This window comes from Dama dama, chromosome 4, assembly GCF_033118175.1.
Source record: "Dama dama isolate Ldn47 chromosome 4, ASM3311817v1, whole genome shotgun sequence".
NCBI lineage: Eukaryota > Metazoa > Chordata > Mammalia > Artiodactyla > Cervidae > Dama > Dama dama.
In genome coordinates this window covers 21,327,472-22,480,904 of record NC_083684.1, presented here as the reverse complement: position 1 = coordinate 22,480,904, position 1,153,433 = coordinate 21,327,472, and the positions used below count along the sequence as shown (strand labels likewise).

General features: G+C 39.7%; 5 protein-coding genes, 1 non-coding gene and 3 pseudogenes across 9 annotated transcripts; 3 read left to right on the top strand and 6 right to left on the bottom strand.

Annotated features, from left to right (window-relative positions):
- Positions 1-77,629: 77,629 nt before the first annotated feature.
- Positions 77,630-77,857, bottom strand: LOC133055368 (U2 spliceosomal RNA; annotated as a pseudogene).
- Positions 77,858-277,426: 199,569 nt separating this feature from the next.
- LOC133055370 (U4 spliceosomal RNA) lies at positions 277,427-277,567 on the bottom strand. Its single transcript, XR_009692652.1, has one exon. It is a non-coding gene; the product is annotated as a U4 spliceosomal RNA (small nuclear RNA).
- A 79,561-nt stretch (positions 277,568-357,128) lies between these two features.
- PHKB (phosphorylase kinase regulatory subunit beta) lies at positions 357,129-575,380 on the bottom strand. 4 transcript variants are annotated; one of them, XM_061138445.1, is made up of 32 exons: positions 575,266-575,380; positions 572,973-573,086; positions 544,961-545,047; positions 540,188-540,326; positions 535,254-535,353; positions 530,291-530,398; positions 527,361-527,441; positions 505,763-505,878; positions 485,807-485,870; positions 470,104-470,199; positions 468,743-468,940; positions 466,852-466,909; positions 466,000-466,077; positions 463,960-464,118; positions 443,807-443,901; positions 412,871-412,926; positions 412,260-412,353; positions 407,119-407,202; positions 406,543-406,647; positions 405,316-405,398; positions 404,744-404,834; positions 399,614-399,675; positions 399,366-399,528; positions 398,167-398,248; positions 396,090-396,147; positions 393,835-393,925; positions 390,768-390,970; positions 374,729-374,863; positions 364,267-364,396; positions 360,902-361,009; positions 358,799-358,939; positions 357,129-358,172 (listed from the first exon to the last, which is right to left on the bottom strand). In XM_061138445.1, exons 2-32 carry the CDS (start codon positions 573,025-573,027, stop codon positions 358,035-358,037), a joined length of 3,258 nt encoding a protein of 1,085 aa, XP_060994428.1. In that variant the 5' UTR covers positions 573,028-573,086; positions 575,266-575,380; the 3' UTR covers positions 357,129-358,034. The 4 variants fall into 4 exon arrangements, with proteins under 4 accessions (XP_060994428.1, XP_060994430.1, XP_060994427.1 ...); XM_061138447.1 differs by lacking the exons at positions 393,835-393,925; positions 572,973-573,086 and adding an exon at positions 394,857-394,947 and having other exon boundaries at positions 575,266-575,373; XM_061138444.1 differs by lacking the exon at positions 572,973-573,086 and having other exon boundaries at positions 575,266-575,373.
- A 75-nt stretch (positions 575,381-575,455) lies between these two features.
- ITFG1 (integrin alpha FG-GAP repeat containing 1) lies at positions 575,456-882,278 on the top strand. Its single transcript, XM_061138443.1, has 18 exons — positions 575,456-575,848; positions 577,532-577,604; positions 589,981-590,126; positions 591,537-591,594; positions 592,806-592,880; positions 613,366-613,460; positions 652,985-653,046; positions 663,438-663,519; positions 737,453-737,547; positions 741,402-741,574; positions 803,296-803,446; positions 805,954-806,062; positions 825,779-825,822; positions 833,034-833,112; positions 873,916-874,040; positions 874,600-874,682; positions 879,030-879,147; positions 881,880-882,278. Exons 1-18 carry the CDS (start codon positions 575,641-575,643, stop codon positions 881,937-881,939), a joined length of 1,836 nt encoding a protein of 611 aa, XP_060994426.1. The 5' UTR covers positions 575,456-575,640; the 3' UTR covers positions 881,940-882,278.
- A 15,340-nt stretch (positions 882,279-897,618) lies between these two features.
- On the top strand, positions 897,619-971,709 carry NETO2 (neuropilin and tolloid like 2). The gene is made up of 9 exons (XM_061134390.1): positions 897,619-897,658; positions 907,940-907,996; positions 910,878-911,018; positions 911,640-911,888; positions 916,954-916,977; positions 917,086-917,213; positions 936,658-936,886; positions 968,477-968,590; positions 969,879-971,709. The coding sequence occupies exons 1-9, from the start codon at positions 897,625-897,627 to the stop codon at positions 970,457-970,459; spliced, it is 1,557 nt and encodes a 518-aa protein (XP_060990373.1). The 5' UTR covers positions 897,619-897,624; the 3' UTR covers positions 970,460-971,709.
- Positions 957,822-958,792, bottom strand: LOC133052302 (PDZ and LIM domain protein 1-like; annotated as a pseudogene).
- LOC133050193 (eukaryotic initiation factor 4A-II-like) lies at positions 961,696-962,824 on the bottom strand (annotated as a pseudogene).
- A 90,356-nt stretch (positions 971,710-1,062,065) lies between the features above and the next one.
- On the top strand, positions 1,062,066-1,074,588 carry DNAJA2 (DnaJ heat shock protein family (Hsp40) member A2). Its single transcript, XM_061138442.1, has 9 exons — positions 1,062,066-1,062,259; positions 1,063,691-1,063,750; positions 1,064,045-1,064,268; positions 1,066,594-1,066,674; positions 1,066,915-1,067,048; positions 1,068,591-1,068,787; positions 1,072,802-1,072,946; positions 1,073,082-1,073,209; positions 1,073,742-1,074,588. Exons 1-9 carry the CDS (start codon positions 1,062,182-1,062,184, stop codon positions 1,073,931-1,073,933), a joined length of 1,239 nt encoding a protein of 412 aa, XP_060994425.1. The 5' UTR covers positions 1,062,066-1,062,181; the 3' UTR covers positions 1,073,934-1,074,588.
- A 30,024-nt stretch (positions 1,074,589-1,104,612) lies between these two features.
- On the bottom strand, positions 1,104,613-1,138,769 carry GPT2 (glutamic--pyruvic transaminase 2). The gene is made up of 12 exons (XM_061138441.1): positions 1,138,638-1,138,769; positions 1,138,141-1,138,404; positions 1,131,045-1,131,134; positions 1,128,861-1,128,969; positions 1,124,651-1,124,784; positions 1,122,266-1,122,509; positions 1,117,573-1,117,652; positions 1,115,754-1,115,890; positions 1,110,933-1,111,107; positions 1,109,306-1,109,461; positions 1,108,198-1,108,310; positions 1,104,613-1,107,045 (listed from the first exon to the last, which is right to left on the bottom strand). The coding sequence occupies exons 2-12, from the start codon at positions 1,138,381-1,138,383 to the stop codon at positions 1,106,955-1,106,957; spliced, it is 1,572 nt and encodes a 523-aa protein (XP_060994424.1). The 5' UTR covers positions 1,138,384-1,138,404; positions 1,138,638-1,138,769; the 3' UTR covers positions 1,104,613-1,106,954.
- Positions 1,138,770-1,153,433: the final 14,664 nt, after the last annotated feature.

Genomic DNA, 1,153,433 nt, shown 5'->3' with positions numbered 1-1,153,433 from the left:
GTGGGGGACGGGGGTCAGAGCTCCTGTGTGTAACAGGGCTGAGGGCTCTGGTCTTTCTCTACCCAGACCGTGCATGTCTGGGAGAGCGAACAGGGAGAAGGTGGGAGTGGAGGGCTTGACCAGCCAGGCAGGCAGGCCTGTGGGCTGTCACTAATGCAGAGAAGATACAGAAGGAGGCTGCAGCTGAGAGGAGCTCATAGTTGGGAAGAGAAACCCATGTACGTGAAAACTATCACCTGCACTAGGGATGTCATAAAGAAAGCAGATCAGCAGAGGCAACGCAAACTCCAACCGCTAAGCTGAGCCTCTCCTCTCTCCCTTCTGCAAAGCTACCATGTGTGGATTGATGTATGTCTACTGGGTCGAAGTCAGCAGCACAAAAAAATTAATGAGGGCAGTAGAATGGAAATGGCTTGTATTAATAGACTCAAGCAGAAAACAAATTAAAATGACTTTCATGAATGAGTCCAAGTGAGGAACAACAACAACAAAAAAAGATGCAGAGCACAGTCAGAGGTGTTGGGGGGCAGGGATGTGGGAAGACACAGAAAATGATTACCAAAAGCTACTTGTTGGAAGCCCTTGGTGACAGCAGCCCCAGAGATGAGCTATCTGATTAAAGTGAAACATGAAAGCATGGCAGGATTCAAGAGATTGGCACCAGAAAGGAGGATGAGGGCGAGAGCAGAAGAAAAGCTGGAAGTCAAGAACGTGAAGAGCATGATGCTACAAAATTAGATTTTGCAACTGTGTGCAGAGTGGAGTCCCTGGGGGCAGGGTTCCACCAGAGGAAGGCAGGGGTGTTGAGGGGTACAGCAGAGAACCATTGCTCCATGGGGTCCTGGCACCTGCCTGAAGATGCGGCTCTCTTGGAGGTGTTGGTACCAGAATGGGGAAGAAGGCCAGGGACCAGTCAGATCTGGGCAGCTTTTCCAAGGAAAGATGGATGTAGCAGGAGTGTTTCAAAGGCTTCAGGCTTCACAGTTTCCTGTGTGTTACCGGGAGCCGGGCAATGGGATCTCCGGCTGTGCCGTGTGGGTTGGTGACTTTCCCACAATGGTGTCCCTCTCCTTCATCTGATGAAGGAAAAGCAGTGGGAATTTTAGCTTCTACCTGTAGAGGTGAGGTTGGGTAGCCCTCCTCTACATGTGAAATATACCAGCCCCATCACAATAGCACTTTCAAAAAACTTCAATTTCTTGACTGTCTTCCTCAATGTGTTGGGACCACTTAATGTCAGGACTACCACTGTATTCCCAGAGCCCAGCAGAGGGCTTGTCCCATAGTAGATATGGAAGAAAAATAAAATGTGAAGAAGTAAATAAAAACAGGAAAAAAATACAGTCTAATTAAAAAACAACTCAAGATTCCATCACAGACCTACAGGAATCTATCAGATTCCAGATTCTAGGTCTAATGAGGAGGAGGAGGGGGGCAGAGAGGGCTACACAAGGCAGGGTTCTAGGGGCCTGGGAAAAGTGCAGCCCAGCTGGGAGAAATCAGCTGAGCCAGGAGAGGACTGATCTTTATAAGCAAAGAAGGACCATGACTCAGTGTGGGAAAGTCCTGGAGGCGCTGTAAACTGCTATTGTTAAATCATCGGTGCTTGGCTATTGGCCAGAAAATAGCATCCCTGTTTCCTGTGATTTCTAGTTTATCCAGGAGCCTCTGCGGTGTTCTGGAACTTCTGTTAACTCATGTGTCACCACGGTAAATTCCAAATACCGTTGTTCTTATATTGATGTTTCTCCCAGGCTGAGACCTGAAGCTGGTTCTGTGACTGGGAATCAGCAAACACTTGGTAAGCCCTTGCTCTGGAAGAGATGTAGGCCTGGCAAGTGGGGAGGACACCATGTAGATAGGACATAAATGGGAAGGTACAGTTTAAGGGGAAATGGACATGTTCTACATCATCAAAAGTGGTGGTGGGGTGCGGAGCCAGCCCAGTTAACATCAGGCATCAGGGTGGTCTAGGGACTGGAGGGAGGCTGGACTGTGCTCAGGCTGGAGGCTTAGGATAGGAGAGAACCAGAAAGAGAAAAAACTGTTTCCTAAGGACAGCAAGGATCCATACCAGGGATGTCAACTTCTGTACTCAAGTTCAAGGAGGACACACAGGGCCAAAAATGGGAGAACTACTGGAAAGTCAGAAGTAGGAAAAAAAAACTGGTAAACAGTGAGGAACAGGATTGGAAGAAAAGATTTCCTGACACTTTGCTGAGAACTGGGCTGGAAGTCCCAAAGCCCGTTTTTATTGATTGTTAGCCATACATTTTGTGGGTGAGTGGATTTGTTTAAAGTCTCTGGGTCTGGATGTGCATCTGTGCAGTGCTTTATGCTGCGACCCACAAAACCCTGTCCCAAGGTGGGTTTAGAGTTCAAGAGGCTCCACAATCAAGAATAATGTCAAAGCAAGCACTCCTATGCATGGTTTATATTTTTCAGACACCAAAGAGGACACAGAAAACCACAGCCATTCTTAACACATTCCTGTTTTCTCTCTCATCCATTTTGCTCATGCGCTGCAGCAGCTCTGATCTTATTTTTCCCAAGCCACCCCGGAAAACTCCCCCTCTAAACTCTGCCTCCCAGACCTCTTGTACTTCTCTCTCTCTTCCTTTCTCCAGATTCTGTGCTTCCAATTCTGAAGAGCTGGTCTGCTAAGCAGTGCCCTTCTTGGAGGGTGGGGAGCAGGTCCAGCCAGAATGTTCATGAGTGGGTAGGGGATCAGGAAAGATTCAGAACATTCTCTTCTAAAATTATATCCCATCACATATATAACAGACGACCACCAAATGCCAAACGTGAAGCAAATGCCAAGCAGAGGGCTAAGGATCTGTGTGCAGGTTCAGACAGAATTTCCTGTCTGCTGTGGACCATCACAGAGATTTCCTGGGACAGTGCTGTGGGGTGTCCCAGAGAGGACATCCCATGTCCTCCTAGGGCAAAATAAAATTTCCTTGTCCTTGCCAAAACTTGGAGGGTCTCCCTGTGCCTCTGTGATGCTCTGGACTCCAAACATAGGTTTGACCCAGCATTTCATGGTTGATTTCCCTCCTCCCACTTTCTGCATTTTCCACTCACATTGTTAAATGCCTATGCTTTGCTGGTAGGGCACACCTTAGATTTTCCAACTATAAAATGATCCTATTTGATAACACTGCAGGTTCTGCATCGCTTGAATGCCTCTCAGTCCCAGACTCAATCCTGCTCAAGCCAAGTTGTTGGAAAAATTCCTCCCCAGCTATTTTCCATTCATCTCAAATGTTGAGTTTCCTGACATAATTGCCCAGTCCTGGGGTGTCTCTGCCTCTCCACCTCACAGCTGGAAGGAGATTGGTACCATTTCCTTACAGGTAGGAACAGGGCAGGACGGTTTGTTCCCTCCCAGGCAGCAAAATATTCTTTGTGAAGTGTGAATCCTCTAGGAATTAGCCTAATCCACACCCTGTCCTTGATATAGGAGAGCAGGAATTCAAAGCAGGCCCTGTAACAGCAGATGAACCTGTTTAACGCCCATGTCAGAACTTCCGGGCAGCCTGGGCCTTTGGGAGGGTTCTGTCCCTGAGGAGTCCTAAGCCCAGGTATTTCTGGGAGGTCAAATATTCCCTCACTAACATCTCTCCTGCCTCACATACGGATCATCCAACCCATCCCTGACTTCTTTCTTCGACACAATTCTGTGACAGGTGAGCATCCTGCCCAGGAGCTACCACAGTGCTTCCCAAAGACTGTTCTCTAGAACCCTCACTCTCCAAGATAAACTGTCAGAGAAGGGTTCCTCAGTCAAAGAGAAGGCTTTGGACTATGGGCCTTGGTTGGAGAGTTAACACGCATCTTGGCTGTGTCTTTGTCGCCGTTTCCCAAGAGCCCTGACTGAGATAAAGTTTCCTGATTCCAGAGACTTCCCTGGTGTTCCAGTGTTCAGAATGTGCCTTCCAATGCAGGGTACGTGGGTTCCATCCCTGGGCAGTGAACTAAGGTCCCACATGTTGTGGGGGCAGGCAGCTAAGCCTCTGAGCCACAGCTGCTGGGCCTGAGCACTCTGGAGCCCATGGGCCACAGCTAGAGAGCTGGCGTGCTGCGGCTACTGAAGCCCATGAGCCACAACGGAAGACGCTACAGGATGCAACAAAGGTCCTCCACGTCACAAGACCCAACACAACCAAAAAAAAAGGGAAAAGGGAAAAGAACAAGGTTTTTTGTTGTTGTTGTTGTTTTTTAAAGTGCTCAAAAATAAAAGTTTCCTGATTCCTAATAGATAGGGAATGAAGGCAGGGAAGTGAGACAGCTAAGGATGAGTTGCAGGGCCAGCGACCCTGTGACTGAAGCTTGATCCTACTGGGGAGCTTTGCAGCCGTGAGGGCACGGGTCTGCTGCCCCCATGAAAGGGCGGGGTGGGAGATCTGGGTGGTCACACACCACCTCCATGGAGGCTGCTCCTCAGGTGTGCCCATGCCTTGGCACGTCTTGCTTGGCTTGGGTGAGCAGAGTGGACTCTGAGGGTCATACAAAGCCTCTAGGAACAGAAATGCAGGTTCCGACCATGGAACTTGAGCCACGTTCACTGGAGAGTCAGGGACGTGGCACCAACAGTGACCCCCAAGTCGATTAATCCAGCGTTTTCAAGCTTATTTGGCCACAGACTTCTATTTTCCTTCAGGGAATACCAGTTCCTACACTGTGACACATTTTGGATAAACCTGGCTCAGAGAGTTAGCAGGCAAACATAAAACCAAAAGCTGAAAGTAGTGCTTTGGTATGAGAAGAACAGGCTCTCTATCCAGAAGAGGCAATACTTGAGAGATGGGGGAGGCCTGAGGGGCTGTCAGGGAAGCAGACTGAGTCCTTCTTCCCTTGGGCGTCGGGGCACAGATCTGGCTCAGAGGCAGGAAGAAGAGGAGCATTCGGGCCGGAGACTGTGGGGATGGAAGGACCGCGAGCTTCCTGGCACCGGGCAGATCCTAACAGCATCTGGGGTCTGTGAGAGGTGAGGGGAGGGGGCGGGATGTGTAAGGGAGGAGACATTTGTCAGGAGTCTGACATTCTAGCTCTGAGACTGTGTCATTTTTCACATCTTCATTTTGATGCTAGCTCCAAAATTGGAGGAGGCTTCCCAGGTAGCTCAGTGGTAAAGAATCTGCCTGCCAATTCAGGAGACACAGGGAACATGGACTGGATCCCTGGGTTGGGAAGATTCCCCTGGAGGAGGAAATGACAACCTACTCCAGTATTCCTGCCCGGGAAATCCCATGGACAGAGGAGACTGGCGGGTCACAGTCTATGGGGTTGCAAAGAGTCAGGCATGACTGAACATGGACACAAGCAAGCCAGGATTGGAGGGCAGGAAGAGGGGAAAGCCAGGGCACTACTCCCCAATCTCTCTGCTTATTTGGCATCTCTAGCACTAGCTAGATGCCAATGCAGGAGATGCAAGAGACACGGGTTCGATCCTTATTCTGGAAGATCCCCTGGAGTAGGAAATGGCTACCCACTCCAGTATTCCTGCCTGGAAAATTCCATGGACAGAGGAGCTTGGCAGACTGCAGTCCATGAGGTTGCAAAGACTCAGGCACGACTGAGCACAAATCCTGGTGTAGCCTAGCACTAGCTGGGTCTCTCAGCGCGCCCGGGCAGCCTCTGCCATGGCTTCATTTCTGCCAGAAACCCCAGCTTGTGAACTTTGTATTAAAGATGGAAGGCTCACTTCTGCTTGCAGCAGAATCCTCTCCCTCATTAGGCATTTACCCTTGGGTTGAGGGGAAACTGCCCTTTTCACATGACTGGAGTGGGAGGCAGTGAAGGGAGAGCATTGCCCAAGGTCCTCAAGCCTTTGCCTGGTGTAGCGAAAGCCATCCTCTTTCTTCCTTCCTTTCCAACTATGTTAAAAATCCCACAAGACACTCTGTGCTGAGATCCTCAACCAAGTCTCAAGCCTTCAGATTGCCAAGGAGGCAGGGAGCTTCTTGGGGTTTTCACTCAAACAGCTGTGCTTTTCTGTTGATAAGAAATAATAATTGTCCTTTGTTCAGTCAGAGAAGTGGATTAGCCCCTTGGGAACTGACAGATTTGGTTTAAATTAATCTTCCAAAGATGTATGGAGAACATGAAAGAAAAATTTCAAACTAATAATAAAAAGAACGGAAGCACCTGTCAGAAAAAATTTAAAGAAAACAGGGAAACTTAATTCCCTCAACCCCAGCCTCATTTTCCTTCCTACTCTCTACAGCATTCCATCCCAACAGAACTGCTCTGGGGGTGGTGTGTGGACCTCTGGGGGTGGTGGTTCCAGGACCCTCTGATACTTCTCAGGTGAGAAATGCCCCTTTGCATTTTAATTCACTCAAGAGACAAAATTCAGTGCTGGCTCCAGGGGAGACAAGTGCCTTAGGAACTCAATACTCCTGTTGACTACCCATCTCTCTCATCCATGGCCTGCATTCTGTATCCCAAATTGGTGTAGGAAACTACATTTCCCAGACTCCCTTGCTCGCTGGATGGAATGGGAGGAGTAGAAAAGCCAGAGTATTTCTTCCCATCTCTCTCTGCTTACTGTGCTGTTTTATAGCACGCACATCAGTGGCTCTGTCTCTCCCAAGGCTGTGCTGTTTCTCAGTCTCGAAATCATGTTTGGCTCTTTTGTGACCCCATGGACTGTAGTCCTCCAGGCTCCTCTGTCCATGGGATTTCCCAGACAAGAATATTGGAGTGGGTTGCCATTTCCTTCTCCAGGAGATCTTCCTGACCTAGGGATTGAACCAGCATCTCTTGCATTGGCAGGCATCCATGGCTTTAGCTTCCATCAGACTGTCCCTCACTCCGGTGTCCCAGGTACATCCTATCAGCACCGTATGGTTTTAGCTCCTACCTGGAAGCCTGGCCTCTGGGATCTGCAGAGCCATATTTTCTCATGTCCTTTCAGTCGTCAGATAGCAGTGATTTCTTGCCGATGCTAATTTCTGGCTCACCTCACTGCCCTTTGCTTGGCTTCTTGGCTCTTGCATTACTGGTGTCACCAGTTCCCCATATTAAACCTGCTTCTGTTTGGAAGACCTTGTGTGAATTCTGCACCTTTGGCTGGATCCTGGTTAAAATGGTCTATCTTATGGGTTGGGGACTGGTAAGACCTCCACTGGCCAATGAGGTGGGAAGCTGATTCCCCTCATTGAGGACTATGCTGAACAGAGGCCAGCCTGCAAGGAGCAAGGATCTGGGTCAGCATCATTATCACACAACAGTCACAGAGGCTCCCTCAATGCTCTAGTTCTCACAATTCATCTCTACCTGATCTAGAACATTCCAAGATTGTTACCATTACTATTACTGTCCTATTTTACAAATATGGAAATTGAAGCCTAGAGAAGTGAAGTCAAATGAAAAAGGTCAGTGTGGGGTTTGAACACAGGTAGGCTGACTCCAGAGTTCATGCTCCTGACCACCATGCTACTCTGATCCCCTGACCTGCTGTCCCGTGGTCTCCCAAATAATTGTTACCCAAGGCCCCCTGTTTCTGATCTGCTCAGACCTGCTTTGGTTTCTTTTGACTTTAAGTGGAAATTGGACTAAATAAAAAGAAAGCGTATGCCTGATTTTTGCATCTTAAATCTTACTTGACTTCTAACCAAGATAAAAGTCCTTAATCAATTATGCTATAAAATAGTCAAAGCAGCCCCCAGGTCCTGAGTGCTTAGCTATAACTGTGGGGCTGCCTCACAGATAGAGAACAGTATGGAGGTTCCTTAAAAAAACTCAGAGTAAAACTACCATATGACCCAACAACCTCACTGCTATGCAAATACCCTGAAAAAACCATAATTCAAAAGACACATGTACCCCAATGTTCATTGCAGCACTATTTACAATAGCCAGGACATGGAAGAAACCTAGATGTCTGCTGACAGATGAATGGATAAAGAGGTTGTGGTACACATATGCAGTGAAATATTATCCAGCCATAAAAAGGAATGAATGTGAGTTAGTTGAACTGAGGTGTATGAACCTAGAGCTTGTTATACAGAGTGAAGTAAGTCAGAAAGAGAAAAGCAAATATTGCATATTAATGCATATATATGGAAGCTAGAAAAATGGTACTGATAAACCTATTTGCAGGGCAGGAATAGAGATGCAGGTGTAGAGAACGTGGACACGGCAGGGGAAGAAGCGGGTGGGATGGGTTGGGAGAGTAGCATTGATGTACATACACTATCATGTGTAAAATAGCTAGCTAGTGGGAAACTACTGTATACAAGAGGCAGCCCAGCCCTGTGCTCTGGGACGACCTAGAGGGGTGGGATAGGGGTGGGATGGGAGAGAGGCTCAAGAAGGAGGGGACATATATATACTTACAGCTGATTCCTGTTGTTGTATGGTAGAAACCAACACAACATTGTAAAGCAATTATCCTTCAGTTAAAAAAAAGATGCTCCCTCCAATCCAGCAATAATGAACCATCCTCCACACCCTCTTACCATCTGTATGAATGCTCCAAGGACAGTTGACAGATGCTGGGTGAGGTTAGGAGAGGACTTTGCAGAACAAGCAAACTTTGTTACTCTGTATGGGGGTGGAGCCCTGACACTAGCCTCATTAGCAAATACCTCTGAACAACTGGTGACAACCATTGATGCAAATGCTTTTTCTTCCAAACACATTTTAGGTCATAGACTAAAAGTATGTGTCCCTGTCCATTCCCTAGGAACCAGGCCTTATTAAGAAAAGAACTAGTTGTACCCAAAAGTTCCTCAAAATGACAAATTAACTAAGCTTTTTATAAAATGTGGCCTTGGAGATGAGAAGGAACTGGGTTATTCCCAGTGAGTCTGCTCCACTGATGTTGTTTTGCAAAGAGTCCTGTATGGAGTGACCAGGAAGCCACAAGGCACCTATTAGAGAAGAAAAGAATTTGCAGAGATCAAAATGGGGCTGACCTGATTTCTTATGAGGGAACTGTCCTGCTGCTGAGATTAGAGACACAGAAGTGAATATGTTTCAGGTTTTTATCACCATCATCATCGTTATCATCATTAATGACATTATCATTCTCATCCTTAGACAGTGTTTATTAAGTCTGCAGGATTAGGTGTGATGATAACCAAATAAATGGGGTAATTAATTAAGAAATTTGGGTCCTTGTCTGGTCTAAATTCAATCAATCAAATAATCATTGAATATTTTCTGAGTATCTGTGATGTGCTGAACGGTTATTGATCCTGTCTGCACAGGAGAATCACCTGGAAAGCTCTGCAATAAGATGTGAGATCAGTTAAATTCAAATCTCTGATCATGGGACCTGGTGTTTATATATTTTTTTGCAAAGCTCTGTTGGAGATTCTAAAGAAAAGCTAACATTGAGAAGAATTATAATAAGAAATGTGTTTGGAATCATGGCCAGATTAAAAGAAATTTGGCCTCTAAATATTTGATACTTACTGCCTAGTTAGGGAAATGAGATGTAGTTAAAAAATAATGTACATGTTAGCAAATGAACTAAAACAAGACTCAAAAAATGTTTCAAAGTAGAAAGAGAGAGAGAGAGAACTTTCCAGATGAGAGGAAAGAAAAAATAAAGTTCAGGAGGTGTGGAGATGAGAGTAAGTTCAAGTGTTCAGGAGGACTTTGCAAGAGAATTGGAGCTTGAGAAGGGATTTAGGAGAATTAGATAACAGATGTATCATTCCAAGTTGAAGTGGTCTCAATAGTTCTAGAAAAGCAGATTAAACTTGTTATTTCCTGAAAGTAGTCTTTAGATCAAGAATATATTAAATGGTGGGTCAGAAAGAAGATTGAAAATGTAAGTCATGGGCTGGATTGAAATGTCCTTGTGTTGTTCAGTCACCAAGTTGTGTTTGACTCTTTGTGACCCCATGGTCTGTAGCACTCCAGGCCTCCCTGTCTCACACTGTCTTCTGGAGTCTGCCCAAGTTCATGTCCATTGAATCGGTAATGCCATCCAACCATCTCATCCTCTGTTGCTCTCTTCTCCTTCTGCCTTCAATCTTTCCCAGCACCAAAGTCTTTGCCAGTGAGTTGGCTCTTCCCATCAGGTGGCCAAAGTATTGGCACTTCAGCTTCAGCATCAGCCCTTCCAATGCGTATTCAGGATTGATTCCCTTTAGGATTAACTGGTTTTATCTCCTTGTCGTCCCAGGGACTCTCAAGTGCCTTCTCCAGCACCACAGTTCAACAGCATCATTTCTTCAGCACTCTTCTTCTTTTATGGTCCAACTCTCATGTCCGTACATGACTACTGGAAAAACCACAGCCTTAATTATGTTACACAACAGATTTCTAGAACTTATTCATTGTGTTTAACTGAAACTTTCTACCAATTGAACATAGTTAACAATAGTGTATTGTGCGCTTAAATTTTTTAAATTTGTTAAGAGCGTAGTTGTTTGTTGTTGTTGCTATATCCAGTCATGTCTGACTCTTTGGGACCCCATAGACTATAGCCCACCAGGCTGCTCTGTCCATGGGATTTCCCAGGCAAGAATACTGGAGTGGGTTGCCATTTCCTTCTCCAGGGGATCTTCAAGACCCAGGGATCAAGCCCACATCTCCTGCCTTGCAGGCAGATTGTTTACCACTGAGCCACAGAGTACGAGGGTAGACCTCACATTAAATATTTTTACCTCAGACATACAAAAGGACACAAGAAAACTTTTGGAGGTGACACCTTGATTGTGGTGATGGTTTCATGTGTGTATGCTTATGTCCAAACTTACCAAGTTGTGTATGTACAATGTATATGTGTATGTGTATATGTGTATGTAAATGATTATGTGTAAAATTATACACAATAATTGTATGTAATTTTTTGTGTACAATTTATATCAATGAAACTATTAAAAGAAAACAAAAAAAGAAGAGAAAAGTCACTTGGCTTCAAGCTAAGGTGCTTGGTTTTTATTCTGAGCAGAGGAGTCTCAAGAGGTAGAGACTTGTTATTTTTGTTCATTTAGATTTGGCTTTATGATGTAATGAAATGTACACTGGAGTGGAATAGAAAGAGGGAGTATTTAGAAGACTGTGTTTCCTCAGGAATAAAAACTTGGACCAAGATACAGGCTGTGTAGAGAGAGGAAGACAGAGAGATGCCTAGAAGAGTCAGCGGGCCCTAATGACCAAAGGGATATGAGTTACTGACTTGTGTGACTGATTGAATGGTGGGTGCTCTTATCCAAACAAGAAGACATCAAGCCTGACTTAGAAGAGTTGAAGGCAGGCAGCAACGATTGGGCCTGAAGTTAAATTGTGATTCAGTCACTTGCTAATCAAATGAGCTTAGACTCTTTGAGCTTTAGTTACCTCATCTGATAGTGGGGGTTTTACTATCTGCCTTGCATGTTAGTTGGGAAGACTACAAATGATTATATATTGCCTACTAGAGGGCCTTGCACAGTGATAGCTCATTTGGTGCTTTTGTTTTTAGTACTATTATGAAACATAGGAGAAAACATTTGGAGGGGTGAGGCTATATAATGAGTTGAGTTTTAGTTGTTATATTTGCAAGATTTCTCAGTAGGAACATTCAGTAGGCAGTAGATAATATGAATCCAGTGGTAAAATTAGGGCCTGAAATAAAGATAGGAAGGTCATCTACATAAAGGTGATAGCAGAACCTCATGGACGTAGATAAGACTGCCCAGAGAAAGTATGTAGAATAAAGAGAAAGAGTGTTCAAGAATGGGTTTGGGTTTTGTATCAGTCAAGACTCTGGTTCCAAAAGACAGAACCCCAATTCAGTTCGATTAAGAAAAAATGGCGAAGGGAGGAATGTTTATTGACTCCAGTAACCAAAGGTACGAGGGAAGGCACATGTGGCCTCATTCTTGGCTGCATGGTTGATCCTGGGTGCTCAAAGATCACGAGGATTCTTCCTTCTGCCTTCCTTCCAGATTGTGTCATTCTCATGCATGTTCTCCCTGTGTTGTGGCAAAGATGACCCTGAAGATTTACTCTATTTGCTTAGAAATCCCAACAGAAAAGGAGTATATCTTTCTCATCACTCACAGAAAAAGGACCAAGATTACTTCTCATCTGTTCACAGGCTTTGGACCATTCCTGAGACAATCACTATGACGTTGTCTGAACCTGAGTCACACGACCACCCCTAGCCCTGAGGAGTGGACTCAGACCTATCCAAACATGAAATGAAAGAAGAGCAGCGTGTATTTCCAAAGAAAAATTGGAGGTGGTGTTAATCCACTAAAACTGAAGACCACAGGTCAAATCCCTCCCTCCTGCAACCCATTTTGTAAATAAAGTTTTATTGGAACACAGCCATGCATGTTTATGCATTGCCTATGGCTGCTTTTGAGCTATAAAAACAGAGATGAAAAACTGGTCAACCCTTGCATTAAAATCTACGTCCCAGGGACTTTTGTCTGCTATATTCACTGTTGCAGCCTCAGGGTTGGAAGAGTGCCTGACAGATGGTGTAGGCATTTAATGAACATGACAGAATAAATGGATGAAAGGGAAGAGGTGACTGGCTTTGTACAAAGAGTGGATGCCCACCACCAAACCACAGATAGCATCAACAAAACGATGCTTGTCAACAAGACAGCATCACCAAGGGTGACTTGAGGAGCGTGAGGATGAACAGCTGATGTCTCAGGAGCTCCATGAGGAGAGCAGCTCAGAGAGGCAGGTGAGCTGCAGGAAGGGCTGGGAGGAGAGTCTTGGATCTGCATGGGGAGAGAGTGCTCAACATGGTACTCTTGCCGTTGTTTAGTGGCTAGATCGCACCTGACTCTTTGGGACCCTATGGACTATAACCTGCCAGGTTCCTCCGTCCGTGGGATTTCCCAGGCAAGAATACTGGAGTAGGTTGCCTTTTCCTTCTCCAGGGGTTCTTGCCAACCCAGGAACTGAACCCACACCTCCTGCCTTGCAGGCAGATTCTTTACCTCTGAGCCACCAGGGAAGCCCACTCCACATGGTGCCCTTCCCCAAAGCTGCTTTAGCGAGGCAGCCAGCTGTAGGAGGACGGACGGGTGGAAACGGTTGACATGTGTCACATTTTGAGATTTGGGAGGAGCTTAGAAATGCTCAGTAACCCCAAGTCACCCACAGAAAGCTGAGAGCAGGCCTTGCAAGGAGGCGGCTCAGGTTCTTAAACTGCCTGGATCCCTTGGGAAGGTTTCCTTCTCTCCTGGTTTTGGCTTAGAAGTTAACCCCTGAATGCCCAGCCTTCCTGCTCTGACATCCATCCTCCAAACAACTGAGAAGCAAGCCATACGAAGTCCAAGACCACATGTGGCTGGAAGGATCTGCCATCCACTTACTGTCTAGCTCATATTTGTCTCCAAGATCCAGAGCTCCAGGCTTTTCCTCATGGGTTAAACATCTTCTGAGACTTTGAAATAAGCCCTGGGGGAATTGCCCTGTGTGCACTGTTTTAATTTCAAGCAGAAAATATAAGGGCTGTTTATCTTTATCTTTTTTTTTTTTTTTTTTTGCTTAATTCAAAGACCCCTTCTGCTAACTTCATTGGAGTATACTAATTGATGTCAAAATCACCCAACTCAGTTTCAGTTGCATTTGAATCCATTTAAACAACTTCAGGGTCCATTAAAGGCAGGATCAAGAGTTCCATTCCCCCAAGCATCAGTTCCCTCCCAGAAGAATTCTCCTCATGCTGGGCTCTCTGGCAGAGTCTGAAGTGAGCTAAATTTAGTGAAGGAAGCATTCAGTCTACCTCAGCCCCCAGTAGGCATCCACAAATCCATTTCTCCTCCCTTCCCAGCCCCTCCAAAATGGGCCTGGGAGCAGCCTAGTATTTCCACAGCCTCTGATTTCAGGAAGGGGGATTGTGAAGGGATTGACTACTTACATTCCCTTAAGAAAAAGTAGTCTTTGCATCAGTTCATCACCTGGGTTAGGGATCCAAAGACTCCCCTGGGATGCTGTTTGAATAAGCATCTGCATTTAGGTTTTCTTTAAGAAAAGTTGCTTAAACTGTCATCCAAGGTAGAAGTTTGAGGTTTTATGAAGTCATTTCCTGGGAAGAGAAAAGGCATTCTGTTGCTTAATGAGGGGCTCTCTCTTTCAAGGGTGCTTTTCTCACCTCGGCTGCTGGCAGCTGCCTGTGGGGGTGTGAGGATAAAAGCAGACATTGTGAGCCCCTGGGTGAGGCCTGCCCCGCCCAGCCCTCACTTCAACAGCAGATTCTGCCGGCCAAAGATCAAGTCAGAGCCAGGCCCCAGTTTCCCAGGCCACGCTGGACCAGTGAACGCTGGGTTTTGTTAAGACACCTTCCCTCCTCACTGATCTCCAGCTCTGCACCCCCTCTACCCGCAAGGCTCCTTGATCTGGGTGCCCCCACCCCACACGGAGTCAGTGTGAGCGAACATTTATTTGTGTGCATTTGCATGCGTTGAAAAACCAAAAGGTTAGCCTCTGCCCGCAAGAAATAAAAAGTAGATTGATGAAGGTGAGCAGGGAGGGTGTGGTTGGAACCGTCTGGATGCCTGGGCTCCGGTGCAGGCCTGCAGGGCCCCGCTGGCCGCCACTAGGGGCTGCTGTGGGCAGGGAGTAGACAGAACAGAGAGCTGTTTACTCAGAGGGAGAAAGGAGAAAGACAAAGCCAGGGTTATTTCAGCTTGTGAATATTCTTGTGATTTCTGAGGATCTGGGTGCTTGCCCTCTGCCCCCATTTAGCAAGTACGTGGGCCCTTTCTCACAGCGTGGCCCTGCGGGGGCAGTCCCATCTGAAGGTCTCCTCTGGCTGATCAGGAGCTTGTGTGGACAGGTGCAGGCAGCTGTGGCCGACACGGACTGGGTTGGGCTTGGGCTTCATCGGCATCACATGGCTTAGGGAGGAAGAGCTTCTCCGAGGGGGCTGAGCAGAGCTGGACTTTCAGTGACAAACCTCAAGTAATAAACATGGAAGAGGGCAAACTAGCTGAGGGAGGCAAGGGATCTTTTCCCCAGATTCTGTAGTTCCCCATCAGGCTGAGGCCAAGATAAAGAACTATTGGTGCTTCAGTGTCATCCAGGGCAGCCTTTATTAAGCATCCACTACATGCAAGATACCTTACTCTAGTTGAACAATATTTACATAAACTCTATTCAGAAGAGCCATGTTAGAAATTTGGAGTGAGGGGGTGGGGGAGAGTTCAGAGGCTTTTGAAAACAGAGCTCACAGGAGCAAGGAAAGTAAGAAAAGCCTATAAACTGCACCTATTTATTTACCAGGAAATAGACACTGGACGGGAGAAACAGTGAATTAAAGAGTAACATGCACTGCTCTCTTTATTTCCTGCGGTTTTGAAAATGATTCCCTGCTGAAGAGAGATTTCCTCCACATGCTAAAAAAGCATGGTGACATTGTCATTGCTGTTATTATTATCGTCCTTCTTACCTGGAACATTTTTTGCCTGTGTGAGCAATTGTCCATAGAGGATACCTATCGTTGCTTATTAATTTAGTCCTTATCAATTTGAAAAAAAAGACAAACCCACTCCTCCCCTATTGACAATAGATCTGAAACCAGCAGCATTGATAGCAAGGTGTTTGTGCAACAACGTTTTGGTCTGGGCTGTGGCACTCTGTGGATTGGCATTTCAGGCTCCAGCAGAGGATCTGTAATTTTGGTGAGGGTAGAATCTGGGCAGGACTTCTGCATTTGCTCTCTGCAGCCACCCCTGGGAGCAGACAGCCCGAGGAGGAAATAGTTTGGAGGCAGCCTCGCTCGATTCTCATTGTGCAGTCAGGCAGCCTTGATCTGGGCACACTCTGGTGTCTGTTGTGGCCCCCCAGAGACAGTGGAAGGTTTCTGGATATAGTCAAAGTTGGAACCTGTGTGGAGGGACAGGAGAGCAGTCTGAGAACTGCTAACTCACCCCTGACACTAACGCATAGTCAGGAAGCTTCTTGTTCTATCTGTATCCTTCACTGCCCTCTAAACATAGTGCAATGTGCATTAGGGAAAAATGTGTGAATAAGCCTGGTCCATTGTCTGGCATGTAACTGGTGCACAGCGATGTGATTCCTCCTCCTCCTCTTCCTTTCCTATCAACTTGCTACCCCCACTCCAAAGGGAAGCTGTCAATTCAGTGATCTCTGCTGAGGCAGGAATGGCCAGTGGTTTACGAATGGTCAGTGTGCTCAGCTCAAGGGCCTAGAGGGTAATTTCCTGGTCTCTCCAGGGCCAAGTGGAGGAAGAGCATCAGGGTGAAAATCTGGATGAAAAGTTGGTAACCCAGAGAAACAGACTCAATGGAGGCACTGTGGGAGTATGAGAGACCCCATTTTGCTGAGAGTAACAGCAAAGGGCCTTAACTGTCTCATGGGTTCTGCATGTATTACGTATTTTCTGCTTGTAAAGCATTTGACAGGTTTTAAATGCATCAAACCAAGCAGATTCGTTGTGAAGTGTGGTACACATATGCTGAGTATTTTAGAATCATAGCCACCAGGAATGCTTTTCTCCTGGTGTGAAAACAAAGACAAATACCTCCTCCATCCTTTGATCACAGTTCCCAGCATAAAGATCTCTGGATTTACATAAATATAAAGATGCATTTGTATGTCTGGAAATCACACCATACCAGATTTCTCAACTTTGTCTTTTTTTTGTAGAAGGTTCACCACTCAGGGACTCTTAGAGAAGGAAGTGATCTAAAGTGATGATTAACGCTAACACCGCTGAGGAATTTCACCTATATCCTTCCTGCCCAAAGGGTGGTCCACAATTAGCAGCATCACCTGGAAGCTTGTTGACAATGCGGAATCGCAGCTCCACCCCAGACCTAATGAGTCAGGATATGTATTTCAGAAAGAGCTCCAGGTGATTCTGGAGAATGCTGAAATTTGAGAAGCACAGTTCTTCAGCTCTGACAGATGCCACCCACTTCCCCCAAAGTCAGACAGCTCTTCGAAAATTTTTACTTATTAGCTATCATCCAGCTTTCTGAAGCAGCATGCAGTACGTCATCCCCTTCTTTTCTAAGTAAAGCAATTAAATCACTCACCCAACAAATATTTATTGTGAGCCCACTCTGTGCTAAGTGTTTGCAGGGTAGGAAAGATGTGTATGTGACGATAACAGGTCTTTATCCCATGGCTTTTTCTTCCCCAGACTCCCAATGTATTCAAACAATATGGCTCTCAGACCCCTTTCCCATCCTTCTTCGGTTCATCCAAGTTGTCAAAGTAATTCTTTCCAAAGATTTATCCCTCTTAAAAATTGGCACTTAACTAAGACCATATTTTTTTCCTTTTTAAATCATATGATCCAGTAATCTTGATTTGGGGTGTTCATGGACTAACTACTTGTTAAGATGAAATGAAGATGACACATGATATTTCCTATCTTACTAATTCAATATAATATTCTGTATTTGGGCTCATGCGTGCATGCTAAGTCGCTTCTGTTGTGTCTGCCTCTTTATGACCCTATGGACTATAGCCCACCAGGCTCCTCTGTCCATGGGATTCTCCAGGCAAGAATACTGCAGTAGGTTGCCATTTCCTCCTCTAGGGGATCTTCCCAATCCAGGGATCCAATCCAAGAGTCTTATGTCTCCTGCATTGGCAGGCAGGTTCTTTACCTCTAGCGCCAACTGGGAGGCCCATATTTAGGCTTAGAGAAGTATCTTACCACAGTTGGAAGCAGATACAAAATGTAAATTTTTCCAAAAAAGTTTATTTACCCAAAAGAACTGAAATTAGGATCTTGAAGAGTACTATCACAGTAATGTTCATTACAGCACTATTCACAACAGCCAGGATGTGGAAGCAACTTAAATATCCATTAGTGGGTGAATGGATAAAGAAAACATAGTATATACATATAACAGAATATTACTCAATCTTATAAAGAAGGGAAGTTCTACAACATGCAAAGACATGGATGAACCTTGAGCACATTACATGAGTGAAATAAACTAGTCTCGGTCAAATACTGCATGATTCCACTTACATGAAGTATTTAAATAGTCAGATTCGTAGAATCAAAGAGTGAAATGGCAGTTTTCAGAGGCTGGTGAAAGAGAGAACTGGGCAGTTACAAATCAAAAGGCCTAAGATTTCAGTTAAGCCAGGTGAATAAGTTACAGAAATCTGTGTACAACATTGTACCTATCATTAACAAAACTTAAAAATTTACGAGGGTAGATCTCATGTTCAATGTTCTTACCACAATACAATTATATTTAAAAAATCATACAATGAGGTACCATTACATGCCAGTCAGAATGGCTGCTATCCAAAAGTCTACAAGCAATAAATGTTGGAGAGGGTGTGGAGAAAAGGGAACCCTCTTACACTGTTGGTGGGAATGCAAACTAGTACAGCCACTATGGAGAACAGTTTGGAGATTCCTTAAAAAACTGGAAATAGAACTGCCATATGACCCAGCAATCCCACTCCTGGGCATACACACCGAGGAAACCAGATCTGAAAGAGACACGTGCACCCCAATGTTCATCGCAGCACTGTTTATGATAGCCAGGACATGGAAGCAACCTAGATGCCCATCAGCAGACGAATGGATAAGAAAGCTGTGGTACATATACACAATGGAATATTATTCAGCCATTAAAAAGAATTCATTTGAATCAGTTCTAATGAGATGGATGAAACTGGAGCCCATTATACAGAGTGAAGTAAGCCAGAAAGATAAAGACGAATACAGTATAATAATGCATATATATATGGAATTTAGAAAGATGGTAACGATAACCCTATATGCAAGACAGAAAAAGAGACACAGATGCACAGAACAGACTTTTGGACTCTATGGGAGAAGGCGGGGGTGGGATGATCTGAGAGAACAGCATTGAAACATGTATATTATCAAGTGTGAAAAAGATCGCCAGTCCAGGTTTGATGCATGTGATAAGTGCTCAGGGCTGGTGCACTGGGACGACCCAGAGGGATGGGATGGGGAGGGAGGTGGGAGGGGGGATCGGGATGGGGAACACATGTAAATCCATGGCTGATTCATGTCAATGTATGGCAAAAACCACTACAATACTGTAAAGTAATTAGCCTCCAACTAATAAAAATAAATGAAAAAAAAAAAAAATCATGTATTTCCAACGTAGCCTGAAGAAACAGTAATTTAGAGGGACTTACACTTTTCTGGTCTGGACAGAATTGTCAGGGAGTCCTTTCAGGGAGGGGGTAAATCCTTTCACTTCTTTGGGCATCTTCATCTAAAATCAGGCCATTGGCATAGATACGTTTAGGTAAGAGTAGTGCTAATAAGAAAGGCACTGAATTGTATTTAGGCATTAATTGCTTTAACACATCGCTTTAAAAACGTCTTTAAAAATAAAGTGTTTTAGAGTTAAAAGAATTCGGGGGAATGTGGAGTGACTCAATGCATACAGGGTTTCTCTTTGGCCTTGGTGAAAATATTCTAAAATTGAGTGTGGCGATGGTTGTACAACTCTGTAAATACATTAAAACCACTGAATTGTACATGTTTAAATGGGTGAACTGTGTGGTATTTGAATTATATCTCAGTAAAGCTGTTAATTAAAAGTAATTTCTTTTAAACAAAATGAGGCCATTGGGACACATCACCAGTTCCCCGCGTGTTCTATCTTATTCTTCTGGGCTCTGACTGGAAGGAAAAAGACTCCCCGCCACCACTGGGGCACCCTACTTCTTGTCCACCGCACCCTCCAGGCATGTTCCTAGGCCCTGGCGATGCAGCAGAGTGCGGAGCCTCAGCCTTCACGGAGCTCCCTTTCTGAGAAGGAACAGCAGAACGGAGGAGCCAGCAGAGAGGCCCCAGTCTAGCGGCTCTCCAGCCCACACTCTGCAACTCAGATGGGGGAGGCCAGAGAGAAGGATTTGTTGCTATAGCTGTAGGCCCATCAATTATTCCTTATCTCTGTTTTGTCAGCAGCCCTCTTAAGAATGAGGGAATGAATAAAGCAAAAGAAAAGGTTTTTTTTTTCGGGGCTAAACCCACTCTTATTTTCAACACTGACTCCCACAAGGAGCAACTACATCAGTTTTCCTCGGCAGCAAGAGGAGGAAACAGGAGAAGCAGAGGTCCCATGGCCCCAAGTAAGCAGCATTTTCCACCCCAAGGGCAGCAAGAAAGAGCCTGAAGGAAGTGGGCTCCAGGGTATGATTTACAGAGGCTCTTATGCCCATCCACTCCCCAAGTGAGTGCTCTGGAAACAGCTCTGCTATAAAATGGAAAATGTATGTTCAGGGGCAGCCAAGGGGGTGGATGACGCCAAAGTGCAGATTCAGAGATGAGCACTCCAGATGACTCACTGACATTTCCTGGGCAAGCTCTCTCAAGTATCTCTGCTGCAAACAGCAGTCAGAATCCAGAAAAGGCTTTCCATAGGATGTCTGCCATTCTGCTGGTGCAGGGAACCAGTTGTAGGAGGAAATAACACTTTGAAAAGGCTTTGTGATGGAGAGGCACCTCTGAGATGTTCCTTACAAAGCCTGTGTACAGGCAACCCCAGCTTAATGCAGCCTTTGGTCCCAGAGTCCCCCTTGAGACAGGAACTCCTCTGGCTGGCCAGGAATCCACCATCGTGGAGGCTCCAGGAGCTTCTCACTATGACCCAGTGATGCTGCTGACCATCTACCAAACTCTAGACCTGCTTATGTGTAGCTGCATGGCCCAATGAGGACTTAGTCCTCCCTGCTCCCTTCCTAGTTTCTTGGTTGTTCCGTGAGGGCCCCAGTGACCAAGGGCTGTAGTTTTGGAAAGATTTTTTCATCCTGCCAGCACTTCATCTTGGTTAGGGTTCTGGGCTGCCTGCAACAGGGAGCAAATTTGACCTCTTTGTACAAATGGAGATTTATGGAAAGATATAACAGGCAGGAGCTGCTCCATCTGCCATGGCCACAGTGAATGACCTCTGACCATTAACCCTTTTCTTTTCAGCAACTTTCAAGATTCAAGGTCTGGGGAGAGAACATGTGCTCTCATTATCCTGGGGTGGGGTTGACCCACCCCACCAGTTTTTGTAGCGAAAGGTGATCACCTGGAATTATTTTTCACCAACACCATCACCAGTGGAGAGGGGCAGAAGATGATCCTGCAATAGGAAAGTGGTGGTCCATCAGGGAAGGGACTGTGGTGGGTAGTCAAAGCTGATGGATATCCACTAGGTAGCTGGCCCAGCCTCCATCTTGCAAAAGGCAATGAAAAAAATTACAATGGAAAGTCTTCTCTTTTTATTGTCTTTTGAATATACCGGAGGCAGCACATAGGGACCTCAACCTGTATTAGCACGCGGGGCCCTAGTCCCAGATCCACATCTCCAGGCTTGGTATCCTTGCGATAGAATGGGGCGAGTTCTGTCAACTTTGCAGGGTGGCTATGGATGAGGAAATGAGTGAATATTCTCGAAGAGCAGAGCTCATCCAGTAATTGAGAGGTATTCAGCTTGCAGTGAATGGGCCAGCTGCGCCTGATCACCAGCTTTTCATTCCCTCCTATTCTCACTCCCCTTTCATTTGCCTTTGCTCTGATTGAGTTAGTTTCACTTTGCCTCAGAGGGCTCAGCTCTCAGGTGGCAGAACTCCTCCTTCGTTCCCTGGCAGGCTCGCATCCAGTCCTCTGGGATTTTGTGGGAGCTTCTGCCCTCCCTTTGGATTCCATGTGCAGCTGGTGGGAGAGCTGGAACAAGTGTGGGGGTCACCCTCTGATGAGGGGCCCCTCCTTGGCACCCGCAGAGGACCAGGGTGCCTTCCCCTCATCTAGGCTGAAGCAGAATCTAATCATTCCAGCCCCTGTCGCTCCTGCAAATTTTCCTCAGCCTCCTCCTCTTCCCCCAGTTTGTTCTTCTTCTAAGCATGACGATGTTGGGACCGCTGAGGCCCAACAGACTGAGTGCCAAGTTGCCTGCATCTCTGTCCGAGGCTCTGAATGCAACACAGTTTTCTAATCTATTCTTCTCCGACAAGGTGTCATTTGGCTTTAACAGTAGCAGACCCAGATTTTCATTGGAAAGAACCGTGGAAAAACAATATTGAGTCCTCTTGAAAAGAACACCCAACAGCACAGTAAAGAAGCATTGGGGAAAAGGCAGGTTCTGAGCAATAGCGTCACCTCAATATAAATCAAGATGAAATAAATTGGGAATCATAATTATAGACTAGCCTGTGAATGTCATAAACCTTAAAAATTTTTGTTAACAACTAACAAAAGGGAGAGTAATGCTGATTTTCATATCTTCCACAGAGTGGAGTAAATAAATATTATTTAAAATTGATATGTAAAGTTAAAAAGGACAAACATTTTCATGTTTTAATTATTATTATTCTCTTATTCTAAGAAAGCTTTATTAAGGAATTAATACCTTTAGTGGTACTATAGTTTTTACTTGAAATTTATAAATTCTTTTAGTTTAATGTCATTTTTCCTACTAAATTTAAGTAAAATTAAATTTATAGTATCATCCACTTCACAGAAATATAGTTTACATGATTTATGTGGCTTCCAATTCATATATATGTAAAAGAGAAAGAGGTATTTGGAATAACATTTTTATAACTTAAAAAATATTCACACTATTTTACTGGTATCTATTTCTAGGGGTTAGATTTGGGATAAGTCTTTAACTTCATTCTGTATAGATTTGGCATTGCCTAAATTCTTTATAATGAACACAAACTGTTAAAAACAAAACAGCCCTGTATAATAATTGCTCTCAAAAGAAAGCATCTTGAGGGAAAGAACCCTGGGTTAATTGGAAAAATCGCTGTAGAGATAAATAAAGTGGATTCTTAGGATAACATAGGTGATTTTTCATGTTTACCTGGACTATTTGAATATGTCTATAAATCCTGGTGATTTATAACTTAAGATGCATGCTTTTTAAGCATAAAGACTTCTGCCAATTAAAAAAACAGACAAAAGGAATCCGCTTTGCAACGTAAGGAATACAAGTTCAACCCCGGGTTGGGGAACTAAGATCCCACATGTTAGGGCAACTAAGCTTGTGATGTGACTACTGAGCCCATAAGTTCTAGAGCCTGTGTGCCACAATTAAGACCCAAGACAGCTAAATAAACAAATAAGTATTTTAAAAGAAATTCTAAAAAGACTTCCAATTTAGAAATTTCTCTGTATGTTAACAGTAATGGTGCTATTGAAGCATGACACTGCTTTCTTTATCCATGTGGGGGTGCACAGCTGGTGAGAAGTTTGGGGCAGAGGGTGAGAAATGAGCGCTTGTGTTGAAGGCAAATGAATTTATTTTGATCAATCCCACCAGAGTGAAGCAAAAAGTGAATATACAACAGAGTTATGATGTGAAGGAAGAGCTGAAAGACTCCTGTCTATGACAGCAAGCTTAGCCTTTAGGACCTAAAGCCCTGTTTTACATTTCTACCACCTCCAATTTGGGCTTGATTATCATGACAGCCCCATGCTTTTAGACTCTCTCTTCTTCAAGTTATTTTTTGGTGGGTGGCATCTTTTCTGCTCTCAGTTCAGGGAGAGTGAACTGAGAGCAAGTGGGTTGGTGGGAGAGTGCTAGCCTGGGAAAACAGGGCGCTGGGGGCCGCTCTTCCAATCCCCAGCACCTATTAAGGAAATGCCCTAGGCTAAGCTGATCACATAGTGTGTTCTGTAAAGTGGTTGGGTTTATTTTTCAATTGATCTGGGCAAAGTACATTTCTCCAAACTTACACCAGTCTTCTGACCCAAGCCCAGACATTGCTGCCACCCAAAGCACTGATGTTTAACCAGGGCCTTCCAAATGTATTCCCCAAAACAAGAAATAAATGGCTAAAGTCTATTTCTACTGAAACTATGGGAAACTTTGAAATTGCTTGCCATAAAGAAATAAGGGAGTATATGCATTTTTATTTAAACATGGAGAAATATGTGGCATTATTTTGTATGCATTTTAATATAAATATAACAAATATGAAATATAATGAAATATATATTAAATACACAGTATGCTACAGTAGTTATATAAATGCATCTAGAAAGTTATGCAAATCTCATAACAATGGTGGCCTTTAGGGAGAAGGGAGGGGACCAAGGTTGGCCATAGGGAGGAAAGAGAGCCGAACAAAGGGACATGTGTAACATTCTCTCCTATTCTCCTTTTTCTCTTTTTTTTTCTTTTTTAAGAAATAGTAACATACTTTACTTCCACAAGTGAAAATTACTTACAAGAATTTAGGAATAATACTCTTCAAAATCACTGCAGAGTGTGACTACAGCCTTGAAACTAAAAGATGCTTGCTCCTTGGAAGAAAAGCTATGACAAACCTAGATAGTGTATTCAAAAGCAGACATCACTTTGCCCATAAAGGTCTGTACAGTCGAAGCTATAGTTTTTCCAGTAGTCATGTACAGATGTGAAAGTTGGGCCATAAAAAAGGTTGGGCACCGAAGGAAGAGCTGATGCTTTTAAACTGTGGTTTTGGAGAAGATTCTTGAGAGTTCCTTGGACTGCAAGGAGATCAAACCAGTCAAACCAGTCAATCCTAAAGGAAATCAACCCTGAATATTCATTGAAAGGACTAATGCTGAAGTTGAAGCTCCAATACTTTGGTCACCTGATGTGAAGAGCCAACTCATTGGAAAAGACCCTAATGCTGGAAAAGATTGAAGGCAGGAGGAGATTGCGGTGACAGAGGATGAGATGGTTGGATGGCATCACCTATTCAATGGACATGAGTTTGAGCAAGTTCCAGGAGATGGTGAAGGACAGGGAAGCCTGGCATGCTGCAGTTCATGGGGTCACAAAGAGTCAGACACGATTGAGTGACTGAACAACAATGAACAACAACTCTCCAGGAAGTTCAATTATAAACTTAATTATTGCCTAGTCGAAGTGCTTTTTTGTTGTTTTAAAAACTGATATCTGTCGTTTAATTTTTTCTTTTTTTGATGGGTGGGACTATGTTCCTTCTTATTAGTTGTTTGGTGTATACCTGTGGTTGATTCATACTGATGTATGGCAGAAACCAATACAATATGGTAAAGCAATTATCCTCCAATTAAAAAATAAACAAATTGAAAAAAACTAATATCTACATGGTACCTACGTTTTTTGATACAGTTAATTACATAACATTACTGGGATAAATGAAAATATAAAAAGATGTTTGTTATCTGGTGTTTATATATGAATAATTATTATTTGCAACTGGGAAGAGCCATGAACTTGTTTGTGAATGGAACATAGTATTCACTCAACAAAATGCTTGTTAAATGGCTAGTTGGCTGGCTGGATGAGTGGATGGATGACTGGCTGGATGAATAAATGACTAATGCAGTGTGAAAGATAATCATTTGTTAGATTAAAGATGACCTTGAGCACAGTTTATAAATTTGAAACAAAAAATGTGGTTAAAACACATTCTCATTTACTTTGGTTAAGAGCTGAATTTGATAAGGACAGTGTTTCCTAACTTAAAAAAATCAGCAAAATGAGTGGTTGGACAAGATGATCTAAATCTAATAGTAAGGCTGAAGCTGAGACTTCTGGTGTGCAACCAGGGAGCAGCAAACCGTTTCTCCTCTCTCTGTGAAATGACAGGAAAACATTCAAATGAACACCAAAAGCATTTAGAAATGTGGCCGGGTGATTCCACAAGTTACAAGAGGACAACAGTGCCCAGAGGTGCTGCAAAGCAGTCAGGAAAACTGAATCCACTGCACAAATATGGGTTTTATTCCAAAAGGGACAATAGAAAGAGACAAACAGTCACTGGCAGCCAAGCTTCTGCTCCACCACAAATACGATAATGGAACCAACAATCCCATCAAAGGAAGCAAGAGATGCATCTTCTCACAGGCACTCAGGGAAGGGTGCGTGACCAGAGTGATGTCATGTCTTTTCCTAAATGATCTCCTTCTTCTTCTCTTTTCACTTCCCACCATGGGGTCACTGCTCTCCCCTCCCCACATTTTTACTGCTCCAAGATGTGGAAAATATGAAGACTGAATGTGTAGCATGAAACTTTCATCTTGCTCCCACTATCAGCCCACTCTGTCCCAGCCCACTGGGGCAAACACAATCTTTTCTCTAAGCTCTAGAAGGCTCTTGGCAGGCATCTGGCCAGAAAACATCTCCTGGTTTATGCAGCAAAGAATCTCCTAGACGACAGTTTGAAAAGCTCAGTATTATATGATGCCCTGGGGTCCATGGTTCTCCAGGAGCTTCTAAGTATCACCACAAAGGGAACACCGAAGCAGAGAGTGACTTGGAAGTTAGTGGGAATGAGAGGGAAGTGGTTTTACACAACCGTCTAAAGAGGGCAGACTGAGGCTCTGGGTGGAGAGAAGAAAAGAGAGAGAAATAAAGTCCCCCTCCCTCCCATCTTCCCCCCTCCTCACTGGCTGGCAGTGACTGACTTTGCAAGTGCCATGTACGAATCTCTACTTAAAACACATGCTGTCAAACTTGTTTTTCTGTGCCTTGAAAAATTCTGTCAAATGCCATAAGCCATTCTGTCAAGAGAACTCTTGTTTTTAACTGCCAGATCCTTTGCCTTGCCTCTTTCTTCTTCAGAGCATTAACCTTCTTCATGGGCTGTTGGCCAAATATGATGGAGGAGACGGATGCTCTCCTTGGTCATCCTGATGATTGAATGGACTATTTGGTGATACATTAAACCACTTGCTTCAAACTCTAATGCCTACAGGAGCCAGCCAGGCCACATAAATGAGCAAGCAGAACTGATGGCAGCTTTGACAAAGTGGACTGTCCCCTTCCCACCTGAGGACCTGGTCCTCAGCTCCAGCTGACTGTTGACCTGCAGATCTACTGTTGCCAGATCTACTGATCTGTTCCATCCACTTTAGGAACAACAATAAAACTCAGAGAAACATAAAGGTTAAGACAAGCTGTTTTTCCTGAAGCTGTTCAGCTTGCAGTAATTTTTTCCACTGGCAAAGCTGTGCTTTCTCCATCTTTCAGGGAATTGTTTTATTTTTCTCCTATTCTGTACTCTTTTTTAAATAACATAAAAACACGTTTTGTTATTTAAAACTGAAAAAAAAGATAGTGTAAAAATGTTATTCACCGAAGCCACTTTCTCTTTCCCTCTGCAATAACCTCTCCAAGGATGGGCGCCTAACCCAGCCTGAATGATCCTGGTACCTCAGCCTGCTGGCCACAGCCACAGTGATGGGTCCAGGTCATGGGCACAGGGCCCAACTTGGTCAATCAGTATCCCTTCCTGTTTCTTCTCCTCTCTCTTTTTTAAACAATTGGAGATTTGGGCCAAGAGCCTTCTTTTCATTGTGAAGCTAGGAGAGTGTCAGTTAAGAAAAAAGACTCCAGCCTTGTGAAAGAAGCCAGCTTGAAGGAACACCTGGAGATCAAAAGTGGAGAGTCCTGACGGCAGTCAAATTCTCAGTTTCCATTGTCTCAGAAAGCCACTCCCTTCCTGTTCTTTTCAAGGACTGGTTTTGTGAGGAAACAAGCCCTCCTTTTTGCCTCGCTAATTTGAGTTGAGCTTCTGTCACTTGTCACTCGAAAAACTCTGATGGGTATGTGGACTCTGGCACTAGAGTTTGATTCAGTCTCATCTGACATTTGCTAGCTGTGTGGCCTTGAGAAAGTTTATTAACCTGTTTCCCTCAGTTTCCTCATCTGTAAAATGGGAACCTGGGGTGATTGGAAAGATTAAAATAGTCAGTACCTATAAAGCACCCAGAACATGTGTTGTCATTGAAGTATGATCAAGTGGCAAAAAACCCCAGAGGGAAGAACCCAATCTGTCTTCAATAGGACCCAAGCTGTAATTCTCCAAGAATAATTTGAAAGTTGAAAGGTGATTCTTCTTCTAAGCAGCTTCTCACTCTTTAAAGAATGGTAGCTACATAAGAAAGACATTTCTCTTTTCCTTTCCCAAAGAGAAGGAAAAAAGAACTTTATGAAGTCAAATTCATGTTACATCAAGAAATTAGAAGACAAACTAGACAGGAACTCTAGAACAAGGTGGAATTTATTGCTTTTCTGGGAGAGATAGAAAGTTGAAGAGGGAGTAGAGTCACTGTAAGACATTTAAACACCCACCACAAAGAGAAGTTACTAATGGGTGAGTGTAGGTATAATTTAATGCTTGCTTTTATGAGAGAATCCAGGAAATGACAGGCCTGTAATTTTGACTTCAGTTGTAGAGGGAATGAAAATTCTGTTCAGGATTAGAGCAGCAGAGTGCTGTGAAAGTTATTATTTAATTAGGAGCTGTGAGCACAGATTCAAACAAGGGAAGAACTCTCACTTTGCAGGCAGTATGTTCGTTGGATCCTAAAGAAATGAAGAGACAGCAGAGAAGTGAGCTACCGACTTCTCCAAGACAGCCTATCTGAAATGCAGCCCAGAGTGAGAACCTGGGGTCACGAGCCCAGAGAAACCTCCCTGTGAACTGCTTTTACCCCCAAGAGCCCTTGGTGCCAGACTCATCAGAAATGATGTCATGTGAAGAATAAGAAGGGGAAGAACAAGTTGAGTGTCAATTTCTGTGTTTCAAACACCAAACTGAGAAAGGAAGAAGTTAAAGGGATGGTGAAGGGGTTGCAGTTTTGATCAGAGAATCAGCTTTGTGGAAGTCTAATGATAAAACATCAGGTAGAAGCTATGGAGTCAGGGCACAGCATGTCCCTCCTTGGAGATTTTCAGGAAACGATGTAATAGTTAGCTGAAGACAGTGCCAGGAGAGGGAGTGGGACAGGTCCTTTGCTTTCTGTGAATTTTTACTGGAGTAGAGCTGCTTTGCAATGTCATGTTAGCTTCTACTGTCCAGCAAAGTGAATCAGCTATTCATATACATATATCCCCTCTTTTGTTGGATTTCCTTCCTATTTATGGTATCACAGAGCATTGTGTAGAGTTCCCTGAGCTATAACATAGGTTCTTAATAGTTGAGGGTGATTTCACCCTATTTTGCTCACTTCACTTCCTCTACAACACCATGAGTAACATTGACATTTACAGACTGTTGTGGAAAGTTTCAACACTAAATCTCCTTTGAAGACAAATGAAAATTTCATGAGTTCATGATACCTGTGAAGCCCTCTCTGTTGAAATGATTGGAGAAGGGGGGTTAAATGACTAAGGAAACTCATGGTTATGTTTGAAATCACTATTTTTCCAAGGGTAGACAGCAGCCTTAAAAAATGGAGGACCAGAAAAAGGGTGTCTGATCAGTCTCCATATTTAGTTTACTCTAATTTTAACAGGTTAAAAAAGGAAGTAAGTAAGAGACTGACTTGAAGAATCCATGTGCATCCACAGTGCATCCCAAGTTCAGTCTAATCAACTGCAAGGCAACATGGTCTGGTTACAAATCCCAGCGACACATGACCAAAAGTATTTCTAGGTTGTCTCAGAGAGGATACCAATCTCAATTCAGACAGTGTTATGTCTCACACTTTGTCCATTTAATCTCCAAGCTATACCCCCAGGAAGTGACCAGGTACAGAGAAGAAAGCTTATCGGAACCAAATGACACAGATTCTTGTCCCTACTCTGGTTCTCATTCTGGTGACCTTAGGCAAGTCATTTTTCCCGCCTAAGCCAGTTTTCTGTACTATAAATTTGAGGCAATGAAGGGACAGATCAGACTTCTCTCAGGACCATCAGTGGTTCTTCATGGCCTAAAAAGGAGTCTAAAATCCACATCTAGTCTCCAAATTTTTTTTCCTCCCTATCTTTTCAGACCTCTCTCTATACTGTGTCTGGCAAAGGCTGGACACTTTATCCCCTCCAGAACGTTCCTGAATATTATCCCAGCATTTTCCTCTTTCTGGAAAGCCCTTCAGCTCCCTCTCTGCTGCTGGAACAGTCTCCCCTTTCAACATCTATGCCATCATTCCTGACCCCAAGAGGATTTATCCACCAGGCCCCATAGGGCATTCACGAGCCTGTGGCAAGGTTTGAGACCCACAGTAGAGGTTCCTCTCAGAAAGAAAGCATGAGTTCCAAAATATGAAAACTGAAAAATTCAAATGTTTTCAAGATAAATGTTGACAGAAAATATCAAATTTAACATGAGAACTGGGTGCATTTTAGTATGATTACCATATCTGGGGCGGGAACTTCAAAGGAAGAAGTGTGTGGGTTTTGCAGATGTCTCACGGGGAAGACTCCTGCTGAACCTCCTGCTTGGAGGGCTCTCCCCCTCCTTATTGCTTAGCTAGCTCTTTGTGGATACATCTATCCCACCACTAACCTCACTCTACTCTGTAGCAAGTGACCTGTGTCCACTGCTGCCTCCTGTTCTTGAGTACAGGAGTCCTGTCTCCAGTGGGGCATCCCAATTAGCAGCCATAGGCCAACAGACAGTTTTCAAATTAGAACATTTCACCAAATGCTCGAGTTCATGGCTTCTTTTAAAAATTTAGATGATCTGGCCACACCTCTTCTTCTCACGTGTGCATGAAGTGATAGAGTTGAGAAGTCAGGGATGTGTGGTCTCCCATTTGCTCAGTGCCCTGTGCCCACCCGGGCCATTTATGTCATCAGCCTGGCAATTGCAAGCCCTGAATCTGGGGCCCTCCTTTCTTACTTTTTTGTATTACTCCTCTTCTCCCTCTTTATACCCAGCATAGTGTCTAGCAAGGTGTGTCTTTATTAAGCAAATAAGTGATCATGAGTCTTGGAGCTTAACATCCCCCAAATTCACTACTGAAACCAGACTTTGAGTTGCACATAACAAACTTTATCCATTTACTAATGACATGACACTCTTTTCCCTTTTCCAGCTGGTTGAGGGAGGGAAACTAATAATAAGCTATGTGGAGTGTAATTGGATCATTTTACTGAAAATGATCACAGCAGTAGCAAATTATATCTGTATCATAGATCTTCAGCATTACTGAATTTTTGGTCAAATTTGCAGGCAAATTATTGTCTTAACTCCAAAATGATGCATCCAAGGATTTGTTAACGCAAGAGTGTCAGATGCAATGAAAATGCATAATGAAACATGAATCAAAAGCAAGATGAATGCCTACCATCTAGTGTTTCTATTTTTCTTTTATCAAATAAAATTAGTCTTCTTCCATCAGTTGATAAAAACACTCTTGATGAGATGAGAAATTCAGCTGAAAGAAATGTTGGAGAAGCCTAAGCATTGCTGGTAAGAGATTTGAAATCATCATTTCAGAAAATGGAATTTTTTTTTAAGTTTCATATTTGCTTCTGAGATTCAAGCTACAGAGGTCAGATTTGAGAACATGTGGGAAAATATGCTATTCCATGGCCTCAACTCTGGAATTTAAGGTGGTATTTTCAGTGACGGTTTGACCTGAACCACACATACACTGTAGTACTAACGTGGCTGGCTTGGGTTACCACAGGGAGCATATCATCTTCCCAACCAGACTCTAAGCTCCTTGAGGGTAGGCACTGTCTCTTTCCACACAGTCTCTCTTTGCTTTCCTACTGCAGTGCCCTGTGCATAATTGGTACCCACATAGCTATGATTACCTGGCTAATAAACACACCCAACCCATTTGCCTTTACACACAGCAAATCTTCATGGAAAGCTCTTAAGAAAGTAGCAAGCTCTAAAACCTGGAAAGGCCATGGAAAAGTGAGTAGATTTATGAGGGGAGTCTTTGTCATTAATAATTCATGCAGGGAGAAAACTACTATTGGAGAACAGTGCTCTCTTCCAATGCTATGGTAAGTTTCTATGTTATTGCAGTGGAAATGTCACCCCCTTGGTAATGGAAAATGAGATTTATATATTGGCCAATTACATCAAATCAGATGTAGTTCAGTTTCAGAGATGGGATTTAACCTGTGAAATATTGAAATCTAGGAAATAATGAATAAGAATGTAATAGAAATCTCTTGTAGCGTTGTTTTACAAATCAAGAATACACCTACTATTATCCTTGAAGAATGATGTGTATTCCTTGGCCAAATAGTCATTGGCACCAATAGTCATATGGCTCAGATCAATGAAGGGACATAGTAGATTAGATTATCCTCAGACAAACAAAATTTCCTCCCACCCGTCTCAGCCAGTCTCCATGGGAGAAGTGAGTTTCCCTGCCCTGACTTTGAGCTGGGCCACGTGACTTGCTTTGACCAATGAGACGTTAGCAGATGGGCATATAGGCCGAGACTCAAAGTGTACTAGAGGATTGCTATTAGACACTTGTGTTCTGCCCTTGACTTGAGAAGAACATTCCTTGAATAGTCATTGCCCCTTCAGTCTGTGCCCTGAGACAAGATCTGTGAAGCAAAGATGCCCCCAGAGATCTGCACACAGGTCAGTTAGCATCCATTTGGGGGTATTCTGTAACACAGCAGTAACTGACTGATACCGGGGCCCTACCTGCCCAAGGCCTCTTTTACGTGTATGTCCAGGAAACTTGAAGATTCACAGCATCTCAGAGGGAAGAGGGGCCTGGGGAACTGGGAAATACTATTTTTGAGGATTCAGAACACCGGTGGTCGGATGGAGAAAGAGGTAGCTATGGATGTTGATTCTAGAATTCTAGAGCTGGGCTCTTGTCACATAGCTGTGCTCTGAAGGAAAGCTCACCTGTATTGCTTTGAAAAATTCTATCATTGAAGACTTATTGAAGGAACTGAAAAATTGAAGAAATCGAAAAATTGAAAAACTTATCATTGAAAAATTCTATCATTGAAGGAACAAACCTATGAAATACAGACCCCTCAAACTCTTGTCTACCTCTCTCCTTCTTTTTCTCTCTCCCTCTCTTTCAATTTAGGGATGGAAGCAGTATGGTGCCGCTGACAGCACACTGGATAAAGAGGCGAGAAACTTCATTCTGCTGCTGACTCTGCCACTGCCTCTCTGAGACTTGGGCTAAGTTACTTCACTTCTTGGAGCTTCATTTTCCTCACCAGTAAAGCAGAGCTGGCAATACGACCTGCCTCACACAGGCATTGAAGGGATTTATGAAATAACAATTCTAAAGTGTTCACGACAGTGTCTGGCTCAAGCTCTGCCTCTGGGGAGAGGCCGATAGCTCTTCCTTTTACAACCTCCTGCAGCAGAAAAGGTTACATATTTCCCCCCTCTGTCAGGTAAAAATGTGCAGAGCCAGCACCCACAGGCATCTTCCTGTCAAGAAAACTGGCACATGGCAACCTCCCTGCAGAGCAAAACAGGTCTCCAGGGTCTTGAGCTCTTTCTGTGAGAGTCATATGTTTCCTAGAATCCCTGAGCGGGCCATTCTTGGTAGAAAGGTAGCACCTCATACACTCCAATCTGGTCTTTTGACTTTACTTCCTGTTTCACACATCAGTCCCTACCAGGTTTGGTTCCCGGAGCTGCAGTCAGCTTTCAATCTCTCCCCAACAACCTTCACTCAGCAAATGCGTGCCACTCTGTCTATTTGAGATTTGGGTACCCTCCTTATCTCCCAGGCAGATAGGCCCTGATTTATCCTCCAGAAGTTCACAATCCCTTTGAGGAAGACTTCTAGTGGGGAATGTTCCTGTATCCAACAGGTATTTATCTTTTTCTATCTTTTTTATTGAAATATAATTGATTTACAATGTTGTATTAGTTTCAGGCATACAGCAAAGTGCAGTTAGTTTCAGTTACACACACACACACACATTCATATGTATGTATATATATTATTTTTCAGATTCTTTTCCATTACAGGTTATTACAAGATATTGAATATAGGTCCCTCTGTTTGAGGTTCCCAGGTGGCACAGTGGTAAAGAATCCACCTGCCAACACAGCAGACACAAGAGTCTTGGGTTTGATCTCTGGATCAAATTGCCTGGAGTCCTCTTTGGTAATCACAAATTTTGTTTCTATGTCCCAACAGGTATTTATTATCTACTAAGATGCCACACTCTGTGCCAGGAACGCTGCAGCAAATGAAACGATGCCCTCATGGAAACCTTTCATCTGGGGCAGCTCTGTCCGATAGAAATAGAATAAGAGCCACATGCGTGTGTGCTCAGCCACTTTAGTCATGTCCGACTCTTTGCGACCCCATGGACTGTATCCCACCAGGTTCCTCTGTCCATGGGGATTCTCTGGGCAAGAATACTGGAGTGGGTTGCCATGCCCTCCTCCAGGGGATCTTCCCAACCCAGGGTTTGAACCCTGGTCTCCTGCATTGCAGGCAGATTCTTTACCACTGAGCCACCAGGGAAGCCCTGTGAGCTGCATGTGTAATTTCAAATTTCCTAGCAGCTAGAGTAAAAAAGTGAAATCAGGTGAAATTAATTTTCATAATATATTTTACCTAACCCAATATCCCCAATATGTTATCATTTACATGTAACTGAGATATCTACTTTCTCTTATTCATGCTAACTCTTTGGAGTCTGGCTTTACACTTAGAACATCTCAGTCTGCCTGCCACGGTCCAAGTACTGGGTAAACAAGGTTGGTGGCTGCTTCAGAGGACAGCGCAGGCCTAGAGAAACTGGCTGGCAGTGGAAGGCGATGGGCACAGGCCCTCAAAGAAGAATGGTGAGGTTAGGAGGGAGGTGGAGCTGGGCCTCAGAGAAGGAAGAGTGAGAGAGATGGCACGTCAATGCTGCACTGGAAGTCAGCTCTGCGTGCTGATGAGGACTGTGTGAGCAGAGGGTGGAGCAGACGTGTTGGAGGAATTCCAACACAGATCATCCCTGCAGCAGAAGCATTATGAGGGGAGAAAAGCCAGCTGGGAGAACCATGGGCCCAAATGTGAGGTTTGGCCTTTGAACATTGGTTCACTTTTTATTTGCGCACAACTATTTATGGAACTTATGTATGGGCTTCCCTGATAGCTAGCTCGGTTGGTAAAGAATCCACCTGCAATGCAGGAGGTCCCGGTTTGATTCTCGGGCCAGGAAGATCCCCTGGAAAAGGGATAGGCTACCCACTCCAGTATTCTTGGGCTTCCCTTGTGGCTCAGTTGGTAAAGAATCCACCTGCAATGCGGTTGACCTGGGTTCGATCCCTGGCTTGGGAAGATCCCCTGGAGAACAGAAAGGCTACCCACTCCAGTATTCTGGCCTGGAGAATTCCATGGACTGTATAGTCCATGGGGTCCTAAAGAATCGGACACGTCTGAGCGACTTTCACTTTCTTTCATTTATGGAACACCTACAATGTGCCAGAGATTGTGAATATGGTGGTGAACAAGATGGCCTTTTCTCTATGGAAATCACATTATGTTGGAGGTGGGGAGTAGAGGAAATAAGCAGTAAATACATAGAACAGTTTCTGATAGTGATGAATACATGAAAGGGTGGGGAACAAACAAGATGAAATGATGGGCACAGTCTGGTTGGGTGGTTAGAAAGGGTGGTATTCTTCATCATCCCCTGCAGACCCATTCTCTTCCCTGCCCTGTGTACCAGGAGGCTGAGTTCTGTGGGGTGCAGTTGCAGACATGTCCTCTCTTTGTTCTCCCTAATAGATCTGGAGGATGGAGGACACACAGGAGATTGAAGAGTGGGAGGCAAAGGTTAGTACACTCCAGGACCCACCTCTGACCCAGCCCAGACCACAGGTTAGGCAGTGGTTGAGTTCCTGAACATGTGGTCCCAGCTCTTGCCAAGCACTGTTAGCATTCTTTCCTCCTCTTGCCCCTCCAAGCCGGGGATCAGTAATGTCCCCCATCTGGCTCATCCCCGATGCTTCACTTTTCTTTCTTGGTTCCCAAAAGTCCATCCATACCTCTGTAAAATAAGCCTTTATAAAATTTTCTTCAGTCACTCCTCTAAGAATTCCTATCACTTCACTCATGGTCAGGGAGACCTCCTTGGGCTTCAGCTTGAATGACAAGGAGCTAGCCAATGTGGCAACTGGTCAAGGATGCTCCAGGCAGAGGGGCCCCAGGAGCAAAGGACTTGCAGATAACAAACTAGGTATGTCACAGGTATGAGAAGAAACCCAGAGGGAGCCAAGTGCAGCAAGAAACAAGAGAGCAAGAAAAGTGAGATCAGATTACACAGGGGCTCGTGCGCTGAGGGGAAACCCCTGGGTTTAGTCTGAGTACAATGGGAACCACTAGGAGGTTTGGAGCTGAAGACTAACATGTCTAATCGATGCTTTAAAAATACATGGCTCAGGACTTCCCCGGCGGTACAGTGGATAGGAGTCTACTGCCAATGAAGGGGACACATGTTCGATTCCTGGTTCGGGAAGATTCCACATGCCACCAGCAACTAAGCGGGTACACCACAGCTACTGCACCTGTGCATTGAAATGAAGAGTAGCCCTCGCCCACCACAACTAGAAAAGCCCATGCGCAGCAATGAAGACCCAGCAGCCGAAAATAAATTGAAGTTTTTAAAAAATAGAGAGTAAGCCCTAAAAAAGTTCTCATTGCAAGGAAAAAAAAATTTTTTTTAATATATGGCTCAACAATAATAATAGTGAAAGTGAAAGTCATTCAGTCATGTCCAACTCTTTGCAACGCATGGACTACACAGTCCATGGAATTCTCCAGGCCAGAATACTGGAGTGGGTAGCCTTTCCCTTCTCCAGGGGATCATCCCAACCCAGGGATTGAACAATAATAATAATAATAAGATTAATAGTAAAGATATTTCTGTTTGTGGGAAAAAAATAAAAACAAAACAGCAAAACCAAACCAAAAGCAACCCCCTAAAGGCTGGGATCATATTAAAAAGTCACAGACAGCAACCTGAAATAGCTCCTAATGAACAAACTAAAACACTTTCAGCAACAAAATAAATAATAATGGTCTTGCATTTTAACCCAAAAAGGAAAATACATAGTCATGAGCCCATCCTGTATAAATAAATGATTGACTAAATAAATGAATGGAAGGGAAAGGCTGACTCTCCCTTAAGAAGAATTCCAATTAATAATTGGAGAAGGAGTGAGGGGAATAGAAAATCACCATTAGAGCGCTGCAGTACTCATTGCTGCAGGCAAAATCCACCAATATATGCTAAAATTCATGGGGAAAATTTAAGAAGAAATAGGCTATTTGCCTCGAAGTATCTCATTTCAATTATTAATTAATTACTGTGGTGGATTTAATATATACCTATTAATACAAGCTTTCACTGCAGATGGTGACTGCAGCCATGAAATTAAAAGATGCTTGCTCATTGGAAGAGAAGTTATGACCAACCTAGACAGCATATTAAAAAGCAGAGACATTACTTTGCCAACAAAATGTCCATCTAGTAAATGCTATGGCTTTTCCAGTAGTCATGTATGGATGTGAGAGTTGGACTATAAAGAAAGCTGAGCACTGAAGAATTGCTGCTTTTGAACTGTGGTGTTGGAGAAGACTCTTGAGTGTCCCTTGGACTGCAAGGAGATCCAACCAGTCCATCCTAAAGGAGATCAGTCCTGGGTGTTCATTGGAAGGATTGATGTTGAAGTTGAAACTCTGATATTTTGGTCACCTGATGCCAAGAGTTGACTCATTGGAAAAGACCCTGATGCTGGGAAAGATTGAAGGTGGGAGGAGAAGGGGACGACAGAGGATGAGATGGTTGGATGGCATCACTGACTCAATGGACATGAGTTTGAGTAAACTCCAGGAGTTGGTGATGGATATGGAGGCCTGGTGTGCTGCAGTCCATGGGGTTCCAAAGAGTTGGACACGACTGAGTGATTGAACTGAACTGAATACAAGCTCTTTGACAGGCCTTCCTCCAGGAGGGTGAGCTTATCTCCTGTATCCTTGAGTGTGACCTGGGTTCTGTGAGAATCACATCTAATTCACAGAGTATGGAAAAGGGAAAACAGTAACAGAGAAACACAATTGATACCACAATTGATACCACTTTTACCAAGCGATGAAAGTTAATACCACCAGCAATAAGACAGGTTGGTCTCCCCCGACATGATGGGATGAGAAGAACTCCTCGTCTTTGTGGTATACTTCCCCAAATCTACAGCCTCATCTAATCACAAGAAATCTTCAGCCAAATTCAAATAGCCTATGAAATACTCAACTGGTATTCTTCAAAAGTCAAGGTCATGCAGGACTAGAAAAGACTGAGGAACTGTCACAGATCAGAGAAGACTAAGGAGATGATGACTGAATGCTATGTGATGGCCTGAATTGGATTCTGGAACTAAAAAGGGCATACAGATAGAGCCTATACTTTAGTTAACAGTATTACATCAATAAAAATTTCTTAGTTTTGACAACTGTACATGGTTATATAAGACATTAAAGTTGGGGGAGACTGGATGAAAGGTATATATATGGAAACATTATGCTATCTTTGCGATTCTTCTATAAGTCTAAAATTACTTCAAAATAAAAGTTTAAAAAAATACATGGTTATATAAATATCTACGTATACACACATATGTAGATTGGCTATATATGGCTCACATAATTATCAGGTTGAACCATCCTATGACCTGCTGTCTGTAAACCAGAAACCTAGGAAAGTTGTTGGTGTAATTCAGCTTGAGTTGGAAGGGCTGAGAATCGGGAACTGATGGTATAATTCTCATTCCAAAGTCAGGAGAAGACCAAAGACTCAGTTCAAGCAGTCAGTCAGAGAAGGAAAAAATTCTCCTTTCCTCTTCCTTTTGTTCTACTCATGCCCTCAGCGGATGGGATGTCGCCCACCCACGTTGGGGAGGGCCATCTACTTTACTGAGTCTACCAATTCAAATGCCAATCTAATCTGGAAACACTCAAACATATCCAGAAATAATGTTTAGCCAAATATCTGGGTTCCCTGTGATCCGCCCAAGCTGGCACATAAAATTAACCGTGACAGTGGTCCAAGATGAAAGTACATGTGACAGCAAGAAATTTACATCTAATCATATCCACAAGAGAAAAGCAGGGAAATTTTAGTACAAACCAAGTCATGGTACAAATCAAGTTAGCACACCCTCAGAGCTCTCCTTTCTCCCTACACACTCTTTAACACAGGGGCAGAGGGATGGGTCCATACTCTCAGTGAGTTTCAGGACCTGAGGTCTGGCCTCTCTGGGCCTCAGTGGTTCTATCTGTAAAGTGGGAGGTTGGGTTGTGTATCTCTAAGGCCTTCTGGGTTTGAGATATTCAACTCTGAGGGCAGATGTACTGGATGATAGTAATAGCTCAAGCCACTGCAGCCAAGTAAAAACTTGTTCTACCTCTTGCATAGTAAGATCACCACTATAAGAGGCAATCGTAACAACAACTATAAAGCTAACACTCACTGAACTCTCGCTGTGTGCTGGGCACTGTTCTAAGCACTTGACATGTATCAGCTTACGAAACCCTTACCACATTCATTATCAGAACCTCAGGACACTATCATTGTGCTCCTCTCCCCTTTAGTGATGAGAAAGCTGAGTCAGAGAGAGCTGGAGGGAGTTGCCTGGGGTTCTACTGCTCAGGAGCAGTACAGTTAGCACTTGAACTCTGCAGGGTTATACCAGCATTCTGGATTGTTCTGTGCAGGAAGGCCCAGGATGGGGGCCCTGGAGAAGATGATGAAGTCCAAGTGAAGGCAGGGACAGAGCCTGCCGCCTCTCCCAAAGAGGGAACAATGCATCCTGGCTGGTGTCTGCCCTTTCTATGTGCAGAACCACAAGCGGCCGCATTCTCAAGCCAGACCTGGGCTCTGGAACGGGAGCACTGGGGGGAGGAAACACTTCAATGACTTGCTGACTCTGAAGGCCATTTCCTTTCAGCTGCCCCCTTGGGAACAGGGGGAGACCACTCTCTCATACGGATTCTCCCTATTCCTGCTCTTTCTCCTTCCAGGCTGGCTCTTTGTGGATGACGTGGGCTCACAGGTACATGCACTTCATTTATTTTGCTTCTCTATTGGTTTTACAGAAGTTGCAAAGTGATAAATACTCATTGTAAAAATATTCAGATAACAAATAGCATAGACATAGGCAATGGAAGAAGTGAAAACACCACCCTCCTTCTTCCCCACCACCCCCCTCCCCCAGCTTCTGTGGCCTTCCCCAAATCCCACACTCTGGGGACAGTGGCCATTAGTAGGCATTTTCTGAGGATGTGACACCAACTTTTTCTATACCAAAAATAGGCCCTTGAGAACCAGTACTGTGTCTGTCTTGCTCCTTGTTGTTCTGTTGACCTAAAACAAAAAGACAACCAGATATTTCTCCAGTAAAGATGAGTTTATTTAGGATCAACAGAGAACTGCAATTTGGGGTCTGCAACTGTGGTGAGCCATACACAAGTCCCCAAAGGGCAAGGGCTTTTCTAGTGGGGAAAGGAAGGCAGGAGGGCTCTAGTAAACAGAGTCCATGGCTTTCCACTGAGCAAATCCTAGATGGGAAATAAGAGAGGGCTTTCTTCTTCCTGTTGGGCTCTGCTGTGGTTGCAGGGTGCGAGAACTTCCCTTTTTAGTCTCCCAACTCTATTTAAATGAGATTTCCATTTATTAGGTTTTTTTTTTTTTACAGTTCCCAGAAGAAGTCCTGGGTAGGTGGCCAATCATATGTGTTGACTGCTAGATGAATAAATAGTTTGTTCATCAACTTACTCTTTTTGTTCTCCAAGAAGCAGATCTAATGACCTACTTCACTTTTTTTAGAGACCACCAAGCATTCCACAACCTAAATGTACCTTAATGTGTTTAACCATCTCCTTAATAATAAACACTTGGATATTTCTGTAGTGTTTTTATCACAAATACGGTGCAACAAGCCTTCCTTTCCGGAGGTCTCAGTATGTGAGGATGACCACGTCATAAGGGTGAGTCTCTGACATGGAAGTGCATCGAAGAATACACTTAAATTCTGCCCTAAAGATGTTAAAGGACACCACGGCAGCTGGACAGAGGACAGGGGCCTGTGAGGGAGGGTGACAAGTGCTTCCTGACGGGGTTAACTCAGCGTCTCCTCTTCAGGGTTGGGTTGGGGCTTATAAGGAGCCTCCTTCAGGGCTGTGGACAATGAAACTCTGACAACCCTCAGGTGGCTGAGGGGACAGACAAGGATCTCTCTACCTGGGTGCTGATGACTCCTTCTTGGAACTCTTACTGTCGGTGCTTGTGATTTTCAAACGACTTCACTGGATAGGCTTCTCTGAATCTTCTGACCACCCCAATGCAGGCTGGAAAGCTAATGCCATCTGCATTTACCGGAGAAGTGAATGACACAGCCCTTAAACACAGCTGCTCCTGAAGCCAAACTCTTTTGGACTTTCCAAGGAAGAGAATCAATAAATTCCCCTCCTTTGTTTAATCTAGTTTGCTCTCCATCACTGAATGACTCCTCATTAAGACTGATCCTAGGACACAAAATGTTAAACACAGGTAGAATAATAATTAATGGTAATGATTTTACTTGTAATTTTTAATGAGGGTATAGTTTATATACAGTAAACTTCAGGTCTTAGATCTTCAGTTCAATGAGTTTTGATGACAAATATTTGAACACCCCTATTAAGACACAGGACAATTCCATTACCTTTGGAAAACCCCTTGCATCCATCCGTTCCTGGTCCATCTGTCCCCACCTCCCACCTCAGGGAGAACTGCTGTTTTAATATCTTTTACCATAGATTTCTCCTACCTGTTTTAGAACTTCCTCTCAAGGAAACCAGACAGTATGTGCTCTTTTGTGTCTGGCTTCTCTCACTCAACATGATGTGTTTTAAGATTCATCTACATTCTTTCAAATAACACCTAACATATTCCAACCCTCCTGGTGTGCCAGGAACTGTTCGGTGCTTTCCACTCCTTACGTCCTTGTAATAATCTCACGGCATGTGGTTATCATCCCCATTTTGCAGAGGACCCTGAGACTTGCAGAGTTTAAGTAACTTGCTCAGATCGCATTGCCAGTGACTCAATCAGTCAGAATTTGAACTTGAGGGTCTGACTTCAGAGCTGGGGGCCCAAGAACCTGGTGCAGGTCACATGCCACCAGAAGCAGGTCGTTAACCACCTCCCCCGGTCCCCTCTGGGCCTCCCGGCTGAGCCTCCTGCCCTGACCCTGCTGAGATCTCATCTCGGATTTCACTGTGGTGGGGGATCACCTTCACAGCCCCCTCCCACACGAGCCAGCCTGGGGAGAGAGAGCCGAGTGTGTGAAGGTGCCTTGGCTGCCGCGGTGAGTTACTGCTCTGTCTTCATCCTCTGAGTGATGATCGTCTGCGAAGCCTGACCCATAAATACAGTTACATTTCTGGGCCTGTCTGTGGAAAGAAAGATTATCTACGGCTATAAAAAGGGTAAGGTGAAGCTGAAAAAAACAACTGCCACCCAGATAACCCAAATTAAACAAAAGCCTTTCTGTCTAAGATGACACCCGATTCAAAGAGGAATCTGAGGGGACGATGCAGAGCTATTAGACTGACAGAGCAGCAGCCCGACAGCCCAGCCCACACCCTCCTCTCTGCCGTCAGCCGCCTAGGAGCCGGCGAGGCCGCAGCTGTTAGTTAGAAAACTCTCCGTTTGGAAGAGCAGGAGCCCTGCTCCTTGTCCTGCCAGCTTGGCTTCCTGCCACACCTTCCCATACCCATCAGCCTAGACTCCTTGAAATCAGGGGAGAGAAAGGATCCCTGGAGTTCTCTGCAAGGGGAGTGGGGAGGCAGCTGTGGGCAACTGGAATTGGGAGGCATTTGGGCCAAATAAACTGAGCAAAGGAAACAGGGAAGGACAGCAACTCCCTTGTCTGCTTTGATGGACGCAGAGCATTTCCTGGCTGTGTGATCTTGAGCAAGTGGCTTAACTTCTCTGTGCCGCTGTTTTCTCATGTGGATAATAATCAAACTGACATGATCAGGTTTTGGAGGTTTCCCTGGTGGCTCAGCAGTAAAGAATCTGCCTTCAATGCAAGAGACCTGGGTTCGATCCCTGGGTGGAGAAGATCCCCTGGAGGAGGGCATGGCCACCTACTCCAGTATTCTTGCCTGGAGAATCCCTTGGACAGAGGAGCCTAGTGGGCTACAGTCCATTGGGTTGCAAAGAGTAGGACACGACTGAAGTGACTTAGCACACACACATGCATCAGGTTGTTGTGAGGCGTGACCGAGTTTATACATGTAATTGGTATGGTGTCTGGTGGATAATAGACACTCAATAAATGTTTATTATATTGCTATTACCTCCATTGTGGTCACTGGGACTGTGGAAGCAGCATTCTGGACTGAGAGTCTGTCAGTGCCACTAACAGGTTATGTAGCCTTCAGCAAGTCACTTCCCCTTTCTGAGTCTCAATGTCCCTATTGTCAAGGTTAAAAGGCAACTCCAGAGCACATATTTTAGTCTATACTTCTTGGAAAGACAATATTCATGCAAAGCTTTGCAGCTCTTCTCCCTGCTCTCCCCATTCCTCCTCAACACCCCAGCTTGTCTGAGATGTCAGATGTCAGACATCTCCCCCGCATCTGAACCTGGAAAAGGGGGGACAGCTCCAAGCCCAGTTCAGAGACTATCCCCCCCTCCACAGAAGATGCACTCTGTTGGCTGCTTCCCTTAGGATGTTGCTTTAAGTCAAGCTGTCCAAGTCCCCACTCAGCCACTGGCCAGCAGGTTGACTTTGAGCTGGTTGCCTGACATCTCTGAGTCCAGACTCCTCTTGTGTAAAGTGAGGGTAATAGTAACAGCTATGTTGCACAGTTATTATGAAGAGTAAATGTGACTTTGCCAGTTAAAGAGCTCAACTGTTTACGAGATGTTAGTCATTTTTGTATTACTGTGATTATCATCATGGCTGTCTCTTCCTTTCCAATGCTGCATCTCAGGGACAAGCAGTACTCGGTTTGGGGAAACAGCGGCCTCGTTCACCACTCCTGAGAGCCATCTGGTTTTGCTGCCCTCCACGTGTGCACAGCGCCCCACCCCCCCGACCCCCGCAAGGCCTCTCGCTTGACCATCTGGCTCTGGGAGTGCCTGGACTGGCTGTCCTGCGGGGTGAGGGCAAAGGCAAGGAGCTGGCATGTAGCTTCTGGCCTGAAGACCATGATTTTCAGCCAAACTGGGCTAGTTTTGCAGGTTCACCAGCAATTTTAGCTGTTCAATAAACACAGCCTGTGAGTCAGGAGCCAGGTAAACTGTGTGCTCAGACACATATTTAACATCATCTTTGTGCCGTGATTGGCAGTCAGAAAACCAAGGGTGTAATTTTCTATTAGTGCATCACGAGCCTCCAGGTTCGCCTAAGCCACCATGCTCTCTTCTGCAACTGATTGTGATCTGAAAACAAGTCAGTCCTGGAATTTGCAAGGAAAAAAAATCCATGTGTGAGGATTTTTAAGGCTGTCTCCCACCCCAACACACACAGCAGCCTTCTTGAAGGAATTGTACCCCTTGCAACTCACCCTGGGATCTCCCCACTCTGTTCCCCACCCTCCCCTTCTTCTTACTATTCAGTACATCAAGGATCATCCTTCTCTTTTGCATCCTGGCTTCATTTCCACCACTGCTTTATCCAGCCTTGAACTCCTAAATGACCACACTTCAGTGCGCATTCCTCCTTCTGCATGATTTAAAAGCAGTAACAACCACAATAGCAACAGTGATGATGATAATACCATTTAGAGGCCGTTTTCTATGCTGTGTCAAACATGGTGTTAAGGGCCTTATAAGCACTGTTTCAGTTAATTTCAGGGCAGTCCTTGGGGCTTAGATACTATAAACATGACTCCCACCTTGTCAGGAAGGAAATGAAGATTAGAGAAGGTAAGTAACTTGGCTGAATTCTCTATAGCAGTGATCTTGAACTTGAACCAAGGGAGTCAGATTCCGGAGCCCAGGTTCTTAACATCTGTGCATCGGTGTTCTAAAGAGTCACATGTCATCTTCCACAGCTTTCCTCACATCTTGGCTCGTGACCCACAAAGTCGTTTTAGTGAATCATGCACTTGCAAAAATAGACTACATCAGGTTCAAATGGGAACATCAAAGAGCATTGTCTGTATTCAGGACTTTTATTATTTCTCAACGCTTGATTTCAATTCAACATATAGGTGTGTGCACGTCCCTGTTTAGTGTAAGGAGTCTCTCCTAAATTTGGTTACAACCAGAAACAGTCTGAAGGTCTCTGGGCTAGGGGACCCCTCTGGGGAAATGTTGGATGGGTCCTACCCCCTCTCTTTCCTACTTCTTCTAATTACGTAATCAGTGGCAGTGATTTTTCCTTGCTCTGATGGACGTGAAGTTGCTGAGCAAATCCTGAAACGTTGCATATCATCAGTATCCAGGTTGATTTTCATTTCCGCTGAGTGGTTTTGTTCGCAGATGTGTGTGAGGGGTGGTGTATATCACGAGAATGTCATCATGGGCTCTGAGTCTCCCATTTTACTACCCTATGGCTGTTGCCAACTGCCAGCCCTCGGGTGCTGTTTCTTTCAATTAGAAGCTCAACGCCTATAGGTTATCTGCTTAGGTGATGGGGATAGAAAAGCTTCCAGTCCTTTGGGAAATGTTTCCAGGAAGATTTAGCCCTGTCAGCTTTTTCCCATACACCTGAGGGCTAGTCGGGGCAGGAAATGCGTCCACCCCGGCAGCTGGGGAGACTGAGGCAGGATCTGCTGGTTCCTCCTTGGCCCCTGCCAGCTTCCCCGACCCCAGCCTTTGCTCTCCTGTTCCTTCACAGGTCAGAGAGGAGCTTTTGGGACTTGACTCCCAGGCAACTTCAGACTTCACCATCAGTGCAGGAATCACAACGATCCTATAGATTTACACGGTGTCTTGCTTCTTACAAGCTCAGAACAATTTTTTGGGTGTTGGACTCATTTCTTCCAAGGTCACTAGGAAGGTGTGCTTTCTCCTGCCTGTCCTTAATACATAGCTGGTATAAAAGGATGATAGTCAGGACATTCTGGCCGTGACAGCCTATAGGGAGTGCAGGCTGGCATTGGATTTGCCTCAATTTAGCTTCCCAAATCTTCCCATGTGCTAATTTCTCAACCCTGTTTCGTTATCACCTATCACCTTTCTCAAAAGTCTTTTTAGACATTTTTCCTCATTTGCCATCCACTCATCCATGAAATATAGTACCACAGATATACTGTATGTCTGTTTACATACTATATATATCTCTGCTTATGCCTAAAGAGAGAGAGATTTTTTTTTTTAACCCCTGTCTTCCCAGGAGCCAATTTTTACCCCCCCTGAGGGTGATTTTGCCCCATTGAGAATGCAGGCTCTAGACAGAGAGTACTGATTAGCGTGGTCTCTGCTTCTGGTCTGAAGAGGAAAAAACAGCACATCCTCACCGGGTTACTGAAGAACTAAAGGTCATACTGCAAGTAACAAGCTCAGCACATGTTTGGTGCCAGTTAAGCTCTCATAACTACTACCACATTATTACTAGTGTTAATCATAAGAGCTAATGTTTGCTGGGGAATTATTATATGATGGGATTAGAGCTTGCCACAAAACTCAGTGAGTTATTGCTCATAGAAACCCTGAAAATTACAGACTGTTATTATCATCTTACAGATTAGAAAATTGAGGCACAGACTCATCGTCTGAGGTCACAGAGCCCACACTTGACAAAGTCAGCATTTGATTCCATGGAGTCTGGCTCCTCACCTTACTCTTAACCCTGATGCTGTGTGCATTAGTCGTGTGAGTACAATGTTAGTGGAAACATTAGGATTAATTAACACTTAAACTTTTTCAACGACGCAAGCGGCCTCACTGGTACTTTGACTTCAAATGGTTCTGGCCCCTGTGGTCATCTCAGGACTCTGAAATGAACTTTCCCGATTTTTTCACTGCAGGCAGAGCTGCCTGAATTCCTGATAAGGATCAGTAATTTGAGTTCCCACTTCCTGGCCTGGGGAAACTACTCGGGCATCCCCATGACCATTTTTCCCTCTTTGGAATCAAGATGGCACCGAGTGTGGGCTGCTGCTGAGGAGATGCGTGTTGCCATGGCAGCAGCTCATGCCTCCTTCCTACCCTCTCAGAGGTGCTCTGACACAGGCAGCAGTTTCTATGGTAACAAGCTGAGTGGAGGGTCCATGAAAAAAGAACTCTGTGTTCTGACATGGGGGAGTTGAAAACGAATCCTGGGCATTTGGAGGGCTACCCCTCCACACATCCAAGGTAAACAGCATCATCACTGCAGCAAAGGTCCCAGCAAGCGGAGTACTAGAGACATCAGAGTTTTTTAGCTTATTGTCCCCTACAAGTTCACCTTTTGTCTTTTTTATATAGACAATTTAAGACTTCAGAAAATAAAGTGAAGAGGAGGAGACTGTAGTTAGAGTATATAATTCAGGGGTGTATAATTCAATTCCTATGCAGGCAGTAGACCCACAAATAAACTTTTAAATGGTTCCAAGCCCTTTGGAGAAGTTTCAGAGCATGGAGGGACTGATGTGCTGTCCTTTTTGAAGCTGTTCACTGCCCAGCTGCAGAAAGCCCTTCCTGCTGACCGCCAGCCCTGCAGCTGCTGTGCCTTTCGGAGCCCACGCCTTTCCCACTGCCATGAAGGCGGGATGCTCCCCTCACCACTCTGGGGCCATGGCTGGATGCACCTTGGAATCTTGCCCCATACATCAAGACTCCCTGTGCCCGTTGCAGGTTTTTAAGGTCACAGGAGGTGTGGGGAGAAAGCCCAGTACTCTAATAAGAGTAGGCCCAGCAGGGAGAGACCCTGTGGCAACTGTTTTGCAGCTCTTCCTGGGTCAGTAAATGGGATAAGAGACAGGGTGAGCTGGCTTATGCTTATCGAGAGCTTACTATGTGCGAGGCATCATTCTAAGCAACTGACATCTGTTGATGTATTAATTTTGCCAACAACCTGATGAGATAAATAATATGATTATTCCCATTTTACAGATGAGGGAATAAGCACAGAAAATTTGAGAAACTTACTCCAAGCCTCATACTTTGTAAATAGCAGGGCTAGCTTTCAAATCACACATCAGGATGCTGGATTTGGGCTGTGGCCATGGGAAGAAGCCAAATTAGTAGATGCAGGGAAAACTGGGCAGAAGGCTTTCAGCCAGAAGAGGCTTATTAATGTGATTGGTTTAGTCTGGGTCACATCTCAGCCTCCAGACCAATTATTTGGTTGATGCTTTCTTCATACTGGCCAAACCTGGCTTACCTGCCCACACTTGGCACAAAGTAACAGAGGGAAGATGTTAAGCATTGGTAAGGAAGGTCCCCATTTTCACATTTCCCCATTTTCAGGGTGCTGTCAGCAGAAGAGAGGGTGAGGACCAGTAGGCAAGAACAGCAGCTGTACTTAACCCTTGCTCTCCAGGATTGACAGAGAAACGGGGACCAGCCATTCATCAGCCCAATCCTGCACCCACTGCTTCTGCCCACTCTGAGTCTTCAGCTTTAAAAGGCACGACCCTAACCCTAAACCCTAACTTAACAGTGACAAACCAATCTCTCCTCTCCCCAAGGTGGGAGTGGCTGGCAGGTGGCCCTCTGCCAAGCTGGCCTCCGTGTGACTTGATGGGTCACACTGCACCACTTCTCTACTGCTTTCTGAGCTCTCCTTGAGGCCCCAGCTCAGACACATACCAGCCCAGAGGCTTTTCTCGGTAGCTCTTTGAGCATTTTGAAGCATGTGCTTCAGGGAACTGAGATTTGGGGAGATGAAGCATCTCTCACTGGGTTTTGGTTGCTGAGGGAGAGCAGAGGCTGAGAGGTGTGGGGCCAGGTTTGTCTCCTTCCTCTCAGACTCCTGAGCCTAGAGGAAGAGCCAAGCACTTCTGTCAATGGACATTTACTTCACCCTTGCAGATCTTGACTTTCTCTGCATTTCCACATGATCTTATGGGAACTGTGGCTCCTTGGACCTCTCTCTGTGGCTCTGGGGTCCTAAGGTAATAGAAATTAAGGTACATTTGTTTGGCTGCCAGATCTTTGGAGATTTTGTTGCCCACAGTGTCCTTCATTTCAGGGGAAGTGGAGAATGTTTAGATAGAAAAATGGCCCTGAAAGGCCACCCCATGACAGGCAAGGATTATGAAGGTCTGAATGTTTGTGTCCTTCCTCAGAGTTTCATGCTGAAGCCCCAACCACTAATATGATGGTATTTGGAGGCGGGACCTTTGGGAGGTCATCAAGTTTGAATGAGGTTTTGAGGACAAAGCACAACCTTGAGCTTTCCAGACTCCAAAACTGGGAGAAATAAGTTTCTGATGTTGATGCCATCCCATTCGTGGTGTTCTGTTTTAACAGCCTGGGCAGACTAAGATGGGGGTGTTAATAGCAGAAGCCAAGCTTGCTCCTTTGTCAGAGAGCTCAGCAAGACTATGCCTAAACTGCTTGGGCTCACTGACAAACTTTGAAAGTGTAAATTCTTGATTTCATGTACCAAATATGCAAGAAACATAAATTCATTATTCTTCCCATAAAATGTGTCATTAGAGCTATTCACTAAACATTTTTGATCTTCTGATACAATGCAGGATTGTACTACGTGAACCCTTAGAGTTAGATGCGCACATGTGACCCTTTTTGGGCAATAAAATGTATGTGGTCTCTTCCAGTTAAAGGCTGTAGGAGCCAGTGTGTGATTGCTCATTGTCTCTTCCTCTCCCTTCATTTGCCACAAAATTATGATGTAGGCTGGGGACTTCCCTGGTCATCCAGTGGCTAAGACTCCATGCTCCCAAAACAGGCAGTCAGGTTCAATTACTGGTCATGGAACTAGATCTCACATGCCACAACTAGGAGTTTGCATGCTGCAACTAAGACCCAACATAGCCAAGTGGAAAAAAAAAAAAAAAAGATCTAGGCTGTCCCATCAACCTGAGTCCCAGGGTGAGGAGACATGAAGAAACACACCCTCTCCTCAGTACACTATGGATGCATGCCATGAATGCCATGTTAGCCTTTATCACTCTAAACCACTGAGATTGGGAGTCACTTACTATTATAGCAGAACACAGCCTATCCTGACTGATGGTCAAGTCCTTTTACGAGTGGGCAAAGTGATCAAGGTCTGAAGGCACATTTGTTGAATGGATATTTCCTAACTCCATTAGCCTAAAAGAGCCTCTCCTCCACCCACCCACCAGATCTTCACACAGTCCAGTACTTACTTATCTTCAGGTCTCAGCTCAAGCATCACCTTTTCTTTTCAACTTTTTATTTTATATTGGCATATAGATGATGAACAATTTGATAGTTTCGGATGCACAGCAGAGTGACTCAGCCATATAGTAACCATTAACCATCCTCCCCCAAACTCACCTCCCATCCAGGCTGCCACATAACATTGAGCAGGGTTCCGTGTGCTACACCATAGGTCCTTGTTGGTTATCCATTTAAAATATAGCCATTTGTACATGTAAACATTACCTTTTCATTAATGTCCCTGTTACAAATCACCTAGTCCATTACACCTTCATCCTTCAAAGCACTTGTCAAAAGCTGATATGATCTTGTTTATTTGCACCAAAATAAAAGCTCCTTGAAGGCATAGTTTTCATCTTGTATGTTTCCTCAGTCCTTAGAACCCTGCCTGGAACCTGGGACTTCAGTAAAGTTTGTGGAATGAATCAAGAAGTAAATGGGGAAGGAAGCAACAAAGAAAAGGCTTTACGTATGAGGGCCCATGTCCTTCAGGGGCATTTTGGCTTAAGATGCATCTTGAAGCAAATGGGCCTTGCCAAAGTGAACTCTTTTTCAAACTAGTTGATAGTACCATCCAGTATCAGACCTCAGTATAATCAGAACACCTCCTGAGAATACCTCAGTAGCAGTCAATTGTCCCAAGGTCTCCCCAGTGAACTCACCCCTCTGTGTCATCCTCTCTGAAAGGCTGCACTGACCTCCAGTCGGCACATTATTTGCTTCACTGCACAACCACAACTCTCCACTGCTACAGCTTACATGTTATGTGTTGATGTCCCTTAGGCCAGGAGCCCCCTGTGGACAGGAACTGAATTATTACCCTGCATTTCCCACAGCACCAGCTCTGTGGAAGAAGTTTGGGAAAGCTGGTTGGGAATGGACTGTCTACTATTGTTTGTAATTATTACCCATGTGTTCGTTTGGTCACTCCAGTAAGACTGCAGTAAGCGGGCTGGAGAAGACTGCTTTGTTTTCTCCTTGTGTCTTCTTTGTGTTGAGCATGTAGAGAATGTTCAATAAATATTGACTGGATTTCTTTTTCCTTCATCACATCCTACTGTGTTTTGCCTTTCTCCCTCTATGCAGAGACAGGTGCTCACAGAAGGAGCTGGTAAGCTTCCTGTAAACTCCATGATCAGAGTGTCTGGGCTTCTTCAGAAGAAAGATTAAGTTGCGGAGGGGAGGCAACTACCAAGATGGATAATACAGTGGCTTTACCTCCAATATTTCTAAATCCCACATTACGACACTCTGGATAAAGATTTTTGTGTCATGTTCAGGTGCATGAGATGATTTGGGAGTTATTTTGCCTGGTAAATACTAGTCAAAGAAGAACAAATGGCGAAGCTAAGATAAGCTGCAAAATTAAAATCTTGTCTCATATGCAAATGACATCAGAAAATCAATTATACCCAGAAAGAAATCTCATTTTCTAAAACTCTTCCATAACACCAAAATATTCTTCAAATGAAATCTGAAACAAACTGATTTTCTCCTTTGGTTTGAGACCTGTGAAGCCCTTAGAAGTTCCAGTAAGATGCCAGAAAGATCCTGGTCACTCCGGTCACAATATTACAGTCAGGCCCGCAGTGCACATCATTGGCACCCTGCAGATGGCTGCCTGGGCAGTAGCTGCCCGTGTTAGCTTTTCTCAAGCTAAGTGTCTTCAGGCTCTGCACAGCACAGATTTGTGGCCACAGAAGCATCTCCTGCCTGGCACAACCCCTGCACTAATTGAGACAGCTGGGGAGAGAATCATGTAAATAAATACTGGTGGCAAAGCTTAATGTTCTATCAGAGGAGAATGTAAGGTAGAGTGGGAACCATGGTGGAAATGACTAACTGCCTGTGTATAGTCAAGGAAGGCTTTGAAAGAGATGCTTAAGCTAAGCCTGGAAAGAGGTCATGAAGAGGACCTTCCAGCTCATGAGACATGATTGCAGAAACAGAGGAATGGGGAACAACATGGTGCCTTGGAGCCTTTCCGGGAATAGCAGGTGCTCAGCATTGCTGGGGAACAGGGCAATTCCATGCCGCCTTCAATCTGCTTTTCATCAAATTTCTGTAGTCTTGCCAGGAGGCAACATCAATGACACACATCCGCATGCACACATGTACAAAGATGCATGCATGAGCACACCTCCTGGCTTTGATCTAAAATACACTTTGTGGGCTTCTCCTGGTCCATGAAGTCTGTTCTGAAGGCTTAGACATATACAAATATGTGCACACACAAGCCAAAGAAATAGACTTGGATCTTGGTCCAGGAAAATGCTGGGGAATTATCTCAATAAATAGAGCAGATATGTGATTCCCTGGATAATTATTTTGGATTTGTTGTTGTTTTGTTAAATTTAACAATCTGCTCTCCTCCACATCTTTGTTATTAGCAAGTACTGGGGCTACATCAGCTGTTGATCTCAGACCTTCCCAGCTACCAGGAAGCCAGACAGGAGCCAACTCCATCATCTTCTCCTTCTTGGAACTAGTCATCGCAAGAACCATCAGAGCACACACTTTACCTGGCCAATGATCAGGGTCATTTTGAATGACAGCTTTATGGTTTTCCACAGAAACTCACACCCTCTAAAAAGATACCAGTTGTCAGGGTCAGTGATAGAGATCTGTATGTCTCAGCATCAAAATAAGTTCTGAACCTCTTTTCCTCAGAGTTGTTCTGGTAGGCTAGCTCCCCGCCAGCAAAATCTAGTGGGGAGGTAGCAGTGGGGAGCCCCCACAAGCTGGAGGCCTTCTCGGTCAATAGGCCCCTCATTCCACTGCTGAGCTATCATTTTGGTTAGAGGTAATAATGCCTGCCTTTTAAAAATACCAGGCAGTTACTTTTGTTTTTAGCAATCTCACGAGCAGGAAAGTGAACCAGCTTGGTCTGGTGAGAAGGAAGTTAATCATCAAGATTTAAACCTCATGGCAGGCCAGGACCAGAGAGAGTGCCACCACCCCAACTGCCTCCCAATCGCCCTATCTCACCAGACACCTGCTATGTTTTAAATACCCTCCAATAACACCAATCGCACTGCAAGGACTTGCTAAAAATTTATGTCCTAACTAAAGTACAGATTTCTTCCCTTGAAAATTAACTGAGTAGAGTTTGTTATCTGGTGACTATCACTGTCACCGGTTATTCCCTAGAAAAAAAGAAGGATCTGAGGGATGGAATACATGTCCAGGATAAGGTTCAGAGGTCAAATGATGCCAGCATGGACTGTAGGAAAGTGAACCAGGCTGAACATAGAAGAGTGATGTCAATGGGAATTGTGGGCAACCGTGACTAAGACATCCCTTATCTATTTCATAACTTTGTCCAAGCCCATTTCTAAGGATTTTGTGTGGAGAAAAAAACAGACTATGTATTTTTATCAGTTTTTCTGAGTCTGAAGAAACTTCTTCCAGAGCAACTGGCTGTCTTGAAAAGGTGAATTACCTTTTCCCAGAGGTAGAAACAGATGAACTCCAGGGTGTGTATGTGTCCTTGAAAGAGGAAAGAGAAAAAAAAGAAGAGCAAGGCAGGGGTTAGGGCTAGTCTGGATGCACACAGCACTGAGAGGAGGGCTGAGCAAACCTGACATCAGCAGGATGGCTGGTTCCAGCAGAGAGAGCTGGTGGTCTTACTACAGCATCCCTGCCGGATGCTCAGAAGGGAACTGTTTTCATTTTTTTTTTTTTTTTTCACGCTGCACAGTCTCACGATTCTCGCCTTCCCTCAAAGTCCAGCAGCCAGCATTTGCAGGATGGTGATTTATTTCAATTCTGCTTTTATTAATAGCTTCCCAAATTTGGTAAAATCAAATCATCTTGCTGCGGCCCAGAATGTTAATATGTAGCATTGACAGTGGAACCACCTCAGCAGGGCATGCTCACGGACACACACGAGCATGGATTTAAAGCCGAAGGACTTTAAAATTTTGCACTTTGCACTTTTAAAACACATCCTGCATTTAACTCGAAGAGAAATGCTTGTCTATTATCCCCCACCCCCACCGCTTCTTCCGTGTCTCTTAAAACGCAAACTCACCTTCACCACACATTTTATAAAAATCTTTTTCCATTTTCACATCTTGGCGGGGGGTGGAGGGACAGATTTTCATCTTGACAAGTCAATTCCCTTTAAATGTTTTGAAGATTTTTATGCCTTTAATAGCACATTTTGCAAAGAAAGGGATTTCTCGGTTTGTGGATAAGATTATACACTCAAATACAAAATATTTAGGTGTCTGGGGGACAAAGCTATATAGTTGTGATTGATAGGTCTTTTCAGCACGGTAAAGGGAAATCAGCTTGGGAGTTTTCTTTGTTGAAATCCTTTCTTTGTTGATTGCTTTGCCTCTGGCTGAGCCCTTGGAGGAAAGCTTCCCAAAGTGGGAAGACTCACTGCCCTGTCTCCCTTATCACCGTCATTCAGCCGACTGGTGCTGAATGCGCTGGGGACCACACTGTGTCCATTAGAAGCCCCTCCCCACAATTTCAGCCCAGAATAGGATTTTAAGATTGAGCTGTGATCAGAGCGTCCTTCTCTTGCCCTCTGTGAGACCCCCATCCAGACTGAGGCCGTCTTCACACATGTGTGCATCTGCTCAGGCCACTGCCCATCATCTGGGTTGATGGAGGGTGGCCGCAAGGCTAAAGACCCACATCGTTTCTACAAGGATTTGTGGTTGTGTTAGTCGCTCAGCCATGTCCGACTCTTTGTGACCCTATGGGCTGTAGCTCACCAAGCTCCTCTGTCCCTGGGATTCTCCAGGCAAGAATACTGGAGTGGGCTTTGGAAGAAACCAAATGAACTTGGTTCTGAGGGAACCAATGTATTTTCTAAATTGCTTGTTAGAGCTTGGCCTCATAGACTCCTTGTTATTCAAATGAGGTCACACAAAACAAAGGTGACCAGGGATGGGATCTAGTCAGACTGGGGTGAAAAGAGCTTCAAGCTCAGTCACAAAACTGATACCAAGAAAATAATCAGTGGTCTGAATCCGCCACAAGGTTCACCCTTGACTTTGAGATTTGGGGGAGGTGTGTTTTGGTTGTGTTCTTTGCAGAGGCATTAAAAAATTGTGGTAAAATACAGTAACAAAATTTACGTTTCTAAGCACTTTTAAGCATAGCGTTCAGTGGTGGTAAGCACATTCACAACGTTGGGCAACCAATCTCTGGAACTCTCTTCATCTTAGAAACTGAAACTCTTTGCCTCTTAATTCCCCATCACTCCTCCTCTCAGCTCCTGGCAACACCTTTCTACTTTCTGTCTTCTTAGGACCGTTTTAAGGGCCTGTGCTATTAAGGCATTTTCAGCTGTAAGTAACTGAAACCACTGGAAATGGCCAAAGTAATAAAGGAAGTTCATAGGCCCAAGGGGATCCAAGGAAAAGTTGGGCAGTCAGCCACAGAAAGGCAAGAATGGGCCTCAGGGGCAGATGGAGGCTAGGCCTCAAGTGCTACCAAACGCCTGCATCCCTGCTGCCTTCTATACCTTGGCTTCATCTCTCACTCTCCATAGAGAGGCTTTCTCTATACTGCAGAGAACGTGGCTCCCTGAAGCTCCAAATTTACTTCATCCACCAGAGAGACATCGAATGGAGAAGATTTATGTTTCTAATACAAATTCCTAGTGAGTGAAAGTTGCTCAGTCGTGTCTGACCCTTTGCGACCCCATGAACTATATAGTCCATGGAATTCTCCAGGCCAGAATACCAGAGTGGGTAGCCTTTCCCTTCTCCAGGGGATCTTCCCAACCCAGGGATCAAACCCAGGTCTCCCACATTGCAGGCAGATTCTGAACCACCAGGGAAGCCCTAAATTCCTAGGGAAGAGGCTCATTGAATCAGGTGGATCAAAGGTTCATTCCTAGACCAATCAGTCATGGCCAGGATGGTAGAGATCCTATCATTGGCCCATCTTAGGTCAGGTTCCCAATTCTGACCAATCAACTATGGCTATAGGAGGAGCAAGTAAGATTAAGACAGACCCCAAGCATAAAGGGCTAAAGGAATTCCAGGCAGAAGGGACCAGTGATGCTAGGCAGGTAAAGCAGACGGTATTTACTAGCACGCCCTTCACTTCCTCTTCCTCCACCAGATGTCCATGAATTTCAGAGCCACTCAAGGACTGTTTTGCTCCCACCCACTTGCTGTGATGAGCCTTTCCAGGAGCTGCTCCCTTCTCCAGATCTTCCCTTTTTACCATCAACAAGAGATGACATCATCATCTGCAGGGTATCAGACACATGTGCTCATATACTCTCTCCCCATCTCTCCTTGTCTTTCTCTCTCTTTCCAACAAAAGATTACCTGTTAGGGTCTGATAAGGTGATTCTTCCCATCATTAGTCTTATATTTTAAAAAAGGGAGCAAAGACCAAAATTTTTTCAAGACCCCCTGCCTCAAATTCACACCTGCTGAAGGAATCCCAGGTCCCTGGTCACCTGCTCTCCTTCTCTGAGCCAGCCTGCAGCACTCCCTAGTTGGAACAGCCTCAGAACTGCTGGCGAGAAAACCGAGGGAGGTTTTCTCTTCATTCTTGTTATTATCCTAATTCCCTTATTTCGTGACATTTAACCAGGCGGACTCCATCTGTGTTATAATATTGGTCAGATTATCCTTGCCTTTAAAGAACTGCCTCGGCATTTGAGCTTGAGCAGACTGACAGGTAGGCAAACACTTCCTTTCCACAACATATTAACTGAAGAGCAAACCCCAACTGTGTCCTGGGAGCTCTGCATCCCAGGCTGATTGGGGGCCGCAAATCCATGGCAGCAGTGTCCCCACAGGGACGCTGGCACCCTACATGGTGTCCCCCATAAAGCCCTGTTCAAACTGACAGCGCTGGACCTGGTCCATATTTGACCATGTATTTATGGCCAGCCTTGAGTCATGTGATCCACATGGACTTATTAGTGGATGACTTATTAGTCCCATCTGAGTTTCCCAAGATACCTTGCAGCCTGCTGCTCAAAGCCTGAGGCTAAGGCTACTGAGCACCATTCGCAACTTTGAAAAAGTGAGAGAAAGGTTTTTCAAGTGTTATGCTATATTTCTGATCCTAGTATTTCTCTAGACTTTTCTGCCTAAAAAGCAGGATGGAGTCATAGTCTTGAGAATCAAGGAGTTTTCAATATTAGTCAGGCTTGGTGCTAGCAGGCTAAAGGGAAGATTATTTATTGAGCACCTACTGTGTGCTTGTAGAGTGCCTACTGTGTGCTCGGAAAAGCATGAGGCGCACAGACTACCACCAGAAAGCTGTGTCCATTTTTCTTTATGCTGCTCAAGAAAGTCTGACTTCCTTTGAGGAACCATGCAGCCTCCACTCTTAGACTGTGTGGCTTTTAAGCACTGCCTTTTCTCCAATTTCACCAATGGCCATTCGACGCAGAGCTACTCATTCAGACTATTTCTCCTGGTTGACTCATAAAAGGGCATATGACTCAAGGCTGGCCCTCCAGACTCACTGCTGGGACTTTTACTAGAATTATTAGGGAAAAGCCTTTTCTTTCTGTTTGTTCTTTAGCTGATAAGATGGTGGTCTGGAGTGTCTGGTAGTTATAGGCCTCTCCATTTTACAGACAAGTGAACTCGAGCACAGAGAAAGTAAATAAATTCTGTAAGTCTATATAGTCAGTTTTAGGGAGAGCTGGGGTTCAAATTCAGCCATAGATTCCAGAACCTATGCTCTGCAAGGATGCCTCTCACACAATCCCTGTGCCTCTCCTTATAGACAATAGGGGACTCATTACACTCCCCATAGCTTTTTCTTCCAGGAAGAAGCCCCTTCCAGAACTTTCTTTCTGAAGCAATAATCCCTGGTTTAGCATACCCTGGGTTAGTAGAGCTGATCTCTGGACAAAGAACCCAAAGACCAAAAAAAAAAAAAAAAAAAAAAAGACATGGACAAGATACGGCAAATAGCCTACTAGAGAGCATAGAAAAAGGATTCTTAATTTACCTTGGACCTCTGAACTCTTTGAGAATTTGGTTCCCCCAAAATTGTTTGTATACACTTGAAGGACTAAACATGACAAGGTTCTTCTGATTGCAAATGACAGAAACACAATTTGAATCAGCTTGGTTAAAAGAGGGGGAAGTGCTGGTTCATATAACTGTGGTAAGAGCAAGGACACAGCCAGGCCAAGGAACAAGGCTAAGAGCTTTGGTTTTTATTTTTTTCTGTGCCACTTTCTATGTGTTCGTTTCATTCTCTCTGATCCATGATAAACAACGTGGTTGAAATTGAGTCTCACTTCATACTGAGAAGCCACATCGTTGCCCCAACTCAATTTCAAAAATATCCTAGGAAAGAACTCCAATTGGCCTTGAGTTGTTGACACAACTCTGTGGCTGTGAAAGCAGAGAACTGGGATCAGCAGAGGGAATCACCACAGGAACAGGGGCACTATACTCAGAAGAGAGGGTGTGGTACAGACAGAACAATGATGACCTCGGAAAAGAGCCCAGTGGGACACTGTGCCTAGAGCCTAGAGCTGTTGTTGTTTAGTTGCCCAGTCGGGTCCAACTCTTGTGACCCCATGAACTGAAGCACGCCAGGCTTCCCTGTCCCTCACCATCAGCTGAAATTTGCCCAATTTTACGTCCATTGCATCAGTGATGCTAGCCAGCTATCTCATCCTCTGTTGTCCCCTTCTCCTCCTGCGTTCAATCTTTCCCAGCATCAGGGACTTTTGCAATGAATCAGCTCTTCACATCAGATGACCAGAATACTGGCGTTTCAACTTCAGCACCAGTCCTTTGAGTGAGTATTCAGGGTTGATTTCCCTTAAGATTAACTGGTCTGATCTCCTTGCTGTCTCAGGAGTCTTCTCCAGCACCACAGTTTGAAGGTATCAATTCTTTGGCATGCTATCTTCTTTATGGTTCTTCTCTCGCAACCGTACATGACCACTAGGAAGAAGACAATAGCCTTGACTGTATGGACCTTTGTCGCCAGAGCAATGTCTCTGCTTTTCAACACTGTCTAGGTTTGTCATAGTTTTCCTGCCAAGAAGCAGATATTTTCTGATTTCATGGCTGTAGGCACCATCCACAGTGATCTTAGAGCCCAAGAAAAGGAAATGTGTCTCTCAGTTCAGTTCAGTCTCTCAGTCATGTCTGACTCTTTGTGGCCCCATGGAAAGCAGCACTCCACCTTTTCCCCCTCTATTTGCCATGAAGTAATGGGGCCAAATGCCATGATCTTGGTGGTTTTTTTTTTTTAATATTTAGTTTTAAGCTGGTGCTTTCACTCTTCTCCTTCACCCTCATCAAGAGGCTCTTTAGTTACTCTTTGCTTTCTGCCATTAGAGTCGTATCATCTGTATATGAGGTTGTCGACATTTCTCCCACCTATCTTGATTCCATCTTGTAACTCATCCAACCTGGCATTTCACATGATGTGATCAGAGTATAGGTTAAACAAACGGGGTTAAAATAAACAGACTAAATAAACAGAGCCCAGAGCTATGTCTAAAAAATGAAGTGGAAAGCTGAGGATACTATATGAATAATTCAGAGAAACATTTGTCCCAGGCCCAATTATCTGAATCATCCAAGGGAAATGTTTTGACCAAGATTACCCAGAATGTGGCCTTCAGATTTTCCTTTCTTTGCTCAAGAATTCATAGTACAGGGAAAATTACTTTAGACAAAAAAAAAAAAAAAAAAAGATATGGGTTTCCTATTGGAAAATACAGCACTCTGAGATTTGAAGTTTCTTGTCTCTGCACCTTAAAAGAGAAATAAAACTCATGTGATCTAATTGGTCTAGTCCAGACTCTCTGTATCTAATATTAATTGTGCAGAATCCTTAGGAAATACTCAAACATGCTTTCATTTTTAATTAATTTTATTGTATTAGTTTCATGTGTACAACATAGTCATTCAATATTTTTATGGATTATACTCTCTTTAAAATTATTATAAAATATTGGCTACATTCCCAGTGTTTTACAATATAGCCTTGTAGCTTATTTATTTTATATAGTCACTTGTACCTCTTAATCCCCTGCTTCTATCTTGCTCCTCCCCCCTCCTTCTCTCCACTGGTAATGACTAGTTTGTTCTCTACATCTGTAAGTCTCTTTCTGTTAGTAATATTCATTTTATTTGTTTCAGTTCTTAGATTCCACATAAAAGTGGTAACATACAGTTTTTTGTCTTTGTCTGACTTATTTCACTTAGCATAATGCTATGCAAGTCCATCCCTGTAGCTGCACATGGCAAAATTTCATTCTTTTTTATGGCTTAGTGATAGTCTTATCCATTTACCTGTTGATAGCTACTTGGACACAATATGTTACTGGTGAAGAGCAGAGGAAAGAATGAAGTGGCTGGGCCAAAGTGGAAACAACACTTAGTTGTGGATGTGTCTGGTGAAGAAAGTAAAATCCAGTGCTGTAGAGAATAGTATTGCATATTATCCTGGAATGCTAGGTCCAAGAATCAAGGTAAATCAGACGTGGTCAAGCAGGAGATGGCAAGAGTAAACATTGACATCTTAGGAATCAGTGAACTAAAATGGATGAGAATGAATGAATTAAATTCAGATGATGTTATATCTATTACTGTGGGCAAAAATCCTATAGAAGAAATGGAGTAGCTCTCATAATCAACAGAAGAGTCCGAAATGCAGTACTTGCAATTTAAAAAATGACAGAATGATATCTGTTCATTTTCACGGCAAAACATTCAGTACCACAGTAATCCAAGTCCATGCTCCAACTGCTAATGCTGAAAAGCTGAAGTTGACCAATTCTATGAAGACTTACAAGACCTTCTAGAACTAACACCAAAAAAAGATGCCTCTACTTCATAGGGGGTTGGAATACAAAAGTAGGAAGTCAAGAGATACCTGGAGTAATAGGCAAGTTTGGCCTTGGAGTACAAAATGCAACAGGGCAAAGGCTAACAGAAGCCTGCCAAGAGGACACAGTAGTCATAGCAAACATACTTGTCCAATAGCACAAGAGACAACTCTACACATGGACACCACCAGGTGGTCAATACCAAAATCAGATGGATTATATTCTTTGCAGCCAAAGATGAAGAAATGGAGAAGCTCTATACAGTCAGCAAAGAAAAGACCTAGAGCTGACTGTGGCTCAGATCACCAGTTCCTCATAGCAAAATTCAGTTTTAAACTAAAGAAAGTGAGGGAAAACCACTAGGTCATTCAACTATGACCTAAATCAAATCCTCTGTGATTATACAGTGGAGGTGATGAACAGATTCAAAGGATTAGATCTGGTAGACAGAGTGCTTGAAGAACTATGCACAGAGGTTTATTACATTGTACAGGAGACAGTGGCCAAAACCATCCCAAAGAAAAAGAAATGCAAAAAGGCAAAGTGGTTGTCTAAGGAGGCTTTATAAATAGCTGAGAAAAGAAAGAAGTGAAAAGTAAGAGAGAAAGGGAAAGGTATACCCAACTGAATACAAAGTTCCAGAGAATAGCAAGGAGAGACAAGAAGGCCTTCTTCAATGAACAGTGCAAAAAAAAAAAAAAAAAAAAAAGAGGAAAATGACAGAAGGGGAAAGACTAGAGATCTCTTCAGGAAAATTGGAGATATCAAAGGAACACTTCATGCAAAGACAGGCACAATAAAGGACAGAAAGCGTAAAGACCTAAAAGAAGCAGAAGAGATCAAGAAGAGATGGCAAGAATACATAGAAGAACTGTACAAAAATGTCTTAATGACCCAGATGACCACGATGGTGTGGTCACTCACCTAGAGCCAGATGTCCTGGAGTGTGAAGTCAAGTGGGTCTTAGGAAGCATTGCTGCCAATAAAACTAGTGGTGGTGATGGAATTCTAGCTGAGCTATTTAAAATCCTAAAGGATGATGCTGTTAAAGTGCTGCACTCAATATGTCAGCAAATTTGGAAAACCCAACAGTGACCACAGGACTAGAACTTCATCCCAGTTCTCAAGAACTGGGTACTAAAGTATGTTTAAACTACCAGAAGTACTAAAGTATGTTTAAACTACCAGAAAATTGTGCTCGCTTCTCATGTTAGTAAGGTTATGCTGCAAGAAAAGGTTAAACTACCAGAAAAAGTAAGGTAGTAAGGTTAAACTACCAGAAAATTGTGCTCACTAAAGTATGTTTAAACTACCAGAAGTACTAAAGTATGTTTAAACTACCAGAAAATTGTGCTCGCTTCTCATGTTAGTAAGGTTATGCTACCAGAAAAGGTTAAACTACCAGAAAAGTAAGGTTAAACTACCAGAAAATTGTGTTCACTAAAGTATATTTAAACTACCAGAAGTACTAAAGTATGTTTAAACTACCAGAAAATTGTGCCCACTTCCCATGTTAGTCAGGTTATGCTCAAGATCCTTCAAGCTAGGTTTCAGCACTTCTTGAATCAAGAACTTCCACACATACAAGCTGGGTTTAGAAAAGGTAGAGGAACCAGAGATCAAATTGCAGCATTCGCTGGATCAAAGAGAAAGCAAGGAAATTCCAGAAAAAAAACATCTACTTCTGTTACATTGACTATGGTAAAGCCTTTAACTGTGTGCATCACAACAGACTGTGGAAAACTCTTAAAGAGATGGGAATACTAGACCATCTTACCTGCCTCCTGAGAAACCTGTGTGCAGGTCAAGAAGCAACAGTTAGAACCTTATATGGAACAACTGACTGGTTCAAACTTGAGGAAGGAGTACGACAAGGCTGTGTGTTGTCACACTGTTTATTTAATTTATATGCAGAGTACATCATGAGAAATGCCAGGGTGGATGAGTTGCAAGCTGGAATCACGATTGCCAGGAGAAATATCAACAAAGTTTTTATGCAGATGATGCCACTCTAATGGCAGTAAGCAAAGAGGAACTAAAGAGTCACTTGATGAGGGTGAAAGAGAAGAGTGAAAAAGCCAGCTTAGAACTCAGTATTAAAAAAAAAAACACCTAAGATTATGGCATCCAGTCCCATCACTTCATGGTAAACAGAGGGGGAAAATGTGGAAGCAGTGACAAATTTTCTCTTCTTGGGTTCTGAAATCACTGCAGGTTGTGAGGAAAGCTATAACAAACCTAGACAGTATTTTAAAAAATGAAGACATCACTTTGTCAATAAAGGTCCATATAGTCAAGGCTATGGTCTTTTCAGTAGTCATGTACAGATGTGAGAGTTGGACCATAAAGAAGGTCCAACTTCTTTATGTAGAAGAAGTTATCAGTGATGCTTTTGAACTGTGGTGCTGGAGAAGAATCTTGAGAGTCCCTTGGACAGCAAGGCGATCAAACCAGTCAATCCTAACGGAGATCAACCCTGAATACTCATTGGAAGGACTGATGCTGAAGCTGAAGTTCAATACTTTGGCCACCTGATGTGAAGAGCTGACTCATTGGAAAAGACCCTGATGCTCAGAAAGATTGACAGCAGAAGGTGAAGGGGGGAGACAGAGGATGAGATGGTTGAATGGCATCAGCAATTCAATGGACATGAACTTGGGCAAGCTCTGGGAGATAATGAGGGACAGGGAGGCATGGTATGCTGCAGTCCATGGGATCACAAAGAGTCAGACATGACTTAGCGACCAAACAACAAATAACCTTCTACTTTTCTGTCTATTCATTACATTAATTTTTAACAGTTTTAAAAATCAATCACTTTTTAAAATCCAGATGCACTTTAGAATTTTCTTGGATTTTTTTTTGTAAAATACAAATATCCAGGTACTGTTTTTTTCTCCAAAGATCCAGATGTGAATCTAATGAGCAACCATATTTAAAAACAACTGAACTATATGATGGTCTTTTACTTTTATCTAGTTTGTTTCACTTTTTCTATTTCACCTTCAGTGATCCCATTTCATTTAGTTTATGCTTTTCAATTTTTCCATCTTTTTTGTTATTCTTTCTCAAGACTTTTCCAAGTATAATAGATAGAAAAGCTGTTATATATGTATGTAAATATATATATACTTTTTAGAAAACAGGAAAAGAAATTGACTTGTTATGTACAAGTGGTCCTCTATAAGATTCTCAGTTGTTTTTTACCAGCAGAAACCTAACGTGCCAGAAGGCAGTGGAATAATATATTATGAATGCCGAAAGAAAAAAGAATCTATTCAAAGATGCTGTATCTGGCAAAACTATCCTTCAAAATGAAGAAGAAATTAAAACTTTCCCAGATGAACAAAAGCTGAGAGTGTTCACTACTAAACCTGTTCTACAAGAAATGCTAAAGGGAGTCCTTTTAGCTGAAACAAAAAGATGGTGGACAGCAACATGAAGCTGTACAAAAATAAATGCTTCTCCAGTAAAGGTAAAATACATGGACAAATGTGTAAACTATATTATTATATTATTATTGTAATTTTGTTGCATGGAATTAGAAATAAAATTATAAATCTATGTTGTTAGGTATGCAACATCTAAAGGTGTAATTTGTGACATCAGTAGCATAAAGTGGGGAGGTAGGGTGAATTTGTAAAGAATGGAGTTTTTGTATGTGATTGAAATTATCAGTTTAATATAGAATGCTATAACTTCAAGATGGTTTATGTCATTGCAGCAGTAACCACAATGAAAATGTTTAGAGAATATATGTAGAAGGAAATCAAAGCATATCACTATAAAATATAAAAGAAGACAGTAAGAGAGGAAAGGAGGGGTAAAATAATTTTTTTATCCCCCCAGATGTTATAAGATACACAAAAAAGTTAACAATATGGCAATAGTAAGCCTTTCCCTATCAGTAATTACTTTACATGTAAATGGATTAAACTCACCAATGAAAAGACAGAGGCTGACTGAATGTATTAAAATAGTATTCAACAATATACTATCTACAGGAGACTTGCTTTGTATTTAAGGACACAAAGGCTGAAAGTCAAAGAATGGAAAAAGATATTCCATGCTTTTAAATAGTAACCAGAAGAGAGCAGGAGTGGCTATACAAATATCAGACAAAGTAAAGTTTAAGTCAAAAACTCTTACAAGAAACAAATAAGGACATTATAAATGATAAAAGGGTCAACTCACCAAGAAGATATGACAATGATAAACATTTATATCCTAAACCTCAGAGCTCCTAAATATATAAAACAAACTTTGACAGAATTGAAGGGAGAAGCAGCAACACAATAATAGTAGGTGACTTCGATATCACACTTTCAATATCACACAAATGGACTGTAGCCCACCAGGTTCCTCTGTCCAAGGAATACTCCAGGCAAGAAAACTTCGAGTGGGTAGCCATTACCTTCTCCAGGGAATCTTCCCAACTGAGGGATCAAAGCTGGGTTTTCTGCATTGTAGGCAGATTCTTTATATCTGAGCCACCAGGGAAGCCCGATAGCAGGAGACTTCAATATCACACATTCAGTAATGGGTAGAAAACTAGACAGAATATCAGTAGGGAAAAGAGGGCATGAACAACACTATAGGCCAGTTAGACTTAATATATGTATACAAACACACCACCAAACGATAACAGAATATATATTTCTCTAAAATGCACATGGAATATTCTCCAGGACAGACTATTACACAAAACAAGTCTTAACAATTTCAAGAAACTAAGCATACAAAGTATCTTTTCTGATCACAATGGAATAAAATTAGAAGTTAATAGAACGAAAACTGGAAAATCCACAGATACGTGGAAATTAAACACACTCTTTAACAACAAAAAGGGTCAAAAAAGGAGTCAAAAGGAAATTAGAAAATATCCTTAGACAAATGAAAGTAAAAACACAAAATGTCAAAGTTATTGAATGCAATGAAAGCAGTGTTAAGAGGGAAGTTTATAGCTATAAATGTTTACATTAAAAAAGAAAAAAAGATCTCAAGTCAACAACTTTAAAGTTACTCAAGTAAAGTAAAGTTACTCTTCAAAGAACTAGAAAAAGAAAATCAGACTAAAGCCAAAGTTACCAAGGAGGGAGGGAATAATAAAAATTAGAGCAGAGGTAAATGGAATGAAAAATACAAAAACAGAAAAAAATCAACCAAACTAAGAGTTGATATTTTTAAAAGATCAACAAAACTGGCAAACTCTTATTTAACTTAAGAGAAAAAAAAAAATAGAAGTCTTGACGAAAATTAGAAATGAAATCTGGGCCATTATAACTGATGCCTCAGAAATAAAAAAATGTTTATAAGAGAATACTATGAATAATTTTATATTAACAAGTTAGATAACTTTAAAAAATGGATAAATTCCCAGAAACACACAACTTATAAAGACTGAATCATGAAGCTTTACTTGATCACCTGCTAAAAGTTTCTTTGAGGCAATATTTATGTTGAAATATTGATGAATGAAGTTTGAATGATAAGAAACAGTTTGGCAAATGTTTAGAACTGTAATGTCCAAAATGACCACTAGCTACCCAAATTTCATTAGTTAAAATAAATTTTAATAAGTTAAAAAATTTTAATTGAGCTTAGAATCCAGTTCCTCGGTTGCCCTATTCACAAGTCAAGTGCTCAAGAACTACATGTGGCTAGTGGCTAGTATATTGGACAGAACAGATACAGAATATTTCCATCATCACAGAAAGTTCTATTGGATAGCACTGGTATGAAGAAGCAATTTTCAGGCAGAAAAAATAAATAAGCAAAAGCTAAGATGCGTAATTACCTTGGCACTCTGCTGCTTGAAAGGAAAGGCAGCACCGCTGCAGGGGACTGACAGAAGGTAGAGATGTAAGTGGTGAGGTTGGAGAGTTAGGCAGGAACAGGTTATGCAGGCACTTGAAGGCCATGAAAGAAATCTGGATTTTTATTCAAGTTGCTATGGAAATAGACTGAGGTGTTTTAAACAGAGGGGTGACATGTTTTGATTCTATGTTAAAAACATCATTCTAAAGGTTTTAAGATAAATAATTTACATCTCTGGAGGCTCAAAAGGTAATGGCTCTGCCTGCAATACAGGAGACCTGAGTTCAGTCCCTGGATCGGGATGATCCCTTGGAGAAGGGAATGGCTACCCACTCCAGTATTCTTGCCTGGAGAATCACATGGACAGAGGAGACTGGGAGGCTACAGTCCACGGGGTGGCAAAAAGCTGGACACGACTGAGCAACTAACACTTTCACTTTCGATCACAAATAAATGTTCATTTCAGTTGTGATCTTTTTCTTTGAACAAAAAACTATTTTAAAGGCAGCTTTTTAAAATTTTCAAAGTAGGGCTTTTTGGGGGACGATTTTTATTTCATTGATTTGTCTTTTTACTGCACTGTGGTCCAAAAATGTTTATAGTTGAAGAATTTAAGGCTTTTGTTTATAACCAAGTAAAGGGCCAGTTTTTATAAATAATTTGTGAGCATATCCAAAAAATGTAGAAATGTGTGTTCTCTATCTGTAGTATACCAAATGTATTTCAAGTTTGTCAATTGTGGTATTCATGTCATTTATGCCCTTTTTATGTTGTGTATTTATTTATATCTGCACTGGATCTTCACTGCTCTGCGGGCTTTTTTCTAGTTGCGGTGAGTGGGGGCTACTCTTTGTTTTGGTTCAGAAGCTTCTCTTTGGGGAAGATTCTCCTGCTGCGGAGCATGGACTTTAGGGCAGGCAGGCTTCAGAAGCTGAGGTGCATGGGCTCAGCAGTTGCAGTTCCTGGGCTCTAGAGCACAGGCTCAGGGTTGTGGCAACAAGGCTTATTTGCTTCGCATCATGTGGGATCTTCCCAGACCAGGGATCGAACCCGGGCCTCCTGCATTGTCAGGCAGATTCTTTACCCCTGAGCCAACAGGGAAGCCTCCCTTTTTGTTTTGTTTAGTTGATCTATCATATTCCAAAAGACCTGGATCAAAGTCTCTCAGTACTAATATGGTTCTATCAAATACTTCATGCATTTCTAAGAATTTCTATTATACATATTTTCTTACTTAGTTTTTTATTTCATAAGGATTCATATCTATTATTTTCTTCTTTGTGTATTATAATTTTTGCTAACAAAAATTCTTCTATCCCTTTTAATGCTTTTGACCTACTGCACTCTTTAATAGCCACATATTCATACCATGGACTATTATTAATATATTTGTTTAACCAATTCTCTGTATACAGATATTTGAATTACTTCCAATATTTGCTATCTTCAAGGTGCTTTTTACCTTTAACCCATTAAGCACTTATTTTCAACTTTTTGTTGATATAGATTAAGAAAAATATAAACTAACATGTTTTAATGCATATATATGGAATTTAGAAAGATGGTAACAACAACCTTATATATGAGACAGCAAAAGAGACACAGATATAAAGAACAGACTCTGGGACTCTGTGGGAGAAGGTGAGGGTGGGATGATTTGAGAGAATAGCATTGAAACATGTATATTACCATATGTGAAATAGATGACCAGTCCAAGTTCGATGCATGAAACAGGGCACTCAAAGCCGGTGCACTGGGACAACCCAGAGGGATGGGATGGGGAGGGAGGTGGGAGGGGATTCAGGACTGGCGGACACGTGTACACCCGTGGCTGATTCATGTCAATGTATGGCAATAACCACTACAATATTGTAAAGTAATTAGCCTCCAATTAAAATAAATAAATTTATTTTTTTAAAAAAAGACATTATGAGACACTTGTATTAGTCACAACTGTAAGGGATATGCGTGATGTTTTTAAAAATCAAGCTTCCTCCCCTCTTGATCTACCTGTATAGTTCATGACACTTGGGAGTCAATTTTACTGCTATATCATTAAAGCTAGAGGCAAAATAAACTATGTTGAATAGCTTTAAGTTAAAAATTTAATACTAGTGACAAATGTATAGAATGATTCACCAGATAATTGAGAGCAAACTAAAAGTATTCAGAATAGAAGAAATCTTGCAGATGGTACAAGGACAACTTTGACATTTAATCTAACAGCATAAAGCTGAATGAGATCAGAGGGACTTTGAAATTATACTTCTGTATGGATGCTGTTATAGAAAATCACCAGGGAATGTTATTGAGTTTGTTGAGCACTACTTATAATAAAAAATTATTATCATCCAAGAAAGCAAGAAAATCACTGATTGCAAAGGTAGACATTCCATGGCTGTAATTCAAATGAAATCACTGGCATATTTGTCACACTGTGCAGAACACCATCTCCAGTCTTTTCCTGTCAAATTATTAATGGAGAACTGGAGATTATTTGATAAACGGCTGAAAGGAAGCTACTCTAAGCAAAACGAGTTTCAGTGACAGAGAAGCAGGTGCCGATGAATAAAACATCGAGGTGGTGGAGTACGATGAGGTGTATAGATGATCTGAATGTGCAGCTCATGTGGACTGATTCGTGTGACACAGTCCATTCTGGGTGAAGAAAAACAAAACAATCATAGGTTTTAAAAAAGAGTTTTCCTCCTGCCAGGGAGCCTATACATGATTTTTTTTTTTTTTTTGAAATATGACATTTCTTTTATAGTGATTCCTTGCCTTTGAGATGCAACTCAGGTCAATGAAGGATTCAAGAAAAGAATAGAAATGGTCCTGGAGAAAGTATCTTCCCACTTACATTCTGGGATAAATTCAATTAAATTCTCCCCTTGGATCAGAAATTGCCGTGGGTCTTCATGCTGAGATCCTATCCTGACTATAGCACATCCATCAGGTGGGAGGAGTGATCTCAGAGAACTAGTAGAAAAACACAGGGAAACTCACCCGCCAACCAAATTGTTCAATGTCCAGTGCCTTTGGTGGGAGCACTTCTTTGACTCAGTGAAATCCGTGTCATTTTGTCCTTAATGAAAGTAAATTGCCTCTTTTTCTTGTATAGTTGAGTTAGTAATTTACTGGCGAGGTTTATGTGGTTGTGATACAACTTGAAACCACACTGCAGGTACCACCCCAACACCGAGACAGCCCCATCATCCTCTGAGGCCAAAGCTCCCCATGTGAAAAGGATGGGTAAGCTGGATGGACTCTAAGGGCTCCTGTGGACTTTACATTCAGCAAAAATAAGAGGCTCCATGCTGCTTAAACATCCATATCCTCTTACACCCTGAACATGTGAGTATAAGCTTGTTTTCCTCTGTTCATTCTCAGTGTTGAAAAACCTTAAGATACTTTGGTCAAAAGGCCTTGGATTTAGTACCAAAAGCCCAGTTAACTAGTTCTTATCAGCAATGTTAACACTGTTACGTTTCCAAACAGAAACACTAAAAAGTGTGAACATGGGAATTCCCTGACCATCCAGTAGTTAGAACTCTGCCTTTTCACTGCCAGAGACCCAGCTTCAGTCCTTGGTCTGGGAACTAAGGTCCTGCAAGCCATTTGGTGCGGCCAAAAAAAAAAGTGTGAACAGTAGCTGACCACTCAGTTTCCTATATACATATCTCATTTGATCCTTATAAAACTATTATTACTCCATTTTTTTCACATTGACTACTTAACATTTTTGATTGTTTATTGTGGTAAGCACTCCTAACATGAGATCTTACCCTCTTAACAGACATTTAAGTGCACAATACAGTATTGTCATCTACAGGCACAAAGTCACATAGCAGATCTCTAGAACTTAAACATCTTGCATAACTGAACTTTTATGCTCATTAGTTAGCAACTTCCAATCCCCTCCCCACAGCCCCTGGCAATCATCATTCTATTCTTTGTTTCTAGATGCTTACTCCCATTTTATATATAAGGAAATGAAGGTTCTAAGATGTAAATAAATTGTCCATACCATACAACCAACAAGTAGAGAAGCCAGAGTTTGGGCCCATACTGACTCTAAAGGCCAGTGTTTCCAGGACACCTGTGAAAGGAGGTGGGCTTTTGTAAAAATACTAACGGCTAGCTATTAGTGAGGAGTTTCTATATGCCTGAAACTATGCTAAGAGTCCCAACATGGCAGCTTCTTATCAAAAACTTGTTAGGAATTTAGTATAATTGTCTCCATTTCACAGAGGAGGAAACACGCGTGTAGAGCTAGAATATCACACTGAGAATCAAATCAGGCAAATTGGATCCCGAAGTTCAGTCATGAAATCACTGAATGTGCTGCCTCATTCCCAAGATGGGAAGGAAGGAGGGAGCTTACCTGCTCCGTAAAGCTCCTGAAGGCATAGTTTTTTACACCAAATTATCCCCCAAAGAAAATAGGTTCCATGCTTTCTGACAGTGCCCTAAAGTGATGCTATTTTGGTAGTGACCCTAAGGATACAAGGATCCACTGTGGCTGAAATGCCTGCCTTGGATCACAGACGCTTGGCTCTCCCTTCTAAATACAATACCCAGCTGAATTCCTTGTACTTCAAGGGGAAAAATAGAGTTTGAGAAGTTCTAGGGCACAGTAGAGACAGAAACCCAAATGATCATAGGTTACTGAAGGAGCCCAGTGACCAAATCCTGCCATAAGACTTAGGGCATCCCACAGCCTTGAAAGGAAGTACAGTGTTGTCTGTTGTGATCTCTCCATTTTCATTTCTAATTTTGTTAATTTGGTTCTTCTCCCTTTGTTTCTCATCCCTTAATGAGTCTTGCTAATGGTTTGTCAATTTTGTTTATTTTTTCAAAAAACCAACTTTTAGCTTTGTTGATTTTTGCTATGGTCTCTTTAGTTTCTTTTGCATTTATTTCTGCCCTAGTTTTTAAGATTTCTTTCCTTCTACTAACCCTGGGGTTCTTCATTTCTTCCTTCTCTAATTGCTTTAGGTGTAGAGTTAGGTTATTTATTTGGCTTTTTTCTTGTTTCTTGAGGTAAGCCTGTAATGCTATGCTTCCCCTTAGCACTGCTTTTACAGTGTCCCATAGGTTTTGGGTTGTTGTGTTTTCATTTTCATTCATTTCTATGCATATTTTGATTTCTTCTATGATTTGTTGGTTATTCAGAAGCGTGTTATTTAGCCTCCATATGTTTGAATTTTAACAATTTTTTTCCTGTAATTGAGATCTAATCTTACTGCACTGTGGTCAGAAAAGATGACTGGAATGATTTCAGTTTTTTTGAATTTACCAAGACTAGATTTATGGCCCAGGATGTGATCTATTCTGGAGAAGGTTCCGTGTGCACTTGAGAAAAAAAGGCGAAGTTGATTGTTTTGGGGTGAAATGTCCTATAGATATCAATTAGGTCTAGCTGGTCCATTGTGTCATTTAAAGTTTGTGTTTCCTTGTTAATTTTCTGTTTAGTTGATCTATCCATAGTTGTGAGTGGGGTATTAAAGTCTCCCACTATTATTGTGTTACTATTAATTTCCTCTTTCATACTTGTTAGTGTTTGCCTTACATATTGCAGTGCTCCTATGTTGGGTGCATATATATTTATAATAGTTATATCTTCTTCTTGGAATCCCTCCACGTCGGAGGCATGCAGCTTCTCATTGCAATAGTCTCCACACCACTTTGCCACACTTTTAATTTCTCTGTCATTTCTATCCCCATTCATTGATGACTCTGATATTGTGCTCAAGTCAGCCATCCTTTCCCATGGTTCACTCTCTCAGATCAAAGGTTCAAAGTGCTCTCTAAAATGCCCATGAAATTCAATCATTTAAGCTATTTCACTCAACAAGCCCCCACCAGGTCTTTTTTCCAACTTCATGGAGACCTCCAGCCCTTGACTCTTACCTGCTTTCTCTCTCTCTGTCAGTTTTCTCTTCTTATCCTTACACCAGCTAGACACAAAGGACCATAACTAGTGCCTAAACTTCCTTTATCTTCTGCCGTTTCAAAGTACCTACCCTGACTCCCGCTCCAGATGAATCTAACTGCTTTCTCGTGGCTGCATCTGGACTACTGGGTACCAATGGAGGAAATAACACAAGTTGGCTCACTGGTACCGTTAGAAACTCATGGCCACCACCCTCAACTGTATAGGGAGTTCTACTAGGTTTTCCTAGTCAGTTGATATTCCTATTATTTTCAACACTTTCTCCTCTTCTTAAATCTCAGATTCCCTTGCCTCCTTACTTTCTATTTATCCTTAAATCCAAATATGTAAATGCTCCTGCACTACTCCTACACATCGGTTATTGAGACCCCACCCAGATACCCTTAACGGGGAGGCACACCCATCCCCCAACTGCTGTGGGGGTTGGCTGCTAATGGCTTACTCCTGCACCCTTCCTAAAAGATTGCCCTTGGTTTATGGAGGCTGCCTTACCCAGAGATGCAAGACAGCAGCTGATGGGTAATGGTGTAGGGTTATAAAGGTCCAGCCCCTTTGCCTCAAGGCTAGACAAACTCAGCTGGAGCAGTTCACAAGTCAGAGCTCCTTGAGGGGTTGGGCGGAGGCTGAATTTCTGAAACCACACCATTGCTTAGCTTTTTTCCCTTCAAATCCCTGCTTCCCATACTGCCTTCCATGTTTTTCTTGGGAACACTCCCGCAGTAAATCAGTAGCACAAAATCCCCATGTCAAGCTTTACTGCTAGGGAACTCGACATAAGATGGCCATTGACTTCTTTCCTTCCTTTCCTCTCGTTGGAACTGAGTGATCCCTGCTCTTACTCAAGGCCAGTGTTTCCCTCCTCCAGTGTTCTGGATCCTGTGCCGTTCTGTCTTCCCAGGAACCTTGAAAAATCAACAGTCCTTTCTCTTTTCTTGGCTCACTCCATCAGGACTGAAACAAGCTCACGCTTCTATCTTAAAAAACGAAATCTCCTCTCAGCCCTACCTTCTCTCCAGCCACTGCCCTCCTCTCTCTTCTCTCTCATAGCCAAGCTTCAGCAGTAGATTGTCAGAGATTTTACGCAATTTTTTTCATGGTTACATTTCTCCTTCATATGTACACTATAAAGTGTCCATCCACCTTATGGAAAGATCATGGACAACTCAAGACATGACCAGAAGTGAGCCCTTTCAGCATGTGCCTACCATTCTTATTGTTATTTTGAGCTTTCCTGACATATGAGCTGGTGAACGCTGCCCCGTGGTGCTGTTTACATGTGTCTCCTCCATTTCCTCTCCTCCTATCTTTTCTCAGCCCACTCCAATTTGAACTCTTCCCCGCCACTTTACCTCTGAACTCAAAATGCTACCAAATCTAATGGGTGACTTTCAGTTCCTATCCTGCTTGGTTCTCCCCCTCTTCAGTGCATTCCCTTTCCTTGGCTTCTCTCTGTTTGCTTTCCCCCTGCCTATCCAGCTGCTCCTTTCTGGCCCTTTTTGACTTCCTCTTCCTTCAGTGCCCATTAAATGATAATCTCTCTCTCTCTCTCTCTCTCTCTCTCTCTCTCTCTCTCTCTCGGATCTACCTGGAGCCTTAGTTTTTCTCACTCTGCATGTGCCCTAAGCTACTACATGTATTTCCAAGGCTTTAATTACCATCCTTATACAATGGATTCACAAAATATTCAACTCACGCCTTTCCTTTGAACTCCAGACTCATATAGTCAACAGATTTTGCTACATGTTCTTCTGGCTACTTTAAATATGCCTTAAACAGAATATGTCCAGAATCAAATGCCTAGTTTTTCTACCCAAACTGATCCAGTGCCAACTTGATGGACTTAAGAAATAGCATCACCACTCACAGAATTTCTCAAGTCAGTAATTTATGAGTCACTTGTCACTCCTCCCCAGCCTCATATTCAATCAATCACTGAGCCCTGTTCATTCAATTTCTTAAATATTTCTCAGATATAGCCCTCTACATATTTTCCCATGACAGCATGCTAGTTTAGTCATCGTTTCTCATCTAAAATATCACAGTCATCGCCATGTCTCTATCTATAATCTTTATATCAATCAGGGGTTAGTTGCAAGTAGAAACCACTTTAGCTTTTATGTATTGTTGTTTAGTCACTAAGTCATGTCTGGCTCTTTGCGATGAAGAAGGAACTCATAGGGCCTGGACTCCATCTCAGGCCTGTCCGTGCTGGCCGTGCTTGGCTGCCTCTCCAGCGGACTCTGAACTCTCTGCTTAGTGCCTGTGGGGACGACAATGGAAGGATAAGACCCCCTCCAGACAGGGGAATCTTGAAGATCACATCCAGGCTACTCATTGCCTAAGAGGAAGCATACCGTAATCACCCCTGTCTCCGGACAGGTCATAAACTTTTTTTCGTATCCATCAGGATGTAATCACAGGCTTATCGATTATTAACTGGTTGGAATGTAACTGCGGGCTTATTGACTATTGACTGTTTGGACTCGTACACATGGGGTAGGTGGTGGGTTTAGACACGTACGCATGGGGTATAAAAGATTTTCACAAATGCTGGACGGGGTCCTTGGCTAAGAGGAGACTCTGCCTTGGGCCCGCCGGTGTAATAAACTGCACTCCACTATCTGCATTGTCCTTCTGAGTGAGTCTGTTTCCCGGAAAGCATGGCTATAACAGCGACCCCATAGATTGTAGCCCACCAGGACCCTCTGTCCATGGGATTTCCCAGGCAAGAATACTGGAGTGGGTTGCCATTTAATACAGGAAACAAGGAGCTTGCACAATCCTGGAAGGACTGGAAGGCTCTGGGCTAGGCTTCCAGAAGTAACATCCAGAACAATACAACAAGATGGGCCCAGCAGGGCAATTGCTCCCCTACCACCATCAGGAAGGTGGAGAATCAGGGAGCCATCACTATAAACTCTGACACTAAGAATATCACATTAGATGTGATCTGAGGTCACAAAGGAAATAAAGTTGCCATTTTTCTGGTGCCTGACATTGGGCTGCTGCTGCCAGGAGAGCCAATGGCCATGACCAATCTTGCCGGCTTCTGGACCTCCCAGATGTGTGTAACTGATGGAACATTATCTGCTACACAACCTGAGCTGGAACCTGGTCTTCTGCAGCCTCTGTCATACAGGAAGGTTTGGGGAGGCTGAATTGGACACTGAACCAGTCAACAACCTCCCATCTGCCATCATCTTCCCATTGATACCCTCATATTTGCTCTTTCTCTCCAACCCCCTTTCCTCTCTGCTGCCAGAACAATGTTTTTTTTTGTTTTTTGGTTTTTTTTTTAGAACAATGCTTTTAAAGCTCAAGGCAGATCACAAAATCTTCCTAAAAGTTCACTGATGATTTCTCATTGCTTTAAAAATATAATCCAAATCCCTCATCATGGCCTATAAATCCATGCATAGTGTTTATCACTTGCTTACTATGGGACAGGCACTGTACTAAGTGATTTTCATGGATTAACTCACGTAATTCCCAAAATAAGTTTATGAGTCAGGTACATTATCTCAGTTTTACAGATGAGCCAACTTTCCGAGATCAACTTCTCAAGGTCAGCCTCATTTCAGAGACAGGCAATTAGACTTTCTGACTCCGTAGGCCGTGCACTTAGCTCTGTGCTGTACTGTCCCCATCAAGACAAGCCCCGGCAACGTCTGCAGCCTCATCTTTTACCTCCACCTCCCTCACATCCTATGCTCTGCTCAGGTGGACAACCTCAGTTCTAGAAGATGGTGTGCTCTCTTGTGCCTCCCAACTTTGAACTTATTACTTCCTCTTCTAGAATGTTTTCTTCCTCTTTTTCCCTAGCTCATGTCTGCTCATCCTGCAGGACGACTCGGCCAAACACCTTTCCTCTGAGAAGCCTCTCCTGATTCCTTGGAGGATGCTGAGTCCCTAGGATACCACATCTTTTCTACTTGAGCACTTCACATGCTTGGAATTATCCACAAAGTTATCTAATAAGTCTTTATTTAGGTGGATGGACCTAGAGACTGTCATACAGAGTGAAGTAAGTTAGAAAGAGAACAACAATGATCATATATTAATGCATGTATGTGTAATCTAGAAAAATAGTACAGACGAATCTATTTCCAGGGTAGGAATAGAGATGCAGACATAGAGGACAGATATGTGGATACAGAGGGGGAAGGGGAGAGTGGGATGAATTGGGAGGTTAGGATTGACATGTATCCACTTCTGTGTGTAGAATAAGTAACTAGTGGGGACCTATGGTATAGTGCAGGGAGCTCAGCCCAGAACTTTGTGATGACTTAGATGGGTGGGATGGGGGGTAGGTGGGAGAGAGGTCCGAGAGGAAGAAGATATATGTAAACATTTGGCTGATTCCCTTCACTGTACAGGAGAAACCAACACAACATTGTAAAGCAATCATGTATGTGTGTTAGCTGCTCAGTCGTGTCTGACTCTCTGCAGCCCCATGGACTATAGCCCCCAGGCTCCTCTGCCCATGGGATTCTCCAGGCAAGAATACTGGAGAGGGTTGCCATTCCCTTCTCCAGGGGTTCTTCCCAACCTTGGGATTGAACTCGGGTCTCCCGCATTGCAGGTAGATTTTTTACTATCTGAGCTACCAGGGAAGCCCTAATGTAATCATATTCCAATAAAAAATTGATCAGAAGAAAATTCTTTAATATCTGTCTTCCTCACAAAACTGCATGGTGACAATTACTCTGCCTGTCGTGTTCATCACCCTCCCAGGTGTCTAGAATTTTGCCTGCTACAAAAGGAGCACTCAGTAAATAGTGATAAACTGACTGACTAAAGGAATGAAAAATTTTAAACTCATCCAAAATAAGAGTGACAAAAATAAAAATAGCTCAACAAAAAGCATGGACAAATTCCTCCTGAAAAAAGAAAGAGGAGTGATTAAGGGAAACAGGGAAGTTTACAGAGGTTGTCAAGCTCCTGGGTTCATTTAGGAGCAGAAAGCAGTGGGAGAGAGAAACAGAGCTGCAGTGTGACTGGATCCCTGCGTATAGACTGGATCTCACCCCACGCCCACCTTGAAGTGAAGTGAAGTGAAAGTCACTCAGTTGTGTCCAACTCTTTGTGACCCCAGGGACTGTAGTCTGCTAGTCTCCTCTGTCCATGGAATTCTCCAGGCAAGAATACTGGAGTGAGTAGCTGTTCCCCTCTCCAGGGGATCTTCCCAACCCAGAGATAGAACCCAGGTCTCCCAAATTGCAGGCAGAATCTTTACCATCTGAGCCACCAGGAAAATCCAAGAATACTGGAGAGGGTAATCTATCTCTTCTCCACTGGATTTTCCCAATCCAGGAATCAAACCAGGGTCTCCTGCATTGCAGGCAGATTCTTCACTTGATCTTAGCCAAAAGGCCGAGAAGTGATGCAGGCAGATTCTTTACCAGCTACGAGGGAAGCCCATGCCCACCTTGAATTAGATCCAAATCCACAGTGTTATATATCTAGGAGTTTGGCGTCAACTGGGGAGTGTATATTTCACACCACGTGGCCAAACTTCATAAATACTCTCTTTAAACATCTCTGTTTCATCCCCAAAGTTCTCTTCAGATGCCAAACTACTGACCCCTTTCTCCTCTAGAGTAGCCCTTCCCACAGCTTCCCCAACCAGGCCAGACCCAGCTTCCTTCTCACCAGAGGCTATCCAGATTCTGTGTGTCCCTGTCTTTCTTTCTTTGGGTAGGACAGTGGAGTCATCCTCTTAGAAGCTCCAGGGAGCATCTCCACACCTAGTCCCTGCTCAATAGCAATGCCTCCTTCTTGGGATCCATCTCCCATGGAAGGCAGTGCTTAGTCGTTCAGTTGTGTCTGACTCTTTGCGACCACATGGACTGTAGACCACCAGGCTCCTCTGTCCATGGGGTTTCCCAGGAGAGAATACTGGAGTGGGTAGTCATTTCCTTCTCCAGGGAGGATCTTCCTAACCCAGGAAACAAACCTGGGTCTCGTGCATTGCAGGCAGATTCTTTACCAACTGAGCTAGGGTGGATTGTAAATATCGTGAGGATATTTAAGGGGATATTAAACCAGTGTAACTTTTGTCCCTGTCCCTTCCTTCCTGGTCACATGAGCTTCCACATCAAGAACTGCACCAGTAGGCTCAGATCATAGAGTATATTCTATGATGTAGCAAGAATGCTTTTCCTTCTTCTATTAAGTCTGAGCCCTGAAACTCAGCTCCCTGGGAAATAGGATAAGTGGTCTCCAAAACAAAGTGTGAAATGAAACATTACTTCCAACATAATGAAGTATAGGAAGAAGTAGGGTGAAGGTGTCAGACATGTGTCCCCTCTGTCTTCCTCATTGGGTACAAGTGTTGCTGGGGTTGGTAGAAATATCCTTTTAGGTAAGGGAGAGCCAAGATCATCATTAGTCTGGGAGTTGGAAAGGTTCATACTTCACTGGGCATTGCCTAGGGAAAGTGACATATACATGACCACACACAATGTGGCCCAGAGTCACTCAGAGTGAGGGCTCAGAGAGGTACCCTGCAGTGGCATTCCTGGATCTCTCAGGCCTGTGTATGGGCTTCCGGGGACCTGGAAGTTCCTATAAGTTCCTGTGAAGGAGACAATGTACAGAGTGGACTACTAGTATATCAGAAGCCTGTATCAGGAGGCCATCAAGGGTGGGACCTCAGTGGCTAGAGGCGTTGACAGTGGAACCTAAGCAAACACCAGTTCAGCCATCAGACAGCTCAGCCAACTGACAGTGAAGATGAAAGAACTCAAAACTTCCCTACACCCAGAAGGGAGGCAGGGGGAGGGGGTAGGAAGAAATGGCTTTGAATTGACCAAACATTTACCTACTAGAGACTGTTCTAAACCAAAAGAGACTCTTTACATGACTTAAGTTGTGGAAACCATTATTTGGCAAGTTTTGAGTGTACTGGCTGCCTCCTGTCCTCTGCCCACCCTCTAGCCCATTCCCAGCAGAGACGGCTGGAGAGCTATGGGGCCTGACAGCCCCTGGGCCGCTGACCTAAGACAGAACTCATCCTTCAGGACAGAGGCATCCGCATGATGTCAAGAGGGATTCTGAGGGGCGCCACGCGGGAGCACACCTCCTGACTTTACCTGAAGGCTCCGGTTGTTGTCTGTCCCTTAGATCTCTCAATGTAGTTGCTGCCTGTAGCTGGAAGGCTGGGGGGTAAAAAAAAAGCCCAGTTACATTTTGAAACCCATTTAATTGTTTCTTGCAGTGAGCCCCCCTCCCAGGAGATGACGAGGAAGGCAGCCAGCTGCTATTTCACATGGAAAGCGCAGCCAGAGAAAGGCACCCCGGGGGAACAGGGCAAACGTTTTGGAAGGCCACCAGGCTGCAGCCTGTCCACACTGATTAGAACATGACATCTAGTGAAGACAAGTTAAGCAAGAGCGAGGACCCCAAGTATGAGTTTAGTTTGAATGCTATTGCCACAGTCTTTTATTGTGGACTTTATAGAATGGTGGGTGATGGGATCGGAGGGCGAGGGTCCAGTGTGGAAAGGCTGAGCTTCTGGAAAAATGAAATTGCCAGGAGCAGCGGCTTTGGAAATGCCACTTCAGCTGTTTAAATGCTATGGTTGGTTGTACAAAATGATCGTTATCTCGAGGTCTAAATTCTGCTGATTCAATTGCTCTTATTTGGATTTTCGAATTATTCCTGACAAGATAATAAGTCTCTTTCAAAACATTAAATCGGATAAATCTCCCTGCTGGAGGTCTCCAGTTCGATTTAATTTTCTGCAGATAGTCTAAGGATCTAATGAGAAATCAAAATGAAAGGGCTTAATTGGAATTTCTCTAATTCCCCAACATGAGGTCTTTAGAAAGTGAAAAGGGTGGGCAACAAATGTTTATTTTCTCTCTCTCTCTCTCTCTCTCTCTCTCTGGGTTTCTCTCTCTCTCTAAGTCCCACTCCTGATCTTTAGACCATCTTGTTAAACTTCAGTCTATAGAAGGCTCAGCACTAGTCACAGAGCTTGATTTTTGTGACCAGTGTTAATACATTCCCCAGTTTTCTTGAGAACTAGTAAGGCTGCATGCTGTGTCCTCAGCTGAGTTACGTGGACACAGCACATCAAATGGAAATTTTCAGAGCTGCTGTTCTATAGAACTTGGAGACTTGAGAACTGAGCTTGTAAAGTCTCCTGGAAAATGGTAGGCCAAAATTCACTTCTTTGTTTCTCAGCAGCTTCCTTAGAGAAACGTCTTTGGGTGTTGTTACCATCTATGCTATGCTATCTATGCTAACCATTACCCTTTACTGAGCACCTACTATATGCCAGGTACTTGGTTAAGTCTTGTACAAGTGTGTTTTGTTTAGTCCATCTCCACACAATATCCCAATGAAGCAGGTGCTACAGTTATCCCCATATTATGGATGAGCAAGTAGGCTCAAAGAGAAGTGATTTATCCCAGGCCACACACTTAGTGAACAGTCTGTGTATGAGGAAGAGGGCAGACTTTTGAATCTCGATATGTCTGCCTCTCAAACACACACTCTCATTACCCCAAGAATAGACCATCAAAGTTACACAAAAATTGCCTTTAATGAGGTTCCAGGAGAGGATTATTGACTTCAAATAAAGTCATCTGTTATCTTGTCAACACATCCATCATAGAACTAACTCTTCAGTCACTTTCAGGACATTTTACAGAGATGGACAAGGAGGCAGGAGAGAGAATGAGACATAATTTCCTCACCAAAGAAGTTGCTGTCACCTAGGCAAAAGATTGACGTGACAGTAACTACCTCCATGTTCCAAGGATTCAGGAAGGACACAGAAGAGCCACATTGGCTTTGCTTGGCAGACATCCCACCTCATTAGAGGTGACATTGGTCACTTGAATGGTCCTGGGACAAATAAGGAGGATGTGCCTCACCAGAGAATCACGTCAACAGACAAAAGAACACCTCCGCATGGGCTTTAGTCTGGTCCCTGCTAGCTACCTGAGCTGACAGCTCCACCTCCATATGACAGATGCTCCTGTCGCCTGGTATTAATGGCCCTCCCAGATTAATAGAGCCACGAGGGTAAAGACCAGCCAGCAACTGCTTCGAATGGTAATTTTCCATGTGGACTTTGCTCTTGCCCTATCACTTCTTGACTTTTATCATCTGCCATGATGATACTGCAGAAAAGGATGCGCTGGCCAGGACACTCTTTCAGACTGGGCTTGCTCACAAAACTTCGCAATAAATACAAAATAGCCTGTGCCCTGGGCTTTTAAATCCACAGGAAAGGAGTTCAGTGACAAAGGATGGAAGGAGCTTGCTTTGAATTAATCAGCACAAAAACTTTCAAAATGAGGAAAGTTGTGTGGAAATTTCAATTAAGGTCATAGGAACTTCCATATATGGGTGACTAAGACCTCGGAGGGCTTAGCACCAGCATCTGGAACTGTTAGGGTAGAACTCTCACCTCCCGCCCACAGTACCTCCTATCTGTCCACAGTCCCTTCCCTCTCCTCTCCTGCCCTATACCCTGATTTTCACTCTCCAGTTGCTACAAAGGCATTTGAGATGCAAGTAAGTTAAGGGAAGTCCACTTGGAAAAGTTCAACTCCAGGGTCTAAGAGCAGTGGAGGATACTGTTCCTCCTCATTTTCAATGTATACCCAAACAGCAAGTAGAGAATGAATAATTCAAACAGTGAAAACACATAAAACAGGGAAGGGGCTCTGAGGGAAGGCCCTGTCACTTACATAGGGACTGTGACACTTTGCAGTGAGACTTGATGTCATTGGCACTCAGACCTTGGCTGGATCCAACTCATGAGCCATGTTACTTTTACTCCTGACTACTTTCCAAAAGATGTGAGGTGGTTTACACCAAAGACACATGTCCATTAAACCTGTAAAAACAAGACTCAGATGATAAGAAACAAATATTGAAAGAGACAAAGCAGAAAATATTATTGTAGAGACCTAGGCTGGAGAAGATTCTTGAGAGTGCCTTGGACAGCAAGGAGATCAAACCAGTCAATCCTGAAGGAAATCAACCCTGAATTTTCATTGGAAGGACTGGTGCTGAACTGAAACTCCAGTACTTTGGCCACCTAATGCGAAGAAGAGCCAACTCATTGGAAAAGACCCCCATGCTGGGAAAGATTGAAGACAGAAGGAGAAGGGGATGACAGAGGATGAGATGGCTGGATGGCATCACCGACTCAATGGACATGAGTCTGAGCAAACTCTGGGAGATGGTGACGGACAGGGAAGCCTGGCGAGCTGTAGCCCATGGGGTCTCGAAGAGTCAGACAAGACTGAGCGACTGAACAACAAAGACTTGAATAAGTATAAAATGTTACTTTGAAGCCTCCTGACACCCAAGATGAAAAAGAACCCTGTCAAGGTACATGCTTTTCAATATCTGAAATTTAAAAGGGCACTTAATTTGTCAGGGGGTGTGGATAATTCAGTTTGCTCTGTTTGGTGGTTGCCTGCTACATCCCAAGCAAAGGTCGGACAAAAAATGATACCATGGTGATGGGAGGGCAAACCCTCTGCCTTAAACAAATCATTGTGGCCATGGCAATATCCTTTCTCACATTAAAACACCCTCTGGTCATTCTCTTGGACATCTTCTACTCATTTCTTGACAAATACTTGGCAAGATTCTGCATGAGAATTAACTTTGTTAAAATACTCCCTGCAGGAGTGGATCAACAGCTGTCTTGCAGCAATAACCGGAGTTAGCTTCTGAGCATTGAGAGGAGTAAGGGGAGGCTAGTTACTATTCCCAAAGGTCTGGTTACAAGAGGGCATGATGGCATTCCAGAGAACACAGACATGGCAGAAGAACCCCTGGGTTCTCATCCCAACTAGACAACTAACCTAACTGTGTGTCACTATTGTTGTTGTTCAGTCGCCAAGTCGTGTCTGACTTTCTGTTAGCCCATGAACTGCAGCATGCCAGGCCTCCCTTTCCCTCGCCATCTCCCAGAGTTTGCCAAGTTCATGTCCATTGGATTGGTGATGCCATACCACCATCTCATCTCTGTCGCTCTCTTCTCCTTCTGCCTTCAATCTTTCCCAGCATCAGGGTCTTTTCCAATGTGTTGGCTGTGTGTCACTAGACGAACTCATTACTATCTCTGAGCTGCACTTTCCCCATCTGTACCACAAGTTCTCAACTCTGGCTGCACATTAGAATCACCTGGGGAGGTTTTAACATACCACTGGACGGCTTCCTCCACAGACAAACTAATAATCTGTTCTTTCCTAGTGCCCAGGTATCCGTGCTGTTAGGGGCCCTTCAGAAGATTCCCATGTGGAGCCAGGACTGACATCATTGGAAGGGGTGATCTCTAAGGGAACTTTCCAGATCCATGCTTCCATAGAGACATTCCTATTTTGAGGGATGCCTCAATTTATATTTCCTCTGGGTGTGGAGCTCTTTCTCACAGAGTCAGCTAGGTTAAAAAGAACAAACTAGAAAGGTCCTTATAAATCATGCAAAATGAGCTGCCTGCTTCTGCAGCTGCAGGACAAAAATACCTCGGTGCACATGGTCTATTTCTCCCTCCTTGCTGGTGGTAAACAGCAGCCCTCCAACACAGAGCATGCGCTACATCATCTGTGACCTCGATCTACCTTTCCAGTTTCTTCTTCCCCCTTTTACCTCACTTTACACTCCAGTCCTTCCCTAGTGTATAGTGACAAAGAGTTGATAGCAAATTCTAACTGTCAAGGATTGGCTGATTAAACATGGATAAAACACCGAAGTGTTACTTCAACTAGCCTTTCAAGTAGACATTGACTCAGCACCTATGTGGCAGAGGCTGGGTTAGGCATGTTAACTGCCTCTTTTTAAACATTTGATTGGCATTTGTACAAAAGGAGAGATCCCCCTCCCCTCTGACATCACCATTAAAGGAACAGCAAGCATAAGCCAAGCCATAGGGTTGGGAGAATGCTGGATGGGAGATGCTGGGGGCTGGCCTTGAAGACTTGCCTCTTCTGAGGGACTTGGTGGAGAGCTAGAGGGTGGAGTCTAACAGATGGTCCTCTCCAAGGAATTTGGCAGCCAATGGCTTCTCGTAAGAACCAAATTGTCACAGGCATGGTTGACCAGCAAGCCAGTGTTCTAGGCCTTTACCTGCATTTATCAAATAATCTGGTCAGATTACACCCTAACTCCCATCCATTGGCCCAAGACGGAAGTGTGTTAATATTTTGCGTCCCCTCGATGCAAATAAAATAACATAAATAGTGCTTATATCCTGACACTCTAAATAATCAGATATTTCCATTGCTGCTGCTGCTGCTTAATTGCTTCAGTTGTGTCTGACTTTCTGTGCAACCCTATGGACTGCAGCCCACCAGACTCCTCTGCCCATGGGATTCTCTAGGCAGGGATAGTGGAGCAGGTTGCCATGCCCTCCTCCAGGGGATCTTCCCAACTCAGTGATAGAAGTGGGGTCTCCTACACTACAGGCAGATTCTTTACTGCTGTGCCACCAGAGAAGCCCCACTATTCCCACCACCACCCACCAAATCGACTTCTAACAAAACAGAATAAATACTATAAAAACAATTTCTGACAAGTTCAGTTCAGTTCAGTCACTCAGACTCTTTGCGACCCCATGAATCACAGCACGTCAGGCCTCCCTGTTCATCACAAACTCCCAGAGTTTACTCAAACTCATGTCCATCGAGTTGGTGATGCCATCCAGCCATCTCATCCTCTGTTGTCCCCTTCTCCTCCTGCCCCCAATCCCTCCCAGCATCAGGGTCTTTTCCAGTGAGTCAACTCTTCTCATGAGGTGGCCAAAGTATTGGAGTTTCAGCTTCAGCATCAGTCCTTACAATGAACACCCAGGACTCATCTTCTTTAGGATGGACTGGTTGGATCTCCTTGCAGTCCAAGGGACTCTCAAGAGTCTTCTCCAATACCACAGTTCAAAAGCATCAATTTTTCTGCACTCAGCTTTCTTCACAGTCTAACTCTCACATCCATACATGACCAGTGGAAAAATCATAGCCTTGACTAGATGGATCTTTGTTGGCAAAGTAATGTCTCTGCTTTTTAATATGCTATCTAGGTTGGTCATAACTTTCCTTCCAAGGAGCAAGTATCTTCTAATTTCATGGCTGCAGTCACCATCTGCAGTGATTTTGGAGCCCCAAAAAATAAAGTCAGCCACTGTTTCCACTGTTTCCCCATCTATTTGCCATGAAGTGATGGGACCAGATGCCATGATCTTAGTTTTCTGAATGTTGAGCTTTAAGCCAACTTTTTCACTCTCCTCCTTCACTTTCATCAAGAGGCTCTTTAGTTCTTCTTCACTTTCTGCCATAAGGGTGGTGTCATCTGCATATCTGAGGTTATTGATATTTCTGCTGGCAATCTTGATTCCAGCTTGTGCTTCATCCAGCCCAGCATTTCTCATGATGTACTCTGCATGTAAGTTAAAGAAGCAGGGTGACAATATACAACCTTGACGTACTCCTTTTCCTATCTGGAACCAGTCTGTTGTTCTATGTCCAGTCCTAACTGTTGTTTCCTGATCTGCATACAGATTTCTCAAGAGATCAAATTGCCAACGTCCCCTGGATCATCAAAAAAGCAAGAGAATTCCAGAAAAACATCTATTTCTGCTTTATTGACTATGCCAAAGCCTTTGACTGTGTGGATCACTATAAACTTTGGAAAATTTCTGACAAGAGAGTTCACTAACACAGAATAAACATTACGTTACTGAGAGAATTATGGATTCAGTATAGAATATAAACATATAACACCCTGATAAACTAAAAATAATATAGTTACCAAAAACTGAGTCATCAGTGGAGGACGGAGGCAAAAACATAAGCAGTATAATAATCAACTCACCTATCACAATAAAGATCAAAAGTTACCTCTAAAACTGAAACAGAATTAAAACAGAGTAAACTGTTAAAGATTTTGTAACATATATTTACTTGACCACAGAGGAATCTTGGAATTTGGTGAATCTTTGGAGAATTAATGACACCTATAGTAACAAGTGTTAATAGAAGTTCGATAAGTCTTTCAATTTTTGTATTAGTTTCTTTCTCTTCTATTAAATTCAAGCAAAATGTAAATATTTTTATTTTCTCAAAACCATATGTTCTCACAGATTTCTCTCTCCCTGTACCACTACAGATATATTTGGAATCATGTTAACTGAGTGCTAATATTTGTTATTTCTAGGTACTGGTGCCTAGTTACTTTGTTGCTTCAGTATTTGTTCTTTTTTTGTCTTGTTTGCATTTTTTTGCCACAATTATATACTATGCTTAAAGAAAAACAAAATCATGGTTTGAAAAAGTCAGCAACTGATCATGAATGGCTTCAAGATGAACTCTGAAATTCTATGTATGATACATATGTGTGTACATTTTTTTGAAAAGTATGTTATTTGCTCATCCAACAATCAAAAATGTTTATACTCTGGCATGCAATTCTGTGCTTTCTGAGTTTCTTCTGCCTTTGGTTTTTAAGCTTCTGGCTAACAACATAGCTGTCCTTGACTGTCAGCCAGATACGAGGAACTAACCAAGAACTTTATATGTATTATTTTTTTGTTTCTGCACAACTCTATAAGATAGATATTATCACTTCCATATTGTGAAAGAGAAATGAAAAGTCAGAGATGCCCAGTCACTTGCCCAGGGTCACACAGCAATCAGAAGTAGACTTTGTCATCTCAACTCATCTCTGCCTGGGTCTGAAGTTTGATCCACCACATTCATCTACCTTATCAGATAAATCATCAGAAGTCATCTATTTGCTACTACTTGAGGGCCTACAATTAGCTGGCAACATCCCAGGTCCTGGGGACACAGAAATAAACATTGAACAAAAATCTCTGCTTCTTTGAAACTCATAGTCAGAAATAGCTAAACACAGGTTTTAAATATGCTTATGTTATTTTCTTTGATTGTTATGACAATCTTGTGAGGCAGGCAGGTAAAGCAACCTCTGCTCTATAGAGAAGCCGACTAAATCTGGGAGAGAGAGAGTTAAGTGAATTGTATAGCTATTATAGGGATACAGCCAGAATATCAAACCTGTTAAGACTCTGAGTCTCATCTTTAAGTTTTAAGATATCTATATATTCTAAAACTAGACCAGATTCTAGTAGTAAATGGGCTTCCCAGGTGGTATTAGTGGTTAAAAAAAAAACTCACCTGCTAATGCAGCAGACACAAGAGACATGGGTTCCATCTCTGGGTCAGGAAAATCCCCTGGAGAAGGGCATGGCAACCCACTCCAGTATTCTTGCCTGGAGAATCCCATGGACAGAGGAGCCTGGCGGGCCACAGTCCACGGGGTCACAAAGAGACGGACATGAATGAAGCCACTCAACACACACAGCATGCACGCTAGTAGCAAACAGTGACAGAATATAAAAATTAAGAGTAAGTTTTGTCCTCAGTCTCACTTGATAAAGATTATTGGGCATTGTGAAACAGATTGAGTTTTTCCTTACCTCACTCTCTGGTTCCCTTTCAGGGTGCTCTCCACTCCTGATGCTATTGATTTGTCACCCATTGTCCTCTTGCCCCAATGATTTAAACACAACTAACTCTCCATCTTCCCTCTCTGCTTCCACTCCCAACGCATAGGACTCTGCTGCTAACTTGCAACACAGCTTTTCCACGCAGTCGCTGATCACTGAGTACCCAGAGGATGCTGAGCATGCTGGCAAGTATGGGAAGGCATATATGTAAGGAATAGGACATAAGGTCTCTCCCAACAGGGGCTTGCATTTAAAATTTTTTTTTTAAGTTTTTAAATATTTATTTATTTATTTGACTGTCTGGAGTCTTAGTTGCAGCACTCAGGACCTTTCACTGCAGTGCAAGCGCAGGCTTCCATCCAGTTGTGCCTTTCGGGCTTAGTTGCTCTGTGGCATTTGGGATCTTAGTTCCCTGACCGGGGATTGAACTCACATTCTCTGCATTGGAAAGTGGACTCTCACCCACTGGAACACCAGGGAAATCCCTAAACTGGGATTTTTAAACCTCAAAAGACTTTAAGACCAAAAAAAAAAGGATCTCAAATGGGGATTTTCAGGTATACTTTAAATGGTATATTCCATTGGAGTCATTGATAAATTTTTCGAGAACTTGCTATAATTGCAAATTTCCACATTCCACCTTCAGAGAATCTCTAGTTCTGGGGTGACAGCCAGGAATCTGCACATTTAGCAAGCTTCTCAGGGACCATGCACCACATTTTTGGAAAGCGTTTGTGTATGGAGAGAGAGTGCATCGAGTAACCCCTCCAGGAATCCCTACATCATAGTTACACTCACAGTACCTCTGTCAAAGCACTTCCCCAACTCTGTTGCAATTGTCTGTCTGTGTCTATGTCTGCAACCAAACAGTGGAACTCATTCCTATTCATCTCTGCAGGCTGAGTCCCTGGTTCACGGTTCCCTACCCAGAGACACTCCATAAATATTTACCAAATGTATGAGGACAGGCTCAACTCTACATTAGTCATATACACACACGCAGGCACATCCCATTACCCACTGTATTTCCATGGAAAAAGCTGATCCTAACTCTGCATCACTACATGGCTCCTGGGGTGAACACTTGCTTTTACAATATGCTAAGAAGGAAAGTTTCATAAAGCCATAGTTGGCCTAGCAGCTGGAGAAAAGCAAAAAGGCATATTACAAGAAGAGAGTTAAACTCCTGATGTATTCCCACACCAATCTAGCAAATAAAGGTGGTATTAAACCTGCAAGAATGAAATTGAGCATCCTGTTGAAGATCACAGAGCAAGTTGCTTAGATCTAGAACCAGAACTATAAATTTTCCTTACATGCCCTTATTGCTCTGGTCAAACCTAAGAAATCCAAATATCTTTAATCTTGCACCACTATCAATCAAAATATAATAATGCATTAGTAAACCTAACTTTTCATATTGTAATACAATAAATATTGTCACTAGAATTTCTGGTTCTGTGTAGGAATGAATCCTCTTGCAAATACTTCACTCTGAGAACCCCTAGACTGTATCAGCCCTCTTCATTAAAATAGGAAAATCTAGTTTGGGGACCAAAGGGGAGGGAAGCCCAGCATAATATGTAGAAAGGAAAGAGAAAATATGGAAAAGAGAGAGGAGGGGAGGCAAAAAGCAGGAGAGAGGGAGAGAGAAAAGAGGTAAGGAAGGATGAATGGAAAAAAGGAAGGAGTGAAGGAGGAAGAAAAGAGGGGGAGAGGAGAGGAAGGGAGGGAGGGAGTTCTGAAGCCACACAGATTTTGTTTTTTTAGAAGCTGACTGCATTATATGTACAAGGATCATCTTATGATATTGTTATTCTAACTCACAGGCAACAAGCTTGGGTTAGTCAAAGGGACATCAAGATCAGGTTTGTGATTTCCGACACTTTCCTCACTCCAATTTACAGTTTAGTGGCTTTGATAAAAACAGAGAGTAACAATGTTCCTCCTCTGTGGCTTCCCTGATGCCTATGAGAGCCCATGAATGTGTTTATGGCCCGTATCTCTTTAGTCCAGAAAGCACAGAGCAGCACTGTTTGTTTTTCACCATTTAGTTTTCCAGGCGCTTGACTGAGCCCCCTGCACAGTGCAGCCCTGATAATAGAACAGATAAGATACTTATGATGCCTAGTTGAGACAATCCATTTATGAACATGCCAGAATTTGTCTTCATAGAACTAAATAAGGTCAATACTACTGTGAGTCCAGAGAATCTCTATGAGTGCTGAAACTTTAAAACACTTTGCTCTGTATTTCATACATTTGTAAAGCACTTTAAAGGTCATCTACTTCAATCTCCAAACTATAAATTAAGTACTAAAAACCAAGTTACTTTATATTTTGGGAGGCGGGGAGAGGGGCACTGGATTTCTTCACCTGTAACATGAAAGGAATGGACTAGCCAAAGTCTAAGATCATTGTGATTCCAACATCTCATAAATCAACCAGCATATCTATAGTCAGTAAGCAGTCACAGACTCCCTGGTGCATGGTCAAACATACTGAATAAGAAAATACGGCTATGGCTCTCTTCTGACCTTCTGAATATCAACTGACAAATGCTAACTTAAATTTGAAGTATTCAGTGAAAATGTGGTCTGGAAGATAAGTCTACTACATTGTGGGGAAATGAACAAGACGGTGCCAGTCAGGCTCTCTCGCCCCACGTTCTGTACATGATGACTTTGCATGATTATGTAACAGCTGAGATCACTTATAGCACTGTGCATGCACATCACGAGGTACTTGCTTGGACACAGTCTACTTTTGTTATATAAACTCCACCTGAAAAACCCTGGAGGTTGTGTGAAGTACACTTGTACAAGCGTCACCATGAAAGCCCTGACTGCACCGGGGCTACATTGGAGTGGCATCATGGTTATGCTATGAGAGATTATGTTATGGCTACTTTTTGGTTATGTTAGGACTGCTGCTGTGTCAGCCAGGAGAGAGGCTGTGTTATGGCCCCCATGCCAGCCAGGAGAGAATAAATGTGCCTGCAGATCCTGCAGATCCTACAGATCCTTGCATCTTCTTCCAGCCTCTTAGCTCAAGCCTTGCCTACCCTTGGTTCAGTGAACAGTGCAAACAGTGTGAACAGCAAGACAGTTGGCATCATGAACAGAATCAGCAACATATACATCTAAAAATGTAAACAACTTTATTTCAGGATAGTGAAGAGTTAATTACAGACATTGATGGATAACCTTTATTTCTATGATATTATCTCATCCCTTGCCAAATGTGTGACTTCAAATAGATGTGTCAGAAGGGTAGTAAAGTTTCCAAAGCTAAAAAAGAAAGGGCAGGTCTTCTTAGGCTTCCAGAAATGCTAATTACTCATAATGACAAGTCATTACCCAAATCCATTTCTGGAAAGTCACGAGGACTTGACAGGTCAAAGCAAAAATGACATTTCAGGCTCCAGCAAGAGACTCTGCCAAATTAACCCTCAGCACACACGTGTTTACCACCCTCTTTCTCCGAGTAGGGAAAAGCACAAATATAATGGGAGGTTTGGTACTGTAGAGAGAAAATCAATTCAAAGCCTACACAAGGGAAGCAATGGCCGCTGTTGGACTCCAGAGGTAGGGATTTGTACCACAGATTTCCTGTAGCACAACTTTAACTGCAGAACTGTGAGCTTTTTGGGAGACAGGACTCCAACAACAGACAGACATGCAGCTATCTGGACTTCGAAGGTGGGGATCAGAAAAGTCAGAGTTCTTTGGAGACAGAAGAGTGAGGCTGAGATGTGGCTGCCCATAACAGTGGGTCTTGTAAACCAATGCTGGTCCCACCCAGATTTCTAGCAACAAGCTTACTCCGTATTCCATTTATGCATTCAAGTATGTATTCAGTCAATATTTTCTAAGTATCTGCTTTTTGCCAATACTGTTCCAGATTCTAGGGACAGAAGGATGAATAAGAAAGACAGTGCTTGGTCTCACTGAACTTCCAAAGAGATAATGAACAGTGACTAAATAACCATACAAATAAATAAGTATAATTAAAGTTCACACTTTATTGAGTACAATGAAGAGAATGAACAGGGCAGGATCAGAGATTTGAACAGGACCACTTGATCTAGTCAGCTTGCTAGAGGCAGCGTCATATCCTAGCTTTAGGCGATCAAGAACAAGGACCAGTAGCATTCTAGGTGAAAGGTCCAGTCTGTGCAGAGGTTCTCAGATGGGCATACAGGAACTGGAAAAAAAGGGAAGTGTGGCTGGAACATAGCACACTGGTAAGAATGGGGACAGCAGAGCCCGGACAGGTGGGAGGGGCCTTTGAATTAGCCAGGCCAGTTAGGACCAGGAGTGAGGGGGCAGGAGAGTGTAAGAGAGAGCTCATCCTAAAATTCACAGGCAACAACAGACCAAGACTGGCACAGAGAAGCGGATCCCTAGAACAGAGCAGGCTGCCTGAGGACTGGAACACTTCAGGACTGTGAATAAACCATGGGGCCACTAAAGTAGTTCAGTTGGAGAGTAATATGATTTGATATTTTCTTTTTAAGATCACACTGGTATACAGAGGTAAAAATGATAGAACAAAAACCACTTGCATCAACATGGAGCATCTTAGAAAGATACTGTGAGATACCATCTTTACAATGTTCAAAAACAAGCAAAAGTAAGCAATATATTATTTGAGGATATGGACAGGGTGAAAGAATATTTTTTAAAGGGAACTATAAATGTAATCTTTTCATACTGTTAATGGGGTTCTCATGTATGAACAGTATGAAAAAGTCATGTTTATAATTCAAAGAAAGTTCAAATTACGCTACAGTTGAACTCATTTTACATGACAGTAAGGTAATGCTCAAAATCCTTCAAACTAGGCTTCAGCAGTATGTGAGCTGAAAATTTTCAGATGTACAAGCTGGATTTAGAAAAGGCAGAGGAACCAGAGATCAAATTGCCAATATATGCTGGATCATAGAAAAACCAAGGTAATTCCAAAAAAAAATCTACTTCTGCTTCATTGACTATGCTAAAGCCTTTGATTGTGTGGATCACAACAAATTGTGGAAAAATTCTTTAAAACACATAGACATATACATATATTGTATACATATTCTCTACAAAGTTTTCTGATTCTTTTTGCCAATCCTCAACAATTTCATAAGCTTATGGAGGGCAGTATGTAAGCTTTCTCTATTTTTGCAAGCTGTTAAGTTACTGGGAATGTAAGCATACTGCATCACTATTACCATCACTCCATGGATCACCAAAATCGACTCAGTTGCTCCGGCGGCTATGAGACTTCCCCCTTTTCCCCTCACAGCAATAGGCTGAATGCTCTTTAAATGATAAAGCCTTTCCATAGATGAGGAAACTGCTATTCACACAAAGCTAATCAAGACTAGCTGTACTCTCTTGCTAGAAACTTCCTAAATTCTAGGTCTTGACACCAGACCCACAGTAATTGATTAATAAAATTTCCTCTGCATTCTAGAGCAATAATTATAAATTTACCTGATGCCAAGACACCTGATTTCTTCCTCCAAGAGCCCAAATCCCTGCCACGATTGTGTTAATTATGATCTGAGATGCAGTTCACCATCAAGGATATCAGAAACATATTGCTGCACAGGGGAACAGCTAGGACTCAAGATCTGAGTCCAGAAGCAGAACCACAGAGATCAGGAAGTAGAATGTGGAAGTGGGTGAATGAAAGGATTAGGCAAGGTTAGAAGGTTGAGACATCAGAATCTGAATTGTCAAATCCAGGTAAGAGCCTAGAAGAGAAATTGCAGAAATAGTAGGGAAATACTGTATTCCAGAATTCACATGCTGAAACAAGCTAGATGGACAGAAAGAAGTCAATCCCGAAGGGAGAGAAGTCTTTCTGAAGATCTTAAATGCCTAGTTGATTTCTTTTTTCTAGAGTAAAAAGTTATTAATATCTCTTATTTCCCAGGCACCACTATAAACTCTTTACATACAAAACCTCATTTAATCTGCACAAAATGATCTACTATTTTCTGCACTTTGCAGATGAAGAAACTGAGAATTAAGAAAATAAAATGACTTGCTCAGGGTCACACAGCTATTGGGAGAGAGGAAAGCTACTGGGGAAGGGAGAAAGAGGAGACAGATAGAGAAGGCGAGCTGGACTCAAATTTGACAGCTTTACTCGTAAGCCAACATCTTAACCAACAATTGGTACTGTGCCCAGATAAAGCTTTGCCTTCAATTCCTTTTAAGATTTCCTGACAACATATGTATGTTATAAAAAGTAAAAGCAAGTTAGTTTATATTCATTTGACTTTGACAGTTGAGCATTTTTTTTTACATCCTTTTCAGTGACTTGAGAGAGCTTAGAATTGAGAACCACTGCTTTGGGCTTAAAAAGACCCCACAGATGGGGCCATCAGGATGCTCACCCTTGAGTTCCCCTTGGAGAATTCAGTGTCTCTATTATAACTCCACATGGTCCTTCCATCCTGCTGTCTATGACTGTCATGCCTTAGAGTATTAAAAAGGGGAGAGTGTGGGCAAATTAGAGGACACACAAAGACAAATCTAAGCATTGTAATTCTGATTAAAAAAAAATCAAGAGACCATAAAATTCTATTTCTGAAGATTTATACTCCACTTAAAGCCACGAGGACTTAAGGTAGCTAGAAAAATTTACTCGGAAAGCAAATAGAATTATTGGATTGTGAAATTGAGAGCCATAAAATTTAAAACAATTTTATATGAAACTCCAATTTTTTTGGTATTTCAAAGTGAAAGAGTTAGACAGTACCAAGTAAATTTGAATCTCAAAAGGCTTAAGGATACAGGAACGAGGAGAGGAATGAAAGGTTTCCCTTTGCTGCCGTCACCACAGGTGACAGGCTAATGCCTGCTCTGGGCAGGACCCTGACATTGACCTAGAGTCTCGCCATGTAAGGTTGTCTCCTGGATCTCTCTCAGTACTTGTAGGATCCTCCCTCTTTGTTGCCCCTGGGGACAATCTGTTAAAACTTCTGTGCCTCCTCCACCTTCCTGGGGAACTAGGCACCTGGACTTCACATTTCAACACACCCTGTAAGACATTATCTTCTCATATTCCCCCCTTGTATTAAATTCTTTTTACAGTTGAAGAGTAAGCTCTTTGGGTGGAAGGACACTCTCTGGTGCTTCTCTTGTTTTCCCTGATCTAGAACAGCAGGGTGGTGCAGGGTTTAAGATTTGAGTTTGAATCAAATAAAAAGTCTGTGTGATGTTGAATAAGCTACTTACCTTTTTCTTCTTCTGTAAAACAGGGCATGAATTCAATGGGCATGGAGTACTTAACCCGGTGCCTAGCATATATTCATCACCTGGCAAGCTTCACTTATGATCATTATCCATTATTGATCGAGAAGATTTGCTTCAGGGCCTGACACACAGCTGAACCCTCAAACAGAGGCTCTCTCCCTTCCTTCCTTTGCAAGATTTGGAGCTGACCCCTTGTTTCCCTATAACGAGGAACCCCCACCACTGAAACCACCACAGTGCCTCTCCATCTGATTTGAATGTCTATCATCATCTTATTGAGATGCTCTTAGACAAGGTCTTCAAATGTGAAGCTGAGGAGGGGGCTGGGTTAGGCTGGGGTAGATTGCTGCCCCATTAACATTCATTCCACAATAGAGACCATTATCTTGGCAGCAAAATACCCCAGCGGTAGTGATGTGAGGAAATGGGGGTGGGTTACCAAAGCAACAGAGAGACTTGAGCTGCACCGTTTCTATGGCAACAGAGAGCAAGCACGAGCATTTTCCTAGTTGGAATGATGGTTAGTTAGACTCTCACCAACAGTATGGTGATTGAATCACAGAGAGTGTAGTACAGGGTTTCTCTTAGAATTTTGACCAGAATGAAGCCCACAGAAGAGATCCTAACTCTTTAAGCTGAAACCCAGACTCTTTTCTTAGGAATCAGTGTTTTCTCTTTGGCTAAAGATCAATTATCTCCCAGTATTATTAACTCTTGTTTATGACATGCAATCTCCATGAGTGGCCAGCTTGAACAAAATCCATTTATGGAAATCCAACTCATAATATACATAAATTAAGTAGTAGACAAGTAAGTGCCTGAGCAAGCTTTCCCTTTTTCTCTTTAATTTTAAATCATCAAAGAAATACATTCACATCATTAAAAAGTCAATTAGTGCTTAAAAGCTTAAAAGGAAAAAACAGCAGCCCCCACACATATAACACACCCTCCTTTAACTCCTTTCCTAGAGGCAACCACTTTTAACCATTTTAGCTATGTGCCTTTTATTTACCACTCTTTCCAAATATTTCCATATTGAATACAATTTCCTATTCAAGTAAATAGATGTCTCTCTCACACCCTACCTCTCTTCAATGCAAACTTCTAAAATGATTATATCATGACATTTGAATAAATCTGTGTGAAGTGTTTTCAACATTACAACCTCAAAAATTTTGACTCACTGCTGAGTAAGTTAGGGAACCATTAATGGCATGATTTCACCTGGCCAGTGGGCTAGTGATCTCCGTATTCAAGGAACAGTCCTGCACCCAATCCCCCAGGTCTGGCCTGGCACACCTTCCCTCCTCTGTGCCCAGTGTCCCTGTATCTGGAGGCTCTCTATGCAGTTTCTGGAGAATGTTACTGTCTGCTTCTTAGCAAAAGGAATGGAAATCTGGAGACTCTGCCTGTCCCTTCCACAGACCTTCACATATCTCCCCATCCTCAGCTGCTGCCTTTGCTCACGCTCAGTAGTAGCTGGTGCCTTGGATTCCTGGGCCTTCCTTCAGGCACCCTGATTCACCTTCCTTCCACACGTTCTGCTTATACATGAGGGTTCTGAGTTACAGAAGCCTTGTGCTATTGTCCAAAATATAGCCATGTTTCTAGTTCCTATTACCTTGTTTGGGGATGATCATAATGTGTATAAAAGTTGCTCAGTTGTGTCCAACGCTTTGCCATACCATGGACTGAAGCCCACCAGTCTCTCCAGGCAAGAATACTGGAGTGGATAGCCATTCCCTTCTCCAGGAGATCTTCCCAACCCTGGGATTGAACCTAGGTCACCTGCATTGCAGGTGGATTCTTTACCATCTGACCAGAATCATAATAGAAGACTCCAGTTAATTCAGATGACATTATACCTATTACTGTGCACAGAATCCCTTAGAAGAAATGGAGTAGCCCTCATGGTCAACAAAAGAGTCTGAAATGCAGTTCTTGGGTACAATCTCAAAAATGATGGAATGATCTCGGTTCATTTCCAAGGCAAACAATTCAACATCACAGTTGTTGTTCAATCATTCAGTCGTGTCTGACTCTTTGTGATTCCATGAGCTGCAGCATGCCAGGCTTCCCTGTCCTTCACCATCTCTCAGAGTTTGCTCAAACTCATGTCCATTGAATCGGTGATGCCATCCAACAATATCATCCTCTGTCATCCCCTTCTCCTGCCTTCAACCTTTTCTAGCATCAGGGTCTTTTCCAATGAATTGGCTATTCACATCAGGTGACCAAAGTTCTGGAGCTTCAGCTTCAGCATCAGTCCTTCAAATGAATATTTCAGGGCTAATTTCCTTTAGGATTGACTGGTTTGATCTCTTTGCAGTCTAAGGGACTTTCAAGAGTACCTCCAGCACCACAATTCAAAAGCATCAATTCTTCTTCATAAACCTTCTTTATGGTCCAACTCTCACATCTCTACATAACTATTGGAAAAACCATAGCTTTGACTATAGGGACCTTTGTGGGCAAAATGATGTCTCTGTCTTTTAATACACTGTCTAGGTCACAGTAATCCAAGTCTATGCCCCAACTACCAATCCTAAAGATGCTGAAGTTGAATGGTTCTATGAAGACCTACAAGATCTTCTAGAACTAACACACATACACACAAATGGCCTTTTCATCATAGGGGATTGGCATGCAAAAGTAGGAAGTCAAGATATACCTGGAGTAACAGGCAAATTTGGCCTTGGAGTACAAAATGAAGCAGGACAAAGGCTAGCAGACTTGTGCCAAGAGAACACACTGGTCATACCAAATACCCTCTTCCAACAACACAAGACTACACTACACATGGACATCACCAGATGGTTAATACTGAAATCAGATGATTACTTTCTTTGCAGCTAAAGATGGAGAAGCTCTAAAGAGTCAGCAAAAACAAGACCTGGAGCTGACTGTGGCTCAGATCATTAGCTCCTTATTGCAAAATCCAGGCTTAAACTGAAGAACGTAGGGAAAACCACTAGGCCTTTCAGGTATAACCTTAATGAAATCCCTTACAATCAAACAATGGAAGAGATAAACAGGTTCAAGGGATTAGATCAGATAGAGTGCCTGAAGAACTGTGGACAGAGGTTCATAACATTGTACAGGAAGTGACCAAAATCATGCCCAAGAAAAAGAAATGCAACAAAGCATAATGGTTGTATAAGGATCCTTACAAATAGCTGAGAAAAGAAGATAAGTGACAGGCAAAGGAGAAAGGGAAAGACACATACTGAATGCAGAGTTCCAGAGAATAGCAAAGAGAGATCAGAAAGCCTTCCTAAGTGATCAATGCAAAGAAACAGCAGAAAACAACAGAATGAGAAAGACCACATATCTCTTCAAGAAAATTGTATAAAACAACAGAATATTTCATGCAAAGATGGGCACAGTAAAGGACAGAAACTGTAAGGCCCTAACAGAAGCAGAAGAGATTAAGAAGAGGTGGCAAGAATACACAAAAGATTATACAAAGAAGGTCTCAATGACCCAGATAACCATGATGGTGTGGTCACTCATCTAGAGTCAGACATCCTGGAGCATGAAGTCAAGAGGGCCTTAGGAAGAATTACTATGAAGAAAGCTAGTGAAGGTGGTGATATTCCAGCTGAGCAATTTCAAATCCTAAAAGATGCTGCTGCTAAAGTGCTGCACTCAATATGCCAGCTAATTTGGAAAACTCAGCAGTGTTTCTAGGACTGGAAAACATCAGTTTTCATTCCAATTGCAAAAAAGGGCAATGCCAAAGAATGTTCAAACTGCTATACAATTGTATTCATTTCACATGCTAGCAAGTTAATGCACAAAATCCTTCAAAACAGCCTTCAACAGTATATGAATGGAGAACTTTCAGATGTACAAGCTGGATTTGGAAAAGGCAGAGAAACCAGAGAGCAAATTGCCAGCATCCACTGGATTATAGATAAAGCAAAAGAGTTTCAGAAAAATATCTACTTCTGCTTCATTGACTATGCTAAAGCCTTTTTACTGTGTGGATCACAACAAACTGTGGGAAATACTTAAAGAGATGGGAATACCAGACCACCTGACCTGTCTCCTAAGAAACCTATATGCAGGTCTAGAAGAAACAGAACCAGATGTGGATAAATGGACTGGTTCAAAATTGGGGAAGGAGTACATCAAGGCTGTATACTGTCACCCTGCTTATTTAATGTCTATGCAGAGTACATCATGAGAAAAGCCAGGCTGGATGAGTCACAAGCTGGAATCAAGATTTCTGGGAGATATCAACAACCTCAGATATGCACTTGACATCACTCTAATGGCAGAAAGTGAACAGGAACTAACAAGCCTCTTGATGAGGGTGAAAGAGGAGAGTGACGAAGTTGGTTTAAAACTCAACATTCAAAAAACTAAGATTATGGCTTCTGGTCCCATCACTTCATGGGAAATAGAAAGGGAAAAAGTAGAAGCAGTGACAGACTTTCTTTTCTTGGGCTCCAAAATCACTGTGTATTTTGACTACAGCCATGTAATTAGAAGACACTTGCTTTTTGGAAGGAAAGTTATGACAAACCTAGACAGTGTATTAATAAGCAAAGACATCACTTTGCTGACAAAGGTCCATATAGTCAAAGCTATGGTTTTTCCAGTAGTCATGTATAGAATTGACAGTTGGACCACAGAAAAGGCTGAGTTCCAAAGAATTGATGCTTTTAATCGTGGTGCTAGAGAAGACCCTTGAGAGTCCCTTGGGCTTCAAGGAGATCAAACCATTCAATCCTAAAGGAAATGAACCCCAAATATTCATTGGAAGGACTGATGCTGAAGCTCCAGGGCTCTGGCCACCTGATGTGCAGAGCTGATTCATTGGAAAAGACACTGATGTTGAGAAAGATTGAAGGCAGGAGGAGAAGGGGGAGATAGAGGATGAGATGATTGGATGGCAGCATTGACTCAACGGATGTGAGTTTGAGTAACTCTGGAAGATAGTGAATGACAGGAAGGCTTATGTGCTGCAGCTCATGGTGTCACAACGACTTATCGACTGAACAACAACAATAATAGAAGAGGGCAGAAACATCTTTTTCTCATCATAAATCTGGACATTTTCTAGAAATGTTTGGCTGCTTGGGAGCTATCACTCATTGGAGTAATTTGAGGATGAGGCTCAATTATACGGAATACCTTCCTAAATATTTTCTTATATCACCAGTATTTGAAATGACTATCTAAACTCAGACAAATATCATATGATATCATGTATATGTGGAATCTAAAATATGACACAGATAAACTTATCCACGAAACAGAAACAGAATCGCAAACATAGAGAACAGATTTGTGGTTGCCAAGTGGGATGGGGAGCAGGGAGGGATGGATTTAAAGTTTGGAAGCAGCAAATGCAAACTATTATATACAGAATGGATTAACAACAAGATGCTACTATATAGCACAGGGAAATATATTCAATATCCTTTGATAAGCCATAAAGGTAAAAAATACATATATATATATACACACAAATATATGTGTGTGTGAAAAGTGTTAATTGCTCAGTCATGTCTGACTCTTTGCAACTCCATGAGTTGTAGCCCACCAGGCTCCTCTGTCCCTGGAATTCTCTAGGCAAGAATACTGGAGTGGGTTACCATTCCCTTCTGCAGGAGATCTTCCCCACCCAGGGATCGAACCCAGGTCTCCTGCATTGCAGGCAGTTTCTTTACTGTTTGAGCCATCAGGAAAGCCCCCCCACCCCACCCTACACACATATGTATGTACACGGGCTTCCCTGGTGGTGCTAGTGGTAAAGAATCCAGCTACCAATGCAGGAGACACAGGAGACACACATTCAATCCCTGGGTTGGGAATACCCTTGGAGGAGGGCATGGTAACTCACTTCAGTATTCCCACCTGGAGAATCCCATGGACAGAGGAGCCAGGCAGGCTAAAGCCCAAAGGGTTGCAAAGAGTCAGACACTTCTTAAGCAAATTAGCATTTTCCAGGCAAAAGTACTGGAGTCGGTTGCCATTTCCTTCTCCAGGGGATCTTCCCAACTCAGGGACTGAACCCAGGTCTCCCGCATTGCAGGCAGACGCTTTACCCTCTAAGCCACTAGGGAAGTCCATATATAGATATAGATACATATATATAACTAAATCACTTTGCCATTCAGCAAAAATTAATACAATACTGTGAGTTAACATTCAATAAAATAAATTTTAAAAAAAGAAATGAGGAAGGTTTGATGGGATGTTGTAAGCAAGCCAGCGGGACACAATTCTACCTTTGAGAAAACTCTCTTTATAAAGAGAGGTCTGAGTGCATTGGTCTCAGGAAAACGGAGCCAGACCAGAGTTCCAGATTCCATAGTTCTCTCTCCCTTTGAGATTTGCACTGTGTCTCATCAGGGTCTAGGAACATTCTACAGGAATCAGCTTTGGTTTTTGGAAAATTTTCTGAGTTTCATCTTGACTATTTGCTGACGAATTTCTATTAAAAAATGATGAAGAAATAAACATCCTGGTTTAATTTGATTCCCCTCATCCCAATTTTCTCTTTTTTCTTTTATTATGTTGAAGCTTTCATATTTTTACAATCATACTCAAATCTTTTATTTTAGGATTTTGCAGGATAAAAAAAGAAGACATAAATGCCAATCAGTCATTCTCTACATCTACTTCTTTTTTTATTGCATCCTCATTTATTCAATCAGTAGGCATTTATTCAGTTTTTTAAGACGTTTCTATTGAGAACTTATAGGTGCACTGTGAAAGCTACAAAAGAAGCACTGCAGTGCCCTTCTTTAGGAAATTTAGCACCATTGTTATTGGATGAAAAGAGAAACACCTGAAACAAATAAGGAAAAGTACGATAAATTACTGAGCTAAATATAATCAAATGTGAGCGAGCACTGCGGTGTGTTGAGCGCTTACTACAGACCAGGCAGTAGCCTGAGTGGGATTTTCCGTACACGACCCCACACATTCCTGGTGCAACCCTGTGAGGTGGTTATAAGGACAAACCTGCTTTCTGGGTCGGAGACTGAGCCCTGGAGCCTGCCTGGCTGATTTACTGAACCTCTCTGTCCCCCCAGGGAAGATGGGGGTGGTAACAGTCTTACCTCAATGAGTTATCCTGAGTATCATGCTCATTCGCTCAGTGGTGTCTGACTCTGCAACTCCCCCGCCTGCAGACAGGCCCCTCTGTCCATGGGATTCTCCAGGCAAGAACACTGGAGTGGGTTGCCGTTTGCTCTTCCAGGGGATCTTCCCAACCCAGGGGTTGAACCCTGTCTCCTATGTCTGCTGCATTGCAGGTGGATTCTTTACTGCTGAGCCACCGTATCAGATTCAGGTAAAGCACATAGCGCAGAATCTTAATTACTTAATGCACTTGAGCACCTGGCACATTGAAGCTATTTATCATTGCTGGGTGGCAGTTTAATTCCATTTTAAAAATATGAAAACTGAGGTTGAGAGACGTTAGTGGTATCACGTTATCTTGAAGCTGGACACCAACGCCTGTGTGCGTTCTTCCCTTTTACTTGTAAAATCAAGGGCTGAAATACGTAACTCAGAGCCCAAGCAATTTAGTTTTGTTTGCATTATAAAACTATCTAACAAACCCAATGTCAAACTCCATATGGTAAGTTTTACTTATTTTTTGATTTTTAATAAAGGAATTATGTCATAAGGAACATTAAGTTCCTCTTCTACTAACTAGCTCAGCCAGGTTCACCACGACACGAAACCTAAGCCGCAGTGGCTCTGTTCACTAGACCTCAAAGCTATTCCCCTCCCCCTCAAAGCAAACTCCCTTCTTGCCTCTATTCCTTTTCTCACCAAATCCCACCTCTCTTCTCTTCCTCTTGTCATTCACTTCCCCGTCCTCGAGCATGTATGCATGCTCAGTCATGGCCGACTTTGTGCAACCCCATGGACTGTACCCCCCAGGCTCCTCTGTCCATGGGATTTCCCAGGCAAGAATACTGGTGTGGGTTGCCATTTCCTTCTCCAGGGGATCTTCCTGACTCAGGGATTGAACCTGTGTCTCCCTTATTGGCAGGTGGATTCTGTATCACTGAGCCACCTAGGAAGCCCCAAACACCTGGTGTGCCGAAACTTGGGACTCTCCCCATATTCCAAAGCCCAGGCCAGGTCCCTTCCTATGCAATTCCATCCCCCTACCACCTCCTTCCCGTCTTCCCAGAACCCACACAGCCCCAGTCAGTCCTTGTAACCACAGCAAACCTTTGCTCACTATGCACAGCATCCACTCCACTCATATTATTATCTCCTTGAATCCTCAAACCCATCTTGATCTTGTGATTCTCACTTTACAGATGAAAGCACCTGGGCTCAGAAGGGTTAAGAAATGTTTTGGGGTTCCCACACCTGGGAATTGGAAGAGTTGACTCCAAAAGTGGTCTCTTGCCCTGCACTTCAACACTCACAGTTAGTGTTGATTTGTCCTGGCCCTCCTTCTGGACTGAGTTCCTCGAATTCTGTGAGCACATGAATGGACACAGTAGAACTAAACATCAAGCAACTAACAGAGTAGTCCTTCAGACAGAACTCTATTCTGATAGAATATTCCTTCCCATCACAAACCCAGCTTGTACAGCTGAGGAAACGCCACTAGGCATAGCCTGACCCTGGAGGAACAGCAAAGAATTTCATGATAAAAGCAGAGGCCACAGTCCCCCAGCCCCACGCCAGACTTTCAGAATAAATTGTCCTTTTTCTTCTTCTATCCAGTATCTGAGGTCCCATGGAGGCTTATCTGGTCGAATTCTTGAATGGCATGAGTTTCATCTGAACTTCACAGGTTATTTATTCATTAAAAAATATTTAGTGAGCACTTACTATGTGTGTGGTCACTGTACTCGGGGCTGCAACATAGTGATGAGTGAAAAGAGATACAGCCCTGGCTGTCATGGAATAGGGCCAAGTAATCAGAGAATCCCACAGAGCCATTATCATAAGTGCTGTGAGTGAGAGTCACGGGATGCTCCGAGAGCATTCAGGAGAGAGACTTGACCTGTCTGGGTGGTAAGGGGAAGCCTTCCTTGAGGGACTGTTAATTGAGCAGAAATCTGAGCCAGAGTAAACATTGTCTAAAATCCAGGGGAGGGGTACGGAATGTAGCGAAAACAGCCTGTGAGGAAGTCTTGCTGTGATTGTCACAAAGACAGCCACAGGCAGAGGGAAGGCTAGCAGGGAGGGAAGCCTGAAGAGGGTCAGACATGAATGACCCTGTCGATATGATCAGGGTTTGGGGTCTTATAATCAATCGGAAAACCCTGAAGGTTATTAGGCAGAGGGTACACAGTACAATGTATATTTTGGAAACCTTACTACATAAGAAACAGACTGGGGCTGTGCACAATAATCTCAGCCAGAAAGATGACGTGGGCCAGGCTTCTGGTACAAGGTGCCAAAGGGTGGAGCAGTGGGAGATATTTAAGAGACACGGTTGCAGTGATTAATGACAAAGTGATAGGAGAGAGTAGGAGGAAGACATGGCGAGGAAGACACCTGGGTTTTTTATTTGAAGGTTGATAGATGGGGCCACCATCTGCAGAGATGAAAATCTCAGAAGAAAACAAGCTTCTGAGGGGAAATATTGAGTTCAGACTTTAACAGACCAAGTTTGAGGAGCCTTGGACACATCCACATGGAAATGTCGGGAAGGCAGTGAGGTATCGGGGTTTGAGATTTAGAGGCTAGGCTTAGGCTCTTCCAACTGGAGTCATGCACATAGGAGGGAATTGAAGATGTGGGCACAGATGAAATCCAAGGAAGAGATAAAAGAATGAGAACAGAAAAGAAATTGGACTAAACCTGAGTTCCCTCAAAACATTTAACAGCCTAGAGAAACCTATTAAAAAAAAAAAAAAACAGACAGATATAATGGTCAGAGTGGGAGGAAAAACCCAGCATAGGAAGGGAGCATGTGAAGGATGACTTCATGTGGAGGTCATGGGGTCCTCACCTGAGCTTTGCAGGGAGTGATGCCAGAAGCAATAGAAATGGAATCTGCTGTTATTTGTGATTTCCATGGATATGAATGCCAGAAGCCCCACGTTGCACTCCCTGCCAAATACTAATAACCTTGGTCTTGACATTTGAGTCCAAGCCAAGCTGTTTGAAAGAAAGCTGGCTTCATCCAACCTATTTCTCGCATTCTAATCCAGCAGAAGAAGACAAAAGAATTTGAATTTGTTGATAATCTTTTATCTTAGGGTCAAGACAAGAAACAGAGTAATTATTTGCAGTTGAAATCAAATCTCTCGCTCAACCTAAGACAGTGAATTCCCAGGTGGATGCAATGTGCACACCTAATGAAGAGTCCATTTGTTACAAGATGAAATGTGGCAAAGCTTTGAGAGTGTCACAGCGGCCTATGACAAGACCATTTTGTCCCTTCAAGCATGTTACAAAGACTCGGGAAAGGCTTCATTTTGCACCTGACATCAAAGCACCGTTAAAGGATTCTGAATACAATCTCAAAGCCAGGCTATTCTGAGGGTGACAGAAGTCATGAACTCATCCCATTTCTCTTAGAGGGACAGAAAAATAAGACGAACAAAGGTCTGTTTAAAGAACAGAAAAGTCCAGGAATGAAAGAGGAGGGATGTAACTGCCCGTGGAATCGCAGCTTTAAATAGCACACAGTGTGCCTGGCTTCCTAGGATGGAGCTGCAGCTGAGACAGCATCTGCGCTCAAACAGGCTGTCATGTGGATGTGAGGCTTGAGCCCCGCCTTCCAAAACTATGGGTACAGACAACTGCCACTCTTCCTGGGGGTGGGCCGGGGCGCTCTGTCAGGGTGTTCCCATCCCAGGGTGTTCTGAGTTCCCACAGTCCTCATCCAGTTCACACAGTCATATGGATAGCTAGTGAGTTCATCACCAATCACGGAGGAGGGATGGAGGTCCCATGGGGGTGGTGGGAGGCAGAGGAGCAGGTTTGTGGCCACTCTATCTTGAAGAAAGATGCAATGGCTGCCACTTGAGGGTCTACTGTGGGCCAGCGACTGCACAGAACACTTTATAGAGGCTCATCTCTAATCTTCACAAGTATCCTGAAAATTAGGCACCAGGTACCTCCATTTTGGGTTTCCTGGTGGCTCAGTGGTAAAGAATCCACCTGCCAATGCAGGAGATGCAGGTTCAATCCCTGCGTCAAGAAGATCCCCTAGAGAAGGAACTGGCAACCAGCTCCAGTATTCTTGCCTGGGAAATCTCATGGAAAGAGGAGCCTGGCAGGTTACAGTCCATGGGGTCACCTAGAGTCAGACATGACTGAGTGATGGAACAGATCAGGAAACTAAGTCCTGGAAACATTAAATGATTGTCCACGTCTGGCTCCAAAGTCCACCCTCCCGGGACTACAGCCCAGATTCACATCTGGTTGTGTGCAATGTCAGGAGGAGGCATTAGAAAGTAAACCCCATGGAAGGATGTCCATTACTGCCTGCTAGTCCAGCATCTGTTGTTCCTTTGAAGATACTGCCTCCCCCACTGGGTTAAGTCATGCTGGAATGGAAATCTCAGCACCTGCCCTCCACCTGGAAGCTGAGAGCTTCCAGATCCCTAGAATCTCCTCCTCTATTCTGCAAAGACCAGTGTTTGGCTCCTGATGAAGGCTTGGCCAACCAGCATCTCTCTCCTGGAATATTGGCTCCCGAGCTGACGAACAAGAGTGGAATCAATCACAGAGTTCATTCTCTGGCAGCAGAACCCAGGACAGAGCACTCAGCCCTCCTCCCCACTCCAAACCCGGTTCCTTAGCCAGTCCTCATCCGGTGAGCTCTCTACTGCTTCACCCAGTCTCCACTGCTCAGAGTCCAAGAACCCTAACTCCATAAACTTAGAATGTAAAAGAGTTCTGATATTTTGTAAAACAACAAGGAGAATTATGGGAAAACATTACAGAGAAAATATTAAGGGAGTGGGGGGTGTATGGGCCCTTGGTGAGAGGGTGGACCCAACAACTGCTGTGACCAGTAGAATCTGGCAAAAGTGACCCTGGGCCAGTTCTGGGCATTGCCCTCAACTGGCTCGGACTTTTCCATTCATTGCCTGTTGGAACACTTACTCATGACACCTTCCCTCTTGAGATCCAGCCACCATGCTGTGAAAAGCCAATTCACATGAAGAGACCCCTTGATGTAACCCAGGTAACAACAGCCCCAGTAGAGCACTCAGGTCCCAGTCACAGGGGGACACTGTCCTGGATGTCCAGGTGAGCCTTCAGATGACCACAGCCCCTCCTCAATCTGGCTGCAACCACACGTATGTGTGTATGTTTGTTGCTCAGTCGTGTCCAACTCTTTGTGACCCCATGGACTATAGCCTGCCAAGCTCCTCTGTCCATGGAATTCTCCGGGCAAGATTACTGGAGTGGGTTGCCATTCCCTTCTCCAGGGAATCTTCCCGACTCAGGGATTGAACCCAGCTCTCCTGTATGGCAGGCAGATTCTTTACCATCTGAGCCATCAGGAAGCCTGCAGTCACATGAGAAACTCCAGCTGAGCTTCTCCTGGTCAGCTTGCACAAGCATAAGCAGTAATAATAAGCAGTTGCCTCAAGTCACTAAGTTCTTGGGTGGTTTGCTGTGCAAACCACCAGAACAGAATACTTAGACTTAGAACTGCTGGATGGAAGGAAAGTCGCTATACAATTTTGATAGATACTGTCAGTTTCCTCCCTGAAGGCTGCACCAATTCACATATCCACCAAGGGTAGATGACAGTACATGGGATTCTCCAGCCAAGCTCCTTACATTTCTCATTGCTGTAAGAAATAAAGGATACTCATGTATCACCTACTAGCACTCATTATTTCAAAACTCTTGTCAAGAAAAAAGAACAGGAGGAAAGATATTTAAAAAGAAGGTCAGGCTGTTCTGAATTCCTTTTAATACCTACAATGTATTTCTGGCCCATCACTCAATTTACTTTGGGCCCTGGCAGTAAATCAAGCCATCATTTGTGACCAGGGTAACTAAGCAGTGGCTTCTAATTACATTTCACTTGATCCGACAGATGCTGACTGAGACACTGGTCTGTGCAAAGCACTGAGGTTCTGTAGAGATGGCTGAGCTAGGGATGGAGCCCAGTCTGTAGTGCCTCAAGGAATAAATGAGGCCTGCTTCCTCTTTTCTGCAGAATTAGAGAAGCCTCACTTTGCTTCAGCACCTTGACCCTAAAGCAGGGCCATTCCCACATATGGGTTCCTTTACTCACCAGCCTTTGTCTGCTGCCTCCATGCTTGTTAGCTTCAATTCCCAACTCCTTTAGGAATCTGTTGCAAGTGGAGTTACCCCACTTCCTTCTCTACATCTCAGCACACATCCAAGATGGTTTCATTACCAGTGTGTGTGTATGTGTGGCAGAAAGATAGACAGAGAGACAGAGATTTCCAGATGCTGAGATTTCTAGATCTCTGAAAGAAAACTAGAAAGTAAGTAGTTGAGAACACGAAGATGGCAAAGTCAGGGGTGGAAGATGCAGAAGGGGAGTGAGCAGAAGAGACATGTCCTCATATCAGAGAGCTCATGTTCCTTCACCCAGACCATTGATGGTGGCAGGTCAGAAGAGAAGTCCGCCTCACACATAATAATTAGATAATGTTGCAGGACCTGGACTATGACAAAGGCTCTCCTTGACCAAACTTGAGACAGGCTCCTCTGAGCCCTCATCTTGTCTTTGGCCTCTCTAGACCAGTCTAAGCAAAGGATTCTTCTGAGTCATTTTCTTCCCTTGATATCTGATCAAATTCTTCATCCCCCATCTTTGATGTCTAAGTCTTGACCCTGTTTCATCAAGAACTTTGTTGGGTCAGTTAAAATGAGTCTCTCTACTCCTGGTGCCTCCTGTTAGCAATTTCCCATCTGCTGGCCCCCCTCACCCTGCTCCTTGGTTCTAAGTCCCCATTTGACTTTGCTGTAAGCAGAGTTAAGCCTTATTTCTCCCTGTTGCAACAGTCTAAAGTTGTGCTTATTGTTTTAAGAAGCGTCGGAATAATTTTTTCTTAACTACAGTTTAAGAATGTGGAAGGCCCTGCTCCCCTTGTGCATCTGACAAAACTTCACTCATCCTTCAATGTCACCTTGTTTTCCATCTTTCCCTGAGGATGCCTCGCCTCCCCAAACAGAAAGAAAGTTCCTCATTTTAGCACTTGTCACATGGCATTATGGTTGTTTATGGTCTGTCTCCTCTGCTGTGAGCAGCTGGAGAGAAGGCTGTGTCTCTGAGTCCCTAGGACCCAGCACAAGCCTGGCCCAGAGAGGAGGTTCACATCAAGACTGCTAACTGTAGGGACTTCCTTAATGGTCCAGTGGTTAAGACTCCTTGCTTCCACTGCAGTGGGCATGGGTTTAATCCCTGGTCAATGAACTAAGATCCCACATGCTGCACAGTATGGTAAAAAAAACAAAAAAGACTGTGAACTGGACTACTTCAGTGTGGATTCAAGTCCTAAGGCTTGCTATGAACTGAATATTTGTGTTCCCCTCACCCCAAATTCATATATTGCATCCAAATCCCCAATGTTATGGCATTTGGAGGTGAGGCCTTGGAGGCATAATTAGGTCATAAGGGTAAAGCCCCTATGAATGGGATTAGTGCCCTCATAAGAAGAGACTTGAGAGAGATGACCTCTCTCTGCCATGTGAAAACATAGCAAGAAGGCAGCTACCCACAAACCAGAAGGAGAGTCCTTCCTAGGAATAAAATTGACCAGCACCTGGATCTCAGTCTTTTTAAGTTTCAGAACTGTGAGGAATAAATTTCTGTTGTTTAAGTCATTTAGTCTATGGTGTTTCTATTATAGCAGCCCAGACATACTAAGACAGGCTCAAAGCACAGGAGCCCTTTCTAGGCTGCAAGAGTCAGGTAGGCTTCATGGAGAATGAGGGGGACTCGAGTAAGCAGAGGGAAGCAGGGAGGATGCCACCGAAGTGGAGGCAATATGAACAAATGTGGCAATGAAATAGTCATCATGTGGGGGGATGTATAGTCATGTACCAATAAGTATCTTTCAACAGCAAGCCACTCAACATATGAACAATTTACTACTTATAAATTATATCTTAATCAAAAGTAGACTTATTATAAGATTATTTCCTGAAATTCAAGTTAAGCAAACATGCACGGCTATCAAGATGAACAGGAGCAGGACCTGGATTGCTAGCAAAATCTTGCACCAATGGCATATTTTCTCTGTTGCTCTCTCCATGTCTGACTTCTCTTGGACCAGCTTCATTTATTACGCTTGCACATGGTCCAGGCTAGAAGCCCCACATCTCTCTATAGCCCTCCAAGTCCATGAGACCCTCTAGTCTAGCTTTGCAACCAGCTATAGCCTCTATGAGATTCCCCAGATCTGTTCCAAATCCAGTGAGCAGTGGTGTGGAAAAGGGGGCTTCTAGGGATGCAGGAATCTGCTTCCAGGGTGATGGGAGATTCCAGAGAAGGAGGCCCAGGAACTCCACAGGTGTGTCAACTCCAGAGCATCCTAACAAAATCAGCTGGACCAGAAAGGAGGGTTTAAGTGGAAGGAATTGGGGATGGAATTGGATCACTGACGTTCACCAGCTTAAGGCCCAGCAACATTATGTATAGCATCTTTTAGGCAAGAGAAAGTCTGTGCTGCAGAAATGCTGTAAGATTGGTCTTCCGGCTCCCAGGGGGCGTACCCTGCACCCCTGCTCGCAGTGGGTTCCCGAGGAAGAGGACCCGAGAGAGCAAGCCTGAGCAATCAGGGGCTTAGTGGCAGGACCATTTTCTATGCAAATAAATGCTTCTGTGAGCAGTTTAATGACCTGCCTCCTCTCATTACAGAGGCTGCCCTTCTTCACACCCAGAGGAGCAGAGACCGCCACACCTCCTGACTGCACGACAGGTGCATGTGGAGATCTCCAGGCCTCCAGATGGGCCTGTGCTGACTGACCCTAATTGCCATGTGGAGAAGATGGACCTGTCTCATCTTGAAGGGGTCACACTGGGAGATGGAGCGTGTGCCCCACTGCCTTTCCTGGCACCCAGGGAGGGCATGAAGGTGAGGAAGGGGCCCTGAGAAAGGTAAGTGCTTAGCAGTCACACAAGTCTTGGGGCACCCTGTGCAGGTTCCAACTCTTCCGGGTGCAATTACTGACCCTCACTGGAGCTGACATTGGCAAGAAGGAGAAATAATGGGAAGAACACAAAAGTGCCTTCTAGAGCCCACTGGGTTTTAAGGACAGCTCAGAGCCAGAGGCTGGAGTCCAGTAGTGTCTAAGGGGCCTCTCTGCATCTCATCTCCGCTTCTCTCCTCATGCCTACTCCTCTCTTTTCTCATCCAGCAGAGTGGCCACCTCTGCCTTCTTGTCCACAAGGCAGAATGGTGGTTTCCAACAGCTCCCAAATTCATACGTCCTACTTTCAACAGAGCACTCCAACTAAGCCAGCCATCCCTGGTTCCAGCTTATGTTTGTTGGGAAGCAATTTACTGGCCCAGCTAGCACTGGCCACTGCGGACCAGCCACCAGCTCTGGCCTGTGGGTTGTGACCAGCTTTAGGAACATGGTTTCTCTTATTGTAAAATGCTTGAAGTGAGGAGGGGACAGTTATCAGAGGAAGGGTAATTACAAGAGAGCTGGGAGACACCCCCCAGGCATGGAGGCACCCCTTCCTATGGAGGCATTTATACAGGAAATCGCATTCTCTAATATCATGGGATGATTATTCTGTGTTTGCATGTTTCAGGCATCTGTAAGCCATCTTGACAATTCTGGCCATCTCTGAGCACCACCTCTCCTGTTATCTACTTAATTTCGTAATCAACTAGCTTATTTTACTTAAGTAAATTTTGGCCTTGGCTTAAGCAATAATAATCATAAAATTGTAGGTTTGGTTTCTTTATAAAATATTTTTTTCTAGCACAGATTATAATAAATGCACACCCTAAAATCAAAAATGTTTGTCCATGAACACCTGAAACCATTTCACGTACCTCCAGTGGCATGAATGCTCACTTCGGGACAGGTGCTCATAGAAGTTCTCAGTAAAGAGAAAGCAAAGGACAGTGGTTCTTGGAGCCAGGCAAGCCCGAGTTCAAATTCCCTTCCTAGGCTATTCAATCCTTTAGCAAATCACAAAAACTCTATAAGCTTCAATTTTTACATTTTTTTAAAATTATTTTTTCAACGATTATTTCAATTAAGATATAATCGACATATAGCATTGTGTAAGTTTAAGGTGTACAACATGTTGGCTTGGTACATCTACATATTGCAATGTGATCACCACCATTGTGTTAGCTAACCCCTCTATCACGTTACCTACTCATGCTTTCTTTTGTTTATGTGGTGAGTACATGAAGTTGTAAGAAGGTAAGACAGAGAAAGACAAACTAGGTATGACTTCACTTATGTGCGGAAAAGCCAAACTCCTGGGAACAGAGAGCATGGTGATTCCCAGAATGGGGGACCTGGGAAGCTCTTGTTGAAGGGCACAAATCCGTAACTGGAAGATTAAACGTTCTGGAGTGCTAACGCACAGCATGGTGATTATAACGTTTGCATCTGCCAGGCAGCCACAAGCAACGTTCCTCTCAAAGGGGTGTCCTAAGGCTTAGCTGGGGTGACATTTAGGAAGGACCAGGCAGACTGCGGGTGCTGCAGGGGCGCAAACCCCCTGATACTCAAGGGTGCACATGGCTCCCGGAAGACCGCCACTGCTGGCTTCTCCCTGGCACCACCTCGGGCCCACACACCTCAGAAATCATCCCCCGTCCCTCACGTGAGCCACACCCCTGGGTCACGTCCTCCCATGGGAACACAGGAATGGCAGCTCGCACAGACGGTCAAAGTGTTGGGGGTTGGTGAAGCCAGATTTAAATACTGGTTCAGTCACTGACTTGGCTGAGTGACCTTGAGAAAGTAGCTGAGCTTCTCGGAGCTTCTGTTTCTTCATCTGTAAAAATGATAATCATAACTCCTCATAAAAGGTTTTCGTGAGGATCAAGGGAGAGAGAGAGCTGGTCCTCCACCGCCTTTTATCTGCTTTTATTCTGTGCCAGCAATGTAACCACAGCAGTCACCTGCCATTAGCCACCATGACTGTGACATCCCTACACACGCCTTGACAAGAGCCGCTATTTCAGGGAAGCGACGAGCTGAGCTGGTGGCTGGAGAGGGACTCCGTGGGAAAACAGGCCTGACCATCAGCTTCATGAGTTCTGACATTAATGTGTGTAGCAATGAAAACAGTCATCATTTTCCACAGCAAAAAAAGGAAGGGGGGGGGGGGGAAGCATCTCCCAAACCTTTGCAAATGAGAAATAATTCATGCATGAAGAAAGTCATTCCAGGGAGATATTATTAAAATTCTATCCTTTCTTGCTATTAGAAGAACAAAATAGGCAGAAAGAACTGGGGGAAGTGGCAGAGGTTGTTGAGGGGCGGGGAGTGGATCTTCTCCCACATCTGCAGTTTCAAAACAAACGTGAGATGGCTTCTCTTTAAATTTTGAAAATGTTCCTTCTCACTCAGGACCAGCTAGGAAGGGAAAGAAATGGGAAATCTCTGACCTACTCACAAGAACCCTTTAAAATTTTTTATTCTTACTTATAGACACAGGTCCAGGTGGGCAGGGGGTGGGCAGTGGAGGGAGGTGGGGGGAGAGGAATCTTTCTTGCTGAGATGCAAAGTTGACCCTAGGGGTTTGCCTTGATGGCTGTAGGGGTGGGAAGGAAGAAACTGTCAAAGGAAGGGGGCACTGCAGACTCCTTTAAAGAACTTAGGGTCAGGACCCCACATTAAATCAGGACTGCAAACGTGAATGCCAGCAGGGTCAGGCAGGTAATTTAAATAAACAGAAACTTTTAAGAACAGGAGCAACTGAAGAGTCCATTCTCCATCTACAAGGAGGCAGCCGCTGCTCAGCTCCGCCAACTTCCTGTGTTGCAAATGGGCCCAGAATTACCAGATCTTCCAATCTTTCCAGAAAAGCCAACATTTTGGATTTTTGTTTGCAATTTCCTTTTCATTCACAATTTAAATAGTTCTTTTAGGGACTTCCCTAGTGGTCCAGTAAGTAAGAATCTGCTTGCCAGTGTGTGGGACACGAGTTTGATCCCTAGTCTGAGAAGATCCCGCATGCCGCCAAGCAACTAAGGCCTGGCCCCACACCTACAGAGCCTGTGCTCTAGCACGTGCTTTGAAACAAGAGAAGCCACGGCAATGAAAGGCCAGTGCAACGCAATGAAGAGTAGGCTTGCTGGCTGCAACTAAACAAAGCCCACACGCAGACCCAAACACAGCCAAAAATTAATTAATTCATGAATGCAAATAAATAATTTTCTTTAATAGTCAACCAAAAAAGCCACATCTGTGGACCACATTTGATCCAAGCACAGCTGGTTTGCGACCTCTAATTTACACATTTTGTCCTTGGCCTATTCTCTCCCTCACTGGGGGTTTCCAGACTGTTCAGTGGGTGCAGCGTCAGAGGTGTCCTTTCAGAAGCCCTGTCTTGTGACCACTGAAGGCCGCCTGCCTGTGTCACTAATGGAGGGAAATTTGCATCCACACTGCCTACCAATCCTCTCCAGGACTTCTGTTCCCCAAACCACTCCATTTTTTTAAGGAGAAATATTTTTCAATCTCAGATGTATTTTCAGCCGGGGATGTTCTCTTTGACACCAGCATAATCTACTGTGACATCGCCTGTTTGCTTGACAAACGATGAGCCAGGGCTTTGACAATCTGGATGGATTCCCAGCCTCAGGCTGGGCCCACCACTACCTTCGGGGTCCCCAGAGGCCCCAGGGAGCGCCAGCGCCTCCTCACACCCCCGCAGATTGCCTGATACACGGGCTCTGCCCAAGATGAAAACTTCTGGCTTTCTGTCATCAATCCAAAAGCTGTATTTTTCTGTTTCAGTCATTTAAACATGCAATCTTGGGATGGCTGTGGCCTCCCCGGAGGGTAATGTGTTTTGACATCCATATTTAGGGCTGACATTGGAAGGCTCCTAGAGAAATAGCCTTGCCATGATATTCTTCAGAATGGATATCACAAACAGCTTCCCGGCTGTTTTTTATGACAAATATTCCACAGAGTGCAAGACTCAGGCATAGAGAATATAAGCCATCTGAGGGCCCAAACCATTCCAAGACTATAACAGCAAAATGGGGTTAATCATGCTTAGTCTTGGGGGCCCTCACTGCCATTAACTGAGAAAATCTGTGTAATAGAGGGTTTTACAAGAGGATATCGAACATTGGTTCCTTTCTGTTTCTTATCTAGCATATTTTACTCCCAAATCATTAGACAAATACTGAGGTAACAATTATATTTATTGCAATTTAAATTTAATTTTTTGGATGAGGGGGGCTGTACCAAATGGCATGTGGGATCTTAGTTCCCAACTAGGGACAGAACCCATGCCTCCTTCAGTGGAAGCACAGAGTCTTAACCACTGGACTGCCAGGGAAGTCTTTAAATGTTTTAAATTTAAACATTTTAAACTTTATTATTAGAGTTTACAAAAATATTTTTCATAAAATCAGAATGTCTTGGATTTATCCAACACCTTTCTTCAATAGGAACCCAAAATTCCTACATAGTGATTTCACTGGTCCTCACATGATAATATGCCCTTGGATGTGTCACTTTTTAAAATGTTCATTTATTTATTTCTTGGTGGCTCTGCTGGGTCTTTGCTGATACCTAAGGTGTCCCTGGTCGCTCAGAGAATAAAGAATCCGCCTGCAGTGCAGGAGACCCAGGTTCAACCCCTGGGTCAGGAAGATCCCCTGGAGAAGGGATGGCTACCCACTTCAGTATTCTTGCCTGAAGAATTCCATGGACAGAGGAGCCTGGTGGGCTACACATCCTGGGTCGCAGAGAGTCAGACGTGAGTAACTAACACTTTCACACACCAGGTCTTTCTCTAGTTGTAGCGAGTTGGGGTTACTCTCCAGTTGCAGTGCACGGGCTTCTTACTGAGGTGGCTTCTTTTGCTGCTGAGTCCAGGCTCTAGAGCTCAGACTCGGTAGTTCCGGTGTACCAACACAGCGGCCCTGCAGCACGTGGCGTCTTCCTGACCAGGGATCCAGTCCGTGTCCCCTGCACTGACAGACAGACTCCCAACCACTGGACCACCAGGGAAACCCTGATGTGCCACTTCTCCAGGGTTTAGTCTGCTTCTCTGTTAAATAAGATAGTATAATGCTTTTTCTAATGTGGGAAGAAAAGCATGGTAATTTATGTGAAAGCACTTTAAAGCACATGAAAAAACAATATGCAAGCTCAAGATATTAGTCAGCTGGATTCTTCCAGTCCATTTGAGATTCAACGGCAGTATCCTGTTTGTCCTCTTACACATCTGGTGTGATTTGGGACCTGCGAGGTGGCGCTAGTGGTCACGAACCTGCCTGCCAATGCAGGAGACATAAGAGATGCAGGTTCAATCCCTGGACTGGGAAGATCCCCTGGAGGAGGATATGGCAACCCACTCCAGTATTTTTGCCTGGAGAGCCTCATGAACAGAGGAGCCTAGCAGGCTACAGTCCATAGGGTTACAAAGAGTCGGACCCAACTGAAGCAACTTAGCACACACATCAGAAGGTGAGGTTGAATCCATCTCAATAAGAAAGCGGACAGTGGGGCAAACAGGGTGAGCACTGGACCAGCGGGGCAGAAAGGCTTGTTTCAGGGCTATGCTGGGGCCTGGCAGGGTGAGCCCGATTTATGCCCATCCACCCCTTATCTCACCTCTGGCTTCTCCTTTTCTCTCAAGTCCCCATCTCTCAGGAAACCTGTTGGCTTCCCCTCCAAGACAGATCCCAGCTATGACCACCTCCCTAGTCCAGGGTGGACCAGTATCTGTTACAACAGCCTCCTCAGGGGTCCTGCCCCTCCCTCTACCCTCCATGCAACAATCAGAGGCACATCTCACAGTGTCAGTCAGACCAGGCCCACTCTCTCTGTTCTGCTCACAGCCCTGCAGCGGTCCTCCTCACCAAGGATAAAGCTGAGGCCTACCATGGCCCTCACGGACTTGCGAGAGCTGAGCTCCCTCTCTAACCCTCTCTCCTCAGCTGCACAGGCCACCCAGGCACCTTGAACTTAACCTTCACAGCATCCCTACCAGGAGTGGACCCTGATATCAATTTACAGATGAGGAAACTGCAGCTTACAGGCAGGTCAAGGTGTTAGGAAGTGATAGAGTCAGGGTTTAAATTCAAGCAACCCTTTTTACACCAAGCTTATTTACTTTCACCCTGTTGTATATATTTTACGTTGTTGTTTAGTCGCTAAGTCATGTCCGACTCTTGCAACGCCATGGACTGTAGCCCACCAGGCTCTTCTGTCCATGGGACTTTCCAGGCAAGAATACTAGAGTGGGTTGCCATTAGCTATTCCAGGGGATCTTCCTGCCCCAGGGATTGAACCTGTGTCTTGTGCAGTTCTTGCATTGCCAGCAGATTCTTTACTGCTGAGCCAAGCCCCATATATTGTATAAGCCACTTCAAATTCATTTTGGAATAGTCAGGAAAGGAAAGGAGAAAAGCAATGAGGCACACACAATTCTGGGCCTAAGATCAGTGCTGCCCCTAGACCTAGAGTCTTTGGAAGCCAGAAAAATGATTAGTTTGGTAATATCAGTCTAAAGGTCATAGTCTGTTTGTCTGCTACTTCAGGAATTTCTGCAGACACAAAGAGAGAAGCTTTTTTCAACCAGCAGAGAAATCCTGCCTAACCAAGCTAACATTCAAGTTAACAGCACAGAAAATGTAGTTGAGCCATCAGAAAATTGTTTTAACGTCCAGAGTTTCTGCTATTGTGCTGCCACTGACATGATGCTAATGAAATGTAATAAAAAGTGTGGCTTGAGAAGGAAGCCCATCTGCTCTGAAACTTCAATTAATATGATTAAGATATAGTTTTTACACAATAAACTTGCTTCTGATGCATATTCTGCACCATGGATTATTATTATTACATGGCACTAACGCAGTCACATAAAGTTAAATTGTGTTCAATTAACACTCACAGTCAGCCCCAGAGTCAGAGCCTGGCCCACGGGGAGGGTGTGGAGTGCTTTGGATTTGACCACCTCCCTGAATTGTATGGCCCCTCTGGTCTCAGATCCTCGGGACCCACTCTCCCCCACCTTCTGCCTCCCTCCATTCCATCATGTGCAACCACACGGGTCAGGCAGGGAAGTGGCCAGAATGACAATATCATTCAAGAGAATGAGATAAGAATGTCCACCCTGCTCTGATTAGAAGGGACTGGAAGTTGGATGGCAGGGACTGCCTTTCTTTGCATTTTTTCTGTCAATATTCTACCATCAAATTCGTTTTTCTGAGCATCTACTATGCACAAGTCATGGGGGGTGAGGGGAAAAGGTACAGAGAGCGGAGACAGCTTTGATCCTTATTACGCTTAGAGAGGCTTGCAGAGTAAAGTGAAAAATCCTATATGGATCTTCTGACTTGCTTCTCTCTTTTTTCAGATTCTGGCAGAGTCCAGCAGGGCACAGGTAAGAGAGCTGAGCTGGGAGGCTGGTTGACGGGGGTCTGAGCAGAGGCTGTGGCCTCACATGGCCCAGGCCCTCCCTGGGTCCCTCCCCACCAATTCCCTCCTCTGCTCCAACTCTTTTCCATGGAAATGAAGCATCAACCCTCAAAACTGTTGCAAGTACCTTGCTCCAGTTGATTCATTCTGAATGATTCATTGTGAATGATTTTGACCTTTGTTCTCTCACCTGAGTCACATTTTCAAGAGGCTCATAAGCCTGTGAGCCTCCAAAATGCCAGCTGCCTACCGGGGTGGGTTTTGCCCAGGCTCATGGCCTAGAGTTCAGGAGCTATTTCATGGCAGGCAAGTAAGGAGGGCAGGGTTCTGCTCAGCAGATCAGAGATGCTACCCTCAGAGTTAGTAGAGGTGGTACCCATGGGATAGCAACTTCAAGGCTCTGCCCTGGATTCATGGTCCCCACACCTGCCTTTGGATTTACTTCCAAACCCACACTGATAGCCCTCAAAGCTGGGCTGGGCAGGAGGACGTAGGAATGAGGAAAGAGGAGCCTTAATAAAAGTTTCCAATCATGTCCTTGTGTCTCAGTTTCTGCATCAGCAAAGGACAATACTTTGATGGAGTTGTGAGGATTCCATGAGCTAAGATGTATATTGTGCATCTCAGGGCTTGACACATATGAAACTCTCTGTAAACTTAATTTTTACCCTCCAGGCACCAAGCTAGGAGTGTTGGCATATCCTCTCACTTAATAATCACAGAATCGCTATTGAGTAGACATTATTATCCTTGTTTTACAGGCAGGGGCTGTGCCAGTCAGACTGTTTGTTAAAAAAAAAAAAAAAAAGATCTGACAAAAAGGAATGTGATGAAACATATAGGGGTTTAAGAATCACTGGGAGGTTGGGGGACCAGGTTTGAGGGTGAGTGGGGACCAAGGTCATATCACAGGACCTGTCTGGCCCACACTCCCTACCAGCTTGGGCACCTCCAGATGGTCACTTCAACTTTTAACAATCAGCAAGTTCATAGGAGGGAGAGGCTGACTGACTGAACTTACATCAGCTACCTGTCCCCTGGCTATGATGGGGAATAGATGGAAGGTAGAGGAAGGATTTGAGTCCCTCAGCTTCCTTGGTGAGAAGTGGGCATAGAAACTGTCCTTCTTCAAAAGCATACAATAGGGTATTTCCCAAATGGAGATCAGGGTATCAATAAGGTAAAGGACATTTGATTCAGGATAGCCTATTCATCCAGGGGATCACTCAAGGAATGGATTTGGCAATATTTCTTTGCTTGCTCAAGCCTGTTCTCTTTCTCCCCTACACACACACACACACACACACTTTTAGTAGAAAATGAGAATTTGAACCCGTGTCTTTCGACTCTGTGTCTTCCTTTTCTTCCATCCTTCTAAGGACAAACTGCCTTCAAAGTAAGGGAGATGTTAGGAGCAAAGGCATCAAATGGGAAGTGAATAATGACAGGGTGCTCAGATGGGCCTCACAATTGTACAGACGGAGACCCAAGACAGATCAGACCAGCCCTGCTGACAAGGGATAGAAAAGCTATGTGAGATGGGCAGGGAGGAGAGGCTGTCTTCTCCAGGGAAAGGGGGAAATTCTGAAGGTGAAGTGGACACGGAGTGAGAAGCAGAACATTCCTGGGATTCCTGGTCTGCACAGTGACTGTATAGTCACATGTTCCCCCATGAGAGACCAGAACATCCGGTCAGGATACCCTTAGGGTGCTGAGTCAGCACAGGCTGGACTGGCCACTCCTCCAAACTCAGGAGCTCATAAATCACGGCTGACAGGGCAGGGGTTCTCTGCTGTGCACGCTTTTTGTTCCAGAGACAGATGGCCACTGGAGCATGCATGTAGATTTTGTGTGCTTAGGGCTCTGTGTATGCATCCTGGAGAGGTTATTAGGACCAAGAGCTGAAATAAACAAAAACAACAGTGCCGGTCCCCACCTGCCATGGACCACAGAAGTGTTTTCCAAACTCAAGCTATTATAATATCAATTGTACTATTTAAGTAATGTTGTCCTTATATTCAGACTTGATTTTAAAATGAAAACAAATATGCATATTTTTTAAATGAACTTTTATAGTTCTAGTTTCTTGTCCAGCATGTAAGGAACTTCAAAGTTGTCACTACATTCCAATGACAAAAAGCTGAACAAACTAAAAAACAGCAACTCTTCTTAGATCTCTCAGAGAACTGAAGTCAAAGGGCAAATCAAGGCCCCACAAATTAGAGAGAGAAGCAAATACAGGGAGTCAGCCTAATGAAGAAGAAACCTCCTCAGGAGACAGCACCTAGGTAGAAAAATTTAAACTGTAACTGACAAATTGCTGGAGTTCAGTGTGGACAAGTCTGAAAGTTAACAACTCCAGAGGAACCCAGTCACAGGGGTTTTCCCCAGTTTTGTGGCTTTTACCTCCAAAACTTGCCCAGATTTTCACAGTAAATATCAGGGATGTTGGAATTTACAGACTAAGAATCAGGAACAACTAAGATTAATTTGTTAAAGGCTCTAATGGAAAAGTAGACAACATACAAAAACAGATAGGCAATATAAGCAGAGATGGAAATTCCAAGAAAGAATTTTTAAAATGCTAGAGATCAAAAGCATTGTAACAGAAATGAAAAATGCTTTGATGGGCACATTAATAGACTAGACATGGCTGAGGGAAGAATCTCTGAGCTTGAGAATAAGTCAGTGGAAACTTTCAAATTTGAAAAGGAAAGGGAAAAAAAAGACAAGAAAATGGATTAGAATATCCAAGAACTCTGGAACAACTACAACAGATGTAATATATGCATCATGGGAGTACCAGAGGGAGAAGAAGAGAAAACAGAACATTCGGAACATAATGACTGAGAATTTCCCACTGAATCATCCCTTCATCAGACGTAAAGAGGGGAACTATATAATGATAAAGGGTCAATTTTCCAGGAAGACAACAATCTTTAATGTGTATTCATCTAACAACAGAGCTTCAAGTTACACAAAGCAAAAACTGATAGAGCTGCAAGGAGAGTTAGACATATCCATTATTATATATAGAGGTTTTGACATCCCTCTGTCAAAAGTGGACAGACTCAGCAAACAGAAAATATTAATAGTGAGGACATAGTTGAACCCAAAAACATCAAACAATTGGATATAACTGATATATACAGAATATCTAATCAAATAACAGCAGAATACATATTCTTCTCAAGTTCACCCAGAACATTTACCAAAATAGACTATATTCTGGCCATAAAGCAGAGCTTAACAAATAAAAAGAATAAAATCATATAATATCTGTTTTCAGACCTCAACAGAATTAAACTAGAAATCAAAGACAGACAAATCTAAAAGTCAGTTCAGTTCAGTTGCTCATTTGTGTCCTACTCTTTGTGACCCCATGGACTGCAGCACGCCAGGCTTCCCTGTCCATTACCAACTCCTGGGGCTTACTCAAATTCACGTCCATTGAGTCGGTGATGCCATACAACCATCTCATCCCCTGTTGTCCCCTTCTCCTCCAGCCTTCAATCTTTCCCAGCATCATGGTCTTTTCAAATGAGTCAGTTCTTCGCATCTGACGGTCAAAGTATTGCAGTTTCAGCTTCAGGATCAGTCCTTCCAATGAATATTCAGGACTGATTTCCTTTAGGATGGACTGTTTGGATCTCCTTGCTGTCCAAGGGACTCTCAAGAGTCTTCTCCAACGCCACAGTTCAAAAGCATCAATTCTTTGGTGCTCAGCTTTCTTTATAGTCCAACTCTCACATTCATACATGACTACTGGAAAAACCATAACCTTGACTAGATGGACCTTTGTTGGCAAAGTAATGTCTTTGCTTTTTAATAAATTGTCTAGGTTGGTCATAGCTTTTCTTCCAAGGAGCAAGCGTCTTTGAATTTCACGGCTGCAGGCACCAACTGCAGTGATTTTGGAGCCCAAGAAAATAAAGTCTGCCACTGTTTCCATTCTTTCCCCATCTATTTGCCATGAAGTGATGGGACTGGATGTATGATCTTAGTTTTCTGAATGTTGAGTTTTAAGTCAACTTTTTCCAAAATCTAAAAGTACTTGGAGATTAAATAACACACTTCTAAATATCACATCTCAAAGGAAAAAAAAAATCTAAAAAGGGGTTTAAATATAGTTTTAACTACATGAAAATGAAAATAAAACATAAAAAGTTGGAAGTGCAATAGCAGAAGTGCTGAAAAGAAAACTACAACATTTAATGCATATATTAATAAAAGAGAAAAACCTATGGTCAATAATCCAAGATTCTTATCTAAGAAAGTATAAAAAGAGCAAATTAAATTAAAAAAAAAGAAGAATAAAAACAATAAAAAATTAGAGCAGAAACCAATGGAATTAACAGGAAATCAATAGAGAAAAATCAACAAAACCAAAAGCTCAATAAAATCAATAAGCCTGTATCTAGGCTAACTGGAAAAAAAAAGACAACACACACATTACTAATATCAGAAATGAAAGAATAGCTCCCCACTGAAAACCACTGGTTACGATCTTTGAATCTGTTTCTGTCTTGTTATATTCATTTGTTTTATTTCGGGGATTCCACATATAGGTGGTAACATGCGGTATTTGTCTTTCTCTACTTGACTTATTTCAGTACTTATTTTATTTATATCAAATAATTTTCCTTCTTTCCTTTTTCCAATTTCTTAAAACAATTTGGTTTTAATCTCCTCTAATTCTGCTTTAAAATTTCTCTTCTTTAAAATTTCCATTTCTCTCTCTCCATTTTTCTTATTTTCACTGTAAGACTAAAAGTCAAATTATCCTTTTTTCTGCTATCACTATTATTACCTTTTAATATTTATTTTTTTACTTGCTATCTAAGATATTTGAAGTCTTCTAATAGAAAATAATAATAATAAAATTATAAATAGATATATGTGTTTCAAAATCACTTTCTGATGTTTTAGTGTTTCTTATGATGTCTGTAATTTTTGTACGTAGGAATATAAAGTATGTAAGACAAAATGAAAAGTGATACTGAATAAGGGAGCCAGATTAAATTTTTTTAATTTAGAAAAGAAATAAAATAAAAGACATTATTATAGGCCCTATTGATAAAGGGTAGTAAAGGAATATTATGAGCAATCCTATGCTCTTGAATTTGATAACCTAGATGAAATGGACTGATTCCTTGAAAGTCACAAGTTGTAAAAACTCACACAAGGAAAAATAGTCTGAAAAAATCTATATGTATTAAAGAAGTTAAATCAACAATTAATAAACTCCCAATGCAAAATGCACCAGGCCTAAATGAGTTCACTGGTAGATTCTACAAAACATTTAAGGCAGAAGTTATACCATTTTCTATGATTTCCTCCTGAAGATAGAAGTAGAAGAAATATTTCTTAACTCATTCTATGAAGCCAGCATTACCCTAACACAAAAATCAGGCAAAGATTATAAAAAGGAAAACTACAAACCAGTATCTCTTGGGAACATACATGCAAAAATCTTCAACAAAATATTAGCAAATTCAATCCAACAAAAATAAAAAGAATTACATACCCCAACCAAGTGGAATTATCCCTAATATGCAAGGTTGATCCAGCACTGGAAATCAATTAATGTAATCCATGCAACCAAAAGCCTAAAGAAGAAATGCTGCAGAATTTTATCAGTAGATGCAGAAAATGCATTTGACAAGATCCAATATCCATTCATAATGAAAACTCTCAGCAAACTAGAAAGAGAGAGGAGCTTCTTCAACTTGATAAAGAACATCAAAAACTTACAGCTAATATTATACTTAATGGTGAAAAACTAGAAATCTTCCACTAAAATGAAAACCAGGTATGTCCTCTCTCACCATTCCTTTTCAACATCATACTGGGAGTCTTAGCTTTATAAGAAAAGAGAAGCTAGCTTTATAAATCTAGCTTAACAAGGTAAGTCCTAGCTTAATAAGTCCTAGCAATAAGACAAGAAAAGGAGATAAAAATTATACTGATTGGGAAGGTGAAATAAAATTTTGTTCACAGATGACGTGATTGTCTATGATTGCTTACTAGGTAATTGATAAAAAAACTCTTGAATCTAATAAGCAATTATAGCAAGGTAACAGGACACAAGGTTAATATATAAAAGTCAGTCACTTTCATATATACTAGCAATGACCAAGAGGAGTTTGAAATTAAGGATACATTGCACTGACATTAACTCTCCCCCAAATGAATTATTCAGATGAATTATTTATTCAAGTGAATTATAATCTAACAAAATATGTTCAAGATCTATACAAGGAAAACCTCAAACTCTGATAGAAGAAATCAAAGGAAGAATAAATAAATGGAGAGATATTCCACGCTCATAGGATAGAAGCACTCAATATTATCAAGATGTCAGTTCTTGCCAACTTGATGTATAGATTAAATGTAATCACAATCAAAACTCCATCAGACTTTGAATATAGATATACTGATTCTAAAGTTTATATGAGAAGGCAAAAAACCCAGAATAACCAACACAGTTATCAAAGAGAAGAATAAAGTCAGATAACTGACACCACGGAACTTCAAGACTTACGACAAAGTGCATAGTCAAGACAGTGTGGTATTCATGAAAAAATGGACAAAAGATCAATGGAACAGAATGTACAGCCCAGAAATAGAAACACATTCAACTGATTTTTGACAAAGGCATATATACACTGAATAAAAGATACCCTTTACAATAAATGGTGCTGGAACATATGGATATCCACTTTAAAAAAATAATCTAGACATCTTACATCCTTTATTAGACCTTATACTTGCCTCAAAAATTAACCCAAAATGGATAAAAGCTTTAAATGTAAAATGCAAATGTAAAGAACTCTTCAAACCCAACAATAAGAAAATGAACAACTCAATTTAATTCCAAGGGAAGCAAAGCAAAGAGAAGGTTGGAGGCCATGGTTTACAGGCCAACAGGCTAGCGGAGATCTCCAGCCTCCCCCCAGAGCTTCACCCAAGGTCCACAAGGGTAAGCATCATTGTTTGGATTACTGTTGGATCCCAACAGTGTCACGGATGATGCCTTGTATATAGCAGACTTTCCAAGATGGCGAGGGAGTAGGACCTGGGAGTAGGAGAACATCTATCCACATAAATGCATCAAGAAGACATCTACAAATGGAATAATTCTCACAGACCCCCTGCTGAGCACTAGCAGAGGACCTCAGATACCCCAAAGCACTTGGGAGGAGAAGCACCAAAGCACAAAGAGGAGATGAAGCAGGATAGAACCTGCACCCCTGGCAGGGAGCTAAAGGTGAGGAGAGGTTCCTGCATCTAGATGAGTCCCCTCTCCAGCAGGGGGATGACCAAAGAGGAGCCTCAGGGACTCAGAAGCAAGTCCAGCAGCTGGTTTGTGGCAGACAGGACAGAGTGAGACCTACGCAGATGGTCCATGCCACAGACCTGCACACCCGTCTGAGATGGGTGTCGGTGCACGCCAGGCCTGGGTGCTGCAATGTGCAGTTTGGAGGGCAGACCCAGAGAGGGCACTGCTCTTGTCTGTGGAGAGCCAGCCTGAGAGAATGAGAGTGAGGCGCTCCGCAACCAGGAATGGTCGTGGGGGAAGCGCGGACCGCCACAGAAGGGAAGCACCATGTGGAATGACTTGCAAAGGGTGTGGCCACCATTGCAGCATCTCTCCTCACGCGCTCCACCGGCATTAGGGAGGGATCCCGCCAGAGCCAGCTCCCACGCCCCTGTCATCGCCTCCTCCATCTCCGCCCTCTCCCCCACCAAGCCTGGGTGACGTGCTCGCCCTGATGACCACCGACATGCCAGTCCCCTCCACAGTACCCTCCTGCCTGGGCCGGCTGCACGCCCCATTTGCCACCTTGGTTTCTTCCTGCCTGACGGGCTGGTGTGTCCTGGCGACCTCTGAAGCAGACTTCTGTTTCAGAGCTGTGTGGGAGGGACATGCCGCACACACCTCACAGGGGTGAGGCTGAAACCACAGCTGAGCCCAGGGGCCGTGTGACTAAGGAAGAAGAGCTTCAGGCTCTCCTCACAGAGAGGAGTTACACCTCTGCTGCTGGCGTCCCAAATTCAGCACCTGCGAAATATTCCAAAGGGCAAAAAGTGCTCCTGCGGGTGGGAAAGGCCTGGCTTTAGCCTCTGTGGGCTTGGCGGGCGTGTACGCATGGGAGGTGGGCCAGACTAGAGTCTGAGGTGCCTCCATAGCTCCCACAGTGGGCTCAAGTACACAATTACTGCAGTCCTGGGGCCTGACCCCAGTGATTCTGGTGAAAACAGCACCTGAGAGGCAGCAGGGCCGGTTTCCAGCATCCTCCAAGTCAAGGTGGAATCAAGAACAGTGCCTACAACAGTGTGCTTCGTAAGTCCACACAGAAAAGGGGCCACAGCAGAGCACACTCACGGGGGAACAGCTGTAGAAGAAGAATTCTCAGGGCTTCTCTCCCAATGCGAGTGCTCCAATCCAGCTTACCTCGTACCACAGATCAGAATCACAGCCTAGAAGCATATCCGGGGGCCTCTAATCCAACAGCTAGGGAGCAGACTCCATTCCTGAAAGGACAGTGACAATCGCAGAGCAAAAGGGAGGCCCTGCTCAGTAATCGGGGCAGGCTCTGATCACCACAACATCAATATCCCGCCTCGCATCACACGTACAAGCCTCTAAACCAACCTCACCTACTAGGGGGCAGAGGCCAGAAGCAGGAGAAACTAATCCAGCAGCCTATGGAGAAAAGAGACCACAAACACAGTAAGTCTGACAAAATGAGATGACAAAGAAATATGTTGCTGCTGAAGGAGCAAGATAAAAGCCTACAAGAACAACTAAATGAAGAGGAGATAGGCAATCTACCTGAAAAAGAATTCAGAGTAATGATAGTAATGATGATTCAAGATCTTGCAATAAGAATGGAGGCATGGATTGAGAAGATACAAGACATGTTTAACAAAGGTCTAGAAGAACTAAAGAACAAACAAACACAAATGAGCAATACAGTCACTGAAATAAAAAATACACTAGAGGATTAACAGCAAAAGAACTGAGGAAGAAGAACACAAAAGTGACCTGGAATATAGAATGGTGGAAATGTCTGCCATGGAACAGAATAAAGAAAAAATAATGAAAAGAAATGAGGACAGTCTTAGAGACCTCCGGTATACCATTAAGTGCACCAACATTTGAACTATAGGGGTTTCAGAAGAAAAAGAAAAAGGGTCTGAGAAAATATTTGAATAGATTATAGTTGAAAGCTTTCCTAACACAGGAAAGAAAATTATCACCAAGTCCAGGAAGCATAGAGAGACCCATACAGGTTAAATCCAAGGAGGAACATGCTGAGATACATGTTAATAGAACTAACAAAAATTAAATACAAAGAAAAAATATTAAAAGCAACAAGGGAAAAGCAAAAAATAACATGCTAGGGAATCCCTACAAGGTTATCGGCTGATTTTTTAGCAAAAATTCTGCAGGCCATGATATATTTAAAGTGATGAAAGGGAAAAATCCACAACCAAGAATACTCTTCCAGTAGCTATGTATGGATGAGAAGTGGACCATAAAGAAGGCTGAGGGAAGATTGATGCTTTCAAACTGTGGTGCTAGAGAAGACTCTTGAGAGTCTCTTGGACAGCTAGAGGATCAAACCCGTCAATCCCAAAGGAAATCAACCCTGAATATTCATTGGGAGGACTGGTACTGAAGCTGAAGCACCAATATTTTGCACACTTGGTGCAAAGAGCTGACTCCTTGGAAAAGACCCTGATGCTGGGAAAGATTGAGGGCAAGAGGAGAAGAGGGTGAGAGAAGATGAGATGGTGGGCTGGGGGTGCACAATAAATTGGATACTGGAATTGACATATATACACTACTATATATAAAATAGATAACTAAAAAGGGCCTTTGGTAGAGCATAGCAAACTCTACTCAATACTCTGTAATGGTCTATATGGGAAAAGAATCTTCAAAAAGAGCAGATACATGTAAATGTATAACTAATTTACTTTGCTATTCACCTGAAACAAACACAACATTGTAAATCGACTATACCCCAATAAAAATTTTTTTAAATAAATTTATTATAAAAATATGCCAAAGACTTGAACAAGCACTTCACCATAAAAGATACCCAGATGGTAAATAAGCATCTTACCATGAAAAGATGCTCCACACCATTAGGAAAATGCAAATTGAAATCATAAAACTTAGTTTTATAGTGGAATAGTCTAATGGTTCCACTACACAGCTATTAGAACAACCAAAATCTAGAACGCTGACAACACCAAATGGTGATAAGAATGTAGAGCAATAGGAACTCTGATTCATTACTGGCCGCTTTGTATAGCCACTTCAGTGGACAATTTGAAAGTTTCTCATACCACTAAACACTCTCTTACCATATGATACAGCAGTCACACTCCTTAGTTTTTACCCAAATGACTATAAAACTTATGTCCACACAACCCCTTGCACAAGGATGTTTATAGCAGTTTTATTCACAATTTCCAAGACTTGGAAGCAACTAAGATGTTCTTCAGTAGGTGAGTGGAAAAAGAAACTCTGGTACATGCAAGCAATTGAACATTATTCAATTCTAAAAAGAAATGGTCTATCAAGCCATCAAAAGACATGGAGGAAACTTAAATGCATTATCAGTAAGTGAGAGAAGCAAAAAGGCTACATACTATATGATTCCAACTATATGACCTTCTGAAAAAGGGAAAACTGTCTTCACAGACAGTAAAAAGATCAGTACTAGAGGATATGGATGAGACGGATAGGTAGAGCACAGAGGATTTTTAGGGCAGTGAAATCATTCTGGATGATACTATAATGGTGGATACATGACACATATTTATCAAACTCATAGAATGTACAACATCAAGAATGAACCCTAATATAAACTATAGTCTTTGGATAACAATATGTTAGTTCCAGTTAATCAGTTGTAACATATACCATTCTTTTGTAGGATTTTAATATTGGGAGAGGCTGCGCATATGTGGGAGCAGACTATATATGCGGAATCCGTATATGGAATGCCTTCCTCTAAATTGTGCCCTGAATCTAAAACCATTCTAAAAAAAAATCAATTTTAAAAAAGAAATTTTATTCTATATAATTTTTATTAAAGATGAACATATCATAACCACCCAAAGTCCATAGTTCACCTTAGGATTCACTCTTGGTGTTGTATATTGTATGGGCTTGAGCAAACATACTGTCATCGTGATATAGAGTATTCTCACTGCCCTAAAAATCCTCTGAGTTCTTCTTATTCATCTATTACCACCTGCCCCCACCCAGCACTGATCATTCTACTGTCTCCATAGTTTTGCCTTTTCCAGAATGTCTTATAGTTGGAATCATAAGCCATGTGGCCTTTTCAGATTGGCTTTTCCTTCACTTAGTAGTACACATTTAAGTTTCCTCCTTGTCTTTTCAAGGTTTGACAGCTCACTTTTATTTTTTAACATTGAATCATATTCATTTGTCTGAATGTACCAGTTCATTTATCCTCTCTTCCACTGAAGGGCTTCTTGGTTGATTCCAAGTGTTGGTTATTATGAATTAGTTCAGTTCAGTCACTCAGTCATGTCCAACTCTTTGCGACCCCATGGACTGCAGCACACCAGGCCTCCCTGTCCACCACCAACTCCTGAAGTTTACTCAAACTCATGTCCATTGAGTCGGTGATGCTATCCAGTCATCTCATCCTCTGTCATCCCCTTCTCCTCCCACCTTCAATCTTTCCCAGAATCAGGGTGTTTTCCAAAGAGTCAGTCCTTTGCATCAGGTGGCCAAAGTATTGTAGTTTCAGTTTCAGCATCAGTCCTTCCAATGAATATTCAGGACTGATTTCCTTTAGGATGGACTGTTTGGATCTCCTTGCTGTCCAAGGGACTCTCAAGTGTCTTCTCCAACACCACAGATCAAAAGCATCAGTTCTTCCGTGCTCAGCTTTCTTTATAGTCCAACGCTCACATCCATACAAGACTACTGGAAAAACCATAGCTTTGACTAGACAGACCTTTGTTGGCAAAGTAATGTCTCTGCTTTTTAATATGTTGTCTAAGTTGGTCATAGTTTTTCTTCCAAGGAGCAAGCGTCTTCTAATTTCATGGCTGCAGTCACCAACTGCAGTGATTTTGGAGTCCAAGAAAATAAAGTCTGCCACTGTTTCCATTGTTTCCCCATCTATTTGCCATGAAATAAATTTTCATATTTTGTTAAATTTTCATATTTCATATTTCACTTATTTCATGAAATATTATTAATAAAGCTTCAATAATCATCCATGTGCAGATTTATGTGTGGACATTATTTTTCAAGTATTGATGATAAACACCAAGCAGCAAAGTTTCTGGATGGCAAGGAAAGAGTGTGTTTAGTTTTATAAGAAATAGCCCAACTGTCCTCCAAAGTGACTGTACATACCCTGCTTTCCTTCTTCCATATCATTTGCCATATTCATAATGATGATATATTGATTTCTGTATTTACTTAATATCTATCTCCATAATTCTGCAAAGAGAGACACTATTTTTTGTTCACCATTCTACTTCAATTGGGTAGCACAGTGCCTGATAAAATCCACTCAAAAATTATTTGCTGAAAGAAAAAAAGTTATTTTATAGCTGTAAGACACTATAACCTACAGGTCTCTTTGGAAGTTAGTCTGGGTATGGAATGGGTAGCATAAATCAGGAAAACACAAACTTCTACCCATCTTTCTTTCTTATCATTCCATAACCATTGGTTTTTGTGTTCAAGACAGATCTTCTTTACTGAGGTAGTCCAAGAAAAACCACTTTATCCATACTCTTGGCTTCACAATGCAATATCAGTTCTTCGCCTGTGAAACGTGCATACATCTTCTCTGCCTTATACCTGGGGTCATGCTAGCAGATCTCTTAAGAGACATTCCTGGCCCAGACTATAATTGTGTGATTCTCTGTCCAGAAGGCTGGTTTTCCTACTGGCAAATTTTTAGCTAAGTAGATTAGTACAGAGGTTAATTGCACAGAAAATGTAATTTGCAGACAATCAACTATTTTTCCTCACATGTTTCTGCTATTAGGCCACCATGTGTGCTTGGATCAAAAATATCCTTCAAATATTAAGCAAGAAAGGAAAACAAGGAGAAATCTAATACCTGAAACATCCATAGTCTGCATCATCCACTGTGTAAATGGGAGAATTGATGTTGCCCTAGAGAGAGCATGCACCCTACTTGGAACCATCCCCACACAGGCTGATGAGTGAAACAAACCATCTCTCCTATAGCAATCCCCACCCCATAGCAGAAGAGAGATGGGTGACATACAGACAGACCTCCTCCTTAGATTCATAAACCAGCAGAGCTGGAGAGGACTTGGCACTCCTTGGCCCAAGCACAAATGTACACATTTGCAGAGGCAATACCACATGCTGAGAACTTGAACTCAAGTGTCCATACTGGCAATCCAGAGCCCCCTTAGGGCATCAATGCCACAACTCCAGATAATAAAGAGTTAGAACTGATTTTGCATAATGTTTCTTTCTTGCCTACCAAACCCAAGTTTGCCCCATCAGAAGTGACAGGCAGATATATCTGATCATGATGCTATCATCAGGATGTCAGGGGAAAGCTTCGACCCACGCATACCTGGAAAGCCTGACGTTTGAATCTTACTTTGAACCAAATCAGAGAGTCAGAGGCACTCCATTTTTAAACCACACACCTACATCATGCCTTGAATCAGCAAGACGTCTCATTCCTACTTCAGGATTAATTATTTCCACTCCAATGAGCAAAGGCTTATGACCTCGTTTGGTCGCAAATCTCCATCATGACATATTTTTGTGCAGGGACTGGGGCAAGAAAGTGTCTCTCTCCTATCACCATATCCATCCAAGAGGGGATTACAATTTACCTGGTCTCACATTTAGAAAGTAGCCAAAGAAAAAACATGTTTGTTGGTTTCTGCCAAACATCAATATGAATCAGCCATAGGTATACATATGTCCCCCCTCTCTTGAACCTCCCTCCAACAAAATTCTGTAAAGCCATTATCCTTCAATTAAAAAATAAATTTATTAGACAGGAAAGAGCAAAATTCTATAAAGAAATTATCCTTCAATAAAAAATTAATTAATTAAATTTAAAAATCAATAAATTAAAAAATTTTAAATGACATATTTTTCTTCTTTTCTTGGGCAAATTGAGTCAGGTATTGGGGTTAGGGAAATAAATATCAGAATAACATCTCTACTGAGATCTCAAAAAAAATTATTTTGCAAATAATTCTGACACAAAGTCATTTTAAATTATTTTAAAAGTATTGAAGTTAGAAAAATATAATTTGGGAACCATGGCCAGAAAGGTCCCCGACAGAAGGGCCATAGATCCAAGTGTCTAGAGGTGAAAAGTCACTGATGAATCATTCTCTCTTCTCTCCCTCCAATCCTCTCTCTCCTCTCTCCCTCCTCACCCTGCCACCCACACCAAGTTATTCTGACAGTATGTTAAAACCTAGGAAATGTCTGTTCCACTGAAAGAAATCTAACTTTTTTTCTCAAAAGAAATACATTAAGGTGTATGGACCACTCAGAAGGAATAAAGATATTCTAAATTAAGTAGAGTGTGTGTTTGAAAATGTTAGTCATTCAGACGTTTCTTACTCTTTGTAACCCCATGAACTGTAGCCCACCAGGCTCCTCTGTCCATGGGATTTCCCAGGAAAGAATACTGGAGTGGGTTGTCATTCATTTCTCCAGGGGATATTCCTGACCCAGGGATCAAACCTGCGTCTCCTGCATTTCAGGCAGATTCTTTACTGTCTGAGACATACCTGCCAGGGTCACTGTTTATAGACAAACAACTAGGTCCTTTATTCTGCTACAAAAACAGTGACTTCTCATTGGATTTCCTGCTGTTGATTTGTGAAAAACATTGTCTGAGCTACCAGCAGGGCTGCTAATTGAAGAGCTGAGCAGGTTTTTCCCTAGAAGTCAGGATGACATGGTGAAACTGGGCACATTGCCTCTGCTCCCGAAACATCCTTTGGAAAGCATGCTCTTCTTCACATAAATCAAACTTGCACAGCACAGCAGACAGAAGGCTGAAGGTCAAGTGATAAATTCCAAGTGCTGAGACTTGCTTTACTAACTAAATTTCTATGCTCCGCTGTGACTGCTTAAATGAGGCAAAACTCCAGGAGTAAAGAGCAGTGACTCACAAACTCAGGAAGAGCTAAAGAATTCAGGTCAGGATTGAGGGAAGGATACTCCCTGGCTGGGAACTAGGGACTACTTGTTGAACACTCACAATGTGCAAGATAGATAGACAGATGATAAATAGATGTTTAATTTCACACCGTAATGTATGTACATACATGTATATAAGAGTGTGTATGTATGTACATATGTTTCAGTGGAGCAGTTCAGTTTCTCAGTCGTGTCCAACTCTTTGTGACCCCACGGACTGCAGCACACCAGGCCTCCCTGTCCATCACCATTTCCTGGAGCTTGCTCAAACTCATGTCCATCAAGTTGGTAATACCATCCAATCATCTCATCCTCTGTCATCCCCTTCTCCTCCTGCCTTCAATCTTTCCCAGAATTAGGATCTTTTACTGATGAGAAAATCAAAGTTCAGAAAAGTTTAGCATATTGGTTTGCCCTCAAATTAGAACTTGAAGCAAAGACTTGAGTGCAGGTAATTTGTTTCTGTTATGCCCGATGTCCGAATCCCCGAGCGGGAAGAGAGAAGACCTCCAAGACAATGCAACTCGCAAAAAGGGAAGTTTATTGCTGACTCGAGTCAGGGCTCCTGACACATCCAACGCAGTGGTGCGGGGTCAGAGAGCCCCGAGCCCAAGCTGTTACACAAATTTATAGGGTGAGCACACGCCGTTAGTAGTTGGTTTAAGCAGATTGGTTACAAGTTTGCAAAGCAATTTCATTGCTCAAAACTTTTGCGCGCCCGGGACTTTCCCAGGGGTTTCCGCCCCGTTCCTAATTTCCTAATTGGCAAACAGCGGTCAGTGTTAAGGTTGTATCCAGGTGGCCTGATAATCTAACCACCCAGAAGTAAGAAGGCCTACTCCTAATCTAAGCTGCCTGCCATGGCATTACTTCTGCTTGCCTCACAGTTTCAAGGCGATGCTAGTAAATAGGAGTAAGGGAGAGGGCAGAGTGACCTCAAGAGTGATTCAAGGAAGGAAGGTAGCAGTAACAGAAAGCCTGTTATTGAGCTAGTTATTACTGTGGGCTAGTTATTGCCTCTACTCCCCAAGCATCCTTTGGAAAGCGTGCTCAATACCACTGGAAATTCTTGAAGGAACTGTATAGACTGTGCCTCAGAATTATCCCTTCAATGAATGGACATTAATTCCCTGCACTTCTGGGCTGTACCTGCATGTAAGCAGAGAGAGGACCTCTAGCTTTGGAGGACACTCAGGAGGCAGGAAGACTGGTAGACTGATTCAACTGGTTCTTCAGGGAAATGTTCAGTTCAGTCACTCAGTTGTGTCCGACTCTTTGCAACCCCATGGACTGCAGGACGCCAGGCATCCCTGTCCAGCACCAACTCCTGGAGTTTACTCAAACTCATGTCCATTGAGTCAGTGATACCATCCAGTCATCTCATCCTTTGTCATCCCCTTCTCCTCCCAACTTCAATCTTTCCCAGCATCAGGGTCTTTTCAAATGAATCAGCTCTTCACATCAGGTGGCCAAAGTACTGGAGTTTCTGTTTCAGCATCAATCCTTCCAATGAACACCCAGGACTGATCTCCTTCAGGATGGACTGGTTGGATCTCCTTGCAGTCCAAGCGACTCTCAAGAATCTTCTCCAACACCACAGTTCAAAAGCATCAGTTCTTCGGCGCTCAGCTTCCTTTATAGTCCGACTCTTACATCCATACACAACCACTGGAAAAACCATAACCTTGACTAGATGGACCTTTTGTTGGCAAAGTAATGTCTCTGCTTTTTTTTTTTTTAATATGCTGTCTAGGTTGGTTATAACTTTCCTTCCAAGGAGTAAGCATGTTTTAATTTCATGGCTGCAGTCACCATCTGCAGTGATTTTGGAGCCCCCCCAAAATAAAGTCTGTCACTGTTTTCACTGTTTCCCCATCTATTTATCATGAAGTGATGGGACCAGACGCCATGATCTTAGTTTTCTGACTGTTGAGCTTTAAGCCAACATTTTCACTCTCCTCTTTCACTTTCAAGAGGCTCTTTAGTTCTTCTTCACTTTCTGCCATAAGGATGGTGTCATCTGCATATCTGACGTTATTGATATTTCTACTGGCAATCTTGATTCCATCTTGTGCTTCATAACCAGCTCAGTATTTCTCATGATGTACTCTGCATGTAAGTTAAATAAACAGGGTGACAATATACAGCCTTGACATACTCCTTTTCCTATTTGGAACCAGTCTGTTGTTCCATGTCCAGTTCTGACTGTTGCTTCCTGACCTGCATACAGATTTCTCAGGAGGCAGGTCAGGTGATCTGGTATTCCCATCTCTTGAAGAATTTTCCACAGTTTGTGGAAAGGCTTTGGCATAGTCAATAAAGCAGAAGTATATGTTTTCTGGAGTTCTCTTGCTTTTTCGATGATCCAACAGATGCGGGTAATTTGATCTCTGGTTCCTCTGCCTTTTCTGAAGCCAGTTTGAACATCTGGAAGTTCACAGTTCACATATTGCTGAAGCCTGGCTTGGAGAATTTTGAGGATTACTCTGCTAGCATGTGAGACGAGTGCAGTTGTGCAGCTGTTTGAACATTCTCTGGCATTGCCTTTCTTTGGGATTGGAATGAAAACTGACCTTTTCAACTCCTATGGCCACTGCTGAGTTTTCCAATTTTGCTGGCATATTGAGTGTAGCACTTTCACAGAATCATCTTTTAGGATTTGAAATAGCTCAGCTGGAATTCCGATACCTCCACTCGCTTTGTTCATAGTGATGCTTCCCTAAGGTCCTCTTGACTTCTCACCCCAAGATGTCTGGCTCTAGGTGAGTGATCACACCATCATGGTTATCTGGGTCATGAAGATCTTTTTTGTACAGTTCTTCTGTGTATTCTTGCCACCTCTTCTTAATCTCTTCTGCTTTTGTTAAGTCCATACTGTTTCTGTCCTTTATTGTGCCCATCTTTGCATGAAATGTTCCCTTGGTATCTCTGATTTTCTTGAAAGTGTCTCTAGTTTTTCCCATTCTATTATTTTCCTCCATTTCTTTGCCTTGTTCACTTAGGAAGACTTTCTCATCTCGCCTTGCTATTCTTTGGAAATCTGCATTTGGGTGGATATATCTTTCCTTTTCTCCTTTGCCTTTAGCTTCTCTTCTTTTCCCAGTTATTTGTAAGCTCCTCAGAAAACCATTTTGCCTTTTTGCACTTCTTTTTCTTTGGGATGGTTTTGATCCCTGTCTCCTGTACAATGTCATGAACTTCCATTCATAGTTCCTCAGGCACTCTATCAGATCTAATCCCTTGATTCTATTTGTCATTTCTACTGTATAATCATAAGGCATTTGATTTAGGTCATTCCTGAATGGTCTAGTGGTTTTCCCTACTTTCTTTGCCTTTGCCCTGCTTCATTTTGTACTCCAAGGCCAAATTTGCCTATTACTCCAGGTATTTCTTGCCTTTCTACTTTTGCATTCCAGTCCCCTATAATCAAAAGGATGTCTTTTTTGGGTGCTAGTTCTAAAAGGTCTTGTAGGTCTTCATAGAACCGTTCAACTTCAGCTTCTTCAGCATTACTGGTCAGGGCATAGACTTGGATTACTGTGATATGGAATGGTTTGCCTTGGAAATGAACAGAGATCATCCTGTCATTTTTGAGATTCCATCTAAGTACTGCATTTTGGACTCTTTTGACTCTTGACTATGATGGCTACTTCATTTCTTCTAAGGGATTCTTGCCCACAGTAGTAGATATAATGGTCTTCTGAGTTAAATTCACCCATTCCAGTCCATTTTAGCTCACTGATTCCTAAAATGCCAACGTTCATTCTTGCCATCTCCTGTTTGACCACTTCCAATTTGCCTTGATTCATGGACCTAATATTCCAGGTTCCTATGCAATATTGTTCTTTATAGCATTGGACCTTGCTTCCATCACCAGTCACATCCACAACTGGGTGTTGTTCCGTCTCTTCATTTTTTCTGGAGTTATTTCTCCACTGATCTCCAGTAGCTTATTGGGCACCTATTGACCAGGGAAGATCATCTTTCAGTGTCCTATCTTTTTACCTTTTCATACTGTTCATAGGGTTCTCAAGGCAAGAATACTAAAGTGGTTTGCCATTCCCTTCTCCAGTGGACCACGTTTTGTCACAGCTCTCCGCCGTGACCCGTCTGTCTTGGATGGCCCTACACGGCATGGCTCATGGTTTCACTGAGTTAGATAAGGCTGTGGTCCATGTGATCAGATTGATTAGTTTTCCGATTGTGGTTTCCATTCTGTCTGCCCTCTGATGGAGAAGAATAAGAGGCTTATGGAAGCTATCTGATGGGAGAGACTGTCTGAGGAGGAAACTGGGTCTTGTTCTGATCGGGAGGGCCTGCTCAGTAAATCTTTAATCCAATTTTCTCTTGAAGAGAGGGGCTTTGTTCCCTCCCTGTTATTTAACCTGAGGCCAAACTATGGTGGAGGTAATGAAGATAATGTTGACCTCCTTCAAAAGGTCCAATGCACGCACTGCTTCACCCAGTGCCCCCAACCCTGCAGCAGGCCACCACCGACCCACGCCTCCTCCAGAGACTCCTGGACTCTCATGGGCAAGTCTGGGTCAGTCTCTTGTGGGGTCACTGCTCTTTTCTCCTGGGTCCTGGTGCACACAAGTTTCTGCTTATGCCCTCCAAGAGTCTGTTTCCCCAGTCCTGTGTAAGTTCTGGTCACTCTGTGGTGGGGTTAATGGTGACCTCCTCCAAGAAGGCTTATGCCATACCCAGGTCTACTGCACCCAGAACCCCTGCCCCTATAGAAGCCACAGAAAGATGGTAGGAGGGACAAAATCATGTTTAGACTCAAACCCCATACGTGCCAGAGACACTCAGAGGTCTCAAACATACCTTGTGTGCCCCAGAGACCCCACAGGGAAATGTTACCTGTGTGTATTGACCTATCCACCAGGATTACAGCTGAAATCAAAGGCAGAAGTGATGCTGGGCAAAAAATCTTGTTAGAGTGACTGATCTGCTGACTTTAAAACCCATGCTCTTTGCACTTCATGATGTTATTTTCCTAGGACTAGAGGATCAGCAGTATCAGGACACCTGTCCTTCTTAGGTATCCAGTGTTAGCCCACCCCTGCAGGTGCTTGCTCTTACGTAGATGTCAAGCCTTAGCTGAAGACAACATTTTACCCAGGCCAGGAGTTCCTACATTTTGAGAGAGAACTCTAGAACAGTTTTTTGAGGTATACTAAGTATGCAGCTCTTCATCATAAGATGTCCTGAGAGCCCAGGGTGAATGACAGAAAGTCATAAAAATGTATCTGCACCAGATGCTGAGTTAGATAGTAAAGGAAATTCCAGCTTTAAGAGTCTACTCCTTGTATGTGCATGTATGGATATTGACTTACCTGGGAGCAAATTACAATGTTCAGCTTGTTTTTTATCCAGTGATGTATCTTACAGATTGTCTTAGTCAGTTTGTTCTGCTGACTTATAACATAGAGTAAGTGGCTTAATGGCTTCCCTGGTGGCTTAGATGGTAAAGAATCTGCCTGCAGTGCAGGAGACTAAAGTTCAGTCCATGGGTCAGGCAGATCCTCTGGAGAAGGGAATGACTACCCACTCCAGTATTCTTGCCAGGAGAATCCATGGACAGAGGAGCCTGGCAGGCTACAGTCCATAGGGTCGCAAAGAGTCAGACACAGTACAACTGAGTACAGACTGAGTACAACATGGTTTAAACAACATTAATTTCTCACAGTTCTGGAGATTGGGAAGTTTAAGGTCAAATTGCCAGAAAATTCAGCTTCTGGTGAGAACTCACTTCCTGGTTTGAAGATGGCAATCTTCTCCTTGTATCCTCACATGACAGAGTTCAGTGAGAGGAAGCAAACCCTTGTGAATCTCTTCCTGTGAGGGCATTAATCCCATTGCGTGAGCTCTCCCCTCATGACCTAATTACCTTCCAAATACCTCATCTGCAAACCATCACAATGAGTTTTAGACTTCAAGACATGAATTCTAGGCAGACTTAAATATTCAGTTCATAATGCAGATTAATCATTTTATATTAGCATACATCTATTTCAACATTTGAATACTATTTTGCTATATAAGTAGTGCGTGATTTATTTAATCAAATCTTCTTAAATTTGCACTGTTTATAGTTTTATGCTTCATAAACATGCTTTCATATATATGAGAAGTTTATCTGTAGGATAAACTCCTAGTTATTGCTGAGAAAATTGGTCTATGTATTGAAATTGATGGATATTGCCAAATTATCTTCCCATGATGTTGAACCAATTGATAATCCCCACAAAATCCTATGAGTGTCCATTTTATCACCTTCTAATCAAAAATACTTCTCATCAATTTTTTGGTCTTTTGGGAGCCTTCTTTGCCATCTGACATTTTTCAATTTGCAATGATATTAGGAATTGCTTTTCTTTGCATTGAACATCATAGATAATGACCTTCACACAGTGTCTTCACACTATTTCTATTTGTCTCACATCCATCATTGTACCTATTAGCTTTTTCTGTGTAATAAACCACCCCTAACTCACTGGCTGAAAACAGCAACCACTTATTTAACTCATAGTTCTGTAGATTGGCCATGTAAGAGGGACTTGACTGGGTGGTTCTTCTATCCTGGTGAGCTCACTCTTGCAGGTAGGTTCACCTTTGCCCCATGTGATCTCTCCTGCTCCTGGGGACTAGTTTAGCCTTGTTCTCATGGAAAATAGCAGAGTTTCAAAGAAGGAACTGGATGCATGCAAGATCTCTTTAGACTTGGTCTTACAACTAGCACAATATCAATTCCATCACATTCTATTTGTTAAAGCAAAACTCAGGGTCAGGAAGACCAAGAGAAATGGGGAAAGAGCTTTACTATTGACCTTTTTATAGGAGAATTTTGAATTCTCCATTTTAGAATGAAGACAGGCATGTTATCTTGGGCAACTGTTTCATTTTACAAATGTAGAAATGAGATTCAAAGTAGATGAGTGACTTATCCAATGTCACACAGCTTGTTAATGAACATATTACATTCCCTGTGGTGAGCTGACCCAACTGGACAGTATGGTAAAGGAATAAAACCAATGAGACAACCCAGGGAGGAGGACAAGATGAGCCATTAATGCCAAAAGTAAGGAAAATTTTGGTTCATCTGCTAGCCCAGGACATGTATTGAAAAACTGCCCAGGCTACACATCAAGCCACATTACCACAACATTTCCTCAGTGAACCTGTTCTTTTTGAGAATTAAATGATTTATAGCACAAAGCCTGCAGTTATAGACATCTTTTAAAGACTCCTTCAAGACTGATGGCACAGGTATTGAAACACTCTGTTATGAGCCAATTTGGGCTTTTCAAAACAGAAAAAGAACACAAGGGACAGCAATTTTCAGTGAAATTGTCATTTTTCATTAATAAACCAAGAAGAATGTGGCAGTTCATTGCATGCAATTCCTCTTTGTTCTTTTGTATACATTTTGATGAGCTTTTTTAAATTCCCTTGGGTAAATAGCAGATATAATGGGTTTTTTGTTAAAACTGGGAAGCAACTATGCATAAAATGAAATATGATGAGTTTCCAACAAGCCCAACATCACTGTTAATAGGAGTGTTCACTAACACAGGTTGCACTTGTAGATTTTGCTGAGTTATATTTTTCTACTTCACAGTTCTGATTTGAGATTAAGAAAAAACAAGCTACCCATTAGAAGGAGTACATAGTTCATAACAAGAAAAAACAAAGATCCTTTATGTTAGTTATTCTGCAGAACCTCCAGCCTCAATCACTTTTGTACCTAACCTCAGGGTTGAAAAGGAGTGTGTGAGCAGTTTATCATACACTTTGCCTTTTTTAATTTAAAATTTCACCTAGCACCTGAATTCTTATGGTAAAAATTAGTACAAAGTAGAAATAAGAATAAATATTCAAAGTGAACTTCACCCTTACATCCCCTTTCTGTCCAGTTCAAACTCCATTCACTGCCTAAGAGGTCAACACTATTTGCAATTTAGTATGCCATTTTCAAGGTATTTTTCTTTGTCTTCACATTTGCAATATAAATATACAAAGGTCTTCCTAGTTTTGCAGAAACAGCATTCTCCTCTACATTTTGTACATAAATATTTTTTATATTAATCTTAGGTCCTACAGGTCTTTCCATACTATTATATGGTAGAAGTGCATTCTTTTTTCACTGATACATAGTATTTCACTGAAAGGAAATATAATTTTACTTTCTCCCTAGTGTTGGGCCTATGGATTATTTCTGATTATTTTTTACTATTACTAGTAATGCTACAGTGAATATGTGTGTGTGTGTGTGTGTGTGTGTGTGTGTATGACAGAGAGAGAGAGAATGCTTGAGTATCTCTGTAGTCTCAATCCTTGGAGTTTCTGGGTAAAGGGAATAGGCATGTTAAATTTAATAGATTTTTGTCAAATTGTGTTCCAAAAAGATTGCATAAATTATGTTCATGTTCAGTGCAGACAAGATGAGTCTCAGAAAGCCCTGGAATCAAGCATATTCCACCATGTGCTGGCTGGTGACCGTTTACCCACTGCTAACAAGTGGGTAATGCTAAATGTGCTAATGCACTTTTTAAAAATATCTTTGAGAGTTTTAAATCATAGTGAATTGAAAATTCCTGGTCTGTAACAGGTATGCAACTTTCCCTGAAAGCAGTAGTCTAGTTTTGAGTAAACGATCCCTGGGGAGCTTATTGACAATACAGATTGTAGGGCATCATACTCAGAGATGTGACTGGGGTGACCTGAAATGGGGTCGCAAAAGTCACACTTTTTAATAAGCTTGCTAGGAGATTTTAATGTGGTTCATGTTTGGACCACACTTTGAGAATCACCTCTTTACTAGGTACGTCCTATTTCCACTAATGACTTTATCCTACCAAATAGAATCCCACTTGATATAGATAAATAGATCGTTTCCTACCCTTCCTCTTAGCTGTCTGTCTCTATCATTTCCAGTAAGTAAGAGTGAATGAGCCAGGAGCAGGGAAGGGTGTATCTGTGCACATAATTTGTTAACCAGGACTTGGAACCCCACAGAATTTGAGAATTTGTTTGTTCTGAGATGGAGAAAATTTTGCATAATAAGTTTACAATAATAATAATTGCTGTTGAAGAGAAATAGCCCTGTGTTCAGCTGGAAGAAATGCCATTTTTTATCATCACATCTAAAATCCTAAGAAAGAAAAATGTTGCCATTTTGAATTGTAACATGTCTTCTATTGTAAGTAGCATTCCAATTTCAGAGATGTTAAAATAGGAGAAAATATTGGTCCTAGAGTTGATGAAATATAGAAATTTGCATAAGCTATTTGACATGAAAGTCGAGAAATACCAAAACATGTGCAACTACAAAACAGGGTCACCACTACATATTCTTGGAGGAGAAAGTCTTATTTGGTTATTTGGTTTGCTGAGCTCCTAAGTAAATCAGGATATACAAGCTGAGGTGTAGGCAGAATTGCTATGTTTGTTGGAGGAAAGAGAAATATGAAATTCTGAGAGGAACAGGAAGAGAAGGTGAGGAGGAGGAAGTGAGGATTCTGGCTACTGCTTGAAGAAAGAGCAAGAATCTTTAAATACACACACACAAGCACACACATATTCATTCAAACATACACCATCCCTTTGAAATATTCCTAAGGCACTAGAAGTGCAATGATATCCCTTTCTTCTTCTTACCATATCATCAGTGAAGCTGGTACTGCTCATACATACTCTATGTGAGTGAGTATTTTGGGGATACTTAAGTTTTATTTCTCCTTAGGTAGTCAGCAAAGATGAGAAATCTCAAAATGGGTAAACTGAAAGATGAAGAAATAGCTGCTACTGGTTATCAGCATTTTTTTAAATTAATTTATTTGTTTATTTTAATTGGAGGCTAATCACTTTACAGTATGTGGTAGTTTTTGCCATACATCGACATGTATCAGCCACAGGTGTACATGTGTCCACCCGTCCTGAACCCCCTCCCAACTCCCTGCCAACCCCATCCCTCTGGGTTGTCCCAGAGCACCAGTTTTGAGTGCCCTGCTTCATGCATTGAATTTGCACTGGACATCTATTTCACATACGGTAATATACATGTTTCAATGCTATTCTCTCATATCATCCCACCCTTGCCTTCTCCCACATAGTCCAAAAGTCTGTTCTTTACAACTGTGTCTCTTTTGCTGTCTTGCATATAGGGTCATCACTACTGTCTTTCTAAATTCCATATACATGCATTAATATACTATATTAGTGTTTCCCTTTCTGGCTTACTTCACTCAGTATAACAGGCTCCAGTTTCATCTGCCTCATCAGAACTGACTCAAATGCATTCTTTTTTATAGCTGAGTAATATTCCATTGTGTATATGTACCACAACTTCCTTATCCATTTGTCTGCCAATGGTCATCTAGGATGATTCCATCGGAAACAGTGCTGCAATGAACATTGGGGTACACGTGTCTCTTTCAGTTCTAGTTTCCTCAGTGTGTATGCCCAGCAGTGGGATTGCTAGGTCATATGGTAGTTCTAGATTTTTAAGGAATCTCCGCACTGTTCTCCATAGTGGCTGTACTAGTTTGCATTCCCACCAACAGTGTAAAAGGGTTCCCTTTTCTCCACACCCTGTCTTGCATTATTGTTTGTAGACTTTCTGATAGCAGCCATTCTGACCAGCCTGAGATGGTACCTCATTGTGGTTTTGATTTGCATTTCTCTGATAATGAGTGATGTTGAGCATCTTTTCATGTATTTGCTAGTCATCTGTATGTCTTCTTTGGAGAAATGTCTGTTTAGTTCTTTGGCCCATTTTTTGATTGGGTCTTTTATTTTTCTGGAATTGAGCTGCATGAGCTGCTTGTATATTTTGGAGATTAATTCTTTGTCAGTTGTTTTGTTTGCTATTATGTTCTCCCATTCTGAAGGTTGCCTTTTCACCTTGCCTACAGTTTCCTTCGCTGTGGAAAAACTTTTAAGTTTAATTTGGTCCCATTTATTTATTTTTGTTTTTATTTCCATTACTCTGGGAGGTGGGTCATTGGGTTTTAACTTGATTCATAAGTAAGGAAACCTCATCAGAAGAGTCGAGTGGATTGTCCAATATCATTCGGTGAATCTGAACCCCAATTAGGATACAGAGCCTACTGAGTCCTCTTTAAGCAGGTTGGGCTCCTTCCAGAATCAAGGAGTTGACCCTTCCGTAGCTACAAGTAATGTTTATTAAAATTAAATATCAGGTGAAAATTTCTGGACTCCAGGAGACTCAGGACATTCAATGCGTGAGTCTGCTGCCTCTTTTTCTACTCAAACCATGTTATACAACTTTCATTCACTGACAACAGCTATAGTCCTCCCCCTTTCCTCCATGTGTCCAAACAGCTGACCCTGGCATAAAGGCACGGGTGTCATGGAAACAGACTTTTGCTCACAGTCAAGTATCTGCTACAAAGACGGGATGGCACTCTGGGCTCTCTTGCGATCCGTTTCAGAGGGGAAATGACCGCTTATGATGAGGGTCCACCAGTCCTGCCATGAACCTCTGTGAAGGGACATATCACCATAACTTAGGAGTACTATAGCTCCTGGTACTCAGGGGGCCCCCAGTTTAAGACTCCAACTGTTTTAATCGAGAGGCCCAGATCCATAGGTAGTGTACTAACATTGAACGTGGCTCTCAGCATTCATCCCAAAGGAGCCAAGCCATCAAGAAAACCCGTTTTGTCTTTGCAAATTCAATGGAATGATTAATGGTTCACATGAGGAAAACAACAAAACCTGTAAACAGCTCTTTCAGGTTTAACAAGCTGAAGACTTAGCTGAATGTTTTTTGCAACTTGACAATCAGAAGTGACATCCACACAATAGAGTGTTGCTCTTCTTGGCAGATCCGTTCTTTCTCCACTAATAAATGCAAGTGGCACATGGAATGCACTTATTGTTTCATTTTCTGCAGCATAATGTAGAGCTAAATCATTAGCACCCCAGCAGAGCTCTCACACGCTCCCACGGGATGAATAGTCTCTCCAAAATTTACATGCTGAACCTACTGAGTCCATTTTCTTCCTGGGAAGACAGAGGGAAAGAGCAGTCACTACAGACAGTCATACTAGCAGGTCCATGCCTGCTTGTTTGTTTTGATCAACACTATTGAGATATAATGCATTTTCAAAAGATTGCACCCACTTTAAATGTTGAAGTCAGTAACTCTGACATGTAACCACACAGCCAGAGTATAGAACATCAGGATCGCCTCCGAAATTTGCCTTCTACCTCTTTGCAGTTAACCCCTCTGTAAGCCACAGCCCCAGGAAATCGTGGACCTGTTTCTGTTGCTAAAAATTAGATTTCTCTTTTTTATAGTTTCATATAAATGAAACCATGTCACTTATTCTTTTGCATCTGTCTTTTTCGCTAGGCATAACGTCTATGAAGTTTATTCCTTTTTATTGCTGAGTGGTTTTACTCCATAACGTGGATGTATCACAATTTGTTCATCCGTTCAGTGGATGATGAGCATTTGGATTGTTTCCAGTTTGGGTTATTATAAATAAAGCTGCTAGGAGAATTTGTACATAACCCTTTGAGGGAAAATTAGGTTTTCATTTCTCTTGAGTAGTTATCTGAGAGTGGAATCACTGGGTCATATTATCCTAAGCACATGTTCAACTTTATAAAATATTGCCCAACAGCTGACAATGTGTTTGCACTACTCTATTCTTCTAGCTCCTCACTAACCCTGGGAATTTTCATTTTTCACACCTTCTAGTGGGTGTGAATAGGTATATAACTGTAGTTTTACTTTTGCATTTTCCCAAAGGCTAATGACACTGAGCATATTTTCATGTATTCTTTGGTCATTCTTATGTAATGTTCAATACCATATTTTGCTTTTTTTAAAAAAAGAAATGTATCTCATTATGGAGTTGTAGGAGTTCCTCACATGCTCTAAAAGCAACCACTTTGCCAAGTGTATGTTACATATGTTTACTCCCAATGTATGAATTGTCATTTTTAATTCCTAAGGGTTTTAGAAGAATTGGGGTTCCTTTTTTGTTTGTAGGGGTTTGGAAAGCAAATATTTTTTCTTTTGGTGATGTCTTATATGTGAGATTTAAAAAAAATATTTTGTGTAAAATCAAAACAAGAAATCTTTGTCTGTTCCAAGGTCATGTAAACTTTCTCCTGTTTTCTTCTAGAAACTTTATGATTTTAGCTCTAATGTGAAAGCCTATGATCTATTTAAAAAACACTTAGTAGTTTCTTATATGATTAAATATATACTTTCCATATAACCTAGGAATTCCATTAGCAGGTATTTATTTAAGAATAATAAAAATACATGCCACAGAAAGACTTGAATACAAATATTCATAGCAGCTTTATTTATGAGAGCCAAAAGCCATAAACAACCCAAGTGTCCATCAACCAAAGAATGTATAAACTATTTATATATTCAGCAATACATAGGAACAAATTACTTGTTGAAAGGTAATTTTGAACAAAATACAACAGAGAAGAATCTTACAGATACTAGGCTGAGTGAGAAAAGCCAGATGCAAAAGATTGTATACTATATTATTCCATTTTTACAAAATTCTAAAGAAGACAAAAAATAGCCTATAGGGATAGAAATTAGATAAGGTTGGTAAGCAGGCAGTTAGCATTAGGGCAGAGGAAGTTTGGGAAGAGATATGAGGAAACTTTTGGAGAGATGGAAATGTTCTGTATCTTAATTAATTGGGATACTTACACTTGTCAAAAGTCATCAACTTGTACACTTAAAATGTGTGAATCTTATTATCAATAACATTGACTTAAATTTGACACATTAAATTTCATAATTGTATTAGCCAAGGGTTCTCCAGAGAAGCAGAGCAAATTAGGTACATAAAGAGAGATATATAAAAGGAGATTTAATTTAGGAATTGTCTCATGTGGTTTTGGAGGCTGAGATGTCCCATGATGTGCCATCTGCAAGCTGGAGACCCAGGAAAGCTCATGGTATAATTCAGTCAGAGTCCCAAGTCCTAAGAATCAGGAAGCATATGGTTTAAGTCCCTATCTGAGTCTGAAAGTCTGGAAACCAGAGCGCAGAAGTCTGAGGACAGGAGAATATAGATGTTAGCTCAGGCAGAGAAAGAGGAGAATTTGCCCTTCCTTCACCCTTTTGTTCTGTTCAGGTCCTCGTCAGATAGGATGAGGCACACTCACATTGGGAAGGACCATCTGCTGTATGCAGTTCACCAGTTCAAACACTGATCTCTTCTGGAAACATCTCACAGATGCACCCAGAAATAATGTTTTACCAGTTATCTGGGCACCCCTTAGATCAGCCAAGTTAATACAGAAAGTTAACCACACAATAGCTGTCTCCTTGTTGGGGGTGAATACTACTCAGCACGTCTTCCTTGCTGCTTGACTTCCCTCGTGGCTCAGATGGTAAAGCATCTACCTACAGTGCGTGAGACCTGGGTTCGATCCCTGGGTCAGGAAGATCCCCTGGAGAAGGAAATAACAACCCACTCCAGTACTGTTGCCTGGAAAATCCCATGGATGGGGAATCCTGGTGGGCTACAGTCCATGGGGTTGCAAAGAGTCGGACAAGACTGAGCGACTTCACTTCTTCACTTCCTTGTTACTGCTGCTGGGCAACTAACTAGCTTCAGTTGTGTCTGACTCTTTGTGACCCCATGCACTGTAGCCTACCAGGCTCCTCTGTCCTTGGGATTCTCTATGCAAGAACACTAGAGTGGGTTGCCATTTCCTACTCCAGGGGATATTCCTGACCCAGGGATCAAACCCATGTCTCCTGCAGCTCCTGCATTGGCAGGTGGGTTCCTTATCAGTAGCATCGTCTGGGAAGTCCTCAAGCTTCGTGAGGCCAGGGAAAATGTCTACCTTGCTCATCACTGGATCCCGAATGCCTGTGAAGTAACCAGCAAAGGGAAGGCATTCAGCAAACATTTGTTAAAAGGGCAGGGAAGAGGAGGAACTTACAATCTTATACAGGAGGAATACAAGGAGTTAAGTAACTTAGTGCAGGGAAAAGACAGTGAAAAAGCTGGCTTTAAACTCAACATTCAGAAAACTAAGATCATGGCATCTGGTCCCATCACTTCATGGCAAATAGATGGGGAAACAATGAGAGGCTTTATTTTCCTGGGCTCTAAAATCACCGCAGATGGTGACTGCAGCCGTGAAATTAAAAGATGCTTGCTGCTTAGAAGAAAAACTATGACAAACCTAGACAGTATATTAAAAAGCAGAGACATCACTTTGACCACAAAGATCCATATAGTCAAATCTATGGCTTTTCCAGTAGTCATGTACAGATGTGACAGTTGCACCATAAAGAAGGCTGAGCACCGAAAAAATGATGATTTCAAACAGAGGTGTTGGAGAAGACTCTTGAGAGTCCCTTGGAGGGCAAGGAGATCAAACCAGTCCATCCTAAAGGAAATCAACCCTGAATATTCACTGGAAAGACTGATGCTGAAACTGAAGCTCCAATACTTTGGCCACCTGATATGAAGAGCTGACTCACTGGAAAAGACCCTAATGCTGGGAAAGACTGAGGTCAGGAGGAGAACGGGTGACAGAGGAGGAGACAGTTGGATGGCATCATTGATTCAAGGGACATGAGTTGGAACAAACTCTGGGAGACAGTAAAGGACAGGGAAGCCTGGTGTGCTGCAGTCTACAGGGTCGCAAAGAGTCAGACCTGATTGAGCCACTGAGCAGCAACAAAAGGGTAGAATTCACCAAGTGAAGGAGAAACCCACATTCAGGGAGAAGAGAAATATATCTGTGTGCTCTAAAGCAATTGAAGAAGACACTGAAATAAGTGAGTTTTTAGAAAGTAATAGATTTGAAAAATAGAAGTATACAAGACAGGGAATTCCCAGTGGAGAAAACTTCAGGAATAAAGATGTAGAAGTAAATGTGTGATAAATGAAGAGCAAGCAAATTTTCATTTCAAAATCTGCAGAAGAGACCCCTCCTGCCACTCTACCCCCTACCACTATCCAGACCACTATCCTTCTCCACCAGCCTGTGCCATGCAAAGCCCCCAGGTGCTGCTGTGATAGAACATCCCACCCATGCTGAGAGCAGGGTGACTTTGAACCTCCTCGCCGCTGTTCTGTGAGGCCCTGGTGCTCAACAGAGGTCCCAGGCCTGGGGCACGTATTAGTAAATGGGCTTCCCAGCACTGCGCACACCGGAGACAGCAAACTGCAAGCTGAAAATTCATTACATTTGTGAAAAACCTGAATTTATTTAGACAAAAGCAGATGGAGAGGATGGATAATCTCGTTACATTTCAGCACGCTACAATTTATTCAGAAGAAACGCAACATAACGCATTATGCATTCCTTTCTTTCCATCTGCTTCCCCTCTCTGAGTTCAGGTTATTATTAATGTAATGAATTCATCCTGCCTCCCTCTCGATTCCATTAGCCTGTACTCCTAATTAAGTTTTGTTCACATTGTCCTTTTCGACTGCTCAGAAGCTCTTTCGATGTAGCTATTTTCCTCAGATCTGAAATCATTTCTACGGATGAACCACCACTACCAGGCATGTACAATGTCTTAATCGAATTATAACTTTTTTTCTCAAAGATAGAGAGTTAGCCAGGCCTTTCTGTTCCCCCACACAGTTCTGACAGACTTGACAGACAGACTTGACAGACAGACAGACAGAGGATTGGGATCAAATTTTGACTTGCATTTTGGGAAGAGGAAGTGAGTCCTCTTCCTCAGAGTCATGTGTTGCTCAGTTGATGTTGCTCAGTTCACTATTAAGCAGAGTGCTAGTTTTCCCACTCCCCTACTCTGCCTACAACCAGTACGTTTTTCCCAAACACATTTAATGGCTACAGAAAGTCTTTCAAGGACAGTCCAAGGAGCAGAGACAGCAAAGACAGATAAGTCCATGTACATATATTGAGTTAGCCAAAAAGTTCATTGAGGTTTTTCTGTACCATCTTCTGGGGAAATCTGAATGAATTTTTGGCTAACCTAAAGCTTATGATTGCTCACGTTTCTGATCCCCACCAAGGACTGTGGCTGTGGTATTGCCACCAACTGCTCTGGCCTGGGGACGCAGGCATTTTCCAGACCTGTTGGTAGTTTTCCAAAATTCCTTTAGATCTAGCATGCCTACCTGAGAGAGGGGTCCAGGCTGGCAGCTCAAAGACCACTCCTGGAGGCAAACTGTTTTTGGACTGAACATGAGCCTGGTGGAAAGGAGCAAAACCCATCTATTAACACTAGGTTGTGGTGAAGGAAAGTACAGCATTTATTTAAAGAGTGCCAATCAAGAAGAATGGGCAGCTCATGCTTAGAAGACCTGCACTCTCCCATGGCTTTCAGGAAAGAGTTTATTAAGGAAACATTTGAGGAGAATGTTGTAGCTCCTAGACTTTCTTCTGATTGGCTGGGGTGAGGTAACAGGGTGATGTTTCAAGAATCTTAATCACCAACCTTCTGGTTCCAATCAATCTGGGGTCTACGTGCTTGTGGTCAGAATTTAGTTACTCCACCTCTGTGAGGGAGTTTTAATTCCTGCAACTCAAAGACATGCATCAGATTGTTACATATACATATCTGAAATGATCTGCTTTTCCTTTGTTGTTGCATTCCCTCACATCCCTAATTACTAACTGCTTAAGTCTACTCTTTGGGACTCAAGAAAGGCCTAGACTAAAGCCTTTTTCTACAAATGATAAATAGGTAATGCAGAGAGATTTTGTATCCAGGAGGGCTTCACAGGGCCCTACTCAGTTTCAATCCCCTTTTTTCTTTAGTACACCTAAGTCCTAGGGGGGATCAGGGGCAGGACAAGAAAGGGAATAAAGCTGGGGGTAGAAAAGTCAATCATAAACTCAAGAGAGGAACTCAGTTTTAGGGGGACTTGGTTTCAAAACTCCTGCAGTCAAATTCCAGCTCTGCCCCCCAGCAATTGGGGGAACCTAGTCAAGTTAGTGTGTGCCTCTGTTTCCTCGCCTATAAAACAGGACTAATGATTCAAACCCACTTTATAGAATTATTGTGAAGATTAGATGCAAGAAAGTAAGAAAAGCACTCAGCACAGTGCCTGACACATCAATGCCTGATAAATACTGGCTGTCACAACTACAGTACCTGCTGTGACTCTGCTGCTACACAGGGAACCTTTGGGGCTCCAGAATTTGACCTCAACTCATGCTTGCTTACTCGCTTCCACACCCAAAGATTTAATAAGTCAACCTACAGCTAAAACCACAGCAACTTCACCAAACATTAAAGAGAACAGAACATCTCTCTGGGGTCAGTTCCATAGTCCTTCAGCTGAGACGCTGTCTTTCTGGTGGAGTTATTGAGGAAAATTCCAGTGTCATGATGATTCTCCTCCTGGAATCCAAGTCACAAAGAAGCTGCTCTCTGTTCCCTTATTTCAATCCTCCTGAAGGTCATTTACAGTTTTGCTCAGAACCTCCTCCTTGGGGCACTGCATTCCTTAGGGTGATAATGCTGGTGAAGTTGGTCTTCCTTTTCTTTTGTTCCCAAGTCTGAAGCATGGATCAAGGACAACTGCTGTTCATCTTCTAAAAATCAGCAAGTAGGATCTGTCCCGTCTCTTCATGAAGCTAGGACCTGGATCACAGGGAAGCTGATCAGGCCTCTGGTCTTTATCTCTAATTGACTCTGAGTCCCCCATCACTGACCTCTGAACGCCAAACTGAGGCTGGCCAGACGTTGCAGACAATTAAGAAGCTTTCTGGAACTCTTTAGTTGCTGCCTGTCCTGTGCCTTGAGCAAGACCTGTCTTTGACCAGGTGATGTTTTTCCTCAAAGCAGGGTCATAGCAAGCTAGCTGCGTGCTGATGCTGAGGCCAGTCTACCCTACAGTCAGTGTATAGCAGAGTCACTCTCACCTTTATTACACCCACTGAAAGCTTCCAGAATGACCTCACATAAACCACTGCAGGGGGATTGGCGAGAGAGTTTTTTATGACTCTGCTCCTGGGCTTTTAGGAGAGAGTACATTTTCCCAAACTTAAATCTTCTAAATTGGAGTTGCCACCTTTAAAGGGTGAACTGACCCAATGTCCTTGCTGAGCCAAGAACTTCTTTCAAATGTAGAAGAAAAATTAACACCTTCCTTTTCAGACACTGGATGAAAGAGGCCACTCATAGGTCAGAAAATTGGCTCAAATCAAATCATTGAAGGAATTTGAGTTTATTTTTGTAGATAGAAAAATTGCAAAAGGTCAGTGCCTTCTACTTCCTCCCTCTGCCTCGGTCTCTCACTCATCTGTCAAGCATCCATGAGTTAGTGCCTAAGAATCTTCCAAGATGAACTGCCCTCAACCACCAAGCAGGCATGGTCTGGCCAGAGTGAGCTAGAAAAGTCACAAGCCTGAAGAAATGTCAGCTCCAGAGAGGACTGGGAGCAACGACTAAGTCAGGACAAAACGTCATGATCACCTCCACTAGCACCTGTGCCTCTCTGACCCCAGCCATGCACTCTTGCAGCCCCATTGCTCAGGTAACAGCAGGTGTGAGCAGCACCAGGTGGTGGAAAGAAAACAAGAGAATACATCTGATCTGCAGGAGTGTGTGGTCAGGGGGGGTTCCAGTCCTAGGAAAATACTGCATAGACATGGAAGGCAAAACAGTATGAGACCTAGGGCTTTGGAGCCAGACTCTCTGGGTTTGGACTCTGTCTTTGCATGATAATTGTGTGATCTCCATCCTGAGGGCCTCACAGATGGTGCTAGTGGTAAAGAACCCATCTGCCAATGCAGGAGACGCAGGATATGCAGATTTGCTCCCTGGGTGGGGAAGATCCCCTGGAGGAGGAAATGGCAGCCCACTCCAGTATTCTGGCCTGGAAAATTCCATGGACAGAGGAGCCTGGGAGGCTACAAGGTCCATGTGGTCACAAAGGGTCAGACACAACTGAGCAACTGATCACTCACACACACACACACACACACTTCTTGAAAACCTCATGGGATCATTCAGTTCAGTTCAGTTGCTCAGTCGTGTCCGACTCTTTGCGACCCTATGAATCGCAGCACGCCAGGCCTCCCTGTCCGTCACCAACTCCCGGAGTTTACTCAAACTCATGCCCATCAAGTCGGTGATGTCATCCGGCCATCTCATCCTCTATCGTCCCCTTCTCCTCCTGCCCCCAATCCCTCCCAGCATCAGGGTCTTTTCCAATGAGTCAACTCTTCGCATGAGGTGGCCAAAGTACTGGAGGGCTAAAAACTAGAACCCGTACAATAATTGGTACATGCTTAATTTTAAAACTTTTATCATCATTGAAAACTTGATCATCTCATATCACAGACTCCAGCAGCTTCACCCTGGGAACGAGATCCAACCACAGTTCACTGTGCCTCTCTTTGGCCTCAGTTTCCCCCTCTCCCCCTTGCTCACTCAGCCCCATGCACACCAGCCTTCGTGTTCAAATAAAGAGAACTTCCTCCCACCCCAGAACTTCCTCCTTTGCTGTTCTTCCTTTCAAATTGCTGTCACTACCCCCACCCTACCCCCACTTTACCCAAATTTTATTTAATAGTGCCTTTCCCGATCATTTTATCTAAAATGAAAACATAGAATTCCTGCACTCTACCTCCTCACCTTGCTTTATATTTTTTGATAGAATATCCTTACCTAGGGACTTCCCTGGTTGTCCAGTGGTTAATAATCCTTTCTTCAATGCAAAGGACATGTGTTCAATCTCTGGTCAGGGAACTAAATCCCACTTGGCGTGGGGCAACTCAACCCTCAACCCACAATGAAAGATCCCGCATGACGCAGCCGAGATCTAGTGTTCTGCAACTAAGACTTGATGCAGCTAAAATAAATAAATGTTTTTTAAAAAGAATATCCTTGAAATTATATCATTTTTTTTTCATTCTGTACCATTCACTGTAGTATCCTCAGAGGCCAGACCAGTATCTGACAAATAATAGGCTCTCAATAAATGTTTCTTAGTGAAGAAGTCAATGAATGATATAAAAGCACTCAACTAGTGTTAGTGCCCCCAGCAGCATCTGAGTAAGGCTGCTTCTGATGGCGACCACAGCTGGGCACACAGCCCTGTGCTAGCCCTGATTCGCCCCTCACTGGCTCTCACCTCAAGCACTCACAGATTTCCTTTCCTCGCCTAGGGAGGATGCCTTGGTGTTCCACTGAGGCCAAGTGTGGCCGCTGAGTGTGAGGTTAGCGCTCCAGGGGCAGCCTATAGCCACAGGAGGTCGGAGCCACAGCTGCCGCCTGCACCCACGCCCCAGGCAGTGAGCTCAGGCATCTTGGGAGGTCCTGGTGGAATCCAGCCCCAAAGCATATGGTAGTGACCTCAATAGCATATCCTTATACCAACTTTTCTTCATCTTCTGCCTTGCCCCTCACCTCTGTTCCCTGGGATCACCTCCCCAGTGAGGCACCTGCCCCCAAGTCCTTATCTCAGGCTCTGCTTTGAGGGCATTACCTGACACTGAGTCCAGAAGTAACTTTGAATGGGGTACACATGTGGGGGTGGGGAGGTGTTAGCACACAGCCTGACCAGGCTGTAGTAGAAAAGCTGAGAGGGCTTTCTGGAGGAAGTGAGCTCTCAGCTTAATTTCTGAGGAAAGAAATGTGGATGGGCAACTCAGAAAAAAAAAAAAAAAATCCCTTTTGAGCTGCAGGGTTTCAAATCCCAGAGACTTAGCAGCAGAGAGCAGAGGGGGAGGCCACCGGGACCTCAAGGCTTCACCCTGGGAAGATGGTGACCACGGCTGCCAGGGTTCATCCTTTTCTGTCTTCAGCCCTTCTTTGCAGAGACAGAATTTATAAGCATGCTTTTGCCTTCCTAATGAAAATTTAGTCTCTCAAGTCTTATTAACTGTAATGGGGGAAAAATACCTCTTTTCTTTTTTCTGGAGGTAAGAGCAATGATATTAAATGATCCAGTTTGCCCATTTCTAATACCACTCTGGCCACTAATGAAGATGCATCTGTGTACAATGTGTGGTTCACATACAGGGCATCCCTGCCTGGGTGGAGAGTGCTCAGACAGCTCCATGCAGAACAAAACGCTGGAGGCAAATGAAGTTCTTGGGAAGCAAATATTGCTCTCCTCAGATTCACATGATTAAGAATCATAGTATCTAATAGGCAGGGCCTTGGCGGAAGGTTCCACCACAGGCCACCTCTTCTCACTGCCAGGTACTGACAGCCCAGAAGGAAAAATGTGCCCACAGGAGAGGGATCATCAAGGAGTTGCACAGAGGGGACTTAGGGCAAAGGAGTGTTCTGAGCCGTGTGCAGATAATTGTTCAATTTAATGATAATCACAAACATGCTAAGTGTTTTCTGAGTAGTACCTCATGACGATAGTCCTATGAGGCAGGTACTTTATTAATTTCATTTGTATAACTGGGAAACCAAAGGCCAAGGGGTTACGTGGGTTGCCCAGGGCCACACAGCAAACTGAGTTTAACATACAACCTGCACATGGGTGGTGTATGTTCAGTTCAGTTCATGATAAAGCACTAAAGGGGTTTGCGTGTTTACCTTATCTTTCATATTCATTAAATCATTCACCAAATATTTTTTTAATTATTTGTTCTTGGCTACACTGGGTCTTCATTGCTGAATGCAGGCTTTCTCTAATTGTGGTGAGTAGGGGCCACTGTTGCTGGAGGTGTACGAGCTTCTTCTTGGGGTGGCTTCTCTTGTTGCGGAGCACAGGCTCTAGAGCGTGTGGGCTTCAGTAGTTGTGGTGCACAGGCTTAGCTCCAAGGCATGTGATATCTTCCCAGCCCAGGGACCAAACCCATGTCCCCTGCACCGGCAGGTGGGTTCTTAACCACTGGACCATCAGGGAAGTACATCTGAATATTTCTCAAACAGTTATGAAATGTCAGGTACTGTGTAATGCCTGATATATAATTGTTGCCTAAGTGTTTTAGGTGCCTTTTCATGCTTTATGTCTCATCTCATTTAATTCTCGCAATAACTTTATTCTCATCCCCCACTTACAGACGAGGAAACAGATGTAGGGATGTCAAATTCAAGGGCAAACTTGCATGGTGAGTAGCTAAGGAGCTGGGAATCAAGTTGAGTCACAAAGTCCCCAGAGCCACTTTCTTGCCTTAAATCTAACTCCCTCCTAAGGAGAGATATTAAAATTCAAACCTGAGCCTTATGATCCAGAAACCTATGTTTTTGCTATGTTATCACACTGTGACATAGATTCACAAGCAATATTATATGCTTAAACCTGTTGCGTTGCTGATCCTGTTTGTGACACCGATTGTCTTGCTGTTCATACTGCTTGCACTGTTCACTGAACCCAGAGCAGGCAAGGCTCTAGCTAAGAGGCTGGGAGAAGACACGAGGAGCCATAGGAAGAGCAGGCGCATTTACTCTCTACTGGCTGGCACAGAAGCCATAACGCATCCTCTCTCCTGGCTGACGCAACCATAGCACAGTCATAATATAGCCATCACATAACCATAACATAACCATGATGCCTCTCCAACGTAGCCCCAGTGCAGCAGAAGCCAGGGCTTTTCAGGCGAAGCTTATATACATTTACAGAACAAAAGTAGCCCATGTCCAACAAGTACCTCATGATGCACATGCACAGGATCTCAGCTCTTACACACCCCTGCAAAGTCACTGTTTACAGAACGTGGGACAATATGGCATGAGAGCCTGGGATGAGATAGCCTGACTGGCAACATCTTGTTAATTTCCCCACACCTGTTTATACTGAAACATACAGTTGTTTGAGCAGTAGTAGATGTTCAGGACATATTAAAATTGCAGTTCCATGATTTTCACAACTGACCTCTTCTCTCTGGTCTAGTACCCTTGCAAGGGAGAACTCTGACCCTGTGTTCTTCATGTTCCGTTCACCCTGTAAGCATGCTGGAAAAAATAGAAAATAGTGGCATACCTGGGCAGAATTCTGGAGAAAAGACCAATTCACTTGAACCAAGCGTATATAACAAACCTTTGACCCACTGGGGACACCAGCTTCCAAGAGAGAACCCAGTATCCCAGGAGTAAGGCAAGAGAAATGAGGTTTCTCTTCTTGAACGCAAGTCCTACACTTTCATTCCTGCTTTGGACAAATCTTGCTCCCAGGAGCCATCCAGCTGCCTTCGTAGTTCTCGCTTTGGTGGGAGCTCTTTACAGATCCCTCTCTAATTAAGCATCTTGTAACAAACCCCAGTGAGTGCTATTTCAAATGCTAATGTGTGAGGTGAACAAATTAAAGGAGATGAAAAAATGCATCTGAATGTATTTATTTGTAATGATACATGAAGTCTCCTATTTCAGGGAAGTGATTCTCTAAAAGGAAAGTGACCCATCATGATGTCAGTCGTCAGGAGGCTAACTCAGAAGCAGCAGCAGCTCAGGATTTTTCTGCATATAAATGCACAATCAAAGAGCCATCTGCCCCAGATGATAATGACTGAAATTGACAGACAATTCCATTAAGTATAATCTTCAAATTGAGACTTTTTCAGGAACAGCATGCAAGAAGAGAGTATGTTAAAGATTTATTATGCTTATGAACTATTTTTGTACAATTATTCAAAACAGACTGGGAGTAAATTATTTTATAAAATGTACTTGAAATGAGTGTGTACATTTAGGCCTATAAAGTGTATGCATTTATTAAAGAACTCTTAACATCCTGCCATTTTATTTGTTATGTGGCTTGTGTTTTAAAATATCAGTCAAGTATTTCTTTGTTTAGGGCTACTTTTCAAGCATTTCCATAAGAAATGTAATAAAAACAAAGTATGGCTGCTAATTCAATAAAATTACATCTGGAGGAGCACTGAACTCTGGGTGTGTCCTCTATTCATTTTATAAACTGTGCTACATCAAACAAGGGAGGTGGTTGATATATTTTAAATGTGGATGGAAAATAAGTAAGACAGGCACTAATATCTTTATATATTATTTATAATGCCCTAATCCTCAGGCTTTCAGAAACTTTTAGCCACATTCTTGTGCCATAATTCAAGCTAAACTTCATTCACTTTCATGTCTGTTCTCCTAGTGATCATTCTTATCCTTTTGTTTCTCCAGGCAGATTCTGACACTTCCCATTACCTCCTTCACTCCACTACTTTGATCCTGTAGGACTTGAAGGTAATGGAGCCTATTTCTCCTTCCTCTGAAGAGCTAGCCTTAAAACATTAGGTTTTGATATATGCAGCTAGACTCTCCAATCTGGTCCCCCTGCATGCCTTCTGAGAGCACATCCCTTTTTATGGGGGAAGACCAGTACCAAGGCAGGGAGAGAAAAGCCGCCTGATGTTTCTGCTCTTGTGGCAAGCAATGTTGAAGGGTCTCTGGTATCTTCCAATCCCCAGCTCCTGTGTCCTCAAGGAAACAAGGAACAGTGCTCAGGAGTCTACCTTTGGCCAAACCTTTGGAAGGCTTACCAGTTGCTATTAGATAAATTCTCCTAGAATCAAATATCAGCTTGACTAAGACAGAATGAAGAGAAACAGTGAATTAGGGGTTGTTGTACCACCAGAGGCAAACATGAAGAATGAGCCAGATTATTAATATTTTTCCACTTAATATTTAACAAACCAAGGCTCTCCCCTTGCCAAACTACTCTCTGGGTATAAATCTGGCCCAGATGGAATGAGAGATTTCTTTTCCCCACTGAAAAATCTGATTTTTATTGTCTCTTCACAGTCCTTGAAATTGTCATATGCTCTAAATTTATTCTCGATCTACCCCCACTGTACCAAAACTCAACCTGCTCTTCACTTTGCCCTTGAGTTAAATACACTCCCAGTCACTGAAATAGTTCGGAGCATTTCCCACAGAGCTAGCAAGTCTCCTGCTATTTTTTTCCTTCTCTGTCTCATGGTGACTTTAAACACAGAGAAAGAACAGGGATTTGTGACCAAATCAGAAAGTTTGAACTGGAAGGCTTTGTAGAGAGATCGTTGAAGCCCAAAGAGAAAGTGACTGTGCCAGGGTCATAAGACCCACCTGAGGCAGGTCAGCCAACATGGGGTAAAAGGGTGTGATCTCTGGGATCTGGCTACCAGAGACCCAAGCCTGCTGCTACCACCTGTTAACTGAGTGTCCTCATGGAGCCTGTTTTTCCACCCATCAATTGGGGGTAATAATTGATGTCTACCTGCTGTAAGAATTCTGTGGGGTAAGATAGACATATGGAAACAGCCCAGCTAGTGGTCAATGTATGTTGCTACTACAGAGTTTCAATTTTTCCTTTTACCACCATGAGATTTGGTGTTCCCACCTAATATTTTGTCTATAAACTTTGACAATAAGCCTAGAGCAGCAATTTGCCATTTCCTCTGCCCCAAATGTTCTGAGACTTTAAATCATGTTCTCTGTTGCCCTTGGTAACTTTTCAGATAAGAAAAAAAGGGGAGTGAGCCAAAGGAGAAAGGGATAAGGAAACGCACTTTGTAGGAGGAGGACGCAGGAGTCAGAGGGGGAATAGAGAGCACTACAGGAGCAGACAGAATTCCTTTCCAGATAGAACTTTAGAAATCACCTAATTCAAACTCTTGCATTACATTTGGGGAAACTGAGGCATGGAAATGGGATAGATGGTGGTGCTGCTGCTAAGTCACTTCAGTCGTGTCTGACTCTGTGCCCGCCATAGACGGCAGCCTACCAGGCTCCCCCATCCCTGGGATTCTCCAGTCAAGAACACTGGAGTGGGTTGCCATTTTCTTCTCCAATGCATTTGAAAGTGGAAAGTGAAAGTGAAGCCGCACAGTCATGTCTGACTCTTAGTGACCCCGTGGAAGGCAGCCTACCAGGCTCCTCCATCCACGGGACTTTCCAGGCAAGAGTACTGGAGTGGGGTGCCATTGCCTTCTCCTAGATGATGGTGATGGAGCTAAGAACTCGGTTTTCCTAAATGCCCTTCCCTCTGCCTCAAATGCCTTTCATTCTGCATCACCTCCCTGTACCACCGTCTCACCTAGTTAATGCCTATTAATTTTGAAATCTCAGCTCCAATGACCCTTCCTCCTGGCAAGTCTTCTCAGATCCACCCTCCACCAACTGGATCCAGGCCCCGTTACACATTCTCATAGCACCTGCCAGTGTGTTTCGTCCCCATCATCCCATTCCCGCCCACCACACAACACATGCAATCTGCACTCCATAAACACATGAGTCACTGAGGGAGCAGGAAGCACAGAGCATGTGTTCCATGTGGGATGCTTTTTGCTTCCCTAAAGAAACACCTCCACACAATTCATTCATAAAGCAACAGCGAGAAACAGCTTCCACTGAGGCATTAGCTTTCAACTCAAGGTTCAACTAGGATTCATTAAAGGGAACTTTGTTAATTGTGATGTCCTCCACCCCCGCAAAGTCAGTGGGGCTCTTTCTCTCCAGCCCGCCATTCCTTTCAAGGTAATCAGGGCTAGAGAGGACAAGAACTAATAAGCAATTCCATCAGTTGTTCTAGTGCTTTATTTTTTTTCCCTAACACTTGCTCTTATCACCCCAGACATACTTTATGTGGAACAAATTGATTAAAACATAAAACGAGGATTCGCTTTCTGTTAGTCTCTGTGCTGTGTAGTTATTGGGATATAAAAAGATCCAAGTGGCTTAACTAAATCCAGGAAAAATCCATCTCCTACTGTCTTATCTTCAGCTGTAAAGTATAAGCTTCTTGCTGAGAAGGGCGGAGAAAGAGAACTGATATTTATTGAGTTCCTACTACATGCCAAGCACTGGCTGAGACAACTTCCATCATTTATTCACTCAGCAAATACTTGAGTACTGGGCACTGTTCTAGGAACTGCAGAGTCAGCAATGAAAGAGCGAAAGTCCCTGATGCCACAGAGCTTCCAATCCTGTGAATGGGGAGAGACAAGTAAGCAAATAAAACCACACACTGTCAGATAGGAATTACAGCTATGAAGAGAAATAAAGCAGGTTAAAGAAATAGGAGTGGTGGTAACTTTTTAGTTGTGGGTCGGGAAAGGACTCTCTGAAGACATGGCCCTGGAACAGAGACCTGAATGAGATGAAAGCAAGGCTTGCGACTGTTGGGAGGAAGTGTTCGAGTCAGAAGAAGCTGCCAGCACAGAAGTCCTGAGGTGGGAAAGTGTTTGAGCTGCTGGAGAGGCAGAGAGGCCAGCATGTGGGGAGCACAAGAAGTGAGGCAAAGGGGATCAAGAGATAGGGACAGGGAGGTGGATTGTGCCGCCATGCTAAAGACTTTGAACTCTATTCCAAATTTCATAAGAACCCTTTGGCAGGTCTTGAGTGAGAGCATGCTATGAGCTGGTTGTGCCTCATTTAATCCTCAAAATAATCTTAAGAGAGAAGTAGCATTAACCTCACTTTATTGATGTAGGAATTGGGTGTGGGAAGATATTGTGTAAATATCTTGCCCAAATTTTAGACTTGCAGTTCTAACTCAGGACAGCATGGTTCCCAATCTGAGGCTCTTCACCCTCTCCCACTCTGAGGACAGGACCTGTGTCCTGCATAATTCGCAAACACAGTCATAGCAACCAGAATGTGGTTCCTGCCTGGTGAATATTTTCTAAATGAATGCTAAGACTCACCCTTCTGCTAAATCCCTGGGACACTTAGATGTTTGGGTCATTGAAGAGATAAATACAAAGAGTAAAGCGATCTTTATGATCAAAAAAGAGAATTAAAAAAATAAGATGTTTTGATCTGTGCTCTATTTTGGGCAATACCCTCCCACAGAGAAACATGATTTTTTTCCCCCAGTTCTTCAGTGTTTGCCTATTTTGATATTTAAAATTCCATCTTCTACATAGTTCTGTACACACACACACACACACACACACACACACACCAACTTTGAAATGAACTTGCTTGCTACTCAGGCCAAAGGTCTATTGGAAATGACACCCATTAAAATCTACCTGAGATTTGAGTTTACTCCTGGTGGCTATTCACACCCAGAGATCATGTCAAGACTATAAAGTTATGACTTGGATCTTGCGCCCTTCCTCCTTCCTATACCTGCGTTACCTACCGTGGAGCCAACTCTTTTCCCAGGGGTGAATTGAAAGAGAAAAGGCTATTTTCAGGAGACAACATATGATACACCCCACCTCTGACTCAGAACCCTGCCCTGAAATATCCCAATCCAATCCCAAAGAAGGGCAATGCCAAGGAATGTTCAGACTACTGCACAATTGCACTCATTTCAGATGCCGGCAAGGTAATGCTCAAAATCTTTCAAATTAGGCTTCAAAAGTACATGAACTGAGGACTTCCAGATGCACAAACTGGATTTAGAAAAGGCGGAGAAACCAGAGATCAAATTGCCAACATCCATTGGATCATTAAAAAAAAAAAAAAAAAAAAAAAGCAAGGGAATTCTAGGAAAACACTTACTTCTGCTTCATTGACTATGCTAAAGCCTTTGACTGTGTGGATCATAACAAACTGGAAAATTCTTAAAGAGTTGGGAATACCAGACCACCTTACCTGCCCCCTGGAAAACCCATATACAGGTCAAGAAACAACAGTTAGATCCAGACATAGAACAATGGACTGGTTCCAAATTGGGAAAGGAGTATGTCAAGGCTGTACATTGTCACTCTGCTTATTTAAGTTCTATGCAGAGTACGTCATGTGAAATCCTGGGCTGGATGAAGCTCAAGCTGGAATCAAGATTGCCAGGAGAAATATCAATAACCTCAGATATGCAGATGACACCGCTCTAAAGACAGAAATCAAAAAGGATCTAAAGAACTTCTTGATGAAGGTGAAAGAGGAGAGTGAAAAAGCTGGCTTAAAACTCAACATTCAAAAAACTAAGGTCATAACATCCAGTCCCATCACTTCGTGGCAAATAGATGGGGGAAAAATGGAAACAACAAGAGGCTTTATTTTCTTCGGCTCCAAAAATCACTGCAGATGGTGACTGCAGCCATGAAATAAAAAGACGCTTGCTCCTTGGAAGAAAAGCTATGACCAACCTAGACAGCATATTAAAAAGCAGAGACATTACTTTGTCTACAAAGGTCCATCTAGTCAAAGCTATGGTTTTTCCAGTAGTCATGTATGGATGTGAGAGCTGGACCATAAAGAAAACTGAGCACCAAAGAATTGATGTTTTTGAACTGTGGTGCTGGAGAAGACTCTTGAGAGTCCCTTGACAGCAAAAAGATCCAACCAGTCCATCCTAAAGGAAATCAGTCCTGAATATTCATTGGAAGGACTGATATTGAAGCTGAAACTCCAATACTTTGGCCACCTGATATAAAGAATTGACTCTTCAGAAAAGACGCTGATGCTGGGAAAGATTGAAGGCGGGAGGAGAAGGGGATGACAGAGGGTGAGATGGTTTGATGGCATCACCAATCTGATGGACATGAGTTTGAGCAAGCTTGGGGAGTTGGTGATGAACAGGGAAGCCTGGCATGCTGCAGTGTCCTTGGGTTTGCAGAGTCGAACATGACTGAGTGACTGAACTGACTCTTACCTGCAGAAAAGATTAATAAATGAAGTATCCCACATTTCAGTCTCTGTGACGTTCAGTCAACTGAACAACAGTCCCTCTCCGTCATTCATGCAATAAACATTAATAAGTAAAGTAACTTCTAGGATAAGGAACTCTCCATGGTGCTGGAGTGCTAGTGAGCTAAGTCAGGCTGCCCTTGCTTTCAGAAGCCTGTAGTCTTGTCCTGGGGATAAGACCAAGCATGTTGTCACATAAATATTAAGTTGCAAACATGGGAAAACACTGAAGGAAACAAACCAGCATTTCTAAGAGCTGAAAGCTAAGAGCTTCCAGCAGAGGGCTTATCTAGTCTGGGGTGGAGGCACGGAGGGTTCTCTGAAAGGGTGGACAGGCATTAAGAAGATGAAGTTGAGACAGAAGGGGCAGTGTAGGCATGGAGCTTTTCCAGGCTCTGAGTGAAACCACTGGATTTTGTGTGGGGTGCTCTGAAGGGCTCAGGTCATTTTTGTCTCAGTGCAGAAAGAATTCAGTGAGAGGCAACGTGATAGATAAGAAGTGATTTATTAGAATAGGATACTTATGAGGCTTACAAGCGGGCAGGCAAGAGGGTGCCACACCCAGAGAACTTACTGTGCTACAGTTTATAATCAAAGGAAAAGTCTGAAGGTGGAGAAGACTTTCTTTGTCTTTCTTTAGTAGATGTCACGTTTCCATCATCAGTTCCTCCACCAGGTTGGGCAGGGCAGTTTTCCTGTATCTACGTGGTTATGCCAAGTCCACAAATTATCATTTTTTATGTGTGCAAAGAGCATGGCCTAACTTACTCAGCTCACTGGGCAGGATGTGGGTCTTAAGCCACCACTGTTTTATCGTTTTGGGTCATATGTCGTGCTTCTGTTGTATGGTTTTGTTGTTAAACAGGCCTTCCTGGTTTTGTGGCTAAGCAAGCCTGCTTTCCTGAGTAACCATTAGCTTACAGTTAATGGTAATTTACTTACCGTTAACTTACTAACTGTTAATTTAACTTAATAATCTGTAAGTCATTTTTTTCTACTTACAATCCCCTAGTGGGATTAACTATTTAATCACCTATTTTTTCCCTTTACTCTGTCCTTATGAGGAGGGCAGAAGCAAAGAATCCTGGAGGACCTGGAGATGGCTCGTGTGACTAGGATCCAGAGAGAGTGTGGGGGACTAGAGGAGGGATGCAGAGCCTGGGTCTAGTCTATGCACCTCCTTTGCCCCCAGCATTCACCAAACTAACTGTTGAAGCAGCCTCCAGATGAAACAGCACAATAAATAGGCAAAAACAGGCTCAGGAAGTCCAGGATGTTCCCAGGGTCACTAGACACAAGGGGTCTACAATCCTGAAAAGACATAAGGGTAGAGAGGGGTTTGCCAAAGAAAAAGTCATTATCATCACCTACCCAGGGAGAGGAGCTCCAGGTGAGGCTCTCAGGGAACCTGGCCTTGAATAGCTGTTTACATGTTTACATCCTGGGGATCCTGGAAGAAATGAGAAGCAGTCATTAGCACAGCAAGCCGCCTTCATCCTTCCTTCCCCATAAAAACACTGTCACCAGAGGATGGAAAATTACCCTGATGTCTTTATATCTCCAAATTGCACTTTGTAGACAGACTGTGTAAGGTAAACAGACCCCGAGTGAAAACCTCCTGGCTAGACTTCCAAGCCAAGGACTAATAAATAACCCTGAAATATACAGTCTGACTGCAGCTTTGTTTTGTGGCTCGTGGCCTCTGCCCTAGGGAGGACCATGAATTGCAGGGATTGGCAGATGGGTCGGGAAAGTGGTATCTGCCTGGTGGGTTGAGGACCTCCAAATTAACCCCACAGTGGTACTTACCTGGGGAAAGACTAACCTTTAAGTGAGGAGCAGGCTTGGAGGCGAGGCCTCCTGGGCATGAAAGAAGCAGCCCCAGCCCACAAAGTGCAGAGATGAGACATTCTCCCCCAGTGAGAGAGCACTGTGAGTCACAGGATCGAAGGAGGAAAACAAGAATTTTAGTGGTGATTGAAAATGCTCATTAGGAGAGAGCCTGGGCGGCAGTAAGTGAGCCCAATTGGAAAGTGAGAAATTTTCATAGTCTGTATTTTTCTTCCTCAGTCAAAAACACTCTCGATTTGCCAAAGCACTTTTGCAATCATTTGTAGATTGGTCTGCCAGGGTCTCCATGAGAATGTTAAATGACAACAAGAAGAATCAATATCTCATTGCTGACTTGGGGGTAGGCATCCATGTGAAAAACAAGATTCAAAACCCTGATAGAAGGATGCAAAGATGTCAATCTCTTGGGATGAAAAATAGTTAAGCAAAAGGTGCCAAATGCCAAGCTAGAGAAAATGATCTAATGCAAGTAAATTTAACATAAGGCAGCTGTAGGTGTTGAAGCCTTTCTTTTTAAATTTGATTTTGTCAGGGACTACTGATAAGAATTACCTCAAATAAGATTATCAAGAATAAATTGATTCGCACTTAAGCAATGGCTGCAAAGAAAAAAAAAAAATTGTGATGTGAATTATAAAGAAAACACATGAACAACTTTGGAAGTAGGAAATTTACAGAGAGTTTAGTACAAAATCTGTGTCCTGGAAGAGGCATTGCATTTTGGGCTGAGAGACTGCTTTTTGGGGGGGCAACAGTCACCAGTGTTTATCAGGTGTCAACTACGTACCAGGTACTGTTGTGGGTTTGTGTGTATGTGTATGCACACGTGTGTGTGTGTGAAAGACAAGTGGCTTTTATCAACATGCAACAAGCCCTGTGCAGTATGAAGGTTATTATCCCTGTTTTGCCATGAGGAAACTGAGGCACAGAGAGGTCAGCCATCTTATCCAAGGTCACACAGCACATCAGAGGGGATTCCAACCTCAGCCTACTAAAGCTGTTGCTATTTGATACTACTTTTCATAATTGTCTAACCATTTGGCTGATGAGAAAGCAAATTTGGGAAGAGACCAGCTAATATTCCCATTAAAACAAGATGAAGAAATAGCTGGATAGCTTTACCGGAGGAAACTTTTTCTGGAAAGAGAATAAAATGCCGCAGGAAGAGAGAAGACAGACATCAGTGCTGATTTGGCCATCACCAAAGCTGTTTTCTTTTCCCTTGATGACCTCTCAGAGGCATTAAACCTCCCATTGCAACTTCAAAAAGAATCCTGGTTTTCCCTAAAAACAGTAATATTTAATAAAATAAATACAAATTGGGGAGCAAGAGAGAGTAGTGTTACTTTTGCATGTTTTTCTCAAGCTCATATAGAAAAGAGGAATCCAAGTAGTCATTTGAAATATTTTGAAGTAATTACACAAGTCAAAAAGCCAAAACCTTCTCTTCTTTTTCAACACACTCTGGCTTCTTTTGTGTTTCTACCTCTGGAAATAACGAACCATTCTCTCTTTGTTTCTTTTCTCTGTTAGAAAAGCTGCAAAGCACTTCTCAGGCTCATGCCATGGTCCTCTCAGCAAATTATCAGTGTCTCCCGAAACATTTTCCTCCAAGTTATAAAGGCTGGTAATCAAATCCTTCAAGAATAAAACAGAATATTCTCTTTTTCCTTTTGGCTTGTGGTCTTACATCACCACTATCCTCTTTTCCCTCTCAAATAAATATATAAATAACACTTGCTTTCCAAATCACAAATGAACTCTTTTCTTGCCTTATTTTAGAAGGAAGATCTGGAGTGATTGTTGATACAGTTCAAGCCAACAGCTTCCACCAGTAGGTGCCAATGGTCCTCTTTTCTGCGTACTTAATAACCGCATTGCTTTTCTATGGCTCTTTTGTTATCCAGACCCGCCTGGCAGTAGATGAGGGCATTAAGTCAATTAATTGTGTTTGGATGCTACTGGCCTTGTGTTCTGTGAGCCAGCAGATGTTTGCAAGCTTGGTTGTAGGAAAGAGTCTCAGACGGGGGTCGGGGGGAGTCCGTGGCGGATTAGATGACTTTCTGGGGAAGGTACTGAAAGAGAACCCGTGGCCTAGGTGTTAATAGAATGGGACATGGAGAAGGCAGGTCTGCCAGAGCCCACTTGGCTCAGTGGGTGTCCTCCCCGTGGACAGCAGCTCAGCAGCCCCCTGAGATCACAGCTCACTCTCCTTCCCGCAGAGTCCTTCTTTCTCTTGCTCTTTTTGTTTCCTTAGCCATTCAGGAAAACTTTCATTTCACTCCTCCCTCCCCTTTCTCTCACTTCCCCACTTCCTCTGTCTCTGTCTCCTTCTCTCCTATCCTCCTCTTGTCATCAGTGTTTTATAGGATACAGTCCATTTGGCTGGCATTTTCCTCCAGGGAATTGATATGCAATCTTTTGTTCTTTCAAGCTGTTTTTGTTTCCAAGAGACAAAATGCCTACTTTGTGTCCTGTTCTCTTGTGTGTGACTAATGATAACAGGACAGTTATGAGCTGTACATCTGTAGTCTTAGAAAGCTTAAATTAGTACCATTTTTAATATAATAATTATATTAACATAAATTGTTTGCTTCTAAAACAAAACATGTGAAAGCAAGTTAAATGACTTAAATTATAGATGTCCGTTGACTAGTAAGCCATTAGAAAGTAGGCTAGTAATTCTCAGCTGCACTATTTCTGTTGCCTGAATGCTTCTAAGATGACTCCCTAGGCCTTCTAAAAACTAGAGAGTATCTGAGTAGGAGGAAATAGCAAATGACATCAAGGCCAATCATCTGCATGTGCTCCCATTTCTGATCCCCACTTTCTGTGCTGATTCTCTCTCTTGAAATTTTTGATACAGCAGTTAATATTAGTCATAAGATAAAAGAATATTAAAGTCATAGATTCTGCCATAGCTAAGTTAACATTTAATAAACTTTTCTCTGCAGAATGGATGGATAGTTAGATAGATGGATGGTGTATGGAAAGAAGTATGAATGATGGATGGATGATGAATAGATAAGAGGGATAAATGATGGGTGGGTAGATGAGTAGATGGTAGGTAGATAAGTGGTGGAAGATGGATAGATAGATGGATGGATGAAGTAAGCAGACTCCTGTTGTCAAATTAGATCATCTGAAGAAAATTAGGCTTGCCTATTTCCAATTAAATGAGTGCCTTCTCTATGCAAGACATAAAGGTGGTGGATATTTTGAGATAAAGAAGTAGAAGATATGGTCCAAGCCTTCAAAAAGGTTTCACTCTAATTTGGAAATAAGACAGTATATCATTAAACTTAAAATTACATGGTACAGATTGTTCAGAGAAAACTCATGTGGAAAAAACAAAAAATGTACTCCAAGTAAGAGATGGAGTATCAAGGAAGGCCTAAACGAAGAGACTGATCTGAGCAAGCGTTTAAAGGGCATGTTAGGTTTGGACAAGTTGGGAGGAGGGACCATTTCTAGGGAGTAACAAATGACATTTGGTGATACCAACTCATTTTTCTTTTACTTATAGTTTTTCATTTTCACAGGTTTTCAGCAAGAAAAATTATAATTTTGTCTTTTCTTTAACTGTACACTCAACCCCTCACACAGTATCTTGCACAAATTAGGGTCAATTAATATAAAGAAAGCTGAGTGCTGAAGAACTGATGCTTTTGAACTGTGGTGTTGGAGAAGACACTTCAGAGTCCCTTGGACTTCAAGGAGATCAAAGCAGTTCATCCTAAAGGAAATCAGTCCTGAATTGTCATTGGAAGGACTGATGCTGAGGCTGAAGCTCCAATATTTTGGCCACCTGATGCGAAAGGGTCTTTTCATTGGAAAAGACCCTGATGCTGGCAAAGATTGAAGGCAGGAGGAGAAGGGGATGACAGAGGATGAGATGGTTGGATGGCATCACTGACTCGATGGACATGAGTTTGAGCAAGCTTGGGGAGTTGGTGATGGAGAGGGAGGCCTGGCATGCTGCTCTCCATGGGATTGCGAAGAGTTGGATGTGACTGAGTAACTGAACTGAACTGATCTGAATATAGAGTGAATGAATGAGATGAACAAAGAATCAAGAGTTACACACCAAGTCCCTACCCAGACTATGGTCTCTCCTTGAGATTTTGGCATAAAATGAAGTCCAACTACACCTAATATGGATTACATTTGATTAGGCTTTTCCTACATAAGAGAGCCTTGATAGAAAGTTTACAATATGGATTGGAAATAGGTTGATTAAATAAAATGTGTACTTTAGCAATAATGGAGACAAACCAATTTCTTTACACTTTTTCCATGAGGAAACTTTTCATATTTGAAATGAAAAGAGCCAAAGGGGGAAATGGAGCCACACTTTGACACAATCTTAATTAAATACCTTTAAGTAAGTAAGTGAGCTGCTCAGTCGTGTCTGACTCTCTGCAACCCCATGGACTGTAGTCTACCACACTCCTCTGTCCATGGGATTTTCCAGGCAAGAGTACTGGAATGGGTTGCCATTTCCTCCTCCAGAGGATCTTCCCTACCCAGGGATAGAACCCCGGTCTCCCACATTGTAGGCAGACGCTTTGCCATCTGAGCTACCAGGGAAGCCCTAAATACCTTTATTCCCAGCTTTTTAGAAAAATCAAATCTATATTTTTATCCATGGATTGTTCTTCAAGAGGATAGTAACACATCACTCCACTGGTTTTAGCCTTGCAACCAGAAACATGCAATAATTTTATTAGCTGATGTGTCATATCAGCAGTTTAGAGACTGTGATTCTACTGTCTGAACCAAATAAAGGATGTTTGATTGGGAAGTGGCAGCTGCCTCTACAGGTCCTGGACAGTGAATGACATGTGGAGTTTTGCTAATGACTTCAGATCTACCCAAAAAAGTTGACCCCTGAATTCCCTAAAGTCCATCTGTTCTCTAAGTGCTATGCCTTTGGGAAATTCTAGCTCCAAGGCTGGACAGAAAAGTGGGAAAATAATGGAAAGAAAGGAAGGAATGTTATAGGCAAGAAGATCCTGCCTACCTCCCACCTTTGCATATATTTTTCCTCCATCTAGAAGGCTCAGCATTCCCTCACTTTCTTACTTCCCTTTGCCTCTGCTTAAATGTCACCCAGCCGTTCATCCTAGCTATTTTCATACCCTTTCTCCTATCCTGACCTCCTTTATTCCTCACCCTTTATCAGTTCAGTTCAGTTCAGTTGCTCAGTTGTGTCTGACTCTTTGCAACCTCATGGACTGCAGCTCACCAGGCCTCCCTGTCCATTGCCAACTCCCGGAGTCTCCCCAAACCCATGTCCAATGTGTCGGTGATATCATCCAACCATATCATCCTCTGTCGTCTCCTTCTCCTCCCACCTTCAATCTTTCCCAGCATCAGGGTCTTTTCCAATGAGTCAGCTCTTCACATCAGGTGGCCAAAGTATCGGAGTTTCAGCTTCAGCATCAGTCCTTCCAATGAACGCTCAGGACTGATCTCCTTTAGGATGGACTGGCTGGATCCCCTTGTAGTCCAAGGGACTCTCAAGAGTCTTCTTCTCCAACACCATAGTTCAAAAGCATCAATTCTTCGGCACTCAGCTTCCTTTCTTTTTTTTTTTTTTTTTTTAATATTATAAAGCCATTAGCTTTATTTTTTTTTTCATTTATTTTTATTAGTTGGAGGCCGCATCCATACACGGCTACTGGAAAAACCATAGCCTTGACGAGACGGACCTTTGTTGGCAAAGTAATGTCTCTGCTTTTTAATATGCTGTCTAGGTTGGTCATAACTTTCCTTCCAAGGAGTAAGTGTCTTTTAATTTTATGGCTGCAATCACCATCTGCAGTGATTTTGGAGCCCAGAAAAATAAAGTCTGTCACTGTTTCCACTGTTTCCCCATCTATTTCTTATGAAGTGATGGGACCAGATGCCATGATTTTTGTTTTCTGAATGTTGAGCTTTAAGCCAACATTTTCACTCTCTTCTTTCACTTTCATCAAGAAGCTCTTTAGTTCTTCTTCGATTTCTGCGGTAAGAGTGGTGTCATCTGCATATCTGAGGTTATTGATATTTCTCCTGGCAATCTTGATTCCAGCTTGTGCTTCATCCAGCTCAGCATTTCTCATGATGTACTCTGCATATAAGTTAAATAAGCAGGGTGACAATATACAGCCTTGACATACTCCTTTTCCTATTTGGAACCAGTCTGTTTTTCCATGTCCAGTTCTAACTGTTGCTTCCTGACCTGCATACAGATTTCACAGGAGACAGGTCAGGTGGTCTGGTATTCCCATATCTTTCAGAATTTTCCATGGTTTATTGTGATCCACACAGTCAAAGACTTTGGCATAGTCAATAAAGCAGAAATAGATGTTTTTCTGGAACTTTCTTGCTTTTTCAATGATCCAGCGGATATTGGCAATTTGATCTCTGGTTCCTCTGCCTTTTCTAAAACCAGCTTGAACATCTGGAAGTTCATGGTTCACATATCATTGAAGTCTGGCTTGGAGAATTTTGAGTAATACTTTACTAGCATGTGAGATGAGTGCAATTGTGTGGTAGTTTGAGCATTATTTAGCATTGCCTTTCTTAGGGATTGGAATGAAAAAGGACCTTTTCCAGTCCTGTTGCCTCTGCTGAGTTTTCCAAATTTGCTGGCATATTGAGTGCAGCACTATCACAGCATCATCTTTTAGGGTTTGACATAGCTCAACTGGAATTCCATCACTTCCACTAGGTTTGTTCATAGTAATGCTTCCTAAGGCCCACTTGACTTCACATTCCAGGATGTCTGGCTCTAGGTCAGTGATCACACCATCGTGATTATCTGGGTCATGAAGAACTTTTCTGCACAGTTCTTCTGTGTTCTCTTGCCACCTCTTCTTAATATCTTCTGCTTCTTTTAGGTCCATACCATTTCTGTCCTTTATAGAGCCCATCTTTACATGAAATGTTCCCTTGATATCTCTAATTTTCTTGAAGAGGTCTCTAGTCATTCCCATTCTATTGTTTTCCTCTATCTCTTTGCATTGATCACTGAAGAAGGCTTTCTTATCTCTTCTTGCTATTCTTTGGCACTCTGCATTCAAATGGGTCCATCCTAAAGGAGCTCAGTCTTGGATGTTCATTGGCAGAACTGATGTTGAAGCTGAAACTCCAGTACTTTGGCCACCTGATGCAAAGAATTGACTCATTAGAAAAGACCCTGATGCTGGGAAAGATTGAAGGAGGGAGGAGAAGGGGACCACAGAGGATGAGATGGTTGGATGGCATCACCAACTCAATGGACAAGAGTTTGAGTAAACTCCAGGAGTTGGTGACGGACAGGGAGGCCTGGCATGCTGCAGTTCATGGGGTCGCAAAGAGTCAGACGTGACTAAGCGACTGAATTGAACTGAATCTTTCCTTTTCTCCTTTGCTTTTCACTTCTCTTCTTTCCAGAGCTATTTGTAAGGCCTCCTCAGACAGCCATTTTGTTTTACTGCATTTCTTTTTCTTGGGGATGGACTTGCTCCCTGTCTCCTGTACAATGTCATGAACCTCTGTCCATAGTTCATCAGTCACTCTGTCTATCAGATCTAGTTCCTTAAATCTATTTCTCATTTCCACTGTATTTTACCCTGCACTTATTCCCACATGGTGCAGATGCTTATTTGTTCATTGCCAGTCACCATGATAACAGACAGGGTAAGAACTTGTCACTTGTCCATGGTATTTAAGACTTTACCTTTGCTTGATGATAGAACAGTACCTAGCACACAGAAGGCAGTAATATTTGTTTAAGGAATGAATTTTCGGGGTTTTCCTTGCTTATTTAAACACTTCAAAGACCTAAGCTGAAAGAAAGAGCTCTAGTAAGACTTACAGGTAGCATTTCTTGAATACTTACTATGTGCAAAGCCAACTAAAGTGAACAAACTTAACCTTAGCAGTCTCTGCCTGCCACACTTTGGGCTGCTACAAGGGGATTCCAGACGAGGGAAATTATATGTCAGATTATCACCTTGGCAGCCAATATATGTTGAAAATAAAGGCCCACGTGAGCTGAGTGATGATGATGATAAACTGGCATATAAAGCACTTACTATGTGTTGGGCACTCTTCTGAGTACTAATACACTTAATTTTCATCACCACCCAATGAACTAGATCCTGATATTACCTTCATTTAACAAATCAAGAAAATAAGCCAGAGAGAAATAATTCATTCAAGGTCACATATTCAAACTAATGTCAGAGTCTGGCTCCAAGGTCATGCAGAAATGCCATTAAAGCAAAAAAAAAAAAAAAAAAAAAAAGGAAGCCGGAGGAAGAGAGGTGCCCAGGACAGGAATTCAGGTCGGTTCTGTAGGTCTGCAGGCTGGGACTCAGCAGGTGCTGTCATCGGCGTGGAATTACGGAGGATCCAGAAACAAGAGCATTACATTTCCTGAATAAGCTCATACAATATTTACAGAAAGCTGCTCATTGAAGAGACTATTAAAGGTGGAGCTCTTACCAAAGGGGATTTTTATACTCAATAATCACTAGATAAGTGAAAAAATTCATGCTCCATGGAGCTAAAAACTCTCTCCCAAGGGGGATAGAAAAAGCAGTCCCTAAAATAAAAAAGGACATGTAGGATAATCATTATGCTAAATAACATATGTGAAAAAGCAAAAAAATCACCCAGTCTCTTGAATTTAGCTGAAGACTTTTTTTTATTGAATGAGCTTCTTTTACTTGCATCTAAGCGATTTCTGTTTCCACTTGAACTGCCTCAAAAAGAGCGAGTCAAAAAGAAAAGTTACTGGGAATGGAACTCAATAATATTTAAATAGAAGTGAAATTAAGTATTATTTGACGTGTCATTTCCTGGTTGGCCACACGGAAGTTCCTGACTGGGTGCTCACCTAGCTGAGCTTCAGGAAACATGTTCAATGGATTGTGGTTCTACACACACACACACACACACACACACACACAAGTGGGGATGGGGTAAGGAATAGAGAGGAAGAACTCACATAGTGTGAGCTCTCTAATACGGCCCAGAGGGCAGCTCCGGGGTTCTAGCTGAGGTTTCGTATCTGTGCTCCTGTCATTTTTCTCAGTCTTCTAGAATCTTAATAATTTTAATATTAATAGTTATCATTGGTTGAGCACTTTCCATGAGCCCAGAACTATAGCTCAGGCTTCCCTGGTGGCTCAGAGAGTAAAGAATCTGTTTGCAGTGTGGGAGATCCAGGTTCGATCCCTGGGCTAGGGAGATACCCTGGAGAAGGGAAAGGCTATCCACCCCAGTATTCTTGCCTGGAGAATTCCATGGACAGAGGAGCCTGATGGGCTATATAGTCCATGGGGTTGCAAAGAGTCTGACACAACTGAGCAACTAACACTTCACTTTTCTGATTATTATATCATTTATATTCTCACAACAAATCCATGAAAGAGATGGAGAAATGGGAGCTCAGAAAGGTGACCAGGACTTGCTGAGCCTCCAAACTGTAAGGGATGCCCTTTGGCAGACTTCACTCCAGAACCTGCATTGTCAGCCACCCCTCCGAGTTGTGTTAAGGGCCCTTTGGGGGTGGCTTTAGCTGGGTTCACATTCCTCCTTAAACTCTCAGAGAGTGAGGTCAGGTGAGAAGTGGGCTCCTCAAAATGAAGAGGTGGGCTCTTAGACCAGAAGAGGCGATGCTGGGAGAAGTGACAGATCCACCCACAGCTGTTACTTACATGTGGCACGGATGTGTTTGGAATCAGCCTTCCTCCACACCACCAGCACAGAGATAATCAGAGGGCAGACAAGGGACACTGTCCAGATGTGATGGTCTCCTGAGTCCACGGCATTGCAATGGGGTATCATCTAAGGGCACAAAGACCCCAGAGACAAGCCTGATGCCGCTCAGTGATGCCCAAGGTCACTTCTGCCCTGGAAGCATGGTTTGTCACCTGCCTCCTTGAGCATCCCCAGAACATGATCTTGGAGGACCCTGGATTCAGAAATACCAGGCGAGTCAAGTTCAGCTACAGGGTCTTCATTTCACTTCCCTTTTGAGATGGAATCAAGCCAACCATCTTAGGTTGGGATCCCTGAGCAGTAAATCCTGAGATGATGATTCAAGTGCAAGTCAGTTGCTTGAGAGGCGATCCCAGGAATCCAGGAGGAAAGGGGAGGGAAGGATGTCAAAGAAGGCGTGTATGTGAGCAGGTTCTGCTGGGGGTAATTGGGGTCCAATCCCACTGAGAACCTCAGGGACCACTTAGACTATACCTCCATGGAGGTATTTATCCACCAACTCCCACCATCACTTTTTGAGTGCTGCTCCCAAGGCCAGCTACCTAACATTTCCACCCTCTGATGGGCTAAGAATGCTCAGGTCCCCAAGGAACACCTCTGGGGGAAGAAGCATAGGTCAGAGATGTCAGAAGCCATCCGGCTAGGGTTTTTGGGGACTTGACAGGCCCAGGGGAGGTGGACAGGGCACCAACAGTGCCTACCCCACAGGCAGAAAACCTCTCTATTATGAAAACACAAGAGCCTGGTGTCAGCGAGAAACTGCAGGACTGCTTAGCTCTGGCCAACTATTGGCCATGCGAAAAGGTAGAATTAGTGTTTAAGAGAAAATACATACCTAAATTTTATTTGAAATCCCATTTCCAAATGTGTTGGTAACAAATTCAAAAATTTAAAAATACTGCAGGCTAATTAAAAACATCTGCTGGTCACAGTTTATAGCTTCTGGTAAATAGGTAAGAATGCTTGCTCCTTCCTGCCAAGGGATTTTCCTTCTGTCACCTCAAGAGGACTTCATTGTATTTGGAGGAAGAACCCATTTTCCGAGAGAGCTTCCTGCCTAAAGCATGTTTCTGAATTGTCCCGCCTGGGAGACAGAATGCGAGGTATAGGGCTTTGCTGATGCAGGAGTCTGCCAGCATCACTTGTCTCTCCATCGGTAGTTTTGTGACCCTACCACCTCCTGCAGCTGGTTGCCTTAGATCAAGAGCTCCTGGAAGGATGACATGCCCCCTCTTTTTTTCACCCACCATACAGAGGTGGGAATTTCTCAAGGGCAGGTGGCTACCATCAGTGGTTGCCTCTCTCTTAGTAGCTCTTATATACTGGGACACTCTGCTCCAACACCTTTCAGCAGCACTCTAAAAAGAAAGGTTTAACAGTCTCCAGAGGAAAAAGAAAATTACAGCGGTAGCAAAAATGACTCTCCAGACACCCACAAACTTCTACGGAGGCCATGGTCAGGGAGAGAGGGCACGACTCACGCCCTCCAACTAAAGATAATGGCGGTGCCCACCGTGGGCTGACACTGTCTGGGTGCCAGGTCAACAAGACAGCCAAGCTCTTTTCTCTCACGGCAGCTACATCCTATGCAGGGAAACCCCCATCCAGACTGGAGAAGCTGAGAAAGCAGCTCCAGCAGGGCATCAGCTAGCCCTGCGACCTCCTTGGTCAGGGGAGGGTAATAACACTCTCTGTCCTGCTCACCCAACACATTTGTGTCAAGATCAGATGGGGCCATGGGTGTGGAAAGCATTGGGAAACTGGGGCCTTCAAGATGAGGCACATTCCTCGCTTGCCTGGTCCGTCTCTCCTGGGTGAAGAAGAACAATTCCATCTTGAGATGGGGCAGGGAGAAGTGGGCGGGTAACATCTCCAGTATTTGCCCAGAGGTTGAACCTGGGTGGGGCGACTGCTTTATCCGTGTTCAGAGTTCATAAGAAAACAGACTCCCATCCACGAAGATTCATTGTTTCACAGTAAATTAAGGTATTTCACCCTAAAAATTAGTACTGGTAGTGGTGGTTTAGTCACAAAGTCATGTCTGACTCTTGCGACCCCATGGACTGTAGCCTGCCAGGCTCCTCTGTCCACAGAATTTTCCAGGCAAGAATACTGGAGTGGATGGCCATTTCCTTCTCCAGGGGATCTTCCCGACCCAGGAATCGAACCCAGGTCTCCTGCATTGCAGGCAGATTCTTTACTGACTGAACTATGAGGGAGGCCCCCCCAAAAAAAAATTAGTGTTGGGGGATCGTAGCTAAAACCTGCAGCCTTGTGTTTATTGTTTTTTAATGACAGTGGGCTTAGTGAATACTAATGCTATTCAAAATGTGAGAATTGGAAAACATTATCCTGGCCACTTTCCATTTCACATCGGAAATTCAAGGTCTTGGCAAGAAGAAGTGACTTGTCAGAAGTTGCCAGCGAGTGAGGACAGAGCAGGACCGGACCAGGACTTAAGCCCTAGCACCCTCCATAACATCACAAAATGACCTTCTATACTACCAACTCCTTTCCACACAGTCCTTGGGTAAGTACTCGGGACAAGAGCCTTCTAAATATCAGCCTCCCAGGTGCTCTGGGGCACCATTCAGATTTCAGAGCTCTGAAGTGGGGGCTGGGAACCTGCATTGATAACAAATGCCCCACAAATCCTTCTGGAAACCAGGCCAGCTTGTGCAACACCAGCCTAACTGGCTTGGGGCGTGGGTCTTACCCACAGCTGAGCCTGACCATCTCAGAACACACATTCATGGGTTTCACCTCCAGTGACATGTCCTCATTATTTCACCACATTTCAAAAGCTTCCCTGGGTAAGACTGATGTGCTTGACATCATAAGACCACTGCTACAGAGGCCACGCACCTGGTTCAAACCCCAACTCCCCAGTTTCACTCCCATCCCCACATCTAAACCCTATGTCTTCCTATGTGTCCCCCCAGCTGTCAGCATTGTCATAAAGGAAGAGTTTGGAGTTACCTTTGCATCCAAGGCAAGACACACATTGTGGATTTCTCAGAACATTCTCAGATATTCCAAGGTTACCCCAGAACTCTGCTGAACTGACAGAGGGGCTCTGAATCAGGCCACTTTTTTTTAGCAACTTCCCTGATTAGGGGTTACTGTGAGCCATCCATTTCGGTGTTCTGCAAAGAGATTATCCAATTCCAAGGGATCAGACTATTTCAAAGGAGCCAAGAAAATAAACACACTTTCCCTGTCTTAAAGCCTCTGCCTCCTTTGAATCTCTCATTTTTAGAATATCTCCACTGATAAGGACAAATGCAATTTTCACCATCAGTGGATCTGAACAGACAATTACATTAAGGCAAATAAGACAGGGTGAGGCCAATGATGTAAATCACACTGTGTGCATCTAATGTGCAAACAAAGCCCTCGGATGAAAATGAACACTCAAGAAGCAGTCAACAACCATTACTCTTTTTTTTTTGCATCTAATCAGGATGCAATTTGCATAAAAATGATTCTACCTACCACCTCCACAATTGCTGGCATTTGGAGGTCTAGAGAGAGAGGAAAAATTAATCCATTTTCAAATCATTGTCTCTAAGGGAATTGCTGGACCCCCTTGGGAAGAGGTTCCATGTGCCTAACAAAAAGAATGTCCTTGCTGTTACAACACTTCAGGTATACAAGTCTCCTTTCCCATTTGGTGCTCACTGCCACCCTGTGAGCTGGACAAGAACAATTGTTTCTAAATTACAATGGAGATCAACTCGAGGTTATAAATTGTCTCACTGTAAGTGTCAGGACTGGAACTGGAGTGTTACTTTCCTCTCGAAGAGACCAGATTTGCCTCTAAAGTCTTTACCCAGGTGAGGAATATCCGGCCAACCAGTGATGAGTATCAGCCCAATCAATGAATTCTCCAAGGCCTGATATGCTCTGAATCCTCCAGGCAGAGCTAGATGGTGATTCAGAGCTAAGCAGGAGTTTGAAAAGGGACAGCAGAAAATGTACTCAGCCCAAACGAGATTTGCATTTTTGCAAGTGGCGTTTGAGCCACCCAAGTGGGGAAGCAAAAGGTCAGGCTCGCAGAATGAACTCTGCGTTGAGCCTTTGTCTGCTGGAAAAAAGGGGAAGAAATGATATTCAGGAAAGGAGTGTCTGGGAGACCATGGGGAGGGTAAGACGGCGTGAAGCCTGAATGTACACGCAAAGAAAGGCAGCATCCTGCTCTTTAAAGTCTCCCCAGGGTTTGACATCAAAGAGAACAGAGGCTCAAGCTGATGGGCCTCTGAAAAGATGCTGGCGGCTCCTGGGGTGTTTCTTGCTGGCTTCTTACACACAGCAGTCAATGTCTGATGAAGGCCTGGGGTGCTATCCAAGGTTGGGGTCCTCTGGTGTCACACAGCAGAGTAGGCTGTCGGCCGCCCAGCCCACTGCTTGGCCTGGGCCAGGCTTCTGCCTCCCCCAGGCTGCTGATGGGAGGGGATGGGGCACTCCCACTGTTTCTGTATGGAAGGGGCAGGCAGGGGACCAGCGGAAGAAGGGACTTGGGGGGAGGTTTCCAAATTGGGTTTCTGGGGAGATTTAGTTTCTCCAGGGAACCAGGGAGACTCCATGCAAGGGTTCAGCCAAAGCAACTCTGCTTTCTGCTGTTTATGTATCACTTCCAGCTTAAAAAATAAAAGACGACAAAAGGGCATCAGTGATGGAAAAGAATGCTGGCACACCACTACGGCCCCTTCTGGCTCTGAGGTTCTAAGATTCTCCCCTTCACTGCAAAAATGGGTCTAACCTGATGTTTTCCTGAAGTGGGATAGAAGTGTTCCCAGAGATTTTACATAGTACTTGGGGAAAAAAAAATTATTGAATAGTTACACATTAATTTTTGAGTGGTATCTCATGTTTATAGCAACTGATGCTGTTTTTGTATTAATATGAATATGTGATATGAAATGTCTTTTTAAAAGTCAACCTATTTATCCCTTTACAAAATGAACTGCTTTTGAAACCATTCACCTTGGATTGGGACTTAAACACATGTGTCAGGACTCGAACCCAGCCAAAACCCTGCTTGGGATTCTGGCCCACAGTCTTTTCATTAGAATCACTCACCTGGTGTCTGGACTTTCTGAGGCTCCGGTTCTTTGTGTCTCAGCACAGAAGGAATTCAGCAAGAGGCAAAGTGAGAGACAAGAGACAGATTTATGAACAGAGGACACTTGTAAGAGGTACAAGTGGGCAGGCGAGGGAGCTCTGCCCCGAGGATTAAGTGGGCCACAATTTCATAGTCAAAGGAAAGTGATGAAATCTGTTAGTCACTCAGGAATATCTGACTCTTTGCCATCCCCCTGCCTCCACCAGACTGTAGCCCTCCAGGCTCCTCTCTCCAGGGAATTCTCCAACAAGAATACTGGAGTGGGTTGCCATTTCCTTCTCCAGGGGATCTTCCTGGCCCAGGGGTTGAACCTGAGTCTCCTGCACTGCAGGCAGATTCTTTACCATCTGAGCCACCAGGCAAGCCCAAAGGAAAGTGGGAAAGGAAAAGACCATCTTCTTTAAGTAGACATGTGGCTTACATCACTGGCTCCTCTTCTGTATCCGACAGGAGAGTGTCTGACCCTATTTGGTTAAACTAGGATTATCATAAAGTGAGTGAAGTTGTTCAGTCATGTCTGACTCTTTTGCGACCTCATGGACTGTAGCCCACCAGGCTCCTTCATCCAAGGGATTCTCCAGGCAAGAATACTGGAGTGGGTTGCCATTTCCTTCTCCAGGGGATCTTCCCGACCCAGGGATCTAACCCAGGTCTCCCGCATTGCAGGCAGATGCTTTAACCTCTGAGCCACCAGGGAAGCCCAAGATTATCATAGCACTTACTCAAACCAGTAGATGGGTGGTGACATTTTTCTTTACCTAATGGCCTGGGGTTTCACTCTCTATCCATGGTCCCCTACTGGGACTTCTACAACCACCTGTATCCTATTCTATCCCTATCACTTTCATTCCTGAGCCATTGTTAAGTAGCAGTACATGTTGGGCACAAAGAGGGCAAACAGCATGCAATCTGATGCCCAGCAGTTTGGGACCTGCTGTGTCCCTCCAGGCAGCGGGATCAGCCCAGCACCGGCATGAAGCCCTCGGGGGGCCCACAGTTCACTGAGACCAGCGAGTCGTAGACCACGTCTCCATGAAGCAGCGGCTACACACAAAGACTCACACCTCCCATCCCAGGGGCAAGGACAGGCTAAAGACATGTCACTATAAAAGACAGCAACATCAAAGATCCTGCCCACGAAGGGTGAAGTGGGGGAGGCACCGTGGGGGAAAGTAGGGGAATCAACCTCTTGTGAGCTTGTGTGGACACAAGATCTGCCATCCAGCCAGGCTATCACTGTCCTATAACCCTCCATCAAATTTCACCCCTATATTTTTATGTTTTCCTGCAAGAAATGACCTGTACTGTTCTGTCCATCTCTCGGAATTCAGGCTGTGCCTCCTCCATCAAAGCTTCCCTGATCACGCCTCCCAAATACCCTGGTGCCTCCCCTTGGCATTCTCTATGCGCCTATCCAGACTGCTTCACCCTGCTTTCACACAGCAGTTATTGCACCCCACTGATGATGTGTGAGATGATTGAAGGGTAGGCTGGCTTGACCTGAAATTACATTAAGCCACAGAATGGGAAAGTCTCTCCCTTCTTGCTTCTGCTTCAGAGCATCTGGTTAAGGCAAAATAAAGTCTCCTTTTGGTATTAAGAAGTCTGTAACAACTATGATATTTGCTAATCTCCATTTTTTTTTTAAACAAAGGAAAAGTTCTGGATGAGAACCCTCATTACCCATCTAGAATTTAGTGGTATTATTTTGTTTTCCTTATATCTATTTTTGAAGCAAACTATTTTGTTCTTGTCACTTGAAGTCATGATTATTATTTTATTCTTTTATTGATTTATTTATTTGGCTGTGCCAGGTCTTAGTTTTGGCATGCAGGATCTTTAGCTGCAGCATGGAAATTCTTATTAGCGGCGTGTGAAATCTCTGGCCAAGGATTGTGCCAGGGCCTGCTGCATTGAGAGTGGTGAGTTTTAGCCACTGGACCACCAGGGAAGTCTCAAAATCATGATTTTTAAATCAACATATTTAAACAAAAATCTAATCAATTTAAAGCAAATATTATGTGGTAGGGGCTTTCCTGGTGACTCAGACAATGAAGAATCTGCCTGCAATGCAGGAGACCTGGGTTTGTTCCCTGGGTCAGGAAGATCCCCTGGAGAAGGGAATGGCTACCCTCTCCAGAATTCTTGCCTGGTGAATTCATGGACAAAGGAGCCTGGTGGGGTACAGTGCATGGGATCTCAAAGAGTCAGACACAGCTGAGCAACTAACACGGCTATGTGGTGGCAGATAATAATAATAATGCATTGTATACATAGTGTGTGTGTGGACCTGGCGAATATCGGGAAGGTGGCAGGCAAAGGACTGAAGGTTGGAAAACACTACCAAACTTTCTTATGGGTATGATTAATCTGTTCAGCTTCACATTAGAGGAAAATTCAGTGTATTCAGAAAAGCTGAGAGACTACTCTAGGGCAAGGTTCCCGAAGGACTTTCAGATTGCATCAGATTGTCTATACTTCCTGGAAAATAGATGCAGAAATTCAACAAATAGTCATTCAACACAACCACCCTGGTGGTCGACCTGGGTGAACAGCAGTTAGAGCCTGGTATCAGCCTTCCCAGCTTCTCACCTCATTCTTCATTCTTCCGCCAAAAATAGTGAGCGTGCAGGTGGCAGAAAAGGATGCTAACTTAAACAGAAATAACCAACAACAGCCACAGAAGACAGACAGAGAAAACAAATTTACTGGAAGGAAAATGAGGACTCACAGAACCAAGAGGAGCTTCTAATTAGGGCAGAACCTGAAGCCCAAAAAGGGGACACACAAGAGTTTCTGGCAGGACACAGCCATCGCTGCCGTAAGAATCCTAATGGAACGCACAGGAGTGTGTCCCTCTCCCAAGATTCCAAGTTGGCTGCAAAGGTCTAACTGGCCAAACCATGTGCTGACTGCCAGGCGGAGGAAAGGGGGAAAGCATGGCCCTCAGCTTCCACGTGGAGGCAAGGCACCTCCTTCTCCAAGACCACACTCAATGGAGATTTCACCCAGCCCAGAAGGACTGGGTAAAAGCTGAAACACCCTGAACATGACAAATGTTTATAAATGTACACACACCCCTGCCCAGGCTCCGCATCTCACCGCTCTCTTGCAATTATATTCAACCTCTCCCTCTCTGTTAGACCTTTTCCTTTGGCCTATTATTAATAACATGTTTGAATCTCTCCTATCATTAAAAATCCTCCTCTATTCACCAGTTAACCTTTCCCTATGAAGAGTCAAAAAGTGTTCTTCACTTTCCACCTACACTTCTTCACCACCCACTCACTGCTCATCCCACTGCAGTCTGACATCTGCCTTCCCAACCCCAGTACTGCCCTGAAACCATTATCCTGTACAAAGTCAGCCATGAGCTTCAAGTTACTCACTCTAAAGAGAATGTACCCATCTTGATGTCTCTTGGGTGTTAACCACACTCTGCTTTCCTGAAACACTCCTGCAGCTGGGCTCAGGGCCCCTTCCCTAGTTGTTTACTCAGGAACTGTTCAAAGCAGGCACTGAGGTCAGAACTGGGGAGACGGTAACAAGCAGGATGACCAGAGTCCCGCCCTGAAGGCACTAAGAATCTTGTGGGAAAACAAGTAAACAGGACAACACATAACATTTATGTCCATCCATGAATTTTAGTGTTCTTTTACATAGGCATCATGCTCCTTTTTAGAATTGTTCTTGCTATTGTGAATGGGATCCTTTCCCCTTTATGTTTTCTAATTTATTATTAATGATATACAGGATAATCAACCATTCTGTGATTTTTGTATTTAACCATCTTATTAAACACATAAGAATTAATAGTTTTCTGGCATTATTGTCTTGAATTTTCTAGGTGGGCAGTTAAATCATCTACAAACTAATGCACAAAATAAGTGCTCAAAAAATATTTGTTGAACGACTATTTGTTGAATTTCTGCATCTATTTTCCAGGAAGTATAGACAATCTGATGCAATCTGAAAGTCCTTCGGGAACCTTGCCCTAGAGTAGTCTCTCAGCTTTTCTGAATACACTGAATTTTCCTCTACAAATTTTTACTTCCTCTGTGACTTATTTCACCACATTACATAAGCTATGCTCTGATCTTAAATAATTTAGGTGAGTCAGAATGTAAAGAATTCAAGCAGCATTTTCACAGGTAGTAGGGCCTCCATGGCGAATACACTCCTGTTTCTGAAAGACCTTCCATGTCAAATCAAAGCATCAAGAGTGAGAGTGTGCAGACATTCAGTCATGTCCAACTCTTTGCGACTGTAACCCGCGAGGTTCCTCTGCCCATGGGATTCTCCAGGCAAGAATACTTCAGTGGGTTGCTGCTCCCTTCTCCAAGGAGTCTTCCTGACCTAGGGGTCAAACCCGCATTTCCTGCATTGGCAGGCAGGTTCTTTACCACTAGCACCACCTGGGAAGCCCCAAGAGTAAGAAGTAGCCCCTGCCTTCCACACTGCAGATAGATGCTGTGGGGAAATGCCCTGACTTCTCTCCAAAGGCACAGTCTGACTTTCTGGGTCCACACACTCTTTCACACACAGACTCTTTCCACAGAGAAGAAGCAGAGAAAGGGAATGCTGAAACTTGCCCTGGTGGCAACATCAATCCAGAAGGACTTGAAAAATTTGAGAAAAGCAAACTGTCCTTCCAGAGATGAATTTGCTCTTTTCATATTTGATTTAAGCAATCCAAACTTAAAAAAAAAAAAATATCAGTGAGGGCTAGGGAGTAGGAAGGAGGCAGGAAAACGAGCCCTTTGAAAATTCCTCTGGAGAGCCAACTCAGCCTATTAATATTAACACATGGCACCTCTACCCTTGGATGCTTTTGGAGCTACGTGGACTGGCTCTTGGGAACCCTGCTGTTCCGTGGTGCTTTTTGAATGTTAGTAATAAAACCCACAGCCTCTGAATTAGGCAGGAAAATGTCCACTTTCCTTTGTGCGCACACTTTCACAGGAAACTGCCTCAGGCACAGAAAAGAAGGAAAACGATGAGAATTCTTAACCACAGGCTGCTTCTTGGTGAGGAAAATCCTTATTTGAGAATCTTACAAGGTGAAGGATGAACAGGAGACAATAACATGAAGCTCAAATTCATCTTGGAAAATTATTTCTTTCTGAGAGAGACTTGGTTATTGATACTGCTTGGTGACTTGAAACCATCTGTACTCGGAGTACTAAAGTGCAGTGAAAGCAGTGTGGAACATCGGGCTCAACACAGAAAATGACTGGAGCGAAGAAAGACTTTTATAAATTAGAAGAAAGGAAAATAAGTGCCTCAGCCATTCCCTTAGATACTTGAGGTCTCTTACTAGACAGTCAGACTTGACCTTAAACACAGAGATTCTCCCCACCAAGCATCCAGAATGGGATGGGACTTATTGGGCATTGCGCACTCAGCCACACGGCTCCAGCTTGAGTTCTCTGAACCAGCCTGCTTCTCTGCCAAGTTCTCCCAATCCCTCTTAACCAGCTGAATCTTACCTGGCTTCAAGGTCAGCTGAGACAACACTTCCTCCAAAATTCTCCACTAATCATCCAGACCCTGGGGCCACTTTGTAGCATCATTACAATGGATTATCATTGTCCACTTAGTCACCTGTCTTTTCCCTGTAGACACCCCATCAGCTGGCACTGAAAATCGCTCACCTGACAGAGAGCCTGGTACATGCTAAGAAACTCAATAAACTTTGTTGAATGAGTGAAAAGGGTATAGACCAGCATAGCATTTCTGGGGGCAGCAAGTCACCCTCTTGCCTTAGGGCTGCATTCTGTTTGAAATGAAAGCATTTTCAAGGTTAAATATATTCTTAGAGTCACATTTAATTGGCTTGCTTCCCAAACACTAAATCATTTAGTTCCAGAAGGCAGGTTTTTTTTTCTCCCTCAGCAAACATTTCTTAAAGAAAAGTAGATGAAGAAAATGGAACATTACCAAGGAGCTGCAAAGATGTCCAAACACTGCCGAAAATGTCCCATGGGTTTGCCCACTTGGAGAGTATCTATAAATATTTCCCTCACTTAGGCTATTAAGACAAAATTATCTTAAAAACACTGTCTAAACAGTAAGCCACCAAGGCTTCCTAGTAATTCCTTGCCCTTCCTTACTCTCCTTTCCAACACAACTGGATATGAGATGTCTCTTATTTTAGGGTTACAGTGGAAATATTTGGCCTTCTTGATCATCTCTCAAGAAAAGGCAAAACAGTTAAATTTAGAATTCGATTAAAAGAGCTATTAACCCTTCATTCAGGTATATTTGCTTGCTCAGGCTGCCTAACAAAATATCAACACGCCCAGTGGCTTAAAAAGCAGAAATGTATCATCTCACAGTTCTGGGCTCTAGAAGTTTTGAGGTCAAGTTGTAGGCAGGATAGTTTCCTCTGAGATCTCTCTCCTTGACTTGTAGATGGCTTTCTTTGCTTCTCTCTGTTCATATCTGCGTCCAGATTTCCCCTTCCTATAAGGACATAGGTCATATTGATATAGTACCCACCCTAATGAGCTCATTTTAACTTATTCACCTCTTTATGGACCCTATCCTCAAATACAATCACATTCTGAGGGACTGGAAGGTTATGACTTCAACATATGACACCATTCCACCTACAACATGATGGTAGAGTTTATTTCCTTGGACATTTGTGGGCAGAAATGAAAGACACATAGGCATAGACCCATTGACTGCTTATCTTCAAGAATAAAAAAGGACATGACACCTGTCCATCCAATGTGGGATGCTCTCCAGCAGAACATCCCAAGATGGGAAGAGCAGTGGTTTGATTCTTCTGTGGTTTAAATGGTCCTCTTTCCATCAGAGTAGGAACAAACTAACTAAAGAGGTTGGTTTCCCTTTTCCCTTCCATTTCCAAAGAACTGGGATACGGAGAGCGGACGTAGAGTTGTCAGAGATGGGTGCAGGAGGACCCATCTAGTCCGTTCCCAGGGGTTAGATGCCCCTGTTATTAGTGCAAAGCTGTGCTCAGGGTGAGGGTAATGGGTTGTTTCTCTGAGGGAAAGTGGAGTGAAAAGTGAACTTTTGGGGGTTGCAGATCACATCTGCTCTGACTTTGATTAAACACGCAGCAGACTGCTTTTAGGAGATAAACAGTGTTTAATAATATAGCCTCAACATCCCATCACTCCTCATCAAGACATGGAGATTTTTCTGAGCAGACGGGAAAGCCCACTAGCACCAACGTCACTTACCTTCATTTGCAGGAGCAAGAAGACTTGGAAAGAAATACTGGAGATGTCCACACGTGTCCCTGCAGCGGACACTAATTTTTCCTTGTGTCCTCTCTCATTTCTACTTTACATGTTCAGATCACATGGATTTTCCTTTAGGGACAATCCCTGATATTCCTGCTACTGAAAATTTGCCATAGTTCCTATCTTTTCCAAAGGCTTCTCTTTCAGAATTACCTTGGATTCTGTGAGCTATTTATATCTCCTGCCCAGACTTTGCTCTCAGATCTCACTCACATGCCCAGCTGCTACCTGTCTCCTCCTCTTAAATATTTAGCAGACACCCCAAAATCCAGTCTAACTCCTGACCCTCCCCTAACCCTGCTCTAGACACGTTCTTCTAATTACTCAGGCTGAAAGCCCTGGAGTCATCTCTGATTCCTGTCCATCTCTCCTATTCCTCAAGCAGCATCTGAGGACCTCTTACCGGCTCTCCTTTCAAGCGCACCCAGAATCCAGCGTCTCAGCCTCCTTCTGGCCACTGTCAGCTTTTGCACCATTTGCTGCAACTGCCTCATACTCAGCCTCCTTGCTTTCACAGTCTCCTCCCCTAGCAGCCAGAGTATAACTTCTAAAATGAAAATCAGAGAGTATCACTCCTCTGTTCAGACCCTCCAGGCGCATCTTCGAACTTAGAGTCAATTCTAAAGTCCCTGCCATGGCCGACCAGAACCCACAAGGTCTAGGGCCCCTTTTCACTCTCCTCCTAACTCTCTCTGCTCCAGCACCTGTCGCTGCCTGCCGCCCTTAGTCATCCCAGCGTGTGACTGCCTTCGGGAGCTCTGGCAGGCACGGCTGACCCTCCAACTACCTCACGTCTCCTCTCTCAATGAAGCCTGCCCTGACAACCTTATCAAAAGTGTCACCTCATCACTCTTGACCCCTTCACCTTGCTCTGCTTTTATTCATTCCACATAACCTATCACTTCTCATGTATGCTATAACTTATTTTTCTTTAATATTTACTGTCTGTTTGCCCACAGCCCTTCCCCAACAAGAGACTAATTCTATAAGCTCAAGCATCTTTATTTTTTCCATGAAGTATCCCAACACCTAGAATACTTCCTGGCACATATTAGGTGCTCAATAAATAGTTTTTCAATGAATAACAATATCCTTTTAGTGAATCCCTTTTAATTTAGTCTAGCCCACGTCTGTTACTGTTGCTTGCAAACAAAGCATCTCAACCAACAGAGTGCCCTACTCTGAGCAGAGTGTCTGAAAGGAGAACCTGTTATATTTTTCTGCAAAGAAGAAGGGATCAAACAGTAAAGATTCACTATATAGCACAGGGAACTATATTCAATATCTTGCAATAAACTGTAGTGGAGAAGAAATTAGGGACTTCTTTGGTAGCTCAGAGAGTAAAGAATCTGCCTTCAATGCAGGAGACCCAGGTTCAATCCCTGGGTCAGGAAGATCCCCTGGAAAATGGAATGGCTACCCACTCCAGTATTCTTGCCTGGAGAATGCCATGGACAGGGCAGCCTGGTGGGTTACAGTCCATGGGGTCACAAAGAGTCTGACACAACTGAGTAACTAATGCTAAAATGTCACTTTCACTTCAAGAGTATATACTGATGCATGTATAATCAAATCACTTTGCTATATACCTGAAAGTAACACAATATTGAAAATCAACTACACTTCATAAAAAAGAAAAAAATGGATCAAAAGCAAAGAAAAGATACAGACTTTTTGCTTGTCTCTGTTTTGAATTCAGCTCTGACAGAACAGCTGGCCCTTCCTACCTTCTCTGTTGATAGAAACCAGTAGAAAAATCTCTGGCTTTGGAGCTAGGAAACTTTTCTGTGTACCTTGATCTTGCTGTTTGTGGATGATATGAACTTGAGTGTCCCTGGGCCTCAATTTCCTCACCTCTAAAGCACAGCTGATGAACGTTGGGGTTGTCATGAAGCTTAAATGAGACAATGAACGTGACTCACCCAGCACAGGCCTGGGAGTTGATGAAGTGAGCCTTGCTCCTTTCAGTCAGAGCATCTCAACATTGTGAGTAAGAGTATGGGCTTTGGGCCAGGCAATCTGGTTCAGATCCCACCTCCACCACTTGTATCAATGAACCTTGGGCACATCACCTGGCCCCTCTGAGCCTCCACTTCCGCATCTGTAAAATGGGTTATCAAGTGTAGCCTGCTTCAGAGGATGAGCAGAGGAATCACTGAGTTCATGCCCATTAGGTGTTTGATGCAGAGCCTGCCACATGCAAAGCACTCAGTAAATATTTTTTGCTGCTCTCACTGGGCTTAGTGAATGTTCACTTTCCTCCCTGTGATAAGAGCTTCAGCACCTGAGCCAGACCAACCATTTATTTCTTTTTCTCCTTTGATGTCAGCAATGACACAGAACTTGCCCCAACAACCTGGCTCCCTGGAATATTTTGATAGGATAACAAAAATTGTGCTTCTTGAGCTTTCTCCAGCTATAGTCCTATGACTCCTGGCCTGGAACTGTCAAAATAAGCTGGAAACACAGGCTTTCTGCCAAATCCTCTTCGGGAGGCGGGGATTTCACACGCAGTCCTTTCTTTCTCCCCGCACCATCCCCACCCCCACCCAACCCAATTCTTCTTGGCAGCACACTGTGTCAGCCTTGCTCCAGTGGGCTGGGAAAACAAGGGTTTATTTTAGCTCCCTTTGGCAGGGCACAGTGGTGTGGAGAAGACTCGAGGGTAGAGACACATGAGGATGCAGTTCAAAAATGCACGTGAGAGGCTGCCAGACTACACCGGGGCGCTGGAGGCCAGGGTTATGGCTGCTGTGCCCTCACAGCTGACTCGGAGACACAGCTTATGAAACCCTGCATGTTGATCAGAAATCAGTGCAGCTAAGGACAGGCAAGGATGCCTCTCCACCTTGGACTCAGTCTTCCAAGGCCACCTGAGATGCCAGGACAGCAACCGGCTGCCAAACCTTGTTGAGGCATCACTGTAACTCCTTTGTCACTTCTGATTTTGATATGAATATTGTAAAACAGAGACCCTCCTGCTTCCTGAGGTCTTTGGAGTCAGGAATCTATATAAACAATTTTGCCCCGGGCTCACACAAACACACCATTTCCAGGGCATCTGCCCCCTGTTCTGATCAGGAAGGCTGGGCTATCATAGGTTAGCCTCCCACATGAACAAACGAAGCCCTTTTGGAAACCACTGTGTTGCACCTATGTGTTATCAGCTGTAAAAATGTAGCCCTCTGATTGACACAGAAGTCACTCCCGCGTCACTTCCCTCCAAGCACATACATTTAGAGATAACTCATTGTCTTCCTCTGGCCCCCTTTCTCACTTAGAGAGGACTATATTGGTCATGACTCTTGAGGACAGTTGACAGAAGCCAACCCGAGCTTAGCATAAGCAAAAAATTGGAGGCCTAGGGGCCCCTGTGACTGAGAAGCTGAGTAGTGGTTCAGCTTCAGGCACAGCTGCATCTAAATGTCCAAAAAATATTGCCAGACATGAGTTTCTCTGTTTACGCTCTGCTTTCTTCCATACCCACTCTTCTCCCAGGTGTTTTATCTTCATGTGCCTCAAGGATGGGTTCCAGCAGCTCCAGTTAAAAGCCTCGTTCTTGTTGTTCAGTCACTCAGTCTATTTGACTCTTTTCAAGCAGACATCTCGCCAGTTTGATCTCCCCAGGAAGGAGAATCTGCCTTTGCCAGCATTTCCAGCAGAAATCCCAACAAGGATGCTGCCATGACTCTGACTGGCCCTGGTTGAGTCATACTTGCCCATGAGCCAAACACTGCAACTAAGGGCATGTAAAGTTCTCATACAACCCTTGTTTGAATAGCTGTTATTAATTGTCTACTATGTGCCAACTTTAACTACATTATCTCTTTCCAGACAATGAAACATAATTTAAAATGTTAAATAATTTGCCAAACTTCAAATCCCCAAAATGGGCCAAAATTTTGGCCCAGTTCTCCTATACCCCATATTGGAGTACCAGTTTCCCTGCTGCTTCAGAATAAGTGAACGCCCATATAATATGCATTCCATAAACATGTATTAGGCACCTACTGTGCACCAGGCACTGAGCTAAAATGACTGTTATGGCTGGAAGGTCATGGGAGAATTTCAGGCACTAGCTTCTTTAGAAAGCCCCACCTGGGCCCCTTCTGGAAGATGACCTCATAGTACTAGGATGAGACAGAGCTCATCAGATACTCCTGGGTAGCAGAACTTTTCCAAAGAGGACTAGGTCACAGTTTTCAATGTTTTCCCTACCTGTCTGATTCACTCTCAAGTTGCTCACCATCATAGGTAAAATAAAAATGAAAAAAGGGTCACAAACTAGTTTGACCCCAACTATATTTTGCCTGTCCCACAAGATATTTTGGCCTACACTGGATTTGTTGCCAATATTGAAGAGACAGGACATTTCACAATCAATGCCAAGTTTCTTTTTTTAAATTTTTTAAATCGAAGTATAGTTGATTTGCAATGATTCAGGTATACAGTAAAGTGATTCAATTACACACACACACACACACACACACACATATGTTTGAATAGGATCAGGGCCTCTTGCTGCTTCTCCCAGTTTCTTTCCCTGCTGCTCAGGCAGCTTCTGAACCCCTAAGACCAGACACCCCAGTCCAACCACTAGCCTTCTCTCAGAAGGAATGAAGTCCTCCCCCCACCCCACCTGCCGAGTCTCACTCAGTCCCCAGGGCTCTATATTGCCAGGTAGGGGGCTGGGACCAGTGAGGGGGATGAAGGGAGCACCCAGAAGCAAGTGGCAATGTGCCCAGCTGAGCTGGTAAGATGATCCCAACTTTACAAAGGAGGAAAGTACAGCTCGGAGAAGTTAATGACTATGACCCTGGGCATGGCCTCTCTGTTTCCATCTCATCTTCAGTATAATGAGAGTAATTTACAAATCTCCCAGTTTTTTTTGTGAAATTTAGAAATAGCCTTGTATGCATTCATTTGCTTAAGATAATTAGGGATTATCCTATACCTCAGGCACCGTACTGGGCACGAATTGACAACACCATCGAGCAGACACAGTCCCTACCTGTAGGGAGTTATAGGCAGGGTGTGCATATGTGCATGTATGTGCGCATGCAGGGGTGTGGGGGGAGGGGTGGGGGAAGGGAAGGACCACTGAGGGGCATTCAGGAGGCTTACAGCGCATCACAGTGGGGATAATCTTGGATTCATTGGGGTTCAGGAAGGTTGTGCCATTTCAACGTGGGGCTGTTATAACACAAAGAAAATCAGTTTGACTAGAGCAAAAATGTGCCTGAAAGAGAGGAAAGACAGGAGACCAGGGGGGAACCTGGGCCTAGAGGACTGTATAACTTGTGCCATAGGAGAGGTATTTCTTTCTAAGGGCAATAGTGAGTCATTTTAAGCAGGGTGGGCGAGGAAATGAAGAGAAATGGGGTTTTCCCTACAATAATCTTCCAAGAAATCCTTTGGCACCTCCAGTTTATCTCAATTCAGCAGGCTAAGCAATTCCACTGAATGTCAGTTGGATCACACCATGCCTCCACTCAGTTCCCTCCAATGGCTCCCCATTTACCTCTGTGTCAAAGTCCTCATGAACCTTGGAGACCTGGCCAGTCTTCCCCCTGCTCATTTTAGGCAACCCACCAGCCACATGGTCCAGCCACCCCAGCTTCCCCCCAGTGCTTGGTTGCTGCCTCACCTGCAATGCCATCTCCTCTTCACCTCTTTGCTCAAATCTTACCTTCCCAGTGAAGCTTACCAGGATCACCCACATAATACCAAGGACAATCCCCACAGGACCTCAATACCTCTCTCCTGCTTTTATACCTGGTTTTGCTTTTTCTGTAGTGCCCATCTTCTAACAAACCGTGGTCCATAGACCATCAGGAATACACCTGCAGTGGCGCATCCTCAGTTTATCACTGTTGCAGGTACCAGGGAACCATGGACCATCCTGTTTGGTACAATGAGCAATAAACTCATCTTGCTCAACTACTCTTGTTTTTCTGGGGGTCTTTGGCTGGAAGACATGGGCAACACTATAGAAATTCCTACTTTGTTCTGTTTATTTCCTGTCTCCCTCTTCTAGCTCCATGAAGGTAGAGATGTTTGTGCTGCTCTGTTAACTGATGCAGCTGAGTGCCTAGAACAATGTCTAGCATACAATAGAGGCCGAATCCATATGTACTGAAGGGATTAATTAACCTAAGAGCTAATAAGATGTGGGGATTCGTTGAGAAAGGGAGGCAGAGAGAAGAGCTACAGATGACCCCAGGCTGGCTTTGGTAATGAGATGGGGGAAACGTGTCATTTTCCAAGATGGGGAAGACTAGAAAATGGGCGGATTTGCAGGATGGAGGTGGAGGTGGGGAGGAATTGACAAACTTGAGCTATTTCCAGTCACAATATCATCAACTCATCTTCCTGTGTCAGCCTCTCCCCCCTCACTGTGCCACCAACAATTACAACCCACACCCATACCCCACCTTTCCCCAGGGGCACATTTCCCCAGCAGTACAAATAGTAATGCCATCATAACATATGCCAGGTACTAGTCTAAACACTGGACACAGATAATCTTACTTAGTCAACATCCTTATGATTTTATAACCAAGGCACGGGGAGGCGTAGGAAGTTATGAGTGGCCAAGTAGGGATTTGAACATAGGTTGTCCAACTCGAGTCTGAACTACTCCAGGGCATTCAGCAGCCATGGACCCAGAGGCCAGGAGGAAAACGTGGGTTGAGGGGATGACATGGCAACAAGGCAAACTTGCTTTGGGGTATAGCAAAGGAACCCATTTTTTGTCCATGCAACAAACACTGCTCTGTGCCCCGCGGGTAACCCCAAAGGCTGTCCAAAGCCCTCAGAGCCTCCAGGTCTCACTCAGACCTGTCACACCCGCTTGAGTCAACCCTGCTGCATTATGTAACAGGAAGGGACTGGCACCTCAGACAAGATGCACCAACTGAGAAACTCATAAAAATTTTAAAAGGAGTGAAGCCCAGCCCTTCTCTCCCCACCAAAGGAGAGCAGCCGAGATCTGAAAAACAGGGTTATTAACTCCACCAGGCACCCGAGTTGCCATGGATACCACCAGCCCAGCGTGATGCTCCTTCTGCCCCTTAGTCCTGAAACTGCTTTGCTCTTCAGTCCTGACTCATGCTGGGAAAGAGGATTTTTCTCCCCACCTCCCCATAACCAGTCCTCAGAACACAAAAGGTATTTGAGGACTCAGAGCTGGGAGAGCTCATTGTGCTCCATTTCTTCTTCTCAATCACTGATTTCTTTCAGACTCCTTTGTGCATAAAGCTAGCCACGTTTTCATTAATGTGAGGGTATTTGCGAGCATGATAGTGCACTTAAAAAGTACATATCTTCATACCCATGCTGTTCACCTTGGTCTGAAGAAAGGGGACCAAGAAGCAAATTAGTCAGTTCAAGTGTCTATATGTTTGCCTATTACAAAAATGATCACTGGTGACTCTGAGACTATATTAAAATTGCAAAAATCAGCACCGTACAATGAAACTTCACTTTGGTCCCTTAGTGAAGCCCCTAAGTTCCACCACCGAAGAGACAGTCATTGATCCTTGTCTCTGTGATTGATCCCTGATACTGCACACAAAACTGCTTTCGCCAAAGTTCTCAATAAACATTTGTTAGATAAACATATTTGAATGTTGCTTTTAACTTTCTGAATACTTCTTGCCTCATTTAGGGTTTCCCTGGTGGCTCAGATGGTAAAGAATCTTCCTGCAATGCAGGAGACCTGGGGTCAATCCCTGGGCCGGGAAGATCCCCTGGAGAAGGGAATAGCTACCCACTCCAGTATACCTGCCTGGAGAATCCCATGGACAGAGGAGCCTGGTGGGCTACAGTCCGTGGGTTCGCAAAGAGTCAGACACAACAGAGAGCAACTTTCACTTCACTTTACTTCTTTACCTCATTTAAGCCTCACAACTATGTGGAGTCAACAGTACAGTTGCCCAACACAGGCCAAAGTGAGCAACATAAATGATAACCATTTAAAAGCAGTACAGTAGAAGTAAAGTAGAGAATTCCAGAAAAACATCTACTTCTGCTTCATTGACTACACTAAAGCCTTTGACTGTGTAGATCACAACAAACTGTGGAAAATTCTTAAAGAGATGGGAATACCAGACCATCTTACCTGTCTCCTGCAAAACCTGTATGCAGGTCAAGAAGCAACAGTTAGAACAGGACAGGAAACAACAGGTTGGTTCAAATTTGGGAAAAGGGTACATCAAGGCTGTAAATTGTTATCCTGCTTATTTAACTTTTATGCAGAGTACATTATGTGAAATGCCAGACTGGATGAAGCTTAAGCTGGAATCAAGATTGTGGGGAGAAATATCAGTAACCTCAGATATGCAGATTATACCACCGTTACGGCAGAAGACTAAGAGGAATTGAGCCTCTTGATGAAGGTGAAAGTGGAGACTGAAAAAGATGGTTTAAACTCAACATTCAAATAAACGAAGATCATGACATCCGGCCCCATCACTTCATGGCAAATAGACAGGGAAACAATGAAAACAGCGACAGACTTTATTTTATTGGGCTCCAAAATCACTGCAGGCAGTGACCACAGTCATGAAATTAAAAGATGCTTGCTCCTTGGAAGAAAAGCAATGACCAACCTAGACAACATATTAAAAAGCAGAGATATTACTTTGCCAACAAAGGTCCGACTAGTCAAAGCTATGGGTTTTCCAGTAGTTGTGTATAGATGTGAGAGCTGGACAATAAAAAAGGCTGAGCACTGAAGTACTGATGCCTTCACAACTGTGGTGCTGGAGAAGACTCTTGAGAGTCCCTTGGACTGCAAGGAGATCAAACCAGTCAATCCTGAAGGAAATCAACCCTGAATATTCCTTGGAAGGACTAATACTGAAGCTGAAGCTCCAATACTTTGGCTACCTGATGCGAACAGTCAGCTCATTAGAAAAGACCCTGATGCTGGGAAAGATTGAAGGCAGAAGAAGGGGGTGACAGAGGATAATATGGATGGATGGCATCACCAGCTCAATGGATGTGAGTCTGAGCAAACTCCAAGAGACGGTGAAGGACAGGGAAGCCTGGCGTGCTGCAGTCCATGGGGTCACAAAGAGTCAGACATGACTAAGTGACAACAACAACTAGATGCATCAATCCTAACTGGACTGATGGATGGGCAAAGGGTCCATAGATGGAGAGAGATGCTAAGTAGCAAATACAGCAGGATGGGAAAAGAACTGTGTTGGACAAATCTCAAAGGTCCTTTTGTTTTCCCAAATTTGATGTTTATATATTGATTCCCTCAGCATTTATCAAATATTTACTGTAATATAATAGGAAGATAAATTAACATTAGTCAACTGAAAACCGCTTAAGATAAACCTTCACAGCTACTCATAATTGAGACAGAGGGTGAGTCAGGGGCTCGCTTACACTGAGGTAGCAAATATCATTAAAACATCAGGGCTTAAGATGACAAAGGCCCTCCCACAGATTAGCTGGGGGCTTTACTCAGACATCCCCACCTACATTGTCATCTTTTTTGTTCTTAGAGCCCAGTTGACAGTGAACCAATATACTTGCCTGATGGAAAGAAGACAGTCCAGCAAAGCATAGATGTCTCTGAGGCACCTTCTTATTTCATCAGCTAAAGCAGTAGAGCCACATGGCCAAAGAAGAAGTGGGTATGTTGAACCATGACATCGTCCTCAGGCAGGGTGATGCACGAGCTACCCTGGGCTTTCTCTTCTATTAGACTGCAAGCTCCTTGAAGTCAGTCTCCATGGAGTTTTCTTCGCCCTAATTATGCAAAATACGAAGCCTAGGAAACTTCCACCTCTCTGAAACTCAGTAAACATTTGCCATTGATAACTGAATCTCTTAATATCATTACCCTCTAAGAACAGTAACTCATTTTAAGTACAATAGCCTTATCCTGAGCCTGCTCCAGGATGAAATCCCACGGATGGTATTCAAGGTGGTTCTTAGAACCTGTGGAAAAAGGCCTTCTATGGTTTTCTTTGCCTGGTTGCTATCTGAGGCTCAGCAGTAGGACACCCTCTCTTTCTGGAAGTGATAGGCGTGATAATAAAAACTCACTGGAGTGAGGCAATTGGGAGGGAGATAACTAATAGCCGGCAGCATGGAGGAGGAAGGGCTTAAAAGAAACCATGAGGTTTGTTTCCAAGGCACAGACTGCCTCTCCCCTGTGCAGCCCGCTCGCCCCCTGGGCTCTTCCCCTCCACCGATGTCTTTGTGGCTACTCCTTTCTGTGCCAGGCCCCCTCCCCAGAGGCCACTGAGCCAGATGATTCACGATGTACAATCTGGTACATTCTGACACTGGCTTCTGTGAAAGCCAGCTTGGCTCTAAAGCTGCAAAGTACAAAGCCCTGCACAGCAAAAGCCAAACAGGTACATAAATGAATCAATACTCAAACACTCAGCACATTCACACGTATTTACTACAGAAACATACTGGCTCAGGCTCAATACCCAGGCTCCTAACTGTGTGAGTCAATATCACTCGTCAATTAAAAACGAGAGAAGTTTTATCACTCCCCCTGACACCCCAGACTCCTGGCTCATAAAATGGATTTCAAGTCGGTGTAAATAGCTTGCTTTGCCCAGCAGCTGTGTTCCTGAAAAGTTTCTTGTAAATCAAATCCTCTTTTAAAATGCATGAAACTTTCGGTTTAAAAGGAACCCTGTGATTAATCCTTTTGTAAGGCAAAGAATCTTTCTGTGATATAAAATCACCACTATCCTCTGCCTCTATCTCACTCTTTCTCCTCCACCCCACCCCTCCTGGAGGTCACCTGCCCCCACCCACTCCATTCTGTAAGGTCAGCTTTCGGCATAAACAACATGTTTAAAAGAGGACTTACATTTTCGTGACTTGGAAGCAAACCAAAGCCCATCTTTTTAACAAGAATCTTACAAACACCCTGAAAGGGTGGCCCGTGGAATATATATCACTTGTTTGCAGATACCACAATGCACAATCACCAGAAATGCTGATGAGCTTGGCTATGAAAGGAACTAGCTGATATTCTCTGAGATAATGGCTCATCATCTCTCGCTCAGCCCAAAACTTAAGACAGCAGAGATACAGTGAGGATACCTTTATCTCCCACCCTAGTCCACCCCATCTCTGTGGTGAAGACTGAAAAATAGATTGAATCATGGAAAATACCATTCTCTAAGAGTCACTGGGAACATCATTCTCTAACTTTGCCAAAGGTAAAGTCGAAGACTAACCCAGCATTTCTCAATCTCTACTCATCTAAGAGTTTTACTATGCCCATGTACCTACTGCCTATAGCATTATTTACTCAGTAGCTCTTGTTAGGTTGACTCCCCGCTTTTTACTTAGCCTCATGAGAGGCAATGAGATTTATAAAAGTGCAAGTTTGAGATGTAGGTATATATTTTTGGATACATTAAAATAAATTGATCATTTTTTAAAAAATTGAGCTCATCCATGTGCCACCTAAAATCATCCTGTGGGTCACTACTGATACATAAGCCACACTCTGCCGATATCAGACTAGATGGCCTCTCCTAGTCTGGGTAATGGTGGTCTCAATTCTCTTACCGCTGTTTTCACACCTGTGTCTACATTCGTTCAACAGACACTGCTGAGTAACTACTGTCTATGGGTGCTGTGCTCAGTATGGGTGATGAAAGAGGAAGAGCCTTTGTATCTTTGGAAGCTTACAAGTGGCAGAGTTCAGTTCAGTTCAGTCGCTCAGTCGTGTCTGACTCTTTGCGACCCCATGAATCGCAGCACGCCAGGCCTCCCTGTCCATCACCAACTCCCAGAGTTTACTCAAACTCATGCCCATTGAGTTGGTGATGCCATGCAGCCATCTCATCCTCTGTCGTCCCCTTCTCCTCCTGCCCCCAATCCCTTCCAGCATCAGGGTCTTTTCCAATGAGTCAACTCTTTGCATGAGGTGGCCAAAGTATTGGAGTTTCGGTTTCAGCATCAGTCCTTCCAATGAACACCCAGGACTGATCTCCTTCAGGATGGACTGGTTGGATTTCCTTGCAGTCCAAGGGACTCTCAAGAGTCTTCTCCAACACCACAGTTCAAAAGCATCAATTTTTCAGCTCTCAGCTTTCTTCACAGTCCAACTCTCACATCCATACATGACCACTGGAAAAACCATAGCCTTGACTAGACGGACCTTTGTTGGCAAAGTAATGTGTCTGCTTTTGAATATGCTATCTAGGTTGGTCATAACTTTCCTTCCAAGGAGTAAGCGTCTTTTAATTTCATGGCTGCAGTCACCACCTGCAGTGATTTTGGCAGAGGGACAGGCTAAATCAAAGAGAGTTGTAACACAGTGCGTTGTACAAAGATCTGAGGGAGCACAGAAGAGGAGAAATGAACTCTCCCTCAGGGCAACAGAGCGCTGTAGCTCAGCTTGGAAGTATGGATGAGATTCCCCCAATGGGAGGAAAGGCATTCCTGGAGAGAGAATAGCTATGTGCAGAAGCCCAGGGTATGTGACAGGACAGCATGGGGTTGGGAGGGCTGAGTGCTCTGCATGGCAGGACAGATGGCACGTTTTAAGATCAAACCATAGAGGTTTTTGTGTAGGACAGTAAGTGATAATGTCCTCAAGGTTCATCCATTTTGCAGCACGTTTCCTCCCTTTTTAAGCCTGAATAATATTCCATTGTATGCTGTTATGAACTGAATTGGATCTCCCCAAAATTCATATATTAAATCCCTAATCCTCATGTGACTGAATTTGGAGAAAAGGGCTTTAAAGAGGTAAATAAGTTTAAATGAGCTCATGAGGGCAGGACTCTAATCCAGTTGGACTGAAGCCCTTAAAGAAGAGAAGAGACACTAGGGAGACACTGCAGAGAAAAAGCATTGTGGGGACACGGCTGCTGGCCTCCTGCAAACCAAAGAGAGAAGATTCAGTAGAAAGCAACCCTGCTGACATATTGATCTTGGACTTCCAGCCTCCAAAACTGTGAGAAGATAAATTTTTTTGTTGTTGTTGTTTAAGCCACCTAGTTTATGGTATTTTGTTACAGTAGTCCTAGAAAATTCATAGATATGTATGAAATGCATTTTACTTATCCATTTATTTGCCAATGGACATTTGGGTTGCTTCCACCTTATGGTTTTTGAGAATAGTGTTGCTATGAATTTGGGGGTACAAGTACCTCTTCAAGATTCTGCTCTCAATTCATTTGGACAACTATCCAAAAGTGGAATTTCTGGATCATGTGGTAATTCTATTTAAAAACAATTTTTTTTTAGATACCTCTGAGAAATGGAATATTTCCTGCTATATCAGTAAACAATGGATGTCATAGTCACCAGCAATTACAGCCCACATGGGTGGTGGGCTGGTGAGCCTTGAGGGAACTCAGGAAGGAAAGAATACCTGCCACCTAGCAGTCACCCGACTGCATCCACTCTCTGTGGTGAGCCCTGAGGAAATGCAGGGTGTGAGAACACAGGACACTGGCCCCAGTGAGTTGAAGAATTATTTCAGTAAGCTAAGGAATGATTGCGTCTTCCCACATACAGAAAAGTACTAAATTCCTTAACTTGAGACATCTGGTTTTCTTTCATTTACAATAATCTTTTGATGTTCTGACTACCTTGCCCTTTACTGCAAAACTTTTATGTAACCTGGCTCCCCAACCCCTCCTCTTTGGAGTATTTCTTTCAGGGTTACTTGAGTTGCTATCTCCCAGGCTTGAAATTCTAAAAATTCCCACTGAACAAAACATAACTTTTACATTGTGAATGTTTTTAAGTCCACATCTCTATACTGTTTTCCATACTGGCTGCACCAATTTACAATCTTACCAACAGTGCAGAATTTTATTTCATTGTATGTGGATATCAGGTTTTCCTAACACCGTTTGTCCTTTCCCCACTGAGTGGCTTTGGTACTCTTGTTGCAAATCTTTTGACTGTACACATAAAGGTGTGTTTCTGGGTTCTCTATTCCTTTGCTCTATAAGCTTGTCTTTATGCCAGATAAGACTGCCACTCTATTCTGATAACTGCAGCTTTGTAATATATTTAGAAATTTAGGAAGGGTGAAATCACTAACTTTCTTCTAATTTTTCAAGATTGTTTTGGGTATTCAGGTTCCCCTGAGATGTCATATGAATTTTAGCATGGATTTTCTATTCCTACAAAACATGTCATTGAGATTTTGATAGGAAATGCATTAAATATGTAGATTGCTTTGGGGAATAGTGAAATCTTTAAAAATAGAAAGGTTTCTAGTCCATAAACAAAGGATGTCTTTCATTTATTTGTGTTTTCTTTCATTTCTTTAGGCACTGTTCTGTAGTTTCTAGTGTATAAGTTTTAATCTCCTTGGTTAAGTTTAAATATTTTTTTCAGATTATTGTAAATGGAATTGATTTTTTAATTTCATTTTGGGATTGTTATTTATTAGTGTATAGAAACACAACTGATTTTATGGATTTCTTTTTTATCCTGCAATTTTACTGAATTTATTTATTAGTTCTAACAATTTTTAGAATCTTGAGAATTTTCTACATGTAAGATCATGCTGTGTGCAAACATATAACTTTATTTCTTCATTTCCAATTTGGATGTGCTTTATTTGTCTTTCTTGACTAATCGCTCTGCCTAGGACTTCCACTACAATGTTGAAAGAAATGATGAGAGCACGCTATCTTATTCCTGATGTTACAGGAATAGCTTTCAGTATTTCATCACAGAGTATGATATTAGCTGTGGACTTTCATATATAGCCTTTCTTATGTTGAAGTTTTTTACCTTTATTCCTTAAAAGAAAATTCATGAATGTTTTTATCAGAAAAATTTCTTCAATTTTGTCACTGCTCTTTTTGTATCAACTGAAATAATTATGTGGTATTTTTACCTTCCTACTATTAATGTAGTATATTAAATTGATTAACTTTTGTATGTTGATCCATACATTCAAGATATAAATCCCAGTTGGTCATGGTTATAATCCTTTTAAGGTACTTTTGATTTAGACTTGCTAGAATTTTGTTGAGGATTTTTGCATCTATAGTCATTAAGTATATTTTTAACTATTGGAAGTTTTATGGAGGTTTTGGCAGGAGAAGGTTGTTTGTCTTAGTGTATCTTTCTCTGGCTTTGGTATCAGGGTAATGCTAGCTTCATAGAATGAGTTTGGAAGTGTTCACTTTTCTTCATGTTTTAAAGCATTTATAGCTATAAATGCTCCTCTTAACATTGCTTTCATGCCATCCATAAGTTTTAATGTGCTGCGCTTTCATTCTCATTTATCTCAAGATATTTTCTAATTTCTCATCATTTCTTCTTCAACTAATCAGTTATTTAAGAGTATGTTGCTTAATTTCCACATATTGAAATTTCCACATGTGGATTTTTCAGCTTTCCTTCTACTATTAATTTCTAATTTCATTTCACTGATTGGAAAAGACACTTGGCATGATTTCACAAGGAGTGATAAGAAAGCCTTCTTAGGTGAACAGTGCCAAGAAATAGAGGGAAAAGATAGAATTGGAAAGACCAGAAATCTCTTCAAGAAAATTGGAGATATCAAGGGAACACTTCATGCAAGGACAGGCACAAGAAAGGACAGAAATGGTGAAGACCTAACAGAAGCGGGAGAGATTAAGAAGAGATACAAGAATGCACGGAAGAACTCTACAAAAAAGTCTCAATGAACCAGATAAGCATGATGGTGTGGTCACTCACCAAGAGCCAAACATCCTGGAAAGTGAAATCAAGTGGGCCTTAGGAAGCATTACTACGAACAAAGCTAGTGCAGGTGATGGAATTCCAGTGGAGCTATTTCAACTCTAAAAGATCGTGCTGTTGAAGTACTGCACTCAACACGCCAGTGAATTTGGAAAACTCAGCAGTGGCCACAGGACTGGAAAAGATCAGTTCCCGTTTCAATCCCAAAGAAAGGCAATACCAAAGAAAACTACCACACAATTGTGCTCATTTCACATGCTGTCAAGATAATGCTCAAAATCCTTCAGGACAGACTTCAAAAGTACATGAACTGAGAACTTCCAGATGTTCAAGCTGGATTTAGAAAAGACAGAGGAACCAGAGATCAAATTGCTAACATTTGCTGGCTCATAGAGAAAGCAAGGGAATTCCAGAACATTTACTTCTGCTTCATTGACTATGCCAAAGCCTTTCACTGTGTGAATCACAACAAACTGTGGGAAATTCTTAAAGAGATGGGAATACCAGACCACCTTACCTGCCTCCTGAGAAACCTGTATGCAGGTCAAGAAGAAACAGTTAGGACCAGACATGGAAAAATGGACTGGTTCAAAATTGGGAAATGAGCACATCAAGGCTGTACATTGTCACCCTGCTTATTTAACTCTATGCAGAGTACATCATGTGAAATGCTAGGCTGGATAAATCACAAGCTGGAATCAAGATTGCCAGGAGAAATATCAACGACCTTGGATATGCAGGGAACACCACTCTAATGGCAGATGGCAAAGAGGAACTAAAGAGACTCTTGATGAAGGTAAAATTGCAGAGTGAAAAAGCTGGTTTAAAACTCAACATTCAGAAAACAAAGATCATGGCATCCAGTCCCATCACTTCATGGGGAAAAAGTGGAAACAGTGACAGATTTTCTTTTATTGGGCTCAAAAATCACTGCAGACAGTGACTACAGCCATGAAATTAAAAGATGCTTGCTCCTTACAAGAAGAGCTATGATAAACCTAGACAGCATATTAAAAAGCAGAGACATCAAAGCTATGTATAGTCAAAGCTATGGTTTTTCCAGTAGTCATGTATGAATATGAGAGTTGGACCATAAAGAAGGCTGAATGCCAAAGAATTGATGCTTTTGAATTGTGGTGTTGGAGAAGATGCTTGATAATCCCTTGGACTGCAAGAAGATCCAATCAGTCCATCCTAAAGGAAATCAGTCCTGAATATTCATTGGAAGGACTGATGCTAAAACTGAAGCTCCAGTACTTTGGCCACCTGATGTGAAGAGCCAACTCATTAGAAAAGACCCTGATGCTGGGAAAGTTTGAGGGCAAAAGGAGAAGGGGGAGGCAGAGAATGAGATGGTTAGATAGCATTACCGATCTATGGACATGAATTTGAGTAAACTCCTGGAGAGAGTGAAGGACAGGGAAGTCTGATGTGCTGCAGTCCATGGGGATGCAGAGAGTCAGACATATCTTAGCAACTGAACAACAACAACAGAGAATTTAAGGTAATATTAAAATGTTAATTAAAGTTTATTTAAGAGTTGTTTTGTGGCCTAACAAGTGGTCTATCCGGGAGAATGTTCTGTGTGCACTTGGGAAGAATGTTAATTCTGCTGATTTGGTGTAGTGTTCTGTATGTGTCTGTTAGGTCCAATTCATCTATAATATTGTTCAAGCCCTTTGTTCCCAAATTGATCTTCCGTATGGTTGTTCTAACCATTATTGAAAATAAGAGTACTGAAGTTCTCTTCATTTATTGTAGAACTGTCTATTTCTCACTTCAATTTGCCAAGTTTGATTCTTGTATTTAGGAACTCTGATGTTCAGTGCATATAGCTTTATAATTGTTCTACCTTCCTGGTGAATTGACAATTTTTCAGGTAATTCAGAGATACATGTATTTTTAGGGTTAGTTTCTAGAGATTGGTTTCATTCTTTTGTTTGGTCTGAGTGTCCCTGTTGTTTTGTATGCTTTGTGATAGTTTGTTGAGACTTGTACATTTGACTGAAGAGTACTTCTCCCAGTTTTTATAGACTAACTCCGTGAAAAGAGAAGACCTTCTCTCATCATCCTTCCTAGAGGTTCTGGGACCTCTCAAAACTTTTCTTGGCATGCATATTCTCTGGACTTGTGTGTTGCTTTTTTTCCAGCACATACAGCTGCTTTTAACTATTCTTAACTTCACTAAGAAGCTCACCCTGCTCCATTTCAGGAGCTTTCAGTTTCTGCTTCTATTGTATTCTTCTGCCTTTAATCTCTTATTCCCCTGATGCCTGTCTCCAGAATTCAGACTCCCTGCTGCTCTGACATGCTGCAGTCCTTGTCTGTTTTCAGCCTGGTCTCCAAGTTAATATCTAAACTATCCCACTATTGCCGTTAGTTTTAATGTCATAAGACAGAAACCAGTCCCTTAGGCAGCTACCAGACAAGCCAGAATATTGAATACAAGTTCCACTCTTTTTTTCTCTCCCAAGGGAAGATCCAGGGTTTGGAAGTTTTCCTCCCAATCAGGCTGCAAAAAGTTGAGCAGGAGAAAGGGCTAGAATGTGCATAATGCCACAAACTTTCCTACCATTTTCAGTAGTTTTGTGCCCCCCCTCCTTGGCTATACGTTCCCTGGGTTTTCGGCTTTCCAGCTGATTTCTAGAATATTCACAATTGTACTTTGGTCAATATATTGGTATTAATTTGATGTCTATGTGGGTGAATGAGGATCTGCAGCTTCCTGTTCTACCATCTTGCTGATGTCACCAATTATTTCTTGATAAAGGCAAAAAGGCAATTTAATTGAGAAATCATAGTTTTTTCATTAAATGGTCTGGAATAAATGGATATGCATATGCAACAAATGAATCTTTACCATCCTTTACACCATATGCACAATTTTGCACATGGGATTATAGGCAAAATTGTAAAACCAAAAGCTATGAAACAAATAGAAGTCATAGGAGAAAATCTTTGTGACTTTAAGTTAAAGATTTTTTTTATATGATAGAAAAAGAATGATTCATAAATTTTTTTAAATAAATCAGATGATCAAAATTCAAAACTTCTGCTCTTCAAAGATCCTGTTGAAAATAAAATATATTTAAGATGGTATATCTTGTTATGTATATTTTATTAAAATAAAACATTAGAAATAAAAAGAAAAGACATGCTATAGACTGGAAGAAAAAAATGTGCAAGGCAACTATTTGATGAAAGATTTGTTTGTAGAATACATATAAACAACTCTCAATACTCAATAAAAAAGAAAGTACAGAATCCAAAGATGTGGTCAAATGTTTGAACATATACTTCACCAAAGAAGATAAATTGTTAACAATCATATGAAAGGATTTTCAGTATCATTAAACTTTGGGTTAAAATTAAATTAAATTAAAACCTCAGTGAGATACCACTATACATCTATTAAAATGGCTAGAATTCAAAAAAAAAAAAAACAATATAAAGTGCTGGTGATGATGAGGAACAAATGTAACTTTGAGACATTGATGATGGGAATCCAAAATAGCTTGATCAATTTGGAAAATAGTTGGACAGTTTCTTTAGAGTTAAACCTTTACCTCCCATATGACCCAGTAACCCATTATCATTTACCTTACTAAAACTAAAAAACATGTTTACACAAAAACATGCACATGAATGTTTATAATGACTTTGTTCATAATCACCAAAAAGTTGAAACAATAGAAGAGTTCTTCAACTGAGTAGTGACTAAAGAATGATTAATCCATACAATAATTCAGCAATAAAAAAGAATGACAATGGCTTTCCATAACATGGATGCATCTGAAATGCATTATTCCAGGTGAAAAGAGCCAAACTCAAAGGGTATATGATTCTGGGTGCATGATTCCATTTATATGACAAAAATAGGTCTGTGGTTGCTGGGGCTGGGTTTGGGGAAGAATTGCCTATGAAGCAATATAGCAGTAGTTATGTGATTGCATGCATTATTCAAAGCTCATAGAATTATACACTAAAAAGGGTGAATTTCACTATATGTAAATTATGCCTTAGTAAATCTGAGGCATATATTACATATATATATATATACACACACACACACACACATACATATATATATATACACACATATATATGTGTGTCTGTGTGTGTGTGTGCTAAATCACTTCAGTCATGTCCGACTCTTTGCAATCCTATGGACTGTAGCCCACCAAGCTCCTCTGTTCATGGGATGGTCTAGGCAAGAATTACTGAAGTGGGTCGCCATGCCATCCTCCAGGGTATCTTCCTGACCCAGAGATCGAAACTGCATCTCCTGCAATTCATGCATTGCAGGTGGATTCTTTAATGCTGAGCCACTGGGGACACCCATACACACATATATATATTATGTGAATGCATACACAAAGCTGTTTCATATCCTTGCCAGCATTTGATATTATTATTATTTTAATCACTCACTCCAGCCATTCCAATAGGTGTGTAGTGATATCTCATTATGGCTTTAATATGCATTTTCCTAAGGACTAGTAATATCAGCCACTTTTCCATATGCTTATCTACCTCACAAAAGTGTTACAAGTAATGTGAAGTACATGGAAACACTTAACAAATTGTATCTGAGTTTGGAGTGAGTGGCTGTCAAGAAATTCTTCATATATGAGGTGGAGTTTGAGCTAAGACTATAAGGAAGACAGAGGTTGGGTGTGCAAGAACTTGGGGGTAGTGTCATTAGAGAAGACAGGCTGTGGGAGTCCTGATTCAGAATAAAAGTAGTGTGAGATGCATGTGAGAAATTAAGTAGTCAGGTTCAAGAAAACTATGGATTGCATAGGAAATCAATAATTGTAAGCATAAAAACTAGTCTCAGATTAGGGAGGGCTTGAAAGTCAAGATGAACATGGGGTTTTTCCAAAGGCTTTTTAATATAAGATCTTTCTTCTGAAGGTTTTTTTAAGCAGAATACTGGCATGGTCAGAGCTTTTTATTACACACAGCAAGATACTGGCCATAAGTGGATGCCTCGAGAGCATTCCCACAGCAGATGGTGTGTGTAAGATGCTGAAGCCTGAGAAGTATGATGAAGATATTGGAGGACAGACCAGTACAGACTATCAGACCCCAACAGGAGGCTGAGAAGAACAAAGTAGGCCTCTCAGCCCAATATGTTGAAGAACGAGGAAGGCTCCCATGTGGTCTGAGAGAAGGAAGACCTGGCATGGAGTGCTAGAGTTAGGGAAGGAGGCACCTTCCCAGGGGGGCAGCCTAGCACTGGGTGTGAAATCCTGGTGACAGCGGGCCAGCAGCCAGTGTGGGGTGTCGGTGACCGGAGGGGGTGAAGAGGTGCCCACGTTGGTGGGAAGGGTAGCAGCAATGGGAGGCTGGTCACATACAGAAGAACTGGTCAATAAGGGTGATAAGGATCATGGAGGCTTGATAAAGATCAAGGACCTTTCTTAGGATTGCCAACTTTCTGCCACATGGCCCATCTCTTCTTGCATGCTGTCTACTTTACCCATTAGAGTCTTATATTAATCCTAGTTGATTCCTGGTCAGATAATTTCAATATCCCTGCCATGTCTGGTTCTGATGCTTGCTCTGTCTCTTGAAACTGCACTTTTTGCCTTTTGGTATGCCTTGTAATTTTTTCTTGATAACCAGGTATGACCTATTGAGTGATCGGTTCAGTTCAGTTCAGTCGCTCAGTCATGTCCAGCTCTTTGCAACCCCATGAATCGCAGCATGCCAGGCCTCCCTGTCCATCACCAACTCCCGGAGTTTACTCAAACTCATGTCCATCGAGTCGGTGATGTCATCCAGCCATCTCATCCTCTGTCGTCCCCTTCTCCTCCTGCCCCCAACCCCTCCCAGCATCAGGGTCTTTTCCAATGAGTCAACTCTTTGCTTGAGGTGGCCAAAGTACTGGAGTTTCAGTTTCAGCATCAGTCCTTCCAATGAACACCCAGGACTGATCTCCTTTAGGATGGACTGGTTGGATCTCCTTGCAGTACAGGGGACTCTCACAGTCTTCTCCAACACCACAGTTCACAGTTCAAAAGCATCACTTCCTCAGTGCTCAGCTTTCTAGGAACTGCTGTAAATGGATCTTTGGTACGGTGATGGTGAGGTGTGAGCGGAGGGTAAGCACTCTATAGTTCAGTGACTAGGTCTCAGCCTTTTAGTGAACCTATGTCTCTGGACTGTGAACTTCACAAGAGTTTCTTTTTTTCTCCCTCCTTAGTAGGATAGGATGACTAGAGTGGACTGGAGTTGGGTATCTCCCTTCCCCAGGTCAGTTAGGTTCTGCTAACACCCCAGCAGGTTATAGGGTCTAGTTAACTAGTTTTTCTTGAGGGCAGGGCTTGTTAAGAACAGAGCGCTCTGGTGAATTGCAAAATGATTCCTTTTCCACTCCCACTATTAGGAGAAAAGGGAGTTTTCCAGGTGGCTCAGTGGTAAAAGAATCTGCCTGGCAAGCAGGAGACGTGGGTTTGATCCCTGGGTTGGGGAGATCCCCTGGAGAAGGAAATGGCAACCCAACCCAGTATTCTTACCTGGGAAATCCCATGGACAGAGGAGACTGGAGGGCTAACTCTATAGGGTTGCAAAGAGTTAGATACAACTTAGTGACTAAATCACCACCACCACCAGAAGCAAAAGGGGATTTTTCTCTGGTATTTACTGTGGGAGCTTAGTCAAGTTTCTAAAGGTAAATCCTCCCCTGGAGTTCACCCCTCAGAGTTGTCCACACTGGGCTTCTAGCAACTGTCAACTACAGGTGTCAGTTTTCTACCCTGGGACTTGTCCCCTCAGTGGTGAGTCTCTACTGTGGTAAGCTGTGACTTAACACTGCCTGTAATTGCTTGTCTCTCAATTTGGGGGGCAGCAGTCTGTCCTGATTCCAACCACTGATCCAAAAAGAGTTGATTATCCTTCCTGTTCAGCTTTCTGCTTCTTATTAGGACAGAGTGGTAACTTTCAAGCTCCTTACATGTGAACCAAAACTGGAAGCCTTTGGAGGCAGATTTCTTATTGTCACAGAAGGAAGTTAGAAATAGGAAAGGGGGAAAAGTTAGAATGAATAAATAAATATGGAAATAAATATACATGTTAAAGTATAAATATAAATTCCCCAGTGCATCACTGTGAAGGTCTAAGCAAAGTGACACCCTAGCATCAATAAGCACACCAAATCTGAGCATCATTTTTCTATAAAAGGATCCTAGCTCCTTGGAGAAATGATTGATTTCTGGGCTGGAGCGGGGCAGGTACAAGATAAGCCTAGGTGCTCAAATATTGATGGAGTCATGTCAAAAGAGCACAGAAACCAGCTTGAAGGGACCCCACTTGGATAATTTGAGCATCAAAATGAATGATAGTAACAAACTATGACAATTGGCTAAAATAAGACTTCATGAATCTGTACCAATAGACATACTAAATTGAAGGTCTGAGAAGAAATAGAATCTCTACATGGTCTCAAAATATTCACTCTCCAAAAAATAAAAAAAAAAAAATGTCAATTGCAAAGGAAAGAATAATAATTTTATAAAGCCTGATAGACAAATGACCAAGGTTAGTCACTAGTAATGTATAGGGTAAGTCATAATTATGTGCCATCTAATTTCACTTTTACTTTCATGTACCATCTAATAAGATGCAATAAGATGAGATATTGTAGCACCTCTGTGATACAGCGATGTGTATCTTGTTTGATCATGAGGAAACATCAAAGAAACATAACGGACATTTTACACAACAAGTGGCTATAATCTTTAAAAGTGTCAAAGTCAGAGAAAGATGGTCACTCTTACAGACTGAAGACTAAATAGAACATGTAAACCTGAGCCAGAAACTTTGACTAAAAAGAACTTTAGACCAACTGGGAAAACTTGAAGGGAATCTGTAGGTTAGATTATAATAATGTATCAGTTTTAATTTCCTGAATTTGATGGCTGCATTATGGTCTTTGTAGTTACTAAAGTATTCAAGTGTAATGGAGCATGATATTAGCAACTTATTCTCAAATGTTTTTACAATTTTCTGTAAGACTGTTTCAAAAATGAAGGCTGCTTGGGTGATTGTAACAATTGTTCAAATGAGCCCCAGTGAAAACATGAACATGGAGTTATCAGGGAGAGGACAAGAGGATGAGGGTGAAATTGGGAAGGCTTGGAGACTGTTGTGGATGGCGGGGGAGCAGCAGTAGCTGGTGAAGACTAGGATTGTCCATATTCAGATCTCAAAGACCGAGAAAATACTGGTGCCTTATGAGGAAAAGAAAAGTAGAAATGTATAAATCAGGAAGAAGGTTGAGGGAGGACAAGAATAGTTCATTTTTTGGATATATTAGATATGTTGAGTTGAAAGTAGTTCACAGTCTATTCAGAATCCAGGTCTCTCTGAGGATTTGGATAATGAGAGATGCTAAACACAAGTGTGTGTGTGTATGTGTGTGTGTGTGTGTGTGTGGTGGGGGAAGTAAAGCATTGTTAAGCTTGGCTTGTCCTGGGTCCACCCTCAATAACTATCTGAATACGTAGCATTCCAACCATCATTTACCCTTTTCTCTAACACCCTGTGGAGAAGGCAATGGCGACCCACTCCAGTACTCTAGCCTGGAAAATCCCATGGACGGAGGAGCCTGATAGGCTGCAGTCCATGGGGTCGCTAAGAGTCGGACAGGACTGAGCGACTTCACTTTCACTTTTCACTTTCATGCATTGGAGAAGGAAATGGAAACCCACTCCAGTGTTCTTCCCTGGAGAATCCCAGGGACGGGGGAGCCTGGTGGGCTGCCGTCTATGCGGTTGCAGAGTCGGACACTACTGAAGCGACTTAGCAGTAGCACTAGCTAACACCCTGATTATCCACACCTGTGGGGAATGAGCCTAAATAGCTAACTGATTACTCTTGGAAGGTTGCCAAGAGTGAAAGCATAAGCCAGAAATTTCCCAAGTTATCTTCAGAGCATTAACATCTTTTCAACTCATGCAAGTCTATTGTTGCCAAATGATCTGTCAATGGCCTGGACATTTAAAGAGACTGAATGCATTGTGGTGGCACAAATGTGTCCTTTGATTACCTTATCACCTTTAAACGTGGCTTATGGCCCCAAGACCTTATCTTGGCATTTGAGACTCTCTCCAAATGTAATTTTGTAGCCTGGTTTCCTCTGCGCTCCTACCCAAGTCCCCACTCCAGCCACCCCTGTCTCTTTTCCATTATCGAACTTGTCATGACTTTTCCCATGTTTGAGACTTGACCTATCTCATGAGCTGAAAGTCAACTCCTTGTGTCCAGAGACACATTGTGTCCACTTTGTTGGGCATCTGGAGGCACTGAGTTGATAAAGACACAATCTCTATCCTCAAAGAATTTCAGTCACAGTAAAAATGGAAGATGCTTCTGTAAGGGAGAGGAGGACCTTCCTTATGAGGGCAGACGTGCAAGAGGAGTGGGCACATGGAGCTCAAGAGTGGACAGGTGCTTCATTCTATAATTATGACTTGAAGACATCAAGCCAGCCCATCCCCAAATCTCCCATCTGCTCCTGGCTGCTCCTATTGCCTGGAGAACACACACCATACTTTGTCACCCTCACTACCCCTCATTCTTTAGGCCTCAACTGAAAATAAACATTTCCCTCAGAGTAGCCTCTCCTGATCCACTCCTTCCACCAACTAGTGTGCAGTGAGAGTCTCCATTATGCCTCCTTTCTTTCTCACCAGGGAAAAAATGGCCAAGTGCCTCATAAAGAATTGGAAGAAAAAATCAGAGTCTCGGAATTTTAGAACTGGAATGGACCTCAGCCTGCCTAGCCCCTTGCGAGGCACATGAAGAAAGTGAGGCTCAGACAGGGCAAGTAATTTATCAACACCACATTCAGATGCTTTGACTGCAAGAAACAGAATTTTTCCTTTTTATGGCTGAGTAATATTCCCTTAGATTCTGTCATACAGAGTGAAGTAAGTCAGAAAGAGGAAAACAAATATTGTATATTATTGCATATATGTGGAATCTAGAAAAATACAGATGAACCTAACTTGCAAAGCAGAAATACAGACACAGATGTAGAGAATAAATGTATGACCACCAAGGTCGGGGAGGGAAGGGTGGGATGAACTGGAAGATTGGGACTGACATATACACGCTCCAAAAAAATAGATAACTAATGGGAACCTCCAGTATAGCACAGGAGACTCTACTCATTGTTCTGTGGTGACCTCAATGGGAAGGAAATCCAAAAAAGAGGGGACATGTGTATACGGATAGCTGATTCACTTCACTGTACAGCAGAAACTAACATTGTAAAGCAACTGTACCCCAATAAAAAGCCTTTAGAAAATAGACATTTCAACCCAAACTACGTTACACAAAGAGAGAGTTTATTGGCTCCTGTAATTGAACAGTCCAGAGGTATACCAAGGTTTAGCTGAGACTTGATCTAGGACTCTAATGATGAGAATTGGGATTAGTGTGTGGTCTCTTTCTGACTCTTGTATTGTGGTATCAAAATGGGTCCTCAGACATCCCAGAAGTATATATTTCCTCACTGGATTCCATTTCTCCAATAATACAACTGGAGCTCCAGAAGCTGGTTTTATTGGCCCTGACTAACCTAGCTTGGTATGTGGTATATCTCTGAATTTATCATTGTGGCACTGGAAAAGGAGATGCAGACTAACTTAAGGCAAACAGAGCCTTCCCCTAGAGCTGGTGGTAGGATCAGTCCACTGGAATCTCATAGCTGAAAAATTGTGGATGCTGTTGTGAAGAGGATAGGAGAATGGAAGTTATGGATGCAATCCACAGCTGTCCACCACAGAGGGTTACTGGTGAAGTCAAGGCTAGTAGCCAGGTCTCCTGGCTCTGATTCAATGGCTTGATCACATTATGGAAAAGCCAGCCAAGGTTTCATGGCACCAAGACATAGTCAGTGGAGTTTTGCATTCAAATAATTTTATACCGATTCTGAAATGACAATGCTAAATTCACACCACTCCTCAGACACAGAGAGAGAAACTCCTGGATCTGAGTCCAGACAGATGGGATGCAAGAAGAGAGGCAATTTCTGAAAGAAGCTGCAGAACTAAACTAGGAACGAGAAGTAGAGAACTTGGGTAATAATTGTCCCACATGTGCAGCCAGGGGGGTTGAATCAGCATAATTGATTTAATCTACACAAAGTGAGACAGGTCTTCTGGAAGACTGCCCATGAGCAGATCATCAAGACCATAACTGGCATATTAAATGAAAATAAAGTGAGACTAAAGGTGGAGGTTTTCCAACCTGAAATACGCAGAACAATGCAACAGACTGGCTGGTTGGAGGAGAGCAGGAAGAAGGATGGCAGGTGTAACTGGTTTCCAGGGAGCCGTGGTTCAGAGCTGGTCCTTATTTGTGTATTGTATTAGAAGTGAAGCTCAAACGGAATACATTTTCTTACCAATAATGTAGAATTTAAGATGTGCTTTCTTTTCATTGGTTTAACCACAAAAATACTGCATTTGCTAATCCTCTTGGGGTTTTCAGATTTCCATAGCAATAACCCCTCCTGGCACAGAATACTGTCAACAAATAAGCAGGTGATGACTTACCTCCATTGATAATTTCACCTTCAACACTGTTAAGTGTTCTCTTGGAGAAAACGGCTGAAGAGTTACAGGACAATTCTGCCTTGTGAGGTCCCCTTTAGGGCACATCCTCAATATGAAGGAATCTTCCGAAGCCTTGGCAAGGCTCTCCATAGTCTAATACTATGAGACGTTCCAATTCCATCCCTCAGTTCTCCTGTTTGGTCTCTATTGCAACAAATCTGGAGCTAAAAATTTTTCTATACAGTTTCCATTCTTGTTTGATGTACTGCCTTATATAGACTGTATCTTTCACCTTCCCACACATTTATGAACTAAAAATAGATGGTGGCCTCCAGTTTGTGACATCTAGACTAAAATTCCACCTTTTTGTTGAAGTCTTCTTTGATTCTCAACAAGAGGAGGTGAACACTCCACAGACACCTAATCATTTTGCTAAAGATGACCACTTGGAACATGTCCTGCCTCGTATTATTGTGATTTGTGTATCCATCCTTTCACTTCGATCTCTGTATTTCCAAGACAAAAATCATAGGTGATTTATCTCTGTAGTACCAGGATGCCTAGACTAGATGGATTTCTTGAAGAAAATTCTTAAAGAAATTTCTTGAAAATTTTCTGGGAGAAAATGCAAACAGGCAAAAACTGTGTATGTTTTACTAACTGCAGCACCTCAAAAAACACAATCAGATTATCTCCTGAAAGCTTTGAGGGTAAGAAAATGGGGAAAGACCCTGAGTGTATTCTTTAAGGAGACTCCGTGAAACCTTCCTTTCATTGTCCTCACCCTGGGTCTTTCACAGTGGAGGCTATTTTTCATTCTCAGCTCAGAAGAACCTTCATATATTGAATTACTGTGACCCCAGGCAGTTACTAATCTGTAAGATGATTTCAGGCCAGCATTCTTGGTGGCACTAATCATCTATAAAAGTTATTGTGACATGACATCCAGCTGGTGACATGCCCTGGAGTGGGGTATTCCCAGGAAAGTTGTCTAGATTAGAAAAATAGACCCAGAAGACACAAGTCAGAGAAAGAGATTCTGGTACTAGGCATCATATTGGTTCTTATTTTGTTTCATCCCCTTGTGCTACTGCTACCAACTTATCCCCAAGCTGCTGCTAGCCAAACTACCCTAACCCTGTCCACAGTGATAGTGACACTTTCAGGAGTCAAAGGCATACAGGAAAATCTGAAGACAAAAGACTCTTAGCTTCAGGAAAAAACAATCAAGAGTACATGTGTGTCATTAAACGTAAAATGGAATGCAATGGAGTGTCAATCACTAAAAATATGTTTGAGAGTTAAGATTCATGGTTTGAAACTGGCTTCCTTAGTTGAAGAAACTTGAGAAAGTTATCTGACCTCTCTGAGCCTCGGTAAACTCATCTGTAAAGTGATGGCAGCAAGAACGTCTACCACACAGAGACAATTTGCAATAGCTCAGCTGGTAAAGAAGCTGCCTGCAATGCAGGAGACCCTGGTTCAATTCCTGGGTTGGTAAGATCCCCTGGAGGAGGGCATGACAACCCACTCCAGTATTCTTGCCTGGAGAATCCCATGGACAGAGGAGCCCGGTGGGCTACAGTCCATGGGGTTGCAAAGAGTCGGACATGTCCGAGCAACGACGCACAGGCATACATGCAAGGGAAGCTCCTAGCACGTGGTACCTGGCACATAGTAGCACTCAAAAAAATGTTACCTATTGTTTACCTACTTTATCATATTATTAGTAAAGTTTCTGGTGCTAAAATTCCCAGATTAACAGCTAAAGAGAGCCATAGGACAGGTTCTTGGCCATCATCTTTCCTGGGGTGACACGTATATGATGTCCAGGTTCCCCTTTTGCTGCGGGAATGTCTGTTTTCACACAGTCTTGGAACAATGTTCCTCATCCTTTTGTCAATCCCAAACTGGGCCAAGAACCAGAGGTAGAACCACCAGTTGAAAAATATGGGGAGACATATTCTCAACTCAATGTAACAGTCGAACTTTCTCACAGGTAGGACTATCTGAACATGAGACAGACTTCTTCTAGGGGAGTGAACCACCCATTACAGGAAAAGTTCAGCTGAATAAATATTCACTGGAAATACTCTGAAATAATTCAGGCATCATACATAGGAATTGAACTGGAAGACCTTTGAGAACTTGACTAGCCCCAGGGGTCAGTGCCATCTCTTTTTTAATTCTTAGCTCTTCATTACAGAAAAATAATATGATAACATTGAAAAGCATCCCCAACAATCATTTCAGCTGGGGACATGCTTTGGGAACAGCATTTTGCAAAGCCAAAGATCCCAGTGCTGTTATCTTTGGCTAATAGAAAAGAATTCTTAGTAAACACACTGACTTCTATAAAAATCACACTTGAAGATTGAAAGAAAATTCTACTTAGTAAATTATTATTTTAGAAAGCATTCACTCAATTGCTTAGCTATGTGTACCTCAAGCTGAATAAAGTTCAGGAGTCAAATGTAGTCTAAAATATGCCTGTCTTCTATCTTTTGCTATAGCACACATTCTGGCTTTGGAATGTGTCTTTTATCTTCTGGGAAAGATAAAATCTTTCATCCTAATCAGAATCCTTATTAGATGCTGTAGTATAATAAAGGATTTGTCTAATCTTTGTCCAAGTTTTTGGCAGGAAGATTCTAAAACCTTGAAAATTCTTGAGTGACAGGAGTATCTTTGTTATGCTAATAAGATGGCTAATGGTGGATGCTCAAGTAGCTTCAGAATGGTGCTGGTCACCAGAAGGACCAACCAGGTGATTAAAGGGCAATGACCTCTGGCCAGACCAACAACTAGAAAGAAGAGAGGGTGCTGAGTTCAAGCACAAGGTCAAGGATTTAATCAAACATGCTGAAGTAATAAAACCACAATAAAACCCTGGCCGCCAAAGCTCAGTAGAGCTTCCTAGTTGGTTAACATGTTGATATGCCAGGACGGTGACATAGCCTGATTCCACAGGAAGAGGGCATGGGAGTTCTGCATTCAAGACCCTCTCAGACATCCCTACATATATCCTTTATAGTAAAATTATAACTGGAAGTATAGTGTTTTCCTGAGTTCTGGGAGTCATTCTAGTGAATTATCAAACCTGGGAGGGTCATGGGAGCTCCCAGATTTACAGCCAATTGGTCAGAAGTGCAGCCTGGGAATGCTCAAGCTGTAGCTGGTACCCAAAGTAAGCACTGTCTTCTGAAAGACATATTCCACGTGTTTAAGCTCCTTTAAAAACACAGGGTAGGCCTAAAAATGTATCCACAGTTTACCAGTGGGTCATCCCAGGACAAATGAAAAGTATAATATTCACTTGGGGAAAGGAGAGGAATTGAGAGCTGATTTCTCTTTCAGAGATGTTACGAGGCAGATACAGGCCAGTTGTTTTCTTAATACAAACAAGAAGAGAATGTACTGATATTAACACAGGAAAAATTGCTTGACTGTCAAGGAGATAAAAAAAGAATGGAATCAATAGAAACTGTGCCAAGAACACAATAGGCAAGTCTGCCTTTCTCTTGGTTATCAACTTTTTAGTGAAAGTGAAAGTCACTCGGTCATGTCCAGTCCTTTGTGACCCCAAGGACTGTAGCCGGTCAGGCTCCTCCACTCTGTCAGTGGAATCCTCTCTTCTCCAGGAGATCTTCCTGATCCAGGGATGGAACTGGGGTCTCCTGCATTGCAGGCAGATTCTTTACCAGCTGAGATACCAGGAGAGCCCATCAACTTTTTAGGAGTTTGGTAAAGTTCTAACCTCACGTTATCCAGTTTTTGCAGAAACATCATGTCAAAGAGCTCTAAGTTGGCTTTTTACTTCTCTGAATTTAAATTAAAGTCATCTCTACCTAAGCTCTTAAATAATGCTGCATATCTGGGGTTTCATAAAATTTGAATCTAGGCATTAATCTGTTCAAAGTCACATAATAAGGCAACTGACTTAGTAAGTGCCTCTCCAATTCTGTGATTCTTAACTTTGCTGTTACTGCTGCTGCTGCTAAGTCACTTCAGTCGTGTCCGACTCTGTGTGACCCCATAGACGGCAGTCCACCAGGCTCCCCCATCCCTGCGATTCTCCAGGCAAGAACACTGGAGTGGGTTGCCATTTCCTTCTCCAATGCATGAAAGTGAAAAGTGAAAGTGAAGTCGCTCAGTCGTGTCGGACTCTTAGCGACCCCATGGACTGCAGCCCACCAGGCTCCTCTGTCCATAGAATTTTCCAGGCAAGAGTACTGGAGTGGGGTGCCATTGCCTTTAACCTTTTTTCTTGTGATATATTTCACATATACAGAAAACTGCACTATTCAGATTTTCTAATTTTTTTGTGTGTGTTCATTTTAGTAAGTTGCATATTTCTAGAAATTTATTTATTCTTATGTTGTATTATTGGCATTAAGTTGTTCATGAGATCCACATATTAACTTATTTATATCTATGGGACTTGAAATAATGCTCTCTTTCTTTCACATCTGGCATTGGTTACTTGTGCATTCTCTCATTTTTTTTTAATCAGCCTCCATGGGGTATCAAATATTATTAATCTTAATAACTTAATATCATTTAATTAACTCTTTTATTTCCTTTCTTCTACTTCCTTTGAGTTTACTTTGACTTTTTTTCCACTTAATGCTTTAGATACTTTGTTCATTGATTATCAGTCTTTCTTCTTTTTTATAAGCATTTAAAGCTGAGGTAATCCCTCTAGGCACAGCTTTAACTACATATCATGAGCAAGTTTTGAATGTAGAATTTTAATTTTCAGTCAGTTCAAAATGTTCAAAATGCTCCAGATGTTACAGCATATTTTTTTCTTAATGCTTTTGGGCACCAACGTTTTCTGATAATTAAATCAATACTTTAGTGAGAAACTCAACCATGAAGTAAGTACCGCAGGCCCTTGGCAAAACTGTGAAGTAAAATAGATATATCTGTAGACCTTTCAGACCTTTCACCTTTTCTGTTTTTTTTCTTTTTTTAAAAAAAATTCTGTCTTTTTTTGTGATGAGAACTCTTAAGATTTTCTCTCTGAACAATTTTCCTATATGTCCTGCAGCAGTGGTAACTATAGTCATCATCTTGTACCTTACATCCCTAGAATTATTTATCTTGTAACTATAAGTTTTTACCTTTACTTCCTTCCTCCAACTCCCTCTCCCCCAACTTCTTGCCTATGATAACAACAAATCTGACTCTTTTTTTAATGAGCAAAACATTTCTAATTTCAACTGAGATATCTCCTTTAACCCATGGTCAATAAACCAATGGGTAAAATAGAAGTGTACTTCTTAATTTTTACATATATAGGTTACATTTTTGTAATTGATTTCCAGCTTAAGCACACTAACTCTGAAAACATACTCTGAATTATTTAAACCCTTTAAACTTTATTGAGGCTTGCTTGAAGACCCATTAATGCAAGAGATTTATTGTAAATAGCGAATGAGTACAAATGTTTCATGTGTGGTTAAAAGTATAAGTATTCTGTAATTATGGAGTACCATACTTTGATTTTCATTTTAAAAAGAATTAATAAAATATCTTATATTCTTATGATAGCTTGCCTGTTTTTCCAAACAGTCACAGAAGGAAAAATGTTAAAAATTACCCACTATGATTTTAGATTTCTTGTTCTAGGTTTGTAATTTTTCCCTTATACATTTTGAGGCTGTGTTTTTCGTTGCATATAAATTTAGAACTGTGATTTCTTTTTAAGTGATCAAAAAATCTTATAATTTTGAGTTATATCTTTAGTGGGGTTTTTTAGTATCTAATTGTATACTTTTTTAACTGGGTTACCCTAGAGTTCATAGTATATATACAGTTGAAGTGAAGTGAAGTGAAAGTCACTCAGTCATATCAGACTCTTAACGACCCCATGGACTGTAACCTGACTGTCCATGGAATTTTCCAGGTCAGAATACTCGAGTGGGTAGCTGTTCCCTTCTCCAAGGGATCTGCCCAACCCAGGGATCGAACCCACCTCTCCTGCGTTGCAGGCAAATTCTATACCAACTGAGCCACCAGGTAAGCCTAAGAATACTAGAGTAGGTAGCCTATCCCTTCTCCAGGGCATCTTCCCAACAAGAATCAAACCAGGGTCTCCTCCATTGTAGGCAGATTCTTTACCAACTGAGCCACCAGGGTTTAATGCTTGTTATTCATGTATTTCATATTTGTGAATTTGCCTATTCACTAAATTCATTTGTAACCACAATACTTGTGGCACCTTCAGTTATTCACAGACATGCACAAAATGATGAAAATTTTGATTCATCCAATATGTACATTCCTGACTGCATTAGAGTGAGGTGATGCTGTCCCTTCTTATTTCAGTTTCATGATGTAACCAAACGTCCTTTTCATGGTCTATTTAATGACACATTTTTCACATTTTATACTTTTTTGGTGAATTCAGTGTTTGAAATGGCCCCCAATTATAGTCCCGAAATGCTATCTACTTTTTCTAAGTTAAAAGGGCTGTGGTGTGCTTTACAGGAAAAAATATATACATATGTGTATTCAGAAATGAATTATAATGCGGTCTGTTGTGAGTTCAATGTCATTGAATCAACCCTATAGATTAAATAGCATATCTTTAAATAAGAAACACACATCAAACAAGGTTATCTATTCATCAGTTGATGTAAGTTTTGGCCAGAGTCTTGCAGAAACCTAATCCTGTATTTACACTAAGAGCAATGATTCAGTATTTGGTAATTCAGTATTCATGGAAAGTTTATAGAACACAACTATTATAAATAACAATAACCTACTGTGTTTAACTTTTCACAATCTACTTGGAATTACTATTTATCACTTCAGTTGGAATCTAGAAACTTTACCACCATATAGGTCCTTTACCTTCCCTCCTTTATCCTATAATTTTTGTAAGTAGCATATCTATATACACTGAATATCCTACCAGACAATGTTACAGTTTTTATTTTCAGTCATGCACATCTCATATTTAAAATTTAAATGGGAACAGCCAGTTTATACATATTTACCATTTCTGTTGCTCTTCCTTCTATCCTGAATTTCTAATTACTCTGGTATCATTTCTCTTCCACATGTGAAATTTATTTTAGCACTTACTTTAGTGCAAGTATATTGGCAATTAATTATTTTAGTTTTCCTCCAACTGAGAATGTCCCTTTTTCATCTTTATTCCAAAAAATTATTAATATCATTTTTGCTAGATCTAGAACTCTGGGCCTTTGAGCACCTTAAAAATGTTATTCCATTGTCTTCTGGCCTCCACAGCTTCTGAACAGAAATACGTAGTCTTTCAAATTATTGCTCCTTTACAAGTGATGTCCATTTTTCTGATTGGTTCACTATATTTTTCTTCATCTTGGTTTTTAGCACTCTGATTATGATATGTGTCTATGTGTGGATTTCTCTGAGTTTATCTGGTTTGAGGTTTGTGGAGGTTCTTGAGTTTGTAACTTTATATCTTTTAATTTAGGAAGCTGTCAGCCATTATTTCTTCAGACAAATTTTTTTTTTCACACTATCCTCTCTTTTAGAAACTCCAGTGACATAGTATTAGACCTTTTAGTACATCTTAAAAGGTAATTTTATTTCATAATCTTCCCCCTTCCATTTCTCAGTTTGGATATTTTCTATTTACCTGTCTTCAAGTACACTGGCTATTTCCTCTAGTCATCTCTACCTGGTATTGAAGATACTAAGTAAACATTTTATTTCAGTTATCATGCTTTTCATTCTAAAACTTCCACTTTGGTTCTTTTCTTAGCATCTATTTCTTTGTTGAAACTTTTCTTTTGTTTCAAGGAGTATTCACCCTTACATCTTGGAGAATGGTTTCTCTAATAATTTCAACATCTGGATCATCTTGAAGGAAATGCTTGCTAATTTTCTTCCCCATTGTATGTTGTTTTAATTTTTCTGCTACTTTGTATGTTAAATAATTTTATCCTGAACATTTTGAATGTTATATCAAGAGACTCTCACTCATGTTTAAATCATAGAGTATTTATTCATTTGTTTGCTTATTTGTTAGCTTATTATTCCTTAACAGACAGTAGACCCAATTAGGATCAGGTCACAAATTTTGACCTATCATCTTTTTCACAATAGTAAAAAATGTTTACCAGTTTTCACAGTCAATAGCCAAATAAAAAAATAAAAGATAGTTACAACTGCAAGTCAAATGGAAAAATGATTAACCTAACAATATAGAATAATTACATACAATTTGGGGGGGTTAAGTAGAGTGATGTTGCAAGTGAAAGTGCATATATACACATGTTTTCATCTACCCAGCCAGTCAATGTCTTTTGGTTGGTGCAGTTAATCCATTTATATTTAAAGTAATTATCAATATGTATGATCCTATTACCATTTTCTTAATTGTTTTGGGTTCATTTTTGTAGGTCTTTTCCTTCTCCTGTGTTTCCTGCCTAGAGAAGTTTCCTCAGCATTTGTTATAATGTTGGTTTGGTGGTGCTGAATTCTCTTAACTTTTGTTTGTCTAGAATGCTTTCGATTTCTTCATCAAATCTAAATGAGAGTCTTGCTGGGTAGTGTATTCTTGGTTGTAGTTTCTTTTGTTTAATCACCTTAAATGTACCATGCCATTTCCTTCTGACTTGTACAATTTCTGTTCAGAAATCCGCTGATAACCTTATGGGAGTTCCCTTGTATGTTATTTGTCGTCTTTCCCTCGCTGCTTTTAATATTTTACCTTTGTCTTTAATTTTGTTGGTTTGATTACTATGTGTCTCAGTGTGTTCCTCCTTAGGATCTTCCTGCCTGGGATTCTCTGTGCTTCCTGGACTTGGTTGACTATTTCCTTTCCCACGTTAGGGAAGTTTTCAACTATTATCTCTTCAGATATTTTCTTGGGTCCTTCCTCTCTCTCTTTTTCTTCTGGGACCCTCTAATATGAATGTTGGTGTGGTTGATGTTGTCCCAGGGGTCTCTTAGGCTGTCTTCTTTTTTTTTCCCCCATTCTTTTTTCTATATTACCAACCTGGGAAGCCTTCACGGCAGTAGGAGTTCTTCTTTGGCATTGTTGTTCCCCAGTTCGTGTGTCACCCACTTGGTGGATGTGGGATTTGATTTCAGCGAGATGGCACCCCTCCTTCTGCCTCGTTGCAGCTTCTCCTTTGTCTTTGAGTGTGGGGTATCTTTTTTTGGTCAGCCCCAGCATCCTCCTGTTGATGCCTGTTCAATAGCTAGTTGTGACTTCAGTGCACTTGTAGCAGGATATGAGTACACATCCTTTTACTCTGCCATCTTGAACCAATCTCTCTTGACCTACCTTTTGTGGACTGTGGTTTCAATATCTGTTCTGTTTACAAACTTTTTGCAGTGTTATTCAGATATATTCTGTGTGAGTGTCACCCAGGGGCCAGTTGGGGACCTGAGTGGCCAACTACCCTCAAAGTTCAGTTCTCAACTTAGTCGGTTTGCTATTGGAATTAAATCCACACATGTGCAGCTTAGAGACTGAGCCCATATGTTTATCCACAGCAATTTCATGGGATCCCTTCCTCAATCGTGCTCCTCTCCACTGTCTCCACACTCTCTGCCAGGACCCCTTTTCCTGCCCTTTGGCTGGAAACCCAGGGCTTTCATCTCTCTAATGTGCTATGCACTTCTCACAATAGGGTCCACATTAAGGGCCAAATAGTTTGAGAATAAAGAGAGAGAAAGCAGTGGGGAATACCCCCACTCTTCAGACAACAGTTATGTTTAGAAAGAAGGATTCATCTTCCTCAGAATTTTAAATGTCTGCCTGGTCACTGCTGCTACCATCACCCCCTGATAGATTTCACTTTCAAAACTAAGGAGAGAAGGAAAAAATATAGGAAATTTTCCCCATTCTCTGATGAATAGGGGCTCCTCTTCCTAATCCTCTGTCAAGAAAACAAGGGTTTCTCTTGGAGCCCTTTTTTTCTTTCTGTTCAGTGAGCAGTTCCAGAATTCTAGTGCCTTTGAACTAACACAGAATATGATAGAATGGTAGGAAAATTACCAACATATCAACCATACATCAAGCTCAAGTTTTTTTCCCAATCAGCCTGATACAATTTACTTTTCAGAGTTTTCAGAGAGCTGCCCCATCGATTCTGTCCAGGGCTTTTAGTTATATTCAGTGGGAGAAACAGGATGGAATGTGTTTACTTCACCTTAATTGAAACTTGAAATGTTTTTGTATATTTCTAAATCCTGTATAGATTATGTCAGGCTATTTCATTCACTTAGCTTAATATTCCATTTAATTTAATTATCATGCAGATCTTATTTATACATGTTATTACCTGCTGTACTTACTAATCTACAACTGATCAATATTTAGTTTCTAAATTTTTACTGCTATAAAAATGTTGTAGTGAATATCCTTGTACATGTTTCCTCATGTTTGTGTATGAGAGATTTTTTAGAACATATGCCTAGAAGTATCATTATAGAGAAAAAAAGTTATATCTTATATATTATGAAATACTCCCTAAAGTAGTTGTGTCAGTTAACACTCCTTCATTCCTTCCCCACATCCTTGTAAGTAAATAGTGTTATTAGATTTGTAAAATATTTTCCACTCTGATGGATGGGAAATGATGTCTTATGATTGTTTTATTTGCATTTCTTTTGTAAATTATTTTCTGACTGCAAAAGCACATATGTACTATAAAAGTAACGTATGCTAATATAGAAAAATAGGGGAGACATAGAAAAGTATAAAGAAGACACTTTATATAATATACCAGACTATTATAACTGATTATTTCACAGTGATCAAAGGACATTTAGCCTTAGTGCAATATTTCAATTTTTTACATAAAAATATATTCATGTGTTTCTTATAATTAAGAATTAAATTTTAAAAAGTATGAATCTTATTGGAATATTTATTTCCATATTATATGTTAGTATGTTTTAGATTTATGTTATATGTTATTACATAGATATGAGTAGACTACATTTGAAATTTAAAATCTTGATTGTTTCTTACTAATTATGTCATAATGATTTTTTCATTAAAAAATCCCTCCGTGAACATCTTTAATGGTTGCACAAAGGCCCTTTCATATAAGTCTGTTATTATTTACTAAATCATTCACCCCTGTGGGAGCTAGTTTTAGTTTTTCCTTTGAAGGAAAAATGACATGTCAAGGGACATATTTGTCAACCAGCAATACACCAAAGCATTTTACAAGTATAGGGAAATTTTGTGTTTTAACTTCTTTTTTTATATTTTTCTCATTTTTTTTATGTTTTTCAGAGAGAAATTTCATGAAACAGTCCTTTAATTTGTCTAAAATATAATTTCAGTATAGAGAAAGTGTGTGTTTATGTGTGTGTGTATGAGAGAGAGACAGAGGCCATGAGGAGGACAGCCTTCTCTACCCCAGCCATTCGTAGGCAAGACAACACAAGCCATTGGCTGCAGTACCTGCCGTTAGTCCACTCACTCCATCCTGCAAGAATGTGGAGGAAACTGAAGCTCCCATCTTGCCCAGAAAAATTAATTCATGCCTAAAAAACACAGCATACTCAGCCCATTTTACAATGAGACATTTTAGATTCCTTGAGAAATGCTGTTAGCAAATGACTGAACTCAAAATATCATTTTATATTGTATATGTAAAAAAAAAAGCACTAGCTTTTTGCTCCCAGGAAATACATTTTTTGAAACTTTCAAATCATATGAAAATCTAACGCACAACATGTAGGCACAGAAAACAATTCATAATTCTAAAAGCTAGTGTTAAAAATTGAACATAGACCCACTTTGCAAAGATAAAAATAATTTGTAAGTTCACTAATAAGAATCCCATTTACAATACTACTTCCACTTTTTCTATATACATATCTTAAAGTTATTGGGATAATAGTATGTAGATAATTTTTATCTTGCTTTTTTACTTAACTTTTAATGTGAGTATTTTACCTGCCATTCATCACTCCCCATAGCATTATTTTTAATAGCTGCATAATATACTATAATTTACTACTTGCCTTTAGTTATCTGGAGAGTTCCTATGAGGCAGGCACTAATATTATCCCCACTTTACAGATAAGATTGTTGCCCAAGGCCTGGTATTCCATTTCAGAGATGAAAACAATAATCTTTATTGCTAACTGGGATTTCCATAGAAAATGAGAGTCCAAATAATCAGTGTTTTAAAACCTCTGTTACCTTGTTTTAGCTGAGCTGGTGTCCATTTCCATGAAATAGAAGTGATAACAGCAGTGGAGTGAGAATTGGCTTTGGTGAGCATCAGAAACAATTGCTGCCTAAAATCAGAATTGCCCCTTCCTAAATTGCACCTGCCCAGCCCAAGGCAAAAGATACGCAGCTGGAGCTTGTAGGTTATTGACTTTGGAAAGAAAAAGAAAGGTCCTGCCAGATCTGACATCCAACTCCTCAGCTAAGCTTCACCAGTCTAAATAATTCAGGCAAAATTAGATTTTTATTTTTACCCAAACTTTGCAAAAGAGCTACCTCATAGTCTTCAATATTTTCAAGATAATTGCCAAACATTCTACTTCATTTATTTGGAAAGGCTGAATTTTATCAAAATGTGATTGCTGTTAAGTGACCATTTGCTCTATGCACAGAAATAGAGAGTAAGAATGCTGTAACCAGGTCTCACTCCTTAATAAATTATCACACACAACTTTAGGCACTAATATTTTAACAGTTTACTCTGGAAAAATGTAAAACATCTACTAAACTATACAAAATAAAGTGTGGGTCAGCAAATTGTGTTCCATAGGCCAGATTTGGCCCGCCACCTGTTTTTGCCAAGTTTTACTGAAACACAGCCATGTTCATTAATGTACATATTGTCTATGGCTGCCTTCACACTGCAAAGGCGGAGTTGGGTGGTTGCAACAGAGATCGTATGGCCTAAAAAGCTAAATTATCTGCTCTCTGGCCCTTTAAAAAGTGTACTGACCCTTGATCGAGTGACTCCCCATATGCCCATCACTCGGCTTCAGCAGTTATCAGTTCATGAGAGGTATTCACTAACAGGTGAGCGTTATTGTTTCAAGTCTCCATTTGTGCCTCTTATAAGGCATTCAATAATTTATACCACATAAATATCGCCAGCTAAAAACAGTTGCAACCAGGGGCATAACCACTACATCAAGCAACTGTTTAGATAGCTACCTGGGGTTGCTGTCATTTCTTCTTCCCTCTTTGACTGTGTCACTCTGGACATGGTATTGAGGGAAAGAGCGCGCAGCAGAGGTCAAAGCTGAGAAGGTACTCAGGTTGCTTCAGAAAGGTGTGTAAGCAGTGCACAAGTGAAGTAAGAATGGAATCCAGTGAGGAAATCTCCAGAACCCTCTTTCCCTCACTTCAAGCCCAGGAGCCTGCCCAGCATATGCTGCCAGACCTGATTTTGAGAATTTCTTGAAATTCCAAGTACGGAATTTCCAAGTACGAAAACTTGGTTTAGACTATGGCGTGTGGAGAAAGAACACAGAACCCATAGCCAAGTGCTGGGCTCTGCCGCTAGCTTATTGCAGTGTTGGAGTGTCTTACACCAGTCTTGGGCAGATAAGTCCATGGTAGACACGGTTCACTCAGAAATCAAAGAGCATCATCCCTGCCTTTCACCACCCCAGCTCTCAAAATTCTAAAGATCAGACTGGGGGGACATGCATATATGTACTTTGCAGAGCACCATAGTTCACCTACATGGTAGATATGAGGAATAACTTGTAGAAACCATCCAAATGACACTTGAGAGCTGAGTGAAATGAACAAAAGACAACAGAGGGAAAAGGCCTTCCTTTGTTTTCCCCTTATCTTTGCACTTTTTTCGATGTGCTTTCAGATGTATTCATTTATTTTCTCTTCAGAACCTGCCTTTAAAGTATATAGGCAATTTATCTAAACACACATCTCATAGATAGACATATGAGGCATCGGGAAGTAAACACATTCCTCGGGGCCACATGGAAATGACAGCACTCACAGCGCACGGGCTCAGAGCTAACCAGCAGGACTCAGGTTTCCAATTCTAACAGGTTCCATCTCTGTCTCCGTGAACAAATTTCTTAACCCCTTTTTACCTCTTATTCCTCCTTTGTGAAACAGGAGTAATACTTAATGAGTACTTAAGATTTCTTTTTCCCCTAATGTGTATCCTGGGAAGAAAAAAGCTCAACACAATTTTTGGAGTTTTTTTCTAGGAGAGGTATGCAAGAGTAGGAGAAAAGCAGAGTTCTGTCCTCACTCTAGTGAGTGAGTCAGCGTAGACTCTCACTGTGAATGGCAGAAAAGAATAAATATTCAACATTTGAGAGATGTGCTGGTTCTGTTCTCAGACACAAATTTCAAAACAGCAACTCTAAATGATAAGATTACTTAGGCTAAGCTATTGGCTTTGACTTTTGGAAACTTAATCTTCAACCACAACTTAAGCTAGATGACTTTTAGATTGCCTAAGTAAGGTGATATCTCTGCCTAAAAGTTACTAAGAAATTAGGATATGCATTATAAACAATTTATGATGTGTTGACAGGACAGATGAACGCTAGGATAATAGGATATCCAAAGATATCCATGCCCACAGGCCGCGGACCACTGCACCTCCCCAGCCATGCTGCCCTCCTTCTGGGAAGCAGAAATTCTATAGGTTCCACCATGACGACACCCGATGCCAGCAGAGGCAGGCAGACACGCAACGGCTGTGACACAAAATGAGCAGGGCTGCAGCCTGGCACATAAATGGCTAAGCACACAAACCATCAATATCATTCCCATCAACCTTTACAGAGTCATGCCTCTGCATTCCATTTGCTGTGGTGAGATTTTCTCCTCTCAGCCTATTATCCTAGCGTTCATCTGTCCTGTCAACACATCATAAATTGTTTATAATGCATCACTCCAGCACAGCACTGAAGTAATGAGAATAAATAGATCCTGATAGACATATTGCAACCCACCAAGATTGAACCGTTAAACAGCTCATGAATATTTAGGAGGTGTTGACATGCTTCTCACCTCATAAGGTGTCTGGGAAATTTTGCCACATACGAGCATCTGATGTTTGGGGAACCATGGTAAATGAATGAATAAACTGAAATGGGAATAGATGTGTTCTAAGCTCTGTCACTAAGTGGAATAACTGGCTGTGAGGTTTTTTTTAAGCCAAGTCCCTTACCGTCTGTAAGAACTTGTAAGTTCTCTCTGAGGTCTGAAATTCTGATTCTAGGGGAAAGAGGGTCCTCTCATATGTCACTTCAGTCCTCTCAGCCTCATCTGACTCAGGGCCACTTGTTCCAGCCTTGGCCAGCACTGCGGTGACCAGCTCAGGTCAACTCAGCATTAGCCTCGTGAATACAACCTGATGGAACCTCTATCCTCTTGCCCTGGGATTTCTCCCATTTGACACTGAAGTAGGAATGTCCTTGCTGCACAGTCTGAAAGGATGAGGGTGTTTAAGCCCTGTAGGTCAAGTGTTTGACCAATGGGTGATGGAATCTGACAGAAACTCTTCTCCCTTGTTGAACCAAATGGGCTCTTCTAAGAAGCATGTCTTTATTTGGCCTTGCGGAAGATGACCCCATGCTCTAGAGGGCTCGGTTACACTTACCGAGTGGTGGCCAGCTAACCAAGGCACCCCCACATTGGCCTTCCCCCTGTGCCTCACTTTCCTGTCACTCACTCCTGCTCCCTAGAATTTTATTCCCTAATAAAGAGATAGCACACAAGCTTTGCCTCAGGCCTTGCTTTCTGGGGAAACTAAACTAAGACACTGGGAATATTTTTAGGCATTATGCAATTTATAGTCCAATAGAAACACCCAAAGTTCTACACTTGATTTGTGACCATTTTTAGAAAGCAGAGTATCTCTGGGCAATTATTTTTGCCTATCTTCCTTTGTATCCACCTACCTAGAGAAAGAAATAAAATTTTCTTCAGAAATTATCTTTAAGTGAGGCAAGAAAACAATAAGACATAAACCTTCCCATCACTGAAACTTCTGAGTGGGAGAAAACAGCCAACATTCTTTTTACTCATGACTGCCTTGCTTAACTTGAACCCAACAAGACAACTCTTACAACTGGCTCCCTGAGACTTTGCTTGCCTTTACCGTCACCATTCCCTGCCCCAGTATCTAGAGTTTTGATTTTGGCTTTGTCCTGAAAATAATTCTTCCTAAAATCTTTATGCATTTCTATGTGGCCTCACTAGGGTCCTGGTCACAAAAAAAAAAATAAAATACAAGTTCCAAGAACAGAAAACTGAATTCTAAGATTCTATACAAAATGATCCATGTCAATATATATATATCAGGTTATTCTCTTGGGCCCTGAGGACAATCTCCAAGTTTGCACAGTCACATGTGGGTACTTTGGTGCTATTGTCAACTGACCTGCTTTCTGCTTTCTCCTGTCCCAACTCCCATCTTCTTCTGTTATAAACCTTCTTTCCCTGGCACAGGTGTGGGTATATGACCTAAACCTCCCCCTTAGGTTAGTACCTTAATTTACCCCTTTTAGTAACTTACCTCTTAGTACCTTAACCTACCCCTCAAGCCAGGAATTTGTCCAGGGATCTGGCCCAATACAGGTTGAGCAGGTGTTTTGGCTGTCTGTTGTTTTTTGTTTTTTGTTTTTTCTTTAACAAAACTTACAAGGAAAATTCCTTTGCCCTTGATAAAAGCTTCAGAGATGTGATCCCAGAGTTTCCAGTAGTGTTGAATGCTGCTAAATGGAGAAACGTTTTCTGGCATAGAAAAGAATGAAGCCAAGATAGAATAAACAAAGAGATGGATAGAGGGAGACAAAGTCTTAGAATCAAGTCCCCAGGTCCAGTTTCTGAGTTTCAAATATTCCTGCAGCTCATTTTTATTCTCTGAGATGCCCCAGTATCTTGTTGCTAAATCCTCTTCTTTGCTTAAGCTGTCTGCAATTGGGTTTCTGTCACTTGCAATCAAAAGAATCTCAGCCAACATTGACGTATATAAAAACCAAAGCCCTTACTCTATTTTAATACACCTAGCTATTCTCTTTGCCTTTGTGCAAAGGAATGAACTTGATGTGGACCTTCCAGCTACCTGTGCATTAGTTATTTAAACTGGATTGATGAATTATTTTTTTACCTTGATCCATTATTCCTTTTTTTCCATGCCATAAAGAGGTTTTATGTGAAGGCCTGCACAAACCAAAATAGGAAGCCATAGATTTAGATGACAGAGAAAAGTTAACCACGCCAGTTTGCTCTGCCATGCTAATGTTACATTTCATTCATGCGTGTGTACAGCAGATGGAAGAAAAACCCACAATGTTTAAATTTTATTTTGTCTAATTCAGACACATTGTCAAGTAGGTAGAAAATCCAGGCTTATTCTTTGGATGGAGGATTTTCACTATGGACTTTCATGATCATTTATTTTCATATCTTTTAGAGGCACAGATAGCTGAGTAATTATGCAGCATGGAATACCTAATTGCATTCAATAATTGCATGGGGAGCTGCAGTGCGGAAAATGAAGAGTTACCAAAATAACACGTTGTTTCTGACAAAATGAGAGGAAAGTATAGTTCTGAAAAGTATAGCTCCAGCACAAATAGCTGCATGCCATGAGGCCCATGCCCTTCCTGCTCATCTGGGCAGCTCTGCCACCCATGCGCACGGATGTGGAACCACCCCAGACACTTAGAGCTGACTCTGGCAGCTAGCACATCTTTCTCTGAGATGTATTATTTGAATTCTTTTCATACTTGAAAAAGGCTGCATTTTAAAAATCGATTCTCAAGCATCTGTCACTCTAGCTTCTGAAACATTTTCTTTGAAGATATAGGCACTTCAATAATGGTGCCTCACAGCTACAAAACCGGATGTCTTAGTTATCCAGCTCTGGCAAGCCTGCCAACATGCACGCAGGATCCCTGAAAGCCAGTGTTAGTCGCTTAGTCATGTCTCACTCTTTGCGACCCTGTGGACTGTAGCCCACCAGGCGCTTCTGTTCATGGAATTCTCCAGGCAAGAATACTAGAATGGGTAACTATTCCCTTCTCCAGGGGATCTTCCAGACACATGTCTCCTGTGTTGCAGGCATATTCTTTACGGTCTAAGCCACCAGGGAACCCCCTGGGCCCTAGGTGAGTCCATTTACTCCAATAAGCAACAGGAAATCAAAATCTTTTGCATTTGTATTGCATTGTCTTTTCAAAGACCTTCCATTTTAAACTTGTCTTCTTCCCTATTAAGTTTATAAGACAGGGATGATTGTCACTATTTGATGGAGAAGAAACCTGAGGACCATGAAAAGGTCCAGAATTAGTTAGGACTGATCCTAACTTATATAGAGAGTGTGACCTCCCAAATGCTGTATACACACACACACACACACACACACACACACACACAGATACCAGTGGGAAGTGTCAATCAATAGTGATCATCTGCTACCTGATTATTTTCCCCTGGAGTTAGGAGACCTTTCCCCATCTTTCTTTATCTTGATCATGATTAATCCACCATAGGATAAAAATCTTAGCTGTATGAATCAAAATATGGATACATCTGTGATCACCCTTATTCCTGTAATCATTAGTCCATTCAGAGTTAACTCTGTGTCAGTTCTCAAGACTTTGCAAAAAAAAAAAAAAAAGAATTCATATCACTATACTATATTCATATTACTATACTATACCAGTTATTTGAGCCTTAGAATTCCTAGCATTGGTATGTTAATTCCACAAAATTTAAAGTATTAACATCAACAAAGATTTTTAGAAAGTTCTTCAAAAGATGATACAGGGAAAAGTAAAGAGAATATGGACAAAGCACTAAGTCACTGAAACAAGCAATTCTCCTCAATCATTATCAAAAGGATGCCACCAAATACTGCCCAAAACTTTTGCAAAAAAAAAATTTCAAACTCCCTCTCATAAAATATTTACATCATTAAGGTGAAATCTATCAGGGAGAAAGGCTGAAAGGGAGAAAGGGAGAAAACTAAGGCAGAGATGGCAATAGAAGGCCAGCATCCAGGGTAAAGGAGAATATACCCCAGAAGGGTCTTGATAAATCTTTGTGATTTTGTACAATATGAAATGTCACCACACAGTAAGAGCGCTGGAGAGATGGCATTCAGAGACCACTGCCCTCTCTGATAAGACATGTTGTCTACTAAGGTTCCAGGGCGGGTCTACCATAAATGGTCAGTGGGCCAAGGAAGCTGTAACAAACTGAATTCATCAGGTCAGCAGAGAGGAACCATTCCTACTGTGCATATGGTTTCTAGCTACCTATTTATTTTCCTTCTGGGCACTTAGAGAACATGCCTGAGAGGCAGTTAGTAACTTCTAACTGCAGAGAAAAGAAAATAGCTCTGAGTAATTTTGTGAAGAAAATGGGGAAATATGTTTTTGCCTGTAGAAGACAATTAAAAACAAGGGGGCCAGAGAGAGAGAAGAAGAAAGAGGAGGAGGAGGAGGAAGAAAAGTAGGAGAAAGAGAAACAGCTTCTATTTTCTGCCTGTTTGGGGCATTATATTATATATATTCAGATTGTTGTTATTTCAAGTCCATGTTAAGTCAGTAGTGCCAGGGCCACGAATAGATTAAGTAGGTGGTTATCCTCACAGTGTGATTTAAGGGGTAGGCAGGCCCCAGACTCCAAAATAGTTCTTCCCCTGGCTTGACAGGGCACATTAAGTAGTGATTATTTCAGGTTCCTCTATTTAAATGCAAATAACTCTAGAAAAGATAATGCATTATGAGAGTCATTAAGCATCATTGGGATTAGCTTCTCAGATTGCTCTCTCACTAGACTCCTAAGAGATCCTGGTTCAAGATTTACCTTGACACAGGTACTAGTTAATCATCTTGGATAAGGGCTTTAGCCTCAAAGTGTCTCAGTTCCCTCTGTTATACAAATACCATGGTTTGCCCCCTCTGCTTCTCCAAACACTTTAAGAATTGAGTAGGATAATGTGTAAGTTACAAAGTAACAAAGACACTGGGGGAGTCGTTACATCTAGAATTGGAAACACTGGGAGCCTGAGGGGGAAGGGCCTGAGAGCCAAGAACTGCATTTCAATCTAAAGACCCGTCTCAGACACATACTTATTTTCATTAAAGCTGTGCCATGCAATTCAAAGAAAAAGCATTTACTTTAGAGTCAGAAGAGCTAATTTTCAAAACTATCAAGCAGGAATATAGACAAAGATTATTAGAAGAAATTTAAGTAATAAAGATTCAAATGGCCAAAACTATTTGAAAACATACCCAATCTCATTAATAATATTCAAAAAGAAGAAATTAGAAAAGAAAGATGCCACTTTCACCCATAATATTGTCAAACTATGTATTTAAATAATAATATTCAGAGTGTATGAGCATTGAGGAAAATGAGCTATTGATGGTTGTACAGCTTGGACTATTTAACAACATAGATCGAAAGATCCAGCAATTCCAGTCCCAATTTCAGCCATTTTCTTGAAAAAATATAGAATAATATGCATAAACATTTATTTATGAAAATTCTTTTACAGTATTGCTTGTAATCACAAAAAGATAGAAATTATCTAAATGTCCAGCTAAAATGGTCATTAATTATGGTAAAACCCACAATTATGTACTATTATATACTATTTTGAAAAGCTGTAAAAAAATATTTATTGACATAGAAAAAGTACCTAATAGTTTCCTAAGTGAAAAAATATCATGGTAAAACAGTAGACACAGTATTAGATTATATATCTTCTTTCCATCAGTCTAATCTACATCAAGCAATATTTATCAAAATGTTAATAGTAGTTCTCTGTGGGCACAGGACTATAAAGTTTTTTTTTTCTTTATTTATATTTCCAAAATTTTCACTATTAACCTTTTTTAACCTTGCAAAAAATATGTTTTGAAACACCTATCAAAATGAAAGAAATTTCATTAGGAATAGAACTTTTTAGATTTGAGCTAAGTATTCCCTGTCTATAAAATGTGGGAAGAGGGCACCACCTACCATACAAAGTTTACAAAACTCTCAGGGCAAGCCCATGAGGTATATGTGAAGAGTTCTGAAACCCCTAAATCCCTCTGTAGCATCAAAATGGAAGACAGTGGAAACCTTATTTCTGCCTTTGTCACCTGCTGTTAAGAAAACTTGCTTCAGCACCATGGACAGCGAGGGCACCCAATTATTTTGACCTTTTTTTATCCACCAAAGCAAATGAAAGGAAAAAACTTTTAACCAGCCTTTAAGTGCAGAAGTGTGTCAATTAGTGCAAGAACTTATCATTTCATTAGTGACTGCAGAGTTATTAGTCAATTCATTCAGTCAACTGAAATACAACACCTCATCAGTATCTGCTCCTTCTACCTCTGGTGAGAATAGGTGATGGTGGCCAAGTAATCCTACTATTTATGGCTTCTACACAATAGGGAGGACAGAATGCTCACAAGCAACAGCGACAACTATCTTTCCTGCTTCTCAAACTTTCTCTAGCTTCTCAACAACATTTAATTCATTCCTTACATGACCACACATGCATTCTAGAGTACAATCCAGCCACTGATATCGCACAATATCACTCACTGAGGCGCCACAAAAACCTTGCAGGGAACAGCAACATATATCAGCTCTCAGACTCCAATCACAGCTCCAGTTCAGCAAGAAGCCTGTTAACGGAGCCAAGAGTAGGCCTGCATATCTAGAGATGGGGGAGAAGTGATGGGATGCCTTCAGAATGTTAAATGACCTCTGAATCAACTGTCTCTGCTCTCCTGCTTCTATAAAGATCCAAATGTTACCTTTAAGACATTTATCCATTTTACAGATATTTAATGAGCACCTACGGGGCTTCCCAGGTGGCACAGTGGTAAAGAATCCACCTGCCAATGCAGGAGATACAAGAGACACAGGTTTGATCCCTGGGGAGGAAAGATTTCCTAGAGTAGGAAATGGTAACCCATTCCAGTATTCCTGCCTGGACTATCCCATGGACAGAGGAACCTAGTGGGCCACAGTGGAACAAGGAACCTAGTGGGCTGCACATGGGGTCGCAAAGAGTTCAACACAACTGAGCACACACACACACACACACACACTCAGTGAGCGCTCCCAGAATGCCAGGTAGTGTTCAAGTGACACAGGATTCCAGCCATGAAGCAAGATGTCTCTTCTAATAGAGAGTTGTCACTAGTGGAAGTGACAGACAACATAGAAACAAATAAGGTAATAATAAGTACCATAAAGAAATGGAAAAACCATGAAATAAGGCATGGACTAGAAATGAGGGAGGGGCAATTTTGGATTAAGGGATAAGGGGAGACTTCTCTGAGACCTGACAAATGAGAAGAAGGAAGCCATGGAAAACAGGTGAGGGAAAAATACTAGGAAAGGAAAGAGTGAGTGCAGGGATTCTGAGCTTGGTATGTTCAGGGAAACAAGAAGGTTACGAATCAGGGAGAGAGTACACTAAGATGGAGCAGGGAGGTGTGCAGAAGTCAGACCCCGTAGAGCCGTATGTTGTTCAATCGCTAACTCATGTCCAACTCTTTGCAACTCTATGGACTGCAGCACACCAGGTTCCCCTACCCTTCACTATCTCCCAGAGTTTGCTCAGCTTCATGTCCATTGAGTCAGCGATACTATCTCCCTATCTTATCCTCTGTTGTCCCCTCTTCCTTTTGCCTTCAGTCTTTCCCAGCATCAGAGTCTTTTCCCATGAGTCAGCTCTTCACATAAGGTGGCCCAAGTATGGAGCTTCAGCTTCAGCATCAGTCCTTTCAATGAATATTCAAGGTTGATATGCTTTAGGATTGACTGGTTTGATCCCCTTGCTGTCCAAGGGACTCTCAAGAGTCTTCTCCAGCACCACCACACAAAAGTATTAATTCTTTGGTACTCAGCTTTTTTTATGGTCCAGCTCTCACATCTGTACATGACTACTAGTGTTATACAAGCCTAGTATAAAACTTGAATGGTATTCTACATGCAATGTTTCAAAATTGGGAAAAGAGTACATCAGGGCTGTACATTGTCACCCTGCTTATTTAACTTATATGCAGAGTACATTGTGCAAAATGAATCACAAGCTGGAATCAAGATTGCCAGAAGAAATATCAACAACCTCAGATATGCAGATGACACCACCCTAATGACAGAAAGTGAAGAGGAACTAAAAAGTCTCTTGATGAAGATGAAAGAGGAGAGTGAAAAAAGCTGGCTTAAAACTCAACATTCAAAAAATGAAGATCAAGGCAAATAGATGGGAAACAATGAAAACAATGACAGACTTTATTTTCTTGGGCTCCAAAATCACTGTGGACTGGGACTGCAGTCATGAAATTAAAAGACACTTGCTCTTTGGAAGAAAAGCTATGACAAACCTAGACAGTGTATTCAAAAACAGAGACATCACTTTGCCTACAAAGGTCTGTATAGTCAAAGCTATGGTTTTTCCTGCAGTCATATACCAATGTGAGAGTTGCACCATGAAGAAGGCTGAGCTCTGAAGAATTGATGCTTTTGAACTGTGGTGCTGGAGAAGACTCTTGACAGTCTTTTGGACAGCAAGGGGATTAAACCAGTCAGTTCTAAAGGAAATCAACCCTGCATATTCATTGGAAGGACTGATGCTGAAGATGAAATTCCAATGCTATAGCCACCTGATACGAAAAGCTGACCCATTGGAAAAGACTGTGATGCTGGGAAAGATTGAGGGCAGGAGGAGAAGGGGAGACAGAGGATCAGATGGTTGAATGGCATCATCGACTCAATGGACATGAGTTTGAGCAAACTCTAGGAGATAACAGGGAAGCCTGGCATGCTGCAGTCCATGGGGTTGAAGAGTCAAACATGACTGAGCTACTGAACAACAGAACAACACCTAATGGGAGACTAACTGGGGGATTCTAACCAAGCCAGGCTTCAGCAATACGTGAACCATGAACTTCCAGATGTTCAAGCTGGTTTTAGAAAAGGCAAAGGAACCAGAGATCAAATTGCCAACATCCGTTGGATCATCGAAAAAGATATTCCAGAAAAACATCTATTTCTGATTATTGACTATACCAAAGCCTTCGACTGTGTAGATCACCACAAACTGTGGAAAATTCTGAAAGAGATGGGAATACCAAACCACCTGACATGCCTCTTGAGAAACCTATATGCAGGTCAGGAAGCAATAGTTCAAACTGGACATGGAACAACAGACTGGTTCCAAATAGGCAAAGGAGTACATCACGGCTGTATATCGTCATTCTGATTATTTAACTTATATGCAGAGTACATCATGAGAAACGCTGGAAGAAGCACAAGCTGGAATCAAGATTGCCGGGAGAAATATCAATAACCTCAGATATGTAGATGACACCACCCTTATGGCAGAAAGAGAAGAGGAACTAAAAAGCCTCTTGATGAAAGTGAAAGTGGAGAGTGAAAAAGTTGGCTTAAAGCTCAATATTCAGAAAACTAAGATCATGGCATCTGTTCCCATCACTTCATGGGAAATAGAGGGGGAAACAATGGAAACAGTGTCAGACTTTATTTTTGGGGGCTCCAAAATCACTGTAGATGGTGATTGCAGCCATGAAATTAAAAGGCGCTTACTCCTTGGAAGCAAAGTTATGAACAACTTAGATAGCATATTAAAAAGCAGAGACATTACCTTGCCAACAAAGGTCTGTCTGGTCAAGGCTATGGTTTTTCCAGTGGTCATGTATGGATATGAGAGTTGGACTGTGAAGAAAGCTGAGCGCCGAAATATTGATGCTTTTGAAATGTGGTGTTGGAGAAGACTCTTGAGAGTCCCTTGGACTGCAAGGAGATCCAACCAGTCCATCCTAAAGGAGATCAGTCCTGGGTGTTCATTGAAAGGACTGATGCTGAAACTGAAGCTCCAATACTTTGGCCACCTCATGCGAAGAGTTGACTCATTGAAAAGACCCTGATGCTGGGAGGGATTGGGGGCAGGAGGAGAAGGGGATGACAGAGGATGAGATGGCTGGATGGCATCACCGACTCGATGGGCATGAGTTTGAGTCAACTCCGGGAGTTGGTGATGGACAGAGAGGCCTGGCATGCTGCGATTCATGGGGTCGCAAAGAGTCGGACACGACTGAGCGACTGAACTGAAGACAGGGAGTGGCACTCAAACTGTTGAGTGAACGTATTTAAGTGACTTTAATGTCCACTTTTCCAGATTCCTGATGTAAAATGCAAATATCCTTGTCAGAGGCAGCATTTTAATTGAAATCTATTGATCACAGCCCCTTTCTCCATTCATTGCAGTCCAGGCAGGGTGAAAGCACAAAGTGTCTGACCAGGAGGCTCTCAAAGCATGGAGAAGTACTTCAAAAAGCAAAATCACAGAAGCACCTGAGACCAAAAAAAAAAAAAAAAAAAAAAAAAAATGCCTAGGGCAGGCATTGAAGAAAGATCCTCCAGCAAGGCGAGAAGGAGAGATTGTTAATTTTGGAATCTAACAGTGCTAAATTTAAAATCTGATTTCTCTGTTCTCTTACTTGCTAACATTGGGCAGTTTCTGTTCTTAGAAAATTGGTTACTAAAGCTCATAAAATGTGCATTCTTTGCTGTTATGGACTGAAGGTGTGTATCCTTCCAAAATACATGCTGAAATTCCACCCCTCAGTGTGATGGTATTAAAAGGTGGGGCCTCTGAGGGGTAATTAGGGTTAGATAAAGTCATGAAGGGAGAACCCACATGAATAGGATTTCTGCCCTTGTAAGAGTCACAAGAGAGCTTGCTTCCCCTCTCTATTCTCCCTATGTGAGGATCTAACAAAAAGTTGGCAGCCTGAAACCTAGAAAAGAGCTCTCACAAGAATTTAACTATGCTGGCACCCTGATATCAGAGATTGGAAATCTCTAGAATTGTAAGAAGTCAATTTTTGTTGTTTATAGGCTACCCAGTCTGTAGTATTTTTGTTATGGCATCCCAAAATGACTACAACATTTTAAAATCTCAGTCATCTCTATGAATTTCTGAATTAACTACTGTACTATAAAAGCTCATTAGGATTTAATTCAATCTCATACAATATGCCCAGAACTATGCTAGGTGCTGGGATTTCAAAAATGAATCAGACAGCAATAATATCCACCTGCTTTCATGCATACTTTTTCTCAGAAAGTGATGAAATTTTGGAAACAGTCTTTGGCAAAGAAATCTTAGGCTAAAAATAACAGGATGGATATTTTTTGGCAAGGAAATCTTCCTAAGCTAATAATAGGATGGATATTAAAGCATCTGTAATTGTCTATGTGACTCTCCACCAATATGAAAGAGTACTGCTTTGGGGGATATCTTCTTATTCTGAATTAATTAGCAAGGTGAGCTGGAATCCACATCTAGTTCTTGGGGATTTGGCAAAATGGCAGGAGTTCTGCAGTGTAAATTGTTTACAACTGATGCTAATGCTTGCTCATTTGATTTAATGTGTGGTGTGCTATTCAATTGCTCCATGGGGGGAGAGAAGGGAGAGGAATTTCTCCTAATAGTCAATCTTATCCATAATTGCAATGCCTGTCTGCCAAATAAATTCACAAATATTGAAAAGCAATTGTAAGAAACAATGAACTAAGGAACCCAGAGAAAATTTGCCACAACATGAAAGGAGTGTGGATGAAGAGGCAGAAGCTATAGAGGCTGCTAGAGAGAGGCTCCCGATTGGAGCTGAGGGTCAAAAGTGAGGAGCAAGTTCCAGGAAGAATTAAAGAAAAAGGAACTGAGGTTAATTCTAAAGAGAAGAAGACGTTCTAACAGTGACTTCCCAAGAACTCTCCCAGAGATCCCATTTGCCTTTCAGTGCCTCATCACAGCTATCAACATCCCTACAGGAGGGGAGAGTATTGTTGGGAAAGCACATTCAGGAGCAAATACCACAGTGGTTGGATGTCTGACATCTCTGCCTCTGTTGTCTCAAATAAACATATTGGCACCCCCAGCCATAAATTAAAAATCCCAAACATAATTTAGCCACCTTTCCTAAACCACAGCCTTGCCAATTCTGATCTAAGGTAAACAAACTCTAGCCCAACTAACTAGGAACAAAAACATGTCTGATCAAAGTCATCTTTCTTTGGAGCTTTCCATAAAAGTGTAAATTTTGCTTAAAAAGTCAGCTAATGGAGATGGGGGCCAAAATTTCAAGGGCAAATGCTCCCTTGTAGTTCACTGCTAAATCTCTTTCAATTTCACACCTCTGTATAAGGAGATATAGTATGACTCAAATCAATCACTACAAAAGAACAATGACTCGGGTCTCAGGTTAGAAAGTGGGACCATTTGGCCTTGGGGCCACTAACAAGATTCCAAAATGCAAAAGGATGGTCAAAGACCTATGGAGTTGATGTTGATAGCTGTTTCTAAGATATATTTTCCAGTCTAGTGAAAACACTGGGGTGGAAATAGAAGCCCTTGAAGTATCATTTGTCTTAGATTATTCTCTGGCAAACAGATTCTGAGATGGGGATTTGCAGGCTGGAAATGTACTAGAGAGTGACTTAGGAATCAACACCTATCTGAGAAAGAAGGAAGTGGAAACTGGTAAGGGGGGGAGCTGAACTTTGTTGAAAACACAAAAAAGGGGCCCCAGTTGACTCATGTGGGTGGAGCTCTGCTACTGGAATGGGTTGTCCAGTCTGGAGATAAGCAAGATGGACCTTTACACTCACACACTGACCGGTCATTGGATGAGGGATGCCATCAGGAGGTGTGTGACCTTGGATGAGGGCTTTCTTTGGCTGAGAGCTATTTCCAGAGAGTGACTCAACTGAGAGCCACTGGCTGCCTCACCCCCAGAATCTGGGGAGATGGATGCCCCAGTGCTCTCAACCAGTTGCAGAACTGGGCTGCAAGCCAGAGCAAACATACCATCCCTGGAAGCCAGTGGCATGCCTGAGTAGCCCAGGCTGGAAGTCTATCATCACACAGTACCTTCAAATATTTGAAATTTCCATCCTGCTTTCTTTCCTTGGATTAGATCGTCTATTTTAACTTGGTCTCTGGTTACTGACTGTGTGTGTTACCCAGATTGACAACAGTTCCTCTGCCCCCACTTTCTCAAGTTTCCCTTGAAGAGGAAAAGGCTTCATGATCCAGTGTATTTGGTTCTCTCTTTACCTCATTCCTCTGTTCAGACGGCACTCACAGGGCTCTTGGTATTCTTGACACTGCACTCAGCCTGAGAACTGCAAAGAGGACCCCAGCCCTATCCTCGAGGAGCTCACAGTCTCCTAGAAGAAACAGTGAAAACGAATCTCCAAAGAGCATAGTAAGAGCAATGATAAATGTCATAAACTTTTTTTTTTTTTTGAGAATCTAAAAGAAGGAATGACCAACCTCTGCTTAAGTAAATCAGAAAAATCTTTCCTCTAGGACTGATGTTTGATCTTGACTTTGAAAAGTGATTGAGATCTGTCGGATGGGGAGGCAGAAGATGGATATGTGAGGGAGACCTTATGCAGAGGTGTGATTAGAGTCTAGAGTTATTGAAGTTAGGTTAGGATAGAGACATTTATGTTTAGCACGGCTTGGACGTAGGATGTGGATGGTTTCATGTCAAGCTAACAAGTTTGGATTTTATTCTGTAAGAAACGGGGAGCTAAATAATGAATATTATATACTACTACTTATATTTAAATATAAATATAATATTAAATAATAACATTAATTTATTAAAATATGTAGTGGAATTACGGAGGAATGATGGGATGAAGGGGAACTTCCAGAAAGGAGGCCAGACAGGAGACTTGAAAGATTTTTATTATTAAATATTCCAACTATATAGAATGTAATGAACATCTGGTTCATATCACATAGATTCAATAAGCATTAAACTTATGGGAAAATTTCCTTTAGCTCTTCTAAAAAATAGGAAATAAAAACTCACAGACACTGTTGGAGCACCCCTTGCATCTCTCTCCTGGACACACCCCTTCCCTCTCACTTGGCACTCCAAGGTGACGGGAGACAATGAAAATAATTCAGGGGTGAGAATATAAAGGGTATTTTAAGGCAATGGCAATTAGAAAGCTGAGAGAATGGATTCAAGAAGACTTCTAAAGTGTAACTGACAAAATTTAAGGCAAACAGCTTAAATAAAGGAGAGGAAGATTATCTGCTCAGGTTGATATAACAAAATACTACAAGTTGGGCAACTTGTAAACAACAGACTTTTATTTCCCACAGTCTGGAAGCTGAAAGTGCAGGATCATGGAAGATTCAGTGTTTGGTGACAGCCTACTTTCTGGTTCATAGACAGAAACTTCTGTGTCCTCACATGGTGGCAGGGGCAAGGGATCTTTGTGAAGTCTCTTCTATGAAGGCATTAGCCCCATTCATAAGGGCTCCACTTTCCCAATTTAAATACCTCCCAAAGTCCGAACCTCTTAATACCATCATCTGTGGGAAATACGATTTTAACAGATCAATTTGGGGAGAGGGAACACAAACTCTCAGACCATGGTAAGGAAAAAAGAGGAAAAGGCAACTACTGTGGTTTTAGCTTTGGTTACAACTTAACCAGGGATAAGACTGGTGAAAATGAAAGCTGATGTGGCAAAGCAGATTTGGAGAAAGCAATGAACAGTTTGGCCTGGGACAGATCTGGATCTCTAACAAAAAGTTGGGACCAGACAGTTTTCCCGGTCTTCACACAGGAAAGATATTTTGAACTTTGGTCACTTGCACCTTGTACCTTCTTGTTTCATTTTTTTTCTTTATTGTCAACAACATACAGATGTAGCTTCTTAGAGAGTTGATGACTAGAACTGGAATTACAGAGTTACAGGCAAACGAACATTTGGCATTCGGGATTTGAACATACTGAAGATATGAAGGAATTCCTCTTATAGCTCACTCTAGCCAGAATAAGTCATTTTCATTTTGACAAACATTTACTAATCTCATAGGCAAAGAATGGTTCCCTGACTGTTGTTTGAATTTGCATGTCTTTGATTATACTGGAAGTTACACATTTTTCCATATGTTTGTTTACTGCTTTGCATTTCTTATTTTGTGAATCATCTGTTCATGTCCTTTGCCCATTTGTCTAGTTTGGTTTTAAGTGTTTTCATAATCAGTTTTAGGAGTTCTTTATGTAAGTAAACTATTAACCCAATGTCATGTGGCTGGCAAATATTTTTTGTTGGTGTGTTTGCCTTTTCATTTCAGAAATGGCTTTCATTTTTTAATCTAGTATTTTTCATACTTATTCTTCTGCTTAACATCTTTCTGCACTCAACTTCTGGGCATGGGATGCAAGGCCTTTGGGGCCTGGCTCCTTCCACTTCTACCCTGGCAACTCTTCCCATAAAAATTCATGCTCTAGACACCTTCAACTACCACTTGCTACAAATGCAAAGAAGCTCTCTTATGCTTCTAGGACTTAACACATCTGCCTGGAATGCCCTTCCTGCCACCATCAGCTAGGATAACATTTAGTCCTTCAGAATCCAGCTCAAGCATCACCTCTAAGGTAGTGTGGTAGACAGTCAGTGCATGGGTTCTAGAATGAGAGGTCCCGGGTTGGAGTCCCAGCTCCGCAACGTGGTCAGCTGTTAAGGGAGAATAAAAGTAGTTGTCCCTCAAAATGTAGAGTTCCCATATGATCCAGAAATTCCACTCCTACACATGTGCTGAAAAGAGAAGTGAAAACAAACCTTTAGACAAAAACTGTTACATAAATGTTCATAGCAATATTATTCATAATATCCAAAATAGAAACAACCTAAATGTCCATCAGTTGATGACTTGATAAACAAAATGTGGTATAGCAATAACATGGAATATTACTCAGGCATAAAAAAGACTGGAGTACAGATACCCACAATAATACACTGACCTTTAGAAACATCATGTTACATGAAAGAAGTCAGACACATATTATATGATTCCACTTATGTGAAATGTCCAGAGCAGGCCTATTTATAGAGACAGAAAATTTAGATTAGTGGTTGCCAGTAGCAAGGGGTGATGGGAATGGAAGGGAAGGTGACAGTTTCTTTTTGAGGTGATAAAAATGTTTGGAATTAGATAGTGGTGATGGTTAGGCAACACTGTGAACATACTGAAAGCTGAATTGAATTTGCTTAAAATAGCAAATTTTATGCTATGTAAAATTCACTTCAATTTAAAAAAAGTCACACCTATGCCATAGTGAGATCACATGACTAAAGGAGATGATGTATGTCTGAGGCACAGAGTGTGGCTGGTCAATGGCATCAAGCTGTCTGGGCACTTGGCATAGAGGATGGATGCACAGAGTAAGTGTTACCCCATCTCTCCAGGGCAGAGCTGGGTCCCTAAGCCTCTTTCCCACCTCTAAGCCATCACTTATATTCATAGTAACCTTTGCTTTACCTGCCTGGCATCTCCTTATGAAAAGAGCTGGGCGTGTCACCAGTGCCCAGCATAGAGTTTGGAATATATATCTCTTATTGGACCAGTTGAAAGTTTCCCAAAGTTTCAGAATCAGATGGAAATGGAATTGGTCTAAATCCCAGAAACATACATGTCTGGTGAGTATGAATCTGGAGGATTAGCTAGAACTCCAGCACTGAGACAGATCATAAATATCACTTTGCAATTCCATCTTTTATTACAGGAGGAAACCAAGACCTTAAAGTTTGTATAATATACTAGGCAACATGAAGGGGAGGGAAAGAGGACTGGATTGAAGACACTCTCTGAGAATAACCCCACTCAGCACCTATAAGACCATGTTATGGACTGAATTGTGTGGCCCAAATGCAATAATACTTTAACCCCAGTTAACTGTATTTGGAGGTTGAGCCTTTAAAGTGGAATTAAGGTTAAATGAAGTCACAAGGGTGGAGCCCTGATCCAGTAGGACTGGGGTCTTACAAAGAAGAGGAAGTGACCCAGCAACACATGTGCACAGAGAAAAAACCCAGATGAGGACACAGGGAGAAGGCACCAAATGCAAGCCAAGGAGAGATACCTCAGGAGAGACCAGTCCTGCCGACATCTTGATCATGGACGTCCAGCCTCCAGAACTGGGAGGATCAACTTCTGTTGTCTGAGCCACTCAGCCTGTGGTATTTGTTGTGGCAGTCATAGCTAACTAATATGGTCACCAATAGACTCAGAGTTGTCCTGCCCACATGAAGGAAGAAGCCCCAAATGATGGATCAAGGTGAAGGTGAGGGCAAAGGGGCTGGAGTCTCCAAGCCTTCCTCACCTATTCCTGTCTTCTTACCCTCTGTTTGGCCCTCATTGGTGTCCTCTTCTTACCCTCTCTTGGCCCTCATATATTCCTCTCTGGCTATAGGAATGTTTCTCCAGCATTGTTTAGCAAAAGGAGAGCTGGTTTTGGAGAGGGCAAGGGGAAGAATAAGATGGGACATATCTGAAGGCCCAAACAACGTCCTGCTTCATCATTCAAAGCAGCATCCTCCTTCTCCCACCCCCAGGTGACCTTTTCCTATAAATAAACCCAAGAATGGTTTGAGATATAGACATTAAATTAAACAGATCATTTCTACTACAAATTCTCCTTACTGTCTTAGTAACTTTACATGCCCCAAATTCTTTTATTTTTAGTTAGCACATTTTTTAGAAAACAGAATTAAATGCAAATCCTTGCAGAGCTTGTCCGACTCCTGTAATGCTTAACTACATAAAAATTTCAATGTATTATTTATATCCAGATATGCTGCAGCTGAATTTCACATGTAACTGTTCAGAATTCCAAGTTCCTTAACTGGAAAAAAAAAAAAAAAAGGCAAAACCTCTTCACTGCTTCACTTGCTTATTCTTTCATCTTTTATTAAAGAGCCTTTTAACATTTTAAAATGTGGCCCTCTTATACACCAAAGACCCCAAATCAAGCTCACATCTTGCTTTAATTCACAAGAGGATAAAAATCCAATACATCTGAAAAGTCTTCAACTGTTTATAAACACTAAGAATAATGTAGGAACTGTCCCTGGTTCTGGATAAGTATACTCTCCTTGCATTCAGGGGGACAAGAAACTCTTGACTTCTTCTAATAGCATCTGTAGTCTGTGAATTTGTACCCTTAAAACCAATTACTTAAATCCTGAGAGTATGAGGACTCTCAAGAATAAATCAAATGGATGGATCTGAGCCTCCCAGTCTTCAGGACAGTTAATATCATCAAAGTAGTGATGCTGATGACAGGTTAACCCAACTCAAAAAGCTCCAGGATGCAGGGAAGGGAACATACCATGTTTCAAGGAAAGGCAAAGCCAGTTTCCAGCAATCAGTGAGCAGGACCAGGACCATAGGAGAGGAATCAGGAAATCCCAACCCCCTTCCCCAACCACCTTCTCTATGGTTCTCTCCATAGGCCTGTTAATGTTCTATTTGCATCTTGGACAGACTGGCCTTTGCTTTCACAGTGCAAGAGACAGACAGACAGAAAGATAAAAACAGAGTAAGAGAATCAAAGCCACACTACTTTTGAGAATGGACTTGCTTAGAGAGAGAATGGCTCCTCTAGCTATGTTTCTGACCAGGAGGAAGAAGACCCAACTCTGGTTCCTCTTTCTGCTCTGGCCATGTGACCTTATGATGTCACATAATATCAACAATAATATGAGGCTCTCTTCAGTGAAGGTAGGAGATTGTTTGATTTTTCCTGGAATTCTGAGTTCTAAGAATTTGCATTAGGACCGTAGAACACTGCACTAGGAAGGAGGGTGGGAAACTCTTTCCTCTCTCCTCACTGGCCCTGTCCCCGAAGCCCCCAAAAGTTCTAGCCTTTGGAGGCAGTTTCTTCCTTCGTCCCATGAAGATGAGCAGTGGGCTTGTGAGTAGGCTGAATCTCTGGGGAGAAGCATCACTGTGCTGTCAGCTACTCAGAGAACATTTCCTGGAGGAGGTGGGTTGCAGGAGCAGGCAGCTGTAGAATTTTCAGCAAAGGTGAGTGAAAAGAAGCTGAGACACTGCAGAAAAGCCTAAAGCTCTCAGGGGCTAAAGGGACAGGACTTTGTTCACAGAGCATAGAGAGACTAAGAAGATAGACTACAGCTCTAGAGGTCATCAGGCCCTGTATCCAGTGCAGGACACCAGAGGAGCACGGACTCACCCAGGAGCTGTCCTTGTGTGGCCAGGCTGGGTGCACGGGGAGATGCTCAGTGCCAGGGTGGAACATTATTCCCCAGGAAGGGCAAGGACTTAGGTGTTTCATCCCCATGGCTTAGAAGAGGATGGGCAAAGAGGCTGAAAAGAGGCCTTCCTGAATCATCAAAGATCATGGGTCGGGGGCAGTAAAAAGACCCTATAGCCACAAACGCTCATCTTATAACACAACACTCACATAACAGCTCATATTTGTTAAGTGATTATGTGTTAAGCAGGGCCTCCCAGGTGGCGCTAATGGTAAAGAACTCGCCTGCCAATGCAGGAGACGTAAGAGACACAGTTCAGTCCCTGGATTGGGAAGATCCCCTGGAGTAAGAAATGGCAACCCACTCCAATATTCGCACCTAGAGAATCCCATGGACAGAGGAGCCTGGTGGGCTACAGTCCCTGGGGTCGCAAAGAGTCAGACACAACTGGAACAACTTAACACACACATACATATGTGTTAGGCAATATACTAAGCACCTTACTTTGTCACCTCGTTTGCTCTTCACAACACTCCCAAGACAGAGATATTATTATTGCATAGCTTAGATGAGAACCTGGAGGCATGGACAACTCAGTAACTTGCCCAAAGCAACACAGTTAGGAAACTGCCAGGCAGGGGTTTGATTCCACAAGATCAAAGAGAACTTGAGTGTTAATCCTTTTATAGATTTCCTAAGTTTAGTTTTGTTGTTACCTCCTAAAAATAAAAGTGTGTGGGTATCTGTCTGAAGAAACTGGAAGGTGGGAGCTAAAGAGATGCTGCCTTCAGGGAGCCTCCAGGCAAATGAAGGTGGTGAGGGAAGCCCTGGGGAGAGAATCAGAAAGCTGGGATAGCAGGTGAAGCTGTGTCCGCAGTACCTGTTTGCTCAGAATAAAATGGCAAGGAAGCACTGCTTATCACTGGGCTGCTGCAACATACTAACCCTGCAAATTGAGGGTTGGTTCAATCCTGGTTTTGGGGGGGGGGCTGAATGTTCATGTCCCCTCCAAATCCATATGTTGAAGCCTTAACTCCCAAATGCAATGGTATTAGAAAGCGGGTCTTTGGAGGTAGCTAGGTTTAGATCAAGTCATGAGGGCTCTAACTTTGTGATTAGATTAGACCCTTAAAAGAAGAGGAAGAGACAAGCAAGCTCTATCTCCACATGGACACGAAGAGGAGGTCAGGTGAACACACAGTGAGGGGAGAGCTGTCTGCAAGTGGGGTCGAGGGCCCTCGCCAAGGACAGAATCTGCAGGCAACTTGGTCTTAGACTAGAATTTTCACCTCCAGAGTTGTGAGCAATAAATGTCTTCTGTTTAAGCCACCTAGTCTGTGGTGTTCTGCTGTGGCAGCCTGAGCTGACTAAGACAGGGATCTTGGCTGTGAGCGACAAGAACAAAGGGAATCTGTTGAGGATGTCAAGGCACTGGTGGAATCGGCCGAGCAGAGGGTGCGGGAAAGGGCGGCAAACCTGAGGGCACCAGAACATCAGGAGATGGGCACTGGGAATGCTTTTCACACCTGAACAGTCTGAGTGGGACACCAACCATCTCCACTGTTCATGTGTCCTCTCTTCTGACTCCCAAAAAGTCCTATTCCACTGGCCAGTCCCCAGCAAACCAAGGCATGGGGAACAAAAGAAAGGTTCTGTCCTTCTAGGATTCTGCAGTGGGAAGCAGGACCTGGAATAAACCCATCCCTAATGTGGCAAAGGCTGGGAGAGAGGAAACTCCTGGAAGGAATCCGAGTACCTCTGGGCAGGGGGACTAATTCTCAGTGGTCTATAGGGAGAAGACACACTCTGGTGCAAATGGGAATGAGCCTGAGCCGGGTGGGTCTGCATGAAAGGAGGGACCTGTCCTCCCTTGCCCCTCCTTCCAGGTGCCCAGAGCCTCTGGGACCACAGGAAATCCCACCAAGAAGGGGCACTGTTGTCTGTCTGGGGGAACAGAAAGTGTGGAGGGAAAGGAAGCGAGGGCCAGGGAGCCTCTAGTCCTCAGGAAGCAGCAGGTGGAAACTCCAAGGCACCAAGATGGAGTGAGTAATCCCACTCCAGGGAAACAGGGACATAAAAAGAAATCATCAAATTACCAATTAGAGAGCAACCTTTGGCTGCACCTGGTAGGGTGCCAGGAACCCAGAGGTATCAGTAAACAGCAGATCTCTTCTTTTAAAGAGCTTCAGGGAGAGAGTTCCTTCTCCTTGCATTTGCATACCTCTCTGTCCCAACCCAAGCAAACCACTGAGGCTGTTTTACAGCTCATTATGTTTCTGTTTTCATTTCCACTTGACCTCCCTTTGCATTATTTTTTTTTTCCTTTTCTCTCCAAGGCTGTTAGATGTAGAAGGCAGGGTGGAGGGTGGCAGGCAGAGACTGAGGGCAGCTGGCGGTGAACAGGGACAAGAGGCATGGACAGACGGTGATGTTGAAGCCTTGGTCTCTGTGCACCAAATCAAATCTCAGAGACAGAATTTTAGGTGAAGTATAAAAAATAGCTTCATTGCTTTCCCAAAGGGGGACTCAGCAGTCTCGTGTCCCAAAAAGCTGTATGTCCCAGCCTGGGCGTGTTTGATGAGGAGTTTGACAGCAGTAGTTCAAGGATGGGGATTGCTAACAAGATCAGGTCATGTGCAGGGACTGCATTCCTCTAACCTAGTCTCAGGCAGTCTTCTCAGTGAGCTCTCTGGTTCCTCTAATCTTGCTTCAGGGGGTTTCTTGGCTGTTCTTCCCTTGACTAGCAACTGCTCAAATCCACCCTTTGGAACTCCGGGAGGGTCATGGAGGCTGGAGTCTACCCCCTTCAAATAAGAAACAAGGGACAGAAGGGCTTCCATGCCCAGGAGCCCTACAGGATCCCGCTCAGTTTCAAGGATATTAAAGATGAGCTGCAGGAGTCTGGAGACCTGACCTCTCTTCCCAGCAATGTTATTGGCCCACCTCCCCACCCCAGGCACTGGGCTGCCCCTAACTCAGATGGCACCTTCTTGCAAAACAGAAAAATGTATCTGTGCTCCAGTAGATGCAACCCATGGACAGCTTGGCTATCTAGCACATGCTGTATTTCAGCTTTACACACTTCTCTGCTGAGTTCATTATACAGCCAAAATCCTGCACAACTGTTTATAGAAGCTCTGTTTGGTCAAAGCACATAACTTATGTGCCTCTGTTTCCTCATCTGCAAAAAATAAATAATACCAGCTGCCCAACTTGAGTTGTGTTTGTGAATTCTTTTACCTTTTTATTATGAAAGATAATGTATAAACAGAAAAGTGGGTGAAATAAATGCACAATGCCCCAAGGTTATTTCAGAGGAAAATGAAATGATGCCAGAGAAGGGACATTGCAGAGTTTAGGTACTAAGTTAACGTAACTAGTTATTAAGTCAGAGCTAAGAGTTTTCACACCTTCAGGGAGATAGGTTGACTGTCTGCTTCCTATTCTGAATAGAATCCCCTTTGGGCTCCCTTAGGCAACTTCTATGGCTGCTCTCATGGAAGTTGCTGCTCTGTGGTGCTGTGTTCAGGGAGGCGATGCTGCAGGAGTTGGCTGGCATCTTGCCCTCCGCTCCTCCTCCTCCTCCCGTCACCACCAAGTATGACTCACGCTGATATGGGGAGCCCGAGTCTCTCACCCACTTACACACCGAGCAACTCTCAGCATTGTAGATAAGATTGTATTTGACAGAGTCAGGTTGGCCTGACCCATTGCCTCCAAGCTTTGTGACCTGGGGCAAATCACCTTACTTTTCTGTGCCTCAGTGTCCATATATGTAAAACAGGAATAATAGGGTCTAACTCATAGGCTTGCAGCAGATTTACATGCGATAAGCAGTCCAGCTAACAGTATGATCTCATGGGACTAGATTTCAATTCTCTTGGTGACCAAGCTCACTGTTCTCCCTGCCTCCAGGTTCCTCATTCTCTACCCTCCCTGGGAAGATGAGCTCTCATAAAAGCCAGCTCCCCACCCTTACCCTGGGAGGGAGCCACTAAGAGAACTTCTTCTCTAGTCACAAAGGTGATTTTTAATGGATATTGTCAATCACATGAGAGGATAAATAGCCACTTGCTGAGCAAAGTCACTTCTAAGCCTCTTGGAAGAATGCTCTTCCCCTTTTCTCTCAGGAAGAGGCTTTTCTCTCAGTAAACCTATTTTTCTATGAGGATAAGAAACAGCTCAATAGCAATGCCTGTGTCTAGGGTTTATTCTGAATCTGGCCAAAGACAATCTCTTTTCAGATTCCTGGGAAAAACTGCCAAAGACCTTAGGGATGGTCCCTCAGATAGTCATGCCAACTCCCCTTAATCATGTTCTATGTGTGCTATGACAACCCTTTGTTTGAGGATATGGGCACTTGACCTTGTGCATGACAACTACGTGCACAGTTATATGTGGATGGCTCTGACGGAGATTTCTCCACCCCAGAGAAGCAGAAGATTGCAAAGAATCCCCCAACTCCAGTGTGCCAAAATATCTTCAATATAACTTAGGTGAATGGGGTCCATGCATCTCAGGGAGGTGGCTCATCCCTGGATGGATCCAGGGCAATTCAAAGTATTGTATCCAAAGTATCCTGAAATCATATACAAGATTTTATCCTATGTGTGATATGTGAGTCATTTTAGAGTTTCCATTGGTCCTCAAAAAGATCCACAGCCCTCAAAATATTAAAACAAATGAACAAGGAGTTAGGGTCCACAAAAAGACCACAAAGGATGAGTGAATGCATGAACCAGACCAAGTGGAGAAGGAAGGACTGAGGAGGGATGCAGTGAACTGGAAAGCACACTCATGTTGAAGGAACATGAGGCCAAAACCTCAACTTGTGTGTTCAGTTCAGTTCAGTCACTCAGTCATGTCCTACTCTTTGTGACCCCGTGGACTGCAGCACGCCAGGCCTCCCTGTCCATCACCAACTCCCAGAGTTTACTCAAACTCATGTCCGTTGAATTGGTGATGCCATCCTACCATCTCATCCTCCATCATTCCCTACTCTTTCTGCCTTCAATCTTTCCCAGGATCAGGGTCTTTTCAAATGAGTCAGTTCTTCACATCTGGTGGCCAAAGTATTAGAGTTTCAGCTTCAAAATCAGTCCTTCCAATGAATGTTCAGGACTGATTTCCTTTAGGATGGACTGGTTGGATCTCCTTGCAGTCCAAGGGACTCTCAAGAGTCTTCTTCTCTAACACCATAGTTCAAAAGCATCAATTCTTCAGCACGCAGCTTTCTTTATAGTCCAACTCTCACATCCATATATAACTACTGGAAAAACCATAACCTTGACTAGATGGACCTTTGTTTGCAAAGTAATGTCTCTGCTTTTTAATATGCTGTCTAGGTTGGTCATAACTTTCCTTCCAAGAAGTAAGCATCTTCTAATTCATGGCTGCAATCACCATCTGCAGTGATTTTAGAGCCCCCCGTCCCCCCTCCCCCCCCCCCCCCCGCCAAAATAAAGTCTGTCACTGTTTCCATTGTCTCCCCATCTATTTGCCGTGAAGTGCTGGGACCGGATGCCATGTTTTCTGAATGCTGAGCTTGAAGCCAGCTTTTTCACTCTCCTCTTTCACTTTCATCTAGAAACTCTTTAGTTCTTCTTTGCTTTCTGCCATGGGGGGGGGGGGGGGGTCTTCTGCACATCTGAGGTTATGGATATTTCTCCTGGCAATCTTGATTCCAGCTTGTGCTTAATCCAGCCCAGTGTTTCTCATGATGTACTCTGCATATAAGTTAAATAAGCAGGGTGACAATATACAGCCTCGACATATTCCTTTCCCTATTTGGAACTACTCTGTTGCTCCATGTCCAGTTCTAACTGTTGCTTCCTGACCTGCATACAGATTTCACAGGAGACAGGTCGGGTGGTCTGGTAGTCCCATCTCTTTAAGAATTTTGCACAGTTTGTGGTGATCCACACAGTCAAAGGCTTTGGCGTAGTCAATAAAGCAGAAGTAAGTGTTTTTCTGAAACTCTCTTGCTTTTTCAATAATCCAACGAAGTATTTGATGCTTTTGAGCTGTGGTGTTGGAGAAGACTCTTGAGAGTCCCTTGGACTCCAAGATCCAACCAGTCCATCCTAAAGGAGATCAGTCCTGGGTGTTCATTGAAAGGGCTGATGTTGAAGCTGAAACTCCAACACTTTGGCCAACTGATGCGAAGAGTTGACTCATTTGAAAAGACCCTGATGCTGGGAAAGATGGTTGGATGGCATCACCGACTCAATGGACATGGGTTTGGGTAGACTCCAGCAGTGGGTGATGGACAGGGAGGCCTGGCATGCTGCAGTCCATGGGTCGCAAAGAGTTGGACATGACTGAGCGACTGAACTGAACTGAACAGATGTTGGCAATTTGATCTCTGGTTCCTCTGCCTTTTCTAAAACCAGCTTGAACATCTGGAAGTTCACGGCTTCCGTGACTTGTACAGAAGTGAATCTTGGAGAGAGAGTTTGGGGTGAAGTATAAAAGAATAACTATAGTACTTTGTCAGGCAAAGAGGGATATTGCAGGCTCCTGCCCCCAAAATGGTTTGTTCCAACCTAGGAGGATTTGATGAGGAGTTTTATAGCAATAAAACTATTGGGTTTTATTCAAGGGCAGGGTACTGATAAGAATCAGGGTGTGTGGAGGACCTGCACTCCTTTAATCTAGTCTCAGATGGTCTCATGAAGGGAGCCCCTCCCTGGATGGATGGACTACGGTTTTTCAGGAGTCATGTATAGATGTGAGGGTTGGACCATAAAGAAAGCTGAGTGCTGAGTGCTTTTTAACTGTGGTGTTGAAGACTCTTGAGAGTCCCTTGGTCTGCAAGGAGGTCCAACTAGTCAATCCTAAAGGAAATCAGTCCTGAATATTCATTGGAAGGACTGATGCTGAAGCTGAAACTCCAGTACTCTGGCTACCTGATGCAAAGAACTGACTCATTGGAAAAGACCTTGATGCTGGGATAAGATTGAAGGCAGGAATAGGAGGGGACAATGTTGGATGAGCTGGTTGGATGATATCATCAACTCAATAGACGAGTTTGAGCAAGCTCCAGGAGTTGGTGATGACAGGGAAGCCTGGCATGCTGCAGTCCATGGGGGTCACAAAAAGTCAGACATGATTGAGTGACTGAACTGACTGAGGTGGTCTGATGAGTTCCTGTGGTTCCTGTAATCTGGCCTCAGGTGGTCTGTTGAAGAGCTCTGGTTTCTTTAATCTGGAATGAAGAATGCTAACATCTTCCACTGATAGGGTTTTAGTTCTGTAAAGAGCTCAAAGATTTGTTATGTATATTCCTTGAAGCAGAACCAAGACTCTGCCCTGTGGCTGCACTATTGTTTCTTACTGTTCCTCCCTTGTTTCTGCATCCCCTCCCTTACTTGATTAGCAACTGTTTGAAACTGCCCTTGGAACTCAGGGAAGGCTGTGGAGGCTGAAGCCTCTATCCTGCAAACAAGAAACAGGGGGCATAGAAAGTCTTCCATAACAAGAAGCCCCACAGGCTCCTGCTTGGTTTCACTCCCCCCTTTGCTTTGATACTCCTCAATTTTGAGGAGAACAGGTGTTGACCAAGAAAGTGAAAATCACTAAGTATAGAGATATTAATTATATAAACTCAGCAGAGGAACATGATTTTAGGGGGACTCAGTTTCAATTCCCACATCTGTTTCATCTTTCCCCAAGTCTTTCAGGGAATGGGCCAATGACCTTTCTGGCTACTTCCTGCTGAAATGAGGTATAATCCTGTTTCAATTGTGGGGAAACGGGTACTGAATTAGAAATACTTGAGTCTCAAGTTCTGGATCTGAGTCTTGTATGCTTAAGATCACAATCCCTTGGTCTGCTACTTTGGTGCAGCAGTAAGAAGTAGGAGTGGCAACTAAAACTTTAATAGACAAAAATAGATCTAATTCCCTGAGGAATTCAGAAGAATAAGCCTGAAACCCAATCTGAAACTGGCACTCCAGGGAAATTTTTAGCCAGTTGCCTAATCTTACCTAAGTAGATTTTAACTTTTGTTACAGCATTAACATACATATAACAAGAGTTGTTGACATCTACATATATATCTCCTCTTTCTGTTAATATCTGATTTAAGGCAATTTGCTTTGTCTAAAAAGTCAATAGTTACAAGAGAAGACTTTGAAAACCTAAGGTTGCAACTGCCAGGTTCCAGCAAACACTGCTGTGGCAATGGCTAGTGTCATCCCAAGTCTGACATAGCTCAGAAAATACAAGTCTTCAAAACTACAGGAATGCATCTGAAATCACATCCACAATGGTCACCTAGTTTTACCTTGGAGATCTGCACCATAGTTACTCCTTTTTGATTTTCGAGTGTATTCCACTTCTCAATGGCCAAGGCAGATATGCAATGCATGTCTGAAAGTCCACAAAACAGGCTACTTTGGTTAGTAAAGGTTAAGTTAAACCATGTATAAGACACCATGACTTCCCCATATCTCAATACATGCAGATTCTTTTTCTCTTCACTTTCCCTTTTGATTGTAAGTTTTTCAATAGAAAATATTGACAATCAAATATCTGTCCTTCAATGCTGAGGTGATTCAGCTGTTTGTCCTGGGTATAGATTATGTCCCTCGGTGTGATGCATCCTTTATATTCACTTAGTTAAGCCATGTTGGAGAAAAACTGATCAGTTATTGCGAACAAGTTCAGAAGTATGTTAATGAGGAAATGCTGTATAGGCCATATAATTTTTTTTATTTTACCCAATTGTCACACAAGCATTGTACATGTGCTTTTAACAGGAGACCTCAAGCAAACAGTGATACATCATGAGCAATTTCACTCTGATAACTTTACTAGGTAATTTTCTTTCATTGTGAACATCAGGGTAAAATTGTGGCTAACACAGTACCTTTCATAAATACAGGTTTCATTTAACAGAACTAGAATTTCATATCTACTGGACATAATCTTTTTCTCTAAAATTACCCTTATCTCCATCAAACACAGCCAAACCAAGGCTATTTTTTTTTTCTTTCCCAAAAGAAGTCTCTGGTCCATTGAGCACATAGGCTCCTCCCTATTGATGCAGAAGGAATCTCAGACTAAATTTTTAAAAGGCTTCTCAAGGATAGGAAAGCCATACCATAAACTTGCCATCAGATTCTGCCTTGGTGGATTTCTGTTTTCTAAAAGTCCCCAAAAATCAAGATTCCTGCATATGTCAGAAGACAATCTTTACCACGCACCTGATAAGACTGCTTAGGACCCAAGAGTCTCTAATTTCTGGAGTGAATAGGCAGAGAGAAAGGAAAAATATTTCATCTGATGTGAACAGATGACTCATTGGAAAAGTCCCTGATGCTGGGAAAGATTGAGGACAGGAGAAGAGGGTGTCAGAGGATGAGATGGCTGGATGGCATCACTGATGCAATGAATATGAACTTGGGCAAACTCCAGGAGATGGTGAGGGGCAGGGAGTACTGGTGTGCTGCAGTCCATGGGGTCACAAAGAGTTGAGCACAACTGCGTGACTGAACAACACTTAATAAGTGTCTTTTCCTTAAACTAGCTTACAATAACCAAGAATTTCAACTGGTAGAGTAAACCACAAAAGTGGTTGCTTTAAGACCAAAAAGTCTTCAAGGGAATGAGAATATGGACGTGATCAATTCATGTGGTTGGATTTGAAGACCCTGGTGACCTAATGACTGTACCTAGTGATCCTTGGCTCCAAAGGTAAAAGTGATGTGGTCACTTGGAATCAAAGGCCTACTGAAATCAAAACCTCAATGGACGGAATGACTGATGGGCTCAAGAAGAATGCAAGGTATTTCTCACTGGATTAGAAAACTTAAAGCAAAAAAATATATAGGCTCTGAGTTATAAATGTTTATTCCAAGGCATGATGGGAAATTTATAACTGCTATAAAAGAACATTATTTTTTTGTATCTGCAAGGTAGACATAAGCAAAAATGAGAAACAAAGTCTGGCCCTGTGGGCTATTGAATTCACACTCATTTCTAGTCCTTTATATGAAAATTAGGACATTGAAGGCCACCATGAAAACTGGACTGGCAATATTTGGGAGGAGCTAGTTGACTTTGAGTATTGTAAACCCCCAAATCCCACTGATACCCCGTGTGCGGTAGAAACATATCATTTCTACTCTATCTGAAGGTTGTGATGCCTCGGGTAAAGAATGACCTCATCTGAGGTGGTTACATTGCAAGAAGACAGTATTCTCCTCATATCCCATATCCAGCATCTCCCATTGCATGTGGGCTGAACTCCACATCAATCTAGAGTCAGCTCGAACTCAAAGTCAAATCCAGGAAAAGGCCAAAACTCTAAAAATAACTACAGAATTTGCAAATTCATCAGCAAAGTCCTGGAGAAGATGTATGGAATGCATTATGAAGGTACTAGGAACAAAAAGCAGAAGACGATATAGTTCAGGCTGCATCCGTCAATGTGGATGTGCTCACCAGAGACTCTACATTCTATGCACTCTACAGCTAACTGTGGTTCTAAATGTTTGCCTGTTTGATTGAGTGAAACTGGACTAAATGGTGATCTGCACTGAATGTAGTGTAAATGCCAGAAATTTCTTGGTACAATACAAAAGAATAAATCCATGGAGAAAGATGAGAGTGTTGGAATATATTTACCAGGTATGACCTGCTCACCCAAATCTTTATTATATTTTTCAAGATGGCACAGACGACACTTCCTTCAATAAGGCATTGAGAAATACACTGTAGTTCTGTTAGGTGGTTAGAATGGGGAAAAGCAGTCCAAAATGGCGCTGGCTAAAAGACCTGGAAGGGGAAAGCCCGCGAAAATAGAACAAAGGGAGGTCGGAGGACCGGAGTGAGAACCTCAGGTAAAACAAACAACACTCCTGGTTACATAAGACAGGCCCAGGGACAGAGAAACATATAAAAAGAGGAGCCAAAGCTCTCTCTCTCTTTCTCTCCCCCTCTCCCCCTCTCTCCCTCTCTCCTTCTCTCCCTCTCTCTCTCTCTCTCCTGCGCGATGGGGCGATCTTCTCTTCACATCTTTGGATGGATGTGCCCTCACGCCTCGAAGATGGATTTTCCTGCTATTATCTAAATAAATAGAGCTGTAACACTGAGCTGTAACACTGATTTATTTAAGAGCTATAACACGGTCCGTTCGAGACCTTAGAGCTATAACATGGTCTGTCCTCCGAGAGCTGTGACCCGCCGAGGGGGCTTCAATGTCTGTCGCTCCAAATTTTTGTTGTGACGAGACAAAGAACTGAGGAGCATACACTCGCGTGACAGTTCCATGTGACAAAACTTTGAATCAAGCTCAGCTCCCCTTTCTCTCCAGTTCTACATTTGATTCATCAGCAAATAATGGTGGCTTTGCCTTCATAATACATCCATAGTACAAACATCTCATCACAACTACTGCTATGTCTCCCTTGGATTACTGCACTCAGCTTCTGATTGGTTTCCCTGTTTCTTCTGTTATTGGTCCCCTTCATGTTGTCCTCCAAACAACAGAGTGATCCTCTGCTGTGTCTTTTTTCCAATAATAATTAATTCTCCAATTCTCTGACACCAACTAGATGTCCTACAATTCTATTCAATTCTGACACTAACTATCCAGAGTTAACACAGACCTGACAAGATAAGGCTTCAGTTCCACAAGAATATTTCCACTTCAGAAACCCCAGGCTGCCTGCACATCTACCTGGCCAACTACAAATTCAAGGGTTTCCATGACCCACCCAACCCCTCAGGTTTGATATTGGCTAGAATGACTCGCAGAACTCAGGAAAGCTGAACCTGGGGTTCCTGGGCGTGAAAGCCTTTTCACATCCCCCATTTCTTGTGTAGGGAACAGACTCCAGCTCCGTGACCGTCCCTGAGTTCCAAAGGGCAGAATCAAATAGTCGCTAATCAGGGAAGGGAGGGAATACAGAGACAAGGGAGGAGCACCCAAAAAACAATAGTGCAGGCTTGGAGCAGGGTTCTAGTTCTGCCTCAAGGGACATACTTAACAATATCTTTGAACTTTTTACAGAACTAAAACCCCCAACAAATGGAAATGTCAGCAGTTTTCATTCCAGAAAAACCACCTGAGACCAACCAGATTATAGGACTGTAGGCCGTGCATACACCCTAATCCTACCAGCAATCCCACCCTTGAACCATTGCTATAAAACTCCTCACCAAATCCTCCCAAGTTGGGACACAATGTTTTTGAGGGGCATGAGCCCACTGTGTTGCCCTTTGGCTGGCAAAGCAATAAAGCTATTCTTTTTTTTTTTTTTTTTCCATTTATTTTTATTAGTTGGAGGCTAATTACTTTACAATATTGTAGTGGTTTTTGTCATACATTGACATGAATCAGCCATGGATCTACATGTATTCCCCATCCCGATCCCCCCTGCCACCTCCCTTGCCACCCGATTCCTCTGGGTCTTCCCAGTGGACCAGGCCCAAGCACTTGTCTCATGCATCCAGCCTGGGCTGGTGATCTGTTTCACCCTAGAAAATATACATGTTTCGAAGCTGTTCTCTCGAAACATCCCACCCTCGCCTTCTCCCACAGAGTCCAAAAGTCTGTTCTGTACATCTGTGTCTCTTTTTCTGTTTTGCATATAGGGTTATCATTACCATCTTTCTAAATTCCATATATATGTGTTAGTATGCTGTAATGTTCTTTATCTTTCTGGCTTACTTCACTCCGTATGATGGGCTCCAGTTTCATCCATCTCATTAGAACTGATTCAAATGAATTCTTTTTAATGGCTGAGTAATATTCCATGGTGTATATGTACCACAGCTTCCTTATCCATTCGTCTGCTGATGGGCATCTAGGTTGCTTCCATGTCCTGGCTATTATAAACAGTGCTGCGATGAACATTGGGGTGCACATGTCTCTTTCAGATCTGGTTTCCTCAGTGTGTACGCCCAGAAGTGGGATTGCTGGGTCATATGGCAGTTCTATTTCCAGTTTTTTAAGAAATCTCCACACTGTTCTCCACAGCGGCTGTACTAGTTTGCATTCCCACCAACAGTGTAAAAGGGTTCCCTTTTCTCCACACCCTCTCCAGCATTTATTGCTTGTAGACTTTTGGATAGCAGCCATCCTGACTGGCGTGTAATGGTACCTCATTGAGGTTTTGATTTGCATTTCTCTGATAATGAGTGATGTTGAGCATCTTTTCATGTGTTTGTTAGCCATCTGTATGTCTTCTTTGGAGAAATGTCTGTTTAGTTCTTTGGCCCATTTTTTGATTGGGTCATTTATTTTTCTGGAATTGAGCTTCAGGAGTTGCTTGTATATTTTTGAGATTAATCCTTTGTCTGTTGCTTCGTCTGCTATTATTTTCTCCCAATCTGAGGGCTGTCTTTTCACCTTGCTTATAGTTTCCTTTGTTGTGCAAAAGCTTTTAAGTTTCATTAGGTCCCATTTGTTTATTTTTGCTTTTATTTCCAATATTCTGGGAGGTGGGTCATAGAGGATCCTGCTGTGATTCATGTCAGAGAGTGTTTTGCCTATGTTCTCCTCTAGGAGGTTTATAGTTTCTGGTCTTACATTTAGATCTTTAATCCATTTTGAGTTTATTTTTGTGTATGGTGTTAGAAAGTGTTCTAGTTTCATTCTTTTACAAGTGGTTGACCAGTTTTCCCAGCACCACTTGTTAAAGAGGTTGTCTTTTTTCCATTGTGTATCCTTGCCTCCTTTGTCGAAGATAAGGTGTCCATAGGTATGTGGATTTATCTCTGGGCTTTCAGTTCTGTTCCATTGATCTATATTTCTGTCTTTGTGCCAGTACCATACTGTCTTGATGACTATGGCTTTGTAGTAGAGTCTGAAGTCAGGCAGGTTGATTCCTCCAGTTCCATTCTTCTTTCTCAAGATTACTTTGGCTATTCAAGGTTTTTTGTGCAGTAGACAGTGCGTCAGTCTCATAATCTGAAGCTATTCTTTTTGACTTCACCCAAAAACTAGTGCAGTTTCATTATAAAGGATACAAATGGAAGAGATGATAGGGTAAGATAGGGTGAGGCAGGAGGTGGAGTGGCATAGAGATTCTGGGCTCTGTCCAGGCACTCCATCTTCTAGGCACATCAATGTGATCACCAAGCTGGAAGCTCCCGTATCCAAAATGTGTCAGAGTTTTAATAAAGGTTTCTCTATGAGGGCATGATTGATTAATGGCCATTAGTGAAAAAGCTCAATCTCCAGCTTCACACTCCTCCCCAGAGGTGGAGGGAATAGGGAACTGAGGCTAGAATTTCTAACCATCTAGTCATGTGGGTATGATCAGCTCCTATTCTGAAGCTATCTAGCCACCCCTCCCTCACGCCCATCTTTCCTTGAATCACCTCATTAGCATACAAAAGACTCTCCTATCACTCAGGAAATTCCAAGAGTTTTAAGAGAAAAAGAACAAATATACATATACATGTATGTATATACATATACATATATGTATATATATACACACACACACACAGATATATTGTGTATATATTTGATTTTTAATATATATTTTTTTTATTTAAGTATAGTTGACTTACAATGCTTCAGGTACACAGCAAGGTGATTCAGTTATACAAATGCACATATGTTATTCTTGAAATTATTATTATTTTTTTTTTTTACTTATTTTGAAATTTTTTTTTCCTTTATTTATTTATTTTTTTTTCCAGTGGGTTTTGTCATATATTGATATGAATCCACCATAGATTTACACGTATTCCCCATCCCGATCCCCCCTCCCACCTCCCTCTCCACCCGATTCCTCTGGGTCTTCCCAGTGCACCAGGCCCGAGCACTTGTCTCATGCATCCCACTTGGGCTGGTGATCTGTTTCACCATAGATAATATACATGCTGTTCTTTTGAAATATCCCACCCTCACCTTCTCCCACAGAGTTCAAAACTCTGTTCTGTACTTCTGTGTCTCTTTTTCTGTTTTGCATATAGGGTTGTTGTTACCATCTTTCTAAATTCCATAAATATGTGAAATTATTTTTATCATGGGTTATTATAAGATATTGACTGTATTTCCCTATGCTATACAGTAAATCTTTGTTGCTTGTTGCATCTCTATTTTTTAGAAATCTAGTATTCCATTCATCCTAAGTCAGACAAGTGGAATCAAAATGTCATAATTCTTTTCAGTTAGGCAAAAATTCATTAATTTTATAAAATACATATGCTATACATATTTATATATAAATATGCAAAAGTTTTTCTACTACACTTGATAAAGGCTTGAGAAAGAACATTAAAAAAGAAAAGAAGAGATGGAGAAATTGGAGAATGTAAACTAAATTTGGAAAACTCAGCAGTGGCCACAGGACTGGAAAAGGTCCGTTTTCATTCCAATCCCTAAGAATGCTCAAACTACCACACAATTGCACTCATCTCACACGCTAGTAAAGTAATGCTAAAAATTCTCCAAGCCAGGCTTCAGCAATATGTGAACCGTGAACTTCCAGATGTTCAAGCTGGTTTGAGAAAAGGCAAAGGAATCAGAGATCAAATTGCCAACATCCACTGGATCATCGAAAAAGTAAGAGAGTTCCAGAAAAACATCTATTTCTGCTTTACTGACTATGCCAAAGCCTTTGACTGTGTGGATCACAATAAACTGTGGGGAATTCTGAAAGAGATAGGAATACCAGGCCACCTGACCTGTCTCTTGAGAAACCTGTATGCAGGTCAGGAAGCAACAGTTAGAACTGGACAGGGAACAACAGACAGGTTCCAAATAGGGAAAGGATTACGTCAAGGCTGTATATTGTCACCCTGCTTATTTAACTTCTATGCAGAATACATCATGAGAAATGCTGGGCTGGGAGAAGCACAAGCTGGAATCAAGATTGCCAGGAGAAATATCAATACCCTCAGATATGCAGATGACACCACCCTTATGGCAGAAAGTGAAGAGGAACTAAAAAGCCTCTTGATGAAAGTGAAAGAGGAGAGTGAAAAAGTTGGCTTAAAGCTCAGCATTCAGAAAACTAAGACCATGGCATCTGGTCCCATCACTTCATGGGAAATAGATGGGGAAACAGTGGAAACACTGTCAGACTTTATTTTCTGGGGCTCCAAAATCACTGAAGATGGCGAGTGCAGCCATGAAATTAAAAGACGCTTACTCCTTGGAAGGAAAGTTATGACCAACCTAGACAGCATATTTAAAAGCAGACACATTACTTTGCCAACAAAGGTCTGTCTGCTCAAGGCTATGGGTTTTCCAGTGGTCATGTATGGATGTGAGAGTTGGACTGTGAAGAAAGCTGAGAGCTGGAGAATTGATGCTTTTGAACGGTGATGTTGGAGAAGACTCTTGAGAGTCCCTTGGACAGCAAGGAGATTCAACCAGTCCATCTTAAAGGAGATCAGTCCTGGGTGTTCATTGGAAGCTGAAACTCCAATACTTTGGCCACCTCATGTGAAGAGCTGACTCATTGGAAAAGACCCTGATGCTGGGAGGGATTGAGGGCAGGAGGAGAAGGGGACGACAGAGGATGAGATGGCTGGATGACATCACCAACTCGATGGGCATGAGTTTGAGTAAACTCCGGGAGTTGGTGATGGACAGGGAGGCCTAGCATGCTGCGATTCATGGGGTTGCAAAGAGTCGGACACGACTGAGCGACTGAACTGAACTGAACTGAAGCTAAATGAAATGGGAGCATTGAATATGAAACAGAAAAAATGAAACAAGTTATATAAAAGTGAAAGATCATCAAGCTTCCCTAATAGCTCAGTTGGTAAAGAATCTGCTTGCCAAGTGAGTACCTGGGTTTGATCCTTGGGTTGGGAAGATCCCCTGGAGAAGCAAAAAGCTACCCCTTCCAGTATTCTGGCCTAGAGAATTCCATGGACTAGAGTCCATGGGGTCGCAAAGAGTTGGATGCGACTTTCACTTTCACTTTTCTTTCTTTTCAAAAGATCAACATATAGTTCAGTTGTTTTTAAATATGACTGCTCATTAGAAACATCTGGAGCTCTGAAGAAAAAAAGCAATACCTAAACATTTGTACTTTTCAAAAACTTCCAAGATAATTTTGATGTGCATCTGAATTTTAAAAAGTGATTATACGTTTTTCTATTAGATCCTAATGTTGGTAATGTAAAGTTCTATTATTTTTCTGTTGACCAATCATGATACAATGGTATTAAGTGAGTAATAGTCATGTAATCACAGTAAAAGATGCTTATCAGTTTTCACAATCAAAAGCCAGACAAAAAAATAAAAGATAATTATAAATGCAAGCCATAATGGGGACATGATTAAATATATAAAATAATTACATATAACTGGGTGGTGGGGGTCAAGCAGAGTGATGTGGTAAGTGTAAGTACATACATGCATATGTTTTCGTCCACCCAGTCAGTCTATATCTTTTGGTTGGTGCATTAAATCCATTTCCATTTAAGGTAATTATCAATATGTATGATCCTGTTACTGTTTTCTCAATTTTTAGGGGTTTATTTTCTGTAGGTCAAGAAAAAGACCAAATATATTTTTTATTAAAGCTGCATCATGTCACCACTCTATTCAAAATCTTCATTTCTTTCAGAATAAAAGCCAAAATTCCCACAGTGTCCCATATAACAATATATTCTGGCCCCACTGTCCTTCATTTAATTAATTTCATTTCATCCACAAAGGCCTCAGATATGCCAGACAGGTTCCCACTACAAGCTTCTGCACAACTGCTGTTTCCTTTGATCAGAAGTTTCTTTTCTCAAATGTCACCTGAGTAGTGAGGTCTCATTTGTCTTCCTTATTTGAATTGTGACCCTCCCTCAATACTCCAAATTCCCCTTTGATAGTTGATTTTCTTCTGAAATATGTATTATTAACTTGCATACTCTGTGTCCTAATTTGTTTATTACTTGACTCCCCCACTAGAATGCATTTATTTCTCCTTGCAGTACTATCAGTTTTGCCTCATGTATTTTGATGTTTTTCTGTTAGGCTCATCATACACACTAAGGATTGTTATATCTTCTTGGAGAATTTCCCCCCCTATATATAACACTATAATATAATACAATATTTCTACCCAATATTTTCCACTGTTCTGAAGTCTGCTTTCTCTGTAATTAGTGTAACTCCCCCAGCTTTCTTTTGAATGGAGTGTTAGGTATATCTTTCTCTATTCCTTTACTTTTTCTCTTTCTATTTGCTTGTGATAAAAAATCACAACATAAAATTTACCATCTTAATCATTCTTAAGTATACAGTTCAGTATTGTCAAATTTATTTACACTGTTGTGCAGTAGATCTCCAGAACTTTTTCATTTTCAAAACTGAGGCTAAACAGAGCAAGATCCCCTGGGGATCCTAGGCCAGGAAGCCTTCCTGCGTTCCCCTCTAGAGAACAGACTCCAGCCCCCATGACCTTCAAGGAGTTCCAAAGAGCAGATTTGGACAGGTGCTAATCCAGGAAGTCAACAAAGGTACAGCCAAGAAACAAGGGTAGAGCCTTGAGACAGGGTTCGGGTTCCACTTCAAGAGATACACATAACAATGTCTTTAATTTTGTTATACAATGAAAACCCAACAAATGGATGATGTCAGCATTTTCCATACTAGAGAAGACCACCTGATGGAATTCCCTGGGGGTCCAGTGGTTTAGACTTCGAGCTTTCACTGCTAAGGGCCAGGGTTCAATCCCTGGTTGGGTAACTAACATTACACAAGAAGCCAAAGAAAGGTTTTTTTAAAAGACCACCTGCACACACCTTAATCTCACCAGCAACCCTCCTCCCTTTAGCCATTGCTATAAAACTCCTCATTAAATTCTCCCATAGTTGGGATACATAGTTTTGAGAGACAGGAGCCCACTGAGTCCCCCTCTGCCTGGCAAAGCAATAAAGTTGTTTTTTCTATTTCACCCAAAACTCTGTCTTCAAGATTCAATTCTGCACTAGTGCACAGAGGCTGAGTTCTCAGCATTAAAACTTATCCCCTAAACAACAATTTCCCAGTCCTGGTGAAACAAGAGAAAAAGGAGCAGAGCACAACCTTTAAGAAAATGACATAGCCCCTGAGGATAAGACATAACTGGTTAGAATCAAGTAGGCCAAAGATGGCAGAAGAATTAGCTTCCAGCAGTTCTTGAGCCTCATCATATGATCATTGTAATGCATTCAGTTCAGTTCAGTTCAGTCGCTCAGTCATGTCCGACACTTTGCGACCCCATGAATCGCAGCATGCCAGGACTCCCTGTCCATCACCAACTCCCGGAGTTTACTCAAACTCATGTCCATCGGTTGGTGATGCCATCCAGCCATCTCATCCTCTGTCACCCCCTTCTCCTCCTGCCCCCAATCCCTCCAAGCATCAGGGTCTTTTCCAATGAGTCAGCTCTTCACATGAGGTGGCCAAAGTATTGGAGTTTCAGCTTCAGCATCAGTCCTTCCATTGAACACCCAGGACTGATCTCCTTCGGGATGGATTGGTTGAATCTCCTTGCTGTCCAAGGGACTCTCAAGAGTCTTCTCCAACACCACGGCTCAAAAGTATCAATTCTTCAGCTCTCAGCTTTCTTCACAGTCCAACTCTCACATCCATACATGACCACTGGAAAAACCATAGCCTTGACTAGATGGACCTTTGTTGGCAAAGTAATGTGTCTGCTTTTAAATATGCTATCTAGGTTGGTCATAACTTTCCTTCCAAGGAGTAAGCGTCTTTTAATTTCATGGCTGCACTCGCCATCTTCAGTGATTTTGGAGCCCCAGAAAATAAAGTCTGACAGTGTTTCCACTGTTTCCCCATTTATTTCCCATGAAGTGATGGGACCAGATGCCATGATCTTAGTTTTCTGAATGTTGAGCTTTAAGCCAACTTTTTCACTCTCCTCTTTCACTTTCATCAAGAGGCTTTTTAGTTCCTCTTCACTTTCTGCCATAAGGGTGGTGTCATCTGCATATCTGAGGTTATTGATATTTCTCCTGGCAATCTTGATTCCAGCTTGTGCTTCTCCCAGCCCAGCATTTCTCATGATGTATTCTGCATAGAAGTTAAATAAGCAGGGTGACAATATACAGCCTTGACGTAATCCTTTCCCTATTTGGAACCTGTCTGTTGTTCCCTGTCCAGTTCTAACTGTTGCTTCCTGACCTGCATACAGGTTTCTCAAGAGGCAGGTCAGATGGTCTGGTATTCCCATCTCTTTCAGAATTCCCCACAGTTTATTGTGATCCACACAGTCAAAGGCTTTGGCATAGTCAGTAAAGCAGAAATAGATGTTTTTCTGGAACTCTCTTGCTTTTTCGATGATCCAGTGGATGTTGGCAATTTGATCTCTGATTCCTTTGCCTTTTCTCAAACCAGCTTGAACATCTGGAAGTTCACGGTTCACATATTGCTGAAGCCTGGCTTGGAGAATTTTTAGCATTACTTTACTAGCGTGTGAGATGAGTGCAATTGTGCAGTAGTTCGAGCATTCTTTGACATTGCCTTTCTTAGGGATTGGAATGAAAATGGATCTTTTCCAGTCCTGTGGCCACCTCTGAGTTTTCCAAATTTGCTAGCATATTGAGTGCAGCACTTTCACAGCATCATCTTTCAGAATTTGACATAGCTCAGCTGGAAATCCATCACCTCCACTAGCTTTTTTTTGTAGTGATACTTCCTAAGGCCCACTTGACTTCACATTCCAGGATGTCTGGCTCTAGGTGAGTGATCACACCATCGTGATTATCTGGGTTGTGAAGATCTTTTTTGTACAGTTCTTCAGTATATTCTTGCCACCTCTTCTTAATATCTTCTGCTTCTATTAGGTCCATACCATTTCTGTCCTTTATCGAAACCATCTTTGCATGAAATGTTCCCTTGGTATCTGTTCCAAAGTGAAAGTTGCTCAGTCGTATCCAACTCTTTGCAACCCATGGACTGTATAGTCCATGGAATTCTCTAGGCCGGAATACTGGAGTGGGTAGCCTTTCCCTTCTCCAGGGGATCTTCCCAACCTAGGGACCAAACCCAGGTCTCCCACATTGCAGGCAGATTCTTTACCATCTGAGCCACAAGTGATAGCTCCAAGGCCAACCATAAAAGGCCAAAATTGGATGGTGGCCCAATTCCTGGAAATCCCTGCCCCTTCTCCAAAATAGCTGTTATAATCCTCAAACTCACTAGCCTATGAAATTTCCCAGCCCATAAACATTAACTATCCCATAATTTGGATACTCTCACCTTCTGAGATGGCCCATACTCTATGAAATGTCTATCTCTCTCACTTAATTTACTTCTTACCTATCAGTTTGTCTCTCACTAAATTCTTTCTGTGATGAGACATAAAGAACCTGAGCTTTAGTAATTCCTGAGACCAGCTTTGTGATTTCAGTGAAAAGATAGTGGGTTTGATTCCCGCCTGTGGGTTCAAGTCCCATCTGAAGTGCTCATTTTCATTGATAACTATCATTCTGTTTTCTGTTTCTGTGAGTTTGACTCTTTTAAATACCTTATGTAAGTGGAATCATAAAGCATTTGCCTTTTTGTGACTAGTTTATTTCAATTAGCATTATGTCCTCAGGGTTCATCTGGATTGTAGCATGTGACAAAAATTTCATTTTTAATATTCCATTGTGTATTCCTGAATAATATTCCATTAGGTGTTTATGCAACATTTTGTTTATCTGTTGATTACTTCTGAGTATTTCATTATTTTCATACTATCATAAATAAACTGATTTCTTAATTTCCTTTTCTGATTGTTCATTATCAGTGTATAGAAGGAGAAGGCAATGGCACCCCACTCCAGTACTCTTGCTTGGAAAATCTCATGGATGGAGGAGCCTGGTGGGCTGCAGTCCATGGGGTCGCTATGAGTCAGACTCAACTGAGCAGCTTCACTTTCACTTCCCTTGCATGCATTGGAGAAGGAAATGGAACCCTCTCCAGTGTTCTTGCCTGGAGAATCCCAGGGACGGCGGAGCCTGGTGGGCTGCCGTCTATGGGGTCGCACAGAGTCGGACACGACTGAAGTGACTTAGCAGCAGCAGCAGCAGCAGTGTATAGAAATGCAACTGATTTTTATGTGCTGATTTTGTATTCTGCAACTGTGCTGAATTTATTAGTTCTTGCAGTTTTTTTGTGGCATCTTTAGAATTTTCTACATAAAAGATCATGTCATCTGTAAACAGAAATAGTTTTACTTTTTTGTTTCCAAATTGGATGACTTTTTCTTTTTCTTGACTAATTACTCTGACCAGGACTCCAGTACTATGTTGAATATAAGCGGTAAGGGTAAACATCATTGTCTTATTCCTGATCTTAAAGGAAAACGTTCCATCTTTCACTACTGAATATGATGCTAGCTGTTTTATACAAAGTACATTCCTTTATTTTTTTCTATTTGTGTTTTTATATTTAAAATAATTTTTTTGTAGACTACATATAGTTGAGTAGTGGTTTTTTATCCATTCTGATAGTCTCTGTTGCTTAATTGGTTTATTTAGACTATTCACATTTAAAGTGATTATTGAAATAGTTTGATTAATGTCTACAATATGTATAACTTTTCTACTTGTTACACTTACTTGTTTCTTTTTTGTCTCCCACTTTTTCTGCCTTTTGTGGTTGTAACTGAACATTTTATGTAATTTTATCTCCTCTACTAGCCTGAAAAAAATTCTCTCTGGAAACGGAATTGCAGATAGAATTTTCTTTTCTTTTAGAATTTGAAAAATATCATGCCACTTCTTTCTGACCTGTATTATTTCTTTCAGAAATCTTCTGTCATTCTAATTTTTCTTTATGAATAAAGTGTCATTTTTTTCCTCTGACTTTTAAGAGTTTTTGTCTATAATTTTCAAAAGTTTAATTCGGATGTGTCTTAGCATGGGTTTTGTTGGGTTTATTCTTTAGGGGAATTTGCCAAATTTGGGAAATTTTTAGTTATTATTTCTTCAGTTCCTTTTTGAACCGTACTCTTTTCCTCCCTACTTTGGAAACTCTGATGACACAAATGTTAAATCTTTTTTTACAGTCTCACAGATCCCTGAGTCTCTGTGCAATTATACTTGCTTTATTTTCTTTCAATCAATTGTTAGATTCAGCATTTTCTATTGTTTTCACATATTCTCTGTTCTTCATACTGCCATTGGTACCTTACACAGAGTTTTGCATTTTTTAGTTCTAAAATTTACATTTAGCTATCTTTTTATTTCCTATTTCTTGGCTGATGCCTTCTTTTTTTTCTTATTAAATAATTCATAATAAATTCATAGTTGCTCTTTGAAGCATTTTTTCTGGTTGCTTTAAAGTATTTCTCAGGTAATTCTAAAATTTCTGTCTTTTTGGTGTTGACTTATGTTAACTGTATTTTCATTCAGTTTGAGCTTTTTCTGATTCTTCTTGGTATGATGAGTAATGTCTAATTAAAAATTATAAATGATCTTATTTTAAAGATTTTTTAGTTGAATTTTTCTGACACTGCTCTGGCAGGAAGAGTAGGGACAGTGCGTTTTCATAACCAGATAGGAACAGAAGTCTAGGTTTGCCTATCAGTCTCTACTAATATCTGTGCATTGAGAGCTCTTCGTTACTGATGAGTCGGGATGAGAGTTTCCGTTTTCCGTTCTGTCTGCTTTGACACTGCAGTAGGGATGGCTTCTTTACCACTAGGCCATAGTGAAAGTCCTGACTTTCCACTATTCCTGCTTTGACACCTCCCAGTGAGAATCTTCAACTGAGTGGCATACAAGACCATGCTTCCCACATGGTCTCCACTGATACCACAGGGATTAGGACTCATTATCTGGTATCAGTTATAGGTCCCACATCCCTAGTTGGCCTTCCCTGACACCACATCTTTGTGGGTAATGTTGGGATACCTCTTTACAGCTTCATGGTGGTGGAAGATTAGGTTCCCCACTAGGATCCCAAGGCCTTTGATCGCATGGGTGGGTATAGGGTCATAATTTTTGCCATGGCTTTGGCTGGAGTAGAGCAGTTACTGCCTGAATTCCTCCTGTCTTGCTTGGCTGCTGTTGTCTGGGACATTTGTTGGGACTTTTTTTGGTCTGCACCTATTATTATTTACAGGTTGCCAGTTTCTTCACCTCCAAGTTTGGGATATACGAGGCCAAAGGAAAACTCAGAGAACTCATCATCATGTTTTTCTTTAGGTCCAAAGTTCCCTAACCAGTCTGTCTTTTTCACTTCATGTTTCTGAGTCTTCTTGTTTTTTGTTTTATATATAACGTTCAGGGATTAGTTTGTACTTTGAATGGAGAATATAGGTAAGTATATCTACTTGATCTTCCCAGAAGTGGAAGAACCAATGTGGCTCATTTTTAAACTTTGGGTTTCTTTTATTAATGAGTTGTGAGAGTTCTTTATATTTTCTGAATGTGTCCTTTTTCATACTTTTTTGTTGCAATTTTTTTCTTTCATTCTCCGGTTTACCTGCTAGTTTCCTTAAGGGTATTTTTTGAAAAGCGAATGGTTTTAATTGTGATGAAGTTCAATGTATAGATTTTAGAGTATTTTTTGTGTCATATTTAAGAACATTTCCCAAAGATTTCATTTTTTATTTTCTTCCAGAAGCTTTATCATTGTAGGTTTTACATTTTAGTCTATAATCTGTTTGGGGTTCTGATCCATTTTTATATATTTGATATATTGTGGATATCCAATTCTTCCAGTATCTTTTGTGAGAAATTAAATGGTCATGGATATGTGGGTCTATCCAGACTCTGTTCTGTTTCACTACTGTTTGTATCTGTCTTTAGGTCAGTACCTTGCCATTTTGAGTCCTAAAGCTTTATAATAAGTCTGGAAGTCAGATAAAGAAGTCTTCTCTCTTTGTTTTCTTCTTCAAAATAGTTTTAGTTATTTTACGTCCTTTGCATTTTGAGATAAGCTGTTTTTACTCCTAAAAATACTTTCATTCTAGTAAGGTGTATGTAACACAAAATTTGCCATTTAACCATTTTTAAGTGTGTAGTTCAATATCACTGATTACATTATAATGTTGTATAGCCATCATCACTAACCTATTAAATCAGTTTATCTATTTCCACAAATAATGAACGCCTGTGGGTTTTGATTGTGATTATACTGAATTGTAGAAGAATTTGGGAAGAACTGATGTCCTAATAATATTGAGTCTTTCAGTGCATGAGCATGGTATATAATTCTATTTATTTCTGTCAGCAATGTTTTATAGTTTTTAGTACAGTGGTTTTGTATACCCTTAGCCAATTTTGCCCTTAAACTTTTTTATATATATTTTGATATTGTAAATGATATTATTTTGAAATTTAATTTTGTTTATTATAAATATATGGAAATACAGATTTTTCCATAGTGATCTTGTGCCCTGCAACTTTGCTAAATTCATTTATTTGCTATAATAGTTTTTTTTGTAGATTCCTTAGGATTGCCTACATAGATGATCATGCCATTTGCCAACAGCAACAGTTTACTTCTTTTTCAATGTGGATTCCTTTTATTTCTTTTTTCTTGCCTTCTTATGCTGGCTAAGACCTCCAACAAAGTGTTTGATAGAAATGATGAGAGAGAACATCCTGTTTAATTCTTTATTTGGGAAAGAAAGACTTCAGTCTATTAATTACATGGGGTGTTTTTATATCTGTCCTTTATCATATTGAGAAACTTCCTCTGTTACAGTTTTGCTGAGAGGTGTTTAGAACCGTAACTAGATGATGGATTCTGTCAAATGATTTTTATACATTTCTCAAAATTATCATGTTTTTTCTTACTTTGTTCATAAGCCATACATTTTTATTTTCAAATGTTTGCATTTCTGGCATGAGAATGTATTGATTTTTTTAAATGATACAGAAACCATCTTTGCAGGAAGGAGATTAGATGGGAAAAGTCACCCTTCAAATGAAATTGTCTTTTTTCAATTAGGATGATGCTATCCAAGAATGACAGAAGAGAACCAGCAGCACTTAAACAACTACTGTATAATTGAGCATCGTTTCTGTAATAGGCAGCAGAGTCCAGGTAGTGATTAGAAACGTGAAAAAATGTTAGGTGGAAGTCAATTGATCATTGGAGTCTCTAGGATCAAAACAGATGAACAACTCTAAGGCCCTACTTGCTCTGTAAGATTAATCATGCTATGCTTCTTGCAAAAAAAGAGACTTCCTTGAGTCACCATGGAAAGAATTACAGACCATTACTCAATTCCTAGACCTGAATCAATTCATAGACCCAGAGCCTCTGGAATAAAGGGGAAATTGGGAAACACGAGTATGAATATTGAAGTAACACAAATGTATACTGGAAATCTCCTTCCTTGCCATGGCTAATGGGACTAAAGGCCAGTGTAACTGATCTTTAAGGAAATGAAAATACCAGGACCATTCAGAAATTACTGTGTCCCAGCTGCAAGAGAGTACTAAATCCTGCAGACCCAGAATATACTATGATCCACTGATCAGAGTGCAGACATATCATTTTTCCCCATCTCTCTACATTTGGATTTTGTTAATTTAGAAGTGAAAGTCACTCAGTCATGTCTGACTCTTTGCAACCCCATGGACTGTCCATGAAATTCTCCCACCAGGCTCCTCTGTCCATGAAATTCTCCAGGCAAGAACACTGGAGTGGGTAGCCATTCCCTTCTCCAGGGTATCTTCCCAACCCAGGGATCGATCCCAGGTCTCTCGCATTGCAAGTGGATTCTTTACTGTCTGAGCAACCAGGGGGGAGCCCAATTTAGATGTTTTAGAATCTGGCAGTTGCAATGACGTTTACATTGAAATAAAAGTTGAAAATTATACTATTAGTTTTAATTCTTCACATCACTGGATAAATCCCTCAAAAACAGTTGTGTGAGTTAGGGTGATTGATCCTAATTGTCAAGAGGAAATAAGGGGGCTGCTACACAACAGGAATAATATGGAATATTTCTAAAACCAAGGGATCTTGAAGGAATCCTCTGATCAATACTCCACTATAGGAACGTAAATCCAGGCACACAAAGAGGTTCTATGATCATTCCTCCTTCCTCCCCAACAGCCCTAAATGGGTGTGTGCATGGCCTAAGCCTAACTAATCAAAATCTCTCCCCCTCTCTTTCTCTTCTTCTCCCTCCCTGTCATCTTTTACTGAAAAGATACTTGGATGAAAGAAAGAAACTGTTGGCACTCAGTCATTCCAACTGTGCTACCCTGCAGAAGGAGCCACTAGCTGCTCACTAATATCCAAGTGACCATCTTCCACAATAATAAAATTGAATATGGAAAGTACAACCCAGCTAGGAACCGTATTTCGCAAGCTCCATGGTGCCACATAACTAAGTTCTCATAAACAGAATGAGCAGGATTCATGCCTCACATATTAAGAAAAAAATCCTCAACCTTGAACTCTTCTTTTTCCCTTTCTGATGACTGGAATGGCAGTGAGCAGAGGGACCTTCGAGGCCGTATGTTTAAAACAGAAGTATTATCATGAACCTGAATCCTTGAATATATGCATAGAGCAAAGTTTCACCAACTTCAGGTCACACATCTTGGACTGTTAGGTGAAAAAAGAAATGAATTTATTTTTTATTATAGCCACTAAATTGGAAGGTCTCTGTTACAATCTTTTTTTTTTTTTTTTTTTATTCAGTCTCCGTAGAGACTGTCAAAAATTGCCAATGCCGACTATATTTCAAGTCGTCATGGCGGGGTATTGGGAAAAGTTTTCAATTAGCAATAATCGCGCCTCGGATAAACCTCATTGGCTACGATACTGACATTGCGCAAAGCTTCTGTTACAATCTTGATACATGCTTTGTAGTTGTTGAGTCGCTAAGTCGTGTCCCAATCTTTACGATCCCATGGACTATACATAGCCTGCCAGGCTTCTCTGTCTATGGGATTATCCAGGGAAGTATATTGGAGTGGGTTACCATTTCCTTCTCCAGGAGATCTTCCCAACCCAGGGATCGAACCCTTGTCTCCTGCTTTGCAGGCTGATTCTTTACCACTGAGCCACCTGGGAAACTCTTATATATACTCTAATGGTCAATTAATTTGCTTTGATTTCAATCTTTGAGATCAAAGAGAATTAAGATGTTCAGTTCAATCTTTCTATCAATTCAGTGATCTCAATAACTAATGTAATAATTACAATCTTAAATACCCTTGGGGAAAAAAATACTGTAATCTGTCTCTAGCCATCAAATTAGCTGAAAAAAAAAATTAGATAATAGTCCACTGAAGGCAACATTCTATTGATGAGGACTCAAGTTATGGCAGAGACTCCTGGTTGTTGCCAGTATCTGCTCTTATATTCTCTCACAATAGTAGTTTAACTGCTTTTGGCTGATCGCAGGCTACCCAGCTTCCCACCCAACTAGAAATGGTGATATGACTAAGTTCTAGCCAATGGGATGTAAACATGTGCATTGATGTCTGGAGCTTTCAGATCACGTTCTTAAAAAGTGAAGATCCCCTTCCCTTACTCCGTCTGGAGAACAAATGTGTGTGGCATCCTACACTAAAATATTAGATGAGGGCAACACAGGAGAGACAGAAGAAAAATAATATAAAAACAACCTGGGTTTCTGACACCATGGAGTCCTCTGAGAGAAATAAAAACTTCTAACATAAAAACTATTTTTTGGAGGGGAGAATCTCATTAGGCCAGCCAAAGCAGTGTCTTAACTGGTGCATAAATCATGTTCTGAAAGTACAACTGAGACATTGAAAAGGAAACTAAAACACGTGGATTGGAAGTCAGGAGAAGGGCCCTGGCCTCAGTGGGGTTAGTAACTTGCTAGGTGACTTGAGCAAATCAGACCTCTTTTTGGAGTTTCAGCTTCTCCATCTAAAAACCCTACTAAGATTAACGGCTGATGAATAAGTTGAGAACTGTGCTGTGCTTAGTCACTCAGTCGTGTCCAACTCCTCATGGACTGTAGCCCACCCTATGGGCTGTAGCCCACGAGACTCTTCTGTCCATGGGGATTCTCCAGGCAAGAATACTGGAGTGGGTTGCCATGCCCTCCTCCAGGGGATCTTCCCAACTGAGGGATTGAACCCAGGTTTCCCACATTGCAGTCAGATTCTTCACCGTCTGAGCCACCGGGGAAGCCTAAGAATACTGGAGTGGGGAGCCTATCCATTCTCCAGGGGATCGTCCTGACCCAGGAATGGAACTAGGGTCTCCTGCATTGCAGGTGGATTCTTTACCAGCTGAGTTATCAGGAAGCCCAAGTTGAGAACATGCCTTGCCAAACACAACAAAGAAGAATAGGCAAAATCAAGTCCTGCCATAGATAAACAAATCCTTGAAAAACATAAGAAGCAAAAAATAAGCCATGTATATTATAGGGACAGCTCTATACCCTTTCTTCTTCTTCTTCTTTTTTTTTTTCTTTTTTGCCTTGGTGCTATTCTCTTAGACATTTGTGTTCTTAAATAAATCTTACAGATTCAGTGCCAAAATCCCATCTGCCTCCTCCTGCTGAGAAGTCATAATGCCATGTTTATGACACCAAGCTCTGTTTCCATGGGGATGATGTGTCAGTGTAATTCCAGCATTATGACTTCTGGGTATGTTTGAGAAGATGGGTGAAGGCAATGAAAAATCTTCAAACATACACATTTGTTGTTATTCTGATAACTCACAGTCACAGGAATGATGATCCTGAAAATAGAGAGGGGGAACCAGACAGACATCCACTAAAGGATGACCTCACTTTTCTGACTGTTGAAAAGACCACTTAACCCCTCAACCCTTCTTCCTTGAAGTTTTTGGTCTGCTTCACTTTTATTTTTTTGCATGTAATAATTTGTAATTATTTATAATGTAAGTTTATAATGTAATAATTTGCATGAGGCAAATGTAAGGTTTTTACGTGCTTCATCTCATTGCTTAAATCTTTCATCTGGGTGGGGATTGCATTAAGCTCATCCTGAATAATGGCTTCTATTATTTAAGTCCATTATTTAAATTCAAATTTGCCAAGAAGTTGTCACTCCTACTCCATCTGCAAATATGGAAACTTAAATGTAGAGGTTCCTCCTGAAATTTTCCATAGAAAAATGTCATCCATTTAAATGCACACTTTGAGCACTACAAATTCCTTGAGCAAACAGCTTTAAACAACCTATCCTTTTTTTAATATCAAAACTAGTTATTTTAAATTTTGATTGTAAAAGTAATTCATTTACTGTAAAAAACCAAACACTGAAAAATCTAAAGTAAAAAGCAGCATCTACTCAAAATTGATATGTTCCACACAAAGTTTTATCTCCATATTTTTATAGATTTTTAAATATAAAGAAATATCAGTATTTATGAAATAGCAATTATGAAAATTGAATCATATAGTACTGTAGCAGGCTGCATTTTCCCAAGAGAACCACAACAATATCCCCACCCTGCATGCACTTCTGCAAGTGTCCTTGCCCCCTTCAATCCATTCTTTCATGAGACAAGGTTATTTCTCCACCCATGGAATCTGAGCAAGCTTTTGAATGACTTCAGTCAGGATAATATGACTGCCTTAATGTTATACTAGTTCTGTGCATAACCCTTAAGTGGTCTGGCAACTTCCACTTCCTACTTCTTGGAAGCTGACCACCATGCAAGTATTAGGACTTTCCTGATATCATCATGCTCTTAAGGAAGCCCAAGAAGGCTGGAAGATGAGATTCTATGTTAAGATGTGAAGAAATCAAAGTTCACCAAGGCACCAGACTTGCAAATGAATAAGCCATCTTGGATGTAGATCCTTCCATCCCAGCTGATCCAGCTGATATACCTGGGGGTGTCAAGGACAAACCACCCAGCTGAGTCTTTTATGATTCCTGATCTACAAAATCAGAAGTACAGTGAAATTTTGCTTTTTAAAATGATAACCCATAAATTTTTTTAATGAAATGGGAAAATATTAATCATGGAATACTAAGTGAAAAAAATTTAAGCACAAAACTATAAATACAGAATGTTAGCCAGCCTTTGCTTGTCTCAGTTAGCTACACTGCAACAGTCACTTAAGTGGGCTCCCTCAACCAGGCATGATCCCTTTCAGTCCATTTTCTATATAGTAGCCAGAGAGGACTGCCTAAATTAAAATGGTTAAACTCCAAAGTTCTGGAGTTGGTTGTAATGTAGCAACAGGTGACCAAAGCATATTCTTCAAATATTTTTTTTAAAATAAATTCACATCATCTTTTTTAGTGGTTCTCATATTGAGACAAGCTGGAACCTGGGACCCTTGGCTGAGGTACTGCAGTGCTTGCATCTGGACTCACTTCTCCTCAAGCAACAAAATGCAAAGAAACTAAATAGGACTAAAAATAACTGCATGCTTGTTCAGTTAGGGCAAATTCTGGACAAAAGATAAAAAGAGACCAAAAAACCCAGCTGCCACTTCTGAAGAATCTGGAGCAAAATTAGGGTACTGAACATGCCCCCTGCACACAGCACCACCTAAGAGGTGGGCAAACCACCTAAACTGTCCCTCTGACCTGACCCTTGATCATACCTCTACCCTCTCCTCATATAAAGAACAATCTTGCCTGCTGTCCTCGGAACAACCAAGCAAGAGAACCCATCGTTTGTTCTCACTCCCCTCTGCTACAGCAGGGGCATCAATAAAACCTTGCCTGAATTTCTTGTCTGGCCTCAAGTCAATTTCTATTGATTGGGGAAAGCCAAGACCCCTGGTCAGTATCAATATTACAAGCATTTACCATACTTTAACTCATCCCTAATAGATGTACTTTTAGATTGCTTTTCCTTCTGTTATCAAAAATTATGCTGCAGTGAATATTTACATATGTACCTATCATTATTTTTAAGGGTGAATGTAAGTCATATTACTGAGCCAAAAGATAACTCAAAATTCCATTTTGATATCATCAGCCTTACTGTATTTCAGAAATGTATTCTTATTCTCAAATGAGGGTTATATGAGAATTTCTCCATTTTTCACACTTTCATCATCTTTGGCCTTATCAACCTTTATAATCTTAGCCAATCTGCTAAGATACACATAATTTCAATTTCATTGATCATTGCTTATATTTTGTAAATTGTGTGCTCATAAAGTATAAATCATTTCAAAGTCATTTTAAAGCTTAGTTTCTTTATATAAACTTATATATAGAAACTGGAGAAGGAAATGGCAACCCATTCCAGTGTTCTTGCCTGGAGAATCCCAGGGACGGAGGAGCCTGGTGGGCTACCATCTATGGGGTTGCACAGAGTCAGACACAACTGAAGCGACTTAGCAGCAGCATATACAGAAGCAATCATGTCCGACTCTTTGCAACCCCTTGGACTGTAGCCAGTCAGGCTCCTCTGTCCATGTGGATTCTCCAGGCAAGAATACTAGAATGGGTTGTCATTCCCTTCTCCAGGGGATCTTCCCAACCTAGGGATCAAACACAGGTCTCCCGCATTGCAGGCTGATTCTTTACCTATTTCTTTTCACCAATATTTCCAGTACTTCTCCCTTTTTAGAGGAGCAGGCGGAGGAACAGATTTCCCTAATTAAGTGAACTTGTGTATGACTATGTGCCTTGAATTGGACAAAAAAAAAAAGGACAAGGACATACATCAAGTCCAGGAGAAAACCTTTAAATGCTGTTGCACAATTCTCCATTAACTTCCTTCCACTACTGCATCAGTCATGAAAGCACAGGTTGATAGGAAGAGTCCATGATTTAAATGGCCTGAAACTCTAAGGAGTGTTCAAGACCCTCAGAGTTTGTGTGAGCAAGAAATAAATGTTTTCTATATTGATGCACTGAATTAAATTGTTTACTACTGAAGAATAGCCTAACTTATCTGACTAACACAATACACATGTAATTATATACATGCTGTCCAAATGCAGGGTTTGTTACTTGGCTCCACCCATACCTACATATGTATCAATGCACACAACAAGGGTTAGATTGGAAGAAGAATTTAAAACTCTGGTATGAATTCTTCTGTATTTTTCCTTTATGCTCACAATACTATAGCAAATATACACATATACAAACACACATGTAAGAATGTATGTAAAGTGGGATTTTACTCTTTGTTTTACAAAAAAGAAAGTGGACTGTTATCCACTCCTTTTGCACCTTGCATTTCTTATTCAATTATAAGCACTGAATAAAGTCCCCTACTATAGCTCTGATTCACTCATTTCACCAATCGCTCAACAGAATGGAGTATGAATGCAGTAAAATGTACTCAACTAGTCCCCTCTTGACCGACATCCACCTTAATCTGGTGTGGTGCTGTAAGAAATAAGGTTGCAATAACACTTTAATGCCTATATCCACTTATACATCTGCTTTTATTTCTATTGGTATTCTTGGGAGAAGCCTGATAAGGTTAAATGATTTATGTGTTTTTATTTTTAAAATACTGCTAGATTACTTTTGCCAAAAACTATAACACTGCACATTTCCACCAGGAATATGAAAGCAAAGTCCCCACACGTATTTGGTGTGTAGCCCTTTCTGAAGAATGTAAACCTATAGCTCTTTAAATTTGCGTTTTCCTGGCTACCAGTGAATTTTAGCATCTTTTCACGTACTTAATTTGCTCCTCTATGATCTTTCCTGAGTTGATAATTTAAGTTATATTTTTCTTATTCGTTTAAAAAAGTACTTTGAATAATACAGAAAACCTACTCCTTTTCTATCATTTGTATTACACTATTTTTCCCAATCTATTTTGCCAACTGATTTAATCACTTCTTATAGCCATACAGGCATCCGGTCCCATCACCTCATGTCAAATAAATGGGGAAACAATGGTAATAGTGACAGACTTTATTTTCTTGGGCTCCAAAATCACTGCAGAAGGTGACTGCAGCCATGAAATTAAAAGACGCTTGCTCCTTGGAAGAAAAGTCATGACCAACTTCAGTTCAGTTCAGTTCAGTCACTCAGTCGTGTCTGAATCCTTGTGACCCCATGGACTGCAGCATGCCAGGCTTCCCTGTCCATCACCAACTCCCAGAGCTTACTCAAACTCCTGTCCATTGAGTCGGCGATGCCATTCAGCCATCTCATCCTCTGTCGTCCCCTTCTCCTCCTGCCTTCAATCTTTCCTAGCATCAGATTTTTTTCCAATGAGTCATTTCTTCACATCAGCTGGCCAAAGTATTGGAGTTTCAGCTTCAGCATCAGTCCTTCCAATGAATATTGGACTGATTTCCTTTAGGATTGACTGGTTGGATCTCCTTGCAGTCCAAGGGGCCCTGAAGAGTCTCCTCCATCACTAGTTCAAAAGCATCAATTTTTTGGCACTCAGCTTTCCTTATGATCCAACTCTCACATCCATATATGACTACTAGAAAAACCATAGCTTTGACTAGACGGACCTTTGTTGACAAAATAATGTCTCTCATTTTTAATATGCTTTGTAGGTTGGTTATAGCTTTTCTTCCAAGGAGCAAACGTCTTTTAATTTCATGGCTGCAATCACCATCTGCAGTGATTTTGGAGCCCCCCGAAATTAAGTTTGTCATTATTTCCATTGTCTCCCCATCTATTTGCCATGAACTGATGAGACCAGATGCCATGATCTTCATTTTTTGAACATTGAGCTTTAAGCCAACTTTTTCACTCCTCTTTCATTTTTGTTAAGAGGTTCTTTAGTTCTTTTACACCTTCTGCCATAAGGTTGGTGTCATCTGTGTATCTGAGGTTATTGATATTTCTCCCGGCAATCTTGATTCCAGCTTGTGCTTCATCTAGCGTGGCATTTCGCATGATGTACTCTGCATATAAGTTAAATAAGCAGGATGACAATATACAGCCTTGATGTACTCCTTTCCCTATTTGGAACCAGTCTGTTGTTCCCTGTCCAGTTCTAACTGTTGCTTCTTGACCTGCATACAGATTGCTTCTTGACCAACCTAGATGGCAAATTAAAAAGCAGCATATGAAAAAATAGAGACATTACTTTGCCAACAAATGTTTGTCTAGTCAAATCTACTATGGTTTTTCCAATAGTCATGTATGAATGTGAGAGCTGGACTATAAAGAAAGCTGAGAGCCAAAGAATTGACGCTTTTGAACTGTGGTGTTGGAGAAGACTCTTGAGAGTCCCTTGGACTTCAAGGAGATCAAGCCAGTCAATCGTAAAAGACTTATATTCATTGGAAGGACTGATGCTGAAGCTGAAGCTCCAATACTTTGGCCACCTAATGCAAAGAACTGACTCATTGGAAAAGACCCTGATGCTAGGAAAGATTGAAGGCAGGAGGAGAAGGGGATGACAGAGGATGAGATGGTTGGATGGCATCACCGACTCAATGGACATGAGTTTGAGCAAGCTCTGGGGGTTGGTGATGGACAGGGAAGCCTGGCACATTGCAGTCCATGGGGTTGCAAAGAGTTGGCACGACTGAATGACTGGACTGAACTGAACTGATAGCCATACAAAGATTATTATAATTTTTTTTATAACATGTAAATGTCTGCTTTTAGTTGAGAAGTTCTCCCTGACCCTTAAGTTGCAAGATTTTTTTTTTTTTGCAGGAGTACTGTGGAGTTGTTTTTTTTTTTTTTGGGGGGGGGGGCTGTTGCTTTGTTTTATACTGAGCATTTAAGTCATGAGGAATCTATTTTAACTTTTTTCTTTTTTGAGTTTTAAAAGCTAAAATATTATGTATATAAAATACACATTCAAAGTGTATTGCACTTTGATGAACTGTGACAGTTGTCATGACAAAATAACACTTTCATCATCATAAAATGTCTTCTTATACCCCCGTGTGTCCCTTATCCCCAGCTCTAGGCAACCACTGATCTGCTTTCTGTTACTACAGTTTGGTCTTTTTCTAGAATTTTTTATAAATGGAGTCATCCACTATAGACTTCTGTGTTTGACTTCTTTCACTTAGCTTAATGTTTCTGAGATTAATCCATGATATTGAGTGCACTAATCCTTTCTCATTGCAGTATAGAATTTCATAGTATAGATAAGCCACGATTTGTTTCTTCACTTACCAGTTTTTGTCTATTGTAGATAGCCCTGCTATAAACATTTGAGAACATGGCTTTTTTGTTGTTGCTATTCCATTGGACTCTATGTCTATGCTTATGCCAATTTAGATTGCTACAGTTTATGGTAAGCTTTGAAATCAGGTAGTGTTAAGTCTTATAAATTGATTTACTTTTTCAAAATTGCTTTAGGTATTCTAAGTCTATTGCCTTTCTATATAGATTTTTCAATTTGTTTGTTACATTTCTTCAAAACACCTACTGGTTTTCATCTTCTCAGACCCTGGAGCATCACAGATTGAGGGGTTGTGGAAACTGAGGGGCCCTAATCTGTTCTCTAATGATTTGCTCCCTAACAGATTTGCTTTCTTGCCTGAAACAACTAATACGTCAAACAAAGTATGTTAAAGTTTCTCAAGACATTGACTATCAACTATAGAAAGACAGTGGTCTCTGAGAGAAGAAGAACAAATAAAGTGAACCCTGCAAATTACCCTCACTGTGGTCTAGAGAGAACTCTCAGGCAGCAGCACAGGGCAGGTTGACCTGGGTGGAGCACAACAGTCTCCCTACATTGAAGAGAGGAGCTGGGGTCCAAAGGGGCGCTTTAGCTAGAATTAGCAGAGCAGAGCACTGAAGAGGAGAGAGCAGGCTGCAAGGAAAAAGAGCTCCAAAGATATATGAGAGTTCCAATACTCTTCAACAAGTGTGTGAGAAATCTATAAAGGATTAGAAGAGAAAGTCCTCAAGAAGTATAAAGAGCCAGGGTAGTGCCTGTTCACACCATCTGGAGTGAAAACTCCAAAATCCTATAATTCTAGAAATTGGTAGAATACTAAAGAGAGTTTGCCTCAGTAGTGGAGAAATTTTAACCCTAAACACTACTCTATTCCCTGCTAATAAAGCTTCAGATAAGACCCAAATTATTTCCAAGTAACTTAACTGCATCCCAAAATGAAGATCAAATATATTCAAACAAGTACACATTAAAGAATAACGTACACAAGGAAAATTTCACAAGGCGTAGGATACATTCAAAAATTAAGAAGCATGCAAAGAAGCAGAAAAAGAAAAATGCAAGCTAAAATGAGGGGGAAAGTTGATCAATCAAACTGACCCAGAAATGACACAGATGATAGAGTTAAGAGACAGAGGTATTAAAATATTCATTATGACTTTCCATATGTTCATGCTGGAGGAAGATTGAGCATGATAAGCATGGACATGAGAGATATTTTAGAACAACAAAAATCAAACTGATTTTTCTTTGTTCAGTCCTCTTTCTGTTCTTCACTTTGGATAATATTTATCATTCTATCTGCATATTCACTTACATTTTCTGCTTTCATATCTGTTTGGATTTTATGTCCATCCAATGAATTTTTAAGTTCAGAAATTGTATTTTTTATTTGTAGAATTTCTATTTGCTTCCTTTTTTTATATATACTGTTTTTGTTTCCTCTGCAGATATTTTTCTTTTCTAAACTGAAATATTTTCATTAATTGAAAGTGTATTTTGTTTTAATTCAATGAGGATTTTTTAATAGTCATTTAAACAACCTTGTCTATTAGTTGCAGCAGTTGATTCCCCTTGCGGGGAGCGGAGGCAGTCATACTTGATTGACTTATCTCCTCTTGAGAATATGTCCCATTTTCTTAGTTCTTTGTATATTAGATAATTTGGGATTATATCCTGGATGTTATGAATGTTAAGTTCTGAGCATTTTGGATTCTGTTATTTTTCTCTTATGAGCATTTTTAGCAGAGAACTTTCTTGCCTGGCTTAAACTTCAAACTCCTGGCTTTGAGCAGCAGCTCCAGCCTCAGGTCAGACATTTTGTCAGCTAAAGTGCTGAGATGCTTTGAGTCTTATGCATATGCAGAGTCTGAGAGTCAAAATGTGGGTTCACACTCCCCTTTCAACTCTTTCCAGTGTTCACAGGATTTCAGCTTCAATTTTCTGTTTCCCCTACAGCTGCTGTGGGCACTGCCATGCGGACTCACAGAGGAACTTGCTGAGCTTCTTATCTCCTTCACCAATAAGTGTGCACCTCCCACTTTTAGTCAGCATCCGTCTACTTTTCTTCACTCTCCCAAACTTTCAGATGACCACTTTTTGTATTGTGTCCAGGGTTTATCATTGTTTTCTTCAGTGAGGAGCAGGAGCAGGCAGGCGTGCAGTGTGACATTACTTCATCGTAACTGGAACTCTGGGAGAGTCCAGGAAGGACTTATCTTTGGATGTGGTGTCAGATAGAGTCAATTAAGCTGGATGGCTAGTTGTTTCAGTGCATTTATTAAATAACCCATTTTTCCTATTGAAGTAATCATTTTTGTCATATACAAAATTCTCAAATATTGCTACTTTTTTGTAGCTTCTTTTCTATATTCCTGATCTGTCTATTCCCATGCAACTATTGCTCTGATTTAAACACAGACTGTGGCATAACCTTGAAAAGCAAATTCTCCATCTTGATTATTCTTTCTGGCTTTTTATGTTATTTGTAGGCATTTATTCTTTAATATATATTCTAAGATTATTCATTTAGCTTTTAAAAAGCATTTGTATACCTAATTGGAATTGCATGATGTATGTATATTCATTTGGGGAGAACTTCTGTGAACCATAAGTCTCCTTATTGAAGAACAAGTTTCTTGGGGACATCTTTCTTTTGACAGTGAGATTTTATAATTATCTTCAAATAGGTCCCATGCCTTTCTTTTAAACTCTGAATACTGTATAAATTGTTATTGATAACCAACGTCATATAACAATATCATGTACAACCAACATTTCTAGGTACTGATTTCTAATGTAATTCATTATGATAATATTTATATCCAACCACCTTACCAATTCTGATACCTTCTGAAAAAGCAAATTTAAAAAGTCCACAAAACACAAGCTTTTCATTTCTTATATTTATAGATGCCATTAGAAAAAGCATTGTTTCTTTACCCCCCATTGTTTATGCCAGTTTTATTTCATGCTTCATACTGTTGCAGTTTTAGAGACTCAATACTAAACACTAGCCATAGTAGATATCCCCTATCTGTTGTCAGATCTTATGAAATCAGTTTATTTGCTCTTTAGTTCATTTTTGTTGTTGTTATTATTGAACGATGATCTTGTTTCCTTTTGTTGCTGTTTTATTCACAATTTAAATAGCTGCTGAATTTTATCAAACCCCTTTTCTGTATCTGTTGCTAGAATATGGCTATCTCCTTTACTGTATTATTATAATGGATTACGTTGATAGATTAGAGTATTGACCTAGAATCAATCATATTTAGTCAGAGTTATCATTGTCTTGATTTTAAAATGTCCCTCAAATGTAAGTTGATAAAGCTGCTATGGAAAACAGTATGGAAGTTCCTCAGAAAATTAAAAATATAATTACCATATGATCCAGCAGTCCCACCCCTGGGCAAATATCCAGGCAAGACTCTACTTCAAAAAGATGCAGGCAATCCCATTGTTCATAGCAGCACTATTCACAGTAGCCAAGACATGAAAGCAACCTGTATGTCCACTGACAGATGAGTGGATAAAAAAGACATGGTACATATATACAATGGAATACTACTCATCCACATAAAAGAACAAAATAACATCATTTGCAGCAACATGGATGCAATTAGAGATTATTATACTAAAGGAAGTAAGTCAGAAAGACAAATATGAAAAACTATGATACAAATGAACATCTCTAAGAAATAGAAACAGATTCACAGACATAGAGAACAGCCTTGAAGGAAGGAATGAGTGGGAGTTTGGGGTTAGCAGATGTAAACTATTATATATAGAATGGATAAACAATAAGATCCTACTGTATAGCACAGAGAATTGTATTCAATATAATATGATAAACCACAATGGAAAAGAACATTTTTGAAAAGAATGAATACACACACACGTATGTATAAATAAATCACTTTACTGTATGGCAGAAATTAACAGAACATTGTAAATCTGTTATACTTCAATTTAAAAATAAATATTTAATAAAATGGCTCCCAAATTTAGCCAAAGGAGCCCAATAATGCTTCTATATTCATAAGCAACATTGGTTGATAGCATATTTTAAGAAAATTATCACCATTAGGTGCTAAGGTTATGCTGATTTCACAAAGTAATGTGGGAGGGTTGCACTTTTCATAGCCTGGAATATCAAAGTACATTGGAATTATCTATTCTCTAAAGGTTAAACTCAACTTGATAATGAAGCTCTTAATGATAGAACTCAAATAAATTTCTGGTTTCCCCCACAATCATTAGCTTATTCAAGTTTTACAATTCCTGAGTGAAATTTAGTGATATCTCTTTTTCTAGGAATAGTATATTTTCTTTAGGTCTTAAATCTGGATGTCATAGACTTTCAAGCAGTATTGCTCTGTAATTTTTAAATTATAGCCCCTTGCTCATTTCAAATCTTGTCTGTTCTTGCTCTCTCTCATCTTAATTAAGCTTGCAAATGTTTCTGCTTTGTTGGTTTTTTTTTTTTTCCAAAGAAACACATTTCTGGATTTATTTATCTTTCTCTTTTTCTGTTTTATTATTTCAACCTTTATTTCTATTAATTTCCTTTTCTTAGTTACTTAGTTTATTTGGTTACTTTTTCTAACTTTATGGGTTTCCCTGGTAGCTCAGACAGTAAAGAATCAGCCAGCATTGCAGAAGATCCAGGTTCGATCCCTGAGTTGGGAAGAGGAAGAGAAGGAAATGACAACTCACTCCAGAATTCTTGCCTCAATAATCCTATGGACAGAGGAGCCTGGTGGGCTATAGTCCATGGGGTCACATAGAGTCAGACATAACTGAGTGACTTGCATTCTAACTTTACATGATTGATATTTTGTTCTTTTAATAGTTTTATCTCTTTCTTATTTAAAAATTGTGATTTCTTTTAAATTTCTTCTCTAAATCAAGTGTTTTTCCCACTAAGTTATGTCTGACTGCTTGCAACCTTATGGACTGTAGCCCACCAGGCTCCTCTGTCCATGAGATTATCCTAGCAGGAATACTGAAGTGGGTTGCCATTTCCTTCTCCAGGGGTCTTCCTGATCCAGAGATTGAACCTGTGTCTCCTGCATTACAGGCAGATTCTTTATTACTAACTCACAAAAAAAGCCAATTTTCTAAAGATATGTTTGTTAATTTCCAAGTGATTAAGGTTTTTTTTAAAAAAATCATTTCACTATTTACCTTCAATTTTATTGGATTATAATCAAAGTGTAGGTCAGAAATATATTTTGTTGTTGTTGTTTTTCATGGTCAAGTCTAATTTTTAAGCGTGTATGTAAACATGGAAAAACTTTGTTTTGTATCTGAAGGGTGTAAAAGTTCTATATATAGTTATCAAATCACATTTGAGAGTAATCTAATTCTACTATATCATTTGTCTTTTTAAAAAAAATCCTTCTTTAAGGGAAACTGAAGGCAACTGAAACAGCAGCCAATGACCAAAACTAGAACAACTGAGCAATAAGAGAAGTAAAATAGGATGGGGTTGTAACCTAAAATATAAAATAAATTTCTATGAGTCTGTTCTGATATAAATAAGTGATTGAATAAATAAATATTTGGCTATCCATTTTAAATATAGCAGTGTGTACAAAATGGATAACCAACAGGGACCTGATGCATAGCACAGAGAACTCTGCTCAATATTATGTAACAACCTAAATGGGAAAAAAATTTGAAAAAGAATAGATGTATGTATATATACAACTGAATCATTTTGCTGTATATGTGAATCTAATACAACATTGTTAATCAACAATATTCCAGTATAAAGTAAAAGTTTGAAAAACCTATCAGTAAATTTTTTTTAAGTAATTGGGAATAAAAAAAAAAAAAGAACAACAACAAAAAAAGTAATTGGGAGAGAACAGATAGCTTTCCTATGCACAATGCCAAATAATTTATGTGGCAAATCTTACTTTTAAGGACATGGAACAGGGTCCCACCTCTTAAGTGTGGGTTGCGTGCGTAGTGACTTCCTTTCACAAAGCTCAGTATGGAAGGAAAGAGGAGGAAGAAAGTGACCTCACAGTGGAGAAATATGACAAACACTACTTTAACCAGTGATCAAGGTTAACATCTACATGAAAAGTCGCTTTCATACTATGTCCCTTTGATATGATGCAATGGGATTGACATTTTACCTCTGTGGTATTTCTCCCCAAGAAAACATAGCTCCAATCTACTTAAGAGAAAAAAATCAAGCAAAATCCCACTTGGGTGACACCCCACAAAATATATGACTAGTATTCAAAACTATCAAGGTTGAGATGTCAACATAAATAGCAGAATAAGGACCTGCCAAAGCCCTCCCTCCATAAAAGCAAAGGAAAGAAACCTAGAAAAATGGTCAAAAAATTAAATCTCATTAATTTGTGGCATTGTAATTTAACATTCCCCACTCCTCAGCACTGTGGAGGCCTTGAAAATTAATAGCCTGCATTGCTAATTCACAAGGGAACAGAATGAGGCTAGACCTCTCTCTCAAAGCTTCATCATCAAAAAGGAGCCATTATATGAATAATATGATGGTTCCCTAGAAGACTTCACTCAAAAAGTTTTATTTGACTTCACACAAATTAGTCCTGTGCTTACAGCTTCTCCTTGGAAGGCATTTATCAACTGTTTTAAAATCTTAGCTGCCTGAGGCAGTGAATAACAGATGGGGCAAACAACAGACTAGCCAAAAAGCTTGAAATAAAAAGTTGAGGAATAAAGTATCTATAGGGGCTGAAAGGTCATGCATATGCATAGGGATGCGTACATGTTAAACAAAAACCTGCAACTTGAGGAAAGACCTAAGTTCTCACCTCTGGTTGGCTTTGAAGCTGTGTAAGCAGCAAGTTAAGATGGCGGCAGAGCAGTAAATCACCTGAGTATTGAAGGTATTCCCAAACGTGCACGCAGAGCCCCTTGGCAAACGGTTCCAGGCATTTAAGGCAATTTCTGTCCAATTATTAGCGGATCACACATGACAAATATATAGAGTTTAGAGACTTTCAGAAACGTCAGTAAACAAACAATAAGAACTACAACAAACAGCAATAGCAAAACCTGGGTAATGTGGAGAATCGGATTTTCAGAGTGACCTTACATAATATTCGAAATGTCTAGTTTTCAACAACCAAAAGACATGAGGTATGCAAAAAAATCCATACACAGGAATCCAGAGAAAATTGTCTCTTATGAAGTCTAAACATTGAACTTACTAAACTAAAACTTTAAATCAACCGTTCAAGTATGTCCACAGAGGCAAAGGAAACTATGTCTAAAGAACAAAAGGAATCAGGCAAATAATGTGTTATCAAACACAAAATAAAAAATTAAAAGATAGAATTTATATAAAGAAATCAAACAGAAAATCTGGAGTGAAAAGTATCTAACTGAAATGAACAATTTACTATACAGACTCAACATAAGATATAATGCAGATGTAAGCAAGCAGAACAAGAATTAGTGAACTTGAACATTCAATTCAGGTTAATTGAAATAATTCAGATCAATTGAAATTTTTCAGTCAGAGAAATAGGAAGAAGAAGAAATGAAGAAAAATAAACAGAGTCTCAAAGACCTGTAAGAGTCTTCATGACACCAGCAAGTGTACAACACACACCTATTTGGAGTCCCACAAGCCTGATGGGAAGCTAGAGAGAAAGGAAAGGGAAGAAAGAATATTTGAAGAAATAATGAGTGGCAACTTCCAAACTTTGATAAATGAATCTACATAACCAAGAAGCTCAACAAGCTTTAAGGTAAACTCAAAGAGATCCATATCTAGAGATAATAATCAATCAAAAGATAAAGATAGAATATTTAAAATAGCAAGAGAGAAGTGACTCTTCATGAATGTGAGCATGGGATCCTCAGTGAGACTAACAGCTGATTTCTTCTCAGAAATCCTGGAGGCCAAAAGGCAATGGGATGGCTATTGAAACTACTAAAAGTAAAAACAAAACAAAACAAAAACCCTGGCAGCTAAGAATTCTATATCCAGCAAAATTATCCTTCAAAAAATAAAGGGAAATTTTAGGCACCCTCAGATAAGCCAAAGACCTGAGAGGGTTCCTCAGTAAAAGGTGTGCTCTACAAGAAATACTGAAAGAAATCATTCAGGTTGAAATGAAAGAACAAAACAATTGAATTTCATGAAGAAATAAAATGACCAGTAAGTTAACTACATAGTTAAATATCAATGACATTTTAATTTTTTTTTGCTTGTATCTGCTTTTTTCTAAATCTGATTTAAAGTTTTAAATTATTTGTGATGATGGTTGCAGAACACTTTGGATCCATTAGAAATATTGAATTATATTACTTTAAATGGGTGAACAATAGTATAGGTAAGTGAATTATATTTCAGTAAAGCTGTCACCAAAGATATAACAAACCACTGTCATAGCTAGGACATATGATCACAATATAATATGGGACCCTGGATTGGATCCTAGAAGAGTAAAAGGACATTAGGTAAAAGTTAAGGAAATATGGATAAAGTATCAGTTTAGTTCAGTCATTCAGTCATGTCTGACTCTTTGCGACCCCATGGACTGCAGCATGCCAGGCTTCCCTGTCCATCACCAACTCCTAGAGCTTGCTCAAACTCGTGTCCATCGAGTCAGTGATGTCATCCAACCATCTCATCCTCTGTTGTCTCCTTCTCCTCCTGCCTTCAATCTTTCCCAGCGTCAGGATCTTTTGTTGGCTCTTTGCATCAAGTAGCCAAAGTATTGGAGTTTCAGCCTCAGTCCTTCCAATGAATATTCAGGGTTGATTTCCTTTAGGACTGACTGGTTTGAACTCCTTGTAGTCCAAGGGACTCTCAAGAATCTTCTCCAACACCACAGTTCAAAAGCATCAATTCTTTGGTGCTCAGCTTTCTTTATAGTCCAACTCTCACATTCATACATGACTATTAGAAAAACCGTAGCTTTGAATAAACGTACTTTTGTCAGCAAAGTAATGTCTACTTTTTAATAGCTGTCTAAGTTGGTCATAGCTTTTCTTCCAAGGAGCAAGTGTCTTTTAATTTTATGGCTGCAGTCAACATCTGCAGTGATTTTGGAGCCCAAGAAAATGAATTCTCTTATTGTTTCCATTATTTCCCCATCTATTTGCCATGAAGTGATGGGACCAGATGCCATGATCTTAGTTTTTTGAATGCTGAGTTTTAAGCCAACTTTTTCCATTCTCCTCTTTTACTTTCACCAAGAGGCTATTTTTTCCTTTTCGCTTTCTGCCATAAGGGTGATATCATCTGTGTATCTGAGGTTATTGATATTTCTTCCAACAATCTTGATTCCAGCTTGTGGTTCATCTAGCCTGGCATTTCACATGATGTACTCTGCTCATGAGTTAAATAAGCAGGGTGACAATGTACAGCCTTGACATACTCTTTTCTCAATTTGGAACCAGTCTGTTGTTCCATGTCCAATTCTAACTGTTGCTTCTTGACCTGCATACAGATTTCTCAGGAGGCAGGTAAGGTGGTCTAGTATTCCCATCTCTTGAAGAATTTTCCACAGTTTGTTGTGAACCACACAGTCAAAGGCTTTTGCATAGTCAATAAAGCGAACTAGATGTTTCTCTGGAATTCTCTTGCTTTTTCGATGATCCAACATATGTTGGCAATTTGATCTCTGGTTCCTCTGCCTTTTCTAAATCTACCTTGAACTTCTGGAAGTTCACAGTTCACGTACTGTTGAAGCCTGGCTTGGAGAATTTTGAGGATTACTTTGCTAGCATGTGAGATGAGTGCAATTGTGCTGCTGTTTGAACATTCTCTGGCATTACCTTTCTCTGGATTGGAATGAAAACTGACCTTTTCAACCCCTGTGGCCACTGCTGAGTTTTCCAAATTTGCTGGCATATTGAGTGCAGCACTTTAACAGAATCATCTTTTAGGATTTTAAATAGCTCACTGGAATTCATCACCTCCACTAGCTTTGTTCATAGTGATGCTTCCTAAGGCCCATTTGATTTCACACTACGAAATGTCAGGCTCTAGGTGAGTGATCACACCATCATGGCTATCTGGGTCATTAAAATCTTCTTCATATAATTCTTTGTATTCTTGCCACCTCTTCTTAATATCTTCTGCTTCTGTTAGGTCCATACCATTTCTGTCCTTTACTGTGCCCTATCTTTGCATGAAATGTTCCCTTGGTATCTCTAATTTTCTTGAAGAGATCTTTAGTCTTTCCCATTCTATTGTTTTCCTCTATTTCTTTGCATTGTTCACTTAGGAAGGCTTTCTTATCTCTCCTTGCTATTCTCTGGAACTCTGCATTCAGATGGATATATCTTTCCTTTTCTTCTTTGCCTTTAGCTTCTCTTCTTTTCTCAGTTATTTGTAAGGTCTCCTCAGACAACGATTTTGCCTTTTTTGCATTTCTTTTTCTTGGGGATGGTTTTGATCACTACCTCCTGTAGAATGTTGTGAACCTCTGTCCATAGTTCTTCAGACATTCTGTCTATCAGATCTAATCCCTAGAAATTTATTTGTCACTTCCACTGTATAATCATAAGGGATTTGATTTAAGTCATAAATGGCCTAGTGGTTTCCCTACCTACTTCAATTTAAGCCTGAATTTTGCAATAAGGAGTTCATGATCTGAGCCACAGTCAGCTCCCAGTCTTGTTTTCACTGGCTGTATAGAGCTTTTCCATCTTCAGCTGCAAAGAATGGAATCAATCTGTTTTGAGTATTGACCATCTGGTGGTATCCATGTTTAGAATCAGCTCTTGTGTTGCTAGAAGAGGGTTTATGCTATGACCAGTGCATTCTCTTGGCAAAACTCTTAGACTTTGCCCTGCTTCATTTTGTACCTATAGGCCAAGCTTGCTTGTTACTCCAGATATCTCCTGACTTCCTACTTTTGCATTCAGTCCCCCATGATGAAAAGAGCATCTCTTTTTGGGAGGGGTGTTAATTCTAGAAGGTCTTGTAGGTCTTCATAGAACCATTCAACTTCAGCTTCTTCGGCATTAGTGATTGGGGTATAGACTTGGATTACTGATATAGTCAATGGTTTGCTTGGAAACAGAATTAAGATCATTCTGTCATTTTTGAGTGTGCACTCATGTACTGCATTTCGGACTCTCTTGTTGACTATAAGGGCTACTCCATCTCTTCTAAGGGATTCTTACCCACAGTAGTAGATGTAATAGTTATCTAAATTAAATTCACCCATTCTGGTCCATTTTAGTTCACTGATTCCTAAAACGTTGACGTTCACTCTTTCCATCTCCTGTTTGACCACTTGCAATTTACCTTAATTCATGGGTCTAACACTTCAGGTTCCTATGCAATATTTTTCTTTACAGCATTGAACTTTACTTTCACAAACAGGCATATCCACAACTGGGCGTCATTTCTGCTTTGGCTCCGCCTCTTCTTCCCTTCTGGAGTTATTTCTTCACTCTTCTCCAGTAGCATATAGGGCACCCACTGACCTGTGTCAGTATGTGTTGAATCAGTGTCATGTCTTTTTTCCTTTTCATACTGTTCATGGAGTTCTAAAGGCACGAATGCTGAAGTGGTTTTCCATTCCCTTCTCCAGTGGACCATGTTTTGTCAGAACTCTCTACCATGACCCATCCATCTTGGATGGCCCTCCACAGCATGGCTCATAGTTTCATTGAGTCAGACAAAGCTGTGAATCATGTAATCAGTTTGGATAGTTTTCTGTGATTGTGGTTTTCTTTCTATCTGCCCTCTGATGGATACAGATAAGGGGCTTGTGGAAGCTTTTTGATGAGAAGGACTGGATTTTGGAGAATCTGGGTTTTGCTCTGATGACCATGCTCAGTAAATCTTTAATCCATTTTTCTGTTGATGGGGGTTGGGGAGGAGGGCTGTGTTCCCTCCCTGTAGTTTGGCCTGAGGCCAAACTATTGCAGGGCTAATGGTGTAATGGCAACTTCCTTCAAAACTGATGTATGCTCCCAGGACTACATACCCCTGACCATGCAGCAGGCTGCTGTCAACCCACACTTAACAATCTATATTTCTGTTTTTGTGCCAATACTATACTGTTCTGATTACTGTAGCTTTGTAGTATTGTCTGAAGTCTGGGAGGTTTATGTCTCCAGCTTTGTTCTTTTTCCTCAGAGTTGCCTTGGTGATTCTGGATCTTTTATGTTTTTGGGTAAATTTTTGGATTGTTTGTTCTAGTTCTGTGGAAAATATCATGGGTGATTTGATAAGGATTGCATTAAATCTGTAGATTCTTTTGAGTAGTATGGCTATTTTAACAATATTAATTCTTTCAGTCACCATGGGATATCTTTTCATTTCTTTGAATCATTTTTAATTTCCTTTATTGGTGTTTTATAATTCTTAGACTTATTTCTACTTTATTTTTTAATGCAATTTTAAATGAGATCTCTTTACTTTGAAATATTTCATTGTTGGTGTTAATGTAAAGAAATGCAAGGGGTTTCTGTATATTAATCTTATATCCTGCTATCTTGCTAAATTCATTTATTAGTTCTTAAAGTATACTTGTAGAGGAGACTTTTGGGTTTTCTATATAGTATATCCTGTTATCTGCATATAACAACAATTTTATCTCTTCCCTTCCAATTTCAATAACTGTTATTCCTTTTTCTTGTCTGATTGTTGTAGCTAGGACTTCTGCACTATATTGAAACACAGATAGGGAGAGTGGACATTCTTATTTTATTGTAGAATTTAGTGGGAAGATTTTCAACTTTTCACCATTGAGTATTATGGATTTGCCACAAATGGCTTTTATTATGTTCAGATATGTTCCCTCTATACCACTTTGGTGAAAGTTTTTAATTATGAATGCATGTTAAGTTTTATCAAGTGATTTTTCTGTGTTTATTGTGATGATCATGTAGTTTCTGTCTTTTCTGTTGTCAATGTAGTATATAATAGCATTGATTGATTGATATTGAACCATCCTGTAAACCTTACATTAAATCCAACTTGGTAATGGTGTATGATCCTTTTTATGTATTGTTGGATTCAGTTTGCTAATATTTTATTGAGGATTTTTAATCTATAGTCATCAAAATCTATAATTTTTGGTAATGTCTTTGGTATCAGAATGATTGTAGCTTCATAGAATGACTTTGGAAATTTTCCCTCCTCTTCAATCTTTGGAATAGCTTGAGAATGATATAAGTTCTTCTTTATATGTTTGGTACAATTCCCTACTGAAGTCATATGATCCTGAACTTTTGTTAACAGGGAGTTGTTTTTTGTTTTTTGTTTTTTTTTCCAATTACACAAACTATTTTACTTCTAGTGATCAGTCTGTTCAAATTAACTGTTTCTTTTTGACTCAGTTTTGGCAGGCTGTATGTCTCTAGGAACTTGTACATTTCTTCTAGGTTGTCCAATTTGTCTGCATATAACTATTCATAGCATTCTCCTATGATTGTTTTAAATTTCAGGAGTGTCTGTTGTTTCTTCTCTTTTATTTGGTTCTTCTCTCTTTTTTCCTTAATGAGTCTGGCTGGAGGTTTGGCAGTGTTATTTATCCTTTCAAAACACCAGTTTTATTGATCTGTTCTATTGCTTTTATCACTATTTTCTTTATTTTCTCTCTGATCTTTATTATTTCCTCCCTTTTGCTGACTTTGGGTTTTGTTTGTTCTTCTTTTTCTAATCCTTTTAGGTGGTAAGTTGAGTTGTTTATTTGAGACTTTTCTTGTTTCTCAAGGACCTATGTCACTATGAGCTTCCCTCTCAGAACCACTTTTGCTGCATCCTAGATTTTGTAAGGTTGTGTTTTCATTGTCATTTGTCTCAACATTTATGTTTTATTTGTCATTTATGCTTTATGATTTCCTCTTTGATTTCATTTTTGACTCACTGGTTTTTTAGCAGCATATTGTTTAGTTTCTCTCTGATCGTTTTTTCTCATATTTTTCTTTCTGTGATTGATTTCTAGTTATATACTGTTGTAGTCAGAATGCTTGAAATACTTGAGTGTTTGAAATAATTTCTATCCTCTTAAATCTGTGTAGGCTTGTTTTGTGTCCTAATATGTGGTCTATTCTAGAGAATGTTCCATGTGTGCTTGAAAAGAATGTGTATTCTGGATTTTTTCTTAATTTATTTTTTTGATGCATCAGTAGTATCCCATGGATATCAAATAAGTTCAACTTTTCTATCATGCCACTTAGGATCTCTGTTGCTTCATTGCTTTTCTGTCTGGAAGATCTGTCCTTTGATGGCAGTAGGGTGTTAAAGTCTCCTTTCAATATTTCTGTTGGATTCGATTTATTATTGCTATATTCTTTTAGTTTTTGCTGGTCTGAGAAATTCTATTGTCTCTTTTTCTATTCTAAATGATAATTTTTCTGAGTACAGTATCCTAGGTTTCAGGGTTTTTCCTTTCAGGACTTTGAATTCATCATGACTGTCCTATTGTCTGCAAAGTTTTTGTAGAGAAACCAGCTGATAGCCTTATGGGGGTTCCCCTGTAACTAACTCTTTTTTTCCCTCTTGCTTCCTTTAGAATCCTCTTTATTTTTAACTTTTGCCATTTTAATTATATGTCTTGGTATAAGTCTGTTTGAGTTCATCTTATTTGAGACTCTCTGTACTTCCTATCAGAGAAGGCAATGGCACCCCACTCCAGTATTCTTGCCTGGAGAATCCCAGGGACAGGAGCCTGGTGGGCTGCCATCTATGGGGTCGCACAGAGTCGGACATGACTGACGTGACTTAGCAGCAGCAGCAGCAGTGCTTCCTATACTTGGACATCTGCTTCCTTCCTTAACTTTGGGAGGTTTTCAGCCATTATTTCTTCAAATACATTTTCAATTCCTTTTTCTCTTTCTTCTCCTTCTGGCACCTCTATTATACATAGGTTGGCATACTTTATATTATTCCATAGATTTTGTATGTTGCTTTCATTTTCCCATTTGTCTTTCTGTCTGCTGTTCTTATTGGGTTATTTCCAGTATTCTATTCTCCACAACTGGGCTTCCCTGGTGCTCAGTGGTAAAGAATCTGCCTGCCAATGTGGAAGATGCAAGTTCTAGCCCCAGATCAGGGAGATCCCCTGGAGAAGGAAACGGCAACTCACTCCAGTATTCTTGCCTGGGAAATTCCATGGACAGAGGAGCCTGGCAAGCTACAGTCCATGGAGTTGCAAGAGAGTCAGACAAGACTTAGCGACTAAACAGCAACAATCCTCCATGACACTTATTCATTCTTCTTCATTATTTAGTGTGTTATTCACTGCTTTTAGATCAGTTTTTATCTCAGCAATTGAGTTGTCTAATTTTGATTGGTTCCTCTTTATAGTTTCTAGTTCTTTGTTACAGTGCTCTGCATTTCTATCAATTGGGAGTAGTTCCTCTGCTTTTTCGTTTTACTTAAATTTCTCTGTCTTTATGAATTTAGGAAAAACCATTATCTACTATGGTTTTGAAGGGCTGTTTTTATGTATGAGCATCCCTGTGTAGACTATATGAACCCAGTACTTTTGTGTGAGAACTGTTTTTGGTACGGATGCCTGCCATGTAGTCTGCCAGCCATGATCTCCTTGATAGTGTGTGTAATTAGTGTTGTGGTGACCAGAGCCTGCACTGGATGTTAGGCAGGGCCTCCCCTTTTCTCTGTGGTTAGCACAGCCCTGCTAGGGGCAGGGTCTGCTCCCCAGTTGTTGGAAAAGAAACCCCAGGGTTGGGTTCAATAAGGTTCTGTTGCCCTGTGTGCTCTGTTGCCAAGGAGGTGAGTGCTGAAGCAAGTGAGGCCTATTTAGTCACAGCAAACCTATGTGTTGCCCATGCAGGCATCTGCAGTTCTGCGCAGAAACAGCTGAAGTTTGCATCCTTTTCTTCCTTGTGTTTGTCCCATATCTTCCTTGTGTTCGTCTAATGCTAAGTTATCACTGGGGACGAGGGCATTGTGGCCGCAAGAGCTGAGGTGGTTGTTCTTTAGCCTGGAACCTATGCTGCCTCTATGGTAAGTCTGACCCAGGGCGTGTTGGCTCGAGATCAAGTTTCAATCTGCAGTGTGAGTGGATGGAACTGGAGCACTCCCACTGGGAGAGAAATACTGCGTACTCCTACCCAGGAGCTATCCGGTGGAGACTCGAGCTTCTGTGATGCTGCCCACCACCTGGTATATGCACCAACAAACTTCTCTGCTGCCAGACCGACCCCTAGATCCACTCCCACTGTGGGGGCACTGATAATGGGGGACTCCAATGTCAACCCCACCCCCACAATGTGCAGTTCACAAAGCCCACTGCTGCTAGAACCACAGGCCACGGTGAATACACTGACAGTGGAGATCCTATGGTGGAACCGTGCCCAGCCCTACACATGTTAACAAGGGTTAGGCCCAGATTACACTCTAGGCCCTCCAGGCTGTCCCACACAGTTAGACTGAATTCTCTCCCAGGGCCCATCTGCTGAAGTCCAAGTTTCCATGACTAGCTGCTGTTGGTACTAGCAGCCCCATTGGAAAGGATGGGAGGTGGCAGCTGTCAGAGCAGGTTACCCTCTGTCCTGATTGCTAGCAAGCCAGCAGGCACACACTTCTCATGAGCAGAGTTCAGGTCCTTCTAGTCCTTTTATCCCTCCCAGCAGACCTCACAGAAGACAAGGAGGGTTCCAGAACAAGGGGCCACCCATGTGGACTTTTCCTCTTTCACAGCTCTTTCCCAGGGATGTCAGTCCCTTTCTGATGCCTTTTTTTCTTTCCTCATATCCAGTTATGTGGGAATGTTTCTTGATGCTTTGGTTGTATAAGTAATCTTCTGTCAATTTTCAGTTGGTTTCCTGTGAGAATTGTTCCACATGTAGGTATATTTTTGATATGTTTGTGGAGACAGGTGAGCTCTACATCCTCCTACTCTACCATCTTGATCTCCTCCCCAATTATTTTAAAAATTGGTACAACTCTGAGACAGGTGATTGAGGTTCTCACTTTAATTAAACTTGTATTGATTCTCCCTTACTTTATGTATTTAGTTGCTAATATTTTTGGTGCACGTACAGATTTATAATGACATAATACTCCTTATTTATCCTGCTTCGTGCTTTCACCCTTCAATCCCACTTTAATTTCAACAGGACCATTTTAGTGGGTCCAAGCACATGTGGTTTCTACATGACCACAGTAAAGTGGGATCTTTGATATACTTTTATTTATCCCCTGTACTTTTACTTATCACCTATACTCTTTCTTCATAGTCTGTTTCATAATCACCACTGCTTTACAATTTCACATGCATCCTTTTTGCATCATCCTCTTCCACCTCCCAGCTCATAAATTTGCTGAGTATTTATTAGAATTCCCCTTACTATACCCATTCTGTTTGAAGAATCTGCTTTTTTTCTATTTCATATAACATCATCAATCTATCCATATCCATTTGCAGATATTCTGTTGTTCACCTCATTTTTTTGTTTCCCCCAGCTGAATTTCTCTATTCTTTTCTCTTTTTTGTGGCCAGTCATTTCCTTAGTATATTCTTAGCTGGAGCATATGGGTGATATACTCCAACTTCTTGCATATAAAGAAATATTTTTAGATCCATTTAAAAGTACTCAGTACTTCAGAAGCCACAGGAATCTTGAGGTTTATGAACAATTTAAGAAGTTATTAATGGAGAGAGATAATAATTCAAACTGTCTCTCTATCCCTTGGTTTCTTCAGAAGGGTAGGAAGACCTATTTCCTTTCCGTGAAAGGCACAGACTCCTCTCTTCCATGAAAGACTTAGAAGTCAACCCGTGTGAAGGCTGAAATTGGACATTGCTCGAACTTACCTGCCTGGAGCAGCCAGAAAGTGATGCAAATATTAGAGCAATCAGCACAATTGAAAGGGCAGCTGGAGAGGGAGTGTTTAAGATAAATAGAGCGGAGTCTCCACCTGCACTCACTAGGGGAAGAGAACCAGTCAAGCCTGTCTGGGTGACTGAAGTAGGTAGTCCTTTCTTCACTCTCATTTCAGAGATCTCACCAAGCAAGATTTAGTTTTCCAGATAGCCTTCTTTGTAGAAAGAAGCCATGCCTTAATAAAAATAAATTCTTTTCTGGTACCAGTCAGATTTATTTTGATAAATAAATGTATTGTTCCAAGGGCCTGATTCCAAGTAAAGGAGGAGAAGGAAAGAGAAGGGAGAAAAAGGAACCAGGGAGAAGTTTTCATGTCTGTCTCCATGTGAATCCATTGTAAGAATTTCCCTGTAGGAATCACATCTAACATGAGATCATTTGGAGAAGGTACCACTTTCAGTTTTCCAGAAAGAATCACCAGTACCTACAGATTTAACACAGCCAGAGAAAGATAACGAGATAACCTTTAGGCCCCCTGACAAACCTAACTGAAGATTTTGCCCCAGGACAAAGGGGGTGACTTATTTCCATATATCCTCTCTGCACATTGATGTACATTCTCTCGGCCCTTTGAGACAACATTCTAGGACCACTGATCTGAGCCCAATGCCTCATGTTAATTACATTTTTTCAGATCTCAAGGAAGAGCCCTTGAGTGTGTATTTTTAATTATAAGGTAAGTAAGTAAAATATAAGTATTTGACTCTATGTATATGAAACATCTTGGGCAAAGTCATGTGGGTGAGTCCCAGGACCAGTTGGGAGTATTCATATAGTCTTACAGGAGGCATTTCATTTCTTCTTATCCTCAAATGTGCTCTCACATCACTTGAATATACAGCATCTGTGCCATTGTTCTCAATTGCATTCTCTGATGGGAAGCTATATGACTTGATCTCTTACACATTATAGGTGTTTCATAAGGATTATCATTTAAAATAAGGGGGAAAGGCTCACTCCAGGGTGCCACATATTAAACATTTTATCTCTTCTTTTTAAAACAATCAGAGCTAAATGTTTTTACAGATAATCCCAGGTCTCATTAAAGGGGAGCAAATGTTCACTCTTATGAACACTTTTCAGATTCCTCAGTAACCTAACTCATTAACATTTCCCTCTTCTCTTTTCCCATTTTCACATTTCCCCTAGTTTCCTCACCTTTTGAAATTCATCTAAGAATCTCTGTCTTGTGTATCCTTGGCTGTGTTCCCCTGACTTTGCTTCCAGAAATAATTTCTGTGGCTATTTATTTAATGTCACCTATTCATGTAGTATCACTAAAAACACAAAACTTTTCCTATAATGGGCTGTCAGGAGTTGATGTCTTTATGTAATTTTCAAACTTTGCATTGTGTTTTGGAGAGGGAAGAAATCAATAAAGCTAGTCATTTTTGCCCTTACTTCACCTTCAGGTATTATTTTACTACTAAGAATGTTGAGTCTGCAATTAGACAGACAGATTCTCCTCCTTGAAAAGGTAATGATGCCTCATGAGTGCAGGATTCCATAACATTTCCCATCTATCCCCCCACCTACAGGATGGACTGAGATCACTCTAGATACAGAGCATTAGTTCTCCCTCTCTGCATGGGTGGCTTCAAGTTCAAGCTCAGTTGAATAAGTTTCTTTAGTGAAGCAGAAGCCTCGCAGGTCAACCTCTAGGTTCCAGGATGGGCCAATCCTAATCCCTTCCTTAGGAATACAGATTGGGACTGTGCAGCAAGACCCAGAACTTGAAAAATAGTGCATTACTGTGGGCTCTGTCTTCTCCAGGTGACCTGGAGAACAGAAGAAGAAAGGATCTGGAATGAGGAAGATGTACAGAGAGGAGCCACAGTAAAGGCAAAGAGAGGATCCTTCTTGGTGACAGCTATGCCTTTCAGCTCAGTTCAGTCACTCAGTCGTGTCTGACTCTTTGCGACCCCATGGACTGCAGCACGCCATGCTTCCATCACCAACCCCCAGAGCTTGCTCAAACTCATGTCCATTGAGTCGGTGATGTCATCCAACCATCTCATCCTCTGTCATCCCCTTCTCCTCCTGCCTTCAATCTTTCCCATCATCAGGGTCTTTTCCAATGAGTCAGTTCTTCGCATCAGGTGGCCAAAGTATTGGAGTTTCAGCATCAGTCCGTCCAGTGAATATTCAGGACTGATTTCTTTTAGGATTGACTGGTTGGATCTCCCTGCAGTCCAAGGCACTCTCAAAAGTCTTCTCCAACACCACAGTTCAAAAGCATCAATTCTTTGGCACTCAGTTTTCTTTATAGCTCAACTCTCATATCCATACATGACTAATGGAAAAAACATAGCTTTGACTAGACATACCTTTGTCAGCAAAGTAATGTCTGCTTTTTAATATGCTATCTAGGTTGGTCACAGCTTTTCTTCCAAGGAACAAGTGTCTTTTAATTTCATGGCTGCAGTCACCATCTGCAGTGATTTTGGAGCCCCCCAAAATAAAGTCTCTCACTGTTCCCATTGTTTCTCTGTTTATTTGCCATGGAGTGATGGGACCGGATGCCATGTTCTTTGTTCTTTAAATGTTGATTTTTAAGCCAGCTTGTTCACTCACAAGAGACTCTCTAGTTCCTCTTCAATTTCTGCCATAAGGGTGGTATCACTTGCGTATCTGAGGTTATTGATATTTCTTCCAGCAATCTTGATTCCAGCTTGTGATTCATCCAGCCTGGCATTTCACATCATGTGCTCTGCTCATGAGTTAAATAAGCAGGGTGACAATATACAGCCATGACATACTCCTCTCCCTTTTTGGAACCAGATTGTTCTTCCATGTCCAATTCTAACTGCTGATTCTTGACCTACATACTGATTTCTCAGGAGGCAGGTAGGGTTGTCTCGCATTCCCATCTCTTGAAGAATTTTCCACAATTTGTTGTGATCCACAAAGTCAAAGGCTTTTGCATAGTCAATAAAGCAGAAGTAGATGCTTTTCTGGAATTCTCTTGTTTTTTCTATGATCCAACAGAAGTTGGCAATTTGATTTCTGGTTCCTCTGCCTTTCCCAAATCTGCCTTGAACATCTGGAAGTTCATAGTTCACTTACTGTTGAAGCCTGGTTTGGAGAATTTTGAGGATTACTCTGCCAGCATGTGAGATGAGTGCAATTGTGCAGCTGTTTGAACATTTTCTGGCATTGCCTTTCTTTGGGATTGGAATGAAAACTGACCTTTTCAACTCCTATGGCTACTGCTGAGTTTTCCAAATTTGCTGGCATATTGACTGCAGCACTTTCACAGAATCATCTTTTAGGATTTGAAATAGCTCAGCTGGAATTCCAATACCTCCACTCACTTTGTTCATAGTGATGCTTCCTAAGGCCCACTTGATTTTGCATTCCAGGATGTCTGACTCTAGGTGAATGACCACACAATCATGGTTATCTGGGTCATTAGGATCTTTTCTGTATAGTTCCTTGTATTCTTGCCACCTCTTCTTAATATCTTCTGCTTTTGTTAGGTCCATACTGCTTCTGTCCTTTATTGCACCCATCTTTGCATGAAACATTCCCTTGGTATCTCTAATTTTCTTGAAGAGATCTCTAGTCTTTCCAATTCTACTGTTTTCCTCTATTTCTTTGCATTGATCACTGAGGAAGGCTTTCCTATCTCTCCTTGCTATTCTTTGGAGCTCTGCATTCAAATGGGTATATCTTTTTTTTTATCCTTTGCCTTTCACTTCTCTTCTTTTCTCAGCTATTTGTAAGGCCTCTTCAGACAACCATTTTGCATTTTTGCATTCTTTTTCCTGGGGATGTTTTTGATCACTGCCTCGTGTACTGAACCTCCATCCGTAGTTCTTCAGACACTCTTGTCTATCAGTTCTAATCCTCTGAATCTGTTTGTCACTTCTACTGTATAATCATAAGGGATTTGATTTAGGTCAAACCTGAATGCTCTAGGGGTTTTCCCTACCTGCTTCAATTTAAGTCTGAATTTTGCAATAAGGAGTTCATGATCTGAGCCACAGTCAGCTCGCAGTCTTGTTTTTGCTGACTGTATAGAACTTCTCCATATTTGGCTGCAAAGAATATAATCAATTTGATTTTGGTATTGACCATCTGTTGATGTCCATGTGTAGAGTCTTTTGTTTTGTTGGAAGAGGGTGTTTGCCATGACCATTGTGTTCTCTTGGCAAAACTCTGTTAGCCTTTGTCCTGCTTCATTTTGTACTCCAAGGCCAAATTTGCCTGTTACTCCAGGTATCTCTTGACTTCCTACTTTTGCATTCCAGTCTCCTATGATGAAACGGACATCTTTCTTTGGTGTTAGTTCTAGAAGGTCTTGTAGGTCATCATAGAACCATTCAACTTCAGTGTCTTCAGCATTACTGGTTGGGGCATAGATTTGGATTACTGTGATATTGAATGGTTTGCCTTGGAAACTAACAGAGATCATTCTGTTGTTTTTGACTGCACCCAAGTACTGCATTTCTGACTCTTTTGTTGACTATGAGGGCTACTCCATTTATTCTGAGGGATTCTTGGCCACAGTAGTAGATATAATGGTCATCTGAATTAAATTTGCCCATTCCAGTCCATTTTAGTTCACTGATTCCTAAAATGCCAGTGTTCACTCCTGTCATCTCCTGTCTGACCACTTTCAATTTACCTTGATTCATGGGCCTAACATTCCAGGTTCCTATGTAATATTACTCTTTACAGCATTGGACTTTACCTTTATCACCAGTCACATTCACAACTGGGTATTGTTTTTGCTTTGGCTCCATCTCTTTATTCTTTCTTGAGTTATTTCCTCACTCTTCTCCAGTAGCGTATTGGGCACCTACAGACCTGGGGAGTTCATCTTTCAGTGTCATATCTTTTTTACTTTTCATTCTGTTCATGGGGTTCTCAAGGCAAGAATATTGAAGTGGTTTGCCATTCCCTTCTCCGGTGAACCATGTTTTGGCAGAACTCTCCACCATAACCAGTCCATCTTAGGTGGCCCTATGTGGCATGGCTCATAGTTTCATTGACTTAGACAAGGCTGTGGTCCATGTGATCAGTTTGATTAGTTTTCTGTGATTGTGGTTTTCATTCTGTCCACCATCTGATGGATGAGGATAAGAGACTTACAGAGCTTCCTGTTGGGAGAGACTGACTGTGGGGTAACTGGGTCTTGTTCTGATGCAGGGGGAGGGGGGGGGCGTGTTCAGTAAATTTTTAATCCAATTTTCTGTTGATGGGCAAGGCTCTGTTCCCTCCCTGTTGTTTGACCTGAGACCAAACTATGGGGAAGGTAATGAAGATAATGGTGACCGCCTTCAAAAGTTCCCATGCACACACCACTGCACTCAATGCTCCTGACCCTGCAGCAGGCCACTGCTGACCCACGCCTCTGCTAGAGACTCCTGGACTCTCACAGGCAACTCTGGGTAAGTCTCTTGTGGAATCACTGCTCCTTTCTCCTGAGTCCTGGTGTGCAAAAGCTTTAGTTTGTGCTCTCCAAGAGTCTGTTTTCCTAGTCCTGTGTAAGTTCTGTGATCAAATCCCACTGGCCTCCAAAGTCAAATTCTCTGGGAGTTCTCAGTCCCTGTGCCAGATCCCCAGGTTGGGAAATCTGTTGTGGGTCTTAGAACTTTCTTAACTGTCTGAGAATTTCTTTGGTATCATTGTTCTGCAATTTGTGGGTTGTCTGCTCAGCAGCTCTACGGTGGGGTTAATGGCAGCCTCCTCCAATAGGGTTTATGTCACAGGCTGTGTGACCAGGTACCTGTGCCCAAAGCCCCTGCCCCTGCAGTAGGACACGGCTGATTCATACCTCCAACAGGAGACTCAAACACAGGTCTGGCTCAGTCTCGGTGGGTTGTCTGGGTCCTGGTCCACACACAGTTTTGTTTGAGTCCTCTGAGCGAATATGGGGTTTGATTCTAAATGCGGTTTCACCCTTCCTACCATCTTATTGGGGCTTCTCCTTTGCCCTTGGATGTGCAGTATCTTTTTTTGGTGGGATCCAACTTTCTCCTGTCAGTGGTTGTTCAGCAGCAAGTTGTAATTTTGGAGTTCTCACAGGAGAAGATGAGCGCATGTCTTTCTATCCCACCATCTTGCCATAAATAGCTCTCAGGAGAAGATGCGTGCACGTCCTTCTACTCTGCCATCTATGCCTTTGGTTCCATTCTTTTCTGAAACCCAGCTGCATCATTGATCCATGAGCTACCCTGATATCCTTATAACCAATTCCTCTTATTCACTTTTTCTCCTTGAATAGCTGCAATAGGTTTCTGGTCCAACCAGTTAGGTCCTTACTAGTAAATATGTGTGTGTGTGTCACTCAGTCATGTCTGACTCTGTGACCCCAGAGACAGTAGCCCACTAGGTTCCTCTGTCCGTGGAATTCTCCAGGCAAGAATACCAGAGTGGGTAGCCATTCTCTTCTCCAGGAGATCTTCCCAGTCCAGGGATCAGACCCATGTTCCTTGCATTGCAGGCAGATTCTTTACCATTTGAGGCACCAGGGAAGCCCACTAATAGATATATATAAGTTTTAATGAATTCTTCTCTCCTCCTTTTACCTTTTCACATGTAATTGCTGGTTTTGCCTTCATGGTTTTGCTGAGAAAGTACTTGTACATTTGTGTGTTGTATACGGATCTGTATCATTATAAACAAAAGACATATTTATCGTATTCATAAATAAGTGCAGCAAAAGGCATTTCAGAACCTCTGTTTGAAACAGGAGGGATAGGGGCAGGACACAGCCTTTAAAAGAATGACATAGCCATTGAGGACATGACAAAAACTGATTGTAATCTATTAGGTTCAAGATGGTGGAAGATTTGACTTCCAGTAGACCTTGAACCTCATATCTGCTCATTGTAATGCATTAGCATACGCTAAATGACACATCTACAAGCACCATGACAGTTCCAAGTCTGATCATAAAAGGCCAAAAAATGTATGGTGGCCCAGTTCCTGGAAATCCCTGCCCTCTCCCCCAAATAGTTGGAATTATTTAGCCTCATTAGCCTATGAAATTTCCTCATTAGCCTCCCACTCATTAGCCTGTGAAATTACCCAGCCCATAAAATCTAACCACCTCATATTTTTGGGCCTTTCACCTTCTGAAATGGCCCACATTCCATCTGTGAATTGTGTTTCTCCCAGAGCCACTCTTGCCTTTTGAGATGGACTGCATTCTGTCTAAGGTATCTCTCTCTAAATAAATATACTTCTTACCTATCACTTTGCCTCTCACTGAATTCCTTCTGTTCTGAGACATAAAGAACCTGAGCTTCATTAAGTTCTTAGACCAAGTATGTGACCTCAATTAAAAGACAGTGGGTTCGAGACACAGCCTGTGTGTTCAAGTCCCAATCTGAGTCTGGCTGGATTCAAATCTCATCTCAGTGTGTGGGTTCAATCCATGTGAGGTGTGTGGTTTCTCCCTGCTGAGCCACCTGCAGCCCCTTATCAGATGCAGTCGCTAGTCAGCACCAATCTATGTGGAAGTGCAGACTGGTGTCAAAGACTCTTTCATGTTTTTCATAATAAATAAGAAACATGAATTTTATGAGAAATCTCCTGGTTTTGAAATGTTGACTCAATTTGTGTTTAAATATGCAATAAACCAACCAAAAATCACTTTGCAAAAATTCTGTGGGCTGCTTGAAATCTCCACTGTAGCTACTCAGTAGCTTGCAGAACCTTGCTGCTCAGAGAGTGGTGTGAAAACCAGCAGCACTGGCATCACCCAGGAACTTGTTCAGAATACAGAACCCCAGGCCCACCCCTGACCTGATGAATCAAAATCTGCTTCTTAACAAGTTCTCTAGGTAGTTTGTTTGCCATGAAAGACTAAGAAATCTTGGCTTAATTCACTTGTTCGTAAACTGGGCTGCTTTTTGAAATCATCTGAGCTTAAAAAATTACTGATATCTCTGGGTCCTACTCCCAGAGATTCCGTTTTAATTGGTTCAGGGTGCCGCTTGGACGTTTTCCTAAGCTCCCAAGTTGATTTTAACATGAAGCAAATGTCAAGGACTGCTGCTGTACCACAGACCCCTACTTCCTCTCACCTCCCAGATAAAACACCCAGCAGATCACTCAAACCTTACCTGCTTTGGCCTGTGAGTTGGTGACTCCTGACTGGAGCCTTACAACTTGACAAGAGTTGCAAATCAAAGGTCCACAAATATTGCCAGAATACAGAAGAACTCTTTTTTTTTTTTTTTTTTGGTCAAGAACAATGTTTCAAAAAAAATTTAATCTGATGGGCCTAAATTAGAAGACAGTACTTTCCTAAGTGCTGACAAGAAACATCAAGAATGAACATCTTAGAAAACTAAACTATTACGGCCAAAAGTACTCAATTACACACTATAAAGATTCCAAATACACAAAGCTAAGCCAAGACCTGCACCTTAAATGATCTCAGTCATCTGAAAATTCCAGTCCTTTGAACATGTAGTCAAATGAGCAACAATAGCAAAATAACCAAGGTTGAACACTGAGAAAATGAACACCTAAAATTAGAGTACAGGAAATATGTGTTCTTTTCCATTCTGAGACCTAATCATGCACTCTGATCATAGCTCCCACATTCTTGCAACTAAATCAAGCTCTTCTGTTTGTTCTGAGTGTGTGTGTATAAAGTTTCTCCCAGTGCAATCAGCTACAAACAAAAAAACAAGCCCACAGTTCTTTACCTTCCGTGTGCCCATGCTCTTGAAATGTGATGTGGTTTCTCCCCTTAAAACGGAGAATCTGTAGCCACCCTTTGATTCTGGACTTGCCTGGTAACTTTCTTTGGCCATTAGAATAGGCAGAAGTGATGTTGTCCATTTCTGAACCTAAGCATCAAAACCTTCTCTCTTTTAGGCCCCTGCTTCTGCAATGTGAGCAAGCTGAATTAGCTGAATTCAGAGAAGACCCAAGGCCTTCCTAAACCAGCTCATAGCCAGCTGACTCTCAACATTTGAGAAAGACCCACTAACATCAGCAGAGTCATCTACCTGCCCCACCACTGGACAAAGATTCATTAGCAAGCTTGTGTGTGTGCATTATAAGTCGCTTCAGTCGTGTCTGACCCTTTGTGACCCTATGGACTGTATCCCCAGGCTTGTCTGCCCATGGGATTCTCCAGGCAAGAATATTGACATGGACTGCCATGCCCTCCTACAGGGAATCTTTCCAACCCAGGGATCAAAACTGTGTCTCCTGCAGCTCCTGTATTGCAGATGGATTCTTTACCACTGAGCCACAAAGGAAACCCTGAGTAAGCCTAGCTAAGACCAACAAATTCATCCATCCATCCCACAGAGTCATGAATCATATAAAAGACTGATTTGTTTTGGAGTGCTTTGTTACACAGAAATAGCCAAGTGACATACCCACCATAAAGAATTTCAACTAGACATTAAAATGCCAAAGAAACAACTAGAAATCCACTAAGCTAAACTAGAAAAGACTAAGGAAGGTGACAAAGTGAACTACATGGGAGATGACTTCTCTAGCTTTGTCAACCAGGAATGCACAAGAGTTCCCTTCTCCACATCCTCACCAAAACTTATCTTTTGTCTTTTTGATAGTAGGCATCCTAACAGCTGTGAGTTGATATCTTATTGTGGTTTTGCATTTCCCTGATTAGTGACGCTGAGCATCTTTTTATGTATTGGTTGGCCATTTGCATGGAAGATCTTGCTTATTAAATACTCCTTGAGACACATGTTCTGGGCTTCCCTGGTGGCTCAGTGGTAAAGAATCCGCCTGCTAGTGCAGGAGACATGGGTTCGATCTCTGAATCAGGAGGATTCCCTGGAGAAGGAAATGGCAACCCACTCCAGTATTCTTGCCTGGGAAATCCTATGTACAGAGAAACCTGGTAGGCTACAGTCCACAAGTCACAAAGAATTGGACATGACTTAGGGACTAAACAACAACAACAGAAGTATGTTCTGGATATCTGTCTTTTTGTTTACACACACACACACACACACACACACACACACACACACACACAAAGTGACAATCCTGTAATTGTCTCATCAAAATCATCCCCATCTCCTGAGAGTCTCAGGAGAGAGACTATTTAGCTCTCTGTACAAAGAGACTATACAGACCTACTATGTAATAGGCCACTGGTGACACTTCTTCACATCATTTTGAACTGGACACCACCCAGGACAGACGACCTCCCAGAGAAAGAAATGGTTCCAAATGTTAACAATGAGTCAAGATCAGCCCAGATATGTGATCAGGAACATGCAAGGAAAGTAATTTTCAATAAGTTCCTGTGAATAGCAATTCTTAGAAAGCTTTCTATGGGATGCCATCTGGATGCATAACTATCACCAGGATGAAACAGCACTGGCTTCCACTCTTGCTGTGCGCATGTCTTATAATTATCTATACTCCCAAGTTTTCTGAGTTTTTATTTTAAAAATTAAGGGAAACTTTATCATTTCACATTTGGTTTTCAATACAATTGTAGCACACTTTCTAAAATGCCAAGTAATCTAAAAGTAATTTACATGTGAGCTAGGGATATTCCAGATTTTTAGGATATTATCCTTCTTACTTCCCAAATTGTGCTCTGACTAATCTAGTAGTAAAATTAGTTAAATATTCAACTAGGCACAAGCTGCATGATTAGAGAGGATAGCTGTGAGAGCTGGAAGGAAACCAGGCTGATTTAAAATTTATCAAGAGATCATTTAATTCCATGCAATGAGCATTTCCTGCACTGCCAGGGAACTGGTCATCATTATTCATTAAGACACAACCCACATGGAGCTAGATTAAGGAGTGATCATTCAGAGACCTCACTAGTTTTTACATACAAATGAGACCCCATGGTCTTAACAGCACAGACCAGCCTCCAGATGGCAATTTCACCTTGCGGGTCATTAAAACAAACCTGTCCTTGGAGCTTTATCCAGCAGACAATGACTCGCCCCACTACAATCAACCTGAAACGTGCAGCACGTTGCATGTTGCTGCCTTGATTAGAGTACACCAATCATCCAATTACACGGCATGATTTCTCAAGCCTCTCTTGAAACAAGACCCTAGAAAACCAGGAGGAAAATCAAATTGAAGGAAGCCCCAGGATTTCAATAGGCTTTAACCACAAAGGCTTTAATTTGTTTCTAGGTGAATAAGGGGTGAAAGGGAAACAAGGTTCTTTATTGTCTGCCGGGTCTTTCCCGGGCAGGGACGCAGCTCAGCAGAAGAAGGTAAATGTGCCTGGTGGGAAAGCCTCTCCTGGCCTTTCATTCTTCCTTTCCCTCTAGGCTGACCAAGCAGGGTGCTTTCACCTTGGTTACTAACACATAAATCAAGAGGAAGCAGCTCACTTCACTGACTGCATCATTAACTAGCAAGACCGTTCTTTACATTTGATAAAGTGACCTGCAAAATAGATCTTTTGCAGAAAGCATACATCCAAATGTCTCCTCATGAATAAAAACCAAGTGTCCATGAAAAGACTCCTCTTGAGAAACATAACTAGCACTTTTTGGATTCCTGCCCTCAGGCTGACACAGCACAAAGCCCTGGGTGCTAGTGTTAAATTTACTCTCAGCCTCTCTGGTGGGACCTTGATGTTTAGATGGGTCTGTCCTCTGCTTATGGACAGGCGGGAGAGGCAGCACGGAGTAAGAAATGATGCTGGACCATTTGATAAAACAAGCTCAGCTTCCAGTTCTTTCCAGAGGACAGGGAGACATGATTGGGAGCATGGACACTGGAAGCAGATCAATTGGAGTTTGAATTCTTATTTTACCACCTTTTGATCTTGGTAAAGCTCTTAAACTGCCCCCTACTCTGAGACTTGGTTTCTACTGAGGTAGAGATACTCCCTTTTATCTGCTAGATGAAGTCATAATTCATGTCAAGCATTCAGTACAGGATATGATGCATGAAGAGTATTGAGCCAATGCTGGTTATTATTATTTATCATACTATTTTCCTTGATTTATTCTCCTTTCAGTTCCTTACTGTTGTAGCTCGAGAGCTTTACCTAAAACAACTTCCAGCAGATGGAAGTGAGAAACAAATGGAGATCACATGCCATGATATAATAAAGAAAGTGAAGTTGCTCAGTCGTGTCAGACTCTTTACAGCCCCATGGACTGTAGCCTACAGGCTTCTCTGTCCATGGGATTTTCCAGGCAAGGGTACTGGAGTGGGTTGCCATTTCCTTCTCCAGGGGATCTTCCTGACCCAGGAATCGAACCCTGGTCTCCTGACATTGCAGGCAGACACTTTACCCTCTGAGCCACCAGGGAAGCCCAAATGATGATAAGGCAGTAATTAAACAGGAATTACCACCTAAATTCAACTGGGCAGGAGGGATCATGTAGGAAATCTGGTCTATCCATTTTTTATCAGAGGAAGAACTGTGCTTGTGGTGATGCTGGAAGTGGAGGCAAAGAGTGTGGGGTTGAGAGGAAATGGGAGCCTCAACACCTATGGCTTTCACTTTGATTAAGACTCCATTCTTTGCACCACATCCTTCAACGAGAGGAACATTGAACACAGGCTGTGGTCCGAGAGACCCAATTTTGATCTGCTGGCTCCCAGAGGCAGCCATCTGCCACATCTGATTGGGGAGCAGAGATAAAATTACATTGCTGCGGCATCACTTCCCTACTCCCTAAGAAACCCGGTGAAGGATGGCAGGCTGGCTGGCTGTGGCCACTTAGAGGACAGTCCATTCTGTGTTAATGGAGCAGAGACAAGCGGGACAGCAAAACTGGGAGAGATGCATTTTATGTTTTTTCATGGAGGGACCTCAGGGAAAGACAACATCCCATAGCAATGCTGGTAAAAGAAATCAGAACCATGTTAGTATGGTTAATATCTCTATCAGTTTCCCAGACCAGAGGAACAAGGACAATTTTGAAAAGAGAAGAACTGCCAGAAATAAGAAAAAAAAACTTCCGCATGAGATTACTATCAAAACCCAATTCACCCACAGCATGGAGATGAAAGCCTTCACAGAGACGGAAGGCACAGATGGAGCAGCAGCAAAGGGCCCTTGGTTGTAGTCCTTCCCAGAAGCACTGGGGAGGTGGAAGGTGGGGGTGGTAAGAGATGGTGCGTGATCTACAAAGGTGGTGGTCTTCCAACAGTTTTCTTTCACACTCTAGGTTGACATAGAAGAGAGACATTAGAGGACATAAGCATGAAAGCAAGACGACAAAAAGCACAGAGAAAACCGTCCAAAGGGGGCATGTGCTTACTACAGGCCCTCTCCCCAACCGGTTGTCCCCACATTAGCACCTGCTGACACTGTGGCCCTAGCCCTGCTGTTAACCACTGCTGGAACTTAAGAGATTTATTTTCACCTACCAGCTAAGATTGCCAGGAGAAATATCAATAACCTCAGATATGCAGATGACACCACTCTTATGGCAGAAAGTGAAGAGGAACTAAAAAGCCTCTTGATGAAAGTGAAAGAGGAGAGTGAAAAAGTTGGCTTAAAGCTCAACATTCAGAAAACTAAGACCATGTCATCTGGTCCCATCACTTCATGGGAAATAGATGGGGAAACAGTGGAAACAGTGTCAGACTTTATTTTTTGGGGCTCCAAAATCACTGAAGATGGTGAGTGCAGCCATGAAATTAAAAGACACTTACTCCTTGGAAGGAAAGTTATGACCAACCTAGATAGCATATTGAAAAGCAGAGACATTACTTTGTCAGCAAAGGTCCATCTGGTCAAGGCTATGGTTTTTCCAGTGGTCATGTATGGATGTGAGAGTTGGACTGTGAAGAAAGCTGAGCGCCAAAGAATTGATGCTTTTGAACTGTGGTGTTGGAGAAGACTCTTGAGAGTCCCTTGGACTGCAAGGAGATCCAACCAGTCCATCCTAAAGGAGATCAGTCCTGGGTGTTCACTGGAAGGACTGATGCCGAAGCTGAAACTCCAGTACTTTGGTCAACTCATGCGAAGAGTTGACTCATTGGAAAAGACTCTGATGCTGGGAGGGATTGGGGGCAGGAGGAAAAGGGGACGACAGAGGATGAGATGTCTGGGTGGCATCACCGACTCGATGGACATGAGTTTGAGTAAACTCCGGGAGTTGGTGATGGACAGGGAGGCCTGGCGTGCTGCGATTCATGGGGTCGCAAAGAGTCCGACACGACTGAGCGACTGAACTGACTGATTGACTGACTAGCTGGGGGTGCTGCCGCTTGTTCTGCCTCTGAAATGTTCTGAGGTGGATTCATTTGGGGCTTTGACAGCAAAGATGCTGTCAGTATGCTATTCCTCTCCAGTGAGACACAAACAGGAGAGTAAATAAACCCAGACTTGGGAAATGGAGATTGGGGACCACCTCACTCCCTTCCTCCAGCATTTTACAAGTGAGACTGCGATGGCTGAGGAAAGCTGACTGAGTTCTATAAAGTCACACACCCTGTTCAGAGGTGGATCTGGGACTAGAAACTATGCAGGTTTAGAGGAATAAACCTTTTCATTGTTAGCAAGTTCAATACTGAAGTGTGTGTGAATTAATGAGTATCTCCTTTAATGAAGGCATGAAAATCAGGATGATTTTCTTACAGTTGTGACAGCTCACAAGAATCAAAGTCTTTCCCATATCTGAGTCTACCAACCCCCCAAAAAAACAAACAATGGAAAAACTGAGTGTCAAAGCCAGCAGTGTTTGCAGAACAGTGTGGACTCGGGGCAGCAGATGCAGCTGGGTGACTGTGAGGTGGCTGGGCAAATTCTCAGAGGACAGCAGCCGGAGTTGCCTAGAGCAGAGAAATAAGAATTTCCAATATGTAAGCCACCCTTCTAGCTCTGCTTAGCTCACACAAAGGTAAGAAGGGGCTTGGAGGGGAGTGATGCTACAATGTTGGCACTAGATTACATGGAGTGTCACTTTCATGTACATTACATCATGGCAAGCCAGCTGTGTATTGCTCCCCCTATTTTACAAAGAGGAGTCTCCATCAGTGGCAGAGAAGGAGTCAGTGTAAAGTGTCTGTGTATACTCTTCATCTGCCTCCCCACAATTCAGCCAGGAAAGGATAAATACATAGAGAAACTCAGGTGTGCTCATGAAGCTGACATTTCAACAAACTAAAGATTGGGAAAAGGAAATAAACATTCTCTGGTGTCTGCACACTTTACATAGTGCGGGGATGGGTGTGATCTTGACAGCTCCTTCGCTCTCCTTCTGGACCAAATGGGCTGCTGGACTCCCTCTTTAGCAGAGGGCTGGTCATTTGCAGAGTATAGATTTGGAACCTTTCCCAAGACACAGTTTAAGAAGTCTGGATTCTACTCTGTAAACAGTGGGCAGTCAAAACAGGGTTTCTGGGAAGAAGAGGAACTGGATTAGACATGATGCTTACAGGGGAGCTAGTCCAAAAGGATAAAACTCAGGTTTGAAAATCTGGTGGGAAGAGGTGGAGCATCAAGATGAGAGGTGATGAAAGTGGAAAGAGAAAATGAATGGAATTACCTTAGGACCCTACCTTTGGACAGCCTGCATGATTAATCCCCATAAATGTGGTTATATGATATGGTTCCATTAGCCTAGAATCTCGTAGAAACAATGGCTTTGAGCTAAAGTGCTGCTGGAGCTGGAGTCTGTACCCCAGTGGGCAGCTAGTGAGGAAAGCTTCCTGGGAAGGGAGATGCTGGAGGCTCTCAAGCCCTGGAAAAGTGTCTCCTGCTTCCCTTAGCCAGGAAAGGCCCATCACCAAGAGTACTTCTTCCAGTCACATCAGCCAAAGTGTGGGAATGAATAAAGATGTGTGCTTTGCTATTTCATTATCTGAGTCCATTTCTCCCCTCATGCCCAGATTCTAATCCAGGGGTGGGGTTGAGCCACTCAGGGTTCCCTTGCTAGTTTCCTGAAAAATAGGCAGAATGATATCTTAATTTGAAGGGACTGTTATGAAAGCTCTCTGATGAGTAACATTTTTAAAGTGCAAGAATAGATTTTAAAATGGTCAGTCTTGTTACCCAGACAATCCCTGGGCTTCACTCAGGGTTAATCCCGTGCCCTACTTTCTCCACTGATCACAAACAGAAAAGCTGGTTAAAGATATGCTTCTTCTTCCCATACCCAATTATTACTACCTTGGTTCTAGCTGTCAGGAGACCTTGCTAAAGGAAGGAATGCCATAATTCCGCATTAACTCACAAGAAAACACTAGTGGGAGTTGAAATCACAAGTAGACAGAGAATAAAGTAGAACCAAAATTCATCACGAAGTCATTTTCGCCTCCCACACTCCTCTATGACCCAGACAAGAACCCTTATTTGTAAAGAACATAAAGATTTGCCCTTGTTATGGTTGTTTAATGCTATTTTTTAAGTATTGGGATGTACATTCCTCTCCTGGAAAAGAGCAGTGTATTTTGAAATGCTCTGATCTTTTATCTACAATCAGCAGAAAAAAATTATAATTTAGCTCACTTTGCGGAAATGGTGTTTGGATCAGACTCCAAAAGCAGAAGATACAGATAATTGGCAATTCTCTGCCTCTAAGAACTGTGATAAATGTCACAGAAGAGCCTCGGCCAGCACTTCAACAAGGGGTCCCTGGGAAGCCCTTAGGCATCTGCCTGTTGCCTGATGGAGACGTGGAGGAGGGCAGCTCTTGGAACTGGCTAGTTGGCTTCAGGCACCCAGCATTTCGGTCATAGCAGTTTTGAAAGTGGAAAGTGAACCCTGCAAATGTAGCCAAGTCATCTTAATTGAGGCCAGAGCCTCTTCATTAAAAAGAAATAGTACTTGAGTTCAGAAATCCAATGTAAGTTGCCACAATGACTTGAAAATAATGGAGTGCACTGGCTAAATATGCAGCTAAAGGCATGTATGAATTTTAGTTGCCTTGTCTTCAAGCTGGTCTCAAAGTAAAGGCCAAGTGGTTAACCAGAGGGGCCAAGGGTAGTGGTTGACAGTGAGAGCAAGGGACTCTGGTGCTCAGCTCAGATGCTGCACAAACCCTCAGTGACCTTGGCCTTACCTGGGTCCATCCCTCTTTGTTTCCAATCCTGCAATGAGTCCCCCAAATTCTTCCTGATTCCAAGGCATTCATGTCAGCCCCCTGCCGTAAACCCTCCAATGTCTTCCCACAGCACTTAGACTGAAAGACAAATCCCAGCCAAGACCTGCAGGGCTCCCACCTGATTTAGCTTCAACTCCACCCTCCCCACTCATATCTTCCCGCCCCATTCTGTTCACTCCATTCCAGCATCTCTGGACTTCTTTCTGCTCTGTGAACACAGATAACTTGCTCCTTTCCTGCCTCAGGGCCTTTGCACTGGCAGTTCCCTCCTCCTGGACTCTCTTCCCTCAAATCTTCGCATGGCTGTTTCCTGTCCTTTGGTCCACATGTTACCCATTCTTGGAAGCCTTTCTGACATTCCCTATATATGTAGTCCCTCTGTGACTATCTAATCACTATCCTGTTTTGGTCTTTTTTATTCAACAAGCTCTGACATTACTGTGTTTGTTTATTTTTCTGTTTGTCCACATTAACATGTAAGGCCCTGGAGAACAGAGACCTCAGTTGTCTTGTTCGCCACTAGATCTCTAGCACCTATAAAAGTGTTCAGTGGCTATGCTTAAATAAACAAATGAATAAATCTCTTAGGACACTCACAATAATGAAAAATCTAGAAATAATTCTTTAAAAGCTCCACAATCATGTGAGCACATGTGGAAATGCATCAATCTGGCAATCTCCCCAGAGAATTCTGTGTTCCATCACTGCAGCTCCCAGCCTCCCCTCTGCTCCTGGCTGGCACCTGACAGAAAACAGAAGTCATTTGTAGGAAGTCACTTAATAGCAAAAAATTGGTTCTAATTTTCACTCCCCAGAACCACTTATATTCATTGGTACTTTTCACCCAGAGATGCATCCTGCAGTCAGTCCCATTAATATCTTACATAAACAAGCCACAAGAGGCATCAGTCGGAAAGTCTTTTAAATAATGTTTCAAGCAGCCTGAGCACAGGCAATAATTTCAAAGTCAGAGGGACACCCCTGCTTGGGAAAGAGCAGCCTGGGATGGAAAAGAGAAACTGGAATTGGCCTCTCCCTCTGCAGTCCACTTATCTACCTGTTCTTCTTACACTCCTATTTAGATGTTGTCTAGGGTGCCGCATATACCCAAGGAACACAAAGAAGGTGATTTGTCCAGTCAGGATGCAAATTGTGAGTGTGTTCACTGGAGCGTATTTTGTTTCATCTTGAGTCAGTGATCCAGAAAGGAAAGTAGAAAGAGATGAACTAAAGGGGCCAAACTCATCTACTGTGCTTGCTTTGCTTTAGAGTAATTCTAAAACTGTCGTCGTCATTGTCTTAGTTGCTAAGTTGTGTCTGACTCTTCAGGACTCCGTGGACTGTATTCCACCATGGGATTTCCCAGGCAAGAATACTGGAGTTCTTTGTCATTTCCTTCTCCAGGGGATCTCCCCAACCCAGGAATCGAACCCACGTCTCCTGCATTGGCAGGCGGGTTCTTCACCACTGAGCCACCTGAGAAGCCCAATTCTAAAATTACGATTCTAAGACTTTAAAAAGGTAATGGTCTCCAGAAATAAGGGTGTGTGGTCAGTCTGAGTTCTCGCCTATGGCTCCCTCCCATGGCTCCCTCCCTGACTAACTGATTTCTATTCGTTACAGAATTTCCTCAAGGGTGACATGGATGTGTGGTACCTCTGTACCGCACACATAGAAAAACAACACAGAAACTATTCAGGAGATGTACAATAATAGTGATGACGAAAGTAATGACTCAGTTGTATTTCCCCGGGAATCACGCTGAAGGACAGAGCTGCTCACAGACCCTAGTGTGGGGACTGAGACCCTTGATCTAATTTGGCTGTTTCTTCAGGTATAGAGCTAGGCGGGGGCTGCCAGAGAAGGACTTCCATAGGGAAACTAGAAAACTCAAGGACTGATGGGCTTGGAACCTCTAAATTCAGTGTCATTGCTTCCCACTGCAGTATGACAGAAGCTTAAGGGCATTTACATAAAAAGCATTAACCTAAGCCGGGTGGCTGACCTTTTTTTCCTAAATCTAAGTAAAAACCATCTAAAAAGCCAGACCTGCTCAGAAGGGCAGCGCTGTTTTAACCCTCTTCACCACCATTCAACTAACATTTAAGCACATGCCACATTCAGGACATTCTGTTGGGTGCTATAGACTCAATGATAAACAAGATAAACAAGTTTCCTGCCTCCTTTTTGTTCTAGTGTAAGTTTGTCTTTTTCTTTTTTAATGCAGCTTTATTTAGATATAATTCACATAACATACAATTCACTCATTTTGGGTGTATAATTCAATGACTTTTTATATATTCATGGAGTTATTCAACCATCACCATAGTCTATTCTAGAGCATTTTCATTACTTTAAAAGGTAGTGTAGGTTTTAAAGGAGTTAATCTCTTAGTCAGTTATGAGCTGCAGTTGAGGCCATTGCTTCTCCTTCTTTGGGAAAATGAAGTGAGTAACAGAAGGAGCTCTCTGGTCTCGGGATGCCATGATAGCTCCCAGCAAAGTGACCCTTAAATTGTGAACTGATGGGATGAGTAGGAGATAGCCAGACAAAAGGAGGGAAATGAGGAGGGGACAAAGTAAACAAAAGCAGAGGTTTCATGGTGAATCTGAGGAACTGAGAAAAGAATTTTGAATTTCATCTTAGAAAAATTTGTTTTCTAATTTTAAAGAGTTTTAAGTCTCTCTGCTCTCCCTTCTCCCACCCCCACCACCCCCCGCCCCACCACCACCATGGTGAGATTTTCTTTTTAAAACTATTGATAAATCTCTTACTGATGGCTGGAGAATAGATTCGAGAGAGGCAAGTGTGAAAGCAGGATGGCAGTTAGGAATCAGCATAGAAGTCCAGACACAAGATGATGGTGGCCCAAATTAGGGTGTTGGCCACGGATGTGAGATTTTTTAGAACCTGAATTGAAAGACCTCGATAATTGATTGACTATGGGAGTGATGAATACCAAGTAAGCTGGTACCTCTGGGAATATGGTCATGGAAAGAAAACTAGAAGAAAAAGGATTTTAGGAGTTAGGAGAGAGATCATTACAGGTTTGATATTAGACAAATTGACAATGAAGTGTCCACAGACTGAGCTGTCAAATAGTTGAATATGAATCTGATATTGGAGGTGAAATCTGGGCTGAAGATACAAATATGGACTGTTGACCACCGATGCCCTCCCAGGGTGAGACCACCCAGGGAGAGACCATAGAGTAGAGAAGGGAGTCTTAGACAAAGCCAAGGGGAACAACTTTTTTTAAATTGAAGCATAGTTGATTTACAATGTTGTGTTAGTTTCTGGTGTATAGCAAAGTGATTCAGATATATATATATTCATATATAGATATATATATATCTAATTATTCATATTCTTTTCCATTATGGTTTATTATAGATATTGAATATACTTCCCAGTGTGTGCATGTGTGCTAAGTCACTTCAGTCATGTCTGACTCTTTGCAATCTTATGGGCTGTAGCCCACCAGGCTCCTCTGTCCATGGGATTTTCCAGGCAAGAATACTGGAGTGGTTGCCATGCCCTCCTCCAGAGGATCTTCCCTACCCAGGGATGGAACCTGCGTCTCCTGCATTGGCTGGTAGGTTCTTTATCACTAGTGCCACCTGGGAAGCCCCAAGAGGACCTTCTTATTTATCTATTTTATATATAGTAGGTTGTATCTGCTAATTGCAAACTCCTAATTTACCACTGCCCCTCTTTCCCCTTTGGTAAACTTGTTTGTTTTCTATGTCTGTGAGTCTGTTTTGTAAATAAATTCATTTGTATCATTTTTTCAAGATTCCACATATGTGATATCATATGATATTTGTCTTTCTCTGTCTGACCTACTACACTCACTCTGATAATCACTAGGTCCATCCCTGTTGCTGCCAATGGCATTATTCCATTCTTTCTGTGGCTGAGTAATATTTTTTTTTTTTGAGTAATATTCTGTTGTGTATATACCACATCTTTATCCATCCTTCTGTTGATGGGCATTTAGGTTGCTTCCATGTCTTGACTATTGTAAATAGTACTGCAGTGAAAACTGAGGTGCATGTGTCTTTGTGAATTACAGTTTTGTCCAGTTATATGCTCAGAAGTAAGATTGCTGGATCATGGTAACACTTGTTTTTAAGGAACTCCCATGCTATTTTCCACAGTGGTTGCACCAATTTACATTCTCACTAATAGTATAGGAGGGGGAATGCCAACATTTTCACGGTGGGTAGAGGAGGATGAGCTCGTAAAAGAGGGTGAGAAAGAGCTTCTAGGGAGGAAAAGGTAAACCAGGAGAGTGCAGTGACCAAGGGAAAATGGTGCTTTGAGGTGGGAGAGGCTATTTGTTTAAACATTGCTGAGAGATGAGGCCTAAAGAAAATGTCCTTTGGACTTGGTGATGGGAAAATTTTTAGTGACCTCACTAAGAGTCATTTCAGTGATGGACAAAGAGAGGGGTGAAAAAAAAGGAACATGTGTGGAATGTCTTGCGATATTTGGCTTGAATGGGAGGAGAGGGATAGTGTGGATGAAGGGTCAGGTGGGGCAAAGAAGGAAGGTTTAAGATAGGAGAGATGTAAGCAAAAGGCAATGCTAACAGGAAGGATAAGAGGGAGCAAGGATAGACCTACAGATCAGTACATGTTTCCTTAGTTAATACTATGCCCTGTTGCCTTGGGTCTCTTAAAAAATAAAAGGAACATTTCATTGGCATAATGTATTTTAACCAAACAATTGCCAACTAAACTCCTGTCAAGGATATGGGGCACTGGGCCAAAAGTAGAAGGAATTGTGTTAGGATCACCCTCCACCTCCATAGCAGAGAAAATTAATGGCACTGCCCTGCATACCTTTGAGAAAACCACTTAACTAATTGCTGACTCTGCTAGTTTTTGTTATTTACTTCCCTGTTCAATAGAAGTTGAAAAATCACTTGTATTATTAACTTGCGTAAATCCTCTAGCTATAGAATGTGACTCTAAAGCTATTTTTACAAAACAAAGTTAGAATTCTCATATTTTTGCTTTCAAATGACTATAGTCATTTATCAATGGTTCTCACAAACATCAAGCTTACGATTTTTTTTACCTTTCATTTTCTAGATAGGATAAATACATTTGGGTTTACTCTAACTCTCACTGCACAGTCATACATAAAATTACCAAAAGAGCCCTTAGTCCCTTTCCTATTTTCAATCAGACAATTACCTCTCCCTTTAGGAAAATCTCAATTCATTTAAAATATTTATTATCCACTCTCTTTTCTGTCAATCAAGAAGCATTTATCAACTTCTGCTACAAGGTTAGCACTGTAGTGGGTAGTGAGTGGAGACGCCCAATTTATTGAACCCTTGCTGAATGTCCTGGGTTCTGAGCAGAAGACCCTTAGTTGGATTGTGGACTCCATTTCAGGGGGAAGGGAAGCTGCAGAGCCAAAGCAGAAGAAATGGAAGAAAATTTCCCTTCTTTCCTATTTACAGTAAAAAAGATTCTTCCCCCACTGGGGATACTATTTTAGACTTTTCTTAGTCATTATTGTCATTCAAAAAGATAGGTAATAGATGCTGCTGCTGCTGCTAAGTCGCTTCAGTCGTGTCTGACTCTATGTGACCCTATAGATGACAGCCTACCAGGCTCCCCCATCCCTGGGATTCTCCAGGCAAGAACACTGGAGTGGGTTGCCATTTCCTTCTCCAATGCACGCAAGGGAAAAGTGAAGTCGCTCAGTCACTCAGTCGTGTCCAACTCTTCGCAACCCCATGGACTGCAGCCTACCAGGCTCCTCCGTCCATGGGATTTTCCAGGCAGGAGTACTGGAGTGGGTTGCCATATAGGCAGATGAAAAATAAAATAAACCCAAATCAGCTTCTTAAAAAGGTGAGCAAAGTAGCAGCAAGCCCAGATCTGATAGTATGCAGATTTTTGTTCTGACTCCAGCTCTGCCACTGAGTTTGCACAGCTGTTTAACCTCTCAGTTTCCTCAGCTGTGAAATGGGAGTAATAATGCCTTCCTCATAGAATTAGTGTTAGGGTTAATGCGATAAATCACACCATGAGCTTAGCAGAGGTGTAGCCAAAGCTACTGATGGACATTATGGGGCGTGTCTCAGGTAAATCCATAGGCAGGCTCTGGGCACATGGCTCCCCAGATTTTCAGTCGTCTCCTGGTGTGGCGGACATCCTTCTTCTAGTCTGAGATCTGAGTCTTAAACCATGTTCTGTCATTTAAGATTTTGTGACTACAGAGAGTGAGACAGGCAGGCAAGCAGTTCCACTCCCTGCTGAGGATCTTCCTCCTGGTTCAAGCCAGACGTCAAGTGGACAGTTCCAGAGAAACAAGGTTGTCAGGGTTGTGGCAGTGGGAACAGGAAGATGTCAGATTCTGAAGACAGAAATAAGAAGACAATGGGACTTGGCAATCAATGATAAGGACAGTTAAATATCACCACAGGTTTGGGGAAATTGCTGATGCCCTAGAGAAGAGAACTGAAATCCAGAACTGGTATGTGTCTAGAGTGGGGAGGAAAAGCAAGTTCTACATAATTTGGATAAGAAAGATTTTGACAAAAGATGGTAGGACAGACGAGTATAAATTTCTAGTGGACGAATAAGAGATACAGTGTATATGTACACACACACATATGTATGCGTTATGAGGATAGAGGCGACAGTTAAGGCAGGAGAGTAGAGGCTGTCTTTGAAAGACAGCACTTAGCAACACAGAAAGTGAAAGTTTAAAGCAAAGGGACTGATACACACAGTAACATAGATGGAAGGTGGATTGGTAAAATGGCAGAGTTGAAGGGACATTCACAAATATGTAGCCCGACTCAGTCACTTTAAGGATAAAGAAACTGAGGTTCAGAGAATGGTCTGATTTAATGGTGACTCACTGAATGGTCCACATCATCCAGAAAATGGAAGGTCACAGGCCTAAGTTCTCGGAGTCCCAGTTTTTGTCCATTCCCACAGTTCTACGCAAGAGACCAGGAAATGGCTATGAGCAAGGTGAATGGTGATTAATACCACCAGAATGAAATTGGTAAGCATGAAGTTCTAAATTGGGGTAAAATCAACTTATGAGTCAAGGAATTATGAATACTAAAAAAGTGAGTGTCCTTTGTCCTTTGACATAAATCAATGAGAAACAACAAAGCAACTAAAAGCAAAACCAGGAAAATATCTTAAAATGAAATGGAATCTTATTACCTGGGAGCTGATTAATGATTTCCAGGGCTGGGGAATCATTTCCCTACTTTATTCAGGATAAGGAAGTGGCAGAAAAAATTGGGTTCAAACCATTTCTTTTTTACTTGAATTCTTCATGCTTCTTGTCAGTTCTGAATCATGCACGAAGTTGACCAGAAGGAAAACTTGATTTGCACTGACAAACTTCTAGGTCATAAGCTGTGACAACTTGCAATATCTCCATTATATTAAAAAAAAAAAAAAAAAATGAATCTGAAGAGCTAGAAATGCATGTTGCATGAAGGATTTCTGCTTATAGCACCAGCTTTCAGTCTCAGAAAACAAACAGTTCTCTAAATGATCCAACCCCTTCTGAATCAGTCATCTCTACTGGTGGTGGCTCAGCCGGGATTAGAGCCAAAATTGCCACTTAAACCTGCCCCTGTGGGTTTCCCTGGTGGCTCAGCTGGTAAAGAATCCACGTGCAGTGTGGGAGACCTGGATTCAATCCCTGGGTTGGGAAGATCCCCTGGAGAAGGGACAGACTACCCACTCCAGTATCCTGGCCTGCAGAATACTATACAGTCCATGGGGTCGCAAAGAGTCGGACACGACTGAGCGACTTTCACTTTCACTTTCAAACCTGTCCCTGTAGTTCACTGTACTGAGAGCACGAGATGGGAGCGGTAATTATCCGCCTCTCATTGTATTTCTCTACCAAACACAGGAAATTGGCAGGGGTGGACACTTGATGGAGAGTGACTGATGTTATCGACTTTTTTCATTCTCGTTCTATCATAGGCTTGAGAGAGAGTAAAACACACTCAGGCTGTGAACTTTCCTACTTATTTGGTGCCCTTCAGTTTGTTCTACAAGACGCAGCTGGGACCTGCTTTTTCTGTCAGATGAAAATGCTCTCAAGTAATCTTTCTGAAGCAAGGAGGAGGATTAGCCAGGTTCCAGAGTAAGTGCTTCTCTCGAGCAACAGGGGTTCCAGCCCCCCCATTTAGGGAGCTCCCTGGGGTCCACACTACGTTGTTTATAAGGTGCATCACAGAGGAACCCACGCTTTTGTGAAATGGGCATATGGTCGCAGGGCAGCGAGAGAGTCCCCAGTCCTACCTCAGACTTCTCAAATCTTGAAAAACAGATGAGCTTGTTTCTTCAAGAAGTGTTTTTGAACCAGTCATGTAACAATGTTGAGCATTTTCTAATGTTAATATGTATCGAAAATTTAAATCTTAAATTTCACCTGCCTCTGTGAAATAATTATTTCATTTTCTGAGTGATGATATTGTGATCTGGAATCTGATTGTTCAGACACTTACTATTTGTGGGGCCTTGGATAAGATACTTCAACTCTGTTCCAAGGGAGGAGCCAAGATGGCGGAGGAATAGGACGGGAGACCACTTTCTCCCCTACAAATTCATCGAAAGCACAGTTGAACGCAGAGCAAACTTCACAAAACAACTTCTGATCGCTAGCTGAGGACATCAGGCGCCCAGAAAAGCAGCCCATTGTCTTCAAAAGGAGGTAGGACAAAATATAAAAGATAAAAAGAGAGACAAAAGAGCTAGGGATGGAGATCCGTCCGGGGAAAGGTAGTCTTAATAGAGGAAGTTTCCAAACACCAGGAAACCCTCGCACTGGTGGGTATAGGGGAAGTTTTCGAATCTCGGAGGGCAACCTAACTGGGAGGAAAAATAAATAAAACCCACAGATTACGTGCCTAAAAGCAACTCCCAGCAGAAAAGTAGCCCAGACGCCCGCATCCGCCACCAGCAAGTGGGGGCGGAATGGAGAGGAGCGGGCGGCCTTGCTTAGGGTAAGGACCGGGTCTGAGTGCCCCGAGGGCAATCAGAGGTAGCTTTTTTAAGATACCAACTTAAACTGTGGGATAGCAAAAGAGAGAGAGAAAATTAACCGGCCCGAACACACTGCTGGCCATTCGCAGAACAAAGGGTCTGAGCAAGTCCAGAGAAGAGCTAGCCGGCTGCGGACCGGCCCAGCCCCCTGGAGGCAGGAGGCAGGGGGGAGGGGGAAGGGGCAAACTTGGCCCCAAAGACGGCACCCCTACCACACTGCAAAAAGGCCTCCAGTTTCAAACCAAAGACCTCCTGAGATTCTGGATGGTCGACATCCGCCGAGAGGGTTGCGGTGAGACAGAGGACGCAGGCAGGGACTGGGGCTGGGGAGGTGGAGGGCAGAAGGCGTGCTGCACCCGGGGAGAGTACACCCGTCAAGCTCCTGGCTGCCAGAGCTGCTCCGGCGGGGAAGGCACAAAACGCAGGCTCAGCCGGGTCCAAGCTTTTGTGAAACACCCGAGGGCTGGAACCGCGCGCAGCGCAGGGCACGCTCCATATAGAGCAGCCAGGAGCCTGAGCAGCATAGATGGGGAAAGCAGCGCCAGCCCCTCCCCGCAGCGCGACAGAACTAGCAACCAGAACAAGAGACCACCTCCATCCGCCTGTGTCAGGGTGGAAATTAGGCACTGAAGAGACCAGCAAACAGAAGCCAAATAAACAAAGGGAACCGCTTCAGAAGGGACTGGTGCAACAGATTAAAATCCCTGTAGATAACAGCGACTACACCAGAAGGGGTGTGTAGATATCGAGAAGTGTAACCTGGAATGAGGAGCTATCTGAAACAACCAAACCCACACTGACCACAACAGCTCCAGAGAAATTCCTAGATATATTTTTACTTTTTTTTTTTTAATTAAAAAAAATTTTTTTTTCTTTTTTCTTTTTTCTCTTTTATTTTCTTTTAAAATTCCCTATTACTCCCCCATTACTCCTTAACTTTCATTTTCATAGATTTTTATGATTTTTTTAATTAGGAAAAATTTTTTTTCCTTGTTTTTTTTTTCTTTTCATTTTCTTTTTCTTTTTTCTTTTTCTCTTATTTCCTTTTAAAGTCCTCTATAACTCCTCTACTACTCCTTAATTTTCATTTTCATTTCACTATAACCTTGCAAAGAAAAAAAGAGAGAAGCCCTATTTTTAAATAGAACTTCATATATATTTCTAAAATTTTTTGTGGTTTTGTTTTTAATATTGTATTTTTAAGAGTCTAACCTCTACTCTAGATTTTTAATCTTTGTTTTTCAGTATGTGATATAAATTTTGGACATTTAAGAATCCAATATTCAGTTCCCATTTTTACTCAGGAGTGTGTTGATTACTCTCTCCCACTTTTGACCCTCCACTTTCTACCTCAGAACACCTCTATTTCCTCCTTTCCCCTTCTCTTCCCAATCCAATTCTGTGACTCTTTGTGGGTGTCTGGGCTACGGAGAACACTCTGGAAACAGACAACTGCGTAGATCTGTCTCTCTCCTCTTGAGACCCCCTTTTTCTCCTCCTGCTCATCTCTATCTCCCTCCTCACTCTCCTCTTTTTCATGTAACTCTGTGAACCTCTCTGGGTGTCCCTCATGGGGGAGAATCTTTTCACCATTAACATAATAGAAGTTTTATTATCAGTGCTGTATAGTTGGAGAAGTCTTGAGACTACTGGAAGAATAAAACTGAAATCCAGAGGCAGGAGACTTAAGCCAAAAACCTGAGAACACCAGAAAACTCCTGACTACATAGAACATTAATAAGAGAACATCCAAAAGCCTCCATACCTACACTGAAACCAACCACCACCCAAGAGCCAGTAAGTTTCAGAGCAAGACATACCACGCAAATTCTCCAGCAACGCAGGAACATAGCCCTGAAAGTCAACATACAGGCTGCCCAAAGTCACAGCTAACACATAGACCCATCTCAAAACTCATTACTGGGCACTCCAGTGCACTCCAGAGAGAAGAAATCTAGTTCCATGCACCAGAACACTGACACAAGCTTCCCTAACCAGGAAACCATGACAAGCCAATCATCCAACCCCACCCACTGGGTGAAACCTCCACAATAAAAAGGAACCACAGACCTCCAGAATACAGAAAGCCCACTCCAGACACAGCAATCTAAACAAGATGAAAAGACAGAGAAATACCCAACAGGTAAAGGAACAGGAAAAATGCCCACCAAATCAAACAAAAGAGGAGGAAATAGGGAATCTACCTGAAAAAGAATTTAGAATAATGATAATAAAAATGATCCAAACTCTTGAAAACAAAATGGAGTTACAGATAAATAGCCTGGAGACAAAGATTGAGAAGATGCAAGAAATGTTTAATAAGGACCTAGAAGAAATAAAAAAGAGTCAATTAAAAATGAATAAGGCAATAAGTGAGATCAAAAACACTCTGGAGGGAACCAAGAGTAGAATAACAGAGACAGAAGATAGGATAAGTGAGGTAGAAGATAAAATGGTGGAAATAAATGAAGCAGAGAGGAAAAAAGGAAAATGAATCAAAAGAAATGAGGACAACCTCAGGGACCTCTGGGACAATGTGAAACGCCCCAACATTTGAATCATTGGAGTCCCAGAAGAAGAAGACAAAAAGAAAGGCCATGAGAAAATACTCGAGGAGATAATAGCTGAAAACTTCCCTAAAATGGGGAAGGAAATAGCCACCCAAGTCCAAGAAACCCAGAGAGTCCCAAACAGGATAAACCCAAGGTGAAACACCCCAAGACACATATTAATCAAATTAACAAAGATCACACACAAAGAACAAATATTAAAAGCAGCAAGGGAGAAACAACAAATAACACACAAAGGGATTCCCATAAGGATAACAGCTGATCTATCAATAGAAACCCTCCAGGCCAGAAGGGAATGGCAGGACATACTTAAAGTAATGAAAGAGAGTAACCTACAACCTAGATTACTGTACCCAGCAAGGATCTCATTTCAGATATGAAGGAGAATTCAAAAGCTTTACAGACAAGCAAAAGCTGAGAGAATTCAGCACCACCAAACCAGCTCTTCAACAAATGCTAAAGGATCTTCTCTAGACAGGAAATGCAGAAAGGTTATATAAACGTGAACCCAAAGCAACAAAGTAAATGGCAACGGCACCACACCTATCAATAATTACCTTAAATGTAAATGGGTTGAATGCCCCAACCAAAAGAAAAAGACTGGCTGAATGGATACAAAAACAAGACCCCTATATATGCTGTCTACAAGAGACCCACCTCAAAACAAGAGACACATACAGACTAAAAGTGAAGGGCTGGAAAAAAATATTTCACGCAAATGGAGAACAAAAGAAAGCAGGAGTCGCAAGACTCATATCAGATAAAATAGACTTTCAAATAAAGGCTGTGAAAAGAGACACAGAAGAACACTACATAATGATCAAAGGATCAATCCAAGAAGAAGACATAACAATTATAAATATATATGCACCCAACATAGGAGCACCGCAATATGTAAGGCAAATGTTAACGAGTATGAAAGAGGAAATTAATAGTAACACAATAATAGTGGGAGACTTTAATACCCCACTCACAACTATGGATAGATCAACTAAACAGAAAATTAACAAGGAAACACAAACCTTAAATGACACAACGGACCAGATAGACCTAATTGATATCTATAGGACATTTCACCCCAAAACAATCAACCTCACGTTTTTCTCAAGTGCACATGGAACCTTCTCCAGAATAGATCACACCCTGGGCCATAAATCTAGTCTTGGAAAATTCAAAAAATTTGAAATCATTCCAGTCATCTTTTCTGACCACAGTGAGGTAAGATTAGATCTCAATTACAGGAAAAAAAAAATATTAAAAATTCAAACATATGGAGCCTAAATAATACGCTTCTGAATAACCAACAAATCATAGAAGAAATCAAAAAAGAAATCAAAATATGCATAGAAATGAATGAAAATGAAAACACAACAACCCAAAACCTATGGGACACTGTAAAAGCAGTGCTAAGGGGAAGGTTCATAGCATTACAGGCTTTCCTCAAGAAACAAGAAAAAAGTCAAATAAATAACCTAACTCTACACCTAAAGCAACTAGAGAAGGAAGAAATGAAGAACCCCAGGGTTAGCAGAAGGAAAGAAATCTTAAAAATCAGGGCAGAAATAAATGCAATAGAAACTAAAGAGACCATAGCAAAAATCAACAAAGCTAAAAGCTGGTTTTTTGAAAAAATAAACAAAATTGACAAACCATTAGCAAGACTCATTAAGAAACAAAGGGAGAAGAACCAAATTAACAAAACCAATGGAGAGATCACAACAGACAACACTGAAATACAAAGGATCATAAGAGACTACTACCAGCAGCTCTATGCCAATAAAATGGACAACTTGGAAGAAATGGACAAATTCTTAGAAAAGTATAACTTTCTAAAACTGAACCAGGAAGAAATAGAAGATCTTAACAAACCCATCACAAGCAAGGAAATCAAAACTGTAATCAGAAATCTTCCAGCAAACAAAAGCCCAGGACCAGACGGCTTCACAGCTGAATTCTACCAAAAATTTAGAGAAGAACTAACAGCTATCTTACTGAAACTCTTCCAGAAAATTGGAGAAGAAGGTAAACTTCCAAACTCATTCTATGAGGCCACCATCACCCTCATTCCAAAACCAGACAAAGATGCCACAAAAAAAGAAAACTACAGGCCAATATCACTGATGAACATAGATGCAAAAATCCTTAACAAAATTCTAGCAAACAGAATCCAACAACATATTAAAAATATCATACACCATGACCAAGTGGGTTTTATCCCAGGAATGCAAGGATTCTTAAATATCTGCAAATCAATCAATGTAATACACCACATTAACAAATTGAAAGATAAAAACCATATGATTATCTCAATAAATGCAGAGAAAGTCTTTGACAAAATTCAACACCCATTTATGATTAAAACTCTCCAGAAAGCAGGAATAGAAGGAACATACCTCAACATAATAAAAGCTATATATGACAAACCCACAGCAAACATTATCCTCAATGGTGAAAAGTTGAAAGCATTTCCCCTGAAATCAGGAACAAGACACAGGTGCCCACTCTCACCACTACTATTCAACATAGTTTTGGAAGTTCTGGCCACAGCAATCAGAGCAGAAAAAGAAGTAAAAGGAATCCAGATAGGAAAAGAAGAAGTGAAACTCTCGCTGTTTGTAGATGACATGATCCTCTACATAGAAAACCCTAAAGACTCTACCAGAAAATTACTAGAGCTAATCAACGAATATAGTAAAGTTGCAGGATATAAAATTAATACACAGAAATCCCTTGCATTCCTATATACTAACAATGAAAAAACAGACAGAGAAATTAAGGAAACAATACCATTCACCATTGCAACAAAAAGAATAATCTACTTAGGAGTATATCTACCTAAAGAAACAAAAGACCTATACATAGAAAACTATAAAACACTGATGAAAGAAATCAAAGAGGGCACAAACAGATGGAGAAACATACCGTGTTCATGGATTGGAAGAATCAATATTGTCAAAATGACTATACTCCACAAAGCAATCTATAGATTCAATGCAATCCCTATCAAGCTACCAACGGTATTTTTCACAGAACTAGAACAAATAATTTCACAATTTGTATGGAAATACAAAAAACCTCGAATAGCCAAAGTAATCTTGAGAAAGAAGAAGGGAACTGGAGGAATCAACCTGCCTGACTTCAGACTCTACTACAAAGCCACAGTCATCAAGACAGTATGGTACTGGCACAAAGACAGAAATATAGATCAATGGAACAGAATAGAAAGCCCAGAGATAAATCCACGAACCTATGGACACCTTATCTTTGACAAAGGAGGCAAGAATATACAATGGAAAAAAGACAGCCTCTTTAACAAGTGGTGCTGGGAAAACTGGTCAACCACTTGTAAAAGAATGAAACTAGAACACTTTCTAACACCATACACAAAAATAAACTCAAAATGGATTAAAGATCTAAATGTAACACCAGAAACTATAAAACTCCTAGAGAAGAACATAGGCAAAACACTCTCTGACATAAATCACAGCAAGATCCTCTATGACCCACCTCCCAGAATATTGGAAATAAAAGCAAAACTAAACAAATGGGACCTAATGAAACTTAAAAGCTTTTGCACAACAAAGGAAACTATAAGCAAGGTGAAAAGACAGCCCTCAGATTGGGAGAAAACAATAGCAAATGAAGCAACAAAGGATTAATCTAAAAAATATACAAGCAACACCTGCAGCTCAATTCCAGAAAAATAAATGACCCAATCAAAAAATGGGCCAAAGAACTAAACAGACATTTCTCCAAAGAAGACATACAGATGGCTAACAAACACATGAAAAGATGCTCAACATCACTCATTATCAGAGAAATGCAAATCAAAACCACAATGAGGTACCATTACACGCCAGTCAGGATGGCTGCTATCCAAAAGTCTACAAGCAATAAATGCTGGAGAGGGTGTGGAGAAAAGGGAACCCTCTTACACTGTTGGTGGGAATGCAAACTAGTACAGCCACTATGGAGAACAGTGTGGAGATTTCTTAAATAACTGGAAATAGAACTGCCATATGACCCAGCATTCCCACTTCTGGGCATACACACCGAGGAAACCAGATCTGAAAGAGACACGTGCACCCCAATGTTCATCGCAGCACTGTTTATAATAGCCAGGACATGGAAGCAACCTAGATGCCCATCAGCAGACGAATGGATAAGGAAGCTGTGGTACATATACACCATGGAATATTACTCAGCCGTTAAAAAGAATTCATTTGAATCAGTTCTAATGAGATGGATGAAACTGGAGCCCATCATACAGAGTGAAGTAAGCCAGAAAGATAAAGAACATTACAGCATACTAACACATATATATGGAATTTAGAAAGATGGTAATGATAACCCTATATGCAAAACAGAAAAAGAGACACAGATGTACAGAACAGACTTTTGGACTCTGTGGGAGAAGGTGAGGGTGGGATGTTTTGAGAGAACAGCATGTATATTATCTAGGGTGAAACAGATCACCAGCCCAGGTGGGATGCATGAGACAAGTGCTCGGGGCTGGTGCACTGGGAAGACCCAGAGGAATCAGGTGGAGAGGGATGTGGGAGGGGGGATTGGGATGGGGAATACATGTAACACCATGGCTGATTCATGTCAATGTATGACAAAACCCACTACAATATTGTGAAGTAATTAGCCTCCAACTAATAAAAATAAATGAAAAAAAGAAATAAAAAACCTCTGTTCCTCAGTTTCCTTATATGTGAAATAAGGCCACTAATTGTACCTACTTCATAATATAGAGCTAAGATGCTTAAAGCACCAAGCCTAGTGCCTGGGAAGTTAAATCCTAACTAAATACAAGCTATCATTAGAACCCTTTATTACTCCATTAACTAATTAATCATCTGGTTATCTAACACTTTCTTCAAAAAACCACCTCTTGGATTTATTCTGTTATTGAATTAGTTTCTGTTTCACTTTATCATTTTCTTGTGCTTTATTTATGTTTAATTTAAAATTTTTCTTGCAATGAGTATTTAATTCATTTATTTCCATTCTCTCTTATTTAGTAGTATGTTTAAAAATACAATTTTTTGTCTAAATATGGTTTTAGTCTTCTCTTATGTAGCAATTTGATTACAGCATAGACATTATGAAATTTCAATTTTGGTTTCAAATTTAAACGAATTTCAAAATTTCAAAGAGTCTGGCTTTTATCATTTCTATTTTGGTTATGAAACTAAAATTTTTTCCCTTCACTTTACATAAATGAATGCAGTCATTATTATTTCTAATTTTGAAATACCTGGAGGCTTTCTTTGGCGCCCCAATTTGGTCAGCTTCAGAATATTCAGGGGAACAAGAAGGTGAAATTTTAGATGTTTGAATAAAAATTAAATATTTATATATTAGTCATTATACTATTCCCATGATATTATTTGCTTGTAGATTTCATTTGTCCATATTTTTGTTTCTCTTTGCATTTTCAGACACTTGCTTCATGCATGTATCTTGATACTTATACTGGTTAAACTGTTCTTTGTGTTACATTTTTCTGTCCAAATAACTGGGATAGTTTCTATCTTTTGACAGAATACTGACTCAATAGTCAATGATGGGTGTTCTAGTAAGCAGAGTATGTGTGTCAGGGATGGTCAGAGACAGCCCCACAGTTAGAACAAGACTGAAGCTCTTTGGCTACTATATTCGCCTTAGTCCTTGTCATCCCAGCCCACAGGAAGAACACAGAGGGGCAAGAAGGGAGGTTTATGCGCCAGGTCTATAAGTGGCACTCACTAGTTCTGCTCACCACCCACTGGGGAACATTCTGGGAATGTCACAAGGCCACACTCCGTGAGAGAGATAGAGTGTATGGTATATCTGAACAGCCATTTGCCCAGCTATAATTGTTACCATGGAAGTGAAGAATAGATGTTGTGATAGACAGCTAGCAGTTTCTACCACGATGGGATTTTCTGGTACATTGAATCAGGCCACTTGTATTCGAGCTTCAAACTTAATGCTTTTTTTTACTTTTAATTCAATGTTTTCTAGTAGTAAAGAAGACAGTCACAGTTAGTTATAATGGATCTAGAGACTGTCATTTTTCTTTTATTTTCTATCTGGTCAATTTTCTGAACATGCCCCACCTTCTGGTAATTTAAAATTACTTTTGTATTTCAAATGGTGAACTTTCAAAAATTTTATTTCTTGATTTATTAACTTTTAAAAATGAAGTGAATATTGACATTTTGCTGTGAAAGATGAGGAAATTCACTCACTCAAGCTTTCTCCTTAGTCCCACTGAGTTTTATTAGCAAGATCTAGAATTTTTGTCCCAGTCCATTAGTCATGGCCTTCCCTGCTGGCTCAGTCAGTAGAGAAACCTTCTGCAATGCAAGAGACCTGGGTTTGATCCCTGGTTGGGGAAGATCCCCTGGAGGAGGAAAGGGCTACCCACTCTAATATTCTTGCCTGAGAAATCCCATGGACAGAGGACAGAGGAGCCTGGAGGGCTACAGTCCATGGGGTCAAAAGAGTCAGACATGACTTTGCAATTAAACCACCACCACTACCATCATTAGTTATATTATTTTAAATTGTGAAGTTTTTCTTTCAGCTTTACATTCTTTTCTATAAATGCAAATTGCTTTAATTTTATAGTTTAATTAATTGTTTTTATGTATCAAGTTTTCTACTCTACTCTTCACATTGACCCCCCTTGGTTGACTGGATTTATTTATTTATTTATTTATTTTTTTGACTGGATTTAGTAAAATATTTTCAAGAAAGTTTCACAGTTGCTACAACTCCTGAGTTGTTGTATATTTAAGAAATCTTCATTTGCCTTTATAACTGACCAGGAAAAAATTTAGGTTGCACTTTTTGTGTAACATTGAACTGGTATAGAGAAATTGAGCCCTAGAAGATGATGGATTTTTTTGGTCTGAACTTCTCCAAGATGTTTCAGCATTTCTCATCTTGTATCAAGTTTTTTCTGAAACATGGTGTGTCATCTTTATCTTCTAGTTCTTCCTTATTTAGGGAAAACTTTACAATAGCTTTGAATTTTCTTTTTTTCCTGTATCAATTGTAGCCCTCTCTACCTACAGATATCAATTCTGTTCATGTTGGATCAAACTTGTCCCCCCATCCCCCATCTCTTTTCTATTTGCATTTGGGAGTGTTTACAGCTTCAGTAGGGAGGCCAGAAGTCCCCAAGCAGCAGGAGGAAATAAACTGCAAGTGGTAGACATTTTTCCCTTCTCTGTTGATGACACCTAGTTCTGCCTGAACTTATTTTTCTCAAACATTGAGCTAACCAACTCATTTTTCTTATGGGAATGTTTTTCTTAAGCTATTTTAATGAAACTATGTATTTGCTTTGGAATCTGCCTTTCTTCAAATCAGTTCTGCCTAAGACTAATCTTTTATTTTTCTTTTCTCAAATCTTGGGCTGATAATGGCTCAACAAACCAGTATTCATGTCAATTGTTTTATGACTGGGGATGACAGACCTTGTGCCAGTCTATCTTAAAAATGCATATTGCGGGAGAGGGGCCTAGTGAAACTCCCTCAGCCTTGAGGTGTTTCTCTTATCTGATGGCAGCTCAGTAACAGACATAGCTACAGTCCACGGGGTCACAAAGAGTCGGACACGACTGAGCGACTTCACTTTCACTTAACAGACATAGCAAGTGGGCACTCTTTCTTTCCACTTCTGATGTCTATGTCAGAAGCTTTCCCAATCTTTATTATACTTTAATGAAACTTTGCTACACAAAAACTCTGAGTAATCAAGTCTTATCTCTGGCATCACATCAAAATCCTCTCCTCCAGAGGTCATGAATCCCGGCATAACACATGGCTCACAACTACCAACTTTCACATTCACTGTGGTAATCTCTCTCATCTGCCAATCTCCCAGATGAAAAAAATTAAAATGCCCAATCCCAGCATCTACTTCCTTCCTTAAGGAGCCTACTGTGGCAGTTGTGTGGTTTGCATACTGCACAAGGGTGCCTCACTGAGATGGCGACAGAGTGCCAAAATGCAGTTTACGCCAGGTTCTCTGAGCCACTTGTCCTAGACTGGCATAGGTACATCTCCTTAGAGAAAGGATCTTCTTTGCACAAAGGCACTAAATCTTTGGGGCCGAATGTCTCAGAAGGGGTTCCTTTTTCTAATTCACATAGCTGTCACCTGGGCTGGCAATAGCCCTCTGGAAAATGATGTGGGACAGTGGTATGTCTGGAGGGGGAAATTCCACCCTGGAAAGACATTTCCTGTCTTTTTTCCCCTACATACTGACTCAACTCTCCTGATTCCCTTCAAGTGCATTAGGTTTTTCATAATTTATCTACTGACTTTGTCCTCACCCTGTACAGCTTCTGAGAAGCCAGAGGATAGGAGCCAAATACAAATTCCAATGAGTCTTTCGTTTTTCTGCTGCTTTTCAGAGTTTATGGTATGAGGTTGTATTGCTTCCTTAGTCTGAATGCTGCTATGTTGTTTTGCCAATTCTTTCCCTCTCATTTTTCATTCACGTTTTTAGTTTCCAAGATAGAGTACTTTCATGAATCTGGCTGTGTGTGTTAGCCATTCAGTCGTGTCTTATTCTTTGTGACCCCATGGACTGTAGCCCACCAGGCTTCTCTGTCCATGGAATTCTCCAGGCAAGAATACTGGAGTGGATTGCCGTTCTCTTCTCCAGACCCAGGGATTGAACCCTGATCTCCTGCATCACAGGCAGATTCTTTACCGTTTGAGCTACAGGGAAGTCCGATGAATTTGGCTGCATACTACAAATATGAAATTGAAGGAGGAAAAGAACAGGCCAAGCTGACTCCATCTTGAAAAAGAAGGAAACTCCATCTTACATTCCCAGTGAACTTTGGACTATACGCCTGCTTGCACTTTCAGTGAACTTTGGACAATGTGCCTATAGCCATGGGGATAACATACCTATGGCCAAGTTGGCCTCCTGGACTGATACGCCAGATTCCACCAAGATTTCCCATTGCCAGAAAGAATGTGCTAATCCCCTATGGAGTCAATCACCTTTGTAATCTTTATGGCACCCACTGGTGTAGGCTACAACGTATAACCAGCTGACCCTTCTGATTATGAATCACGGCTGTAGCCCGAGTGTATCACCCTTTAACATTTTCCATGCTAGGTTTAAGGAATTTGGGGATGTGGGCTTGAGCGTGTACACGTAGGGTACATAAGGTTTTTACAAAAGTCAGCTGGGGACCCTGGGGTCCCAGACCTGCCAGTGTAATAAATGACAGTCCACTATCCACGCTGTCCTTCTGAGTGAGTTTGTTTCCCAGAGGGTTTGGCTATAACATTTGGTGCATTGGCTGGGAAACTCCTCACTTTGAGGAGATAACTCCTATTTGGGGCCACACCAAGGCCTCATGGCTCAGATCTTCTAGAGGGGGGAAGGTGCCTCGCCCTTCTGGAAAAGTTTCTGTTTCTCGACGCCTGGACCTTCCAGGTTAAGTGGGTAGTGGATGGCAGCGGGGGAATTAAGCTCCCAGCTAAGGAAGGTTCCCACCCTGCGGGGTGGGAGAGGGGGCCTGATCAACCCTGAGAGAGAGTAGGGAATGCACAGACTGTAAATGTCACGGGAGGTAGCAGAGGTAGTGTCCACACGGTCTTGAGATAAGTTTGTCAGGTGGTCACGAGAAGGCTTTTTAAAGAAAATTGAATGTCACGTCGTCTTGGGACAAATTATTGCCAGCCCACTGTGAGAGGGCTTTGGGGGGAAGAAACTTGGTCTTCGTGTGCTTGTATTCTGCTCTCCCCTAGGAGGTGTTCTGTCTGCTGTGGAATTCTTAACCCCCTCAGAATTGTCAGGCTAGAAGGAGGGGGATACACAAGTGAGTACGAGTTGGCTTTTCCAGAGATGGCCTGGGACGTGGGATATTTAACCCATCTGTGTTTTCATCTGCACCCGATCAAGCCCACCAAGGCAAAATGGGCTTTAAAAGTCAAGGGAGAAACAGTCTTGGACCACGTGGTATTCTGGTTTGGCTGTGCCGACCAGCAGGTGAAGACACGCCAATCCCCCTTCTCCCTCTGGGATCTGGCAGGTAAGACTGTTCTCACTCCAATTAGGAAGGAGGCAGAATGGCAATTTAAATGTTTCGTTGAGTTGAAATATCAGAAGTACATAGGGTACCAAGAACTTTGTACACAGAATGCAAAGGAAAGGTAGAAGGTCTGAGAAGGTAAACAAGATGGGAGGAAATGAATCTCAGGCAACTGTATTGGAGTACATGATTAAAAATTTTAAGAAGGGATTTGGAGGAGACTATGGGGTGAAGATGATGCCTGACGGCCTCCACATACTCTGTGAGGTCGAATGGCCCTTTACGGGAGTAGGGTGGCCATCAGAGGCACCGCGAACTTCGAAATAGCGGAAGCAGTCTATACAATAGTCACAGGAGAGCCAGGACATCCAGATCAATTTCCACTTATTGACTGATGGCTAGGGTTAGCTCAAGAACTCCCTCCTTGGATGAGATTCTATATCAAGAAAAGGAAAGGAACAATACTAATGGCACAAAAATTGACTAATAATAAAAAAGAAATTCTGCAGGATTTGGACGGGGACAACTTGCCCCTTCCCCCATATTGGATGATGACCTGCCCGCCACTCAATGCTCCACCAGGACCGGAGGCCACCTTAACGCCCAATCCAAGGCCAGGTGAAGTTCCTGCAGTAGCCGCTGCTCCTCTGCCGACTCTCCGGAGATTGTAGCGCCTCCATTTCAGCAGGCTCCGATCCCAGCAATGGAGACCTCTGGTCAGCGCCCCCAGGATTCCATCTCAGCCGGACCTCCTAGATTGTATCCACCTCTCCTGGTGAGTACTGATGGGAAGGGGGAAGAAAACACAGGAATTAGACATAGGTTGCGCTCCACCAAGGAACAGGGGGAAAGAACCCCACAACAGATGCCTCTCAGAGAGCTACAACAGTCTCCGGTTCAGGCAGGCGGGCAGGCACTACCGTCAGCCCCCTGTAGCCTATTATCACCAGCCATTTTCCACTACGGATATATTAAACTTGCAGAGACACACTCCACCATACTCGGGGGAGCCACAAGTCATGATTAGGCTAATGGAGACTATGTTTCCAACCCAGCGCCCTACGTGGGATGACATAATCCAACTGCTAGTCACCCTTTTCAGCACTGAGAGGAAGACACTAACTGAGGCCAGAAAATGGTTAAGAGACATGGCACCCGAGAGTACCGCAGCAGTGGGCAGAACTAGCCACCCCTGCTAAAGGCCCAACTGGGACTTTAACACAGAGGAAGGGAGAGGCCACCCGGAGAGGTATCGGGTAGCTATTTTACAGGGCCTCAAGAGCGGGGCCTGAAAACCTATGAATACGGCAAAACCCTCCAAAGTTTCTCAAAGGGAAACCAAATCACCCTCTGAGTTCTATGAAAGACTGTGTGAGGCCTACAGACTTTATACACCAATAGATCCATAGACCTCTGGGTCTCAGGTGGTGATAAATGCAGCCTTTGTGTCTCAAGCCTACCCTGATATCAGAAGTAAACATCAAAAGGTGGACGGGGTACTAGCCATGACTAGCTCACAAACAATTGAGATTGCTGATAAGGTATTCAGAAATAGAGACGTGGAGGCTAAGAGGGAAGCTGAGAAAAGCCAGAAAGAAGATAATAAGAGGGCAGACTAGAGGATCACAGTACTGGCCGCGGCTTTGGGAAGGCCTCTTCCTGGGCCTTCTCCAAAGCCCACACCCTCTCTGAGTGGGGGCCAATATCCTGGCAAGCCCTCTACAAGAAGGCCCAGAGCCACCCTGCAACCAAACCAATGCGCCCAATGCCAGGACTTCAGTCATTGGGAAAATGAATGCCCTCAAAATAACGGGGGAAAAGAACTGGCATCGGCTGTTATAGGGCTGGCTGGACTAGAGACTGAATGGGGTGTCAGGGCTCAAAGACACAAGGTCCCCGAGAGCCCATGGTGAAACTAAAAGTAGGGGACCAAATAATTGACTTTATGGTGGATGCTGGGGCAGAAATGTCAGTGGTGACTGAACCAGTAACACCCCTCTCAATAAAGGCCACCGGTATAGAAGGAGTAGCCAGAGAAAAGCTGATCAGACCAATTTTGTTTACCCCAGAAATGCCAAATGGGTGGGGGGCATCAAGTGACTCATGAATTCCTGTATATTCCTGAATGCCCAGTACCTCTTTTGGGGAGAGACTTGTCATCTAAATTGGGGGCACAAGTGACCTTTACCCCCCAAGAAAGACCCACTCTCCAGATATGGGTATTTATTATTTAAACTACTTATTTATTCTCCCTGTCGGTAACCCCTCAAGATGAATTGAGGTTACACGACCCTCCGGAAGGAAATCTGGCTGGACTAGACAGCCGAGGGAGGGAACTAATCCGATGAATCCCCAAGGTTTGGGCAGAAGATTAACCCCCAACCCCAACCCTGGGCTTGCCATACATCAAGCTCCAGTGGTAATAGAACTCAAACCTGGTGCCATCCCAGTCAGAAAACATCAGTACCCACTGCCACGAGAGGCTCGAGTTGGCATTTTGCTGCAGACAAACAGACTGAAACAGACAGGCATCCTGATTGAATGCCAGTCGGCCTGGAACATACCAACCCTACCAGTCAAGAAAGGAGGGGGGCAGGACTATAGACCTGTGCAGGACCTCAGACTGGTCCACCAGGCCACCGTGACCCCATATCCCAGACTGGTCAACCAGCCACCATGACTCTACATCCCAGACTGGTCAACCAGCCACCATGGCTCTACATCCCAGACTGGTCAACCAGGCTGCTGTGACTCTACATCCCAGACTGGTCAACCAGCCACCGTGACTCTACATCCCAGACTGGTCAGCCAGGCCGCCGTGACTCTACATTCCAGACTGGTCAACCAGCCACCGTGACTCTACATCCCAGACTGGTCAACCAGCCACCATGACTCTACATCCCAGACTGGTCATCCAGGCCACCGTGACTCTACATCCCAGACTGGTCAACCAGGCCACCGTGACTCTACATCCCATCGTTCCTAACCTCTATACTTTACTTAGCCTCCTCTCAAGAGTGCTAAGATCTATACTTGTTTAGATCTCAAGAATGCCTTCTTCTGTATATGCCTTATCCTGATGTCTCAACCCATTTTTGCTTTTGAATGAGACGACCCAGCAGGGGGCGCCAAACAACAGCCCACCTGGACTCGCCTCCCACAAGGATTTAAGAATTTCCCTGCCATCTTCAGGGGAAGCCTTGGCTTCCAACCTGGACTCATTCCAGCCAGAGAAGTTCAGATACTGGTTGCTACAATATGTGGACGACTTGCTGTTGGCTGCCAAGAACAGCGAAGACTGCTGGGAAGGGACCAAGGCTTTACTAGAGCTGTTGATGGAGTCCGGCTACCGCGTCTCGAAAAAGAAGGCACAGATCTGCAAAGAGGAGGTAAGATACTTGGGGTTTGTTCTGAGAGGAGGGACAAGGCTGTTAGACCAGTTCAGAAAAGAGGTCATTTTGAGAATCCACAACCAAGAACCAGAAGACAGGTCTGAGAGTTCTTGGGAGCCACTGGGTTTTGTAGGATTTGGATTCCGGGCTATTCCAAGATGGCCCAGACGTTATATGAACTCCTAATTGGACCAGAAGGAGATTCACTAAATTCGACTGAGAGACAGCAGCAGCCCTGTGAGGAATTAAAGCTGGCAATCACATCAGCACCCGCCTTGGGCCTGCCAGAACTTGCTAAGCTGTTTACTCTTTAAGTGACTGAAAAAAACCAGGTGGCTATGGGAGTGTTGACCCAGATTATGGGGACATGGGACAGATCTGTGACTTATCTCTCCAAGTGGCTGGACAAAGTTGCTACTGGGTGGCCAGGATTCTTACGGGCAGTTGTTGAGGTTGCCTTACTCATCCGGGAGGCGATTAAGCTGACTTTGGGCCAAGATTTGATCGTAAAAGTCCCTCATGAGGTCAACACTCTCCTGTGAGGGGACCCCCATAAATGGCTGTCGACATTCCGGATTACTCAACACCAGGGACTGTTATGTGAGAACCCCCATGTTACTATTGAACCTTGTCAGACCCTGAATCCGGCCACTTTCCTTCCTGTGGGAGAAGGTGGGCCCTCACATGATTGCAAGGAAATCTTAGACGTTTATGCCAGCAGACCTGACTTGAGAGACCAGCCAATCCTGGACCCAGATTGGGTCCTGTACACCAATGGCTCCAGCCTGATGAAACAAGGACAGTGACTGTCGGGATATATAGTAGTCACAGAAGAAACCATCGTTGAGGCTAGCTCTCTGCCATCACACTGGTCTGCTCAACGGGCCAAACTATACATTCTAATTCGGGCCCTCCAACTGTCAAAAGGTAAGAAGACAAACATTTACACAGACTCCAGGTATGCTTTTGCTACTTTAGATGTACATGGGGCTTTATATAAAGAGAGAGGTCTTCTGACAGCCAACAAAAGAACATTAAAATCAAGGAAGAAGTCTTGACTCTATTAGATGCTGTATGGGAGTCTGAAAAGGTAGCAGTGATACATTGTTGGGGTCACCAAAAGGAAGACACCCCAGAAGCACAGGGAAACTGACTAGCAGATAAAGCTGCAAAACATGTGGCTGAGAAATTTGGGGCTGCTGGTGAGGGATCTGTCAGAACCTTTGTACTCTCAAAAATGCCTGAGTTAACTTTGACTCTCCCACAGTATACTCTGGTCCAAGATCAGCTGGCTGAAGCAAAAAGGGCCACCACAAATGAAAAAGGTTGGTGGGAACTGACGGATGGCAGGTTACTGGTGCCCGAGGCATTAGCCCCCCACACTGGTGTCTCAGGTTCACCAGGCAACCCACTTGGGGCATGACAAAATGGAAGAATTAATTAGAAAAGATTTCTTAATTCCAAGACTTTCCTCCTTATGTAGACTGGAATCCTGAAACTGTTCTGCTTGCTCACATGTCAATGCTGCCCCTGGACATAAACAAAAATCTCCAGCAAAACAGTTAAAAGACACTCTACCCTTTGAACATTTAGAAATGGACTTTACTGAGATGAAACCCTGCCGACACTGTCGTTATTTACTGGCCATGGTATGTACCTTCTCAGGATGGGAAGAGGCCTTCCCCACCCGAACTGAAGAAGCAAATGAAGTGGCTTGCTCTCTGCTTCAGAAATAATCCCCTGATTTGGGTTCCCAACCAGTATAGGATCAGACAATGGCCCTGCCTTTGGTAACTGAGTTAATTCAACAGGTATGTAAAGCTCTAAATATCAAATGGAAATAACATATGGCATATAGGCCCCAGAGTTCTGGAGTGATGGAAAGAACCAACCGTACTCTTAAAGAGACACTTTCAAAATGGATCATAGAGACTGACTGTTCATGGATGGACTTGCTTTCGGCAGCCTTATAAGGGTAACCCTGCATGCTACGGTTATTCTCCTTATGAAATTGTCTTTGGGAGGCCCCCTCCCATAGTAAGACAGGTGTAGGCAAATCTGCCACAGGTAAGGGCGGGTGGGATTTCACAGCAGATGGAACAATTGGGTCAGGTAATAAATCAGGTAACTAAGTTTGTACAAGAAAGGGTGCCGGTCCCCCTTGGGGAAGAGATTCATGAATTTGTGCCCGGTGATCAGGTGTGGGTCAAGGACTGGAAACACGACTCCTTGGCCCCACATTGGAAGGACCCATACACTGTTGTTCTAACCACCCCCACGGCAATTAAAGTTGCAGGTGTCACTCCCTGGATCCACCACACGAGGGTGAAGACGGCATATCATGCAGACCCGGAGGACGCCGAGTGGACTACACAAAGGGACCCCACTGATCCCTGTGAAACCAAGATCATCTTAAAGAAGAAGAGATGAAGCTCTACAATCAATTGCTGCTTCAAGAACTTGCCAGTATTCTCTTGAGAATAGCCTTGTCTTGTGTTTCAGCACAAGACAACGTTTTCATTTCACCGGCACATCCCTATGCTGACTTCCATAAAAAAAATCTAACTGCTGGGTATGTGGAGCCATGCCCATGTCTGTCATGGATGGACTCCCATGGTGGGTATTACCTCTGCAGAGGGGTGATGTGGTTTTTTGCATCAGGCAAAACAACAGAAATTGAGTATAGAAACTGTAATCACAGCAGCCACTAACCACTGGTATGATAAAAAGGCCGATGATCTGGTAAAGGCTCTGGGAAACATTTTAATTATACTCTTAGCTCAGAAAATGTTTATCAGTATTATGTGACAGTCATTAAGTCCAAAAGATCAGAAATTAACTGATATTTTGACCAATTTTACTAGATATGGGATGAATACATGTGGCTTATTCCAGAAAAGGGACAACTTGTTAGGCTAGCTGAAATTTGCTGGGAACAAGATGTACACACTATTGGATATAAAAACTGAACAATAGATAAAAAGAATTTAAAACCAGTGGGCTTTCTATGGACAGAACAGTGCTATAAGACGTGTAAAGTTCTTATGATCCCAGTCAATCCACCCAATGGCCCAGGACAGACTGGGGAATCAACCCCAGAATCAGGTGGATTGCTTCTAATGGCACCCATTGGTTATGTGGGACTAACTTATGGCCTTGGTTGCCCCCAGGATGGATAGGGAGGTGTACTTTAGGTCTGGCCTTTGCTCATGGAAACATCATGTCAACAATACAAGAGCCTTTAAATTTACCCTCTCTAAGGGTCAGAGGGTCACGATCAGTTTTCCATTGGTATAATTATTTAGCTGCTATATTTGTTCCCTCGTTGGGCACTATGGACAAAATGATTAGAGTTGAAGCTCTAATTTCACCCAAAGAGCCCTAAATGACAACCTAAGAGCTATTCAAGCACTAAATACTGAACAAATACAAATGAGAAAAGCAGTAATTCAAAATAGAATGGCTTTAGACATACTTACAGCCGCTCAAGGAGGGACCTGTGCTATAATCAAAGCTGAATGTTGTGTATATATTCCTGAATTGTCTGGCAATATATCAGTCACTCTAGATGACATGAAAGATCAAGTAAAAGCTATGTCTGATGATAATCTTCCTTTTTGGACTTCTGTTCTATCATAGGTAAAGGGTGATTGGTGGAAAACTGTATTAACCATTGTCATAGTTGTTCTGTTGATTCTGTTATGTGGACCTTGTATTCCAACTTTGTATCCTAGAGGATGACTTCATTTACCCGAGTATATACCAGGAAGCCTAAAATGCAGTACATCTCAACGAGTGATGCTTACACTGGAAGCTGAGAGCATCAAGAGGGGAATGAAGGAGGAAAGCAACAGGCTGAGTTGACTCCATTTTGAAAAAGAAGGAAGCTCTGTCTTACATTCCCAGTGAACTTTGGACTATAGGCCTGCTTGCACTTTCAGTGAACTTTGGACTATGTGCCTAAGAGCCATGGGGATAACATACCTATGGCCAAATTGGCCTCCTGGACTGATAAACACCAGATTCCACCAAGATTTCCCATTGCCAGAAAGAATGTGCTAATCCCCTATGGAGTCAATCACCTTTGTAATCGTTATGGCACCCACTAGTGTAGGCTACAACGTATAACCAGCTGACCCTTCTGATTATGAATCATGGCTGTAACCTGAGTGTATCTCCCTTAAACATTTTCCAGGCTAGGTTTAAGGAATTTGGGGATGTGGGCTTGAGCACGTACACTTAAGGTATATAAGGTTTTCACAAAAGTCAGCTGGGGTCCCTGGCTAAAGAGGAGACTCTGCCTTGGACCCACTGGTGTAATAAATCACACTCCACTATCCACACTGTCCTTCTGAGTGAGTTTGTTTCCCGGAGCTTTTAGCTATAACAAAAAGAGTTGTAACAGCACAGAGAAACCACATTTAAATCAAGAAGAGCCTGGACATATTGTAGGATATGAATCTGGCTGCATACTACAATACTTCCTGGCTTTTCTTGATTTAAATGTGGTCTCTTTGTGCTGTTACAACTCTTTTCACATTGGGTTGACTCTCCTACTTTTATATGCCATCTATTTAATATGCATGCTCATGAAGTACTTTTATCTGATCCTATTCTTTAGAGTTCTGGTAAAAAAAAAAGTTTACTTAGGTATTCTATAAATGTTGTTTGGTATCCATTAGGCACTGCAAACTTATCATATATTGGAGATGATATCAAGGTGATTCCACACTCTGATTTTTTTTAATTGAAATATGATCTTTTCAGACTTAAATAAAATGGAAGGAAATCTGGAAAACATCATGTTTCTCAAAATGATGTTCTGGAAATGTAGCTGAATTTAATATTCAGTGAGGAGTTTCCAACAGACGTTGCTTATACAATAAACTTACACAATAAATCTGCCATTGTGATAGAGGAAGCTCTAAATTAGATTTAAATCTTGTCATGCCTGGATAAATGTGCTAATATTTTCATTCAGTCTCTAGTACAGCTGTTAAAACATTTTGGCTCTGTAGGCCAAATGAGACTTCTAAAATTCATGAGTTCTGTGTTCTAATTCTTATTGTTTTTTGCTCTTCTATTTAGAAAACAGACAATAGCTTCTGTAGAGGGAACATCAAGATTTATTGATCCAAACATATCTTTCAGAACAACAGATTTTGAATTTCGCCAAAACACGAAGTCTATACTTACGTCACAGATTCTGAATGCCTTCAGTAGTAGAAAACTTCAGAATTCTGCATATGTAACATCTAAGCCGGAAGTTAAAACTCCTATGTGGATTTGCAAATGGTGTTTGCTTTCAGCTAAGACAGTGGTAGATTCCAGCAACTTAGCTCAGCTAATCAAATTTTTTAATTCTCAAAAATACAACATAGTTCATTCCCCCTATATTTCAGCAAATATTAAACGTTTCAAGTTTTTTATTTCCAGTTGCCCTAGCTATTAAGTGTTAGTCTCCAATTCTTTCCATGGGTTTCAACTTTAAGTTGATGCTTTTTTTTTTCATGCTTGTTTTATAAACTAGCTGGCTATCTTTTCATAAACTCTCTTCATGTATCAAGTGTTCTTTGCCATATTCCTCTCCTTAACATGTTCTTGACCATGAACAAAATGAAAAGAATAGGAGAAAATATTTGCAAATCATGTATCTGATAAGGGACTGACATCCAAAATAAAGAACTCATACAACTCAATAGCAAAACAGAAAAAAAAAGCCTAACTAAAAAATGAGAAGATCTGAATAGACATTTTCCTAAAGAAGACCTATAGAGATCCAACAGGTACATAAAAACATGCTCAACATCACTAATCAAATGCAAATCAAAACCACCATGAGAAATCTCACATTTGTCAGAATGATTATTATAAGAAAAAAGAAATAAAAATCTGATTCTCATTTTGCTTAACATAGAAAATGGAACTAACAGTGTTTTATTATTTACCCTGAAGAAGTACTATAGATTAATTAGATTTGCATGGAGTAATCTGAACTCATTGGGAAAAAAAGAGCAATAACAATATTTCAGTGGGGAAAATTAACATGCATATAATATGCATGTTAATATGCATACTCATATGTTTAATTCCATTCCTATTTATATGTGTATGTATATTGAATTTGTATACAATATGTATATAAATTACAAATTGTATACATATTATATACATATGCATACAATTGGTATACATATTGTATATATATATATATTGAATTTGTATACATTCTCAAATTGTAGGTAAGAGTGTGAATAAAAGTGGATCCTAATGCACTGTTGGTGGTAGTATAAATTGGTGCAGCAGTCATTATGAAAAACAGTATGGAAGTTCCTCAAAAAATTAAAAATAGAACCATCATTCAGTTCAGTTCAGTTTAGTTACTCCATCGTGTCCGACTCTTTGCGACCCCATGGACTGCAGCACACCAGGCCTCCCTGTCCATTGCCAACTCCCAGAATTTAGTCAAACTCATGTCCATTGAGTTGGTGATGCCATCCAACCATCTCATCCTCTGTTGTCCCCTTCTCCTCCTGCCTTCAATCTCTCCCAGAATCAGGGTCTTTTCTAATGAGTAAGTTCTTTGCATCAGGTGGCCAAAGTACTGGAGTTTCAGCTTCAGCATCAGTCCCTCCAATGAATATTCAGGAATGATTTCCTTTAGGATGGACTGGTTGGATCTCCTTGCAGTCCAAGGGACTCTCAAGAGTCTTCTCCAACACCACCGTTCAAAAGCATCAATTCTTCGGCGCTCAGCTTTCTTTATAGTCCAACTCGCACATTCATACATGACTACTGGAAAAACCATAGCTTTGACTAGAGAACCATCATACAATTCAGCAATTCCATTTCTGGGTATTCACCCAAGGAAAATGAAAATGCTAACTCAAAAAGATATCTGCATCTCATGTTCATTGCAGCATTATGTACAAGAGCCAAGATATGCAATATCCTAGGTGTTCATTGATGGATGAATAGATAAAGTAATATTCTACTGCATATTGGTGGTGGTTTAGTTGCTAAGTTGTGTCTGACTCTTGTGACCCAATGGGACTGTAGCCTGCCAGGCTCCTCTGTTCATGGGATTCTCCAGACAAGAATACTGGAGTGGGTTGCCATTTCCTTCTCCAAGGAATCTTCCCAACCCAGGAATCAAACCCAGGTTTCCTGCACTGCAGGCAGATTCTTTACTGACTGAGCTTTGAGGGGAAGCCCTACTGCATATTATTCAGCCATAAAAGAAAAAAATCTTGCCATTTGCTTCAACATGGATGGACCTCGAGAACATTATGCTAAGTGAAGTCAGTCAGAGACAGAGAAAGACAAATACTGTATGATCTCTTATATGTGGAATCAGAAAAAAAAAAAAAAAGCAAGCTCATAACTATAGAGATCAGGTTGATGGTTGCCAAAGGTGGGGGCTGGGGAGGTAAAAGGGGTCAAAAGGTAAAAAGAAAAAAATAAATATGATATATTACTGAGCAACAACAACAACCAAAAAAAAAAAAAAAAAGAAGAAGAAGAAAGAAGCAGTATATGGTTTTTTATGGATGCACAAACCTAAAAGCTGGATGTAAGTAAATTATCAATTTCAATTCAAGTCACTTTCCTCTTTAACCATAATATTACAAGAAAACTTACATTGAAATATAAGTCATATTTTAAGTAATGCCCATGCTCACATGTTACCTGTTTTCTGCATTTGTATGGGAAGGGGGTGGGGGTAAGGAGAAAAGAAAAGAATACAGTGAAAAGCATCTATATTACTCTAAGCCATTTTGTGTATGGTGAAATTATTTTTTCTTCTCAAGAAAATGTCAAGTCATTTCTTTTTCTTAACACACATTCCAAACATTTTAACTGGATAGTTTCTCAAAGAGCTGCAAAACTCACAAAGGAGTTCCCTGAAGTATTTTTACTACAGTAAATAAGCAAACAAAAAAGGGAAAATCTATATATGCATGTGTTTTTCAAGAAAAAATTAAATACATATGCACAGATATAAATTCAATATACATACACATATAAAAAGGAATGGAATCTATATATATTTAATATTTGTATGTTATATGCATGTTATTTTCCCCACTGAAGTATTGTTATTCCTGTTTTTTCAAGGAGTTCAGATTACTTGATGCAAATCTAATTAATATTTAGTACTTCTTCAAAGTAAATAATAAAGCACCATTAGCTCTATTTTTTATGTTAAGGAAAAGAGAATCAAATATATAATAATAGAACAAGCTTTTTTGTCACTCAAAAAAGATGTAGCAAACTTACAGAGTTCACAAAAAATATAATGTGATATAGTTCTTGCATGTGTGTGCATGTATATACAGTTAGCTGTGTTCCACATCCACAGTTTCAACTAACTATGGGTTGAAAATAGCCAGAAAAAAAATTCCAGAGTTCCAAAAAGCAAAACTTGAATTTGCAGCATATTGGCAACTATTTACACAGCATTTACATTGTATTAGGAATTCAAAATAATCTAAAGATGATTTAAAGTATATAGGAGGATGTATGCAGGATGCTGTGAAAGTGCTGCACTCAATATGCCAGCAAATTTGGAAAACTTAGCAGTGGCCACAGGACTGAAAAAGTCAGTTTTCATTCCAATCTCAGAGAAAAGCAATGCCAAAGATTGCTCAAACTATCACACAATTGCACTCATCTCACACGCTAGTAAAGTAATGCTCAAAATTCTCCAAGCCAGGCTTCAGTAATATGTGAACTGTGAACTTCCAGTTGTTCAAGCTGGTTTTAGAAAAGGCAGAGGAACCAGAGATCAAATTGCCAACATCCGCTTGATCATCGAAAAAGCAAGAGAGTTCCAGAAAAACATCTATTTCTCCTTTATTGACTATGCCAAAGCCTTTGACTATGTGGATCACAATAAACTGTGGAAAATTCTGAAAGAGATGGGAATACCAGACCACCTGACCCACCTCTTGAGAAACCTGTATGCAGGTCAGGAAGCAACAGTTAGAACTGCACATGGAAAAACAGACTGGTTCCAAATAGGAAAAGGAGTACATCAAGGCTGTATATTGTCACCCTGCTTATTTAACTTATATGCAGAGTACATCATGAGAAACGCTGGGCTGGAAGAAGCACAAGCTAGAATCAAGATTGCCGGGAGAAATATCAATAACCTCAGATATGGAGATGACACCACCCTTATGGCAGAAAGTGAAGAGGAACTAAAAAGCTCTTGATGAAAGTGAAAGAGGAGAGTGAAAAAGTTGGCTTAAAGCTCAACATTCAGAAAACAAAGATCATGGCATCTGGTCCCATCACCTCATGGGAAATAGATGGGGAAACAGTGGAAGCTGTGTCCGACTTTAGTTTTGGGGGCTCCAAAATCACTGCAGATGGTGATTGCAGCCATGAAATTAAAAGACACTTACTCCTTGGAAGGAAAGTTATGACCAACCTAGACAGCATATTAAAAAGCAGGGACATTACTTTGCCAACAAAGGTCCGTCTAGTCAAGGCCATGGTTTTTCCAGTGGTCATGTATGGATGTGAGAGTTGGACTGTGAAGAACGTTGAGCACCAAAAAATTGATGCTTTTGAACTGTGGTGTTGGAGAAGACTCTTGAGAGTCCCTTGGACTGCAAGGAGATCCAACCAGTCCATCCTAAAGATCAATCCTGGGTGTTCATTGGAAGGACTGATGGTGAAGCTGAAACTCCAATACTTTGGCCACCTCATGCGAAAAGTTGACTCATTGGGAAAGACCCTGATGCTGGGAGGGACTGGGGGCAGGAGGAGAAGGGGATGACAGAGGATGAGATGGCTGGATGGCATCACCGACTCGATGGGCATGAGTTTGAGTAAACTCTGGGAGTTGGTGATAGACAGGGAGGCCTAGCGTGCTGTGATCCATGGGGTCGCAGAGTCGGACACGACTGAGCGACTGAACTGATGCAGGTCATGCTATTTTATATAAGGAACTTGAGTATCCATGGATTTGGGTATCCATGAGGGTCCTGGAACTAATTTGCTGTGGACACTGAGGGGTGACTGTACAGTCTGACTCTAGTATTCAAATACATCCACACTGCCAAATATAAGTTGTTCTACCTCTTTTAAATGATTGACCATTGGAGATCAAACACTTATTTTAATGATACCACTTTTATTTCCTATTATGTTACTAGTGGAATTTTCTTCAGAGCCAGATTCATGTTCTTTATTTCATCAATTTCTTTGAATCAATTAAAAACAATTCGAATGACTAGTGAGGAATTCTCTTTGAGCAATGAGCACTTATAGTATTTACAACTTGCAGAAGTGGTTTGTAATCCAGTAAGATGATGGTTCTGGACAGAAACCAGTGATTGGTTTGGAATCGGAGACAGTGCAATCAGAAAAGATAGCGTAAAGCCAGAATTCTTGAAGAACCTAGGAGAACTCCTCCTAAACTGGGTCATTTCCCATAGTCTGAATCAACTACTTCCGGCTTCTCTCTTGTGAATTTTACCTGGAAATGTGGCATTCTAATATTACAGTCCCATTAAAGAGAAGAAAAATCATAGTCTGTAGTAGATTAATGAAATGTACATAGATTCTATAATATTAGTTAAAAGTACATAGATTCTGTACTGTAGACACAAATCTCAGTTCTTTTCATACCATAAAAGTGGAGGAACTTATTACATGATCTGGACGGTATAATTTATTTCTTACTATTCATTTATTTAGCTGCATGGGATCTTAGCTGTGGCACACAGGCTCTTCATTGCGTCAGGCGGGATCTTCTGCTGTGGCACACGGACTCTCCAGCTGTGGCCCGTGGGCTCAGCGGTGGCAGCACGTGGGCTCTGGAGTTGTGGTGCACGGGGATCTTAGTTTCCCAGCCAGGGATCAAACCCCTGTCTTCTGCACTGCAAGGCGGATTCTTAACCACTGGACCACCAGGGAAGCCCTTGGACCTCAGTATTCTTAACTGTAAAACTAGGATAACAATTTCTGTTTCATATGATCAGTATACAAATTTGATAGTATAATTCATGTGAATCACTTAACACATAACAGATTCTGAAAATATTTTTCTCCTTGATTTCTCAAAACAAAAAAGTTCTATAAGGTCAGATTTTACCTCATTTTTCTCAGTTTTGTCAACCAGCACACTCTTTGCAAGTGTACCTCAAAGTTATGAGGAATGTGCCTGATTCCAGATTTTTTCATGTGCTCCTGTATCCATTTATTTGATATCACCCTGACTTGTCACTTAAGCTACTTGTCCTTTCTGTCTTAGATCCTTTCAAGATTTTATAAATGGGCTGCATTTTTCGTGACAAGTTTGACTTTTCAGGTGAAATTCCCATAAGACCAGTGAGAAAAATGACTCCCTTTGGGGTCAGGGCTCAAATTAATGGGCTTCATTGTAACATTTAGTAAGGAAATAAACTGATGAAATTTAAATGTTTAACATACTTTATATTTTTATTAACATTAGCTTAAGTAAATTTGGTAACAAAATATGTGTAATGGTAGGTACCACAGATGCTCTTTCATCTCCCAATCAAATGAAAATATTCAGGAGTAATAAATTCAATACTGTGAATAATGAGAACAAAGAATGTATTCAGATATATTCATTAATTCAGAAATAAAGTTTAATGATTTTTAATTTTGTTTATATGAGTACAAACTAGGTTAACAATCCATATTTATCTTTACTAAGGGCGCAAAGAAAATATTTGATAAGGTATAGAGTTATTACTTTAGCCCAACCCCTACAGTTAGCACAAATACAAAACCATAATAATGTTTACAAGGTAAAAATTGTACAATAGCTCTGTATTCTAAAATATTACCAATAATGCAGTTTGAGAATCAAAATACCAGCTGGTTGATTTTGCTTTTATGATGCATATTAATATCTTGTTCTAGAAGCATGTTACTTAAAAAGAATTCACCGTTTTTTCAATATACTTTCATTCCCGGTATGCATTATTAGTTGGAAAATTCATTTAATTGGCAGTAAGGTGGGAATTTAATCCAAAATGAGCAAAGGCTCCATTTGAAGAGTTATGTAATCAGAAAACATGCAGTGGTAAACTTTCAATTAATAAACTATTACTACTGCTCAGTAGATTATTACTGTAGCTGGCATAATCATGAGAACTTATTTTCACTTGATTACAAGCATTTCTTACCATTAGATTGGTTATGGCATGCAAGAAGTCCAATAATTCCACCAAGGGTGTGGCGACCAATTCACCAGCATGGTCAGCCCACACATTAATGGCTGCCTTGATTAAGCTTCAACACAAACAACGCACTGCTGGAAAACCTGTCTTAACAAAGTCTCTACCACCTTCCTCACTAGCTAACCAGACACGGGTCATCATTGCTTGGCTTGACTTCTCCTTCCAGCAGCCGATTCATCACAACCTTCGTCAAATAGCTGCATGTTCCTCTTTTTCCCAGGGGGGGAGTGTTGTAAAAGGAAGTCATGTCATCCTACAAAGGAAAATAGTAAGTGAGTCATCTGAGTTTTTGTTTGTAAAGAGTTGACAGGTAAAATCAGTGTCAGCCGAGAGGGAAAAATAAATTCACAGGAAGAGTTCCTTGTGGAAAATGTGAGCTTCTTGAGTTTTTCTTTTATTTTCCTGAGGCATCTTCTCAGCATATAAAACAAAGACAGACATTTTCAGTATTCTCCTTTTTGCTGATAATTTTTATTTACTTAGGGAACCTTTTTATGGTCGAGAATAAAATATTAAACAGACAGCCTGGAAGGAGCTATATTAGGTAGTACACAGCACCAATGTAGCCTGTTACTCATTCCCATCCTCCCAGAATTTAATTTTATAGCCTTCTGGAATCCATGGCTGCTTTCTGGTAAAACACATTTTAACTGCTAACTACATAAAGGAAATTTATCTCTTAGATATCTTTCTAGTCAGAACTTCTTAGCAGAAATGACTAATAATTGACTAAAAAGTAACATTAATTCCTCAAATAAATCAGACTTCTTCTTGTTTCGTACTCTGTATATCTGTTTTGTAAGTTAAATGATAAGGGATTTAGGGATACTTTGAAGAATTGAGAAAAAAATTCTACAAAAAGCTATTTTCTCTACTTACTTGTTTTTCAACTTCCTTTAGTCGACTCTCATCTTTTTGAAATTCATGAAATGCTTCTTTCACCAGTTTGTCAAGATCTACTTTGTCTTGAAATTCTAGCTCAGGGTTCCTTTCCAGTACAATGGATACGACCATTAGTAACTAGAAGAGACAGACATTGAAAGCCAATTATATGAACCATAAAAGTGACATAGTCTGCATATGTTTTCATTCTTTGCTCAGACTGATGGATGGTCCTTGTATTCCACAGCCTGTTCTGTACAATGATAGGTGTTAGGATCATCTATGGATGGAATCTTCCTAACTGTGAAAATTAATAGCATGAGTTCTGTTTGGAAATCTCTTTTTTTTTTTCATTGTCTGTATCCCTGTAGCTATGTGAAAATGTTTCTCAGTCACTTAAATAAAATTGAAAACTTAGAAAAATGACTTTTCTGTCAACAGTACACAGTGCCCCATAGTATCCAAAGTGTCTGAACTCTCTCTAGTCTTTAGACCTTCATGCTTGGTGGCAGGCAAGCCACTGTTTGGTGTACCAAAACAGGGTCCAGTGGTGCAGAGGCTGCCTCAGAAAGCAAGGCAGATGAGTACAGTGCAGAATTTGGATCTAGGCTCACGATCAAATGACTTGAAGTCTAGCACGCCAAAATGAGTATAATTCTCTGACATCACAGTATTTCTCAGGGGACAGTTATGTTTTAAACAACAAACTTAACTGTGATTCTTTATGACATGAGCACTATTTGGTTTGTATAAGCTATCTTAGTTTAAGGCATCATCCTATTGTTTGGCTACCCTATACATTTATCCTAAGTAGTAATGTTCATTTTATATGACAAACTGTAATAAGCAAAATTGTATCTGAGTACATAATGCTTGGTAAAGACTTTCTGATGATGATTATGGTTCCTAGTTTGTACATGGAACAGGATAAAGACATAATTTCCAACTTGGGAATCTTTCTGATATACTTTATTGAAATGTTTCCCAATTAGTACCTGAGAGAACCAAAGGAAACACTAGGAAAAAATCCAGGAGTCACAATGTGGGAGACCTTGGGGCAGAGCTTTATCCAAAAGAATTTGGTTTTGCTCAAGTTCTAAAGGTATCTAAATTTCTTCTGCAAAGAGAATGACCACATGTTAGGGGAATCTATAGGCATGAGATACCAAAAGGTTAACAGTACAAAGAAGGCAATCACTCTTCTAAAAATCCCATCTTTTCTTGACCCCAGTCTCTGTCTCATTCCCACAAGCTATGAAACTGATTGGCTGATACTCTATCCCAAATTCTGGCTTATCATAGATGAGGCTGAATCTCACTCAGCTGACCGTAGCTCCAGACACGTTGGATTTTAGGAGGTGCCACAACCAGTTCAGCACTCACTGAGAGCTTCTGTATCAATAGGACATATTATCTACCCTCAAGAAACACAGATTCTGATGGAGACATTCTCAGAGAAACAAAGTGACGATGAGCTATACATTATATCCATTCAAGGGAATCTCTGTGTATTTGATGTAATACTTTAAAATGGCAAAAAAGTATGTGTACATGTGCATGCATGCACAGGTGTGTATATTTTAGCATTTAACTTTATATGCAGCAATGATGATATACAAAATTACACACTTTCTCTGTTCACAGAGATGTCTGGAAAGGTGTCCCTCAAAATAATAGTGATGATCTATAGATAGTGGATACAGAGATATATTTTGGTTTTCTTTTCTATAATTTCCTCAACTATTGAACTTTTCTACAATAGTCATGAGTCATTTCGGTAAACAGGAAAAAATGAAAATAAGACAAACAGAAGGTCACGTCCTCTCTTTCATGGTACTGTTGACGCACTTACTGTGGGGGTGAGTGTGTAGCTGAGAAAGTTGGCCAGTCAGTCTTTCTACCCTGATGGGTTTAAGATGATTAAATTGTTCATGTGCCTCAACTCAAGGGTCAAGGATGGCCATCTCCTCCAGGACTCAACTGGAGATCTGGGTTAGGTGAGGAGTGAATTCCTGGCCTCTTAAGCAGTTTCCTATATACTGGTTTTCAGGGAGCAGATAGAAAGCACTTCTTCAGCAATCTACATTGTTAAATACAAACCTCCACGACAATCTGTCTGTATTTTGGCTGGTCAATATTTCCCAACATGTCTTCAACAAGGAGAGAGAAATTCATCTCATACATGGTCATATCTGACAGGGTTGGTTGCTGAAAAAAACAACTCAACATTAAAATGCTGCATTGTCACACTCTGGTTCCCACTTAACAGGAAAATTTCATTTGCTAGTATCTTTTTCAGCTTCTACAAAACCTTAGAGAGCATTTTCAGCTATATGACTGGATTTTATATATGTCAAACTACTTAAGCTAACCAGCTGACTCTTGTGATAAATTAAACCTCCTGTTTTAATAGCTATCTTTCCTATATTAATGTATTGAGGGAAAAGAGACTGTATTAGAAAACTACTTCAATACACAAAAGGAATGGTCAAAAATTGAACAACACATAAGAATACATATTGCTTTCAGAATTAACACAACAAGTTACGCTTGCTATCATACTTCAGCATCTAAGTCACTTGCTACTGAATTAACATCATTTCTGTGGCAGGTCCTTCTGAGCTGGCAGCATAAAAATGCATACAAATAAGTGAAACAATATCATGTGAAGAAATGGTAAGCAAACAGAAAAAAGCAAAACAAAAAATTTTCTCTAATCTACTCTTTATATTTTCATTTAAAACAAGAGTATTGTAAAATCTTCCATAAACTTTCCACAAACCAAATGAAAGCAGAAAATAAACTCAAACAAATAACAAATCTTGGCATGGTGGATAACCTTCAAAGGATGGAAGGAAAGGCTCTAAATGTTAGGCTTGAATGACAGAAAGCAGATGGAGTAACCAGAATTATTACCTGGTTAATAATGATGAAGAGATGATGAGTCATACTTATTTGCCTTTACCTCAGAGCATGATCTACAGTGAATTTACTCATACCCTAGAACATGTGTATCTACTTACTATTCAAAATGGGACTGAGCCCATTGTCTCCTTTCAATTAAGTGACAGCAATATTATTTTGCTTGGTGTAATAATGCTTCAGTCCTATATTCAATATGGTCCACCCCTTGTATTTTGTATTCAATACAATCCAACATACTGTCAATGATTACAGGTAGTACCCAATTTAGGGAAAAATCAAGCTGGTGCAGGCATACCTTGTTTTATTGTGGTTCACTCTACTGCACTTTGTAGATTTTTGTTGTTGTTCATTTTACAAATTGAAAGTTTCTGGTAGCCCCATGTTTTTAGATGATGGTTACCAATTTTTAGCAATAAAGTACTTTTAAATTAAGGTATGTACATTGTTTTCTTAGATATAATGCTATTGCATGCCTAGCAGACTACAGTATGGTGTATACATAACTTTAATATGAACTGAATAATTAGAAAAAAATTATGTAATTTGCTTTACTGTGATCATCTGGAACCAAACTTGCACTATTTGAGATATGCCTGCAATTATAACTGTTTAGATGTCTAGCAATGAGATGAATGGGGTTACAGAAGGAAAGGAAGATCTTTTCATGGGTTGACATCAATGTCCTTTTAATATATCTCATTTGAAAAGTCAGCATGGCTAGTATGCAATATGATAATTAAATCTAGAGAAGAGTTATCAGGCTACCTTATTTTCCAGTCTCTGAAACAAGTGGAAAGTGTAGCAGAGAAGTTAAGAGAAAAGGCTCAGAAGCCAAACTGCTGGGAAAGAGGTCACACTAGGTCAGGTGCTTCCTAGATGTACGACTTTGGGAAAACCACTGAGCTGTGTTTTAGTCTCCTTGTCTGTCAAATGGCAGTAATACAGTACCTACCGCAAAAGACGGTTCTAAGGATTAAAGGAGCACTTAGAAAAGTGCCTGGCACTTAAAAATACTTAACACGTTGTCAGCAAGGAGAGAATATGCCCAGGTGATCAGATAATTAAAGTCTGGTAGGTATTAGTGGAGGCTGGGAAAGAAGCAACAGAAGGTTGCAACAGTCCTCTCTACTCAGACACAAGGCCTACTAGAAGAAGCAGGACACGAACAGTTGAAGTGGGTTCCCTGCCCACAGGAGACAGAGGCGCTCCATACAATGGTCACAGAGACCACCTTGGAAAGGACTGGAGCACCTATACTGACAACCAACAAAAACCAATCAACAGTCTGTGAACAGCATAAAAAATACTTTTAAAAAGTTCTTATTCATTTTTTAAAAAAAATAGTAGATTCACAAAGTTAAAAAATCTGAAAGGTTAAAAAGGATTATCAGTGAAAAGCCCAAACTGTACCATAGACCACAGTCCCTTTCCCCAAAGGCAAAGAAAAGAATGCTACTGATTTCTTGTGGGTTCTTTCAGAAATACCCTATGTACATATCAACAAAATGAGTATAGGTGTGTGTTTTAAGAATATTTTATTTTCACAGATATAGAGATCAAACTAGTAGTTACCAGTGGGGTGAGGGAAGAGTAGAGGGGCAAGATAGGTGTGGGAGACTAAGAGGCACAAACTATATATAAAATAAATAAATATGCTACAGTACAGGGAATATAGTCGATAGTTTATAATAACTTTAAATGGAATATAATCTATAGAAATATTGAATCACTATGTTGTATACTTGAAACTCACATTGTATATCAACTATACTTCAATAAAAAAAGAATACTTTGATAAAGACCTTTATCACAAAGAATTTGGCTGATGTTTCAGCACTATAAACAGATATAGTACTCCATTTCTAGAAGGCCTAATTATTCACATTTGCACATAAGCAGAATGATTTAGGTGTCAGAATTAAATTAAAGAATTAAAGAGGCTGGCCAGTTGATAGAACCTGGAAAACCATTTGAAGAAGGGAATACTAATTCATTCAGATCAGTGATTGTCTAATGACCTAAAAGTTACTGTACTTTTCATGTTCAATCCAACTCTTAATTAGTAATTTCTAGCCACAGCATTACTAAACCACCTTGTTTCTTAAGACTGATTTGGTTTTTGAACATATGTTTTCCTGTTTGTGAGGTTCCCTGCCACTGGCCTATTGCACTTGGTGATATTTCTACCATCATTGCTATTATTTCTAATCCACTTGATCAGGCTTCTTATTTTCTCCTTTCAAGTATCTAAATATTCTTAGAAAATGAAATAAGTAGAAAGGTCATTTCCAAAGCAGAGAAGGAAAGAACTCTCTGCTCCTTTGTAGTTGCTCAGTCACTAAGTCCTGTCCGACTCTTTGAGACTCCATGGAGAGTAGCACACCAGGCTTCCCTGTCCTTCACAATCTCCTGGAGTTTGCTCAGACTCACGTCCATTGAGTCTGTGATGCTGTCTGACCATCTCACCCTCTGCTGTCTTCTTTTCGCTTTAGGTCTCCTTAGAAGTCCCTTTTACGGACACAGACACAGTGGGGCTGTACCTGGGGCAAATGCCTCCCGGCTACGACAATGCCATCGGGCGTGCGCTCCAGGATCTGCCACACTCGGTCATAGAACCCAGGCGGGGTTCTGTTCAAAGAGCCGTCGATCTGACGCCTGTTCAGCCAACATCTGTAGACCACAAGAAAATGCCTCAGTGTTGAAAAACAAGCTTGTTCTGGCAAAAAGCAGTGCTTTTATATGGATTAATTGTTCCAACAGAGTGAGCAATAAAAGCCAAAATCCATCAATGATGCATATCTACCATGTGTTATAGAGGTTATTAAATATTTCATTGTGAAAACAGAACTTGCAGGAAAGGAGAAAATCCCTAAGATTTTAAAAAATTTAACAGGCAAAATGTTATTCTCCAGTGAGTTTCTTACAATTCACTATGTGATCAAATGAGTTTCTAACATGCAAAGCAGTTCAATTTAAAAACACAGCAAGAGTCAATTTCAAAATAAGTTCACTTGGTCCTCATGTGCAATAAAATGTAAGTTCCATGAAGACATGGGCATTGTATATATAGTTTGATTACTCCTATATACCTCTCCAAGAAAGGTGCTTAATAACCACCTGATAAGTGGGTGAGTGCTCCAAAAAGCATGATGTATCTAATGAAACTGTTGTTTAGTCACGAAGTTGTGTCTGACTCTTTTGGGACCCCAGGGACTCTAGCCTGTCCATGGGATTTCGCAGGTAAGAATACTGGAGTGAGTTGCTATTTCCTTCTCCAGGGGATCTTTATGACCCAGGTATCAAAACCAGGTCTGCATTGGCAAGTTGATTCTTTACCACTGAGCTACCAGGGAAGCCCATCTAATGAAATTACCTTATTTTAAACCTTATATGTTAATTTAAACCTTATATTTAATTTTCTATTTAAATACAGCCAAAGTACCAGTGCTAAAAAATCAGCTACCAAATCTTACACGTCATAATAATTAATGAAGAGTTAAAATTCTAGATGTATTATTTTAATGAATTTGTTTTAAATCTTAAAAATATAATAGTTACTTCAATCACAAACTGCTCAAGATACAGAATTTGCAATATCTGAAAAGAATAAACAAATGACATAGTAGTATATTGTCACAAAAGCTGAAGATAGGGACAAATATAATTTTTTATACTTGGTATTAAAACAGGCAACAGAGTAAAATGTGTCATCAACCACAAGTAACGATCAACGATATTTCTAGGTGTGAAACTCATTATGCAGATACAGTGATCAGAAAAAGACATTTTTGTTCTGGTGAAAGAGGATCGAGAAGTTACATCACTACACAAGTGAGGAGGCATCTCTTTTGGACGTATAGCTTCTTTTGGTAGGCCCAGATTTGTGTGACTGGGTTCAGTGCTATGATAAAGAAAAAAGCCAAAAAGGTTCCTTTGTGATGTTTTATTTTGGATAATGGGTATGCAAACTGAATATTTTGCATGTGATTCTTCCCCTTACTTCCTTTGTTTGGCAACAACAAAAAAAGATGTTTTCAGAGTTCTGTGAAGTCATGGTTAAGACTATAAAAGGAAGATGTTTGCTTAGAACAACATAAAAGGTAGAAATGTGTGAATATTCACAGAGCAGGAATTATTTTAGAAGAATTTTCTTATTTTTATCTTTTGACTTTTTACTTAGAAAAAAATTAGGTTTACAGAAAAGCAAAAAAAAAAAAAAAAGTTCCTCTACTCAGCCTCCTCTACTTTCTGTCATCTTACATAATCAATACTATAACTATCAAAACCAGGAAATAAATATTGGTAGAATACTACTAATCTTATGGACCTTACTCAAATTTTGCCAATTTCACTGCAAATTTCCCTGTTTTGGTCCTGTGTCCCATCCAGGACCCCACACTGCATTTAGTGTTCAGGTCTCCTTAGGCTCTTCTAATCTGTGACAGTTCCTCAATCTTTATCTTTCACGACTTTGACATTTTAGAAAAGTCAGTTATTTTGTAGAATGTACCTCAATTTATGTTTGTCAGATGTTTTCTCATGATTAAACTCAGGTTATGCATTGTTTTGCAATACCCAGAAATGGCTGTACCCTTTCTTAGCACATCGTATCAGGGAGTATGTAATGTTGACGTATCTTACTACTGATGATGCTAACCTTGATCATTTGGTTAAGGTGGAGTCTTGCTGGGTTTCTTCACTGTAAAATTACAATTTTTCCTTTTGCAATTAAAAAGTATCTTGAGTGGAAATACTCTGAAATTATACAAATTCCCATTTCTCATCATACTTCCACCCACTAAATTTAGGGGTTCTCACCTGCAATGGTTATTGTTGTACTTGTCTAATGGTGATCATTATTCCACCTACATTATCATCATTCCACCTATACTTATTAATTGAAATTCTATTGTAAAAAGAGTATCTTCTCTCCCATTTATTTATATCAGCATGCACTAATGGATCTTTATTCTACTGGATGTAATCCAATAGTATCATTATTTATTTTGTTGCTCAAATTGTCCCAGCTTTGGTCATTGCTCCTCCTTCACATTGTCTCTGGCATCCTTCTAACACACCTCTATAGTTTTTGGAGCATTTTCTTACTTTCTGGTACCACAAGATACTTCAGGTTCATCTTGTGTTTTTTTCTGCCCCAGCCCTGGAATCAACTACTTCTCCAAGGAATCCTGGTTCTTTCCATTAGAAAGTGTTATTTGGAGATCAGTATCTGGGTGCCAGGTTTGCTCACTGCTGTTGCGGTTTCATTGCTTCTAGGTTCTCTTAGTGAACAGTTAGGAAAGATAAGGATGTATGCTCCCATATACATATACACATTCTCATTTATTTCTGTATCTATCCATCTTTGTAAAAACTGTGAATTCCTTCTGGGCATACACATTGAGGAAACCAGATCTGAAAGAGACACGTGCACCCCAATGTTCATCGCAGCACTCTTTATAATAGCCAGGACATGGAAGCAACCTAGATGCCCATCAGCAGACGAATGGATAAGGAAGCTGTGGTACATATACACCATGGAATATTACTCAGCCATTAAAAAGAATTCATTTGAATCAGTTCTAATGAAACAGATGAAACTGGAGCCCATTATACAGAGTGAAGTAAGCCAGAAAGATAAAGACCAATACAGTATACTAAAGCATATATATGGAATTTAGAAAGATGGTAATGATAACCCAAATGCAAAACAGAAAAAGAGACATAGATGTCCAGAACAGACTTTTGGACTCTGTGGGAGAAGGCGAGGGTGGGATGTTTTGAGAGAACAGCATCGAAACATGTATATTATCAAGGGTGAAACAAATCACCAGCCCAGGCTGGATGCATGAGACAAGTGCTCGGGGCTGGTGCACTGGGAAGACCCAGAGGGATGGGGTGGGGAGGGAGGTGGGAGGGGGGATCAGGATGGGGAATACATGTAAATCCATGGCTGATTCATGTCAATGTATGGCAAAAACCATTACAATATTGTAAAGTAATTAGCCTCCAACTCATAAAAAAAACAAACAAAAACCTGTGAATTCACAGTGATACTTCCAATTCCAATCAAACACCACAGGGTATATTCTAGCCATTCTCCTTTCCTTATTTGTAACTATACATTTCAACACTGAAAAAAATCTGGCTCTAATTAGCTGCAATATATTGAATTATTTATTTAATCTCAGGGTGTGTATGTATATGCGCCATATATCGGGTTGACCAAAAAATTCGTATGGGTTTCTCTATAAGATATCAAGGAAAAACTCTAACGAACTATATTCAGCCAACCCAATATATAACACTATGCATGTGTGTATAAATTCCTGAACTGCTAATTCCTACCTCTGTGGGGGGAAAAAAAAAATTACTATACAGAGTCCAGGATTTGTGTGCAGTTCTTTTTTTGTTTAGCTTTCCAAGTGTCTAGTCAATGTTTTCCAAAGGTACATTGCAATACCCAGAAATTTGGTTAATTCTTGTCTTCCCCTCCCCCTTCAGTGTGGTAATATTACTCATTCATAATATGGTTAGGGTCAATTGTTACTGTGTGTATTATATTCTTGGTATCTTCCACACATGGATTAATTTTCATTAATGATTTATGTTTGGGGAATAATTATTTATGTTTTAGAAATATCACTGAAGTTGGAGAGTCAGAGCTATTCAAATGGTCTGAATTTGAAGTATTGCTCTCCCCTCAACCCTATTGCTCTGGATCTATTTTTTTCATTCTTTCCACCCTGTTCCCACCCACTCTCTGAAGGTAACCAATTTCACTAGTTTCTGATTTAGCCTTCCTGTGTTTCTTCTGCAAAAAGGAGCAGACATCCTCTTTCTTCCTTACATGAAGAGGAGAGTACTAAACTCTTTTGTACTTTGCTATTCTCAAGTAACAGTACAGCCTAGAGATTATCCCCTATCAGTAGAGACCACACTTGTTCTTATTTCACAACTTCATAATACTCCATTGTGTGGACATTTACCACAATTTATTCAAATAATTCCCCATGTATGGGGACTTATGTCATGGGCATTCCAAAATTTGCAATTATAGATGATGCTGTAATGCATAACCTTGTGCATGTATCCTCACATTGTTGGAGGCAAACCTCCAGGGTGGGTCCTTAAAAATGAGACTGAGACTGCTGGGTCAAAGCGTAAGTGCACATGGAGACTTTTTCTTAGATATTATCAAACTCTCATATAGAAGGGTTGTACTCATCAGCTGTATATGGGAGTATCTGTTTTCTCCACGGCCTCAGCAAATGTTCCCCATTCTCTTTCACTTTGCCAGTCTGATAGATGAGAAATGGTATCTCGATGTGTTTTAATTTACGTTTCTCTAATTATGAGTTAGTATGAACATCTCTCCAAATATTTAAGGTCCATTTTTAATATTTTAACTGAATTGATCAATCATATTTTCCTCCATTTTTCACTTAGGTATGTTTGTGCTTTATCCCTCAACTTTTTTTTTTCATTTATTTTTATTAGTTGGAGGCTAATTACTTTACAATATTGTAGTGGGTTTTGTCATACATTGACATGAATCAGCCATGGATTTACATGTATTCCCCATCCCAATCCCCCCTCCCACCTCCCTCTCTACCAGACCCTCTGGGTCTTCCCAGTTTTTTCCAGCCCTTCACTTTTAGTCTGTATGTGTCTCTTGCTTTGAGGTGGGTCTCTTGTAGACAGCATATATAGGGATCTTGTTTTTGTATCCATTCAGCCAGTCTTTGTCTTTTGGTTGGGGCATTCAACCCATTTACATTTAAGGTAATTATTGATGGGTATGGTCCCATTGCCATTTACTTTGTTGTTTTGGGTTCACGTTTATACAGCCTTTCTGCATTTCCTGTCTAGAGAAGATCCTTTAGCATTTGTTGAAGAGCTGGTTTGGTGATGCTGAATTCTCTCAGCTTTTGCTTGTCTGTAAAGCTTTTGAATTGTTCTCCATATCTGAATGAGATCCTTGCTGGGTACAGTAATCTAGGTTGTAGGTTACTCTCTTTCATTACTTTAAGTATGTCCTGCCATTCCCTTCTGGCCTGAAGGGTTTCTATGGATAGATCAGCTGTTATACTTATGGGAATCCCTTTGTGTGTTATTTGTTGTTTCTCCCTTGCCACTTTGAATATTTGTTCTTTGTGTGTGATCTTTGTTAATTTGATTAATATGTGTCTTGGGGTGTTTCGCCTTGGGTTTATCCTATTTGGGACTCTCTGGGTTTCTTGGACTTGGGTGGCTATTTTCTTCCCCATTTTAGGGAAGTTTTCAGCTATTATCTCCTCGAGTATTTTCTCATGGCCTTTCTTTTTGTCTTCTTCTTCTGGGACTCCAATGATTCAAATGTTGGGGCGTTTCACATTGTCCCAGAGGTCCCTGAGGTTGTCCTCATTTCTTTTGATTCATTTTCCTTTTTTCCTCTCTGCTTCATTTATTTCCACCATTTTATCTTCTACCTCACTTATCCTATCTTCTGTCTCTGTTATTCTACTCTTGGTTCCCTCCAGAGTGTTTTTGATCTCACTTATTGCCTTATTCATTTTTAATTGACTCTTTTTTATTTCTTCTAGGTCCTTATTAAACATTTCTTGCATCTTCTCAATCTTTGTCTCCAGGCTATTTATCTGTAACTCCATTTTGTTTTCAAGAGTTTGGATCATTTTTATTATCATTATTCTAAATTCTTTTTCAGGTAGATTCCCTATTTCCTCCTCTTTTGTTTGATTTGGTGGGCATTTTTCCTGTTCCTTTACCTGTTGGGTATTTCTCTGTCTTTTCATCTTGTTTAGATTGCTGTGTCTGGAGTGGGCTTTCTGTATTCTGGAGGTCTGTGGTTCCTTTTTATTGTGGAGGTTTCACCCAGTGGGTGGGGTTGGACGATTGGCTTGTCATGGTTTCCTGGTTAGGGAAGCTTGTGTCGGTGTTCTGGCACGTGGAAGTGGATTTCTTCTCTCTGGAGAGTGTCCAGTAATGACTTTTGAGATGGGTCTACATGTTAGGTGTGACTTTGGGCAGCCTGTATGTTGACTTTCAGGGCTATGTTCCTGCATTGCTGGAGAATTTGCGTGGTATGTCTTGCTCTGAAACTTACTGGCTCTTGGGTGGTGGTTGGTTTCAGTGTAGGTATGGAGGGTTTTGGATGATCTCTTATTACTTAATGTTCCATGTAGTCAGGAGTTTTCTGGTGTTCTCAGGTTTTGGGCTTAAGTCTCCTGCCTCTGGATTTCAGTTTTATTCTTCCAGTAGTCTCAAGACTTCTCCAACTATACAGCACTGATAATAAAACTTCTAGGTTAATGGTGAAAAGATTCTCCACCGTGAGGGACACCCAGAGAGGTTCACAGAGTTACATGAAAAAGAGGAGAGGGAGGGAGATAGAGATGAGCAGGAGGAGAAAAGGGGGGACTCAAGAGGAGAGAGACAGATATACGCAGTTGTCTGTTCCCAGAGTGTTCTCCGTAGCCCAGACACCCACAAAGATTCACAGAATTGGATTGGGAAGAGAAGGGGAAAGGAGGAAATAGAGGTGATCTGAGGGAGAAAATGGAGAGTCAAGATTGGGAGAGAATTATCAACACACTCCTGAGTAAAAATGGGAACTGAATATTGGATTCTTAAATGTCCAAAATTTATATGACATACTGAAAAACAAAGATTAAAAATCTAGAGTAGAGGTTAGACTCTTAAAAATACAATGTTAAAAACAAAAACACAAAAAATTTTAGAAATATATATGAAGTTTGGTTTAAAAATAGGGCTTCTCTCTTTTTTTTTTTGTAAGGTTATAGTGAAATGAAGAAAATTAAGGAGTAGTAGAGGAGTAATAGAGGACTTTAAAAGAAAATGAGAAAAAGAAAAAAAAGAAAAGAAAAAAAAAACAAGAAAAAAAATTTTTTCCTAATTAATAAAATCATAAAAATCTATGAAAATGAAAGTTTAGGAGTAATGGGGGAGTAATAGGGAATTTTAAAAGAAAATAAAAGAGAAAAAATGAAAAAGAAAAGAAAAGAAAAAAACTGTTTTTTTTTTTTTTTTAATTAGAAAAAAAGGTAAAAATATATCTAGGAATTTCTCTGGAGCTGTTGCGGTCAGTGTGGGTTCGGTTCAGTTTCAGATAGCTCCTCATTCCAGCTTACACTTCTCTATCTCTACAGGCCCCTTCCAGTGTAGTCGGTGTTATCTACAGGGATTTTAATCTGTTGCACCGGTCCCTTCTGAAGCGGTTCCTTTTGTTTATTTGGCTTCTGTTTGCTGGTCTCTTCACTATCTAATTTCCACCCTGACACAGGCGGGCGGAGGTGGTCTCTTTTTCAGGTTTGCTAGTTCAGTCCGCGCTGCGGGTAGGGAGGGGTGCTGCTTTCCCCGTCTACACTGCTCAGGCTCCTGGCTGCTCTATATGGAGCGTGCCCTGTGTTGCGTGCGGTTCCAGTTTTCGGGTATTCCACAAAAGTGGGGACTTGGTTGCACCTGCGTTTTGTGCCTTCCCCGGCCAGAGCAGCTCAGGCAGCCAGGAGCTTGACAGGCACACTCTCCGCGGGTGCAGTGTGCCTTCTCCCCTCCACGGTCCCAGCCTCAGTTTCCGCCCGCGCTGGTCCAGTGCATGCGCCTTGTGTTTAGCTGTGACCCTCCCGGCGGTTGTCAACCATCCAGAATCTCAGGAGGTCTTTGGTTTGAAACTGGAGGCCTGTTTGCAGTGTGGTAGGGGTGCTGTCTTTGGGGCCGAGTTTGCCCCTTTCCCCTCCCCCCTGCCTCCCGCCTGTGGCGGGGCTGGGCTGGTCCGCAGCCGGCTAGCTCTTCTCTGGACTTGCTCAGACCCTTTGTTCTGCAAATGGCCGGCAGTGTGTTTGGGCCGGTTAATTTTCTCTCTCTCTTTTGCTATCCCACAGTTTAAGTTGGTATCTCACAAAAGCTCCCTCCGATTGCCCTCGGGGCACTCAGACCCGGTCCTTACCCTAAGCAAGGCCGCCCGCTCCTCTCCATTCCGCCCCCACTTGCTGGTGGCGGATGCGGGCGTCTGGGCTACTTTTCTGCTGGGAGTTGCTTTTAGGCACGTAATCTGTGGGTTTTATTTATTTTTCCTCCCAGTTAGGTTGCCCTCCGAGATTCGAAAACTTCCCCCAGACCCACCAGTGCGAGGGTTTCCTGGTATTTGGAAACTTCCTCTATTAAGACTCCCTTCCCGGGACGGGTCTCCATCCCTAGCTCTTTTGTCTCTCCTTTCATCTTTTATATTTTGTCCTACCTCCTTTCGAAGACAATGGGCTGCTTTTCTGGGCGCCTGAAGTCCTCAGCTAGCGATCAGAAGTTGTTTTGTGAAGTTTGCTCTGCGTTCAATTGTTCTTTCAATGAATTTGTAGGGGAGAAAGTGGTCTCCCGTCCTATTCCTCCGCCATCTTGGCTCCTCCCTATCCCTCAATTTTTAAGTTAGTGTTAACTCTGTAACACATGCCTTGCTCCAGCTTCTCAGTTATCTTTTGGCATTGCCTCTTTTTTTCCTATGAAAAATGCTGTTTTTAATTTTTATATAGTTTTGTTAATCTTTTATTGCCCCTGGGTTTGAGTCATAGTTGGAAAGTCTTTCTCATACCAAGGTTATAGAGGAATTTACCCATGTCTTCTTCCAGCTAAGTCATGTCCAATTTTTTGTGATGCCCACCAGGCTCCTTTGTCTGTGGGATTTCCCAGGCAAGAATACTGGAGTGGGTTACCATTGTCTCCTCCAGGGCATCTTCCCAACCCAGGAATTGTACCCATGTCTCCCGCCTGCACTCCACAGCAGGTACATTGGCACTGGCATTGGCACAGGCACTGGCAGATGGATTCTTTACCACTTGAGCCACCTGGGAAGCCTTTAGCACTAGCACAGTTTCATTTTTTTTTAAATGTTTAGATCACTAATATGTTTGGAGCTTATTCTTAAGTACAGTACAAAGTATGGATATTATTTTATCTTTTCCAGGTGGTTATCCAGTTGTCACATCACTAGTTATTTAAAAAGTCCATCCTTGACCCAATGATATGAGATGTCACCTCTATCACACACAAAATTTTCAGATGTGACTGGGGGTCTACTTCTGGACTTTCTATTATGTTCAATAGTTTTCTTTTTCTGTTCATGTACCAGCATCATATTATTTTAATTATAAAGGCTGTTAAATATTTTAACTGTCTCTCTTAGGGGAAGTCTTTATGTTTTTCTGGTTATTCTTGCATGTTTGTTTTCTCATAGGAAGTTTAGTATTTACTGGTCTAACGCCATAAAACAGCTTGTTGGAATTTTATTGGAATTGTTAGACATCTTTAAAGTCTTCCTGTTTAAGAAAAAGGATGCTTTTCTATTTGTTCACATCTACTTTTGCAGAAGACTTCTTTCCTAGGTATTTCTAGGCATATAACTATATCATTTTGGAAAGTACCAGGCACACAAATAGCGCTCAATAACTGTTTGTCTAAGTAATTATATTAGAACTGTTTGTGTAATAAAAATAACTCTTCAATTCAAAGCAATCCAAAGTATTTGCTTTACTTATATTCTAAGGTTGGTACAAGTTACGTCTAAGACAGTTTATTCTAAAGAAGATTATAGTCTACTTAAAGAGACAGAGTTACAAGCAAGAATTTAACTAACATTATCAAACCCAAACTTGTTTGCCAAAATGTTGGGAGGAGATGGTGAGTGCTACCAAAGGTCAGAAAGGGAACTGACCAAAGTAGAATGAAGTATTATATTCTACACAGAATAATAAAAGTTATTACAAAGTATACCTGGAAAAAGTATAAAATTCAAATCAGTGCAAAATTACAACTGAAGACAGACATTTTAATTAGTATCTCTATGTATGCTGCCCATCTAGTATTGACACTTTGCTACATCTTATTTCTTATTAACATCTTACTGATTTCATACACACACACAAACACACACACACATATAAAATGTTATTGTAAATCCAGAGTGTCCTGTAGGTAACAAAGGACCCTCATTACCTTCCATTCTGTTGAGGCTGGAGAATATCCAATAGCAGCTGTTTTACTTCACTAGGTGATAGCTGATATAAGTCTCTGGCTGGCTTGTTTCCACCACGGATTTGTAGTTCATACTCCATAGCATGGATGATCCACCTGAAACAAAACAAGGGAAGCATGAATCAGTAACTCAAGATAAAATCACCTTGTGCTTCTCATTGCAATGCCCTTAACAGCACTGACCCATCCAAAGAGGAATGAAAACTGCCATTTACATTTCCTGAACTTCTGATAGAATTACTTCCATCAAGATTATGTGACACGATTAGACTGTTAAAATGAGGCCTGCTCTTGCATATGTGGTAAGGTAGTAAAGCATGAAAATAAACTTAGGTTCTTACCAAATGAGATTGATGAGTAGCAACTGTCACATTAGTATTTTCTTAATAATAGATATATGAAAAAATAAATAGGATAAAAATTCATTTTAAGAAATGAGCTGTGATATACTATTATATAAATGCTCCTTTCCCACGAAAGACAAGTATTTTTTACCTATTACATTTATTTTGTAGTCATTCCCTTGTAATTAGAAGGGATAGAGAAGTACCTGACTTTTAAATACAGAGACACAGTTAATTATAACTTAATTATACTAGCATATTAGAGAACACACTTTATTCAACAGATTTCAGAAGAATCTATTCTTTAATAGATATTTAAATGCTGTTCATAAAATATGTTTTTATTACAGAAACAGCTTTATGATGTTTATTTAGGAAAGTATTTATTGAGCACTGTTTGTGTGCCTGGTAGTTATATGCCTGGAAATGCCCAAAATATTTCATCATTTTATGTGTAAATAATTTTACTCTTTAATTTGAGAAGCTTTTAGTACTTTTATAGTGTCATCTCATTTCATTTCTGTTATTCTGAGGAAAGAACTCAGATAAACCAGTTATGCAAATTGAAGAAAACTCTGGAAATAACACTGTGCCTTAGGGAATCAGAACTCTACACACCATTAGGAAAAGCTAGGGAATTAGTTTTACACAGCAGATTCCTATACTTTATGCTTAAATCCTTTGGTGAAAACTGAATAACAGACAGAGACAGGAAAGCTCAGCATCTGGAAAGAACGTGTCTCCATTTACCCACATTTTGTCTCAAAAGAGGGGCTGTACAGCCAGTGCACAGGGAGAAACATAGTTACAGCAACGAAGATTTAAAGCAGGGAAGCTACTGCACCCAAATATTTCAGTATCTTTCTCCTGATGTACTCCTTTGAAAGACTGCCTACAAGGGTTATCACAAGTATAGAGATGAAAAAGTTAGACGGAAATAACCAAAAATTAAAGTCTTTCTGCCAAGGCTGGCTTGCAAAACAATACTGATGAATCCTTACAGAGTGACTTTAATGTCTCTTAGTGGAAAAAAATGGTAGGAAAAAAGGTAATAGTTTCCGGTTGAAGTCAGTAATATCAACCAAGCATATCGCCCTGCCCACTTAGCCAGGCCACAGGAAACAAAGAAGTGTGTCCCTGCTCTCACTGTGACTGCTCCAATCCTTCTGATAAGGCAAATCTCACCTCTTTTTCCTCTCCTCTTCACTGTTCTTCATTGTTGCCATTTCTGGAAGTTAGGCATTTAACTAGCCTGCCAGTTGGATACTGAGGTAGATTATACAGGCATAAAGAAATACACAAGGATGGGACATAATAATGTAAAAAACATACTATTACCACTGATAGTACATGAGAAATATTTAATACTTGCTCTTTGGTAAGAACAGTAAAGACGACAAGGTATTTACAAACAACAAAATACATGTTTGTGAGTTTTCTGATATGTGCAGCAGAACTTGTGATAGAGTTAAGACGTACAATTTGCACTTCTCTAATCAGCCGAAAAGAAAAATTGGACTAAACTTATATTACTTCCAAACACTAGAATTTATTAGGACTTCCTCATAGCTCTGTCGGTAGAGAATCTGCCTGTGATGCAGGAGACCATGGTTCAATCCCTGGGTCGGGAAGATCCTCTGGAGAAAGAAATGGCAACCCACTATAGTATTCTCACCTGAAGAATCCCAAGGACAGAGGAGCCTGGTGGGCTACAGCTCATGGGATCCCAAGAGCTGGGCATGACTTAGCACTAAACCACCAAACCAGCAGAATTTATTTACTTGCTCATCTTCACTATTATGAACTACATTTAGTCAAAATGCTAATACAGACATAAAAGTCACAAGGATACAGTTACTACTTTGGATTTTATTTTGATTTTAAAGTTGCTTATGAAATTAATTCTTACAACATTTCACTTACTGTAAACTGTTCTGTGAACTCTTAAAAATAAAAAAAAAATTCTATTTTTAATTTTAAGGTTAGACAGAGTTGTTTTCTATTTATTATTGTATTTCTTTATTTGATATTTAAAGTTTACATATGAGGCAGCTTAGTATAATAGAAGCAACATCAAATTTAAAATTTAAAGACCAGCCTTTTAGTCTTCCTAAGCAAGTTAACATCATGAAAAGAAAAATGGGGTGAGGGGTATTTAGATTAAAAGTGACTTAAGAGATGTAACAACTAGTGCCTTGTGGGGACCCTCTTTGAGACCCTGATTATTTTCAAAACAAAGTCATTCTGGTAACAACCAGAAAAACATGAATAAAAATATTGTAATATTACAGGTAATATTACAGAATCACTGCTAATTTTGTTGGGTGTGATAATGGTACTGTGGTTATTAAGAAAATTTCCTTTTCCTTACTTTTGTTGTTGTTTAGTTGCTAAGTTGTGTCTGACTCTTTTGTGACCCCATGGACTGTAGCCCACCAGGCTTCTCTGTCCAGGGGGATTCTCCAGGCAAGAATATTGGAGTGGGAGAAACCATTTCCTTCTCTAGGGGATCTTCCTGATCCAGGGATCAAGCCCACATCTCCTGCACTGGCAGGCAGATTCTTTACCACTGAGTCACCAGGTAAGCCCCTTCCTTACTTTAGATATATACTTACTAAAATTATGAGGGGTAAGAGTCAAAATGTCTGGGATTTGCTTTGTAATCTACAGCAAAAAAAAGAAGCAAATATAGTAAATGCAAATTACTAACAATTGCTTTTACTCATTTAAATAATGAGTATATAAGGATTTACCAAATTGTTCTACTATTACACATTTAAAAATTTTGTCAGAATGAAAAGCAAAAACAATAAAGACAGACCTGAATACCAATTCTGTCACTAACCAACTAAGCTCCATTAGCAAGTTATTTTTTAAATGGGAATACTATATTACTATTACTTGTTTAGCTCATTTTATGAAATTATTTTGAAGAAAAAATAAGAAGGTTATGTTAAAAATTGTTAAAAAGCTTTTGAAATTATAGAGTTCAATTTTTTTGTTCAGTTGTTATGTTCAGATTATGTTAGCAAACTCCTTTTACTTGACTCTCAGACTCAGGTTGGACAAGTGCCACATCAATTTAACTTTAGGAGGTATCTATCCTCTTTTAAAATAAATAATTAAAAAATTTTAAAAACACTTTTTAAGGTCTTCCCAAAAGTTGAGTTATTAAAACTAAACAATATCTATCACATTTACATTTTAAAATCTTCAATGCCATAAACAAAGATAGTTGGAGATCTAAAAATTTTCCCAAGACTTCTATTTACAAAGTTCCAGCAGTTCTGTGCGAAAATTACAGAAAACAGTACTCAGCAGCCACCGAAGAAAGGTGACTGTTTTTCATTCATTTGAGCACAAATGAATCTTATTTGTCAGACTGTTAAAAAAACACTTTATTCACTAAAAAATATTGGTAAAATTAATCTGTTTAGCTTGGAATTCTTCAAAAGACTAAAACAGAGCTCATATCAAAACAGCCTTAGATATGAACCATCAGAGACTTAGAGAAAGTCAATAACCAAGAGAGTAAAATCAAAGACATTTTAATCCATTTTTAGAATTACTAATACAAAAGGGCATTAATTCCTTTGCATGGGAAAATCTGGTTTCTTACCCTCACTGCTGCTGACAAAGTCACTAAACCTGATTTGACAATTTCAGTGTAAAAGCAGTTAATGCAAAATGGGGAAAGCAAGCAACTGTGAAAGGTCAAAAGAATGAAGGTTATCCTTGGACAAGATCCTTATAAATTCAGTCTGTCTAAAGAACCAGGGACATGCTCTACTTGCCAATAAGCAAATGAGAAAGAGGCAGATACACATGACTGACCAGATCAACCTTCAAATGTATCACGGTCTGACTTGACAATGAATTCCTCCACACTGCTAGAAAAATGTGAAGAGGCAGACTAGTATTCCTACACAGTCCTGGGAGTTAGCTTGTCCTTCTAAAAACTCTCTGGGATGTGAGGTTGGTTAGCAAATTGTGTATGTACTGGCATTTTTCTTTCCAACCTGCCCCAATTAAGGAGTGAAATAGAAAATAAAGTTCATGGAAATCTGACATCATTGGCAAATCAAAAACAGCTGACATTTTCTGGAAAAAAAAAAAAAAAAGCAATAAACAATAGCACTGATCCATAGCAAGAAACAACATTTAAAGTAATTATTTTGAGTTTATTTCAAGATACTGAGAAGTATTTGCCAAGTTTACTGCCAAACAAGTGAACGAATAACTGTCTGTGCAAGCATTTTACTAAGCTATATGATAGGAAATGAGAAAGCTGCAAGAAGGGATATTTTGCTTAATTCCTATTAATACAGAGAGGGTGACAATTTGATGAGGCAAAGTGAGCTTCCTGTCTAGTAACTGGAGAACAGTCACTCATCCACCCTACCTGTGATCTGATCACAACAAAATAGAGATAGAACTCTATCATCTCACTTTCTTACCTCGTATCAAATGTCAAAAGCAAAGTCCTGTGAATGAGTATCAAACTATGCTAATGAACTCAGAGCTGCAATTATCTCCTTTTCCCTATCTCCATAGGCCTGGTACCGATGACACCAATGGACTTCTCTAAGCACTGGATGTGTGATCCACAGATGCACACATCTTCTGTGGGCACTAGAAGACATGCAATGATCATAGTTGCTTACAGAGGATGACCTGGCAGTAGGAAAAGCTGTGATGAAAAAGATTTGATAACATATATCCTCAGGGGTTATCTCCTGAATGACAGACCTAGAGCAGAAAACAGTTGATTGGAGGTCTTTATGGTAATGGACCTGTCAGGAACTTGATCTATTTCAACCTGAAAGCTGGAGCACAAATCAATAACAAGACAGCAAATCAAATCATTATCAGACTAGAATACCAATCCTGTGAGCAGTTTAATTTTGTTCACTGGAGTGCCTGATAGCAGTAATGTCAAAGAAATTGCACTGGCAGGATTAACCTTGGGAAAAAGAGAAAAGAAACATGGTGGTATTGGTTTAAAGCAATTGAAGCAGTGGGTGATGTAAATAAATAAAATTACAAAACCAAAAAACCTGAGAGAGAGAGGGGTTAAAACAGAGAGATATAAGCATACATAGTGCAGGAGAATTATGGGTAACACGTACCATGACCAAGACAAATATTCTTTTTTTAAAAATTTAATTGGAGGCTAATTACTTTACAATATCGTGGGGTTTTTTGCCATACATTCACATGAATCAGCCATGGCTGTACATGTGTTCCCCAACCTGACCCTCCCTCCCACTTCCCTCCCCATCCCATCCCTCAGGGTCTTCCCAGTGCACTAGCCCTGAGCACCCTGTCTCATGCATCGAACCTGGACTAGTGATCCATCTCACATATGATAATATACATGTTTCAATGCTATTCTCTCAAATCATCCTACCCTCGCCTTCTCCCATAGAGTCCAAAAGTCTGTTCTTTACATCTGTGTCTCTGTTGCTATCTCACATATAGAGTCATCACTACCATCCTTCTAAATTCCATATATATGCATTAATATACTGTATTGGTGTTTTTCTTTCTGACTTACTTCGCTCTGTTTAATAGGCTCCAACTTCATCCACCTCATTAGAACTGATTCAAATGCATTCTTTTTAACAGCTGAGTAATATTCCATTGTGTATATGTACCACAGCTTTCTTATCCATTCGTCTGCTGAGGGACATCTAGGTTGTTTCCATGTCCGGCTATTGTAAACAGTGATGCAATGAACATTGGGGTACACGTGTCTCTTTCAATTCTGGTTTCCTCAGTGTATATGCCCAGTGGGATTGCTGCGTTGTATGGCAGTTCTATTTCCAATTTTTTAAGGAATCTCCACACTGTTCTCCATAGTGACTGTACTAGTTCGCATTCCCACCAACCGTGTAAGAGGGTTCCTTTCTCTCCACACCCTCTCCAGCATTTATTGTTTGTAGACTTCTTGATAGCAGCCATTCTGACCAGCATGAGGTGGTACCTCATTGTGGTTTTGATTTGCATTTCTCTGATAATGAGTGATGTTGAGCATCTTTTCATGTGTTTGTTACCTATCTGTATGTCTTCTTTGGAGAAATATCTGTTTAGTTCTTTTGCCCATTTTTTGATTGGGTCGCTTATTTTTCTAGGATTGAGCTGCAGGAGTTGCTTGTACATTTTTGAGATTAATTCTTTGTCAGTTGCTTCATTTGCTATTTTCTCCCAATCTGAGGGCTGTCTTTTCACCTTGCTTATAGTTTCCTTTGTTGTGCAAAAGCTTTTAATTTTATTTAGGTCCCATTTATTTTTGCTTTTATTTCCAATATTCTGGGAGGTAGGTCATAGAGGATCCTGCTACAATTTATGTCAGAGAGTGTTTTGTCTATGTTTTCCTCTAGGAATTTTATAGTTTCTGGTTTTACATTTAGATCTTTAATCCATTTTGAGTTTATTTTTGTGTATGGTGTTAGAAAGTGTTCTAGTTTCATTCTTTTACAGGTGGTTGACCAGTTTTCCCAGCACCACTTGCTAAAGAGATTGTCTTTTCTCCATTGCATGTTATTGCCTCCTTTGTCAAAGATAAGGTGTTCATATGTGCATGGATTTATCTCTGGGCTTTCTATTTTGTTCCATTGATCTATGTTTCTGTCTTTGTGCCAGTACCATACTGTCTTGGTGACTGTTGCTTTGTAATATAGCCTGAAGTCAGGCAGGTTGATATCTCCAGTTCCATTCTTCTTTCTCAAGATTGCTTTGGCTATTCGAGGTTTTTTGTATTTCCATACAAATTGTGAAATTATTCGTTCTAGTTCTCTGAAAAGTACCATTGGTAGTTTGATAGGAATTGCATTGAATCTACAGGTTGCTTTGGGTAGTATACTCATTTTCACTATATTGATTCTTCCGATCCATGAACATGGTATATTTCTCCATCTATTTGTGTCATCTTTGATTTCTTTCATCAGTGTTTTATAGTTTTCTACATATAGGTCTTTTATTTCTTTAGGTAGATTTATTCCTAAGTATTTTATTCTTTTCATTGCAAAGGTAAATGGAATTGTTTCCTTAATTTCTCTATTTTCTCATTGTTAGTGTATAGGAATGCAAGGGATTTCTGTGTGTTAATTTTATATCCTGCAACTTTACTCTATTCATTGATTAGCTCTAGTAATATTCTGGTGGAGTCTTTAGGGTTTTCTGTGTAGAGGATCATGTCATCTGCAAACAGTGAGAGTTTTACATCTTCTTTTCCAATCTGGATTCCTTTTATTTCTTTTTCTTCTCTGATAGCTGTGGTTAAAACTTTTAAAATTATGTTGAATAGTAGTGGTGAGACTGGGCATCCTTGTCTTGTTCCTGACTTTAGGGGAAATGCTTTCAATTTTTCACCATTGAGGATAATGTTTACTGTGAGTTTATCATATATGGCTTTTATTATGTTGAGGTATGTTCCTTCTATGCCTGCTTTGTGGAGGGTTTTTATCATAAATGGATGTTGAATTTTGTCAAAAGCTTTCTCTGCATCTATTGAGATAATTATACGGTTTTTATCTTTCAATTTGTTAATGTGGTGTATCACATTGATTGATTTGCAATTATTGAAGAATCCTTGCATCCCTGGGATAAAGCCCACTTGGTCATGATGTATGATCTTTGTAATATGTTGTTGGATTCTTTTTGCTAGAATTTTGTTAATGATTTTTGCATCTATGTTCATCAGTGATATTGGCCTGTAGTTTTCTTTTTTTGTGGCATCTTGGTCTGGTTTTGGTATTATGGTGATGGTGGCCTCATAGAATGAGTTTGGAAGTTTACCTTCCTCTGCAATTTTCTGGAAGAGTTTGAGTAGGATAGGTGATAGGTGTTAACTCTTCTCTAAATTTTTGGTAGAATTCAGCTGTGAAGCCATCTGGTCCTGGGCTTTTGTTTGTTGGAAGATTTCTGATTGACAAATATTCTTATTTTTTATGTCCATTCAGCCTAGTGAATGTTGACATTTCAGGAAGAATATGGTGTTAAAGCTGACTAAAGCTATCAGTCTCTTTAATCATCAGTTCAGTCACTCAGTTGTGTCCTACTTTTTGTGACCCCATGGACTGCAGCACTTCCCTGTCCATCACCAATTCCTGGAGCTTTAATCATACTCAATGTTTAAATGATAGAAACAACAGTAAAAATTCACATATAAATGAGTCTGTAATGCTTTAATTAATTTATAAGGAAGTGAAAAAAAAAGAATCTTTTGTATAAATCCCTTCCCTTCTTTTAAAATCATGCTACAAATGGGTGACTTAAAAGAGTAACAAATCCAACAATTGATAAAAAATTTGACACTCAAGGACTCTATAAATGAATAATTTTTCATCAATTTTAAGCAAATTACAACCTTTCAGGAATTAATTCAAGGTAAATTTTTTAAAGACACATAAATAGAGTATGTGCTTGCTGCAAGAAGTATATTAACATGCCCAGAAGTCATTCACTTAAGGAGCTGAGGTCTGAGTGAAATTTATTAAGAATAAAGACTAATAAAAATATACTAAAAAGATACAAAAATATCTTTTTTTCTTTTCAGAGAGGCACTATCACAAGCTCCACAGACAGGATAACTGCAATTCTCTGAGGTGGTTAAGATATCCCTTGAGTAGAGACAGGGTTCCAAAACCTTTCCATTAATATGGTGGAGGAGCACTGTGGGTAGGCACAGGAGGATCTGTGAGTGTTTACCTTGTGTTTCATGAAGTCCCACCAGGTGATGGAGGGGTGAGACCATCTCAGATGGCAGTGGAGAATCCAAAAGGAATACTGCATCATGGTTTCTATATGAAATGCTTGGGGATCATTCCACTGGGCCTTGAATGAGAATCAAGGTGGAATGAGAATCAATGGTGGAAAGGGATACTTCTAGAGTGGATGTTTCTTGTGGGAGCAGGTCTTTGAAAACCTAGAATTGGAAGATAAGTATGTGTGTGTTTGTTGGTGGGGGTGGGTGGGGCATGGGATCCTCCTCCTTGGGATTTGTGGCATGCAAATAGAAATCCCCAAAGATACTTGTTCTCCAAATGCCTTGAGATCCTCTATCTCAAGGCATGTTTAAGTTTTATCCTTTAAAAAAGACCTTCACATTCCTTGCCTAGAACCCCCATAATCTAATGAGGAAGCCAAAGCAGGGACAGCCTCCCTGTTTTATAGACATGAGAGCTGGAAGACAGATAGGGAAGCATGAACTCTGGAGTCATTCACCCTAGGTTCAAATTCTGGTTTTTGGTCTTGCAACCAAGGGCAAGTTACTTAACTTTGTTGAATTTTTATAGCATCTTAATATAGCTCTTGCACTGCACAAGGGGATAACTTAGAATCAGTTTCATATCATCCCCATTTCCTTGGTCTCATGAATATAGGAGGCAAAATCTTATTTTTTATGGTTGTTAACTTGGAACTGTTTGGCCTCCTTAGTGTGCCTTTTACTGTACAATGCTGAACAGTACTGGTCCTAGACTGACTAACAACAAAAACCATCAGGAGCTGCTACTTGAATATAATTTATACTTGAATATAAAATGGGTCATAGGTTGAGATTAAGTAGAAGGGACTATAAGGTCAAGGTTTTAGGAAAAAACAAAAACAAAACAGTAAGGCCTATTCCCAAGACAAGAGCAATAGTACATGCAAGTAAAAACATGCACAATAGTACTTAAGAATGAAGAACAAGAACTTTGAAGTCAGGCAGTATGGGTATAAATCCCAGTCCTTTCACTTACTGATTTGTAAATAAATTACTTTTTATTAAAAAAAAAAAATTAGACTTATCCCAAACTGACAATGTCCCAGTGTTTAGAGCTGACCCTATGAGTCCACCACATGGGGGAAATACACACAGAATTTTGGGCAGGGACACTCTTAATAGCCATAATGGAAATATAATGCCACAACTGATTCCAGAATGAGTTTCAGGACAGTGAACAAAGCTGTCTGGCAAATTTCTTCAGGAAGTTTTCTTCTATCATAAGATACTAAGTCACATGCTTTGTCCTGACATTTTTATTTTGGGAGACAATTTAAGGAAAAAAGAATATTTCTCACAGAAGACATTGAACATATAGAACAGAAGATACAAAAACAGGAAGAAAACTATTTTTAGAATAAACTAAACATATTTCATTTCCATGCAGAGAATGAAGCTTCAGGTCAGATTTGAATTCAAGAAAGAAAATTATGTTGGATTTTTGAGAGAACATAAATCAGCCTAAAATGCTGGATACACAGTAAAGGGAAAACTACTAGAGGCTGAAAAATATAGCATTGTAAAATACTGGGGAACGTTAACTTTCACTCTAAGCCTTTGCTTAAGTCACAGCAAGGATGACTACTGCTTAAAGAGTCTCCTGAATAGATCATTTATTACAAAGAATGTGTTTTGGAAGAGTTATAACCTATACTCCTAAGTCAGCCTCAGAGAAATGCCTTAATCTGTGACAATAGAATACTTTTAATGATTGTATGGATATGAAGAATCACATTTCATTTAGAGACAACTCACATGAAGACCCATTTCTGCATCCTCACACGTAGACAAAAGTTGAAGAGGAAAATTTTAGAGCTAACAGAGACTGAATAATCAGGATATAATTCACAGTTCTTATAACTAATAGGAATACATCCTATTAATAATATATGAAAGGAACTATTTTAAGGGGTAAAAAGGCAGATCAAATTCTATGCAGAATGAGTTCACTTCTCAATCAAAAGAAAGAGGACATAAAGAATAGGAAGCTCATCTGAGATATACTCTAATTGAAATTAGGCAAATAGTTTGAAAACTAATAACTTCAACTAAAATAATTTAAATAAAACTGAACAACACAACTTACAAAGTAGAAATCTCTCACAGAGAATAACTGACAGTGATTTTATATATATTTTTCCACATAGACATACACACACACACACACACACACACATATACACACAATAATTTGATAAAAAATGGAAAAAATTTGCAACTTTTTTCACTTAATTTATCTTGGATACTTATAAATGCCATCACTTCATGGCAAACAGAAGGGGGAAAAGTAGAGGCAGTGACAGGTTTTTTTCTTGGGTTCCAAGATCACTGTGGATGATGACTACAGCCAAGAAATTAGAAGATGCTTGCCTCTTGGAAGGAAAGCTATGACAAACCTAAACAGTGTGTTAAAAAGCAAAGACATCACTTTGCCAACAAAGGTCCATAGAGTCCGTGCTATGGTCTATCCAGTAGTCATGTACAGATGTGACAGTTGGACCATAAAGAAGGCTGAGAACTGAAGACTTGATGCTTTTGAATTGTGGGTGCTGCAAAAGACTCTTCAGAGTTCCTTGAACTGCAAGGAGATCAAACAAATCAATCCTAAAAGAAATCAACCATGAATATTCACTGGAAGGACTGATACTGAAGCTTCAGTACTTTGGCTACCTGATGTGAAGAGCCAACTCATTGAAAAGACCCTGCTGCTAGGAAATATTGAAGGCAAAAGAAGAGGGAGGCAGAGGATCAGATGGTGAGATGGCATCACTGACTCAATGAACATGAACATGAGCAAACTCTGGAAAATAGAGGACAGGGAAGCCTGGCATGCTGCAGTCCAGGCATGGGGTCACAAAGAGTCAGACATGACTTAGTGATTGAACAATAACAACAAATTATAAATGCCAGTGTATTAACCTTATCTTGTTTCTTGTAATGGTGGCAAAACATTTTATTATATGGCTAACAACTTATTTGAACTATTTCTTACTGATGGATATGTTATTCTCAGTGTTTGACTATTTCAAACAAGGCTGAAATGAAGACTGCTCTTAAGTATGTCTAAATTTAAAAAATGAGAATTATTTATAAAAGAGGCATGCAAATAATTCCCCAAAAGCAACTAGTTTTTAATGTAATCTTTTGAAGGAAAAAAATGGGTGATTATTTTACATAAAGTGCTTCATACTCACATGCAAAAGTAAAACTAAGAAATGAAAGGGTATCAACCTAGCAATAAAGAAGAAAGAAAAAAGTAAGAACAAGAAAGCATGGTAACTAGAAAACAAAATAAAATGGCAGGAATAAGTCAAAATAGAAATGAAATGGCAAAAATATGACATATATATTTCTATTACAAGATAATCTCAGATTAGATTAAAAGTAAATAGAGCACAGATGTTAAATATAAAAGACATACCTAATCAAAATGAAAAAAGAACACTGAAGGTAAACAAATGGAAAACAGTATACCAAGTTAATAACAATAAAAAAAGAAAGAAGTAATATTAAACAAAATGTAATATGGTAGTAACATTAAACAAAAGGAATTCATTTGTTATATTTTATACAATTGTAATGGGATCATGGTCATGCTTTTTAAAAGTCTCTATGTCTTAGAGATACATACTGAAGTATTTACAGATTAAATGATATGATGGAATCAGAGGAGACTGTGGATGAGATGAGTAGTTGGGAGGTATGAGTGAAATAAAATTGGCTATATGATGATATTGTTGAAGCTCAGTAATAGTATGGGTTTTATTACACTATTTTCTATGCTTTTGTAGATGTTTGAAATTAAAAATAACTTTTTAAAAATAATTCAATTAGAAAATAAATGACACAAGCAAAATTGTATCATTAAAAGGTAACATGAACAAAAACAAAGCATTAAAATATATAAAGCAAAACTGATAAAAATGCAAGGGGAAATTGACACATTCATAATCAGGAGAACACCAGTAGCAACTGAAGGTCAAGTAGGACAGAAATAGTAAAGATATTGATTTAATCACAAAATTAGCACACTGTATTCCCACTTATTCACACTCACACACAATCACATGTATTTGTGCCTGACAGAGACTCACTATGTTCTTTTTTTTTTTTTTTTTATTAGTTGGAGGCTAATTACTTCACAACATTTCAGTGGGTTTTGTCATACATTGATATGAATCAGCCATGGATTTACACGTATTCCCCATCCCGATCCCCGCTCCCACCTCCCTCTCCCTATGAACATAGGAGTGCATGTATCTTTTTGAATTATACCTTCGTCTGGGTATATGCCCAGGGGTGGGATTGCTAGACCATATGGTATTAATAATTCTATTTTCAGTTTTCACAGGAACCTCTATACTACTTTCCATAGTGGCTGTACCAACTTACACTCCCACCAACAATGTAGGAAGGTTCTTTTTCCCCACCCCCTCTCCACCATTTGTTGTTTGTAAGACTTTTTAATGATGGCCATTCTGACCAATGTGAGGTGGTACCTCCTTTTTGTTTTGATTTGCACTTCTCTAATAATTTGTGACGTTGAGCATTTTTTCATGTGCCAACTAGTCATCTGTATGTCTTCTTTGGAGAAATGTCTATTATGGTCTTCTCATTTTTTGATTAGGTTTTTTTATTGAATGAACTGTTTGTACACTTTGGAGATTAAGCCCTAGTTTGTCACATCATTTGCAAATATTTTCTCCCATTACATTACATAGGCTGTCTTTTCTTTTTCTTTTAATGGCTTCTTTTGTTGTGCAAAGGAAGTTTGATTGGGTCCCATTTATTTTTATTTCTATTGCCTTGGGAGATTGACTTTAGAAAACATTGGTACAATTTATGTCAGAGAATGTTTTTCCCTATGTTCTCTTCTAGGAGTTTTGTGGTGTCATGTCTTATGTTTAAGTATTTAAGCCATTTTAAATTTACTTTTGTGCATGGTGTGAGGGTGTGTTCTAACTTCACTGATTTACATGCAGCTGTCCAACTTTACCAGCACCACTTGCTGAAGTGACTGTCTTTTCCCTATTTCATATTCTTGCCTCCTTTGTTGAAGATGAATTGACTGTGGGTTTATTTCTGGGTCCTCTATTCCACTATCAGCTTGCCTGTTTTTGTATTAATATGATACTGTTTTGATTGTTGTAGGTTTGTAGTATTGCCTGAAGTTTGAGGGAAGTATGTGTTTTCCCCCCTCAGGAATGCTCTAGAAATTCTGCATTTTTTATAGTTCCATATAGATGTTTGTATCATTTGTTCTAGTTTTGTGGAAAATGTCATGGATAATTAGATAAGGAATAGCATTAAATCTGTAGATTGCTTTGGGCAGTATTGCCATTTTAACAATATTATTTCTTCTAATCCAAGAGCATGGGATATTCTTCCATTTCTTTGAGTCCTCTTTTATCACCTTTATTAATGTTTTGCAGTTCTCAGTGTATAAAACTTTCATCTCCTTGGTCAGGTTTATTCCTAGGTATTTTATTTATTTATTTTGGGGGGAGGTGCAATTTTAAAAGGTTGGTTTTTTTTTTGTTTGTTTGTTTTTTTTACATTTCCTGATATTTCATTGTTAGTATAAATGAATGCAATCAATCCCTGAATGTTAATCTTGTATCTTGATACTGAGCTGAATTCATTTATTAGACCTAGTAATTTTTGTGGAGTCCTTGTGTACATGTGTTAGTCACTCAGTTGTGTCTGACTCTTTGTGACCCCATGGACTATAGCTCACAGGCTCCTCTGTCCATGAAATTCTTCAGGCAAGAATATTGGAGTGGGTAGCCATTCCCTTCTCCAGGAGATTTTCTTGACCCAGGGACTGAACCTGGGTTTTCCATATTGCAGGTGGATTCTTTACCATCTGAGCCACAAGGGAAGCCCATTGAGTCCTTAGGGTTTTCTCTATATAGTAACATGTCTTCATAGAGTGACAAATTTTACGTCTTTTCTTCCAATTTGGATACCTTTTATTTCTTTTTCTTGTCTGATTGCTGTGGCTAGGATACATATTCTTTTCAAATATTTGAGGAACAATCTCCAAATTGGCCATATACTAGGTTACTCTATAAGCTCAAGTATTACTTGATTTTTTACAATTAGAACATATTTATGTGATATTTGTACAAAAATGTTTTAAAAAATGAAAAGAAGGACTTATATGCAGTTGTTATAGGCTTTTTAAACATATTACCTTGTTTCATCTCACATAAAACAGTGAAAGTTGGAGGGAGGTTCAGCCAATTGACCCCAGACTACTGAGATGATGAGCACAGGTCAGGACTTGCACACAGTTCTGCTAGATGTCAGAGCCTGGTCACATACCTTACTGTGCTGCCTCACAAAACGCTTGATTAAGAACATTTAAGATTACCAGAGCCTTACTTTCAATTTCTCCAAAGAGAATACTTATGATTTTAAGGACTGAAAATCAGATTTTGGTGGGAAACAGATGCAGAATAATATTCTTAAAAGGACCAAATTTTTATCTAAGTGTGTCTTTTTGACATCTAGCTTTACTAAAAAAATCATTTTACTCTTAAGGCTTATTCACTTTATAGGAATTTTTACAAGTATTGTGCATAGTAGGGGGTTTTGTTTATTTTTTGTTTTTTTAACATGATACAACTGTTTAAACCTCCTTGTGTTTGATTTTATCAGAGAACAGAGTTACTTCACTACTTCTCATATGGGAGTCAAATAAACAACAGACATTTTTCAGGCCACTAGTATTTATTTCTTCATATCACCAGATGTTTTCTCTATGACTTAGGGGAAGAAACACTTTCCTAAAGACCCATCAGATCTGAGGCAGCACTTCACTCAGAGAGACTGAAGACAACCTGAACAATTCTCTTTATGCAAATACAAAGTATTTACTCACCCAATTCGTATTTTCAGCATGCCACTGAATAATTCTGGGTTATTGGAGATGATCCAGCCAATATGGATGACCAGTTCTTGCTGAATTACTGCCTCCCTCTCATCATGGGTATTACACTTGTAATAGATGATGTTTTTAATCACTCCCGGAGACAAAGGATTAGAGATAACTTCTTCTTCATGCCCAAAGGCACCCAGAGTTACCTATGGGTGGCAGAATTTTATTGTAAAAATTTCCTAGCTACTAATAGATAAAAAAGAAAATTAAAGGCTCAGGATGACTGGCAGGCTGAAATTACTCTATGCAAGCTAGGGAGTTAGATAGAATAACTGCTCCTGCTATTTATTAAAATAGCCTTCAAAGCATGACTCCCATTGGAGTTCATGATGGTTCAGTCTCATCTAAAATACAAGGGCAGGTGAGGGTCCCAGCTAGGGGAATGAAGGTGAGTGGATAAAAGCAGGGAAGGAATATAAATAACTATTAAGACAAAATTATTCTGAATGACTTTAGGACCAGAAACTCCTCAGAGAAAACAGTTTTACTTTAGTGCATAATCTATACAATTTGGTATCTGAGAGTGTGTTCTTCACTTCTTTTACAGTTTCTCATGTGGAAGTTTTTGCTCTTTAACAACACTGTAACTTTTTCAAAGGTGGGTACAAGGACATAGTTGTAGTGAAGACCCACTTTTCCTGGCATAGTCAGGTACCCAGTGAGTGCTGAAACACTTTTGGATGTATCTCTGGCCTGTGGAGGGGAGTAAATAAGGCTGCCCACAAGCCGGCGAAATGAGAAAGCACAGAGGAAATGGCAAAGAAAATTCAAAGCCAAAAGTGCTGTTGAGGCTAGGCAAGAGGAATAAATACTCTGCTCCCCCTCTCTCCTCTTGTCTTAGTACTCTGCCACCCAGAAGAGTCTGCATCCCCTCCTTCCTCCTCATTTCCTCTTCCTTGCACAGGGCACAATTAAAAGAGGCAGGAAAAAGAAGAGGATATCAAAGAGTCCTTGTGTTTTCTGACATGAGAGGAGAAAGCAGAATAGAGGTCTTCTGCCCCAATTTTGTGATGGACTAAAAACTGAGAATTGCTAGTTTATTGCAACACAAGTGGTATCAACCAGTTAGTCCAAGTGCGATTACGTTTATTAAAATGTCAGCTTGTAAAGAAAAAAACAAATAGAAGGAAGCAATGATGACTAAACCACTATTTCATTCCAGAGAGCTTGAGGTGATCTGAAAGTGCAGAAGGGTAGAAGCAGCATGACTTCAGTTCTCAGGGTGGCATTTCATAAATGAGCAAAGGCAAACTCGGGATGCTCCATTTTCACTTCCTCTTTTAAAAAGGCTAAGATGCAGTCAGTGAATAAACTCCATACACCTGGAACAGGGCTGTCAGCCTTCAGGTACCCAACTCTGTAACTGACTGTTTCCCTGGGAGATGTGCTGGTCTGGTGGACAACAGTCCAGTCACAGCCTCAGGATAGGTTCCAAGGCACTAGGATTTTGATCTGGGGAACAGAGTCTCAGGATCATAGGCAGCAATCACCCTCTAGATAGTGCACAGAATGGACATGACCAACCATAACCTACCAAACCCCTCTCCAACTGCCAAATGCCAGTGACCTCAGAGATCTCCAAAACCTTCTCATTCATTCATATGTCACAGAGTTAACTGTATTTTCAGATATACTACAGGGGCCTAAAATCCAAGGAAAAATAGCTTCCCAAAGCCTGTTTACTTTCTTTAAGAGGTGGCTCAGTCCAAGGCAAAAATACAGAACTCTGTGGCTGGATCTGAGGATTGCAATGAGAAAAGGCATCCAATAAGTTACTACCTGTGCCTTGGTCTATTTAGCTGATAAAGAAGGATGAAAATTCTTTTAATAACTTGGATAATAATATATATGAAATATGTATATATATTATAATAATATATATGAAGAAATATAATATATATGAAAATATATTATAATGTAATATATATGAAGAGATTTAAATTTTTTCTCAGGAATTTTATTAGTACAATAATTTTTAGTTATTAAATATTACAGAATAGGATCATTTATTCTTTCAACATTTCAAAACTTTGATGTCGAGATGAAATAATTTCAATTTTGATGAACTAAGAGCCCTGAGATATGAACAATGGCTTGATTCCATCAAAGACGGTTAAAGTTTTTTGCATTATTAAAGCGAATTATATCCCTAGGTTAATTGTCAGGAAGACATGATAAAGCACACATATTCCCAAAGAAGAGATAGAAAGCATACAGCTTTTCATTCCAATCAAATGATGATTCAGCCAAATAATTAGAGCTTACAGAAAAACAAAAAATGAGCAGCCATATCCCACTCCACATACCCACATGCACAGGCTCAATTCAATCCACATTCACCAAGTGCCTCTACAAGACCATGGTGGGCACAAAGGGACGGTGCTGGACAAGACATGGGCCCTGACTTCCAGGGGTTCATGGTCTACCCTGTGAGAGACACACATTCAAATAAACCGGGATCCAGGGCAGTCTGTGAAAAGTGTAACAGGCCTATTTTGAGAACCCAGAGGAGAAAGGGATTGCTAACTGGAGATGGTTTTCTGTGAGGAAGAGTTGGCAAGAGTTGGCCCTGGTGGGAGGGGAGAACCTGGAAGGAGAGGGGCCCAGAGGGTTAGGCATCTGGGGAGCCAGTGCATTTCTAATGGGGAGAAGAGCTCTAGTGAAGTAAAAAGGAGAATGTGCCCTTCAGTACTCCCTACCATTGCCCCACCTATCCTAAGCCTGTCTGGAGAGCTTTAGTAGGTGTCATACCATTTTCTTTGTCAGTATCTTCACTGATCTCAAGTTAACACAGGAGCTTAAAATTAAATCTCTAAGGTGCAGCACAGATATTCTGTATCTGTGCTTCTTTAGGACTAGATTTTGCTTGGGGAAGGAGCCTTCTGTAGAAATGCCTGAGCCACTGTAAATGTGGTTGTGAGAGATGCTGAGGCTTGCCAGATTTAAAAGCCAGGGTCCTACCCAGAAATCGTTGTGACTGTGACCAAGAGTCTGAAAATCAGCTACTTACCTGTTTGCCCTGCACTAAAACATTAGTAATGGATGGGGCCAGGCTGTCCACTAGTTTACTTAAAAGACTTGCTGCATGGCGCACCACCGACCTGGGGGCAAAGAAGAGAGCACGCCAGAGGTTGACAAATCTAAATGATGACTGAATGGGCCCCTGAGTGGGGGGAATTAAAAAACCTGCCCAATTAGGTCCTCACTTAATAATATGGATGAAACACTGACCCCAAGACACTGGACCTCACAGCTGAAATCTTCCAGACTGTAGGACTATCCAGAATCAGGGAGGGATAGCTTCACCCTCACCTCTGCCCCCAGCATTATTCCTGCCGTTAACAACTTAAAGAGAAAGAAAAGGAAGCCTAACTATCCCTTTGTCAGGGAATGGTGTAGGAGGAAGAATTGATTATTCTGATTTTGTATTAAAAAATTTATCATTAAGACTGTCACGGGTACATGACACTATTCCTATAACCACTTTAAATCAAGTTTACTTTGGGGCCTAGTAACCAAATCCCTGGATTAGGGAATTCGCTTAGTACTCAATTTTAGGAAGTGATACAATGAGATACCAGCGTTTTTTTTTTTTTTTTCCCTTGCCAGAATGTTGAAGGAAGTAATTCACACTACTATTTTAACATTTCTGAAAAAGTCTTAGACTGTAAGAACAGATTTTTAAGCACAGCACATGCAATACATAAAACATTTTCCCCCCATCAAAAGTAAAAATCCATGTGGAACTTTCAGATGGAGAAAATAAAATAAAAATGTAGGTTTAAAGGTGATTCCTTGTATTTCAGGATATCCATGGAAGTTGACCTATAAAAAACACGTTGCTTAATCTCAACATAGATGAACTAGTAGAAAATTCAGTCATATCTGAAAAGTTAGTGAAACAAACACTTCCTACTTTTAGAGAAGCTTTCACCCACACACTATAAGATCAAAAGACATATTTAACCCTGAGAACGCAAATAAGCCCACACATTTCAAGCAGCTGGAGTTTCGACAATTTGTGCATGTTACCTGTTTCCCATGTACCAGAAAAGTAGTAATGTGTGGGGCTATAGAGGAAGAAAATTTCTGGGTAAATGCAGCCCCGTAGCGTACCGCCAACCTGGGTGTGTCAGTGGAAAGCCATAAAAGGGAAAATACAGTAAATAAAATTTCCAGGAGTTTGTTCTTTTAAACATAACAGTCAGGACTTTAAACGTTTGCTAATGATTTATCTAAAATACAAGTATTAAACATAAAGTAAAAGTAGGTTTGCTTAACCGAAGATTACAGACCAGATTTGAAATTTACTGACTAAAAAGCAACATCTATTTGTTTGCATGCCTTACTGTGCTGAGAACTTACAGCGAAAATCTGAGACTTAACCACAGGGTTACTACATAATTTCTTCTTGACTAGAATAGTATATTTACTAAAAATTAGAGTTGAAATACTGCTAAGAGATGTTTTGTCTAATCCTTATATTTTAGAGATTAGAAAACTGAGGTTCACTGAAGTTAAGGGAGTTTCTTATGACATGACACTTCCTTGAGATTTCTTTTTTCAAAATTAGATAATAATGGGTTATTAAAATATATATATGTATGTTTATATACTATTAATTTCCAAAATGTTAGATTCTGCTAGTAGAACTGTTAGAATTGCTTAAAAAATGCAGAGGGCATGCATTTAGGCATACCTACCCCATTGTGAATGTAAACAATCTTAGCTCAACTTACCTAAGTTTTCCTCAGTCTCTAGGAAGAGACTACCTCTGTAGAACGTATCAGTTACTTTTAATGCAGTAACTACAATCATTAGGATTCATTAAACATAAGCCATGAGAGAACTATTTTCTAAGTATATTATATTTTGCTTGTGTTTAAACGAAACACTGGTCTCTTCATGACCCTATATAACAGAACAAGTTTCCAAAGTACAAATTAGAACCTAAAGCACCTGCTGCGACAGAGGAGGTGCAGGATAGGAAGGAGTCATTAGAACATCATGCCAGTGCATCCTCTCCGGGTTCTATTCCTACAGATGTCTTTACTCCCAGACATGTTTTTAATATCTTGGAAGAATCAAGATAAAATGAAATGCAGGCAGATCCTCAGAAAGTAGGCACTCACAGGGCTGCAACCTCGGAACTTAAAAGGAAAAATTAGAATGACTAGCCACCTTTAACACTGGTCCATTATCTTTAGGATACTGAATATGATAACACAATTAAAAAAACATAATGACAAGGACGCTAATACGAACCAAAGTTTTTTGCTGCCAGCTCTTCTATAGACTCTCTCAATGTGATCAGAAACAGTACCTAGACATTGGATAATAGAGTCTTTGTTGAAAAAAGCTTTAATTAAATGCATAACATTTATTCTCCTTAAAAAACCTGACATAATTAAATATGTAACCCAAAAATATAGTGTGAATGTCCCCAGCCCTTGTTACTACGTAGTTTGAGTATATGATTTTGATGAATATTTTATTTCTTGAAATTTATTGTTTTCTTAATACACAATCAATATATTTAACAAATAAAAATGTTATTTTAATTTACTACAGAAAATAAAAAACAGAATATAGCAAATTGAACAAAATACTGTAGACTCTGAATATATATAACTCTTCATTTATTTGTTCAAAAAATGTTGTGATGTTTCTGTATATGATCAGAAACCAAACAAGGGTAAAGAACAGTATCTTTATCTTTTTACCCTGAACTTATTTTTATAGCTTTATAGCAAGTTGGATAAAATTATATTCAGATTCTGCAGATGCTTATGATTTTTAATATATAAGGTTTCACAGATTTAAAACATGTAAAGTCTTTTAAATATCTAAGTAACAGATGAATATTATTCCCAAGCTTAAAAAATGGTTTGAAAAATAATTCTCTTGACATTTTCATTGTAAACTTTTTTTTTTGGTAAACTATTTTATACAAATTGTTTTATTTTAAAGCACTACTAAAATACATGTGTACATGATAAGTTTACCCTTCAGTCATGTCCGACTGTTTGCAACCCTATGGACTGTAGCCCAGCAGGCTCTTCTGTCCATGGGATTCTCCAGGCAAGAATACAGGAGTAGGTTGCCATGCCCTCCTCTAGGGGATCTTCTTGACCCAAGGATCGAACTGGCATCTCTTATGTCTCCTGCATTGGCAAGCAGGTTCTTTTACCACAACTGCCACCTGGGAAGCCTACTACTAAAATAACCATTCTGAATTCTAAGTTCCTAATGAAATGTTTGCTTTTTAATGATCCTATTGTTTTAAAGTATAAATTCTGATAAATGTCCTCAATATAACTGGGATCCTTTTTACACTTTGAGTTTCAAGATTAATTAGAAACAGGAAAGATTCTGTTTGAAATTTGCTTAGAGTTCTTCTTCTGCCTTTATTAAGTTAAAATATTAAGACTATTTAATTCACCATATAATACTCAAGAAAGTTGTCTCTTAGCTACAATAATGTAAAAACTAAGTAGACCTTAGTTTGTTTATCTGAATTGTTTACCTGAATAAACAATTATGTTTAGTTCACTACCAGAACTATAAATCTTATTAATTACATTGCTGTTTAGAATATCAACTCAATTTCTAATTCTAACCAAATCAATATGCCTCATTGGACAGAGGACTTTCAGATGAGCCAAAAATTTGGGGTAGTTAGATATTAAATACTTGAAATGTATCCTATATTATTCTGTATTATAAAATGCCAGAAGTAGACCATGATGTAGAATTCAAAGATTCCTTAGAGTAGTGACTCAACATATGAATGTAGATTTCAGGGATAACTGGGTTTCAGCCTTAATGCACAGTGGACACAAACACAATTAAAAATGACGTTTTCGTAAACAATCTTGACAGTGCAATTCTATTAAATGCCATGTTCCATCCCAAATGGCTGCTGCAGACCATGACGGAGCTAATTCTTACGGCTATAATGATTCAGTATTGTTCTTAAAAACATACAGAGAAATAAAAGTGGAAATAGAAACTGTCAATAAACAACTATGGAGTCATCAGAGGCTAACAGTCACTGGCAGAATCCAGGCTCCAACACCATTGAGATAATCAGACAAACAAATAAGCATTACTGCATGAAAGCAATTCAGGAGTTCATACATCAAACAGTCTATTCCACTCTAGGGGTATAATGAACATTTTCCTTTTAAAAAACTTCTAACTTTTAAAAATTAAAAAAGAAAGGTTTACTAGAGAAGAAAATAACTTGTAACAGTTTAGTGCATGTTCATTATGCATTTTTGATATATGCTCAAAAATAGGTCTTTTTATTTAAAATGTTCTCTTAGTTAGATACTCTTACCTTCCTTTGTGATGAAGTGGAGGCCTTCTCTTTTGAGCAGTATACCCAGTAGGATGGCTTGGCTAGCCAGACAACTACAGTCCTGAAAATATAAATCACTATGAGTAACTGGAATGAAATGGGTACAAAAATTACCAAAGGGAGTAATCATGAAACCTCATGATGCAAAGAGGAAATATTCTGCTATGCAATTGAGAAAAGATTAAATGTCACTGATATATTATCAGGCACAAGATGACATTATACAACTATTTATTTTAGCTATCTTGGAAACAGTGGGTAGACAAGCAGGCTTCCTGGGGTAGTAGAATTTAATAATCAAAATTTCCAGGAAATAAGGTAAGTAGTGAATAGAAAATATGTTGTCTATAAGCATTAACACTGATGTTTTCACCCTCTGAAAGGTTGGGCCAAGTCATTTATCTGCTCCTTTTTTGACTTTACTTGTTCATAAATGGGAGACCACATTGTTACCGACCCATTGTGGAGAGGAGGATGAAAGAAGGGGACATGTGTAAGCTGCTTATTATATGTGTCATGTTTTATGCCTACTAGATCATATTCATGCTTATATAGATTTACAGGTAGTAACGATCAATCACAAGAACTGATATCTGGCAGGCTATATATTTAGCCTACTCAAATTTGGATGGTCCAATAAAATGTCACTGTGTTTATAGCTCTACCATCAGAATTATATTTCCTTTGATAGGTACTATACTCTACATCCTCACCCCTCCTCCTCTAAAATGCAAATAACCTCAGGGAAGGGATAATACTAGGTTGCCAACATAATATTGATATGGATGTAGTTATAGGACTGCTTTCTTCATTGACTGGAGAGAGTCAAAGCAAGCATGACCTAAATACTGAGGCAGGAGAGAAGGCCCAGACTGGGAAAAGAGGAGAAAGGGCACTGAAAGAGAAATCTAGAGATCCCCAAAGCAACTATGCTTCTTCAATGGGATATTCAGTACTTTCATACCCAAGACAACCCATTTTAAGCATCTTAGAGACATTCACGCTAATATTAGATCATGAAAACTACTTCTCATTACCGCCTCAGTTATAGACAGGCCATCTACTTCCAGGCTAATTGCTACCTTCTCTGGGAGGACAAAGAGAAATATGGTTTGCCCCTGGCAGTTCCTGCTCTGTCAACCTCACTCAGGGTCATGTGGGAATTGCATCTTCCTCACATTCAGTTTTTGAAGAATTTCATGGGTGGGTTTGTTTCTCCATTCAGTTATGGTAACATCTGGCTTCTGTTCCTGTTCAGGAGCATTGGAGGTGCTGCTTTGTCGTTTGACTTTTGAATGTTTGGGAACTTCTAATTCCTCAAAACTCTTAAATTCTGGAAGCCTAGAATTTAAAAGAAAAAGTTTCATATTTCCTGCATTCCTAATGTAATCCCAAGAAACACAATAAATAACCTAAAGGAACTTACTCTTCTATTTCACTGATTCGTAAGAAGTCAAGTTGTTCAACCACAGCTCCAGATATTAGTGTCTGAAATGCAATTGAGAAAAGATTCACAACTCTTAAATTGATCAAGCAATAACGTTATGATTTATGCACATACTATTCTGTAAGTATACAATACTTTTTAAAAAAGTTTACTTAAAAAATAGACATGATTGTTAAGTAATTTCTTAAAATGAACATTCTAAAATCAGACAGATTTTGACATACAACAAACCCCACTGAAACAGAACATAAACATCAAGCTACAAGTTCATGAATTATAATAAATAGCAGAATCAGATGAAACATTTTTTCTTTCTATCCTCTTATTTATAAGTTCAATTAAAAACTCAGAACTTATTAAACTGCTAAAAGAAAAAAATTTGATATTTTAAAAAAACATGAAATATTAAAACTGTATTCAGAAAATATAATGTGAAATTACTCTTTGGGTTTGGCTACCATGACCAACCTAGACAACATATTAAAAAGCAGAGACATTACTTTGTCAAAAAAGGTCCGTCTAGCCAAGGCTATGGTTTTTCCAGTAGTCATGTATGGATGTGAGAGTTGGACTATAAAGAAAGCTGAGCACTGAAGAACTGATGCTTCTGAACTGTGGTGTTGGAGAAGACTCTTGAGAGTCCCTTGGACTCCAAGGAGATCCAACCAGTCCATCCTAAAGGAGATCAGTCCTGGGTGTTTATTGGAAGGACTGATGTTGACGCTGAAACGCCAATACTTTGGCCACCTGATGTGAAGAGCTGACTCATTTGAAAAGACCCTGATGCTGGGAAGGATTGAGAGCAGGAGGAGAAGGGGATGACAGAGGATGAGATGGTTGGATGGCATCACCAACTCAATGGACATGGGTTTGGGTAGACTCCAGGAGTTGGTGATGGACAGGGAGGCCTGGTGTGCTGCGGTTCATGGGGTCGCAGAGTCGGACACGACTGAGCGACTGAACTGAATATATTTCAAGGCTATCCAATGATAAGAGACTGCCAAATCTCCATTTTTCAGGATCATGAAGTTATTGATTATCTAGGCCAGTGCTTCTCTACATTCTGGCAATCAATATTTGGTCATTTTATATCCCATTGTGTGTGTGTTATTTGCTCAGTCATGTCCAACTCTGCGACCCCATGAACTGTAGCCCGCCAGGCTCCTCTGTCCATGGGATTCTCCAGGCAAGAATACTGGAGTGGGTTGCCATGCCCTCCTCCAGGGTACCTTCCTGACCCAGGAATTGAACCCAGGTCTGCCTGCATTGTAGACAGATTCTTTACCGTTTGAGCTACCAGAGAACCCCTTGAGGAAACTAAATGAGGCCAAACTTGAACATAATAGTTGCTTGCCAGTGGTTCATGTATAAATGAGCAATAACCCACAATGATATTTAGCACTAAGTGTCACTTCTAAATATCTGATGAATTGTCAGATAAAAGTGAGAAATATACTGGCGAGGAAACAAGCCATAGTTACTTTAAAAATAAGGTAATTCTTTAATCAAAACTGTGTTACATATATTACTTTCTCTATTTTCTCCTGTTTGTTTCAAATGTGAAACAACAGGATTTAGGGAATGCTACTCTTGCTGGCTAACCACCAGAGTTGTGCTGCCTTCTCTTCTAGTGAAAATTCATAAAGTAGATGATCAACAAATACCTACTACAAATGGCAGAATGAACATGTTACCAATCATACTAAAGCCTCCTTGCAGAATCTGAATGAGAAAGGCCAAACATGCAACTAATTTGCACATTTTTATGTGGCCCAGCCACAGTTAGGGTCTGAGAGGAGAGTCTGTGTCTGGGCAGAGGGCAGTGCCAAGCAAAACTGAGGTCTACACAGTGGTATTTCCTAAGATGCAGACTTAACCCTAAACATCTTGCTCTACAGCTAACTAATTTGTTAGACAAATATTTACTGAACACATATATGCCAAGCACTATGCTACATATTAAGGATATAGCATAAACAAAATATGCATAATACACATTAATTCAGCTCACAAAGTAAATGCTACTCTGAATTAACAGATAAGTTGTAGATTTCGTTAATAGTCTACAGAGTTTTTGATTTAAAAAATTTAGTTGGTTGCAGAGGCTCCTAGATTATTTTTTTTAATTGAATTAAAGTTGTAAAATATTATATGTTATAGCTATACAATGCAGTGATTCATAATTTTTAAAGGTTATACTCCATGTGTAGGTATTATAAAATCTTGGCTAGTTTTATAAAAACTATTGCAATTATTTTGCTAGGCATTAATACTTTAGCTCTGATGGTAATTAAATAACTTAATATTTACAAACAAATGTGTCAAATGCAATACAGTATTCAAAAAGGTATCCTGCTCAATGATATTCAATTATATCCCCAAGGTCCTCTCCAACTGAACAGACCACCAAAGACTGTACTCCATCCCATTATTCTGAATCCCTATCTGGCCTTATCTTTGGTTTCGCTCTCCTACTAAAATAAGTCTCATGAGATCAGGCACTCTGTATATTTTTTTTCACTATTATATCTCCACTGTCTAGAGAGGGCACTCAGTAAGTATTTGTTGAATCAAGGAACCAATATTTACATATTTCTTATAGAGAGAACAGTAGTGAGCAGAATACTCTGGGAATGCAGAGATGAGTAAAGCCTGGACTAATAAAGAGTTTTCAATCCACAGAGGGAAGCAGGCACAAGAAACTAGTTCTACCTAAAATAAGAGCTATAGCAAAGCTCAAGGAAAATGCCACAGAAACACACTGGAAGGAGAAATTAATTCCAGACTTGGAGACTTCACTAAAGAGGTGAGATTGATCTAAGTTATAAAATTAAAGTATGACTTAGAAGGAAAAAAGAAAAAAAAGCAGTTCTAGAATAGAGTAATAGCATGAACAGGGAAAAAAATAAATCACATTAAAGATTTGGAAAGTACTCAGTACTATTGGAGTGGAAAGCAGGACTGAGAATTAACTGCATGAAGACATGTCCTGGGTGATGAAGCTAGGAAGTGATGCTGAGGCCCAGTGATGAGAGAGACTATAGAGCATGGGCTGAAGACATTTGAAAGAGCCTTAAATAAAGGCCCAGAGAAGTACACAGGTGTCATTTTCCATTTCCTATACTAAAGAGAAGACAAAGGTTGGTTTTAGGGTGTGGAGGGTTGTTTAATGGGTATAGTGTTTCGGTTTTATAAGACGAAAAGAGGCTTATTCTCTGGTTGAGACTGTACTCAAGGGTTTAGTGCACAGCAGAGAGCAGAAGACATAAAGATTAAGTAATAGTTTAAGCGAAAGACTCATAAATGAATTGATTAAAAATTGGAAACCTGTCATTTATGTCCAAGATGTAGATACGAACAAAGGCTTCACTGCTTAGTGATGAGAAGCTGTTACCCATTGTTCCGACTTTCAAAGTGCAGTGTTGCACAAACTCATGGTCTAGCATCTATGCTGTTAGGATTAAGCCACTTGTGTCGCCTCTGTGAAAATAATCTGTGCTGTTGTAAGTATCCTGTACAATCTGATAACGCACCATTTTACTGTCTTCTGAATCTGCACTGGTAGAAAGCAACAACTTGCAAAACAGGTGTCCCAATGAGAGATGTTTCTGATACTACACAGAACAGTGCTACACCCCTGGCTCCTTAACCCAACTCTGCTCTCAGGACACAGAAGCAAAATGTACATCCTTCAAGCAGAAGGCTAGATGTTTATTTTCTGGGAACTTGAAAAACCCAGAAGAAAAAAACACCCCGATATTGGCACCTGGAGTTTTCCTCAGCAAAAATGGTCCTTGCTATTAGCCCACCTTATAAGTGAATTCACCATGACAATGATCCTTGTTCCCAAACACACAGCTTCCAATAAACTTTTTATTCTTTCACTGTTAAATATAAAGGGATAGCTGACAAATGACTCCAATATGAAAGACTGAGCCCCCCGAAAACAGAGAAAAGAAACCTGAGATAATGTACAAAGGAAAGATATCCAAAGCTCTCCTGTTAATATTCTTAGAAGGATAAGACAAAATGTAATATTCAGAAAAAAGGACAAGATACTATAAAAGAGAAAATTAAAAACAAGATAGCTAAAACACAAAAATCAGCAGAGGAGCTATATGCTAAATATCAAGGAAATTGCCCCAGAAAGCATTACATACAAAAAGACAAAACAAAAAATAAGGGGAAAAGATAAAAACTTAGATAAAAATCAATTGAGTATACAAAACACTAGCAATGGTGAATGAGAACGTAAACATGCCATTTACCAGGTTACTTACCTAGGTCCCTCTTTATAAATTTTCCTCTTTCTTACTCAATATTGTGCACCTACCACATAAAAGACTACAAAATGATCACAACTTTTTAATGGAAATAAGAAATTTAAGCCCATAATGGACTACAATTTGGATAGTTTATGTTAATGGTCATAAAAGGATATTAAAAAAGAAAAGTATCCTCTCTGGTCTGAGTAATTCTGCAGAATGTGCCTTTAATGTTTGGGAAGACTTCAAAGCCCAGTGATGTTGAAAGAAAGGAGGCTACTTCAGGCAGAGGAAATGGACTGAGCAGAAAGGGGCAGAACCTCAAAAAGCTGAGAACACAGTAATTAAGCTCTATTGGCTGAAGCAGAAATAATGTTTAGCAGGAGATAATTGTAGGCAGAGAGGCTGCTATGGCTAATAGGGAACCACAAAGGGATTCTGTTATTTAGGAGCTGTGAAAATAAAGCTGTAAAATCTGAATGGAACAAGCATTATCTCCAGGTTAGATGTCACTGCGGGGTAGGGAAAAGAGCACTGGACCAAGGAGTCAAAGAACCTGAGATTATACAGGTCACTTCACCACTCTGGCCTCCAGCTTCCTCAGATGCAAAAGTGAGGTAAGAGATGACCTTTCAAAGTCTAAAATTCTGACGGGAAACCAGTGCAATTGCTCAAGCATCAGACTGGAGGATCAGATAAACAGGGTGGTGACAACGGCAATAGGAAGGTAGATAGAGAATAAAACATTCAGACAAAAATCTTACAAAGAATATAATTAAGAAACATAGTTGATTCTATGGATTAATTGTGCTGGAAAAAGAAACACTGAAATTCAGAAGACTACCTGTAGACGATCAACATGAACTTTGACTCCTCCAACCATTCCTTTCTTAAATGCTGCCAGCATATCTAATATGGGATTGAATCGGCTACCTCTGAAAAATATAAACAGATAAAATGTGCATATAAATAACAGAATGAGAAATTAATAATCTAGTACTAAATGCCCTTTGGAGAAGGCAATGGCACCCCACTCCAGTACTCTTGCCTGGAAAATCCCATGGACAGAGGAGCCTGGTGGGCTGTAGTCCACGGGGTCGCTAAGTGTCGGACACGACTGAGCGACTTCCCTTTTACTTTTCACTTTCATGCATTGGAGAAGGAAATGGCAACCCACTCCAGTGCCTGGAGAATCCCAGGGACGGGGGAGCCTGATGGGCTGCCGTCTATGGGGTTGCACAGAATCGGACACGACTGAAGCGACTTAGTAGCAGCAGCAGCAAGTGCCCTTTATATATGCAAACCACTCTGTTACATTCTGAAATGGATATAAAAAATGCAAGGAGGCCCTGCTTCCAAAGGGTTCACAGTGATAACGGCAGTGATGCATGCACCTCACTTCTTTTATCAACCTACCTTATATTGTCTTCCCGGATGAGAACAAGGAAAAGTGGACGTCCATGCATTTTCCAGTATTGCTTAATAAACTGCAGTGCATTCTATTAAAACATAAGAATGAGATAGGATGCAATGGCACAGTATCTGAGTTGATCAGGATGCTTTAACCATTAGTGGCAAAGAGGCAACAAAACTCTTATATATCAAGATAATTTCACACTCAAACTCTGGATAAGATAGACTACTTAGGGGTAGAAACGTTCTAATAACACTCAGGTTAAGCTAGAAATCATTTTGACTTTAAACTTTGTCCTTACAAATAATCAGATCACCAGATCACACATGTCTTAAGGTTGCCTTGTTTGCTTTTTTTTTTCAGAGGCCTAACAAATACAGTTCAAGAGTGGTCTCAGGGAAGGAAAATCAACCCAAGGTTATCATCCAGAAGATTAATTCTCACTCCACAATTTATATTACAGCAGGTAGAAGAGATTGGGCTGAATCTATATATACCATCAGAAACACGGAGAGTTCTTTATTTGACTCAATTTCTATTATCATCATTATCACATCAAACACATACATAACACTTCACTCTGTACCAGGCACTATTCTGAGGGCTCTGCATATATTAACTCCTAATCCTCAGGACAGTCCTATTCAGTTACACAGATGAGAAAACAGGGACACAGAGAAATTAACTAATTTGCCCAAGATCACACAGCTGGTAAACAGTGGAGTCAAGATTTTAACCAGTAAATCTGGCTCCAGACTTCATGCTCTGGGACATGACTCTTAAGCTTCTCTACTCTGCAAATGGAAAAGGGAATGGGGGAGATTTAAACTGAGTGGGTATTATGAGTTAGGTGAAGTTTTATTTGAAATTCTTCATAAATAAAGTCATTGTGTTAACTCAACTTTTGTTCAAAGAGAGATAAACTTACTGTTATATGAACATGGTTTCCAAAACAGTTCCCCCTCTGCTTTTATAATATATATATATACATCCTTTCATTCCATTTGTAGAGGGTAGAACAAATAAAGTCATACAACTTTATATAAAACAGAATACATCTACTATTCTAAGGCTGCAAGTAGTTTAACCCCTATGCAGATGTTGTTTAATTTTCATATTTGATACTGTGTTAATCCAGTAGCATAGGCCCAGGAGCACTTCATTTAACATACGATAAAATCAGTAGAAACAAAATCATCCCATTCAATTAAAAGGCATTCTGAAGCTACCTTTATGTCATCTATCAGCAGTAAAACATCTTGAGACATGTAGAAATCACTAAGGTCAAAGATGATAGGGTAACAAACCACAGTCTTTCCTAGAATGCGATAAATCTGTAAGAGATAGTAAAAAAAAAGTTATATATCCATACACACATATATACGAAACAGACGAAAAGGCAAAGGTACAATACACAGTCTTAATAAAAATTAAAACTGGTATTTATTTTGAACAAGCAAATAATCTTATAAAATCTACACAATATCAGGAAATTTTAGTTTCTTAATTGAATCAGTATGCTGATAAAGTAGTCCACCTCTACTGTAATGGAAAAACCCTCTGAGTAAATACTACTACAATCAGATATCTTACTATGCTTGGAAATAACAGTGAGATGTGTATTTATTTTTAGAAGAGTTCATGATATCATACAAAACTAAGTATTTACTTGTGGAAAATAATAATTGAGATATTAGCACAAGTATATGACAAAATGTGCAAATGGATGCACAGCAGCTCAAACATCATTCTAGTCTGTGGTATTACAATCTGAGCACTGCTCTATAAGGAAATTTCATGAGCACCTTTGATGTACCAAGGCAGCCAATAGGTCTATCTGGCCTTCCGCAGAGTCCTAATTTTTCATTGATACCCAGATGGAAATAAGCCTGTAAGACACAAATATGTAAATCAGAACCAGACAAACATTAACGCTTTTCCTTTTTTTGCCCCCTTTTCCCACCTTAACTACTGCCCTGCTAATTTCTGATTTTTCCAAAGAGGCCAGGGAAACTTTCTTCAACGGACTTGCAGGAAAACAAGACAGCCAATGACATAAACTTAGATTCTGGGGCACTGGGAGATTTGAGAGTGAAACTCTTGAGATCCATTTAGCAATATTCTAAAATTCAGCACTGTTCTTATATTATCATGTCATGAATTTACAACTTGCATGGCTCTACCAGAGACACAAATGCTTCCTATGTGATCAAACTTTTCACTATTTAAAGTTTAAAAAAACAGGGCCACATAACTTCTACTAGATTTCCACCTTCAATTATTTCCTACCAACAGGAAAATGTCTTTACTGATTTTTCTGATTATACGAATTTTATGAAAAATGTAATCCATATCCTACAAGGGAATGGTCCTGTTACTCTCACAATCCCTTAGGCAACAACTCTTTCACTTTGGTATGTATTAAAAGGAGTGTAATTTATTGTATGATCCCTAAAAAACACTAGAAGTACAAAATATGGTTACAGATTTTTAACAGTACATAGATAAATATATACCCATATCATACACACACACACATGTGTATATATTTACATAAATGGGTTCATATACTATATAATCTGGTATTCCAGTTTTTTAAAATTAGTATTGTTCTTTTCTACAAAGTAAAAACAGACCTGGAATGAACTAGATGTTAATCAGTGCCAGAGGATGAGCGCTTAATCCAATTAAGAGGTCTCCTTACCGTATTTGAGATTAACATGGATTCACCTGATGAAGGTAGCTCCCAATTTTTTGTTATTTCAAAACTAATTCAGTAACCACCTTTGGTCAGTGTAGTATTAGTTCTGCAGGATAATTTCCCAGACTTGATAGAGTCAAAGGGAATATATATTCTCTTTCAAACATAATGCCAGATTGGTCACCCTCCAGAAATAATGGACCAATTACATCTACATTAACAGTGCACAGGCCATTTTTGTCACTCTCTTGGGTCACAATGATATTTCATTTTAAAAAACTGTATTCAAATGTTTTGTGGTTGACCATTTTCCTATATATTTAATAGCTATTTGTATATTCTATACATTTTTTCCTTTTATCAAATATTTTACTCAATTTGCTCATCTTCAATGTTGTTATTAAATGTGAGAACGACAGCATATTAATTCAAACATCATCTCAGCATGTGGTATTTCAATCTAAACAATTTCTGCTAGAAAATTTCACAAGCACCTATGATGTGCTGGTTGTTTATGCCACCTACAGCTAAATTTATTTAAATGTGTCAATCACTTCCTTAATGGCTTTTTGGCACTGGTGTTACTGTAAGATTGGACTTTCCCTTCCAACAGTTGTAAACTGTTCTATCTTTTCTTTTAGTAATTTTATATTTAATCATTAAAAATGTTTAAATCTTTAATCTATCTGGCATTTATTTTTGTACCTGAAGAGAGGCAGAAATGTAACCTACATTTTCTTAAATGTAAAATAAAACCAACTATCTTTACACAATCTACTGACTACAATTTAAACTGATTTCAAGTATCAACCTCAATGTATACAAAATTAATGCTATTACCAGAGCTCTCTGTTCATTCTGTCATGATGCACACACATATGTCAGAATTAGGTCTGTCTCTCCTTTCTGCACTATTCCTAGAGAATGGCACCCCCTGAATTGGCACTGTGCCTTGCATACAGCTGGTGTTCAGGAAATACTTGGCGGATGAATGAGAAAGCAAGTGAATGTCCTCTGGAGCCACATGTACTGTACATATTAATTCTGGAATAGCAGTGGTTTTAGACAAAGCCAACTAGACAGAAAAAGTTCTCTATAAAGCATTTTACTGTATAGGGTCCACTGAAACTGCGATGCACAGCACCAGATGGAGATGCCCTTCCCTTGTATTTATCTAGGTAGAAAGGTAATCTTTAAATACTACTCTATTACATTAAAAGCAGTTTCCTTAACTTCCTGAACCACAGAAGGTTTATGACAATTAGAGGCAGACTGCTCCCTATATTACAGGAGGCAGATAATACTGTCCTTATGTTATATATATTCATACGATTTAATGCACTGAAACATACGGTAGGGACAAAACCACCCAGAAACACAGAAATACTTCATTCTCTTGGGTTGGCCAAAACTTTTGTTCAGTTTTTCTGTAAGATGACTCTAGTAGCACTTAGTTGTCTTTAACTTCACTCAAAACAATTGTTAGATTGTGACAGCTGTCATATCAGCGTGCATTAAAAAAAAAAAATTTAGCAAACTGGTAAATATTTGTATAGCCATTTTAATATTGAAGATGGAAGAAAAAAAAAAAGCAACATTTTCAGCCATTACGCTTTATTATTGCAAGAAAAGTAAAAACACAACCGAAATGCAAGACAATGTTTGTGCAGTGTATAGAGAAGGTGCTGTGATTGATTGAATCTGTCAAAAGTGGTTTGTGAAGTTTCATGCTGGAGACTTTCACTGGATGATGCTCCATGGTTGGGTAGACTAGCTGAAGTTGAGAGCAATCAAATTGAGACATCAACTGAGAACAGTGTTACACCACAGAGGAGAGAGCCAACATACTCAAAATATCTAAATCAAACACTGAAATCATTTGCACCAGCTTGGTTATGTTAATCATTTTGATGTCTGGGTTCCATGTAAGTTAAGCAAAAGAAAAGTCTTCTTGAGTATTTCCACACGTGATTCTCTACTTAAATGTAACAAAAATGTTCTGTTTTTAAAACAAATTGTGACAGACAATGAAAAGTGGATAAAACTGTACTATAATGTGGAAGCGGCAAGCAAAATAAAACCACCACCAGCCGCAACAAAGGTCAGCCTTCATCCAAAGAAGGTTATGCTGTGTATGTGGTTTGGAAGGGAATCCTCTATATGAGCTCTTCAGGAAAACCAAATAATTAATTCCAACAAATACTAATCCCAATAAAACAAACTGAAAGCAGCACTCGACAAAAAGCATCCAGAATTAGTCAACAGAAAATGCATAATCTTTCACCAGGATAATGGAAGACTGCATGCCTTTTTGATGACCAGGTAAAAACTACTACAACTTGGCTGGGAAATTATGATTTGCTGTAGTTGTGACACTGCACCTTCAGATTTCCATTCATTTTTGTCTTTAAAAATTCTGTTAATGGAAATAATTTCAATTCCCTGGAAGACTGTAAAAGGTACCTGGAAGAGTTCTTTGCTCAAAAAGATAAACAGTTTTGGGAAGACAGAATTATGAAGTTGCCTGAAAAATGGCAGAAGGTAGTAGAAGGAAATGGTGACTATGTTGTTTAATAAAGTTCTTGGTGAAAATGAAAAATGTGTCTTCTATGTTTACTTAAAAAATCAAAGGAACTTTTTGGCCAACCCAGTAAGTCTTCACTTCGTAACAGAATGCTTGCTACCGCATCTGTGATTCCTCAGCCCCGTGTACTAACTTTATCACAGTACTGATCAAAATGGATTATCACTAACAAGTTTTTTTCTGTCATCTCGTGAGATCCAGAGGTCACTGACTGAGCCACGGGCAGGGTCCTTTTGTCCTCGGGCCCCACACAGTGCTCTGCACAGAGCAGGTGTTGCTAATGAAGGAGTAAAACGCCACAGTCACGTCATCTGGAGCCATGCTGGTCTTTTAAATCTGGACTGCATGTTGTCTGGTAGGGTACAGACTCTAACAGAAAGAGTTGCTGATAAAAATTAGGCCTGAAAAAACAGATTCAGGTTAATTTGCTTTGAAAGCATGTTTATCAAAGAATAATAACCTTTGTTACCATTCTCTGGAGCTTTCAGTGAGAGACCTTAAAAGTTATCAGCAAATACAGCCTGTACATGAATGATAAGTGCACAGTGTTACAGTCTTGGATTTTCAGACCTTCCATGCTGTCTCCTCTCCTTACCTAGGGGATACTTACTTTCCTCTTGGACTCATTTAGCCTCTTCTACCACAAAACAGAGCTTTCCACCATTTACTTCTTAGTGTGATTTTAAAGTGTTACCTCCTCTAGGGTTCCTTGAATTTTCAGCCGTTTCTCTTTAATTAGGGTAGAAAAACTCTAAATTTGTTAAGAACTTTTGAAGAGCTGGTGCTCTGTGTTACCTCTGGTTTTGTGGCCGATGGGTAAGGTCCAGTCTGATTAGCAACAACACCGGGGTCTTGCATTTTCCCTACAATGTGCACCTCACTTCTCTAAGCTTTTATTCTTTTTGTAAAGTCAAGGCTTTAATCAAAAACATTTACATAAACCAAACACTTCATCAAAGACTGTGGAAATTTTCCTGTATTGCTTTTAACAATTACCAAATAAAAACAGTGGTTTATTAAATAATTAGTGGAGATCAACAATTTCCTGTCCCTAAGGAGCAGGAATATTTCTAAACTCAGGCACTCCTGGGTACATCTGTAGAGCAGTGCATGCAAAAGGCCTCAAAAGTCACCACTTTTAATTCAATCCAATAGGCATGTAACTGTATCAAAGATAAATTCACTTGTCACTTTATAATTATATTGAGAATTAGCAAACCAAAGAAGATAGGAATCACTTCAGATTCCAAAGAATAAGGCAAGAGAAAAAGGGCAGTAGTTATTACCAACAATATTTAGGTGAGAACATTTCTTTAATAGTTGAAGGGAAAATCAATCAAATGTAAAGGTTAATTTGATACACCACTACTAATACTAAGGCTAATTTGTTATTTAATTGGTCAGTCCAGGTTAGTAACAACACAACACTTTAGCAAGGAGTGGAAATTAACAAGACCTATGAATATAATGCACACACACAACGCAGTTGCTTTTTAGTAACAATGTTTGATAAAGTGGGTCTCTCAACTTAATCAAAGACTTTTGGATCAATGACCTTATTTTAGAATTGGATTTTAGCTATGTTTCTTAACTATAAACTAAGTAATCATCATGCTCTAGTACCTCCACAAGGGAGACAGTAAAGAAGCAGCATCACTTACTTTCACCAGCTCCTGCTGGGCCCAGATCTGAATAGGTTCCACCTGTTGAGGAGTTTGAGTCTGAATACCATATGTGTTGAGGAAAACTTGAAGGCTAGAAAACAAAAGGAAAAAAAGATACTGCATTTATTAAAAACAATGATGAAGGGGGAGGAGAAACGGTGAGAGACTGTGCTACCTGGGAACGGATTATCGTTTGTTAAATATCACCAATATGTCATCTGCACTGAAATCCAGAGGCCCTCTTTGGGGGCTGGTGGGGCTTTCTTCACAGAGCATCAGATGTGAGCTCTGGTGGCTGGCAGTGAGGTAAGGACTAACTTGGGGGATGATCCCCACAATCTGTTTGCAGTAATTTCTCAAAACTACATGCTGGCCAACACTGGCCCAGGTCACAGACTTTAATACTTGCACCAACTAAAACAAAATTGTTTTCAAACATGAAAAGAATGTTGTTCTGACACTTAAAGTGACATCAGTGACATCCTGGAAACCCTGTCAAGGGGTCTATGAAACTAATTTCTACCACCATACACAATATTATAAGCCTAAAGCAATCAACCCCCTTCCCTCTCTGTCAAAAGAACATACCACCCATCTGGATTTCATACCGTTGGCTTTCTGCTATGAGTGCTACATAAACAACCAGATCATTTTCCAGTGGACCCTGTAATACAGAATAAGAGGGGGGAACATTTTAAAAGATCTGATCATCACTGACAATAATGAGAACCAAGGACAACATTAACCATCTCTAAGCAGTTCATTAAAATGACAGACACCAGCTGGCTCTAAGCAGTCGCCTCTCCTTCTTTGCTCTCCATTTGCCTACTAATCAATTTGATGGTGTAGACAGAGTAATGGAATACCAAGGAATGGAAAGCCATAAATCTCACCACTGCCAGAGGGCCAGAGGGGCTAGACTTTCAGGGCTATTTTGAATGATGCATAAGAGTAGTTTAGGGACTGAGAGTCATTTTCCATCATTTAACTCTGAAGGGAAAAGTAGGAACTAAAAATAAAAACCCAACTTACATGTTCTCTAAAAAAAGTGACTGTGAGTTAAAATTGTTCATTCGACATCTTCACCACAAAAAGCTTTTCCCTTTTTTGTTAGCCAGTTTTCCTTGGGCACCTCATACATCAAAATAGCTTTATTCTAATATACAGCTTCTACAGTAGAGAATGAACTACCCAGTTGACTATATAATTAACACTGTGTATGTTAAATACAAGCTGTTGGGCTTAATAGTTCTAATCAAACATAGTGTTGGACATTTACTATTCTTTTTTGTGTGGAAAAGATTCACTGTAGCATATATTATGCATTGTTAAAATGAACCCAATTTTGAACTTGTATATAATTAACATTAAGAAGCACCAATAAACTACAGTATTAGGAGGCTCTGAAAATACTGATCAAACATAATTTCTTTATAGTAATGAATCCAACATTCTCAATAGGATGCTGTAAAATGTTTGTGATTTACCATCAGTCAGCTCCTCTCTATCGTATTCAATATGCCACTAGAATTTATGTACGGTAGAAGGCAAGAAACACCAGAATACATATATCAGTAGTAAATAACATACAGTAGGAGGATGGTTCTCAGAATCATCATGAAAATGCCATTTCAGGCAGTCCTCAATGTGATTTAAAGGAACAGATGAGAGAAAATATGATGGAACAACCCCACAAAAATAAATACACATTAAAAAATGCTATAAATTTGATTTTTATTTGATAACAACTTTAAAAGTTGATGTTACTCAAAAAGATGAGAAAAAGTAATTATTCAGAGTCTCAAGATTTCTAACAAATGAAAACATTAAAATTTATTTTTCTTGGATGAAATTTATTCATCAAAAGGGGAAGTAAACTTACAGTGGACCACTATCTTGAGGACAATTAGAGTTTTTAAATAAAAAGCAAGTGACTACATCTATTAGAATACAGACATTATTCCAAATATAAAAAAGGTAGCTTGTAGATCCTAATTGGCGAATCGGTATCTTCTTTTTAGAATCACAGGCCCGTTTAGGACAATGTTATTTCTATTTGCATGACAGAGCACTCAGATCTAAAATGCCTACTACAACATGTTGAATCAGAGTAAGCATCTGGTTAGGGGACTATTTGACGGTTGAAGAACACTTCTATTGTGAAAACAGAATTTCAGAAACTTCCAATTCACAAACTGTCTACCATAATGAGCTTAGGTTTTTAACCCTAGCCCAAGTAGGACCCTTCACCCCATTTCTTTTCACAAAAAGAATTTTACATGGCCAGTCCCACCACAACAATTCTCTTCTGTTCAGTGACAAAGTTGGAACTACTTTTCTCTATATTTTCATAATTTTTTTCAAATGACCAAAATTGTTGTCTAAACCAATGAAGTCTCTCTGAAAACTTCCTAATAGTAATTAACACATTCTATTTCTGAATGGTATTATTCTTCATAATATTATACTTTCTGCTTTTAGGTTCACAAAGTATGGAAGAATACACACACACACACACACACATATATTTGAAGGGCTCCAAGGTGGCACAGAGGTAAAGAATCTATCTGCCACAGAGTAGGAAATAGCAACCCATTCCAGTGTTCCTGCCTGGACAATTCTATGGACAGCAGAACCTGGTGGGCTACAGTCCATCGCGTCTCAAAGGGTCGGACACGACTGTGCAACTCAGCAGGCACGCATACATACTCAGTGACTCCTCTCACATAGAATATACAATGTCCTAAAGTGATTGTTACTGTTGCCATTGTTACTTTTCAATCCTGAATACTGCTATAAAAATGAAGAGAGATGGGACTTCCTAGTGGTCCAGTGGTTGAGAATCTGCCTTCCAATGCAGGAGATGTGGGTTTGATCCCTGGTTAAGATCTATTAATAAGATCCTATATGGTACAGAGCAACTAAGTCCAAGCGAGCCACAGTTAGTAAGCCTGAGCAACTAAGACCTGATGCAGCCAAAAAAAATTAAAATAATTATTAAAAAAAGTGAAAAGAGAAGATTAAGGTATTTTATCAATTACTTTATCAAATGAAGGTAATTTATAAGGGAAGGGTTACAGGATTTTGGTGACAAAATTGGTGCAAATTAGATGCTCTCACCCTCTTCCACCACCATCCCCCACATGCACACACACACAAATTCCCACTGTTGACAGAATAAGAACCAAGCTGCTTACAACAGCCTACAAGTCCTTACATAATCTACCTCCAGCCTACTATTTTCTCATTCTCTTCTCTTCTTCACCACATTTTGGCCACATTGGGGCCTCTCTGTTCCTTGAACATGCCAACTATGTTCCTATCACAGGGCCACTGCTCTTGTTGTACTCTTGCTTAGAATGCTTTTCCTTTAGACTGTTGCATGAGGTCCTCTTGTTATGCAGGTCTCAACTATCATCCCTTCCTTAAAAAGGCCTTCATGTTCTACCATGGCAGTCCTCCTCTATTACCTTATTTGTCTGCTTAACAGTACTTGTCATTTCTAGAAATGACTTGACTTTATTTACTTATATATTCACTGTTATTCATCGCTACCAGAAAACAACCCCCTGACGTCAGGCAACTTGATCTACCCTGTCCATCACCATGGCCCCAATGCCAAGAAAAAATGCCTGCCACACAGTCGGTGCTTACTATCTGATGAGTGACTGCCCAGGCAGGCTTCTCTATGCTCTTCTGTGTTTATGTAAAATAAAAAATGAGAATAAAGGTATGTAGGAGGCCTAGCACAAAGGCAGAGGATCAAATAAAAGAGGGCCAAAAGAAATATTTACAAACTTTGATCTGCTAAACAAATGATATTTATACTATTATTTGCTGTGTGACTATATCAATTAACCTTGCTAATCCTCAGTTTCCTCACTAGTAAACTGGGATAATAAAAGTATCTATAGGGTTTCGAAGATAACACATAACATACATAAGCATTTAACTGTATCAGACATATGTTTCTTTTCTCAATATAATATGCATTATTTTCTATTGAAGTGCATAACAATTTAAATAATGCATAACATTATTTAAATTATAGTTATACAATATAGTGATTCACAATTTTTAATGGTTACATTCCATTTATAGTTATTATAAAATATTTGGAATGTACTCTTAAGTGTTTAAAAAACATTAGCCCTTTGATCAATCCAGTAACATGACCACAATCCTGGATCACTGTTTCAGGCCTTCTGGACTTTCTGCTTTACATTTGCTTCTGCCTATCTTTTGTACTTTATGGTCAGGTTAATTTTCTTGTGTGAGTGATTTTCACAAAGGAAGTGGTAAAAAAAATATTTGTTGAGTGAACGAAGAAAAGGGAAGAAGGAAGGGTGGGTGAGTAACAGATTTTTGTGTCATGTTTAGGACATCACTTTATACTCCAAAACCAGTATTTCCCAAATAAAGCCCCAACTTCCTGATGATCTTCACAACTTCACTGCTCCCTGCAGTTCCCTGCTTGTGTCCCCTCCGTTCGCTTTAGAACACTCCATTAAACAAGCAAACGTTATGCTCATCTCAATTTCTGTCCACTGGCCTACCCTTGGACTGTTCCTTTCTGCTTATCCAGTTTCTGACTCAATCTCTCAACCCGGTCTCCTCCATAAAGTCCCACAGACATCAGGGTGCTAAGACCATAGTCTCTATCACCAACAGCAGATGATGTCTGTAGGAGTCGCCTGTCTTCTCTCTGCCAGGGCTTTTTGCAAGCTTATGAGTGGTCTGTATTACAGAGTGCACCTTTGAGGACCCTCTCATTCTCTCTTCTCACTCAGCATGTACCCAGCACCTTATACCTAAAGAAGGCAGTTGGCAGTTATTTGGTAATCTGGAAGAATATTTTTAAAAGAAATATTGTTATATTTTTATTAGCAATACAAAAATCCTCCCTTCAGCATAAAAAGAAATATTTGCAAATTTAAACAGGATATTTCTAACTATGGGAAAGAATCCTAACTAAATGCACACATATTTTTAATAAGCAATTAAGGAATGTATGGGCTTTCCTGGTGGCTGGGTGGTAAAGAATCTGCCTACCAATGCAGGAGATGTGGATTCGATCCCTGGGTAGGGAAGATCTCCCTGGAAAAGGAAATGGCAACCCAGTATTCTTGCCCACATAACATAAAATTTACTATCTTTATCAGTTTTAAGTATACAGTAGAAGAGAAACTTTTATAGCATAGCTTGCCCATGAGCTGGGCACTACCTATATTAACACTGCAACCCATCTCGCTCAAAATTTTAAACTATGGTCATTAAAACACTGCATGTACATCTGTCTAGATTCTAGTTTTCAAATTACCCAAATCAGGTCAAAGTAACAAGGCTTGATTTTCAGCTAGGAGTTATAAATAAAATCATAAAATACAACTTTCAAAGGGCATATAGAGAAACTTAAATATGAATGTACCCTAATGGTTTCCCTTCCCCTCTTCTTTTTCAAATTTAATTTTAATAATTAATTAATATGATTCAATTATTTGGATCATAGAAAAAGCAAGAGAACTCCAGAAAAACACCTACTTCCGCTTCATTGACTATACTAAAGCTTTTGACCACCTGGATCACAACAAACTGTGGAAAATACTTAAAGACATGGGAATACCAGACCACCTTACTGTCTCCTGAGAAACCTGTATGCAGGTCAAGAAGCAACACTTAGAACTGGACATGGAACAATGACTGGTTCCAAACTGGGAAAGGAGTATGTCAAGGTTGCATATTGTCACCCTGCTTATTCAACTTATATGCAGAGTACATCATGCGAGATGCTGGCCTGAATGAAGCACAAGCTAGAATCAAGATTGCCAGGAGAAATATCAATAACCTCAGATGTGCAGATGACACCACCCTTATGGCAGAAAGCGAAGAAGAACTAAAGAACCTCTTGTGGAAAGTAAAAGAAGGAGTGAAAAATTTGGCTTCAAACTCAACATTCAACATTTCTCCTGGCAATCTTGTTTCCATTGTGCTTCATCCAGTCCAACATTTCGCATGATATACTCTGCATATAAGTTGAATAAGTAGTGTGACAACAGGCAGCCTTGACTACTCCTCACCCAACTTGGAAACAATCTGTGGTTCCAAATCCAGTTCTGACTTGTTTCTTGACCTGCATACAGGTTTCTCAAGAGGCAGGTATGGTGGTCTGGTATTCCCATGTCTTTAAGAATTTTCCAGTCTGTTGTGACCCACACAGTCAAAGGCTTTAGTGTAGTCAATGAAGCAGAAGTAGATGTGTTTTTGAAATTCCCTTGCTTTTCCTATGATCCAGTGGATATTGGCAATTTGATCTCTTGTTCCTCTGCCTTTTCTAAATCCAACTGTACATCTGGAAGTTCTTGTTTCATGTACTGTTGAAGCCTAGCTTGGAGGACTTTGAGCATTACCTTGCTATCATGTGAAGTGAGGGCAATTGTGCCATAGTTTGAACATTCTTTAGCATTGCCCTTCTATGGGATTGGAATGAAAGCTGACCTTTTCCAATCCTGTTGCCTCTGCTGAGTTTTTCAACTTTGCTGGCATACTGAGTGCAGCACTTTAACAGCATCATATTTTAGGATTTGAAATAGCTCTGCTGGAAGGGATTAGATCTGATAGACAGAATGCCTGAAGAACTATGGACTGTAACCTTGTATAGGAGATAGTGATCAAAATCATCCCTAAGAAAAAGAAAAGCAATAAGATAAAATGATTGTCTGAGGAGGGCTTACAAATGTCTGAGAAAAGAAGAGAAGTGAAAGGCAAAGGAAAAAAGATATGTCCATTTGAATGCAGAGTTCCAAAGAATAACAAGGAGAGATAAGAAAGCCTTCCTAAGTAAACAATGCAAAGACATAAAGGAAAACAATTGAATGGGAAAGACTAGAGATCTCTTCAAGTAAATTAGAGATACCAAGGGAACATTTCATGCAAAGATGGGCTCAATAAAACACAGAAATGGCATGGACCTAACAGAAGCAGAAGAGACTAAGAAGAGGTGGCAAGAATACACAGAAGAACTGTACAAAAATATCTTAATGATCTGGATAACCATGATGTTGTGATCACTCACCGAGAGCCAGACATCCTGGAGTGTGAAGTCAAGTGGGCCTTAGGAAGCATTACTATGAACAGGGAGCAGAGGTGTGAGCAAATGCCTTTGTGTTCTACCAAGAGTCATTCTACATTCTCTTGAAATCATGTTTGAAGAAAACTAAATTCCAAGTGGTGTGTACAAAACACCTGTTTTCTTATCTCCTTTTTGATAGAATTTATTTCTTAAATTCTTGGCAATTAAGTTTCTTCTATTAAATAATGTATACAGTATGTAAAAATGTAATTCTTATTTTTGCAACATTGTATTAAGCCCTGGTCTAAGCAGCTTTATTTTTAACATGCTCTATGCTGCATAAAACAACATACTGTGGCTGGCTTGAATGGATCTTTTACTGAAAGAAGAGCATAGGAGGAGGGAGAGAAGAAAAGAATAAAAGAAGCCAACAAATAACAGGTCACACCCCACACAAGCTGGTCTTGCCTCAAGGGCAGTGCATTTGAAACATTCTCTGCCTCTGCTGCTCGGGCCTTACAGAAATTTATTTATGCTCATTAGCCTTCATCAGTAGGTCCTGCCAACATCCAGCATTGTTTCATTACACTCATTTTTCAGCAAAACCTCATTAGCTGAAGAAATCAGGCAGATGCTTTATATTAATACATCTCAATTTCAACTTGAGACACCATCAGTTCAGTTCAGTCGCTCAGTGGTGTCCGAATCTTTGCGACACCATAGTCACAGTACTTCTTCTACAAGAGCCAAGTAACAGACTATAGCAGTTTGAACACAGGCACATCCTGATTCTAACACCCTGGCATCTTGTTCTGACATTTTCAACCAAGCCAAAGTAGCTACATGGAGAAAATTAACAGGGAAGCAGAGGAAAGGCAAGTGGAAATACCTGACAAATAACAACAATAAGCATAGTTAAAAAGCTAAACCTGGCTTAAGAGTGAAGCTGGCCAGGGATAAAATGGCCCTTTAGGACCTCTGTATTTATACACTGAATTAGTGATTATACTAGCTTTTAAGAGGAAAACAAATGAATATTAAAAAGAATTCCCAGACCTCAGACATATAGTTTCAAATGTCTGAATGAATAAATCAGGCAATGTTTTTGGCAAGCAGTCCTTTCAGTGACTGCAATTATCTTGGAAGAGAATACTAATCATCACTTTGTCACAACAAATTGATTTGTAAAACTGTTTTCACTCCTGTCTAAGCACATGCGGTAACTGGATGCTTCTGTATTTTTATCTTAAAGAAATGACCATGCTAAAGGTCTTGTCTATTTCCTGGAAATAATGCTAAAGTGACTACATGGGCCCAGGTGGAGAAGCACTGACTCATGGTGTTCACACACTAGAGAACTGTCGGGTGCACAACTCCAAGTGTGAGTGGAAATGGACAGACAGGCCACAGGGACCTTCAGTACAACGGGAAAGCCACCTAAGAAGACAGGCTTTGAAGGGTAAGAAGCATCAAAGCCTGCGCTACTTTCTCTTTCAGCACTAGATGCTCTTCCCAAGGACAAAAAGACTGGGCTAATTAAACAGAGAAAGGAGAACCTGTGATAAGTTTTTTATAGCTACTGGGTTAGAGATCAAACAGTTACACTGAGGAATTCAGCAAGCTCTAGAATCCCATGAGCTTTCAACTGTATAGAGCCATCTTCACTGGTTGAGGCCAGATTATTTCTAGAGTGGCTTCTCACTGAGGACCTGACTGTAGAGGACACATGCTACCGTTGCTCTCAGCAGAATAAACCTAAAAGTCTTCCCTATTAATGAGATCACAACTCAACAAAGTCTGTGTACTAGAAATTCTCCTGCCTTATAGAGTTTATTTACCTGTTCATTTATCCAGGTATCACGGTAGGCACTAGGGATGGCAGAAAGACTGATGCAATGTTATTCCTATTCTTTAGGAACTCACCATATAACAGAGAAAGCAAACTATATATGGAGTTTAGTAGAATAGTAAATTCAATGCTATTAACCAGTGCTTTGAAGGCAAGGGAGGGAGTAGCTAATTTAGTCTCAGAGAATGGAGGATTTTATAGAAAAAGGTATCTGAGCTATAAGAATAAAATGGATAAATGTAAAGGGTGATACAATAAAGTAACTGGAGATAGGCCTGCTTTAGATTGATGGTCAGAAAATAATTCTCCTGGAGGATGTCATTAAATCTGAGACTGGATTCAATAGCAAAAAGAAACAAGATCTAGTAACAAGTACTCAGGCAGAATGAACAGCAAAGGCCCTAAGAAGAAAAGACTTGAAGTGTTTGAGGAACTAAGAGGAAACTAGTGTATTTGGAGCATAACAGGTAAGCAAAAGAAAAAGTATGAGGGTGGAGTTAAGGCCCAAAAGGGACTTCTAAGGCAACAAGGGATTTGGCTTTCATCTAAGTGGAATGAAAAGCCACTAAAAGAGTTTCAAACAACAAAAAGACTCAATGTAATTTACATTTTTAGAACAACAGTAATAAATACATGTATAGTACCTACTATATGTCAGTTTCTGCCCAAACATTTTATCTATATTAACCTACATTATAATGGCTACTATATAGACATGGTTTGCAGAAGAGAGAGTGGGTACAAGGAGATTCATTGAGGGCTGCAGTTGAAAGATCAGAGTGGTTGGAATGAAGAAAGAGCAAGTGAAAAGATTTCAGGAATATTTAGGACATAGAACTGACATGACTGGACTGGGAGGGGGGAGAAGTAGTGACATAGATAGGTACAGAGCAATCAAAAATTACTTCTAAGCTTTTACAGAGTTTAAAGAAGGAAGTGTTCAATGGTGTTGAATGCCTTTGAGGACAATGAGACTAAAATCTGAAAAGAGATCAATGGATTTTTCAATTAGGAGGTTACGAGTAACCTTCTGTATTTGATTTTAGTAGATCTGTGGTATAAGCAGTCAGACTGCATATAGGGAGTGATTGGTAGCTGAAGAAATGGAGATCATACAAATATTTTTCTAAGATGTTTGAAAGAAAGGAAGAATAACATGACAGAGGGGCACAATTGAGGATTTTTTTTTTTTTTAAGGTCAGATATAATTAAACATCTCTATAGTTGGGTGAGTTAATGCCTGCAATTCAAAAGAAAAGATCTATTCATTACTAGAGGCATCTCAACATTACTAGAATACATCAGTCTTATTGAAGTATAGCTGAATTACAATATTATATTAGTTTCAAGTTTACAACACAGTGATTCAAAATTTTTATAGATTATACTGCATTTAAAGTTATAAAATATTGGCTATATTCCCTGTGAAGTACAATATATCCTTATAGTTATTTCTTTTATATATAGTAGTTTGTATCTCTTAATGCCCTATCTCTGTTAGCCTAGTTTTAATCTTTATTATCACAGACACTCCTGAGAACTTAAAAGTCTATCTCCCACTTTTAACAATTTTTACGCAGTCGCAAGGAAGGGCTCATGCTTGGCTACACATAATTATTTCTTCATTGCCACCTTTAACTCATATATTTAGGCTAACTTTATTAGTTTCTTCAGTTTCTGATTAATGATAGAGGAGTCATAATCAGTGTTCAGTTGTCTGGCCTTACCCCAGTGTTCCTTTCACTCTCCAAATCACAGGCTCCCACGATGAAACATGTTTTAAATGAGACCGAGGAAATAATAAAATGCTCAAAAAAATAATTAAGAACAATAAAATCGGAAGATTTTTTTCATGAAAGTTCATAAAATTTATCAAATTATATGAAATTTATATGCTTTATATGAATATTGCCTTCTTGTAAGCCACTGAAAGTGACTTTCAAAAGAGATATTTCCTAGGCATTATATTCTGACATCTCTAATTTAATAGTCTTAAGAAGTATGGGATGCAACAGGATAATGTAATCTGAGGAAATGCAACAGGCACTTAAGTTTTATCTATGCCAAATCAAAACCATCAATATAGGGCTAATTTTTAAAGTGGAACTATCTTACATATTTTTAAAAAAGCACTTGTCCAAATTAAAACACTGACTTTCATGTGTATAGGGACAATCTTTATCAAAGACATACAAAGAGATAAAAGGAATTTAACAGGTCAAGAACTCAAAATTTCATTTTTTAAAAAATGAATATAATCTAAAATATATATTCAAATGTCTCCTTACTTAATGAAGCTAATACTTCTTTTACATTCTTTTCAACTCTTCACAAATTCAAATCTTAACTTCTGCAAAACAGCCCAACAATAATGTTTAATCAGCAGACATTTTAAAAGTTCCTACAAGAAGTATTTTAATATATAATGAGCATTAATAGGGTCAAACTCTGAGTACTAAAAAAACAAAAATAAATGAAAAAACTTTCCAGCATAGGAGAAAACAAAGGGATGACAGAAAGTAAACGTGGTTTCACATTCCTACTGGTGACTGGTTGATAAATGATTATCTGTTGGCCTAGCTACAGAAGCACTACGCTAGTTATTGTGTGGAAGATGCAATAGTAAAAGGCATGCCTGCTTAAGACTATCTCTCTTAGTCATAATCAGGGACAATGAGGACATAGGAAAACAACATTAGTAAGTCCCACTGACAATGATTCTTCACTTCATCAAACTTCGGTCAAGCTCCCGAACCTCCTCGGAGGCTCATCAGTATGCTTCCTTAGAAAACTGAGTTTCAGCAAGAATCCTACATCAGTCTAACTAGAACACTCACCATCAATAACTATTTGTTTACCTTCTGTATCTGTTCATATTTCTCATCTGTTTCCATCCCCTGAGCGATATCTGATCACCCTGGACTGTCTTAAGCAAAGAATCTTGTTGGCTGCTGGGTTGGTTTAGATAGAATCCCCCTTTCCCGTGATATTTCCTCTGAGTAATTTTCCATCCACTGACCCCTACCCTGCTCCTTGGCTATAAATTCCCTTTTGCCCATGCTGTATTTGGAATTGAATCCAGTCTCTGTCCCCACTATAAAATCATACAGCAGTGGTCTCTATACCCACTGTGACGGTCCTGGATAGTCTGCCTATCATTGTTAGTAAGTGTCACTGAACAGTATTTTCTCTAATTTTGTTGCTGCTGTTTAGTTGCTAAGTTGTGCTCTACTCTTTGCGACCCCATGCACTGTAGCCCAGCTCCTCTGTCCATGGGATTTCCCAGGCAAGAATACCAGAGTGGGTTGCCATTTCCTTTCCCAGGAGATCTTCCTGACCCAGGGATCAAACCCATGTCTCCTGCACTGGCAGTCAGGTTCTTCATCGCTGAGCCATCAGGGAAGCCTGTCTTCTTTAATACCATACAGTAAATGTGCACTTTGACCATGGGACACATGGCTCACCAGCCCACACTTCAGGACAGCTGGGTTCCATCCTTGCATATAGACCCGTGTGACCTCGGACTGTCACTTTTTGAATCTCAGTTTCCTGCCCTATTTTGATGGAATAAAACAAGATGCTCTTGATAATCTTAATATTCTCTTAATATACTTTTAATATTCTATCATGCATGTGGAGTACAGGCAATAAACATAATGGTTTTACAGTTTATATAGATACATTTGAATAAAAAAATAAAACATTCCCCAATCTAGGCTAAGGTATATAACAATACATTCAGATCAAGTGTGTGTTAGGAAAGCTTCTAGAAAGTGATTTTCATTTTTATGATTTTTATGTAGGTATGAAAAATGGTTTTATTTTATAATCTCTTGCCTTATTTTCATTAGCTAATGAATGCTACACAATATAAAATATTTAATTTAGGAACAGAAAAGTAGGTAGAGACCTTTAGATGAAAAGCAATTTAGTCATATCAGCAGTTTCTTAAAAATGTAATTCATGTCAATGTATGGCAAAAACCACCACAACATTATAAAGTTTAGCCTACAATTAAAATAAATAAATTAATTTAAAAAATTAAATCTTAAACAGCCCTTATTAAATGGATGAAGTGAAAGTCGTTCAGTTGTGTCTGACTCTTTGTGACCCTATGGACTATACAGTCCATGGAATTCTCCAGGCCAGAATACTGGAGTGGGTAGCCATTCCCTTCTCCAGGGGATTTTCCCAACCCAGGGATCAAACCCAGGTCTCCTGCATTGCAGGCAGATTCTTTACCAGCTGAGCCACCAGGGAAGCCCAAAAATACTGGAGTGGGTAGCCAGCGGGTAGCCAGTGGTAGCCAGTGGGTAGCCAGTCTTCTCCAGCAGATCTTTCCAACCCAGGGATCGAACCAGGGTCTCCTGCATTGCAGGAGGATTCTTTTCTCTTGCATTGCAGGAGCTCAGTTCTTTACCAACTGAGCTATCAGGGAATCCCAATGTACTTCTAGAATAGAAATTACATTAAAGAGACAGGAAACTTGATATAGCCAAATAAAGAAACATCATCTAGGCATTTAAAAGAACATTTTGTAGAAATAATATGAAAAATAACTATGATAGTGTAAGTAAGTATTAGCAAATGCAAAACTGAATATCCAGTTAGGCTACATATGATAGGAAAGCCTATACATATGAACAGCCAATACATTGAGAATATGTTTTTCTCCAGACTTTTTAGAATTTTTTCATTCTCACTAATGAGAAAGTAATGTTATTTATAAAATAAGTTACTGGAACAAAATAAAACTAGCAATAATATTTATTTAGGTCTTATAATGTCAGACATTTTGTTAAGAGCTTTACATACACTGTTACCACTTAATTACATACAACCACATGAGTTATGAAGTATTATCTCTATTTAATAGAGGAAGAAAGTGAGGCTTAGAGAGATTAATTAAACCTTCCAAGGTCACAGAGTTAGTAAGTAGAAGAAATCAGTTTTAGAGTTAGGCCTGTATGACGCAAAGCCACTATACTATACCATCTCCTTAAAAATAAAATATATTACATACATATGTAGTATTCTTTAATCTTCAAGGAAATAATTCATGCAAAAATTTATGCACCTGTATTTTCAGAAAACAAAGTATGAAAGCCTTTTTTCTTCATTAATTTGAAAAATGAGAGATTAAGTGTATATGTTTTTAGCTCAGATCTGTATAAATATGTACCTGGTTTAGTAAATAAGTACTGACTTTCATTCTAAATGTGGTTTAGTAAATAAGTACTGACTTTCATTTTAAATTTAGAAGCTTTAAGCTCTTACACTAAAAAATATTTCTTTCATATTGGCCTTTTCTCCAAAGACTGCCAAAGTAGATCAATCCATTTTAATTGGTATATTAAATGTGCTAGTTAACTTCTCAGATTCAAAGCTTGGGTGTCACTGAAAATGATAAATGTGAACCTGAATTCTCTCAAGGGTGCTTCAACACACATGATCTGTTCTATCATGATGATATGCCATAAATGTATATATTGCTTCAAGCAGCTGACCAAAAATACTCATATTCTATTCAGTACAATGGCAAAAACACCTGTAACTCTCTAAGGACCTTGTAAGAGCACACTGCTCCTCAGGAAGTAGGCTCCAAAGGCAGCTCCTTGTAATATGAATCATTAAATAAGAGAGGTTTAGAATAGATATAAAGAATATACTTTTCTTCAAAGATCAAAAAGACCTTTAAACTTTTTGAAGATTCAAAAATAAGAAAAAAGGGAAGTAGGAAAGTCCCAGGTAAATTCATAAATTTATTTATGTTTATGAATAAACAGGATTCTGTTCTCAGAGTAAAATGCCAGGAATATAAGCAGGCTCAGTGTGTTGAATCATAAGAGGGCACAAATTGGTACCTGTAGTAGACTCATTAAAACAATACTAGATCATAAGTATTAGATCAAACATAAGTACTAGATCAAACAAGACCCTGGACATCTTTATTCTGGATAATAAACCTTGTTTTCTTGCGCTGGACTATTTTTCTTCTTTTACATTTCAGCCATGACTATAAGAAGTTTTCATCTTGTAGATGAAATCTTTCATTATATATGTCATGCCTATTATTGGAACTTCTAATTTTAACAAGTTCAGAGGATTAATTAGAATGATGTTATTATATTTAATTTTTTTTAACTTCAAATTTAACTTTTCTCAGGTCTTGATGCCTTTGACAAAGCATTTAATTTTCATTGGCTCTGGTATAAATACTAGTTAATAGGAGCCTTTTATTTCCCTTAAAGACTGAAGACAGTATTCCTGAAGAGAACTCATATTCAGACTAGGCTTTCAGAAGCATTTCTGATGCCTTGACTATTTTATGCTGTTTCATTATGATAATCATACGAACTTCTGTTCAGCACTCAAATTCATTCCCATGATTGTAGATAATTTTGGGTTTTTTGGTCCCACACAAGCACTTTCTTTCTCTGCCAAGCTAATGAAGTAGAGTTTTTTTTTTAATCCTTTAAGTAGAAATTATGTCTCAAACTAGTTAAACCATTTCAGAGCATTAGAATGAACAAATAAAACTGAGCTTCATGCAAAACTTCCCTAAATCACCTAAGATTAATAAACCTTTAAAAACTGTGAACATACCTGAAACAAGAATGTAAAAAAGGGAAGCAGGTATAAATCCATGTTTAGGAGTGCTATATACATATCTACTAAATTAGGATAGGCTTATAACCTGTCTTGGACTGCAGCACACTTACTTCCTGAACAGATGGTCTCCCACCGTTTAATCAATCTTTAACTCCCTACAATCTGGCTTCTCAGCACACTACTAAAATCACTCAAAAGTTACCAGTAACCTAGATCATGGAAGCCAGCGACAAAAGTGCTAGACAGAGATTCATGAATAAGATTCAGCCAAAGAATTTCACAGATTAGAGAACTATCCTTCATAAATGTTAGGAGACTGTCTCCAGATGACACTAAGGTGGATCATGCAAGGTCTAAACACCAGCACTTGAATTTCTGCCAGTGCTGTGCTGTTCTCCCCAGCCAACTAGGCAGTCAGCTTTCTTGAACCACTGTCTCAGAGTTAAGACCCTTTACACTTTCAGTCCAGTGACAGCGTTGTGCCTCCTGTTAGATCCTCATCGTGCCTTTCCTTGAGCAGCCCTGTACTCAGCCATCCGCAGTACCGGGACCCTGATCTTTCAACACTGACTGCTCTCAGAGTTTCAGTTCCTACGTGAGCCATGTGCAACAGCAACACTGTAACTTTTCATTATGGGCTGGTATCTCCACTACCATGTTTCTATGAAATCTCTACTATTTATACTCTTCAATATTAAAATAGTATTTTCAGATCACAGTGTTTTTTTTCTGTGACTCTTCCTTTGATAGTAGAATGGCTTATTTATGTAAAATTTCTACTGTACTCAGTATCTATTTCAAGAAACAAGTTCAATTTTTTGCAAATTGCTTTAAAAATGAAAAGAAAACCAATTCTTGGCTGCTCTTATTCTATTGCCTGTTAAACATGCTAGTTTCAGATTGAATCCTGAAAACATTTAGAAAGATATTATGTTTGCTTTCCTATTGAACCAGGAGTCTTCTGTATGTTGATTAGTATAACACATACTTCAAAATAAAGCCCATTTGCTACAGAACTCCAGAAAGCCCCCAGCTGCTATAAAAGGATGTCCTTTTAGTGTTACCTTATCGCCAGTGGAAAACCACAATGTAGAACACAATGAATCTGTGAAATGTACACAGTCAGCTGCTTACAGTTTCTTCCAAATGTGAATGAGTAGCAAAGGTTTGAAACAGTCTCCAAGCAACTTTTCTCATGTTAACACTGTTACAGGCTCCACAGTGTGAACAGTCTAAGTCTCATTCATAGCTAATCAGCAGAGAGTTGGCACCAGAATTACCTAGGCAACAAAAAAATGATGGACCCCCCCTAACAGGAACAAGTCAGGGTGAAATAAGGGAGGGTAAACTCTCAAATAAAGTAGCTTATAATCTCTGAAAATTACTTTCCTTTCGATAAGGAAGAAGGAACTCACTAATAAAATTACTGTTAGACTTGTGGACTTGGTCTCATCCCAGTACTAACAGGGAAGAAGAAAGTGACAATTACACCTTTTAAACATGATAAATGATATATATTATCAATCTCAACATACATTTTGCACAGATATAACATCTTTCCACTTAATTTTTCAGATCATTTCCACAAGCCTCTCAGTGTCCAACAGCACAGGTGAAATGAGTTTTCTGTCATGTGGTATTAAGCTAGGTTGTTCAGGAAGCAAAATATTTCCTCTGTTAACTCCTTCATACCATTACAAAACCACTGCTTCCATGCTTGACATCCCTTTCACTTTTCCTTCTTCAGTTTACAGCTTTGTTTTGGTTCTGCCACCTGACAACGGCACAGCCTTGGAAAAATTACCAAACCTTTCTGAGACTTACACTATCAATCTATAAAATGGGTATAATAATATTTATTTAGAAAAGCATTAAACTCTGACATAATACATATAAAACAGTTTGTGCAATGCCTATAATCATTAGACACAAAAATCAGTAGTGGTTTTCTGTTTCTCTCATTTCCTTTCCCTAGCCCTGTCAAATACCAAATACCAAACCTTCTAGTAGAAGACAAAGAAGAAAAAGACACATTCCCTACTACGAGGACCCCTGCCAGAGAGGCAGGCATGTAAACCAACAACTACAATAACATGACAAATGTTAAAACATGGAGAAGGAAATGGCAACCCACTCCAGTATTCTTGCTTGGGAAATCTCATGGGCAGAGGAGGCTGGCCGTCCATATGGTCACAAAAGAGTCAAATTATTTTCAGGGAGTAATTTACAGGATGATTAGATAATATGATCTTTTGCATAATTTATCTTTTCCAAATCAAACGTGACATAGGAAAGTAGGGGTAAGCAAGGCAGGCACTGTTACTCTAGCTACAAGAAAAAAAGAACAGATTAACAGTTTGGTCTAAATTATTCTCTTTCACACGTTTCTTTACCAAGTTGGAAAGTTCTGGTATTTAATTTACTTGGTTTGCATCTACTTGGGGCTATCACAACTGTTCAATGAACAACTACTCTGCTCAAATCCCAGTGTTAGGTTCATCAGCCAAGATCTGAAGAAGCACAAAGTATGGCTGGAGAAAAAGATACTTAAGAGAAACAATGAGAAACTAGCATGGGAAGTGAGGCTTCTAGTTCTAGACAGTGGCGTGAGCACTTACACTGAATTCTTATTCCTCTGCAGACCCCACAGAAATAACCATATAGATGCTAAAAATAAACATAAAAGACTAAAGCCATAGAAATAAAGAGAAAAGGGGGAAAAAAATAAGACATTTCAGCACATTTCTAGTGTAAAAAATGGCAAATAGAAGTGCATTAATGAAGAAAGCAAAGCAGAGGAAGCCTGTATTGCCAAACTTAGAGCATCACCATACAGCTGCCAGAGGTGTGGGAGCTGATCCACCAAATACAGGGGTTCCGGAGCGGCACTTGGGTTGCAAATATAATGGAGGGATGATGGGGGAAGTGGGGCATGACAGAGAACTGATTAAAGGCCACAGTGGCTAGCCTGAGGCCACACACAAGAACCACTGTCAGTAATAAAATGAAGTTCCTCTCTCTCTTTTTAAATATTTTACATTATCTTTTATTTATTTATTTTTGGCTGCATTGGATCTTCATTGCTGCACATGGGCTTTCTCTAGTTGTGGCAAGTGGAGGCTACTCTTTATTGTAGTGTGAGGGTTTCTCATTGCAGTGGCTTCCCTTGTTGGGGAGCATGGTTTCTAGACATGTGAGCTTTAGTAGCTGCAGCGTGGCAGGCTCAATAGTTGCAATGCACAGGCTTAGCTGCTCTGCAGCATGTGGGATCTTCCTGGACCAGGGATCAAACCTGTGTCCCCTACATTGGCAGTGAACTCTCAAATACTTGTTCTCTTAATATACTGAACAAACTGGCTGGGATGAGTTAATGCTTCCAGTCTTGGCCCCATTTGGCAAGGATGATAAGGGGCATGTTTATTCCCCACCAAGACCCCAAGAGACAAAACTCTTTCTCACCTCCTGCTGGGATTGAGGGATGGTGGGCAGACCACTTAATACACTGAGAATAATCAGACCATCTATCACCTGATATACAACTGAACAAAGGAGGATCACCAGGTATGTGAAAAATAATCAACAGGAAGAAAGCAAAACACTACATCAATACAGCACAAAAATTACCTTGGGTATTACGTCTAGAAATTCGCTAGACATAGAAAGACAAATATTGCATGGTTCTACTTATATGAGGTATTTTGAAGAGACAGATTCATAAAGACAGAAAGTAGAATAGAGGTTACCAGGAGCTAGAGGGAGGGGAGTAGAGAGAGTCATTGTTTAAAGGGTACAGAGTTTTTGTTGGAGATGATGAAAAAGTTTTGGGTACAGATAGCAGTGATGGTTACACAACACTGCAAATTTAATGCCACTGAATTGTACACTTACGACTGGTTAAATTGTTGAATACCATGTAATGCATGTTTTACCATAATAATAAAAAAGAAAAAGGTCAGTTAGGAAATTCAACAAATGGTGCTCTAACAACTGGATATCCTCATACAAAGAATGGAGTTGAATGCCTACCACTAACTCAAAATGAATCAGAGGTCTAAATATAAGAGCTAAACCTATAGAATTCATGGAAGAAAACACAGGCATAAATCTTTGTGATCCTGGATTAGACAATGGTTTCTTATATATGATACCAAAAGCATAGCAACCAAAAAATAAAAAACATAAATCAGACTATCAAAGTGGAAATTGTCTGTGCTTCGAATGACACCATCAAGAAGCTGGAATAGTAGTTCACCAAATGGGAGGAAATATTTGCAAATAATAGAAGGAACTCATATGCAGAACACATAAAGAAATATTACAACACAATAATAAAAAGACAAAGAACCCAACTTGAAAATGACCACAATATCTTGAGACACTTGCCCAAACAGATACATATACACATTCCCCCAAAAACACATAAAAAGATGCTCAACGGCTTTAGTAACTAGAGTAACTAGGGAAATGCAAATCAAAACCACATTTTACACACTAGAAGACTATAACAAAAAAGATAACAATAAGTTGTGACAAGAATGTAGAGAAATTAGAACCCTCATACACTGCCAGTAGAAGTTTAAAATGGTGCAATCACTTTGAAAAACAGCCTACAGTTCTCAAAATCTTAAGCATAGAATTATCAAAGAACTCAACAATTCTGTTATAACCAAGAAAAATGAAAACAAGTCACACACAACTTTGTGTACCAAATTTCATGGCAGCATTAGTTGAAGTAATCAGAAAGTGGGAACAACCCAAATGTCCATCAACAGATGAATGGATAAATAAAGGGAGGTAAATACACAGAATGAAATGTTATTTGGCCACAGAAAGGACTGAAATACTTATACACATTATAACAATATTTTCTATGAACTTAGAATACATTATGTGGAGTGAAAAAACTCAGTCACAAAATACCACACATTATATGAAATCATTTAAATGAATACCTTAGGAAGCATCACTATGAACAAAGCTAGGGGAGGTGATGGAATTCCAGTTGAGCTTTTTCAAATCCTGAAAGATGATGCTGTGGAAATGCTGCACTCAATATGCCAGCAAATTTGGAAAACTTAGCAGTGGCCACAGGACTGGAAAAGGTCAGTTTTCATTCCAGTCCCAAAGAAAGGCAATGCCAAAGAATGCTCAAACTACCACACAATTGCACTTATCTCACACGCTAGTAAAGTAATGCTTAAAATTCTCCAAGCCAGGCTTCAGGAATATGTGAACTGTGAACTTCCAGATGTTCAAGCTGGTTTTAGAAAAGGCAGAGGAACCAGAGATCAAATTGTCTACATCCGCTGGATCATCGAAAAAGCAAGAGAGTTCCAGAAAAACATCTATTTCTGCTTTATTGACTATGCCAAAGCCTTTGACTGTGTGGATCACAATAAATTGTAGAAAATTCCGTAAGAGATGGTAATACCAGACCACCTGACCTGCCTCTTGAGAAACCTATATGCAGGTCAGGAAGCAACAGTTAGCACTGGACATGGACCAACCGACTGGTTCCAAATAGGAAAAGGAGTACGTCAAGGCTGTATATTGTCACCCTGCTTATTTAACTTATATGCAGAGTACATCATGAGAAACGCTGGGCTGGAGGAAGCACAAGCTGGAATCGATTGCTGGGAGAAATATCAATAACCTCAGATATGCAGATGACACCACCCTTATGGCAGAAAGTGAAGAAGAACTAAAGAGCCTCTTGATGAAAGTAAAAGAAGAGAGTGAAAAAGTTGGCTTAAAGCTCAACATTCAGAAAACTAAGATCATGGCATCCGGTCCTATCACTTCATGGCAAATAGATGGGGAGACAGTGGAAACAGTGTCAGACTTTATTTTTTGGGGCTCCAAAATCACTGCAGATGGTGACTGCAGCCATGAAATTAAAAGATGCTTACTCCTTGGAAGGAAAGTTATGACCAACCTAGACAGCATATTAAAAAGCAGGGACATTACTTTGCCAACAAAGGTCCATCTAGTCAAGGCTCTGGTTTTTCCAGTGGTCATGTATGGATGTGACAGTTGGACTATAAAGAAAGCTGAACACTGAAGAATTGATGCTTTTGAACTGTGATGTTGGAGAAGACTCTTGAGAGTCCCCTGGACTACAAGGAGATCCAACCAGTCCATCCTAAAGGAGATGAGTCCTGGGCATTCATTGGAAGGACTGATGTGGAAGCTGAAACTCTAATACTTTGGCCATCTGATGAGAAGAGCTGACCCACTGGAAAAGACCCTGATGCTGGGAAAGATTGAGGGCAGGAGGAGAAGGGGACGACAGAGGAGGAGATGGTTGGATGGCATCACCGACTAAATGGACATGGGTTTGGGTGGACTCTGGGAGTTGTTGATGGACAGGGAGGTCTGGCGTGCTGCGATTCATGGTGTCACAAAGAGTTGGACACAACTGAGGGACTGAATTGAACTGAACTGATATGATATACCCAGAATAGGAAAATCCATATTCACTGGATTCGCTGTTGCCTAGGGTTGGGATAGGGAGAGAGAGAAGGTTGAAGAAAGTGGAGAGTGACTAGAGTCATGAAAATATTCTAAAATTTATTGTGATGAATATACTAAAATCCATTGAATTGTACACTTTAAATTAGTTAAGTATATAAAATGTAAATTTTATCTCAATAAAGCTTTTATTAAAAATAAATGTTCAGGACATCCCTGGTGGTTCAGTGGTAACAAATCAGCCTGCCAATGCAAGGGACATTGCCATTGCAAGGGACATGTGCTCGATCCCTGGTTCTGGAAGATCCCATACACCGTGGAGGAATTAAGCCTGTGTGCCACAGCTACTGAGCCTGTGCTCTAGCTCCTGCAATTCACAAATACTGAGCCCTCACGCCCTAGAGCCTGTGCTCCACAATAACAGAAGCCTCCACAATGAGAAGCCAGTGAACTACAATGAAGAGTAGTGCCAACTGGCTGCAGCTAGGGAGAGCCTGTACATAGCAACAAAGACTCAGTGCAGCCAAAAATAAAAATAAATAAATAAAATAATTAAAACATTGTTCAGTTGTTGTTGTTCAATAAATGATAGCAAGTATTTTTTTAAAATTATTCTACAGAAAAAGACTAAGGAACAGAACTAATCTTAACTCTAATTTTTTTTCACAGAAAGACTTATGAAGATAAATTATCCATGAAAAAAGGGGTAAGAAGGAACAAGACTCATATAGCTTTTCATTATTTACCCTGAATATAATCCAATGGATAATGAGTCAAGAGCTCTGAGAGCTGGAAAGAAGGCAGCAGACTTGGCTGGCTAAGAACCAACCTCAGGACCTGAAGAAAGGCAAAGTGGTGAGATTCCTAAGATCCAAAACACTTTGGGCTGAGCACTGGACAGGCCTGCACCCTGAAATAACCAACAAGCAGAGACCAAAAACATAAACACAAAAGCAATAAAAGTGTCTTCTCTCTGTCTGAAGGACTGGGAAACAAGAACCAGTCCTTGTTCTGTGACCAACAGTGACCAAGTGGAAAGATCCAACTCTGGCTCCTCTACTTGAGGGTTATCAGTTGGCCATTCTGACTTCACCAGCAGCATCAAAGCCCTGGTGGACCTACCTAATCTCTGCTTTACAACCAGCGCACTTGATGGGCCAGTATGACCAATAGCATCAGCAAAGAAGCCCCAGTGAACTGTCATGACCCCTGCTCCACAAATTAGGTTTTAGTGGGCAGTCCAATTCATCCATGATAGCAGCAGTAAAGCTCCAAGGACCATCCCAACCCTCTCTCCACAACTAGGACACCAGCATGGAGTTTTGAGCAGGCTACAGAAGCAGCTTCACAGCTGTGACAAAACTACCAAACCCCTGATCCACACCTAGAAACCAGCAAGTGAGCTGATACATCTGAGTTGATGACAACTGCATCAGCTGAGTTAGTTATATCCTGGCCTTCCACCCAGGGGCATAAGTATACTTAGTCCAAGAGAAATGGAATATTATCTGTAAAAGAACACAAATTTGAATTGGCAAGGGATTTCTCAACAGCTTCCCTTGTGGCTCAGTTGGTAAAGTATTCGCCTGCAATGCAGGAGACCTGGGTTCGATCCCTGGGTTGGGAAGATTCCCTGGAGAAGGGAAAGGCTACCCACTCCAGTATTCTGGCCTGGAGAATTTCATGGACTAGTCCATGGGGTTGCAAAGAGTTGGACATGACTGAGCGACTTTCACTTCATTTCACTTCTCAACTGAAACTATGGAGGCCAGAGGAAGTACACAATAATTCTTACTGAATTAAAGAAGACAACCGTCAATCAGGAATCTTGCATATAATGAAAGTATCCTTCAGAAATGAAAGGGAAATAGACATTATCAGACAAAGGAAAACTAAGGAATTTGCTAAAAGACCTACTCGTAAATAATGTCTACAGAAAGCTGTGCAAACAGAAAGAGAATTACAGAAGAAGGTAGGGACATTCAGAAAGGAAAGAACAATGCAATGAAACAGTAGAAGTTGAAATAAGCACATGACTTTTTCTAAGGGTTATATTTACATTGTTCAGATATTTAGAGTCAGAGGTGAAAATCGATCTGGTTTTGTTTTTAAAAAAAAAAATTCTGGAAATGGGGAAATTGTGAACTGGTTAATATTCCCAAACATAACACAACTGCATGGTGATATCTTCTGTATTAGTTCACTTTTTACAAAATGCATCTATGTCACTTTCACATGTGGACAAAGGAAGAGACTGTACAGGGCTTGGATTGTAAAGGGTTCTGTGTGAGAGGCCAGGGTTTCAGGGTGAAGGTTGCTCCAAGAGTGGAGGCCTGGGAGTGGGTGAACAGTAGATCAGCAAGTCATCTGGGACTGCAGGACAGGGATGGTTGGGAGACATTTGCAGAAATTGCAAGATAGAAGTGAAAAACAAGGAAATGAAGTGACCATGTGAGGATATGGAATTTAGACTCTACCCTGTAGGCAACAGCGTGTCATGGAAGGTTTTCAGGAAATGAGATAAATGAACTCAAACTTTATAAGATCCTGTGTTCTCAAGCACAGAGAGTAAACAGGAAGAGAGATTAAAGACAGACAGAGATTACTAAAACCATGACGGTGAGTAGTAATGAGGTCTGAGTGATACACGGCAGTGGGAATAATTATGAAGAAACAAATGGAGATGCTTCTGTGAAGGCAAAGCCAATATGATAACCACCTGAAAATAAGAGCTACTGGCACAAGAAGACAGTCCTGATCCAAGACAAGGACTATGAATACAAAGAAGATAAATTTGGCATCATAAATGTTGGGTTTCTTTTTTTTTTTAACTACTTTACTGAGATACAATTGACATACAAAAAGATATACATTCAATGTATATAACTCAACAAGTCGGAGTTAAGTACACACCCGGAAATGGTGAGTTTTACTACTAGATCTGTGAAGAGATGACCACCAGGTAGTTAAAACATAAAGTTTAGATAGCAGGAAAGAGGTCAGGATTAAAGAAATAGATGTAGATATTTGCATAAGTCCACTATTTCCCGTGACATACCTTCCTCTCACATACAACTTTAAGCACACACAAACATTCAAGTTAAACACTGAGAACTTCCTATATACCAGGTGTCAGGGTACTATGACAGATACTGAAGCTACAGAAATGAATAAAACATGGCCTCTGATCTCCAGGAACTTATATTCTAAAGTCTGCAAAGCTTTTCTTGTTATGTTTTCTTTTGGTCAAAATCTCACAATACTATTAAGTGTATCTGCTACTGTTCACAATGCTTTTTTCTGCTCCTCTAAAGCTGAAATTAAGATTGCTGGAAGAAATATCAACAATCTCAGATATGCTGATGATACCACTTTAACGGCAGAAACTGAAGAGCCTCTTGGTGAGGGTGAAAGAGGAGAGTGAAAAGTCGGCTTAAAACTCAAACAAAAACTAAGATCATCGCGCCTGGACCCATTCATGGCAAATAGAAGAGAAAAAGGTGGAAGCAGTGATAGAATTCCTCTTCTTGGGCTCTAAAATCACTGCAGATGGTGACTGAAGCCATGAAATTAAAAGGTGATTGCTTCTTGGCAGGGAAGATATGACAAACCTAGACAGCACATTAAAAAGCAAAGACACCACTTTGCTGACAAAGGTCCATATAGTCAAGGCTATGGTCTTTCCAGTAGTCATGTACAGATGTGAGAGCTGGACCATAAAGAAGGTAGAGCACTGAAGAATTGATGCATTTGAACTGTGGTGCTGAAGAAGACTCTTAAGAGTCCCTTGGACAGCAAGAAGATGAAACCAGTGAATCCTAAGGAAATCAACTCTGAATACTTGTTGGAAGGACTGATGCTAAAGCTCCAATACTTTGGCCACCATATGTGAAGAGCCAACTCACTGAAAAAATGCTGATGCTGGGAAAGATTGAAGGCAGGAGGAGAAGAGGGCAATAGAGAATGAGATGGTTGGACGGCATCACCGATTGAATGGACATGACTTTGAACAAACTCCAGGAGATGGTAAGGGAAAGGGAACCCTGACAGGCTGCATTCCATGGGGTCACAAAGAGTTGGACATGACTTGGCAATTGAACAACAAAAAAACTTTATTTATATAATGGTATTTTATTCTTCAAGTAACATCAAGAGAAAACAGCAATTTCTAACTAGTGGGTGAGCAATGAGGAGGTTCAACCCAAATGATACCACAGTTTCCCAACCTCAATTTTAATCCCAGCTACAAAAGCAATTCTCTTTTCCTCAAATTAATTTGCTAAGAGTAATGTTAATAAAATCAACAGCTCTCAATTCACTCCTCAATGTTTTGGATTTATAATGTGCCAATAGTCCCACATATACTTGAAGGAGGGACCTTTCTAAAGTTCTAGCCTACTCCCTTCTCTCTGGATTCTGGAAAATTTCCTTCTGCCATAACCTCCTGTGAAGGAATAAGCTGGTCCAGAAGGCCTGGGTTGTCTAAATCCTGAAAGTTCCCAAGAAAGGCATGCTTTCAGGATGAGTTTTCTGGCTTCTTATAAGTTTCTGTCAGAGAAGAGAGTTTTTGCATGCCAAAGGCCTTGGGCCATACTGTACTAGTTTGTCTAGATAGTTAATGGTAATACTGTGATTTACAGAGAATATCTGCTTCTTCTCTGAGGGGTAACTAGAGCTTAAATAACTGAAGGCAATCATACAGGTGCTACAAGCTTATATGACTGATCCCTAAAATAAAAACCCTGGACACTCAAGTCTGAGCAAGATTTCCTGGTCTGTAATACTTCGCATATGTTGTCACACATCCTCCCTTGGTAACTATGTCTCACATGACTCCACTGGGAGAGACCATTTGGAAGCTTGTGCCTGGTTTTCTCAGACTTGACTTGTGTGTCTTCACTAATTTTATCCATTCTATCCTTTTTTTTGTTATATTAGGTTGGTGCAAAATTAATGAAAGAGTTCATTCTTAGGTAGGTTGATAAGGAGTCCAGGGTCCCCAAAGAGGAGGAGGAAGGGGGTACCGGCCCTCTAGGAGGAGAAAAGGACAAACTTCTTTTTTTCTACATTCCTTGTCTTAGTCACATAAAACATTTTGTTCTTTAAGCCCAGAGCTGATGATTACAAAACAAAACAACTCATTTTGCTCAAGGGTATGTTTTTCCCTAAATTCTGTACCAATGATTACATAACAACAATGTATCCTGCTCAAGGACATGTTTCTCCCTCTTAAGAACCTTCTGACTAATCCTGTTATCTTAAAATCTTTATTGTGGGAGTGGGTACAACCTTGAGACATTCTTCTGATTTATTCTTAATCACCAAATGAAAAAGTATATAGCTCCCTTGCTAAGACTAGTGAGGGGGTGCTCTCTGTCCCCCTTCTGATGTCTATGTCCGACCTGAAGCTAAATCCTCTTCTTTGGAGATCAAGAATCCAATATCAACGTCGTTCACAGTAAGCTATCGGTAATTGTCATTCTGCGTTATTGAAATTTGCCATTTGATATTGGAATACATTCTAAAATAAATGTGGTTATGTTATACATCATTTTAATGTGCATTTCTTGCTTTTTTTTTGTTAATGTCATTACTTTCAGCTTATTTTATATTTATTTTAGACTAGGGAAATAATGTTAGACAAAAAGCAAATTCAAGTGATTTTCTCCTTCAAGTTCAAAAGGGGTTGTAAAGCAGTAGACACAACTCACAGCAACTGCTAACAAATGTACAACGCAGTGGAGGTTCAAGAAGTTTTGCAAAGGTGATCCTTAAAGATGAGGACCACAGTGGCCAGCCATCAGAAGTTCACAATGACAAATTGAGAGGATCACTGAAGCTGATCCTCTTACAACTGTAGGAGAAATTGACCAGCGTTGACCATTCTACAGTCATTTGGCATTTGAAGCAAATCGGAAAGTTAAAAACCTCAATAAGTGGGGGTGCCTCATGAGCTGACATCAAATCAAAAAAATTGTTGAAGTATGGCCTTCTCGTATTCTGTTCAACAATAATGAACCATTTTTCAATCAGTTTGTGATGTGCAATGAAAAGCGGATTTTATATGACAACCAGCAAAACCCAGCTCAGTGATTGGACTGAGACGAAGCTCCAAAGCACTTCCCAAAGCCAAACTTGCACCAAAAGAAGGTCATGGTCACTATCTGGTGGTCTGCTGCCCATCTGATCCACTATAGCTTTCTGAATCCCAGTGAAACCAGTACATCTGAGAAGTATGCTCAGCAAATTGAGCATTGCTCAAAAACTGCAAAGCCTGCAGCCAGTACTGGTTAACTGAAGGGGTCCAATTCTTCTCCACAACAATGCCTGACTGCACAGTGCACAACCAATGCTGCAAAACTTGAATGAACTCGGCTAAGAAATTTTGTCGCATCCACCATATTCACCTGACCTGTCATCAACTGACGACCACTTCTTCAAGCATCTCAACAACATCTTGGAAGGAGAACTCTTGGAAAGAGTTTGTCAAATCCTGAAGCACAGATTTTTATGCTACAAGAATAGACAAACTTATCTCTCACTGGCAAAAATGTGTTGATTATAATGGTTCCTATTTTGATTAACAAAGATGTATTTGAGCCCAGGTGTAATGATTTAAAATTCACAGTCCAAAACTGCAATTACTTTTTCACCAACCTAATAATAAACTGTGAGTGTAACAGCTTCTGACTCCTGACAGTCCTTCCAGTGAATCACTGGGGCAAAGACTGGTCATGAGGACCCCTAACACAGCTTCCTTTGAAGTCGGAGATGTCTCTCTCTCTCTTTTTTAATAAGATTTCCCAAGATTTAATTTTTTAAATCAGAAAATGGAGAATGATCTCTTGGAGGCTCTTTAAGGGAAATTTAACTACATAAGATTTAATCATTTAAAATGAAATCAAAACACTGGATTCAAACTGTACAGGAGAAACTCTAGCTTTTTTTATATCTCTGCTTCTCATGAGGTGGAACACTTCTTAGATACTCTGGAGAAGAGGCATTTTAAGCCCTTGTAATACTTCTACTTTATTAACAGATATTTAATATAAAGAATTAAACAGACTTTTTATTGGTATATAATTTACATATAGTAAAGGCACAGATGTTAAGTGTATTGTTGGATAAGTTTTGACACATATATATACCTCTATAACCACCACCCAGATCAATGGTTAGAATATTTCCACTACCCTAGAAAGGTTCGTTATACTTCTTTTCAGTCAGCCACTCCCCTTCCCCATTGGAAGATAACCACTCTTCTGACTTTTAATATCTAAGTGTAGTGTTGCTTGTTCTAGTACTTCCCATAAATGTAATCATGGAGTATGTACTCTTGTGTCTAGGAGATGATTTAACCATATTACTTAAATAAGTAGTTCACAATTTTTTGTTTCTGATTAGTATTTTGTTGTATGGATATATAATATTTCTTTAACCATTCACCTGTTGTTTAACCATTTGGGTTGTTTTAGTCATGTCTGACTCTGACTCTTTTGTGATCCCATGGACTGTAGCCCACCAGACTCCCATGTCCATGGGATTTCCTAGGCAAGAATACTGGAGTGGGTTGCCAGGAGATGTCTCTTGTTTCTGAGAAATGCCTGAACTTTACTACTCTACATATGTTTCTGACATTTGGCAAGATCAATTCCCCCAGATCAGTTAATTCCGGGATCTGACTTAGTCAATTATGATTGAAAGGCCACTGACACCAGCATTTCAGGTAGAGAGCCATGTCTGACTTTCATATTTCATCAAGCCAAGCCAGCTAGTCCCAACAATGTATATGAGCATGCTATGTCTTGGGTACTGCTTAAACAGCTGAGAAAGTGGCAAATGCACCTCACTATTTTATATACTACTACAACCAAGCTCCTAGTAGGGTAAAGCAATAACACCTCCCACCAATTCTCTGCTGCCAGCCCTTCCTATGATCTCCCTGTCAGAAACTATAGAACGCTGCACAGATATAATCCCCACTCGGCTGCAAGAGAGAAGCCTCTGTCCTGGCCCTAGAACAAGGCTCTTAGATAGGATGTAGCTCCACATGGGAGGCATAAATGATTTCCATATAAAAAGTACACCTAGAGTAAATGCTCTATAAGATTCACTCTCACTCACGTGTACCCTGACTTCTTGAATGGGAGAGACAGTTGCAAGTATATTGTATGTAAAAAATTATACATAACCCACAGCCCTCATATGTGGCAAGCACGTAGTAAATATTTTAACTATTCATTATGTTAGCTGTATGCTTTGATGTAATCTGGTTTCTGCCCCCATACCTCAATTTGTGACCAACAGGTCACTTTATATTCTAAAAAAGAACTTGAGATTTCATCACCCTAGAAGTGGGTCATACACACTATGTAAATGAAACATACTAGTCTTAAAATGGCTCAGAGTCACAGCACTAGGCAATATGAAGTAAAATACATTCCCACTTTCCCATTTCTTCAGGTAAATTGCATGTCTCAAATATGTCCAGAATGTACACTTGTACTGCAGTGAGACGAGTGGTAAATAAAGACAAAGGCTAAATCTCTTCCTTATATGGGAACTAATAGACCAGCATAAAATCTCTATCACACATTAACACAGGCATCTTTATGTTCCTGAGAATATCTTAACATTTACTTAAAAGTCTCTCACAAAGTTTTTCATCCATAAACCACTCATAGTAACTAGATGTTTTGTTGAGGACCAGCAAAAGAAGCAGAGAAATAGTGTGATAGAACCTACTAATGAGGCTGGCTAGCTTTCCCTTTCTCTCATTAAAACAAGCATTTATATGTGCATGTTTATGTATTATACATATATTTTTAAAGTAAAAGGAGCATTTTATAATGCTTATTTTGTAAGCATATTTCCTGTTACTGATGATGCTATTCTTATTAAATACATTTTAACTACTTGGAATCCCAGGCACATACTCAGGTTCATTCCCTTTCTCCTCAGGCAGTTTCAACAATCCACACAACATTTTCAATTTAACAGTCCTCATTACTGGTATCATTTAATACTTGAGGGTATGCTCAAGTCAACATCAATCTTGCTGATCCTGCAAACACTTATTTTGTTGACACAACACAGTCTGAATCTATAGCTATTAAATGTTAAAAAGAAAAAAAAATTAACTATTCCTTTCCCTGACATGTCACCAAGTACTAAGATCAGCTCTGTCCCTCACTTAGTCCTATCACAGAGACACAAGCACGGGGTGGGGGGCCATTCATGTAACAGTGCCATCTCATCTGTCTGAATGCTGCCCACACATAAATCTTCTCAGACATTTGATACCTTAAAGTCAACCACTGTGAAGGTGAAAATGTTTACCTGTGAGGCATTTTGTCAGACACATCCGACTCATACTTTCTTATTAACAAATAACCTTTACCACAAGTAAATCTTAACTAACCAGAACAGAGAAATGCCTTGCTCTCAGAAGGAACAATAAAAACCCATTTAGAATAAAATTTATTCTTTAATTAAGCTTTAAATGTCTGGATGAGTCTAAATCATGAAATAAAATCTCTTTACCTGATTGGAAAACCTCATGCTCACATTTCGTTGATTCTGTAGTGAGACAAAACGCTGAACAGGATCAATATCTTTAGGACTAATTAATTCATCAGCTGAAAAAAAAGAAGGGAAATGACTAGATCAATAATGTATCTACACAACACTGTAAACCAACTAGACCTAACAGGTGTTTATAGAACACTCCATTAAACAAGAGCAGAATATATATCCTTCTCAATATGCAAGCAACATCTTTCACATACCAGACCATAAAATAAGCTTCAGTAAATATAATAGGATTTAAATCATACAAAGTATATACTTCAACCACAAAAGAATAAAATTAGAAATCAATAATAGAAAGAAGTCTCAGAAATTCACAAACTAAAATTAAACCATACATTCCTAAATAACCAATGGGTTGGAAAAGAAAAGAGAAATTAGGAAATACTTCCTAATGTACTTTCTGATGATGATTGAAAAAGAAGACACAACATACAAACTTTAGGGGATTTAGGTAAAGCAATGCTCAAAGGGGAATTCATAGCTATAAATGTATATATTAAAACAGAAGACTCTCAAGTCAATAAGTGATATTTCATATTAAGACAACAGACGAAAAAGAGCTAACTAAACAAAAGCACGCAAGAGGAGTATAGTATAAATGAAACCAAACAGATTCTTGAAAAACGCAAAAGTTGACAAACCTTTAGATAGACTAACCAAGAAAAAAAAAAAAAAGACTTAAATTACTTACTCGGGAATGAAACTAGGAACATTACTACTGATCTTAAGGATTCCAAGAGAATATTCTCAAAAAAATGTATGCCAACTTAGATGACATGGGCAAATTCCTAGAAATGCACACACTACCAAAACTGATTCAAGGAGGAAAAGAAAATATGAACAGATGTATAACAACTAGTGACTGAAACTTTTCACACAAAAAACGTCCAGGATCATGTGACTTCACTGATGAATTCTACTGAAGAGTTAGAAGAATTAAAACCAATCTTTCATAAAATTTTACAAAAACCAGTAGACGGACACTTTCCAACTCATTCTAAGAGGCCAGTATTACCCTAAAACAGAAATCAAAGACACCACAAGGAAAGAAAATCACAAATCAAAATCTTTTCTGAATATAGACACAAAACTACTCAACAAAAACACTAGCAAATCAAACCCAGTAACATACAAAAATTATTACATACCATGACCAAATGGGACTTACCCTACAAATCTAAGAATGGCTTAACATCCCTAAATCAGTTATTGCAACTCCCCATATCACCTGAACAAAGGATAAAAAACTACATGACAATCTCAGTAGACACAGAAAATACTTGACAAAATTCAACATCCTTTCATCATGGTAAAAAGTGTTCAGCAAACTAGGGATAGACAGGAACTTCCTCAACCTGATAAAAAGGCATCTATGAAAAATCCAATCACTAGTGTCATACTCAATGGTAAAAGAATGCTTTGCCCCAAAGATCAGGAATCAAGACAATGATGTCTGCTCTTGCCACTTCTATTCAACTTTATACTGGAAGTTCTAGTCACAGAAATAAGGCAAGAAAAAGTAACAAAAGGCATCCAGAATGAAAGGTAGAAGCTACAGTAATTAAAACAATGTGGTACTGCCATAAAGATAAGAGATCAGTGGAATAGACAAGAGTCCAGAAATAAACCCTTATATTACAGTCAACTAATTTTTGACAAGGGGGCCAAAACAATTCAGTAGGGAAAGAATAGTTTTGTCCCCCACACAAAGTACTAGGAAAGGGAATATATAAAAGCAAAAGAATGAAATTGGACCTCTTTACACAAACTACAAAAATAAAGGCAAATTAGATTAAAAAGTTAAAAGTAAGAGCTAAAAGTAGAAAATTGTTAGAAAAAAATATGAGTAAATCTTTGTGACTTTGTATTAGATAAAATTACATCAAAACATATGTAACAAAGAAAAAATGAGATAAACTGGACTTTGTCAAAATTGTAAGCTGTTGTGTCTCAAAGAATACCATCAAGAAAGTAAAATGACAGCCCAAAGAATGGGAGAAAACATCTGAAAACCACATAACTTGTAAGTGACCTGTATTTTGAACATACAAAGAACCCTTACAACTTAACAATAAAAAGACAAATAACCTAATTTTAAAATGGCTACAGTATCTGAATAGACATCTCTCCAAAGAAGATTTACAAGTAAACATACGAAAAGATGCTCTGAAGATATTAGTCACTGGGGAAATGCTTATCAACACCACAATGAGGTAATACCTCATACCCATTAGGACAACTAACACCAAAAAAAGAGACAAGAATAAGGGTTGGGGAGGACCCAGAGAAGTTGGAACCCTTATACACTGCTGGTTGCAAGCCAAAATGGTATACCTACTTTGCAAAATAGTTTAGGAGTGCTCCAAATGTTAAACATAGAGTTACTATATGACTCAGTAATTCTACCCCTAGGAATCAGGGTAGGAAATGAAAGGGAGATGAAAACATATGTCAAACAATAACTCATTCATGAAAGTTTATAGCAGCATTATTCACAATAGCCAAAAAGTATAAACAACCCAAATGACCATCAGTTGATGAATGGATACATCAAAAGCGGTCTACCCATACATTGGAATGTTATTCTGCCATAAAAGAACAAAGTGTGGGAATTCCCTGGTGGTCCAGTAGTTAGGACTTTGCACTTGCACTTCAGGGGGCACGGGTTTCATCCCTGGTCTGGGAACTAAGATCCTGCATCACATGGCATGGGCAAAAAGAGGTGGGGGGGGGGGGTGGTGGAGAAAAAGTGTTACTGCATGGATGAAACTTGAAAACAGGATAAATGAAAAAAGTTTGCAGTAAAGGCCATACATTACATGATTTGTTGTTCATTCACTCAGTCATGTATGACTCTTTGTGACCCCATGGATTGCAGCACACCAGGCTCTCCTGGAGCTGGTTCAAACTCATGTCCATTTAGTTGGTGATGCCGTTGAACCTTCTCATCTTCTGTCGTCCTCTTATCTTCCTGCCTTCAGTCTTTCCCAGCATAAGGGTCTTTTCTAATGAGTTGGCTCTTTGCATCAGGTGGCAAAAGTACTGGAGCTTCAATTCAGTTTCAGTATCAGTCCTTCCAATTAATATTCAGGACTAATTTCCTTGAGGATTGACTAGTTTCATCCCCTTGCAGTCCAAGGGACTCTCAAGAGTCTTCTCCAACACCACAGTTCAAAAGCATCAATTCTTCGGCACTCAGCCTTTGTTACGCTTCAACCCTCACATCCATACATGACTACTGGAAAAACCATAGCTTTGACTATATGGACCTTTGCTGGCAGAGTAATGTCTCTGATTTTTAACATGCTGTCTAGGTTGGTCATAGCTTTTCTTCCAAGGAGCAAGCGTCTTTTAATTTCATGGCTGCAGTCACCTACAGTCATCTACAGTGATTTTGGAGACCAAGAAAATAAAGTCACTGTTTCCATTGTTTCCCCATCTATTTGCCATGAAGTGATGGGACCGGATGCATGATCTTTGTTTTTTGAATGTTGAGTTTTAAGCCATTTTTTCACTCTCCTCTTTCACTTTCATCAGGAGGTTCTTTAGATCCTTTGTGCTTTCTGCCATAAGGGTGATGTTATCTGCTTATCTGAGGTTATTGACATTTCGCCTGGCAATCTTGATTCCAGCTTGTACTTCATCCAGCTCAGCATTTCACATGATGTGCTCTGCATATAAATTAAATAATCATGGTGACAATATAGAACCTTGACGTACTCCTTTCCTAATTTGGAAATAGTCCGTTGTTCCATGTCTGGTTCTAACTGTTGCTCCTTGACCTGCATACAGGTTTCTCAGGATGCAGGTAAGGTGGTCTGGTATTTCCATCTCTTATAGAATTTTCCACAGTCTGTTGTGAGCCGCACAAAGGCTTTAGCATACACAATGAAGCAGTAGTAAATGTTTTTCTGGAATTCCCTTGCTTTTTCTATGATCCAACGGATGTTGGCAATTTGATCTCTGGTTCCTCTGCCTTTTCTAAAACCAGTTTGAACATCTGGAAGTGCTCGGTTCACTTACTGTTGAAGCCTGGCTTAGAGAATTTTGAGCATTACTTTGCTAACATGTGAGATGAGTGCAGTTGTTTGAACATTCTTTGGCATTGTCTTTCTTCAGGATTGGAATGAAAACTGACCTTTACCAGTCCTGTTGCTGAGTTTTCTAAATTTGCTGGCATACTGAGTGCACAGCATCATCTTTTAGGATTTGAAATAGCTCAGCTGGAATTCCATCACATCCACTAGCTTTGTTCGTAGTGATGCTTCCTAAGGCCCACTTGACTTCGCACTCCGAGATGTCTGGCTCTAGGTGAGTGATCACATCATTGTGGTTATCTGGGTCATGAAGATCTTTTTTGTATAGTTCTTCTGTGTGTTCTTACCAGCTCTTCTTAATCTCTTCTACTTCTGTTAGGTTCATACTGCTTCTGTCCTTTATTGTGCCCTCTTTGCATGAAATGTTCCCTTGGTATCTCTAATTTTTCTGAAGAGATCTCTACTCTTTCCCATTCTATTGTTTTCCTCTATTGCTTTGTACTGTTCACTCAGGAAGGCTTTCTTACCTCTCCTTGCTATTTTTTGGAACCCTGCATTTAGATGGGTATATCTTTCCTTTTCTCCTTTGCCTTTCGCTTCTCTTCTTTTCTCATCTATGTGTAAGGCCTCCTCAGACAACCATTTTGCCTTTATGCACTTCTTTTTCTTGGGGATGGTTTTGATCCAATACCTCCTATACAATGTTAGGAACCTCCATCCATAGTTCTTCAGGCACTCTATAAGGTCTAATCCCTTGAATCTCTTTGTCACTTCCACTGTATAACTTACGGGACTTGATTTGGGTCATACCTGAATGGCCTAGTGGTTTTCCCTACTTTCTTCAGTTTCAGTCTGAATTTTGCAATAAGGAGTTCATGATCTGAGCCACAGCCAGCTCCCAGTCTTGTTTTTGCTGACTGTATAGAGCTTCTCCACCTTTGGCTGCAAAGAATATAATCACTCTGATTTCACTATTGACCATGTAGTGATGTCCATGTGTAGAATAGTCTCTTGTGTTGTTGAAAGAGGGTGTTTGCTATGACCAGTGTGGTCTCTTGGCAAAACTCTGTTAGCTTTTGCTCTGCTTCATTTTGTACTTCAAGACCAAACTTGTCTGTTATTCCAGGTATCTCTTGACTGCCTACTTCTGCAATCCAGTCCCTTATGATGAAAAGGACATCTTTTTTTTGGTGTTAATTCTACAAGTCTTATAGGTCCTTCATAGAATTGTTTAACTTCAGCTTCTTCAGCATTAGTGGTTGGGGCATAGACTTGGATTACTGTGATACTGAATGGTTTGCCTTGGAAATTAACAGAGATTATTCTGTCATTTTTGAGATTGCACCCAAGTACTGCATTTTGGACTCTTCTGTTGACTATGAGGGCTACTCCATTTCTTTCAAGGGATTATTGCCCACAGTAGTAGATATAACTGTCCTCTTAATTAAATTCACCCATTCTGGTCCAATTTAGTTCACTGATTCCTAAAATGTCAATGTTCACTCCTGCCATCTCCTGTTTGACCAGTTCCAATTTACCTTGATTCACGGACCTAAAGTTCCAGGTTCGTATGCAGTATTGTTCTTTATGGCATCAGACTTTACTTCCCTAGTAGCTCAGCTGGTAAAGAATATGCCTGCCATGCAGGAGACCCCAGTTTGATTCCTGGGTCAGGAAGATCTGCTGGAGAAGGAACAGGCTACCCACTCCAGTATTCTTGGGCTTCCCTGGTGGCTCAGTTGGTAAAGAATCTGGCTGCAATGTGGGAGATCTGGGTTCTATCCTAGGTTGGGAAGATACCCTGGAGAAGGGAATGACTGGCCACTCCAGTATTCTGGCCTGGAGAATTCCAAGGACTATAGAGTCCATAGGGTCGCAAAGAGATGGACATGACTGAGCAACTTTCACTTCACTTCACATGGCATTAGACTGTACTTTCACAGCCAGACACTTCCACAACTGTGCACTGTTTGCACTTTGGCTCAGCCTCTTCATTCCTTCTGGAGTTATTTCTTCCCTCTTCTCCAGTAGCATATTGGCCACCTACTGACCTGGAGAGTTCATCTTTCAGTGTCATATCTCTTTGCCTTTTCATACTGTTCATTGGGTTCTCAAGGCAAGAATGCTGAAGTGGTCTGCCATTCCCTTCTCCATTGGACGACATTTTGTCAGAACTCTTTACCATGACTTATCCAACTTGGGTGGCCCAACACTGCATGGCTCAGTTTCAATCAATTAGACAAGGCTGTGATCCATGTGATCAGTTTGGTTAGTTTATTATATGACTTATCATATGATTTGAGGTATATCTAAAATGCCCAGAATAGGCAAATCTATAAAGTAGACTAATGATTGTCTAATGCTGGTGGAAGGTTGAAACGATTAAAGGTATGTGGGGAGTGATTGATAAAGGGTATAGGTTTTTTAGTGAGGGGTGATGAAAATATTCTAAAATTGACTGTAGTTATGGTTGCACCCCATCTCCTGCCCCAGCTGGCTCTGATGGTAAAGAACCTGCCTGCCAATGCAGGAGACAGAAGAGACTTGGGTTCGATCCCTGGGTTGGGAAGATCCCTTGGAGGAGGAAATGGCAACCCACTCCAGTACCTTTGCCTGGGGAATCCCAGGAACAGAGGAGCCTGAAAGTGAAAGTGAAAGTCGTTCAGTCCTGTCTGACTGTTTTTGACATCATGGACTATATGGTCCATGGAATTCTCCAGGTCAGAATACTGAAGTCGGTGGCCTTTCCCCTTCAGGGTATCTTCCCAACCCAGGCATAAAAACCAGGTCTCCCACACTGCAGGTGTATTGTTTACCAGCTGAGCCACAAGAGAAGCCCAAAAATACTGGAGTGGGTAGCCTTTCCCTTCTCCAGCAGAGAGCGGGCTACAATCCATGGGGTTGCAAACAGTCGAGCAGACTGCAGCAACTTAGCATGCACGGTTGCACAACCCTGTGGATATGCTAAACACAATTGAAATGTAAACTTTAAATAGGCGAAGTGTTTGTAATTTTAACTCAGTAAAGTTGTTCTAAAAATCATGCATTTGCAGTCTCAGGAAGAAAACTAGATCTTTGAGGGAAGACAATGTTTCCTAACACTAAATTCTAAAAGATGTTTCTGAGATGGAGCATGTTTTAGGGGGCACTAACCAGCAGGAGGGCAATTCTTCAACAGCTGTTACTCTATAAATATGGAAGCCCTTCTCATGTTTCAGTTCCTTGTGGTAACTCTGGATAAAATACAAAGATACACCAAGGAAGACAATTTAGTGTGTTTGGGAGGGGTGGGTGGGAAGGAGGCACTGAGTCAGTGTTCTCTGCCGTTTTCTGCTATAATGTACCTCAGAGAGACGCACTGACACCTGAGGCTCTCTGCAGCATGGATTCTCCGAGGGCCTGGAGGTGACTATGCTGGGAAGGAGTAGTGTGGGGGGGAGGATCCTCAAATTTAATTCTGAACAACCTCTTCGGTGTGCAAGTTGGCAATATTTATGCAAATTTAAAGCAAGCATACTCTCTGACCCAGCAATTAGCATATCTTAAAGTTTCTGTTATGATCAGACATGTGAAAGTTAACTGAATAATAAATCAAAAAAAAAAAAAAAGAATCCAACTTCTCCTAAAATGAGTCAGTAGAGGTGTTTATTTTTACTGCAATTAAGCTATGAAAATGTGCTCACTTCATTTTGATCTTCAGCTCTATGTTGATTATATAAAAACAAGTTGTCATGTGGTAACCTGGATGGCAGGGGGGTTTGGGGGAGAAGGGATACCTGTATATGTACGGCTGAGTCCCTTTGCTGCTCTCCTGAAACTATCACAGCATTGGTAATCAGCTATACCCCAACACAAAGTAAAAAGACAAAATAAAATAAAAACAGGGCTGCGTTTTACACATATTTATCCCAGCATAATATTAACTTGAAAAAATTACAGCCCATCTATCATAGCTTTTTAGGTGCTGCTTTTAGGCAGTGAATAGTTCTGAAAAACAGAAGGGAGTCAACCCCAGAAATGACAGTAAATTCTTTGCAGCTTTGGGACTGTTTCTCAGTGTATTTCTATCCTGGGGTAATTTCAGGGCACATGTACAGTGTTATCTAACAGACAAAAAACAAAGGTGCCTTTAGAAACTCTTGGAAGATGTTTTCCATAGTGATAAAAATGAAAATAGAATAATAAGAAAAGGAGGAGAAACTGAAGCCACAGAAGCCGCCACAGCCACTGCTGCCTCTGCAACGGCACCCACAGCATCATGATGTGCTTCCTCCATTCCTGCACTGTTTAAGCATTTCACGTACCTTAATCCTCAACATGCCCTTATCTTACAGATGGCAACACGGAGGCATTGAGTGGTTAAGCAACTGGCACACGGCTAGAAAATGACAGAATTTAGATTCAAACATAATAGTCTCTTCAGAGTCTCCTGACCACTTATTAATCTTGCCTTTTAAGAACACTTGATATTCTATACAATGGAAAAGATAACCAAGAGGTGGAAAAAATAAACAATTTGGGCCTTGATATGTCATCCTTTTCCTACTCCAATCAGGAAGTGTATTATAGGATATTCTCTCTCTTTGAAAAAAACATACTTTTGCAATTTAAACCAAGTCAACATGGGCTTGATTATGGCAAATATCGGCATGTAATTTCAATTTATTAATATTAGTTTAGTTTATGATGCAGGGTTGATTAATACAGTGATATTCTAAATAGTAGCATATTATTTCCTCTTCTTATTTGTCTGATCACTGAGATGTGAAAAAATTTTCATTACCAACAAGCATTTTACATAATTAATGTTTCACTGTCATTCTATAGAAATGAATTGTATCTTTATTACTTTGTTATTTATAAATGATGACAGATAAATTAAGAAATCTTATATCCTTGGAAAGCATAAGTGCTACTTTATCAACAGTGATATGAATCAAATAGACAAACAAACCTTGAAAAGCTTATTTCTTTGCATATCCTTCTCATTTTTCTTTTTGTACTATACCTGTATATCTAGCTTCATGTACCAATTTATACCACCTGTTCATCTGTAACCCACAGGCTGTATGATTCTTATTCATGTCTACACCACACTACCTAGCATAGCTCTGGCATCTGGTAGGCACTCAAGAGACTTATTAAACAAAATAATAAATTGGTGGGTTAACAAATCTGGATACATTAATTGCCATAATCATTAATTTCCACAAGGTAAAAGTGATAAATACTTTAAAAGATCAAGTTAAAAGTCATTCCTCCCCACCCTACTGCATTGATTTTTATCATTCAGGAGGCAAAAACAGAGCTCCTCATTGTTCCAACTATGGCACTGGTTTTCTGCTAAGATCACTGCAAGAACTCACACCTGCCCAACTACAGAACACTTAAAAAATAAGAAGGATAAAAGAGCAATGTCTTTTACATTTCACAATACAGTACCAAATCTCACAGAATCAAGTATTTCTATTAATATAAATAGGGACAGCTGTTTTTAAACCTTTAGAAGACAGATTAGGTTCATTAATATCTGCATTTTTATACACAGAAAAGGTTTATGAAATATGTCCTTGGTTTATCTCAATAATTGTTGAGGGTAAAAAGAAAAAAATCCTTAGCTGCAGTGATACATATTAGCAATTCATATATTAAGAAATGAGCTATGAAAAAAAAGAAAATATAGATCCTCATTCTTATACATTATACCAAAAAATCCCCAATTTATATAATGTTCTTAACTCAATTAACAGGGATCTAATATATAAAGATTTTAAATTTACTTCATCAAAAAACAGCACAAGTTGGGGACTTCCCTGATGGTCCAGTGGCTAAGACTCCAAGCTCCCAATGCAGGGGGCCTGGATTTGATCTCTGGCCATGGACAGAGGAGCCTGGCGGGCTACAGTCCATGGGGTTGCAAAGAGTCGGACACAACGGACAGACTAAGCACAGCACAGGGAACTAGATGTCAAATGCAACTGAGACCCAGTGCAGCCAACTCAACAAATAAATAGATAAATAAATACGTCTTAAAGCAACAACAGCAGCACAGGCAAAGTTTAAGGGCAAACTAGGAAAATACTGAGAGGTTAAGTACACCTAATATACAAAACATTCACACAGACTGATGATAAAAACTATAAAACCAAAGTTAAGTGAGCAAAGTAAATAACTAGGTAACTCAGAGGACCCAGAAATGACTGAGAAATGTTTTTAACCACCAGCATGCAAATAAAAACAGGACACAAACCAGCACCTTAACATGCTAGTAAAAGTTTTACTTTTAATGAGCACACTTAATGCCACAGAGGTTATATGTGACTTCTCCATAGATCAACAGTTTGTCGGTCATGGGCTGCATAACCTTGGGAGAGTTGCTAAATTCTCCTGAGCTGCAGTTGCAGCATATAATACCCATCTCATCGAGAAGACAGGAGGATTACTTAGGATAATACTTGTAAAGGGAAGAGCACAGACTATGACAGATTTTAAGGCAGGTATTATTTCAGGGCAACAGTCTGACAATATACACATAGAGTCTTCTCAGGCTTGAGGCATCACTGGCATCATGTTCAATTTTACTAATATATTCAGGGGTAGGATCAAAAACTTGTATACGATTTTTCTAACTCTAGTAGCAATTCAAGCAAAAATTTTAGTTTTAAGAAAGTCGTGGAAGAAAAATCTTTCAAAGTGCAACTTTTAAAGCAAAACTCTATTACATGTACTTTCAAGATGTTAGTGATGCCTACTGCACAGAAATCCTACGTTAGGTCACTAGTGAAATCACATGCATACCATAAAAAAGACAACAAAAGTGCTAAGAAATTGATGTCTTTCTGCTTGAAGTTTCCTGGAGGGTGATAGCTGGAAAAGCTCTTAGCAACCACAGTGTAGAAATAAGCCTGTATATTTTTTTATCTCTTTAACTTTATCACTAACAAAACTGTGGGTTACACTGAGCAAGGTGTCAACTGTATTTGAATTTCAACAGACCAATGAAAATCAAGACCTCAGTTTCTTATGTCCACACGCACACTAGGGGGCACTTGATCACTGACTTGAAACAGATTTCCAGGGTCAATCAGTGGTTTTTACATTTGAGGTCAATTGGTCAAGAAATATCATGAATAAAATCAAATACAAATGGACTTGTCTTAGTTACAGACATTGGGATTAGACTAAGCAGCATATCAGAATATCTAACCTGCCCTCACAGAGACAAATATTTCCTAGGTTGACACATTTGATTCTTGTTGTAAAGCTACTGTGTATCAATCACAATGACTAGCAGGGAGAAGACCTCTATAAATATCAGCTGGTTCACTGAGTAGATGAATGGTTAAGAAGCATCTCGGGATACATTTTCTTCTTGTGATGTTCTGTGACTATCAGAGTACGTATAAAGAGAGCCCATATGCATCCTTACTTGCCTGTTTAACAATAACTATGAAACATATTTTCACAAGTACTATTTTCCAAATGGTGGCTGAAAGGAGGAAGGAGGGTAGAAAGAAGGGCAGGAAGTAGAAGAATCATTTAAGTATGTATTTGTCCCACAGTAAATGCTTCAGTATATTTTCTCTTCAATCCTTAAGACAAAATAAAGAAACTGATGATCAAGAAGATAAGAAAATTCAAGACACTTAAGCAGTAAGTGGTAGAACTTCTTTCCAAATCTTAAACTGTCTAGTTTCTAAGTTCATGGCCCCAAAACTCTTGATCTTGATCTTTCCACTACAGTCCAAGAAAAACATAAAGAAAAGGAAATAAGGAAGTGAAACTAAGGGAAGGAAGAAGTGGATGAAAAACATAGTAATGTCAGAGAAATAATCAGTATCACATGGTTAAAAGTTTGGTGGGCATTACAAATCACTTAAAGTATAGTTTCTACTGGAAAATAAATTGAGTTCCAAAAAATGACTTACTAAAGAACTTTAGGAACTCAAGAATTAAAGTTTGGGAACTTCATATGCACATAACATCTTATATATTTTAAAATACTGCTTTGTCTATTTCATCATTTTAAAAGTCTCTTGTTAACACTTCCAAGGAAATTAAATTAACATCCATCCTCAAAAGAAAAGAATCCTTTGTGAAATTCAAAAAAATTTTCACTCAACTGAACATTTTAGGACTTTGCATGCATTGCAGAAAAAGCAATATTAATTAAAAAGCTCAGTAATTCAAGTATAATCAAAGAACATGCCTGTTTTTAACTCCTGATTTGTATTAATGTTTTCAAAGCATCTATCCTAAAAAATTCTTCTGTTCACCTATCTTAATTTACAAAGTATGTAAAAGCTCTAATCTTTATGATTTGGGATCTTACGGTAGTACCTAAATGAGGTCATCACTATGAATGTCAGATGTAAAGGGTAAAAATAGTTGCATATATAGTAGTCCCCTAATCTACAGTTTCACTTTCTGCAGTTTCAGTTACCCGTGGTCAATCACAGTCCAAAAATAATAAATGCAAAATTCCAGAAATAAACAATTCATAGGGCTTCCCTTCCCAGGTGACACTAGTGGTAAAGAACCCGTCTGCCAATGCAGGAGAGTTAAGAGATGCAGGTCCCATCTCTAGGTCGTGAAGATCATGGTGGAGGGCATGGCAACCCACTACCCGGAGAATCCCATGGACAGAGGAGCCTGGTGGACTATGGTCCAAAGGGTCGCACACAGTAGCTGGACACAACTGAAACAACTTAGTATCCATGTGCACAGACAATGTTTAAATCCTGTGCCTATGTCCTGAATAGCATGATAAAATCTAGGGCAGTCCTTCTACCCAGTAACCCCAGTCATCCCAAGATCTCTAATTATGGACATGGTCTGCTCCTGACATTGAACCATCAACATTGTCAAGGCTCCATGATCCAGGATTCCCAGAAGCAGATGATCCTACTTCTGACATCTCCTCAATAGGTCAAGAGAAAACTAATGCTATGTCACAAGGCCTACATCATTCACCTCACCTCATTTCATCATGTAGGCACTTTATCATCTCACATTATCACAAGAAGAGGTGTTAGTACAATACAATAAGGTTTTTTTCTTTGAGGGAGACCACATTCCACAACTTTTATTGCAGTATACTATTAAAAATTATTAAATTATAAAATTATTCTTTTTTATCATTAGCTATTGTTGCTAACCTCTTACTATGCTTAATTTATAAATTATACTTTATCATAGCTATGTATGCATAAGAAAAAACATAGTACATATAGGATTTGGTATTCTCCATGGTTTCAGGCATCCACAGGGGGGTGGGTCATAGAATGTATACTCGTGGATAAGGGGAGGGGGGCTATTATTTATTAAAAACACAAGCTCAAGTCTGGAGGTCAGGCTTTTTTCCAAAGCTAAACAACTGATATGCTAGTTTCTCTTTAAAAAAAATATTGAATAAGAAAATATAGTAAAGTTAAATAATGGTTTTGGGAAAGTTTTAAAGTTATCATTAACTGTATGTTATCTTACATTACTCTAGTTTGACCTCAGAAAGATTTCAATCTAAAGATCACGATTTTCAAATGACTTTTATGTGATAAATATTAAGGTTATTTATGCAAAAAACTCAAAAAATTACATGGCTTTCTACAGACTCACATGAACATTTTATAAACTTTCAAATGCAAACAAAAATTAAAGGTATAACTAATGATCATTTTATTCTAAGTCAAATGTTATATCTGAAATAACATTTTATTTGGTTTAAAATAACATGTTTGTGGTTTATTTACCTATTTCACAGCAAACTGACTTTCTAAAAGTCTAAATTTTCTAATGATAAAAAAATTATTGTAATAATTAACTATTTTCTAAGAACACAGTGGGTAGTTCAGGTCTTGGGCCAAGAAATAGCGTACTGAGTCTTTCTGCTCTAACAGTGAAATAAAGTCACATAGCTTTGTCATATATTATTCATTAGGGTAATGTGTGTGTTAGTTGCTTAGTCGTGTCCAACTCTCTGCAACCCCATAGACTGTAGCCCACCAGGCCCCTCCATCCATGGGATTCTCTGGGCAAGAACACTGGAGTGGGTTGCCATTTCCCTCTCCAAAAGGAACCATAGAAAGAAAGAAAGTGAAGTCGCTCAGTTGTGTCCGACTCTTTGCGACCCCATGGACTGTAGCCTACCAGGCTCCTCCATCCATGGAATTTTCCAGGCAAGAGTACTAGCGTGGGCTGCCATTTCCTTCTCCATCATTAAGGTATACATAGAGCAAAACATTAAATTTCACCTGAATTAGTGAAAGCCATATATTATAGAATATTTTCAGAGGTTTATGTTGTATTATTTCCATATAATTCCAATTAACTGCCCACAAAATATTGTTAAGCAGATATCCAACTGAGGGTCCTTTAATGAATAAGTAAGACTTTGTTCGTAAATGTGGTGGCTGGAATCTTAACATCCATAGAAACTGGATGGTTCTTAGCGAGGGCGCAGGGAGGGAGGGGCAAGAATACAACAGTCAAGAGCAACTAAATGATTCAGTCTTCCGAGATCTTATTCATTTTAACCAGCGAGTTGTTAACCAGATGACACACAGCTAGGTCAAAGTGCTAATTAATATGCAGCATCTCTCTGTTTTTTTTTTTTTTTTTTTTTTTTAGCAGGAGATAAGAATATGGATTTGTAGCTTGCAACACACCTTTTGCAGGTTCTCTACTGCCTTTTTAGAAGTACAGCAGGAAAAAGAGAAATTGACTATTTCTTTAAAGATTTTCTTATTCAAAATGGTCATGAAACAGAGATGAAGGCATGATCTGGACTATTTCTGTTCACTCTGATCTTAACAGAAGAAAATGCTATCTCCATTCAAAACCTGTCTACATTTAATACATTTATCTTGGAGTAACGAAAGTTCAATTTTTTTTACTGATTGATATTTTCAATCCTCTTTATTTTTAAAGCTCAATCTGCTTATGTAGAATATGGTCAATTCTGTATTCCCAATTAATTAGCCTTCTTACTTTTATCCTGAGACTTCGCTCAAATAGCAATCTTTCTAGCTGTATCAATCACAGGCTGGATATATAGCAAAAAGCAGGATGAAGGCAGTTTAGATCTCAAATTATAGCCCAGGTACCAGTTTTCAGTCTCATGCTCACAGGAAAATTTCATCATGCTCACCTGTAATTTCCAAGCATAGTATACAGAAACTTACGATTCTTATGTTAAAATTCTTGTCTTAGGTTTACTATTCCTCTTCCAAAATATGTTTTATTTCGCTTAGGCTTCTTTGTATTCATGATAACAAGATGGAAATAAAATTCTAATTACAGATAACCTTAGCAACTTGACTTGATGCTAAGAAAACTACTTCATGTATAGATTTTTTTCTTTCAGAAACTCAAAGCAAAATCTGTATAAATAATATCAATTCCTTATCAAAGAACTGTTCCTTTAGAGAAGAACATTTTTCAATAGGCTCTTAAATTAGCATTAAGTAAATATGGAGACCCAGAAAATACAGTTAGGAAATGCGCAAACTGAAAACAGCAATAACATAATTCTCTCTTCTTTGGTTAGCTTCTGTTTGCTCCTATATATCATTGTTTGCATGCACACTCAGTCACTAAGTCATGTCCGACTCTGTAATCCCATGGACAGTAGCCCACCAGGCTCCCCTGTCTGTGCGATTTCCAAGGCAAGAAAACAGGACTGAGTTGCCATTTCCTTCTTCAATGTATCATTCATGTAAATCTTAAATCGGAAATCTGGACTTGGAAATATTTTCCCCTAGTGCAATGTAAAAAAAGAAACCAAGGTGATTACTCTTATAGCACCAAGAAGTTCAGGTTTTAGGCAGTAATGCTAAGAACAATAAAGACAGTAACCGTATTTCACACAGTAAGCATTTCTTTTAGTGCAGGTACAGTATTTACAATCAGCCTGCTTCATAGACTGTTTGTCATAAAAAAATTCTGACTAATACGATAACCTTTTTAATGGAAATACTAATAATGTTAAAAATTTTATCAAGGAATGGGGCACAGGAAGATGCATAAAGCTTTTTTGTGTTCATTAAATTAACCTTCATTTAAATGTGTCCGAAGACACTAGGCTGAAGTTTTAGGATAAGCTGAAAAATAATTCTTCAAAAGATTATGAATAATGGCCCCATTATTCCTCCCTGTTACTGAGTCAACTGCCAACACGTATTTATTGGAAAGAAGAGAACTCTGATATACCTGATTTCTTTTGCAAAGTGGATGACGATAGCTATGATAAAGCTATGATAAAGCATGGTTGTTATACTAAGTTAGAATTGTATTACATTTATAAAAGAGACTAAAAGTTTCCATAGCCTTCTGTTAGGAACCTATACACTAAGCTGAATGCAGCCCCTAAATGATCATAGTGGTACCCACACACCTATTTGATTTTCTTCCCAGAAACTGTCCATCATCATTTGGTTCAATAGACATATTAATATATTTTTAGATGATAAGAAACTCCAAGATGAAAACTCCCAAACTCATTCTATAAGGCCACCATCACCCTGATACCAAAACCAGACAAAGATATCACAAAAAAAGAAAATTACATGCCAATATCACTGATGAACATACATACAAAAATCCTCAATGAAGTTCTAGCAAACAGAATCCAACAACACATTAAAAGAATCATACGCCATGATCAAGTGGGGTTCACTCCAGGGATGCAAGCATTCTTCAATATATGCAAATCAATCAATGTGATATACTACATTAATAAATTAAAAGATAAAAACTACATGATCATCTCAATAGATGCAGAGAAATCTTTCAACAAAATTGAAGACCCATATACAATAAAAACTCTCCAGAAAATTGGCATAGAAGGAACCTGCTGCTGCTGCTGCTGCTGCTAAGTCGCTTCAGTCGTGTCCAATTCTCTGCGATCCCATAGACGGCAGCCCACCAGGCACCCTCGTTCCTGGGATTCTCCAGGCAAGAACACTGGAGTGGGTTGCCATTTCCTTCTCCGATTCATGAAAGTGAAAAGTGAAAGTGAAGTCGCTCAGTCGTGTCCGACTCTTAGCGACCCCATGGACTGCAGCCTACCAGGCTCCTCCATCCATGAGATTTTCCAGGCAAGAGTACTGGAGTGGGGTGCCATTGCCTTCTCCGGGAAGGAACCTATCTCAACTTAATAAAGGCTATATACAACAAACCCACAGCAAACATTATTCTCCCTGGTGAAAAAGTGATAGTGTTAATCTCTAAGATCAGGAACAAGACAAGGGTGCCCACTCTCACCATTATTATTCAATATAGTTTCAGAAGTCCTAGCCAAGGCACTGAGCAAAGAAAAGGATAAAAAGAACCCAGACTGGAAAAGAAGTAAAACTCACTGTTCGCTGATGACAAACATCTATACACAGATTTTAATATATTTTTTATATGTGTATAGATGTTTTCTAACCCTAAAAAATGTCACCAAAAAACTATTAGAGTTAATCAATGAATTTAGTAAAGCTTCAGGATATACAAATAATACACAGAAATCCTTTGCATTTCTATACACTAACAATGAAAAGTCAGAAAGAGAAATTCAGGAAATAATCCCATTCTCCACTGCAACAAATACCTATAATAAACCTACCAGAGGAGACAAAAAAGCTGCATATAGGAAACTATAAGACAACGATGAAAGAAATCAAGGACAACACAAATAGATGGAGAGATATACCATATTCTTGAAATGGAAGAATCAATATTGCCAAAATGACTATGCTGCTCAAAGCAATCTACAAATTCAATGCAATCCCTATCAAACTACCAATGGTATTTTTCATGGAACTAGAACAAAAAATTTCACAATTTGTATGAAAACACAAAAGACTGTGAATAGCCAAAGCAATCTTGAAAGAGAAAAAGGGAGCTGGAAAAATCAACCTTTCTGACTTCAAGCTATACTACAAAGCTATAATCATCAAGACAGTATGATACTGGCACCAATACAGAAATACAGACCAATGGGACAAGATAGAAATCCTAGAGATAAACTGATGCACCTATGACTATTTATTTTTGACAAATGAGTCAAGAATATACAATGGAGAAAAGACAGCCTCTTCAGTAAGTGGTGCTGGAAGAATTGGACAGCTACATGTAAAAGAATGAAATTAGAACACTTCCTAACACCACACACAAAAATAAACTCAAAATAGATTAAAGATTTAAATGCAAGGCCAGAAATTATATAGCTCTTCCTTGATAGCTCAGTTGGTAAAGAATCCACCTGCAATGCAGGAGACCCCAGTTCAATTTCTGGGTCAGAAAGATCTGCTGGAGAAGGGATAGGCTATCCACTCCAGTATTCTTGGGTTTCCCTTGTGATTCAGCTGGTAAAGAATCTGCCTGCAATGCAGAAGACCTGGGTTCAATCCCTGGGTTGGGAAGATATCCTGGAGAAGGGAAAGGCTTCCAACTCCAGTATTCTGGCCTGGAGAATTCCATGAACTGTATAGTTCATGGAGTTGCAAACAGTTGGAGGTGACTGAGTGACTTTCACTTTTATTTTTAAAGGAATATATAGGCAGGAAGATTCCCTCTGATCCACCTCCCAGATTAATGGAAATAAAAACAAAAATAAACAAATGGGACTTAATTAAACTTAAAAGCTTTTGCACAGCAAAGGAAACTATACACAAGATGAAAAGACAACCCTCAGAATTCGAGCAAATAATTGCAAATGAAGCAAGTGACAAAGGATTAATCCCAAAAATATATAAGCACCACATATAGCTGAATATCAGAAAAACAAATAATTCAATCAAAAATGTGCAGAAGACATAAACAGACATTTCTCCAAAGAAGACATACAGATGGTCAATAAACACATGAAAAGATGCTCAACATCACCCATTATTAGAGAAATGCAAATCAAAATTACAATGAGGTATCACCTCATACCAGTCAGAATAGCCATCATAAAAAAAAAAAAAAAAAAACCCACAGAAAATAAATGCTGTAGAGGATGTGGAGAAAAGGGAACTTCCTGCACTGTTGGTGGGAATGTAAACTGACATAGTCATTATGGAAAGCAGTAGGAAAATTCCTTAAAAAACTAGGAGTAAATCTACCATATAACTCAGCAATCCCAGTACTGGGCATATACCCTGAGAAAACCACAATTCTAAAAGACCCATGTTCTCCACTCTTTGCTGTGGCAATATTTACACTAGCCAAGATATGGAAGCAACCTAGATGTCCATCGACAGATGAATGGATAAAGAAGATGTGGTACATATACACAATGGAATATTACTCAGCCATTAAAAAGAATGAATTTGAGTCAGTTGTAGTGAGATGGATGAACCTAGAGCCTCTGATACAGAGTAAAGTCAGAAAGAGAGAAACAAGTATATTAATGTGTATATATGAAATCTAGAAAAATGGTACTGATGAACCTAGTGGAGAATAGACTTGTGGACACAGCAGAGGAAGGTGAGAGTGGGACGAACTAAGAAAGTAGCATTGACACAGAAACACTATCATGAGTGAAACAGTGGGAAGCTGTTTTACATATGTTTTACAGCCATATGTAACACAGGGAGCCCAGCTTGGTCCTCTGTGATGACCTAAAGGGGTGAGATGGGGGAGTGGAGGGAGGCTCAAGAGAGAGGGGTGTGTGTATGCTAAGTTTCTTTACTTGTGTCTGACTCTGTGTGACCCCATGGAATGTAAACCGCCAGGCTCCTCTGTCCAAGGAATTCTCCAGGCGAGAATACTGGAGTGAGCTGCCACACCCTCCTGCAGGGGATCTCCGCCCCCCACCAGGGGTCCAATCTGCATGTTGTGTCTCCTGCACTGGCGGGCAGGTTCTTTACCACTAGCGCCATATGTAAGTAAGACCCATTTGTGTTGTACAACAGAAACCAACACAACACTGTAAAGCAATTTTCCACCAATTAAAAAAAACAAAAAACAAAAATCTCCCTCAAGGCCTCTTGACAGCATGAAATACCACCCAAATCCAAAACAAATGCCAACAAAGACATACTTATTTCTAAAAACTTGACAATAAGGAAAAAAGAAAAATTCCCAGTCTTCTTCACTTACCCAGGAGTTTTGCAATGATATAAAGGGCTTGTCCCCAAAGAAACAGTTTTCCATCACGGCCACAGTTGCTAGGGAATCGCTTCTGACTACCAGGGTTTCTTTTTTCATGTTCTACAAAATCAGCTGGCACATAATAGTACTTTGGTATGACAGGATAACCTATGGAATTTAAAAATAAGTATTTAAAATATAACCAATCAGTGTCCTCCCTGAATTTTCCCTTCAAAGACAGAAAGGTTGTCCCACAATAATGTGGGAAAAGTTTCTTTACTTTAAAACTAATTTGACAGCATATGTTATAAATTAGCCATAATCTCTCGTACATAATCTCATGTACATAATCTCTTCTAACAACATTTAACACCTTAAAGTGAATTGATAAATATAAAGTATGCAAATGTTTAGAGCTACAGAAGAAGCTATTTGTAATAGGATTAGTCTGTGGAAGCTTTACAAATGAGATACTATATAATCTTAAGTGAAGAATTGTAACCCTGAGCAATTGCTGAAAGCAAAGAAATCCCCATTTTAAACATTAAGCCCATTATCTACCATTCAATATCATTGAAGAGAAAAGAAAAAAAAATCCATCTTCCTCCCATGACCAACCCATTTAAAAATATTTCTTGGTAGAAACTAAAAATTATTTAAGACTAGAATCTCTGTGGATGATATCAATGAGGGGAAACCAACTTTCTAATAGTGCTACAGAAGACTTCTGTATCATCAGCCCACAGTGAACTTAATTTTTCTAATAATACTGCACAGATTTCTGTAAAATTTGCTTCTTTATTCATGCACCAATCAACAGTGATACCTCTGTCTAAAACCAGTGAAAAGGTCTAAGAAACACAGAGAATAGTTTCAACATCTCTCTTTCAATAGGATGAAGCCTAAGTGTGATACACAAATTATTACCTCAATGCATCAATGATTTTTCACTGAATACTAAAAGACCTGATTCAGGGATTTTAAACATATTCATTACAACATTCATTACATTATGTCTCACACTGGACTAGTGGTTATTTGGGGCATAAGGACAAAAATGACTTGTTTTAAATATTAACATTTATTTGAAATTCAGTGTTTTCCATAATCATTTTGCTACTTTAACATTATAAATATCTTAAAGGGTGAGCACATAATATAATGACTCTAAGATATTTGTGGAAAACCCTGAAGAATATCATAAACTTCATGTACGACAGGAATGGGGCCTACTGCCGTGATTGCCAGTTTGTGCACGTCTGTAAGTCCATCCGTTTTTTTAATCAACACACCAAAATTTTTAACTTCCAGATGTTGTTATTTTACCAATCCATTCAAACACCTAAGATATCTGGAACTTCTCCTTTGGAATTTTTTTGAGAATTATTTTTTGAGTCATATAGAAAAATCACTTATGTTTCCTTTATGGTCCCTGCTGGTGCTTAACTGAAACCAATATATTACTCATAAGCCTGGACCTTCTGACCAGTTCTAGGATACTAAATCCATCCTCAAAGGATGACATTTTAGAACTATTGTAGACATTTATTTCAAAATAATGTGAAAAGCCCTGGAAACATCTCCAAAGAGGAGGCCAAAATATTCTTGGTGGTGGTAGGACCGTTAGGCTAGAGCCTCCCTACGTGGCCCTCTAAAGGGGGCAGCATTCGTGAACAAAGCATTTCTGGTGACATGGATAAAAATTAGTCATTTTTTATTATCATCATATTACATACAGTGAAGGAGTTTCACAGTAGGTAACAGATGAAGAACCCCTGCACACCTGGCAAACTATTGGGTAGCCACTATAGCCATGACCTCTTAAAATTCATCTCCATCTCCATCTTTTGTCTAATGAGCTCCTTTTATAAAAAATAGTTTTATTATAACAAGTTAAGAGATTACTCTTTCTAATCCATTTGCAGCCCCATTCATTTTTTCAATTGAATATAAACTGTTCTGTTTAAAAGGCAATCATTTATACACTTCAAAGGAACATTAAGGAAACACTGGTAGAAAGAATGTCTCGAAAAAGCATCCCAACTATACCTTCTGTGGTGTGATGAAGTACTGGAGTCAGAAGATCTTGATACTCTTTTACTTGCTTGGGATTGCCTCTAAAAACACCTAAAATGTAAAATACAAAATCAATAGCATTTGAGCTCAGTAAGCATCATAGAAATTTTGCCTTAGAAAAATTACCCCAATTGTAATTATTTTGGTAATTTTGTATGTAAATAATAAAATGGAAAAAGGTAAAGCAAATAAATATATATGATAGTCTTCTGGGACGCTGATTTTAGAAGATCATGTTAGCATTCAGAACTAAAATCTGAATTTTAATCAAAATTTCTCTGTTCTTAAGTGTAAATATTATAGACAGACATTCACAATGTCATAAACTGCAGTATTCATAGTTCTTATGCATAAAGATTATTTGTAAATATGAAAATATACTTGTATCATTTTTAAAATCCTTCAAAGTATTTTTTAAATTCTTTAAGTGATTTAACATTAACTCAGAAAGCAGAAGGGTAAGTGAAAGTGAAAGTGTTAGTCACTCAGTTGTATCCGTACCCTCCAGGCTTCTCTATTCATGGGATTTTCCAGGCAAGAATATCGGAGTAGATTGCCATTTTGTTCTCCAGGGGATCTTTCCAACCCACGGATCAAACCCAGGTTTCCTGCATTGCAGGCAGAGTCTTTACCATCTGAGCCACTAGGGAAGCCCTAAATGATTTAACATTAACTCAGAAAGTAGAAGAATAGCATATAAAAATGTAAAGTAGTTAACATCACTAATTGCAGTCTATTTTGCTAGCTGAAAGGAGTCATACTTTATTTCTGCTCTTCTTTAAACTACTTATTTCCTACAGTTTAAATTTCAGGAGAAAAACTCACCATCAATCATCATGTAAAGGAAAAATATGGGAAATTCACATTCAATGCCATCAAACAGCTAAAACAGAAAATAAAAACATTAAAAATTTCATGAACAATTATTTAGAACAATTATATTAGAACAATGATATTAATTAGAACACTTACATCATAGGAAAGTTTCTTTTTTTTTTTTAGGAAAGTTTCTTGTAATAAAAAAACTGGATTGATTTTATAAGTACTTTCTTCTTTTTAAAAAAGTTTTCTCAGAATTCTTATTATTCAAAAGCTCATTCATTTATTAACCCATCACACAGTAGTCATTCATTCAATAAATATTTACTTAGTAATGCCAGGCATCACTAGACAGAGGGCTATGGAGATAAAAAAGATAGAAAATCTGCCCTAGTGGAGAAATAGTCATATAAATAAAACAACTGCAGCACATTACAAAATGTCTATATATGGTATATATCAAGAACCAAGAGCATGAAGCATCTGAGCCTGCCCAGGGGGTCAGGAAAGGGTTGATAGGAAAGGAAATGCTTCGGTTAATGCTTGATGAGTCTCTCTGGGGAGATGAGCTACAGGAACTCCACAGAGAAAAAAGAGCAGTATAAACCAGAGATGCATTAAAGGACGCTGTCTGTTAAAGAAACCAACAGCAATCCTGTATTCCTGGAACAAGCAAAGAAGCACTGAAAGCTGAAGTCCAACTAGGACTAGCTCGACTAGTCCCCAACTAGAACACAGATGCTCTTTAGAAGGGACAATGAGAGAGGCATCAGGAGGCAGGTAGGGAGGGGTTTGGAGTTTTCTTTTTTAATGATTTTCAATCTACCCCATTAAAGCATAGTCTTCAGCAATGTTACTGGATGCTTACTTTTCTGGGAGGTTTTATAATCTTCTGGGAAGCTTAAAAACAGCTAGAATAAATGCAGATGTATAGTATGTATGCATGCTTAGTCACGTCAGTCATGTCTGACTCTTTGCTACACCATGGACTGTAGCCCGACAGGTTCCCTTGTCCCGGGATTTCCCAAACAAGAATGCTGGAGTGGGTTGCTATTTCCTTCTTCAGGGGATCTTCCCAACTCAGGGATCAAACCTGTGTCTCCTGTGTCTCCTAAATTGCAGGCGGACTCTTTATCACTGGGGAAGCCCCACTTTGGTGCGGGTGGAGGAAAAGGAAAGTGATTTACTCTGAGATATTTGAGGCTTGAGGCTACACTCATGCAATAGAATCTCCTGTCTTGAAATATCTTCATTCTTTGAGAACTTTTCCATGTTCTCAATGGAAAATGATGGACGAGGGGTCAGAGGCCATTCTGACAAGTATTTACGAAATGGACTCCCCAAAGGGTCTTTTACTGAAGTAGCTGACAACGACTGCTGCGTATTTATTTGAAATATAAAATCTTTAAAACTAAATGTTTAGAGGAGTATATTTTAGAGGGAAGTGCATAAGTGAAATAAAAAAGAGCATTTGCTTAACAGATTGAAAATTAGGTCACAAATAGATATTTTCTATTATCTTAGACAAATGGTATAGTAGGCATGCAAAATATTGAAAGTGCAAAAGAAAAATTACTCACTTAATGAATCAACATGACCCAATATGAGCAAATGGGCCTTCACATTAATGTTTATCAAGTTTACTATGTGCCAAGCACAGTTTTAAATACTTTTATATACATTAATTGATTTAATTCTTATAAAACCTCAATAATAGTAGGTACTAACATTATTTTTACCAATGAACAATATTATATACAGAGAGGTTAATTAACTTGCCCAAGGTGAGACAGCTAATGAGTGGCAAAGCCATAATTCAAAGACAAGAAGTCTGTCTTCTGAATCCGTGTTTTTTTATCATTCTGTTATGCTATCTGATATGGAATATTTTTGATACCTTAATTTCAGCTGGTTTGTAGTAGCGTCTATTGGGATCTTCCAATGATGTTCTATATCCATCTCTCAAGAAACGCTTAAATCCATATTTTCCTTTTAATTTTCTAATCACTTTATCAAGCGTCTGGCTAAAGAGAACTTCATCATCCAAGGCAAATGCAGGATAACTGATGCAGGGGAGCAGGGCAGCATCTGTGTTCTAGGGGCAAGAAGAAAAAGAAGGGAATATAAGTGCCTATAGAGATATGATCAGCACAGCCCAAGGAGACTCACAGAGATGTAAAGCCGCTAAGGTTATCTAACGGACAGTGAGACTGCTGTGCTTCAAGGGACAGACAGGTGTTTATATGGCATGGTTTAGTGAACCTTACAGAGGAGATAAAACTTTATTCAGCTACAAGGAGTATTTTCAAGGTTCAACACTGGACTCAAATTTTAGTACATTACATCACTGTGTACAAATTTTCACCAATAATTAATCACTACAACTAGTTTGTCATAACAATTTGTTAATAATAGTGAAAACCAGAAAACAATCTAAATGTCCAACAATTGGCTTAGTAAAGTAGCAGCCAATAAAATTTATATTACAGAAATGTTTACTGACACAGAAACTTGTCTGTTCAAAGAAACAGGTTATCAAGCATTATGAACAATATTCTTCCAGTTTTGTAAAATAAAAGTATTATATGTGTATATAAAAATACATACAAACCCAAATGTATCACCCTAAGATTATAATTGAATAGTGGAAAATGAGTGGATATATTCTTATTATTTGCTTGTTTGTAAACTCTATTTGTCTTCTACCATAATCTTGTATTACTTCTATAAAATAGTTATCTTAAAATAACTAAATTATTCCATTTCGGGTATTTTCAAGAATAGAGCCATGAATTATCCCTACAAAAATTGGCAATCAGGTACTATATAGGCCTATAAGAGTTTATCAGATGAAGAAAAAGGTGAGTAGAATGAGAGAAAAGAAATAAGGAAAGCAATCCTATTCAAAAGAAATTTAACTTATGAAAAATATCTTTCTACATTTCTAATATATAATATTCCATGACCAAAAAAAAAAATTCATTTTGGTATACTGTTACTACTTCCTCAAAAAGAAAAAAATATATATGTAGTTCTCTACGGCTCTACAAAAACTGAAAAGACAAAGCCGCTTTCTCCACAGCTCTGCTCACTTCCTGAACATGACCTCCACAGGCCAGAGGAGGGAGTGGCAACACTGTCTCTCCTCACCTCTTCTACCAACTTCTCACACTTCGGAGCACTTTCTTGGATAAAGGACAAAACTACACAACAATCATAAACAACAGTTCACATTAATTTATTATAAAAATATCTCACATGAGATCTTGATTCTCTGGGTAACAATGAGCACAAAGTTTGCCGGTTGCGATTATGGGCATCGAGATCCACAAATATAACTGACCAAGAACAGCCCTGGAATGAGAGAGAAAAAATTTTCCTGTATTAACATAAAAGAACTTGTAGAAAACTGGGCAATCTGACCAGACTAAATTTCACATTTATACATCAATGTTACCTTAATTTACAAAAATAATATAATTAAAAAAACAAAGACAAGTAAAGAAAAGTTTACAAAAATATTAACATTGGTTGCATTTGAGAGTGGCATTACAGAAGATTTTAACTTTTTACATACCTTTAAGTATTGCTCAGATTTCTTGCAATAATAAACTACTTTTATAATTTTAAAAAATAAATGTTATTTTTATATTTTCCCCATCCTGTCAGTTGTCTTATAAACCAAAATGTATTTATCACAAGATAACTAATAAAGGATATTTATTTTAATAAAAATAAAAAATAATTTAGCTAACACTTCTAACAAGGAATTAAGAACTAATTTGGATTCACAAAATCTGAATTGTACAGACCTAATAAAGAATGATCAAACTAAATGAATTGAGATATCTAGAATTTCTGATATAAAAACCACTTGATTAAAATATGAAGACAGAAGAATCTCAAATCATAATGTATATAATACTTGCTATTATTCACCATGTGTAAGGCAATGTGTTTTGTGCTTCACATGGATTATCTTGTTTAATCTCCTTATGTGGACATAAGTGTCCCCATTTTACTGAAAATGATGCTAAATCTTAGTATAACAGAGACAAGGGTTCAAAATTAAGTCTCTGACACAGAAGCTTTCATCTTAAGTTCTACATTAGGTAATTTCCCACACTAAAAATTATCTTTCAAGTAAAACCCAAAAACATGAATAAAAAAATCAAATGAACATAAAAACCAAAAGCTTTAATAAAAAAACCAAGTGTAACAAAAATGGTAACTGGTCTCCTAACCAAGTTAAAAAAAATTTACTCTTTAGCCATTAACGCTTTCCATCTTCAATAGTACAGCTGTTAAGTAAACATGGCTTTGTCCTTTTATTAACAACCTAGATATTTTGAAAACACAGAGAGTAAAATTGGAACACAGCAACTGCTTCCATTATAAGAGAATACTCAGGAAAAAACATGAGAAAAGGAAGAACACTATCACAAATTTTACGTTGCTTCATTACCTTTCTCACCAATTTCAAAGATGCATTTGCCCTGAAGATAAAATACGCTGACTGAAAGAAAAACCTAGTAGTACTAGCCCCTAGAACCAAATACCACACTCGTTCTGTGTATGAACACGGGTTAACAGGAAAAATGTAAACAGTATTAGCTCATAAAACAAAATGATTTCTCAATCCTAATATTATTTCTTAAATTTCTCTTAACTCTGACAATAAATGAACAAGGAATGAATGAGGCTGTCTCTCAACCAGATCACTGCTAAACTGTCTTTCTATTATTTGCAAGTCCCTACTTGTCATCCCTACTGACAAAATTGAGTCCAGCAAACCTTCATGCAGTAGCTGCCACTGTCAGAGTAATATGCCCTCTACTTTGAGGGCACAAGACAGAACATGACCTCTGATACCAAGGAGCTGGCCCAGGTGATATACAGCCCTAAATCAGATGAATATTAAACAAAACAACACTGCACATGGCAATACATGACTAAGTACCAGGTGAGTGAACAAATGCTGAAGTTTACAGCAGAAAACAACATAGCAAGCTTGGGGTACTTCATGCAAAAGGTGAGGACCAGAACTAGGATCTGAATTTGGGGGCAAGGCGGGGCAAGTAGAGCAGTTAGAACAAAAGTGCAGAGAAATAAATATGTATGAGACATTGGGAGTCAAATGAATATACAAAAGAAGGGGACTTATTTATCCTTAGGCTGATAATTAAAGTTAATTACATGTTAAATCAGTCTACCTTGAATTGAATTTTTTAAAAGATGCAATCTAAGTAGGATAATTTATAAGTAATGAAGTGAAATGGCAAATTTGGCAATTCTTGCCACCATTTGATTCAGATAAACAGCCAATTTCTATTTTCTCTCTCTCTCTTTAGTTGCTAAGTCGTGTCCAACTCTTGCAACCCCATGGATTGTAGCCTGCCAGGCTCCTCTGTCCATGGAATTCTCCAGGCAACAATACTGGAGTGGGTTGCCATTTCTTTCTCCAGGGTTCTATTTTCTAGTCAGGAATAAATCGTTTATCTAAATTCACCAAAGTACTTGTTCAGATCTCTTCCTCTGCCAGCCTCTAAGAAATGTGTGCAAAAAGAAAATAATCCATTATGTCACCATATTTTTACACTAAGATCAAAGGCTAGTAAATGATATTGTTTGACTGTCATCTAAAAACTGCACCATTGCTTTTAGGTATATGGCCTGGATTTACAGAAGAATAAAATTCACCTAAAAAAACCACAAGCATTTATTTCTATTCAGAAACAAATTTTTAAAATAGTCACCAAGGAAGCCTACATAAAGAATCAATTATCACCTACTTTAAATTATCAGACACATTAATTTTAGGCCTGCAAATTTCAAAGAAAGCTAGGTATGTTCATATTCCTTTGAACACTCTACATAATATGAGCAGTCTTTTTAATTATCACCTCTGAGATTCTGACCTCAGCTCAATTTGTCAGTCTCTTGATCTTTCCAGTTAAAGACAAGAATATAAAAGGATGCTTATATATATAAAAACTCCAGAGTATCTGATTAACTTTGGATATTTTATTTTCATCTTTCACTTCCTGAAATTATAACTCTGCTGTAATATCCTGACTCTATTTAAAGTCCATAGTTTAAGACTGACAGTTCAAACTTTACCTCAAAACTGAGTTTCTCTAAATGTTTTCTACTATACACACTACAAAATGATTCAACCTGACTTGAGTTCCAGTGGTTCCAGTGTACTAAACCATCTATCCAGGTCTCTATGACCACAACAAATACTTCTGAGATGGTACCTATGATAAGGTGGCATCTAAACTAAAGCAGGATGGGACCTGGGACCTATGCTGCAGTTCTGGCACCTGGACAAAAATCTCCTCAAAGAACAAAATACAAAAAAACTACAAGAGACTAAAAATAATTGTGCACAAGCAACTGGGGTAAATTCTGGACAAAAGATACAAAGAAACCATGAAACCCAACTGCTACTTCTGAAGAGCTTGGAGCAAAATTAGGGCACTGACCGGCAAGCTCCCTGCAGACACCACCACCAAAGGGGTGGGTAAATCACCTAAGTCACCCCTCAGGCCTGATCCCTGGACACACCTCTAACGTAACAACATATAAAGAACCAGTTTGATCCCCCACAGCCAATGAGCAAGGGAACATGTTACTTGTCCTTGCTCCTCCCTGCTGCAGTAAGGAACTCAAAAAAGCCTTGCCTGAATTTCTTGTCTGGTTTATGATCAATTCCTATTGATTAAGAAGGCCAAGAAACCTGGCAGGTAACATGACCATAAGATGACCCCTTTATTCTCAATGCAAAGTGAAATGATTTAAAGTGCTACCCAGGCCTTTCTTTTTCTCATTAGCAATTTCTCCGAACCTGATCTAATGCGTGTACTATCCTCAAAGATAAACCAAGATGAAACTGATCAGTATATGTACCATACATGACCTTTTCTATTCTCCTGGAAATAAAACCACATCACCATGATCAGGAAACTTTCTTATTTAGTTCAGCATTAGGCTGTCCTATAGCTCTTTGGCACAGCCTAGAGACATATTCTGCAGAAATGACTTTTACTAATTTGGAAACTGCCCCTCTGTACTATGGCAGTGGTGGAAGTGGGCATGTAAACAGCCAGCTTTTACTTACTGACCAAACAATAGATTCCAGCAGCCCCTCTCACCGAAGGAAATCCTACTCACATATTGTTAAAGGAATTTTCAGGCGATAGAGGGAGATGAACGTGAGTGTTAATTCTTAGGACTTTAGAAGAACAGAGCTGAGACTCAGATTCAAGAATCACAAAAATGTTGCTGATGTCTGTGACATTCACTAAGTATAAATTATGATTTACTTAAGTATTGTCAAATATTTATATATCACTATATTCATTTATATATCACTACATATATGGTCAAATACGAATAAATTTCTAAATGCTCAGTTCAGTTCAGTTGATCATCGTGTCCAACTCTTTGTGACCCCACAGCCTGCAGCACGCCAGGCTTCCCTGTTCATCACCAACTCCCAGAGCTTGCTCAAACTCATATCCATCAAGTCAGTGATGCCATCCAACCATCTCATCCTATGTCGTCCTCTTCTCATCCTGACTTCAATTTTTCCCAGCATCAGGGTCTTTTCAAATGAGTCAGTTCTTCGCATCAGTGGCCAAAGTATTAGAGTTTCAGCTTCAACATCAGTCCTTCCAATGCATATTCAGGGCTGATTTCTTTTAGGAAGGACTGGTTTGATTTCCTCGCAGTTCAAGGGACTCTTAAGAGTCTTCTCCAACACCACAGTTCAAAAGCATCAATTCTTCAGCATTCAGCTTTCTTTACAGTTCAACTCTCACATCCACACATGACTACTGGAAAAACCATAGCTTTGACTAGACAGACCTTTGTTGGCAAAGTGATGTCTCTGCTTTTCAATATGCTGTCTAAGTTGGTTATAGCTTTTCTTCCAAGGAGCAAGCGTCCTTAGTTTCATGACTACAGTCACAATCTGCAGTGATTTTAGAGCCCCCCAAAATAAACTGTTTCCACTGTTTCCCCATCTATTTGCCATGAAGTGATAGGACTAGATGCCATGATCTTACTTTTTTGAATGCTGAGTTTTAAGCCAACGTTTTCACTCTCCTCTTCCCCTTTCAGCCAAGAAGCCTTTGTTATAAACTTACTAGAAAAATTAAATTGATCAAATTTTCTTATTTTCTCCCAAACAAAAATATGTTTTGAAAATAGTTTCAGAGTAAAGATTTAAATGATGAGTCCTTTTTCTTTAAATTAAAGCAAATCTGGAAATTTTTTTTTAAATTATTTTTTAATTGAACGATAATTGCTTGACAGAATTTTGTTGTTTTCTGTCAAACATCAACAGGAATCAGCTACAGGTATACATATGTGCCCTCCCTCTTGAACCTCCATCCCATCTCCCTCCCCATCCCATACCTCTATGCTGATACAGAGCGGCTGCTTGAATTCCCTGAGTCATACAGAAAATTCCTGTTGGCTCTCCTATTTAACAGAGAGCAATGTCAGTTTCCATGTTACTGTCTCTATAAAATGAACGAAGGAATATGTAGAGACATACAATAACGAAAGTTAAAGGCATATTCCACCCAACAATTTCCCAAAATAAAAATTAATTTTTGTCTTCACTCAAACACCAAAGCACACAAAGGGCAAGAATTCATGAAGTAGATACCTCCTTCACAAGATCAATAGTTAAGAAGAAAATGGTGTGGTAAAAGGGTAGAAGTTTCCATTTATAGAATAAGTAAGTCCTAGGGATGCAGTGTGAACTAAATGGACTGGAATGGGCAAAGTGAGTTCAGATGACCATTATATCTAACTTCTGTGGGCAAGAATCCCTTAGAAAAAAAGCAGTAGCCCTAATAGTCAACAAAAGGAACCCAGTTGCAGTATTGAGTGCAATCTCAAAAATGACAGAATGATCTCTGTTTCCAAGGCAAACCATTCAGTATCACAGTAATCCAAGTCTACGCCCCAGCCACTAATGCCTAAGAAGCTGAAGTTGAATGTTTCTATGATGACCTACAAGACCTTCTAGAACTAACACCAAAATATATGTTCTTTTCATTACAGGGGATTGGAATGCAAAAGTAGGAGGTCAACAGATAAGTGGAGTAACAAGAAAGTTTGGCCTTGGAGTACAAAATGAAGCAGGGCAAAGGCTAACAGAGTTTGGCCAAGAAAATGCACCGGTCATACCAAACACCCTCTTCCAACAACACAAGAGATGACTCTACACCTGGACATCACTACGTGGTCAATAGCAAAATCAGATTGACTATATTCTTTGTAGTCAAAGATGGAGAAGCTCTATACAGTCAGCAAAAATAAGACCGGGTGCTGACTGGGGTCAGATCACAAACTCCTTTTCGCAAATTTCAGACTTAAATTGAAGTAAGTGAGGAAAACCACTAGGCCATTCAGGTATGACCTAAATGAAATCCCTTACGATTACACAATGGAAGTGACAAACAGTTTCAAGGGATTAGCTCTAATACAGTACCTGAAGAACTATGGATGGAGGTTCCTAACACTGTACAGGAGGCAGAGATCAAAACCATCCCCAAGAAAAAGAAATGCAAAAAGGCAAAATGGTTGTCTGAGGAGGCCTTACAAATAGTTGAGAAAAGAAGAAAAGTGAAAGGCAAATGAGAAAAGGAAAGATACACCCATCTGAATGCAGAGTTCCAAAGAATAGCAAGGAGAGGTAAGAAAGCCTTCCTGAGCGAACAATGCAAAGCAATAGAGGAAAACAACAGAATGGGAAAGAGTAGAGATCTCTTAGAAATACCAAGGGAACATTTCTTGCAAATATGGGGACAATAAAGGACAGAAACAGTATGGACCTAACAAAAGCAAAAGATTTTAAGAAGAGCTGGCAAGAATACACAGAAGAACTATACAAAAAAGACCTTAATGACCCAGATAACCATGATGGTGTGATCACTCACCTAGAGCCAGACATCCTGGAGTGCAGTCAATAGGGTTTTAGGAAGCATCACTATGAACAAAGCAGGTGATGAGATTCCAGCTGAGCTATTTCAAATCCTAAAGGATGATGCTGTGAAAGTCCTGCACTCAATATGCCAGCATATTTGGAAAACTCAGCAGAGGCCACAGGACTGGAAAAGGTCAGTTTTCATTCCAATCCCAAAGAAAGTTCAAACTACCGCACAACTGCACTCATCTCACACACTAGCAAAGTAATGCTCAAAATCTCAAAATTCTCCAAGCCAGGCCTCCACAGTACATGAACTGAGAACTTTCAGATATACAAACTGGATTTGGAAAAGGCAGAGGTACTAGGGATCAAATTGCCAACATCTGCTGGATCATAGAAAAAGCAAGAAAATTCCAGAAAAACATCTACTTCTGCTTCATTAAATATGCCAAAGCCTTTGACTGTGTAGGTCACAACAGACTGCGGAAAATTCTATAAGAGATGAGAATATGAGACCATCTGACCTGCCTCTTAAAAAATCTGTATGCAGGTTGAGAAGGAACAGTCAGAAACACAGATGGAACAACAGATTGATTTCAAACTGGGAAAGGAGTACATCAAGTCTGTATATTGTCACCCTGTTTATTTAACTTACATGCAGAGTATGTACATCATGAGTAATGCTGGGCTGGATGAAGCACAAGTTGGTATCAAGATTGCTGTGAGAAATATCAATAACCTCAGATATGAAGATGACACCACTCTTAAATCAGAAAGCAAAGAGGAACTAAACAGACTTTTGATGAAACTGAAAGAGGAGAGTGAAAATGCTGGCTTAAAACTCAACGTTTAAAAAACTAAGATCATGGCATCCGGTCCCATCACTTCATGGCAAATAGATGGGGAAACAATGGAACAGTGACAGACTTTATTTTCTTGTGCTCCAAAATCAGTGCGGATGGTGACTGCAGCCATGAAATTAAAAGATGCTTGCTCCTTGGAAGAAAACCTATGACCAACCTAGACAGCATATTAAAAAGCTGAACCTTACTTTGTCGACACAGGTCTGTATAGTCAAAGTACGGTTTTCCCAGTCATCATGTACGGATTTGAGAGTTGGATCATAAAGAAGGGTGAGTGCCAAAGAATTAATGCTTTTCAACTGTATTGTTGAAGACTCTTGAGCATCCCTTGGACTGCAAGGATATCAAACCAGTCAATCCTAATGGAAATTCATTGGAAGGACTGATGCTGAAGCCAAAACTCCAATACTTTGGCCACCTGATATGAAGAGCCAACTCATTAGAAAAGACTCTTATGCTGGGAAAGATTGAAGGCAGGAACAGAAGGGGACCACAGAGGATGAGATGGTTGGATGGCATCACTGACTGGATGGACATGAGTTTGAGTAAGCTCCGGGAGTTGGTGATGGACAGGTAAGCCTGGCGTGCTGCAGTCCATGGGGTCACAAAGAGCTGGACATGACTGAGTGACTGAATTGAGTGATGTTAAGTTACTTTTTATTTGCAACACTACTTTCTGAGTTAGTGCCAATATTGCTATCTTTTTCAGTGAGAAAACTAAGACTTATCTAGCCAAAGTCACAAGCTCACTGGAGGATTAGGAGCACACAGTGATCCTGTGTCTTGATCCTGAATACAATTCCATTCCTTTATGCCAGATTCCTACTCCCCTCACTCAACTTCTTTCATCCATCCTTATCTGTCTATATATATAAAAACATATATTCTTTAAATATTTATACACACATATTATATTCACACACATATTTAAAGGAATATATTGAGAGTAAGACAGGGGGTAAAAGGAAATGAAAAGAATTGAAGGATATATGTAGGATTTCCATGAGTATGTTGACTCTTAAGAGAGAGAGAAATGTGGTTATAAGCCAAGGGATCAAAGCCAGAGGACCAAAACTCTCCAGAAGAGGCATAGTATTAATTCTCATGGTTTTCAATAGGCTCATACACCCCCACATTTTTATGAGCTCTTATCCCTCCACTTCTCTAGCCAGAGGTCTCGAGAGAAAAAAGAATGTGGAAGAGAGTGATTTAGAGTCACGTCTTGGGCACCCAGAACGAGTAACTGCTTCTGTCTAACTTCAACTTGAAACTTTCTTAAATGCAAGTACATGGTATTATAATTGCCATAACAAAATCCATGTCATATTTTACATGTCTAAGTTCTTAAAATGTATCTTCACTGATTTGATTAGCACTGAATAGCTTATGGTTAATTATGATATTAGCTGGACACTTCCTCTGCCCTCCCATTGAAAAAAAAATTTATTTCTAGTTGAAGGATAACTGCCTTACAATATGGTGTTGGTTTCTGCCATACACTCACATCAGCCACAGGCATGCATATGTCCTCTCCCCTTGAAACCCCCTCCCGCCTCCCACTATACGAGACGCCTCTAGGTTGTCACGGAGCACCAGTCCGAGCTCCCTGAGTCACACAGCAAATCCCCACTGGCTATCTATTTTACATTGTTGTTCAGTAGCTCAGTAGTGTCCGATTCTTTGTGACTCCATGGACTGCAGCCTGTCAGGCATCCCTGTCCTTCACTATCTCCGGGAGTTTGCTCAAACTCAAATCCATTGAATCAGTGATGCCATCCAATCATCTCATCCTGTCATCACCTTCTCCTCCTGCCTTCAATCTTTCCCAGCATCAGAATCTTTTTCAATAAGTTGGCTCTTCACATCAGGTGGCCAAAGCATTAGAGCTTCATCTCTAGCATCAGTGCTTCCAATGAATATTCAGGGTTAATTTCCTTTGGGATTGACAGGTTTGATCTCCTTGCTGTCCAAGGGACTTTCAAGAGTCTCCTCTAGCATCACAGTTCAAAAGCATCAATTCTTCAGTGCTCAGCCTTATTTATGGTCCAACTCTCATATCCGTACATGACTACTGGAAAAACCATAGCTTTGACTATACAGACTTAACGTCAGCAAAGTGATATCTCTGCTTTATAATACGCTGTCTAGGTTGGTCATAGCTTCTCTTCCAAGGAGCAAGCATCTTTTAATTTCATGGCTACAGTCACCATCTGCAGTGATTTTGGAGCCCCCAAAAATAGTTTGTTACTGTTCCATTGTTTCCCCAACTGTTTGACATGAAGTGACAGGACCAGATGCCATGATTTTAGTTTCGTGAATGTTGAGTTTTAAGTCAGATTTTTCACTGTCCCCTTTCCTCTTCATCAAGAGGTTCTTTAGTTCCTCTTTGCTTTCTGCCATTAGGCTGGTATCATCTGCACATCTGAGGTTACTGATCTAGTTTACATATGGTAGTTTGTATATTTCCATGCTACTCTCTCAATTTGTCTCACACTCTCCTTCACCTCTGTGTCCACAAGTCTGTTCTCCATGTCTGCATCTCCACTGCTGCCCTGCAAATAGGTTCACCAGTACCATCTTTCTAGATTCCATATGTATGTGTTAATATACAGTATTAGTTTTTCTGATTCTGATTTACTTCACTTTCTATCATAGGTTCTAGGTTCATCCACCTCATTAGAATGGACTCAAATGTGCTCGTTTCTATGGCTGAGTAATACTCCATTGTGTGTATGTACCACGGTTCTTCATCCATTCATCTGTCAATTGACATCTAGGTTGCTTCCATGTCCTGGCTATTGTAAATATCGTTGCAGTGAACACTGGGGCACATGTGTCATTTTCAATATGGTTTTCTCAGGGTATATGCCCAGTAGCAGGATTGTTGTGTCATAAGGTAGCTTTATCCTTAGTTTTTTAAGGACTCTCCATATTGTTCTCTACAGTTATTGTATCAATTTACATTTCCATGAACAGTGCTAGGAGGTTCCCTTTGCTCCACACCCTCTCCAGCATCCACTGTTGGTAGATTTTTTGATGACGGCCATTCTGAGGTGTGAGGTAATATCTCACAGCAGTTTTGACTTGCATTTCTCTAATAATGAGTGATGTTGAGCATATTTTTATGTGTTTATTGGTCTTCTCTTTGCCTTCATTGAGAAATGTCTGTTTAGGCCGTCTGCCCAATTTTTGATGGGGTGGTTTGTTTTTCTGGTATTGAGTTGTAAGAGCTGCTTTTATATTTTGGAAATGCTTTGTCAGTTGTTTAATTTGCAATTATTTTCTCCCTTCCTGAGCATTGTCTTTTCACTTTGTTTATAAGCTTCCTTTACTATGCAAAAGCTTTTAAGTTTAATTAGGTCCCATGGTTTATTTTTATTTCCATAACTGTAGGAGGTGGGTCATAGAGGATCTTGCTGAGATTTATGTCACAGTGTTCTGCCTATGTTTTCCTCTAAGAGTTTTATAGTTTCTGGTCTTACATTTAGGTCTTTAATCCATTTTGAGTTTATCTTTGTGTATGGTGTTAGGGAGTGTTCTAATTTCATTCTTTTACACACAGCTGTCCAGTTTTCCTGACACCACTTATTGAAGAGAGTTTCTTTGCTTCATTGCATTTTCTTGCCTCCTCTACAAGACAAGGTGTCTGTCGGTGCATGGGTTTATCTCTGGGCTTTCTATCTTGTTTCATTGGTCTAAATTTTTGCTTTTTTTCTGACAGTATCATACTGTCTTGATGACGGCAGCTTTGTAGTATAGTCTGAAGTAAAGAAGGTTGGTTCCTTCAGTGCCATTCTTCTTTCTCAAGATTGTTTTGGCTATTTGGGGTCTCTTGTGTTTCCATACAAATTGTGAATTTTTTTGTTCTAGCTTTGTGAAAAATGACATTGGTAATTTGATAGAGATTGCACTGAATTTGCAGATTGTTTCTGGTAATAAAGTTGTTTTCACAATACTGATTCCTTATACCCATGAAAATGCAATATCTCTCCATCTGTTTATGTCATCCTTGATTTCTTTCATCAGGGTCTTATAGTTTTCTGTATACAAATCTTGCTTCTTTGGTAGGATTATTCCTAGGCATTTGATTCTTTTTGTTGTAACGGTGAATGGGATTTTTCTTAATTTCTCTTTCTGATTTTTCATTGTTAGTATATAGGGATGTAAATGATTTATGTGTATTGATTTTGTGTCCTGCAATTTTACTAAATTCACTAATTAGCTCTAGTAATTTTCTGATAATATTTTTAGGGTTTTCTATGTATAGTATCTGAAAGGTCATGCTGACCGCCGGCCGGACTGACGGAGAAGCCCCCCGCGGAAAGGTCTCAGATAAGCCCCCGACAGATATCCACCAATCAACAGCCCGTTGCCAGGCAGACTGATGGACGTGAAGGCGCCAAGACTCCGGCCAATCGAAAAACCGACGCGGGACCTAGAGGTCCAATCAGCACCTTGGTCCTGCCACTTCCGTATCCACCGGGGTATATAGGTGTTGCCCCGCCTCCCCGCAGATTGCAGACTCCCGTTTTTTCCCTTGCTCGCGCGTGGGAGCTCTGCCGGGAGCGATTGCCCAATAAAAGCCTTTTGATACTCCGGTGCCCCTTTGTCTTGTCACGGTGTTCTTACAGTATCATGTCATCTGCAAACTGAGAGTTTTACTTCTTTTGTAATCTGGATTCCTTACATTTCTTTTTCTTCTCTGACTGCTGTGGCTAGGACTTCTAAAATTATGTTGAATAACATTGGCAAGAATGGGCACCCTTGTCTTGTTCCTGATCTTGGAGGAAATGCTTTCAGATTTTCACCATTGAAAATAATGTTTGCTGTTGGTTTATCATATATGGCCTTTATTATGTTCAGGTAGGTTCCTTCTATGCCCATTTTTTGAAGAGTTTTTTGCCATAAATGAGTGCTGAATTTTGTCAAAAGCTTTTTCTGCATTTATTGAGATCATATGGTTTTTAATCTTTCAATCTGTTAATACAGTATATCACATTGATTGATTTGCATATAATGAAGAATCCTTGCATCCCTGGGAAAAACAGAACTTGATTATAGCGTACTACATGTTTAATGTGTTGTTGGATTCTGCCTGTTAGAATTTTGTTGAAAAATTTTTGCATTTATGTTCATCAGTGTTACTGGCCTGTAATTTTCTTTTTTTGTGATGTCTTTGTCTGGTTTTGATATCATCATAGAATGAGTTTGGCAGTACTCCTTCTTCTGCAATTTTTTTGGAGCAGTTTGAGAAGGATAGGTATTAGCTCTTCTCTAAATGTTGAATAAAATTCACTGGTGAAGTCAGCTGGCCCTGGGGTTTTGGTTTTTGGGAAATTTTTTAATCACAGTTTCAGTTTCAGTGCTTGTCATTGGTTTGCTCATAATATTTATTTCTTCCTAGTTTAGTCTTGGAAGGTTGAACTTTTCGAAGACTCTGTTCTTGTCTTCAAGGTTGTCCATTTTGTTGGCATATATAGTTGCTCATAATAGTCTCTTATGATCCTTTGTATTTCTGTGTTGTCTGCTGTAACCTCTCCTTTTTCATTTCTAATTGTGTTGATTTGATTCTTCTACCTTCAAAAAACCAGCTTTTAGTTTTATTAATCTTTATTGTTGTTTCCTTCATTTCTTTTTTCATTTATTTCTGCTCTCATCTTTATGATTTCTTTCCTTCTACTAACTTTGGGGTCTTTTTGTTCTTCTTTTTTCTGGCTGTTTTAGCTGTAAAGTTACACTGTCTATGATGTTTTTCTTGTTTTTTGTATTGCTATACTTTCATCTTAGAACTGTTTTTGCTGCACTCCATAGGTTTTCCATCATTGTGTTTTCATTGTCATTTGTTTCTAAGAATTTTTGATTTCCCTTTTTATTTCTTCAGTAACCTGTTGGTTATTTATAAACATATTGCTTAATCTCCATGTGTTTGTGTTGTTTAATCTTCATGTGCTTGTGTTTGTTACAGTTTTTTCCCTGTAACTGATATCTAGTTTCATAGCATTGAGGTCAGAAAAGATTGAGGCTTGACTTGTGACCCAAGATGTGGTCTATCCTAGAGAATGTTCCATGTGCACTTGAGAAGAAAATGTATTCTTCTGCATTTGAATGGAATGTCCTGAAGTATCAATTAGGTTTACCTGATCTAATGTGTAATTTAAGGCTTGTGTTTCCTTATTAATTTTCTGTTTTGATGATCTGTCCACTGGTGTTAAGTGGGGTGTTAAAAGTCCCCTAGTATTATTGTGTTACAGTCAATTTCCCCTTTTATATCTGTTAGTGTTTGCCTTATGTACTGAGGTGTTCGCTCCTATGTTGTGTGCATAAATATTTAAAATTGTTATGTGTTCTTCTTGGATTGATCCCTTGATGTTTATGTAGTGTCTTTCTTTGTCTCTTTTAAGATTCTTTAGTTTAAGGTCTGTTTTGTCTGATATGAGCATTGATGTGCTGTGTTTAGTTGTTCAGTTGTGTCTCAATCTTTGCAACCCCATGGACTGTAGCCCGCCAGGCTCCTCTGCCCATGGGGTTTCTCCAGGCAAGAATACTTAAGTGGGATGCCATGCCCTCCTCCAAGGGATCTTCCCAATCCAGGGATTGAACCCAGGTTTCCTGCATTGCAGGCAGACTTTTTACCATTTGAGCCACCAGAGACACCCATGAGAATTGTTACTTTGGCTTATTTCTGACTTCCATTTGTATGGAATATCTTTTTTACCCTCTCTCTTTCAGTCTGTATGTGTCTCTAGGTCTGAAGTTGGTTTCTTGTAGATAACATATTTAGGGGTGTTTTTGTATCCATTCAGTCAGTCTGTGTCTTTTGGGTGGAGCATTTAATCCATTTACATTTAAAGTAATTATTGATATAGGGCTTACCAGGTGACACTAGTTGAAAAGAATCTGCCTGCCAATGCTACAGATGTAAGAGATGCAGGTTTAATCACTGGATTGCAAAGACCCTCTGGAGAAGGGCATGCCAACCCATTCCAGTATTCTTGCCTGGAGAATCCCATGGAGAGAGGGATCTGGAGGGCTATAGTCCATAGGGTTGCAAAGAGTTGAATACGAATGAAACAACTGAGCAACTGACATTTTCTTAATTGTTTTGGGTTTGTTTTTGTTGGTTTTTTTCCTTGTTTCCTGCCTATAGAAATCCCTTTAGCATTTGCTGGCAAGCTGGTTTGGTGGTGCTAAATTCTCTTAATTTTTGCTTATCTGTACAGCTTTTGATTTCTCTATCAATTCTGAATGAGATCCTTGCCAGGTAAAGTAATCTTGGTTGTAGATTTTTCCCTTTCGGTACTTTAAATGTATCCTGTCATTCCCTTCTGGCCTGCAGAGTTTCTGCTGAAAGATCAGCTGTCAACAGTATGGGATTTCCCTTGTATGTTACTTGTTGCTTTTCCCTCGCTGCTTTTAATGTTCTTTCTTCGTGTTTACTCTTTGTTAGTTTGATTAGTCTGTGTCTTGGTGTATTTCTCCTTGCATTTATCCTATATGAGTATCTTTACAGAAATTGCTAAAGAAAATTAGTCTACTTCTTGATCCAGAGAAATAACCAGTATTACTGCATATTATTCCTTCCATTGACAACTCAATCCATGGTCACTTGATTAGGTGCAGAAATCAGTTAAAAATTTAAGGCAATCCTCAGGGTTTCCCTTTGTCTCAAAGAAAATGAGATTTAGACAAATGAATACAGTCAGTTGAGGGTTAAGCTAGGATCCCAATTTCCAATTCCTTGGCTGCACATCTGAAGCAAATTTCCCCTCTGCATGAAATATACATCTATATACGTTAAATTGAAACCAACAAGGGAACTGACAAGTAAAATATTTAGTACATAATGCAAGGAATATATAAAAATTTTGAAAGTTGAACAAAAGACTAGAGAGAAAAGCTACTGAACTTGGAAAATGAAAATTCTTTATCAAGAGTTTTATTGTTAAATTAAGCAATCTTTTTTTGTTGTTAGAAAACTAAAATTTAAGAAGCAAATCATATTCAAAGGAAAGGTTGTTCAACCATGGGCTGCTATGTAAATTCCAGACATTCTCTGATCATGATGAATGACTTGGTTAATAAATGGCCAAGTTAATTAAACATGCAATCAAAAAAATAAAGTTCGTTGTTGCTATTGCTGTTTTTTTACCTGGTTGCCAAAGAGGTTGAATCCATTAATTGCTTCTAGAGCTGCTTTTGCTAAGCCAACAGAGCTAGAAGAGAAAAGGAAATATTTTATAACTCTGATGTATTTGTCTATAAAAGAATAACCGTTATCTGATGAATATTCACAAGCATTTTTATTAACACTTATAACAACTTCCCAAGAATAATGTCCAATAGACTTCAGCCTGACATTTCACTATGTTAATTTTTCTTCCTTATGTTAGTGATCTCCAGGGGAAAATATTTCTAAGTTCACCAAGATTTAGACAAATGGTCATACTATTGATGGGAGTAGTCTTAATTCCAGTATCACTTATATTCACTAACTCAAGGGGAAAAAATGATTAAGTTTAGAAGAAAGTGTAGTATGATGATATTTGCATGGTAATACCAGGCTGGGCATCATCATTCAGATCAATGAATAGAGCTTTTCTCATGTCAATTCTGAGCCCTAGAAAAGATTCTGCATATCATGCACTTGCCACAGAGTAGTGTTTAATATACCCATTCAAATACTCTTTGCGTAAGGTCCAATGAAATGGCATTATTTTATGCTCACAGATCAAAGGATCATCATACCTCTGATTTTTTGCTATATTCTTCTCTTTGTAATAAAATGTATACTTCTTTGGCCTCTCAGATATCTCATATGATAGTGCTGAAAAATCGGAGGACCCAAATTTCATTACAAACATGAAACTATCATCTTATAAATACCAACCTTTAAATATTTTAGATCTAATATCTAGTTTACTTATTGCAATTTTTTGTCTTTTCCTCAAAGCAACTGCATATTCCATTAGTCATTTAAAATTAATGATCTGTCATCATTTCTCTAAAGCAGTGATTATTAAAGTGTGGTTCTCAGAGCAGCAGCATTACCTGGAAGCTTGCCAATTCTCACTGCTTTCTGGGAATGGGGTGTTAACAAGCCCTCCAGGTGCTTGAACGCACTTTAAATCTGAGAACCACTATCCTAAGCTATTCATCTTATCATGATTACATTTTCTATGGGCTGTTTACATGAAATGTTCTCAAGTAAGCATTAATTTTACTATAGAATAGTAACTGGTTGGGAAACGTTTTAAAATACATGAATGGGAAGGAATACAGCCAATGTTTTATAACTTTAAATGAAACAGAACCTTTAAAAATTGTGAATTTAAAAATTGTGTTGCATACCTAATGCTTACATAATATTGTACACCAACTATACTTCAATTTTTAAAAAGGATAATTAATCTATGGAGATAGTGATCAGGTGGATGGTACAGTGAAGAAAACAAAAAAACTATAATTCAATGTCCTACCTAATTGACACACCTAAGAAAATTTTGACACATTAACTTTCAGGGGCCTATTTTAAGTATTAAAATACCTTGGAATTGATAAAGCAATGCAGTTTATAGCAATAAAGTGAAATCCAGAAACTCAAACATGAGCTAAGACAAAGAACAGATTTTTTTGTTTTTATTACATAAGTTAAAAGTACAAAGGTACATGACTCAGACTACAGGATTTTATCCACAGGTTATATAATCACAGACACAGAAAATCCTTCAGCTCAGTTCGGTCACTCAGTTGTGCCTGACTCTTGGCAACCCCAGGGACTGCAGCACACCAGGCTTCCCTGTCCATCACCAACTCATGGAGCTTACTCAAACTCATGTCCATTGAGTCTGTGATGCCATCCAACCATTTCATCCTCTGTTGTCCCCTTCTCCTCCCACCTTCAAACTTTCCCAGCATCAGGGTCTTTTCAAATGAGTCAGTTCTTTGTATCAGGTGGCCAAAGTATTGGAGTTTCAACTTTAACATCAGTCCTTCCAATGAATATTCAGGACTGATTTCCTTTAGGAAGGACTGGTTGGATCTCCTTGCTGTCCAAGGGACTCTCAAGAGTTTTCTCCAACACCACAGTTCAAAAGCATCAATTCTCTGGTGCTCAGCTTTCTTTATAGTCCAACAATCACATCCATACAAGACTACTGGAAAAACCATAGCTTTGACTAGATGGACCTTTGTTGGCAAAGTAAAGACTCTGCTTTGTAATATGCTGTCTAGGTTGTTCATAACTTTTCTTCCAAGGAGCAAGCATCTTTTAATTTCATGGCTGCAGTAAAAATCTGCACTGATTTGGGAGCCCAAAAATATAAAGTCTCTCACTGTTTCCCCCTCTATTTGCCATGAAGTGATGGGACTGGATGCCATGATCTTAGTTTTTTGAATGTTGAGTTTTAAGCCAACTTTTTCACTTTTCTTTTTCACTTTAATCAAGAGGCTCTTTATTTCTTCTTCGCTTTCTGCCATAAGGGTAGTGTCATCTGCATATCTGAGGTTATTGATATTTCTCCCTGCAATCTTGATTCCAGCTTGTGCTTCATCCAGCCCAGGATTTTTCATTATGTACTCTGCATGTAAGTTAAATAAGTGGGGTGACAATATACAGCCTTGACTTACTCCTTTTCCTATTTGGAACCAGTCTGTTGTTCCATGCCCAGTTCTAACTGTTGCTTCTTGATATGCATACAGATTTCTCAGGAGGCAGGTCAGGTGGTCTGGTATTCCCTCTCTTGAAGAATTTTCCAGAGTCCTTAAGAATCAACAAAAATGTACTATGCGGATGATACCACTCTAATGGCAGAAAGCAAAGAGAAACTAAAGAAACTCTTGATGAGTGAAGGAAGAGAGTGAAAAAGCCAGCTTAAAACTCGGTATTAAAAAAACTAAGTTCATGGCCTCCACTCTCATCACTTCATGGCAAATAGAAGGGAGAAAGGTAGAAGAAGTGACAGATTTCCTTTTCTTGGGCTCTAAAATCACTGTGTATGATGACTGCAGCTATGAAATTAGAAGATAATTACTTTTTGACAAGAAAGCTATGACAAAACTAGACAGTGTGTTGGAAGCAAAAAGGTCCATACAGTCAAGGCTACGGTCTTTCCAGTAGGCATGTACGGATATGAGAGCTACCCCATGAAGGAGGCTGACTGCCAAAGAACTGAACTGTGCTGCTGGAGAAGACTCTTGAAAGTCCCCTGGACAGCAAGGAGATCAAACCATTTGGTCTTAAATGAAACCAACACTGAATACTCATTAGAAAGATTGATACTGAAGCTCCAGTACTTTGGCCATCTGATGCGAATGGTCAGTTCATTGGAAAGACCATGATGCTGGGAAAGGTTGAAGGCAGAAGGAGAAAACAGCAACAGAGGATGAGATGGTTGGATGGCATCACCGATTCAATGGACATGAACTTAGGCAAACTCCAAGAGATGGTGAGGGACTCCAAAGTCCTGCGTGCTGCAGTCCCTGGGGTCACAAAGAGTCGGACATGACTTGGAGACTAAGCAACAACAAGGTCCCAGGAGACAAATTCACTATCAAAATGAATTTTATTTCTACACACTAGCCATAGACACTTGGAAATTTAACATTAAAAATAAGTATCACTATAACATGAAATAACTCGAAATATTTTAGCATAACTTTAACAAAATATGTGCAAGACCTGAACACTGAAAAGCAGTTCTGAAAAAAGTAAAAAGACCTAAACAAATAAAGAGATGTCCCACATTCATGAATTGGAAAATTGAAGATCATTAAAGTATCAGTTATCTTCAGAATGATCTACTGATTCAATGCAATCACAATCAAGTGTCAACAGGCATTTTTTGTAAAAACTGACTAGCTAATTCTAAAATAAATGTGAAAATGTCCTGGGACAGTAGAAAGGTTTTCTTTAAAGGAGAGCAAACCTGAAGGACTACTTCAGAGGTAGAAGAGCTCCATGATGATACCGGTAAAAGAAAACATTTCTGAAAAGATAAGAACAATCTGTGTAGGGCAGAATAGTTTTTCTTGGATTTAAATAAAGCTAGTTATTCCTTCAGAAAAAACGTTGAAGAACAATTTGATTTCACAATTTAGCATAAAGCAACAATTACCAGTGCAATATAGTACAGATCAGGGCAGACATGTAAATCAATAAGACAGTCTAGAAATAGACCCATATATACATGATCAAACAGCCAGGTAAGTCAATGCAGAAAGAATAGCCTTTAATGGTACTGGAATAGTGAAGTATCTACATGGGGAAAAAAAATCTCAATCTTTGCTTCATACTACACAAAAGTAATTTGAAATAGATCATAGACTTAAATGTAAAAGCTAAAACTAGAAATCTTTTAGAACAAAACCTAGGAAAAAACTCTTCACAATTTTGAAGTGGAAAAAATTTCTAAATTTGAAGTGGAAAAAATTTCTAAGACACAATGAAGAACTAATCCTAAAAATTTTGATAAATTAGACTTCATCAGAATTAATATCTGATCTTCAAAACATGCCATTAATAAATGGCATGCCATTTATTACATGCCATAATAAATATGCCATTAATAAAATTAAAAGGCAAGTTGAACTCTGTAAAAAAAGAAAAAACCCATATCTCACAAAAGAATCTAGAATATATAAATAACTTTAACAACTCAGTAAGAATTCAAACAACCCACTTTAAAAATGAGAAAGAGATTTTAACAGACATTTCAAAATGCAGATATATGAAAGTAAACGGTACATGAAAAGTTGTTTAATAAAATTAGTTAACAGAAATTAAAAATTAAAATTACCACATACTCATAAGAATAATTTAAAAAATACTAACAATACCAAGTATAGACAAAGATGTGGAGCAATTGAAGTTTCTGCCGTTTGATGGCAGGTATGAATGGTAGGAATGAAAAATGGTAAATTCCTTTCAAAAAACAGTTTGGCAGTTTCTTAAAATGTTAAAACACTTATTATATAACTCAGGAATTCTACTCTTATGTATTTTCCAAGAGAAATAAAAACATATATTAACAAAAAGAGCTGTACTGAAATGTTCACAACAGCTTTATTTTAATAGCCCAAACTGTCAACAAACCAAATGTTCATCAACAGAAAATGGATAAACCAAACTGTGGTTTATCTATATAATGGGATACTATTTGACAATAAAAAGGAACAAAGAACTGAAAAAAATTTAAAAATACATGAAAAGGAAGGCAAAGTAGACATAATTTTCCCTATTCCTCTCTCTAAGTACAATTAAAAACCCTAGACATAAAATAAGAGACTTGCCTGTAGCTCAGACAGTAAAGAATCTGCCTATAATGCAGGAGACTCAGGTTCAATCCCTGGGTTGGGAAGATTCTCTGGAGAAGGGAATGGCAACCCACTCCAGTATTCTTGCCTGGAGAATCCCATGGACAAAGGAGTCTGGTGGGCTACAGTCCATGGGGTTGCAAACAGTCACATATGACTGAACACCTACTACTACAACTATTACTAGACATAACATAAGCAAATATAAAAAGGCTCAAAAGGATAGTGAGAAGGCGGACTGCCTAGGAACCACGGGATCCCACGAACAGCAGTATAAGGAGTCTCCTGAGTTTCCCTTTTGCATTTTTTTTTTCTTTTGCCTCATATATATACCAGACTTAGAGCTGAATAAACCAACAACTAGGAAATACAGGTAGATACATACCAAAAAAAAACCCAGCAAAAGCCAATGGACCAGGAAAAGAGCAACCTAGCAAAATGGAAAACTTTTAGACCATAACCAGTCAAAAAAACTGTGACTCTATCCCCACCCACTCTTGTATACACTGAGTGGGAAATTTAGATTTCTATGCTCCTGAGACTATAATGAGGAACTGGACCCAACATCCAACCAACTCAGTTGTAGTGGTGTCAGAAAAACCCAAGGAAGAAATCAAGACTTGCATTCCCGATGGACGGTAAAAAGTCTCTATTCTCACACCTCAGTGTCAGTGGACATCACACGGAGAGCCTAGACTTTCATTCCTACCCACCAGTAAATAGGTGAATCTCCCCTTCCTCTGAGGATGGCACTAGAGGAAGTCCAGTGGACAATTAAAACTCACATGAATGCCCAATTATAAAGAGGCCACACCCTTTTCCTTGTCATGTAAGTGAAGGTTGCCTGGAAATTATACTGAGGTAATAATACTTCTATCCTTCCCAGACAGGGAGATATTAATTGAAGCCTACTGGGGAGCTAGACATGACAACCCAGATCCAGCAGTAATGTGGAGTCTCTATATTGGGTGTCAACAATACACAAAAAACTGGCATTAATGGGGCGATGTGTTTAGACTCTTCCCCTGCCAGGGTGGTGTCAAAAAAATACAACTAAAATAAAAAATAAAACCCACTGTCTTATAATATATTAAATGTTCATCAGTTCAGTTGAATTCAGTTCAGTGGCTCAGTCATATCCGACTCTTTGCAACCCCATGAACCACAGCATGCCAGGCCTCCCTATCCATCACCAACTCCCGGAGATTATCCAAACTCATGCCCATTGAGTCAGTGATGCCATCCAACCATCTCATCCTCTGTCATCCCCTTCTCCTCCTGCCCTCAGTCTTTCCCAGCATCAGGGTCTTTTCCAATGAGTCAGCTCTTCGCATCAGGTGGCCAAAGTTTCAGCCGCAACATCAGTCCTTCCAGTGAACATCCAGGACTGATCTCCTTTAAGAGGGACTGGTTGGATCTCCTTGCAGTCCAAAGGACTCTCAAGAGTCTTCTCCAACACCACAGTTCCAAAGCATCAATTCTTTGATGCTCAGCTCTCTTCATGGTGCAACTCTCACATCCATACATGACCACTGGAAAAACACTAGCCTTGACTAGATGGACCTTTGTTGACAAAGTAATGTCTCTGCTTTTTAATATGCTGTCTAGGTTGGTCATAACTTTCCTTCTAAGGAGTAAGCATCTTTTAATTTCATGGCTGCACTCACCATCTGCAGTGATTTTGGAGCCCCCCCCAAAAAATGTCAGCTACTGTTTTCACTGTTTCCCCATCTATTTGCCATGAAGTGATGGAACTAATTAAAAAAAAAAAAAATCACTCATCATATCTAGAACCAGAACTATTCAAAATGAATAAAAGCTATCTATCTATATCAATACATACTTCTACTGAGACAAGAGAGATGTGAAAATTAACAAAGACTTTAAAGCAGTCGTGATGAAAAGGCTTCAGTGAGCAATTATGAGTATGAGTGAAACAAATGAAAAGAAAAAGGCTCAGCTATGAAATAGGAAATCTCAGCAAAGTCTTTAGAACTGAAAAATACAATAATCAAAACAAAAAGCTCAGTGAATAGGATGAAGGAGACAGAAGAAAGAACAACTAACCTGAAAGATAAAACAATAGAAATTATCTAGTCTGAACAAAAAAGAGAAAAGACTTAACAAAACAAATGAAGAGGATCTCAGAGACCTGTGGGACTTCAACAAAGATTTAACATTCATGTCACTGGGCTTCCTGAACAAGAAAAAAAAAAAAAAGGATGAAGCTTAAAGAAAAAAAAAAGCATCTGAAACAATGGCAGAAAATTTCCCAGTTAGCAAAAGACAAAAAGCTAAGTGAAACTCAAACAAAATAAAATGAAAATACCCATTCAGGACACATCATAACTTCTGAAAACTAAAGAAAAAGAAAAATCTTGACAGTATCCAAAGGAAACATGTCTACAGGGGAAAAGCAATTAAATAACAGTGAACTGCTTATCAAAAAAAAAAAAAAAACAAACAAACAAAGCTAAAAGGATGTGACATAAGAGTTTTTAAGCATTAAAAGAAGGAACTGTCAACCCAGAATCTTATACCAGTAAATATATTCTATATATTTATTTATTTAAGCAAGGCATTCCCAGATGAAGGAAAAGTAAGAGGTCTGTCATAAGCAGATTTACCCTAAAAATATGATGGAAGTAAGTTCTCAAAACAGAAAGGAAATGCTAGGTAATTAGAAAATGGTAAACAAAACTACTAGTAAATACAATAGGCTTTTCTCCTGTTGAGTTTTATAAATTATGTTTGATAGTTACAGCAAAAATTATAACACTATGGTTCTAAATGTGTATGGAGGAAATATTTAATATAATTAGATTATAAATGGGGGAGGGTAACAAGACACATATGAAGGTAAAGTTTCTATAATCCCTCTACCTGATAAAATGATGGCATTAATATACTGAGTTCATATGTATATATAGTAATACCAGAGCAACCACTGAAAAGCCATAAAAAAAGATCATTCAAAACCACTATAGATAATCAAAATGGAATTCTAAAAAATGTTTTAGAACCAACAGGAAGGTAGGAAAAAGAAAAAGAGAAATGAAAAAAAGAATAAATACAAAGATAAAATGGCAAATGTAAACCAAAACATATCAATAATTACATTCAATGTAAAAGTCTAAACATGGCAATTAAAAGAAAGTTGGCAGAGTTGATCTAAAAACATGACCCAACTGTATACAAGAAGCTCTTTTTGAATATAATAATATAGACAGGATGAAAGTAAAAGGATTTAAAAAAGAAGCATCATGTAACCATTAATCTCAAAGGAAAGCATATTTTGAAGTCCCAACCCAGAGAGGTAGTATTTTAGAGATGGAGCCTTTGGAAGGTAATTAGGCTTAGATTAGGTCATGAATATGGAGTCCCTATGAATGATGGAATTAGTATGCCTGAGTCACACAGCATGTGGGATTTTAGTTCCCTGACCAAGGATGGAACTGTGCCCCCTGCAGTGAAAGCATGGAGTCTTAATCACTGGACCCCCAGGGAAGTCCCAGGATTAGTATCTCTTTAAGAAGAGAGACCAGAGAGCTTGCTTTGTCTCCCTCTCTGGCATGAAAGGACATGGCATCAGAAGAAAGTCCTCACCAGAGAACAGAGATGTCTGGCAACTTGATCTTGGACACTTCAGACTCCAGAATATATAAATTCCTATTGTTTAAGCTACCAAGTCTATGGTACTTTGTTTTAGCAGGACAAATCAATGAATACAATTCTATATAACAGGAGTATACTTTTTTTTTTTCAGGTGCTCACACCAACATCAAGAGATCCTATCTTGGCCATAAACAAAATCTCAAGACTATAAAAGAACTGAAATCCTACTGTACTCTTTAATCACAATGGCATCAAACTGGAATCAATAATAGAACAACAGGAATATCTGCCAACACTTGTAAAGAAAACAATATATACCTGTCTACATAATCGACATGAATGAAAGAAGAATCTCAAGTGAAATAAAAAATACAATGGATAGAATGAAAATGAAAATATAACATCAAAATTTGTGTAGTATAACTACAATAGTACTGAGAGGGGAAATTTATAGAACTAAATGAATATATAAGCAAAGAGAAAAGCCTCAAATCAATTATCTAATCCCAATTTAATTGAAGCTAGAAAAAGAGCAAAATAAACCTGAAGCAAACAGAAGGAAATAACACAGATAACAGAAAACAATGACAATCGACACACCCACATCCACAGAGTAAAAAAAAAAAAGAAAGAAAAAAATCAGTGGAACAAACAACTAATCTTCAAAGGGTTGAAGAAAATTGACAGAAGCCTGACAAAGAAATAAGACACAAATGACCAATATTAGGCATAGAACAGGAGATAACACTACAGACATTGTAGATATCAAAAGGATAATGAGCAAATACTCTGAACAATTCAACATACATAGATTAAAAGGAATGAGTCAGTTCCTGGAAAAGCAAAACTATCACTACTCATTCAATATGAAATAATTTGAATAGACCCATTACTGTTAAGAAGTTGAATCCATAATTTTCAAATGGTAAAAAAAAAAAAAAAAAACTCTCCATACCTATATGATTGCACTGAAGAAATCTACCAAACATTTAAAGAAAAATTGACACCAATTCTATACAATCTCTTCCAGAAAATGGAGTGGGGAAAAAACACTTCAGAGTTAACTTAATTGAAGCTAGCATTACCCTGATACCAAAACAAAACAAAGACAATGCGCAAAAAGAAATCTATAGGCCAATATCTCTCATGACTACAGACATTAAAATCTTTTTAAAAATTAGCAAGTAGAATTTAGCAATATGTGAAATGAATTATCCCCATGACTGACCAGGTGAGGTTTAGTCTAGGGACAAAAGGCCAGTTTGGTAATCAGAAATTAATCAACACAGTCCACCACATTAATAGCCTAAAGAAGGAAATTCACAGGATCATATTGGTGGTATTAGCAGAGGAATAGACATATAGAACCCAGAAACAGTCCAATATAAATATGTCCATTTTATTTTCAACAAGAGCACAAAGGCATTTCATTGGAGGAAAGACAGTCCTTTCAACAAACACAAATGATGCTAGAGTAACTGGACATGCATCAAAAAAAAAAAACCTTCAACATCATACCTTATACAAAATTAACTCAAAATAGATCATGAACTTAAATGTAAGACACAACACTATGTAACTTTCATAAAACAAACCATCAGAGAAAATCATCAGAATCAAGGTTACGCAGAGTTGTCAGAATTTACACCAAAAGCACAATCCATAAAAGAAAAAATTTATAAACTGGGTTTCATTACAATTGAAAGCTTGCTCTAACCAAAAAAAAAAAAAAAAACACCCAAGCTACAGACTAAGAGAATATATTTGCAAAACACAGAATTAAAGGACTAGTATCAAGAATTATTTATGTATAAAGAATTCTCAAAAATCAACAATGAAAAAAACCCGTCCAATTAGAAAAAGAGCAAAAGCCATGAAGAGATATTTCACTGAAGATGCAGATGATACATAATCACATGAAAACATCCAATATCATTATCCATTAGGAAATGCAAATTAAAACCACAATAAGCTACCACTACAAACAAATCAGAGTAAATAAAGTAAAAAATAGTGATAACACCAAATGCTGGCAAAGATTCAGAGAAATGACATCATACATTGCTAGTAGGAATGTAAAGCAATATGGGACTCTCAAAAATAGTCTTGCAGTTTCTTTAAAATCTAAACATGTAACTACCCACCAGCTGAACTACTGGACATTCATTCATCCCAGATAAGGTCACAATCATTTACAACTATGTTTTCTTCTAAGAGTTTTATAATTTTAGTTCTTACTATTAGGTCATTGATCCTTTTCCAGTTAATTTTGTTATTATATACTACATGAAGTAGGGACCCAAATTCATTCTTTTGTATCCAGCTGTCCCAGCACCATTTGCTAAAGACTATATTCTCCTCTATCAATTATCCTTGCACCTTTGTGAAAATCAACTGACCATACATGTATGGGTTTCTTTCTAGATCATCAAGTTTACTGCACTAATATCTGTCTCTTGTTATACTTGTACCACACTATTTAATTATTGTAGCAGATTACTGTAACTACAGTAAGCTCATTACTATAGTAAACTTTGAAGTTGCAAAGTGTGGATCTTCCAACTTTGTTCTTTATGAAGGGTTGTTTTGGCTATTCTGAGTTCCTTGCATTTCCATGCAAATTTTAGGATTAGTTTGCCAATTTCTACAAAAAAAAAAAACAAAAGTTTTGTTATGGATTACACTGAATCACCATGGAGTAGGAAATGGCAACCCATTTCAATATTCTTGCCTGGAAAATTCCACGGACAGAGGAGCCTGGTGATATAGCGCTATAGTCCATGGGGTGGCAAAGAGTCAGAGGTGACTGAGCACACACTGAACACAGGATATCTTTCCATTCTTGGATGTCTTCTTTAATTTTTTTCAACAATATTTTATAGTTTTTGATGTACAAGTCTTGCATTTCTTTTGTTAATCCCCTCTACTTTAAAAGTGAGGAAACTAAGTTCTGAGAGATTGAATGTAAGTGACTTTCAAATGCATCCTTACTTTCTCTTTGGTGAAAACTCTCTTCCCTACTACAATATATGCAAACCATTTTACCCTGGTTCTCAAGAACAACTAAGCCAATAATCTGGTATTGCTTCCCAGGTGACCCTAGTGATGAAGAACTCACCTGCCAATGGAGGAGATGTAAGAGATGTGGGTTTGATCCCTGGGTCTGCCATGCAGACAACCCACTCCAGCATTTTTTGCCTAAAGAAATCCATGGACAGAGAAGCCTGGAGGGCTATACAGCCCAAAGAGTCACAAAGAGTCGGACAAGACTGAAGCAACTTAGCACACACATGCTACTGACTCAAATCTGCAGTCCAGCACTTCACTTTCAGTGAAGAAGTACCTCATACTTCCACAGGATGAACAAATTTCAAAACAATCCACGTGGTACTCACTAGTATGCTTGAGAGAAGGGACATGGTCTCTTTTCATAGCCAAAGTCACTTTAGAAAAATGACAAGGCCTACAACCTGGAGGAACAAAGTCCAAATGAAGAATATGTGCTAGTTTAAAATATGTCTGCAAAATCTTTGCCTTCTATCAAAAGGTGGAGTCTAATTCCCCTCACTTACCTTATTGACTCTAACAGATAGGATGTAGTGAAAGTTATGCTGCATGACTTCCAAGGCTAGGTCATAAAAAGATATAGCTTCCATCTGGCCTGTGAGTTTTGGGACACTGAACCTTGGAACCTAGCTACCACAATGTGCAGAATCTATATGGAAAAACTTCATATAAGTGTTCCTGCTGAAGTCCCAGTCAACACTCTGATACCCAAGTGAGGAAGTTTTCAAAGTTGACTCTAGCCTCAGCCACAATTGATGGCAAACATGAGATCCTAAGTATGAACCACCCTAGTTAGCCTAGTCAACCCTCTGAACCATGAGAGTTAACAATAGTAAAAGATTGTTGTTCTGCTGTTTTATGCTTCTAAGTTTGGGATGCTTTACTTGAAACACTAGGTAGCAAGAAAAGAATCTAAGGCAGGTTTCTAACTGCACGTGCACCCGGCACAATCATACCTAGCCTTGAATAGTCCAAATGGAAACCAAACAGTACCTGCATAAGAATTCTAAATTCTTAAAACCTAAGGGTTAGAAGAACCATAGGAATCATATACTCTGACAATGCATGCAAAAACATTCGCTGCCAATTAATTTTATTGCTTAAGGATGTTTTCTCAATGCCCAAGGAGTTCTCTGTTGGTCCCCAGTGCACAAGGTTCATTCTAAGTTTAAAAATGGTGCAGAAAGACAGCTGAGGGATGAATTTGGAAACTGTCCTCTAAATAAAGCACTACAAAAGAAGGAAACATTGTATCTGGATTATACTAAAGGTCAAGTTCTTACCATTTCAATTTTCTTTACCAATGCAATTGGTTGAATAATTGGACAATTGAAATTCACATATATGTTAATTTATTATTGACTGGTTATTTAAATCTTTGGCAACAGCAAGCTATTTACATGACTATTACCAACAGAGCATTCACCAATTTGGTTCTTTAAAGGTGTTACCTTACATTTACTTACAGGAACTAAAAGTGTTTACCTGGGAGATAGTTTTTAATAAAGTGATTTATTGCATAAACGAAAGCTTCTCCAGAAAAGATAATGGGTTTGGACTAGGTGATTTAAAACACACCATGGAATCCAAAAAGTTAACTGGCAAGCATGGAAACTGAATTCACAATCTCATATTCATTAACATTATGCCTTAACTCCCTGAGGTACCCAATCATACTTCCTGAAAAAAAAGGACTTTACAGTACTATGGTTTTAATGGATGTTCATGGATTGTTCAGTACAGGAAAAATACATAAAATGAAGCAGAATGGATGGATAACTGCCTGTGTTATAGCTCAATGACTAGAACATCAGAAATGACTTAAGAAGAGTAAGTAGTTACTTTAAATAACAAGTACTACATGAAATAAAATGGTCACTAAAATATCTTAAACTGATGTTATGATGGTTACTTATCAGATATTTTAGTGATAGTCTTATTTATTGGAGAAGCCTAGAGAATAGACATAAAATTGTAATCCCCCCACAAAACCCCAATAATCTTTCCTTCTGGATATATATCTATAATGGGCTTCCCTGATAGCTCAGTTGGTAAAGAATCCACTTGCAATGCAGCAGACTCCAGTTCGATTTCTGGGATGGGAAAAATTCGCTGGAAAAGGGATAGGCTACCCACTACAGTATTCCTGGGCTTCCATTGTGGCTCAGCTGGTAAAGAATCTGCCTGCAAAGTGGGAGACCCGTGTTTGATCCCTGGGTTGGGAAGATCCCCTGGAGAAAGGAATGGCTATCCACTCCAGTATTCTGACCTGGAGAATTCCATGGACTGTATAGTCCATGGGGTTGCTAGGAGTCAGACATGACTGAGCAACTTTCACTTTCACATATCTATAATAATCTTTCTATTTGGGCATTGTTGTTGTGGTTCAGCTGCTAAATCATGGTTCAGCTGCTAAGTCATGCCTGATTTTGCAACCTCATGGACTACAGTATGCCAGATTTTCCCTGTTCTTCAATATTTCCCAGAGTTTGCTCAAATCATGTCCATTGAGTCAGTGATGCCATCCAACCATCTCATCCTCTGTCATCCCCTTCTCCTCCTGACCTCAATCTTTCCCAGCATCAGGGTCTTTTCCAACAAGTCAGCTATTTGCATCAGGTGGCCAAAGAACTGGAGCTTCAGCTTCAGCACCAGTCCTTCCAATGAATATTCAGGGTTGATTATATATCTACATTACTAAGTTATTACAACTTTCCTTTTTGCTTTCCAATAGCCAAAAAATTTAAAGTTAGGCTTGAGATTCAATTCATATTTTACAGAGGACTCATCTCTTCTCCACCTGTAATGCAGGAGACCCCCGTTTGACTCCTGGGTCAGGAAGATCCCCTGGAGAAAGGATAGGCTACCCACTCCAGTATACATGGGCTTCCTTGGTGGCTCAGACAGTAAAGAATCGGCCTGCAATGAGGGAGACCTGGGTTTGATCCCTGGCTTGGGAAGATCCCCTGGAGGAGGGCATAGCAACCAACTCCAGTATTCTTGCCTGGAGAATCCCTATGGACAGAGCAGCCTGGAGGGTTACAGTCCATAGGGTGGCAAAGAGTCAGACATGACTGAGTGACTAAGCTCAGCTCATTCTCTTCTCCAAAACAGTTTTGGCTTAAAGTGTTTAAAGGTAGCCCCAAGGAGTAAAAACAGCCTTGCATAAATGAGGAAGGGAAAATTTTAAAATTAAAATACTGAATTTAACATGGAACAGCTAAAAAGACCACCTGGATATGTAACTCTGGGGATTAAGAATTAGTGTTATACTTTCTGCCTGTGGATGCCACTGAGTAAGCATCGTTGAAGTCTTTCCCTTCCACTGCCACCATGTCTAAGTCAAAGTCTCCCAAAGAGCCTGAACAGCTGCAAAAGCTCTTCATCAGAGGATTGAGCTTTGAAACAAATGATGAGCATCTGAGGAGCCATTCTGAGCAATGAGGAACACTCACAGACTGTGTGGTAATAAGGAATCCAAATGCCAAGTGCTGCAGAGGCTGCGGGTTTGTCACATATGCCTCTGCAGAGGAGGTGGACACAGCCATGAATGCAAGGCCACACACGGTGGATGGAAGAGTTGTGGAACCTAAGAGACCGTCTCAAGAGAAGATTCTCAAAGAGCTGGTGTCCACTTAACCGTGAAAAAGATTTTTGTTGGTGGCATTAAAGACACCAAAGAACATCACCTGAGAAATTATTTACAATAGTAGGGGAAAACTGAAGTGACTGAAATCATGACTGACCAAGGCAGTGGCAGAAAGAGAGGCTTTGCTTTTGTAACCTTTGATGAACATGATTCCATAGCCAACACTGTCATTCAGAAATACCACATTGTGAATGGCCACAACTGCAAAGAAAGAAAAGCCCTATCAAGGCTTGCCTAAGCAAGAGATGGCTAGTGCTTCATCCAACCAAAGAGGTCAAAGTGGTCTGGAAACTTTGATGGCAGCCATGGTGGTGGTGGATACTGGTGGCAGTGGGGATGGCTATAACAGATTTGGTAATGATGGAAGCAATTTTGGAGGTGGCGGAAGCTACAATGATTTTGGCAATTACAATAATCAATCTTCAAATTTTGGACCCATGAAAGGAGGAAACTTTGGAGGCAGAAGTTCTGGCTCCTATGATGGTGGAGGCCAATACTTTGCCAAACCAGGAAACCAAGGTGGCTGTGGTAGTTCCAGCAGCAGCAGTCCCTATGACAGTGGAAGAAGCTTTTAATTACTGCCAGGAAACAAGAGCTTAGCAGGAAAGGAGAGCCAGAGGAGTGATAGGTTACAACAGATTTGTGAACTCAGCCAAGCACAGTGGTAGCAGGGCCTAGTTGCTACAAAGAAGACATGTTTTAGACAATATCATGTATATGAGCAAAAACCTTGAGGACTGTATTTGTGATTAATTGTGTAACAGGTTATTTTGGTTTCTGTTTTATGGAAAGTGTAAAGTATTCCAATAAAGGGTTTTAATGTAGTTTTTTTTTTCCTTTTTTTTGCAGTCATGCTGTTGATTGTTAAATGTAATAGTCTAATCATGATGCTGAATAAATACTTTTTAAAAAAATGTGCTGTGTAAAGTTAATCTACTCTGAAGCCATTTCGGTAAACTAGCGCAACAGTGTAAAGTTAGAATTCTTTCAGGGTGATGCCAGGTTCCACTCAAAATTTATTTACAATCTGCTTTGGTGGAGAAGCTTTTGTCTTCAGATCCTTGTTGTAGTTGAACTGACAGTTACTGTGCTGTGAACTGGAGTTCACCTTTAAAAGAGTCACCCATGCAAAGTCATGGAGGTTTTTGGTTATTAATGACTGTTGGCACATCCTATGCGATATATTTAAATTGAATTATGGTACCAAATAATGTTATAGATGGGAATGAAGCTTGTGTATCATCCATTATCAGGTATAATCAATAAAAGATTTAATATCTTCAAAAAAAGAATTTGTGTTATAATAAGTAGGTAACTAATACATGAAGGAAAATGCAATTAAATCAAATAATATTAATATGAGATTTTGAAATGTAAGGAAATTTATTATAAGACTTAGAGAATAAACAGAAGAAGAAAGGAGAATTATTTGAAACAGTTCTAGACACCCTAGGAGAAACTAAAAGGAGTATGTTGTTCAAGGAAAAGTCAGATGAACAGAAAAATCAGGAGAGCAGGGAATGGTTGCTCAGGAAACATTCAGTTACACTGAGCTTAGAGCAATATATTCTTTTACCAAATCCTGAAAAGTATGAGGATGCTGCAAGAATGGGTTAAATGGTTAAATGTAATGAGATCACTTTTTAGAAAAAAGTTCTGAAGCTTATCTAAGAAATGCTAAATAATTCAAGAATTTGGACTAAAACAGATATGGGCAAACCTGGGGCTGAAAAGGGCAGATTAGGAAGGGAATGACAAAGGCATTAGGCTAAATCAAGCTTTAGTGATTGCTAAGCAAAGATATCCTTGAGACTTAGCACAATGTCACCAAGGTGGTACACCTTGCTGTTCTTTCCAACTTTAGGAAAACTTTTTATGACATTAAATTACAACATGATACAGTAAAAGTACCTTTGGATTTTGAAGCCAGCCACCTGGAATTTAGTTCTGGCTCCATTACCTTTGATCTGTATCACTTAAGGAATGGAGGGAGAAAAAAATCACCAAGTCTTCTAAACTTCAGTTTCCTCCTGTGTAAAAAGGCAGTAATGCTTCCTGCATGGGCTAAATAAAACTTACCCTGTAACTGTAGTGCCAGGGTTTAAAATTACTAGAGAACCGCTGAGCATGGAAGCTGAAGGGGAAGCCTCTATCCTTAGAACACTATGTGTATGGTTTCAGGGACCTAGGGGCAGTAATCATTTTTGACCAAGATGCAGTTCAGAAGGGATGCACACAGTGTGTGGCAAAGGAAGAAAGGGACATTTACCAAGTCAGTGAGCACAAGACTCTAGTGATTGCCAAGGCAACAGAGCGTGCTCTGATTCCTGCTAAGGAGAACTGCACGGCACAGAGACAGAGACTGGCAAAGAAAGTTAGAAGGCAAAGGGCAGTGTGAGCACTTTTAGCAAGAGTTGCTATATACTGTTTCAGGCTTTTCAAAACTATGAGAATAACTTAAGACTATAACAAGGATATTGCAGTAAGAAGTCCTTGGATCAGACCCAACTAGAAACTAGGATCAGATAATTAACTAGGATCGGATAGTTCTGGGAAGTCTTACAGCAATAGACTAAGAGTTGGGACTTAATCCCTGCCGGCAGCAGCTCTACATTCCACTCCCTGGCATGGGCACAGAAAGACACTGGCCTCCCTCCACCACTGCAGACACTACATCCATGAGAGCCACAGGGCTCAGGGCTCCTGCAGTTTCAAACTAGACACTGTCAGCAGAGGTGACAGATTTGAAACAGGCCTGTGAGTATTTGAGCTAAGAAGCATTGTGGGAAAAAAATTTTAAGTTATTTACAGCATTATACCATGGAAAATTAGAAGATGAATGTTAAATATATAAAATGCACCATGCAAAGCTAAAGAGCAAACTTCATTTCCCATCCGTTTGAATAAAATTGGCCTGCTACAATTAAGGTTAATTTTGCATGCAAAAGGTAGCAAAGAACATCACTTAATGATTTTCCAAGACTTGAAATAAAATCCTTAATGATTCCGTCTAAAGACGGGCACCTCGGTTACAGGAGAACAACTTGGAGTCTCTCTTTTTTCACTGTCATTGTTTAGTTGCTAAGTCCTGTCCGACTCTTTTGTGGCCCCGTGGACAGTAGTCTGCCAAGCGACTTCCCAACACCGTCACTTTCTAAGATTAATGGTAACTTTTACCCAAGAGCCTTTCTGAGTTTACCATAGTTTTTATAAACTGAAAAAACCCTACTCTAAATATTTTATATCGAAAATGTCAGTGGGACCACACTGGCATATATTAAATAGTTATTAAAAAGCAGAAAGGGACCTGATAAATAACTACTGAAAAGGCAAATTTTAAAAAATCACCTTTTCCAATCTTATACACTGTCTTGAATTTGACTCATAATTTGGAACGCTGAGAACTTATAGCTAAAATATATTTTCTTGCTATATTTAGTATTTGCCTGAATTTAATGTCTGAATTATTTCTCTCCTTTATTGTCTTCCTTATACATTGTTACTATTCTACTCTGTATAAACATGCCTCATATGAATCATAAAACTTATAGAAAAGTTTGTATGTTAGTTGACCAGAGTTTAACAAAAAATCCTTTTTATTTCAATCTGTTATTAAAATATTCTTAAATGTGACTACTTTCATTTCAATGTTTACTTACACATTATTCAAATTTCTGATAAATATCAACTCAATAATTACAACTTCATAAAGTAGAATACATTATTATCTTCATTTTATAAAAGAGGGAAACTGAGGCAGAGATGTTATACGGCAAGTAATCTGGAGCAGATTTTAGAATCAACTTAATCTTTTTGTGTGTCATTATTTCTTCTATTCAAAGAAGTATTGTGCTGCAGATTTCTCTTAACCAGTGTTTCCTAAACTGTTTCTCTACTTCATTTAAGTCTTGATGATCTAAACTGACCTACAGCTGATAACCTTTAGGTTATTAAACTTTTTAGTGTGAAATGGATAGGACTAACTGAGCTACGTTTTTTAGTTAAACAAAATATAAAGGGTGTGAGTAACTCTCGTTGGGATAAAAATCAGCTCTATAACATGAAAAGGAATTTTAGATGCGATGCATTTACAACTGCTGTTTGGCAATTTTAATGTACTTGACCTTTCAAACAGTGTCATTTCAAAGAGGAAAAAGAAAAAATGACTTGGTTGAACAGAAAGGTCAAGTCTTAGACTGAATACTGATATGCATGTCCTGACACAGTGTGAAGCTGGCGAAGACACTCATATGCTCTTTTCTTACATCTGTTAATGGGTACTGAGAGGAGACTCTTCCTTTAATTTTAAGTGAATTTCACCTGAATTATATTAATATATAGAAAAAAAGAGAGATGAAAACTACACAGAAACCAGAGTTCCAATCTAGTTCTTTGATTTTCATTCACATTCCACACATTCAAATCAAAAATAGAAAACAAAACACTCAGAAATCAGCAAATTACCTCGAATGCAGCTCTGTGCTGCCATTATTATATTTGCTTCCTCTTTCCCAGACACCGAAGTCAGGTACCCGGTAAACTCTTTCTACACAAAATACAAGGTTCTGAATAAAAGAGACCTAAAAGAAAAAAAAAATGAAACATAAGGACATGTGAAATAACAGGACCTTTAGATACTGATATTCAGATAATAATACTTGGAATCTAAAATGTCAGGTGTTAAATAAATCTAAAAATTTGGAGATAAAAAGGTATTTCTCAGTTCTAAAATGAGTCAATCTCATGTTAGATCAACTTAGATTCTTGAGTCTACTACTCCTGAAATCTAATCTTCCTCCTGCCTTTCCTATATACCTATAAATATCCATTTTTATACACTCAACAGCTTACAGTTTGAGATGGGCCCAACCAATTAGCAGGGAGTCACAGCTTTTATGTAAAGATTTCAGACATCTGATTAAATTTATACTTTCAACAGTAACTATGGAAAGTAAAGATTATAGTCAGTTCTTACTTAATGAAAGTTTATTCATGTTAATAAGAACACTATTTTATGTGGGCTACTAGTCTTAATTACAGGGTTTTTAATTTAGTCATCATGTTTGATTCAATATAGAAAAATGAATATGTGCACCTGCCTACCCTTTATCTCATTATCCCTCTTAAGTGGCAATACATATTCCCCCACCTCCACCCTACACACCTAATAAATAACATGTATGTACTTTTAAGAAAGACACAATAATAACACTAAAAAACCAAGTTAAGGTTCCACCAGCAGACTAGAAACTTGACAAATTATAGGAAGAGAGAAAGCAGTAGGAAAGAATTGATTGAGAAATCAGAGCAGAGGAAAGAAAACACAGCCTCTTAAAATGATTCTCCCCTGTTCTCTAGGGTCTCTAAGTCTCTAAGCCCAGAGTCAACAAATACATTGATCAAGAGTAGACGAGGAAGCAGTCTAACCTAGACTCTCTCACAAATGATGAATGGTTGAGGCAGCTGAATCCATGACTGTTTCATTCTCAATCCCAACACAAACATATCTGCCCTCAGAGCCTAGAACAGCTCGAACGTTTCAGTGAAGGAGAAAGCAACGAGGGTGCTGGAGCCTCACAGAAACAGAACAGAGCAATATAGGTTTCAAAAAACACACATCTATCCCATCACTTCTCTATCAAAGAATAGAGCATTACACGCCTACAGTAAACTTTTTCTTACTTCAAATATTGGGGAGGGTCTTCTCAGCTTTCCCAATTTCTTGTTCAGTTCAGTCACTCAGTCGTGTCCGACTCTTTGCGACCCCATGAATCGCAGCACAGCAGGCCTCCCTGTCCATCACCAACTCCCAGAGTTTACTCAAACTCATGTCCATCGAGTTGGTGATGCCATCCAGCCATCTCATCCTCTGTCGTCCCCTTCTCCTCCTGCCCCCAATCCCTCCCAGCATCAGGGTCTTTTCCAATGAGTCAACTCTTCGCATGAGGTGGCCAAAGTATTGGAGTTTCAGCTTCAACATCAGTCCTTCCAATGAACACCCAGGACTGATCTGCTTTAGGATGGACTGGTTGGATCTCCTTGCAGTCCAAGGTACTCTCAAGAGTCTTCTCCAACACCACACTTCAAAAGCATCAATTTCTCGGCGCTCAGCCTTCTTCACAGTCCAGCTCTCACATTCATACACGACCACTGGAAAAACCTAGCCTTGACTAGATGGACCTTTGTTTGCAAAGTAATGTCTCTGCTTTTTAATATGCTATCTAGGTTGGTCATAACTTTCCTTCCAAGGAACAAGCATCTTTTAATTTCATGGCTGCAATCACCATCTGCAGTGATTTTGGAACCCAAAAAAATAAAGTCTGACACAGTTTCCACTATTTCCCCACCTATTTCCCATGAAGTGATGGGACCAGATGCCATGATCTTAGTTTTCTGAATATTGAGCTTTAAGCCAACTTCTTCACTCTCCTCTTTCACTTTCATCAAGAGGCTTTTTAGTTCCTCTTCACTTTCTGCCATAAGGGTGGTGTCATCTGCATATCTAAGATTATTGATATTTCTTCCGGCAATCTTGATTCCAGCTTGTGCTTCTTCCAGCCCATGCTCATCTATCTGAGCATGACTGTGTTGTTCATGGCCACCAAAAAATTTTAAATCTTATAAACCACAGGATAGTGGGGAAATTAGTTCCACAGTGGCATTTATGGACCGAGGTTTCTTCCACCATTTACTCTATAATTCTCTGGGGTTTTCTGAGGATGAGGGAAGGAGCAGGCAAAAGAAGAGAATTTACTTTTATCTACTATCCACACCAATTCATGTTTTCCTCAACTCACATTATCAGTCAAAATTTCTTCAAATACTGCCTTTCCTCAATTTTCTCTTTCCTTTTTATTCTTGTACCTTCTCATTCTATCCTCATTTATTCTCAAATTCCTTTCATATTTGCTATCTTTTGACATTCTGGATAATTTCCCAAGAATTATTTTCTAGTACATAAATTTTTTCTTCAACAATGTCCAATCTACTCTTTAATATGTTCATTAATGTTTTAGTTGTTCATATCTATCACTTCTAAAAATATTATTTCTCTTTAGTATATTTTTTATTCCAGCACTTCACCCATCTAATTCATACTACATTTAAGTATCAATCTCAATGGTGATATTTCCTGGAAGAAAAAAACTTCCTTGATTCCCTAAGTCTGGATGAAATATCTATCTTATTCATCATTTTTACCCTAGCATCTATCATTGTTTCTTATACATCGAAGTTCTTCATGAAATACGTGAACAAAATTGGCATATAATATACACATCTGTAAACACTGACAGAAAAGCCACTGATGAGTTATTTTTGTAACTGTGTTATACTATTACAAGTTATAACTGCAGGGACATCCAATTCTAAAGACCTTTCATCCAGAGATTTCAAAGAAAAAATTATTTACATCATCCTAGTAAATATACCACCAGGCTGCTTGGCTCAGATTGTAAAGAATCTGCCTGCAATGCATGTGACCTGGGTTCAATCCCTGGGTTGGGAAGATCCCCTGGAGAAGGGAGAAGGCTACCCACTCCATCATTCTTGCCTGGACAATGGCACGGAGAGAGGAGCCTGGTGGGCTACAGTCCATGGGGGTCACAAAGAGTTGGACATGACTGAGCGGTTAACACCTTCACTTTCAGTAAATATACTGAAATAAATTACATAATCTATGCCAGTCCAAAAATACTGCAACCAACTGAAAAATAATAGCCATTTTTCAATACTGTTAAAAACCAAATAATACAACTTGATTTCAAATACCCATAAAGGCCTTTACTAATTTTTAACTGAGCAAAGTGGAATTCTCATGATACAGTAAGCGGAAAAATACTAAACTCTTCCCTTAAAATAATCCAGGAAGGCAACGTGGAGACACTGAATAAAAATAAAGGGATTTCAGAACTGGAAACCAATATCCTCAAAGAATGTTACTCACAAATCAAATATTTGAATGTAAAATTTAGCACCTCATCATTAGCGACTTCATTCCCATGGCAATTGAGAATCTATGGCTAATAGTAACAGAATTGAAATGTACTAAAGTTGTAGAGCTATGATTAAGGAAAAAAAGAGATAACAGGTTACTGCAAAGGTTATTCTGTCACACTGTGGAATATTAATGGCACTTTTGTGTTTAACTCTTAATGAGAAACATAGGAAGATTATATATCCTAAAGTGAAAGTGAAGTCACTAAGTCATGTCCAACATCTTGTAAACAAATGAACCGTAGCCCGCCAAGCTCCTCCATCCATGGGATTTTCAAGGCAAGAATAGTGAAGTGAGTTGCCATGTCCTTCTCCAGGGGATCTTCCTGACCCAGGGAAGATCCTTATGTATCTTAAGTAGCACTTAATTACATGGAAAAGGAACTGTTCAAAATTTTAGTTATTTTCTCATGGAAACTTCAGTTCAGTTCAGTCGCTCAGTCGTGTTCGACTCTTTGCAACCCCATGAATCACAGCACGCCAGGCCTCCCTGTCCCTCACCAACTCCCAGAGTTTACTCAAACTCATGTCCATCGAGTCGGTGATGCCATCCAGCCATCTCATCCTCTGTCGTCCCCTTCTCCTCCTGCCCCCAATCCCTCCCAGCATCAGGGTCTTTTCCAATGAGTCACCTCTTCGCATGAGGTGGCCAAAGTATTGGAGTTTCAGCTTCAACATCAGTCCTTCCAATGAACACCCAGGACTGATCTGCTTTAGGATGGACTGGTTGGATCTCCTTGCTGTTCAAGGTACTCTCAAGAGTCTTCTCCAACACCACACTTCAAAAGCATCAATTTCTCGGCGCTCAGCCTTCTTCACAGTCCAGCTCTCACATCCATACATGACCACTGGAAAAACCATAGCTTTGACTAGACGGACCTTTGTTGGCAAAGTAATGTCTCTGCTTTTTAATATGCTGTCTAGGTTGGTCATAACTTTCCTTCCAAGGAGTAAGCGTCTTTTAATTTCACAGCTGCAATCACCATCTGCAGTGATTTTGGAGCCCAAAAAAATAAAGTCTGACACAGTTTCCACTGTTTCCCCATCTATTTCCCATGAAGTGATGGGACCAGATGCCATGATCTTAGTTTTCTGAATGTTGAGCTTTAAGCCAACTTCTTCACTCTCCTCTTTCACTTTCATCAAGAGGCTTTTTAGTTCCTCTTCACTTTCTGCCATAAGGGTGGTGTCATCTGCATATCTGAGGTTATTGATATTTCTCCCAGCAACCTTGATTCCAGCTTGTGATTCTTCCAGCCCAGCATTTCTCATGATGTACTCTGCATATAAGTTAAATAAGCAGGGTGACAATATACAGCCTTGACATACTCCTTTCCCTATTTGGAACCAGTCTGTTGTTCCATGTCCAGTTCTAACTGTTGCTTCCTGACCTGCATATAGGTTTCTCAAGAGGTGGGTTAGGTGGTCTGGTATTCCCATCTCTTTCAGAATTTTCCAGTTTGTTGTGATCCACATAGTCAAAGGCTTTGGCATAGTCAATAAAGCAGAAATAGATGTTTTTCTGGAACTCTCTTGCTTTTTCGATGATCCAGTGGATGTTGGCAATTTGATGTCTGGTTCCTCTGTCTTTTCTAAAACCAGCTTGAACATCTGGAGGTTCACAGTTCACATATTGTTGAAGACTTGCTTGAAGAATTTTGAGCATTACTTTACTAGCATGTGTTATCATATGTAAAATAGATAGCTAATGGGAAATTGCTATACGTCTCAGGAAACTCAAACAGGGGCTCTGTATCAATCTAGAAGGGTGGGATGGGGAAGGAAATGGGAGGGAGGTTCGAGAGGGAAGGGGATATATGTATACCTATGGCTGATTTATTTTGACAGAAAACAACAAAATTCTGTAAAGCAATTATCCTTCAATTAGAAAATAAATATTTTAAAAAGAAAAAAAATAAAGGAAAAAGATTGAGTTACTTTCAGAGGTTCTTGCTTTCCACTTACAGTGTTGCTGTTGTTCAGCTGCACAGTCATGTCTCTTTGTGACCCCATGGACTGCAGCACACCAGGCCTCCCTGTCCTTCACCATCTCCCAGAGCTTGCTGAAACTCATGTTTAGTGTGATGCCATCCAGGCATCTCAGCCTCTGTCATCCCCTTCTCCTCCTGCTTTCAATCTTTCCCAGCATCAGGGTCTTTTCCAGTGAATTGGCTCTTCACATCAGGTAGCCAAAGAATTGGAGCTTCAGCTTCAGCATCAGTCCTTCCAATGAATATTCAGGACTGATTTCCTTTAGGAAATCAAGATTGCTGGGAGAAATATCAATAACCTCAGATATGCAGATGACACCACCCTTATGGCAGAAAGTGAAGAGGAAGTAAAAAGCCTCTTGATGAAAGTGAAAGAGGAGAGTGAAAAGGTTGGCTTAAAGCTCAACATTCAGAAAACTAAGATCATGGCATCTGGTCCCATCACTTCATGGGAAATCAGTGATTTCCTGTAGGAAATCAATCCTTTGATCTCCTTGTAGTGAAGTGACTCTCAAGAGTCTTTTCCAACACCACAGTTCAAAAGCAACAATTCTTCAGCACTCAGCTTCCTTTATGGTCCAACTCTCACATCCATACATGACTACTGGAAAAACCACAGCTTTGACCATACAGACCTTTGTGGGCAAAATAATGTCTCTGCTTTTTAACACACTGCCTATGTTTGTCATAGTGTTTCTTCCAAGGAGCAAGTATCTTTTCATTTCAAGGCTGCCGTCTCCATCCACAGTGATTTTGGAGCCCAAGAAAATAAAGTCTGTCACTGTTTCCACTTTTTCCTCTTCTATTTGCCATAAAGTGATGGGACTGGAAGGCAAGGTCTTAGTTTTTTGAATGTCGAGTTTTAAGCCAGCTTCCTCACTCTCCTCTTTCACCTTCATCAAGAGGTTCTTTAGTTCCTCTTTGCTTTCTGCCAAGGATGGTATCATCTTCCCATCTGAGGTTATTGATATTTCTCCTGGCACTCTTGATTCTAGCTTGTGCTTCATCCAGGCCAGCATTTTGCATGATGTACTCTGCATATAAGTTAAATAAGCAGGGTGACAAAATACAGCCTTGATGTACTTCTTTCCCAATTTGGAACCAGACCATTGTTTCATGTGCGGTTCTGTTGTTTCTTGACCTGCATACAGGTTTCTCAGGAGACGGTAACGTGGCCTGGTATTCCCATGTCTTTAAGAATTTTCCACAGTTTGTTGTGATCCACACAGTCAAAGGCTTTGCATAGTCAATGAAGCAAAAGTAGATGCTTTTCTGGAATTCTCTTGCTTTTTCTATGATCCAACGGATGTTGATAATTTGATCTCTTGTTCCTCTGCCTTCTCTAAATCCAGCTTGTACATCTGGAGGTTCTTGGTTCACGTACTCTTGAAGCCTAACTTGGAGGATTTTGAGCATTACCTTGCTAGCATGTGAAATCAGTGCAACTGTGCGGTAATTTGAATATTCTTTGGCATGGCCATTCTTTGGCATCGCCCTTCTTATTTCAGATTATTACAGTAATTTGGACTAATTATGAAAGCTAAGTTTTATGCTGTAATTAAAAAACGATCACTCAAAATGTACTTTACAGCAAAACAGAACAATATATTTTTTCGTTTCACCAATACGAATAAATTCTGCTTCACAAGAAGTCATTTTACTGTTCAAATAGAAATCTTTTCTAAAATGGATACTTTCCAAGGAAGCAAGACATTCCTTATATGTAATTCTAAAGTAATTGTAATACTGTTTAATAGATTAAATATATTATTATAAAAAATTACTGATTTTATATTCCTTTCTTATTTCAAATAAAGAAGTAAATTCATATTAAGCAATGACCATTTTATGAATTTTAGATAATTTGTATTTTCCAGTAATAAGTAAAGAGGCCATTCCAGCTTGTGTTGTTGTTGAGTTGCTAAGTCATGTCTAACTCTTTGTGACTCCATGAACTGGAGCACGCCACGCTCCCGTGTCCTTCACGATCTTCCAGAGTCCCGCTTACTATGCCTCATAAAATTGTCATTTGAAAAACTTTATCAGCTTTACTACAGTAACAATTAACATTTGTGAGTATGTCTGATGGTGACTCTATTTTTTATTTGGGTAAAGAAATCTCCACCAATATACTAGTCACAATTTTTTTTTTAAATTTCCCAACATTATCTTGAAAGGAAAGGCTATCACAGTAACAATTAAAAATCCATTTTAGTCCTATGACTACCATTTAAATATCCCATCTCTTCTATATCCTATCAAAACCACACAAGCAGGACTTCTCTGGTGGTCCAGTGGTTAAGAATCTACCTGCCAATGCAGGAGACACAGGTTCTATTCCTGGTCTGGAAGGATGACATGTGTCCTGGGGAAATTAAACCTATGCTCCACAACTACTGAAGCCCACGTGCTCTAGATTCCATGTGTCACAACTACTGAGTGCACACCTAGAGCCCGTGCTCCCCAACAAGACAAGTCACTGCAATGAGAAGCCCATGGACCACAACGAAGAGTAGCTTGCTGCAACTAAAGAAAACCCACGTGCAACAATGAAGACCCAGAACAGCCAAAAAGAAAGTTTAAAAATAAAAATTTATTCATTAATTAATTTAGGGAAAACACTTAAAAACCAAAACTAGCAAACAAAATTCAATTTAAAAAATTTCAGAAGATAAATATGGAACCAGAAACAAATATTTATGTGTGGGAAACATTTTTATTTGGTCAATAAACTTATTTTTAAAAATTCAGAGACTGGCTTAGAAAAGAGCTCAAGAGATCATCTATACCAAATATGTCTTTCTGGGTATGTCCATTTTTAGCAATTATTGGAAATCACTTTTATTAACAAAAGATCTCCAAGGCCCTCTTTTCCAAATACTAAATAAAAAAAATCTGAATCCTCTCCAATGCCTGTAAAGTCAACTTAGATTACAGCAACCCAAACTAGGTGCAGTACTTCAAAAAAAGTTTACCCATCTGTGGGTAATAATCTTCATATTAAATAACAAGTAACAATAATAAATCATAACAAAAAATCATAACAAGAAACCTCTAAAATAACCTCTAAAATAAATAGTCTAAATTATATATACATAAGAATCACTAAAAGAAAGATGGATTATCATTTGAGGTATGAATAATGTGAAAGCTTTGAGAAAGAGAGCATGGGATGGGAGTGATATGTGGGACACAGAATGGTAGCATTGATAAGACAGTGAATTTGACTGGACTGGTCTTCTAGGGGACAATCTTCCATCAACAGGTCAACATTTTGTCTATTTCAAATTATCTGTATTTATCAGTGACTAAGTGACTAAACTGAACTGACTGACTGACCAATCTATATATTGGTGTGTATATGGTAGGCTTGTTGTTCAGTCACTAAGTTGTGTCCAACTTTTTGCAACCCCATGGACTGCAGCACACCAGGCTTCCCCATCCTCCACCATCTCCCAGAGTTCATATCCATAGTCAGTGATGCTATCTAACCATCTCATCCTCTGCTGCCCTCTTCTCCTTTTGCCCTCAATCCTTTCCTCCATCAGGGTCTTTCCCAGTGAGCCAGCTCTTTGCATCAGGTGGCCAAAGTATTGGAGCTTCACCTTTAGCATCATTACTGCCAATGAATATTTAGGAGATTTAATTGATTTCCTTTAGGAGTGCCTGGTTTGATCTCCCTGCTGTCCAATGGACTCTTAAGAGTCTTTTCCAGCACCACAACTCAAAAGCATCTATTCATCTGTGCTCAGTCTTTTTTATGGTCCAACTTTCACATCTGTACATGACTACTGGATAAACTATAGCTTTGAATATACAGACTTTTGTTAGCAAAGTGTTATCTTTGCTTTTTAATATACTGTCTAGGTTTGTCAAAGCTATCATTGGCTTGAAAGTTGAAAGTTATCATTCAGTCGTGCCCGACTCTTTGCGACCCCATGGACTGTAGCCTACCAGGCTCCTCCCTCCATGGGATTCTCCAGGCAAGAATACTGGAGTAGGTTGCCATTTCCTTCTCCATTGTTGGCTTAGGAGGCACTAAATCTCTTTAAGACATGACCACCACCACAACAAAACAAAATGAGGTAAAATAGACCTTCTTTAATCAAGAAAAGCTGAGTTTTGGGGTGAGAGAAAAGGGTAAGAGAATATCTCAAGCAAAGTAATTTCCTTATTCCACACTTACACTGTGAAAATTCAATACACTGTAAATGGACAAGCAAAGAAAGCAAATAACCATGTGCAATAAGTAAGGTGACCATTAGCCACATGCGGCTGATTGCCATCAACTAGTCCCAATTGAGATGAACTTTCAGTGTAAAGATTTTGAAGACCTACCACAACATAAAGAGTATATAAAATATATTATTAAAACAAATTTCATCTGTTACTTTGATTTTAGCTACTAAAAATATTTAATTACATATGTGGCTCACATTCTGTTTTGATTGGAGAGCACAACTATACAGGCTGGAAAAATAAATAAATGCTTTCCCAATCTGACTGTTCAGCTGGAGGTGGCCTCACAATAGCTCTGACCAACAGGCATAAGAAGACGTCTCTTAGGGACTTTTGGAAGGCTTTTGATGTTTCTGATAAAAAGGGCTACTTCTGATTAAAAGTAGCTAATACATCAACTTTATCAACCTTCCCCCCGCTTTTTGCCATGATGCCTGTAGTTAAAGCAGCCATTCTGAGATGATGAAGAGAAGAGAAACTGATGGACCAAGGAGCTAATCATTTCCAACACTGCATTATATAAGAAAAACAAGCACGTTTCCTTTAAGCCACTGCAGACATCCCCAACAGACATAGGATGAAATAGTCTACTATTTCATAATGAACTGTGATATTAGAAGGGCCAGGATCAAAGAAAAATTTCAGATATTCATATGACAAGCTTCATTAAATATGACAACCTTAAATTTATTCAATAATAGCTAGCTGCATAGCCAAAAAAATTAAAAGAGCATTTCTATGTAATCACTTGATAGTTTTGTGTTAGTTTTTTAAAAAAGTCAAAGACACTAATTTGGACATAGGTAAAAATTCACTGATTGTGAAATCAGTGAAGTGACAAGCATTATCAAGGTAATAGCTGAATTCTAAGAACTTCTCAAATATACTGTTAAAAATGAGTATAAATATTCAGCAAAACAAACTGTATACCAATACTACTGTTACAAAAGATAAAATGCCTAAGCAAACTCCTGACTTACAATAGGTGTTCACTCAATATTTGAGAATGAGTGAACAGGAGGCATTTAGTCACACGTTTCTGACACATGCTACAGAATCTCAGACGGCCACTAAATGTGCTATTTACAGATGTTTAAGTGTGGTAAAATGTTTGCAGAATATTGAAGCTTATTTTTTAAAAAACTGAGGTATAACTGATGTAACAATATTATATAAAAATCAGATATACAATTAAGTTCCTTTTTACTGCAGTTATAAAAATACATTAGGGTTAACTGAGTTTATAGAAAGAGTAAACTGCAGGATAAAAAGCTGTTGGGGGGGGTGAGGTATGAAGAGAAATTTACATTAAAAATAATTACAAATGGGAATTCAATTCAGAGAATAACAAAGATCTCAGAAAAACTAGTCATCCATAAAAGCAATAGGAATACTGACAAAAATCATAAAAATCAACTCTTTCAGAACTCTGAAACTTAAACAAGAGCTTGTAACAATGCAAGGAGCATTAAATAAAGAAATCTCGTGTAAGTAGACTAAGCATTGGAATGTATTGAATGGCTCTGTTTTCTATTCCCTCTCCCTTGCTTTATCGTAGCCTCATAGTAGTTATGAAAATTAGCAGACTAAATTCACCAGAAGGAACAAAAAAGGTTTGGAACTCACCCAAATCACTGTCTTGGTAAACTGTCACTATTTGAAGATCTGACAGCTTTCTGGATACATTCACTCAGAGAGGTTTTCTTTAAATGATCTGACCTGGAGCTTGTACAATGCACACAGCCTTATCCCTAGGCATATATTACATAGCTGCCTAGGCATAATGAGTGGCCACTATTTAATATTTCAACTATCTAAAAATTTTCTTTTTAAAAGATGGGCCCTGAGAAGTCCATAGTGGGCTGTGTAAATCTCCAATATATTCCTGGCAAGCCATAAGGATGTGCACATGTGTACAGTTGTGCTTTCCTGGCAGCTTAAGTGGTAAAGAATCCACCTACAATGCAGGAGACCCCAGTTCAACTCCTGGGTCAGGAAGCTCCCCTGGAGGAAGGCATGACATTCCACTCCAGTATTCTTGCCTGGAGAATCCCATGGACAGAGGAGCCTGGTGGGCTACAGCTCATGGGGTCACAGAGTCGGACATGAATGAGCGACTAAGCACAGCACACAGTTGTGTTCATAATTAGAAAAGACCTGAGACCTAATCTCACACCTCCATCTGAACTTAAAGCTTTGCAAAAGTAGCAAGTGAAGGTTAAAGGAGAGTTACATACATCTACAAAGAACTGAAGATGATTTGGTGAGAAAAACATCTCACTAATAGGGAGAATCAGTAAAGATGTAGAAATTATAGTAAGGAACCAAAATTTAAAAAATGAGTTTAAAGGGCAATAATAAGAATTGCATTCAATAATTATATCAAATCACTGAATTCAATAATTATGCCAAAATCACTCCAAATTATTCTTGAGTCACCATGGAATGAGACTACAAATCAATAACAGAAGAAAATTTGGAAAATTCACCAATATATGAAAATGAAACAATAGCCTGCTAACAACCAAGGGGTCAAAGAAGACATCACAAGGGAAATTAGAAAATACACTGAGATGAATGAACATAAAACCGTAATATAACAAAAATAATGGGATGCAGCTGAGCAGGCTGAAGAGGGAAATTTACAACCACAAATGCCTGTACCTGAAAAGCAGAATGATGTCAAATCAATAACTTAATCTTCTACCTTAAGAAACTAGAAAAATAAGAGCAAAATAAACCCCTTCAAACCAGAAGAAAGGAAATAATAAGGACCACAGAGGAAATAAATAAAATAGAGAAGAGAAAAACAGTAAATCAGTAAAACCAAAAGTTGATTCTTTGAAAAAAATCAGTAAAACTGATAAATCTTTATCCAAACTCACCAAGTAAAAGAGGAGCTATGATTTAAATTACTAAACTAAGGAGGGAAAGAGGAGATATTAATGCCAACTTTGGAGGGGGAAAAAAGGATTAATAACCTAGATGAAATGGACAAAGTCCTGGAAAGACACAAACTACCAACACTGACTCAGAAGCAAACAAAAATCTGAGTAGACACATAGTAAGGCACTGAATCAATAATCAAAAATCCTCACAGCAAGGAAACCCAAAACCAGGCAACTTCAGGCTGCACAGTGGCTCAGATGGTAAAGAATCTGCCTGCAATGCATGAGACCTGGGTTCGATCCCTAGGTCAGGAAGATCCCTTGGAGGAGGAAATGACAATCAACTACAGTATTCTTGCCTGGGAAATCCCAGTGGCAGAGGAACCTCAGAGGCTACAGTCCAGGAGGTTGCAAAAGAGTCAGACACAACTTAGTGACTAAACAACAATAGCCAGCTTCACCAATGAATTCTACCAAATATTTAAAGAAGAATTAACACAAATCTTTCATAAAAACTTCTAAGAAAGAGGAAGAAATGTTTCTTAAACATTTGAATGAGGCCTTTATTAAACGAATACCAAAGTCAAAGATGTTATACAAAGAAACAAAAACAACAAAATATACACCAATATCCATTAAGAGCACTGATGTGAAAATCCCCAAAACACTAGAAAATGGAATGAAGCAGTATAAAAAAAATCTTACATGACAAAGCAATATTTACCCACCACATATTTTCAGTTCAGTTCAGTTCAGTTGCTCAGTCGTGTCCGACTCTTTGTGACCCCATGAACTGCAGCACGCCAGGCCTCCCTGTCCATCACCAACTCCCGAAGTCCACCCAAAGCCATGTCCATTTTGTCGGTGATGCCATCCAACCATCTCATCCTCTTTCGTCCCCTTCTCCTCTGGCCTTCAATCTTTCCCAGCATCAGGGTCTTTTCCAAGGAGTCAGTTCTTTGCATCAGGTGGCCAAAGTATTGGAGTTTCAGCTTCACCATCAGTCCTCCCAGTGAATATTCAGGACTGATTTCCTTTAGGACTGACTGATTTGATCTCCTTGCAGTCCAAAGGACTCGCAAGAGTCTTTTCCAACACCACATTTCAAAAGGATCAATTCTTTGGCACTCAGCTTTCTTTATAGTCCAACTCTCACATCCATACATGACTCCTGGAAAAACCACAACTTTGACTAGACGGACCTTTGTTGGCAAAGCAATGTCTCTGCTTTTTAATACACTGTCTACATTTGTCATAGCTTTTCTTCCAAGGAGCAAGCATTTTTTAATTTCATGGGCACAATCACCATCTGCAGTGATTTTAGAGTCCAAGAAAATAAAGTCTCTCACTGTTTCCACTGTTTACCCATCTATTTGCCATGAAGTGATGGGACCAGATGCCATGATCCCAGTTTTTTGAATGTCGAGTTTCAAGCCAGCTTTTTCGCTTTCCTCTTTTACTTTCAGTAAGAGGTTCTTTAGTTCTTTGCTTTCTGCCATAAGGGTACTGTCATGTGTATATCAGTTCATTGATATTTCTCCCGGCAATCTTGATTCCAGCTTGTGCTTCATCCAGCTCGGAATTTCACATGATGTACTCTGTGTATAAGTTAAATAAGCAGGGTGACAAAAATACAGTCTTGACATACTCCTTTCCCAATTTGGAACCAGTTTGTTGTTCCATGTCCGGTTCCAACTGTTGCCACTTGACCAGAATACAGATTTTTCAGGAGACAGGTAAGGTGGTCTGATACTCTCATGTCTTTAAGAATTTTCCACAGTTTGTTGTGATCCACACAGTCAAAGGCTTTGATGTAGTCAATAAACTAGAAGTAGATGTTTTTCTGGAACTCTCTTGCTTCTTCTATGATCCAACAGATGTGGGCAATTTGATCTCTGGTTCCTCTGCCTTTTCTAAATCCAGCTTGAACATATGGAAGTTCTCAATTCATGTACTATTGAAGCCTCACTTGGAAAATTTTGAGCATTACTTTGCTAGCATGTGAGATGAGTGCAATTGTGTGGTAATTTGAACATTCTTTGGTTTGAACATATTTATAAAAATAGGAAAAGGGACAGAAAAAAGGAGATAAAAAGATATGAAACAAAGTGTAAGGGTTGAATATACAAGTAGCTTGGTAAGAGAAAAAAAAAAAAAAAAATGGAGCACAAACAATGTTTCAGTAGACCCTAGGTGAGAACTTCCCAAATCTTTCCAAAGATCCTAAACTAGACTATTTGAAAACTTCCACATGCCCCAAGGAGGATAAATACAAAGAACAGCACAGCTAGCACATCTTAGTGAAACTAATAAAAATCAAATACAAATTTTAAAGCAGCCCAAGTAGACAATATTTTCATAGAAACAATGGAATTCAAGCTGATTTATTAACAAAAACAATGGAAGTCTTACAACAAGATAATGACATATTTAGTGTTGAAAGAAAAAAACTGTCAACTTAAAATATATTTCAAAATTAAAATGGAAACAAAGATATTTTTTAAAAAAACAATAAATAAGGAATGGACAATGATCCCACACAGAATATCCCAGGAAAGAAAGGTGATCATCATAATGGTACATGGGTAGGTATATGTACAGTCATAAAGGGTCTGCCTGCAATGAGGGAGACCCGGCTTCAATCCCTGGGTCGGGAATATCCCCTGGAGAAGGAATTGGAATACTCCTGTATTCTAGGAGTATTACAGGAATTACAGGAATACTCCTGTATTCTTGCCTGGAGAATCCCATGGACAGAGGAGCCTGAAGGGCTAACAGACCTGGGGTCACAAAGAGTTGGACACAACTGAATGACTAACACACAGGTATATGTATATGAATGAATATACAGTTCAATATTGATGTAAACATCAATAATACTGAGGTTTTGTTCAGTTTAAAAATATATGTAATATTAAAATAAATGCAAACAAAACCACAATAGTAGGTAGTAAGTAAGTATGTAGAGATAACATGTGGTAAGGTTCTTAAATTATCTGTAAAGCAGAAAGCAAAGAAGAACTAAAGAGCCTCTTGATGAAAGTGAAAGTGGAGAGTGAAAAAGTTGGCTTAAAACTCAACATCCACAAAACTAAGATTATGGCATCTGGTCCCATCACTTCATGGCAAACAGATGGGGAAACAATAGAAACAGTGAGAGACTTTATTTTTTTAGGCTCCAAAATCACTGCAGATTGTGTGACTGCAGTCATGAAATTAAGACGCTTGCCTCCTTGGAAGAAAAGCTACGACAAACCTAAACAGCATATTAAAAAACAGAGACATTACTTTGCCGACAAAGGTCCGTCTAGTCAAAGCTTTGGTTTTTCCAGTAGTCATGAATGGATGTGAGAGTTGGACTATAAGGAAAACTGAGCACCAAAGAATTGATGATTTTGAACTCTGATGTTGGAGAAGACTCTTGAGAGTCCCTTGGACTGCAAGGAGATTAAACCAGTCCATCTGAAAGGAAATCAGTCCTGAATATTCACTGGAAGGACTGATGGTGAAGCTGAAACTCCAATACTTTGGCCACCTGATGCAAAGAACTGACTCCTTGGAAAAGACCCTGACGCTGGGAAAGATTGAAGGCAGGAGGCAAAGGGGACAACAGAAGATGAGATGGTTGGATGGCGTCACCGACTCTGTGGACATAAGTTTGAGTAAGATCCAGGAGTTGGTGATGGACAGGGAAGCCTGGCGTGCTGCAGTTCACGGGGTTCCAAGAGTTGGACATGATTGAGCAACTGAACTGAACTGAAAGCAAAGTATAAATTTGAGTAGACTCTGAAGTTGCTGTCTTTTCTAAAGTAGCCACTAAAAAATAATATAAAAACTGGTATAACAACAAATTCAATAAATCAAAAAAAAAAAAACCTAAGAAGGAAAAAAGGGTACAAAGAATAGATAAGGCCAATAACAGACAGAAAGATAAAAGACTTAAACCAAGATATATCAATATTTACATTAAATGTATATGAACTAAGCACTCCAATTAAAAGAAAAAGACTGCCAAACTAGATTTAAAAAATAATAACTATATGATGCTTACAAAAGATACCAGATACAAATAGGAACACAGTTTTAAAATAAATGAAAGTTTTAGAAATGCCATACAAACACTAATGAAAAGGAACTGGTCTCTCAAGATAAATTTTAACAAAAAGAAATTTAATAGGAGTTAAAATGGGACATTTCCAACTAAAAAGTACAACAATCTCAAATCACATGCCTGTTAATTTTATAAAAACAAATACACATACATATGTGTGTATATATTTATACATACATATAGATATACACATACATATTCATGTACAAGTACACACACATATATACATACTAATAAATCAGAAAATTATAGAATTAAATGGAGAAAAATAAATTCACAATCACGTTTGCAAACTTAATGAACATATCAGACAAAAAAAAGTACAACATGTAAAAGATGAGATGAGCATAACTAATGCAGTTTACATAAGATATGTATAAAGCAATTTAAACCTAATAGCATTTTTGCCTTGTTTCTATGACACATTAACCAATAATTAACATAGCCTGCATGACTTGTTTCCTTATTTCATCCAGATATTTGCTCAAAAGCTCTTTTTCAGAAAAGCCTGTCCTGATAACACTACTTAAAAGTTTTATAGTTTTATTTTCTATTTTCCCCCTTACATGCTTAAAGAAAATTATGTATCATTTCTGGACATTATAGCCTATATTTAAATATTTATTAATTCTGTTTTCCTTATTATAATTCAAATTTCATGGCATTATAGACTAATATCTTTTCTCACTGCTATATTCTATTTGGTCTATTTTAGAAACTCAATAAATATTTGCCAAATAAGCTTGGTTCATGAAAGAATGCATGACTGAGTAATCATGCAAAACATGAATAAACAGACAAACTCTGAGTCAGCCTGGTTGCCCTCAATAGTTTAACATGAAGATGTCACATGACATGTGTCACTCATATCTGTACAGAATAAGCAGAGATAGAACACTATCAGTACAATGAATGGACTCTGGTGCCAGACTGCATAGTTTAAATCCCAGTGCTGTTAACGACTATCTGTGTGACCCTGGACAAGTTATTTCTTGACTCACCATTATTTTCATCATTTGTAAAATGAAGACAATAACTATACCAAGTCGATAGTTTTGTGAAGATTAAAATTGTTTATATGTGCAAAGTACTTTGAACAAAGGTAGCACATAATAAATGCTATTATGTTGTGTTATGTTATTATGTTAAGAGCCAACTACTACTATTATCATTATCATTGCTTCCTATAAATTTGAGAAACAAGAACAATAATACCTTTTTTTCTTAGAGAAAAACATCTATAAATACTTTTGAGTAACCTATTCATTTTTGTGTGTACATTGTTGAAAAGCAGGAACTAAGAATACCTTGCAACACCTCAATAATTATAGAGATTTCTTCTAACTATTAAAAGACAGAAACCCCTCAAGTTCAGCTTGAAAACCATTTCACATCAAGAGACAGTCTGTAACACAGAAGTATCCACACAATAAACAGAAGCAAAAAAAAAAAAAAAAAAGGCTGCTAGTATTTTAAGGAGAAAACATACAAACAAAGCAAAAATCAAAGCTCACTAAATAATAAGTTAAAAACCTATTTTTAAAATTAAAGTCTCAATATATAAGAGAAAAAAATTATATCTTAAAACATCTAACAAAGGTCACTTAGCAACCATTGTTTAGTGTGCTGGCTCCCAATCATACCCAATGCCTACTATTTATGCCCTGTGCAGTTCCCTCTCACACTGATTTAAGACTGACCAATGTAATAGAGGATACTGTAAAATGATGGAGGGTGACTTCCCAGACAAGGTTAAAAAAAGCACTGTACTTCCATCTTGCTCTTTGGGATCACTTTCTCTGGAAAAAGCCATCTGACATATAGTAAAGGCACTCAAGCAGCTCTATGGAGAGGCCTCTTGCCCACAGTCATGTGAGTGAACCATCCTAGGGCCCTCCAGGCTCAGTAAGCCTTCAGTTAACCATAAATCTGCCTTATTATTTGAATCCAACTTATGAGAGACTCCATGTCAGCAACACCCTGGTTAGTTTCTCCTGAATTCCTGACTCACTGAAACTATGAGATAATAAATGTTTGCTCTTTTAAGCCACTAAGCTCTGAGGCAATTTGTTACTCAGAAATAGGTAGTTTATACAGCAAGAAATTAATTCCACATGTCACCCAATCTAAAAACATTTGAAAAGATCTTCTGGGTTTTGATGGTAAAAGGCATCTTTGCAAAATAAAAAGTAAATGGCACATGATACACAGTTGGCAAAAAAGACTTTTCCAGGTTTCATGTTGAACAGACACCTACAGATTTGTATAGTAATTTTATGTAGAAGGCTTACAATCTACACTTCCACCAAAGAGCTAAAGAAATAATCATCTGACCATTCTTGAAAACACAAAGCTACAAACATATTTATCTAAAGGAACTGGAGTTCGCAGGATCATTTGACAAATTTCCATCAGTACAACTGGTTATATGACCACTCCAAGTGTTATCCCCAGTTAATGGTATTTCCACTTAAATTCTAAGCTTGTAGAAAGATGTTTGAAGTTACTGTTTTCAAAACTGACATGATACTGTGACTTGTGACCAATTAAAGCACACTAAAATTAGAGTCATATAACAGCATAATACTAGAAAAGGGACATTAAAATCCATTCAGACATTTTTCCATCTCCATTTATAATGATTTAGTAGATATAATCTAACACACAACATACAATTAACATTTTTTAATAGTTTAACAAAAAATAAGAGCAAATCTAAAACGTAAAAGGAAAGACAAACTTTCACCCTTTATAAATCTTTACTTTCAAAGTGTTCTTTGAGACTTAATAGTTTTGGGGTCATCAAAGTCTAAAAATTCCCTTATTTTATTAAAGAATTATGAATCTTTCCATACAATGAAGCCTTTCCACAAAAAGGAAGGAAAAATTAAACACAAAATAAAATCTCGTATTTTTCTAGTAGTCATGTATGGATGTGAAAGAGACTATAAAGAAAGCTGAGTGCCGAAGAATTGATGCTTTTGAACTGTGGTGATGGAGAAGACTTGAGAGTCCCTTGGACTGCAAAGAGATCAAACCAGTAAATCCTAAAGGAAATCAGTCCTGAATATTCATTGGAAGGACTGATGCTGAAGCTGAAACTCCAATACTTTGGCCACCTGATGCGAAGAACTGACTCATTGGAAAAGACCCTGATGCTGGGAAAGATTGAAGGCAGGAGAAGGCAACAACAGATGGTTGGATGGCATCACTGACTCGATGGACATGCGTTTGAGTAAGCTCCGGAAGCTGGTGATGGACAGAGAAGCCTGGCATGCTGCAGTCCAAGGCGTCACAAAGAGTAGGACACGACTGAGTGACTGAACTGAACTGAACTTATGGGGGTATGTGAGGATCTTTAATGTTAAATAAAGTAAGTTTCTCAGGATCCATTCTGAATGATACAGTTCTTGCTTATTTTAATCTACTTTTAGGTTATTTATAGAGTATGTCCTAGAACATAACATAGAATACCATGTGGTAGTTCATTACTTTGCCCCCTCCAACAGATATCAATGAGCTCTCTCTTTTAATAAACAGAGGGACTGACTTAGGTGAACTTTGTATTTAGTTAATATACATGTAAGATTGGTCTGATTCCCAACCCCTCCCCTATCCAAAATATTTGAGCATCACTATTTTCACAACACTATGAAAACTGAGAACTAGTTGGATGATAACATGTAGTTCTTTGATAAATAAAACAGAAGAAACCATAAGTAGTTACTGTTATTTATTATTATTATTGCTTCTTTATTATTTAGCTACATTTCCAAAGAGGTTTTACTTATGTGTATTAAAAAGGCACAGTGGATGTATAAGATTATGAACTACTGGAGGGCCGGGCTACATGTACTGATTTCATAGCACCCTGAGTGCAGTCCAGCGATGACTTTACTGTTTAGTATGATAAATTGTTCTCCATGCATGGATCTTAGGAAAAAATAATAATTAATATATAACTATATAATATACCTACTCTTTGGTAGAATTCTCACTGTATACGCTGGTGGTTTAGTCGCTAAGTGGTGTCCGACTCTTTGCGACGCCATGGACTGCAGTCTGCCAGGCTCCTCTGTCCATGGGATCTCCCATGCAAGAATACTGGAGTGGGTTGCTATTTCTTTCTCCAGAGGATCTTCCTGACCCAGAGATCAAACCCACCTCTCCTGCATTGCAGGCAGACTCTTTACTGCTGTGCCACCAGGGATGCCCTTCTCACTCTATATTCCATCTCAATAATAATAGCTTTTTACTTCAACTGTGACACAATTCAAAATACGTTAACATATGGGTCTGTCTGTATGTTTGTTCAAGCATTAGGGCCTATGAAAAATTTCTCAACTTTGTGATATAGTTATTTTCAAATTTCCTAATAAGAATAAAAACATAATACTTATCTTTTAAAAAAAATTAAGAACTCTACTGAAGTCAAACAAAAATAACAAAACATGATAAATGAATTTTTACTATTAAAAGGATGGGTTACAAAAAGCAACAAAAGAAAAGAAGACAATAATTCTGAGAAAATCTGGAAAAGCTTTTATTTTTATAGTTACTAAAATTTCTGAAAGTTACAAGGTTTTATTTTAGAATACTTGAAATATAGCCTTCATAGGAGCAGAGTTTTACAACCTGTTACATATTTTGTTTATTTTTAAAGTGCTTTGCATTGATAATATAAAGACTTTTTAGCTGAGCATTCAAAATTCCTTACCTGACTATATGAATTTAAGAATAACCCAATTTACACAATTAAAAATAAGTTTTAAAAAGTAAAAGAAAAAAGGTATTCTTAGAGATGAAATTTAGTACTACAGAATTTGGGAAAATCATACCTCATCAGTGTTGTAGATAATCTGGAGTCCTGAGGAAATCATTTCCACAAGGTAAAGGAGATAGAGAGACACTGCATTTATCTGAAAACCAACAAACACTACAATAAGTTAAAGAAAACAACAAAAATACTATGTTACAAAATTAAATGTAAAAGCTAAAATTACAAGTCATTTGCTCTTGTAGTAGCACATAAAACTGTCTTCTTTCCTATGAAAAATAAAGGAGCTGTGGATTTAGTTCATAATAAAATCTCAGCTTTGTATATAAAACTCTAAAATCCTCAAATTCACAATGATGGTTATTAACAGCTGATTAGCAGTATTTTTATGACATTTGCTTTCTAAGATTTATTTTGAAACTGTAGATTTAGAGAAGGCAATGGCATCCCACTCCAGTATTCTTGCCTGGAAAATCCCATGGACGGAGGAGCCTGGTGGGCTGTAGTCCATGGGGTCTCGAAGAGTCGGGCACGACTGAGCGACTTCACTTTCACTTTGAAATAGTTTTGTCCCTTGGGCAGCTACATAATGTGAATCCAATTCAAGAGTGGGTAAATGAAAAAATTACTGGGCAGTAAGACATTAGGACTAGGCCACCATAAACAAAGGCAGTACATCCTGTATTCAGAGAATACAGAACTTATATAAGCAACTATAGGAACATATTTATCAAAACATTTAAAATATATTTATGAAAAATGTATTCTAAAAATGAGGCTTTTTCTTTTAGTTTATTAGTCAATTAAAGATAAATATTGTATGCTCTAAACAAAACAAACAAAAGAAGACAATAATGTCCCCATTAACCAAAAAGAAAGATTCTCATAGAATTCTGAATGGGCTATATACATTTTCTCGAGAAAATAAGCAGTGAAAGATAAATAGCACAACATGGACAAACCTCGAAAACATTACACTAAAAGAAAGAAATCAGTCACATTAGACCACATGGTATATGATTCCATTTATATGAAATGTACAAAATAGGCTTGTTCATACAGACAGAAAGTAGACTGGTAATTGCCTAGAGTGGGGGTCTTTGAAGGAGATGAGGAGTGACTGCTAACAGGTACTGGATTTCGTTCCAGGGTGAGGAAGATGTTCTGCAATGTTGATTGAACAACTTTGTGAATATATCAAAGAGCTGTATACTTTACATAGGCAAATTGTATATTATGTGAATTATATCTCAATAAAGTTATCCAATAAACAAATAAATGAGAAGCAGTGAAAAATTTTCATTTAGCCAGGAAACAGCTAACTTGAGATAAAAACAAAGAGGAGGTAAGATATAATTTTCTTATCATATAATTCTAATCCAGAAGATTATTACCCACTAACAGCCTTGGTGCCCTGTGCCTTCATTGACTCTCCTCCAATCCTTTCTGAGTAACAGACAGAAAGTTGGGGCAGAAAATTATTTGTGCCCTAGATGCCTTGGACAAAGCAGCTGTGTGCCACCAAGGCCTGCCAGTGGGGGTAACTCTCTCAGGAATCAGGACTATCCTGAATGTCTCTTGACTTCCCAGCACTCAAAGTCCAGTAGGTCTCAGGGTCTTGTCAAGGTCCAAGTGGGCCACATAAAAAGATGGAGGATTCTAGTTTAAGGCATTTTATAGAAGATCAACATTAACTCTTGAGTGACTTTGCTCAGAACATAGTAAGCAAGAGCTTCATCCCATTGGGTCACCCAAATATTCTCATAGAGCACTGACACTGGCCTGTCAGAAATCATCTCAAAGAAATTTCATTTCCATTGACCGCCAACCACAGCAATACCTCAAAGAGCTCTCTGCTGTGATTTTTAGGAGGCTTCTGTGAGAAAATATCAGTAAGTGGCAAAATGTATGGGACTGCCAAATAACAGGCTGACCAGCATGTTATTTGAAACCGACTATGTGCTAGGCACTACGTTTAAATTCTGAGATACAAAAACAAATGAATCACTATCTTCTAAAAACCCTATGTCAAAAAGTAAACATATCTGTGAAAGCAAAACGTACAGAAAACCTAATTATTTGAAAAATTATGAGACAGCTGAGCAACCACATATTTTTGTAACATTAAATCTCCACTGAACTGGTTACAAATAACTATTAAGAGTTTCTGCTGCATAGAAATGGGGACACTGAACTTTCTGTGTTTGGAGGAGTCATTCTAAAGTAAGATGTTTCAGATCTCTAGAGAGAAAGGAACTATAAAAAGGAGATACTCATATTTTAGTAAGGAATATATGAATAGTAAGTATTCTATTCTAAAGACAACAGAACCAAATGATGAAGAGGAAGAAAATCCATTAAAGATAAACAGCACATATGATACTTGTACACTAGAAACAAGGCAGAGGGGCACACAGGTGTGAGAGAAAAAGGGGAAACAAAATATGAAGCTTTAGTGTATTCTTAGCATATAAAAGTTATATATAAAACTTAATATAAAACTTACAGAACCCAGAAATGTGATTTGGAATTATCATTTTAGTGGAACGTTTTTAGCATCATTGAAGGCTGATTTATTAGAAATGGACTGTCATGTAACAAAAACTTCTGATCTGCTGTTATATTACTGTCAGTTGTCTTTTATTCCCTAGTTCCTAAATATTGAAATTCCTCTAGATTTGATAATGAGCACAAGCTTTTGTCACTCAAAGAGCTGTAGGATCCCTTCTTCTAGATAGTAGTATTATAATCCCTCCAGCTGCCCTTTTTGCTTTTGGACCAAGAACGCAATAATATTTAATGCTCAATCACAATAACTAATTCAGTTCTTCTGGATTTCTTCATTTCATGGTTGATTCTCTACTTCCATTTTGAACAATTTAAGTTTTAAAAAATGTAAATGTAATTTTTAAAAAATGTAAATAGCCTCAAACATTCTATGACATAAAAGAGTAAAAATGCAGAAGAAAATGCGTAGTGTCCTCTTTTTACCTGAAGATGCCCATATTCCTCATAGGAGAGGATCTCATCTCCTGTATGTACATTGAAAACAGAGTGAAGACATGTTGTTGGGCGTGGATCCTGCTTAAATTGCTGGACCTGGAATAAAATATAAAATTTAAATGATGCTACTAATTCACATTCTCATCCAAAATCAGAGATTATATATTTTTCAAGAGACTTTTTAATGGGGAAAGCTATAGCTTATAGACAGAGGATAGAACAAAGCAGAATGTTACTTTTTCTAAAGAAACAAAACAGATAAAACTCATGATTATTAATGTAATAGAGTTAACATGACTGTTAAATACTTAACTGATACTTCACAAACAACTGAAGTATAATAGGAAGCTTGTTAATGTATTAGCATTGGCGTTTGAATGTTTTGCATCTTATTTTAGAGTCAAATAATGCTTTCCTCTATGGGACTGGATTTCAGAGACTGTATCCCAATGTACTGCTATTTGGAAATGCTTACATGACACTCAGTGAAAGAGCGCTTCAGGCCACATTCTAATTCAATAAGTTTTCAAAACACCAAATGCTTTTTCTTTCTCCAAGGATCACAAATTGTAACCATGCTCCTGTCAACATGTTTTCATTTCTTTCACCACACAAACTCTCATTACTAATGCACCAATTCCAAGAGAATACAGGCCATATCTTTACTTATTAACTCAACATAAAATTTAATCATATTAGAATACTAACTATTAAATGACAAAAAGAGACAAACTCCAAGGACAAGCAGATATTAATTCAATTTTGCAAACATCTGCTAATAAAGTTATATGCCAAGTAAATGTCTACTATTAGTTCCCTGGAAGTATAAGATGAATAGGAATAGAGAATGAATAGAATGATACATAGTTCTAGGTAAAAGCAATGACTTTCTTCTCTCTTTGAAAAGATACAAATGATGATAGTATCTGAGTATTTATGATCTTGCCTTGTTTCACTTGGCTAAGGAAGCACATAGAACCATACTCTCTTTTCCATCTTCAAATTTCTTCTCATCCTTAAAGTCTTATCTTAAAAAGACCTTCTTTAAAAAAGTCCCTTCTGAACCCCAACTAAAATTCCTTCCTCTGGACTCCCGTATCAGGGTGCTTATACTTTATTTATTTCTCCAGTGTTTTCTTTTTATTAGTTTTCTGTGTCTCCCACTATCTTTCAAGATTCGAGAAGTTATAGTCAGTTTTTCACATCAGGTGGTCAATGTATTGGAGTTTCAGCTTCAGCATCAGTCCTTCCAATGAATATCCAGGACTGATTTTCTTTAGGATTGACTGTTTTGATCTCCTTGCTGTCCAAGGAACTCAGGAGTCTTTTCCAACACCACAGTTCAAAAGCATCAGTTCTTCAGCACTCAGCTTTCTTTACAGTTCAAATCTCACATCCATATATGAATACTGGAAAAACCATAGCTTTGACTATACAATTATATAACATTTAGAAATTCAATTTTTCAGTCACAATGACCCCATATCAAGTGCTCAAAAGCCACATGTGATTAGTGGCTTCTGTCTGTTCAATACAGTAACAGAGAACATTTAGATCATCACAGAAAATTTGACAGCACTGTACTAGAGGGCCCCCAAGAGACCTGCAGAAATACATATGTTATGTAACGCATGCATGTTCAGGTGTGGCCAACTCTGTTGGACCCTATGGACTACAGCCCACCAGGCTCCTGTGTCTGTGGGAATTTTCCAGGTAAGAATACTGAATTGTGTTGCCATTTTCTCCTCCAGGGGACCTTCCTGACCCAGTGATCGAACCCATATCTCTTGCAGGTCCTGCATTGGCAGGTGTTTACTTTTACCACTGAGCTACCCACAAGCCCTCCCTCAGTTTGAAATCAACAAAATTAAAGCCAGGAACTATCAGCAGATAATCAGAAATGAGAGAATGAGGGTAAAGGTATGGATGTACACATTCCATCTATGTAGAGACCAAGCTATTCAGTGTTAACTCAGAAAAGGTGAGACAGCTACCCCATCTCAGTGTCTGAAACTGCTGGTAACAGTTTCAGGCTACACAAATATAGAAATCATTGTGGTCACTACTTTCACAGTACCATGACTATTATCTCAAAGCACTGAACATTTTTCTGGGCTCTTAAGACAAAAATGCGGTTAAATTAAAACAAAATTTATTTTGCCCACTTGATAAGAATCTAAATGGATAAGGTTTTATTAGTTTAATAATAAAGTGACAAAGCAGTTGACAAAGCAGTGTCTGTCATTTGTCTTCAAGACACACAAGTACCCAGCATGAGAATTTATATTCAATGATTGTGCCAGAGGAAAGCAACTATTAAATGATCAAAGATGATCAAACAGTGAATTATATAATTATGCTTTGAGCCTTAAAGCTACAAAAAGACAATTTAAAATTTCAGGGGAAAAAAAGACCCAAATTCAATAAGCTTTGAAAATTAATGAAGCATATTGTATACAAAATATAGACAAAAAGTACTCGAGAGCAGCCAAAATCAAGAGGATATTAATTAGTATTGTATGATATCTGGCATATGGCAAATAAAAATAAAGAGTTATTATTGAAGTAAGAATTTCTAGATTAAAAGAAATCTAGAATAATATTGTTTCCTTCTTGTATTTTATTTAGACTTTTCCTCAAAATTTTAATCATTGTGAATAAGCAAGTTTATCATTCAGGAAAAGGTATTGAGTATTTTGTCATCCGTTTTTAATTTGTAAACTTAAAATATACACTGAGGTAGGAAAATCACCTTGTAAGGAAGAATAAATTTTATAAAAATTTAATGATTTCTCATGAATTAGAAAGTACTTAGGTAGCATTTTCAGGAAATAAATTTTTTAAGCAGACAATTAGGGACGGCAACATTCACAGCCCACTGTAAAGCAAATCCTTATTCTCTGAACTATGAACTGCAGATTCAATCAGTTTTGAAATCTGAATGCTCCTCTTTAAGATGTATTAATAAAAATAGGTATATGAACACCTAGAGGTAAAAAATAACTAATGTTAATAAGTAGAAATTAATACAAGCAGAAAGACAGTAATAGAAATTAGATTGGTCTATATTCTTTAAATCAAGGAAAACTATTCACTCAAATAAATTAAAACATACCATTTAGGTAGTATTATTAGAAAATATATCAGGAAGCATGCTTTACAATGAGAAGCAAAATTTTCACTAAGTCATGATTTTACTTCAGAAGATGAGCTTTAAGGTCAAACAGCACATGAATATTACAAATATACTTTACTTTAGTTTTAAGGGAGGACCAAAAGATAAAATTACACATTTAAAAGTATGGTATCAATGTCTACTGCTATGAAATCATGAAGGAAATAGTGAGCACCAAGGTGAAGGTATGGTGGGAGGTAATTAGCTGCGTGCATGGTTTAGTCTTACTGAGTCATATGTGCATTGTAGCAATATCTTCTATTCCTACTGTAAGGTTATGGGGTTCAAGAAAGATTATACCAATAACAGGGTTTTAAAACTTGTAAAATTCTACATTTTGTAGTATGCAGAAATACCAAATCCTAATGTGATCTGTACCTTCTTACAACTCACATAAGGCAAAAAATGATAACACTTTGTAATTTAAGGAATTCAAGGACAGTTTAAGTTACATTCAAGTTGTATTCAAAAGAATACCAAACTATGAAGACTTGTTAGTAAAGTTGAATAATCTTTAGAAAAGGACATTAAAAAGATTAAACAAGTCACAAAGAAAAAAATTTATAGTACATCATTTTCTTCCTTTTGATAACAATTATAGCTTAAGTATGTTAACCTGGTCAGCAAGCACATGGCTCACACAATTCATGGCTCACACAATGTTTCCTTGAGAGAAAAGTCGAATTCATACACATTAAGCATTCATGAAAAGATAAATGTGAAACAAATTGTAAACTTCTCACACTTAGGAAAAAAACTTTAATCACAATTACTTCAATATGTTATACAAATTTAATTCAAATATTAAATGTCAATATGACATATTACTTTGTTTCAAGCATCGAAAAACCTTTATAATAATGATGTGCAAAGTCAAATCGCAGTAGACAAATTACAGGTTTTTCATATATCTCTATTATCAACTTGTGAATAAATTTACTTTCTGCAAACTAATTTTTTTTGTTGCCATATTTTGGTGACAGAATATATAGGATTTTTTTTTTTGCATTTTTGACTTCAGGTCAGGTCTTAAGAAATGTGCTATCACAAAAACTTAATATAATATCCATGTGGTAGAGATACACAAAGTATTAAGTGATCAAAATTGCCTGCATTAATTACTGAAGTGCATCTTTACTAATAAATCATCAGACCTGGGAGTGGTCATTGAGGAAGCATGACGTAAATTTATTAACATGTACTACAATATATTAGGACCTGGAAATACAGAGATGTAGGTAAGTAGGGGGAATATCACATGTATAGAGCTTTTTAGTTTAAAAAGTTTTATTATGTACATTGTTTAATTTCCAAAATAATCCTGTAAAGTCTGCTGTTTTCTAAGCCTTTAATTCCTGCCCTCTTTATATATAAATGAATGAATGATTATATTTCTAAACTAAAGTTCAGTTAGAATAATGACATGTACAAAATGAATTTTGAAAAGGATTTTCTTATTTAATACAATATTGGTTAGAATTATGCATATCATGAGGTTCTTGAGAAACTATTTATCTGAGCAAACACAAGATGCAAAATACAAATTCAAGCCCAAATAACAGTTCCCAATCAATCTTGCTTAAGGTATTTCTTCAATTTCAGTATTTCAAAACCCTGGGCTAGGAAGGCAGAGCTGTTTTAATCTATCCAGACTGCCCCAGGACGTGGCTTTACCTTTTGAAAGTACATCCTTCTTCAGAAGATGCTATTGCTATACTGGTTAAATTAATCCCTCAGAACGATGTGAGAATTTCAGTCCATACTACAGTGTTTTACCTTATCGGCCTGACGCATGTAGCAGTAGAGAATTCCTCTCATACATTTTATAGCCGAGTGCTCCAGTTCATGGGTCCTTCCCTTGTCATCATCAATGCGCCTGGGTGAGAGAGATAACTCATGAAACAAATTGGAAATGCATTTGAAAAGGAAGCAGAGCTTTTGATAATTAAGTATTTAACTATCTGGCTAATCCTGTGTTCTGGTGACAACTACTAATTCTGTAACAGTGAAACTCCATTTTCCCAGCAGATGTAGAAATGCTTAAAAAAAAATCTCATGATGAAATTGTGCAAATTCCCCCTTGTCTTAAGGAAGGAAGTCAATTGTGTTAAAAATAGTACATAATATTGTCAACACTGACTTGGCTGAAACTTTAAAGGATATTTCTATATTAGAAAAATCTACCAATGGATTTTTTTAATTCACCATTTACAGAGCACAGGCAATTTTAAATACCAGTCCCTTTAGGTTATGCAATGATCACTTGGATCCAAAGAAGTGTAGATTAAGGTAGGTCCATGTCTTCTTTGTTCTGCTATGTGTTTTAAAATGCCTGAATGGGCACTTCAGTCAGCAATGCCTTCAAACAAAAATGCATCCAAGACGATACTGATGTATTTGGGCATGAAGTTTTATATTCTCAGCTTTTAGTTTAAAATCAATTGACTACAGTTTACAACTCCTGCTTTTAAAATGAAAAAAAAAAAAAAAAAAAACAAACAACAGCTGACACTTAAATATTAAATTAGGTTAAGATGTTTTTCGATCTTTAAGTTCCTTTTTTATTATTGATCAGTGGCCTTCAAAAAAGATGTTATCCACTCTTGAAAAAATAAAAGTAGCTTGTTCATTGTTTTACTAAATCATAAGAAAAATATCTAGCTATCATCCTCACTTGACAAAAAACACTATCTGTTCTCCATAAAAAGTAAACTACAATTACTTCTTCTTTCAATTACAGATCTCATATACCAGCAGTAGAAAGAACAATGATCATTTTAATATAGTAAGGTGAATGTCAGTAAAAATGTCTATTTGTCATTAGAACATCATTCTTCTTTTCACATGCAGGCATTAAGGTATAACTAATATGATTCTGCTCTGTGATCTTTTTTCCCATGATGTCAGAATCAAGTGTTAACAGGCAAATTATGGAGTGGATAACATTGGACGTGGCACTGATAAATGAAGGAAACAGCACATTTGGAGTAAAATGAACTCAATGAAATGTTCTGCATATAATTCCCACTTCATAAAAAACAAAGAAATAATTTAGAAAGAAACAAAATCCAATTTTTCTAAAATTACCTTGACTGCAATTTCTCTGCCCCTAATTTCCACAAGCATTAGACCAAGTCTAAAATATCCCACAGTAATTCAGCCACAATAAAGAATTCTTCTATTTTAATGACGTTTTTATTTCTCCTTTCCTTAGCAAGTAATAGTGGTAACTAGAAGAATATTTCTTTTCTGACTTAGAAAATGAAAGAACAGTTGCATTTGAGTAAAAAACATTTAGGCAACTAGCATATATCTATTTCCTTTCCTAAGATTTAAAATGAATCTTTTCATCCAAAATAATTCCTCTGTTTTCTACCAAGAACTAGCAAGCTTTACTGATGTACATTTAAGTTTTAATATGATCTCAATAAAACATTTAATTTAAAAAAACAGATAAGTAACTTTAACTGATCACTAGCCATGTGGCGATATTGACTGAATATTTCTACAATATTAAGTCTTAAGTTTATATTTAAATCAAAACCTTAAATCAAAACTTAAAATTATATAACTAGTGAAAAACGAAACACTTAAATCCTCTCACTGGTGCATTATTTCCCCACAGCGAAGTTTCAAGGAAAATAAAATCAGAATACTGTTTGGTCATGTGACTTGACTGTTTACAAGGACTAAGCTGGGGCCACCTGTCACATTTAACTCCTAAAATAGCAGTACACCTGACACTGAGAGGGAACAGGCCAACATCTTGCATGAAGCATTCCTCTCTCTCTCAGACAGCACTGCAAAGTGTCTTACCAACTCCTCACCTCGAGTTTTTCTAACACATGCACATTTAAACAGTCTAAAATGCTTTTTCAAACCAATACTCTTAAAAAAAAAAAAAAGCTACTCTTCTCAAACATAAAAAGTAAAGAAAACTAGATTCCATATTTAAACCCTAAATAAAAGTCATGCTTTTTTTTCCAGAAGTAAGAACAAAAAATGCAAAAATTCTACATAATACTTTTTAGTATAGCATAAAGTACAGGTTCGGGGCTTCCCAGCTGGCTCAGTGGTATAGAATCCACTTGCCAATGTAGAAGCCACAGGAGACACAGCTTCAATCCTTGGGTTGGCAAGTTCCCCTGGAGGAGCAAATGGCAACTCATTCCAGTATTCTTCCCAGGATACTCCTATGGACAAAGAAGCCTGGTGGGCTAGAGTCCTGGGGTCATAAGAGAGTCGGACATGACTGAGCAACTGAGCACACATACAAAGTATAGGTTCAATTTTTCTTTTAAAAGATTTTGTACAATTCACTAGTTTTAGAAACAATTTTAACCTAAATCATGTAAAGCAATACAATCATTTATAAAATAAAATAATTATAATAGTTATAACTATATCACTAAATATACATTTTAATTATATAATTATAATTATATTCATACAGAATTATAATGCAATATAGATATAATTATACATAAAGTAATATAAATAGATTATAATTATAATTAGATATAATGCAATATAATTTTAAACAAAGGTATATTCAGGACTACAACTTGATACGTGTAAAAGACACCTTAAAAAGTAAAACATATTAGTAAGCAATTCTTTCTTCCTCTAAAATAAAACAAAATTACAAAATAAAACTATAATATTGCATTTAAGAAAAACAAACTATGTCAAAGTGTATTTTACAAATAAGCTATTTCACTGCCTCTTGCTTTTATCCAATTATGTAATTAAATAAAACCATACTCCTAACGTAAATGAAATATAAATGTGCATAAAATAATTATTTTAAGTCCTCAGTACACATGTACATACACACATTCAAATAGAACTGAGGTTTCAAGAGATTGTTTACATGACTGATTGAAAACTAAGGCAATTAGAAAAATCTAATTACTTCCATTTTAAAAAATTAATGACTTCATATTATGCATGCATTACCAAGAAGAGATAGATATAAATCCCTGAAAATATTGACAGCTTAATTTTTGATGAATTTTTCCTAATGTTATCTATATGATTTAATCAGAATTTATAAGTAGAATTGGAAACAGAATTCTACTAATTTTACAACATGGGGATTATCTAAATCATCACAGCTTAATACTGTGGAAGTAAAAACGGTTTCATCCTAATTCTGTGGTAAGTACCCTTGTGTTTCTCCAAACAGAAGACATTTTGTTTGCTAGTAAAACAAAAAGTTGTTACTTTAACTATGTAAGATACATTATCCAGGGAGTTAGTAAATAAGTAGTGTCCCCAGCAAAGAACAACTTTAAATTCTCTATCAGATTTTTTAAGGCTTCTGGAAAACGGCCTGTAATCTTATATTTTTTTCAGCAATTTTCCCTGAACACTTTATTTAGAAAAATTTCAAATCTATACAAAAGCTACACAACTGCTACAATGAATAAAACTCTACTCTTCACATGGACTCAAGAGCTGATAAAATTAGCTTGAATTCTTCATCTATAATTTATTCTCTGCACTAACACCATACATATTTCAGAAGTATCCCCTAAAAACAAGGTCATTTGCCTATATGACCATAATATCATTATCATACCAAGGAGCTAACAGCATAGACATAATGTCTAATATATACTGTATATCAAATATAATCCAATTATCCCAACATACTTTAGTTTTGTTTTAATGCATGATTCAATCAAGGCTCACACATTGTATTTGATTCTCATAATCTAGCCATCTTCATACCTATTTTCTAATCTATGATTACATTTTTAAGAGCCCAGGCAAATTGTCTTATAAGTAGCCACAATCTGGCTTTGTCTGACTTTATTTATGGTAGAGCCATCTACACATTTTGATAAGAAGTAGATATGGGTGATGAGTCACATCAGGAAGCACGTATCTAACATCAGTGAAACACATCAATGATTTAAGACAGCATAATCATATTCATGTTAAGGATACAATCTTCAAATCAGAGGCACATGCATTTACTACCTTCAGAAAATTAATATTCAGAAATCTAATTTTTTTAACAGTTAAAATGTATCACTATTGACTACAAGTCAAGACCCACGTCTGATGCTATCCATATATATTAATAATGAAATAAATAAATAAATAATGAAATAAAGAAACAGATATTAGTAATGAAAAAAGAGAATTTCTGTATTGTGAAAAAGTTTATTTTTCTTTTACTTTATAAGAATTTTCTGATTTAGTGATATCCCAATGAAGTACAGTTAGAAAAACACTAAAAAAAAAAAAAAAACTAAAAAAAAAAAAAGTAAAACACTAAACTGGGGGAAGGAAGGAGAGGAGTGTTTTGGTCCTGGCTCTATCATTAACTAGGTGTGTTATTTGGAACTACTCTATTAACTATTCTAGGCTCTAGTTTCATCATCAGTCACTGTCAATTTCCTCTATGGTCAAAACAAATCAATTCGATGAGAATGGGCAATTCATTCTATTAAAGACTAAAGCTGATTTACAAACCTGGAGATGAGAAATGTTAGTCACAAAGTCATAAAATGTAACAATTTATCTAATGTAAACCCTCAGGCAAACTGAAAGGTTGAGAGGCTGAAAAGGAGAAGTGAACAGCTGCAGGTCACACAGTGACTCAGAAGCAGAGCCAAAAGACAGCTGTCCAGTTTGTCTTGGGCCTACAAAACCCTCTTGCCCAGACTTGGAGCTACAAGTAGAAGGCAGCAGCCTACCTGTACGCAAGAGCCAAAGCCCAGGCACCAGCAGCACAGTACAGACTGTCGTGGATCTTGGCCTTCTGATCGTCACCACATGTTTTAGTGGGAAAGAGACCTGTGGTGGGACTTTGATACAGCAGCAATGTTGACTTGACTGCAATTGAAGACAAGAAAAAGAATGAATTGTACAGTCCTGTACATCCCTTGAGCTGAAGGTCTTAAACTTCTTTGGTTTCCTTATCCTACAATTTTGTTCTTTCTAAACTTAGCTGCAGCATAAAACTTTTGAAGATGTACAAACAACTCTGGGTAAATAATTCCAGCCTAGGTAGGGATCCACCCCGCATGAAGGGGTACTTTCACTTTTGAGGAAAGAATTCAGCTAATTGGCACATAAAAAGTCTGTAGCACATCCCTATTAATGTCAGTAAGTGTTATAAGGCAATATCAGATACAGGGGAAAAAACAAGATAAGCCAAAAAACTAAGTATACTCTCAAAAATCAGTTCAGTAGGGAAAAATGAAGCAAATATATAACAAAGAGTTGCATAAATTTGCTAAATCCAAAGATAACTCATTCTAAAGAGGCCAGAATCCTGGTTTTCACAGATAACTAATTTGTGCCTGGCCTTCAGAGCAATGTATTCATCTTATATATTGTACAGGTCAGAGATATGTTTAACATTTCAAAATTGAATCACATCCTAATATGACATGAAAATACTAAACAAGTAATTATTTTATGAACATTCCACTTAAGTTAAAGAAGTCTGGAATCAAGGTTTTCTAGTCATCCCTCAATCTGCGCAGGGATGTTTCTAGGACCCGCCATACATGCCAAGATTCTCAAATACTCAAGTCCCTTATCTAACAGGGCTAGTACAGTAGGCCCTCCATATCTTCATGTTCTGCATCTGCAGATACAGAAAGCAGACTGTATTACTCTTTATAAGAGAGTCCTAAAATAGAAAAACAATCACTCTAAAATGACATTTCCTAAAAGCTATTTTATTCCTGTCTAACTATAAATGAATGAGTAATATTTTTCCCTAAAATAAATTAAGTTACTCTAATCTAGACTGGCATATGTCAACTACTTTAGAACAGTTTTTCAAAGGTTTAAAGCACTCTGTTCCATCACAGAGATTAAAGAATTAAATTTCTTTTACTTTTTCTCAAACTAAACTGACATAATCATTATCATGTCTTTCAGAATACCCAGGTATTTATTATTTTTCCCAGAGTAAAAAACTGGTCCTCACACTGCAACAACTGACACTTCTTTTAAAAGGCAGTTTAATTTCTTTAGTTAGTTATGGCTACAGAGATAAGTGGGTAAGAATCTTGAACACAATAAGCTGAACTACCATTTTTCTTTTAAGATTTTTTTTTAATGTGGACCATTTTCAAAGTCTTTATTGATTTGTACAATATTGCATCTGTTTTATGTTTTAGGTTTTTGGCCACAAAGAATGTAGGATCTTAGCTCCACAGCTGCCCACTAGTTATATGTGACAAATTAAATTCAGTTCAGTTCAGTCGCTAATTGATTTCCAACTCTTTGTGACGCCATGACCTGCAGCACACCAGGCTTCCCTGTCCTTCACTATCTCCCGAAGTTTGGTCAAATTAATGTCCATTGACTCAGTGATGCTATCTAACCATCTCCTTGCTCTCCAAGGGGCTCTCAAGAGTCTTCTCCAGCATCACATTTTGAAAGCATCAATTCTTTGGTGCTCAGCCTTCTTTATGGTCCAACTCTGACTTTTGCACATGACTACTGGAAATATCACAGATTTGACTATACAGACATTTGTGGGCAAAGTGATGTCTCTACTTTCCCCATCTATTTGCCATGAAGTGATGGGACCAGATGCCATGATCTTAATTTTTTGAATGTCAACTTTTAAGCCATCTTTTTCACTCTACTCTTTCATCTTCATCAACAGGCTGCTTAGTTCCTCTTTGTTTTCTGCCATTAGAGTGATGTCATCTGTAAATCTGAAGTTATTGATATTTCTCCCAGAATCTTGATACCTGCTTGAGCCTCATCCAGCCCAGCATTTTACATGATGTACTCTGCATAGAAATTAAATAAGCAGGGTGACAATATACAACCTTGTCTTACTCTTTTCCCAATTTGGAACCAGTCTGTTGTTCCATATCTGATTCCAACTGTTGCTTCTTGACCTGCATATAAGTTTCTCAGGAGGCAGGTAAGGTGGTCTGGTATTCTCCTCTCCACAAGAATTTTCCAGTTTGTTGTGATCCACACAGTCAAAGGCTTTTGTGTCAGTGAAGCAGTAGATATTTTCCTGAAATTCCCTTGTTTCTTCTATGATCCAACGGATGTTGGCAATTTGATCTCTGGTTCCTCTGCCTTTTCTAAATCCAGCTTGAACATCTGCAAATTCTGAGTTCATGTACTGTTGAAGCCTAGCGTGAATCATTTTGAGCTTTACCTTGCTAGCATGTGAAATTAGCACAATTTTGCAGTAGTTTGAACATTCTTTGGCATTACCCTTCTCTGGGATTGGGATGAAAATTGACCTTTTCCAATCTTGTGGCCACAGTAGAGTTTTCCAAATTTGCTGGTATATTGAGTGCAGCTATTTCACAGCATCATCTTTTAGGATTTGAATTAGCTCAGCTGGAATTCCATCACTTCCACTGGCTTTGTTCACAGTGATGCTTCCTAAGGCTCACTTGACTTTACACTCCAGGATGTCTGGCTCTAGCTGAGTGGCTCTCCGAATCAATAAGGGTTTTTTGTATAGTTCTTCTGTGTATTCCTACCACCTCTTCTTAACATCATCTGCTTCTGTTAGGTCCATACCATTTATGTCCTTTATTGTGCCCATCGTTGCATGAAATGTTTCCTTCATATCTCTAATTTTTTTGAAGAGATCTCTAGTCTTTCCTATTCTATTGCCTCTATTTCTTTGCACTATTCACTTAAGAAGGCTTTCTTATCTCTCCTTGCTATTCTTTGGAACTCTGCATTCAGATTGGTTTTCTCCTTTTCTCCTTTGCCTTTTGCTTCTCTTCTTATCTCATCTATTTGTAAGCCCTCCTCAGACAACCATTTTGCCCTTTTGCATTTCTTTCTCTTGGGGATGGTTTCGATCACCATCTCTTGTACAATGTTACAAACCTCCGTACATAGTTCTTCTGGCACTCTTATCACATTTAATCCCTTGAATCTATTTGTCACTTCCACTGTATAATCATAAGAGATTTGATTTCGATCATAACTGAATGGCCTAGGGGTTTTCCTTACTTTCTTTAAGTCTGAATTTTGTAATAAGGAATTCATGATCTGAGCCACAGTTAGCCCTGGTCTTGTTTTTGCAGACTATGTGGACCTTTCTCCATCTTCGGCTACAAAGAGTACCATGATTTCAGTACTGACCATCTGGTTGACGTCCATGTGTAGAGTTGTCTCTGGTGTTGTTGGAAGAGTGAGTTTGCTATGATCAACGTGTTTCTCTTGGCAAAATTCTGTTAGCCTTTGCCCTGCTTCATTTTGTAATCCAAGGCCAAAGTTGCCTGTTATTCCCTGTACCTCTTGACTTCCTACTTTTGCATTCCAGTTCCCTGTGATGAAAAGGACATCTTTTTTAATGCTAGTTCTAGAAGGCCTTGAAGGTCTTCACAGAACCATTTGACTTCAGCTTTTTCAGCATTAGTGGTTGAGGCACAGACTTGGATTACTATGATACTGAATGGTTTGCTTTGAAACAAACAGAGGTCATTCTTTCATTTATAAGATTGCATCCAAGTACTGCATTTTGGACTCTTCCGTTGACTATGATGGCTACTCCATTTCTTCTAAGGGATTCTTGCCCACACTAGTAGATATAATGGTCATCTAAATTAAATTTGCCCATTCCCATCCATTTTAGTTCACTGATTCCTAAAATGTCAATGATCACTCTTGCTATCCTGTTTGACCACTTACAATTTACCTTGATTCATGGACCTAACATTCCAGGTTCCTATGCAATAGGAACAATAGCTCCATAATCAGGAATCAAAGCCACACCCCGCACACTGGAAGGCAAAGTCTCAACCACTGGACCACCAGGGAAGTCTCTGAAATAATGTTTCACATGATGCAGACAGAAACAAAAAAATTCTTCTCCTTGGTGAGAGAAATCAGATTTTGTATTTGACATACTAGGGCACATAAATGGCATAAGAATCAAACTAACAAAAAAAAAGCTTTACCATTTGATGAACAAAAAGAGCCCTATATATATGTGTCTCTAAGTTGCTTACTCACATTAAAAAACAAAATTTGCCAGGTTGATCCTGACAAAAACAAAAGAGCAAACAAAACAAACAAACAGGGACCTTATATCAGTAACAGTATTGAGACTGCCTTTTGTATCTCAATGAATTAGAAATGGATATAAAAGATTCAGGACTACACTGTAACTTCGTATAGGTAAATGAGCAAGGAATACTTCTACAAAATCTTTGTGTAAGAATCAGTCAAGAAACAGCCTCTAGTTCTCAAGTCTGTTAATGTTTAGGAAGGCTAAAAGGACACAGTAGACACTAGTGGCAGTTTCAAAATTATTCAAGGGACAGATATGACTTGCCAGATTCCATTTATAGTCTCCATATCAACATGCAATTGGAATATACAGCTGTCTAAGCACTGAAACTACCCCAACACTCAAATGAGAGATCATCATCCATATAATGTATGTAATTTAACTAAGGCAGAATAGATGTTAATCATAGCTACCTAAAGACTTGCTTTCCTCAGTTTTAGCTTACCAATTCTGTAATAGTGATCCAATTTATCCCACAGAGTTTCATCAGATCTTGGAAGATTAATGCTTTTCAGAGGTTCATAAACTGAGCCTGAGAGAAAAATGAAAAACCCATCAAGTCCAGTTATTTTCACCCAGGTAAATGAAGAAACTTCTAACCAAATGAAGAGGCATTATTTAATAATCTAATCTTCATTTTTATAGTGAACAATCATATTTCACTGTTGTCAAGTTTTGGATGAGGAAAGGAGAAAGAAGAAAACACTTGTAGTTTTTCTAAATGCTAGGGGATATCCCCACCCTCACTCCCAGCTAACTCATGTGCATACTGGTCCTAACAGCTCAAATATAACTAATACTCCTATGGTAGTCCAGTAGCACAATAATTCCAGTTCCTTCTGAGAAATATATCTACTTACATGCCTTGAAATGCAAACCTTACTCCTTATGCTCATGCTTTATCAGGCAGTTTTCTGTCCCAGGATAATATGCCTGAACCCCAAAATCATCTACTTCATGAGTATTCAAATATTGTTCATACTGAAACCTGAAACCTCCACTTTCTCCTAGGTAGATAATATCTGTCTTATTATCTAGATTATAAGCAGAAACCATTTCTACTTCTCAGCCACGTATAGCAAGGTGATAACAGAGCACACCGCTCCAAAGCTACAGAATACCCATTAATCATGATAACCTGTCATAAAATGGATACAGAAAATTGTTCACTTGACAAGTGCACTTTCTCAACTGATGACTGAAAGGCAAACATTTGATCCTTCAGCCATCAGAATAAGCACTGTCTCTCATTCTTGTAATAAGCACTCAGAAATTATAAACATCTCAAGGTCACAATTAATTCACCTTGGGATGCAGGTAATACATGTCATATAGTCTGACAAAATACGAGAAGACTGAACCTATAATTTATTGGGGCAGGGGAGGGGATCATGTTAGCAGGCATTAAGAATCAATTTTTGAAGAAAATTAAAGCATTTATGTTTGCAAAATTGCTATGTCCAGTATGCTAGTTTAAAGCCAAGTTATGTTTAAGGGAGGTTTAAGTGATGTTTAGGGCACGTAAGGGGCTCTCTGGTGGTTCAGATGGTAAAGAATCTGCCTGCAATGCAGGAGACCCAGGTTCGACCCCTGGGTCAGGAAGATCCTCTGGGGATACCCTTACCAGTATTCTTGCCTGGAAAATTCCATGCAGAGAGAAGCCTGGTGGGCTATAGACTACAGGGTTGCAAAGAGTTGGACACAACTCAGTGACTAGCACTTACTTTTTCAAAGTAATGAACTACACATTCAGGCAACAGCCCCATTACCTTTCGTTAAAAATAGAGATGTGGATGAAAACAGGGAATATGAAATGACTTGCGTGAAGATATTTTTCTAAAATAGTCTTCATAATGACACCAACCAGAATGGTCCCATAGTGAAATATGGAAAGGACTACTAACATAGACAGGAAAGCATCAGGACTGCAAAGGAGGCAGGGGTCCAGACATGCTCTCTGCCTCCCCACATTCAATTAGCTCTAGGTAGGTTTAAGTATGCTGGCAGTAATGGGCAGCCTCGCAGCTAGGGGGGGAATGCTGGCCTGGTAGGTGATAATCTCTGGGGGAGGGGGTGGTCTACATATTATCCATGAAATTCATCCATAATTAATACAATAAAATCAGCTACAAATCATCACATTTTAAATTCTGCATATGAATATACAAAGACTAAAGGGGACACATTTGCTAGACCAGAATGAATGTGTGCCCTGTTGGCTCAGATGGTAAGGGAACCACCTGCAGTGCAGGAGACCCAGGTTCAGTCCCTGGGTTGGGAAGATCCCTTGGAGAAGGCAATGGCTACTCACTCCAGTATTCTTGCCTGGAGAATTCCATGGACTTGGTATAGGGAGACTGGCAGGCTACAGTCCGTGGGATTGCAAAGAACTGGACATGACTGAGCAACTAACACTAATGACAATGGAATGATTTGTTTTTACTTAGATTTATTTTTATTTATTTTGTGGTGAAATGATTTGCTTTTATTTAGAGCACTATTATACAGCTAATGTTGTGCTTTATGTAACAAAAATAATCACCAGAAGATGCATATATATTTTCATTACAACTAGGTAAATAATACATGTGCATATGGATAAGGATTGAAACAGAAAACACAAAACTGAAATCTGCATTATAATAGTAGATAAATTTAGTTTAAAAGATTATTTTAATGACATTGTATTCATGGTTTTTAGAGTGAAAAAAAATATTTCCCTTAAAAGCCCCTCACCTCCCCCAAAAGACTAAAATGATTCTATCATCTAATGTTTCTCAGTGAAATCATCCATGGAGATTCTTAAAAGCAACATTAAGTATACAACATTGTATACCAGACCACCTGACCCACCTCTTGAGAAACCTGTATTCAGGTCAGGAAGCAACAGTTAGAACTGGACATGGGACAACAGACTGGTTCCAAATAGGAAAAGGAGTACGTCAAGGCTGTGTATTGTCACCCTGCTTATTTAACTTATATGCAGAGTACATCATGAGAAATACTGGGCTGGAAGAATCACAAGCTGGAATCAAGATTGCTGGGAGAAATATCAGTAACCTCAGATATGCAGACGACACCACCCTTATGGCAGAAAGTGAAGAGGAACTAAAAAGCCTCTTGACAAAAGTGGAGGAGGAGAGTGAAAAAGTTGGCTTAAAGTTCAACATTCAGAAAACTAAGATCATGACATCTGGTCCCATCACTTCATGGGAAATACATGGGGAAATAGTGTCAGACTTTATTTTTTTGGGCTCCAAAATCACTGCAGATGGTGATTGCAGCCATGAAATTAAAAGACCCTTACTCCTTGGAAGAAAAGTTATGATCAACCTAGATAGCATATTTAAAAGCAGAGACATTACTTTGCCAACAAAGGTCCGTCTAGTCAAGGCTATGGTTTTTCCAGTGGTCATGTATGGATGTGAGAGTTGGACTGTGAAGAAAGCTGAGCACCAAAGAACTGATGCTTTTGAACTGTGGTGTTGGAGAAGACTCTTGAGAATCCCTTGGGCTGCTAGAAGATCCAACCACTCCCTCCTAAAGGAGATTAGTCCTGGGTGTTCATTGGAAGGATTGATGTTGAAGCTGAAACTCCAATACTTTGGCCACCTCATGTGAAGAGCTGACTCATTGGAAAAGACCCTAATGCTGGGAAGGATTGGGGGCAGGAGGAGAAGGGGACAACAGAGGATGAGATGGCTGGATGGCATCACAGACTCGATGGACATGGGTTTGGGTAGACTCCGGGAGCTGGTGATGGACAGGGAGGCCTAGCGTGCTGCGATTCATGGGGTCGCGAAGAGTCGGACACGACTGAGCAACTGAACTGAACTGAATGTATATACAAGTATACATTAAGTATTAGGTATGGGAAACCAAACTTTCTAAGAAAATAAATACCCATTCTGTAAGACTAAAAGAGATCTTCAAAGCAAAGCAGAAAAGTGTAAAAATAAAAATCACCTAATTCACTGAGAATCTATATATTCTTCTACAGTTCCTTTCTATATCTTCAACGAAAGTTCATAGTGAATTAAAAATAGCTAAGCTAGATAAATGTCAACACTTTAGTGATCGCCACTGTAATGTTTCTGAAGTAACTACATAAAATTAAGTAAGAATGCTCCACAAAATTTATGGTGTCCAGCACCAGAAATCTGAAGTCAAAGGAAAAGTCATCAATGGAAACATTTTAAACAAGAATTAGACATCTGAAAAGCATCAATACCAAGAAAAATATGAAGGAGAAAGCAATCAACAATGGAGCAACAATTCTCAAAGCCAATGAAAAAAGATGCAAAATAACAGGAAAAATTCTAATAAATGCTTAGAGTTCAAAATGAAGTGAATTTCTTAAATATAAGTATTTCTTTACCATATTTTTCTTATTTTAATTTTGCCTAAATCCAACTCCACAGAGGAAGACAAAACTTACCAGTTATCAAGTATGTAAAATGGGTTTAAACATGTCAACCTGATTTTTAACCTGTCAGTTCCCTTTGTATTAGAAAAACACAATCTACATCTTCATTTCATAAGACATTACATCAAAGAGACAAAAGATAACAAAGAAGATGAAGCAGAAATTGTTATTTGAAGAGACATATTACAGCTTTATGATGAAGGAAGAAAGGACTATATTCTAACAAGATTAAAGAATGTGTTGCCTAAGACATTTCTGTGAGAAATGTACAGTATTATAGAAAGAGTGTAAACTTAACAAAGGTATAAGCTTTTTGAATTTTGCACTATAAACTCAGGTTTCTGAGAAGTTCTCAAAATCACAAAATAAAACCGATAGTTCAAAGACAAACTCTTAAAAGCATAAAAAAGATGACCAAGAGGAAATTCAAGGTGGAAAACTGACCAGCAAATCAAGACAACATCAAAAGTGTATTATTTGAGTATCTCACTTTTCTTTCTATCATTCAAAGCACTTTAATATATAAAATATTATTAATCAAGACTTTGATGATCCCTAAAATAGCTTTATCATTTTTCCATGTAAGGGTAGACTAAGATAAATACCACTATTTATTCATTCAGTTAACATATACAGTGAATACACAAGACTCTGGAGCATACATCTAGCAGGCTACAAAGCCTACAGATTAGGGAGAAAGGTAAAATAATGTTTGGAATAAGATATATATGTATATAAGATATAATATATGTATATACATACATACATATATATATATATATATATATGAATAACAAGGTAGAGTGGTAAGTTCCTTAAAAGACAAAGGACAGGAAAATTCAACTCCCCTGTGGGGTTCAGAGAACTTCTACATTGCAGTTGATAAAAATACTAGCAATTACAAATAATTACCAAAAATAGAAAAGCTCCAGAGGCTTCCCAAGTGGCTCAGTGGTAAAGATCTGCCTGCCAAGCAGGAGACATGGGTTCAATGTGTTGGGAAGATCCCCTGCAGAAGGAAATGGCAACCCATTCCAGTATTCTTGCCTGGGAAATCCCATGAGCAGAGAAGCCTGACGGGCTATAGTCCAAGGGGTCGCACAGTTGGGTACAACCTAGTGACTACACAACTACGACAAAAAGGTGAAGGCGTGCATTTTTTAAGGTGTATATATTTTGAACTGAGGTGGATGAACTTAGGGCCTGTACACAGAGTGAAGTAAGTCAGAAAAACAAATACCATATGTGAATGCTTAATTAATATATGTAAGCTAGAAAAATGGTACTGATGAATTTATTTGCAGGCAACAAAAGTCCTTATAGTCAAAGCGATAGTTGTCCCAGTAGTCATGTACAGATGTGATATTTGTACCATAAAGAAGGCTGAGCACTGAAGAATTGAAACTTTTAAATTGTGGTGTTGGAGAAGACTCTTGAGAGTCCCTTGGACTGTAAGGAGATCAAACCAGTCAATCCTAAAGGAAATCAACCCTGAATATTCATTGGAAGGACTGTTGCTGAAGCTGAAGCTCCAATACTGTGGCCACCTGATGCGGAGAGTTGACTCACTGGAAAAGGCCCTGATGCTGGGAAAGACTGAAGGCAAAAGGAGAAAGGGGCAGCAGAGAATGAGATGGTTACACAGAATCAGTGACTCAGTGGACATGAATTTGATAAAACTCCAGGAGATACTGGAAGACAGAAGAGCCTGGCACATTACAGTCCATAGGGTGGCGAAGAGTTAGACATGACTCAACAACTGAACAACAAGATCCAACAAACAACAAAGATGCAGACAAACAGAATGGAATTGTGGACACAGAGAGGGGGAAGAAGAGGGTGGGATGAATTGAGAAAGTAGCACTAACAGTATACACTACCATGTGTAAAAATACAGAGCTAGTTGTAGCTGTCGTTTAGTTACTAAGCTGTGTCCAACTCTTTGGCAACCCCATGGACCTCAGCCTGCCAGGCTCCTCCTGTCAGTGGGGTTTCCCAGGGATTCCACTATGTCCTTCTCTAGGGGATCTTCCTGATCCGGGATTGAATCAGTGTCTCCTGCAATGGCAGGAGGATTCTTTACCACTGAGCCACCAGGGAAGTCCGATACAGCTAATGGGAAGCTGCTATAATGCACAGGGAGCCCAGCCCCATGCGCTGTGATGACCTAGAGGGGTGGGGGTGGGGGTGGGGGGCGGTGAGAGGCAGGCTCAAGAGGGAGGGAAAATATACCCATTGTTGTATGGCAGAAACCAACACAACTATTGTAAGGGAAATATCCTCCAATTAAAAAAAAATGATTATAGGTGGCACACCCCCCAAATAAATAAATAAAGTAGTAAATTCCATTATTTTTAAAAAGATCAAATTGGTCCAATTTTTTTTTTTTAAGGTTACAAAATATTCGATAGAGCTCTCTGTTATAAACAGAGAACATTTCAAATTATGGGATTTAAATAGACCATTTCCTCTTAAAATACTACTACTTAATTTTCAAAGGTTATAAAGAAACTCTATTATCTAATAATGTAGCATTTGGCCTACTTACATGCAAGATTCCAAACCCACCACAGACATATGATATTTAATAGCAGCTTAGCAACAATCAGCTTCATGTGCAGTTACATTACTGTCTCTAAAACTCTCCATTACTTGAAGTAACATATTGATTTTTTTTTAAAGTAATGTATGTAGCACTCAATACTGCATACTGACACAAACTTAAAATGACTGAAAATGCATGAATGACTAAGCATCATTTATATAAGATATGATATATTTTCAAGCAACTTTGAAATTTAAATTAAATCATTAACTTGAGATGATAATTTTTCATCTTAATATTTCCTTTTACTCCTTCACTGATAAAAATTAGAAGGTGCTACTATACAAAGGGCAGGTTATTCTAATACCATTCTCACTTTGTATCTCTAATGCCAGTACTAGGAAGTTTTCAACCAAATATTTATAGAATTGAACTGAGCGACCCACATGATTAGGGGAAGGCCTTCTTGAATTCTACAGGCATTCTTACAGTACCCTGTAAATACCTTAAGTATTGTTCTTGCTTATGACATTTTATTTTCACTATTTGATTAATATGTTATACTACACTGGAAGCCAAACAATAAACAGGGACCATATCTAGTACATAGTAAATGGCAGCAAGAGTTTGGTACAAAGGAGGGAAAACATGGGGAGAAGATGACCAAATAGCTTTCCTGAAAATTTTGTTTTCAGAGAACTTTTGATGACTAGTTCACATTATTCTCACCGGCTATACTATCTCTTGGAACTATCCCATCCAACTTGGAATACACTATACATGACTCAGCATTTTGAGCATCTTCAAGATCACCAACCTCTCCTTGCAAAACAAAGAAACAAATTCTTTTCTTTACTGTTCAGTTCCAGCATGCACAGAAATTTCAATGTGTCCCCAGAAGAGGAATGAATATATTATCACACCTCCATTCAGTGAAGAACCTTGAAAGAGTTTGATCTGTTCGTAATATCACGAAAGACCAAAAAAACATGGTGTGAAAAAGTAATGTCACAGAACAAGATGGTGCAATATATTCCCTGTTGCAAAAAGAAACTTGCATGTGTGATGTTTACAAAAGTATGTTTAAAATATTTTAAAGAATTTTTTTAAAACTTTAAGAATATGCACCAAAATGTTAAAAGTGATTAGTACTAAGGAGAGGACAGTGATTTTTACTCTACTTTTTAAGAATATATTTAATACTTGTACAATTTATGATAAGAAAGGGACATTTTGAATGCACACTATTGATACTCTGCCTTGTAAAAGATACTTTGTATACATTGTCCCATTTTATTATTCTCACAAAGGAATGAGGTTGGCATTAAATTGAAGCACAAAGTTGTTATTAAAGGGCAGTCCAAATTTGAATACAGGGTTCTCTAAAGACAAACTTTTTGTGTGCTCTTTGTCCTTTATCGTGAAACCTCATAAAAATGCTTGGCTAAGAAGAGTTAAGAGCTCTTAATCGGTGTTTTTGTTTTCTGCTTTAAACAACAGATTATTCCAAAATTATATGTACATGTATAAACACATACATGTATACTTTTACGTAACCCCAACTTATTATCACTGTACATCTGAAACCTCAACTTTTTAAGTCTATGTTTCTCCATGGAAAGTTGGGTAAGGAACATATTTTAAATGCAAAATATTAAGTGGCAAATGTAAAACAACACAACTTCATAAAAATAAAGTAAAATTTGCCTCTTCAACATATCCAAGTAAGATGTGAAAAGGCCATTCCACTGTTCCCACTTTATTTTTAATAAAAAGGTATTAAGTTCTTCCAGTGACCTTTAAGGAAGGAGCACAGCCTATAAAATCTATTTAAGGATATTAAATCTAGTTGATGTTTCAGGTGTTGACCTTATGAATACCAATCTCTCAATTAGCTATTTCATTTTCCCTTCTTATTTATAGTCTAGTAGAATACCTTGCCATAATATACCATGAATGTGTATGATTTCTGTGAGGTCAAACCTGTATTCCAACAGTTCTAATGTTTCTGAAAAGTTTCTGAAACTCCTTTTATGAAAAAATGCATTCAGAAAAGGCACAGTTATTAAAATTTTTCAACAGCAGTTGTCTCATTCACTGTTATAACCCCAGTGACAACAGTGCCAGGACACAGTGAGCACTCAATAAATATTTATTGAACAAATGGAATTAATATCCTTTGATATCTAAAATTTGCCAAGTTACTAGGAATCAGTTGCAATAAATAAGGTGATTCATTACAACAGATGAAGTTAAGTAAAAGTCACTGGTCAATAACCTAAGCTGTGACCATACAGTAATTCAATTTGTTCTATTCTTCTATTTTATTCTACTATTCTATTGCTCATAAAGAAGGATCTCAACGGAAAACATAAAAGGATATGATTTAAAAATGAACAAATGTATATAGCTTACAAGTGAGTCACTTTATAAAGTATAATACTTAACCTGAACATATAAGATTTCTTAAGAGAAACCTACAGTCATTATTTCATGCTTACATTACAAGTAAAATTTTTCAATTCCAAGCCTCTAAGTCTTAAGTGATAGCATCTTAGATATATATGAATTGAATTATAGGGAGGGGAAAAAGAACTTCACTATATACCATTCCTAATCTCCACAATATTTAATTTTATTAAGTCTTCTGTTATTACAGCAATAAAAATATATGTCATTAGGCATTTGTTGTGTCATATGTTATTCAAAGCAAGTCCTACAGAAATAATAATTTCAAGCTATTCAGTATTTGGAAAGATGGAAATGAACCATTTTCCTTTATTATTTGCACTTTGGTGAATTCTGATCTGCATTTCTTGTCTTGGCAGATATAAGCAATGCATTTAATATTAATGTTATTACTACTAATTATAAATTGCCCTGATAACACTTCATAGGGTACGTTTGAACAGGGGAAGCCTTGAATGTTAATTGAAAAAAATAACAATAAACTATAAATTAGCAAAGTAAGCTAACCATAAGAATAAAAATATTCTTAACCAGAAATAGAAAATTAGAATACTTCTGACAGTATAGTTTGTCAACAATGAATGCTAGTTAATTTTCTTCTCAATTTTCTTCTATCAAAATGCAGTAAAGTTTAGATCACTGGCTAAGTAAAAAAGGGCAGAGATAATTTTACCATTTTCTACACTATACCATCAGACTTTGGTGATTTAATCTAAAGCTGTCCTGAGAGTCTGTGTCAGTAAACTGTCTTCTGTGAAGATTCACATACAATAAAAACATAACTGATGAAATGTTCTTGTATGGAATCCAATCACACCTTTTAGAAGCCAACTTTTACCAAGTGACATATGATCCTAAGATTCAATCAAGTAAAAAAAACGGGGTTTCCCAGCTCTCAACTGGCCCTCCGTCTCTTCTCCCTAGAGTGTAAGGAAGCTCCTGGAAAGAGACTGTCACAATACCTAGGAGGTTGTAGTAAGAACATGGGCTGTGAAAACAGACAGACCTTGGCTACAGTCACAGCTATGTCCACAGCTTTCTACACTTCGGCACTCTCTGAGCTAGGTCTTCTCATCTGTAAAGTGGGGGGAAAATCACTTAACCTTATTGGATTGTTGTGAGAATTAAATGAAATACTTGAGGTACAGCACTGGCACAGTGGATATTAACTACTAATTGTTTTTCCTTCTCCACCTTTAAACTTATGAATCTCCTCCAGTACTTAGCATAGTATTAACCACAAAATCAGAAATCAAAGAATTTTGATTAGTTGGCTTTGTCACGCTATTATTAGAATCCTCTTGATCAATGCAAGGATGGATGCCCCAGAGACTCATTTTAAATTTGCAACTTAAAAATCAGTAATTAAGAAATGGCAAAACGTTAACTGACTGAAATTTGAGCTGTGTAATATTAAAGCACCCTTGGATTGCTATACATAGTTTAGTGTCAATGTGCAGAAGACATAGGAAACCAAGATTAACACTTTCTCTAACAACGCTGGAGCAAAGAGCATTACTGAGAGTGGAAGAGCAAAAGCTCCCCTAAAGTATGACCCTGTCTACACAGGAGTGACGCTAACAGGTCTTCAATAAAATTTCATAACCAAAACCAATAATTATTTCTGATGCATGATTATTCAGAATTAACTTTAATTTCACCAACAACCTCCATGGCCATCTATATCCCTATATAGATGGCCCAAAAATCATGCCATCTATATAGGGAGACAAAACAAATTCAAGACCCTTGGGAGCAGAATCAAATCTGACATTAAGATGTGGGGCTGGCTCAAGACAGCGGAATAGAAGGGTGTGCACTCATCTCCTGCAAGAGCACCAAAATCACAACTAGCTGTTGAACAAACATCCACAGAAGGATGCTAGAACCCATCCAAAAAAGATACTCTACGTCCAAACACAAGTAAGAAGCAACAATGATATAGTAGGAGAGGCACAACTACGATAAAATCAAAATCCATTCCTGCCAGGTGGGCAACCCACAAACTGGAGAACAATAATATCAAAGAAGTTCTCCCACTGTGGAGGGTTCTAAGCCATACGTTAGGCTTCCCAGTTGGGCATGGGGAAACAGAGACCACACTCTTGGAGGGCAAAAACAAAATTTCATGTGCACCAAGACACAGAGGGAAAGAGCAGTGACCCCATAGAAGACTGAACCAGACTACCTGCTCATGTTGGAGGGTCTCTTGTGGAGGTGTTGGCCAGCAATGGCTTGCCATGGGGACATAGACACCAGCAGCAGCACTCCTAGAAGGTGCCCCTGGGCAAGGCCCTCTTGAAAGGTTGCCATTAAGGCTACCACACAGCCCAGAGGCCCCAGGGCTGGGCTGCCTCAGGCCAAACAAATCACTGGGAGGGAGCACAGTCCCACCCATCAGCAGATAACAGGACTCAAGTTTTACTGAGCAAGCCCAGAACAGGACCCAGTTTATCCCATTAGGAAGCTTACACAAGTATCTTAGTCTCATCCACCAGAGGGAAGATGGAAGAAGAAAGAAGAATTACAATCCCATAGCTGCCAGAAAGAAAAACCATATCACAGAAAATTAATCAGGATAAAAAAGCAGAGGGTTATGGAGCAGATGAAGGGACAACATAAAACCCCTGAAAAACAACTAAATAAAGTAGAGATAGGCAACTTTCCAGAAAAAGAATTCAGAAAAATGATAGTGAAGATGATCCAAGATCTAGGAAAAATAATGGAAAAGATGTAAGAAATGTTTTACTGAAGACCTAGAAGAACTAAAGAACAGAGATGAACAATATACTAGAAGGAATCAATAGGAGAATAACTGAGGCAGAAGGAGATAAGTGACCTGGAAGACGGAATGGTGGAAATCACTGCCACAGAACAAAGTATAGAAAAAAGAATGATAAAAACTGAAGATAGTATAAGAGACCTCTGGGACAACATTAAATGCACCAATACTCACATTATAGGGGTCTCAGAAGGAGAAGAGAAGGACCCAAGAAAATGTGTTAAGAGATAATAGCTGAAAACTTCCCTAACATGGAAAAGGAAAGAGTCAACCAAATCCAGGAAATGCAGAGTCCCAGGCAGAATAAACCCAAGGAGGAACACATACCAAGAGACACAGTAATCAAACTGATGAAGATTAAAGACAAGGATAAAATACTAAAAGCAACAAGGGAAAAACGACAATATACAGGGGAACTCCTATAAGGTCACCAGCCAATTTCTCAGCAGAAACCCTATAAGCCAATACAGAAAAGCACGATACATTTAAAAGTGGTGAAAAGGAAGAACCTACAATCAAGAATACTCTAATCAGCAAGACTCTCATTCAGATTTGACAGAGAAATCAAAAGCTCTCAGACAAGCAAAAGTTAAGTGAATTTCAGCACCACCAAATCAATTTTATAACAAATGCTAAAGGAACTTCTCTAGGCAGGAAACGAGAGAAGGAAAAGACCTACACAAAATAAACCCAAAACAATTAAGAAAATGGTAATAGGATCATACATTTTGATAATTACCTTAAATGTAAATAGATTAAATGCACCAAGCAAAAGACACAGACTGGATGGATGGATGAAAACATGTGCATGTATTCAGTTCCACTTACATCATTTCTTGTAACTCCCAAATTGTATGCATTATTTTTATATTGTTAGGTTAATCATGCTTCCATTATGGCTTGCAACTGCAATCATTGATTATTTTTTGTCTGCATATTGACTGTGAAAACTGATAAACACCTTTTATTGTGATTATGTAACTATTATTTGCTTAATACCATTGTATTATGATTGGGCAACAGAAAATAACAAGATTCTATATCACTAAAGCTACCATTTAATAGAAAAACCCATAATCACATTTAAAATCCAGAATATCAGAATTATCTTGGGATTTTCTGAAAAATGTAAGTGCTTAGGTATTCCTTCTTTTTCTCCAAAGCTCCAGATGTGTTCCTAATGAGCAACCATGCTGAAAAACAACTGGATTATTTATATGATGATATTTTACTTTTATCTAGTGTCTTTCAAGTGGGAAGTGTTCCATTTAATTTAGTTTGTTTTCCAATTTCTCCATCTCTTTTTGGTTGTTTTTTCAAGCCTTTATCAAGCTTCTGTATACATAAATATTTAAATAGTATGTATAATATATATGTTTTAGACAATTTTTAAAAAAAAGACTTTTCAAACAAATTAAATGTGATTTGGTTAAAAAAAAAAGAAGCATAGGATGCATATTAGGCTACCATACTCATGTTATAATGAAGATATTAAAATACAAATTAACCTACTTTCTAATACATACATTTAAAATTATAGAACTGGAATACTATAATAGGCATCCTTTAAGTACTAAATGTTTTCATCAAGAAATACACTATTCAAACTATCTAGTTTGTCTTAAAATGTTTCATGTCTATTCTAACTGTAGCTTAACTGTGCCATATTTTTTATGGGCTATTAGTTTTTTATGGAATACAAAACTGAAAGAATGTAACTCTGGGTGAATACTAAGCCTATTAAAAGTTTGCTGAACTTTAATTTGCATTATAATTTAGTTGTAAGAATTTTATAGTATAAAAACAGAAATGAAAACTGGAGTCATGACAATGGATATTTAGGTATTCAGTATAAGAGATTCAGCTTACATTATTACAAATGGAACTAAAATGTACGGTAACACGAAACCACAACAAAACTCAGCTTTGAATTTGCTAGGTTTTTGTAGTTAATTTGAAGACCATTTGCTGTTTCCTCTCCCTTTCAAACAATAATATCTATTACTTAGAGCAACTAACCTCAATTTTTTGTTCATTCTGTAAGAATGAATCTTATCTTACAAGGATGCCTAGAAGAAATAATACTCTTCTAAAGGTATTATAAACTCCCTGTCTACTGGCATCATTCTGCTTGAAATGATAAGCTTCATGAGAAATCAAAGAGGCCAGATCCTGGACACATCACCACTCCCACAACCATCAGAGAGGGACCTACGCAAAGATCTTCCAGTAACCAGCACTTTTGTTTCTCAAAGAAATAGTTGTAGAAAATAAACTGGACTGAAGAAAAAATAAATTTAACCTCCAGTGCTAACTAAATATGCCTCCTATTTTCATTCAGTTGGCTAGGCAATTCCCTAAAAACAGAGGCAGTCATTACATCCTGAATGATGTAATGGCATCAGCGGCAGAGCTGGCCACTGAAATGAAGACTATGAGATCCCCTGGATAGACAGTATCATCAAATATAATTAAAGAAATAAGTAGGACTCCCCCGGTGGTCCAGTAGTTAAGAATCTGCCTGCCAATGCAGCGGGCATGGATTTGATCCCTGGTCCAGAAAGATTCTAAATGCTGTGGAGGAACGAAGCCTATGCAGCCTGCCTTACACAGCAAGAGAAGCCACTGCAATGGGAAGCCTGAGCTGCGCAAGGAAGAGTAACTTCCACTCCTGCTGCAGCAGCTAGAGAAAACCAGAGCACAATAATGACTCAGCATAGCCATACATAAATCAAAGAAAAAATGTACGGTAAAGACACTGGACAGAAATATAAATAATATCCACCCACCTCCAATAACATTTGCTGTAAAATTTAACTTTTGCTATTAATGTATAGCAACAGGTTCAAACAAGAGTCCTGAACTAGCAACCCAAATGCCCTGGGAAGCTGAGTTAAAAGGATTTGGTCCAGGTAAAATCAGGACAAAAGTCAGAACCTGGAGAAGACCAAAAAACTGGTAAAAGAGACCCATACTAGCAAAAGGAGGGCTTCCCTCAAAGCTCAATTGGTAAAGAATCCACCTGCAACGCAGGAGACCCCAGTTTGATTCCTGGGTCGGGAAGATCCTCTGGAGAAGGGATAGGCTACAACTCCAGTATTCACAGGCTTCAATTGTGGCTCAGCTGGAAAAGAATTCTCCAGCAATGTGGGATACCTGGGTTCAACCCCTGGGTTGTGAAGATCCCCTGGAGAAGGGAAACGCTACCCACTTCAGTATTCTGGCCTAGAGAATTCCAAGGGCTGTATAGTCCATGGGGTCGCAAATAGTCGACATGACTGAGCGACTTTTACTTTCACTAGCAAAAGGAGGCTGCAGAAACAGCCATAGTCACACATAGGAACTGCAGGGTCATGCCGAACAGGAATCAGGGACACCAACAATGGCAAATTTATCCAAAGATGAAGTTTAAGATTGGGAACATGACAGTACTTAATTCAGCAACCAAGATTCAGAGTCTAAAATATAATACAGAGAAGACATGAGGACTGCTGCTCAACAAGTACGGTGCTGTATAGACACGTTTAACCCCAAAGTTAGTCCATCCATTAGCACACTAGCAGAAGGGCCTCCCTGGGAGGTTGCTAGAACTACAGACTCTCAGGCCACATCCCAGAACTGCTATACCAGAATCTACATTTTAAGGAGAGCCAAGGCTCTAAGAGGTAGTTATTTCATCTCGTAAAAAACAAGAAAGGGGAGGGGAAAAAAGAGAAGAAGAAGGGATCAAACAGCAACTTTACTCTCTTAGGAAAATCCAACTCCACACCCCCTAGAATAAAAGGCTGCAAACCAACAAAAATAGCTTCAGTGGAGCTCAGTTGCTCAGTCATGTCGGAATCTTTGCGAGCCCACAAACTGCAGCATGCCAGGCTTCCCTGTCCATGACCATCTGAGAGCTTACTCAAACTCATATCCATCGAGTGCATAATGGATCCAACCATCTCATCCTCTGTGGTCCCCTTCTCCTCCCACCTTCAATCTTTCCCAGCATCTTTTCAAATGAGTCAGTTCTTTGCATCAGGTAGCCAAAGTATTGGAGTTTCTGCTTCAGCATCAGTCCTTCCAATGAATATTCAGAACTGACTTCCTTTAGGGTGGACTGGTTGGATCTCCTTGCAGTCCAGGGGACTCTCAAGAGTCTTCTCCAACACCACAGTTCAAAAGCATCAATTGTTCGGTGCTCAGCTTTCTACATAGTCCAACTCTCACATTCACACACGATTACTGGAAAAACCATAGCTTCGACCAGATGGACCTTTGTTGACAAAGTAATGTCTCTGCTTTTTAATGTGCTGTCTAGGTTGGTCACAGCTTTTCTTCGAAGGAGCAAGCGTCTTTTAATTTCATAGCTACAGTCACCATCTGCAGTGATTTTTGGAACCCCCAATAATAAAGTCTGTCACTGTTTCCCCATCTATTTGCCATGAAGTGATGGGACCGGATGCCGTGATCTAAGTTTTCTGAATGTTCAGTTATAAGCCAACTTCTTCACTTTCCTTTTTCACTTTCATCAAGAGACTATTTAGTGCTTCTTCACTTTCTGCCATAAGGGTGCTGTCATCTGCATATCTGAGGTTATTGAAATTTCTCCCAGTAATCTTAATTCCAGCTTGTGCTTCTTCCAGCCCAGCGTTTCTCATTCAAGTCCCCTATAATGAAAAGGACATCTTTTTTGGCTGTTAGTTCTAGGAGATCTTGTAGGTCTTCATGGAACCATTCAAATTCAGCTTCTTCAGCATTACTGGTTGGGGCATAGATGTGGATTACTGTGATACTGAATGGTTTGCCTTAGAAATGAACAGAGATCATTCTGTCGTTTTTGAGATTGCATACAAGTACTGCATTTCAGACTCTTTTGTTGACTATGATGGCTACTCCATTTCTTCTAAGGGATTCTTGCTCACAGTAGTAGATATAATGGTTATCTGAGTTAAATTCACCCATTTCAGTCCGTTGGGTCACCTGTTAGATCATCGAAAAAGGAAGAGAGTACCAGAAAAACATCTGCTTCTGCTTTACTGACTGTGCCAAAAGCTTTGATTGTGTGGATCAGAACAAAACGTGGAGAATTCTTCAAGAGATGGGAAACACCTGACCACCTGCCCTGCCTCTTGAGAAATCCGTATGCGGGTCAGGAAGCAACAGTTGGAACTGGACATGGAACAACAGACTGGTTCCTAATAGGAAAACAAGTACGTCAAGGCTATATATTGTTGCCCTGCTTATTTAACTTATATGCAGAGTACATCATGAGAAATGCTGGGCAGGATGAAGCACAAGCTGGAATCAAGATTGCTGGGAGAAATTTCAATAACCTCAGATATGCAGATGACAGCACCCTTATGGCAGAAAGTGAAGAAGCACTAAATAGTCTCTTGATGAAAGTGAAAGAGGAAAGTGAAGAAGTTGGCTTAAAACTGAACATTCGGAAAACTTAGATCACGGCATCCGGTCCCATCACTTCATGGCAAATAGATGGGGAAACAGTGACAGACTTTATTATTGGGGGTTCCAAAAATCACTGCAGATGGTGACTGTAGCTATGAAATTAAGAGACACTTGCTCCTTCGAAGAAAAGCTGTGACCAACCTAGACAGCACATTAAAAAGCAGAGACATTACTTTGTCAACAAAGGTCCATCTGGTCGAAGCTATGGTTTTTCCAGTAATCGTGTGTGAATGTGAGAGTTGGACTATGTAGAAAGCTGAGCACCAAACAATTGATGCTTTTGAACTGTGGTGTTGGAGAAGACTCTTGAGAGTCCCCTGGACTGCAAGGAGATCCAACCAGTCCATCCTAAAGGAAGTCGGTTCTGAATATTCATTGGAAGGACTGATGCTGAAGCAGAAACTCCAATACTTTGGCTACCTGTTGCAAAGAACTGACTCATTTGAAAAGATGCTGGGAAAGATTGAAGGTGGGAGGAGAAGGGGACCACAGAGGATGAGATGGTTGGATGCCATCACCGACTTGATGAATGTGAGTTTGAGTAAGCTCCAGGAGTTAGTGATGGACAGGGAAGCCTGGCATGCTGCAGTCCGTGGGGTCGCAAAGATTCGGACATGACTGAGCTACTGAACTGAACTGATGACTTATATTTTTATAAAAATATTGATAAATAATCTATGTGATTTCTTCCATTTTCCCACTCAAGGGACTCAGTATACAGAAACTGCTAAAGACATTTAAGTAAGGGGCAAAAGGAAGTCAAGACACATGCAGTTTGCCCCTGAATATGCTGTCGAAAGTTAAAGACTAATCAAGAATGCCCTAATCAAGTCCTAAACTCATTAACACTAGGTTCACTATTTTGTTTCATTTATCATACTACTTCTTTGAATTTGAACTTTCTACCTTTTTTGAACTTGACCAGTGGGGTAAATATGTTTAGTGTGAAAATATGTTCTATTCAAAAAGAAATGGAAAATAAAGCACTGTAGCAGAGAGTTGTACATGGGAAAGGAAGGTGGAAAGGTATCCAGAAGCCTGGATGGTATGAAAGGTGGAAAGTTATCCAACAGTGAAATATGCTTAACAGTAGAATATCCAGGTTTGAATTTTATCCTTCGGATAATGGAGAACCACTGAGGAGGTTGATGTAATGGCTTCCTATGATATGATCCAAACTTTAGAAAGATAACTGTTGGCAGTGTGAAAGACTGCAGAAAAGTGGTGATTCCTAGACATGAGTCCACCTTTGGTTACAACATTCATCCTAGAGCCTTGAATTAAGATAGTGACAGCAGGGATGCAGAAAAGAATGAATATTCAAGAAATATGTAAAAGGTAGAACAATTTGACTGAGGAAAGGCTTAAATTTGGTACACGTCTTAGGCACAAATATCAAGATCATATAGAGTGATACAGGAGGAGAATCTAGTAACAAATTTCTTATCCTTAGTTTTTTATTCCTTTAAATAATAATAATTAACCTTACATCCTGCTAGGATTTTTTTTTTTTTAAATCCTTGCAGTCATTGAGCAAATGCTTATTATCAAAGCTACAAGCCTATTGAGAATTGGGATTAGGTGTGTATAACAAATTGTGCTTTATTGAGTATTTTCATGAAAACAAAATAATATACCAAACATGAGGATCTCAGAATTGATAGAAAAACAGATAAAAACTCATAAAAAGATTCCACAAAGCAAAGACAATTACTGTCAGTACTATGTAAATTAAGAAAATAAGCAAGTATTTTAAATATATTTAACGTGGACAATTCATTGTTATCAGGAGACCATTTAGAAGATGTTTAACATAAAAAATGGTAAAGGTCTAAAATCAACTCGCTTATATGAGCCATATTTAAAAGGCTCAATCTGAATGGAATAAATCCTTTCAAAGCAAAAAATATACATATCAATAGAAATGATCAATGCTTTCTACTAATGCCTAGCATAATACCAAATGACATTATGTTTAAAAACTAAAATCTTTAAATAAGATATATTTTTAAAATGTCCTTAGAAGTATGAAAGTTTGAGATGTTATGCAGTGGGCATAAATATTACACTATGTTATAAGCAAAGCCTAATGATTAATGATGAACAGTGCATTTTCTCTAGAGCTCCAGGTTTCCTACTACAAATTTCTAGGTGAAGTCACTTAACAAACCCATAGCTCCAAAATGGTCAAAACCTAACAGTCTTGCTCACTTTGGAATCAATCAGCCACTGGTTGCTTTGTTGTTCAAAACTTATCTCATATATTGTTTTTGCTTAAGGAGAGAGAATATAGTAAGGCCACCTACATTAAGATATCATGGTCTACGGTCAAATTATATACACAGAAACACCACATACACCCCTGCACACAGGCTGCTTGATACCTGAGCCAAAATTTCCATCCTTGAGATAAATGTATCACTAAATGCTTCTATCAAAATGTTTAAAATCAAACATCACAGTAAGTTTATCAGTTCAGTTCACTGACCTTAATTTTTAACCTGTTAGATTTGCACAACTGTCATTTGTTTAAACAAATAAAAATTCATGACAGAAACATATTCAGAATACATGAAAAAATAAAATATGAAACTGAAATCAGCATAAACTAGAAGCTGTTAAAAAGTTTAGACATAAATTGTTAAAACATTTTTTTAATAATCAAAAAGAATAACCTGCCCTATATGTTACTGAACAACATAAGTCCATGTGCCTGACACACAGTAAGGCCAAATAATACAAAACACTGGAGTGTGGAAGAGAGGAAGGCTTATAACTGGGTCATGCACAGAGATGGGTGGCTCATACCCTAAGAACCTCAAACTTACTGAAAGCTTTCATCAAAGCCCTTTAAAAAGCAAAAGGTAAGAGGGGTGGGGTTAGTTGTTTTGCAAACTTCTTGGTGTCATATTCTCTGTTCTTGAAGTTAGGTCACAGTCAGGTAACAATGTTTCTCTACCAAAGAATGTTACTCTCTGTGCTAACAAGAAAGGGCCAAGTCCCAAGGCCCAGCTTTCACCCTCCAAGGTCCTAGTCCTGGCTAAGAGGAGGCGGAGCTCAGCTGGGAGCTCCCTCAGGGCCACATCCCCAGACTGCCCAGCAGTCATCTCTGAGGGAGCCAGGTGCCCAACACAACTGGCCCTCAGCGCCTCAGGCCACCTGCACAGTGGGGACCAGGTCCCAGACTGTGACCCAGCCAGACTGCGACTGCTCTTAGGTAGCAGAGATAGGGATGGGGGCGAGGTTTACCACTGTCTCAAGGCCTGGGCCAAGACTAGTGGGTGGCCTAGGTGAGGGCTCTGAACAGTCACAGAACACAATCCTAAGCTTGTTCTCTGGGCCCCCCAGCTCACCCGCTGGCCCAAGGCTGGGTGAGCTGGAGAGCTTCCCAGAGAAGGCCAGGATCCGCCTCTTACCTCACTCTCCACCTCACAACCACCACTCCACTGTGGTCTCATTCCCCTCACTAACTGTGGCTGCTTGTAGGTGGGGCCCACAGCTGTGCTGTCCAATAGCTGAGCGGGACCACTGACAGTCGCTCACTGACAGTGGCTGCTAGTGGGCAGGACACACGAGGCACCAACCATCAGCTGAGCAGGCCCCGGTGTCTGGTGCCAGGCGCAGAGTGATGGGGCACAGCAACGGCGCTGTCCTCCGGGCCGAGCTCACTGCGCTCTGTCACATGCAGACTAAAAGCTCCACAGAAAACACAGTCCGCTGCCTGAAGCAGCTTCAAGCCAAAGTCATCTTTTCAGCCTACTAGTGATTTACAACTATAATCAAACATCAGGGATCTATGATCAAAATTCAAAAGTTAATGTAACCACATTGAAAAAAAATAATTTAAATATATATAAACTTCTTCAGTGGCTCAACTGCTGGAAGAGGATAGAAATGCAATTTGAATACAAGTCATGCACCTGAGAAAAGTATGCTTTCAAAACATACAAGAAAGAGAAAGAACACATATATGAAGGACTGTCCAAAGCTCAACTGCCCAGTCCCAAACTCTGGGCCTGTTCTTGCCAGTCTACATTCACAGCTTTAACCATGGACTAAATCTATCACACCAATAATAACATGACAGTTCATCCTATGACCAGGGCTTAAATATTCGAAAAAATTCAAGTCCTATAAGACTTGAATCTTAAATGGTTGAAAAGGAAGGCCATGGAAATGGTATGAGGTTATTGATAATGAAGTACAACAATTAAAACAAGAAGCTTTAAAATTTTTATAACAAAAATTAATGTATATTTTTAAAGACAAAACTAATTATGTAAAGTTTGAAAGATGACAACACATATATCAGAACCCATAAAAATAGCCAATTTCAATTATATACGTAAAAAGATTCTCACTGATTCCGGAAGTCCCTTAATATATCTGTTCATCAATAAAAAGCAACATCCTCAAGAAATTTGTGAAATATGAACTAAAAGAGAATTAATAAATTAAAAGTAAACTAGTTCTTTTCAAATGACTAAGATAAAGTCGTATCATTGTTGGTAAAAAGAAACTAATAAAATCTATAGAAAAAAAATACTAAAATAAAAGCCAGCAACAATTTTTTTTCACCTTTTTAAAACAACTGCTAATCAAGGCAGCCAAGACCAATTGTGACAAAAATAAGAACAAGTGCAAATTTATTAAAAACATATCACAGAAAATTACAATGAACAATCAAAAAGCGTTTATTGAATTTTCAAGACCAAGTATATAACATGTGCAGTTGCAGTTTTCTTTTATGTGTTTTCTAGTCTAGGATTCGAGTCTGGGATTTGAGTCTGGGATTTGAGTCTATCTTCAAGACTCATACACACACAAAATGACATATCTTAATCATATCTTAATTTCATAAGTTTTACCAATAAAAAAAAAAGGAATATTTACATCTCCTACAAACCCAATATCTTCTAACAGGTAAATCAAATGTTTATATCTCTTTCAGCCTGAACCGAGAAAGATATGGGAGCTCTTGGTGTGGTCCTCAGAAACAGAATGGTTAACCTCCACTTTAAAATATGCACAAATAATGTAAAAATAAGATATAAATCTATTTGCTAGACACACACACAGACAATTTTCCTGTATTAAATTTGGCCACATTCTGAAAGTTACTCTGATGAGTCAAAGATACACACAAAAATGGTAAATGATCAAGGTGGCCACAGTTTCTGAATCTAGACTGAATCTGTTCTGATGACAGAGTCAATATTTGTGCTTTCACAGTCATTTATCATCAAAGAAGGACTGAGTGTCCCATATGCCTAGTACTGCTACTTTTAATTGCTAAATGTAGAGATAGGGACACAGAGAACATGGCTTCCACCATAAGGCTGCTCCCTGCCTTCTTACCACTTTCCAATTTATTTCCATAATAGCCAGAGAATCTTCATAAAATATTACTCAAGTCTTACCACTCTGTTATTTCAAATTTTCCAAAGCTCTCCCTTCCAATTACAGTAAAATTCAGGTATTTTCAAGCCTCCCAGCACCCTCCCCCTCACAGTCATCCTCTCTTTCTCATTACTGTCATTCATGTTTTGTCCTTTAAGGGTATTGTTTTCAAATATCCAGCTCTATCTACCCCCAAGATCCTATACTAGGACACTCTTTACCCCAACTTCTCCCTTGACTCCTATATCCTCCTTCAGCTGAAATGTCACTTTCAGAGATGCCTTCTCTGAAGCCCCATACTAATCCTGCAGAAAATATGGAGCTGACAAGTGGTGCTTGTCATCCAGTCAGAGGAATAACCGGATCAGTTCTTTATTTTAGAAAAATAAAAGCTTGTAGAACAGACGAGGTAGAGAGGTGGTACAATGGGAGGTGATGGCTATAGGTAGCAAAGTTAAGTAGGAAACGACTACTTGTTAGAGACTGTAGGCATGGAAAAGCACTGAAGTCATCTTTAGCTTTGCAAAAGTTCCATCAGGTTATAAGCTCCTCTTTAAGACCTTTATCATTTACCAGTATCTCTAAGACTGGAATTAAGACTGTCCTTAGCTACCCACCAGTGATTGGATCCAGGACCACATCACCCCTGCCCATCACACCAAAAACTGTGGCTGCTCAAGAGCCTTAAGTGAAACAGCATGGTATGTCGGCCTTCTGCTTTCTTAGATTGTAGAACCAACAGAGAGCCAACTGTATTACAGAATTTCCACAACATCAGAGAGGCCCACTAAACATTAGTTAATCTGACATGAGTGAGTGAGAGAAGAGCAGTAAACATTTCCAAGATGCAAGCAATAATCATTCTACCACCCTAACGGCAGGAAGGAAGCAAAGAGGCACTATGGAGGCTCTTGATGAAGGTGAAAGAAGACAGTGAAAAAGCTGGCTTAAAACTCAACATTAAAAGATCATGGCATCTGGTCCCACCACTTCATGGCAAACAGATGGGGAAAAAATGGAAACTGACAGAATTTATTTTCTTGGGCTCCAAAATCACTGCAGACAGTGACCGCAGCCATGGTATTAAAAGATGGTTGCCTTGGAAGAAAAGCTATGACAAACCTAGAGAGCATATTCAAAAGCAGAGACATCATTTTGCCAACAAAGTTCCATATAATCAAAGCTATGGTTTTTCCAGGAGTTATGTGTGGATGTGAGAGTTGGACCATAAAGAAGACTGAGCACTGAAGAACTGATGCTTTCGAAATGTGGTGCTGAAGACGATCTCCTTGGAAAGCAAGGAGATCAAACCAGTCAATTCTAAAGGAAATCAACCCTGAATATTCATTGGAAGGACTGATGCTGAAGCGGTAGCTCCAACACTTTGACCACCTAATGCAAAGAGCCAACTCATTGGAAAAGACCCTGATGCTAGGAAAGATTGAAGGCAGGAGGAGAAGGGGGCAACAGAGAATGAGATGGTTGGATGGCACCACTGACTCAGTGGACATGAGTTTGAACAAATTCTAGGAGATTGTTAAGGACAAGGAAGCCTGGCATGCTGCAGTCCACAGGGTCACAGTTGGACACGACTGAGCAACTGAACAACAAATGACAGAGAAAGAGAATAAGCTTTAAGCTCAATAAGATTCATGCCAAGATAAGTGATATCATATGGCTTCTATTTCCTAAGTCTTATAAGATTTCAGGGCAGGACATATAGTAAGAAGAGATCAGAGCTCCCAGCAGGAAACAATTTACAAGTGCTCCTCAAAATTCCATCCTAGATGAAGGGAACCCATAGCATACCCAATATAAACCAAATATCTCTTCTAATTGTATATAATGATCACGCTCCTTGCTGTCAGAAAAGTTTTTCTATGGAAACTCTCAGAAACAATTTCTTTAGACTTGCAATGATTACTGACAAAAATGAACAAACTTAGATTAAAACAAGTGGTAGATTCTGTGATTCCATCCAATTGTATTTTATCATGACTAGCCTTCTTAATCAAATAACTTCCATGAGGTTATGTCAAAATAAGGAAAAGTGATAAGCAACCATGTTTGCTTTTGTGAAATCAGTCTTAAATACCAAACCAGGAATATTGTTAAACACACATTTTTAGGAAAGATAAAAAATAGAATTTACTGGGCAGCTACTAAATATCAAGTGTTTTTTTTTTTCATTAATTTATTTTAATTGGAAGCTAATTACTTTACAATATTGTGGTGGTTTTTGCCATACATCAAAATGAATCAGCCACGGGTGTACATGTTTCCACCCCATCTTGAACCCCCCCCCCACATCCTCCTCTCTCCCCACCCCAACCCTCTGGGTTGTCCCAGAGCACCAGCTTTGAGTGCCCTGCTTCATGCATTTAATCCTCACAATAATCCCTTCAGGTAAGTTTTATGACCCTTATTTTTACAGAGAAGGAAACCAAGTCTCAAAGAAGTAAATTAACTTGCTCAAGATCAAACAAATAGTAAACAGAGCCAGGATTAGACTCAGGAATAGTTGAACACAAAATGTGTATGCTTTCCTTAGGCTCTTAGAAGGTGCCACAACACATAACAGTTCAGGAACCTCAGGCCTATGGTCTCTTAAGACAAAAATAAATAAATCAATAAATAAAACCCTGCTTAAATAGTTGACTGTTATATTAGGCTGAAAATAAGCCCGCTATATAAGTGACCAAAAAGAAGAGAATGTCAGACACACAAAATTAAAAGTTGAGTTCTGCCCAGAATATACAATAGAATTTGACCAGGTATTGATATGTCCTTCAAAATCAAATCAAATTAATCAAAGAACCTAAAAAGAAGTAAGTAATGAAACAAACTCAGGTCACATGCTGATGAACTCCTTTAGATGCTGATAAACATATACAGACTAATAGAGATAAACCAATGATTCGTTGTCAGGTATGAGCTTTTTAATTATCTTATAATCTAAGAATAAAACTAAAGATGCTGAGACATTTCTTACCTCATTACAAAATGCCATAACAATTACTACAAATACCTGAACTGTAATGTCAATTACAGTGATTGCTCTAGCTGACCAACTCTGCTAACTTAATATAGAACTGCAGTAGTCAAATGAGAAACAGAAGCAATCTAAGTTACTGGATGCTACACTCTTTACTTAGTAATTAGTTAATTCATTTTGGTTGTGGAATTTGCCTATAAATTCATTGTCCTGTACGCTTTGCCCAGAGGTTCTTTAAAGAAAAACCTGGATATCAAGATCTCATTTTGGATTTAAGCAGTCAAAATAAAGAAAGCATATTCAAGCACAGCACATACGGACACATTAGCAGTCACAGCACAACTCAAGCACGCACACACAGAAATGAAGGACACGCTAAATTCAATAAAGAGTAGAAATAAAAAGAAACATAGCAGAAACAAATCCAGCAGGAATAAAGAGGGTTGAAATGCATAAAACAATCTAGGTATATTTGAACCTAATTTTCCAAAATGAAGATACTAGCTTTCACTTTTGGTAACACTGAATAGTTTCTAGCCAAAGGTACTAAGGAAAAGCTCAGCTATAAACCCAAGGCATGCTTTAAAATGATTGTTAAATGAAATCACACCGTTAAACACTCTCTCACAATGACAACGTCCAAGGAACTACAATAGCAAAAGACAAATCATTTCCAACATAAATGCAGTATTTCCAAATTAGTAAATAAACTATGCAAACCACTCTATTTAACAGATACAAGTTTTAAGTATTTTTTACAGTCAACACTAAGTTTTGGTTAGACAAACCCCAAGTGTCACTATTGGAAGTAATTTTTATGGAATCCATCTTCTAAAATGGTTTATAATGATTAAGTTTGGTATTTTTCTATTTTGTTTCTTGGCACATTCTATTTCAATTTAATAATATGGTACTAGAAAAACTTCTTGTATATGGCTTTAAACACTGTGTAAGTTGCACAGTTCTTAGGTTTTGAAATTTTCAGGACTACTGATACATAAAAGTATATCTTTAGCATTCTATTTCCCCATAACTATTGAATGACTCTGCCAGTGCTGAAAATCCACCAGCTCTTATTAGGAAAGCCAAGATGAAAAACAGAGCCTGGTACTTAAAAAAAAGTACAGTTCAAAGATAGATGTCCTGATGTTCTCCTAGTTCAAAGATTAAATCAGAAATCATTGGTAATGTTACATACACTATTTTGTCATTTAGAAGACAATAACTAAAGACATGGATCATTTTCCTTCCTTAAAGCATAAACTTTGTTTTCTTCTATTTGTGATTCTTTTCTAAGGTATTTTCTATTTGTTCTTCAAGAATTTTCCCCTTCATCTTGCCAAATCAGGATTTGAAATACAGCTCGAAATAAGTGTGTGTGTGTGGGGGGGGGGGGGGGGCGGGGGGGAGGGATGGGAAGAGGAGGGAGGAATCACTTCTGAATGGTTATAGTGAAGCCAAAAAAATAATTTTTTACTGCTAACTGGCTCATCTCACATCTACCTGTTAATAAGTCCTGAGGCTTGAATAGTCTGCTTAAGACAAAGACAAAGCTGTCTCTAGCCAATAGGCTTCACCTAGTGTTCAAGCACAGAACAGGTTTCAAATGGCCCAAGGTGGCTCAGTCTTCATTTCAGCTCCATGGCCACTTAACAAAGTCCTTCCTTCTATTTAGGATACATTCAAAAGCCAGGGTTCCTAATGAGAATCCATATGTAGTATTTTCTGAATGCATGGACCTCTTCCAAATTTTTTTCAAAACCCAGAACATTCACCTGAAACAATTTCCTAGCTTTAATCCAACTTGAAAATGGTCTCTAAGAGCCAGTGCACCAACACCCCCTCCAAGCTAAGGAAGCCATGGGATAGAAGGCAAACCATGGGATAGAAGACAAACCACAAGGCCTTGAAAGGTAATAGTTTCAGGACCTGGGACAACTGCTTCAATTCTGTGGCTTCTCTTTCCTATGAAAATGCATATAAAAATACCTACTTCACAGGGAGTTAATGAAGAAAAAAATAATTGGAACGTTGATCAAAAATTTCTAATTTATAAAATTTATTTTGTTATGCAAGAAGACAAAAATTACCAAAGAAGCATTTTATCTACAAAGGTAACAATTAAGGCTCCCAGATACTGAGGAATGGCCCCTGATCAAACAGAGTGTTAAGGCAGGGGCTCCACTCTGCACTCCCCAGGCCTCTTACACCACAGACCACATTCAACACACAATGCAAACTTGAGCTCAACAATAACAGAAATGGTGCTCAGGATTGGGCCCACCAAAGAGAAAATAAAAACTAAAATGATATCATATGGTGATAGCAACCTTCAGAAACAAATATATTTAAAATTACTGAGTGACCCTTTTCGGGTCTACACACTTACCAGACCTTAAGAAAGCTGGTGGAGAAGGGACGACTGGATCAGGTGAGTTGGCCATTTCAAATTGTTGACTCTAATCATAAGCGTCGCAGGCTTAAACTATAGCAATTTTCAAAACTGTTTAGTGAAGGTTAGAAGCAATCAGCGTTAGATTAATTGAAAGCAGTGTGAGCAGTTATTAACATGATGCAGTGTGCAACAAAGGCAATAATTGAGGTTCATTATAATTTTATTTTCTCTCTTATGAATAGAAAATTTGATTTTCTTTGCTTTGATAAATTACATTTGCTTATATGGATAAGGCAGGAAATATATAATGCCCACTTATTAAACATTACATAAGAGCAACATCCCCTATTGAGCAGTGAAGTGATTAAGCTACTATGTAATAATGGTTCAGAACTTTGCAGTGGTGTGTGTATCTGAGTCAGGTTAGTCCAAGTTTCAAAGGAAACTCAGTTTATATACTCCTCTAAAAGTAACAAACAGAATCCGGAGAACTCAATGATTCACTTAAGAAACTTTGCAGTCTACACAGTTATAGAAGCCTCTGAAACCTCAACTAATTTGGAGGGATCTCCAATGGTATCTTTTACTGCTATGATGTAAACATATAGGAACATCCAACATTTATACAAGGTATTCAACTACTTTGTACATGCAAGTGGATTTAAGTGACCACATTCAACAATAGTGAAAATTTGAATTTTATTTTCTCAGTAAAGACAGAGAAGGTAGGTTTTCAAAGCTGACTGTTAAGACATGCAGTTCAGAGGAAATTAAAACTGGAGAAGAAAATAAACCCTATATGTGTATTAGAGGAAAAGAGAAGTGCTGTAAAAATATACGTTGGAGATAGGGCTCAGTTTCCTGTAAAAAAACTCCAGTTACTCTCTTTGATGAGATATTATCAACCCAATAAAACTTTTTATAGCCCAGACAGACTCATTGCTAGTGGTCAACTAAATAATTCAATATGACACAAAAAATTTGAAAACTGAAACAAAACATATGTGACTACTGTAAGTAACTGTATTGATTCTAAAATGTACTAAGGATTAGTTTTTGAAAAATTCTCTCATACTTCAGTGGTAGTTTTGCTATAACCCTAGGTAAACATGTGCAGAACTATTTTTAAGGTTTAAAACAGAATGAAATAAGCAAGAAATATTGGATTTCTCCTGTATGATTTATTCGACACTTTCTTCAAAGGAAAAAAAAAAAGCTAAGCACTCTGTTGTTTGCACAACAGACAACTAAGAACTTCATAAATGGGAAAAGCCAAAATATAACGGGGTGGTATTAGCTGTAAAAATCAACAACAAACTCCTGAATATCAATGTAAATGCAGAGTTAGCTTTCCTAGAGCTGTGTTTTTTACTGTTATTAAATTATCAACTTTGACCTTAGCTAACTAATTTATATAGTAACAACAATAACTAACAAACAGTAACAACAATCCTTGAAAAGGGAAGATTCTCAGTTGAAGACTTGGTCATTCCACCATCTTTCCTGTATACAGAGGCACTTTTTAGCTCGAGATTACATCCAGCCAGCCAGGAATAAGAAGTTTCAATCCTGGCTCTCAGATGAGTTACCAGCCACAAGTGCTAACTTCAAAGTCGTGACTCTGCAATTTGAACAAGTCAGTTCAGGACACTTGAACTGTTATAACTGCCTGCGCAGCGTCTTCTGACCTACGTGGCATCAGGTTTGGGAGCCACAACTGAGAACTGGGTGTCCTGGGGCCATTTGCCCAGGGAAGGGGCCCACTTCCTTCTGAGCCTTAACTATGCTCAGCGCGACGTCCTTCATTGCCCCTTCCCCCTCAAGTTCTGCCACATAGATAACTGGCTAGAGCTCAGAAATTGTGATGTAAAAAAGAGACACAATATAAGGCAACAAGCAGCCGCCGGTTTTCTAGGACCAGACCCTAGTCATAAGAATGAAACGCTCTTTCTTCTGGGAGGAATACAAGCATGGACAGCACTCTGTCGAATGTGGTCGCCGTCTGATTTCTAAGAAAGAAGACTCCAGACTAAGTCGGCACCACCACATACTTTTCGAGGGGGCGCACACGCGAAATATAGCTGGGGAAGCAAAACGGAGTAAAGGTGGGGCAACCACCTAATGGGGGAAGACATCAAGAGGAAGTCAGGGACCACCGTCTGCTTTCTAAGGAGAAACTCGCGGGCGTAGATTCATTCTAGGACCCCTATCTGCCTCCCGCCCAAAGCACTAGAGGGGGAGCACCCCTGTGGTGCGAGGGAAGGGGTGGCGTCCCAGCCAGCCAAACCTGAGCGCTTGGTCCGGGCTCTTCGCTCCAAGACCTTCCAGCTCACTTCGGCCATGAGCCCCGCCATCGCGCTCGGGCCGCCGCCTAGGCCACCACCCCTGGGGCCGCCTGTCAGCTCCGCCCGGCCGGCCCCGCCCCCCCGCGCGACAGTGTCGGGAGGCGCACCGGCCGGAAGTGAGCTGAGGGCCAGCTTCAACCTACCTCCGCGGCCTCCCAAGCGTCAGAGGGGCAGCCCTAGGGGAGAGTAAGAGGAGAACCAGCCGCGGTCGTAGGGGTGTCGGAGCTGCGCTCTTTTTTCCTCGGCCGGCGGCACGGTGCTTTCCGGCTGCCGTTAAGCGCGGCAGTGGGCCGGCGGGCTGGGGCAGAGGGCCTGCCATGGCGGCGGCGAGCCGGCTGCCGGACTCTTGGGTGCTGCTGGCCCTGCTGCTTGGGAGGCTCGCGCTGCTGGGAGTCGGGCCGGTCCCGGCGCGGGCGCTGCACAACGTCACGGCCGAGCTCTTTGGGGCCGAGGCCTGGGGCACCCTGGCGGCCTTCGGAGACCTCAACTCTGACAAGCAGACGGACCTCTTCGTGCTGCGGGAAAGTCAGTGCTTCCCTGGCCCCTCTCTGTCCGCGGGCCCCTCCCGGTATTCCCCACGCCCCCTGCCTGGGGGGCCGGTTCTCCTGCTTTTCCCCGCCCTTCTGTAGCAGCCCTATCTTTCTCCCTTTATCTCCAATTTCCTTGACAACCCCCCCCCTTTTTTTTTTTTACTATCTTTTCCAAACCCGGGTCTTGGCTTGACCACTCCACAGTTTGACCGCACTAGAAACACCCCAGTTTTTTTGTTTTGTTTTCTTGAGAAGACCGCGGCCTTCACCCAGGCACCCCGCCCCTTCATAGAATCACCTGCCTTCCAGAGTCCTTCCTGATCGCCAGGAGTCTTTCTAGCTTTCTATACGTTCCTTCCCAAGGCCCCTTCATTCCTATCTGCCTTACTTCTTCCAGTCTCCCTTCCACTTTGATGAACTGGAAAAGGTGCAAATTGATAATTTCCTCTGGTAAAGAACTTCTCCCTACCTCCTAATTAATGTAATTCACCCTCCACTCCCTTTTTCTGGGTCCCAGCTTTCTTTGAAACTACTGTTCCTTCCCAAGAACTAAACACTTCACAATTAACTCAAGTATTTTGCAGGCACCACTAATAAATAAACCCAGTGTCTCTTTGGAAGAGGATTCTCAAACTGCAGGTTTTTCTCCTTTCTGAGCTGCCTAGTCTTTTGTGTGCGAAAGACCTCCTTGCTTTGGCCACCACCCTCCTCTTCCAAATCTCTGCTTTATTTTCCAGTTTGAGGTTCTTGGGAGTTCTTTGCTTTAACCATCACTAAACTATTTTTTGGTAAATCTTGATGCTGACAGTGGGCAGTAGAGGGTCTCAGTATTCTTGAGTACCCAGAAAACAGGTTCTGTTTAAGGTCAAGGCTGTGAAAGAAGGAACTGAAGCACTTATACAAAGTTTGACAGGATCTTGGCCCAGATCTCTTGGAGTCCTTTCTGGGACCCCAGAACTTCTGGTGGACCTTGGACCTTGGACCTTGGGTATTTCCCCTGTTTTTGTATGACTCCATTTACTGCAGGAAGGGTGCAGACTGCCTAACCCATAGCCACTCCATCCAAAGTGGAGAGGGACTCTCCCTTTAACTTTAAAGATGATGTGTGTTTGGCTAAACAGTTTGAAAAGTCTGTTCCAATGAGTGTTCATTGAACTCCAGAAATTCATGGGGGTGTGGATCTATAGGAGCCAAAAGGGACTGGTCTTGGAGGATTCAGTTTTTATCTGCTTAAATATGAAATCACACCCTTGTTACTAGTCAGATGCCTGCAGTCAGGAGTTACTGTGTCCTTGGTGTGACGCATCTGTGCAGTGAACTAAACAGCCTTGTAAGAGGTTGAGTTGTTAGGTTTGGGGACGTTATGACTTAATACAGGCATATTCTTTATATGCTTCGTTTAAGTCAGTTGATCTGACTCTTAGGAGAAGGCAAGACCAACTATATTTTCCAGGTTCATCCTTCTAGTTTCTCTGCTGCTTTGAATATTGAATTTGTTGTATACTATTAGGACTCACCATTCTGTTAGTCTGATAGGACCATCCTCGATAGGGCAGAGAAACTGAAGTAAAATAAAAGTTTTCTTGTTGAAAACAGCACCCAGAAAGCTTCTTGTAACCACTGATTGAATGTCTTAATGGGAAGCATTTTTCTAATGTTACATATTTGCCTCTTTTAGGAAATGACTTAATCGTCTTTTTGGCAGACCAGAATGCACCCTATTTTAAACCCAAAGTAAATGTATCACTGAAGTAAGTACAGATGTGTTTGTTTCTGTAAAATTGTCATTGTTGTAATAACATGCAGTAACCAGTTGCATTGTTTTTGAAATCAGTTTTACTCTAATATGATGTCGTGATAGAAAACCACTAGTTATGAGGTATGAAGCAAGTAACTTGTTAGAAAAATTAGTTAACATATGAAAATTTAAAGTTAAAAAATAAATAATTTTGAGTGGATCCAGGTCTGTTCCTACATAAGCACCTTCCAGACCCTTGTGATCTGATATGTTTTCTTAAATGTCTCAGGGATTGTCCCACATGTTGAGTGTCCCTGTGGGCAGAGCCTGCTCACAGGCTCTTCAGGTCAACTTTGTGGTCTGAAAGAGGAGTTTGCTGTGGGGTCAGTGACTTCTGTTTTAATTTTTTTCTTTATTGATTGGTAGGTGGTGACTGCTAGGGGACTAACTGGTTACTTTTGAGGAAATTCCAATCAGATTGAATTTTTTTAAATGTTCAAATAATAGTCCTGTTTTTTATATATATACATATGTAACTGGCTTTGCATGAAACACAGTGACTCATTCAAAGTGAGCCAAAAGTTTTGAAATTACAAGAAGCAAGGATTGCATCGCTGTCTGAAAGAAGAGATGAGTCAGTGCAGGCTAAAGTGGCAGCTTCTAGAAAGTTATGGAACTTGAGCTTGACCTTAAAATAGGTAAAATTTAGGTGAGGGCTTTCGGTTTTCAGGATACAGCATTAACAAGAGATGGCAGTGAAAAACAGCGTGTTGTGAAGAAAAGATGAAAAGATTTGCCTGACAGAAGTAGAGGGAACACTTTGGAGAGATATGGACTAGGAAGATGAGATCAAGTCAGGCTAAACCTTCATAAATACCAGAATTGACCTCAATCCCATGAAAAATGGAAAATCATTACAGGCTCTTATTTAAAGGAGAGGTGATTAAAATGGTATTTTAAGTTGTTTGATTTACTTATAACTCATATGCAGGATGAATTGGTATGTAGAATGATCAGATATTACTTCAGAAACTGTTCCAAAAACTTAAGAAGTTCCCATATGGCCTAATGAGTCCTGAGATGCTTTAATATTTAACTGAAATTCAAACATGGAAGATTAGAAGAAGTTAAGGCAAATTATGGGCTGTTAAAGACTTGGGTTCCACGGAGTTTTTTTTTAATCTCAATTTCTTTTTCTTTGATTAATGTAATGTCATTTTATATACTTACAAAATTTAGAAATTCTTGTATATATTTAGTATACTTTTCAAAAAATAACTGTCCTTCACTGTTTTTTCCCCTACTCCTCTGTTCCTCTCAAATACAACCACTTTTAAAACTTTGAGCTGTTTTGGCATTTATTTCCATATTTTACGGCTTCCCCAGTGGTTCAGAAAGTAAAGAATTTGCATTGTTGCACTCCTTCCCAATCTGAACTCTCATGCCCTAGGTCTTCTGCAGAGTCACTGTTTGGAGATTTTTCCCTTTGTTATTCTTTGATCCCTATTTCTTAGATCCTGTACCATTTTGTTCTTTGCTTCTTCACTTACTTCACTGGAGTATATCCTTCTAGCAGTTTGGAAATGGGTATGCCCTTCCATTTCCAAAACCTTTTTCTATTCACTCTTTGATTAACCTATAGTCTTCTAGCTTCATAGGTTACTGATTTAAAATCCATTGCTGTTCTTTTTCCTAATCCTTCAAATATGGCTAGTTTTATTTTTAATTTTAGAAGCTATTAGGGTGTCTTCTTTTTTCCGAAATTTCATAGTATGTTTTGGAATAGACTGTTTTTCTTTTATTATTCTGGGCAGTAGGTGGGCCCCTTCAAGTCTTCTATACCTGGGGGATTTTTTAAATGTTCATATTTCTCTGATTATATTTTTGTTTTCTCTTTAAGAAATCCTTACTAGTTGGTTATTGGACTGCCTAATTCCATCCTTTATTTCTTTATTTCATTGTGTCTGTCATTTTGTGGGTTTCCCCCCACCTAGGAATTCTTAATTTTATCTAGGGTCTTTTATTGGATATTTTTATGTTAGCTGTGATTTGAAGTGAAAGAAGGTTTATTCAGGGAGGAAACACAGTCCATAGGAAAACTGTGGGCCGTCTCGAATCCAGGAAAGGCCATCTGCTATATTTTTTAATCTCCAAGAAGTTTTCTTTGTTCTCTTATTATTCTTTTTTTTTTTTTCCCATTTATTTTTATTAGTTGGAGGCTAATTACTTTATAATAGTGTAGTGGTTTTTGTCATACATTGACATGAATCAGCCATGAATTTACATGTATTCCCCATCTTGATCCCCCCTCCCACCTTCCTCTCTACGAGATCCCTCTGGGTCTTCCCAGTGCACCAGGCCCGAGCACTTGTCTCATGCATCCAACCTGGGCTGGTGATCTGTTTCACCCTAGATAATATACATGTTTTGATGCTGTTGTGTCGAAACATCTCACCCTCGCCATCTCCCACAGAATCCAAAAGTCTGTTCTGTACATCTGTGTACATCTGTGTATCCGTATAATGGGCTCCAGTTTCATCCATCTCATTAGAACTAATTCAAATGAATTCTTTTTAATGGCTGAGTAATATTCCATGGTGTATATGTACCACAGCTTCCTTATCCATTTGTCTGCTGATGGGCATCTAGGTTGCTTCCATGTCCTGGCTATTATAAACAGTGCTGCGATGAACATTGGGGTGCATGTGTCTCTTTCAGATCTGGTTTCCTCAGTGTGTATGCCCAGAAGTGGGATTGCTGGGTCATATGGCAGTTCTCCTTCCAGTTATTTAAGAAATCTCCACACTGTGCTCCATAACAGCTGTACTAGTTTGCATTCCCACGAACAGTGTAAGAGGGTTCCCTTTTCTCCACACCCTCTCCAGCATTTATTGCTTGTAGACTTTTGGATAGCAGCCATCCTGACTGGCGTGTAATGGTACCTCATTGTGGTTTTGATTTGCATTTCTCTGATAATGAGTGATGTTGAGCATCTTTTCATGTACTTGTTAGCCATCTGTATGTCTTCTTTGGAGAAATGTCTGTTTAGTTCTTTGGCCCATTTTTTGATTGGGTCATTTATTTTTCTGGAATTGAGCTGCAGGAGTTGCTTGTATATTTTTGAGATTAATCCTTTGTCTGTTTCTTCATTTGCTATTATTTTCTCCCAATCTGAGGGCTGTCTTCTCACCTTGCTTATAGTTTCCTTTGTTGTGCAAAAGCTTTTAAGTTTCATTAGGTCCCATTTGTTTATTTTTGCTTTTATTTCCAATACTCTGGGAGGTGGGTCATAGAGGATCCTGCTGTGATTTATGTCGGAGAGTGTTTTGCCTGTGTTCTCCTCTAGGAGTTTTACAGTTTCTGGTCTTACATTTAGATCTTTAATCCATTTTGAGTTTATTTTTGTGTATGGTGTTAGAAAGTGTTCTAGTTTCCTTCTTTTACAAGTGGTTGACCAGTTTTCCCAGCACCACTTGTTAAAGAGGTTGTCTTTTTTCCATTGTATATCCTTGCCTCCTTTGTCGAAGATAAGGTGTCCATAGGTTCGTGGATTTATCTCTGGGCTTTCTATTCTGTTCCATTGATCTATATTTCTGTCTTTGTGCCAGTACCATACTGTCTTGATGACTGTGGCTTTGTAGTAGAGTCTGAAGTCAGGCAGGTTGATTCCTCCAGTTCCATTCTTCTTTCTCAAGATTACTTTGGCTATTTGAGGTTTTTTGTATTTCCATACAAATTGTGAAATTGTTTGTTCTAGTTCTGTGAAGAATACCGTTGGTAGCTTGATAGGGATTGCATTGAATCTATAGATTGCTTTGGGTAGTATAGTCATTTTGACAATACTGATTCTTCCAATCCATGAACACTGTATATTTCTCCATCTGTTTGTGTCCTCTTTGAATTCTTTCATCAGTGTTTTATAGTTTTCTATGTACAGGTCTTTTGTTTCTTTAGGTAGATATACGCCTAAGTATTTTATTCTTTTTGTTGCAGTGGTGAATGGTATTGTTTCCTTAATTTCTCTTTCAGTTTTCTCATTGTTAGTGTATAGGAATGCAAGGGATTTCTGTGTGTTAATTTTATATCCTGCAGCTTTACTATATTCGCTGATTAGCTCTAGTAATTTTCTGGTAGAGTCTTTAGGGTTTTCTATGTAGAGGATCATGTCATCTGCGAACAGCGAGAGTTTCACTTCTTCTTTTCCTATCTGGATTCCTTTTACTTCTTTTTCTGCTCTGATTGCTGTGGCCAGAACTTCCAAAACTATGTTGAATAGTAGTGGTGAGAGTGGGCACCCTTGTCTTGTTCCTGATTTTAGGGGAAATGCTTTCAATTTTTCACCATTGAGGGTGATGCTTGCTGTGGGTTTGTCATATATGCTTTTATTATGTTGAGGTATGTTCCTTCTATTCCTGCTTTCTGGAGAGTTTTAATCATAAATGGGTGTTGAATTTTGTGAAAGGCTTTCTCTGCATCTACTGAGATAATCATATGGTTTTTATCTTTCAATTTGTTAATGTGGTGTATTACATTGATTGATTTGCAGATATTTAAGAATCCTTGCATTCCTGGGATAAAGCCCACTTAGTCATGGTGTATGATTTTTTTAATATGTTGTTGGATTCTGTTTGCTAGAATTTTGTTAAGGATTTTTGCATCTATGTTCATCAGTGATATTGGCCTATTGTTTTCTTTTTTTGTGGCATCTTTGTCTGGTTTTGGAATTAGGGTGATGGTGGCCTCATAGAATGAGTTTGGAAGTTTACCTTCTTCTCCAATTTTCTGGAAGAGTTTGAGTACTATAGGTGTTAGCTCTTCTCTAAATTTTTGGTAGAATTCAGCTGTGAAGCCATCTGGTCCTGGGCTTTTGTTTGCTGGAAGATTTCTGATTACAGTTTCAATTTCCTTGCTTGTGATGGCTCTGTTAAGATCTTCTATTTCTTTCTGGTTCAGTTTTGGAAAGTTATACTATTCTAAGAATTTGTCCATTTCTTCCAAGTTGTCCATTTTATTGGCATAGAACTCTGGTAGTAGTCTCTTATGATCCTTTGTATTTCAGTGTTGTCTGTTGTGATCTCTCCATTTTCATTTCTAATTTTGTTAATATGGTTCTTTTCCCTTTGTTTCTTAATGATTCTTGCTAATGGTTTGTCAATTTTGTTTATTTTTTCAAAAAACCAGCTTTTAGCTTTGTTGATTTTTGCTATGGTCTCTTTAGTTTCTTTTGCATTTATTTCTGCCCTAATTTTTAAGATTTCTTTCCTTCTACTAACCCTGGGGTTCTTCATTTCTTCCTTCTCTAGTTGCTTTAGGTGTAGAGTTAGGTTATTTATTTGACTTTTTTCTTGTTTCTTGAGGTAAGCCTGTAATGCTATGAACCTTCCCCTTAGCACTGCTTTTACAGTGTCCCATAGGTTTTGGGTTGTTGTGTTTTCATTTTCATTCATTTCTATGCATATTTTGATTTCTTTTTTGATTTCTTCTATGATTTGTTGGTTTGTCAGAAGCGTGTTATTTAGCCTCCATATGTTTGAATTTTTAATAATTTCTTTTCCTGTAATTGAGATCTAATCTTACTGCACTGTGGTCAGAAAAGATTACTGGAATGATTTCAATTTTTTTTTAATTTACCAAGACTAGATTTATGGCCCAGGATGTGATCTGTTCTGGAGAAGGTTCCGTGTACACTTGAGAAAAAAGTGAAGTTGATTGTTTTGGGGTGAAATGTCCTATAGATATCAATTAGGTCTAGCTGGTCCATTGTGTCATTTAAAGTTTGTGTTTCCTTGTTAATTTTCTGTTTAGTTGATCTATCCATAGTTGTGAGTGGGGTATTAAAGTCTCCCACTATTATTTTGTTACTATTAATTTCCTCTTTCATACTTGTTAGTGTTTGCCTTACATATTGCAGTGCTCCTATGTTGGGTGCATATATATTTATAATTGTTATATCTTCTTCTTGGATTGATCCTTTGATCATTGTGTAGTTTCCTTTGTCTCTTTTCACAGCCTTTATTTGAAAGTCTATTTTATCTGATATGAGTATTGCGACTCCTGCTTTCTTTTGTTCTCCGTTTGCGTGAAATATTTTTTTCCAGCCCTTCACTTTTAGTCTGTATATGTCTCTTGTTTTGAGGTGGGTCTCTTGTAGATAGCATATATAGGGGTCTTGTTTTTGTATCCATTCAGCCAGTCTTTGTCTTTTGGTTGGGGCATTCAACCCATTTACATTTAAGGTAATTATTGATAGGTATGGTCCCGTTGCCATTTACTTTGTTGTTTTGGGTTCACGTTTATACAACCTTTCTGCATTTCCTGTCTAGAGAAGATCCTTTAGCATTTGTTGAAGAGCTGGTTTAGTGGTGCTGAATTCTCTCAGCTTTTGCTTGTCTGTAAAGCTTTTGAATTCTCCTCCATATCTGAATGAGATCCTTGCTGGGTACAGTAATCTAGGTTGTAGGTTACTCTCTTTCATTACTTTAAGTATGTCCTGCCATTCCCTTCTGGCCTGAAGGGTTTCTATGGATAGATCAGCTGTTAGCCTTATGGGAATCCCTTTGTGTGTTATTTGTTGTTTCTCCCTTGCTGCTTTTAATATTTGTTCTTTGTGTGTGATCTTTGTTAATTTGATTAATATGTGTCTTGGGGTGTTTCGCCTTGGGTTTATCCTGTTTGGGACTCTCTGGGTTTCTTGGACTTGGGTGGCTATTTCCTTCCCCATTTTAGGGAAGTTTTCAGCTATTATCTCCTCGAGTATTTTCTCATGGCCTTTCTTTTTGTCTTCTTCTTCTGGGACTCCAATGATTCGAATGTTGGGGCGTTTCACATTGTCCCAGAGGTCCCTGAGGTTATCCTCATTTCTTTTGATTCATTTTCCTTTTTTCCTCTCTGCTTCATTTATTTCCACCATTTTATCTTCTACCTCACTTATCCTATCTTCTGTCTCTGTTATTCTACTCTTGGTTCCCTCCAGAGTGTTTTTGATCTCATTTATTGCATTATTCATTTTTAATTGACTCTTTTTTATTTCTTCTAGGTCCTTATTAAACATTTCTTGCATCTTCTCAATCTTTGTCTCCAGGCTATTTATCTGTAACTCCATTTTGTTTTCAAGATTTTGGATCATTTTTATTATCATTATTCTAAATTCTTTTTCAGGTAGATTCCTATCTCCTCCTCTTTTGTTTGACTTGATGGGCATTTTTCATGTTCCTTTACCTGTTGGGTATTTCTCTGCCTTTTCATCTTGTTTAGATTGCTGTGTCTGGAGTGGGCTTTCTGTATTCTGGAGGTCTGTGGTTCCTTTTTATTGTGGAGGTTTCACCCAGTGTGTGGGGTTGCACGATTGGCTTGTCAAGGTTTCCTGGTTAGGGAAGCTTGCGTAGGTGTTTTGGTGTGTGGAACTGGATTTCTTCTCTCTGGAGTGCACTGGAGTGCCCAGTAATGAGTTTTGAGATGGGTCTATGTGTTTGGTGTGACTTTCGCAGCCTGTATGTTGACGCTCAGGTCTATGTTCCTGCGTTGCTGGAGAATTTGCGTGGTATGTCTTGCTCTGAAACTTACTGGCTCTTGGGTGGTGGTTGGTTTCAGTGTAGCTATGGAGGCTTTTGGATGGTCTCTTATTACTTAATGTTCCGTGTAGTCAGGAGTTTTCTAGTGTTCCCAGGTTTTGGGCTTAAGTCTCCTGCCTCTGGATTTCAGTTTTATTCTTCCAGTAGTCTCAAGACTTCTCCAACTATACAGCTCTTATAATAAAACTTCTAGGTTAACCGTGAAAAGATTCTCCACCGTGAGGGATACCCAGAGAGGTTCACAGAGTTCCATGAAAAAGAGAAGAGGGAGGAGGGAGATAGAGATGAGCAGGAGGAGAAAAAGGGGGACTCAAGAGGAGAGAGACAGATCCACACAGTACTCTGTTCCCTAAGTGTTCTCCGTAGCCCAGACACCCACAAAGATTCACAGAATTGGATTGGGAAGAGAAGCGAAAGGAGGAAATGGAGCTGTTCTGAGGTAGAAAACAGAGAGTCAAAAGTGGGAGAGAGTAATCAACACACTTCTGAATAAAAATGGGAACTGAATATTGGATTCTTAAATGTCCAAAATTTATGTCACATACTGAAAAACAAAGATTAAAAATCTAGAGTCGAGGTTAGACTCTTAAAAATACAATATTAAAAACAAAAACACAAAAAATTTTAGAAATATATATGAAGTTCAGTTTAAAAATAGGGCTTCTCTCTTTTTTTTTTTTTTTTTTTGCAAGGTTATAGTGAAATGAAAGTGAAAATTAAGGTGTAGTAGAGGAGTAATAGAGGACTTTAAAAGAAAATAACAGGAAAAAAAGAAAAAAAAATTTTTTTTCCTAATTAAGAAAATCAGAAAAATATATGAAAATGAAAGTTAAGGAGTAATGGGGGAGTAATAGGGAATTTTCAAAGAAAAGAGAAAGAATAAAAAAAGAAGAGAAAAAAATTTAATTAAAAAAAAAAAGGTAAAAATATATCTAGGAGCTGTTGTGGTCAGTGTGGGTTCGGTTCAGTTTCAGATGTCTCCTCGTTCCAGCTTACACTTCTGGATATCTATAGGCCCCTTCCGGTGTAGTCAGTGTTACCTTACAGGGATTTTAATCTGTTGCACTCCTCCCTTCTGAAGCGGTTCCCTTTGTTTATTTGGCTTCTGTTTGCTGGTCTCTTCACTATCTAATTTCCGCCCTGACACAGGCGGGTGGAGGTGGTCTCTTGTTCAGGTTCGCTTGTTCAGTTGTGTTGCAGGGAGGGAGGGTCGCTGCAGACAGATATCGCTGTGTGTGGGGAGCACTCACAGTGTTCCGGCCACACTAAGTTTGCCCCCGCTCACGGGTGTGTGCTCTCCCCGTCTACACTGTTCAGGCTCCTGGCTGCTCTATATGGAGCACGCCCAGCATTGCGTGCGGTTCCCGTATTCCAGTACTACACAAAAGCACTGACTCAGTTGCGCCTGCGTTTTGTGCCTTCCCTGCCCAAGTAGCTCAGGCAGCCAGGAGCTTGACGGGCACACTCTCCCTGTGCGGTGCGCCTTCTCCCCTCCGAGGTTCCAGCCTCAGTTTCCTCGCGCGCCAGTTGGGTGCGTGCGCCTTGTGTTTAGCCACAACTCTCCCGGTGGATGTCGACCATCCAGAATCTCAGGAAGTCTTTGGTTAGAAACTGGAGGCCTGTTTGCAGTGTGGTAGGGGATGCCGTCTCTGGGGCCAAGTTTGCCCCTTTCCCCTACCCCCTGCCTCCTGCCTCCGGCAGAGATGGGGCGGTCCGCAGGCAGCTAGCTCTTTTCTGGACTTGGTCAGTCCCTTTGTTCTGTGAACGGCCGGCAGTGTGTTTGGGCCGGTTAATTTTCTCTCTCTTGCTATCCCCCAGTTTTAAGTTGCTATCTCACTTTAGCTCCCTCCAATTGCCCTCGGCATTCAGGCCTGGTCCTTACTCTAAGCAATGCTGCCTGCTTCTCTCCATTCCGCCCCCACTTTCTGGTGGCAGATGCGGGCGTCAGGGGTACTTCTCTTCTGGGAGTTGCTTTTAGGCACGTAATCTGTGAGTTTTATTTATTTTTCCTCCCAGTTAGGTTGCCCTCTGTGATTGGAAAACTTACCCCAGAACCGCTAGTGCAAGGGTTTCCTGGTGTTTGGAAACTTCCTCTATTATGACTCCCTTCCCGGGACGGGTCTCCGTCCCTATGTCTTTTGTCTCTCTTTTTATCTTTTATATTTTGTCCTACCTCCTTTCGCAGACAATGGGCTGCTTTTCTGGGTGCCTGATGTCCTCAGCTAGCGATCAGAAGTTGTTTTGTGAAGTTTGCTCAGCGTTCAATTGTTCTTTTGATGAATTTGTAGGGGAGAAAGTGGTCTCCCCGTCCTATTCCTCTACCATCTTGGCTCCTCCCCCCCTATTATTCTTTTGTCTTAGCATGCTGTTCTTCTTTTTTTTTAATGGATAGATTTTCTTCTCTTATGTCCTTAAGTATAGTTTTGAAACTTTGTTTTGTTCACTATTATTTGTTTTTTTCAGATTCTTTATTGCTGTTTGTTTGGTTCTTTTTAATATTCAATTTTCTTTAAAAGGCAGGTAGCTCTTTATTAAACTTTATTAAGAATAAAGTACTAAAGAACTCATTGGAAACTCTGCATGGTGGGACTTGTCTCTTGCCCTGTGAATTTGTTCCTGGCTGACTGGCATCCTAGGGATTTGGCAGAGCTGGGATCAAAGGCCCATCTATTCCTTTTGTTGACTTTCCATTAACTCCCTGTTTTCAGCCTTAGACCAATATCTTACCATCTCCTGAAACTTAAACCTCTGACATCTGAAACTTCCCAGAAATAAACTAGTTGATGCCTTGCTGAACAAGAGGGAAAAGGAACCATCAAAGACCTTCAGTTAAATCTCTTTTCAGCCTTGTGCCTTATTTTTGTCATCTGGTATTTCTGATGACTCCACATTCTAAGCTTTTCAAAGGTTCTTCAAGGCAAAAAGCTGCTTGAGCCTTTTCTCTAAGCACTTCAAGCTGAAGTGTATGTAAGCTATATAGTTGACCATTGAATGATATGGGTCTGAAACGCATAGGTCCACTTATATACATATTATTTTCCCACTGAATACATACTGCAGTACTACACTGTCCACAGTTGGTTTAATCTGTGAATGCAGAACCGAGGATGTGGAGCACCAATTGTAAAGTTACATGTGGATTTTCAACTGCAGCTGGTCAGTGTCCTTAACCCCATGTGTTCTTCAAGGGTCAGCTCTTGTTTCCTTGCCCCCTGTTAAGTCAATTAGCATCTCTCCATCTGCTGTGTCCTTTCATGATCTCTTTGTCTTTGAGGGTTATGCTTTAAAAAAATAAAATTCATTCCATGTCATTTTAGTAGGTTCTTTTAAAAAAGTGATCAATGAATATCACAATAAAGTTCAAATTCCTATTTTTAGAGCCATAAAGCAGCAAGGCAATTTTAGGAATAAAATTGGTTAGGATAAGTTCCCATCTAGTCCTTTGTAATGTATTCCTGTCTATTTCAGGGTACTTTGACTGCAAATCATGGATTTATTTGAACAAGTATTACTGCCAAGTATGTGCAGCATATGCATGACTGCACATGCATACGTACACAGGTGCACAACAGGGGTATGCACTCACACACAGCTTGCTACATAGTAGCGAGATGTAGCTACATGTACAGTTACTATGTCATCATTTTTAAAGACCAGCTATTTTTAAGGGAAAGGTTCAAGTATTGTCAGAATACTTTGAAGAAAGTGGCATTACAAAAAGTATTTTATCATAATGAGAATCAATTTTAGAGGACAACACAACTGAATTTGAATTCCAGCTATTCCATTTAAGTAGATGTTTAACTGAGAAAGCAACTTAATTGCTCCAAACCTCACTTTCTTGGTGTATTCAATGAGAAGCACAATACCTATGTCAGGTAATGGAGATTATCAGATAATAATAATAGCTGTTAAACACTTGATATAATATCTGAGACATAGTAAGTAGCTGCATTAAAATAAAGCTATTATTATGTATTTTTTCTTAATCTTATCCTTATCAGTATTTTCCTTATTTCACTGTAAGTAAAACCTGTTACAGATTTTTTATATTCGTGAGGTCATTTAGAAAATAATAGACTATTTGGAAACTGTCTTGCTATTTGTTCTTAAGTAGAATTAAATATAAATTAAATTTAAGGCCTAATTTTTGGTTGGGTCATTCAGACAACATTATGACTGCACTCTAGAATGTCTTTTTAAAAAATTTTCAAGGCTAATATAAACCATTTTAGAATATTTTATTGTTAAAGATGTAGAACTAGGTATGTATGTCATGGTAGTTTATTGCCAGGTTTGGTCAAGAGGAACATATTTTTCATTATGAATCTTGAAAAGCTTTCAGAAATAAAATGATTATTTCAAATCTGCCTTGAAATCCAAGATTAAGTAATTTTTAAATAGTATCTTTTATAAAATGACAGTGATACTCATTGGTGCTTTAACAGTTGATAATCAGCCTCCATTTGTATAAACACCATTCATGGGTCCTGGTATCTCTGACAAAAGAACTAGGTGAAAGGACTATAAGTCAGTGCTTAAACATAGAACTGCACTTCCTCTTAATAAATATTTCAGCTTTTTCTCATTTCTTAAGACTCTTTGCATTCATCTTGAATTCTTTCATAGTCCAAGGAAGTCTACATACATGAAGGATGATAAGCTATTAAAGAAGACAATGAAATTAATCAGTTCTGTAAATTTTTGTATTTTGCATTAAAAATATTTTTACATGGTATAAATGTAAAAGTGTCCTTTTCTATTATAGCTCTACTGGAATGTTTGTTTATTAAAATATTTGTTTGTTTGTTTGTTTAGTAATTACAGTACATTGATAACCAGTGTAGTCCCAGGGGATTATGATGGAGATTCACAAATGGATGTCCTTCTGACGTATCTTCCCAAAAATCATGCCAATGGTGAATTAGGAGCTGTTATCTTCTGGGGACAGAATCAAACATTAGGTGAATTTGTTTTAAATGTCTTTAATATTTGTCACTGGATATTAAAGGAAAAACATGCCTGGTATTCGTAGGTAAATGTAACAAAAATAATGTTCAAAAATTAGTTCAAAAATGCAGTTCTTATGTGTCAGTAATTGTCTCTAAAAATCTTTTTAAAAGTCTGTTTTCTGATTTCCTTTTTCAACCTAGACGTGATCTGTAGTCAACTCCAGGGAACAAAATCCATTCTTATTACTTTAAGGAAGAGAGATTTATTAAAAGGTTTTTATGCTTTACAGAGTTATTGGGTTGACTGAAGAACACACACTAAGTTGAACTTTCAGGAACAATTCTCAAAGCCTTTGAAGAAGCTACTGCCTTTTTCCCATCAGAAAGCAGCCAGGTGCACAGCAGGTGCTCCCTCAGTACTTAAAATTCAGTGATCAGACATTTAAGACAGAAATGACAGAAACACAGCCTTCACCTCATTCCTGCGTTGCAAAACCCATAGTGTATCTAATTAGCAGGGATCACATTTTATTCAGAATCTTAGATGCAAGGATGTCTAAGAAATGCTGTTTTTGGTTTCTGGTCTCCCTAGTACAGGAAAGCACAAAAAGGTTAAAGTTTCAGAGTCTGTCTACCCTGCGTGCATGCTAAGTTGCTTCAGTCATGTTCAACTCTTTGTGACCCTATGGACTATAGCTTGCCAGGCTTGCTGTCCATGTGATTCTCCAGGCAAGACAGTCTACCTACCCTATCTTCCCATGAATCTTCAAATTTTATCTGAAAAACCAATTAATTACACCTGAATGGGCAATTTTGTTCATAGAACCAGATTTCAAGGACTGAGGCAGAGAGGAGAGCATAGACATTTTAGAATCAAGTAGTTTTGCACCCTATGGGTTCTTTACAGCAAAATCTTAATTGTCAGCTGCTCTAGTGGTAAACTGTATATAAAGAAGATTCATGTAAGAGATTTTCAGAATGAAGACTCAAAAGAAAGTTATTAGAATGCTGATATCTTCACTGTAGTGTGAAAGTGTTAGTCTCTCAGTCGTGTCCAGTGCTGCGACCCCGTGGACTGTAGCTTGCCAGGCTCCTCTGTCCAGGCAAGAATACTGGACTCAGTTGCCATTCCTTTCTCCAGGGGCTCTTCGTACCCAGGGATTGAACCTATGTCTCCCATATTGTAGGCAGATTCTTTACTATCTGAGCCATCAGGGAAGCCTATAAACTTTCCCAGTAGTTTATCTTTACAAACTTGATATCCACTTAAGTTATAGTGTCTCATTACTGATTAATGGTGAAAGTTGGAATTAGTTAGAGATGAATCTTGAAAAGAATAAAAGATTATTCTCTTCCCTAAGATTAGATATAAAAGATAATATAAAATGCCTGTTCATTTACGTATTTTCTTTTCTTTTATAGATCCTAGCAATATGACCATACTCAATAGGACTTTTCAAGATGAACCACTAATTATGGAGTAAGTATGTGCTTGCTTCCCTTTAGATGATTCTAAACTTACAAACATAGAATAAAATCTTTTACATAGGAAACTACTTTGCTCAGTCGTGTTGGCTCTGTATTCATTCTCCCTTTAAAGCTGATAGGGGCCTGCCCTCTTAGTTATATGATATTTACTTGCCATGATGGAAGAAAGAGAAAATTGAAATTCATTATTTTGGAAAAAGAAAGAGATTTGTCTTTTTGGTTTTGTCTTAATAGCTTTGAATGTGTCCATGATGGATCTTTATTGATCATAGCCATGTCATTATTCAGAGAACTAAGATAACTGTTTTTGGATGAAACTGTTAGTGCTTGATTGGTAGATATGAAGGGTAGAGGATTTCCTCTGGTTGACTTAGAACTATTTCTATATTAAGGAAAAACTTTGTCCTTTTTTACAGATCTTGCTTAGTATTATCATTTATCTCCTCGAAGTAGACTCATGTACCAACATAAGCTTAATTCAAGTAGCTGTTAGGATTCTGATAATGCTATAGATACTATCTTGGGGACTAAACAATGTACAGCCACATTCTTGCTTCCAGTGCTGCCTTTTGTATAGTTATTAAAATCATAGTTGTACATCAATAGGTCAGTGACAGTTAGAAGTCTGAACTTCAATCCATGAATTAATCTTTTAAAGGTTATCAGCTTGACTTCTTTTTTAATTAGGTGATTTTCATTGTTGTTACAATATTCAATGGCTAGTATAAATTTTTACACCATCTTAGGGATTACTTTTGTGGGTTATTTCTCCTAAGCCCATCTGGCTAAATAAGGAGGAGGGTCATGATTCTGAAATTATAGTCTCCTTATTACTCACAGATAGGCTAGACTATGCAGAGGCTACAGACAACACCAGACTCTCACAACAGAACTTAATTTCTTGCTCGTACTGCATGTCCACTGTGGGTCACTGATAGTCTGTGCTCTTTAGCTAGCACTCAGAGTGTCTCAGAGGCCCGATTATCTGTGTAGCTGGGCCATCCGAAACATGTTCTCATGCCAAGGTGGCTAGAGGGTCCAATAACAAAAGTTAAACCTGTCACTTCTGACGTTCAGTTGACTACAACAGATACTGTTGTATGTTTACCACACCTACCCAAAGTTTTTTTTTTTTTTTTAATTAAATTGGAAGTGAGAATTTAATAGAATAGCTGCTTAATGTTTTTAATGTTTTCTTTTCAGCTTCAATGGTGACTTAATTCCTGATATATTTGGTATCACAAATGAATCCAGCCAACCACAGATATTATTAGGAAAGTGAGTAAATATGATTATAACCATGTAATTAATTGTACATGTTGGTGCTAAGGGACTGTGTGTCTGTATAAACTGATTGCTTTTACCGTTGGTGGGGGGAAACCCCATCTTATTGGAACTCCTTAATTTTTAAAAGGACATTTGGTCAACATATAAATTTCCTCAAACAGTATGGATTTGATCTGCCGCTGGTATCTGTGTACAGCCAGTTTAATCATTTTATCCCTCTGGAAATTAGAGATAGAAACTTTGCAAGTCCCCATTTAAATATTGGTTCATAGCTAATCAATGAATATAGTAAAGCTGCAGGATATAAAATTAACACACAGAAATCCCTTGCACTCCTATACACTAACAATGAGAAGACAGAAAGAGAAATTAAGGAAACAATACCATTCACCATTGCAACAAAAAGAATAAAATACTTAGGCGTATATCTACCTAAAGAAACAAAAGACCTGTACATAGAAAACTATAAAACACTGATGAAAGAAATCAAAGAGGACACAAACAGATGGAGAAATATACCGTGTTCATGGATTGGAAGAATCAGTATTGTCAAAATGACTATACTACCCAAAGCAATCTATAGATTCAATGCAATCCCTATCAAGCTACCAACGGTATTCTTCACAGAACTAGAACAAACAATTTCACAATTTGTATGGAAATACAAAAAACCTCAAATAGCCAAAGTAATCTTGAGAAAGAAGAATGGAACTGGAGGAATCAACCTGCCTGACTTCAGACTCTACTACAAAGCCACAGTCATCAAGACAGTATGGTACTGGCACAAAGACAGAAATATAGATCAATGGAACAGAATAGAAAGCCCAGAGATAAATCCACGAACCTATGGACACCTTATCTTCGACAAAGGAGGCAAGGATATACAATGGAAAAAAGACAACCTCTTTAACAAGTGGTGCTGGGAAAACTGGTCAACCACTTGTAAAAGAAGGAAACTAGAACACTTTCTAACACCATACACAAAAATAAACTCAAAATGGATTAAAGATCTAAATGTAAGACCAGAAACTGTAAAACTCCTAGAGGAGAACACAGGCAAAACACTCTCCGACATAAATCACAGCAGGATCCTCTATGACCCACCTCCCAGAGTATTGGAAATAAAAGCAAAAATAAACAAATGGGACCTAATGAAACTTAAAAGCTTTTGCACAACAAAGGAAACTATAAGCAAGGTGAGAAGACAGCCCTCAGATTGGGAGAAAATAATAGCAAATGAAGAAACAGACAAAGGATTAATCTCAAAAATATACAAGCAACTCCTGCAGCTCAATTCCAGAAAAATAAATGACCCAATCAAAAAATGGGCCAAAGAACTAAACAGACATTTCTCCAAAGAAGACATACAGATGGCTAACAAGTACATGAAAAGATGCTCAACATCACTCATTATCAGAGAAATGCAAATCAAAACCACAATGAGGTACCATTACACGCCAGTCAGGATGGCTGCTATCCAAAAGTCTACAAGCAATAAATGCTGGAGAGGGTGTGGAGAAAAGGGAACCCTCTTACACTGTTCGTGGGAATGCAAACTAGTACAGCTGTTATGGAGCACAGTGTGGAGATTTCTTAAATAACTGGAAGGAGAACTGCCATATGACCCAGCAATCCCACTTCTGGGCATACACACCGAGGAAACCAGATCTGAAAGAGACACATGCACCCCAGTGTTCATCGCAGCACTGTTTATAATAACCAGGACATGGAAGCAACCTAGATGCCCATCAGCAGACAAATGGATAAGGAAGCTGTGATACATATACACCATGGAATATTACTCAGCCATTAAAAAGAATTCATTTGAATCAGTTCTAATGAGATGGATGAAACTGGAGCCCACTATACAGAGTGAAGTAAGCCAGAAAGATAAATACCATTACAGTATACTAACACATATATATGGAATTTAGAAAGATGGTAATGATAACCCTATATGCAAAACAGAAAAAGAGACACAGATGTACAGAGCAGACTTTGGGACTCTGTGGGAGAAGGCGAGGGTGGGATGTTTCGAGAGAACAGCATCGAAACATGTATATTATCTAGGGTGAAACAGATCATCAGCCCAGGTTGGATGCATGAGACAAGTGCTCGGGCCTGGTGCACTCGGAAGACCCAGAGGGATCGGGTGGAGAGGGAGGTGTGGGAGCGGGGAGCGGGATGGGGAACACATGTGGATCCATGGCTGATTCATGTCAATGTATGTCAAAAACCACTACAATATTGTAAAGTAATTAGCCTCCAATTAATAAAAATAAATGGAAAAATAAATAAATAAATATTGGTTCATTAGATGTTCTTAAAAATGGAAAGATTTAGTTTGAATACTGTGGATAGCTGCCATCTTGATTGATTTCTCCACGTTACTCATGTTAACTCCCATATGTTTACTGATAAGCCTTGTTCCTTCTGTGTTCAAAGAGCAATTAATAATTGCCTGAAAATGTAAACATTTCTCTCTAAGCTCTGGAAACTTTTCCATGTATACTCTATCCTTGACCAGTATGTGTGCTTGTGCATATCCAAGAATGCCACTCTTAGGGAAAACTGCCTGTTATCTTGTGATTTGAAGATTTCCGTTATAGTTCCTCTAGATTTGAAAAGAACTGTCCTCCTAACACAAGAATTGTTGATAACAAGATACTTTTCATGAGATACCTTCAACTTGGTTAATGTTTTCTATTTTTGATGAAGTACACATTTTAAGAGTACAGAATACATTTTTTTTTTCTTTAATTTTCCAGCAAGTGCAGGGAACCATCTTTATCAATTTGTCTTCCCAGGTACTATAAATCTAATGAATTTTCCTTCTGTGTTTTGGAGAAGTAATGTTATTTTATGATTAGTTTTCAAAATGTGATTCACAGGCACAAAGATGAGTAAATTGTCAAAATTTGAGCTATTCTGAGGCGAAACTATCACATTTTCTATCCCTTTTCTTTTAAAGTTCTCAGTAAAGAATATGAGTGTTTTTATGTTAGTCACAGTGACCTTTTAAAGACTCACTGTGACTCTTTAATGAGAAACCCATTTTTTTCCCTCAAACTTTGAAAACTGTCTGAAAGAGCACACTGCTTGGGAGACCAACTGGATGTAGATCTTGCTTCGCCTCTGCAGCCATGCCTGAGAGGCACCGAGTGTGGATGTGGTGTGGGAACTCACAGGCCACTCCCCTGCTTGTTTACCTTGGGTAGACATGTGATTGAGAATGTTGTGTCTGGTCTGGTTTATTTTATGGTAATCTCTGTTATTTTATGATAATTTCCATTTTAGTGACAGAAATACTTGGAATATCTTTAATATGATGTGGCTTGATCTTATGAAATTTAAACTTATGAAACAGCTACTGTAGATAGTTGAAAAATAACAACGGCCTAGAAAAAAAATAACTACCTAGATATTATGTGATAATGTCATAAATTATTTATTTATTTGTTCTGAATTCTAGATAAGAGTTTTTTAGTCCTCTGCCTGAAGATATATTCACTTTTACTTTTTTATACATTATACTCTGATATACTACAGTATACTGGAGTAGTACTCTGCTGTTTCAAGATATTTATCATTTAAACTTCAGTTACAGATTAAACAATAGTGGCTAACCCTATTATAGGTAACAAGTTTGTATCCAAGATTTCTCCTGATATGACCTTTTAAAATGAAGTTATGTAAATTGGCACCAAAGTATTTCCGTCAAGAGCATTGTTAGGATGACTATAGCTAGCATTGTCATGATTTAGACAAAAGAAAGCTGAAGATTTCTCTATTGGGGCAGGTATTAATATGTTACTAAAATAAGATAAATGTGTTTAGTCATATCCATTTTATAAGTTACAGACATATGATTAGGTGCATAAGTTAAAAAGCCATCGGTATAAACATTTTGGACTATTTATGTGACTTCGGTTTGGCAGTGCACTCGTATCTATCGAGAAATCTAATCTACCTTTTGCAGCTTAAATATTGTGCTTATTTATGCCTGACCCCAAGATTACCTTAATCAAATTTGACTTGAACCTAAACTTTCTGGAAAATTTTGCAATGATCTTTGAATAGAGTGCTAAGTATTCCCATGGGATTGTGCTGGAAAGCCCATGGTTGTAAGTGGCCCAGTACAGGCATGGAAAAAGGAGACTGCCCACAGGTGAAACTAACATGATCTGGAGTAAGGGTGCAGGTGGACAGTCTAAGACAGTGACAGAGAAGAATTCCTTTTACTTGGTACAGTGGGGTTATCTGATAAGGACAGAAATGGTGCTAAATCTGCTGAGATGCCAGAAATAATTGAAGTGTGTTAAATGTGCAAAGGTGAGGCTTCAGTTTGCACCTCCACCTCACTTCATAATGACTTGAAATAATGTAATAATATGCCACATTATATAGAAATAACACCTAGCTATTAAGTGTTAGAGCAGCTTTTGTAATGATGTGAGGTTATTGTTAATGAGCATTTTCTGTAAAAGGATATTTGAAACTGATGTTGCATAAGCATTCAGAATATTGCTTTTAGTACTGACATGAAAACACTTGTACCTGTAATTTTCATCGAAGCCAAATGTAATTCATATACAGAATTCAAGCACATTACTGGGTCAGGCCCAAAGTGTACACCTGGGAATATTAATGTAGGTATGTGACAAGCTTTTGCCATACTCTTTACTTCACAAGCATCTGCTTGAATATTTTGAATGAAATATTAATGGCACTGGAAGCAGCCATTTTTAACTTATTTATGTGGGTGGATATTTTCCCTCCATTAGCAGAAAAAACTATCTTCTTTTTAAATATAGGTATTTAATCTCAATTCAGAAATCCCTTTTCTGTATGTAACCATGTAATCTTCTCACATTATAATCAATGACTGATTTATTAAATCACCATTCATTTTTACTGCTGATTTTGTTTGCTTGCTGGAGCATTACAGAAAATACTGCCAATATTTATCTTAATGAAATAATATGATATTTTTCTTGTAAATCTATTATTTATAAAAAAAAATATGAAAATTAAGAGATTTATAATGCAAAAGGAAACCAAGTAAAAACTCTCAAGACAGCTTTTAACTTTATTATCAGCATTAGTACTTTTCCTAAAGAAACTTTGCTATTGGAGATAAATTCACTAATTGTCTCTTTTCTCGTCTATACCTTTTTTTTTCCCCCTCAAAATTAAGCCACAGAAATAGTGGCTTTATAGAAAAGCCTTAGCCTGATGCCTTAGAATTGTACATGCTGTCATTATTTCCAGTGACATGTTACTCAAGGATCCATGATTTTATTTCCTGGAGTCCTATCAGAAGCTTTGGGGAGTCAGTTAAATGACCCCTGATTCCCTGGTGATTTATTATACTGCTTTGTTTTATGTTCTGGTTGGCAGTGTTGTGTGTAAGTGAACTTTTGATTTTTTTCCAAGTGAATTTAAGATGTTATTCTTAAAATTTACTCACTGTTTTTAGCTAAATGTTACATTTTTTTAGATGTGTTTCCTTTGTAGTAATCTTTCTGAAAAAGAGCTGCTTCTGAGTTTCTGTGTGAGTAAATTCAACAATAATAGTTCTTCATGAATATTGATAAATTTAAAAGTGTTTTGAATTCAACATATTTCTATTAGCATATATCAAAAAATTTGTTTCCTTCTTTGAGATGAAAGCATTTTCTTTTACTTATTACTTTTTGCATATGTAACAAGCACAGTTAGAGCAGCCTATGTATAGAACAAATTTTGAGTAAGCTTGGTATATATTATCATTTCAATTTAGGGTAAAATGAATCAAAATAATTTGTAATTCCTGAAACTGCAGGTTAAGTCCTCGTTCATTAGCACCCTGTTGCATGATTTAAGTATGTATATGCTGTGGAGAATGCCCTACAGATACTTGGTTTTTAATAGTCTGGAGGCCTAGGCTTTGAGCTACGTGCAGTTCCCTGAGTTCCATAGTAGTCCTGAGTAGAGATCAGAGCCCGTGGTTCTCCTCAGACTTCCAATTCTTCCGTCTCCCTGACCTGGGATATCTCTCAGGTATAATATTACCCTGTGGAGGTAGGAACTTTTGGACAGTAAGGATATGGCTCAAAGAAATCTTCACATTCTCTTTTACGAACGTAAGATGCTGTTTCTTAGAGGTCCTTAAGATTTATCTGGTCTGTCCAACACCTTTGATTCTAATAGAGGTCCAAGAGTAAATGAATAACCCATCAACTGTTTACCAGAGTAATTTTGTTCTCCAGAGATGCTTCTTTTCCCACTCTTCTTTCATGTATCCGACTGCTCACCATGCCCCTCCTGAAGAGGCATACAGGTTGTACAACTTATTGTGCTCTGTAAGGCTTGGGGTTGGATGGGGAACGATGAGAAGAAAGAAAATCTCAAACAAGCCTATTTGGATTTTTAAATAACTACTTAGTAACTCTGGAGTTGGCAGTTTGCATGAATTGTCTCGTGTTTTTCTCACAACAGATAGCTATGTAGCTCAAGAGGCTCTCAAGGAGCCAGGTAATTCAAAGGTTAAGTGACCATCGCAATATATAAATAAATGGCACATCTGGCATTTGAATCTTGGTCTTCTAAGATTATGTTCTTGCCTTCAATTATGTACAGCCATTACCACTGTCCTAGTCGCATGGGGCCTTGTTGGTGCTCCGACATGGTTAGCTTAGAATTCCTCATAGCTTAGTGGTTGTTTTCCAAGAAGGAGCAATACAAGAGGTGTAGACAGAAGCTGGAGATCTCCTTAAGGCCCAGTCCCAGCAGTAAAACAGCATCACTGCTGCATTCTAATCAAAGAACTAGCTAATATTCTAGGGAATTTGAGGATTATGGACTCTACCTGTTGATGTGAGCATGTCTTAACTGAAATGTACAAGAGTATGTAGGATAGGAAATAATGTGGTCATCTTTGGAAACACAGTATAGTGGGCTGTGTTTATTTACTTTACCATAAGTGAAGACTTGCAAAGGAATTTGTAAGCACAGATCATTTAAGCAGCTAGATCCTCAGGTTTCATAGGCACTCCTGCCTAAAATTGATGAGCCTGAGTATGTACCCATTATCACTATAACTTACTTCTCCTTCATATAAGAATGCCATATTCCTTGAGGCTTCCCTGGTGGCTCAGCAGTAGAGAATCCGCCTGCAATGCATGAACCTCAGGAGACATGGGTTCGATCCCTGGGTTGGAAAGATCCCATGGAGGAGGGCATGGCAACCCACTCCAATATTCTTGCCTGGAGAATCCTGTGGTCAGAGGAGCCTGGCTGACTATGGACCATAGGGTCATAAAGAGTTAGACATGACTGAAATGACTTAGCACACCATATTCCTTACCCTTCCTAAATCTCACAAATGGTACATTTCCAGGGGAGTAAGAAACCCATAGAGCACCAAACACAGATACCGTAAACTAATAGAATCTCCAGATTTTCCTCTTTCATAATACCTTCAGATGAAGCTTGGCACTAAAAGAGCACTTTGGTCCACATTTAAAATGTTCTGAACACAGATGTGCTAGAGAAGGGTTGTGGGAGTAATGACAGCTTTTGTTAAATAACTTTGCCTCCTCCATTCCCTGACTACTATCAAAGAATCTAATAATTACTGAGAGAAGGTCCTGGGAGAGCACAGCAAAGAGTATCCACAAGAAACACCAATTTCAACAAAGCTAACCTTTAGGCTATTCTTAGTACTTTGTCCCTAAGACACATAATTAAATGGAAAGAAGGTACTTTTCATGCCAGTGTAGTTTTGGATCATGACAATGATTGTTTCAGGTGTGAGTGGAATGTTCTCAAGGACCACTAACCTATGGATAAAACTTTTACCTAATTTATTTCATATTTGGTATGCATTTTTTATAACATAGTAGCTAAAATCTATTTTATCAAATCATATCAAGACAATTCCATTTAAAGTCAAATATCTTATTTTGTCTTATGAAACATTTATTCTTTTCTTTCTTGTATTGATAGAAAATAAACTTACATGTTGGTTCCAAGAGTGAAATAATTTTTTGTAGTGTATACCTTTTCCCCTTATTAAAGTCATAGGGCAAAATGTGGTATGTCTAAAGAAATAAGAAAGAAATGGTACATTTAATCGACTAATACATTTTTATCATACTTACTATATTATAAATTATTTTAGCTGTACTTCACATTGCATTGCTTTAAGTTCATTAAAGATAAAGAGCATGTTACTTTACTATCTTATTCTTATAACCTGTTATGAAAATTGTTAAATCAATTTTATCAAAATTACTTTGTTTTAATCTTGACTGCTTTTAGTAATATTTTCTGTAATATATAATGTGTACTTTACTCAGCAGTTTTTACATTATTCCCTGAAACACATGTTAACACATTTATTTTAATTGAAAAAAAAAGAGATCAAACTCTTAACACAAAATAACCTTCATTTGGAGATTGGTTTGACAGTGAGGACTGGATTTGTTGGTTGGATCTTACGACAAACATTTTCCGTAAGTTAAATAAGGTAAATCAGCAGCTCTGATTTTTTTTTTATTTTTATTATAGAAAAATTTAAACACATAGAAAGGTGGAGCATATGGGACAGTGAATTTGCACATAATATACCAACTAAACTCAGCATCTCTTGGCCAGTCTTAGTTCCTTCACAACTTTTCCTTCATTTCCCTCTCTCACTCCCTCCCCTGACATTTTTTAATCTATAAATATTTACGTATATACCTCTGAAAAATAAAGATGTTTAAAAAATACATAATTACAATGTATTTATCATACCTAAAAAAACTAAGTTTAATTTAATATTAAATTTCCAGAGAGGTTGTAATGAACACACATGAACAAGATTTTTTAATATCTGTATCTAAAAAAGATGAAGAAAAATTATAGACTTTATGCTGAATACTGTCTCATTCTAGCAATGTCATGCTATTTAAGGATAAGTAAACTAATATTTTAAAACTCTATTCATCTCTTCAAAAAATGGATTTCCAGTAAAATTTTACCTTTCATTTAAGAAGCTATCAAAGCATGTGCATTTTCATCAGTTGTACAGTAGTAGTTAAAATAACCTCAAAGAGAATTTTTTTTTAAACACCTGGATATATGAATCCAATTTAAATACCAATTTGAAGATGTATATTTCTTGGAGATGCATGATAGAGTGATCACTTAAAAGACCAGATATAAAAACATTTTACATCATCATAAAATTTTGTAGGAAAATTTAAAGTACAAGCTCAAGGATAAAAGGAAGAGGAGTTTTTTTATGCGGTTTATGAGTGTATATGGATGATGGTGGGTAGCAGTCAGCATGGTATCTATATTCTACATTCCACTGAATACATTTTTAAGGATAATCGCTTTTATTTTTTTACTGAAGTTTAATTGCTATACAGTATTGTATAGGTTACACATGTACAATATAGTGATTCACAATTTTAAGCATTATATCCCATTTATAGTTGTTATAAAATATTGGCTCTATTCCCTGTGTTGTATAATATATCTTCACTTTATACTTAAGAGTTTGTATCTCTTACTCCCCTGCCACTGTATTGTCCCTCCTCCTTCCTGCTCCCCACTGGTAGCCACTAGTTTGTTCTCTGCTATATTTGTTAGCCAGCCTCCTTGTTTTTTATTATATTCACTAGTTTCTTATATTTTCTAGATTCCACATACCAGTGATATCTTACAGTGTTTATCTTTGTCTAACACATTTTACTTAGCGTAATGCTAAGTTTCGCCTTTTATGGATAAGTAGGTATTCCACTGTGAGTATATGTGGTTATACCTCTCTAACACACACAAGCACACATATATATATATATATATAACATAGATTACATCTTTATCCATTCATCTGTTAGATACTTGGGTTGCTTGCATATCTTGGCTTTTGTAAGTAATGCTGTTACAAACATGTATCTTTTTGAATTAGTGTTTTTATTTTTTTAAGATATATATATCCAGGGGTGGAATTGCTGGATTGTATGGTAGCTCTGTTTTTATTTCCTTATAATTTTTAATAAATTTGATGTATGTATGGATTTATTTTTGGCTGTGCAGGCTTTTCTGTAGTTGTAGTGAATAGGGCTACTCCCTAGTTGTGGTGTGTGGGCTTCCCTGCAGCGGTCTCTGTTGAGCACAGGCTCTAGGCACTCGGGCTTCAGTGGTTGTGTCTCTCGGGCTCTAGAGCACAGGCTCAGTAGTGGGGGCATACAGGCCCAGTTGCTCCATGATATGTGGAATCTTCCCAGATCAGGGATCAAACCCATGTCTTCTGCATTGGCAGGCAGGATTTTCACCACTGAGCCACCAGGGAAGCCCAACTCTATTTTTAATATTTGAGAAACCTCCATATTGTTTTTCACAGTGTCTGTGTACCAATTTACATTTCTACCAACAGTGCACTGGGGTTCCCTTTTCTCCACATCCTCAGCAACATTTGTTATTTGTGTTCTTGTTGATGATAACTATTCTGACAGGTGTGAGGTGATGTCTCATTATAGTTTTGATTTACATTTCTCTGATAATTAGCAATTTTGAGCATCTTTTCATGTGCCTTTTGTCCACCTGCATTTTCTCTTTGGAAAAAATGTCTATTCAGTACTTCTGTCGCAGAGTCAGACATGACTGAGAGACTTTCACTTAATTGACTATAAGTACGTAGGTTTATTTCTGGGCTGTTTTGTTCCATTAGATAATCATTTTATTTTAAAAATATCAATAATTCTAACAGATTTGAGCATTAACATATTTTGTAGCTATTTATGGCTCAGCTATTCAGTCGTGTCTGATTCTTTGCAACCCCTTGTACTATAGTTTGTCAGGGTTCTCTAAACATGGGATTCTCTCAGCAAGAATACTGAAGTGGAGTGCCATTTCCTCCTCCTGGGAATCTTCCCGAACCAGGGATCAAACCCATGTCTCTTATATCTCTTGACCTGGGAAGACATTTAAGACAATGAAAATATTTACATTGCTTTCTTAGAGATGAGCTTAACCGTATTAAGGGATATATCTGTGTTTAGTTGCTCAGTCGTTCCTGTACGAGTCTTTGCGACCCTTTGGATGGTAGACTGCCAGGCTTCTCTGTCCATGAAATTTTCCAGGCAAGAATCCTGGAGCAGCTTGCCATTTCCTCCTCCAGGGGACCTTCCCGACCCAGGGATCAAAACTCCATCTCCTGTGTCTCTTGCATTGCAGGCAGACTCTTTACCTGCTGAGCCATCAGGTTTTTCTAAATTCTTTTACAGTCTGTTTGAGCAAAAATGTTTTAAAACCGCTGGACTAGGCAGCTTAGAGAAGCATACTAGACCCATACTGACAGTCGAGCCATCTCCTAGTAACTGCTTTTACTTGAGTATCTTAAAAACAACTCAGTATAAGCTGATCATTGAAAAGTGGGTGGATTAGCAGTCATTTCTAAGAGCTGTTACTATAGGCAACTAAAAGCTACAGTTGACATTAATTACATTTAAATTCATTCTTTGACAAATGCTATTCTTTGAAATTGAGGGTGATGATGCCCGGAAATGAACACTTTGACATAATTATCTTTCCTTTGGGGAGATGGCAGGGAGGAGGGTGGGGGACAGATAACTGAAATTTTCTGCAGAGGTTAAGACATCTTAACAGATAGATTCATCTTGGCTCTCAAAACTGCCTACTTTTTCATCTCTGCTGTTTTTTTCCTTTGTCATCAGAGCAGTTTGCATCTGTGACCTTGCCCTTCAAATGGAGTTGAGGAAATTATTATGGGTATAGTTGCTTTAAAAATATGGTGTCTGCTTTGTTTGTTTGTTTTTACTGTGCTGGGTTTCTGTTGCTGTGCAGGTTTTTTCTCGCTGCTGCCAGCAGGGGCTACTCTCTAGGTGCAGTACATGGGCTTCTTATTGTGGCAGCTTCTCTTTTTATGGAGCCTGGGCTCTAGGGCACACGGGCTTTGAAAGTTGTGGCATGTGGGCTCAGTAGTTGTGATTCCCAGGCTTTAAAACACAGGCTCAAGCAGCATGTGGGATCTTCCCAGACAAGGTGTTCAATCTGTGTTTCCTGGTTTAGCAGGTGGATTCTTTTCCACCGAGCCACCGAGGAAGTTTCCTGGTATCTGTTTCTTAGTGAAAAACTATGTTCTGTACAAAGAGCAGCGTTGAAGGCAAGAGGAGAAATGAATTTTATTTTCAGCTATTTAAATTTTTAAACAATTTAATTCTGTTAAACAACTGCATACAGTTTTCAGTCATCTTAAAATGTACCAAAAAAGAAACGGGAATGCTTTCTCTCTCTCCCCCCACTTTGCTTTGGTAAGTCATCAGAATGGTAAATAGACACTATTTGTGAAATAGACACTTTTGGATAAAATAAACTATAAGGATCTGCTAACTGCCTCTTAAGAGATATTAATGTAAAAAGTATAAAACTTAAAATACTGGCAAGAACTTTAATATTGATTTGAAATGTTCAAGATAGCAATATTATAGTTGATGTTTTGCTAGGGATTACAAACTCAAATGTCTGATGGGGCCCAGAAGGAAACCAAAGTGAGTGAACAGTTTGGAAAGGCTGGACCTTGACCTGCCTGCAGGCACTTGCTATGTCTGAAAAGGGCCAGTTGGTTGCCAGGCTCAATATTTTAAAAGAAGCTGGAAATCTTAATTTTTATTTGAAATATTATTTTTAATTTCTTTTGCTTCTGAATTCAAACTTTTTAAAATAATGTATAGGTCAAATAAAATATATCTTTAATCTGCATTTGGCCCATAGTCTGCCACTTTATACTGTTTGCTGTATCACTGCTCTAGATTCTTCATTTGAAATGTATGTTTTGTTAAATAGCTCCTAGGAGAAAATGTCAAAAATTAGTAATTGAGCTTTTCCAAAATTCTAGCTATAACTTATTTCAAAGCAACCCTACAAAAAATTCTGTGAGAAAGTAAATCAATAACTGTTGGCATTTTAATTAAAGACAACCACATGATTAGCCTTATAGAGCTCATCTGTGTAAAAGTTGTGTTTTCTTAATTCCCTTTTGGCCTATATTTACAAGTTTGTTGGGAACCTGAGAAAACTCTCCTGAAATGACTTTATGTTAAATTTGTCATAGACTCTCTAGCCTGAGTCTGATTATTTTGTACATAATTAGAACACTATAAAAAGGCAAAAAGAGATAACACTGAAAGATGAACTCCCTGGGTCAATAGGTGCCCAGTATGCTACTGGAGATCAGTGGAGAAATAACTCTAGGAAGAATGAAGAGACAAAGCAAAAACACCACCAAGTTGTGGATGTGACTGATGATAAAAGTAAAGTCCTATGCTGTATAGAGCAATATTGCATAGGAAACTGGAATGCTAGGTCCATGAATCAAGGCAAATTGGAAGTGGTCAAACAGAACATGGCAAGAGTGAGCATCAATATTTTAGGAATCAGCGAACTAAAATGGACTGAAATGTGTGCATTTAACTCAATGACCATTATATCGACTACTGTGAGCAAGAATCCCTTAGAAGAAATGCAGTAGCCATCATAGCAAAAGAGTCTGAAATACAGTATTCGGATGCAGTCTCAAAAACAACAGAATGATCTCTGATCGTTTCCAAGGCAAACCATTCAATATCACGGTAATCCAAGTCTATGCCCCAACCAGTAATACTGAAGAAGCTGAAGTTGAATGGTTCTATGATGACCTACAAGACCTTCTAGAACTAACACCCAAAAAAGACGTCCTTTTCATTATAGTGGACTGGAATGTAAAAGTAGGAAGTCAGGCAATACCTGGAGTAACAGGCAAATTTGGCCTTGGAGTACAGAATGAAGCAGGGCAAAGGCTAATGAAGAGTTTTGCCAAGAGAACACCCTTGTCATAGCAAACACTCACTTCCAACAACACAAGAGAAGACTCTACACATGGACATCACCAGATGGTCAACGCCAAAATCAGATTGATTATATTCTTTGCAACCAAAGATGGAGAAGTTCTATATAGTCAGCTAAAACAAGACCAGGAGCTGACTGTGGCGCAGACCATGAACTCCTTATTGCCAAATTCAGAGTTAAATTGAAGAAAGTAGGGAAAACTACTCCACCATTCAGGTATGACCTAAATCAAATCCCTTAGGATTATACAGTGAAAGTGACAAATAGATTCAAGGGATTAGATCTGATAGACAGAGTCCCTGAAGAACTATGGATGGAAGTTCATGACATTGTACAGGAGGCAGAGATTAAGACCATCCCCAAGTAAAAGAAATGCAAAGAGGCAAAATTGTTGTGTAAGGAAGCCTTACAAATAGCTGTGAATAAAAGAGAAGAAGAAAAGGAAGGATATAACCATTTGAATGCAGAGTTCCATACAATAGCAAGGAGAGATAAGAAAGCCTTCCTCAGTGATCAATGCAAAGAAATAGAGGAAAACAGTAGAATGGGAAACTCTAGAGATCTCTTCAAGATAACTAGAGATACCAAGGGAACATTTCATGCAAAGATGGGCTCAACAAAAGACAGAAATGGTATGGACCTAACAGAAGCAGAAGATATTAAGAAGTGGCAAGAATACACGGAAGAACTGTACAAAAGAGATCTTCATGACCCAGATAATCACGATGGTGTGATCACTCACCTAGAGCCGGGCACCTTAGAATGCAAAGTCAAGTGGGCTGTAGGAAGCATCACTATGAACAAAGCTAGTGGAGCTGATGGAATTCCAGTTGAGCTGTTTCAAATAGCAGCACTTTCACAGTGAAAGTGCTGCACTCGATATGCCAGCAAATTTGGAAAACTCAGCAGTGGTCGCAGGACTAGAAAAGGTCAGTTTTCATTCCAATCCCAAAGAAAGGCAATGCCAAAGAATGCTCAAACTACCACACAATTGCACTCATCTCACATGCTAGTAAAGTAATGCTCAAAATTCTCCAAACCAAGCTTCAATAGTATGTGAATATTAAACTTCCAGGTATTCAATCTGTATTTAAAAAAGGCAGAGGAGCCAGAGATCAAATTGCCAACATCCATTGGATCATTGAAAAAGCAAGAGAGTACCAGAAAAACATCTATGTATGCTTTATTGACTATGCCAAAGCCTTTGATTGTGTGGACCACAAGAAACTCTGGAAAATTCTTAAAGAAATGGGAATACCAGACCACTTGACCTACCTCTTGAGAAATCGGTTTGCAGGTAAGGAATCAACAGTTAGAACTGGACATGGAAGAACAGACTGATTCCAAATAGGAAAAGGAGTATGTCAAGGCTGTATATTGTCACCCTGCTTATTAACTTATATGCAGAGTACGTCAAGAGAAATGCTGGGCTGGATGAAGCATAAGCTGGAATCAAGATTGCCAGGAGAAACGTCAATAACCTCGGATATGCAGATGACACCACCCTTACGGCCGAAAGCGAAGAAGAGCTAAGGAGCCTCTTGAAAGTGAAAGAGGAGAGTGAAAAGTTTGGCTCAAAATTCAGCATTCAGAAAACTAAGATCATGACATCTGGTCCCATCACTTCATGGCACATAAATGGGGAAACAGTTAAAGCAGTGAGAGACTATATTTTTTGGGGCTCCAAAATCACTGCAGATGGTGCCTGCAGCCATGAAATTAAAAGACTCTTGCTCCTTGGAAGAGAAGTCATGACCAACCTCCATTCAGTTCAGTTCAGCCACTCAGTCGTGTCCTACTCTTTGCGACCCCATGAATCACAGCACGCCAGGCCTCCCTGTCCATCACCAAGTTCCAGAGTTTACTCAAACTCATGTCCATCGAGTCGGTGATGTCATCCAGCCATCTCATCCTCTGTCATTCCCTCCTCCTGCCCCCAATCCCTCCCAGCATCAGGATCTTTTCCAATGAGTCAACTCTTCACATGAGGTGGCCAAAGTATTGAAGTTCTGTGTATCGTCACCCTGCTTATTTAACTTCTATGCAGAGTACATCATGAGAAACGCTGGGCTGGAAGAAGCACAAGCCAGAATCAAGATTGCCGGAAGAAATATCGATAACCTCAGATATGCAGACGACACCACCCTTATGGCAGAAAGTGAAGAGAAACTAAAAAGCCTCTTGATGAAAGTGAAAGAGGAGAGTGAAAAAGTTGGCTTAAAGCTCAACATTCAGAAAACTAAGATCATGGCATCGGGTCCCATCACTTCATGGGAAATAGATGGGGAAATAGTGGAAACAGTGTCAGAGTTTATTTTTGGGGGCTCCAAAATCACTGCAGATGGTGATTGCAGCCGTAAAATTAAAAGACACTTACTCCTTGGAAGGAAAGTTATGACCAACCTCGATATCATATTAAAAAGCAGAGACTTTAGTTTGCCAACAAGGGTCCGTCTAGTCAAAGCTGTGGTTTTTTCCAGTATTCATGTATTGATGTGAGAGTCGGACTATAAAGAAAGCTGAGTATTGAAGAATTGATGCTTTTCAGTTGTGGTGTGGGAGAGGACTCTTGAGAGTCCCTTGGACTGCAAGGAGACACAACCAGTCCATCCTAAAGGAGATCAGTCCTGAGTGTTCATTGGAAGGACTGATGCTGAAGCTGACACTCCAATACTTTGGCCACCTCATGGGAAGAACTGACTCATTTGAAAACACCCTGATGCTGGGAGAGATTTAAGGCAAGAGGAAAAGGGGACGACAGAGGATGAGATGGTTGAATGGCATCACCGACTTGATGGACATGAGTTTGAGTAAACTCCGGGTGTTGGTGATGGACAGAGAGTCCTGGCGTGCTGCAGTCCATGGGGTGGCAAAGAATCAGATGTGACTAAGCAACTGAACTGAACTGAAAAATAGTTAAAATGCTTAGAATTTAAAGAACTGATGAATAAATGGCATATATTGAAAAGAAGTGAACCAATAATTAGTGGGTGTAATTAAAATTATTTTAGGCATTTCTAACCTTGTGTAATATGAAAGAAAACATTAAGTGAATGCTTGGTATGGAATTACTATACAACAAATGCTAAATATAATTTCTGAATATATGTTAATATTTTGTTATGAGCCTATGTTATGGGGTTAGGATTATAGTAATACAAACAAGTTGTATGAGTACTGCTTGGTTTGGGTTTTGTTGTCTTGTTCGGTATAGATGAGGCCCAGTATGTACTAAAAAAGAATGTAGAAGTTTATTGGGAAGAAGGTACTGTTGTAGAACACAGACCATTTGCATAGAGAAAATGTTCTCCTGTTGAATGCTTATTCTTTTTCCCTGATTCCACCTGCAAATAACTAATTATCCAATTATTTCTATTTTCCAAACACGTCAAAACTAAATTCACAGGTGAACCTTGTTTGCGATCTCCTTAATCAGATATTGTGTTGACAGTTAAGGTGGACTTAAATACCTTTTAATTGCTCTTCAGAGACAGCTTCTCTGTGCGTCTGTGTTGGACTGAAACATAGTACTGTGAAAAAAATAGCAAATTCTCACTAGAAGTAGAGAAGAATAGGAGATGGTACTTAAGACTACAATTCAGTTCAACCAGTATTTGGGAGCCAGGTCCTGGTTAGGCATTATAGATTCAAACTATTAATCAGGATACCCAGAATACACTCTCAGAGAGTTTCTCAAATAACTTTGTTGCAAACCAAGGTACTGTTAGTAGAGAAACATAATGAAACAGAGAAAAGACCTTTTGGAAGAAGCTGATTTATTTAGGGCCTTGACCAATGGGAATACCTTTGACATTGGAATATTCTGTACTGATGGGGGGTTATGGGGGCATGATTTTGTTTAAGCTTGCTCTTCTTTCTATAGTTCCCAGTAGTCTACAAGTGTGACCTTCCTGATTTTGATAAATGTACTAAGGTTATTATATTAGATGTTAACATTGGAGAAATTAAATGAAGGGTATATATACATTTTGCACTGTTGGTTTAGTGAGATAAAATTCATATCACATTTTTAAAGTTAACCATTATTGTGTACAGTTCAGTGATATTTAGAACATTTACAATGTCGTGCAATCATCACCTGGTTTCAATGGCTTTTCATCTATCCAAAAGAAACCCTGTATCCATTGAGCACTCATGCTCCCTTTCCCCTGTACTTCCACACTTGGTAACCACTAATCTGCTTTCTGTCTCTAGAATTTTCCTATTATGGGTATTTCATATAAACAAAATCATACAAGATGTGACCTTTTGACTTTGGTTTCTATCACATAGCATGTTTCAAAAGTCCATCCATATTGTACCATTTATCAGTACTCTGGTTGTTTTTCTGACTAAATATTATTTTCATTGTATGGCTATGACATCTTGTTTATCCATTCATCCATTGGTGGATATTTGGTGCTGCTGAGATCATTCATGTATCAGTATTGGTTTGAATACCTGTTTTTCAATTCCTATGGGTATATACCTAGGTATAGAAATGCAGGGTCAAATGGCAATTCAGTATCTGACTATTTGAAGAACTGCCAAACTGTTTTCCATGACTAAACATCATTTTATATTTCCACCACCAATGTGTAAGAGTTCCTATTTCTTTTAGCATTTTGATTCATGGAATTAATTTTTGGAATATGGTATGAGGTAGGGGATCTAAATTCATTCTTTTGCATGGCTCAAAACTTTGGAATTAATATTTTTAAAAGATAGCTATCATTCTCCACAGTCTTGAGAAAGTATCACTCATGAAAATATCAAGTTACTTTTCTTACACTTAAAGAATTAAAGATACTAATAAATGTAAGAGCTAAAACTATAAAACCCTTCAGTTCAATTCAGTTCAGTCACTCAGTCGTGTTCGACTCTTTGCGACCCCATGAATCACAGCATGCCAGGCCTCCCTGTCCATCACCAACACCCGGAGTTTACTCAAAGTCATGTCCATCGAGTCGGTGATGCCATCCAGCTGTCTCATCCTCTGTCGTCCCCTTCTCCTCCTGCCCCCAGCCCCTCCTAGCATCAGGGTCTTTTCCAATTAGTCAACTCTTCACATGAGGTGGGCAAAGTATTGGAGTTTCAGCTTCAGCATCAGTCCTTCCAATGAACACCCAGGACTGATCTCCTTTAGGATGGACTGGTTGGATCTCCTTGCAGTCCACAGGGCTCTCAAGAGTCTTCTCCAACACCACAGTTGAAAAGCATCAATTTTTCGGTGCTCAGCTTTCTTCACAGTCCAACTCTCACATCCATACATGACCACTGGAAAAACCATAGCCTTGACTAGACAGACCTTTGTTGGCAAAGTAACGTCTCTGCTTTTCAATAGGCTATCTAGGTTGGTCATGACTTTCCTTCCAAGGAGTAAGTATCTTTTAATTTCATGGCTGCAGTCACCATCTGCAGTGATATTGGAGCCCAGAAAAATAGTCTGACACTGTTTCCACTGTTTGCCCATCTATTTTCCATGAAGTGATAGGACCAGATGCCATGATCTTAGTTTTCTGAATTAATTTAAGCCAACTTTCTCACTCTCCTCTTTCACTGTCATCATGATGCTTTTTAGTTTCTCTTCACTTTCTGCTATAAGGGTGGTGTCATCTGCATATCTGAGGTTATTGATATTTCTCCTGGCAATCTTGATTCAAGCTTGTGCTTCTTAAAACCCTTAGAAAAAAGCATTTGGAAATGGATTCTTATACCTGATAGTAAAAGAAAAAAGCTACACAAGTTAAATTGGATGAATTGGATATATCAAAATAAAAAAAGATTTTATACAGCATGGGACATTGTCAAGAGACTGAAAAGACAGTGTACAGATTGGGAGAAAATATTGGCAAATCATGCACCAGATAAAGATCTAGGATCTAGTCTACATAAATAAATTCTTAAATTTATTGCTCAAAGCAATAAATTACTCAATTTAAAAATAGGCAAAGAATTTGATTAGACATTTCTCCAAAGATGTACAAATGGCCATTAAGCACATGAGAACATGGTCAACATCACTAGACATCAGGAAAATAGAAATCAAAACCATAAGTATCTTTCAGGATACCTATAATAAAAGAAAGGGACTGTAGTAAGTGTTTACAGTGGAATGAAGATCTTGCAACACCCGTACATGGCTAGTGAGAATGTTGGATGATGAAGCCACTTTGGAAAATCGTTTGACAGTTCTTCAAAAAGTATGGAATTGCCATGTGACTCAGGAACTCTACTCTTAGGTATACTCAGAAAAATCAAAAACATATGTATATGTCCACAGAAAAACTTGTGCGTGAGTATTCATAACAGCATTTACTTTTACTAGTCAAGAGAGGAAACAAGTCAGATGCCGATCAACAGTTAAATACAGTAACAATGTTCCGAAATTAGATTGTGGTGATGGCTGCACATATTACACATGGCGAACATCTCAGAAACCACCAAATGGTGCAGTTTAAAGGAGTAAAGTTTAGAGTATGTAAAAAACACTAACAATAAATGAATTTTTAAAGTATCTCGCAGAAATTTTTGTTTTAAAACAGTACTCATTTGCTGTTTACCCTAAGAAAAAACAATTTTTTTTTTTTTTTAGAAATTTATCATGGCATCCTGCATTGACCACTAAAAATAAAATGCGAATTCCACATTCTCATGCATTCATTGATCTGACTGAAGATTTTACAGCAGGTGAGTTGCACATAAATGTAAAATATTTCTTTTAGGATGCCAAAGAATGGTGAGATATTTGCTGTGTTCCTAGTAAACATTTGCTGTTGAATTGAACATTGAAACCAAAATGTGAAAAGGTTACAAGGAAGTCAGTGATATCAGGAAAATGTAAAAAGTACTGGATGTAATAAAATATACCTTTAGTTATTTTTTGCTGTTTGTTAATCATTATCAAAATTTGAATTATTGACTAATAAATGCTGTATATTTAATTATAAGAAAAATATTTAGCTTATGTATTAAAAATTGAAAAGATTGTTTTTAACTTTTATTATGAAAAATGTTAAATACAGAAAAGTAAGCAGAATAGTATGATATACACATGTTTAATCATGGCCTAGCTTCAACAATAATCAATAGATGGCTAATCTTGTTTCATCTGTATAATCACCCATGAGCCCCTAGCACCTAAATAATTCTATCATTTCAACATTTTATCATTTCATTTATAAATATTTCAATCTGTAGTCATGTCCAACTCTTTGCAACCACATGGGCTGTAGCCTGCCAGGCTCCTCTGTCCATGGAATTGTCCAGGCAAGAATACTGGAGTGGATAGCCATTCTCTTCTACAGGGGATCTTCTTGACACAGGGATCAAACCCGGATCTCCTGCATTGCAGACAGATTCTTTCCTGTCTGAGCCACTAAGACAGGTTGTTAATTTTTAACAACCTCAAGATCATTTTCGAACTTAACAAAAAATTGAACAAAATTATCTTAATTTTTGTTGTTCAATTGCTAAATTCTAAGTCGCTATGCCTTGAGACTCCCTAGACTGCAGCAGGGCAGGCTCTTCTGTACTCCACTGTCTCCCAGAGTTTGCTCAGATTCATGTCCATTGAGTTGATGATGCCATTCAGCCATCTCATTCTCTGTTACCCCCTCCTCTTCCTGCCGTTAATCTTTTCCAGCACCAGGATCTTTTCCAGTGAATCACCTCTTTGCATCAGATGGCCAAAGTATTGGAGCTTTAGCTTTAGCATCAGTCCTTCCAGAACCACAGTTCAAAAGCATCAGTTCTTTAGCATTCAGCCTTCTTTATGGTCCAACTCTCACATCTGTACAGGACTACTAGGAAAACCATAGCTTTGACTATGCAGATGTTTGTCGGCAAAGTACTATCTCTGCTTTTTAATATGCTGTCTAGGTTTGTCATATGTTTCTCTCCAAGGAGCAAGAGTCTTTTAATTTCGTGGTTGTAGTCACCATCTGCCCTGATTTTGGAGCCCAAGAAAAGAAAACCTGTCTCTGCTTCCACTCTTCCCCCTTCTATTTGCCATGAAGTGGTGGGACTGGATATGATGATCTTAGCTCTCCTTTTTCACCCTCATCAAGAGACTCTCATTCCTCTTTGATTTTTGCTATTAGAGTGATATCTGCATATCTGAGGTTGTTGATATTTCTCCTGGCAATCTTGATTCCAGCTTGTGAGTCATCCAGCCCGACATTTCACATGATGCACTCTTCATAGAAAGAAGTTAAATAAGCAAGGTGACAGTGTACAGCCTTGTCATAATCCTTTCCCAGTGTTGTTCCATGTCTGGTTCTAACTCTTGCTTCTTGACCTGCACACAGGTTTCTCAGGAGACAGGTAAGGAGGTCTGGAATTCCCATCTCTTTAAGAATTTTCCACAGTTTGTTATGATCCACACAGTCTAAAAGGCTTTGGCATAGTCAATAAAGCAGAAGTAAATGTTTTTCTGGAATTTTCTTGCTTTCTCCATGATCCAGCGAATGTTGGCAGTTTGATGTCTGGTTCCTTTGCCTTTTCTAAACCCAGCTTTTACATCTGTATGTTTTCGGTTCATGTACTGCTAAATCTTAGCTTGAAGGATTTTGAGCATAACCTTGGTGGCATGTGAAATGAGTACAATTGTACAGTAGTAGTTTGAACATTCTTTAGTATTGCTTTTCTTTGGGATTGGAATGAAACATGACTTTTTCCCTTGCAATGTTATGAACTTCCTTCCATAGGTGCTTAAGCACTCTTTTTGCCAGTTCTCATCTCTTGAATCTGTTTGTGACCACTGTATAATCATAAGGGATTGATTTAGTTCATACCTGAAAGGCCTAGTGGTTTTCCCTACTTTCTTCAATTTAAACCTGAATTTTGCAATGAAAACTTCATGATCTGAGCCACAGTCAGCTTCAGGTCTTGTTTCTGCTGACTGTATATAGCTTCTCCATCTTTGACTGCAAAGAATATAATCAGTCTGATTTCAGTATTGTCCATCTGGTGATGTTCCTGTGTACAGTTGTCTCTTGGGTTGTTGGAGAAGAGTGTTTGCTATGACCAGTGCAGTCTCTTGGCCAAACTCTGTTAGCCTTTACCCTGCTTCATTTTGTACTCCCAAGGCCAAACTTGATTCTGTTAATATCAAAGACTTATTCACTATTCAAAATGCCCTAATGCTCTCCTAAATGTTGTTTATCAGATTAGGTCAACAAGGTACATCAGTCAGTCAATTCAGCCGCTCAGTCGTGTCCTACTCTTTGCAACCCCATAGATTGCAGCACGCCAGGCTTCCCTGTCCATCACCAGCTCCCAGAGCCTACTCAAACTCATGTCCTTTGCTTCGGTGATGCAATCCAACAATCTCATCCTCTGTCGTCCCCTTCTCCTCCCGCCTTCAGTCTTTCCCAGCATCAGGGTCTTTTCCAGTGAGTCATTTCTTCTCATCAGGTTCATACATACGTAGAAGAAACAGAATTTTTTCAAAGTTGGATTTTGCCAACTCTGTCCTCATGGTGTTAATATGTTAATATGATGATGTCATCTGTTATTTCCTGTAAGCCAGTGATTAGATTTGGAGTCTTGATCAAAATCAGTCTCTTTTTAGTTGAGACTACTTACCAGGTGTTGATTTTTGTTTCAGCTCATTAGGAAACACATGATTAGGTTCTCTCTTTTGTGTGATTAAGTCATCAGTAACTTCAGTTTTCTTCAGCATGGACCGTTCATTATATTGCTCTCCTAATGGTTTGAGCAGCTATTGATGATCATTGTCAAGTCTTACTTTCTCAAAAGGAAATATAAAATTATAGCACCCTAAATATGTCACTCCTCAGCATATATTATTAGCTGGGATTTCCTATTAAAAAAATAAAGAACTTCTTTCATTATCTTTTTATTCACTCAAAGTACATTTCGGACAGGTAGGTTAAATGCATGAATTTTCTTGTGTCTCATTTTTTTTTCCAGTTTTTTCTTTTAATTTGGTAAAATGCACATAACCTAAAATTTACCATTTAGTGACCATTTTAAAGTGTATGTTTCAGTAATATTAAATACAGTCATAGTATTTACATGTCATCCAACTCTTTTCATCTTGTAAAATTGAAACTTTATACCATTAATTAATAATTCCTCATTTTCTCTTTCCCCCAGCCTGTGGTAACCACTGTTCTACTTTGGTTTTTGACTATTATAAGTACTGCAAATAAGTGAAATCATATAGTGTGTATTTAGTTTGTAACTGGCTTATATCACTTAGCATGATATCCTTGAGATTTATCCATGTTGTAGCATATGTCAGAATTTTCTTCCTTTTTAAAGCTGAATTTTGTATAACCGTATTTTCCTCAACTTCCATATTTAACTATTGTAAATAATGCTGCTATGATTGTTGATATACAAACATCATTTAGAGATCCTTCTGTCAGTTCTTTTCGGGTATATATCCAGAAGTGGAATGGTTGGATCCTATGATAATTTTGTGAGGAATGACCATCACAGCAACTTTATTGTTTCGCATTCTCACCAACAGTTTAGTTTCCAGTTTTTCCACATACTTGCCAATATTTGTTGTTTTCTGTATTTTTTTTTTATACTTGGCATTCTAATAGGTTTAGTGTGGTATCACATTGTAGTGCGCTGTTTTTGGTTTTTGTTTGTTTCACCATCCCACATGGCTTGCAGGATTAGTTCCCTAACAGGAATTGAGAGGTTGAACCTGGCCACAGCAGTGAAAGTGCCAGGTTCTAATCACTGGACTGCCAAGGAATTCCCTCATGGTAGTTTTGATTTGCATTTTTCCTAATGACTGGTGATGTTGAGCACCTTTTCATGTGCTTATTGGCTCTTTGCAGATCTCTTTTTGAGAAATGTGTATTTAAGTCCTGTGCCCATTTCATAATTTTGTTGGCTCTTTGCTATTATTGAATTTCAGTTATTCTCTATTTAGAGTTTTGCTTCCTCATCAGATTTACAAATATTTTCTCTCATTCTGTGGGATACCTTTTTACTCCATTGATAGTGTCTTTGGATGCAAAAAAAAAATACTAATTTTATGAAGTCCAGTTTTTCTGTTGTTTCTTTGTTGCCTGTGCCTTTGTTGTCCTACCAAAGAAATTATTGCCAGTTTCACCATTATGAAGCTTTTACCCTATATTTTCTTTAAGAGTTTTATAATTCTTTCTCTTACATTTAGAGCTTTCATCCATTTTGAGTTAATTTATGTATATGTTGTTAGATAAGGTTCCAGTTTAATTTTTTGGCATGGATACCCAGTTTTCCTTGTAACATTTATTTAAAAGACTTGTCATTCCCACATTAAGTAGTCTTAACCACTCTTGTCAAAATTCATTTTACCATATACTCAAGGGTTTGTTTTTGGGTTCTCTGATCTTTATGGTCCCCCGTCTTTATGCTAGTACCACACTGTTTTGATTACCAAAGCCTTGTGATATATTTAGTAATCAGAAAGTGTGAGTCTTCCAACTTCATTCTTTTTCCACATTGTTTTGACTCTTTGAGGTGGTCCCTTGAGATTCTACATGAATTTTAGGACAGGTTTGTTTAGTTTTTTTTTTCGTATCTATGAGAAGTGCCATTGGAATTGTGATAAGGATCAGTCTGAATCTATAGGTCACTTTGGGTAATATTGCTTTTCAGTTCATGAAAATGCAGTGTGTTCTCATTCATTCGTCTTCTTAATGATTTAACATTGCTTTGTAGTTTCTATTCTACAAGTCTTTCACCTCCTTGGTTAATACTTAAGTATTTTATTCATTTTGACCTATTGTAAATAAAATCTTTTCTTAACTTCCTTTTTGGATTTTATGTTTTAAGTGTATAGGAATGCAACTGATTTTTGCATGTTAATTTTGTATCCTGCTACTTTTCTGAATTCGTTTATTAGTCCTAATGGGTTTGTTGTTGTTGTTTTTTTTGTAGAATTTTTAGGGTTTTCTGTTTATAAGTTCATATCATCTATAAAGAGATAATTTTGCTTTTCTCTTTCTAACTTGGATGCCTTTTGTTTCTTTTTCTCTTATTTCTTATTCTTCCAATTATTTTGTAGCCAGTTTTCAAACACTTCTAATCTGCTTTTACAATTCTATCTTTATATAGTATACTAATAGCAAATGAGTGAAGCCTGCCTGGTGGTTGCTAAATGTAATAAATTTTCCTCCCTTTAAAAGTATTTCATCATTAAACTCCTAAAATTTATTTGAAAAGCAAATAGCTAATAATATTTTATAACTGAAACTTCTTATTCTAGATGACTATAAGTTTTATTAGAGCATTTTCATTATTAAGGTACAGTTCGCAAAGTTAAGAAAATTTTAGTGTTTGAATTTACTTTGGATTTCACTTTTTAAAACATACTAGGTCACAGATTGAGCCTTTTGCTCTGTAAGTTTTTCATGGTTCTAAGAGTTTAGGTTCCTAAACCAGAGCTCAGATTGGAAAGAAGAGACTTTAAGAAAAGAGAGGTTACTTCTATTGTGGCATATAAGTATGCTGAATCATGTGAAAACAGAAAAATAAGGGTTTTTGTACATTGTCCTGGAAATTGTCTTAAAAGCTTGTTTTTTCAAGATAAGGATATTCTGTAGTTATAGGCTCATGTTCTATTATCTCATTCCATTTAATATTAGACTTCCCTCAACATACTGCCTCTGCCTTTAAGTAACTTTTTTAATTCATTTATTTATTAGTTATTTTCAGCTGTGCTTGCCTTCTTTGCTGCACTTGGACTTTCCCTGTAGTGAGTGGGCTCCTCATTACCGTGGCTTCTCTTGTGGAGAATGCATTCTAGAGCTTGCAGGCTTCAGTAGCTGTGCTTCATGGGGTTTAGAATGCTGGCTTAGTAGCTGTGGCACATGGGTCTTAGTTGCCTTGTGGCATATAGTATCTTCCTGAACCAGGAGTTGAACCAATATTCAGTTCATTGTAAGGCAGATTCTTAACCATGGAAGCCCAATTTTTTTTTTTTTTAATGAAAGAGTAATTATGGTTATTGTCAGATGTTGGAAAATATATCCCAAAAGATAAAGGGTATCTCAATAGATTTTTGTTTTATTTTAAAATGATGTGATTACAATTTATTTCATTACAGCAATTGGAATATCCAAAAGTAAATGTATATAATTTCTGTAAAGCATATTTTTACTTACTGAACTACTGGTGAACTTCACTAATTTATTCATAAAAGCTGTGACTGCACTGGTAATGTGAACACAGATATGTGATTTCAAGATGTATTTTTCAAAGAAATAACACCAAGACATTTTTAGTTCTGCTTTATTCTTCCATCCTACAATCAATACCCAAGAATGAGGAATGAAAGAGACTATGGATAGAGCTGCTGGCCTTAAGTACAGCTGTGAAAATGGTGAAACCTTTCCTGAGGTTCCTTCACCAGTACTGTTCTTGCCCTCTTTCACCCTTAGGGGCTCTGGTGATATCACTCTCTTTCCTTCAGTCAGCTGATGCTCTCAGTCTGACACCCAATTGCCCTGAATTTTTCACAACATTAATTTCATCCTTTGCAGTAAACTTTTCTCTTACATTTATCCAAAAAAAACTTTTGCTGGGTATCTGCATAGCCTGAGTGGTAAACCAGTGAAAACAAGGTAAAGATTTGCTGCTGCAGATTTTCCCTGGCCACACAGCACATGAATTTCAAAAGAGGCCTTAAGTCCCTTGGCTCAGAGGTTAAAGCATCTGCCTGGAATGCAGGAGAACCGGGTTCGATCCCTGGGTCGGGAAGATCCCCTGGAGAAGGAAATGGCAACCCACTCCAGTATTCTTGCCTGGAGAATCCCATGGAGGGAGGAGCCTGGTAGGCTACAGTCCATGGAGTCTCAAAGAGTCAGACACAACTGAGCTACTTCACTTTCACTTTCACTTTAAGTCCCGTGAGCATTGAGTAATATAAAAATAATTACCACTTTATCAGAGTCAATAGGAAGATATTTTGTGGTGGGCAGTTTTCTCCACTGCCGCTTAAATCAGATCTCCTAGATAACTACAGTGCTACATGGTTTCCACATGGAACCAAAGTAGACAGGATGAACCCAGATCTTTAAAAGCCCTCCTGAGGTGGGTCTTTGTCCTCTTCTCTTGCTTCTTGGGATCTTTCATCCTGTACATCCTGCTGAGTGACTAGCCTCAAGCATTAAGGGCCCCGGCCACTCTTCTGTCAGAAACCTTCCCTGGTTCCTCATTACTTACCAGATGCTTTCTAAACTTCAGTTGTATTTTCTAAATGTCCTGTGGACTGGGTCTGTCCTGCCTTTCTGGTCACTTGTTTGATTATACCCAAGATGAGCTGGGGTTGTTTTGTTCTGGTTGGTTTGTTTTAATTACACATATGAGAGATCATATGGGTATTTGTCTTTCTCTTGTCTGACTTATTTCACTTATCTTAGAGAATGGCCATTAAAATATTTTTGGTGCTTTTATGTTTTTGCACTTAAATCTTTGATCCAGTGGAATTTTCTTCTTGTTATTTTTGTTATATCTTTAGATACACGTCTCTCTGAATTGATAGTGGTAAAAAATCTACCTGGCAAGGTGGGAGACACGGGTTCAATCCCTGGGTCAGGAAGATCCTTGGAGGAGGAAATGGCAACCCACTACAGTATTCTTGCCTGTAAAATCCATGGAACAGAGGAGCCTCGGGGAGCTATAGTCCATGGTGTCACAAAGAATCAGACATGACTAACCATGCACTGAGCCAGAGGGTTCATTATTCAGTAGCACAGACCTCTTTCTAATTGTGCCTTGTTATTGAGGAATTAATTTCTGCACTTATTTACTTGCGTCCTGCCTTACAGAGCATGTGTGTCACCAAATCCTTCTTACAGATTTGCCATAAATAAAAGGAACTGTCTGAATCATTGGTTGTTTAAACAAGATATTTATTATAGTTAAAAGTAGGCTCTCTTTAAAAGGAATATCATAAATAGTGGCATTAAAATTTTAACAAATTACAACATAGGAAACATAACCTTTGTTTTCTGGAATCAAAACTCTATGCCTTGGGCAGGTATTGGAGAAACAGAATTTAAACTTCTCAGTCAAAAGTTTATATCTTAGTCTCTTGAGGGTTTTAATTTGTTAGTTAAATATTCAGTTTTTCTGGATGTTAACACATTTCTCTTCTAGCAGAAGTGGCAACTGGGACAGCCGAAGGATAAGCTTGTATGTCCTGAAGGAATTGGAAGGAAAGGTCTTTCTTTGTATCTTCTCTGAGGTTTCTACACCACCATGTTGATGGCCCTTATATATTAGGTGCCTTGCTCGTATTTGGCAGCTGGGGACCTCCTGATCTCTTCTGGCTCAGTCAGAGCTTCATAGTCTTCCCTGGCTGACTTGATCATGCCTTGAATCCAATCTTGTTTTAATGGATTCCTCTGAAGCTCCACCTCTTCTATTCAGCCTTCTCTTGAATTATCCATTGTTCTTCCTTTACCATTGCTTTCATTTAACTTGCACCATTGTGGCCCATGAAAGAGCCACTGGCCCTCAACTTAATTATGGTTTGTATTCACCACAGGTGGTCTTAAGTCCCTTTGCTACACATGAAAATCAAGGGAAGTTTGAAAGTACTAGGTTAGAACCTCTATAATTTGTGTTCTGTTCTGTGAGAATAACCCTTACACATAGCCCTATCATCTCAGAAAGACAGGCTCCTCCCTGAACTCCATTAGGAAGCAGGGACTTTAAATTCTTTCTTTCTGGCTAATGACTCAAAAATTGCCAGTTTTAGGAAAGCTGAATATTGGCTCTTTTTTTTTTGCCATCCTATTTGATAACCCTAATCTTTGCCAATGCTTGCAGTTCTCTAAGTGTGATCTCATTCTCTCCCAAGTGCACAATAGAGTTTTTCAGAAATTTTAAAATATAATGATTTTATCATTCTGACAGCATGTGTGTGCTTATGTAGTCTTATGTTTTAAAAATGTTTCAGTATTAAGGTTTGATATAGTAAATTATGTCAATATAGTATCAATAGGTCAATAGGTATAGCTCACATAAACAAAACATCTTTGGGGTCCTCAATAATTTTTAAGAGTGTGGAGAGATCCTGCCACCAAAAAGCTTGAGAACTGCTGCCCTAAGCAAATGGATGCTTCTAGCTGACTGGGGTCACTGTACAAAGTAATGAGAAAGAGTAATGTAATATCCTTCATACATACATACATTTATCAAACAAAGATAAGATCTTGGTTGTGACAAGTGAGATAGATCATAGCAATCCGTCTAAGCATTCCCCACCCCTCTTTTTATTCCTGCCAAATAATTATCAGGGTTCTAGTATCTGACATGCAGCCAAATGGAGGAATTCAGAGGCTGATCTATTGGTGAGGTGTTCATTTCCTTCAGATGGATTCTCAGAAGTAGAATTGCTGAGTCATATGGTAGTCCTATTTTTAATTTTTGAGGAACCGCTGTGTTATTTTCCATAGTGGCTATACCAATTTATAATCTTACCAGGAGTGCCCAACGGTTCCTTTTTCTTCACATCCCCACTAGCATTTGTTAATCTGTCTTTTTGATGCTCACCGTTCTAACAGGTATGAGGTGATATCTCACTGTAGTTTTGATTTGCATTTCAGTGTTTCCTGGAAATTTCTTTAATATCACAAATACTTTTTCACTAATTCATCAGTTTCAATAATTACTTACTGAGCCACTGCTCTGTGAGGCGTTATACCAGAAACCAAGGGTTCAAAGATAAAAAACAAGATCTCCAGACTTAAGAGCTACAATAGCATGAATCTCGAGGATGGCATTATAGCAAGATATCATTGCATTCATGCTGTATTCAGAAGTTTAAACTTGATTTTAAGCATATTAATTTGTGTCTTAAATGTTTTAAAATTCAACAGAATTTCAGACTCAGATACACTTTAATACTTGAGAGTATCTTTCATTTGTAGTACATTTATGGAGCTATACAAGATTCTTATATTTCTTTCCTTGCACACCCATGCTAATCTCATCACTTCAAGAATCATCTGCATTTGATGACTCCCAGATTTATATATCTCTAGGCAGTGCCTCCCTACAAATTCCAAGATCACATATCCAAATATCTACCAGCCATAACTACATCTATGTCTCATAAGACAGTTCAGACCCTGTTTCCCAGATTTCTACCTCCTCAACCAATAATCTTCCCATCTCCCTCAGTGGCAACCCTGTCCTTCTGGTTCCACTGTCAAAATGCTAGAGTCATCCTCGCCACCTCTTTCTTTCACACCCAACATCAAGTCTGTCTTGCAATATTCTTCATTCTACTTTCAGAATAAATCCACACCTGACCACTTTCACCACCTCCACTGTAACCATCTTGGTCCAAGAAAATGTCATTTCTCACCTTAATTATTATAGTTACTGTTCCCCTGCTTCCACCCTTGTCCTCCTACCCTGTTTTCAACATGTGAGCTGCTATAATCCTTTAAAAATGAAAATCAGGTCATATCACTCTTTCTAAAGTTTTCCAGTTTGTTGTTGTTGTTGTTGTTTTTACATTTAGAGTACTAGCCAAAGTCCACAAAATGGCCTACTATAGGCCCCACATACTTTGGGCCACAATGACCTCTCTGACTTTCCATTTTATTTTTCTACTTGATGCTTTGCACTGAACATGCTAAACTCCTTGCTGTTTCTTAAACACTGCAAACAAGCTTGGGATATGTGGCTATTTTCTCTACCTGGAATATTATTCCTCCAGATATCCATATCACCTCTTTAAACTTTTTTCTCCAGATTAACTTTACTGCCATCACATCTTCACTCACCTGTCATTTTATTTGCCAATAAGGCCTGCTGTATCTGAAATTACAATGTTCAAGCACTCCCCTTTGCGCTTTGCTTTCATTTTTCTCAAAAGCACTTTCACCTGCTGAAATACTATATACTTATCTTTGTTATGTCTTCTCTTACTATGTCATAAGTACCATGAGGGCAGGGATTCTTTTGTTGTTCTGTTCACTGTTGTCTCTTCAGTGCCTAGAACAGTGCCTGGCACCACGTAGGGGTTTGATGGATGTCTGTTGAATAGTAACAATTTGGGCAGCAGATCAGAATCTGAAGACAGATAGCATGTTTTTAGCTGCTTGTACTGTCCCTAGTCAGAGAAGGCAATGGCACCCCACTCCAGTACTCTTGCCTGGAAAATCCCATGGACAGAGGAGCCTGGTAGGCTGCAGTCCATGGGGTCGCTAAGAGTCAGACACGACTGAGCGACTTCACTTTCACTTTTTACTTTCATGACTTGGAAAAGGAAGTGGCAACCCACTCCAGTGTTCTTGCCTGGAGAATCCCAGGGACAAAGGAGCCTGGTGGGCTGCCGTCTACAGGGTCGCACAGAGTCAGACACGACTGAAGTGACTTAGCGGCAGCAGCAGCAACTGTCCCTAGTTGGTAGGCCTCATTCAACTAAAGATTTAACAGTCTTCAAAGGAAGCTCTTGATAAAAATTGTGTTTATTTCCAAAAGTTCAACCATATATGATTAAATGGGTTATTGTTTTTATATTTTAAACACCACAAAGGATTTCTCAGAACTATATACAAAACTTAAGAACATTGGCTCTGGGAATTTTATCTAAGCAGATGTAGAAAATAATGGATACATTTCTCAAGAGTTTTGTCCATTTTTCTAAAAATACAAATTAAACTGTTCCAAGCCTTAAGATAACATAAGGCTATTTTATAAATTGCTTCTTAATGTATCCAGCTTGAACTGATTCAGATCTATTCTAAATCATGGTTGATCTTTATCAGCAAAGATGAAGAGACCTGTTTACTAAAAATTGAAGTTGTCTTTGATATTATCTTATAATGGTTGAGAGCACAACAGAGACATAGTATTAAGAAATGTCTTTTTGTAAGCCTCCTGTAACTTCTCTTATACTTTCACACATTTATACCTGAATATTTCTGAGAGAAACTTTTTGGAGATACTTGTCTTTTGTAGCAATATTGCACTTGCTTATCTTATAACTGTTAGTACCTATTATTTGTACTTGGTCCTAATCCAGGGATGTCCTGGTGGCTCAGATGGTAAAGAAACTGCCTGCCATGCAAGAGACCCAGTTTTGATCCCTGCATCGAGATGACCTCCTGGAGAAGGGAATGGCACCCTACTCCAGTATTCTTGCCTGGAGAATTCCCATGGACAGAGGAGTCTGGTGGGCTGTAGTCCATGGGATCTCATAGAGTTGGACACAACTAAGCGACTAACACATCACATCATCCCTTCCTGCAAACATCTATCAAAGTATCAAATCTGCTGTAATTTTGTTAATAGTTTTTATCTGAAAGAGTCAGAATTAATAATAAAAACAAGCACTACCACTTATTTAGTACTTAGAATGAACCTGACCCTAGTCTAAGCAGTCTATGTGTATTCACTTATTTAAAGCATCATAACAACGTGATAGAACAAAAAACCCCACTGCTTATTGATGTAAGCGTTAGTGACATTTTACTACCAACAGGAAGAAGTCCATGCTCCTCATTATGGCACACAAGGATCTTCTTGGTCTGGTTTCTGCCCAGTACTCCATTCTTAGTTCTCACTAACCCCCGTCTCTTTATGCATCATGCCCAAAATGCTCTGAATTCCCCTTGCCCTCCTTTCACCTAGCTGAGTTTTACATACCCATTGACTCTCAACTGAGACCTCTCTTTCTTCTGGGAAGCTTTCTCTGAACCCCAGTGTAATGGATACTACTCTATAATAGTTGTTTGATCACTTGTCTATTTCTTCTTTAAAAGCATCAGCTCTTAAGGAGAGTGACTCCTCTCTTCACTGTTTTAGTCCCTTCTTCTGACACAATCCTGGTGTCTAGTGATACCTATTTGAATGACTAAGGAGGGAATGAAAATGAGAGAAAGCCAGTTGCTAAGGAAGATAGTGTACTATTGTGGTTAAGAATGGAGGGTTTGGATCCAGCAAATCTGGACTGCAGTCTGGCTCTCCCACTACACAGCTGAACAAACTCTTTTGCCTAAGCTTCAGACTCATCTGTAAAAATGAGAATGTAAATATCCATAGCTCCTACCTTGTAAGGAATAAAATTAGAGAACACACGCAAAGTATCCAGAACAAGGCCTGTAGTATAGTATGATAATGTACTCTGTCTCTCAGTCCTGTCCAACTCTGTGGTCCCATGGACTGTAGCCTAACCAGCTGTTCTGCCCATGGAATTTTCCAAGCAAGAATACTAGAGTGGATTGCCATTTCCTACTCTAGTGGATCTTCTCAACCCAGATGCGGGCTCAAACCCGTGTCTCTTGCATCTTCTTCCTTGTCAGGCAAATTCTTTACAACTGGTGCCACATGGGGAGCCCATAACACAATAAAGCTGGCTGTTATTTCATTCCATTTTAATATATGAACAGGTAAAACTAAAAAGCTATCTGCTTATCACTGTATTGTTTTTGACAATAAAAGCACACATACATACAGAGCTACATGACCCACTGACAGATTGCTTAATATCAAGAGATACAAGGCATACTATTATATGTGGCCTTCAACCCCTGAAAATATTAGAAAAAGTAACTGACATATCAGTTGGATAAAAATACGACTGTCATTTGAGATAAAATCTGAACTTGTTATAGAACTGTGAGCCTAACTACAGTGTATTAAAAATGTACTTTTTAAGTGTATGCTGCATGAAATGGGAAGAGACTTTATTATAGCTGGTAACAGATTGTGAGGTTTCTGAACTTGTTCTGATGGAAACTAATGTCTACTGATGTATGTCTCAAAGCATTTTTCCTTAAAGAAGGAAAATGTAGTGCTGTGTTAAAATTCACTTAATAGTATTGCTCCATTTACCCTTTGTCTCATTTTTACTGAATCTATTATCTATTAATAGATGATACCAATTAGTTTGCTTGCACCTTGGTAACATTTCTTATACTCTGTGCAGTCTGTCAGAATAGGCCTAGCTCTGAAAATTTGATCTGTGAAGCAAGGCAAACACTTAGCTGAGCTGATTGGGAGAGAAGCTCTTTCCTTCTTGATGTGAAAAAAATTTTCCCATTGTAGATTTTATCTAGCCTGATCCATGCGTTTGGTTTGGAGAATTGAGCTTCTCTTTCATGAATGTTCACTGAAACCTTGGCGCATAAGCTTTCCATGAGTATAGAACAAGCACCAATGAAATCATATTAGCTCTTTAATGTCACTAGGGCTCCATTTGATACACTGGAGAAGGAATAAGTGGCACTTTGGTATTATGGTTATCATTCTGAACATAATGCCTGCCTGCAGATTAAATTCTTTACCTGTCAGAAAGAATCTGATTTACTTGGGGGCATTTTTGCCTTGGTTACCTTGTTCAGTATCTAATTTGTTTTCAGGGAGAGGAACAGGAAAGGCAAACTGAATCAATTTAGTATTTTCTTCTTAGAAATATATTGATTTGGTTATATTCAGGCTTTTATAAATTATCATTATAGAAAGTAACTGCTAACTGAAATGAGCTGAACAAATTTATGTAACAGCTAAGAAAAATGGTACAAATTTGTAAGCTTGAGTTATTAATGATATCCTTCTTGAAGAGGAAGAGGTAAACTGATTGAAGAAGTTTAGTGACCTATGTTTTGCTTTCATGTATTTCCAGAATTGAACTGTACAATTTGTACTCTCTCCAGTATTCTGGCCTGGAGAATTCTATGGACTGTGTAATCCATGGGGTCAGAAAGAGTCAGACACAACTGAGCGACTTTCACTTTCACTTTATATTATTACTTCAGATCTTTTTTTCTTTTCTTGCCTCATGCTTTCTACCATTTCTTGTTCCTCAGCATTTCTAAATGTACACTGGGAATGAAGAGACAGGAAATTAAAGTTTTTCATGTTTTCTCTATTTTTTTTTTTCATATTTTCTCTATTTTTAGTAATTGAAGGGGGTGTGTGGCAATGCTGTTAAGAGCAACATAGCAAAAGTCTGAATTTAAGGCTAACCAACTGTGTATGCTTTGTTAACTATGGGATCTGATGTCTCTTATCTAGGGACTTACTATTGTTAAGAAGATGAGACATCAATGAAGCATTAAAGAGTGATGAAACTTTTACTTAAAAATGCTTGTAAACTGAAAAGACAAGTCATTGATAAGACTGCAATCATATGTAAAGCCTCCCACCTCAATGATGTTTCATTTCTTTGCTCAGAAATCTTCAGTGTTTTCCTTTTATCCTCTTAATTGGTTGATAGTTTCTTAACCTGCGTACAGCATGATCTTAGCCTCCTTTCCCACTTTATCTTCTGACTTCCTCTGCTGGTATCCACATTTCAGCTGAAATGCAGTCTTCTTCCTGAATGGGCTTTCATTTTCCTCACTGCCATGGCTTTGGTCTGCTGTTTCCTCTACCTGAGAGTTTCTCAGTCATGGCATTACTGACACTTTGAGCTGGTTGATTCTTTGTTTTGGGGAGCTGTCACCATCTAAATAGTAGTAATAACCAAAAATGTCTCACACATCCGCCAGATGTCCCCTGGGAGGCAAATTTCCCCTATGTATTATTTCTGCCCTGTGTTTCTGTAGTCTCCTGCTCTTTTACCACTTAGCTACACCCACCATCTTCCAGTTTTCATTACTGACACATACCAGGTTTCTGGATTCTTAGAGACATAATTCCTCCCAAGCAGTTGGCTAGCTCCTGCCATCATTTTAGCTGATTTCATTGTCAACAGAGATGACCTAGCCCAACATAATGACCTCCTTACCTCAGCCACCTCAGTTCATTCCCTGTTCCTTGTAGGTACCAAAAAATAAACTGTCCCTCAAATCGCTAAGCAGATATCCCATTCCCCTACCATACTTCCTATCCTTCTAGGATGCCTATCCAACAGTTCTCGGACCTTGCTGAGACTCTTGGCCACTAACTGACCCGTCTAATTTATATGCACCCATCCCCTTTCTGGCTTGGGCTTCCCTCGCTCCATGCCACATCATTGCAAACATTTCTAGCAAATAACACTTAACTTCTCTTATACTGTGATGCTCAAACCCTAATCCTAAGTAAACCCAATCATCTACGGTCTTGGTCTAAGAATAACACACTATAATCACTGAGTTAAGAGATTGTCCCTGATCTCACTTTCAACATTCTAAAGTCAAACCCTCATTTTACTCTGTCTCATAGTTCCTGAACTTTCTTTTCACATTGTCACGCTTTGAAACTGAAGTCTCCTTTCTCACCTTGATACATGTCAGTGGTCTCTCTGTCTCCCTTTCTTCTCTCATTCTTCCCTCCATCCTGTACCCTTGGAGCCGAAAGCAGCACACACATTTTAAGAACCACTGACAGTTTTTTTCTGTGCCCATTTTGGCATTTAGCAGTGTACTTGCTCCAGATGCAAATGTAGCCCACCTTTTTCACCCCTACTCCCACATATTTAAGAAAATAGAAAGGGGTAGTGAGTTCAATCGCTCAGTCATGTCCAACTCTCTGCAACCTCATAGACTGCAGCACACCAAACCCGGAGCTTGCTCAAACTCAAGTTCATCGAGTCGGTGATGCCATCCATCCAACCATCTCATCCTCTGTCTTCTCATCCTTCTCATCCTTCTCCTGCCTTCAGTCTTTCCCAGCATCAGGATCTTTTCCAGTGAGTCAGTTCTTTGTATCAGGTGGCCAAGGTATTGGAGCTCCAGCTTCAGCATCAATCCTTCCAATGAATATTCAGGAATGATTTCCTTTAGGATTGACTGGTTTGATCTCCTTGCAGTCCAATGGACTCTTAAGAGTCTTCTCCAACACCACAATTCAAAAGCATCAGTTCTTTGGTGCTCAGCTTTCTTTAAGGGACAGTTGAGTGTTTTCTAATACTATCACATGAACTAATGAAATAACATTAGGAAAACCGAAAAGGTATAAATTGAGTCAGTAGATGTCTTAAACTTTAGGCATTTACCAGGAGACTGATACGACATTTAGTAACAGATAATGTTGCATGGTTTGATACTTCATCACACCTGCTTTCTGAATGTAGTATGTTCTTAATCTGATATCCAGGGTTGTATGCTACTAATGATAAACACAGCACAGTAATGTGTAATATTTTGTGCAGAAATGGAAAAAAGTTTTTGAAGCTCAGCTTTTCTGACATTTTGAAATTGAATATTTTCATTAATAGAACTCTAGAATAGAATTTTATTTTAAAACAATACTCAGTGCCATTAGATACTCAGCTCTTACTGACCATGTAATAATGAAAATAGAATTACGTGTTTTGCTTCTGTTAGAGTGCTTTCCTATACTAGTAAACCTCAAATAGTAATTTTTAATAATGTAAAAACAACTTTCAGTCTTTGTTAATAATTGACAGAATTGTAATGACAATATAACTGTTACTAGTTACTTTTTCATGGGTTTAGATTGTAATGTAGACTTTTAAATCAAGCTTGTTTGCCAGGGCACTTTACCTGATTTAGAATGTGTGTGACCTCCTATGTCTTTTAATCTGAGTGACAGTTTATGACATCCTTAGGCAGCGCACACATTATCCCGATAAGCCTAAATGATTGTGGTTAGCTATTCATATTTTTAGTACCCAATGCAGTTGATGTACAAGTAGTTTGTCTGAATTACTATCTAATCACATTCAAAATGAACTAAGTCAATTACTATCAATTATAGTTCATTTATCATGAACTTAAAGTCTGTTAACAAATGTTCTGAACCTTGAAACTGTTACATTGGTTCAATTTAAGAATATAAAATTAACATTCCACTTACAGCATTTAAAAATCTTCAGGATGCTTATGTTTCTGTTAGTTGAAATTGTCTATGATCATAAGACTGTTACTTCTTATTGTATGTTAGCATGCAAAACAAAAAGGTCTGAAAGGGAGTGGTTGGTTGCACTGTTCCTACCTCTTCTCCTAAAACCAAGAGAACTAAGTTTCCATTAATTTTTTTTTTTTTTCCATTTTGGAAGGCTGGCTGAAATCATGGAGTAGGAAGAAACTTAAGTTTTTAGTGACTGGAGATCTAATTTCACTCTTATAGCACCTGGGATCTCAGATATCTTTCATAGGGGTCAGGTGCTTTGAGAGTATTTTGGACTGCTTTTAGTATCCATGTTGAGAAATACAAAAAAATTAAAATGAGAGGTAAAATGAGCTGAAAGCACATAAGATGACTTCTTACAAATTAAGAGATAATCTTTTACTTGTCCATTTCCAATTTGATTTTTGGAAGAGCTTTCGTAACAGTGCTTCTGGCAAGTAATGAGACTTTTGCCATTCCACTCTAAGAAAACACATAGTGCCAGGGACATGAAATCTGTCAGAATTCTAAAAGATAGTCTGGGGCTTCCCCCCACCCCTGTGGCCTTTACCTGAAGTGAAATAAAATTCCATTTCTGAAATAAACTAAAGTGAAATTAGTCTATGTCACTGAGTCAGGATATTATAAAACAAAGCATTTTATATACCAAAGTATGTAAAATGTTTAATATCTCATGGTATGAATCCTAATCCATTTTCATAAGTAAGCATATAATTTACCTTGGAGTCAGTTTAAGAAACTTAAAAGCTATATATTTTAAATGACACTGTTAATGATATTATAGTTACCTCTAGCTTTATTAATTCCCAAAACGGAAAACAACCAGATTTTTGATGGTTTGTCATTATCTTACACTTAATGACTAACTTTCCATTTATCATAACATAAAGTTACTTTTTCTTTTTTTTTTTTCATTTATTTTTATTAGTTGGAGTCTAATTACTTTACAATATTGTAGTGGTTTTTGTCATACATTGACATGAATCAGCCAGGGAATACATGTAAGTTACTTATTCTTAAAGATTTTTGAAGTTTTATTTATTCATTTTTCATTTCTATACATAACATAAAATATACCACATAACCATTTTTAAGTGTACAGTTCGGTTGTATTAAATGCATTCATAATGTTGTCCTACCATCACCATGGCCTTAACTCTTAACCATCTTATAAAACTGAAACTCTATACATATTAAACAGTAACTTCCCTGTCTCCTCTTCCTCCAAGCCCTTGGCAACCACCATTCATTGGAGAAGATTCATTGGAACAGACCCTGATGCTGGGAACAATTGAAATCAAAAGGAAAAGGGGCTGGCAGAGGATGAAATGATTAGATAACATCACTGACTCAATGGACATGAACTTGAGCAAATTCTAGGAGATAGTGAAGAACAGGGAAGCCTGGCATGATGTAGTTCATGGGGTCACAAGGAATCAGACATGACTTGGCGACTGAACAACAACAAAATGATAATTCTATTTTTAGTTTTTTTGAGGAGCTACCATCACAGCAGCTTTATCATGTTTTATCCCCACTAGCAATGCATAGGGTTCCAGTTTCTCCATTTGCCTGCCAATATTTGTTATTTTCTATTTTTTTCACAGCTATTTTTTATTTGCTAAGTCATGTCCAACTCTTGCGACCCCATGGGCTGTTCTTTGTGCATTTTTCAATCAGGTTGTCTTTGTTGTTGAGTTTTAGGAGTTTCCTATCTATTTGCTTTACTTTATCTTTTTAAAAAATTTTTTTAATTGAAGGGTAATTTGCTTTATAATAGTGGGTTCATTTCTACTGCTTTACAGTATTGGGTTCATTCCTACCATACATCAACGTGAATTAGCCAAGGGCGTTCATATGCTCCCTCCCTCTTGAACCTTCCTTCCGCCTCCCACTCTTTCCCGCCCTCCTAGATTGTTACAGAGCCCAATTTGAGTTCCCCGAGTCATGCAGCAAGTTTCCATTTGTGCAGAAAGTCGTTAAAACAGTGTATGAATAAAATGGTGTATTTCAAACAGTCTATGAAATATCAATAAAATTTAAAAAAAACACAAAAAACTAAGAAGTAGCCATAAAGAAATTTTGGAGCTAAAAAGTACAATTACTGAAATGAAATTCACTAGACGAATTTGAAGGCTGATCTATGCAACAGAGGAAAAAGCAGGTAACTTGAAGATAGGACAATGAATATTATTAAATCTGAAGAACAGGGGGAGAAAAGACTGAAGAAAAGTGAACAGAGCCTGAGACCCATGAGACATTGTAGGAGTCTCAGAAGAAGAGAGAAAGGGGCAGAGAGAATATTTAAAAGACCAAATGGCAAAAACTTGCCAAATCTAATGAAAGATGTGAATATAAACATCCAACAAACTCAGTAAATTTCCAAAAAGACAAATTCAGAGAGACTCATACCAAGACATTATAATCAAAACTTTTGAAAGACAAAGGCAAACAGAGAGTCATGGAGCTATTTGAAAGGAAGTTTTAATGCATTTAGTATGTACAGTTTAATCATTACTGATTTCTACTTTAAGAAAAATATATTTATAATTTCACATGTAAATTTTAGGGGCTCCTTTAATTGTGCAATCTTGAAGAAACTTACTTCTCAATTATTAGTTACTTCAAATTTCATATAGCTAGAATGGGTATATGAACAATTTTTGTAACTGTCAGTTGTACTTTATGTATTACATTAATATGCTTTACTTAACATTTATTTTTGAATGAGATAGAGGCCTTGAATATGTCTCATTATTTTAAGAAGTTGCTTTTACCTAAAATTTCTTAGTGATTTGATTGTTTGGTTTTAACATTATATATAAAAAGAGCTTTATATACTATAAAATAACATGTGTTGGTAGTGACAAAAAGTTCTGAGACACAAAGAGCTCGCCTCATTTGTGTTTATCCAATACCTAATGGAATGCCAAGCACATAGGGGAGGCATAAAAGGTTTTGAATGAGTAGGTAGATAGACATGAAAGAAATTTTAAAGATCATTTGGTCTTATCATACCATTATAAAGGCAAGGAAATGAAGCCTGGGGAGATTCATATTTTGCTTTACTTTTTCCAATTTATTGGAATTATTATACTTCAAGCATTTTATCACTACACTGCTCTAGATTCAGCAAAAATATTCTCTTCCAGTATGTCTCAAAAATGATGCATAGAAACCATATATATGGATTATCTCATTAAGTCCACTTTTATTCTAGTCTGCAGAAAGTTCCTGACTGGTGCTTAGAAAAACAAGTTAAGAGTAGAAGACAAAAAAAAAGAGTAGAAGACAATACAAAAATCAAGAGTTTCTAGCCTAGATGGGGAATACTGCCTACTGTCAGAGGTTTGCTTTTGAGTAACTATGAGTTTAAATAATTTTAAATAACTAATTTTTATGTTTAACTGTTCTGCTCTTGGACTTTTAAGAGGAATAGTCTGCTAAACTCTGCTGACCATATATATTGTTTTGCAGTTCAGTCTGACATAGCAGTTATCAGAGAGACTAACAGCTTCTACTCATAAATTTTAGATTATTCATCATCATGATTGAATTGTACCACTTAAGAAATAAATTACTTTCAGGTTGAATTTGATTTTAAATGTCTAGCCACTATTTTTGTGAGCAAGACTGGGGTTTCTTCTCTAACCCTAGCCCCTGAGTAGGAGCCCATCATGTGCTGAAAACTAAGAATTCTGTTAAAAATGAAACAGCTAGTTAGACAGAATTCCAGAAAAGATACATTTGGTGGGAAGGTCCTTTAGCATCAGTATAGATACTCAGAAATACTAGATGCCGTGTTTCACCTGCCAGAAGAATTGGTTTTGGATAATAGTGACTGTGAAGGCAGCTTCTAAACAGTTAGCAAGTATGACATCTTTATAAATTTGTAATACACACTTAGTGTGTGTATTATATTAATAATATAAACTTTACCTAACATTTGTTTTTGAATGAGTAGACATGATAAGAAAGTAAACATGATCCTTTCTTAAGATTAGAAAGGATCAGGATTTGGGAAAGGGACTAATGAAAGTAAATAGCTTTTTTGTATAAACTGAATGTATGCAGGTTGACTTCATTGCTCTAAGAAAAATCGTCAGGCCTAATGCAGTTCTAAAATTTGTATTATAAAGCCTTCATTCAAGAAAATTAACTGTAATGAGAGTTAATGGAAAAATCTGAAAATCTTAGTGATGATTAATGCCAAGCTCCTGCACTCCAGTTTTTTCCATTATTAAGTATTATCATCTCTAATGAAATCTTTACCTTCTGGAATCTAGAGGATTCTTCTGGAAGGTGAAGTGTGTTCTCATATTGGAATTTTAAGTTAATGTGTGTTAACGCATAGACATATTGCAAGATTGGAAAAATTAAAACTGCAAACTCCCCCAGATTCCTTAAGACCCTGATCTCATAGGAGTAGAGGAAATATGTGTCTTCAACTGAGATATTCATATAACAGAAAATCACTAGCTTAACCATAATTATCTTCATTATATTTCTCTTAAAAATTTAATATTCAAGTTATAAAAAATAAATGCCCCATAATAATAAATGCCTTATAATAGTAATCTGACCCAGCAAATCCACGTGTGTGTGTGTGTGTGTGTGTGTGTGTGTGTGTCTGTGTAGTTAATTGCTCAGCCATGTCCAACTCTTTATGACCCCATGAATGTAGCCTGCCACACTTCTCTCCATAGAATTTTACAGGCAAGAATACAGAGTGGGTTGCCGTTTCCTACTCGAGGGAATCTTCTGACCCAGGGATCAAACCTGTGTCTCTTGCATTGGCAAGTGAATTATTTTTTACTGCCTTGAAAACACCATAATTCAAAAAGACATGCACCCCAGTCTTCATTGTAGCACTGTTTACAATAGCCAGGACATGGAAGCAACCTATATGTCCAATTTACAAACAAATGGATAAAGAAGGTGTGGTACATAGATACAATGGAATATTACTCGGCCATAAAAAGGAATGAAGTTGGGTCATTTGTAGATACATGGATGAACCTAGAGTCTGTCATATAGAGTGAAGTAAGTCAGAAATAGAAAAACAAATATCATATTAACACATGTATGTGGCATTTAGAAAAAAAAATGGTACAGATGAACCTGTTTGTAGGAATAAAGGGACAGATGTAGAGAACAGATGTGGACACGGAGTGGGGGTTAGGGGAGTGAGGTGAATTGGGAGACAGATTGACATGTGCCGTGTGTAAAATAGCTAGTGGGAAACTGCGGTACAGTTTAGGGAGCTCAGCTCGTTGCTCTGTGGTGACCTAGAGGGGTGGGAATGTGGGGGCTGGGTGGGAGGGAGGCCCAAGAGGAACGGGGACATATGTATACCTATGGCTGATTCACTTCATTGTACAGCAGAGATGAACACAACATTGTAAGGCAACTGTATCCCAGTTTAATAATAACATATCACGTTCTCTCTTGCTAATCTTCATCAAATGAAAATTGTAACCCCCTTAAACTCAATTTCAGGATGCTTAACAGGCTCCCATCAATCTAACCTTTTTTTTTTTTTTTTCTTACAACAAAAGTTCTTCTGATAATGATTTGACTGATAAGGGAAACAGGGCAGGAGTAGGTTTGTTTACCCAACATTAAGGTCCTTCAGTCATATATTAATAATAATGTGTGCATGTGTTCCAGAGTGTGGTGTCTAAGTCTCTAGTCAGAGCTCTGCTAAACATGGAGAATCTTCATTTAGGGCCCAATGTTTCAGGATAGGAAAGAGAAAGAAAGGGAAAGGAAGTCTAGATAAAAGTTTACAAATTATATTTAAACAGTGAAATTTTTAAATGATTTCTGGAAATTTAGGCTTCTTCTTTAGGATAGTATCTTGTGAATGAGGACCCATTCAAATAGGTTCCTCATATCATCTACTAAATTAGTGCATTTGTACAGAATATTACCTGGCAGCATTATTTGATATAGGGAATCTAGGAAATAGGGTTGGTTCTTTGTGAATAAATATGTAACCAAAGCAATAATCTCTCAGAGGTTTTAATCTAGTACCTCAAATTAACTCTGCAGACATGTTTTTAATTTTTTCCCCATGCTGCTTAATATATTTTGAATTGTATTTCAATATTTTTCAAGTATGATTTTCCATATTTAAAAATTATATTTCTGTAGCAACAACTGTTGGCTGGAGCTAACTAGTTGCCGTCCTCTTTGGTCAGTAATGGCCTGTTTTTAGTGCCTCTCAGTTCCCTGCTTCCTACTGTTTTTCCCATCCAGAGATCTTTAGACAGTTTGTATGCCCTGTGCCTTTCTCCTAATTGATGATCTCAGTTGTAGCAGAACCTCTTAAGTTAGATGCTCATGCCTCATAGCATTTGAGTTGATGACCTCTCAGCTTCTGAATGCAATTAAACTCCTGCTGTGAAAGGGAAGAGTTGCTGGCATTATCTGGTTTATCTTAATGACTTCAGCAGTCTGATGGCTCAGAAGGTAAAGAATCCACCTGCGATGCAGAGACCTGGGTTCTATCCCTGGGTCAGGAAGATCCCCTGGAGAAGGGAACAGCTTCCCACTCCAGTATTTTGGCTTGGAGAATTCCATGGACTATATAGTCCATGGGGTCGCAAAGAGTCAGACACAACTGAGCGACTTTCACTCTTCAGCAGTCATATGTCCTTTGGTATACTGTTTTTGACAAGTGAAAGCAGATGAAAGATAATTTTACTCTTCACTCTTATGCTGCCCTTTCACTAGTGTAACTGGAACTCAGAAAGACAGGACAGTACTACAGAACAGATGTAAACATGAACTTGGCAAATTCTCCTGGTTCAAACCTTCTTTGTGAAAATGTCTGATGGTTCCAGAAAATACCCATAATATTTTATTACCTGTGTTTTTTCCCAAATGAACCATGAACTTCTTTGGAAATACAGGGACTCTCAATATTGAAGAAGAACTTCTTCATGTAGGAACTCTAAATGACATAATGAATATTTCTTTTTAAAAATTTCCATTGTAATTTTTTTCTTAAAAGATCAAAATGTACTGAAAGAATACAATGCCAGAAATTACAATATTTAATCTCTTCCTTCATACCATAGTATATCAAAAGGATGTTAGGTGCCCATTATTAATGATTAATCTTTGTTTTGATTTTTCCTAACATGGTTTAGTTCACATAGTTAAACTTACAATTCAGGTTTCTAAGTTCCCAAGCCTTCCTTTTGATGCCACCATTAACCGAAAGCTTCTTCATTTGAAAGGAAGACTGTGCTGCACTTGGCAATGATTTAAATGCAGTAAAGTTTGGTCCTTTCAAACTATGAATGGAGATAATTGAAGCATAAACCATTTCATGTTTTTGCACACACTTGGCTGTGTGTTTTGAGAAGAAAGTGCATGTACATTGATTATTTTCACTAATTGTTAAAAGAATCTAATGAACAAGGATTCAATTGACTTTGGGACTTATATCTTGAATTTTTCACTAACTAATAATGCAGTCTTTTGATATGGCTTATTTCTTCAAATGAATGCCAGTGATGTCCGCTGTCATCATAATATTTCTGTTAGCATTTTAAAATTAGTTTTCAAAATGAGAAAGGCAAACCGATATCCAGAATACATAGCTTTACTCCTGTAAAATGAGTCATGCCACTTCTACAGTAGATGAGATCCATGAAATCACCATATCCCCAACTCCTTGTTGTATCTCATTCTGCACCCCATCTTTCTACCCACTCCTCAACCCCTACCCTCACAATATAGTCTCAGGCTTACTCTCCTGGTTCCTGCCAGTGCTTGTTAGCTAGGCACTGCACTTAATTGAGGCTATAGTCCCTTTCTCCCTCAAATGACCATCACATTCCTAGTCAAGTTATCTTGTACTTAACCCATTTTTGGCCTCGTTGCAGCAGAGAAGATGGGACAGACTGCAGGGAGTGAGAGCAGTGTTGCCGAATGGAGTAGGAAATTTTTTCAGCAAGAGAGCTAGCCATTAGGGGCAATTTCTCCGTCATCTTCAAACGAGAGAATGTCAGCCTCTAACAGTCCACTTCTGAAGGCTCTGAAAATCCATTCAAGTGAATCTGGGGATTCAGGATTTTCATGTTAGCAACTAGATTAGTTTTTACTATTAAGGCTCTAACCTTAGCATAGCAGACCTGCCTAAGTTGAGAATTTAACCTTCTTGTTTAGGGCCATACCACCCTGAACACACCGCATCTTGAAAGGTTAGCTAACCTTGATACTAATCTTAAGTAGTAAACTAATCTTAATACTAATTTTGATTAGTACTTGGATGGGAGAATTTAACTTTCAGAGCACTTCTAGGCCCTCACTCAGAGTTCTTCTACTCTTAACATTAAGACCATTAACTTCTGGTCTTATTCATCAGCTTTCCTTGCCCTTCAGGACGGAGGTAAAAACCTCTTGTTTTGCTCCCCAAGAGGCTTTCACACTTAGGTTTTAATTTATTATATATGTTCAGGCTTTGTATCTTTCCTGTGTTTCCTGAGTTGAGCTTTGCAAAAGCCATCTAATTTTACTGTCTTTATTTGTTGTTGTTCAGTCTTTAAGTCATGTCCACATCTTTGCAACCCCATGGACTCCATGCCAGGCTCGCCTGTCCTTCACTGTCTCCCGGAGTTTGCTCAAACTCATGTCTATTGTGTTGGTGATGCTATCTAACCACCTCATCCTCTGCCACCCCTTTCTCCTTTGGCCTTCAACCTTTCCCAGCATCACAGTCTTTCCATTGAGTTGGCTCTTTGCATCAGGTGGCCAAAGTAATAGAGCTTCAGTTTTAGCATCAGTCCTTCCACTGAGTATTCGGTGTTGATTTCCTTTAGGATTGACTGATCTCCTTATAACCCAAGGGACTCTCAAGAATCTTCTCCAGCACCACAATTTGAAAGCATCAACTCTTCAGCACTGATCTTTCTTTACGGTCCAACTCTCACATCCATACATGACTAATGGAAAAACTATAGCTTTGATCAAATGGACCTTTGTATACAACGTGATGTCTCTGCTTTTTAATACACTGTCTAGCTTTGTCATTGCTTTTCTTCCAGGGAGCAAGTATCTTTTAATTTAATGGCTGCAGTCCCCATCCACAATGATTTTGTAGTCTAAGGAAATGAAATATGTCACTGCTTCCACTTTTTCCTCTTCTGTTCACCGTGAAATGATGGGACTAGTTGCTATGATCTTAGTTTTTTGAATGTTGAGTTTCAAGACAGCTTTTTTACAGTCCCCTTTCACCCTCATCAATAGGCTCTTTTGTTCCTCTTCACTTTCTGCCATTAGAGAGGTATCATCTTCGTACCTGAGGTTGTTGATATTTCTCCCAGCAATCTTGATACCAGCTTGTGATTCATCCAGCCCAGCATTTCATATGATGTACTCTGCATGTAAGTTAAATTAAGCAGGATGACAGTATACAGTCTTGAGGAGTCTCAGTGACATGTCACAGCATCCATTAGTTTTACTGAGTACATTTCCTTTCATTTTATCGTGTACAATACTCTTAACCATATAGGATGGTAAGAACTTTATTGCTTTGTTGACCAAAATTTTTTTCAAACTGTTATTCTCATTCAAAATCTGAGGCATTATTCTGCATATTGAATTGTTACTAAATAATTGTCTCTTATTTTTATTTCTTTGCAAAATGAATTATTTTTCTGTAACTCCTTTATATAATTGAATGATGAAATGAATTTTTTAAAAATCTGATTTATAAGGTACTTCTAGCCCCTCATCTTACTTTACTGTTTTTAAAAGTCTTATTAAATAACTAGTGAAGCTGTGAAAATAGAATCAACGAACATCTTGGGAGTAGCAAGAAATGAGCCTAGAAATGTAGGTAGGTGGGCTTCACCTGACAAATGAGATTCACCCTATATCCTGGAAAAGAAGGAATGAGATCAAATTTGCACTTTTCTATTTTAATCATGCTGATGACAGTGTGAAGGATCCATGGGTGAAGGAGAAAAGATTGATTGTAGGTATGTCATCTCCCAAATCACAGATGTTGTTTGGGAGTTTTCCTAGTGGAGTATGGAAATAAATACTTCATTGGGAGTAGATGATTAAACAGATTAAAGAAATTACCATTACAAAAGACTACATTTTAGACTTTCCTTATGGTATAGTGGATAAGAATGCACCTGCTGATGCAGGGGACATGGGTTTGATCCCTTATCTGGGAATATTCCACATGCCTCAGAGCAACCAAGCCTATGTGCCACAGCTACTGGACTGTTGCTCCAGAGTCCGCAAGCCAGAACTACTGAGCCCGTACACTCTAGATCCTATTCTTTGAAGCAAGAGAAGCTTATGCAACGCAAAGAAGAGTAGCCTCCACTTGCCCCACTTGCAGCAACAAAGACCCAGTGCAACCAGAAATAAATAAAAAGTCCAAATTGACCAAAGATTAAAAAAAAAAAAAAAACAACTACATTTTTGTATTCATAAGCGAAGCATCCTTAGTCTGGTGAAAATAAATGTAGAGATATTTGATACATTGACATAGACAATTGTTCCACTTTCTCAGAGTTAGTTTTGGGTTCAGCTGGGCTTCCTAAGTGGTGCTAGTGGTAAAGAACTCACCTGCCAATTCAAGGGACTGAAAAGACACAGGTTCAATCCCTGGGTTGGGAAGATCCCCTGAAGGAGGACATAGCAACCTGTTCCAGTATTCTTGTCTGGAGAATCCCTGTGGACAGACGAACCTGGCTGGCTAGAGTCCAAGGGTTGCAAACAGTCGGACATGACTGAAGCAACTTTAACACTCAGGCACGCAAGCAGCACACACAATGATAACAATTAACAAGTTACTTAGCCTTCAGAGGGGTCTATGAAAATGTTTATCATTATCATTATTGTATAAATTAGCTTCATTAAATTCATATGAAGCCTTTATAGAAAACATGAATGATAGTTTCCTAAACATATTTAATGGGATGAAAAAGAAAACCTTTTCTTTGAGATGGTCATGATCTTTATACCACTTTCATCTTTTGAAAGTGCAAAAGGGTGTCATTTTAATATTCCTTTGAGTCAGCTTATCATTTTAAAACTTTCATATTCATTAAATAAAATTGCCATTACACAAAGGTAATAAATGATGCAGCTAGAATGGACTTGCAGATTACCTGGCCTTTGCATTAATAGGTTGTTTGATTTGAATGTCAACCTACTATTTTTCAAACCATCTTTTTAAAATTCTTGCACTTTTTAATAAAACTTTTTAGTTGAAATATATGGAAATAATTCTATTACTTAAAATTTGAAATACAATTTATTGCTCACTTAACATGTATGCTAATGATTGTGGGTGCTGTAATATTATTTAAAATAATGCTGAAATTCAGTGGAGATGCAGACATAGAGAACAGACTTGTGGACAAAGTAGAGGAAGAACAGGGTGGGATCCTTTGAGAGAGTAGCATTGAAACATATACATTACCATATGTGAAATAGATAGCCAGTCGGAATTTTCTATATGACACAGGGAGCTCAAACCCAGTGCTCCATGACAACCTAGAGGGGGCGGGATGGGGTAGGAGGTGGGAGGGAGGTTTAAGAGGGAGGGTGCATATGTATTTGTGGCTGATTCACATTAATGTATGGCAGAAACCAACGCAGTATTGTAAAGCAGTTATCCACCAATTAAAAATAAATAATTTTTTAAATAAATTAGTAAATAATACTGAAATCTGACTATGATATATAGTAAAGTGTTGCTTTTAGAGTGAGAAAGCAAAAATGTTATGATTAGACTATCTTTTAAAAAAATATAGCCTGTCTTAAAATGTGTAAGATAAAAAAAAAAAACACATAATTGTTTTTAAAAGTAAAGAATAGAGGAGGAACAAGATGGCAGAGGAGTAGGTGGACGTGGAGTACATCTCTCTCCACGGATACATCAGGAATACACCTTCGACACAGAAGTGCATGCAGAACACCAGATGAGAGTGGACAGGAGTACCTGACCAGTGGAAAAGAATATATAGAACCGCGCAAAACTTGGTAGAACAAAGGAACTAGGGGGGAAAAGGGAATGTTAGTAGGACTAGACCTGCCCTCCGTGGGTGGGGGAACTGAAGCAGCGATCCGATCCCCACATCAGGGCAGTTGTCTGAGTCAGAGGAGAAACATTTAAGGCTGAGAGTGAAACAGCTGATCTGTGGCAGCCTAAATGGAATGAGAATCAGAGTCCTTGCCGCAGCCATACATATCCCAGGCAAGAATCCTGGTCCCCTGGAAGGCACAGCAGCTGGGAGCTGGAGTTTAGGGATTATGGAGCAACCCCAGGTTGAGGGCTGCTGTTGACTGCAGAGAGATGGATTGAGGGGGTGTGAGGTAGGAGATCATGGTGGGAAATGCCGGCGGAGGAAAGCCAGGCAGTCATGGAAGCAAGGCGGTACTGCTGAGTCACTGTAGGGGGTGGAGCCATCACCATAGCCTCTCTCGCCCCACATGCCAGCGTTGGCAGCTGAACAATAGAGAGGCTGGCCCATCAAATGCCTGAGGCACTGAACTACAGAGTATGGCCCCACCCAGAATGCCCCTTTAAGTGCCTGAAGCGCCAGTCTACAGAGTAGGACCCCAGCCAGGGGTGCCCCCTCTATGTGCCTGACATGTGAAACTACAGAGAAGGACCCTAGGCAAGGGAGCCCTCTAAGTGCCTATACAGGAGGAGCTGCAGACAAAGACTGGCCAAAGAAGCCTTCTGATCCCCAGCTACAAGAGGCTGGGAAAAAGGCCGTAGGGCCATAACTCCTGTGGCGGAGGCAGTCCTTGTCCCTGCACACTTGGTGCCACCAGGGTCCCCATGAGCCAAGCAGCTGCGCCACCTTCACGCTCAGCTCTCACTGAGGCAGAGCTGCCACGGGCAAAAAAGTCTTGCCTCTGTGCGCACAGGGTAGCTTCGGTCATGTCCAACTCTTTGCGACCCTGTAGACTGTGGCCTGCCAGGCTTCTCTGTCATGGAGGCGGGTTCTCCAAGAAAGAATACTGGAGCATATTGGCCAATACTGGTTGCCATACCCTTCTAGAGCACTATATTTCCTGCTGCGCTAGCTGCCAACCCCTCTGAATACCTGGTGCTGCCAGACCCCTGTAACCCAAGAAGCTGCAACACATCCACACCTGGCCCTCACAGGTTAAACCCAACTCCTCTGGGGCAGCCTTAGGAGGAAACCCCTGTGGACGACCCACATGTAGAGGTGGAAATAAAACCACAGTTTCAACGCAGCGGCAGTGTGGCTAAGGAAGAAGACCCAAAACTTTCCCACCAGCTGTACACTTCAGTTCAGTTCAGTTGCTCAGTCATGTCCGACTCTGCGACCCCATGGACTGCAGCACACCAGGCTTCACTGTCCATCACCAACTCCCGGAACTTACCCAAACTCATGTCCATTGAGTCGGTGATGCCATCCAACCATCCCATTCTCTGTCATCCCCTTCTCCTCCCCACTTCAATCTTGCCCAGCATCAGGGTCTTTTCCAATGAGTCAGTTCTTCACATCAGGTGGCCAAAGTATTGGAGTTTCAGCTTCAGCGTCAGTCCTTCCAATGAATATTCAGGACTGCTTTCCTTTAGAATGGACTGATTGGATCCCCTTGCTGTCCAAGGGACTCTCAAGAATCTTCTCCAACACCATGGATCAAAATCATCAGTTCTTTGGCGCTCAGATTTCTTCGTAGAACAACTCTTACATCCATACATGACTACTGGAAAAACCATAGCTTTGACTAGACGGACCTTCGTTCGCAAAGTAATGTCTGCTTTTTAATATGCTGTCCAGGTTCAAGCTGCACATTAAATCCACACGATCAACTAGGCAGACTCTCTATCCCTGGGATATATAAAAGGCCATTGAGAGCTCCCACAAAAGAAGACGTACTAGTTCTGATAGCTCTGGACATTGGAGGCCAAGAACACACAGGAGTAAGACCAGTTTAGAATATGAGCTGGACCCACAGCAGGTCCAGAGACCAGCACAGTGTTGGAGGTTATCCTAAGGTGGACTGTGACTCCCAGCAAGGGAAAGAACTCTGACAGCAGTGACTGAACAAAAACATTTATTATTCTTTTTTGACTTGTTCTATAGATTCTTTTGGATTTTTTCTTTTCTTCCTTTTCTCCCCACTCTGTTGTAGTTGTCGATTTTGCTAGCACTAAGAAATCCAGTTAAGCTTTTGAGCTTTTTTTTTCCTTTTTCCTCAGTCACATTTTTTTATTGTCATAAACCTCTGCCTCATTGGTGGGCTTTTGCAGGTCTCTGGAGTTTTCCTCTTTTTTTTTTTTTTTTTTCTTTTCTCTTTTTAAAATTTTAATTTTTAGTTTTTTAAACCTATTATTTTTTCTACATTTGTTCCTTTGTTTGCTTTTCCTACTATTCTTTTCCCCTTGCAGTTAACGTTTAATATATATAAATCTTCTTCATCTACCTCTATTTAACTTTGCATATCTATTCTTTCCTTTCCTCTCAGCATATTTGTTAGTTTTGTTTTCATTGCTTTATTCCCCACTTGGCACCTTGCTTTAGTTTTGTTTTCCAGTTTGTGCTTTAGTTAGTTTTGTTTTTAACTGGTAAATATAATTTTTTATTTCCTTTGTTCTCCAGGTCAACCTACTATATTTTTGTTGGACTGTTTTGACTTTGCTCTTGGGCATATGTGTATATGTGTATATTCCATTATTTTAATTATTATTTGCCTGATTTTCTAACTACCATTTGTCTGTGGTTGATCTGTGGTTCTCGTTTTTGGATATCTGTTTTATCACTTAATGCCATAACAAACCACTTGTGGAATCTTCGTTCCCAACCAGAGATCAAGCACTGAGCCTTTGGAATGGTAGCACTGACTACAAGACCCTAGACTACTAGAGAACTAAACCTAGGGAGTCTCAAATAGTGAGAACTCACACAAAGGAAACCACATGAATACAAGACCCAGCATCACCCACCCACCAGTAGCACCCTGTGCAATAGCACCTCATCTGAACAACAAACAAAACAAACATACAAATCGAATATCAGCAGACAGGATTACCACATCACTCAGGCTTGCCCATCAGAGGAAAAACAAACAATCAAAAACTCAGCACAGATCTCACCCTATAGGAAGCTCACACAAACCACTGGACCAACATTAGGGGGCAGAAACCAAAAGGAAGAAAGAATTCAACCCTGAATCCTGGGAAAAAGAGACCTCAAGCACAATAAGTTTAAAAAATACATAGTGAAAAAGCAGACAAATACTACACACATGAAGGAACAAACTAGAAACACAGAAGTCCAAATAAATGAAGAGCAAATAGGCAAACTACCTGAAAAAGAACTCAGAATAATGATAGTAAAGATGATCAAAAACCTTGAAAGCAAAATGGAGAAAATGCAAGAATCAATTAACAAAGACCTAGAAGAATTAAAAAATAAACATGCAGAGACAAACAACACAATTACTGAAATTAAAAATAGTCTAAAAGGAATCAATTAGGAGACTATCTGAAGCAGAAGAATGAATCAGTGAGCTGGAAGATAAAATGGTGGAAATAACTTCTGAAGAGCAAAATAAAGTAAAAAGAATGAAAAGAGCTGAGGATAGTCTCAGAGACTTCTGGGACAATATCAGATGCACCAACATTCGAATTATAGGGCTCCAGGAGAAAAAGAGAAAAAGAAAGGGTATGAGAAAATTTTTGAAGAGATTATAGTTGAAAATTTCCCCAACATGGAAAAGGAAATAGTCAAGCAAGACCAAGAGGCACAAAGAGTCCCATACAGAATAAACCCAAGGAGAAACATGCCCAGACACATACTAATCAAACTAATAAAGACTAAACACAAAGAAAGAATATTAAAAGCAGCAATAGAGAAGCAACAAATAACATATAAGGGAAATCCCATACACTTAACAACTGATCTTTCAATAGAAACTCTGCAGGCCAGAAGGGAATGGCAGGATATATTTAAAGTACTGAAAGGGAAAAATCTACAACCAAGAATACTGTACCAAGCAAGGATCTCATTCATAACTGATGGGGAAATAAAAAGCTTTTCAGACAAGCAAAAGTTAAGAGAATTCAGTACCACCAAGCCAGCTTTACAACAAATGTTAAATGGACTTATATAGTCAAGAAATACAAGAGAAGATAAAAGATCTACAAAAGCAACCCCAAACAATCAAGAAAATGGCAATAGGAATATATATATATATATATATATATATATATATATATATATATATATATGTCAATAATTACTTTAAATGTAAATGGATTAAGTGCTCCAACCAAAAGACTCAGACTGGCTGAATGGATACAAAAACAAGACCCATTTATATCCTGTCTCCAAGAAACCCTCTTCAGACCTCAAGACACATATAGACTGAAAGTGAGAGGATGGAAAAATAAATTCCATGCAAATGGGAAGCAAAAGAAAGCCCTAGTAGCAATCCTCATATCAGACAAAATAGACCTTAAAGAAGATTACACTAGATAAGGAAGGACACTGCATAATGATCAAGGGATCAATGCAAGTGGGAGACATAACAATTGTAAATGTCTATGCGCCCAACATAGGAGCACCTCAATACGTAAGACAAAGACTAACAGACATAAAAGGGGAAATTGACAGTATTGCAATAATAGTAGGAGACTTCAACACCCCACTCTCACCAATGGACAGATCATCAAAACAGAAAATTAATAAGGAAACACAAGTCTTAAATGATACATTAGGTGAGCTGGACCTCACTGATATCTTCAGGACATTCCATCCAAATGCAGAAGAGTACACCTTCTTCTCAAGTGCACATGGAACATTCTCCAGGATAGACCACATCTTGGGTCACACATCAAACTTTAGTAAACTTAAGAAGGTTGAAATCATTTCAATCATCTCTGACCACAGCGCTATGAGACTAGATATCAATTACAAGAAAAAAACTGTAAGAAACACAAACACATTAAGATTAAACAACACGTTTCTAAATAACCAACAGGTTACTGAAGAAATCAAAAGGGAAATCAAAAAATCTCTAGAAAGAAATGACAATGGAAATATGACAACTCAAAACCTATGGGATGCAGCAAAAGCAGTTCTAAGAGGGAAGTTTATAGCAATACAATCCTACCTCAAGAAACAAGAAAAATATCAAATAGACAATGTAACTTTACACCTAAAACAACTGGATAAAGAAGAACAGAGAAGCCCCGCAATTAGTAGAAGGAAATAAATCATAAAGATCTGAGCAGAAATACATGCAAAAAAAATGAAAGAAACAATAGTAAAGATTAATAAAACTAAAAGCTTGTTCTTTGAGAAGATAAACAAAATTGACAAACCTTTAGCCAGACTCATTAAGAAAAAAAGAAGAATCAGATCAACAAAAGTAGAAATGAAAAAGGAGAGGTTACAGCAGATAATGCAGAAATACAAAGGATTATAAGAGACTATTATGAACTATATGGCAATGAAATAGATAATTTGGAAGAAATGGACAGATTCTTAGAAAAGTTCAATCTTCCAAGACTAAACCAGTAAGAAATAGAAATTATGAACAACCCAGTTACAAGCACTGAAATTAAAGCTGTGATCCAAAATCTCCCAAAAAACAAAAGCCCAGAATCAGATTACTTCACAGGAGAATTCTATCAAATATTTAGATAAAAGTTAATGCCTATGCTTCTAAAACTCTTTCAAAAAATTTCACAAGAAGGAACACTTCCAAACTCATTCTATGAGGCCACCATCACCCCGATACCAAAACCAGACAAAGACAACACAAAAAAAGAAAACTACAGGCCAGTAACATTGATGAACATAAATGCAAAAGTCCTCAACAAAATTTTAGCAAACAGAATTGAGCAACACATCAAAAAACTCATACACCATGATCAAGTTGGGTTTATTGCAAGGATTCTTCAATATATATAAATCAATCAGTGTGATACCCCATATTAACAAATTGAAAGATAAAAATTATATGATAATCTGAACAGATGCAGAAAAAGTTTTTGACAAAATTCAGCACCCATTTATGATTAAAACACTTCAAAACAAGGAACCTACCTGAACATAATAAAGGCCATACATGATAAACCTACTGCAAATACTGTTCTCAATGTTGAAAAACTGAAAGCATTCCCCCTAAGATCAGGAACAAGACAAGGGTGTCCACTTTTGCCACTGTTATTCAACATAGTTCTGGAAGTCCTAGCTACAGCAGTCAGAGAAGAAAAAGCAATAAAAGGAATCCAGATTGGAAAAGAAGAAGTAAAGCTCTCACTGTTTGCAGATGACATGATACTACACATAGAAAACTCTAAAGATAGTAAATTACTAGAGCTAATCAATGAATTTAGCAAAGTTTCAGGATATAAAACCAATACATGGAAATATCAGAAAGTGAAATTAAGGAATCAATCCCATTCACCATTGCAACAAAAAGAATTAAATGTGTAGAATAAATTTACCTAAGGAGACAAAAGAACTGTACACAGAAAATTATAAGACACTAATGAAACAAAGATGACATAAGTCGATGGAGAGGTATTCCATGTTCCTGGGCAGGAGGAATCAATATTCAAATGACCATACTACCAAACGCAGTCTACAGATTCAGTGTGATCCCTGTCCAATTACCAGTGGCATTTTTCAGAGAACTAGAACAAAAAATTTCACAATTCATATGGAAACACAAAAGACCCTGAATGGCCAAAGTAGTCTTGAGAAAGAAAAATGGAGCTTGAAGAATCAACCTTCCTGAGTTCAGATTATACTACAAAGCTACAATCATCAAGACAGTATGGTACTGGCAAAAAACAGAACTATTGACCAGTGGAACAAGATAGAAAGCCCAGAATTAAACTCATGCACCTATGGGTACCTTATTTTTGACAAAGGAGTTAAGAATATACAATGGGGCAAATTCAGCCTCTACAGTAAATGGTGCTGGGAAACCTGGACAGCTTCATGTAAAAGAATGAAACTGTAACACTTCCTAACACCATACACAAAGATAAACTCAAAATGGATTAAATACCTAAATGTAAGACCAGAAACTATAAAATTCTTAGAGGAAAACATAGGCAAAACACTCAGTGACATGAATCTCAGCAAGATCCTCTGTGACCCACCTCCTGCTGCTGCTGCCAAGTCACTTCAGTCATGTCCAACTCTGTGCGACCCCATAGACGGCAGCCCACCAGGCTCTGCCATCCCTGGGATTCTCCAGGCAAGAACACTAGAATGGGTTGCCATTTCCTTCTCCAATGCGTGAAAGTGAAAAGTGAAAGTGAAGTCGCTCAGTTGTGTCTGACTCTTCACGACCCCATGGACCGCAGCCTACCAGACTCCTCCATCCTTGGGATTTTCCAGGCAAGAGTACTGGAGTGGGGTGCCATTGCCTTCTCCGATGACCCACCTCCTAGAGTAATGGAAATAAAAAAACAAAAGGAAACAAGTGGGACCTGATCAAACTTAAAAGCTTTTGCACAGCAAGGTGAAAAGACAACCCTCAGAATGGGAAAAAATAATAGCAAATGAAACAACTGACAAAGGATTAATTTCCAAAATATAAAAGCAGTTCATACAACTCAATGCCAGAAAAACAAACAGCCCAATCAAAAAGTGGGGAGAAGACCTAAACAGACAATTCTCCAAAGAAGACATACAGATGGCTAACAAACATATGAAAATATGCTCAACATCACTCATTATTAGAGAAATGCAAATCAGAACTACCATGAGATATCACCTCACACCAGTCAGAATAGCCATCATCAAAAACTATATACAGTAAATGCTGGAGAGGTTATGGAGAAAAGGGAATACTCTTGCACTTTTGGTGGGAATGTAAACTGATACACCCACGATGGAAGACGGTATGGAGATTCCTTTAAAAACTAGGACTAAAACCACAAAAACCACAATATGACCCAGCAATCCCATTCCTAGGCATATACCCTGAGGAAACCAAAATTGAAAGAGACTCATGTATCCCATTGTTTATTGCCACACTATTTACAATACCTGGAACATGGAAGCAGCCTAGATGTCCATCGACAGATGAATGGATAAAGAAGTGTGGTACATATACACAATGGAATATTACTCGGCCATAAAAAGGAACTCATTTTAGTCAGTTCTAATGAGGTGGATGAACCTAGAACGTATTATACAGAGTGTAGTAAGTCAAAAAGAGCAAGACAAATATCGTATTCTAACACATACATATAGAATCTAGAAAAACGGTACTGAAGAATTTATTTACAGGGCAACATTGGAGAAACAGACATAGAGAATAGACTTATGGACATGGGAAGAGGGGAGGAGAGGGTGAGATGTAGGAAAAGAGTAACATGGAAACTTATATTACCTTATGTAAAATAGATAGCCAATAGGAATTTGCTGTATGGCTCAGGAAATTCAAACAGGGTTTGTATCAACCTGGAGGAGTGGGATGGGGAGGGAGATAGGAGGGAGGTTCAAAAGAGAGGCGATATATGTACACCTATGGCTGATTCGTGTTGAGATTTGACAGAAAACAGCAAAATTCTGTAAGGCAATTATCCTTCAAAAAGACAAATTAATTTAAAAAAATAAATTTTTCTAAAAGATGCATTTAAGTGCATCATTGTGTAGGATAACACTGGTCCCTAAAACATACTTTTGTTGTTTCATTCTATAGTTTTTATCACTTTCAATCTACCAGAAAGAATATGCAGGTGGTATTTAATTGTCTTGTTTTCTTTGCTTAGGATGATGTATCCATTAGGAAAAGTAGGACTAGATGTGAAACTATCAATTATCATTGTAGAAAAATATTTTTTAGCTTAAGAGACCTATCTGAGATTATAATGGCACTTTTAAAAATATTGCTATAATAAAATGAACTAGAATTATGAAAGAAAAAAAAGTAAAGAATGCCTTTGAATGACTAATACTAAATGCTCCCTTTAAATGCATTTTCTTTAATTGTATTAATACAGGGTCATCTGCTTTATTTTCTTTGATGGATCAAGCACATTAAAATAAAGTTTACAGACTTTCCTGGTGTCCAGCAGTTAAGACTCCACAATTCCACTACAGGGGGCACAGATTCCATCCCTGGTCAGGGAAATAAGATCCTACATGCCATGTGCTTAGGCAGAAAAAAAAAAAAAATACTGATACCATTCCTTGTTGAACTTGTAAGGAGTCACATCAAAGGACCCACCATTGATGTTGCTTAGATCTAGATCTTATAAACTGTTAATAAGCATCATTTGATGTACATAAATATATGTATATATATATAATTTAAGATATGTTTAAATGCAACTGTATTATAACTTTTTATTTGTTGTATTTCTTCCTGTTTAAATGTACACATCAGTAACAAAGCTTACAATTCTGTTATTTTCCTCCTAGATTTATTCCTCACGACATTATCTGCTTCTAGTGCCTTCCAGTTTGAGATATGGGAAAATTTGGTAAGAAATCTTTTCTTTTAAGCATTTTTAAATGATGGCTTTCAATGAAAAGCACACAGTTTTAGAAAATAAAATGAAAGTAATCACTTGGTCGATTGATTTCAACAATAAATAGAACAATTTTAAGAGCTTTTGGTTGCATTGCTGCATTCAAACTGCTGAATATTGCTGAAGGAAATGATTCATTCAGCATCAATTCCTCTGCAGGTTTTTAAGCATGACTGCCAATTAAACCAATCAGTCTGTCCTAATGCGCATGTTAACAGGGACCCTGCTAAGCTGTCAGCTGGTGAGAAAGGTGCCTGTCATTTAATTTGTCAGCATGATGGTTTGTTGAAGAAAACCCCTTTTAAAAGACTTATTTTTCCTCTTTGCCTTCAGGCTTCTATAAAAAAAATAAGAACAACAGTCACTAAATTTACTGCCACGTTGACCAGAATTAATGAAACTTTCCCCGTATTTTTTTTAATTGCAAGTAGAATATTCCCAAACTGGTGTCATGGTTTTATTTTTAGCTTGAGGTAGATTATATTAATGCAGAATAGACTACCCCAAATTTTAAAATTCAATTGTAGGTACATAATAGAGGATAGGATTTGAGGACTGGCCAAATTGGTCAACTGAGTGACATTCATTAAATGATGGTCAAGTATTAAACCTCACTTTTCTCATATGGGAAACAGAAGTAAGAATGTCTGCTTCATAGACTGTGAAGATTAAAATGAAACAATGAGTGTTAAGTATCTGGCACACAGCAGATACTTACCGAATTTTAGTTTGAGATCACTTGATATCCCAGCTATTTACACTAGATTGTCTTTTATTCAATCCAAATTAAACCCATTGCATTTTAATAGATTTTTGTTAAAATACTCATGAACAATAAACAGATCTTAGAAAATGTAAAGCACAAGCCCGTAGAAGAAGATTCATTATTTGCCATCTCTTACAGCAGAGTCATAACACAGATTTCTTCATAGGAGGAAACTAGGAAGAGGGGCAGAGCTTTGTTTAGACAAGATTAGGACTTTTGAATATTACTAACTACACCCCAACTCAGCAATCTGATCCTTCTTTCTCTTTTTAATGAGGCAAGGAGAAAGAAGAAAGACTTCTACACTGGAAAGATTTATCTTTGTTTAATGTACATCTTTTTTAAATGTAGTTGTATTTGTTTTTCTGATAATAGAAATATGGTTGTTATGTTCTTAATGGTTACTGTGTATGAAATCTTCCACTAGTAGGGGATATTCATTTTCAGGTGACCTTGAAATCAAATGAATCTTGAGGCTTTAGAAAGTGAGAAAATCGGTCATTTTGATTGATTATTAGGATCCATCCGAGAGAGAAAAGCCTCATTGTTAATAAATATATATTTATAAAATCAGGGACTACTTTTAAGTATTTTATTTCCTCTCAACCTAGGCTGACTTAAAGATAATAAAATGAAGCAACTTTCATAGGAGAAAAATCTTCATGAAGAGATTAGATTATGGAGGGGATCTTTTTTCCCTTTGTTATTTTCTTTAAAGAAAATTAATAAATTGTCTATTTGCCAGTAGAGACCAAAGATTTTTCTTGTGGTAAAATAGCTGGAGCCATAAGGTATTTGTGTTATCAGTAATATAAAACTCATTAGTACAAATTAAGGAGAATGTAGACTCAAAATTAACTAGTTCAGACAAAGTTTAAGTTTTGTAAAATGGGAGAATCATTTTTAATTAGTGATTGGACAAGTTGCAGTAACACGTTAATTGACAGAAAAGCCTTCAAAACTTATAAAGCCATATTAGCTAGTAGAGGAATATGAGCACAGCAGATCTTTTTAGTCAGCTGTGGTGTGCACAGCCCCATGGTAGATGCTCTGGGAGATCAGAAATTAATAGATGAGGAGGAGTGCTAAGATGTGAGTGTAGGCAATTCTGACTGATGTGATAAGATGTACTAACCCCATGTTACAAGGAGTTAAAAAACAGAGCAATTACTTCATTTGGTAGCAATAACATAGCAGTCATTTGGTAGCAATAACCATAATAATTCTTAATAGTTATGAACCATAACAGAGTTCATACATAACTCACAATTGCCAAAACATGGGAAAAACCTAAATGTCCATTGACAGATGAATGATTAAAGAAGATGTGGGGGTGTGTGTGTGTGTGTGTGTGTGTGTGTGTGTGTAATGGAATATTACTCAGACATAAAAAAGAATGAAATAATGCTATTTGCAGCAACTACAGATTCTCATACTAAGTGAAGTAAGTCTGATAGACATATATGATATCACTTATATGTGGAATCTAAAATGTGGCACAAAGGAACCTACCTATAAATCTGAAATAGACTCACAGACATAGAGATCTGACTTGTGGTTGCTAAAGGGGAGGGCTGGGAACTTGGAGTTGTTAAATGCAAACTATTACATTCAGAGTGGATAAACAACAAGGTCCTACAGTATATAGCACAGGAAACTCTATCTAATCTCCTGGGATAAACCAAAATGTAAAGAATACTAAAAAAAAGAATGTATATCTGTGTATAATGGAGTTACTTTGCTATACAGCAGAGATTGGCACACCACTGTAAATCAACTCTGCTTTAATAAAAAAAAGAGAAAGAAAAAAGGAAGGAAGAAGAAAAATCATCTGGCCTGAAAGGGCCAAGACTGAAAATTTCTAACATAAAGGGTGGTGGGTGTGTTTATTCGTGGGTCTTGATTTGCCATTTTCTCTCAACTCTTTCCTTTCATGATACTCTTCTGTTCTCTTCCTTGATTTCTAGTCCTACATTTCTAATCATTTCCTTGATACATCTCTTATCTAAAATAATTTCTTTTCCTGCTCCCAATTATACCTTCTTTTGTATTTTCTATTACCTTTGCATTGGTAGGCGTTCTGTGTTCTCATATCTATCCCTTATCTGTCCCCAACATTCCACTCCTTTAATCATCCATCTGTTTCCCAGGATATAGTAAATTTTACTTATCTCCCCACCTCCAGATTTTCCATCTGATATGCAATATCCAGATTAATTGCAACAATGAAAGCTCTATTTATCTCGCTCTCAGTCCTAAAACCTTTAGGACTTAAGCTTCTCAATAAATTTTTAAAAGAGCAAACTACTTAGTTTAGGAGTAAAGGCGTTTGCTGATCTTGTGTAAAGCAATTCTTCTAATCTTCCAATATCTTTTCATATTCTAGTCCAAATCAGCCACTTTCTGCTCTATGTCCTCTGTTTCCTGTGCATATCCTTGCCCTCCTCTTCCTTTTCTTTCAACCACTAAAATCCTGCTCATCTGCATTAGCCATTTCAAATACCACATCTTCCTTAAAGCCTTCCCTGATGATCCTGGGAGGACCAAATGGAAGCAATTGCTCTGTTTTTTAACTCCTTGTAACATGGGATTAGTACATCTCATCACATCAGTCAGAGTTGCCTACACTCACATCTTAGCACTCCTCCTCGTCTTCAGTTATTTCTCATCTCCCAGAGCATCTACCATGGGGCTGTGCACACCACAGCTGACTAAAAAGATTTGCTGGAGCTCATATTCCTCTCCTAGCTAATACGGCTTTATACGTTTTTAGGGCTTTTCGGTCAATTAATGTTACTGCAAATTGTCCAATCACTAATTTAAAATGATCCTCCCATTTTACAAAACTTACAACAATCATTTATTGTTATGAGAATTGTTATGAACATAGGAGTGCCTGTATCTTTTTGAGTTATAGTTTTGTCTGGGTATATGCCGAGGAGTGGGATTGCTGGATCATACGTAGCTCCGTTTTCTGAGGAACCTCCATACTGTTTTCCAGTGGCTGTACCAACTTATATCCCCACCAACAGTGTAGGTGGGTTCCCTTTTCTTCACACCCTCTCCAGAATTTTATTGTAGACTTTTTAATGATGGCCATTCTGATTGGTGTGAGGTGTCCCTCATCATAGTTTTGATTTGTATTTCTCTAATAATTAATGATGTTGAGCATCTACTGGCCATAGGCCAGATGATTCTTTACTGTGGATATCTATCCTTTAACTTGTTTAGCAGTATCCCTGGCCACTGTTCACTTAGATTCTAGAAGCTACCTCCAACTTGAAACAGTCAAAAGTATCTCCATACATTGCCCAGTGTCCTCTGAAGAATAAATACACTGCAAGTCAAGAACCATTGCTTCATGTGAATAAAGATGTAGATACAGTGATAGTCATCATATGTTGCTTCCTGATCATTTTTAACATTATGAATATGGCAGTTTAAATACTAAATATTAAAACCTGCAGGCCAAAGCATAGGTGGTCATCCATGAAAGGATACTTATTACAACATAGCACCTGTGATTGGAAATCGAGCAGAAAATGTCTTCTCTCCTGTCAATGGCAGTGTGTTTAGCTGCTTCAGTGATGGGTAGCAGATATAATAGTATTACTACTAGCATTCCTAGTCAATAATTGTTAATGTTGACTAAGTACATATTTGTGCATATGCTGAACTAGTAAGTACTTTATATGCATTATTTTACTAATTTTCACAAAAACTTTGTAAAAGTTCGTTTTAGATAAGAGTAAACAGATGCATACATTAGAACTAACTTGCTCAGACCTCAAAACTAGAAACAGTGGAGCTAGAATTTGAACTAGGAAATCTGTCTCTAAAACTTGGGCCTTTAAATCATTGCACAGACATTCCAGAAACCAATTAGGTGAAAGAAGAGGTAAAGGACATAATTGTGGCAGTGAGTTGGCCCAGTTTTGGACTGAAGGACTACAGTGAAGGCCAGTAAAAACAGCATGGTGCAGAACAGGACACAGGGTAGTAGATGAGTCTGAAATAGCAGCCCTTGAAAAAGTATTTCCAGCTCAGAAGCACAGGACTGACATTATAAAAATACCTGAAAAATGTCCCTGATAACTTTACATTTTGCAGAACACTTCCTAATCATTCCATTGATCCTCTCTAGAACCCTGCAAGTACACAGTGCATTATCCCCTTCTGACAGTTGAAGAACCAAGACCCAGAGTAGTAAGTGGCTGTTCCAGAGTGATACACCTTAGTGAAAGCAGGAATAGAACCATATCATCCAACTGCTTGTCCAGCATCCTTTCCACTGGATTTTCTGCTCTCTCATTTTAAAAGACTGTTGGTCACTTTTGTCTTTCCTACATTATACAGGTACAGCGTGGCTTCATCTTTGAAAATAAGTATAGTCAATGCATCACTTTAAAATATACCATCCGAAAGAGTAGTAGTGTAGTGGTAATTAAGTTTATTCAGTCATTTTAATCAAATACTAAATATGTTCATGACACTGATCTAAAGGTAATTTAAGTTCTGTAGATCTGTACTGCCAAATGGAATAAAGACTAAGCAATGATAATGATGGAAAAGTAAATTGAGTCAAGTATCCCCAACCCCTAGTTAATTCATATAGATAATATATTCTGCATGCTCTCACTATAATAAGAATATATGATTCTCTTTTTCTAGCAATTGCAAAAGTAAATTGTCTTCTTATGCTGAGGTTCATGGTGAATGTGGCATGTTAGACACAGGAGTCTGTCACCTGGGTAGTACTCAGTCTTTCTTGATGGAAATACATCATGATTATACAGGCGTTTATTGTTGTTGCTCAGTCACTAAGTTGTGTCTGACTCTTTGTGCCCCCATGGACTGTAGCACACCAGGCTCCTCTGTCCTCCACTAGCTGCCAGAATGTGCTCAGATTCGTGTCCATTGACTCAGTGATGCCATCCAACCATCTCATCCTCTGCTGCCCACTTCTCCTTTGGCCTTCCGTCTTTCCCAACATGAGGGTCTTTTCCAGTGACTTGGTTGTTCATGTCAAGTGGCCAGAGTACAGGAGTTTCAGCATCAGCCCTTCAAGTGAATATTCAGAGTTAATTTCATTTAGGAGTGACTGGTTTGATCTGTGCAGTCCGAAGGACTCCCAAGAATCTTTCTCCAGCATAGCAATTCAAAAGCATGAATTCTTCAACACTCAGCCTTCTTTATGATCCAACTGTCACATCCATACATGACTACTGGATAAATCATAGCTTTGACTATTCAGACCTTTGTCAACAAAGTGATGTCTCTGCTTTTTAGTATACTGTCTAGGTTTGTCATAGCTTTCCTTCCATGGAGCAAACGTCTTTTAATTTCATGGTTGTAATCACCATCCACAGTGATTTTGGAACCACAGAAAATAAAATCTGTCACTGCTTCCACTTTTTCCTCTTCTATTTGCCATAAAGTGATGGAACTGTATGGCATGATCTTAGTTTTTTAAATGTTGAGTAAAACTCACCTCAAGCCAACTTCTTCCCTCTCTTCTTCCACCCTCATCAACAGTCTCTTTAGTATCTCTTCACTTTCTGCCATTAGAGTGGTGTCATCTGCATATCTGAAGTTGTTGATATTTCTCCTGGCAATCTTGATTCCAGATTGTAACTCATCCACCCTGGCATTTCCCATGATGTACTCTGCATAGAAGTTAAATAAACAAGGTGACAATATACAACGTTGTCTTACTCCTTTCTGAATTTTGAACCAGTCCATTGTTCTATATCTGGTTCTAACTATTGCTTCTTGACCTGCATACAGGTTTCTCAGGAGACAGGTAAGGTGGTTTGGTACTCCAGTCTTAAGAATTTTCCACAGTTTGTTGTGATCCACACAGTAAAAGGTTTCATATGGTCAATAAAGCAGAAATAGATGTTTTCTGGAATCCCCTTGCTTTTTCCATGATTCAAGGAATGTTGGTAATTTGATCTCTGGTTCCTTTCCTCTTTGAAACCCAGCTTGTACATCTAGAAGCTCTCCGTTCATATACTCTTGAAGCTTAGCTTGAAAGATTTTGAGCATAACTTTGTTAGCACATGAAATGGGTGCAGTTGTACGGTCGTTTGAGCATTCTTTTACATTACTCTTCTTTGGGATTGGAATGAAAATTGACTTTTCCCAATCCTGTGGCCTCTGCTGAGTTTTCCAAGTTTGCTGACATGTTGAGTGCAGCACTTTAACAACATCATCTGTTAGGGTTTAAATGGCTGAAATTCTATCACCTCCACTAGCTTTGTTCATAGTAATGCTTCCTAAGGCCCACTTGACTTCACCCTCCAGAATATCCAGCTCTAGGTGAATGACAACGTCACTGTAGTTATCCAGGTCGTTAAGACCTGTTTCATATTATTCTTCTGTGTATTCTTGTCACCTTTTATTAGTCTCTTCTGCTTCCATTAGGTCCTTCCATTTCAGTCCTTTATCATGCCCATCCTTGCATGAAATGTTCCCTTGATGTTTCCAGTTTTCTTAAAGAGATTGCTAGTCTTTCCCATTCTGTTATTTTCCTCTATTTCTTTGCATTTTTCACTTAAGAAGGTTTTCTTATCTCTCCTTGTTATTCTCTGGACTTCTGCATTCAGTTGGGTATATCTTTCTCTCTCTCTTGCCTTTCACTTCTTTTCTTTCTTCAGCTATTTGTAAAACCTCATCAGGCAACCACTTTGGCTTCTTGCGTTTCTTTTTGTGGGGGATGGTTTCAGTCACTGCCTCCTGTACAAACTTACAGGAGTTTGTATAAACATGTGCATAGTTCTTCAGGCACTCTGTCCACCAAATCTGCCATGTATGCATGCATGCATGCCTTATTTTATTGTGTTTTTTTATTTTCCATAAATTGAAAATCTGGCAGCCCTGTGTCAAGTAAGTATATCAGCACCGTTTTTGATGGTAGCATTTGGTCACTTCATGTCTTCTATGACACATTTTGGTGATTCTCACAATATTTCAAACTTTTCCCATTGTATTTAATTTGTATTATTGTTCTTTGATGTTGCTATTACAAAAAGATTACAACTTGCTAAAGGCTTGGGATGATGGTTGGTATTTTTTTTTAACAGTAAAGTATTTTTTAGTCAAAGTATGTACATTTTTTTAGGCATAATGCTGTTGCACACTTAATAGAGTACAATGTAGTATAACTTTTACATCCACTGGGAACCAGAATATTCCTGTGCCTTGGTTTATTACAATACTTAGTTTATTGCAGTGATCTTAACCAGAATTTGCCTGTATTTCCAAAATATGCCTGAACCTGGAAACATTTCTAAATACATTTTATTATGTTTAACAAAACTTCACAGGAGTAATTTATTCACTTGAGCTAGTAGAATAGGTTGATATTCAGCTTTATGTTATATGTGGCTGATGTATTTTTAGAGTGGTTTTTCCATTCATTCGAGAATAATTGTGTCTTCCTTGTACCTGATGCTGTAATCTTTCTAGAATGCAAATTCATTTGACACTTCATTCACAAATTTGGCAACTTTGATGTATCTTTAGTATAACATCAGGTACTCAGCAAGACTGGAGGGGTATCCTAAGTTTTAAGATACTTACATAAATAAGATTTCCATAGAAAAATCTTTCAAAAATGTATCAGATACTTTAATAATGGTAGGAGAAACATGTTTCTGCATGTGAATGATGGAGAGTTAAAATGGCTGGAAAACTGCCTGTCACAAGACAAATGTTACTTACTCATGTTCCTCAGGTATTTAGTCTTAATGCTTTCTGGGTAGCATTGCCTGTCTCTGAAAATGTTGGAGATGATTTCTTCAGAAATAACTTACAGATCTGCAGTATCTTTAGAGGAACAAAGGAGAAAAATATTTTAAATTTTTTAAATATTTTAAAATATATAGTTTTCTGTATGAAGCATGTAAGAATCAGGGTTAGCACATCAAAGAGTTAAAAGAGAAATCAGTGATAAGAGAAGAGCTTTAAAACTAAGCTCAAAACCCAAACACAGTGTTTTGGTTTATTTTTCTTATGTTCTAATATAAAATTATAGAAAGGAAAGACAATAATTTAAAGAAATGCATATTATTTTTGTAAGCCCCTCATTCTGTTTTGGTAAGAGTAACTGAAGCAAAAGATCTCTGATGAGTTCTCCTTTTTTGTTTAGCTTAGCTACCTCTGGTTAGGACACGTCAGCTGTTGTACTCCTTTGCTGCCTTTCTAATAGTGTTGGTAATGAATGAGCCATTAAAGATGAATGTAATTCTCATCTCATTTGAATTTCTTTACCTAATTAACCCCCAACAGAATCTTCTTTCTTGAAATCTGTAAAACATAGTATCTTTCCTACTTACTCATACCACTTATATGTTACCTTCAAAAAGTCTCTTTTCTTGACATATTTTATCTTCCAACTGGACTGTTAGCTCTTTCGGGTAGGAACTATTTTGTATACTTCTTTGGGCTTCCCTTGTGGCTCAGCTGGTAAAGGATCCACCTGTAATGTGGGAGACTAGGGTTCAATCCCTGGGTTAGGAAGATCCCCTGGAGAAGGGAAAGGCTACCCACTCCAGTACTCTGGCCTGGAGAATTTCAAGAGGGGTTGCAAAGAGTCGGACACAACTGAACGACTTTCACTTATATTCCCAAAACCTTCCATGGTACTTGAACATAGAAGACACTCATTCTGGTCTGAAATTATGATGATTTAGGAAAGAGGGCTTCCCAAGTGGCGCTAGTGGTAAAGAACCTACCTTCCAATTCAGGAAACATAGAGATGCCTTTCAGTCTCTGGGTCAGGAATATCCCCTGGAGAAGGAAATGGCAACCCACTCCAGTATCCTTGCCTGGAAAATCCTGTGGACAGAGGAGCTTAGTGGGCTATAGAGTCGGACACAACTAAAGCGACTTAACACACAGCACACACACGTCTTGCCTGAAGGTTTCACAGAAGGCTCAGTGGTAAAGAATTCACATGCCAAACAGGAGATGTGGGTTCAATCCCTGGGTCAGGAATATCCCCCAGAGAATGAAAAGGCAACCCACTCCAGTATGCTTGCCTAGGAAATCCCATGGACAGAGGGGCCTGGTGGGCTGCAGTCCACAAGGTCGCAGAGTGTCAGACCCAACTTAGTGACAGAGAATAAAGAGAGAGAGATCATACCTGAACTGACAGCATGCAAGGCACATCTCCAGATGCGCATCTTCAGCTCACAGCAGTTTCTTTCATTTTATGATAAAAACAGAACAGAAAAGTGGGATAATTCTTTGGAATACAAAAGTCTTAAGTTGTTTATTTCCCTGCTTTCATTAAAATACTTTGTTTCAGAGGACCTACTGTATAGCTTAGGGAAGTCTGCTCAATGTTATATGGCAACCTGGATGGGAGGGGAGTTTGGGAGAGAATGGACATATGTGAATGGCAGCGTCCCTTTGCTGTCCACCTGAGGCGAGCACAACATTGTCAATCAGCTATACTCCAATACAAAATAAAAAGTTTAAAAAATAATAGTAAAATACAATAGTAAAATTTTAAAATGCTTTGTTTCACACTTGAAAAATGATCTAATCCATAACTTTCTGCCTCTAACAGGATGGAAATTTCTCTCTCAGTACTGTTCTTGAAAAACCTCAAAATATGATGGTGGTGGGACAGTCAGCATTTGCCGACTTTGGTAAGATTGTTTTTGTCTTTGAAAGTCTCCCTGTCTCTCTGACCTAGTCATATTAATTCTTTATATCTGAAAATAACTTTAATATCTTCAGATCAATTACAGATATAAAAGATGCCTATCATAGGATTGGGGCTTCCCAGGTGGCACAGTGATAAAGAGTCTACTTTCTAACTCAGGAAACACAGGAGACTCAGGTTCAATGCCAGAGTTGGGAAGATCTCCTGTAGTAGGAAGTGGCAACCCACTCCAGTATTCTTGCCTGGAAACTCCCTTAGACGAAGGAGCCTGGCAGGCTACAATCCATGGGGTAGCAGAGTTGGACACAATTTAGCAACTGAGCACACACATACACGCATCATAGTATTATAAGTGACATATTGTCAGGTCTTTCCTGTTGGGTTGGCCAAGTTCCTTCAGTTTTTAAGTAAAAATACATTTCTGTTTTTCCCAAGAACTTATTGAACAGCATATTCACCTTTTTGTTCCACTACCTTCTGCCACTTTTCAGGGAATTCCACTTTCCCAAAACTTTTTCTTTTTAAGCAAAGAACTCTTCTAGGTACCTTTTACCGTCTTCCAGGGAATTGAAATGTTTTCCTTTAAGAGAATTTTGTAAAGACTGAAATAAATGGAAATCCAAGGGTACAGTATCTGGTGAATACAGCAGATGAATGAGAACTTGCCAGCCAAGCTGTAACAGTTTTGCTGGGTCTTCAAAGAAACATGCGATCGTGCATTATCCTACTGGAGTCCGTGTTTTCTGTTGACTGATCCAGATGCTTTTCTTCAAGTGCTGCTGTCAGGTAGTCTCATGGGGAGCAGTACTTGTTGGATTAATTGTTTGGTTTTCCAGAAGGAACTCATAATAGAAGACTCCCTTCTAATCCCACCACATACACAGCATCACCTTCTTTGGATGAAGACCAGCCTTTTGTGTGGTTGGTAGTGTTTCCTTTCACTTGCCTCATGATCTACTCTGTTCCCTGTTATTGTACATGATCCACTTTTCATTGCCCATCAAGAGTTTGTTTTAAAAACAAAACGTTTTTGTTATATTTAAGTACAGAATTGCATGCAGAAATATGGTCAGTGTTTTTTTTTTTCCACTTAGATGGAACTCAAACATGAAAGTAATAACCACAGCCAAGCTGGTGCAAATGATTTCCAGTGCTTCATTTGGATTATTATTGGGTTTTTTTTGTTTTTTTTTTTGTTTTTTTGGCCACCTTGTGCAGTATTCAGGATCCTGGTTTCCCAACCAGGGATCAAACTCATGCCCCCCTGCTTTGAAGTGTGGAGTCTTAACACTGGACCTCCAGGGAAGTCTTAATTGGGGTATTTTGAGTATGTCAGTTATCTCCCGTGAGGTATTACATTGATTGTTCTCAGTTAATGTCTCTGTTTGACTGCTGTCAGTGTCAACAGGTTTACCAGACCATGGCTCATTGTCCAATGAGAAATCTCCAGCAAGAAATTTGCAAACCACTTTTGACATGTTCAGTCAGTCACACCACCGCGATACACTGCACAATTTTTTTTTTTTTTGCTTTTCAGCTCGTTTTTACCTTTCTTGAAATAATAAAGCATGATATACCAAAACTGTTGCTTGTTTTCTTCCGTCTTTAATATTAATGTAGCTACACAAAAATTCACCAATTCTGATGTTTTTTAAAATGCACACTGATGTGACAACTGTCACAATATAATCTAACAAAATTGTTTCAAATGATGTTAATGATAACTAAGCACTACTAGACCCATCTTATGGAAAAAGCTGAAGGACTATTTTGGCCAACCCAATACAATAAAGAACAATTTATGATGTGTGTTTAAATTACAGTTTGAATTTAAGGGACTCCTTTTTGCAGGAGTAACCTGCAAAACAGGAATATCTACTGAACGTTCTCTAAAGAATATCAACTAGTAATTTATCATAACATTTTTATGTACATTCACCTTACGAAACAATGAAAAAAAAATTGAAAAAATTAACCTGACCTCTTGAAACTACTTGAATATTAAAAAACATTTGTGATTTACATCTGAATTCCAAAAGGGAGTAATATTTGTTATAAATCTCTATATTCCATAAGAGTCTACACAATACATCAGGTTTAGAACTTCTAAAACATATGTGGCTCTTTCATAATTTTTCAGAGTTATTATCAAAAGAATTTTACTGTTAGATGAAAAAATGGTCTAAGATAGCCACTGCTAAGAATCCACAGCTCACTCCCATCCTGTTTTTCCTTCATTCTACAAACACCTCAGCCTGTTCCTCAAAATGCAAGTGACACCTTCCTACCTAGAAAGGCTTCAGTTTCTTTATTTACAAAATGAAAATGATTATAACCACCTCATGAGGCTACTGTGAATAACATAATGTGAGTAAAGCACCATGTCAGGCCCATAGTAAATACACAGAAAATTATTGTATAATCTGAGTCTTTTTATTGGACATGTTTGGTCTTATTGTTGTTGCTGCTTTTTGCTCAGCTGACTAAATCAGCTCATTGTTTAGTGTCATAGAGATGTGTCCCATGGCAATTAAAGCAAGAGGTTTGATAGAGTTATTTGATGAAATTTTCAACATGAATCTTTCTATTGTACCGTATTTTACTTTTATTACATTGAACATTACTTTGCTTTTGAGCAGATTTCTGGGGCCTAATTTATTATCTTTAATGCAAATAGTCAACTGATAGGATACATGCATTTTTCTTTTAATTTGCTGATGGACTTGATTAGCTGGATTAATGACAAAACTCTGAAAGTCTCTCTAGGGAAAAAAGTTTATATGCATTATATAATTCTCAGAAGACTAATATCTCCCTTAGAGTTCCAAAGAATAGACAGGAGAGATAAGAAAGCTTTCCTCAGCGATCAATGCAAAAAAATAGAGGAAAACAACAGAATGGGAAAGACTAGAGTTCTTTTCAAGAAATTAGAGATACCAAGGGAACATTTTAGGCAAAGATGGATTCAACAAAGGACAGAAGTGGTATGGACCTAACAGAAGCAGAAGATATTAAGAGGTGGCAGGAATACACAGAAGAACTGTACAAACAAAGATCTTCACGACCCAGATAATCACACTGGTGTGATCACTCACTTAGAGCCAGACATCCTGGAGTGTGAGGTCAAGTGGGCCTTAGGAAGCATCACTACCAACAAAGCTAGTGGATGTGATAGAATTCCAGTTGAGCTTTTTCAAATCCTGAAAGATTATGCTGTGAAAGTGCTGCACTCAATATGCCAGCAATTTGGAAAACTAAGCAGTGGCCACAGGACTGGAAAAGGTCAGTTTTCATTCCAGTCCGTAAGAAAGGCAATCCCAGAGAATGCTCAAACTACCGCACAATTGCACTCATCTCACACGCTAGTTAAGTAATGCTCAAAATTCTCCGAGTCAGGCTTCAGCAATATGTGAACCATGAACTTCCAGATGTTCTGGCTGGTTTTAGAAAAGGCAGAGGAAGCAGAGATCAAATTGCCAACATCCACTGGATCATCAAAAAAGCAAGAGAGTTCCAGAAAAATATCTGTAGCTTTATTGACTACACCAAAGCCTTCGACTGTGGATCACAATAAACTGTGGAAAATTCTGAAAGAGATGGGAATACCAGACCACCTGACCTGCCTCTTGAGAAACCTGTATGCAGGTCAGGAAGCAACAGTTAGAACTGGACATGAAACAACAGACTGGTTCCAAATAGGAAAAGGAGTACATCAAGGCTGTATATTGTCACCCTGCTTATATAACTTATATGCAGAGTACATCATGAGAAACGCTGGGCTGGAAGAAGCACAAGCTGGAATCAAGATTGCCGGGAGAAATATCAATAACCTCAGATATGCAGATGACACCACCCTTGTGGCAGAAAATGAAGAGGAAATAAAAAGCCTCTTGATGAAAGTGAAAGAGGAGAGTGAAAAAGTTGGCTTAAAGCTCAACATTCAGAAAACTAAGATCATGACATCTGGTCCCATCACTTCATGGAAAATAGATGGGGAGACAGTGGAAACAGTGTCAGACTTTATTTTGGGGGGCTCCAAAATCACTGCAGATGATGATTTCAGCCATGAAATTAAAAGACACTTACTCCTTGGAAGGAAAGTTATGACCAACCTAGATAGCATGTTAAAAAACAGAGACATTACTTTGCCAACAAAGGTCTGTCTGGCCAAGGCTATGGTTTTTCCAGTGGTCATGTATGGATGTGAGAGTTGGACTGTAAGGAAAGCTAAGCACTGAAAAATTGATGCTTTTGAACTATCGTGTTGGAGAAGACTCTTGCGAGTCCCTTGGACTGCAAGTACATCCAGCCAGTCCATCCTGAAGGAGATCAGTCCTGGGTGTTCACTGGAAGGACTGATGCTGAAGCTGAAACTCCAATACTTTGGCCACCTCATGCGAAGAGTTGACTCATTGGAAAAGACCCTGATGCTGGGAAGGATTGGGGGCAGTAGGAGAAGGGGACGACAGAGGATGAGATGGCTGGATGGCATCACCGACTGGATGGGCATGAGTTTGAGTAAACTCCGGGAGTTGGTGATGGACAGGGAGGCCTGGTGTGCTGCGATTCATGGGGTCGCAAAGAGTTGGACACAACGGAGCGACTGAACTGAACTGAACTGAACCTGTGGTTGCTGCTACTGCTGCTGCTGCTGCTGCTAAGTCGCTTCAGTCGTGTCCGACTCTGCGACCCCATAGACAGCAGCCCACCATGCTCCGCCATCCCTGGAATTCTCCAGGCAAGAACACTGGAGTGGGTTGCCATTTCCTTCTCGAAGGATCCTCCAAATCACAGATATTTATTTTCTGACTGTATGTTTTGTATGATGCAGTGCTTTGCCTATAACAAAGTTGTAAGTAACTTTAAAGATTTTTTTAATTGTACTAATGATAAACATAGACATTTACCTGTTTGTAGTGTTTAGTGTGCAGAATGTAGGATATAGTTAGCTAAATATAACTTTCTCCCCTTTCCCATAAAGTTTTTCATAACTTTATGTAGTATATCAGTAAACTTTTAAATATATCAGTAAATTTTAAATAAATAGCCCACACTGTCTTTTTAAAACTTGAAATATCTTTAGCTGGGTATTATCAAAAACAAGACTACTTATGACTCCAAACATATGGCATTGAATAAGGTTATGAATATTAATATATAAAAATAGACACTTTCCTATACATTTGAATATGTCTGTGATTTGCATCCTGCCCTCCATCCTCCACCCCTCCCACTCCGTTTGAACTAAGGTGCAAGGAAAATGACTGACAGCCAGAAAGGCAGCAAGATATCAGAAATTTGCCATTTCATAGGAAAAAAAAGAAAGCACCTGCTTAAATAAGTGATATAGCTCACAGGAAGAATCATATACTGAAAGGAGTTTTTAAATGGCTCCCAGCTCTCTTAAGTTGTCTAGGAATAGAAGTTTTTTGGGTATTTTTTTTAACCTATGGTGAAGTTTTTATCTTCCAATATAAAATATTTTTTAAAAGATATCAGAAAACCTAGTCTAAATTTAGACTTTGCTGGTATAGTAAGAGGGAGGGAGAGAGGGTGATTTGAAATCAAACAAATCAGGAATTTTTTCGGATAAAACAAGGAAATAGTTATTCATACTTATGATAACATTATCTTTTCCCTTTGTAAGACAAGAAATACTTTCCCAAAAATTAAATAAAAGCTATGAAATTTTACACAGGCAATAAAAATAATTATCAAATTCTTTTAGGAGGGAAGAGCAGAAAAGTATGTTGTGCTATATGATTATCTTAAAAAATCAAGCTAAGGACTTCCCTGGTGATCCAGTGGCTAAGACTCTGGGCTCCCAATGCAAGGGGCCTGGGTTTAATCCCTGGTTTGGGAACTATATCCCACATGCCACAATTAAAAGATCCTGCATTCTGCAGTTAAGACCCTGTGCAGCCAAAGAAATCATAAGTTTTTTCTTTTAATAATCAGAATAGTATGGAATATATCAAAATAATAATAATGGTTGTGTTAAAAGTAGGATAATAGGTCATCTACCTGTTTTCCAAATTTTCTGTTGTGTGGTTCGATTAATTTAATAATGAGAAAGTAAATTGCGGAAGGATACTAGTCAACTATACCAAGAAAGAAACCAAGATATGTACTTAAAGTGTTTAGATTTTGTTATCATACTTCCTCTAACTTCATATATAATTGACTCTATCCTCTTAGTTGCATGAACAACTCCTTCAGAGAAGGTTGTATACTTTCTTGCAGTCTTTAACTCCTACAGCTAAGTATCTATGGGGAATTGATTCTGAGACCATCCCACCACCACTAGTTCCCCACAACTACTGCCAGATACCTAAATCCAATGATATTCAAGTCCCTTATACTGTAGAAAATTACGTACTTAGTACAGTCAGACCTCCATTACTGTGGCTTCTGCAGTTGGTTGAATGGATGCAGAACCCATGGATCTGTACAGCCAGCTGTACCTTTTCAGTAAACTTCAGAAAGTAAAGTTAAAATCTTCTGCTGCGATGAGATGTACAGAAGGAAATGCTTCTAGGACATGGAATAGGATTCAGGGGAAGCTCATTAGGATCTCTGAGACACCTGAGATTATTATATAAAAAGGGGGGTAGATTTAAACAGTTTTAAAATACCGGACTTTCTTGGGGTGAAAACCAGTCAAGACACAGGTTGGGGATGAGGTGTTACAAGCATGAGCTAACTGCATCAGTGATTGGAGGGACAGATGTTAGAAACTTTACAAAGAAAGAGTCGGTAAATATAGAGATTGGTTTGGCACTAGAAGGAGTTAAAAAGAAAAATGTTGCATCTGAATGTCTAAAAGAATCATTATATTCTCTACTATTCTTCACAGAGACAGGTAAACAGGAGAGTAAACTAGCTATTAAGGTACTTTAAAGTCATTGCTTTAATAATGCTAGTAGGACAGCAAAGCTGAAAGAAACATTTATGAAACATAAGTTCAGTAACCAAACCAAAGTAAGTTTGAAAATCCTCTAAGACTTGAATGAGCCCTCCAAGAAAGCGTATGAATAGAGTTTGACAAGAATAAGGAGGAAGTAAAAGGATCACTAAAAGGTGGTCAAAAAGTTTTGATGGTATTTAAAATGTGATGCCCAAAAGGTGTCATTTATAGAGCTCTTCAGCAGTTCTTGAGTCATAAAAATCAGCCAATAAGTAGTTGCTGCTGCTGGTTACTAGCTGGGCCCTGGCCTCACGCTTGGGATACCTGCAGTCCATAAATGCCTCTACTAATAGTTAATCAGTCATCTTCTAGAAAACATGTTTTATATACTTACCTGGAAGGGGAGATGCCACGATCATGAAAACATGTTTTGTGTCAAACTATTATATCACTCTTTTAAACTGTATGTTAAATGTTTTTCTAGGTACACTCAGAATATCAAAGTCTAGAATTTCAACAGATGAGGTAATAGTTCTTTATTAAATTACATAGGACAAAAAAGTCAAGAAAAGTAAGAGTTATTTTTTTCTATCAAAAAATTATGTACAACCAGATTTAGAGAAAACATTAATTTTGTATGCAGTGCCAAATGTAATAGAAATCAATGAAAAGCTAATAAAACTGACGGGGGCACAGAAACTTTAACAGAATGTCAGAATTTCGTATAGATTAAATCATATTTTAAATTTCACAATATTCATGGATTTATATATCCAAATCTAACTCTTGTGTACCGGATTATCATAAAGGGATCACACTTTATTCTTCAAGTGAGGGAAGAATACTGGCATGTTGACAAAGCCTGGGAATTATCAATCGGGCCTTAAATAATCCTAAAAATAATAAAGAAGTTAATGAAAACAGAAAACTTTGTCATCTATGAAAGTAACTAACATATTGGAAAGTATTGAACCCCTTAAATTTTGTCATGTATGATTGAAACCAAATCTTATTCAGTTGAGTATCCCAGTTGCCTCATACAGTAAATAATAAACAACATATACTAAAGTAGAAAGGGAGCAAAACCCCACAATCAGATTATTTTATGAAGTTTTTATGCTGCTTATAAAAATTCAGAGTTTAATTCCTAATTAACCATAAAGTGTTAGTTGCTTATTCGTGTCCGACTCTGAACCCTGGGCTGTGGCCCGCCAGGCTCCTCTGTCCATGGAATTCTCCAGGCAAGTATATGGAGTGGGTAGCCATTCCCACCCCCAAGGGGTCTTTCCAACCTAGGGATTGAACCTACTTCTCCCACACTGTGGGCAGATTCTGTATGGTCTGAGCCACCAGGAAAGCCTAGGTATTTTATTATTTTTGATGTCATGGTAAATGAGATTGTTTCTTTAATTTCTCTGTCTTTCGTTGTTAGTGTATAGAAATGCAAAAGACTTCAATATGTTAATTTTGTGTTCAGCAACTTTACCGAATTCTTTGATGAGCTCTAATAGTTTTCTGGTAGTATCTTTAGGATTTTTAGGATTTTCTATGTATGGTAGCATGTCATGTGCATACTGACAGTTTTACTTCTTTTCCAGTTTGGAATCCTTTAGTTTCTTTCTCTGATGACCATAGATTTGCCATGCCTTCCAAATCTACGTTGAATAATGGTAATGAGAGTGAACATTCTTGCCTTGTTTCTGGTCTGAGAGGAAGTACTTTCTGTTTTTCACCAATGAGTGTAATGTTTGCTGGGTTTGTAGTGTATGGCCTTTATTATGTTTAGGTAGGTTCCCTCTATGCCCACTTTCTGGAGAGTTTTTAAGATAAATAGGTGTTGAATTTTGTTGAAAGCTTTTTCTGCATCTATTGAGATAATCATATAGTTTTTTATTCTTCATTTGTTAATATGATGTATAACATTGATTTGCAGATATTTAAGATCCCTTGTATCCCTGGGATCTCACTTGATCATGGTGTATGATATTTTTAATGTATTATTAGATTCAGATCACTTGGTCTTCTGTTGAGAATTTTTGCATCTATGTCATCATCAGTGATACTGGCCTGAAATTTCCCTTTTTTGTAGTATCTTTGTCTGGTTTTTATATCAGGCTAATGTTAGTCTCATAGAATGAGTTTGGGAATGTTCCTTCCTCTGTAATTTTTTGGAAATAGTTAGAGAAGGATAGGTGTTACTTCTTCTGAAAACCTTTGATAGAATTCACCTGTGAAGCCTTCTGCTCCTGGACTTTTGCTTCTTGGGAGTTTTATAATCATAGTTTCAGTTTCAGTGCTTGTGATTGTTCTGTTCATATTTTCTGTTACTTCCTGGTTAAATCTTGAGAGATTGTACCCTTCTAAGAATTTGTCCATTTCTTCCAGGTTGTCCATTTTATTGGCATCTAGTTGCTTGTAGTGGTTTCTTATGATCATTTGCATATTTTTGTTGTCCATGTTAACTTCTTTTTCTTTCTGATTTTATTGCTTTGAGCCCTCTCCCTATTTTTCTTATGAGTCTGGCTAAAGGTCTATCAATTTTATCCTCTCAAAGAGCCAGCTTTTAGTTTCATTGATCTTTTGTGTTGTTTTATTGGTCTTTGTGCCTGCCTTTTATTTCTGCTCTGATCTTTATTGCTTTCTAGCTACTAACACTGGGTTTTGTTTCTTCTCTGTCTAGTTGCTTTAAGTGTAAGGTTAGGTTCTTTATTTGAGATTTTCCTTGGTGTAAGGTTGTATTTACATAAGCTTCCCTTTTAGAATTGCTTTTGCTGCATCCCATAGGTTGTAGATCATTATGTTTTCGTTGTCTTGTGTCTCTAGGTATTTTTTAATTTCCTATTCAATTTCTTCAGTGATCCATTGTTTGTTTAGTATCTTACTGTTTAGCCTCCTTGTGTTTCTTCTTTTTTACAGTTTTATTCCAGTAATTGATTTCTTTTTTTTTTTCCATTTATTTTTATTAGTTGGAGGCTAATTGCTTTACAATATTGTAGTGGTTTTTGTCCCAGTAATTGATTTCTAATCCAATAGTGCTGTTGTCAGAAGGGATGCTTGATATAATTTCAATTTTCTTAAATTTACTGTGACTTCATTAGTGACCCAAGATGTGATCTGTCCTGGAGAATGTTTTGTGTGCACTTGAGAAGGAAGTGTATTCTGCTGCTTTCAGATAGAATATCCTATAATTATCAAGTCTATCGGGTCTAATGTGTCAATTAAGGCTTGTGTTTCCTTATTGACTTTCTGTCTGAATGATCTGTCCATTGGTATAAGCGGATGTTAAAGTGCCCCGCTCATAATCTATTTTACACAGGTATTTTAAAAATCAAATGCCTTCAAAGAATCGGGTGACTTTATTACAAAAGAGGTTGTATAGGGTAAAGTTCTAGGTACTGTCCTTTCTGGGCTTGGTTTCATTTTTTGAGTTATTTAAGACTACCTTTCGTTCTGAAAACTTAATAATGAACTTTTGTTTTTTGGCTGCTCTTTTGTGAAGTAGCCTTATTTATTTTTTCACTAAAAGGGACTCTAAATTCCAGCTGACATTTATCAATAAAAGATGTTTCAGATTTTCCCTCTTAACTGCACTATAGCACCTTCATCACCAGTCAGAAATTATCAAGTAGATATAAATACAATATGCTTCAATATATGGAATATGGATAACTAGATGTAAGTACTGGATTCAAGGAATTTGAAATATAATTCATAAAATACCTTGACTTTTATGGTACAGACATATCAGCTCAGTCAAATAGTTGATTCTGTTCTTTAAAACTGCGTAGGGATCAGTTTTTCTTCCATGCAGCTTTTTTCCTGTTCTGTACTGAAAGATGTACAAGATGTTAACCAATTCAAAATACCTTTTTTTTGAGTGCCTACTCTTTAGATTATTCTAGATGCTTAGCATGTAGCCATGAATGAAGCATATAAAAACCTTGCTTTCATGAAGTTTAAACTCTGTTGAAGAAGGAAAAACAATAAGAAGTTAGTATTTTTATAAAGTGTTAAAAGAGTTTTGAACAGATAAAAAAGTAGTGTAAGAGAAACTGAGAAGGCCTATTTTCTATAGCTGATTGGAGGTCATATTTGACCTTCCAGTTGATTGAAATCACAGGAGATCTTGGAAGAATGTAACAGAGGTAACACCTAAATGTATGTTCAAGGTACAAAAAGAAGAAAGGCACTTGGCCAAGTCTTTAGGGAATTGAGAACCAAGGTAAGAAATTTGGGTTTTATTCTAGATATAATTGGGAGCTTCAAGGGAACTTAATAATCAAGCAGTATTTTGGACATAAGTTTGTGATGTCTGTTAGATACTAGAATGTTATACATGTGGGAGATACAAGCTCTGAAGAGACACAGAGTTGGCTATCAGTATGTCCTTGTTTAAATACCTTTTAAAAGGTGGATAATGGATAAATAAAGGAGTACCTTCCTAGTGTATCCCGCCTTTCTTCCTAAAACTAGAACTGTAACTTATTCTAGCCACAGTGAGTGGCTTCTTTGATGTTCTTCAAGCAGTCCAGGCACAGTTTCCCCCTAAGGGCTTTTTCCTTTGCATGAAATGCTCTTTCTCCAGATATTCCTCATGGTTCAACTCCCTTACCACCTTCTGCTGCTAAGTCACTTCGGTCGTGTCCGACTCCTACTTAAATGTCACCTTCTCCATACCTTCCCTGACCACTCTATTTAAATTTGTATCCCCTGCCCTGACACTCCTGACCCTTTCCCTCTACTTTTTCCCTTGCATTTATCACTGTCTGACATATCATGGATCTGACATCACATCTGCTTTTATTTATGTACTCCATTGGTGTGTTTTGTTCGCTGTTATATCTCTTGCCTTGGAACAGTTCTAGTCACATTGTAAACACTCAATGAACAATTTTGAACATGTAACTTAATTTTAAAAATATCTTAATTTATTTCACCATTTGATTTTTAATAATTGATCCCAAATTTAAAACATGTCTTAAATATCTTCAGCCATAATCCTAAGCCCAGACTTCTTAGTGTCATTCACATGATGAGGACAGGTCTAACATTACTTTTGCTCATTCTGATTAAAATTAAGTGACTGAATTAAAAATTGTTCTAAATCTCTAAAATAGATGGATGTTGATTTGAGTAGGAGACATCCTGGGTCCTTGTAAATTTTAATTGTCAGTCTTTGTATTTCCATTTTTCTAATTCCTGAATGCTGACAACATATATTACCTGTACTGTTTATATTATTTAACATTTAAAGAGACCATTGTATTTGCATGGTTTCTGAATATTGCATTGAATCTTCATAGTGTCAATTTGTTCTGACATGATCAGAGTAAAAGCAACCAATTTAAGTAGTTCTCTCTAACCTGGCCAGCATGACCTACCCCTATTTCACCAAAGAAAGACAATGCTATTATAAATTTTTGATAAGTCTGAAATATTTTCTATGTGCACGTTGCCATATGACATGGGAAGTAAATAGGCATTCTTAGGATACTCTTCTAATGTCCATCTAGTTCATTAGTATTTCCTTTTCATTCCATGTCACTGTGGCTATTGCATTGCAGTGGTTGCCATAGCAAAATTGATTAGTCCCTGAGTTTTATTTCTAGCAAAGACTACAAGACATCTATCATTGTGAGTCACAGATGCCAGATGTGATTTTGATAAATATTTTGAATGCTTTTTGATTGGAAATGGTAATTTATATACAAATTGTAAAATTGCTACTTCTGAGTCTTGATTTTATACATACTCAGCATTCAAAGCATACTAAGCTGTACTCCTTTTATTTAAGATTACAAATATGAGGAAAAACTAGGACCCTGAGTCCGTGAAGTTTTTTTTGTTTAAGTTTTATATGATAGATTCTTGCCTTTCTAGGTAAGGGGTTTGGGGTTTGTGTTTTTTTGTGTTGTTTTTTTTTTTGGTACAGCTATCTTTCTGACCTACTAAATTCTCAAAGTTATACTATTCTTTTAATTTTTCAAAGGTGCATGGTATTATGAGTATATAATTATTTCTTTGAAAATTAAATTTAAAGCACTTAAAGAGTCTGTAAGATAGTGTTATATTTTACATTATCACATTACTGTTTTGTAATTTAGCAGGTTTTTTTTTTTTTTAATTTAAACTAATTGGGATGCTTGTCTCTCTAAGTCTGCCCTAATTAGTAGAATAGATCTCTGATAACTGGAGCAATCCATGTAACTGATCTATGAACTTCATCATGCATTTATCTCTTTGTTGGTTGATTGCCACAGTATTTGGGGAAATGGTTACTGCAGGATCTTTCCGATTCTTAAACTTTCCAGTTACATACAGCCTAAGACTAATAGTGAAATTTATTCCTCTCTGATAACATACACCTGAGGGGAATTCCCCCAATCAGAGCCATATAGAGTAATATACTCTCAGAGCCTGAGAATAAATTGTGAAGATCCCCTTTCCAAATGTCCTACGACATTTTCAAGTAACCCAGGCTTCCATTTCAACCTTATTTTCTTTACATCTCTGCATTTTCATTCTGTGTAAATACCCCATCCATAGATAAGCAAAAGCAGAGATGTGCATCTTGGGTATAGGTAAGTATACAGCTCTGTGCTTAACCTTCACCCTCTAAAGAATTGAGCAATTATCCCTTGTCCAGAGCGATCCATTCCCTTAATGAGTCTCACAAAGTAATCAGTTTATCTATTCTGTTCCATGATAGCAAATCAGTACCCTTTTATTTCTGTTGTAGCTACAGACAAATGGACATTATCTGTACCTAACTTGCCCCTGTCTATAATTATACACCAAATAACTAATGTATTCTTAGTTAATTTAATCAATAGAAAAGTTTCAAAGTTTTGTTAATCAATGACATTAAGGATTTAGTAGTTAGTACTCTTCAAATATTTGTTTACTTCTTTTTCATAATACTTAACAGTTTCTTATTATTTGGCAGGAACTCTTTTACACATTGTGTGTTTTACCTTCATCTCAGTTAATCTTCCCAAAACTCGCTGAGGTGAGCAAATTATTTATCCTTGATATACAGATGTGGTAACAGTGGTTCAGATGTTAAGAAAGTTGCCTAAGGGGACAAAACTAAGAAGTAGTAGAGCCGGAATATGATCTTTGGCTCTGTCTCACAAACTGTGAGACACTCCTTCTGTGTTAGTTCTTAAAATGTGTGAGCATCCTTTGTTGATGTTCTCCAATAGTGACCTCTTGGAAAGCCCTGTTTTGGTTTTTTAAAACCATGTATCATGTTGATAGTGAATCTTTTCCTTCTGCTCCCTGCAAGATGGCTTTTCCCTTATTACTTTTAGAATTTTTATACTGTCTGACATTTTGTGATTATCCATCTCAAAAATTTGGTTTTATATATATATGTGTGTGTGTGTGTGTGTGTATGCATATATATATCAATAATTCTAAAATAGATAATGTTGTGGATTCCAGAAAATATCAAAACCAGGCACTGGTGATTTTGATATAGAATTCACTATGTAAAAATATCTCTTGTATTAAGACAGCTCTTCAGAATATTTCTTTATCAACTATAATAAATTTATAGTTTTTATTCAGATGAAGTCATTCTGCTGTTAAGTTCTGAGAACATGTGGGAGATCATTTCCTAGAAATAAGCTCCTTGATTTCTCTTTGATTTTGATTTTTCTCCCTACCCTAGATGTTTGCAGTTTTGCAGCCACACATTTGTATTTTTCAGTTTTTAGAACTCTGGCTCACTTCCAAATTGTGACTCATCATTTGAAACCAAGTATCTCTCTAAATTTATGTGAACAAATTCTTTCTTAAATATTCACTAATACAGGTATAAACATTCTTTATGTCATATCCTAGTTCATATTTTTTAGATCAAGATTTTTTTTGCCTCATACAGATTTCTTTTTCTATTCTCCTTTGTTTGAAGTAGCAGTCTTTATTTGAAAGATCTGCTTATATCTGGCATGTGTTAAAGATGTCAGTTAAGTCTCCTGCGTCTCATACTTATAATCTTCTCAAAATAAGCTGCTAGTTTTAAAAGTGGCATATTTCATGATGAAAAGTTAAGGCAGCAGGGAAAGGAATGTAATAGATGGTTTAAAAAGAACCTCACTGTTTGAAAACAATCACCAACTCAGTAAAAGTGGTTGAGGGCTTACAGAGTAACTTTATTTTCTATTTTAAATCTATTGCAATGTTTATAGCAATTAGTACTATTTTGCTTCTGAAGATTTGTCACAGGCTTTAGATCCACATAGATCTAGATTCAAATTTCAGTTCTGGGTAAGTCATTCAAACTCTTTAATCAACTATTTCTTTATGTATACTGTGAGGTTATCACTAGGTTGTGGTAAACATAAAATGGTGTTGTAGGTGCTTTAGTATCTTGGCATTACATGCTGAATAAATGTGAGCTCCAACAACAATATTGTTTTAGACCATTTACTTATAGTTTAATATCCTCTTTATTCAATATATTCTTTAAAAGAGGAAAGAGTAATTCAAAATCTTCCTTTAGAGCCTTTCTTCTTTCCACTCTGCCACTTCCAGTACATCTATCTAAACTTCTTCTTCCTCTGTACTGGCTTATACTCCTCAAACCACCAAAACTCATGGAGTTTTAGCTTCCTTCATATCTCTTAAAACTCTCTTACCCCAAGATTATTTCTTAAACTCATCTCTTTCCTACCTTACTGTGAGATTACTGACCTAACTCCATTCTTGTACCTCTCCAAACCATTTTTCCCTCTGTAGTGCCGCTTCTACACAAAATGAATCTGAAATACTAAAAGCCTTTAATAGTTCCCTGTATCATTATGATAAGGTCCAGTCTTTGCTATGGTACATAAGCCATTGTGGATCTGGCTTCTTGTTACTTATCTCTAACAAGATTTCATTATTTCTGAAGTTATTTCTCCACTCTTCTCCAGTGGCATTTTGGGCACCTGCTGACCTGGGGAGTTCATCTTTCAGTGTCATATCTTTTTGCTTTTTCATACTGTTCATGGGGTTCTCAAGACAAGAATACTGAAGTGGTTTGCCATTCCCTTCTACAGTGGACCATGTTTTGTCAGAACTTTCCACCATGCCCTGTCTGTCTTAGGTGGCCCTGCGTGGCATGGCTCGTAGTTTCATTGAATTAAACAAGGCTATGGGTCATGTGATCAGCTTGGCTAGTTTTCTGTGTTCTTTAGTATTCTTGCTTTGAGAATTCAGTATTGAACCAAAGTAAAGTGAAAGTGGTCAAACAGGAGATGGCAAGAGTGAACATCAACATTTTAGGAATCACTGAACTAAATGAACCTGAATGGGCGAATTTAATTCAGATGACCATTTTATCTACTACTGTGGGCAAGAATCCCTTAGAAGAAATGGAATAGCCCTCACAGTCAACAAAACAGTCCGAAATGCAATACTTGGATGCAATCTCAAAAATGACAGAATGATTTCTGTTGGTTTCCAAGGCAAACCATTCAGTATCACAGTGAACCAAGTCTATGCCCCAACCACTAATGCCAAAGAAGTTGAAATTGAACAGTTATATGATGACCTACAAGACCTTCTAGAACTAACAACAAAAAAAGATGTCCATTTCATCATAGGGGACTGGAATGCAAAAGTAGGAAGACAGGAGATACCGAGAGTAACAGGAAAGTTTGGTCTTAGAGTACAAAATGAAACAGGACATAGGCTAACAGAGTTTGCCAAGAGAACACACTGTTCATAGTAAACACAACACAAGAGACAGCTCTGCACATGGACAGCACCAGATGGTCAATACCAGAATCAGATTGATTATATTCTTTGCTTGATTGTATCCTTTGCAGCCAAAGATGGAGAAGCTCTATACAGTCAACAAAAACGAGACCAAGAGCTGACTATGGCTCAGATCATGAACTCCTTATTGGAAAATTCAGACTTAAATTGAAGAAAGTAGGGAAAACCACTAGGCCATTCAGGAATGACCTAAATCAAATCCGTTATGATTATGCAGTAGAAGTGACAAATTGATTCAAGGGATTAGATCTGATAGAGTGCCTGAAGAACTATGGAGGGAAGTACGTGACATTGTTCAGGAGGAAGTGATCAAGACCGTCCCTGAGAAGAAAGGTGAAAAGGCAAAATGATTGTCTGAGGAGGCCTTACAAATAGCTGAGAAAAGAGAAGCAAAAGGCAAATGAGAAAAGGAAAAATAGACCCATCTGAATGCAGAGTTCCAAAGAATAGCAAGGAGAGATAAGAAAGTCAGCAAAGAGAGATAAGAATGCCTTATTAAGTGGTCAATACAAAGAAATCGGGGAAAACAATTGAATGGGAAAAGACTAGAGATCTCTTCAAGAGAATTAGAGATACCAAGGGAACATTTCATGCAAAGATGGGCACAATAAAGGACAGAAACGATACGGACCTAACAGAAGCAGAAGATATTAAGAAGAGGTGGCAAGAACACACAGAAGAACTATACAAAAAAGATCTTAATGACACAGATAACCACGATGGTGTGATTAGTCACCTAGAGCCAGACATCCTGGAGTGTGAGATCAAGTGGGCCTTAGAAAGCATCACTACAAACAAAACTAGTGGAGATGATGAAATTCCAGCTGAGTTTTTTCAAATCCTAAAAGATCATGCTGTGAAAGCGTTGTACTCAATATGTTAGCAAATTTGGAAAACTCAGCAGTGGCCACAGGACTGGAAAAGGTCAGTTTTCATTCCAGTCCCAAAGAAAGGCAATGCCAAAGAATGTTTAAACTACCACACAGTTGCACTTATCTCACACACTCAAAGTAATGCTCAAAATTCTCCAAGTGAGGCTTTAACAGTACATGAACTGAGAGCTTCCAGATGTTCAAACTGGATTTCAAAAAGGCAGAGGAACCAGAGATCAAATTGCCAACATCTGTTGGATCATAGAAAAAGCAAGAGAATTCCAGGAAAACATATTTCTGCTTCATTGACTGTGCTAAAGCCTTTAACTCTGTGAATCAGAACAAACGTGGAAAATTTTTCAAGAGATCAGAATACCAGTCCACCTTACTTGCTTCCTGAGAAATCTGTACACAGGTCAAGAAGCAACAGTTAGAACCGGACATGGAACAACAGACTGGTTCCAAATTGGGAAAAGAGTATGTCAAGGCTGTATATTGTCACCCTGATTGTTAATTTCTATGCAGAGTACATCATGCGAAATGCTAGGCTGGATGAAGTACAAGCTGGAATCAAGATTGCCAGGAGAAATATCAATAACCTCAGATATGCAGATGACACCACCGTTATGGCAGAAAATGAAGAACTAAAGAGCCTTTTCATGAAAATGAAAGAGGAGAGTGAAAATGCTGGCTTAAAACTCAGCATTCAAAAAATGAAGATCATGGCATCTGGTCCCATCACTTCATGGGAAATAGATGAGAAAACAATGGAAACAGTGAGAGACTTTATTTTTGGGGGGCTCCAAAATCACTGCAGATGTTGACTGCAGCCATGAGTTTAAGACACTTGCTCCTTGGAAAAAAAGATATTGCAAACACTCACAACATATTAAAAAGCAGGTACATTACTTTGCTGACAAAGGTCCATGTAGTCAAAGCTATGGTTTTTCCAGTAGTCATGTATGGATGTGAGAGTTGGACCATCAAGAAAGCTGAGCACCGGAGAGTTGATGCTTTTGAGCTGTGATGTTAGAGAAGACTCTTGAGAGTCCCTTGGACTGCAAGGAGATCAAACCAGTCAATCATAAAGGAAGTCAGTCCTGAATGCTCATTGGAAGGACTGATGCCGAAGCTCAAGCCCCAGTTTTTTGGCCACCTGAGGTAAAGAACTGACTCCTTGGAAAAGACCATGATGCTGGGAAAGATTAAAGGCAGGGGGAGAAGGGGACAACAGAGGATGAGATGGTTGGATGGCATCACCAACTTGATGGACATGAGTTTGAGTAAGCTCCAGGAGTTGGTGATAGACAGGTAAGCCTGGCATGCTACAGTCCATGGAGTTGCAGAGTTGGACACACAACTGAGCAACTGAACTGAACTGAACAAGATTTTACAGAGACAGTACAGTTCTCAAAATACATATTCCTTTTTCTATTTTACTTCCAGGCCTTAGTATGTGATATTCCCTTTTCCCTCCAACCACCTTAATCCCTAATCATCTTTCAGGTTTTGTTATTTTTCTAAACACTAACCACAGTGCCTGGCACATGGTAGTCTCTCTGAAAGTGTTTGTTAGATGGGTTAAAAAACAGCCTCTTTGGTTGATTAAATGATCATAATCAGATGCAGTTTCAAGTTCAAGTCACTAATACATTTTTGCTCCTATTGCATGTACTCTGTTTTAGCACTTTCCATATTCTATTGTGAGTATATATATATATTTTTTGGTTTGTTTGTTTGTTTTACTTTTCTTTTCACCCTTACCTTGATTTCTTTGGAGACAGAGAACATGGTTTTCCACATTCTTATTTGAAAGTCTTGAATATTGGTTGGCACATTAGTAAATGCTTAATAAATGTTTAATGAATAATTCCTTCAAAAGGAGTCAGCTTAAATACTTTTAAATTTTTAGCAGTTTTATCACAGTATAACTTGCACACTGTGAAAGTCTCCCATTTTAAGTGTAAGCTTTAATAGACTGTGATAAAACTGTGTAACCGTGACCACAATCCCAATTTTAAAATACTCTGATTAATCCAAAGAGTTCCCTGTGCCCATACACTCCTAGACAACCGAGCCCCAGACAACTACCAATATGCCTTTTTTTAAATTGTGGTATTAATAAAATCCATATAAACATACAGTTTGCTACATTAGCCATTTTAAATACACAGTTCAATGGCATAAATTATATTCACACTGTTGTGCAGCTGTCTTTATGTGCTATTTGCAACACTTTTTCATCACCACAAACAGAATCTCTATGGTTATTAAGCAGTCATTGCTCCCTTCCGCCAGCCCTTAATAACTTCTAATCTACTTTCTGTGACAATGAATTTGAGTACTCTAGATACTTCATGTTAAGTGGAGCCCTACAATATTTGTCCTTTTGTGTCTCACTTATTTCACTTAGCATAATGTTTTCAAGGTTCATCTAGATTGTAGCAGTTATCAAAATAAATTAATTTCCTTTTTGATTATCCATTCATCTGTTGATAAACTTGAGTTCTTTTCTCCTTTTAGCTGTCATGAATAATGCTAAAATGGAGATTGGCATATTATTCTACCATTACTTCCTTCTTAAATGATGTGAAGTAGTATTTCATTGTTTTTTTCATTTGCGTTTCTCTTATGTCTAATGATGTTAAGCATCTTTTTTTTTTCCTTTTCATGCAAGATCTTTACTTGCAGCATGTGGCACCTTTAGTTGCCAATTGTGGAATCTTTACTTGCAGCATTCAAACTCTTAGTTGCCACTCATGGGATCTAGTTTCCTGAACAGGAATTGAACTCAGGCGCCCTGTGTGGGGAGCTCAAAGTCTTTGCCACTGGACCACTAGTGAAGTTCGTTGAGCATCTTTTCATATGCTTTTAGAGTATTTGTGTAACTTCTTTGGAGAAATGTATGTTCAAGTGCTTTGCTCATTTTTTAATTGGATTGTCTTTTTGTTGAATTGTTGGAATTTATTATGTATTCTGGATGTTAAACCCTTTCTATGAATATTTTAATATGCATGTTTAAATGTGTATGATTTGCAAATATTTTCTCCCTGGGAATTAACTTTTCACTTCATAATAATGTCTTTCAATGCTTAAAATGTTTTAATTTTGATAAAGTACAGTTTCCTTGTATTTTCTTTTCTTCCTTCTGTTTTTATTTTCATATGTAAAAATCACCAATAATCTGGACAGTTACTGAATGAAGATTAGGAATAAACAAACACTTGATAAAACAAGAGGAGACTGAACCAAAAAACTAAACCATTCCAAGCGCAACACTGAAAATTTCTACTAACAATATGTGGTTCACTCTTCTGCTTCTTCTCTATGCTCTAGGCTCTCCACTGAGCCAGGACACCACTTGCCTTTCTTCAATGCTGCTCCTGACTTTTCTGCTGAATTTGAGCACTTAGCTTTGAGATGGTACAAATTCCCCCAGATAAAGTCTTTGATTCCCCTGGGAAGATCCTGCAGAAAGATTTTTACAGTGTCAATCATCTCTTTACCACCCAAACTATCAAATACAGAAAGGAGAGAGAGGTGTGCTCAGATCTTTCATCATGAAGGACCCGGGAGCTTCGCCACCACAGCTCTGGCTCCAGCTGGGCCCCTTGCCCACTGCCTGCCAGCTCAGTTCCTCTGAGCCCCGCCACGCCTGGCCACTTGCTCCCACACTGAATCACGATTATTTTAAGCTTTCTGTGAAAATGGTTTTCCTTGCCAGTATTTGATTTAGGAGTAGGCATGTGACTGGCTTTTTACCAAAGAGACACCTGGGAAAATCTGCTGGGAGACTTCTAGGAAAAACTTCACCACTCTTGACACTCAAGTTTTCTCTTTCGCTAGACATGCACTCTCTGATATGATAACCACATGGCACAGGTGGCTATTTAAAATTAAATTAATTAAAGTGAAATTAAAAATTCAGTTCCTCAGTCACACTAGTTACATGTCAAGCACTCAGTGTTCACCAGGGGTAGTGGCTGCCGTATGGGACAGTGCAGACAGAGTATTTCCATCATTGCAGAAAGTTCTGTTGGATAAGTGCCTGGATATTTTCAGTTTGAATTTTTTGCTAAAACAGTGGTAGCCATCTGAAAAACACTGAAAGGGGTTAGGGATCGCAAGTGAAAATGGAGATAACCTGAGGTTTTGAAAGGTTGGCTTCCCTGATAGCTCAGTTGGTAAAGAGTCCACCTTCAATGAGGAGACCTGGCTTTGATTCCTGACTAGGGAAGATCCCTTGGAGAAAGGATAGGCTACCCACTCCAGTATTCTTGGGCTTCCCTTGTGGCTCAGCTGGTAAAGAATCTGCTTGCAATACAGGAGACCTGGGTTTGACCCCTGGCTTTGGAAGATCTCCTGGAGAGGGAAAAGGCTACCCACTCCAGTATTCTGGCCTGGAGAATTCCATGGACTGTATAATCCATGGGGTCTCAAAGAGTCAGACATGACTGAGAGACTTTCATTTCACTTCAAAAATTTGTTACCAAATCCAAGTCACAAAGATTTTCCCCTCTACTAAGAGTTTTATAACTTTAGCTCATGTTTGTTTTAATAATCATCTAGTTTATATTCATTTTTCCACTTTGGTAAACAATATATGAGGCATAAACTAACATATAGAGTTCAACAATATGAGGTACCTTCTCTGCACTGTGAAAAATATGTCACTTTTTGAAGTGTTAGTAGTTAATTATTTCACCATATCTTTTATTGGGAATCCCTGGTGGCCCAGATGGTAAAGAATCTGCCTGCAATGTGGGAGACTGGGGTTCAGTCCCTGAGTTAGGAAGATCCCCTGGAGGAGTGTGTGGCAATGCACTCCAGTATTCTTGCCTAGAAAATCCCATGGACTGAGAAGCCTGGCCGGCTACAGTTCATAGGGTCGCAGAGTTGGACACAACTGAAGCAACTTAGCACACATGCATCTCTTATTACCAAATAGAAAGGAGTCTTATCATTCAGTGCTACCCAATATTACAGGGGAAAGAAACTGACTCATAACTTAAAGTAATCTTTTAGAAGTTTTATAGTTGATCCTTCTATCTGTAGAGAAAAGTATGGCTTAAACAGTAAAGTTACAAACCGGAAGGACTCAATTGACCAACTTTTTAGACCTTGAGTGAAAAAAAGGTTGAACTCTTCCTCCATTTTTATGATCAGAAATCCTTTTCTCTATATCACAAGAGGACTTTAATCTTTAATTCATTGTTCATTAACTTATTTTATGTTTGTGATTATGTTGTAAATTCCAACACAAACAACTCAGGAACTGTAATTTTTGCTATTTTACTTTCTCTGAAACATCTCAAAATAATACTGATTCTTCATATTTGTACATACAGACTTCTGAGAAATGTAGGCTCTCCCTCACACATTATTGTAGTTCAGTCCCTTAGTTGTGTCTGACTCTTTGCATCCCCATGGACTATAGAAAGTCAGACTCTCCTGTCCTACATTATCTCCTAGAGATTGCTCAAATTCATGTCCATTGAGTTGATGATAGTATCTTACTATCTCATCCTCTGCCATATCCTTCTGCTTTTTCCTTCAGTGTTCCTAGCATCAGGGTCTTTTCAAATGACTTGGCTTTTCACACTAAGTAGCCAAAGTATTACAGCTTTAGCTTCAGCATCAGTCCTTCCAATGAATATTTGGGGTTAATTTCCTTTAGGATTGACTTGTTTGATCTGGTTGAAGGAAGGACTTGGATTACTGTGATGTTGAATGGTTTGCCTTGGAAAGCAACAGAGATCATTTTGTCATTTTTGAGACTGCACCCAGGTACTGCATTTCAGACTCTTTTTCTTGCCTATGAGGGCTACTCCATTTATTCTAAGGGATTCTTGCCCACAGTAATAGATGGTCATCTGGATTAAATTTGCCCATTCCTGTTCATTTTAGTTAACTGATTCCTAAGATGTCAGTGTTCACTCTTGCCATCTCCTGCTTGACCACGTCTAATTTACCTTGATTCATGGACCTTATATTCCAGGTTGCTGTGCAGTATTGTTCTTTATCACATCAGACTTCACTTTCACCACCAGACACATCCACAAATGAGCATCATTTCCACTTCAGCCCAGCAGCTTCATTCTTTCTGGAGCTATTAGTAATTGCCCTCTACCCTTCCTCGATAACATATTGGGTCCTTCTGACCTGGGAGGCTTATCTTTTGATATCATATCTTTTTGCCCCTTTATACTGTTCAAGGGGTTCTTGTGACAGGAATACTGACATGGTTTGCCATTCCCTCCTCCAGTGGACCACATTTTGTCAGAACTCTTCACTTTCACCCATCCATTTTTGGTGGCCCTGCAGGGCATGGGCCTCATACATTATTTTATTCAATTCTTAAGAAGTAGGTACAGTGGTGTTTTACAGCCAGCCTGTCTCAGCCTCTAAGATCTGGTTGCTAAATTTTCAAATATAAGTTTAATAAAATTAGATTCTAAGCTTTATAACTTAAAATCACATCAGTTATGTTTGAAGCAAAAGTAGTAAGAACTTTGGGTCCTCATATCCTATTTACCACAAATTCTGTCAGAGTTTTTCCCTCTACTTTGTAGCCATTATTAGTCTAACTTTATTTTAATTTTTATTTTATGTTATAGTTGATTAATGATGTGTCAGTTTCAGGTACAGAGCACATTATTCACTTATGTATCTGTTCCTTTTCAAATTCTTTTCCTGTTTAAGTAATTATAGAATATTGAGCAGAGTTCCCTGGGCTGTAGAATAGGTTCTTATTGGTTATCTGTTTTAAATATAGCAGTGTGTCCCATGTCAATACCAATTTTCAACCCATCCCACCCCCATAACACTTCCCTCCAGCAGCCATAAATTCATTCAATCAGTTTGTGAGTCTGTCTCTATTTTATAAATCAATTCATTTGTATTATGTTTTTTAGATTCTGCATATAAGTTATATCATATTATATTCATCTTTTTCTCTCTGACTGACTTAACTTAGTATGATAACCTCCAGATCCATCCATGTTGCTGCAAATGGCATTTTTCTTGTTAATGGCTGAGTAATATTTCATTGTATGTATGTACCACATCTTCTTTATCCATGCATCTTTCTGTGGGCGTTTAGGTTGCTTCCATGCCTTGGTTATTAGAATCAGTGCTGCAGTGAATAGTGTTGTACATGTATGTTTTCAAACCATGCTTTTCCCTGGATATATGCTAAGAAGTGGGTCTGCTGGATCATATGGTAGCACTATTTTTGGTTTTTTAAGAAACCTCCGTTCTGTTCTCCATAGTGGCTATACCAGTTTCCGTTCTGTTCTCCATAGTGGCTATACCAGTTTACATTCCCGCCTGCAGTGTAGGAGGGTTCCCTTTTCTCCATACCCTCTCCAACATTTACTGTTTGTAGATTTTTTTTTATGACAGACATTCTAACCGGTATGAGGCAATATCTCACTGTAGTTTTTGATTTGCATTTCTCTAATAGCAATTTTCAGCATCTTTTCACATGCCTCTTGGCTGTCTGCATGTCTTCTTTGATGTTTATTTAGGTCTTCTGCCCATATTTTGGTCTTTTTTTATACTGAGCCACATGAGCTATTCGGAAATTTTGGAGATTAATCCCTTGTCAATCACATTATTTGCAAATATTTACTTTAATTCTGGGGTTCATCCTATCTGTGGTTTCCTTTGCTGTACAAAAGCTTTCAGTTTAACCAGATCAAATTTTTTATTTTTGTTTTTATTTCCATTACCCAACATAACAGACCAGAAAAAGATACTGCTGTGATTTCCGTGAAAGAATATTCTGCTTATGTTTTCCTCTAAGAGTTTAATAGGATCCAGTCTTACACTTAGGTCTTTAATCCATTTTGAGCTTATTTTTGTGTATAGTATAAGGGAGTTTCCTAATTTCCTTCTTTTACATGTAGCTGTCCAGTTTTCCCAGAACCATTTGTTGGAGAGACTGCCTTTTCTTCATTGTATACTCTTGCCTCCTTTATTGTAGATTAATTGGCCATAAGTGTGTGAGTTTATTTCTGGACTTTCTATCCTATTGTACTGATCTACATTTCCTTTTTTGTGCCAGTGTCGTACTGTTTTGATGACTGTAGCTTTGTAGTATACTCCAAATTCAGAGAACCTAATTCTTCCAGCTCCGTTTTTCTTTCTCAAGATTGTTTTCTCTATTTGGGGTCTTTTGTGTCTCCATACAAGTTTTAAGATTTTTTTTTTTGTTCTATGAAAAATGCCATTGGTAATTTGATAGTAATTGTAGTAAATCTGTAGACTGCCTTGGGTAGTACAGCCATTTTCACAGTGTTGATTCTTCCAGTCTAAGAACATGGTATATCTTTTCATCGATGTGTCACCCTCAGTTTCTTTATCAGCACCTTATAGTTTTCTGAGTGTAGGTCCTTTGCCTCCTTAGGTGGGTTTATTCTTATATATTTTATTGTGTGATATGATGATAAATGGGATTGTTTTTTTAATTTCTCTTTCTGACCTTTTGTTGTTACTATGTAGAAATGCAGTAAATTTCAGTATATTAATTTTGTATCCTGCAACCTTAACAAATTCATTGATGAGCTTTAGGGGTTTGCTGGTTGCATCTTTAGGACTTTTGATGTATAGTAACATGTCTTATACAAACAATGACAGTTTTGCTTCTTCTTTTCCGATTTTAATTCCTTCTATTTCTTTTTCTTCTCTGATTGCCATGGCTGTGCTTTCCAAATCTATGTTGTATAAAGTGACAAAAGACAACACCTTTGTCTTGTTCCTGATCTTAAGGGAAATGCTTTCAGCTTTTCACAGTTAAGCACGATGTTGTCTGTAGATTAGCCATATATGGTCTTTATTATGTTGAAGTAGGTTTCTTCTGTGCTCACTTTCTGGAGAGTTATTATCATACACGGATGTTGACTTTTGCTGAAAGCATTTTCTGCATCTATTGAGGTGATCATATGGTTTTATTCTTTGGTTTGCTGATTTAGTGTTTAACTTGCATACATTAAGGAATCCTTGCCTCCCTGGGAAAAATTTCACCTGATCATGGTGTATGAATCCTTTTAAAGTAGTGTTAGATTTGGATTGCTAGTATTTTGTTGAGGATTTTTGCATTTGTGATCATCAGTGATACTGACCTGTAATTTTCCTTTTCTGTGGTATCTTTGGTTCTGCTATCAGGCTGATGTTGGCCTCTTAGAATGGATTTGGGATTGTTCCTTCCTCTGCAATTTTTGGAAGAGTTTAAGAAGGATAGGTGTGAACTCTTCTCTAAATCTTTGATGGGATTTGCCTATGAAGCAATCTGCTCCTGGACTTTTGTATGCTGGGAGTTTTTAAACCACAGTTTCAGTTTCAGTACTTGTGGTTGATCTGTTGATATTTTCTATTTCTTCCTGGTCAGTCTTGAGAGATTGTACCTTTCTAAGAATTTATCCATTTCCTCAAGGGGTTGTCTGTTTTTATTGGCATATAGTTGCTTGTCATAGTCTGTTATGATCTTTGTATATATTTTGTGTCCATTATAACTTCTCCTTTTTCTTTCTGATTTTGTTGATTTGAGCCTCTCCCTGTTTTTCGTGGTAAGTCTATCTGAAGGTGTATTGATTTTATCATCTCAAAGAACCAGCTTTTAGTTTTATTGATCATTTCTGTTGTTTTCTTGGTCTCTATGCCATTTATTTCTGCTCTGATCTTTATGCTTTCTTTCCTTTTGCTAACTTTGGGTTTTGTTTTTGTTCTTTCTCTAGTTGCTTTAGGGGAATTTTGTGATTTTTCTTGTTTCCTGAGGTAAAATTGTATTTACATAAACTTCCTTCTTAGAACTACTTTTGATGCATCCCACAATTTTTGGATCATTGTGTTTTTGTTTTCATTTCTCTGTAGGTATTTTTTTTATTTCTTCTTTGATTTCTTAATGATCCATTGGTTTTTTGGTAGCATAATGTGTAACCTCCTTGCATTTGTGTTTTTTACTTTTCTTTTTTTTTTTTTACTGGTAGTTGATTTCCAATCTCATAGTGTTACTGTAAAAACAGATACTTGATATGATTTCAGTTTTTGTAACAGATTATCGACTGGAGATGTATTAATACATCTTTTATTATTCAAACATTATTGACCAGAGACATATCAATACATATTTAGAGAATGATACAGTTAACATCACCATGCAAAGTTGCCAGAGCTTAAAATCTTTAAGGTTCATTATACAACTTAGAATTTTCGTTATCATTCACAGTTTGCTCCATTAGGTTTCTGTGTCAACCTTGAGTATATTATAAATGCAAATTTATTACCATAAAATTTTCAAAAATGACACATCGTGAAATTTTTTGTGAAAAAGAATTTTTCAATGAATTTTATGCAGATACTTTCACTGATTATCCAATCAACATGTATACTAGTGTCTCAGAAGTAGATGGTTCTTCAAAATGTAGTTCTGATACAGGCGGTATGAATATTAGACCTACAAAAGGACAGAAAAACCTTTGTGATTGATTCTAATGTGGAAAGTGAAAATAAAACTCACAGTTTGGAGAAGATTTTACAGGTGCTTTAGGTTAATACTGAATCTATTTAGGTTAATACTGAATGTATTAACCCACAAGTGTTAGTGAAATAACAGAATTAATTCTGGGCTGGCCAGTATGAAAATCATCAGCCACAGGCATTAGTTTCTGCAGAAATCCCCCAGTCAATAATGAGTTAAATTTAATGAATCTCACATTGTGGCCCAGCATGTGATCAATCCTGGAGAATGTTCCGTGTGTACTTGAGAAGAATGTGCATTCTGCTTCTCTATAAATGTCAGTTAAGTCCAACTTAATGGGTTGCTTAAGGCCTGTGTTTCCTTATTAATTTTCTGTCTGGATTATATGTCCATTGATGAATGTGAGATGTTAAATTCCCTCAGTATTATTGTGTTACTGTCAGTTTCTCCTTTTACAACTGTTAGTATTTGCCTTATGTACATGTACTCTATGTTTGGTGCATATGTACTTAAAATTATTATATCTTATTGGATTGATCTCTTGATCATTATGTAGTGTCCTTTGTCTCTTATAACAGTTTTTATTTGAAAATTCATTTTGTCTGATATATTAGTATTGCTACTCCCACTTTCCTTTCATTTCTACTTGAATGGAATACCTTTTTCCATCCTCTTACTTTCCATCCTCTTACTATGTGTGTCCCTAGATCTAAAGTGGGTTTCTTGTACACAGAAAATGTATGGATCTTGCTTTTATATCCATTCAGCCAACCTGTGTCTTTTTGTTGGAGCATTTAATCCATTTCATCTAAGGTAATTATCAACATATAAGTTCCTCTTGCCATTTTGTTAATTGTCTTGGCTTTGTTTTTGTAGGTCTTTTTTCACCTTCCTCTTCTATTGTCTTCTCTTTTGATTAGATGACTAACTTTAGTTTTATGTTTGGATTCTTTTTGTGTATCTTTTTGTGTGTAGGTATCTTTTGTAGATTTTTATATTGCCATGAGATTTGATACAGCAGTCTATGTATAAATAATTATTTTAATTTGCTGGCCTTTTAATGTCAAATGCATTTCCAGCATCCTGCATCTGTGCTATCCTCTTCTCACAGTTGCTAGTTTTAATATCATATTTGTGTGCAGATGATTTCTTACCTTTACTTTATGTTTGCCTTTACTGATAAACTTTTCCGTTCTTAATTTTCTTGTTTCTAGTAATGGTCTCTTCTTTTCCACTTAGAAAATTTCCTTCAGTATTTCACACAAAGTTGGTCAGGTAGTGCTGAATTCTCTTAGCTTTTGCTTGTCTATAAAGCTTTTGATTTCTGCATCGAATCTGAATGAAGGCCTTTTGGTGTAGAATATTCTTGCTTGTAGGTTTTTCCCTTTCATTACTTTAAATATTTCATGCAGCTGCCTTCTGGCCTGCAGAGTTTCTGCTGAGAAGTCAACCAATATCCTTACGGGAGTTCCCCTGTAAGTTATCTGTTGCTTTTCCCTTGTTGCTGTAAAAAAAAAAATTTCTCTTTAGTATTTGTCAGTTTGATTACTATGTGTCTCAGTGTATTCCTCCTTGGATTTATCTTGCTAGGCACTCTCTCTGCTTCCTGTACTACGGTAACTATCTTCTTTCTCGTGTTAGGACAGTTTTCAGCCATTTTCTCTTCAAATATTTTCTCAGGTCTTTTCTTTCTCTGTTTTCCTTCTGGAATCCTTATAATGTGAATATTAGTGCATTTAATGTTTTCCCAGAGGTCTCTTCTGGGCTTCTGTCATAGCTTAGTTGGTAAAGAATCTGCCTGCAATGCAGGAGAGCCCGGTTCAATTTCTGGGTCTGGAAGATCTGCTGGAGAAGGGATAGACTACTCACACCAGTATTCTTGGGCTTCCCTTGTGGCTCAGCTGGTAAAGAATATGCCTGCAATGTGGAAGATCTGGGTTCGATCCCTGGGTTGGGAAGATCCCCCAGAGAAGGAAAAGGCTACCCACTCCAGTGTTCTGGCCTGGAGAATTCCGTGGACTGTGTAGTCTATGGGGTCTCAAAGAATCAGACACAACTGAGTGACTTTCACTTTCAGAGATCTCTTAGCCTGTCTTCATTTCTTTTCACTCCTTTTTCTTTAGCATGATTTGCAGCAGTGATTTTGTGATTTTGGTGTTTTTGTAAGAAACTCACATTCTTCTACTCCACCATCTTGAGGCCACTCCTTAGCTCCTGTATTTAGACCAGTTCATATTTAGTCAATTTTCACACATGATATGAGTTAGAGATCCACTAGATTTCTTTGTATGTGGAAATCTAGTAGCCCCAGCATCATCTATTCAAAATTCTTATTTCCCCATCAGATAGACTTAAAATGCTTGTCAGTTGTCCATGGATATGTGTTTATTTCTATACTCTCAATTCTGTTTTCTTGGTCTGTACATCTATCCTTATGCCAGTACCACACTGCAGTGTTTTTTTGTTTTAATTGAGATGTAATTGACATATAACATTATATTAGTTTTAGCTATACAACATAATAATTTCATATATATATATATACACAAACACATATTGCAAAATTATTACAACAATAAGTTAACATTTATCACCACACATAGTTATATTTTCCTGTGTTGAGAAGTTTTAAGATCTGTTCTGTAAGCAAATGTCAAATATACCACACAAGATTATTGACTATATTCACCATACTGCACATTACATTCCCAGGACTTATTTGTAACTGAAACTATATCTTTTGAACACCTTCACCCATTTTACACATCTCCCACCCTTGCACCCACCAGTCTCTTCTCTGTATCTCTGAGTTCAGCCTTCTTTTAGATTCCACATGTAAGTGAGATCATATGATATTTGTCTCTCTCTGTCTGGCTTATTGCATAATGCCCTCCAGGTGCATCCGTGTTGTCAAAAATGACAGAAATTTTGTTTTTTTAATAGCCGAAAAATATTTTCTTGTATATACAGCAAGTCCCCTCATATGATCCTTCAGGTTGGAGCTTTCAAAGATGCAAACATATATTCACACGCCCAGTAACTGGTGTACATGAGCATGGTGCACATTATCACGTTCATACACCCTCTACACGCGGCTGTGCTTTTGTGTGCTTTGCTGTACAGTACTCTATAGAATATAGTAGTGGTGGTTGTTGAGTCACAGTTTCATATCCAACTCTGTGACCCCATGGACTGCAGCATGCCACGTCTTTCACTATTTCCCTGAGTTTTCTTAAGCTCATGTCCACTGAATCAGTGATGCCATCCAATCATTTCATCCTCTGTCACCCCCTTCACCTCTTACCCTCAGTTTTTCCCAGTATCAGGGTCTTTTCCAATGTGTCACCTCTTTGCAACAGGTGGCCAAAGAATTTGATCAACTTCAACATCAGGCCTTCCAGAGAATATTATTTGGAATTGAATATGAATTGGGATTGACTTGTTTGATCTCCTTACTGTCCAAGGGACTCTCAAGAGTCTTCTCCAGCACCACAGTTCAAAACCATTAATTCTTCGGTGCTCAGCCTTCTTTATGGCCCAACTCTCACATCCATACATGACAACTGGAAAAACCATAGCTTTGACTATATAGAAGACCATTGTTGGCAAAGTGATGTCTCTGCTTTTTAACACACTCTCTAGGTTTGTCATAGCTTTTCTTCCCAAGGAGCAAACATCTTTTAATTTTGTGGTTGCAGTCACTGTCCACAGTGATTTTGGAGCTCAAGAAAGTAAAATCTGTCACTGTTTCCCTATTTGCCATGAAGTGATGGGACTGGATACTATAATCTTCATGTTTTGAATGTTGAGTTTTAAGCCAGCTTTTTCATGCTCCTCTTTCACCTTCATCAAGAGGATCTTTAGTTCTTCATCAGTTTCTACCACTAGAGTGATATCATCTGCATATGTGAGGTTGTTAATATTTCTCCCAGCAATCTTGATTCCAGCTTGTGAGTCATCCAGCCTGGCATTTCACATGATATACTCTGCATATAAGTTAAATAAACAGGGTGACAATATACAGCCTTGATATACTCCATATGGTGTATTTATTTCAAGCCCATGATATACAGAAGCAAGCATAAAAGCAGCAGTGATGTAGCTGGTATTGCCAAGTGCCAAGCAGTAACAATGGGAGCAAAAGTGAAAATAATTGAGAGAGTGGCACGAGGAAAAAAGTTGCAGACATTACTCATTCTTAAAACATGAATTGTTCAACCATTGGTACAATTGTAAAAAACAAGGACAAGATCATGGAACATGTCAAGTTTGTTATGCCTGTGGTCTAGTCAATAATGTCAGAAGAACCTTGAAAAACTGACTAAGGAGATGGAGAAACTTTTCAGTGTATGGATGCAGGATCAACATTAAGTAGAGTCCCATTGAGCTTAATGCTGGATTCAACAGAAAGGTAAAAGCCTTTAAAGAGGCTTGAAGAGGAATACGTTAAAGAATTAGAGGATCCATCTTTTACTTCAAGTCATAGTTGGTTTCTTCAGTTCAAGGCTCATTCTCTGATGCCCTCTTCCTACCTTCAGATCTTTCCAGCATCAGTCCTTCCAACGAGTATTCAGAGCTGATTTCCCTTAAGATTGACTGGTTTAATCTCACTGTTAAAGGGTCTCTCAGGGGTCTTCTCCAGCACCACAGTTCAGAGGCGTGAATTCTGTGGCACTCTGCCTTCTCTATAGTCCAGTTCTCACAACCACATGTGACTACTGGGAAGACCTAGCTTTGACTATATGGACCTTTGTCGGCAGAGTAATGTCTCTCATTTTCAACACACTGTCTAGATTTGTTTTAGCTTTCCTGCAAAGAAGCAAGTGTCTTCTGATTTTGTTTCTTCAGTCACCATCCTCTGATTTTAGAGCCCGAGAAGAGAAAATCTGTCACTACTTCGATGTTTTCCCCCTCTATTTGCCATGAAGACATGGGGCCAGATGCCATGATCTCAGTTCTTTTAACATTTAGTTTTAAGTCGGCTCTTTCACTCTCCTACTTCAACTAATGAAGAGGCTCTTTAGTTCCTCTTCTCTTTGTGCCATTAGAGTGGTATCTGACTTTAGTATCGAGTTAATGCTGGCCTCATAGAGTGTTTTCTTTTCTTCTGTTTTTTGGAAGATTTTGAACATTTGGTGGTAATTCTCTTTTAAATACTTTAAATCCAAAGAAGCCATCTGCTTGGATTTCTTAGTTGAGAAATCTTTGATTGATACTTCAGCAGTTTTACTTGTTATAGATCTGTTGAGATTTTCTATTTCTTCTTCAGTCAGTTTGGTAATTTGTGTGTTTCCAGGAATTTGTCAATTTCTTCTAGGTTATCTGATTTATTGGCATGAAAGTTGTTTAAGCTATTTCTCTAAAGGCAGCAATAACATAACTACTTTTATTCCTGATGTTAGTGATTTACATCCACTCAATTTCCTTTGTCAGTTTAGCAGCAAGTTTGTCAACTGTTTTCTTGTTTTCAGAAAAGCAATCTTTAGTTTCATCGATTCTCTTGTCTAGTCTCCATTTTCTTTACTATTTTCTTTCTTTCTGTTACTTTAGATTTAGTTTGTTTTTTTCCTAAGTCCTCAAGGTATATTTTGAAATCATCAATTTGAGATCTTTCTTACTTTTTAATGTAGGGATTAAATTTACAGCGATATCAAGCCAAAAAGAGCTTCACAGGTGACTCAGTGGTAATGAATCTGCCTACAATACGGAGACATAGACTTGATCCCTGGGTAAAGATCCCCTGGAGAAGGAAATGGAAGCCACTTCAGTATTCTTGCTTGGAAAATCCTATGGACAGAGGCTTGGTGAATTATAGTCCATAGGGCTGCAAACAGTCAGACACAACTTGCATGCTTGCATACATATATACAAGCCATAAAAGGCCATGGGGGAATGTTACATCCATATTGCTAAGTGAAAAAAGCCCATCACAAAAGGCTACATATTGTACAATTTCAGTTAAATGGCATCATTCTACAAAAGGCAAAACTAGCAGATCAGTTCAGTTCAGTCATTCAGTCGTGTCCAACTCTTTGCAACCCCATGGACTGCAGCACACCAGGCCTCAGTATCCATCACCAACTCCCAGAACTTATTCAAAGTCGTGTTCATCAAGTCAGTGATGCCATCCAACCATCTCATCCTCTGTCATCCTGTTCTCCTCCTGCCTTCAAACTTTCCTAGCATCAGGGTCTTTTCCAGTGACTCAGTTCTTTGCATCAGGTGACAAAAGTATTGGAGTTTCAGCTGCAGCATGAGTCCTTCAGTGAATATTCATGACTGATTTCCTTTAGGGTTAACTGGTTGGATCTCCTTGCAGTCCAAGGGACTCTCAAGTATCTTCTTCAACACCACACTCCAAAAGCATCAATTCTTCAGTGCTCAGCTTTTTTACAGTCCAACTCTCACATCCATACATGACTACTGGAAAAACCATAGCTTTGACTAGACGGACCTTTGTCAGCAAAGTAATGTCTCTGCTTTTTAATATGCTGTCTAGGTTGGTCATAGCTGTTCTTCCAAGGAGCAAGCGTCTTTTAATTTCCTAGCTGCAGCCACCATCTGCAGTGATTTTGGAGCCCCAAAAGATAAATTCTGTCACTGTTTCCATTGTTTCCCTATCTATTTACCATGAAGTGATGGGACCAGATGCCATGATCTTAGTTTTCTGAATGTTGAGTTTAAAGCCAACTTTTTCACTCTCCTTTTTCACTTTCATCAAGAGGCTCTTTAGTTCTTCTTCACTTTCTGCCATAGGGTGGTGTCATCTGCGTATCTGATAATTGCGCAGATGGTTTTTAATATTTCTCCCGGCAATCTTGATTACAGCTTGTGCTTCATCCAGCCTGGCATTTTGCTTGATAGATTCTGCATGTCAGTAACTAAATAAGCAAAGTGACAATACACAGCCTTGACGTACTCCTTTCCCTATTTGGAACCAGTCTGTTCTATGTCCAGTTCTAACTGTTGCTTCTTGACCTGCATACAGATTTCTCAGGAGTTATGTCAGATGGTCTGGTATTCCCATCTCTTGAAGAATTTTCCACAGTGTGTTGTGATCCACACAGTCAAAGGCTTTGGCCTAGTCAGTAAAGCAGAAGTAGATGTTTTCCTGGAACTCTCTTGCTTTTTCAACTATCTAACGGATGTTCACAATTTTATCTCTGATTCCTCTTCCTTTTCTAAATAAAGCTTGAACACCTGCAGGTTCACAGTTCACATATTGTTAAAGCCTGACTTGGAGAATTTTGAGCATTACTTTGCTAGCGTGTGAGATGAGTGCAATTGTGCGGTAGTTGGAACATTCTTTGGCATTGCCTTTGTTTGGGATTGGAATCAAAACTGACCTTTACCAGTCCTGTGGCCACTACTGAGTTTTCCAAATTTGCTGGCATATTGAATGCAGGACTTTCACAGCATCATCTTTTAGGATGTGAAATAGCTCAACTGGAATTCCTATAGCCCACTTGACTTTACATTCCAGGATGTCTGGCTCTAGGTGGGTGATCACACCATCGTGATTATCTGGGTCATGAAGATCTTTTTTGTATAGTTCTGTGTATCCTTGCCATCTCTTCTTAATATCTTCTGCTTCTGTTAGGTCCATACCATTTCTGTCCTTTATTGTGCCCATCTTTGCATGAAATGTTCCCTTGGTATCTCTAATTTTCTTGACGAGATCTCTAGTCTTACCCATTCTATTGTTTTCCACTGTTTCTTTGATCACTGAGGAAGGCTTTCTTATCTTTCCTTGTTATTCTTTGGAACTCGGCATTCAAATGGATATATCTTTCCTTTTCTCCTTTGCCTTTCACTTCTCTTCTTTTCCCAGCTGTTTGTAAGGCCTCCTCAGACAACCATTTTGCCTTTTGCATTTCTTTTGCTTGGCTATGTTCCTCTCACTGCCTCCTGTGCAATGTCATGAACCTCCATCCATAGTTATTCACCCACTCTGTCTATCAGATCTAATCCCTTGAATCAGTTTGTCGCTTGTACTGTATAGTCATAAGGGATTTGGTTTAGGTTATACCTGAATGGTCTAGTGGATTTCCCTACTTTCTTCAATTTAAGTCTGAATTTTGCAATAAGGAGTTCATGATCTGAACCACAGTCAGCTCCTGATCTTGTTTTTGCTGACTATATAGAGCTTCTCCATCTTTGGCTGCAAAGAATATATAATTAATCTGATTTCGGTATGGACCATCTGGTGATCTCCATGTGTAGAGCCTTCTCTTGTTATAGATCAGTGACTGCCAGGATTGGGAGTTGGAGGCTTGAATTGATAGAGCACCAAGGATTATTAGAGCAGTGAAAATACTCTGTATGATATCATAATGATGGCTACATGTCTTGATACCTTTGTCTAAACTCAGAATATACACCAAGAGTGAACCTTAATATAAACTACAGGCTTTGGGTAATTCTGTGTCAGTGCAGGATCATCAACTTTGCAAACATACCACTGAAAAGGGCGATGTTAATAATGGGGAGGCAATGAACATGTGAGGGCAGGAACTATATGGGAAATGCGTGTATCTTCCCCTCAATTTTTCAGTGAACTTAAAACTACTCTTTAAAACAAAAAAGTCATACTTCCTGCTGTTGTCGTTTAGACTGTTTTATACATGTCAGTTAGGTCTAGTTGGCTTTTTATTGTTTAATTACTCTGTTTTCTTTTTTATCTTCTGTTTAGATGTTCTGCATTACAGACAGTGGAGTATTGAAATCTCCAAGTATTATTGTAGAGCTCTGTTTCTCCTTTCAATTCTTTGAAAAATTGTTTTTCCTACATTGAGACTCTGTTTTGGGGGTAATATGTGATTACATTTGTTGTATCTTCTTGATGAATTGACCCTTTTGTCAATATATAATGTCTTCTTTTGTGTCTTGTAACAGAATTTTTTTGTTTTTATTGTTTTACTTAAAGTCTGTTTTCTCTGATACTAACATAACTCCCCAGCTCACTTTGGTTACAAGTTGTATGGAATGTCTTTTGCAGTTCTTTCCCATTCAGCTGATTCCTGGCTTTGGAACTACATTGTGTCTCTTTTAAAGAGCTGTATAGTTAGACCTCTTTTTTTAATCCATTCTGCAAATCCTTTTGATTAGAGAGTTTAATTGATGAAGAAATGTCCTCATTTCTTTCTTGTTTAGTTGACTTGTAGTGAACTATTTTGCTTCCCTTCTCATTTTCTTCTGCATATGTTTTGTAGATTTTGTGTGTTTGTGTTACCATGGGGATTTGAATTGAAACCAACTTAACATAGCATAGAAATAAATTGTGACCCTCAGTGGCAATTAAAACTGCTTTACAGTTGTGAAGGAGATTAAAGATGTTTATCTTCTGAGGGAAAAAAAGTGCTAATTAGCTCATTAATTGTACAGCTAAATGACTAAAATTTTCTGAGGTCCTTTTTCCATTGAAATTTCAAAGTAATCATGTCTAGAGTGTTTATTTTTCAAAAGGATATTTCAAATTAGTCTACATATTTCTGAAATTTGTCCTTTTTAATGATTTTAAACTCACCCATGTTTATTAATATTTAAAATATTACAAGTTATGAAATAATCTTAAAATTAATCTCTCAAAAATACATATTTCAATGAAAGGTGAGTACAGACAGAAGTTGTAGGATACCCTAATTAGTGGTATTATCAATGACCATTTTAACTGGAACCATTTTTCATCTTCTTTGGAAGTAACACATTCATTTGTACACTCCCAAAGAATCCAATTGACCATTAGCCTTCCCTGCTTTTAGGAGTGATGTGTCTTGGTTTATGTAAAAGCTTCTGTCTTTGACATTGTAGCATCAATATTAAACTCCTTTGGGTATTCACCATCCTTAAAAAATTGCCATTTATTGATGCAAAAGCTAAAAATATAGTCTCTGGAGTTTGGCTGCCTAGGTTGTATTCTTGTTCTGCCTCTCACTAACTCAACAATTATAGTCAAGTTACTTAACCTCTTGGTACCTGTTTCTTCTGTTAAATCGTGGGGGCGGGGGGTGGGGGGATAGTACAGGATAGTGACACAATAGAGGTTTTATGAAGTTTAAAGGAAGTAATACAAGCATAAAACTTATGTTGTTGTTCAGCTGCTAAGTGGTGTCCAACTCTTTGCAACCCAATGGGCGGAAGCACACCAGGCTTCCCTGCCCTTCACTGTCTCCCAGAGTTTGCTCAAATTCGTGTCCATTGACCTAGTGATGCTGTCTAACCATCTCTTCCTCTGCTGCCTGCTTCTCCTTTTGCCCTCAGTCTTTCCCAGCATCAGGGTCTTTTCTAGTGAGTTGGCCCTTCGCATCAGGTAGCCAAAATATTGGAGCTTCAGCTTCAACATCTGTCCTTGGAATGAATATTCAGGATTGATTTCCTGAATACTGGAAAAACCATAGTTTTAACTATACAAACTTTTGTCTGCAAAGTAATGTTTCTGCTTTTGAATATGCTGTCTAGGTTTGTCATAGCTTTCCTTCCAAGGAGCAACTGTCTTTTAATTTCATGGCTACTGTCACCATCTGCAATGATTTTGGAGCTCAGGAAATAGTATCTGTCACTATTCCCACTTTTTTCCCCTTCTATTTGCCATGAAGTGATGGGACCAGATGCGATGATCTTAGTTTTTTTAATGTGTTTTAAATATAGTAAACACTCAGTTCTTACTAATATCATTATCATCAAAATTTAATATTTACAAAAAAATGTTGGGTTAATGTGTACATTTTATAGATAAAGAAACAGAGACTGAGAAATGGTAACTTGCTCATAGTCACACTGTTAACCAGGTAATAGGTGAAATTTGAACCAAAGTCCTTCTAACGCCTAAGCCCAGGCTCTTGAAAACTATACTCTGCCCTTAGTGGAAGTAGTCTCTTGTTAGCATTTTAGAATGTCATATGTGGAATCTAGCCTTTTCATTTCATGGATGGAAAAACTGAATTAGCCAAGCATCTTGGTAACTGAACAGTCTTATAAAGCTGAATCTTTCCCATTCGTAATCTACTGTCCTTTCTACTATCTTCAGACATATCTATGTTGACTGAAAAAAATACACAACCCAATAGTTGAGAATTATGTTTTATTTGGCAGACTAAATACTTGAGCCTGGGACATAGAATATCAGATAGCTCCGAGAGACTGGTCCAAAGAGGGAATGGAGGAGCCAGGATATATGAGTTTCTGCGCAAATTCCAAATAGTCAGTATCTTCAGAAGATTACTGTTAATTACCAAATATTGCTAGTTAAACAGTTTAGTACTTTTCTATATATGGGAAGATGCAAAAAGCTGGGCTCACTTAAACCATTCCTTTGTTAGAAACCACAGCTATCTGGGGCCAGTATCCTGTGCTTTTCTCATCTTGTGTCTCCTTAGGGTACACCCTTGGAGGTTGCTGCAGATTCTGACTGCTGAATGGTGGGCTTCTGGTTTCTATCCTGGATTCCCTCAGGGCTCACCACCAGGGTGACAGTATTGTGCTGGCTCCATTACTGTAACATCATTTGTTTACCTATGTGGCAGGCAGTACTTTTTTTCACTGATATCTTCCTATTCTGAGAATTCTTTAGAATAGATTTCATCATATGCATTTTAATTATGATATATGTCCAAATTTAAAATGCTGAATATTTGAATCTACATAAAACTTTTGAGTATAAAGACTTTTTCTTGATTAATGAAAATAATTTTATTTGTACTGTCATTTTGTGTTTCCTTATTCTTAGCAAAATAAGAGTTTGAGCCATTTGGCTGCACTTTTTGTTCAAGTGTTGATTTTCATGTTTAAATACAATTCTGTTCTTTTGATGTTGAAGCCTTATTTCAGATACAGGATTTTAATGATGGAAAGAGGCTAGTACCCCCCTTTCCCTCATGTATGGAGTGGATGTTAATAATTGTATAATCCAAAAAATAGGATTTTTTTTTTACTTCTTATTTGTTTTTGAATTTCAAATTATAGTTTTGACTTACTGGGAAATTTGTCTTAGTAGGTTATTTTGTCTTTTTCTGCTATTTTACCAACATGGTGTTAAATAAAATAGTTTTATTTTTAAAGATATATTCTAATTTTTAAAGCATTATTAATAGGAATATTCATTTAATGTCTATGAACATTATAGAAAAATTATACTGTATCCATATATAGTTAAATAACCATACAGTGTTTGTCAGACTCACAGACATAGTGAAGAAATTAATGTTTATCAGAGTGTGGGGTTGGGGGATGGGATAAATCAGCACCTTCACTCTGTTCAGTCGCTCAGTCTTGTCCAGCTCTTTGCGACCCCATAGACTGCAGCACACCAGGCTTCCTTGTCCATCACCAACTCCTGCAACTTACTCAAACTCATGTCCATCGAGTTGGTGATGCCATCCAGCCATCTCATCCTCTGTCGTCCCCTCTCATCCTGCCTTCAGTCTTTCCCAGCATCAAGGTCTTTTCAGTTGAGTCAGTTCTTCACATCAGGTGGCCAAAGTCTTGGAGTTTCAGTTTCACCATCAGTCCTTCCAATGAATATTCAGGACTGATTTCCTTTAGGATGGACTGGTTGAATCTCCTTGCAGTCCAGGGGACTCTCAAGAGTCTTCTCCAACACCACAGTTCAAAAGCATCAGTTCTTTGGCACTCAGCTTTCTTTATGGTCCAACTCTTACATCCATACATGACTACTGGAAAAGCCATAGCTTTGACTAGATGAACCTTAGGTCGCAATGTCTCTACTTTTTAATATGCTATCTAAGTTGGTCATAGCTTTTCTTCCAAGGAGCAAGCGTCTTTTAATTTCATGGCTGCAGTCACCATCTGCAGTGATTTTGGAGCCCCAAGACAAAAGTCTGTCATTGTTTCCATTGTTTTCCCATCTATTTGCCATGAAGTGATGGGACCGGATGCCATGATCTTAGTTTTTTGAATGTTGAGTTTTAAGCCAGCTTTTTCACTGTCCTCTTTCGTTTTCATCAAGAAGTTCTTCAGTTCTTTGCTTTCTGCCTTAAGGGTGGTATCATCTGCAAATCTGAGGTTATTGATATACCTCCCTGCAATCTTGATTCTAGCTTGTGCTTCATCCAGCCTGGCATTTCACATGATGTATTCTGCATATAAGTTATAAGAAGGGTGACAATATACAGCCTTAACTACTCCTCTCCTAATTTGGAACCAGTCTGTTGTTCCATGTCCAGTTCTAACTGTTGCTTCTTGACCTACATACAAATTTCTCAGGAGGTAGATAAGATGGTCTCTATTCCCATCTCTTTAAGAATTTTCCATAATTTGTTATGATCCACACAAAAGTTTTGGCATAGTCAATAAAGCAGAAGTATATGTTTTTCTGCATTTTAGGATTAGCACCTTAGTATTAATACCTTAGGATAATTAGCACCTTAGGATTGACAGATATACACTTTATATCAAATAAGTAAACAAATAAGTGCTTCTGTATCACAGGTAACTGTATTTAATATCTTACAATAGCCTACAATGGAAAAATCTGAACAAGTGATCTGAATCACTTTGCTATATTATAGAAACAAACACAGCATTGTAAATTAACTGTACTTTAATTAGAACAAAGAAAAATGGATCAAGAAATTTATGATAAGGAAAGCTAAAAGAATTAATTTTAGAGCACAGTTGATAATTAATATAAAATAATATTCATAGACTTTAGATTCTGTCTTAAGAATACAGCTCCCAAAGTACAATAAACAAGACGTTGCCTTATAGAATGTTTTAGAAACATTTCTACCATCATGTACCCCTTTGGTGAGTGGGCTAGTTTGGACCTCTTCATTCTTATCTCCCCACTCACCAAAACAGTTGGCATTTACCTCTATTTGCATAATACAAAGGGAGATTTCAGAATAGGAAATTTAATAAATAGGTCATTATTTTTCTTTATATCCTTAACTAGGAAAAAATTATTAAAAATAGTAATCAAGCTGTTCAACATCACTAATTTTTAGAGAAATGCATATCAAAACTGTAATGAACTATCACCTCACACCTGTCAGAATGATCATCATGAAAAAATCTACAAACAATAAATGCTGGAAAGTATGTGGAGAGAAGAGAACCCTCTTGGGAATGTAAATTGGGAATATAAAATGTTGCTGGGAATGTAAATTTATACAGACACTGTGGAAAACAGTATGGAGGTTCTTTAAAAAACTAGAAATAAAAACTAAAAACTACCATATGACCCAGCAATGCCACTCCTCAGCATGTACCCTGAGAAAACCATAATTGAAAAAGACATGAATACCCAAATGTTCATTGCAGCACTGTTTACAGTAGGCAAGAGATGGATGCATTGTAAATACCCATCAACCAATGAATGGATAAAGATGTGGTACATATATACAATGAAATATCTTTGTTATTTAGTCACTAAGTTGTGTCTGACTCATTATGACCCCATGGACAGTACCCCACCAGGTGCCTCTGTCCATGGGATTTCCCAGTCAAGGATACTAGAGTGGTTTGCCATTTCCTTTTCCAGGGGATCTTTTTGACCCAGGGATTGAACCTGCATCTCCTGCATTGGCAGGTGAATTCTTTACCACTGAGCTACCAGGGACGCCCACTACAGTGGAATATTACTCAACTATAAAAGTTAGGAACAAAATTGGGCCATTTGTAGTGATGTGGATAGACCTATAGTCTGTCAATACAGAGTGAAGTTAGAAAGGGAAAAACAAATATCATATATGAACACATATATGTGGAATCTGGAAAAAAATTGTACAGGTGATCCTGTTTTCAGCGTAGGAATAGAGATGCAGATAGAGAATAGCCATGTGGACACAGGAAGGAAAGGAGAGGGTGGGACAAATTGGGAGAGTAGCATTGACACATAATACAGTCAGACAGTCAAAGTGTTAGTTGCTTAGTCGTGCCTGACTTTGCAACCTTGTGGACTGTAACCCACCAGGCTCCTCTGTCCTTGAAATTCTCCAGGCAAGACTACTAGAGTGAGTTGCCATTCCCTTCTCAAGGGATCTTTCCGACCCATGGATCGAACACAGGTCCCCTACATTGCAGGCAGATTCTTTACCACCCAAGCCACCATGGAAGCCCATGTACATAGTACCATATGTAAAATAAATAACTAATGGGAAGCTGCTCTATAACACAAGGAGCTCAGCTCAGTGCTCTGTATTGACACACAGGGGTGGGATGGTGGGGTGGGAATTGGGAAAGAGGCTCAAGAATGAGGTATATAATGCTCAAGCATTGTACTTTATGTAACATAAAGTATACATAAAGCTGATTCACTTTGTTATACAGCTGAAACTAACACAACGTTGTAAAGCATTTATATTCCAGTGATAAATTTTTTTTTAAAAAAGCACATAGTAATCAAAGAATCAGTATATTCAGCGAAACAGAAAATCATCAGTAGATAAATGTGCTGGAGACATTATTGAAACTTGATGGATATTTAAACACTGAAATGACAAAAAAAAATAATTTATCATTTCTAAAAGAACAATTATTAGAATTGGCAAGAGAAAAACAAGTCATCATGAAAGTCTATAACCTATAACCTGACCAGCTACTCACAAAGCCTAAATCTATGTTACAGCAAATTTATTAGCTTTCTATATCCTTGACCCTACCTTGGAATCTCCAGCATTACTGTGTCTATTAGGAACCAGAAGTATCTTATTAAATAATTATAGTGTTTCAGTTCTGATCATGTTCATATTCCTTCACAATATATGTTTCTTATCACTGAAATTCTGTTAAGGCCCTGTCACTTTGTAGGCTAATCTTTAATCACCTAAGTATTTTAATGCATATTTATAGGAGCATAAGTTGAAAATCAACCTGGATGCTGTTTAACATCTGAGGAAAAATATGCAAAGTTATATATGTACTCATAAATTTATAGTTGATGTTATTTGGAAATGAGTATTTTTAAGAAAGTAAGTATATTTCTGTGTCTCTTTTTCTGTTCTGCATATAGGGTTATCGTTATCACCTTTCTAAATTCCATATACATGTGTCAGTATGCTGTAATGTTCTTTATCTTTCTGGCTTACTTCACTCTGTATAAGGGGCTCCAGCTTCATCCATCTCATTAGGACTGGTTCAAATGAATTCTTTTTAATGGCTGAGTAATATTCCATGGTGTATATGTACCACAGCTTCCTTATCCATTCATCTGCTGATGGGCATCTAGGTTGCTTCCATGTCCTGGCTATTATAAACAGTGCTGCGATGAACATTGGGGTGCACGTGTCTCTTTCAGATCTGGTTTCCTCAGTGTGTATGCCCAGAAGTGGGATTGCTGGGTCATATGGCAGTTCTATGCAGAACAGAAAAAGAGACACAGAAATACAGAACAGACTTTTGAACTTTGTGGGAGAATGTGAGGGTGGGATATTTCAAAAGAACAGCATGTATACTATCTATGGTGAAACAGATCACCAGCCCAGGTGGGATGCACAAGACAAGTGCTCCGGCCTGGTGCACTGGGAAGACCCAGAGGAATCGGGTGGAGAGGGAGGTGGGAGGGGGGATCGGGATTGGGAATACATGTAAATCCATGGCTGATTCATATCAATGTATGACAAAACCCACTGGAAAAAAATAATAATAATAATAAAAAAAAAATTTAAAAAAAAAAAAAAAAAAACAGCAAGCCATATCAGAGTGAAAAGCATAATGAGCAGACTTCCATAGGGAAAGAGAGATAGGATGATAAATTATTAACATATAAAAGGTTTTGTATCTGTGAAGTGTAATTAAAAATATATATATTTTTCTTTTTTCCTCTGAGAAAAAAAAAAAAAGTAAGTATATACTTTCCACGTGATAATGTGACGTGTTCTTCTTTTCCTATGTGTGTATGTGTGTGTTTTATAGCACCTGTTTCTTATTGTCACAGTTTGGTTCATGAGCATTTCAAAAAAAAAAAAGAAATCAAATATTTCCATGCATGCCACCTATTTTTTATACTATGCATTCATTTTAAAATTATGAATTTTCTTTCTGTAAAAAATGTAATCTTGCTATTATATTATAATCATTTTGTATATACTCAGTTTATTTCTGTGCCATAATGTCTCTTACATTAATGATGTGTTCTTCTGAAAAATATAAAGTGGTATACTTCACATACAATAAGTCCCCCACATGGAAATGAGTACCATTCCAAGAGCATGTTCTTAAGTCTAATTTGTTCATTAAGTTCAACTAAGTCAGCCTGAGTTCCCAACTTACACAATTTGTGATAAAATACTGTACTGTAATAGGTTTATAATACCTTTCACACAAATAATACATGAAAAACAAACACAAAAATTAAAAAAAATTTTTTTACAGTATAGTACTATGAAAAGTAATAGAGTACAATAGCTGTCATACAGGGAGTGGCATCCAGTGAATACACAATAAGAATTACTGACTGGAGGAGAGGAATGAGGTGGAAGATGGTAGAACTGAAGGATCATCAGTAATAGGAGACAGAGGACATGCTGTTTTTTCACACATGCCTGACATTGTTGGAATGAAGAGTTGCATCTTTGGAAATTCACAACTTGAAGGTTTATAGATGTATGGGATTATACTGAAATGTATGTATTATAATGGAAGTAATAAGGAAATGTTTTTTATTGTAGCGTGTGTATTTCCAGCTTTATGTTAATAATAACAAATGTAAACATGAGTACATTATCTGACATATGTCTCACATGTTTTTTGACAAATGTGATGGAAACGCTGCTGCTGCTGCTAAGTCGCTTCAGTCGTGTCCAACTCTGTGCGACTCCATAGACGGCAGCCCACCAGGCTCCACTGTCCCTACTTCTACGTATATTCTGGGTCTAATTTAGCAGGAAATGCAGTTTCAGAAATTCTGTATAGGAATCGTTCAGCATTGGGTCCCACATGTTAAAAGTTAAGGAAAACCTTGAATTCTGTTTAGAATCTTCTGCCATTAATTAGTTTTGTGAATTGTAATATTTATATCTTGAGTATGCTGTAGCCATCCATGAGTAAATTTTCCAGATTATGGAAGGATTCATTTTGACTTACTCCCCATTTGAGCTGTCATGACGTGTTCTACTGTGTAATTCAGAAATCACTGATTTATTTTTATTATGGAACTCAGAGTTCCAGGGCATCGATCAAAATATTTAGTAATCTGCTTACTGTTTTTTTTCCCCCCCATCTATAGAGTATTATTCATCAGATCCTAAATTACTGCTTTCATTTTTCATGATCAAATGTTTCAGTTTCCTACTGGAAGCAGTAAGTGAGTCTTGGAAGTGAAAACCTTGAAGATAAAGTACTCTGTTCTTCTGGTAGTTATGCATGTTTTACTCTCTTGCCCATCTGCTACACGAAATATACCACTGTCCTAAGTACATACAACATACCACGGTGATAGAAGGGGTATATATAAAAAGTGTACGCGTTTAGGATTATTTACTGCTCCATCATTTTTCCCAAGTTATTTCCCCAACATTTAATTCTCACAATGACCCCTTTCTATGTTCCTTTTGATCATTTTACAGATAAACATAAATAAAACAAGAGAAATTGAGATTCTTTTCTGAAAATGATGGATCATTCACTAAGTTTTGTGAGACAGCTGGATATAACCATTTGTAAAAAGAAAAAATAAAGTACTGTAGGATAATTGTTGTTTAGGCACTACGTCCTATCCAGCTCTTTGGTGGACAGACCCCATGGACTGCAGCACTCCAGGCTTTCCTGTCCTTCACTATCTCCCAGAATTTGCTCCAACTCATGTCCATTGAGTTGATGATGCCATCCAACCATCTCATCTTCTGTCACCCCCTACTCCTGCTGTCCTCAGTCTTTTTTTTTTCCTTGAAAGTCTTCATTGAATTTATTACAGTATTGCTTCTGTTTCATGCTTTGATATTTTGGCCATGAAGCATGTGGAATCTTAGCTGTCCAACCAGGGATTGAACCTGTACTCCCTGCATTGGAAGGTGAAGTTTTAACTACTGGATCACCAGGGCAGTCCGCCTTGTGCAAGAAATTTTGAGTTGCTTCATAACCTTACCATTACTTGGTACCGTCAGTCTTCTTGATTACAGAGATTCTGATACATATGTAGTGGCGTCTTAATGTGTATCTTAATTTGCATCTCCTTTATGACCACTGATTTTTTTCTGATTTGTTGTTCTTTAGTCATTAAGCCATGTCTGACTCTTTGTGACCCCATGGACTGAAGCACACCAAGCTTTTGTGTCTTTTAGTATCTCCCGGAGTTTGCTCAAACTCATGTTCATTGACTGGGTGATGCCATCCAATCATCTCATCCTCTGTCGTCCCCTTTTCCTCCTACCCTCAATCCTTCCCAGCATCAGGGACTTTTCTAATGAGTCAGCTCTTTACATCAGGTGGCTTAAATATTGGAGCTTCCGTTTCAGTATCAGTCCTTCCAAAGAATATTCAGGGTTGATTTCCTTTTGGATTGACTGGCTTATCTACTTGCTCTCTAAGGGACTCTCAAGAGTCTTCTCCAGCACCATGATTCTAAAGCATCAATTCTTTGGTACTCAGCTTTCTTTATGGTACAACTCTCACATGACCACACTATTTTATGTGCTTATGTGCTATCCCTATATTTTTTTTTTTCATTTATTTTTATTAGTTGGAGGCTAATTACTTTAAAATATTGTAGTGGGTTTTGTGATACATTGACATGAATCAGCCATGGATTTACATGTATTCCCCATCCCAATCCCCCCTCCCACCTCCCTCTTTACCCAGTCCCTCGGAGACTTCCCAGTGCACCAGCCCTGAGCACTTGTCTCATGCATCCAACCTGGGCTGGTGATCTCTTTCAATATAGATAACATGCGTGTTTTGATGCTGCTGTTCTCTCAAAACATCCCACCCTCGCCTTCTCCCACAGAGTCCAAAAGTCTGTTCTGTACATCTGTGTCTCTTTTTCTGTTTTGCATATAGGGTTATCGTTACCATCTTTCTAAATTCCATATATGTGTGTTAATATGCTGTAATGTTCTTTATCTTTCTGGCTTACTTCACTCTGTATAATAGGCTCCAGTTTCATCCATCTCATTAGAACTGATTCAAATGAATTCTTTTTAATGGCTGAGCAATATTCCATGGTGTATATATACCACAGCTTTCTTATCCATTCGTCTGCTGATGGGCATCTAGGTTGCTTCCATGTCCTGGCTATTATAAACAGTGTTGTGATGAACATTGGGGTAAACGTGTCTCTTTTCAGATCTGGTTTCCTCGGTGTGTATGCCAGAAGTGGGATTGCTGGGTCGTATGGCAGTTCTATTTCCAGTTTTTTAAGAAATCTCCACACTGTTTTCCATAGCGGCTGTACTAGTTTGCATTCCCACCAACAGTGTAAGAGAGTTCCCTTTTCTCCACACCCTCTCCAGCATTTATTGCTTGTAGACTTTTGGATAGCAGCCATCCTGACTGGCGTGTAATGGTACCTCATTGTGGTTTTGATTTGCATTTCTCGGATGATGAGTGATGTTGAGCATCTTTTCATGTGTTGTTAGCCATCTGTATGTCTTCTTTGGAGAAATGTCTGTTTAGTTCTTTGGCCCATTTTTTGATTGGGTCATTTATTTTTCTGGAATTGAGCTGCAGGAGTTGCTTGTATATTTTTGAGATTAGTCTTTTGTCTGTTGCTTCATTTGCTATTATTTTCTCCCAATCTGAGGGCTGTCTTTTCACCTTGCTTATAGTTTCCTTTGTTGTGCAAAAGCTTTTAAGTTTCATTAGGTCCCATTTGTTTATTTTTGCTTTTATTTCCAATATTCTGGGAGGTGGGTCATAGAGGATCCTGCTGTGATTCATGTCAGAGAGGGTTTTGCCTATGTTCTCCTCTAGCAGTTTTATAGTTTCTGGTCTTACATTTAGATCTTTAATCCATTTTGAGTTTATTTTTGTGTATGGTGTTAGAAAGTGTTCTAGTTTCCTTCTTTTACAAGTGGTTGACCAGTTTTCCCAGCACCACCTGTTAAAGAGGTTGTCTTTTTTCCATTGTATATCCTTGCCTCCTTTGTCGAAGATAAGGTGTCCATAGGTTCGTGGCTTTATCTCTGGGGTTTCTATTCTATTCCATTGATCTATATTTCTGTCTTTGTGCCAGTACCATACTGTCTTGATGACTGTGGCTTTGTAGTAGAGTCTGAAGTCAGGCAGGTTGATTCCTCCAGTTCCATTCTTCTTTCTCAAGATTACTTTGGCTATTTGAGGTTTTTTGTATTTCCATACAAATTGAGAAATTATTTGTTCTAGTTCTGTGAAAAATACATTTGGTAGCTTGATAGGGATTGCATTGAATCTATAGATTGCTTTGGGGACTATAGTCATTTTGACAATATTGATTCTTCCAATCCATGAACACGGTATGTTTCTCCATCTGTTTGTGTCCTCTTTGATTTCTTTCATCAGTGTTTTATAGTTTTCTATGTATAGGTCTTTTGTTTCTTTAGGTAGATATATTCCTAAGTATTTTATTCTTTATGTTGCAATGGTGAGTGGTATTGTTTCCTTAATTTCTCTTTCTGTTTTCTCATTGTTAGTGTATAGGAATGCAAGGGATTTCTGTGTGTTAATTTTATATCCTGCAGCTTTACTATATTCGCTGATTAGCTCTAGTAATTTTCTGGTAGAGTCTTTAGGGTTTTCTATGTAGAGGATCATGTCATCTGCAAACAGTGAGAGTTTCACTTCTTCTTTTCCTATCTGGATTCCTTTTACTTCTTTTTCTGCTCTGATTGCTGTGGCCAAAACTTCCAAAACTATGTTGAATAGTAGTGGTGAGAGTGGGCACCCTTGGCTTGTTCCTGATTTTAGGGGAAATGCTTTCAATTTTTCACCATTGAGGGTAATGCTTGCTGTGGATTTGTCATATATGCTTTTATTATGTTGAGGTATGTTCCTTCTATTCCTGCTTTCTGGAGAGTTTTAATCATAAATGGGTGTTGAATTTTGTCAAAGGCTTTCTCTGCATCTATTGAGATAATCATATGGTTTTTATCTTTCAATTTGTTAATGTGGTATATTACATTGATTGATTTGTGGATATTAAAGAATCCTTGCATTCCTGGGATAAAGCCCACTTGGTCATGGTGTATGATATTTTTAATATGTTGTTGGATTCTGTTTGCTAGAATTTTGTTAAGGATTTTTGCATCTATGTTCATCAGTGATATTGGCCTGTAGTTTTCATTTTTTGTGGCATCTTTGTCTGATTTTGGAATTAGGGTGATGGTGGCCTCATAGAATGAGTTTGGAAGTTTACCTTCTTCTCCAATTTTCTGGAAGAGTTTGAGTACTATAGGTGTTAGCTCTTCTCTAAATTTTTGGTAGAATTCAGCTGTGAAGCCATCTGGTCCTGGGCTTTTGTTTGCTGGAAGATTTCTGATTACAGTTTCAATTTCCTTACTTGTGATGCATCTGTTAAGATCTTCTGTTTCTTCCTGGTTCAGTTTTGGAAAGTTATACTTTTCTAAGAATTTGTCCATTTCTTCCAAGTTGTCCATTTTATTGGCATAGAGCTGCTGGTAGTAGTCTCTTATGATCCTTTGTATTTCAGTGTTGTCTGTTGTGATCTCTCCATTTTCATTTCTAATTTTGTTAATATGGTTCTTTTCCCTTTGTTTCTTAATGAGTCTTGCTAATGGTTTGTCAATTTTGTTTATTTTTTCAAAAAACAGCTTTTAGCTTTGTTGATTTTTGCTATGGTCTCTTTAGTTTCTATTGCATTTATTTCTGCCCTAATTTTTAAGATTTCTTTCCTTCTACTAACCCTGGGGTTCTTCATTTCTTCCTTCTCTAGTTGCTTTAGGTGTAGAGTTAGGTTATTTATTTGACTTTTTTCTTGTTTCTTGAAGTAAGCCTGTAATGCTGTGAACCTTCCCCTTAGCACTGCTTTTACAGTGTCCCATAGGTTTTAGGTTGTTGTGTTTTCATTTTCATTCATTTCTATGCATATTTTGATTTCTTTTTTGATATCTTTTATGATTTGTTGGTTTTCAGAAGCGTGTTATTTAGCCTCCATATGTTTGAATTTTTAATAATTTTTTTTCCTGTAATTGAGATCTAATCTTACCTCACTGTGGTCAGAAAAGATGACTGGAATGATTTCAATTTTTTTGAATTTACCAAGACTAGATTTATGGCCCAGGATGTGATCTATTCTGGAGAAGGTTCTGTGTGCACTTGAGAAAAAGGTGAAGTTGATTGTTTTGGGGTGAAATGTCCTATAGATATCAGTTAGGTCTAGCTGGTCCATTGTGTCATTTAAAGTTTGTGTTTCCTTGTTAATTTTCTGTTTAGTTGATCTATCCATAGTTGTGAGTGGGGTATTAAAGTCTCCCACTATTATTGTGTTGCTGTTAATTTCCTCTTTCATACTTGTTAGCGTTTGCCTCACATATTGTGGTGCTCCTATGTTGGGTGCATATATATTTATAATTGTTATGTCTTCTTCTTGGATTGATCCTTTGATCATTATGTAGTGTCCTTCTTTGTCTCTTTTCACAGCCTTTATTTCAAAGTCTATTTTATCTGATATGAGTATTGCAACTCCTGCTTTCTTTTGGTCTCCATTTGCGTGAAATATTTTTTTCCAGCCCTTCACTTTTAGTCTGTATGTGTCTCTTGTTTTGAGGTGGGTCTCTTGTAGACAGCATATATAGGGGTCTTGTTTTTGTATCTATTCAGCCAGTCTTTGTCTTTTGGTTGGGGCATTCAACCCATTTACATTTAAGGTAATTATTGATAGGTATGGTCCTGTTGCCATTTACTTGTCCTCAGTCTTTCTCTTCATCAGGATCTTTTCAAATGAGTTGGCTCTTTGCATCAGATAGCCAGAGTATTGGAGCTTCAACTTCAGTCCTTCCAGTGAATATTCAGCATTGATTTCCTCCAGGAATGACTGATTTGATCTCTTTGCTCTCCAAGGGATTCTCAAGACTCTCTCCAGTAACACAATTCAAAAACATCAGTTCTTTGGCACTCGATTTTCTTCATGGTCCAAAGTTCACATCCCTACATGACTACAGGAAAAACCATAGCTTTGACCACCCAGACCTTTGTTAACAGAGTGATGTCTCTGCTTTTTAATACACTGTCTAAGTTTGTCATAGCTTTTCTTCTAAGGAGAAAGTGTCTTTTAATTTCATGACTGCAGTCACCATACGCAGTGATTTTAGAGCCCACGAAAATAAAATCTGTCATTGTTTCCACTTTTTGCCCTTCTTTTTGCCATGAAGTGGTTAGACTGGATGCCATGATCTTAGTTTTTTGAATGTTGAGTTTTAAGCCAACTCTTTTGTTCTCTCATCTGCATTTCCAAGGTTATTGATATTTCTTCTGACCATCTTGATTCCAGCCTGTGAGTCATCCAGCCTGGCCTTTTGTATGATGTACTTTGCATATAAGTTGAATAAGCAGAGTGACAGTATAAAGCTTTGTCGTACTTCTATCCCAATCTTGAACCAGTCCTAACTTGCTTCTTGACCTGCATACCAGTTTCTCAGGAGACAGAGAAGGTGTTCTGGTATTCCCATCTCTTTAAGAATTTTCCGCAGTTTGTTGTGATCTACGCAGTCAAAGGCTTTAGCATAGTCAATGAAGAAGTAGACAAAATGATAATGTTCTTTACATTAAAAGGGTTCATACAAATTGGCAGCAGGAGAGAAAAATACCAACGGAGTGTTCGTCTGTGTTCTCTTCCAGGAGTTTTTTGGTTTCAAATCTTAAGTGTAGGCCTTTAATCCATTTTGAGTTTATTTTTATAAATGATGTGAGAAAATAGTCTATTCTTGTTCTTTTACATGTACCTGTCCTATTTTCCCAATACCACTTACTAAAGAGACTCTCTTTTCTGCATTGCATATTTTATATCCTTTGTCATAGATTAATTGACCATATATAGGGGGTTTATTTCTGGATTCTCTCTTCTTTTCCATTGATCGGTGTCTTTTTTTATGCACTGTCACACTGTTTTGATGACTGTAGCTTTATGGTATGATTTGAAGTTGGGTAGCATGACACCTCCTCCTATCTTCTTTGTTTTCTCAAGATTGCTTTGGCTATCTTTGTTTTTTGTGGTTCCATATAAATATTAGTATTATTCTACTTCTATGAAAAATATTATGGGTATTTTGATAGAGATTGCATTAAATCTGTAGATTGCTTTGAGTATTATGGATAACTTAATATTCTTCCAATCCAGGCACATGAAGTATCCTTCCATTTCTTTGCATCATTTTCAAATTCCTTCATCCAATGTTTTATAGTTTTCAGAATACACATCTTTCACCTCCTTGGTCACGTTTCTTCCTAGGCATTTTATTCTTTGTGACATGATTATAAATGCAATGTTTCCTTAAGTTCTCTTTCTGATAGTTCATTGTTAGTATATTGAAAATTGATTGATTTCTGTATAGTTATCTTGTATTTTGCAGCTTTACTGAATTCATTTCTTATTTCTAATAGTCTTTTGGAGGAGACTTTAATATTTTCTATACATGGTATCATGTCCTCTGTGAATAATGTTAGTTTTACTTATTCTCTTCCAATTTTTATGCCTTTATTTCTTTTACTTACCTGATTGCTGTGGCTGAGACTTCCTGTACTGTGTTAAATAGAAGTGGCAAGAGTGGGTATCCTTGTCTTGTTCCTGATTTTATGAATATGATGTTAGCTTTGTGCTTGTCATAAATGACTTTTATTATGTTGAAACATGTTGCCTCTATGCTACTTTGATGAGAGTTTTTATCGTGAGTGGATATTGAATTTTATCAAATGCTTTTTCTGTATCAATTGAGATGATTGTGTGATTTTTTACACTTTTCTAACGTGGTGTATTACACTGATTGATTTGTGAATATTAAACTATCTTTGCATACCTAGAATAAATACCTCTTGATCATAGTATGTGATTATTTGTATATATTGTTGAATTTTATTTGTTAATATTTTGTTGAGGATTTTTGCATCTATATTCATCAGAGACGCTGGCCTATAATTTTCTTTTGGAGTGTCTTTGGTTTTGGTATCATGTTAATGGTGGCTTCATAGAATGAATTTGTGAGTGTTCCACAAACAAATTCTACTATTCCTCACAGTAGTCTCTTATGATTCTTTGTATTTCTGTGTTGTCTGTTATAACTTCTCCTTTTTTCATTTCTAATATTATTGATTTGAGTGTTCTCCCGTTTTTCCTTGATGTCTGGCTAACAGTTTGTCTATTTTGTTTATTGTCTCAAAAAACTAGCTTTTAGTTTTATTGATCTTGGCTACAGTCTCCCTCATTGCTTTTTCGTTTATTTCTGTTCTGATAATTATGATTTCTTTGGTTATACTATCTTTGGGGGTTTTTTGGTTGCTGTTCTTCTTCTTTTTCTAATTGCTTTAGGTGTACAGTTAGGTTGTTTGTATTTGATGTTTCTCTGATTTCTTGAGGTAGGCTTATATTGCTCTCAACTTCTCCTGAGCAGGGTTTTTACTGAATCCCACAGGTTTGGGGTTTTTGTGTTTTCATTATCATTCGTTTCTATGGATATTTTTATTTCCTTTTTATTTCTTCAGTGATCCGTTGGTTATTCAGAGTCTTGTTAGCCTCCATGTGTTTGTGTTTTTTTATAGTTCTTTTTTTCCTGTGGTTGATATCTAATCTTAGAACATTGTGATCAGAAAAGATGCTTGAAATTATTTCCATTTTTTTTAATTTATCAATGCTTAATTTGTGATCCAGGATGTGATCTATCCTGGAGAATATTCCATATGCACTTGAGAAAAATGTGAAATCCATTGGTTTGGGGTAAAATGCTCTGTAGATATCAATTAGGTCCAGCTGATCCACTGTATCATTTAAAGCCTATATTTCCTTTGTTTATTTTCTGTCTGGATGATCTGTCCATTGGTGTGAGTGGAGTATTCAAGTCCCTCACTGTTACTGTGTTCCTATCATTTTCCCCTTTAAGTTGTTAGCATTTGCCTTGTGTATTGAGGTGCTACTTTGTTGGGTGCATATATATTAATAATTGTTATGTTTTCTTCTTGGATTGATCCCTTGATCATTATGTAATGTCCTTCTTTGTCTCTATTTTAAAATCTGTTTTACTTGATATGAGTATTGCTACTCCCAGTTTCTTTTGGTCTCTATTTCCATGAAATAACTTTTTCTAGACCCTCAGTTTCTGTTTGTATGTGTCCCTAGGTTTGAGGTGGGTCTCTTGTAGACAAAATATATAGGGGTCTTGTTTTTCTATCCATTCAGTCAGTCTATGTCTTTTGGTTGGAGCATTTAACCCATTTACATTTAAGGTAATTATTGCTAAGTATGATCCTGTTACCATTTACTCTATTGTTTTGGGTTTGTTTTTATAGACCTTTTCTGTGTTTCCTGTGTAGAGAAAATCCTTTACCATTTGTTGAAGAACTGGTTTGGTGATGCTGAATTCTCTTAGCTTTTGCTTGTTTGTAAAGCTTTTGATTTCTTCTTCACATCTGAATGAGATCCTTGCTTGATAAAGTAGTCTTGGATGTAGGTTTTTCCCATTCATCACTTTAAGTATATCCTGCCATCGCTTTCTGGCCTGTAGAGTTTCTGTTGAGAGGTCAACTGTTAGTCTTATGGGAATCCACTTGTATGTTATTTGTTGCCTTTCCGTTGCTTCTTTTACAGTTCTTTGTGTTTAATTTTTGTTGCTTTGATTGATGTGTCTTGGCATGTTTCTCCTTGAGTTTATCTCATATGGGACTCTGAGCTTCTTGGACTTGAGTGGCTATTTCCTTTCTCATTTCTCATGCCCTTTCCTTTTGTCTTCTTTTTCTGGGATGCCCATGATTCGAATTTTGACATATTTAACATTATCTGAGAGATCTCTAAGGCTGTCCTCATTTCTTTTTTTTCTTTTTTCTTTCTTTGGCTCTGCTTTATTTCCACCATTCTATATTCCAGCTCACTTATCTGTTTTTCTGCTTTAACTACTCTATTCTTGGTTCCCTCTACAGTGTTTTTATTCTTATTTCTTGCATTATTCATTGCTGATTGACTATTCTTTATTTTTTCTAGGTCCTTCTTAAACATTTCTTGCATCTTCTCAATCTATGTCTCTAGTCTGTTTATGTAGATCTCCATTTTGTTTTCAAGATTTTGGATCATCTTTACTATCATTATTCTGAATTCTTTTTCAGGTAGTTTTCCTATCTCCTCTTTGGTTTGGTTTGGTGAGTTTTTATCATGTTCCTTCACCTGCTGAATATTTCTCTGCCTTTTCATTCTGTTTTGCTTTCTGTGTTTGAGGTCTGCTTTCTGCAGGCTGAAGGATCGTATTTCCTCTTAATCGTGGAGTCTGCTCTCTGTGGGTGGTGTTGGATCAGTGCCTTGTGAAGGTTTCCAGTTTTGGAGAACTTGTGTCTGTGTTCTGGTGGATGGGGCTGGACCTTGTCTCTCTGGTGGGCAGTGCAATGTCCTGTAGTGAGTTTGGGGGTGTCTGTGGATTTGGTACAGCTTTGGGCAGCCTGTCTTTTAATGTTCAAGTTTGTGTTCCAGTTTTGCTAGAGAATTAGCATGGGGTATTTTACACTGGAGCTTGCTGGCTCTTGGGTGGAGTTTGGTCTCAGTGTAGGTATGGAGGCTTTTGGGCGGGCTCTTGTCTATTAATGTTCCCCAGAGTCAGGAGTTCTTTGATGGTCCACAGTCCTGGAGTTTAGCCTCCTGCCTCTGGCTTTCAGTCCCAGCCTCATCAAGACTTCTTAGTCCACATAGCACAGAAGACAAAACCCCTAGGTTAATTGTGAAACAACTCTCCACAGCCAGCAACGTCAAAGAGATTCACAGAGTATAGAGAAGAGAAGAGGGAGGTAGGAGAATGCAGTGTCAAGGAGAAAAGGGAGAGTCAAAAGGGAAGGGAGCAATCAAGCCAATAATCAAATCCCTAAGTGAAAATGGATACTAAAAATTAGACTATTAAAGACAAAAGGATTAATAACAAAAGATCAAGAAGAAAAAATTAAAAACTCAGGATAAAAATTAGACTCTCAAAAGTGCAATATGAAAACAGCAAGATCAAACACAAAAATTAAAATATATGAAATTTATTTCAAAAATAAGGTTTTTTTTTTTAAAAAGGTAAAAGTAGGCTATAAGAAGTAAAAGTTAAAGTAATAAAGCACCATATTAGGACAATAGGAGGGTAAAAGCAAAAAAAGGGAGGGAAGAAAGGGTAGAAAAATAAGAATAAAAAGAAATTTTGATCTTCAAAATAATAATGAAAAATTTTATAGGAGACAGGGAGTATATATACAGTGGTAGTGAGATGAATGTTCATGTGATTCCTCCATTTTTCTGCCCCAGTTGAGTTGCCTATGCAGAAGGTCCTCCAGTATATTTAGAAAGGTCTCTGGAGCTATTCTGGGCAGTGAGGAGTCAGTTCAGTCTCACATATACCCTTGTTCAGGCTTGTATTTGTTCTCAAAGCCTACTGTTGCCCCTAAAGTGCACAGACTCAGTTTAACTGCAGGATTTTAATCTGTTGGACCTGCCACTTCCAGGGCAGACCCCCCCACCACCATCTTCTTTTCTTTGCTCCCATTGGCCACCTCTGCTTGGAAGTCTCTCTTCAGGGTCTATCTCTGCCCTAACCCAAGGGGGCAAAAATGGCCACTTATTCGTGCTCTCTTGTTCTGTTGTGCTGTGGAGAGGGATGGACACTGTAAACTCTACTGGCACATATGGGGAGCACTCACAGTGGCTGGACCAGGTGGGAGTTGCCATAGCCCAAGGCAGGCATGCACCTCCAGGGGCCAAGCTGCTCAGACTCCCAGGTGTGCCACGAGGGCACAGTCACAGGTGAGCCATGTGTCTCCTCAGGGGAGTTGGTCTCAGGCTGTGACACTCCCAGCCATCCAGGATCCGAGGAAGATGTGAGTAGTGACTGGCATTCAGCTCACACTCGGTGGCAGATACAGTTTCTGGGGCCAGGATGGCAGCGGGCCCTTGCCTTTTATCTCTCTGCCTCCAGGTCTGTAAAGGTCAGCTGACTTACCCCGCTTTGGTATTTGATAGAGTATGATCCTTTGCTCAGTTAGCACACTAGGAGTCATCGTGCAGCATTAGAGCCTTTCTGCAGGAATGGTCTTTTGTTTCTCTGAGGATCCCACGGTTTTCCCTGTTCTATCTGTGATATGACACTCCCCCTCAGAGTATACTACTCATGGAACTCCCCAGGACAACGAAGCCCTCACCTCCACACCGAACCCCTACTTGCTTTGGGCACACTCAAGCATGTGAGGCACTTCTCGGCTGGTAGTTGCCATTTGGTGTGATTTTTGTGGTGCATTTTCTCGATTTTGCTTCCTTCTGAGGTTGCTAAACTTCCCACTGACCCCACCTGTGAGATAGTTTCCTATCGTGTGGAAACTTCTCCTTCACAACTCCCTTCACAAAACAGGTCTATTTCTTGAAAACCTTTGTTATCCTTTTTGTCTTTATCCTTTGCCCTACCTCATTCTGAGGAGATTGGCTTCCCTCTCTGGGCATCTGGAGTCCTCTGTCAGCATTCACAAGTTGTTCTCTAGGAGTTACTCCACATGCAGATGATCTTTGTGGGGGAGAAAATGGTCTCCCCATCCTACTCCTCTGCCATCTTGGAACCGCCCCCTGTTTGTAGATTTTTTGATGAAGGTCATTCTGACCTATGTGAGATGATTCCTCATTGAACTTCTGATCTTCATTTCTCTAATAATGAGTGATGTTGACCATCTTTTCATGTGTTTATTAGCCATCTGTACATCTTCTTTGGAGAAATGACTGTTTAAGTCTTCTGGCCACTTTTTGACTGGGGTCTTTGGTTTTTTTGATATTTAGCTACATGAGATGCTTGTACATTTCAGAGATTAATTCTTTGTCAGTTGTTTCATTTGCTGTTATGTTCTACCATTCTGAGGGTTTTCTTTCACCTTGTTTTTAGTTTCCTTTGTTGTACAAAAGCTTTTAAGCTTAATTAGTTCCCATTTGTTTATTTTTGTTTTATTTCCATTACTTTAGAAGGTGGTTCATAGAGGATCTTGCTGTGATATGTGTCAGAAAGTATTCTGCCTATGTTTTCCTCTAAGAGTTTTATACTTTTTGGTCTTACATTTTGGTCTTTAATCCATTTTGAGTTTATTTTTATGTATGGTATTAGGAAGTGTTCCAGTTTCATTCTCTTACATGTAGCTGCCTGGTTTTTCCAGCACCAGTTAATCAAGAGACTGTCGTTTCTGCATTGTATATGTTTGTCTCCTTTCTCAAGGATAAAGTGCCCATAGGTGCATGGATTTGTCTCCAGACTTTCTATCTTGTTCCATTGGTCTGTATTTTTTTTTCTTGTGACAGTACTATACTATGAAGTCAGAAAAATTGTTTCATCCAGCTCCATATTTCTTTCTTAAGACTTTTGCTATTCAGGGTCTTTTGTGTTTCCCTACAAATTGTGAAATTGTTTGTTCTAGTTCTGTGAAAAATGCCACTGGTAGTTTAATAGGAACTGCATTAAATCTGTAGATTGTCTTGGGAAGTATAGTCATTTTTACAATATTGATTCTTCCACTCTGAGAAAATGGTATATCTCTTCATCTGCTTCTGTCTCTTTAATTTTTTTCACCAGTGTCTTATAGTTTTCTGTGTAAAGGTCTTTTGTCTCTTCAGGTAAGTTTATTCTTAAGTATTTTATTCTTTGTGTTGCAGTGGCAAATGGAATTATTTCCTTAATTTCTCTTTCTGATTTTTCATTATTGGTGTATAGGAATGCAAGGGATTTCTGTGTATTAATTTTATATCCTGTGACTTCACTATATTAACTTATTAGTGCCAGTAATTTTCTGGTGGTACCTTTATGGTTTTATGTGAAAAGAATCATATCCTCTGTGAACATTGAGAGTTTTTCTTTTGCAGTCTGGATTCCTTTTATTTATTTTTCTTCTCTGATTGCTGGGGCTGGAACTTCCAAAATGATGTTGAATAATAGTGATGAGAGTGGGCACCCTTGTCTTGTTCCTGATTTTTAGAGGAAATGCTTTCAATTTTTCACCAGGGAGAATACTATTTACTGTGGGTTTGTTGTACATGCCTTAATTATGTTGAGGTATGTTTCCATGCCTGCTTTCTGGAGAGTATTTAATCATAAATGGGTGCTGAATTTTGTCAAAAGCTTTCTCTGCATCTATTGAGATGAGCACATGATTTTTATCTATTTGTTAATATGGTTTATCACATTGTGATTTGTGTATATTGAAGAATCCTTGAATCCCTTAAGTAAAGCCCATTTGCTTATTTTATATGGTCCTTTTAATGAGTCTGTTTGCTAGAATTTTGTTGAGGATTTTTGTATATGTGTTCACCAGTCGTATTTGCCTATAATTTTCTTTTATTTTTATGGTTTCTTTTTCTGGTTTTGGTGCCAGGATAATGGTGGCTTTGTAGAATGAGTTTGGGTTCTCCTTCCTTTGCAGTCTACTGGAAGAGATTGAGCAGTTTAGGTATTACTCTCATCTAAACTTTTGGTAGAATTCACCCTGGGTTTTTGTTGGAAGATTTTTTATTACAGATTCTATTTCTGTGCTTCTAATTGGTCTGTTCATATTTTCTGTTTCTTCCTGGTTTAGTTTTGGAAGGCTATACTTTTCTAAGAATCTATTCGTTTCTTCCAGGTTGTCCATTTTATTGGCATATAGTTGCTCATAGTTATCTGTTATGAGCCTTCGTATTTCTGTGTTGTCTGTTGGAAATTCTCCTTTTTCATTTCTAGTTTTATTGATTTGAGTCTTCTCCCTTTTTTTCATGATGGATCTAGGTGACAGTTTCTCAATTTTGTTTATCTTCTCCAAGAACCACCTTGTAGTTTTACTGGTCTTTGCTATTGTCTCCTTTATTTCTTTTTCACTCATTTCTTCTCTGAACTTTATGATTTCTTTTTTCTACTAAACTTTGTGGAGTTTTGTTATTTTTCTAGTGGCTTTTGGTGTAAAGTTAGGTCGTTTATTTGATGTCTTTCTTGTTTCTTGAGGTAGGCTTGTATTGCTATAAACTTCTCTGTTGGCATTCCTTTTACTGCATCCCATAGGTTTTGAGTGGTTGTATTTTTCTTGTCATTTATTTCTAAGCATATTTTTATTTCCGTTTTGATTTCTTCAATGATCTGTTGCTTATTCAGAAGTGTGTTGTTTAGCCTCCATGTGTTTATTTTCTTATTTTTTTTTCTTCCCCATGTGGTTGATGTGTAATAGTACCACATTATGACCAGAGATGTTTGAAATGATTTTTGTTTGTTTGTTTTTTTTTTATTTACCAAGGCTTGAATTGTGGCCAAAGATGTGATCTATCCTGGAGAATGTTCCGTGTTACTTGAGAAAAAAGTCAAGTTTGTTGTTTTTGAATGAAATGCCCTGTAGATATCAACTAGGTCCAACCAGTCCGTGTGTCATTTAAAGCTTATGTTTCCTTTTAATTTTCTGTTTGGATAACCTGTCAGTGCAGTATTAAAGCCTCCCACTATTATCGTGTTGCTGTCAATTTCCCCTTTGTTAGATGTCAGCATCTGCCTTGTGTGTTGCAGTACTCCTGTGTTAGGTGCTTGCATATTTATAATTGTTATATTTTCTTCTTGGATTGATCCCTTGATCATTATGTAGTGTCCTTCTTTATCTAACAGTCTTTGTTTTTAAAGTCCATTTTATCTGATATGAGTATTGCTACTCCTGCTTTCTTTTGATTTCCATTTGTGTGGACTATCTTTTTCCACCTCTTCACTTTCAGCTACTTATGCATCTCAAGATCTGAGGTAGGTTTCTTGTAGACAGAATATATAGGGGTCTTGTTTTTGTTTCCATTCAGCCAATCTATGTCTTTTTGTTGGAGCATTAAGCCCATTTACATTTAAGGTAATTATTTGTATGTATGATCTTGTTCTAGTTTATTATTTTGGGTTTATTTTTGTAGATCTCTTCTTTTTGTGTTTCTTGTCTAGAGAAATTCCTTTAAGATTTGTTGAAGAGCTTATTTGATGGTGCTGAATAGTCTTTAACTTTTCCTTGTCTGTAAAGCTCTTGATTTTCCTTTCAAATCTGAATGAGATCCTTGCTGGATAGGGTAGTCTTGGATGTAGGTTTTTCCCATTCATCACTTTAAATATATCCTACCATTTCCTTCTGGCCAGCAGAGTTTCTGTTGAAAGATCAACTTTTTTTTTTTTTTTATGGGGATCCTCTTCTGTATTTTAAGTTTATGGGGATCCTCTTGTATATTCTGTGTTACTTTTCTCTCACTGCTTTTTAATATATGTCCTCTGTGTTTAATTTTTCTTAGCTTGATTAGTATGTGTCTTGGCATGTTTATCTTGTATGGGACTCTAGGATTCCTCGACTTAGGTTCATATTTTCTTTCCCATGTTAGGGAAGTTTTCAACTATAATCTCCTCAAATATTTTTCAAGCCTTCTCCTTTTGTCTTCTTCTTCTAAGACCTCTATGATTCAAATGTTGTTGTGTTTAATGTTGTCCCATAGGTCTCTGAGATTGTCCTCATTACTTATTTGTTCTTTTTTTCTTCATTGTGTTCTATATCAGTTATTTCACCATTCTGTCTTCCAGCTCACTTATCCATTCTTCTGCCTCAGTTACTCTACTGTTGATTCCCTCCAGTGTATTTTTAATCTCAGTTATGGCATTGTCCATTGTTGATTGTTTATTCTTTACTTCTTCAAAGTCCTTGTTAAACATTTCTTGCATCTTCTTGATCCATGCCTCTGGTCTGTTTATGCATGCCTCCATTTTATTTTCAAGGTTTTGAATCATCTTTACTTTCATTACTCTTAATTCTTTTCCAGGTAAATTGCCTATTTCATCTTCATTTTAGTCTTGTGGGTTTTTACCATGTTCCTTTGTCTGCTGGATGTTTCTCTCTCTTTCCATTTTGTTTAGTTTACTGTGTTTGGGGTCTCCTTTCTACAGGCTGGAAGGTTGTAATTTCTCTTAATTGTGGAGTCTCCCTTCCCTTGGTGAGGTTAGAAGTATCTTATGAAGGTTTCCTGGCTGGGGGGATTTGTGCCTCTCTTCTGGTGGATGGAGCTAAATCTTGTCTCTCTGAAGGGCAGTGCCTTATCCAGTAGTGTGTTTTCGGATGTCTGTGGCTTCAGTATGGCTTTGGGCACCCTGTCTGCTAATGTGAAAGGTTGTGCTCCTATTTTGCTGAAGGATTGGCATGGTGCATTCAGCCCTGGAGCTTGCTGGCTTTTGGGTGAAACTTGGTCTTAGTTTTGAGATGGAGGCCTTTGGGAGGGCTTTCACATATTAATGTTCTGTGGGTTTGGGTGTTCTCTAGAGATCCAAAGTCCTGGAGTCAAGTCTCCCACCTCTGGGGTTCAGGCCCAACCCCTTACTTTAGCACCAATATTTCACGGGCCACATAACACAGAAGGCAAAACCCTTAGACTGGTGGTAAAAGAACTCAACAGCCAAGATCACCCAGAGATTCACACATTTGTAAAGAGAATGAAAGAGGGGAAAAGGAGAAAAACAACCAAACAAAATAATGGTAAAAAGAAGAGAGAAGAGAGAAAGTAAGTCAATAATTGAATCCCTAAATGAAAATTTATACTAAAATTTAATGGACTCTCAAAGATTCAAAGACAAAAGATAAAAAAAAATCAAAAACTTTAAGGAAACAATTTAGACTCTTGAAAATACAAGCTTAAAAATAAAACATCTAAAACAAAAAACAAATCAAAGCCATGGAATTTATTTTTAAAAATAAGGTTTTTATCCTTTCTAAAAGAGGAAAATGTAAGTTATAAAATATAAAACTTAAAGGAATAATAAAGAACCACTTCGGGATAGTATAATAAAAAATAAAATGGGGGCAAAAAGAGGGGGGGAATATATGAAAAGTGGTAGTGAGAGGAATGTCCAAGTAATTGTCTGTTTTCCTGCTCTAGTAGATTCGCCTACTCAAAAAGTCCTCCAGTATATTTTAACTACTACAGCTGTAACTTCTGGGCTTGTTTTTCCCTTCCTTCCTTCCTTTGCTCACACAGCCCCTGGTGTTCCACTTTGGGTTTAGGCTACCTTTGATATTAAGTCTCTCTCCCACGTCTGTTCACTGCCTAAACACAACTGGGCAAAAGTAGCCGCTTATTTGGGCTCAATTGCTCAGTTGTGCTGGGGTGAGGGAGGGGTCCAGCAGACACCACTAGAGTGTGTAGTGAGTGCTCGGTGCAACTGGGCCACACCGGGTGTCACCACAGTCTGAGGTGGGTCATGCACTTTCCCAGGGGAGTTGGTCTCAAGTTGTGGGGCCCCTGGCAAAGCCAAGCTGCTCGAGCTCCCAGGAAGATGTGTGTGGTGACCCATATCCACTCACAGCTTGGTGGTAGTCGTAGTCTCTAGGACTGAGATCATAGTGGGCCCCTGCCTTCCTGCACCTCCTTCTCTGCTTCTGGGGCTGTAGACTGCAGCTGGCTCGCCCCGCTTTGGCATATGCTTGGGCATGGTCTCTTGTTCTGTGAGCACGTAGAATCAAAGTACAACATTTGAGTCTTCCTGCAGGAATGATCCTTTGTTTCTCTGGCAGACCCTGAGTTTTCCTGGCCTATTTCTTTCCTGGCCTTTGCTGTGCTGCTCCAGCCCCCTCAGAGTATCTTCATGGCAGTCAGCCCTGGCCCTCTCCCTGAGGCCCAGCCAGGGAGGCCTTGGGCCTCCGCACCAATCCGCCACTCACTGCAGGAAGACACAAGCATGTGAGCCAGTTCTCGTCAGGGAAGTGCCCCTTGGCACAAACTCTGTGGTGAATTTTCTCTGTTTTGCCTTCAGAGCACCTGTCTCACTACACTGCACTCCCCTCTGAGGTTCCGAAGCTCCCCTCTGATCCCACCTGTGAGGGAGTTTCCTAGTGTGCAGAGACCACCCCACGGCTTCACAACTCCTTTCCCCAGGGTGCAGGTCTCTATCCTGAAATCCTCTGTCTCCCTTTTAGTCTCTATCTGTTGCTCTACCTCACTCCAATGAGATAAGTTTGCCTTTCTAAAAGTCTGAAGATATTTAGAAGATGTTCTGTGTGGAGTTGTTCTCCACGCAAGTGATTTTTTAATTTATTTGTGGGGAAGAAGGTGTTCTCCATGTCCTGTTCCTCCACCATCTTGAAAGTCCCCCCTACATATTTTCATATTTGTCAACCAAAACAATAGATTGAATATAAAAGTAGTATGAAAATCAAGCTTTTCTATATACCAGGCCATATAATGACATTTTATTGCCAAATGTTTTTATTTCAGAAAAGTTATTTTTTTCCTGAAGATATTAGTTATCTTTACACTTAATATATTTATGGTTTGTATTTTCACTTAGATATTTAATTAGTTTTTAGTCTTAGTGCCAAGTATACTAATAGAAATACTCATATATATAACCCATGTTAACAAAGCTTGTTGGGGTTACCCACTCTTTAAGAATATGAAGGGTTCTTTAACTAGTTTGAGAACTACTCCTCTATGGAGATTAAAATAAAAACTTTAATCATATATAATCTATGAGTCAGTAATTTCCATTTTAGGAATTTAACTGTAATCTCTCAAAGATGAGACGTTATATGTGCAAAGTCATTCATTGTTGGATTGCTTTGATTACCGAAAGATTGAAAGCACATCAGTAGCACCGCTGACTCAGTAGACATGAATGTGAGTGAACTCCTAAAGGACAGGGAAGCCTGCCATGCTGCAGTCCCTGGGGTTGCAAGGGGTCCAACATGACTTAGCAACTGAACCCACGACAACAAGAGAGTTAGCTATACTGAGATATATCCATAAAGTATAATACTATATTATATATGAGGCAGATATAAATTTATCAGTGTGTAATGTTCTCAAAGATATATTAAAAAAAAAAAATTCAGAACTTCCCTGCTGATCCAATGGTAGAGAATCTACCTACCAATGCTGGGGACACAGATTCGATCCCTGGTCCAAAAAGATTCCACATGCTGTTGGCCAACTAAGCCCATATGCCACAACTGTTGACCTCGTGCACCCTAGAGCCTGTGCTCCTTAACAAGAGAAGTCACAGCAATGAGAAGCCTGCTCACTGCAGCTATAGAGTAGCCAAAACTCGCTGCAACTAGAGAAAACTCACACATGGCAACAAAGAACCAGTGCAGTCAAAATAAATAAATATTTTAAAAATTCAAGGCACCAGAAAGTATGTAGTGTACCCTACTGTTTGTACAGAATCATTTATATTAATGGTATATGAATATGCACAGCCTATGTGATAAAGAATGCACAGGATAAACTGCTTTGGTGATTGCCATTGTAGAGGGAGGCTGGGGCCAAGAGATGGAAGGAGAATTTCTAAAAACCTGACTACGTGTCACAATCCTAAAAAAAATATAGAAACAGCTATACCTGTTCCCTGTCAATCCTAATATTTTAAAGTATTTTTCAGGTTTTTCCCCAAAAGTATGTGTCTAATTACTATTTAGGAGTTAAGACAGATTAAAATCTAAATCTAACTGATCTTAGTTCTGCCTTCTTGCCATTACATTAAAATCTCCATATACTCTCACAAAATGCCAAGACATTCACCAAAACAATTATTTTATGTATAGTACTAATTGTTTCACTGCAGTCATGATTTGACCTGCCCAAAACATACACAGCTTCCCTGGTAGCTCAGACAGTAAAGAATCCACATGCAATGCGGGAGACCTGGGTTCAGTCCCTGGGTTGGGAAAATCCTGTGGAGAAGGGAACAGCTACCTACTCCAGTATTCTTACCTGTAGATTTCAAAGGACAGAGTAGCCTGGCAGGCTGCAGTCCGTGGGGTTACAAAGAGTCAAACACAACTGAGAGACTTTCACTTCACTTCACTTCAGTCAGTTCAGTTTAGTCGGTCATTCGTGTCTGACTCTTTGCGACCCCATGGACTACAGCACGTCAGGCCTCCCCGTCCATTACCAATTCCCGGAGTTTACTCAACCTCATGCTTATTGAGTCAGTGATGCCATCTAACCATCTCATCCTCTGTCATCCCCTTCTCCTGCCTTCAACCTTTCCTAGCATCAGGGTCTTTTCAAATGAGTCAGTTCTTCACATCAGGTGGCCACAGTATTGGAATTTCAGCTTCAGCATCAGTCTTTCCGATGAGTATCCAGGACTGATTTCCTTTAGGACCGACAGGTTGAATCTCTTTGCTGTCCACAGGATTCTCAGTAGTCTTCTCCAGCATCACAGTTCAAAAGCATCAATTCTTCAGCGCTCAGCTTTCTTTATAGTCCAGATCTCACATCCATACATGACTACTGGAAAAACCATAGCTTTGACTAGACAGACCTTAGTTGACAAAGTAACGTCTCTGCTTTTTAATATGCTGTCTGGGTTGGTCATAACTTCCCAAGGAGTAAGCATCTTTTAATTTCATGGCTGCAATCACCATCTGCAGTGATTTTGGAGCCCAGAAAAACAAAGTCAGCCACTGTTTCCACTGTTTCCCCATCTATTTGCCATGAAGTGATGGGACCCGATGCCATGATCTTAGTTTTCTGAATGTTGAGCTTTAAGCCAACTTTTTCCCTCTCCTCTTTCACTTTCATCAAGAGGCTTTTTAGTTCCCCTTCACTTTCTGCCATAAGGGTGGTGTCATCTGCAATCTCAGATTATTGATATTTCTCCCAGCAATCTTGATTCCAGCTTGTGCTTCATCCAGCCCAGCGTTTCTTATGATGTACTCTGAATATAAGTTAAATAAGCAGGGTGACGATATACAGCCTTGACGTACTTCTTTCCTGGTTTGAAATCAGTCTGTTGTTCCCTGTCCAGTTTTAACTGTTGCTTCTTGACCTGCATACAGATTTCTCAGGAAGCAGGTCAGGTAGTATGATATTCTCATCTCTTGAAGAATTTTCCACAGATTGTTGTGATCCACACAATCAAAGGCTTTGGCGTAGTCAATAAAGCAGAAATAGATGTTTTTCTGGAACTCTCTTGCTTTTTCGATGATCCAACAGATGTGGGCAATTTGATCTCTGGTTTCTCTGCCTTTTCTAAAACCAGCTTGAACATCTGGAATTTCACAGTTCATGTATTATTGAAGGAAGCCTGACTTGGAGAATTTTGAGCATTACTTTGCTAGCGTGTGAGATGAGTGCAATTGTGCGGTAGTTTGAGCATTCTTTGGCGTTGCCTTTCTTTGGGACTGGAATGAAAACTGACCTTTTCCAGTCCTTTGGCCCCTACTGAGTTTTCCAAATTTGCTGGCATATTGAGTGCAGCACTTTCACAGCATCATCTTTTAAGATTTGAAATAGCTCAGCTAGAATTCCATCACCTCCACTCACTTTGTTCATAGTGATGCTTCCTAAGGCCCACTTGACTTCACATTCTAGGATATCTGGCTCTAGGTGAGTGATCCCACCATTGTGATTATCTGGGTCATGAAGATCTTTTTTGTATAGTTCTTCTGTGTGTTCTTGCCACCTCTTCTTAATATCTTCTGCTTCTGTTAGTTCCATACCATTTTTGTCCTTTATTGTGCCCATCTTTGCATGAAAAGTTCCCTTGGTATATCTAATTTTCTTGGAGAGATCTCTAGTCTTTCCCATTCTATTGTTTTCCTCTTATTTCTTTGCAGTGATTACTGAGAGAGGCTTTCTTATCTCTCCTTGCTATTCTTTGGAACTCTGCATTCATATGGGTATATCTTTCCTTTTCTCCTTTGCCTTTCACTTCTCTTCTTTTGGTAGCTATTTTTAAGCCCTCCTCAGACAATCATTTTGCCTTTTTGCTTCTCTTTTTCTTGGGGATGGTCTTGATCACTGCCTCCTGTACAATGTCACAAACCTCCGTCCATAGTTCTTTAGGCACTCTATCAGATCTTTTCCCTTGAATCTATTTGTCACTTCCCCTGTATAATCATAAGGGATTTGATTTAGGACATACCTGAATGGTCTAGTGGTTTTCCCTACTTTCTTCAATTTAAGTCTGAATTTGGCAATAAGGAGTTTATGATACGTGTACAGGTCACTTCACTTCAAGAGGTACACAAATGGGCAAAAGACAACTTTGATTCAGCCTCAAGAGCTTGAAGCAAGACACAGACTGAGTCCTAAATGAATAGTGAAATATGATTAGCAAAAGTAGTTTGTTGTTAATGGAGAACATGATCAAGACAGACATAGGCTATGTGTAACAACCCCTGGTATTAGTGGAAGGCTAGCAGAAGTACCTGAGAACAGTGGTTCAACCAGAGGGCATATGCTTTGCCCCACCCTCAGAGGTTCTTACAGAGGAGGCAATGGCACCCCACTCCAGTACTCTTGCCTGGAAAATCCCATGGATGGAGGAGTCTGGTAGGCTGCAGTCCATGGGGTCGCGAAGAGTTGGACACAACTGAGCGACTTCACTTTCATGCATTGAAGAAGGAAATGGCAACCCACTCCAGTGTTCTTGCCTGAAGAATCCCAGGGACGGTGGAGCCTGGTGGGCTGCCGTCTATGGGGTCACACAGAGTCAGACACTACTGAAGTGAATTAGCAGCAGCAGCAGCAGCAGCAGAGGTTCTTATTCATTAGTTCTGGACAGGGGCATAAGAATAGACATTTCTAGTAAGTTCCTAGGTGATGTTGAGACTGTTCGACTGGAAGCCATACTTTGGGAATACTGCATTAAAGAACCTGTGGTTTACAATGTTAATGGGTAATCTGGGGCCAGAACAATGAGTTGTAATTTGATTAAATGATACCACAGGTCAGTTAATTTCAAGATACTGAAAATGTTATGAATTTTTCAGAGGAAACATAAATGTGACCCTTGCTCATACATATCTTCTTTGTCCTCTGCTTAATTAAAACCAGAAAAATTATTACACCAAAATTCATTATAGTCCATTTTGATGAAAACTATTTTAGTGTTTTCTTGATTTTAAAATTAAAATTTTGGGGAAAGTCAGTTTGAATCATATCTATCTCATTAAAATTATCTGTTTTAGAGAATAATTTCATTTGAAATTTCGTTAAGGTTAACATCAGATGGAAATTAGCATGTAGTTAGTGTGAACTTTAGTCTCTAGCAGTCCTGACATTCAACAGGCCAAATTTTATATCACGTTTTATAGAATGAGTGAATCAAAATGTGATTCCTTCTGTTACAATTTCACTTGAACCTTTGAGAGGTAATTTATCTCTCAAAGAAACTTGAGATACGTAACATGTTGAAGTCCTGAGAAGACAATCTGAACTTAATAATTCCTGGGACTTCTTTAAGAAATGTATGCTAAGTTCACAGAGTGGGACCTCTATCAGCATGACTTTCCTCATAGTCACATTATTTTTCAGAGAATTTGCATATTACTAGTTCCTAGCCTTGTGCCTCTGACTCATATGAAACATTTTCCTGAAACTACTTTCTTCCTCAGGCATAATAACTTACTAAAAAAGTAAGAAATTCCTGTCATCTGAGGTTTAAAAACAAAAAAGATATATAGATTGTAAAAGACACAGGCTATGAAAATATTCTAGATTAAAGGAGACTAAAAATAACTGCAAGGAGATCCAGCCAATATATTGGAAGGACTGAATATTCATTGTAACTGATGATGAAGCTGAAGCTCCAGTCCTTTGGCCACCTGGTGCGAAGAGCCAACTCCATGGAAAAGACCCTGATGCTGAGAAAAATTGAAGGTGAAAGGATAAGAGGGCAGCAGAGGATGAGATGGTTAGCATCACTGAGTCCATGAACATCAATATGAGCAAACTCTGGGAGATAGTGGAGGACAGAGGAGCCTGGCATGCTGCAGTCCATGGGGTAGCAAAGAGTTGGAAATGACTTAGCAACTGAAAAACACAACAAAAATAACAACTAAATGCAGTTCTGCTCCTGGACTCTGGATCCTATGTTAGAGGGTCAAAAATGCTACAAATGACATTATTAGGTCAATGAACGAGACTGGAATATAGATACAGTACAATAGATAAGATTGTCTGTGTGAATTAATAGTTGTACTGTGGTTGTTTAAGAGAATATCCCTATTCATAGGAAATGCACACTAAAGTATTTAGGAGTGAGAGGCTGTAATGTATATAATTATGGTTCAGAAAAAAAATGATTTCACAGAGCACACAAATGATCGAATAAATGGCATAAAATGTTAACAGGTCAATCTGGTTAGAACGTGTTCAGGACTTCTTGTACTACTTTTATTATTCAAGTTTAAGTTTAAATAATTTACAAATAAAAAGGTTTTTTTTTAAATGTAGAAAAGTGAAACGTGGAATTTAAAAGTTTGTTGCCTTTAAGAGAGAGAAAATTTCCTTAGGACATGAAGTTGGAATCTCAGAAACCTTTTCTATCGCTGAGGATCAAAAAATAGCACTTAAAGAGTCAGCATAATACAAACTAGTACAGCCACTATAGAGAACAGTGTGGAGATTCCTTAAAAAACTGGAAATAGAACTGCCATATGACCCAGCAATCCCACTCCTGTGCATACACACTGAGGAAACCAGATCTGAAAGAGCCGTGTACCCCACTGTTCATCACAGCACTGTTTATAATAGCCAGGACATGGAAGCAACCTAGATGCCCATCAGCAGACGAATGGATAAGGAAGCTGTGATACATATACACCATGGAATATTACTCAGCCATTAAAAAGAATTCATTTGAACCAGTCCTAATGAGATGGATGAAAGTGGAGCCCGTTACACAAAGTGAAGTAAGCCAGAAAGATAAACACCAATATAGTATACTAACACATATATATGGAATTTAGAAAGATGGTAATGGTAACCCTATATGCAAGACAGAAAAAGAGACACAGAGGTATAGAACAGACTTTTGGACTCTGTGGGAGAAGGCAAGGGTGGGATGATCTAAGAGAATAGCATTGAAACATGTATATTATCAAGTGTGAAACAGATCGCCAGCCCAGGTTGGATTCATGAGACAAGTGCTCGGGGCTGGTGCACTGGGATGACCCAGAGGGATGGGATGGGAAGGGAGGTGGGAGGGGGGTCCAGGATGGGGAACACATGTAAATCCATGGCTGATTCATGTCAATGTATGGCAAAAACCACTACAGTATTGTAAAGTAATTAGCCTCCAACTAATAAAAATAAAGGGAAAAAATTTTTAATTAAAAAAAGAGTCAGCATAAGGAGCACCTTCTTTGATAGAGTTCTAGATTTCTATAGCCATATCTATAAAATATTACTGATAATTCTTACAAAAAGGTATGTTTATGATGTTATGATGTGAGTTAGTTATATGTTTAACAGAGATAAGTTATTTGCCAGTATTAAATTTCAGCCAAGTCATGGCCAAAATACTTGGGGAAATAGGAAACTACTTGGAAGAAAGGAAAGTAGCAGAAAAGAAAAGTGTAAATAGAATCTAATCTGAGTATTTTGACTTTGGGGTAAAAATGAAAGACAGAGACTTCTTAACTGTCTTCTGATTAGTCCCAGAATAATCACAATGAAATGATTTGGCTTTTAATGAAGCCTATGTTATTACTAGACCCAGTTTATAAATCACACTTTGTATTTAATTCTTACTTGGCGAGCTCCTACTTTTTTTTTTTTCTAACTATGATATATGTTTGTGTCCTTGGATAGCCTTCTCCTTTCCAAGTATTCCTGCCTAGAGTTGCATCTCTCTCTCTCAACTGCTTTCACAGTAGTTCAGATGTACTACTGCCGTATCACAGATAATTTCTGTGCTTCCATTATTCAACTGTTTTATTTAATGTTATACTCCTATAAGGGTTTGTTATCACACAGAGTATTACCTATGAGAATCATAAGTAATTAAACCATGAAATTGAATCAAAGAAACTCATTTTTCACTATGATATGCCTTTTCCTTGCTGAGGTCAGCTTCCATTGGCTAGATTTTCATCTCACACAACCTAAATTTTCTTTTTTTCCTTTTGAATACATTATTGGATACTTGATAGGCTTGTTTTAGTTACATATCTCTCTTAATATTGATATTTAAACCTACACAAAGACTTCTTTTGTTTTTAACCCTTATATAGTCTTCCAAGTGAAGGTACTACCACCTTGGTACACATTAAATGATACATTAAACCACTGCAAATAAATCCATATTTATTCTGAAGAAATACAAAATGAGGCTCTAAATTTAAAAGCTACATGATTACTCCATTGTGTGAATGTCCCTGTAGAAATTTAACTCTACAACATCGAAATTTGTAAACTTCCATCAGGTAGGGACAGTAGATAGGAGGGAGCACTAGAGGAAATGATTCCAAGTTCCTCAGTAACATCATCTCTGGAGGTCTTTGCAGACCATTCTGCAGCTGTTTAAAAATCAGTCAGTTGGAAATGACATGTGTATTCCCTTCATTTGCCTTTTTATTGATAAAAATATACTGGTTCTTTTTAGAATCTAGATTGCAGAAAGCTTTATAACTCTTGAAATTTATGCTGTATAAAAGAGGCTTAAAAGTATATGTAAAAACATCCAAAATCAGTCAAATAATAATGGGTTACTATTGACATGTCTAGTTTCCTCCCGTGCAGCAATGATAATTGTCTAAGTCACAAGCTACATTTTTTAAGTGATGATTTTAACATTAAAGCCCTGAGCTAAGGTGTTTTTCCAACATTGGATAAACATTTAGCCAAAGAAAAGTGAGCAGTTTAAAACCAGTCACAGTCCAGGTAACAGATAGCAAGGGCCAGAGTAATTCTTTAATTGAATCACATAAACTACAAAACCATGCATCAGATTCCTCAGTTTATCTAGAGTGATGCAGACTTTGAAAAGATAGGAAATGTAATCTGCTATACAGGAGCACCATTTTGTGGCTGTTAATGAACTTTTTAAGTTTCTTTTGGCAGATGGAGATGGAAACATGGATCACTTACTGCCAGGCTGTGAAGACAAAAACTGCCAGAAAAGTGTCATTTACTTAGCAAGATCTGGAGCAAAGCAGGTACATGTACTTGTTTTTTAATGTAGGTAAGGTTACAATCTCGGCAAACAATTTCAGAGGTTAGAGAAGTATCTGAAGAATCAGAAAAGAGAAAAAACAGCAATAAGTTTACTTTCTCATTTTAACTTGTTGTTCAGTCACTAAGTCGTGACTGACTCTTTGAGATTCCATGGACTGCATCATGATGGGCTTTCCTGTCCTTCACTGTCTCCTAAGTTTGTTCACACTCATGTCCGTTGAGTCAGTGATGCCATCCTACCATGTCATTCTCTGTCACCCCCTTCTCCTCCTACCCTCAATCTGTCCCAGTAAGTCTTTTCCAATGAGTTGGCTCTTAGCATCCAGTAGCCGAAGTATTGCAGCTTCAGCATCATTCCTTCCAAAGAATACTCAGGACTGATTTCCTTTAGGATTGACTGGTTGGATCTCCTTGCAGTCCAAGGGACTGTCAAGAGTCTTCTCCAGCACCACAGTTTGAAAGCATCATTTCTTTGGCACTCAGCCATCTTTGTGGTCCAACTCTCATTGTACATGACTACTGGAAAAACCATAGCTTTGGCTATACTGCCCTTGTTGGCAAAGCGATGTGTCTGCTTTTTAATACTCTGTATAGGTTTGTCATAGCTTTTCTTCCAAGGAACACCTGTCTTCTGTTTTCATGGCTAAAGTCACCATCCACAGTGATTTTGGAGCCCAAGAAAATAAAATCTGTCACTGTTTCCACTTTTTCCCCTTCTGTTACTATGAAATGATGGGACCGAATGCCTTGATCTTTGTTTTTTGAATGTTAAGTTTTAAACCAGCTTTTTCACTCTCCTCTTCCACCTGCATCAAGAGGCTCTTTAGTTCCTCTTTGCTTTTTGCCATTAGAGTGGTATCATCTGCATATGTAAGGTTGTTGATATTTCTCCCAACAATCCAGCTGTGAGTCATCTAGCCCAGCATTTCACATGATGTACTCTGCATATAAGTTAAATAAGCAGGGTGACAATATATAGCCTTGACATACCTCTTTCCCAATTTTAAACCCAAGTAAGGTCTTCATTCTCCTTAGGAGAAAAGTCCTCCTTAGGAGGACTCTTGTGTTCATATCAGCTTTTCTCCCATTAGTCTGTCTTTGAGTGTAATTCTCAGGCTCAGACGTGGCACCTTACTTTGTGTATGACAACCAACACTCCTCCTCCATGTTAACTTAATAAAATGCATTTAAATCTATTTTTGTTGGTTTACTGAGAGAAAAAGTACTGCGATTGGAATGTATTGCAATGATTTCTCATAAAGAAAATCCATTCCTTTTTTTAATATTTATTTGACTGTGTGTGGTCTTAGTTGCGGCATGCAGGATCTTTTGTTGCAGTGCACAAACTCTCTAGTTGTGAAGTGTGGGCTTACTTGCTCTATGGCATGTGAGATTATACTTCCTCAACCAGGGATTGAACCCAGGTCCCCTGCATTGCAAGGCGGATTCTTAATCACTGGACCCCTAGGAAAGTCCCAAGAAACCCATTATTGATCCTGCAATTATATGATCTGTTAGCCTTTTATATGCTGGGAATATGGTAAGACACACTATGACTATAATAAAGAATTAAGTAGAAGAACACTATATCTAGTTTCAAGGCTAATCTTGTTTTATTTGTGATGTCTAGATCTATTTTGTTCTTTTATGTCAACTTTATTCCTGTAGCTTGTTGGCAAACAATTCAGAATCTGATAGTCCCAGCATTAATGTGGGAATGATAAAAAAATGTTTTAAATGTGGGACTGATATCTTATGACATTGAGAATTTTTCAATATTTATAACACCTGAAAGGAAACCAGTAATACAGTAGTAGAATTAATTATATTTTCTATTTTGGGGTAAAAAAGATGATAGAATGACATCTTGATTTTTATAGCCCTTATGGGTAGGAAGTATCACCCTTCGTACTAAGACACTAGAGAAAACATATCTTCAAGTCTTCCTATAGTCAGCATTCTAAAAACATGTAACTCTTAAACCGATAATCTGTATTATCTTGAACTTTTTGAAAGTTTTGAATCGCTGAAAATATTAGGTCAAGAAACACCTCATCATTGGTTCATAGCTCTAAGTATACCTAGTAATTGCATCCTGTCTTCAAGTGACAGACTACTGTATTTTCAAATTATACTGTCATCTCTCTATGGGAAGATAAATGTCACAGTTCTTTGTTGACTGTTAAGAATGTCACATTAATGAAAAATCTTTTTACTTCTTAGACCTTAATACATTTACCTTAACAGAAGTACTTTATCCTCATTAATAAACTGTCATCCTCTTCAGAAACTTGAGATAACTCGACATTTTGTGAAATTTCTCATCCTCTTCCAAAATAAAAGCAGCAGTTTTTTTTCAGTCATGTGAAATGTTAAAACATTTTGATGATATACAATACTTTTGCTTCAAGAAAGATTGAAAATTTCATTAGATGCATATCAGTTTTTTAAGCTGCTTGTTTTCTATAAATTTGTCTTTATAGTTAAGCCATATTTGTCCTTTTTCCTTGGCAAATTATGCTTTCTTTGAATACATAGAAAATGTTTGGGATGTTCTATGTACTAAACACTTTTCAAGAATTCACTTTTTATGTAGCTTGGCTTGGAGCCATGTATATGAGCCACCTGCTTACAAGGAAAAAAATATCTGTGGGCATGTTTGGCCTCCTGTCATTTCAAGCCAACTGCATCTGCTTCTATCTAGACATCTTCAGATTATATGCCAGTATCTATGCTCTTGCTAGTTGTGGACACATCTCTAATTTTAATGTATTGATTTCCATTCTTCAGATTTTTAGTTTACATTAGGTTATTAAAAGTAAAGATTTGGGCATTCAGAAGAGAACGGGCTTTACCAAAGCTCATTTTGAAATGAACCTATTCTCTGTGTTTTCTTCATTATAATCAGTAGATAAATAAATAATTTATGTAAAATGTAGCTTCCAGCTGTTTTGGCAACAAAGCTCATTCTCCTGGGCTCGGAGAGCTTGTCAGGGCTAGTATTGTTTGGAAAACCTCAGAGCTGCTTGTTTCTGAGCATGGTGACTAAAGTCATCATCATGTATAAGAGGCAGAGCAGAAGAACAGGAAGAGTCTGTCATGTTCTAATTTTCTTCCTAAACTGGTCCTTCAAAAGGATATCAGTATTAGCTATTACAATTTTAAAAGTATTCATTATCTTCATATTTTCACTTAACACATATTCTGTTTGTTTATTCATTTGTTTAATTTTAATTTTTGTTGGCTGCATTGGGTCTCCATTGCTGCACACGGGCTTTCTCTATTTGCAGAAAACTGGGCCTACTCTCTAGTTGTGGTGCATGGTCTTCTGATTGTGTTGGCTTCTCTTGTTGCAGAGCACAGGTTCTAGAGCATATAGGCTCAGTAGTTGTGGGTCACAGGCTTAGTTGCTCCGCGGCATGTGGGATCTTTCCAGACCAGGGATTAAACCAGTGTCCCTGCATTGTGGGGTAGATTATTAACCACTGGACCACCAGGGAAGTCTGCAACACACATTTTTAAATGGTCAGTTCAACAACATGTTTGACAACATAAGCTCAATCCTAAAATTCCTTATTCTGTGAAAAACTTTTTAAGGTTCTATATGCTAGTTCAAGGAAAGATGACTACTGATAAATTATAAGGTAGACTTATTTTTTACAGTGTCAATTACCTATTTATCAAAGTAAATTATAGTACTCTGCCATTTTGCAGAGATACAACTTAAGAAAGATGATACATATCTTGAGGATTTTTTGTGGATCATTTGTTTTACAAATGGTGAATTTTTTTCCTAAAATGACTATAAAATCTAATTTTTCCTCTTAACCCACAGTGGACTCCTGTCCTACGGGATTTTAGCAGTAAGGGTACCCTCTGGGGCTTTGTGCCATATGTTCATGAACAGCAACCAACTGAAATACCAATTCCAATTACCCTTCATATTGGAGATTACAACATGGATGGCTACCCAGATGCTCTCGCCATACTGAAGAATACATCTGGAAGGTATGGAAATTAAGTCACAAAGAGAAATATGTGTAAAGTATCTTCACTATGACACAGTATACCTGAATAGCACCTAAATAAGGTACCGTCCCTTAAATAAGGAACATGATTTCAGTGTTCAGTGTCTGTTTTTTACATGGTCCCTGAACTTCTCCCAACTGCTTAGAATACCTGTTCTTGTTCTATTTTATGGAACAGTGAAAGGCATATTTTCACTCAACAAGCTTGGTCTTTAAAAGGTCAAAATTTTTATAAGCAAATGACTCAGTTATATTTTGAGTCTAAAGACTATGGATGTTAAGAGTTCAGCCTAGGCTTAACTCAGTCCAGCCATTTAGCACCTGTGTGACTTGGGCAGCTTACCTAAACCCCTCATTGAGAGTAATAATTGCACCTCTGTCATGGAGTTGTGGTGGAAATTAGGTGAGTTAAAAATAAATGAAGAAATTAACAAGATATGCTGACTTGTACTATCAGTGAATGGTGCCTTACTGTTACTTGTTTTATAATGGTATCAAGAATTTATACAAGACTGTTGATAATATTTGTAAAATACAAATTGTTTAGTACATTTATTGCATTATCAGTAATTTTGAATGTTGTTCCTACTTTTTCACCTTAAATAGAAGTACCAGTACCTAAACCAATGTAGTTAAATTCACACTTTGTTCTTGGCAGATTCCATTAATATGACTCTTCTAAAATTTTAATGCTTTATTGTCTTTTTCATATTATAATTAGTTGTGTTTCTTACTCCTTATTCTTTCTAGCCTCTTAAATCACATCTATCCATAATTTTCCTTCTGAGCATTAATTCATTTTTTGACTCTGGAACTTGTGATGATTCAACTCACATTTACTACCAGGCTTATGATGTAATACAACTGTCCTGGGGAAAAAAATCAAACTATTGTTAATTTCAACATAAAACAATGTTTTCTAGAAATGTGATTTTTAGAAAACCATACATTATTAGTGATTATCCATAAATATTTATAGAAAATTATGAAGAATCTGTACTTAAACTTTTCTGAGGATCTTGATTTGAATTATAGTCACTCTGAGTTGTATTTACAGAATTTTCCACAGATATGAGCATCATGCTCCGTAATGCATAGTAGTATATACCACTCATCACCTATGTGTGAAGCACATCTGGTAGAACCAAAAGAAATCTCTGAGTTGAATGTGATTTTTTCTTCCTTTTAAATATATAGTGCAAAGAAATGTAAAAGCAAAAAAAAATTAAAATTGCTTTAATTTGAACATTTACCCTATTCAAAAGAATAAGAAGTTACATCTCAAATTCATTTAAGTCTGTGATTACTTATTCTTAGAAAAACATGCAAGCAATTTATATTTTGTCATAAAAGTTTTTTTATCAACATTTTCTCCTTCAAGCCATCAAATATTTAACTTACCTTTACCATTCAGTAATAATGACAGTGAATTGAATTTGCATGCATTGTGTCCAACTCTTTGGGACCCATGGACTGTAGCCCACCAGCCTCTTCTCTCCATGGTATTCCCAGGTGAGAATACTGGAGTGGGTTATCATTTTCCTTCTCCAGGGGATCTTCTGACCCAGGGATCAAACCCACATCTCATGTGTCTCCTGCATTGGCAGGTGGATTCTTTACCATTGAGCCACCAGGGAAGCCCATAAATAATAATGATGATGAAGTGAAGTCACTCAGTCATGTCTGAGTCTTTGTGACCCCGTGGACCGTAGCCCACCAGGCTCCTCCATCCGTGGGATTTTCCGGGCAAGAGTGCTGGAGTGGGTTGCCATTTCCTTCTCCAATAATGATGATATCAGTAGCTAAATCAGTAGTGAACACTATGGCTCTATAGGAAACATAAAGTAAAAGGCAGTCATAGACTCTTGGAGCTTTTATAAAAGCAGCTGTTTAAAGCCCAGGGTTTCTTTTTTTATTCCTTTGGGATAGATGAGAATTGAAGGATAGATTTCAGTGCATCTCAGTGTTCATTAAATCACTAGATGAGAGAGTCCTATTCTTGAGAGATGTGTGTCTCACAGAATTCAGCATAATACATTCTTTGAAACATAAAAGAAGGAAAATAAGACATAGTGTGCATTATAATCCTTTTCTACTATTCAGATTTTGTTGAAAAAGCACTTTGTAACTTTTAACTGATTTCAGGACTGCTAAGAAGTAGTACAGGGTTGCCATTTATATTTTCAAGGGCTGCTACCTGGAGAATTCTGTCTTCTTTTTTTCTGCAGATTTTGAAAATCAGGTAGAGATAAACTACACAGATGAGACTAAAAATCCACAATATGTGTTTCATGAAAAGGAAGTTCTAAAACTGTGGCTTGTAAACTTATATTTTTTTGTTTTCAGAGGAGAGTTGCTATTTGGGCCTAAGTTTGTTTTTTATTTTCCACTAAAGGTCTTAATTGTTTAAAGTTAACCTTTAAAATCATGTTACGTGAAAAAGATCTCTATTAATGACATTTATAGAGGCAGCGAGTGACTGTAAACCAAACAACGTGGTCTGAGATCAGCCATTTTACATCTGTGACACCACTGACTGAAAACCGTGGTTTTTCCCTTGTGCTGCTACTCAGTTGCCCTGTGTTCACTGTAATCTTCTGTGTGTGGTCATCTTGTCTTACTTGTCTGAATTTTCTTTTTTTTTTTAAAAAAGAAGAGCAAAGTTAGAATGAGATTATTCCATAGTGTGCTGTTAAGCTAATAATAATTCTATTTTTATAATATTTTAATTTTATGTATAAGGTAAATCAGTAAATGCAATATATTCCTTGTCAGTTAATGCCAGAAAGAAAAGGGCTTTAGTTTATAAAGTGTTTTTCATGCACATTACTTCACAATAATTTCTACAGGATGGTATTATCTGTATTTTGTAAATACTGGAGTGGGTAGCTGTTCCCTTCTCCACGAAGTCTTCCCAACCCCGGGATCAAACCCAGGTCTCCCACATTGCAGGCAGATTCTTTACCAGCTGAGCCACCATGGAAGCTCAAATATGGAAACAGTCTCACATAAGTCAGATTACTTGTCCAAGAGCACACATTTGCAGTCAGGACTCTAAGCTTACAGAATCTAATCATTTTCCTTTCCCTGTAAGAAAAAAATTTAGAAGGAAGTAGTAGGTAACCAAAACAATACATTTTTAGCAGAGGTTGGAGGTGATGATTTGGGCAGAGAGTAAAGGTCACTCTGACAAGAGAAAGAAGGAGCAAGCTAAGGACAAATAAATAAAACCCATAAGCTTTCTGAGAGTCACTGTCAGAGGGCTTCCCAGGTGGCTCAGGGGTAAAGAATCAGCCTAACAATGAAGGAGACATGGGTTCAGTACCCAGTTTGGAAAGATCCCCTGATGAAGGAAACAGCAACCTAATCTAGTATTCTTGCCTGGGATATCCCATGAACAGAGCCTGGCAGGCTGCATTCCATGGGATCGTAAAAGAGTTGGACATGACTTAGCAACTAAACAGTAGTGATTAAAGGAGATTGATTATGTACAAGCCTGTGTTCTCTTTTTTTAGTTAATTTGTGTTTTGTTAATTCGGAAACCAGAGGTATAATTTGGGCGTGTTGGTACACATTCAAGCTACTCTTATGAAAGACTTTAAGATAACCAGAAACAAGTTGGGATCTGGAACTCTGTCAAAAAGAATTACTGGACACTTTTGCAGATATCAGCTAATTACTCATTCAGTATAATCTGCATTTTCTTCTTGACCCTCAACTTTTTAGAATAATTTAAGTTCATATTGATACCCTAAGTCACCAAAAAAAAGGTTCTATTTTGTTTCAGATGTTCTACTTTAATTGGTGAGGAGATTGATGGTACAGATGCCTGTATCCACTTCTCCATTTCTAGCCACTGTTATTTTTTCATTTTTATTATGAAATGTAACAGGATTTGTCATGGTTTTTAATTAAATCCAATATGTTACTAATTTTATGTTTTACACTTCAAATGCTTCACCATAATCTTTTTTAAATTAAGTTAATCACAGTCTTTTCCATGAATGTGAAGATGTAACAGACTTCCTAATTTACAATAAAAGAAAAAACATTCACAGAATAAATCTTGATAGGCTAAGTCACATAATTTCCATCTCTTCAAATGATTACTTCAGATGGGAGGACAGCCTGTTTCTAACATTACAACCTAGATTACTAAGTCTTAGGATCTAAATCATTAACTAACCCTTAGTTAATGAATATAATAACACTAGGTAGGGAAGTTATCTACATTCACAGCTTATTGAAGACTGAAGAATATTTTAATAAACTTAACTTAGGGTGTGTTTTATAGAATTATACATAGGGGTAGAGCAAGGTTATTTTTGTAAAATGTTTATTTTTCAAAATTAATAAAGATACTGAATACAAGAATCATATTCACATTACTTTGGACTTAATAAAATGTATTACTTTCTCCTAAGCAAATTATTATAAAACCTCCAGAAGCATTCAATATGTGATTTTCTTAAATCAGGTTTTACAATATAGAATATCTTAGCAGGCTTAAGTTTGCTTTCATTTTTACACTATTTCTGATTTCACTGTCTCAGTCAGTAGCTTCTATACCTCAAATGAAGGAGAATACTAAATTAGCCCAAAATGATATGGCAGAATAAAAAATTTACAATGTGTTTGAAATCGTATCCTGGATACCTCATCACTGAAGAACTCATACTACTATGTTGACTAACCTTCACTCACAAACCGATTTTTAGCTTCAGTAGTTGAAATTTGTAAAGATAAAATTTTTCTACAATAAGGTTGCTTATTCTTCTGCCCTAGTGAATCTCATATTACAATTTTTCATCCCATATTAAAATGAAACAGGATACACTAATTAATTATTAGAGAAAAAATTTAGATGATAAAGGACTGGCTGCTGCTGCTGCTAAGTCGCTTCCGTCGTGTCCGACTCTGTGCGACCCCATAGACGGCAGCCCACCAGGCTCCCCTGTCCCTGGGATTCTCCAGGCAAGAACACTGGAGTGGGTTGCCGTTGCCTTCTCCAAATGCATGAAAGTGAAAAGTGAAAGTGAAGTCTCTCAGTCATGTCCGACCCTTAGTGACCCCATGGACTGCAGCCTACCAGGCTCCTCTGTCCATGGGATTTTCCAGGCAAGAGTGCTGGAGTGGGTTGCCGTTGCCTTCTCCAAAAGCACTGGCAGTCTCTGTTAATTCCTAAAAGAATATATTGAATATTATTTATTGGCAATCAGTTTTAATCAATCTCTCAATAATTACTCCTGCTTATTGAGTTTATTGTAGCGATGTTGCATTCTTCTATAATTTTTACATTTCCTTTGAATCCATAAGTGTAGGCCCTTTGTGTTTGTAATGTTATTTGCCTGTTATATTTTATTCATCAGAATTGATTAAGGCTATTCTATTATTTCATTAATATCTGTGTTTTTGTTGTTATTATAGTAGCTTTTAAATTACTCCTATTTTCAATGACAAGATGGGTTTTTTCCTAAATATTTTATTTCTGGTTCTATATTTTATTCTTTCCCTTTTTTGCTTTCTTTAGATTTATTTTTGTTTTTCTTGTAGTTTATTTCATTGACTACTTAGTAGAATTTCTCCCATTTTCTTATTTTTTAATAAATGATTTTAAGACTATTTTCTATGTACTTGTCCTCAAACCACATATTTTGGTAATTGGTGTTTTTATTGTTCTCTTCTTTTATATTTATTTGAAATTTCTCTTAACCTACACATTATTTTGGAAGGTTTTTTAAATGTTCATTTAAATATGTTTGGGGAGTTGTTTTGTGTTGTTTTCTTACTGTTTGAGTCTATTTTTTTTATTGTTCATTAAGGTTATTGCATTGCAAACATTGAACTGTCTTGTGTAATACTTTTCAAAACTTGTTGAGAGTTTTCTGGTAGTTTGATAGATAACTGAATGAATGGTTATTTGAAATATCATTTGTGTTAGTTGTGTTATTTAAATCTTCTATATACCCTTATATATTTTTATCTATTTTTAAAAGTATAGTAATCCTCTGCTATGGAAGTATACAGTTGTCAGCTTCTTTATCAATGTTTAATTTATGGACTTGCAACCTTGATTACTAGGTGCATAAGGGTTTGTCCTCTGACTTCTTTTGTTAATTGTGAACTATCCATTTTTTTTCTTTTTTTCTTTTTCTTTAATGTTTTTTGCTTTGAATTCTTGTTTGTTTGTTTGTTTTTTCCCCCATACTGTAATCTCTGGGCTTCCCTGGTAGCTCAGCTGGTAAATAATCCACCTGCAATGCAGGAGACCCTGTTCAATTCCTGGGTCTGGAAGATAGCCTGGACAAGGGATAGGCTACCCGTTTCAGTATTCTTGGGCTTCCCTCGTGGCTCAGATGGTAAAAAAAAAAAAATCCAGCTGCAATGCAGGAGAGTGAGTAAGTGAAAGTCACTCAGTCATGTCTGACTCTTTGCTACCCATGGACTGTAGCCTGCCAGGCTCTTCTATCCATGGAATTCTCCAGGAAAGAATGCTGAGGTGCGTTGTCGTTCCCTTCTCCAGGGGATCTTCCCAACCCAGGGATCAAATCCAGGTTGCAACGCAGCAGACTTGGGTCCATGGGGTTGCAAAGAGTCAGACGTGACTGAGTGGCTTAGCATAGCACAGCACATAATCTCTATCCTGTTTCTTTTTCTTAGCATTTACTCTGCATACATTTCTACCCATTTTAGCTTTTATATGGCATTTTATTTTGGAAAATTTTGCACTCAATGAAATGCAAAAATGTTAAATGTACAATTTGATGAATTTTGCTAATGTTTGTACCTGTGTACCCAGTACTCCAGTCAAAATGTAAAATGTTTCTATGACCCTAGTTAATACCCAGCCTCATAGGTATCCAATGTTTTGATTTCTATCAACAAAATTCAGTTGTACCTGTTTTTGAATACCAGAACATTACTGAGAGTAATTTAAAAAGGCCCCCCCAAAAAAGGGAAATACCATATTTACACATCAGAGTACTCAATATTCTCTGTAGAGAACAGACTTTCTTGATCTTTCAGCTTGATCTATATATTTATATTTTATTTATCCAATCTGATCTATAAATTGAACACAATTTCAATCAAATTCCCCATTCACTTCTGAATAAATTTATATTCTCATTCTGATATTTATATGTGAAAAACTAGATTAGCTCAGTTTTGTAGTTTAGTCGCCAGGTCGTATCTGATTCTTTCATGACCTCATGGACTATAGCCCACCAGGCTCCTCTGTCTCTGGGATTTCCCAGGCAATAATACTGGACTGGGTTGTCATTTCCTTCTCCTGGGGATCTTTCCGACCCAGGGATCAAACCTGCATCTCCTCCTTGGCAGGCAAGTTCTTTACCACTGAGCCACCAGGGAAGTCTATTAGCTCAATTAAAACCTGGGTTAGACAGAATTCTTGAAGAAACAACAGTATGGAGGAATCATTTCTACCTGACTTTTAAGACTCCCTGTGAAACTGCAGTAATGAAGACACTGTGGTATTTATGTAAGAATACATAGAAAGATCAATGTCTGAGTCCAGAAATACAGCTGTATATATTATGATCAACTGATTCTTTTTTTTGCATAGACACTAAGGCAGTTCAGTGGAAAAGGTATACAGATGGCCAGTAAACATATGAAAAGATATCCAATATCACTAATAATTAAGGAAATGAAATTAAAGCCATAGGATACACTTGATAATACCCCCTAGAATGGTTTCAGTTAAACAAGGCAATAACACAAATGTTGGTAAGGATGCAGAACAACTGGAACTCTTACACATTTTTTATTAAGAATGTAAAATTGCACAATCATTTTGGAAAACTTGCAGTTTCTTATGAGGTTAAACGTACCATTCCTGTGATCCAGCAATTTCATTTCTAGGTTCTTTTGCGAACAAAATTAAAACTTGAGTTCACAAAAAGATTTCTGAAAGAATGTTCACAGTATCTTTATTCACAGTAGCACCAAATTGGAAGCAAATCAAAGGCCCACAACAAGAGATAAATAAACAAGTCATGGTATATTTATACAATTTAATAATGCTTGCCAATAAGAAATAATAATAAATTACTGAAGAAGGATAGTTAGCAGCATGGATGAATCTTCAAAACCGTAGGTTAAGTGAAGAAAGGACTCTGTGATGGGAATTTTTGAAAACTGAATGTATGAATCTCTGTCTGTTAATAGTAGGATATAACCCATTCAAAAAAGTAGTATAATTTAGTGGATAAAAAGCATGTATGTGGAGCCTAGATTCAAATTCTGTCTCTGTTATTGCCTGTGTGATCATGGCAAGTAACCTATCTATCTCAGTTTTAATATCTGTTAATGAGAAAAACAATAATACCCACCTCATGAGGTTCTTGTGAGAATCAGATGAGAACTTGCATCACACATGATATAGCACAGCATAAGTTCTCTGTAATGTCTGCTGTTACTTTAATTATTAGTGTATTATTGTGTGGTCATACATGCCTTGATTTATCCTTGCCATTTTATCATTGTGTTCATCATTTTCCTTACTTTTCTGCCTTCTTTTGGATCATTCAAATTTCTCTTCCTTTTGTAGTTCCTAAGATGATTTGCATAGTATAAATCTTGTTTCTATTATAGTTGTTTCATTTTTTAGTGAGCTATTAGAGACAAACTGTCCTTAAGATAAGACTTCTAGTGTACATTCAGTCCTCTTTCCCCTACCCTTTCTCTTGTTCAGTGATGTCATCACCATGTTGATATCATTTAGGACTCATCTATTTATATGTGTATTTATTTTCACATTTTATTGTTGCCATTATTTGCAATTGGCTACAAAGTTTACTAGTTTCTTTGATCACCATTGAACACGTCCGTCTTCCATTCTTTCTTTGATTCATCTATTATTTTTATGGGTATATTGGCAAGTAATTTTATCAAGGAGATTGTGCAGATTTTTTCTGAGACCTTACAGATCTGAAAATTTCTTAATTTTCTTCCAGCCTGCCTGCTAATCTGAAGAGTATAGGATTCTCACTTTTTTTAGTGTATCCTAGTCTTTTCAGGTAAACTATGTTGATAAACTTCATTACTCTCATTACACTGTTGCTACCAAGATAAATTCCAATAAGCATTTCCTATGTAATTGATGAGTATATTGCTAACTTTGATTTTTATATAAAATTATACTATTATAATTGTGAGGTTGAGACCTATAAGTATGATATGAGGCCTATAAGACCTAGAACTAACATCAAAAAAAGATAGCCTTTTCGTCATAGGGGACTGGAATGAAAAAGTAGGAAGTCAAGAGATACCTGGAATAATAGGCAGATTTGGCCTTGGAGTACAAAATGAAGCAGGGCAGAGGCTAACAGAGTTTTGCCAAGAGAATGCACTAGTCATAGCAAACAGCCTCTTCCAACAACATAAGGGACAGCTCTACACATGGACATCACCAGATGGTCAATACTGAAATCAGAGTGATTATATTCTTTGCAGCCAAAGATGGAGATGCTCTATACAGTCAGCAAAAACAAGACCAAGAGCTGACCGTGGCTCAGATCATGAACTCCTTATTGCAAACTTCAGGTTTAATTTGAGGAAAATAGGGAATTCTACTAGACCACTCTGTTATGACCTAAATCAAACCCCTTATGGTTATACAGTTGAAGTGACGAAAGAGTCAAGGGATTAGATCTGATAGGTAGAGTACCTGAAGAACTATGGATGAGATTCGTAACATCGTACAGAAGGCAGTGGTCCAAAGCATCCCCAAGAAGAAGAAATGCGAAAAGGCAAAATGGCTGTCTGAGGAGGCCTTACAAATAGTTGAGAAAAGAAGAGAAGCAAAAGGCAAAGGAGAAAAGGAAAGATATATCCATCTTGATGCAGAGTTCCAAAGAATAGCAAAGAGAGACAAGAAAGCCTTCCTCAGTGAGCAATGCAAAGAAATACAGGAAAGCAATAAAATGAGGAAGACTAGAGATCTCTTCAAGAAAATTAGAGATAGCAAGGGAACATTTCATGCAAAGATTGGCACAATTAAGAACAGAAACAGTATGGACCTAACAGAAGCAGAAGATATTAAGAAGATGTGGCAACAATATACAGAACAACTATACAAAAATGATCTTTATGACACAGATAACCACGATGGTGTGATCACTTACCTAGAGCCAGACATCCTAGAGTGCAAAGTCAAGTGGGCCTTAAGAAGCATCACTGCAAACAAAACTAGTGGAGATGGAATTCCAGCTGAGCTATTTCAAATCCTAAAAGATGATGCTGTTAAAGTGCTGCACGCAGTATGCCAGCAGATTTGGAAAACTCAGCAGTGGCCACAGGACTGGAAAATGTCGAGTTTTCATTCCAATCCCAAAGCAAGGCAATGCCAAAGAATGTTCCAACTACTGCACATTTGCACTCACCTCACATGCTAGCCAAGTAATGCTCAAAATTCTCCAAGCCAGGCTTCAACAGTATGTGAACCATGAACTTTAAGATGTTCAAGCTGGATTTCAAAAAGGCAAAGGAACCAGAGATCAAATTGCCAACATCTGTTGGATTATCATAAAGCAAGAGAATTCCAAATCTACTTTTTCCTTATTGACTACACTAAAGCCTTTGTGTTCAGTTCAGTTGCTCAGTCGTGTCCGACTCTTTGCTATCCCATGAACTGCAGCACACCAGGCCTCCCTGTCCATCACCAACTCCGGGAGTCCACCCAAATCCATGTCCATTGAGTCAGTGATGCCATCCAACCATCTTATCCTCTGTCATCCCCCTTCTCCTCCTGCCCTCAATCTTTCCCAGCTTCACTGTCTTTTCCAATGAGTCAGCTCTTCGCATGAGGTGGCCAAAGAATTGGAGTTTCAGCTTCAACATCAGCCCTTCCAATGAACACTCAGGACTGATCTCCTTTAGGATGGCTGTGTAGATCACAACAAACTGTGGAAAATTCTTCAAGAGATGGGGATACCAGACCACCTTACCGGCCTCCTAAGAAATCTGTATGCAGATCAAGAAGCAACAGTTAGAACTAGACATGGAATAACACTGGTTCCAAATTAGGAAAGGAGTATGTCAAGGCTGTTTATTGTCGCCATATTTATTTAACTTATACGCAGAGCACAGCATGCAAAATGCCGGGCTAGATAAAGCAAAGCTGGAATCAAGATTGCAGGCAGAAATATCAATAACCTCAGATATGCAGATGACACCACACTAATGGCATAAGCAAAGAGGAACTAAAGAGCCTCTTGATGAAAGTGAAATAGGACAGCAAAAAAAACTGGCTTAACAACCCAATGTTCAAAAAACAAAGATCATGGCATCTAGCCCCATCACTTCATGGCAAATCGATGGGGGAACAATGGAAACAGTGACAAGTTATTTTCTTGGGCTCCAGAATCACTTCAGATGGTGACTGCAGACATGAAAGTAAGACACTTGTTCCTTGGGGAAAAAGCCATGACCAACCTAGACAGCATATTAAAAAGCAGAGACATTACTTTGCCTTCAAAGGTCCTTCTGGTCAAAGGTATGGTTGTTCCAGTAGTCATGTATGGATGTGAGAGTTGGACCATAAAGAAAGCTGAGCACTGAAGAACTGATGCTTTTGAACTATGGTGTTGGAGAAGACTCTTGAGAGTCCCTTGGAATGCAGGGAGATCAAACCAGTCCATCCTACAGGAAATCAATCCTGAATATTCATTGAAAGGACTGATGGTGAAGCTCAATCTCAAGCTCCAGTACTTTGGCCAAGTGATGGGAAGAACTGACTCATTGGAAAAGACCCTGATGCCTGGAAAGATTGAAGGCAGGAGAAAGGGATGACAGAGGACAAGATGGTTGTATGGCATCACCAACTTGATGGACATGAGTTTGAGCAAGCTCCGGGAGCCAGTGACGGACAGGGAAGCCTGGCATGCTGCCTAAGTCCATGGGGTCGCAAAGCGTCGGACACAACTGAGCGACTGAAATGAACTGATACTTTTATAAAGCAGAGTAAACTTCTTAACTTTTAAGTCATCAGCATATACAGTTACCTCTTACAATTTTAGGGGAGATACTAGAAAAAGAAAAAGCATTCTGGAATATATACTTCTACTTTATGACATTTTAATCAGCTTCCTTCCTAGAATAATACCCACAAAGTTTTATCACGTCTCAGTAGCAATAACAGAGTTCCTTTACAAGAGCATGGAAGATTTTGAACTTCTATGTTTCTAATTCTTACCTGCTGTATAAATTAGACTAATGGTGGTAGAAACTGGTAGTGTGGAATCAATTTCCCAACCTGACTGAATTGAAAATGCCTCTTCATAAATAGGATAAAACTTCAATGCAGACCTCTGTGTTACATTATATACTTGCAGTCAGGTATATTAATTAAAAGAAAAATAAAACACAAGTGAATTTTCCTTTTCAAAAAAATTTTTATTGAGGTACCATTGGTTTGTAGCATTGTATAGAGTTCTTGTGTACAAAATTATATTTCTGTTTCCGTGTACACTACAGTGTTCTCACCACCAAAAATTTAGTTTCCATTTGTTACCCACCTAGAGTTGATACCCTTTAGCCATGTTACCGTCCGCCTTCCTTGCTCCTTCCCCGTTTGTAACCACTACTCTATTCCTCGTAGCTACACTTTTGTTTGATTTGGCTTGACCACCTATCTCCATCTTTTGTTTGTTTGTGTATTACATATGTGGTGGGTGCTTTCCTGCCTTTCCCATGTCTGTGATCTCCTGAGTCACAAGCTTCATCACCACAGAGAGAGGGAAAGGCTTCAGGGAGCCAAGGCCGTGGGCATCCGTTCTGTGTCCTTTGTTTTCTGGTTCATGGGCACTGCCCTTCCCCAAGGAGATGGGCTAGAGTCTTGGGTGCCTCCACAGCTAAAGGGTGGGATCCTAGGCCTTTTGCCCCTGCTGCCCAGACCACCACAGCAGCCAGTAAGCCAGAGTCACATGTGCCACTTCCCCTGCTGCTGCTGAGTTCTCTGGTGCTGTGGTCTCCACTTCATTTTTCCCCCTACTCACTTCCTCTATGTGTTCTAGTTGACCCACCTTTACATCTACAGATGTGTGAAATTCTCTGGAGTCCTGGTGTGTTGGGCAGAGGCACCTTTGTTGAATTGTGGATGTTTTATTGATTTTTGGTTGAAAGGAAGAACTAACGGAGCATTTCAATCCATGATAATGCTGATATCCCTTTTTTCCAGTTTTTGACAGTGTTTATCCCAAACAGAATTTGAGTTAGGGTGCATTCAAAACACATTTCTTTCATGCATTGTATATCACATGAGGTTAAAAGAAAAGTTTATTTATAAGTGCAGCTTAGCATAGAGATAAAAAAAAAAAAGAGCATGACCTTTAATCTTCATTTTAAATGCCAGTGCTCAGGAGCTCTGTTTCCTTCAGCAGTGTATTTAGCCTGTCTATATATCTGTACATCTATAAAATAAGAATTAATATACCTACCCACAAGTGTCTTGTGTGATTAAATGAAATACTATTCCTTCCCCTTCCTTTCAAAGCTTACCTTATTAAGAACATATTTAAATTAGAATGTCAACAACATGAATATCAACTTTAATTCCAAAAGCTATGAAGCTAAGTGACTTCTTACCACTAAGAGAACACAGACTGTCAGAGAAGGGACAGATGGATATCTTATTCCTGTTAATTTTATACCACAGCAGCTTCCGAAGGAAACTTAAAAAGCAAAAAGTTTTCTTGTGTTGATTTTAAGAAATAACTTAAAATAGTCCAAGTCTTTTCTGATACTCACTTGCAGCCTTTGTCCCTAAAGTTGAGAGATTAAATGCTACTGTTTTCAATGTTGTTACACATGAATTAAAAGAAACAAAATAAAAAACATAATAGGTCTCTGGTATAACAAGATCTATCTTTTTATAGATAAATAGATTCATGTATTTTGGTCTTCACTGACTTCTTTCACTTATTATAGTGTTTTCAAAGTTTACCTTTTTTGTAGCTTGTATAAATACCTCTTTCCAGGTATGGATATACCACATTTTATTTACTCAAGTTTCAAGTGATGACTGGAACAGTATTGTAAAAGAGTATCAAGGACAACAGTGGATTGTATATTAGTGTATTATGACAGACAGTATCACATAAAAACACAAATTCATTCTGTCACAATTCTGGAGGTCAGAAGCCTGAAATCAGTTTCACAGGGCTAAAATCAAAGCACTAGGAGTGCTGGTTCTGCTAACTAAAAATTTCTTCCCTTGTCTTTTCTAGCTTCCCAAGGCTGCCAGCTTCCCTTGACTCATGGCCCTTTCCTTCATCTCCATTGTCAAAGCCAACTCTGTAGCATCATTGTATTATTCAGAATTCTCCAGAGAAACAAAATCAACAGGAAATTGGTAGAAACTGGTAGAGGAGAGAAGGAGGGATTGAGTTTTTCTTTTTTCTTTTTTTTAAGGAATTGGCTTACATGATTATGGAGGCTAAGAAGTTCTATGATTGGCAGTTAGCTGACTGAAGACCCAGGAGAGCCAATATGCAATTCCAGTCCATATCTAAACCAGGGAAGTTGATAGTTTTAAGTTCCAGTCCAAATTCCAGCAGACTCAAAACCCAAAAAAAGTCAGTTTTCAGTCTGAGTCCCAAAAAGCCAAAAATAAACCAATGTTCTAACTCAGCAATGGCATGAAGAGTTTCACTCTTACTCAGCCTTTTTGTTCTATTCATGTCTTTAATTGATGGGATCAGACCCACCTACATTAGAGAAGGTGATCTGTTTTAGAAAGCCTACCAATCTGTATATTAGTCTTACCCAGAAACACGCTTAAAGACATGCCCAGAATAATGTTTAACCAAATATCTGAGCATGGCCCAATCAAGTTGATACATAAAATTAACCATCAAAATCTTTTCCCTTTTCTGAGCTCTGCTTCCGTTCTTCTGCTCCCTTTTATAAGAAATACTGTGGTCTCTGTAGAGTGATTACCATGGCTTCTCAGGTGGCTCCAGTGGTAAAGAAACCGCCTGCCAATACAAGAGACGTCAGAAACAAGGGTTCCATCCCTGGGTCAAAAAGATCCCCTGGAGGAGGCCATGACAACCCACTCTAGTATTCTCGTCTGGAAAATCCCATGGACAGAGGAGCCTGGTAGGCTACAGTTCATGGGGTAGCAAAAAGTTGGGCATGATCAAGGCAAGTGAGCACGCACACACCATGATCTGAGACCCTCTGACTTCCTAAAGATTAAGTCTCATACTACATGCAAAATACATTCCATCTCATCATCCCCCAAAGTCTCAATCCATTAGTGTATCAACTCAAGTCCAGAATGTCTTTTAAGTTTATCAGCTCAAAAGTCCCAGTTCTCATCATGTAAATTATCGAAATTAGGTACATGTAAGGCTATCCTGGAGAAGGAAATGGCAACCCACTCCAGTATTCTTGCCTGGAAAATCCCATGGACGGAGGAGCCTGGGAGGAGCTCCAGGAGTCCAAGAGCTGACTCATTGGGAAAGATCCTGATGCTGAGAAAGATTGAGGGTAGGAGGAGAAGCGGGGGACAGAGGATGAATGGTTGAATGCCATCACCCACTCAATCAAAGGACATGAGTTTGAGCAAACTCCAGGAGATGGTGAAGGACAGGGAAGCCTGGTGCGCTGCAGTCCATGGGGTCAAAGAGTTGGACACAACTTAGCAACTAAACAACAGCAACAAAGCTATTGGGGTAATTAATATTATGGCAAAATTACTCTTCATTTATGGATCTTTGAAACTAGTAAACAAGTTATTTGCTTCCCGAATACAGTGGTGAGACAAGTAATAATTACAGGTATTGCCATTCAAAAAGGGAGAAAACTAAAGAACAAAGGAGTTAATGGTCTCAAGCAATTATAGGATCCAACCACACATACTGCTTTTGGTTTTAAAGCCTGAGTCTAATTCTCTATGGCACTCAGCTCCAACCAAGGGCCTATGGCTCATCTTCTTTTCCTAAAGGGTAGTTCATGTTTTCAACTGAGTAATTCATCAGCCTGTTTCCTGCCTGTAGAATTTGTAGACTCTTAACAGCCTTCTTTCATTTCATTTTTTTTCTGTTCCTTTCCATGCAAGCTGGCAATATTTCTGTTAGTACAGCATTCTAAAAATCTTGGTGAGTCTTCTGCATGGGTCTAAGTAATTCTCTCCATCAGACAAGAACCTTCTCTCCAAATCTTTCTTAGATAAACCCATCTCCATTTTTGGCTTCTGAGATGGCTGACAGGATCCATGAGTTTACAAACGTAATCTCTTCAGAGACTTTAACAAAATTTTATCCATATGTATCCTTGACACTTTCTCCTGAACATGTTTTCCTGACCAAATTTCTTAATTTTTATATCTTTTCAACCTGCATAGGCTGATGATTTCCCAAATCATCAAGTTCTGGTTTCTTTTTGATTAACAGTCCTCCCCTCGGTGTTTTTCCTACTTGTCACATTTTTTTACAAACAGTGAAACCAAGTTTTTCCTTCAAAAGTTTTCTTCAAAATCTTTTCAGTTATCTGTCTACATTCATCACTTACAATTCTGCTTTCCGTATAATTGTTGGACACAAGTCAGCTAAAGCTTTCTGTTTCTTTATAACAAGCATCATCTTTCCTACACTGTCCAACAATAAGTGCCTCCTCTTTTTGAGCCCTTATCAAAAGAAATTTTAATATCTTTTTCTACCAACAATCCATTTATGATGATTTAGGTATACTCTGCTAAGGTATAGTGATTTTTTTTTCTTATTCTTAGCCTTCTCCATCAGCCTTTAACATCCATATTTGTACAAACAGCAGTCTCCTCAAAGCAGTTTAGGCCTTTTCTATCATGTTCATCAAAATTGTTCCAGCCTCCACTGGTTACCTAATTTCAGAGTCACTTCCATATTCTTAGACATTTGTTACAGCACTACACCACTTCCTGCACCAAAATATGTATTAGTTTCTTATTGCTATTGTAACAGACTCGCAAATATAATGGTTTAACAATGCAAATTTTGCAGCAGAGCTAGAGGTCAGAATTTCTGTATAAATCTTATAAAACTAAAACTGAGCTGTTTCTAGGGTTACTACTTTCAGCTTCTAGAAGCTGTCCTTGTTCTGCGAAGACCCACATCAGCCGTTCTGTTGGTGCCGCACACATCACCTTTTTTCCCCTCTGCTTCTGCCGTCACATCACCTCTGACTATCTTTGCCTTCTTCCTCTCACTCATAAGGACCCTTGTGATTACATTGGGCCCACCTAGATAATTATATAAAACATAGGATAATTTCCACACTTCAAGATCCTTAATTTGACCCCTTCAGAAAAGTTCCTTTTGCTATGTAAGCTAAGATATTCAAAAAAGATATTCAAAAGTCCTAGGGATTAGGATCTGAGCATCCTTGGGTGGCCATTATTCTGCCACAGGTTGTGTTGGTACATTTTTCTCAGGATAATTGCTAATGCTTTGAGCATTGCTAATGTATGCTGGTATTTTGCTCAGTTTTAAATATGATATTTGATATTTGATCATCACTACTATCCCAGTAAGCTGTTACTACTGTTATGCCATTTTGCAGATGAACTGACATTACTATAGAATGAACTAAACACACAAGATGACATATTAGAGATGAGAGATGTTCTTTAAATGCTATATTTTCAAAACCTAGTGGAATAGCCAAAACAATCTTGAAAAAGTAATGTTGGCAGTCTCAGACTTCCTGATTTCAAAACTTAGTAAACTATAGTAATCAAAACAGCTTGAAACTGGTATAAAGACAGACAATACAATAGAATAAAAAACTTAGAAATAAACCCTCACTTATATGGTCAAATGATTTTTGACTGAGTTGCCAGACTATTCGATAGGAATAGGACACTTTTTTCAATAAATGTTGTTGGCAAAATTGAGTATCTATATACAAAAAAGAGAAACTGACCATTTACCTTACAATATATATAAAAATTAACTCAAAATCTATCGAAGACTTAAATGTAAGTGCTAAAACTATAAAACACTTAGAAGAAAATCTGGGAAATCCTCACAGCTTGGTATTTGGCAGTGATTTCTTGCTTATGACACCAAAAGCAAAAATAGACAAATGGAACTACATCAAAATGAAAATTTCTTGTGCTTTAAAGGATACTATCAACAGAATGGGAGAAAAATTTGCAAGTCATATATCTGCTAAGGGGTTAATATCCACAATATATAAAGAATTCCTACAAATCAGCTACAAACCACCACCATCACCCTCCCCCCAAAAGACAGTTAAAAACTAGGACTTGGATCCATATTCCTCCAAAGAAGATACACAGATGGTCAATAAGCACATGAAATAGTGTGGTAGGGGAATGCAAATCAAAACCATAGTAAGATACCTCTCCTCATCAGTTAGAATAACTATTTTTTAACAAAATAAATTAACAAATTTAGGTAAGGATGTAGAGAAATTGAAACTATTGTGTGTTTCTAGTAGAAATGTAAAATGGTGCAACTGCTACAGAAAACAATATGGTGGTTACTCAGTTAAAAATAGAGTTGCCATATGATCCGACAATTCCCCTTCTGAATGTATAACCAAAAATTTGAATGCATGGACTTCTACAGATATTTGTTCACCATGTTCATAGAAGCTTTATGCACAATAGCCAAGATGGAAGCAGCCCATGTGCTCATCAGTAGATGAATGGATTTTAAAATATGATTTATACATATGTTGGAATATTATTCAACCTTTAGAAGGAAATGTTGACACATGTTACAATATGAGTGAACCATGAAAATATTATTCTAAGGGAAATAAGCCAGTCACAAATGGAAAAGTACTATTTGATTCCACTTATATGAATAGTCAGACTCTTAAATATGAAAACTAGAACAGTGATTATTGGGTTGGGAGGAAGAGGGAAATGAGATAGTGTTTAATGAATACAGAGTTTTAGTTTCTGAAGATGATAAGTTTTCTGGAACTAGATAGTGGTGATGATTGTACAACAACATATATAATGCCACTGAACTGTATACTTTTAAGTTGTTAAAAGGTAAATTAGGTATATTTTCCATAGTTTAAAAAAATCATCTAAAGTTAAGAGCATTTTCTTCATCTGCAAAAGTGGAGGCAATAAAATATGTTATCTAAGAGAAAAAAAGAAAAAAATGTCTTACCATGTGGTGGTTTCTTACCATAATAACCTTGAAAATACCTAAAATATTCTTTGAAGCAACTAAACTATTTGTCTGTTTTCATTTTCTTATATCCTGATCTTCCTTTTATATCAGTTTGTCCAGTATTTTTTTTTCTTTTAAGTAAGTTATACTTATGTATTCATTCACTCAGAAACTAACTAGTGCTGGACATATTTTTCAGATGCTAGAGATACAACAGAAGCGAGAAAAGATAAAGCCCTTGCTTCTCATTGACCTTTGTATTCAGTGTTTAGGACTGAGAGCAAGATGTCTACTTTAACATGTTTGTCAAATAAGGCATTGCCAAATTTAATAACATTTGAGATTAAGCTAAAATGAGAAGGAGAGCCACATAAGAACTACTGACTGCATCATTAAACTTGGTCATTAATTTACTTAGGGGTATAACATGTTCATGGCCTAGTTTGGAAATAATATCAGGCTAGAGCTGATATTGTACTGGAAAAAAATGCTACAGACAAATACATGTAGATATAAGCTGTAAGAAATAAGTGCCATGAAAACAAAATTAAGCAAGCAGTTGTGTAACCAGATAGGAGTGGAGAACAGCTAAGAGGTGGTAGATAATTTGGGATAATAGAAATCAGATGAGGCTTTTCTATGGCTGTGATATTTAGCTGCTCACTGAATGCAGTGGTCAGGAAGCCTTGGGAATATCTAAGAACATTCTAAGTAGAGGGAAAAGGTCCTGAAAGATCATGTTCAAGTGTTCAGGGACGTGACTGGCTGGAGTGAGTGATCCAGAAAATAGTAGGAAATGAGTCCAGAGAAGTAGCCTGGGGCATATCATTCACAGTTCATGGGCCGTGGTAAAAGGCTTTGGATTTTACTTTGGAGGTATCATTGGAAAACACTAGAGGGTTTGGACAGAAGCAGGATTTGAATTTTTAAAACTCATTCCTAATTATTTTTATTGCTGCTTGGAGAATGCATTTGAGGTAAATTTGCTGGAGATTTGGAAAAGGGAAACCAGTTGGGAAGCTGCTGCAGAATTCTCAGCAAGAGATAATGGTGGATTAAGATGGTATCACTGAAATTGTGGGAAAGTGATAAGTTTTGCTGTATACTTAAAGGTAGATCCAACAGGCTTTCCTTATGAATTAGATGTAGAGTCTAAGAGAATATTCTGAGAGGAGTCAAAGTGACTCCTTGGTTCTTTCCCTGACTGAGTGAGCAGGAGTACCATTTCCTGAAGCAGTAGAGGAGTAGTTCGGACACTGAAAAAAAGAATGTGTAGAATCTGTTTGGAATGTGTTTAGCTTGCAGTGTTCATTACTTATCCCAGAGGAGTTGTTGCATAGGTAGTTAAATATGTAAATATGCAGTTCAGGAGAGATAAAGCTGAAGTGGAAAAAAAAAGTGAGGAACAGTCAGCTTATATATAGTATTTAAAACCTTAAGGCTGAATGAGATATTTTAGGTAATTTGTTTAGATAGAGAAGCAGACTGATAGCTGAACTATCAGGCCCTCCCACATTTATAAGAAGGGAACAAAAATTAGCCAGCAAAGGAGACAGGAGGTCTGGCCAGTGAGGAAAACCGTCACAGTATGGCTTTCAAATGAAAGAGTGTCAAGGGGTAGTAACTGGTCAACTATTAAAAGTTGCTCAGAGTCTGGATAAAATGAAGCTTGAGAATTCACCCTTAGATTTAGCAACGCAAAGCTCTTCGTCATTTGGACGGGATTGTTTTTAAAGTATTAAAGTCCAGTGGGAGTGGATTCAAAAGTAAGTGAATGCTTCCAATTTCAGATAAGATAGGATAATCAAAGTGCATCTTATATCTCCTAATAATTAAACCTAAAATTATATAAAGTATGAAAAAGAGTTATTTTAAGACTCTGAAAGATGGACAAAAGGAGATAAACTGGCTAGGACCTCAGAACTGGAGGAACAATCCAGTGATGTTTTTTTTATTTGTATTTTTTATTTATTTATTTATTTTATTTTATTTGTAGTTAGTTGGGAGTTTGGGTTGGTTGTTCACTTGTTTTTTTATTTCATAAATATATTGTGGCCTGACACCAGAGTAGAAGTTCGGAAATGCCATTGAGCAAAGGCCGAACAAAAAGCCCTAAGACTCTCAAACCAGAGGACTGGGAAGATAGAGGACTTGAACAATAGAAATTCTTTTGGCCAAATATGTTATTTCTCACAGGTTAGGAGTCTAGAAGCCTAACATCCAGGTGCAGTCTGGGTTGGTTTCTGGTGAGATCTCTCTCCATTACTTACAAACAGCCACCTTCCTGCTGCACTCTCACATGAAGTTTCCTCTCTTTCTAGTGACTCTTCCTCCTTTTATAAGGATACCAGTCTCCTATAGGGTTAGGGTAGAGACTATAAGGCCTCATTTTACCTTAATCATCCCAAAGGGTCTATCTCTAAATTCAGTTGTATTTTGTCTTAGGACTTCAACGTATGAATTTCGGGGGTGAGGGGGACATGATTCAGTCTAACACACCTGCTCTACTCCAAATGAGCACCATGACAGGGCCACCACCCTCCTTACTGGGTGCCATGGAAACGAGAGTGGAGCTTTCTGGAATATGTCGAATTATCAGAGGCATTCCTCTGTACTCATTTCGTAAACAGACTGAGGCAAACCCTGTAGAGCATTCCCACCCTCCCTAAATAAAGCGGTGTAACACTCTCCCAAGTGCATTAGAAACTTAAGAATGGAGCATTATTGACCGTTCCCACCCAACTATAACAAATGTCATCAAAGAGACAGTGGCCTATTACACTAACCACAGAATGGAGAAAGGATTAAGGAGAGGAGAGAGCTGGAGAGAGTCCTGTGTTTGAAGTCATGGGTATGCCTGTAGGTAGCCATGTGTGAAAATGACAAGGGTCAACACAGGATAACTTGATAATTGAACTACAATGTGCAATTCTGCCTAGGTTCAAAATGGCCCATGGTAGCAAACAACACAGACTAGTAGAACAATGCAGTAGTTTCAAAATCTAAATTGACATTGACATAAAATTGCACAAAAGTGAATTGAGACGTGCATTCTGATTGACTTCTATAAGAAAGATTTAAATAGAAACTAGAGTCTTGTAAAATAAAACATCAAAGGTACAGTCCACAGTTGCTCATCATTATACTACTGAACAAGGAAAATCTCAAAAAGACAATGGATAGATGCCAACAAGAAAATAACACAGATATGGGAATTATCTAAAAAGTTTAACCAGTTGCCTTAAAAATGCTTCAGTAAGCAATTACAAACCCTGTTGAACTAAATAGAAAAACAGCAAAGAAAGAGAAGTGGTAAGGTAGACCAAAATGGAAATTTTAGAATTCAAAATTACATTAACTGAAATTTAAAACTCACTGAATGCTTTAATAGCAGAATAGGTATTACAACATAAATAATTATTAGTAGACATTATCTAGCCTCATAACAGAAAATATGGATTGAAGACAAGGTGAACAGAGCCTTAAAATTCTGTGTGACCAAAAAAAAAAAAAAAAAAATTCTGTGTGACAGTAATAAAATATATAGCTTTCATGTCATTGGAGATCCAGAAAACAACAGAAAAGAATTCAGGACTGAAAAATATTTGAAGAAATAATGGCTGAAAACAACTCAAGTTTAGTGAAAGATACAAACCTATAGACTGAACAAAGTGAGCAGACTTCAAACGCATTGCGTGCATGCTAAGTTGCTTCATTTGTGTCCAACACTGTGCAACCCTGTGGACTGGCCTGCCAAGCTCCTCTGTCCATGGAATTCTCCAGGCAAGAATACTGGAGTGGGTTATCATGCCCTTCTCCAGGGGATCGTCCCTACCCAGGGATCGAATCCACCTCTGTGTTTCCTGCATTGGCAGGGAGGTTCTTCACCACTGGCGCCACCTGGGAAGCCCCTGATAAACAGCTTACACCCAAAGAAATCCACGTATCATATTTAAACTTTTGAAAACTAAAGATGAAGAAAAAAAATGATGTGAAAGATCAGAGAAAAAGGAATCATTACCTTTAAAGGAACAGTAATTCAACTCACTATAAAAGAGATGGGAATACCAGATCACCTGACCTGCCTCCTGAGAAATCTGTATGCAGGTCAAGAAGCAGCAGTTAGAACTGGACATGGAACAACAGACTGGTTCCAAATCAGGAAAGGAGTACGTCAAGTGTTGTCATCCTGCTTTTTTAACTTATATGCAGAGTACATCATGAGAAACGCCGGGCTGGGTGAAGGACAAGCGGGAATCAAGATTTTTGCATCTTTGTTCATCAGTGATACTCAGTTCAGTTCAGTCACTCAGTCATGTCCAACTCTTTGTGACCCCATGGACTGCAGCACAGCAGGCTTCCCTGTCCATCACCAACTCCTGGAGCTTACTCAGACTCATGTCCATCAAGTTGGTGATGCTTTCTAGCCTTCTCATCCTCTGTTGCCCCCTTCTCCTTTTGCTTTCAATCTTTCCCAGCATCCAGGTCTTTTATGGTAAGTCGTCTCTTCATATCAGATGACCAAAGTATTGGAGCTTCAGCATCAGTCCTTCCAATGCATATTTAGGATTGGTTTCCTTTAGGGTTGATTGGTTTGATCTCCTTGCAGTCCAAGGGACTCTCAAGACTCTTTTCCACCATCACAATTCAAAAGCATTAATTCTTTGGCACTCAGCCTGCTTTATGGTCCAACTGTCACATCTGTACGTGACTACTGGAAAAACCATAGCTTTGACTAGACGGACCTTTGTCAGCAAAGTGAGGTTAGTTTGATATTTAAAAAATTCTTCTATTCCATTTAATTCTCTAAATGAGGAAAAAATAATATCAATTAACATAGAAAAGTTATTTGACAAAAGTTATGATTAAAATAAATACCTCCTGGAAACATGAAAATACAGGAAATTTCATCAACTTGGTGAAGAACTATAAAAATATCTACAGCTAACTTTATACTTAATGGTAGAAGGCAGACTCATTCTGTTACTGTGACTAGGCTCACTCTGCTCATCATGTGATGGGCCAGCAAGTCGGGAGATGAGGTGTTATTAAGGCAAGGAATAATGACTTTATTCAGAAAGCCAGAAGACTGAGAAGATGGCAGACTAATGTCACAAAATAACAAGTTTCTTTCATAGAATATGGGTTGTGGGGGGAGGTGAGGAAGTAAAGTAAAAAGGCCATTAATCTTGCAAATATGTCCTGGAATGGTCCGCCTCAGGGAGGGACTGTGTTAATTTCTTCTTTCTTGCAGCCATTAATGGGTGGACAGGATCAGGATGTCTCCCTGAACAAAGGCACTTTAACATTCAGCCAGAGAAGCATGGTTCCTCAAGGCAGGGTATTATGTATATAGATAGTATCTGTTTGCTGAACAAAACCGAAGGGAACCAAAGGTTAAAGTAAAAGAAACAGATTCCCCCCTATAACAATCCTTTGTTTTTAAGATTGAAAACAAGGCAAATATGTATACTCTGTCTGTTGATTAAACATAGTACCAAAAGTCTTACCCAGTGCAGTAAGGCAAAAGAAGAAAATAAAAATCATAGACATTGGAAAGGAAGAAAAAAATTCCCTGTTGCAGGTGACAGGAATGTGTAGAAATTACAGAAATTTTAGAAAATAAAACTTAAGTGAGTTTTGGAAGGTTGTAGGGTGAAAGATCAATACACAAAACTAATCTTATATATTAGCAGTGATTGGATGGAAAGAAATTAATAGCACAATTTAAAACAGAAAAATGAAATACTTAAGTACAAATTAATTTTGTAAAGTATATGTCAGTGACTCCAAATGCTAATGGAAGAAATCATAGAAAACTGAAGAGATAAAACATTCAGATTAGTGGAACAGATTAGTGTTATACAAGTACATGTAACTGGTTCTTGATAAGAAAAGCAGTAGCTCTTCAGTCTTTTCAACAAATGGTGTTGTTAGGGGAAGCACACTGACTGAAACCACCCACCCTGGCCAGGCAGCATAGTAACCATTTGCATGAGTTGTTTTAGGGCAAGAGGTCCTGCTAAGGAACATGGAACTAATAAGGCACCACCAACCAGGAGAGTTCAGGAAAGGTCGAAAAGTGACACTACGTGTCCAGCCGCTGCCTAGAATCCTTCTTGCTGGCATCAGCATCCATCTTGGCTGATGGATGGTGCCAATAGGCACCACCAGGAAGGACTCTGATTCAGAATGATTGGCTAAAGACAACCCAGAAACTAATCCCATCACCATGAAACACTAGCCTGCTAGCTGCATGGCAGAGCAGTTCTGGGTTCCTGCTCTCTGCCCAGGTGCCCCTTCCCAGTAAAATCTCTTGCTTTGTCAGCACATGTGTCTCCTTGAACCATTCATTTCCGAGTGTTAGACAAGAGCCCACTTTCAGGCCCTGGAAGGGGTCCCCCTTCCTGCAACAGTGCTGGAACAATTGGATGTCCATAAGCAAAAAAAAAAAAAAAACCTCAACCTAAATGTCATACCTTATACAAAAATTAACTCAAAACGGATTACAAACATCAATGTAAAATGATGTAAAGCTTTTGAAAGAAAACATGGAAAAGCTTTATGTTAATTAAGGAGCTCTTAGATATCACATATGTAATAAAAGGAAAGAATGGTGATTAATTTTGTCAAAAATTCAAATCTTTTGCTTATGCAGTTTAAAAAAAACAAGCCATAGACTTGGAAAAAATATTTTCAAATCCTATATTCAAAAGCAATTTGTATTCATAATGTATAAAGAACTCTATAAACAGTATAAGAACAAAATTGAGAATGTAGCCTAATGCCTAAGTTTTTATGAGGGTTAAACTGGGAATAAACAAGTTATGATTTAAGACTTTCCTAAGTAGTCACCATTTCTTAAGTAGTCACCATTTCTGAAGTTATTCTTTTATCATGGATTGGACATAGCTGTGCCGTCAGTAATATTTAGTGTGATGTTAATTCCTATTAGCTGATAATAATCACTTTCTGCTCTAGTTGCTGGGTTATTTTCTCCTCACATATGGTAGGTGTCTCCCTTCCATTTTCACTACTGGTTTTTCCCTGCAATAGCATCATTAAAGATTCTGAAATGAGTTTCACAAGTATTTTCTGTACAGAAATGACATTTTTTTATCTAAGCCTGAGTGTTACAGAAAAGCAGTCAACTTGCTTTCCAGGCAGGAATAGAAAGAACAAGTGTGCTTGTCTCATGCATACTCTTTTCTTGGTCCCTCTCCCATCTCAGCTCTGGGCACCAGTGTCTGCCATCTGAAATATGGAGCAAAGCAGCAGTAAGTTCCTGGTCTGTTTCTCAACCATGCTAATCCTAGTCCTGATGTCTGGAAAGGAGCATTTGTAAATGACTTCTTCCATTCAATTGGCAAATTTCCACCACTCAAAGAAATCCAAACTTTTTGTCACTTTTGCCTCACATCATTCAGATACAGCTGAGACCTCTGAATACCGGGTTCTGCTGTCTCATCTTTGTGTCTCTTACTGACATGGGAGTGTGTATTATGTACTAACACTTCTATACGTAGAATCTCCATTTGTAATCTCTCTTAAATAGGTTTGTTTGCTTTAAACAAAGACTGGGAACAGTACTCAGGACCCCCAAATGAACAGATTTAAACTGTAGCTCCCTTCTAGACAATAGGAGTATCAGGAAGCAAGGAAAAGATAATTTGAATAAATACTTGTTATAAAGTTGAAACAAATTTCTAATTTTGTGATGCACTTTAAAGGTGATCTATTTGCTTAAGATACTCTTACTGATTATAACAATTCTTATCTTGAAATGGAAACATAGTCTCTCTCCAAATCTAAGAACTAGAATAAATACACTTGCATATCACACACAGCCATCTCTTTACAGCATAGGAAATGTAAGTAACATTCTTCAAAACACTGTTTTGTTATTGTAGTCTGTGTTTTATGCATGTGTGCTAATTCTGCAAAATTCACCGTGTATTTTACATTATGCACATTTGAATGTGATCTAGCCACATTTCATTTGCTCAGTAGCCATATGGAGCCTAATGGCTACTATATTAAATAGCACAAGTCATCACATTATTTGCAGCTTGAAAATTCAAGATTTTAGTTATAAATCCATTTTTTTATTACCATTGAAAAATGTATGTTAAACTGGTCATATCTAAAATTTCTCTTTAAATTTCCAGGTATTATGTTCATTATAAATAATTTTTGTAATATTTAAATTTTATAATGGGGGAATACAAATACATGGATTATGTTTCTGATAAAATTAGAAACTAGATTTAGCACAATTTTATGTCCATTACAAGAATGTTTTTCTATATCACTGGGTGTAAGCTACCACAGTATTAATGATAACCACTGGCATTCAGTAGACTCTTATTGTGTGGCAAAAGATTCCAAATAATAATATTAATAATTCTATCCATTTTAATATTAGAAGTGTATACATAGAATCAGTATACATTATGTTATATTCAGTCTAAGCTTTCTTGATCTTATTTTGGTAATAATAATATATGTGCTTAGTCATGTCCGACTCTTTGCAACCCCATAGACTGCAGTCCACCAGGCCTCTCCGTCCATGGGATTCTCCAGGCAAGAACATGGAGTGGGTTGCCATTTGCTTCTCCAAAAGGAACTATAGAAAGAAAGAAAATGAAGTCACTCAGTCGTGTCCGACTCTTTGTGACCCCATGGACTGCAGCCCACCAGGCTCCTCCATCCATGGAATTTTCCAGGCAAGAGTACTGGAGTGGGTTGCCATTTCCTTCTCCAATACTAATATATACTGTGGTCCTAAAGATATTTTCCTATAGTTTATCATAAAAGTTTAAAATTTTTTCCTTCACATTCAGGCTCTTAATCTGCCTAGTTATTTTCTGATTATATTCTCTTATTCTTGAGTAAAAGAATTGTCTGCCACTGATTGTAACACCACCTTTGTCACCTACCAAGTTTCTCTGGATACATGGTTCTGTTTCCATGCCTTCTATTCTGGTGCCTGTGAGGCTGTCACGGCTAACGCCATGGCAGGCAGCCTAGATTAGGAGTAGGCCTGGTTTCCCAGGGTAACATAATAATCAGGCCTCCTAGAGCCAGCCAATCAACATATGCCTAGCCAGAGAAAAGGGAACCTATCAGGGGAAAGCTGAAAGCCCCACGTTGGGCCAACAAAAATTACCTTGCAACTGTGTAACCTATCAGCTTGCGCCAACTACCCACTGTGTAACCAATCCGATTGCGCCAACTACCTGCTGCTTATTTTGACCTAATAAATACCCGAGAGAACTGGGGCTCGGGGCCTTTCGTCCTCACACACCTGGTGAGGGCGGGAGGCCCTGGCTCGAGTCAGTAATAAATTCCCCTATTGCGAGTTGCATTGTTTCGAGGAGTCTTCTTTCCCGACCAGGGACTCGGACTACGGGCAGAACAGTGCCATACCTTGTCAGTCTCTACACTCATTTTGCATTGTATTAATTATTACAACCCTGAAATAAGTCTTGATATCTGATAGAGAAAACCTTTCCATGTAATTTTTTATCTGAACTGTCTTGGCTATTCTTGCTCCATTTTTTATCCACGTAAATTTTAGAATTAATTTTTATTTGACCATAAAAACCTCTGTTAGGCCTCTGATGGATTTGATTTCATTGTATTTAATGATTAACTTGTGAGAAGCTAGCATATTTGTGATGCTGATTCTTCTAGTTTATCCATATTTTCTTTAAATATTCTTTAGTAATATTTATTCATTATCTTCCTAAAACTCCTTTACATCTTTTATTGGATTAATCCTTGATAACTTAGAGATTAGATTGTTACTATGAATGAATTTTTTTTATTTTTATTTGTTTTTTGGACATGCCACATGGCATGCAGGATTTTAGTACCCGATCAGGGATGGAACCCATGCCCCTTGCAGTGGAAGCCTGGAGGCTTAACCGATGGACTGCCAGAGAAGTCCCTGAATTAGACTTTTTTTTCTATAGATTTTCTTTTTCTAGGCCTCTTATTTTTTTAATTTTTATATTATAGTTGATTTACTGTGTTGTGTTAGTCTCAGTTATACTATAAAGGACCATAAAGTGATTTAACAATACATGTATAGATATCCATTCTTTTTCAGATCCTTTTCCCATAGAGGTTATCACAGAATATTTTCCTGTGCTAAACAAAAGGTCCTTTTTGATTATCTTTTTTTTTTTTTTTTAATAATTTGGCTGTGTAGGATCTTCAGTTCAGTTCACTTCAGTCACTCAGTCGTGTCCAACTCTTTGCAACCCCATGAACCTCAGTACGCCAGGCCTCCCTGTCTGTCACCAACTCCCAGAGTCCACCCAAACCCATGTCCATTGTGTCAGTGATGCCATCCAACTATCTCATCCTCTGTCGTCCCCTTCTCCTGCCCTCAATCTTTCCCAGCATCAGGGTCTTTTCAAATTAGTCAGCTCTCCACATCAGGTGGCTAAAGTATTGGAGTTTCAGCTTCAACATTAGTCCCTCCAATGAACGCCCAGGACTGACCTCCCTTAGGATGGACTGGTTGGATCTCCTCGCAGTCCAAGGGACTCTCAAGAGTCTTCTCCAACACCACAGTTCAAAAGCATAAATTCTTCGGCACTCAGCTTTCTTTATAGTCTAACTCTCACATCCATACATGACCACTGAAAAAACCATAGCCTTGACTACACGGACCTTTGTTGGCAAAGTAATGTCTCTGCTTTTTAATATGCTATCTAGGTTGGTCATAACTTTCCTTCCAAGGACCAAGCATCTTTTAATTTCATGGCTGCAGTCACCATCTGTAGTGATTTTGGAGCCCAGAAAAATAAAGTCAGCCACTATTTCCACTGTTTCCCCATCTATTTGCCATGAAGTGATGGGACCAGATGCCATGATCTTAGTTTTCTGAATATTGAGCTTTAAGCCAACCTTTTCACTCTCATCAAGAGGCTCTTTAGTTCTTCTTCACTTTCTTCCATAAAGGTGGTGTCATCTGCATATCTGAGGTTATTGATATTTCTCCCAGCAATCTTAATTCCAGCTTGTGCTTCCTCCAGCCCAGCATTTCACATGATGTACTCTGCATATAAGTTAAATAAGCAAGGTGACAATATACAGCCTTGACGTACTCCTTTTCCTATTTGGAACCAGTCTGTTGTTCCATGTCCAGTTCTAACTGTTGCTTCTTGACCTGCATACAGATTTCTCAGGAGGCAGGTAAGGTGGTCTGGTGTTCCCATGTCTTGAAAGATTTTCCACAGTTTGTTGTCATCCACACAAAGGCTTTGGCATAGTCAATAAAGCATTAGTACATATTTTTCTGGAACTCTTCCTTTTTTGATTATCCAGTGGATGTTGGCAATTTGATCTCTGGTTCCTCTGCCTTTCCTAAAACCAGCTTGAACATCTGGATTGTAGGGTCTTAGGCATGTGAGATCTTCATCACTGCATACAGGATCTTTCCTTGCAGCACGTGGGCTCCTGGTTGTGACACTCAGCTTCTCTATTTGTGTGCAGGCTCCAGAGTGCACGGACTCAATAGTTATGGCAAGCTAGTTTAGTTGCCCTTCAGCATATGGGATCTTAATTCCTCAACAAGGGATCAAACCCACATCCCCTGCATTGGAAGACAGATTCTTAATCACTGGATCACCAGGAAAGCCACCAGATTATCTGCTTTATATATAGTACTGTGTATATGTTAATCCCAGTCTCCTAATTTACCCCGCTACCTTTCCCCTTTTGTAACCTTTTGTAACCATAAGTTTGTTTTCTAAGTCTGTAAGTCTGTTTCTGTTTGTAAATAAGTTCCTTTGTATCATTTTTTTTAGATTCCACATAAAGTGATATCATATTAAAAGTGTCTTTCTCTGACTTACTTCACGTAGTATGATAATCTCTAGATCCATCCATGTTCCTGCAAATGCCTTTATTTCATTGTTTCCATGGCTAATATTCCATTATATACATATACTGTATCTTCTTTATCCATTCATCTGTCAATGGACATTTTGGTTGTTTCATGTTTTAGCTGTTCTTGAATGTTCTATAGTCAACACTGGGGAACATTATCTTTTTGAAGTGTGGTTTTCTCCTGATATATGCCCAGGGATTTGGATCTTATGGTAAGTAGCTCTATTTCTACCCATTTCAGAAACCTCCATGCTGTTCTCCTTAATGACTGTACTAATTTCCATTCTCACTGGCAGAGTAGGAGGGTCACCATTTCTCCACACTCTTTCCAGCATTTGTCATTTGTAGCCTTTTTGTGAGGATGGCCATTCTGACTAGAATGAGGAAATGCCTCATTGTGGTTTTGATTTCTATTTCCCTAATGCTTCCCAGGTAGTGCTAGTGGTAGAGAATCCACCTGCCAATGGAGGAGGTGCAAGAGATGTGGGTTTGATCCCAGGGTTGGGAAAATCCCCTGGAGGAGGAAATGGTAACCAACTGCAGTATTCTTGCCTGGAAAATCCTGTGGACAAAGAAGCCTGGTGGGATAAAGTCCATGGCATTGCAAAAACTTGGACACTACTAAGTGACTAACACAATGCTTAGCCATGTTCAGCACCTTTTCACGTGCTTTTTGGCCATGTGTATGTCTTTTGAGAAATGTCTACTTAGATCTCTTATGCACTTTTTTTTTTAGTTTTTTGTTTTGGTTTTTTTTTAATTTTCACTAGTTGGAGGCCAATCACTTTACAGTATTGTAGTGGGTTTTGTCATACATTGACATGAATCAACCATGGATTTACATGTATTCCCCATCCCGATACCCCCTCCCACCTCCCTCTCCACCCGATTCCTCTGGGTCTTCTCAGTGCACCAGGCCCGAGCACTTGTCTCATGCATCCAGCCTGGGCTGGTGATCTGTTTCACCCTAGATAATATACAGGTTTCGATGCTGTTCTCTCGAAACATCCCACCCTCACCTTCTCCCACAGAGTCCCAAAGTCTGTTCTGTACATCTGTGTCTCTTTTTCTGTTTTGCATATAGGGTTATCATTACATCTTTCTAAATTCCATATATATGTGTTAGTATGCTGTAATGTTCTTTATCTTTCTAGCTTACTTCACTCTGTATAATGGGTTCCAGTTTCATCCATCTCATTAGAACTGATTCACATGAATTCTTTTTAATTGCTGCATAATATTCCATGGTGTATATGTACCACAGCTTCCTTATCCATTTGTCTGCTGATGGGCATCTAGGTTGCTTCCTTGTCCTGGCTATTATAAACAGTGCTGCGATGAACATTGGGGTTCACGTGTCTCTTTCAGATCTGATTTCCTCGGTGTGTATGCCCAGAAGTGGGAATGCTGGGTCATATGGCAGTTCTATTTCCAGTTTTTTAAGAAATCTCCACACTGTTCTCCATAGCGGCTGTACTAGTTTGCATTCCCACCAACAGTGTAAGAGAGTTCCCTTTTCTCCACACCCTCTCCAGCATTTATTGCTTGTAGACTTTTGGATAGCAGCCATCCTGACTGGCGTGTAATGGTACCTCATTGTGGATTTCATTTGTATTTCTCTGATGATGAGTGATGTTGAGTATCTTTTCCTGTGTTGTTAGCCATCTGTATGTCTTCTTTGGAGAAATGTCTGTTTAGTTCTTTGGCCCATTTTTTGATTGGGTCATTTATTTTTCTGGAATTGAGCTGCAGGAGTTGCTTGTATATTTTTGAGATTAGTCCTTTGTCTGTTGCTTCATTTGCTATTATTTTCTCCCAATCTGAGGGCTGTCTTTTCACCTTGCTTATAGTTTCCTTTGTTGTGCAAAAGCTTTTAAGTTTCATTAGGTCCCATTTGTTTATTTTTGCTTTTATTTCCAATATTCTGGGAGGTGGGTCATAGAGGATCCTGCTGTGATTCATGTCAGAGAGGGTTTTGCCTATGTTCTCCTCTAGCAGTTTTATAGTTTCTGGTCTTACATTTAGATCTTTAACCCATTTTGAGTTTATTTTTGTGTATGGTGTTAGAAAGTGTTCTAGTTCCATTCTTTTACAAGTGGTTGACCAGTTTTCCCAGCACCACCTGTTAAAGAGGTTGTCTTTTTTCCATTGTATATCCTTGCCTCCTTTGTCGAAGATAAGGTGTCCATAGGTTTGTGGATTTATCTCTGGGCTTTCTATTCTGTTCCGTTGATCTATATTTCTGTCTTTGTGCCAGTACCATACTGTCTTGATGACTGTGGCTTTGTAGTAGAGTATGAAGTCAGGCAGGTTGATTCCTCCAGTTCCATTCTTCTTTCTCAAGATTACTTTGGCTATTCGAGGTTTTTTGTATTTCCATACAAATTGTGAAATTATTTGTTCTAGTTCTGTAAAAAATACTGTTGGTAGCTTAATAGGGATTGCATTGAATCTATAGATTGCTTTGGGGACTATAGTCATTTTGACAATATTGATTCTTTCAATCCATGAACACGGTATATTTCTCCATCTGTTTGTGTCCTCTTTGATTGCTTTCATCAGTGCTTTATAGTTTTCTATGTATAGGTCTTTTGTTTCTTTAGGTAGATATATTCCTAAGTATTTTATTCTTTTTGTTGCAAAGATGAATGACATTGTTTCCTTAATTTCTGTTTTCTCATTGTTAGTGTATAGGAATGCAAGGGATTTCTGTGTGTTAATTTTATATCCTACAACTTTACTATATTTGTTGATTAGCTCTAGTAATTTTCTGGAAGAGTCTTTAGGGTTTTCTATGTAGAGGATCATGTCATCTACAAACAGCAAGAGTTTTTCACTTCTTTTCCTATCTGGATTCCTTTTACTTCTTTTTCTGCTCTGATTGCTGTGGCCAAAACTTCCAAAACTATGTTGAATAGTAGTGGTGAGAGTGGGCACCCTTGTCTTATTCCTGACTCTAAGGGAAATGCTTTCAACTTTTCACCATTGAGGATAATGTTTGCTGTGGTTTTGTCATGTATAGCTTTTATTATGTTCAGGTATGTTCCTTCTATTCCTGCTTTCTGGAGAGTTTTAATCATAAATGGGTGTTGAATTTTGTCAAAGGCTTTTTCTGCATCTATTGATATAATCATATGGTTTTTATCTTTCAATTTGTTAATGTGGTGTATTACATTGATTGATTTGCAGATATTAAAGAATCCTTGCATTCCTGGGATAAAGCCCACTTGGTCATGGTGTATGATTTTTTTAATATGTTGTTGGATTCTGTTTGCTAGAATTTTGTTAAGGATTTTTCCATCTGTGTTCATCAGTGATATTGGCCTGTAGTTTTCTTTTTTTGTGGCATCTTTGTCTGGTTTTGGAATTAGGGTGATGGTGGCCTCATAGAATGAGTTTGGAAGTTTACCTTCTTCTCCAATTTTCTGGAAGAGTTTGCGTAAGATAGGTGTTAGCTCTTCTCTAAATTTTTGGTAGAATTCAGCTGTGAAGCCATCTGGTCCTGGGCTTTTGTTTGCTGGAAGATTTCTGATTACAGTTTCGATTTCCGTGCTTGTGATGAGTTTGTTAAGATCTTCTATTTCTTCCTGGTTCAGTTTTGGAAAGTTATACTTTCCTAAGAATTTGTCCATTTCTTCCAAGTTGTCCATTTTATTGGCATAGAGCTGCTGGTAGTAGTCTCTTATGATCCTTTGTATTTCAGTGTTGTCTGTTGTGATCTCTCCATTTTCATTTCTAATTTTGTTAATTTGTTTCTTCTCCCTTTGTTCCTTAATGAGTCTTGCTAATGGTTTGTCAATTTTGCTTATTTTTTTCAAAAAACCAGCTTTTAGCTTCGTTGATTTTTGCTATGGTCTCTTTAGTTTCTTTTGCATTTATTTCTGCCCTAATTTTTAAGATTTCTTTCCTTCTACTAACCCTGGGGTTCTTCATTTCTTCCTTCTCTAGTTGCTTTAGGTGTAGAGTTAGGTTATTTATTTGACTTTTTTCTTGTTTCTTGAGGTAAGCCTGTAATGCTATGAACCTTCCCCTTAGCACTGCTTTTACAGTGTCCCATAGGTTTTAGGTTGTTGTGTTTTCATTTTCATTCATTTCTATGCATATTTTGATTTCTTTTTTGATTTCTTCTATGATTTGTTGGTTTTCAGAAGCATGTTATTTAGCCTCCATATGTTTGAATTTTTAATAATTTTTTTCCTGTAATTGAGATCTAATCTTACCTCACTGTGGTCAGAAAAGATGACTGGAATGATTTCAGTTTTTTTGAATTTGCCAAGACTAGATTTATGGCCCAGGATGTGATCTATTCTGTAGAAGGTTCCGTGTGCACTTGAGAAAAAGGTGAAGTTGATTGTTTTGGGGTGAAATGTCCTATAGATATCAATTAGGTCTAGCTGGTCCATTGTGTCATTTAAAGTTTGTGTTTCCTTGTTAATTTTCTGTTTAGTTGATCTATCCATAGTTGTGAGTGGGGTATTAAAGTCTCCCACTATTATTGTATTACTATTAATTTCCTCTTTCATACTCGTTAACATTTGCCTTACATATTGAGGTGCTCCTATGTTGGGTGCATATATATTTATAATTGTTATGTCTTCTTCTTGGATTGATCCTTTGATCATTATGTAGTGTCCTTCTTTGTCTCTTTTCACATCCTTTATTTGAAAGTATTTTATCTGATATGAGTATTGCGACTCCTGCTTTCTTTTGTTCTCCGTTTGCGTGAAATATTTTCTTCCATCCCTTCACTTTTAGTCTGTATATGTCTCTTGTTTTGAGGTGGGTCTCTTGTAGACAGCATATATAGGGGTCTTGTTTTTGTATCCATTCAGCCAGTCTTTGTCTTTTGGTTGGGGCATTCAACCCATTTACATTTAAGGTAATTATTGATAGGTGTGGTCCCGTTGCCATTTACTTCGTTGTTTTGGGTTCATGTTTATACAACCTTTCTGTGTTTCCTGTCTAGAGAAGATCCTTTAGCATTTGTTGAAGAGCTGGTTTGACGGTGCTGAATTCTCTTAGCTTTTGCTTGTCTGTAAAGTTTTTGAATTCTCCTTCATATCTGAATGAGATCCTTGCTGGGTACAGTAATCTAGGTTGTAGGTTATTCTCTTTCATTACTTTAAGTATGTCCTGCCATTCCCTTCTGGCCTGGAGGGTTTCTATGGATAGATCAGCTGTTATCCTTATGGGAATCCCTTTGTGTGTTATTTGTTGTTTCTCCCTTGCTGCTTTTAATATTTGTTCTTTGTGTGTGATCTTTGTTAATTTGATTAATATGTGTCTTGGGGTGTTTCGCCTTGGGTTTATCCTGTTTGGGACTCTCTGGGTTTCTTGGACTTGGGTGTCTATTTCCTTCCCCATTTTAGGGAAGTTTTCAGCTATTATCTCCTGGAGTATTTTCTCATGGCCTTTCTTTTTGTCTTCTTCTTCTGGGACTCCTATGATTCAAATGTTGGGGCGTTTCACATTGTCCCAGAGGTCCCTGAGGTTGTCCTCATTTCTTTTGATTCATTTTCCTTTTTTCCTCTCTGCTTCATTTATTTCCACCATTTTATCTTCTACCTCACTTATCCTATCTTCTGTCTCTGTTATTCTACTCTTGGTTCCCTCCAGAGTGTTTTTGATCTCATTTATTGCCTTATTCATTTTTAATTGACTCTTTTTTATTTCTTCTAGGTCCTTATTAAACATTTCTTGCATCTTCTCAATCTTTGTCTCCAGGCTATTTATCTGTAACTCCATTTTGTGTTTTCAAGATTTTGGATCATTTTTATTATCATTATTCTAAATTCTTTTTCAGGTAGATTCCCTATCTCCTCCTCTTTTGTTTGACTTGGTGGGCATTTTTCATGTTCCTTTACCTGTTGGGTATTTCTCTGCCTTTTCATCTTGTTTAGATTGCTGTGTCTGGAGTGGGCTTTCTGTATTCTGGAGGTCTGTGGTTCCTTTTTATTGTGGAGGTTTCACCCAGTGGGTGGGGTTGGACGATTGGCTTGTCAAGGTTTCCTGGTTAGGGAAGCTTGCGTCGGTGTTCTGGCGCGTGGAACTGGATTTCTTCTCTCTGGAGTGCACTGGAGTGCCCACTAATGAGTTTTGAGATGGGTCTATGTGTTCGCTGTGAATTTGGGCAGCCTGTATTTTGACGCTCAGGTCTATGTTCCTGCGTTGCTGGAGAATTTGCGTGGTATGTCTTGCTCTGAAACTTACTGGCTCTTGGGTGGTGGTTGGTTTCAGTGTAGGTATGGAGGCTTTTGTATGGTCTCTTATTACTTAATGTTCTGTGTAGTCAGGAGTTTTCTGGTGTTCTCAGGTTTTTTGCTTAAGTCTCCTGCCTCTGGATTTCAGTTTTATTCTTCCAGTAGTCTCAAGACTTCTCCAACTATACAGCACTGACAATAAAACTTCTAGGTTAATGCTGAAAAGATTCTCCACCGTGAGGGACACCCAGAGAGGTTCACAGAGTTACATGAAAAAGAGGAGAGGGAGGAGGGGACAGAGATGAGCAGGAGGAGAAAAGGGGGGACTCAAGAGGAGAAAGACAGATCTATGTAGTTGTCTGTTCCCAAAATGTTCTCCGTAGCCCAGACACCCACAAAGATTCACAGAATTGGATTGGGAAGAGAAGGGGAAAGGAGGAAATAGAGTTATTCTGAGGTAGAAAATGGAGGGTCAAAAGTGGGAGAGAGTAATCAACACACTCCTGAATAAAAATGGAAACTGAATATTGGATTCTTAAATGTCCAAAATTTATATCACATACTGAAAAACAAAGATTAAAAATCTAGAGTCGAAGTTAGACTCTTAAAAATACAATATTAAAAACAAAAACACAAAAAATTTTAGAAATATATATGAAGTTAAGTTTAAAAATAGGGCTTCTCTTTTTTTTTTTTTGCAAGGTTATAGTGAAATGAAAATGAAAATTAAGGAGTAATAGAGGACTTTAAAAGAAAATAAGAGAAAAAGAAAAAAAAAAACAAGACAAAAAAATTTTTTCCTAATTAAAAAAATTGTAAAAATATATGAAAATAAAAGTTTAGGAGTAATGGGGGAGTAATAGGGAATTTTAAAAGAAAATAAAAGAGATAAAAATAAGAAAAGAAAAGAAAAAAAATTTTTTTTAATTTAAAAAAAAAAGGTAAAAATATACCTAGGAATTTCTCTGGAGCTGTTGCGGTCAGTGTTGGTTCGGTTCAGTTTCAGATAGCTCCTCATTCCAGCTTACACTTCTCTATATCTATAGGTCCCTTCCGGTGTAGTTGGTGTTTTCTACAGGGATTTTAATCTGTTGCACCGGTCCCTTCTGAAGCGGTTCCCTTTGTTTATTTGACTTCTGTTTGCCGGTCTCTTCAGTGCCTAATTTCCGCCCTGACACAGGTGGGCGGAGGTGGTCTCTTGTTCAGGTTGCTAGTTCCGTTGTGCTGTGGGGACGGAGGGATGCTGCTTTCCCCATCTACGCTGCTCAGGCTCCCGGCTGCTCTATATGGAGCGTGCCCTGCATTTCGTGCGGTTCCAGTTTTTGGGTATTCCACAAAACTGCGGACTCGGTTGCGCCTGCATTTTGTGCCTTCCCCGCCCGAGCAGCTCAGGCAGCCAGGAGCTTGACGGGTGCACTCTGCCCGGGTGCGGTGCGCGCCTTCTCCCCTCCGCGAGCCCAGCCTCAGTTTCCGCCTGCGCCAGTTGGGTGCATGCGCCTTGTGTTTAGCTCTGACCTTCCCTGCGGGTGTTGACCATCCAGAATCTCAGGAAGTCTTTGGTTAGAAACTGGAGGCCTGTTTGCAGTGTGGTAGGGGATGCCATCTTTGGGGCCGAGTTTGCCCCTTTCCCCTCCCCCCTGCCTCCTGCCTCCGGCGGGGCTGGGCCAGTCCGCAGCCGGCTAGCTCTTCTCTGGACTTGCTCAGACCCTTTGTTCTGCGAACGGCCGGCAGTGTGTTCGGGCTGGTTAATTTTCTCTCTTTTGCTATCCCACAGTCTAAGTTGGTATCTCACAAAAGCTCCCTCCGATTGCCCTCATGGAACTCAGACCCGGTCCTTACCCTAAGCAAGGCCGCCCGCTCCTCTCCGTTCCGCCCCCACTTGCTGGTGGCGGATGCGGGTGTCTGGGGTACTTTTCTGCTCGGAGTTGCCTTTAGGCACGTAATCTGTGGGTTTTATTTATTTTTCCTCCCAGTTAGGTTGCCCTCCGAGATTTGAAAACTTCCCCCAGACCCACCAGTGCGAAGGTTTCCTGGTGTTTGGAAACTTCCTCTCTTAAGACTCCCTTCCTGGGACAGGTCTCCGTCCCTAGCTCTTTTGTCTCTCTTTTTATCTTTTATATTTTGTCCTACCTCCTTTCGAAGACAATGGGCTACTTTTCTGGGCGCCTGATGTCCTCAGCTAGCGATCAGAAGTTGATTTGTGAAGTTTGCTCTGCGTTCAATTGTGCTTTCGATGCATTTGTAGGGGAGAAAGTGGTCTCCCGTCCTATTCCTCCGCCATCTTGGCTCCTCCCCCTTCTTATCCATTTTTTGACGGGGTGATTTTTTTTTTTTAATTGAGCTGCATGAGCTGTCTGTATATTTTGGAGATTAATCCTTTGTCAATCACTTCATTTGCAAATATTTTCTCCCATTGTGTGGGTTGTCTTTTCATTTCCTCTATTGTTTTCTTTGCTGTACAAAAATACTTAAGTTTAATTGGTTCCCATTTTATTTTTGTTTTTATTTTCATTATTCTAGGAGGTGGATTAAAAAAGATATTGCTGCATTCTGCCTATGTTTTCCTCTAAGAGTTTTAGACTATCTGGTCTTATGTTTACATTTAGGTCTTTTAATTCATTTTGAGTTTATTTCTGTGTATGGTATTATAGAATGTTCTAATTTCCTTCTTGTACATGTAGCTGTCCAGTTCACCCAGCACTATTTATTGAGAAGACTTATCTTTTGTCTGTTGTATGTGCTTGCCCCCTTTGTTGTGTATTGATTGGCTGTAGGTGCATAAGTTTATTTCTGGGCTTTCTGTCTTGTCCCATTGATCTTTAAGTCTGTATGCCAGTATGATACTGTTTTGATTATTGTAGCTTTATAGTATTGTCTGATGTCAGGGAATCTGATTCTTCCAGCTCCATTTTTCTTAAGATTGTTTTGGCTATTTGGGGTCTTGTGTTTCCATACAAATGTTAAGGATTGTTTTTGTTCTGTCCCTTCTATTGATGCCATTGGTAATTTGGTATTCAAGAGATTACCTCAAGTAGTATAGTCTGTTTTGTTTTTTTTTTTAACTTTGCATATAGTCTTTTGACAGTATTGATTCTTCCAATCCAAAACATGATATATCTTTCCATCTATGTTATCACTGATTTCTTTCATCACCATCTTACAGTTTTTGGAGTACAAGTCTTTTGCTTCCTTAGTGGGACTGTTTCCTTTATTTCCCTTTCTGATCTTTCATTGTTAGTGTATGGAAATGCAGTGGATTTCTGTGCATTTATTTTAACATACTTTAACTTTCCCAGATTCATTCATGAGCTCTAATAGTTTTCTGGTAGCATCTTTAGGATTTTCTACATATAATATTATGTTATCTGCAATTAGTGACAGTTTTACTTCTGTTGATTTTCTAATCATTGTTAGTATGTGAGCAAACTGCTGATTTTGCTACATGGATCTTGTATTCACCAATCTTATTTTATTCTCTTATTTTAATAATTTGTATATTATCTTGGGCTTCCCATGTATATTTTCATTTTATTTGAAAACAAGGATAGTCAGGGCTCTTAGTATACAATTTTTTTCTCTTCTTTCTTTTTCTGGTCTTACTGCCTTAGCCAACTTCCATTATAGTGCTGAGTACTAGTGGTGTCATCTGGAATCATTGACTTGTTCATGATCAAACATCATGTTTTATTCAGAAGAGAAGTTTATTTTATAATATGTAACAGAAGCTGGCATGATTTACTGGAAGGCTAATATGGCATTCGCTGATTTAATAGAATGTATGTTTTTCTAATAAATACAAGTTAGAGATATTTAGAAAGTAAAAATTTTTTAAATCATCCATAATCACTTTTCCCAGAGATGATCACCATCTGCATCCTCAAAATGGCAAAATTACTCTGAAAATCCCTTAAATCATGTGGAAGTTTGAAGAGCTATGTGAAAGTTGTTCAGTTGTGTCCGACTCTTTGTAACCACATTGGCTATATGGTCCGTGGAATTCTCTACCCACTGCAGTGGGTAGCCTTTCCCTTCACCAGGGGATTTTCCCAACCCAAGGATCAAACTGAGGTCTCCCACGTTGCAGGCAGATTCTTTACCAGCTTAGCCATAACGGAAGCCCAAGAATGCTAGAGTGAATAGCCTATCCCTTCTCCAGGGGATCTTCCTGACCCAGGAATGGAACTGGGTCTCCTGTATTGCAGGAAGATTCTTTACCAGCTGAGCTACCAGGGAAGCCCATAAGAGCTATCGAGAAAAGTAAATGGATCTCGGCAGTTCTCTCTGTACACTTATACTGTTAAATGAAATAAACAAAAGAATACATATGAAAATGTAATTCTTTAGCCTGATTTCTATACTTTTATTGTTGTTATTGAATATCAAATTATATAGCATTCTCTCACAATGCACCAAGTATTATACATATAGTTGAACTCAGGATGTTAATTGTATGTGGATCAATTGCAGTATTTACATGATTGACTGACTTGAGCACCTGTGCTTCTGTAAGACTCAACTCCTTCATATAAAATGTACCATATTTTATAAATACCTATTACTGTGTATTCACTTGCTGGCAGTTTTGTTTATATCCATATTTAGCATTTCAAAAATGGTATATTTCATAATAATAAAAGTTAAAGAAATATAATAGCAAGGGAGAGACCTAGGGTTCTCATGTTCTAAGAAAATATACTGTCTATTCTAAATCTTTTCGGAAGATGGACAACCAGGGTCAGCTAAAAGTAGAATAATAAATTGATACATGCTCAGTTACATGTGGGAAATTTAGCAAAAAATTTTTGAACATGAATCTAATCAAGGGAAACAAATATGATATATAAAATCTGTGTCAGCCAAGCTTTTAAAATGCTGTTGTTCATAGGTCTTAGAAACTCCTTCCTCCCTTCCACATAAGTGAACCTCAGAAACCAAGTACAATACCAAATGAGAGTGATACATAATGATCATTTTTCATATACTATAGAGTTTGATATAGTTCTAAAGAGTGAAAGAGAATCATAGACTGCCTGAATTCAAATTCCTTTTGCATTATAGCCATTACAGCTGGGGTATTTAAACAGACTTACTCAGGTTTTCTTCCCACGGTACATAAGCTGAACTCATGGCCTTTCCCACAGTGGTTATAGTCTCTTTACATCTTCAGTAACTTACTGTTTGTTAGCATGAGTATCCTAACATGAGAATCACAGTTTACTAGTAATATTTTCTATAAATTTTCATTATCATAAGTATGCCATTACTCCAATGTTTTAAATCCATCATTATCTCCAAAAGAAAATTTTGTCTCACATTCAAGTAATGGTAAAGTAAATTTGAATAATGAGCTTAAATCTTAAATTCAGTCACTTCAGGTCACTCAAGGCCAAGAAAGACCTGACATGAGAAAAGGTTTTAGCTTTATAGAGCACTGTGTTACATCTGCTTTTTCTTTCAGAGTTTTAGTTAATTATCTATACTTTTTGTCCTCTGCTTAATAAAAGGTTTAGTAGGTGATTATGTATACATTCCTGGTTTAATCTTTAATTATTTTCACTGATGGAATAATGCCCTTTTTTTTGAGGTATGTAATTATCTTAACACAGCATGTTGTCAGGCTTTTCCTAAAAAGGAAAATGTAGTTGGTTCTTCTGTCTCACAGGTATTCAAGTACAGAGGATTTCTTACCTTTCATGAACCGATGAATATTTCATAGATTTTAGAATATGGTGTAAACATGAAATATGGCTGGTGACAGGACAATTTGTTTTCCTTGATTGAATTGTATTAGTATCCCCAATTCTAAATGAATCTGACTGATATTTATCTAAAATACTGATGACTCAAGTTGTCCAAAGGAGTCACCTTGGTAGAAGAAACGTTTCCTTTTTTTTTTTTTTTAATTGAAGGATAGTTGCTTTACAGAATTTTCCTGTTTTCTGTCAAACTACAACATGAGTCAGCCATAGGTATACATGTATCCCCTCCCTTTTGAACCTCCCTCCCACCTCCCTCCCCATCCCACCCCTCTAGGGTGGTACTAAGCCTCTGTTTGAGTTTCCTGAGCCAGACAGCAAATTCCTCTTGGCTGTCTATTCTGCATATGGTAATGTAAGTTTCCATGTTACTCTTTCCATACATTTCACCCTCTCCTGCCTTCTCCCCATGTTCATAAGTCCATTCTCTATGTCTGTTTCTCCATTGTTGCCCTGTAAATAAATTCTTCAGTACCATTTTTCTAGATTGCATATATGTGTTAGAATACAGTATTTGTCTTTCTCTTTCGGACTCACTTCCCTCTGTATAATAGATTCTAGGTTCATCCACCTCATTAGAACTGACTCAAATGTGTTCCTTTTTATGGCTGAGTAATATTCCATTGTGTATATATACCACAACTTGTTTATCCATTCATCTGTCGATGGACATCTAGGTCACTTCCATGTTCTAGCTGTTATAAATAGTGCTGCAGTGAACAGTAGGATATATGTATCTCTTTCAATTTTGGTTTCCTCAGGATATATGCCTAGGAGTGGGATTGCTGGGTCATATGGTGGTTTTATTCCTAGTTTTTTAAAGGAATCTCCATACCATCTTCCATAGTGGCTGTATCAATTTACATTCCCACCAACAGTGCAAGAGTGTTCCTTTTTCTCCATGAAAAGATGCTCAACATCACTCATTATTAGAGAAATGCAAATCAAAACTACAGTGAGATATCACCTCACACCAATCAGAATGGCCCTCATCAAAAAGTCTACAAACAACAAATGCTGGAAAGGGTACGAAGAAACATTTATTTAATAATGTTTAAAGCACTTGAGAAGTTCTTCTGTAGGAATTGGCTATATGAAGAGCGGTTGCTATAGGGATGGGATTCTGTATGAGGATGATTGGAATTTAGTAGAGTTGATGATTGTACAGCTTTGTGAATGTACCAAAGACTGCTAAATTGAACACTTTTAAATGATGAATTGTTTAGTAAATTAATTGTCTCAGTTAAAAATAAATCAGTGAAAGAACAAGACTCACAAAAGTCTCACTGTATTATATATACTTTGATTTTGTATAAATATTTCACTCAGTTCAGTTCAGTCACTCAGTCGTGTCCGACTCTTTGCAACCCCATGGACTTCAGTATGCCAGGCTCCCCTTTCCATCACCAACTCCCATAGCTTGCTCAAACTCTTGTTCATCGAGTTAGTGATGCTATCCAACCATCTCATCCTCTGTCATCCCCTTCTCCTGCCTTCAATCTTTCCCAGCATCAAGGTCTTTTCCAATGAGTCGCATTGATTCTTTGCATCAGGTGACCAAGTATTGGAGTTTCAGTTTCAGCATCAGTCCTTCCATTGAATATTCAGGACTGATTTCCTTTAGGATTGACTGGTTTTTTCTCCTCAATCAAACCAGATCAAACAAGATCAAATATCTCACTAACCAACATATTTACTGACCTTAACCATAATACTAGGGCTTCCCAGGTGGCACTAGTGGTAAAGAATCCACCTGCCAGTGCAGGAGACACAAGAGTCATGGGTTTGATCCCTGGGTCAGGAAGATCCCCTGGAGGAGGAAATGGCAACCCACTCCAGTGTTCTTGCCTGGAGAATCCCATGGATAAAGGAGCATGGTGGGCTACAGTCTATAGGGTTGCAAAGAGTCAGACACAGCTGAGCATCTGAGTACATATAGCACACAACTGTAACACTTAAGTTTACATTTACTGCTCACACTGAAGACTTACCATCACTGGGAATGTTAGCAGATTCAATGTCTTCTGAAGGCATTCTCAAAGAGGATCACAAAACTGTCCTCAACAATGACACTGAAGTGAGTATAGAGCATCACAAGGAGCTTGCTTGGAGGACACACAATTTATAAAAATCAGTCGTAGTAACTTATTACATTCAGTTTTTCTTGTGCAGCAATCTCAGGCTACTCTGGGCCTTGTGAGGTATCTCATGAGGCAGCTCAGAAAAGTATTTGGCCCTCCTCAGAGTCAGATTCTTCACAAGGGTGCAAGTAGACTGCATCTCCATTTTCCTTTTCTTCTAACACATTTGATTACTTCAAAAGTAGAGGACCTGAGGAGAAAGATGACCATGCTTAACAATAAATTAAGCTTTTACTGTTTACTTTCTTGTTAAAAAACGTTACCTGTTATCTTTTACTTTAAAAATATTTATTGAGGGCCTATTCTACTAAAGCAGATTCTGAATGCTGATGATAACAAGAGTGAATGCTGCTGCTGCTGCTAAGTCGCTTCAGTCGTGTCCAACTCTGTGTGACCCCATAGACAGCAGCCCACCAGGCTCCGCTGTCACTGGGATTCTCCAGACAAGAACACTGGAGTGGGTTACCATTTCCTTCTCCAAAGCATGAAAGTGAAAAGTGAAAGTGAAGTCGCTCAGTCATGTCCGACTCTTTGCGACCCCATGGACTGCAGCCTACCAGGCTCCTCCATCCATCAGATTTTCCAGGCAAGAGTACTGGAGTGGGGTGCCATTTCCTTCTCTGCAAGAGTGAATGAGAGAGATAAATTTAGGAAGAGTAGACAGTAAACAAGTAAATCATAAATAAAAATATAAAGCAGTGCTAAATCTGTGCAGTGAATTGAAGTAGGTGATGTAGAGTGACTGGTGACTACACGAAAGTGTTGTTTTCTGCCTACTACAAAAATCTACATACAAATCAAACATACTTAAACCCCTGCCCACCAAGAGATAACCACTGTTAGCCTTGGCTGCATATCGTTCCAAACCCTGCTGTGTGTGCTCAGGAGTATATATAAAGATGTATGTGATGTTTTGTATATATTGTAAAACAAGATCATCCTACTTTTTTTATTTAACATATTATGAACTATTTTGCATGTCAGTAATACTACTTTTATAATGCTGTTTTAACAGTTATAAAATATTCCATTTGGTTGATTTAATCAGTTTCCAATTATTGGATGCTTGGAGTATATTGCATTACTCAAAAAATCACATGAAAGGATGTCATATTAAGCTAATGTTCACATAATTAGAAATATTATTCATTTATAATATTGAATGATTCAAGTTTCTCTCCATCACTGTTAAGATATATACTTTTCATTCTTCTGATTTGGTTTGTTGTTTAGGGTTTGTTTGTTTTTTGTTTGTTTTATTGTTTTGACTGCATTCAAGGCATGTAGGATCTTTAGTTCCCCGACCAGGGATCAAACCTAATACTCAAGCAGAAGTGCAGAGTCTCAACCACTAGACCACCAGTGTAGTCCTGGATGTTTTTGTTTGTTTGTTTGTTTGTTTTAATCTTCTATCTACCCCCTGGATACATCCCACAAGGCAGTATCTTCAGCTGTTGACTTTTTTCCGCTGTATTTCTTTCCTCAGCAATTGCATTCATATTTACAGCGCAAGTTTCTTAAATTCTAGTTGAAAAACCCCTAGATCTTTATCTCAAACCTTGTCATCTCTGCCACATGGCTATCTGACCATTTCCCCAATCTTATCAGAAACCAAACTTAATCATACCTGCTGACTCTTCAAATCCAACTCTTCCTCATAATTTCCCTATTTGTTACAAAGATAACCTCATGGCCAAATCATTTTAGCCTAGAAAAGTTCAATGACCTTTGACTCCTCCATGAAGCAGGTACAGTCTTCTTTCATAATGTAATTTTCCATCAACACTGCCACCTTCCTAGTTCAAGGCACTTTCTGCTTAGCCTGAATTATTAAGTTTCCTCATTGATTTTTTTTTTTTAATTTGGTAACCCCTTCCTTTCAATTCTGCCTATATCCTCTGGATCTTGCTCCATCAATTATTCCCCCTTTGACTTTAGAACCTTCTCATACCACCCTCTTTTCCCTCCAATCTTTATTTAAATACGTACAAGTCTCCCTAAACTTAAAGATATTTTTGTGACTCTGGACAGCTGTCTCTACTTTATTACCTGAAATTCACCCTTAATCTGCCACAGTCTGGCTTCAGGCCATCCTACTCTACTAAACCTCTCATTCAGTCCCACTGACCTCTAATTGATAAATCCAGTAGATACTTAACAGTCTTTATGTCACCAAGTTTTCATCCACATTTGCTGTTGATAACTTACTCCTAAAACTTTTCTGGTTCTCTCTATATTCTAAGTATTCCTATACAATCTCTTCTGAGAATTCTTCTTTACCTTGACAACTTTAAATACTGGTATTTCTTAGGGTTCCATGCTCAGCCCTTGTTCTCACTCTGCATATTCTTCATCTATTTTGGCCACTTCAGTTACCATTTAGAAGCTGAAGTGAAGTGAAGTCATTCAGTAGTGTCCAACTCTTTACGACCCCATGGACTGTCGCCTCCCAGGCTCCTCAGTCCATGGAATTTTCCAGGCAAGAGTACTAGAGTAGGTTGCCATTTTCTTCTCCAGGGGATCTTCCCGACCCAGGGATTGAACCCAGGTCTCCCGCATTGTAGGCAGATGCTTTACGGTCTGAGCCACCAGGGAAGCCATAAATCCTGGCATCTGGACCTCACATTTGTGTGTATAACTGCCTGGTGGATCTTCTCTTGGGTGCTCTACCAATGGCACCACAAACCTGAAACTATCTTGTCTACCCTAAAACTGTTCTTAGTTTTCTGTTTATCTCAGATGGTGTTACCATCATTCACCCAGTCATTCAGATCAGAAATATGGAAGCCATTTTTCATTTCCCTTTCATTTCATCCTTCCATTTTCTCTCATCCAGCTCATCATTGCATTGTACAGTATTCACAACTAAAGAAGAACTAGTGTAATTTCCTAACCAATCTTTGTTCCTCTGTGTTTATACCTCATAAGTTGTGGTGTATCCATGAATTCCTTACATTGAAAGTCTCAATATCCTGTTTATACCATTACCCAACTAACAAACAAAATGACCATTATATTTCACTTTACATAATTTAAAACACAAATATAATACCTAGAAAAGAAAAATGTTGTAGTGGCCACCAAATTAGCTCATGTAAGGAATGCCTTTGACTAAAGATAAAGCAAAACATAACAGGATCTTTTCTAACCACTTATTTGACAGGAGCTTACCAGTCAGTCTTTCATCGTATTAAGTTTGGCCTTTTCAGTTGGCCTTGCTCTGCTGAAGATGCTTGCTTCCTCTATTCATTCAAGAAACATTTACTGTTTGCCCACTGACTCTCATAGCCTAGCTGCTATTAGGGGAATAAAAGTGTTGCTTTGCCCAGAGCTCAAGTGAACTTTACTCTGGACATCAAGTTTATCATCTCTTTTCATATATATATATACACATACACCTATCCATACATACACATATTACCTTAGCTTAAGATTCTGCATTTAGCAGTGGCTGGGCAGCATGGATTTCAGAGCAACAACTCAAGAAAAGAAATATTTCATGCTTTTTAGAGGATTCCTGATTGACTTATTTGTATCTCTTCTTAATTTGTTTTTCTTCTGTGTGTAGAACTGCCTTTCTTAAGGTTTACACAGAAAGACAGACATATCCCCAAATTGAAGCTCCTTTCCTTCCTTGTGAGCCGAGGCTGATAATGAAATTGGGGAATTAGGAGAAAGAGTTACAGACCATCTAGAAGATCAGAAAGCACTAGATATAGAAATGACTAAAGCAGCCAGGAAGAAAAATCAAGCTTAAAAGTTAAATGGTCCATCAGCTACCTTTCTTAATGAGAAATAAGACAGATGCACACAACATATTAGCAATAACAGCTTAAGATAACCCAGTTTTTCAAGTGGTAGCCAGTTTTATAGCCATGAAGAGATATTAAAACCAGCCTCAAGGGTGCACACTGGAAGTGTAAATATTGGCCTGTTCAGAGAAGAGGCATCTGATACTGTGCATTTTGCATATTGTCACTTAAACATTTCCTATGGGTGTTTTTTGTGGTTTAAAATTTTCTACACACATTGTGTGAAATGGAGAAGACAAGTGTCAAAACCATAGAATTTTTAGGGTGTTTTTTTTTGGGGGGGGGGGAGATTGTTTGTTTTTTGCCATGCTGTGCAGCATGCAGGATCTCAATTTCTGACCATTGCTCCCTGCAATGGAATCACAAAGTCCTAACCACTGGACTGCCAAAAAACACCTTGTTTTTTATTAACAGCTTTACTAGGCAATAATTCACCTACTATGTGCAATTCAGTGGCTTTTAGTGCACTCACAGAGTTGTGCATGCATCACCACAATTTTGGAACATTTTCTTTGTCTGAAGAAGAAGCAACCTGCCTTAGCCACAACTCTCCAATCTCACTAGCCCTAAGAAATGACTCATTTTATCTCATGTTTGCCTATTCTTAGCATTTCATATAAATGCAATCATATAATATTGTTACATAGTAGTCTGTGACTGGCTTGTTTGACTTAGCTTGTGTTTTCAGGGTTCAAGTATATGGTAGAATCTATCAGTACTTCATTTGTTGTTGAATAATATTTCATTGTATGGATACACCACATTTCATTTAGTCATCAGTTGGTGTGTATTCAAGTTGTTTCTCCTTTGGGGCTATTTTGAATAACAGTGCTGTGAACGTTCATATACAAGTTTTTGTGTGGACATGTTTTTGTCCTATTAAAATATACCTAGAAATGGAATATACTTAGAAATAGAACTCTTTGTTGAACCATTTGAAGAGCAACCAGACTATTTTCTAAAGCATCTGCACTGTTTTACATTCCCATCAGCTCTGTATGAGTTCCAACCTTCCCATAAACTCACCAGTATTTGTAATTACCTGTCCTTTCTATTGTCACTATCCTAATAGGTATGAAGTGTTACCACGCCGTGGTTTGCAGTTTCCTGATGTGTGATGAGGTTGAGCTTCTTTTTGTGTGCTTACTGGCCATTTGTGTATCTTGCTTGGATATTCATCCACTTTGATCCTTTACCCATTTCTAAATTGAGTTACTTGTCTTTTTATTGTTGAGTTATAATAATTCCCAACAATATATGTGTTGGTGAGTATATTTCTTCTCTGTCTATTCTGTTACAATGATCTGTTGTCCATCTTTGCGGCAGTACCACATGCTTTAATTACTATTGGTTTATAATGAATAGTGAATTCGTGTAGTATAAATCCTCAAACTTTATTCTTCTTTACCAACATCATTTTGGCCATGCTAGGTCCTTAACGTTATCTGTAAATTTCAAGATCAGTTTTTCAATTTCTCAGGGAAAAAGTCTCCTGAGATTTTGATTGACATTACATTGAATCTGTAAATCAATATGGGGATAGTAACATCTTAATATCAAATCTTCTGCCCAATATCAAATCTTCTGCCCATAATTGCTGTGTGTGTGTGTATGTGTCCTTTTTTTTAAATTTAGGTCTTTAGTGTTCTCAGCAGTATATTATAGTTCTCAGTTTACAGGTCTTGTGCATCTTTTATCACTTTCCTAAGTATTACATTTTTTATTGCTTTCTCATTCATACATTTGTACTGAAACTGATGATTGTTGTTTGCTAGTGTATAGAAATGCAATTGACCTCTGTTTATTGATCTTGTATTCTGCCACCTAGTTAGCCCTATGTGCTTATTATTTCTAGTAGTTTTTTTATAGATATTAATAGGATTTTCTAAATAGGTGGTCAGATAATTTATGAACAAAGACAGTTTTCCTTCTTTCTTAACAATCTTGTTGCTTTTTATTCATTTTTCTCACCATTTGCAATAGCTAGAATGTAATACAAAGTTGAATAGATGTGGTGAGGGTAGATATCTTTGTCTTGGAGGAACAATGCTACTAGGAGAATAGCATTCAGTCTTTAACTCTTAGTATGATGCTCATTGTACATTTTCTGTGGATGCCTTCTATCACATTGAGAAAGTTCCTTCTGTTTCTAGTTTGCATCAGGGATGGATATTGGATTTTGTTAAATATTTTTCTACCTTTATTGAGATGATCATGTGGTTTTCCTTTTTTTGTTTATTAGTCTGCTGAATTAAACTGATTTATTTTAAAATATTAAAGCAACTTTGCATTCCTGCAGTATATCCTACTTGATCATGATTTTTTTATCGTTTTACTCTATCTGTAGTCCTCACTTTGAGAGATACTTAGTTTGCTGAAACATGTCCATATCAGAGTCATGTCATATCTTTTCATGGTTCCTTGGATATCATGAAGCAGAGACATGATTTCAAAATGCATGAATTTGAGTGAACTCTGTATTGGTCAAAGCATAATCTGAATCTACTGTTGAATTTTATTTTCTAGAATTTTGTTAAAAATTTTTATATCTGTGTTCATGAAGAATTTTTGTCTGTAGTTCTCTTATAGTATCTTGGTCTAATCTGATGTATATAATGTGGCTTCATGGACTATTTTCTCAAGAGTTTGTGTAGGACTGGTATTATTTCTTCTCTAAATTTTTGGTAGAATTCATCATTCAAACCATTTTTACCTGAAGTTTTTCAGGGCTTTTTAGAAGGCTTAAAATTACAATTCAGATTTCCTTATCTTCTGAATTAGCATTGGTTGCTTGTGGCTTCCAAGGAATTTGTTCATTTCATCTAACTTATCTATTATATTGGCACAAGATTTTCATAACATTCCTTTATTATCCCTTTAATATCAGTAAAATCTGTTGTGATGTTACCTGTCTCATTTTTGTTGTTTGTAATTTCTGTATTCTCTCTTTTTTAAAAAATAACCATTAATTGGAAGTTTATCCATTTTAAAACTGTTCTTCCCAAAGAAACTGACTTTTGGTTTTGTTGATCTTTACTGTTTTTCTGTTCTCTACTTCATTGCTTTCCTCTTTGTAACTGTGTCCTTTCTTGTACTTATTTTAAATTTTATTTGCTCTTATATGTCCAGTTTCTTAAGATCATTGATTTGAAATCTTTCTTCTTTTCTAGTAAAGTGTTTAGTGCTATAAATTTCCCCTTAATACTGCTTTCATGACATACTACAGATCTTGATGTGCTGTCTTTATTTCTGTTCACTTCAAAGTACTTTGAGATTTCTCTTCTGCTTTCTTCTTTTGCTCAGAGTTATTTAGTAGTGTTAAATTTCCAAATATTTGGAGATTTTCCAGATATCTTTTATTGATTTCTTTTTTTTTCTTCGTGTCTTCCAGTTTTATGAGACATAACTAACATATACTGACATTGTGTAAGTTTAAGGTTTATGGTATTATTTGATAAATGTATATGTTGGAAAATGTTTATTACATTGAGGTAGTTCATTTCAGTTGTTCAGTCGTGTCCAACTATTCGACTCCATGGACTACAGCATGCCCTGTCCATCACCACCTCCCGGAGCTTAATCAAACTCATGTCCATCAAGTCAGTGATGCCATACACTCATCCTCTGTTGTCCCCTTCTCCTCCATCCATCAATCTTTCCCAGCATCAGGGTTTTTTTCAATGAGTCAGTTCTTCACATCAGGTGGCCAAAGTATTGGAATTTCAGCTTCAACATCAGTCCTTCCAATGAGTATGCAAGACTGATTTCCTTTAGTATGGACTGGTTTGATCTCCTTGCAGTCCAAGGGACTCTCAAGAGTCTTCTCCAACACCACAGTTCAAAAGCATGAATTCTTCAGTGCTCAGCTTTCTTTATAGTCCAACTCTCATGTCCATACATGACCACTGAAAAAACCATAGCTTTGACTAGACAGACCTCTGTGGACAAAATAATGTCTCTGCTTTTTAATATGCTGTCTAGGTTGGTCATAACTTTCCTTCCAAGGAGTGTCTTTTAACTTCATGGCTGCTATCACCATCTGCAGTGATTTTGGAGCCCAAAAAATAAAGTTTCTCACTGTTTCCATTGTTTCCCAATCTGTTCGCCATGAAGTGATGAGACTGGATGCCATGATCTTAGTTTTCTGAATGTTGAGTTTCAAGCCACCTTTTTCATTCTCCTCTTTCACTTTCATCAAGAGGCTCTTTAGTTCTTCTTCACTTTCTGCCATAAGGGTGGTGTCATCTGCATGTCTGAGGTTATTGATATTTCTCCCAGAAATCTTCATTCTAGCTTGTGCTTCATCTAGCCTGGCATTTCACATGATGTACTCTGCATATAAGTTAAATAAGCAGGGTGACAATATACAGCCTTGATGAACTCCTTTTCCTATTTGGAACCAGTCTGTTGTTCCTTGTCCATTTCTAACTGTTGCTTCTTGACGTGCATACAGATTTTTCAGGAGACAGATAAGGTGGTCTGGTGTTCTCGTCTTGAAGGATTTTCCAGAGTTTGTTGTGATCCACACAAAGACTTTGCATAGTCAATAAAGCAGTAGTACATATTTTTCTGGAACTCTTCCTTTTTTGATTATCCAAAGGATGTTGGCAATTTGATCTCTGGTTCCTCTTCCTTTTCTAAATCCAGCTTGACATCTGGAAGTTCACGTACTGTTGAAGCCTGGCTTGGAGAATTTCAAGCATTACTTTGCTAGTGTGAGATAAGTGCAGTTGTGCAGTAGTTGGAACATTCTTTGGTATTGCCTTTCTTTGTGCTTAGAATGAAAACTAACCTTTTCCAATCCTGTGGCCACTGCTGAGTTTTCCAAATTTCTAAATATGCTGGCATATCAAGTGCAGCACTTTCACAGCATCATCTTTCAGGATTTGAAATACCTCAACTGGAATTCCTTCACCTCACTAGCTTTGTTCGTAGTGATGCTTCTTAAGGCCCATTTGACTTGGCATTCCAGGATGTCTGGCCCTAGGTGAGTGATCACACCATTGTGGTTATCTGGATCATGGAGATTTTTTTTGTATAGTTCTTCTGTGTATTCTTGCCACCTCTTCTTAATATCTTCGGCTTCTATTAGGTCCATACCATTTCTGTCTGTTACTGTGCCCATCTTTGCGTGAAATGTTCTCCTTGGTATCTCATTTTCTTGAAGAGATCTCTAGTCTTTCCCATTCTGTTGTTTTCCTCTATTTCTTTGCATTGACCACTTCAAAAAGCTTTCTTATCTCTCCTTGCTATTCTTTGGAATTCTGCTTCGAAATGGGTGTATCTTTCCTTTTCTCCTTTGCCTTCCACTTTTCTTCTTTTCACAGCTATTTGTAAGGCCTTCTCTGACAGCCATTTTTCTTTTTTGCATTTCTTTTTCTTGGGGATGGTCTTGATCACTCCTTCTGTACGACATCTCAAACTTCTGTCTGTAGTTCTTCAGGCTCTATAAAATCTAATCCCTTGAATCTATTTGTCACTTCCACTGTAAAATTATAAGGGATTTGATTTAGGTCAAACCTGAATGATCTAGTGATTTTCCCTACTTTCTTCAATTTAAGTCTGAATTTTGCAATAATATATTATCCCACATAATTGCCATTTTCTTCTTAATATGGTTAAGACATTAACTCATAGCAGCTTTCTTGATGGATCAGATAGTAAAGAATCCACCTGCAATGCAGGAGACCTGGGTTCATTCCCAGGTTAGGAAGATCCCCTGGAGGAGGCTATGATAATCCTCTCCAGGGTTGTTGCCTGGCAGATCCCCATAGACAGAGGAGCCTGGCAGGCTGCAGCCCACGGGATCTCAAAGAGCTGGACCCGACTGAGCGACTAAGCACAGCACAGTGCATAGTATTATTAACTGCAGGCACCATGCCACACATGCATCCCCTGGACCCAGTCACCTTATAACTGAGAGGTGGTGCCCTTTGACCAACATCTCCCCATTTCTCCCACCCCTCAGCCACTGGCAGCCACCATTCCACTCTCTGTCACATATAAGCAATATCATACAGTATTTGTCTTTCTGCATCTGATTTATTTCACTTAGCATGGTGTCCTCTAGGTTCATCCATGTTGTCACAATGGCAGAATTTTCTTCTGTTCTTTAAGGCTTAATATTCCACTGTATGTGTATACCACATTTTCTTTATTCATTCCTCCATTAATGGACACTTAGATTGTTTTCATATTTTGACTGTTGTGAGTATTGCTACAACAAACATGTGAGTTCAGCTCTCTTTGAGATCTTGATTTCAGTTATTTTCAATCTATATCCAGAAGTGGGATTGCTATATGGTAGTTCAGTTTTTAGTTTTTTGAGGAAACTTTGTATTTTACATCTGCTTATGTCTTAATAGAGCATATTGAAAAGCAGAGACATTGCTTTGCTGACAAAGGTCCATATAGTCAAAGCTATGGACATGACTTTTTCCAGTAGTCATGTATGGATGTGAGAGTTGGACCATAAGGAAGGCTGAGTGCTGAAGAACTGATGCTTTTGAACTGTGAAGTTGGAGAAGACTCTTTGAGAGTCCCTTGGACTTCAAGGAGATCAAACCAATCAATCCTAAAGGAACTCAATCCTGAATATACATTGGAGGGGCTAATGCTGAAGCTGAAGCTCCAATACTTTGGGCATCTGATGCGAAGACCTGACCTTTAAAAGAGACCCTGATGCTGGGAAAGATTGAAGGCAGGAGGAGAAGGGGATGACAGGACGAAATGGTTGTATGGCATCACCAACTCAATGGACATGAGTTTAAGCAAGCTCCAGGAGATGGTGAAGGACAGGGAAGCCTGGTGTGCTGCAGACCATGAGGCTGAAAAGAGTTGGACACAACTGAGCAACTGAACAACAAAATATCATTAACAGGCCTTCAAGGTGGCTCACTGGTAAAGAATCCACCTGCCAGTACAGAAGACACAGGAGATGAGGGTTCGTTCCCTGGGTTGGTAAGATCCCCTGGACAAGGAAATGATCATTCACTCCAGTATTCTTGCCTGGGAAATTCCATGGGTAGTGGAGCCTGGCAGGCTACAATCCATGGGGTTGCAAAGAGTCAGATATGACTTAGCAATTAAACAACAAAGTCTTTAACATGACAATGTGTTGTTTAATTACCAGTTATCTTTAAAGAGACTTAAATAATAGGATTAAAGCTCAACATTCATAAAACTAAGATCATGGCATCTGGTCCCATCAGTTCATGGCAAATAGATGGGGAAACAGTGGCTGACTTTATTTTTCTGGGCTCCAAAATCACTACAGACAGTGATTGCAGCCATGAAATTAAAAGACGCTTACTCCTTGGAAGGAAAGTTATGACCAACCTAGACAGCATACTAAAAAGCAGAGACATTACTTTGCCAACAAAGATCCATCTAGTCAAGGCTATGGTTTTTCCAGTGGTCATGTATGGATGTGAGAGTTGGACTATAAAGAAAGCTGAGCGCTGAAGAATTGATGCTTTTGAACTGTGGTGTTGGAGAAGACTCTTGAGAGTCCCTTGCACTGCAAAAAGATCCAACCAGTCCATCCTAAAGGAGATCCGTCGTGGGTGTTCATTGGAGGGACTGATGTTGAAGCTGAAGCTCCATACATCGCCACCTGATGCGAAGACCTGACCCATTGAAAAAGACCCTGATGCTGGGAAAGATTGAGGGCAGGAGAGAAGGGAACGACAGAGGATGAGATGGTTGGATGGCATCACCGACTCAATGGACATGGGTTTGGGTGAACTCCAGGAGTTGGTGATGGACAGGGAGGCCTGGCGTCCTGCAGTTCATGGGGTGCAAAGAGTCGGACACGACTGAGCAACTGAACTGAACTGAAATAACAGGAAAATCTTTTCTGTTTGCCTGGGTATTTCACATTTTCACTGCTCTTCATTCATTTTTGTAAATGCACATACTCCTCAGGTGTTTTTTTCTATCTGCCTGATAGATTTTCTTTAACATTTATTATAGTACATAAGAAAAATAAACAAGTATTTATGTGTTATTATAGGGCTTCCCTGATAGCTTAAACAGTAACGAATTTGCCTGCAATGCAGGAGACCCAGTTTTGATCCCTGAGTTGGGAAGATCCCCTGGAGAAGATGATGGCAATCCACTCCAGTAGTCTTGCCTAAAGAATTCCACAGACAGAGGAGCCTGTTAGGCCACAGTCCATGGTGTCACAAAGAGTTGGGCACGACTAAGTGACTAACAGTTTCATGTATTATTAATCATTTAGTTAAAGAAACCATGCATTAAAAAGCAAAATAAAAGGCTGGAGTGACATGTTTGGAGCATATCAGAGTAATAACATCACATATAATAATAACCACAGATATTGAAAGTGTTCTTTGCTATGTACTGGGCACTATATTAAACCATAAACCATTTATCATTTATTTTCTCATTTAATCCTTACAACAGCCATTTTAGGTAATGTACTGTTTTTACCCTCATTTTACAAGTAAAAATATGAGAATCCCAGGTAGGGGCTAATGCCCTTAACAATCAGATCTAAAAACCAATAATTAAAAAAATTAAAGTACCAGTTCTTAAAAGAAATATGAATAGATAATAAACATAAAGATAATACTCAGCATCTCTCATAATCAGGAAAGTGAGATAATTTTTCAGCTACCCAATTGGCAAAACTAAGCAGTGTTACTAATATTGGCAAGATAAGAAGGATATATTTGTATACTACTAGAAGTATAAATTGTATAAACTACTAGAAGTACGTTTTTTAGAAGACCATTTAGCTTTACCTGTTGATATTTAAAATATGCATATCCTTTGACTAGATGACTTTATTTGGAAACCCTTATACAAATTCTCAATGAAAAATAATGTGTGTGTGTGTGTAATGGGGAACAGTTGAAGACAACGGTGACTATCAGTAGCGGGGTATTGAAACCGAATGATGACTTAGCTGTATGATGGAGGAAGCGTTGAAAAGGATGCGCGTGTGGGGAGACAGGCAGCGTGCTGTGCTGCTGCTGAGGAATGTAAATCGGTACAGCTTCTCTGGGGGGCATTTTCAAAATAGATATCAACAGTCCTCATTCAGACTGTATCCCTTTTCCCCATGTGTATGCTATATTATTGAGTAGAACGAAAAATATTGCAGAATCATACGTATAGTAGAACTCAACTGGGTTTTGTTTTTTTTTTAAGGATATATGTACTTAAATTTTCTATGTCCCCAGAAGAAGGTTTGGAAAGATGCTCACTGAATTGTCAACAGTGATTATCCCTGGAATGAAAAGATTTCAACTTTTTTAATGTCTCTGTTGCTTGAATTTTATAATAACTTTTGAAATAGTTTTTTAAAAGTTATATTGGTTGTAATTGTGTAATTGCAAAAAAACATAGGGCAATTGACTCAAAGAAGCAAGACTGTTTCCCCCCAAGGGTTTCCACACCTAATGAATCAGTATTGTGTCTTCCTGGGCTTAAATGGAATTTTATTTTTATAGATGTGGGGCTCTACCTAGAGGGGTCAGTAGAGCTTAGAAGAACTGACATTTTTCAGACCCCATGTTGGAGAATACAAGACAAACCTGTTTAGTGAGCGTTTAGCCAAGAACTGTGATATGTAGCATTTGTAATCTTTACAAATGCATATCAGAAGTTAAAATGACATATTAAATTATTCAAATGCAATTAGAGTTTTTGTTGCAGGTTACATTGTGTATTTGAAACTATGGCTAGAGTTGTAATACAATAATGAAATCCTTGCATCCCCATTTTGAAAAGGGAAACCAGAGACAAGTGCTCACTCAGAATGTTGCCAGTGTGATGCGTTGGTCGTAGAAGATTGTAGAAAGGCTGCACTGGCTCTCCAGTGGTAAGCCTGAGTGCTTTCACTGCCATGGGCCCAGGTTTAATCCCCGGTCAGAGAGCTAAGATCCCACAAGCTGCATGGCGTATCCAAAAAGAGAAAAGAAAAGTCACCTTTGTCACTGGTTCTCATGTTTTAATATTATTTAATAACAACATAGAGTATTCTTCATTTCTGTGAAATATATAGTAAAATTGTTTAGCTAAAAAGGTTGGATGGGTAAATACCTGTAGAAAGGTATTAGGCTGGTGCAAAAGTAATTGCAGTTTTGCACTGTTGAACTTTGCCATTTGATAGTGGAATATATTCTTAAATAAATGTGGTTATGTTATACATCATTCTAAGGTGCATTTCTTGCTTTATGTATTTTGCTAATGAAATATTGCTGTTTATTTTATATGTATTTTAGACTAGGGAAATGATGTTAGACAAAAAGCAAATTCAAGCAATTTTCTTATTAGAGTTCAAAGTGGGTTGTTAAGCAGCAGAGACAACTCGCAACATCAACAATGCATTTGGCCCAGGAACTGCTAATGAACATACAGTGCAGTGGTGGTTCATGAAGTTTTGCAAAGGAGATGAGGAGCACAGTGACTGGCCATTGGAAGTTGACAGCGACCAACTGAGAGGATCATCAAAGCTGATCCTCTTTCAACTACACAAGAAATTGCTGAAGTACTCAACATCAACCATTCTATGATTGTTTGGCATTTGAAGCAAATTGAAAAGGTGAAAAAGCTTGATAAGTGGGTGCCTCATGAGCTGACCACAAACCAAAAAATTGTTGTTTTGAAGTATCATCTTCTCTTATTCTAGGCATCAACAATGAACTATTTCTCGATCAGATTGTGAAGTGTGATGAAAAGTGGATTTTATACACCAACTGATATCTACCAGCTCAATAGCTAGACTGAGAAGAAGCTCCAAAGCACTTCTCAAAGCCAAACTTGCACTGATAAAAGGGTCATGGTCACTGTTTGGTGGTCTGCTGCAGCTTTCTGAATTTCAGCAAAACCATTACACCTGTGAAGTATGCTCAGCAAATTGATGAGATGCACCAGGAACTGCAGCACTGCAGCCAGCATTGGTCAACAGAAAGGGCTCAATTCTCCACCACAATGACTGACCACACGTCACACAGCCAACGTTTCAAAAGTTAAACTAATCTGGCTATGAAGTTTTGCCTCATCTGCCATATTCACTTGACCTCTCGCCAATCAACTACCACTTCTTCAAGCATCTCGACAACCTTTGCAGGGAAAATGCTTCCACAAGCAGCAGGAGGTGGAAAAGGCTTTCCAAGAATTTGTCAATTCCCAAAGCACAGATTTTTATGCTGCAGGAATAAGCAAACTTATTTCTTGTTGGAAAAAATGTTTTGATTGAAATGGCTCCTGTTTTTATTAATAAAGATGTGTTTGAGCCTAATTATAATGACTTAAAATCCAGAGTCCAAAACTACTATTACTTTTGCACCAACCTAACATTACAAAATAGAATTTTAAATTCAGTTATTAGGAGACAAAGTAGAAGTTATTTTTCCTTCTGGTGGAAGAACATTATTATATGTTGGGTCTTGATCAAAGCCACCTCAGAATGTTCCATGTAAATGTTGTAATCTGTAAGTTTAAACTATTTGTGTTAAAATTTTTTAACTAGGAAAATAATGTGAAACCGATCATATATTAAGTACATCAAACGAATATTTTACTTGTGTTTCATTACTGTCTTGAACACTAAAATATTTACCTTTCTTACAATAGAACTTTCTTTTCTAAAATGCCCAAACCCAAAGTAATACCCAAAATAATATTTTCACATGAAAAAAGAAATGTCTTTATAGTTTTATTTAAAATAATTATTAGAGAAAATTGAACAGTAATAAAATTTAAACCTTTTAGCTTATTATTTTCTATGTAACATAAAGGGACATTAAGGAATGTAAATATTAGAAAATGCCTAATACAGGAGTCATTTTATAAAATCACACTATTTACTAAAGTTATTTCTGTATTTAAAGAAAATATTTTTACATGGCATAGAGTTACACTACTTAATAACAGTGATGATAATAGAATAAACACTTCATTACTAAGATTGGACTGGATGGCAGGAATTGTTCTAAGTTCTCTGCAGTCAGTATTTCATTTCTTTTTTATAACAATTCTATAAGTACTTATTACTCAGCTTACAAATAAGGATCTGAGTCTTCAAGAGTTAAAATAACTTTCTTAAGGTCACATAACTGCTAAATGACAGAAACAGAATTTGAATCCAGGTAGTCTGATTCCAAAATCTGAATTCATAAGCACATTGCCTATAGAGTAAGATTGTCAAAAGGGAGGGTTTCATAGCTATGCAAAATACAATAGTTTTTTTTTTTTTCCTATCTTTTATCTGAAAGGTGCTCAGCCTACTATCCACCTGGGAAGCTAAAATTCTATCATTGTAGACTTATTGCTTAGGGTTTGTAAGACTTAGGGATGTCAGGAATCTCCAGTTAAAATGCAGATATTCACCTGAGGAGTTATACACATCTAAAGGGATTATGACCGTGTCCAGGAACTCAGTAATGAAACACTGAGTTCACTGGCTGTGGAGCAGCAAAGGAGAGCAGAGAGATAGACTTGGGAACCAAAAAAAAGAGAGAGAAGCCAACAACTGACTAACCTGAGGATTTTTGCCAAAGGCTGAAAAAGAATAGCCAACAACTTAAGCTTTTTATGACTCAGGACAACAATTATTAAGACATTGATATTTTTTTCATATTTCTTCAGTAGATACCATTTACCATCTCTTTGATTCTAAGAAATATAGCACAGCTGACGTTACTCAACACTGATATGTTTTATTATTAACTAAATACCTCTCCTTTGTCTCACAGCAATCAGCAGGCCTTTTTACTGGAGAATGTCCCTTGTAATAATGCAAGCTGTGAGGGGGCACATCGTATGTTTAAAGTCTACTGGGAGCTGATGGACCTAAACCAAATCAGAGATGCAGTGGTTGCCACCTTCTTTGACATTTACGAAGATGTGAGTTCAGAGCTCTTCTGTGTGTTTGGAATCTAATTGCCTTCTACCTTGTCTCATTTTCACTTCACCCTATTTAACCAGACAATAGATGAGATAATGAAAGCAAACGAGTTAATTAAAGAAAACCCCTTTTAATGTTAAATGACAGAAAGAACAAATTAATTGATACCACTGGCTGATCAGAACAGTGAAATATGAAAGCGTCTTTATCTCATTTTATGCTTGTTTAGATGAAACCACTAGAGAATTATGCTCATGGCAATTGTGCATGTGCCCAAGTAGAGAAAACAACAGCCGACAGATGACAAACCCTTAAACCTGAGCAGGATCACAGAAGAATGAGTTGAGTGTGTACTCTCTCCTAACCTTGTGAACTGGAGGTGGCATCTATTGCCCCAGATTCTTGTGACTGTCCTCAGTTTCCAGGTGGCACACAGGGTCCTGGTTTTCTTCTTTCTAGTGTCAAAAGCCAGTTTTGGAGGAAAAAGTAAATTCTGATAAAAACGCGTTAAATTCCAGAGTTAATATGTCACAATATATCCTTGTAAAATAACTTGATTATTTTAAAAAGTTAAATCTCCATCAGGACAACTGTGTCCAATGCTAACCCAGTTGGTTTTGTTTGGAGGACCCAAACCCAGTTGCTTTTTGTAGGAGGCTGATCTTCAATTACAAGTATCTTCCAGGTCCTTGTTTTCTCTCTCTGCTACCAACTCTTGTGTTGTTTGACTTTTTATAAGCAATTTCCAAGCCTAAAAGTAATTGGGTAAAAATATAACAACAGGAAAAATCAACAGAATTAACTGTAAATCAGCTTTTAATTTCTGTACATTAAAAAAACCATAAATGAAATTTAAAATTGCATCTAAATCTAGGAGATAAATTAGCTATGAAAGAGTTAAATAATTAACATTCTTAACATGCGTGTGTGCCTGCTAAGTTGCTTCAGTCATGTCCAACTCTTTGTAACCCTATGGACTGTAGCCTGCCAGGTTCCTCTGTCCATTGGATTCTCCAGACAAGAATACTGGAGTGGGTTGCCATGGCTGCCTCCAGGGGATCTTCCCAACCCAGGGATCAAACCCATGTCTCTTATATCTCCTTCGATGGCAGGCAGATTCTTTACCACTAGCACGTGGGAAACCCACATTCATAACAGGCTGTGCTATGCTTTGTCGCTCAGTCGTGTCCGACTCTTTGCAACCCCATGGACCGTAACCTGCCAGGCTCTTGTGTCCTTAGGGAGTCTTCAGGCAAGAAGACTGAAGTGGGTTGCCATGCCCTCCTCCAGGGTATCTTCCCAACCCAGGGACTGAACCCAGGTCTCCAGCACTGTAGGTAGATTCTTTATCGTCTGAGCCACCAGGGAAGCCCACATTCATAACATAAAAAGGGTTTATTCAAACTGATACAAGTCACCAGAAACTCCTACTGGGAAAACAACATGATTAAGTCAATTTACAGAAAACACAAAAAGATGTGAGTAAAAAAAGCTAATGTGAAATATGGATCTTCCCTGTGGCTCAGATGGTAAAGAATCCACTTGCAGTGCAGGAGCCCTGGGTTCAATTCCCAGGTTGGGAAGATCCCCTGGAGAAGGAAATGGCAATCCACTCCAGTAGTCTTGTCTGGAGAATCCCATGGATAGAGGAGCTTGGTGAGCTACAGTTCGTGCCGTCGCAAAGAGTCAGACACGACTGGGTAACTTAACACTAACTAACTAACATGTGAAAAGATAGGATAAATGATTGACCTCATTAAGAGTCAGCAGAATGAAAATTTAAATGAGCACCTTTTTTACCCCCAGTAAAATTAGCAAAGCTTTCCACTTTTTTAGAAAAAAAGATAAGAACCAGCGCAAATAAAAAGTTACCTTCTTTCTCTGATGATTGGAAACACTTCGGTAATCCATGTCAAAGGCCTTTAAAAATTAATGCATGGGGCTCCATAGTAGATCAATGGTAAAGAATCCTCTTGCCAATGCAGGAGACATAGGTTCTATCCCTGATCTGGGAAGATCCAACATGCTGTGGAGCAACTAATCCCAAGTGCCACAACTACTGGGCCTGTGCTCCAGAGCCTGGGAGCCACAACTACTGAATCCCACGCAACCTAGAACTTGTGCTCCACGAGAGAAGCTATCACAGTAAGAAGCCTGTACACCACACGCAGCTGGAGAGTAGTTGGGTGTGTAGGCTGTCTGCAATGAGAAAAGCCCACACAGCAACAGAGACCCAGCACCATGAATAATAAATAAATAAGTTTTTTTTTTAATTCATGCAGATAAGCCTGGAAGGAAATACGTAAGGGTAACATTTATCTTCAGAGATTTAAATTATAGGTGTTTTTTTTTTCCATTTTATTTATAGTTTAATATTCTAGGTTTTATATTTTTAACAGTATTTTTATTTTAAATACCAAGTTTAATAAGTAAACTTGTCATGCATTTTCATCATTTTTTTCAGTCAGTTCAGTACTTGTTCTTACCATTTTTATGTTTTTTCCAGGGAATCTTGGACATTGTAGTACTAAGCAAAGGGTATACAAAGAGTGATTTTGCCATCCATACCCTAAAAAATAACTTTGAAGCAGATGCTTATTTTGTTAAAGTCATTGGTGAGTATTTGTTTTATATGCTTTATTATTAAGTATTAACGTCTGATTTTGTATTCTATCAATGCACATTTTCCAAAGGGTGAAACATGCTTCTGTGTAACAACTCTCCAAAGCAGACAAATCAACTTCCGTACAACACAACCACCCTGTTAAAATTTTGCCAGCTGTCCCAACAATGGCTTTTTCCTTTCTGATCCAAAGTCTGTTCAGGAATACTACTGTCACATCTTCTCCAGTCTGGACAGTTCCTTTTCATGCCCTTAGCAGTTTTAAAGAATACAGGCCTACATTCTGTAGTGTAACCCTGTTTCTTCTTTACCCAGTTCAAGATACACATTCTTTGCAGAAACTTCACTACATGGACTTTGGTGGAACCTATGCTGTGGCCTTTCAATGCATCATATCAAGAAGCACATGATGTTGACCTGTCCCACCACCATGATGATACCCTTGATCATCAGGTCATCTTGATGACTGCTAGTTTTCCCACCTTAAATTAACTTTTCCCCCTTTATAATTGATTAGTATTTTGTGGAGGGGTATTCTGATACTTAATATACTTTCTCCATATCAAATTTTTACCAGTTTTAGAATCCATTGACAACTCCTGCCTAAATCAGCCTTCTATATGACAGTTGTCAACGAGTAGTTCTGTTTCCAATGCTGCTGCATTTTTTAGTTGGCATTCTACTCTACATCTGCCATCTCGTCCACCTAACACTTACGTTCATCATAGAGATCCTGAACATGTTTTGTTAAGTGTGTGCCTAAGTATTTTGTTTTCTTTGACATAATTATAAATGATACTGTGTTTTTAAGTTTAGTTTCCACATACTTGTTTCCAATGTATAGAAATACAGTTGATTTTTGTGCGTTGATCTTATATACTGCAACCTTGTTCAACTCATTTGTTAGTTCCAGGGGAATTTTTTAATTTTTTTTCTGTGTAACTTTATTTTTTTCTAAACTTTTTATTGTGTATGGAGTATAGCTGATTAGCAATGTTGTGATAGTTTCAAGTGAACAGCCATGGGACTCAGCCATACATACACAAGTATCCATTCTTCTCCAAACTCCCCTCCTATCCAGGCTGCCATATAACATTGAACACAGTTCCCTATACTATACAAAAGGTCCTTGTTGGTTATCCATTTTGAATATAACAGTGTGTACATGTCCATCCCAAACTCCCTGACTGCCCCTTCCCCCACTTCCTTCCCCCTGGCAACTGTAAGTTCATTCTCTAGGTCTGTGAGTCTCTTTCTGTTTTGTAAGTAAGCTCATTTGTGTCCTTTATTTTTAGAGTCCACATATAAGGAATGTCATGATATTTCTCCTTCTCTCTCCGACTTACTTCACTTAGCATGACAGTCTCTAGGTGCATCAGTGTTGCTGCAAATGGCATTATTTCATTCTTTTTAATGGCCAAGTAATACTCCATTGTATATATCTACCCCATCTTCTTTATCCATTCTCCATCAATGGATATTTAGGTTGCTTCCATGTCTTGGTCACTGTAAACAGTGTTGCAATGAACATTGGGGTATATATATTATCTTTTCAGATCATGGTTTTCTTCAGATATATGCCCAGGAGTGGGATTGCAGGGTCATATGGTAACTCTGTTTTTAGTTTTTTAAAACTACTGTTCTCCATAGTAGCTGTACCAATTTACAGTCCCACCAACAGTGTAGGGTTCCCTTCTCTCCATACCCTCTCCACCATTTATTGTTTGTGGGTTTTTTGATGATAGCCATTCTGGTAGGTGTGAGGTGATATCTCATTGTAGTTTTGATTTGCATTTATCTAATAACCAGAGATGTTGAACATCTCCTCATGTGCCTCTTGGCCATCTATATGTCTTGTTTGGAGAAATGTCTATTTAGATTTTCAGCACAGGCAGAAGGATAAAATTAACCTTCTGCCTGTGCTGTTACTGATTCCCACAACCGCACAGATCCACAGAATGCTCTTTAGACAGGAGACTTTCTGGGCTACAGAATTGGAGGGGTTCCCTAGCTCCCCTGAATCAGAACTAGCTCCTGGCTCTAATTTTTTTCCTCATTCCTGTCAGCTTTTAGAGCTTTTCATTCTGATTCTACTACTACTTAACACAAATTTCTAACAAACATACATGAACCTGTATTTCCTTGGATTGTTAAAATTTTAACAGTATCTTCACCTTTCACTTCCCAAATAAGATGAGACCTTTCAAAAGCTTTTATTCCCCTGCCTGCTTCCAGATTTTGTTGAAATAATGTGGAAATTTATTTCTGGATGATTGACTTAGTTTTACCTTTTTTTTTTTTGAAGGATAATTGCTTTACTGAATTTTGTTGTTTTCTGTAAAATATCAACATGAATCAGCCATAGGTATACATATGTGCCCTCCCTCTTGAACCTTCCTCCCATCTCCCTCCCCATCCCACCCCTCTAGGTTGATACAGAGCCCCTGTTTGAGTTCCCTGAGACTTAGAGCAAATTCCCATTGGCTGTCTATTTAACATATGGTAACGTAAGTTTCCATGTTACTCTCTACATACATCTCACCCTCTCCTCCCCTCTCCCCATGTCCATAAGGCTCTATGTCTGTCTCTCCACTGCTGCCTTGCAAATAATTCATCAGTACCATCTTTCTAGATTCCATATATATATGTGTTAGTATGCAATATTTATCTTTCTCTTTCTGACTTACTTCATTCTGTATAATAGGCTCTGGGTTCATCCACCTCATTAGAACTGACTCAAATGTGTTCCTTTTTATAGCTGAGTAATATTCCATTGTGTATATGTACCACAGCTTCTTTATCCATTCATCTGTCAGTGGATATCTAGGTTGCTTCCATGTTCTAGCCATTGTAAGTAGTGCTGCAGTTAATATTGGGGTACATGTGTCTTTTTCACCTTTGGTTTCCTCAGGCTATATGCCTAGGAGTGGGATTGCTGGGTCATATGGTAGTTTTATTCCTAGTTTTTTAAGGAATCTCCATACCGTCTTCCATAGTGTCTATATCGATTTACATTCCCACCAACAGTGCAAGAGTGTTCCCTTTTCTCCACACCCTCTCCAACATTTATTGTTTGTAGGCTTTTTGATGATGGCCATTCTAACTGGTGTGAGGTGATATCTCATTGTAGTTTTGATTTGCATTACTCTAGTAATGAGCGATGTTGAGCATCTTTTCATGTGTTTGTTAGCCATCTATTTGACAAAATTCAGCACCCGTTTATGATTAAAACTCTTCAAAAAATGGGCATAGAAGGAACCTACCTCAACATAGTAAAGCCCATATATGATAAGCCCACAGGAAACCTTATTCTCAATGGTGAAAAACTGAAAGCATTCCCCCTAAGATCAGGAACAAGACAAGGGCGTCCACTCTCACCACTGTTATTCAACAAGTTTTGGAAGTCCTGGCTACTTCCAAATTGCTGCAGCAATCAGAGAAGAAAGAGAAAGAAAGGGAATTCAGATAGGAAAAGAAGAAGTAAAGCTCTCACTGTTTGCAGATGATGTAATACTATACATAGAAAACCCTAAAGAAAACTATCAGAAAATTACTAGAGCTAATCAATGAATTTAGCAAAGTCACAGGATACAGAATCAATACACAGAAGTTACTTGCATTCCTATATAGTAACAATGAAAAATCAGAAAGAGAAATTAAGGACTCAGTCCCACTCACCACTGCAACAGAAAGAATAAAATATCTAGGAATAAACCTACCTAAGAAGACAAAAGAATGTATATAGAAAATTATAAGACACTAATGAAAGAAATCAAAGACAACATAAACAGATGGAGAGATATTCCATGTTCCTGGGTAGTAAGAATCAGTATTGTGAAAATGACTAAGCTTCCAAATGCAATCAACAGATTCAGTGCAATCCCTATCAGATTACCAATGGCATTTTTCATAGAACTAGAACAAAAAATTTCACAATTCATATGGTTTTACCTTTTGTACCTTCTATTTTCTAAATCCTTAACAATTTATAGCCATGTTAGCAATGATTGTTTAAACTTAACAAGTTTCACTAGCTTTACTGTCACCATATATTTATATACCACATGTTTACCTTTCTTCATTCAAATTCTGGAGTGTTTCTTCAAGAGATTTTCAGAAAGGTATACATAGGTTAATATATTTTCTGAGTACTGGTATGTTTTAAAATATCTTTTATTAATCACAGAATTTTTTTAATTTAAACAATTTAATTTAAATTAATTTTTAACTTAATTTAAAAAATGAATGAAAGATAGGTAATCAATGACAGATAAAAAGTTTTCTATATACAGTCTAAAGTAATGTCTAAATGACAAGAATGGCTGAAATAGGAGTCTTTATTTCACATGTGATATTTGATTATGATATTTGCTTTATATTCATGTGTTTTAAAGAAACAAACACTAAAGACATTTTCAGAGAAATGAATGTGAATAGCCACCCATAATCCAGGCAAGACTTTTCCATTTCAAATGTTACTAAAACCATTATACAGTATTGACCTTTAGTTTTGACTTTCTATCATTCTTCTCCCAACCTGTACATTTATTTAGTGTTACAATATTTATGCACAATTATTGCAGGTTTTTTTTTGGTTTTGGCATTTGTGTAAAGTAGCTAATGTAAACTGAATCACAAAACTGGAAGTGAAAGTTTTATACTTGAAATATCTTTAAGTATACAAAGACTATAATGTATAGTGTGGTTTAGCATGAAATGTTAAGATCCTGAGCATTGTCATTTTAAAGAAAACTTACAGATTGCACATCCCATTGGACATGTTTTAAGCTAATTTAATAACCAGTAATGCACATAGCTCATTAAACATTTTAATTGCAGTTTTTCATTTAACTCTGTGACTAGGCTGTCTTCTTAAATTTCATTAATCTTTTTTAAACAACTTTGGTTTTTAAAGTCTAGGGGTATTAGAAATTATTTTTTAGAACAGTTTATTTAAAGGGATATTATTATAAAATGCTATAATGAATCTCTTTTGACCTTTATGATGTGGTTATAAATACTAATAAATTATAAAAGTTGATGAAATTGTTAAAAATCCTTAAACTAGACTGTGGCTCAACCAAGGACACCTAGTTAGTAGGAAAACATTTAGTGACAACTTAAAATGAGAAACATCATGTTGAGGCTTGACAGGAAACAACAAAATTCTATAAAGCAATTATCCTTCAATTAAAAAATAAATAAATTTTAAGAAAAGAAAAAAATGAGATACTTCAAAACTAAAGAATTAAAAAAGAGTTCTTGATATCAAGAAGCTCACAGTGGCCAAAAAAAAAAAAAAAACACAAATAGTAGGAGGCAGAAATTATATACCAGTATCTGTCCTGTTGGGGCTTCCAAGTTGGCTTGGTAATGAAGAATCTGCTTGCCAGTACAAGAGACGTGTGTTTGATCCCTGGGTCAGGAAGATCCCCTGGAGAAGGAAATGGCAACCACTTCAGTGTTCTTGCCTGGGAAATCCCATGAACAGAGAAGCCTAGCGGGCTTCAGTCCATGGTGTCGCAAAAGAGTCAGAACACAACTTACCAACTTGTTCAGTTGCTCAGTCAAATAAACTATCTATCAATAAGAACTGATTAAATTATGTTGTATCCATACTGTTGGTGGTGTTCAGTTGCTAAGTCATGTCCAACTCTTTGCAATCCCATGAACTGCAACATGCCAGGCTTCCCTGTCTCTCACCATCTCCCAAAGCTTGCTCAAATTCATGTCCACTGAGTCAGTGATGCATTCCAATCATCTCGTCCTCTGTCGTCCCCTTCTCTTGCCTTCAGTCTTTCCCAGCATCAGGGTCTTTTCATTAAGTAAACAACAACAACAATAAAAGCTATGCTGTTAAATTTCCCTTTCCCATAGTGGGCCCTTTTATGTGTTTTAGCTGTTCCCAGTTTTTGTTATAGTTGCTTATGAAAAATGTTTTACTGTACTTATGTGTGCTCAGACACTCAGCCATGTCAAACTCTTTGTGACCCCATACCTGATGCGAAGAACTGACTCATTTGAAAAGACCCTGATGCTGGGGAAGATTGAAGGCGGGAGGAGAAGAGGACAACAGAGGATGAGATGGTTGGATGGCATCACTGACTCAATGGACATGAGTTTGAGTAAACTCAGGGAGTTGGTTATGGACAGGGAGGCCTAGCATGCCATAGTCCATGGGGTTGCAAAAAGTCAGACACGACTGAGTGACTGAACTGAATTGAACTGGAACAATCGGCCCCAGGCTCCTTTGCCTGTGGGATTCTCCTGGCAAAAATACCGGAGAAGGGGACAATTTTCTCCTCCAGGGATCTTCCTAACCCACCATTTCCTCCTCCAGGGGATCTTCCTGACCCCAGGATCAAAACTGCATCTCTTACATCTCCTGCATTGGCAGACGGATTCTTTACCACTGGTGCCACCTGGGAAGGCCTTTATTATACTTATAGCCATATGTTTTAAACAAAAAATTTAACTGTCCCACTTCTAGGAATTGAGCTTTTACTATAATAATAACTTCTACCTTGGAACATTTAGGAGTTGTTTGTTTTGTTTTGTTTTTTTCCTAACTAAAGCACAAAGGATGGCATTTTTATTTTGGTGTCACTGAGGAAATTACATTCTTGCACTGATTTAATTCACTATTGGTACTTTTTATTTGTTCCTCAGCTTGACACTTGGAGTCTTAAGATAGTAATTTCAGAGTGACATTTATAAAAACATTTCCTTTTGATTATGTAAGAGAATTTTAAGGCATTATTCTTTTTTTATTTGTAAATTTTTAATTTGGTATTTATTTTGCTTTTTCATTATAAAAATAAGGCAGCCTGTTGTAAAAACATTTGGAAAATCTGGAAAAGTATTAATATTTTTAAAAAGCTGTGATCTTTACCACTTACTAGATACAACTACTCTGAACACTGAGCATTCTGCTAGTTCCTAAAATTTCAAAAGTAGCTGCAACAATGAAAGCTGATGCTTTTAAATCCTGGAGTCCATGATGATAGAATCTATAATTTATTTTATTTTATTTTTCTATAATTTATTTTAAAAGACAAACAAGACTAGCTAATATTTATTGTTTAACATGTACCAGGTCCTCTGTGTATTTTGCATGTGTTATCCCATATAATAATACCTATACATGATAATTTTTAATGACAATATATGTGAAGTATAACTTTTCAAAATATTATAATCTTACATATTCTGTAAGGAGAAAGAGAAAGAAAATTTAGCTTACAAAGCAAGAAGTTATACTTCTGGTTCTTGTCTTCATTTCTGACTTTAGAGAGCATGTGTCATCCATGATTCAGCCTCATTCATTCAGACTCTGCCTGTTCAAGGCTCCCACTTTTCTAGATAATTTTCTTGTATGTGAGCAAACTTATACAAGGAACCCTTTAAAACCAGACCACTTCCCTCCGTGCCAGGTCAGAGTGTTAAGCACCCGAAGCAAGATAGATCCTGTTTGGAATCATAGGATTTGGAAGTTTTTGTAAACCTTATAAATTATTTTAAAATAAGGAAAGGTGAAGTGAATTGCATTGGCTCACACAGCAAGAGATGGCCACGCTTAATGGAATATCCTATACTGCATGATTAGAAAGCCTAAGAAGAGCTGAACTTCAGGTTTTTAGCCAGTGTTAGTATCAGGTAGTTACTTTGGGATTTGTTCTTGGTGAGCACTAATGACCTATATAGATTTTAGTATGATTAATCTGATATATACTGAAGCTGACAACAACAAAAATCCTGTTAATAACAGAAGATGAACTAACACATATATAAAATGTATGCTATATTGTGTTTCTCAGCAACATTTGATTCAGTTCTTTCTTTCTTTTTGAAGAAACTACATCTAATTATAATATGTTTAAACATTAAAGCTATGTTTAAACCGTACTGTGAACCTGTCACATTAATATACTAAGATGAGAAGAGAAATGAAAATAAAACTTTTCCTGTTATAGTCTATTATTTAAAGAAACCTAAGCTTTTCAAACTTTTTTAAAATTTTATTAGTTCAAGGGAGAAAGATAGTAAGATGTACGTATGTGAGTAGGTGTGTTCCTTTTTTTTTAATGGTAAAACTAAGGAGGGTCACAGAGGGATTTAGAGATAAAGCCAAAGCTAAGTAAAATTTCAGTGTTCTCTAGCATTCCTTAACAAAAGCAGTATAACAGCTGAAAGTAGCCAAAGACATTTTTTTTTCTGCCTTACATCAAACATACATAGTGAGTGCAGCCCAGAAATGATACAGTCTAAATATGCCTGTCCTGCTGCAGTACCTATATAGATGTCACTGGAAAAAAGGTCAGGTTGTTTTATAGTGAAATAATAATTTCATGCTAAGAACAAGTTGGGAGTTCTGCATTCCTAATTAAACAGTTATCAATATTATCAACAATATTAAACAATGAACATTCTTAATTAAACAATAACATTAATTAAGCCCAAGGATTAGTATTATTCCTTCTTGTGTCTTTAGTTGCAAAACTCAAGGAAATGCATATTCTATCTGTATTATGTAGACAGCTCTTTTTATAAGACATATATGTGTACAGACACACCTCAGAGATACTGCGGGTACTTGATTACAGATGACTGCAATAAGTATCACAATAATGTGAGTTAACAAGCTTTTTGGTTTCCCAATGCCTATGAAAATTATGTTTATATTATGCTTTAGTCTATTAACTGTTCAACATCATTATGTCTTAAAAAATTATAATTAAAAAATATTTTATTGCTAAAATATGCTAAGCATCGTCTGAACTTTCAGCAAGTCATAGTAATAACATCTAAGATGGGTGATCACAGATCACTGTAACAAATGATAAAGTTTGAAATATTGTGAGAATTACCAAAATGTGACACAGAGACACAAAGTGAACAAATGCTGATAGAACAATGGCACTGACAGATTTGCTTGACACCAGGTTGCCACAGATCTTCAATTTATTTTAAAAAAACACAATGTCTGAGAAGTGTAATAATGCAAAGCTCAGTAAAACAACATATACCTATATAATATATATGACATATGTATGATATGTATATCTATGATACATTTAAATCTTCTCATTATGATCCTATTATACACTATAGTGTGAAACTTCAAATTTAATAGAGGAAGTCTTGTTAAAAACAAAAATGGATACAGGAACTCAGTTTTTATCTTGGTATATATAAAGTGAAAGAGATTCATGTAATTTTTAATAAATACTCTCAACTATGCTAAATAAAACACAGATATTTTGTACAGAAAATAAAATAATTCAATGGTTCATTGATTTCCCATCTTATATAAATATAGGATAATGTGTTTTTTAAATGAGTTAGTGTCTAGTGACCGCGTGGTCTTTCAAGAGTGTCATTCCCTTTCTGACCTTGAGTAATGTACTGGCCCAAGCTTCAGTTTCTGCTCCTGAAGAAAAAAGGATGGGAGGAGGAGGGTAATTAGACTTACTTCACAGCCTTGCTGTGAGGATTAAGGAAGAGCATATATGAAACTTCAGCATATGAACTTTGGGGGCGGGTTGGTACAAACATTCAATCCATGACAGTGGATTATAATAAGTTGGTAACAGTATCTGGATAGTTCGGTTAAAGTGATTTTTATTTTCTCCTTCCTTCTCTATATTTTTTTTTTTTTTGACCACTGTATTTTATTTATTTATTTATTTATTTATTTTATTATTATTATTTTTTTTTTCCAGTGGGTTTTGTCATACATTGATATGAATCAGCCATGGACTTACATGTATTCCCAATCCCGATCCCCCCTCCCACCTCCCTCTCCACCCGATTCCTCTGGGTCTTCCCAGTGCACCAGGCCCGAGCACTTGTCTCGTGCATCCCACCTGGGCTGGTGATCTGTTTCACCATAGATAGTATACATGCTGTTCTTTTGAAATATCCCACCCTCACATTCTCCCACAAAGTTCAAAAGTCTGTTCTGTATTTCTGTGTCTTTTTCTGTTCTGCATATAGGGTTATCGTTATCACCTTTCTAAATTCCATATACATGTGTCAGTATGCTGTAATGTTCTTTATCTTTCTGGCTTACTTCACTCTGTATAAGGGGCTCCAGCTTCATCCATCTCATTAGGACTGGTTCAAATGAATTCTTTTTAATGGCTGAGTAATATTCCATAGTGTATATGTACCACAGCTTCCTTATCCATTCATCTGCTGATGGGCATCTAGGTTGCTTCCATGTCCTGGCTATTATAAACAGTGCTGCGATGGACATTGGGGTGCACGTGTCTCTTTCAGATCTGGTTTCCTCAGTGTGTATGCCCAGAAGTGGGATTGCTGGGTCATATGGCAGTTCTATTTCCAGTTTTTTAAGAAATCTCCACACTGTTTTCCATAGCGGCTGTACTAGTTTGCATTCCCACCAACAGTGTAAGAGGGTTCCCTTTTCTCCACACCCTCTCCAGCATTTATTGCTTGTAGACTTTTGGATAGCAGCCATCCTGACTGGCGTGTAATGGTACCTCATTGTGGTTTTGATTTGCATTTCTCTGATAATGAGTGATGTTGAGCATCTTTTCATGTGTTTGTTAGCCATCTGTATGTCTTCTTTGGAGAAATGTCTGTTTAGTTCTTTGGCCCATTTTTTGATTGGGTCATTTATTTTTCTGGAATTGAGCTGCAGGAGTTGCTTGTATATTTTTGAGATTAATCCTTTGTCTGTTTCTTCATTTGCTATTATTTTCTCCCAATCTGAGGGCTGTCTTTTCACCTTACTTATAGTTTCCTTTGTAGTGCAAAAGCTTTTAAGTTTCATTAGGTCCCATTTGTTTAGTTTTGCTTTTATTTCCAATATTCTGGGAGGTGGGTCATAGAGGATCTTGCTGTGTGTTCATGGATTGGAAGAATTAATATTGTCAAAATGGCTATTCTACCCAAAGCAGTCTATAGATTCAATGCAATCCCTATCAAGCTACCAACGGTATTTTTCACAGAACTAGACCAAAGAATTTCACAATTTGTATGGAAATACAAAAAACCTCGAATAGCCAAAGTAATCTTGAGAAAGAAGAATGGAACTGGAGGAATCAACCTGCCTGACTTCAGACTCTACTACAAAGCCACAGTCATCAAGACAGTATGGTACTGGCACAAAGACAGAAATATAGATCAATGGAACAGAATAGAAAGCCCAGAGATAAATCCACGAACCTATGGACACCTTATCTTTGACAAAGGAGGCAAGGATATACAATGGAAAAAAGACAACCTCTTTAACAAGTGGTGCTGGGAAAACTGGTCAACCACTTGTAAAAGAATGAAACTAGAACACTTTCTAACACCATACACAAAAATAAACTCAAAATGGATTAAAGATCTAAATGTAAGACCAGAAACCTTCTCTATATTTTTAAATTTTTTCTCGAATAACATATGTCACAAATATATATAGTAAGTGAATGGTAGATTAGTGGTTGTTTTGGGCCAGGGGTGGGAATGGAGCATGACAGATAAAAGGTACAGGGTTTCTTTATTGTGATGAAAACTGATTGTGTTGATGATTGCACAATTCTGGGAATTTACTAAAAACCATTGAATAGGACCCTTTGAATGGGTGAATGCTCTGATATGTGAATTATATCTCAGTAAAGTTGCTACAAAAATGAATGTATGAAGGGAGTTTTGGAAATATTGTAGATCTGTTTATTAGCACTTACAGTCACTATATCTAGTATCTTCTCCCACATTTGCACATTATTGTCTTCACTTTGACTGCTACTTAGTTTTTCTCAGTGAGGATCTATCCATTTATGTAGCAACCATCTATCGCTGTCAACTTGGAAGAGGAAGAGGTATGCACGTAAAATAGCTAAAGGACAGTGAAAAGAACTTTATACTCAAATGTTGAATGGAACTATATATATATATAAGATTATTAAGATCAAAGAAGTCTTCTGTGAAGATGATAGTTGAGAACCTAGATCCTTGAAAGATGGTTAAGGTTTGGAAAAACCAAAATGAGTAGTGGCATAACATTCTAGGAAGGAGAGGCCATGATCGTAGTAAGCAAAAATGAACAGATAGAAAGAAGTATAAACTAACTCACCTCCATGTACTCTGTTGAAGATTAGTAAGAGAGAATATTGATAGTATCATTGATAAATGGGCACCTATGGCAAAGAAAAGATTTTGTCAGTGACCCAATAACTACAGAGACTTACTGAATTAATCAAGATTCTCCAGAAAAACATCAGTAGAATACAGAGAAAAAGAAAGATTTATTATAAGGAATTAATTCATAAAGTTATGGAAGCTGGCACGTCCAAAATCTGCAGAGCCAGTGTCCCACTTTGAGTCACAAGGCCAGCAGGCAGCTGTAGAACCAGGAAGAATGGTGTCCAGTTCATTGGGCAAACTAGAAAAGGTGATGTTCTAGTTTGAGGACCCATCAGGCAGGAGGCTTCTTCCTCAGGAGAGGCCAGTCTTTTGTTCTATGCACCTGGGTGGATGAGGCCCACACATTACGAAAAACAATCCACTTTACCCAGTTTACTGATTAAATGTTAATGTTATCTGAAAACACCCTCACAGACACACCTAGAGTAATATTTGATCAAATACCTGGACACCTCATGACCCAGTCAAGTTGGCACATAAAATTATCTGTCACACTTACTATTTAAATTCTTCATCAAAAGTCTGTGATCAAGTGTGCAGATAAAGAAGATGAATTTTACAGCAATGTCCAGAAGAAAAAAATAGATGTTCATTTAAAAAATTGATGTTCTGACCTGAGGGCTTTGACGAGAGTAACCACCTAGGAATACAGACATCTAGGTGTGAGCTGACAAGACAGTAGAAATACAGTTGTAGCAATGGGTGTTCAGGTGCATAGCTTCATAAGATTTTACATAGGTACCTTCCCTTATAGCCACACTCCAATCAAAATAAAATACTTCCAGTACCCAAGAAGGGTCCCTTCCTTATATTCCCTGCAAAAGTATAACCACTGTTCTGATCTCTGTCACCACAGTTTTTCCTTTTTTAGCTGTCATATAAATGTAATCATACAGTATATACTCTGTGTCTGACTTCTTTTATTTAATATTGTATCTATGAAATTCATCCAACATATACATTTGTAAATATAATCTTACTGAACATATCTGCCTTTGTCTTTTTTTTTTTTTTTTTACCTTAGCAAGAGAGTATAAACCCCCTTTCATGTCAACACTTGTAGGTAGTCTTATGCTTTAGACGGCAAGGCATCTGCCTACAATGCGGGAGACCTGGGTTCGATCCCTGGGTCAGGAATATCCTCTGGAGAAGGAAATGGCAATCCACTCCAGTATTCTTGCCTGGAGAACCCCATGGACCGGGGAGCCTGGTGGGCTACAGTCCATGGGGTCGCAAAGAGTTGGACATGACTGAGCGACTTCACTTTCACTTTCATGCTTTAATAGCTCCATGTCATTCCATAAAACTATAGATGTTCCATAATTTATTTAGCATTTTCACTCTTAGTGGACACATAGGTGGTTTCTAATATTTCATATACATGAATTTGATGAGTTGAGAGGCTGTGTTTTTAGTGTTAATCAGTTCAGTTCAGTTGCTCAGTCGTGTCCGACTCTTTGCAACCCCATGAATCGCAGCACGCCAGGCCTCCCTGTCCATCACAAACTCCCAGAGTTGACTCAAACTCATGTCCATCGAGTTGGTGATGCCATCCAGCCATCTCATCCTCTGTCGTCCCCTTCTCCTGCCCCCAATCCCTCCCAGCATCAGGGTCTTTTCCAGTGAGTCAGCTCTCTGCATCAGGTGGCCAAAGTATTGGAGTTTCAGCTTCAGCATCAGTCCTTCCATTGAACACCCAGGACTGATCTCCTTAGGATGGACTGGTTGAATCTCCTTGCTTTAGTATTAATAGACAATACTAAATTACCTTTCCCAAAGATCACAGACATTTATATCCCACCAGCATAACACTGTCCTGTTTACCACATATTCATCTGAGCACTCTAAATTTTTATTTCACTAAGAAATTTGGTTTTTTACTAAATCTGTTTTTCACCATGCAAATGGTGAAAAGAATACAAGAGTCTATAATGGTGAAAAGTAAGTCCCTTTTGCACCAGTTTCCCAGTGGTCCATTTATTGCCCCGCAAAGCAACCTCTTCTTTGTGTCTGTCCAAGATATTTTATGCACTTAAACAAGCACATGTGTTTATATGCTTTTATTTTATGTAAATGGTAGTTCTAGACTTTGCTTTCTCCACTTAACGATGTATCTTAGAGATTATACCTTAACAATATAGTCTAGAGCTACCTCATTATTTCAACTATCAAACAGTATCATGTAGTATGGATACTGTTCATGTTCATGGGTTCTCAGAAAATGGAGAAGAGGGCAGCAAAGGATGAGACAGGTAGCATCACCAACTCAGTGGACGTGAATTTGAGCAAACTCTGGGAGATGGTGAAAGACAGAGAAGCCTGGCGTGCTGCCGTCCATGGGGTTGCAAAGAGTCAGACATGACTTAGCAACTGAACAACAACAACAGTATGAATACAACATAATTTAATCAGTTCTGATTGATAGATTACCAGTTTATTTTCATTCTCTTGTTATTATAATTAATACCTGTAGAATAAATTGCTAAAAATGGAACTACTAAAAAATTATATATGTACACTTTTAAAATAAACTCTGTTGAACTATACATGTAGAAAAGTGTACATAAGTACGGAGGTCTGCACATTTTGACAAAGTAAATATACACATGTGACTACACCCAGATCAAGAAAAACATGATACCAGCAACCAGAAGCTTCCTCCTGCCCACCCTTTCTGCTACTAGCCCAGTTCACCTAAAGGTAACCAGTAATTTAATTTCCAACACCTTAGATTAATTCTGCCTGGTTTTGAATTTGTAAGTATCTTTTATTTTAACAGATATCCCTTCATGAAAATTTGATGTTGACACTTCTACTTTTATATAGGAGAATTCACATTTCCTAACACCTTCACCAACCCAAAAGATTATTAAACTTTTTGAGTTTTGCCAACTATAAAGTGAAAAGTGTTGTCTTATTTTGCATTCTTCTTATACTGAGTAAAGTTCTGAATCTTTTCATATGTTCAAGAGCCATTTGTACTTTTATTTCTATAAATGGATTTATACCATAGTATATATTAAATTAATCTTTTATGATATAATTTGTAAATATTCTTCATAGTTTGTCATTTATCTTTGGTTTTGTTTTTCCTACAGACATTTTTATTGGTCTTTCATTTTTTCCTTTCTGTTAGGGTATAAAATTGATTTTTTTTTCCTGACTAGTGAGGCTGAGTATCTTTCATCCTGGTTTTTTTTATTATTATTTGTATTTTATCTTCTGGATATTGCTTCTCTATATCCTTTGTTTTTATTAGATTATCATGTCCTCATCCATATCTAGAAGCCTTCTGTATGTTAGCAAGTATCTCTGTGTTTTTTTTAAAAGTTCACAGCCCCTTGTCATTTTTTTAATTTTATGGTATCTTTTATTTTGTAACAGCTTTATTGAGATGTAATTTACATACCATGCTGTTTGCCCATTTCAAGTATACAATTCAATGGCTCTTAGCATATTTACAGAATTGTGGGAGTATCACCACAGACATTTTCATCACCACAGAAGAAGCCTATACCCTTTTTAAAAAATTTTTAATTTTATACTATAGTTGATTAACTATGTTGTGACAGTTTCATGTGTACTGCAAACTGATTTAGTTATATATATACATGTATCCTTTTTCAGGTCATTTTCCCATTTAGGTTGTTATACAATATTGAGCAGAGTTCCTGGTTTTAGACAGTAGGTCCTAGTATAGCAGTAGGTACATCTCAATTCCAAACATTTTATCCCTTCCCCCCGCCCCCACCCTGCTCTCCTGGTTCATCCTCTAAGTCTGTGAGTCTGTTTCTGTTTTGTAAATAAGTTCATTTGTATCAGTTCTTTTTCAATTCTGCATATATCTTATGTTTCTTTCTCTGACTTACTTCACTCAGTATATAGCAAAAACTAAAAATAGAGCTACCATATGATCCTGAAGCCCTGTACCCTTTAGCTGCCACTATCAATCCCCCAGCCCCGGCCCTAGGCAACCACTGCTTTCTGTATTCATAGATTTATCTATTCCTGGATATGTCATATGAATGGGGTCATGTAATACGCGGTCTTTTGGGACTGACTTCTTTCACTTACCATACTGTTTTTAAGATCCATCTCACTTTACTCCTTTTATTGTCAAATATCCACATGAATTGTCAAATATCTATATGAATATTCCACATTTTGTTTATCCATCAGTTGATAGACATTTGGATGATTTCTACTTTTTGGCTATCATCAATAATACTGTTGTGAACATTTATGTACAAGTTTTTGTGTGGACATATATTTTAATTCCTCTTGCTATATACCTAAGAATGAAATGGCTGGGTTAAATGGGAATTCTTTGTTCACCTTTTTAAGGAATTGCCATTTCCAAAGCAGCTGGGCCATTTTGCATTCCCATAGAAATGTATGAATATGCAGTTTCTCCACATCTTCACCCAAATTTGTAATCTGACTTTTTGATCATACCCATTCTAATGGATACGAAGCCTCGCGTGCTGCAGTCCATGGGGTCGCAAAGAGTCAGACACAACTTGGCAACTGAATAACAACAAAAATGGGTATGAAACGGTATCTCATTTGTTTGTTGTTTAGTTGCTAAGTCGTGTCCAACTCTTTGCGACCCCATAAGACTGTAGCCCACTAAGCTCCTCTGTCCATGAGGTTTCCCAAGCAAGAATACTGGAATGGGTTGCCATTTCCTTCTCCAGGGAATCTACCCAGGGATCAAACCCAGGTCTCCTGCATTGGCAGGCGAATTCTTTACCACTGAGACACCAGGGAAGCCAGTATCTCATTATGGGTTTGTTTGTTTACAATCTTAACCTTTTAGTGTGTGTGGTTAAAAAAAAAAGTAACATAAAATTTACTATCTTAACCATTTTTAAATGTTCAGTAGTGTTAAGTATATTCATACTGTTGTGAACCAGATTCCGGAACTTTTTCATCTTGTAAATTTGAAACTCTGCACCCATTTAACAGCTGTCCCCTTTCCCTCCCCCTAAACCCTGGTAACCACCATTCTACTTTGTTTCTCTGAATTTGACAAACTTAGATAGCTCATGTAAGTGGTATCATACAGTATTTGTCTTTTTATGACTGGCTTGCTTAGCATAATGTCCTCAAAGTTCATCCATGTTTTAACATGTGACAGGATTTCCTCCCCTTTTAAAGTTGAATTATATTTCTTCTGAGTGTATACCAAGTTTTGTCTGATCATTCATCTGCTTCTGCTGTTATTGTTCAGTCTGTGAGTCATGTCTGGCTCTTTGCAGCCCCATGGACTGCAGTATGTCAGGCTTCCCAATCCTTCACTATCTCCCAGAGTGTGCTCAGAGTCATTTATCTGCTAATGGACATTCGTTTGGGTCGTTTCCACCTCGTGGACATTGTGAATTGTGTACATTTCATTGTGATTTTGCTATGCATTTCCCTGATCACTAATGATGCTGAGCCTCTTTTCATGAGCTTTTTGTATCTCTATATCATCTTTGGAGAAATTCCTATTCAGATCCTTTGCCCATTTTTTAACTGGGTTGGCTTTTTATTACTGAAGCATAAGAGTTCTTTATATTAGTTATGTCTTTGCCCAGTGTAATTTTCATGTTATGAATCAAAGTCTAACTTTATTTTCCTCCAGGTAGCCAACTATCCAGTACCATTTATTGAATAATCCATCTTTTACCTTTTTTAACAAGCATTTATTGAGCAAATAGATTTGGCTAGGCCCTAAAAACATGATAAAAATTATGCAGAACTTTCATACTGGTACAAAGACAGACTTGTGAGTAAATAGTGTACTGTTTAGCAAGATAATGTTTTAATGAAAATTTAGGAAAATCATTTTAGGACAAGTGAAAAATAAGTACTAATGTCTGCCTAGAGTTGAGCCCATGGCTGATTCATGTCAGTGTATGGCAACAACCACTACAGTATTGTAATTAGCCTCCAATTAAAACAAATAAATTAATTTTAATAAAAGGAGAGGGAGAAATAAGGTCATGGAGTGTTTGAGAATAAGAGAGTGAGAACTATGCACTATGCTGGGGTAAGGAACTTAAACATTAAAAACTGATTTGGAGGTATAAAATATTTTTTTCACTGTTTCCTCAGGTCATATTTAATATAAATGCTTTGTAGTAAATAAACAGGCATTTTCCTTTGTGATGAAATATGTCATGTTCATTTCTTAATGCCTTTGCATTTTATATACCCTTCCCAAGTATAAGATTTCTGTTAGAATGATTATCATTTCACATTTGTGGAATATAAATGAACATAAAGAACCATTTTCCTATGGTTATATTTAACTAGCCAGTAATCACAATTATTATTCATACAATTCATTACTGAGTGGTATTATCAGCTATTTTCCTTTAATTTATAACATATAAAATATTTAATAGCACATAAAGTGTGCCTTCTTACAAAGAAATTAGTTTGCATGAGGTGGTAGTAGTATAGTTATGTTTCAAAGCTTGTATTAGTTATAGAAAGAATATTCAGATATCCTTGTGGTTGTTGTTCAGTTGCTCAGCTATGTCTGACTCTTTGTGACCCCATGGAAACAAGCAAGTTGACAATATATACAGCCTTGACATTCCTTTCCCAATTTTGAACCAATCCATTGCTTCATGTCTGTTTCTAACTGTTGCTTCTTGACCTGAGTACAGGTTTCTCAGGAGGCAGGTAAGGTGGTCTGGTATTCCCATCTCTTGAAGAATTTTCCAGTTTGTTGTGATCCACACAGTCAAAGGCTTTAGTATAGTCAGTGAAGCAGATGTTGTTCTGCAATTCCCTTGCTTTTTCTATGATCCAGTGGATGTTGGCAATTTGATCTCTGGTTCCTATGCCTTTTCTGAATCTAGTTTGTCTTGTACATCTGTAAGTTCTCAGTTCACATGCTGTTGAAGCCTGTCTTGAAGGATTTTGAGCATTACCATGCTAGCCTGTGAAATAAACCCAATTGTGTGGTAGTTTGACCATTCTTTGGCATTGCCTTTCTTTGGGATTGGAATAAAAACTGACCTTTTCCAGTCCTGTGGCCACTGCTGAGTTTTCCAAATTTGCTGGCATATGTAGTTATATTTTCCATAAAAGTTATCAAGGGTGCCTAAATTCTTTGACCCAGAAAATTTGAGTAGATAAATAGTAACAGTCTAGTTTGAGATATGAAGTATTAAATGTTCTATTTGGTTTTTTTCAGTATAAGTTTTAATTGGTTTGTACTTCTCTGTCAGATTCTAAGCCATCCTTGGAATGTAGCTAACCAGCTGGGAAATAGGGCCAACAGATATGTTATATATACATAGTTAATTATATCACCTATAGATTTCAAAAACTGGTATCAGCTTGACTGCTTAATAAAGGCTTTTGAAATAACTGGCATAAAGTGAACAACAGAAATTTAATTTACTCAGATCTAAAGAAACTGGGTTGATTTTTACTTGTGATCATGAATCAATAGGGCATATTAATAGATTTTAGGGGAAAATTAGAGCTCACTTTAAATATAAGCTTACATTATAACAGTAATAATAGGCTTTTTTTAATTTTTCCACAGTTCTTAGTGGTCTCTGTTCTAATGACTGTCCTCGTAAGATAACAGTAAGTAACCTTAATTCTTAGTTGTATATATTTCTGTTAAAGTTCTCTGCATGATAGATACACACAAAATAGTTGTTATAGGTTTAACCAAATTGATATTACTTTTAGAAGTGATTAAAATGTCCTTCATTGCTCAAGTAAAGTTTACTAGGAATAAAGTTCCTTTCCTAAAAACTTTCTCATCTCAAGGTTTATTTCCTTATTGAATCTTCTCTGATACACTTGGAAAAATGACCACAGCTCCCATCATTTCTGGGCATCCTGCTACCATTTCACATGTGTAATACTTGGTCACACTTTATCTGTTCATATTTAATGCATTTCCCCAGACCGTAATCCCTTGAGGTCAAGAACCATACCATCTTTGAATACCTCACTCATAGCACAGGATCAAGCATACAGTAGATAAATAATGAATTTTTGGTATAATCTTAATATTGACTTGCTGTCTAGTGGAATGTTTCCATGAAATAACAAATGTGAAAATAATAAGAAATTGCCAATTCATTTAAATTGTAATAAGAATACTACATTTTATTTAAAAGCATGAGCGCATTCACATGTGTGTCTTTGTGTGTGTGTGTTGGTATATTCTTGTTTGAGTCCTTGTAGTAACCGTTGTTACATAAGGAATTATCCTGAATTTAAAGATGAGGAAACTTGAGGCTCAGAGAAATAAACTATCCAAAATCATAGAGCCATTAAGTAGTGTAACTAAAAGACAGAACTAGGTATTCTGATTATAGCCTCATATTTTTAACACACCTTTAAAGCATTGCTTCATCATCAACGTCCTATGTACGGTTGGGAAACGTCCTATATTTAAGACATTTGGAATACCTGACCCAGAGATTTGCATGCAAAGATTTGATCTAGACTCTTCTTGAGAGTAAGACCTCTGGAGTAATGAAGACTGTCAGAAGAAGTTGATCTGTGAGCTGTGAAGCAAAGATGGTTTTTCAAAGATGGCCCAGATTGAAGCAAAAGGGCCATGCCTTTGTATTCTGCATCAATCAGACATTGCATGCAGGCAGTCCCCAGGAAGGGGTTATAATTTATACAAGCCAGCTCCCTTTGGCTGAGAACAATTTTTAGGTTAAGAACTCAGCTGTAAGCTATCCTCAACCAATACTTGGAGCAGCTCAGGGAATATTGTCTCAATCCTAAAGGGGAGGTCTGTCACCACAGCCACTGTGAGTACCACATGAGTACCTGATCAGACATATCTGCTTTCATATCAAAAATGTGAACATCTTGAAGGGGAGGTCTGAGGAGGAGAGATGCAGAGGGTACATGGGAATTCTTTGGACTTTCCACTTAATTTTGCTGTGAATCTGAAACTGCTAATAAAAATAATGTCTTTTTTTTTTTTAATTAAGTGCAAGTCTGACTAATTGGAGGCCAAAGATAAACTTGGTTATTCAAGAAATGTCTACCCAGTTTATGAAACATTCAGAGCCTTTGTTCTTGTTCTTTTCTCTGATTGACGATATTCCCATCATGTGGCTCTTTCATTACCCTAGTCAAGCAAAGAACTTTACAGAAGTTGAAACTGAACCGACTCATTTTACCGACAAGTTCTAGCAGAAAAATTGGTAGAAAAGGCCGTTTGCTTAAGGCAGGTTGTATTTGTATTTCTGAGATCACTAGTGCTCCCATTCTCCATATCTTAAATTTACATCATGTGGAGAACAGAGTCATTGAGAAAGTCACGTAAGTAAAGTGCAGCATGCAGAGCTGCTCTTGCAATGGTTGTCTTAGCAGTTCAGCACCTTTGGGCTTTTCTGCAGGTGATACGCCTGCCTCCGATTCACTCATTGATTACTTTATTTGAAGTTCAGATCCTGTTGAACTGCCCTTCACATCTATCATTTTCCTTCCCCACTGATATCATAGATCACAATTTTGTGGCAAACTAAAAGAAACAAATACACACTATACTACCCCAGTTCTCCATATATCAAACATATGCCCACTTGTGAAATTTATTTCATGATAAAGTGGGCCTTCTTCATATTGCTTTGATATCAGATCCACTTGATCATAGTAGAAAATGTTACGTTAGATATGACCCAGTATAAGACTAAGAGGAAAAGGTGCATACCATATGATATTCTTACCACTTGAGTTAAATTATGAATTGAATAAATACTGTCCTGCTGCCTATATATTCCCACCTGCTACAGGCAACCTGTCTGATATATGGAGAGAGGAAAGAATATTTAAGTCAGCAATTCATCTCACCCAAATTCCTTTGTTTCCAGACTCCTTCATCTTCATTCAGCTTTAACTGCTCGCTCCCGTGTCCATGTGATAGGCCCGCTGCTTCGTTTGCTCTGTGTTCGGTCGCTCAGTCATGTCTGACCCTCTGCGACCCTGTGGACTGTAGCCCACCTGGCTCCTCTGTCCATGGGATCTTCCCAGCAAGAATACTGGAGTGGGTTGCCATTTCCTCCTCTGGGGGATCTTCCCAACCCAAGGATCAAACCCGTGGCTACCCGTTTCTCCTGACTTGCAGGTGGATTCTTTACCGCTGTAATAATAGACCTTATCTACCAGAAATGTTTAACTTTTGAAATCTCAGTGCCATCCATCAACTCTAATCAAAGGTATTTTTTCCAGTCTTCTCACACTTGTTATTATAACTATACCTATTCAATTTTTAAACCTGTTAGTTTCTTGACCTGTATCAACCTGTTTTCTGTACCCCCCTCCTTATTTAGCTACCATAGATCAACCATCACTTTTGCCACTATGTTTAACTCCCATAAGCACTATGCTTTTCCTCTACCTGCCTGGCAAAGATACACCCCTGGGTTAATCCAACTGTCTCTCTTGTTCACTCCCAGCTCTCGGCTACTAGGCATTTCTAAAGAAAAATATACAGCCATGAATGTTGTCACCACCACTGACTCATTGTCGTGAACCTCAAATGAGTATTTCTAATTGTATCATAGTGTTACATGGATTCCTTTACACCTTTTCTTAGGGTACTTTCAGGATTTTCTCTTCTGATTTGAGTGTGATATGTATAGATATAGGTTTTTAGGTATTTTTCCTGTTTGGTATTCTCTAAACTTCCTGGATCTGTGGTTTGGTGTCTGTCACTAATTTTGGAAAATTCTTATATTATTTCCTCAAATATTTCTTCTGTTCTTTTTTCCCTTTTCCTTTTGATAGTCCCACAATACATATGTTACACCTTTGATAATTGTCCCACAGTTCTTAGATAGTCTGTTCCAAATTTTCATTAGTTTTTCTCTTTGCAATTCAATTTTGGAAGTTTCTATTGATATATCTTCAGGCTTACTGATCCTTTCCTCATCTGTATGCAGTCTACTGATGAGCTCATCAAAGGCATTTTTCATTTCTATTGCAGTATTTTTTATTTCTACCATTTCCTTTAGATTCTTTCTTGGCATTTCCATCTCTCTGCCTACATTAACAATCTTTGATTGCATATTGTCTACTTTTTTCCATTAGAGGTGTTGTCATATTAATCATAGTTACTTTAATTTCTGGTCTGATAATTCCAGCATCGCCGTATCTGAGTCTGGTTCTGATGCTTGCTTTGTCCTCTCACACTTTGTTTTCTGCCTTTTGGCATGCCTTGAAATTTTTGTTGAGCACCAGACATGAGGTACTGGGTGAAAGGAACTGTGGTAGATAAGCCTTCATGATGAGGGTTTATGTTTATCTGCTAGGAGTTAAGACTGGTCCTGTTGGCAGTAGCTGTGCTGTCAAGAGACAGAGTTTTCCTCTAGCCTTTTTGTTTTTGTCTCTGTTGTCTTTGTGTCACCCTTAAATGGATCAGAGGTCTTCAGATCTTTTAACTGTAATCTCATTACTAGGAACCCAATTGATGTGGTGGTGAAGTATAAAACTATGGTAGGAAAAGCATCCTATAATCCTCTGATTAAATCTCAGACTTCAGTGAGCCTGTGTCCCTAAGCTGTGACTTGCACAAGTGCTTCTCAGCTGGCCCTCCTCTACAGGTTAAATAGGAACTCTCAAATTAGTTCACGCTGATTCTCCAGCAATTTCTCAATCAGTTTAAGTGTTCCCCCCCCCCCCCCCCCCCAGGACTGGCTCTAATTTCAGTCTTCTGCTTCTGAGCTTCTGCTCCCAATAAGCTGTGATTCCTTAAACATGTTAAATTCTATGATATAAGGGGTAAGAGGGCTTTCCCAGTGACTCAGTGGTAAAGAATCCTCCTGCCAATGCAGGAGATGCAGGTTCAATCCCTGGGTCAGGAATATCCCCTTGAGGAGGAAATGGCAACCAACTCCAGTATTCATGCCAGGAAAATCCATGGACAAAGGAGCCTGGTGGGCTGCAGTCCATGGGAGGGCAAAGAGTCAGACACGATTGAGCAGCTGAGTATGCATGCCTCCCAAGGGGTAAGAAACCAAACAGATAGGCTCAGAGGTCAGTCATATCATGTCTATTGGGAAGGCAGAATAAAGATTGAATTACTCATTATGTACATAGTACAGAGCAGCAGTTCTCAAAACTTCTTATTCTGAAGACTCCAAATAGTTGTTCTTAGGTGAGTTTTGTTTATCAGTATTTCTATTTGAAATTAAAACTGGAACAATTTTAAATATTTCTATTAAATCATTTTAAAACAATAAAACCATTACATGTTAACCTCTGTTTTATTACATAATAATTTCCCAAAATTCAGCAGTAGCAGTTACTTAAGTTAGTTGTAATGTGGAATTTGAAGCTATATCAGTGAATTTTTCCAACTCTGTCACATAACTTACTGATTATTTAGAAGTCTGTTGTTTAATTTCCACTCATTTATGAATTCCTCATGTTTGTTTCTGTGGTTGTTTTTATTTGTTTTGTTTTATTTTGTTTTGTTTTTTTGCTGCACTGTGTCTTCATTGCAGTGCAAAAGCTCCTCATTGTTGCGCATGGGCTCTGTTACTGATTTCCAGTTTAATTCTGTTGTGGTCAGAGAACAAACTTTGTAAAAATTTCAGTACTTTTACATTGATTGGAACTTGTTTTATGGTCTAGTATATGTTTCCCCTTAGAGAATGTTCCTTGTATGTTTGAGAAGAGTTATGTATTCTGCTAAAGTTGTGTAGTGTTCTAGTCTACTAAATCTATTCTAGTGTTGTCCAAGTCTTCTGTTTCCTTATGGATCTTATGCTTCATTGGTCTATCCATCAATGACACTAGTGTTATTATTAGTAATTCTAAGAGTATCCCCTATTGTTATCTACTTCAACCATCAATACCTCATATATTTGAGAGCTCAGTTAGGCACATTTATGTTTATAATTTTGTCTCCTTGATGGATTGACTCTTTAGTTGTTATAAACTCCCATTTTCTGTCTCCAGTAACATTTTTATGTTAAAGTCTGTTTTGTCTGATATTAATATGGCTACTCCAGCTCTTATTTGGTTACTGTTTGCGTGGTATATCTTTTCCATGCTTTTACTTACTTCAGCCTATTTGTTGTAAAAACATTTGTTTTTAAAGTGTGTCTTTTATAGACAGCATATACTTAGATGATGTTCTATCCTGCTCATCTCTGCCTTTTGATAGCAGTGTTTAATCTATTTACATTTAATATAATTACTAGTAAGGTAGATTTATGTCTGCCATTTTGCTATTTTGTTCTTTAGTGTTGCTGCTAATAACCACACTTTTTACCAATGGGGCTTTTGGACTCCAGGGGTCCTTGCACCACACTTTGAGAACCGTTGTATGGAGGAATCATGTCTGGATTTCTGGATTCTTGTTTTTCAATATCAGAGTGACTGGTGCATGGTAGGAAGTTAATTTCAGCTTTAGGACTCATAACAGAGACTTGCTTATATGATTTTTTTCAATTGACTGTAGAACAAAAGAAAAAACTTATAAAATCTGTAAAATAAGATATTATAGATAGGAGTATGAAATTTTCCAAATGAGGATTAGAAAAAAATATTCAAGAATTTAATTGGGAAGGTTCACAAAATACAGTACTTATAGCCTAAGATACCAGTCTTCCAGTACATAAACTCGACCATGGGTAATAAAATGAATCTGAGGTTACAACACTGTGATAAATATAGTCTCACAAGTATTATCTACAAGCCTCACTGCAATGAGACAGGTTTAAAATATTAAAGAGCATTCACCATTCCAAAGAAACAAACCCATAAGAGATGAAATATTTTGTATTAAGAAGTGTATATCACATTAGTGATGTTTGTTACTAAGCGTGTGAAGTAATTTACAGCTAGTAGAAGTGATAAATGTTTGCATTTATGCATTGGGTGACATACATAAGAATACCATGTTTATCATGGCAAAAAAAATGGAAATGAGTGTTGATCAACAAAAGAATGAAAAATATTTGTGCTGTAATCATGCAGTGGAGTACTCCACCTGTGCATCAGGTGGCAGACATAAGAATGCCATGTTTGTCATGGCCAAAGAAAATGGAAATGAGTGTTGATCAACAAAAGAATGAAAAATACTTATGCTATAATCATGCAGTAGAATACAACCTTGAACTATAGTACATGCTTAATCATGGATGAGTCTCACATTAATATATTTTTTAAACAGTCACAGAAGGATACATAAAGTATCGTTCCATTCACATAGAAATTTAAAAGAGGCATAACCAAATATATTTTAACATGTATATATATATGATAAAACTTACATTTTCCTTAACTGGAAAAGAATGTATTCTCTAAGTCTAGTGCAGGATGTAAAATGTTTTAGAACTACTCATCAGTATTTTTTATCCTATTAGGATTACAATGGATGGATTTTATTTATATTTACTGGGAAAATATAAACTATTCCAGTTCATTCCCGAAGGGAAAAGCAATGCTATAGTCAACAGAAATGTCATAATAAAACTACTCAAGGTGGGACCAAAAGTAGTAAAGAAAATTCTTCCTTAAATATTCATCTTTATGTAATAAAGAAGAGACATTATTAGATTTTAGAACTATCCAATAAAATTAATGGACTATATAAATAAAATTACTAAATCATTTAAAGTTAAGACTTCCTACTAATACAAGGTTTTTTAATAGATAACACTGGTTATCTATTTATGAACATGTTCTCTAACTGCTATCTAATATGAATGAATTTTATATAGAAGTATTTATTTTTTGGAATAGATTGGCCTGAAACTTCTGATGATGCATTTACTTTCCAAGGCTTAACTATTTCTTTTTTATTGTAGCCCTTTGGAGTAAATCAACCTGGACCTTACATCATGTATACAACTGTAGATGCAAATGGATATCTCAAAAATGGTTCAGGTAAGACTAGATATGCAATAGTACATTTAATCAATATATTGGGTTGGCCAAAAATTTTGTAACATCTTCCAGAAAAACCCAAAGAAACTTTTTGGCCAACCAAATATTAACAAAGTAAACTGAATGGCAAAAATTATCGTTCTGTTTTCACACTCTTCATAAAATCTTCACTTTTTATATTATACCTTGTCTTTCTGTGTACTTACGTCAGTAGATTACAAAAAGTCCTCGTGACAAATATATTAACACTAAATTCTTTATATATCCCTAATGTATGTAGCCAAATCATTGTCCTTATTTTTCAGTTGAAGTAACAGAGGTTAGGAATGATTACTTGAGATATCTTGATCAAAGTATGAAGTGGTGAATTAGTTAACAGAGCTCATCTTAATCCTAGTTTTTTTTCATATGTTGAATAGAAACTGGAATATTATACAAATTTATATAACATGTAAATTGTTTTGATATGTGACTATAAAGAAAAATCTTGTTTTACATTTGATAAAAGGAAATGCAATCAAAGCAAATGGGAAATAATACAAAGCAAAGGATGTCTGATCTTAACAGATGGCTTAGCTGACTGAGATAAGGTCCAAACATTTCAATTCTCTAAGAAGGAAAAGGAATCCTTACATACAACATATGCTTCTTTGAGACTGCTCAAGTCCTAACCATGAAGTACATGTAAACGGAGGTATTGTTACTCCTCCATTTTTAAATGAACTAAATTAAAAAAGAACTCATTATATGGCAATTTTCATTTTATATAATTTTATTAAATATGCCAGAGTGCACTTCCTTTAAGCTAATTGTACACATTTAACATTGTCATCATGCTGCTTCATCAGCACAGAATTTCTACATTCCATAAAACAAAAACTGAAAAATTCAAGGAGAAACTGACAAACTCAATTACAGTTTACCCTTGAACAACACGGGAGGTTAGGTGCGCCAACCCTCTGTGCAGTTGAAAATCTGCCTATAATCTATAGTTGGGCCTAATTCCTCCATATCCTTCAATTCAGCCAAGTGTGAATTATGTAGTACTGTAGTATTTACTATTGAGAAAAATCTGCATATGAGCAGACCTGAGCAGTTCAAACTTGTGTTATTCAAGAATCAATTGTATAGTCAAATATGTTTATACCATTGTCAGTCAAAGAAACTTAAATCTGGATATAGATGATTTGAACAAATTATACTTTAAAACATACGTATATTAAACTGTACAATAGATTCCAAGACAAACTGGTTTTATTTTTTATCAATTACCTCTTTTAGACTTTCTTCTGTAAAGCATATACCTTTGCCTGCACTGGGCCTTGATTATGGCATACTGTGGTGCTCATGCTCCAGAGAGCGTGGGCTCTGTGATCGGGTCACGGCTGCCCCATAGCATGTGGGGTCCTGGTCCATGAGCAGGGATCGAACCCATGTCCCCTGCACCAGAAGGCGAATTCTCAATCACTGCACCACCAGGGAAGTCCCTCTTTCGGACTTTCAAGATGCCGATAATTTCAGTTCTAGATTAAATGTTTCAGAATGCTGAAAAAGATGAAGTTATTCATTCATGTTATGAAGCTAATATAACTTCATAAAGCTAATATAATTTTATAGCTAGTTTACAAAGCTACTCCTGTATGGATCAGAGCCTTGTCATGGCAAAGGGGCTGACGTAACTCAATGAAACTATGACCCGTGCTGTGCAGGGCCACCCAAGATGGATGGGTCACAGTGAAGAGTTCTGACAAAACATGCTTCACTGGAGGAGGAAATGGCAATCCACTCCAGTAGTCTTGCCGTGAGAACCCCATGAACAATATCAAAAAGCAAAAAGATATGACACCGGAAGATGAGGCCCCCAGGTCAGGCGGTGTACAGTATGCTAATAGGTAACAGCATAGGGCAATTACTAATAGTTTCAGAAAGAATGAAACGACTGGGGCAAAGCAGAAAGAATGTCAGTTGTGGATGTGAAAATGATGGTGGTGAAAATACAGTCCAATGCTATAAAAACAATACTGCATAGGAACCTGGAACATTAGGTCCATTAAACAAGGTAAATGAGATGTGGTCACGCAGGAGAAGGCAAGAGAGAACATCAACATCTTAAAATCAGTGAACTAAAATGGATGGATGAAACTGGAGCCCATTATACAGAGTGAAATAAGCCAGAAAGATAAACACCAATACAGTATACTAACGCATATATATGGAATTTAAAAAGATGGTAACAGTAACCCTATATGCAAAACAGAAAAAGAGACACAGATGTACAGAATGGACTTTTGGACTCTGTGGGAGAAGGCGAGGGTGGGATGTTCTGAGAGAATAGCATTGAAACAAGTATACTATTAAGTGTGAAACAGATCACCAGCCCAGGTTTGATGCATGAGACAAGTGCGCAGGGCTGGTGCACTGGGAAGACCCAGAGCAATGGGATGGGGAAGAAGGCAGGAGGGGGGATCGGGATGGGGAACACATGTAAATCCATGGCTGATTCATGTCAATGTATAGCAAAAACCACTACAACATTGTAAAGTAATTAGCCTCCAACTACTAAAAATAAATGAAAAATAAATAAATAAATAAAATGGATGAAAATGGACGAATTTAATTCAGGAGACCATTGTATCTATTACTGTGGGCAAGAATCCCTTAGAAGAAATGGAGTAGGCCTCACAGTCAACAAAAGAGTCCAAAACATAGTACTTGGGTACAGTCGCAAAAACAACAGAAGGATCTCGGTTCATTTCCAAGGCAAACCATTCAGCATCACAGTAATCCAAGTCTATGCCCCAACCATTCATGCCAAAGAAACTAAAGTTGACCAGTTCTCTGAAGACCTACATCAGTTTCTAGAACTAACACTAAATGTCCTTTGGTGTCCTTTTCATCATAGGGGATTGGAATGCAAAAGTAGTAAGTCAAGAGATACCCAGAATAACAGGCAAGTTTGGCCATGGAGCACAAAATGAAGCAGGGCAAAGAATAACAGAGTTTTGTCAAGAGAACATGCTGATCATAGCAAATACACTTTTCCAGTAAGCCAAAAGATGACTCTACACATGGATATCACCAGGTGGGCAATACAGAAATCAGACTGATTATGTTATTTGCAGCTGAAGATGGAGAAGCTTTATATAAAATCAGCAAAATCAAGACCTGGAGCTGATTGTGGCTCAGATCATGAGCTCCTTATTGCAAAATTCAGCATTAAATTGAAGAAAGCAGGGAAGAGCACTAAGCCATTTGGGTATGACCTGCATTAAATCCTTTTCGTTTAAATAGTGGAGGTGACGAATAGATTCAAGGGATTAGATCTGGTAGACAGAGTGCCTGAAGAACTATGTATGGAGGTATGTAACATGATACAGGAGGCACTGACCAAAGCCACCCCAAAGAAAAAGAAATGCAAGAAGGCAAAGTGGTTGTTTGAGGAGGCTCAGGAAAGAACAGAAGCCAAAAGCAAGGGAGAAAGGGAAAGATACACCCAACTGACTGCAGAGTTCCAGAGAATAGCAAGAAGTAAACAGGCCTCCTTAAATGAACAATGCAAAGAAATAGAGGAGAACAATAGAATGGGGAAGACTAGAGATTTCTTCAAGAAAATTAGAGATACCAAGGGAACAGTTCATGCAAAGATGGGCACAATAAAGGACAGAAATGGCAAGGACCTAACAGAAGCAGAAGAGCACTGAAGGCTGAGCACTGAAGAATTAATGCTTTCCATTTGTGGTGCTGGAGAAGACTGTTGAGAGTCTCTTGAACTGCAAGGAGACCAAACCAGTCAATCATAAAAGAAATCAACCCTGAATATTCATTGGAAGGCCTGATGCTGAAGCTGAAACTCCAGTACTCTGGCCATCTGATGTGAAGAGCCAACTTATTGGAAAAGACTGTGATGCTGGGAAAGATTGAAGGAAAAAAGAGAAGGGGGCAACAGAGGAAGAGGTGGTTAGATAGCAACACCAACTCAGTGGGCGTGAATTTGAACAAATTCCAGGAGATGGTGGAGGGCAGAGGAGCCTGGTGTTCTGCAGACCATGGGGTCACAAGGACTCAAACACAACTTAGGGACTGAGCAACAACAACGATACAAAGTCAGCATATCTAAAACCGAAAATTTAGCCCACTTGCAAACTATCAGTCAAAACTGCTATCAAAAATACTATTCACTTAATTACATTTGTATTTTGAAAGAATTTCTTAAGACCGTCAAGCAGCTGATTATCACAGGAATGCACTGATGGTTTAAAAATGGGGGAAAATCTGTTTATTTTCATAAAGGTAGATCAGTTTTTTAAAGACTTGTCTTCTTTTTTTTCATATAATAATACATTATTTAAATCTTTCCATGTCCATACATCTAGTCCTAATTTTTTAAATTGAAGTATAGTTGACTTAGTGTTATATTAATTTCAGGAGTACAATATAGTTATTCAGTATTTTTATAGATTATATTTCATTTAAAGTTATTATAAAATATTGGTTATATTTCCTGTGCTGAAATTATATCTGTGTATCTTATTTATTTTATACCTAGTTGTTCTTAACTCTTAATACCCATCCCCTCCATTGCCCATCACCTCACTGCTCTTCCCTCTGGTGGTGATGGTAGTTTAGTTGCTAAGTTGTGTCCAACTCTTGTGACCCCTTGAACTATAGCCCACCAGGATCCTCTGTCCATGGGATTCTCCAGCAAGAATACTGGAGTGGGTTGCCATTTCCTCCTCCACGTCCCTCTGGTAACCACTGGTTTATACTCTCTATCCATAAATCTGTTTCTCTTTTGTTGTATTCATTTGTTCTACTTTTTAGACTCCATATAAGTAAAAATACAGTATTTGTCTTTCTATGACTTACTTCAATAAGCATAATACCTTCAAAGTCCATCCTTGTTGTTGCAAATGGCAAAATTCCATTCTTTTTAGTTCTAGTTTCCTGTGAAATTGTTTTACATGTGGATACAATAACTGGATAATTTGCTCTTTTTTCCCCAACAGTAAAGATAACAGTAAAGATATATTTGATATGTTTTTGTGTACTTAAATGAATAATACTTCACAGGAAAAAATCTAGAAAAATACTCATCAAATTGTTAACATTTATCTTCAGAGAGCAAGATTTCAAGAGATTCACTTCCTATTTGTTACATTTTCATAACTATTTACTACTTTTAGTGCTTTTTCATTTTTTAAAAAAAAAGGTAAATTATATGCAAATTTAAACCTACCAAAATACTACTCTTAAAATCACATACAGAAAAATTTTTTTAAGAGGGATTGTTGTTTACAATATATATTTATTGAACTTCTACTATAAGTCAGGCATTGACACCTAGTAATATATCTAATTAGATGTTAAAAACCCACTCGATGATACCTACTACCCACTGCTGTTTCTAAGTGAACGGAACGGTATCCTCAATTTGGTTGCCCGAAACAAAAACAGGACTTTGGGCTTATTCTCAGTCATTTAAATATTTACTTCTTCCTAGACTGGGAAGGGATCTGTAAGCATAAAAACAAAGGAGAAAATATCTATAGAAAAATAAATGCAACTGAATGAATAAATCAAATAAATGCATACATTTTCATGGCCAAAAATAAAAGGCTGTAGCAAACTGGGAAAATCTAAATGTCCAAAAATAGAGAAATAATAAATGATGACATTTTATTATAGTTTCCAGCCTGCGAAATATTTTAGAATAATTTTTGATGAACAGATGTTTAGTGTCTAACACTTGGGAAGGAGGCACATCTGTGTGCATAATCTAATTGTATGAGTGTAGATGTCTTTAGTATACCCATGTGTAGGAAAAATATAAAAATAAAATGACATATAGAAATGTTACTAGGATTATCTTTTGGTTGTGGGATTTTCTTTATATAATTTTTGCATTTTAGTTTACTACACTGATCATATGTTGCTATGAAAAATATATTTAATTTGAGAAATATGTTAAATAATCATAAATATTTTTTAAATATTTTAACCATATGCTATATTTCATGCATACATATACATTCTAAACAGGGAAGTAGCAGTTAATTAAGGAAGTAATATTGTGAAAACCTATGCCAAAATTTAAAGGATGAAATTTCTATTTTAAATGTTAATTAAGCATGTTGATGGGCTTCCCTGGTGGCTCAGATGCTAAAGAATCTGCCTGCAGTGCGAGACCTGGGTTCGACCCCTGGGTTGGGAGGACCACCTGAAGAAGGGCATGGTAACCCACTTCAGTATTCTGGCTAGAGAACTCCATGGACAGAGGAGCCTGGCGGGCTGCAGTCCAGAGGGTCACAGAGTCAGACACGACTGAGCAACTTTCACTTTCACTTTTCAAGCATGTTGGAATCTAAAGAAATTGGTTAAGCCATACCTCCCAACCCATCCAGCCCTACTTGTAGAGTATTTTCTACTCTAGGAAGAGAATGACCACATAAATAGCCCTGGTTTTCTTATAGAGCAGCTAAGGTCACTACTCATTAGTGAGTCATGAAATGATTTTAATGATTTCTGATAAGGACCTTATATTTAATAGAATAAAAGGTAAAAAATATCAACAGTATCCCACATTTAGTGTTGTTTCATAAAACTTTTAGTGTTTGTGTTCTTAACTGGGTGATGACATAAAATTTAGCTTTTTTTTTTTTTTTTTCCAGTGGGTTTTGTCATACATTGATATGAATCAGCCATGGACTTACATGTATTCCCAATCCCGATCCCCCCTCCCACCTCCCTCTCCACCCGATTCCTCTGGGTCTTCCCAGTGCACCAGGCCCGAGCACTTGTCTCGTGCATCCCACCTGGGCTGGTGATCTGTTTCACCATAGATAGCATACATGCTGTTCTTTTGAAATATCCCACCCTCACATTCTCCCACAAAGTTCAAAAGTCTGTTCTGTATTTCTGTGTCTTTTTCTGTTCTGCATATAGGGTTATCGTTATCACCTTTCTAAATTCCATATACATGTGTCAGTATGCTGTAATGTTCTTTATCTTTCTGGCTTACTTCACTCTGTATAAGGGGCTCCAGCTTCATCCATCTCATTAGGACTGGTTCAAATGAATTCTTTTTAATGGCTGAGTAATATTCCATGGTGTATATGTACCACAGCTTCCTTATCCATTCATCTGCTGATGGGCATCTAGGTTGCTTCCATGTCCTGGCTATTATAAACAGTGCTGCGATGGACATTGGGGTGCACGTGTCTCTTTCAGATCTGGTTTCCTCAGTGTGTATGCCCAGAAGTGGGATTGCTGGGTCATATGGCAGTTCTATTTCCAGTTTTTTAAGAAATCTCCACACTGTTTTCCATAGCAGCTGTACTAGTTTGCATTCCCACCAACAGTGTAAGAGGGTTCCCTTTTCTCCACACCCTCTCCAGCATTTATTGCTTGTAGACTTTTGGCTAGCAGCCATCCTGACTGGCGTGAAGTGGTACCTCATTGTGGTTTTGATTTGCATTTCTCTAATAATGAGTGATGTTGAGCATCTTTTCATGTGTTTGTTAGCCATCTGTATGTCTTCTTTGGAGAAATGTCTGTTTAGTTCTTTGGCCCATTTTTTGATTGGGTCATTTATTTTTCTGGAATTGAGCTGCAGGAGTTGCTCATATATTTTTGAGATTAATCCTTTGTCTGTTTCTTCATTTGCTATTATTTCCTCCCAATCTGAGGGCTGTCTTCTCACCTTACTTATAGTTTCCTTTGTAGTGCAAAAGCTTTTAAGTTTCATTAGGTCCCATTTGTTTAGTTTTGCTTTTATTTCCAATATTCTGGGAGGTGGGTCATAGAGGATCTTGTCAAGCCTTTGACAAAATTCAACACTCATTTATGATTAAAACTCTCCAAAAAGCAGGAATAGAAGGAACATACCTCAACATAATAAAAGCTATATATGACAAACCCACAGCAAGCATCACCCTCAATGGTGAAAAATTGAAGGCATTTCCCCTGAAATCAGGAACAAGACAAGGGTGCCCACTCTCACCACTACTATTCAACATAGTGTTGGAAGTTCTGGCCACAGCAATCAGAGCAGAAAAAGAAGTAAAAGGAATCCAGATAGGAAAAGAAGAAGTAAAACTCTCACTGTTTGCAGATGACATGATCCTCTACATAGAAAACCCTAAAGACTCTACCAGAAAATTACTAGAGCTAATCAATGAATATAGTAAAGTTGCAGGATATAAAATTAACACTCAGAAATCCCTTGCATTCCTATATACTAACAATGAAAAAACAGAAAGAGAAATTAAGGAAACAATACCATTCACCATTGCAACAAAAAGAATAAAATACTTAGGAGTATATCTACCTAAAGAAACAAAGGACCTATACATAGAAAACTATAAAACACTGATGAAAGAAATCAAAGAGGACACAAACAGATGGAGAAACATACCGTGTTCATGGATTGGAAGAATTAAAATTTAGCTTTTATTGTGGACTGTGGTCAAAAATGTTTGAAAGCCACTGTCAGAGACAATAACTTGCCTTCGTGTTATTCAGAAAAGGCCTGGCCTAATTATCCTTTTTGCTTATAGACAGATTTTATCATTATTACCAAGTATTCTGTGGTCCTACTCCACTTCCTGGCTAAGTCAATTAGCTAAATGTTATTAGACAATTATATTACAGAGGAGTCATTAATTTTCTAAATAACTGTTTACTACTCTTATAAATTAGCTAGAGATCTACAATAAGGACCCAAATTTCCTAAATAGTATTAAATAAAAACTTAGTAGATTGGAGCTTGTAGGCCAGATTGTGTGCATTAGTGAGTTGTTGGTCATTTCTAAATAATAACATTGTTAGACCAAGAAGTATTTTTCTACCTCTTAAATTGCTTATTTAGCCCTGCTGTTATAAAATTATTTCCCATTAGTCCTCTAAAGTTTTGTTAACATATCTGAGAAAAGCATTAGTAACCTTTACCTACTATACACCCTTCATCAGAAGCCTCAAATATAAGAACAGTTAAAATATATGGCAGACTGATGTAAAAGAAGCACTGAGAAAAAATGATTTGTTGTAACACATAATAAGCACATTGTCTTTCTAAAATTTTAACCTTTCAGGTTTCTCCATTTTAATAAATCACTGTCAATTAATTACATCTTCCAGTGTCAAAAAAATGTATTATTCTTTATGTTCATTTCTCACCTACATATTTTCTGAAATTATCTCCAGAGTATAGTCATGTTCCATTTATCCACATGTAATTATCTATAAAAGAATTTTTTAGTCCTAGGTCATTTTATTTTAATCACTCATCATACTTTAAATTGTTATACCCAGAAATTTTAGCTTAAGCAATATTTAATCAGGCATATTTTTGTGTCAAAAACTGTAATTCATAACAGAAGAGAATGGAGTTGTTATGCCCTGCTGGGTTATCCATGACATTCTTTTTATCTTAAAGAATGAATTCTTCTCACAAGAAGAATCATTCCCTTTCCTTAATCTTATACCAACTAAAGATCTGATAGGGATTGTCAAATCCACAGAGATCAAGATGAGGGCATGGCTAATGATGATTTTTTTTCAGTGGAATGAAAGGGAGGGAGGGAAATAGGAAATAGCTTGTAAGCAGTACTGATATATCCTCTTCATTTAATTGTAAGTTGAATTTACTAATTATTTAATTATAAGAAATGCAGAAAGTCTGAGAAACTGCAAAGGAAGTTTACAAATTATTCAGCTGTTGAGCAGTTAAAAATCCCATCTGCACAGTACAAGTGAGTCAAAGTCATGTTCTGGGAAACCAAAAGAAAGAAAATAAGAAATTATAGTGTCAGTGAAACCAAAAAAATTGGTTCATGAAATTCTATTTATGAACTGAGTTCTAGTATCATAGATACTAGATTGTAATACTAATACTGAAGGGAAAACTACCACATAACAGCTTTGAGAACAGAAAGTGGGGCAAAGAATATAATTTGTCTATTCTATGGTTTCTGCTAGCAAATGTTTTGTCATCCTACAAGGTGTAAATTACTCAGCAAACTCTGTCTACATGTAAGTATATTTGGTAAAGGAATTTAATTAAAATCTCACTCATTACTCATACTATTCCTCTCATTCCTAAGTCTTACTTAAGGACTATTGTCATTAGCCATGTTTTCCTCTAACTTCAAGTTATGCACAACAGGAACCATAGAAAGTTACTAAGTGCTACAGTGAAGATTTAAATTCACAAATATGTATACAATGCCTGTTACTTAAGAACCACTCAGTATACCCTGAACAAATGCAAGAATGAAATAAAATTCTGAAGATGAAATAGAATGGCATTTGGAAAAAAAAAAGAAGGTATTTGAAAATAACTAGATTTTGCATCTCCTTAATTAATTTTTCACCACTCCCTATCTTAAATTTATTAGAAATACAGTATAAGGTAAAGTCAAATAAGTAAGTTTAAAGAAAGTACTAATTTAACCACAAATTATATTTTTAACAACTTCCTCATAAGTATTTCCCTTTTTAAACTAGCTCTACCCTAAAATTCTAAATTTTTGTCTTCTCATATGTTTTTTCCATTATTGATCTGGACTTTCTAGACAACAGAAAAACAAATGTATGTTACAGACCCATAATGATAATGTGCTACTCAACATAATGCCTCATAGGTCCCCACACTAGTCCCACAAAGACCTAAATCATGGATCAATATTTTCTCATCTTCCCATAATCTCTTGACATTGCTCATTGTAAATTTAGATAACCGTTGCCTGAACAGTTGTGCTCGGTAACATAGAGATTAGTTTCTAGAATGCTGAGATCTCTTAGAAATCTAGTTGCTTGCTTTTATATCCCTAAGTGGCTTCCTTCTGCCTAAGAATCAAGGGTTTTCATAATTGAACCCTAAATTACCCACCAGCCTTATCTTTTCTTATTCCCTTTATGCATCTGATACATATCCAGTTTGGTTTCCCATTTATCCAGCTTCAAAGACCTTCCAGGATAAAGGCCTTTGTTCATGTTTTCAATCTCTAACTCTTCCCCATCTTATATCTCAGAACTTCAAATTTAACAATATCAGCACCATCCCATTGGCTCTCAAAACCGGAAATAAACTCTCTTTCCACCAAATGTCAATAGAATATTATCTCGTACTTCTCCTTACAACACCTACCACACTCTACCTTGTATCATTTGTTTTGTCTTATCTCCCATATACTGTAGGTGCATTGAGGAGTGTATTTTGTATTTATGTGTGTTGCCCATTCTAGGACATCCAAATAGTTGTTGAATGAATGATTACATGAAATCAGTACTAAGACTTCCATTTCTTTAAAATAAGATTTAAGGCAGAAAACTTTACCAAAATCGATCATAGTGACAGTTCGTAACTGATTATAAGCAAATTTTTAAAAATCTAACATAAAGTAGTGGAATTAGTTCATAAAAACGGAAGTAAGATTACTAGAGCTGTGGGTGTTTACTATAAGCCCCTGTCTTGTGCTGGACACCATTCAGACCCACTACATGTCATCTCATTGGATTTCACAGCAGCCTTGCTAGGCAGTCCTCATTCTACAGCTGAGACTCTGAGGACTAAAGTAATTTAGCTGTGTCATTCAGCTGTTAACTAGTCAAGCTAGATTATTCAAGACTAACTACAAACCCACACATTCTTAACAGTACTCCAGTATTTTTAAATGTCATCTTGTCAGAAGCTTAGCATATTTCTGAAAAAGGAAATCATTCCTAACACTGTTTCATTTCTATTTAAACTGTGGTAACTGTGTAAAGTGAAATGATGACTACAGTTTAACAAACACAACTTTGTTTTATGATGCTTCTGTTTCTTTTTTATTGCTATAGGCTTATGATTTTTGTACTTCATGATCTTTTATTTTTCATAATGATTTCAGAAACCGCACTTGGGTAATGGGTACATTCTTTGCTTTCTGGGATGTTGCTGAATTCATCCCTGCTCAGTATCACCTTACCACTACACACAGGCTGAAGAAATAAAGCAAACATCAGAACCAGACTCAGATAAGTCACAGATTTTGGAATTATCAGATAGGAAGGATACAATAATTATGATTAACATATAAGGGCTCCAATAGAAAAAGTGGACAACATGTAAAAACAGATGGATAATGTAGGCAGAGATGAAAATTCTAAGAAAGAATTGAAAAGAAATGCAAAAAATCAAAATAGTGGTAACAAAATTAAAGAATGCCTTTCTTTGATAGGCTCATCAGTAGAGTGGACACGCACAAGGAAAAAATCAGTGACCTGAAGACATGTCAATAGTAATTCCCCAATCTGAAATGGAAAAACAAACAAACCAAAAAAAGAATAGGGGAGGAAAAATACAACAGAACATCCAAGAACTGTGGGACAAATTCAAGGTGAAATATATATATATATATATATATATATATATATATATATATATATATAATTGGAGTATAAAAGGAGAAGAAAGGACAGACCATAAAAAATATTTGAAGAAATAATGTCCAAGAATTTTCCAAAATTAATGACATATACCACAGTTCCAGGAAGCTCAGAGAACATCATATGGGATAAATGTCAAATCTTCACCAATGCATATTATAATCAAACTGCAGAAAACCAAAGAGAAAATCTTAAAAATAAGCCAGAGGAAAAAAATATCTTACGTCTAGCAGAGTAAAGGTACAAATTACAGCCAACTTTTTGTCAGAAACCAGCGCAAGCAAGAAGGGAATGAAATATTTGAATTGTTGAGAGAAAAAGCTATCAACCTATATATTTAGCAAAATTATCTTTTCAACATGAAGGAGAAATAGACTTTATCAGACCAACAAAAACTGAGGGAAGCATCCCCAGTAGATATGCTACCCAAAAATAGTTGAAGAGGTTCTTCAGGGAGGACTATGACAGGTCAGAAACTCGTATCTACATAAGAAAGGAATAAATATTCCAAGAAGAAATAAATGAAGATAAAATAAGCCCTTTTATTTCTTAGTTGATCTAAAAAATAACTTTTAGATTGTTTAAAGTAATGATAATAACAGTGTGCTGGGTGATGACGGCATATGAATGAGTAATATGAATGACAGCATTGTCATAAGCGATCGGAGAGGGAATCGGGAATGCTCTGATGTTTATTTAAATTAGTCCTTTCCGTTTACTTAAATGACAATCAGGATATCCTTACCATCAGATTTGCATGATAGCCTCTTTCAGAGAAACAATAGTAGGTTATAAAACTTAAATATACTTTATCGTTACATTTACCACATTCATTTGTTCACCACATATATTTACGTTTCTCACAGCCTCCCTTGTGACTCAAATGGTAAAGAATCTGCCTGCATTGCGGGAGGCCTGGGTTTGATCCCTGGGTTGGGAAGATCCCCTGGAGGAGTCCATGGCAATCCATTCCAGTATTCTTGTCTGGAGAATTCCAAGGACAGCAGAGCCTGGCGGGCTACAGTCCATGGGGTCGTAAAGAGTCCAGACAGAACAGAGCAACTGAGCACAGCACAGCATGATTTTATTGGTGCTTCCTTGATGCCGATTTACCGGTCCAGTGGTAAATGCAGGGGACAGGAGTTCGATCCCCAGTCAGGGAACTAACCCTCGCACCATGACTAATGGACTCCACATGCCACAACTGGAGAGTCTGTGCACCACAAAGGTCCTGCGTGACACAATGAAGATCTTGCATGCCACAGCTAAGACCCAATGCAGCCAAACAAATATTTTTAGAAATTGTAATTATAATTATGCATGTTTTCTGAGAATGGGGGCTTTGCATACAGTAAATTGTACAGAGATAGTGGTTTGCTGTATGAAGATTTTTTATTGTTATTCAAAAAATATTTATTGAACATACAAGTACAGGCTATAATCCTAGATACTTTTAAAAGTATGAAATATAGTCAGGGGCTTGCTGGTGGCTCAGTGGTGGACAGTCCGCCTGCCAGTGCAGAGGACACAGGTTTGGTCCCTGGTCTGGGAACATCCCACATGCAATGGAGCAACTCAGCCCGTGCACCACAGCTATCAAGCCTGTGCTCTAGAGCCAAGGAGCTGCAGTTATGGAGCCCTCCTGCCAAAACCACTAAAGCCTGTGCACCCTGAGCTCCTCAGCAAGAGAAGCCACTACAATGAGAAGCCCACTAGAGAGTAGCTCCTACTCACCAAAACTAGAGAAAAGCCTGTGCAGAAGCGAAGACCCAGCACAGCCAAAAATAAATAAAAAGATTCACAGTTCACATTAAAATATATATATAGTCATTATCCTCAAAAAGTCTACAGTTTATTTGGGAAGTAAAATCAAGAAAAGATAAGATGATTAAGTACTAATGAAAGATGAAATATTTGTAGAAGACTAATAACTTTCTGGAAGATGACTGACTTCAGTATTCACAGACCTCTTCTATGAGACTTAGGTGTCTAGAGTGAAATAATGAGAAAGTACTACAATTCCATATCATTACCTACAAAACTTCCTAGAAATCTGATATTCTTCTCCTTATTTGCCTGAATAACTTAAGATGAGACTTTGCCAGGTGCTATGAATGTGCAAAAATATTAAGACATGGTTACTTTATATTTCAAATATCAGGAACGTTATATTTCAAGAACTAGACATATGTTTTAAACTATCTTCTTAAATAGTAATTACAAAGCAATAAGCATCAAATTAGTGGCAACAATAAGTGTGATAGGAACTCAAAGAAGGAAGAGGCCATTGTAGACTGATTTACAGGTGACATTTTTGTGAAGGAAATCATTTGAAGGATTGGTATATAATGTGGATAGCACTAGAAAAGTCAAAACGTGAAAAATGTAACTTTATTAGTGAAAGTGAAAGTCACTCAGTCCTGTCCAACTCTTTGTAACCCCATGGACTATATACAGTCCATGGAATTCTCCAGGCCAGAATACTGGAGTGGGTAACTTTCCCTTCTCCAGGGGATCTTTCCAACCCAGGGATCGAACCCAGGTCTCCCACATTGCAGGTGGATTCTTTACTAGCTGAGCTGCCAGGGAAGCACAGGAATACTGGAGTGGATAGCCTATCCCTTCTCCAGTAGATCTTCCCGACCCAGAAATCAAACTGGAGTCTCCTGCATTGCAGGTGGATTCTTTATTAGGAATGACACAAAAAGGATTTTGTCAATCAGTAAAGAAAATCTTATTCTCTTTGTTAAAATCTGTTTTGTACACACAAAAGCTATAGTATCTTTGAATATTTCCTTTTTATTTTCATAAGTGCATTGAGGAAAAACTAGTAGCCTAGATAGATGTTCCCTCTGGTTTTATTTAGTTGCTTCAGTGTTTTTGTATAACTTGGCAATGGCCTGGAACTTAGTTCAGTCATTGGTCTTTACACAAAATATTTATTATTTTAAAATTTAATTCAGTGAGCAGTTTACTAACCATTATGATACATTTTACTTAATTGTGTATGTGTATAAAAAGTATCAATTTAGAATATGAATCGGAGAAGGCAATGGCAACCCACTCCAGTACTCTTGCCTGGAAAATTCCATGGACAGAGGAGCCTGGTAGGCTGCAGTCCATGGGGTCGCAAAGAGTCGGACACGACTGAGCAACTTCACTTTCACTTTTCACTTTCATGCATTGGAGAAGGAAATGGCAACCCACTGCAGTGTTCTTGCCTGGAGAATCCCAGGGGTGGCAGAGCCTGGTGGGCTGCTGTCTATGGGGTCGCACAGAGTCAGACACGACTGAAGTGACTTAGCAGCAGCAGCAGAATATGAATGCTACTGATTTCAAGATTTTATATTGTTTTAAAAATTAATGAACAATGTAAAATAGACCTGATTGCCCATTTCCTAAAATATATTTTAGAGTGAAAGAGAAGGAAAAAAAGTGAATGAAAAATCTCCATTTAACAAGTATAGTATTGGAGACTTCTGGTTTCTGGACCAACATGTAAAGAGCTTAGAAATCATACTCCAATCCTCCCCTTCCACCTCACCCCACCCCCCTACCACCCACCCCCACCTGCCAAAAGATGACCAAAATGAAAATCAATAACTCTTGTTAGATCCATTAGAGAATTGAAGACATGGGGCAAACCCTGCCCCCACACTAGAAAGACAGACAAATGCATAGAATGGCAGCTTATCAGAGCAGAAGCCATAGCTAGGACCACCCACAGGCAGGAACACTTAAAGTGTAATCCTGGAGACTCAATTTGAGAGGTTAAAAAATCCTGCCCTTGGGGACCCAAACTTTAATGATTTTTACCTCAGTGAGCCACACAAAGTTCTCAGGGTCAATATCTAAGAAAAATTCCCTTGTGCTTTTGTCAGGAGAAAGAGAAAATTGTTGTACAGTCATTAAGTCATGTCTGACTCTTTGCGACCCCACGGGCTTCAGCATGCCAGGCTTCCCTGTTCTTCACTGTCACCTGGAGTTTGCTCAAACTCATGCCCGTTGACTCGGTGATGCCATCCAACCATCTCATCCTCTGTCGCCCCCTTCTCCTCCTGTCCTCAACCTTTTCCAGCATCAGTCTTTTCCAGTGATTCAGCTCTTCACATCAGGTGGCCAAAGTACTGGAGCTTAGCTTCTGCATCAGTCCTTCCAGTGAATATTCCTAGTTGATTTCCTTTAGGAATAATTGGTTTGATCTCCTTGCTGTCCAAGGGACTCTCAAGAATCTACTTTAGCATCACAGTTGAAAAGAGTCAATTCTCGGCACTCAGCCGTGTTTATGGTCAAACTCTCACATCCATATATGACTACTGGAAAAACCATAGTTTTGACCCTATGGACCTTTGTCAGCAAAGTGATGTCTCTGCTTTTTAATACACTGTCTAGATTTATCATAGCTTTTTTCCCTAGGAGCAAGCTGCTTTTAATGTCATGGCTGTAGTCACCATCTGCAGTGATTTTGGAGTCCAAAAAATTAAGTCTGTTGCTGTTTCCATTTATTCCCCATCTGTTTGCCATAAAGGGATGTAACCAGATGCCATGATCTTGGTTTTCTGAATGTAAGAGGTTCTTTAGTTCCTCTTCACTTTCTACCATTAGGCTGGTATTACCTGCATATATGAGGTTGTTGATATCTCTCCCAGCAGTCTTGATTCCAGCTTGTACTTCATCCAGCCCAGGATTTTGCATGATGTACTCTGAATATGTTAAATAAACAAGGTGGCTTTATACAGCCTTGTTGTACTCCTTCCCAATTTTGAACCAGTCCATTGTTCCATGTCCAGTTCTATCTGTTGCTTCTTGATTCGCGGGTTTCTCAGGAGGCAGGTAAGGTGGTTCAGTATTCCCATCTCTTGAAGAATTTTCCACAGTTTGTTGTGATCCAGACAGTCAAAGGCTTTAAAGTAGTCAATGAAGCAGAAGTAGATGTGTTTTTGGAATTCCCTTGCTTTTTCTATGACCCAGCAGATGTTGGAAATTTGATCTCTGGTTCTTCTGCCTTTTCTAAATCCAGTTTATACATCTGGAAGTTCTTGGTTCATGTACTGTTGAGGCCTAGCTTGAAGGATTTTGAGCTTTACCTTGCTAGCATGTGAAATGAGTGCAACTGTACGGTAGTTTGAACATTCTTTGGCATTCCCTTTTTTGGGACTGGAATAAAAACTAACCTTTTCCAGTCCTGTGGCCACTGCTGAGTTTTCCAAATTTGCTGGGATATTGAGTACAGTGCTTTAACAGCATCATCTTTTAGAATTTGAAATAGCTCAGCTGGAATTCCGTCACCTCCACTAGCTTTGTTCATAGTAATGCTTCCTAAGGCCAGTTTGACTTCACTGTCTAGGATGTCTTGCTCTAGGTGAGTGACCACACCATCATGGTTATCTGGGTCATGAAGATCTTTATTGCATAGTTCTACTGTGTATTCTTACCATCTCTTCTTAATATCTTCTGCTTCTGTAAAGTCCTTGCTGTTTCTGTCATTTATTGTGCACATCTTTGCATGAAATGTTCCCTTGGTATCTCCAGTTTTCTTGAAGAGATCTCTAGTCTTTCCCATTCTTTTGTTTTCCTTTATTTCTTTGCATTGTTCATTTAAGAAGGTTTTCTTAACTCTCCTTGCTATTCTCTGGAACTCTGCATTCAGTTGGGTGTATCTTTCCCTTTCTCCTTTGCCTTTTGCTTCTCTTCTTTTCTCAGCTATTTGTAAGGCCTCCTCAGACAACCAGTTTGCCTTCTTGCATTGCTTTTTCTTTGGATGGTTTTGGTCACCATCTCCTGTACTATGTTATAAATCTCCATCCATAGTTCTTCAGGCACTCTGTCTACCAGATTTAATCCTTTGAATCTATTCGTCAGCTCTACTGTGTAATCATAAGGGATTTGAATTATGTCATACCTGAATGGTCTGGGCTTCCCTGGTGGCTCAGATGGTAAAGAATCTGCCAGCTATGCGGGAGACCTGAGTTCCATCCCTGGGTCAGGAAGATCCCCTGGGAAAGGAAATGGCAACCCACCCTCAGGTATTCTTGCCTGGAAAATCCCATGGACAGAGGAGCCTGATGGGCTACAGTCCATAGGGTCGCAGAGTTGGACACGACTGAGTAGCTTCACTTTCACTTGCATACCTGAATGGTCTAGTGGTTTTCCCTATTGTCTTCAATTTAAGCCTGAATAAGGGGGAAAATAAACATTTTCAAATATTCCCAGAGCTACTGTTCTCGAGGGCCTGCCCTCGAGGGAAATTATTTTACCAAAATGTAAGCAACTTTGTTTTTAACCAGAGCCTAATTGACTTGATGGAAATGAAATATCCAGCTCGAGCCCTCTCCAGTCTTCCTGCCTCACCTATGAGGATGGATTGGGGGTGGAGAAGCACTTATGAAAGTCACAGCCAAGGGTCACAGACTCACTGAAAACTGAGACCTTATCACAGGGCTGGAGAGCACTTCCCCTCCCTTTATATCTCACCACCACATCAGTCAGGTTCCTGTATAATAACAGGGGATTACAGCCGAGCAAGGTAAAGGAAACCCAAAAATAAAAGAAGAAACAATAACAAGGACAGGAGAGGAAATTTTAGCCTCTGACACCTTCAGTTACAGGAACCAGTAAATGCAGTGCAATTCATAGCCAGGTAAACAAAAACTAAAGGCCTGTTTATCTTAGTTCTTTTTGCTCAAAACATCAGCTCCAGCTTTCAACAGAAAATTTCAGGACATGCTAAAAGGCAAAAGAAAAAAAAAACAAAACTGTACTTTGAATAGACAAAGAAAACATTAGAACCAGACTCAGTTATGACAGATTTTGTAATTATAAGGCTAGGAATCTAAGGTAATATGATTAATATCGTAAGGGCTCAAATGAAAAAAAAAAAATTGAAATGCTAGAAAGCAAAAACACCATAACAGAAATGAAGAATGCCTTTGATTGGCTCAACAGCAGCTTGGACATGGTCAAGGATAGAATCAGTGAGCTCAAAGATGTGAATAGAAACTTCCCAAACTAAAAAGAAAGTGAAAAAGGAATACAAAATATAGTATGTCTTAATGAATATTGAGGTATGAATTGCTACACTAATGGCCACAATGACTCATAATAGTCTTGTTCCACATTCACTCTGCTTAACCAAGGGGACATCAGCAAACATGACACAAATAGAGCCTTGGTAAACTCTTAGACTTTGAGACCTACCTTTTTAGAATGCTGCCTGAAGTCTGCCCAGTCTAGTCACCTTAAGAATGAAAGATAGTAAAGAGAGATGCCTACTCAGGCATTCCAAGTGACCTACCAGCTTAATGCAACCAGTAAGTCCAGCCAATCCACAGAATTATGAGAAATAAAATGGTTAGGATTGTAAGCCACTAAACTTTGAGTTGGCTTGTTATACGATAATAAATAATCACTAAAAATAATGTATTCTCTTTGCTTAAGAGCCAAATATGAAAGAATTTACAGAAATGGACCTATCAACATTATGAAAAAGGTACGTTTGGGAAGTACAGTAAATACTAGTACATTTGAATAGACAGTAAAAGGAAAGAAGTATGGAAAAGGAGAAAATGAAAACTTAAGAGTTTAAGAGAACATGGTTACTGATATTCACAATTTTAATCACATCCTCTAGGGAAAAGGTACATGTGAAATAAGTGACTTTAGTAAAGGAAAATTTATAAGGTATTTTTGGGTTTTGTTTCTATTGATAGCCAAGAATTGCATCTACCTCTCTCCAAGTTGACTAACATGTGACATCTACCTACTCTAATAAACATTTACTTTTAAATCACATTTCATTATATATAACCTATCTTGCGATTTGAAACTAAAAAATGGCTGCCTCTCACCTTTGGTTTATAAAGTAGTCATGTGTCTTTTATCCCTATATCAGAACTAAACAGTTTTACTCCCTTCTGGTTTTCATCACCACCAAAAAACAGCTTATAGCAAAACTCTGTGGCCTGTTGGTTTACCTCTCAAAGGGGTGTAGATCTCCAACTTGAAAAACAAAATGCACTGAAGTACAATTCAAGCTATTCCCACTTAGGTCATTTATACCACATTGTCCACTTTGGAAATCAGAGTTCTATCTTTTTAATCCAGAGAATGATAGCTGAAATATAATAGCACATAATCTCAGGAAGGTTTACTTCCTTTATATAACTCTGTAAAGGAGCACAGACCATTAAATTAGACCTCCACAGGCAATAACACCCAATGCAGTTCAGCTTTATGAGAGCTGTGGATATATTTTATTGTTTCCCTTTGTATTCTTTTTTCATGCATTGACAGTGGCTTTTATCATTCCTTCATTAGATGCTTATGTGCATTAGGTTCTAGAAAAGCAGTTATCAAAATCAAACTACTCAGTTACTTAAGAACCTAATGAACCATTAATTCCACTCTTATGTATATTGCCAAGAGTCTAAAATATAAGTCACACAAACATTTCTACATGTATATTCATAGCATGATATTTGTATTCATAATAGCCAAAAAGTCTAATAAACAAACCAAATGTCCATGAACTAATAAATGAATAAACAAAATGTGGCATATCAGTACAATGGAAAATTATTCCATTAAAAACATGAAACATGCTATAACCTGGATGAACCTTGTAAAACATTATTCTAAGTGAAAGAAACCAGATACGAAAGGCTTCATATTACATGATTCTATTTATATTAAATGTCTAGAAAAGGCAAATCTGTAGAAATAGAAAGGAACTGACAGTGTGGAGTACCAAGAACTGGGCTGGAGAAGAAATGGTAAGTGACTGCTAATGGGTACAGGGTTCCTTTTTGGAGTGATAAATGTTCTGGAACTAGTGGTGACAGTTGTACAACCTTGTAACTAGAAAAAAAACCACTGAATTGTGTACTTTTTTTTTTTTTTGAATTGGTGAACTATAAAGTACATGTGAACTATGTATCAGTTTAACAAAAGAAAAGGAAAGAGAATACTCACATTCTAAATTTATAATTGGAAAGCAGGATGACAGGTAAAGCTTGAATCAGGGTTTTAGGCTTCCTCATTTATTCCAAAAGAGAAATCAAAAACTTCTATGAAAAACTGGTGTTACGGTGTTTTTCAGGAACTAATATCATGTTGAAATTCAGCCTAAGAAAAAAAACAGAAACCATGAGGAATAAATAATCAAAATAACAAGTAACATTAGTATAGTGCTTTGCAATTTTTAAAGCACTTTTATATATATTAAGAGTAAGTTCTGATGTAGTAATTACCTTATAAAACCTGTTCAGTAGGTGGTATTGTAATTCTAATTTTATAGATAAGGAAACATTCAAGTTATATTTTTCTGTTGTTATATCTTTAAGCACCCCCAAGTCAAGATTTGCCTTTTTCATCTCTGTTAAAGGCCTACAATGTACATTCAACAAATGTTAAGGTGAATGAATAAACAGATAAATTAAGGCTTAGAGAAGGCAAGGAACTTTCTAAAGATCAAACAAAGCAGGGTCCCCTACCGTCTTTGGCATTCAAATCCTGTGTGCTTTCCATCATATCACATCACAGGTCTCCTGTGTTAAGGAACATATTTGTTCAAGTTCCAACCTTTAAGCTGGTATCAAAGTTATTTTAATTGAAAGCCAAAATGGAGGTCTTCAACAGCAATCATTTATATGGCATATTACTAAACCTCATGAAAAACTAAACAGTTGTACACATTATATTTTGTTATTTACTACCAAATTATATATTTGTTATTTACTTCAGGTAAGTAAAGCAGACATTTACCAGATACCTGATATGTGTCAGCTACTATGTGGGCCTTGGTAATGGGGCATTCAGTTCAGTTCAGTTGCTCAGTCATGTCCGACTCTTTGTGACCCCACGGACTGCAGCATGCCAGGTTTCCCTGTCCATCACCAACTCCTGAAGCTTGCTCAAACTCATGTCCATCAAGTTGGTGATGCCATCCAACTATCTCATCCTCTGTCATTCCCTTCTCCTCCTGCCTTCAATCCTTCATAGCATCAGGGTCTTTTCAAATGAGTCAGTTCTTCGCATCCGGTAGCCAAGGTATTGGAGCTTCAGTTTCAGCATTAGTCCTTCCAATGAATATTCAGGACTGATTTCCTTTAGGATGGACTGGTTTGATCTCCCTGCATTCCAAGGGACTCTCAAGAGTCTTCTCCAACACCAAAGTTCAAAAGCATCAATTGTTCAGTGCTCAGCTTTCTTTATGGTCCAACTCTCACATCCATACATGACTACTTGAAAAACCTTCAGCAAAGTAATGTCTCTGCTTTTTAATATGCTGTCTAGGATCGTCATAGCTTTTCTTCCAAGAAGCAAGCATCTTTTTTTCATTTCACGGCTGCAGTCACCATCTGCAGTGATTTGGGAGCCCAAGAAAATAAAGTCTGTCACTATCTCCATTGTTTTCCCATCTATTTGCCAGGAAGTGATGGGATGATCTTAATTTTTTGAATGTTGAGTTTTAAGCCAGCTTTTTTACTCTCCTCTGTGGAATGGGGCATAGAAATGAAGAAGTCACTAGATTGGAAACACCTAAGCACCTGTTCTTTTTATTTTTTTTTTCTTTGTTATTTTTTAAATAATGAAAGTATGATAATACATTTTCAGGAGATTTGGAAAATATAGAACAAAGTTACATATAGTTTCACTAATCAAGGTTTTTAGTTGCAGTTTCAATATCAAACTCTCAAAAATTAACAGAATGAATATACAGAAAAGTAGAAAGATACAGTAGGCCTGAAAAGCACTGTGAACCAATTCAACATAATTAAGACTTCTACAGCTTTCACACAACAGTAGGATGCAAATTCTATTCAAGTTCCCATAGACTATAAACTAGGGGACACTGGAATGTATCCAGGGACATAAAACAAGGTGCCAAAATGTGATGGTCTAAAGGTACTGAAATCATACAGAGTCTGTCCAGTTATCATTGTGGAATTATGTTAGAAATCAGTATCAAAAGATATTTGAAAATAACCTACATATTTTCAAGTGCAATGTGACATTTACCAAGAGAGATCTTTGACTTAGCCATTGAAAAGCCTCAATAAAGTTAGAAGACTGAAAAAAACACAGAAGGTGATGGCAGAGAAGAAAGCATTTTATCAAAATGTGAAATTAATATCAAAGATACTTTTTTAAAACCCAGGTATTTGGAAATTAAATGTCCACTTTTAAATGATGGGTTTATCTAAGAAGCCAGAAAAAGGAAAATTAGAAAATATTTGTAACATTAAAAATGAAAAGAGAATTTACCAGAATTTGTTGCATGCAGCTGAAGCTGCTCAATGCAATTAAATACCATTTGGAGTCTTGAATAAGGTATGAAAACAAATAATGGACTCTAGCATAAAATTTTGTGAAATTTGAGTAAAATCTATACTTTAATAATACTGTATCACATGTTAGTTTACTTTTTTTTTTTACAACATAGTATTTCTCCATATTCTGAGAATTGGACTAGAAGTTTCAAGCCTCATTCAAAATTTTTTTTAAAAACCACTAAAATAATAAACCTTCTAGGCTTTCAGCAGGAATATTAGATGCCAAAATATATGGAACTATGTCAAAGTTTTGAGTGAATATAAATTAGAAATCTAGCATTTTATTCATTCTAAGTCAAACAAGTGGAATTCTAAATGTCATAAATTTTTTAAACTGGGCAAAAATTCATTAAGTTTTCTAAAATATACATACTATTTATGTATATGTGTGTATACAGAAGCTTTTCTACTATGATTGATAAAGACCTAAGTACCTGTTCTTATGGAGCTATTTTCAGTCTAGTAAGAGATTCTTCTACATGTTACATCACTTTATCTTTGTCAGTTATCTAGAAGCTGGGTTCAGAAATAAGTCAGAATACTCCAAAGGATAGTCAATGGATTCCTTTACTCTCCATTAAAAGCCCCCCATTGGCTACAAGGAAAAGAAGCCAACCATTATTTTAAGAAATTTCCCATAAATTGCTATAATACTGACTTCTGAAATCCAGGAATTCAGCATTTAGGCATGTAGCTTCATGAATTCTCCATGCAGTGTTTACTTATTAAAAATACAGGCTCGCTCTTCTGGATCTACATTCAAGAGTGCCCAGTAACACCACATACTATTTAAAGCTCTTAACTACTTTCTATACATGGATTATGCCTTTTTATGAAGACAGCCTATTTCTTATTTTTAGGACGATTACTAACTAGGACTGTTAAAAACCAAAGAATATTTATACAGTTATATTAAATTAACATGTGTCTTAGATTTATAATTTGATCACAAATTGATTAAGGTGCTTCTCCAGTCGACAGAGTATCTGATATATAGCAGGAGCTTAATATCTATAGAACAAACAAGGTAATTAATTAATCACAAACCTTAATAAGTACGTGATTAGTAAGAATCCATTTACACTCTAAACTAGGTTTTCTAAAATTTAAAAAAAAAATTGTCTTAGTCATATAAACCAGTAGAAGATTTTACCTTCAAGCAGAAAACTGCTTCATTTATGTTTTCTGTGTGAGTCGCCATACATTTAATTTAAATCAATGAATTTTAAGACAGAAATAAGAAGACAAGCTATGATTTAGTAAATGTTTTAAGTGTCAAGTGTCTGTAGCCAAATTTTAAAATTAAACACCAATATTTTTATTATTCTCAGTCAAAAATTTTTTGGCTTCTCCTTCCAAAGCTATTCTGTCCTCTTTTTTCCCCACTTCTGAATTCTGGTGTCACATTACAATATGATGTCAAGAAGCACAGGTAAGTTTAGCCTGTTAACAATAAGTAGCCTTCAGCACTGAATTTAAATATTCAAAATCATCACTGTTTTAATACATTTTTGTTGTTCTTTTTTGTTTGTTTGTTTTATATTTTTTAATACATTTTATCAGTTTTCTTTGACTGCTATTCTATCTTTGTTGATAATTTATTATTTAAAAAGTAGTCATCTGTATATTACTGGACATCATCCTATTATAACAGCTATGGTATTTTAAATTGTCCAGAAATTTGGGGCATGGGGTCTCAGATCAACTCAAATATTTTTTTAAGCCACAAAGATCACCTTAGATTTTGTAATTAATTTCAGAATTAGAATATATATATATATATATATATATATAACATCTGACATAGAGATTCTTTTCTGTAAAGTTCACATATAAGTTATTTGAAACTTTTAAAATTAAAATATCAGAAAAAAGATTATATTATCATAGTAGATTATAAATAATTTCATTGCTAGACTTTTTCTGGCTAGGATATCTGATTTGATTAACATTTACAAATGCCATGTTGACTGGAATGACTACGTAAAAATGTTACAGATTTCCAGATCGTATCCTAGGACCCCACAAATATAGAGATACAAACAGTAAAAAAAATGAACAATGGGCATTGGTGGTGGAGGGGGGTGTTATTCTGTCATTAGAAGTCCTTTTTATAGGGCAGTAAGGCAAATACCACGCTTTTCTTCCAACTGAATAAAAGGATCACAGGTAATGATAAAGAGTGTGGAATTTGGAATTAAGCTGCCAAAGTGAAAATCTCAGCTCTATCATTTACTAACTATGTACTTTTGATCAAAACATTTGACCTCTTGATTTCCTCACAATAAAGATAATTGATACTGTAAATGCTTTTTATGTATTATTATAAGTTGTTCAAAATTCTTATTTATAACTGATACTTTACCTTTAAGTAGACTATCTTTCTGTACTGGTATCTATGTGGTATAAATTGATATAGTATTTTTGAATCAGAATATTTTACAAATCTCAGATCTGACACATCTGGAGGGTAAAAGTTCTTTCATTTATTCCTTCTTTCATTGAACAAATACGTACTGAGTGCCTAATATATGATAGACCAATTCTAGACTCTTTATGTAGGTTAATAAAACAGATCAATTTCTTGACCCTCATGGAGATTACATTCTAGTAGGTGAAAAGAGGCAATAAATCATATAAATAAATAATTATGATAAGTTACTTAATACTATGTAATGGTTAAGAGGTGATAACTACTGTGGGAGGAATAAAGCAGGGTAAGAAGGATAGAGGAGTCATCAGATTTATGTATGGTGGTCAGAGTGGGCTTCTTTGAGAAAATGTCATTTGAACAAAGATTCGAAGACTAAGGGAATCACACATGGTTATTTTGAAGAATATTCCAGCTAGAGGAAAAAGCCAGAGCAGAAGCCCTAAGGTATTCCTGGAATCTCCAAGGAACAGTGAGTGAAGAGACCCATGTCTTGGAGTAGAATGAAAGCAGGGGATTTAAGGAGTAGAAGATGAAATCTCAGTTAAATGAGGGAATGTAAACTAAGTGAAACAGTAGAGTATAGGAAGAACAACAACTAAAACAGAGAAACTGATCAGAAAACTATTAAAATAATTCTGGTTAGAAATGATGGTGCCTTTGACCAAGGTAATAGCCATGGAGGTAGAAATAAGTGTTTGGATTGTGGATGTTTGGGGATTGTGTATGGATAAGTGGTAAAGAATCTGCCTACAATGCAGGAGCTGCAGGAGACTCGGGTTCTATCCCTAAGGTCGGGAAGATCTCCTAGAGGAGGGCATGGCAACCCACTCTGGTATTCCTGCCTGGAGAATCCCACAGACAGAGGAGCCTGGAGAGCTACAGTCCATAGAGTCAAAAAGAGCCTGGCATAACTGAGCACGCATACACAGTGTTTTTAAAACATGGAAGTAAGAGATATTGAGCTTAAAATATGGAATAATAGGTTGGATATAAGAACTTAAGAGTTCAAGGATTGTAATTCTAAGCTGGCGTTATAAATCTGGGAGTGTTAGGGACTGACCTACGTTAAGTTGGCCACATAAACTCTTTGGTTCTTTTTGAAGTAAGTTTAGTCAAGGAATTCATTGTCGCCAACAATTAGGAGCAACTTTCCTTACATGAAAGAAAATCTCAAACCAATTTTGTGCAAATAAAGATGTTAAATATAGATTCATCGCCAAGTGAACACAAAATTGTTGACATAATCTTTTACATCACCTTGGATGAATGGTTCACTCATGGCAGATGAGACTATATATTAGTGAAATTAGAAAATATTTGGAGAAGAATGAATGACAACAAATGTAGCCTACCAAAATTAAAGGGATGCTGCAAAAGCAGTAAGTACTCAGAATTTTATGGCTGTAGAACTACGGTAAAAACAAGGAAGATCACCAAGTCAACAACCTAACTTTAGACTTTAAGGAACTTGAAAAAGAAGAGCAAACTAAACCTAGAGCCAGTAAAAGAAAGGAAACAATAAAGATTCAAGCAAAGATAAATGAAATAAAGTGAAAAATAGTAGAGAGAATCACAGAAATCAAAAGTTCATTTTTTGGAAAACCAACAAAGTTGAAACTCTAGCTAGGCTGAATAAGAAGAAAAAAAGACACAAATGAACAAGGGAACATTACTACCAACCTTGCAAAAATTGAAAGGATTATAAGTGAAACCATGAACAAATTAATACATCAACAAATTACTTTATTTTTTTAATAAAATAAGGGGGAAAAAGTTAACTAACACACACTCATTGGAAGGACTGATGCTGAAGCTGAAACTCCAATACTTTGGCCACCTGATGTGAAGAACTGACTCATTTGAAAAGATCCTGATGCTGGGAAAGATTAAAGGCAGAAGGAGAAGGGGAGGACAGACGATGAGATGGTTGGATGGTATCACCGACTCAATGGATGGACATGAGTTTGAGTAAGCTCTGGGAGCTGGTGATGGACAGGGAGGCCTGGCGTGCTGCAGTCCATGGAGTCACAAAGAGTCAGACACGACTGAGCAACTGAACTGAACTGATGCCTATATTGACTCAGAAAGAAGTAGAAAAATCTCAACAGACCTAAAACCAGTAAATAAACTGAATCAGTAATCAGAAGCCCACCAAACAGAAAAATCAAGGATCAGATGACTTACTGGTGAATTCTTCAAAGCATAAAAGAAAAATTAGCATGAATCCCACCCACACTCTTCCAAGAACTAGAAAAGGAGGGAACATTTCCTAACACATTCTATGAGGCTGGTATTACATACATACCAAGCCAAATAAAGATGCCACAATAAAACAAAAACTACAGACCAGTATTGTGCATGAATATTGATGTAAAAATCTTTGGCAAAATGCTTACACGCCAAGTCTAACAGGACATTATAATAAACTGACCAGTTTGACCCAGGAATGCAAAGGTTGTTCACATAAGAAAAATCAGTTAATCCATCCCAGTTGTAGAACTGAGGGGAAAAAAACAAATGATCCTCTCATGTGTTTCATAGGAAAACCATTTAACAAAATTCAGTACCTTTTGATTTAAAAAAAAAAAAAAAAAAAACAGAAAACTAGGAATACATGAGAACTTTCCTATCTTTCATAAATGATACAGGTCATTTATGAAAAACCCACAGCTGACATCATCCTCATTGGTAAAAAACAGAAAGTATTCCCGCTAAGATTAAGAACAAGACAAGGATGGCCACCTTCACTACTGCTATTCAACTTTGACTGAAATTCCTGGATAGAGAAATTAGGTGAGAAAAAGAAATTAAAAGCATCCCAATTAGACAACAAAAAGTGAAACTTTATTCACTTTTTGGAGATACTATGATTCTGTATAGAAAACCTCTTAGCATGCATACACAAGAAAAACCTCCAGAGCTAATAAACGTATTCTGCAAAATTGTGGGGTAAAAGGTCAACATCCCTAAATTAGCTGTGATTCTATACCCCAGTGAGCAATTCAAAATGGAAATCTTTTTAAATTGTTCAATTTACAGCAACTCCAGGAGAATAAAATACCTAAGCATAAATTTAACCAAGGAAGTGAAACACTTATACACTGAAAACTATAAAACATTGCTGAAAGAAATTAAATAAGACCTAATAAATGGAAAGACATCCCATGTTCATGGATTAAAAGACTTAATAATGTTACGATAGTCATATTCTCCAAAGTGCTCTATATATCCAGTGAAATCCTTATCAAAATTCCAGTGGTCATTTTTGCAGAAATGGAAAAGGCAAAGTTCAAACTCATAAAGAATAGCAAAGGGCCCTGAAAAAACAATTTTGAGAAAGAAAAACAAAGGAGAGGAGCTTATACTCTCCAAGTTTAAAACTTACTTAATCAACTGTGTGGTGCTGGCATAAACGTAGACATATAGACCACTGGAATACAGTTAAGAATCCAAAAATAAACCCAAACATCTGTGGACAATTAACTTTTACAACAGTGGTGCCAAGGGACCATTAAATGGATATGATGCCAAGGCAGGTAAAAATCCAGGTAAGATCGTAGGCGCTGAAAGAGGGCATACAGACTTAAACGACAATCACAGACAACTAGCCAATCTGATCACACAGACCACAGCCTTGTCTAACTCAGTGAAACTAAGCCATGCTGTGTGGGGCCACCCAAGATGGACGGGTCATGGTGGAGAGGTCTGACAGAATGTGGTCCACTGGAGAAGGGAATGGCAAACCACTTCAGTATTCCTGCCTTGAGAACCCCATGAACAGTATGAAAAGGCAAAAAGGTAGGATACTGAAAGATGAACTCCCCAGGTTGGTAGGTGCCCAATATGCTACTGGAGATCAGTGGAGAAATAACTCCAAAAGGATGAAGGGATGGAGCCAAAGCAAAAACAACACCCAGTTGTGGATATGACTGGTGATAGAAGCAAGGTCCAATGCTGTAAAGAGCAATATTGCATAGGAGCCTGGAATGTTAGGTTCAGGAATCAAGGCAAATTGGAAGTGGTCAAACAGGAAATGGCAAGAGTGAACGTCGACATTCTAGGAATCAGCAAACTAAGACAGACTGGAATGGGTGAATTTAACTCAGATGGCCATTATATCTACTATTGTGGGCAGGAATCCCTTAGAAGAAATGGAGTAGCCATCATAGTCAACAAAAGAGACCAAAATGCAGTACTTGTATGCAATCTCAAAAATGATAGAATGATCTCTGTTCTTTTCCAAGGCAAACCATTCAATATCACAGTAATCCAAGTTTATGCCCCGGTCCAGTAATGCTGAAGAAACTGAAGTTGAGTGGTTCTATGAAGACCTACAAGACCTTCTAGAACTAACACCCAAAAAAGATGTCCTTTACATTATATGGAACTGGACTGCAAAAGTAGGAAGTCAAGAAACACCTGGAGTAACAAGAAGATTTGGCCTTGGAGTACAGAATGAAGCAGGGCAAAGGCTAATAGAGTTTTGCCAAGAAAACGCACTGGTCATAGCAAACATCCTCTTCCAACAACACAAGAGAAGATTCTACACATGGACATCACCAGATGGTCAGCACCGAAATCAGCCTGATTATATTCTTTGCAGCCAAAGATGGAGAAGCTCTATACAGTGGGCAAAAACAAGACTGGGAGCTAACTGTGGCTCAGATCATGAACTCCTTGTTGCCAAATTCAGACGTAAATTGAAGAAAGTGGGGAAAACCACTAGACCATTCAGGTATGACCTAAATCAAATTCCTAGAGTGCCTAATGAACTAGGACATAAACGTAGCTTCATGACATTGTGCAGAAGAAAGGGATCAAGACCATCCCCAAGAAAAAGAAATGCAAAAAAAGCAAAATGGCTGTCTGAGGAGGCCTTACAAATAGCTGTGAAAAGAAGAGAAGCAAAAAGCAAAGGAGAAAAGGAAAGATATACCCATTTGAATGCAGAGTTCCAAAGACTAGCAGGGAAAGATAAAAAAGCCTTCCTCAGCAATCAATGCAAAGAAACAGAGGAAAATAGAATGGGAAAGACTAGAGGTCTCTTCAAGAAAATTAGACATACCAAGGGAACATTTCAGGTAAAGATGGGGTCAATAAAGGACAGAAAGGGTATGGACCTAACAGAAGCAGAGAATATTAAGAAGAGGTGGCAAGAATACACTGAAGAACTGTACAAAAAAGATCTTTGTGACCCAGATAATCACGGTGGTGTGGTCACTCACCTAGAGCCAGACATCCTGGAATGTGAAGTCAAGTGGGCCTTAGGAAGCATCACTATGAACAAAGCTAGTGGAGGTGATGGGATTCCAGTTGAGCTATTTCAAATCCTAAAAGATGACACTGTGAAAGTGCTGCACTCAATATGCCAGCAAATTTGGAAAACTCAGCAGTGGCCACAGGACTGGAAAAGGTCAGTTTTCAGTCCAATCCCAAATAAAGGCAATGCCAAAGAATGCTCAAACTACCGCACAATTACACTCATCTCACATGCTAGTAAAGTAATGCTTAAAATTCTCCAAGCCAGGCTTCAGCAGTACATGAACCGTGAACTTCCAGATATTCAAGCTGGTTTAGAAGAGGCAGAGGAAGCAGAGATCAAATTGCCAACATCCACTGGATCATCAAAAAGCAAGAGAATTCCAGGAAAACATATACTTCTGCTTTATTGACTATACCAAAGCCTTTGACTGTGTGGATCACAACACACTATGGAAAATTCTGAAGGAGATGGGAATACCAGACCACCTGACCTGCCTCTTAAGAAACCTGTATGCAGGTCAGGAAGCAACAGTTAGAACTGGACATGGAACACCACACTGGTTCCAAATAGGAAAAGGTGTATGTCAAGGCTATATATTGTCCCCCTGCTTATTTAACTTATATGCAGAGTACATCATGAGAAATCTGGACTGGAGGAAGCACAAGCTGGAATCAAGATTGCTGGGAGAAATATCAATAACCTCAGATATGCAGGTGACACCACCCTTATGGCAGAAAGCGAAGAAGAACTAAAGAGCCTCTTGATGAAAGTGAAAGAGGAGAGTGAAAAAGTTGGCTTAAAGCGCAACATTCAGAAAACTAAGATCATGGCATCTGGTCCCATCACTTCACGTCAAATAGATGGGAAAACAGTAGCTGACTTTATTTTTTAGGGCTCCAAAAACACTGCAGATGGTGATTGCAGCCATGAAATTAAAAGACGCTTACTCCTTGGAAGCAAAGTTATGACCAACCTAGACAGCATATTAAAAAGCAGAAACATTACTTTGCCAACAAAGGTCCGTCTGGTCAAGGCTATGGTTTTTCCAGTGGTCATGTATGGATGTGAGAGTTGGACTGTGAAGAAAGCTGAGTGCCTAAAAATTGATGCTTTTGAACTGTGGTGTTGGAGAAGACTCTTGAGAGTCCCTTGGGCTTCAAGGAGATCAAAGCAGTCAATCCTAAAGTTCAGTTCTGGGTGTTCATTGGAAGGACTGATGTTGAAGCTGAAACTCCAGTACTTTGGCCACCTGATGCGAAGAGCTGACTCATTTGAAAAGACCCTGATGGTGGGAAAGATTGAGGGCAGGAAGAGAAGGGGGGAGAAGGGGACGACAGAGGATGAGATGTTTAGATGGCATGACCGACTCAGTGGACATGAGTTTGGGTAAACATCGGGAGTGGGTGATGGACAGGGAGGCCTGGCATGCGGTGGTTCATGGGGTTGCAATGATGAGACACGACTGAGTGACTGAACTGAACTGATGCCAAGGCACCATTAAATGGATATGATGCAATCTCAAAATGTCAGAATGGTCTCAGTTTGCCATTCATCATCACAGTAATCCATTTCCCAACCACTGATGCCAAAGAAAGTGACACTAACTGGTTCTATAAAGACCTACAACACCATCTAGAACAAGCACTAAAAAAAAGATGTCGTTTTCATCATAAGGGATTGCAATGCAGAAGTAGGAAGTCAAGAGATACCTAGAGTAACAGGCGAGTTTGGCCTTGGAGTACAAAATTAAGTAGGGCAAAGGCTAACAGTTTTCCCACAAGAACACGCTGGTCATAACAAACATCCTTTTCCTCCAACTCAAGAGACAATTCTACACATGGACATCACCAGATGGGCAGTACAGAAATCAGATTGATTATATTCTTTGCAGCCAAAGATGGAAAAACTCTATACAGTCAGCAAGAACAAGACCTGGACCTGACTGTGGCTCAGATCATGAGTTCCTTGTTGCAAAATTCAGGCTTAAATTCAAGAAAGCAGGGAAAACCACTAGGCCTTCAGGTATGACCTAAATCAAATCTCTTATGATTTTTCAGTGGAGGTGATGAATAGATTGATGGGATTAGATCTGGTAGACAGAGTGACTGAAGAACTATGGATGGAGGTATGTACACTATATAGGAGGCAGTGACCAAAACCACCCCAAAGAAAAAGAAATGCAAGAGGGCCAAGTGGTTGTCTGAGGAGGCTTTACAGATAGCTGAGGAAAGAAGAAATGTGAAAGGCAAGGGAGAAAGGGAAAGATACGGCCTACTCAATGCTTGGGAAAGCCCAAAATGGTGAAGTAGAAGGACATGTGCTTATCTTTCCCTTCAAGAACAAAATCGCAAGTAGCTTTTGAACAGCCATCAACAGGAGGACATTGGAACCCACCATAAAAAATGCCCCACGTCCAAGAACGGAGAAGCCGCAACAAGGTGGAAGGAGGGGGTACATTTATGTTAAAGTCAAATCCCATACCCACCAGGTGCATGAGCCACAAACTGGAGAACGATAATACCAAAGAAGTTCTCACACAGTTGCGATGGTTCTAGGCACCACATCAGACTTCCCAACCTAGGGATCTGCCAAACAGACTGGGAATGCCCAGGAAATCTGTCTTTGAAGGCCAGCAGGATTTAATTACAGAACTTACATAGGACCGGGGGAAAGAGAGACTCTTGGAGGGCGCAAACCAAACTTTGTGTGCACCGGTACCGAAGAGAAAGGAGCAGTGATGCCACAGGAGAGTGAAGCAGGCCTGTTTGTGAGTGTTTGGGGTCTTTTGCAGAGGCATGTGCTGGCAGTAGTCTGCCACAGGGACAGGGCCACTGGCAACATCAGTCCTGGGAGGCACATGTTGGCATAAGTCCTCTTGGGGGTTGCCATCAGCCCTACAATAGAGCCTGCAGACTCCAGGACTGGGTCTTCTCTGGCCAGACAACTAACAAGGAGGGAGCACAGCCCCACCCATCAGCAGGCAATTGGATTAAAGATTTACTGAGCATGGCCTTGTCCACCAGTTCAGTTCAGTTGCTTAGTCATGTCCAGCTCTTTGCGACCCTATGGACTGCGGCATGCCAGGCCTCCCTGTCCATCACCAACTCCCAGAGTTTACTCAAACTCATGTCCATTGAGTTGGTGATGCCATCCAACCATCTTATCATCTGTCGTCCCCTTCTCCTCCTGCCTTCAATCTTTCCCGGCATCAGGATCTTTTCAAATGAGTCGGTCCACCAGAGCAAGACCCAATTTTCCCCACTTCCCATCAGGAAGCTTGCACATGTCTCTTATCCTCATCCGTCAGAAGGTAGACAGAAGAAGCAAGAACTACAGTCCCACAGCCTCCAGAATGAAAACCACAATTACAGAAAACTAACCAAAATGATCACATGGATCACAGATGTGTGTACTCAATGAACCTATGAGCCATGTCATGCGGGCAACTCAAGATGGAGAGTCATGGTGGAGAGTTCTGACAAAACATGGTCTGCTGGATAAGGGAAATGTCAAACCACTCCAGTATTCTTACCTCAAGAACCCTCATGAACAATATGAAAAGGCAAAAAACCATGACACAGGAAGATGAGACCCCCTCCCCTAGTTGGTAGCTGTCCAGTATAATACTGGAGAAGAGTGGAGAAATAGCTCCAGGAAGAATGAAGAGGCTGAGCCAAAGCAGAAATGACACTCGTCTAGTCAAGGCTATGGTTTTTCCAGTGGTCATATATGGATGTGAGAGTTGGACTGTGAAGAAAGCTGAGCACCGAAGAATTGATGCTTTTGAACTGTGGTGTTGGAAAAGACTCTTGAGAGTCCCTTGGACTGCAAGGAGATCCAACCAGTCCATCCTAAAGGAGATCAGTTCTGGGTGTTCATTGGAAGGACTGATGCTGAAGCTGAAACTCCCAGTACTTTGGCCACCTCATGCAACGAGTTGACTCATTGGAAAAGACCCTGATGCTGGGAGGGATTGGGGGCAGGAGGAGAAGGGGACAACAGAGGATGAGATGGCTGGATGGCATCACCAACTCGATGGACATGAGTTTGAGTAAACTCCAGGAGTTGGTGATGGACAGGGAGGCCTGGCGTGCTGTGATTCATGGAGTCACAAAGAGTCGGACACGACTGAGCGACTGAACTGAACTGAACTGTGGATGTATCTGGTGGTGAAAGTAAAGTATAATGCTATAAAGAACAATATTGCATAGGATTTCAGTGTTCCAATAATCTTTCTCTCCACGTATCTATTTTTAAAGAATTTTAATAACATGAGAATATTTATGAAATAACATTGAGTGAAGAGCAGTAATACTAAAGTGTGTTAATGTGTTTACTTGTTCATGCACATGCCTAGGCAGAAAACTACATGATTAAAAGTATGCTAAAATTTTTTTAAAGTATGCTAAAATATAACTATGTCTGCATTTTGAGATTTTTTTGATAATTTATTTTCATTATTCTTTTTAATAGTTTTTAAGTTTTCTTATGAAATATACAGTTTTATTTGGAATTTATGTTCTATGATCTTCCTAACAGAGTATTGATAAATGTTTTTATTTGGTTCTTTTCAGTGAGGTAGTTACAGAGAAATTGTTTTTAAGTCTAGTTTGATGTCTATTAAGTCAGTCTGTGCTAAGTATAATGAAACATGTATATATTTAACATTTACTTTAACAGTGTTTACTATATTTGAGGCACTCTTTTAAGCATTATCATTCAATCAGCCAAGTCTACAAGGTAAAGTAATTCCATACCCCTTGCAATTAACTATATTGCTTTATAGTTTTACATACATAAACTTTATTAATAGTTATCCCTAAATTCACTGTTCCTTTTCATTATACCTTTCTCTTACTAACATAAGAATTATATTAAAAATTAAGTATATATACTTTCCAATGATTTCATATTTCTGGGTAACATTAGTGGACGTTTAGCAGAGTCCATAGCATATTATAGTATTTAGATATTAAGTAACCCTGTCATTTAAATAGTTTGTTTAATTATGTTGAAAATACCTAGCAAGTAAATAGCAGTCTTTAAAAGTGAGCTATAATAGGAGAGATTGATTTTTGGAATGCCAGTGTAAGGACTTCATGAACCTGCTGTCCCCTCCCCCCACCAATAAGCAAACAATTTACAAAAAATGCTGGCTAAATAACTAATATTAACTATTTTAGAACTCTGGAAATTAACCAAAGCCACAGAATGTTCCAGGCATTGTCTGTCCAGGAGGAACTCCTGATCCTTAAGACAGCAGGGTCTGGGGCATTTCAGCTTGGGACTGTTTCCCTCCCACCTCCCCTGTCTACTAAATGGTGCAGCCGCTGTAAACAGCTAGTAGCCTCACAGTCAGTGAGCAAGACTGACCTTTGGAGCCCCGTTAAAATTCTCATCCCTATAACGCTGTCAGTATTTGTCTAAACTAGCAGCTCCTTAGGAAATCTCCACTGTCAGAATGTTGGGGCTATCTGATTTGACTCAGAGTTCAGCCTAGCAGGGGAAATAAAAAGCCCAATCCCTCCAAGACATCACCAAAAACAACAGTGTGCTGGCAGAATCCCAGGTGTAGTGAACAAAAGCCTGGCCAAAACATAAAAGGAAGTCCTAAGGCACTTGACAACCATAGGCAACCATAGGCAACTTTGAAATGCTGGAACATCTTCTTGGACATCTAAGAACATGCCTAGAAGGGAAACTACCTCATTCAAATACATAGCTTGATTATGCTACCTTGAGGCACTGCTCAAGCAAGAAATGAAAACGAAGGCTATCTTGTAAAAACACATATACATTTTTAAAAAAAAATGCAGACAACAGAAAATGTGCACAGTAATGTTAGACTTAGTTAACAGAACCTATAAATTGGCTATTAAAAACATGTTCAAAGACCTAAAGGAAACTAGGATTAAAAAACCTAAAGTAAGCATGACAGCTGTGTCTCACTAAAAGAAAATACAAATAAGAAGTAAAGATCATTTTAAAAAATCAAATAGAAACTCTAGAGTTAAAAAGTACAATAATTGAATCAAAAATTTCTGTAGAGTGTTCAACAACAGATTTGAGCTGGAAAATGAATTGTTATTCAGTCGCTAAGTTGTGTCCAACTGTTTGTGACCTCATGAACTGCAACACACCAGGCTTACTTATCCTTCACTATCTCCCAGAGTTTGCTCAAACTCAAGTCCATTGAGTTGGTGATGCCATCCAACCATCTCATCCTCTGTCGTCCCCTTCTCCTCCTGCCCTCAATCTTTCCCAGCATCAGGGTCTTTTCCAATGAGTCAGCTCTTTGCGTCAAGTGACCAAAGTATCGGAACTTGAGCTTCAGCAACAATCCTTCCAGTGAATATTCAGTTCACTGGTTTCATCTCCTTGCAGTCCAACAACTCTCAAGAGTCTTCTCCAGCACCACAATTCAAAAGCATCAATTCTTCAGCATTCAGCCTTATTTATGGTCCAATTCTCATATCTGTACAGGACTACTAGAAAAATCATAGCTTTGACTATATGCACCTTTGTCTGTATGCATCACTATATGCAAAGTGATGTCTCTGCTTTTTAATACACTAGTTAGATTTGTCATAGCTTTCCTTCCAAGAAGCAAACATCTTTTTAGCAAACCTGAATATAGGTCAATTGCAAGTTTACAGAAAGAAAAAAAGAAAAAAAAAAATCTCAGAACCTGTGAAACCACCATCAAACATACCAATGTATGCATAAAGCAAGTCTTAAAATAAAAAGAGAGAAAAGTGAAAGTGATAGTCACTCAGATGTATCCAACTCTTTGCAACCCCATAAGCTGTAGCCCACCAGGCTCCTCTGTCCATGGGATTTCCCAGGCAAGAATACTGGAGTGGGTTGCCATTTCCTTCTCCAGAGGATCTTCCCTCCCCAGGGATCAAACCCAGATCTCCTGCATTGCAGGCAGATTCTTTACCATATGAGGCACAAGGGAAACCCAAATTAGAGAAAGAGGCAGAATAAATATCTGAAGAAGTAATGGCTAAAACCATCCAAAATGATGAAAAACACTAATCTGCACATATGAGAAACTCAACAAACTCAAAGTAACTCAAAGAGTCAGCACTGAGACACATAAACTATCAAAAATAGAGACAAAAAAGAGATTTCATAGCAGCAAGAAGGATGCAGTTAGTTACATGTAAGGGAGCCTCAACAAGATTAACAGCTGACTTCTCATCAGAAACCACAGAGGGCAGAAGGGGATGATACATTCAAAGTGCTGAAAGGAAAAGAAAAAAAAAAAAAACTGTCAATCAAGAATTCTGTTGGATTGACCAAAAAGTTCATTTGGGTTTTTCCATAAAAGCAGAGAAACCCAAATGAACTTTTTGGCCAACCCCATATATGTGCCAAAGCTATCCTTCAAAAATGAAGAATTTTAGATACACCTAGATAAAAATAGAATTCATCACTAACAGGCCACTCTTCTAAAATACTAAAGGGAGCCTTTAAGCCTGACTGAGAGGACAACTAGACAGGAACTTAAATCCACACAAATGAGTAAAAAGCACCTGGTAAGACTAGAGAAGTATAAAATATGGTTTATGTATTTGTGTTAAATAGTACCTCTTATTTCCTAGGTGATTTACAAGACAACTGCATAAAGTAATGATAGATTTGTGTTGATGGGCTGAATATATAAAAACATAATTTGTATAATAACAACACAAAAGGGTGGGAACTTTGGAGCAAAGTTATTGTTATGTGCTAGGTATTAAGTTATTTTGTTAAGTTAATATGCTAGTTTCAGTCCCCAGGGTAACCACTAAGAAAACAGCTCAGAAAATATATAATAAAAGAAACTACAAAATTAAAATGCTGTAACAGAAAACAAAAGAAAGCAGCAATGGAGAAATAGAAAAATTAAAAAGACATACAGAAAACCAGCAGCAAATAGCAGGCAAAAGTCCTACCTTATCAGTAATTACATTGAATGTAAATGGAATAAATACTCCTATCAAAAGGCAGAGATTGGCAGAATGGATATTAAAATATAACTCAACTAGGTGCTACCTGCAAGAGAAACACTTTAGATTTGAAGATATAAATAAGTTGAAAGTTTTAAAAAATGGGATAAATTGTACCATGCAAAGAGTAACCAAAAGAGAGTTGAGTTTCTCTAGTTGCAGACTTGCCCCCTCTCACTGAAACTAGAGAAAGCCCATGCACAGTAAAGACCCATTAAATAACCCATTTAAAAAATATATCTGGAAATGAAACAACACACTCCTGAAAACCCAGTGCATCAAAGAAGAAATCACAATAGATACTAGAAAATAGGTGAATGAAAAAAAAAACACAACATACCAAAATAAATGGGATGCAGCGAAAGCAGTTCTTAGAGGAAAATTTGTTGTAAATACCTAGAACAGTCTGAAATCAATAACCTAACCATCTATTTCAAGAAACTATAAAAAGAACAGCAAATTAAGCCTAAAGGAAACAGAAGACAGGATATAATGAGAGAAAATATGTAGGGGATTGAGAATCAAGAGAAAACCCAGTTGAACCAAAAGTTGGGTTTCTCAAAGAGTAACAAAATAGACATACCTTTAGCTAGACTGTTCAAGAAAAAGACCCAAATTACTAAAATCAAGAATGAAAGAAGAGACAACTAAAAACTTTGAGACCTAAAAAGGAAGCTACAAAAATGGCCAATAAGCACATGAAAAGAAAACAACATTAGTTATTAGGTAAATGCAAATGAAAGCCACAATGATATACCACTTCATAACCACTAGAATGGCTGTGATCAGAAAGATAAAGTGTTGATAAGAATATGGAAAAACTGGAACCCTCATATATTATTCTTGGAACTGTGGAATGATACAGCCATTTTGGAAAACAGAAGTTGACACAAAAGCTTGTATGTGAATGTTCACAGCAGCATCGTTCATCAAGAGCACACATTACATGATTGCATTTATGAGTCTCCAGGATAGGCAAATCTACTGATATAAAAAAGTAGATTAATGGTTACCTGCATCTGGAAGAGCAAGGGTTAGAAATAGAATTAACTGCTAATGGGTATGACGTTTCTTTTTGGGGTGATGAAAATGTTATAAAATTTGATTGAAGATACTCAGAATCACTCAACTTATACTTTAAATGGGTGATGTTTATGAAGTGTGAATTATTTCTCAATAAAGCTGTTATCTTTAAAAAGTGAATTATTATGAACCAAGTATTTCATTTCACATTTTTATCCTTAAAGATAGGTTATAGAAACCTAAATTTTTAACATTTTATAATTTTAATATTTGATAAGAACAGTGTCTCCAAAGATGTTCTTTTTTCTTTTTTAAAAATAAATTTAGCTGGACAACTTAGCCAGTCGGCGCATTTAGCTCTCCAACTGCCATATAATGTACTTGGCTTAGGTCGAAGTGCCAATTTTCTTGATCATCTTTATGTTGGTATTCCACGTCCATCTGGAGAGAAGGTGAGTAAAAATTTACAAGTAATCTGTTTTTTAATATTTACTATTCAAATATTTGAATTTAAATATTTTCATTTCCTTTAAAGAATTTTAAAAGTTCACTGGTAGTGACCAATCTAAGCTTATCTTAATACAGAACATTATAATTTGAAAATATACCTTAAGACTTCCTACCCCTCTTCTTCCCTGCTTTTTCTCATCATTTTCACCATCTAACATACCAAATATTTTTGATTACTGTCAGACTCCACCTCAACTTGAATTTTAGTTCCAAAGCAGCATTTATACTTAACACTTTGAACAGTGCCTGCTACATAAGAGTGTTCAATAAATACTTGTTGAATTAATGTATCCATAAGACAGAAATATAATCCTTCCCTGAAATGATTAAGAAATTTTTGCAAATAGGAACCCTATATGGAACCTTACATATATAAATTTAACTTAATCCATACGTAGAATTTCAATTTATCAAAAAATACTTAAGCTTTTTCCTTATTTAGAATAATCATGTTTTTAAAGTGTACTGAATGTTAAATGTTCTTAAATATTCTTTTTCTAGTCTGTACGAAAACAAGAATGGACTGCAATCATTCCAAATTCTCAGCTAATTGTCATTCCATATCCTCCCAATGTTCCTCGAAGGTAATGCCCTTGCTTGAATTGAATTTGGTAAAAATACTGTCAACTCTGAATCATAGATATATCTTTTTAAAGCTCTATTTCTGTTGTGTTCCTATGAGTGTCATCACTTAGTTTGCTTACAGCAGATTTTAAATGGCTAAACATACCTACACATAAGATACCTGACATTTTCCACAAAGAACAAATTAAACCTTATTAGAAAAACAGCAGGTTAAGTAGGGATTTATACATGTTCTGATTAAATAAGCTGGTCTTCAGTTATTAAATGAGCTGGTCTGATGCTTTAAAGAGCTGACTCATTTGAAAAGACTTTGATGCTGGGAAAGATTGAAGGCGGGAGAAGGGGACGACAGAGGATGAGACAGTTGGATGGCATCACCGACTCAATGGGCATGAGTTTGAGTCAACTCTGGGAGTTGGTGATGGACAGGGAGGCCTGGCGTGCTGTGATCCATGGGGTCGCAAAGAGGCGGACACGACTGAGCGACTGACTGAACTGAACTCAGTTTACTCGCCATAAATTCTAAAATTTCAGGCTGCTGAACTTCACAAGCAATGATCTTTTTAGCAAATGCTTTTGAGACGTGGTTTGTGTCCCACAGTGGTTAGGCAGAAATTTTGAAGTTCAACACACTCAGGCAAGAAACTCAAATCCACTGCTAGCTGACTAAAACAGGAAGCTAGTCCTTCCTGTTGTCTCTGAAGAACTGTACAGTCCATGGAATTCCCCAGTCCAGGATACTGGAGTGGGTAGGCTTTCCTTCTCCAGGGAATGTTTCCAACCCAGGGATCGAACCCAGGTCCATTGCAGGCAGATTCTTTACCAGCTGAGCCACAAGGGAAGCCCTTTTGCACTGTAGAATGGGAAGTAAAATACCTGCCTTACAAGGATGAGGATGGAATGTGCCTAACACAGTACCCAGCAGATACTGTTTTCAGTGAATGATAAATATTTTTAACCTTACTAGCAAAACATATTCCTTTTATAATGTAGCATTTAATTCTAAATCTTTATCTGTTCATTTTTCTTTAAATTATTAGGTTGATTCCATTATTTCAAAAAGTAGGTGATGAAGGTATTCATTAACATTTAAATTTCATTGGGAAAAATATAACTTGTTCTTAAGGCTGTTCTGATGTCAATATGAAAAAATAACCTATGAATTTGTAACTAGTGGCTTATTATATTTCTTCTCAAAATACAGGCTATACTGTTGTTTTCTTTCAGTTTTATTGAGATACAATTGACATACAGCACTATGTAAGTTTAAGGTATACAGCTCATGATTTGACTTAGTTACATCATGAAATGATTATCACAATAAGTTTAATGAACATCCATTATCTCACATAGGTACAAAGTTATAGAAACATAAAAAAATATTTTTCTTGTGATAAGAACTCTTAGGATTTACTCTTTTAACAAATCTCATATATAACATGTGGCAGAGTTAATTCTATTTATTATGTTGTACATTACATTCCTAGTATTTATTTATCTTATAACTGGAAGTTTGTAATTTTTAACTGCCTTCATCCAATTCCCTCCCCTTACACCTCCCAAATGGCCCTGGTAACCACAAATCTGAGCTTTTTCTATGATTTTTTAAAAAATAATATAACTGACCTACAACACTATGTTAGTTCTGGTTACACAGTATGTTGTTGTTTAGTCACTAAGTCATGTCCTACTCTTTGTGACCCCATGGACTGCAGCATGCCAGGCTTCCCTGTCTTTTACCATCTCCTGGAGTTTGCTCAGACTCCTGTCCATTGAGTCAGTGATGCCATCCAACCATCTCATCCTCTGTCATCCTCTTCTCCTCCTGCCCTCAATCTTTCCCAGCATCAGAGTCTTTTCCAGTGAGTTGGCTCTCATATCAGGTGGCCAAAGTACTGGACCTTCAGCTTCAGCATCAATCCTTCCAATGAATGTTCAGGGTTCATTTCCCTTAGGATTGACTGGTTTGATCTCCTTGCTGTCCAAGGGATCCTCAAGAAGCTTCTCCAGCGCCACAGTTTGAAAGCACCAGTTCTTCCACACTCAAAATACAGAATACACAATACAGTGATCCGATGTTTCTGCACATTTCTAAATGATCACCACAGTCAAGTCTGATTACAGTTTGTCATCAAAGACATTACATAATCATTGACTATATTCCCCACATTGTACATTTCATATCCATGATTCATTTACATTGCAACTGGAAGTTTGTACTTCTCAATCAACCTCACTCATTTCTCTCCTTCCCTCTTCCCTTCCTCTCCCCTCTGGCAAACACTTATTTATTCTCCGTAACTCTGTTTTGTTATGTATGTTCATTTGTCTTTATTTTTTAAATTCCATATAAATGAAATCATACAGTATTTGTCTTTCTCTTTTTTCACTTAGCATAATACCCTCTAGGTCTATCCGTGTTGTCACAAATGGCAAGATTTCATTCTATTTTATGGCTAAGAAATATTCCATTGTGTGTATGTGTATATGTATAAATGTGTGTATGTGGAAAGAGAATGAGGACTCACATTCTTCTTTATCCCTTCATCTACTGATGGATACTTAGGTTGTTTTCACTATCCTGACTATTATATATAATGCCACAGTGAACATAGGGTTGCATGTATTTTTTCTAATTAAGGTTTTCATTTTCTTTGGATAAATACCCAGGAGTAGAACCAAACTACTTAAGAAAACAACTCTGTTACAGCATTATGTTTGAAATAAGATAACATCAATAATGCCAGTTATGGTCTGAGTTCAGACCTTTTTAATGAGTCTATTAAAATTTTGAAATTTATAACAAAATGAATTACACAAAAAAACTATATGAATTATAGTACTTCTATATCATGTAATATCATGACATAGAACAGTCTCTTAAAAAGAGTGGTAAGGTAAAAGACAATAAATAGAAAATGCACTTAAAATATGTATAATAAGCAGTGATTTGTGATTTTAGAAGATATCTATGCAAATATGTTTATATATATATAGATATATAAGAAACTGAGAAGAATGACTGCTTCTGAGTATTGGCCTTTTGTTTAGTATTTTTTATTACCAAAATTTCTTTATTCATTTTTAATCTAATTTTAAATTAGAACCACCCAAAAAATCTCATGAAAGGACTTTTTCTTAAGTATGAAGTAAGGCACTGAGAATAGCCAACCTCAACTAATGAACAGTGTTTAAGGTTTTCTTCCTCTGAGTTTCTGGGGAATTCTGTTAAAGCCTTTCTTCCATAAGCTCAACATTTTTCATGTTTCTCTTGCTCTTTCTGAAAAACAAATGTTCTTTTCAAATTTATGTACATAATAAAAACTAAATTGATTTTAGTTTGAGGTATACTTTGAGATTTATTGACTAGAAGCTAACTTATGGATCAGTAAATTTTAATTATCCCCAAATAAGTCAATCACTGCTTGCAATTTATCAGAATAATTCTTACCTTTATTAAAATTTAAAATGAAAATATATCCATTATCTATTTTCAGAGAAAACAAAAAGTTCTTTACATATAACCACCTGCAGTGTTGGTGATATGGACTTCAGTTTTAGGTTTTTCACAGTTTTCAAAGGTTTTGAGGGTTTTATGTGGACTGTTTTAGAAGAAAAAGCTAGTTATATTATTTATGCTGTTTGTATATTGCCATTGAGGGACTAAAGTCATTTTGTAGGAAGTCTCACAGTGCCATTGTAATGTTGTAAACCTTCCAGCATGACACTTGGCCCAAGTCCCTCTCTACACCTGCTTGGACATATGGTTATTTTTCTTAGTCATAATAAACATGTGAGCAGGGGTCAAAAAGTAAGATATAGAAATCTTATCAAAATCATGTGACAGTTTAGCCTTAAAGTTCAGGGTTTCAGATTCAGCAAGTCAAACAAGACATAAAAAGGATGTCTAAAATTGCCCCAAGTGCCCTGAATAAGTTTGTCGTAGTGGTGGTGGTGGTTGTTCAGTCAGAGTCGTGTCCGACTCTGCAACTCCATGAACTGTATGCAGCACGCCAGGCTTCCCTGTCCTTCACTATCTTCTGGAGTTTGCTCAAGAAAAATCCTCACAGGAGCAAGGAAAAGTATCAAAGCATATCAATCAAAAATTCTTTTCTGTTTCATTTCTCGAAGTAAAATCTGAACTCTGCTGGTTTGTCAATAGTCTTAACCCTATATAATTTTAATTGCTTTTGTTTTACTTGTAATGAATTGCATATAGGTGGAAGAATTAATGAATGACTGAACTGATTATTAATTAATAAGAACTTTTGCTTTTTGGTCACAATAGAATTTTGTAATTTTTAAGTTAAAATGTGTAATTTCAATTCTTCTCTTTTCATCTACAGCTGGAGTGCCAAACTGTATCTTACACCAAGTAACATTGTTCTACTTACTGCTATAGCTCTCATCGGTGTCTGTGTTTTCATCTTGGCAATAATTGGCATTTTGCATTGGCAGGAAAAGGTTTGTTCACTTAAATGAAACTTTGATTAATTTATAATAGTAATATGTTGCTTTTCTAACATTTTTTAAATTAAAAAACTATATCTTCAACTTTTTCACATGACTTAAGATTTTCTGATTTTTCAAGTTCTGTTCATATGTCATTTTATTAATGATAATTTCTTTCATCTCCTTAAGTTACTAATGTCTCAATGATTCCTACAAATCAAAGAAACTATGTATTTTTAAATTTTGATACTACACAAAAGTAATAAAGTGAATACCGTCAAATCAACAGGTATATAAAAAAGCTTAATTAGAAGTAATTTCATAATGGCCTTAAAAATAATAATCATTTCTTAAATGACCCTCTGTTCACTATTTAGTATTAATAATAAAGCCATGGACTTTTTTTCCTGGGAATAATAGCTATCTCTTTATAAAAAATTAGAGCAGAGAGAGTTTAGGTGGGAAGTAACAAAGTGATAAACATCCTTTCCATCTATTAATAGCAGGTATGCTTTGCATTAAACAAGACTGATTTCTGTTCTATAGTATAACACCATAAATAATAATTAAAAACAAAACTCCAAAAGTATATTTTATATAATATTAATGAGGATAAACAAAAGGCTTTCACATAAATTTATTAGTAGTTTAGATATAAAGGAAAAAAGCTAATTTCTATTTGTATATGAATATATATTCATTACACAACTAGGAGGTTCCAAAAATGTTCTCCAAAAAGGGCTTCTTTGTCACAAAAATGTCTTCCTTTTTTGCGTCTATTCCCTTTAGATTGTGATACTTATAATGATCATTAAAATTACGATCTGTTCTGTTACCAGTTTTAACTATGAAAGAGAATATATTATTGTTTTAATAAATGTTCATAGGTTTGTCTGTCAAAAAAATCACTCCTTCCATATAAAAAATGATAACAAAGTTACATATTCAGTTGATTTTAAAACTTCAACTTAAGAAGATCATGGCAGAAACCAACACAACACTGTAAAGCAATTATGCTCCAATTAAAATATTTAAAAAAGAGTTAAGATAGAGGTGACCCTATTTACTTTCATCTGAAGTTTCAGAACATAGTATGAAATATTATATAGCTCTAGACCTATGAAGGAAAAGAAATTAATTTTATTAACTTTACAGTAGGTCTGATTACAGTATAAGCAGACTCACAATGATGATACAGTGGCTAAAAACTGAAGTTTTAAATATAAGGATGGATCAAAATACATATTTGTAAACTGCCTCTTCCTGTGGTACTGTGGTTCTTACCCCACCTTGGACCACTTCTCTTTGACCTATTGGCTGTTCTTTCTGCCACAGTGTCTGCCGTATGCCCTCTTCTTTATACACAATCCCCTGCCACTTTCAGTTCAGTTCAGTTCAGTCACTCAGTCGTGTCCGACTCCATGCAACCCCATGAACCGCAGCACGCCAGGCCTCCCTGTCCATCACCAACTCCTGGAGTCCACCCAAACCCATGTCCATTGAGTTGGTGATGCCATCCTACCATCTCATCCTCTGTTGTCCCCTTCTCTTCCTGCCGTCAATCTTTCCCAGCCCTCATCTCTCTCTAAAGCTCCCTCCTTCAAACTGTTGCCATGACACTTCTACCCAGATCAATTACAAGCAACTTAAAACTAGTTTCTTTCTTACTCATTACAGGATTTACCAGTTGCCCTCCTGTATGTGCCTTCATACAATCTCTGAAGCAGACTCCACTTCTGAATTCCTTACATCAGTACTTTAATTTAGTTCAGCTCCTTGCTATATCCTCCCTGTCCTCCCAAATTCCATTCTCTCCCCTCTACTCCATTTATCACATTGCTGCCAGATTACTCATCTTTTAGTCTTAATCATGTCACTCCTCTGCTCAAAAACCTTTGGTGCCTACCCCCTGCCTAAAATGTGTAACCCCATTAGCCTAGCCTTCATGGTACAGTCTTCCTTGTGACTCCACCATATACTTTTCCAACCTTTCTCTTACCAGTTGCTTCCATATTTCCCATGCTCCTGCCAGACTTCCCAGGATTGTTCCTGCTCTTCCCCCATCTTCTAGTGAATGTCCTCTTAATTTCCATAAATGCTGTCTTTCAAAGCTTTCCCTTTCATCAGGCCAACCAAAAGTAATCTCTCAGAATTTTGGTAACATTTTATCCTGAAATAGAGTTATTTAGTATGTTTTCAGTATGTTTTTCATTCTAGGCTTTAGTAAGTTCCATGATACAAAACTGAGGAGTTTTCTAATCCCTCAAAATTCCAAGCACATGGGACTTAACCTAGTGGTTGAGCAGTTAAGAATCCATTCTTCCACTGCAGGGGCACAGGTTCCATCCCTAGTCAAGGAACCAATATCCCAATGCAAAATCAATAGGTTAACCCCAAAATAATTAATGCACTTTAATATAATTAGATTCAGCAGTATTAAGAACAGGAAAAATGTAAGAGTTGATTCCATTCTTACAAAATCTAATGTTTACTCCTACTTTCAAATAATATATAACAAACTAAGCTTTTAAGGAACATTTCTTGTTAGTTTTTTAAATTCAGTTTAAGAGATCATTAATTATAGAATAGCTACTGTAAACTTAAAATATTTCATAAGATTATTGCATAATAAAATCACACCTACTAATTGCTGAGGGCTTTTTTAATTAACCACTTCATATTTCAGAAAGTCTTTGTTTGACATTTTCTTTTCATTTATAAACCAGTCTAAAATTCTTTTTCAGAAAGCAGATGATAGAGAAAAACGACAAGAAGCTCATCGATTTCATTTTGATGCTATGTGACTTGCCTTTAATATTGCATAATGGAACAGCTATTCACTTGATAAACTGAAATGCTAAACCTGGCTTATAGAAGAAAATAGGAGATTTTGAATATTACTTATAAACGATACATCCCTTGGTAATTATTGGAAAATGTTCAAATAAATATGGTCTGAATGTGTTACAAGGTCTTTTTTTAAAGTACTTTGTATACAATAGTTTTGGTTCTTTTTTCAGTTGTACTGTACATTTTTTTCCCTTTGTGGAATGTGTTGCATGTACTCAGGTGTTTATGTATTTATAATCTTATTAGAATAATGATGATGGAAAAAGACATGTAAATAAAAATTATTTAAATGAGCAAGGTTTTTTGTGTTCCACTTGAATCAATCTTGCTTCTTAGTCTAACAATGCAAATTATACTTCTGTGACTGTATCATAGGTAAAGTTCTTAACCGTTCACCCTCATGATAGCAGGTGAGGGGTCTTTCACTGATGTCATACAATATAGTGATTGGGTACTCTGGCTTTGGAACCACAGTCAGACTTGCTTTAAACTCTTGGTTACACCATTTACAAGCTGTTTGTTGAACGTGGCTAACTGCTTAAGCCTCAGTTTTCTTGTTTATAAACAGAGCTAATACTATTACACAGTTGAGTTATAATGTACATTAAATGGGATAATGTATACAAAGTACATAGCTTGGTGCCTAGCACAGAGTAAGGTTTCAGTGCGTGGTAGTTGTCGTTACAATTATTCTTAAATCATTTTTTACAGACTTCTGCAACTAATTATCAAAATATATAGACTTCATAGGATTTTCTTTTCAGGCATGTGGAAATCATAGTCTTAGGAAAGCCTAAATTCTTCATGGTTGACACCCTATATAAAGGTTTATTACTTTCTTATATTAACTGAAAATTATAATACCCTTCAAGAATTAATGTGCCCCAATAATTTTCGTTTGAACACAGATCCTTATCACGTGGTAATGAAAAGCATTTGATTTCTTGAAACATCTGGGAATGCAAATCTTCAATCACATTTCTATTCTGAAATGCTTGTAAGAGTCTGTAATTTACATTCAGACTTCAATGCAAATTTTTGTGAACTTCATCAAAAAGTTACATCTAAGTTTATATGTCAGTGCTAATAACTTCCTAACATGCAAACGAACATATAATGGATATAAAACATAAAAACTTGTTTGAAAACAATTTTGTTCTTTGTGTTATTTTTTTTTTCTTACAGTTCACTGAGAATGGTGTGTATATAAGTGGTTTACTTTATGTACCTAAGCATGTCTTTATGTACCTAAGTCATCTTAATAAATATTATGTATTGAAACAAAGTATTTCGGGGAATGTGTAAATAATTACTTTGGCCCATGATAAGCCTTAGAGGTTATGACGTCCACGTGCCTAACAGGGCTAGACAGGCATCTGCCAACTATAATACCCAGTTAAATTCACTAAACATTCATCAGCCTACAACACTGTGCCAGGCTCTGTTTTACACTGTCCTTAAAGACAGGTAGGTTTAGTATCTATCATCTGATACAGCATGAGTTTTAAAACTCATTGTAGTCAGAGTCTATGAGGAATAGTGTTACAGGCAAATGAAATATCAATGACAAAAATATAATCAGTGACTTTATGTTTCTGTATCTTGATACTAACCTTCAATGCAACATCAGTGTCACTCATTAAGGGACAGCAAGTAAATGTTTCACAATGTTCAGAATCAAATACAGTTGACCCTTGAGCAAAATGGGTTTGAATGCACAAGTCCTCTTAAAAGTGGGTTTTTCAGTACTTAGGTACTACAGTAGTACACAGTTGGTTGAATCTGCAGATGCAGAATCTCAGATACAGAAATCCAACAAGAAAGTTATACTTGGGTATTTGCATAGAAGGTCAGCACATGCGCTGTTCAAGAGTGTAGTGGAAAGAGCACAAGACTTTGAGGTCAAACTAATCAGGATTCAGAGCCTAACTCCCATTTTGTGACTTTCAATCAGTCACTTTACCTCTTTGAGCTCTGGTTTCTTCCTCTATAAAACAAGGATATTCATTGATACCTACCCTAAAAAAACTATTTTGAGTTTTAAGTAGCAATATGTGCACAGAAGATACTTGAAAAGTGCTGGTTCTTTTCTTCTCTCCCACTTCCCATTGCAGAGACAAACGAATAACTTAACATTTGACTCTCTTCCACTGACCTATACTTATATAATCCTCCTCCTTTGGGGAACTAGGAGCAATCAAGACTTAATAACCATTTGAAGATAACAATCACATGCAAACTTTTTTTTTTACTGTGCTTCAGTTTACTGCATTTCACAAATATTTTGTTGTTTTAAAAATTAAATGTTTGTGGCAACCCTGCATTGAGTAGGTCTACTGGTGCCATTTTCCAACAGCATTTGCTCACTTGATGTCTCTGGGTCACATTTTGCTAATTCTTGCAATATTGAAAATTTTTAAATTATTATAGTGATTTGTGATCAGTGATTTTTTTTACATTACTATTATAACTGGGGTTTGTTTTTTGTATTCTTAAGGTATGTACATTATCTTTATTTTTCTTTTTTTATTTTTTTGCCACACCATGGGGTATGTGGGATCTTAGTCCCCTGACCAGGGGTCCAACCCTCATCCCCTGCATTGGAAACATGGAGTCTTAAGCACTGTGAAGTCCCTAGGATGTACAGTATCTTTAAAAAGACATAATGCTATTACATAATGCTATACTGTATAGACTACAATATAGTGTAAACAATGAGAAACCAAAAAAGTTCATGAGACTTGCTTTACTATGATATTCTCTTTATTGGGGTGGTCTGGAACCAAACCCATAATATCTCCAAGACATACCTATACTTGCAAATACAATAAATACATTGTTGTTAACACACCATTTATCTGGACTAACTCGTTATACTCCTCCGTCTACCAGCCAAAAAAAACTATTTTCAGAAACTTAATTCTCAAAATAGTTTCTCCAAGAAGGCCTCAGGATTAAAGGTAATAACTTATGAACATACTTTTTATACTCTTCCTACTCTTGATAAGGTAGGAAGCTATTACAACTATATGTACCTAGAGATTCACCCTCAGATTAAGTATCCATAAATCTGTGATGTGCATCTCTACTAAAGACAGTGGTTACTAAACTATCAAAGGTAAAAATGAATTGGCATCAAAGATGCAGCCTTTTCAAGCAAAGAAATCCTATAGCAAAATGTTTCAAGATAGAGGAAAAATAAAATCACTAAGGATACTAGATTATTTTAGAAAAAAAATAATTTTACATATTACTAAAAATAAGATCACCAAGGTAAATTAAGAGATTTATACAAAAGTCCAGTGAATTCATATAGTAATTGCAAAAGAATGAGTTTTATTCCATGTTTCAATTTTTTTTTCCTTTTGTTCTTTAGAAGATCTCTAAGAAAGAATAAGTCAGGAAATATTAATTTTTACAAATAGCTAGAACTGACTACTCAAAACTCAAAAACTTGAAATGTGTCCAAGAGACCCTGATTACTGAGGCTTAAGTTATGATTGTTGTTCAGTTGCTAAGTCCTGTCCGATTCTTTGTGACCTCATGGACTGCAGCATGCCAGTCTCACCTGTCCCCTACTGTCTCCTGGAGACTGCTCAAATTCATGTGCATGGAGTCAGTGATGCTATCTAACCATCTCATCCTCCGCTATCCCTTCTCCTTTTGCCTTCAATCTTTCCCAGCAGCAGGGTTTTTTCTGAGTTGGCTCTTCACATTGGTGGCCAAAATATTGGAGCTTCAGCATCAGTCCTTCCAGTGAATATTCAGGGTTAACTTCCTTTAGGATTCACTGGTTTGATCTTCTTGCAGTTCAAGGGACTCTCAAGAGACTTCTCCAGCACCAAAATTGGAAAACATCAATTCTTTGGCACTCAGCCTTCTTTATGGTCCAACTCTCACATCCATATATGACTACTGGAAAAACCATAGGTTTGACTCTACAAACTGTGAGCAAAGTGATGTCTCTGCTTTTTAATACACAGTCTAGGTTTGTCACAGCCCTCCTTCTAAGGAGCAACTATCTTCTAATTTCATGGCTATCTTCACCATCTGCAGTTTTTCTGCAGCCTAGGAAGATAAAATCTATCACAACTTCCACTTTTTCCCCCATCTATTTGCCATGAAGTGATGGGACTGGATGCCATGATCTTAGTTTTTTTAATGTTGAGTTTTAAGCCAGCTTTTTCACTCTCCTCTCTCACCCTCATCAAGAGGCTCTTTAGTTCCTCTTCACTTTCTGCCATTATAGTGGTATCATTTGCATATCTGAGGTTGTTGATTATCACACCCAGCAGTCTTGATTCCAGCTTGTGATTCACCCAACTTGGCATTTTGCATAATATACTCTGCACAGAAGTTAAATAAGCAGGGTGACAACATACAGTACTCCTTTCCCAGTTTTGAACCAGTCAGTTGTTCCATGTCTGGTTCTAACCGTTGATTCTTAACTCACATACAGATTTCTCAGGAGACAGGTAAGGTGATCTGGTATTCCCATCTCTTGACAAATTTTCCACAGTTTGTTGTGATCCACACAGCCAAAGACTTTCACATGATCAATAAAGTAGAAGTAAATGTTTTTCTGGAATTCCCTCCCTTAGCAATTTGATCTTTGTGCCTCCGCCTCTTAAAAGCCAGTTTGCACACCTGGAAGTTATCTTGGTTCATGAACTGCTGGAGCCTAGGTTGAAGGACTTTGAGCATAACCTTGCTAGCATGTGAAATGAGAGCAATTGTACACTAGTTTGAACATTCTTCGGCATTGCCCTTCTTTGGGATTGGAATAAAAACTGACCTTTTCCAGTCCTATGGCCATTGTTGATTGTTCCAAATATGCTGACAAATTGAGTGTAGGATTTTAACAGGATCATCTTTTAGGGTTTTAAATAGGATTTTAAATAAGCTAGGATACTTAGGGGTAACTCCTTAGTATAATAGTGAACTAAAGAGCTTCCCTGGCAGGTCAATGGTAGAGAATCTGCCTGCCAATGCAGGGGGTACGTGTTCAGTCCCTGGTCGGGGAAGATCCCACATGCTGCAGAGCAGCTAAGCCTGTGGGCCACAACTATTGAGCCTGTGAGCTACAGCCCAGGAGCCACAATTACTGATACCAACATGCTCTAGGGCCATGCTTCCCAATGAGAAGCCTAAGCACTGCAACTAGAGATTAGCCCCTACTCACCACAACTAGAGAAAAGCCCGGGCAGCAATGAAGACCTAGCACAGTCAAAAATAGTGAATTAAAGTTAACCAGCCCTTGTGATGACTTGCAGCCTACTTTGCATCACCTAGCCAGTTATTTTTAAAGACTAATAAAACAGATAATAGATTAGGAGTGCTCTTGGTCAACACTTGTACTGAAGAAAGGAAGGAAGCAAGACTGGGCAGAGGTAGAAATCAAGTTGTGATACATTCTCAGTGAAATGCCTCATACAGTGCTACAGTGAGTCTTGAGATAGGATGACCTCCTCTATTTCCTAACCTGTCCTAAGTTAGGGTAAGAAGGCTAAGCCTTTATACCCCCACATTCATCAGTTATTGGCTACAGGCTGTCCCAAGAGCCTCTGTCAAGGAAAACAAAGCAGGCAGGAATAACTAACATCAGAAATGATAAAGAAGATATAACTATAAAGTACATATTAAAAATAGGAAGAGGTTAAGAACAATTTTATACCAATGAATTTGAAAGTTAACAAAACAGACCAATTCCTATGAAAACATCACTAAAACATATTCAAACAGAAAGCTTGATTACTTCTCTGGTAGGTGCTATGATGTCCAGATCCTGCTTCAAAAATAAAGGATTTTTACTGAACATCAGCGAATTCACAGTGGAGAGAAACCTTATAAATGTACAGAATGTGGCAAAGCGTTGACTCACAATTCAACTCTTTCTCGTCATTGGCGAATTCATACTGGAGAGAAACATTACAAATGTACAGAATGTGGCAAAGCCTTTACTTACATTTCAGGTCTTATTCAACATCAGCGAATTCATACTGGAGAGACACCTTATGAATGTAAAGAATGTAACAAAGCCTTTATTCGGTGCTCAGAGCTTACTCAACATCAGCGAATTCATACTGGAGAGAAGCCTTACAAATGTAAAGAATGTTACAAAGCCTTTTGCCAATGGTCACATCCTACCCAACATCAGCAGGTCCATACTGGAGAGAGACCTTATAAATGTAAAGAATGTGGCAAAGCCTTTATTAGGAGTTCGGACCTTTCTCAACATCACCGAATTCATACCGGGGATAGACGTTATAAATGTACAGAATGTGGCAAGGCCTTTTTTAACGTTTCTAGTCTTACTAAACATCAGCGACTCCATACTGGGGAGAGACCATAAGAAGCCTATAGAAGTGATGTAACGAATATGTAGAAAAGTATTTAATCAAAAGTTAAATTGAAATAAATATCAGAGATTGCATACTAGAAGGCATTTCATCAATTTTGTTTTCAGAAGTTTCTCTGAAGGAGAATGACTGTAGGGAGTACTCTATAGTTAAAACACATAGAAAATGGATATATTAACATGAATTGTGAGATGAAGGTTGATGGTTAGAAAGTTACAGTTCATAGCAATGTATGTATGCATGTTAATAATGACGTGATTTGAGATTATTTGAAGTGAATGTACTTCAGCACTCAAATAATCCATACCATGCCTTCTTTCTAGAGTGGTTGCAAACATAGGTTTTTGATGATTTATTAAAGGTTAGCCTTTTTATATTGTGTTGTAACCATTTCTATCTATTCTCCATTAAAAGATGAAGGATACCATGATGTTAAGTGGAAAATGACCATCTAAATGCAGGTATTTGTCATTGATGTGAAATATCTGGAGGTTGCCATGATGTAAGTGATCATTTAATCTTTCCATGTTGTGAAGTAAAACAGAAGTTGGTTGTAAGGTTTCAATAGTAATATCCTTGATTTGTAAGAACACAATGACAGTTCACTGCAATATTGATGTATCTTTATAATATCAACACAAGTCATGATTGTTACTTGACCATGTTGAAATAAAGATAGCTTCTGTGATAACCTAGAAATGTATTAGAAGCCCTTCCTGGAAAAGGCATGGAATTAGTGTATATCATGCTTGCTAAGTGCTTCCTAGGCCTTGTTGGGTAAGCTGTAAAAATCACAAATCTCACATCATTATATCCAAAAATGAATATCTTCGTCTGTACTTTTGATCCGTATTTAATCGTGGATCATACCATGGATTGTAAAAGGTTTTATTTCCACTATGTGTGAAATTAATACATGGTTATTAATAAAAGTGAATGGCTTTTAGTGTTTCAAAATAAATAAATAAATAAAGGATTTATTATCCTAATTTCTGAGAGTACCTTCAACACATGGCTGTCAGCCCCTTTGGGGCACTGCATTGGCTACAGAGTAGACTCAACTAAGATCCCTCGTCTCTTCTTGACACAGAAATCCTAAATGTGTATAAAATAAATATATAAAGCAAAACAGACATGTAAGGAGAAAGAGAAACACCCCAATTTAGGTTGGAAATGTCAAGTCTCTTCTATAGTGAGTAGCAGAAAATGTAGGCAGAAAATCAGAAAATTTAGAGATGACCTGAAAAGCATTACCAATCAAGTTAACCTAATGAAGTAGAAAACACTTCAACAAGAGCAGAACACAGAGTTGCCGTACATGCACGTGGAACATTCGCTAAAAGAGATACTAATCTGGGCTATCAAAGAAACCGCCCCAAATGCAAAAGACCAGAAATTGTACAGAAGATCCTCAGACTAAAACTGAACTAAATTAAAAAGATACCTGGAAAACACTCAAATAGTAGAAATTAATGCACTTTAAAATAACCATGGGATTAATGAAGTCTCAACGGAATTTTTTTTAAGTTTTTAACCAAATAAAAATACAACGTAACAAAATTTGTAGGAGACAGAAAAGGCAGAGCTTAAAGGGAAATGTATAGCATTAAATGCATATATTAACAAAGAAAAAAGATCTAAAATCAGTAACCTAAGCTTCCACCTTAACTAGAAAAAAAAAAAGATTAGATCTAAAGCAAACAGAAGATAGAAGGAAATTATTAAAGCAGAAATCAATAAAAAGATGATTCTTTGACAAGATCAACGGTATTGATATACCTCAAACCAGGGGGAAAAAGGAATAGACATAAATAACCAATATAATGAACAAAATGGAAGACATCACTGCTGATCCCACTGACATTAAAGGCATAATTTTTTTTAAATATGAGGAATTATCTATGCCCATGAATTCAATAAATTAAATTAAATGGACCAGTTCCTTAAAAGATTTGTTGTTGTTCAGTCACAAGTCATGACTGACTCATTATGACCCCACAGATTATAGCATGCCAGGCTCCTCTGTCTTCTCCTACCTCCCAGAGTTTGCTCAAATTCATGTCCAGAGTGTTGGTGATGCTATCTAACCATCACTTCTCTGCTGCACCTTTCTCCTTTTGCCTTCAGTCTTTCCCAGTATCAGGCTCTTTCCCAGTGAATTGGCTCTTTGCATCAAGTGGCCAAAATACTGAAGCTTCCGCTTCAGCAATAGTCCTTCCAATGAATATTCAGGGCTGATTTCCTTGAGGATTGACTGGCTTGATCTCCTTAAAGTCCAAGGGACCCTCAAGAGTCTTCTCCAACACCACAATTGGAAAGCGTCAATTCTTCGATGCTCAGCCTTTTTTATGGTCCAATTCTCACATCCGTACATGACTACTGGAAAAATCACAGCTTTGACTATATGGACCTTTGTTCACAAAGTGATGTATCTGATCTTAATATACTGTCTAGGTTTGTCATAGCTTTCCTTGAGTAAGCAGCTTTTAATTTCATGGCTGCAGTCACCATCCACAGTGACTCTGGAGCCCAAGAAAAGAAAATCCTTCACTGCTTCCAATTCTTCCCCTTCTATTTGCCATGAGGTGATGGGACTGGATGCCATGATCTTAGTTTTCTGAATGTTGAGTTTCAAGTCAGTTTTTTCACTCTTCTCTTTTACCCTCATCAGGAGGCTTTTTAGTTCTTCACTTTCTGCCATTAAAAGATACAAACTACCAAAACACACATAAGCAGAAATCAATAAACACTATATCTATTTTTTAAAGTTAAACCTTCATATTAAAAACAAACCTTCCACCAAAGAAAATTCAATGGAGCAGATAGTTTCACTGGCAAATTTTACAAACACATAAGAAATAATACCTATTTTATAAAAAAAAAAAAAAGAAAGAAATAATACCTATTTTATCCAGTATCTTGAAGAAAAAGAAGAGGAAGGAATATTTCATAACTCTTTTTAAAAGGTCAATATTTCCCTAATGCTAAAACCAGACAAAGACATTGTAAGAAAATAAAACTACAGGCCAATATCCCTCATAACACATATAAAAATCCTCAACAAAACAGTAGGAAATTTTGTGCACAAATATATAAAAAAGATAATATATCATTACCAAGTGTTTTTCATTCCAGAATGCAAAACTAGTTCACTATTTGAAGGGGAAGAAAGCAATATAATTTACCATACTATTAAGTCAGAAAAGCCATTCTATCCTCTCAATAGACACAGAAAGATAATTTGACAAAATCTAACATCCACTGTCAATTTTTTTTTAAAAACTAAGTAAACTATGAATAGAACCTCCTTAACCTATTAAAGGGCATTAATTTAAAAAAAAGAAAAAAAAACTACAGCTAACACATACTTCATAGTGGGAGACTGAATGCTTTCCCTCTAAGATTAGGTACAAGGTAAGGATGTCCTCTCCCACTGATAATTTTTAACATAATACAGAAAATCTTTTTTCTATATCTGTTTTAATATAAGATCTTTAAAATTTTTTTAATTGAAATACAGTTGATTTACCATACTGTACTGGAAACCTTAATTAAAGTAATAAGAAAAGAAAAGAAAAGGCATACAGACTGGAAAGGAAGAAATAAAACAGTCCCTATTAGCAGATGACATAGTAGTCTAGAAAATCTATACACACACACACAATCTCCTAGAACTAAGTGAATTTAGCAAGTTCAGCAGGATATGAGATCAACACAAAAAATCAATCATATTCCTATATAAATGCAATGAGCAACTGGAAATTGAAATTCTTTTAAATATCACTTAAAATAGATCCCCCCAAAATGAAATTCTTAGGTATAAAAATAACAAAGCATGCATAGGATCTGTATGCTGAAAACTATGAAAGAGCAATAGAAGAAATAAAGGAAGACATAAAAGATATTGTGTTCATAGACTGGAAGATCCAACCTAGGAAAGATGTCAACACTCCCCAAAGTGACCTATAGATTTAATAATATCCCTATCAAAATTCCAACAGTATTTTTTGGACATAGATAAGATGATTATAAAATTTATAAGAAAGAGTAAAGGAACTAGAATAATTTCAAATAATTTTGGAAGAGATGGCAAAGTTGAAGGTCAAACTCCTGATTTTAAGACTTACAATAAAGCTGTAATAATCAGGATAATGTGGCACTTGCAAAAAGACAGACACATAGATCAATGGAACAAAAGAGAAAGTCCAAAAATAAACCCACACAAATATAGCTGTTTGATATTTGACAAAAGTTTAAAAGCAATTCAGTGGAAGGTGGTCTTTGAAATAAACAGTACTGTTAGAATATTTGGTCATCCATATGCAAAGAAAAAAAAGAACCTTGACCTAAACCTCACACCTCATACAATAATTAACTCAAAATGGATCATAACCTTAAATGCAAAAGATAAAACTATCAAACTTTTAGAAGAAAACATATAACAATACATTCATGAACTGCAATAAGCAAAGAGTTCTTAGAAATAAGACCAATAGTATGATCCATAAAAGAAAACAGTCTAAATTTAAAATCATTTTCTTTGCCAAAAACACTTTCAAGAGAATGAATAGACAAGCTACATATGCAATGGAAATATTTGCAAATCATATATTCAATAACAGACATATCCAGAATGTATAAAATGTAAAAGAACTCTCAAAACTAAACAATAACCCAATTTAAAAGTGAGAAAGAACTTGGACACTGCCCACAAAAAAGATATATGAATAGCAACTAAGCTCATGAAAAGATACTCAACATCATTTGCCATTAGGGAAATGAACATTAAGACCATGGAAAGATACCACTACATGCCTATTACTGTACCAAGAGACTTGCATTTGTTTCAGTTTTAGTAAACAGGGTTAAACATAAAGTAAAAAGATCTTTCAAAATGAGATTCTGGCTTTAAAGAAAAAGATAAATGTATGTTAACAATGTTATTCTAAAATATATAATTACAACCTAAGTTTCTCAAGTAAATGGATGACCAGAAATCTTCCCGATAAAGTTGAAATACTTAAGCACTGGTAAAAGATAACATTTCTTAAAATTTCTCTTGCTTTGCAATTATACTAGGCAGAAATTTGAAAACAGGTTTAGGTGACATCATTACCAAATGACCCGGTTTTGACTCCCTGGAGACAAGTCTTCTTCAATAACATTGGCACAGGGATAATTTTGGTTTATGACTGTATGGACTGAACTGTCTTTCCCCCCCACCCAAATCCATATGCTGAAGCTCTAACCCAAAATGTGATTATATTTGGAGATAGGGCCTTTAAGAATGTAATTAAGGTTAAAAGAGGTTATAAGAGTAGGATCTTAATATAATCTGACTGATACTCTTATAAGAAGAGGAAAAGACATGAGTTTGTGGCTATGTGAAAACATAGTAAGAAGTCTGCAGTCTGCAAGCCAGGAAGAGAGGTCTCACCAGAAACCAACCCTACTGGTACCCTAATATTGGATTTCTAGCCTTCAGAACTGTGAGAAAATAAATTTCTATTGTGTAAATCACCCAGTCTATGACATGTAGTTATGACAACCCAAGCCAACTAATTCAATAAACTAAAAAAAAAATCTTCCTCTTTTCCTTCCTTTAAAAACCCCACTGAAATCTTCATATATTGAACTCTTCATACAATGAGATTCTATATAATTTTGCTTTTCACTAAATTTCATCATGGAAGTTATATATGCACACTGTAAGAAAAACAGTATAAGACACCCCCCCCCTTTTTTTTACTACAAATAGATTTTCTATGTATTAGTTTGGTTATGTGTCAATTCCTGTATCTTCGTTAGTTATGGTATATCTCTGTATTAGTCTGCTCAGGCTGCCATAACAAAATGTCATACATTAAGTGACTGAAACAACATGTATCTTCTCACAGTTCTGGAGGCTGGAATCCCTGATTAAGGCTCCAGGCAATTTGGTTTCTGCTAAGAGGGCTTGCAGGCTGCTGCCTTCTCATCAGGCCTTCACCTGGCACGTCCTCCATGCCTGTGCTCTCTGCTGTTTCTTCTTATAAAATACTAATCCCATCGGGTCAGGGCCTCACCCTTATGACTTCATTTAACCTTAGAGGCCTCATCTCCAATACAGGCACACTAGGGGTTCAAACCACAACACATGCATTTTGAGGGAAACATTCAGTTCATAGCCATCTCTAAACATAACCTGCCTTTCTAGGCTATCATTTAATAAAATGTAAGAGCTCCCAAACTCCAGCAAAAGAGAGAGACAATAAAAATCTGTTTGGTACATAAACACGGAGATAAAATGCAGCATTTTTAAAGTAAGTCAATGCTCCACAACGCCATTCAAGTGCTACAGAAGACTTGGTCAGAGAAAACAAAATGTAAATTACAGGAATGATCTTGAGGAGTTTCAGAGGCTAGATCTATGCATGAAAGATCAGGCAAGGAGCAATGATAGCAAAGTTCTCAATCACCTGGGCACTGGAGGTAATCTGGGAACAGACTGGGTGCTACTGGGTGGTCTTCCAGGGAAATAATGTTTCAAAAACAGAACTCCCCAGCTGAGAGAGATGCAAACTGCTTTCCTTTTGATTTAGTCAACATATGGTCACACAGTAATCTCAGCTATGATCTGTGCTTTACCACATTCCGTGGAAGATCTACTGTAGACAATTACATCCAAAAAATAGGTGTCTTAATAGGTAGCCACAAAATGAACATTCCCAAACCACTCCTTGGGAATCTACTCCCCAGCGAACATACTACAGAAAAGACTTCTTAGGTTTCACCAAAATGTTACTACCAGTAAGAGGTACTAGACTAAATGAAACAGTACTGTGTATATACTTTGTTTTAACTACAGTTAACTACAGTTGTTTTACTCTGTCCCCTTTTATCTTCAACTCAACTGCCAGATTTATCTTTCCAGAACTCCACTGCTCCACTGTTAAAAATTGCCCCTCTGGCCTCCTGAGTCAGATATAAACTCCTTCACCTAGCAATTAAGCAAAATCCCCATAGACAAACCCACCATATTCAACTTCATCTTCACTCCCAATCACCACATTTGCCCCCAAAAAGATGCTTGCTGCTGCTCCTTGCCTGATGTGAAAGCTCTTCTACCCTCTCTCCTCTCCACTTGGTATCCACAGACTTTTCATTCTTCATGTGTCACCTCCTTCACGAAGCATTCTCTGATGACATCATACACACATGGATTCTTCCTTCAGCCAATAATTATGCATTAAGAACCATTATTCCAAGGACTTCCCTGGTGGTCTTGTGGTTAAGAATCTGCCTTTATTGGCAGAGGTCCCAGGTTTTTGATTCCCAGTTAGGGAACAGGGGAACTAAGATCCCACATGATGAGGGGTAAGGAAGGCTGCGAGCCACAACTACTGAGCCCTTGCAATGCAAGGAAGACCCAGTGAAGCCAAAGAAAAATAAAAGTACATTTAAAAAAAAAAAAAAAGAACCATTATTCCAGAAGCTGAGAGGGCTCCTTCCTCCTAATTCTTTTTGTCCACCACTGTCTGTGACTTAGATTTAATAATCTTAATACTGTCCTAGTCTCTCAATGAGTCACTTTATTCTATCAGTGGAAAAGCCTCCTAAAATGCTTTATTTACTAGTTGGTTCTTGCATGCAGTATCAATTTAACTGTTGGTAAGTTGTCCTTAGGAAGCCAAATATACACATCATGTATCTTTCATGGCACATGGTGAAAGGCTACCTTAATATTAACTGATGTTAAATATGCTTTCACTTGTAGACCTTGTTAATACTTTCTGAGGGACAGAAGGAAAAAGAGTTTCAGTTGCCACAATTTGTCCTTAACTTTAACTTGTTAGACAAATATTTATGGAGTTCCTACTATGTGTAAGATACAGGTATAAATATTCTTTTACTCTAGGGCCTTAAGCATGGGTGTTTCCCCGGCACATATCACAAGCAACTTGTTTTAATAGTGTGGTAAATGACTCAGGTGATGAACAAATAAACAAGCAGTAGATGGGCAGGGTAATTTCAAAGCATGATGATCACTACGGAGAAAACAAAACGGAATTAATACCACATACTATGCAGTTGTTTACAAATGTGGAGATTTCGTATCAGCAGAGTCAAGTGACACCATCAGCATGGCTTGGTGGTAAAGAGGGTATCTCTGGAGGCGGATCTGTTGGGTTCACCACCCGGCCTCCCTCACTCCTTGTGGGGCTCCGAACAAGGTATTTAACCTTCCCCGCCTCCTCTTTCCCATCCCGCAGGAGGTGAATCGAGGATCACAGAGTTGATACGTGAAGTGTTGGGTGCTGTGCCCGGCAACCCGGGAAGCGGGTCGGTAACTGTTAGTAAACATTACCGTGGGTCACGTTAACTCGCCTGATGCTAAAGGCAGGTGAGAACCTCAGACTCGCTCGGCCCCGAGCCCCGCCCAGGTGCGCGCCCGCCCGCCGAGGCAGGTAGTCGCGCAGGGCTGAGGAGGGCGGAGCTCTGACCTTGAATTGAGGTCCTAGGAAGGTGAGGGGTCAGGGCCCTCTCTCCGTCCGCGAGGGCAGACGGAGGTGGGCAGGCGGGCCAGGGCTGCCGAGTCCCATCCCTCCCTCAGGCGGAAGGCCTCGAGGACTCGGTCCTGCTCACCCCGCGCCCCGCGGAGGGCGGGGGACGGGGGACGGGCCGGGCTCTCCCTCCGCGCCCGCCTCTCCGAGCGCGGGCGAGAAGCCGGCGCCCCAGACCTCCCGGCCCCGCCCCCAGCCCAACGGCGGCCCGCGGGGCGCACCGCCCACCCGGGGTGCGAGGCCGCGGGCGGGCTCGCCCGGCGATTGGCCGGGAGGGGTGCGAGGGGCACGCGGGCGGGGGCGGGGGCGGGCACATGCGCGCAGGCAGCGCGGCCGGCACGCGGCGCTCGCGCTCCCAGCTTAAATGAGCCTGGGCTTCCAGCGCCCCGCACTTCAGCCGGGCCCGCGCTGCGGCCGCAGGCGGAGCGGCCGGTGGCGGTGCCGGCCCTCGCGTCCGAGCTCCTGGGCTCCCAGGCGGTCGATGGGACGGAGTGCCGTGGAGCAGGAGGCGGTGGCCGTCGGGGGGCTGGGTCAGCGCGAGAGCCCGCCGCGGGGCTCGGGCATGGCGGGCCGCAGGACCTGAGCCCTGCCCCGCGGGGAGCAACCTGGTGGCGGGCGATGGGGACGGAGCGGGGCTGCAGCCGTGCCGAGCCGTGAGCGCCCCGCTTCCACCGCCGCAGCCGCCGCCTCCTCTTCGCCGCCTCGGCCCCTCGCGAAGCGTCGGGCCGCTTGGGATCATGGCCCTGGAGCAGCTCTGCTCGGTCCTCAAAGGTAAGCGCCCGGGGCCGCGGACGGCGCCCCCTGCGGGCGAGACCGGCCTCTTCGCGTCCCTGCCCGGCGCCGGGCGCCCGACGCGCCCCTTTGTCTGGCACGAGCGGACCGCGGATCCCCGCTCCCGCCGGGATCCACTTGTTCCGCGAGCGCTTCTTCTCAGCCCTTTGCGTGTGCCTTGGCGGGGGACCCGGGAAGCTCATCGGGATTCGGCGGCCCGGCCGGCCCTGAGCGCTCTGCCCTCGCGCGTCTTCCTCGGAATTCCGTACATCGCTTTGCAAAGTTGTAGGGTTCGTGTGAGTGGAGCGAAGGCCGGTCTTTTCAGTATTAGTAACAGAAAGTCAGTCCTAGCGAACAATAAAAAGCCCAGCTGAGGCGTCGCGGAGCGGTTCTCGAAAAGCCCCGCGGTGGCAGGAGGCGAAACGGCCTGCCCGCCGGCCGGGTCCCACCTGCTGCGGCCGCGGAGGCTGCGGCACCACTGCGGGCGCCGCGACCCGGCCCGGCCCGGAGACGCTGCTCGGGGCTGCGCCCGGGCGCTCCCCGGGACCTAAGATACCCTGCCGCCGCTGTCTGATTCTTTCTGATTTGTTGTACCGGGAAATAAAACAGTCGGCTTGCCAAGTACACAAAGCTCCAAAACATACTACAGCTGCTTTGCATTTTCCAGGAGGTGTAATATTAGATTAAAATTTATGTACATGGATAATTAAGATTGTGATACAAAGTTGTTTCTGAAAATCGAACTGAATAAATCCTTTTTTTCGGCCCTCGGAGGAAAACACCACTACCAATAAAGGGCTTCTCTTTTCTGCTACTGACTTAGATTGAAAACTGAATAGCTGTGTATTTGTAATGTTACGAAATGTTCTCTTTTTCAAAATACAGGGTAAGGCGTTAAGGCATTGATTAGCGGTACCATATACCGCTTTTCATTGTATCTTAATATTTGTACAGTGAAAAATGTTGGGTTTTTCCCACCCATTAACACTTTTGAATTTTGTTTTACTGGAAAATTCAGTATGATTTTGCATTCAATTTAGTTGCAAAAATTACTCCATATATTTCTAAATTTATAATTGAGATATGAGCAATTTAGCTATCCACTGTATATGTATAGTTTGTACAAAGGTAACCTAGGACTGTTTCGCAGTCACTCCATAAATCATTAATGATTTCCTCATTATATTAAAACGTTAAAACTCTGAAACTAATTTCTATAGTCTGTCCTGTCTGTAATTCCCAATTTACATCGCCATTCCTTGGAAATTAAGATTTTGTTTTACTTTTTCAAAATAAATCATTCGCACAGTAGGGTTTGTGATAGTGCTCCTTATCTGAATTTGCTTCGTTGTCCTCATTCCCTTAGGATGTTCAGTATAATAAGGACATTCCATCTGAGTAGCCCCCTCTGGGGAGAAATCACGTAGATCTGTTACACAGCTTTACCTGCAGAACTTGACGAAACTGGGCTGGATAGGACGGAATCTCTGATACTCCCGGAATGGTGAAGGGTTTTGCAGCTTTTCTGCCTTTGCGTTTGTCGTAGGTACACACTGCCCTCTCTGGCCACCAGCGTGAAGCATTTAGTGTTTGCACCTTTCAGGAAAGGATTATGTGGTTGATGGCAGAGCTACAGTGGAAACAATGAATTTCAGTAATACCTGGCTTTTCTTTTTTTCTGCACTATTTTTATGCAGCCTACACTATTTTTACACGCTGGTGTATTTTTAAAGTTCAGACTAACTTCTTGTTGTTAGGCTTACTAGAGAGAAAGCAAGCTATTTTTAAGTCTTCTAAAGTTCATGGATATGTGCTTGTACATAGGAGAAATCCCTCTGGGAAGATTCAAGAAATTAACAAAAGTTGATTCTGAGAAAAAGATCTAAGAGACTGAGAAGAATAAAAGGAAGACTTCTGTTTCACTGCCCACCCATTTGTATCACTTGATTTTTTTTTTTAAACCAAATGCATGTGTTACCTATACAAATATTGGTGTTTTTAATCTTAAAAAATTACATTTTAAAAAATACTGGCTTTTTCTGGTGCTTCCATTCATTGTGTGCACCAGTGCATAAAAAAGTAGCTCTTAAGTTGTAAATTGTTTCAACATTGAAGAGGTTCTTATCAGAAGCAGTTATTTAACATCTGCATAATTACAGATATTACCTACCAAAAGCCTTGTTTGGAATATTATGGTCAGTTTCTACTAAAACAAATCAGCCATAATGAGTGTGTGGAATTTTAAGTAGAAGGTAATTTTCTTTAAGATGCCATTGATTCTTAGGTTTTACTTTCAGCAGTGAGAACAAAAGGATAACTCTGCTAGGCTTTTAAACCTTTCATATATTGTTAAAACTGAATAATTCACTTTTAACGGTTTATGATCACTCCAAGTCTAATAAAATTTGACTTGTATCAAAATTAAGTATCATAGTCACATGAAAATATTAGGCTTATAAACCCATTTTTCACTGTTCATATTCATTCTGCAGACTTGTGTCAGGAGAATCCTATACTCAGTTATATTTAAATCTATAAACTGTGGTTAAATTTATGGTGTTACAGTGCATAACTGGCACTGTATTTTAAAAATCTTATTTGAGACTGTGACAAATAATAACTCGTGTCCTTCATCCTTAAGTCTTTTTCAAGAAATTAAACAATACAGAAAAATAAGTACCATACTGAAAAGTTATCCTTTAAAGAGGGAAGTTTTTAAAGATAGATAGCCTTTTTAAAAGCTAACTTTATTTCCTCCCCCCCACCCCCAGGAGTTAGAGAAAATGTTTTATTAGTACCATTGAGAAATCTGACTAAATGATGGTTTTATTATAATTTGATAGTTTGATTTCTTGAATCCAATTATCTGTTTTGAAACCAAACTGACCTTTTAGGAAAAACATACAGCGCTGTAATACACGCACATGCACGTTATAAGTTCAAATCAAAGCCATTTTCAAAGCCTGTTTAGGAATAAGATAGAAAAAAGATTATTATATAAGTAAAGTTCATTATCTAAAATTCTAAAGAATAATTCAAGTTCTGCTCTTGGTTACTACCCATTCAGCACAATCCCCTGTCATTTTAAAATTTATGATTCTTCAGAATAATTGATTTTTTTTTTTTAATGTGTCCCTGGGGCACTTTGAGATCCCACTTAGTGTGGTCTTTAAGTTGCAAAGGGGAATCCTAAAAGGTTTCCAAACTTTCCTTAACAGAACTCCCTCAAAGGAACTCTTGGTGGAGGGAGGAGATGTAGGTCTTAAAACTCAACAAAAGCGAACAAGGTTGCTTTGATTGCTGTGGGGCCTCACCCTCTCAGTCACTCATCAGAGTGACCCAGATTAACTGACACTTATTAGCATATTTGTTCATAAAATTACAGGGTGTACTAATCTGAAGGTTCACTTTGTCCTAGTCAAAATGACATTTAAATGTATTGGTTTAAGTATGCCCAGGATAATATATTGGAAATTACGGTGTTAGTGGGTGAGAAGACATCAAAAATACTCATCAAAATGTGACCTGGTCCCATTAAAATCCGATGGTAGCTGCTGTGGATGTCTGAGGAAGACTCTGGTATGATTAGAGCATACAACTATAGTGCCATCTCCAGAGCATTTTGACTCACAAAAAGGTTGTCACATTCTGCAGGCAAGAAGCAGCACTTCTGCAGTTATGCTTTCTTTGAAGTGATTGGCAGTGGGATTAGCATGTAGCGGTTGGAGTGATCCCAGAGTTCTTCAAGCTCCATCTTCCTTCTTAACTAAAAAGTTAAATTGAGTTTGATTAAACTAGGGTACTTTTTTGTTCTTTGGAACAAAAAGTTACTACCTCAAGTATGTGGACTCCAACTGAACTCCGTTCTGCTTCAGAAAACAGATGCAGGGAGACCAGGTAGGCAGTTGTTACATTATGGGATCTCATGACAAGTTTACCAAACCTTACCTTTACCACTTAGATGCTGAAAACAGGAAAACTTAGAAAGAGGTATGTTTAATTACTAACAAAGGTAAAGTGAGCTTGATAAAAGTAAGAAAAGTAGCATACCTGAAAAGGAAAAAAATCTATTCTCTTTCTGTCCCCTGACTTATGCTCAAAGAAAAGAAGCTGGGTCGTCTGTGTGCCTGTTCTTAATCAAGGTTTGTGCTTGTTAATTTGTTAGTGTGGCTCTCTGTGCTGTATGTTGTAGTTACAAAGGAGATATAACCAGGATTATGCTTAGTCACTTCACATATTCATCTAATTTTGAGTGCTGTTGTGGGCCAGCCAGTCTTCTCGTCACTAGAGATGCATAAGTGAATCAGACAAGTCCCTCTTTCTAGTAGAAAGAGACAGATAATAAGAAAATAGTGGGTAATTATAAGTAGTAATTGAAATACTATTTATGTATTTGCTTATTATGTATTATTATTTATGTATTTATGTATAAAACAAGATGAAGAAAATATGGAGCTTCTTTAGCAGTCGGAGAGCCCTCACAAGACTTGAGTAACAGGAAGGAACCAGCCATGCAGAGTGTGTCTAGGCAGAAGGAATAACTAGTCCCTAAGGCAAGAGTTAGCTTGGTGTGTTGAAGTAATGGAAAAGCCTGTGTAGCTGTAGCTAGCAGTCGGAAGGTCAGCGGGATGGTCAGGACATAGACTTCTGAAGTCGGAGTAAGAAGTATGGATTTATTCTAAATGGAATGGGACTCTGTTGGAAGATTTTATGAAAGGCTGTGATGTGATCTGATCTATATTTTGAAAGGATCACTAGCTGGTGGGTACAGAGTAAATTATAAGGGACTATGGCAGAAGTAGCCAGTGTTCTTCCAATATCCATTTTACCTTTCAGTGGATCTCTGAACTTTAAGCACAAGATCACCCAAAATAAATACTAGATTTTCCCATTTTCCTTGGAATTAGGTATGCCCATGTGACTAAGTCTGACAGTTACATGTGTGTTCAACTTTGGGGGAGTGATGGTGGTTTTGTTACTCAGAATTTTTATTTTGACATCATGGTAGATTCTAAGCAAATGTTTTTAAAGGAAGGAGGAATGCACTGTGTCATTTCTTCATTTTCACTAAGTGTAATGCAGGCATGGTAGCTGTCAACATACAGTATCTGGCACTCCAGCATCTATACTGGCCCGTAAGATGACCTTGGGAATGAAGTCATATACAGCTGAACAGTAAGATAGAAGAAGCTCAGCCTCTTTGTTTCTTTCAGTATACTATCTGAAAGTATGGGGCCAACAGCTTTAACGTCACTAGGGAATTTGTTAATAGTGCAAGTTTTCAAGCCCCACCCCAGACTTACTGGATCAAAATCTCTGGAAGTAATGCCACCCCCACCCAAGTCTGTGTTTTGATAAACCTTCCAGGCAAATATGATCCATGCTAAAGTTGGAGAACTGCTGTCCCAGTGATTTATTTCTCAAACATGGAAGAACTGAGTAGGATGTGTACATTTTTAATCCTCGATATATATATTACCAGATTAACCTCCTCAAAGCTGTGACACTTTACACTTTACTGACTTACAGTGACAACGTAAGTCAGTTTCCTATATCCTGACCAATACTAGAATCTGTATTTTTTATATTAGTAAGGCTGAATTTCTCCATTGTTTTTTTCTTGGCTCTTTTCTCTAGTGGCATAATCTTTTTTTCCCATTTATTTGTAGTTTTTATGTTTCAGTCTTTTGTGAATGAAGTTGTTCCCTACCCAAAAGTATGAATTCACCTTTTTTTCATCCTGCTATTAATTTTTCTATTTAGCTTGAAAGGGGGATCTACTTTTTTCCAAATAATTGACAAGTTATCCCAGAACCATTAATTAAAACTGCCCTCTCACCAAGTATTTCAAATATTATATAAATTGTAATAAATTCTGGGATACATATGTCTGTTTCTGAGCTTTTTTCTTTTCTTCCATTTTCTAACCTAAAAGCCCATTGAGAATAAGGACCATGTCTTTTTGTTTCATTGTAGTTCTAGGGACTGACTCAGCTACCTGTAATGCAGTGAATGCTAGTAATGTTTGTTGACAGATACCAGTTTCTTTCTCCACCATTGCTACATTTTACAATTCTTGTAGCTTTATTATTTTTATGCATTATTATTTTAAGCATATTATTTTTATGAATTTTTTAATATTTTCCTTGGCCAATATGGAAAAGTCTTTAAGATGACCATCAGAAGCATTTTAAGTATCTAGAAAAAAGCGAAGGTTTTTATTAAAACATCATTAAATATTATATGACTTACTGGGAAGAATTGTTACCTTTACATTGTTTGATTATTCAAAATGTATTACTTCTCTATTGTATTACATTCATTTACTTACTTGTTTAATTTATTTTAGTCTTACACCCTTCCCTTAATAGGTGTAATAATTTTCCTGGTAATTCTCTTGGGACTTGTGGGTTTTAAAATAACATTGTCTATAAATAATAGTTTTGCCTCCTTTCCAGTATTTATTGTATTGGCCAGAGTTGCCACTGTTAAGTAACAGTGAAAAGAATAAACCTGACCTTGATTTTTACCTGATTGAAAAGTACAGTCTTAAACTGGAAGGTCTGGAGACAAGACTGCAGGTGGAATGCTAATAACAATGATTCAGGGTTAAGAGGAGTAGCTTGGAGGGTTTTATTTAATACCTTGAAGAGCACCTGTCTTTATCATTTAGGCCTTCATGTTTAAGTCAGATCTGTATAGTACCCTACGCTAAACTCCAAAATCAGAGCTAAGAACATACCTGGTGGGTACTACTATTTTCAAACATGAGATCACAAGCAGTTCTCTGCATAACTAAACTTTGGGGTTGTGGAGTTTAGAATCTTTATTTTGGCATGAATTTCTTTTCTTTTTTTTGGCATGGATTTCTGCTTTAAAGAATTAGTGCCTTCCTGGGTAATGTTGTTTTTGAATTCAAAGTGTGAAATCTTTCTGGATTTGAGAAATTATTGACCCTTTGGTAAGAGAAAGAAGGGAACAAGTGACACATAGGTCAGGACTAAGGACAGAACAGAGCACAACATCACTGCTTCATGTACCGGATAATTCCAGTGTTTGGCATCAGTGGGGTTTGTTTTAATATCTCAGCCTGATTATAGCAAGCAGCTTGCAAAGATCCTATTGTACTACTGGGGGAAAACTATGTTTGTTATGATACAGAATTTAGAATGATTAATTGTTACAACTGTATCACCACAGCTACCACGATATATTTCTGTCCCCAATTGTTCAAACTTGCCTTATTCATCCCTTTTATTCAGTGGCATGGTTCATTTGGTTAAGTTGTGAGTAGTAACATTTGGGGAGGGGGATTATGAGCAACACCTATATAAAGTAGCAGGAATAACAAGGTTATTTGGTCTAATTTATTTTTAATATGATTTTTCTACCTCAGTTGTATATTGTGTGCAAATTACCTAAATCATGTTTTAAAAAGACGTGGTTTTTTTAGTCATTATATAGTACAATTTTCCAGGCACAATTCATCTTTTTGCCATAGTTTTACTGTTCCCCTGGTTTTGATTTATTGATTTCTTACTTTCCCTTTCTGCCTGACTTTGTATTACTTACATACTATGAATTACAACTGTGAAAACTGGTAAATTGTTATGCCTGTGAATCAGGAGGAAGGGTACAATGAGCACAAAATTTTGACCAGTTGTATGTCATCTGAGATGATATATCGGGAAGTAGTGTCCTCTATCAAGATACATTGATGCAGTTTTGATATTTGCCGAATTGTCAAACATCTATTATTATTCTAGTTTGTTTTTCTTTTTTTGGCCTTTTCTTACTGCTTGCAGGATCTTAGTTCCCAGACCAGGGATTGAACCCAGGCTCTCAGAGGACGAGGCTCAGCATCCTAGCCACTGGACCACTAGAGGATTCCTTGATTTTTCTTTTTGATCAGGAATCTTCTGTGTTTTGTGTTTTGTTTTTTTAAATAGTGTTTCAAAACTCTATTCCCCTAACTCTGAGCCAGTGCAAAGATGTGAAGACTTTGGAGAAAGGATTGTTCCTACCTAGCATGAGATCTTCAATACTACTAGCAACCAAAGAAAAGGAGGGGTAATTAAAGTTGTTGAGAGCTGACAGAGGAAACAGAGGTCAACAAGGATACAGCAAACCAAAGATGAAGATGTATGATTAGATTAGAAGATGTAAACAGCACAAGATCACAAGAACTGTTTGCACATTGGTGACTTTGAGTAGTAGATGCCTAGTACATGGTACTGAGTGAAGAATGGCTTGACCATCTGCCAGTCCCTTCACTAGCAGTCTCTTCTGTGCCTCCATCTCCGTCACCCCTAAACATCCTTTAAGTTACTAAATGCAGGTAACACTACATCTGAGTCATAATCATGTCATAAATCTCTCCTGCTCCCCATTTACACTACCACTGCTCTGCTTCAAGACCTTAGCATCTTTACTTCCTAAATGACCTCTCTTTTTAAAAATTTAGATTCCACACACTCATCAAGATTAGTGATCTGAAACACAAATGTGATAATGTCACTCTCTAGTTTAAAAAAAGAAAACTCAGTTATTTCTCCTTGTAGTCAAAGGTTTAAACTCTGTAGCATGGCATTCAAGGCTTTTTAAAATCAGATCTCATCCTTTTTTTTTTTTTTTTCCTTCACTGAGTCTCTGTTGCTCTGCTTGGACTTTCTCTAGTTGCAGCGTGCTGCAGCCGCTCTCCATTTCAGGGCACAGGCTTCTCGTTGCCGTGGTTTCTTGTGGAGCACGGGCCCTAGGCATGCAGGCTTCAGTAGTTGCAGAAGGCAGCCTCAGTAGTGGTGGCTCACAGGCTTAGTTGCCTCGTGTGTGGAGTCTTCCCTGGCCAGGAATCAAACCCATGTCTCCTGCCCTGGCAGGCGGATTCTCATCCACTGCGCCACGAGGGAACACCCTCATCCTACTATTTCTAACCTGATGTATCCCTTTTCCCCTCCACATGCTAACTGTTCTGTCCTACTCAGAATTCACTAAACACTTCCTAGGTAAGTTTTCATTGTCTAAGCTATTTCTTTCTCCCTCTCCTGGGTAGAAGTTCTATTAGGTTTCACTAGAATAGACCTTTTTTCCCTAAAGTTTTCCTCACTCTGTTCCTCTTAAGCCCCAGCAGAATGAACAAATGGTTCCCTTTTCTGCTTCCGTTGTTTTCTGTGTAATCCCTGCTAAATTCTTTTTCACCTTGTAGATTGTCTTTGACAATAGGTTGACTCCTTAAGGATGAAAGTTTGTCCTAATATCTATGGTTTAGCAGAATGCCCTAGCACATATAAAGGGCTCTGTGCAATGTACATCATCATCATCTCATCTCATGTTCACAACAACCTGTGTGGTTGGTGTTATTAGTACAGCGTCCCCATTTTACAAATAAGTAAACTGAGCTGAAAAGGTCTCACAGCTGGTAGAAATCAAAATTTGATTTTGATTTGATAAATCCACCTAACTCCTTGGAAGTCCATTCTCTTAGAACTCTTTTGCTTTATGTCTCTCCTGCCTTAATCTGTGCATCCTCTGTGCCTGCTCTCCAGGAGGTGCTCTGACATGCTTGCTGACTGACTGAATGAATAATACAAATTCCATTTCACACAGGAGGCCGATAATGTGGTTTCCATTGAGAGAGTGAAAGGTACCGGTGCACCATTAAAGAGAACGTGTTACCGTCAAAACACAAACATGTACAAAACAATATATTATTCATTGGGGATCAGAAATGTTAAATGTGGGGGGAGGGGAGAAGCTCCATTTTCTAAGTAGTGCTAGCTTTTGTAATGCAGGACACGGCATAGTAGTACAGCTATAGAACATCTAGAATTGATTTCCAGGAGACTGCTGCCCCCTTCTCTTTATTATGAATGTTCTTACAAGTCAAATAATCTAATTGAACTTTTACTGGCATAGTATATTGCAAAGCTAGCCATAACGTGTGTAAGGTCTGAGGAGGTAGAGTACAGTGAATATAGGATAATTGGGATCAGCACAGTTCGTTGTACAAGGAAAAAAAGGTATGTATTTTTGCATTCATAAATTGAAAACGTACTTATTAGTGCTTGTATAAATGAGTGTGATATCAGTTGTGTTTTTTCTTGGGTTGTCTTGTCAAATAGTAACTCAGAACATAACAATTAATAGTACTGAGTGTGAATGTTAGTAAGAAATAGGTTTTAGTTCGTTTTGTTTTTTTTTTTTTTTGTCATCTGATTTTTCTCATGAACTTGGTAAAATCTAATATAGATCAACTTTTTAACTTATCTTCTCTTATTTCTCTAGTGTTGTTAGTAACAATACTTGTAGTGGAAGGAATTGCTGTGGCCCAAAAGACCCAAGGTAAAGAATTTACAATGCTAATTTCCTACATGTTCAGAGCAGTAGGATGGCTTTTTGGAAGGATTACAACTTCTGCGTACTATTTCCATAGTCCCTCTGGGGTGTTTCAGTGACCTAAGGCTTTCTGTCAGTCTATCAGCTTTAATTCAGCCAGGTTCAGCGGCAGTTAACTAGAGTAAATTGTTACAGTGTAAAGTCTTACTCTGATACATTTTAAAAATTGGCATAACTAGTGACTCCTAGAACACTATGGATTATGTCCAAAAATTAAATAAGATTCATGCTTTATCACCCATCAAAAAATAAAAATCCCTTTTTCCAGTGTAGACAAATGAAACATTTCCATCAATATCTTATTCAAACCGCTGAGGACATGTTCCAGTTATTGTTTATGAAAGAGGATTAGCTAGTATGATTTTTGAGCCAGATTTTTATTTCAGAGTTTAGTACATTTCCTAAATAACCTGACTTATTTTCATCAAAGTTATACATACACCTGACAAAAATTAAAGCATTCTAAAAAGATAATTAGGAAAAATCGGTCTACCAGCCTCCCAAACCCCACTTCTCCATGGTAGTCTACTAGCCTACCAAACTACTCGCTTAGCTGATTCTTTTGGTATTTTCCTGCATATTTCTGAATAACAAAGTATATGGTTATTCTCAGTTATTTCAGTTTGAAGTAGTAGATAATAATTTTCCCACCATGGAAGATAAGAAATTAGCTCTTTCTTGCACCTACTCATCTCCCCCAGCTACATATGAATGTTCTTTTTAACTTTGCACCTGCAGTACCCATGTCAGTATTTTTACAATTCTGGTTACATGTATTCAAGTTACCACTGGGCTTTTTCAATCTGAAAATTTTATCTTTGGTTGTAGGAAATTTTTCTTTCCCTTTTTTCTTGTTTAATTTTTAAAATTCCCTTTTCTCCATTTTCTCTCCTGTCTTTAAGGAATTCTTATTATTTGGTTACTTTTTTTAAAAAAAATCTTTTCTGTTTTTCCATTTCTCATTTAACTGTTTTCTTCTCAGTAGCCTTCACTGAGACTTCTAAACCAAAAATTGGAAAACTTTTTTTTCTATAAACGGCCAGATAGTAATTGTTTAAGGCTTTGCAGGCCACTATAGTCACAGGAGCACCTACTTAGCTCTGCAACTGCAGGGTAAAAGCATGAATGGGCATGTATATATTCCACTGAATTTGATTTTACAGTAACAGGCAGCAGACCAGATTTGGTCCAAGGCCATAGTTTATGGGAAGTGAAAGTGTTAGTCACTCAGTGGTGTCTGACTCTTTGCAACCCCATGGACTGTATGTAGTCCACCATGGAATTCTCCAGGCAAGAATACTGGAATGGGTAGCCATTCCCTCCTCCAGAGAATCTTCCCAACCCAGGGATCAAACCTGGGTTTCCTGCACTGCAGGCAGATTCTTTACAGTCTGAACCACTTCTGCTCTAAACTGTTGTTGTTGTTTTTTTAATTCTATTTTTAGAAACTTTCTTTTGTTTTCTAAATAATCTCATTTTCAGAGTATGCTGTGTTCTTGTGTTATAGATATACATTTGACCCTTGAACAATGCAGAGGCTAGGGTTAGAGTTTAGGGTTAGTAGAAACCTGCCTGTAACTGCTGACGGCCCTCCGTATTTGAGGTTGTGCATCCTCACATTCAGCCAACCACAGGCGAGCACTGTACACTTACACTGCACCCACGTGGTTCACACCTGTGTTGTTCAAAGGCCGGCTCCTCTCTTGTTCTCTGAGAAGATGAAATGGTAGTTTGGTTTAGTGCTTTTTTTTTTTTTAATATTCTAAAATCTTTGCTTCTTCAGAGTCGCTTTTTTATTTGTTTTTAATCTGTTTTTCATATCGGAGGCTTCCCTCACATGTGTGGTGCTCTGCTTGTTCGCCATCTGCAAGTGTAGACAGGGCTGTTTTACTGCTGCCTTTCCTGGTGAATGACTGAATCCACCTATGAATATTTTTCTTTGGGCTCATTAGTTTCCCCAGAAAAGGTTGAGATTCCATTTCCTGCTTAGAGGCCCTATAGCTGACCCAGAGGCCTTGGGGAGTTGAGTGGGGCGGGGGAGCAGGGGAGTGTGGTTCAGCATGTCAGCATTCACCGCATCCCCCTGTTTTCATGTTGGTGTTTTCACCCTCTGCTGTGCCTGATGTTCCCTGGTCCAGCAACCCTGTTTACTTTCTCCAAAGAAATAGTATTATTTTCTGATGTGATAGAGCAGCATCTGCCTGGATTTGTGGAGTGGGAGAGGGTATTAGAGTCAAACTGATTGCAGAGACTTTTAACCGAGCCTCATGTTTTTAAAAATACCCAAATTCACCACTTCCACCCCCGCTTCTAGAGATACCTACTACTGCCAGTAGTTATTATTGCATGTATCTATTTGTACTTATGGGTTTATGCCCTTAAAAAAATAATTTATTGTTGTTTAAGTGGACTCTGAAGAAGGAGCAGAGCTAAATGCATGTGTTCAATCTACAACCTTTAACTAAAATAAAATCCCTTTGCAATCTTTGAATCTTATTTCACTTTGAATTAAACTAAATGTGGAGGTACCATACCTGAGATAAACTCCTGGAATTCTTTTATTTTTGTGTCAGAATTGAATTTTATAGAGTTTTACTAATTTATCAGATTCTCCTACATGTTTTTGCCCTTGTAAAATCTAAGCATTTTACTTCCCTGTTCTTTTACATGGCAGATTTGTCCTCTAGAGCAAATGCTTCTGCTGTATTCAATCTGTTATGCTAAATTTGACAATGGTTCTTAAAAATTGTGTGTGTGTAACTCAGTGGGCAGTTGTTTGGGGAAGTTGTAGAGGAAACCGTAACTAATGTTTTAAATTTTCCTTAAGATGGACAAAATATTGGAATGAAGCACGTTCCTGCAACCCAGTGTGGCATTTGGGTTCGAACCAGCAATGGAGGTCATTTTGCTTCACCAAATTATCCTGACTCATATCCACCAAACAAGGAATGTATCTACATTTTGGAAGGTATTTAACCAATTTCTATCTTTCATTGGATGAATGTTAACTTTTTTTGTAAAACTAAATAACTGGTTAAATGCTCTTTTTAAACCAGTTTGAACAAAATTTAAACATGTATTTTAATTAAATCCTAGTCATTATAGATATTTCTTAATACTACCAACATTAACAAAATAATGGTTGAAGTTTTATAAGAATTTTTAATCTCCTAAAATATATTTAACTAGATGCATCAGTATATATGGGAAACTTCTCTGATAAGAAACTTAAACTTACTGACATCTCTTATTAGGCTTTATGCAAATTTATGTCCATAGTTACATTATATGTTTCTTTCATTTCTTCTGTTTTTCTGTTCCATCATGGTACATTGTATCTCATGAATTAAGCATTAGCTTCTCAACTCTTTTAATTTTGAGCATTCTGCTACATTTAACTAATTTAATATATAGCATATGCCAAAGGGAAAGATTACTATAATTCTAAAGATAGCATTATTATTAACATACAATGTAACATTCATAATAACTTTCAGCAGTAAGAGCAGTTGTGCTTTTCTCACTGTGTTCAGGACATTTTTACTTTTTCTTGTTCACTTGCCCTGATTTACTTAATCTTTTTTTCTAGCTGCTCCACGTCAAAGAATAGAATTGACCTTTGATGAACATTATTATATAGAACCATCATTTGAATGTCGGTTTGATCACTTGGAAATTCGAGATGGGCCATTTGGTTTCTCTCCACTTATAGATCGTTACTGTGGTGTGAAAAGCCCTCCATTAATTAGATCAACAGGGAGATTCATGTGGATTAAGTTCAGTTCTGATGAAGAACTTGAAGGACTGGGATTTCGAGCAAAATATTCATTTATCCCAGGTAAATAAGTTATTGTTTTAGTAGCGAGATCTGTCTCTGGTTTTAGAATCTTAAGACTAGAAAACAGAAAATCCAGTCAAGTTTATCAAATAAAGGTTTTAAAGAAATTACCAAAGTCAAAGGGAAATCAGCCCATGAATAAATATTTTAAAAAATTAGAAATAGAGCTGTAACAGTTGAATTTTGAGGCATATCATATATGGTGTTACATTACTTCTTAGATTTCTTTAAGTTTTATAGCATATATCAAGGCCAAAGACATCACAATAAATAGATTTTAAAAGTAATTCAACAAATTGTCTTTTCATGATCTCTACCAAAAATTATTTTGGCAGGTTTTTTTCCCTTTGGAATGGTTGAATTAAACACTCATTTGAATAAACAGTCCCTAGAAAATACTGAACAGTAGAAAGAATAGTGCTCTGTACTTAGAGGCAAAAGATCTGGGCTTGAATCCTTTCTGTGCCACCTACTAGCTATACAATTTAGTATTAAGCAGGACTTGTGCCTGAGCATTGCTGTTGATAAGATAGGAATACCTTCATGAGGCTGCCGTAAGTAAGTACCAGAAACTTGGCAGCTGAAAACCATGGTAATTTATTATCTCAGAGTTTTGGAGGCCAGCATCCAGCAGGGTCACTTCCCTCTAGGAACTCTAGAGGAGAATCCTTTCCTAGCCTCTTCTTTGGCAGCTGCCCCAGCATTCCTGCACTGTGGCTTCATCACCCTAATCTCTGCTTCCACCTTCACAGCACCCCCCCGGCCCCTGATCTTCTCAGAATGCTTAGCTTAATCACATCCTTTGCCTTAGAATGTCATATTCACTTTTTTTAACCTTATAAGGTAATAAGGTAACCTTTTAACATTATAGGGTAATAGTCATAGGTTGTGACCGTTGTGATGTGGACATAGATTTGGGTGGTGGGAGAGGGTCTCCATTTACCTACCGCAGTTATGTGGAAACGCTTTGTAGTCCTCAGAGCCTGTCCACTGTAAACGTAAGCATGTCCCTAATGCAGAAGCCCAAAGATACACTAGTTATTACTCCTGTCCTCAAAGAACTCACAGACTTAGCAAGATGAAAAGTAACTTAATGTAAGAATCATATAATCTTTTTATGTTTTCATGCAAGAAATTTACTAACTTAAAAAAAATTTTTAATTAGAACAGCCAAATGAAAATATCATAACCTATCACCCTGTAAACAAAAAACCAATATAAATAATATGGTATGTATCACTTCAGATGTTTTTATCTTTTTATTTTGTTTATTTTGTATAACAGAGGTCATGCTATTCTTTCAACTGTGTTACCAGTCTTTTTTTTTTTTTTCCTGAACAGTATATTCAGCTCTTTTTTCCCTGTTAGTTTTAAGTGTCACTTCAGTATTTAAGTTCTCAATGTCAAAATGATAACACTTTCAGAAAGTAAAATTTATACTTTTTTTTTCAGGAATTTTAAGCTTATAGCAAACTGAGTAGAAACTATAGAGTTAGGGTATACCTTCTAACCACCCCCGTACACACAGCCACCGCTAAAACCCAAGATGAACATCCAGCACCCAGGGTACCTTTGTTACAACTCATGAACCTGCAGCGACACAGCACCATCACCTCAAGTCTGCACTTTACATTAGGGTTCCCTCTTGCTGTCATACATTCTGTGACTTTGGGTAGATGGAGTGATGTAATGACGTATCTACCAATACAGTATCATATGGAGTATTCCAGCTGCCCTAAAAATCCTCTGTGCCCCACGTATTCATCCCTCCCACTCCAGCCCTGGCAACCAGTGATCGTTTTACTGTCTCCATAGTTTTGCCCTTTCCAGAATGTCATGCAGTATGACGTAGCCTACAGTGTGTAGCCTTTTCAGGCTGGCTTCTTTCACTTAGGAATGTTTGTTTAAGGTTCCTCCCTATTTTTTCATGGCTTGGTAGCTTTTCTTTTTAGTGCTGAATAATACTTCATTGTATGAATGTACCACAGTTTGTTCATTGTATGAATGTACCACTGTTTGTTTATTGTGTAGAAGGATATCTTGGCTACTTCCAGGTTTTAGCATCCACAGGTAAACCTACTATAGACATCCATATGCAGCCATTTGTGTGAACAAGTTTTTAACTCATTTGGCTAAGTACCATGGAGTGCAATTTGCTGTATCATATTAAAATTTGTTTTAAATTTTTCCTTAAATAGAGAGTGGTGATGTTTGCACAGCATTGTGAATATATATAATGCCACTGAACTGTATGCTTAAAAATGGATGAAAGGGTAAATATTATATTTTACTACAATAAAAATAAATTTTAAAATTACAAACAGGTGTCTAAAAAACTTAAGTTGAAAATTCACATAGGAGACATATAAACTTGTCAGAATGAAAAAATTACTAGTCTAAAATATCTTTAGAATCTTTAATTAGCCTGTTTAAACCTATTTTAATTGACAGTTTTTTATATGTAACTGATTGCTTAATTCTTGTTAATTTCTTTTTTTTTTTTTTTTTTTGCCATGCTGCATGGCACGCAAAATCTTCCTGATCAGGGATTGAACCCATGTCCTCTGCAGTGGAAGCACGGAATCTTAACCATTGATTTTCATCATGATTATCAAAGTACATGTTGAAAAAAGTAGGAAAAATTTTAGCTTAATTTAGAATATATTACAGAGACTCTTCTTTTTTAACTTAACTAAACCCAACCTCCCTAAATAAAAGAAAGTAACAACACTTCACCAATTTTGCAGAGATGTGTCAAAGAGAAATCTAAATCTTAACCAACATTAGAGTAAAAAATTCATAGCAACTATCTGGCAAGTGAATCAGAACTTCACATGTAGGCAAGAATTCTAGGGATATTGTCATTATTGCACTAAAATTTTCAGAGTTATTCCAGTTACTTCCAGGAAGTAGGAACCCATTATGAGCCTCTGCCTCAACAAATACCACCAGTAGCTCAGAGAATTTCATGTATTTAAAAGATACTAGTTTCTCATCATTAGTAGGTTTCATCCACATTTACAAATCCCTGGACAAAATTATTTTATAAATATGGCTTAAATAACTAGACAGCCATGATTTAGCTACTTATGAATTGCCTATTTATTTTGACCTTTTTTTTCCTTTAGTAGTAAGATTGTGGCATCCTCACCCACGTTATAAAAGTAACATGATAGAGAAAGAAAACTTGTCTAGAGATTTAGAATTTAGTCCTGATTTTGCCATTATGTTATCTAAAACAGTCATCATCTCTCTCTGATTCAGTTTGTTCATCTATAAAATAGAATATTACATGATCTTGATGTTGTTGTTATTAGCATAATATTAAACATAAGGTATGTAGAAACTCTGAAGTACTGTAAAATGCAAATGTAAGGTAATTAGTCTAGAACTTAAACATTTTATTTTTATTTTAATGTGTCTATATTTTAACCATAAACCATATGAAGTTGCTCTCATGATACATATAATAGAAAAAGAGCTGCTTTTCTTCCAAGAATCTTTACATATAAAGTTGCCTGACTTTGTTTTTTAATATTTTTTTTTTTTAGATCAGATGCTTAAATTGAATTTTTTTTTTTTCATTTATTTTTAAAAGCATTGTTCAAATGATTAAGGTACCTTTTTTCTTTCAGGTAGTCTAAACGTATTTGCAAAAACCTGACTCTATGTAAGAGTTTTTTATGTAATGTATTTTTGGTGCTGAAGTATCAATTCAGTTAATTGATTCAGTTCTTAAAAATCAAATACCTGGCCAATTTAATCAAATCAGTTATTTTAATACAAAGTATTGGTTGTCAACTTTCTGTGAACTATTTTACAGGGCAGAATATCCTATATATCATTTAGTTATCTTTCTTTTTACTGCCATTGTGAAAATACAGCTCATTAAGCTACTACAGTTGGCTTCCCAGGTGGTTCAGTGGTTAAGAATCTGCCTGCCAATGCAAGAGACACGGGTTCGATCCCTGGGTCAGGAAGATCCCCTGGAATAGGAAATTGCAACCCATTCCAATATTCTTGCATGGAAAATTCCAGGCAAGACAGAGGAACCTGGTGGGCTACAGCCTGTAGCTTAGTCACTCAGTCCTGTCCAACTCTGTGACCCCATGAACTGTAGCCCACCAGGCTCCTCTGTCCATGGGGATTTTCCAGGCAAGAATACTGGGTTGGGCTGCCATGCCCTCCTACAGGGGATCTTCCCAAAGCAGGGGTTGAACCCAGGTCTCCTGCATTGCAGGCTGATTCTTGACTGTCTGAGCCACCAGGGAAGCCCAAGGATATCAGTGGGGATATCAGTGGAGTGGGTATCAGGCCTGCCTGGTTCCCTGAGTTACCAGTGAAGCCCGGGCTACAGCCTATGGGGTCACAGAGAGCTGGACATAACTGAGTGCACACATACACAGCTACTACTCTGGTGAGGGGGAGTAAATTATGTGTAATGTAAAGTTCACTATTTTAACCCTGTTAAATGTACAAGTCAGTGGCATTGAGTACATATACATTGTTGTACAACCATAGCCACTGTCCATCTCCAAAACTGTTTTGTCTTCCCAAGCTGAAATTCTGTCCCCATGAAATACTTAACTCCAATTCCCCTATCCCTACAACCCTGTGAAAACAATCTCTATTAATTTGACTAATCTAGGGACCTCAGTAAATTCAGTCTTACACTGTCTTTAACTGTCTGACTTATTTTACTTAGCACAATGTTTCAAGACTCATCCATGTTATATAGCATATGTCAGAATTTCATTCCTTTTTAAGACTGGATAATATTTCATTGTAGTCTATATCTTACTACTAGCTACTGCAGTTGAGAAAGAGTTGTGAGTTTTCAGGTAGCATAAATAAGTTATTAATTCACAATATGATCAAAAATATAAGCATTATCATTTTTAAAAACATCAATCCTATAAGTGAGCCGTGCTTTGTAGTATACACCGATGAAAGCTTTCTCTTGCTTTGTTATTAAATGCAACATTAGATATAACATAAGACATAAACCTTAAATTAACTCTAAAATATCTCAGTGCCAATCACTTTCCTCTTTTCTCTGTTACAGATCCAGACTTTACTTACCTAGGAGGTATTTTAAATCCCATCCCAGGTTTAGTATATTACCTCTTTTTTTTTTCTCATGGCATCTTTGATTAGTCTTATTTTCCTTTGAACATCATTCATCTGTTCTTTCTAGATTGCCAGTTTGAGCTGTCAGGAGCTGATGGAATAGTGCGTTCTAGTCAGGTAGAACAAGAGGAAAAGACAAAACCCGGCCAAGCAGTTGACTGCATATGGACGATTAAAGCCACTCCAAAAGCAAAGGTAGTATGAAGTACACAGTCACTTCTGAGAATAACGTAATAAGATGTGGTTTGTACACTGTGTTATTTGGTTCATGCAGATATTTACTGGTTAGTTAAACTAATGTTGCAACTTTTTTAAAATTTTATTTCAGTCACATTATTGAGCATCTAACATCAGCATTGTTGTAGTTAAATAAATTACAATATAAACTTTAGGAATTTGCACATACATTAATATTCTTATTTTAAGATTCTTAAAATCTGTGTATTCCTAACCAGACAGTACAGGTATTGATCAGTGTGATCATAGATTCATAAACATCTTCATGAGCAGGTAAAACAGGCCATAAGAGGTTGAAGTGTCTTGTCAGAGGTCTCAGTGTTGGTTATAACAGTGTCAAAACCAAAGCACAAATATGTTGTCTTAGTTCTGTGTTCTTATCATGCTGTCCTCTGCTAATCATGTAGAATTTTTATTGGAAAGTACCACAGGGAAGGATGCTTTTACATAGCTGACAGATTGAGACTGGTTCCTAACTACTACCGCTTTTGCTTTTAATTTCTACCTCTGGGAATAGTAACAGTTAAAATTGTATTTATTTTGTGTATGTGTATATATATATATATATATATATATATATGTAAAAAGAGGAAAAAAAGAGGGTAAGAGAACAAACCTTTAAAGAATTAACAAAAAATCAAATTTAAAGTTGCTGATAATGTGATGGATTAGATAACCTGAAAACCTACCTGTTACAAAACACCTAGAAACATTGAATAATATATAATAGACATCCTTTTTAAAGCTTAGATAATCCCCTTAAAAGAAAATTCTTATGAACCATAAGTGCAAGAACTATAAACCAGAGCAATAAGCTGAAAACTTGCAATTGATGGTACACATGCCCCTTACTGATATCAGTAACCTGTGACTACTTGGGTGAACATGCCAGGAGCGTGATATTACCCACACTGAGACAAATAAAAGGCCTAGGGTTCATGTGGCCTTTGTGAGGTTCATCACATAAAGCTGGAACCCACAAAGGGAGATGATTGCCTTGAAATGGTAAAAAAAAAAAAAAAAAAAACTCTTCCATGAGCACAAGTTGTAACAAAAGAAGCTTATCTTTCTGGGCTCAGTCTCAGGATGGGGGTGAGGCTGAGGTCTCCCCTAACAGTTGATACCTAGAAACCTGAATTTATTAGTTTGGGGTATAAATTTATGTTCCATGTTCAGCCCAGGAATCACTTAGCCCCAAAATGAAGAAAGTGGTCCTGGGCTTATTACACCTTTTGACGCATCTGGCACAGATAAATACAAATAGCCATGTAGGCTACAAGATTGCCATAGATAAAACAATAGACACCAAAATTAGACAGCATGTAGGTGAACAACCCACTGCAAGATGAGTTAGCACACAAAATAGCAGGAAGTTTCTTAGATCTCCAATATCTGAAGTGTTTTTTATATCCAACAAGTAGTTATCAAAATATGAGAAAGAAAAATACCAAGTAAACTTTAAAAATAACCACATCAATCTTCCTCAAGTAAAAAGTATAGTATTGAGAGAGAGATTTGAGAAAATTACCCAGAAAGTAGCTTGAGGATGGGAGACAGTGGCAATTTATTAAGAAAATCCCAAGAAATAAGAAGAGGCATTGACATACAGTAATTCTCAAAGCAAGGGAAAAAAGTCTTAATTGACCCTGAGTTTCAATCAGCGTCACAGACAACACGAATGTCTCCAAAACCACTAGAGAGAGAAGAGATTGCCTAGAAAGAATAGCAAAGGAATAACCAATAGCAAAATAGAAGCCAGCAAGCAATAGAATAACATCTTCAAAGTGCTATGGGAAAAAATTAACCAGCAATCTAAAATTCAAACATTCCATGTCCAACTAAACTGTCATTCAAGAATTAGGGCAAAATTAAGGTATCTGGGGGCAAAAATAGTAATCAAACCAAGTGCTACAGTTAAATTCCAAATGTATCTGTTTTAGGTTAACTACAGAGAATTTTGAAAATACAAAAACAGCAGAGAAATAAATATTAAAAGAGCTAGTATAACTATTAAAATTGAAATCAAGATGGTCACGAACTCATAAGGGAGATATATTTTAAATTTTATGAATTAATATAGCCTCAAAATATACAAAACATGAATTGACAGTTGTCAAGGGAAAATTGTGACAAATCCACAGTTATAATGTGTAAATCTTTTAACCTTTCAATAATTTAATCAAGCAGGCAAAAAAAAAATGTCAAGGCTTAGGTTTAAAAAACCCAGTGTGCGGAATGGAACATGGTATTCTAACTCCCAACATTCAGAGATTTTGCATTCTCCACAGGCATGCGTGAAACATTTATGGAAACTGATCCATACACTGGATGGAAAAAGGAATTCTGACATACACACCAGTGCTTGGTATCATACAGAGCATTCTCTGACGAAAGTATAATTAAATTAGCAACCAGAAACCAAAAGATAACTTTAAAACTCCATATGGTTCTAGTAAAGTTGGATAGTTGCTTATAGATCAGTGAAGTTAGAACGCATGTTCATACCATACATGTACAAAAATAAACTCAAAATGGCTTAGAGACTTAAACTTTGAAACTCTTGGAAGAAAACATAGGCAAGCATTCTCTGACATGAATTGTACCAATGTTTTCCTAGGTCAGTCTCCCATGGCAATATAATTAAAATAAGCAAATGGGACCTAATCAAACTTACAAGCTTTTGCACAGCCAAGGAAACTATAAACAAAATGAAAAGACAAGCTACTGAGTGAGAGAAAATATTGGCAAATAATGCACTGACAAGAGCTTAATTTCCAAAATATTCGAACAGCTCATACAACTCAACAAAAAAACAACCCAAGCGAAAAATGGGCAGAAAACCTGTATAGACTTTCTCCAAAGAAAAAAATAGATGGCCTGTAAGCATGTGAAAAAGTGCTCAACATTGCTAATTACTAGAGAAATGCAAATAAAAACTACAATAAGGTACCACCTCACGCTGGTCAGAATGGCCATCATTAAAAAGTCTACAAATAGCATATACTAATGAGGGTGTGGAAAAAAGGGAACCCTCCTACACTGTTGGTGGGAATGTAAGTTGGTGCAACCACTATGGAAAACAGTACAGAGGTTCCTCAAAAAACTAAAAATAGAATTACCATGTGATCCAGGAGTTGCACTCCTGGGCATATATCCAGATAAGTAGTGCCTTCCTGTGTTCCTAGCAGCACTATTTACAGTAGCCAAGACATGGAAACAATGTAAATATTCATTGATAGTTGAAAGGATAAAGATGTGTTACATGTATGCAATGGAATACTACTCAGCCATAAAAAAGAACAAAATAATGCCATTTGCAGCAACATGAATGGAACTAGCTATTATCATACTAAGTGAAGTAAATCCAAAAACGAAAGACAAATACCATAGGATATACTTACATGTGGAATATAAAATAGGACCCAAATGAACCTGCCTGCAAAACAGAAACAGACTTACAGACGTGGAGAACAGACATTTGATTGCCTAGGAGGAGGGACGGTGGGGAAGAGATGGAGTGGGAGTTTGGGGTTAACACATGCAAACTATTACATATAGAATGGATAAACAACAAAGTCCTACTATATAGCACAAGGAACTATATTCAATAGATATAGTTGATTTAAACCATTTTGGAAAACGGTATCTTTAAATGTGTATATATACACATACACACATGCCTATATATGTATATAACTGAATAATTTTGCTGTACAGTGGAAATTAACACTGTAAGTCAACTAAACTTCAATTTTTTAAAAAATGTTTAGAAATAATATATCATCTACTAATTGATACATCACAGAGGAAATCAGGATGAAAATTTTAACACATTTATTAAAAAAATATTTAGCAATAGTGAAAATACTACATATTGTAACTTACAAGATATCCCTAAATGTACTTTAGGGAACTTGAGATCATAAATACTAATTTTAGAAGAAGAAAAAGATTTAAACTTAATGAGCTAAAATTCAGCTAAAGAAGCTAAAAGAATGACTGAAGAATCCAAAGAAAGGATAATAATAGAAGAGCAGAGATAAATGAACTTCAAAATTTATAAAAAGGAAGACTCAACAAAACCAAAAGCTGGCCTTTTGTTTAAAAAATAATAGCAACAAGCATACTTCTGGCAAGATTAATGTAGAAAAAAGACAATATTAGAAGTGGGAAAGGTCATTCACTCAACTATAGCTGAGATATAAAAGAAAACATTGTAAGACAAACGATGAAGAATACTTGCTGAAGAACAACAAAGAGTAGCATTTCCTCAATAAATTGCAAAGGGAAAAAGAAAACCAGCAGGGGAGCGTGCAGATTAAAAAAGTATGAGTCAGATGAGTTTGGATCCAAACAGACTACAAAAGGCAAGGAGCAGTAACAGACAATTAGAAGTCTGAACACTAGAATTTGATACTAAGAAATTGCTCATTTGTTTGGTTAGTAATAGTATGAAGTTATTTTTTAACATCTTTAACATTACATATGAAACTAATCACATAAAATGATATCTCTAGAATTTGTCTCAGAATAATATGTGAGAGGCAGAAGTGAAAGTATGAAGGGAGTGAATGTGAAAGTTGCTTAGTCATGTCCTACTCTGCGGCCCCATGGATTATGTAGTCCATGGAATTCTCCAGGCCAGAATACTGGAGTGGGTAGCCTTTCCCTTCTCCAGGGGATCTTCCCAACCCAAGGATCGAGCCCAGGTCTCCCGCATTACAGGCAGATTCTTTACCAGCTGAGCCACCAGGAAAGCACAAGCATACTGGAGTGGGTAGCCCATCCCTTCTCCAGGGGATCTTCCCGACCCTGGAATCAAACCGGGATTTCCTGTGTTGCAGGCGGATTCTTTACCAACTGAGCTATCAGGGAAGATAAAGCTAAAGTTAGGGAATGGGTAAAATGAGTTTATGATACTATTGTCTGCTTTTGTATGTTTGAAATTTTCCATAATTGAAGTACTTTAGATTGTTCTTTGCTAATACATTTGTGAACAGCCTAAGTGAACAGTTTACTGAAATATATAATGTATGTGTATACATACATGTTTACATATATATAATTTATCAAAGTCAAAGAAATAAAAAACCTAAATAAGCTCTTAACAAATTGACAAAATTGATTTTGTATTAGGTTGATACAAAAGTAATTATGGCTTTGCAGTGTTGAACTTTGCCATTTGAGATTGGAGTGCATTCTTAAATAAATGTTGTATTATAATCATTTTAATATGCATTTCTCACTTTATTTTTTTGATAATGACTATTACTTGCTGTTTATATTTATTTTAAACTGTAGAAATGATGTTAGACAAAAAGCATTTTTTAGCAATTTTCTTATTCGAGTTCAAATGGGCCAAAAAGACAGTTCTCAACATTAACAGTGCATCTGGCCCAGGAACTACTAATGAACGTACAGTGCAGTGGTAGTTCAGGAAGTTTCGCAAAGGAGACAAGAGCTTTGAAGATGACCATAGTGGCCAGCCATCAGAAGCTGATAACAACCAGATGAGAGCCATCATCGAAGCTGATCCTCTTAGAACTACACAAGAAGTTGCCCAAGAACTCAACGTCAGCCATTCTGTGGTCATTTGGCATTTGATGCAAATTAGACAGGTGGAAAAGCTTGATAAGTTGATATCTCATGCTGCTGCTGCTAAGTCCCTTCAGTCGTGTCTGACTCTGTGCAGCCCCATAGAAGGCAGCCAACCAGGCTCCTCCGTCCCTGGGATTCTCCAGGCAAGAATACTGGAGTAGGTTGCCATTTCCTTCTCCATGATATCTCATGAGCTAACCACAAATCAAAAGAATTTTTGTTTTCTCTTACTGTACTCAACAACAGCAAACCATTTCTCAGTTGGATTGTATATGACAACCAGCAACGACCAGCTCAGTGACTGGACCAAGAAGAAGCTCCAAAGCACTTCCCAAGTCAAACTTGCACCCAAAAAAGGTCATGGTCACTGTTTGGTGGTCTGCCAGTCTGATCCATTACAGCTTTCTGAATCCTGGCAAAAGCAATCCATCTGAGAAGTATGCTCAGCAAGTCAATGAGAGGCACCAAAAACCTCAACGCCTGCAGCTGGCCTTGGTCAACAGAATGGGTCAATTCTCATATATAGTGGAACTATATGTAATCTTGTTCTGTATTTTCCAAGTCTACTGTAAATGTGTTATCATACTTTAATAACGTAAAAACATAAAAATTAAATGAGCCTCGTTTTTCTCCATAATATCTGACTCTGACTACATGTTGCACATCCAGTGCTTCAAAAGTTGAATGAATTAGAAGTTTTGCCTCATCCAGCATATTCACCTGGCCTCTAGCCAATGGACTGCCACTTTTTCAAGTGTCTTGACAACTTTCTGCAGGGAAAACACTTCCATAACCAGCAGGATGCAGAAAATGCTTTCCGAGAGTTTGTTGAATCCTGCAGCATGGATTTTTATGCTACAGGAAGAAACAAACTTATATCTTGTTGGCAAAAATGTGTTGATTTTAATGGTTCCTATTTTGACTAATAAAAATGTGTTTGAATCTAGTTATAATGATTTAAAATTCACAATCCAAAAACTCAATTACTTTTGTACCAAGCTAATACTTAAAATATGGTAACAGAAAAACTGGCCAAATTAGATTTTACCAAGTATTTCAGGAACATGGTATATAAACTGTTTTAGAAAACTGAAGAAGAAAGAACTTTCCCCAGCCTGTTTTATCAAAACTAAATAGATAGCATGAGAGAATTTTAAAACAGAGAATTATTTGTCAAATGAAGGAGAGAGAAAAAGACCCAAAAGACTAAGCAGCAATAAACTAAACCTAACAAGTATTTTTTAGAAAACTTGACCAAAGATAGGCTTACCTTTGACATTTGTGGACAGCTTACTATGAGAAAATAGAAAATCAAATGATATGGTTTACCATATTGACACATTAAAGGAGATAAATCCACATATATCAATAGATGCAAAAAAAATCAAAACCTATTGATAAATGAAAATCAGTAAGTCCAACACAGGATATATCTTCAGCATGATGAAAAATATCTTCCAAAATCCTAAAGCAAGCATCATAATTAATGGTGAAACCTTAAAATCATTTTCTTGAAGCTTATGTCTATTGCCAGTACTTTATTTGATAGAGGTCAGTGCAACAAATGAATGCAGTGACAGATTTTATTTTCTTGTCCTCCACTGTGGATGGTGACTGCAGCCATGAAATTAAAAGATGCTTGCTCCTTGGAAGGAAATCTATGACAGGCCTAAAAAAGCAGAGACACCACTCTGCCAACAAAGGTCCATATCGTCAAAGCTATGATTTTTCCATTAGTCATGTACGGATGTGAGAGTTGGACCATAAAGAAGGCTGAGGGCAAAGAATTGATGCTTTCAAATTACAGTGCTGGAGAAGACTTGAGAGTCCCTTGGACTGCAGGGAGATGAAACTAGTCAGTCCTAAAGAAAGTCAACCTTGAATATTCATTGGACAGACTGATGCTCAAGCTCCAATACTTTGGCCCCTTGATATGAAGAGCCAGCTCATTGGAAAAGCTTCTGATGCTGGGGAAGATTGAAGGCAAAAGGAGAAGGGACGGCAGAGGTTGAGATGCGTCACAAACTCAATGGGTGTGAATTTGAGCAAACTCTGAGATAGTGAAGGACAGAGGAGCCTGGTGTGCTCTAGGCCATGGGATCACAAAGAGTCGGACATGACTTAGTGACTGAACAACAATGTGGCAAAATGAGAGAAAAAAAGTTCATCAATTATAAAAATAAATTGCTTTCCAAAAGTAATTTGAAAGTAAAACACAAAATCATAAAGTACCAGAAAGTAGTTTTTCAAGTTATATTGAAACACAGAAAAGAAGACCTACAGAAATGGGGAAAATCAGAGAGGCATACACCATTTTCATGTATGAGAAGATAGAAATGTTTATTCCCAAATTAATCTATCAATTTAAAATTACAATCCAAATCCCCATAGGGCTTTCTGGGGAACTTGGCAAGCTAATTCTGAAATTCATATAAAGAGGAAAGGGTCCAGAAGAACCATGACAATTTTGAATAAAAACAAAGTGAGAGTACTTATCCTTTGAGATAATTTTGTGGTGGTTGGACGGAATGCATTTATCACTGGGGCATGCAAACTGATAAAACTGAAAAAAGTATCAAAACATAGGACCTCATATGTATGGAAGCTTAGTATATAATATTATAGCATGCTAGATCAAAAGAAAACACTTAATAATTGATGTTAGAACAATTGACTGTTGATGTGAGATAACCTGTCTTGCACTTGGCATAAATATTACAACTAAAACTTCTAGAAGAAAATATAGGAGTATAATTTTGTAACATTTGGTTGGGAAGCAGTTTATTAAAAACAGAGAAGACACAAAGTACAAACCATGAAGGTAAAATTTATCGATTTTACTCCCCTAAAATAAGTGACTTCTAGAACCAGCCAAGATATTGTTATCCTACTGTAGCTTATTGATCTTAATATAATGGAAAACTAGATAGAATACAGAAAGCAATTGCATAAGGATGCTGAAAAGTAACCATTAGAAGGTGGCTTGGAAGGGAAGTATTCAAAACTTGAATGCTAATCCCAAAAGGGGGTGAGAGTCAGTAGTTTGTTGTGGTTTTTTTTCTTTCTGTTTGTAGAACTGATAGGTTCACTAGCCAGAACACGAAGAGAGGGGCCCCTACAAACTGCATGGGGTGTCCCTGGTTGATTTGTTTTTTTCCCCTTACTAACTGCCCAAGATTAGCACTAGTCACAGCAGCTACAGTAACAACCAAAACCCCAAGAGAAACCCCATGTCCTAACTGGTGGAATTTCTGAGAAGATGTGGTGATGTCTAGAGAGTATGGAGGAAATCCCCATTGTTTTTGGTTTTTTTTCCTCTTAGTCACTCAGAACTCAAAACATATCAGGAGACTGAAAACTGAGGACAGTTTATCTTTCTAGCCAGCAGAGGAACTGGGAAGAGGGAACCAGGTTATTCAGAGAATGAGAAGGAAGCTTTGGAGAGCAGAGAGACAGAAAAAGGATGGTACTAATTCTGGCTTAGCCCTGAGCTACGTATGCACGGAACAGGCCCACAGAAACATGGAAGAGGTATTGAGGACCGCAGTACATTATGAACACTGCCCAAGTGCCTGAGTAGGGTGTGCTTTGGGCAAGTCTGCGTGGCATAGCGAAGGTCTTGACAACTGAACCAGCAATGGAGCTGACACCCAGAAAGAGGCAGTACATGCAACCTGAACCGCACGGACTGGTGTCCTGATGAACAACAGAACTCAACATTTTCCACAGATTTTTAAGGACCCAGAGTCTCGATATTATATTCAAAATGTGCAGGATATAATTTTTTAATTACAATATAAAGAACCAGGGAAACGTGATTATTTCTGAAAGGGGAATACAGGCGATCCCAACTCTTAACAGTAGTCAGATGACAGTTTTCAAAGGTTTTAAATCAATAATGTAACCATGTTCCATGAGATGAAGGTAAACATGCCTGAAAAGAGTGAAAAGGTAGAACTTAGCAGAGAAATAGAAACTATAAAAAAGAACCAAGTGAAAATTTTAGAACTGAAGAAATACATCTTAAATTTTTAAAGAAATTATTCAGTGTGTGGGCCAGTATAAGAATGAAGGAAAAGCAGTAAACTTCAAGAGGATTCAGTACCTATTCTGAAGAATTGAGAAAAAAAGACTGAAAATAAATTATACATAGGTTTTAGGGACCTGTAGGGACAATTTCAAAAGATATAAAATTCATGTAACTTAAGTACCAGAAGAAGGGGCAAAGATGTTACAGAAAAAAATCTGAAGAAATAATTGCAAAAAATTTGGTGAAGGACATAAATTTACAGATTTGAGAAGCACGGCAAACACTAAACAGGATAAAAACAAACAAACTACAAAGCCTACTCAAATCAAATTGCTTGAAACCAAAGGTTGAAAGCTTTGAGATCTGACAGAGAGAAATGATGCTTTTTATATAAGGGAAGAACAATTTGAATGACTGTGGATTTCTCTGCAGAAATTACCAAAGCCAAAGACTGTGTATCAAAACCTTTAAATGCTGAAATAAAGAACTGTAAAATTCAGAATTTTATATCCAGCAGAAATATCCTTTCAGAAATGAGGGCAAAGTAAGTACATGCCCCAGCGAAGACAAAGAACTCATTGCCTGCAGACATGCTATAAAAGAAATGCTAAACACAGTTCTTTAGATAAAAGAGAAATGGCACTAGAATGAATCTTGAAATATCATGAATGAAAGTGTACAGAAATGGTAAATAATCTGGATAAATATAAACCATTTTACCAATGTCAGGAACAAAAGGGAGGATATCATTATAGACCCTCCATTTAAAACAGTGGACCTTTCTGTGCCCAAATCAAATGTCTCAAATGAAATGACAAATTCCTTAAAAGCCTCAAGCTGCCCAAACACATCTAAGAAGAAATACGTAATCTGTATGACCATATATTTTTGAAATGAACTCAGTTTAAAACCTTACAAAGAAAGCTCCTAAATGGCTATGTGGACAAATTATATCAAATATTTAAAGAAGAAATAATGCTAATTCTTGTCAGTCTCTTCCAGGTAGTAAAAGAAGAGGAACACTTCTAAACTCTTAAGCATCACCCTGAAACCACCAAAGACATTATACGGAAACTGCCGATCAGTATTCCCCCTATGATGTTTTGCTTGATGATAGGAAATACATATATTTGGTGTTCCTCCCCATTTTTGGCACAGAGCTCACAAAACCCTTGGGAAATTCCTGAATGATAAGAGCAATGGGAGCATCTTATGTTAATGATATTTAGTCTCATCCTTAGTTCCTGAACATGTTTCAAGTGGGTGTGTTGTTATTAATAACAAGCCCCTTTCAACCACAAGTGACTTTATGTTAACGAGGTGACTTCTGGAAATCCATTGAATGTGGAGGCTCATTACCAGGGTAGCTGGTAATCTAGTAAGTAAACTGATGTTCTAAGTCCTGTAAGCCACTTTATTAAATTAAACTTTTAAATTTAAACTATCAGACACTCTATTAAACTAAAGGAATCCAAGAATTAATGCTTTTGAGCTGTGGTGTTGGAGAAGACTCTTGAGAGTCCCTTGGACTGCAAGGAGATCAAACCAGTCAATCATAGAGAAAATCAATCCTGAATATTCTTATTAGAAGGGCTTATGCTGAAACTGAAGCTCCAATACTCTGGCCACCTGATGCAAAGAGCCGATTCATTAGAAAAGACCTGATGCTGGGAAAGATTGAAGGCAGGAAGAGAAGGGGACGACAGAGGACAAGATGGTTGAATGGCATCACTGACTCAATGGATGAGAGTTTGGGCAAGCTCCAGGAGATGATGAAGCCTGGCATGCTGCAGTCCATGGGGTCGCAAAGAGTCAGACACAACTGAACAAGAATGAGACCTTAGGAAACTCAGACTTGTAATGAGTCAGAATCATGTGACAACCTGATCTTGTGTTTGGCCTCTGAAGTGGAAGCCTTCCCCTGGGAGTAAGCCCTCAACCTTTGGAATCTGATGCTGTCTCTGGCTAGCTGGAGTTATCACTGAATTGAATTGTAGGACACCTAACTGATATTTGAGGAGTGCTGTTGTAGTTGGGGGATGAGGAGGGAAGACCCACATGTTGGAATCGGTATCATAGTTGTTGCTCCAGAAAATAGATAACAAAAATCTCTAACAAAGTATTGGCCAGTCTAAACCAGCAATATATTAAAAAGTATAATATGCCGAAATAACCACAACCAAGTGTGGTTTATCCCAGGAATGCAAGGCTGATTCATATTTGAAATCAGTATGGCTCATTATGTAAATAAAGAATTCTGCATGATTATCTCAGTTTGTTAAAAGAATCAGCACCCATTCATGATGAAAATATCAGAAAATTGAAAAGTGTGGAATTTCTATAACTTGATAAAGGATGTCTACCAAAATGTACAGCTGACACCATACTTAATGGTGAAAACCTGAATGCTCTTCCCCCTCAAAATTAGCAACCAGATAACTGCCACTGAACACCATACTGGAAGTTGTAGATAGTGAAACATGGCAAAAAAAACTATTTTTCCAGATGACATAATTATCTTTGTAAAAAATTAACATGAAATATACTCTCAAAAAACTCCTGGAATAAAGAAGTCAATTTAGCAAGGTTGGATAAAAGGCCGATAGATAAATGTCAGTTGTATATTTTTGTATGTAGTTGATGCTTGAATAAGATGAGTTTGAACTGCACTGATTCATTTGCACACAGATTTTTTTTTTTAAGGGTAGATACCTAGTACTACACCGTCAATGGTTGGTTGAATCCACAAATGTAGAACCAAGGATATTGTGGGATGACTGTGAAGTTATACATGGATCTTTGACTGCAAGGAGGGTCAGCGCCTCTATGTCCCATGTTGATCAAGGGTCAGTTATACTATGTGATTCAATATTTGAAGAAGGAGCAATTGGAGTTCAAAATTAAGAAAGCAACAATACCATTTAAAGTAGCCCTTCCCTCCCCCCACCCAAAAAAAGTAAACACAGCATCTATAAACTGCAGAACCCTGATAAAAAATTTGAAGACCTGGATAAATGAAAATATATACTGTGTTTTTATTCCAGTTCCAAAGGCAATCCTAAAGAATGTTCAAACTACCATACAATTATACTCATTTCTCATTCTAGCAAGATGATGCTCAAAATCCTTCAAGCTAGGCTTCAGTAGTACATGAACTGGGAGCTTCCATATGTGCAAGCTGGATTTAGAAAAGGCAGAGGAACCAGAGATCAAATTGCCAACATCTGTTGGATCATAGAAAAAGCAAGGGAATTCTAACAAAACATCTGCTTCATTGACTACGCTAAAGACTTTGTGTGGATCACAACAAACTGGAAAATTCTTCAAGAGATGGGAATATCAGACCCCCTTACCTGACTCCTAAGAAACCTGATTGCAGGACAAGAAGCAGCACTTAGACCCAAATGTGGAACAATAGATGTTCCAAATTGGGAAAGGAGCACTTCAAGACTGTATATTGTCACCCTGTCTGTTTAACTCCTATGGAGAGTACATCATGCAAAATCCTGGACTGGATGAGTTACAAGCTGAAATTAAGATTGCTGGGAGAATTATCAACAACCTCAGATATGCAAATGATACTACTATAATGGTAGAAAGTGAAGAGGAACTAAAGAGCCTCTTGATGAATGTGAGAGAGGAGAGAGAAAAAGCTGGTTTAAAACTCAACATTCAAAAAACGAAGATCATGGCATCTGGTCCCATCACTTCATGGTAAATAGATGGGGAAACAGTGGAAACAGTGACATTTTATTTTCTTGGACTCCAAAATCACTGTGGATGGTGACTGAAGCCATGAAATTAAAAGACACTTGCTCCTTGAAATAAAAGTATGACAAACCTAAACAGCATATTAAAAAGCAGAGACATCACTTTGCTGACATAGGTCTGCATAGTCAAAGCTATGGTTTTTCCAGTAGTCATGTATGGATGTGAGAGTTGAACCATAAAGAAGGCTGAATGCTGAAGAATTGATGGTTTCGAACTGTGGTGCTGGAGAACACTCTTGAGAGTCCCTTGAACAGCAAGGAGATCAAGTAAATCCTAAAGGAAATCATCCCTATATAAATCTACTGGAAGGACTGATGCTGAAGCTTCAATACTTCGGCCAGCTGATGTGAAGAGCTGACTCATTGGAAAAGACTGATGCCGGGAAAGATTGAGGGCAGGAGAAGAATGGGGAGACAGAGGATGAGATGGTTGGATGACATCACTGACTAAATGGACATGAGTTTGAGCAAACTCTGGGAGACAGGGAAGGACAGGAAAGTCTGGTCTGCTGCAGCTCATGGGGTTGCAGAGTCGAACACAACTTAGCCACTAAACAGCAGCAGCGACACTGTGTACACCTATTGATGCGGACTCAGTGGCGTTAACGTAAGTTCTTCTGAAATAGATCTGTATAAACAAACACAGTTCAGATTAAAAGCCCTGCTATGTTTTTGTAAATACAGACAGACTGTTTCTAGAGTATAATGAAGATGCGAGGAATTTTAAGAGCCAAAACAGTTTTCAAAAAATACAATTACTCACTACGTGATTTCAGGACTTCAGATCTTCAGCAACCAAGACAGTGTGGTACTGACAAATAACAGACACAGATCAGTGGAACAGAATAGAACTCAGAAAAGGATTCATACAAATATGCTTTATTTTTTTCTTTAGAGATACAGTGTCAGTTCAGTGGATAGTCTTCAACAAATGGTGCTAAGAACAACCAGATACCCCTATTTAAAAAAAAGAATTTTAATTCTATACTTGTATTTATACCTTATATTAAAAATTAACCTAAACTGGATTATAAACACAAGTATACTGTAAAACTTTTAGAAGATAACATACATGAAAACTTTGGGTTAGGGAAAGAGTTCTTAGATAAGACATCAAAGAAGAATCTATTTTAAAAAAACTATAAATTGAACTTCATTAAAATTAAAGCTTTTTCTTTTCACTGTTGAATGAAAAGCACTAAGAGAAAATATTTGTAAATCACTTGTCAAGAGATTTATTTAATCCAGAACTCAAAAGTCAACTATAAGAAAAGTACCTAATTTTAAAGTGAGTAGGAGATTTTGAACAGGCACCAGAGAATATTTCGACATTTCCAAACTGCAAATTAAAACCACAGTGGAATAGCTCTCTACCTCTACTAACATAACTAATATTTTAAAACAGAATACCAGGTGCTGGGAGCTATGTAGAGCAATTGGGAATGTAGTAACACTCCTGGTAGGAATACAGAATGATAGAACCATTTTGGAAAACAGCTTGGTGATTTCCTATAAAGTTACTATGTGAGTCAGCAGTCTCCTAGCAGGGTAGCCAGGAGAAAGAAAAACATGTTTATACACAAAAAACTTGAATGTAAATGTTTACAGTACTTTATCCATAATAAACAAAAGCTGGAAATCCAAATACTCTTCAGTTGTTAATAAACTGTGGTACATCACTACACCAGGTGTAGTGAAATTTATTCAGGAGTAATAAGATACAAACTATTGGGGATGCAGTAGCATAGAGGAATCTCACATGCATTGTGCTAACTGAAAGAATCCTGACTCAGAATATACTATGATTTTATTTATATGAAATTATAACATTTATGGAAAAGGTGTAACTACAGAACAGTAAAAGATTGGTTGCCAGGAATTAAAGTTGAAGATCAATTTGGACTGCTGAGGAGCTGGAAAGGATTTTCACGGGGGGAGGGTGATGGAACTGTTCTTGATTATGGTGCATAATCAAATGCACTTGACCCTGTGCATTTGTCAGAGAATTTTATTTTATATTACTTGAGATGTGATTGAATGTCTTGATGTGGCCAAGTATCAATAAGGATTGAAGAATGGAGATGCTGTCAACTTGCTTTGGGAGAGTAAATTGCTGCAACCACTTTGGAAATCCATTGGGCATACCCTGGTAAAGATGAAAATGGTCATGTCTTATGACACAGCAACCACGCTTCTAGATGTGTACCCAGATGCTCATTGTGTGAGAGCGTAATCAGAATGCAAGAATGTTTACAGCAATATTTAATATTTTTAAAAGTGGAAGCAAGCTAAATGTCCAAAAGGAAAATGGATAAGTAGTGACTTATTTCTACAATTGATACGAGATTTTTAAATACACAAATAAAAATATACACAAATACTATATATTTTTATAGATACATAAATTTAAAAGTCTAAAAATGTACATAGTAATTATAAAAATCATACTCAAAACAGGGAATGTAGGAAAGATAGTGGGAACATAGATGGCTTTAGCTGTACAGTTGACCCATGCACGACATAGAGGCTAGGGTCACTGACCACTTGCAGTTGAAATTCTGAGTATAACTTTATAGTCAACCCTCGATATATGAGGTTCCACATCCTCAGATTCAACCAGCTGCAGACTGTGTAGTACTGTGAAAGAGAAAGTGTTAGTCACTCAGTCATGTCCAGCTCTTTGCAACCCGATGGTCTGTAGCCCGCCAGGCTCCTCTGTCCATGGAATTCTCCACACAAGAATACTGGAGTGGGTTGCCATTCCCTTCTCCAGGGGATCTTCCCGAACCAGATATCGAACACAGGTCTCCCACATTTCAGGCAGATTCTTTACCATCTGAGCCACCAAGGAAGCACAGTGTAATACTGTAGTATGTGATTATTGAATAAAATCCACATAAATGGACCTGCATATTTGAAACCCATGTTCAAGGGTCAACTGTAACAGAATTGAACTATACAAGTCCACATATATAGGTTTTATTCAGTAAATATTATAGTGTTATACAGTCTGCAATTGGTTGTGTTTATAGACACAGAACCACAAATACAGAGGTTGCAGTGTAGGACTTGAGCACCTGCAGATTCTGGTATCCAGAGCAGGACCTTCCTAGAACCAATCACCCATTACTGCTGAGGGATGACTGTGCAGAGGTGAGGTGGGGTTGTGGGTTTTGCTTTAATATTTAATAATTATTTAAATATTTAAGTGAAATTAGTACTTTCGTTATGGCTCTTTTATAAAATACCTCATGAAGAAATGATTTTATAGTCATAAGTTTTTTAGGAATGTAACCTAGAATGTTAAATATTGAAGAATATTACTTTTAATATATAAAAGTAAATTGATTTTTTAAAGTTAACATAAAAAACACTTGACATGGAAATTAGATCAAAAATTTTTAATTGGGTTCAACTAAAAGAGTAAAACATGATTTCATTTGAAGAATTTAAAAGAGAAGATGTTAAAGACCACGATAACCCTTTAATACTCAAAATGGGGTAAACTAGTTTACAGGTGATGTTCAAGAAAAATTCACTTATATATAAAAGTCATTGGTGTTTGCATTTAAGTAGTGTTTTAGTCTGTTTTATCAGTGGCCTTTCCATAAAAATAACAGCTTTCTGAGGATCTCATTGCATTTCTTTTGCGGTCTTTGGGGCCTCTAATAAAAAGCCTCCTTTTCCCCATTGGAGTTATGAACCAGTTGAGACAGTGGAGCTTCAGAATAGCCCCTTTATTATAATAAAGGCTAGGAGCAGTTTATAGTGAGAAAATCATTCTAGACCTGCTACTTCCGTACCCACCAAGTCCACCTTCTACCTAAGCCTAGACTGAACCTCCCATCCGAGGAAAGGGCATCTGCAGAAGAGACCCACTTACCCGGGTCACTGTTATTCTCATTCACTGGTCCAGGGAAGGAGGAAAGGAAAAGTGACCAAATACCATCCCCGACCAGGTGACTCTCTCCACTTCCCTGGGAAGGGTATAGGAGGAGGTAAGAGGCTAAGAGGGTTTATGTTTAAATAAAGATCTCCTGCAGTCTGGGTGAGAGAGGAGTAGTTTGTGCCCCGATCCACCCATTTCAATTTGTTAGCCTCATAATGTTAGAAATCCTTTCTGAAGATTAGTTGAATTAAACTATTAATATCAATATTTAACTATATTCACAATAGAAAAGAATGTTATTTTTGTCATATGACTTAGCTTAAAACTTTGATTTTTAAAAGGTACATATTTAAAGCACATTTACGATGGCCTTACACAAGTCTGGTGTTTCTTTGGATTAAAAAAAACGGTAGAGAGTAAATACTTCTTGATGGTCTTCCTGATATTCAGCTCTATCAAAACTAGGTTTTACAGACCTGTTCGCTTTTTCATTGATTGCTCTTTCTGAGCAAGAATTATACTGGATAACACATTGACACTCTCATTGGAAGACCATACAATATAATGGAGAAGACAAATAATAACAAATATTAGTGAAACTCACCACCAGACAACCATGGGCAAAATGTTCTGGTTATATAAATGATGGAGAAAGTAATGAAAACAGATTGCATATTTTAAGCAAACATATTACTTCTGTGTTAAAATACATTTATGAGGTTTTGTGAAGTTTTGAAATGGAAGTACATTATCAGTAATTTTGCTCATGAAAGTGGCTAACTGCTCATTTTATTTTATTTTATTTATTTTTTTTTCTAATTGGTCATTTTAAATAAGCCAAAGTTACTGGTCAAAATTTAACTCTGAGATATATTTTTGAGTTTTTGTTCTTAGTTTTATGTCATCAAGATATTTTAGGTGGGGGAAGTGTCTGATGTTTTTGTTTTATGAAGCCCTTTAAATTACAGGGTGGGTGTGGCATCATACTGCTACCTCAGAAATAACAATCAGCAAAGTGAATACCCACTAGACATCTCCAGTGCCAATCAAAGAAATCTTTATTCTTCATTCACTAAAATTTTACTTTAATTATAGCGTCACATATGAGCAACTATATCCAAAAATGAACCATGTATGTGAAGAGTGTGTGTATATGTGCATGTATGCACGTATACACATAAAAGGCATCCCAGGGAATGTGAAGAACATACATCTTAATAAGATTCAGACCAACTTAGGTTCACATCCTCGCCCTAAGTAACCTTGGGCAAGTTCCTTAGTCCAAATGAGCCTTAATTTCCTCCTAGCCCATGAAGAATAGTACCTGTTTCATTCTGTTCTTTTGGAGATTTTGCTCAAGATGTTTCTAAGCCTAAAGTCTAATGGAACTCCTCAAATAAGAATGGGTCAAACACATTTTAAGAAAACTGAGTGCTGGGTAGCAGACTGCCTATGAAATTTGAGGAAAGGGGATACTAAGCAATAGAATACTAGTGCTTATTTTGAAACTCCAGTTTAAATCTTTGTGACTGAAAAGTTAGAAATTGTTAATTTATGGAGTAAAATCATAAAACCACTTACATGTGCAACAGTAGGGTAGTGGGTAAGTAAATGACATCATAGGAATTATTACAATTATGAAGCGATGGGTAAGTTTTGATGTGTTACAGCAAAAACAGAGTGTGTGTATCTTAAAATTAAGCTTAGGTTTTAAAAATGTGAAGAAAAACTGAAAAAAGTTAATCAGTAATTGCTAAAGTGATAGGATTATGAATGTTTCTTTTATTTTCCCAGTTTGTCAGTACCACAAGATTATTTTTATAACAAGGGAAATATGTACGATAGTCATGCCTCATGAAGCAAAAAATTTCTCTTTATAGACAAAACACAAGCTTTAGGTTCCTTAATGCTTGGTTCTATTATTAAGACAACCAAAGAAACAGAATATTAATCTTAGTTCTTTTACCTTCTTAGGCATCAGCCTTTTATCTATTGTTTTTTCTGTCAGCTGTAATTCAGTTCAGTCCGCGTTACATATTGATTGGATAATAGAACTAGAAAATTAAAATTAATATCTTTTTTAAAGCACTGTTTTTCTTTGTTTTAATGTTGCAGATTTATTTGAGGTTCCTAGATTATCAAATGGAGCACTCAAATGAATGCAAGAGAAACTTCGTTGCAGTCTACGATGGAAGCAGTTCTATTGAAAATCTGAAGGCCAAATTTTGCAGCACTGTGGCCAATGATGTAATGCTTAAGACAGGAGTTGGGGTGATACGCATGTGGGCAGATGAAGGTAGTCGGCTAAGCAGGTTCAGAATGCTCTTTACTTCCTTTGTGGAGCGTAAGTAAATAATTTCTATAGCAGTGAGGTCTTTTACATAATCATTTACTCAGAATACAATTATTGAGCATTTCCTTTTGACAAAGACTGCTAGTCACAGAATGTAGAAGTAAGTAGGTCTTAGTATGTATCTTAAAGAATTGACTGAAAAAAAAAAAAAAAAAAAAGAATTGACTGTCGGGGAGCTGGGGGGGCGGGGGAAGAATTGACTGACATGGGTGGAAAAAAACATGGTAATGCATAAATTGCAACACTACCAGTCATAAAGATGTATGGTAGGGAGTGTAAGAAGTGGAGATTACTCTCAGAATTTTCACAATTAAAAATAATTATCAGTAGTATGAATTCATCTTGGTAAATAATTGCGACTCCACCAAACCATGCTCCCCGAAGGTTTAGATAGACTGTTTTCTTTTTTAAAACTTTTAAAGTAATTTTAAGCTTATAAAAAGTTGTAAAATAGTAGAGTTCTCCTGTGCCCTTCGCTTAGATTCCCCTAATGTTAGCATCTTACAATACCATAGTAAAGCTGAATTGTAACACTGATGCAGTATTATTAAGCAGTATATAGACCTTACTCAGAAATCACTAGTTTTCTCATTAATGTCCTTTTCTGATCCAAAATCGCAAACTGCTTTTGTCATGTCTCCTTTAGTTTGCTCTGTTTGTGGCACTTTCTCAGTGTTTAATGACCTGGCTGCCTTTGAAGAGCACTGGCTAGCTACTTGGTAGCATATCCGTAGGTTTAGGTTTCTCTGATGTCCTCTCTCCCCTGAGCTGAGGTTATGCGTGTCTGTCAAGAATACAACAGCAATCACGTTCCACCTTTCTCAGTACATGATGTGGGTTTGCCTCACACTAACTTGGATCACTTTCTTAAGGTACTATCTGCCACATTTCTACACTATAAACTTAACAATTTTTCTTTTCAAATTAATAACTCCCTCAGAGTATGCAAATACCCTTTTGCTCACTAATATCAGCCTCCATTAATGGTTTCTGCCTGTAATAACTATTACTATGGTATTTACTTTAAGGTGGTTTTCTGTTTGCATCATTCTTTCTACATTTGTTAATTATAATTTTGTGAGGAAGAGCTATTCTTTCCCCCTCGTTAATTTATTCTATTTGTGTCACTATGAGCTCATGGATATTTATTTTACTCTATTATATATATATATATAATTCTATGATAGCATTTACTTTGGTGCTAAACATCCCAGCTTTGGCCATTGGGAGCTCCTTCAGGCTGCATCCTGTACTCTTTGGGTAAGCCTGTTTTTTTAATCGCCTCCTTTTCTGATAGAGATAGTAAGAATGAACCAGGCTCAACTTATGTTTTCTCTTTTGAGCCCTATAATCAATCATGTTTCCAAAATGCCCTTTCCTTCTCTTCCAGTGAGAAATCTGACTCTGATTATCTACAGTATGTTTATCTGTTCAATCCTAGGATATCCATTGGGCTTCCCTGGCGGCTCAGGCAATAAAGAATCCGCCTGCAATGCAGGAGACTCAGCATCAATCCTTCAGTACGCAGCCTGCTTTATGGTCCAGCTCTCACATCTTTCCATGACTACTGGAAAGACCATGGCTTGTTGGCTTTGTCAGCAAAGTGACATCTTTGCTTTTTAATACGCTGTCTAGGTTTGTTATAACCTTCCTTCCAAGAAGCAAACGTCTTTTAATTTCATGACTGCAGTCACCATCTACAGTGATTTTGGAGCCGAAAATCTGTCACTGCTTCCACTTTTTCCCTTCTGTTTGCCATGAAGTAATGAGACCGGATGCCATGATCTTAGTTTTTTAATGTTGAGTTTTCAGCCAGATTTTTCACTCTCCTCCTTCATCTTCATCAAGAGGCTCTTTAATTACTCTTTGCTTTCTGCCATTTGGTACTGATCTGAAGTTGTTGGTATTTCTCCCAGCAGTCTTGATTCTAGCTTGCTACTCATCCAGCCCGGCATTTTGCATGATGTACTCTGCATATAAGTTAAATAAACGGGGTGACAGTATACAGACTTTTCCTACTCCTTTCCCAGTTTGGGACCACTGTTGTTCCATGTCCAGTTCTAGCTGTTGCTTCCTGACCCTCATACAGGTTTATCAGGACACAGGTTAGATGGTCTGGTATTCCTATCTCTTGAAGAATTTCCAATAATTTGTTTGTGATCCACACTGGCAAACGCTTTTGCATAGTCATTGAAATAGAAGTAGATGCTTTTCTAGAATTCCCTTGCTTTCTCTATGATGCAGTGGATGTTGGTGATTTGATCTCTGGTTCCTCTGCCTTTTCTAAATCCAACTGTACATCTGGAGGTTCTCGATTCAAGTACTAGTGAAGCCTAGCGTTAAGGATTTTGAGCATAACCTTACTAGCATGGGAAGTGAGTGCAATTGTCAGGTAGTTTGAACATTCTTTAGCCCTGCCCTTCTTTGGAATTGGAATGAAAACTGACCTTTTCCAGTCCTGTTTCCACTGTTGGATTTTGCCAAATACCCTTCTAGAATGGTTGTATATATTTTTAAATTACAGTAAAATATACCCTAAGCCATTTTTCAGTGTGCAGTTCCATGGCATTAGCACATTCACAACATCATTCAACCATCACCATTATCCACTTGCAGAACTTATGTAACATCCCAAATTAAAACTCAATACCCATTAAATAGTAACTTCCATTCCCTATTCCCTCAACTGCAGGTAACCTCCATCTTTCTGTCTCCATGAATTTCCCTATTCTAGATACCTCATATAAATGGAATATTTGTCCTTTTGTGTCTGATTTATTATACTTAGTATGTTTCTAAGAATTTCAGTCCTTTTTAAGGCTGAATAATTTTCCATTTTACATATACATTTTTGTTTATCGTTTCATCTATTGATGAACACTTGAGTTGTTTCTGCTTTTGGCTATTATGAATAAAGCCACTATGGATACTGGCATAGAGTTATCTCTTTGAATCTCTGATTTCAGTTTTTGCAGTATATACTATACCTAGAAGTGGAATTGCTGGATCATATAAATGTTGTTTATTTTTTAATTTTTTATTTTTCACTGGAGTATAGCCAGTTAACAATGCTGTAATAGTTTCAGGTGGACAGCAGAAGAACTCAGCCGTACATACACATGTTTCCATTCTCCCCCAAACGTCCCTCCCATCTAAGCTACCACATAACCTGGAACAGAGTTCCTTGTGCTATACAACAGGTCCTTGCTGGTTAACATTCTCAAATACAACACTGTGAACATGTTGATTCCAAACTCCCTAACCAAATATGGATATTCTACATAGAATATTAAAATTTAATATCAGCATATTAAAATTTAAAATCTATTTAAATTTTTGAGGACCACCAGCTATTTTCACAGCAGCTATTCCATTTCACATTCCCTCCAGCAATGCAATAGGGTTAGTCCCCATCCTCACCAAAACCTTTTTTTTTTTTTTAACAGTAGCCATCCTAATGGCTATATGAAGTGTGATTTTTTTCATTTGTGATTCCAATTTGTATTCCCCTAATGATGAGTGATGTTGAGTATCATTTCATGCTTCTTGGCCATTTGTATACCTTCTTCGGTGAATACTTCATTTTATTGCACTTCACAGACACTGCATTTTTTTTTTTTTTGCACATTGAAGTCTTGTGGCTACTCTGCCTTGAGCAGTTGGTCAGCACCATTTTTTCAACATTTGCTCACTTCATGTTTCTGTGTTACATTTTAGTAATTCTCACAACATTACAAACTTTTTCGTTATTGTATGTATTATGGTGATCTGTGATCAGTGATCTTTGATGTTATTATCACAAAAAGATTATGACTTCCTGAAAGCTCAGTTGGCAGTTAGCATTTTTTAGCAGTGAAATATTTTTTAATTCAGGTATGTGCATTATTTTCTTAGACGTAATACTATTATGTACTTAATACATTACAGCATAGTGTAAGCATACCTTTTATATGCAGTGAGAAACCAAAAACTTTGTATGACTCAGTTTACTACAATACTTGCTTTATTGCAGTGGTCTGAAAGTGTGGTATGCTTGTATTTAGTTCTTTACTCATTTTTTAACTTGAAAGTGGAAGTGTTAGCCACTCAGTTCGTGTTTGGCTCTTTGCGACCCCATGGACTGTAGCCCACGATGCTCTTCTGTTCGTGGAATTCTCCAGGCAAGAGTACTGGAATGGATAGCTATTCCCTTCTCCAGGAGATCTTCCCAACCCAGGGATCAAACCCAAGTTTCCTGTATTGCAGGCAGTTTCTTAACCATTTCAGCCACCAGGTAGGTTCTTGGATTTTTGTTAAGTTGTAGAAGTTCTTTCTATATTCTGGATATTAATCTCATCAGACATATGATGAGCAAGCATTTTTTCCCATTCTGTGCATTATCTTTTCACTGTCCTGATTGTGTACTTTGAGAAAACAAAAATTTGATGTTATCCAGTTGGTCTGTTTTTTTTCCTTTTTGTCTATGCTTTTGGTGTCATAGTCAAGAAATCATTGCCAAAGACAACTTTATGAAGCTTTTCCTCTATTTTTAAAAATATTTGATAGCAAGTTTTTATTAATTTCTAGTATTATGTCTTGTGTATACAGTGTTTATTTTTATTTTTGTATACACTGCAGCATAGTCACCACCAAAAGTTTATTTTCTGTCTGTCAGTGTACAGTTGGCCTCTTTTACCCATTTGTCCTCCCCACACCCCATAACCACTCCTCTGTTTTCTATAACTGTATGTTTGGTTTGTCTGTTCTTTGTTTTTTAAATAATCCACATATAAGTGAAATCCTGTGGTGTTTGTCCTTTTCCATCTGATTTATGTCATTTAGCATAATATCCTTTGGGTCTATCCATGTTGTTGCAAATGACAAGATTTCATCTTTTCTTACAATTGAGTACTAGTCCATTTTATATATACATATATACCACATGTTTATCCATTCATCCATCAGTGGGGCTTTGGTTCTTTCGATATTTTGGCTATTGTAAATAATGCTGAGATGAACACAGGGACATAAATCCTTTTAAATTAGTCTTTTCTTATTCTTTGGATAAAGAATCCAGAAGTGGAATAGCTGGATCATGTAGAAGTTCTGGTTCTTAATTTTTTGAAGAGTCTCCATACTGTTATCCATAATGTCTGTAACAACTTACATTTCCACCAAAACTGTATGGAGGTTCCTTTTCTTCACATCCTGTCTAACACTTGTTATCTCTTGTCTTTTTGATAATAGCCATTCTGACTGGTGTGAGGTAGTATCTCATTATTTTGATTTGCATTTCCCTAATAATTAGTGATGTTAAGCATTTTTTCATGTGCCTGTTGGCCATTTGTATGTCTCCTTTTGGAACAATGTCTATTCAGTACCTCTGCCCATTTTTTAAATCTAGTTCTTTGTTTTTTGGTTGTTGAGTTGTATGTGTTATTTCTATTATTTTGTATATTAACCCCATATTGGATATATGATTTGCAGATATTTTCTCCTGTTCAGTAGGTTGCATTTTCATTTGTTGATGGCTTCCTTTCCTGAACAAAAGCTTCTTGGCTTGATGTCGTCTCACGTTTTATTTTTGCTTTTATTTCCTTTGCCTGAGGAGACATATTCAGAAAAATGTTTGCTAAGACCAAGAGCAAAGAGTGTACTGCTTGTTTTCATCAAGCAGTTTTATGGTTTCAGGTCTTACATTCAAGTATCTAATCTATTTGGAGTTGACTTTGGTGTTTGGTGTGAGGCAGTGATCTAGTTTCATTCTTTCTCATTGGCTGTCCAGTTTTCCTTGTGCCATTTATTTAAGACTATTCTGTCTCCATTGTATGTTGTTTGCTTCTTTGTTTTAAATTAGTTGTTCATATACGTGTGGGTTTATTTCTGGGCTCTCAGTTCTTTTCCATTATCTCTGTTTCTTTTCTGCCGATAACATGCTATTTTGAATACTGTAGCTTAATAATATAATTTGAAGTCAGGGAGTGTGATACCTCCAGCTTTGTCCATTTTTCTCAGGATTGCTTTGACTATTTGGGGTCTTTTATGTTTCTATATAAATTTTATTATAGTTTTTTGTTGTGTTTCTGAGAAGATGTCCTTGGAATTCTGATAGGAATTGCGTTGAATCTGTAGTTTGCTTCAGGTAATTTGGGCATTTTAATAATGTTAATTCTTCAGTCCATGAGCACAAAGTATATTTCCATTAATTTGTGTCTTCAATTTCTTTCAACAATAATCTTACAGTTTTCAGTGTACAGGTCTTGTACCTCCTAGCTAACTTTGTTCTTAAGTATTGTATTCTTTCTGTTGTGATTGTAAGTGGGATTCTCTAAACTGCTTTTTTGTTAGTTCATTATTAGTATGTAGAAATACACCATATTTTCTATATTGATCTTATACCCTGCAACTACTCTTTTGATTATTTCCAAAGGTTTTTGGTGAATTTTTTAGAGTATTCTATGTCATTCACAAGTAGTTACAGTTTTACCTCTTGTTTTCCAATTCAGGTAAATGTGGTCACTTTTATTTCTTTTTCTTGTATAATTTCTCCAGTTAGGACTTCCAATACTGTGTTGAATAACAGTGGCAAGATTGGGCATCCTTGTCTTGTTTCTAATCTTAAAGGAATAGCTTAACGTTTTCATCACTGCGTATTGCATTTTATATAGGTTTGCCGTCAGTTCAGTTCAGTCGCTCAGTCATGTCCAACTCTTTGCGACCCGATGAACCACAGTACACCAGGCCTCCCTGTCCATCACCAGGTCCCAGAGTTCACCCAAACCCATGTCCATCGAGCCAGTGATGCCATCCAACCATCTCATCCTCTGTCGTTCCCTTTTTCTCCTACCCTCAATCTTTCCTAGCATCAGGGTCTTTTCCAATGAGTCAGCTCTTCGCATCAGGTGGCCAAAGTATTGGAGTTTCAGCTTCAACATCAGTCCTTCCAATGAACACCCAGGACTAACCTCCTTTAGAATGGATTGGTTGGATCTCCTTGCAGTCCAAGGGACTCTCAAAGAGTCTTCTCCCACACCACAGTTCAAAAGCATCAATTCTTCAGCGCTCAGCTTTCTTTATAGTCCAACTCTCACATCCATACATGACTACTTCAAAAACCATAGCCTTGACTAGATGGACCTTTGTTGACAAACTAATGTATCTGCTTTTTAATATTCTGTCTAGGTTGGTCATAATTTTCCTTCCAAGGAGTAAGCGTCTTTTAATTTCATTGCTGCAATCACCATCTGCAGTGATTTTGGAGCCCAGAAAAATAAAGTCAGCCACTGTTTCCACTGTTTGCCCATCTATCTGCCATGAAGTGATGGGACTGGATGCCATGATCTTAGTTTCTGAATGTTGAGCTTTAAGCCAACTTTTTCACTCTCCTCTTTCACTTTCATCAAGAAGCTCTTTAGTTCTTCTTCACTTTCTGCCATAAGGGTGGTGTCATCTGCATATCTGAGGTTATTGATATCTCTCCAGGCAATTTAATTCCAGCTTGTGCTTCATCCAGCCCAGCATTTCGCATGGTGTACTCTGCATATAAGTTAAATAAGCAGGCTGACAACATACAGCCTTGACACACTCCTTTTCCTATTTGGAACCAGTCTGTTGTTCCATGTCCAGTTCTAACTGATGCTTCCTGACCTGCATACAGGTTTCTCAAGAGGCAGGTCAGGTGGTCTGGTATTCCCATCTCCTTCAGAATTTTCCACAGTTTATTGTGATCCACACAGTCAAAGGCCTTGGCACAGTCAGTAAAGCAGTAGTACATATTTTTCAGGAACTCTTGCTTTTTCAATGATCCATCCGATGTTGGCAATTTGATCTCTCTGGTTCCTCTGCCTTTTCTAAAACCAGCTTGAACACCTGGAAGTTCATGGTTCACGTATTGCTGAAGCCTGGCCTGGAGAATGTTAAGCATTAATTTACTAGTGTGTGAGATGAGTGCAGTAGTTTGAGCATGCTTTGGCATTGCCTTTATTTGGGATTGGAATGAAAACTGACCTTTTCTAGTCCTGTGGCCACTGCTGAGTTTTCCAAATTGCTGGCATATTGAGAGCAGCACTTTCACAGCGTCATCTTTCAGGATTTGAAATAGCTCAACTGGAATCCCATCACCTCCAGTCACTTTGTTCATAGTGATGCTTCCTAAGGCCCACTCGACTTCACATTCCAGGATGTCTGGCTCTAGGTGAGTGATCACACCATCGTGATTATCTGGGTCATGAAGATCTTTTTTGTACACTTCTTCTGTGTATTCTTGCCACCTCTTCTTAATATCTTCTGCTTCTGTTAGGTCCATATCATTTCTGTCCTTTATTGTGCCCATCTTTGCATGAAATGTTCCCTTGGTATCTCTGATTTTCTTGAAGTGATCTCTAGTCTTTCCCATTCTGTTGTTTTCCTCTATTTCTTTGCACTGATCGCTGAGGAACGCTTTCTTATCTCTCCTTGCTATTCTTTGGAACTCTGCATCCAAATGGGAATATCTTTCCTTTTCTCCTTTGCTTTTTGCTTCTCTTCTTTTCACAGCTATTTGTAAGGCTTCCTCAGACAGCCATTTTGCTTTTTTGCATTTCTTTTCCTTGGGGATGGTCTTGATCCCTGTCTCCTGTACAGTGTCACAAACCTCCATCCATAGTTCCTCAGGCACTCTGTCTATCAGATCTAGTCCCTTAAATCTGTTTCTCACTTCCACTGTATAGTCATAAGGGGTTTGATTTAGGTCATACCTGAATGGTCTAGTGGTTTCTCCACTCTCTTCAATTTCATTCTGAATTTGACAATAAGGAGTTCATGATCCGAGCCACAGTCAGCTCCCGGTCTTGTTTTTGCTGACTGTACAGAGCTTCTCCATCTTTGGCTGCAAAGAATATAATCAGTCTGATTTCGGTGTCGACCATCTGGTAATGTCCATGTGTAGAGTCTTCTCTTATGTTGTTGGAAGAGGGTGTTTGCTATGACCAGTGCGTTCTCTTGGCAGAAGTCTATTAGCCTTTGCCCTGTTTCATTCTGTACTCCAAGGCCACATTTGCCTGATGCTCCAAGTGTTTCTTGACTTCCTACTTTTGCAGTCCAGTCCCCTGTAATGAAAAGGACATCTTTTTTGGGTGTTAGTTCTAGAAGGTCTTGTAGGTCTTCATAGAACTGTTCAGCTTCAGCTTCTTCAGCATTACTGATCGGTTGCCATATATGGCCTTTGTTATATTTTGGTACATTCCTCCTATACTGATTTGATTGAGAGTTTTTACCATAAATGAACATTAAATCTCGTCAGGTGTTTCTCCGTCTGTTGAGACAGTCATGGTTTTATCCTTCGTTTTCTTCGTGGGTGCTTCATACTGGTTAATTTGTGGGTGATGAAAACCCTTCCATCCCCAGGGTAAATCCACTTGATCATGTTGTATGATCCTTTTAATGTATTGTTGTATGGTTTGCTAACATTTTATTGAGAACTTTTGCATCTATGTTCATCAGAGATACTGGCCTATAATTTTCTTTTTTTCTTTTTTTTTTTTTTTAGTGGAGTGCAGTTTATTACACCGGCGGGCCCAAGGCAGCGTCTCCTCTTAGCCAAGGACCCCGACCAGCATTTGTGAAAATCTTTTATACCCCATGTGTACGCGTCCAAACCCACTACCCCAGTTCCCTTGAGACTTACATAAACAAAGGAAGGGTAAATACAACTACAATAACCCCATCATTCATGTGTTCTGTGTTCAAACAGTCAATAATCAATAAGCCTGCAGTTACATTCCAAATAGTTAATAACCGATAAGCCTGTGCTTACATTCTGATAGATAGTGTCCGGAGGCAGGGGTGATTAGTGTCTGTTTTCTCTTCTTCAAGATTCCCCTGCCCAGAGGGGGGTCTTATCCTTCCATTGTCATTCCCACAGGCGCTAAGCACAGAGTTCAGAGTCCCCTGGAGAGGTGGCCGCACACGATCAGCACAGACAGGCCTGAGATGGAGTCCAGGCCCTATGAATTCCTTCTTCATTCCCCCCTCTTGATGCTCTTAGTTTCCATAACGAGCATCATTTATTGAGATATATTGTACCTTAGCCCTCCTGCCACCCACGTGAGAGAATGCTATCAACCTCTGGGTTACAAAATTCACGAGGCATTGTAGGAAGCAGGGCCCACAAAGCAGTATGATCAAGATTACTATAACAACAGTTCATTAGACATGGCTTTCACTTGATTTTGCATATCCTCCAAGGCAGCAGATACATCTTCAGACAGGTCAGGGATGTGCACACCATTCGCCAAAGTCCCTCCTTGGGCTGCTGTGAGTATGTCTAATGCCATCCTATTTTGAATTACTGCCTTCCTCATCTGAATCTGTTCTTCGTTCAAAGCTTGAATGGCTTTAGTACTGTCTAAGAGGGCCTGTTTAATGAAATTAGTTAAGGCCTCTACCTTAACCATGATATCCGTTGTCCCTACAGAGGGTATAAACAAGGCAGCAACATAGTCATACCATTGGAACACAGATCGTGTCCATCTTGCATGCAGATAAGGCAGGTTTACTGGAGGCTGGTGTAGGCTAGGCTTAATACTGCCATGGGCGAAAGCAAATCCTAATGTGCAACGCCGCACCCAGCCAACTGGTAACCATGGCCATAAGTTAAGCCCACAGAGCCAGTGGGTCCCACTGGGGGCTACCCAGTGGATTCCAGGATTATATTTCCAGTCGGAACCGGGCCACTGAGCAGACTGATTGGGGTGATAGGTAACTTCCAAGATTTGTTTACTTTGTTCAGGGGACAAATAACAATTCTTTTGGGTCTAAGGGATGGTCTCCAAATCCAACTTTCTGTTCTTTTTGTTCCCAGCAAATAGTAGCAGGGGCAATCAACTGTCCTTTCTCAGGAGTCATCCAGAAATATTCATCCCAGACCTGGTAGTATTGCTCAAGGCACCGGGAGGCCTGTCCCCCTTTTGTAAGGGAGCCCTGTTCCTCTTTAATTCTCATATATGAGGTATAAGCCTTTGTTATCTCCGTAAGGCTGGTGTTCATGTTAAATGTAACCCTATGTCCCTGGCCCATTGATGGTTTCTTCTAACACCAGAGGGCAAAGAAAGGTTATGGTTGGTGAGAGAGAGGAAAGTTCCTTTCTGTTGTTAAAGTCCCCATAACGGAGTGACGATACCCACCAGGGGAGTCTGTCTATTACTGACAGGGGCATAGCCCCACATACCCAAGTTCAGAATTGCATTGGTGAGGCCGAGCAGCAGGAGTCGTTTACCCAGCTCCATCCTGTAGAGGGCTCGTCTGGGACCTAGTTTTCTTCTTCCTCCTCAGAATGATCTTGGTTTCCCGTGGGTCGGTGGGGTCCTTCTGGGTGGTCCACTCAGCGTCCTCCGGGTCAGCGTGGTATGCCTTCTTTGCTCTGGTGTGATGGATCAAGGGACAATACCTGCAACTTTAACTGCAGTAGGGGTAGTTAGAATAACATAAGGGCCCTTTCACCAAAGGGCTAGCAAATCATGTTTCCAATCTTTGACCCATACTTGGTCACCAAGTGTAAACTCATGAATCTGTTCCCCAAGGGGGAACGGCACCCTTTCTTGTACAAACATAGTTACCCGATTTATTACCTTACCCAGTTCCATCTGCTGTGAAATCCTATCCCCCCTTACCTGAGGCAAATTTGTTGACACCTGTTTTCTTATGGGAGGAGGCCTCCCATACACAGTTTCGTGTGGAGAATAGCCTTGGGACTGTGGAGTCATCCTGAGTCTGAGCAGAGCCATTGGGAGCAAGTCCACTCAGGAGCAGTCAGTCTCTGATCCACTTGGAGAGTCTCTTTAAGTGTCCGGTTGGTTCATTCCACCATCTCAGAACTCTGGGCCCATATGCAGTGTGCAGTTTAAAGTTTTGCTTACTTGTTATACTAAATCAGCTACAAAAGCCGGGCCTTTGCCTGATCCAGTGCTGGTAGGAAATCCAAATCTAGGAACCATTTCCCTAATCAGGCACCGGGATACTTCTGATTCTCTTTCAGTCCAGGTAGGAAAAGCTTTTACCCATCTCAAGAATGCACATACCATGACCAGCAGGTAACGGTAGTGTCGGTGAGGTTTCATTTCAGTGAAGTCCACTCCCAGGTGTTCAAGGGGCAGTGTGCCTTTCAGTTGAATACCCGGAGGTTTTTGTCTGAATACCCAAGAGGCAGCATTACCCTTTGAGCAGGCAGCATAGCCTAGGTGGGTCGCTTGGTGTGTTTGGCTTACCAGAGTGTGTGCCAGCTCCTCCAGTACCAATAATTTGCCACTTGGCAATTCCCACCCTCTCTTTTCAGTCTTGATGGCCCCTTCCACTTTGGAATACCCGAGAGCTGTTGTCCCTGTTTTATCAGGCGAGTGCCATCAATATATAGGACCCAATTAGGGTCTGGAACCGTGAGCCCTTCTTTAAAACAAACCCCAGATACCTTACCTCCTCTTTGTAGATCTGTGCCTTCTTCTTCGACACCCGGTAACCTGCTTCCATCAACAGCTGGAGCAGTGCATTTGTCCCTTTCCAGCATTTTTCCTTGGTCTCAGGCAGCCAGCAGCAGGTCATCCCCCTATTGTAGGAGCTGACATCCATACTCCTCCGGATGGAATGAGTCCAGATCAGAAGCCAAGGCTTCCCCAAAGATGACTGGGAAGTTTTTAAACCCTTGTGGGGGAGTCCAGATGAGCTGTTGTTTGGTGCTCCCCACTGGATCTTCCCATTCAAAGGCAAAGATGGGCTGTGACGCTGGGGCGAGGCGTATGCAGAAGAAGGCATCCTTGAGATCTAGGCAAGTGTAACCTTTAGTCCTCGGTGGGAGGAGGCTAAGTAAGGTATAGGGGTTTGGAACAGTGGGATGTAAAGTCACAGTAGCCTGGTTGACTAGCCTGAGATCTTGTACAGGCCTATAGTCCTGTCCTCCTTCCCTTTTGACTGGCAGGATTGGCGTATTCCAAACCGACTGGCACTCTACCAGAATGCCTGCTTGTTTCAATCTATTGATGTTGGGCAATATGCAGGTTCAGTCCTCCATCCATAGGGGGTACTGGCACCCTCTAACCAGGATGGTGCCTGGTTTGAGTTCCATTATCACTGGGGATTGATGTTTAGCCAGCCTGGGGGGAGGGGGGGTTGTCTTCCACCCAGACCTCAGGGAATAATTGAGTTAGCTCCCTCATGCTTTTCTGGCCCACCCGGTTCTGCCTTCAGAGGCTTATGCAACCTCCACTCATCTTGGGTTGGTATTGAGAGAGAGAGCAAATAAGTCATAGAGTCCATCCAGAAGGTGGGCCTCTCCTCAGGGGAGAAAGTCACTTGTGCTCCTAGTTTGGAGAGCAAGTCTCTTCCCAACAGCGGTACTGGGCACTCAGGAATGTAGAGGAATTCATGAATCACTTGGTGCCCGCCCCCCCCCCATCTGACATTTTCTGGGCTGGCAAAACGATTTAATCATCTCTTCTCCCGATACCCCAGTTACAGCAGTAGTCTTTGTGGACAGAGGTGCCACAGGTTTTGTTACTACTGACAGTTCTCCTGTATCCACCATGAAGTCAATGTTTTGGTCCCCCACTTTTACGGTTACCATGGGCTCTCAGGGACCTGATATCTCTGAGCCCTAGCAGCCCTAGTTAATTTCCAGGTCAGCAAGCCCCACAACTGCGGGAGCTTCCTCTTCCTTGCCTTAGGGCATTCATTCTTCCAGTGGCCAAAAGCTCAGCGCCAGGCACACTGGTTTGGCTGTAATGGGCCCAGGGCCTCCCTTGGGACCGGCTGAAGGACTGTCCTGTCCCTGGGGCAGATGAGGTTTTCCGGAGGGCCCGAGATAGACTTTTCCCGAGCAGCAGCTAGCACTGTAAGTCTCTTGTCTGTTCTCTTTTATTCCCTCCGGCTGTCTGGCAGAGCGCGGTCTCTGCTTAATTCCAACGTCTCCCTCCCCTTCTTGTCAGTACTCACCGGGAGAGGCGGGTATAGCTTGGGCGGTTCGGTTGGAGCGGGATCCTGGAAGTGTTGCCCAGAGGCTTCTGTCACCGGGATCGGAGCCTGCCCAAACGGCGGCTCTACGAACTCCGAACTCCGGGAAAGCTGGCGGAGGAGCAGCGGCTGTTGCAGAAACTTCACCTGGCCCTGGATCAGGCATTAAGGTGGCCTCCGGTCCTGGTGAAGCAGTGGGAGGCAGGCGTGTCATTATCCAGCATGGGGGAGGGGTCAGGTCATCCCCATCCAAATCCTGTAGAATTTCCTTTTTTATCATCAGTCAATTTTTGTGCCATTAATATTTTTCCCTTTCCCTTCTGCATACAGAACCTTGTCCAAGCAGGAGGGTCTCAAGCTAACCCTAGCCATGAGTCAATAGATGGATATTGATCCCGGTGTCCTGGCTCTCCTGTGACTACTGTATAGATTGCTTCCACTATTTTTAAGTTCACGGTGTTCTCTGGTGGCCATCCTGCTCCCATAGGGGTCCATTCGACCTCACAGAGTATGTGGAGGCAGTTAGGCTTCATCTTCACCCCATAGTCTCCTCCTAAACCCTTCTTTAAATTTTTAATCATGCACTCCAATACAGTTGCCTTAGATTCACTTTCCCCCATCTTGCTTACCTTCTCGGACCTTCTTCTACTTTTCCTTTTCGTTCTGTCTACTAAAGTTCTCAGTACCCTATGTACTTCTGATATTTTCACTCAGTGACACTTAAATTGCCATTGTGCCTCCTTCCTAATTGAGGTGAGAAGAGCCTTACCTGCCAGACCCCAGAGGGAGAAGGGGGATCGGCGTGTCTTCACCTGCCAGTCAGCATAGCTGAACCAGAACATCACATGGTCCAAGACTGTTTCTCCCTTAAAGTCCATTCTGCCTTGGTGGGCTTGATCAGGTGCGAATGAAAACACAGATGGGTTAAATATCTCATGTCCCAGGCCATCTCTGGAAAAGCCAATTCATACTGACTTCTGTATCCCCCTCCTTCTAGCCCAACAATTCCGAGGGGGTCAAGAATTTCACAGCAGACAGGACACCTCCTGGGGGAGGGCAGAATACGAGCATACAAGGACCAGTTTCTTATCCTAAAAATCCCCTGGCGATCGCTTGGTAATAATTTTCCCCGAGACGGCATGGACACACCTCCTAAATGACCTTCACAAATTTCCTTCCTAAACCCTAGCACGCTCGCCGACCTGTGTACCAAGCAGTCGCCGCCTGCCTATTCCAGGCTCCTGTGGGTCCCCGCTCCTTCTGGTCCCTCCCAGGGGGGTGATCAGGCCCCCTCTTCCACCCTGCTGGGTGGGCTCCTCCTCACCCGAGCGCTCAGTTCCCCTGCTGCCGTCCACTACCTGCTGACGTGGAAGGTCCGGGCATTGAGAAGCAGAATCCTTCCAGAGGGGCGAGGCGCCTTCCCCCTTCTAGGAGATTCAAGCTACAAAGCCTCGGGGTGGCCTCAAATGAGACCTGTCTCCTCAAAGTGAGGAGTTTCCCGGCCAATGCACCAAATGTTATAGCCACGCTTTCCGGGAAACAAACTCACTCAGAAGGACAATGCAGATAGTGGAGTGCAGTTTATTACACCGGCGGGCCCAAGGCAGAGTCTCCTCTTAGCCAAGGACCGATACTGGCCTATAATTTTCTTTGAAGTGTCTTCCCTGGTTTTGCTGTCAGTGTAATGGTGGCCTAATGGAATGAGTAGGAAGTATTCTGTCTTCCTCAGTTTGTTGGAAGAGTCTGAGAAAGATAGTTATTAACTTTTGAACGATTGGTAGATTTCACTTGATAAAGCCGTCTGGTCCTGGGCTTTTGTTTTGGGGGGAGTTTTTTATTATTTCGACCACTTTGCTAGTGATCAGTCTGTTAAAATTTTCTATTTCTTCATGGTTCAGTCGTGGAAGGTTGGATGATTCTAAGAATTTGTCGATTCTGGATTGTCCAATTTGTAGTCATATAGTTGTTCATAATATTTTCTTATCATCCTTTATATTTCTGTGGTGTTATTTCTCCTCTTTTATTTATCAGATCCTTATCTCTTTTTTCTTAGACTAGCAAAAGTTTTGTCAGTTTTGTTTATCTTCAAAGGAGCATCTCTTAATTTCATCTGTCTTTCCTATTGTCTTTTTAGTCTCTATTTCACATATTTCTGCTTTGATTTTTATTAGTTTTTTTCCTTCTACTGACATTGGACTTCATTCATTCTTCTTTGTATAGCTCCTTACATCTAAGGTTAGATTTATTTGAGATTTTTCATGTTTCCCACGGTAGGCCTGTATCACTATAACTTTCCCTCTCAGTATTGCTTTTGCTGCATCCCCATAGATTTGGTATGTCATATTTTCATCTGTCTTTGGGTATTTTAAATTTTCTTCTTTGATTTTTTTTTTTTTTTTTTTTTTTGGTGATCTAATTCTTACCCTGTAGCATTTGTTTAGCCTTCACATATTTGTAGATTTTTTCAGCTTTCTTCTTGTAGTTGATTCTAATTTCACACTCTTGTGCTCAGAAAAGATACTTGATATAATTCCATTCTTAAATTTATTGACGTTTGTTTAGTGTCCCAACATATGGTCTGTTCTTGAGAATACTTCATGTACACTTGAGACGAAAGTGTATTCTCCGTTTGGATAGAATGTTCTGTACAAATCTATCCAGTCCTTCTGGTTTAATGCGTCTATGTTAAGTGCATATATATGAATAACTCTTATTACATCTTCTTGATGAATTGTCCCCTTTATCATTATATAATGTCCGTCTTTGTCTCTTGTTACCTTTTTTGGCTTGAAGTCTGTTTTTTCTGATGTGAGTTTGGCTACTCCTGCTTTTGATGGCTGCCATTTGCTTGGAGCATCATTTTCCATCCCTTCACTTTAAGCCTACTTGTCTGCAGAGCTGAAGTGAGTCTCCTGAAGGCAGCGTATAGTTGGGTCTTGGATTTTAATTCACCCAGCCACTCTGTTGACTTTTGATTGATGAATTCAGTCCATTGACATTTAGCATGAATATTGATAAATGAAAACATAGTACTGCCATTTCATTGTTTGTTTTCTGGTTGCTTTGTTTGTCCATTGTGGTTTTTTCCTTATGTTTCTGGTTTTTGTTTTCCTTGTGTTTCTGTCTGCCATCTTAGTTTGGAGCTTTTCTGGGATATTTTTTCAGTTTCGTCTTTTTGCTTTGTTGTTACTGTAAAGTTTGTATAAAATGTCTCATAGTTAAAATATCCTTTTTTTTCCTGTTGACAGCATCTTGTTTTTATTTGCCTATATGAGTTCTGACCTTTTTCTTCTCCCCTTTTATGTTTTAGATGTCCAAATTCCTCAATTATTTCTTTTTATGTTACGAGTTTGTTACCAAATTGAAGTAGCTATAAATTATTTTTATAAAGGTTTTCCCTTTAACCTTTTTTCTATGATAAGTTTAATATTCTGATATTAGAGTTTCAGTTTTCTCTGTCACCCTACTCAAAGTTGTGTATACTTTTGCCTTCTCATTTCAGGTAGAAGAGGTCATTTCAGCATTTTTTTGTAAGGCAGTTATACTGTTGATAAACTGTCTCAGGTGGTGTTCGTCTGGGGGAAAGCCTTTATTTCTTCTTCACATTTGAATGATAATTTTGCTGAAAAGAATATTTTTGACTGACAGTTTTTATCTTTCGGTATCGTGTGTAGAATATGCCACTCCCTCCTGACCTGTAGAGTTTATTCTGAGAAACCTGCTGAGAGCTTACTTTGTAAGGTAACATCTTTTCCCCTGCTCAGCTGGCTGCCTTTAAAATTCTTTCTCTGTCACTGAGTTTCAACAGTTTTAATATAATGCGTCTTGGAAAAGGTCTTTCTGCATGAGGTAATTAAATGTTCTCTTAATTATACATCCAGTTCCTTCCCCAGTTTGGGGAAGTTCTCAGCTATTATTTCTTGAAACAAACTCTCTGTTCTTTTCTCCCTCTGTGCCCCTTCTGGTATAACCATCATCCTAATGTTGCCCTTCCTAGTAGAGTTAGATAGTTCTCATAGAATTTCCTCACTTTTTGGTCTTAATTCCCTCCTTTTCTACCTATATCATTTCTAGATTTCTATCTTCAAGCTTCCATATGGCCTGCTGTCTTTCCAGTACTTTCTTCATCTCATTTATTAAGTTCTTCAGCTCCAGAATTTCTCTTCTAGAGTTTCAATCACTTTTTTAAAGTATTACTTCTGTTCATTAAGTTTATTCCTGAACACGTTGAACTGCCTTTCTGAGTTTTCTTGTATCTGGTTGAGTTTCTGACAGTTCATTTGAATGGTCTATCCATCTCACTGTTCTGAGACAAAGTTTGGTTTCTGGAGAACTTTCATTTTCTCTTTGTGATACCATGTTACCATGGTTCTTCATTGTGCTTGATGAGTTGTTCCCCTTCTGGCACATTTGAAGTACCAGACATCTTTCTTTAGTAAAGCTTCCCCCAGCCCACTCTACGATTCTAAGAATTCTACAGGTTGGAAATCAGAGGCCTCTCAGTAGGTGGCGCTATAGCACAGATTTTGGTCTCTTACTAGCAGCCTCTGGTTGTATCTGAGAGTTGGCACCTTCTTTGTCGCTTTCTTTGCTGCCATTGTGTCTCACTGATGCTGCTGGCATTGACACTTGGGGCACAAGGATTACAGGCACGTCACCACATTTGGGATCTACCGAGTTGCAGGCTTTGGCACTTTGGGAGCAGGGGGAGGGGAGAAGGGGAGCTGGAGTGCGGGTATCTCCGCTGTAACCAGGATTGTCGGTTTCCAGGCAACACCACTGCAGCCATAGCAGCGAAGTGGCGCCGGCAGTGATCCTGCCATTCCCTGGACTCCAGCCCCTGTTGGTGTTCCATCCCACCCACCTTCAGGTGTAGACATGCGCAGTTCTCCAGCATCCTGGTCTGAGGGGCAGAGTTGAGTTACAGATGTTTTACGGCTTGTAGACCGAAGGAAGAGACAGAGGGAGCACTTGAACCATTGTTATAGTTTTCACTCTTACATTTAGGTCTTTGATTCATTTCAAATTAATTTTTTCAGCTTCATTCCTTTGCATGTGAATATACAGCTTTCCAGAACCATTTCTTGAAAAGACTGTCCTTTCCCCTTTTAATCGTCTTATAACCCTTGTCAAAAATCAGTTGATCATATATTAATATATGTGACAGTTTATTTGAGAGGCTCTTTATTCCATTGATTTATTTGTCTATCCTAATGCCAGTTACTTTGATTACTGTAGCTTTGTAGTAAGTTTTGAACTTCAGAAGAATCTTTCAACTCTGTTCTTTTTCAACTTTGTTTGAACTATTTAGGGGCCCTTGAAATTCCATGAATCTTAAAATAAGTTTTTCTATTCTGCAAAAAATGCTTTTGGAATTTTGATAGGAATCACAATGAATATGTGGATTGCATCATCATTTGTTCATTACTAGTGTATAGATACATAACTGATTTTTGCTGATTTCGTATCCTACAATTTTGCTGAATTAGTTTATTTGCTCTGAATGTATGTCTGTGTTGTGATCTTTTCAAGTTTACTGTTTGTAAGATCGTGTCATCTGCCAACAGAGATAACTTTATATTTTCCCTTCCAATTTGAGTACTTTTGTTTCCTTTTCTTACCTAACTGCTCTGGCTAGTACACTACATTAAACAGAAATGAAAACAAGACATTCTTGTCTTATTCCTGATTTTAGGGGGAAAACTTTCTACCTTTATCATTGAGTATGATGCTAACTGTGGGGTTTTCATATATAGCCTTTATCATATTCAAAAAATGGTCTTGTATTCCTGCTTTATTGAGTTTTTTATTTTTATCATGAAATGGTGTTGAATTTTGTCAACTGCTTTTTCTGATTCACATGAATTGATGGTGTAAGTTTTTTCACCTTCATTCTGTTATTGAGGTGTATTACATTAATTGATTTTTATATGTTAAACTATCCTTATATCCCACTTGATCCTCACATTAAAATGTTGTTGAATTCAGTGCTAGTACTTTGTTGAGGATTTTTGCATTGATATTCATAAGGGATGTTGGGATATTGGTCTGTAGTTTTGTTTTCTTGTTGTTTCTTTGTCTGGCTTTAATATCAGTAATGCTGACCAATAAATGAGTAAGAATTGATCCCTCCTCTTCAACTTTTTGGAAGAGTTTGAGGATTGCTGTTAATTTTTCTTACGTGTTTGATAAAGAAGCCATCTGGTCTAGGGCTTTATTTGTTGAAACATGTTTGATTACTGATTCAGTCTCCTTGCTATTTAGAAATTTCTTGAGGTCTTTTCCCCTTTTTGTCAGTTTTGGTAGATTGTGTGTTTCTAAGAATTTGTCTATTTCATCTAAGTTAGCCTTTTTTTGGTATACAAATTGTTCTTAGTATTCTTCTCTAATCCTTTTTATATATGTAAAATTTATACTAATGTCCCAACTTGCATTTCTGATTTTAGTAATTTGAGTGTTTAATCTTTTTCTTAGTCATTGTATCTAAAAGTCTGCCTAGTTTGTTGATCTTTTCAAAGGACCAGGATTGGTGTTTTTTATTTTCTCCAGTTTTTTTCCCCCTCTATTTTATTTATCTCTAATCTTTATATTTTAATCCTTACGACAAAGACATGGAACTTTTGAGTTTTTGGAGTCTGTTAATTTATTGAGTAAAATCAAAATCATTGTCAGACATTAAATTTGGTTCAAATTTGGCTGATGTCCATTTGCAGCAGAGATGAATGGAGGGGAAGAGAAGACAGTGATGCTGGCAAGGGGACACTGAACAAGACTATCTTCCTTTAATTATAAAAGCAGGCGTCAGACACAGCCAGCATGAGACAGTTAGCACAGAGGGAGACGTGAAATTTTAACAATCAGTGATGAAGCCAACATAAGTGAGAATTTGGCAGAGAGAGGCCACAGCTTTCAGAGGACAAGATGCAGCAGAGGCTGTGTGCAAAACAGCATTGGGTACAGAACTGCTGGCTCATTTGGGGAACACTGTGATCACATCGTAGCCCTCTGGCTGAGTGACTCGCTCCGGGGTGTGCGTTCCACAGTAGATCTGATCCTGCACAAGGACATGACCCTTCTGTTTCAGATTGGGGTGCACGGGTGGTGCCCCCTAACTCAGGGTGGCAGTGGCAGCCCCGCAGCTCCGAGCACACCGACAGTGCCGGTCCCACGTCTGTCAACACGAGCAGCTCCTGGGCATTTAGGCCAGGTAACCGCTTTGGCGACTGGAGCCTTCACACTTCTGAGTCCTGAGGGCTTGTTGGGATCCTCTTTCTCCTCAGACTCCAGGATTTCCTGCAAAACCAGGAATGAAGTGGGCTGTCTCAGAGGCTCATTTAACTCCTGTTTCTCCAGAAGCATCTTGTAAACTTAAGATTCTTTGCCAAAGACAAGTCTGCTTGGAAGCTGAGAATGGCCTAAAGCTCTGCTGTTCATCTGCCGGCTGGCTGCCTCTTTGACTCCAAGGTGTTGTTGAAGTGTTAGATATTTTCAGAGGAGTGGAGGCTAACGGGGTTGTTGTACTGGTCTGTGACAACCCTGGGGAAGAGCTGAAGGCACGTGAGGTGGTAAAGGGCACAACTCCGGTTTGGGGTGCTTCCTATGTGTAGGATCTCTTGGGGTTCAGAGGCTGCATTCGTCTTGTATGGGTGATGTTTCCCTTCCTGTGTCACCAGGGGAGACCATATTTCTGTTCTCTTGCTGCTATGAGAGTCATGTTGTCTGTGCAGCCCTTGACTTTGCTCTGAGCTTCTAATTACAATGTACTGCTGGTATTTTCCCCATCAATGGCTGCGGTTACATCTCCAGCACATATGTTAGCTCTGCAGCCTTGACCCCAGGAACGACCTGGGGAATGAGGAGCGCTTGTGTGCTCTTCTTTTTCTGGTTCTCTGTGATTTGAAGTCTTTCTCCTTTATTGTCTCCTTTTTTAAATGTAAGCATTATAGCTTTAAATTTCCTTCTTATCACTGCTTTCTATAAGTTTCATATGTTGTATTTTCATTTGTCTCAAGGTATTTTCTAATTTCCCTTGTGATATCTTCTTTGAAATGTTGGTTAAGAGTGTGTAGTGTAATTTCCACATATCTGTAAATTTTCCAGTTTTCCTTCTATTGTTGATTTCTAGTTTCATTTCACTGTGATTCAAAAAGATACTTTGTATGGTATCAATCTTTTAAAATTAAGACTTTGTGTGGCCTAACATATGGTCTGTCCTGGAGAATGTTCCATGTGCACTTCAGAAAAATATATTCTGTTGTCAGGTGGGGTTTTTTTGTCTGTTAGTTTCAATTGGTTTATAGTACTGTTCAAGGCCTTTATTTCCTTATCGGTCTTTTGAGGGTGTGTCCCTCACAGTTTGTGGGATCTTAGTTCTCTAACGAGAGGCTGAACCTGAGCCCTTGGCAGTGAAGATTGCAGAGTCCTAACTACTAGATCACCAGGGAATTCCCTCCTTATTGATCTTCTGTATGGTTTTATTCATTATTAAAAGTAGAGTATTGATGTCTCCAACTGTTATCATAGAACTGTCTAATTCTCCCTTAAATTCTAACAATGTTTACTTCTTATATTCTAGGGCTCTGATTTTTGGTCCATATACGTTTATAATTATTATATCTTCTTGGTGAATTGACCCTTTTATAAGACACAGTGTCCTCCTTTGTCATTTGTGACAGTTTTGACTTAAAGTCAGTTTTTGTCTGATACAGGCGTATCTTAAAACAGATACTGCATCTTTTACCAATTGAAGGTTTGTGGCAACCCTCTGTGTGTTCAGTTACTCAGTCATGTCTGACTCCTTGCAACCTGGACTGTAGCCCACCAGGCTCTTCTGTCCATGGTGTTTTCCTGGCAAGAATACTGGAATGGGTTGCCATTTACTTGTCCAGGGGATCTTCCTGACCAGAAATCAAGCCTGTGTCTCCCACGTCTCCAGCATTGCAGGCAGATTCATTACTGCTGAGCCACTGGGCAAACCCTGTGGCAACCCTGTGCTGAAAAATCAACTGGCATCGTTTTTCTAACAGTTGCTCACTTCATGTCTCTCTGTCACACTTTGATAATTCTCACAGTACTTCAAACATTTTCAGTATTAGTGTTTATGGTCCTCAGTGATTGTTGATGTTACTGTTATTAAAGACTTGCTTAGATGATGGTTAGCATTTTTTAGCAGTAAGATGTTTTTAAATTAGTGTACATTGGGTTTTTTAGATATAATGCTACTTGTGCACTTAATAGTCTACAATAAAATATAAATGTAACTTTTATATGCACTGGGAAACCAGAAAATTCATGGGAATAATTGCTTCACTGTGGTAGTCTGAGGTCAAACCAGCAATATCTCTGATATGCAACTATATTTATATCACCATCCCAGTTCTCTTTGGTATCTGTTTGCATGGAATATCTTTCTCTGTTCTTTTACTTTTGACCTAATTAAATCTCTGGATCTAAAGTGAATCTCTTATAGAACATCATATAGTTGGATCTTGGTTGTTTTTTTTTTTTTCTTTTCTGCTAATTTATGCCTTTTGAATGGAAAGTTTAATCCATTTCCATTTAAAGTAGCTACTAAGGAAAGACTTCTACAATCTTGCTGTTGATTTCTATGTGCCTTACAGCTTTGTTATCCCTCATTTCCATCGTTACAGTCTCTTGTGCTTAGTTGATTTTTGTAGTGACACATTTGCATTTCCTTCTGTGTATATTCTTTAGACATCTTCCTTGTAATTACAATATATTCTTTAGACATCTTCCTTCTGATTACAATGGAGATTTTGTCTTTTTTCTGATTGCTAAAGTCTTTAAAAGTGTCTTTACTATTTTATGAGCATGTGGGAACTTTTTCACATTAAAGGATGTTGTAGTTCATGTGTAGACACACTGACCCAGCTTATAAGTGGAGAAACTTTGAGAACAGATTTTAGGTTCTTCCCTTGAAAACTTGATGTGTGTGTGTGTATTAGTTGCTCAGTCATGTCCATCTCTTTGTGACCCCATGGGCTGTAACCCACAAGGCTTCTCTATCCATGGAATTCACCAGGCAAGAATACTGGAGTGGGTTGCCATTCCCTTCTCCAAGGGATCTTCCTGACCCAGGAATCCAACCCGGGTCTCCTAGACTGCAGGTAGACTCTTTACCATCTGAGCCACCAGGAAAACTCTTGTTAATTCTGATGAACAAATCCTCACAAGGCTTTAAAATGGTTCTGTTGTTTTGGGATCTCCTATAAAAGTATAAGTGACTTATCAGTAGTTCCTAATAATTATTTTGTTGACTTTGCTTATTATAAGTGTAGATCATATTGCATTAGCTTTGACAAAAAACTGCTTTCACATCATCATGTTTTTGACTTGTTTTTTTTTTTTTAGCACTAATTAAATACTTTATTGAATAAATATAATACCAAACAAAATGCATTCAAATGCTAAAAAAAAATCAATTTTAAAGGCCTTTCTATTCAGGCTAATGACAAACACAATAAAGGCAGATATGCTAGCTTAAAATAATTGGCTGATTTCATACAGCACTTATATCTTTTAGTCCACAAGTATATTATTAAATGATAGAGAACATCTAATACAACCATTTCTACAGAACTAGGAAATAAATTTCTGAGAAAGAAAGATTTTACAGAGCCCATCTTTTATACCCACCCCAACAGTCTAACTCTAAAGAGGATAAAGCCAATGACTTTCCTCAAGAGCTCCTGACTAATGTTGCTTTGCTATCAAAATCTGTATTTCTGATCTGTTATGAGCATTGAGACAAGATTCAAATATTCCCAAAGAAAGAAGCACAATGCATGTTGTGATTGCCTATTCAGCAACAGCGAGCACTGCATTCAAAACTGTCTCATCCCAGGAATTAAATAAGGTCCGCCACATTCATTGGCATTTCCTCCACTGTAGTATTGTACAAAGTATCAATGTCACGAAGAATCCTCTTGTCTTCTTCAGTAACAAAGTTTATAGCCACACCTTTCCTCCCAAATTGACCCCCTCTGCCAATTCCGTGAATACAGTTTTCACGATTGGTAGGTAGATCATAGTTTATAACCAATGACACCTGTTGCACATCAATTCCATGAGCCAACAAGTCAGTAGTGATCAGAACACGGCTTGACCCTGATCGAAATTCCCTCATGATAACATCTCTTTCTTTCTGGTCCATGTCACCATGCAGGGCATAAACTGTGAAGTCCCTGGCATGCATTTTCTCTGTGAGCCAGTCGACCTTGCGCCTTGTATTGAGAAAAATAACAGCCTGTGTAATTGTCAGTGTCTCGTACAAGTCACAAAGTGTATCCAACTTCCATTCCTCTCTTTCAACATTAATATAAAACTGTTTGATTCCTTAAAGGGTCAATTCTTCCTTTTTCACCAAAATTCAAATTGGATCTCTCAGGAATTTTTTGGTCACTTCCAACACATCCGTTGGCATTGTGGCAGAAAGCAACACCACCTGAATACTAGTATTTAATTTTTGGAAAATCTCGTAGATTTGATCCTTAAACCCTCAGCTCAGCATTTCATCTGCTTCACCCAAAATGAACATTTTGATCCATTTTGGAGAGAGAGATCTTCTGTTTAACATATCAAACACTCTCCCTGGTGTTCCAACAACAATATGTGGTGCTGCAGCCTGCAGCTTTTGCATTTCATTTCGAACATTTGTTCCACCAATGCAGGCATGACAAGTTGCTCCCATGTAATCTCCAAGTGCCACAACTACCTTTTGGATCTTTAATACATGGAATAATAGCTCTCTGCTGAACAGCTGATGGCTTCTTAAGACCATAAGCATAGATGCCCCGAAGAAGAGACTCCTTTAAGTTCATATCATCAAAGTTACCAACAATCTCATTCCAGTTGCTCTCGATAACACCATTGGGGTCCATTCCCTCTGGGCCGCCATGTTCTCTGCTGTTATAATCTGCGGAGCCACCAGACATGATCCGAAGAACCGCTCAGTGCCGGACTGAAAAGCTGACTTGGTTTTGAATGGCCCTTAACTTTAATCTACATTTAGGCCGGACTGATTAGCCTGTTTAACGGGTTGCTTTCCTCACAGTCGTCATCTGAATGAAGAAAGTCGGCATATAAAAATTCACCCAAACTTCCTGGATATAATTACATGTATATGTTCACATTATATATATTTTTAAAAATAAGTGGCATATCTTATCTGTTGTCCTTATGAGACAAAGATATTTTGTATCCTGACTGATGAATATGGTATAATGGTAACCTATATAATTTCTGCAACTTCAAAATTAATACATATTTCAGTACACTAGTAAGATATTATCAGGTATTTTTCTTGAGAAATGTGGGAATTGATAATTTTACCCTTTAGTTATAATTTCAAGGTATTATATTATTACTCCCTGGATTATGTATTAAAATCATGTTGTATGTGACCATATACAGGCTTTGCTGAGCTCTTCTAAGATCTTTTTGAACTGCCAGATGGTCATTTGGATTATGAAGTTAATTTAGCCAACCAGCCTTCTTACCTTCCTTCCATTCATTTATTTAACTTTTACTATATGAAGTGTTTGCTATGAAGAAACAAAAATGGATGATACAATCCCTGTCCTAAAGGATCTTACAGTCACTTAAGTGAAGTGACATATATGCAAATGAAGTAAATACAGAATTGACTACGACAAAGACCCATTTCAGACAGAAAACAAAGTGCTTTCTTAACTAAATGTCCAAGTTACTTCTAGTAGGCAATATTGTTTATGGAGCAAGTAGTCCTTGCAGAAAGGTGCTTTGAGTTTATCCTTGAGGGTAGGTTGATTTTTACAAGGTAGAAGTGTTAAGTGAGGTGGTTATCTTCAAACAGAGTTGCTGTGATGGAAAAGGTGCAGAACCAGAGCTAATTTGGGCCACAGGAAGTAGTGGGAGAGAGCAGAGAGAAATGAACCAGGAACCACAGATTAAAGCTAGAGCTCGAAGACCTTTAAACTAAAGGCTGAAGTTAGACTTCATGTTATAGGCATTGGGGAGTTTTGAAGGATGTTATTCTAAAAAAAGAGCTATGCTTTTATTGGGGCATGGAGGCTATTTAGGAGGTTACTTCCATAGTTGAGGTGGGAAACGAGGAAGATCTGAATCAAAGACATAACAATGAGTTGAAAGAAGAGTTGCGGAGACACACTCCACAAGGGTGCAGAGTGACAAGAGAGTGACTGACTCAGAAGTACTTAAAATATGGGGCCTCACCGACTTGGAAAATGAGAATTGAACAGATAAAAGGAAGAAATGTTGAGTTATTTTGAGCGTGGTGAATTCTTCAAGCAGTGGGGAAGACAAGAGTTCAGCGGGGTGGTGTTTGCCACAAGCAGAGTGCACTGTTGCTTCTTTTTGACCTAGAGATAGAACCTCAGTTTGTTTCTAAAAATTGTTTTATTCTGAAAACTTCTCAAGCTTGAAAAATAAAAAACAAGGCAACAAAGGTTGTTTCATTGTTTCAAGTAACTAGCAGTCAGCACTTGATACAAGGATGTAGTTGGCAGGAAAAGCGTTCAGCCTTCTCACTCTCCCCTCAGCACCTTGCTCCCCACATCTGCGCCCATGCCGTCCAGCACAGGGGCCAGCAGCCACGTGTGCCGGTGAACACGTGTCCTGCAGCCAGTCCACGCCGAAAGGTGCGGCAATCACAGAAACATATACCAGGTTTCAAAGACTTGGTAAAATAAAGAATGTAAAATAGTTCTTAGTGTTTTATATTGATTGATTACATGTTAAAATGATAGCATTTTGGATATTGTTTCAGGTTTCCACAGCACCACCCATATGTTAGGTGATTTCTATGACCAGCATATATTCATTTTAATAGCTAAGATTATTACAGTGAAAGGGAAAAGACTGTCTTTGAGTTTGGAGAAATCTTTGCACAGGGCTTATGCTCACCCCTCCCAGGAGGGGCACCCTGAACATGTTCGTTTTTCCAGCAACCAAAAAATATAGTCACCTGTTCAATGTTTCTGCCCAGAAAAGCTGACTTTAGAGATTCAGCACCCAAGGTTTTTACTGGGGACTGTTCACATAGGCGCACTCTGCCCTTGAATATACCAAAATTCTCGACTCACAGAAGGAAACCAGTTAATATTTGGCATAAATGATATTAACACAAACTCTATGCACCATGAACTACCCTTGTCAGTCAGGGAATGGAGGAAAGCCAAGTTTCCAGATGCCAGCTAAGGGCCACCCTGCACACAGACCCTTCTGAAGGTAGCAGCCGTGATCCTGCTGTATTAACTTTCTGCAGAAATACATTAGGTTAAATAAACTATCAGTGGCTTCCCTGATGGCTCAGAGGTAAAGAATACACCTGCTAATGCAGGATCCACAGGTTCCATCCCTGGGTCAGGAAGATTTCCCTGGAGAAGGAAATGGCAACCCACTCCAGTGTTCTTGCCTAGGAAATCACCAGGACAGAGGAGCCTGGCTGGCTATAGTCCATGGGATCACAGTAGAGTCAGATATGATTTAAAGACTAAATTAAGTCTTTAACAGTCAGTAGAATCAATTCCACCTGTCTCTTTTTAAAGACTAATATGGCTACTAGTTCTCATTCTTGACTCACATTCTATTTATTTTGGGTAGCAGTTGTCTAAATCTTATATGTAAAGTTCTTCTATAATGTGTTTTAGTTATTTTCTCTGTAAAACTAATGATTTCTCTTTAATACAGATCTAATAAGTAAACAGGTGACAAACCTCCTTCAAGTGATATCTTTATACTAATCATTAAAGTTCAGACTAATTGAAGGCTATGATAGGCTTGACTCCATATCCCAAATGTAGCTTTATTACCCGAGAACAAAAAGTACCCCTCCAAAAAAATGTGTGTGATCAAAATAAAGAATTTTGTGAACTTTTATAAAACAAAAGTTTCAACTTAAAAATGTCTACTTGATAAGCACATTTGAGAGCTTCAGTATACTTTTCACATGCTTGTCATTAATTCACATTGTTAACTCTCATTTGTTCTTCTCCAAACTGTTGTTTAGTCACTAAGTTGTATCTGACCTTTTGCCACCCCATGGACTGCAGCACGCCAGGTTTCCCTGTCCTTCACCATCTCCTGGAGTTTGCTCAAACTCATGTCCATTGAGTCAGTGATGCCATCCAACCATCTCATCCTCTGTTGCCCCATTTTCCTCCTGCCCTCTATCTTTCCCAGCATCAAGGATCTTTTCCAATGTATCAGCTCTTTGCATCAGATGGCCAAAGTATTAGAGCTTCAGCATCAGTCCTTTCAATGAATATTCAGGATTGATTTCTCTTAGAATTGACTGGTTTGATTTCCTTGAGGTTTGATTTCCTTGTATTTCCTCTAAACTGTTAATGATTTATAATTACTATGAATCCATCCATGAAAATATTTCACAGGAGATTTATATAAATGCATTAATTCTGCATAAGAGGTTCACTTCCTATCTACTCATTGATTATAGACTGCAAATGTGACTAAAATAGTACTTGGCCAAAGTGCATAATACAGAATAGCAACCAGGATATGTTTGACTTCTTCCCAAGCACTGAGTACTAATATATATACCTTACTCTTTAAGGAAGGGAATGGTTTTAGTAACATAATTTCCAGGACTAAAACTGTGAAAGCAGCAGAAGATATTTTTGTTAGAATAAATCCATAATGTGATTTTCAGTGACATATTGCCCTACAGGGCCCCTGCAGGCTTAGTTGAAGGACAGAACTATCTCTCAGCAGCATTGCCACATCTCATCAGAAGTAGAGGGAAGCTAAAGTGGTAACCCCTCCCCTCTGCTGCACCTTGACCCAGTAGTCAGTAGAGGGGAAAGGAGAAGGTCCTCAGGCTGTAAGCAGAGAGCGGTTCATAACTGGCAGCGTTTTTGCTGTTATCTTTGTCCTTTGTTTATGTAATTCAGCCATTTTATATAGTTTAGAATTGAAGCATGTCATTAGCAACCCGTGTCAATAACTGATACTTTCATTCTTATTATGAAGTTATGCTTGTCCACTGAAAATCCATAAAGCTTAATACATTTGTGATTTTAAATATAACTTGCATTCCTACAAAATGAAAGCTGACAGTATCATTGCTTGCTCTGCTTTCTAATTGCTTTAAATAGTATGGAGAGCAATTACAAAGAACTCTCTGATTAAAAAAAAAAAAGGCGTACTTTCCACTCACTGTTCAATCAGTGAGAAACACTGAGCAGAAAACCTGGCTTTCTGCCACTTTTGAAGCTGAGAAGAGCCATCAAGGTCCTGTCACATAGTGTCCTGTTGATAAACTATAAGAACTAATAATAGTTTGACTGAGAAAATCAGGTACAATGCTGTTTATAACTTCACTCCCCTTGTCTTGAAAACAGCTTCCTTGTATCCCCAATTGTAAACTGGATGAAATAGGTAAAATAAGAGCTCAACATGTAATATGATCTAATATATAATAGAATTGTGGTATGATAATTAAACAACAGAAAACTCCAGTTTTTAGAAATGAAGAATTTAAAAATACTATATACTCTCTAGGGCATCTGTTATATGTCCTAGAGACATATAATAAATGTTATATGTGATACAGTTTTATGACATATATGATACAACAGAAGTGGGTACACCTGCTAATTTTGTACTTGAATAAAATACCACCATACATCTTCATTGGCTTTTCTGTCCATCTAACAGCTTATTTCTATATCTAATACTCATTTTCCTTGTGATAAGCTTTGAGACCATTAAGGAGTTTTAAAGAATTATACCAAATGTGAAATTCAGTGGCATATATTCTATGTGTCTACTGCTTAAAGACTTTTTTAAAATTCCAAAGAGTGCTTTTTTATTTTGTCTGTGGTCATCCATTCTTCCTTCAACAGACATTTGGGTTGCTTTCACCTTTTGGCTCCTATGCGTTATATTGCTGCAGTGAACAGCAAATATCTATTTGAGTCTCTGCCTTCAGTTCTTAAGAATATATACCTAGAAGTGGAATTGCTGGAGCTTATGGTAATCTATATAAACTTTTGAGAACTATTTACCATTTGCCATACTAGTTACCACAGCAGCTGCACCATTTTACATTCCTACCAGCAAAGCACTCAGTGTCTCCATGTCTCCACTAATATTTTCTTTTACATTTTGAAAAAAAATGTTCTGTGTACTAGTTTCATAAGACCTGTATCAAATATGGCTGACCCCTGAGAAACAGGAGTTTGAACTGTGCAGGTCCACTTAACACATGACTTTTTCAGTAGGAAACACTGCGGTAACACGTTCCATGATTGGTTCAGAGGGGCCGCCCGTGGGACTTGAGCATCTGCACATTTTGGTGTTGGCCACAGGTCCTGGAACCAGTGCCCCACAGATACCGAGGGATGGCCATGTATTCATATTGTTATTACACTAAAAGCAATCTTTTGGTGCCCAACCTTGGTAAAAGTTTACATGAGTCAGCATCAGAGAATATAGGCCTTTGTCTTATTGTTTGTGCCGTACAGAGTATATTCACAGAAAAGCCTTTGAGATAGGATATTGACTTTGTAACAGAAATGTGAAATAAATCAGGATGTTATAATCTGTTCGCTTTCTCTTAGCAACAAAGTTTTCTTTTTCCTACAGCTCCCTGTACAGGCAGCACTTTCTTTTGCCATAGCAACATGTGCATCAATAATTCTTTAGTCTGTAATGGGATTCAGAACTGTGCATACCCCTGGGATGAAAATCATTGTAAAGGTGAGTCTGCTGGTGAAGGCCAGCCCTTGGAGGTGTGGCCATTGCCTTTCACTAAGAAGAAAATCTCTTTTTCTACAACTGTACTTGGCATAACTGCTTTGGCAGAATGAAGACATGTAAAATAAATGTTCTCCTTAATGAATCACAGACCTTTGGGATGTGGTAAAACTGAATATTATTCTCAACAAAAGCAATTTTTATAGGCTATATTTTTTACCTTAAAGTTGTCTATAAGTTTGTCATGGTCGTTTATATCGTAAAGATACCTTATTGTCATAATAATGTAGATTATAACCTAAAGTATTCTTATTTTTAAAATTAAATGGAAATACTATTTAGTAAAAATCAACTGATGGATTCAGTCTTACAGTGTTAAACAGACTCCTTATAAGGACTGTGTTTTTTATTCCATGAATTTCCTATGCTATATATACTCCCTGAAAGAGAAATATGCCTTGTGGTAATGCTGGTTATCAAATCACTGTTTCAGTACTACAGTTTATCTCCCTTTTATCCTCCCAAGAGTTCAATAAATATCTTAACTATGGAAAGTTAATGTATGATATTGCTGTCGTAAGTACTTGAGAGGAAGTATTTTCAGGTAACCATTGAAAAATCAGTGGACCATGGTTGTCAACATATCTGAGTGGGTCAGTGAAATCATTTTTCTTCTCCTTGCTTACGGCCATCAGTAGGAATACTATGGGTTAACTCAAATCTACCATAGAGCAGAAAGCTAAACTTGATAGAACGAGAGTATTTTGTTTGGACATTTTCTGTATTCATGTATTACTTTGATTTGCAGACTGCATGTGCTCACGTGTTATTGCTGTTGTTTAGTCATGTCTGGTTCCTCGCGACCCTGTGGACTTTGGCCCACGAGGCTCCTCTGTCCATGGGATTCTCCAGGCAAGAATACTGGAGTGGGTTGTCACTTCCTTCTCCAGGGGATCTTCCCGACCCAGAGATCAAACCTGTGTCTCCTGCATGGGCAGGCGGATTGTGTACCACTGAGCCACCAGGAAGCCCATGTACTCACAGACCTTCTGAGTAAAGAACCAAGTCCTTTTCCTTTTCCTGTAGTCTGTCTAGCTGCCTTATGATTGGTTAGTTTAACCAGAAGTCATGCTAGTTTTATTTTGTTTAAAAACCTAATAATTTTAAATTACATTTTCTGTGTTGTATTTGACCCAGGTGTTCTGCTCTACCTAAAAATAGTTTACCAATTTGTGACAGGGATCATGAATGAATTTTAAAAGTCTTATTGTTTTTCTTCCTCTTTCTGCAGAAAAGAAAAAAGCAGGAGTGTTTGAACAAATCACTAAAACTCACGGAACAATTATTGGCATTACGTCAGGGATTGTCTTGGTCCTTCTCATTATTTCTATTTTAGTACAAGTGAAACAGCCTCGAAAAAAGGTCATGGCTTGCAAAACTGCCTTTAATAAAACTGGGTTTCAAGAAGTATTTGATCCTCCTCATTATGAACTGTTTTCCCTGAGGGACAAAGAGATGTCCACCGACCTGGCCGACCTGTCAGAGGAACTGGACAGCTACCAGAAGACGCGGCGCTCCTCGACTGCGTCGCGCTGCATCCACGACCACCACTGTGGGTCGCAGGCACCCAGCGTCAAACAAAGCAGGACCAACCTCAGTTCCGTGGAACTTCCTTTCCGAAATGATTTTGCACAACCACAGCCAATGAAAACATTTAATAGCACCTTCAAAAAGAGTAGCTACACTTTCAAGCAGGCACATGAGTGCCCTGAACAGGCCCTAGAAGACCGAGTAATGGAGGAGATTCCCTGTGAAATTTATGTCAGGGGGCGAGAAGATTCTGCACAAGCATCCATATCCATCGATTTTTAATCTTCTGCTGAAGGTGACATTAATTATTAAGTATGTACGTATGCGGCCTACAGAGCATCCATATTGTTTTCAACAGCCAACCCTTTTCTCCTGTCAGAACTAGAAAGACCTTCATCTCCCCTTAACGTAATGGTGAAGTTTTTATTATCTCAGGCAGTCTATATGTTAACCCAATCAAGGAACTTAGTCCATGCAGTAAAAAACAAAAAACAAGCGTCTATTACTCAGTGTCCTACAAACAAAGCGCCGGTTACATAGCATCTGGAGAGGGGAGCGGTGGTGTTGCGCCGGGCTCAGCTGCCTGCTGGTGTTAGCAGCAGGAAGACTGTTCTTGATTGATACAGCTCTGTCAAAATTTTGATCCCACAATAAGTTTAAACATAAGATTTTTCTTCACATTCTTTTTACTTTTTCTTTTCTCTAAATTTAATTTGTTTTAGAAGCCAGTAATGTTGCCATTTCAGTTTCTTATATAAATGGTTAATGTTTCACATGTATTTCAGTATAGGCATTTGTTCTAGAATTTGTCAAAATATAACTAGTTACTGTGGTAAGTGCCAGTTAAGACACAGAACTATGTTTCATCCATCTGTTTCTTGAGTAATTTCCATACTGCTGCCTTTTAATTACTGGATCCTTAACCTTTATTTTCTGTGACATGGTTTAGCACTTTTAAGTCATGTTTTGTTTTGGTTATATTATATTAGAAAGTTTCATAATCCTGGGACATATGCACCATTGCCAGTTACGACTAAAAACTTAATTAAAATTTTTTGAAATTTCCCAGGTTTTATCACATTCAGTGATAGCCCATTTTTTCCTGTGAGTCATTTAATTCATTTTGGGGGCGGCCTATCATATTTATTTCCAGTGTTACTCATTACTAGATTTGTGTTTCCTATTTTATAAAAAGGCTATTTCACTACCTTTGTATTGGTTTGTCCTATAGCATATGGTAACCAAGGTTGTATGAGAGTTAAAGGAAAATGCCTAAGAAACTGTATAAGCCTTTAGATTGCTTCTTACTTGGGACAATACATTTTTCTAGTTCTTACGAAGAATAACAATTTTCACTTTTTTTTAAACTGCACTTTGACCTTATTTTTCTTATGGTATATAAACAATAATTTATAAACATGATATAAAAAAATCATTGTGTTTTTTTAGACTTTTGATATTATTTGATACTGTACAAACTTTATTAAATCAAGGTTAAAAACCTCCACGACAGATTTCTTTTCAGTGTTCACAGTAGCGGCTTTGTATACAAATATGCTGTGATGGAACTGTACACTATAATTTATTGTAAAAATCTTGGAACTGTGTACATAAGCTTTTGTTTCCTCTTGTTATTGCATTTAGTTTATGATAAATTTTTCACTGGTATCTTGATCTCAATCACTACACAAATCTGATAATTAAAATATACATTGTTACATGATTCTTCAATCATATTATTTATGGCACTGAGATTTAAGATCTTAAAATATATGTGGAAAGGAACCCACTTATTGAATTATGACTAGTACAGGCATGACATTTAAAAGATAAATTCTCATGTTTGATATTTTTTGTAGTTAAATTTTCCATGAAATGAGAAATTAAAGTTTCACTGGAGTTCATTGACTTTTTAAAAAATCACATCTTTACATTTTCTCAGATTAATGAAAACTGTGACCTTAAATATGACATATATATATATATTATAAAATACTCCTTCAAAATGCTTATTATATCACATTTTTTAAGAAGTACATACTGTCCAGAAGATAGGAAAAAACTTACACATAGTATTGTCTTAAGGTTTTTTAAAAGTCAGTATAATTTCCAATTTTAAAAATACAACTTGGGAAGGTAAAAAGACTTAATGAATGTAGTATTCAGTGAACTAATGAACTAGAGCCAGATTAGATAGCTAAATTCTTTCAGTAGTTATGTTGAATAGGCATTTTAGTAGATAACATGCCAGACAACATTTAGTAAATTCTTAATATAATAATAACTGTGATCTCTTTCTTAGTGAAAGGGAGATTATCATATTTCCTATGTAAAATTCTATTCATTAAGAAAACAAATGCATCTTTAACATCTATAGTAGTAAATCATACAGTATGCTTAAGTAGCACTTGTAACTATTTTTATTTTTGAAATTTGTGTCCTACTCTCTCTCAAAAGGGCATGAAGAGGCCTACAAAATAACAAAGCCGTTAAGGAAGACATTTAACTTTAAAACAGCACAAAAATACATGGTTTCAGGCCACTAAGCAAGTAAAGCTTGGACAAAAAGATTGTTTCTAAATTTTCCTGCTTCTAAAACAGTTGAAATCTTTTTGTTTTTCATAGTAGAAAACTCAAACTTACCTGCAAGAGGCTAGTTTTCTCTTAAACTAAAGACAGGAGGGTCTTAATATTGGATGACATTTCCTTGTAATTTAAAGAAAATGAAAAATACACAGAGAGGCCTTAATGGTAAATACTAACCCAGTGAAGGCACATCTCAGTGTGGCCTAGAGACACTGGTTTCTCATCAGTTTACCTGCAGGGATAGAAGTAAAGAACCAGAGGATCAGTAACTACGCCAGCCTGAGATTGCCATATATTAGTCACTGAGCCGTGGGTGGCATTAGATTGCATTTATTTCTTAGTCAAACATTTGGCAGTATACAATATGAAGAGAAGATAATGGAACTAATAAATTTTAGGCATTATTACCAGAATAATGCTAATTGCTGTGTATATAATCTTTCATCTTTGACATCAATGGAAAAACTTTGCAGATTGTTTGCTAATGTGAAAGCCATAAATTTTAGCAATTTAAGAAAAAATTTAGCCATCTTGTGCAAGTTATTACACCCTTCAGAGACAATAGGGCGCCCAGTGTTAAACACCGAACAGAAAACGTGAATCTGGAGGAGTGTGTGCCGCTCAGGAGCAGCAGTAGTTTCACCCGCACAGAAGTGTCATCTGTTAGGCTGTTGATCCCAGATTTACCACAGGGTGTCAAGCCCCAGGTGCCCTCCAATTGCAGGAACCCTGCTAATCCCAGCATCTGAAGCATGTAGGAATACAGTGTCATGTACCTCTTGTGAGGGGAAGTGTTTGACAGAAAGCAAAGGACTTTTCCATGTTGCAGTCACAAAAGAGATCAGAAACACTCCTTTGACTTGGACTTGTTAACAGCTTGTGTCAGTGTGTTTGTTACATTTCATTTGATTATTAGGCGTTAAAACAACCTCCTGAATGCCTGAACATTTTCATAATGGTGCTGTTGTCTGGTGAGAATGCTTCCTTGCTTCAGGAGCGTGTCAACTGATGAACAGGATAGGAAAAGCCTAGTTGTGATCATAGGAACAGTTCTCAGTCCCAGGAGAGTATGCTTTCTTACAAAATGGTGTCTTACAAAATGATGTTCATGAACAGAAGGAACCTTGAAATTTGGGGTTTTTTTAAGATTCAAGAAAGATAATCTGCTCCAGTTTTATTGATGAGAATACTGAAGCCCAGAGAAAAGAAGGTAGTTCCCCACATCTCAGAGCTCAGTCAGCACCATTCCCTGCTCTCTGCTGTCTCCCTACTTTTGCTTGCTCTATGTTTTAAAAGCCGCTCCAAACAGCAACCCAGATGTTTCTTGTAAGCTTGTCAGTTATTCTGGTTTAAAATGTAATTTATTCTACATTTTTTTCAAAGCATTATATTTTACTTTTTTTTTTTCTGTAATACTTTGTTATTCTACAATTTTGTTGCCATGATTTCTTGGCACCTGCAAATTCTGGAAGACAATTACGCTTAATTCTTAATAAACAATGTTTGTTAACATTTTATGGCCTTGACACTAGACAGAAAGAGCTTTCACTGGTTTGCTTTTGTGATCTTTTCTGAATCTAAAGGAAACAGTGTATAATCCAGAAATTAAAACACGTGTGTGCTATTTGTTGAGTTTGGAGAATGATTTTTTGAGTTGTGAGCTAAATGATATGACAGGTTGACCTTGGATATCTTTTTTTAGCTTTCTGCAAAGTCGGTTGTCCATGTTTTCTATACCTCTACTAATAACAAACTCATAATTCTGAATTTGCTTTTTTTAAAGCAACTTTTCCTTGTATTTCTGTGATTGACTTAATGACTACAAAAGCCCAAGAAACTAATGACTGGGGTGCATGTTTCGTATATGCTGTCTTGAGTATATTCTTCTGAGGCAATGATTTTTCTCTGAGAGGTGAACTTCCAGACCATATAAGACTTCTTATATGGATTAATATAGTATTAACTTATTACTAGATTTGATACTTCACAGTAAAGAATTTGGTCCTTAAACTGGAAATAAAACTTGTACTTTGATTCCTTACTTGCCTCAATTTCCAAAATCTATAAAAGTGGCAAAGAATGCTAATTTCCTTCCCAGGAAAAGTTGGCATTTCCTATCCAGTCACGTCCAAGCTAATCATATTTATGATAAAAAATAAAATCATTATGTTTTCAAATGAATCTTCAAGTGAAGAACTGAAAAAGACTAATTTAGTCTTAGCTTGCCTGTAGGATCCAGGCTGCTGCCTCCAGTCACTGAAGTGGCCATGAGGTCTTTCGTAGTGCGGTAGGCCATCAGAACACGCTGTCTGTTGAGGTGCAGGGTTGGGGTGCCTTGATCATGCCCACAGCTTAGGATGGGGGTGCAGGTCTTGTGAAAGGTGCACCCTGAGGAGAAAGCAAAGGAAGGCAAGAACTCTTGAGTTGTGCAGTCACACAGATCAAGGAGCAAAAGAAGAAGAAAAGAAGGGTAGTTATCACTGCAAACAGTTCCAGAGCAATGTTAGTGTTATTTAGGATCAAGAAACAGCTTTTATCTAAAAGTTGTCTCACCCTCCAAGCTTTGTCATACTCTGTAACATCGGGTGCCTGCAGGTCACTGAGCTGGTACATTCCTTATTGAAATATTTGGAGTACCTGCTGTTGCTAGAAGGAATTTCCATCAAAAATCTAGGTATTGAACCATGCTTTTTCAAATCTTATTCAATGCTTCCATTGATGACTTCATCTAGGATTTGTATTATGCTTTGTATTAAGTAGTGTTTTAGAGAAGCAGTCACAAATTTTTGAACCCAAAAATAGTTTTGTCAGTCCGTTATGTGTAATGCCTCAAAAGACAATTTAGCTCCAAAAATGTGCACAAGTACTTACTGCAACTAACTCAAATATACGGCCTCTGCCTTTCACATTCATTGTCTGAAGGCAACCTTGCATTCTCAGTTTTTAATATTAAAAAAAAAAAACCTTGTGATAGGAGACTTTGAAGGTGGCTCCCATCAATCCTTGCCTCCCAGTGTTTACAATCCTGTATCATCCCCTATCATTGAACGTGAGCTGGACCTAGTGACCTGCTTCTAATGAATAGAATATGGCAAGAGTGACATGTCTCTTCCGAGATTAGGTGACAGAAAGACTGTCTTCTGTCTTGCTTGCCCACTATTTCTGTCATGCTTTCCTGCTCTGATGGAAGCCAGTTGCCATGTTCTGAGATGCTCCGTGGAGAGGTCCATGTGACAGGAAACCGGGGTTTCCTGGCAACAGCAGAGTCCCCCAGTCTAAGCACATGCAAAGAACTGAATCCTGCCAGCGACATGTGTTGGGTCAGGAAGGGGCTCCTCCCCTCACTGGAGGCTTGAGATGACCACAGACAACACTTCAATTATAGCTTGTGTGGGACCTTGATCCACACCCAAATTACTCAGAAACCAGAGATAAATAAGTCTTGTATTAAGCTGCGAAACTTAGAGGTAATTTGTTAGGCAGCCGTAGATAATACGAAGCTGGAAAAGACAGTGGCGGTTCCCAATTTTCACTCCTGGGGTAAAAGTATTGATGAAATCTAACATGATGTTTTAGGTTTGTGGAAGAACTATCAGTTCAGTGGGCACATCTTAAACCTGGCATCATGGAATGAGGAGAACTGGTCTTCCTCTTGCATGAGTACAAGTCAGCCATTTTAGCCTCCCAACCACCAATAAAAACACTTAGATTCATTCCCTCTCAAGTATGGCAGAAGATACTGCAATTTGATTCTGCATTTGAGATGTAAACAAAATTACATTAAACCCTAAATCTTGAATAGTGTCCCTTTAGATCACTCATCAAGTCTCCTTGGAGTAAGGTGAACCTATCTTAAAATGAATAAAGGATAAAATTCTATTCCAAGTCTATATAGTAGTCCCATAATTTAATCAAAATCTTTCATATTCCGAATCATATTAACACTCAGTTTCCTAGACTGCAGTTAGTATCATTAGCCCACTTGCAAATGTGATCCTTGTGAAAACTGACGAAGAAAAGCAGTGGAGCCCCACCTTTGAAAAAAAGTTTGAGGGGACTGCTCTAAGAAATAACAAACCTTTCATGTCCAGAGCCACCCTACACCCAAACTGAGAAATGTAACCAAAACATTTCTATACAGAGATTTTTCTGTTGTGATGAAAAATAAACTGATTCCCTGGAAGAGAATACTTTTTTTTTTTTTTTTTGCACTCTGGTCAAATGATCGAAAGACCAGACCAACTCCACAAAGTTTTTTCTTTCTGAAATTGTTTTTACATCTGGCTGACAGCCAGCCACAGCCACCTGCTACAAAGATAAAATTGTATATTTTATTGTATCTGTGTGTAAATATTTCCTTTGAATTGGAAGCTGCTATTGCCATTGCTTCCCTGGTGGCTCAGATGGTAAAGCGTCTGCCTACAATGCGGGAGACCCGGGTTCAATCCCTGGGTTGGGAAGATCTCCTGGAGAAGGAAATGGCAACCCACTCCAGTATTCTTGCCTGGAAAATCCAATGGACAGAGGAACCTGGTAGGCTACAGTCCATGGGGTCCCAAAAAGTTGGACACAACTGAGCAACTTCACTTTCACTTTCTTTGCTGATTTTGTTTTGCCCAGTGGGTAGAATTATGTCCTAAATCCTTTTCTAATGTGAATGCGTCAGACCTTAGCCTGCAGAAATAGGGTAGTACCTGTTGCTTTGGAAGCTTGATATTTTACCCTGATCTCTGCAGGAAAGGCACCAAATGAATCTAGTCTTCCCATCTGCCATTTTTAATTGCTGGATGGCAGACAGTGACTATGCTGCTTGAAGTTTTATGGCTTTTTCTACATGATTGGGAAAACGGCCTGTCTTTCTGCTAGGAGCCTGTGGTTTAAAGTAAGCTACCACACACACGCTGTCCAAAACTCTCCTCTCCTGCGATAGCTCCCTCCTTTCATGAGGATACAGTGTTCAGTTTTGTCTTCCCATTACCCACAAATGCTCACAGATGTTTTAAGGAAATACTACAACACCAAAGGTTCTCTGAAGAAACTCCCAAAGTTTGTCCATGAAAATGAGGGAACTTCTCTGATTGGTGCAGATCAGTGCTAGGCTGAGAGGTGTACAGAGCAACTGCCTTTATCAAAAGCCGTGTCTTAAAGGATATGCCAGGGAATGCTTCTGTTTAATATCTTACAAATATGTAAATATATACTTTATATATTTTAATGTTTACATATATTTTACATGTAAATATATATATATATATATATAGTTTGTCATGCAACATATATCATGTGTCAGCCATGTCACACAACATGTGGGTCCTAGTTCCCCAACCAGGGATCGAACCCACACCTCCTACATTGGAAGCACAGAGTCCCAACCACTGGACCGCCAGTAACGTCACAATACTTCTGTTTCAGGCTGACACCTTCACCTCTCCACCCTAGAAAAACAGCTCATTTCTCTTCCTCTCATCAGATAAGCAAAGAAAGTGATTGCACACTTTTTAATTACAGGCATACATAAACCTACAATTCTAGAGCATTGATTTGTTGGACCGTAATCTACACACTGAACTGCATTTGGCAGCATGCCAGATGTGTAAAGTTGGAATTTAATGACAACATTTCAGTAGGAGCCCCAGAATTTTGTACAATACCACTGTCCAATACTAATGTAACAGTAGCAAGAAAAGGAGTAGAGAAACAGCTTCTTTCTCAAGTTACCTTTTTTTTTTTTCTCTTTCTTGGATATGGAGAAACTGAAAGCAATTAACTATTTCATGGAAACTTCATCTCATAAAGAAACTCCAGTCAAAAGCAAACCATGGTCATTGTTGCTATATTCGTGGACCTTTATCAATCAACCAAAGGTAAGTTCATTTTTGACACTTTAAAACATTAATTATCCTGCCTACTTATGAAGTTTTTTCCTGAAAAAGTTATCAAGCAATTTTACCTTCTGAAAATATAGATGTCAGAAGTATTGTGAATGACATCACCATATGATCACATATCTGGTTCTCATGATTTTCAAATTGGAGTTCCTTTTCCTTTTAATTAGGAGAGTGATAAAATCTAATTTTGAAAAAATGACCTATTTTATCCTGAAGAATGGGATTTCTCAAACTCAATGCTGTTGACGTTTTGGGCCACATGAGCCTTCATTACAGTGTATTATTATACACTCTGTGTATTATAGCATGTTTAGCAGTGTCCCTGACCTAGATTCCAATAACACCACCCCCATTTGTGACAAGGTATGGCCAATTATCCCTGGAAGGAGGAGTGAAAATCAACTCAGGTGAGAACCACTGCTATAAAGAGACTGAAGGGCTTTTAAAAAAATAACTAAAAGCTGTTGAATTCTATGTTGAATACTTCAACTACTCAGCCATAAAAAAGAATGAAATTTTGCCATTTGCAATGATATGGATGAACCTATCAAACTCATCATTGGTATGGAAGGTATGATGCTTAGTGAAATAAGTCAGAAAAAGAGAAGTACTCTATGTTATCACTTATATGTGGAATCTGAAAAATAAAACTGCTCAATATAACAAAACAGAAACACTCTCCCAGACATAGAGAACAAACTAGTGGTTTCCAGTGGGGAGAGGGATAGGGAAGGGACATAACAGGTAAGGGAAGAAGAGGTACAAACTACTATGTATAAAATAAGCTACAAGCATATGTTGTACAGTTCAGGGAATATAGCCAATATTTTATAATAACTTTAAGTGCAGTACAAAATTAAAAACTTTGAATCACTTTGTTGTACACGTGAAAGTAATATAATATTGTAAATCAACTGTTTCGATTAAGAAAAAGAAATATTTCAGACTTATGAAAAGATATAAATAGTGAGCACCTACATACCCAGAACACTGCTTAACGCCCCCACCCTGTTTCATTTCCTTCCTTCCTACTTCATCCCCCAGAGGTCCTGAACTGGGTATTTATGCATACTGTGTATGTATTATACATATACTATGTATATATTAATTAGAAGTTACATACTCAGGGGAATTCCCTGGTGGTCCTGTGGTTAGGACTCCACCCTGCCAATGCAGGGGCTGCAGGTTTGATCCCTGGTTGGGAACTAAGATCCCACATGCTGCACAAAACAGCACAGCCAAAGAAAAATAAATAGTGGTAGCTTAGTTGCTCAGTCATGTCTGACTCTTTGTGATCCCATGGACAGTAGCCCACCAGGCTCCTCTGTTTATGAGATTCTCCAGGCAAGAATACTGGAGTGAGTAGCCATTCCCCTTTACATGGGAATCTTTCAGACCCAGGGATCGAACCTGGGTCTACTGCATTGAAGGCAAGTTCTTTACCATCTGAGCCCCCAGAGAAAGTGGTGAAATAAATAGCTAGGTAAATATTTAATAATAAAAGCTTCCTGTTCTGGTCACTTCTTCAGTTCTTCATTGTCTTGTGAAGAATCTAATAACATTTTTTTTTTTTCTTAAAAAAAGTTATATATTCTATTTCTCACTTTTGTGGTTGACATTCATTTCTCACGTCTACATAAGTCTAAAATTATATTTCTACTGTCTTTCTGAAAAGAACAAGAATCTTCCTTATCCCCATCACTCTTCCATATTGCATGTTATTTTATTTCTGTGTTGTTTTCTATATCTCCAAAAAAATGGCCCATAGTGACCATTTTTTATAGTGAATAGACTTTCCTCCATGCCCGTTGATTCATTTGCTCTTCATATCTTCTTGCATCCCAGACCTTACTACTGGAATCACTTCCCTTCTGCTTTCCTTTGGAAGTTATTTACTGACACTCTGCCTAGTAATCTGTCCAATTTTTACTTTTCTAAAAAAATCTACTTCTTCCTCATAATTTGTATAATTTATCTGGGTATAAAATTGATATTGACAGTAATTTTCTCTCAGTGTTTATTTTGTGAGTATCTGGCTTCCTTTCTAAATCTAAATTCCTTTATCTATCAGTATAACCTGTCTTTTCCCTCTTAAGTGAAGTGAAGTGAAAGTCACTCAGCCGTGTCCGACTCTTTGCAACCCCATGGACTATACTAAGTCCATGGAATTCTCCAGGCCAGAATACTGGAGTGGGTGGCCTTTCCCTTCTCCAGGGGATTTTCCCAACCCAGGGATCAAACCTAGGTCTCCCACATTGCAGGTGGATCTTTACCTGCTGAACCGGAAGGGAAGCCCTTTCCCTCTTAACTGATTTTATAATATTCTCTACTATTTTACCATTTCACTGTGATGCATTATGTCTACATATGGATTCATTTTTGTATAATTCTTATGTTATGTGGGCTTCTTGAATCTGAACATATATGTTCTTATCATTTATAGAAAATTCTTTGTCTCTTAATCTCTTAGTATTTCCAGTTCTTCATATTTTCCATATGCTACGTATTCTATTTAGCCATATCTATCTTCTGTTTAACTCATGGTAGTTGGTTTTCTTGGGTTCCAATGAGTCCTTAACTTGAATGATTATATTGCTTATTTCTAGAAATTCTATTTAGTTCTTTTCTAAATGGACCAGTTCCTTTTATGGTATCTTTTTCTTTTCCTGTGTTTTTATTCTCTTTTCTCTTTTTAACAATTTTATACATTTTAACAATTTTATACTTTTTAACAATTATATACATATATGTATATATTTATACATATATATTTTAAAATTTATTTATTCCACAGTTTCGCTATCTAAATTTCTTGAGGGTTCTTGTTGTCTCCTTTGACTAATGCAAATAGTAGTTGGTTTGCTTGGGTGATTGTTAATTTTCTTTTTATTGTCAGTGCATCTATGAAAAGGCATTGTATCTATAGGAATTTGATGAAGGCTGGTGTGAGGTATATTTCCTCCAAAAAAGATTTGCATTTTGCTTCTCTGAGATACTCCCAGAGTACTTTCAACCCAGGATAAATTTAGATTAATTTTAGAAAATATTGGGATTTTTTTAAAAAATTATAAAATTCTTTTTTATTAAAGTATAATTTACATTCAATAAAAAGCATACAATTTGTGTCTAGTTGGATGAGTTTTCATAAATATATGCAACCATATAGACACCATTCCAATCAATATATAAAACCTTTTTATTAGGAATTTGCTAGTGGACCAGTGGTTAAGACGTGGGCTCTCACTGCCAAGGGCTTAAGTTTGATCCCTGGTTGGGGAACTAAGATATCGCAAGCCACTCGGTGTGGCCAGAAATAAATAAATAAAACCTTTGGTCTCATCCCAAAAGGTTCCCTTGAGCCCTGTCTCCTAACACCTTAACATTGATTTACTTTGTCACCATAGTGTTGGTTCATATTTCCTAGAGTTTTATATAAATAGAATTATGTGTTAAGTACTCTTGTGTGTGTGAATTTTTTTAATTCAAAATAATACTATTCCCATTCATCTATGTTGTTGTATATATCATAGTGCATACTTTTTATTACTTAGTAGTATTCCAGAGTTGAATATGTCCCAATTCATTTATTCTTTTTTTGATGAATGTATTGATTTCAGTTTTTGGCCATTATGAAGAATGCCTCCCTATACGTTCATGCACGAGTCTCTCTGTGGGTGTATATGTTCATATCTCAGTCAGTGTCAAAGAGAGCTTCCAAGACGGCACTAGTGGTGAAAACAAACAAAAACCTGCCTGCCGGTGTAAGAGATGGGTTTCATCTCTGGGTCAGGAAGGTCCCCTGAAGAAGGGAATGGCAACCCACTCCAGTAGTCATGCCTGGAGAATTCCACGGACAGAGCAGCCTGGCGGGCTACTGTTCATAGGGTTGCAAAGAGTCGGTCATGACTGAAGCAACTCAACACAGTCTCAAAGGATAGGATTGCTAGATCACATGTAAGTACACGTTGAACATTTAAAAAAAATTGGCAAACTGTTTTCCCAAAATTGCTGCACCATTTTACAACCTCACCAACAATATATGAGTGTTCCATCTGCTATACATGCACATGAACACTTATAATGATTAGCCTTTTTAATTTTAGCCATGCTAATGGGGATGACATCACATTGTTTTAATCTGTATTTCCTTAATGACAATTGATGTTTGCATCTTTACAAATACTTACATATCTTCTTAGTCAGCTTTTATATAAATATTTTACCAATATTTTAATTAGTTTTATTATATGTAATATGTATATATATATATACCCACAAATATATCCCAAATATAAGTCCTAAGTCATTATAAAATTTTTCTGGATTTTATTCTTTTTTTTCGATAAGTATCTTAAACAGAATATTTCGTATTCTGTGTTCACGGATCCCATTATCTAAACTTCCAATTGATTGCTGCTGCTTAATAGAAATGCAGTTGATTTTTGTGTAGTAACTTTATTACAATCTTGCAAAACTCATCCTAGTGGTATTTTATAGATTCCTCTTGATTTTTTATGTATACAAACATAACATCTGGGAGTAAAAGCAATTCTAGATCATGTCATTTTATTTCTTTTTCTTGCCTTGTTACACTGACTAGGGACCATCAGTAAGATTGAAATAGAAATGGTGAGAGTGGATATCCTTTTAATGGTTTTCATCTTAGGAAGAAAGCATTCAGTCTTTCAGCATTTAATTTTATTTAGATATACATTTTTCATAGATGCTTTTTATCAAGTTGAGGAAATTCCTTTTATACCTAGTTTGCTATGAGATTTCATATGTATAGGTGTTGAATTTTATTAAGTACTTTCTCAACATCTACTGAGATGATCATGTTTCTCCTCTTTTTATATGTTAAATGACATTGCTTGATTTTTCAAATGTTAAACCAACCTTGCATTCCTGGGATACATTTACTTGGTTGCAATGTATTATACTTTGTACATACACCTAGGTTTAATTTCCAGTACTTGTTAAGAATTTTTTGCATCTGTATTTGTGAGGAATGTTTGTTTTAAGCCTCATGATATGAGTAATTTACTTTCTTCTGCATGTTCTAATTTTGCATAGAATTAGTATTACTTCATCCTTAAATGTTTAATAGAATTCACCAGTGGAGCCGTCTAAGCCTGCCCGATGTTTTATTTGTTTAAAGATTTTTAGTGGGAAATTGATTTTTTTAAATTGAGATAAGGTTATTTAAGTTCCTGTTTCTTCCTGAGTCAGCTCTAGAAGTCGAGGAATCTGGGTACTTCATTTAGGTTGTTGATTTTATTGGCATAACATTTTCTTATTATTCTGTAAACGTCTGTAGAATCTGCTGCAATGTCTCTTCCGTCCTTCTTGATTATAGTAATTTGCATCTTTTCTCCTTTGTTTTAATCAGTCCAGTTAAAGGGTTACAACTTTATTGATGTTTACCAAGCCCCAATCTTTGGTTTATTTTATTTTCTCTATTATTTGTCCATTTTTAAATTTTCTTGATTTCTGTTTCTGTAGTCTTGTTTTCTTCTTTCTATTTAATTTGGGTTTATTTTGTTATCTTTCTATTTTCTTAAGGTGGAAGATTAAGATCATTGATTTTAGACTTTTCTATTATTAGTGATGTTTCTACTACTGATTTCCAATTTAATTCTTCTGTGGTTAAAAAACACATCCAGTATGATCTCTGTCATTTTAATTTTTTCAAAACTCATTTTATGGCCCAGCATAGGTCTCTCTTGGTAAACATTTCATGTGAAATTTAAAAGGATATATATTCTGTAGTTGTGGGTATATTCTAAATCTTAAACACAATCAGAAAAAGAGGCTGATTATATATACACATATGTATAATGGTCTAAACAAATCATTCGATGGCTATAATCTTCATTACATCATTTAAGTCTCTACATATCTATTGCTTTTCAGTCAATTATTAAGACAGGTGTTTTGAACTCTCAAACTGTAACCTAAGACTTACCTATTTCACCATTCACTTCTGTCTGGTTTTGCTTCATGTATTTTGAAGTTCTCTTGTAAGTACACTCATTTAAGATTGTCTTCTTGTTGAATTATTATAAAGCTATCCACTTTGTGCCTGACAACATAACCACTGTAGTCCTGTACATTGTAACCCTGACAATGTAGACCATTTACATTTAATGTAATTTTTTGTGGTTAGGTTTTAATTTACCATCTTGCTAGTTTACTGTGTGGCCCATCTGTCCAATATGCTCTTTATTATTTTTCTCTTTTCCTGATTTCAGTGGAAGTGATAAATAGATTTAAGAGACTAGATCTGATAGAGTCCTGATGAACTATGGATGGAGGTTTGTGACATTGTACAAGAGACAGGGATCAAGACCATCCTCAAGAAAAAGAAATGCAAAAAATCAAAATAGCTGTCTGAGGAGGCCTTACAAATAACATGAAAAGAAGACAAGTGAAAAGCAAAGGAGAAAAGGAAAGATATACCCATTTGAATGCAGAGTTCCAAAGAATACCAAGGAGAGATAAGAAAGCCTTCCTCAGTGATCAGTGCAAAGAAATAGAGGAAAACAACAGAATGGGAAAGACTAGAGATCTCTTCAAGAAAATTAGAGATACCAAGGGAACATTTCAGGCAAAGATGAGCTCAATAAAGGACAGAAATGGTATAGACCTAACAGAAGCAGAAGATATTAAGAAGAAGTGGCAAGAATACACAGAAGAACTATACAAAAAAGATCTTCATGACCCAGATAATCACAATGGTCAGATAACTCACCTAGAGCTAGACATCCTGGAATGTGAAGTCAAGTGGGCCTTAGGAAGCATCACTACAAACACAGCTAGTGGAGGTGATGGAATTCCAGTTGAGCTATTTCAAATCCTAAAATATGATGCTGTGAAAGTGCTGCACTCAATATACCAGCACATTTGGAAAACTCAGCAGTGGTCACAGGTCTGGAAAAGGTCGGTTTTCATTCTAATCCCAAAGAAAGGCAATGCCAAAGAATGCTGAAACTACTACACAATTGCACTTATCTCACACTCTAGTTGAGTGAGTGAGTGAGTGAAAGTTGCTCAGTCATGTCTGACTCTTTGTGATCCCATGGACTACACAGTCCATGGAATTTTCTAGGCCAGAATACTGGAGTGGGTAGCCTTTCCCTTCTCCAGGGGATCTTCCCAACCCAGGGATAGAACCCAAGTCTCCCACATGCAGGTGGATTCTTTACAAGCTGAGCCACAAGGAAAGCCCAAGAATACTGGAATGGGTAGCCTACCCTTTCTCCAGGGGATCTTCCCAACCCAGGAATCAAACCGGGATCTCCTGCATTGCAGGCAGATTCTTTACCAACTGAGCTATCAGGGAAGCTCACACACTAGTAAAGTAACGCTCAAAATTCTCCAAGCCAGGCTTCAACAATATGTGAACTGTGAACTTCCAGATGTTCAAGCTGGTTTTAGAAAAGGCAGAGGAACCAGAGATCAAATTGCCAACATCTGCTGGATCATTGAAAAAGCGAGAGAGTTCCAAAAAAACATCTATTTCTGCTTTATTGACTATGCCAAAGCCTTTGACTGTGTAGGTCACAATGAACTGTGGAAAGTTCTTCAAGAGATGGGAATACCAGACCACCTGACCTACCTCTTGAGAAATCTTTATGCAGGTCATGAAGCAACAGTTAGAACTGGACATGGAACAACAGACTGGTTCCAAATAGGAATAGGAGTACGTTAAGGCTGTATACTGTTATCCTGCTTGTTTAATTTATATGCAGAGTACATCATGAGAAATGCTGGGCTGGATGAAGCACAAGCTGGAATCAAGATTGCTGGGAGAAATATCAATAACCTCAGATATGCAGATGACACCACCCTTATGGCAGAAAGTGAAGAAGAACTACAGAGCCTCTTGATGAAAGTGAAAGAAAAGAGTGAAAAAGTTGGCTTAAAGCTCAACATTCAGAAAACTGAGATCATGGCATCCGGCCCCATCACTTCATGTCAAATACATGGGGAAACAGTGGAAACAGTGACAGACTTTATTTTTCTGGGCTCCAAAATCACTGCAGATGGTGATTGCAGGCATGAAGTTAAAAGACGCTTACTCCTTGGAAGGAAAGTTATGACCAACACAGACAGAATATTAAAAAGCAGAGACATTAGTTTGCCAACAAAGATCTGTCTAGTCAAGGCTATGGTTTTTCTGGTAGTCATGTATGGATATGAGAGTTGGACTATATAGAAAGCTGAGTGCCGAAGAATTGATGCTTTCAAACTGTGGTGTTGGAGAAGACTCTTGAGAGTCCCTTGGACTGCAAGGAGATTCAACCAGTCTATCCTAAAGGAAATGGGTTCTGAGTGTTCATTGGAAAGACTGACACTGAAGCTGAAACTCCAATACTTCAGCCACCTGATGCGAAAAGCTGACTCATTTGAAAAGACCCTGATGCTGGGAAAGATTGAAGGTGGGAGAAGAAGGGGACAACAGAGGACGAGATGGTTGGATGGCATCACCGACTCATTGGACATGAGTTTGAGTAAACTCCGGGAGTTGGTGATGGACAGGGAGGCCTGGCGTGCTGTATTCCATGGGGTTGCAAAGAGTCGGACCCGACTGAGCAACTGAACTGAACTTATTTCTTTTGTATTAGGTTTTTCCCCACCATTATTCCATTTTTATCTTGACCCTGCCTGCCAGTGCAAGAGATATAAAAGATGCAGGTTCAATCCCTGGGTAGGGAAGATTCCCTGGAGGAGGACATGGCACTCCACTCCAGTGTTCTTGCCTAGAAAATCCCATAGACAGAAGAACCTGGTGGGCTACAGCCATAGGGTTGCAAAGAGTCAGACACAACTGAAGCGACTTAACACCCACACAATAGATTATTAGCTATTATAGCTTAGCTTTTTTTAAAATGGTTTGCTCTAAGGTTTTCAATATACCTTGTTAACTTATACAGTCTATCTTCAAATAATTTTATTTCACTTCAGACGTAATGTCAAAACCTGACACCAGAAGCATTTATTTCTCCCTTTCATCTTGTCTACTCTTATTATTATAAATTTTATCTCTATAAGGCCCACAATACATTATTAATACTTCAGCTTAATCAATCATGTTTTTAAAATTTTTTCAGAAAGGGAAATCTCTTGTATTTACCCATGTATTTGCTATCTCCTACACTCTTTCTTGCTTTTTAAAGATCCAAATATCTGTCTAATATCATTTTTCATCTGCCTGAAGAATTTCCTATGCCATTTGTACTACATCTCATAGCATTTGTTTGTCTAAAAACCAGTATTTTGGAAAACAAGTTTGCTGGCTATGTAATAATTCTAAGTTGACTGATTATCCTTGTCTTTTAGCATTTTAAAGATGGATTATTATTGTCTTCTGGCTTGTATTGTTTCTGACAGGAAGTCTGTGGTCATTCACTATTTCTATACATAACGAGCCTCTTTTTTCTGACTACTTTTAAGATTTTTCTATTTTTCACTTTATCACTGCATTCTGGTGGAGTCCACAACCTCTGCTAACCCTGGGCCTCTAGAGAGGCCCAGCAAAGCATCAGGTGGAAGTCTTGGTTACTTTTGTGTTTAAATATGACTAACTGACTTGGTCTGTAGTAAACTTGTCAGTATCATTTACATTTGCAAATGCCAATAAATTAAGCCAAAAGTCTGAGCACTTGCACATTATTGTTTATCTATGTGAATATTCAAAAAACCCGCTGCCCTATATTAAAGAAACACAGAATCTGACAGTTATTAAAGTAGTCAACACACATTTTATTAGGAACTATTACAATAGAGGAAGAGAGACTTCATTGTAGAACTGGGCTCAACTCCAAGTACAGCATGGAATAGTGGTGATTTGTAACTATGGAGCAGGTTGAGGCTCAGTGGATGAAAAATTACTAAAACATCAAGGAGACGGCCTAGTTAAACAGACTTAAACAGGATTCTTTGTGAGGGCAGGGTAAGGTGATGAGACATCATCTGGGAAATGGTGCAGTTGTGAGGAATTTGATCATAGATTGAGAGTGATCAGATATCAAGGATGGAAGGGTTTTCTCTAAACTAGCCTAGAATGATTGTTGGGACAAGTAGGTGATGAAGACCTGACAAGGGACAGATGCCAAGTCAGGGCCTAGAGATCTTAGAGCAGGCTGAATAAAATCTAGTCAAGGAGGGAACCTCTGTCATTAACAATAGCAAATACACATCTTCTCAAGTATACACAGCAGAGAAGGCAATGGCAACCCACTCCAGTACTCTTGCCTGGAAAATCCCATGGACGGAGGAGCCTGGTAGGCTGCAGTCCACGGGGTTGCTACGAGTTGGGCACAACTGAGCGACTTCACTTTCACTTTTTACTTTCTTGCATTGGAAAAGGAAATGGCAACCCACTCCAGTGTTCTTGCCTGGAGAATCTCAGGGATGGGGGAGCCTGTTGGACGTCCGTCTATGGGGTCGCACAGAGTCAGACACAACTGAAGCGACTTAGCAGCAGCAAGTATACACAGAACTTTCTCCAGAATAGACCACTTAGTAGGCCACAAAACAATTCTTAACCAATTAAAGAGACTTGAAATCATGCAAACAATCTTCTCTAACCACAATACAATGAAACTAAAAATCAATAGCTGGAAATTCTACAGAAATGTACAGATTAAACAACACACTGTTAGACAACCAAAGGGTCAAAGAAAAATCACAAGAAAAATTATAAAATGTCTTGAGACAAACAAAAATGATAATACAACCTGCCAAAACGTATGAGATGCAACAGAAGCAGTGATAAGAGGGAAGTTTATAGTCATAAAAGCTTACATTGAAAAAGATCTCAGATCAGCTACTTAACTTTACACCTCAAGAAGCTAGAAAAAGAACAAACTAAACCCAAAGGTAGCAGAAAGAAGTTAATAATAAAGATTAGAGCAAAGGTAAATGAAATAGAGGGTAGGAAAAAATCTTTTATTTCTTCTTATGAATTTTGTGAAACTAAAAACCTTAAAGTGATCACCAGTCTCTCAGCCTTTCTGTCCTAGAAAGTTCACACCACAAAATATATTCTTTGCAGTTCTGTTTGCTCAACTTGATGATGAAATACTAGACATGCCCCAGAATCTATTAAACTGCACTTGAGCCCCTTACTCCTTCTTTTTTCTATGATGTTCACAGGATATGCCATGATCTCCCAGGGTTGCTATGATGTTCACTGTTCTTTTCTACTAGTACTGTACTGAGAACTCAAAGAAATAAAAGGGCACATGTAAGAAATAACAAATGCCAGATTTATCGGCACTGAAAGGAATTAAGCCAGGTTTCCTGAAGTGCTCTGGGCACTTTTCGGAAGGAGGAAAAGAAGGACAACCTGATCAGAAGGTGGACAGGCTTCCCAAACATTAGGAAGACTTGGATCGCAGAGGGATTCCTGAAGCAGGCAATGAACTAGGAGCCTGTTGTGTGTCTGAGTAACTGTGAGCAGCCCTCTTCTTGTACCTCCTCCAGGCAGGAAGGACTGCACAAGCCTCCTTGGAAGGTCTCACTCACCCAGGCATGTTTTTAAAAAAATTCTGTGATGATAAAGGGAGTAGAATGTGGGTGCCACATTATTCATTCTGATTTCTCAGAATATGCTTGTATAATTTCATACACATCCAGAATCTAGGATCTCACACCATCACACCTTTTCATAGTGCTGAGCTGGAGATGAAAGGGAATAGAACTAGTGCTAAGGAAGCCAGAAGAGATGAAAGGATTCGTTTCTTCAAATAACTCCAAAGACTTGAGAGACTCGAATTCTGCTTGATGGAGTGAATGCTGCAGATCACATCAGCAATCAGTAAGACAGAGTGTATCTCCAGAGAGCTTTGAATAGGAAAGCAATGAGCTATAGCCCCTCAAAGTTGGGGTTTCTTTGATCTTGGTCATTATGTTGGGAGTGCTACCCCACTGGGGAGACTGTTCCTTCTCGACTGACAGAATGGACAAAGTTTTACAATTGATCACACAACCACCTTCACACCTTTACAAAGAAAGCAATTGTGTTAGTCAGGACTCTGACTTGGGTATAACACAGCTGAGTATAAATCAGTTAAGTAAACAATGGAAATTTATATGACTCACATAGATGGGAAGAATATAGGAAAACTTGCATAATACAGAAGTTCTGCAGGAACCCGGGCTTCAGAGGCAGCAACCTGGGACCTGACACTTCCATTTCTACACACATCTGCTTCTCAGTGTTGATCTCATCTCTCTTCCTGTAAGCAGGCTTCCTGCATATGGCAAGTACATGCTTACATTCTCTCAGCACCTTTGTTTCAAAGGTAAAAATGTCCCAGGAAGAAATCACATGGGCTGATTTATTGTACCACTTCCTGAAGCCAGTGGGTCAGCATATTCTAATGGTCTAGGTCTGGGTCACTTGCCTCCCTTGTGGTGTGCATAGACACCCTCACCTGGAGTGGGAGAAGACTTTCCTAAAGGAAAAGGATGTGTGGGTGCTTTTACTGGGAGAGGAGAGCAGACATGCTGAGTGGCTGTGGTACAACCTGATGCTCTATCTGCTCTTAGGTGGTTTTTGTCTTTTCTCTTCCCCACACTTCCCACCCAAATGGCATTAAATAATGTCCTGGATGCTTCATTTACTACTTAGGGCATTCGACTGGTAAAAAAAATTATTCCCAAGACAAATGGACGGTAACCCAGAAGCCCAGAATTGAGATGAGAAGTTGCCTAAGGAAATTCAGGGAAAGAGTTGAGACAGAGGCATGGAAAAGGCATAAGATAAGGGCAAACTTTAATATTTATTGAGCACTTACTAAGATTTAGTAAGTACTTACTCTATTATAAACTTTACTCTGCCTTTTCTTCACACCTCTATTTCACAGGTGATATAACTGAAGCTTAGGTTAATCAACATTCAAAGGTCACACAGCTCCTACCTGACTGTTGACTGTGTAAAGAGTTCCAGAGCCCATTCTCTCAATCAGCTTTCCACATTGCCTATCAGATGAACTAGATGTCAAAAAGACTGGAGGTTAAGCAACAAATGGGTAAAGGGTTATTGGAGTGAGTGCTTTTTACTTTTTACTTCCATGTATTTTCTAGATTTCTTTTCATGAACGTATATTACTTCTATAATTAAAACAAAAGCACCTTGTGTAGAAAACAGTGAGTGGCACCTGGGCTATGGCTGTGAATCTGCTCTGAACTCACTTCCAAACCCTGACAAACTTTCTTTCCCCAGCTCTGGGCCTCAGTCCTAGATCATATCTGTGGCTGCTGACAGCTCAGATTTCCTGAGATCTTTGTCTGACCTCCAATCCCAGGCTTCCCTGGTGGCTCAGATGGTAAAGAATCTGCCTGCAATGCAGGAGACTCAGGTTTGATCCCGGGGTTGGGAAGAGTCCCTGCTGAAGGAAATGGCAACCTACTCCAGTATTCTTGCCTGGAGAATCCCATGGACTGAAAAGCCTGGTCCATGGGGTTGCAAAGAGTCGGGTACAACTGAGCAACTAACACTTCCCAGGGAAGCAAGGGGACCAGTTTCTGGAACTAAGTTAGGTAAGAAGACTGGATCCATGGATGCAGAATCCAAAACAGAAAGGAACCAGATCAGATGGCCTAGGGAGCCAAAAAGTTCCAGGCACAGAGTCCAAGGCAGGGGACAAGGACAACCAGCTGGTGTGAAGGAAGGGCTGACGGAGACCAGGTGAGAGAGCCCAGCTGGCGCAGGAGAGGCTCCCACTCAACCAAGCTGAGGCAGAGAGTGTGAGCATCCATGGACACTGCCTTGCCTCCATCTGCACCCTTTCCTCTGGGGAACTACCCCTTGCCCACTGCACACAGCATCAACAGGGCCTGTCCCTCCTGAGCAGAGTGTTAGAAGGACTGAGGACAGATGAAGCACATGCTTGCTCATGGGGACACGTCACTGTTTCTGATGTCAAAGTCCCAGAGCTGTGCTAGTTCCCATCTGACCCAAAGATTGCTTCTTCCACTTTTCCCTCAGTTAAGTGTTTGCTTAAGTTCGCCAAAGTCAGTCTCTCTTGCTTGTAACCAAAGAACCCTAATAGATACAACTCTGTTTGTTTGGATAATATAATTTTGCTCTGCCAAATTTAGGGTCCGTAATCACTTAGTCCCACTGAGTGCCAAGATCTCTGCTGAGCACTGCCGCATGTTCAGTCACTTCAGTCTTGTCTGACCCTTTGAGACCCTGTGGACTGGAGCCTGCCGGGCCCCCCTGTCCGTGGGATCCTCCAGGCAAGAATATGAGTGGGTTACCATGCCCTCCTCCAGGGGATCTTCCTACCAGGGATTGAACCCACATCTCTTAAGTCTCCTGCTTTGGCAGGTGGGTTCTTTACCACTAGCGCCACCTGGGAAGCGCAGACACCCTTCTGCCGAGGCCCAAGCCAGTGCTCAGGATCCCACAACACTTCCTGTGTTCTCGTTATGTTCCCTTGAGTGTGAAACAGCCAGTCAGGTGTGTCTCTTAGGGATAGCTCACGGCGAATGGTGCTGCCGGATTCGTGGTCGCTGAAGAAGATTTAACTCCAGAACCAAAGACAGTTTCAGTTACCCAGAGCTTTGAGTAGATTTTTATTTAAAGTGAAAGTGAGAGAAAAAGCTTCTGACATAGATATCAGAAGGGCACAGGAGAGTACCTGCCTCATTAGTTTAAGTGAGGCCTTTTATGCCAGGGGCTTCCCTGGTAGCTCAGGCGGCAAAGCGTCTGCCTGCAATGCAGGAGACCTGGGTTCGAACCCTGGGTCGGGTAGATCCCCTGGAGAAGGAAATGGCAACCCACTCTAGTATTCTTGTCTGGAGAATTTCATGGACAGAGGAGCCTGGTAGGTTACAGTCCATGGGAAGGGATCACAAAAAGTCAGACACAACTGAGTGACTTCACTTCGCTTCGCTTTATACTTCTCAACTGGCTGCTGAGAATAGATAAAAAGAATACCTCAAGGTTGTAAGAGTTCCAGCAGACCCATTCCCAAGGCATACGTCCTGAGATAACTTTGGCACAAGATTAGCCAGGGAGAATGGTTCCGGGCAGCGTCCCTTGGCTGGATATACTGTTGCTGTGTGATCATGGATCTAAGGCTTGAGAAACAGGTTCCCAGTGAAGATTTGTTACAATTATAATCATTAACATAGAGCCCAAGAAAAGCATTTCCATGAGTAAGACATTGTGCTGTGTGATTATTAGTTCTGGGACCTAAAGAAAGGCCAGTTCTTGGGCAAAATATATTGTTGCACAAGGCTTAAAGGAAAGCATGAGTGAGCATGTTCTCCTCCTTAAAGGGGCCTAAGCTTTCACTCTTTCATCAGGATGTCCCAAGACAGCTGGAGATTCGACTGTGGGCCCAGCAGAAGAGACGCTTCCTGGGGTGGTGCCTCAAGGTGTTAGAGAAGTTCAGCTGAGTCTTGAAGAAAGCTTCATCCCAGCACCTAGCAAACAAGAAGGGGGTGGGAAAAGTTTGTCAATTGATTGATGATTGCTCCCAGGGCTGGGCCACAAAAACAGAAGTTCTCCTCACCCGAGCAAGCCAGTCTCAAAGCAGCCCTGGGCCAAAGAGAGGGGTGAGATGCCCAAACTGAGAGGGTGGAACTTGAGCTTGAGAGGCCGCCCCGGCACTGGAACTCAACTTAGACAACCATCTCCACCCCTTCCTCTGGCCTGATTTTAACCTCCATTAGCCAATTTGTCTCCTGTTTTCACGTCTCCTCCCTCAGACTTTTCTCCTTATGAGGATGCTGACCCTGCCTTCTCCTGACTCCCTGGCAGAGAGACCCAGCCCTAGGCCCTCCCCAAGTCCTTCCCTTAAGGGTGGTGCCAGCTCACCTGAGCCCGCCAGGTGGGCCGTGGGCCACAAAGAGGGGAGTTCTGAGGAAGTGCTAAGTCTTCCACAGGGAGTGTTTAAATGCAATCTTCCCTTTAAACTTGTCTTGCTGAGAAAACTGGTTCAGACTGAAAGCAATGTGACGAAATTGAAAAAGCTTTTTTTAAAAAAATAGGTTACAAAAATATCAGAACTGATAGTTGCACAATGACACTCAAGAGGGGTGGAAAATTCAATTTTAGATGTAACTCAAAGTAATACTCACACGTTTCCCCCCATGCCAGCACAGCACTGGAAAGTGAAAATACCACGTGGCTGGTGACCATAAACAGACTCTGGGTGCCCTGAACCAACAGCCAGCCCAGCACATCCACCAGCAGGTCAGCCCCATCTGGTGCCCAGTGGTCATCTCCCATCAAATGATCCCAGTTTTTAAAGCCAATGTCATTTCAGTCTGAGGCTGAAACAGCCAGTGGGGGAAGGGACACTATTGAGATTTTAATCTCACTCATTCGGGGTGGGGTAAGGAGGAGCTGACCCTCTTCTCCAAGGCACTACCCTCTTGGACTAGAGGGAGGCCCACCTTTATTTCTACCATAGGCCTTTATGAATTATCTTAATAATCATTCATTACATAAGCAAAACATGTGAGTTTTAGCAAATGAAAATGTTGACAAGCAAAAATGAAAACTACACATGTCCAACCACTCTGAGATTACCACTCTAGCTCCTTAGTGTGTAGCCTTCCAGATTTTTTTCCATGTACAGAAAAACTACGACAAACCTAGACAGCATATTAAAAAGCAGAGACATTACTTTGCCGACAAAGGCCTGTCTAGTCAAAGCTATGGTTTTTCCAGTAGTCATGTATGGATGTGAGAGTTGGACCATAAAGAAGCCTGAGCACCGAAGGATTGATGCTTTCGAACTGTGGTGTTGGAGAAGACTCTTGAAAGAGTTCCTTGGACTGCAAGATCAAACCAGTCAATCCTAAAGGAAATCAATCCTGAATATTCATTGGAAGAACTGATGCTGAAGCTGAAGCTCCAATCCTTTGGCCACCTGATGCAAAGAGCTGACTGATTAGAAAAGACCCTGATGCTGGGAAAGATTGAAGGTGGGAGGAGAAGGGGACAACAGGACAAGATCGTTAGGTGGCATCACCCATTCAATGGACATGAGTTTGAGTAGGCTCCAGGAGATGGTGAAGGACAGGGAAGCCTGGCATGCTGCAGTCCATGGGGTCACAAAGAGTCAGACACAACTGAGCGACTGAACAACAACAGCAGGTTTGTACATGAATTGTTTTTACCAAAATGAAGTCGTATTCCACGTTGATTTTTTTCTCTCAACTTTTATTTTGAAAAACTTTCAAACCTACAGTAACTTGAAGAACTAGTACAACAAGCATCTGTAAGAATTTCATCTAGAATCATAAGTTGGCACCATTTTGCTACATTTGTTTTGTCTCTGTCTCCCATATCGATATCCAGATGTAGATATGTATGCCTCTATATACAGATATCTAGTTAGTGAGATCTATATAGATAAATATAGCAATGCAGATATATAAATATATGTTAACCATATGGAGTAAGTTGCACATAGCACAACTCTTCCCCCCAAATACCTTAGCATTTCGCCTAAGAACAAGGACAGTCACCTACACCACTGCCATACAATTACCACACTCAAAAAATTAAACACTGATACAATACTATTAACTAATATATAGCCCATGGTTCCCTAATCACTCAATACTGACCTTTATAGTTAGTCGCAGGTTGAGTTCTTCAGACCATGCATATAAAGATGGAGTTTGGGACACAAGATGCTTATCAGGCATCTACACCTGTGAAAGGGAGCAGGCGGAAGCAGGATCAGGCAGAGGAAAAAGTTGAACTGCACAGGCCTGGCAAAGCTTCATTCTACCCTACGGGGAAACTCTGGAAGGAGAACTGCCCTTCAGGGTGTCGTATGGAGCCAGTCACTCCACGGGGCTGCCCTGGGAAGGGCCTGGGGCGAGGCAGCTCTCTCAATGGAGCAGCTCCAAGGTGCCACCTGCTAGCCAGTCTCTGTGGCTGGGCAGCAAGAGGACGTCTGGGTGGCACGCCTCCTGATCTCCCAGAGATGGACCTGTGGTTCCCTTTAAAGTCTGGATCCAATCAAAGGTCACTTGTTGCACTACGTTGTCACATCTCTTGTGTCCTTCATTGTAACACTTCCTCCACTTTTTTTGTCCTTTAGGATATTAACACTTTGAATGACCCAGTCAGTTGTGTTGTAGAATGTCCTTCAAATTGGATTTGCCTGATACAGAGTTTCCCAACCTCCTTTGTTCAGCCAACAGTCTCCTTTTCATTTTAATAAACTTCATGTCGTGTAACAGCCAAACAATGATCAGATTTTCCCAACTGATCAGCTGCTTCATCCAACCAGTATCCAATCCTGGACCACAAACTGCATCTGGTAGTAACGGTCCTCTCTTTCCATCTTGAGCAGTAGTCTTTTAGTGTGAGTAAAACCTGGTGGAAAGAGCAGACCACATGTCCTTCAGACTCCATCCTCTGAGCTGACTGCTTCCTTGTGGGTGCTCTACCCGCTGACTTCCAGTAATCAACCTGTTGGACTATATTTCATCATAGGTGGTGATGTGGACTTTGTGAAATACATATTATTAATATCTGACCTACGTGCACTCTGAATCTTGAAGCAGGGGTCTCTCAGCAAGTTGCCGATGCTCACCGTCCCCTCTCCTGTTTTTACAGCTCCCTGTCCTCCTTCAGTATTGACAGAAGCTGATGTGCCCAGTCACACCCAGGCTCCCCGTAGGGAGCACCAGAGCAGGAGTGGAGGAGGAGGGCAGCCGTGTTCCCACCCTGAGTCTCACCTTTCTGTGTGACTTCAGGTAACACCCCTGACCTCTCCTCTCATGGAACACACAAATGCAATACTCCTTGCCCAGATTAAGCCAACTTTCAGAGAAGGTTGCTTCTGCCACCCCTGCCCAGCTCGCCCTCCCTCAGGCCTGAGCTCAAAAGGCAGGAACAGAAGAAAAGGCTTCAGACCCCCAAGGCTGAGCTCTAGAAGCCTGAGCTGGAACCTGCCACCAGCAGACTGACTGCGGTCAGGCCAGGCCACCTGAGATTAGAAGGGGCCCCTCCAAGTTCAGAGGAAGCAACCCACACACGCCAAGGATCCCACACAGACCAGGTGTAAAATGACTGACAGGAAGTCACAGTGTCAAGCTTTGGGGCTCAGGGGAAGTCCATTCTTCTCTCTCCCCGGAGTTTTCGGGGGTGGGGAGACTTGAGATGGGGAGCTACTGGAGTCTCATAACCGGGATTCCGGTGGTTAAATAGTGTGAATCTTTTTCCTGGTGGAACAGCCCTTTACGGGTTTGCCAACCAGAGGCCCCGTGGCCTGGTCAGATCTGTTCGTTTAGCCAGGAGAGGGTTGTTGCTTCCACGGAAACACTTGTGCCATGTACCTCCTCTCCAGGGTGCCACAAACACCACCACTCTCTATTGTCTCAATTCAGTCCTGTGCTCAATTTCACTCCCTGCCCAGTCCCTGGAGGAACTGAGATTGCAATCCCAGAGGCAGGCGCTGCTCATTTTAACATGTCCTTCAGGCAGCAGGTGATGGCCCCAGTCTGAGAATGGAGACTCCTGTCCCCAGAAAGGGATTGCTACTCAGGATTGCAGCCTGAGTGCTCTCAGCTGTCTGCACCACCTGTGGTCTCATTCCTGGAGATTCATCCTTGAGGTTAAGTGCTGATTCCCCCAAGAATGGAGGAGACCTAGTTCCTCGCTAACAGTGTGGTATAAATGGTTCATCAAATATCAGGAGAGAAAAAGAAAGGACCCTGGCCTCTATTAAGAGTTTGCTCTATGCTAGGTACTGGGTATACCATCCCAGTTAGCTTCCCTGACCCTGTAAGATAAATGTTATCCGCACTGTACCCACTGGAAAACCAAGGCAAATCCGCTTCCCCTGAATTGCACAGACAGTAAAACCCAGCCAGTTTTGAACTCTGATCTAAATGAGAAGCTGTATTCCTTCCTCTCCCCATATCATGAACCCTGAGCACCTACTGTGTGCTGGACACAGAGCTAGACACAGCCTCTGTCCTCAGCCAGCTCCCAGCCTGGCAAGAGGAGTGTTAGCTTGTGCATGTGGCCTGCACTCTGCCCTTTCTCCTTCACCCAAAACTCAAGCCTAGGTTTTTCAAAGACTGGCAGCTACCACTGGCAGGACATGAGGTGATTTTAGGTGAAACATAACATGAACTATTTGTTTCAAAAGCTACATATTCAGTATAAAAATATAGGTACTTCATAAATACATGTTTTCTAGACAGTGCTGCAGATGAGGCCCCAGGGTTTAGCCCTGTGAGGACCACGTAAAGGCCAGAGACAGGAGAGAAAATCGCTGCGTGTGAATCAGTGGGACACTGCTCCTTCTGGGCAGTGGGTCCTCACTCCATCTCCTCCAGGCACCTGCCCCTCCCAGGGTTGCCGAAAACAAGACTTCCTCTTCAAGTCCAGGACCCGTGTGGCTCACTGCCAGGCACACCTGGTGACCTCTCTCCCGGACTTGTTCCTCAGCCTGTCTCAGGTCAGGGGGCTGGTTTGGGAGGGCAGCCAGGTCTCTCAGGCACTGCTTCAGACCCAGCGCAGCCAAGGGGCGCCTGACGGTGCAGGAAGGACTCGCCGCTGCCCTTTGCCCAGCTCAGAAGGAGTCACTGAGAGCTTCCCACTCCCGGTCCTGGGACCCCAGTCATCAAACATGTGTGCACACACATGCACATATGCACCCCAGCCCTGCCATCATCACTCTTCAGCAACCACAATACAACTAGGACAGCATTCTGGGAATTAGAAACTCCTTGGAAAGGAAAATAGCTATAAATGATTGAGGGCAGTTCTCTTGATAAGAACTCATCAGGAGGCAGAGATGTCAGTTAATTAAAAGAATAAAGTGGGGTCTTCTCTGGGCCGGGGCATCACCACCAAGCCAAACCAGTGCCCCACAAGCAGTGTGATTCCCAGAGCCCTTTGCAGACACTTCCTTTCCGGAAGGAAGGGAGAGCTGTGCTCCCATGAGCAGGGTTAAGGAGAGGAGAGAATAAAAGAAACAGTCAGAAGGACAGAAAGACAAGGCAGAGAGACGCTCCTTAAAAACTCAACTCAGCGGAGAGGCCACGTAATCAGACTAAGAAGAGCTGACCTTTCTTAAGCACTTGCCTTACAGCCCCTAGGTCCTGTTCTAAGCCCTGTAGCCGTATTGTCTCCTGTCAGCTTCACAACTACCCTAAGCGTAGGTTCTGGTATTTCCCATTCTCTATTTTACAGACAAAGGAACTGAGGCTCAGGTGGGATAAATTATTTGCTGCAGGTCCTGCTGGTGAGAGGTAGAGAGAAGGTCTACTTTCTCTGGAGACTTTGGAAACTCTAAAAAGGGCCTAACCATGTTGTTTTGTCTGAAACTGCAGCATTTAAAAACCCCATTCTTTGAGACCAAACTCGTCAAAAATATCTTACTAAATTACAAACAAGTAACCCCATTTTCAGTGCTGAACCCCTCCAGGCTGAGTGTAGGACGGAGTTAGGGCACAAAAGCAGAGACACCATGTGACCTTGGGACTTCACATGGCCTAAGGAGAGCAGTCTGTACCCTGGGGTACACCAGGGTGGGCTGCAGGGCTCCCAAAGGGAAGGCACGCCAAAGGCCCCCACACCCCAGGATGGCACAGCTGTGACCCCACCAGTGTCCCAGTGGGGTGGCAGGAGTCTCCCCACTAGGCCCATCATAGCTTCCACTGGCCACCTGCATCCCTGCAAGCAGTATGCCCATCGGGAGCAGGGAGGGTGCAGGGAGAGACCCTATCTGTCAGCTCTGTTCCTCCCGACTGCAGGAAGGCAGGGACCGCTCTTTATCCCTGAGCTCTGGAGCCAAGGGTGTGGGAGGGGCACGGTGCGGTACAGAGAGGCTGTGGTGCGCTGTGGCTGAAAGCAAGGAGGAAGGTCACTTTTTGAGACAAGCTATGAAATGAGCTCAGAGTAAAGCAGAACCATGCATTGTCACCCTAGGGAGGCAGATGGGCCCTCAGCCCACAATACCAGCCAACATGTCTAAAGACAGACTGTCTCTGTCACAGCAGGGTGGCCAGCTCTGAAAGCATTGGAAAAGGGAGTCACCAACAGACAGACCAGGCTCTCCTGAGCAGTGTCCAAGGGAAATGGTGGCTCCATTTCAGCTGATCAAAAATAGAAATGTTAACTAAGTCAAAAAGAGAAAGACAACATATGATATCACTTATACATGGAATCTAAGAAATGACACAAATAAACTTATTTATGAGACAGAAACAGGCCCACTGACATAGAGAACAGATCTGTGGTTGCTACCGGAGTGGGTAGCATTTCCCTTATCCAGGGGATCTTCCCAACCCAAGGATTGAACCCAGGTTTCCCACATTGCAGGCAGATTCTTTATGAAGTGAGCCATCAGGGAAGCTCTCAAAAAAAAAGGGGGGGGCGGGGAGTAGGGTGGGGAATTTGGGATTAGCAGAAGCAAACTATTATATGTAGGATGGATAAACAATAAGGCACAATATAGCACAAGGAACTATATTCAATATCCTGTGATAAATCTTAATGGAAAAAGAGTATGAAAAGAATGCACATATAACTGAATGACTTTGGTGTATAGCAAAAATTAACACGGTGTTGTAAATCAACTATACGTCAATAAATTTTTTTGGAAATAAAAAGTCATCACAAAAAAAGAAAAGAAAGAAATGCTTGACTTGAGAGGTTCTGGAGGAAGGTGGGGCCACATTGGGAACTGTGGCTGACTCAGACCACCATTGACTTCCCAATGCACAAGTCATCACTGTGTGCCCACTATGACCCCTTCTGATAACCAGGCCTGCCACATGACTGGCCAACAGAAGGAAAGGCTCTGGTTCAGGCCACATAAACCTCTGCCAGACAGTTATAATTCTCACCAGTGACTAATCAGTGGATGTATGATTCTGCCTCCCACTTCCGTGGCTTTGGAGATGTGGGTCAGCTTCCCTGAGTCCTGTGGGCCTGATGATGCTGACCAGATACAGATTCTGAGCTCTGAGGACTAGGGGTTGGACTAGGGACTGTGGTAAGTCCACCAAAGGAAGAACTACCCTATAGATTCAGCCTATCCCCCAGTGTCTGCAGGCACTTTCTCTACCCAAAGTGGGTGCTTGTTGTTGGATAGATGAGAGACAGATGGACACACAGGTGAACAGAAGAGTTACTGCAAGATTAACTAATCTCCTGGCCTCAAGAGCTGAGACTTGCTCACCATATGGGACAGCTCCTTGGCTGTATCTTTGTTCTTTCCTCTCCGCAATGTGCCCAGCCCATTTGATCTGGAATCCAGCAGAAGGGATGGGGCCAGTGAACTTCACACGGTTGGGAGGGGAGACTGTCCTCCTCACTGGAGGTCCTGACCTCACCCCTGTCCAGCTCTAGAAAGGAGGAGTGGGTGGGATGGGAAACCCGTTCCTCAGGGCAGTGCCCTACTTGAAACCATGCAACTTAGATTGGGACTTGAACCCACGGACTTTTAACTGAGATCACACACGTGGTCTCAGGACTTAGTAAAGCTCATGTTCTTGCTGGTCCTGTTGCAGAAAGAGTACAGTGAGAGAAAAAGTGATAGGTAAGAAATGGATTCATTTAGAGAGAAACACACTCCACAGACAGAGTGTAGGCCATCTCAGAAGGCGAGAGGCCCTGAGACATGGAGTAGTTAGTTTTTATAGACTGAGTACAGGCTCCTCTGTCCATGCAATTCTCCAGGCAAGAATACTGGAGTGAGGGCCATTCCCTTCTCCAGGGGATCTTCCTGACCCAGGGACTGAACCCAGGTGTCCATGCATTGCAGGCAGATTCTTTACCATCTGAGACACCAGGGAAGCCTCAATTGAATAGGCTAATGAGTGGGAGGATCATTCCAACTATTCTGAGGAAGGAGGGATTTCCAGGAATCGGGCCACCACCTACTTTTTAGCTGGTTATGGTTAGCCTCGGAACTGTCATAACTGTGGTGGGTATGTTATTTAGATGCTAATGCATTACAATGAGCAAATAATGAGGATCAAGGTCCACTGGAAGTCAAATCTTCTGCTTTCTTGGACCTAGTTGGTTCTAACCAATTTTGTCTTGTCCTCTGGCTATGTCATTCTTTTAAAGTTGTGCCCTGCCTCCTTCCCTCCTGTTTCATACTGAGAGCCACATTTCATGGGCAGCCATCTTCTGGGGCCATCTGTGGCTTATAATACAGGAGATAGGAGTGTTTTAGAATTTGTTTTGGTATACAGCATAAAGAAGTCTCCACCAAGCTCTGGACATTGTCTGGGCAGTCAGTGTGGACATATGGCAAATGGTTCTGAAACAGGAGGGAAGAGGGCACGGTACAACCTTTGAAAAGATGATCATAGCTCAAGGACAAAACATAAACCCATTAGAATCAAATGGGTCCGAGATGGCAGACAAGTCAACTTCCACTAGACCTTGATCCTGAGTATACGCTCGTTGTAACCCATCAACAAGCTAAAAGACACACCAAGAGGCACCATGACAGTTCCAAAGCTGACCATCAAAGACCAAAAATTGAGGGTGGGGGTGGGGGGGCGGCCCAATTTCTGGAAATCTCCACCCTATCAACTACAAATTGGCACTTACCAAGAGCACTGCCAATGACTGCACAACAAAGCCATTTGTCATCTGCCCCTACAGAGATTGAACCCCAGGCTGCTATAGCTGGTGACCTTCATCAATCCCTGAGGGAGTTCAGGGTGGAGTGAGGCACTCTGTGCTCCAGGAAATCTGGTGGGACAGGTCTTTAGATAGTTGGATGTTTTTAGTAACAGATTTTATGATCTCAATCCTTGCATCTCTTCATATCTAGAGAAGCACTAAATCCCTTCATGATGACATCAGGCCCTCATGACTAACAAAAAACCTTTTGTAAATTGAGTGCTTCATGTTATTGAACTCCCCCTTCACCAAAACCTTATATATTGACTTTCCCCCACTGCCGCTTTGGAGCAGTCTCTCAGAGCTATCTGAGATGCTGCCTCCCTGGCTGCAGTCCTCATTTTCCCCAAATAAAACTTAACTCACAACTCTCAAGTTTGTACATCTTTTTTAGTCAACAACCCCTTCCCCAAAATAGTTGGAATAAGCTTCTCACTCATTAGCCTATGAAATTACCTGGCCCATAAAAATTAACCACACCACCTGCAGAGGCCGCGTTCGCTCTCTGTAATGGCCCACACTCTTGTATGTGCAGTGTGCTTCCAAGGCTGCACTTGCCCTCTGAGATGGCCCAACTCTGTCAGCAGAGTGTGTTTCTCTCTAAATAAATCCACTTCTTACCTATCACTTTGTCTTTCACTAAGTTCTTTTCCCAATGAGACATCAAGTGTTATAGCCATGCTTTCCGGGAAACAAACTCACTCAGAAGGACAATACAGATAGTGGAGTGCAGATTATTACACCGGCGGGCCCAAGGCAGAGTCTCCTCTTAGCCAAGGACCCCGACCAGCATTTGTGAAAATCTTTTATACCCCATGTGTACATGTCCAAACTTACCACCCCAATCCCTTGATGCTTACAAAGGAAGGGTAAATACAATCACAATAACCCCATCATTCACATGTTATGTGTTCAAACAGTTAATAATCAATAAGCCCGCGGTTACATTCCAATCAGTTAATAACTGATAAGCCTGTGCTTACATTCTGATAGATACTGTCTGGAGGCAGGGGTGATTAGTGTCTGTTTTCTCTTAGGTGATGAGTAACCTGGATATGATCTTCAAGGTTCCCCTGTCCGGAGGGGTTCTTATCCTTCCATTGTTGTTCCCACAGGCACTAAGCAGAGAGTTCAGAGTCCACTGGAGAGGTGGCCGAGCATGACCAGCATGGACAGGCCTCAGATGGAGTCCAGGCCCTATGAATTCCTTCTTCACAAGAACCTGAGGTTAGGTCCTAAAACCAGGTCTATGATCTCAGTTGGAAGACTGTGGGTTTTGGCTAGCTTTGAGTACAGGCCACATGGATTCAAATCCGAAACTGAGGAAAATGCTTTCAGGTTCTGCCCAAGGCAGTTCTCAGTCTGTACCTGACAACACCTTACCCAGAGCAGAACCAGAGACCCCAGGACCAGAGGATAGAGAATCAAACTTCTCAAACCATGTTCACTTTCATGATTACCATGGTGTTCCCCACCCTTCCCACTGCCCCATTTTTTTCTGGACTGTTCTAGGGGTGGAAGGAACTGGGAATTTGGAGTTCAGAGACCATGGTTCCAGTCCAGTCAGGGCTGCTGGGTACATTTGTATGCCTTATACCCCCAAATAACCAGCAGATCGAGTTCTGCGGCCAGCTGAGTGTCTAAGGACTGAGTTCATCCAAAGGTACTGATACCAAGCAGGACCCTATCACCCCCATTGATTACAGGAAATTGATACAGGATTATTGATTACAGGAAATAGGTGTCATTCAGCCTCTATGAACTTCCATGAGTTCCAAGGAGCAGATTCAAACAGTTGCTAATCAGGGAAAGGAAGGAATGTAGAGATAAGGAATAGTCAAAAGAGATAATAGTGCAGCCTTGGGGCAGGGTTCTGATTCTCCATCAAGGGATACACATAACAATATCTTTGAGCTGTCTCGAAGCTACTGAAACCCCCGCCAGGTGGGCGAAATCAACAGAATGCTGCCCACAAGACCAGTTGGAATCAGAAGTTTATGATGCTGACTCCAAATTACCTCACCACCAACCAATCAGAAGAATGTCCTCAAGCTGAGCATGCCCTCTTTGAACCATTACTATTGATATATATAAAAACCTCTCACTACACCCTCAGGTTAGGACACACGGTTCTGAAGGCATTGGCTGCTATGCCTCCCTTTGCCTGGCAAAGCAATAAAGCTATTCTTTTCTGCTTCAACCAAAACTCTGTCTCTGAGAATTAATTTGGTCTCAGAGCATAGAAGCCAGATTCAGCTTCAGAGCCGTATGGGCTGGTAGGGGTCAAGGCCCTGCCATTACTCAGCTGTGAGAGTTTAGGAAAGCCATGGCATCTTCTCTAGGTCTTAGCTTTCTCACCTGTAAATTGGTGGTAATGTTGATACCCTTACCAACTCCAAGCTCACTTTGCTCACTGCACAACAGGCCAATAAATCCTAGAGACAACGTGTTACAGCAAGGAATATGACTTTATTGGGAAAGCTGGCAGACCAAGAAGATGGCAGACTAATGTCTCAAAATAACCATCTTATCAGGGTTTGGATGCCAGATTCTTTCATAAAACAGATGAAGAGAAGTGGGGAAATAAAGTAAAAAGGCAGACTAGAAAGGGAGAGGTGGTGAGGAAGTAAGATAAAAAGGGCTATCAATCTTGAAAAACATTTCCAGGAATGGCCAGTACATGGAAGGGTTGTGTTAATCTCTTCTTTCCTGTTCAGTTCAGTTCAGTCGCTCAGTCATGTCCGACTCTTTGCGACCCCATGAATCGCAGCACTCCAGGCCTCCCTGTCCATCAATAAACTCCCAGAGTTTACTCAAACACATGTCCATCGAGTTGGTGATGCCATCCAGCCATCTCATCCTCTGTAGTCCCCTTCTCCTCCTGCCCCCAATCCCTCCCAGCATCAGGGTCTTTTCAACGAGTCAACTCTTCACATGAGGTGGCCAAAGTATTGGAGTTTCAGCTTCAGCATCAGTCTTTCCAATGAGCACCCAGGACTGATCTGCTTTAGGATGGACTGGTTGGATCTCCTTGCAGTCCAAGGGACTCTCAAGAGTCTTCTCCAACACCACAGTTTAAAAGCATCAATTCTTCAGCATTCAGCTTTCTTCACATTCCAATCTTTCCTGTTCAGTTCAGTTCAATCACTCAGTCATGTCCAACTTTTTGCAACCCCATGGATCACAGCACACCAGGATTCCCTGTCCATCACCAACACCTGTATCTTGCTCAAACTCATGTCTATAGAGTCGGTGATGCCATCCAACCATCTCATCTTCTGTCATCCCCTTCTCCTCTGCATTCAATCTCTCCCAGCATCAGGGTCTTTTCCAAGGAATCAGTTCTTCACGTCAGGTGGCCAAAGTATTGGAGTTTCAGCTTCAGCATCAGTTCTTCCAATGAATATTCAGGACTGATTTCCTTTAGGATTGACTGGTTGGATCTCCTTGCAGCCCAAGGGACTCTCAAGAGTCTTCTTCACCACCGCAGTTCAAAAGTATCAATTCTTCAGTGCTCACCTTTCTTTATAGTCCAACTCTCACATGATTACTGGAAAAACCATAGCTTTGACTATATGGACTTTTGTCAGCAGAGTAATGCCTCTGCTTTTTAATATGCTGTCTAGGTTGGTCATAGCTTTTCTTCCAAGGAGTAAGTGTCTTTTAATTTCATGGCTGCAGTCATCTTCTGCAGTGATTTATGAGTCCAAGAAAATAAAGTCTTTCACTGTTTCCATTGTTTCCCCATCTGTTTGCTAGTGATGAGACCAGATGCCATGATCTTAGTTTTTTGAATGCTGAGTTTTAAGCCAACTTTTTCACTCTCCTCTTTCACTTTCATCAAGAGGCTTTTTAGTTCCTCCTCACTTTCTGCCATAAGGGTGGTATCAACTGTGTATCTGAAATAATTGATATTTCTCCTGGCAATCTTGATTCCAGCTTGTGCTTCATCCAGCCTGGAATTTTGCATGATATACTCTGTATAGAAGTTAAATAATCAGGGTGAAAATATACGGCCTTGACGTACTCCTTTCCCAATTTGGAACCAGTTTGTTGTTCCATGTCCAATTCTAACTGTTGCTTCTTGACTTGCATACAAATTTCTCAGGAGGAAGGTAGGGGGTCTGGTATTCCCATCTCTTTCAGGATTTTCCACAGTTTGTTGTGATCCACATAGTCAAAGGCTTTGGTATAGTCAATAAAGTAGAAGTAGCTATTTTTCAGGAACTCTCTTGCTTTTTTGATGATCCAATGGATGTTGACAATTTGATCTCTGGTTCCTCTGCCTTTTCTAAATCCAGATTGAACAACTGGAAGTTCACAGTTCAGGTACTGTTGAAGCCTGGCTTGGAGAATTTTGAGCAGTATTTACTAGCGTGTGAGATGAGTGCAATTGTGCAGTAGTTTGAACATTCTTTGGCATTGCCTTTTTTTGGGATTGAAATGAAAACTGACCTTTTCCAGTCCTGTGGCCACTACTGAGTTTTCCAAATTTGCTGGTATATTGAGTGCAGCACTTTCACAGCATCATCTTTCAGGATTTGAAATAGCTCAACTGAAATTCCATCACCTCCAGTCACTTTGTTCATAGTGATGCTTCTTAAGGCCCACTTGACTTCACATTTCAGGCTGTCTGGCTCTAGGTGAGTGATCACACCATCGTGATTATCTGAATCATGAAGATCTTTTTTGTATAGTTCTTCTGTGTATTCTTGCCACCTCTTCTTAATATCTTCTGCTTTTGTTAGGTCCATATCATTTCTGTCCTTTATTGTGCCCACCTTTGCCTGAAATGTTCCCTTGGTATCTCTGATTTTCTTGAAGAGATCTCTAGTCTTTCCCATTCTGTTGTTTTCCTCTATTTCTTTGCATTGATCACTGAGGAAGGCTTTCTCATCTCTCCTTACTCTTCTTTGGAACTCTGCATTCAAATGGGTATATCTTTCCTTTTCTCCTTTGCCTTTCTCTTCTCTTCTTTTCACAGCTATTTGTAAGGCCTCCTCAGACAACCATTTTGCCTATTTGCATTTCTTTTTCTTGGGGATGGTCTTGATCACTGCCTCCTGTACAGTATCATGAACCTCTGTCCATAGTTCCTCAGGCACTCTATCAGATCTAATCCCTTGAATCTATTTGTCACTTCCACTGTATAGTCGTAAGAGATTTGATTTAGGTCATACCTGAATAGTCTAGCAGTTTTCCCTACTTTCTTCAATTTAAGTCTGAACTTGGCAATAAGGAGTTCATGATCTGAGCCACAGTCAGATCCTGGTCTTGTTTTGGCTGACTGTATAGAGCTTCTCCATCTTTGGCTGCAAATACAATCAATCTGACTCCAGTATTGACCATCTGGTGAAGTCCATATGTAGAGTCTTCTCTTGTGTTGTTGGAGGAAGTTTCTCTTCTTCAGGATCCTAACTAGCTGAGAGATTGGGGAACAGCTTTCTCAGCTTCCTTTTGCTTGATCCCAAGTTTACAAACTCCTTTCCTGCAGCCATTCACTGATGGGCAGGGTCAGATTATCTCCCTAGGAGAAGAACAAAAGCACTTTTGTTAACAGTCCGGTGGGTTCTCTGAGGCAGGCCATTATGTATAATTATAATATCAAAAGCAAGAAACAGTTCCAAGACGGAGTCAGAATTGACTCTTCCCTGCAACAATACTTGTTCTGCCCACTTGGCAGGCGTAGGTCAGTGACACGTGGGACCTGATGGTGTTTTGTGAGTCACGAGGATGCTGGCCCACTTTGGAAGGCCCTCCTCCAGCACTCTCCTATGGCCCCATCCTGGCCTCTTAGTGTGCCTGGACCCTGCCCCAGCTCCTCTCTAGGGACCTGGTGGGGCTCTGGGACCCTGCCCCTGTTGTATCTGCTCACATCCCTATCCTTTTTATTTCTTCTTCAAAACATCTTCTCAGTTTACTGTTACATTTTCTTAATTGATTGATATTTTCTTAATTATTATAAAAGTAATCAAATGTCCTGGTTAAAAAAAAAAATGCAAACAGCTCTCTGAGGTAGAAGATGAAAAGGAGAGGTTTTCCTTTTCTAAACTTCTCAAGCCATCAGTAGCCTAGCATCCCAGAAGCTAACTCCTTGTTCTCTCCATACAGCCCAGGGCATGAGACAGCCTCTGCTTGCAAGGGCCCTGTCCTGCCCTACTCAGGGAAATCGGCTTGCATAGGCAACCTCACCAGATGTTTGTGGGGATGGAAGGGGTATACACCACTCGCCCCTCAGCACAGAAGTCTGAGCCCCCATGGTCATCTCTGGGCAGCAAGGTGACCAGCATCTGCTGGGTGCCTGACGCTGCTGCCCATAGCTCACCACTGGGGGGAAAGTAGGAGGGTGGTTCCTGGCACTGTGCATGCAAGGGAGTTGATGACTGGGGTGGTTGACAGCTTTTTCTGAAATGCCAATAAATCACCAATCTCTGCCTGGCTCACTAGGATAGATTCAGTCACTTTATAAACTCTAATCCTCAGAAGCTCATCACCCCTATCCAGTGTCTTTATCTTCCCATGGCAGTTGACAAACATAAGACCTCTGGTTGGTGGTGTCAACTGTAAAAATATATGCACAACCTAAAAGTTGAGAGTTATATTTTATTCAGTGGAAATTTCTAGGACTTCAAGCCAAGGAGGCAGCATCTCAAGAAACCCTGAGAGGACTGTTCTGAGGAGGCGAGTTGTGCAGCCAGGTTATATAGAAGTTATGGAACAAAAGGCAAGTAGTAGAAACAAAAGATTAATTAATTAAAGCTAACTAGATATCTAATTAACTAAGGTTAATTAAAGAAAACTAGATATCTCAAAGAATTTGACACTCTTCTATGTATGGAAAGACGCAAGAGTCTGAGCTTACTGAAATCATTCCTTTGCTATGCACCTCAGCTCTCTGGATCCAGTATCCTATGACTTCATATCCCGAATTTCCTGAGTTCACTATAGGGAGTGGCTACAGCCTGGTGGCTGCTAGATGTCAGGTATTCTTTGCTTTCTTCCTAAGTTCCCTTAGGGCCTACCAGCTCACTATTGGTGGTGGGTGGCTAAAATTGCTGAGGACAGTGACATCCTTTGTTTACTGAAATGGCAGGAAACATTCCATTTCTCAGAGGCATCACATCTGCAGACCTCTGGCCACGGGAGTGGGTGTGAGGGGTGAGTGACTCTCTCTGGGTCTTTCTAGGAGGTAACCACTGGCCAGATGTGCCTGGTTTCTGGTCCCAGTCTGTCCTGGCCGCAATGAAACCTTGAATGAAATGTTTTCCCTTTCTTCATCTCGGTTTCCCCATCTTTACTAATCAACATTGATTGAATTCACTGTTTTACTTGTAAATACAGTTTATTTGGGAACCTCCCAGTAGCTCAGTCAGTAAAGAATCTACCTGCAATGCAGGAGACGTGGGTTGGATCAGGAAGATCCCCTAGAGAAGGAAATGGCAACCCACTCCAGTATTTGTGCCTGGGAAATCCCATGGGCAAAGGAACCCAGTGGGCTACAATCCATGGGGTTGCAAGAGAGTCAGACACAACTTAGCAACTAAACCACCATCAGTGGCTCAGCGGTATAGAATCTGCCTGAAATGCAGGACACCCGGCTTTGATCCCTGGGTTGAGAAGATCCCCTGGAGAAGGAAATGGCAACCCATTCCATTCAGTATTCTTGCCTGGAGAATTCCATGGACAGAGAAGCCTGGCAGGCTACAGTTTATGGGGTCTCAAAAGAGTTGGACATGACTTAGGGGCTAAACAGCACTTTATTTATAATATCTTTGGGTCCTGATACTCATTCCTTAAGGCAGGTGCTCACTTTGTCCTTGTCCTCTTTTTTGTTACAAATTTTAAAACCTGAGGCATGGACAGGTCAAAGGACATCCCTATAGGGCACAAGACCAGTGGGTGGCAGAGCCAAGGTTTGAGCAGCCTAAGCACAGCCCCCATGCCCTGGCTTGCCCACTCAGGAGGCCAAAAGGGGAATTCTTCAGTCCAGCAGGAGCCCCAGGCCCTCTCTTCACAAAGGACTTGGGGTATGGGGAGAGAGAGCAAGACGGGAAAGCACTTTCCAGATTCATACCATGCAGGGAGGCCCAGGAGTAGATGAGGAAGGCTGGGGACCCTCCAAGCTGTAGAGTGAGAGCCCCCCCGGGGCTTTCACAGACAACACAGGCTGGGCCCGGAGCAACGGCCAGAGGCTGGTTCATAGACAACTTCACCTCCCCCACCCCTCACCCAAGATGGCTGTGGCCGCCTCCCTCTCAAAATCTCAAAGCCCCAACGTGAAACAGGAGGGAATGGGGCAGGGTACAATCTTTAAATACATCCAAGATGGTAGATGAGTCGCCTTCCACTGGACCTTGAGCCTCCGTATGCTCTCACTGTAACACAAGAGCAAGCTAAGCGACACACCCACAGACATCATGACAGTTCCAAGGCCAACCATCAAAAACCAAAAGGTGGACAGTGCCCCAATTCCTGGACATCTCTGTCCCTTCCTCAAAATAGTTGGAATAATCCTCCCACTCATTAACCTATGAAATTACTCAGCCCATAAAGACTAAGCACACCATATTTAAGGGCCTCTCACCTTCAAGATGGCCCACACTCTGTCTATGGAGTCTTTCTCTCTAAATAAATCCACTTCTTACCTATCACTTTGTCTCTCACTGAATTCTTTCTACAAGATATCAAGAACCTGAGCTTCATTAGGTCCTGAAACCAGGTACGTGATCTCAGTTGGGAAACTGAGGCTTTGGCTTAGGTTTTGGTGAAGTCCAAGTCCTAATCTGAGGTGAACAGTTTCAACAGGGCCAGCCCCGCCAGTCACCTGAGCATTTCCCCCTAGTGCAGTGATCTGGGGCTTCAGCTGAGGACTCAGCCTCAGCTCACTTGTCCTTCCCTGGGGCTCTTGTGCAGGCAGGGGGACCTACAGGCCCTGCTGCTGAGGAGGGGGGTGACACCAAGAACTAGTGGCCCATCAGGGCTGTCCCCATCCCCCCAGACATGTCTCGAAGGGAGAGGCCCAGGAGGCCCTGGACACTGATGCAGATGGAATGAGACTCCAGTCCCTGTCACACACACACTTCCTGGGGGAACCTGGGCAAACCACACTGAGGATTCGTAGTTTCAAGAGACAGAAACCTGAATCCAACAAGCTCCAGAAGAAGGGGGTTTACTGGGAGGCTAGTGGGGCTTCTCCCCACTCGTGTGTCTCAGGGACAACTAGAATAAAGGACTTAGGGTGTGGCCCATCCCCCCCTGCCCTGTGGTGACATCTGTCTTCCTGACTTCCTCCACATGGGCATGATCTCAGGTGGCCTCAGTCGGCAGCGGCTTGAAGCAGGGTTTTGATACCTGGCCAGAGGCTGAGTGGTGAGAGTACCAAATGCTAGTTCTAGACCAGTGGTCAGCGACCAGGCCCTGGCTCTTTGGCTTTGAGGAAAAGAATCCCCACAAAGACAAAAAGTAGTGAAACAAAGTGTTTATTAGGACGAAAAAGAGTACAGTACCTCTGGATAGACATACAGGCAGACTCAGAGAGAGCCGCGTCCTCATAGAGGTTTAAATCACTTTCTTTGGGGTTTCCTTTGGCCAATTATTTTTATTTCCCCGGTTCAGAGTCCATATTTGGTATATCTCAGGATCTTCCCATGTGCGTACGTGCATCTTTTAGCCAACATGGGTTCTTCTGAAGAGACCTATGGGTAGTCAGCATCACTTGCCTTTTGACCATCAGGGAGCATTTCTGCACATGCGTAGTCAGGGAGGTCTTCTGACTTTGAGAATGAGAAATATGTGGTCTCTTATCTTCTATCAGAGCAGGGCCTAGACTCCTCTCCCGATTTCCCTGCTATTCTCATCTTGAAGTATTAATCCATAGGGAACAAATCTCCAATTGCTCCTCTGGGGTGAGGAGGGGGCCCATCAACCTCCAGGCTCAGGAAATACAAGGCTGCCATGGATCCAGCCATCACCAGAGGGGGACTGCTCCTTTGCCTTACTTCCAGCCTGTCAAATCCAAGAAATGGGCTTTGATTGGCCAAGCTCGTGTCAGTAGCCCATTCCTAGCCCAATCAGGTTGCCAAAGGGGCAGGACAACATGACATAGGCAAAGCCATTGGCTAGAGAAGGAAACTGGAGAAGGAGGCTCACTGAAGGCCAGGAAGTCAGTTCAGTTTATCGGTTACACCTCCATGGGATTTCATTTCCTCACCAGTGAATTGATGCTGACGTCAGTGACCACTCCATGGGTGGCTGTGATTTAATGATGAGATGGTGAAGTAAATAGTTTGGTGCCTAGAAGTAATCCACAAATATTGGCTTTATTGTTGTTGATGTTGTTAATAGGATTTGCTGTAGCCAAGTGAGGAATAAGGTTCCCACTGAGAAGGTTGTGGGTGGAGCAGGGCCTCAGCTGTGGTCCTGCCTGAACCCCAGTACTCTTGACGTCACTCAGTGGCCCGTTAACACGCCCCAGGCAGCAAAGAGGAGGGCTCCCTCCCCAGCTGAACCCCACCCCACCCCCATCTCGGTTTCTTGGTCATCAAACGGACAATAATCCAGACTTGTTTTCCTTTGCTACAGTTGTGAGGAGTAAGCATGAAAACACGTGAAGGGAAAACTGCAAAGTCTTATTAGCACTTTATTGTTGTTGTTATTAATTATCAGCTCCAGAAAACTGCTGGGATTATGAGCGGGTATTTTCCCCACGTTTCCTCTAAAGACCATTACAATGAGGGAAGCCAAGCATACTTAATTTGCTAATGCCGACCACTAAATTATGCAAAACCAGATCTGCTAATGAATTTCTCCCCTCTGGCTGCTGGTGCTGATTAGTTTGGGGTGCCTTGTTGGAGGGAGAAGCAGGGAAGGGGCCCAGTGCTCAGTTCTCTCTTCCACACCCAGGCAGCAGTTTGCCTGCACACACCCCCTGGATGAGGGCCTCTTAAGATGTGGCTCCCTATCTGTGAGGCCTCGAAGGGGCTGAATAGCTTCTTTGGTAATTCAAAATGGTTTTCGGTGTGTTCAGCTTGAAAAGAATCACATAGCTTATTTCAGAGGAAGAAAAAGATCACCTCTGAATTAAATGTGAGCCCACAAATGACTTCTCTCTTTCTCTGCTTTATTTCTGGTGACTATTTATAGATCTGAGTCCCATCACTGCAAATGAAGGAACTTTTCATTCTCCCTCAGTATCCACTGCTCCCAGCCCAGCTCATGAGGATGATGGTCATTGGGGGGCTCAGCTGAGGTTCCCCTCCTGACAAGGAGCTCCTCCAGGAGAGGGGAGGGGCTGCATGCCCAGGGCCAGGTGAGGCGGGCACAGGACCGGCCTTATATCCATCTGGTAAGTCATGGCAAGCTAAGGAAAAACAACTTGGCTTACTTAGGCCAAAGAAGGTAGTTTACCAGAAGGATGCAGGCAGCTCACAGATGAAGGGAAAGGCCTGAATGACCTTTCCCAGCCTTGGAAAGGGCAGGAGTAGGGCAGCCTGGGGACCCAGATGACAGGAACTGTATTTTCAAGGCTCAGTTCCTCCCCAAGGAAATCCAGCCAGTACATCCTAAAGGAAATCAGTCCTGAATATTCACTGGAAAGACTGATGCCGAAGCTGAAACTCCAATACTTTGACCACCTCATGCGAAGAACTGACTCATTGGAAAAGACCCTGATGCGGGAAAAGATTGAAGGCAGGAGGAGAAGGGGACAACTGAGGATGAGATGATTGGATAACATCACTGACTCAATGGACATGTGTCTGAGTAAACTCTGGGAGTTGGTGATGGACAGGGAGGTCTGATGTGCTGCAGTCCATGGGGTTGCAAAGAGTCCGACATGACTGAGTGACTGAACTGAACTAAACTGAAATCCTCCCCAGTTGTTCTTAGCCAAAGTGGGTCAAATCCCTCAGTGTTAACCCCATGTGTGACCTTGGATGGGTTTCTGAATGTCTGGGGCTAATTTATTCTGTGAAATGGGGCTCACAGAGCCTTTCTCCCCATCTCCCACAGTTCCTGTGTGTGTAACCCAGATGCCAGCTGCAGTTAGACACCGTTCTTTGAAACTTAAATTAAATTGGCTGGGACTTCAATCCCTTGCGAACAGGAAATCCAATATTTCCCCCAAGATTTCTGTGACTCCCCAGGGATGGCTGCACTCAGGGCCACCTCCTGCCCCTGCTGGCGTCTCCTGCTCATTCATATCTCACTCCCGTGACTGTTATGGCGTCTGCTCAGCGCTGATCCCAACATGCAAATCAGTGCCTCCCTAAAGGCTCCCAGGAGACATTGACATGTGAGACTTTACTGAAAATGGGGGCCGGGGAAGAGGAGGTTTACTCTGTCAATCACAAACAACCATATATAGCATATTGGACTGTTTCCAAAGACACAGAGAGGCAACATAGCCTAGTGGTTAACAGCTCAGGCACTGAGAGGCGGCCCATGGAGGCTCAAATCCCAGCATTGCCACTTACTGGGCATGTGACCTGGAACAAGTGACCTCGTGTCACTTCCCTACAGAGTGAGGATTAGAAACTTCATGATGTGTGCGTGTGTGCGTGTGTGTGTGCACGCACCACTTATGACAGCGCCCAGGACACAGTAAGTCGTACAAGGGTTACGGACTCTCGTGAAGAATCAGCCTCCTGCCCTCTTGCCCGCACTGCCCACCCCACCTCCTTTCCTCTCCTATGTCCCAGTCCCACCTAAAGTCTCCTTGCATTTCTTATGTAGAGCAGTAGGCTGCCTCTTTGCTTCCCTGTCACCTTCTAAACCAGGATATTACCTTCCACCTCTGAACTGTTTTATCAAGGACTTCCCTAAAGTTGGTGTCCTTCTTTAGCAGGGCCAGTCATCAAAATAATTGTTTCATATTCAGTGCATGAAGAGTGTATAAATGTAAAAAAGCTTTGAAAACCCCAAAGTACAGCCCACAGATGAAGGGTCATTTACCCGTTTCTACAAGTAATCCATTGTGGACAAAGCTTCCTCAGAGGTACCTAAGTTTGTCTTGGCTCATGTTACTGACATCCGTCTCTTCCCATTGTTGGTTATGAATAAGATCGTAAGGATTTTTCTGAAAGAATCCTTTTCGGGTTCAAGAGGAACTCAGTCCCCTGAAACTAAACAAATCTATCTCTACCATCCTGTCCCACTTTTTAAACTTCTTACTGGAAAATAATTTGCATAGGGAAAGTCATGTCATCAGTTTTCACACCTCCATCACCAGCCCTCAGCTCAAGACACAGAGCGTGACCAGCTCCCAGAAGCATCCCCTGTGTTTCCTTCCATCTGACCCCAAAGGGTGACCGCCAGCCATCCTGACCTCTACCAGCTACCTCAGCGCTGCCTGCTTCTGTCCTTTATGTGCATGGAGTCTTACCTTGTACCTGATACTGTGTCTGGCTCCTTCCCCACATGTCTCTCCTCTGCAATGTCTACTGTTGATGAACATTTGGGTAATTTCCACTGCTTTGGACATTCTAGTAGTTGTTTTCAGCACACATATGGATGTATGTCTGTTGGCTATCTACCTAGGAGGAAAACTGTTGACTCCCTGGTATCCTTGCGTTCATTTTAAATAAAAGTTGCCAAATATTTTTCTTCCCACCTTCTTTTCTGAGCGTCTGCTCTCAGATCACATTCTGAGGGTCACACACACTAAACAGCAATGCTGGGATTGGAGTCTATGCTCAGTGCCTGACCTCCTAACCACTAGGCCACACTGCCCTCCCATGTTTCTGAGAACAAAGACTCTAGTGTACAACAGAAAGCTGTGTGTATTTTGCAATGTAAACCTCCAAAAGAGGAATCCAGAACTTAGGGGAACAGAACATTCTATAATGTGCAGTGGGCATGTCTGCTCTTCACTCCAAAAGGAAACACTGTCACTCACTTCTAAGGTTGTTTGCTATTCAAACATCCTAGAAATGATCATCTGGAGAAAAGGCAGTCAGTGCCTCTGCTCACAAAATGTGCAAAAGTGTGAGAGACCCTAGAGGATTATCTCTAACACCCAGCTTCTCGACCTGGAGGCTGGGCTCTGGCCACCCGCAGCGTCTGCTGCCTCCGTCCCCTGCAGAGGTGCTCGGGGTGTGACACAGCTGGAACGCCTGGGAGCTGGCCAGGAGGGTGCAGTGCCATCTGGAGGAAGACTCTGCGCTGGGCTGGCCTGAAGGCCCTGGCCTTGCTTCCGGCTCTGAGTACACCAGCTGCTGCCACTCCTGGGGGCGGGGGGCACCCCAAGGCCTCGGCCCAGGCCCTGCAGGGCTCTCCCCATCTCTCCTCTGCCCTCTGCCGCCCCCTCCCTCATCTCTGCTCCTCCGACCCTCTCTTTCCCTGTACTTTATCCTCTCTTCATTGCTGCTTCTCCTTCCCTCCTTCTTGCCTTTCATGCATCTCTCTTACTTTCCTTCTCGCGCTTCCTCTCTGGATGATTTTATCTCAGGGGCTGTGAGATTTTTAAAAGACAAACTTTAAAAAACAAATTAAACAAACATGAACCACAAATGTGAGGAAGCAAGCAAGGGAGGCTCACCCACAATCCCCCACCCAGAGATAACCAGCGTGAACACCAACCCCAGAGTTTTCTACATGCACATGTCCACACCTATCAACACACTTCCCACCAAACTGGGACCCTAAGTAGACAGAGCTCACACTTCCTGGCTACTCCAGAGAAGGCGAGGCTTGTGGAAGGGGCTGAAGGAAGGCTTTCTTCCCCTTGAGAAAAAGAAGGAGAAGGAACCCAGGACTACTGCAGGCTGCCCAGGGCCTTGAACTTCCAGGGCCCAGACGATACTGAGCCCCCCCTCCCAGCCCACTCCTGGCAGCAGGGTGAGGCCAGGGGCAAGTCAGGGAGAGGGCTTGGCAGCGGGGGGTCCCAGGACTACATGTGAGCACTCAGCCCCGAGCAGAGGCCAGATCAGAGGTGTGTGTTGGGGGCAGGAAGCTAACAGGTCTGGTACGTGTGTGCACACACGCTCACACAGTAGCCACCGGGGTCCCTGCCACGGCCGCACATTCTCTTTTCTTTGACTCAACTCTGGACTGATTCCCACCCTTAGATGTGTCTCACCTTCAACCCTATCCCAGGCTGGGCTGGAAGGGCAGCCTGACTAGACAGACCAGGGAGACTCAGAGGGTTGGTCTGGGGCCTTTGGGGTGTTCCTACATTTTCCCTGCTACAAACATTCCACTTCCAGCGTTCCTGAAGGATAAGGATTGTTACAAGAAACTCAAGCAGCAGCCAATATCACAGAATGTCGGACGTTCTCCCCACCCTCTCCCACTCCAATTCCACTCCCTGCAGAGGTGATCACTGGAGACAGCGGTTAATACCCGCTCAGAGTTACCCCTCCCAGAAACAAAAATATGAGCCCATGTGACATTTCGTTACCAGTGCACTGGCCTGCAGAGTTCCACAACTTCCCTTTTCACTCACTCATCAAGGCCTCGGAGGCCTTTTGCCAGGTCGGCACACACAGAGCTGCTTCGCAGTCGAGAGGGCTGCTCAGAGAGAGAACCCCGTCAAGATCCGGCAGGTAAGAGCTATCAGTCTTTCCACACCTGCACGTCCTGAGCGCTGTTCACAGCCTGAGCAAGACTCTGAGAGCCCTATGCTCTGAGTCCCCACCTTCCAGCTGCGCGGCCCTGGAGAGGTCACTCAACCTGAGTGCCTGCTGATGTGGGGATTAAGTGATCCTCTGTGTGGGAGGCTTGGCAGAGCTCAAAGGGCGCACAACTGTGGACGCCATGACAATTACCACAGAAAGAAACAAGTGAGGCGGCAGCGGCTCAGCCTTCCTTGGGCTGGAGGCATGGAGCCTCTTCACCCCGCTTGTTTCCAGTTTTCCACAGGCTCTCGTTTATTCCACAAACAAGATCACTTTCCTCTTGATGCACTTATCAGATCACTATGTTTGGAGTGTTAGTCTGAAAAGAGGCTGTTAGTCTGACCACTCTCCGTGGTCACCTCGGGCAGCACCTGGGGTCCCTGAACCTTGCCTCCTGTCTCTAAAATGGAGAAATGGAGAAATCAATCCCATCCCTCAGCTGCCTAGATGACGAGAAACTTCCTGTAGAAGTGCTCCATAAACTGAGGTCTTGTGGACCTAGGAGGGAATTGTGTGGGATACACGATGTGCCTCACTAGAAGGTTCCCTCTTGTGAGGGCAGAAACATGGACTCAGTAAACACTTGCTGCATAATGAAGAAACCTTCTCACCTGAAAGAAGACAAGTAAAGCCCTGGGTCCCTAGAATATTTAGCAAACGGACAGGAGGGAAGAGGAAATGCTGATCACACCTAGGGTGTGTCTCCTGCCTTCTCTCCTCTCCCTTCACTCTTTGCTCCTTCCCTCCCTTCCTTCCTCCTTTTATTCAACACACTGTCCTGGCTTTTTTAGGAGAAGAAGAGATTAACAATGACACCAGCTGACAGCTCCTCATTATCGCCCACATTTTATGATTTATAAAGCACTGTCACATGATCACATCTGTTTTCTCTTTTGACCACTGAAATTCAAATTTAACTAGGCCATCCAGTGTTTTGTCTGACAACCCAGCCTCTAGGAGACCTCCCTCAGCTCCCACAGGCCTGACCCAGGGTCTCCCAGTGAGATAAACCCCCCTTTCTGGTTCATCTGGAGTGCATTGACCCTGAATATTCATTGGAAGGACTGATGCTGAAGCTAAAACTCCAATACTTTGGCCACCTGATGCGAAGAACAAACTCATCAGAAAAGACCCTGATGCTGGGGAAGATTGAAGGCAGGAGGAGAAGGGGACGACCGAGGATGAGATGGTTGGATGGCCTCACTGACTCGATGGACATGAGCTTGAGCAAGCTCTGGGAGTTGGTGATGGACAGGGGAGCCTGGCGTGCTACAGTCCATGGGGTCGCAAAGAGTCCGACACGACTGAGCAACTGAACTGACATTGACCCAGGCTTCAGAAATGGCGCAAGCATCCCCCACCCACCCACTGGCTGTGAAGAGAACCCTGTGCCAGACTCTTTGGGGTGAGGTCTGACCTGGCAGGGTCTGCCCTGGAGAACCTCAGTAGGAGAGAGAGGATGCACCCATGAGCAACACTGTTAACAGGCGCCAAGTGCCAAGTACATCCATGATGTGGAAACGGAGGTCTGAAAAAGAAGTTAGACAGCCTAAGTGTGAAAGCCATGCTGTGATTCCTACACCGCTTTCACGACGCCTCTCTCTTTCTGAAACGTTCCCCTTCCCTCCTGTGCCCTCCTACCCCTTCTCCTTCCCAGGCTTCCCTCTAGACCAACCATCAGTACCCTGAATGCTTGGTTCTCAGAGCTTCCCTTCCTGGGAGGCCATTCGTTCTCTCTTTCAACCAGTGTTTCATCAAGCGTCTTTTGTGTGTCAAGCCCTGGGCTGGACCACTGAGATCACCATGTGGGTCCTGCAGAAGCGGCCTTGTCCTCTCTCCTCTACCCTTCTCCCTCCCGCCTTGCCTTTCCTTCTTTCCTTCCTTTCTCCTTTCCTCCTTTCTTCTCTCTTTCCTTCCTCCACCCCTCCCTCCCTCCATCCCATCTTGTACTCCCTGCCCACCGTCTAAGTGCACCTCTGAGCTCCTTGCTCTCACGGGGCTTTCAGGAAGACCCCTCGATGTCACAGAGGAGGGGCTGTACCCTCGATTTTCTTTCCTCGTTTAGTTTCAGAGCAAAGAAAGAGAAACGCTAACCAGAATGAAATGCAGGGCGTTTTCCTCTTGGTGGCGGAGAATCATTTCACAAGCCAGCGCGCCCTCTGGTGGCCAGAGTCGGGGACCGGCCTTGGTTGCGTTACCCCGACGAGCTCAGGAGGCTGGGCTTCCCGCGGCATCGCCCCGCCCCCGCTCCGCGCCCCAGCTCTCCCGGCCCCTAGGTGCCGCCCTCCCGCGGGGTCTCCGCCTCCGAGACCACCCGTCCTGGAGCCTTCCGCCCCAGCCCACCTCAGCTCGGAAGCCAAAGGCGGCACTCGTACTCGGAGCTTCCCACGTTGTAACAGTGTTGCGCTCCCACGGAACTGGAACCCTGGGTTCACCCAGGCAGACTCTGCCAGGTCGTCTCACCCCCCAGAGAGTCTGGCACGGGGCTCTGTTCACAGCGGCTGGGCCAGGGGTCGGGGGTGGGGGATGCTTGGGCCATTTCTGAAGCCTGAATCAATGAATTCCAGATAAACCAGGAACCAGGCGTCACTGGGAGGACCTGGGCCAGGGCTTGCTAGAGCTGAGGGAAGTCTCTCAGAGGCTGGGTATTAGGTTGTCAGAAGAAACACAGGACATCCCAGTTAAATTTTAATTTCAGATAAACATAAATGAAAAAAAACATTTTTTTTTCCTTTGGTTTGTTTAAGTAAGCCCCAAATACTGCAGGGTGCACACATACTTAAGCTAAAAAATGTTTTTGTTGTTCATTTGAAATTTGAATTTAAGTGATGTCCTGTAATTTATTTGCTAAATCTGGCAACCCTACTGAGTGTAATGGCCATATGGAGCCCATCTGGACAAGGTGGGGGCGAACTGGAGGGAGGCTGGGCAGGCAGGTCCCCAGAGAAGCCTGGGGCAGGTCAGGTGTGGGGGGCAGGGGTCTGGGTCTAAATCCTGCTTGGGACCACAGAGAACAGTAATGCAAACTTGATATTTTTACATGGAATTTACATCCACATCACGATGGTGAGGTGCGGGTGAAAACAAGGAGAGCCTTGTCTGTTCTCAAGGTTCTGCTCAATTGCTGACCTTTGCAACCCCTCCACCCCTGCTTCCCTGGGGCTGCAGTCACACATCCATTAGCAACATTGTTACCAGCCAAATACAGATAGATTTCACCACGGGGAAGCTGAGGACTGAAAACAAGTTATGCAAGGTAAAAGCACATACTACCTTTATTTTATTTTATTTTTCATTTATTTTTATTAGTTGGAGGCTAATTACTTCACAACATTGCAGTGGGTTTTGTCATACATTGACATGAATCAGCCATGGATGGAGTTTAGAAAGATGGTAATGATAACCCTATATGCAAAACAGAAAAAGAGACACAGATGTACAGAACAGACTTTTGAACTCTGTGGGAGAAGGTGAGGGTGGGATGTTTCGAAAGAACAGCATGTATATTATTTATAGTGAAACAGATCACCAGCCCAGGTGGGATGCATGAGACAAGTGCTCCAGCCTGGTGCACTGGGAAGACCCAGAGGAATCGGGTGGAGAGGGAGGTGGGAGGGGGGATCGGGATGGGGAATACATACTACCTTTAAAAGCCCTACCACTCCTCCACCACTTTCACCATTCCTGGCTCTTCCTGAAGTTTCCCCTCCTTCCTGTCCCCTCCCACCAGTGGCCCTCCCTTCAACATCTTCAAACTTGTGTCTGTGGGGCACACCAGCTCATACCACAGCCGAAAGCACCGAGAGGGTATCATCAGTAATTGGTGTGAAAGGAATGGATGTCAAGAGGAAAAGTTGTAACCTGGGAGGGCTGCCTCCAAGCCTACCTTGTAAGGCAGTTAATTGGTGTCAGGTCCCTTGAATGATACCTGGCAACCCAGTCAGTGCTCTGTGAACCTCAGCGCTTTCTTCCATGACAGCTGTTCCTGGGAGGCGTCGCCACTGATTTTTCTCCTGGAATGATGTTGCATTCCAGTGTTTTCCCACCTTTGATGGCACCCTTTCACAAGACATTTTGGGGAGATTTCCTTTGCTTTCTGAACAAGGGTTCAGGTGAGTCTTGAGAACACAGAGTGATCTCACATTCCCTCAGAGAAACAATCTCTTGGCCTCATTTCCCCGTGACCATGGCTGTGTGTTTCTAGCAGTATTAGAGCTCATTTATAATGATTTACAGTAATTACATTGGACAGGAGTTTGATGGCTATTAGGCCTCTTTATTTGGCTGAAAAACATTTGAAGCATGAAGCTGTGTGAGACAATCAGCGCCAGCACCATCACGAAACATCCTTGTATTTGGAACCAATTTAGAGTGTCATTTTTGATATCACAAATTATCCATCTTCGGATTCCAAGTCCTTGTACCTGTGTTCTCCTGCTCTGGTTTCCGGAGGACAACCAGCGGCAGCAGGCCTGCCCTGGGAGAGAGCGGACAGGCCAGCACCAGCCCTAGGAGCTGAGTTCCCAGGGGATGCTGGGTCACCTACACTCAGCATTTTCACCAGCAGCATTCCACCTCCTGTTAGCAGCAAGGCCCTAGGATAAATGGAAATGCCATCTAAAGTCTTACTTCAGTGTCCCCTCCTCTTCCCTCCTCACAGAGTGAAAGGATAGCCAGGACTGCCACCGGCTGGTACGCAGCGATGCCGGCTATTTGGGGCTGGCCTTCATGCCAAACCTGATGTTCGGTATTTGAATATCACTCAGGTAGAACAGCCATGGAACTGGCTGTGAAGAATCTCTCAAGCTGTGACTGTACCATGCCAAAAATGCTGGTCTAAAAAGTAAAAAATTAATCAACAGGCCAGATGTTTAATATTCCACAGTGACAAATAGAACGTATTTCATCTGGATGTTTCTGTGTAAACATACTCTGGCTTTTTTTCAGATCACTGCAACCTACCCACACCAACACCTAAGAGATAGTTTCATATGTGTACATTTTTATAAATACCGGAAAAGTAGATTCTGCCCAGGAAGAATTGAAGTAAGGCCATGAAAGTGCAAGATTGACCCACGGCCACTGCCGTTATTGTGACTGCCCCTGGAAGGGCCCCTCCCCTCTCTCCAGGGCCCCATGGGAAGATGTCTGTTTCTAAAAGCAAGAACAGCAAGTGCCATGTGATTTGTTTTACCATCATTTTAATGGGGAAGAACAATAAGGGAGCGATTACTGGGCTGAGGAGCTAGCTGCCTGGGCCTGGCAGGTCCGATTCATTTATCCTCCTTTTTGTTGGAAAACTCAGACTGACTTTAATAATGAGAAATAAAGTGGCTTCCAGGAGCCTCTCTCCACACTAATGGAGCCTGGGCACTCTTTCTTTAAATAGACATTGAAATATGCAAGAGTATCTATGTCATATGAACACCCCTGGACCGAGTTTTTGACACTTTAACTGCTCTTGGTAATTGGATTCTGTACAACTTCAGCCATTTCACTGTCTCCATTTGCTGGGTGAAATTCATTGTTTTAATATTCACAGTAAACTTACGGTTTCATTTGCACAGAGAAAACCTATGAAACAGAAACTTGAGATAAGGATGGGAAAACTACTTTAGTGTTTGCGTGGGTGACTTTAGAATTTCCCTCTCTTTCTGCCTCTGCCCGGGCTGGAGAAGTGCTTATGGGGCCAGCAGACATTGATGGTTTCAGGTCATCTGCTCCCTGTTTCTTCTCAGGCTGGGATGGGAAGCCATTTGCTTGAGCCTGGGGAGGGTGATGGCTGCAGCCTCCCTCCAGATAGATGGCACAAACCTGGAGGCAGGTGTCCACCTGACTGCCTTGGTCCAGAAGCCAGGGTCTGAGGAGCAGGGGCCAAGGCAGCAGCTTTCTGCTTTAGTTGACTGCACATCCTTAGTGCTGACCGGTGCCCTCACCCCAGCTGTGGACATTGGATGCCTGGCATCCTAGAGCCCTCTGCTCACCCTCCCTGATACTTCCATCTCCACCCACAGCCAGGCATTTCCTCTGAGCCTAAGAGCCAAAACTCCTACTGCCTTCTTGACATCTCCACGTGGGTGAGTCAAGCTCAACACGTTCAAACCACACTCCAGTGCTTCCCCCACCTACCCCCATTCCAGAGCTCCCTGTCTCCAGGAAGGGCCCTCTGACCCCTTCCAATGCCTAAGCCAGAAACCTGGAAGTCACCTTTTGGAGTTATCCTTGTCCAACCTATGTCCCTAAGAACAGACCATGTTGTAATGACGCTGGCATACTTCCAACCTCCAGGATCTGCATGAAGAAGCCAGGGGAATCCATTCTTCTAGGCAGCGCAGGCTGGAAACGCCAGGAAAACACTCCAGGAGCAGCCTTTGGCCATTGACTGATGGCTCTCTGATTCTTCTGAGCTGTGTGTTTCACCTCATTTCACTGAGGTTCCTGCAGGACTAAGCTCCAGGTGCCCAAAGGCAGGATGGGCTTCATCGACTTGCGATGTGCATAGGACTCCATTGTTTAAAGGGCCCTGTGCTTGGCTAAACACTCTGCTGTTTTCATTCTGAATTTCTCAATAATTTATGATCACAAGGCCTCACACTTTCATTTGCACCAGCCCTGCAAATTGCACAACTGGTCCTGCTCAAATGGTAGTTGGCTTGAGAAGACACTAGCTGCCTTCCCGCCTTCTCTCCCTGTCTCTCTTCCCCATTCAGCTGTTGCTATTTCCTGACCCCAAATAAACTACTTGACCTGAAATCCTTGTCTCAGGATCTGCTTCTGGGGGAGGCTGACACTGACATATCCATTTCTCCAGAATCTGTCCACTGCCCTTGGTTTATCCTCACCTCATCATGACACTGTCTCTCCTGTACTACTGCAGTGGCCTCCCAGCTGGTCTCTCCATGTCCACTTTGCTCCCTCCAACTCCTTCTCCACAGTAGCCCGAGGGTTGGTTGGTTGATTGGTGGGTTTGAATATAAAGTTGATCATATCACTTTCCTGCTTGAAACATTTTAAGGGTTAATTGTTGAAGCTGAGTGATGGTATCAGGTACCATCACCATACCATAAAAGTAGATATGGTACCAAACCATAAAAGTAATTATGGTCCCAGACCCTGAATTTTAAATCATTATAACTAGGCTCAAACACATATTAATTAATCAAAATAGGAACCATTACAACCATCACATTTTTGCCAATGAGAAATAAGTTTGTTTATTTCTGTAGTGTAAAAATCTGTGTTTTGGGATTCGATGGACTCTTAGAAAGCATTTTGTGCCTCCTGCTAGTTGTGGAAACATTTTCCCTGCAAAAAGTTGTCAAGATGCTTGAAGAAGTGGTAGACAGTTGGTGAGAGGTCAGGTGAATATGGCAGATGAGGCAAAAGTTCATAGCCCAATTCATTCAACTTTCAAAGCGTTGGTTGTGCAACGTGCAGTCGGGTGTGATCTTGGAGAAGAATTGGGCCCATTCTGTTAACCAATACTATAGCATGCTTATGTCACTCAGCGAGTCAGAAGCCCTGAGGTTCTGCCAACCTGCTTAACTGGTTCCTTCTAGCTGCTCTTGGCCTTCGATTGGGCAGCCACACTCCCAATCAAGTTCAACCTGAGGTTATCAGAATTAACCAGATGTCAAACATTTCCTGTCTGATTCAGCCAGCTTCTTGACCTTCTATGTGGCCCTCTGATTATGGTTAAATTGAGTATCATCACATCCACAGGAACCCAAAGGGCCTGAGATGCTGGAATTGGGAAGGAGAGAGCAGCCCATGCATGGTTCCTGCAGTAGACTGAATGTGTCCATACAAAATTCAAAGGTTAACATCCTAACCCCCAACGTGAGGGTATTTGGGAGGTGATTAGGTCATGAGGTTGGAGACCTCATGAATGAGATTGAAATGAAGTGAAGTGAAGTGAAAGTCAGTTGGGTCTGACTCTTTGCGACCCCATGGACTATACAGTCCATGGAATTCTCCAGGCCAAAATACTGGAGTGGGTAGCCTTTCACTTCTCCAGGGGATCCTCCCAACCTAGGGATCGAACCCAGGTCTCCCGCATTGTGGGCAGATTCATTACTAGCTGAGCCACAAGGCAAGCCCAAGAATACTGTAGTGGTTAGCCTATCCCTTCTCCAGCAGATCTTCCCGACCCGGACATTGAACCGGAGTCTCCTGCATTGCAGGCAGATTCTTTGCCAACTGAGCTATGAGGAAAGCCCTGAATGAGGTTGATACCCTTTTAAAAAAGACCCCAGATAGCTCCCTTGTCCCTCTGGTCTTGTGCAGTTACAAGACAGCTGTCTATGAACCAAGGAAGCAAATCCTCGCCAGACACCAAATCTAATCTTGAACTTCCCAGCCTCCAAAAAGGTGTGAAATAAATGTTTATTGCTTAAGCCAGCTAGTGCATTGTTATAGCAGCCTGAATGGACTGAGACAGTTACCAAATGCCTAATAATGTCTAGTTCCTGTGCCAATCTTTTGAGATACCTTACTGATCATTCCAAAGTTACTATTCTTAGGGGTTCTAAGGTTCAGAAGAGTCTGGAAACCTGCTCAAGGTCACACTGGCAAGATTCAAAACCAGATCTATCTGACCCTAAGCCTAAATTCTTTCTCCAGGGTTCAGCAGTTCTCAAACTCAATATACATGGGCTCCCTCCACCCACTGCTAATATTTCTAAAGTTCCCTGGGTGACCCTGAAGATCATCTAAGTTTAAGGACCATTTATGGGGGCCACTATATTCCCCCAAATCCAAACAAAATGGCCCCATGAGGCTGTTTGTGAGCTGGGCCCAAGTTCACCATTCACCTTAAACAATTAGTTAACCATTGTATTTTGCATCATGCCTGTCTTATTTCAAATCAGGTCTTTTGACATCTAAACAGAAAAAGTCCTTTATTTATTGACCAAATCTCTGTCATAAGACAGAATTTGTTCTGTGACTACATGCACCGCAGACTCCTCTGGTGCTGTGCCCTCTCTCATACTGTAGCCGCTGAGAAACAGAAATTGAGCATCTTTCATCTCATCTTGTACAGAGAGACACGTAACATATGCCTCAGCCCAGCACACGTGGCTTGATAGGAAGAGATGTCTGCCTTGTCATCCTTCAAGATTAGTTCCTGGAGATCTATAGGCTCCTTTCTGGCAGGGAAGTTAGAGCAAGAGCTGCTTTAAAGATACAGTCTTATGCCCTCAAAGGCATTAATAGACTGGAACCATGTAGGAGCTTTCTAGAGCAGAACCATATCTGCAGTCAGAGCTGCGAGTCTGAACCAATTCAGGAGAGAAGTTGCTGCTTATGAATAGGGACTTGCTGAGCTTATAAATGGATTTTTTATATGAATTTCTTGTCCCACCTCTGATTTCAGCACTGGAGCATGCTAGATTATGCTTCTAATGCCTTTCCCAATTCAAAAATTAGGTTTACAATAAGAACCACTTTTAATAAGTCAAGGAATTTATCTAAAGAATGACATTTCATGCACACTGTATTCCTCTCTATTCAAACACTATAACCTTCTTGTTCCACTACCATCTACAGAAAGCCTCAAGGAACAATCACTAACTTAATAGCCAAAGTAAATGTTTAAAATTTCTGTATTAAAGATAATAATGTTGCTAAACTTAAACTTTAAAAATGAATTATTGGCTCTCCTGATGAGTCTCTTTCCTTCAGAGTTGGCCAGAAAATATGTTTAAAATGCCCCACAGAGTTAAAAAAAAAAACTCACTAGGAAAGGCAGAGACATGATTCTGACAGTATAAATGATGATAAAACTTTTTAATGAAGAGCAAAACTTAGTCAATTAACTCCTGTCTATTCTATGTCAGGAAATGTGTTTGATCTTTTCCCAGTGGTTTGTGTTGCTTCTTACTAAACTAATTCAGTTTGCCTGATCGAGACTGTATGTATACTAACTTCGTCAATGCAAGTTAACTCAGTTCCTACATGTTTGGGGATGTCCCTGGTGGCTCAGTGGTAAAGAATCTGCCTGCCAATGCAGGAGATGCAGGTTCAGTCCCTGGGTCAGTAAGACCCTCTGGAGAAGGAAATGGTACTGGGAATACTCCAGTGTTCTTGCTTGGGAAATCTCAAGGAGCATGGTGGGCTACAGTCCATGGGGTCACAAGAGAGTCAGGCATGACTTAGCCACTGAACAACGACAACTATATGTATGGCGGAGACGAATAAAGTGTGGAGTGTGGGTGGCCTTGCTTGTCTGGACAGCCTATCACTTGGACTTGGGGACCAGCGACATGCCAAATAATAGCCCCTGGTTTCAGCCACTGTGACCTTTTTGCTAGGGTCACTAGACTGACACTATATGGGCATAAACCAAAGGCACATTGAGGAAGGGACATGACTGAGCTAGGGATGGGGAGAAGCAGAGGGTTTCACCGAGAGAGGACTTTGCAGCCACACCTTGAAGGATGACAACAAGAACAACTGACTGATCACATCATCTCAGAGAATGAATAACCAGCTAACTGCTACACAGTCACTTCATTTCATGCTGCAGAGCCATGCAGTTGAATTCGCTCTCCTTGCAAAAGTCCTCTCCTCTTAAGGACAATGTTACTTGCAGGAGATATCTTCTGGCACACATCCCCAACTTTCCAACTCTCAGTCTCCATGATTTCCTTTGCTCCCCCAGTGGACTGACTCTGGCAGCACATGGCTGTGGTGACAGACAGCACTTCCCTCCCATTCTCCTTGTGATTGTCCATTAGCACAATCAGCCCACAGACAGGGCAGGGCCATGCAGGCAGCTCTCTTGTCCGCTTGACTGTCCCCCTGCCCAGTACTCATTTGCAGCTACTCTAATCTTTCCTGTCCACCTACAACCTTTGAAGACTAGGGAGAAAAGACATCCAGTGGACCACCAAGGTCTTAGGACTCTGGGCTGAGTCTTTGTCCAGGCATCTGAAAAGTGGTGATCTCTTCAGTCAAGGCTCCAAAACCACTTCCAAATGGTAGTCCTTGTGTGTGATGGGCTCCATTTTAAGAACACTCAATTTATAAAAACCTGAATTGACAAAACAAATACCTCAAAGGCACATATGTTTGACTCCACATTCAGGCTGCTTCTTCAATCTGAGATTCTTTTATTTCATCAAATCTGACTATTCTTTATCTCCAGGGTCATTTCTCTTGTGGCTTAGCTATCTCAGATTCTCAGGGGTACTAATTTGTTTGTGATTGTGTCTACTGATATTCTCTAGTGGTCTATGAATTTCACATGTGAGCTCATCTTTCCCCAGGGAGTTCTGTGTGTGTGTGTGTGTGTGTGTGTGTGTGTGTGTGTGTGTGTGTGTGCACACCTGCGTGCATTATACCCTTGTATGCATGCTCAGTCCTATCTGACTCTTTGCAAATGTGTGTGTGTATTCACTCACATGTGTTCTATGGACTGTGGTATGTGAAAATAGCCACACAGAGCAAGTCTAAGTTCTTTGCTGGCCATCCAAGTATTTCACCTGTCTGTGGTTAGTTTCTCTCAATTTATTGGCTCTATATTGCTAAAACAAGCAGGAAGAGTAAATTTGGGTTCCACATCCTTGCATGGAGAAGGTTTGGGGTTTCAGTTTCTCAAGAAGGTCCTTTTTTTTCCATCCAGAGTCTTGAAAAGATAAACTCCCATGCTAGGGTATGTGTGTAATGTTTTGGGTTCCCTAATCACAGAGATGCTGCCATTTCAGAACCCAAGTTTACACAGGTGTCTATTCCAGCTCCCCACCACTTGTGGTTGAAGGCCATGTGTCCTGTCTGACTGTGGCCAATGAGCTGTATCAGTCAGTATCAAGGTCCACTGTCCCTTGGCCATCATGGCACTGACCTTCATGAGCAGCAATCTAGTGTGAACTCCTCTTCATTGCTGGCACGCAGGGAAATCTGTTTATTTTGTGCTTGCCCTTGAATTTGAACTTTTCAAAAAATATTTTACCCTACTATTCAAAGTGGGCTTCTCTTGTGGCAAAGGGGAAAGAATTCACCTGCAATGCAGGAGACCTGGGTTCGATCCCTGGTTGGGAAGATCCCCTGGAGAAGGGAAAGGCTACCCACTCCACTATTCTGGCCCAGAGAATTCCATGGACTGTATAGTCCTTGGAGTCACAAAGAGTTAGACACAAGTTAAAGCAAGAGGGGGGAGTCCACATTAGTTCATCATACTATACACTGAAATCCAAACAGGAATTAATATGTCAAAGGTAAGATAGTTCAACAAACAATTACAGAGGGCCAGACAACTTCACTAATGAATTCTACCAAACATTGAAAGAAGAATTAATACCAATCCTTCTCAAATTCTTCCAAAAAATAGAAGAGGAGGGAGTACTTCCAAACTCATTTCTCAAGGCCAGCATTACTCTGATCTCAAATCCAGTACATCACAAGAAAAAAATTAAAGACCAATATCCTTCATGAACATAGATCCAAAAATCATTAGCAAAATATCATCAAACTGAATTCAACAATACATTAAAAGGATCATATGACAGAAACAGAAGATATTAAGAAGAGGTGGCAAGAATACACAGAAGAACTGTACAAAAACAATCTTCACGACCCAGATAATCATGATATTGTGATTACTCACACTCACCTAGAGCCAGACATCCTGGAATGTGAAGTCAAGTGGGCCTTAGGAAGCATCACTACCAACAAAACTAGTGGAAGGGATGGAATCCAGTTGAGCGCTTTCAAATCCTAAAAGATGATGCTGTGAAAGTGCTGCACTCAATATGTCAGCAAATTTGGAAAACTCAGCAGTGGCCACAGGACTGGAAAAGGTCAGTTTTCATTCCAATCCCAAAGAAAGGCAATCCCAGAGAATGCTCAAACTACCGCACAATTGCACTCATCTCACATGCTAGTAAAGTAATGCTCAAAATTCTCCAAGCAAGGCTTCAGCAATACATGAACCGTGAACTTCCAGATGTTCAATCTTGTTTTAGAAAAGGCAGAGGAGCCACAGATCAAATTGCCAAAATCCACTGGATCATCAAAAAAGCAAGAGAGTTTCAGAAAAGCATCTATTTCTGCTTTATTGACTATGCCAAAGCCTTTGATTGTGTGGATCACAACTAACTGTGGAAAATTCTTCAAGAGATGGGAATACCATCTGATCTGCCTCTTGAGAAACCTGTATGCAGGTCAGGAAGCAGCAGTTAGAACTGGACATGGAACAACAGACAGGTTCCAAATAGGAAAAGCAGTACATCAAGGCTATATATTGTCACCCTTCTTATTTAGCTTTTGTGCAGAGTACATCATGAGAAATGCTGGGCTGGAGGAAGCACAAGATGGAATCAAGAATGCCAGGAGAAATATCAATAACCTCAGATATGCAGACATCACCACCCTTATGGCAGAAAGGGAAGAAAAACTAAAGAGCCTCTTGATGAAAGTGAAAGAAGAGAGTGAAAAAGTTGGCTTAAAGCTCAACATTAAGAATACTAAGATCATGGCATCCTGTCCCATCACTTCATGGCAAATAGATGGGGAACAGTGGCTGACTTTATTTTGTGGGGCTCTAAAATCACTGTAGATGGTGACTACAGCCATGAAATTAAAAGACGCTTACTCCTTGGAAGGAAAGTTATGACCAACCTCGACAGCATATTAAAAAGCAGAGATATTACTTTGTCCACAAAGGTCCATCTAGTCAAGGCTATGGTTTTTCCACTAATCATGTATGGATGTGAGAGTTGGACTATAAAGAAAGCTGAGTGCCAAAGAATTAATGCTTTTGAACTGCGGTGTTGGAGAAGACTCTTGAGAGTCCCTTGGAATGTAAGGAGATCCATCCAGTCTATCCTAAAGCAGATCAGTCCTGGGTGTTCACTGGAAAGACTAATTTTGAAGCTGAAACTCCAGTACTTTGGCCACCTGATGCTAAGAGCTGACTCATTTGAAAAGACCCTGATGCTGGGAAAGATTGAAGGCCAGAGGAGAAGGGGATGACAGAGGATGAGATGGCTGGATGGCATCACTGACTCAATGGACATGGGTTTGGGTGGACTCCAGAAGTTGGTGATAGACAGGGAGGCCTGGCGTGCTGTGGTTCATGGGGGTCTCAAAGAGTCAGACATGACTGAGTGACCGAACTGAACTGATACCACAATCACACGAGTTTTGTTTGTGAAATGCAAGGATGGTTTAACAATTGCAAATCATTGTTATATACCACATTATCAAAATAAAGGATTAAAATTATACAATCATCTCAATAGATACAGGAAAAGCTTTTGACAAAATTCAGCATTCATTTATGATAAAAACTCTGAACAAGCAGGTATAGAGAAAATATACCTCCACATGATAAAGGCTATGTAAAAACAAGCCTGTAGTTAACATCAAACTCAATGGTGATAAGCTGAAAGTTTTTCCTCTAAGATAAAGAATATGACAATGGTGTCCACTATTGCCACTTTCATTCAACAAAGTTTTGTGGGGGAGGAACAAAGTATTGGAAACTCTAGCCATAGCAATCAGAAAAGAAAAAGAAATAGAAGATCTCCAAATTGTAATGGAAGAAGTTAAACTGCCACTATTTGCAGATGATATGATACTATATGAGGGCTTCCCTCGTGGCTCAGTAGTAAAGAATCCACCTGCAATGCAGGAGTCTCAGGAGACAGGTTCGATCCCTGGCTTGGGAACATCACTTGGAGGAGGGCACTCCAGTATTCTTGCCTGGAGAATCCCATGGACAGAGGAACCTGGAGGGCTACAGTCAATAGCATTGAAAAGAGTCAGAACCTACTGAAGTGTCTTGGAATGCACACATGCATGATACTCTACATAGAAAATCCTAAATATGTCACAAAAAAACTACTAGTGCTCATCAATAAAGCCAGATAAGTTATAGAATACTAAATTAATATACAGAAATCTGCTGTATTTCTAAACATTAATGACAAACTATTTGTTTTTTTTTTTCCAGTGTTCAAAGTTTTTTTTTTTTCCATTTATTTTTATTAGTTGGAGGCTAATTATTTTACAATATTGTAGTGGTTTTTGACATACATTGACATGAATCAGCCATGGATTTACATGTGTTCCCCATCCCAATCCCCCCTCCCACCTCCCTCTCCATCCCATCCCTCTGGGTCTTCCCAGTGCACCAGCCCTGAGCACTTGTCTCATGCATCCAACCTGGGCTGGTGATCTGTTTCACCCTTGATAGTATACTTGTTTCAATGCTGTTCTCTCTGAATATCTCACCCTCGCCTTCTCCCACAGAGTCTAAAAGTCGTTCTGTACATCTGTGTCTCTTTTTCTGTTCTGCATATAGGGTTATCATTACCATCTTTCTAAATTCCACATATATGCATTAGTATACTGTATTGGTCTTTAACTTTCTGGCTTACTTCACTCTGTATAATGGGCTCCAGTTTCATCCATCTCATTAGGACTGATTCAAATGAATTCTTTTTAGTGGCTGAGTAATATTCCATGGTGTATATGTACCACAGCTTCCTTATCCATTCATCTGCTGATGGGCATCTAGGTTGCTTCCATGTCCTGGCTATTATAAACAGTGCTGCGATGAACATTGGGGTCTACGTGTCTCTTTCAGATCTGGTTTCCTCGGTGTGTATGCCCAGGAGTGGGATTGCTGGGTCATCTGGCAGTTCTATTTCCAGTTTTTTAAGGAATCTCCACACTGTTCTCCATAGTGGCTGTATTAGTTTGCAATCCCACCAACAATGTAAGAGGGTTCCCTTTTCTCCACACCCTCTCCAGCATTTATTGCTTGTAGACTTTTGGATAGCAGCCTTTCTGACTGGTGTGTAATGGTACCTCACTGAGGTTTTGATTTGCATTTCTCTGATAATGAGTGATGTTGAGCTTCTTTTCATGTGTCTGTTAGCCATCTGTATGTCTTCTTTGGAGAAATGTCTGTTTAGATCTTTGGCCCATTTTTTGATTGGGTCATTTATTTTTCTGGAATTGAGCTGCAGGAGTTGCTTGTATATTTTTGAGATTAATCCTTTGTCTGTTTCTTCATTTGCTATTATTTTCTCCCAATCTGAGGGCTGTCTTTTCACCTTGCTTATAGTTTCCTGTGTTGTGCAAAAGCTTTTAAGTTTCATTAGGTCCCATTTGTTTATTTTTGCTTTTATTTCCAATATTCTGGGAGGTGGGTCATAGAGGATCTTGCTGTGATTTATGTCGGAGAGTGTTTTGACAAACTATTTGAAAGAGAAATTAAGGAAACAATCCCATTTACAAGGTATCAAAAAGAATAAAATACTTAGGAATAAATCTACCCGAGGAGGTAAAAGACCTGTACTAAGAAAACATTAAGACACTGATGAAATAAATTTAAGATGACATAAACAGATGGAAAGGTATACGGTATTCATTAATTGGATTAGTTAATATTTTAAAATGACCATACTACCCATGGCAATATACAGATTCAATGCAACCTCTAATAAAATATCAATGGTATTTTTCAGAAAAACCCAAACAACCCAATCAGAAAATGGGCAGTAGATCTGAATAAACATTTTTTCCAAAGAAGATATACAGATGGCTAACAGACATATGAAGAAATGCCCAACATCATTAATTATTAAAGAAATGCAATTTAAATAACAATGAGGTATTACTTTACCCCTCAGAATGACTATCATCAAAAAGTCTACAAATAACAAGTATTGGTGAGGATGTGGAGAAAAGAGAACCCTGGTTCACTATTGATGGGAATGTAAATTGGTGCCACATTATGGAAAAGAGTATACAGATTCCTCAAAATATTAAAAATAGAACTACAAGATGATCCAGCAATTCCAATCCTGAGTATATATCTAAAAAAACCCCATTAATTTGAAAAGATATATGCACCTCAATGTTCATACATATATACATACAATGGAATATAACTCAGCCACGAAAAGGAATGAAATCTTGGGACTTGCCTGGTGGTCTAATGGTTAAGAATCAGCCTTGCAATGCAGGGGATGCAGGTTCAAACCCTGGTTGGGGAACTAAGATCCACCATCCCACATGCCACACAACACAGCCAGAAAAAACAAACAATGTATGGACCTGGAAGAGATTATGCTCAGTCAAGAAAGAGAGACAAATGCTGTGTATTTTCACATATTTTTAATATATGAAAAATTAAAATATAAATATAATAGAACAGAAACAGACTCTTAGAATAAATTAGTGGTTACCAGTGGTGACAGAGTTCTGAAGAGAGACAACTCAGAGAAAAAGGATCTTAAGGAACAAACTACTAGGTGTGAAATAAATAAGATACAGGATGTAATGTACAGCACAGGGAATATGACCAATATATTCTAATAACATTAAGTAGAGTATAACCTATAATAGTATTGAGTCATTATGTTGTATACTTAAAACTAATGCAACACTATATATCAACTACACTTTGTAGTTGTACCAAGTTAGATCTTAGGGTTGTGATAGATTTACCATGGCAATGTAAGATATTAAGAATAGGAGAGACAAGGTGAAGGGTTTGTGGGAACACTCTGTAGTATCTTTGTAACTGTTCTGTAAATCTCAAACTCTTCTTAAATAGTTTATGAAGCCCATCTTCCCCCCTAAAAAGGATGGCCAATATATGCTTTCTTCTGGATTTCTGCTCAGTTAGAGACTCAGCAGAGTCTGCTCCTTTTTGGATGTATGGGTAGATCAGTCCTGAGTGTCCTTATTTCTCAACATTTTTGCCCTTTAAGTCATTTTTCAGAACTGAACGTTCAGTTGCTCAGCAGTGTCTGACCCTTTGCAACCCCATGGACTGCAGCACGCTGGGCTTGTCTGTCCGTCACCAACTCCTGGAGCTTACTCAAACTCATGTCCACAGAGTGTGTGATGCCATCCAACCATCTCATCATCTGTAGACCCCTCTTTCTCCAGCCTTCAATCTTTCCCAGCATCAGGGTCTTTTCAAATGAGTCATCTCTTCCCATCAGGTGGCCAAAGTATTGGAGCTTCAGCTTCAGCTTCAGCATCAGTCCTTCCAATGAACATTCAAGACTGATTATTTTTAGGATTGACTGGTTTGAACTCCTTGCAGTCCAAGGGACTCTCAAGAATCTTCCCCAACACCACAAGTCAAAAGCATCTATTCTTTGATACTTACCTTTCTTTATAGTCCAACTCTCACATCCATACATGACTACTGGGGAAAAAATGCTTTGACTAGATGGACCTTTGTTGGCAAAGTAATGTCTCTGCTTTTTAATATGCTGTCTAGGATTGTCATAGCTTTTCTTCCAAGGAGCAAGTGTCATCTAATTTCACAGCTTCAGTCACCTTCTGCAGTGACTTTGAAGCCCCAAAATAAAGTCTCTCACTGTTTCCATTGTTTCCCCATCTATTTGCTGAGAAGTGATTGAATGGGATGCCATGATCTCAGCTTTTTGAAAGTTGAGTTTTAAACCAGCTTTTTCACTCTCCTCTTTCTCTTTCATCAAGAGGCTCTTTAGTTCTTCTTCCCTTTCTGCCGTAAGAGTGGTGTCATCTGTGTATCTGAGGTAACTGATATTTCTCCCGGCAATCTTGATTCCAGCTTGTGTTTCATCCATCCTGGCATTTAACATGACGTACTCTACATATAAGTCAATAAGCAGGGTGACAATATACAGCCTTGACATACTCCTTTCCCAATTTGGAACAAGTCTTTTATTCCATGTCCGGTTCTAACTGTTGCTTCTTGACCTGCATACAGATTTCTCAGGAGGCAGCTAAGGTGGTCTGGTATTCCCATCTCTTGAAGAATTTTCCACAGTTTGTTGTGACCCACACAGTCAAAGGCTTTGGCATAGTCAATAAAACAGAAGTAGATGTTTTTCTGAAACTCTCTTGCTTTTTCAATGATCCAATGGATGCTGGCAATTTGATCTGTGGTTCCTCTGCCTTTTCGAAATCCACCTTGAACACCTGGTTCACGTATTGTTGAAGCCTGGCTTGGAGAATTTTGAGCATTACTTTGCTAGTGTGTGAGATGAGTGCAATTGTGTGGTAGTTGGAACATTCTTTGGCATTGCCTTTCTTTGGGATTGGAATGAAAACTGACCTTTTCCAGTCCAGTGCCACTACTGAGTTTTCCAAATTGGCTGGTGTATCGAGTGCAGCGCTTTCACAGCATCATCTTTTAGAATTTTAAATAGCTCAACTGGATTCCATCCCTTCCACTAGTTTCATTGGTAGTGATGCTTCCTAAGGCCCACTTGACTTCACTCTCCAGGATGTCTCGTTCTAGGTGAGTGATCACACCATCATGGCTGTCTGGGTCATGAAGATATTTTTGTATAGTTCTTCTGTGTATTCTTGCCACCTCTTCTTAATATCTTCTGCTTCTGTTAGGTCCATACATTTCTGTCCTTTATTGTGCTCATCTTTGCATGAAATGTTCCCTTGGCATCTCTTATTTCCTTGAAGAGATCTCTAGTTTCCCATTCTATTGCTTTCCTCTATTTCTTTATTGCTTTCCTAATATTTCTTTATTTTTCTATTTCTATTGATCACTGAGGAAGGCTTTCTTGCCACTCCTTGATATTCTTTGGAACTCTGCATTCAAATGGGTATATCTTTCCTTTTCTCCTTTGCCTTTTGCTTCTCTTCTTTTCTCTGCTATTTGTAAAGCCTCCTCAGACAATCATTTTGCCTTTTTGCGTTTCTTTTTCTTGGGGATGGTCTTGATCACTGCGTCCTGTACAATGTCATGAACCTCCGTCCATAGTTCTTCATGCACTCTGTCTATCAAATCTAATCCCTTGAATCTATTTGTCCTTTCCACTGTATAGTTGTAAGGAATTTGATTTAGGTCATACCTGAATGGTCTAGTGGTTTTCCCTACTTTCTTCAATTTAAGTCTGAATTTTGCAATAAGGCGTTCATGATCTGAGCCACAGTCAGCTCCTGATTTTGTTTTTGCTGACCATATAGAGCTTCTCCACCTTTGGCTGCAAAGAATATAACCAATCTGATTTTGGTATTGACCATCTGGTGATGTCCATGTTAGTCTTCTCTTGTGTTGTTGGAAGAGGGTGTTTGCTATGACCAGTGTGTTCTCTTGGCAAAACTCTGTTAGCCTTTGCCCTGCTTCATTCTGTACTCCAAGGCCAAATTTGCCTGTTACTCCGGGTATTGCTTGACTTCCTACTTTTGCATTCCAGTCCCCTATAATGAAAAGGACATCTTTTTTGGGTGTTAGTTCTAGAAGGTCTTGTAAGTCTTCACAGAACTGTTCAACTTCAGCTTCTTCAGCCTTATTGGTCAGGCCACAGACTTGGATTACTGTGATATTGAACAGTTTGCCTTGAAACTAACAGAGATCATTCTGTCGTTTTTGAGATTGCATCCAATTATCCTTTCTTAATTTTCATATTTCTAGTTGTTGGTTTTTTCTGCTTAGAGAAGTCCCTTTAGTATTTCTTGTAAAACCAACTTAGTGGTACTGAAATCTTTCATCTTTTACTTGTCTGTAAAACTGTTTATCTCTCCTTCCAACATGAATGACAGCTTTTCTGGGTAGAGTATTCTCAGTTCTAGGCTTTCTCCTTTCATCACTTTGAATATATCATGCCACTTCCTTCTGTCCTACAAAATTTCTATGGAAAAGTCAACAGATAGTATTTGGGAGTTCCCTTTTAAGTAACTAGTTGCTTTTCTCTCCTGCTTTAAAGATTCATTATCTTCAATTTTTTCCATTTTAATTTTAATTTGTGTTGGTGTTGACCTCTTTGTGTTTATTTTGTTTGGGACTCTCTGTACTTCCTGGATGTAGATGTCTGTTTACTTTCCCAGATAGGAAGTTTTCAGCTGTAATTTCTTCAAATAAGTTCTCTGCCCCTTTCTTTTTTTCTTCTTCTTCTAGGACCCTTATAATGTAAATGTTAGCATTTTGACATTGTCTCAGAGATCTCATAAACTATCTTCATATTTTTTAATTCTTTTTTTTTTTTTTCTGTTCAGCTTGAGTAGTTTCCACCACTCTGTCTTTCAATTAGCTCATCTGTTCCTCTGTATCACCTCATCCTTTCAGTGCATTTTTACTTCAGCTATTGTACTCTTTATCTCTGTTTAGTTCTTCTTTATATTTTCTGAATCTTTAACTTCTCACTGTGTACATCTATGTGTCTCTTAGTTCATTAATCATTTTTATGCTTACTACCTTAAACTCTTTATAAGGTGGATTTTTTTAAATCTCCACTTCATTTGGTTCTTCCAGGATTTTGTCTTGTTCCTTCATTTCAAAAATATTCCTCTGTTGCCTCATCTGGCCTGGTTCTCTATGCTTCCTTCTATGAATTAAGTAGTTCAGTCACATTTCCTGACCTTGGAGAAGTAGTCTTAGTAGCAGATATCCTATAGGTCCCTAGAGCACTCTTCCTTCTAGTCAGCAGAGCTATATGCTCTAGGAAGACCCTCTATGTGGGCTGTGTGGGACCTTCTTCTGTTATGATGGGGCTGCCTGCTGTCAGTGTCCTGGTAGACAGGACTGACCACTGACCTGGTTGGCTGCCAGGCCCTGCCTTTTGTGATGGCTTCTGGCCCATGAGTGGGAAAGACCAGGTGCCACCACAGCTGACTATATAACCAGTGTCTTGGGCCTGATGCTGGCCTGCTGGTGGGTAGAGCCAGGTTTCAAACTAGATGACTAAGCAACCTGTGAAGTCCCAGGACTGGTGCCAGTTCACTGATAGGCAGGGCTGTGTCCTGGAGCAACTGGCTGTAGGGGGCCAAGGGAATCTTGGTGCTAGTGCCATCCCATTAGTGGGCAGGGCCCGGTGTCAGGGTGGCTGGCTGTGGGACCTGGGGTCCAGGGATGGTGCTAACTCACAAGTGGGAGGGGCTCGGTCTTGGGGTGACTGTTTGTGGGGTCCACTCGTGAGTGAGGTTGGGTCCCAGGACTGCTGCTGGCCCATTGGTAGAATGACTGGGTCCTGGGCTCATGAAGACCCACTGGAAGGTATGTAAGCCCCTGGAGATAATAGGCTAGAGGGAAGACTCCAAAATGGCACTTGTTAGCACAGTGCTCTCATGGCAGAACAAGCCCCCCCCAAAATGGTTGCTGCCAGCATCTGTGTCCCCAGGGTGAATCCCAGTAACCTCCTATCTCTCCAGGAGCCTCTCCAAGATCAGCAAGAAGGTCTGACCCAGGCTTCTTTCAAATTACTGCCTCTGCGGGCACTCAGAATGTGTGAGCTTTTGTGAGTGTCCTTTAAGAGCAGTCTGTTTCCTACAGCCCTCCTGCTCTCCCACACACTCCCGCTGGCCTACAGTGTCAGAAGTTCTGGGGGCTTGTCTTCCTGGTGCAAGAGCCCTGGGTCGGGGAGCCCAGTATGAGACTTGGACCCCTTACTCCTTGGGGACAACCTTTGCGTTTGTGATTATCTTATTTGTGGGTCACCTAGCTGAGGGCTTGTGTCTTGACTATGCTGCATCTTTGTTCCTCCTTCCTGTCTCACATTTCCTTCTTCATATTTTTAGTTTGGAAAATCTTTTCTTCTAGTCTTCAGGTAGTTCTCATAGAGGGGATCTCCATAAATAGTTGTAATTTTGGTGTGCCTGTGGAAGGAGGTGGGTACAGGCCCTTTCTACTCTGCCATCTTGGTGATGCCTCTGTCACATCCTTTTCTAAAAGATAGCCTTCCCCATTTTCAAATTCTTTTAGTGAAATTTTTTTGCTCTATTCTTATTCTCTGAAGAAAGGTGTCAAAATTGCCACTATTTGGAGGGAGTTTTAATTTCTCACTCTCTTTCCTGGATTAAAAATATATTCTCTAATGTCTGCATTGATTTGGCAAAAATCAGCCAAGATCTTGCTTATGAAGTCTCATAGTTTAATTTTAATAACATAAGTATTATAAACCAGAATGTTGAGAACAGAAGTTTCAGCCAGGTGACCCACAGGCCAAATCTGGCATGAAGGTTTGTTTTGGTACGTCCCAAGTAATAAAAAAAAATAATAACAATTTATAATGAAAATTTGGAATTTCACATTGTCTTAAAATGGTAGTTCTGTCAACAGAAGACTCACATTTTTCTTCTGTTGTTTTTTTTTTTTTTTTTCTTGGCCATGTGACATGTGCAATCTTAGTTGCCCAACCAGGGATTGAACTCATGTCCCTTACAGTGGAAGTGTGGCATCTTAACCATTGGACCACCAAGGAAGTCCCAGGACTCTCATTTCTATCTGGTTACAGTTAGCTGGACCTGAAAAGGGGCTTCTTCATTTTGTTAATATTTAAGTCCTTCCCATTCCAGAATTCTTGCCTGGAGAATTCCATGGACAGAGGAGCCTGGTGGGTTACAGTCCATGCGGTCACAAAGAGTCAGACACAACTGAGTGACTAACTTTCACTTTCACTTTTCAAGTCCTTCAGAATGCCACAATCCTCATCTATCCAAATTATAGGACACTCCTTGGAAGAAAAGCTATGACCAAACTAGACCGCATATTAAAAAGCAGAGACATTATTTTGCCAACAAAGATCAGTCTAGCCAAAGCTATGGTTTTTCCAGTAGTCATGTATGGATGTGAGACTTGTACTATAAAGAAAGCTGGGCACCGAAGAATTGATGCTTTTGAACTGTGGTGTTGAAGAAGATTCTTGAGAGTCCCTTGAACTGCATGGAGATCAAACCAGTCAATCCTAAAGAAAGTCAGTCCTGAATATTCATTGGAAGGACTGATGCTGAAGATGAAACTCCAACACTTTGGCCACCTGATGCAAAGAACTGACTCACTGGAAAAGACCCTGATGCTGGGAAAGATTGAAGGCAGGAGGAGAAGGGGACAACCAAGGATGAGATGGCTGGATGCATCACTGACTTGATGGACATGAGTTTGAGCAAACTCCGGGAGTTGGTGATGGACAGGGAAGCCTGGTGTGCTGCAGTCCATGGGGTCGCAAAGAGTTGTACACTACTGAACGACTGAACTGAACTGAACAGTTTACCCCATTTGTGCTTCTCTGCATCTGATTAAATTACCAAGACCTGACCTAGAGTACCAAATGCCTTCTTGTCTAAATGATTTTCTTTGAAGTATCATAAAGAGAAAGAGAAAATAGTTAAACATATGAAGCAAAATGAACCTTGTGCAAACCCTATAAAACCAGGTTAAAGTAATCAGTTTACACATTTTTAGAATAAGGTAATAAATAAATTAGCAACTTATTATAAATGCATTAATTTGGGGATAGTACTATTGAAGCTGCCAACCAAAGTTTGGGGTTCTTGGTACTCAGGGCAAGAAAGCAAGTCAGTTCCCAGGATCCACCTTTGCACTTGCTGTGGGATTCAATGCGGTCCCAAGACTTTAAATTACGTGCTGAGTGTTTTTCTAAATTTGAAGTGTAATTGTGACTGGAAAACACCAGTTCACAGATGATGAAGTAAGATCAGTGGTGTTGAAAGAGGGAAAGAGATGAATGAATTTTCTGCAGCCTTTACCATAGTGACAGTACACTTAGAGACTTTGCTGCTGACAAAGCCTGCTCAGGGCAGGGCAGCACAAACAAGGCAGAGAGGCGTGCTGCCAACCCGATGTCTCAGACTGTGTTGGACATTGGCTTTTTAATGTCTATGTCACAAACAAAACTTTACATATTTTCACTTCTTTCCTAAAGGCTTAATCTTTGTTAATACTATGGGCTTCCCCAATGGATCTGCAGCGCAGGAGACACAGGAGACACGGGTTCGATCCCTGGAGAAGGAAATGGCAACCCACTCCAGTATTCTTGCCTGAAATATCCTGTGGGCAGAGGAGCCTGGTGGACTGTAGCCCAAAAGGTTGCAAAGAGAGTCAGACATGACTGAGCACACACACACGCACACACACACATGATAATACTACATAGTAAACACAAATGGAAAAAAGAAACTGATTTTTTCAGCCCAATAGAATGTATATACTGTTTCTTGTTTATTGTAATAAAATTAATTTTGTCTTAAGCATTTCTAAATAATTCTGCCACATCTTGTAGCCCTGAATCAAGAGTCATATACACTATGTGTTGTACTTCTCTCTAAAGCAGGAGTTGGTAGAGATGTATCTGGAAAGGCTTGACAGAAGGAAACCACAAAGCCTAGTTATCCCAAAGGCAGACAGGACCAATAATGAGCTGGGGAGACATAGGTGGTTGCACTGCACACACCCAAAATTGTTCATCTCCTGGGACCAAGACTTGATCCAGCTCACTTTCTGGGCCTTTTCAGATGTTCGCTTAGTGCATTACCCTCCAGGAGCAGACAAAGAACAGATTTTACTGTCCTCTGATTCAGGTTTGCCAAATACTCTGCCCCTTTTAACCCTATGAATTCAGATACAAAGAGGAAGACCGAATTTTAACAAATAGAACCCTCTGGAAAGTTAAATGCTGACCAGGTAGAGCACTTCTAATGGATTTTCCTTTATATGATGTCATAGGAGGAGGCTGATATGCTGGGGCTGGAAGGGATGAGGCCAGATGTAGATGGCAGGATGGACAGCTGAGTAATGTCCCAGAACAGAAACCTAGAAGAAATGCCAAGAGATTTTACCATAACAGAATAATGACCCCTTTTACCTCTTGGCTCTTTACCCCTCCCCATCTGCATCTATCCCAAACTGAAACAAAAGACACCCTGATTGAAGACTGGCAGCTTGTTGGGGAGAAAAGAGAAATGGAGAGAAACTGATGAAGGTTTAGACACAGTGAAAACTGAGTGATCGGGGCTGAACGCTGTTCAATGAACAACGCGGGAAGAAGCACGCTAAAACCTCAGAGTCTGAGAACAAATCCACTTGTGTCCCCTTATGTGTAGAAAGTTGCAAAGCCCCAGAGAGGAAATGACTGCCAAGGAGTCCAGGCACACGTGGCTTCAGAGAGGCACAATTCCTGCCCAAAACCCCAGCACAACAATGAAAGCAGCAGCAGTGATGCCATTCTCCACAGGGTGGACTCCGCTACATGACCTGAAGGGACCAGCAGATGCGGGGAAGCATGGCTTCATGGACACTTAGTAGGCAACAAAGAGGGCACCCCAACTTTGTGGTACAACAAAAGCCCCTAGAGCTTAGACATAACCACAGGAAAAGGAGGAGCTCCATGTTTCCACAACCTGGGTCAAACAGAGGTCTTAGAGATTGAGTTATAGAGCAATAGAAAAAGTTCTATTTCTTGCCCGCAAAATGTAAACTGCTCTGGTTTTAGCCAAAAATGATAGCACTGTGAAGCTGAAATCATAAAACATTTGTAGCAACACACAACCATGGTCAATGTATCTGAACTGAATAATGTGTGGTGTTGCATTGCTTATTGGGAATGAGTGTTTCATTTTATGATCCAAATTTTAAATCCCTTAATATGCCTCTGAAGGGGTGATCTGGTGTGGAAAATTAAAAAGAAGTGAATAACTAATGAATGAAAAAGACTACAGAAAAAATAAAAACTGTTTTATTGAATTTTTCTCTAACATGAATTGCTTTGACCAGAGAAGGTAAGTTACTAAACCAATCTGTTCCTAGATACAATTTTTATTAAAATTTGGTGGAAAAAGAAAACTGCATTCTATGCAATTATTTGTGAATAAAATGTATATATGTTTACATGTACATAGAAAATGCCTGAGATCATGTATAAGAGAGTGCTATTAACAGAAATAGCCTTCTAAGCAAAAAGGCTAAGAGTCTGGAGTGAAGGAAAAATAATATTTTATTCATGAATATATCATTTTAATTTAATTTTAAAGTAACTTTTTCCCCCTTCTTTCTTTTTTTTTTTTTTTTTTTTGGGGGGGGGGGGGGCTTGTGCTGGGTCTTCAATGTGGCATGTGGGTTTTCTCTAGTTGAGACCTGTGGGCTTAGTACTTATGGCACATGGGCTTAATTGCTCTGCAGTACATGGGATATTCCTGGACCAGGAGATTGAACCCATGTTCCCTGTATTGGCAGGCAGATTCTTAACCACTGAATCACTAGTGAAGTCCCTCAAAAGAGTTTAAAATTAATTAATGTGGGAATATAACATATTTAGAAAAATCCATTCACTTACTAAATGTGTATTTAGTGTCTACACTATGCCAGGTACTTTGCTAGGAAATAGAGAAATAAAAACAAAAGTCACAAACCTTACCCATTAAGAGCCTAAACTCTATGGGGTTTAACATTCAAGTTAAACATACTCTAGTGTGGTAAATGCTAAGCAGATGCACAAGTCAAAAAACTGGTGGGGCATGCTATTTTCCACTACCTGTTTTTATGGAGCGTTATATTTTTGCTTTCAGTTCAGTTCAGTCGCTCAGTCGTGTCCGAATCTTTGCGACCCCATGAATCGCAGCACGCCAGGCCTCCCTGTCCAGGAGCTCCTGGAGTTTACTCAAACTCATGTCCATCGAGTCGGTGATGCCATCCAGCCATCTCATGTGAATAATGTTTCAGTGTAACACACTGTGGTCAAAGACAAAACTCAGCACCAACTGTAAGCCTTTGCCCGTGGTTCTCACCCTTCCCTTTTTTTCACACCTCACAACAGATCTGTAACTTATTACTTTCTTTGTTGTCTTCAAAAATCAATCTAGAACTCAGCCACTGATAAATATCTGGTACCAATAACACCCTGGACGTCTCTTGCCTCAGTTCAGTTCAGTCGTTCATTCGTGTCCGACTCTTTGCAATCCCATGGACTGCAACATGCCAAGCTTCCCTATCCAATATCAACTCCTGGAGCTTGCGCAGACTCATGTACATCAAGTCGGTGATGCCATCCAACCACTTCATCCACTGTCGTCCCCTTCTCCTTCTGTCTTCAGTCTTTCCCAACATCAGGGTCTTTTCCAAAGAGTCAGTTCTTCGCATCAGGTGGCCCAAGTATTGGAGTTTCATCTTCAGTATCAGTCCTTCCAATGAATATTCAGGACTGATTTCCTTGAGGATTGACTGGTTTGATCTCCCTGCAGTCCAAGGGACTTTCAAGAGTCTTCTCCAACACCACAGTTCAAAAGCATCAATTCTTTGGTGCTCAGCTTTCTTTATAGTCGAACTCTCACATCCATACATGCTGCTGCTGCTGCTAAGTCGCATCAGTCGTGTCTGACTCTGTGCGACCCCATAGATGGCAGCCCACCAGGCTCCTCCATCCGTGGAATTATCCAGGCAAGAATACTGGAGTGGGTTGCCACTGCCTTCTCCATCCATACATGATTACTAGAAAAACCATAGCTTTGACTAGACGGACCTTTGTTGGCAAAGTAATGTCTCTGCTTTTTAATATTTTGTCTAGTTTGGTCATAGCTTTTCTTCCAAGAAGCAAGCATCTTTTAATTTCATGGCTGCAGTCACCATCTGTGGTGACTTTGGAACCCAAAAAAATTAAATCTCTCACTGTTTCCACTGTTTCTCCATCTATTTGCCATGAAGTGATGGGACTGGATGCCATGATCTTTGTTTTTTCGATTGCTGAGTTTTAATTCAACGTTTTCAGTCTCCTCTTTCACTTTCATCAAGAGGCTTTTAATTTCCTCTTCATTTTCTGTCATAACACTGGTGTCATCTGCATATCTGAGGTAACTGATACTTCTCCCAACAATCTTGATTCCAGCTTGGGCTTCATCCAGCCTGGCATTTCACATGATGTACTCCGCACAGAAGTTAAACAAACAGGGTGACGATACACAGCCTTGATGTGCTCCTTTCCCAATCTGGAACTAATCTTTTGTTCCATGTCTGGTTCTAACTGTTGCTTCCTGACCTGCATACAGATTTCTCAGGAAGCAGCTAAGGTGGTCTGGTATTCCCATCTCTTGAAGAATTTTCCACAGTTTGATGTGATCTGCACAGTCAAAAGCTTTTGCATAATCAATAAAGCAGAAATAGATATTTTTCTGGAACTCTGTTGCTTTTTCGATGATCCAACAGATGCTGGCAATTTGATCTGTGGTTCTTCTGCCTTTTCTAAATCCAGCTTGAACATCTGGAAGTTCATGTTTCACATACTGTTGAAGCCTGGCTTGGAGAATATGAGCATTACTTTGCTAGTGTGTGAGATGAGTGCAATTGTGCAGAGTTGGAACATTCTTTGGCATTGCCTTTCTTTAGGATTGGAATGAAAACTGACTTTTCCAGTCCTGTGGCCATTGCTGAGTTTTCCAGATTTGCTGGCATAATGAGTACAGCACTTTCACAGCATCATCTTTTAGGATTTGAAATAACTGAACTGGAATTCCATCACCTCCACTAGCTCTGTTGGTAATGATGCTTCCTAAGGCCCTTTGACTTCTCATTCCAGGATGTTTGACTCTAGGTGGGTGATCACACCATGAAGGTTATCTGGGTCATGAAGATGCTCTTTTTAATAGCTCTTCTGTGTATTCTTGCCACCTCTTCTTAATATCTTCTGCTTCTCTTAGGTCCATACTATTTCTTTCCTTTATTGTGCCCATCTTCGCATGAAAATTTCCTTTGGTATCTAATTTTCTTGAAGAGATCTCCAGTCTTTCCCATTCTATTGTTTTCCTCTATTTCTTTGCACTGATCACTGAGGAAACCTTTCTTATCCTGCCTGGATTGTTGTAATACCTCTTAACTTCTGCCCTTATTGCTTTTCAATCCATTCACAATGCAGTAGAGTACCCTTTGAAAATGTCCATCCCATCACCTTGCTTCCCTGCTCAAAATCTGTCAATGTCTTCCCATCTAATGCTATGTAGAAGCCAAAATCTACCCAATGAACATAAGCTCTGTATGTCCTGTCTTGCTTTACCTTTCTAACTTTGGCACACTCCTTGGCACACTTCTGTCACAGAATTTATACACGTGCTGTTCCTTCTGCTAGAATTGGAATGTTCTTTCCCCAGATATCTGGCAGATCCTTCCTTCTTCATTTACACCTGAGCTTTACTTAAATGTCACCATCTTAGGGAGGTCTTCTCTGGACATCATATCTACAATTTCAATACTATAGCCTTCTCCCAACATTTCTTATTCTCTTTCTCTGCTTCTTCTTCTCTGAAGCACTGGTCTCTATCAAACTTAATATATATTTTACTTACTTACCTTGTTTACAACTAGAATATAAGTTCCATGAGGACAGAAATTGAATCTGGGTGTTGTTCATTGATTTTTTTCCCCCAAGTGCCTAGAACTGTGTCTATATAAATATTTCACTTAGGTACTTGTGAAATGAACAAATGGGTGAATACATGAATATTTAATACAAGGAATTCATTGTTATTCATTATCCATTCCACAGATAATTGACTGCTTTCTTTTGAAAAATATTCTCTCATTGACCAAACTTTACTCAGATTCCCCCGAACTTTTTTTCAACTCAACCTGACTTTCAGACTTCTGTGTTCATCTACTGCATTGTCCAATTTAAACAAGAATCTTGATAAATCAGTTTAGCCAGAATCTCCCATCCTGCATACCTCATCTCTAAGATATAGAGATATTTTAACAGGTTCCTCAACCACTACGATCTCTCAGATGATGTCTGATCACCCTAGGCTGCCTTTACCAAGAAGCCTGTTAGGTCAGTTTAGCAGAATCTCCCATGACCTCTGATGTTGTTTCCTAGTAATTTTCTACCCACTGATCCCCACTTTGCTCCTCGACTATAAGTTCTCACCTGTCCGTGCTATGTTAAAAGTTGCTATGTCCTGTCTTTCTCTGTCACTGCAAATTCTACCCAGTGGTACTATACCATTTACTACATTGCTCTCCCCTCCCTCCCACCTGTAAAGTTTTCCTTACTATGGCTAATTGTCACTTTAATACTTTACCACTATGTACAAAGCACTTTTTAAAGTAGAGGAAATAAAACAAGCAAGAGAGATATAATTTCTGCTCCCATGAAACTTACAGAAAAGTAGGAAGGGATCTTTAAATTACTTTCACCCTCAGAAAACTTACTGCACAACAGGACCTGAGAACCATGACTTTGACCTTTGCACAATCTACAGACGGCATTTCCTTTAGCCTAATAGAGCATCCTGGAACCTACAATTACAGTATTTATACAATTTTAGTTATAGTATGTATCTTCCATCTCCAAAGAGCAATTGAAATCTTTTTATTAGTGATAAACCACATTCACATCTCAGTGCTCCTCCAAATGTGGAATCCAACTGCTGGAAAACACAGCAGGGTTGAAGCTATCTTTGTGATGATTTCTTTGAGGAAAGAGGCCATGCTTATTCTATGGTACCTGGTAGGAGTGAGTATTTAATAAATGTTAGAATGTTAGTTGTTACTGAGGACCACCTCAGCAAAGGAGAACAGCCACAACTTGTGGACTTTTCAAAGTTGTGGAGCAATTTTTAGAGGACTAACAACTAACTTTTAAAACTTAATTAATGCTGCTAAGAAAAGAGATAAAAGAACTCTTACAAGAAATTCTTGCAGGAGTTGAGGGGGGACACTTTACTTCAGGTCACCATTGACTTTTTAGATAACGAGAGCTATTCATTCATGAACATTATTAGTCTGCCAGCCCACTAATCTGGCTGGGGAAAAAAAATTAAATAGTTAGATTTATTGAAAGAAAATTTCAGAACGGAATCTTCTTTCCAAGGAGACACAGACTTGAAAAATAATCATTTCAGTGAGTTTTATTGCTCATGGAGATCCCCCTAAAGAGTATTCTATTGTGGTTTCTTTTAGAGGAAAAAGAGGGCCTCTATCGTCAAGGCCAACAATCCTCTGGATTTCTTCTATGTATTTTTCCAGTTGGACCTGGGTAGTTCGTTTCTTTAGAAGAATAAATCTGCTAGCCAAGTTCACAGCTAACCACAGCTAAAGAAATGTCTCCATTACATTGACCAAGAATTCTAGGGTATTTGAAAACAATACCATGTGTTCTTAAGAAAATTGGAATTTTTCTTTTGATTAAAGCAATTTCCTTTAAAAATTAAGCTATCAAAAATAAATCAAAACTTTTTTCACCCTTGTAGAATACCACTGAAGAATTTGGTCCTATTTCCTGAAATTGGTAAATAAAGAATAACTTCTAAGGCATTTTCATCTCTGGGATAGATACATATCTTAGTTACCAGATAACAGGTCAGTTGTTCATCAAAAAGAGCTAATTACATAAATCATGGTACATTCTCACAATGTATGTTGCTACAAAAAAGAATGAAGAGTCCAGTTCAAGATGGTGGAGTAGAAGGACATGTGCTCATTTCCGCTTGCGAGAGCACCAAAATTGCAACTAGCTATGAGAAATGCTGGCCTGGAAGAAGAGCAAGCTGGAATCAAGATTGCCGGAAGAAATATCAATAACCTCAGATATGCAGATGACATCACCCTTATGGCAGAAAGTGAAGAGGAACTAAAAAGCCTCTTGATGAAAGTGAAAGAGGAGAGGGAAAAAGTTGGCTTAAAGCTCAACACTCAGAAAACTAAGATCATGGCATCTGGTCCCATCACTTCATGTCAAATAGATGGGGAAACAGTGTAAACAGTGTCAGACTTTATTTTTTTGGGCTCCAAAATCACTGCAGATGGTGATTGCAGCCATGAAATTAAAAGATGCTTACTCCTTGGAAGGAAAGTTATGACCAATCTAGACAGCATATTAAAAAGCAGAGACATTACTTTGTCCACAAAGGTCCATCCAGTCAAGGCTATGGTTTTTCCAGTGGTCATGTATGGATGTGAGAGTTGGACTGTGAAGAAAGCTGAGCGCCGAAGAATTGATGTTTTTGAACTGTGGTGTTGGAGAAGATTCTTGAGAGTCCCTTGGACTGCAAGGAGATCCAGCCAGTCCATCCTAAGGGAGATCAGTCCTGGGTGTTCATTGGAAGGACTGATGCTGAAGCTGAAACTCCAGTACTTTGGCCACCTCATGCGAAGAGTTGACTCATTGGAAAAGACCCTGATGCTGGGAGGGATTGGGGGCAGGAGAGAAGGGGATGACAGAAGATGAGATGGCTGGATGGCATCACCGACTCCATGGACATGTGTTTGAGAAAACTCCAGGAGTTGGTGATGGACAGGGAGGCCTGGCGTGCTGCGATTCATGGGGTCACAAAGAGTCGGACACGACTGAGCGACTGAACTGAACTGAACTAAACTGATTGAACAACCATCAGCAGGTGAACACTGGAACCCACCCACAAAAAGATACCCCACATCCAAAGTCAAAGAAGAAGCTGCAATGAGAAGGTAGGAGGAGCGCAATATCAATAAAATAAAATCCCATACCCGTCAGGTGGGTGAACCACAGACTGGAGAATAACAATACCAGAGAAGTTCTCACACTATTGTGAAGGTTCTGAACCCCTTGTCAGGCTTCCCAGCCTGGGGATCTGACAAAGGGACTGTGAATCCCCAGGGAATCTGGCCTGCAGGGCCAGTGGGATTGGATTATAGGCCTTCCAGAGGACTGAGGGAAACAGAGAGCTCAGTCTTAGAGGGCACAAACAAAATTTTGCATGCTCCTAGACCCAAAGAAGAGGAGCAATGACCCTACAGGAGACTGAACCAAAACTACCTGCTAGTGTGGGAGGGCCTGGGTTGGCAGGCTCACCATAGGGATGGAGGCACTGGCAGGTCCCTCTTGGCATAAATCCTCTTGGAGTTCACCATTAACCCTACCATACAGCCCTAGGCCCCAGCGCTGGGTCATTTCAGATCAAACAACTACCAGGGAGGAAGTGTAACCCCAACTATCACCAGATAATTGGATCAAAGCTCTATTGAGCAAGGCCCTGCCCACCAGAGCAAGACCCAGTTTTCCCTACCACCCACCAGTCCCTCCCATCAGAATGGTGGAAATCACTGCCAGAGAACAGGATATAGAAAAAAGAATGAAAAGAAATGAAGACAGCCTAAGAGACCTCTGGGACAACATCAAATGCACAAACATTCGCATTAGAGGGGTCCCAGAAGGAGAAGAGAAACAGAAAGGTCCTGAGAAATATTTTTGTTTTCTGGGAAAATATTTGAAGAGATAATAGCTAAAAACTTCCTAAATACGGGAAAGGAAATAGTCAACCAAGTCCAGGAAGCCCAGAGTCCCAGGAAGGATAAACTCAAGGAGGAACACAGTGAGACATATAGTAATCAAACTGACAAAAATTAAAGACAGAGATAAAATATTAAAAGCAACAAGAGAAAAATGACAAATAACATACAAGGGAACTCCCATTAGGCTATCAGCTGATTTCTCAACAGAAACTCTACAAGCCAGAAGGTAATGGCATGATATATTTAAAGTGATGAAAGGGAAGAACCTACAACCAAGAATACTCTACCCAGCAAGACTCTCCTTCAGATTTGATGGAGAAATTATAAGCTTTCCAGACAAGCAAAAGTTAGGAGAATTCAGCACCACCAAACCAGCTTTACAACAAATGCTAAAGGAACTTCACTAGGAAGGAAACACAAGAAAAGGAAAAGCCCTACAGAATATAAACCCAAAACAATTAAGAAAACAGTAACAGGATCATATATATTGATGGTGGTGGTGGTTTAGTTGCTGTCGTGTCCAACTCTTGCAAACTCATGGACTATAGCCCACCAGGCTGCTCTATCCATGGGGTTTTCCAGGCAAGAATATTGCAGTGGATGGCCAGTTCCTTCTTCAGGGGACCTTCCTGACTCAGGAATCGAACCCAGGTCTCCTGCATTGCAGGCAGATTCTTTACCAACTGAGCTATGAGGGAAGCCCACACATATTGATAACTACCTTAAATGTAAATGGATTAAATGCACCAACCAAAAGACATAGACTGGCTGGCTGGATGAAGTGCACATATGCACTTCCACTTATGACATCACTGTGCTTGACACCCCCCTGCCAAATAGTATGTAATTATTTTATATTGTTAAGTTAATCATGTTCCTATTATGGCTTGCAATTGTAATTCTCTTTTATTTTTTGTCTGGCTATTGATTGTGAAAACTGATAAACATCTTTCACTATTGTGAAAAAAAAAAGAATGAGGAAAATTCTATGTACTGATGTGGAAGGATTTTAAGGATTTTAGTTCAAATGCAGAGCAGAGCATATACTAATAGTATTCTACTTTTATATTAAAAAGAAGTGGAGATAAGAATATAAATTTAAATTGCTTGACTTGTGTAAAGAAATGATGGAAAGACAAGAAATACAGGCAATTGGTATGAGGTAAACAGGGGTTAAGAGGACAGGGATGGAAGCAAGATTTCTCTATATAATTTTGAATGACATAAATATATTAATAAAAAAATTTAAAAATAACTTCATTGCAAGCAAATGTCTACATTCATAAACTCATAAGTATAAGAAACATTCAAGTTGAGATAGATGAAACTGAAAAATAGGTGATTTGAAAATCATTTAATGAAATGATTAAATGATTATAATCATTTAAGCCTACTCATCCAGCCTACTCTAAGGTAGGCTGAATCAAGTTCTTCTCCTTTCTTTCTTTTTCCTTTAAGAAACTGATAAATCCTTCAGAACCAGATATTTAGAGAGAAAGTGTTAGGATTCTTGATTACTCTAGAATTGGAAAAATAGCCAACATTTTTTTATAAAATTAAAGTTCTGTAATAACCATTCTGGAAAACCATTTTCCATTCTGGAAAAACCAAAGCTATGGTTTTTCCAGTAGTCATGTATGGATGTGACAGCTGGACTGTAAAGAAGATTGAGTGCTAAAGAATTGATGTTTTTGAATTGTGGCATTGGAGAAGACTCTTGAGAGTCCCTTGGACTGCAAGGAGATTCAACCAGTCCATCCTAAAGGAAATCAGCCCTGAATATTCATTGGAAAGACTGATGCTGAAGCTGAAACTCCAATACTTTGGCCACCTGATATGAAGAACTGACTCCTTGGAAAAGACCCTGATGCTGGGAAAGATTGAAGGCAGGAGGAGATGGGGACGACAGAGGATGAGGTGGTTGGATGGCATCACCGACTGAATGGACATGAGTTTGAACAAACTCCGGGAGATGGTGAAGGACAGGGAAGCCTGGTGTGCTGCAGTCCATGGGACTGCAAAGAGTCGGACATGGCTGAGTGACTGAACAACAACAATAAACCATTCAAGAGTTTTTATAGCCAGATCACACCAGATTTGAACTGTTTCAAAATGATACTGACTGGTACTAGAAAAAATTTAAATTCCTATTGAGTGGGTCTAAAATAATGAAGTCTGAAATTCTTCCTCTCTGCCCTCTGGAATTCACTGCCCATCAAAATTCCCATAGCCTCAACGCCTATGAACTTTGCCTTCTTATTCAGATTGAAAGTGCAGCCCTCTTAAACTGTGGCTGTTTTTCCTCCTTTCCCCTGGGCCTAGAAGGTGACTTCAACCAGTCCCCAGACTTTGAAAGCCACCTAGGATAACTGTTGCAAAATTTCTATCCCAGCCTTGACCTCTTCCTTGAGCTCTAAGTGATTAACTAGATTTGATTCCTTAGTCTACATTTCTAGTTAGATACTGGAATTTCAAATTTAACTCTGCCAAAATATTTAATAGAGTTCTTGATTCATACAACCACCAAATCTGCTCCTTCCTTAGCCTTTTTCATCTCTGTAAATGATTTTACCACCACTTTAGTGCCGCAAATAAAAATATGAAATCATTTCAATTTTTCTCATCTTTCAAATATTTATTAATATATCAAATCCATCCCCCTATAGGATCAGGACCCCATAACCCATTGATAGTACTACATTCTGACATCCGCCATCAAACATTATCATCTCTCCACTGTACACTTTCAAAGTCCTTGTTCCATTCTTATAATGGTCTCCACTTTGCTAAATCCAGTCCTGGTGTGGTTGAAAGATTGTTGGGTTCAGAGTATTAGAGGGAGTGGAAAGATAAGCGGTAATCAGTGAATGAGATTAATGAGAGTTTGGCAATGACAAAGTTATAAAACCACCAGTGTAAGTAGCTCCATGGCAATGGAGGACAAGACCATTGGATGTGAGTTCAAGGAAGTGAGAGACCAGAGTGTTAGAAAGATCATTTACACATATTTCAAGCTAAAAATTAAGACAGAAGTGAAGAAATAAATGATCTTTCTTAGCAACAATTTCTTCTGATTAAACAATGTTAAGACCTTTAAGCACTATGTCTAGGAAAAAGATTTGACACTTCAATGTCACTATAGATGTTGGGTGATTTTCCTAATTTATATTATCAATTGCTTAATAACAAATTATTCTAACACTTAAGGTATGGAAATTTTATTTTTTAAAAACCCACACTTTTAGAATATTTTAAAGGCTATTGCCAAGTCCTTTGCCAATTTTTCTGCCCTTCTGCTGAGTATTAGCCAATCATTCCATGTCCTTTTCCCATCTCAGCAGTGAAGTGAAAGTGAAAGTCGCTCAGTCATGTCTGACTCTTTGCAACCCCATGGACTACACAGCCCATGGAATTCTCCAGGCCAGAATACTGGAGTGGGTAGCCTTTCCCTTCTCCAGGGGATCTTCCCAACCCATGGATTGAACCCTGGTCTCCCGCATTGCAGGCAGATTCTTTACCAGCTGAACCACAAGGGAAGCCCAGAATATTTTAAGATTATACGCCAGAACAAAAGCACGTGTTCTTCATGAGTAAATTGACAAAATGAAAATATTAACAATATTCTAGAAATGTATCCTAGGGAAGCAACTGTGCATAAGAATATGCACAAAAATTAGACTATAAGGCAGTTCATAGAAGCATTGTTTACAATGCTAAAAAAAACTGTAATGTAAAAAAATATTTACTATGTAAAAAAAAACTATAACAATCTAAGTATTCAAAAATAGAATCACCATAGACTATTTTAAAAAATATAATGCCTTGCTCTATTTCTGATCAGTTCAGTCAGGACCTCTGGGAGGACATTGGAATTTTTAAAAAGTTCTTCCAGGGGTCCTAATGTGTAGTTACTGAGTAAACGATCATAGGTGAGATTACCAAGTCTTAAGTTATATACCATCAATGTGTTGAGGGAGTCTCAATTTACAGCTCCAGCCTAAACCGCAGCTCTTCCAACTCCATTCTTATAAACCCACTGCTTACTCAACATTGCTCCTTGAATGTCTAATAAGCATCTCTAATTTAACATGAACTCTTATTTTTACCATTTCCACTCCAGATTTAACTCTATTGGTTCCAAATTCAAAATACATCCAGAATCCAACCATTTCTCAGCAACTTCCACCTCTTCAACCTGGGCCCAAGTCATCCCTTTCTTGGGTTCTATTACAATAGATCCTCAACACAGTTACTGGATGCATTTATTTATGTTTAATATTTATTTATTTGGCTGCACTGGGTCTTAGTTGCAGCATGCAGGATCTTTGGTCTTTCTTTCAGTATGTGGGATATAGTTTCTTGACCAGAAGCCAGGCCCCCTGCATTAAGAGCTCATAGTCTTAACCCATGGACCGCCAGGGAGGTCCCACAGACCCATTTAAAATGCCACTTAGTTTATGTTTCTCTTATGGTCAATCTCGTTAAAGGCTTCCCATTGCACTCAGAGTAAAAGCCAAAGTCTTTACAATGGACCTAACTGGGTCTTTCACAACATCTCTGACTTTAGCTCCTTGTACTATCTCCTTAACTTGCTGTCACTCAGCCATACTGGCCTCCTTCCTTATCTTTCTTCTTTTTTGTCTGTTATACCATGTATTTACTTGTTTGTTTACCTTCTGTCTTCACCACTAGAATGTAAGTTCTGTAAAGGAAAGGATTTTGTTTTATGATTGTATCCCTAGCCTTAAAGAATGCCCAACACATAATGGGTCCATAATACATATTTGTTGAATGAGTGAATAAATATATAGGCATATTTTCCCCATTATTTGTCCCTAAACAAATGGTTAAACTTTCCAGTTTTTCTGCTTACTATACCACTGCAATGATATAAGCAAACTGAAAAATTAAATGTGCTAATTGACATGAAAGGTTTGACATGACAGAGTTTAACAGGTTAGCTGTGGAGCTATACAATGATGTACACCATATGTATATGTATACCACATATGTATGTTTATGTATATAAATGTATGTATATGTGTACACACACATACATATATATTTATATATAGATATATTTGATTCTTAAAAGTCAGTATGGATTTTGGATGATTTTCCTAATCTATATTGTCAATTGTTTATTAACAATTGTTCTAACACTTAAGGTATGGAAATTTTATTAAGCAAACCCACAACTTTAGAATATTTTAAGATTATATGCCAGAACAAAAGCATGTGCTCTTCACATACAAAATGACAAAATGAAAATATTAACCGCATCCTAGAAATGTATTGTATGGAAGCAACTAAGAACATGTACAAAAATGAGACTATAAGGCAGTTCACAGAAACACCGTATTGTGTATGTACAATATATACATTATATATACATTGTATTGTGTATATATGAATAATATATATACACACATATACATATATACCCTATATAACCACGCTGTACCATTACTAAACAATCTAGTTTAGGAACTGCAAGGAATGCAGATTATCCAGTGATCCAGACTCCACAGTTTTTTTCTCAGAGTACCAACAATCATCAATTCTAATTGTACTAATATCCTCATGACAAGTGTATGTCTTCTGTATACCCTGACAAATATTTCATCTGGTGTTATCTGCTCTGTATATTTAAAACTAGTTAGATTTACAGAATATTCCACACAATAGCAGAATAAACATTCTTTTCAACTGCACACACACACACACACACACACACACACACACATGCATATACACACACAAATTAGTTAGATAAAAGTGAAAGAGAAGTCGTTCAGTCGTGTCTGACTTTTTGCAACCCCGTGGACTGTAGCCCACCAGGCTCCTCTGTCCATGGGATTCTCCAGGCAAGAATACTGGAGTGGGTTGCCATTTCCTTCTCCAGGGGATCTTCCCAACCCAGGGATCAAACCCAGGTCTCCCGCATTGCGGGCAGACACCTTAACCTCTGAGCCACCAGGGAAGCCCATTAGATAAAAGGCAGAAAGCAAAACTACTGTCTGAACCGCGTGAACCATATATTTAAGGCATCTAAAATCATGGATCTCATGGTACTGTATTCAGTTAGTTGTGAACAGTATGAATGGCCTTTCTGGTTCATACAGTCTCTCCCTAGTCCTTATTCACCTCCACCCCACTCCCAACCCCACAAAATTACACCAGTGCAGTAAATTTAAAAAGAAATTGAACAACAATATAAACCTGGCAGAAATCTGAAATCACTCCAACTTCAAACTTTAAATCACTTGCCTAGTGACAGCAGCCCTCAGATGCACTGTGACTCAGCATTTTATGATGCCTGAAACATGAAATGAGATAAAGATCTTGTTCCCTTTTCGGCATTAGCTAAATATGGAGCTAAAATAAATGAGCTACCTTAAAAATACAAAGTCAGTGGCTGAAAATGTTACAGTGCTCATCCTGACACGGGTTTGACTCAGTATGTGATGACAGGGAGGAGAGCATGTGTCAGCTGAAGCACACTGAAGTGTTCTGAAATAACTTGTTGACCTATAACATTAGCAAATAACAATGCTGACTACAATTAATGCTCAGAAATGGAGGAATTATTGTAAATAAATGAAAATAAAAATATGAACTGTGACAACTGATTTAAGTCAGGTTAGTAAAGTAAATCTGACCTTGGTGGGAGTGGTGGTGATGGTGGGACTTACCCAGCTATTCTTCACTAGAAAACAGAAGCTAAAATCTAACCAAGGGAAAACCCTTGCCAAAAATATATATATATATATATATATACATATATATATATATATATATATAAAGTAAAACTGGAACAAATAGAAGTTTGACTCTTTATGGACAGAAAGAAAATAAGATGAAAATAAAATAATAAACTATACAAAAGTTGTAATTCAGACAAAGTTTTTAGTTCATAATCTCATGTGGAACAGGAATGGATGGAGAAAGGAGAGAATCTGGTAATCAGCTAGCAGGGAGAACTGGATAGCCGAGATCACCAAGAACTGAGGACTAGTCCACATAGGCAATGAAGGAAGTTGGGAAATTCCACTTGGAAAGCCAAGAATTTAGATAAAGTCAATGAATAGAGATGTGGAGACAGTTTATAGGCAAATTGGCAAAAAAATTTGCTAATACTTGGTTTTAGCTTCTGTTTTCAGTACTGTATATCAGCTGTTTTAATCATCAGAACAAGCCAATGATATAAAAACTATTAAACCCCATTTTACATGTGATGCTACAGCCTCAAAAAAGTTAACTTGCTCAAGGTCATGTTGTTAATAAATGGCAGAGCCAGGTTACGTTTTACCTCCACCACAACTTTATATTGCCTCTTATGAACCACTCAAAATGTGAAAAGGAAGTGGAGGAATTGAAATTATCAGGGCCTTTACTGCATTCAAAACTAGACCATCTTCATTCAAAAACAGAAGAGTGAATTTCCCCTAAGGAACCTACTAATGGAGCTCAGACTCACAGCAAAATACCATTCAAGTCTCACAAGCCAAGGTTAGTGGGAATTCAAATAAGATAGCAATGTTCAACTGGTTGTGGAGTCAAGAAAGACTTCACTGAAAGAGCAGCATTTTGGTCAGGATTTGAGAAAAATGGAAGAGTTAGGTGAAAAGAGAATCATGACTTCAATTACTCCCCAGGGTTTTCAGGATAAATTTCAACCCCTTGGCATGGCACTCAAAGCCCTCCAAACTAGGTCTGGAGGAATGCCAAGGAGAAGTGGTTATCCTAAGTGAGATGCCTATGCTGGAGTCTTTATTACCATACTAGTTCAGTTTCCAAAGGATCAAAAGATGTTATTTTTTCTATTTCCATAAATCATTAGTGAGTTTAAAAGCTAAGCATTATGACTTATTCTTCTGTAACACTCCCCTCCACCAGAACAGGAGACCATACATCTTAGCACGTGGTAAACAGTGAAAGTCGCTCAGTCTTTTCCGACTCTTTGCGACCCCATGGACTATACAGTCCATGGAATTCTCCAGGCCAGAATACTGGGGTGGGTAGCCTTTCCCTTCTCCAGGGGATCTTCCCAACACAGGGATCGAACCCTGGTCTCCCTCATTGCGGGTGGATTCTTTACCAGCTGAGCCACGAGATAAGTCCGTGGCTAGGTGAATGGCAAACATTTTCTGAACCTAAATCATGGGCAACAATCACCAGATGACTGTGTGCCCAACCAGGCTGCTGATACCATCTAGATCTCTGATGTTGACTCATTTTAAAGTTATTATGTACCAAGTAAGAACTTCGGCACTTGATCCAGATGCAAGGGGTGGAACTTGTGGATCTAGATGCCACGAACCAATTGTGAAAGGACACGGGACAATGGTGAAAGTCTAAACAGCAGCCCCTAAAAGTTTTGTCTGCAATGCAGGAAACCCAGGTTCCATCCCTGGGTAGGGAAGATCCCAGGGAAAAGGGAATGGCTGCCCATTCCAGTATTCTTGCCTGGAGAATCCCACAGACAGAGGAGCCTGGCAGGCTCCAGTCCCTAGGGTCTCAGAGTCCGACATGACTGAGCCACTAGGCTCAAACGCAGATTAGGAATTAGATGAATTCATTTCACTACATGTGGGGATGTAATAATGCCTTAAAAAATTATATGTATACACACACATAGTATTTATAAACGAACGGTTTCCTTAAGACACTGTAAGTAGGGAGTATGGGGGAATACGTTAAACAAAATCGGCAAAATGCAGCTAACCGTTGAACAGTGTAATACACTACTTCTGGTGAATGCTTGAAAATGCCCTAATATAAAACACCATTCAAGTCCTACAAGATGTTTTTCATCTTAAACCCGGAGGGAAACCATTCCCAGAGGGTCCGCGGGCGGCATCCTTAACTCTGAGGACGACCTCCTCGAGCCCGGAACAGACTTTCTCTACGGCCGGACTGGAAGTGGACCGAAAGGGCGGGCGTGCTTCTTCATCCTTTCAGTACCCATAATAAATGCCTCTGGAGAGAGCTAATGTCCCTGAGAGCCCCATGCAGGTAGTTCTCCGGGTTTCTACGCTGAACCTCATCTGGCGGCCCACAGCCTCAAACTAGTAGTACCCAGCAAGCTCCCTCACCACCCACGACCCCAACGGTCCCCTGCGCTCGCGGCGGGCTCTGCGCAGCGACGTCACGGAGCGCCGTGCGTCGGGTCAAAGTTCAGCCCCACCTCCGCTTCCCCCTCGCAGTCCCCGCCTGCGCTGCCGCCGCCTCTGCCGCCGCTTAGGGCCCGGCTCCGCTCCTCCTGCTTCTCCGCCTTCTTCCCTGAGCGCTGCCCGGCCGGCCGCCATGGCGAACGTGGCCGACACGAAACTGTACGACATCCTGGGCGTCCCGCCTGGCGCCAGCGAGAACGAGCTGAAGAAGGTATTGGGGCGCGGGCCGGCTGGGCAAGGTGTGAGGGGCACGGGCCTGCGCGACTGGGACGGCCAGGCCGCGCTGCGGGGCAGCCCGCGAGCCGGCGGCGGCCGGCCCAGGTTGGGGGCTGGCGGCGAGACCGGCCCGCGTCGGGCCGTGCACTTCGGCCTCGGCTGACCTTGGGCCGCCGTCCCCGCCCGCCCGCAGATGCAGCAAATAAAACCCACCTCTGCGCAAACACTACGAAAACGCTTCCTTCCTCCCTCCCCCGGCGAGCGCCGGAGGCCGGGCGCTCCCGGGAGGCAGCTGCCTGCCTGGCCTTCCTCATGCGGAGGTCACCACCCTGGAAAAACAGGTTGGACCAAGGCGCCCAGCGCATCCCAGCCCCGGGAGAGGAGTTGACCACGCCGCGGATGTCGGCGCCCGAGCCGCGTCGGGACTGATTTGGGGCCTGGTGGAGGGGTCGAGGCCGCCCCCGCTGGCTGCCTGGGGAAGCTTAGGGATGTTGCCTGGGAGCCGCGGCTGCGGAGCTTCTCCTGGCTTCCTCCCTCGCCTGTCGACCCGGAGGTGGCGTGGGTCTGTGTTCGGGTGCTTTGTTCTGTAGGCAGGTAACCCAGATGTTCTCTACCCGGTTCAGGAAGAAGCCATGGGTCCCAGCCAAACACCTGAGTGTATACTGACTAAAAATAAATAGAAGGCCTCATTATCGCTGTTTGCAGGGCTGCGACTCTTTGATCGCAGGATTTCAAAGCATTTGAGACATTTAAGTCCCACAGCATCTTCACGGGTCTTAGAGTATCCGGATTTGTAAGCTTAGAAAAATGAGAATGCTTCTTAGGCAGTGGGACGGGTGCAGTTCAGAGTAAAAGGACTTCCTGTTACCTTACCGGAAATGCTGCTCTGTATTACATAATTCATCTATCTGTGAATGAACGCTTAAGTGGTTTATAGTTCACCCAAATGTATGAAGCTTCGCAAAGACTGAAGTCACTCCATTTGAGACCACAGTCAATTCACCGTATGAAAATAAACCTGACATAGGAGCTTGTCTTGGCTTTTTCCTGATACTACAATTAGAGGAGCCATCATGAGCCTGGATTCTTACCTTAGCTTAATTTTTAGAGTTTATTGGAGTCTTCTTGGTGTGGTTACTGGCCATCAAAGACGTTTGACAATAGTGAAAATATAGGATGTTTCAGTGTTTTGTTTTTCTCTGTGGTTTTGTTTTATTGTTTGCATATGTCTTCAGTATAATATGTTTTCCAATGTAACTACTGTCTACTTTGTTATTAGTGAGTAAACTGTATTAAGATGGAAAATGTCCAACAGTGCCAATGGAAGTATTGCTTCTCAAATTTGGATGTTAAGTTAGTACTCATAAGTCTTTAAACTGGTCTTTATATGTAACCTTTTTTTTTTATTTTAAATCTTTTATTGAAGGCATACAGAAAGTTAGCCAAAGAATACCATCCTGATAAGAATCCAAATGCTGGTGACAAAGTAAGTTATGTGAGACTTTTTTCCCCCTGAGATTTTTGTTTTAAACTTAAATTGCCCTTCTTGGAAAAAAGGGGAATGTTGTAAGGAAAGTCCATTTATGCCCATAGAGCCACATTTTTATGTTAATATTTTGTACTTTATAATAGGGATACTAACATTCTGGCTAGTCATAGTTGGTAAATAGGACCCACCTGTAGCTTTTCTTAGAATTAAATGAATTCTAGATTCCTATAGCCTTTCCCTAGTCCTTTATTTGAAAATCCAACTGTTTTCCTTTTTCCTTTTTGTTCATAGTTCAAAGAAATAAGTTTTGCATATGAAGTACTATCAAATCCTGAGAAGCGCGAGCTATATGACAGATATGGAGAACAAGGTCTTCGGGAAGGTAGCGGTGGAGGTGGTGGCATGGATGATATTTTCTCTCACATTTTTGGTGGAGGATTATTTAGCTTCATGGGTAATCAGAGCAGAAGTCGAAATGGCAGAAGAAGAGGAGAAGACATGATGCATCCACTCAAGTGAATATCTATTTTTTTCTTTAAAAATACTAAGTACTTTTTTTCCAAGTAGAAGTATTCAGTGCAGGAGAGAAAAGGTATCAAAAAATATTGTCTTTAATCAATCAAAAAAAAAAAATCTTCATTTGCCATTCTGTCCTTATTGGCAGATTAAGTTGAATTTAATAACCCGGATGTTGGTATTTGGTGACAGATCTTAAAGGATGGTTGGTGTTTTTACAGAGTGGGAAGATGGTTTTGTTATATGCTTCTGAGGCTTCTTGTTTTTAAAATATCAATTAAGAAGATTCTTTTCTCTGAAGTATTTAAACCTTTTGAGTTAGTTTTAATTTAAAAACTTACAAAGTGAGTGACCATCCGACTGGTTGGTTGACATGTTACAGTCACTTATTACTTGATCCTCAGTGTGAACTCTCCTAAATTGATTGTCATGGAGCTTGCTGGCTTCAAGCCTGACATTAACCTGCCAACATATGAATGGTATCTTACCTTAATCTTAGACTGTGAACCCAGTCCAAAAATAGATATTTGACTTTGCAAATTCTGTGAGATCTTTTATCTGTTAATTTTTCATGAACCAATAATGGTTTTACTAGCAGATGCATGACACTGAAGTTCAAGTGTTTATTTAAAATGTTTCATATTATCTAGTTAATACATTTGAGTAGATAAGGGGACCTTAAAGCATGAATTGTTAAAATTTTCATTGCAGTGTTTAATTTTGGATGTCTTTATGATATTACATTTCATGATTTATTTAGCATTCCCTATTCTATAGGATGTTACCAGTTTTTTTCCTATAATGCTGTATCTTTATATACAGCTGTATCTTTATATAATGCTGTATATAATGCTGCTCTATCTTTATATACAGCTTTGTCTCATTGGTAGAGATTCCTGGGGAGGTATCAGTATTTTGAGGCTGATAAATAAATACAATTATATTATCTTTAGAGGATGTGTCAGTTTAGCCCCACTGGTGGAGCGTGCCAGCTTCACTAGACCATTACCCCCACTTTTCTTTCTTTGCCATGTTTATTGAAATGAGGATTTTTCTTGCTGACCTCTTACCTAGTGGTGTTGCATACTAACTGCGATTTATTAAGTAAGGCAAAGAAGACCTACCTATCATGTAAGTGGTTGATTAAAGGTTCTTAGGAGGAGGATAAAAGGCTGATGGAACCAAGTATTTTGGTCTAAGGTCTAGATATGCCATAGTTTAGAAGTGTTGGTAATGTTTTGATCTTAAGTGCTTTATTCTTACACTGTCTAGAATGTATAAAAGTTTCAGCTTTGAGTGCTGCAAAATAATGTAGGTGCTTTGCAAGGTAGTTTTAAGTTTTTTGTTCCTTTATTTAATTAAAAAAAATATATTTTTGTTCCTTTGTTTTAAAGTAAATTGAGCGACTTCACTTTCACTTTACTACTAAAGAAGATTTAAAAACACTATGAGAAGGGTAAAATCAAGTTAAATGCAAGTTTTTTCCAAGTTGTAAATGAATGTTTTTGAGACTTTGATATAAATAGATTTTTTTTTGAGGTTTATCTGAAAATGAATGGTCCTGCAGTTCAAATATGTTGTGTGAAGAAAAGCAAGTTGAGGTTTATCAATTGGGATTTTTAATAGGCTTTTTATCTGGATCATTTGGGGGTCATAGACCCCTTTGAAATTTTTGTTAAAGTTGCTCAAATTTTGCTTATAATTCTCTGGGTTTTTCAGACATTGAAAGCTTGTAGGCTCTCTATTTGGAAACCTATTCTCTGTTACAGTGTAATAAAGCCAATTTTTTTTTTTTTTTTTTTAAGACATACCCAATCTGAGTGTCTCCCAGAAATTGTAATATAACTTTGTAGCCTTTCTGAATTGTCCTTGAAGGGGACAGAGGCTGACAGTAGAGCATGGAGTCCGGAGCCAAACTGCCTGTGTGATCTTGGGCAAGTTACTTAACCTCTCTGTGCCTCGGTTTTGTCCTCTAAAATGAGGATAATAATTTTGCTTCATTCAAAGGGTTGAATTAGGTGAAGGTTTTGTCTAAGGCTGGAAGAAGGTGTGATGTTATGAATTTGTGTAGTTATCAGCTTTATCAGAAAATGCAGCACAGTCAGTTATTGGCCTGATCCTTTACATTCTGGCTTTAAACACCGCCTGTATTTATAGCCATAAACAATTTAAGTTACAAAATAAAATCTCACTCAGTTGACTTAATGTAAGGTGTTCTTGAATTCTTTGTTTAAAAGGTTATAGTGAAATTAGCTGTATCAGCTAATCCTTTCTTGTATTTAAGACAACTTGGCAAAATTTGAATCTAATTCTTTTCTCCACAGAGTATCTTTAGAAGACCTGTATAATGGCAAGACAACCAAACTACAACTTAGCAAGAATGTACTCTGTAGTGCATGCAGTGGGTGAGTGTGTTTCCTGGTTATGAACTTTCATCTGTTCTTTGAGTCACATGTTGAGTCTGTATCAAATAAAATTTATTCATGATTTCAAACTGACTACCCAACCCAGAACAGTTTCTGATACCTCTGAAAGTTGGTTAAAATACCAGTGTTTGGGGGTTGAAGATGAAGGTAAAAAGCACAATTCCCATTGTTCATGACCTAGGGGGGAAAAAATCTAATTTATACTTCTGCTTGCTTTAGCCAAGGTGGGAAGTCTGGAGCTGTTCAGAAGTGTAGTGCTTGTCGGGGTCGAGGTGTACGCATCATGATCAGACAGCTGGCTCCAGGGATGGTACAGCAGATGCAGTCTGTGTGTTCTGACTGTAATGGAGAAGGTATGCATGCCAGTCTTTCTCTGCCTTTCTGTTGGAATGGATTGGGAATGCAGAAATTGGAGAGGCTTACAGTTTTTCTTTTTCAACGTGTGTTTATGTTCATTGTATTGTAAAGGTAGAGAGTTATTTTTAAAAATATAAAAATATTTCCTTTTGCATAGGCTCAGGGAACACCGATAAACAGTAAATTTATATTATGTTGAGTGGAATATTAGTCTTTCCAAAAAGATGGGCAAAGTCTTTTGTCCTTTTGCATTTTTTTGTTGTTGTTTACTTATCCTTTATATTTTAAAAGGTAAAAGGGAGACAGCAAATTGTTTAGTTCTCATTCTGATAAGTAGAGGATTTTACTGTAAACTTTAGTTAGCTTTTGAGGATAGATCATTGCAGTTGAAACTCATTTTACAGAAGTAAATATTTTAGGTTTTTGTAGGTTAATGGTTTTTGAAACTGCTACTCTTCTACTCTTTTAGCACTTTTATAGCCACAGATAATATGTAAATAAGTGGGCATGACTGTCTTCTGGATAAACATTATTTACAGAAACAAAGACCATGCCCAGTTTGGCCTGTGAGCCTTAGTTTGCCAGCCCTGGTCTAGAGCAGTGCTATCCAAAAGAATTTTTCTGTGATGGAAAGGTTCTGTATATATAATGTCTACTGTAGTAGCCACTAGCCACCTGGGTGAGGCTGAGGAACTGAGCTTTTAATTATTTTAAATTTATATAACCTCAGGTGGCTAGTGGCTGCTATATTGGACAGTTCTAGAACACCCTTTTCCAAATTGCTTCTGAAAGTGACAAGATAATTTTGAGAAGCCACATATCGTATTTCCCTCCTGAAGAGTCTTAGTGCATTTTGCCTTATTAAAGTTGCTGACATTTCCCACTCAAGAAATTGGAGTTGACTGAAATCTTTTCCCATGTGCCATTACCATTTTAAGGAACTGGTGCTTTGCAGAACATACTTTGCAGAAGCAGTGCTCCTAAAGTCATTTATAGTCACCTAAGCATTAAAGTGTGCCAATAATCAGCCATTAGAAATTGATGGTATTTTTTTCACGATATACTATTATATGACTTCAGTTTTATTTTATTATACCACCGATCAAATATTTCAGAATACATGGAAGAAAAAACTGTTGGAGTCATAAAGGATGTTTAAATTTTTATTTGGGTTGTCGCTCCATTGTTAAATTTAAATGAAACTAAGACAAAAAATGAAGCATTTGTAGAAGTTCTAGTGTCTGACCACCCATTTTGTTTGCTTGATCCTTAGGCTTTATTTTAACTTTAGGAAGTAGTGTCAGGAGGTAAGATAATGTTATTTAAGATAATTTATACTCGAATAGAGTAGCTAGGTCCTTTAGTAATCTGCAGTAAGATGTGAGTTTTGTTCCTAAGAATGTTCATGAGAAGTTCAGGTAGCAGTTTAAAGAAGTACAGGAAATTTATTTAGTGAATAAAGGAGTTATCAGGACCTGTTCTACTTAAGAGGGCAATACAGTACCCTTGCTGGAAGTTTGAATGACCTCTTTTTCCAGGAGAGGTAATTAATGAAAAGGACCGCTGTAAAAAATGTGAAGGGAAGAAAGTGATTAAAGAAGTCAAGATTCTTGAAGTCCACGTAGACAAAGGCATGAAACATGGACAGAGAATTACATTTACTGGGGAAGCAGACCAGGCCCCAGGAGTGGAACCAGGAGACATTGTTCTTTTGCTACAAGAAAAAGAGCATGAGGTAATTTCCTTTTTGTTTTATTTTTGCCTCAGAAGATCAGAAATGGGTCTTGTATGCAAGATACAGATTGGTGGTGGTTTTGTTGCTAAGTTATGTCCAATTCTTGCGACCCCATGGACTGTAGCCCCCCAGGCCTCTCTGTCCATGGGATTCTCCAGGCAAGAATACTGGAGTGGATTGCCATTTCCTTCTCTAGGGGATCTTCCCAACCCAGGAATCCAACCCGGATCATCTGCATTGTGGGCAGATTCTTTACCCACTGAGCTATGAGGGAAGCCCAAGATACAGGTTAGATAAGTTTGAGTTCCTTGAAGTAGCATTAACTGCATGGCAGGCAGATTCTTTACCTACTGAGCTATGAGGGAAGCCCAAGATACAGGTTGGATCAGTTTGAGTTCCCTGAAGTAGCATTGAATATAGATAAAGTTGTTAAGTGGTTTGGCTGAGTTCATGAGAAATGACTTGTTTAGTAGACCAGCAAGACAGGTGCTGTCAGAAGCACGGTAGGAGCTGATCTTGGTCCCAGCTCTGCCGTTGACTGGCACTGTAACCTTAAGTGACCCTGTTGTGTCTGTACCCCCGTTTCCTTGTTTATGAGAATAAGGTGTTGGACCAGATAATGTAGGCAGCTTAGTTTTCACTGTGAACTCCTTTTATGGTTGGTGAGTTAGTGACACTGTCAGTCCTCAGTACTGCTCTATTGATTTGATTTACATACTGGGTATCCATGTGAGCTTTTCTTGGGGGGAAAAAAAAAAAAAGTTCTGCAGTTTTAAAAACATTGCATTTTAAATTTCTCATTCTCTCTCTTGAGGTAGGGGAGGGCAGTGGTGTCTTGTGGCTTGTGGGAGCTTAGTTCCTTGACCAGGAGTTGAACCTGTGCCCACAGCAGTGGAAGTGCTAGAGTCCTAACCACATGATTGCCAGGGAACTCCCTGTTTTTAAATTTCTGGTTGACTCAGTATTGTATCTGTTAATGCAAGGGTCTTCAACCCCTGGACATTGAGTGAATCTTTATATGCTGCTCCCTATCATTGTGCTTGCATTACTGCCTGAACATTGTTACACCACCTCCACCCCACAGTCCAGGAAGAATTCACAAAACTGGTGCCCAAAAGTTTGGGGACTGCTGTGTTAATGTACATGGGAAAATGAACTGAGCTAACTATGTGGCCTAGAGTATGTTATTTTGATTATACCATTGCATCTGTATTTTTTACATGTGCAGTGGAGTATATTATAGACCTTTTTATTCATGAAGAACATGCGTGGAGCTTTAGTGCCCACCTAGTTCTTGAATATAGAAGCATTTGACGGAATCCTGGCTTTGTTCTTGATCACATTGCCATTTTGAGTTTCTTTGGAAGTCTAGATCACAAGTCAGCCACCTTTTTTAGTTCACAATAAAATTTTCTCCCATATGATGGTGATTTCTACAAAAAAAATTTTAAAATTACTAAGAATCCAATAGAGAATAAAGCCATATTGAGATGCAGATTCTGGGAATTTGATTAGATTCATTCGTTCACTAGACTGGCTTACTACTACACTAGCCTTTCTCAAGGGATGCTAGTCAAATTTATTTCTCAGCAAATCTATGAAAGTGAAAGTGAAAATCTATAAATTGCAATGTATCTTGTCCTTTTGTGAATATTGCCAAACCTACCAATGACAAGGGTTCCTAGATTTCCTTTTTTTTTTTTTAAGGAATAATTTCTAGAATTCTATCTTATGGGTTGAAATATTCTGTAAGTATATTGGTTTTTACAAAATAGAAATCACTGTTCTTAGAGACAAGAGACTTAAGTTCTGACTCCCATGTACTAGTTTTGATCTCCCTGGGCTTGGCTTTGCGTACTTAAAACTCATCCTTCAGAAAGATAGTGTAGAATCAAATGAGATAAAGAATAACCTGCTCTTCTTTCTGGGGACTGTGAGGAGGCAGTTGGAAGTAAATCAACCTCTAAAAATTATTGGCTACAGTGGAATTGCATGGAATTTCTAACAAACAGCAGATGCTACTGGTTGTCTGAAGTAGAAAATAGATGATAAAGGCTAGAATGGAAGTTCATCTAGTAAGAGGTCAAAGATTTTTCCTTCTTGGTTTTATTGACTGGTAAAGTAAATTTGAGCCCAAAATGAGATTTAGGCATCTTGTTTAATTTATACCACTGAGAATATTCTTAACCCTCTTAAGAAAAATCGACTAGTTTGAACTAGTTCATAATCAAGCTTGTATTTTGCTTGGGGCTTTTTGTTTAAAAACTCTCAACGCTTGTAGGGATTGTGAGGCCTTGAGATCAGGGTGGGTTCTGTAGCTTGAAACAGAATGTAAATCTTCTGATTAAAAAAATAGTGCAGTTTTGAGAGTAATATATATGCATCTGTATCATCTTTCAGTATAGGTATGTGTGTGTTTCGGTGATTTTGCTGTCATAATGCATTTGTACATCAAAGAACCACAATGGTGGGTAACAGTGGGTGATACTAGTCTCTCCTTTTTATTTATCAGAAATTATTTCAGCTTTTAAGTATTTTATTGTGTGGTTCTTGGTAGTCTCATTAGTCTTGTTTTTCAAAAATGTCCTGGCCATGCTTGCCTGTATATTCTCTGTTTGAATTTTAGCATCTAATTGTCTGATCTAACTACCCTTACTGCTGGCTCCCTCCCCAACAAGAAACAACCGTAATACCATTTTAAAAAATTAGTTTGAGTTCCTCTATCCAAGAACATAGTATGTCTTCTTGCTCCTTCTAACATTGCTTTAACTAAATGATACTTGGTTAAGGATGGTTCTTGGAACAATAATATAATGAGATGTTCAGAAACACTTCCATTTTACAAATTTGCAAAAGCATTAAAAAGTCCTGCATTAAAGAAACTTAAATTAATTTTTCCTCTTATTATAAGAAACACCTCAGTAAATTCATGTAGGTAATATAAATTCAGTGGTTCTTAAGCTTTAGTATACATTAGAATCCCCTGGAGGGCTTATTAAAATGACAGATTGCTGGGCCTCACCTTCATAGTTTTTGATGCAGTGGGTATGGGATGGTGCCCAAGAATGTGCATTCCTAACCAGCTTCCTGGTGCTGCTGAGGCTGCTGGTCCAGGACCAATTGTCAAGATAATGGTTTGAGACTAACTTTCCTCATAGGTAAGTTTAGGAGGATAGTTTAGGAAGAGTCTTATCTTTCAGATTTCCTCTCCTCTCAATTAACCAGCCAGCATTATTTTTTGAAAGAGAGGCTATTGAAAAAAAGTCTAGGTGACTGTTCACTGCAGTTAATTTTATTTCAAGTTAAATTTCAGAAGTTAGTATAGATATTTGAAAATTCTAAGAAGCAGAAGTTGTAAGATGGGCATGTGTGAAATTGGATGTATTTTTTCCTGCATGTTGAATGCTCAGAAACGTTTTTTAAAATGCTTGTTGAATAATCTTTGCATTACATAGTCCATAGGCTTATAGTGCATTAACAAGCCAACTTTATTTAGCATTTGGTTTACATTCACCTAAGCAAGTTTTGTATCTTAGGTTAGGTAAAACTTGTTCATACTTAAATGAAGTATGGGGTTTGAGCCCTTTTACTTGTTGAGCTTTTTTAGTTGAGCTTGGGCCTTCCCCTTCCCCTCTTAGAATCATGTCTGGAGGAAATTCCAGGTGAACCTGTCCTACAGAATCCCACTGGGCTTTGTACACCCTTTCCCTCATGGTTCAGAAATGGGCCATAGTTGTAAAATAGACTTGGTTCTGTTTTTGAAGCTTCAGCTGTGCCTTACGAGCAATTGTATTTCCAATTCCAGTTCTTTCGTGATCGAAGTTTCTAGCATATTACTTGAGAATAGCTAGATTTCCTTATATATATATATTGATAAATTTAGGGAACTTGGGGATTGTGGCAATTTGACTTTTGCAGTAGATGGTAGAGTTAAGGTTTTGAAATTGATTCAGGTAACAGCACAGCAGAGCATGCCTCCATAGTTGCGCTGTTTCTTGTGTGCTTCCTCTGTAGGTGTTCCAGAGAGACGGGAATGATTTGCACATGACATATAAGATAGGACTTGTTGAAGCTCTTTGTGGATTTCACTTCACATTTAAGCACCTTGATGGACGTCAGATTGTGGTGAAATACCCCCCTGGCAAAGTAATTGAACCAGGTAAATCTTGATTTTTGTCTGATCTAAGATTCTATGTAATCTTCTACAGTGGGTGACTCTCAAAAAATATTTATTATTGAGCACTTTCTTGGGTAAAATTCTTAATATTTTCCCCTTTATTTACTCAAATAATAGGATGTGTTCGTGTTGTTCGAGGTGAAGGAATGCCACAATATCGTAATCCTTTTGAAAAAGGTGATCTTTACATTAAGTTTGATGTGCAGTTTCCTGAAAACAACTGGATCAACCCAGATAAACTTTCTGTAAGTACTAGGCAACAGATGACTTAAAGTTTAATAATAGTTCTTTCTTTGTCACTTTCCATTTGTTTTAAGTGCTAAGATTAGATCACATAGTTTATTAATTTGAGTGATTGATTGTCTGGCCTCATTGTTTTTTAAAGTGGAAATAGCTGATGTAAAAGTTTATGGGGCCAAGTCCAGACTAGTGAAGGCATAAGCAGACGGTGTGAGGTGGTGGTAGGAGGATTGGGACTCTGGAGAGCAGATCTCTTACCCCAGCTTAGCATCTGCTGGTCGTTCATGCAGGAAGACATATCTAATGTGAAGTTTTCCAGTGTTTAAATGTTAGCGATTAAATCTGTTCATTGCTTTCTAATCAATAGATGGGTTGCACAAAAGATGTCTAGATTTGGTCTGTGGGTCATCCATTTGTGATCTCTGGCTTAAAGTGCAAAGATTTTAATTGTCAAACATATACCTTGGATTGTATCAAAAGGGAAATTGATAGATGATAATCTTCCAGCTAATCTTATTTTTGTTCATTTTAATGAAGGAATTAGAAGATCTTCTGCCATCTAGACCAGAAGTTCCAAATATTATTGGAGACACAGAGGAGGTAGAGCTTCAAGAATTTGATAGCACGCGGGGCTCAGGAGGTGGGCAGAGGCGTGAAGCCTATAATGATAGCTCTGATGAAGAAAGCAGTAGCCATCACGGACCAGGAGTGCAATGTGCCCATCAGTAAACTCTGCAACAAATTGCACAGGTGGATTTTCTTTCCACACTGGCCTGGTTTGTTTTCTGCAATCCAGCTGGAGCGTCTGGTCAACCCAGATGAACTGATGGACATCTGTTGGTCTATGTGTAACTTTTAAAATTGGTATAGTATCTACAGAGTGTATAATTTAAACTAACCACAAAGCTTTACATCTTCATTTCGACTGTTCTATAGCAGAATAAAGCACTTGAAACAAGACTCCCTTTCACACATGGGTTATAAGTTTCAGTCCTGATATCTGTGCTTGATTTTTATCAGTTTGTGTAGATTTTATGTTTCATATTTTAAATTCAAATCCCACATTGTAAAGTTTGTGTACAATTTGTCCTGAAGCTTTGTGTTTGGCTGCACCTGCATAAGCTGCTACAAATAGAATAAAGAATTTCATAGCCTGTATCTATCATTTAGATGCATGGGAAAATGGGCTTTGCACACAATGGGTTTGGAACTGACTGGGAACAATGGAAAAAATATCATTAGCTGAGCTGTGGTTGTAAAGTTTTGGGCGGGGGAGGTGTTTCTTTTTTTCTTTCTTTTTTTCTCCCCCCGCCCCTTTTTTTTTTTTTACCATCTTGTGAAAGGTTTCTGGAACTGAATAATAAAAAGCAGTTGGTGTAAATTACTCTTTGTCTCACATTTTTAGAAAGAAGAACATATTTTGAACTGTAAAATCTTTCCTCAAACAAGGACATAATTTGAACTGTAAAATCTATCCTTAAACTGGAGAATGTATCCTAGTTCTGATTCTTAAACAGTGTTTAAAAACCCATTGACCTGAAGCTTATGCCTCAGGCTCATGCCCATTTTATAGTTTCAAAAGACAAGAGAAAGTTTGATATATTGGTAGAAATGGGCTTTATTGGCCTCAATTAATGCTTTGTAGAGTCAAGGACATCTAAGTTACGTAACTCATGATCCTGAGTATTGGGGCCCAGTTAACCTGGCCTCTATTTCCCCACCCTGCTCTGTTTAAAAAAATAAGGTAACAGCGAATCAATATTAGAACCATGTCGGCATAGAACCTGTTAAAATGCTCTGTTTTCATTAAATGTTAAGTTAAAGATTTTCTTGTCTCCATTAAGTTGAATATTTGAGATGGGGGGAAGCATTGATTACTGTTGTTTTACAGAAAGGTAACACTCAGGCTGGTGTGAGAAAAATTGGGTAAAACTATGAAAAGGGTGTTGTATTGCTCATTCATCTTCTGTGCTTTTCATTCCCAGAGTAGATATTTTTAGAACACACTTATTTTAGGGAAAAGATTCATCAGTTGTAGATACGTTTGTAAGAGACAGATGGGAGAAAACTGAAAATTAAAAATTTTAAATGTATTATGCCATCCCTGAGCCTAATTGTAGTACTTGTAGTCTATTTCTAGGTCTTCTAGAACCTGAATGAAGAAGAAAAAAAAGGTGTCCTGACATTAATCATGCCCTGTGAGGTTTAAATTATTGCCCTATCCACTCTACCTCCATTGTACAAAAACTTTTACAACCAGCCTGGGCAAGATGCAACAGCATAGTAGTTTTGTATCCAAGGTTACTTCCCCCACAACACTTTAAGCAAAAGAAATGCAGTGGCAATACAAAGTTTGTAGCCTTTCCAATAAAGGTTTGTAAAACAGTTGTGCAGTGTAGTCTTTCTTTCAGTTCTTCTATCCAGATTTTTGGATTGTAGTAGCGAACTATGTCAAAGTCGCTCAGTCATGTCCGACTCTTTGTGACCCCATGGACTATACAGTCCATGGAATTCTCCAGGCCAGAATACTGGAATGGGTAGTTCCCTTCACCAGGGCATCTTCCCAACCCAGGGACCGAACCCAGGTCTTCCACATTGCAGGTAGATTCTTCACCAGCTGAGCCACCAGGGAAGCCCAAGAATACTGGAGTGGGTAGCCTATCCCTTCAGGGGATCTTCCTGACCCAGCAATCGAGCCAGGGTTTCCTGCATCGCAGGAGGGTTCTTTACCACCTGAGCTATGAGAGAAGTGAACCATGTAGAAGGGGAATAAAACCTTAAGGTTATTTTACTGAATCTGCTGGCTGTGTTGTGGAGCATCTGTCTAAAGAAGAAGCATGTATCATCAGTACAAAGAGCCTTTTACAACAGCTTTATTGAAATATACCATTAAATCTACTTTTTAAAGAAAAGTGCAGGGAATTCCCTGGTGGTTCAGTGGTTAGGACTCCATACTTCCAGTGTTGGGGTCCTGGCTTCAATCTGTGGACTGGAAACTAAGATCCCACAAGCCACATGGCCAAACAAAAGGTGTGCAATTCCGTGGTGTTTAGTATATTCACAGATTTGCAACCATCACCACTGATTCCAGAATATTTTCATTACCCCAGGAAAGAAACCTTAAGTCTGTTAGTATTTGCTCCTCATTCTATTCCCTGTCCCTTTGGTGCAATCTCTAGTTTCTAAGTATTTGCCTATTTCAGACATTGTCTACAAAAGAATAAATAGTATGTGGCCATTTTGACATGTTCCTTTAGTATGTTACCAGTTGATCCCCATCATAGCATGTATTCATATTTCATTTTTCTAACAAACTAATACTCCATTGTATAAAATACCATGTTTGTTTACCCATCCATCAGTTGGTGAACATTTGAATTTTTTCCATTTGGAATAATGCTGCTATGAACATAAACATACAGATTTTTGTGGGGGCATGTTTTTAAGTTCTTTTGGATAAATCTAGGAGTGGAACTAGTGGTTCACGTGGTTTAATCTTTTGAAGATCTGTCAGCCAAAAGGTATTCACCATTTTACAATATAACAATATTTAAAGACTTCAGTTTTTCCATGTAATGACCAACATTTGCTGTATTTTAGTATAGCTGTCCTAGTGGGTGTGATTTACATTTGCCTAATGAGGATTATGATGTTATATTTTAAACATCTTTTCGTGTGCTTACTGACCATTTGTGTTTTGGGAGAAATGTCTATTCAAATCCTTTTCCCATATTTTATTCATTCAGTTCAGTTCAGTTCAGTCGCTCAGTCGTGTCCGACTCTTTGCGACCCCATGAATCGCAGCACGCCAAGCCTCCCTGTCCATCACCAACTCCCGGAGTTCACTCAAACTCATGTTCGTCGAGTCGGTGATGCCATCCAGCCATCTCATCCTCCAATCCCTCCCAGCATCAGGGTCTTTTTCAATGAGTCAGTCAATGAGTCAGATTTTCTTATTTAATAGCATTTTTCTGTTCCAGGACACCATATTACATTTAGTCATATCTGCATAGGTTCTTGGCTGTAACAGTTCTTGGAATTTCTTTTTGATTGATGACTTGAAATTTTTGAGGAGTCAAGTATTTTATAGAATGAACAATGTATATTAATATCACATATGTAAAAGTTAATTCTAATAGTACTAGTTGCAGGAATGAATCAGTATAATGCTTAAAAGAAAAGCCTGTTTCTTATACTCAAAACACTTTGACATTACCTGAAGTTAGACTCCGAAGGTTAAGGGCTCAGGTCCCACAAGACTACCTGGTCTTCAGACACTAATCACAGTTCCAGGTTGTCATTTGTACTGACCAAGTGGTTATAAATCAAGGGTATCCACAACCCTCTCCTCAGTTCAATAATTTGCTAGAATGGCTCATAGAATTCAGGATTAGTGGCTGAGTGGGTAGCCTATCCCTTCAGGGGATCTAGATTAGTGGCTTATTACAAGTGATACAACCCAGGAACAGCGCAATGGAACAGGACATAATCATTGGCCATTGATGACTGAACTCAGTCTCAGCCCCTCGCCCTTTCCCAGAGGTCTAGGGGTGAGATGGAAAGGTCCAACCTTCTTACCATATTGTTGGTTCCCTCTGGTAAGCAACCCCATCATTAACATAAACTCGGGAGTGATTGAAAAGGGCTTGTTATAAATTTTAAAAGGTACTCCACTAACTCCTATTGGAAAGCTCCAAGGGCTTAGGGAGCTCTGCCAAGAACCAAGGATGAAAACCAAATAGATTTTTCTTATTCTATCAAAATATCAGTGTTATTTTGTGAAACACAAAAGCTGCATATTATAAACTTTGTCAAGGCACATGTGTAAAAGTTATTTCTAGTACTTTTGCATGAATGAATCAGTGTGGTGGTACTTTGGTAGAAACCTTGCTCCTATCATCTGCCAACTTTCTGCTTAGTTGTTCAATTCTAGTATACATGTATGGTAGTATCCATTGTTAACCCATACCCACATGGGAAAAAAACTAGGTCAACTAGAGTACAGTGCTAAGCATAGTTTCTTTTGCCTTTAATTTTACAGACTCTATTTTCAAAGTTATTTAGGCCAACACCTTTGCCCCCACCCCCTTCCTTGAGAACTGTTTCATATGTTTGTAATACAGTTAAATTCTGTGCTTGCCTTCTACAAGCATTCTACATTCTATCCTAGGTGCCACCCCACCACCACCTCCTAAATGATTTTTAAAAACCTCCATACAGGGGTACCCTGGTTGTCCAGTGGTTTTTAGGATTTCACTTTCACTACTGAAGACGTGAATTCAATCCCTGGTTGGGGAACTAAGATCCTGCAAGCTGCACTGTATAGTCAAAAATAAATAACTTCTGGGTTCTTCGCTGGTGGTACAGTGGTTTAGAATCCACCTTCCAAAGCTGGGGACATGGGTTTGATCCCTGATCAGGGAACTAAGATTCCACATGGTGCAACTAGAGAGCTTCTATGCCACAACTATTGAGCCTCTGGAGCGCATGTGCCACAACAAAAGCCCATGTGTTGCAAGTACAGAAAGCCTGTGCGTGGCAATGAGGGCCCACGTAGTGCAGCAAAGACCCAACAAAGTCAGAAACGTTTAAAACCTGCGTACATTAAAGGTCACTCTGTGCTGTAAAGTTCAGTATGTTTTCACAGATGCATAGTGTCATGTATTTACTATTATGCTATACTGAATTAAAAAAGCCTCCGGACTTCACCTATTCAACTCTCCCCACTTCCTGAACCCATGACAAACACCTGCTGTTTTGCCTTTGCCAAAATTTTATAAAATTAGTCATATAGTAGGTAAGCTTTTCAGTCTTTCACTTAACAATATGCCCTTAAGGTGGTGTTCATGTCTTTTTGTCGCCTGATAGCTCACTTATTATTTTTTTTATTGGAGGATGATTGCTTTGCAATATTGTGGTGGTCTCTGCCCTACATCAATACAAATCAGTGATAATTGCATATATATATATACATATATAGATATAGATAGATAGATAGATAGATACATGTATCTCCCGTCCCTCATGAGCCTTCCTCCTCTTCCCTAATCCACCCTTTAGGTCATTACAGGGTGCCAGGCTGGGCTCCCTGTTACATAGCAGCTCCCTGCTAGTTATCTGTTTTACACATGATAGTGTGTATATGTTAATGCTACTTTCTCAATTTATCTTACTTTTCTTACTATTGCTGAAAAAGATTTCATTGTATGGATGTATCAGTTTATTTATTCATTATCAGATATTTGATTTGCAAATATTTTTCCCATTCCGTGGTTGTCTTCACTTCCTTAATAGTGTCCTTTGAATTCAGCACGAAGTTTTAAATTTTTCATTAACTCCAATTTATTTTTTCGTTTATTACTTATATAAAATTTTTAACCAAAGTGTGTAACACTGGAGATGACCTTCAGTGTTCATTGTGATGCAGGAGCTTCTTTTTTACATACAGCAGTCATCTGGCTCTCCCTGGGTGTATGTAAGTCATTGTAGATCTTATTTGGTAATTGATAATTTATTTGGGAAGTCCACATGAAGATACTGTTCAACAGTTACATCAATTAGGTCTTGAGTATTTTGCCCCAAGTACTGATTATACCCACTCATTTTCTTTCTTTTTCCTTCTAGTTTTGTTGAAATATAGTTGACATACAGTACTGTATAAATTTAAGGTATGATAACATCATGATTTGACTTTCATACATTATGAAATGATTATTATAATAAGTTTAGTGACCACCCATCATCTCATATAGATAAAAACAGTAAAGAAATGGAAAAAAAAATTTTTTTTTCTTGTGATGAGAACTCTTAGAATTTACTCTCTAAACTTTTATGTAATGTATAGCTGTGTTAATGACATTTATTACATCCCTAGTACATTACACGGAGAAGGCAATGGCACCCCACTTCAGTACTCTTGCCTGGAAAATCCCATGGAGGAGGAGCCTGGTGGGGGCAGACCATGGGGTTGCTGAGAGTCGGAAATGCCTGAGCGACTTCACTTTCACGTTTCACTTTCATGCATTGGAGAAGGAAATGGCAACCCACTCCAGTGTTCTTGCCTGGAGAATCCCAGGGACGGGGGAGCCTGGTGGGCTGCCATCTATGTGGTCGCACAGAGTCGGACACGACTGAAGCGACTTAGCAGCAGCAGCAGCAGTAAGTACATTACAACCCTACTACTTATACCTGGAAGTGTGTACATTTTGACTTCTCCCAATCCTCCCTCTCCACACCTCTGCCTCTGGTAACCACAAATCTGATCTCTTTGGCTATGAGTTCGTTTGAAGTACAATTGACTTATAACACTATGTTAGTCCCTGATATACAACATAGTAAGATATTGCCATACATTTAGAAATGATCACCATGATAAATCTAGTTGTCATGTGTCACCATAAAAGGTATTACAACATTATTGTCTATGCCCCACATAGTGTCTTCCCCACACTGTACATTTCATACCTATATTCATTTATTTTGTAACTGAAAGTTCAGTACCTTCATCTCCTTCATGTATTTCTCTCATCTCCCAACCCCTTCCCCTTGGCAACCACCTGTTTGTTCTCTGTATCTTTGACTCTGTATCTGTTTGGTTATGTTTGTTCGTTTGTTTCTTAGATTTCACATACGAGTGGTTGTTGCTGTTCAGTTGCTCAGTTGTGTCTGACTCTTTGCGACCCCGTGAACTGCAGCACGCCAGGCTTCCTTGTCCTCCACCATCTCCTGGAGCTTGCTCAGACTCATGCATTGAGTCAGTGATGCCATCCAACCATCTCATCCTCTGTCATCCCCTTCTCCTCCTGCCTTCAATCTTTACACAATCTTTACACATGTCTTTTTCTGTCTGGCTTATTTCACTTAGCATAATACACTCTAGGTACATCCATGTTGTTGCAAATGGCAAGATTTCTTCCCTTTTTGTGGCTGAGTAATATTTATATATTTTAATACATATATATTATATATATACCACATCTTTATTCATTAATATATATTCTATTCTATAGAATATGAATATATGTATACCACATCTTTATCTATTCATCAATAGATAGGCACTTGGGTTGCTTCCATATCTTAGCTATTATTAAAAAAATGTTAAATTAACATAGGGGTACATGTATCTTTTCAAATTAGTGTTTTTGTTTTCTTGGGGGAAATTAATTGCTGGATCATGCATATGGTAGTTGTATTTTTATTTGAGAACTCTTCATACTGTTTTCCGTAGTGGCTAGTATACTAATTCATTTTCCTGCCTTTCTTTACTTACGCCACACATCGTAAGTTACCCATAAACCTAATCTTCCATTTTTGGCTTACTAGCTTGGAAGTTTTTATAGTCTTTTATTGCTAAGTAAACAGAGTTTATATTAATATAAATAGCTGGAGTTTTATTGCAAAAAGATGCATGTTCTCTAATAATAAACACTTGCTGGAATTCCCTGATGAGCCAGTGGATAGCACTAGGCACTTTCACTGCCAGGGTCTGGGTTTGATCCCTGGTCACGGAACAAAGATCTCACAAGCTGAGCAACCCGGCCAAAATAATAATAACAATAAAAACTCCCAAATTGTTTGTCTTTAATTTCTGAAATTCAGTTAAATCTCTATCAAAATGGAACAATTGGGTCAAGGTAAAGATGCTAGAAGACCTGACTTCTCAGCTATAGGAAGGAAAGTGACTGAGAAAGATCTTTAGCCAAGGTAGATTAACCTTCCATCAATGATGTGCTTTATGTGTGTACAGCTAATTCTTTCTTGTGAGCGACAAATTATTGTTTTTCTGTTAGGAATGCAGTACATAACCATTAAAAAAATCAAACCTTACAAAACTATGCGACTTAGAAAAATGAGTAATGCAGTGCTCCCATCCAATCCCATGTTCATGAGACTATGAATACAAATAGAGTTGTCTTTATTCTTCAAGATTTTTAAAAATGAATATAGAACCAATTGGGATTCCCTGGTAGCTCAGCTGGTAAAGATTCCACCTTCAATGCGGAAGACCTGGGTTTTGATCCCTGACATGGGAAGATCCCCTGGAGAAGGGAACAGTTACCCACTACTCCAGTATTCTGGACTGGAAAATTCCGTGGACTATACAGTCCATGGGGTCGCAAAGAGTCAGGCACTACTGAGCGACTTCCACTTTCACATTTTTCATAGAACCAAATCTCCAATCTTTAATCATTTTCCCAGATGCAACTGCTTTTACCATTTTCTCATGTGTATATACAGAAATGGGCTATAACTTATTTTACAACTTTCCTTTCGTCTTATTCCTCCTTTGCCACATTTGCATCTAATACGTAAAGATCTATGTCTTCTTTTTAATAATCTCAAAGTTCTATTGTTTGAACCATTATTCATTCTTCTACTGAGAGATAATGAGATTGTTTCCAATTATTTATTACAATGATGTGCATAAGATCTTCATAAATATGTCTTTATGCATTTGTACACAATGCACAGCTTATAAAGTTAAGCTTCAAATGCAAAGAACACTGGCACACAGTAGAACCTAAATAAATATTTACTAAATGAAAGGTGTGCCTCTTGATCTTCTGAACCATAAGATCTGAAGGATCTAAAACAATGACCTAAATCCCTGAAAAGGAACTCTAAAAAATAATATATCCCTGTTAGTCGAACAGTGTTACACACTATCAATTTCTCAACCTCTTCACCACCAAGGACCTCATACTGAAATACTATTTTGCTTGCCAAATTAGTCGTGATGACCCACAGTTTTACTTTATTAAGGTGCAGTTTTCCATCTTGAAGGCTATAATGTAACTCGCAGTAAAACCGAGCTATAAAATAGGAATGCAGATTTAAAAAGGTCTACTTGAGAGGACACAAGATTTAGTTAAGGGGAAAGCCTTTATAGACGACCTACAGAGACACAACAGGTACTTCTTCCAGGAAACATTCCACTGAAGACAGTCCAGTATGGCTTTAGCCTCAGGTACTAATCCCAGAGCCACTGGGAACTGGACTTTCCATGTAGGTAACTGGTTTCAGCTGGACCCAAGTCTCTAAGGTTCTGGCCTTGCTCAGGCATCTGAAAGGTGGATTCTACAGAACTCACCAGGAGGGTTGAGCTATTTCCTCAAAGGCACATCTCTTGTCCTCAAAAGCTGATCTGTTGTCCTCAGGGCTGTCAATGACCAGGCTATCCAAACAGGCCTATCAATATGGATGGCTGTGGTACGGCAGGACAGCATGGTGACACCCCAGCCCATTCACCTTCTCACCCTGTCACCCCAGGAAAGTCTTATTCAAAGCTCCTTAGGTTCTGAGTCCTCTCTCACTTGATCCTAGACATCAGTCCATGGCTAAGTACCCAGAATGGTCATCCTAGGAAAGACAAGCAGTGTTGGATATTCCCTGTGTATCCCAACAGTCTAGAGACATCCACTATAATGACCTGCTTTGAATATTTCATTTCTTGCTATCAAAAAAAAAAAAGAGAGAGAGAGAGAGATTCAACTATTGGTTAGGCGCTTGTCTCAGCTGATTGCTTCAGGGATGGGAAAGCGAGGATCAAGTATGAAGAAGCAGCGCTCCCCTGGCCATCACTCCTTTAGAAATCCTCTGACTCCTCATTTTGAGAATGGCTTTGGCCTCAAAAATTTGTTCACAGAGCTTCCTTGTTCTTCTTTGTGTTTATTCACAGAGGACTATTGACTACATTTTTTCAATGCAAGATTCCTTAAATTATTTAATGTTTGGTCCATGTACAATCTTTAGAATGCCTTTGCCAATGGTATACAATTTTGTCTGACCAAGACATTTCAGAACAATTTGATTAACTTTCTGCTTACACTGATTAGTACACATTTGCATCTAAGACACCTTTTGATTACAATGAACAAAAAAAATACAGTTGTAAGAAGCAGTGAGGAACATCTGAAGGAGGGAGAGTCCATAATATATAATACATTGTATTGTTGAAGGTCCAAGAGTCTTGATCCATGAACAATCATGGGTCCAGGGGTCTGCCTGTTAAGAGTTGATGCAAAGAAATCAATGCTTATAAAGAAGCAAAACTTCAGCACCCAAGCTCCCCAGTGTGATCTTTACACTTTTTTTTACAAGGTCTTGAATTTGAACTCTTGATATAGTAGATCCACAAGGAGAACTTTTCCTTGTTCTGTCCATGTAGATTGGATTCCAGGCCAGTCACCTTATCTCTCTGTGAGGAGGACAAAAAAGTCAGACTATATTAGGAGTGTTGCTGCTGCTGCTGCTGCTAAGTCGCTTCAGTCGTGTCCAACTCTGTGCAACCCCATAGACAGCAGCCCACCAGGCTTCACTGTCCCTGGGACTCTCCAGGCAAAAACACTGGAGTGGGTTGCCATTTCCTTCTCCAATGCATGAAAGTGAAAAGGGAAAGTGAAGTCGCTCAGTTGTGTCCGACTCTTAGCGACCCCATGGACTGCAGCCCACCAGGCTCCTCCATCCATGGGATTTTCCAGGCAAGAGTACTGGAGTGGGTTGCCATTGCCTTCTCCACAGTAGTGTTAGGGACTTATAAAAGGATTTTTAGGTATTTTGGCTACCTTCTTTCAATTTTCTCTTTCTGGGTATTTATACACTGGTTTTCCTCTAAAGCCAAGGGTCAACAAACTATAGCCCATGGGGCAAGTCATTGACCACCTGTTTTTGTAAATAAAGTTTTATTGGAACACAGCCATGCTCATTCTTTTCCATATTTTCTATATTGATTTTGTGCTACAATAGCAGGGTTGAGCAGTTACAACAGAGACCATGTGGTCTGTAAATCCTAAAGTATTTACTATCTTCCCCTTTATAGGTAAAATTTCCTTACTTCTACTCCAAGGGACCAGTACCTTCTTCACCCTCAGTTCTTGTGAATTAGAGCTAAAGTTGAGTTTTTTGTCACTTGGCAAACCAACTGAGTCCTACCTGCCACAAGGATGGCCCAGTTCTAGAATCACTCTGCCTCCTGGAATGGCCTAAATCACATAGCCAGAGCAATGGCTCTAGTTCAGCCCCATCAGAGAAGGACAGGAAGTATGTTCCTCTGACCAGAAGCTGCGATTTCTTTTCTGTCAACAGGATCATATATTTGAAATTTGGAGTTCCCAGAAAATCCCAGATGTATGGTCATCATCTGATGATGCCTCATTTTATATACATGTAGACAGTGGAATATATATACATATGTATATATTTGGTGAGAGGGAGATAGTGCTGTGGACGAACAGGCTTAGCAGGATGGAAGCTTGCTGTCTCTCTCTACAACTCAGGGTACGGATGGTGTCCTAACTGCCAACCAAAAGCTTGGAATGACTGATATGTGCCAGGCTTCAGGCTTAGTGTTTTGCATGTGTTACATCACATGAACCCTACAATAACTCTGTAAGGTGGAAATTATTACTGCCCCAGTGTACAAGTGAACCAGCCAACCAATAAGCACTCAGTTATGTCTGACTCTCTGCAACCCTGTGGACTGTAGCCTGCCAGGCTCCTCTGTCCTTGGGATTCTCCAGGCAAGAATACTGTTGTGGGTTGCCATTCCCTTTGCCAGGGAATCTTCCTGAGCCAGGGATTGACCCTGGGTCTCCTGCATTGCAAGGAGATTCTTTACCATCTGAGCCACAGGAAGCCCCAAGGAAGCCAATTCTTAGCGATATTAAGAAGTTTCAGAAAGGTCACGTGGCCAATAATGAAGATAGGATTCCAATTCAAGTCCAAACTCCAGCACCCAGGTTCTTCAATATGATGCTCTACAACCAAGTCAGCAAGCCTGTAAAAGCAGCAGCTCTCTCTCCTCCCACCCTAAGCCCTGGGCGGGGCACCCAGTGGCCTGGTGTAAGTCATGTGCCATCCTTGAACCAATCACTGGGGTTAGGGGCACCAGCCTGGGTCCCATGCTCATCTGTGAGCCTGAGGTGGGACCATTCTTACCTAAATGACATAACCTGGCCTGTGGCATATTTTCACACAGAAGGGCTCAGGACTGGAAGGTGATAGCATGTTGTGTGATTGAGAGACATCAACTGTCCGCATTTTTGGGGGGAGGGCAGGGAGAGACGGGGAGGGAGTGTGTTGCCTCCACTTCTGGTTATTGTGCTTCTGTCCGTTGTCATCTGTGACCGGCTGAGATGTTGGGAGGTCAACCCTAGAGGACCCTTCCTGACAGAGATGTGTGTCTATCAGGGATACAGACCTATGGGGCAGCACCTGCATTAGGATCTTGACAACCTCTGAGGCAAGTCAATTGTTAAACGTCTTAGTCTCCTTCCCTGCAATCTGGTGAGAATCTGATCCGGCTTTCAAAGCTAGTCAAAGGGTCAAAATAACTACAAGACAGCCTACAAAATAAGAACGTAGCATAGAGGATCTTGCTTTGATTTATGTCGGAGAGTGTTTTGCCTATGTTCTCCTCTAGGAGTTTTATAGTTTCTGGTCTTACATTTAGATCTTTAATCCATTTTGAGTTTATTTTTGTGTATGGTGTTAGAAAGTGTTCTAGTTTCATTCTTTTACAAGTGGTTGACCAGTTTTCCCAGCACCACTTGTTAAAGAGGTTGTCTTTTTTCCATTGTATATCCTTGTCTCCTTTGTCGAAGATAAGGTGTCCATAGGTTCGTGGATTTATCTCTGGGCTTTCTATTCTGTTCCATTGATCTATATTTCTGTCTTTGTGCCAGTACCATACTGTCTTGATGACTGTGGCTTTGTAGTAGAGTCTGAAGTCAGGCAGGTTGATTCCTCCAGCTCCATTCTTCTTTCTCAAGATTACTTTGGCTATTCGAGGTTTTTTGTATTTCCATACAAATTGTGAAATTCTTTGGTCTAGTTCTGTGAAAAATACCGTTGGTAGCTTGATAGGGATTGCATTGAATCTATAGACTGCTTTGGGTAGAATAGCCATTTTGACAATATTAATTCTTCCAATCCATGAACACGGTATGTTTCTCCATCTGTTTGTGTCCTCTTTGATTTCTTTCATCAGTGTTTTATAGTTTTCTATGTATAGGTCCTTTGTTTCTTTAGGTAGATATACTCCTAAGTATTTTATTCTTTTTGTTGCAATGGTGAATGGTATTGTTTCCTTAATTTCTCTGTCTGTTTTTTCATTGTTAGTATATAGGAATGCAAGGGATTTCTGAGTGTTAATTTTATATCCTGCAACTTTACTATATTCATTGATTAGCTCTAGTAATTTTCTGGTAGAGTCTTTAGGGTTTTCTATGTAGAGGATCATGTCATCTGCAAACAGTGAGAGTTTTACTTCTTCTTTTCCTATCTGGATTCCTTTTACTTCTTTTTCTGCTCTGATTGCTGTGGCCAGAACTTCCAACACTATGTTGAATAGTAGTGGTGAGAGTGGGCACCCTTGTCTTGTTCCTGATTTCAGGGGAAATGCCTTCAATTTTTCACCATTGAGGGTGATGCTTGCTGTGGGTTTGTCATATATAGCTTTTATTATGTTGAGGTATGTTCCTTCTATTCCTGCTTTTTGGAGAGTTTTAATCATAAATGAGTGTTGAATTTTGTCAAAGGCTTGACAAGATCCTCTATGACCCACCTCCCAGAATATTGGAAATAAAAGCAAAACTAAACAAATGGGACCTAATGAAACTTAAAAGCTTTTGCACTACAAAGGAAACTATAAGTAAGGTGAAAAGACAGCCCTCAGATTGGGAGAAAATAATAGCAAATGAAGAAACAGACAAAGGATTAATCTCAAAAATATACAAAACTCCTGCAGCTCAATTCCAGAAAAATAAATGACCCAATCAAAAAATGGGCCAAAGAACTAAACAGACATTTCTCCAAAGAAGACATACAGATGGCTAACAAACACATGAAAAGATGCTCAACATCACTCATTATTAGAGAAATGCAAATCAAAACCACAATGAGGTGCCATTACACGCCAGTCAGGATGGCTGCTATCCAAAAGTCTACAAGCAATAAATGCTGGAGAGGGTGTGGAGAAAAGGGAACCCTCTTACACTGTTGGTGGGAATGCAAACTAGTACAGCCACTATGGAAAACAGTGTGGAGATTTCTTAAAAACCTGGAAATAGAACTGCCGTATGACCCAGCAATCCCACTTCTGGGCATACACACTGAGGAAACCAGATCTGAAAGAGACACGTGCACCCCAATGTTCATCGCAGCACTGTTTATAATAGCCAGGACATGGAAGCAACCTAGATGCCCATCAGCAGATGAATGGATAAGGAAGCTGTGGTACATATACACCATGGAATATTACTCAGCCATTAAAAAGAATTCATTTGAACCAGTCCTAATGAGATGGATGAAGCTGGAGCCCCTTATACAGAGTGAAGTAAGCCAGAAAGATAAAGAACATTACAGCATACTGACACATGTATATGGAATTTAGAAAGGTGATAACGATAACCCTATATGCAGAACAGAAAAAGAGACACAGAAATACAGAACAGACTTTTGAACTCTGTGGGAGAATGTGAGGGTGGGATATTTCAAAAGAACAGCATGTATACTATCTATGGTGAAACAGATCACCAGCCCAGGTGGGATGCACGAGACAAGTGCTCCGGCCTGGTGCACTGGGAAGACCCAGAGGAATCGGGTGGAGAGGGAGGTGGGAGGGGGGATCGGGATTGGGAATACATGTAAATCCATGGCTGATTCATATCAGTGTATGACAAAACCCACTGGAAAAAAAAAAAGAACGTAGCAGAATCACCTGTAGGCTAAAACCTGCCAGTGAGTCATAAGGAAACAAGCTCTCTCCTGACTAGAGTTTGGTGTGCACACCCAGCCCACCCTCCACTGCTCGGAACCTCTAGATTGACACAGTTATCACTGGCACACGTCTGTACTTCTATTTAAATCCATCGTGGTCTGTCTTGGTGAGAGGGTTTCAAAGATGACAGGCTCAGTTAAGTGTTCCTGGGTGTCAGGCATTCAACGGTGGGGCTGTGTGCCCAGGTGTTTTGTTCTTTCATCACAGAAAGCTGAAATATGAAACAAGAGACGGGCTCAGCTGCTAAGTTCAAGGACGAGGGTTGCTTTCCAACACACATACATATATGTGCACGCACACACGTGCGCACACACACACGCACGCACAGACACACAGACAGACACAGACACAGACACACACACACACACACACACACACACAGAGGCTCTGGGTATTGGATAGGTGACCAGCTCCACCTGGTGCTTAAACATTTTTGAATCCGGAAATCCCTTTCTGGGCCTCTATCTTGGGAAAATTATGACTGTGCAAGAGTCAATATAAGAATATTCATTGAAAGATTTTGATCATAAGGAATTGAAAATAACCTGAACTTTCCTCCATTAAATTTTGATGCATCCATTCAATGCATAGCATGTAGTTGCTAAAAAACAATGTTGTAAAGAATATTTTATGGCTATGTTAATTATATAATAGAAAATGCATTCACTATGATGTTTTTAAAGTATATGCCTGCATAACCATTCTTATAGGATGTACATGAAACTGAAAATAATTATTTTTCTCTGCAATTTGAAGGTTGCAGGTGTTAAAGAAATTTTATTATGAAAATATACAGAAAAGTCAAATAATAAAATGAACGTCTCTACATCTACTGCTCCAAATCATTAATTACCATCAATATTTGGCCACACTTGCTGCACTTATTTTTCCCAATAAAGAAATACATTTAGTCTTAAAACTTATACTACTTTGTTGAATAGTAATATTTTCACACATTTGTTTTAAACTGGCCTCTCTTTTCTAAAGTATTTTAAAGCAAATGTCAGACACCACTGAATGTTATCCCTATATACTTCAACATGCATCTTGACATTTCTGGGACTTTCCTGGTGGTCCAGAGGTTAAGAATCTGTTTTCCAATGCAGCGGATGCGGGTTTGATCCCTGGTTGGGGAACTAAGATCCCACATGCCCCGGGGCAACTAAGCTCACAGGTCACGACTAGAGAGCAAAAAGCAAAAACTGAACCCACATGCTCTAGAGCCGATGCTCCACAACTAGAGAAGCCTGTACGAGAAAGCCTGCGCACAGCCAAAAAAAGGGGGGAGGGCATTTCTTATGTGTTTGCAATGCTACTATCACATCTAACAAATTAACAATAAACCCTCCAATTTCTGCATTACCTGAATTATATTCTCATTTCCATGAGTGATTTTCTTTTCTCTTTTCTTACCTGTGCTTTCTAATTTTTTACAAATCAATATAACAACTCTTATTAAAAAGCAACCATTTAAAAAATCTAAAATCTTTTGATTTACACGCTTTTTCTTAGGAACATAGATTGCATTCAGTGACTAAATGTGAAATCTGATGAATCCAGCAAAGCTCTAAAGACAAATAAGGGTTTGCAACTTTTTAGCAGCTTGATGATTTTTAAAGAATTCTTCTTAAGAATTTATCATTCTTTTACAAGTGGTTGACCAGTTTTCCCAGCACCACTTGTTAAAGAGGTTGTCTTTTTTCCATTGTATATCCTTGTCTCCTTTGTCAAAGATAAGGTGTCCATAGGTTCGTAGATTTATCTCTGGGCTTTCTATTCTGTTCCATTGATCTATATTTCTGTCTTTGTGCCAGTACCATACTGTCTTGATGACTGTGGCTTTGTAGTAGAGTCTGAAGTCAGGCAGGTTGATTCCTCCAGTTCCATTCTTCTTTCTCAAGATTACTTTGGCTATTCGAGGTTTTTTGTATTTCCATACAAATTGTGAAATTCTTTGGTCTAGTTCTGTAAAAAATACTGTTGGTAGCTTGATAGGGATTGCATTGAATCTATAGATTGCTTTGGGTAGAATAGCCATTTTGACAATATTGATTCTTCCAATCCATGAACACGGTATGTTTCTCCATCTGTTTGTGTCCTCTTTGATTTCTTTCATCAGTGTTTTATAGTTTTCTATGTATAGGTCTTTTGTTTCTCTAGAACAGTTTCTAACACCATACACAAAAATAAACTCAAAATGGATTAAAGATCTAAATGTAAGACCAGAAACTATCAAACTCCTAGAGGAGAACATAGGCAAAACACTCTCCGACATAAATCACAGCAAGATCCTCTATGACCCACCTCCCAGAATATTGGAAATAAAAGCAAAACTAAACAAATGGGACCTAATGAAACTTAAAAGCTTTTGCACTACAAAGGAAACTATAAGTAAGGTGAAAAGACAGCCCTCAGATTGGGAGAAAATAATAGCAAATGAAGAAACAGACAAAGGATTAATCTCAAAAATATACAAGCAACTCCTGCAGCTCAATTCCAGAAAAATAAATGACCCAATCAAAAAATGGGCCAAAGAACTAAACAGACATTTCTCCAAAGAAGACATACAGATGGCTAACAAACACATGAAAAGATGCTCAACATCACTCATTATTAGAGAAATGCAAATCAAAACCACAATGAGGTGCCATTACACGCCAGTCAGGATGGCTGCTATCCAAAAGTCTACAAGCAATAAATGCTGGAGAGGGTGTGGAGAAAAGGGAACCCTCTTACACTGTTGGTGGGAATGCAAACTAGTACAGCCACTATGGAAAACAGTGTGGAGATTTCTTAAAAACCTGGAAATAGAACTGCCGTATGACCCAGCAATCCCACTTCTGGGCATACACACTGAGGAAACCAGATCTGAAAGAGACACGTGCACCCCAATGTTCATCGCAGCACTGTTTATAATAGCCAGGACATGGAAGCAACCTAGATGCCCATCAGCAGATGAATGGATAAGGAAGCTGTGGTGCATATACACCATGGAATATTACTCAGCTGTTAAAAAGAATTCATTTGAACCAGTCCTAATGAGATGGATGAAACTGGAGCCCATTATACAGAGTGAAGTAAGCCAGAAAGATAAAGAACATTACAGCATACTAACACATATATATGGAATTTAGAAAGGTGATAACGATAACCCTATATGCAGAACAGAAAAAGAGACACAGAAATACAGAACAGACTTTTGAACTCTGTGGGAGAATGTGAGGGTGGGATATTTCAAAAGAACAGCATGTATACTATCTATGGTGAAACAGATCACCAGCCCAGGTGGGATGCATGAGACAAGTGCTCCGGCCTGGTGCACTGGGAAGACCCAGAGGAATCGGGTGGAGAGGGAGGTGGGAGGGGGAATCGGGATGGGGAATACGTGGAAATCTATGGCTGATTCATATCAATGTACGACAAAACCCACTGAAATGTTGTGAAGTAATTAGCCTCCAACTAATAAAAAAAATAAAATAAAATAAAGAATTTATCAGCTTAAGTATTTTAGGGCAGAACAACATTATGAGGGAAAATCCTTCATCTTTAAGAGAGAAACAGAGACATGGAGACTGAAAATCAGACACAGAGCAAATGAGAGAGATTGATTTCCATAATCAAATACTAGTCAGGTACATCACTATCTCATGGTTACCCAGGAGCTCCTCACTCAAAAATCACATTCCCACCTTTAAACAAAACTAGCCCCAGCCTCACTTACTGCTCTGATAAACTGGGCAGCCGTTGTGGATAGCGGTGGTTGCACCATTTCCTCCTCCAAGTTCCCTTTACTAAAAAGTAAGCTGATTGTTGGAGCATCTGTAGACCATACATGTGTATATATATACATATGAAAGTCTTTTTCCCCTAGTTTTTCCTTATCTGTACACTAACATATGCTTTGCCTGCAGCAATAGGAACTTAACTCCAGCTAACTTGGCCAAAAGGGAGACTTTATCAGCTCTTAGGATCCAATAAATTAGATAACCAAGCCACGGGAACAGTGGGGATGTAGCTGGAGACACTGAAAGCAACTGAAGCCAAAGAACAAAACCCATGAAGGCCTTTGGACTGTGAATTCTCATCCCTGATTCTCTCAGAATGTCAGTTTTGTTGTCTCATTGATAACTACTTTCCTCTATGACACAAGATCCATGTTTACCTTTAGGGCTTGAGTTTTCTTTTATAAAAATAATTTAGCCTTTCAAGAATTAGACTCTGTGTTTCAAATTGGACAATCCTGGGAATGGACTTACCCACTTGCAGTCCAGGGGTTGCGGAATCACCTTAGAAGGTGCAGACTCATTTTAGAGTGAGGGAATCCTCTGATGTGGGGGGAGAATATTCCCAGGACAGGGTGAGTCTGATCAGATAATACCAAGATGTCCACTACTACACTATGTATGGCAATTGCAATTGCTACTTCAATTTAAAAGTGGATCTTAGATGACTTTTCAGGGCAGTAGCTACAGATGTACTAATCTGGATTAACAGTTGCGTGACATTCTTTTGGAGGGATACACAAATCCTTCATTAGTGAGTGTGTAAGTTTCTCCCCTCTTTTGCTCTGGCCAACAATGCAGGCATGAACATTCTTGAACACAGTCATAGAAAAGTCAATTAATTACCAAGTTAAGAAGAAAAAAGGGGGAATTTTATTCAAGCCAAATTGAGGATTATAACCTGGAAAGCAGATTCTGAGAAAGCTCTGAGAAACTTTGTACCTGCTAGAAGTTGAAGGTGCAATCATATACATTTTTGATACAAAGGAACTGTGGGGATGTACCTGAGAACTTTGAAAATGACATGATATTTTACATAAAGTTCACCAAGGATACATAGCTTATACAAAGTGAGCAGCAAGTCATGGTGACCCCTTACTGACCCCCTACTGACCCCCTACAGAGCTGGAAAAGAACATTGTTCTTTTAAGAAGTTACATTGCTAGTGTCAGAAGGCAGGGGAGAGAAAAGATCTTTCCAGTTGAGCCTGCACTCCCATCTTTGAGCAGCTCTAGTTAATGTGTCATGAGATACACGCTGCATATTAGGGAGGGAGGAGGAGGTCCAAACAAACACAGAGAGAATTTTGTTTAATTTTTCTTGTCCTGCCTTAAAATATAAATTTTATGTTTTTATATATATACACACACACACACACACACAAACACATCTTTCACAAGTGGGAAAATGTCCAAGGATAAATTCCTAGAGGTGAGATTTCTGGATCAAGGGATGCGTATATTTCCCGCTAATTAAGTTTTGCTTGAGTTATAATTTACTTGCAGTGAAACACACAGATTGTAAGTGGGCAGCTCTGTAAGTTTGGACAAATGAACGCAGCAGTGTAACCCACAGCCCTGTAGAGACATGAAACAGGAAACTTTTGCTCCAGGCTATGATGGATTAACAGGCACTGGATTTACTCAACCACTTTAAACAACTAAAACCTGGGGAGTGGGGAAACACATGAAACAAGAGTTTTCAGACAATGGACAACAGGCAACACAAGACAGTGTTCCCTGAGAGGGAACAGATGAAGGAAGACCCTAGGAGTGAAATTGCTGCATCTCAAAGCAGATGTGTGTTTGACTTTGTAAGAAGCCACCAGTTTTCCAAAGTGATTGTATCACCCCTGAGATTTTGGTTGCTCTGTGCCTTCAGCATTTGGGATTGTCAGTCTTCATCTACTTAGTCACCCCAGTAAGCATTAATTAAAAGCATCTCAGTGCTTTTAATTCACATTCCTTTCCGTCACTGATGATGTTGGGCTTGTTCCCACGTGCTCATTGGCCATTTGTATATCTTCTGTGAAGTTATCTGTTCAAATCTTTCCCCTGTTTTTCAGTTGGGTTGTTTCCCTTATTGTTGTCGACTTCTAAAATAACTTTATTTGTTTTGTTTTTTGGCGGGGGTCTGTGCTGGGTTTTTGTTGATGTGGGTGGGCTTTTTCTGGTTGCGGGTAGCAGGGGCTACTCTTCATTGCAGTGTGCGGGCTTCTCATTGCGGTGGCGTCTCTTGTTGCTTCTCATGGGCTCTAGAGAACATGGCCACAGTATTTGTGGCACACAGGCCTAGTCACTCCATGGCATGTGGGATTGAACTGGTGTTTCCTGGTTCCTGGTTCCTTGTTCATTGCAAGGCAGACTCTTAGTCACTGGACCACCGGGGAAGTCCCTATTATTGACTTTTGAAGAATTTTATGTACTCTTATCACAAGTCTTTTATGAGATTTATGTTCTGAAAATATATTTTCCCAGCACACGACTTGTCTTTTATTTCTGAATCATGTCCTTTTAAAAAAGCAGAAGTTCTTAATTTTGATGTTGTTCAATTTATCAAATTTTTTTCTTTTAATATTTGTGTCTTTTTGTCCTAAGAAATGTTTACGTCATAAATCGCAAAGATTTTCTCTTATGTTTTCTTCTAGAAGATTTATCATTTTAGCTCTTAAATTTAGGTCTGTGATTCACCCCAAATTTTGCATATGTATGAGGTAGGAGTTGAAGTTCATTTGTTTCCCCAGATGGATACTTAGGCATTGTAGCACCATTTGTTGATGAGACTCTCTTTCCTATTGGATTGCTTTAGGATGCTTGTTAAAAATTATTTCATCAATACAGATGTATCAAATAAATATATGTGTGTGTGTGTAGTCTCTTTTATGCCAAAGTGATAAATGTATGTGGTTTTATTTCTGGACTCTATTCTGTTCTTTATTTTTGTCTGTCCTTAAAATAATACCATACTGTCTTGATTACCACGGTTTTAAAGTAGGCACGGGTATATTTAATGTTGACTGTGCCTAGATTCTCTCCCAATAAGTGGTTCAAACTCACACTCTTATCAACAATGTATCACTGTTGCCTCTCCCACTCTCATCAGCATAAGCATCATCAATCTTATAAACCACGAGGCCATGTCTTGCTCACTACTGGCTCCCCATCACCAAGCACTGTGCCTGGCACACAGCTGCCAGCCAGCGCTGGATGAATGACAGGAGTCGTTAGCATTTCTGTGAGTGTTGCCAACATTTATTAAGCTGCCTTGGTAGGTAACAAAGATGAGATGATCAAGCTAAACTCCAGACAAATGAAAGCCCAAAAGATTATGTCACTAGAATTAAGGTGGAATAGTAACAACAAAAATAATAGCAAAATCTTACACAGCATTTCTGCACAAGCCTGTGTCTTTGTTGTCACGGCTCAGTTGTCATGCATGCATTCCAAGCAGTCAGAGGACAAGACGGGAAGAAAAGGGACACAGGACAGGCAAGGAAAGTTCCCAGCAGCTTCCACATGATGCTACTGACGATGACCCATTAATTCATGGCCACACATGAATTTCCCAGGCAAGGGAGCCTGGAGAAGGTAGTTTGGACTTACCCAATTCTTGACTTCTCAAGTTTGGCTTTCTGACTGTCCAGCCAAAAGAATCCTAATTTATACACTCTAAATCCTGGAGTGGGGCTTTAGCCCTCAAAGTATATCGGGTTACTGACTGAAATAACTGGGGGGATTTTGTTTTAAAGTTTTAAGGTGGTGGAGATTCCTTAAAAAACTGGAAATAGAACTGCCATATGACCCAGCAATCCCACTCCTGGGCATACACACCGAGGAAACCAGATCTGAAAGAGACATGTGCACCCCAATGTTCATTGCAACACTGTTTATAATAGCCAGGACACGGATGCAACCTAGATGCCCATCAGCAGACAAATGGATAAGAAAGCTGTGGTACATATACACCATGGAATATTACTCAGCCATTAAAAAGAATACATTTGAATCAGTTCTGAGATGGATAAAACTGGAGCCCATTATACAGAGTGAAGTAAGCCAGAAAGATAAACACCAATACAGTATACTAACGCATATATATGGAATTTAGAAAGATGGTAACGATAACCCTATATGCAAGACAGAAAAAGAGACACAGATGTATAGAACAGACTTTTGGACTCTATGGGAGAAGGCGAGGGTGGGATGATCTGAGAGAACAGCATCGAAACATGTATATTATCAAGTGTGAAACAGATCGCCAGTCCAGGTTGGAGGCATGAGACAAGTGCTCGGGGCTGGTGCACTGGGACGACCCAGAGGGATGGGATGGGAAGGGAGGTGGGAGGGGGGTCCAGGATGGGGAACACATGTAAATCCATGGCTGATTCGTGTCAATGTATGGCAAAAACCACTACAATACTGTAAAGTAATTAGCCTCCAACTAATAAAAATAATTGGGAAAAAAATTAAAATAAATAAATAAATGAAAAAAAAAATAAAGTTTTAAGGTGGAAATGGCAAATAGCAGCTTGTTTTAACCATGAAGGGGAAAAGGCCTACAAAGTTTCTTTTGAGGGAGGACACAACCCCAAATGCCATTTCCTAACTGGTGCCAGCAGGTCAAGATGAACCTGCACCAAAAAAAAAGTTCCCCCCCCAAAAAAATGTCCAATTACATTAGAATTGTAAAAATAATTTTTTTAAATTGGACCTACCTCATGAAGAATCCAGTGTAACTGGACCCAATGCATTTTTATTTCAGAAAATGTGTGACTGAAAAAATCAAAAGATTACCACTGACCAAAAAAATAACCAAATAACTAACCTGTGTACTTTGTCTAGCAGAATATGTTCAGCAGTGCTGGGAAAGAGTCCTCACCTCCTCTACATGTCATTTTCATACTGTATCTAGCATGCCAAGAGCATATTTTTTCCCTTGATTTAAACATGTATTGGACAGGTGTCATATCAGCACTGCTCTAAAAATTAATCAGATTATCACAGAAAGTAGTCAATAAATAAACCACTTGCCTTGAGCTACACTAAGTTACATGCACACACATGCCAAACAGCCAAATTTTCCTATTTGGTGCTCACAGTCATCCCATTACTCCACAAGTGGGAACTATTAGCCCTGGTTTGCAGAGGGCAACATTGAGGCTCAGTGATCTCACAGCTGGTAAGTGCTAGAGCCAAGGTCAAGGTGTGTCCCATGATCTGCTGGGCTCTGAGCTCTGCCTCAGGGACAAATTCTCCGGAGATTCATGGAAAACACCTACTCCTGAGCATGTTCCACAATAAGCCATGATACAAGAGTGAGGGAGGGGAATACCCTCTCGATGCACAGATGTATTATGTGGCATTATTTTTAAAAACCAAGAACTGTATGTAATCTAAATGTTTAAGTGTGCAGCTAACCGGTAGCTAATATGGCTATTTATCCATAGAACTGATGAAGTAACCATCCTAACTGCTCTTCAGGTACTTTAATTATGTTCTAATGTTGAAGGAGGAAAAATTAGGATCCAAACACACAGCCATATTAAAATACTTTCAGGAAGAGGCCAGTAAGGAATGTTAGGGGAATTCTCTGCCAGTCCAGGTGCTGAAGGCCCAGGTTTGATCCTGGTCCCAGAACTAGGAACCCAAAAGCCATGCAGCACAGCTAAAAAAAAAAGAATGTCAGGCTTGATTAATTCTGGTTAGAGGATTATAAGAGATTGTAAAAATTTCTTCCTTGATTTTATTTTCTAGTTTTTCCACATGAATATCTTTACTTTGATAATCAGAATATTTTTTTTAGACTTATTTAATGTATACTTCTGTGCTCTGACCTAAGCATCACTAGGACTCTGGATGTTTTTACAGTTTTGAAATTGAATATCTTCAAAAGGACTTCAAGGTTAAGCACTCAGAGCAAAGACAGACAAAACTGGGGAGGAGACAAAAGAATTCATGACAGTCAACCCTTCATATTTATGAACTGAACCAACCTCAGATAAAAATAAATTTTTTCCAGAAAATTGTAAAAAACATAAGTTGAATTTGTCACACACCGGCAACTATTTACATTGTATTTACACTATTCACACAGCATTTACATTGTAATAAGTATTATGAGTAATGTAGAAATGCTTTAAAGTATACGGGAGAATACATGTAAGTTATATGCAAATATTGTACCATTTTATACAAGAGACTTGAGCATCCCCAGATTTTTGGTATCCTAGGGGATTCTGCAACTAATCCCCTCATGGATACCAAGGGATGACTCTATATCTTCTAATCTTTTTAGTGATCGATTTTTAAAAATTGTAGTTAATTTACAATATTAGTGGTGTATAGCATAGAGGTTCAGTATTTTTATAGATTATACTCCACTAAAAATTATTACAAAACAATGGCTAAAGTTCTCTCTGCAGTACAGCATATCCTCGTTGCTTATCTGTTTTATATGTAGTAGTTTGTATCTCTTAATCCCATACTCTTATCAAGTCCTTTCCCCCACCCTCTCCCCACTGGTAACTAGTAGTTTGTTTTCTGTGTGTCTATTCTGCTATACACATTCACACATTTATATGCATATAAACCATATCACCAGGAGAAAATATCAATAACCTCAGATATGCAGATGACACCACCCTTATGGCAGAAAGTGAAGAGGAACTAAAAAGCCTCTTGATGAAAGTGAAAGAGGAGAGTGAAAAAGTTGGCTTAAAGCTCAGCATTCAGAAAACTAAGATCATGGCATCAGGTCCCATCAATTCATGGCAAATAGATGGTGAAACAGTGGAAACAGTGTCAGACTTTATTTTTTGGGGCTCCAAAATCACTGCAGATGGTGATTGCAGCCATGAAATTAAAAGACACTTACCCCTTGGAAGGAAAGTTATGACCTACTTATTCCTTGGAAGGAAAGTTATGCCAACCTAGATAGCATATTAAAAAGCAGAGACATTACCTTGTCCACAAAGGTCCGTCTAGTCAAGGCTATGGTTTTTCCAATGGTCACGTATGGATGTGAGAGTTGGACTGTGAAGAAAGCTGAGCGCCGAAGAATTGATGCTTTTGAACTGTGGTGTTGGAGAAGATTCTTGAGAGTCCCTTGGACTGCAAGGAGATCCAACCAGTCCATCCTAAAGGAGATCAGTCCTGGGTGTTCATTGGAAGGACTGATGCTGAAGCTGAAACTCCAGTACTTTGGCCACCTCATGCAAAGAGTTGACTCATTGGAAAAGACCCTGATGCTGGAAGGGATTGGGGGCAGGAGGAGAAGGGGATGACAGAGGATGAGATGGTTGGATGGCATCACCGACTCAATGGACATGAGTTTGAGTGAACTCCGGGAGTTGGTGACCGACAGGGAGGCCTGGCGTGCTGCGATTCATGGGGTCGCAGAGTTGGACACGACTGAGCGACTGAACTGAACTGAACTAAGCCATATCTTCTTAAGCCAATTATCTTATCAAGGGCACTTGGGCTGTTCCCACATCTTGGCTATTGTAAACAGTGCTGCAATGAACATTGGGGTGCATGGATCTTTTTGAATTAGCATTTTCATTTTTTCCCAAATATTATACCTAGGAGTGGGATTGTTGGATCATATGGAAGTTCTATTTTTAGTTTAGTTTTTTTTTTGGCCACGCCAGACATCTTGCAGGATCTTAGTTCCCCAGCCAGGGATTGAAAGCACTGAGATCTAACCACTAGATCACCAGGGAGTTTCTATTTTTAGCTTTTTGAGGAGACTCCATACTGTTTTCCATAGTGACTGCACCCATTTCCATTCCCACCAACACTGTGCAAGTGTTCTCTTTTCTCCATACCCTCTCTAGCATTTGTTACTTGTAGACTTTTTGATAATAGCCATTCTGACCAGTGTGAGATTTTTTTTTCTTGCTTTTAGCAACATAGAGAGCATCTTCTCATGTATCTGTTGGCCATCTGTATATATTCTTTGGAAAAATGTCTATTCAGGTCTTTTGCTTATTTTTGATTTTTTTAATATTTAATTGTATAAGCTGTTTATAGATTTTGGATATTAGCCCCATGTTGGTCAAGTGATTTGCAAATATTTTCTCCCATTCAGTAGGTTGTCTTTTCATTTTGTCAAAGTTTTCCTTTGTTGTGCAAAATCTTTGAAGTTTAATTAAGGCCTATTTCTTTTCCTTTGGGAGACAGATCCAAAAAAACATTGCTATAATTTACATCAAAGAATGTACTGCCTGTGTTCTCTTCTAGGAGTTTTATGGTTTGGGGTTTTACATTTAGGTTTTTAATCCATTTTGAGTTTATTTTTATATATGGTGTGAAGCAGGAAATGTTCTAATCTTGCTGTTTTACATTTTCCCCTGCATCACTTATTGAAGTGACTGTCTTTTCTCCGCTGTACATTCTTGCTCTTTTGTCATAGATTAATTGACCACAGGTATGTGGGCGTCTCTTTTTTTTTTTTTTTTTTTGTTTCCAGTAGGAGAATGAACTCTCAATAGGAAACTCTAGCTGACTTGTTCCTCTTAAGGAAGAGAACTGGATGGGTACCTAGCAGGAAGTTTCAACTTCCTTTTTCTTGAGGAGTCTCCTGGTTCAGTGGCAGGATGAAGGCTAAAAGCAAGACCTCAGAAAGCATTGTGGAAAGAGTAGAGGTGGTAGAGGCACCCCAACTTGGTAGAGGACAGCACCAGCCTCTCCTATGCATCACCCATATGCTTCTATTAAGCCCAGCACCACCAGGTAGATGGGATTTAAGCAATGAACCATCTGGTGGCCATTCCATCCATAGGTTTTTTGAGGACAGTGACCATCTTTAAAAGAAAATAAAAGAGAAAAAATAGAAAAAGGAAAAAAAAAAAGAAAAGAAAAAAAATTTTTTTAATTAAAAAAAAAATAAAAATATATCTAGGAATTTCTCTGGAGCTGTTGCGGTCAGTGTGGGTTCAGTTCAGTTTCAGATAGCTCCTCGCTCCAGCTTACACTTCTCAATATCTATGGGCTCCTTCCGGTGTAGTCGGTGTTACCTACCGGGATTTTAATCTGTTGGACCAGTCACTTCTGAAGCGGTTCCCTTTGTTTATTTGGCTTTTGTTTGCTGGTCTCTTCAGTGTCTAATGTCCGCCCTGACACAGGCGGGCGGAGGTGGTCTCTTGTTTAGGTTGCTTGTTCAGTCATGCTGCGGAGAGGGAGGGGCTCTGCAGACAAATGTCACTGGTGTGTGTGGGGAGGACTCGCAGTGTTCCGGCCACACTGGGTTTGCCCCCGCTAGCGGCGTGTGCTTTCCCCGTCTACACTGCTCAGGCTCCAGGCTGCTCTATATGGAGCGGGCCCTGCGTTGTGTGCGGTTCCAGTTTTCGGGTTCTCCACAAAAGCGCGGACTCAGTTGGGCCTGCGTTTTGTGCCTTCCCCGCCCAAGCAGCTCAGGCAGCCAGGAGCTTGACGGGCGCGTTCTCCCCGGGTGCGGCGCTGCCTTCTCCCCTCCGCGGGCCCAGCCTCAGTTGCCACGCTCGCTGGTCGGGTGCGCCTTGTGTGTGTTCTCCGGAGCTGGTCTTTAGCCGTGACCCTCCCGGCGGATGTCAACCATCCAGAATCTCAGGAAGTCTTTGGTTAGAAACTGGGAGCCTGTTTGCAGTTCGGTAGGGGGTGCTGTCTCTGGGGCCGAGTTTGCCCCTTTCCCCTCCGCCCTGCCTCCTGCCTCCTGCCTCCTGCCTCTGGCGGGGGATGGGCCGGTTCGCAGCTGGCTAGCTCTTCTCCGGGATCGCTCAGTTCTTCCTTTGTTCTGCGAACGGGTTTGCAGTGTGTTGGGGCTGGTTAATTTTCTCTCTCTTGCTATCCCACAGTTTAAGTTGCTATCTCATGTTAGCTCCCTCCGATTGCCCTCAGGGCATTCAGGCCTGGATCCTTACCCTAAGCAATGCAGCCCGCTCCTCTCTGTTCTGTCCCCGCTTGTTGGTGGCAGATGTCCCCGCTTGTTGGTGGCAGATGTCCCCGCTTGTTGGTGGCAGATGCGGGCGTCTGGGGTACTTTTCTGCTGGGAGTTGCTTTTAGGCATGTAATCTGTGGGTTTTTTAAAATTTTCCTCCCAGTTAGGTTGCCCTCCGAGATTCGAAAACTTCCCCTAGACCCGCCAGTGAGAGGGTTTCCTGGTGTTTGGAAACTTCCTCTATTACGACTCCCTTCCCGGGATGGATTTCCGTCCCTAGCTCTTTTGTCTTTCTTTTTATCTTTTATATTTTGTCCTACCTCCTTTCGAAGACGATGGCTGCTTTTCTGGGTGCCTGATGTCTTCTGCTAGTGGTCAGAAGTTGTTTTGTGAAGTTTGCTCAGCGTTCAAATGTTCTTTCGATGAATTTGTAGGGGAGAAAGTGGTCTCCCCGTCCTATTCCTTCGCCATCTTCTCAAACACCTATCATCTAGCAGCCATCAGACCCTAGGACAGTGACCATCTTATTAGCTTCTGATTCCCCATTCCCTAGCAGTCTGTGGGCTTATGCTAGGTCCTTATCAAACATTCAAAAGCTTTCTAGATGTGGTTAGAGCAAACACTATACCAAAAATAATCTAGAGCAGCGGCCCCCGGCCCCCCAGCCTGTTAGGAACTTGGTCACACAGCAGGTGAGTGGTGGGCAAGGGATGGAAGTTTCATCTGCCACTCCCCACAGCTTGCATTATCACCTGAACCATCCATCCCCACCATCTCTTGCATTACCGCTTGAACTTTCCCTCCCCTACCACGTATCCGTGGAAAAAGTGTCTTTCACAAAACCAGTCCCTAGTGACAAGGGAACTACTGATCTAGAATAACTATCTTCCAATCTTTGTCTATTTAATAAACTCTTTGCATAATACACTACACAAAGTTTGCTCACCAGACGAGGTGTACACTTCCCAGGGTATGTGCATAGTGTGCGTATGCAGAGCATCTCAGTCCCCTGGGTTATCAACCAGTAGTGACTTTCAAGCTGCCTTGAACACACCTCCCCCAGCTTCCCTCTAAAGAGCCACCTGTGGTAAAAGAGGTTTATGGGTGCAGCATCACCTCCATCCCTCATTCCTATGGAGAGCAGCTTCTCCTCCAAAGGCCCTGATGGGGCTGGCAATTCTAGGCCCTTCTCTACCTCTGCTCATACACAGGGCCAGCCAAAACACTCTATCCTCAAAGGCCACAGCTACTGTTCAGGGAAGAGCATGTGGACCAAGGCAGAGCCCTTCTATTAGATTTTTCAATATAGCCGGACAGGCAGGCAGGTTTTGCACTTAACAGTGTACATCAAAACTAAAGTCAGCATCCCTCCAGGATTTCAATAAATTCCTTTTACATGACATAATAAATTCTCTTCTACTTAAGCTACTTTCAGTAAGTTTCCAAGCCTTCCACTCGAAAGAATCTTACTTTTTAAAACATATATATATTTCCAGACTTCCTTTAAAAAAGGTTTCAGTTTTAAGTGAAAAATAAAAGTTTTGAATTCCAGAACCACATATTAAAATTGACGTGGGCCTGGGAAAGCCTGGGGCAATGAATGAAACCCCTTGTCTGGGCAGCTGCTCCTTCCCCCTGGCCTCAGGGTTGCTTCTCCAGCTCCCCCTGCCTGCCTGGGCTCCCCTGCTCCCTGCGAAGAAGCTGCTAGTTCATTTCACTCCCATGAGAAAATCAAAGGTCTGTTTCCATCTGAACAGCATTCTATTTTAAAAGAATACATATGCAATAGAAAGCAGCCCAGGGTCCTTAGGGTTGACACCTAAGAAGAAACGGAAACTGAAAAGCTGTGACTTAGGAACAGAAGAATGAAGGTGTACAATTAGTGATGTCCATTTGATATTTAAAATACAAAGAAAGTTAAACACAGTCACCATTTTGGACATATATTTTATTGTTTAGAAATTTCCACCAGAGCTATCATGAAGTACCTTTGTCAGGAGACGCCTATGAGAATCCAGACTGGAAAACGGACATGTAGGCCTGTCAGCTCTTCCTGCAAATTCAAACATGGGGACAACCAGTCTGGCCACAAGGTGCAAGGTGATGGACCACCACAGTATAGCCCAGCATCCCCCCAACTCCCGTGCAGACCTAGACGAACAGCAGAAAACTTTACAGGTATAGATTTAAAGTGCAACCTCAAATGACAAACAACTTGCTCTGGTGGTGCCCAAACAAGACACCACAATCTTCAGAAAATCAAATCTATCATGATCAGAGTTTCTACCTGAATCAAATTAACCTCCTAAACCAGCTAGCTGACCTTATTAAGTATTTACTTATTTTTAAATGCAAACCAAAGGTATATGGCATCTTTTTTAAAAAATCATGTAAACGTTGCAAATTTTTTAGGGGTTACTTATAATCTGAAGAGATTCATTTAAAAAAACTACTGGACTTGTTAAAACTACAAATACTAACCCCAACTCCCCCCATGAAAAAAGCAATTGTTACAAAAATATAGAAAATATACTAGCTTCTACTATTTAACCTTCCCACCAGAAATCTCACAACTCTGGGACACATCCTGGCTTATATACCATCAGCAAGCACAAGTGCAATTTTCTCGAAGTTTTAAGGAAGAAAAAGTTCTAAAACATTCCCTTTGTTATTTGAGATTGTGGCTACTTTCTTCATAGGGACTGTGATGCTAGTGGACGGGGCAGTCTGAAGTTTCCTATTGCATCCCGTGCATGGACCTGGCGTGGGGATTACAGGACGAGGCTGCTTTCAAAGTTCACTCCTTTAGCCTCTTCAGATTTCTCTCTTCAGTCCCTTCAATTCCACTTTAGGACTTGCTGGATCCCCTGACTCCTGAGCTGGCCTTGGCTTCTCAGGGAAGCCCACCAAAGATGGCCCAGAGAAGGAGAAGAGGCCATAAGCCTGCTGCGGCCTGTAGTGCCTACTTCCGGGGAGTGTGGGTCAGGTGCCCCACCAAGGTTTGCTCATGGCAGGGAAGCTGCAGGCTTGGGGGATGATCCCCCACCCCTACCTCCAAAAGACGACTGACGCTATGGGACAGTCTACAGAGCCTGGGAGGGGAGCCAGCAGCAGACATGGAGGCAAAACACTTTACTCATAGAACACTTTGATAAACTTTGAATCGGATCACATGTACAGAGCAGCCAAGCTACCAGGCACTTGGACCAATTAAGAGCTAGGATATGGACCAAATTCCGCTTGGTCCAAACAACAAACACTGCAGGAGGGGCATGTGGTCTTCATGTCCCTAAGGATACCCTCCTTCACTAGGACATTTTCAGTTTCCTTGTTCCACTATTGCCTAAAAGCTCCCTGATGCCCTTGGGTGAGGCTCGCTGTTGGGTAACAGTGGGATAGATCCACACACCATCAGGCAGAATCCCCCACAACTGAGATATTGCTGGGCTGATGAACCCTGTGCCCGTGGAGCTCAGGGAGACCTCAAGATGCATGTCCCAGGCTAAGAAAGCTCAAGAGAACCCTTCACCTGCAGCCTTCCTGGGGGCAGAGTCCTCACTACCTGCTGTGTGCTCCCAGACGGAGGCCTGGTTCAACTTGGAGCCTGGCTCACACCCACCCCTCCCCTGCAGGACCTTCTGGCCTTGACCACAGTCCCCACACCCACCACCACCTAGCCTGGCATCCTTGTGCTGCTAGCCTCACCATCCTAGTCTGAGAGCAGGATGCCTGCCTCCAGGTCAGAAGGATGGGCCCTCTCTGGGCCTCCAGTGGACTCCAGGCTCTCCTGTTTGAAGGAATAGATTTTCACACCGCTAAGGGTTTTATTTCACAGATCATGGCGGTGAGTTTGGGATTTCCAGTCCTCATCGCGGTTAAGTTACCCATTTCCTGATGCCTTGTTTCTGCAAACCTGAAGCAGCTCACCCAACACACCCAGGCTGTTTTAAACCCCAAATGAATTTTCCACAAGCAACAACAGATTCGGAGAACACTACCACATATACGCTGAGCAAGTCCCCTCTACTTTGGCTGCATCAAAAAAACAGGGCTTCTGAGGCATGCCCAATTCACATTTGCTCAGAAGAGAGGTGCTCCCAACATCAAGGCACAAAGAAAGAAGTCTCCTGGGGCAAAATGACGATGAAAGCGACCAGTGACCTTCGTAAGGCCTGAGGCGGAGTCGCTGGGGGAGGTGAGTCTGGGCTGGGCTGGGCAGGCATATCAGGAAGCAGGCCGAGGCCCGGTCTCCCTCTGGGGCCCGAGGAGTCCTCATGCGTACTTCTCCAGGAACTTTATGTGAAAGTCCTTCACCTTCTGGAGAACCGTCTTTAGTTTCTCCACCGGAGGAAGAATGGTCATTCTGTCAGGAAGGAGAACAGCACAGTTGGACACTGTGAATTGCTCTGGAGAAGGGGAGAGAGGTGAATCTGGCAGGTCACTCCTCTACCTGCAGCTGTGGAAGCAACACCGTGCAGGCAAGCTTCCTGGGGAGGGACAGGCCCTGGACAGCACCTGGTTACTTGTTGAACCACGTTCCCTCATCATTCACATATTTTTTTAGCCAACTCATACATGTGAACAAATGCAGTAAGCTGGTGGCGGCATCTCAGCTTACTTAACCCATCCACCAATAATCATAGAAGGCCCACCCAACACTCTGACAGGTGCCCAGAACTTTTCTCTGGAGCCACCCTTACTCCTGCTAGACAAGCCTTTTCCATCTCCGCTATCAGTCTCATAGGGAGAACTTCCAGTCACAACTTCCCTCCATAGGAATTTCCATGTTGCCATGGTAACTAACTCCTCTCTCTCTCTCCAATCCTGGCAACTTGCTTTCCATCCCTAAGGGCATCTCTCAGTGAGCCACAAATTGCCAAGAAGCCCAACTAGGGTGGAAAGGCTATCCATGCACATTTGTCCACTGAGGGGCACTGCCCATGACCTTCACTGACTCAAAACTTGGCCCCAGGTGCTAAGCCCAAGACATTTCTTCTTTGTTGACATCTGCTGCAGGAAACATTGGAGAGGCTTTTCAGAACAGAACTGGCCTTGGTGGAAAGCCCTGGCTGAGCTGTTCACCTGGCCTGGTAGAGTCCCATGCCTGTGAAAGGTGGCACAGCAATTCCACCATATTTCAGAGGCAACATCTCAGCAGGTTTTTGGCTCAGTGGACAAGCTGCTGAGCTCCTGGATGCAGACTGATACATCATAGAGCTGAAAAGGGACAAGGGAAGAAAAGAAAACACAGCACTGGGAACACTGCAAACAGCATGTGATAGATGGAGGCAGTGGAGGGGGAGCCAGGGGTCAAGGAGACGACCTCGGAGTCCAGCCACAGTCTTCCTTAGTCCCTGTGCAGGGTCTCAGCCATCTCTGTGGCAGGACAGAATGGGCGTGGGATGAGGGCACAGGGGCTTCACACATCTCAGTCTCTGAAGTTGCCTTGCTGTTAAGAAGCCCAAGTTCCCCAAGACAAACCAGGACCCGCCCCCTGGTGCAGAGGAAGTGGTACCTGAAGTGGTAGGTGCCTTCCCTCTGCCCGAAGCCGCTGCCAGGTACGACACAGATGCCCGTCTCCTCCAGGAGCTTCATGCAGTAGAACATGTCAGGGGCCATCTTATGGGCCTGCGGACACAGGGCAGAACTTAGGAGCCATTCCCGATTTCACACTGCACAGACACACCACTACGATCTCAAAGCCCAATATGCTTGCCACAGCGGGTTCTTTCCCGTGGCCGGGCCCCTGCGCCCTCTCTTCCTGCGAGAAACAAGGCAAGACACTGGGTGCGCAGGCAGCTGGGGCCGGGAGCAAAGAACCCAAAGGCCGCTTTGGGACGGCTGTGGGGCTTCTGCTGCCCCCTAGGGAGCGCCAGCCCGAGTCCTATGTGCCCCGCCCCCACAGAGTAGCTCCCCAAGCATTGGCCTTGGCCTCCTATACACCAGGCCAGGGCCCTGAGGTCTGTGCCCAGGGGAGCCTTAAGGAACAAGCCTCTCAGGGGCCCTGCTGATGGTGCTTCTCACACTTTGGTTTGCACAACCAGGCCACCTCTTAAATAGATTCTCGAGCTCCCACACCAGGGATTCTGATTCAACAGGCTGAGGGACGGGGCCAGATTTTGAATGTCTAACAAGGTAGGTTAGGGGGTGTGAGGACACTTTCAGAGATATGGCTCTGGCCCTTGATCTTCAAACCACGGTCAGTGGAACCACCTGAGAACTTATTGGAAATGCAGAACCTTGGGCCCCTCCATAGACTTCCTGAACCAGAACTGACATTTTTAACAGGGTCTCAGGTGATCCATGTTCACATTCAAGTTTGAGAAGCTCTACTGTAGGGTATGGTGGCCAGGTGGAGGAAAGACAGCTCTTGATGCTTCTCCAGTGTCTGTTCAGTTTTCAATGCATCACCTCACATCTGGGCCTGACCTCATGCCCACCCCATCACCACATCTGCTGCAGGGCTGGTCTCCAGGAGCCTGTCATCTTTACACGTTAAGTACCATCTGACCAATGGATACACCAAGTTCAGGGCCTCAAGGGCCAGCACTTGTGCTCCTCGAGGCAAGAAAGAGTTCCAAGTGAACTTGCTGAGAGAGCCAGCCCAACCCGGCACCTCTGACCTGAGCTGCCTCCATGGCTTTTGCAGGGATGAAGATTCGAGGAAAGGCATACATGGCCCCCATCAAGGGGTTGCAGTGAATTCCTGGGACTTGGTTAAACATGTCTTCTGTCAGTTTAGCTTTTTTGGCCAAATTCCCCAAGACGGACTCTTTCTCCTGAGGAGACAGAGAAAGCAGAGGAGTCAGCATCTCCAGACACTGAAAACCATCCCTTCAAACTAGGGCATCCAGGCAGACTGGTGAAAGGCAAGCTGTTGTGTGCTTCAGCAGCAAACCAGGGAGGCGGGCAAGACACGTGTCCCTCTGCAGAATGTCCTCCACAGACACTCAGCCCAGGAGGTTGCCACGGGCCCTGGGCAGGGGCACATGAGTCACAGGTAGGTCCCAGGTAGCTTGTGTCATGGGTTCTATTCTCATACCAAGATGTCATTCCTGAAAACAAGAAAAACCAGTCCCTCCCCATCAGCCTGAACGGACTTGGCCCTGGACAGAACATTCTAGAACATGCTTCTAGAAGACAGCCCCACCATTTGATTCTGGGGAGCTACCCTTTCCCCAATCCACATGATGTGTTGGGGCACACAATCCAGGCAAAGCACATCAGTGACAGGCTGAGAGCTTGACACGTGTCCAAAGCTGGAGCAGGCAGCCCAACACTTGTGCAAGCGCTGCTGAACTGGGAGGTGAAGCGGTGTGCCCTGTGGACAAATGAATCAGCAGAACACAGCATGTACGCACAGTGGAACATTACCCTGCCTTCAAAAGGCAGCACATTCTGACACACGCCATGACAGGGACAAATCTTGAAGACATAGTGCCAACTGAAATAAACCAGCCACAAGACAAATGCTATATATGAGGTACCTAGAGTGGTCATATTCACAGAGACAGAAAGTAGATTAGAGGTTACCAGGGGCGGGGGAAGGGGGAAATGAGGAGTTATTGTTTAATGGGTACAGTTTCAGTTTGGGAAAAGGTTCTGGAGATGGATGCAGGTGATGGCTGCACAACGTGAATGTACTTTATTCACTAAACTGTTCAGTCAAAAAAGATCAAAGTGGCAAATTTTATGTTCCGTGTAATTTACCACAATTTAAAAAGACAGATTGTGAATCCAAAACAGCTGGGAGCTGACTTCTTCAATAAGTTCCATTTTTGTTTAAACTTATTAGAGTTGGGTTTTTGTCACCTGCAGTTGAAAGGGTCTGTCTGTATCACTTCAAGCTGCAAGGACATCTGGTTAAGCCACAGGCAGATCTGTGGTCTAGAATCAATGGCATGCTCATCCATTTCCCCCTTTTACGTTAGTAACAGAATCATCACCCCGCTGTCTGCCCCCCATGTTCTCAGGACACAAGACCATTCCCTCTGAGCACCTGCCCGTCCGCGGTGCTCACAGGTGAGGAAGAGGAAGAGGTGCCCACACCTACACTGTGCACAGTCCTCCCACTTCAAATACAGCCCAGCTACATCCGGAGACTTAACCTTACTGGGGTGGGTCGGCACCATGTGGAACTACAAGTGTGCCCTGGAGGTCATCTGGAGAGAGGCTGGCCATGGAGACCATACATGGTGAACGCTGGCCACAGCAGTGATGCAGAGAGGCCACGGGACGCAGCTGACTCACCCTGCTGAACTGCTCGAAGGATTCCTCTCCTGGCACCGGGGGGTTCACAACGATGTCCATGGCAGCCTGCCCAGACACTGGCGGGCACAGACGCACCGAGAGCAGCTTCACCAGCTGGCCCTTGATTTCAGGGTGCAGGTTGATCACCTCCATGTAGCCTCCTCTGTAGCCACACCTAAAATGTTGAAGCAGGAGAGAGGACCCACCAGTCACAGAGAGACCTCTATTAAGTGCACCCAGCCGGCCAGAATCTCCTGTAACCAGCCCCAAGTCCAACCCTGAGCTGCCAGGTATGGCCAAGTTCTTGCCAGTGGAAAGTGAATAGAAGTGATATGTGCAAATCCCACATCACTTCCTTAAAAGCATGCTCTCTCCTTCCTCTCTTCCACTTCCTAAGAAAGGCAGACACCAGAGCAAGCAGCCTCAGTGCTAGAGATGATGCCGCATGTTGAGAAGACAGAGCCAGCCCAGCAGCCTATCTTTGAATGAGCTCGTGGGGCAGAGCCAGTCCTGGACTCCCCTTGCCTCTGAATTGTTATCACAGAGACACACTTCCACCTTGTTTGAGCCACTGTAGGTTTTTTTTTTTCCCCTGTCATTTTCTTGGTTTTGCCACTTTATTTTTTAATTGAACGATAATTGCTTTACAGAATTTTGTTGTTTTCTGTCAAACATAGGTACACCCATGACCCCTCCCACCTGAACCTCCCTCCCATATCCCTCCACATCCCACCCTTCTAGATTGTCACAGAGCCCCTGTTTGAGTCAGACAGCAGTTTCCCGTTGGCTATTTTACATATGGTAATGTAAGTTTCCATGTTACTCTCTCCATATGCTCACCCTCTCTTCTCCCCTCCCACCGTGTCCATAGGACAGTTCTCCGTGTCTGTTTCTCCACAGCCACCCTGAAAATAAATTCATCAGTACCGTCTTTCTGGATTCCATATATATGCGTCAGTATGCGATATTCACATTTCTCTTTCTGACTTACTTTGCTCTGTATGATAGGCTCTATGTTTGCTCACCTCATCAGAACTGACTCAAATGCATTCCTTTTTATGGCTGACTCATTTTATACGTATGTACCACAGCTTCTTTATCCATTCATCGGTTGATGGACATCTAGGCTGCTTCCATGTTCTAGCTATTGTAAACAGTGCTGCAATGAACACTGGGGTACATGTGTCTTTTTCCATTTTGGTTTCCTTAGGGGATATGCCTAGGAGTGGGATTGCTGGGTCATGTGGTGGTTTTATTCCTAGTTTTTTGTAGTGAGCCATTATACTTTGGGTCTGTAAGTCTTCTACAGTGAGCCACTATACTTCGGGGCCTTTTGGTTATAGCAGCTTAGCCTGGCCCTAACTAGTATTATACCAGCTCTGCTCCAAAGGAGCATGTGATTAAGGCCAGGCACCCCTTGCTTAGGTTTGAGAAGTGGGCATGTGAGCAGCAACCTCAGGATTTTGCTGCAACTTTCTGATGCCTGAAAACAAAGCCAATCCAAAGGAAAGCAGAGCAGGGAATTCCCTGGCAGTTCAGTGGTTAGGACTCTGTGCTTTGACTGCCAAGGGCCCTCGTTCAATTCCTGGCCAGGGAACAAGATCCCATAAGCTGCATGGTATGGTCAAAAAAAAGGATAAAGAAAGAAAGAAGAGAAAAAAAGGGGAGGGGGGTAGGAAAGCAGAGCTGGGAAAGAAAACAGGACAAAGCCAGGAGTAGAGAAAGAGACCCACTGACATTTATAAGCCTCCTGATTCAACTTTACTCCTTGACTTTTCACTGATATGGATTTTTAAAAAATTTACTTATTTTTAATTGAAGGATAGTTGCTTTATAGTATTGTGTTGGTTTCTACCAAACATCAGCGTGAATCAGCCATAGGTCTGCCCCTGTCCCCTTTCACGTGAACATCTCTCCCTCCTCCACCCCCATCCCACCCCTCTAGGTTGTCAGCAAGCCCTGGCTCGAGTTCCTTGAGTTACAAAGCAAATGCCCATTGCCTGTCTATTTACACATGGTAATGTATGTTTCCACGTTACTGTCTCCATACATCCCACCTCTCCTTTCTCCCCCCGACCCTGAGCTGTGTCCATAAATCTGTTCTCAATGTCTGTGTCTCCATTGCTGCTCTGCAAAAAGGTTCATCAGTACCATCTTTCTAGATTCCATATACATGTGTTAGTATACAGTATCTGTTTCTCTCTTTCTGACTGACTTCACTTTATATGTGTTTTTTTAAAACCCTCTTTCATGTTGAGTTTCTGTTACTTATTGCCAAAAGGATCCTGACTGATACAGAGTCAAATCTCATGAAAATAAGCTGAAATCGTTAAAAAAAAAAAAACCTTTCAGAACCAAATCAGCTCCATTAGCCACACTTTCTGTAGCTATGCTTCCTTCTCTGGACTGTGACTGATAACATTCAGACTAATGACCACAGAAATAATGGCATCAGCTCCTATCTTCCTCTGTATATGCACCACACCCACCCAACCTCAGACCACCTGATATGATAAGAACTCAATAAAACACTTTTGGGATCAGGCTGTAGAATGAACCGGCAAAGACAGATCCCCATCTGATCCATCAACTGGCCTTTCCAAGGCAGGAAGATAAATTCTGGCCTCTTGGAAAGGTTTTCCGTAACAAAAGTTGAAAGAAGAATCTTTCTTCTTTACCCTCTGCTGATGAGCAGAAAATCAAATTGGGTAAATCAGTCTAATCCTAAGTAATCAGGATCTATGGGCAACAGGATACCAACTCAGGTTACCAATATCCAGGGCAATTAATAACACAGAGGGAGAGACGGGTAGGTATATAATAAACACACTTGAGTTTGAAAAATGAGTTACTAGAGAACATATTTGTTTAAGAAAAGCAGTATACAACACACGGAAGTTAAGCAAGGAGGCACCACAGTTACCAGGGTAAACAAAAAGAACAGCATAAATCAACTCCTGCCCGCAACAAAACAGCCAAGAACAGCTGGGCAACCATCCCAAGGGGACAGCTCCCCTGCGTGTGTGAGTGTGCTAAGTCACTTCAGTCGGTGTCTGACTCTTCGCAACCCTATGGACTGTAGCCCAGCAGGCTCGCTCCTCCATCCATGGGATTCTGCAGGCAAGAATACTGGAGTGGGTTGCCATTTCCTCCTCCTGGGGATCCTCCTGACCCAGGGATTGAACCTGTGTCTCTTACGTCTCCTGCATTGGCAGGTGGGTTCTTTATCACTAGTGCCACCTGGGAAGCTCACTTGACCTGGTCAATATATTTTTTGAAGCTTCATAGTTACACTGGCCTCCAGACCCTCTCCCCTACCCTGACACCTGGCACATAGTAGAACTCCCACAATGCTGGGGAATGAATGTCCTTGGCTATAAATGCATGGGCCTATCCATCTCAGTCTAGTTTGCAGGTTCCTCCTCTCCTCCCCTGACTTTTAAGCAGTGACAGCTGGGCCCAGTCCCTGGACCTCTTCTCTATCTATACTACTCCTGAGATGTCTAGGCTCGGAGATCTAACTAACAACTCAAATACTGACATCTCGCAAACTTGAATCTCCAGCTGGATATCAGCCCTGAGCTACAGACTCACATATCCATCTCTATCTGGACATCCAACAGCCATCTGCAAATTTTACACATCTAAAACCAACGTCCAAATCTCCCCCCAAACCTGCAATCCCCCCCTAAACCTGCTTCACCCACAGACATCCTCATCTATTGAGGGCAACTCTATGCTTCCTGTTGTGTGAACAAAAAACTTGGGAGTCATCCTTGACTTCTCTCTCTCACACCCTCCTTTTCATCAAGCAACACCCGTCAACTTCACCTTCAAACATACCCAGGATCCAACATCTTCTCCCCATCTTTACCCTGGTCCCTAGTATCTCCCCTGGACTGTAACAGCCTCCTGACTTGAGTGCTTGCTTCCTTTCCTACGCCCATCATGCCCATCACGCAGCAACCAGGAGAAGTCATACCTATGTGCAAACCCTCTAAGGGCTCCCATCTCATTCTGAGTAAAAGATAACCTAAGTAGCCCAGGTGATCTGGCCTCCTGTGACTTTTTGGTCTCAACTGCTGCCACTTTCCCTCTCACTCTTTTCTAGTCTCCTTGCTGCTCCTCCCACCTCAGGGCCTTTGCAGAAGCTGTTTCCTTAGACGTCTGCATAGCTCCCCACCTCCCCTCCCTGGGTCCAACTCTTTAGTGACCAAACGCTGTCTCTCTGCATTCCTACCTCTTCTCTGATTATTTCTGTCCACTTGACACATCATGTTCACTTGTCTATTGCCTCTGACCTCACTACAGATGACTCTGTGAGAGCAGAATGGCTGTGGTTTGCTCACTGCTGTAACCTCACTGCTGAGCTTCTGAACTCATAGCAGGTGCTCAATAAATACTGGCTGAATGAACAAATACAGGGTTGAAGCTGACCCCAAAGGTCACGGGGTGCTCAGGCAGGGTGCATACAGAGCTTGGCCACTGGCCTGACAGCACTTGTCCACTCCACCTGCCACCCCTGGCCCTCAGATTTCAGTCAAGTGTCAGAGCAATAGCGACAGGCTGGGGGAAAACACTAGGGTTGGAAGCTGCTGTAGGTCCTGTATTCATTTGCATCACAGCCGTGTTTTACATGAGACCTTGCACAGGGGATGCCCTCACACCGGTGCACTCCCCTCGGGGAGACATGGCCTATCTCCTCCTGCTTCTTAGATCAGCAGAGGCTGTAGACGAGAGTAGCCACCTCTCATCAGGGTGGAGAAGCAGTGGGACCAGGCAGGCCCAGGAGCAGCGGAGGGAGGCGGGGGGCCCACATACTCGCCCATGTAGCCCTTGGAGGTGGAATGGAAGGAAGCGAGCTCCACGTTGCTGGAGTACTCAGGCCCCATCTCATAAAGCACCTTCTTAAAGGAGTGGAATTTGCAGTCCGGGGAGTACACGTTGTCCTGGTATACCTGCAGGAGGGGACAGGACAGGGACAGTCAGCCAAGTGCCCCAGAAGCTGAGCAACCTGGCTGTGGCCGAGTGAGGGCGCAGGGGCTCTGGGACAACCTGCAGCCAGGGCTGCCTGCCATGAAGCTGGCCTGAGATGTCACCTCTAAGCCAGATGTGCCCAAGGGAACCTTCCAGAACAAGCAAGGCCACGGAGGGGAGGCCACGGGCTAGATGCCCACTGGATTCTCCCACATGAGCCACACCCAGTCTCCAGATCTCCTTTCTGCCTTACGTGCCACTGACATCACGTTACCCTGCCGGCCCGAGCAGGCTTTCATCCCAGAGCGTGATGCTCACCCCATCAATAAGATGAGTGGTGAAAGCAGTTCACGGACCTGTCCTCTGACCTCCCCATCTGAAGAGCTAACCGTGCTCCTCAGCGCTTCGCGGCACTCACCCAGCTTTCCATCCACCATCACCGTCATTCTCTCCTCCCTGGACTGAGCAGCGCCTACACCCCTTGTCCCTCCCTGTCTATACAGTCTAGCAGGCAAGCGCTCCACCTGCCCTCGGAGATGAACTTCCCATGCCCAGTTTGGAGACCAGGGAAACCGAGGCTCTCTGAGGTGCTGTGGGTCAGCAGGAGGGTCAGGCCAGCTCCACCTTCAACAAGCCAGGCAGAGCCTCCTCCCTTCCCCAACTCCTCCATGGCCTCTCCCTCTCCCCCTCATCAACCCCCCCTTGCTTCCCCAACCTTGAGGGAAGAGGTTCATGCACCAGGTCATTCTACTGCCCCTTCTTTCCTTTAGAAATGAAGATTTCCGTCTATCTGCTATTATTCACAGCTGTGATTTGGTGGGTGGGGGTGGGGGTGGTGCTAAGGAGCAAAGAAAGGAAGCTCATGTGCTAGAAGCTATGACTAACCAGAAATCATGCAGAAATGAAGACGTGAAAATAGGATCTGACAGGTCTTTAATTTCTTCTTGCTAAGCAGGAAAAGAATGGGCAGGTTTGTCTCCAGATCTAGGGTTTAGGAAGCAGCGATTCTGGGGTTGATAAGATTCCCCTCCTCACAGGACACTGCATTCAGCCCACCCAGCACCCACTCTCCCTTCTTGAGAAAGGGGCCCTTGATTTGCTTCAAGGAACATCCTCCCCAGCTCTCTATCTGCAGGTTTGGGGGCATAGGGGAGAGCCCCCAATCCTTGCCTAGGGCCTGGTCAGTTTGCATATTGCAACCACTGGGCCAGAATAATCGGTTCAGTGATGGGTATTTGACCTAAACTGCACCAGTGAAGCTTAATTCTGAGCTTTGTTGAAATGACCAGAAAGATAAGCTCTCTTTCTAGGCTGGGAAGATAGCAGGCCTGTGTTTGAGGCCAAGGCAGCAGGATAGAACAAAAGGAGCTGGAAGATATGATTCGAGTCCCTGGATCCAGCCCCACTCCTGAGACCCCACCACCGTGTTAAGTTTAAAGTAGTTTGGGTTAGATTTTTTGAAACTTATAACAAAAATTCCAAACCAATACGGGATGATTTCGGTCACAGGCTCACAGGTTGCTTAACACTGAACATCCTCAACCTTGTTAGAATCTCTCCTCTGATATCTGGAAAGTTCTCTTGTCTATAGAACAACAGACCTGGCTCCCTCCCCCAGAAGAGAAAGCACACCCTCCCCTCTGATAGCCCAGGCTGCTCTTACCTCATCGGCCAGGAGAAAGAGCTTCTCCTCCCAGGCAAAGTGAATCACATCTTCTATGCACTTTCTGCTCTGCACCTGACCTAAAAAGTCCCAAACAAAAGCAGAAGGGAGGTAGTCATGGTGTTTCGATTGTCCCTAGGTAAGAATTCCAACCAGAATCACTCAGATGTCTGTGTTCCCTCATGATCTTACAGGACCACCCTCCCTAGCTGCTGTGAGCCTCCAGGGAGCCCCTAGGGTCAGCTCCGTCCCTCTGATTCACTTAAGCCAGGTATGTGGAGGGAGTGGTGTTTCACACCCAACTTTCTTGTTATTCTTCTCAGAGGTGTGTGTGTGGGGCGGGAGGAGGATATATGTGTATTATTCTGTGCCAGAGGACAAGAAGACACGGACGTATCATAAACAGCAGGAAAATAAAACTGAAGGAGTTAAATCATTCAGCCCTGCTCCCCTCCTTCGCCCACAGCAGCCACACCATGAAACGTGCACTGACCACACCTCCTCCCCACACAAGCTCAGAGACAAGGTCTCTGGCCCAGCACCTCAAAGCCGGCACCCAGGAGGCCCTCCCTGGTAAGCACAGTGGAAGAAGTTCTAAATGAATGAATGGGCCTGCCTACCAGCTCTGGCTTCTCCAGTGACCACGTGGGAGCCGCGCCTGCTGAGGACGCTGGCAGGCACCCACGGTGTCCCTGCCAGGGTCTCCCTTCAGGGCTGGACGCAACACTTCATTCACCTTAGAGAAATGAGTGCCGGCAGCAAAATATTCACCCATCAGCTCACAGGAAATACTGCGGGTTTCAGTGGGGAAAGGAACAAACGCCACAAGGTAGAAAGAAACATTTTCCCAGATTTCCCGAGGCCCACGATGTGGCCCTGGGATGCTGGACTCGCTCACACAGCTTCAGAAAAAGTACTAGGCAGGCTTGCTGATGCTCGCAAAAGACATAAATGTGCACCTATGGGTGTTACATATGTATATATCTACATGTGTATGTATGTGCACATGTATTACTGACATATGTATTTACATCTTGATGCAAAGCAGTATGGAGAGTATATTACCTTTTTGTTAAAAATAAAAATAACCATATTCTTGTCCATGTAAGAATAATAAGACTAAGTCTTAGAAAAATATATTGATGTATCTTACAAGAGTATGGTATGATTCAGCCAGGATTTTAGACTTAAACTATCTAAGCTACAAACCAGTTCCTTTACTAAGGGACCAACCTGTCTCCTGCCAAACAAGGGCCAAGCAGGCTTCCTATGAAGCAAGCTCATGCTCTGGGAATTAGGAAGGGCAGCAACTCTGGATGCTACAAGTAACCAGCTGCTGTTCCCATAGGCAGACAGGGGCTGTCCATTCTGGCAGCCTGTCCTGCCTACCACATGCTCCTGGTCTTCCCTCCCAGGGCTGCGATGCCACAAAGTGTACCCTGTTAGAATGCAAGCAAAGGTTTGAGCACCCAGAGTATCAAACCAGGGGTACATAATGCCAGTTTAGTTCAGTCGCTCAGTTGTGTCCGGCTCTTTGCAACTCCACGGACTGCAGCACACCAGGCTTCCCTGTACATCACCAACTCCCAGAGCTTGCTCAAACTCATGTCCATCAAGTCGGTGATGCCATCCAACCATCTTATCCTCTGTGATCCCCTTCTCCTCCCGCCTTCAATCTTTCCCAGCATCAGGGTCTTTTCCAAGGAGTCAGCTCTTTGCATCAGGTGGCCAAAGTATTAGTCCTTCCAATGAATAATCAGGACTGATTTCCTTTAGGATGGACTGGTTTGATCTCCTTGCAATCCTAGGGACTCTCAAGAGTCTTCTCCATAATGCCAGGGGGAGGGCAAGGGCCGGGCCTCAGGAAGCCCGCAGCTCAGGAGAGGAAAGGAGACCTGCTGTGCACAAATAATCCACCATGTGGATCGATGCAAACTGTGGGACAAGGGCAGAGTTTATTTCTCTCGAGTGCCTGGGATGAAGCAGTCACTCAGAACAGGCCTGTGGAGCAGGAGGAGCTGCATAATCTCCAGAGGGCAGAGCATGACTGTGCCCAGCATGGGGAGACATGTGCACACCCCCAAGGAGAGGCGGCTCTGCTGTAGGCCCCAAAGACTGGGGAGGGGGCTTCCAAGCGCCCCTTGCCAGAGGCTGGGCCAAGGGAATGTCCCACACACTAATGGGGATACCTGTTGCTTGCACCAGCCCAGCATCCTGCCCTTCTCTGAACAACAGCACACAGCTGTCCTAGGGGAACTCCCTCTCTTTAAACTCCAACAGGGACACAGACCCAGCCAATCAGCCTCAGTGATTTAACTAGGTCAGGCACGGGCAGGTGTCCCAGTGTGGTCCAACAGAGTCTGGCCTGGGGCTTTGGTTGAAACCAGGGGCGAGGCTCCCTGTGGAGGATGCTCAGCTGCTGGGCACTGACTGGACCTGCGGAAGGCCACTCCCAGGACAGGTGCTTCCTGAGGATTCCAGCCCAGAGCAGAGCTGGGTCATGGCCTGAGGTTCCCATGACAACGACGTTGATTCAAGTGTGCTGCCTTACCCTGGACTTCACAGGTCCACTCCCTTCAAGCCTCAAGGTGAGTTTCTGTCTCGAATCCCAAAGAGCCCTGTTAGCCACTAATATTCCACTCCATTTCGACACCTCTCAGAGCAAAGTGTGTGGTCCAGATGAGATACACGGTCATCACAGGTAGGTCTTTATTTTCCATCCCCCATCTTCCAACAACTGCTTTTCACACATTAAGACCCCAGAGGGGAACTGCCTGGTAGTCCAATGGTTAAGACTTGATGCTTTCACTCCTGGGGTCCGAGTTCAATCCATGGTCAGAGAACTAAGATCCTACGGCTGCGTTATCACAACCAGAAACTAAAAAAAAAAAGCCTCACAGAGCAAAACCAGCCTGAGCCTGCTCGTAACTTATTTTTCAGAAAAACTGCTTGTTCTTGTAGTTCAGTCGCTAGTCTTGTCCGACTCCTTGCAATCCCATGGACTGCAACACACCAGGCTTCCCTGTTCTTCACTATCTCCTGGAGTTTGCTCAAACTCATGTCCATTGATTCAGTGATGCCATCCAACCATCTCATTCTCTCATTCTCTGTTGCCCCCTTCTCCTCCTGCCCTGGATCTTTCCCAGCGTCAGGGTCTTTTCCAATGAGTTGGCTCTTCACATCAGGTGGCCAGAGTATTGGACGTTCAGCATCAGCTTCCAATGAACATTCAGGGTTGATTTCCTTTAGCATTGACTTATTTGATCTCCTTGCAGTCCAAGGGACGCTCAAGAGTCTTCTCCATCACCACAGTTCAAAAACACCATTTCTTCAGTGCTCAACCTTCTTTATGGTCCAACTCTCACATTCGAACATGACTACTGAAAAACTGCTTATATTAATATCATACTCACATGACTCCCACTTTGACCCCAAACAGGAAAGTCTGGTGCAGTTACTTCTCCCCAGACAGCCAGGAGAAGATTTATGTAAGTTTTTGGTCAAGAAGTTACCAAGCCTATGATATAAACTAGGTATACAGAGTATTTCCTAAGATATAGGACCTACTACTCCAAGTTTGGGGCTAGTAGCATCAGCATCACCCAGGAGCTTGTTAGAAATGCAAATTGTCAAGTCCCACTCCAGCCTAATTATATCAGAATATCAAGATGTAGGGCCCAGCAGTTTTGTTTTTAACAAGCTGAAGTTTTAGAAACATCATCCTAGGTCAGTGTTTCTCATCCTCAGTTACACAGAATATTGATGCCTGAGCCCCATCGCCAGAGATTCTGGGGTGTGGCCTGGCCTTTGGCATTTTTAAAAGCTTACTTTTTGATTCTAATGTGCAACCAGGATTGAGAACCCAGCTCTGTCATTTTCCTACAGTACCCTGGTTAGGTCCCTCACCCCTTCCCCCAGGCAGTCGGTGTAAATAAACTAGGCGAGCAGCTGCACCCATTTTCTGCACCCAGGAATTCAAGTGGAGCTTTCAGCTGATCGAAGCATCATTTGATGTTCCCAAGGAGCAGATTCCATAATCAGCTCCACCATGCTTTGGCCCTGACCCAGTTTATCTCAACAAAGGAGGAGAGAGGAGCCCTTGTTCTCAGCATCCAAATAGCATCTGGGGCACATGAAGCCAGCAGCCTGGAAAGATCAAAACAGGCAGAACTGTGCATTTTTTTGGTGTGAAGAAAAATATGCAAAATTAGGAGTGCTTTCCAACTTCTGGAAACAGGTTTTTTTGGTTTGTTTGCTTTTGTTTTTAATATGGCATTTCCTTTTCAGGCCTCAAAGTACACAGCAATGCTGTGTCAAAGAAAAACAAAAACACACACACCAGCAATCTAAAAACTGGATCAGAAAAACAAGTAGGAGTAAGGGTAAAATTAGGCCTATAATTAATGGTGATGGTTTGTGTGTGACACCCAAGAGCAGGTTCTTTGTACAAGGAAGAACAGGAAAAAGAACTGGTCTTAATTACAATACAACCCTGCCCAGGAAAAGGCCTGTATTTGCTCACCTCCTAAGGTGGCTGGCGGCCAACTTTATGGTATTATGTTAGCAAATCTGGAGTTGGATTTGGAACCTGGGAGCAAAGAGGACTTCATTATTTCTTAGCTCTTTAGTGTCCAGACATCCAGTACACCAACCACCCTGCTCCCCAAGAAACTGGCGAGGAAGTAAAGCAGACCTGTGGGGTTCCCGGGGTTGATGATGCACAGCACCTTGGGGTTGCAGTGCTCTTTGGCCTGCTGCAGGGCCCGCCGGAGCTCGTTCACATTCAGAGCCCAGCAGTTGTCCTCATCCAGGTAATAGTTCACCTGGATGGCATCGAGTTCGGAGATGACCGCTGAGTAGAGTGGGTACTGTGGGATGGGGATCATCACGCCTGTCCGTGACTTGCCACCCCCGGAGACCAGGATCTTCAGGATTGTCTGCAACAGAGAAGTCACGTCTTACAGGGCCATTACCACTTCCCACGCCCAGGGACTGAACAGCAGCAGAAGCCGGAAGACCCCAAACCCTGCCTTTCACCAGTCACCCAGTGCCTGCCTCCAGCGCAGCCCCATGTAGATTTCTGAACTCCCCTGAGTCTACCTCTCCTCATCTGTAAAATGAGATTTGCTATGAGAAATAGGCAAAATGTTTTAAAGTTTTTAGCACAATGCATAGTACCTAAAGACTTGATACTTGTATTTTTTAAAGAGATCTTTTAAAGAAGTAGCCCACCAACTAGGCCTGTCTCAAAATTATTCTGACCTCACCCCTGAAACCCATTCTATATGTCTGGGGTGGAGCCCGGAATCTGTCTGGTCACTAACTTATCAGAGCCCAGGACTTGGAAAGACCAGTGAACAAAGGAGTGTGAAAATGGGATAAAATACCCAGTTTCTGCCACCAGGTGGCGCTTCAACCTGGCTGTTTCCAAAATTGAATGGGCCCTAAGTTCATAGGATTCCTGAGAAATCAGGCCTAGGGAGTACTGTGGGGCATTAGAGGAGGTGGCAATAATTTACTGAATTAATAAACCCAAACTTTTCTGGGTGAGTTTTACTCTTCTAAGTCTTACATGAAGACTTAGCTCCTTTCTCAGGCTCAGTTCCTTGCTACAACAATGCCAGTGTAATGGCCTGATTCTTTTCACTAAATCTTAAAGACTCTTCCCCATACCCGCCTCTGTAACCCTTACCCATACCTGGGCTTCTCTGGGAATAGAGAGGCGCCATGACGGCAGAATACAGTGGAAGATGCTGTGGCTGGGGGCCTGAGTCCAACACTAGAATCTCCAATGCCTCGAGAGGCTCTTAAGAGCAGGCAGGCCACCTAAGGTCTCTGGGCCTCCGTTTCCTCCCGGGCTCAAGGAAGAGTTTAATGCACCTGAGAGGCTTCAGCAAAGGATGAAATCACTTAATAAACATCCAAAACAAGAGCCTTGGAGGTCAAGAGACACAGACAAACATAACTTATTAAAAGAAGGGTCCGAAAGGACAAGCTCCCTGAGTAGGGAGGACAAGTGAGCGGATGGCCCCCAGCATTGACTGGGTGCAGGGGGCAGGGTGCTGGAAGCGAACAGAGGCTGCAGGTGAACCTCAACCCTAGGTTCAGCCCCTTCTCCTATGGACCCCTTGATACCAGCCCCTCTTCACCTCATCCACAGCTGATGCCCAGCCCAAGCCGCCTCTTCTCTTGTCTCCTAAACACTCTCACATCTATTATGCTCCTCCTGCCACAGTTAAAGCTTAAGAACCTAAATCTAATTATGACCCTCCATCTGCTTCAGATCCTTCAGTTCTGAAGGTTCCCACAGCTCTCAGGACAATACTTCAGGACTCAGGCCCCGCCTGCCTCCTAGCAGGTTGCTGGTAACTGCCCCTCCCCATTGTATTTGCCCTCGCAACGCTCCATTTCCAAACATGCAGCCTCCTTCCAGCCTAAGGCCTCAGCATATGATGACCTTCTGCCCTGAATCTGTCCCTCTCCTGACTCCCTGAGTTCACATCTACGCAGTCTCCAGATCTCTATCTGCTCAGCCTTCCTTGGAGAAATCTTCCTGCCCTCACCAGCCCCAGGTCAGAGTTCCTGCTGCTCCCTTTTGTTAACACTTTGCCCTCATCCAGAAGAGAAACTGAAAGCTCGCGATCTGACATGTATTTATGTGCTGAGAGTGCTAGTCAGATCCAGTACTGATGTCTAAGCAGAGACCAAATGTGTCTGGTTCCCCACGATCTCTCCAGCACCTGACATAGTGTCTGGCAGAGGAGAGACACCGTATGTGCTGAGTAAGAGAAAGGCTGATGATGCCAGAAAGATGGACACCCTCGAGTGCCCTGTGACTCCTCCCAGCTGGAGGAGGGAAACAGAGGCTGCAGGAGTGTCCAGGTTCACAAAGACTGAACACGGTAAGGACCGCGGGCTACCAGGCTGGGGCAGACAGCAGGGAGCAGAGGGTGGCCAACCTCTCTGCCCAGGCCTGTCCCCCTTTAACAGCCCACAGGCTCATGCATCGGCCCTAACGTGCAAGGCTGTTCTTGATGTGGGTGAACAGTGAACAACGACGAGCCGTTCTGACACGTACAGAAATGCCGTCACTAGCTCCAGTGGTCAGGTAAATGTTATCCGGGTCTGCAGGTACACCGCCATCTCTCCTGGTGATGTAGGCAGCTACATCTTCACGGATACAGTTGACGCCCTGGCTAGCACTGTAAGACCCTGTAAGACAGCAAGCAAGACAGTGACTAGAAGGAAGATCTGGCTCCATACAGTCTGAGATATCGGTATAATTAACTGGGGGTAGGAGGGTGGGGGAGGTCAAGGAGTCTCAGTGGCGCCCTATTCCCACTGCTCTAGGTTCTGGAATTGTGGCAAACTGCTTAACCACCTATCTGGGCTTTATCCACTCATCCTGTTATCCATCCACCTACCCAAGTGTCTGCCCACTCACCCAACCATTCGCTCATCTGCTATCCATCCATATCCATCCATTCATCCATATATCCACTCACCTGCCCACCCACTCACCCACCCATCTGCCCTTCTGTTCTTCTACCCACCCACCCACTCATCCATTCAGTATTTACTGAGAACCTACTTATATCTCAAGCATTATTCCAGGCCCTGACTTCTAACCAGTTAACTGGTGCTCATACCTGCTTTACCCACCCTACTGGGATTTACATACCTTCCATGACAGTACAGACCGTTACAGTTGGGACTGCTATGCTTTTATCACTATTGCCTACACACGGTTCCAAAGAACTTGAGAGAAGGGTCACCCCAAAATGGCACCATCTGCCATCCCAGGAATCCAGAGCCCTGACAGGCACTAACCACAGGTTCTTGGGGGCTGCTGGGCAAGACGCACCTACCCCCACCCTACGGCAACAGCATGCTCAGGCCGCCAGTTAGGAGCCAAATCCAAACCACCAGTTAAAAGTGAAGTTCAAAAACAGTGGTGACCACTTTGGGCTTGGGAGTATGTTCGGCAAAGGGGCACACAGGAGCCTTTTGTGGTGCTGAGAGTGTTCACTGTCATGATCTGGGCATGGGTTACACAGATGTGCACACACAGGTGCTGTACATTAATACCTGTGCATTTACTGTAGGCATGAAAGTGTTTTCAGTATGTTAGGCTACTACTTACATTTTTTAAAAGAAACTGAAAATAGGTACCCGCACATGCACAAAATTTCTCTGGAAGAAGACTCAAACTGGCGAGGTGAATTCTCTGGGGACAGGAACCAGGAGGCTTGGGGTCAGAAGTGGGAGGCAGATCTTTCACTCTATATTCTTTTATCCCATTTGAGTTCTATGCCACATTTAAAGAAAACCAGCCAATTTCCTTCTAAGGACTGCAACAGCACCACCAGGAGGCGCTCGGTTTAAGGGTCTGTGCAGCACGGGGCTGGCCTATCCCCTGGGACTAGTTGTAACTGGGGCGGGGGAAGCTACTCCACTTCTCTAAAAGTTCAGGTGGCAAACATTAACACACAGCAAATCTGGGTGGAGAGTACAGAGTCCTGTCACGTTCTTTGGCGGGTACTCGAGGGCATTTGCAGATGCCACTGTTAGAGAATCCTCCTTCCACTGGATGTCCTACTTGATATTTCCTGGGCTCCCATGCCCAGAAAGCTTCCTGTGCTATTTCCCTCTGCCTTCTTTCACTGCCCTCTGCTCCACTCCATGGGGCCTGGCCATTTCCACACCAGCTAAGCCTCCTCGTCTTCCTGCCTCTAGTTCATCTGCTTCCCTGAATTCCCAAGCCTTTCCCCCCTAGCAAACTCTCTGTTCCTGCAGGCCACAGACTTTCCATCTTCTGTTTTGTTCTGAAGTACCCTGATTCTTCAGAGCTCAGATCTAGACTCTCTCAAGAAGTCTGAGAAATGGCCTCACCCCAGCCTTTCTGATTTCTCCTGTGACTTTGCACAGATGAATCCTTGCCTCCTCATGTTGACTTGTGGGCAGGAACCATCACCTATTTCCTCTGTGCATCTCTGCAGCACCCACCCGTGGCTAGGCCCGCCCCACCACACTCCTGTGTAGGACATTCTGCCCTGAAACCAATGGCAACCTGCCTCCCACAGTCCACAGACTGGCGACATCTGCCAAATCACCCAGCGTCATCGCATGCAAACCCTTTCACTCAGTCACACTCAGTTCTTAAACCTCAGGGCCTTTGCACACACCATTTTCTCTGTCTGGTATTCATTAGCAGATTCTCTTACTCTTTCTCCTTAAACCCTCCCTCTCCATTAGAATCCCTTGTTTAAAACCCCACAACTCTCTGATTGTTCACCAGGAACTCATGAAAACTGGGAATTATGTTTTTGTGTTAATTCTTTTTAATGTTTGTTTCTCCCAAATATGACAGTGAGCTTCATGAGCACAGAAACTCCACCTGCTTGCTCGCGGTGTCCCTCAGGGCCTAGAACCCACAGCCCAGGCTCCCAGAGGGGCTGGAGGAGGGCGTTCTCACCTGTCTCCCACCACCCCAAATGTGTCTAGGTTTCACCTCAACCCCACTTAAGATTCAGGATGCAACCCGAGAACTGGATTACTCAAACAAAAAATAAATGCAGCCCCAGTAAAAAATAATTTTAAAGGGCATGATAAAAACACGTCCAGGTGAGCCCTTGGGTACACACTTTATAACCCTTCCTTGGGTCAGGGTGGCCCTGGGCATATCTTCCACTTCCTTCATTTTTGTGGGCATTGCTCAGGCTGCCCAAGCCTCAGTTGACAGAGCGCCACCCCCATCGTTCGAGACTCTGCCCTTCCTCACACAATGGGCAGGAGCAGGTAGTGACCTCCAGGGTGGGGCTTCTCCACACCTGACGAGAAGCACAAACACAAAGGGCACCTTGCCTGCAAGCCCAGGAAGTGGGTACAAAGTATCTCCTAGTTCAAAGATGAGGAAAGAGGCTCAGAGAGCAGTTCCCTCACCCATCCTGCTGAGCTCCTCAGACAGAGCTCAGACAGTCCTGACTCACATGGACATGGCCTCCCAACATCACTCCCCCAGCCCTGCCTGGCTGACACAGAAAAAACTTGTTGATGAGGCCTGTCCCTGGAACAAGATCCCTTCCCAGTTCCCCAGACATGCATGCAGACAGCAACCCCCTCCCCCCAGCCCTGGGTTGCGCTTCCTGGAGCCTCAGGCCCACGGCCACGGATCTTTGAGAAGCGCCTTTGTCCTCTGGGCCGGGCAGAGGGTACAGAGGGAAAGAGCCTGGAGGCTGGGCCTCTGAGCTGCTGCGCTGCCCTCTGCCAGCCTGTGGTTTAGGCCTTGCCTCACAAGGTGCTGGCCCACACCCCACCCAGGCTGACTGGCAGGGAAGCAAAGGGCAGCTGGCCCCTTCCTGAGAGGGACAGCGTGAAGGACACAGGCTTGGACGGAGGGCTGGTGGGGTGATCACAGCCAGGAAGGTTAAGCCTAGTGATGTCCATAAAGGGACAGAGCAGAAAGGGGGAGGGGAAAGGCGAGGAGGTGACCGAGAGGCCAAGGGCAGCTGATACCCTGCTGAACGAGCCACAGGAATCCCTGTCCCATGTTTTGGAACATTCAGGCAAGCTTCCTAAAAAGCCCTATGGACAACGACTTCTCCTCAGGACAAGGGGAGCCGCATTCCCTATGTATTCCGCCAGGCAGAGGAATGAGGCACAAATAAACGGGAAAGAGAACATGAGATGACGGGAAAGAGCCAGCAGGGAAGGGAGAGAAGACGCCTTCACATCCACAGGGCCTCCCCACTCAGAGCCCCCCCGGGGCCGGGCGTGGGCTCCGGACACAAAGGAGCACAGGCCGGTGTCAGGAACACACCACACACGTGGTGGGTAAGGGGGGCCACCTTCACAGCCAGGAAGCCACCAAAGGGGGCCATAGGCACCCCGCGGCTGGCCACAGCGGAGTGAGAAGCCGGACCAACTGGGCAATGTAGCTCCTTCTGGCCTCCCGGCTCAAGCTCAGCCTTCTGCTCTGAGGGTGCGGTGGGCTCAGCGTCACAGCCGGCTCCCCCTGTAAACCCCAAATCCAGCTAAATGCAGACTCTCGCGCCTGAAGTGCCCCCAATCCACCAAGAGCCAGCACTGACCCCATCAGCTTGGCAAACAGGAGGCTCACAGAACACGGACAAGGAGAGTATTTTTCCTTGACTCGGCCTGTCGGCCACCCCACACACATTCACACACTCGCTCAACGCATAACCCTCCATCAGGGACCAGGGCCAGGCCCATGCTGAGAACACACATTCTTCTCATGCCCGCCGGGACCTGGCAAGTCGGGGCCTCACCCAGGCTGTTCCCGCCGCAAGCCTGTAGGATCCGCCGGGCTCGTTTCTTTGCATCTTCTGGGAAGCTGGGGCTGTCCAACAGGTTCGGGTAGGTGCACAATGCCATCACCTGGGGGAACAGTGGCATGGGCTGGGCTCCCCGCACCTCCCACCCCAGAGGGGCGCAAAGGATGCCTCTGAGGGACAGTGTCCCCGCAGGACTCTCCGCGAGGGCCCCGGCCTGTGGGGAGGGTCTGGGGACAGGTGGGGAGGAGGACAGTGGACGCTCTGCAGCAGAAGGGAGACAGTGAGAGGCAAGGTCCCTGATGACCTGGGCTCAGGCCAAGGGTGGGCCACCAGAGGAGCTAGGGAACAAAACGAGGCTGCTACTCGGCCCACCTCCTCCATAAAGGCCAGGGGCTCACATAGCCAAGGCCATAGAACCCGGGGTTCCAGGGCAGGAAGCTGGGACTGGGCAGGCAGGTGCACCCCAGCTGACAGGACTACAGAGACCCCCTCCTTACGGCTTGAGTGCCCCCCAAGCCCCACCCCCACCCCTCCACACCATCACCCCCTTTCCTGGCCAGAAGTGAAAACCGAGTCAGCTTTTTCACCTCTGTAACAGAGAAAATCACTCTAACCTCACAAATTAAGAGGATTACGCAAAGAAATGTTTGCAAAAGTGTCAGTAAACCCCCGCTCAGCAGGCAAGTCTAAGCTGGAAGCTTAGGAGCGGTGCCAGGAGCAACGAGATGGGCTGGGGCTCACAGCTCTGACACCAGCTGGGGGCTTTGGGCGGGCTCAGGCTTCTTGGAGCCCAGCTTTGCCTCAAATAAATGTGTGCAATGGGCGGTGACCTGGCTTGCCCTCCCGCTCTGGGGCGCTTATGAAGGCTGGGGGAAGCCAGCACCAGGTGGCAGAGGCTGGATCTGGGAGTGTGCCCGCCAGTCAGAAAAGGCTGAGGCAACAGAAGCCTGTTCACACCCAGAGCCCCAGGCACGTGTGGAGAACCGCTGCAGAGCGAGGCCACTTTGGGCCTCTCCTCTCCTAAGCTCCATGCTTCCAGAACAAGCTTTCAGGACAAGCAGGATGCTCTAGTCTCCTCCCACCTCCACCTCCTGGGCAGAACCACTCTGTCTGGTCTGATCCACTTCCTCATCATGGGCCCAGCTTGAGGCCTCTGACACTCATAGGCAGCCGGCACACTCCTGAGTCAGCAGCAATGCCACAGGAGTCCATTCAGTGGACGTTCCCGAGGTCATCGCCAGCCTCAGTTCTTCTCCCCTACACCCTGTGTGAATTCCCTGAGGGGCTGCAGGCTGAGGCCCTGGGGCCCCCAACACCTGCCATCCAGAGAGCAGGGCAAAGCTTGCCGTTCCTGTGTGCCAGCTCCTGCAGCAGGAAATACCGGTAGGAAAGGAAGACCGGGGGCATGCAGCACTCAGCTTCCCTGCCTGCCTCAGCCTACGAACCTTAACCACACAAAGACCAACTTTTGCTCCAGAATGGGCCCCGTTTCTTCTCTAGGAAAACGCTTTCCCCACAGCTGGTCTCCAGCCTCCATCTAGCAGATGCTATGGCACTCTCTCACCTTTTCTTTTCCCCCAAGCCCACCAATCTCACAAGTTGGTCCCATGCAGCATCCTTGCAGTTGGCACTCAAACTGAAACACGGAAATGTGCCTCTTGAAGGCCTTCGTGTTCATCATCTCACGGAGGCCCCCAGAAGTCCTCTGTGGCAGTGCTCTGGTGACTTCCACTTGCCCAAAGCCACCCAGCTGATCAGCAACAGAGCCAACACTCAAACCCGGGGATTCTGACTTGGGAAACCATATCTAGACTCCCACACACCACCTCCCAGCCTTCATGTCTCCCTTCTACTCTCTGATGCCCTCACCAACCCACGTCTGAATTCAGCATCCAGGACCATTCACCTGGGAGTCTTGTATATTACAGTTACCTCAAAATGGGCTTAGGGATTTTAGACAGCCTTGGAAGGAAGAGGAGGAGCCTGCTGGAGAGAACCAGAGGGGACGTCAGGCGCTGGAGGGGGTTTCTACTTCAATGGCATCTCCCTGTGGGATTCTAGGGCCTGCTGGGTCTTGAGGGGCTGGACAGGCAAGGAGGCAGAGGTAATTTAATGGGCTTGGCTGTCGGGTTGGCTCCCTGCTCTCCCAGTGGCCTCGGTTCCTGAGGGCCAGCTCACCTGTCGGAGGAAGGTGATTGGCTGCTGGCCCATGGCTTGGGCATCCCCGATGTTGGCACGGATGACCTCAGTGAATGGTTTTTTGATACCCTGAGTAGAAAGAATGCAATAGGTGGTTACTTAGGGATTCTCAGACCCTAGATTTCAGAAGCCAAGCAATGGTCAACAGGATATTAGTAAGCAGCCCTATTTTGAGCCTTGCCAGGTGCCAAACGCTTGATATGCTTGGTCCCATTTGACCTTCACAACCACCCCCATGAGGAAGGACTTGTGTTAATCCCATTTTATAGATTGGGAAATTAAGGCTTCAAAAGGTCACCCACTTTCTGGTAAGGCTAGAAGAATTTCCCTGGGCTGCCAGGGAACGCTGAGGCAGCTGTAGGTCCACGCTGACCCCGGGGCAAATGTAGTGGGAAGGAGGGATGGGGTCAGCTGCAGGAAGCCATCAGGAAGAGGGTCCCGCAGCTGCCAGCTCCACCTCCACCCCTAAGTGACTGAGGGGACACTGCAGCCGGCCTTCCTGCCAGAAGACGCCGATCCGCAGGGACCTCTCGGGGGCTGTTCTCTTGCAACCTTGTCTTTGCAAAATGAAGAATGTGGACTGAGCTTCATATTGGAAAAAAAAAAAAAGCATCAGGGATAAAAATGTCTGGTTGAAGAGCAAAAGTGAGGCCACTGTCTGAGCAATGTGTTTAGCATGGAGCAGAGATGGCAGAGAGAGAAGGAACTCGGAAACCGTAGCAACAATATCACTGAGCAGTGACTACAGGACACCCTGGCTGCTGCAAAGGAGAAAATGTGGTTCAGATGGAGAACTGTGGGGATCTGGAAATGTGGGAACTCCACCCAGTTCCCTGATAAAGCCAGAATTAGCCACTACAAGAGAGAATCAACAGCAGGTTCAAGAACCTCCCAGAGCAGCTGAAAGGATTATCTGAGACAAACAGTATGAAAGCACTTGGCAGAATACAAATATCATCGTGTTACAAAGCTGGACCAGGAGCAAGATTGCAAGGGTCACCGCGGGGGAAGAAGGCGGTGGGGCAAGGGGTGGCCTGTGCGGAATGGCCACCTTCCCATCTCCAGCTGCCCTGTTCCCAAAGGCATCCTAAATACAAGTTTTAAAGGTACAATTCTATGATTTTGATACTTGTCTTCTCCATTTCACACAATGTGTGAATAAAAGCAACTTTAGAAAACTTTCCCTTTTTAAACTCAGTAATATACCCCTTAAGTAAAGACCAGTGGGCTTAAGGAATGAAAGCAGCCGCCAAACAAGTTTTCTTGCCTCTCATTTGCCAGCCCTAAGCCCCTCCCATATGGAAATTCTCTGGCTGCCTTAGGAGCCAGGAGGCACAAGGGGCTGAGGGCGCCCCAAAAAGAGCCCTGTGCGTAGTCGCTCAGTCGTGTCCAACCCTTTGCAACCCTATGGACTGTAGCTTGCCAGGCTCCTCTGTCCATGGGGATTCTCGAGGCAAGAATACTGGAGTGGGTTGCCATGCCTTCCTCCAGGGGATCTTCCCAATCCCGGGATTGAACCCACATCTCCTGCATTGCAGGCAGATTCTTTACCCTCTGAGCCACCAGGGAAGCCTGGAGGCAGCCCTGGGCTTCCATAAACCAGGCCTGATGAGTCGAAAAGTTCTGTTTGGGGTGGAGGGGGTAGAATTCCCTTCTGCCCTTTTTACCAAGTTCTTCAGGGCTGGCCAACATGGAAAGACATCCCAGGGTGGGGGTGGGGGGCAAGAAAGGGAATAAAACTGCCTACTGGCCAGGACTGGGCCAGGGGTGAAGGCAGATACCCTGGAGACAGGCTGCAGGGCGTGTGGCCTCAGGGCTCATCCCACAGGCTGAGCAACCCAGGCCACTGTGTGCAAAGGGTAGGACTCACCCACCCACACTGGCCTAGGCTCCTGGCGTGGGACCCTCTGTTAGTCTCGCTCAATCACCATGGCCCCCAAGGCCTGGCCAGCTGAACTCAGGTAATTTCCATGGTGTGGGCACAGCCCACTCTTCGGTGGGGAGTAAATCTGTCCCCGAGGGCAGGACATAGAGCACACAGCTGGGCCCTGGGCCAGCCCCATGGAGGGAGAAAATAATGCCTGGAACAGATCCCTGGATGTTCCTTTCCTGCGTCCCCCTGCCCCCCCCCCCCCCCGCACTGCTCAATAAACTCGGGGCACGCCAACAAGCAGCCTGGGAGTATGGAGCATCTCCTTTCTTGGGTCTGGGTACCCACAGGCTCCAGATACTTTGCTATGATGGATGAGCTAGTGGGTGGGAAACTGCCTCCTCTGAATGGACAGGGGACCAGGCTGCCCAGCCAAGGGCCACCATACAAAGGAGACTCCTGTATCTATGCACTTGAGTTCTACATGGGTTGGGAAATACCAAGGAGCCAGGGGCAGACTTCTGCCCACAGTGACTCATCTATGTCTGGCAAGCACACCCAATGGAGACCTCACCTCAGTCCTGCCCACAGGAGCCTGCCAGGTCAGCACGTAGCTTCTTAGTTCCAATTCCTAGCATCCTAGAGCCCACGTGACTAACTCACCTACACACATCCTGCCCAGAGCTGCCTCACTGCGGGGCACTGAGATGAGATCCATCGCAGGGGGGCTCCCTTCCCACTATTCAGGAAGGCTCAGAGAGCAGGCCCCCAGGCTCTGGAGATGGCATATTTCAGGGGGTGTTATTGGGAAGGATAAAGGAAGGACAATGATAACTCTTTATCATTGTTATCACTGTCCTTTCCAGTTCACAGGTGCAGCATTAGAACAATGGACAATTCTAACAGGCACAGGCATTTTCCTCAAGGTAGGGGTGGCTCCCATCATTTCACGTGACATGCCAGTGGGAAGGCTTGGTAGGACGTTTATTCCCCAGAGAACCTCCCTTTCATTCATGAACACTTATGAATCATGCTCTGTGACAGAAATGGGCACCACCAGAGAGGCCACCACCTTCAGAGCGCTCGCTGATTCAGGACCAGTGAGCAGCACTGGGGCAGGCATGCAGACCCCCCAGAGAGCTCCAGAAGGAAGTCTCAGAGACAAACCCGACTAGTCTCCAGGGTGCCCAAAAACAGCTGTGCTGCATAGCAGAAGAAACAGACTCGGCACAGGGTCTGGCCCCAACCATTGTGATAAGCAAACCTGGAAGCAAAACTGAGCCAAACCTACACAGGCCTGAGATTAAGAGGAGGTGGGAACTCCAGGGGCTGAATTTTCTAACCATGAAAGGAGGGAAGGCTGGACAAAAGGCTCCTGAACTGTGGGAGTCTGTGGGAGGGTCAACTGTAGAAGCAGAGATTTGCAGGGCAGAGCAGGGATGAAAGGTGAATGAGCTCCAAACAGGATAATTCAAGGCAGCAAGCCTAAGTTCCAGGCAGGAGAGCGCCAACCCCATAGAGCACATTCCTAGACCCAGAGACTCAGAAGGAAGGCCAGGAAAGAGGGACCCTCGGCCCCTCTCCCCCAAGCAACTCTCGTTAGCTTGAAAACAAGACCCTTAAGAGTTCTGATTGGGAAATTCCCCAGTGGTGCAGTGGTTGGGACTCCACGCATTCACTGCTGAGGGCATGAGTTCAGTCCCTGATTGGGAACTAAGATCCTGCAAACCATGCAGCACAAGCCAAAAAAAAAAAAAAGAGCAAAACTAGCCTTTGCTTTCTCATAAAGTTATTTTAGAAAAACTGCTTATATTCATATAAACTCACATAACCTTTTGACCTAAAACAGGAAAGTCTCTGGTGCAGTTATTTCTCCCCAGACAGCCAGAATTCTGATAGGGTTCTAGCTATTCAAACCAGCATCACTAAACAGCTCCAACTAGTCTTCAGTGGAAATAAATTGGCCCTATTTTACAGAGGAATAATTGAGGCCAAGGTGCTCTGAATGACGTGAAGCCCACAGCACATAAAGGCAAGGATGCAGGTCCCCGGTGGCTTGGGCAGGGTGGGTGGGTGGAGGGTTCATCCAAACGGAAGCCTGTGTTACAAATTTCTCTTATTTTAAACTAGCGCCTAAGCTCTAAAGAAAATGGCCTATGAGATTTCACTGCTTGTGCCTTGCACATCCAGAGTTTCCATTCTTAGTTCTTAGCTAACTATCAGCAGGTGCTCCAGCATTCTCCATTTTCATCTGTTTCTAGGTGCAGCACTCAATGATTTTAACATAGTCAGTGTTTCCCTTCATGAGTGTTTTGCCCTGACACTGTGTACTTTTTACAAACAAAAGCCATTCCCGTCTCCACTTATGTCAACCTCCTTCCCTCCTCCAATAAAATGAAGGAAAAAGAAGTAGGTTGAGGAGGAACTGACAGATCTTTTCAAAACTCCTACTACTGGCCATTTATTTTTAAGTGCTGCTCCCAGGGAACACCAGGATCTGAAAAGCTGATAGGTACTCCCCCTTGGAGCTGCTGTCGGGGAGAAATGGGGCTCCCTGAAAGCACACAGACCAGGCTGGCGGAGAATGGCCCCTTTCACACGCTCTTAGCCAAGTGCCCCTCCTCCTTCAGGCTCTCCTGAGCATTTCCCCCACTCCTGCCACAAAGCAAGATGGACGGGACTTGTCTGGCATGCCACCCCACAGTCAAAAACCAGGGCCACGGGTCCAGCCAAACAGCCGGTACTGTTAACAGAGCACCTGGTAAAGTGATTCCATGAAGCAGTATAAGGCCTTCACATGGACAAAGAGGCACAGAAGTCAGGGCCTGGGGAAACCCTGGGCCCACCAGACTACTACTCTTCTTTTACAGACTAGGGAAACCAAAGCCCAAACAGGACAAGAGATTTACCCCCAAGTCACTCAACTCCCTGCATATCCCATCTCTAACCAAATCAAACCCTTTAAAATAACATCAGTCCAGTTTCTATCATTAGAGTTCAAAACAGAAGTAAAAACCTGAAGCTGTGCAAAGCTAAGCCAAAAAAAAAAAAGACTGAGAAACCCTGAGAAAACATGGCTTTCTCAGAAGAGGACCTGCTTAAGCTAGCAAAATGGAGAGGCTGTTTTTCAAGAATGAAAGATTTAAGCGAGGCTATGCTGGCTTGGCTGGGGCTATTATCTCCAGCACCAAGAGTCAGGCAGCTGAGACTCAAAGAAGTGAGGAAGAAGGGATGAATTTGAACTGGAGAATGTAGATGGACAGAAAGAATGTCTCAAGTTATTCAGGGGTAGGACATGGCAGTGGGGCCATCTGTCCTAGAAATCACAGCGTTGTTTCCAGCCCAAATGACCAAGAAATTTCTCTAGTTCAATGATGAAGCCATACTCTGTTGGAACACCTTCTTAGTTCCCCACTGCACACCAAACTTTGCACTATAAAATCCTAACCCCAGCACACCAGCCTCCAGCCCCTTATTTCCACTGCATTCATTTACCATATCCCTCTGCCAGACAGAGCTCTCCAAACAGCACCAAACCCCTCCCCTATTTGCCCAGAACTTCCCAACCTTGTTTTCGCTCCCAGCCCTCCTTCCACCTAGAATGCTCTCACATTTTCTCTACCTGCTAAAAAATAATAATAATAATAATAACAACCACCAATCCTTAAAGAATTGGAGGAAGAGAAGTGCAGGCCCAGAGAACAACATGGCAATCAGTTCTGTGAAGGCAAAGACAGTGTCTCCCTTCTCTTCTAACCATCCTCATACTCCATGGAGTAACAAGAGGTAGAGATAATCCCTGGAACTCCTACCAGCTCTGGAACCAGAGAAATCAGTTGTAAAGTGCTCAACCGGAAACAATTTAATCTCAGCTTTAACAGGGAGACTGTTGTCTCAAGGAGGGCCAGCTCCAGTCTGCCAGATATCAACAAGGAGCAGAACAGCAAAAATCTCTTTTCTGCCTGTGGTCCACTCTTGGGACAGGGAGGCACAGCAACCAAGCCAGGCTTCTGAGGACCAAGCTTTAAACTTAGCCTTGCAAGGAGTCAAAGGGAGACACTGGACTCTGACTTGTTCAACTCACTGTTTTGAGTCAGCAGAACTGGGTGTCCCAGTGAAGTCTCAGCAAGCGTGAGCTCATCAAACGCCCCAAAGTGCCCATGTTACAGTCATGGTCCCATCATGGCTTCTTCCCGAGGATTCAAGGACCATTAAATGACCAACTCACCACCAGGACATTCAGTTCCTGTGCCTATGAGAGTGAGATCAAAGAACCCTCCCCCCTTCTGGGTTAGGACTACCTTGAGCAAACAGCTGGGTGACTACTTCATCTGCTTCTATAAATCTTAGGAATGTATACATTTTTTACATTACCCTCTGGACTCTGCCTCCTGAATTCCACCAGGGTTAGAACTCTGATAGTTTCTTTCACCCACCACAGCCACTCTCCTTGTAGGGGGACAGGAATCACTACCGGTGTGTGGTCACTTTACACACAGCTGTGAACTCAAAATCCCAGTCTGCCAGCCGCCAGGAGGAAAAAAGTCCCAGGGCCACCCTGCCAAGGCCCCAAAGGCCCAAGCCTCTGCTACCCACTGTGGGTGACTGTATCCTCAGAGCACAAAACAGGGCTGTCAGTCAAGGTTCCAAAGGGGACCTAAGGGAAGGAATCGTGCAGGACCACTTTTGTCAGGGAATCATTACTGGAAGAAAGACCCAGAAGTTCCGAGAGAGAGAAAAAGCTTCGGGAGAACACCCAAGTCTCTTCCGAGCCTCCATCGCACCTCTGGTACCTAACGTGATCTCTGAAATTCTCCTTTCTTTCTTTCCTGTCTGTTGTTGTCCTCACCCTCACCCCCAAGTGGATCTTGGTTCCACGCAAGTAGGACAGCCACATAGCAGGCAGTGCCTGGCACTCAGGGCCGCTCAATTATAATTGATGAATTCAATTCAACAAGTGAACCATATCTGAGGGCCTTACTTTGTGCCAGGTGCCGGGCACTAGTGAGGGAAGGGTTGGGGGGAGGGCATTCTCCCGTTTCAGTCAAGATTGGCCGAATGAAGGAGCTTGGCCACGCGGCTGGAGGAAGTACAGCGGTTGGACCCCAGGAGGCGACAGCTGCTACTCTCTCCCTCCCGCCCCCACCAGTGCCCCCTGGCCTCCCGGGGCCCTCCCGCCCCACGGGCCCGGGCGCCCGCGCTCACCCGCTGCAGCTCGAGCTCGATCTCGCCGGCCTTGAGCACGATAGGTCCCCGCACCGCGTACTCCACCGCCTTCACCTGCGGGTTCATGGACTCCAGCGTAAGGATGCGCTCGCGCCGGCTCCGCTCGGGCCGCACTTTGAGCACCGCCGAGGCCTCGGCGGCCGCGCTGCTCTGACTACGGCCCCAGGGGCCGAGGGTCCGGGGGCAGCAGCCCCGCCGGACCAGCGCCGCCGCCCGCTGCATCGCGCGGCCGCCGAGAGAAACCTTGGGACAAACAGGGAAAGAGAACAAACACGTCGCGCACGGCCCAAGGCAGGCACGCGGGCACCCGCCCCCAAGCTCAGCCAGAGGCTCCTTCAGCGAGAGGTGCCAGCCTGGCTTCGGGGACGGGTGCCCATCCCCCGGCGACTCGGACCCTGCACCTCGCCGCTGCAGAGCCAAAGCGCTGCACAACCGGGTATTGCAAAGGCTGAGCCCAATGCATGCATGCAACGTGCCTGTCGCCGCCTGGTCACCCCTTCGTCGAGTCCGGCTAGAAAGCTCGCCTAGAGAAGCTCCTCGGCTCAGGCGCCGGCAGCCGCATCCCAGCTCCCGCACGCAGCACCGGGCCCCCAGCGCTCACACACCCACAGCCCGCGAGTCCGCCCGGGCCTGCCCGCTGGCGCCTGGGCCTTGTAGTTCCCTTGTCGTTTTCCAGAACAGGTGTGGCGAGCTGGTTGAACTACAAGTCCCATAGTACGCCGCGCTGGCCTGATCTGGGGGCCGGGCTGGAGGCGGGAGCGAGGGTCTGACTCTGCCGTGGGCTGGGCGGGCTCTTTGTTTGGCTGAAGGGTCGGGGATCCCGGAGAGGGTCTGGCCGGGTCTCTCCTCGCAGCTTTCTGCGAATTTAGAGCTATTTGGTGCTTCTCCCTGGAAGCGCGCCGCGCATTCCCCCACACAACCCTTTCCCCAACATCTGCAAGGACATAGGCGGAGAGATGGTGCAGTCCTCGCCCCAAGTTTCATCATCCAGGGTTCGACGGTGGCAAGTGGAGGCTCAACGGGGGCTGGTAGGAAGCAGGGGTGGGGTGGGGGTTAGAAGTTTGCGACTTGACTGCCACTTTTACCCGTCTCAACGTCAGTTTCCTTGTCAAAAGGGAGATCAGCTCTCAGCCTTTAAGGATTGTAGTGAAAATTAAAGGACCAACATCTGGTATGTACCAGGTGGTCAGGCTTCCTGACAGCTCCGTGTGAAACGCTACCCCACCTCCACTCCCTCTTTTAATTTCCTCTCTAGCATCAGAAATTTAGATACTTTTTACTGGCTCCCCCATTAACTATGTAAGCTCCAGAAGGCAGGGGCAGCGTTTTTCTTGTTCATTGTGTTCACAACGTATTCACACAACGTCTGAGTGTTAGCAGCACATAGTAAGAACTCAGTAAACGTTTGTTGAAGAATGGATGCTCAGCTCTTGGTAGCTTTTTTTTTTTTTTTTTTTTTGTAAAGGTACCTGCTGTTGACTAAAAAAAGATGTACAACTTGAGAGTTGTGAGTTAGGTTTTATTTGGGGCAAAATGAGGACTGCAGCCTGGGAGGCAGTATCTCAGATGGCTCTGAGACACTGCTCCAAAGCCGCAGTGGGGGAAAGCCAATATATAAGGTTTTGGTGAAGGGGGAGTTCAATGCCATGAAGCACTCAATTTACAAAAGGTTTTTTGTTAGTCATGAGGGTCTGACGTCACCGTGAAGGGATTTAATGCTTCTCTAGATATGAGGAGATGCAAGGATTGAGATCATAAAATCTGTTCCTAAAAGCATCCAACTCTCTAAAAGACCTGTCCCACCAGATTCCCTGCAGCACAGAATGCCTCACCACCCTGAACTCCCGCCCTCAGGGGTTGTTGAAGGTCAACAGCTATGGCAGCATGAGGTTCAATCTCTGTAGAGGCAGATGGCAAATGCCTTGTTCAGTCATTGGCAACGCTCTTGGTAAGTGTCAGTTTATAGTTGGCACAGCCCCCTTGTGGTCATAAATCTGACCATACTTTGGGGGGCATTTCATAACCATTTTGTCATATTGCTGGGAAGGCTCATACCCAGTTCTGAAGAAGGTTTTGTTGATAAGACACTCTGTGCTGTTACTGGACTAGGTCTTAATAGTCAAATATCTCTAGACACCTGTCTTCTAGTTATGGTCCAAGAAAGTATTCCCTCTCATTGCATCTTTTCATACCCAGAGTTACACTATTACAATCATTGATCATATATTGAACTATACATTTGGTCAACTGCTTCAAGTCTAGTCATCATTTCCGTTGAAGGCTCAGTCATATACTTGGTAATACAAGTATAATCTTGTGAAACAAGCAAAATACAAATGGTATAGTTAATAATATTAGTGGAATTAAAAGTAAATATTTTAGCCATGAGCCTCCCACACCAGTTTTTTTTTTTTTTTTTTTTTTTTAAGATTGTCAAGACTAGGGAATGGATCATGTAGAGCAGAAATCTGATTTTTCATGTGGTTCAAATGTGTTACATTAAAGGATTTATCAGGTACAAAAATACAGCATTCAGTTTCAGTTATAGCACAGGTACCTCCCTGAGATGCTGTAAGGTGTCAAGGGTCTAGCAGTTGTGTAGCACTACCTTTCTCATCATAGAGACCTCAGAATTCAATAGGCTAATAGCCCGGTTACTATCATTTAAAGCTTACGAAAGTTGTCATGGCTTCAGTTCAGTTCAGTTCAGTCGCTCAGTCGTGTCCGACTCTTTGCAACCTCATAAATCGCAGCACGCCAGGCCTCCCTGTCCATCACCAACTCCCGGAGTTTACTCAAACTCATGTCCATCGAGTCGGTGATGCCATCCAGCCATCTCATCTGCTGTCGGCCCCTTCTCCTCCTGCCCCCAATCCCTCCCAGCATCAGGGTCTTTTCCAATGAGTCAACTCTTTGCATGAGGTGGCCAAAGTACTGGAGTTTCAGCTTCAGCATCAGTCCTTCCAATGAACACCCAGGACTGATCTCCTTTAGGATGGATTGGTTGGATCTCCTTGCAGTCCAAGGGACTCTCAAGAGTCTTCTCCAACACCACAGCTCAAAAGCATCAATTCTTCGGCACTCAGCTTCCTTCACAGTCCAACTCTCACATCCATACATGACCACTGGAAAAACCATAGCCTTGACTAGACAGACCTTTGTTGACAAAGTAATGTCTCTGCTTTTTAATATGCTATCTAGGTTGGACATAACTTTCCTTCCAAGGAGTAAGCGTCTTTTAATTTCATGGCTGCAGTCACCATCTGCAGTGATTTTGGAGCCACAAAAAATAAAGTCTGACACTGTTTCCACTGTTTCCCCATCTATTTCCTATGAAGTGATGGGACCAGATGCCATGATCTTAGTTTTCTGAATGTTGAGCTTTAAGCCAACTTTTTCACTCTCCTCTTTCACTTTCATCAAGAGGCTTTTTAGTTCCTCTTCACTTTCTGCCATAAGGGTGGTGTCATCTGCATATGTGAGGTTATTGATATTTCTCCCAGCAATCTTGGTTCCAGCTTGTGCTTCTCCAGCCCAGCGTTTCTCATGATGTACTCTGCATATAAGTTAAATAAGCAGGGTGACAATATACAGCCTTGACATACTCCTTTCCCTATTTGGAACCAGTCTGTTGGTCCATGTCCAGTTCTAACTGTTGCTTCCTGACCTGCATATAGGTTTCTCAAGAGGCAGGTCAGGTGGTCTGGTATTCCCATCTCTTTCAGAATTTTCCACAGTTTATTGTGATCCACATAGTCAAAGGCTTTGGCATAGTCAATAAAGCAGAAATAGATGTTTTTCTGGAACTCCCTTACTTTTCTGATGATCCAGCGGATGTTGGCAATATGATCTCTGGTTCCTCTGCCTTTTCTAAAACCAGCTTGAACATCTGGACGTTCACGGTTCACATATTGCTGAAGCCTGGCCTGGAGAATCTTGAACATTACTTTACTAGCGTGTGAGATGAGTGCAATTGTGCGGTAGTTTGAGCATTCTTTGGGATTGCCTTTCTTTGGGATTGAAATGAAAACTATTCCAATTTTCATTGGAATGAAAATAATCACAGAAAACTAGCCAATCTGATCACATGGATCACAGCCTTGTCAAGGCTTAGATATGGTCAATTACATCCTCCAACCCCATTGACGTCACACACACACACACACACACACACATACACAAGCTGCTAAATGGTCATACCAGTAGAATATAGATCTTTGACCCATTGGGATCATACCAATGGTAGATTGGTTGGGGTTACCTGTAATTTGTTAACATGTATGACCTTAAATTCATGGGAATCCCAGGCTACACTTTCATATCATCCCTGTAGAGGTCAAGGCCATAAATTAATGCCAGAAATCCACTGAGTTCCATACAAATCACTCTCTCTAAGGGTAATAACAGACATAGTTTATAAAGCATCCAGCCTTGGCTCATAATTACCAGGTTGATCATTTTTAGTATGATTTAACCATTCCCAACATAGAGGAGCCTTTAAACTTAAATGGCCATAGCCTGGTGTTAACCATGTAGATCCTCCCCATAATTGTAGGAGTTTTCCTTTTAATAGATGAGAAGTTAATTTTTTTATTGAGACTTAGCTCATCACTCTGATTGAGTTTAAATGACCCTAAGAGAAAACTTAAATCTATGGCCAGTCTCAGAGCAAGTATTTTTAATTGGCCAGGTGAGAGGATCCCATCTAGAATTACTATGAATAGATAGAACAGGGCTGAACACTCATCTAAAAGAAATTTCCTAGGGGGTATCCAATCAGAGCCCTAAAGACAGAAATCCACCAAGGTAACCCAGAAGTAATAGGCACAGGTAATTGGTCACAACCCAACAATTGGATTGAGTTTTAAACTAGCATAGAATCATGTCCAATGAATCAAGAAAACATTATAAATGATCATAAAATTCAGATTAGCATCTTGGGCAAGCTGTCTACTTCTGATGTCATCTTCTTCTCATCCTGGTGTAGTAGAGTTTCCTCTGAGCATTGTTTTAAGGTGAGTTTGAGGTCAGCAGGCCTCTCTATGGACTAGTCCAACTTAGGGGCCTTTGGAAGTGGAAGTTAACTGAAGAGTCAATTTCACTGGGCATGAGCTGGTTAAGAGTACCTGATGGAAATGTCCTTCCATCCAGGTTGGAGACAGTTGCTTAAATTATGTCTTCTTCCAGTCTTGATTGAAGGTCATATGTAAGGCATCTGATCTTCATCCAAAGAGAGATTACTGCGATAAGCTTCAGAAACAACCCTAGAATGTCCTTTAATAATGTAATTAAATTTTATATTAATATACCCTAACAGCAAAGAACTATCCAGGAAATAAGTCTTAGTAGATACAGACCGGCATTAACAAACTGGGATTTAACATTCATCGAAACATCTCTTTCTAAATTCACCATCATCTTTACCAAATATAACCTAATTAAGACCTGTTTGTAATGTAGGTCTGTTCTCAAGAAACTTGACCTGATGATTTACATAACCACAGCTGAGAGGAGCTACCCCACGCCCGAGGTCAGGGGCGGTGGCTGAGAGGAGCAATCCCACTTACAAGGAGCGGCAGCTGCGCAGGCGCAGAAGGGCCGAGAAGAGCTACTCCAAGTTCAAGGTCAGGAGGGGTAGCCGTGAGGAGATACTCCTCGTCTAAGGTAAGGAGCAGCAGCTGCGCTTTGCTGGAACAGCCGTGAAGAGATACCCCACCTCCAAGGTAAGAGAAACCCAAGTAAGATGGTAGGTGTTGCAAGAGGGCATCAGAGGGCAGGCACACTGAAACCATAATCACAGAAAACTAGCCAGTCTGATCACACGGACCACAGTCTTGTCTAACTCAATGAAACTAAGCTATGCCGTGTGGGGCCACCCAAGACAGACGGGTCATAGTGAAGAGGTCTGACAGAATGTGGTCCACCGGAGAAGGGAATGGCAAACCACTTCAGTATTCTTGCCTTGAGAATCCCATGAACAGTATGAAAAGGCAAAAAGATAGGACACTGAAAGATGAACTTCCCAGGTCAGTAGGTGCCCAATATGTTACTGGAGATCAGTGGAGAAATAACTCCAGAAAGAATGAAGGGATGGAGCCAAAGCTAAAACAATACTCAGTTGTGGATGTGACTGGTGATAGAAGCAGGGTCTGATGCTGTAAAGAGCAATATTGCATAGGAACCTGGATTGTTAGGTCCATGAATCAAGGCAAATTGGAAGTGGTCAAAAGGAGATGGCAAGAGTGAATGTCGACATTCTAGGAATCAGTGAACTAAAAGGGACTAGAATGGGTGAATTTAACTCAGAAGACCATTACATCTACTACCGTGGGCAGGAATCCCTTAGAAGAAATGGAGTAGCCATCATAGTCAACAAAAGAGTCCAAAATGCAGTACTTGGATGCAGTCTCAAAAATGACAGGATGATCTCTGTTCATTTCCAAGGCAAACCATTCAATATCACAGTAATCCAAGCCTATGCCCCAACCAGTAACGCTGAAGAAACTGAAGTTGAACAGTTCTATGAAGACCTACAAGACCTTTCAGAACTAACACCCAAAAAAGATGTCCTTTTCATTATAGGGGACTGGAATGCAAAAGTAGGAAGTCAAGAAACACCTGGAGTAACAGGCAAATTTGGCCTTGGAGTACGAAATGAAGCAGGGCAAAGGCTAATAGAGTTTTGCCAAGAGAACACACTGGTCATAACAAACACCCTCTTCCAACAACACAAGAGAAGACTCTACACATGGATGTCACCAGATGGTCAACACTGAAATCAGATTGATTATATTCTTTGCAGCCAAAGATGGAGAAGCTCTATACAGTCAGCAAAAACAAGACTGGGAACTGACTGTGGCTCAGATCATGAACTCCTTATCACCAAATTCAGACTTAAACTGAAGAAAGTAGGGAAAACCACTAGACCATTCAGGTATGACCTAAATCAAATCCCTTATGATTATACAGTGAAAGTGAGAAATAGATTTAAGGGACTAGATCTGAGATCTGATAGACAGAGTGCCTGATGAACTATGGATGGAGGTTCGTGACATAGTACAGGAGACAGGGAGCAAGACCATCTCCATGGAAAAGAAATGCAACAAGGCAAAATGGTTGTCTGAGGAGACCTTACAAATAGCTGTGAAAAGAAGAGAAATGAAAAGCAAAGGAGAAAAGGAAAGATATTCCCATTTGAATGCAGAGTTCCAAAGAATAGCAAGAAGAGATAAGAAAGCCTTCCTCAGCGATCAATGCAACAAAATACAGGAAAACAACAGAATGGGAAAGACTAGAGATGGCTTCATTAAAATTAGAGATACCAAGGGAACATTTCATGTAAAGATGGGTTCGATAAAGGACAGAAAAAGCATGGACCTAACAGAAGCAGAAGATATTAAGAAGAGGTGGCAAGAATACACAGAAGAACTGTACAAAAAAGATCTTCATGACCCAGATGATCACAATGGTGTGATCACTCACCTAGAGCCAGACATCCTGGAATGTGAAGTCAGGTTGGCCTTAGAAAGCATCACTATGAACAAAGCTAGTGGAGGTGATGGAATTCTAGTTGAGCTAATTCAAATCCTGAAAGATGATGCTGTGAAAGTGCTGCACTCAATATGCCAGCAAATTTAGAAAACTCAACAGTGGCCACAGGACTGGAAAAGGTCAGTTTTCATTCCAATCCTAAGGAAAGGCAATCCCAAAGAATGCTCAAACTATCACACAATTGCACTCATTTCACACGCTAGTAAAGTAATGTTCAAGATTCTCCAGGCCAGGTTTCAGCAGTACATGAACCGTGAACGTCCAGATGTTCAAGCTGGTTTTAGAAAAGGCAGAGGAACCAGAGATCATATTGCCAACATCTGCTGGATCATGGTAAAAGCAAGCGAGTTCCAGAAAAACATCTATTTCTGCTTTATTGACTATGCCAAAGCCTTTGACTATGTGGATCACAATAAACTGTGGAAAATTCTGAAAGAGATGGGAATACCAGACCACCTGACCTGCCTCTTGAGAAACCTATATGCAGGTCAGGAAGCAACAGTTAGAACTGGACATGGACCAACAGACTGGTTCCAAATAGGGAAAGGAGTATGTCAAGGCTGTATATTGTCACCCTGCTTATTTAACTTATATGCAGAGTACATCATGAGAAACGCTGGGCTGGAGAAGCACAAGCTGGAACCAAGATTGCTGGGAGAAATATCAATAACCTCACATATGCAGATGACACCACCCTTATGGCAGAAAGTGAAGAGGAACTAAAAAGCCTCTTGATGAAAGTGAAAGAGGAGAGTGAAAAAGTTGGCTTAAAGCTCAACATTCAGAAAACTAAGATCATGGCATCTGGTCCCATCACTTCATAGGAAATAGATGGGGAAACAGTGGAAACAGTGTCAGACTTTATTTTTTGTGGCTCCAAAATCACTGCAGATGGTGATTGCAACCATGAAATTAAAAGACGCTTACTCCTTGGAAGGAAAGTTATGTCCAACCTAGATAGCATGTTAAAAAGCAGAGACATTACTTTGTCAACAAAGGTCTGTCTAGTCAAGGCTATGGTTTTTCCAGTGGTCTTGTATGGATGTGAGAGTTGGACTGTGAAGGAAGCTGAGCGCTGAAGAATTGATGCTTTTGAACTGTGGTGTTGGAGAAGACTCTTGAGAGTCCCTTGGACTGCAAGGAGATCCAACCAATCCATCCTAAAGGAGATCAGTCCTGGGTGTTCATTGGAAGGACTGATGCTGAAGCTGAAACTCCAGTACTTTGGCCACCTCATGCAAAGAGTTGACTCATTGGAAAAGACCCTGATGCTGGGAGGGATTGGGGGCAGGAGGAGAAGGGGCCGACAGCAGATGAGATGGCTGGATGGCATCACCGACTCGATGGACATGAGTTTGAGTAAACTCCGGGAGTTGGTGATGGACAGGGAGGCCTGGCGTGCTGCGATTCATGGGGTCGCAAAGAGTCGGACATGACTGAGTGGCTGAACTGAACTGAATTGATCATAAACTTTTTTGCTTTGCTGTGACTTTTATAGTCTCAGAATGAACTTTTAAAATAAAACTTTTCGGGGCTAGGAAAGTCATGCCAAAGGCTTATCACAGATTTTGCCTAATCGAACTAAGTAAATTCCTCCCTTCTCAAGGTTTCCAAAATTCCTCGAGTTCTCTACCTGTTGTTGAGACAACCTCCCTAACTTATCTGATAAAATTACTGGAAACTAAGAGCTTCCAATCTCTGGAAGGTTCAGATAGAGATAAAAGATAAATGTATCAATTTGTTTATAAAATGTAATTTTACCAAATTACTGTCATAATTAGTTTGAGTGGAAGGTTTTTTTTTCTTACACCTGGAAAACACAGATTCAAATCAGTAATTTTTCATATAGAAACCATAAAAGTTATACTCATATTCACCAGTTCATTCAGTCCTTTTGTTAACCTTTGTGAAGTCATCAGGTTTTCTATTAGAATCCTTACTCAGTTCAGAAACTGGTATTTATCCAAAAGTCCTTTTTATAAATCAAAAGAACCCAAATTTGGCCATTTTAGATTGAGATCTCTTTTAGTATAATTTCTCCAATTAACTAAGTACTTGCAAGTGTGAGCTCTGTATGTATTGTACATGAATCTGGCTCAAGTGTTAGTCAGAGGCTGGCTTTCTGACACCCCTTTGTTTCTGTTGAGAGATTCTATTTCCCATTTTAAGCTGAATTTGTCGTCCGCTACAGTGGAGCGACCTCAGCATGTTTCAGCTGAGCCCTGGGTATTCCTCAATTTTTTTCCAATCAAGCCCTCCCTACCCAGTACTTTTCCATTGGGTGGGCAATTCTGGCATCTTTCAGTCAGCCCCTCACCAAGGATCTTTTGACTAGATGGGAATTTCCCAGTATCTTTCAACTGAACCCCACTCAATGTCTAGACCATGAGTGGGTATGACCCAGATGTTTCACCCAGGGTCCCCCAGTATCTTTCCTACTAGGAGGGGGCAGGTAACCTGCTCCACTGCCAAATAAAACTCAGAATCTCAACCAATATGGGAGATTCAAGAACCAGGAAAGACTTACCCAAATTTGTCTGCGCTCCCCTAGGAGGCAGATGGGCACATGGGGCTGCTGCTGGTACCAAAGCTCTGGTTTCTTGTGGAGTCCAGTCAAAGGAAGGAAGTCCACTCTGGGTCCCTTCATGGTCGCCATAAGTGTCAACTAAAAAAAGATGTACAACTTGAGAATTGTGAGTTGAGTTTTATTTGGGGCAAAATGAGGACTGCAACCTGGAAGGCAGTATCTCAGATGGCTCTGAGAGACTGCTCCAAAGCAGCAGTGGGGGAAAGCCAATATATAAGGTTTTGGTGAAGGGGAAGTTCAATACCATGAAGCGTTCAATTTACAAAGGGTTTTTTGTTAGTCATGAGGGTCTGGGGTAACCATGAAGGAATTTAGTGCTTCTCTAGATATGAGGAGATGCAAGGATTGAGATCATAAAATCTGTTCCTAAAAGCATCCAACTCTCTAAAAGACCTGTCCCACCAGATTCCCTGGAGCACAGAGTGCCTCACTCCACCCTGAACTTCCTCAGGGGTTGTTGAAGGTCAGCAGCTATAGCAGCATGTGTTCAATCTCCGTAGAAGCATATGGCAAATGCCTTATTGTTCAGTCACTGGCAATGCTCTTGGTAAGTGCCAATTTGTAGTTGACACTGCAGGCCAAAACATCCTGGCTCACCCAGAGTAAGTGCAGGGCAAGAGCAGGAATGGAAGACACTTGAGCTGAGACAGCCAAGTGGACAGAAAGGATGTGGGAGAAGTCACTTCCCCTCTCAGGGCCTCAGAGTCTCTATCTACAGATTAAGTTGGATTAACTGACTTCTACGGTCCCTCAGGGGCTTGGAAGTTGTGTTGTAGGTGTTTTCAGGCAGATAAACAGTCCAGAGCTCCCTCACCCCACAAACACCCACTCACATTAGCTTTGTGAAGGGTGGGGGGCAGGGGCACTTAAACACAGCAGTACCGGGGAGAAGGTACTAGAAACTATGCGTTTGAATATAGGTACAGATAACCACTTATCACTTGGCTGACTGAGCATGTTACTTAGCCTTTGTAAGCCTAGTTTCCCCATCTGTGAAATGAGATAACACACCTACCTCATGGGACTGCAGGGAAGGTTCAGTGAGTTAACTGTAGAAGTCAAGAGTTTGCAACCTGGTGCTGTGGATCACTCTTATTCCTCTATGTCAAGAGAATGCAATAAACTTTAATTAAATAAATTGATTACCAGTGGAGGCGCTGAGTATTTCTTTGTTAGCAAACTGAGTTGGCCCGTGGAGGGCTTTTCATCACTGGTTCCACCTTCAGCACCTGTGTCTACACTAGCTCCTTCCCAGCCTCTGTCTCAAAGGATAGGTGTTCAGTCTCCAGGTAGAAGATTCTCCCCCAGGGAACTTAGCTTCTCTAAGGATGCCACTGCCTTCAATGTCATATTCTTACCTGCTCTGCTCAGTTGGGGAGATACCACACCCACGCATTCCTCTCCATCTCCAAAACACACTTAACCTTGACCTGCCTAGACTGTAAACACAGTCCCTTCCTGCTGTCTTCACCCCTGATCAGAAGGACAGTGGGCTGGGAGGCAGGGTGAGTTCAGGTGAGCACAAATCTGTTTGTGCAACTGAGAAAAGCAAACTTCCAGAGCACAGCCCATCTACGTGGGCTCCCAGGTCATCATTGTAGAAAACAAAACAGTGTTCCAAAAATGCCTTTTGCCAACCTGCCAAGATTGTATGAGAAGTTCCCTTGCATTCCTGTAAACAACACTATAATTTGAAAAATACTTTCTTGTCTATCACTGCATTTTAACCTGACCTCAATGAAAGAGAAAGGACAAGCATTATCCCCATTTTACAGATGAGGTTCCGAGAGATTAAGTAACTTCAGGTGGCACAGTTAAGAGTGCAGCAGGAAGTGGGATTCCTAACACGGTGCTGCAGCCTATACATGCAGGAACCAGGCTTACATGGCTCTCTGGATTTGGAAATTTGAGCTACCCATTGCAATGCACTGAGCCCTTAGAAAGCTTTTAGGTGATAGTTGTGATGATGGTGGTGGTAATAGTGTGAATTCTGCCTTTATTTTGCCTTCTAGACCAGGTCAGGGTGGAGCAGAAAACAGGCTCCTAAATATTAAAAATAAAACCTGATTGAAAAAGTCATAAATGCCCCCCTCCTGTGAGCTGAGAACTCAAAATACACAGCAAGCTCTTGTTGATCCACAGTTAAGAGAATCATATTGTGCAAGACGTACCAGTCTTTAATCCTTTCCTCAACAAGTTTCTACTGGGCACCTACAAGGTGCCAGGTACTGGCTGAACTCTGGGTCTGTAGTCTCGCAGATCATCCTTGCCTATACAGAACATATAGTTTCTTAGGGAAGGCGGATGTTGATTAGATAATTGTACACACAACCATGATTACAAACTGTGATAATTGCTGAAATTTATGAGCACTTATAGCCCAAAGGTCTGAGCAAAAGTTTCCCAGAGGAAGTGGCCTGCAAGCTGGAGCTGCCCTGGCAGATGATGAGGGATAGCAGTCCTGGCAGGTGAGGTAGACACAGAGATGTGCCCTCCCCTATCAAGAGAGAACTTGCCTTCAACCAAGGGGTGCAGTCAGCAGACAGCCTTGCATAGCATTTGCACAGAACTGCATTGCCTGAGGTCACTGCCACACCCTAACTGCAGAAGCCCAGGGGTATTTGCTCCAGGGCTTCCCCAGGATGTTGGCTGAAGCTTTGGCAGGCCTGCCTTCTGGGTTTTCTTTCGCTGCCTGATCATGCTTCCTCCTGCTTGGTTGTACAGCAGTGGATTCTTAATGTTCATCTTGCACCTCACACTCCATCTTAGCACTGGTAGGAGGTAGACAGCATCACAAGCCAGGGGTCGCTGGAGGCTGAGATGTCTGAAGAGCTCCAAGAAGTCTAGGGTGATTGCAGTTCAGATATGAGGGAGGGGCAGGACTGGAAGACAAGGGTCAGAGATGAGCTGTGGTAGGACAGATAGGCCAGGTTCTAAATGTAATCATTTTGGTTTCATTTTAAGAACAATTAGAAGCCCCTGGAAGGCTTAAAATAATAAGAGAATTACATGATCATATTTATATTTAAAATCCTGCTGAATGGAAGATGAATTGGAGGAGGACAATGGAGGGTGCAGGAGGATGACCTGTGGCACAGGTAAGGTCCAGGGTTGGCCTGGACTAGAGTGTGGGTGATGGGAAATGGACAGGCATCCTGAGAACCTGGTATAATACCTGGCACATAGAGGTTTTCAATAAATTTTCATTAAATGAATGTGGAAGTTGATTCTACAAGGCTCTCAAAGTGCTGGCAGTCCAGTAGGAGTTGGGCAGCTCATGGTAAGTGTGGAAAAGGCAGCTCCTAAGAGTGTGGTACAGTCAGCTGTTGGAGTAAATGAGGGCCATTCCACTCAGTGAGGATGATGAGAGACTTTCATAAGTAACCACAGAACAGAACAGAAGGTGAGAGGTTCTTCCCAGAAGAGCAGATGGGCACTGTAGTGTTGTAGGGAGAGGTATGTGACCTCTCAGAATGTCAGATCATGCTTGGGCTGAGTGCTTAAGGGTAGCTCTTAGTCCTTTGCTCCCAAGGACTCTTGGGAAGCTGGTAGAAGTTAGCACTCTCAGTAATCAAATACCTTGACTTGCCCCTTGGAAGGAAAGCTATGATAAATCTAGACAGTGTATTAAAATGCAGAGACGTCACTTTGCCAACAAAGTTCTGTATAGTCAAAGCTTTGGTTTCTCACAGTAGTCGTATACTTTGAGAGTTGGACCATAAAGAAGGCTGAGCATCAAAGAATTGATGCTTTTGAATTGTAGTGTTGGAGAAGATTCTTGTGAGTCCCTTGGACTGCAAGGAGATCCAACCCGTCAATCCTAAAGGAAATAAACCCTGACTATTTATTGGTAGGACTGATGCTGAAGCTGAAGCTCCAATACTTTGGCCACCTGATGTTAAGAGGTGACTCACTGGAAAAAACCCTGATTCTGGGAAAGATTGAAGACAAAAGGAGAAGGGAGCAGCAGAGGATGAGATGGTTAGATAGCATCACCAACTCCATGGACATAAATCTGAACAAACTCGGGGAGATAGTGAAAGACAGAGGAGCCTGGCATGCTATAGTCTATGGGGGGGTTGCAAACAGCCAGACATGACTTAGCAACTGAACAACAGTGGCCTAGGCCAGTGATTCTAAAGTGGTTCCCAGAGTTTTTGCTTAAAATTTAATTTCCAGAGCCTTCGTACAGACTTGCTGGTTCTGAAACTCCAGGAATAGTTTTACCCAGAGATTTTCCCTTAATCAGGATTCTGCTGTGCACTAAAATTTGAGAATCACAGGTGCAGGGCAAGGCAGGGCACTATCATGGTGGGAAAAGTCCAGATCAGGAAGGTCTGGATTCTGGTTCCAAATTTGTCACTAATCAGATGTATGACCTTGAACCAATACTATCTCTTCTTGAGGCTTAAATGCTTCATCTGCAGAACTACTTGCATTTCTACGTGATTTCTAAGTTACTGGCTCTTCTGAGAGCTTAAAGACAGTTAAGCTTCCCCCTCCATTGCAACTGACTCCCCCAGTCACAGATGCAGCCTCTGTTCACCTTGGTTTCCTTACCTGTCAGTGAGGTGACAACATTATCTGCCTCAGAGAATTACTGAGAGGATTAAAATGACACTTAAAAAATTTATTTTCCTTGTGGATATTTGGGTAGATTAGAAAGTCTGAAAGGATACACACTCTATTGTTAAAGGTGCTTATTTTTGAGTGGTGGGATTATTGGTGATTAAGCTTTCTTTTTGCTTAATGTATTATCAATATTTTAATAAATGATAAGTTTAAAAAGGAATGTTAAAAATAAAAATAAAGTTAAAAAATATGAACATAGAATTATCATACAATCCAGCAATTCCTCTTCTGGATATATACACAAAAGAGTTAAAGGCAGGAAGGGACTTGAACAGATACTTGTGCACCAGTGTTCAAAACAGCATTATTCACAATAGTCAAAAGGTGGAAACAACCCAACTGTCAGAAAAATGGATATACAAAATGTGGATAAACAAAATAAAATGGAATATTACTCAACCCTTAAAAGGAAGAAAATTTTGACATACCCTACTCCGTAGATGAAACTTAAAGACATTATGCTGAGTGAAAAGAGCATTGTATAGACACAAAAGGACAATTA

Excerpts from the sequence above, each read along its gene's own strand:
- PHKB (XM_061138447.1), bottom strand. The coding sequence starts at position 575,332 with ATGGCGGGGCTCATGGCCGAAGTGAGCTGGAAGGTCTTGGAGCGAAGA. Across the intron at positions 540,327-544,960 it reads GGATCACTATTACAGAATTG|TCAAGTCAACATTGCTGCTG; the intron begins GTAAGCTAAAAC and ends CTTCAATTGCAG. Across the intron at positions 398,249-399,365 it reads AAATTCTTCAAAAACTGAAT|GACTGTAGTTGTCTGGCTAG; the intron begins GTGAGGAAGATG and ends TTATATTTTCAG.
- ITFG1 (XM_061138443.1), top strand. The coding sequence starts at position 575,641 with ATGGCGGCGGCGAGCCGGCTGCCGGACTCTTGGGTGCTGCTGGCCCTG. Across the intron at positions 825,823-833,033 it reads ACTGTCCTCGTAAGATAACA|CCCTTTGGAGTAAATCAACC; the intron begins GTAAGTAACCTT and ends TTTTTATTGTAG. Across the intron at positions 879,148-881,879 it reads TTTTGCATTGGCAGGAAAAG|AAAGCAGATGATAGAGAAAA; the intron begins GTTTGTTCACTT and ends ATTCTTTTTCAG.
- NETO2 (XM_061134390.1), top strand. The coding sequence starts at position 897,625 with ATGGCCCTGGAGCAGCTCTGCTCGGTCCTCAAAG. Across the intron at positions 916,978-917,085 it reads AGACTTTACTTACCTAGGAG|ATTGCCAGTTTGAGCTGTCA; the intron begins GTATTTTAAATC and ends TGTTCTTTCTAG. Across the intron at positions 936,887-968,476 it reads CTTTACTTCCTTTGTGGAGC|CTCCCTGTACAGGCAGCACT; the intron begins GTAAGTAAATAA and ends TTTTTCCTACAG.
- DNAJA2 (XM_061138442.1), top strand. The coding sequence starts at position 1,062,182 with ATGGCGAACGTGGCCGACACGAAACTGTACGACATCCTGGGCGTCCCG. Across the intron at positions 1,064,269-1,066,593 it reads GACATGATGCATCCACTCAA|AGTATCTTTAGAAGACCTGT; the intron begins GTGAATATCTAT and ends TTTTCTCCACAG. Across the intron at positions 1,067,049-1,068,590 it reads TTCTGACTGTAATGGAGAAG|GAGAGGTAATTAATGAAAAG; the intron begins GTATGCATGCCA and ends CTCTTTTTCCAG.
- GPT2 (XM_061138441.1), bottom strand. The coding sequence starts at position 1,138,383 with ATGCAGCGGGCGGCGGCGCTGGTCCGGCGGGGCTGCTGCCCCCGGACC. Across the intron at positions 1,131,135-1,138,140 it reads TCGAGCTCGAGCTGCAGCGG|GGTATCAAAAAACCATTCAC; the intron begins GTGAGCGCGGGC and ends CTTTCTACTCAG. Across the intron at positions 1,108,311-1,109,305 it reads AAGCCATGGAGGCAGCTCAG|GCCCATAAGATGGCCCCTGA; the intron begins GTCAGAGGTGCC and ends CTGTGTCCGCAG.